This window comes from Gorilla gorilla, chromosome 18 (genome assembly GCF_029281585.2).
Source record: "Gorilla gorilla gorilla isolate KB3781 chromosome 18, NHGRI_mGorGor1-v2.1_pri, whole genome shotgun sequence".
In the NCBI taxonomy this organism is placed as follows: domain Eukaryota; kingdom Metazoa; phylum Chordata; class Mammalia; order Primates; family Hominidae; genus Gorilla; species Gorilla gorilla.
In genome coordinates, this window is record NC_073242.2 from 120,687,986 (window position 1) to 121,841,418 (window position 1,153,433).

The window sequence follows — 1,153,433 nt, forward strand, 5'->3', positions numbered from 1 at the left end:
CGATAATGCACTCCAGCCTGAGCAACAGAGCAAGACTCTGTCTCAAAAATAAATAAATAAACCATCAGATCTCATGAGGATTATTCACAGTCATGAGAGCAGCATGGGAAAGACCCATCCCCCGATTCAATTACCTCCCACTGGGCCCCTCCCACGATATATAGGAATTATGGGAGCTACAGTTCAAGATAAGATTTGACTGGTGACACAGCCAAAGCATGTCACAGGTTATGAAACAAATTTATTCTAGCAGGCTAGACATAAGAGAGATGAGCCCCTTGACCATCCCAAGGAAGAGTGGTTAACAGATGCAAGTTGTTTTATGCATCAGGAAAACAGGAGGGCTAGATATGCTATTATTAGCACAAGAGAATCAGTCAAGGCACAAGGCTTGCTGGCCTCGACCTCAGCTCAAAAAGCTGAGTTAATTGAACTTACTAGGCCCCTGCAGTTGGGAAAGGATTTAGAAGTTAACATTTACACTGATTCGAAGTATGACTCTTTAGTGCTTCATGCTTATGCTGCAATTTGGAATGGGTGGGGACTCCTGACCCCCAAGGGCTTTTCCATACAACATGATTCAGATTTTGAGCTTGTTAGAATGCTGCTTTGCTGCCAAAAAGTGAGTATAATTAATTGCAGAGGACATCAAAAGAGAGACTGACCATGAAAAAGGAAATGCCCTTGTAGATGCCGCAGCCAAGGCCCCTGCCCTGAAAGGGCCAATGAAGCTTGTGGGTGTGCTGGTCAGCATACATAGAACTGGGCCAGAATACCCTGAAGAAGAACAGAAATGGGCCAGGGATTGCATTTCATTCCAGGGCCCCTCTGGCTGGCTGAATGATGGAAATAAATTACTAATGCCAAGTACCAGTCACAGGAGTATAACTCAGCACTTTCATGATTCTTTTCACCCTAGAAGGGATTCTTTGTTTCTGTTAATGTCTCATTTGTTCATAGGGGTAAATCTTTTCAAGACACTAAAACAGGTAACTCAGCCCTGTGAGCTCTGTGCCTGACATGACCCAAACGGCCAGCAATTTTCTCCTTCTCCAGTTAAACCTGTCCAAAATTGAGGAACCTATCCAGGTGAGAACTGGCAACTCTAATTTACCCCGAAGCCTTTCTGCAGGAGATTCAAATATTTGCTAATGCTTACTGATACCTTCACTGGTTAGATCGAGGCATTCCCCACCCCATCTGAAAAATGTTTACCAGAAGAAATAACTCCTCAGTTTGGGTAATCTAAAAGCCTGCAAAGTGACAATGGCCCATCTTTCACAGCAGGCGTAACCCAAAACCTATCCTCAGCTTTAAGAATCCAATATGACCTTCACTCTGTGTGGAGACCGCAGTCCTCTGGAAAGGTGAAAGGGCTAATCCTACTCTACAGAAGACTCCAGCTAAATCAGAGGCCTGACTCTCTCTAACACCCATAGCTTACTGAGGGTTTGAACTGCTCCAAAGTAAAACATATAATCAAGTCCTGTTAACATGTGGAAGGCCTTTCCTAGCCGCAGATCTCCTGATAGATGAAAAGACTCATCAATTACAAAAATACGTCATCAATCTAGGACAGGTGCAAAGGCACTCTATGGAAACAAGAGTCTTCCCCTCCCACATGGGAGGAAAATTCAGTTTCAGCTCAGCTAGGGATTTAGTCTTACTAAAGACGCGGGAGGAAGTTCTCCAGCTGAGCAGCTTTCCCCAACGTGGAAAGGACCAGGCAAGGACACTTGAGTTCTCCAACAGATGTTCAACGCCAGGGGATTTACAGGTGGGTGCACCTGTGTGGAAATAAAGCTGTTGCTTATTCTGGGAGCCCAACCCCAGGCTGAGGGAGGTGGGCGCGGGGCTATTTAAGCGTTGGCGGAGGGCGGGCTGGGTCATTGCGCGTCTGCTTCTCCTTCTCGTGTTTCTCCTACCGCCCTAATCCCGCCTCGGCCATGAGGGAAATCGTGCTCACGCAGATCGGGCAGTGCGGGAACCAGATCGGCGCCAAGGTTGGCAGCCGGGGCTCTGAGGGCCCAGCCCGGGCCTGCCCGGTGGCCGGGGAAGATGTTGGCAGTGGCGGGGGCGGTGCCCCTGCATTGCCGCCCCTGGGCTCTCTGCCGGGGACGCAGTGGAACTGGGTGTTGGCGAGGCGGCCGCGGTGGACCCCAGGGACACGGCGGCCTAGGGATGGGGGTGTGGATGAGGGTGGGGGTGGGAGAGGGGCTGGGGCGCCTCCGTGACTCAGCCCCGGCCTGTCTGGCCCCTCCTGTCTCTTGCAGTTCTGGGAGGTGATCTCTGACGAACATGGCATCGACTCCGCTGGCACCTACCACGGGGACAGCCACCTGCAGCTGGAGCGCATCAACGTGTACTACAACGAGGCCAGCGGTGAGACCCCCGTCCTTCCCCCACCGCCCTCCTGGGAACGCGGCCCTCCCCTCGCTCATGTCCTCCCGCCCCACGCAGGTGGCAGGTACGTGCCCCGCGCTGTGCTCGTGGATCTGGAGCCGGGCACCATGGACTCTGTGCGCTCGGGGCCCTTCGGGCAGGTCTTCAGGCCAGACAACTTCATCTTCGGTGAGCTGCAGGCGGGGACTGGGGTGTGGCTCCTTAGCCAGGGCAGTTCAAAATCAAGGAGTGTCCCAAGGTTATCCTGTGGGAACTGTAGAGCTAGGGCCCCTGAACACCCTCCTGTCCTCCGAGTCGAGTCGCTCCATCTGCCTGTCCTAAACGGGCTTCGGGAGGAAGGCCCGGGTGTCTCCTCAAGGTGAGGAGCTACTGATGTAAACTCCCTACAGGGAGCTGAGGTGGGGCCGTGGCTACTGCCTTTCCTGAAAATGGGCAGGAGCCACCTGCAGCGAGGTCTGTTAACCCGTCTTAGGTTTGACTCCTGACTTAATTCCTAACAGGGGAACCTGCTGTCCTGTAACTCTGGGGGAGGGGGTTTCATCTGCTCCACCTGCAGGGCAAACGGTGCTCTCACCTCACGTGTGAACTTGGCCCTTTCTGCACTGTGGTGGTGACCACTGATGACCGTATACCTGGCCATCGAGTGACCGGCTATACTGTCTTACAGGTCAGTGTGGGGCCGGAAACAACTGGGCCAAGGGGCACTACACAGAAGGTGCGGAGCTGATGGAGTCAGTGATGGACGTTGTCAGAAAGGAGGCTGAGAGCTGTGACTGTCTGCAGGGTTTCCAGCTGACCCACTCTCTGGGTGGGGGGACTGGGTCTGGGATGGGTACCCTTCTGCTGAGTAAGATCCGGGAGGAGTACCCAGACAGGATCATAAACACATTCAGCATCCTGCCCTCGCCCAAGGTGTCAGACACCGTGGTGGAGCCCTACAACGCCACCCTCTCAGTCCACCAGCTCATAGAAAACGCGGATGAGACCTTCTGCATAGATAACGAAGCACTGTATGACATATGTTCCAGGACCCTAAAACTGCCCACACCCACCTATGGTGACCTGAACCACCTGGTGTCTGCTACCATGAGTGGGGTCACCACCTGCCTGCGCTTCCCGGGCCAGCTGAATGCTGACCTGCGGAAGCTGGCCGTGAACATGGTCCCGTTTCCCCGGCTGCATTTCTTCATGCCCGGCTTTGCCCCACTGACCAGCCGGGGCAGCCAGCAGTACCGGGCCTTGACTGTGGCTGAGCTTACCCAGCAGATGTTTGATGCTAAGAACATGATGGCTGCCTGTGACCCCCGTCACGGCCGCTACCTAACGGCGGCTGCCATTTTCAGGGGTCGCATGCCCATGAGGGAGGTGGATGAACAAATGTTCAACATTCAAGATAAGAACAGCAGTTACTTTGCTGACTGGCTCCCCAACAACGTAAAAACAGCCGTCTGTGACATCCCACCCCGGGGGCTGAAAATGTCGGCCACCTTCATTGGGAACAACACAGCCATCCAGGAACTCTTCAAGCGTGTCTCAGAGCAGTTTACAGCAATGTTCAGGCGCAAGGCCTTCCTCCACTGGTACACGGGCGAGGGCATGGATGAGATGGAATTTACCGAGGCTGAGAGCAACATGAACGATCTGGTGTCTGAATATCAGCAATATCAGGATGCCACGGCCGAGGAGGAGGAGGATGAGGAGTATGCTGAGGAGGAGGTGGCCTAGAACTCTCCTTTTCTAGGTAAAGGGGGGAAGCAGTGTGGATTCTTCACTGTGTTCTGACAGCCATGTGTCACTACGCGCTTGTTCATTTGTGTCTTCACATCTCCTGCTGCATTTTAAAGCATTTCTATAGTATGCGGTTTTGCCTAATAAAGCATTTTCACAGCATCTGGTTTCACCTCCATCTTGTTTCTATGGGCCCTCTGGCTACTGCTGCCAGACGCGCACAGTTGTCCTGCAAGGCGGAAGCTGTCTGGGTTTATCACATGCCCAGGAACAAGCATTCCAGTGGCTCCAGGAGGGCTCGGCATGGGCTGTGGACACGGCAGGCAGGCTTCACACGAACTTGGGGATGCCCTGGGCCTTGGGCAGCGACGTGGTGAAAAACCTGTTTCTGAAGGCAAGCCTTGGCTTATCCCATATACCAAACTTCTAGGGGACCAGCTGGCCATGTTTCTGGAACTTCAAAAGGGGTCAGCGACCTTGGTGGACAATGTCCCCAAAGTCCCATCTCGGGGTAGGAATGTGGTCAGACAGCTGGCTCTGAACCAGTAATGAAGGGTGGGCAAGTGGGACCCCAGCCACTCCATCACCATGACGGCCTGGGTGTGTCCGTGTGGCCTCATTCTCTTAACGAGGTGGGCATGGGATATCTGGCAGGGACTAGGCAGGAATCAAGCCCAGTGTCTGCTAACATGCACTGAACCCTATGTAGAAGGGGATTAGGTCCTGGGGGTCGTAGATGTGGTTGCTGGGCCTCTGTGCGCAGGGCAGTCCCTCCAAAGGCACAGATGGGGTTTCTGAACAGGACCTGGGGAGACAGGCAGGTGCTCACAAATGCTGCTTCCCCCAACTGGCAACCAGTGAGAAAAACGCCTGAGTGGAGGTCTGACCTGCCCCAGTCTGGAGGGCTGATGCTCTCTGGAAAGGTGGCTAATGCGTACTGTCTGCTCTCTCCCTGTCCCCCACTCCAAAACTTCAGGGCAAAAATAATCCAAGATTGTCAGGATGAGCCTGGTGAGGGTGGCACCTTTGGGGACAGGCCCTTCAGCCTGTCAGAGTCTCCTCCCCAGGCTTCTTGGGGAGCCTGGACTGCAAAAGCCTGCTTTGGGGAGGCTGTCAAATGAGAGATGTGTGTGTGAGCTGGGTGCTGGGCAGCATGCACGGACAGTGTTCTCCCTGGCTCTTGTAGAACTTGTCCATGGCCTGTGTGATGGTCTCTTGGTAATTCCCACCCCCAGCCCCATCACACAGATAAGATGAAGCCAGCATAGCCCGGGGGGGGGGGGGGCAGTTGTACGGGTTCTACCCCAGGTCCCCTGGGAATGCCCACCTGCCTCCGACATGTCAGGGAAAACAGGTGAGGCCATTTCTTGTTCTCTGAATGTTGTCAATGGTCTATTGCAGCCAAATGGGAACAGGCAGGCAGGAGAGTGTATCATCTTGAAAGAAGTGGCTCCTGGAAGCAGCTGGGAGGTGGGAGAGGTCCCCCATACTCCCCCAACCTGCTCTAGGAGCAGGAAAAGGGGCCTCTGTGACAGCCCTCCTCAATGTCTCTCACTGTCTGAGGGGTGTCCTTGCCCAACCCAGGTGCACACCCGTCTGAGATGGTCTTGCATGGACCTGGTTAGGAAGGTTCAGCTGCAGCAACCACTAGAACCTGCCCACACCTAGTGTCTCCACTCACGTGTGGGGCTAGATGTTCCTCCCTCCTGTAGTGGCACAGCCAGACTGGCAGAGGGGGCAAGTCACCACTGCAGTTCCCACCTGGGTCTGATGGGGGGTCAGGCTTGGTGCCCATGCATTTCCCAATTACCTGGTTCCATCTGGGGGCTTCATGGACAGGAATGGTGCTTTTCCAGGCCTCTTTTCCATATGCCAGCTACAGGCCCAGGTTTCCCAAGTTTCTGGAGCCCCTCTTCTAGCCTGGCAAGCAAGGCGTGTTGTAGGGGAAAGACATCAAGTCTACAGGCAGCAGAACCTGTCTGGGTATGTTCTGTCCACCTGGAGGCCCCTGGTTGTTTACCTCTTTGGGTGAGAGTCGGCTTAGGATCTCAACATTCTTGTAGGACTTCAGAACTGTACAGACAGGGGCCCAGGAGGGAACACGGGCTGGGACTGGCAGCTAACCAGAGTGGTGGGGGTTGTAGGGCTCAGTTTGGTCTTGCAGGGAATTCAGGGAGGCTTGGATTTGCTGAAGCTCTAGATGAGCTTGGGCTTGGATACGGAAACAGCATAGAGCAGGGGCCCTTCTGCACACTGGACTCTGAGTAGTTGCACCCTGGTGCATCCATAGGTGTTCCCCACCTGGAGCACAGCTGTGGATAGAAGCCGGGAGAGCTGTGGAGGGAAGAGGAGGAGGAGGGAGTCTCAGGGCAGCCCCAGCATCCAGGCAGGGCCTCTGCAAGTGAGATGCAGATCCCGCCTGTTGGCCACTTAGCAGCTGCTCGGTCAGCTGCAGATCACCTGACCTCTGTTCACCAGTAAATGGGGGTTGCAGCAGCACTTACCTTCTGGGACTTCTGCAACTTGAAGGGGCAGCACACACCACGTGCTGAGAAAGCGCCGAACTCAAGCAAGCTTCTCCAAGAGCACCACATCAGATTAACACCCAACCTGTACAGGACACCATTAAATCTCCCCACTCCTCATTCCAATGGAAGAAAAGGGAGTCTCTGTCCTAGGGGAGCAAGCACAGGCCTATCTATGCAGTGGGCACATGGCCCAGGTGGGGTAAAGGCCCTTCGATACATGCTGGTTTCACCATCCATCTGTGGGTTGGGTTTGGCCTGGACCCCTGTACCCCAGGAGGCTGGCAGCCCCCTGCATGGGAGAGGACTGGGAGGTGGGTGGGAGGGCTGAGCTTTGAGGGAAGCCATTATTTGGCCTCATGGGAAGTGGTGCACGTGGTTGTTGGTGGCTCAGTTTTGCAGGACCTGGGTGATCACCCAAGGAGTGAAAATTGCCTTTTTATGAGAAATTGCCAAAATTGATGCAAGCTCATCAGTTGAAAGGTGAGTAATGCTGACAGTTGGCTTCACCTGCCCCTTCCCCACAAGTAACTGGTGTTCAGAGGTGGATTTTGTTCCTTCCCAGCCTTTCCCCTTTGCATGTAGCTGTGTGCATGTACTTCTGTGTGTACACATACACATTCCCTGGAGGGGTTACTTTTATTTTTTTATTTGGGGGGATAACTAGTGAGGCAGTCTGACACTTGCTGATCTTGTCTTTTAAGTGTGGAGTCCTCTATGGAGTGGGATTGGGTACTTACTAGCTGGCCTCTGCCAGCTGTTTGGCTGCCCCAGTTTCTGCCCTTCACAGACATGCTGGCCACCTGGTGTGACATTCAGTGGCCTTGTTTGCAGCTAGTGTGATGAGACAAGTGGATCAGGTACATTATAAACTGAAAAAGCACACGACATGCAGAGGGAAAGGATAAATGACCATGGGTGTCCTGCTGTGCTGAAGTCCACATCACATGACTGAGATGACAAACATTTTTTCACGTAACATTTGGGCCCTGAGAAACGGCATCTATGTTTTACTTTTTATTTATGACAGAGTTAGAAGAAATACTACCAGGCTTTCTTTTCCATTTTCCCCAACTCCCACTTTACCCCCTCAAGTTTACCTACCTCAGAGAGAAAGCGGAGCTTGCCTGGTTAATGACAGCCTGAAATTATTTGAGCCAGGTCACTGTGTAAAGGCCATACTGCTTCCGTCTCCTTGTGCATCACTTGCGCAGCTCAGATATTTCATGGCTCCCTGTGCACAGGTAGATGTGTTGCCCTCCTAGCTGCTTTCTTGGTTTGATACATGCCTGGGAGCATGTGAGAGCACTTAATGTCTAGGCTCATGGGAGGACTGTTCTGCCGACCCCAGCTCATCTCTCCAGCTCAGCCTGCATGCATGCCTTCCTCCAACTGATTCCAGAGTAGGGGATGGGAGGTCTCACACTGACCTCAAGTTTATGTGACTTTTTCCACCTCTGCTTTCCCAGACAGCCCTTGCTGTGGGACTTGTAAGGAGATTTGTGAAGTCAGTATCTACTTTTCTTGTGTGGGTGTTTATAAATTATTCCCCTGGAGGGGAATAAATGTTGGAGGTACTCCAAACCCCTAACATATAAACATCTAAGCCTGGCCCTTTTTTGGTGGTAAAATATATACAACATAAAACTTACCATTTTAACCATGTTTAAACATACAATTGAGCGGCAACCAGTATAATGTGTTGTACAACCATCTCCTTTATCCATATCTACAACTTCTTTATCAGCCTAAACTGAAACACCAAACCCATAAATAAGTCTTCGAATAGAAGACTGATGCATTTGACTCTATAAAAATTAAAACTTTATAGGCGAGAAAAATGCCTCAAAGTCAAAAGTCAGCAGACTGGGGAAACAGATCTGCAACATACATGACAGACAAAAAGCTAATTTGGGTAATATATGTGTATATATATAGCTATATAGCTATCCTAAATTATTAAAAGACCAACAGCCAAATTGAAAAATGGACAAGGGATGTAAAGAAACAGTTCAAAGAAACATGTAGATTTTTAAATATTTGCTAATTTTTTTACTGTGGTAAAATATGTATAACAGAAAATTTAAGTACATTAAGTATAAATACATTGTTGTGCAACTATCACCACTATCCATTCCAAACCCATGTTATCATCCCAAAGTGAAACTCTGTATCCACGGAACAATAGCTCCCCTTTCCCTTCCCCGCATCCCCTGGAAACCACATCCTACTTTCTGTGTCTATGAATTTAACTGCTCTAGGTACACTATAAAAGTGGAAAGCATGGAGTATTTGCATTTTTTTGTTTTAATGTTTTCAAGGTTTATGTTGTAGCATGTATTAGAATTTCTTTTCTTTTTAAGGCTGAATAATATATCATTGTGTGTATCGATCATATTTGCTTATCCATTCATCTGTAGATGGACATTTGGGCTTTTTCTACCCTTTGGCTCTTGTGAATGCTGCTATAAACATGGGTGTGCAAATTCCCACTTTCAGTTTTTTGGGGTATATACCCAGATGTGGAATTACTGGATCATATGGTGATTACTCTTTTCCACAGTGGCTGTGCCATCTTACTTTCCCACCAGCAGTGTGCAGGAGTCCTGACTTCTCCACATCAGCATTTGCTGTTCTCTGGGGCTTTGTTGTTTTGCTTTGCTGGTGGGGTTTTTTTGATGGCGGCTATGCTTACATGTGTCAGTTGGTATTGCATTGTGGTTTGGATTTACTTTTTTCTCATGATTAGTGATGCTGAGCACCTTATACTGTGCTTGCTGGTCATTTGCATATCTTCTTTAGAGAAATGTGTATTGTAAAACGTTTGCTCATGTTTAAATTTGATTGTTTTGTTGCTGTTGCTGAGGTCTTTACATAGCCTGGATATTAATTACTTATCAAATACATAACGTGTGAATATTTTCTTTCTCTTCATGAATTTATTTTCAATCTATTGATTGTATCTTCAGATACATAACAGCCTGTCACTTTGATGAAGTTCTTTTTATGTATTTTTGTTGTTGTTGTCTGTGCTTTCACTGTCATATCCAAGAAGTTATTGTCAGATTCTACGTTATGAAACATTTTTCCTATGTTTTCTTCTAAGGGTTTTATAGTCTTAGCTCTTACAATTAGATGTTTGGTCCATTTTAAATTAAGTTTTTTATATGGTGTAAAGTAAGGGTCCAACTGTATTGTTTTCCATGTAAATATTCATTCTTAACACCATTTAAAAATATACTGTCCTTTCCCCATAGTTTTGACTCCCTTGTTAAAAATTATGACTGTGTCTTTTGGTTCTTTATTTCTATTGCATTGGTCTTTACGTCTGTCTCTATGGTGGTACAGCATTGTTTTGGGTACTGAAGCATTGCAGTAAGTTTGAAACCAGGAGGTGTTAGTCCTCTAATTTTGTTAGTTTTTAAGATTGATTTGGCTACTTGGGGTTTTTTGAGATTTCATCTGAATTTCAGAATAGGTTTTTCTATTTTTGCAAATATTGGAATTTTTATAGTGATTTTATTGAATCTGTAGATAACTCTTGATAACAATGGCGTCTTGATGAGGTTTTGTCTTCCAGTCCATAAACACATGATGTCTTTTCATTTATTTGTGTCATCTTTAATACTTTCCTGCAATGTTTATAGTTTTGCTGTACAGGTTTTTCATTTCCTTGGTTAAGTGGGCTTCTAAGTATTTTATTCTTTTGATGCTATCATACATGATACTGTTGTCTTGATTTCTTCTTCAGATAGTTTGTTATTGTAGAAATACAACCGATTTTTGTGTCTTGATTTTGTATCCTGCAGTTTTGCTGAATGTTATTTATTGCATCTGATAGTTTATCTCACAGAAACTAAAAGATTTTTAATATATAAAGTTATGTTATCTGCGAACAGAAAATTTTACTTTTTTAAAAATTGGAATATCTTTTATTATTTTACTTGCCTTATTGTTTTAACTAACTAGAACCTTCAGTACTATATTAAATAGAAGTAGTAAAAGCAGGCATCCTTGATTTTGCTCTTAGGGTAAAAGCTTTCAGTCTTTCATTATAATGTTAGCTGTGTGTTTTTTTTTTAATATAATCTTATGTTAAGGTGTTTTATTCCTTTTTATAGCTTAAGTATATTTTATCATGAATGTGGGTTAAATTTTGACAAATGCTTTTTCTTCTTTGATTAAGATGATCACATGAGGTTTTTTTCCTTCTTTATGTTAATGTGATATTATGCTGATTTTCATGTGTTGGAACATACTTTTATTTCAGGAGTCAATTATACTCATTCATAGTGTATACTCCTTTTAATGTATTGCTAAATTTGAATTGCTGGTATTTTGTTGAGGATTTTTGCATCAGCATTTGTAAGGGATGTTTGTTTGTAGTTTTCTTATGGTGCCTTTGTCTGACTTGGTGTCGGGGTAATACTGTCCTCATAGAATAAGTTAGAAAATGTTACCTCCTCTTCAACGTTTTGAAAAAGTTTGAGAAAAACTGGTGTTAATTCTGCTTTAAACATTGGGTAGAATTCAACCGTGAAGCCATCTTGTCCAGGCTTTTCTTTGTTGCTGGGTTTTTGATTACTGATGTCATCTTCTTGGCGAATCTCCTTGCTGAATAGGTTTATTCAACTTTTCTGATTCAGTCTTAGTAGGTTTTTTGTTTCTAGGAATTTGTTCATTTTATTTAGGTTATTCAATTTTTTAGTGTATAGTTCCTTATGGTACTCGCGTACATCCTTTTTTTACTCCAAAAATTTGTTAGTAATGTACCCATTTTATTTTTGAGTTTAGCAATTTGAGTATTCCCTTTTTTTCCTTAGTCAATCTAGATAAAATTTTGTCAATTTTGATCTTTTTCAGAGAACAAACTTGGTTTTGTTGATTTTTGATATTGTTTTTCTGTTCTCTATTTCACTTATTTCCACTGCTATCTTTATCATTTTTAAAATTTTGCTAGCTTTTAGTTGTCCCTCTTTTAGTTGTCCCCCTTTTTCCCTCTGTTTTTAGTTCCTTAGGAGTAAAGTTGTTGATTCGGTATCTTATTTTTTATCATTTATAGCTATAAATTTTTCCCTTATGGTACTGTTTTTGATATATCTCTTTTGGTATTTCATATTTTTAATTTGTCTCTAGATATTTTCTATTTTCTGTTGTGATTTCTTTTAGCCATCCTTGAGTGTTTAATACCTATATTTTTAGACATAAAATGTGAAACCTACAAAATTTTCTTGATTTGTTACAGTTTTATTTGTTGTAAGTTTTTATTTTAGAATTAAATGTGTGTATCAACGTTTGTTATGTTCTCATAAACTTTGTAATACATGGAGATTCCTGGTCCACATATATAAGCCTCTACATGAATATTTTTTTGAAGCATTTAACCTTCTGTTTTAATATTTCAAAGGTCTAAATGAAATTGAGATTTTGGTTTCTGAGATGAAATCATGGTAGGTGACTGATAAATGCTTAAAAATTAGCCAAAACTTAAAATTAAGTTAAAGTTTACCTTCAAGATTCAACCTGAATGAGTTGCCCTGTATTGCTGGTAATAAAAAATAAGTCTTTAATGGTATAAAAGCAAATTTCAGAGAATTTTTTTTCCCCATGACATCTAAATTAAAAGCTGTAAAAAATTTTGATTGCTTTATGCATTTTTTACTTTAGAATTCCAAATTTTTCTGGTTAAAATTTTTCCAAATAGATTCCTGTGTATTTGAAAGACAAATACTTTTTCAGTTGAAATGCTTAAGCAGTTAAATAAGGCCATGAAACTTTCTTGAACTTGTGGGAATCCATGAGAAAATCTGACATTATGTTCTATTATCTTGGAAGGTAGAAATATCATTTGACTTCTGTTTTGCTGACAAGAAATGTGGTCCTGAGCAAGGCTACCTGGGACAATGACCTCACACATGGAAAACGCTGGAGCCCATCTGTTTCCAATCTGCTGTTTTCCAAAAATTAGGGAAGTTCAGTTTTCCCTTTGATACTCTCTGTTTCTACCAACCCCAACGCCAGGGCTGTCCTGCTTCTACAAGTGACAATGACAAATATAGGCCTGAAGGAAGATGAGCTGATGGCATTCCCAGCTTACTACCACTCCTTGGGGGCCTTATCTCACATACGTGGATTCAATTCATAGACTCAGCTGGGTGAGGATCTATTGTTCAGCTACATTAGAAGTGACTGCTTAAGACTCTGGTGTGTGGTGAAATGAGGCAGAATTTTCTCAGTGGAGTGTTGGGGGAAGTTTCTCCTCATAATTACCATCTTACTATCAATAAATCATAGCTAAAATAAGGAAATTATTCAAGAAGAAATAGAAATGTAATCTTATGAAGACATAAATTTAGAGATTTGTGGAAAGCCCTTCATAATTTCATGGTGTTCTCTTTGAGCTGGGATTATAGTTGATATTTCATTATAATATATTAGCTGTTCTAGACTTTATGCATTTATGTAAAGTTTTCTTTGTTGTACTTTAAGTTCTGGGATACATGGGCAGAGCATGCAGGTTTTTTCCATAGGTATACACGTGCCATGGTGGTTTGCTGCACCCATCAACCTGTCATCTACATTAGGTATTTCTCCTAATGCTATTCCTTCTCCAGCCTCCCACCCTGACAGGCCCCAGTGTGTGATGTTCCCCTCCCTGTGTCCATGTGTTCTCATTGTTCAACTCCCACTTATGAGTGAGAACATGCAGTGTTTGGTTTTCTTTTCTTCTTTTTCTTTTTCTTTCTTTTTTTTTTTTTTTTTTTTTGAGACAAAATTTCACTCTTGTTGCCCAGGTTGGAGTGCAATGGCATGATCTTGGGTTACCGCAACCTCTGCCTCCCAGGTTCAAGTGACTCTCCTGCCTCAGCCTCCCTAGTAGCTAGGATTACAGGCATGTGCCAACATGCCTGGCTAATTGTGTCTATTTTTAGTAGAGACGGGGTTTCTCCATGTTGGTCAGGCTGGTCTCAAACTCCTCACCTCAGGTGATCTGCCCACTTCGGCCTCCCAAAGTTCTGAGACTACAGGCATGAGCCACTGCTCCTGGCCTGGTTTTCTTTTCTTGTGTTAGTTTGCTGAGAATGATGGTTTCCAGCTTCATCCATGTCCCTGGAAAGGATATAAATGTGTAGTATTCCATGGTGTATATGTGCCACATTTTCTTTATCCACTTTATCATTGATGGGAATTTGGGTTGGTTCCAAGTCTTTGCTATTGTGAACAGTGCTGAAATAAACATACAGTGCATGTGTCTTTATAGTATAATAATTTATAATGCTTTGGGTATATACCCCGTAATGGGATTGCTGAACCTTGAGGAATTGTCACACTGTCTTCCATAATGACTGAACTAATTTACACTCCTACCAACAGTGTAAAAGCATTCCTATTTCTCCACAGCCTCATCAGCATCTGTTGTTTCCTGACTTTTTAATAATCGCCATTCTAACTGGGGTGAGATGGTATCTCACTGTGGTTTCGATTTGCATTTATCTAATGACCAGTGATGATGAGCTTTTTTTCATATGTTTGTTGGCCGCATAAATGTCTTTTTTTGAGAAGTGTCTGTTCGTTTCCTTTGCCCACTTTTTGATGGGGTTGTTTTTTTTCTTGTAAATTTGTTTAAGTTATTTGTAGATTCTGGATATTAGCCCTTTGTCAGACATATTGCAAAAATTTTCTCCCAATCTGTGGGTTGTCTGTTCACAGTGATGAGTTTATTTTGCTGTGCAGAAGCTCTTAATTTAATTAGATCCCATTTGTCAATTTTGGCTTTCGTTCCCATTGCTTTTGGTGTTTTAGTCATAAAGTCTTTGCCCATGCCTATGTCCTGAATGGTATTGCCTAGGTTTTCTTCCAGGGTTTTTATGGTTTTAGGTCTTACGTTTAAGTCTTTATTCCATCTTGAGTTATTTTTTTGTATAAGGTATAAGGAAGATGTCCAGTTTCAGTTTTCTGCATATGGCTAGCCAGTTTTCCCAACATGATTTATTAAATAAGGAATCCTTTCCCCATTGCTTGTTTTTGTCAGGTTTGTCAAAGATCAGATGGTTGTATGTGTATGGTCTTATTTCAGAGTTCTCTATTCTGTTTCATTGGTCTATGTGTCTGTTTTTGTGCCAGTACCATGCTGTTTTGGTTACTGTAGCCTTATAGTATAGTTCGAAGCTGGGTAGTGTGGTGCCTCCAGCTTTGTTCTTTTTGCTTAGAATTGTCTTGGCTATTTGGGCTCATTTTGGTTCGTGAGAATTGTAAAATAGTTTCTTCTAATTCTGTGAAGAATGTCATTGGTAGTTTAATGGGAATAGCATTGAATTCTTTTATAAATTACTTTGGGCACTATGGCCATTTTCATGAATTAATTCTTCCGTATCCGTGAGCATGGAATGCTTCTCCATTTGTTTGTGTCCTATCTGATTTCTCTGGGCAGTGGTTTGTAGTCCTCCTTGAAGAGGTTCTTCATTTTGCTTGTTAGCTGTATTCCTATGTATTTTATTCTCTTTGTAGTAATTATGAATGAAGTTCATTCATGATTTGGCTCTCTACTTGCCTGTTGTTGGTGTATAGGAATACTAGCGATTTTTGCACATTGATTTTGTATCCTGAGATTCTGTTGATGTGGTTCATCAGCTTAAGAAGCTTTTGGGCTGAGATGATGGGGTTTTCTAGATACAGGATCATGTCATCTGCAAACAAAGATAATTTGACTTCCTCTCTTCCTATTTAAATACCTTTATTTCTTTCTCCTGCCTGATTGCCGTGGCCAGAAATTCCAGTACTATGTTGAATAGGAGTGGTGAGAGAGGCCATCCTTGTCTTGTGCCAGTTCTCAAGGGGAATGCTTCCAGGTTTTGCTCATTCAGTATGATATTGGCTGTGGGTTTGTCATATATGGCTCTTATTATTTTGAGGTGTGATCCTTCAATAGCTAGTTTATTGAGAGTTTTTGACATGAAGGGACGTTGAATTTTATTGAAGGCCTTTTCTGCATCTGTTGAGATAATCGTGTTGTTTTTGTGTTTAATTCTGTTTATGTGAGGAATTACATTTATAGATTTGCCTGTGTTGAACCAACCTTGTATCCCAGGGTTGAAGCCATCTTGATCGTGGTGGGTCAAGGTACCCTTATCAGTCTTAGGTTCAGTCTTTTTACATAATCCCATATTTCTTGAAGGTTTTATTCATTCTTTTTTGGTCTTTTTCCTCTATTCTTCTCTGTTCTTTTTTCTCTGTTCTTCTCTTCCTGTCTTAGACAGATGGTTTTGAAGCTCTGAGATTCTTTCCTCCACTTGGCCTATTCTGCTAGTGATACTTGTGGTTGCATTGTGAAGTTCTCGTGTTGTGTTTCTCACCTCCATCAGGTCAGTTATGTTCCTCTCTAAACTGAATATTCTGGTTATCACCTTCTGTAATTTCTTTTATGATTTTTAGCTTCCTTGCATTAAGTTAGAATGTGCTCCTTTAGCTCAGTGTGGTTTGTTATTACCCACCTCCTAAAGCCTACTTTTGTCAATTCAGCCATCTCAGCCTGGGGTCAGTTCTGTGCCCTTGCTGGGGAGGTGTTGTTGTCATTTAGAGGAGAAGAGGCATTCTGCCTTTTTGAGTTTTCAGCGTTTTTGTGTTATGTTTTCTCATCTTTGTGAGCTTATCTACCTTTGATTTTTGACATTGCTGACCTTTGAATGGGGTTTTTATGGGGTCTTTTTTGTTGATGTTGCTGCTTTCTGTTTGTTTTTAACAGTCAGACCACTCTTCCCTAGGTCTGCTGTGGTTTTCTGGGGGTCCACTCTGGACCCTGGTCACCTCAGTCTCTCCTGCACCTGGAGGTATCACCAGTGAAGGCTGCAAAACAGCAAAGATCGCAGCCTGTTCCTTCCTCTGGGAGCACCAGTCCAAGGAGGTACCGACTTGATGCCAGCTGGAACGCTCCTGTAGGAGGTGTCTGGAGACCCCTGTTGGGAGGTCTTGCCCAGTCAGGAGGAACAGGATCAGGGACTGCTTAAAGAAGCAGTCTGGCTGCCCTTTGGCAGAGCAAGTGTGCTGTGGTGACTCCCAGGAGTCTCCAGAGCCAGCAGGCTGGAAAGGCTCAGTCGGCTGAACTGGGGAGACAGCAGCTACCCCTCTCCCTGGGGACTTCATCCCAGGGAGAAATCAGAGTTCTGTCCATAGAACTCTGGCTGGAGTTGCTAAAATTCCGATGGGGAGGCCCTGTCCGGTGAGGAGGGATGGATTTCGGTCTCCCTTAAAGAAGCAGCCTGGCCACGATCAGGCACAGCAGCTGTGCTGTGTTATGGGGGACTCCTCCTGGTCCCTGGTGCCAGCAGGCTAGAGCGGCCAACTCAAACCACAGATAGAGTGGCTGCCCTCCCCCGGGAACTCGGTCCCTCTCCGGCTGTCTCCAGCCTGCTGCCTCTGGCCTGCTGGAATTCCAAGCCAATGGGACTTGTGAGGTGCTGTGGGAGTGGGGCCTCAGAATGATGTCACTTGGCTCCCTGGATTCAGCTCCCTTCCTAGGGGAATGCACGGATGTATCTCCCGCTTTGCTGGAATTCTCGGGGCAGAGGATGCAAAACTCCTGGGCTTTCACGCATGCCCCAGTGAGCCAGCGAGCACTCCGCCCAGACTCCACACAGCTCTGTGCTTCAGACCCAAGGCCATGGCTGAGCTCACCAGGGGACCTCCTGATCTGCAGGTTGCAAAGATCCGTGGGAGAAGCATGGTTTCCCGGGCAGAGTCGCACAATCACTCACCGCCTCCCTTGGCTGCGAGTGGGGTCGCCCCTAGCTCCATGCCACACCTGGGTGGGCCATCGCCCCACTTGCTTTTCCTCACTCCCTGTGGGTCGAGCTGTCTGGCTAGTCAGTCCCAATGCAAGAACCTGGATACCTCAACTGAAGGTGCAGAATTCACTCGTAGTTTTCACTGCTCTCCGTGAGAGCCGCAGGCCACAGCTGCTTCTAATAGGCCAGCTTGGCCCCATCTAAAGTGTGATTTCTTAATACATGAGATGTTTTAAATACGTAACAATATTTATCACAAATAATATTTTGTCTCAATGTGATATAAAAATTGCTAATAAATCAATTCTTTTTTGGTTACCACAAAGCTATCTGGAAATGTAACATCTGCCATTTAGAAAATTTTTGTAGAGTTAATAGAACTTTACCTGAAGGGAGGCTGGCAATATGCATCATGATTTCAAATATTGTATTGTTTTGTAATTTTGTGTTTTTTAAAACTAATTAAATTGGTTGTATATTACTTTAGGTAGCACTATTTGGTCATGGGAGAATAATAATTTGCAAAATATAAGAGTTCCTTATTATAAAAATGTCCTCTGTTTTATATTACTACCACTTCCTCTGAAAGTTTAAAATTGTAATTTTCTAATTAAAATATATATTCACAAATGTGACTTGTAAAAGTTAATATTTACAATTTTAGGGTTTTTTTTTTTTTTGCATTTGGTAGGGATAGGGTTTTCTGGTGTCTATCCTTCTTCAAAATAAAAGGTAGAGAGAATGGAATCAGGAAAGGTTAAAACACAAAGGAACACAATGATGATGATAGAGATTATTCATTTGCGGCTGGCCAGGGCCTAAAAATATCAAGAAGAAACACGATCAAATAGAAAACCTGCATGTCCTTGAACATTATAGAATTTTTAATTTCTCTTAAAATTATTCATGATAAAAATCTCTGTACTTTGTACATTTAAGAGAGAGAAAATCAGAGGGCAGGGGCCTCCCTGATCCTGATAAGAGCACCCAAAGCACAAAGGATGTGTCTTTATCTCCTCCCAACTCCACGGTGGAAACAGTTGCTCTGGTTATCTTATCGCAGTGATGCACAGAGACATGATGGTCAAAGAGCTTGCACACTTTAAAAAAGAAATGTTGGCTGGGCGCGGTGGTTCACATCTGTAATCCCAGCACTTTGGGAGGCTGAGCCGGTGGATCACGAGGTCAGGAGTTTAAGACCAGCCTAGTCAAGATGGTGAAACCCCGTCTCTACTAAAAATACAAAAATTAGCCAGGCACGATGGCAGGAACCTGTAATCCCAGTTACTTGGGAGGCTGAGGCAGAGGAATCGCTTGAACCAGGGTGGTGGAGGTTGCAGTGAGCCGAGATCTAGCCACAGAATTCCAGCCTGGGCGACAGAGTGAGACTCTGTTTAAAAAAAAAAAAAAAAAAGTTATGTTGAGATTAAAAAAAATAAATGACATGATTTGTCTACAGATCTTTATTACTCTACCTCATTTACATTAAATTTATGAACAACTTAAATAATAACACACAGGGCTTTTATTATTATTATTGTGATAATTTCTTTGTCAACATTATTTTTACCATATTGTATAAACAGCATTGTAAGACCTGTGACTGGTCATTGACAATATATACAATATGTGTATATTTGTACACAGGAGCTAGCTCTGTCATTCTTGCTGGAGTGCAGTGGCACAATCACAGATCACTCCAGGTTCAAACACCTAAGGTCAAGCCAGTCTCCCACCTCATCCTCCCTAGTGGCTGGGACTACAGGCATATGCCGCCACAGTCGGCTGGTTTAAAAAGAAATTGTAGAGACAGGGTCTTGCTATGTTGCCCAGGCTAGTGTTGAGCTCCTGGCCTCAAGTGATCCTCCAACACTGGCCTCCCAAAGTGCTGGGATTACAGGTTTGAGCCACCATGCCCTGCCTGCTCATATATTCTTCAATAATGAGATAAGAAAAACCTATCACCAGGCAGGATTTTTAGAGGTTTCCAAAACTGGAACATATGACTTGTGATCAAGCCCTTCCACTGTTTTCTGTCTTTTATGTCTGCAACAACAGTTCCGCTACTGTTTTCCTCAACCAGCTAAGAATTAAACGTCTCGAGATCGTAAATGTCTGTTTGTAAACATCATGATTCTGCCTGTACCCTGCATTAAGTTAAATTGTCAGAGAAATTGAGATGTATTTTAGTTATTTGGTTATTATCTTATAATTATTCTTTCAGCATTTCTGCATTTCACAAGGTTCTTTTCATGGAAATATCTAGTTAGAAAGAATAATACTTTTCTAAAATTGTGAGCTCAGTTTCTCAGGTTGCCAACTATTGCCACTGCACTAACCAATCTTCCTTCATCTGTCACATGAAACTCTCATAATCACTTTATGTTGTTGATAACCAGTCACAGGTCTTACAGTGCCGTTTATAGAATATGATCAAAGTAGTGTTGACTAAGAAATTATCAATATAATAATAAAACAGCCCAGTATTTTATTATATAAGTTGTATATACCTTTAATTTAAGCCAGACAGAGTACAAAGATCCGTAGACAAATCATGCCATTAAAAAAAAATCTCAACAAATTTGACGTTATTATGAAGATGAAGAAACAGATTTATCAAGCTCTATTTTCTTTAAATTATTTTTTATTATACTCTCTTTCTTTGCTTCAGACATCTGATCTAAACATTGGCAGTGTTTGTGATCGGTCTTTTGGTACATTTAATGGTGTTATTTTCCCCACAACTACTCATGATTATATATATGCTTAGGGACTTACACAGTTTTGAAGGTTAATCAAGCACAGTGAGAATGAACTTGATTTGCATTGTCTGTCTCTGAGAGTGGTCAGGGACTTCACCCTCAGCCCAAGGACAATCTGGTTGCCACGTGTCCTGGTGACAGCTGAGAAGTACATCTTGATTTATGTTTTTAATGTATCATATGGGACTCAGTTTTCTTTTATACTCTTACCAACCCATATGGCCTCTAAGGATTTTTATTTTATTCTTTTTTCCTCACATCTGTACTATGTTATTGTAAATCCTATGATACTTCTAAAATGAATGTGTCAGATTTACTGAAAGAAAACATAACACAGTAAAGTTTAAAATTGGGATGAGCAATGAATAACATTTTAGTATAGCTAAGCAATATTTGCATATTTGTGTGTAATGTGTTTAAGCAAGTATTGGAAGATATTTATACAAATAATAACATTACCTACCCAAAATTCAAATTGAGTCTAGTGTCTTATAATTTTTTAATTTTTAATTTTTGTGGGTACATAGGTGTATATATTTATAACATAAACGAGATGTTTTGATACAGACATACAAAGTTAAATAATCACATCACAAAGAATGGGACATCCATCCTCTCAAGCATTTATTTTTCGAGTTGTGAACAATCTAATTACACTCTAAGTTATTTTAAAATGTACAATTATGTTATTATTGACCATTGTCACCCTATCGTGCTATCAAATAGCGACTCATTCATTCTAATTATTTTTTGTACCCATGAATGATGCCCACCTCACCGTAGCTCCCCACTATCCTTCCCAGCCTCTGGTAATCATCCTCCTCTCTATGTTCATGAGTTCAAGTGGGTTGATTTTGAGATCCCACAAATAAGTGAGAACATGTGATGTTTGTCTTTCTGTGGCTGGCTATTTCGCTTAACACAATGATTTCCAGTTCCATCCATGGTCTTGCAGATGACTGGTTCTCATTCTTTTTTAGGGCTGAATATTACTCCATTGTGTGTATGTACCACATTTTTTAATCCATTCTTGATGGACACTCATGTTGCTTCCAAATCTTAGCTATTGTAAATAGTGCTGCAACAAACACAGGAGTACAGATATCCCAACATACTGATTTCCTTTCTTTTGGGTATATACCCAATAGTAGGATTGTTGGATAATGTGGTAGCTCAACTTTTAGTTTCTTGAGGAACCTCTAAACTGTTCTTTATAGTGGTTGTACTAATTTACATTCCCACCAGATCACACCAGTTAGAATGGCGATCATTAAAAAGTCAGGAAACAACAGGTGCTGGAGAGGATGTGGAGAAATAGGAACACTTTTACACTGTTGGTGGGACTGTAAACTAGTTCAACCATTGTGGAAGTCAGTGTGGCGATTCCTCAGGGATCTAGAAGTAGAAATACCATTTGACCCAGCCATCCCATTACTGGGTATATACCCAAAGGACTATAAATCATGCTGCTATAAAGACACATGCACACGTATGTATATTGTGGCACTATTCACAATAGCAAAGACTTGGAACAAACCCAAATGTCCAACAATGATAGACTGGATTAAGCAAATGTGGCACATACACACCATGGAATACTATGCAGCCATAAAAAATGATGAGTTCATGCCCTTCGTAGGGACATGGATGAAGCTGGAAACCATCATTCTCAGCAAACTATCACAAGGACAAAAAACCAAACACTGCATGTTCTCACTCATAGGTGGGAATTGATCAATGAGAACACATGGACACAGGAAGGGGAACATCACACTCTGGGGACTGTTGCAGAGTGGGGGGATGGGGGAGGGATAGCATTAGGAGATATACCTAATGCTAAATGACGAGTTAATGGGTGCAGCACACCAGCATGGCACAGGTATACATATGTAACTAACCTGCACATTGTGCACGTGTACCCTAAAACTTAAAGTATAATAATAATAAAATAAAAAAAGGTGGCAGCCAAAAAAAAACAACAACAACAGTGAGAAACCTGGTTCCCACCATCTGTGACTTATGTAAGTCATTGTTTTATTCCAGATACAGACACTGTGGTTTTACAATTGTTCACAATTGCTTCTGTTGGAAAGAACTTTATAAAATGGAATCCATTGATGAAGTATAGTTCCTTTGCCTTCAGCCTACAGATTATATTCATTTACAAAGTGACTTAAGTGAACACCATTTTCCTTACACCTTCAGTGAGTTTTTACCTACATTTGTGTCTTAGTCCATTTTGTGCTTCAGTAACAGAATACCTGAGGCTGGGTAATTTATAAGTAAAAAAGGTTCATTTGGCTCACAATACTGGTGGCTGGAATGTCTGAGATTGGGTAGTTGCATCTGGTGGGGCCTCAGTCTTTTTCACCTCATGGTAGAAAGTAGAAAGGGGGCAAGGGGTGCACCAGAGATCACATAGCAAAAGGGAAAGCAAGAGGGAAGCCAAGGAAGCCAGACTCTTTTAAATTACCTACTCCTGCAGGAATTAATCCATTCCTGTGAGAGCAGAGCTCAATCACCCCCATGGAGGACATTAATCTATACATGAAGGATCCGTCCCCATGACCGAAACACTGTCCACTAGGCCCCACCGCCCCACACTGACACATTGGGGGTCAAATTTCAACATGAGTTTTTGCAGGGACAAACCACATCTAAACCATAGTAATTTGTAGCATAGTTAAATTCTTTTTCACATGATGTATTCTGTCCTGGGATACTCCACATCCTGAGTAATTTTACTTAATTTGAATAGAGTTTGATTTACCCATTTGGCCGTAAAATTCTGTGTATTTTGACAAATGCATTGTGGCAGATATCCCACTATTAAAGTATCATATGTAATACTTCAAACCTCCACCCCATGGAGCCAATGGCTTCCCATCTGTGTAGTTTGCCTTCTCCAGTGTCTCATTAAATGAGGTCACACTGTGTGTATCCTCCTCAGACTGTCTTCTTCCACTTAGCAATGTGCATGCAAGATTCACTCATGTCTTTGTGTGAGTTGATAGCTTGTTCCTTTCTACGGCTAAATAGTATTCCATTTCATGAATGTACCACAATTTGGTTATGCATTATGGGGAGTAAAACCTTCCTCTTCTAACTTTGTTCCAGGGTTGAAGACCTTCAAATTAACTGACAATAGATATATTAGTAGGAGAGACAATATTTGGCTTCTTATTCCACAAGTATCATTGTGAGACAAAATTCATCAGATGGCAGGATCCAGTTTACAAAGAGGTAAAAATAGCCCAAAAACAAGAAACAAGACTAGAATCTGATAATCCACAATAGCTATAGTTTTCCTTTAAAAAAATTTTTTTTGAGACAGGGTCTGGCTCTGTTGCCCAGGCTGGGGTGCAAAGGTGCAATCTCAGCTCACTGCAACCTCTACCTCCTGGGTGCCAGTGATCCTCCCTCCTCAACTTCCTGATTAGCTGGGACTACAGGCACATGCCATCATGCCCATCTCATTTTTGTATTTTTGGTAGAGATGGGGTTTCACCATGTTGACCAGGCTGGTCTTGAACTCCTGGCCTCCCAAAGTGCTGGAATTATAGGCATGTGCCACCATGCCCGGCTAAGTTATAGTATTCCATTGAAACATAAAATTCCTCTCTGTAGTAACCATCATTTTTGATCATAATCAAAGTAAGACTATTCTTGTTTTAAAAATAAGTCTAGTTTTGTTAGATTTTGCTTGATTATTTACATAAGTGCAGCAAGAACAGGAGATGACCACATAGATGCTTTCAAGTTTCTTTGCTGGAAGTTTTCATACAGAATCTCAGAGTTGACTTTTAAAGGCCTTATTCAGGCTAAAACCCAAGCCAAGAGCATACTATCAAATTTCGGCTGCAGTCCTTATAGCTTTGTGTGAATTCCTCTTTTCTTGAGGTCCCCAAAATATCCCTAAATTCCTGGGCCTACCAGGAAATGACCTTGTTTACTAACCTGAAGGCTGTGAACCCTGTAATCTAGGTATCAGGCTGGCTTTTCTCAGAGTGCTGTTGGGAATGAAGTTTTTGGTGTTCCGAAAAAAAAAAAAAAAGAATTAACGTGGGAACAAATGATCTCTTAGCGAGGCGAGCTTTACTTTCTGCATAAAGGGTGCTACTCAATAGCTGTCCAGCCACAAGAGCACACCAAACAAAGGAGACAGAGTTACTTATAACCTGATGTGTCTACCCTAGTGCTGTGTCCAGTTTCCACTGGCTGAAATAGGACCTCACATTTTACACTTTACCCGATTGGCTATTAGTTGAACACTTTCTTAATTAGGTAAGGGGAATAGAAAAAAGAAAGAAAAGGAAGTTGCCCAGGGATAGTTAAGGAAGCATCTCCAAATAAGGAATGGCATTCACTATGGGCTGGGGCTTGTCTAGTTCTGCCCAGGCATGCTGGAGCAAGCTAGGACAACTGATTTGGAATACACACACACACACACACACACACACACACACACACACACACACACATGTATATATAAAAATAGTGGATAGCAATCTTATAGTAAGAAATTGTGACTTTTTATAATCTTTGAAGAACTTTCCCATTTCTCACAGTGCTTTGTAAGCATTGTCTCCATAAAAGTCAACCTTACTTCCTTAAAATTGCTGGTCATAACTGATCTTAGGTACATTTCCTATATATGATATTCCTGTAAAAACCTTGATAATATAACCAAAATTTCCAATTATGTCCTATTATAAGGTTCTTATTGGACTTTTGATAACAACTATATCATCATGAAAATAAGAGTATTCAGTAAGAATTTCAAAATTCTGGAGAAATCAGGCAGAGAAAAAAGATAAATGCCTAATTTCTGTTTATAAAAGTATAATCTACTAAATTGTTGTAAGTTACAGTTAGATTAAGAGAAAGAGATTTCTTAAATCCAGAAACTAGAATATTAAAGAACCAGCAATGCTCCAAAAAGCTATAAAATTATAATCAATTTTCATCAGTTCACTCAGTGCCATGTAATCAATTCCAGTCTTGCTGGATCTTGGGTTAGTAGTGTCATGAACCCATCAGTTTCTCAACCAGACTTCTGGAGACCTTCACTGAGTCAAGTGTATGGTCTTAAAGTTATTTAAGCAATATCATCAGAAGCCTATAACCAGAGTACCTGTCATACTCTTTTCTGTGAGTCTCAGAGGGAGTCCTGTGTTGGAGATGAGCATTCTGACCTGTAGCTGATTGCAGGAGCTTTCAGGAAAGCATCAGGGGGAAATAATATCTAAATGACAAAGAGTATGAAATGGCTATGATGAAAGATCTGATGAGAGTTCATTATACCACAACTGACAAGGGTGTTCGATTTTCTCTGTGGCCTCCCAAAGTGCTGGGACTACAGGCGCCTGCCACCACAGCCAGCTAATTTTTTGTATTTTTAGTGGAGGTGGAGATTCACCGGGTTAGCCAGGATGGTCTGGATCTCCTGACCTTGTGATCCATCCTCCTCAGCCTCCCAAAGTGCTGGGATTACAGGTGTAAGCCACTGCGCCCAGCACAATATTTAAAATAATAATTGGAATTATGACTCATTACTCTATACTGGCACATAGCATGGATAAGGAGGACATTAACAAATTTCCAGGAATTTTATATCATTTCTGAAAACATAACATTTTACCCATACATATATAACACAGGGAAGGTTAGGTATCTCTTTTTATTTGTATCTTATGTATGGTTTTCCTTATAAAAAATACATCCTACTTTACTTGTGAAACATGCCCTACTTTTCTTGCATGCTTTGCATGGGGTTGTTTCTAGTTATTCCATTATTTCTAGTAGTTCTATTTACATATACTGATTATAATTTATTATTAAACTTAGTAATACTTAGTAATCTTTTATTTTCCAGAGAAAACTAGGAAGTAGTCAGTTATAAACTGTCATATATTAGCATTCTATAGCAGGTTAAAAAATGTATGAATATACCATCTCCCAACATCTAGAGGGATGTGTTTCCTCATAATACAATTTCTCAATGTGGCAGAAAAAAACATGTTTATTAACGGGCCAAAATATCTTTAGTCTTTCTGTAAAAATAGGAAGCCAAAAGTATATAAACTTGAATTATTTATGTTCAGTAATTAATGTTTTAGTATTGTATCTTATTTATAAATGGTCTAGATATTTAATGCAAATATTTTACTTAGCTTAAGTTTAAGGTTAAAAATTAGCAAAAGTACTTTGGAAACTACTATTAGGCAGATTTACTGTAAACAAATTATTTTTGAAATAATGTTTTTCGCTTTTCACAAGATGGCACCGAAAGCGAAGGAAGCTCCTGCTCCTCCTAAAGCCGAAGCCAAAGTGAAGCCTTTAAAGGCCAAGAAGGCAGTGTTGAAAGGTGTCCACAGCCACACGCAAAAAAGAAGATCTGCATGTCACTCACCTTCAGGTGGCCCAAGACACTGCAACTCCGGAGGCAGCCCAAATATCCTCGGAAGAGCACCCCCAGGAGAAACAAGCTTGACCACTATGCTATCAAGTTTCCACTGACCACTGAGTTGGCTGGAAGAAGATACAAGAAAACAACATGCTTGTATTCTTTGTGGATGTTAAAGCCAACAAGCACCATATCAAACAGGCTGTGAAGAAGCTCTATGACAGTGATGTGGCCAAGGTCACCACCCTGATTTGTCCTGATAAAGAGAAGAAGGCATATGTTCGACTGGCTCTTGATTATGAAGCTTTGGATGTTGCAACAAAATTGGGATCATCTAAACTGACCCCAGCTGGCTAACTCTAAATATATGTGTATCTTTTCACCATAAAAAATAATGTTTTTCATAAGAATGACAACTTAATTAGAACCAAATCTATAGGCTTTAAGATTTTACATTTCTGTAAGTATAATATTAGCTTATTTGACTAGAACTCAAGCAGAATGGGAATTTATGTTTGTTTTATATTCAATAGTGATAACTTTGAAGACATAGTTGTTTTATTACACCAAAAATATTATATTAATCTCATTTAACTAAGTTTTATCCAAATCATGTTAACTTAAAAAACATTTGATCAGTTACTATATTTCTAGGAGTTTGGTGAATATTTATTTATAAATGGTTATTTTTTTCCAAGCCAAGTTAGAATAGAGCACTTTTAGAGGATTCTATAAATGAATTTTGCAGTGGTATCCAGAGTTAAGAAAATATCACATGTACATAACATACATTAATAGATATACAAACACAAATAGAGATTTCATAGCTTTCATCCTGAAATTTCAGCCATGAATCAGGCATAAATATTCTGATGGTTAATTTTAGACATCTACTTGACTGGATTAAGAGACACACATAGCTGGTCAAACACGATCTCAGCCATGAATCAGGCATAAATATTCCGATGGTTAATTCTAGACATCTACTGGACTGGATTAAGGGACACACACAGCTGCTCAAACACAATTTCTGGGCATATCTGTGAGGGTGTTTCTGGAAGACACTGAGATAACCCTGACCTAGTGTGGAGGGGCACTGATAGGGTTTAGCTGTGTCCCCACCCAGATCTCATCTTGAATTCTAGTTCCTATAATCCCTACATGTCGTGGGAGGGACCCAGTGGAAGGTGATTGAATCATGGTGGTGGTTACTGCCATTCTGTTCCCATGACAGTGAGTGAGTTCTCATGATCTGATGGTTTTATAAGGGGCTTTTCCGCTTTGGCTCAGCGCTTCTTCTTGTTGCTGCCATGTGAAGAAGGACATCTTTGCTTCCGCTTCTGCCATGATTGTGAGGCCCCTGCAGCCATGTGGAGCTGTCAGCCCATTAAAACTCTTTGTTCTTTATAAATTGCTCAGACTCAGGTTATTTCTTCATCGCTGTGTACAAATGGATGAATACAGGCACCATCCAATTGGTTGAGAGCCGAGATAGAACAAAAAGGAAGAGGAAAGGTGAACTATCTCCTTCTGAAATGGAAACATCCTTCTTCTCCTGCCCTTGACATCAGAACTTCAGGGTCTCAGATCTTTGGCCTCAGAATCAGAGTTACACCATTGGCTTCCCTGATTCTGAGTCCTTTATATCTGGAGTGAGCCACGCTGCCAACTTTCCTGGTTCTCCAACTTGGAGACAGGCTATTGTGTAACTTCTCAGCCTCCATAATTATGGGAACCAATTCCCCTAATGAGTCTTCTCTCATCTATCTATCTACATATATCCTATTGATTCTGCCTTTCTGGAGAACCCTGACTAATGTTATTACAATAATACAAAATTCACTAGTTTATATAGAAGACTTGGTTTTTGTCTTTGCCCCATTTTATATTTGTATTATAACTGTGTATCTGGAAAATGGAACAAGTTTTTATCTTCTTCATATGAGGGCCAAAGCTTTTTTCTCACCAATATTTTTGGAGATTTTTAAGATTTTCTTTTGTTTGGACATACAATCTTACGGAGGCTGAGAAATAAAATTTTTTCTATTTTATTTTTCAGCCCCAGGTGTTTGCTTTTGCAGATTCTTGAGCACATTGAGAGCATGGAGAGCCTCCAAGGCATGGAGTGGGGTGCCTAAAGTTTCAGTGATGACAGGGAGTTGAGAGACTCAACTGGGAAAGGAAAAGTCTAAAAGGAGGCAATTTGGAAGATAAAAATGTTCTCAAAGGAGCGATTAAATTTCTAAATAATTCTTAGTAAAATCATGCCAACAGGAAAGGAAGTAGAATTAGTTCCATATTGGTGGAACACATAGCAGAGGTGTGAGAAGGGAGAATTTACTCAACTGAGAAGTTCCCATGAAAGGAGCAAGTTCAAGATCACAGAGACACCTTGAAACAAAAAGCCAGGAATAAATTCCAACCCAAGAGGAGAACAGAGAGGCCTCAAAACCAAAGCTAGGATAAGAAACTTGTAGCCCAAGAGTTATCTTCCAGACAAAGAAGCCTGAGATTCCAACGCAGCTTCAGAGAGTACTCACTCAAAATGTTACTGAAACTGTAGGCTTTTTAATGACTTAGCCATGCATGTAAAAGGCATTCCCTAAGGTGGCACAGAAGATGCAGCCCCCATATCCAAAGATAGCCAAGGAGAAAGAAAGACCCCTGTTGCCAGAGCCAGTGGGCAAAGGCAACAGAAAAGGAGACAAGGGTCCTAATGGGATGAGATCCTTTCAGATTTAGACTTATACAAACTCCTGAGAACTGGCAGGTTGACAGCCGTGTTCCCATTTGCTAGGAATGCCGAAGTTCTAATGCAAGTGAGGAAGTCTATATCCCAGCTTGTGTGCGGGTCCCTGGATTCTGCTGCTGGTCGTGCTGGGCCTGACTCAGAGGTGAAGGCCATGGTGTGAGTGCCCTGGGAATACAGCTCACCCCTCACAGAAGCCAGGTGGGCTCTTAAATTAGAAAGGCTGGCTGGGTTCGTCCTCACCCTGGAACCAAATAAAAGTGGCAGCATTCACTCACTATCCCCAGCCTGCAAGTGGCTGCCCTAGTCTTCCGGTCACTCTGGCACAGAGCTTGCCCCTGTAAGGCACCTCCTTGAACTGCATTCACCCCACAGGCCTATCATACCTGCACTTGTGAGGTTGGGTCATGACTAGTCTGTACCCCACGGTTTAGAGCAGGCGGCGGTCACGGCTCCATCTCTCCCCAAAGTTTAGAGTAGGTGGTGGTCACTACTCCTTCTCTCCCCGGGGTTTAGAGTAGGCTGTGGTCACTGCTCCCTTCCTCCTGGGCTTTAGGGCAGGCGGAGGTCATGCTCCATCTCTCCCCAGGGCTTAGAGCAGGCAGTGGTCACTGTTCCATCTCTCCCCAAGGTTTAGAGTGGGTGGCAGTCATGGCTTCATCTGTCCCCAGGGTTTAGAGCAGGTGGTGGTCACTGCTCCATCTCTCCCCAAGGTTTACAGCAGGCGGCAATCATGGCTTTATCTGTCCCTGGGGTTTAGAGCAGGGGGTGGTCACGGCTTCATCTCTCTCTGGGGTTAAGAGCAGGTGGTGAACACTGCTCCATCTCTTCCCGGGGCTTAGGGCAGGCAGTGGTTACTGCTTCATCTCTCCCTGGGGTTTAGAGCAGGTGGTGGTCACTGCTCCATCTCTTCCTGGGGCTTAGGGCAGGCAGCAGTCACAGTTCCGTCTCTCCCTGGGGTTTACAGCAGACGGTGGTCACTGCTCCACTCCTCCCCAGGGTTTAGAGCAGGCAGCGGTGGTCACCGCCTGGTGGTCCATCTCTCCTCGTTGGTAGGACTTTGCAGGCTGTGGGCTGCCTGTTGTCTGGTTCAGCAGAAGTGTACAAGCATCCCTGTTGAGGGTGAAGCTCCGCCCCATCTCTGCTCACTCTGTTTTCCTAAAGATCAAGTTGCCCTACTTTTATTTCTAATTGAGTCACTTAGAAAACCAACTTGTTTTTCTAGTTGTCTAGATGACCAAGTAGGGTACCTAAGAAGCGAATCTGTAAGTAATAAGCATCTAAAGTTGTGCTTTATAGATGATCTTCAGAGTGACCTGTTTATTACTCTAAATGATGAATCAGATACCGGTCTCCACTGTAGAAACATCCTTCCTATCCTAAACAAAATGGAACTCCTGACTATATTCCTGGTCTTCTACCCAATTGGGGATGTAATTCAAGTGTGTCAGGCCTCTGAGCCCACGCTAAGCCATCATATCCCCTGTGACCTACATGTGTACATTCACATGGCCTGAAGCAACTGAAGAACCACAAAAGAAGTGAAAATAGCCAGTTGCTGCCTTAACTGATGACATTCCACCATTGTGATTTGTTCCTGCCCCGCCCTAACTGATCAATTGACCGTGTGACATTCCTTCTCCTGGACAATGAGTCTTAAGAGCTCCCCCAACGAGCACCTTGTGACCCCCACCCTTGCCCACGAGAGAAAAACCTCCTTTAACTGTAAATTTTCCACTACCTACCCAAATCCGGTAAAACTGCCCCTCCCCATCTCCCTTTGCTGACTCTTTTTTCAGACTCAGTCAGCCTGCACCCAGGTGATTAAAAAGCTTTAATGCTCACACAAAGCCTGTTTGGTGGTCTCTTCACACAGATGCACATAACAAAGTGTGGGTGATGCGAACAATGTTTATGTAATCAACTTTTGGTTAAATCCCTTCCTTAAAGATTTGAATCTTGGTCTAGAACATCACTCTGGAATGTCATATTTATTGTATCATGTAAATGTCCAATTTAACATCCTATAACCCCACGGCATATTGGGTACACGTGCGGCACAAGTTACCTTATACTCTGTACAAGAAATGGGTCAGGAAGAATACTAGCCTTGTCCTTGCAGATTTTCTCAATTATTCATCATCTATAATGCATATGTGTAGGGAAACTGGCAGGATGTAGAAATGAATAAAAAGAGGAAACATCTTTTTTCCTTGCTTTATATGACCAGCAATCAGTGCCACTGATGTAGCAAGTGCCATGTAAACATCAGTTATTTTATTCATGTCAATGATCCTGTGTGCTAGAAATTACCTCATTTTATTTATGGGGTGACAGAGGCTCCGAGAGATTAAATAACATGCTGGAGTCTTACATGTTGCAGGCAACAGAGCCAGGATTTAAACTCACCCAGAGCCTGTGCTTTTCCCTGTGTGCCACGAAGCCCACACACAGCAGTCCACTCTCCTCCAGGTCCCTGACTGCATCTTCCATTCTTCTGGGCAAGGCCTGAGAGCAGAGGCCCTGAAGCCCAGGGCCCAGGCCCCTCAGGGAAGCTTCTGGTGTAAAGCAAAAATAAAATGCTAAGCCCCCTAACCATCTGAATGAACCCCTCTTCTTGGAATGCCAAGGGCATTCCAAAGTTAATCTGAAAAACGAGTTCAGGCTATGATGGGAAGCAGGGGTTGGACATGCCTCAATATACCTTCCGCCCTTTTGGAATTCAGGCACAGCTGACCAGCAGTAACATCAACACAGACTTTAAGTCTGATAAGAAGCATTTACAGTCTATTGTCTGTGAAGCCTGCTACCTGGAGCCTTCATCTGCACGACAAAACCTGGCTCTCCACAATCCCTTATTATAACCCAGACACTCCCTTCTATTGATTCCAGGTCTGTAGATAAAAACTCTTTCAACCAATTGCCAATCAGAAATTCTTTGAGTCTACCTGTGACCTGGAAGCCCCTGCTTCAAGTTGTCCCACCTTTCCTGACCCAACGAATGTACACCTTACATGTATTGATTGATGTCTTAAGTCCCCCTAAAATGTATAAAACCAAGGTGTAGCCTGACTACCTTGGGCACATGTTCTCCTGACCTCCTGAGGTTGTGTCACAAGTCATTGGTCCCTCATATTTGGTCAGAATAAACCTCTTCAAATGTTTTACAGAGCTTGACTCTTTTCGTCCACACTATGCAAAGAGAACAAGACAGGGATGGGAGATTTTGGTTCCACTTGGTGGCCAAGGCTCCTGGTTTCTAACCACATGCAGGACCAAGCTGGCACGGCCTGTCACAGCACCCACATCCCTACTGCCTTCTGGAAGCTGCTCCTTTTCCTTCAGGGCTAAGCAGGGACCCAGACCCCTTCCTTCACTGTCCTGGAGGCTCCAGCACCTGGTCACATTTCTGCTCTCAGCCTTGAAATGTGGAGGGCTCATCTCATCTTCTCAGAAAGTAAAACACGTGGCAGCCTCAGTGAGCCCATACAGTTTTCTTCAGGGCAGCCCACATGGCACCTGGCATGGTCTCTTCTCCCTCAAAGCAGGAAAGAGACCTTCTCATGGGTAAGAGAAGGCCCATGGTGGAAACGCAAAGGCAGCCACCTGGCTGAGAAGGAAAAAACACTGATTCTTCCAGATGAGTCTGCAGTGGTGGAAAACAAAGCTGGGGTGGCTTCCCCACTGCAGTGCTTAGTTCTCGGGGGGATCTGCTGCTCATTGATTTCTAACATTGCCTTCCAGTTACATCATGGAAAACAGGAAGAAAGAGGAAAAAATAGGAAAGGAAGAACAAAATGCACTGAAGCAAGAGTAGGAAGAAAGGGTAGAATGAAGCATTTAAACAGAGAGGAAGAGAAAAATAGCAATCACAGAAAGAACCAGGGAGTTTATAAAACAGGCTGCATGAAAATCATTTATCAAAACACTGTCCAGGACTTTTTGTTAAAAATAAACATAAAACAATTAGCTAGTCACAAAAAGACAAGTACTGTGGAACTCCACTCATTGTTAGTCAGTGGCGAGGCAGACATGAGCAGGGCAGGAGAGGGCCCACCCCACCAGGAACCTCTGGAGACCATCAGGTGATACTCAGGCAGTGGTTAAACTGGTTCTCTAAAATAGTAATTGGTTGCAGCTGTGCCAGGGAAAGGCGGGCTCCCAATAGCTGGAAAACACCTGAAACTGATCAGCAGCTTTCTATAAGATCTCAGGAGTGGGGCGAGGTGGCTTAGGCCTGTGCACTAAGAGGCAAAATGTAGTTTAATTGGTGTGTGACCTTCCTCCAGGAACACGAGACAGGTAAGGGCAAAATACTTCAAGTGAGCATGTGCACAACTTCAGTAATACAGCGCGCACGCGGCCCCGCCCAAGCGCTGGCAGGTCACTGCGCATGCGGACAGCCCACCCCAAGGAAAGGTCAAGGAAGGCGACATGGAAACCCTGAACCATGCCCATGTATAAAACCCAAGGTGGGGGGGTTGCACCCTGCACTTGGATCTCTCAAGTCGCCTACTTCACCCTCTCCCAAGTGTACTTTACTTCCCTTAATTCCTGCTCTAAAGCTTTTTAATAAACTCTCAGTCCTGCTCTAAAACTCGCCTTGGCCTCTCCCTCTGCGCTATGCACCTCGGCCGAATTCTTTCCTCTGAGGAGGCAAGAATCGAGTTGCTGCAGACCCTACGGATTCCCTGCTGCTAACAGTATTAGTCCCTGGACTGATCAAATTCAGACACACAAAGTGGAATGGTGGATGCCAGGGGCTGGGGAGGGCAACGGGGAGTGAGTGCTTATTTAAGGAGGACAGAGTTCGGTTTTGCAAGATGAACATGTTCTATTGATTGTGAAAAATGTGAATACACCTAAATGCCTAAAAATGGTTAAAATGGTAATTGTTATGTGTATTTTGCCACAATTTAAAAACATAAAAAATAAGAATGTCTGAGTAAATAAACGTATAACGCGTTCTTTAGGTCCACTGACAGCGGCGTGGCCTTGGCCTCTGTGCTCATCTTTCCAGGGCAGAGCCACGTTTGGTGTTTCTGGTTCTGTGCTGCGTAGAGAACTTGGCACCCTGGTCCTACGCACAGAAGAGGAGCTTTCCGAAGGCTCCGGGAGAGAACGCTGGGGAGTCAAGGCCAGTCCGAGCACAGCAGCTGGGGCCAGATTGGAGACAGGGACTTTTTTATTCTAGAGAAAGCGAGCGTAGTATCTAAGGGGAAGAGCCCTTGCAGGCGCGGGAAGAGAGGCCGCGCTTCCCCGGGCCTGCGGGGTCAGAGGCGGAGCTTCTGCGGGAGCTTAAAGGGGCCCCACAGCCTCCTGCATCCCTTCCACGGGCTCTGGGGAAGGCGTTCCTCGTGGGAGACCTGTCTCCCACATTGTTGCCGGTTAAGAAGTCAGAGCTAGGGGACAGGCCGGGTGCGGTGGCTCACGCCTGTAATCCCAGCACTTTGGGAGGCCGAGGCGGGCGGATCACGAGGTCAGGAGATCGAGACTATCCTGGCTAAGACTGAAATCCCGTCTCTGCTAAAATTACAAAAAATTAGCTGGGCGTGGTGGCAGGCGCCTGTAGTCCCAGCTTCTCCGGAGGCTGAAGCAGGAGAATCGCTTGAACCCGCGAGGCGGAGCTTGCAGTGAGCAGAGATCGCGTCACTGCACTCCAGCCTGAGGGACAGAGCGAGACTCCGTCTCAAAAAAAAAAAAAAAAGGGAGAGAGGAAAAAAGCAAACTGTGCCTTTAAACTAGGGCGACCTTCATTCCCACAAGAAGGACTCGCCTTGGTCCCCTTGGGTGAAAGCTGCCGCTGCTGAGCGCCTCTGCGGCCCGGTGAGATCGGGGTTCACAGGCTGACCCAGCGTTAGGAGGTTCCGGGCTGATCACGACCGCCAGAGCTGCTGAGGTCGGAGCCCCGACACTGGGAACGCAGCACGGAGCCTGGCCGCGGGCCGTGAACAAATTGGTGTGCAGGGGACCCAGGTTCACAGCGCAGGTGCGCGGCTCCCCGGCGGCTCCCCGGCGGCTCTGCCGTCCTAGCCCACGCGGTCCCGGGGCAGCTGCTTTGCGCCGAGCCCCAGAGACGTGGCCGCGGGTCCCGACTGCGCTGCCGCCCGTGAGAGGCACCGGACCTGCCCTCCAGGGCGGGGAACGGGAGGACTCTGATCCCATGAGAACCCAGACAGTTCCGTGTCCAAGGAGGTACCCGGAATGTTCTGAAACAAACCTGCGATTATGACAGCTCCGTATCATGTACTAGACGAAATTCTTACAGCTCCAGCCTCTTTTTTTACATTTTCTGTTAAATTTTAATACCGGTTTCTCGCGCCTATGAGCAAAAAGACAAGTGTTAAAGCTAGCAATCGTTTGTGCAATTTCATCGATTGGTTCCACCGCTGCACTTGCTGCTGGTGACCAATAGGGGGTGTTAATTGTTAATTATAATCAATATTCTGCCCATTGACAACAGCAAATCCTAAAAGCTCAAGTTTCAACTCAATTCTTAAAACGAAGATTTAACTAGCTCGTTGAATCTTATAGGACTTTTATCACTCTCAGTGCTTCCAGTTATACAGGTTTTAGTCTCAAAACTAGTTGACCTAAATGTCTACAAATAAACTTTAAAGGATATGGATGGAGTTTTAAGCCAACTTTTAACTGAAAGTATAGCATATATATAGAAAAGCTCACAAATCATAAATGTTCAGCTGGATATACATTTTTTACAAAGGCTCACACATCCATGGGGCCAGGCCTCGGGTCAGACATAGGATCTCACCAGGGGACTCCCTCACACACTTCCCAGCCCTTATCCCACCTCAGAGAATAGCCATCTTCCGACTTGTTCCAGTGTAGATGAACCTTGCCTGTTCTAAGCTTTATATAAATGAGTTATATAATGTATCTGGATCCTTTTCTCAGTGTTTTCTCGTGAGACTGTCCCTATTCTGAGTGCAGCCATATTATGGGGGTGTAATGTGTGCGTACTGCCCTGCAATGCAGCACTCCGCTCTATGCACACACCACGAGGGGCATCTCCAAACAGCCGCTCCCAAGCATCGGGGCTGCTTTGGGCTTGGGGCAGTGATGAACGATGCTGTTATGAACCTTCTTGTGCATGCCTTTAGGCACACATATACGCATTTCTGATTGGCATATATTTAGGAGTAGAATTGCTGGGCCATAGAGTGTGCACATGCTAAACTCAGAAGATGCTGCCAAACAGGTTTCCAAGACGGTTGTAGGAATTTACACTCCCACGGGCTGCATATGAGAGCTCTGTTGCTCACATTTGCTACCATAAATGTATTTTTATTGCATGGAATTATAAAAGTACTTGATGTATAGCTTTTCCAGGGTTTTCCAAAGAGTATAATCTTAGCCAGATACTAGCAAAAGAGTAATTAAGATGTAAGAACTATGTAAATTGTAAGCACTCAGAATATGTATTTACCACGCCGGATTCTCACAGATATCTTAAGATGCTGTTCAAATTAGGGAGGTCTATTCTTGATGCATGGAAGGTGTTGTGGATGAAATTCTTTTGCTTTATTTCTGCACAGAGTAATCTCATAGTAAGTTTAAATTACTGCAGGGATTTATCCCCAAGTCCTAACTGAGTGTCAATGTTGGGATGACAAAGACTGTCTAACCTTACACATCTGAACCAAGTCCTCATTTTCTCAGAGCTCAACAGGAGGCTGCACCCAGCGTCCCTGTCATGTCTCACCCTCTCAGAGGTGGCCTATGTAGTACCCGCTCCAACATTGTTTCAGTTCTGCCCTCAAATGAAGCCAGAAGGTGATGGAGCTGTGGGAGGGGAGAGTGTAAGGTTGACAGTGTCTAAGCAAGCAGGACTTGACACAGATGACGAGGCTGTCTTTTCTATTCAGGTTCAGCTCATGAGCACTGGAGAGTTATAGAAACTTCTAGAATCAGCAGAATAGTTAAATTCACTCTCGTTTAATGCAAATGAAGAATGTCTTTCCTGGACTTCAGGAGTCACACTTCTCTTATGCCAGCTTCCTCTGAGAATTCCAGATATTCTCTGAGTAGAGGTGAATCTTCTGCCGGGTCTTCTGAAAGAGACCCCACCTCTCATCATGGGCTGCTCCTGACCTCTGCCCCCTGTGATAAATGAGCCAATTAACACTAAACTGGAGATTCCTCAGGGGTTTTAGGCTGGTTTTCCCAAGCCAAGTGGTACTCCTCAAATGTTCTCCATTCATCTTGTAGACAGGGCCATGTTTGCAGGATTCCCAGCTCGAATGCAGTGGGTGATTGGTGGCTGTGGACAGAGCTGCAGGCCTGCAAAGATCTGATCGAGCAGAGCCAGGTTCTAGCAGGTGCTACCCTAATGAGTTGATTAGATCATGCTTTTTGGAACCAAAATAAAAAATGAATTGTTCCTATTGTTTTAAAGTTAGTTGTAATGAAGAATTCATTTAATTTTGTTGTGGTAAAATATCCATAATCTGAAATTTACCACTTAACCATTCTTAGGTGCACAGTTCAGTGGCATTAAGTGCATTTACATTGTTTCTTGTGCAACCATCACTATACTGTCTTCCTTCTCCAGAACTTTTTCTTCTTCCCAGACTAAAACCCTGTCCTCATTCAACACTGACTCCCCCTCTCCCATCTCCCCAACCCCTGGCAGCCCCCGTTCTACTTTCTGTCTCTGTGACTTTGAGTCCTCTATGGACCTCATCTGTCTGGAGTCATACAGTATTTGTCCTTTTGTGGCTGGTGTATTTCACTTAGCGTAACATCCTCAAGGTTCATCTATGCTATGGCACATGTCAGAGCATCTTTGCTTGTTGAGGATGGATAACACCCCATTGTATGAAGGGACCACATTTTGTTTATTCATTCCTCTGTTGGTGGACGTGGGTGGCTTCCACCTCTTGGCTATTTTGAATAATGCTCCTAGGAACATGGGTGTACTGATCTTTTTGAGTCTGCTTTCAGTTTTCTTGGGCATTTAGCCAACAGCAGAATTGCTGAATCCTATGATAATTCTAGGTTTAATGTTTTCAGGAACTGCTATACTATCTTCCACAGTGGTGAAAAATTCTCCTTGTGTCACTGGGACCTTTCCTTTGCCATGGCTTGTGTTCATTCTCAAGTAGCTTTCAGAGTTATTTCAAAAGAAGTTGGGACCAGCGATGCCAGCATGGCTGAGCTTTTCACAGGTTTTACACCTAGAAATGGGTGGTACAGCAAGGTCCAGGGCAAAAAGATGGCTCCTCTGACCTCTAGGACACCCCACACCCCACTCTTTGATCCAGAGGTGTTGGAGCCTGTGAGGAAGGATGAGGTGGCAAGGTGAGAATTGAAAAGCATGATAGCAGAGATGGGGAGTTCTGCAGAGGTGAACAAAGAATTCAGGAGATTCTGCAGAGGCAAAGAAAGAATCAGCAAACATGAAGATAGGGCCATAGGAGTGACCAAAAGCAAGGCACAAACAGGAACAGGGATTTTTAAAACAAGCACACAAAAAACCCAGAGCATGCAAGAGCTTTGGGAAATTATCGGACATGCTAACAGATGTGTAACTGGAATCCCAGAAGAAAAGAAAATCAGCAGAAGAAATATTTGAAGATATTGGGGGAACCTGCTCCCTGTATTTCAACATAGGTTCTTTTTATTTCCCATAAGTGTCAGCCGGCTGAGAAATAAAGAGACAGAGTACAAAGAGAGGAATTTTACAGCTGGGCCACCAGGGGGTGACATCACATGTTGGTAGGACCGTGATGCCTGCCTGAGTCTCAGACCAGAAAGTTTTTATTTAGGGTTTCAAAAGGGGAGGGGGTGTAAAACAGAGAGTAGGTACAAAGATCACATGCTTCAAAGGGCAAAAAGCAGAACAAAGATCACGTGCTTCTGAGGGAACAGGACAAAAGGCAAAACAGAACTCCTGATAAGGGTCTATGTTCAGCTGTGCACATATTGTCTTGATAAACATCTTAAACAACAGAAAACAGGGTTCGAGAGCAGAGAACCAGTCTGACCACAAATTTACCAGGGTGGAGTTTTTCCCCACCCTAATAAGCCTGAGGGTACTGCAGGAGACCAGGGCATATTTCAGTCCTTATCTCAACTGCATAAGACAGACACTCTCAGAGCGGCTGTTTATAGACCTTCCCCAGGAATGCATTCCTTTCCCAGGGTATTAATATTAATATTCCTGGCGAGGAAAACAATTTAGCGGTATCTTCCCTACTTGCATGTCTGTTTATAGGCTCTCTGCAAGAAGAAAAATATGGCTTTTTTTGCCCGTCCCCGCAGGCAGTCAGACCTTATGGTTGTCTTCCCTTGTTCCCTAAAAATCACTGTTATTCTGTTCTTTTTCAACGTGCACTGATTTCATATTGTTTAAACACACGTTTTACAATCAATTTGTACAGTTAACACAATTATCACAGTGGTTCTGAGGTGACATACATCCTCAGCTTATGAAGAAAACAGGATTAAGAGATTAAAGTAAAGACAGGTATAAGAAATTATAAAAGTATTATTTGGGAACTGATAAATGTCCATATTAAAATGAAATCTTCACAATTTATGTTCCTCTGCCATGGCTCCAGCTGGTCCCTCTGTTTGGGATCCCTGACTTCCCACAACATGAAGAGTTAATGTCCAAGAATATTTAAAATTCATGGAAGACACCAAACCACAATCCAGAGAACACCCAGGAGGACAACCACTGCTAATAATACTAATAACCACAACAATAATAAACACTGCCTAGACCAAGCATAGTACAACTGCTGCTGGAAAAACAGAGAAAACAGACACTGCAAACAGAGGAATAAAGAGAAAATCACAAACTTTGAATTAGAAACCATCCAAGACAGAAGATAGTACAGCGACATTTTAAAGTATTTAAAACAACATGCCTTTAAAGCTAGAATTCTATTTCAGCAAAAATAATCTTTCAAAAATGAAAGGCAAATAGGAGACTTCAGCTTCTGACCAAGATGAACTAACAAGAGCAAGATTAACCATCCCATGAGGAAAAAAACCCAAAAACGAAAAACCAAAACATATGAAACATTTTCAAGATAGTGAGCATCAGGCAAGAAGGCCAGGGACCCAGAGAAATGGGCAACCAGAATTCGAAGCAAAGCAAACCCTAGAGATGTGCAGAGGGCCACACTTCCAAGCACATGTGGAACATTTTAAAAAACAATTCTGCAGTGTGGTGGCTCATGCCTGTAATCCCAGTACTTTGGGAGGCTGAGGCAGGTGAATCATGAGGTCAGGAGTTTGAAACCAGCCTGGCCAACATGGTGAAACCCCATCTCTACTAAAAATAAAAAAAAAATTAGCTAGGCATAGTGGCAGGTGCCTGTAATCCCAGTTATTCAGGAGGCTGAGGCAGGAGAATCACTTGAACCCAGGAGGTGGAGGTTGCAGTGACCCAAGATTGTGCTACTGTACTCCATCCAGTTGACAGAGTGAGACTCCGTCTCAAAAACAAAACAAAACAAAACAAAACAAAAAAAACCATTCTCCACTGGGCCATAAAGGAAGTCTCAGCAAATTTCAATGACTAATATCATACAGACCACATTCTCTGTCCACAATTCAATTAAGTTAGAATTTTTTAAAAAAGAGATGTATTTTGAAACTGAAATGCAATGTAGAAGAACTCGAGTTGAATTAACAATCATCATGAAAATTTAAGAATATTTAGAACTTACTGTGTATGCATTCCTAAAAAATATAGCTCAATTTTGCCTAAAGAAATTTGCCTAATTTTATATAAATGTAATCATATTGAACTTATTATGTCTTGCTTATTTTGGCCAACATATTTATAAAGTTTATCCACTTTGTTGCACATAGTTGTCTTTGTTTATTTCAATCAATTATCAAGTCAGGATTCTGATTACTTCTGAGACAGGAAGAAAGGAATTGTGATAGCAGCAGCACATGGGGGCTTATTTTGGGCTAAATTTCTATGGCTTTGGTAAATAAAAGGATTATTTGCCAGATTGATGATTAGATTGAAAATAAATCTAATTGCATTTAGGTGTCCTGACCACATTTTATTCAAGAGATTCACAGTGAAGTCTTTGCAATGTATACAATCATAATATAATGGAAAGGTACATATTTAAAGAACTTCCGATACCTGAGAGCTTATTCCTGTCATTTTATAATTGATTACTGGCTGTTGTGGATACCTTTTGTTCCTTTCCTTCTCTTTTATTTTTTATTATTGTTGTTTGCTGGTTTTCTGTAGTGGTAACATTTGAATCCTTTCGTTCCTTATGTATTTGCTCTACCAGTGGGTTTTATACTTTTGTGTGTTTTCATGATGGTAGATATCGTCCTTTCACTTCCAGGTTTAGGACTTCCTTAAGCATTTTTTTTATGGCTAGTCTAGTGATAATGAATTCTCTCAGTGTTTGCTTGTCAGAGAAAGACTTTATTTTTCCTCCATTTATGAAAGAGAACTTTGCTGAATCTAGTATCCTTGGTTGCCAGGTTTTTTTTTTCTTTTGGCACTTTGAATATATCATCTGGCCTATAAGCTTTCTGCTGAGAAACCTTATCACCTGCTGAGAAACCAGGAGAGAGAATATATAATCTTTCCTGGCCTATAAGATTTCTGCTGAGAAATCCGCTGTTAGTCTGATGGGAATTCACTTATAAGTGACTAGACACTTTTGCTGTTTTCAGATTTCTCTCTTTGTCTTTGACTTTTACCCTGACCATAATGTGCTGTGGAGCAGACCTTTTTGAATTCTATCTATTTGGAGATCTCTGAGCTTCCTTTATCTGGATGTCTAAATCTTTGGCTAGATTTGGGAAGTTATCAGCTATTATTTTGTTAAATAGATTATCTTTCTGTTTCACTTCCTGTTTGCCTTCTGGGACACTGAAAATTCAAATATTTGGTCACTTTATAGTGTCCCATATGTCATATAGGCTTTATCCATTCTTTTTTTTTCTTTTTGTATGACTGGGTTATTTCAAAACCTTATCTTCAAGTTCTGAAATTCTTCTGCTTGATCTAGTTTATGTTGATGCTTTCATGTATTTTGCTTGTATTTCATGATGCTTACAAATGTATTTTGTATTTCATTCAATAAAGTCTTCAGTTCCAGTTTTATTTTTGTGTGTTGTTGTTATTTGTTTGTTTAGAGACAGGGTTTCGCCCTGTTGCCCAGGATGGAGTGCAGTGGTGTGATCATGGCTCACTGTAACCTTGTACTCCTGGGCTCTGGCAAGCCTCTTGCCTCACCTTCCCGAGTAGCTAGGGCTACAGGCATACATCATCATGACTGGCTAATTTTTTTTTGTTTTATGTAGAGACAAGATCTTGCTATGTTGCCCAGGCTGATCTTGAACTCCTGGCCTGAAGCCATCCTCCTGCCTTGTCCTCACAAAGGAATGGAATTACAGGTATGAGTCATCAGGCCTGGCCCAGAATTTCTATTTTTTTTTTTTTAAATAATGTATATTTCTTTGATAAATTTTTCATTCATATCCTGAATTGTTTTTCTGATTTCTTTGTATTATTTATCTATGTTCTCTTATACCTCACTGAGCTTCTTTAATATCATTATTTTGAATTCTCTCTCCAGGATTTCATACATTTCTTTTTATTGAAATATGTTGCTGGAGAATTATTGTGTTCTTTGAAGGTGTCATATTTCCTTGCTTTTTCTTGTTTCTTGTGTCCTTATGTTGACATCTGCACATCTGGTATAACAGTCACTTCTTCCAATTTTTTGAATTTGCTTTTGTAGGGATGGACTTTTTCCTGAAGATGTATTTATGGTTTGTTGAGTAGGCTGGGAAAGGAAGTTTGGTTTTGATTCTGAGTACGTGCAGTAGTGAAGTCTCTGTATGGTTTCTTCAGCTGTAAACAGTGTCATTGGTGTCTCTGATTTCTTCAGTGGCTTAGGGTGTGGTTGTTAGTGGATGCTATGGTTAAGTTTTATTGGGGATGGAGATGCCAGGTGGGCCAGTCCTTGGGACCCAGTGGTGATAGTGATGGACCAAGTGGGTCTGTCCTTGGGCTTGGGTTGTGCATGCTGGCACTATTGTTAGCAGGTCCAGGTGGGCTGATTCTTGGTGTCCTCCAGGTGACTTGCTTGGGTGCCAGCAGTGGGAGAGGTAGGCTGGGCAGGTGGGCAGGTCCTTGGACCCATTGGCAGTGAGCGTGGTGTTGGTGATGGCAGTAGCAGTGGTGGGACAACCCTCTGGCTCCCAAGTGGTCTGTGCTGCTATTGGCAGTGGCTGAGACAGGTGGGGTGGGCCAGTCCCCAGGCCTTCAAGTGGTACATGCGAGAAGGGGTGGTAGTATGTGGTGATGGTAGTGGGAGTTTGGGTGGGTCCATCCTCAGGCCCTGGGAAGAGTGCTCAGGTGCCAGTGATGGTGAATGGAGCAGGGCAATCCCCAGGCCCCAGCACAGTGTTCTCAGGCACTATCGGAGAGTGGAGCTGGCATCTGTCCTCAGGCCCCCCGGTGGTGCATGTGGGCACTGGCTGTGGTAGGCAGGGACAGGGTGCTCCCCAATCCCCCTGCAGGATGCTAGTGTGGGGTTATCAGCAGCTGCATTATGGCCCTGCTGCTGGGGAGGGCAGGGTTGCTTTCAGTGGCAGCAGCCCTTGACAAGCAGCTGGGAGTGCGGGCTTCAGCCCCAGGTGTGAGTGAGGTTGTGAGTGGGGAGTCTGTCCTCCTGGTGCTTGTAAATGCACAACAGCCCCACTACTGGGGGTGGTGGAGTCAGTCACCAGGGCTTGCACTTTGACCCTGGTTGCAGCAGGCAGTGGCAGTGGTGGCCACAGATGGGGGATATCAGTGGGGCTCCAGGAATGTGGAGATACAGGAGCTGTTGGGCCCCCAGTCAGGATGCAGTTTGGTGGGGGCTGAGCTTCTTAAAATGGTGCTGTGCTGTAGCTGCTTATGGCTGTGAAGGTGGGGGCGTAGGACCCAGTATGACCTTCCTCTCTGGAGCGGGGCCGTCACATGGTCTCTAGGCAGCTCCCTGTGTTAGTATCATGGCCCAAGAGGGCTGAGAGCATCTCCCATGCCTAGGATTGCAGGCGTCCATGGGGAGAATGTGGACTGCTGGGGCCTCTCACTTACCCTTTCCCTGCCTGGGGAAGCTCGGCAGAGCGGGCTGCCTCAGTCCCTCTCCTCCCTTGCTTTTGGTGGTTCCCGTCACTTCTCTGTTGAATATCAGTGTTCTGTCTTGGGAGATCTATTCTAAGTGTGATTCTATACCCCCTCTTTTTGTTTATTCGTGGAGGAGGCAAGTGCCGGGTGCCTCCAGTCAGCCATCTTGAAGCAGCTCTAGAACCTTCTTTAAAAGTCATACTTAAAAAATGTTAGAATGCCAGCGTGGCATTCTTTTTTTTTTTTTTTGAGACAGAGTCTCACTCTGTCACCCAGGCTTGTGTGCAGTGGCATGATCTCGGCTCACTGCAACTTCCGTCTCTAGGGTTTAAGCAATTCTTCTGCCTCAGCCTCCTGAGTAGCTAGGACTACAGGCATGCACCACCACGCCCTGCTAATTTTTTTGTATTTTTAGTAGAGATGGGGTTTCACCATGTTGGCCAAGCTGGTCTCGAACTCCTGACCTCAAATGATCCATCTGCTTTGGCTTTCCAAAGTGCTGGGATTACAGGCATGAGCCACTGCACCCGGCCCTGGCATGGAATTCTTGAACCTCATTTTTACAGACATCTGTTGATGGCATAGTAAAATGCAAGCACACTAAATTAACTAAATGTAATGATTGAATCAAGTAATAAAACGTGTTTGTCTCTGGCATTTTAGAAACATCCCTATGTTCTGCAAAGAATCCCATTTTTTGTTGACTTTCTTAAGCCAAGGCACAACTCCCTCTGACTCCTCCCGAGTGTGAGCCCATTCCGTCTGCAGCCAACACTTCTGGAAAAAGAGAAGAGAGGGGAGAAACACCATCTCATTGTTGGCATGTGGTGTGACGAGCCAAGTGATGGCCCTTCCCACTCGGTGTTCAGCGCTGAGAGGAGCGTTTCTTCTCCCCAAGAGAACACATCCAGTGATTGACCTCAGCGACTGTATCCTGGGCTGACCATGGGATTAGGACCACAAAGAAAATATGATCAAGCGGTTATGACTCTTAGGCAAAAATAAAGATTCTATTTTATTGTTTTTAAATACAGACATTTTATTAAGAAGTTAAACATTCTATAAATTTCAATCTCACTAACGGATATTAGAGATTTTTAGTTATTAAAGTACTCGAGATGTTTTAAAATTAAGCATCTATCTTGATAAATGAACTCTAAGTAATACCATCTAAATGCATGGACTTGGGTTTTGGGGGTGAATGCTGGAGCGGTTTGCAAACTTGCAGCTATACAGTGTATCGATCACAGGCATTTTATAGCCACAAACTCAGGTGTGCCAAGATGAAACTTCACTTTTTCATGATTTTTAAATGTTATTGGAGACAAGGTTTCTGTCGCCCAGGCTGAAGTGCAGTGGTGTGATCACAGCACAGTGTACACTTAAACTCCTGGGCTCCTGGGCTCAAGAGATCCTCCCACCGCAGCCTCCCAAGTAGCTGAGACCACAGATATGAGCCACTAAACCCAGCTAATTTAAAAAAAAATTTGTTTGTAGGGACAAGGGTCTCATTATGTTGCCCAGGCTGGTCTCAAACTCCTGGGCTCAAGTGATCTTCCCACCTTGGCCTCCCAAAATGCATATATTTAAGTTACAGATAATTAGGATACAGAGGAGCCAACAGTCACCATGCAGGTAAACAGGAGTAAGTCACCAATGCATGGAGCTCCCCATGTGCCCCTCCCTGACCCCATCACTGCCTTCCTGACCTCACCAGGAGTAACCCTGTCCCCAAACTGTGGGTTTGTTATTCTCTTCCTTTTTATTTGAGCTTTATTAATATATCTGAAATGCTAACCAATATATTGTTTATTTTTCCCTAATTTTACCCTACATATAACTGGAATTGTATTGTATTTTTTCAGTGACTTGGTTGTTTCTGCTCATGCCTGAGATTTATACATTCTGCTGGTAGAACTGTGCAGTATTCACATTTCACTGCTTTGCAGTACTGCAGTGTGTGGATATATCACAATTCTTCTAAAATCCGTTCTAACTTTCATATTTTTATCTTGAAAAAATTTCAAAACTAGAGAAAAGTTGAAAGAATTGCACAATGAGCACCATATGTCTTTCACCGAGTTTCCCAAGTCAGTAACGTGTTGGCGCATTTGCCTTCTCTCTCTTCAGTAATTTTCTTCTCCCTGAACCACGTGAAATTCTTTGTAGACATCATTACATTTCGCCCCTACATATTTCAGGGATACATTTTCTATGAATGGGGATATTCTCCTACAGAACCACAATGTCATTATTATACACAAGAAAACTAACTTCAACTCAATAATATTATCTAATAGGCAGTCCATGTTCAAATTTTTTGAGTTGTCTGAAAAATGCCTTTATATGGCTGTTTTTCAATTCCGGAGCCACTGAGGACTCCCTCGTTGAATGTTGGGTTTGCCTTTCTCAAGTGAGCTCTAAATCCCTCAGGAATTTTATTTTTCGGTTGTGGAATGAAGTAGGGTTGCATTTTGATTTTTTTCCACATGGACAACCAAGGCCAGCACCGTCTGCTGAACAGGCCACCTCCCTCTCTGGCCTGGAGTGCCTCATCCACATCAGGGGCCCATCCGTGAGTGTGAGCTGAGACCCCACCAGTCCCCCTGGCCTGCGGGGCTGCAATCACACCAGTGCTGCTGTGCTAACCGCTGCAGCTTCACACTCATTCCCCACAGCCCTGGAGGCAAGCGCCCCGCCCTGCCCTCCCTCCCGCACGTCCTGGCTGCTTTCCACCCTTTCCTTTTCCACCTGACTTTTGGAATCAATTTGCCAACTGGGATTCTTAGTAGAATTACTTTGAATATGTGGATCAATTTTGGGAAAATTATACTTTTATGGCAGGGTATATCTCCATTTAAGCCTTCTTTAATGTCAGCTCATTTTATAGGTTATTCTCCAGAACATTCTTGTACATCTCTTCTTTACATTTAGTCCTAAGTATTTCTTTTCTTTATTTTTTTGAGATGCAGTCTTGTTCTGTCACCCAGGCTGGAGTACAATGGCACAATCTTGGCTCACTGCAGCCTCTGCCTCCGGGGTTCAAATGACTCTCCTGCCTCAGCCTCCCAAGTAGCTGGAATTACAGGCACCCACCACCAAGCCCAGCTAATTTTTGTATTTTTAGTAGAGACAGGGTTTCACCATGTTGGCCAGGCTGGTCTCAAACTCCTGACCTCAAGTGAACCACCCGCCTCGGCCTCCCAAAGTGCTGGGATTACAGATATGAGCCACTGCGCCCAGCTGTCCTAAGTATCTTTTATCACAATGTAGCTATCTATACCTTTTGATTACACTTAAATCTTTGTTACTGGAATATATGAATAAAATTGACTTTCCTTATGTGATTTTCTATTCAGCAACCTTAGACATTTTATTTACTCTGTTCAGTTATTCCTAGTTTTTTGGGTGGCAGAGAGTTTTTTGGGGGATGGGGAACACTTTTCAAGGTGTTTCATGTAGATAATCATATCATTTATAAATGAAACAATTTTATTTATTTCTTTAAAATCTTATGCTTTCTATTTCTTTTTATTTTTGCCTTTTATAGTTGGCTATAATCTCTTATATATTGTTGAATAGAATTGGAGACAATGGATATTTCATCCCCCCATAAATGGGGAAATTTCCACTTTTTTCACAGATATGCATGATTTTGCTGTAGAGTCTTGGTAGATATCTCCTGTGGTTTGAATGTGTCCCCTCCAAAATTCAGCTGTTACCAATATGGTGATACCAAGAAGCAGACCTTTGAGAAGAGATTAGGCCATGAGAATTCCTTCCTCCTGGAAGGGATTAAAACTCTTGAAAAGGAGGCTTCACTCAGCGATTGGCCCCTTGGCCTTGTTCCTCCTGCCCTGCAAGGACACAGCGTTCCTCCTCTCCGGAGAATGCACCCCTCCCCAGACACCAAATTCCAGCGCCTTGATCGTGGACTCGCAGCCTCCAGAGCTGTGAGAAATACATTATCGTTCTTTGTAAATGGCCCAGTCTGAGGTGTTCTGTGATAGCAACCACAAGCTGAGGGAGATAATACCCTTTCACATGCTAAGGGAGATTCTTTCCACTCATAATTTGCAGAGTTCTTATGATGAAAGTTGAATGCTAATGATTTATTTTTCCACCCACTGAAGTTTGTCCTATTAAACTGACCAGGAACTCAAGGGATAAACCTGAATATTTGTGTTTGCTATTTTTGTATACATTGATTTGCAAATGATTTCTGTACAGTTTTGATGCTCATGTTTGGGAGTGACATGGGCCTGCAAATTTCCCTTCTCACACCATCCTTGCTGGGTGCAGATGCCAAAGTGATGCTAGATCAATCATATGAGTGGGGAGTGTTCCCGTTTTGCACAAGTCCAAGGAGGCCAGACTGCAGGAAGTGCAAATCTTACCACAGACAACTTTCTGTGAGACAGACACATTCCCCCACTCCCTGTGTGAAATGGTCATCTTAATGCCCCTTGATAGGATCAATCACCCTGGTCATAACAAGAACCCTCTTCTTTCCCATAAGTACGTTGGCACGAGGATGCCAAAGTGACCAGGGGCCAGCATCCTCCAATGCCATAACACGTGCATGTGTGTCCTCCAGTACAGGATGGGCGTGTCTTCCTTCTGTGACTGGGAACTAAGACCCCAAGTAGCTGGGATTACAGGTACGCACCACCACACCTGGCTAATTTTGTATTTTTAGTAGAGATGGAGTTTCTCCATGTTGATCAGGCTGGTCTCGAACTCCCGAACTCAGGTGATCCACCCGCCTCGGCCTCCCAAACTGCTGGGATTACAGGTGTGAGCCACTATGCCCAGCCCACAAAGGTGTCTTTCCAGTAAGGACAGATCACTGCCCATTCCCTTGTGGACCAGTGTAATCAGGTGGCCACCCAGTCCTCTTAGGGCATGGTGCCCCACAGCATCTGGGCATGAGCCTTCGGTATTGACAGGTATCCCCCTCCACAGGGGCTGCAGCCAGATGGGCCTTGATGAAGGAAGGCTCGTGGCATTGAGCTGGTACATAACCACCATCCCTGCTACCACAGGCCTTTTTTTTTGTGAGCCCACTCAACAAGGACCCAGGGGCTAAAGAGAGAGGCTGACAAACACAACATGGATTGCCATGTCCACCTCACCATTGGGCACCTGCCTACTATGGTTGGCTTGGCCTTGGAGACCCTTCCTATGGGACACACATATCTCTTTAACACGCCCATTCCATTCTGGAAGAGGCACCTGCAGTACCTTCATCTTAGACTTCCCTGTCCTCAAAGTCCCAATCTTACTCCTTTCCAGTTCCCAGAATCCACATCAGTCCATATCTCTGCATCTCTTGTCTCTTCCCAGAAGTGGTGAAAAACTAGGTGCACTGCTCTCAAGTATTTCCATAGAGAAAAAAAGCTCCCCCAGCGTCCTCCTGGCTGCCCTGAATGAAGCTGTCCTAATGCTGCAGGCATCCACTTGCGGGGGGTGTCATCTGACAGCATTGCTGGTTTCCCTGGAAGAGTTTGAGACTTCATGCCCCAATGTGATATATTGTGTTCCCAGCATCCAGAGAAGCCTGCTGGGCTTCATGCCTCTTCTTGGTGTTAGAAGGGACAAGATGTAGCAACCCTTTTTTCACCTTTTGTAGGGTGCCCCAGACCTCTGGACCCTTACAAAGTTCATCAGTATCACAGGTCTCTGAAATTTTCGTGGAGTTTATTTCACTTACTCTGGCATGAATGAACATTACCAGTTGGTTTAATGCATTTACTATTTTCTGCTCAAAAGACCCACTCAGTGAGGCCATCAATATAGAGGATCAGCTTGATGTCTTTCAAAACAATGAAGGGCCCCGAGATTAGATTATGGCCAAGCTAGACAGCTGCCATGGTGCTGAGTGCAAGTGAAGATGCAGTAGTGCTCCTGCTTGGTGTAAGTAAATGGCTTCCAGAAACCGTTTCTAATGTGTGTTAGGAAAAAGAAGGCCGGGCACAGTGGTTCATGCCTGTAATCCCAGCACTTTGAGAGGCTGAAGCAGGAGGACCGCTTGAGTCCAGGAATTCGAGACCAGCCTGAGACCCTATTGTGTCTGGAATTGGTGGGTTCTTGGTCTCACTGACTTCAAGAATGAAGCCGCGGACCCTCGCGGTGAATGTTACAGCTCCTAAGGTGGCGAGTCTGGAGTCTGTCCCTTCTGATGTTCGGATGTGTTCGGAGTTTCTCCCTTCTGGTGGGTTCGTGGTCTCGCTGGCTTCAGGAGTGAAGCTGCAGACCTTCGCGGTGAGTGTTACAGCTCACAAAAGCAGCGTGGACCCAAAGAGTGAGCAGTAGCAAGATTTATTGCAAAAAGCGAAAGAACGAAGCTTCCACACTGTGGAAGAGAACCCGAGCGGGTTGCCAATGCTGGCTCCCGCAGCCTGCTTTTGTTCTCTTATCTGGCCCCACCCACATCCTGCTGATTGGTAGAGCCCAGTGGCCTGTTTTGTCAGGGCGCTGATTGGTGCGTTTACAGTCCCCGAGCTACATACAAAGGTTCTCCATGTCCCCATCAGATTAGTTAGATACAGAGTTTGGACACACAGGTTCTCCAAGGCCCCACCAGAGCAGCTAGATACAGAGTGTCCATTGGTGCACTCACAAACCTTGAGCTAAACACAGGGTGCTGATTGGTGTGTTTACAATCCCTGAGCTAGATATAAAGACTCTCCACGTCCCCACCAGACTCAGGAGCCCAGCTGGCTTCACCTAGTGGATCCCGCACTGGGGCTGCAGGTGGAGCTGCCTGCCAGTCCTGCGCCGTGCGCTCACATTCCTCAGCCCTTGGGCGGTCGATGGGACTGGGCGCCTTGGAGCAGGGGGTGGTGCTTGTCGGGGAGGCTCGGGCCGCACAGGAGCCCATGGAGTGGATGGGAGGCTCAGGCATGGCGGGCTGCAGGTCCCGAGCCCTGCCCCGCGGGAAGGCAGCTAAGGCCCGGCGAGAAATCGAGCGCGGTGCCGGTGGGCCAGCAGTGCTGGGGAACTCAGTACACCCTCCGCAGCCACTGGCCCGGGTGCTAAGTCCCCCATTGCCCGGGGCCAGCAGGGCTGGCTGGCTGCTCCGAGTGCGGGGCCCACCAAGCCCACGCCCACCCGGAACTCCAGCTGGCCCGCAAGCGCGGCACGCAGCCCCGGTTCCCACTTGTGCCTCTCCCTCCACACCTCCCTGCAAGCTGAGGGAGTTGGCTCTGGCCTTGGCCAGCCCAAAAAGGGGCTCCCACAGTGCAGTGGGGGGCTGAAGGGCTCCTCAAATGCCACAAAATGGGAGCCCAGGCAGGGGAGGTGCCGAGAGCAAGCGAGGGCTCTGAGGACTGCCAGCATGCTGTCACCTCTCACTATCTCTACAAAAAAATGAAAAAGAGAAAAAAGAAAAAAATTAGCCAGGCATGGTAGCCTGCACCTGTGGTCCCAGCTACTCAAGAGGCTAAGGTGGGAGGATTGCTTGAGCCAGGGAGGTCAAGGCTTCAGTCAGCTGTGATTGCACCACTGCACTCCAGCCTGGGTGACAGAGCAAGACCCTGTCTCAAGAAGAAAAGAAAAGAAAAAGAAATTTGCAAGATCAATAGCTGCCTACTACGGTCTGTGTTTATATGCTTGAAGAAAGAGACTGTATCTGGAACATTAGGTACCTTTGGGTCAACAGATTATCAATTCAAAATGATCCACTGTTATTTTCTAAGATTCATCTGTCTTTGGCTCAGTCCAGGTAGAAGTGATTAAGGATGTGCCAGGAATCACAGCCCAAGCATACATCAGAGCTTCGATGATGGCATTCATCTTTGACATTCCTGAAGGAATGTGGCATTGTTTTCCTTATTGTTGAAATTCAGGTATAGTTCACATAGAGCAAAGTTCAGCTTTTGTAGTCTAGTCTGAGAATTTTGGCATACGCGCACAGGCATTTAGCCATCACTGACATCAAGACATAGGGCAGGCCTCTATAGCCCCTATAGCCTGGTGCCTCTGTAGCTGACCCCTCCCCTCCCTTAGCTCCCCAACACACCTCTGGTTTCTGTTCATATTTTTTTCTCTGTCATATCAATGGGATCATATGGCATGCACTCCTTTTTTGGGGTGAGAGGGGGATCTGGCTTCTATTATTCAGCAAAATGCATTTGAGATTCATGGTTTTGACGTATCAATACTTCATTATTTCTCATTGCTGGCTAGTATTCCCTTGTAGGGATAAGCAAAAATTTGTTTATTAGTTCACCAGTTGAAAGGCATTTGGGTTATTTCCAGGTAGGGGTGATTAAAAGCCACTATAAACATTCATGTATGCAGGTAGGCATGGTGGCTTATGCCCGTAATCCTAGCACTTTTGGAGGCTGAGGTGGGAGGATGGCTTGAAGCCAGGAGTTCCAAGACCAACCTGAGCAACATAGCAGGACCCCAACTCTACAAAAATTAAAAAAATTATCTGGGCATAGTTGTGCGTACCTGTAGCCCTAGCTAGCTACCCGGGAGGCTGAGGCAGGAGGATCACTTAAGCCCAAGAGTTTAAAGCCACAGTGAGCTATGGTGGTACCACTGCACTACAGCCTGGGTGATAGAGCAAAAGCCTGTTTCTAAAAAAATAAAAATAAAACAAAAGTAAACCAAAAAACCATTTAGGTATGGGTTTTGTGTAGACTTGTATTCATTTCACTGTAAATATACCTATGAGTGAGTTATCTGGGGCTTTCGGGGAATGTATGTTTAACTTTGGAAAAAACTGCCTAAGTGGTTTCCAAAGTGGCAGCACTGTTTTGCATCCCCACCAGCAGCATTTGAGAGCGCCAGTGCACCCAACCCTGCTCAGCACTGACACCGTCTTTTTCAAGCCATTCGTACTCAACACTCATTGTGTTTTCTAATTGACAGCTCTTGGTGAGTTTTTTGTGCCAGGTTTGTCGATACGTAATCCACATATGATAGAAGTCAACCTTTTAAAGTACAGGCATATCTCTGTTGTTTTACTGTGCTTCGCATATATCGTGGGGCTTTTGTTCAAAATAATTTCGACTTTTACTTTAGACTCAGGGTACATTTGCAGGTTTATTACATGGGTATATTGTGTGTTGTTGACGTTTGAGGTATGATTTATACTGTCACTCAGTGATATGGTTTTGCTGTGTCTTCCCAAATCTCACCTTGAGTTGTAATAACCCCGCATGTCAAGGGTGAGGCCAGGTGGAGATAATTGAATCATGGGGGTGGTTTGCCCCATACTGTTCTCATCTTAGTGAATAAGTCTCATGAGATCTGATCGGATGGTTTTACAAATGAGAGTTCCCCTGCACAAGCCCTCTTGCCTGCTGCCATGTAATACATGACTGTGCTCCCCATTCACTTTCCACCATGATTGTGAGGCCTCTCCAGCCAGGTGGAGCTGTGAGTCAATTAAACCACTTTATAAATTATCCAGTGTCTGGGATGTTTTTATTAGCAGCGTGAGAACAGACTAGTACACCCAGGTAGTAAGAACAGTACACAATAGGTAGTTTTTCAGCCCTTGTCTCCCTCCCTTCCTCCCCACCTCTAGTAGTCCCCAGTATCCGTTGTTCCTTTCTTTTTTTTTTTTGAGATGGAGTCTGTCGCCCAGGCTGGAGTCCAATGGCACGATCTCAGCTCACTGCAACCTCCACCTCCCAGGTTCAAGCAATTCTCCCGCCTCAGCCTCCTGAGTAGCTGGGATTATAGGTTCTTGCCACCACACCCAGCTAATTTTTGTATTTTTAGTAGAGACGGGATTTCGCCATGTTGGCCAGGACGGTCTCAAACTCCTGACCTCTTAGTCTGCCTGCCTCAGCCTCCCAAAGTGCTGGGATTACAGGCGTGAGCCACCACACCTGGCCCATTGTTCCTTTCTTTGTGTTCACATGTACCAATGTTTAGCTCTTGCTTACAAGTGAGAACACATGGTATTTGGTTTTCTGTTCCTGTGTGAATTTGCTTAGGATAACGGCCTTCAGCTGCACTCATGTTGCTACAAAGGACATAATTTCATTCTATTTTATGGCTGCATCATTGAGGTTTTAGCATGCACTTCCCTTATGACTCTCGATATTGAATACATGCTTATTTGCCACCCACATATCTTCTTCAGTGAAGTGTTTGTTCCAACATTTTGCCCATTTAAAAAAATGGAGTGCTTTTTTATCATTGATTTTGTAGCGTTCTTTACATATTCTGGATACAAGTCCTTTATCAAGTGTATAGTTTGCAAATAATAACTCCCAGTGTGTGGCTTGTCTTTTCATTCTCTTACCAGTGTCTTTCAAAGAACAAAGTTCCTAATTTTTCTAAAGGATAATTTATTAATTTTTTCTTTTATTATATTAGTAAGGCTTTTGGTGCCATATCTAAGTAATCTTCACCTAAACCCAAGATCACACAGATTATGTCCCCCAAAGTTTTCTCTGAAAAGTTTTACAGTTTCAGGTTTCCCACTTAGGCCTGTGATCATTTTGAGTTGATGTTTTCATGTAGTATGAGAATATCTCCTCATTAATTTAGGTTTTCTTTTATCCCTTCCATGTTTTATCACTGTTTTGTCATTTTTTTAGCACACAGATCTTACACATATTTTGTAAAATTTATATGTAATGTATTTCATGTATATTTTATCCCCTAAGTATTTCACAGTTTTTGGTGCTATGATAAATGGCTTTATTTTTTAAGTCTCAATTTCCAATTATTCGTTGGTAGATATAGAAATATGGCTAATGTTTTTGTATTGACCTTTTGTTTGGTATTCTAGCTAAACTCATGTATGAGTTGAAGAGTTGCAAAAGTTGTCAGGATCAAAATGGAGTCACTTGTGTAAAAAAAACCCTGACAAACACAGCTGAGGAAGGCCATGAAGAGAAGGTTCTCATGCATAAATGACTAGTAACAAAAACTATCACAAAAGATTCTACAAAAAACACGACCTTGCACAAAGGCCATCACAACCTTATACAAAAAAAATACTTCTGTGAGGACATCTGTCCAGCAACTGCCTGTTCAGTCTTGGACTGGAGTCATCCTGTATCCTTACAGCCAAGAATAATAGTCTCAAAACAATTATGTAGAGCTGAGCATGGTGGCTGCCTGTAGTCCCAGCTACCTGGGAGGCTGAGGTGGGAGGATCACTGGAGACTAGCTGGTCGAGGCTCCGGTGAGCTGTGATTAGGTCACTGCACTCCATCCTGTGCCACAGGGTGAGACTTTGTCTTTAAAAATAAAATAAAATGATGTAACCTTCCTCATTTTTTTCCTTTAAAAATCTTTGTCTTCCTTTACCTCCTTAAATATGCACATAGTTTACTATGATAAGCACACTTACTCCTATTGCAATGTCTATTCCCTAAGAAATATAATTTTCTTTTAAAGAGCCTCTTTATGACAGAGCTCTTTTGGGGACGGGGAGATGGTGGCAAATTTTGTTGGTTTATCTATGCAAACATGTCATCTGCAAGTAAAGAGAGTTTTAGTTTTTCTTCCCAATCTATATGCCTTTTATTTCTTTTTCTTTCTTATTCACTGGCTAGGACATCTAGTACTATACATATATATATATATATATATATTTTTTTTTTTTTTTTAAAGCAACAATAGTCTTTATTTTAGCCTGCATGCCTTTTTTCATTCAGGAAGATACCTTTATAATGCTAAAAACAGATAAATGATATTGGTTGTAACTGGTGTGTTCTAGTACATCAGTTGCTTTCAACTTTTTCAGATTGTTACATGTTTTCATATTTTTATTCCAGATTTATCCTTTATTCTGACTACAGTGAACTATCGCAAGAACAAAAAACCAAACACCGCATGTTCTCACTTATAGGTGGGAATTGAATAATGAGAACACATGGACACAGGAAGGGGAACATCACACACTGGGGCCTGTTGTGGGGTAGGGGGGAGGGGGGAAGGATAGCATTAGGAGATATACCTAGTGTTAAATGACGAGTTAATGGGTGCAGCACACCAACTTGGCACATGTATACATATGTAACTAACCTGCACGTTGTGCACATGTACCCTAAAACTTAAAGTATAATTTAAAAAAAAGAAAACTTGAGAAAAATCTCAATTTATAATTAAAAAGTTTAAATATTTTTATATATGTATGCAATGAGAAACACTGGAAGAAAACATGCCAAAATCATATCAGTAATTATTCTTGGGGTTTGGGTCATAAATATATATTTTCATCCAGTACTATATTAAAAGAAGTGTTTGTTCTTGATCTTAGGGAAAAAGCAGTCCATTTTTCACCATTCAGTATGACATCAGCTGTAGGTGTGTAGGTAGAAATTCTTTCTTGGATTTAGGAATTACCTTCTAGTTTGTTGAGAGATGGAACGATGAAATTTTGTCAAGTGATTTTCTGTGTCTATTGAGATGGTCGTATGGGTTTTCTCCTTTAGTCTGTCGGTAGAATGGATTGAATGGTTTGATTTTCAAATGCTAAACAGACCTTGCATTGCAAGCTTTGTGTGAACATAGAAAACAAACTTGGTCATGACATATTGTGTTTTTTTTCATATTGCTGGATCTGATTTGCTAATATTTTGGTGATCTATGTTCAGGAAAGGGTATTGGTTTGAAGTTTTCCTTTACTGTAATGTCTTGGTGTGATCTTGGTACCAGGGTAATGGTAGCTTGATATACAATGAGTTGGGAAGTGTTTTCTCCTCTTCCCATATTCTGGAAGAGTGTGTTTAAAAGTGGCATTATTTTTTAAACATTTGCTAGAATTCATCATTGAAACTATCTGGGCCTGAAGTTTTTTTGTTTTGTTTTGTTTTTTGAAAGGCTTTTAATTAGGGATTTAATTTATTTAATGAATATAGGGCTACTCACTGTTTCTTCTAGAATGGGTTTTGTTCATTTGAGTCTTTCAAGTAATTTGTCCATTTAATCTGTTATTTTTGGCACATAACTCCTGTGTTGCTGTTTCTTTCTGTGAACAAGGCTTCTCAGCACTTACATTGATAAAAACTTTAAAAGGGACAAAATTGGTGATTGCAGTGTTGCTCAGTGGTCATTTTGGGCTCCAGTAGACATCTAGACTGGTCAGGTGGGCAGCCTTTCCCTCTGGAGGGGGGCACATCTGGTGAGGACTTTGGAGCCCTGTGAGCCTCAGAGATGCTAAGGCAGAGCCTCTCACGACACACGGGGTGCAGCAGGCTGGGTGGGTGGCTCCCTGCACTGCAGCCTCCGGCATTCACACCTTCCCAATTCAGATGAAGGGAACCAACCAGTGACACTTTCATCACGGACAACATCACCTCGCGACGACACGGCTGACACACACCTGGATACAGCTTTCAGGGGACAGAGCTGGGGAGTCAGCCCAAGGTCAGGTTTCTGTGGTGAAGAAAAAACTTTAACATAAAAGCTGAACTTTGTTTCACGTCAGCTGTCAGAAATATTTCCCCATGGACATATGAACTAATTGAAAAGTAAAAAAGCCCTATCCATCTCATTTTTATTTTTAATACTGTTATAAAATTGGTATGCTACATTGTTTTTATCCATCAGGAACTGATAAAAATTATAATGATAACAATCTAAAAGAAATGTTTTTGACACTTGGAACTTTATGATCACATTTTAAAAGATATATATTTCTACTTATATATGCATTTTGGCTGCAAAGTATGCTAGACTGATGAATAAAAGTCCTGTAAGTATAAAAGTATATTACATTATGATAAATTTGATGGAGAAAATTAAAAATACAATTTTGGGAAAAAAGGTAAAACGTAAAGTTCAAACTTTTAAAGAACTTGGTGCATTTTAGAATGGATAATGGTAGGGGTAAAATTTTTATATAAAAATTCAATACAGTTAAGAGATTGATACATTAATATTTATAATACATTGAAAGTTAAATCCTTTGCAACTATTTTCACTTATGATGAAATCCTTTAGATGTCAATTTAAAAACTGAAAAGCTATAGTAGTTTTCCATTAGTAAAAATATGAGAGAAAGCTGGGTGTGGTGGCGCACACCTATCCCTGCTACCAGGGAGAATGAGGAAGGAAGATTCCTTGAATCCAGGAGCTTGTGGCCAGCCTAGGCAACATAGCAAGACCTCATCTCTAAGCAGACACACACACACACACACACACACACACACGGGAAGCACTGCTCTAAGGTCCAGCTTTCATGAGTTTAGTGGTTGTATTTGGGGATGTAACTTGAGTCACCCAGCTAAATATAAGTGCTCCATTTATTCTCTGGTAACTACCCTGGGCGGCTCTCAGCCTCAGCAAGGTGGCGATGGACCTGTGTTGACGCTTCTGTTGTTTTTTTAGTAGTAAATTACAGCAAGGTTTTAATATGTTAGCTGGAGGGCAGAACATTAAAAATTATTGAGATGTAAAATATACAGGCATGCCAAAAATAATTGTAAAGTGTCAACATAAATAAATTTAAAGTCATATTTTGTTTGTGAATCTGCATTTTGGACACGGGTTGCTAGTAAGTTTCTGATGTAAAAACCTGTGTACACATCTTAACTTTGCTATATCCTTGTTACAAAAATTGTCCACAAAGCTTGAGCATTTTCTATGTAACAGTAGCATCATGGAACTGACGAGTAAGCCCTCCCAACACTTTTATCCATTCTGTCAGCTTGTCCAGAATGCCGCGGTAATTGTGATATGTGGAATAGGAGAAGAAGTTGATATGTCTGAAAAGTGATTTCATCGTGCCTGGGCTTGCCCCGCTCTGCGTCTGCCACCGCACTTTCCCTGAAGCCCTCATCCCCACTGGCCGCTGGCCCTCTGAAATTGCCAGCCTAGAGGTAGGAGAGTGAGAGGCTGCCCCTCTCATTTCATGGCTACAGATGCTGTGGTTGACCGGAATCAGGGAGAGGCCCATGCCGAGGAAAGAGCTGATCCCTGTCTTGATCTCATTTTTGATCCCTAGCCACAAACATTAGGTTTGGCTTGTAGTTGACCCACAAAAGCCAGGTAAATGAGTTTGTTGGGAGGAGGAACAGGAGGAGGTGGGATGTTTTCAGCCTGAGGTGGGGCAGAGTGTCAGGTGGCATGCCGTTGGGAAGCAGTGTCTCCGAGAGGGTGTCCCCCTAATTCATAGGTTGAAGCCACAACCCCCAGTGTGACTGTATTTGAAAATGGGACTTTTAGGAGGTAATTAAGGTTAAATGAGGTTATAAATGTGGGGTCTTAATTCTATGGGCTTGGTTGCCTTGTAAGAAGAGGCAGAGAGAGAGAGACAGATGGAGAGAAAGTTCCCTCTCTCTTCCTCGTCTTATAAGGGGACCGATCTCTCTCTCTCCGTTCCTCTCTCCCCCTCCAGCCCCACCTGCGCCCTCTGTGAGGACACAGTGAGAAGGTGGCCGTCTGCACCTAGGAATAAGCCCTCACCAAAACCCCACCATGCAGACACCCAGATCTAGGACTTCCAGCCTCCAGAACTGTGTGAAGTAAATGTGTGTTGTTTAAGGCTGTGGTATTTGACTAAGACAGGTGGTAACTTATTTGCAGAAATGTTGTTTCAAAGCCTAGACCTGAATTTTTCAGGACCAGGAGCTACAACCTGGTACTGTGTAGGAAGGTGTGGACTCAAGTGAACCAAACCTCCAACGGACTGATGTATAAATCAGATCGCCAGTTATGAACTAAGTACAGGGGTCTTGGGGACCAGCCAGTGAAGTCTCTTGCCAGCACAGTGACCCCCCGCTTGCATCAGCACAGGTGTTGCCTCAAGCGTTTCTGCAGCACAACGAGTGGTACCTGCATGGGCCCCAGTGGGTGTCATCAGGCTTTGAGGGCATCAAGTGCCCCCACTCCCATGGGCTGGCCAAGTGGATGGTGGTCTGTGAGCCTGGACATGTCTTCCCCGACCAGTCCTGGTGTCCAAGACGGGTTTTTGCACCTTGCCTCCATTTCCTGCTTCATGCTGACTTCTCCATTTGGTCAGGATGTTCTTTCTACAGAAAAGAGTCTCCAGTTTATTAATAAGCTGCCCTCAATGGGATGAAAACAGAACGTTACTTTATTCTTTCTCTCCAAAGCCCCTTTAAACAGATCTGTCCACTCTCCGCAGGCGTCCCAGAAACGCTTGGAACAGATCTAGGGCACAAGCCTTGGCCTTGCTGGTCGCTGTCAGGTGTGCGCCAAGCATCACAGCGTTTGGGTATGAAACCGACCAGTCACCCGATGTGAAACCCCCACGACTCCTCTCTCCTCCCCCGCCAGGCTCCGACCTTGACTCCGGACGGACGCAGTGGGAAGGGGGTGCGGCGTGACTGGTCTCTTCAGCCCCATCTTCCACCTCCCCCAGCACATGCCGCCTCTGGCTTCCCCATGGAGGGAGAGGAGAGGAGAGAGGTGAAGGCAGGAAGGTTCTCCCTTGCGGTAGAGTTGGCACCTCGGGCCAGCGCAGAGCTTCTGCAGGTTCTCCTGAGACGTCCCTGCAGGGATCTCCAGGTTGTGGTTCCCTGATGAGGACGGAGCCTCCTCCAAGTAGCCCTGAATGCCCCTGAACCCCTGGGCATCAGGGATGCCCCTACTCTCTTTCTGGAGTTGCTGCATCTCTCCCGATATCCGTTTCAGGAGGACCCGGGTCTGGATCTCTCTTACAGGGTCCAAGTCCAGCCCCAGGGAGACACGAGCACACCTCATCCCACCATACTCCTAAGGCAGCCTCATGTCTCCCTGCTACCTGTCCCTGCGCCCCCTGCAGATCTGGGGGATGGCAAGATGCTCTGAGGGGTCCCTCAAGCCCCTCCCTTGGCTTGGCGGAGTGAAGCACCCCCTCCTGGTGAGAAGGGAGAGAGCCACAGCGCACCTGCCCTGCGGACCTTGCTCCCCTGACTGTCCCAGCCCCCATGTCGCCTGGAGGTGGGGAAGGAGGGAAGGCTGGCAGACCCTTCTCATGGGGGCACCTCAGCACCTTATTTTAGAATGTGGGGTCCCTGAGCACTTGTTTTTATTCATATAACTCAAGGCAGGAAGAGAGTCCTTTAACCCTGTATGCATGCAGAAAAACGGTATGGAAGGATAAAGAAAAAAATCTTAGCAGCCATTCTTTCTGGGGAGAAGAGAAGGAAGGGAGGTTTTTAATTGTGCATCTGATTCCTCGGCATGGTTTGAGTCTCTTGCTCTGTGCTTCATGGCATTCTGATCAATTGGAGCAGTTGTGACTGGATAGACTGCTAGCTGATCAATTAGTACAGTCATGATTGGATAGACTTCTAGCTGGTCAATTAGAGCATCCATGACTGCATAGACTGTTAGCTGATCAATTAGCACAGTCGTGACTGGATAGACTGTTAGCTGATCATTTAGACCAGTCGTGATTGCAAAGACTGCTAGCTGATCAATTAGGGCAGTCATGACCAGATAGACTGTTAGCTGATCAACTAGTGTAGTTGTGATTGTGTAGACTGCTAGCTGATCAACTAGCACAATCGTGACTGCGTAGACTGTTAGCACTCTGCACAGCTCCTGGTCCTCACGCCATCTCTGTGAGCAATTGTACTCCTTTCTCTCCTTTTCTCTTCCTTGCCTAATACTTTTTCTGGCAAACTGATTACCCTGTTCCGTATAACACTGACTCCTCGTTTCACTAAACACCTTCCTCAGCTCTTTGTATCTAACCCAGCCCTTGCCTGGCTTCCGTGCGCTGTCCCCTCCTCAATGCCCATGCTGGCTGGGGTGCCCTGGGAAGCGGCATGGTTGTCTGCCAGGTAGGATTGCACCTGAGGGACCGGTTGTTCAATAGAACCCACTGGAGGCCACAGGTGAAGGGGGCTCTGAGCTTCCATGGGGTGACCCGCAGGAGGCCACTGCCTACAGGGCTGGCAGGAGGGAAACGTGACCATCAGAACTGAGAATGGGGGCAGGCCCTGTGGACCTGGAGCCCAGGCTCGACAGGGAGGGACTGCCAGGCTGCTGGAGCCCAGGGGGTGCTGGCCAGTCCACAGGGACAGCCTGGGAGAGGAGGCTGCCGGTTGCTGGTGGGGCCTCCGGAGGCTGCGAAGGGCTGGTGTAGGGGAGTGGGAGAGGAAACTGAAAAGGGGACAGACAGCTCTGCCACGGTAGGGTGGCAGGGCAGCAAGCCTGGACGAGGAGCGCAGCTTCAGCCCCTCTGGGTGCCACTCTTGGCAGCACTTTCAGGGGTGGGGTGGGATTGGCTAGGGTGCAGGGGAACAGAGCTGCGAGGCTCCGGCGCAGTGTGATGCAGCAGAGCACAGGAGGGCGTGTTGGGAGCTGAGAGAGAACAGCACCAGAACAGGTATGACCTGCCTTTTAGGAAATTTTGTAATTCAGATCAGTGTTCGTGTTTGAAGAGAGTCACCGTCCTGCCATGGGAAACACTTGCATTGTCTTCCAACCTTGACAGGATTACGCGCGCTCCTGGACCGCATCCAAATAGAACTCTCCCTTATGCCCAGGGCTCGATGTGGCGACCGGCTGTGGGGGCCACGGACCCCTGCTTTTCTGGGGTGTGGCTGTAGTTGTAGTATAAACGGTCGTGCTTATTTTCTATACACTGACCTCACGCTCTTCACGTTCCTGCGGACCTCACCATGGTCTGTGAAGGTTCTACCCTGTTTACCACGCCCTTTCCCAGTGATACGAATATTTCCAGGCTCCTACCTGAAGTAATTACACTGCTGTGAACACATGTATGTATGCTGCCTTTTCTTCATTTAATGTGTTTCCTTATCCTAATACTTTACTTCTAAACCACGTTTAGCCTTACATTTGAATTAGCTGGCACCCCACACTCACATTTTATTAGAACCTCCTGTGCTCGCATATTGCCATGAGCCTATTCTCTTTTTCTTTCTGTCCTTTCTGTGTTTCGTTCTTAACCCTTTTGACCGATGACTTCTTTATTGGGCTGGTTGTTCCACTCCTTATTTTCTTAACTCCTCTGTGAACCCTTCGTTTCGTTTTATTGCCTTCATCTCTAACCAGTTTCCTGAGCTAAGGGAACCCCCTCCACCAGAAGTTGTTTGGTGGGGATGAGGCTTTCTCACCCCGGGCTAATTAGCTCACACTATCTAGGCAGACTCTTAATGAAATGTAGGACCAGGACAAGCTCAAAAATCCCTGTTTCTTAAAGGTCTTCCGTATATTCAATAAGACGCGGCTTCTAAAATTGGGTTCCAATTAATCAAACTCATAATTTAATTGATGTGCCTTTTTTTTCCGGGAATAAATAAAAATAAAAACAAAAACAGCAACCAGGGCAATTAAAAATGCTTCCCTCTGGAAGTAAAATTTACATTCAAATGGCCAAAGCCATATAAAGCAAAAAATGTTCATGTAAGATTGATTTACTACCCAGATACAAAATATGGCAGGGAACTAATTATGCATCAAATATTTATTTGTTGGTATCTGCTTCTGTTCTGCTTCAAAAAGTACTTCTCCAGTATAATTTTTTTTTTTTTTTTAGTTTTGCACAGAATATAGGTAAAGCATGAACGGGCATTTTAACAGAAGAATCACAGTACCGCTCACTTCTAAGGCAGTATTTGTTTCAGGCTTTGCGACTGATCAGCAGTTTTCACACCCAGTCCTGGATTCCGTCTCTGCTATTTTACACCCAGGCAAGGGCACTGAGGACAGCACTTGCAAACCTCTCTTAGGTAAATTCACCCGGAGAAGAAAACAGCTTTTATTTGTAAAACATTTGACTTTCCAACAAGCCTTGTCTATCATGGCATCCTGATGATGCGTAGAAACAAGAGCTCGCTGGACTGGTTTAATCTTCCAGTGCCTGCTGCTTTCTCCTGAGTAGGTTTTCTGGGCCGTGGAATCCTTCAGGCTCGTGTGTCCTCCACTGGCATTTGCTCCTGAGCGAGCACGCGCTTAATCTTAAGCCCATGGCTACACCCCAGGGCATCCAAGTGCCCTCTGAAATGTTCTGTGTTTGAGGAGAGTTTCCTTAGCTTCCACCAGATTCTCAAGAGGCTTTTTAGCCCCAAGACCATTAAGAAAGAGTGTTATCCTGTTTTGGACCTTCTTGTTCGTGCTCTTTCTGGAAACAAAATGGTGCGAGAGCCTTTCCTACTTAGCCCTGGGGAAGTTCTGGTACCTGCCGGGTAATTATAACTTCCACAAAAAATATGCTTCATTCCTAGTTTTGAGGCTCGTTTAGCAAACTAGTGAAGGAGTTTTACTCAACGCAAGTGTGATTGAGGGGGAGGAACTAGGAACGGGAGGGAGAATAGAGGACAATAACTTGAAGAGAAGATGATAGAGTTGTGGAGAGATTGTTAAAGGTTAGGATTGGAGACAAGGAAGGTGGAGACAGTAGGGGTGCGGAAGGCGAGATGGGGAGATCCAGGGAATATTTCTTAGCAGAAGAGGTGAAGGGACCCATCCAGAGGACGGAGAAGACAGAAAAGGGATGGGAAAGTTAGCAGAATACCATCCAGAGGACAGGAGCAAGAGTTCTGGTGTGATAAACACACTCACCAAATTTGGGTTGTGTTTTGGAAAGAAGGAAATGAGGAATTGGAGTGTGGGGTCTGGGGAGGGCAGAAATGCTGGGGGCAGCTGTGCTGTGAAACAGGAGAGGGGCTGCCACTTGCTCCAAGCCTCCTGAGCCTTCTTTCCCCCTACTTTGGCCATAAAATAATGGAACAATTGTTTTAACCACCACAAACCCCTGGTGGCGAAGGAGAGAATTTTTGTTCTGCAGATATACGTTTATTTCTGAAATTATAAACACAAGACAAAAATATGCTTATGGAGTTTTAAGTGCAACACACACACACAACTTTCTGAAGCTAAAATAACAAAATAATTGATGAATTAGGGGAGAAGAACATCCAAGTGATTGGACTAGCATCTAAAAGAGAAGACAAATCTCAAAGCACAAATCTCAGGCAGTTTAGGCAATTCGTAACAGAATGTGTGCACGTGTGCTCTCTTTCTCTCTCTCCCCAATCTACACAGATAACGTGGGTGTGTGTGCGTCCATCTAGCATTGCTCACAACCATTTTGTTTTCTTCATCCCTTCATGCAGCCTAAGGCCCCTGTTCTTGTTTGTGCGGTGTTGGTGTGATGTCTGAAGAGATTTACCTCCAGTGGGACATGTGGGTGATAAACGATATAATTTCATCTGTCTGATTCCCCATTTACTTCTTCTCCAAACACACATACCTTGCCCATCTCAAATTTGGTGAATGTGTTTATCATACCAGAACTCTTGCCCCTGTCCTCTGGATGCTATTCTGCTAACTTTCTTATCCCTTTTCTGTTTTCTCTGTCCTCTGGATGGGTCTCTTCACCTCTTCTGCTGACACATATTCCCTGGTTCTTTGAAAGTGAGTGGAAATAGAAGGAGACGGAAATCATTAGGAAAAATATCAGAGACACTGAAAACATGTAAAGAATTCACAGGAAAATAATAAAAGTTCTAAAATGTTAAAAGAAAGAAGAAGACATGGAGGAAAGGTATTAAACAAATAATCAAAGAAGATACTTCTAAACTGAAGAGAAATTGAGTCAGGAATTTGAAAAGACTCATGAAGTTTCAGGCAAAAACGATGATAAACATGGATATGTGCACACATGCATGCACACACATGTGCACGTGCACACCTGTGCCTGCACATGGTAATCATAGCCTCATGAAAGTTCTAATATCTAATGATAAGGAGAGAATATTATAAATTTCTAGACCAAAATAACCAGTTATTCACAAAGAATAAAAGGATCAAACTAGCATAGGACTCGTTATCTGCAATACCAGAAGTTGTAAGATAATGGAATAATATCCTGCCATTACTGAGAAAGACAGACTGCATCTTAGTCATTCTCTATCCAGCCAAGATAGCAATCACTGGTTGGGTGATAAAAACAGATTTGCAAACATGGATGAAATTAAATAGTTAATCACCCATATGTCCCACTGGAGGTAAATCTCTGAGACATAACACCAACAACACACAAACCAGAACCAGGGCCTTAGGATGTATGAAAGGATGAGGAAGAAGAAACGATGTGAGCAACAGTAGACAGACACCCACCCACCCATGTTATTTACATAGATTAGGGGAGAGAGAGTGCACATTTGATTACATTCCCTGAGCATATGTAATATAAGAGCTAAATAAAAACTCCTGGAAAAGAAGGGATATTCTACAAGTGAAACTCTAATAATAATTGAAAACTAAAACGACTAAACTGATTGAAAAATATAGGCACTGAAGGCAAAGATGAGTGGAGGCCAGAGCTCTCTAGTGGTCGCTCTGGGATGTGAGTGGGGTGGTGCCAGGAGCACAGCTCAAGGCCCTCTGCATGTCTCTTCCTGCTCATGTGGGTGGTGAGCTGGAAGAAGAAAGAACCTACTGGTGGAAAAGCAGTGCATTATGGTATCTCACTTTTAAAACTAGAGGAATATGTGTCTGACTGTAAGCCAATAAAGGGTAGATAACTATTTTCTAAATGGAAAATTATAATGCTGTTTTTAAGTTTTAACAAAAGGACAAAAACGGAAAAGAAGAGTAATTTGAACAAATGAACTAAAACATGGGAAATGAAAATAGAAAACAACAATGTAAAATAAATAATAATTTATTAAAATAAAGAGAATAAAATGAATGTATCAGTCAGTACAGGATGGACTATTTTTCTTTTAGAAAACACACTGTCAAGTACACAAAATAAGCCTGACTTCATGCTATTTATGCACTCTCACTTAAAACGAAGTCTTGAAAAAAGCTTGAAAATAAAGATATGGACAAAGAATTATCAGGTAAATACAAGTATAAAGAAAACAAGGATAGAAAAATGCCAGACATGCTAAAATTAGGAACAGAAGAATGAGGAAGGGACATCATGAATTGATTTAAGGCATAACTTATGAGAAAGATGCAGAAGTTTTCAACCAACCTGTGCATCTCACATCTTATGTAATTTTTAAAATAATTTGGAATTTGGGGAAAATGATTTAAAAATTTATGTCTGTGGGAGGAGGGGCCAAGATGGTGAACTAGAAGCAGCTCATATGCACCACTCTTACTGAGAGGAAACAAAAGGGCTGGTGAACACTGACCCTGCAGGTCGATCATCTGAGAAACCATGTCGGGATCCATCAAGACAGCAGTGGGACACAGAGAGAACAGAGGAGCAAAGCTGGGCCCCAGCCAGTCTGGGCTTAGTGAGTAGCCAGGAGAACCTCTCCAATATGGGAAAAGATGAGTGAGTGAGTGGAGACCCCTGGGGGATTCACACTCTCCACAGGGACCTGTGTAAGACTGGGAATGGGAGAATCTCCCTGGCACCCCCGAACACCCCCACTGTGCTTCTAGAGTCAGGCAGAGAGCCACCTGGACATTTTGTGGGGGAAACTCCTGAGTCCAAGGGCATCTCTACAAGCATTGGGTCCCAGAGCAGACCAGCACTGATGCCATAGCTCCAACAGAGCCACAGCTGCAGGACCTGGGAGGAGTAAGATTGCACCACCAGTCCTCACCGGACTGGGCTTGGCACTAGCTTCTGGCTCAGCAGCCCTGCTTTTACCTGAACTCAGTGCAGCAGCAGCCTCCTGCTGTCCTAGAAAGCACCCTGATAGCAGGGTGGGAGACCCCACCCATCCCCACCCATCCCTACCACTGGCAACCACGTAAGCGACACCTGCTAGCGCTTCCAGCCCAGGATTCTCACTTCTGTGTGAACTCAGCCAGAGGATGTAGCCTCCTGTTGTCCCAGGAAATATCCAGACAGCAGGATGGGCAACCCTATCCAACCCCGCTGCTGGTAGCCAAGTGGGCAAGTCTTGCTAGAACTTTCAGCCCAGCAGTCTCTCTTCTGCCTGAACTCTGCTGGCAAGCACAACCTTGTGTTCCTTCAGGAGGCACTCAGACAGCAGATTAAGGCTGACCCAACAAGGGTATGGCCTCTCTGCCAACTGCAGCCCCTGCCTGAGGGAGCCCCATGGACAAGAACACCCAATAAAAGAAGCATAGGCATGGAGACAGTGGTTGAAGGGGCCTCCTCCAAGACCCAATAGTAGACTAGAATCGAAGCCAGTTGACTGAACTCACCTTATACCACAAACGAACCCCCGAGGGCATCAAAGAAACTAAAAACAACCCCATCAAAAGGACACCAGTTTCAAAAATTATAAGAACATCAGCCTACACAAATGAGAAAAAAAAAAAACAGGGCAAGAGCTCTGGCAACTCAAAAAGCCAGAATGTCTTCTTTCCTCCAAATAACTGCACTAGTTCCCCAACAGTGGTTCTTAACCAGGCTGAAATGGCTGAAATGTCAAGAAAAGAATTCAGAATATGGATAGGAATAAAAAGCATTGACATTCAGGAGGAAGTTGAAAACCAATTCAAGGAATCTAAGGAATACAATAAAATGATACAGAAGATAAAAGACAAAATGGCTGTTTTAAGAAAGAACTGAACTGATAGAGCTAAAAAACTCACTTCAAGAATTACATGGCCGGGTGCTGTGGCTCATGCCTGTAATCCCAGCACTTTGGGAGGCTGAGGCGAGTAGATCACTTGAGGTCAGGAGTTCGAGACCACCCTGGCCAATATGGTGAAACCCTGTTTCTACTAAAAATACAAAAATTAGTCTGGCATGATGGTGCACGCCTGTAGTCCCAGCTACTCGGGAGGCTGAGGTGGGAGAATCACTTGAACCCAGGAGATGGAGGTTGCAGTGAACTGAGACTGTGACACTGAACTCCAGCCTGGGCGACAGAGTGAGACACCATCTCAAAAAAAAAAAATTCATAATACAGGCCAGGCATGGTAGTTCTCACCTATAATCCCAGCAGTTTGGGAGGCTGGCACAGGTGGATCACTTGAACCCAGGAGTTCCAGACCAGCCTGGGCAATATGGAGAAACCCCATCTCTACAAAAAATATAAAAATTAGCCAAGTGTGGTAGCACACACCTGTAGCCCCAGCTACTCAAGAGGCTGAGGTAGGAAAATCACTTGAGCCTGGGAGGTGGAGGTTGCAGTGAGCTGAGATCACACCACTGCACTCCAGCCTGAGTGACAGAGTAAGACCTTGTCTCAAAAAAAAATTATAATACAATATAAAGTATTAACAGCAGAATTGACCAAGCTGAGGAAAGAATTTCAGATCTAAAAGACTGGTTCTTTGAAATAACTCAGTCGGACAAAAATAACAACAAAAACAAAACAAAACAAACAAGAATGAACAAAACCTTCAAGAAATATGGGATTATGGAAAGAGACTAAATCTACAACTCACTGGCATCAGTGAAAGAGGGAGAGAAAGCAAGCAACTTGGAAAACTTATTTGTGGATACCATCCATGAAAATTTTTCCAACCTTGCTAGAGAGGCCAACATTCAAATCCAGAAAATGCAGACAACCCTTGTGAGATAGTATACAAGATGACTGTATTGGGTTGTTCTTGCATTGGTATAAAGAAATACCTGAGACTGGGTAATTGATAAGAAAAGAGGACTAATTGGCTCATGTTTCTGCAGGTAGTACAGGAAGCATAACATTGGCATCTGCTTCTAGGGAGGTCTCAGGAAGCTTTTACTCATGGTGAGTAAAATGATCCACCCCCATGATCCAAATACCTCCCACCAGACCCCACCTCCAACATTGGGGATTATATCCTAACATGAGATTTGAACAGGGACAAATATCTAAATGATATCAATGACCATCCCCAAGACACATAGTCATCAGATTCCCCAGGGTCAAAATGAAAGAAAAAATATTAAAGGCAGCTAGAGAGAAGGGGCAGGTCACCTACAAAGGGAACCACATCAGGCTAACAGCAAAGCTTTCAGTAGAAACCTTATAAGCCAGAAGAGATTAGGGGCCTATATTCAGCATTCTTAAAGAACGTAAATTCCAGCTGAGAATTTCATATCCAGCCAAACTAAGCTTCATAAGTAAAGGACAAATAACATCCTTTTCAGACAAGCAAATGCTAGGGGAATTTGCCACCACCAGGCCTGCCTTATAAGAGGTCCTTAAGGGAATGCTAAATGTGGAAAGGGAAGACTGTTACCTGCCACCATGAAAACTGACTTAAGTACATAGACCATTGACATAAAGCAACCACACAATCAAGTCTGCGTAATAACCAGCTAACAACATGATGACAGGATCAAACCTGCACATATTAATATTTAATCTTTAAAGTAAATGGACTAAATGCCCCAGTTAAAAGGCACTGAGTGGCAAGCTGAATAAAGAAGCAAGACCCAACTATATGCTGTCTACAAGAGACCTATCTCACTTGCAGTGACACCCATAGGCTCAAAGTAAAGGGATGGAGAAAAATCTAGCGAGCAAATGGAAGACAGAAAAAAATCAGGAGTTACAAGTCTAATTTCAGACAAAACAAACTTTCAACCAACAATGGTAAACAAAGACAAACAGAGGCATTAGACAATGGCAAAGGATTCAATTCAACAGGAAGACTATCCTAAATATATGCACCCAACATAGGAAGACTCAGATTGATGAAGCAAGTTTTTACAGACCTATGAAGAGACTTAGATGACCACGCAATAATAGTGGGAGACTTCAACACCCCACTGACGGTATTAGACAGATCACTGAGGGAGAAAATTGACAAAGGCATATGGGACCTGAACTTGACATTTGACCAAATAGGCCTAATAGATATCTACCGAACTCTCCACACCAAAACAGCAGAATATACATTCTTCTCATCTGCACATAACACATACTCTAAAATCAGCCACACAATTGGCCACAGAACAATCCTCAGAAATTTTTAAAAAACTGAAATTATATCAAACACACTCTTGGACCACAGTGCAATAAAAATAGAAATAGAAATCAATTCTAAGAACATTACTCAAACTCATATAATTACATGGAAATTAAACAACCTGCTCCTGAATGACCTTTGGGTAAACAATGAAATTAAGGCAGAAGTCAAGAAATTATTTGAAACTGATTAGAACAAAGATACAACATACCAGAATATCTGGGACACAGCTAATGCATTAAGGGGGAAGTCAATAGCATTACACATCTACCTCAAAAAATTAGAAAGATCTCAAATTAACAACCTAACATCACAACTAGAGAAACTAAAGAAACAAGAACAAATCAACCCCAAAGCTAGCGGAAGACAAGGAAGAGGCAAAATCAGAGCTGAACCGAAGGAAATCAAGATGCGAAAAACCACAGAAAAGATCAATGAATCATGAACTGGTTTTTTTGAAATAATAAATAAGATTAACAGACTGCTAGCTAGACTAATAAATAAAAGGATAAAGAAGATCCAACTAAACACAATGAGAAATGACAAAGGGGACATTGCCACTAAACTCACATAAATACAAAACCCCCTCAGAGACTAAAATGAACACCTCTATGCACACAAGCTAGAAAATCTAAAAGAAATGTATACATTCCTGGAAACATACAACCTTCTAAGATTGAACCAGGAAGAAACTGAATCCTTAAACAGACCAATAATGAGTTCTTACCTAATCAATATTAAAAAGGCCACCAACCAGGAAAAGCCCAGGACCAGATGGATGCACAGCCAAATTCTACCAGATGTATAAAGAAGAACTGGTACCATTCCACTGCAACTATTCCAAAAAATTGAGGAGGAGGGACTCCTCCTTAACTCATTCCACAAGCCCGGTGTCATCCTGATATAAAAACCTGGCAGAGACACAACAAAAAAAGAAAACTTCTGGCCAATATCATTGATGAACATAGATGCAGAACTTTTCAACAAAATCCTATCAAACCAAATCCAGCAGTATATCGAAAAGCTAATCCAACACAATCAAGTAGGTTTTATCACTGGAATGTAAGGTTGGTTCAACATATGCAAATCAATAAAGTGATTTTATTTTTATTTTATTTATTAAAAAAAGCCAAAAACAAAACCACCTGGTCATCTCAATAGAAACGGAAAAGGCTTTTGATAAAATTCAACATCCCTTCATGTTAAAAACCCTCTACAAACTAGGCATTGAAGGAACATACCTCAAAAGAATAAGAGCCATCTATGACAAACCCACAGCCAATATCATACTTACTGGGCAAAAGCTTGAAGTATTTCCTTTGAGAACCAGAACAAGACAAGGATACCCACTTTCACTATTCCTATTCAACATAGTACTGGAAGTCCTAGCCAGAGGAGTCAGGCAAGAGAAAGAAATAAAAGGCATGCAAACGGGAAGAGAGTAAGTCAAACTCTCTCTGTTTGCAGAAAATATGATTATGTACCTAGAAAATCCACAGTCTCTGCCCAAAAGTTCCTAGATCTGCTACACAATTTCAGCAAAGTTTCAGGATATAAAACCAATGTGCAAAAATCAGTAGCATTTCTATTCACAAACAATGTCTGAGCTGAGAGCCAAATCAAGAACACGATCTGGCCAGGCGTGGTGGCTCGTGCCTGTAATCCCATCACTCTGGAAGGACAAGGTAGGAGGATTGCTTGAGCACAGGAATTCAAGACCAGCCTGGGCAACAGAGGGAGACCCTATCTCTACAAAATTAAAAATTAGCTGAGTGTGGTGGCTTGTATCTGTAGTCCTAGCTACGTGAGAGGCTGAAATGGGAGAATTGCTTGAGCCCAGGAGGTTGAGGCTGCAGTAAACCATGATCACACCACTGCACTCCAGCCTGGGTGACAGAGTGAAACCATGTCTCAAAAAAGACAAAAAAAAAAAAAAAAAAAAAAAAAAAAAAAAAAAAAGCAAATGCAATCCCACTCACAATAGCCACAAAAAGAATAAAATACTTAGGAATACAACTAACCAGGGAGGTGAAAGATCTTTTCAATGAGAATTACAAAACATTGCTCAAAGAAATCAGAGATGACCCAAATGGAAAAACATTCCATGCTCATGGGCAGGAAGAATCAATATTGTTAAAATGGCCATACTGCCAAAAGTGATTTATAGATTCAATGCCATTGCTATCAAACTACCAATGATATTCTTCACAGAACAAAGAAAAACTATTTTAAAATTCATATGGATCAAAAAAATGGCTCAAGTAGCCAAGGAAATCCTAAGCATAAAGAACAAAGCTGGAGGAATCACTGTACCCGACTTCAAACTCTACTACAAGGCTACAGTAACCAAAACAGCATGGTACTATACAAAAACAGTTACCTGGACTAATGGAACAGAATAGAGAGCCCAGAAATAACACCACACACCTACAACCATCTTATCTTCAACAAAGTCGACAAAAACAAGCAATGGGGAAGGGATATTCAATAAATGGCTAGTCATATGTGAAATATTGAAACTAGAACCCTTCCTTACACCATATACAAAAATCAACTCAAGATGAATTAAACATTTAAATGTAAAACCTAAAACTAAAAACCCTGGAAGATAACCTAGGAGATACCCTTCTGGACATAGCCCTGCCAAAGATTTCATGATGAATATGCCAAAAACATTGCAAAAAAACAAAAATTGACAAATAGGACCTAATTAAACCAAAGAGCTTCTGCACAGCAAAAGGAACTCTCAACAGAGTAAACAGACAACCTACAGAATGGGAAAAAAATAATTGCAAACTATGCATTCGACAAAGGTCTAATATCCAGAATCTACAAGGCACTTAAACAAACTAATAAGCAAAAAACAACCCCATTAAAAAATGGGCAAAGGATGTAAACAGACATTTTTCAAAAGAAGACATACACACGGCCAACAAGGATACAAAACAAATGCTCAACATCATTAATCATTAGAGAAATGCAAATGAAAATCACAATGAAATATCATCTCACACCATTCAGAATGACTATTATTAAAAAATCAGAAAATAACAGATGCTGGCAAGGTTGTGGAGAAAAGGGAGCACTTATACATTGCTGGTGGGAATGCAAATTAGTTCAATCATTGTGGAAAGCAGTTTGATGGTTTCTCAAAGAATTTAAAATAGAAGTACCATTTGATGTAGCAATGCCTTTATTGGGTATATACCCAAAGGAATATAAATCGTTCTCCCACAAAGACACATACACATGCGTGTTCACTGCAGCACTATTCGCAAGAGCAAAGACATGGAATCAACATTAATGTCCATCAGTGGTAGCCTGGTTAAAGAAAATGTGGTACATATACACCATGGAATACTATGCAACCATAAAAAGAGGAGATCACATCCTTTGCAGCAACATGGATGGGGCTGGAAGCCATTATCCTAAGGGAACTAATGTGGGAACAGAAAACCAAATACTACACTTGTTCTCACTTGTAAGTGGGAGCTAAACATTGAATACACATGGACACAAAGAACAGAACAACAGACACTGGGGCCCACTTGAAGTTGGAAGGTGGGAGGAGGAAGAGGATCAAAGGACTGCCTATCAGGTATTGTGCTAATTACCTGAGGGATGAAATAATCTGTACACCAAACCCCAATGATATGTAATTTACATATGTAACAAACCTGCACATGTACCCCTGAACCTAAAATAAAAGTTAAAGAAAAGTATGTCCATGAGAATCGACATTTCTAATAGACAAAAAAGGTGGGAACAGGAAAAAATGTAAAAACTCAATTGGCTATTGGGAGGCTAAAATGGTAGGATTGCTTGAGCCCAGGAGTTTGAGACCAGCCTGGGCAATAGAGCAAAAACTGTCTAAACAGAACAAAACAAAACAAAACAAAAAAACCTCAATGGCGCACAGTGTGAGTCTGAAAAAGTAGCTAAAGGGAAGTTTTTTGTTTTTGTTTTTTGTAGTTTTGGGAACAATTCTGTGGCCTGATTGTGGTAGTGGTTATAAGAATCTATGCATGTGGTAAAATTTATAGAACTATCTACACACATAGACATACAGTACATGTAAAAACTGGTGAAGTCCAAATAATGTCTATAGTTTAGTTAATAGTATTGTACCCACATCGATTTCCTTATTTTGAAAGCATACTCTGGTTATGTGAGACATTATCATCAAAGGAGCTGGGTGAAGGGCACATGGGAACTCTCTCTACTTTTTGAAACCTGTTGTGAATATAAAATTATTTCAGGATAAAAAGTGTTTTAATAAATTATAAAAACTTTTCGTAATATAACTGCATATTCTCTTGAACAGAGTATACACATTTTTTCATGAGTTCATGAAATATTTAAAATCCTAGCAAGTTTTAGAAAGTAGGAATATATAGGCTTGATTGCCTAATCTCAATCAATGGCCGATGAACTCTGAAGTCATTGATAATTAAGAAAACATGTTCCTAGATAAAGATTTGGTCAAAGAGGGGGAACCCTCATACACTGTTGGTGGGAATGTAATTTAGTACCGCCACTGTGGAAAACTGTATGGAAGTTCCTCAAAAAACTAAAAATAGAGCTACCATATGATCCAGCGATCCCACTGCTGGGTATATATCCCAAAGAAAGGAAATCGAGCCAAGCACGGTGGCTCATGCCTGTAATCCTAGCACTTTGGGAGGCCAAGGTGGGCAGATGACCTGAGGTCAGGAGTTCCACCAGCCTGGCCAACATGGTGAAACCCCGTCTTTAATAAAAATACAAAAATTAGTGGGGCATTATGGTGGGCACCTGTAGTCCCAGCTACTCAGGAGGCTGAGGCATAAGAATTGTTTGAACCCGGGAGGCAGAAGTTGCAATGAGCTGAGATCAGACCACTGCACTCCAGCCTGGGTGACAGAGCGAGACTCTGCCTCAAAACGAAACAAAACAAAAAAACTAAAAGAAAGGAAATCAATATATCAAAGAGATATCTACACTTCCATGTTTATTGTAGCACTGTTCACAATAGCCAAGGTAATGGAATCAACTTAAATGTCTATCAACAGATGAATAAGATTGGGTGTGGTGGCTTACACCTGTAATCCCAACACTTTGGGAGGCCAAGGTGGGCAGATTGCTTGAGGCTAGGAGTTCAAGACCAGCCTGGGCAACATGGCAAAAACCCATCTCTACAAAAAATACAAAAAAATTAGCCAGGCATGGTGGCACATTCCTGTAGTCCCAGCTACTTGGGAGGCTAAGGTGGTAAGATCACTTGAGCCAAGGGCGTCAAGGCTGCAGTGAGCTGCAGTCACGCCACTGTACTCCAGCCTAGGCAACAGAGTGAGACTTTGTCACAAAACAAAACAAAACAAAACACAGATGAATGAAATTTTTAAAAAGTGGTATATATAAACTATGAAATTTTGTTCATCCATACAAAAGAATGAAATTTTTTTGTAGTAACAAGGATTAAACTAGAGGTCGTTTTGTTAAGTAAAATAGGCCAGGCACAAAAAGACAAATATGGCACGCTCTCACTTATATGTGAGAACTAAAAAAGTGGATCTCATGGAGACAGAGTAGACCGGTGGTTAGCAGAGGACAGGAAGGGTGGAGGGGAGTGAGGGATGAAGACAGGTTGCTTAATGCATACCAAAATATAGTTCGATAGGAGAAAGGAGACCTAGTGTTTGATAGATCAGTAGAGTGACTATAATTTACAATAATCTATTACATATTTCAAAATAGCTAGGAGAGAATAATTCAAATGTTTCTAGTATAAAGGAAAGACAAATATTTAAGGTTACGGATATCCCAATTACACTGACTTGATCTTTACAATAAATCTTTATATGAATGTATTAAATTATCACATGTAACCCCCAAATATGTACATCTATTATTTATCTATTAAAAAAATTGAAAGGATTTGGCCAAAGAGGAAATCAAAAGGGAACTTATAAATCCCCTTGGAAGCAATGGAAAAGAATGTACTTTCTAATAAAACTCATGGGACACAGTGAAAGTTATATTTAGAAGGAAAAGGGTAATTGAGCATTCATCTTGAGAAATGAATAAAGGCACTGTGAAGAACTAGAATGGATCTGAGCTTTTACCCTACTTACAAACTAAGACAGTCAGCCACAGTTTCATGGATGCTGGAAGAAGACACGAGACTCCTGGGTCAGAAACAAAGGACCATATGAACCCTGGCTGAGCAGGCAGCATGGGCTTCAGGTTCATAACAGGCTCCTTGCTTCTGAGTCCCATGAGGCCATGCAGAGGTGGCCCAGGGGAAGGCTGCAGGCATGGTGGGCTTGTGTCACAGCTAAGGGACTTCAAGCTTGGGCAACCCTAGTCTTTAAAGGCACTGCAAGCAAACCTGCTCAAACTCTCCCAGAGAGAGCCATTTTTTTAATCTACTGGTTGGCAAGCAAATTTGTCCTCTGCCCAAAAGGGGAACAATATATCTACTTTCCAAGGCTGTTTGCTTTAAAAGACTTTTGAAAATATAGTCTGCAACAAAAGCTGTCATTACCTCTGCTCAGATATTCAGAAGTGGGAGAGACTCATGGAGAAAGGTCTCCCAAGAATTCCAAAAAGAGAAATTAAGAAGAGGGAAATAAGGAATTGAAATGTATCAAATGTGTTTTTCAAAGTCTGTGAATTCATAATGGTATTCAGAAAAATCACTGGTCTCCTCTGCAGGATGCTGGAGCACCAACTCGTGATGCTGAAAAGTGGTAAACAATGGAAAATGAGTGAGCATTTATCTTGCCTTTCCTGTAGGAACTACATTTCAGAGTACACATATAGCTGATAAAGAACAGTACCTCTTGCAGAATTCTAGCTGAAATATAACTGAAGGACTTATCAAGATATGGCAATTCTGAATGAAACACTGAATCTAGTAGGAATTATGAACAGTTGCTGAAGCAAATAGATGATGATGGGTGGAATCATAATGAATGGATCTGGATAGTAACACCAGAACGCACCAATCGATCCTAGCATCACAGAGATCCCAGGACACCATGTTCCTTCTGAGTGATGTGATAGTAAGTTCCACTTCCCCTTCCTCTCATGTAATATTTCTGGGGCAGGGTCCTGATTTCTCAAAGGGCACTATTGGGAGTAAAATTGTCCACCAAAAGATATGTTGAAATCCTAACTCCGAGTACCTGTAGATGCAACCTTATTTAGAAATAGGTTCTTCACAGATACAATCAAGTCAAGATGAGGCCATCCCAGATCAGAGTGGGTCCTCACCCAGTGACTAGCATGCTTATAAGAAGAGAGAAATTCAGACACTGACACAGAGAGGGAGAGAAGTCCATGTGAACACAGAGGCAGAGATTAGGGCGATTTATACCCAGTACAAGGAGGTTCCCTTGGATGGCTGGCCACCCACAGAAGCTGGGAGAGAAACCTGCAGCAGATTCTCCCTCTGGGCCCCAGAAAGAATCAATCCTGCCCACACCTTCACTTCAGACTTCCAAACTTCAGAAATGGGAGAGAATATATTTCTTTTTATTTGAGCTGCCCAGCTTGTGAGACTTTGTTACGGCCTCTCCCAGAAATGCATAGGCCCCAGTAGGACTGCAGCCCAGGTGCCCGTAGCAATAACCTGCCATCAAGGCAGCCTTGTGTTTAGCTTCTCCCCTTCCCTGTCCCATCGTCCCATTTTCTCCTTTGTGCTTTTCATGGTCACTTCCCAAATAGGCAGGCTGCACTGAAGCCCTGGCTCAGGGTCTGCCTTCAGGGACAGGAGGGGACAAACCAAGGCAGATGGTATCAGAGGGGACCTTGGAAAGCAGATGCCCAGGGGGAGAATCCCAAGACACATCTCTCCCTAGCCAGATGGCACGGCCTTAGGACACTGTGTCAGTCAGCGTTCTCCAGAGAAACAGACCAATAGAATCTCTTTCTATTGACCAACTGATCAATTGGGAGAAAGGGAGAGAGAGGGAGGGGAGAGAGACTTATTACAGGGAAGCAGCTCATGTGACTGTGGAGGTGGGCACATCTGCTCTGCAGTGGGCCCACAGGCTGAAGAACCAGAGAAAATCCTCCCTTACTTGGGGAAGGTCAGTCTTTTTTTCTATTCAGGTCTTCAACTGATTAGATAAAGCTCACCACATTGGGGAGGGCCATCTACTTTACTCAAATGTTCATTACATCCCAAAACCCCCTTTCGCAGACACACCCACAATAATATTTAACCAAATGTCTGGGCACCCTGTAGCCTCGTCAAGTTGACACATAAAACTCACTGTCACAGATGCCATTGTTGATGCGCCATGAGTGGCAATCTCCCACGCCCATTCTGCACCATCACAGTGACTGTGCCGCTCACCTGTGCGGAACTGGCATGTGGAGCAGGTGCGGTGGAAGCGCTGGCTTATGAAATAACGCTAATGCCTGCAGTTGAATTGTCCCCCAAAAGATACGTTGGGCACTGCTGAATCAGAGGTCACGGGTGGGGGAGCCCTCAATCCAGAGTCCATGGGTAAAGTCAGCCTTCCTGCCCTCTGGCCAGAAGGTGCTGAGACCTGTTCCACTTGTTTCTCAAGGGCCCCCCAGGGGAACAGAGCCCTAGTGCTCATTTTCACCCCTTGACTCCCTTACCTGCTTCACTCCCCTTCCTCACTGTCCTTCCTGGGGTCACTCCCTAGCAAGCCACTTGCACCCAATTTGTTGGCTCAGGGTCTGCTTCTAGGGGAAACCCAACCAGGATAAGCGTCTTGTTGGCATCATGTTTCATAATATACTATACTGGTCAAATGCTTTCTGATCCTGCATACTCCTCCAGCCATATGTGTTGATAAATTAATGTTTCCTGCCTTGCATCTTTTAATTTTAGCATTTGATCATATTTATCCCAAATGAACAGGACCTTGTTTCATGCAATAACACACAGCAGATACAACGAGCTGCATAGAGCCACTTCGTAGTGCATTCTCCAATCTAGACGGGGTCCAACCGGGTAAGGGTAGTTCTACAGGGAGTGATTACTACCCACTCTAGGTAAATGGTCATCTGCTTGTCCAGCTTAAGTTTGGAGTGAATTTTGCCTTATTTTTTAGATTTTGGCATTTTTATAGTGACCCCACACACGCTGAGCTGGCAGGGTTCAGCTGAGCTTTGGGTGGAACTGGTTTGCAGTTGGGTTTGTGGGTGAACTCCTAACAGTGATGTGGAAGGTGCCTACCAGGCACTAGCAAGCAGCCAAGCTGGGTGTGAGGCTGACATCCTCTCATTAGAAACGAAGGAAGCGAAGCCACAGGCTTGCGTGGAAAGCCATTCTCCACCTCTTGAGGCAAGTCCAGAGGAGAGCCACAGAAAGGGCTAAACTTCTCCTTAGACAATAGTCTTAACTCGAGCTAACCCAATAGCCCAAAAGTGATGGGCACCAGATTGCACTCCACGTGGCCTCTGTAATAGGAACCTGGAAAAGTGCTAAGGAAAGTTTAACCAAAATGCCCACTTTGGATACTAAAACAACTCAATTAAGCACCTAAAAATATCTAGCTTTGAGCAATGTTACTTTCTAAAATCCCTTCCAAGTAAACTCTTTTTCTGAAATTAATAAATACCCAACATAAAAGAACGCAACTAGTAACCATAAAGTGTTTAAAAGTCTGGGCTTCTCCCCACCAAGAACAGACGAGTTGTAATACCTGGACTGTGGGTCTCCAGTCCGACAAGAATTGGCTCTCTGCTTCACTGGTCTCGTAAGGTCACTCCCTAGAATTGGCTTTCTATAGGACCATTTAGTTGAGTCTATTTGAATCTTACTCAAGTCTACCACCTTATAAGTATCAAACCGAATTTAGTAGGATTCGAAATGGTAAGGACTGCATTAAATTATTTCTCTAATTCAGCAGTAAGGAAAGTGAGCAGAAGTCTCGGTGTACAACCACCCCCTGGGTTGACATCTTTCCTTCCATGAAGACACTGGGTACAAGCCTTGATGCAGCTGTTAATTGCCCTCCTGTTTCCTAGAAAGCTTATAGGGCAGCAGTAGGAAACGGGTTAGGTATGCCTTTCCTGGTAGGAGCCGAGCTTTGGGTCTTATCTCTGCCACTTGTTCGACATCTGATCAGTAAAAGGGGACCATGATGGGAGGCGAGGCAGTAGACAGCACTTTGTGACGGTTCCTAACCAGTCGCTGTTATCACTGAGCACATTGTCCTCGTAATCCAGAATTCATACTGCCATTTGAATATTTTTTGTATTTGCAAAGAAAATTTTAACCACTTAACTCAAGGCTAGAAATAAAAGCAATTAGTGATTGCAAGAGAAATCCACCAGCAGAAGGCAGGGGGAGACGACTTAAGCCTCTGATTATTTTTGGAAGCTTTATATGCTTTCTAGCCTTTCTCATTGAATGGATTAATGTATGTGACTGGCATAGACTAAGTGCTTTGCTTGTTAAACTGCCCGCGGGTCACAGCGAGCAAACTGGGGGAGCGCCCAGGGACAGTGGATGGAGTGAGTGGAGACCCGTGTCCTTTTAAGAGGCTCCATTTCTTCCTCGCATGTCAATATGTGCGTGTCATCAGTTGTTCGAGGAAGCTCGCGCATGACGCGACACTGGCCGTCTGGGCTCTCCAGGTTCGGCCTGCTGCTTTCACAGCCCAGATCTTCGGCGTCCCCGAGACGCAGCCCGGCGCCCGGCCCGGCCCGGCCCTCTGCACAGCCCCACTTCAGGCCACGCCGTTTCCTTGACCTTTCCCCGGCAGGGTCTGAAGCGACACCGTCCGTCTAGAGCAGAGTCACGCAGGCCCCTGCCCTGCCGGTGAGGTCGGCGCCGCGCTCCGGAGAGTCGATTCCTCCCGATTCAGACCCATATGGCTTCAGATGGAACCACCATTTGTGTTCCATAATGACCGGCTTGCAAGGTAGCAAAGGGAAACAAACGTCTCGTTTACAGCCTGTCCCCGCCACCTTGAAATAAAACCGGCAAAAATAAAAAGAGCATTCTGGGAAGTACTTCATCATTTCAACGCTCACGAATTCAAAACATAAACAAAGGGTTCCGAGTGCCCCGGCCAGGGGCGCGGGGCGCACGGCTGGCCCGGGGCAGGTAAGCGCAGGTGCGCGCCCGCCCCCACCCCCGGGTCCCCCCGGCTCCCTCCCCATCCGCTCCCCGCTCCCCTTCCCCTTTCCCTTCCCCGCCCGCTCCCAGCCGCCGCCGCCGCCGCCCCGCGCACGACCTGGAGCGGAGGCTGCGCAGGGCGCGGGCCGGGCGGACGGCCGCGTCTTTCTTCTCCTGGCGGTGATGTCATTGGGCGACGGCGGCCGAGGCCGGGGGGCGGCGGCGGGCGCCCGCAGGTTCCCGAGCCGCTCCTGAGAAGGCGCCTGACAGCGGGCCGGGGCGCACGGAGAAGCGGGCCGGGCTGGACCTGCTGGGCCGCGCCGAGCCAATCGCCGGCGCCGGCCGCTCGATGGGCGAGGAGGCGGCGGCGGCGGCGGGGGCGGGGGCGGGGGCGGGGGCGGTGGGTGCCGCGGGCCGGGCCGCAGCTCCGAGGTGAAGGCGCGCGCCCCTCCCCGCCTGCCTCCCGGGCCGCAGCGATGAATTCCGCCGAGCAGACCGTTACGTGGCTCATCACTCTGGGGGTGCTGGAGTCGCCCAAAAAAACCATCTCGGACCCGGAGGGCTTTCTGCAGGCGTCGCTAAAGGATGGGGTGGTCCTCTGCAGGTTGCTGGAGCGCCTGCTCCCCGGCACCATCGCGAAAGTAAGTCCCGGCCCGCGCCCCCGCCCGCGCCCCCCGGTCCGGCCCGCTGCGGCCCCGGATGCGCGCGGAGCACCTGAGGCCGGCCGCGCTCGGGAAACCCGTGCGCCATCCTTTGTGCGCGGAGCGGCGGCGCGGCCGGCGCCAGGACCGTGGCGGGAGCTCGGGGGGCGCCATTGTGTGCGGGGCAGGGGGAGGGGGCCGGGGAGGGGGGTCGGGGGGAGGGGCGGCGCGGGCGGCGGGGGCCCCCGGGAAGGAGAGTGCCCCGCAGCGAGGAGACGGGGCTTCTGCGCCGCCCGAACGCTAAGTTGCCCGTCCGCGTGGGGGGCCGGCCCGGCTCCGGGGCAGCAGCCGCATCGGAAACCGCGTTCCGACGCCGTGCAGTTCACTCCCCTGGCTTTGTGTGCACAGTTCTTGCCGGTGGCGTTGCGTGAGTTTCGCCTCCCGGGTTAATTGACCGGTTGCTCTGTATTTTTAAAGAGGCACGCATCTGTAGCCGAGGGCTGCGCTGTGAAATGATCTACTACTTTCCCCTCGAGAAAATTCCCCACCTATCCGAGCCGAGAGGACGGCAGACACAGGGTCTAAGTCCTGGCACTCTTCAAGGCTTGTTTAAAATTCTAGATTTCGTTCTCAGGTCCCTCCCTCGTTCTGAACAGAACCTTTAGTCCTGCAGGCACTGCTTCTCCCTTCCGGCTGGTGGTTCCCAGGCTGGAGCGTGTGAACCCTGACCCGAATCTCTGGAAGTGATTAAAGTTTGTTTTCATCGCGCACAAGCCGGCCAGCAGGGCCGAGGAGGCAGGAGAGCTTCTAAAAACGATGTCTCCCTGTAGCTCAAAATACTAAAATCTTATTCCCAGGGTGTTTCTTCGGGGGGTGGGGTGGGGGTGGCCAATATATAGCGTTAAGATCGACAGTTATTTAAAAGGTGTTAAATATAGAAATTGAAGTGTACCATAATTAGGAAGAAGGATTTCAGTTTTTAAGTGGGGTGTATTGGCCCCCATACAGGATGACAACAACTTGTAAATAAAATGCCACGTAAGTGACTTGAAAATGTAAAACGTTTAATTTTTTTCATACACATGTACATGTTCTCTTGCTACATTTTAAATGAGGTCAGAAAACATTTTATTTAATATGAATTTGGCTTGCATTCCACTTTTAGGTATTTTTCTTACTTGGAACATCTTTATGAAAACAGAATCTGCATATTAGAGTGAATGGCTGCCTGCCTGTCCATGAAATAAAAATGTTCCTTAAAAATGAACCTGATGTCACAGTGAAATTATGATTTAAGACAGGAGGACTAAGGAGCAGGAGCTGACTTTCAAGGCATTCAAAATACTTTGCTGTTTGGATACTGGTACCTCTGGTAATAAAAGACAGATGTTGAAAAGTGTTGAAATGCATGCAAAGCTCACCAAAATAGGCTTAAATAAAATTCTGTTCCATCTCTAAGAGCAAAGCTTTAAGAAGTGTCATATGCTGTATTGATAAAAACATGTCGCCATCAAAGAATATGTTGTTTGGCATATTAACTGTATTAATATTGATTGGCCGACTTCAATAATCATTTTCTTTTAAATTATAGAAAGATTTTCCTAGAAAACCGTAGCATTCATTTCATCTCTAAAACAACAAAGAGAAGAACGAATAAAATGTTGAGCTTGCAGAAGCCAAGTTGAAACAACTCAACATATTCTAAAACTACAGTCATCTGGAAATTTCTTAGGTCAGAGCTGTTTTTGATTCCCCCTGAGCTCCAGTTGGTTTGTGTTAAACTGACTCTGCCACAATGAAAGTTTAATGTCAAGGCGGCATATTGTAGACACAGTTACTGGTTCTCTGGAGTTCAAAGGTAGGTTTTTGGAGTAAAATATTAGCCATTTTCTGCCTCTGAGATCCCTGTGTTTCAGAAGTTTTGTGAGCTTTTTCCATTTGCTAGGCAGAGTTATCTGGGTTTCTTTCTTTCTTTCTTTTCTTTTTCTCTTTCTTTCTTTCTCTCTCTCTCTCTGTCTCTGTCTCTCTCTCTCTCTTTCTTTCTCCTTCCTTCCTTCCTTCCTTTGAGATGGGTTCTTGCTATGTTGGCCAGGCTGGTCTTGAACTCCTGGCCTCAAGGGATTGTCCCATCTCGGCCTCCCAAAGTGCTGGGATTACAGGCGTGAGCCACCACGCCCAGCCAGTTTTCTGGGTTTTTGGTGTTTTCATGCTTACCAGATAATCTATGCCACAAAGCACACATGCTGAATAACTTTTACTTAAATGTGGGAATGTGAGTCTGAGGATGTTTTTTCCTTAAAAAGAAGCATTTGGAAACTTAACTGAATGTTCATGTGGACATGACAGGGGCTTCACTTGACCTCTGCTGCAGGAGTGCCCTGACAGCCAGTGAGCGGAGGGCAAGTGGCCTGCAGCCTTCGCCTCTGCAGGCTCACAACCTGGCATGGGCCATGAGGCTGGGGATGAGGGCAGAACTAAGAAACATGGCTGGGTGCCTCGGGCTTCCCATATGTCTTTTATTAAGAAACCATGCCCTAGTGTGTTTCTTCCATTACGCTCATTTGTTCTGTTTCAGAGTTAGGAAGAGGGTGGAGGGAGCAGAGAGGACGTTCACGGCGTGTCAGATTCTTCTGCTCATTTAAAGGAAACTTTCCACCCAGGTTCCCGCTTTGCTTTTAAGGTGGAAGGTTAGACAGTGGGAAGATGGATTTATAAACTTTACATGAACAGTTCAGAAAAGAGACACTTTTCATTATACTGGACAGATGTTTTCTGCTGTAGGGGAGAGGAAAATGGGATTAAAAAGTTTTCCCCTTCTCTGTATCTGGAGATCCTGCACTTTGGTTTTCTCCAGGAGGGGTCAGGATGTTTGGCTGGGCTGCCCACGTCTTCGGCTTCCCACACTCCTCCCGTGAGCAGACGCTCTCTGAGGTCATGACGTCTAGGGAGCCCTGGAAGCCCTTTTCTCACAAATTCACTTTAAACATCCCTAGGGTATTTAGTCAAAGGAGGTGAAATCAAGATACATGAATTGTAGAGGATGGAAAATTTCTATAAGACTAATACAGCACATTAAAATCATGGAAATCATGAAATGCTCTTTTAATTTCACTTGTGAATGCAACAAATGAAGTCTCTTAACTCACTATAAAAAACTCGAGGAACTTGGTTCTTTCTCTGTGTGTCCCAGGGGAACAGAACACAGAGAACCTTCCTGTGTAATTCATGTGATGTGCTCCGGAGAGACCCTGGCTAGGTGTTTGTGGAACGTAATCGAAAATCAGACGCTGCCTCTGGTCTTAGTGCTGGATGTGGAGGCATTTGTCTCTCAGCTCTGGAGGCCCAAAGTCTGGGATCAAGGTACCTGCAGGGCCTCGTGCCCTCAGAAGGCTCTAAGGAGGGGTCTGTCCCAGGCCACTCTCAGGCTTCTGGTAGTTCCTGGCTTGTGGCAACACAAGTCCAATCTTCACATGACGTCCGTGCTGTGGTTTCTTCTCTGTGTGCAAATTCCTCCTTTTTAGCAGGACATCAGTGGAACTGCATTAGGGGCACCCTACCCCAGTATGGCCTCATCTTAACCGATTACATCTGCATTGACTTCCTTTCTGAATAAGGCCCCATCCTGAGATACTGGGGGTTAGGACTTCAAAATACGAACGCTGGAGGAGCACAGCTCAGCTCATGACAGGTTGTTTCTACATTTGAACCAGATCAGTTTATTAGCTACTGATGTGATTGCACAATGCCAGGTGCTAGGGGAGATTACAAAACCTAAATAATAGTGTCTTGGGGGTTCTAGTACAGAAAATGTAACTCGAAAGACAAGAGCAGCATGAGGCAGAAGGAAGTCAAGAGTTGTAATGTCAGATACGGATGAGAAGGAGCAAAAGAATCAAGGAGCTAAAAAGGCCAGCATTTGAGCAGGTCAGACCCAAGACTTTGCTGACGTGTGGGTAAGAATATGGTTTGCATTTCCCAAACTGTAACCTGGCAGCCCTAGGTGATTTTCCACAGGCTTGCAGAAAATCAGCAAATCTGATGTTGCATAGGAAAAAGGAAATACTTTTTTCTAGGTAAACTGGAGACTCACTTTCTGCTCAGTCTCAGGATTCTGGGGTTGGTTAGGGGCTGGGGTGGGGAGAAGCAGAAGTGCTCACCTGCTAGAAATGTGCCTTTTCTTAGGTCCTTTGGCCCTAAAAAGAACATGGTGAGTGATCACATGTGGTGGTAGGGTAAGGTTCTCACTCAGGCCCGTGACCTGTAGCCGTCATAAAGACTTGTTGATTGGCTAAGTCACTTATAGAGAAAAGTTATAATATGGTATCTCCAGACTGTGTTTTTAGGGAGACTTCTTTAAACCCTGCAAACTGAATGATTGGTTATATCAAGTTGCTTCTAACTAAACTACTCTGAATATGGTTTCAGAATAGTGAATTTTGCAATAATAAACATTTCCTTTTGAAGCATGTGACTTTATAGTCCTGTCTCAACCCTGAACCAGTGTGATTCTTGTTTGGGTTTCAGGCCTAGGGAAGAAGGTAGCTGGAACTGCATTTGCTGGCTCACTAAAAAGAAAGCAAACAAACTGAAATTCAATTTAAATCAGGAGCGCCTGAAGAGATTTCCTGAGAACCAGACTAGAAACTAGTGTTTATGTTGGCATCAGACAGACACAGGAGTGCACACACACAAGCATACACACATGCATACATGCACACTTGCACATGCATGTGCACACATGAACTTATGCACACACGCATGCATGCCTGCACAAACATGCACATACGTAAACACATGCATGTAAATACACATGTACACACGCACACACAGACACATGCGTGTACATAGACATGCACACACGCACACACAGACACGTCTGACTGGGGTTGAGGGAGTCGGGGAAGGAGTGCTGGCACATGTGGCATTCCATTTTCTCAGGGGCAGCTGCTCTGTGAACTCTCCAAGCCCAGTCCAAAGGATGCCATCTCAGGACCCGGCCCTCATTCTATTAATAGAAGTCACTCCAGAATCTGCCTGCTCGCCTCCTTTCTTTAAGCACTGCCTGCCTTTCTGTACATCTCCTTAAAAGAGAATAAGATGTCTGCCCAGCATGGCAGGCAGCATGCTCCTCTCGTTTGCAGGCGCTGTCCCTCGCAATACCCACACTGCAGATGAGGACCCTGAGGTCTGGCAGTTAACTTTGCCCCAGGTCATCTGGCTGCACTCGGAGGCAGAAGATTCCAGCTCAAGACTGTGAGCTTTCCCATGGAAAACAAGACTGATTCTGCCGCCTATACTGAACTTAGGGGAAGATTGGCAACCACTGCCTTCAGAAATTTACAAACCAGATCAGGAAACGAGACGGAGGCAGCAGTGTAACTGAGCACCCAGGCAGGACAAAAGTGAGGACTGGAGGGGGTGGCTCAGGTCACCGGCCACAGGGGCAGAGTGGGAGCCCTCAGGAGTGCCTGGAGCCACTGCAGGTGTCTCACTTCTCGGGACATCTGGAAGCAGCTCTGCCCTTCAGTGGAGAGACCCCAAAGGCACCCAGGGTAGGGCCCCTTGCCCTGGGGGAACCTGCAGAAGCTCCTGCAGAAGTCTGTCTGGGCCTTTCTCCCCGGCCGCAGTGCGTTCAGTGTTCCTGTGCCATCCAATAACTCACTGTAGTTCCTGGGCTTCCCTACTCTGTAGGGCTTACCAGATTTCCACTTAGTCCAAGATTTCAAACTGTGTGCATCTACACCACACACACTTTTAAAATTCAAGTACTATGTACACACGAACATCTCTCTCCCTTTAGAGGCCACTGATCACTCTGAAATGTAAAAAGTGGAGGCGATGGGGGCTGTGAGGTGAGTGGGGGCAGAGCTGTTTGTTCTTGGGTAGGGTGGATTTTAGCCGTTTGGATTGGAGTGTTGTGTGGGCTTGACGCCCACGCGTCTCTCACTGCACGAGGGAGGTGGCAGAGGCACATCAGCCCTTTGGGCACGCAACTCTACCACGTGCATCGCTGGGAGCTGGGAGGACTGGCATCCCTCGAACCCGCGGGCCCCTGCCTGGAGACACTGGGAGACCCGGTCCTCTGTGTGCTTCAGAATCAGGCACACCTGGCTTTGTTCCCGCAGCCATTTGCTCTGTGACTTCCGGCACCTGTCTAACCTCTCGGAGTCCTAGTTTCTTCCTCCTAAAAATGAGATGAATGATATCCACTGGTGGGGGCAGTGAGGTCATTACCAGGGTAAATGAGTAGATGTGCTGGGCACAAAGTCATTCCTCAGTACGCAGTAGTTAATGTTTTGTTGACTGACACTGAAAACCTTCCCCATCGTGTCGAGAAGACTGTAAGCCAAGATTTGAACCTCAGAGCCATCCAAATCCAGGAACACTGGTTAATTCTCACAACAGGGCAGACTCTTGCAACTTTCGGGGGCTGGCAGCCTCTGCATCCCACTCTGGACAGACCACCATTGTCTGGGTTGGTGGGCCTGCTGAATGTGGCTTCCAGGGCCCTCTGGTCAGCGCCAGATCTGGGCGCAGCTGCTGAGTGCACACAGCTGCTGGTTGGGGAGCGGGAGGGCTGAGCGGGTGGATTCAGGTTTCGCTTATATAAAGTTTCATGCATCAGCAGGGCCAGGAGTCAGAGATGGGAAGTGAGGGCCAGCCTGCCCCACCTGGTGTCTGCAGAGAGAGGGCTTACGGGCCGCCCCTGGGCCCACTGCTTCCCGGGTACAGCTTCTGACTTCTCCCTCCTTTATCAGTTCTGTCAAGTTAGGGTAGGATAATTAATCTCTTGATGTTTTTATATTTCTAAGTTTAGCTTTGAACTTTTAAGGTTTGATGCACCAGGCTGGTAGTTCTCAACCCTGTTTTTGCAGGGTGGTGTCATGTCTGCTGGGGTCTCAAGGCAAGGGGGTGAGGGGAACTGAAATGGAATGTGTGCACAGTGTATTTCAAACACATGTATGTGAATTCATTTAATCATCCCTTTTACCAGGTTCCTATCGTGTGCGTGCTAGTGACCCACATCACACGCATGGAAGCACACGCATGGATGCCAGCCATACCACCTCTTCAGGCAGGTCAGAAGAGAAATGCTAGGATCTTGGGTATAAAGTATTTGTGAGTTCTCAGGATGAAGGAATGTAGAGTCATCCAGCCCAGATGCCTCCTTTTGCAGATGGCTTCACTGAGGGCACCTGCATGTGGTTGTGTAAGCTGTGTACTGCCCGGTCTTGGGAGAACCGTTCACACTGCAGTCTAAGCGAATGGCTCCAAGGCTTGGGCTGGGAGGCGGCCCTGGGATACTGTGTATAGAGGTCAGCCTCCCAGGACACAAAGCAGAGTGGAGAAGGGTTGGGGTAGACGATAGAAGTGGCCCCAATTCTCCAACCCTCCCATGCCCCTGGCAAAGTGACCTTGTAGCACCTCCATCAAGAGGTAGGAGTCTGCTTCCTCACTTCTCGAATCTGAGCTGTGACTTGTTTTGGCCAATGGACTGTGGCAGAAGTGGCCAGTGTTAGTTCCTAGCCCAGGCCTTGGAAAGGCTTGCACTTTTCTGCACTCTCTCAGGCCCTGTGTCTACCTCCGAGGAGACCCCAGGGCTTGGGTGCTGGTGGGGTGTGATCACATGGAGGAGAACTTAGTTGTCCCTGCCTAGGCCATCCTGGACCTATCCACAGCCAGCCAACCTCAAACATTGAAGAGAGCCCAGCCAGGGTCAGCAAGCTGCCTGCCCTGCCCAGAGCAGGCACAGCTGCATCAGCAGGCCCGGACCAGGCTGACTCAAGCCAGCCACTGAGGTTTACCATGGCCATAGATAACAAATCACATACACACACACATGCCCGTGCCATTCTTAACTAGGGGACATGCCGATATATGTAAATACATTCCATCCCAATCACAAGAGTGCTTGTACCTTTGTTTAAAGTACCCTCTATATCCTTTATTTCCTTGATAATTTCCTCTCTAGTATTTTCTCTATTCTCATTTTTTAGAAATCTTATTAAGACTAATCAGAGATAATATCTATTGAGTGCATACTGTATGCCAGGCACTGTTCTAAGGACTTTGCCCATAATAATGGATTTAACCCTCCTCACCACCCTATACGGGAGGTGGTGACAGGATCGCCCCCCTTTTCAGATTAGGAAACGGAGCTCCAGAGCGGCTGGTAACTGGCCGTCGTTGGCTGGTGGGCTGCGCCCCCCCCGGCCCCGCCCCCTGCCCCTGCGGCTGCCAGGCCTGCTGGGTTGAGTCTCTCATTTGCTGACCTTTCCACTTGTATGTTTCTTCTCCTTTTGAAAGACATTTGCTTGACTTTATCTCCCAACTTTTCTACTAACATTTTTTATTTTGACCTACTTTGGCTATTTTTTTTTTAATTTCTAAAAGTTCTTTTTTCTCGTTATCTGGTTTCTCTCTGTTTCTTCCCTTTCAGTCAGTCCCTTCCTGTTTCTGGGACGATTCCTCTCTTCCTGTGAACATTCATTACAGTTTCCTTGAAGGGTGCTTCCTTCCCTGCATTCACTGTCTCTGTTTCCTCTGAGTCCTCTTGTGCAATTTTTTTTTCCATGTTGGAGATTTACTCAAACATCATGTGATCTTTCAAGTGTGAGGCCCTCAAAATGACCAGGAAGTCCTGTGTGACTGCTGGGGCCCAGGGACATGCAGGTCTCGCCATGGGGCAGCCTGGCGATGCCCAGAAGTCTGGACCTGTTGGTCTCTTCTCCAGCAGCCGTGAGTCTCTCCAGAGACTCCTCCATCTGCTGCCTATCAGAGCAGTGTCCATCCTCACCTTGGCTCCTGTCCATGCTGGCCCTCTCCATGTTCTGGCCTCTTTGGTTCACTTTTCCCCAGAGAATAAGCCTCGGACCCCTGCAAGGATGGCAAGAGGGGTGGCCAGCTGTGATGGGGCTGGGGCCCCTAGGCCTGCATCTGACTCTCAGACAGGTGGCTTGTCTACCACCTGGGAGGGTGCACTTGCCGCTGGCTACTGGGATGGGACCTTCCTAGTCTCTGCTGAAGCCCCACTCATCCTCCGTCTGCTCCCTGCCTTCATAATGGTGGCCTGGGGATAGGTGTCTTCTAGTTTTGTTTTGTTTTGTTTTGTTTTTTAGACAGAATCTCACTCTGCCACCCAAGCTGGAGTCCAATGGCACGACCTCGGCTCACTCGAACGGCCGCCTCCTGGGTTCAAGTGATTCTCTTGCCCCCGCCTCTCGAGTAGCTGAGGCTACAGGTGTGCGCCACCATGCCCGGCTAATTTTTGTATTTTTAGTAGAGACAGGGTTTCACCATGTTGGCCAGGCTGGTCTCAAACTCCTAACCTCACGTGATCTGCTTGCCTCGGCCTCCCAAAGTGCTGGGATTACAGGTGTGAGCCAGTGCGCCTGACCAGGTGTCTTCTAGTTTTATTGAAGATCATGCTTGTGTTTCTTGTTCTCCTGGCTGTTTTGGAGGGATTTTTTTTCAAGAGAAGTGAGGCTGAAATAATTTTACTGTACTGCTTTGGACCTGGAATGTTTCCATTATGAGAAAAAGAGAGAGAGTGAGAATATATGAATGAATATCCATGTCCTACGCCCTGGGTTTCATATCTCTTCTTCTGAGTACTTTAAAATTACTAGAGAAAACAAAACTGAAAGCTGGTTATTTGAAATGTTCTTTTTTTTCTTGTTGCTTGGTATTTTGTGCATAAGTTTATTATTACACTTGGAGCAGCTTTTTTTTTTTTAAGGGGCTGGTGATCATCCTATCTTTTCTCTATAGAAGCTATATATAATTCAGAATCCCAAAAAGTGTATATAAAAGAAATGTAAGCCTCGTCCAGTTTATATTAAATTGCTTTTGTCTAAAATGGGCATCCACAGCTCCAAGTGTGTTTGGATTTGCATGTTCTCTCGCCATGAAGCCTTGTTCTGACAGTGTGATCTGTTAGCAACGCCTTTAAAGTGGCCTGGTTTTGATTATTTGTAAATATTATGGCCAGTGATGTCTTTTCTCCCTCAATTCTGAGTGTCTCACTACTAATTTCCTATGCCAGAATACTTTTTCACCAATGTCCTGTCCTTAAAGTAGCTTAAGTTCATAAGGGACTTTTCAGTACCCATTTGTAGTTAGCAGATTTTTCAGATGTCTTTTGTTAGGAATACAGATTTTCTGAAAAAGCCTTTTGCTTTCTGAACACATGCCAAAAGATTGTGGCTTTGTCATTCACTTTAAGGAAGAATGCTACAGTGATTTTGATAGGAAATTGGGAGATTCAGAGGATATTCCTGGTCCTGATTGTGTCTGTTTGGCTCCTCAGGAAGAGGGAGAGCCTCACCTGCCCATGTGGAATCGGTCCAGGCCTCTGTTTACCTTGAGCAATGTCATTGAGGCTTCCTCTGTGGTGCTTAGGAAAGTGCCTTAAGACCTGGGTTTGTCTCACTGATCTCATAAAGCACTGGTGCTGGTGACAGATGTCTTCTGGTGGAAACACATTTTCTGGTTATAGTCGTCCCTATTTGTTAAGGATTTTTGTTTCTTTTGAAAATAGGCTTTGAGGCTGGGCGCGGTGGCTCACGCCTATAATCCTAGCACTTTGGGAGGCTGAGGTAGGCGGATCACCTGAGGTCAGGAGCTCAAGACCAGCCTGGCCAACATGGTAAAACCCTGTCTCTTCTAAAATACAAAAATTAGCTGGGCATGATGGCGGGTGCCTGTAATCTCAGCTACTTGGGAGGCTGAGACAGGAGAATCACCTGAATCCGGGAGACAGTGGTTGCAGTGAGCCGAGATCGTGCCACTGCAGTCCAGCCTGGGCAGCTGAGCGAGACTCCGTCTCAAAAAAAAAAAAAAAGCCTTTAACAAAATAGAATATGGCCAAATTCTTGTGACTTGTGACAAAGGTTAAACTTCCAGCAAGTGCCCTAGAAGCCATAATTTTCCATGATAAGAGACTAGAGTGGAATGTCTTTCAGACTTTATCAATTGATGACAAATGGAGAAAAATAAAAGTTCATTTATGGCACTTGTGACAAGCTCATTTCCCTAGATTGAATCTGAGTAATTGCAATGTCAGCTCTCTAGGGTTGGCTCTTCAAACAAATAATCTGGAGTCATAAGCACACTATTTATGAATTGCTCAAATGAAATTCTGGGAGTGAGACACCACTCACCCTGCACATAGTCAAATCTTTTGTTGCCTGTAATGGAGCTTCCACCTTAAGAAACTAGAAAAATAAGGGCAAATTAAACTCAAATTAAGTAGTAGGAGAAAGAGAATAATAAAGAACAGAATGGAGATTAGAAAATTACTAGCGAGAACAAACAAAACTGAAAGGTGGTTATTTGAGAAGAATCAATAACATTGATAAACCTGTTTGTGGACTGATTAGGAAAAACAGGGAAAAGACAGAAATTACCAATGTAAGGAATCACCACAGATCTTACAGATATCGAAAGATAATAAGTGGATATGAAAACAATGTTTTGCCAACAATTTCTACAACTTAGATGAAATGGATAACTTTCTTGGAAGACACGAAGCTCACTAAAGAAGAAATTGATAACTTTAATAACCCTACATCTATTACAGAAATAAATTTGTAGATAAGATTCTTCTCATAAAGAAAATTCCAGGCCCGATAGTTTCACTGGTAAATTCTACCAAGCTTTTAAGAAAAAAAAAGTGTAGTTTTACACAAGCTCTTCTAGGAAATAAAAATTGGGCCAGGTGCAGTGGCTCACATCTGTAATCCCAACATTTTAGGAGGGAGGATTGCTTGAGGCCAGGAGTTTGAGACCAGCCTGAGCAACATAGTGAGACCCTCCCCCCATCACTACAAAAAATTTTAAAAATTAGCTGGATGTGCCTGTGGTCCCAGCTACTTAGGAGGCTGAGGTGGGAGGATCACCTGAGCCTGGGAGGTTGAGGCTGCAGCGAGCCGTGATCACACCACTACACTTCAGCCTGGGTGCCAGAGTGAGACTCTGTTTCAGAAAAAAAAAAAAAAAAAAAGAAGGAAGGAAGGAAGAAAGATTAATAGTGAGGTTGTACTTCCCAACCCATTCTAAGTGGTAATAAGCATTATCCTGGTAACAAAACCTGACAAAAATATTATAAGAAAAGACTATAGGCCAATAACCCCTATGAACATAGATGTAAACCTTCAAAAAAATTTAGCAAATCAATTTCAGCATTACATGTAAAAGAAAATATCATAACCAAGAAGCATTTATCCCAGGAAATAAAAATCAATCAATACAATTCATGATATTAACAAACTAAAAGAGAAAAATCCAGAGGATTATCTCAATGGATGGCAGAAAAAGCATTCAATGCAATCCAATCCAATGTAAACTCTTGATAAACACTCCCAGTGATCTAGGAATAGAAGGAAACTTCCTCAACATGCTAAGGGGCATCCATGAAAACCTACAGCCTATGTGAGACTCAATGGTGAAAGACTAAAAGCTTTCCCCCTAAGATCAGGAACAAGACAGGGGTGTTCACTCTTACCACTTCTGTTCAACCTTACACTGGAGGTCTCACCCAGTACAATCAGGCAAGAAAAAGAAACCAAAGCCATCCAGATTGAAAAGGAAGAAGTAAAGCTGTCTTTATGTGTAGACTATATGATTGTTTAGGAAATTGTATAGGATCTACAAAATAGCTACTAGAACTAGTAAGTCAACTGGATGTGGTGGCTCACACCTGTAATCTCAGCTACTCAGGAGGCTGAGGCAGGAGAATCGCCTGAACTTGGGAGTTGGAGGTTGCAGTGAGCCAAGATTGTGCCACTGCACTCCAGCCTGGGTGACAGAGCGAGACCCTGTCTCAAACAAACAAACAAACAAACAAAAAACCAGTAAGTCAGTTTAGCAGGGTTGAAGGGTTAATATACAAAATCAGTTGTATTTCTATATATTAGCAACAAATGATCAGAAATTGCAATTTAAAATACCATTTACAATAGCAAAGAAATGAAAGAAAAGACAAATGCTTAGGAATAAATCTGACAAAAGACAAGAAAAACATGTACACTCTCAGCAACATATATTGCTGAGTGAAATTAAAGATCTAAATAAATGGGGCTATACATAACATTCTGGGTCAGAAGTCTTGCTTTTAAGCTGTTCTATTCATATTGATCTATAGATTCAACAGAATCACAACCAAAATCCCAGAATTTTTTCAGTAGAAATTGATTCTACTGAATCATTGATTCTAAATGATTCTAAAGTGTCTGTGGAAAGGCAAAGGGCCTAGAAACAACTTTGAAATGGAAGAAGAGAGTTGGAGGACTTGGTTTCCAGGGTTTTCATAAAACAACGGTAATGGAGTCAGCACAACGTTGCAATAAAGATAGAGAAATAGATCAACAGAGCAGAATAGAGGTAGAATTAGATCCTTAAAGACATAGACAACTGATTTTCAACAAAGGTGCCAAGACACTTGGCTGTCCAAAGGACACTCTTTTCAATAAATGATACTGGAACAAGTAGATACCCATATTTTTAAAGGTGAACTTTGATCTATACCTCTTAGTATACAAAAATTAACTAAAAATGAATCATAGATCTAAATGTAAAGCCTAAAAGTAAAAAACTCCTAGAAGAAAATATAAGAGAAAACTTTTGTGGCTTTGGACTAGGCAAATATTTTTTATATATGACACCAAAAACATGATCCATAGAAGAAAGAATTCCACAAAAGAAAGAGTGGACAAATTGGACTTAATCAAAATAAAAAGAACTTCTATTATTTGAAAGACACTGTTAAGAGAATGAAAAGACAGTCTATATATTGGAAGAAAATATTTGCAAATCACATGTCTGTTTAAGGATTTGTAGCTAGAATTTGTAAAGAACTCTCAAAACTTAATAAAGAGCCTAATTTAAAAAATGGGCAAATGGTTTGAATAGACATTTCACCACAAAATATGTACGGATGGCAAATAAGCACTCAAAAAGAAGCTCAACATTATCAGTCATTAGGGAAGTGGAAATGAAACCTGCAAGGAGATAGATATCACTACACACCTATCATCATGGCTGAAATCAACTCTGTCTCAAAAAAAAAAAAAAAAAAAAAAAATTAGCCGAGTGTGGTGGCTCGTGCCTGTAATCCCAGCTACTTGGGAGGCTGAGGTGGGAGGATCACTTGAACCCAGGAGGTGGAGGTTGCAGTGAGCCGAGATCACACCACTGCCCTCCAGCCTGGATGACAGAGCGAGATTGCATCTCAAAAACAAAAACCAAAAAACACAGCTGGGCGAACGGCTGCTCATCAAGGAAGCAGTTCATGTTGTGGAGTTCAGCTGAGCCGTAGCCTCTTTCTAACTCGAAGGGTTGGTGGGTTTTGCCATCCTTAAATTGGGGATGCCCTTGTTTTCTGAAGGTCTGAAGCAGCCTGCACCGCTCGCACCGTCCTTTCGGCAAAACCAAAGACACACTGCTCAATTTCAGTCCAGCGTATGCTTTGCAATTCAGTGGCCAATTGAGGGTCCATTTGTAAAAACTGAATATGGAGAAAATGATGACAATTTTGACAACACCCCACCCCAAAGTCTGGCCATAGGAGAAAACACTGCATCATGTAGAGAAAGAGCTGGGTCTGGAGAACCAGCTCCAGCTGGCACAGAAGCTCCTTTTCTAGACGGTTCATTCCCTGTGGCTTTGCTGAAGCCTTTGGTGACCGTGGCTGCTTTCATGAATGGCGCTGGAATCACCTGACAAGGATTTCCAAGCAGCCATCATGAAAAGGGCTCAAAAAGCAATGACAGGTTCTCTGGAAACAAATGAAACAATGGAACATCTCGGCAAAGAAATAAAATTTATGAAAAGGAAATTAAAAGTATAGAACTGAATAGAATAATGGAAATAAAACTCACTGGATGGGCTCAAAGGTACAGTAGAGATGGCAGAAGATTGATTAGTGAACTTGATCGAGGACTCATCAAGGGAGGGGCTCAGTGTAGACAAGAGAGAAAACAGACCTCAGAAAGCAAAGGGCTGCCCAGGGCGGCACACACTGCAGGACAGCAGACAGTGTGGGAACAACAGCAGGATTTTTCCCTTCCCTCGCCAGCTCCTTGTCTCTCCCTCTGTGTCTCTCTGTGACTCTGTTTCTCCCCTTTTTGTCTCTCAGTATCTGTGACATCCTCTACCTCTCTGTCTCTCCCTCTCTGTGTCTACGTCTCTGTCTCTCTCATCTCTGAACTGTCAGAATCACAGGAGGCCTCCAGAGCGTGTTTTGTCCCCCTTGGTTGAAGAATGAAAGCCACCCTGTGAAACCTGTGGCTCTTGTGGGTGCCTGCGTGGAGCACTGGCGGGTGCCTGCGTGGAGCACTGGTGGGTGCCTGTGTGGAGCACTGGCGGCAGACAGGGGCCTGATGTGGGCTGCAGGAGCAGGCCAGCTGCTTAGGGGGAAACCCAGTTTGGGGCCTGCGATTTTCCTTAGCGATAGGGAGCCAGGAGCTGTAACCAGAGATTGCTCTGGACAGCACTGGCTGAACTGATGCCCATGCACAGAGGAAACTGAGCCATGGGCCTGCAGGTGGGCAGTCCTGGGAGAGCACTGGGAAGCCCATGGGCAGCGGGCCGCAGGCAGAGCCAGTGGCAACAGGATGCAGCCATCAATCTCAACAGGGAGGGGTGAAACTTTTAAGGTAAAACTAAGACAATCTTTCATTTATCTCTCATTTTGTCTACAGCGATCATATTTCCAGGTCTTTTTCAGGAGAGTCCCTGTCTTAAACATCCAATTCTCACATTAGACCAATTACATTACTTTTTGGTATATTACTTTTTGCCATGTCAGCATCACTGAACTTCACTTTTGGTAGCCATAATCAAGTGACTTATTAGAGTGTCACAGGCACAGGTCCTTCGTTCATTGATTCACAAATAATATACCAAGTGCCTGTCTGTATATGCCGTCTGTTAAGATACAACCGTCATCCAAACAGACCAAATACGCTGCAGCTGGAGCGTGTATTGTATAGTGCAGGGAGAGATTCTGTAAACATCACACAGAAATCAATGAGACATTTCATTTACCAGTGATATGTGTCATGGAGGAAAACAGCAGGTGGTGGGTGGGAAGTGCCAGCACCTAGGGCGGTGGTGCAGGTTTACATCAGGTCATCGGGGAGGTGTTACTGAGAAGTGACGTGAACAGAGACTTGATGAATGGGAGCGAAGAAAGGAGTGATGTGAAGATCTGGGAGGATGGTGTTGCAGGCAGAGGGAACAGCTAGTGCGAGGTCCTGGGGTAGAAGCCTGCCTGGCGAGTTCCAGAACAGCAGAGGCCAGTGACAGTGGGGAGGGTGGTAGCTGGCTGATGAGGTCAAGGAGGGAACAAGGGAGCGATTGTGTAGTACCTGCTTGGCCATTCGAAGGACTTGGCCTTTTATTATTAACCTTTTTTTTGTTTGTTCATTTGTTTGCTTTTTTTAGAGGCAGAGTCTTGTTCTGTTGCCCAGGAGGGAGTGCAGTGGCAGATCACAGCTCAATGTAGCCTTGAACTCCTGGGCTCCAGTGAACCTCCAGAGTAGCTAGGACTACAGCATACGTCACCATGCCCAGCTAATTTTTAATGTTTTTGTAGAGACAGGGTCTTGCTATGTTGCCCCGGCTGATCTTGAACTCCTGGTTTCAAGTGATTCTCCTGCTTTGGCCTACCAAAATGTTGGGATTACATATAAGGTCTAGGCATGAACTACCACACCCAGCCTGGACCTTATTTTTTAGAGCAGTTTTAGGTTTCCAGAAGAACTGAGCAAAAAGTACTGAGTTCCTATACACTCCCTTCTTTCAGCCCACCCACTTTCCCCCATTATTAACACCCTACATTAGTATGATGCACCTGTTACACTTGATAAGCTGATACTGATACTTTATTATTAACTAAAGTTCACAGTTTCCGTTAGGGTTCACTGTGTGTTGTATGTTCTGTGGGTTTTGACAAGTGTATAATGACATGTAGCCACTGTATAATATCATGCAGAGTAGTTTCACTGCCCTGAAGTCCTCTTTACTCCGCCTAGTCATCCCTCCCTCACCTCAACCCCTGGCAACTGTTGATCTTTTTACCGTCCCCATGGTTTTTTTTTTAAATTACATTTACTGGTTTATTATAAGAATATTGCAAAGGCTACAGATGAAGAGACATGTAGTGCGAGCTATGGGGGAAGTGTCGCACAGCTTCCATGCCCTCCCTGGGTGTGCCCCCTCCAGGAACCTCTATGTATTCAGCTTCCTGGAAGCTCCAAAAGTTTTATCTTTTCCAGAATGTCATATAGTTAGAACAACACATTCTGTAGCCTTTCTGATCGGCTTCTTTCACTTAGCAATATGCATTTAAGGTTCCTCCATATTTTTTTTTATGGATTGATAGCCCATTTCTTTCTATCACTGAGTAATCCCATTGTGTGATGTACCACCGTTTTTTCTCCATTCACCTATTGAAGTACATCCTGGTTGCTTCCAAGTGTTGGTAATTGTGAAGAAAGTTGCTATAAACAAATGCATGCAGGTTTTTGTGTGGACATGCGTTTTCAGCCCCACGTGGGTAAATATAATACCAAGGAGCACGATTGGTGGATCATAAGGTAAACCTACATTTAGCTTTGTAGGAGACTGCCCAACTGCCTTCTAGTGGCTGCACCATTTTGCATTCCCACCAGCAATGAATGCGAGTTCCACTGCTCCACATTCTTCCCAGCATTTGGTGTTGACGGTTTTGTGGATTTTGGCCATTCTAATAGGTATGCAGTGGCATCTCCTTGTTTTAATTTACATTTCCTTTATAATATATGATGTTGGATATCTTTTCATGTGCTTATTTACCATCTGTGTATCTTTGTTGGTGTTTTTTTCAGATCTTTTGCCCATTTTAAAAACTAAGTTGTTTTCTTAATGAGTTTTAAGAGTTCTTTGTATATTCAGAATACAAGTTATTGATTAGATGTGTTTTGCAAATATCTCCTCCCTGTCGGTGGCTTGTCTTCTTGTTCTCTCAAGGACTTCAGCTTTTCCTGAGTGAAATGGGGAGGTTTTAATGGTTTTGAGTGGAGGAGTGACATTACAGGCAAATTATAAATAATGACAGTAATATGAACCAAATGGAATTCTTGTGTATACATCAGCAGCCTTATCTTTAAGTAATGAAGATCAGTGTTTCTAAGTGGTTTTTAAAAAATGCATTTCCCAAGTACAGATTGCCACACATCTTATTCACAGCTATGGCCCTATTTATTTCAGCCCACCCTGCTGATACTTGAGTTTTGGGTAATAATGATCTTTTTGTCAACCTTTTTATTACTCACAGATAATATGAAAGTCCCAACTGGCCCGTCTTTCATGCAAGAGGCTTTTATAGCCCACAAGTGTCCTTGGCCAATGCTTCCTGCCCTCTCTTCCTATCCTCTCACCTCTCTCTCTAGGGCAGCCCCAACTGCTATTTATAGAGAGATGTGCTTAACTGTGGACGTCCTCAGCTGTTTCCAGTCCCCTTATTTCACTTTCTTCCTCTGGGTGAATGGCTCCCTCCTGCTTCACCATCTCCTCTCCAAAATGAGCCTGCCTCTTTGCATGCCTTCAAATCCCCCACAAGTTAACATGTGGATGAAAACAGTTTCTTCCTAGGTGGCCGGGTTCAGTCTTCTCTTAGGTGGCTCTGAGACTTGAACTTGCATTAAACACAGCTTTGAACCAAAGACTCTTGAGTGGGAAAGGCCAGGAACAAAACAGTGCATGACTGCGGAGCTCCCACTCTTGCCCCTGACTTCACTGTGTGTGGAGCTGGATGGCAGGAGGACACTTCAGAAGCAAATCTGAGTAGTGGAGGCAAACAAATGCAGGGCCGCCATAAAAAACCCTAGACGTCTGAGAACGCAAGTATGAACAGCGGAGTAGCACTCGGGACTGCAGGGACAGGAGCTGCCATTCTCACCGAGGTGCCTTGGTCAAGAATGGGACATTGGGTTATTGGTGAGGCAGAGTAGATACAGGAGGCAGCATCCCAGCAGAGAACAGACTGCTTGTGCTGAGGGTGGACATGACCCTGCCTCATTTTGAAACTCACCCAGACAATGACTGCACAGCCAGTACCCACCTTGGATTCACTAGCACATTTCCATCAGAGGCCACAGCCTTCTCCATAGGTGTCTTTGACAATGGGCAATAAGAAAATAATCACCAGCCATGCTGAAGTGCGCTCAGTGGGAGAGGGAACATGCCAAAGGGTGGGAAACAATAGAGCAAGGGAGCTTAACAAGAAAGTGATGGGCAGCTCTGATTCATAGAATGCCATGCCATCATTTACAGTCTGTTTCCATTAGGTCACAAGCATGAAGGTGAAAGAAAAAAGACAATTATTCCATGTGAACAGGTGAAAGAACAATCTTCGACCGCAAGACTCAACTTGAGTTGTCTTATGAATCTGTACTGCTCTCAGTTTTCTTGTACCCAGATTCTTCAAGGGCACATGGAATGGTGGCTGCCGATGGAAGTGGCGAGACCTCAACCGTGCCCATCCCAGCTGCACTTGCTTCCTGGGGATCTGCATCGCTGCAGCCTAACCTTGAGGGGTGGCAGGGCAAGTGCTGTTTCCCAGCTCACTCTCATTCAACAATTAAGATACAACTGCTACGTTTTCACCTAACAATACTGGGAAAACAAAATACGACTCAATGGTGAAATGTATTCTGGGTTATCTGATGAAGTTTTATCTTTAAATATTTTGTTATCCATTTTTGGCATTGCTGTGAATTTGAGACTGTTGCCACCAACTCTGAGGGATTTTAAACTGCTTTTAGAGTTTGTGAGAACCAAGCCTCAGGGGATGCATGAGTCAGTTGAAGCACTGTAGTCTTGTTGGTCTCTCTTTGACATTTCATGTCTCTGGCATATCTGAATTTAGGTTGGGAACTGGAGGTTTGCTACACTTGTATCTATTACTACCTTTCATAATCTGGCCAGTTCCATACTCATGGAAAACAATTTGTTTGTTCCCAGATGGCTGCAGCATTTCATTTAGAGTTGGGCTTTGGGATTTCTTGAAGAAGGAATGCAAAAGAGAAACATGCTTTAAAAAAGCTTTAAATTTCTTCCAGTAAACGACTTGCTTAGTATGCTAAAGACTTTTTGGGGGAGCAGCTTACTTATCTGGTATTTAGCAGTCAAATCCTTGGCATTTCTGCCTGTTGCTTCATGTTTTCCAATGGATTTGGAGGAAGAGTTGTCCTGGAGACTTCCAGGTTAGCTCCACTGACCTACATTTTCACTCCATTTAACATTATTGACTGTGGAATGAGCCAGAGTGCCGTAGAAGAGCATAATTCCTGATCAGAAGACAGCTGCAATTTAATTAGAATAAAGCAGTGACTACCATGTAATTAAAAATTAGATGAACCATTGAATGCTAAGCGGACTTCTCGAAGGTGAACTTAGGATTTCAAACCTACCACTGCATCTCTGCATGACATGGTGGAGATCTGCCCTATGAAGACCCCAGCACGCTGGCAGCCCAGCTGTCTTGAGGACTGTTTTGTGATGGGGGAGTCACGTTGGCCTGAGGGGAAGAATAATAGACTTGGAGTGGTCGTCGTCTTCTTCTCTAATGTATTTAATAACACTTGCACATGGGACAACATTCAAAGGGTACAATAAGTAGAGAGAGAAAAGCAAAGTTCCCTTGTTCCCTTGTCCTCCATGCCCAATTCTGTTTCCCCGTAGGGAACTCTTGTTAAGTGTCTGGCATATGCTTGCAGAGACAGCTCCATGCATTTCTAAACACCTACATACATTTTCTTCTTGCTTTTTTAAAAACACAAAAGGTAGATATTATCCACGGTGTTCCCCACGTTCCCTACCGCACCAAACATAACTTGGAGATTGTGACATATCCGGATATAAAGCTGCCCCTTTTTTAAAGGCTGTATGGTAGTGGTGATAGTCTGTTCGTGGAAGCATTAGAACTCATTTAATCTGTCCTCTAGATTGTTTCCAATCGTTTGCCATTACATTGTGTTCTAATTTTAGATGCCGCCAGGAAGCTCTCCAGGTTAGGGCCAGGCAGCAAACAGATAGATGGCATACTGAACAGAGGTGGTTTATGAGACGATTTATGAAGTGAGGGCAGGAAGAAGGACAACCTAGAAGAGATGGGTTAATGACGGAAAAGTCATTAACTCTCCCTGACCCCGAAGGGAAAGGTCAAGGGAAGGAGGGTTTCTCCAGCCAGTGAGAGCTGTAGTTACAGGAGAGGCTGCCTGACAGGAGCCATGGTCTTCCGCGAATGGTGTGTTGGTAAATGTTAAACACCTGGCTGTCTGGGAGGGGTGGCCCTGGCATGTACCGTTTGCTGATTTCTGTGCCGTAGGTACTTACACCAGGGCTTTAAAGGCACCAGTGTGACGGGGTGACACCCATACAGCCCACTGTGAGCCAGCTCCAGCATCTACTGCTCTAGGCCCCTGCTTCCTGCCAGGGCCTCCTATTGGCTCAACCCCACCAGAAGCCAGAGAGCAGGGAAGCCTGGTTGATGCAGTCCTCAGAGGTCGGTGCAGGTTGGTGAAATCCACGGGCTGTGTAGTTTTGGACATGACATTTCAGCTGTCTGAGTCCCTGTTTTCTCATCTGTAAAATACCAGAACTACCTCAAAAGTTTTCTGTGACCCTTTCAGCTAAGGTTCTTTGTTTCACTTACTCCGTGATGAGTGGATTTGGTGACCTAAGTGAGTTAGGTCATTTAGTGCACAGTTGCTGACTGTTTAACATGAGACATCGGTGGGCCCTGCAGTTAGGGAGCTTATGTCTAATGAGGGAGATGAGATGTGCACAAGTAGGTCCAGCCGTGTTGTAGGTCTAGCTGTGGACAGGACCACATGCATTCAGAGAAGTGATCTTTCATACCTGGGGTGTGAGATTTGATGGCAAAGACCTGGGGTGACCTTCATTCTGTGGTTGGGAGTCTGCATTATTCTCCAAGTAGGAAAAAAACAGAACACTTCTAGAGTCAGTCTATATATACCACTAGGTTCTCTAAGTATGGTCCTGATACCATCAATGTCTACAGGGAACTTGTTGGAAATCCAAATTCTTGGGTTCCACCCCACCTACTGAATCTGTGTTACTCCAGGTGATTCTGATGCATGTAGATGTTTAAGAAACACTGAGTTATACCATACCAGTGGTTCCCAAACCTGGCTGAAAATCAGAATCAGATGAAGACTTTAAACATACACACACACGTGCACACTGACGCTAGGCTCCTGGGCTGTACTTCAGATCTATGCAGAATCAGAATCTCCATGGGGAGATAAATACTTCTCAGATGTGACTATTTTCTACTGTTGATCTTAATTGTTGAGATAACATTGAACCTGTTTAATTATTTGCCTTGCTGATACTGCTTGTTCTTCCTTCTGTAGTGGTTTTTTACTCAAACTCTTTCAAAGTTTGAGAGTCTTTAAATTCTGAGAGGTGGCAGCTGTCTTAGTTGGCTCTCTGCTTTGGTTGAGGGTGGAGATGATTGTTCCTGCCCTGGAGTAGTTGGTAAGGACTTGACGTGAAAAATGGATAGCTGTGGATGCTTCTGAAGTCTGACCTTAATGTTGCTTTGTGATTAATTTGTAGCAAATTTTCATATCACACACACTGCTTATCAAATATTAAGTACAAAAGGCATACTTTGAAGGAAAATTGTAATGATTCTGGGACTATGTCTCTGCCTGGTTAGAGTTCTTGATGGAAAAGCCTGGAGTTTATTACCACGGAGAATTTGGCACAGGATTTCTGAAAAGTGAACTGTGCAGAGTTGTTGGTCATTTGAGGCCTGAGTTTTCTGAATATTTCTGGAGACTACATGAAAAAGGAGACTTCCCCACCCCTTTGAATTGTGAAGGCTTTGCTGATTATAAATAAAGCTATGAACATTGTTGTACATGGCTTTCAGTGGACCTATGCTTTCATCTCTCTTGGGTAAATACCTAGGAAAGGAGTTGCCGGTCTTAGGGTAGATGTATATTTAACTTTGCAAGAAACTGCCAGTTTTCTAAGCATTTCCACGTGTCTGGGAATTCCAGTTACTTTACATCCTTGCCAACACTTGATATATTGTCAGCCCTTTCCATTTGATCCATTCTGGTGGGGTGCAGTGTTATCTGTGGTTTTAATTTGCATTTCCCTAATGACTAAAGAGGTTGAACTGTTTTTCACGTGCTCACTGACCATTTGTTCGTATAGCTTCTTCAGCGAAATATTAAAGGGACTTTCAGCCATCTCGTTTGTATCACAATATCCCAAACATGTTTTTCCACCACAGCTTCACCCATGATCTCAGCTGCCCTTTTTTACTCGCCATCCTTGAGAACACCCTGGACTGCCAAAATGGCACACCTTTGAGATGCAGTTCCATTTGCCTCTTCACCCTTCCAGGCCCAACTCAGAGGTCACCTTTTATGCTGGTTAAGCCTCTAGCCCTGCCCTATCTCTGCAGAATTTAGGTTTCCCTCTGCCATGCTTCTGTAGTGCTGAGTCTACATCTCCGTGGCCACACTTGCCATGCTGTGTGCAAGCTTCTGTGCGTCTCACTCTTTGCATTCACCGTGCTTATGCCATCATCTGCCGTGGAGTCTAAGCCCAATATTGCTGGATTAATTTATTACCCATTTCATCCTCCCAGCCACTCTGTGCAAAAAGATGTGTTAGCCTTAAATCAGGGACAACGGCATAGACCCAAGGGGTCAAGTGACTTGTCCAGTGTGACACAACATATTTGTTACACAGCCAGGCACCACTTACTATAAACTTTTGACTCTTTGACATTACAGTTTTCCAAACAAGTATGTTTTAGGTACAGTGTTCTTTGACCTAGCTTGCGACAGGTACCCATGTACATGTACAGAAATATTTTTCAAGGGATATGCCGGCGCAGGATGGTTTTAAGGGAATCCACTTCCAGACCCTCAACTTACATACACAGTCACCTAAAACTGACTAGCCTTAGAAGGTGCCAAGCCATGGAAGACATGAAGCTGGCTGGGCCATCCCATCTCCTCTCTCACGATGGCCATTCTCCCAATTCATACAGAAAGGCAGACTTTGCACCTGTCATCTTCCTGAGGTGCACTGCTGCAAGATGGAAAACTTCCAGGCCATGTAACAAAGAGACAATGAGAAATATTGATGGTATTAAGAAGTCAATGACTTTAACGACTGAAATTTTGCTACTCAGGGGTTTCCACTTCTTAGGTTTCACAGAAATCAAAGGAGACCTAATCAAGTTGTTGATAAATGATTTAAAATATTTTTAACTTATGAGAGACCATATCTGGACTTTGTCCATGTAACTCAGAAGACTTCAAAGAGTTAAGATATATCATGACAAATCTCCTTGCATTTTCAAGTATTTATTTTTGTGAACAAAGTTTTTCAGGGTTTGCATAAAAATCCTCCAAGATAGGAAAATAAGCGATGCTAGACCATACCTCACTCTAGCAAAAAGTGATAGTCATTCAGGGGTAAATTAACAAACCAAAAAAAAGCCCTATACATTTCATTAAAAAAACCATTTCTGGCTGGGTGCGATGGCTCACGCCTGTAATCCCAGCACTTTGGGAGTCTGAGGCGGGCAGATTGCTTGAGCCCAGGAGTTCAAGACCAGCCTGGGCAACATAGTGAGACCACTATCTCTGAAAAAAAAAAAAAAAGAAAAGAAAAAGTAATACACTTCCAGATAAAACTTTGCTTTTTATATGTAATAATTTATAAAAATGGTAACATATTGTTTTCATCATTTGTGTACTCATAATAGTTGTGTTAGTTCAGAAAAAAATCATAGCAATTAGATTCTTATGGCTTAATACTCTTAAATGTAGAGTCAATTATCATTATTTGTGGTAGTTATGTTCTAGAAAGTTACCTTGATCATTGAATTACTGACAAATGCAACACTGCTGTGAGGAGAAATATAGCGTTAAGATCCACGAAGACTCTGGCCAGAACATTTTGCCAACCAATCAATACATAACCTTGTTTTATGTGTATTTTTGTTTGAAGATAGCTTATTTAATATAAATTTCTTACAAGTAATCGTATGCAGTATTTCTTTATAATAAACACTGTGTTTCAGTTACAGCATTATGTACTCCTATGACTGTACTAGTTTAATTCTCAGTCATAAGTACACACATGCACACAATACACATATACAGTACTCACATAACACGGAATACTGTGAACATGCTTTATACTGTATAGCACAGTAATAACAAATACATAAAGTCCTGAAAAAAGCATTAAGTGAAGATTAAGCATTTAAAGTTTTATACACATTAACTAAAGTCTTACTGTAATAGAGCTGCAGGATGTGTGATGGTCAGTGAGTGCACTGTGGTTTACCCTATCAACCTTAGCTTGCCCCATGAAAATCAAAAGAGGCTGGTGGAACTCACCCTGCACAAGAGGCAGATGTCAGTAAGGGCAGCACATTGTGATCTGGCAGAGCTACCTTAGGAGTTTGTCTTTTGCAACTTGTTGATGGTGTTGGCAACTGTCTCTCAAACTGGCTAGAAAAATTGGTTCAGCCTTGTCTGCCTGGCTTTTCGCCTCAAATCTTTAAGCATCTCAGAATAAGGGATAAATGCAGTGGAAGTGAGGTGCTTAAATGTGAGGCCATGTTCAAGTACAGGGTCACATTCTTCCATGTCATTGAAAATTTTTTCCAAGGCAGAATTCTATTCTGATATTTTGGCTGCTGTGAGAGGGACAATTCTTGGAGTCTTAGGGTGACTTTCATCCCTGACTATGCTCCCATGTTTTGCCATCTCATCCAGGTTTTTGTTTGTGGGTTCTACTGCCTTCTCTGACAAAATTTCCTCCACATCTTCTTCCTTCATGTCATTGAAACCTTCTCCACTTATTTGCCATGCAATATGCATTGTTTTTTTACATTGATTTTTATATATTCTGAAACACCTTCAAAGCCTTGAAAAGTTTTCACAGAGTCTGGCCAAATGTTTTCCCAGCAGTTATTGATAGTAGCCTGCTTGATGCTGTCCCACGCTCTGCCAACATAATCAATAATGCTGCGTATAGTGAGTGATTTCCAGTAGTCTATCATGGTGGCTTCCTTGTTGGCGTCAAGAGCCTCACAAGCTTTACAATAAAGTTCCCTCGTGTAGTGTGCCTTGAAAGTTTGTATTATGCCCTGAGGGGCTGGACGAGAGATGTAGTATTGGGGGCATGAAAAGAACTTCTTTTTTGGGGTGAGCATTTTCAAGTTCATCGTGCAATGAACTGGGGCATTATCCAAAATTAATAAGACCCAGAAAGCAAGGTTTTTGCCCTAGAGATATCGTTCAACTTCTGGAATGAAGCAGTGGTGGAACCAATCCCAGAATATTTCAGATACCAGCCATGCTTTTCTGTTCTACCGCCAATGGACTGGCATGCAGTTCAGATTTTTCCCTTTAAGGGCTCATGGGTTTTGGGCTCTGTACACCATCAGAGGTTTGCACTTAAAGTCGCCCTTGGCATTGGTGCACAATAGCAAGGTTGAATGCTTTAAAGTCAGGGGCTTGCGTGACCATTCACATTACATAGGTTCATTTGCCAACATTCTTATAAAACAAGCAGTCTCATCAGCATTGAAAACCTGCTCTTTACCATAAATAACCCTTTAACCCTTTTCACGTATAACACTTAGCAGACATTTTAAAAATTCTTCCGCAGCCTCCTTATGGCAGAACCTGCCTTGCCTGCAAGTTTAAAATTTGATTTCATGCTGTACCGCCTTTTGAAATGTGCCAGCCAGCCTGCACTGGCTGAGAAGGGTTTAATATTTTCCTGACCTTGGGTAACATGGCTGTAAATTTCTTTGGCTGACAACAATACTGCTCACTACACTACAAAAGTCCATATATGACTTTTTTTATTGGTTGTCGTCTCATGAATCCACAATTTTAGCTGCTTTTCCATCTTTTCCATAGCTTCATCACACACTATAGATGTTACTTTAGCACTTTCTGGAGCAGCCTCATGTACAGATGTGAATGCACTGTATTGTTGATTCATTAACATTGAACTCATGGCCAACAGCACTATAACTCATGCCCGAACGAAGCTTATCTAACACACGTATTTTCTCTGTTAAGACACATCACAGCCTTCTTGCGCTTAGGGACATTAGACAGCATTTCAGCACTACGCTTGGGGGCCATTTGAAACAGAGAAGTCACCATCGGAAAGCATAGAAATTTGAAAAACGTGACACTAAGTAGAGTGAGAAGAGGACATATGTTTACAGAATGAGAACTAAAAAAAAAAAGGCAGAGCATGGCCTTATTCAAGCACAGCTGGGAACGTGTACATCAGGTGATCCAAATTTTTCACTGTTCTGCATGTGTCCATATATGACTGAGAGTGCTTCAAGTATTGATTTTTGGGTTACACATAATTTTTAGCAAGTAGCCGAGTTCATAAATACGGACTCTTTGAATGATGATTGACTGTATTTGTAGAGGTCACTTGCCAAGAAAGAGTGTGTTTCAAGCATAAAAATAGACTATATGAGGATACAACTTTTTGGGTGAAGTGGAATGAATTAAAGGAGAAAGAATTAATGTCTGACTTGTTCAGAAACTTTTTAGATGGAGAAATGGGTATTATGTTTCTATTACACTTAGATTCTACTGGATATATTTTTTATAAAGGATGCAATGGTTTAATTTAAAAATGTCATCAGAATGTCAGAAATTACATCTTTTACAACTATTTAAAACTATGAAGAAAAAAATTAGGTATTACCTAGATATGTGATAATTTTTGAAAATTATTTTAAAGAGCAAAATGGATTAGGAAGCAGCTTTGCTTTTGCCATTCCACTGAAAAAATGTACAGTTTCGATGGAAACACGTCAGCACTTGCTTGAAGGAATTTTTCAACTATAGAAAGAAAAAAGCTTCATTTCATCCCTTTTGGCATTGCTGAACACTTGGTTTTGATGTATAATTTTAAAACACCTGAGCACCATAAAATGAAACCACAGTATTCCTGAGAGTAGCCTGGTGAAATGTCGTGATTTTCTCCTACAGTACAGAAGGACAAAAATGCCTTTAATGTCCTCAAATGCTAGAGTTCTAGATGACGCATTAGTTTAAATGTCAACGCTTAATGTCTTCACATGTAATTTGGAACAGAAGTTTTCTTACAGTTAAAATAATCCTTAGAGTAAAAAACAAAATAAAGTTTTTCGTATGCCTCAGGCTTCTTAAAATTTTCTAGTAATTGGTACTGTTTCTGGTTTCCTTAGTTTCTTGCCGTGGGTAAGGTCCAAACACCTTACATGTGTTGCTGGTGGCCCTCACAATTCTACCTTGGACTAAAGCACTAGGGAGTCTGTAGGCACCTTCCTGCGCTCCTCCACTGCGGTGGATCCACAATTTCTTCTCAGCTGACTTACTGGTTTTCATGTTAACTATTTCGGTTAATCATTCATGAAGCACGTGGCTTATATTTGGGAAAACATTGCACCTTAATCCCAACATGCATAATTTATGTTGCTTAATTATTTTAAGTCATTGCATTAGAATAGTAACTGCACTCTCCATGAACCTTGGCTAGAAAGAAGAGAAAAAATCCCAGGTTCTCTCCCAACGATCAGGGGTTACTCAAGCCGCCCGAGTTCTCTGGGGCCCCTCTGGGCCAGGCTGCGTCCACCTGGGAGAGGCCGAGGACCGGGCGCCAAGAGGCGGCGGTGTCTGCGCTAGGGGCCGAGCGGGTGCGCTGTGTCTGCGGGGCCAGGCCAAGGACCTGGAGCAGGGAGGAGGCCGAGCGCGGAGCCGGGCCTTGTCGGCTGCGTCCGCGAGGTTGGGGTAGAGGCCGAAGACTGGACAGGAGGAGGCGGCGGTGGCCGCGCGTGGGGCCAACCGGTGGGCTCCCTCTACCGGACCGAGGCCCAGCACTGGGCCAGAGGAGGTGGCAGCTCGCCGGCAAAGCAGGGTGGGCTGCCTCCGCGGGGGCCAACACCCGGCGCCATCCGAAGACGTCCCGCGCGGGCCGGCGGGGGCGCGGTCTGAGGACGTCACTTCCGGCGCCGGGGCTCACTTCCTGGTGCGGGAAGGGGCAGAGATTGGTGCAGCCCCGGAGGAAGAAGAAAGGGTGAGGAGAAGCAGCGGCTGCTGAGCGGGTTGGCATCTGGGGCAGCGGGCTCGCTCCAGGCCGTCGGGGGCCGCTCGCCAGCGTCGCCCGCTGTGTTGGGAGCGCGGGCCGTGGGCGTCGCTCGGCCTTGTCCGCGGCGTCCCCGCTGCCGGCCACGGCGCTCAGCGCTTGTGCTCTGTGTTGCAGGTCTACCCCGAGCCCCGGAGCGAGAGCGAGTGCCTGAGCAACATCCGCGAGTTTCTGCGCGGCTGCGGGGCTTCCCTGCGGCTGGAGGTGAGCGCGGGCGGCCACGGGCCGAGGGAGGGGCCGGGAAGACGGGGTTGGGCCCGGGGTGGGTGCTTCGCTGCAGCCGGACCTCCTGCCTGCTCCGCGCCCGGGTCCGACCCTCCTCGGCCGCTCGGGGGTCCGGGATGTGTGGAGCGGGGCGTTGCCGGTTTGGGTAATGGCCGGGAGGTGGCGGCGCGCGGGCCACCCCCAGGGCAGGGTGGAGTCTGCGTGTGGAACTCCAGACATTGCTCTCGTTCCAGTGAGGAAGAGTGGTTCTGGTCGCTGGTGGTGCAGGTGACACACATTTTCAACAACCGTTTATCAGGGGTGTGAACCGATTTCTTGGCACCTGCCTCAGCATGAACTCTGCTTTTAGAGATTGTCATCTAAGGGCTCGCATCTAGGTCTGGGTCAGGCCTTAGAATCCTCAGCAGGTGATCAGGCAAAGTCGTGCAGAAATAAAATGGGCCAGCCCTCCGCCTGCTTCTCCCAGCCTCACTCCTTTCTCTGCTTTTTCTTCCTGAGACCAGAAATTCGGTGGTTTTTCCGTACCCTCAACACTTAATGTCCAGAGAATTCACATTAACCAGTATGTGAGGTTTATAAAACATGCTGTCGGGGAACATACTGGGCGGGGTCTCGATTCCCTGTTGTAAAATGTTGTGTCACTTTACTAAACATTGTCTTTTAAGTCTTTCAGTGGCAGTTTCTGGGAATTTAACTCTTTTATTTTGCTATTGCAACTCTTCCTACACTTGGGGTAGCACTTTAAATACAGAAATCTAGCTTTGCTTTTCTTGGGATCTGCTTAAGTGGTTGCAGTCAGTCCTGTACTTAAGTCCTGCCGTTTATGTTGCCACTTTGTCACTCTTAACCTTAGTTTTCTTATCTGTAAGCTGAGATGGGCAATATCAAGCTCCCAGATAAGAGTACAGTTGGCCCTCCGTATCCAAGGTTACCCACCCGTGTATTCAGCCAACCTTGGATTGGAAATACTGGAGGAGGGGGAAACCAATTAAAAAATAAAAATAAAAAAAACACGGTATAATGATTATTTACATATGATTTATAATGTACTAGGTAGTGTATGAAACCTAGAGATGATTTGATGTTTACGGGACTATGCCATTTTATATAAAAGACTTCAGCATCTGAGGGTTTTGGTATCCATAGGGATCCTGGAACCAATTCCCTGCTGATAAAAAGGGACAACTGTATATGAAAGCATCTTTGTAGAACCTGTTATGTAGCATAACCCAACAGAGGTTTCCCTTCCCGAAGAATATTTTGCTATAGGTTTCTCGGAAAACCTAGAACATCAAATCTGTGAGGGCAGGTTACATGGAAAGTTTATTTAATTGAATTAGACATGTAGGAATTCATAGATTAAAGTATTACTGGCGTTGTTTATGATTGTAAACACAAAGAAATTTATTGTTGGTAGTATTTCATGTTGGCAAGGAAATTATTACACGTAAGTGAAAGTGCTAGGGGAGATTCCAAGAAACTTAGGGCCTTTTCAAAGGGGAAAAAGACAGTGTTTCAGTAGTCTTTCCTTGATACCCTTTGTCGTATCAGCTTTGTCATTTTGTAATCCAGCTGCCTTATTGGCTGTGATAATATGCCTTGCTAGTGGCAAGTTTTACTTTTTGTTGACCTTTGTGTGGGATTTTATTATATTATCCTCTTGAAACTACTGAGTTTTCTTTACGTTAACATACTTTTGAAACTCAATTGGCACATTAAGATTATCTGACTTTAGTGTAAAACTTTTTAAAAAAAGTTTTGTTTTAAAGTAAATTGAGGCTGGGCGTGGTGGCTCACGCCTGTAATCCCAGCACTTTGGGAGGCCGAGGCGGGTGGATCACATGAGGTCGGGAGTTCGAGACCAGCCTGGCCAACATGGCGAAACCCTGTCTATACTTAAACAAACCCAAAAACAAAAATTAGCCCTGCGTGATGGCGTGCACCTGTAGTTCCAGTTACTCAGGAGGCTGAGACGGGAGAATCCCTTGAACCCCGGAGGCAGAGGTTGCAGTGAGCTGAGATTGCCACTGCCCTCCAGCCTGGGTGACAGAACAAGACTCCCTCAAAAAAAAAAAAAAAGTAAATTGAATGTTAAAAACTTACCTTTTTTAGTTTTCCAAAGGTTGCTGACATTTCATATGGTAACTATTGTTTTTATAATTAAGAGTTTATTTGAAGGTTTTCTGGAAGAGAGTTTTCACTAACATATTCCAAGCATCTAGAATAGTGCTTGGCACATAATAGGCTTTCAATAAATATTTGTTACTAATAGAATGAACTTGAGGTTGTAGGTGATAGCAAGTGAGTTTCATTTTAAAGTAAAAAATTAGTTTTGACTTATTTTGTGCTATTTTTAAAGAGTAAATATCTCTTCCAGTAAATTTAAACAAGAGGCAAATGTTAGCATTCTTCAAGCTTAGTGTGAGTCACACTTGTAATTACCTAGGAGATAATAAAAATGAAAATATGAAAACAGCACATGAAAAACCTGATAAATTGTTCAGTCATTGTGTTTTTTGGGAAGTTACCCTGAGAAGTCATTTTGTATGGTATGCATCCAGCTCTGGCTTCCAGCCTTGTAAGGTGATGTGAAGGGACAGGGCTGGGCCCTGAAGGACTTGGTCATCTCCCATGCGGGCCACAGTGCAGCAATTTCCCAGTGTTTAAGAATTGCTTAGGGAGTCAGGAGGGAAGGGCCTTGCACTTGTGAAATATGTTGTGGGATTTACACATTTCATTTTCACAAAATTCTGAAAGGTGGGAAATTGATAAGAAATGTTTTGAAACTACAGACACAAAACTTAAAACTGATAGCTTAAATTCTAGATTAGCTTTTGTTCTATAGTTGTAAATGTCAAGGTGCTTTTCTTCCAGGGGTTAGTTTAGATTGAATTGTGTTTGTAACAGATTGTATTTGGTGTATATAATTCTTATTTACTGTCAGTTTAAGCTCTGCTAAGATTTGTTAAAGGGAAAAAGGAAGTAAACTTGGTTAATATGTCAGCTATTTTGGTGCATGCCCTCCTTAATTACCTGTAGAAAATCAGATATTATCCCCCAATTGTTCTGATTATGAAAATATTTTTATAAGTTGGTTTTAAAGGAATATTGTGTGAGTTGCATTTATTGGTGAACTTTGAGAAGCACTAAGTTTTAAGTTGGAAAACTTTGAAATTTGGAAAATTAAAAAAATTTAATTAGTGTTGGAAAGCAGTGTAACTTGGATGACTTCATTTTCTTATAACTTTTTTACTTGGCATGTTTAAATTTTTTTTTTTTTCCAGTTAGGGCAAAAAACCCCTAGGCACACAATTTCTATTTGTATCTCAAAAGCAACCAAAATAATAATTATTAATAAGAATAATGATGATGTTGGCTAGGTGCAGTGGCTCATGCCTGCAATCCTAGCGCTTTGGGAGGCTGAGGCGGGTAGATCACCTTAGGTCAGGAGTTCGAGACCAGCATGACCAACATGGTGAAACCCCATCTCTACTAATCACGCCACTGCCCTCCAGCCTGGACAACAGAGCAAAACTCCGTCTCAAAAAAAGAAAAAAAAAATGATGATGATGATGATGTTTGTAGAATTTCACTTGAGGATAAGTAACTTACTAAGCAAGTGATAGGACATTTCTTTGCATTTTCTTAGGTAAACAGGTACAGAGAAATTCAGAGTGATTTCTGTTTCCAGTATTTTGCTCTGTTACTGTGGAATTCTGATTCATGTGTTGTAGCTACTGTAGGGTGTGTATGTGTGTATGAGTGTGTGTGCACATGCTTGTTCACTGAAAAGGTCACAATGAATTAGCTTCCAAGATGTTCCCACCCTATACAACATTGTCTGATTAGGCATCTGACAACTAGGGAAGCAGGTGAAATGTAACTGGCAAAAGCAGATTTTATGTTCCTAGGAGAAAGCTTGTTTGGTTAAAGCCATCACGCCTGTAACATGTTTACCAGTTTTTTATTTCAAGAGCTAAAAGTTAAGGATATAAGATTCCAGTTAATTGATACATTATTAAGCTCACATTAATAATGTGGTTTCAGGAATATTAGCAACAAAATTATAATAAAGCTATGGATTTTAACTTAGTTCTGTTTGAAAGAAAGATGTCTACTGTTCTCGATAGTTATATTCATACATAATAGAAAAGGGTAATCTTGATGGATAGTTTGATATTAATGAGGCTTTTTTGCTTAAGAATTGACTGTGGGCTCACATACAGTGTTACCATTACTACTTGAAAGGAAAACAAAACATTTCAGATGAAACTGGGTGAGCCTGTTCTCATAGTTGCCAAGAGGGAATAAAGCCAATTTGTCAAGTGTAAGGAAACCACAGCTCTTTCTTGTCATAGACCATTTCTGGAATAGTTATGTTTGATATGATAGGGATGGTAACCCTAATATATTAATAATTGATCTTTCCAGCTCCTTGGCACTGCAACTAATACTAAAATTATCTGCAGGTTTCACAGTTGCTGTTCATTTATTTAACTGTTTTTCTGGAAAAGTGGAAGGCATCCAAAGGCCCAGGTGGTTCAGAACAGAAATCTGCTCTTTTCTCATCCTCACCCTTGGAAGTTTTTGGTTGGTTTTTTGGTCTCTCAGATCAACAGAGCATGAAATGTAGACCAGCTAGTCACATAAAGCTTGCCTCATATCCAGTTTCTTTTCTTTAATTCTTATATTTTGTTTTTAAGTTGACAAACAGTTGCATGTATTTATGGAGTAACATCATTATGTTATGGTATATGAATGCATTGTGGAATGATTAAGTCAGGGGAATGAACATATCTGTTACCTCACATACTTCTTATTTCTTTGTGGTAAGAACATTTAAAATCTAATCTTTTAGCAATTTTGAAATATACTTTAGATTATTGTTAACTGTAGTCACCTGCTGTACAATAGATCACTAAAATTTCTTCCTCCCGTCCAACTGAAATTTTGTACCCTTTGACTAACATCTCCCCTTTCCCCGTCTAGCTCCTGTTCCCTCCTTCCCAGCCTCCTCAGCATCTGGTAACCACCATTCTCCTGTCTGCTTCTGTGAGTTCAGCTTTTTTACACTTTACATATAGGTGAGATCGTGCAGTATTTGTCTTTTTGTGCCCTGCTTTCTCTTAGTATAATGTTCTCCAGGTTCATTCATTGTTGTTGCAAATAACAGGATTTCCTTTTTTAAAAAGTCTGACTAGTATTCTATTGTGTATATATCCCACATTTTCTTTATTCTCTCATCTTTCAGTGGACAGTTAGATTGATTTTATATCTTGGCTGTTGTGAATAGTGCTGCCATGAAAATGGGAGTGCAGACATCTCTTCAACATACTGATTTTAGTTTCTTTGGCTATATACCCAGTAGTGGGATTGCTGGATCATATGATAATTCTGTTTTTAGATTTTGGAGGAACCTCTATACCGTTTCCCAGAATGGCTTCAGGAATTTACATTCCCACCAACAATGTGCAAGGCTTATCTTTTCTCCACATCCTTGCCAACACCTGTCACCTTTCATGTTTTTGATAATAGCCATTCTACAGTGGTGAGATGCTCTCTTGATTTGAATGTGCATTTCTCTGATGATTAGTGATGTTGAACATTTTCTAATCTGTTGGCCATTTGTATGTCTTTCGAGAAATGTCTGTTCGGGTCCTTTGCTCGTCATTTTTTAATCAGGTTTTTTTTTGTTACTGAGTTTTTAAATATATTTTGGATATTAGCTTCTTATCAGATGTATGGTTTGCAAATATTTTCTTTCCATTCTGTGAGTTGTCTCTTAATTCTGTTTTGCTGTGCATAATCTTTTCAGTTTGATGAAATCCCATTTATCTTACTTTTGCCTTTGTTTTCGGTGGTTTTGGGGTCATATCCAAGAACTCATTGTCCAGACCAATGTCTTGGAGCTTTCCATGGTGCTTATTTCTGGTAGTTTCATAGTCTCAGGTCTTACATTTAAGTCTTTAGTCCATTTTGAGTTCATTTTTGTATGTGTTGTGAGACAAGGTTCCAGTTTAATTTTTCTGCATGTGGATATCCAATTTTCCCAGCACCATATGTTGAAGACTGTCCTTTCCCCATTGAGTGTTCTTGGCACTTTTGTCAAAGGTCTGTTGACTGTATTATGTGAGTTTAATTCTCAGCTCTCTATTCTGCTCTGTTGGTCTGTGTGTCTGCTTTTATGCTAGTGCCATGCTGTTTTGGCTGCTATAGCTTGGTAATACACTTTGAAATCAGGTAGTGTGATGCCTCCAGCTTTGTTCTTTTTACTCAAGATTGCTTTAGTTATTGGGTTTGGTTTTTTTTTGTGTGATTCCATGTGAATTTCAGGATTGTTTTTCTATATCTGTGAAGAATACCATTGTAAATTTGGTAGACATTGCATTGAATCTGTGGATCACCTTGGGCAATATGGATGTTTTAACAATACAGGTTAAGCATGCTGACTGATATGGTTTGGCTGTGTCCACACCCAGATCTCATCTTGAATTGTAATCTGCATAATCCCCACGTCTAGGGAGAGACCTAGGGAGAGACCTAGGAAATTACAGGGATTACAATTCAAGATGAGATTTGGAGTTAGAGATCAGCCTGGGCTACATGGCAAAACCTCATTTCTACAAAGAAAAAAAAATCTATTGGACAGTGCTGGATCCAGTAGAATCCTAGGAGATGGGATCATGGGGGTGATTGCCCCATGCTGTTCTTGTGATAACGAGGGAGTTCTCAGGAGATCTGATGGTTTTATAAGGGACTCCTCCCCCTTTGCTCCTCACGCTTCTGTCTCCTGCTGCCCTGTGAAGAGGCGCCTTTCGCCATGATTGTAAGTTTCCTGTGGCCTCACCAGCCATGTGGAACTGTGAGTCATTTAAACCTCTTTTCTTTATAAATTACCCAGTCTTGGGTATGTCTTTAACAGTGTGAACGTGGACTAATGTACATGCCAAACCTGAAAATCCAAAATGCTCCAAAATCTGAAACTCTTTGAGCACCAATGTGGCACTCAAAGGAAATGCTCATTGGAGTGTTTTGGATTTTCAGGATTTGAGATGCTCAACTGATAACTATAATGAAAATATCCCCAAATCTGAAGTACAAAACACTTCTGATGTCAACTTGTGTCACTTCTGAGAATGTGTACATGATGCTGAGTAGCACAGAGCATGCTTGTGGCATGGGTGCTAAATGGTCAGCTCGGCACACTCACAGCTAGTAATTGTGACTTTGATCTTCAGCTGATTTCTCCTTTTTTGATTCAGGGTTATTGCTCACTCCTGGTAGCTGCCCATGATTATCAGGTGTTTGCTTTGTGGGGGACGGTATAGGGGGAGGGAATGTAGTGCCTGACCCCAACCCCTTTCCTGGGTTGCTGTCCTGTGTTGCCACTCACCAGCTGTGCCATCAGGAAAATGGGTGTCACATGTGCTTGCCCTTTGTGTCTGTCGTGAGGATTACATAAATTCATGCAAAACTCTTAGAACAGTGCCTGGTAAGTTGGAGGTGCTAAAGAGACATTAGCTGTTATTATCACTTGCATTATTATTCTTCCGTGTAGTTGGAGCCATATGGTATATTTTAAATCTTTACCCAGGGTTCCATATTCATTTTTTAAACTGCAGTAAATAGAGCTATGTAAGAAGAAAATGAAAAGCTGTATAATGCTACCGTCTAGAGATACCAGTGTTAAAAGTAGTATTTCTTTCTTGCTAATTTTTTTTTAACCATTGCAAATATGTAAATATATTTTTAAAATATCCATGACGTCATAGATACATGTAATGTTTTATAACATGCTTTAATTTGATCCAGTGTGAGTCTTTTCCCGTGTTAAATAATTATTTTACTACTGATTTTAATGGCTGCCTCTTAGTTCCTGGTAATAATCCCCATTTTTGGATACAGAGGTGGATTCTAAGTTTCCACGGTTGTGAACAGTGGACTGTGCAATGGACATTTCTGTACCACACCCTTAATCCTTGATTTTCTTTGTAGGACAAATTCCCTGATAGGGCACTGCAAGGCCAAAGGTGGGGGCTTTCAAAGGCTTTGAACACCTGCTACCATACAGCTTCCAGAGAACTTCTGCCAGTAGCAGTACATGAGAGTACTCCTTCCTGTCCTATGGATGTCCTGTGGACAGCTGTCTTGAATCTTTTATATATTTTCTTTCCCTTAGGAAGATGGAAAACTTGTTATGGATAAACATTTTGGCTTTTCTATCTTATATCTTCCACAGTGCTTTACATTTCTGGGGATATTGCAAACTAAAATAAATGTAAGTCAGTCAACATTTCCTGCATTGGACTTTTGAAAGAGGATGTGAAAGAAAAGCTGCTAGAATTGGAAATAAAAGTTGAAAACCCTAGAAATTTGCAGTGTTATCAGCTGTTGCACAAGTAACCTCGCATGGCACTGGGTGGGACATTCTTGGGCCACTCTGTACAAGCTGGAGTTCTGGCTGTAAATGCATCTTGAGATGGTCTGCGAAGGTGAGAGGGCAGGTTTTCATTTTCTCACTTTACAGTCGAGAGACTTCAGAAGGAGTTCAGGTGGGCAGTCCAGCATCGTAAGGAGCTGGTATAATTTAGTGAGTGAGAGGTTTTGGGAAAGAAATTGCCTTACCTGTTTCTAAAACACTCATCTTCCCTGTGTATTTCTGAAGGACAAGTTCTTTTATTATACTGCTCTGCCTAATGCTCAGTTCTCTTTTAGATTTTTTTTAGGCAAGATTGTGATTAGGATTTCACCCACAAGAATAGTTAAAAATATTAACACTTTTGAAAGAATTAAAATGTGGGAACCACTTACTGAAACTCAAAACTTGTTGATGCAGGCTTAATAATTAATTGCAATAAAAACAGAAGTAAATCTATAGTCTGGGATGGGATGCCCAGCCAAGTGTTGTCTTTGTTCTAGATTCAGACAGATGAGGAGGTAAACTGTTTATTGAAACTTGGCGTTGAAGGTTTATAAGCACCAAAGATATGTTTGAGGCATTCTTTTTAGCTGGGCACCCTTCTATACTATTGATACCAAGCGTGAAACGGTTGGTCACAACATAGTGTTTATTGACTGATTTATTGAATAAGCTGTTGAAGCTTATTCCTGTGTAGGACTTTAGTTAAGGAAGTTAAGTAAAAATATTGTTTGGGAGAAGAAATGAGTAACTATTCCCTGAACATTTTGTAGGTAGTTTAAAGAAAGACAGTTTCCATTCAGATACTGTAATTGTGTTTTAATTTCACCTGGCAAGAAGTGTCAAGAGATGGCCCTCTGTCTTGTACCTTAGTGCCTTGCTGTACTGTCTTGCTGGGTGAACATGAAGCGTTCTGGTTATCCAGGCTGCTTTTCTAGTGTGGACAGCTAGACTTCCCCCTTCGTTTCAGATCTTTGGAATGTCTTCTTTGTCTAGATCAGCACTGTGCAGTAGGAATATACTGGGAGCCACAGATGCGATTTTAAGTTTTTTAGTAACTACTTTAAAAAAGTGAAGCAAAGTTAATTTTAGTTTTCATTTTTAAATATTTATTTATTTATTTATTTTTGAGACAGAGTCTCACTCTATTACCCAGGCTGGAGTACAGTGGCGTGATCATGGTTCACTGCAGCCCCCACCCCACCAAGTACCTTAGACTACAGGCATGCACCACTATGCCTGGCTAATTTTTGTATTTTTTTGTAGAGATGAGGTTTTGCCATGTTGCCCAGGCTGATCTCTAACTCCTGGGCTCAAGCAGTCTTCCCACCTCAGCCTCCCAGAGTGCTGGGATTATAGGCATGAGCCGCTGTACCTGGCCTAAAGTTAATTTTAATAATGCATTCTATTTAACCCAGTGTATCCATAAAATTATTTCAACATGTAATTGATACATACATATTAATGAGGTATTTTAGTTTCTTCACATTAAGTCTATAAAATCTTGTTGGAATTTGTTATGGCCACAGCACATCTCGGTTTGTATTAGCCACATTTCAGTTGCTCAGCAGCCCATCTGTGAGTGGCTCCCGTATTGCATGTTGCGTTTGGATTATTTAAGAGGCTGGAGAAATACGGTGATCTTTGAAATGAAATGGGACCCAGGTTTGTTGAGAACAAATTGTGTGTCTAGGCATTTTCCTTGTACTGTTTTGTTGAAACCTCACGATGCCCTGCAGAGAAGATGGCAGTTCCCCACTTAGCAGATCAGGAGGCTGAGACTTGAAGTGGTTCAGAAGTCCCAGGTCCCAGCTCAGCCAGTGAAGAGATGCGGAATTTGAACTCAGATGCATCCACTCCACTGGCTGGGTTCTTCATACAAGCATGCTGCTGCATAGTGTGGCATTAGGTGAGGTGTTTGACAACATCAAGGCAGTACCCTTAGGCTAACTCCTGGCAAGGCCCATGGGCAAGTTCTCAGGAGAACTTACCTGGTGACAGGGCCTGCCTCATGGGTGTGCGACTATTGTTGCCACACAGGGCCCTGTGCTTGGTTTCATGCTCTGCTGTTGCCATCAGAAACTCTTAAGAATTTTTTGACAAGGAGCTTTGCATTTCTAATTCGTGCTGGAGCCTGCAATTGAGTACTTGGTCTAGCCTGCTGGTATTGTTCTTAGAGGTCTGTGATGAATAACAGGATTAAACAGCATTTTCTGAGTGCTTATTATGGCCTAGGCCCCATTATGAAGTGTGTGTTAACCCAGTCTAAAAGTAGCTGTCTCAAGTTGTTACCACCATTTTCCTCACACGATTGCATCCCTGACCCCAGGCAAGCGGAATTGGGATAAGAATAACCCTCAACAATCCCTGCTACTAAAGAATTGCTTAAAGTACTTCCTCCTGATAGGAAGTTAAGATAATTTGTTGTCTCTCATGCATTAAAAATCGCCACAGCTTCCAAGGCAGCCACCATTTTACCTGTCAGTGATAAGGACCCATGATAATATTGGCTGTGGGTTTTGTTTTTCTAAAGGATCCTTTTGGGAAAGCCATCCTCTCCAGTGTTGGGATGATAAAAGGATGGGAAGTCGGAGTCAGCTTGAACTTACCAATCAGAGAACATGTAGGGGTTGAGTGGAGGGGAAGAGCCTCTCCGAGGAATTGGAGAGAACTTTCTACCCACATTACGTCTAACTAGCCAGAGGATGGGCACTGGGCCTGTATACTTGTAAGGTTCCTTCAAAGCCTGAATTGTGTGAGTCAGTGATGCAGCTACTTTCTAGATGAGCTACCAGTTTAATAATAGGACTTAGCCCCAGATTCTGCTCTCCCTTTTTGGCCCTTGACATGGGACACAGATCCCTTAGTAGGTGTTCATGCCTGGCCCATGTGGGCAGCCGGGTAAGTCTTTCCAGTGCAGCTGGTCAGTTGGTCTCACCCAAGAGTTGCATCACTTGTATCTCAGCTGGTTGTTCAGCAAGTACTGGCAGCACTTAACACATGCAGTAAAGCAGTGAGGCTGTTTTGCCACCGTGACAATGCAGTTGAGTTTTGCCTAACGTGAAAATACTAAGTTTCTGTGTATTCTCTGCTACCCACAACCAGAAGGCTTGGAGGAACAAGCCTTCTGGTTTGTTTATCTGCATCCCTTCCCCTTGATAAAGCAACTGTGAATTTGGTCTTAATTAGCTGTAGTCTGTTGAACCGACTCAGTATAGCCAGGGTAGAGGCAGAAGAAGGAAGTGTCCTGCACAGCGGCGCAGCTGAGGGCTTCGTGCTCCTGAGTTGGTGGCACAAGAGAGGGATTCAGTGGTCAGCTCTGCATAGTCTCTCATTTTCTAGCAAATAGAAACCAGAGTGGATGGCCTCATATGTGTAAGTTCTCATGAGACTCAAATGGAAATTAGTTGTCCCTGAGGTTTTTCATGCTTGGCTGATTGAACTAGATAGTTTGAGAGGGATATTTTGTAGATTAAAGGGTGAGATTAGGGCTGGGGAGAACAATGCTGGTAGAGTGGCCTTAAAGACCAGCCTCCAGGAAAGCCTCTGGCAGTTGGAGTCCCCACTCCCTGCCGTTAATCATCTGTCACATCTGGTTCATCTTCCTTTTACTAACCCCAGAATCTTGGCTTTTCTCTTTGCCCACCACCATTAGCCCAGGCTTTCCACATCCCTCACCTGGATCACTGCAGCAGCTCCTGGCCAGTCTATCCTTGCTTTTCTCCAGACTGTTTTCTTCTGAAACGCAAGGCTGATTTTGGTCATTTTCCTCCTGACTGTGATCTTACCTCATGTCTTAGAATGAAACCTGTGACCCTTGGAAGAGATGGGGAATAATAGGAAGTGAGGCCAGGGAGTCGTGGGGAGTGAGATCAGGTGGTCCTGTAGGTCCTGTCTTTTCCTCCAAGTGTTATGGAGCCTCTGGGGGTGTTTGGGCAGAGGGGAGAAGGGATGTGATGTAAGTTTTAACAGGATCATTTTGGCTGTGTTTTGAGTATAGACTGAAACACTCAAGGGCAAAAGCACGGGAACCAAAGAGGGCAGGATGGCAGCAATCCGGGTGACCTCCCAGGTGATGGTGGCTGGAACCACAGTCCCGTCAGCATAGGTAGCAGGAGAGATTGAATTCTAGTTTTTATCAAGAGGGTAGAGATGAGATGATTTACAGATGGACCAGATGGGGTATGCAGGAGAGGAGTCAAGGAGGACCAAGGGTTTGGCCTGAGCAGTTAGAAGAAGTTGTGTTTGGGATGGGGAAGTCTGGCAGGGCCAGATGTGGGCACTGAGCTTCAGACATGCTCCATCAGGGTATCTGTGAGATGCCTCAGTGAAGATCAGGTCTGGACTTCAGGGATGCGGCCTGGGCTGGGATATCAGCTTCAGACTTCCGCACAAGCAGGTGCCGATTGTGTAGAGTGATGCTCCTGTTAGTCTGTGTCATGTGGAAGAGTGTCTTAAACACATATTGTGGGCAGGTGCTGTGGGGAGGAGGACATCCACGCCTCAAAGAGAATGAAGGAATACCTGGTGAAGGGCTGGGGGAGGAAGTGAGGAGGTGTTAGTCCCGGAACATTTTAGGCCCGCTAGACGTGCGTGCTGACGTTGCTCATTTCCTGGCCAAGCTGTAACCACCTGAGTGAACGGTTGGTTTGTTCTTGGGTCAGGTGTATCCACAGCAGTCATTCAGTGCGAGGGTACTTAGGTCCTCCTTATCATCAGAAAATCACAGAGAAGCACCATGCAAAAATAGGTTTGTGGTCATGTGGCGTGAAAGTTGGCAAAGATATGATCTCTGGGCTGTTTGTACGTGAGCTTAGAAGAAACTGAGGACTCGTCATCAAGTTGTATTTTATATTTCTTTTATCCAATAAGACTTGTACGTAGCTTAAAAGATAAATGATACTTAGAGCCTCAAAAGGAAACACAGTCCTCCCGCACTCTCCTTATCCCAGAAACACACTCTCAGCTGGTGTTTCTTCTTGGTCTTCACTTCCTCCTTTCCATATTGTATCCTGGCACTGTTGTTTCTTATCAGTTTTAGTTAATAACTGTCTAAGATGAGGGTGTAGCTCTTTGTATCACTCCTGTCCCCCAGTTCAGGAGAATCATTCTTTGCCCTGCATGTGTGACATGATATCCCTTGGTGCAATGTTAGTTGTTTTAGCCAATGTTTTTTCTTAGTTATAAATGACATGTGTGCATTCTGAGCAAACAGAGTGTTACAGGCACACGTAAAGGGAAACGTCCACTCTTCTCTCTCCCTCCTAAACACCCTAACCCTGCTTCCTGCAGGAGCCACTGTTGAATGCTGAGGCACACACGGTCTGTTTTTCAGGAACTGAGGCCATGCTAGGAATGCTCTTGTGCAGTTTGCCTGTTTCCACTGAGAATGTAGTGCGTTTCCTGGGAGCACCACTGTGGTGGGCAGCACACCAGAGCGTGACAGCGACATAAGGCGCTTTCCAGAGGACAGAACACCAGAGCCACCCCTTCCTCACAGGACTCTTGAACAGTAAAACTGAACCTTCTTGGTGAGACAGTGCGGAGTTATGGCAGGAGAGCAGGGTGACTGTCCAGCCTCGATAATGTTCCCTCCTTGGCAGAGTGAGGTCCTTCTGCTCAGTTTGCCTCTTGAGGAGTTGGGCACCAGGAGCCTGAGGAGAGGGTCCTGGCTTACCTAGGTTTTTCCTCTCTCGTCCAGGTCATACGGAGACTGTCAGGGCTGAGATGGCCAAGGTAGCTGGTGGAAGGTGCTAGCCCTCCCCCGTGCCTGCTTCTCTGCCTCTGCCGCTCTCCCGCTTGGTCTCAACTACTCTGTCTCTGCGGTGTGCGACAGCTGTGTGAGGCCCCACTGTGCGACAGCTGTGTGAGGCAGGGGTGTGGGTCCCCTCCAGGCCTGCCCAGCCACCTAGCAGCTGTTGCCATTCCAGGCTCAGAGTCCCCGCCTCCTGCAGATTTCTTCAAGCTTCATGCTGCCTTGAGGATAAACACGAGTGGAGAGTTGACACTTTTCCTTCCATGTCTTTATGTTCTCAGAATGTTCCAAGAACTTGGAATATTAACAGGGAAATACCAGGGTTTCTGCATAGAGGTGGATAAAATAGGCAAGAATTGTTCAGGTTCAGCCTTGAAAGGTAATGATTGAAAAGGGATATCCTTATAGATTATACAGTTTTGAAGGCTATGAAAGGGTTTCAGTAAATTGTCCATTCCCACCCCCAGAACAAAATCACAGCATCGCAAAACTTGGGTTTAGTTTTTTGAAGCTTGAGAGATGATTTTTGAAACTAAACAAAGGAAATATTAAAGATGTAAAAATGGCATAGTTTTGTGGTTTTGATATGTTGACTCCAAGAAAGTGATGCTGTGTTGAGAGAATAGGTTCCTTGATGACTGATCGCCAGTGAAGTGTTTATGGAAGCCAGGAGTGTTGGATGACATGAGGAGGGTAGGTGACATTGCTTCTATAATATGTTCTTTGATGCCTGTGCCAGAGACGATGCAGACAGCAACTCACTATTCACAATTTGAAGCAGACCTTATCATTTCTCTTTTAATCAGTAGTTCTGAACTTTTTGGTGTTCAGTAATTTGGGAAGTTGGCTTAGGTAACAAATAATGACAATAGTAGCGGTTAAGTTTGGGGATGCTTACTGTGGGGTTGTGCCAGGCAGAGGCAAATCTGTTTAACATGTACTAGTTTACTTAATCCTTAAAAAAGTCACTTGGCATTGTTGGGAAGAGAAGAAAGTCGTGTGTTAGGAGAGAATTGCAGAGGTCGTTAATGCCACTGTATTAGTCTGTTCTCACATGGCTATAAATACCTGAGACTGGGTAATTTATAAAGAAAAGAGGTTTAATGGGCTCATGGTTCCACAGGGTATACAGGAAGCATGATGTTGTCATCTGCCCTGTTTCTGGAGAGGCCTCAGGAAACTTACAATCATAGTGGAAGGCAAAGGGGAAGCAGGCTCGTCTTAACTGGCCAGAGCAGGAGCAAGGGAGTGGGGAGGTGCCACACACCTTGAAACAACCATATCTCACCAGCACACACTCATCATCACGAGAACAGCACCAAGGGGAAATCTGCCCCTCACGATCCAGTCACCTCCCACCAGGCCCCACCTCCAACATTGGGGATTACACTTCGACATGAGATTTGGATGGGGACACAGAACCAAGCCACATCAGCCAGAGGCTTCTTCCTGGTCCTTGCGTTGGTAACCAGGACCTTGCTTGTGAGACATTATTGGAAGATTTTTTGGTGGAATTATATTTTTAACTTTGGAGTCATTTTTACTGTAAAATATATTTATGCTGTTACATTAATGAACATTTAATGATCACCTCTGTTTGCTAGACACCGTTCTAGTTGCTGGAGGTGGCTTGGTGAGTAAGGGAGGAGGGGCCCTGCTCTTACGGAGTGTAATTCTAGTTGGGGAAACACTTAAGCAAAGGAATGAGCATGTGAACAAATAAAACTGTCATGCGCAACAACTGCAGAATATCGGGGGGTGAGGTGAGAGAGCACCTGAGTGCTGACTTAGATTGGGTCGTCAGAGAAGGCCCCTCTGCAGAGGTGACGCTGTTAGGATTTGCTCTCACAGCCAACGTGATACAAGCTAGCCACTCTTCTTCTTCTTTTTTTGTAGACAGAGTCTTGCTCTGTTCTCCCTGCTGGAGTGCAGTGGTGTGATTTCAGCCCACTGTAACCTCTGTCTCCTGGGATCAAGCAGTACTCATGCCTCAACCTCTCGATTAGCTGCGATTACAGGCATGTACCACCATGCCTGGCTAATTTTTGTATTTTTAATAGAGACGAGGTCTTGCCATGTTGGCCAGGCTGGTCTTGAACTCCTGGCCTTAAGTGATCCACCCGCCTTGGCCTCCCAAAGTGCTGGGATTATAGGCGTGAGCCACCGTGCCTGGCGCAGTTAGTCTTCTGAGGAAGACCAAACGTGGACGTCAGAATTGCTCTTCTGTTGACCATTTTCTTCCTTCTTCCTGGAATTTCTTCTTATTTTATCTCTTATGTAGGGAAGCTGGGTGAGAATTGATCATGTTACTGGCGTTATCAATGGCCTTGCACAAGGCTGCTCACTCAAGTCTTCCTGCCTTTACTGAATGCAGTGCTAAGTGGCCGGGGAAAGTGCTGTGTGTTACCCTTAGGCCAGATTCACTTTCTGGAAGTTTCTAGAAGGTTCCTTGTTGGGAGATGATGGTGGCTACCCCAAGGGACTGGCTCCGCTCTGGGAGGACTTGGGAGAACTCTGACGACGGGTAGTGCCCAGGCCCCTGGAAGCAGAGCCTGCTGCTGTGTGTTTGAGGTAAAAATGGGAGACCTGCTTGTTGGGCACTTGGGACAAGAAGTTTGATTTGGGAATTTAATTTATGGCAGATAACAGATAATCAGTCTCAGTCTTTTCTGTTGCAGATATAAAAAGCAGCAGTGGTTATCTTTAATTTTTAAAAGCATTTTATCCTTTTTCTGTTGTTTGTGTCCATAAGAAAAATGCATGCATACCAAATATCCATCATAAAATAGGGAACTAAGAATTTTGTGTGCACTGGATTTTCTTTTTTTAAAATTATTGTTTGAAATCTGTTAAACAAGGGCTTGAACACAAATGAAAGAACTGGCTTTTACTTTAAGCTTAAGCTCACCAATGCACTCCTAGAGTTACTTTTGTTCAGGGCTCTGTATAACCAAATGGAATTAGCCTGAGGAAGGTACGGTTTTTTCCACAGCATTTTGTTTGTGATGAGGAGGCTAAGATAGTTTAAACTGTGTGAGCTGGCACTGTTGTAACCATAAAGATTTGAGGTATTTGGGTTTTGGTTGTAGCCAAGCCTAGCTTGGGAGCTGCGTGTGCAGGGGTACAGGTGTCTGAACAGAGTGTGGCTGCTCAGTGCTGGATGAGGCTCTTTGGTGACAGTCTTTGAAAGCAAATTAAATAAAGTGAAAAGCATTAAAAATAATTTCACTTTGTTTATAGAGTTACACTTTAATATTGCTCCAGGTTACATGCTTGAATCTACAAGTCCTTCCCCTTCATGCTTTGCTCTTTTAGTTGAGGAAGTTGGCTCATTGTGTATGTGTTCAATTTGCATGAGCAGTTTTTATGTGATGGAGTAAACATCAGTGTGATCTTTGAAGTTAGCTTGGTGAATGCTTTTCTAATTGGGGAAAGCTGTTAAAGTTTGATTTCAAGAGAAGGAGGAATGAGCCTCTAAAAACAAAGCTCTTCTGTGGCTGCCATGGTCTGAATGTTTGTGTCTCCTCCCCAAATTCCCATGTTGAAATCCTAACCCCCAAGGTGACAGTATTAGGAGATGGGGCCTTTGGAGGTGACTAGGCTCATGAATGGGGTTAGTGCTCATATAAAAGAGGCCTCAGAGAGAGACCTCTGCCCCCGTGCCATGTAAGTTTGCAGTGAGTTCAGCTGTGAAGTAACAGGCCCTCACCAAATACTGAATCAGTCCATGCCTTGATCTTGGACTTCCCAGTTCCAGAACTGTGAGAATACGTTTCTGTGGCTTATGAGCCGCCCAGGTTATGGTATTTTCTTACAGCAGCCTGAATGGCCCAAGGCAGTGGCAGAGAGCATCAGGACACGGTACCCTGAGAAAACACGTTCGTAATCTTGACGAGGGGCTGGTACTGTAAATACGTAAGTAGCTCTTATAAGCCAGTAAGGGAGATTATAACAAAATGAATTCAGTTCTTTAAATGGAAGCACTCACTGATCAGTGCTCTAGGGGCCTTTAGAGCATAGTCTCTTTGGAAATGTGGTCCTGGAAGTATATATTCTCTTAATATCCCTAAACGAAATAAATTCAGTTCTATAAATGGAAGCACTCACTGAATCAGTGCTCTAGGGGCTTTTAGAGCATCGTCTCTGTGGAAATGTGGTCCTGGAAGTATATATTCTCTTAATATCCCTGAAGTCACGGCATTCTCCAGTTCCAAGTCATGTGGTGGTGTCGCTCTCTAAGGCTGCAGGTAAGTTGGTGATCACCTCATCCTGTGACAGTGTCACATCCTCTCTGACTGCTTCTGCCCTTCACACTTTTTGGGAACCATTTCCTCAAAGAAACTCAAGCCATAATAAAACTTGGTTTTGAAAAACCAGCCTCTTTTCTTGCAGTAGATTTGAACTGTCATTTGCACACTTAGTAAAAACACCCTGCAGACTGGGTTAATAGCAGAGAGAGGGGTCCTGGTGCTGTAAACCAAGGCTTGGCAGTTTTCTGTAAAAAGCTAGACAGTAACTATCTTGTGGGGGCTGGGGTGGGGCAGACCTCTGTCACAATTATTCTGCCGTTGTTGTGCGACAGCAGCCAGAGTTGGCATGTACGAACTAGGCATAGCTGTTTTCTAGTCAGACATTATTGATGCTGCCTTTTTCTCCCGATTATAGTAGCTATGTGTGTAGACAGGTTGAGCATCTCAAATATGAAAATCCAAAATCTGAAACGCTCCTGGTCCCAAGCATTTCAGATGAGGGATACTCAACCTGTATATAGAAATAAAAACTGCAGAAAAGTATATGAAAAAACCATTCCACTTGTATCATTAATAAGTTACCTTTATTAACGTGTTGCCATATTTCCTTCCAGCATTTTTTAATGCCACTTGCTCACTCTCAACCCACACCTTTTTTCTTTTCACAGAGTTGGTGTCAGAGCGCACACAGATCCTGCCAGTTACTTCCCCCAGAGCATGTTGCATTTCTGGGCAGAAACAGCCTAGCCATGGTTGGGGTGGAATGCATACTGCCTGGGAGGGCTGGCCGGTCTCAGAGCCTGGCAGCCGGAGGGGTGGTGTGCTTGGCTAGCTTGTCTTGATATTTTGCCCCTTTTAAAGTCTTCCAGTCACTTTTATCTTCACAGAGTAGCAGGGTCATACTGGGGAGTCAGAACCAGGAAAAATACCAGGAGTTTGACAAATTCCAGGCCTCTGCGTCTGTCTTGGGAGGATGCTCCACCTTCGTACCTACTTTGTGGCATCAGTTGGAGATGCTCTGTAGCGTAAGCTCAGCCCCAGGATGTGGAGGGACAGGGCAGGGTGCTCACTGGGGACACAGTGTATTCACTGATTGGAAGCCTGTGAAATTTCATCCACGGATTGCTTTCCCAGGAGGTTGGCAATTTGGAAAGCACATTTTGGGTGTGCTGTTAGGGTCAGCTTTAAGCCGGGTTGTGTTTCATGGCTACCAAGTGAGCATGGAGACCACTGCCTCTCCCCACATTGAATGGAGATGTCTCGGGTTTGAGGATGTCATTTGCTACCTGCAGCACCTGGTCTTGGAGGGTTGGGAGGTCAGGGCGTGGGTGGGGTGTGCCCGTGAGACAGGTGCGGGTGTCTGTAGAGGGATGTGGGTGTCATTCAGTTTTATCAGGCTGCTTAACTGCTTGTGGTGGTGTTTGCATTGCACTGACTGGGTCAACTTGTGTAGTGATTACTATGATAAAAAATTTACTGAATTTTCAAGACAAATTTGTGATCTCCGATTGGTATTAATAATTCATAAGGTAGATTTCCCTCCTTTGGCACCCCAGCCCTCCCCCTGTACTATTCGGATAAGATAAATGAAGCGCCTGAGGTAAACAAGGTAGAATCAGTGTTAGCTTATTTCAGTGTAAAAGGTTTGTTTTGAAAAAAGGAATGATATTTGCTGCTATTTAAAATCTAGGTAATATTTTATAGAGACTGCTGAGATATTTTGGGATTGAGGATAATTAAAATTGGTTACTCTTATTTCTCAGAGCTTATACTCTAAGATCATTTACTGATATTTACATTTAACTACACTGTTAAAATGTCCAGACGGTAGTGCTTGTGGAATCCCTCTGTTGGCACCTGTTGTGTATTGGCATCTTCATCTCTTCCGAATTCTTGGAAGGCTTTTTTCTCCCCCTTTGGTCCTTGACAGATTTCTGCCCACCCAGCAAGGAAGAGGCCATCTTGCTGCTTTCTTCTGTCATCTCCTTGTCTGTCTCCCTTTCTTGCTCTTCTTTCACTTTTCTCCCAGTCTTGCTCTTGCATTTTATGACTTCCTGGTCATTACAAGGAGCTGGGAAATGCCATGCATTATCTGGGCATACGTGGCTTAGTTCACTAAGTTTTCCCGTAGTGCTATTTTGAGTTCATTGTCTTGCCTTAGTTAAAGTAGACATCTGGAGGGCCACTTTGCTCCAGCTTTGTGAAAACACACCTTCTGGGTTTGCCCTGCTTTGTGTCCACACACCGTGCCTCAGCTGTGCTAGCGGTCTGGTCCATCTGTACGCTGGGGGTCATAAGCAGAAAGGAGAGGAAACACCGGGAGGTCCTTGCAGCTCCTAGGAAGCAGTTTGCTGATAACTCAGCTAGGTGTGCGAGGACTAGAAGTTGCTGACAGTCCTTGGGTTGGTTTTGTGCAGCGCATGTGCTTGTGCGTGTCGGGTGAAACCTAAAAGCTCCATCTGTTGCGTGTGTGTCGGGATCTTGCTGTCTTCTCCTCAACCGTCCTCCTCTGTTGGGAGCATACAGCAGTGTGAATTTCACTCTTCCCTGTTTTAAGTTGAATTAAATTAGATTGTAGCCTTTCCACAAGATAGATCTGCCTTCTGGGAGTGGGATGAGCTTCTCTAAATTGAATATTTGTTTGTGGTAAGCTGCTTATTTCTTTTCATAATAGTTCACTGAAATAGCCACTAAGGAGTTGATGGGATAATTCAGCAGCTGTGCACTGAGGGCCCCTGTGGGTCCCACACTGTGTTAGAAGCTCTAGAGACAAGGCCCACACTTGTATGGTTCAGAATGTACAGAGGACAGACATGTTCACAACAGAATTCCTGGCGCTGATGGAAGCCATGAAGAAGACAGAGTGAGGGGAGAGTGAGGGAATGGGAGAGGGTGAGAGAGCAGGGCTGCCCTGTGAGACTCAAAGCCTGGGAGCACCTCTCTGGGGGCCCTCTCAGCTCACGGTGTTGCCATGTGAGTGTGGGGAAGGGCACCCAGGCAGAAGAGTGCCTGGGCAAAGGCTCTGAGATGGAATTGAGCTTGCCTGCTGCAGGCTGGAGCCTGCAGTTGGGTGAGTGAGCGTTTGGGGGAAGGGCTGGAGGCCCCAGGGGTGGGTCTCCTAAGCTGCTGGCTCCTTACTGGGCGTCCTCTGTTCCAGGCGCTTTGAAAGGTATTGCCTTGGACATCCTCATAGCAGCCCTGGGAGGTGGGACTGCCCACTTCTCTTTGTGGATAAGGAAACTGAGGCACAGGGGTTGAGTCTTTGTGAATGTGTTAGTCTGTTCTCACACTGCTATAGAGAACTGTCTGAGACTGGGTAATTTATAAAGGAAAAAGGTTTAATTTACTCACAGTTACGCAGGGCTGGGGAGGTCCCAGGAAACTTAACAGTTGTGGCAAAAGGGGAAGCAAACACATCCTTCTTTACATGGCGGCAGGAAGGAGAAATGCAGAGTGAAGGGCAGGGAAAAGCCCCTTATTAAACCATCAGATCTTGTGAGAACTCACTGTCACGAGAAGAGCATGGAGGTAACTGCCCCATGATTCAGTTACCTCCCACTGGGCCCTCCCATGACAGGCAGGGTTTCTGGAAGTAGAAGTCAAGATAAAGAGTTGGTTGGGGACACAGCCAAACCCTATCAGCCACACAGGTAGTCTGTCACCAGCACCATGCTCTGCCTAGGACTCTGAGCCCCCTTCTGTAGGTTGATGGAAGTGTGGATTTTAGTCTAATGATGTCCAGAAGCTGCTGGAGGATTTTAAGCCTGATCTTTTACCCATAGAAAATACGACCATTGCTGCTATGTGGAGAATGACTGTAGGTGAGCAAGATACTTTTTGATGTCAAATTGCAGTGTGTAAGGCAGTTTCTGTTTCCTGAGAATTGTGCGTGATGTGCCTCTCCCCCTCTGGCATCTGGCTGCCATTTGTGTGATGGCTCTGGTTAGATGGCCGGCCCCTGGAACTTGTGTTTTGCTTCCTCCCCAGTTTCTTCCTAGGTCCCACTCTCTCCTTTCTCTTCACTGTGTGCTGTGCCCTGTGGGGTGACCCACGCAGTCCCTGTCTGCCACCTGTCACTACCTAAACACCCACCCTGGGAAGTTTCCCATCAGGTAGGGTCACGTCCAGGAGCCTAACCATGATGAGTGGGACCCCTGCGTGTGGACCTTTGTCCTCCTCTTGTCCCCCATCTGCTCTTGAGCTTTCCATTTCAGGCGTGTCACAGGATCTGAGATGTCCTTAGGTAGTATTTGCTGATTGGCTTATTTATTTATTTATTTTTTTAGATGGAGTTCACTCTTGTCACCTGGGCTGGAGTGCAGTGGTGCGATTTTGGCTCACTGCAGCCTCCGCCTCCCGGGTTCAAGTGATTCTCCTGCCTCAGCCTCCCCAGTAGGTGGGACTACAGGCGTGTACCACCACGCCCCACTAATTTTTGTGTTTTTAATAGAGACGGGACTTCACCATGTTGGCCAGGCTGTTCTTGAACTCCAGACCTCAGGTGATCCACCCGCCTTGGCCTCCCAGAGTGCTGGGATTACAGGCGTGAGCCACCGCGCCCGGCTGACTGACTTATTTTATAAATAAGTGGTGTGTATTCTATGCTAGGCGCGGTTCCAGTGACTTCACCGAATTAACTCATTTAAACCTGTACCAGTGCTGAGGAAGCAGGCATCACTTTGGGGGAGAAATGGAGGTATTGAGAGGCCTGGGAACTGGGCCAGGGACACAGCTGGTGCATTGTGGCCGGGGCTGAGGCTGGGCCTGTTGTGATGCACTTCCCGTCTCTGTGCCTGCGTGCATATTGAAGAAACACACATGATGTTGTATTATCGTCCTTTTGTCCCTCTGCTCTCAAAGGAGTCCACATTCTTCCTGTTGCAAACCGGTCAAGGCCCATTGGTCATTCTGGGAGCTGAGCTTGGGCGGGGTATGAGATGTGGTATCAGTGGAGTCAGTGTGTTCTGCATGCGGCTGGAATCTAAGGAGCAGGTCTGTGCTCACTGAGGAGGGGAGGGTCACACCCCCTGAGAATGTGTTCTCAGTATCCCTGAGCTGTGTTGGTGAGTTTGCAGGTTCTCACACGGTCCTGCTGGCAGTCCCATTAGGCACTGCTGCCCCGGTGCCGCTTGTCTGGACTAGCTCAGCTGACGACGTTTGTCCTTGGGACTGTCACTGGGAAGGCCTCTCACTAGCCTCAGACATAGTGACCCAGAGTGGGTAAAAGGCATGTCTTTCTGGGTATGAAATATGTGCTATCTTGAATATATTAGCTCACGTGCATTTTTTAACATGCTATTGAACAAGGATGTTTGATGTTGGCCAGATGGTGGGGAAAAAGTGTTAAGAAGGGTATATGTTGTTATTTTCTAAAAGTCTTTGTGAAAAATGAAGCAGTCATGACCAGTGAGTGGGAACAGTGAAGCTTGAACTCGCACGCAGTGTGGTCCCGAGAACCCTGGAATAGCTCACCTCCTCTTCTCCATGCGCAGGGAATTCTGTGTTCACTCAGTGCCTGTCTTTGACCTCCTTCCTCTCTCCTAGACTTCCTGTTTCTCAGCTTGACTGAGGCTAGTAAAGCAGGGTTCTTTGATCATCTTTTAGTCATTGCTTTTCTATTTTCATTTAAAAATAAAGCAAGAAAATGCCAGCTGATCTTGTAGGGATGGGAAGTCCTCCTCTCTCTTTTTCTTGACAGGCGCTTGCCCTGAAGCACTCTGAGTTCCTGAGGAGTTCCCTTATGTCCTGGGAACCAGCGAGAGAACAGGTTCCCAGTGAGTAATTACAAAAACACAAAACCCTGAGTTCTTTTCAGACCATATTTAGATGTGCAGTCTACATTTAATGTGTTTTTAAAAATAGCTTTCTTATCCAAAATATGTGTTTTTGGCCAGATTTTTGTCAGTTTACCTTGTATATTTTCTGTGATAGTTTAGAGAAAGGGAGCGGTCTTCAGTTCAGAAGTGATACGGTATTCAGATGGAATGTTCACTCTTGCCCTGTAGGGAAGGTTTCAAGGTTAGATTGGGTGGTATCCACTTGGGATTCTGAGTATGCGAGTGTTTTTAAAAAATGCTGACCCCAGCATCTCTCTGGAGAGTTTCTGACTGAGTTAGCTTGGTACTTAGCGCTATCCAGCTGGGCATGGTGAGGAGTGCCAGCCATCTGTCAGGGAGGCAGCTGCCGGTACCCACCCAGCTTGGAAAAGGCAGGGAGGAAGCCACACTTTTCTCTAACCGTCTCGTTGTAGAATGGGCCAGCCCAGCTATGCTGAGAGTTTGAGGGGAAGATTAGTGTGGCAGCGACTGAGATCTTTAAGAAATGTCGGGCCGGTCAGAAGGATTGTTCATGTGGGTGTTTATTTGCACGAAAGGCCCACAGATGATGAGTGAAATGCTTTATTTTCCTCCTAGGCTATGGATGGTGAGTGGATGCTAGAGAGAGCCACTTAATGTGCTGTCCCCCCTTTTTTTTAGTTTTGAAAAGTTTAAAAGTAACAGAATGGCTGGGAGGCTAGAGTTTGGTGAACATCCGTGTGCCCTTCTCACAGGTCACCAGCATTCTGAGTTCAAATGCCTGTTTCTTCTTCTTTTTTTTTTTTTGAGACAATCTTGCTTTGTCACCTAGGTTGGAGTGCAGTAGTGCAATCTCAGCTCGCTGCAGCCTCTGCCTCCCGGGTTCAAGCGATTCTCGTGCCTCAGCCAGCCTAGTAGCTGGGATTACAGGCACGTGCCATCACTCCCAGCTAATTTTTTTGTGTGTGTTTTTAGTAGAGACAGGATTTCGCTATGTTGACCAGGCTGGTCTTGAACTCCAGACCTCAGGTGATCCTCCCGCCTTGGCCACCCGAAGTGCTGGGATTACAGGAATGAGCCACTGCACCTGGCCTCAAACGCCTGTTTCTATTTTATTTTGCCAACTGTTTACGTCATGTTGTAGATCCCATGATCCTTACCTCTGAATACTTCAGCATGTGTATCTTAAAAATAAGAACGTTCTCCTACATAACCATGGTGTCATTGTCACACCCAGAAATTTAGCGTTGTATTGCCGTATGCTGTGTCCTATAATGTTATCGCTTATGCAACCCATATTCAGATATCTGTGGTGGTCTCAAAGTGACGTTTATGGCTTTTCTTTCTGTTAAATGTAGGATCTTAACAAGGGTCATGCATTACATCTGGTTTGTCTCTAGTTTCTTTTCCTGTAGGATCGTTTTTCTGCCTTTATCGCTTTAACGTTAGGATTTGACGCTTTTGAAGAATCCAGGCTTGTTAGTGTGTAGCATGCCCTACAGTCTGGACATGATTTGGTTCAGGTTAGACATTTCTGGCATGAATTCTGCATAGGTAATACTCTGTACTTCCCATTGGGTCCCAGCGGAAGGCACTTACTGTTAGTGGGCTCCGTCACTGCTGGTGCCACAGTTGGTCACTAGGTTAAAGTGATGTCCACCAGATCTCAGTTATAAGGGTGCCTTTCCCTTTGTGCTTAATCCATGGATGATACTTTACCCCCAAACCTTTCACTGATGCTTCTAGCATCCACTGCCGATCCGTGCCTGAATTACTTCCTGTTGTGGTGGTTCAGGTGGTTCTCAGGCCCATTGATTTGAGGCTTTCTTTAGGGCCTCAGGCTCCTGTTGGCACTGGAGGCTGGTGTTGGGCATCTGAGCCCGGAAGTTGTGGGATGTGGGAGAGGAGAAAATGTTACTTTGCTTTCAAGAATCCAAAGATTCTGTAACATTTGTGAACTTAGTCATTTACTTCTGAGGTCTGTTTTACTTCCCTTATGAGCTTTTCATTACCAAGCAAAAAATCAGTCTTTGACTCAGACTGAAGCCGTGAACTGAATTTTATCCATGTGAGCTTCAGGAGTGAATAGAAGGAAGTTGATTGACAGGGAAGGAACACATACAGATAGGATATTTTCCATTTTATGAGAAGTAACGGTGGAAATATAGAAGAGGTAGAAATGTAAGATTCTTTAAAACATGCATGACAACAGCTTAGTAGTAACAGCTGCTGCTTCCAGAGGAGCTTCTCAGCACCAGAAGCCCCACAAGGCTGTGTTGTAAGGCAGAGATAGTGATCACGTTACAGGAAGGAGAAACTGAGATGTAGAGAGGTTAAGGAAGATGCCCAGTGTCTAACATTTACTAGGTGGCAGAGTTGGTATTTGAATCCAGGTTTATGGTGATTTCAGAACTTCCAAATTGAGAATTAAAGATCAGCTCCAACAAGAGAATGAGAGCAGTACAGTTGCTGGAAGATTATAGACCTGGAAATTTAATCTTTATGGGGAACTATATACTGTAGTGTCCATAATGTTCTGCATTTTGAATTTTTAATATGTGTGTTTATACAGATAATATACATAATCTGCATCATGCAACTGGAAGGACATTTAAGATTTAAGATGTCTGATTGCAAAAATGTTAGTGTTCAAAATGCCCCCCATCATTCTGGGCATGATGTGTAACTCAGTGAAGGCTGTTGAGTGTAGTGAAAGACTTACTACTTGGAAAATAAATTGGAGCAGGTGAATGGCAACTTTAAAATTTGAGTAGCTCCTGTCCCTGTTGTATTTGATAATTGTTTATCTCTTAGTAGTGAATTTATTCAAAATTCAAACTTCAACAACTTTATGGATTCTGTGTGTATTGGTTACATTGTGAAATACATTTTTTAGTGTGGATCATGGTCAAGAGTTTGAACATTGATCACATGGGGGTCTTAGAAGGATCAGGACAAGGGAACTTTGGAATTGGTAAATTTGTGTATTAAGGGTTTCAAGTTGTCCCAACTTCAAATTTTACATCCCTTTGCTGAGAGAAGACCTGGAAACCTACTTTTGTCTTGTTTATGGCAGTTGATTGGAATCTTAGTTTAGAACTGGCCCCTGGAAGAGGTGGAGGTCATTTTGTAGGACTTGGAGAATGCCCAGAAAGAGATGGGACAAAGTCATGAGATCCTTTGACTGGGGCATTTCTTGGATAGATCATGTTTTTTTTTTAACAACAACAACAACTGGGGAGCATAGTCTGGATTTCATTGTGGTGGAGAACTCGGAGTATTTCTCCAGGTGCTGTTCATCAGTTTGCACTCGGTTCTGAGGAAGTGTCTTGAGCTGGGTGCCTTGCCCTGAGGGAGTATAGAGGTGAACAAGATATCTGTGCCCTGAGGCATCGTGAAACAGTGCGCTGAAGTGGAAGGAACCCATGTAACCTGAATAGGGGGCAGCAGCTGTAAATGCTTCAAGAGAGGCGCAGCTGTCATGGGGTTGGGACTCAGAGAGGGGAAGAAACATTCCAGGTGGAAACAGGAAAGAGCTTCAGGTAGGAAGCGACCTTTGAAAGGGCAGAGGGGCCAGACATCATGCAGGTAATGCTGCTGCTTGGTTGGCCTGTGAGCTTTTCAGGTTGATGTGTTGAACTGAACCAACAAAGCGTTGTGGATTTGGTGAGCTGTCCTAAATGTGGAGTCAGGGGAAATGTGAAAAGCCTGCAGCATTGTGCATCTTGACTGCTAGGGGATGGAATAACTTGAACCTGATGTTTGTTCAGAGGAAGCTGGGAGGGTTTTATTCACAAGAGTGGCCTTAATTCACAAGAATTGGAGACCAGGAGGGTGAGAACACCGCCGTTCTGGATCGCAGCAGTCTCGTTGATCTTCACGGTGTCCAGCGTGCTGGTGTGCCGCCTCCATACGACAGGTCCCTGTTCGCCGGAGGGTTCAGGACTTCCTTGGGAAGCATTTCTGAGACTCTTTTCCTCTGTACCTAATGGAGCCCCCGTGTTCTGTGGCCAGCTTCCTTCCACGGGGTGCTGAGTTACTGCCCCGTGTGTCATGCAGTGGACCTTCAAGCTGCCTTTGGTGGTAAAAGCTTGTCTGCACGTGTTGCATACAAAAGGCTTTTCTCCAGTGTGAGTCCATCCGCCTTTCAGTCTGAGGAGTGGGAGAGGATGAGAAGGTCTTCCCACACCTTGTGCATCTCTGTTGCTTGGCTATGGGCATGGCTGGGCCTCTTAACAATGGTGTCATGCCCAGGGGTGGGGGGAACATGGCCTGGGGTCTGATGAATACCAGGAACTTCAGCTTTGATGGAGTTGGCTGGGCTCTGATAAACTTGGAGACTGCTCCCACCTTCCATCTCAGCGTGGCCGCTCTCAGCTCTGCCCCCGCCATGGGGAGACTTGGACTAGATGTTTAGAAAGCAGCTTTAGGGTTCAGAGAAATTGGGCCTAGCATCTGTGGGCTCATACAGATATGGTTCATCATCTCCAGTGGTTCAACTTACATGTTTTTTTGACTTTGTCATGGTGCAAAAGCAATACACATTCAGTAGAAACAGTGCTTCGAGTACCCATACAGCCAGGTTTTCAGTGTTCAGTACGTCACATGAGCTATTCAACGCTGTGTTATAAAATATGCTCTGTGTGAGATGATTTTGCCTAACCCTGCTGTGCAGAAGGCAGATTCTCCTGCCTCAGCCTCCCGACTAGCTGGGATTACAGGCATGTGCCACCACACCCGGCTAATGTTGTAGTTTTAGTAGAGACGGGGTTTCTCTATGTTGGTTAGGCTGGTCTCAAACTCCTGACCTCAGGTGATCTACCCGCCTCGGCCTCTCAAAGTGCTGGGATCACAGGCATGAGCCATCACTCCTGGCCTAATTTTTGTATTTTTAGTAGAGAGAGGGTTTCACTCTGTTGGCCAGGCTGGTCTCGAATTCCTGACCTCAAGTTATCTGCCTGCCTCGGCCTCCCAAACTGTTGGAATTACAGGCGTGAACCACCATGCCTGGCCAGCTCTATTTCTTTAAGCCTACATGTTTGCACTTGTTAAAAGTATTTGAACATACAATTACTCAGCTTCCCTTGTTTATGCGTGAATTTTGTATAATCTTAAATATTTTTTCCAATCTAAGCTTTATTTTATCCCGTTTCTTCTATATTTGTATAACTTTAGGCGGCTATCTTCATTGAAAGTTTTTTCTCAAAAGCCTTAAGATAGAACATAGTTCTTGGCAGCAATTTGAAAGTTATTTGAGGAGAAGGGGAGACTTACAATGATGATTCAAATGAAGGAAACAAAAATAATGAAGCAAGGCAGAGGAAAAAGCAGTACTCACTTGAGCACATCCCAAAAGAATAACATTTCAAATGTAACTAGAAAAAAGTATGCTGAAGTTTGCAATACAGAAATAATTATTAATAAGATAGCTTTAAAGCCCTGCTCAGCTTTTGAATGTTGGGAATTGACCCAGAGGTGGCTGTAACCTAAGATGGTTCCTTCAGTAATGACCATTTTTTCTTTTTCAAGATGATGATTATTCCCCACCTTCTAAGAGACAAAGACCAATGAGCCACCACAGCCACCAGTCCCAGAACCCGCCAATGCTGGGGAATGGAAAATGAGGGAGTTCAACTCTGGTAAGTTCTCAGCGAAATCCATGACCTTTTCCTTTATCTTCTGGACTCTCAAGGTGACTGATGAAACTTACCACATGCTCTGCAGGGGGAAATGGTTTAGCATGTGTTACTACATCTTAATCACATCTTTGTAAAGCCAGGAGCATTTTACAAGTCACGTTACAGACATTGTTTAAACATAGTCTGTATTTACCAAAGTATAGGACATTGTATCATCTCATATTAATTAGTTAGTTGGCTCAAAATTAGTGCTAATGACTTAGTAATTCAGTGATTTCTGTTAGCTTTAAAACCTTTATTTCAGAACTATTTCACCTCTTGGTTTTCATTTTTGCTGTGTGTCACTGCCTGCCGGCTGCTAATTTATTAACTCCCAGTGAATCATGTGTCCTGTGAAGGGACTGAATATTAGTGGCAATTTATGTTGATGATTTGTATTTTGAATAAATAGTTTGAATACATAGAACATTAAGCTTGTATACATTTTGAAAATAGTATTTTAATATTCTACTGTGTCATAGTTACAATGATTGGATATATATTGAATTTATATGTACTTTAAGTTGTTATATGTTTATGGTCTTTAGCATTCTAACGTGCAATTGTATATCTGTTAAGTCTTTTTTTTTTTTCAAGATTAGACTGATTTACTGAGGCATCTGTTTGATGCCACATTAAGTGGCTCAGGCTTTGTGTAGGGGTTGAGGTTAAAGCAGGAAGAAGGGTGGTGAGAGGTGGGGTACCAGGATTAGGTTGGAATACCTGGGGGTGCTCTGAGGCTCCCCAAGTTTCCCTGGTCTTGGCCGGCTGTGCTGCTGGCCTGGGCATCTGATGGGCCTGCAAGGGTGGTCCAGGGGCTAGGGCAGGGACTTTGGAGTCACGCCGTTGGCTTTGAATCCAGACTCCTACACTTGGTAGCTGTGAACTCTCCATGCCTCAGGGACCTGCAGAACTGAGCTCTGTCTGAGCCAGTTTCCATCCAGGCACTGCGCATCCATCCAGAGGGTCACTGCCTCAGGTTGCTTGCTATTCACTGCCTTCTCAAGCAGACCGTTGTCTCCTTCTAGGCCCTCACAATCCAGTGGTGGAGACGAAACTCATCTGCCTCTGTCCCTCTGGGCACGCCTCATGCCAGATGCATCTGTGGACAGGGGCCATGCTCCTGGGCTTCCAAAGTTGGAGAAAGCTGCCAGGCTCAGGTGGCACAGCAGCTGCTGCCCTCTGAACACAGTGACAAAAGAACACTCTGGGCCTGGAGCCCTGGTCTGGGGCATTGGGCAAGGCTGTTGCACTTCTCTGATCCCATTTCCCCATCTGGAAAGTGCGCTGATTGTATCTCCCTGTGGGCACTGAGGGCTCAGTGTTAGTTTGAGAGCCAGCATCTGGGGTTTGGGCTGTAATTCCCCGTCAGCCCCATAGCTGCGGGGAACCAGGGACTTTGTTGGGATTACCCTAGGCATCAGTTTAGCTTCCTGCTCCTGGCTTGGGCTCAGCACCTGAAGTAGTCTAGGGGGTAGGTGGTCCTGGTGGGGGCTGGGGCTTTTACCCAGACTGATGTCACACCCAGAGCCAGAAGTCTTGGTGCCTGCTCTGGGCAAAGGTGCCAGCCTGTGCAACAAGAGGGAAACTCCGTCTCCAAAACAAAAACAAAAAAGCTTGCATCATTTCAGGGGGCTCACACCTCCCTAAGGGCCTGGTAATTGGCTGGCTCTGGCCTGCATCTGGCCCCGAGGGTGTAGGTAACACTCCACCTTACCTGGTTTCTTCCTGCCAGGGCCAATCTTCAGACCTCAGGACTTTGCAGCCTATCCCACCTCCCCTCTGGCCAGCCTTGAGCCCTTGTGGGTCCAGCACTTTTTCCAGGCTGTCTCCTGGTTGTCCTTCTGCCTCGAGGCCTGGCTCATGCTGCTCCCCCTCCCACTCTCCAAGACCCACAAGGACCACTCCACACCCAGCTCAGCCCCATCCCCTCAGATAGTCCTTTCTCTTTCCTCAGGTGGCCAGGTGCATATCTTGGTGTGAGGACCTTCACTGTATCTGGGAATGCCTACTGGTTACCTTTGTAACGGAGAACAAGGCATTTACCTGATATGAGTGCCTTGGTTCACTGTCTACATGGCTAGGGAGGGAGTCAATAATAGGCTTTTCACTTGCTGCTAGGGCCAGTTCTCCTGGCCCCATGGCTCTAGGGATGGAGGACGCTGCAGGAGATGCACCGCTCACTTCCCAGCTGAGGGCTGTGGGTCATCTCAGGGTGATTTCACAGTCCCCACATGCCCCACCCCCTCAGCTCTGCAAATACCAAGCAGTGCAGCCTGCCTAGGGGATGATGGGCTCGGGAGTGCCCAGGTAGTGCCCAGAGTGCCCTTGGCAGGCCCCTCACCTAGCTGCTTCCACAGCTCTGTAGCAAGAGTTCTAACCTTTTTTGACCGTGAAGCCTGCTGAGAATAAGAGCTGTGGACTGTTTTCCCAGAAAGGCATGTACATGCTCTCCACACAAAACCTTTCATCGTGGCCAAGCACAGTGGCTCATGTAACCCCAGAACTTTGGGAGGCGGAGCCAGTCGGATCACCTGAGGTCAGGAGTTCAAGACCAGCCTGCCCAACATGGCGAAACCCTGTCTCTACTAAAAATACAAAAAATTAGCCAGGTATGGTGGCAGCCACCTGTAATCCCAGCTACTCCAGAGGCTGAGGCAGGAGAATCACTTGAACCTGGGAGGCGCAGGTTGTAGTGTGGTGAGATCATGCCACTGCACTCCAGCCTGGGCGACAGGAGCGAAACTGTGTCTCAAAAAACAAAACAAAACAAAACCTTGCATCCTTTCAGGGGGCTCACACCTCCCTAAGGGCCCAGTAATTAAACCCTTTGGGCCTGAGGGTGAGAAACTTTGTCTCAGTTCTTCCCCAAGTGATCAGCCCAGGGGTAAGGAAGGAGAAGCCAGAAAGCAGGACCCAGGAGAAGGGCCCCCTCCTGGAGTTTGAGGCCCACTCCCTCCTGCCCCTGCCTCTCCTCTGTCCAGGACTCCTCCCTGCTCTGCCCCACTCCTGGGGCCATAACCATGGGGAGCTGTGGTTTTCTACAGGCCCCTGGGCACAAAGTGGGCAGGCTCACCTGGAGGCGATCAGAGTAACATGGCAGGAAGTGAGGGGGAAAGCCGCCCTGGAACTTCGCCTCTCTGCCCCCTGACGTCACTGGCGTGCACTCCTCCCTCCCCTCAGGCAGTGGCATGAGTTCCATGTGAGCGCTGTCCTGCTCCCTCTGCTGCCTCTTTTTTTTCTTGGGGCTGCCATAACACTTTCCCTTCCCCAGCCCTGCCAACCTGGTGGGACATTGGGCTTCCCTCTCACAGGGTCCTGGGGACAGGCCCATCCTTTATCATACCCACAGAGAGACCGTTTTTTTCTTCAGGATCTGAGGAGCAGCCAGGTTCCATGAGTTAAATGCAGATCTGAACCAAGCTGGGATTGGGGTACACACTCTCCTCTACTGAAAAGTAGCTAGGGATTCCAACTAGGTGAGAAGGAGAGTGGGGCAGAGCCAGACCAGACAAGGACTGATCACCTGGAAAAAGCCTGCCATCAAAGGTCTTGGCAAATGCTGGGTGCAGTGGCTCACTCCTGTAATACCAGCACTTTGCGGGGCTGAGACAGGTGGACTACTTGAGGCAAGGAGTTCGAGTCCAGCCTGGGCAACATGGCAAAACCGCATCTCTACTAGAAATACAAAAATTAGCTAGGCATGCTACACTCCTGTAATCCCAGCTACTCAGGAGACTGAGGCAGGAGAATCACTTGAACTGGGGAGGCAGAGGTTGAAGTGAGCCGAGATTGTGGCCCTGCACTCCAGTCTGGGAGACAGAGTGAAACTGGCCTCAAACAAAAAAGAATGTGGCCTTGGCAGAGAGGGGCCAGCCCAGCAGTGCCTTCCCTTGGGTTTCTCCTGGGTAGGCCTCTGCCATGAGAAGGTGCTTCCTTCTGCCTATCCATGGCCCACAGCAATGGAATGTCTGCTTCTAGGGGTTGGGTGGGAGACTGCTGGCAGAACTGGAAACCTTCAGGTGGGGTTTTTTTGTTTTGTTTTGTTTTCGAGATGGAGCGTCACTCTGTCACCCAGGCTGGAGTGCAGTGGTGGAATCTCAGTTCACTGCAACCTCCGCCCCCCTGGGTTCAAACAATTCTCCTGTCTCAGCCTCCTGAGTAGCTCAGATTACAGGCATGTGCCACCATGCCCGGCTAGTTTTTGTATTTTTTGTATAGATGGCATTTCACCATGTTGGCTGGGCTGGTCTCGAACTCCTGACCTCAAGTGATCCACCCACCTCGGCCTCCCAAAGTGCTGGGGTTACAGGCATGAGCCACTGAGCCCAGCCCCTTCAGGGGGGTTTTGAGGCTTCACTACAATACTAGTTTCCTGTGGCTGCTGCAACAAATTACCACACACTTAGTGACTTAAAACAACCAAAATGTATTCCCTTACAGGTCTGAAGGCCAGAATTCTACAGTAAGTCCTACTGAGTCAAGGTGGGAGCAGGGTCGGTGGTTTCCGAGGCTCTGCGGGAGAATCTGTTTCCTGGCCGTAGAGGTGGCCTGCATTCCTCAGCTTGTGCTGCCCGTCTCGAATGACTGGAGTTTCCTGCTTCTGTCACTACACCTCCCACCCTCTCCATCACCTGCTCTGCTCTTACAAGGATCCGAGTCAGTACATCAACCCCAAAAGCCAAAGACCCTTAACCTCATTATATCTGCAAAGCCTGTTTTGCCATATAAGGGTCATGTTCACCAGTTCCCGGGATTAGGATATGGGCATCTTGGGGGCATCAGCCTGCTACAGCTAGGCTGCAAAACTGTTACACCCTCCTGGTGTTTCAATGATTGGGAGAAAAAGGGTTGGCATTTTTTGCTTAGGGGTCCCTCTTAAACTTGTATCTGTAAGGTCGGGGGTCCCTCTTAATCTTGTGTTTTTGTTTTTGTTTTTTTGAGGTGGAGTCTTGCTCTGTCATCCAGGCTAGCAGTGGCGTGATCTTGGCTCACTGCAATGTCTGCCTCCTGGGTTCAGGTGATTCTCCTGCCTCAGCCTCCTGAGTAGCTGGGACTACAGGCGCCCACCACCATGCCCTGCTGTTTTGTATTTTTGGTAGGGACGGGGTGGGGGTGGGGCTAGGGAGGGGGGTTTTGGCTATGTTGCCCTGAGCTCAAAGCGATCCGCCTGCCTCTGCTGCCAAAGTGCTGGGATTACAGGCCTGCACCACTGCACCCGGCTGCTGTAAAGTCTTATTTCACACAGCTGAGACATGTTTTAGGAAGTTTGCTAAAAGACCCCTGGAGACCGCCTCATTGTGACCTCCCTGTTATTGTGTTTAATTTGATTGAACTTTTCTGCCCTCCTGCTTTTCAGCTTCTCTAATAGTCTCCCATTAAACCAATTCTAAGAACCACCAAAAAGGGGAAATTTTTTCTTGAAAGCAATAAAATGATATGGACTGTTTGAATGTAAAATATATGAAATCAGTCATTATACGTTAGTGCTGCTCTGACGTAGGGACGTATTATTGAGAAGCAACTTTTGCTTGATTTTCAGAGAAATGGAATCGTCGTATCGCTGATCTACGTAAACAAATTGAAGAATTGTCTGAAAGAAAATATGGTATGTCTAAACTGGAAAAGTCCTGTAATCTTATGTTCATGGGCGTTTACACAATGGAGTTACTGTTCATCATGGGGGTACCGTGGACAAGCCCAGGGCTGCCGGCAAGTCATGCCATCCTTACACGTTTCTCCTTGTAAGGTGCTTTGTAGTGTCTACACACTTTGTTTCTAGATTGCTGCAAAGCTGAGGAAAAGTTGTATTTCTTTAGTTATTAGTTAGCATTTCTTTTAAACTTTCAGTATGGAGATTGGAAATTTATTTACATATTTATTGCAAAGCCCTGGATCTTAGGGATTTCATTGAATTATTTATTTATTTTTTTTGAGACGGAGCCTCGCTCTGTCGCCCAGGCTGGAGTGCAATGGCACGATCTCGGCTCACTGCAACCTCCGCCTCCCGGGTTCAAGCAGTTCTCTGCCTCAGCCTCCCGAGCAGCTAGGATTACAGGCACCAGCCACCACGCCTGGCTGATTTTTGTATTTTTAGTAGAGACGGGGTTTCATGATCTTGGCTAGGCTGGTCTTGAACTGCTGACCTCCTGATCCACTCACCTCAGCCTCCCAAAGTGCTGGGATTATAGGTGTGAGCTGCCATGCCTGGCCAAATACTATTTTTTTAAATGAATTGTTTCTCTTAGTCTGCTTTGTTAAATTTGGAATTCATCTGGGCGCGGTGGCTCACACCTGTAATCCCAGCACTTTGGGAGGCCAAGGCAGGCAGATATCTAGGTTGGGAGTTCGAGACCAGCCTGACCAACATGGAGAAACCCCGTCTCTACTAAAAATACAAAATTAGACGGGTGGGTTGGTGCATGTCTGTAATCCAAGCTATTCGGGAGGCCAAGGCAGGAGAATCGCTTGAACCCAGGAGGCAGAGGTTGCGGTGAGCCGAGGTTGCACCATTGCACTCTAGCCTGGGCAAAAAGAGCAAAACTCCATCTCAAAATAAATAAATAAAATGTTCAGTAGTCACCAAGGTGCCCCTATTGTCTCTACTTTTATCTTGATGCATCACTGAATTGATGTTAGATTTCAAATTCATCATTGCCCTGATACTATTCTATCCTGAAGCCACCTTTATATAGTGATGAAAGAAATTAGCGATTTGTTATTATCCTCTCTCTGTTGGTACACATCAGATGCTCACCTAAAAAGAGCAACAACCAGTGGAAAACATGATGTTTTCATTTGGGTGACTATTTACTTGTAACCTATTAGCAAACTATAAAATTGTATGATATGCAGAATTTTAACTGAATTGCTTTAAGTGAACATTTAAACATGATAAACAATATTGATGGTATTTATGTTAATGTACTTAAAATGAACATTTTTCTTCATGATGAGTAATATAACCTACTCCTCAATGAAAACCTAGCACTAAATTTGCTAATGAATTCAGTAACATTTCCATAATATTTTTAGTTACATGGTTAAGGTTCTCTTAGTGTTTCTCCCACTTTTTAATAGCTTATGCCTTTTTCACCTTTGGTTTTTTTTTGGTTCATTTTAAAGCAAAAATCTCACAACATGTGATATCTGGAAACACTGTAACCTAGTGGTAAGACCATAGGCCCTGGGGACACAGGCTGGCCACGTCTCTTCTCCTGTCTGAGCTTTAGTATCCTCTTTTGTGGTCATGAGAACTGAAGATCTGTCCCGAAGATTTGATAAGATAGTAAAGTGCTTCACATAATACCAGACATATAAATACACAGTAAATGCTTCCTCCTTATATTTTTATTGATTGATTGATTGAGACAGAATCTTGCTCTCTTGCCCAGGCTGGAATGCAGTGGCGTGATAATGGTTTCTGCAACCTCCACCTCCTGGGTTCAGGCAATTCTCCTGCCTCAGCCTCCCGAGTAGCTGGGATTACAGGTGCCTGCCACCATGCCCAGCTAATTATTGTACTTTTAGTACAGACGTGGTTTTACCATGTTGGCCAGGCTGGTCTCGAACTCCTGACCTCATGATCTGCCTGCCTCGGCCTCCCAAACTGCTGGGATTACAGGTGTGAGCCACTGTGCCCAGCCTGTCTTTTCTCTTCACACCCGCAGTTCATGATGAAATATTAAATATGCACTAGTGGATATTACTTTGCTGAATATTGCCTAGTGAATATTAAGTATTTATTCTCACCTTTCAGACATGAACTTATGAATTCAACAGGTGAAGATTTAGAACTTGATAAATCAACTTTGTGAGGTACGTCTTCAGTCTTAAGTCAGATTAGAAGATTATGTGAGGTGATTATCACTTAACATTGATTTAATGGTAGCTTCCACATGAAATAGTATGCCTCTAAGTATTAATTATGTCCTAGGACAGGAGAATTCATGTTGTCAAAATTCTCATACTCTCTAGAACAATAAACTCATTTTCTTTTTATTAGTAAATATTGCATTTATGGGTAGACAAAACTGAACGAACAATATTTGTTCTACTTTTGAGATGCAAGATTCATCTGGCATAATGCATTGAACAGGTTATTATTGAAGTCTACACCAGTCAACTGAATAAGCATTCATCAAATGTCCATGATATGCAGGACATAAGTTTTGTTTTAGAGTATGGAACCATGCATATTATCTTTTAATTAGATGATTTAGTTAGATATGTTTTTAAAGAACTAGAAATATAATTGATTTTCTTGTTTTGGCTCTGGAGTGGAGTGGGGACGAAACAGAATGGATTCACACAGTTTAGATTTATTAAAATGGAAGGATTGCAGCAAGATCATATCCCTAGTCTCCCCACAGCAAATGTCACCTGCTAGCTGTTTTTTTTTTTTTTTTTTTTTTGGAGGTTGAAGTTTTGTTCTGTCGCCCACGCTGGAGTGCAGTGGTATGATCTCAGCTCATGGCAAGCTCACCTCCTGGGTTCAAGCAATTCTCCCTGCCTCAGCCTCCTAAGTAGCTGGGATTACAGGCCTCTGCCACCACACCTGCCTAATTTTTGTATTTGTAGTAGAGTTGGGGTTTCACCATGTTGGCCAGGCTGGCCTTGAACTCCTGACTTCAGGAGATTCACCTGCCTCAGCCTCCCAAAGTGCTTGGGATTATGGGTGTGTCACTGCACTTGGATTTAATGGGATATTTCACTACAGACTTTGGTAAACAGAATATTAGCATTTTTGATGTTCTTTTTATTTTACTCATACTATTTTTCTTTGGACTCAATCACAATAACAGAATTAAAGATCAAGTGTAAAAGTTAAAGACCAGTACAGATTCAATAATTATTCTTTTCTACATACTGTGTTTAAATGATATCCCTTTTTCTTTTTGTTCTTATAGCTCGAGCTGTAAAAGCCAAAGGTCCGGTAATGATCCCATACCCTTTTTTCCAGTCTCATGTTGAAGATTTTTATGTAGAAGGCCTTCCCAAAGGAATTTTTTTTTTTTTTTTTTTGAGACGGAGTTTTCACTCTTATCGCCCAGGCTGGGATGCAATGGCGCAACCTTGCTGGTCACTGCAACCTCTGCCTCCTGGGTTCAAGAAATTCTCCTGCCTTAGCCTCCCAAGTCGCTGGGATTACATGTGCCCACCACCACACCAGGCTAATTTTTGTATTTTTAGTGGAGATGGGGTTTCACCATGTTGGCCGGGCCAGTCTCGAACTCCTGACGTCAAGTGATCTTCCCGCCTGTACTCCTGACATCAAGTGATCTTCCCGCCTCGGCCTCCCATAGTGCTGAGATTACAGACGTGAACCCATGCTTGGCCAGACATTTTGTTTTTTAGGAAGGCTTTCTACTAATGGAATTCCTGGCCTTGAGAGGATGTTACTTTCGAAGGAAAGGATTTTTTTGTTATTAAAAGGTAAGATTCCTGAATTCTTATTGGACTGTTGTCTCTGTTATGAGTAATCCATCTTTAGTCATTCACCACTAGGGTTGTATTTAATTAAGTCTGAGTTATTTTATGGTGGTTTTGTTTTGTTTTGTTTTGTGTTTACCGAATTTTGTTCTCATTGCCGTGGCTTGAGGGCAATGACGTGATCTCAGGTCGCCACATTCTCTGCCTTCCAGGTTCAAGCAATTCTCCTGCCTCAGCCTCGTTAGTAGCTGGATTTACAGGCATGCGCCACCGTGCCTGGCTAATTTTTTGTATTTTTAGTAGAGATGGTGTTTCACCATGTTGACCAGGCTGGTCTAGAACTCCTGACCTTGGGTGATCCACCCGCCTCGGCCTCCCAAAGTGCTGGGATTACAGGCATGAGCGACTGCGCCCAGCCTGGGCCTGCTTCTTTCTCTTTTTCTTTTTTTTTCATTAGCAGTTTAAAATTGGTGCCTTATTCAGACACAAGCAAAAGGACATTAGCCCAGCTTTGGAAATAGGTGAGAGCCCATCTATGATTTTCCTAGTTTCTCCTCCCCCTTTGCTTTTTGCTCTCTTGTTAGTATATTAATTGTTTTCACTCTCTGAATCTTTTTTCCCCATTTCTTTGGCAGACATTTTTACTTGTCTTGGAAGAGTAGGTGAAGAGCTGTTTTTAGGACTCTTTGAAAGGGTACAGTATGGGTGACAGTCTTGGCTAATGGTAACATCCAGGGAGCTGGGGTCAGCGTGAGCTGGAATCAGTTCAAATTAGCAAAGCACTGGCACTCAGTGGCAGGAATACAAGTGACTGCAAAGTGTTAAACACATCTGGAAAGGGATACTGACATCATCCTCAGAATTTGTGGGGAGTTCACATAGCCAGTTAAGACCCATTCCTCTTTGACCCTATAAAGATTCTTTAAAGAATAATACCCTTAGTGGTTTTCTAGCCAGCTTGCCTGCTCATTTATCTTTGAGGACGACATGCCTTGTGGAGCTCCACAGGCCCCAGAGGGGTATGGATTCTGCATTTAAAAGTGCTGAAGCTGAGAGACTGGGTCTTGGTGGACCCCGAGAGTTCTGTTTCTCCTCTACTCATTGTTCCTTTTTTTCCCAACAGCTGGCATTGCTGTTTAAATGGGTTGTTCTTTGCTGTTTTAAGTTGTTTCATAGTGGTGTGTCAGGATTTGGGTTTTCTTAATACTTTCCAAGCTGGTGACTTGAGTGGTGGTTAGGGAGGAAATGTTTTAGGGCTGTTCTGGAGCTATTGAGGTCAGGTGTCTAGATACTCCCAGCTTGTCTGTTGAGGAGAATGCTGTTCTCATTGTGCTGCCTTTGGTGGTGCTGTGTGTGGCTCTTTAGATGTGGGTGGAGGTGAGCTGGGGGAGTTAATGAGATCTTTTTTAGGTGCTTTTGATAAAGTAGCCTGCACTACAGGATTCACTGTGACTTTTTTCCTTAACCTATGCATTTCTCTCTGCTAGCTTTTGCTGTCTTTCTCATGCCTTTGATTTTCCCAGCTCCTCTTAGTTGAATTAACCTAAGTGCTCTGCTATGGTTTAAATGTGTCCCCCAAAGTTTATGTGCTGGAAACTCAATCCTCAATGCAACAGTTGGGATGTGGGGCCTAATAAAATAGCCTTCATGAATGAGTTAATGTTGTTATTGTGGTAATAGATTAGTAATCACAGAGTGGGCTTATTATAAAACAGAGTTCAGCCCCTTTTGCCCTCTTGCTTTCTTGCACTCTCTTTTCCTTCTGCCTTCTGTAGTGGGATGATGCAGCAAGAAGACCCTTACCAGATGCAGGCCCCTCAACCTTGGACTTCCTAACATCCAGAACTGTTAAGAAATAAAATTTATTCCTTTCCTTTCCTTTTCTTCCTCCTTTCCCTTCTCTTCCCTTTTCTTCCCTTCCCCTCCCTCCCTCTGTCCCTCCCTCCCTCCCTCCCTCCTTCCCTCCCTTCCTCCTTCCCTCTTTCTCTCTTTCCCTTCCTTCCTTTCCTTCTTTCCCTTCCTTCCTTTCCTTCCCTCCTTCCCTTTTTCCCTCCTTCCCTCCTTCCTTCCTTTTTTCTTTCCTTCCTTTTTTCCTTTTTATAAATTATGCAGTCTGTGGTATTCTTTTATAGAAGCATGAAATGGACAAAGACTCCATTTTCAAGAGCAAGCACTTTTGTAGTTTCTGAGCGAATTATGACTGCAAAGGAAGTTCTATAGGTAGCCTCAGATCCACTACCTAGGAAGCATGCTACCAAGCAGACCTAGGATCTAGGATTTGATCAAGTGCTGGGCAACATGATACCTCTGCAATTTAGCACTTCCCTATATACCTCCAGTTGGCTCAGCCCATTAGGGCTAAAACTACCCCTCATATCCTGGTGTCTCTTGTAGGCAGAAGCCTTGCCTAAACCCTAAGCTGCTTGGCTCACATTCTGTCTTGTGTTTTTTTTGTAGGGGGTTCAAATATACACAAAAGAAATATGTTGAACCTCCATGCACCCAACCCGCAGATTAAGCAGTTACCTCCATTTTTCCAGATTTGTTTCATCTGCTTCAATCTCCCTAAAAATTTATGTTTGTACAGGAGAGACTGAATAAATAGCTAATTCTCCACCCTACCTCTCATCTTAAGTCACTTTTCAGAGTAGTAAGTTAGTGACCTAGTAACCTTCCCTCTAATGACCAGTAGTTTTTTTTTTCTGAATACCATTATGAACTCATAGATTATTGTTTGCATTTTATGTGTTTCAGGCCATTGCAGTCTTTATTGTTTTGGATGCTTACATTGTCTCATCTAGGTTAATAATTATCTCTTCAAGTTGACTTTCATGTCTTTTTGACGTGATCCTGTTGGACTTTGATGGCTTCCTTGCTTTCTGGCAAAAAAGATGTTCCAGGATCAATATACTGCACCATACATGGAGTCAGCCATTTCTCTAGGGAACCTTGATTCCTTTTAGTAGAGAACACAGTTTGAGGTCTTGGACTGAATGACTTTTGTGAACCTCCTCTCCTGAGACTACAGGCTGCATCCCTGCATATAGCCCATTTGGAGCTCTTGCTGGGCACCAACAGATCTCCTAAAACTGCTATGTAGTTCTGCCTCACTCTTACAAAGATTCATCTCTTGAGAGTTTTGTGCTCTACCCCCAGATGTGGTCTTTCTGGTTCTGAAGCTTTTGCTTCAGTCACCCTGAATTTTGCCAGCCCTATGCATGCTATACCTTGGATTGCCAACTTGCCTTCACTGAAGCCAGTTTCTCTGGTTAGAATAGTTGCCCAAACCCATGCCTAATACTCTAGTAAACAAGGTTCTACCTAAGTTCATCAGCCTCCCTAAGTTCTGGAATTATAGGCTGCCACCATGCCCGGCCTTCACCAACATTTGCCGTTATCTTTTTTTTTTCTTCCTTTATACCTTAAAGCAGTATAAGAACAAGTGTCTTCAATATAGGAAACAGTATAATCCCAGGGCATTGGGAGGCTAAGACAGGAAGATGTCTCGATGCCAGGAGTTTTTTTGTTGTTGTTGTTGTTTTGTTTTTGTTATTGTTGTTGTTGTTTTTGACAGAGTCTTGCTCTGTCACCCAGGGTGGAGTGCAGTGATGGGGTCCACTGCAACCTCCACCTCCCAGGTTCAAGTGATTCTCCTGCCTCAGCCTCCCGAGTAGGTGAGACTACAGGTACACGCCACTACTGCCCAGCTAATTTTTGTATTTTTGATAGAGTCAGAGTTTCACCATGTTGGCCAGCCTGGTCTCGAACTCCAGACTTCAGGTGATTTGCCTGCCTTAGCTTCCCAAAGTGCTGGGATTACAAGCATGAGCCACCATGCCCAGCCTGATGCCAGGAGTTTTAGACTAGCCTGGGCAACATAGCAAGACCTTGTCTCTACAGAATATTTAAAAATTAGCCAAATGTGGTGGTGCCTGTGTATAGTCTCTCTCCCTCTCTCTCTTTTTTTTTTCTTTCTAACTTTTTGTGACATGGTCTGGCTCTGTCACCCAGGCTGAAGTGCAGTGGTGTGATCATGGCTCACTGCAGCCTGAAACTCCTGGGATCAAGTGATCAATCCTCCCACCTCATCCTACCAAGTAGTAGGGACCACAGCTGTATGCCACCCAGGTCTTGCTATGTTGTCCAGGCTGGTCTTGAGCTCCTGGCCTCAAGCAATCCTCTCACCTTGGCCCCCCACAGTGCAAGGATTACAGGTATGAGCCACCACGCCTGGCCCCTACCCTGCCTACTGAGAACCAAAAGAAGGACCCAAATTCTCCTTAGCTCAACTCGAGCCATTTCCTGATTGCTTCATCAGCAAGGAGCTGGTTATTGGGCTGTCCGGGCCTCCCAAGCAGCACAGAAATGAGGTGAAGGAGTTTTCCTGTTGCTCCACTCTGTAAGGAGTTGGAGGGTGATGTTTACTCGTTTGCAGAGAGAGATGCCTTGTAGGCACCTCAGGATGGAGAGGACCCTGATTCCAATGTCCTTTTTTTCTTCAGAAACAGGACCTTGCCCTGTCACTCAGGATGGAGTTCAGTGGTCCTATCATGGCTCATTATAGCCTCAAACTCCCAGGCTGAAGCAATCCTACCATGTCAGCCTTCCCGTAGCTGGGACTACAGGTAAGCATCGTGACACTCAGTGAATTTTGTTTTTATTTTGTTGTAGAGATGGGACCTCAGTATGTTGCCACGGCTGACCTTGAACTCCTGCACTCAAGGGATTTTCCTGCCCTGGCCTCCCAAAGTACTGGTATTACAGGCATGAGCCATTGTGCCCACCGTCTCTGGTTCTTAACCTTCTGCCTCCCTCTTCCAGTTTTAAAGAATGCTTGTAATTACATGGGCTCTCCTAGATACTCCAGGATAATCTTGTTTTAAGGTCAGCTGATGAGCAACATTTATTTTATGGGCACTCTTAATTCCCTCTTCCTGTGTAATTGTGCTGTGTAACATAGGACATGAGCAATTGGTGGTGGTGGGGGTTATTACTTTGGCCACCACAGTAACTATTTTATGCCAGGTACTCAGCTAAGCACTGGTGAATTAAGCATGAATAACACACACTCCCTAATCTCCATCCATTCATGGGAGGAGCACTTCACCTGCCATGCTCCTGAGAATCTCGGGAGTCAAAGAAGTCTTCTATGAGGAGGTGATGCCAAAGCGGACAAGTGACAGAGGAGTCGAAGCTAGCTAGGAAGAGAGTAGAGGTTTAAGGGGAAGCATATTATAAGCAGAGGATATTACCCACTTCAGAGACTCCCAGAGGAGGAAGAGTGTGTGTTCAAGGGGCAGATGAGGCTCAGTTGGACTCCATAGCAGATGAAATGGAGAGGGGCAAGCAGTGAGGCTGCCTTGCAAGGCAGGGCAGAGCAGGGGCTGTTAAGGAGTTTGGACTTAATCCCTGAGGCAAGGAGAAGTGATGTAAATGGGGGAGTAACATGATGAGATTCATGGATTAGAGACATGGCTCAGGCTGCCATAGAGAAGGCACCAAGGAGAGCAGATGGCTCAATGGGTGTGCAGGAGACCGCTCCCTGAGTTTAGGGAGAGGTTTTTAAAACAGAAGAAGTTTGAGTAATTTAAATGATGATGGGAAGGAGCTAAAAGTGGGGGATAGGTTAAAGATACAGGAAAGTGGGAGGAAGAACCGACAAGTGAGGTTCCAGAGAGGGCAGGAGAAGAGGAGATTCCCATAGGGGGATTAACACTTTCTTTTCTTTTTTCTTTCTAAGACAGGGTCTCACTCTGTTGCCCAGGCTGGAGTGCAGTGGCACAATCTTGGCTCACTGTAGTGTAGACTTCCCAGGCTCAAGGGATTTCTCCCACCCCAGACTCCCAGGTAGCTGGAACTACGGGTGTGCACCACCACCACACCTGGCTAATGTCTCTTTTTTTTGGTAGACACAGAGTCTCACTATTTAGCACTGATTGGTCTCCAACTCCTGGCCTCAAGCGATCCTCCTGCCTAGGCTTCCCAAATTGCTGGGATTACAGGCATGAGCCACAATGCCTGGCTTCTGCTAGTTCCGTATTCTCTAGAGTTGTCTTTACTTTGTGCTAGTGTGTCCCTCATTGTGCTGATCCTCTATAAAAATTAATACCTTTTTTTTGTTGTTGTTGAGATGGAGTTTCACTCTTGTTGCCCAGGCTGGAGTGCAATGGCGCTATCTCAGCTCAGCGCAACCTCCACCTGCCGGGTTCAAGCGATTCTCCTGCCTCAGCCTCCCGAGTAGTTGGGATTACAGGCATGTGCCACCATGCCCAGCTAATTTTGTATTTTTAGTAGAGATGGGGTTTCTCTATGCTGGTCAGGCTGGTCTCGAACTCCTGACCTTAGGTGATCTGTCTGCCTTGGCCTCCCAAAGTGCTGGGATTACAGGCATGAGCCATTTTGCCTGGCCAAAATTAATACTTTTTATATTAAATTTACATGTATATATATATATACGTTTTTTCTTTTTGATACCAGGTCTCACACTGTCACCCAGGCTGGAGTACAGTGGCACAACCTCTGCTCACTGCAGCCTCCACTTGCCAGGCTCAAGCAATTCTCCTGCCTCAACCTCCCGAGTAGCTGGGATTACAGGTAAGTGCCACCACACCCAGCTGATTTTTGTGTTTTTTGTAGAGACGAGGTTTCGCCGTGTTTCCCAGACTGTTCTCAAACTCCTGAGCTCAAAGCAGTCCACCCACCTTGGCCTCCCAGAGTGCTGGAATTACAGGTGTGAGCCATCTTGCTCATTCTAGTTTAAACTTTTGAGTGGTTTGTGTCTCCTGATTGGACTCCTACAAATACAGAATTGATGCTAGGAAGGGTACCAGGAGATAGACGCACACAGATGGGATTTGGGAATAGGTTTGGTTATCCAAGGAGCAGTGCTGAGCTCCTTGCTAATGGGATATGGGATGCTGGTGATTTCCAGGAAGTGAGCTCACAATGACTCAAGCTGCCACATACTGTTGATTGTGAAATGCCAGTTGAAGCATATGTCCTGTGAGCTTAGGGGTGCTACAAGTTGACCACTGCAGCAGTAAAGATGACTCTGAAGAATGGCGTGGGATGGATCCTTTCAAATGCACTTGAGCAGCGGTCTCCAACCACAGGGCCACAGAGCTGGAGGTGAGCAGCAGGCGAGTGAAGGGAAACTTCATCTGTATTTCTAGCCCCTCCCATCGCTTGCATGACCACCTGAGCTCCATGTCCTGTCAGATCAGCAGCAGCATTAGATTCTCATAGGAGCACAAACTCTGTTGTGAAGTGTGCATGTGAGGGATCTAGGTTGTGTACTCCTTATGAGAATCTAATGCCTGATACTCTGTTACTGTCTCCCATCACCCCAGATGGACAGTCTAGTTGCAGGAAAACAAGCTCAGAGGTCCCACTGAGTCTACGTTATAGTGAGTTGTAGAATCATTTCATTATATATTACTATGTAGTAATAATAGAAATAAAGTGCACAATATATGTAATGCACTTGAATCATCCTGAAATTATTCCCTCACTCCCAGTCTGTGGAAAAATTGTCTTCCACACATTCACTCTGTTTTTTGGTAGAGGCAGGGTCTTAATATATTGTCCAGGCTGATCTCAAACTCCTGGCCTCAAGTAATATACCTCTCTCAGCCTCCCAAAGTGCTGAGATTACAGGCATAAGCCACCACCCTCAACCAAGACTTTCTTAAACCAAATAAAAATTAAGTGAGATTGCTTGAGCCCAGGTGGTCAAGGCTGCAGTGAGCCTGATTGCACCACTGCACTCCAGCCTAGGTGACAGAATGAGACTGTCTCAAAAAATAAAATAAAATACAAATTAACCCTTTATGACATTCCCAGTAAATTCCTAAGTGTTCCCCACAAGTCTTTGAATTCTGTTTAATTTTCACATAACATTTAAGACATTTAAGAACTTATGTCTGTCTGTGTCATCCCTTTATGTCAAAAGATGTCTTTTTGTCACTTCCAGCTGGATCTACCATGAAGGACTTCTGAATCCAGGAAGAGAGACTGACTGGGCAACATGTTATTCAGGTACAAAAAGATTTGGACTGTAACTTAAAAATGATCAAATAATAGTGCATGCATCAAGTGCAATGGGAAGCTCTTCTGGAGAGTGAGAGAAGCTTCCAGTTAAGATGACATTGAAGCCAAGTCCTGAAAGATGAGGAAGAGTTGTATGAGAGTGGGGAGGGAAGGGGGAGGTGGAGGGATGGGGAATGGGCCGGGATGGGATAGCGCAAACTGCCCGGGAAGGGAAACCAGCACCGTACAGACCTGAACGACGAAGATGGCATATTTTGTTCAGGGAATGGTGAATTAAGTGTGGCAGGAATGCTGTGTAGACACAGTAATTTGCTTGTATGGAATTTTGCCTGAGAGACCTCATTGCAGTTTCTGATTTTTTGATGTCTTCATCCATCACTGTCCTTGTCAAATAGTTTGGAACAGGTATAATGATCACAATAACCCCAAGCATAGTATTTCGTTAATTCTCACAGAATCACATGTAGGTGCCACAGTTATCCCCATTTTATGAATGGAGTGATGAAGCCTTAGGAATAATGAATGATTTGAGCAGGCTCACCTGGATATTAAGACTGAGTCAAATGTTGGGTCTGGTCTGACTTTAATGTTTGCTTTGTTCATGAGCACCACATATTGCCTCTCCTATGCAGTTAAGCAGGTAGGTGACAGAAAAGCCCATGTTTGTCTCTACTCACACACTTCTGACTGAATGTATGTATGGAGTTTCTACACCAAATTCTTCAGTGCTCTGGATATTAGCTGGGTATCCCATGACTTTATTCTGATACTACCTGGAGTTAGCACAGACCCCACAAGTTAGGGGCTCAGTCCCACGAGGCCATCCTCACTTCAGATGCCAATGGCAAGTCCTAAGTTGTCACCATACTTTTGACCAACCTGTTACCAATCGGGGGTTCCCATAACTGTCTTCTTGGGTTTAATAATTTGCTAGAACAGTTTACGGAACTCAGAAAAACAGTTTATTTTCTTTTTTTCTGAGAGAGAGGGTCTTCTTTTGTTGCCCAGGCTGGTGTGCAATGGTGCAGTCATAGCTCATTGCAGCCTTGATTGTCTGGGCTCCAGTGGTTCTCCCACCTCAGCCTCCCTAGTAGCTGAGACTACATGCCTGCACCACCACATCTGGCTAGTTTCTTTTTTTTTTTGTATAGATGGGATCTTGTTGTGTTGGCCAGGCTGGCCACAAATTCCTGGTCTCAAGTGATCCTCCCACCTCAGCCTCTGAAAGTGCTGGGATTACAGATGGGAGCCACCACATCTGGCCAGTTCATTTCTTATTACTGGTTCATTGTGAAGGATACATCTCAGAAACAGTCAATGAAAGAGACGTGCATGCTGGATGCAGTGGCTCATGCCTGTAATCTCAGCACTTTGGGAGGCCAAGGTGGGAGGATCGCTTAAACTCAAGAGTTTGAGACCAGCCTGGGCAACATGGTGAAAACCTGTCTCTATAAAAAATTAAAAAATAATAATAACTGGTGTGATGGTGTGCACCTAGAGTTCCAACTACTAGGGAAGCTGAGATGAGAGGATACCTTGAGCTGGGGACTGGGGAGGCTTAGGTTACAGTAAGCTGAGATTGTGCCACTGCACTCTAGCTTGGACAAAAGAGCCTGATCCTGTCTCAAAAAAAAAGATACCCAGGGCAAGTTAAGTTCGGAGGGGCACAGAGCTCCCATGCCCTCTGTTGAACATGCGACCCTCCCAGCATCTCCTGTGTCCAGCAACCCTGAAAGCTCTGCAAACCCCATTCAGGGTGTTTATGGAGGCGTTATTATGCAAGCATGATTGATAAAATCTTTGGCTGTTGGTGATTAAGTCAGTCTCCAGCCCCTCTTCCTCCTGGAGTTCAGTGCATGAGGCTGAAAGTTCCAAGCCTCTTACCATGTGGTTGCGTGGTAATCAGCCCTCCTCTTGAGGAAATTTAGGAGCTTGCAGTCACCCAGTCATCTCAACAACATCCCCAAATGCATTCTTACCATGCTGGAGATCCCAAAGTTCTTAGAGGCTCTCGTGTTAGAAACCTGGGACCAAGACCAAATATTAAAACAAAAGATGTTCCTGTCACATCTATCACTGAGGTCTTTGTAAGAGTTTTAGAAGCTCTGTGCCACGAACCAGGGACAGAGATTAAATATATATTTCTTTTGTTTTTTTTGAGACAGAATCTCCTGTGTCATCCAGGCTGGAGTGCAGTGGTGTGATCATAGCTCACTATAGCTTTGGCCTCCTGAGATCAGGCAATCCTCCCATCTCAACCTCCCAAGTAGCTAGGACTACACATGCATGTCACCCATGCCCAGCTCATTTTTGTAGAGTCAGAGTTTTGCCATGGTGGCCAGGTTGGCCGTGTTGGCCAGATGGGGTCTTCTTTTGTTGCCCAGGCTGGCCACAAATTCCTGGGCTCAAGTGATCCTCCCACCTCGTCCTTGTAGAGATGAGATTTAGTTATGTTGTCCAGGCTGATCTCAAACTCCTCGGCTAAATCGATTGTCTCACCTCAGCCTCTCAAGTAGCTGGGACTACAGGCGCATACCACCATGTCGGGCTAATATTTATTTTTATTTTTTTCTAGAGTTGGGATGTCTCACTGTGTTTTTCATGCTAGTTTCAAACTTCGGGCCTCAAGTGTTCCTCCTGCCTTGACCTCCCAAAGTGTTGGGATTCTGGGTGGGAGCCACCATGCCCAGCAATCACAAGGGTCTTTATAAAAGAAAGAGAGTAGGAGATTCAGAATTGGAGCAGGAGATGTGGTGATGAAAGCAGAGGTAAGAGAGGGAGATTTGAAGATGCTTCACCTCTGGCTTTGAAGATGGAGTCAGGGGCCATGATCCAAGGAATGGGGGTGGCTTCTAGAAGCTGGAAAAGCCAAGGGAACATATTAGAGTCTCCAGAAGGAATGCAGCCCTGCTGACACCTTGACTTTAGCCTTAATAGACCTAGTTTGGGTTTCTGGCCCCTAGAACTGTAAGATGGTAGATTTGTGGTGTTTTAAGCCACTAAATGTAGGAAACTGCAAACTATGTTGCAGCAGCAAGAAGAAATGAACATGAAGCCAGGCATGATGGCTCATGCCGGTAATCCCAGCACTTTAGGAATTTAGGCAGGAGGATCACTTGAGGCCAGGAGTTCAAGACCAGTCTGGGCAACATAGTAAGACCTTGTCTCTACAAAAAATGAAAAAATTGGCCAGGCGTGGTGGCTCACGCCTGTAATTCCAGCACTTTGGGAGGCCGAAGCAGGGAGATTACCTGAGGTCAGGAGTTCGAGACCAGCCTGGCCAACATTGTGAAACCCCGGCTCTACTAAAAATACAAAAATTAGCTGGGCGTGGTGGCACGCACCTGTAATCCCAGCTACTTGGAAGGCTGAGGCAGGAGAATCACTTGAATCTGGGAGGTGGAGGTTGCAGTGAGCCGGGATCGCACCGTTGCACTACAGCCTGGGCAAGAAGAGTGAAACTCTGTCTCAAAATAAAATAAAATAAAATACTAAAAAATTTAGCCAGGCATGGTGGCATGAACCTGGAGTCTCAGGTACTCGGGAGGCTGAGGTGGGAGGATCGCTTGAGCCTGGAAATTTGAGGTTGCAGTGAGCTGTGATTTCGCCACTGCACTCCAGCCTTGGTGACAGTGAGATCTTGAAAAAAAGAAAGAAGAAAGTAAAGAAAGAAGAAATGAGCATGGTGGGCATGGGGACAGATGGCAATGTTAAATAGAATGGTCAGGGGTGGCCTCCTAAGTGAAAATTGAGTAAAGATTTGAAGGAGGTGGCCAAGGTGCTGAGGGAAGAGGATTGTAGGCAGAAACAATAGAATAAACTGTCTGAGGTGTGTCTCTGGCTCTGGAAGGAGGCCCATGGAGCAGATGGAGAGAGGAAGAGAATTAGGGGAGGGAGCCAGGGAGTTGCTGGGTGGGGATCAGTACAGATCACATAAGCCCTGGGAGGTTATTGGTGGGGCTTTGGCTTTTACTCTGACTGAGATGGGAACTGCGGGAGGGTTCTGAGCAGAGAGGCGACATGATCTGTCTCCCGATTTAAAAGCATTCTCTGGCTGCTGAGTTGAGAAAGACTGTGGGAAGATGTGATAGAAGCATGGGGGCCAAGCTTTGGCAACATCCAGGCGGGAGATGATGGTGGTCCTGACCAGGGTCGTGGTGGTGTTGAGAGATGGTCAGAGGGGAGAAGTAGGGGAGGAGGCCAGGGAGTTGCTGGGTGGGGATCTTTAGTAGATGTCGAAGACAATCAACAGGATTTCCTGACAGACTGGATATGGGGTGTGAGAGAAGGCAGGGGTCAAGGTTGAGTTTGATTGTTACTGAAATTATTAAGTAATTTTAAAAAACACTACTGCCTTTCCCAATCCTACCAAGTATGGGATGCTAGATTAAAGAAATCTCTTCAGGCTCATTGCAATGGCTCATGCCTGTAGTCCCAGCTCTTTGGTAAGCAGAGGTGCGAGTATCTTTTAAGGGCAGGTGTTCAAGACCAGCCTGGACAACACAGCAAGATCTGCTCTTTACAAAAATATTTTTCAAAATTAAATAAATGTAGCTAGGCATGGTGATGCGTACTTGTAGTTTCAGCTACTCAGGAGGCTGAAGTGGGCAGATCTCTTGAGGTCAGGAGTTTGAGGCCAGCTTGGGCAACATAGCAAGAACGCTCACTCTACAAAAAAATTAAAAACATAACCAGGCATGGTGACACTCAACTGTACTACCAGCTACTGGGGAGCTGAGGCAGGAAGATGGCTTGAGCCCAGGAGGTCGAGGCTGCAGCGAGCTGTAAATGCACAGCTGCACTCCAGTCTGGGTGACAGAGCAGTACCTGTCTCACAATACAAATAAAAATACAAGTAAAATAATATCTCAAGTCAGAGCCTTTTGGCTCTGCAGCCCTTGCAACCCCTTAGCCGTGCAGTGGGGTTTGCGTTGCTGGGAATGAGGAGACCCCTGCCCGGTGTTGTTGCCTGACTAATCAGTGTTTTAAAACATACATTAATCGGGGTGGGTGCGGTGGCTCACACCTGTAATCCCAGCACTTAGGGAGACCTAGGCGGGTGGATCACCTGAGGTCAAGAGTTCAAGACCAGCCTTGCCAACATGGTGAAACTCCTTCTCTACTAAGAAAATACAATAATTAGCTGGACATGGTAGTGGACGCCTGTAATCCCAGCTACTTGGGAGGCTGAGGTAGGAGAATCACTTGAACCTGTGGGGCGGAGGTTGCAATGAGCTGAGATTGAGCCACTTCACTCCAGCCTGGGCAAGAGAACAAGACTTTGTCTCAAAGAAAAAAAATTATTATATCAACGTGTAATGGTTTTATTATTAATATGTAATGAATATTAAATATTTTTAAAATCTTATATCAACATGTAATGGCTTTAATATGTGATGAATAATATTTAAAAATTTGGGTCTTATTTTCTAGTTTTCATATAATTATCAACAGAAAGAAATAGTCTTAGAGATCTTCAATAAAGTTAAAAAAGGTAAAGGGATGTTAGACCCCAAAAGACTGAGAATTTCTAGTTTACAAATATTCAGACTAAGCCACATACAACTTGCTACTTGAACTATTTTTTTTCTTTGTTTTTTATTGTAGGAGATGGGGTCTCACCCTGTCACCCACGCTTGAGTACAGTAGTGCTATCACAGCTCACTGCAGCCTTGAACTCCTGGGCTAAGGGTACTCCTACCTGAGCCTCCTGAGTAGCTAGGACTGTAGGTATACATGACGATACTTGGCTAATTTTTAAATTGTTTTGTAGACATGGGGTCTCACTTTGTTAGCCAGGCTGGTGTCAAACTAATGGCCTCAAGTGACCCTCCCACCCCTGCCTCCCATCCTAGAGGTATGTGCCACCACAAGGAGCACTTGTTCAATTTTCTAAAGAAGAAATTTCTAAAGTAAGGCTGTGGGATGATGGCAGGAAGATAAAAGAAAAACAGAAGAATAAGTTAAAATGACTTATTCACACATATTCTTTTGACAGCAAGAAGAACTGTTAGTATATACATTCCTTACAAACAAACAAACGGCAGATAAACAATGTTGTATAGGAACTTCAACACACACTGTACAATATTCCCACTTTGCTGACATAAGTTATGGAAATTTCGTGGTTTACTTGAGTGTCGCTAAGAGTATTTTGCTTCTCTGATGATTTTTATCGACTTCCTCATCTGTTAACTTCTCTCCAAAATATGTCATGTCACGACATACTGCCGCTGCACGAACACGGCCAGTGTCTTCCTATTAAACATGTAGAATGCTTTCCTAATTTCTCTTTTTACTCTCTGTCTTTGTGTTCTGCATTTTCCTTACTTTTATAGTCAGAAACTCCAGAAAGTCAATCGTACTAATTTATCACGATTCGCTTTATTAATTTATACTATGCTTATATGGAATTTTGCCGAACAGACCTCATTACAATTTGTGCCAGGGCCCAGGGTTAGGGTTGTTTTAGGGTCAGGGCCAGGGCCCAGGGTTAGGGTTGTTTTACGGTCAGGGCCAGGGCCCAGGGTTAGGGTTGTTTTAGGGTCAGGGCCAGGGCCCAGGGTTAGGGTTGTTTTAGGGTCAGGGCCAGGGCCCAGGGTTAGGGTTGTTTTAGGGTCAGGGCCAGGGCCCAGGGTTAGGGTTGTTTTAGGGTCAGGGCCAGGGCCCAGGGTTAGGGTTGTTTTAGGGTCAGGGCCAGGGCCCAGGGTTAGGGTTGTTTTAGGGTCAGGGCCAGGGCCCACGGTTAGGGTTGTTTTAGGGTCAGGGCCAGGGCCCAGGGTTAGGGTTGTTTTAGGGTCAGGGCCAGGGCCCAGGGTTAGGGTTGTTTTAGGGTCAGGGCCAGGGCCCAGGGTTAGGGTTGTTTGAGGGTCAGGACAAGGGCCCAGGTTTAGGCTTGTTTTAGGGTCAGGGCCAGGGCCCAGGGTTAGGCTTGTTTTAGGGTCAGGGCCCAGGGTTAGGGTTGTTTTCGGGTCTGGGCCCAGGGTTAGGGTTGTTTTAGGGTCAGGGACCAGGGATAGGGTTGATTTAGGGTCAGGGCAAAGGGTTAGGGTTGTTTTAGGGTCAGGGCCCAGGGTTAGGGTTGTTTTAGGGTCAGGGCCCAGGGTAAGGGTTGTTTTAGTGTCAGGGCCCAGGGTTAGGGTCGTTTTAGTGTCAGGGCCCAGGGTTAGGGTTGTTTTAGGGTCAGGGCCCAGGGTTAGGCTTGTTTTAGGGTCAGGGTCCCGGGTTAGGGTTGTTTTAGGGCCAGGGCCCAGGGTTAGGGTTTTAGGGTCAGGGCCAGGGCCCAGGGCTAGGGTTTTAGGGTCAGGGCCAGGGCCCAGGCATAGGGTTGTGTTAGGGTCAGGGCCAGGGCCCAGGGTGAGGGTTGTTTTAGGGTCAGGGCCCAGGGTTAGGGTTGTTTTAAGGTCAGGGCTCAGGGTTAGGGTTGTTTTAGGGTCAGGGACCAGGGTTAGGTTTGATTTAGGGTCAGGGCCCAGGGTTAGGGTTGTTTGAGGGTCAGGGCCCAGGGTTAGGGTTGTTTAAAGTCAGGGCCCAGGGTTAGGGTTGTTTAAAGTCAGGGCCCAGGGTTAGGGTTCTAGGGTCAGGACCCAGGAAGAGGGTTTTAGGCTCAGGGCCCAGGGTTAGTGTTTTAGGGTCAGGGTCCAGGGTTAGGGTTTTAGGGTCAGGGCCCAGGGTTAGGGTTTAAGGGTCAGGGCCCAGGGTTAGGGTTTTAGGGTCAGGGCCCAGGGTTAGGGTTTTAGGGTCAGGGCCCAGGGTTAGGATTGTTTTAGGGTCAGGGCCCAGGGTTAGGGTTGTTTTAGGGTCAGGGCCAGGGCCCAGGGTTAGGGTTGTTTTAGGGTCAGGGCCCAGGGTTAGGGGTGTTTTAGGGTTAGGGCCCAGGGTTAGGGTTGTTTTAGGGTCAGGGCCCAGGGTTAGGGTTGTTTTAGGGTCAGGGCCCAGGGTTAGGGTTGTTATAGGGTCGCGGCCCAGGGTTAGGGTTGTTTTAGGGTCAGGGCCCAGGGTTAGGGTTTAAGGGTCAGGGCCCAGGGTTAGGGTTTTAGGGTCAGGGCCCAGGGTTAGGGTTTTAGGGTCAGGGCCCAGGGTTTGGATTGTTTTAGGGTCAGGGCCCAGGGTTAGGGTTGTTTTAGGGTCAGGGCCAGGGCCCAGGGTTAGGGTTGTTTTAGGGTCAGGGCCCAGGGTTAGGGGTGTTTTAGGGTTAGGGCCCAGGGTTAGGGTTGTTTTAGGGTCAGGGCCCAGGGTTAGGGTTGTTTTAGGGTCAGGGCCCAGGGTTAGGGTTGTTATAGGGTCGCGGCCCAGGGTTAGGGTTGTTTTAGGGTCAGGGCCCAGGATTAGGGTTGTTTTAGGGTCAGGGCCCAGGGTTAGGGTTGTTTTAGGGTCAGGGCCCAGGGTTAGGGTTGTTTTAGGGTCAGGGCCCAGGGTTAGGGTTGTTATAGGGTCGCGGCCCAGGGTTAGGGTTGTTTTAGGGTCAGGGCCCAGGGTTAGGGTTGTTTTAGGGTCAGGGCCCAGGGTTAGGGTTGTTTTAGGGCCAGGGCCCAGGGTTAGGGTTGTTCTAGTGTCAGGATCAGGGCCGAGGGTTAGGGTTGCTTTAGGGTTAGGGCCAGGGCCCAGGGTTAGGGTTGTTTTAGGGTCAGGGCCAGGGCCCAGGGTTAGGGTTGTTTTAGGGTCAGGGCCAGGGCCCAGGGTTAGGGTTGTTTTAGGGTCAGGGCCAGGGCCTACGGTTAGGGTTGCTTTAGGGTCAGGGCCAGGGCCCATGGTTAGGCTTGTTTTAGGATCAGGGCCAGGGTGCAGGGTTAGGCTTGTTTTAGGGTCAGGGCCAGGGCCCAGGGTTAGTTTTGTTATAGGGTCATTGCAAGGGCCCAGGGTTAGGGTTGGTTTAGGGTCATGGCCAGTGCACAGGGTTAGGCATGTTTTAGGATCAGAGCCAGGGCCCAGGGTTAGGCTTGTTTTAGGGTCAGGGCCAGGGCCCAGGGTTAGGCTTGTTTTAGGGTCAGGGCCAGGGCCCAGGGTTAGGGTTGTTTTAGGGTCAGGGCCAGGGCCCAGGGTTAGGGTTGTTTTAGGGTCAGGGCCTTGTCCCAGGGTTAGGGTTGTTTTAGGGTCAGGGCCCAGTGTTAGGGTTGTGTTAGGGTCAGGGCCAGGGCCCACGTTTAGGGTTGTTTTAGGGTCAGTGCCAGGGCCCAGGGTTAGGGATGTTTTAGGGTCAGGGCCCAGCGCCCAGGGTTAGGGTTTTAGGGTCAGGGCCCAGGGCCCAGGGTTAGGGTTTTAGGGTCAGGGCCCAGGGCCCAGGGTTAGGGTTTTAGGGTCAGGGCCCAGGGCCAAGGGTTAGGGTTTTAGGGTCAGGGCCCAGGGCGAAGAGTTAGAGTTTCAGTGTCAGGGCCCGGGGCCCAGGGTTAGGGCTTCAGGGCCAGTGCCCGGGGCCCAGGGTTAGGGCTTCAGGGACAGGGCCGGGAGCCCAGGGTAAGGGCCTCAGGGACAGGTCCGGGAGCCCAGGGTTAGGGCTTCAGGGTCAGGGCCCGGGGCCCAGGGTTAGGGCTTCAGGGCCAGGGCCCGGGGCCCAGAGTTAGGGCTTCAGGGCCAGGGCCGGGGCCCAGGGTTAGGGCTTCAGGGTCAGGGCCCGGGGCCCAGGGTTAGGGCTTCAGGGTCAGGGCCCGGGGCCCAGGGTTAGGGCTTCAGGGTCAGGGCCCGGGGCCCAGGGTTAGGGCTTTAGGGCCAGGGCCCGGGGCCCAGGGTTAGGGCTTTAGGACCAGGGCCCGGGGCCCAGGGTTAGGGCTTTAGGGCCAGGGCCCGGGGCCCAGGGTTAGGGCTTTAGGGCCAGGGCCCGGGGCCCAGGGTTAGGGCTTTAGGGTCAGGGCCCGGGGCCCAGGGTTAGGGCTTTAGGGTCAGGGTCGGGGTCCCAGGGTTAGGGCTTTAGGGTCAGGGCCCAGGGCCCAGGGTTAGGGTTTTAGGCTCAGGGCCAGGGTCCAGGGTTAGGGTTTTAGCCTCAGGGCCCAGGGTTAGGGTTTTAGGGTCAGGACCCAGGGCCCAGGGTTAGGGTTTTAGGGTCAGGGCCCAGGGCCCAGGGTAAGGGCTTCAGGGCCAGGGCCCGGGGCCCAGGGTTAGGGCTTCAGGGCCAGGGCCCGGGGCCCAGGGTTAGGGCTTCAGGGCCAGGGCCCGGGGCCCAGGGTTAGGGCTTCAGGGACAGGGCCGGGGGCCCAGGGTTAGGGCTTCAGGGACAGGGCCCGGGGCCCAGGGTTAGGGCTTCAGGGCCAGGGCCCGGGGCCCAGGGTTAGGGCTTCAGGGCCAGGGCCCGGGGCCCAGGGTTAGGGCTTCAGGGCCAGGGCCCAGGGCCCAGGGTTAGGGCTTCAGGGTCAGGGCCCGCGGCCCAGGGTTAGGGCTTTAGGGTCAGGGCCGGGGTCCCAGGGTTAGGGCTTTAGGGTCAGGTCCCGGGGCCCAGGGTTAGGGTGATTTCCAGGAAGTGACCTCACAACGACTCAAGCTACCACTTACTGTTGATTGTGATGAAATGCCAGCTGAGGCACACGCCTTGGGAGCTAAGTGGTTGCTGCCCTTGACTACTATGAAGACTGGTGTGGGAAGGGTCGATTTGGATGCACTTGAGCAGGGGTCCCCAACCCCTGAGCCATGGAGCCGTAAGGAGCCACACAGCAGGTGAGTGGTGTCGAGTGAGGGAGTGAGGGAAGCTTCGTCTGTATTTACAGCCACTCCCCTTTGCTCACATTCCCACCTGAGCTCCACCTTCTCAGATGGGCAGCAGCATTAGATTCTCATAGGAGAACGCACCCTGTTGTGAACCGTGCATGTGAGGGATCTAGGTTGTGCTGTGCTTATGTGAATCTAGTACCTATTGATCTGTCACTTTCTCCCATCACGCTCAGGTGGGACCATCCAGTTTCAGGAAAACAAGCTTAACACGCCCACTGATTCTACATGATGGTGAGTTCTATAATTATTTGATTATATATTCCAGTGTAATAATGGAAATGAAGTGCCTAATAAACGTAAATGTGCTTAAATCTTTTGGCCCAGCTCCTACCTCCCGGCAGCCTCGCCAGGCCCAGAACTCTCTCCAGTCAGCCTCTACAGACCAAGCTCATGACTCACAATGGCCTATTGAGGCCCATACCCTACCTCACGGCAGTCTCCGCAGATGAGCCTACTGCCTCACAACAGCCTCCACAGGCACAGCTCCATCGTTACAATGGCCTCTTTAGACCCAGCTCCTGCCTCCCAGCCTTCTCTCCAGGCCCTGAACTTTCTCCGTAAGTTGAGGTAGCTGGGACTGTAGGTATACATGACGATACTTGGCTAATTTTTAAATTGTTTTGCAGACATGGGGTCTCACTTTGTTAGCCAGGCTGGTGTCAAACTAATGGCCTCAAGTGACCCTTCCACCCCTGCCTCCCATCCTTGAGGTATGTGCCACCACAAGGGGCACTTGTTCAATTTTCTAAAGAAAAAATCTCTAAAGTAAGGCTGTGGGATGATGGCAGGAAGATAAAAGAAAAACAGAAGAATAAGTTAAAATGACTTATTCACACATATTCTTTTGACAGCAAGAAGAACTTTTAGTATATACATTCCTTACAAACAAACAAACGGCAGATAAACAATGTTGTATAGGAACTTCAACACACACTGTACAATATTCCCACTTTGCTGACATAAGTTATGGAAATTTCGTGGTTTACTTGAGTGTCGCTAAGAGTATTTTGCTTCTCTGATGATTTTTATCAACTTCCTCATCTGTTAACTTCTCTCCAAAGTATGTCATGTCACGACATACTGCCGCTGCACAAACACGGCCAGTGTCTTCCTATTAAACATGTAGAATGCTTTCCTAATTTCTCTTTTTACTCTCTGTCTTTGTGTTCTGCATTTTCCTTACTTTTATTGTCAGAAACTCCAGAAAGTCAATCGTACTAATTTATCACGATTTGCTTCATTAATTTATACTATGCTTATATGGAATTTTGCCCAACAGACCTCATTACAATTTGGGCCAGGGCCCAGGGTTAGGGATGTTTTAGGGTCAGGGCCAGGGCCCAGGGTTAGGGTTGTTTTAGGGTCAGGGCCAGGGCCCAGGGTTAGGGTTGTTTTAGGGTCGGGGAGAAGGGTTAGGTTTGTTTTAGGGTCGGGGCCCAGGGTTAGGGTTGTTTTAGTTTCGGGGCCCAGGGTCAGGCTTGTTTTAGTGTCAGTTCCTAGGGTTAGGGTTGTTTTATGGTCGCGGCCCAGGTTTAGGGTTGTTTTAGGGTCAGGGCCAAGGGTTAGGGTTGTTTTAGGGTCAGGGCCCAGGGTTAGGGTTGTTTTAGGGCCAGGGCCCAGGGTTAGGGTTGTTTTATGGTCAGGGCCAGGGTCCAGGGTTAGGGTTGTTTTAGGGTGAGGGCCAGGGCCCAGGTTTCAGGTTGTTTTAGGGTCAGGGCCAGGACCAAGGGTTAGGGATGTTTTAGGGTCAGGGCCAGGGCCGAAGTTTTGGGCTGTTTTAGGGTGAGGGCCAGGGCCCAGGGTTAGGGTTGTTTTAGGGTCAGGGCCAGGGCCCAGGTTTAGGGTTGATTTAGGCTCAGGGCCAGGGCCCAGGGTTAGGGTTGTTTTAGGGTCAGGGCCAGGGCCCAGGGTTAGGGTTGTTTTCGGGTCGGGGCCAGGGCCCATGGTTAGGCTTGTTTTGGGATCTGGGCCAGGGCCCAGTGTTAGCCTTGTTTTAGGGTCAGGGCCAGGGCGCAGGGTTAGGCTTGTTTTAGGGTCAGGGCCAGGGCCCAGGGTTAGGGTGGTTTTAGGGTCAGGGCCAGGGCCCAGGGTTAGGGTTGTTTTAGGGTCAGGGCCAGGGCCCAGGGTTACGGTTGTTTTAGGGTCAGTGCCTGGGACCAGGGTTAGGGTTGTTTTAAGGCCAGGGCCCAGGGTTAGGGTTGTTTTAGGGTCAGGGCCAGAGTCCAGGGTGAGGGTTGTTTTAGGGTCGAGGGCCAGGGCCCCGGGTTAGGGTTGTTTTAGGGTCAGGGCCAGGGCCCAGGGTTAGGGTTGTTTTAGGGTCAGGGCCAGGGCTCAGGGTTAGGGTTGTTTTAGGGTCAGGGCCAGGGCCCAGGGTTAGGGTTGTTTTAGGTTCAGGGCCAGGGCCCAGGTTTAGGCTTCTTTTACGGTCAGGGCCAGGGCCCAGGGTTAGGGTTGTTTTAGGGTCGGGGCCCTGGGTTAGGGTTGTTTTAGGGTCGGGGCCCAGGGTTAGGTTTGTTTTAGGGTCGGGGCCCAGGGTTAGTGTTGTTTTAGTGTTGGGGCCCAGGGTTAGGGTTGTTTTACGGTCCGGGCCCAGGGTTAGGCTTGTTTTAGGGTCAGGGCCCAGGGTTAGGGTTGTTTTACGGTCCGGGCCCAGGGTTAGGCTTGTTTTAGGGTCAGGGCCCAGGGTTAGGCTTGTTTTAGTGTCAGGGCCCAGGGTTATGTTTGTTTTAGGGTCAGGGCCCAGGGTTAGGCTTGTTTTATGGTCGGGGCCCAGGGTTAGGCTGGTTTTAGGGTCAGGGCCCAGGGTTAGGGTTGTTTTAGGGTCAGGGCCCAGGGTTAGGGTTGTTTTAGGGCCAGGGCCCAGGGTTAGGGTTGTTTTAGGGTGAGGGCCTGGGCCCAGGGTTAGGGTTGTTTTACGGTCGGGGCCAGGGCCCAGGGTTAGGGTTGTTTTCGGGTCGGGGCCAGGGCCCAGGGTTAGGCTTGTTTTACGGTCAGGGCCAGGGCCCAGGGTTAGGGTTGTTTTAGTGACAGAGTCAAGGCCCAGGGTTAGGGTTGTTTTAGGGTTAGGGCCAGCGTCCAGGGTTAGGGTTGTTTTAGGGTCAGGGCCAGGGCCCAGGGTTAGGGTTGTTTTAGGGTCAGGGTCAGGGCCCAGGGTTAGGGTTGTTTTAGGGTCAGGGCCAGGGCCCAGGGTTAGTGTTGCTTTAGGGTCAGTGCCTGGGCCCAGGGTTAGGGTTGTTTTAAGGCCAGGGCCCAGGGTTAGGGTTGTTTTAGGGTCAGGGCCAGAGTCCAGGGTGAGGGTTGTTTTTGGGTCGAGGGCCAGGGCCCCGGGTTAGGGTTGTTTTAGGGTCAGGGCCAGGGCCCAGGGTTAGGGTTGTTTTAGGGTCAGGGCCAGGGCCCAGGGTTAGGGTTGTTTTAGGGTCAGGGCCAGGGCCCAGGTTTAGGGTTGTTTTAGGGTCAGGGCCAGGGCCCAGGGTTAGGGTTGTTTTAGGTTCAGGGCCAGGGCCCAGGTTTAGGCTTCTTTTACGGTCAGGGCCAGGGCCCAGGGTTAGGGTTGTTTTAGGGTCGGGGCCCTGGGTTAGGGTTGTTTTAGGGTCGGGGCCCAGGGTTAGGTTTGTTTTAGGGTCGGGGCCCAGGGTTAGTGTTGTTTTAGTGTTGGGGCCCAGGGTTAGGGTTGTTTTACGGTCCGGGCCCAGGGTTAGGCTTGTTTTAGGGTCAGGGCCCAGGGTTAGGGTTGTTTTACGGTCCGGGCCCAGGGTTAGGCTTGTTTTAGGGCCAGGGCCCAGGGTTAGGGTTGTTTTAGGGTCAGGGCCAGGGCCCAGGGTTAGGGTTGTTTTAGGGTCGGGGCCAGGGTCCATGGTTAGGCTTATTTTAGGATCAGGGCCAGGGCCCAGGGTTAGCCTTGTTTTAGGGTCAGGGCCAGGGTGCAGGGTTAGCTTTGTTTTAGGGTCAAGGCCAGGGCCCAGGGTTAGGGTTGTTTTAGGGTCGGGCCTAGGGTTAGGGTTGTTTTAGGGTCGGGGTCCAGGTTTAGGTTTGTTTTAGGGCCGGGGCCCAGGGTTAGGGTTGTTTTAGGGTCGGGGCCCAGGGTTAGGCTTGTTTTAGGGTCAGTTTCCAGGGTTAGGCTTGTTTTATGGTCGGGGCCCAGGGTAAGGCTTTGTTTTAGGGTCAGGGCCAAGGGTTAGGGTGGTTTTAGGGTCAGGGCCCAGGGTTAGGGTTGTTTTAGGGCCAGGGCCCAGGGTTAGGGTTGTTTTAGGGTCAGGGCCAGGGTCCGGGGTTAGGGTTGTTTTAGGGTGAGGGCCAGGGTGCAGGGTTTGGGTTGTTTTAGGGTCAGGGCCAGGGCCCAGGTTTCGGGTTGTTTTAGGATCAGGGCCAGGGCCCAGGGATAGGTTTGTTTTAGGTTCAGGGCCAGCGCCCAGGGTTAGGGTTGTTTTAGGGTCAGGGCAAGGGCCCAGGCTTAGGGTTGTTCTAGGGTCAGGGCCAGGGCCCAGGGTTAGGGTTGTTTTAGGGTCAGGGCAAGGGCCCAGGGTTAGGGTTGTTTTAGGGTCAGGGCCAGGGCCTCGGGTTACAGTTGTTTTAGGGTCAGTGCCAGGGCCCAGGGTTAGGCTTGTTTTAGGATCAGGGCCAGGGCCCAGGGTTAGCCTTGTTTTAGGGTTAGGGCCAAGGCGCAGGGTTAGGCTTGTTTTAGGGTCAGGGCCAGGGCCCAGGGTTAGGGTTGTTTTAGGGTCAGAGTCAGGGCCCAGGGTTAGGGTTGTTTTAGGGTCAGGGCCAGGGCCCAGGGTTAGGGTTCTTTCAGGGTCAGGGCCAGGGCCCAGGGTTAGGGTTGTTTCAGGGTCAGGGCCAGGGCCCAGGGTTAGCGTTGTTTTAGGGTCAGGGCCATGGCCCAGGGTTAGGGGTGTTTTAGGGTCAGGGCCAGGGCCCAGGGTTAGGGGTGTTTTAGGGTCAGGGCCAGGGACCAGGGCTAGGCTTGTTTTAGGGTCAGGGCCAGTGCCCATGGGTAGGGTTGTTTTATTGTCAGGGCCAGGGCCAAGGGGTAGCGTTGTTTTAGGGTCAGGGCCAGGGTCCAGGGCGAGGGTTGTTTTAGGGTCAGGGCCAGGGCACAGGGGTAGGGCTGTTTTAGGGTGACGGCCAGGGCCCAGGTTTAGGGTTGTTTTAGGTTTGAGGGCCAGGGCCCAGGGTTAGGGTTGTTTTAGGGTCAGGGCCAGTGCCCAGGGTTAGGGTTGTTTTAGGGTCAGTGCCAGGTCCCAGGGTTAGGGTTGTTTTAGGGTCAGGGCCTGGGCCCAGGGTTAGGGTTGTTTTAGGGTCAGGGCCAGGGCCCAGGGTTAGGATTGTTTTAGGGTCAGGGTCAGGGCCCAGGTATAGGCTTCTTTTAGGGTCAGGGCCAGGGCCGAGGGTTAGGGTTGTTTTATGGTCGGGGCCCAGGGTTAGGCTTGTTTTAGGGTCAGTTCCCAGGGTTAGGCTTGTTTTATGGTCGGGGCCCAGGGTAAGGCTTTGTTTTAGGGTAAGGGCCAAGGGTTAGGGTGGTTTTAGGGTCAGGGCTCAGGTTTAGGGTTGTTTTAGGGCCAGGGCCCAGGGTTAGGGTTGTTTTAGGGTCATGGCCAGGGTCCAGGGTTAGGATTGTTTTAGGGTCAGGGCCAGGGCCCAGGTATAGGCTTCTTTTAGGGTCAGGGCCAGGGCCCAGGGTTAGGGATGTTTAGGGTCAGGGCCAGGGCCCAGGGTTAGGGTTGTTTTAGGGTCAGGGCCAAGGCCCAGGGGTAGGGTTGTTTTAGGGTCAGGGCCAGGGCCCCGGGTTACGGTTGTTTTAGGGGCAGGTCTAGGGCCCAGGGGTAGGGTTGTTTTATGGTCAGGGCCAGGGCCCAGAGGTAGGGTTGTTTTAGGGTCAGGGCCAGGGCCCCGTGTTACAGTTGTTTTAGGGTGAGGGCCAGGGCCCAAGGGTATTGTTGTCTTAGGGTCAGGAACAGGGCCGAGGGATGGGGTTGTTTTACGGTCAGGGCGAGGGCCCAGGGGTAGGGTTGTTTTAGGGTCAGGGCCAGGGCCCAGGGATAGGGTTGTTTTAGGGTCAGGGCCAGGGCCCAGGGGTAGGGTTGTCTTAGGGTCAGGGCCAGGGCCCAGGGTTAGGGTTGTTTTAGGGTCAGGGCCAGGGCCCAGGGTTCGGGTTGTTTTAGGGTCAGGGCCAGGGCCCAGGTTTAGGCTTGTTTTAGGGTCAGGGCCAGGGCCCAGGGTTAGGCTTGTTTTAGGGTCAGAGCCAGGGCCCATGTTTAGGCTTGTTTTAGGATCAGGTCCAGGACCCAGTGTTAGGGTTGTTTTAGGGTCAGGGCCAGGGCGCAGGGTTAGGCTTGTTTTAGGGTCAGGTCCAGGGCCCAGGTGTAGGGCTGTTTTAGGGTGACGAGCAGGGCCTAGAGTTAGGTTTGTTTTAGGGTCAGGGCCAGGGCCCAGGGTTATGGATGTTTCAGGGTCAGGGCCAGGTCCCAGGGTTAGGGTTCTTTCAGGGTCAGGGCCACGGCCCAGGGATAGTGTTGTGTTAGGGTCAGGGCCAGGGCCCAGGGTTAGGATTGTTTTAGGTTCAGGGCCAGGGCTCAGGGTTAGGGTTGTTTTAGGGTCAGGGCCAAGGTCCAGGATTAGGGTTGTTTTAGGGTCAGGGCCAGGGCCCAGGGTTAGGGTTGTTTTAGGGTCATGGCCAGGGCACAGGGTTAGGCTTGTTTTAGGGTTAGGGCCAGGACCCAGGGTTAGGCTTGTTTTAGGGTCAGGGCCAGGGTCCAGGGTTAGGCTTCTTTTAGGGTCAGGACCAGGGCCCAGGTTTAGGGATGTTTTATTGTCAGGGCCAGGGCCCAGGGTTTGGGTTTTTTTAGAGTCAGGGCCAGGGCCCAGGGTTAGGGTTGTTTTAGGGTCAGGGCCAGGGCCCCGGGTTACGGTTGTTTTAGGGTCACGGCCAGGGCCCAGGGTTAGGGTTGTTTTAGGGACAGGGGCACGGCCCAGGGCTAGGCTTGTTTTATTGTGAGGGCCAGGGCCCAGGGGCAGGGTTGTTTTAGGGTCAGGGCCTGGGCCCAGGGTTAGGGTTGTCTTAGTGTCAGGGCCAGGGCCCAGGGATAGGGTTGTGTTAGGGTCAGGGCCAGGGCCCAGGGTTAGGCTTCTTTTAGGGTCAGGGCCAGGGCCCATGGTTAGGGTTGTTTTAGGGTCAGGGCCAGGGCCCAGGTTTAGGGTTGTTTTAGGGTCAGGGCCAGGGCCCAGGGTTACGGTTGTTTTAGGGTCAGAGCCCAGGGTTAGCGTTGTTTTAGTTTCGGGGCCCAGGGTTAGGTTTGTTTTAGGGTCGGTGCCCAGGGTTAGGGTTGTTTTAGTGGCAGGGCCCAGGGTTAGGGTTGTTTTACGGTCCGGGACCAGGGGTAGGCTTGTTTTAGGGTTGGGGCCCAGGGTTAGGCTTGTTTTAGTGTCAGGGCCCAGGGTTAGGCTTGTTTTAGTGTCAGGGCCCAGCGTTGGGCTTGTTTTATGGTCGGGGCCGAGGGTTAGGCTTGTTTTAGGGTCAGGCCCGTTGTTAGGGTTGTTTTAGGGTCAGGGCCCAGGGTTAGGGTTGTTTTAGGGCCAGGACCCAGGGTTAGGGTTGTTTTAGGGTCAGGGCCAGGGCCCAGGGTTAGGATTGTCTTAGGGTCAGGGCCAGGGCCCAGGGTTAGCGTTGTTTTAGGCTCATAGCCCAGATTTAGCGTTGTTTTAGGGTCGGGGCCCAGGGTTAGGTTTGTTTTAGGGTCGGGGCCCAGGGTTAGGGTTGTTTTACTGTCCGTGACCAGGGGTAGGCTTGTTTTAGGGTTGGGGCCCAGGGTTAGGCTTGTTTTAGTGTCAGGGCCCAGGGTTAGGCTTGTTTTAGTGTCAGGGACCAGGGTTAGGCTTGTTTTATGGTCGGGGCCCAGGGTTAGGCTTGTTTTAGGGTCAGGCCCATGGTTAGGGTTGTTTTATGGTCAGGGCCCAGGGTTAGGGTTGTTTTAGGGTCAGGGCCAGGGCTCAGGGTTAGGGTTGTGTTAGAGTCAGGGCCAGGGCACAGGGTTACGGTTGTTTTAGGGTCAGGGCCAGGGCCCAGGGTTAGGCTTGTTTTAGAGTCAGGGCCAGGGCCCAGGGTTAGGGTTGTTTTAGGGTCAGGGCCAGGGCCCAGGGTTAGGGTTGTTTTAGGGTCAGGGCCAGGGCCCAGGGTTAGGGTTGTTTTAGGGTCAGGGCCCAGGGTTAGGTTTGTTTTAGTTTCGGGGCCCAGAGTTAGCGTTGTTTTACGGTCCGGGACCATAGGTAGGCTTTTTTTTGGGTTGGGGCCCAGGGTTAGGCTTGTTTTAGGGTTAGGCCCATGGTTAGGGTTGTTTTATGGTCAGGGCCCAGGGTTAGGGTTCTTTTAGGGTCAGGGCCACGGCCCAGGGATAGTGTTGTGTTAGGGTCAGGGCCAGGGCCCAGGATTAGGATTGTTTTAGGTTCAGGGCCAGGGCTCAGGGTTAGGGTTGTTTTAGGGTCAGGGCCAAGGTCCAGGATTAGGGTTGTTTTAGGGTCAGGGCCAGGGCCCAGGGTTAGGGTTGTTTTAGGGTCATGGCCAGGGCACAGGGTTAGGCTTGTTTTAGGGTTAAGGCCAGGACCCAGGGTTAGGCTTGTTTTAGGGTCAGGGCCAGGGTCCAGGGTTAGGCTTCTTTTAGGGTCAGGACCAGGGCCCAGGTTTAGGGATGTTTTATTGTCAGGGCCAGGGCCCAGGGTTCGGGTTTTTTTAGAGTCAGGGCCAGGGCCCAGGGTTAGGGTTGTTTTAGGGTCAGGGCCAGGGCCCCGGGTTACGGTTGTTTTAGGGTCACGTCCAGGGCCCAGGGTTAGGGTTGTTTTAGGGACAGGGGCACGGCCCAGGGCTAGGCTTGTTTTATTGTGAGGGCCAGGGCCCAGGAGCAGGGTTGTTTTAGGGTCAGGGCCTGGGCCCAGGGTTAGGGTTGTCTTAGGGTCAGGGCCAGGGCCAGGGATAGGGTTGTGTTAGGGTCAGGGCCAGGGCCCAGGGCTAGGCTTCTTTTAGGGTCAGGGCCAGGGCCCATGGTTAGGGTTGTTTTAGGGTCAGGGCCAAGGCCCAGGTTTAGGGTTGTTTTAGGGTCAGGGCCAGGGCCCAGGGTTAGGGTTGTTTTAGGGTCAGAGCCCAGGGTTAGCGTTGTTTTAGTTTCGGGGCCCAGGGTTAGGTTTGTTTTAGGGTCGGGGCCCAGGGTTAGGGTTGTTTTAGTGGCGGGGCCCAGGGTTAGGGTTGTTTTACGGTCCGGGACCAGGGGTAGGCTTGTTTTAGGGTTGGGGCCCAGTGTTAGGCTTGTTTTAGTGTCAGGGCCCAGGGTTAGGCTTGTTTTAGTGTCAGGGCCCAGGGTTAGGCTTGTTTTATGGTCGGGGCCGAGGCTTAGGCTTGTTTTAGGGTCAGGCCCTTTGTTAGGGTTGTTTTAGGGTCAGGGCCCAGGGTTAGGGTTGTTTTAGGGCCAGGACCCAGGGTTAGGGTTGTTTTAGGGTTAGGGCCACGGCCCAGGGTTAGGGTTGTTTTAGGGTGAGGGCCAGGGCCCAGGGTTCGGGTTCTTTTAGGGTCAGGCCCAGGGCCCAGGATTAGGGTTGTTTTAGGGTCAGGGCCAGGGCCCAGGGTTAGGGTTGTTTTAGGGTCAGGGCCAGGGCCCAGGGTTAGGGTTGTTTTAGGGTCAGGGCCAGGGCCCATGTTTAGGCTTGTTTTAGGATTAGGTCTAGGACCCAGGGTTAGGGTTGTTTTAGGGTCAGGGCCAAGGCCCAGTTTTAGGGTTATTTTAGGGTGAGGGCCAGGGCCCAGGGTTCGGGTTGTTTTAGGGTCAGGGCCAGGGCCCAGGGTTAGGGTTGTTTTAGGGTCAGGGCCAGGGCCCAGGGTTAGGGTTGTTTAAGGTCAGGTCCAGGGCCCAGGGTTAGGCTTGTTTTAGGGTCAGGGACAGGGCCCAGGGTTAGGGTTGTTTTAGGGACAGGGGCACGGCCCAGGGCTAGGCTTGTTTTATTGTGAGGGCCAGGGCCCTGGGGCCCGGTTGTTTTAGGGTCAGGGCCAGGGCCCAGGGTTAGGGTTGTTTTAGGGTCAGGGCCAGGTCCCAGGGTTAGGCTTGTTTTAGGGTCACGGCCAGGGCCCAGGGTTAGGGTTGTTTTAGGGTCAGGGCCAGGGCCCAGGGTTAGGGTTGTTTTAGGGTCAGAGCCAGGGCCCATGTTTAGGTTTGTTTTAGGATCAGGTCCAGGACCCAGGGTTAGGGTTGTTTTAGGGTCAGGGCCAAGGCCCAGGGTTAGGGTTGTTTTAGGGTGAGGGCCAGGGCCCAGGGTTCGGGTTGTTTTAGGGTCAGGGCCAGGGCCCAGGGTTAGGGTTGTTTTAGGGTCAGGGCCAGGGCCCAGGGTTAGGGTTGTTTTATGGTCAGGGCCATGGCCCATGGTTAGGGTTATTTTAGGGTCAGGGCCAGGGCCCAGGGTTAGGGTTGTTTTAGGGTCAGGGCCAGGGCCCAGGTTTAGGCTTGTTTTAGGGTCAGGGCCAGGACCCAGGGTTAGGCTTGTTTTAGGGTCAGAGCCAGGGCCCATGTTTAGGCTTGTTTTAGGATCAGGTCCAGGACCCAGGGTTAGGGTTGTTTTAGGGTCAGGGCCAGGGCACAGGGTTAGGCTTGTTTTAGGGTCAGGTCCAGGGCCCAGGTGTCGGGCTGTTTTAGGGTCACGAGCAGGGCCTAGAGTTAGGTTTGTTTTAGGGTCAGGGCCAGGGCCCAGGGTTATGGATGTTTCAGGGTCAGGGCCAGGTCCCAGGGTTAGGGTTCTTTCAGGGTCAGGGCCACGGCCCAGGGATAGTGTTGTGTTAGGGTCAGGGCCAGGGCCCAGGGTTAGGATTGTTTTAGGTTCAGGGCCAGGGCTCAGGGTTAGGGTTGTTTTAGGGTCAGGGCCAAGGTCCAGGATTAGGGTTGTTTTAGGGTCAGGGCCAGGGCCCAGGGTTAGGGTTGTTTTAGGGTCATGGCCAGGGCACAGGGTTAGGCTTGTTTTAGGGTTAAGGCCTGGACCCAGGGTTAGGCTTGTTTTAGGGTCAGGGCCAGGGTCCAGGGTTAGGCTTCTTTTAGGGTCAGGACCAGGGCCCAGGTTTAGGGATGTTTTATTGTCAGGGCCAGGGCCCAGGGTTCGGGTTTTTTTAGAGTCAGGGCCAGGGCCCAGGGTTAGGGTTGTTTTAGGGTCAGGGCCAGGGCCCCGGGTTACGGTTGTTTTAGGGTCACGTCCAGGGCCCAGGGTTAGGGTTGTTTTAGGGACAGGGGCACGGCCCAGGGCTAGGCTTGTTTTATTGTGAGGGCCAGGGCCCAGGGGCAGGGTTGTTTTAGGGTCAGGGCCTGGGCCCAGGGTTAGGGTTGTCTTAGGGTCAGGGCCAGGGCCCAGGGATAGGGTTGTGTTAGGGTCAGGGCCAGGGCCCAGGGTTAGGCTTCTTTTAGGGTCAGGGCCAGGGCCCATGGTTAGGGTTGTTTTAGGGTCAGGGCCAGGGCCCAGGTTTAGGGTTGTTTTAGGGTCAGGGCCGGGGCCCAGGGTTAGGGTTGTTTTAGGGTCAGAGCCCAGGGTTAGCGTTGTTTTAGTTTCGGGGCCCAGGGTTAGGTTTGTTTTAGGGTCGGGGCCCAGGGTTAGGGTTGTTTTAGTGGCGGGGCCCAGGGTTAGGGTTGTTTTACGGTCCGGGACCAGGGGTAGGCTTGTTTTAGGGTTGGGGCCCAGGGTTAGGCTTGTTTTAGTGTCAGGGCCCAGGGTTAGGCTTGTTTTAGTGTCAGGGCCCAGGGTTAGGCTTGTTTTATGGTCGGGGCCGAGGGTTAGGCTTGTTTTAGGGTCAGGCCTGTTGTTAGGGTTGTTTTAGGGTCAGGGCCCAGGGTTAGGGTTGTTTTAGGGCCAGGACCCAGGGTTAGGGTTGTTTTAGGGTCAGGGCCACGGCCCAGGGTTAGGGTTGTTTTAGGGTGAGGGCCAGGGCCCAGGGTTCGGGTTCTTTTAGGGTCAGGCCCAGGGCCCAGGGTTAGGGTTGTTTTAGGGTCAGGGCCACGGCCCAGGTTTAGGGTTGTTTTAGGGTCAGGGCCAGGGCCCAGGGTTAGGCTTGTTTTAGTGTCAGGGCCCAGGGTTAGGCTTGTTTTAGTGTCAGGGCCCAGGGTTAGGCTTGTTTTATGGTCGGGGCCGAGGGTTAGGCTTGTTTTAGGGTCAGGCCCATTGTTATGGTTGTTTTAGGGTCAGGGCCCAGGGTTAGGGTTGTTTTAGGGCCAGGACCCAGGGTTAGGGTTGTTTTAGGGTCAGGGCCACGGCCCAGGGTTAGGGTTGTTTTAGGGTGAGGGCCAGGGCCCAGGGTTCGGGTTCTTTTAGGGTCAGGGCCAGGGCCCAGGGTTAGGGTTGTTTTAGGGTCAGGGCCAGGGCCCAGGGTTAGGGTTGTTTTAGGGTCAGGGCCAGGGCCCAGGGTTAGACTTGTTTTAGGGTCAGAGCCAGGGCCCATGTTTAGTCTTGTTTTAGGATCAGGTCCAGGACCCAGGGTTAGGGTTGTTTTAGGGTCAGGGCCAGGGCCCAGGGTTAGGCTTGTTTTAGGGTCAGAGCCAGGGCCCATGTTTAGGCTTGTTTTAGGATCAGGTCCAGGACCCAGGGTTAGGGTTGTTTTAGGGTCAGGGCCAGGGCGCAGGGTTAGGGTTGTTTTAGGGTCAGGTCCAGGGCCCAGGTGTAGGGCTGTTTTAGAGTCACGAGCAGGGCCTAGAGTTAGGTTTGTTTTATGGTCAGGGCCAGGGCCCAGGGTTATGGATGTTTCAGGGTCAGGGCCAGGTCCCAGGGTTACGGTTCTTTCAGGGTCAGGGCCACGGCCCAGGGATAGTGTTGTGTTAGGGTCAGGGCCAGAGCCCAGAGTTAGGATTGTTTTAGGTTCAGGGCCAGGGCCAGGGCTCAGGGTTAGGGTTGTTTTAGGGTCAGGGCCAAGGTCCAGGATTAGGGTTGTTTTAGGGTCAGGGCCAGGGCCCAGGGTTAGGGTTGTTTTAGGGTCATGGCCATGGCACAGGGTTAGGCTTGTTTTAGGGTCAGGTCCAGGACCCAGGGTTAGGCTTGTTTTAGGGTCAGGGCCAGGGTCCAGGGTTAGGCTTCTTTTAGGGTCAGGACCAGGGCCCAGGTTTAGGGATGTTTTATTGTCAGGGCCAGGGCCCAGGGTTCGGGTTTTTTTAGAGTCAGGTCCAGGGCCCAGGGTTAGGGTTGTTTTAGGGTCAGGGCAAGGGCCCCGGGTTACGGTTGTTTTACGGTCAGGGCCAGGGCCCAGGGTTAGGGTTGTTTTAGGGTCAGGGCGAGGGCCCAGGGGTAGGGTTGTTTTAGGGTCAGGGCCAGGGCCCAGGGTTAGGGTTGTTTTAGGGTCAGGGCCCAGGGTTAGGGTTGTTGTAGGGTCAGGGCCCTGGGTTAGGCGTGTTTTAGGGCCAGGGCCCAGGGTTAGGGTTGTTTTAGGGTCAGGGCCAGGGCCCAGGGTTAGGGTTGTCTTAGGGTCAGGGCCAGGGCCCAGGGTTAGGGTTGTTTTAGGGTCAGGGCCAGGGCCCAGGTTTCGGGTTGTTTTAGGGTCAGGGCCAGGACCCAGGGTTAGGGTTGTTTTAGGGTCAGGGCCCAGGGTTAGGGTTGTTGTAGGGTCAGGGCCCTGGGTTAGGCGTGTTTTAGGGCCAGGGCCCAGGGTTAGGGTTGTTTTAGGGTCAGGGCCAGGGCCCAGGGTTAGGGTTGTCTTAGGGTCAGGGCCAGGGCCCAGGGTTCGGGTTGTTTTAGGGTCAGGGCCAGGGCCCAGGGTTAGGGTTGTTTTACGGTCCGGGACCAGGGGTAGGCTTGTTTTAGGATTGGGGCCCAGGGTTAGGCTTGTTTTAGTGTCTGGGCCCAGGGTTAGGCTTGTTTTAGTGTCAGGGCCCAGCGTTAGGCTTGTTTTATGGTCGGGGCCGAGGGTTAGGCTTTTTTTAGGGTCAGGCCCGTTGTTAGGGTTGTTTTAGGGTCAGGGCCCAGGGTTAGGGTTGTTTTAGGGCCAGGACCCAGGGTTAGGGTTGTTTTAGGGTCAGGGCCACGGCCCAGGGTTAGGGTTGTTTTAGGGTGAGGGCCAGGGCCCAGGGTTCGGGTTCTTTTAGGGTCAGGCCCAGGGCCCAGGGTTAGGGTTGTTTTAGGGTCAGGGCCAGGGCCCAGGGTTAGGGTTGTTTTAGGGTCAGGGCCAGGGCCCAGGGTTAGGGTTGTTTTAGGGTCAGGGCCAGGGCCCATGTTTAGGCTTGTTTTAGGATTAGGTCTAGGACCCAGGGTTAGGGTTGTTTTAGGGTCAGGGCCAAGGCCCAGTTTTAGGGTTATTTTAGGGTGAGGGCCAGGGCCCAGGGTTCGGGTTGTTTTAGGGTCAGGGCCAGGGCCCAGGGTTAGGGTTGTTTTAGGGTCAGGGCCAGGGCCCAGGGTTAGGGTTGTTTAAGGTCAGGTCCAGGGCCCAGGGTTAGGCTTGTTTTAGGGTCAGGGACAGGGCCCAGGGTTAGGGTTGTTTTAGGGACAGGGGCACGGCCCAGGGCTAGGCTTGTTTTATTGTGAGGGCCAGGGCCCTGGGGCAGGGTTGTTTTAGGGTCAGGGCCAGGGCCCAGGGTTAGGGTTGTTTTAGGGTCAGGGCCAGGTCCCAGGGTTAGGGTTGTTTTAGGGTCAGGGCCAGGGCCCAGGGTTAGGGTTGTTTTAGGGTCAGGGCCAGGGCCCAGGGTTAGGGTAGTTTTAGGGTCAGAGCCAGGGCCAATGTTTAGGTTTGTTTTAGGATCAGGTCCAGGACCCAGGGTTAGGGTTGTTTTAGGGTCAGGGCCAAGGCCCAGGGTTAGGGTTGTTTTAGGGTGAGGGCCAGGGCCCAGGGTTCGGGTTGTTTTAGGGTCAGGGCCAGGGCCCAGGGTTAGGCTTGTTTTAGGGTCAGGTCCAGGGCCCAGGTGTAGGGCTGTTTTAGGGTCACGAGCAGGGCCTAGAGTTAGGTTTGTTTTAGGGTCAGGGCCAGGGCCCAGGGTTATGGATGTTTCAGGGTCAGGGCCAGGTCCCAGGGTTAGGGTTCTTTCAGGGTCAGGGCCACGGCCCAGGTTTAGGGATGTTTTATTGTCAGGGCCAGGGCCCAGGGTTCGGGTTTTTTTAGAGTCAGGGCCAGGGCCCAGGGTTAGGGTTGTTTTAGGGTCAGGGCCAGGGCCCCGGGTTACGGTTGTTTTAGGGTCACGTCCAGGGCCCAGGGTTAGGGTTGTTTTAGGGACAGGGGCACGGCCCAGGGCTAGGCTTGTTTTATTGTGAGGGCCAGGGCCCAGGGGCAGGGTTGTTTTAGGGTCAGGGCCTGGGCCCAGGGTTAGGGTTGTCTTAGGGTCAGGGCCAGGGCCCAGGGATAGGGTTGTGTTAGGGTCAGGGCCAGGGCCCAGGGTTAGGCTTCTTTTAGGGTCAGGGCCAGGGCCCATGGTTAGGGTTGTTTTAGGGTCAGGGCCAGGGCCCAGGTTTAGGGTTGTTTTAGGGTCAGGGCCGGGGCCCAGGGTTAGGGTTGTTTTAGGGTCAGAGCCCAGGGTTAGCGTTGTTTTAGTTTCGGGGCCCAGGGTTAGGTTTGTTTTAGGGTCGGGGCCCAGGGTTAGGGTTGTTTTAGTGGCGGGGCCCAGGGTTAGGGTTGTTTTACGGTCCGGGACCAGGGGTAGGCTTGTTTTAGGGTCAGGGCCCAGGGTTAGGGTTGTTTTAGGGCCAGGACCCAGGGTTAGGGTTGTTTTAGGGTCAGGGCCACGGCCCAGGGTTAGGGTTGTTTTAGGGTGAGGGCCAGGGCCCAGGGTTCGGGTTCTTTTAGGGTCAGGCCCAGGGCCCAGGGTTAGGGTTGTTTTAGGGTCAGGGCCACGGCCCAGGTTTAGGGTTGTTTTAGGGTCAGGGCCAGGGCCCAGGGTTAGGCTTGTTTTAGTGTCAGGGCCCAGGGTTAGGCTTGTTTTAGTGTCAGGGCCCAGGGTTAGGCTTGTTTTATGGTCGGGGCCGAGGGTTAGGCTTGTTTTAGGGTCAGGCCCATTGTTATGGTTGTTTTAGGGTCAGGGCCCAGGGTTAGGGTTGTTTTAGGGCCAGGACCCAGGGTTAGGGTTGTTTTAGGGTCAGGGCCACGGCCCAGGGTTAGGGTTGTTTTAGGGTGAGGGCCAGGGCCCAGGGTTCGGGTTCTTTTAGGGTCAGGGCCAGGGCCCAGGGTTAGGGTTGTTTTAGGGTCAGGGCCAGGGCCCAGGGTTAGGGTTGTTTTAGGGTCAGGGCCAGGGCCCAGGGTTAGACTTGTTTTAGGGTCAGAGCCAGGGCCCATGTTTAGTCTTGTTTTAGGATCAGGTCCAGGACCCAGGGTTAGGGTTGTTTTAGGGTCAGGGCCAGGGCCCAGGGTTAGGCTTGTTTTAGGGTCAGAGCCAGGGCCCATGTTTAGGCTTGTTTTAGGATCAGGTCCAGGACCCAGGGTTAGGGTTGTTTTAGGGTCAGGGCCAGGGCGCAGGGTTAGGGTTGTTTTAGGGTCAGGTCCAGGGCCCAGGTGTAGGGCTGTTTTAGAGTCACGAGCAGGGCCTAGAGTTAGGTTTGTTTTATGGTCAGGGCCAGGGCCCAGGGTTATGGATGATTCAGGGTCAGGGCCAGGTCCCAGGGTTACGGTTCTTTCAGGGTCAGGGCCACGGCCCAGGGATAGTCTTGTGTTAGGGTCAGGGCCAGAGCCCAGAGTTAGGATTGTTTTAGGTTCAGGGCCAGGGCCAGGGCTCAGGGTTAGGGTTGTTTTAGGGTCAGGGCCAAGGTCCAGGATTAGGGTTGTTTTAGGGTCAGGGCCAGGGCCCAGGTTTAGGGTTGTTTTAGGGTCATGGCCATGGCACAGGGTTAGGCTTGTTTTAGGGTCAGGTCCAGGACCCAGGGTTAGGCTTGTTTTAGGGTCAGGGCCAGGGTCCAGGGTTAGGCTTCTTTTAGGGTCAGGACCAGGGCCCAGGTTTAGGGATGTTTTATTGTCAGGGCCAGGGCCCAGGGTTAGGGTTTTTTTAGAGTCAGGTCCAGGGCCCAGGGTTAGGGTTGTTTTAGGGTCAGGGCCAGGGCCCCGGGTTACGGTTGTTTTACGGTCAGGGCCAGGGCCCAGGGTTAGGGTTGTTTTAGGGTCAGGGCGAGGGCCCAGGGGTAGGGTTGTTTTAGGGTCAGGGCCAGGGCCCAGGGTTAGGGTTGTTTTAGGGTCAGGGCCAGGGCCCAGGGTTCGGGTTGTTTTAGGGTCAGGGCCAGGACCCAGGGTTAGGGTTGTTTTAGGGTCAGGGCCCAGGGTTAGGGTTGTTGTAGGGTCAGGGCCCTGGGTTAGGCGTGTTTTAGGGCCAGGGCCCAGGGTGAGGGTTGTTTTAGGGTCAGGGCCAGGGCCCAGGGTTAGGGTTGTCTTAGGGTCAGGGCCAGGGCCCAGGGTTAGGGTTGTTTTAGGGTCAGGGCCAGGGCCCAGGGTTATGGATGTTTCTGGGTCAGGGCCAGGTCCCAGGGTTAGGGTTCTTTCAGGGTCAGGGCCACGGCCCAGGGATAGTGTTGTGTTAGGGTCAGGGCCAGGGCCCAGGGTTAGGATTGTTTTAGGTTCAGGGCCAGGGCTCAGGGTTAGGGTTGTTTTAGGGTCAGGGCCAAGGTCCAGGATTAGGGTTGTTTTAGGGTCAGGGCCAGGGCCCAGGGTTAGGGTTGTTTTAGGGTCATGGCCAGGGCACAGGGTTAGGCTTGTTTTAGGGTTAGGGCCAGGACCCAGGGTTAGGCTTGTTTTAGGGTCAGGGCCAGGGTCCAGGGTTAGGCTTCTTTTAGGGTCAGGACCAGGTCCCAGGTTTAGGGATGTTTTATTGTCAGGGCCAGGGCCCAGGGTTCGGGTTTTTTTAGAGTCAGGGCCAGGGCCCAGGGTTAGGGTTGTTTTAGGGTCGGGGCCAGGGCCCCGGGTTACGGTTGTTTTAGGGTCACGGCCAGGGCCCAGGGTTAGGGTTGTTTTAGGGACAGAGGCACGGCCCAGGGCTAGGCTTGTTTTATTGTGAGGGCCAGGGCCCAGGGGCAGGGTTGTTTTAGGGTCAGGGCCTGGGCCCAGGGTTAGGGTTGTCTTAGGGTCAGGGCCAGGGCCCAGGGATAGGGTTGTGTTAGGGTCAGGGCCAGGGCCCAGGGTTAGGCTTCTTTTAGGGTCAGGGCCAGGGCCCATGGTTAGGGTTGTTTTTGGGTCAGGGCCAGGGCCCAGGTTTAGGGTTGTTTTAGGGTCAGGGCCAGGGCCCAGGGTTAGGGTTGTTTTAGGGTCAGAGCCCAGGGTTAGCGTTGTTTTAGTTTCGGGGCCCAGGGTTAGGTTTGTTTTAGGGTCGGGGCCCAGGGTTAGGGTTGTTTTAGTGGCGGGGCCCAGGGTTAGGGTTGTTTTACGGTCCGGGACCAGGGGTAGGCTTGTTTTAGGGTTGGGGCCCAGGGTTAGGCTTGTTTTAGTGTTAGGGCCCTGGGTTAGGCTTGTTTTAGTGTCAGGGCCCAGCGTTGGGCTTGTTTTATGGTCGGGGCCGAGGGTTAGGCTTGTTTTAGGGTCAGGCCCGTTGTTAGGGTTGTTTTAGGGTCAGGGCCCAGGGTTAGGGTTGTTTTAGGGCCAGGACCCAGGGTTAGGGTTGTTTTAGGGTCAGGGCCACGGCCCAGGGTTAGGATTGTCTTAGGGTCAGGGCCAGGGCCCAGGGTTAGCGTTGTTTTAGGCTCATAGCCCAGATTTAGCGTTGTTTTAGGGTCGGGGCCCAGGGTTAGGTTTGTTTTAGGGTCGGGGCCCAGGGTTAGGGTTGTTTTACTGTCCGTGACCAGGGGTAGGCTTGTTTTAGGGTTGGGGCCCAGGGTTAGGCTTGTTTTAGTGTCAGGGCCCAGGGTTAGGCTTGTTTTAGTGTCAGGGACCAGGGTTAGGCTTGTTTTATGGTCGGGGCCCAGGGTTAGGCTTGTTTTAGGGTCAGGCCCATGGTTAGGGTTGTTTTATGTTTAGGGCCCAGGGTTAGGGTTGTTTTAGGGTCAGGGCCAGGGCTCAGGGTTAGGGTTGTGTTAGAGTCAGGGCCAGGGCACAGGGTTAGGGTTGTGTTAGGGTCAGGGCCAGGGCCCAGGGTTAGGCTTGTTTTAGAGTCAGGGCCAGGGCCCAGGGTTAGGGTTGTTTTAGGGTTAGGGCCAGGGCCCAGGGTTAGGGTTGTTTTAGGGTCAGGGCCAGGGCCCAGGGTTAGGGTTGTTTTAGGGTCAGGGCCAGGGCCCAGGGTTAGGCTTGTTTTAGGGTCAGGGCCACGGCCCAGGGTTAGGGTTGTTTTAGGGTCAGGGCCCAGGGTTAGGGTTGTTTTAGGGTCAGGGCCAGGGCGCAGTGTTAGGGTTATTTTAGGGTCAGGGCCAGGGCCCAGGTTTAGGCTTGTTTTAGGGTCAGGGCCAGGGCCCAGCGTTAGGCTTGTTTTAGGGTCAGAGCCAGGGCCCATGTTTATGCTTGTTTTAGGATTAGGTCCAGGACCCAGGGTTAGGGTTGTTTTAGGGTCAGGGCCAAGGCCCAGTTTTAGGGTTGTTTTAGGGTGAGGGCCAGGGCCCAGGGTTCGGGTTGTTTTAGGGTCAGGGCCAGGGCCCAGGGTTAGGGTTTTTTTAGGGTCAGGGCCAGGGCCCAGGGTTAGGGTTGTTTTAGGGTCAGGGCCAGGGCCCAGGGTTAGGCTTGTTTTAGGGTCAGGGACAGGGCCCAGGGTTAGGGTTGTTTTAGGGTCAGGGCCAGGGCCCAGGGTTAGGGTTGTTTTAGGGTCATGGCCAGGGCACAGGGTTAGGCTTGTTTTAGGGTTAAGGCCAGGACCCAGGGTTAGGCTTGTTTTAGGGTCAGGGCGAGGGTCCAGGGTTAGGCTTCTTCTAGGGTCAGGACCAGGGCCCAGGTTTAGGGATGTTTTATTGTCAGGGCCAGGGCCCAGGGTTCGGGTTTTTTTAGAGTCAGGGCCAGGGCCCAGGGTTAGGGTTGTTTTAGGGTCAGGGCCAGGGCCCCGGGTTACGGTTGTTTTAGGGTCACGTCCAGGGCCCAGGGTTAGGGTTGTTTTAGGGACAGGGGCACGGCCCAGGGCTAGGCTTGTTTTATTGTGAGGGCCAGGGCCCAGGGGCAGGGTTGTTTTAGGGTCAGGGCCTGGGCCCAGGGTTAGGGTTGTCTTAGGGTCAGGCCTAGGGCCCAGGGTTAGGCTTGTTTTAGGGTCAGGTCCCAGGGTTAGGGTTGTTGTAGGGTCAAGGCCAGGGCCCAGGGTTAGGGTTGTTTTAGGGTCAGGGCCAGGGCCCAGGGTTAGGGTTGTTTTAGGGTCAGGGCCAGGGCCCAGGGTTAGGGTTGTTTTGGGTCAGGGCCAGGGCCCAGGGTTAGGCTTGTTTTAGGGTCAGGGCCAGGGCCCATGGTTAGGATTGTTTTAGGGTCAGGGCCAGGGCCCATGTTTAGGCTTGTTTTAGGATCAGGTCCAGGACCCAGGGTTAGGGTTGTTTTAGGGTCAGGGCCAGGGCTCAGGGTTAGGCTTGTTTTAGCGTCAGGGACAGGGCCCAGGCTTAGGGTTGTTTTAGGGTCAGGGCCAGGGCCCAGGTTTAGGGTTGTTTTAGGGTCAGGGCCAGGGCCCAGGGTTAGGGATGTTTTAGGTTCAGGGCCAGGGCCCAGGGTTAGGGTTGTTTTAGGGTCAGGGCCAGGGCCCAGGGTTAGGGTTGTTTTAGGGTCAGGGCCAGGGCCCAGGGTTCGGGTTGTTTTAGGGTCAGGGCCAGGGCCCAGGTTTAGGCTTGTTTTAGGGTCAGGGCCAGGGCCCAGGGTTAGGCTTGTTTTAGGGTCAGAGCCAGGGCCCATGTTTAGGCTTGTTTTAGGATCAGGTCCAGGACCCAGGGTTAGGGTTGTTTTAGGGTCAGGGCCAGGGCGCAGGGTTAGGCTTGTTTTAGGGTCAGGTCCAGGGCCCAGGTGTAGGGCTGTTTTAGGGTCACGAGCAGGGCCTAGAGTTAGGTTTGTTTTAGGGTCAGGGCCAGGGCCCAGGGTTATGGATGTTTCAGGGTCAGGGCCAGGTCCCAGGGTTAGGGTTCTTTCAGGGTCAGGGCCACGGCCCAGGGATAGTGTTGTGTTAGGGTCAGGGCCAGGGCCCAGGGTTAGGATTGTTTTAGGTTCAGGGCCAGGGCTCAGGGTTAGGGTTGTTTTAGGGTCAGGGCCAAGGTCCAGGATTAGGGTTGTTTTAGGGTCAGGGCCAGGGCCCAGGGTTAGGGTTGTTTTAGGGTCATGGCCAGGGCACAGGGTTAGGCTTGTTTTAGGGTTAGGGCCAGGGCCCAGGGTTAGGCTTGTTTTAGTGTCAGGGCCCAGGGTTAGGCTTGTTTTAGTGTCAGGGCCCAGGGTTAGGCTTGTTTTATGGTCGGGGCCGAGGGTTAGGCTTGTTTTAGGGTCAGGCCCATTGTTATGGTTGTTTTAGGGTCAGGGCCCAGGGTTAGGGTTGTTTTAGGGCCAGGACCCAGGGTTAGGGTTGTTTTAGGGTCAGGGCCACGGCCCAGGGTTAGGGTTGTTTTAGGGTGAGGGCCAGGGCCCAGGGTTCGGGTTCTTTTAGGGTCAGGGCCAGGGCCCAGGGTTAGGGTTGTTTTAGGGTCAGGGCCAGGGCCCAGGGTTAGGGTTGTTTTAGGGTCAGGGCCAGGGCCCAGGGTTAGACTTGTTTTAGGGTCAGAGCCAGGGCCCATGTTTAGTCTTGTTTTAGGATCAGGTCCAGGACCCAGGGTTAGGGTTGTATTAGGGTCAGAGCCAGGGCCCAGGGTTAGGCTTGTTTTAGGGTCAGGGCCAGGGCCCAGGGTTAGGGTTGTTTTAGGGTCAGGGCCAGGGCCCAGGGTTAGGGTTGTTTTAGGGTCAGGGGCAGGTCCCAGGTTCAGGGTTGTTTTAGGGTCATGGCCAGGGCACCTGGTTGGGTTTGTTTTAGTGTCAGGGCCAGGGCGCAGGGTTAGGCTTGTTTTATGGTCGGGGCCCAGGGTTAGGCTTGTTTTAGGGTCAGGCCCATGGTTAGGGTTGTTTTAGGGTCAGGGCCCAGGGTTAGGGTTGTTTTAGGGCCAGAACCCAGGGTTAGGGTTGTTTTAGGGTCAGGGCCAGGGCCCAGGATTAGGGTTGTTTTAGGGTCAGGGCCAGGGCCCAGGATTCGGGTTGTTTTAGGGTCAGGGCCAGGGCCCAGGGTTAGGGTTGCTTTAGGGTCAGGGCCAGGGTCCAGGGTTAGGGTTGTTTTAGGGTCAGGGCCAGGACCCAGGGTTAGGGTTGTTTTAGGGTCAGGGCCAGGGCCCAGGGTTAGGGTTGTTTTAGGGTCAGGGCCAGGGCCCAAGGTTAGGCTTGTTTTAGGGTCAGGGCCAGGGCCCATGTTTAGGCTTGTTTTAGGATCAGGTCCAGGACCCAGGGTTAGGGTTGTTTTAGGGTCAGGGCCAGGGCGCAGGGTTAGGCTTGTTTTAGGGTCAGGGACAGGGCCCAGGCTTAGGGTTGTTTTAGGGTCAGGGCCAGGTTCCAGGTTTAGGATTGTTTTAGGGTCAGGGCCAGGGCCCAGGTTTAGGGATGTTTTAGGGTCAGGGCCAGGGCCCAGGGTTAGGGTTGTTTTAGGGTCAGGGCCAGGGCCCAGGGTTAGGGTTCTTTCAGGTTCAGGGCCAGGGCCCAGGGTAAGGGTTGTTTTAGGGTCAGGGCCCAGGGTTAGGGTTGTTTTAGGGTCATTGCCAGGGCCCAGGGTTAGGGTTGTTATAGGGTCAGGGCCAGGGCCCAGGGTAAGGGTTGTTTTAGGGTCGGGGCCCAGGGTTAGGGTTGTTTTAGTGTCGGGGCCCAGGGTTAGGTTTGTTTTAGGGTCAGGGCCCAGGGTTAGGGTTGTTTTATTGTCAGGGCCCAGGGTTAGGCTTGTTTTAGGGTCAGTTCCCAGGATTAGGCTTGTCTTATCATCGGGGCCCAGGGTTAGGCTTGTTTTAGGGTCAGGGCTAGTGCCCAGGGTTCGGGTTGTTTTAGGGTCAGGGCCAGGGCCAAGGTGTAGCGTTGTTTTAATGTCAGGGCCAGGGTCCAGGTGTAGGGTTGTTTTAGGGTCAGGGCCAGGGCCCAGGTGTGGGGCTGTTTTAGGGTCACGGGCAGTGCCCAGAGTTAGGGTTGTTTTAGGGTCGATGGCCAGGGCCCTGTGTTAGGGTCGTTTTAGGGTCAGGGCCAGTGCCCAGGGTTAGGGTTGTTTTAGGGTCAGGGCCAGGGCCCAGGGTTAGGGTTGTTTTAGGGTCAGGGCCAGGGCCCATGGTTACGGTTGTTTTAGGGTCAGGGCCAGGGCCCATGTGTAGGGTTGTTTTAGGTTCACGGGCAGGTCCCAGAGTTAGGGTTGTTTTAGGGTCGAGGGCCAGGGCCCTGGGTTAGGGTCGTTTTAGGGTCAGGGCCAGTGCCCAGGGTTATGGTTGTTTTAGGGTCAGGGCCACGGCCCAGGGTTAGGGTTGTCTTAGGGTCAGGGCCAGGGCCCAGTGTTAGGGTTGTCTTAGGGTCAGGGCCAGGGCCCAGGGTTAGGCTTCTTTTAGGGTCAGGGCCAGGGCCCATGGTTAGGGTTGTTTTAGGGTCAGGGCCAGGGCCCATGGTTAGGGTTGTTTTAGGGTCGGGGCCCAGGGTTAGGCTTGTTTTAGGGTCAGGCCCATGGTTAGGGTTGTTTTATGGTCAGGGCCCAGGGTTAGGGTTGTTTTAGGGTCAGGGCCAGGGCTCAGGGTTAGGGTTGTGTTAGAGTCAGGGCCAGGGCACAGGGTTAGGGTTGTTTTAGGGTCAGGGCCAGGGCCCAGGGTTAGGCTTGTTTTAGAGTCAGGGCCAGGGCCCAGGGTTAGGGTTGTTTTAGGGTCAGGGCCAGGGCCCAGGGTTAGGGTTGTTTTAGGGTCAGGGCCAGGGCCCAGGGTTAGGGTTGATTTAGGGTCAGGGCCAGGGCCCAGGGTTAGGGGTTGTTTTAGGGTCGGGGCCCAGGGTTAGGTTTGTTTTAGGGTCGGGGCCCAGGGTTAAGGTTGTTTTACGGTCCGGGACCAGAGGTAGGCTTTTTTAGGGTTGGGGCCCAGGGTTAGGCTTGTTTTAGGGTTAGGCCCATGGTTAGGGTTGTTTTATGGTCAGGGCCCAGTGTTAGGGTTGTTTTAGGGTCAGGGACAGGGCCCAGGGTTAGGGTTGTTTTAGGGTCAGGGCCAGGGCCCCGGGTTACGGTTGTTTTAGGGTCACGTCCAGGGCCCAGGGTTAGGGTTGTTTTAGGGACAGGGGCACGGCCCAGGGCTAGGCTTGTTTTATTGTGAGGGCCAGGGCCCAGGGGCACGGTTGTTTTAGGGTCAGGGCCTGGGCCCAGGGTTAGGGTTGTCTTAGGGTCAGGGCCAGGGCCCAGGGTTAGGCTTGTTTTAGGGTCAGGTCCCAGGGTTAGGGTTGTTGTAGGGTCAAGGCCAGGGCCCAGGGTTAGGGTTGTTTTAGGGTCAGGGCCAGGGCCCAGGGTTAGGGTTGTTTTAGGGTCAGTGCCAGGGCCCAGGGTTAGGGTTGTTTTGGGTCAGGGCCAGGGCCCAGGGTTAGGCTTGTTTTAGGGTCAGGGCCAGGGCCCATGGTTAGGATTGTTTTAGGGTCAGGGCCAGGGCCCATGTTTAGGCTTGTTTTAGGATCAGGTCCAGGACCCAGGGTTAGGGTTGTTTTAGGGTCAGGGCCAGGGCGCAGGGTTAGGCTTGTTTTAGCGTCAGGGACAGGGCCCAGGCTTAGGGTTGTTTTAGGGTCAGGGCCAGGGCCCAGGTTTAGGGTTGTTTTAGGGTCAGGGCCAGGGCCCAGGGTTAGGGATGTTTTAGGTTCAGGGCCAGGGCCCAGGGTTAGGGTTGTTTTAGGGTCAGGGCCAGGGCCCAGGGTTAGGGTTGTTTTAGGGTCAGGGCCAGGGCCCAGGGTTCGGGTTGTTTTAGGGTCAGGGCCAGGGCCCAGGTTTTGGCTTGTTTTAGGGTCAGGGCCAGGGCCCAGGGTTAGGCTTGTTTTAGGGTCAGAGCCAGGGCCCATGTTTAGGCTTGTTTTAGGATCAGGTCCAGGACCCAGGGTTAGGGTTGTTTTAGGGTCAGGGCCAGGGCGCAGGGTTAGGCTTGTTTTAGGGTCAGGTCCAGGGCCCAGGTGTAGGGCTGTTTTAGGGTCACGAGCAGGGCCTAGAGTTAGGTTTGTTTTAGGGTCAGGGCCAGGGCCCAGGGTTATGGATGTTTCAGGGTCAGGGCCAGGTCCCAGGGTTAGGGTTCTTTCAGGGTCAGGGCCACGGCCCAGGGATAGTGTTGTGTTAGGGTCAGGGCCAGGGCCCAGGGTTAGGATTGTTTTAGGTTCAGGGCAAGGGCTCAGGGTTAGGGTTGTTTTAGGGTCAGGGCCAAGGTCCAGGATTAGGGTTGTTTTAGGGTCAGGGCCAGGGCCCAGGGTTAGGGTTGTTTTAGGGTCATGGCCAGGGCACAGGGTTAGGCTTGTTTTAGGGTTAGGGCCAGGACCCAGGGTTAGGCTTGTTTTAGGGTCAGGGCCAGGGTCCAGGGTTAGGCTTCTTTTAGGGTCAGGACCAGGGCCCAGGTTTAGGGATGTTTTATTGTCAGAGCCAGGGCCCAGGGTTCGGGTTTTTTTAGAGTCAGGGCCAGGGCCCAGGGTTAGGGTTGTTTTAGGGTCAGGGCCAGGGCCCCGGGTTACGGTTGTTTTAGGGTCACGGCCAGGGCCCAGGGTTAGGGTTGTTTTAGGGACAGAGGCACGGCCCAAGGCTAGGCTTGTTTTATTGTGAGGGCCAGGGCCCAGGGGCAGGGTTGTTTTAGGGTCAGGGCCTGGGCCCAGGGTTAGGGTTGTCTTAGGGTCAGGGCCAGGGCCCAGGGATAGGGTTGTGTTAGGGTCAGGGCCAGGGCCCAGGGTTAGGCTTCTTTTAGGGTCAGGGCCAGGGCCCATGGTTAGGGTTGTTTTAGGGTCAGGGCCAGGGCCCAGGTTTAGGGTTGTTTTAGGGTCAGGGCCAGGGCCCAGGGTTAGGGTTGTTTTAGGGTCAGAGCCCAGGGTTAGCGTTGTTTTAGTTTCGGGGCCCAGGGTTAGGTTTGTTTTAGGGTCGGGGCCCAGGGTTAGGGTTGTTTTAGTGGCGGGGCCCAGGGTTAGGGTTGTTTTACGGTCCGGGACCAGGGGTAGGCTTGTTTTAGGGTTGGGGCCCAGGGTTAGGCTTGTTTTAGTGTCAGGGCCCAGGGTTAGGCTTGTTTTAGTGTCAGGGCCCAGCGTTGGGCTTGTTTTCTGGTCGGGGCCGAGGGTTAGGCTTGTTTTAGGGTCAGGCCCGTTGTTAGGGTTGTTTTAGGGTCAGGGCCCAGGGTTAGGGTTGTTTTAGGGCCAGGACCCAGGGTTAGGGTTGTTTTAGGGTCAGGGCCAGGGCCCAGGGTTAGGGTTGTTTTAGGGTCAGGGCCCAGGGTTAGGTTTGTTTTAGTGTCGGGGCCCACAGTTAGCGTTGTTTTACGGTCCGGGACCAGAGGTGGGCTTTTTTTAGGGTTGGGGCCCAGGGTTAGGCTTGTTTTAGGGTTAGGCCCATGGTTAGGGTTGTTTTATGGTCAGGGCCCAGGGTTAGGGTTCTTTTAGGGTCAGGGCCACGGCCCAGGGATAGTGTTGTGTTAGGGTCAGGGCCAGGGCCCAGGATTAGGATTGTTTTAGGTTCAGGGCCAGGGCTCAGGGTTAGGGTTGTTTTAGGGTCAGGGCCAAGGTCCAGGATTAGGGTTGTTTTAGGGTCAGGGCCAGGGCCCAGGGTTAGGGTTGTTTTAGGGTCATGGCCAGGGCACAGGGTTAGGCTTGTTTTAGGGTTAAGGCCAGGACCCAGGGTTAGGCTTGTTTTAGGGTCAGGGCCAGGGTCCAGGGTTAGGCTTCTTTTAGGGTCAGGACCAGGGCCCAGGGTTAGGGATGTTTTATTGTCAGGGCCAGGGCCCAGGGTTCGGGTTTTTTTAGAGTCAGGGCCAGGGTCCAGGGTTAGGGTTGTTTTAGGGTCAGGGCCAGGGCCCCGGGTTACGGTTGTTTTAGGGTCACGTCCAGGGCCCAGGGTTAGGGTTGTTTTAGGGACAGGGGCACGGCCCAGGGCTAGGCTTGTTTTATTGTGAGGGCCAGGGCCCAGGGGCAGGGTTGTTTTAGGGTCAGGGCCTGGGCCCAGGGTTAGGGTTGTCTTAGGGTCAGGGCCAGGGCCAGGGATAGGGTTGTGTTAGGGTCAGGGCCAGGGCCCAGGGTTAGGCTTCTTTTAGGGTCAGGGCCAGGGCCCATGGTTAGGGTTGTTTTAGGGTCAGGGCCAAGGCCCAGGTTTAGGGTTGTTTTAGGGTCAGGGCCAGGGCCCAGGGTTAGGGTTGTTTTAGGGTCAGAGCCCAGGGTTAGCGTTGTTTTAGTTTCGGGGCCCAGGGTTAGGTTTGTTTTAGGGTCGGGGCCCAGGGTTAGGGTTGTTTTAGTGGCGGGGCCCAGGGTTAGGGTTGTTTTACGGTCCGGGACCAGGGGTAGGCTTGTTTTAGGGTTGGGGCCCAGTGTTAGGCTTGTTTTAGTGTCAGGGCCCAGGGTTAGGCTTGTTTTAGTGTCAGGGCCCAGGGTTAGGCTTGTTTTATGGTCGGGGCCGAGGCTTAGGCTTGTTTTAGGGTCAGGCCCTTTGTTAGGGTTGTTTTAGGGTCAGGGCCCAGGGTTAGGGTTGTTTTAGGGCCAGGACCCAGGGTTAGGGTTGTTTTAGGGTTAGGGCCACGGCCCAGGGTTAGGGTTGTTTTAGGGTGAGGGCCAGGGCCCAGGGTTCGGGTTCTTTTAGGGTCAGGCCCAGGGCCCAGGGTTAGGGTTGTTTTAGGGTCAGGGCCAGGGCCCAGGGTTAGGGTTGTTTTAGGGTCAGGGCCAGGGCCCAGGGTTAGGGTTGTTTTAGGGTCAGGGCCAGGGCCCATGTTTAGGCTTGTTTTAGGATTAGGTCTAGGACCCAGGGTTAGGGTTGTTTTAGGGTCAGCGCCAAGGCCCAGTTTTAGGGTTATTTTAGGGTGAGGGCCAGGGCCCAGGGTTCGGGTTGTTTTAGGGTCAGGGCCAGGGCCCAGGGTTAGGGTTGTTTTAGGGTCAGGGCCAGGGCCCAGGGTTAGGGTTGTTTAAGGTCAGGTCCAGGGCCCAGGGTTAGGCTTGTTTTAGGGTCAGGGACAGGGCCCAGGGTTAGGGTTGTTTTAGGGACAGGGGCACGGCCCAGGGCTAGGCTTGTTTTATTGTGAGGGCCAGGGCCCTGGGGCAGGGTTGTTTTAGGGTCAGGGCCAGGGCCCAGGGTTAGGGTTGTTTTAGGGTCAGGGCCAGGTCCCAGGGTTAGGCTTGTTTTAGGGTCACGGCCAGGGCCCAGGGTTAGGGTTGTTTTAGGGTCAGGGCCAGGGCCCAGGGTTAGGGTTGTTTTAGGGTCAGAGCCAGGGCCCATGTTTAGGTTTGTTTTAGGATCAGGTCCAGGACCCAGGGTTAGGGTTGTTTTAGGGTCAGGGCCAAGGCCCAGGGTTAGGGTTGTTTTAGGGTGAGGGCCAGGGCCCAGGGTTCGGGTTGTTTTAGGGTCAGGGCCAGGGCCCAGGGTTAGGGTTGTTTTAGGGTCAGGGCCAGGGCCCAGGTTTAGGGTTGTTTTATGGTCAGGGCCAGGGCCCATGGTTAGGGTTATTTTAGGGTCAGGGCCAGGGCCCAGGGTTAGGGTTGTTTTAGGGTCAGGGCCAGGGCCCAGGTTTAGGCTTGTTTTAGGGTCAGGGCCAGGACCCAGGGTTAGGCTTGTTTTAGGGTCAGGGCCAGGGCCCATGTTTAGGCTTGTTTTAGGATCAGGTCCAGGACCCAGGGTTAGGGTTGTTTTAGGGTCAGGGCCAGGGCACAGGGTTAGGCTTGTTTTAGGGTCAGGTCCAGGGCCCAGGTGTAGGGCTGTTTTAGGGTCACGAGCAGGGCCTAGAGTTAGGTTTGTTTTAGGGTCAGGGCCAGGACCCAGGGTTATGGATGTTTCAGGGTCAGGGCCAGGTCCCAGGGTTAGGGTTCTTTCAGGGTCAGGGCCACGGCCTAGGGATAGTGTTGTGTTAGGGTCAGGGCCAGGGCCCAGGGTTAGGATTGTTTTAGGTTCAGGGCCAGGGCTCAGGGTTAGGGTTGTTTTAGGGTCAGGGCCAAGGTCCAGGATTAGGGTTGTTTTAGGGTCAGGGCCAGGGCCCAGGGTTAGGGTTGTTTTAGGGTCATGGCCAGGGCACAGGGTTAGGCTTGTTTTAGGGTTAAGGCCTGGACCCAGGGTTAGGCTTGTTTTAGGGTCAGGGCCAGGGTCCAGGGTTAGGCTTCTTTTAGGGTCAGGACCAGGGCCCAGGTTTAGGGATGTTTTATTGTCAGGGCCAGGGCCCAGGGTTCGGGTTTTTTTAGAGTCAGGGCCAGGGCCCAGGGTTAGGGTTGTTTTAGGGTCAGGGCCAGGGCCCCGGGTTACGGTTGTTTTAGGGTCACGTCCAGGGCCCAGGGTTAGGGTTGTTTTAGGGACAGGGGCACGGCCCAGGGCTAGGCTTGTTTTATTGTGAGGGCCAGGGCCCAGGGGCAGGGTTGTTTTAGGGTCAGGGCCTGGGCCCAGGGTTAGGGTTGTCTTAGGGTCAGGGCCAGGGCCCAGGGATAGGGTTGTGTTAGGGTCAGGGCCAGGGCCCAGGGTTAGGCTTCTTTTAGGGTCAGGGCCAGGGCCCATGGTTAGGGTTGTTTTAGGGTCAGGGCCAGGGCCCAGGTTTAGGGTTGTTTTAGGGTCAGGGCCGGGGCCCAGGGTTAGGGTTGTTTTAGGGTCAGAGCCCAGGGTTAGCGTTGTTTTAGTTTCGGGGCCCAGGGTTAGGTTTGTTTTAGGGTCGGGGCCCAGGGTTAGGGTTGTTTTAGTGGCGGGGCCCAGGGTTAGGGTTGTTTTACGGTCCGGGACCAGGGGTAGGCTTGTTTTAGGGTTGGGGCCCAGGGTTAGGCTTGTTTTAGTGTCAGGGCCCAGGGTTAGGCTTGTTTTAGTGTCAGGGCCCAGGGTTAGGCTTGTTTTATGGTCGGGGCCGAGGGTTAGGCTTGTTTTAGGGTCAGGCCTGTTGTTAGGGTTGTTTTAGGGTCAGGGCCCAGGGTTAGGGTTGTTTTAGGGCCAGGACCCAGGGTTAGGGTTGTTTTAGGGTCAGGGCCACGGCCCAGGGTTAGGGTTGTTTTAGGGTGAGGGCCAGGGCCCAGGGTTCGGGTTCTTTTAGGGTCAGGCCCAGGGCCCAGGGTTAGGGTTGTTTTAGGGTCAGGGCCACGGCCCAGGTTTAGGGTTGTTTTAGGGTCAGGGCCAGGGCCCAGGGTTAGGCTTGTTTTAGTGTCAGGGCCCAGGGTTAGGGTTGTTTTAGGGTCAGGGCCAGGGCCCAGGGTTAGACTTGTTTTAGGGTCAGAGCCAGGGCCCATGTTTAGTCTTGTTTTAGGATCAGGTCCAGGACCCAGGGTTAGGGTTGTTTTAGGGTCAGGGCCAGGGCCCAGGGTTAGGCTTGTTTTAGGGTCAGAGCCAGGGCCCATGTTTAGGCTTGTTTTAGGATCAGGTCCAGGACCCAGGGTTAGGGTTGTTTTAGGGTCAGGGCCAGGGCGCAGGGTTAGGGTTGTTTTAGGGTCAGGTCCAGGGCCCAGGTGTAGGGCTGTTTTAGAGTCACGAGCAGGGCCTAGAGTTAGGTTTGTTTTAGGGTCAGGGCCAGGGCCCAGGGTTATGGATGTTTCAGGGTCAGGGCCAGGTCCCAGGGTTACGGTTCTTTCAGGGTCAGGGCCACGGCCCAGGGATAGTGTTGTGTTAGGGTCAGGGCCAGAGCCCAGAGTTAGGATTGTTTTAGGTTCAGGGCCAGGGCCAGGGCTCAGGGTTAGGGTTGTTTTAGGGTCAGGGCCAAGGTCCAGGATTAGGGTTGTTTTAGGGTCAGGGCCAGGGCCCAGGGTTAGGGTTGTTTTAGGGTCATGGCCATGGCACAGGGTTAGGCTTGTTTTAGGGTCAGGTCCAGGACCCAGGGTTAGGCTTGTTTTAGGGTCAGGGCCAGGGTCCAGGGTTAGGCTTCTTTTAGGGTCAGGACCAGGGCCCAGGTTTAGGGATGTTTTATTGTCAGGGCCAGGGCCCAGGGTTAGGGTTTTTTTAGAGTCAGGTCCAGGGCCCAGGGTTAGGGTTGTTTTAGGGTCAGGGCCAGGGCCCCGGGTTACGGTTGTTTTACGGTCAGGGCCAGGGCCCAGGGTTATGGTTGTTTTAGGGTCAGGGCGAGGGCCCAGGGGTAGGGTTGTTTTAGGGTCAGGGCCAGGGCCCAGGGTTAGGGTTGTTTTAGGGTCAGGGCCCAGGGTTAGGGTTGTTGTAGGGTCAGGGCCCTGGGTTAGGCGTGTTTTAGGGCCAGGGCCCAGGGTTAGGGTTGTTTTAGGGTCAGGGCCAGGGCCCAGGGTTAGGGTTGTCTTAGGGTCAGGGCCAGGGCCCAGGGTTAGGCTTGTTTTAGGGTCAGGGCCAGGGCCCAGGGTTCGGGTTGTTTTAGGGTCAGGGCCAGGACCCAGGGTTAGGGTTGTTTTAGGGTCAGGGCCCAGGGTTAGGGTTGTTGTAGGGTCAGGGCCCTGGGTTAGGCGTGTTTTAGGGCCAGGGCCCAGGGTTAGGGTTGTTTTAGGGTCAGGGCCAGGGCCCAGGGTTAGGGTTGTCTTAGGGTCAGGGCCAGGGCCCAGGGTTAGGGTTGTTTTAGGGTCAGGGCCAGGGCCCAGGGTTATGGATGTTTCAGGGTCAGGGCCAGGTCCCAGGGTTAGGGTTCTTTCAGGGTCAGGGCCACGGCCCAGGGATAGTGTTGTGTTAGGGTCAGGGCCAGGGCCCAGGGTTAGGATTGTTGTAGGGTCAAGGCCAGGGCCCAGGGGCAGGGTTGTTTTAGGGTCAGGGCCTGGGCCCAGGGTTAGGGTTGTCTTAGGCTCAGGGCCAGGGCCCAGGGATAGGGTTGTGTTAGGGTCAGGGCCAGGGCCCAGGGTTAGGCTTCTTTTAGGGTCAGGGCCAGGGCCCATGGTTAGGTTTGTTTTAGGGTCAGGGCCAGGGCCCAGGTTTAGGGTTGTTTTAGGGTCAGGGCCAGGGCCCAGGGTTAGGGTTGTTTTAGGGTCAGAGCCCAGGGTTAGCGTTGTTTTAGTTTCGGGGCCCAGGGTTAGGTTTGTTTTAGGGTCGGGGCCCAGGGTTAGGGTTGTTTTAATGGCGGGGCCCAGGGTTAGGGTTGTTTTACGGTCCGGGACCAGGGGTAGGCTTGTTTTAGGGTTGGGGCCCAGGGTTAGGCTTGTTTTAGTGTCAGGGCCCAGGGTTAGGCTTGTTTTAGTGTCAGGGCCCAGCGTTGGGCTTGTTTTCTGGTCGGGGCCGAGGGTTAGGCTTGTTTTAGGGTCAGGCCCGTTGTTAGGGTTGTTTTAGGGTCAGGGCCCAGGGTTAGGGTTGTTTTAGGGCCAGGACCCAGGGTTAGGGTTGTTTTAGGGTCAGGGCCACGGCCCAGGGTTAGGATTGTCTTAGGGTCAGGGCCAGGGCCCAGGGTTAGCGTTGTTTTAGGCTCATAGCCCAGATTTAGCGTTGTTTTAGGGTCGGGGCCCAGGGTTAGGTTTGTTTTAGGGTCGGGGCCCAGGGTTAGGGTTGTTTTACTGTCCGTGACCAGGGGTAGGCTTGTTTTAGGGTTGGGGCCCAGGGTTAGGCTTGTTTTAGTGTCAGGGCCCAGGGTTAGGCTTGTTTTAGTGTCAGGGACCAGGGTTAGGCTTGTTTTATGGTCGGGGCCCAGGGTTAGGCTTGTTTTAGGGTCAGGCCCATGGTTAGGGTTGTTTTATGTTCAGGGCCCAGGGTTAGGGTTGTTTTAGGGTCAGGGCCAGGGCTCAGGGTTAGGGTTGTGTTAGAGTCAGGGCCAGGGCACAGGGTTAGGGTTGTGTTAGGGTCAGGGCCAGGGCCCAGGGTTAGGCTTGTTTTAGAGTCAGGGCCAGGGCCCAGGGTTAGGGTTGTTTTAGGGTCAGGGCCAGGGCCCAGGGTTAGGGTTGTTTTAGGGTCAGGGCCAGGGCCCAGGGTTAGGGTTGTTTTAGGGTCAGGGCCAGGGCCCAGGGTTAGGCTTGTTTTAGGGTCAGGGCCAGGGCCCAGGGTTAGGGTTGTTTTAGGGTCAGGGCCCAGGGTTAGGGTTGTTTTAGGGTCAGGGCCAGGGCCCAGTGTTAGGGTTATTTTAGGGTCAGGGCCAGGGCCCAGGTTTAGGCTTGTTTTAGGGTCAGGGCCAGGGCCCAGCGTTAGGCTTGTTTTAGGGTCAGAGCCAGGGCCCATGTTTATGCTTGTTTTAGGATTAGGTCCAGGACCCAGGGTTAGGGTTGTTTTAGGGTCAGGGCCAAGGCCCAGTTTTAGGGTTGTTTTAGGGTGAGGGCCAGGGCCCAGGGTTCGGGTTGTTTTAGGGTCAGGGCCAGGGCCCAGGGTTAGGGTTTTTTTAGGGTCAGGGCCAGGGCCCAGGGTTAGGGTTGTTTTAGGGTCAGGGCCAGGGCCCAGGGTTAGGCTTGTTTTAGGGTCAGGGACAGGGCCCAGGGTTAGGGTTGTTTTAGGGTCAGGGCCAGGGCCCAGGGTTAGGGTTGTTTTAGGGTCATGGCCAGGGCACAGGGTTAGGCTTGTTTTAGGGTTAAGGCCAGGACCCAGGGTTAGGCTTGTTTTAGGGTCAGGGCGAGTGTCCAGGGTTAGGCTTCTTCTAGGGTCAGGACCAGGGCCCAGGTTTAGGGATGTTTTATTGTCAGGGCCAGGGCCCAGGGTTCGGGTTTTTTTAGAGTCAGGGCCAGGGCCCAGGGTTAGGGTTGTTTTAGGGTCAGGGCCAGGGCCCCGGGTGACGGTTGTTTTAGGGTCACGTCCAGGGCCCAGGGTTAGGGTTGTTTTAGGGACAGGGGCACGGCCCAGGGCTAGGCTTGTTTTATTGTGAGGGCCAGGGCCCAGGGGCAGGGTTGTTTTAGGGTCAGGGCCTGGGCCCAGGGTTAGGGTTGTCTTAGGGTCAGGGCCAGGGCCCAGGGTTAGGCTTGTTTTAGGGTCAGGTCCCAGGGTTAGGGTTGTTGTAGGGTCAAGGCCAGGGCCCAGGGTTAGGGTTGTTTTAGGGTCAGGGCCAGGGCCCAGGGTTAGGGTTGTTTTAGGGTCAGGGCCAGGGCCCAGGGTTAGGGTTGTTTTGGGTCAGGGCCAGGGCCCAGGGTTAGGCTTGTTTTAGGGTCAGGGCCAGGGCCCATGGTTAGGATTGTTTTAGGGTCAGGGCCAGGGCCCATGTTTAGGCTTGTTTTAGGATCAGGTCCAGGACCCAGGGTTAGGGTTGTTTTAGGGTCAGGGCCAGGGCTCAGGGTTAGGCTTGTTTTAGCGTCAGGGACAGGGCCCAGGCTTAGGGTTGTTTTAGGGTCAGGGCCAGGGCCCAGGTTTAGGGTTGTTTTAGGGTCAGGGCCAGGGCCCAGGGTTAGGGATGTTTTAGGTTCAGGGCCAGGGCCCAGGGTTAGGGTTGTTTTAGGGTCAGGGCCAGGGCCCAGGGTTAGGGTTGTTTTAGGGTCAGGGCCAGGGCCCAGGGTTCGGGTTGTTTTAGGGTCAGGGCCAGGGCCCAGGTTTAGGCTTGTTTTAGGGTCAGGGCCAGGGCCCAGGGTTAGGCTTGTTTTAGGGTCAGAGCCAGAGCCCATGTTTAGGCTTGTTTTAGGATCAGGTCCAGGACCCAGGGTTAGGGTTGTTTTAGGGTCAGGGCCAGGGCCCAGGGTTAGGGTTGTTTTAGGGTTAGGGCCACGGCCCAGGGTTAGGGTTGTTTTAGGGTGAGGGCCAGGGCCCAGGGTTCGGGTTCTTTTAGGGTCAGGGCCAGGGCCCAGGGTTAGGGTTGTTTTAGGGTCAGGGCCAGGTCCCAGGGTTAGGGTTGTTTTAGGGTCAGGGCCAGGGCCCAGGGTTAGGGTTGTTTTAGGGTCAGGGCCAGGGCCCAGGGTTAGGGTTGTTTTAGGATCAGGTCCAGGACCCAGTGTTAGGGTTGTTTTAGGGTCAGGGCCAGGGCCCAGGGTTAGGGTTGTTTTAGGATCAGGTCCAGGACCCAGTGTTAGGGTTGTTTTAGGGTCAGGGCCAGGGCCCAGGGTTAGGGTTGTTTTAGGATCAGGTCCAGGACCCAGTGTTAGGGTTGTTTTAGGGTCAGGGCCAGGGCGCAGGGTTAGGCTTGTTTTAGGGTCAGGTCCAGGGCCCAGGTGTAGGGCTGTTTTAGGGTCACGAGCAGGGCCTTGAGTTAGGTTTGTTTTAGGGTCAGGGCCAGGGCCCAGGGTTATGGATGTTTCAGGGTCAGGGCCAGGTCCCAGGGTTAGGGTTCTTTCAGGGTCAGGGCCACGGCCCAGGGATAGTGTTGTGTTAGGGTCAGGGCCAGGGCCCAGTGTTAGGATTGTTTTAGGTTCAGGGCCAGGGCTCAGGGTTAGGGTTGTTTTAGGGTCAGGGCCAAGGTCCAGGATTAGGGTTGTTTTAGGGTCAGGGCCAGGGCCCAGGGTTAGGGTTGTTTTAGGGTCATGGCCAGGGCACAGGGTTAGGCTTGTTTTAGGGTTAGGGCCAGCACCCAGGGTTAGGCTTGTTTTAGGGTCAGGGCCAGGGTCCAGGGTTAGGCTTCTTTTAGGGTCAGGACCAGGGCCCAGGTTTAGGGATGTTTTATTGTCAGGGCCAGGGCCCAGGGTTCGGGTTTTTTTAGAGTCAGGGCCAGGGCCCAGGGTTAGGGTTGTTTTAGGGTCAGGGCCAGGGCCCCGGGTTACGGTTGTTTTAGGGTCACGGCCAGGACCCAGGGTTAGGGTTGTTTTAGGGACAGGGGCACGGCCCAGGGCTAGGCTTGTTTTATTGTGAGGGCCAGGGCCCAGGGGCAGGGTTGTTTTAGGGTCAGGGCCTGGGCCCAGGGTTAGGGTTGTCTTAGGGTCAGGGCCAGGGCCCAGGGATAGGGTTGTGTTAGGGTCAGGGCCAGGGCCCAGGGTTAGGCTTCTTTTAGGGTCAGGGCCAGGGCCCATGGTTAGGGTTGTTTTAGGGTCAGGGCCAGGGCCCAGGTTTAGGGTTGTTTTAGGGTCAGGGCCAGGGCCCAGGGTTAGGGTTGTTTTAGGGTCAGAGCCCAGGGTTAGCGTTGTTTTAGTTTCGGGGCCCAGGGTTAGGTTTGTTTTAGGGTCGGTGCCCAGGGTTAGGGTTGTTTTAGTGGCGGGGCCCAGGGTTAGGGTTGTTTTACGGTCCGGGACCAGGGGTAGGCTTGTTTTAGGGTTGGTGCCCAGGGTTAGGCTTGTTTTAGTGTCAGGGCCCAGGGTTAGGCTTGTTTTAGTGTCAGGGCCCAGCGTTGGGCTTGTTTTATGGTCGGGGCCGAGGGTTAGGCTTGTTTTAGGGTCAGGCCCGTTGTTAGGGTTGTTTTAGGGTCAGGGCCCAGGGTTAGGGTTGTTTTAGGGCCAGGACCCAGGGTTAGGGTTGTTTTAGGGTCAGGGCCACGGCCCAGGGTTAGGATTGTCTTAGGGTCAGGGCCAGGGCCCAGGGTTAGCGTTGTTTTAGGCTCATAGCCCAGATTTAGCGTTGTTTTAGGGTCGGGGCCCAGGGTTAGGTTTGTTTTAGGGTCGGGGCCCAGGGTTAGGGTTGTTTTACTGTCCGTGACCAGGGGTAGGCTTGTTTTAGGGTTGGGGCCCAGGGTTAGGCTTGTTTTAGTGTCAGGGCCCAGGGTTAGGCTTGTTTTAGTGTCAGGGCCCAGGGTTAGGCTTGTTTTATGGTCGGGGCCCAGGGTTAGGCTTGTTTTAGGGTCAGGCCCATGGTTAGGGTTGTTTTATGGTCAGGGCCCAGGGTTAGGGTTGTTTTAGGGTCAGGGCCAGGGCTCAGGGTTAGGGTTGTGTTAGAGTCAGGGCCAGGGCACAGGGTTAGGGTTGTTTTAGGGTCAGGGCCAGGGCCCAGGGTTAGGCTTGTTTTAGAGTCAGGGCCAGGGCCCAGGGTTAGGGTTGTTTTAGGGGTAGGGCCAGGGCCCAGGGTTAGGGTTGTTTTAGGGTTAGGGCCAGGGCCCAGGGTTAGGGTTGTTTTAGGGTCAGGGCCAGGGCCCAGGGTTAGGGTTGTTTTAGGGTCAGGGCCAGGGCCCAGGGTTAGGGTTGTTTTAGGGTCAGGGCCCAGGGTTAGGTTTGTTTTAGTGTCGGGGCCCAGAGTTAGCGTTGTTTTACGGTCCGGGACCAGAGGTGGGCTTTTTTTAGGGTTGGGGCCCAGGGTTAGGCTTGTTTTAGGGTTAGGCCCATGGTTAGGGTTGTTTTATGGTCAGGGCCCAGGGTTAGGGTTCTTTTAGGGTCAGGGCCACGGCCCAGGGATAGTGTTGTGTTAGGGTCAGGGCCAGGGCCCAGGATTAGGATTGTTTTAGGTTCAGGGCCAGGGCTCAGGGTTAGGGTTGTTTTAGGGTCAGGGCCAAGGTCCAGGATTAGGGTTGTTTTAGGGTCAGGGCCAGGGCCCAGGGTTAGGGTTGTTTTAGGGTCATGGCCAGGGCACAGGGTTAGGCTTGTTTTAGGGTTAAGGCCAGGACCCAGGGTTAGGCTTGTTTTAGGGTCAGGGCCAGGGTCCAGGGTTAGGCTTCTTTTAGGGTCAGGACCAGGGCCCAGGGTTAGGGATGTTTTATTGTCAGGGCCAGGGCCCAGGGTTCGGGTTTTTTTAGAGTCAGGGCCAGGGTCCAGGGTTAGGGTTGTTTTAGGGTCAGGGCCAGGGCCCCGGGTTACGGTTGTTTTAGGGTCACGTCCAGGGCCCAGGGTTAGGGTTGTTTTAGGGACAGGGGCACGGCCCAGGGCTAGGCTTGTTTTATTGTGAGGGCCAGGGCCCAGGGGCAGGGTTGTTTTAGGGTCAGGGCCTGGGCCCAGGGTTAGGGTTGTCTTAGGGTCAGGGCCAGGGCCAGGGATAGGGTTGTGTTAGGGTCAGGGCCAGGGCCCAGGGTTAGGCTTCTTTTAGGGTCAGGGCCAGGGCCCATGGTTAGGGTTGTTTTAGGGTCAGGGCCAAGGCCCAGGTTTAGGGTTGTTTTAGGGTCAGGGCCAGGGCCCAGGGTTAGGGTTGTTTTAGGGTCAGAGCCCAGGGTTAGCGTTGTTTTAGTTTCGGGGCCCAGGGTTAGGTTTGTTTTAGGGTCGGGGCCCAGGGTTAGGGTTGTTTTAGTGGCGGGGCCCAGGGTTAGGGTTGTTTTACGGTCCGGGACCAGGGGTAGGCTTGTTTTAGGGTTGGGGCCCAGTGTTAGGCTTGTTTTAGTGTCAGGGCCCAGGGTTAGGCTTGTTTTAGTGTCAGGGCCCAGGGTTAGGCTTGTTTTATGGTCGGGGCCGAGGCTTAGGCTTGTTTTAGGGTCAGGCCCTTTGTTAGGGTTGTTTTAGGGTCAGGGCCCAGGGTTAGGGTTGTTTTAGGGCCAGGACCCAGGGTTAGGGTTGTTTTAGGGTTAGGGCCACGGCCCAGGGTTAGGGTTGTTTTAGGGTGAGGGCCAGGGCCCAGGGTTCGGGTTCTTTTAGGGTCAGGCCCAGGGCCCAGGGTTAGGGTTGTTTTAGGGTCAGTGCCAGGGCCCAGGGTTAGGGTTGTTTTAGGGTCAGGGCCAGGGCCCAGGGTTAGGGTTGTTTTAGGGTCAGGGCCAGGGCCCATGTTTAGGCTTGTTTTAGGATTAGGTCTAGGACCCAGGGTTAGGGTTGTTTTAGGGTCAGCGCCAAGGCCCAGTTTTAGGGTTATTTTAGGGTGAGGGCCAGGGCCCAGGGTTCGGGTTGTTTTAGGGTCAGGGCCAGGGCCCAGGGTTAGGGTTGTTTTAGGGTCAGGGCCAGGGCCCAGGGTTAGGGTTGTTTAAGGTCAGGTCCAGGGCCCAGGGTTAGGCTTGTTTTAGGGTCAGGGACAGGGCCCAGGGTTAGGGTTGTTTTAGGGACAGGGGCACGGCCCAGGGCTAGGCTTGTTTTATTGTGAGGGCCAGGGCCCTGGGGCAGGGTTGTTTTAGGGTCAGGGCCAGGGCCCAGGGTTAGGGTTGTTTTAGGGTCAGGGCCAGGTCCCAGGGTTAGGCTTGTTTTAGGGTCACGGCCAGGGCCCAGGGTTAGGGTTGTTTTAGGGTCAGGGCCAGGGCCCAGGGTTAGGGTTGTTTTAGGGTCAGAGCCAGGGCCCATGTTTAGGTTTGTTTTAGGATCAGGTCCAGGACCCAGGGTTAGGGTTGTTTTAGGGTCAGGGCCAAGGCCCAGGGTTAGGGTTGTTTTAGGGTGAGGGCCAGGGCCCAGGGTTCGGGTTGTTTTAGGGTCAGGGCCAGGGCCCAGGGTTAGGGTTGTTTTAGGGTCAGGGCCAGGGCCCAGGTTTAGGGTTGTTTTATGGTCAGGGCCAGGGCCCATGGTTAGGGTTATTTTAGGGTCAGGGCCAGGGCCCAGGGTTAGGGTTGTTTTAGGGTCAGGGCCAGGGCCCAGGTTTAGGCTTGTTTTAGGGTCAGGGCCAGGACCCAGGGTTAGGCTTGTTTTAGGGTCAGGGCCAGGGCCCATGTTTAGGCTTGTTTTAGGATCAGGTCCAGGACCCAGGGTTAGGGTTGTTTTAGGGTCAGGGCCAGGGCACAGGGTTAGGCTTGTTTTAGGGTCAGGTCCAGGGCCCAGGTGTAGGGCTGTTTTAGGGTCACGAGCAGGGCCTAGAGTTAGGTTTGTTTTAGGGTCAGGGCCAGGACCCAGGGTTATGGATGTTTCAGGGTCAGGGCCAGGTCCCAGGGTTAGGGTTCTTTCAGGGTCAGGGCCACGGCCTAGGGATAGTGTTGTGTTAGGGTCAGGGCCAGGGCCCAGGGTTAGGATTGTTTTAGGTTCAGGGCCAGGGCTCAGGGTTAGGGTTGTTTTAGGGTCAGGGCCAAGGTCCAGGATTAGGGTTGTTTTAGGGTCAGGGCCAGGGCCCAGGGTTAGGGTTGTTTTAGGGTCATGGCCAGGGCACAGGGTTAGGCTTGTTTTAGGGTTAAGGCCTGGACCCAGGGTTAGGCTTGTTTTAGGGTCAGGGCCAGGGTCCAGGGTTAGGCTTCTTTTAGGGTCAGGACCAGGGCCCAGGTTTAGGGATGTTTTATTGTCAGGGCCAGGGCCCAGGGTTCGGGTTTTTTTAGAGTCAGGGCCAGGGCCCAGGGTTAGGGTTGTTTTAGGGTCAGGGCCAGGGCCCCGGGTTACGGTTGTTTTAGGGTCACGTCCAGGGCCCAGGGTTAGGGTTGTTTTAGGGACAGGGGCACGGCCCAGGGCTAGGCTTGTTTTATTGTGAGGGCCAGGGCCCAGGGGCAGGGTTGTTTTAGGGTCAGGGCCTGGGCCCAGGGTTAGGGTTGTCTTAGGGTCAGGGCCAGGGCCCAGGGATAGGGTTGTGTTAGGGTCAGGGCCAGGGCCCAGGGTTAGGCTTCTTTTAGGGTCAGGGCCAGGGCCCATGGTTAGGGTTGTTTTAGGGTCAGGGCCAGGGCCCAGGTTTAGGGTTGTTTTAGGGTCAGGGCCGGGGCCCAGGGTTAGGGTTGTTTTAGGGTCAGAGCCCAGGGTTAGCGTTGTTTTAGTTTCGGGGCCCAGGGTTAGGTTTGTTTTAGGGTCGGGGCCCAGGGTTAGGGTTGTTTTAGTGGCGGGGCCCAGGGTTAGGGTTGTTTTACGGTCCGGGACCAGGGGTAGGCTTGTTTTAGGGTTGGGGCCCAGGGTTAGGCTTGTTTTAGTGTCAGGGCCCAGGGTTAGGCTTGTTTTAGTGTCAGGGCCCAGGGTTAGGCTTGTTTTATGGTCGGGGCCGAGGGTTAGGCTTGTTTTAGGGTCAGGCCTGTTGTTAGGGTTGTTTTAGGGTCAGGGCCCAGGGTTAGGGTTGTTTTAGGGCCAGGACCCAGGGTTAGGGTTGTTTTAGGGTCAGGGCCACGGCCCAGGGTTAGGGTTGTTTTAGGGTGAGGGCCAGGGCCCAGGGTTCGGGTTCTTTTAGGGTCAGGCCCAGGGCCCAGGGTTAGGGTTGTTTTAGGGTCAGGGCCACGGCCCAGGTTTAGGGTTGTTTTAGGGTCAGGGCCAGGGCCCAGGGTTAGGCTTGTTTTAGTGTCAGGGCCCAGGGTTAGGGTTGTTTTAGGGTCAGGGCCAGGGCCCAGGGTTAGACTTGTTTTAGGGTCAGAGCCAGGGCCCATGTTTAGTCTTGTTTTAGGATCAGGTCCAGGACCCAGGGTTAGGGTTGTTTTAGGGTCAGGGCCAGGGCCCAGGGTTAGGCTTGTTTTAGGGTCAGAGCCAGGGCCCATGTTTAGGCTTGTTTTAGGATCAGGTCCAGGACCCAGGGTTAGGGTTGTTTTAGGGTCAGGGCCAGGGCGCAGGGTTAGGGTTGTTTTAGGGTCAGGTCCAGGGCCCAGGTGTAGGGCTGTTTTAGAGTCACGAGCAGGGCCTAGAGTTAGGTTTGTTTTAGGGTCAGGGCCAGGGCCCAGGGTTATGGATGTTTCAGGGTCAGGGCCAGGTCCCAGGGTTACGGTTCTTTCAGGGTCAGGGCCACGGCCCAGGGATAGTGTTGTGTTAGGGTCAGGGCCAGAGCCCAGAGTTAGGATTGTTTTAGGTTCAGGGCCAGGGCCAGGGCCCAGGGTTAGGGTTGTTTTAGGGTCAGAGCCCAGGGTTAGCGTTGTTTTAGTTTCGGGGCCCAGGGTTAGGTTTGTTTTAGGGTCGGGGCCCAGGGTTAGGGTTGTTTTAATGGCGGGGCCCAGGGTTAGGGTTGTTTTACGGTCCGGGACCAGGGGTAGGCTTGTTTTAGGGTTGGGGCCCAGGGTTAGGCTTGTTTTAGTGTCAGGGCCCAGGGTTAGGCTTGTTTTAGTGTCAGGGCCCAGCGTTGGGCTTGTTTTCTGGTCGGGGCCGAGGGTTAGGCTTGTTTTAGGGTCCGGCCCGTTGTTAGGGTTGTTTTAGGGTCAGGGCCCAGGGTTAGGGTTGTTTTAGGGCCAGGACCCAGGGTTAGGGTTGTTTTAGGGTCAGGGCCACGGCCCAGGGTTAGGATTGTCTTAGGGTCAGGGCCAGGGCCCAGGGTTAGCGTTGTTTTAGGCTCATAGCCCAGATTTAGCGTTGTTTTAGGGTCGGGGCCCAGGGTTAGGTTTGTTTTAGGGTCGGGGCCCAGGGTTAGGGTTGTTTTACTGTCCGTGACCAGGGGTAGGCTTGTTTTAGGGTTGGGGCCCAGGGTTAGGCTTGTTTTAGTGTCAGGGCCCAGGGTTAGGCTTGTTTTAGTGTCAGGGACCAGGGTTAGGCTTGTTTTATGGTCGGGGCCCAGGGTTAGGCTTGTTTTAGGGTCAGGCCCATGGTTAGGGTTGTTTTATGTTCAGGGCCCAGGGTTAGGGTTGTTTTAGGGTCAGGGCCAGGGCTCAGGGTTAGGGTTGTGTTAGAGTCAGGGCCAGGGCACAGGGTTAGGGTTGTGTTAGGGTCAGGGCCAGGGCCCAGGGTTAGGCTTGTTTTAGAGTCAGGGCCAGGGCCCAGGGTTAGGGTTGTTTTAGGGTCAGGGCCAGGGCCCAGGGTTAGGGTTGTTTTAGGGTCAGGGCCAGGGCCCAGGGTTAGGGTTGTTTTAGGGTCAGGGCCAGGGCCCAGGGTTAGGCTTGTTTTAGGGTCAGGGCCAGGGCCCAGGGTTAGGGTTGTTTTAGGGTCAGGGCCCAGGGTTAGGGTTGTTTTAGGGTCAGGGCCAGGGCCCAGTGTTAGGGTTATTTTAGGGTCAGGGCCAGGGCCCAGGTTTAGGCTTGTTTTAGGGTCAGGGCCAGGGCCCAGCGTTAGGCTTGTTTTAGGGTCAGAGCCAGGGCCCATGTTTATGCTTGTTTTAGGATTAGGTCCAGGACCCAGGGTTAGGGTTGTTTTAGGGTCAGGGCCAAGGCCCCGTTTTAGGGTTGTTTTAGGGTGAGGGCCAGGGCCCAGGGTTCGGGTTGTTTTAGGGTCAGGGCCAGGGCCCAGGGTTAGGGTTTTTTTAGGGTCAGGGCCAGGGCCCAGGGTTAGGGTTGTTTTAGGGTCAGGGCCAGGGCCCAGGGTTAGGCTTGTTTTAGGGTCAGGGACAGGGCCCAGGGTTAGGGTTGTTTTAGGGTCAGGGCCAGGGCCCAGGGTTAGGGTTGTTTTAGGGTCATGGCCAGGGCACAGGGTTAGGCTTGTTTTAGGGTTAAGGCCAGGACCCAGGGTTAGGCTTGTTTTAGGGTCAGGGCGAGTGTCCAGGGTTAGGCTTCTTCTAGGGTCAGGACCAGGGCCCAGGTTTAGGGATGTTTTATTGTCAGGGCCAGGGCCCAGGGTTCGGGTTTTTTTAGAGTCAGGGCCAGGGCCCAGGGTTAGGGTTGTTTTAGGGTCAGGGCCAGGGCCCCGGGTGACGGTTGTTTTAGGGTCACGTCCAGGGCCCAGGGTTAGGGTTGTTTTAGGGACAGGGGCACGGCCCAGGGCTAGGCTTGTTTTATTGTGAGGGCCAGGGCCCAGGGGCAGGGTTGTTTTAGGGTCAGGGCCTGGGCCCAGGGTTAGGGTTGTCTTAGGGTCAGGGCCAGGGCCCAGGGTTAGGCTTGTTTTAGGGTCAGGTCCCAGGGTTAGGGTTGTTGTAGGGTCAAGGCCAGGGCCCAGGGTTAGGGTTGTTTTAGGGTCAGGGCCAGGGCCCAGGGTTAGGGTTGTTTTAGGGTCAGGGCCAGGGCCCAGGGTTAGGGTTGTTTTGGGTCAGGGCCAGGGCCCAGGGTTAGGCTTGTTTTAGGGTCAGGGCCAGGGCCCATGGTTAGGATTGTTTTAGGGTCAGGGCCAGGGCCCATGTTTAGGCTTGTTTTAGGATCAGGTCCAGGACCCAGGGTTAGGGTTGTTTTAGGGTCAGGGCCAGGGCTCAGGGTTAGGCTTGTTTTAGCGTCAGGGACAGGGCCCAGGCTTAGGGTTGTTTTAGGGTCAGGGCCAGGGCCCAGGGTTCGGGTTGTTTTAGGGTCAGGGCCAGGGCCCAGGTTTAGGCTTGTTTTAGGGTCAGGGCCAGGGCCCAGGGTTAGGCTTGTTTTAGGGTCAGAGCCAGAGCCCATGTTTAGGCTTGTTTTAGGATCAGGTCCAGGACCCAGGGTTAGGGTTGTTTTAGGGTCAGGGCCAGGGCCCAGGGTTAGGGTTGTTTTAGGGTTAGGGCCACGGCCCAGGGTTAGGGTTGTTTTAGGGTGAGGGCCAGGGCCCAGGGTTCGGGTTCTTTTAGGGTCAGGGCCAGGGCCCAGGGTTAGGGTTGTTTTAGGGTCAGGGCCAGGTCCCAGGGTTAGGGTTGTTTTAGGGTCAGGGCCAGGGCCCAGGGTTAGGGTTGTTTTAGGGTCAGGGCCAGGGCCCAGGGTTAGGGTTGTTTTAGGGTCAGAGCCAGGGCCCATGTTTAGGTTTGTTTTAGGATCAGGTCCAGGACCCAGGGTTAGGGTTGTTTTAGGGTCAGGGCCAAGGCCCAGGGTTAGGGTTGTTTTAGGGTGAGGGCCAGGGCCCAGGGTTCGGGTTGTTTTAGGGTCAGGGCCAGGGCCCAGGGTTAGGGTTGTTTTAGGGTCAGGGCCAGGGCCCAGGGTTAGGGTTGTTTTAGGGTCATGGCCAGGGCACAGGGTTAGGCTTGTTTTAGGGTTAGGGCCAGGACCCAGGGTTAGGCTTGTTTTAGGGTCAGGGCCAGGGTCCAGGGTTAGGCTTCTTTTAGGGTCAGGACCAGGGCCCAGGTTTAGGGATGTTTTATTGTCAGGGCCAGGGCCCAGGGTTCGGGTTTTTTTAGAGTCAGGGCCAGGGCCCAGGGTTAGGGTTGTTTTAGGGTCAGGGCCAGGGCCCCGGGTTACGGTTGTTTTAGGGTCACGTCCAGGGCCCAGGGTTAGGGTTGTTTTAGGGACAGAGGCATGGCCCAGGGCTAGGCTTGTTTTATTGTGAGGGCCAGGGCCCAGGGGCAGGGTTGTTTTAGGGTCAGGGCCTGGGCCCAGGGTTAGGGTTGTCTTAGGGTCAGGGCCAGGGCCCAGGGATAGGGTTGTGTTAGGGTCAGGGCCAGGGCCCAGGGTTAGGCTTCTTTTAGGGTCAGGGCCAGGGCCCATGGTTAGGGTTGTTTTAGGGTCAGGGCCAGGGCCCAGGTTTACGGTTGTTTTAGGGTCAGGGCCAGGGCCCAGGGTTAGGGTTGTTTTAGGGTCAGAGCCCAGGGTTAGCGTTGTTTTAGTTTCGGGGCCCAGGGTTAGGTTTGTTTTAGGGTCGGGGCCCAGGGTTAGGGTTGTTTTAGTGGCGGGGCCCAGGGTTAGGGTTGTTTTACGGTCCGGGACCAGGGGTAGGCTTGTTTTAGGGTTGGGGCCCAGGGTTAGGCTTGTTTTAGTGTCAGAGCCCAGGGTTAGGCTTGTTTTAGTGTCAGGGCCCAGCGTTGGGCTTGTTTTATGGTCGGGGCCGAGAGTTAGGCTTGTTTTAGGGTCTGGCCCGTTGTTAGGGTTGTTTTAGGGTCAGGGCCCAGGGTTAGGGTTGTTTTAGGGCCAGGACCCAGGGTTAGGGTTGTTTTAGGGTCAGGGCCTGGGCCCAGGGTTAGGGTTGTCTTAGGGTCAGGGCCAGGGCCCAGGGTTAGGGTTGTGTTAGGGTCAGGGCCAGGGCCCAGGGTTAGGCTTCTTTTAGGGTCAGGGCCAGGGCCCATGGTTAGGGTTGTTTTAGGGTCAGGGCCAAGGCCCAGGTTTAGGGTTGTTTTAGGGTCAGGGCCAGGGCCCAGGGTTAGGGTTGTTTTAGGGTCAGAGCCCAGGGTTAGCGTTGTTTTAGTTTCGGGGCCCAGGGTTAGGTTTGTTTTAGGGTCGGGGCCCAGGGTTAGGGTTGTTTTAGGGACAGGGGCACGGCCTAGGGCTAGGCTTGTTTTATTGTGAGGGCCAGGGCCCAGGGGCAGGGATGTTTTAGGGTCAGGGCCTGGGCCCAGGGTTAGGGTTGTCTTAGGGTCAGGGCCAGGGCCCAGGGTTAGGCTTGTTTTAGGGTCAGGTCCCAGGGTTAGGGTTGTTGTAGGGTCAAGGCCAGGGCCCAGGGTTAGGGTTGTTTTAGGGTCAGGGCCAGGGCCCAGGGTTAGGGTTGTTTTAGGGTCAGGGCCAGGGCCCAGGGTTAGGGTTGTTTTGGGTCAGGGCCAGGGCCCAGGGTTAGGCTTGTTTTAGGGTCAGGGCCAGGGCCCATGGTTAGGATTGTTTTAGGGTCAGGGCCAGGGCCCATGTTTAGGCTTGTTTTAGGATCAGGTCCAGGACCCAGGGTTAGGGTTGTTTTAGGGTCAGGGCCAGGGCGCAGGGTTAGGCTTGTTTGAGGGTCAGGGCCAGGGCCCAGGCTTAGGGTTGTTTTAGGGTCAGGGCCAGGGCCCAGGTTTAGGGTTGTTTTAGGGTCAGGGCCAGGGCCCAGGGTTAGGGATGTTTTAGGTTTAGGGCCAGGGCCCAGGGTTAGGGTTGTTTTAGGGTCAGGGCCAGGGCCCAGGGTTAGGGTTGTTTTAGGGTCAGGGCCAGGGCCCAGGGTTCGGGTTGTTTTAGGGTCAGGGCCAGGGCCCAGGTTTAGGCTTGTTTGAGGGTCAGGGCCAGGGCCCAGGGTTAGGCTTGTTTTAGGGTCAGAGCCAGGGCCCATGTTTAGGCTTGTTTTAGGATCAGGTCCAGGACCCAGTGTTAGGGTTGTTTTAGGGTCAGGGCCAGGGCGCAGGGTTAGGCTTGTTTTAGGGTCAGGTCCAGGGCCCAGGTGTAGGGCTGTTTTAGGGTGACGAGCAGGGCCTAGAGTTAGGTTTGTTTTAGGGTCAGGGCCAGGGCCCAGGGTTATGGATGTTTCAGGGTCAGGGCCAGGTCCCAGGGTTAGGGTTCTTTCAGGGTCAGGGCCACGGCCCAGGGATAGTGTTGTGTTAGGGTCAGGGCCAGGGCCCGGTGTTAGGATTGTTTTAGGTTCAGGGCCAGGGCTCAGGGTTAGGGTTGTTTTAGGGTCAGGGCCAAGGTCCAGGATTAGGGTTGTTTTAGGGTCAGGGCCAGGGCCCAGGGTTAGGGTTGTTTTAGGGTCATGGCCAGGGCACAGGGTTAGGCTTGTTTTAGGGTTAGGGCCAGGACCCAGGGTTAGGCTTGTTTTAGGGTCAGGGCCAGGGTCCAGGGTTAGGCTTCTTTTAGGGTCAGGACCAGGGCCCAGGTTTAGGGATGTTTTATTGTCAGGGCCAGGGCCCAGGGTTCGGGTTTTTTTAGAGTCAGGGCCAGGGCCCAGGGTTAGGGTTGTTTTAGGGTCAGGGCCAGGGCCCCGGGTTACGGTTGTTTTAGGGTCACGGCCAGGACCCAGGGTTAGGGTTGTTTTAGGGACAGGGGCACGGCCCAGGGCTAGGCTTGTTTTATTGTGAGGGCCAGGGCCCAGGGGCAGGGTTGTTTTAGGGTCAGGGCCAGGGCCCAGGGTTAGGGTTGTTTTAGGGTTAGGGCCACGGCCCAGGGTTAGGGTTGTTTTAGGGTGAGGGCCAGGGCCCAGGGTTCGGGTTCTTTTAGGGTCAGGCCCAGGGCCCAGGGTTAGGGTTGTTTTAGGGTCAGGGCCAGGGCCCAGGGTTAGGGTTGTTTTAGGGTCAGGGCCAGGGCCCAGGGTTAGGGTTGTTTTAGGGTCAGGGCCAGGGCCCATGTTTAGGCTTGTTTTAGGATTAGGTCTAGGACCCAGGGTTAGGGTTGTTTTAGGGTCAGGGCCAAGGCCCAGTTTTAGGGTTATTTTAGGGTGAGGGCCAGGGCCCAGGGTTCGGGTTGTTTTAGGGTCAGGGCCAGGGCCCAGGGTTAGGGTTGTTTTAGGGTCAGGGCCAGGGCCCAGGGTTAGGGTTGTTTAAGGTCAGGTCCAGGGCCCAGGGTTAGGCTTGTTTTAGGGTCAGGGACAGGGCCCAGGGTTAGGGTTGTTTTAGGGACAGGGGCACGGCCCAGGGCTAGGCTTGTTTTATTGTGAGGGCCAGGGCCCTGGGGCAGGGTTGTTTTAGGGTCAGGGCCAGGGCCCAGGGTTAGGGTTGTTTTAGGGTCAGGGCCAGGTCCCAGGGTTAGGGTTGTTTTAGGGTCAGGGCCAGGGCCCAGGGTTAGGGTTGTTTTAGGGTCAGGGCCAGGGCCCAGGGTTAGGGTAGTTTTAGGGTCAGAGCCAGGGCCAATGTTTAGGTTTGTTTTAGGATCAGGTCCAGGACCCAGGGTTAGGGTTGTTTTAGGGTCAGGGCCAAGGCCCAGGGTTAGGGTTGTTTTAGGGTGAGGGCCAGGGCCCAGGGTTCGGGTTGTTTTAGGGTCAGGGCCAGGGCCCAGGGTTAGGCTTGTTTTAGGGTCAGGTCCAGGGCCCAGGTGTAGGGCTGTTTTAGGGTCACGAGCAGGGCCTAGAGTTAGGTTTGTTTTAGGGTCAGGGCCAGGGCCCAGGGTTATGGATGTTTCAGGGTCAGGGCCAGGTCCCAGGGTTAGGGTTCTTTCAGGGTCAGGGCCACGGCCCAGGTTTAGGGATGTTTTATTGTCAGGGCCAGGGCCCAGGGTTCGGGTTTTTTTAGAGTCAGGGCCAGGGCCCAGGGTTAGGGTTGTTTTAGGGTCAGGGCCAGGGCCCCGGGTTACGGTTGTTTTAGGGTCACGTCCAGGGCCCAGGGTTAGGGTTGTTTTAGGGACAGGGGCACGGCCCAGGGCTAGGCTTGTTTTATTGTGAGGGCCAGGGCCCAGGGGCAGGGTTGTTTTAGGGTCAGGGCCTGGGCCCAGGGTTAGGGTTGTCTTAGGGTCAGGGCCAGGGCCCAGGGATAGGGTTGTGTTAGGGTCAGGGCCAGGGCCCAGGGTTAGGCTTCTTTTAGGGTCAGGGCCAGGGCCCATGGTTAGGGTTGTTTTAGGGTCAGGGCCAGGGCCCAGGTTTAGGGTTGTTTTAGGGTCAGGGCCGGGGCCCAGGGTTAGGGTTGTTTTAGGGTCAGAGCCCAGGGTTAGCGTTGTTTTAGTTTCGGGGCCCAGGGTTAGGTTTGTTTTAGGGTCGGGGCCCAGGGTTAGGGTTGTTTTAGTGGCGGGGCCCAGGGTTAGGGTTGTTTTACGGTCCGGGACCAGGGGTAGGCTTGTTTTAGGGTCAGGGCCCAGGGTTAGGGTTGTTTTAGGGCCAGGACCCAGGGTTAGGGTTGTTTTAGGGTCAGGGCCACGGCCCAGGGTTAGGGTTGTTTTAGGGTGAGGGCCAGGGCCCAGGGTTCGGGTTCTTTTAGGGTCAGGCCCAGGGCCCAGGGTTAGGGTTGTTTTAGGGTCAGGGCCACGGCCCAGGTTTAGGGTTGTTTTAGGGTCAGGGCCAGGGCCCAGGGTTAGGCTTGTTTTAGTGTCAGGGCCCAGGGTTAGGCTTGTTTTAGTGTCAGGGCCCAGGGTTAGGCTTGTTTTATGGTCGGGGCCGAGGGTTAGGCTTGTTTTAGGGTCAGGCCCATTGTTATGGTTGTTTTAGGGTCAGGGCCCAGGGTTAGGGTTGTTTTAGGGCCAGGACCCAGGGTTAGGGTTGTTTTAGGGTCAGGGCCACGGCCCAGGGTTAGGGTTGTTTTAGGGTGAGGGCCAGGGCCCAGGGTTCGGGTTCTTTTAGGGTCAGGGCCAGGGCCCAGGGTTAGGGTTGTTTTAGGGTCAGGGCCAGGGCCCAGGGTTAGGGTTGTTTTAGGGTCAGGGCCAGGGCCCAGGGTTAGACTTGTTTTAGGGTCAGAGCCAGGGCCCATGTTTAGTCTTGTTTTAGGATCAGGTCCAGGACCCAGGGTTAGGGTTGTTTTAGGGTCAGGGCCAGGGCCCAGGGTTAGGCTTGTTTTAGGGTCAGAGCCAGGGCCCATGTTTAGGCTTGTTTTAGGATCAGGTCCAGGACCCAGGGTTAGGGTTGTTTTAGGGTCAGGGCCAGGGCGCAGGGTTAGGGTTGTTTTAGGGTCAGGTCCAGGGCCCAGGTGTAGGGCTGTTTTAGAGTCACGAGCAGGGCCTAGAGTTAGGTTTGTTTTATGGTCAGGGCCAGGGCCCAGGGTTATGGATGATTCAGGGTCAGGGCCAGGTCCCAGGGTTACGGTTCTTTCAGGGTCAGGGCCACGGCCCAGGGATAGTCTTGTGTTAGGGTCAGGGCCAGAGCCCAGAGTTAGGATTGTTTTAGGTTCAGGGCCAGGGCCAGGGCTCAGGGTTAGGGTTGTTTTAGGGTCAGGGCCAAGGTCCAGGATTAGGGTTGTTTTAGGGTCAGGGCCAGGGCCCAGGTTTAGGGTTGTTTTAGGGTCATGGCCATGGCACAGGGTTAGGCTTGTTTTAGGGTCAGGTCCAGGACCCAGGGTTAGGCTTGTTTTAGGGTCAGGGCCAGGGTCCAGGGTTAGGCTTCTTTTAGGGTCAGGACCAGGGCCCAGGTTTAGGGATGTTTTATTGTCAGGGCCAGGGCCCAGGGTTAGGGTTTTTTTAGAGTCAGGTCCAGGGCCCAGGGTTAGGGTTGTTTTAGGGTCAGGGCCAGGGCCCCGGGTTACGGTTGTTTTACGGTCAGGGCCAGGGCCCAGGGTTAGGGTTGTTTTAGGGTCAGGGCGAGGGCCCAGGGGTAGGGTTGTTTTAGGGTCAGGGCCAGGGCCCAGGGTTAGGGTTGTTTTAGGGTCAGGGCCAGGGCCCAGGGTTCGGGTTGTTTTAGGGTCAGGGCCAGGACCCAGGGTTAGGGTTGTTTTAGGGTCAGGGCCCAGGGTTAGGGTTGTTGTAGGGTCAGGGCCCTGGGTTAGGCGTGTTTTAGGGCCAGGGCCCAGGGTGAGGGTTGTTTTAGGGTCAGGGCCAGGGCCCAGGGTTAGGGTTGTCTTAGGGTCAGGGCCAGGGCCCAGGGTTAGGGTTGTTTTAGGGTCAGGGCCAGGGCCCAGGGTTATGGATGTTTCTGGGTCAGGGCCAGGTCCCAGGGTTAGGGTTCTTTCAGGGTCAGGGCCACGGCCCAGGGATAGTGTTGTGTTAGGGTCAGGGCCAGGGCCCAGGGTTAGGATTGTTTTAGGTTCAGGGCCAGGGCTCAGGGTTAGGGTTGTTTTAGGGTCAGGGCCAAGGTCCAGGATTAGGGTTGTTTTAGGGTCAGGGCCAGGGCCCAGGGTTAGGGTTGTTTTAGGGTCATGGCCAGGGCACAGGGTTAGGCTTGTTTTAGGGTTAGGGCCAGGACCCAGGGTTAGGCTTGTTTTAGGGTCAGGGCCAGGGTCCAGGGTTAGGCTTCTTTTAGGGTCAGGACCAGGGCCCAGGTTTAGGGATGTTTTATTGTCAGGGCCAGGGCCCAGGGTTTGGGTTTTTTTAGAGTCAGGGCCAGGGCCCAGGGTTAGGGTTGTTTTAGGGTCAGGGCCAGGGCCCCGGGTTACGGTTGTTTTAGGGTCACGGCCAGGGCCCAGGGTTAGGGTTGTTTTAGGGACAGGGGCACGGCCCAGGGCTAGGCTTGTTTTATTGTGAGGGCCAGGGCCCAGGGGCAGGGTTGTTTTAGGGTCAGGGCCTGGGCCCAGGGTTAGGGTTGTCTTAGGGTCAGGGCCAGGGCCCAGGGATAGGGTTGTGTTAGGGTCAGGGCCAGGGCCCAGGGGCAGGGTTGTTTTAGGGTCAGGGCCTGGGCCCAGGGTTAGGGTTGTCTTAGGGTCAGGGCCAGGGCCCAGGGTTAGGCTTGTTTTAGGGTCAGGTCCCAGGGTTAGGGTTGTTGTAGGGTCAAGGCCAGGGCCCAGGGTTAGGGTTGTTTTAGGGTCAGGGCCAGGGCCCAGGGTTAGGGTTGTTTTAGGGTCAGGGCCAGGGCCCAGGGTTAGGGTTGTTTTGGGTCAGGGCCAGGGCCCAGGGTTAGGCTTGTTTTAGGGTCAGGGCCAGGGCCCATGGTTAGGATTGTTTTAGGGTCAGGGCCAGGGCCCATGTTTAGGCTTGTTTTAGGATCAGGTCCAGGACCCAGGGTTAGGGTTGTTTTAGGGTCAGGGCCAGGGCTCAGGGTTAGGCTTGTTTTAGCGTCAGGGACAGGGCCCAGGCTTAGGGTTGTTTTAGGGTCAGGGCCAGGGCCCAGGGTTCGGGTTGTTTTAGGGTCAGGGCCAGGGCCCAGGTTTAGGCTTGTTTTAGGGTCAGGGCCAGGGCCCAGGGTTAGGCTTGTTTTAGGGTCAGAGCCAGAGCCCATGTTTAGGCTTGTTTTAGGATCAGGTCCAGGACCCAGGGTTAGGGTTGTTTTAGGGTCAGGGCCAGGGCCCAGGGTTAGGGTTGTTTTAGGGTTAGGGCCACGGCCCAGGGTTAGGGTTGTTTTAGGGTGAGGGCCAGGGCCCAGGGTTCGGGTTCTTTTAGGGTCAGGGCCAGGGCCCAGGGTTAGGGTTGTTTTAGGGTCAGGGCCAGGTCCCAGGGTTAGGGTTGTTTTAGGGTCAGGGCCAGGGCCCAGGGTTAGGGTTGTTTTAGGGTCAGGGCCAGGGCCCAGGGTTAGGGTTGTTTTAGGGTCAGAGCCAGGGCCCATGTTTAGGTTTGTTTTAGGATCAGGTCCAGGACCCAGGGTTAGGGTTGTTTTAGGGTCAGGGCCAAGGCCCAGGGTTAGGGTTGTTTTAGGGTGAGGGCCAGGGCCCAGGGTTCGGGTTGTTTTAGGGTCAGGGCCAGGGCCCAGGGTTAGGGTTGTTTTAGGGTCAGGGCCAGGGCCCAGGGTTAGGGTTGTTTTAGGGTCATGGCCAGGGCACAGGGTTAGGCTTGTTTTAGGGTTAGGGCCAGGACCCAGGGTTAGGCTTGTTTTAGGGTCAGGGCCAGGGTCCAGGGTTAGGCTTCTTTTAGGGTCAGGACCAGGGCCCAGGTTTAGGGATGTTTTATTGTCAGGGCCAGGGCCCAGGGTTCGGGTTTTTTTAGAGTCAGGGCCAGGGCCCAGGGTTAGGGTTGTTTTAGGGTCAGGGCCAGGGCCCCGGGTTACGGTTGTTTTAGGGTCACGTCCAGGGCCCAGGGTTAGGGTTGTTTTAGGGACAGAGGCATGGCCCAGGGCTAGGCTTGTTTTATTGTGAGGGCCAGGGCCCAGGGGCAGGGTTGTTTTAGGGTCAGGGCCTGGGCCCAGGGTTAGGGTTGTCTTAGGGTCAGGGCCAGGGCCCAGGGATAGGGTTGTGTTAGGGTCAGGGCCAGGGCCCAGGGTTAGGCTTCTTTTAGGGTCAGGGCCAGGGCCCATGGTTAGGGTTGTTTTAGGGTCAGGGCCAGGGCCCAGGTTTACGGTTGTTTTAGGGTCAGGGCCAGGGCCCAGGGTTAGGGTTGTTTTAGGGTCAGAGCCCAGGGTTAGCGTTGTTTTAGTTTCGGGGCCCAGGGTTAGGTTTGTTTTAGGGTCGGGGCCCAGGGTTAGGGTTGTTTTAGTGGCGGGGCCCAGGGTTAGGGTTGTTTTACGGTCCGGGACCAGGGGTAGGCTTGTTTTAGGGTTGGGGCCCAGGGTTAGGCTTGTTTTAGTGTCAGAGCCCAGGGTTAGGCTTGTTTTAGTGTCAGGGCCCAGCGTTGGGCTTGTTTTATGGTCGGGGCCGAGAGTTAGGCTTGTTTTAGGGTCTGGCCCGTTGTTAGGGTTGTTTTAGGGTCAGGGCCCAGGGTTAGGGTTGTTTTAGGGCCAGGACCCAGGGTTAGGGTTGTTTTAGGGTCAGGGCCTGGGCCCAGGGTTAGGGTTGTCTTAGGGTCAGGGCCAGGGCCCAGGGTTAGGGTTGTGTTAGGGTCAGGGCCAGGGCCCAGGGTTAGGCTTCTTTTAGGGTCAGGGCCAGGGCCCATGGTTAGGGTTGTTTTAGGGTCAGGGCCAAGGCCCAGGTTTAGGGTTGTTTTAGGGTCAGGGCCAGGGCCCAGGGTTAGGGTTGTTTTAGGGTCAGAGCCCAGGGTTAGCGTTGTTTTAGTTTCGGGGCCCAGGGTTAGGTTTGTTTTAGGGTCGGGGCCCAGGGTTAGGGTTGTTTTAGGGACAGGGGCACGGCCTAGGGCTAGGCTTGTTTTATTGTGAGGGCCAGGGCCCAGGGGCAGGGATGTTTTAGGGTCAGGGCCTGGGCCCAGGGTTAGGGTTGTCTTAGGGTCAGGGCCAGGGCCCAGGGTTAGGCTTGTTTTAGGGTCAGGTCCCAGGGTTAGGGTTGTTGTAGGGTCAAGGCCAGGGCCCAGGGTTAGGGTTGTTTTAGGGTCAGGGCCAGGGCCCAGGGTTAGGGTTGTTTTAGGGTCAGGGCCAGGGCCCAGGGTTAGGGTTGTTTTGGGTCAGGGCCAGGGCCCAGGGTTAGGCTTGTTTTAGGGTCAGGGCCAGGGCCCATGGTTAGGATTGTTTTAGGGTCAGGGCCAGGGCCCATGTTTAGGCTTGTTTTAGGATCAGGTCCAGGACCCAGGGTTAGGGTTGTTTTAGGGTCAGGGCCAGGGCGCAGGGTTAGGCTTGTTTGAGGGTCAGGGCCAGGGCCCAGGCTTAGGGTTGTTTTAGGGTCAGGGCCAGGGCCCAGGTTTAGGGTTGTTTTAGGGTCAGGGCCAGGGCCCAGGGTTAGGGATGTTTTAGGTTTAGGGCCAGGGCCCAGGGTTAGGGTTGTTTTAGGGTCAGGGCCAGGGCCCAGGGTTAGGGTTGTTTTAGGGTCAGGGCCAGGGCCCAGGGTTCGGGTTGTTTTAGGGTCAGGGCCAGGGCCCAGGTTTAGGCTTGTTTGAGGGTCAGGGCCAGGGCCCAGGGTTAGGCTTGTTTTAGGGTCAGAGCCAGGGCCCATGTTTAGGCTTGTTTTAGGATCAGGTCCAGGACCCAGTGTTAGGGTTGTTTTAGGGTCAGGGCCAGGGCGCAGGGTTAGGCTTGTTTTAGGGTCAGGTCCAGGGCCCAGGTGTAGGGCTGTTTTAGGGTGACGAGCAGGGCCTAGAGTTAGGTTTGTTTTAGGGTCAGGGCCAGGGCCCAGGGTTATGGATGTTTCAGGGTCAGGGCCAGGTCCCAGGGTTAGGGTTCTTTCAGGGTCAGGGCCACGGCCCAGGGATAGTGTTGTGTTAGGGTCAGGGCCAGGGCCCGGTGTTAGGATTGTTTTAGGTTCAGGGCCAGGGCTCAGGGTTAGGGTTGTTTTAGGGTCAGGGCCAAGGTCCAGGATTAGGGTTGTTTTAGGGTCAGGGCCAGGGCCCAGGGTTAGGGTTGTTTTAGGGTCATGGCCAGGGCACAGGGTTAGGCTTGTTTTAGGGTTAGGGCCAGGACCCAGGGTTAGGCTTGTTTTAGGGTCAGGGCCAGGGTCCAGGGTTAGGCTTCTTTTAGGGTCAGGACCAGGGCCCAGGTTTAGGGATGTTTTATTGTCAGGGCCAGGGCCCAGGGTTCGGGTTTTTTTAGAGTCAGGGCCAGGGCCCAGGGTTAGGGTTGTTTTAGGGTCAGGGCCAGGGCCCCGGGTTACGGTTGTTTTAGGGTCACGGCCAGGACCCAGGGTTAGGGTTGTTTTAGGGACAGGGGCACGGCCCAGGGCTAGGCTTGTTTTATTGTGAGGGCCAGGGCCCAGGGGCAGGGTTGTTTTAGGGTCAGGGCCAGGGCCCAGGGTTAGGGTTGTTTTAGGGTTAGGGCCACGGCCCAGGGTTAGGGTTGTTTTAGGGTGAGGGCCAGGGCCCAGGGTTCGGGTTCTTTTAGGGTCAGGCCCAGGGCCCAGGGTTAGGGTTGTTTTAGGGTCAGGGCCAGGGCCCAGGGTTAGGGTTGTTTTAGGGTCAGGGCCAGGGCCCAGGGTTAGGGTTGTTTTAGGGTCAGGGCCAGGGCCCATGTTTAGGCTTGTTTTAGGATTAGGTCTAGGACCCAGGGTTAGGGTTGTTTTAGGGTCAGGGCCAAGGCCCAGTTTTAGGGTTATTTTAGGGTGAGGGCCAGGGCCCAGGGTTCGGGTTGTTTTAGGGTCAGGGCCAGGGCCCAGGGTTAGGGTTGTTTTAGGGTCAGGGCCAGGGCCCAGGGTTAGGGTTGTTTAAGGTCAGGTCCAGGGCCCAGGGTTAGGCTTGTTTTAGGGTCAGGGACAGGGCCCAGGGTTAGGGTTGTTTTAGGGACAGGGGCACGGCCCAGGGCTAGGCTTGTTTTATTGTGAGGGCCAGGGCCCTGGGGCAGGGTTGTTTTAGGGTCAGGGCCAGGGCCCAGGGTTAGGGTTGTTTTAGGGTCAGGGCCAGGTCCCAGGGTTAGGGTTGTTTTAGGGTCAGGGCCAGGGCCCAGGGTTAGGGTTGTTTTAGGGTCAGGGCCAGGGCCCAGGGTTAGGGTAGTTTTAGGGTCAGAGCCAGGGCCAATGTTTAGGTTTGTTTTAGGATCAGGTCCAGGACCCAGGGTTAGGGTTGTTTTAGGGTCAGGGCCAAGGCCCAGGGTTAGGGTTGTTTTAGGGTGAGGGCCAGGGCCCAGGGTTCGGGTTGTTTTAGGGTCAGGGCCAGGGCCCAGGGTTAGGCTTGTTTTAGGGTCAGGTCCAGGGCCCAGGTGTAGGGCTGTTTTAGGGTCACGAGCAGGGCCTAGAGTTAGGTTTGTTTTAGGGTCAGGGCCAGGGCCCAGGGTTATGGATGTTTCAGGGTCAGGGCCAGGTCCCAGGGTTAGGGTTCTTTCAGGGTCAGGGCCACGGCCCAGGTTTAGGGATGTTTTATTGTCAGGGCCAGGGCCCAGGGTTCGGGTTTTTTTAGAGTCAGGGCCAGGGCCCAGGGTTAGGGTTGTTTTAGGGTCAGGGCCAGGGCCCCGGGTTACGGTTGTTTTAGGGTCACGTCCAGGGCCCAGGGTTAGGGTTGTTTTAGGGACAGGGGCACGGCCCAGGGCTAGGCTTGTTTTATTGTGAGGGCCAGGGCCCAGGGGCAGGGTTGTTTTAGGGTCAGGGCCTGGGCCCAGGGTTAGGGTTGTCTTAGGGTCAGGGCCAGGGCCCAGGGATAGGGTTGTGTTAGGGTCAGGGCCAGGGCCCAGGGTTAGGCTTCTTTTAGGGTCAGGGCCAGGGCCCATGGTTAGGGTTGTTTTAGGGTCAGGGCCAGGGCCCAGGTTTAGGGTTGTTTTAGGGTCAGGGCCGGGGCCCAGGGTTAGGGTTGTTTTAGGGTCAGAGCCCAGGGTTAGCGTTGTTTTAGTTTCGGGGCCCAGGGTTAGGTTTGTTTTAGGGTCGGGGCCCAGGGTTAGGGTTGTTTTAGTGGCGGGGCCCAGGGTTAGGGTTGTTTTACGGTCCGGGACCAGGGGTAGGCTTGTTTTAGGGTCAGGGCCCAGGGTTAGGGTTGTTTTAGGGCCAGGACCCAGGGTTAGGGTTGTTTTAGGGTCAGGGCCACGGCCCAGGGTTAGGGTTGTTTTAGGGTGAGGGCCAGGGCCCAGGGTTCGGGTTCTTTTAGGGTCAGGCCCAGGGCCCAGGGTTAGGGTTGTTTTAGGGTCAGGGCCACGGCCCAGGTTTAGGGTTGTTTTAGGGTCAGGGCCAGGGCCCAGGGTTAGGCTTGTTTTAGTGTCAGGGCCCAGGGTTAGGCTTGTTTTAGTGTCAGGGCCCAGGGTTAGGCTTGTTTTATGGTCGGGGCCGAGGGTTAGGCTTGTTTTAGGGTCAGGCCCATTGTTATGGTTGTTTTAGGGTCAGGGCCCAGGGTTAGGGTTGTTTTAGGGCCAGGACCCAGGGTTAGGGTTGTTTTAGGGTCAGGGCCACGGCCCAGGGTTAGGGTTGTTTTAGGGTGAGGGCCAGGGCCCAGGGTTCGGGTTCTTTTAGGGTCAGGGCCAGGGCCCAGGGTTAGGGTTGTTTTAGGGTCAGGGCCAGGGCCCAGGGTTAGGGTTGTTTTAGGGTCAGGGCCAGGGCCCAGGGTTAGACTTGTTTTAGGGTCAGAGCCAGGGCCCATGTTTAGTCTTGTTTTAGGATCAGGTCCAGGACCCAGGGTTAGGGTTGTTTTAGGGTCAGGGCCAGGGCCCAGGGTTAGGCTTGTTTTAGGGTCAGAGCCAGGGCCCATGTTTAGGCTTGTTTTAGGATCAGGTCCAGGACCCAGGGTTAGGGTTGTTTTAGGGTCAGGGCCAGGGCGCAGGGTTAGGGTTGTTTTAGGGTCAGGTCCAGGGCCCAGGTGTAGGGCTGTTTTAGAGTCACGAGCAGGGCCTAGAGTTAGGTTTGTTTTATGGTCAGGGCCAGGGCCCAGGGTTATGGATGATTCAGGGTCAGGGCCAGGTCCCAGGGTTACGGTTCTTTCAGGGTCAGGGCCACGGCCCAGGGATAGTCTTGTGTTAGGGTCAGGGCCAGAGCCCAGAGTTAGGATTGTTTTAGGTTCAGGGCCAGGGCCAGGGCTCAGGGTTAGGGTTGTTTTAGGGTCAGGGCCAAGGTCCAGGATTAGGGTTGTTTTAGGGTCAGGGCCAGGGCCCAGGTTTAGGGTTGTTTTAGGGTCATGGCCATGGCACAGGGTTAGGCTTGTTTTAGGGTCAGGTCCAGGACCCAGGGTTAGGCTTGTTTTAGGGTCAGGGCCAGGGTCCAGGGTTAGGCTTCTTTTAGGGTCAGGACCAGGGCCCAGGTTTAGGGATGTTTTATTGTCAGGGCCAGGGCCCAGGGTTAGGGTTTTTTTAGAGTCAGGTCCAGGGCCCAGGGTTAGGGTTGTTTTAGGGTCAGGGCCAGGGCCCCGGGTTACGGTTGTTTTACGGTCAGGGCCAGGGCCCAGGGTTAGGGTTGTTTTAGGGTCAGGGCGAGGGCCCAGGGGTAGGGTTGTTTTAGGGTCAGGGCCAGGGCCCAGGGTTAGGGTTGTTTTAGGGTCAGGGCCAGGGCCCAGGGTTCGGGTTGTTTTAGGGTCAGGGCCAGGACCCAGGGTTAGGGTTGTTTTAGGGTCAGGGCCCAGGGTTAGGGTTGTTGTAGGGTCAGGGCCCTGGGTTAGGCGTGTTTTAGGGCCAGGGCCCAGGGTGAGGGTTGTTTTAGGGTCAGGGCCAGGGCCCAGGGTTAGGGTTGTCTTAGGGTCAGGGCCAGGGCCCAGGGTTAGGGTTGTTTTAGGGTCAGGGCCAGGGCCCAGGGTTATGGATGTTTCTGGGTCAGGGCCAGGTCCCAGGGTTAGGGTTCTTTCAGGGTCAGGGCCACGGCCCAGGGATAGTGTTGTGTTAGGGTCAGGGCCAGGGCCCAGGGTTAGGATTGTTTTAGGTTCAGGGCCAGGGCTCAGGGTTAGGGTTGTTTTAGGGTCAGGGCCAAGGTCCAGGATTAGGGTTGTTTTAGGGTCAGGGCCAGGGCCCAGGGTTAGGGTTGTTTTAGGGTCATGGCCAGGGCACAGGGTTAGGCTTGTTTTAGGGTTAGGGCCAGGACCCAGGGTTAGGCTTGTTTTAGGGTCAGGGCCAGGGTCCAGGGTTAGGCTTCTTTTAGGGTCAGGACCAGGTCCCAGGTTTAGGGATGTTTTATTGTCAGGGCCAGGGCCCAGGGTTCGGGTTTTTTTAGAGTCAGGGCCAGGGCCCAGGGTTAGGGTTGTTTTAGGGTCGGGGCCAGGGCCCCGGGTTACGGTTGTTTTAGGGTCACGGCCAGGGCCCAGGGTTAGGGTTGTTTTAGGGACAGAGGCACGGCCCAGGGCTAGGCTTGTTTTATTGTGAGGGCCAGGGCCCAGGGGCAGGGTTGTTTTAGGGTCAGGGCCTGGGCCCAGGGTTAGGGTTGTCTTAGGGTCAGGGCCAGGGCCCAGGGATAGGGTTGTGTTAGGGTCAGGGCCAGGGCCCAGGGTTAGGCTTCTTTTAGGGTCAGGGCCAGGGCCCATGGTTAGGGTTGTTTTTGGGTCAGGGCCAGGGCCCAGGTTTAGGGTTGTTTTAGGGTCAGGGCCAGGGCCCAGGGTTAGGGTTGTTTTAGGGTCAGAGCCCAGGGTTAGCGTTGTTTTAGTTTCGGGGCCCAGGGTTAGGTTTGTTTTAGGGTCGGGGCCCAGGGTTAGGGTTGTTTTAGTGGCGGGGCCCAGGGTTAGGGTTGTTTTACGGTCCGGGACCAGGGGTAGGCTTGTTTTAGGGTTGGGGCCCAGGGTTAGGCTTGTTTTAGTGTTAGGGCCCTGGGTTAGGCTTGTTTTAGTGTCAGGGCCCAGCGTTGGGCTTGTTTTATGGTCGGGGCCGAGGGTTAGGCTTGTTTTAGGGTCAGGCCCGTTGTTAGGGTTGTTTTAGGGTCAGGGCCCAGGGTTAGGGTTGTTTTAGGGCCAGGACCCAGGGTTAGGGTTGTTTTAGGGTCAGGGCCACGGCCCAGGGTTAGGATTGTCTTAGGGTCAGGGCCAGGGCCCAGGGTTAGCGTTGTTTTAGGCTCATAGCCCAGATTTAGCGTTGTTTTAGGGTCGGGGCCCAGGGTTAGGTTTGTTTTAGGGTCGGGGCCCAGGGTTAGGGTTGTTTTACTGTCCGTGACCAGGGGTAGGCTTGTTTTAGGGTTGGGGCCCAGGGTTAGGCTTGTTTTAGTGTCAGGGCCCAGGGTTAGGCTTGTTTTAGTGTCAGGGACCAGGGTTAGGCTTGTTTTATGGTCGGGGCCCAGGGTTAGGCTTGTTTTAGGGTCAGGCCCATGGTTAGGGTTGTTTTATGTTTAGGGCCCAGGGTTAGGGTTGTTTTAGGGTCAGGGCCAGGGCTCAGGGTTAGGGTTGTGTTAGAGTCAGGGCCAGGGCACAGGGTTAGGGTTGTGTTAGGGTCAGGGCCAGGGCCCAGGGTTAGGCTTGTTTTAGAGTCAGGGCCAGGGCCCAGGGTTAGGGTTGTTTTAGGGTTAGGGCCAGGGCCCAGGGTTAGGGTTGTTTTAGGGTCAGGGCCAGGGCCCAGGGTTAGGGTTGTTTTAGGGTCAGGGCCAGGGCCCAGGGTTAGGCTTGTTTTAGGGTCAGGGCCACGGCCCAGGGTTAGGGTTGTTTTAGGGTCAGGGCCCAGGGTTAGGGTTGTTTTAGGGTCAGGGCCAGGGCGCAGTGTTAGGGTTATTTTAGGGTCAGGGCCAGGGCCCAGGTTTAGGCTTGTTTTAGGGTCAGGGCCAGGGCCCAGCGTTAGGCTTGTTTTAGGGTCAGAGCCAGGGCCCATGTTTATGCTTGTTTTAGGATTAGGTCCAGGACCCAGGGTTAGGGTTGTTTTAGGGTCAGGGCCAAGGCCCAGTTTTAGGGTTGTTTTAGGGTGAGGGCCAGGGCCCAGGGTTCGGGTTGTTTTAGGGTCAGGGCCAGGGCCCAGGGTTAGGGTTTTTTTAGGGTCAGGGCCAGGGCCCAGGGTTAGGGTTGTTTTAGGGTCAGGGCCAGGGCCCAGGGTTAGGCTTGTTTTAGGGTCAGGGACAGGGCCCAGGGTTAGGGTTGTTTTAGGGTCAGGGCCAGGGCCCAGGGTTAGGGTTGTTTTAGGGTCATGGCCAGGGCACAGGGTTAGGCTTGTTTTAGGGTTAAGGCCAGGACCCAGGGTTAGGCTTGTTTTAGGGTCAGGGCGAGGGTCCAGGGTTAGGCTTCTTCTAGGGTCAGGACCAGGGCCCAGGTTTAGGGATGTTTTATTGTCAGGGCCAGGGCCCAGGGTTCGGGTTTTTTTAGAGTCAGGGCCAGGGCCCAGGGTTAGGGTTGTTTTAGGGTCAGGGCCAGGGCCCCGGGTTACGGTTGTTTTAGGGTCACGTCCAGGGCCCAGGGTTAGGGTTGTTTTAGGGACAGGGGCACGGCCCAGGGCTAGGCTTGTTTTATTGTGAGGGCCAGGGCCCAGGGGCAGGGTTGTTTTAGGGTCAGGGCCTGGGCCCAGGGTTAGGGTTGTCTTAGGGTCAGGCCTAGGGCCCAGGGTTAGGCTTGTTTTAGGGTCAGGTCCCAGGGTTAGGGTTGTTGTAGGGTCAAGGCCAGGGCCCAGGGTTAGGGTTGTTTTAGGGTCAGGGCCAGGGCCCAGGGTTAGGGTTGTTTTAGGGTCAGGGCCAGGGCCCAGGGTTAGGGTTGTTTTGGGTCAGGGCCAGGGCCCAGGGTTAGGCTTGTTTTAGGGTCAGGGCCAGGGCCCATGGTTAGGATTGTTTTAGGGTCAGGGCCAGGGCCCATGTTTAGGCTTGTTTTAGGATCAGGTCCAGGACCCAGGGTTAGGGTTGTTTTAGGGTCAGGGCCAGGGCTCAGGGTTAGGCTTGTTTTAGCGTCAGGGACAGGGCCCAGGCTTAGGGTTGTTTTAGGGTCAGGGCCAGGGCCCAGGTTTAGGGTTGTTTTAGGGTCAGGGCCAGGGCCCAGGGTTAGGGATGTTTTAGGTTCAGGGCCAGGGCCCAGGGTTAGGGTTGTTTTAGGGTCAGGGCCAGGGCCCAGGGTTAGGGTTGTTTTAGGGTCAGGGCCAGGGCCCAGGGTTCGGGTTGTTTTAGGGTCAGGGCCAGGGCCCAGGTTTAGGCTTGTTTTAGGGTCAGGGCCAGGGCCCAGGGTTAGGCTTGTTTTAGGGTCAGAGCCAGGGCCCATGTTTAGGCTTGTTTTAGGATCAGGTCCAGGACCCAGGGTTAGGGTTGTTTTAGGGTCAGGGCCAGGGCGCAGGGTTAGGCTTGTTTTAGGGTCAGGTCCAGGGCCCAGGTGTAGGGCTGTTTTAGGGTCACGAGCAGGGCCTAGAGTTAGGTTTGTTTTAGGGTCAGGGCCAGGGCCCAGGGTTATGGATGTTTCAGGGTCAGGGCCAGGTCCCAGGGTTAGGGTTCTTTCAGGGTCAGGGCCACGGCCCAGGGATAGTGTTGTGTTAGGGTCAGGGCCAGGGCCCAGGGTTAGGATTGTTTTAGGTTCAGGGCCAGGGCTCAGGGTTAGGGTTGTTTTAGGGTCAGGGCCAAGGTCCAGGATTAGGGTTGTTTTAGGGTCAGGGCCAGGGCCCAGGGTTAGGGTTGTTTTAGGGTCATGGCCAGGGCACAGGGTTAGGCTTGTTTTAGGGTTAGGGCCAGGACCCAGGGTTAGGCTTGTTTTAGGGTCAGGGCCAGGGTCCAGGGTTAGGCTTCTTTTAGGGTCAGGACCAGGGCCCAGGTTTAGGGATGTTTTATTGTCAGGGCCAGGGCCCAGGGTTCGGGTTTTTTTAGAGTCAGGGCCAGGGCCCAGGGTTAGGGTTGTTTTAGGGTCAGGGCCAGGGCCCCGGGTTACGGTTGTTTTAGGGTCACGGCCAGGGCCCAGGGTTAGGGTTGTTTTAGGGACAGGGGCACGGCCCAGGGCTAGGCTTGTTTTATTGTGAGGGCCAGGGCCCAGGGGCAGGGTTGTTTTAGGGTCAGGGCCTGGGCCCAGGGTTAGGGTTGTCTTAGGGTCAGGGCCAGGGCCCAGGGATAGGGTTGTGTTAGGGTCAGGGCCAGGGCCCAGGGTTAGGCTTCTTTTAGGGTCAGGGCCAGGGCCCATGGTTAGGGTTGTTTTAGGGTCAGGGCCAGGGTCCAGGTTTAGGGTTGTTTTAGGGTCAGGGCCAGGGCCCAGGGTTAGGGTTGTTTTAGGGTCAGAGCCCAGGGTTAGCGTTGTTTTAGTTTCGGGGCCCAGGGTTAGGCTTGTTTTAGGGTCGGGGCCCAGGGTTAGGGTTGTTTTAGTGGCGGGGCCCAGGGTTAGGGTTGTTTTACGGTCCGGGACCAGGGGTAGGCTTGTTTTAGGGTTGGGGCCCAGGGTTAGGCTTGTTTTAGTGTCAGGGCCCAGGGTTAGGCTTGTTTTAGTGTCAGGGCCCAGCGTTGGGCTTGTTTTCTGGTCGGGGCCGAGGGTTAGGCTTGTTTTAGGGTCAGGCCCGTTGTTAGGGTTGTTTTAGGGTCAGGGCCCAGGGTTAGGGTTGTTTTAGGGCCAGGACCCAGGGTTAGGGTTGTTTTAGGGTCAGGGCCACGGCCCAGGGTTAGGATTGTCTTAGGGTCAGGGCCAGGGCCCAGGGTTAGCGTTGTTTTAGGCTCATAGCCCAGATTTAGCGTTGTTTTAGGGTCGGGGCCCAGGGTTAGGTTTGTTTTAGGGTCGGGGCCCAGGGTTAGGGTTGTTTTACTGTCCGTGACCAGGGGTAGGCTTGTTTTAGGGTTGGGGCCCAGGGTTAGGCTTGTTTTAGTGTCAGGGCCCAGGGTTAGGCTTGTTTTAGTGTCAGGGCCCAGGGTTAGGCTTGTTTTATGGTCGGGGCCCAGTGTTAGGCTTGTTTTAGGGTCAGGCCCATGGTTAGGGTTGTTTTATGGTCAGGGCCCAGGGTTAGGGTTGTTTTAGGGTCAGGGCCAGGGCTCAGGGTTAGGGTTGTGTTAGGGTCAGGGCCAGGGCCCAGGGTTAGGCTTGTTTTAGAGTCAGGGCCAGGGCCCAGGGTTAGGGTTGTTTTAGGGTTAGGGCCAGGGCCCAGGGTTAGGGTTGTTTTAGGGTCAGGGCCAGGGCCCAGGGTTAGGGTTGTTTTAGGGTCAGGGCCAGGGCCCAGGGTTAGGGTTGTTTTAGGGTCAGGGCCAGGGCCCAGGGTTAGGGTTGTTTTAGGGTCAGGGCCCAGGGTTAGGTTTGTTTTAGGGTCGGGGCCCAGAGTTAGGGTTGTTTTACGGTCCGGGACTAGAGGTAGGCTTTTTTTAGGGTTGGGGCCCAGGGTTAGGCTTGTTTTAGGGTTAGGCCCATGGTTAGGGTTGTTTTATGGTCAGGGCCCAGGGTTAGGGTTGTTTTAGGGTCAGGGCCAGGTCCCAGGGTTAGGTTTCTTTCAGGGTCAGGGCCACGGCAAAGGGTTAGGGTTGTTTTAGGGTCAGGGCTAGGGCCCCGGGTTACGGTTGTTTTAGGGTCACGGCCAGGGCCCAGGGTTAGGGTTGTTTTAGGGACAGCGGCACGGCCCAGGGCTAGGCTTGTTTTATTGTGAGGGCCAGGGCCCAGGGGCAGGGTTGTTTTAGGGTCAGGGCCTGGGCCCAGGGTTAGGGTTGTCTTAGGGTCAGGGCCAGGGCCCAGGGATAGGGTTGTGTTAGGGTCAGGGCCAGGGCCCAGGGTTAGGCTTCTTTTAGGGTCAGGGCCAGGGCCCATGGTTAGGATTGTTTTAGGGTCAGGGCCAGGGCCCAGGTTTAGGCTTGTTTTAGGATCAGGTCCAGGACCCAGGGTTAGGGTTGTTTTAGGGTCAGGGCCAGGGCTCAGGGTTAGGCTTGTTTTAGCGTCAGGGACAGGGCCCAGGCTTAGGGTTGTTTTAGGGTCAGGGCCAGGGCCCAGGTTTAGGGTTGTTTTAGGGTCAGGGCCAGGGCCCAGGGTTAGGGATGTTTTAGGTTCAGGGCCAGGGCCCAGGGTTAGGGTTGTTTTAGGGTCAGGGCCAGGGCCCAGGGTTAGGGTTGTTTTAGGGTCAGGGCCAGGGCCCAGGGTTCGGGTTGTTTTAGGGTCAGGGCCAGGGCCCAGGTTTAGGCTTGTTTTAGGGTCAGGGCCAGGGCCCAGGGTTAGGCTTGTTTTAGGGTCAGAGCCAGGGCCCATGTTTAGGCTTGTTTTAGGATCAGGTCCAGGACCCAGGGTTAGGGTTGTTTTAGGGTCAGGGCCAGGGCGCAGGGTTAGGCTTGTTTTAGGGTCAGGTCCAGGGCCCAGGTGTAGGGCTGTTTTAGGGTCACGAGCAGGGCCTAGAGTTAGGTTTGTTTTAGGGTCAGGGCCAGGGCCCAGGGTTATGGATGTTTCAGGGTCAGGGCCAGGTCCCAGGGTTAGGGTTCTTTCAGGGTCAGGGCCACGGCCCAGGGATAGTGTTGTGTTAGGGTCAGGGCCAGGGCCCAGGGTTAGGATTGTTTTAGGTTCAGGGCCAGGGCTCAGGGTTAGGGTTGTTTTAGGGTCAGGGCCAAGGTCCAGGATTAGGGTTGTTTTAGGGTCAGGGCCAGGGCCCAGGGTTAGGGTTGTTTTAGGGTCATGGCCAGGGCACAGGGTTAGGCTTGTTTTAGGGTTAGGGCCAGGACCCAGGGTTAGGCTTGTTTTAGGGTCAGGGCCAGGGTCCAGGGTTAGGCTTCTTTTAGGGTCAGGACCAGGGCCCAGGTTTAGGGATGTTTTATTGTCAGGGCCAGGGCCCAGGGTTCGGGTTTTTTTAGAGTCAGGGCCAGGGCCCAGGGTTAGGGTTGTTTTAGGGTCAGGGCCAGGGCCCCGGGTTACGGTTGTTTTAGGGTCACGGCCAGGGCCCAGGGTTAGGGTTGTTTTAGGGACAGGGGCACGGCCCAGGGCTAGGCTTGTTTTATTGTGAGGGCCAGGGCCCAGGGGCAGGGTTGTTTTAGGGTCAGGGCCTGGGCCCAGGGTTAGGGTTGTCTTAGGGTCAGGGCCAGGGCCCAGGGATAGGGTTGTGTTAGGGTCAGGGCCAGGGCCCAGGGTTAGGCTTCTTTTAGGGTCAGGGCCAGGGCCCATGGTTAGGGTTGTTTTAGGGTCAGGGCCAGGGCCCAGGTTTAGGGTTGTTTTAGGGTCAGGGCCAGGGCCCAGGGTTAGGGTTGTTTTAGGGTCAGAGCCCAGGGTTAGCGTTGTTTTAGTTTTGGGGCCCAGGGTTAGGCTTGTTTTAGGGTCGGGGCCCAGGGTTAGGGTTGTTTTAGTGGCGGGGCCCAGGGTTAGGGTTGTTTTACGGTCCGGGACCAGGGGTAGGCTTGTTTTAGGGTTGGGGCCCAGGGTTAGGCTTGTTTTAGTGTCAGGGCCCAGGGTTAGGCTTGTTTTAGTGTCAGGGCCCAGCGTTGGGCTTGTTTTCTGGTCGGGGCCGAGGGTTAGGCTTGTTTTAGGGTCAGGCCCGTTGTTAGGGTTGTTTTAGGGTCAGGGCCCAGGGTTAGGGTTGTTTTAGGGCCAGGACCCAGGGTTAGGGTTGTTTTAGGGTCAGGGCCACGGCCCAGGGTTAGGATTGTCTTAGGGTCAGGGCCAGGGCCCAGGGTTAGCGTTGTTTTAGGCTCATAGCCCAGATTTAGCGTTGTTTTAGGGTCGGGGCCCAGGGTTAGGTTTGTTTTAGGGTCGGGGCCCAGGGTTAGGGTTGTTTTACTGTCCGTGACCAGGGGTAGGCTTGTTTTAGGGTTGGGGCCCAGGGTTAGGCTTGTTTTAGTGTCAGGGCCCAGGGTTAGGCTTGTTTTAGTGTCAGGGCCCAGGGTTAGGCTTGTTTTATGGTCGGGGCCCAGTGTTAGGCTTGTTTTAGGGTCAGGCCCATGGTTAGGGTTGTTTTATGGTCAGGGCCCAGGGTTAGGGTTGTTTTAGGGTCAGGGCCAGGGCTCAGGGTTAGGGTTGTGTTAGGGTCAGGGCCAGGGCCCAGGGTTAGGCTTGTTTTAGAGTCAGGGCCAGGGCCCAGGGTTAGGGTTGTTTTAGGGTTAGGGCCAGGGCCCAGGGTTAGGGTTGTTTTAGGGTCAGGGCCAGGGCCCAGGGTTAGGGTTGTTTTAGGGTCAGGGCCAGGGCCCAGGGTTAGGGTTGTTTTAGGGTCAGGGCCAGGGCCCAGGGTTAGGGTTGTTTTAGGGTCAGGGCCCAGGGTTAGGTTTGTTTTAGGGTCGGGGCCCAGAGTTAGGGTTGTTTTACGGTCCGGGACTAGAGGTAGGCTTTTTTTAGGGTTGGGGCCCAGGGTTAGGCTTGTTTTAGGGTTAGGCCCATGGTTAGGGTTGTTTTATGGTCAGGGCCCAGGGTTAGGGTTGTTTTAGGGTCAGGGCCAGGTCCCAGGGTTAGGTTTCTTTCAGGGTCAGGGCCACGGCAAAGGGTTAGGGTTGTTTTAGGGTCAGGGCTAGGGCCCCGGGTTACGGTTGTTTTAGGGTCACGGCCAGGGCCCAGGGTTAGGGTTGTTTTAGGGACAGCGGCACGGCCCAGGGCTAGGCTTGTTTTATTGTGAGGGCCAGGGCCCAGGGGCAGGGTTGTTTTAGGGTCAGGGCCTGGGCCCAGGGTTAGGGTTGTCTTAGGGTCAGGGCCAGGGCCCAGGGATAGGGTTGTGTTAGGGTCAGGGCCAGGGCCCAGGGTTAGGCTTCTTTTAGGGTCAGGGCCAGGGCCCATGGTTAGGGTTGTTTTAGGGTCAGGGCCACGGCCCAGGTTTAGGGTTGTTTTAGGGTCAGGGCCAGGGCCCAGGGTTAGGGTTGTTTTAGGGTCAGAGCCCAGGGTTAGCGTTGTTTTAGTTTCGGGGCCCAGGGTTAGGTTTGTTTTAGGGTCGGGGCCCAGGGTTAGGGTTGTTTTAGGGACAGGGGCACGGCCTAGGGCTAGGCTTGTTTTATTGTGAGGGCCAGGGCCCAGGGGCAGGGATGTTTTAGGGTCAGGGCCTGGGCCCAGGGTTAGGGTTGTCTTAGGGTCAGGGCCAGGGCCCAGGGTTAGGCTTGTTTTAGGGTCAGGTCCCAGGGTTAGGGTTGTTGTAGGGTCAAGGCCAGGGCCCAGGGTTAGGGTTGTTTTAGGGTCAGGACCAGGGCCCAGGGTTAGGGTTGTTTTAGGGTCAGGGCCAGGGCCCAGGGTTAGGGTTGTTTTGGGTCAGGGCCAGGGCCCAGGGTTAGGCTTGTTTTAGGGTCAGGGCCAGGGCCCATGGTTAGGATTGTTTTAGGGTCAGGGCCAGGGCCCATGTTTAGGCTTGTTTTAGGATCAGGTCCAGGACCCAGGGTTAGGGTTGTTTTAGGGTCAGGGCCAGGGCGCAGGGTTAGGCTTGTTTTAGGGTCAGGGACAGGGCCCAGGCTTAGGGTTGTTTTAGGGTCAGGGCCAGGGCCCAGGTTTAGGGTTGTTTTAGGGTCAGGGCCAGGGCCCAGGGTTACGGTTGTTTTAGGGTCACGGCCAGGGCCCAGGGTTAGGGTTGTTTTAGGGACAGAGGCACGGCCCAGGGCTAGGCTTGTTTTATTGTGAGGGCCAGGGCCCAGGGGCAGGGTTGTTTTAGGGTCAGGGCCTGGGCCCAGGGTTAGGGTTGTCTTAGGGTCAGGGCCAGGGCCCAGGGATAGGGTTGTGTTAGGGTCAGGGCCAGGGCCCAGGGTTAGGCTTCTTTTAGGGTCAGGGCCAGGGCCCATGGTTAGGGTTGTTTTTGGGTCAGGGCCAGGGCCCAGGTTTAGGGTTGTTTTAGGGTCAGGGCCAGGGCCCAGGGTTAGGGTTGTTTTAGGGTCAGAGCCCAGGGTTAGCGTTGTTTTAGTTTCGGGGCCCAGGGTTAGGTTTGTTTTAGGGTCGGGGCCCAGGGTTAGGGTTGTTTTAGTGGCGGGGCCCAGGGTTAGGGTTGTTTTACGGTCCGGGACCAGGGGTAGGCTTGTTTTAGGGTTGGGGCCCAGGGTTAGGCTTGTTTTAGTGTTAGGGCCCTGGGTTAGGCTTGTTTTAGTGTCAGGGCCCAGCGTTGGGCTTGTTTTATGGTCGGGGCCGAGGGTTAGGCTTGTTTTAGGGTCAGGCCCGTTGTTAGGGTTGTTTTAGGGTCAGGGCCCAGGGTTAGGGTTGTTTTAGGGCCAGGACCCAGGGTTAGGGTTGTTTTAGGGTCAGGGCCACGGCCCAGGGTTAGGATTGTCTTAGGGTCAGGGCCAGGGCCCAGGGTTAGCGTTGTTTTAGGCTCATAGCCCAGATTTAGCGTTGTTTTAGGGTCGGGGCCCAGGGTTAGGTTTGTTTTAGGGTCGGGGCCCAGGGTTAGGGTTGTTTTACTGTCCGTGACCAGGGGTAGGCTTGTTTTAGGGTTGGGGCCCAGGGTTAGGCTTGTTTTAGGGTTAGGCCCATGGTTAGGGTTGTTTTATGGTCAGGGCCCAGGGTTAGGGTTGTTTTAGGGTCAGGGCCAGGTCCCAGGGTTAGGTTTCTTTCAGGGTCAGGGCCACGGCAAAGGGTTAGGGTTGTTTTAGGGTCAGGGCTAGGGCCCCGGGTTACGGTTGTTTTAGGGTCACGGCCAGGGCCCAGGGTTAGGGTTGTTTTAGGGACAGCGGCACGGCCCAGGGCTAGGCTTGTTTTATTGTGAGGGCCAGGGCCCAGGGGCAGGGTTGTTTTAGGGTCAGGGCCTGGGCCCAGGGTTAGGGTTGTCTTAGGGTCAGGGCCAGGGCCCAGGGATAGGGTTGTGTTAGGGTCAGGGCCAGGGCCCAGGGTTAGGCTTCTTTTAGGGTCAGGGCCAGGGCCCATGGTTAGGATTGTTTTAGGGTCAGGGCCAGGGCCCAGGTTTAGGCTTGTTTTAGGATCAGGTCCAGGACCCAGGGTTAGGGTTGTTTTAGGGTCAGGGCCAGGGCTCAGGGTTAGGCTTGTTTTAGCGTCAGGGACAGGGCCCAGGCTTAGGGTTGTTTTAGGGTCAGGGCCAGGGCCCAGGTTTAGGGTTGTTTTAGGGTCAGGGCCAGGGCCCAGGGTTAGGGATGTTTTAGGTTCAGGGCCAGGGCCCAGGGTTAGGGTTGTTTTAGGGTCAGGGCCAGGGCCCAGGGTTAGGGTTGTTTTAGGGTCAGGGCCAGGGCCCAGGGTTCGGGTTGTTTTAGGGTCAGGGCCAGGGCCCAGGTTTAGGCTTGTTTTAGGGTCAGGGCCAGGGCCCAGGGTTAGGCTTGTTTTAGGGTCAGAGCCAGGGCCCATGTTTAGGCTTGTTTTAGGATCAGGTCCAGGACCCAGGGTTAGGGTTGTTTTAGGGTCAGGGCCAGGGCGCAGGGTTAGGCTTGTTTTAGGGTCAGGTCCAGGGCCCAGGTGTAGGGCTGTTTTAGGGTCACGAGCAGGGCCTAGAGTTAGGTTTGTTTTAGGGTCAGGGCCAGGGCCCAGGGTTATGGATGTTTCAGGGTCAGGGCCAGGTCCCAGGGTTAGGGTTCTTTCAGGGTCAGGGCCACGGCCCAGGGATAGTGTTGTGTTAGGGTCAGGGCCAGGGCCCAGGGTTAGGATTGTTTTAGGTTCAGGGCCAGGGCTCAGGGTTAGGGTTGTTTTAGGGTCAGGGCCAAGGTCCAGGATTAGGGTTGTTTTAGGGTCAGGGCCAGGGCCCAGGGTTAGGGTTGTTTTAGGGTCATGGCCAGGGCACAGGGTTAGGCTTGTTTTAGGGTTAGGGCCAGGACCCAGGGTTAGGCTTGTTTTAGGGTCAGGGCCAGGGTCCAGGGTTAGGCTTCTTTTAGGGTCAGGACCAGGGCCCAGGTTTAGGGATGTTTTATTGTCAGGGCCAGGGCCCAGGGTTCGGGTTTTTTTAGAGTCAGGGCCAGGGCCCAGGGTTAGGGTTGTTTTAGGGTCAGGGCCAGGGCCCCGGGTTACGGTTGTTTTAGGGTCACGGCCAGGGCCCAGGGTTAGGGTTGTTTTAGGGACAGGGGCACGGCCCAGGGCTAGGCTTGTTTTATTGTGAGGGCCAGGGCCCAGGGGCAGGGTTGTTTTAGGGTCAGGGCCTGGGCCCAGGGTTAGGGTTGTCTTAGGGTCAGGGCCAGGGCCCAGGGATAGGGTTGTGTTAGGGTCAGGGCCAGGGCCCAGGGTTAGGCTTCTTTTAGGGTCAGGGCCAGGGCCCATGGTTAGGGTTGTTTTAGGGTCAGGGCCAGGGTCCAGGTTTAGGGTTGTTTTAGGGTCAGGGCCAGGGCCCAGGGTTAGGGTTGTTTTAGGGTCAGAGCCCAGGGTTAGCGTTGTTTTAGTTTCGGGGCCCAGGGTTAGGCTTGTTTTAGGGTCGGGGCCCAGGGTTAGGGTTGTTTTAGTGGCGGGGCCCAGGGTTAGGGTTGTTTTACGGTCCGGGACCAGGGGTAGGCTTGTTTTAGGGTTGGGGCCCAGGGTTAGGCTTGTTTTAGTGTCAGGGCCCAGGGTTAGGCTTGTTTTAGTGTCAGGGCCCAGCGTTGGGCTTGTTTTCTGGTCGGGGCCGAGGGTTAGGCTTGTTTTAGGGTCAGGCCCGTTGTTAGGGTTGTTTTAGGGTCAGGGCCCAGGGTTAGGGTTGTTTTAGGGCCAGGACCCAGGGTTAGGGTTGTTTTAGGGTCAGGGCCACGGCCCAGGGTTAGGATTGTCTTAGGGTCAGGGCCAGGGCCCAGGGTTAGCGTTGTTTTAGGCTCATAGCCCAGATTTAGCGTTGTTTTAGGGTCGGGGCCCAGGGTTAGGTTTGTTTTAGGGTCGGGGCCCAGGGTTAGGGTTGTTTTACTGTCCGTGACCAGGGGTAGGCTTGTTTTAGGGTTGGGGCCCAGGGTTAGGCTTGTTTTAGTGTCAGGGCCCAGGGTTAGGCTTGTTTTAGTGTCAGGGCCCAGGGTTAGGCTTGTTTTATGGTCGGGGCCCAGTGTTAGGCTTGTTTTAGGGTCAGGCCCATGGTTAGGGTTGTTTTATGGTCAGGGCCCAGGGTTAGGGTTGTTTTAGGGTCAGGGCCAGGGCTCAGGGTTAGGGTTGTGTTAGGGTCAGGGCCAGGGCCCAGGGTTAGGCTTGTTTTAGAGTCAGGGCCAGGGCCCAGGGTTAGGGTTGTTTTAGGGTTAGGGCCAGGGCCCAGGGTTAGGGTTGTTTTAGGGTCAGGGCCAGGGCCCAGGGTTAGGGTTGTTTTAGGGTCAGGGCCAGGGCCCAGGGTTAGGGTTGTTTTAGGGTCAGGGCCAGGGCCCAGGGTTAGGGTTGTTTTAGGGTCAGGGCCCAGGGTTAGGTTTGTTTTAGGGTCGGGGCCCAGAGTTAGGGTTGTTTTACGGTCCGGGACTAGAGGTAGGCTTTTTTTAGGGTTGGGGCCCAGGGTTAGGCTTGTTTTAGGGTTAGGCCCATGGTTAGGGTTGTTTTATGGTCAGGGCCCAGGGTTAGGGTTGTTTTAGGGTCAGGGCCAGGTCCCAGGGTTAGGTTTCTTTCAGGGTCAGGGCCACGGCAAAGGGTTAGGGTTGTTTTAGGGTCAGGGCTAGGGCCCCGGGTTACGGTTGTTTTAGGGTCACGGCCAGGGCCCAGGGTTAGGGTTGTTTTAGGGACAGCGGCACGGCCCAGGGCTAGGCTTGTTTTATTGTGAGGGCCAGGGCCCAGGGGCAGGGTTGTTTTAGGGTCAGGGCCTGGGCCCAGGGTTAGGGTTGTCTTAGGGTCAGGGCCAGGGCCCAGGGATAGGGTTGTGTTAGGGTCAGGGCCAGGGCCCAGGGTTAGGCTTCTTTTAGGGTCAGGGCCAGGGCCCATGGTTAGGATTGTTTTAGGGTCAGGGCCAGGGCCCAGGTTTAGGCTTGTTTTAGGATCAGGTCCAGGACCCAGGGTTAGGGTTGTTTTAGGGTCAGGGCCAGGGCTCAGGGTTAGGCTTGTTTTAGCGTCAGGGACAGGGCCCAGGCTTAGGGTTGTTTTAGGGTCAGGGCCAGGGCCCAGGTTTAGGGTTGTTTTAGGGTCAGGGCCAGGGCCCAGGGTTAGGGATGTTTTAGGTTCAGGGCCAGGGCCCAGGGTTAGGGTTGTTTTAGGGTCAGGGCCAGGGCCCAGGGTTAGGGTTGTTTTAGGGTCAGGGCCAGGGCCCAGGGTTCGGGTTGTTTTAGGGTCAGGGCCAGGGCCCAGGTTTAGGCTTGTTTTAGGGTCAGGGCCAGGGCCCAGGGTTAGGCTTGTTTTAGGGTCAGAGCCAGGGCCCATGTTTAGGCTTGTTTTAGGATCAGGTCCAGGACCCAGGGTTAGGGTTGTTTTAGGGTCAGGGCCAGGGCGCAGGGTTAGGCTTGTTTTAGGGTCAGGTCCAGGGCCCAGGTGTAGGGCTGTTTTAGGGTCACGAGCAGGGCCTAGAGTTAGGTTTGTTTTAGGGTCAGGGCCAGGGCCCAGGGTTATGGATGTTTCAGGGTCAGGGCCAGGTCCCAGGGTTAGGGTTCTTTCAGGGTCAGGGCCACGGCCCAGGGATAGTGTTGTGTTAGGGTCAGGGCCAGGGCCCAGGGTTAGGATTGTTTTAGGTTCAGGGCCAGGGCTCAGGGTTAGGGTTGTTTTAGGGTCAGGGCCAAGGTCCAGGATTAGGGTTGTTTTAGGGTCAGGGCCAGGGCCCAGGGTTAGGGTTGTTTTAGGGTCATGGCCAGGGCACAGGGTTAGGCTTGTTTTAGGGTTAGGGCCAGGACCCAGGGTTAGGCTTGTTTTAGGGTCAGGGCCAGGGTCCAGGGTTAGGCTTCTTTTAGGGTCAGGACCAGGGCCCAGGTTTAGGGATGTTTTATTGTCAGGGCCAGGGCCCAGGGTTCGGGTTTTTTTAGAGTCAGGGCCAGGGCCCAGGGTTAGGGTTGTTTTAGGGTCAGGGCCAGGGCCCCGGGTTACGGTTGTTTTAGGGTCACGGCCAGGGCCCAGGGTTAGGGTTGTTTTAGGGACAGGGGCACGGCCCAGGGCTAGGCTTGTTTTATTGTGAGGGCCAGGGCCCAGGGGCAGGGTTGTTTTAGGGTCAGGGCCTGGGCCCAGGGTTAGGGTTGTCTTAGGGTCAGGGCCAGGGCCCAGGGATAGGGTTGTGTTAGGGTCAGGGCCAGGGCCCAGGGTTAGGCTTCTTTTAGGGTCAGGGCCAGGGCCCATGGTTAGGGTTGTTTTAGGGTCAGGGCCAGGGCCCAGGTTTAGGGTTGTTTTAGGGTCAGGGCCAGGGCCCAGGGTTAGGGTTGTTTTAGGGTCAGAGCCCAGGGTTAGCGTTGTTTTAGTTTTGGGGCCCAGGGTTAGGCTTGTTTTAGGGTCGGGGCCCAGGGTTAGGGTTGTTTTAGTGGCGGGGCCCAGGGTTAGGGTTGTTTTACGGTCCGGGACCAGGGGTAGGCTTGTTTTAGGGTTGGGGCCCAGGGTTAGGCTTGTTTTAGTGTCAGGGCCCAGGGTTAGGCTTGTTTTAGTGTCAGGGCCCAGCGTTGGGCTTGTTTTCTGGTCGGGGCCGAGGGTTAGGCTTGTTTTAGGGTCAGGCCCGTTGTTAGGGTTGTTTTAGGGTCAGGGCCCAGGGTTAGGGTTGTTTTAGGGCCAGGACCCAGGGTTAGGGTTGTTTTAGGGTCAGGGCCACGGCCCAGGGTTAGGATTGTCTTAGGGTCAGGGCCAGGGCCCAGGGTTAGCGTTGTTTTAGGCTCATAGCCCAGATTTAGCGTTGTTTTAGGGTCGGGGCCCAGGGTTAGGTTTGTTTTAGGGTCGGGGCCCAGGGTTAGGGTTGTTTTACTGTCCGTGACCAGGGGTAGGCTTGTTTTAGGGTTGGGGCCCAGGGTTAGGCTTGTTTTAGTGTCAGGGCCCAGGGTTAGGCTTGTTTTAGTGTCAGGGCCCAGGGTTAGGCTTGTTTTATGGTCGGGGCCCAGTGTTAGGCTTGTTTTAGGGTCAGGCCCATGGTTAGGGTTGTTTTATGGTCAGGGCCCAGGGTTAGGGTTGTTTTAGGGTCAGGGCCAGGGCTCAGGGTTAGGGTTGTGTTAGGGTCAGGGCCAGGGCCCAGGGTTAGGCTTGTTTTAGAGTCAGGGCCAGGGCCCAGGGTTAGGGTTGTTTTAGGGTTAGGGCCAGGGCCCAGGGTTAGGGTTGTTTTAGGGTCAGGGCCAGGGCCCAGGGTTAGGGTTGTTTTAGGGTCAGGGCCAGGGCCCAGGGTTAGGGTTGTTTTAGGGTCAGGGCCAGGGCCCAGGGTTAGGGTTGTTTTAGGGTCAGGGCCCAGGGTTAGGTTTGTTTTAGGGTCGGGGCCCAGAGTTAGGGTTGTTTTACGGTCCGGGACTAGAGGTAGGCTTTTTTTAGGGTTGGGGCCCAGGGTTAGGCTTGTTTTAGGGTTAGGCCCATGGTTAGGGTTGTTTTATGGTCAGGGCCCAGGGTTAGGGTTGTTTTAGGGTCAGGGCCAGGTCCCAGGGTTAGGTTTCTTTCAGGGTCAGGGCCACGGCAAAGGGTTAGGGTTGTTTTAGGGTCAGGGCTAGGGCCCCGGGTTACGGTTGTTTTAGGGTCACGGCCAGGGCCCAGGGTTAGGGTTGTTTTAGGGACAGCGGCACGGCCCAGGGCTAGGCTTGTTTTATTGTGAGGGCCAGGGCCCAGGGGCAGGGTTGTTTTAGGGTCAGGGCCTGGGCCCAGGGTTAGGGTTGTCTTAGGGTCAGGGCCAGGGCCCAGGGATAGGGTTGTGTTAGGGTCAGGGCCAGGGCCCAGGGTTAGGCTTCTTTTAGGGTCAGGGCCAGGGCCCATGGTTAGGGTTGTTTTAGGGTCAGGGCCACGGCCCAGGTTTAGGGTTGTTTTAGGGTCAGGGCCAGGGCCCAGGGTTAGGGTTGTTTTAGGGTCAGAGCCCAGGGTTAGCGTTGTTTTAGTTTCGGGGCCCAGGGTTAGGTTTGTTTTAGGGTCGGGGCCCAGGGTTAGGGTTGTTTTAGGGACAGGGGCACGGCCTAGGGCTAGGCTTGTTTTATTGTGAGGGCCAGGGCCCAGGGGCAGGGATGTTTTAGGGTCAGGGCCTGGGCCCAGGGTTAGGGTTGTCTTAGGGTCAGGGCCAGGGCCCAGGGTTAGGCTTGTTTTAGGGTCAGGTCCCAGGGTTAGGGTTGTTGTAGGGTCAAGGCCAGGGCCCAGGGTTAGGGTTGTTTTAGGGTCAGGACCAGGGCCCAGGGTTAGGGTTGTTTTAGGGTCAGGGCCAGGGCCCAGGGTTAGGGTTGTTTTGGGTCAGGGCCAGGGCCCAGGGTTAGGCTTGTTTTAGGGTCAGGGCCAGGGCCCATGGTTAGGATTGTTTTAGGGTCAGGGCCAGGGCCCATGTTTAGGCTTGTTTTAGGATCAGGTCCAGGACCCAGGGTTAGGGTTGTTTTAGGGTCAGGGCCAGGGCGCAGGGTTAGGCTTGTTTTAGGGTCAGGGACAGGGCCCAGGCTTAGGGTTGTTTTAGGGTCAGGGCCAGGGCCCAGGTTTAGGGTTGTTTTAGGGTCAGGGCCAGGGCCCAGGGTTAGGGATGTTTTAGGGTCAGGGCCAGGGCCCAGGGTTAGGGTTGTTTTAGGGTCAGGGCCAGGGCCCAGGGTTAGGGTTGTTTTAGGGTCAGGGCCAGGGCCTAGGGTTCGGGTTGTTTTAGGGTCAGGGCCAGGGCCCAGGTTTAGGCTTGTTTTAGGGTCAGGGCCAGGGCCCAGGGTTAGGCTTGTTTTAGGGTCAGAGCCAGGGCCCATGTTTAGGCTTGTTTTAGGATCAGGTCCAGGACCCAGTGTTAGGGTTGTTTTAGGGTCAGGGCCAGGGCGCAGGGTTAGGCTTGTTTTAGGGTCAGGTCCAGGGCCCAGGTGTAGGGCTGTTTTAGGGTCACGAGCAGGGCCTAGAGTTAGGTTTGTTTTAGGGTCAGGGCCAGGGCCCAGGGTTATGGATGTTTCAGGGTCAGGGCCAGGTCCCAGGGTTAGGGTTCTTTCAGGGTCAGGGCCACGGCCCAGGGATAGTGTTGTGTTAGGGTCAGGGCCAGGGCCCAGGGTTAGGATTGTTTTAGGTTCAGGGCCAGGGCTCAGGGTTAGGGTTGTTTTAGGGTCAGGGCCAAGGTCCAGGATTAGGGTTGTTTTAGGGTCAGGGCCAGGGCCCAGGGTTAGGGTTGTTTTAGGGTCATGGCCAGGGCACAGGGTTAGGCTTGTTTTAGGGTTAGGGCCAGGATCCAGGGTTAGGCTTGTTTTAGGGTCAGGGCCAGGGTCCAGGGTTAGGCTTCTTTTAGGGTCAGGACCAGGGCCCAGGTTTAGGGATGTTTTATTGTCAGGGCCAGGGCCCAGGGTTCGGGTTTTTTTAGAGTCAGGGCCAGGGCCCAGGGTTAGGGTTGTTTTAGGGTCAGGGCCAGGGCCCCGGGTTACGGTTGTTTTAGGGTCACGGCCAGGACCCAGTGTTAGGGTTGTTTTAGGGACAGGGGCACGGCCCAGGGCTAGGCTTGTTTTATTGTGAGGGCCAGGGCCCAGGGGCAGGGTTGTTTTAGGGTCAGGGCCTGGGCCCAGGGTTAGGGTTGTCTTAGGGTCAGGGCCAGGGCCCAGGGATAGGGTTGTGTTAGGGTCAGGGCCAGGGCCCAGGGTTAGGCTTCTTTTAGGGTCAGGGCCAGGGCCCATGGTTAGGGTTGTTTTAGGGTCAGGGCCAGGGCCCAGGTTTAGGGTTGTTTTAGGGTCAGGGCCAGGGCCCAGGGTTAGGGTTGTTTTAGGGTCAGAGCCCAGGGTTAGCGTTGTTTTAGTTTCGGGGCCCAGGGTTAGGTTTGTTTTAGGGTCGGGGCCCAGGGTTAGGGTTGTTTTAGTGGCGGGGCCCAGGGTTAGGGTTGTTTTACGGTCCGGGACCAGGGGTAGGCTTGTTTTAGGGTTGGGGCCCAGGGTTAGGCTTGTTTTAGTGTCAGGGCCCAGGGTTAGGCTTGTTTTAGTGTCAGGGCCCAGCGTTGGGCTTGTTTTATGGTCGGGGCCGAGGGTTAGGCTTGTTTTAGGGTCAGGCCCGTTGTTAGAGTTGTTTTAGGGTCAGGGCCCAGGGTTAGGGTTGTTTTAGGGCCAGGACCCAGGGTTAGGGTTGTTTTAGGGTTAGGGCCACGGCCCAGGGTTAGGGTTGTTTTAGGGTGAGGGCCAGGGCCCAGGGTTCGGGTTCTTTTAGGGTCAGGCCCAGGGCCCAGGGTTAGGGTTGTTTTAGGGTCAGGGCCAGGGCCCAGGGTTAGGGTTGTTTTAGGGTCAGGGCCAGGGCCCAGGGTTAGGGTTGTTTTAGGGTCAGGGCCAGGGCCCATGTTTAGGCTTGTTTTAGGATTAGGTCTAGGACCCAGGGTTAGGGTTGTTTTAGGGTCAGGGCCAAGGCCCAGTTTTAGGGTTATTTTAGTTTGAGGGCCAGGGCCCAGGGTTCGGGTTGTTTTAGGGTCAGGGCCAGGGCCCAGGGTTAGGGTTGTTTTAGGGTCAGGGCCAGGGCCCAGGGTTAGGGTTGTTTAAGGTCAGGTCCAGGGCCCAGGGTTAGGCTTGTTTTAGGGTCAGGGACAGGGCCCAGGGTTAGGGTTGTTTTAGGGACAGGGGCACGGCCCAGGGCTAGGCTTGTTTTATTGTGAGGGCCAGGGCCCTGGGGCAGGGTTGTTTTAGGGTCAGGGCCAGGGCCCAGGGTTAGGGTTGTTTTAGGGTCAGGGCCAGGTCCCAGGGTTAGGGTTGTTTTAGGGTCAGGGCCAGGGCCCAGGGTTAGGGTTGTTTTAGGGTCAGGGCCAGGGCCCAGGGTTAGGGTTGTTTTAGGGTCAGAGCCAGGGCCCATGTTTAGGTTTGTTTTAGGATCAGGTCCAGGACCCAGGGTTAGGGTTGTTTTAGGGTCAGGGCCAAGGCCCAGGGTTAGGGTTGTTTTAGGGTCAGAGCCCAGGGTTAGCGTTGTTTTAGTTTCGGGGCCCAGGGTTAGGTTTGTTTTAGGGTCGGTGCCCTGGGTTAGGGTTGTTTTAGTGGCGGGGCCCAGGGTTAGGGTTGTTTTACGGTCCGGGACCAGGGGTAGGCTTGTTTTAGGGTTGGGGCCCAGGGTTAGGCTTGTTTTAGTGTCAGGGCCCAGGGTTAGGCTTGTTTTAGTGTCAGGGCCCAGCGTTGGGCTTGTTTTCTGGTCGGGGCCGAGGGTTAGGCTTGTTTTAGGGTCAGGCCCGTTGTTAGGGTTGTTTTAGGGTCAGGGCCCAGGGTTAGGGTTGTTTTAGGGCCAGGACCCAGGGTTAGGGTTGTTTTAGGGTCAGGGCCACGGCCCAGGGTTAGGATTGTCTTAGGGTCAGGGCCAGGGCCCAGGGTTAGCGTTGTTTTAGGCTCATAGCCCAGATTTAGCGTTGTTTTAGGGTCGGGGCCCAGGGTTAGGTTTGTTTTAGGGTCGGGGCCCAGGGTTAGGGTTGTTTTACTGTCCGTGACCAGGGGTAGGCTTGTTTTAGGGTCAGGCCCATGGTTAGGGTTGTTTTATGGTCAGGGCCCAGGGTTAGGGTTGTTTTAGGGTCAGGGCCAGGGCTCAGGGTTAGGGTTGTGTTAGAGTCATGGTCAGGGCCCAGGGTTAGGGTTGTTTTAGGGTCAGGGCCAGGGCCCAGGGTTAGGCTTGTTTTAGAGTCAGGGCCAGGGCCCAGGGTTAGGGTTGTTTTAGAGTTAGGGCCAGGGCCCGGGGTTAGGGTTGTTTTAGGGTTAGGGCCAGGGCCCAGGGTTAGGGTTGTTTTAGGGTCAGGGCCAGGGCCCAGGGTTAGGGTTGTTTTTGGGTCAGGGCCAGGGCCCAGGGTTAGGGTTGTTTTAGGGTCAGGGCCCAGGGTTAGGTTTGTTTTAGTGTCGGGGCCCAGAGTTAGCGTTGTTTTACGGTCCGGGACCAGAGGTAGGCTTTTTTTAGGGTTGGGGCCCAGGGTTAGGCTTGTTTTAGGGTTAGGCCCATGGTTAGGGTTGTTTTATGGTCAGGGCCCAGGGTTAGGGTTCTTTTAGGGTCAGGGCCACGGCCCAGGGATAGTGTTGTGTTAGGGTCAGGGCCAGGGCCCAGGATTAGGATTGTTTTAGGTTCAGGGCCAGGGCTCAGGGTTAGGGTTGTTTTAGGGTCAGGGCCAAGGTCCAGGATTAGGGTTGTTTTAGGGTCAGGGCCAGGGCCCAGGGTTAGGGTTGTTTTAGGGTCATGGCCAGGGCACAGGGTTAGGCTTGTTTTAGGGTTAAGGCCAGGACCCAGGGTTAGGCTTGTTTTAGGGTCAGGGCCAGGGTCCAGGGTTAGGCTTCTTTTAGGGTCAGGACCAGGGCCCAGGGTTAGGGATGTTTTATTGTCAGGGCCAGGGCCCAGGGTTCGGGTTTTTTTAGAGTCAGGGCCAGGGCCCAGGGTTAGGGTTGTTTTAGGGTCAGGGCCAGGGCCCCGGGTTACGGTTGTTTTAGGGTCACGTCCAGGGCCCAGGGTTAGGGTTGTTTTAGGGACAGGGGCACGGCCCAGGGCTAGGCTTGTTTTATTGTGAGGGCCAGGGCCCAGGGGCAGGGTTGTTTTAGGGTCAGGGCCTGGGCCCAGGGTTAGGGTTGTCTTAGGGTCAGGGCCAGGGCCAGGGATAGGGTTGTGTTAGGGTCAGGGCCAGGGCCCAGGGTTAGGCTTCTTTTAGGGTCAGGGCCAGGGCCCAGGTTTAGGGTTGTTTTAGGGTCAGGGCCAGGGCCCAGGGTTAGGGTTGTTTTAGGGTCAGAGCCCAGGGTTAGCGTTGTTTTAGTTTCGGGGCCCAGGGTTAGGTTTGTTTTAGGGTCGGGGCCCAGGGTTAGGGTTGTTTTAGTGGCGGGGCCCAGGGTTAGGGTTGTTTTACGGTCCGGGACCAGGGGTAGGCTTGTTTTAGGGTTGGGGCCCAGTGTTAGGCTTGTTTTAGTGTCAGGGCCCAGGGTTAGGCTTGTTTTAGTGTCAGGGCCCAGGGTTAGGCTTGTTTTATGGTCGGGGCCGAGGCTTAGGCTTGTTTTAGGGTCAGGCCCTTTGTTAGGGTTGTTTTAGGGTCAGGGCCCAGGGTTAGGGTTGTTTTAGGGCCAGGACCCAGGGTTAGGGTTGTTTTAGGGTTAGGGCCACGGCCCAGGGTTAGGGTTGTTTTAGGGTGAGGGCCAGGGCCCAGGGTTCGGGTTCTTTTAGGGTCAGGCCCAGGGCCCAGGGTTAGGGTTGTTTTAGGGTCAGGGCCACTGCCCAGGGTTAGGATTGTCTTGGGGTCAGGGCCAGGGCCCAGGGTTAGCGTTGTTTTAGGCTCATAGCCCAGATTTAGCGTTGTTTTAGGGTCGGGGCCCAGGGTTAGGTTTGTTTTAGGGTCGGGGCCCAGGGTTAGGGTTGTTTTACTGTCCGTGACCAGGGGTAGGCTTGTTTTAGGGTTGGGGCCCAGGGTTAGGCTTGTTTTAGTGTCAGGGCCCAGGGTTAGGCTTGTTTTAGTGTCAGGGACCAGGGTTAGGCTTGTTTTATGGTCGGGGCCCAGGGTTAGGCTTGTTTTAGGGTCAGGCCCATGGTTAGGGTTGTTTTATGTTCAGGGCCCAGGGTTAGGGTTGTTTTAGGGTCAGGGCCAGGGCTCAGGGTTAGGGTTGTGTTAGAGTCAGGGCCAGGGCACAGGGTTAGGGTTGTGTTAGGGTCAGGGCCAGGGCCCAGGGTTAGGCTTGTTTTAGAGTCAGGGCCAGGGCCCAGGGTTAGGGTTGTTTTAGGGTTAGGGCCAGGGCCCAGGGTTAGGGTTGTTTTAGGGTCAGGGCCAGGGCCCAGGGTTAGGGTTGTTTTAGGGTCAGGGCCAGGGCCCAGGGTTAGGCTTGTTTTAGGGTCAGGGCCAGGGCCCAGGGTTAGGGTTGTTTTAGGGTCAGGGCCCAGGGTTAGGGTTGTTTTAGGGTCAGGGCCAGGGCGCAGTGTTAGGGTTATTTTAGGGTCAGGGCCAGGGCCCAGGTTTAGGCTTGTTTTAGGGTCAGGGCCAGGGCCCAGCGTTAGGCTTGTTTTAGGGTCAGAGCCAGGGCCCATGTTTATGCTTGTTTTAGGATTAGGTCCAGGACCCAGGGTTAGGGTTGTTTTAGGGTCAGGGCCAAGGCCCAGTTTTAGGGTTGTTTTAGGGTGAGGGCCAGGGCCCAGGGTTCGGGTTGTTTTAGGGTCAGGGCCAGGGCCCAGGGTTAGGGTTTTTTTAGGGTCAGGGCCAGGGCCCTGGGTTAGGGTTGTTTTAGGGTCAGGGCCAGCGCCCAGGGTTAGGCTTGTTTTAGGGTCAGGGACAGGGCCCAGGGTTAGGGTTGTTTTAGGGTCAGGGCCAGGGCCCAGGGTTAGGGTTGTTTTAGGGTCATGGCCAGGGCACAGGGTTTGGCTTGTTTTAGGGTTAAGGCCAGGACCCAGGGTTAGGCTTGTTTTAGGGTCAGGGCGAGGGTCCAGGGTTAGGCTTCTTCTAGGGTCAGGACCAGGGCCCAGGTTTAGGGATGTTTTATTGTCAGGGCCAGGGCCCAGGGTTCGGGTTTTTTTAGAGTCAGGGCCAGGGCCCAGGGTTAGGGTTGTTTTAGGGTCAGGGCCAGGGCCCCGGGTTACGGTTGTTTTAGGGTCACGTCCAGGGCCCAGGGTTAGGGTTGTTTTAGGGACAGGGGCACGGCCCAGGGCTAGGCTTGTTTTATTGTGAGGGCCAGGGCCCAGGGGCAGGGTTGTTTTAGGGTCAGGGCCTGGGCCCAGGGTTAGGGTTGTCTTAGGGTCAGGCCTAGGGCCCAGGGTTAGGCTTGTTTTAGGGTCAGGTCCCAGGGTTAGGGTTGTTGTAGGGTCAAGGCCAGGGCCCAGGGTTAGGGTTGTTTTAGGGTCAGGGCCAGGGCCCAGGGTTAGGGTTGTTTTAGGGTCAGGGCCAGGGCCCAGGGTTAGGGTTGTTTTGGGTCAGGGCCAGGGCCCAGGGTTAGGCTTGTTTTAGGGTCAGGGCCAGGGCCCATGGTTAGGATTGTTTTAGGGTCAGGGCCAGGGCCCATGTTTAGGCTTGTTTTAGGATCAGGTCCAGGACCCAGGGTTAGGGTTGTTTTAGGGTCAGGGCCAGGGCTCAGGGTTAGGCTTGTTTTAGCGTCAGGGACAGGGCCCAGGCTTAGGGTTGTTTTAGGGTCAGGGCCAGGGCCCAGGTTTAGGGTTGTTTTAGGGTCAGGGCCAGGGCCCAGGGTTAGGGATGTTTTAGGTTCAGGGCCAGGGCCCAGGGTTAGGGTTGTTTTAGGGTCAGGGATAGGGCCCAGGGTTAGGGTTGTTTTAGGGTCAGGGCCAGGGCCCAGGGTTCGGGTTGTTTTAGGGTCAGGGCCAGGGCCCAGGTTTAGGCTTGTTTTAGGGTCAGGGCCAGGGCCCAGGGTTAGGCTTGTTTTAGGGTCAGAGCCAGGGCCCATGTTTAGGCTTGTTTTAGGATCAGGTCCAGGACCCAGGGTTAGGGTTGTTTTAGGGTCAGGGCCAGGGCGCAGGGTTAGGCTTGTTTTAGGGTCAGGTCCAGGGCCCAGGTGTAGGGCTGTTTTAGGGTCACGAGCAGGGCCTAGAGTTAGGTTTGTTTTAGGGTCAGGGCCAGGGCCCAGGGTTATGGATGTTTCAGGGTCAGGGCCAGGTCCCAGGGTTAGGGTTCTTTCAGGGTCAGGGCCACGGCCCAGGGATAGTGTTGTGTTAGGGTCAGGGCCAGGGCCCAGGGTTAGGATTGTTTTAGGTTCAGGGCCAGGGCTCAGGGTTAGGGTTGTTTTAGGGTCAGGGCCAAGGTCCAGGATTAGGGTTGTTTTAGGGTCAGGGCCAGGGCCCAGGGTTAGGGTTGTTTTAGGGTCATGGCCAGGGCACAGGGTTAGGCTTGTTTTAGGGTTAGGGCCAGGACCCAGGGTTAGGCTTGTTTTAGGGTCAGGGCCAGGGTCCAGGGTTAGGCTTCTTTTAGGGTCAGGACCAGGGCCCAGGTTTAGGGATGTTTTATTGTCAGGGCCAGGGCCCAGGGTTCGGGTTTTTTTAGAGTCAGGGCTAGGGCCCAGGGTTAGGGTTGTTTTAGGGTCAGGGCCAGGGCCCCGGGTTACGGTTGTTTTAGGGTCACGGCCAGGGCCCAGGGTTAGGGTTGTTTTAGGGACAGGGGCACGGCCCAGGGCTAGGCTTGTTTTATTGTGAGGGCCAGGGCCCAGGGGCAGGGTTGTTTTAGGGTCAGGGCCTGGGCCCAGGGTTAGGGTTGTCTTAGGGTCAGGGCCAGGGCCCAGGGATAGGGTTGTGTTAGGGTCAGGGCCAGGGCCCAGGGTTAGGCTTCTTTTAGGGTCAGGGCCAGGGCCCATGGTTAGGGTTGTTTTAGGGTCAGGGCCAGGGCCCAGGTTTAGGGTTGTTTTAGGGTCAGGGCCAGGGCCCAGGGTTAGGGTTGTTTTAGGGTCAGAGCCCAGGGTTAGCGTTGTTTTAGTTTCGGGGCCCAGGGTTAGGCTTGTTTTAGGGTCGGGGCCCAGGGTTAGGGTTGTTTTAGTGGCGGGGCCCAGGGTTAGGGTTGTTTTACGGTCCGGGACCAGGGGTAGGCTTGTTTTAGGGTTGGGGCCCAGGGTTAGGCTTGTTTTAGTGTCAGGGCCCAGGGTTAGGCTTGTTTTAGTGTCAGGGCCCAGCGTTGGGCTTGTTTTCTGGTCGGGGCCGAGGGTTAGGCTTGTTTTAGGGTCAGGCCCGTTGTTAGGGTTGTTTTAGGGTCAGGGCCCAGGGTTAGGGTTGTTTTAGGGCCAGGACCCAGGGTTAGGGTTGTTTTAGGGTCAGGGCCACGGCCCAGGGTTAGGATTGTCTTAGGGTCAGGGCCAGGGCCCAGGGTTAGCGTTGTTTTAGGCTCATAGCCCAGATTTAGCGTTGTTTTAGGGTCGGGGCCCAGGGTTAGGTTTGTTTTAGGGTCGGGGCCCAGGGTTAGGGTTGTTTTACTGTCCGTGACCAGGGGTAGGCTTGTTTTAGGGTTGGGGCCCAGGGTTAGGCTTGTTTTAGTGTCAGGGCCCAGGGTTAGGCTTGTTTTAGTGTCAGGGCCCAGGGTTAGGCTTGTTTTATGGTCGGGGCCCAGTGTTAGGCTTGTTTTAGGGTCAGGCCCATGGTTAGGGTTGTTTTATGGTCAGGGCCCAGGGTTAGGGTTGTTTTAGGGTCAGGGCCAGGGCTCAGGGTTAGGGTTGTGTTAGGGTCAGGGCCAGGGCCCAGGGTTAGGCTTGTTTTAGAGTCAGGGCCAGGGCCCAGGGTTAGGGTTGTTTTAGGGTTAGGGCCAGGGCCCAGGGTTAGGGTTGTTTTAGGGTCAGGGCCAGGGCCCAGGGTTAGGGTTGTTTTAGGGTCAGGGCCAGGGCCCAGGGTTAGGGTTGTTTTAGGGTCAGGGCCAGGGCCCAGGGTTAGGGTTGTTTTAGGGTCAGGGCCCAGGGTTAGGTTTGTTTTAGGGTCGGGGCCCAGAGTTAGGGTTGTTTTACGGTCCGGGACTAGAGGTAGGCTTTTTTTAGGGTTGGGGCCCAGGGTTAGGCTTGTTTTAGGGTTAGGCCCATGGTTAGGGTTGTTTTATGGTCAGGGCCCAGGGTTAGGGTTGTTTTAGGGTCAGGGCCAGGTCCCAGGGTTAGGTTTCTTTCAGGGTCAGGGCCACGGCAAAGGGTTAGGGTTGTTTTAGGGTCAGGGCTAGGGCCCCGGGTTACGGTTGTTTTAGGGTCACGGCCAGGGCCCAGGGTTAGGGTTGTTTTAGGGACAGCGGCACGGCCCAGGGCTAGGCTTGTTTTATTGTGAGGGCCAGGGCCCAGGGGCAGGGTTGTTTTAGGGTCAGGGCCTGGGCCCAGGGTTAGGGTTGTCTTAGGGTCAGGGCCAGGGCCCAGGGATAGGGTTGTGTTAGGGTCAGGGCCAGGGCCCAGGGTTAGGCTTCTTTTAGGGTCAGGGCCAGGGCCCATGGTTAGGGTTGTTTTAGGGTCAGGGCCAAGGCCCAGGTTTAGGGTTGTTTTAGGGTCAGGGCCGGGGCCCAGGGTTAGGGTTGTTTTAGGGTCAGAGCCTAGGGTTAGCGTTGTTTTAGTTTCGGGGCCCAGGGTTAGGTTTGTTTTAGGGTCGGGGCCCAGGGTTAGGGTTGTTTTAGGGACAGGGGCACGGCCCAGGGCTAGGCTTGTTTTATTGTGAGGGCCAGGGCCCAGGGGCAGGGATGTTTTAGGGTCAGGGCCTGGGCCCAGGGTTAGGGTTGTCTTTCGGTCAGGGCCAGGGCCCAGGGTTAGGGTTGTTTTAGGGTCAGGTCCCAGGGTTAGGGTTGTTGTAGGGTCAAGGCCAGGGCCCAGGGTTAGGGTTGTTTTAGGGTCAGGGCCAGGGCCCAGGGTTAGGGTTGTTTTAGGGTCAGGGCCAGGGCCCAGGGTTAGGGTTGTTTTGGGTCAGGGCCAGGGCCCAGGGTTAGGCTTGTTTTAGGGTCAGGGCCAGGGCCCATGGTTAGGATTGTTTTAGGGTCAGGGCCAGGGCCCATGTTTAGGCTTGTTTTAGGATCAGGTCCAGGACCCAGGGTTAGGGTTGTTTTAGGGTCAGGGCCAGGGCGCAGGGTTAGGCTTGTTTTAGGGTCAGGGACAGGGCCCAGGCTTAGGGTTGTTTTAGGGTCAGGGCCAAGGCCCAGGTTTAGGGTTGTTTTAGGGTCAGGGCCAGGGCCCAGGGTTAGGGATGTTTTAGGTTCAGGGCCAGGGCCCAGGGATAGGGTTGTTTTAGGGTCAGGGCCAGGGCCCAGGGTTAGGGTTGTTTTAGGGTCAGGGCCAGGGCCCAGGGTTCGGGTTGTTTTAGGGTCAGGGCCAGGGCCCAGGTTTAGGCTTGTTTTAGGGTCAGGGCCAGGGCCCAGGGTTAGGCTTGTTTTAGGGTCAGAGCCAGGGCCCATGTTTAGGCTTGTTTTAGGATCAGGTCCAGGACCCAGGGTTAGGGTTGTTTTAGGGTCAGGGCCAGGGCGCAGGGTTAGGCTTGTTTTAGGGTCAGGTCCAGGGCCCAGGTGTAGGGCTGTTTTAGGGTCACGAGCAGGGCCTAGAGTTAGGTTTGTTTTAGGGTCAGGGCCAGGGCCCAGGGTTATGGATGTTTCAGGGTCAGGGCCAGGTCCCAGGGTTAGGGTTCTTTCAGGGTCAGGGCCACGGCCCAGGGATAGTGTTGTGTTAGGGTCAGGGCCAGGGCCCAGGGTTAGGATTGTTTTAGGTTCAGGGCCAGGGCTCAGGGTTAGGGTTGTTTTAGGGTCAGGGCCAAGGTCCAGGATTAGGGTTGTTTTAGGGTCAGGGCCAGGGCCCAGGGTTAGGGTTGTTTTAGGGTCATGGCCAGGGCACAGGGTTAGGCTTGTTTTAGGGTTAGGGCCAGGACCCAGGGTTAGGCTTGTTTTAGGGTCAGGGCCAGGGTCCAGGGTTAGGCTTCTTTTAGGGTCAGGACCAGGGCCCAGGTTTAGGGATGTTTTATTGTCAGGGCCAGGGCCCAGGGTTCGGGTTTTTTTAGAGTCAGGGCCAGGGCCCAGGGTTAGGGTTGTTTTAGGGTCAGGGCCAGGGCCCCGGGTTACGGTTGTTTTAGGGTCACGTCCAGGGCCCAGGGTTAGGGTTGTTTTAGGGACAGAGGCATGGCCCAGGGCTAGGCTTGTTTTATTGTGAGGGCCAGGGCCCAGGGGCAGGGTTGTTTTAGGGTCAGGGCCTGGGCCCAGGGTTAGGGTTGTCTTAGGGTCAGGGCCAGGGCCCAGGGATAGGGTTGTGTTAGGGTCAGGGCCAGGGCCCAGGGTTAGGCTTCTTTTAGGGTCAGGGCCAGGGCCCATGGTTAGGGTTGTTTTAGGGTCAGGGCCAGGGCCCAGGTTTAGGGTTGTTTTAGGGTCAGGGCCAGGGCCCAGGGTTAGGGTTGTTTTAGGGTCAGAGCCCAGGGTTAGCGTTGTTTTAGTTTCGGGGCCCAGGGTTAGGTTTGTTTTAGGGTCGGGGCCCAGGGTTAGGGTTGTTTTAGTGGCGGGGCCCAGGGTTAGGGTTGTTTTACGGTCCGGGACCAGGGGTAGGCTTGTTTTAGGGTTGGGGCCCAGGGTTAGGCTTGTTTTAGTGTCAGGGCCCAGGGTTAGGCTTGTTTTAGTGTCAGGGCCCAGCGTTGGGCTTGTTTTATGGTCGGGGCCGAGGGTTAGGATTGTTTTAGGGTCAGGCCCGTTGTTAGGGTTGTATTAGGGTCAGGGCCCAGGGTTAGGGTTGTTTTAGGGCCAGGACCCAGGGTTAGGGTTGTTTTAGGGTCAGGGCCTGGGCCCATGGTTAGGGTTGTCTTAGGGTCAGGGCCAGGGCCCAGGGTTAGGGTTGTGTTAGGGTCAGGGCCAGGGCCCAGGGTTAGGCTTCTTTTAGGGTCAGGGCCAGGGCCCATGGTTAGGGTTGTTTTAGGGTCAGGGCCACGGCCCAGGTTTAGGGTTGTTTTAGGGTCAGGGCCAGGGCCCAGGGTTAGGGTTGTTTTAGGGTCAGAGCCCAGGGTTAGCGTTGTTTTAGTTTCGGGGCCCAGGGTTAGGTTTGTTTTAGGGTCGGGGCCCAGGGTTAGGGTTGTTTTAGGGACAGGGGCACGGCCTAGGGCTAGGCTTGTTTTATTGTGAGGGCCAGGGCCCAGGGGCAGGGATGTTTTAGGGTCAGGGCCTGGGCCCAGGGTTAGGGTTGTCTTAGGGTCAGGGCCAGGGCCCAGGGTTAGGCTTGTTTTAGGGTCAGGTCCCAGGGTTAGGGTTGTTGTAGGGTCAAGGCCAGGGCCCAGGGTTAGGGTTGTTTTAGGGTCAGGACCAGGGCCCAGGGTTAGGGTTGTTTTAGGGTCAGGGCCAGGGCCCAGGGTTAGGGTTGTTTTGGGTCAGGGCCAGGGCCCAGGGTTAGGCTTGTTTTAGGGTCAGGGCCAGGGCCCATGGTTAGGATTGTTTTAGGGTCAGGGCCAGGGCCCATGTTTAGGCTTGTTTTAGGATCAGGTCCAGGACCCAGGGTTAGGGTTGTTTTAGGGTCAGGGCCAGGGCGCAGGGTTAGGCTTGTTTTAGGGTCAGGGACAGGGCCCAGGCTTAGGGTTGTTTTAGGGTCAGGGCCAGGGCCCAGGTTTAGGGTTGTTTTAGGGTCAGGGCCAGGGCCCAGGGTTAGGGATGTTTTAGGGTCAGGGCCAGGGCCCAGGGTTAGGGTTGTTTTAGGGTCAGGGCCAGGGCCCAGGGTTAGGGTTGTTTTAGGGTCAGGGCCAGGGCCTAGGGTTCGGGTTGTTTTAGGGTCAGGGCCAGGGCCCAGGTTTAGGCTTGTTTTAGGGTCAGGGCCAGGGCCCAGGGTTAGGCTTGTTTTAGGGTCAGAGCCAGGGCCCATGTTTAGGCTTGTTTTAGGATCAGGTCCAGGACCCAGTGTTAGGGTTGTTTTAGGGTCAGGGCCAGGGCGCAGGGTTAGGCTTGTTTTAGGGTCAGGTCCAGGGCCCAGGTGTAGGGCTGTTTTAGGGTCACGAGCAGGGCCTAGAGTTAGGTTTGTTTTAGGGTCAGGGCCAGGGCCCAGGGTTATGGATGTTTCAGGGTCAGGGCCAGGTCCCAGGGTTAGGGTTCTTTCAGGGTCAGGGCCACGGCCCAGGGATAGTGTTGTGTTAGGGTCAGGGCCAGGGCCCAGGGTTAGGATTGTTTTAGGTTCAGGGCCAGGGCTCAGGGTTAGGGTTGTTTTAGGGTCAGGGCCAAGGTCCAGGATTAGGGTTGTTTTAGGGTCAGGGCCAGGGCCCAGGGTTAGGGTTGTTTTAGGGTCATGGCCAGGGCACAGGGTTAGGCTTGTTTTAGGGTTAGGGCCAGGATCCAGGGTTAGGCTTGTTTTAGGGTCAGGGCCAGGGTCCAGGGTTAGGCTTCTTTTAGGGTCAGGACCAGGGCCCAGGTTTAGGGATGTTTTATTGTCAGGGCCAGGGCCCAGGGTTCGGGTTTTTTTAGAGTCAGGGCCAGGGCCCAGGGTTAGGGTTGTTTTAGGGTCAGGGCCAGGGCCCCGGGTTACGGTTGTTTTAGGGTCACGGCCAGGACCCAGGGTTAGGGTTGTTTTAGGGACAGGGGCACGGCCCAGGGCTAGGCTTGTTTTATTGTGAGGGCCAGGGCCCAGGGGCAGGGTTGTTTTAGGGTCAGGGCCTGGGCCCAGGGTTAGGGTTGTCTTAGGGTCAGGGCCAGGGCCCAGGGATAGGGTTGTGTTAGGGTCAGGGCCAGGGCCCAGGGTTAGGCTTCTTTTAGGGTCAGGGCCAGGGCCCATGGTTAGGGTTGTTTTAGGGTCAGGGCCAGGGCCCAGGTTTAGGGTTGTTTTAGGGTCAGGGCCAGGGCCCAGGGTTAGGGTTGTTTTAGGGTCAGAGCCCAGGGTTAGCGTTGTTTTAGTTTCGGGGCCCAGGGTTAGGTTTGTTTTAGGGTCGGGGCCCAGGGTTAGGGTTGTTTTAGTGGCGGGGCCCAGGGTTAGGGTTGTTTTACGGTCCGGGACCAGGGGTAGGCTTGTTTTAGGGTTGGGGCCCAGGGTTAGGCTTGTTTTAGTGTCAGGGCCCAGGGTTAGGCTTGTTTTAGTGTCAGGGCCCAGCGTTGGGCTTGTTTTATGGTCGGGGCCGAGGGTTAGGCTTGTTTTAGGGTCAGGCCCGTTGTTAGAGTTGTTTTAGGGTCAGGGCCCAGGGTTAGGGTTGTTTTAGGGCCAGGACCCAGGGTTAGGGTTGTTTTAGGGTTAGGGCCACGGCCCAGGGTTAGGGTTGTTTTAGGGTGAGGGCCAGGGCCCAGGGTTCGGGTTCTTTTAGGGTCAGGCCCAGGGCCCAGGGTTAGGGTTGTTTTAGGGTCAGGGCCAGGGCCCAGGGTTAGGGTTGTTTTAGGGTCAGGGCCAGGGCCCAGGGTTAGGGTTGTTTTAGGGTCAGGGCCAGGGCCCATGTTTAGGCTTGTTTTAGGATTAGGTCTAGGACCCAGGGTTAGGGTTGTTTTAGGGTCAGGGCCAAGGCCCAGTTTTAGGGTTATTTTAGTTTGAGGGCCAGGGCCCAGGGTTCGGGTTGTTTTAGGGTCAGGGCCAGGGCCCAGGGTTAGGGTTGTTTTAGGGTCAGGGCCAGGGCCCAGGGTTAGGGTTGTTTAAGGTCAGGTCCAGGGCCCAGGGTTAGGCTTGTTTTAGGGTCAGGGACAGGGCCCAGGGTTAGGGTTGTTTTAGGGACAGGGGCACGGCCCAGGGCTAGGCTTGTTTTATTGTGAGGGCCAGGGCCCTGGGGCAGGGTTGTTTTAGGGTCAGGGCCAGGGCCCAGGGTTAGGGTTGTTTTAGGGTCAGGGCCAGGTCCCAGGGTTAGGGTTGTTTTAGGGTCAGGGCCAGGGCCCAGGGTTAGGGTTGTTTTAGGGTCAGGGCCAGGGCCCAGGGTTAGGGTTGTTTTAGGGTCAGAGCCAGGGCCCATGTTTAGGTTTGTTTTAGGATCAGGTCCAGGACCCAGGGTTAGGGTTGTTTTAGGGTCAGGGCCAAGGCCCAGGGTTAGGGTTGTTTTAGGGTGAGGGCCAGGGCCCAGGGTTAGGGTTGTTTTAGGGTCAGGGCCAGGGCCCAGGGTTAGGGTTGTTTTATGGTCAGGGCCAGGGCCCATGGTTAGGGTTATTTTAGGGTCAGGGCCAGGGCCCAGGGTTAGGGTTGTTTTAGGGTCAGGGCCAGGGCCCAGGTTTAGGCTTGTTTTAGGGTCAGGGCCAGGACCCAGGGTTAGGCTTGTTTTAGGGTCAGAGCCAGGGCCCATGTTTAGGCTTGTTTTAGGATGAGGTCCAGGACCCAGCGTTAGGGTTGTTTTAGGGTCAGGGCCAGGGCACAGGGTTAGGCTTGTTTTAGGGTCAGGTCCAGGGCCCAGGTGTCGGGCTGTTTTAGGGTCACGAGCAGGGCCTAGAGTTAGGATTGTTTTAGGGTCAGGGCCAGGGCCCAGGGTTATGGATGTTTCAGGGTCAGGGCCAGGTCCCAGGGTTAGGGTTCTTTCAGGGTCAGGGCCACGGCCCAGGGATAGTGTTGTGTTAGGGTCAGGGCCAGGGCCCAGAGTTAGGATTGTTTTAGGTTCAGGGCCAGGGCTCAGGGTTAGGGTTGTTTTAGGGTCAGGGCCAAGGTCCAGGATTAGGGTTGTTTTAGGGTCAGGGCCAGGGCCCAGGGTTAGGGTTGTTTTAGGGTCATGGCCAGGGCACAGGGTTAGGCTTGTTTTAGGGTTAAGGCCAGGACCCAGGGTTAGGCTTGTTTTAGGGTCAGGGCCAGGGTCCAGGGTTAGGCTTCTTTTAGGGTCAGGACCAGGGCCCAGGTTTAGGGATGTTTTATTGTCAGGGCCAGGGCCCAGGGTTCGGGTTTTTTTAGAGTCAGGGCCAGGGCCCAGGGTTAGGGTTGTTTTAGGGTCAGGGCCAGGGCCCCGGGTTACGGTTGTTTTAGGGTCACGTCCAGGGCCCAGGGTTAGGGTTGTTTTAGGGACAGGGGCACGGCCCAGGGCTAGGCTTGTTTTATTGTGAGGGCCAGGGCCCAGGGGCAGGGTTGTTTTAGGGTCAGGGCCTGGGCCCAGGGTTAGGGTTGTCTTAGGGTCAGGGCCAGGGCCCAGGGATAGGGTTGTGTTAGGGTCAGGGCCAGGGCCCAGGGTTAGGCTTCTTTTAGGGTCAGGGCCAGGGCCCATGGTTAGGGTTGTTTTAGGGTCAGGGCCAGGGCCCAGGTTTAGGGTTGTTTTAGGGTCAGGGCCGGGGCCCAGGGTTAGGGTTGTTTTAGGGTCAGAGCCCAGGGTTAGCGTTGTTTTAGTTTCGGGTCCCAGGGTTAGGTTTGTTTTAGGGTCGGGGCCCAGGGTTAGGGTTGTTTTAGTGGCGGGGCCCAGGGTTAGGGTTGTTTTACGGTCCGGGACCAGGGGTAGGCTTGTTTTAGGGTTGGGGCCCAGTGTTAGGCTTGTTTTAGTGTCAGGGCCCAGGGTTAGGCTTGTTTTAGTGTCAGGGCCCAGGGTTAGGCTTGTTTTATGGTCGGGGCCGAGGGTTAGGCTTGTTTTAGGGTCAGGCCTGTTGTTAGGGTTGTTTTAGGGTCAGGGCCCAGGGTTAGGGTTGTTTTAGGGCCAGGACCCAGGGTTAGGGTTGTTTTAGGGTCAGGGCCACGGCCCAGGGTTACGGTTGTTTTAGGGTGAGGGCCAGGGCCCAGGGTTCGGGTTCTTTTAGGGTCAGGCCCAGGGCCCAGGGTTAGGGTTGTTTTAGGGTCAGGGCCACGGCCCAGGTTTAGGGTTGTTTTAGGGTCAGGGCCAGGGCCCAGGGTTAGGCTTGTTTTAGTGTCAGGGCCCAGGGTTAGGCTTGTTTTAGTGTCAGGGCCCAGGGTTAGGCTTGTTTTATGGTCGGGGCCGAGGGTTAGGCTTGTTTTAGGGTCAGGCCCATTGTTATGGTTGTTTTAGGGTCAGGGCCCAGGGTTAGGGTTGTTTTAGGGCCAGGACCCAGGGTTAGGGTTGTTTTAGGGTCAGGGCCACGGCCCAGGGTTAGGGTTGTTTTAGGGTGAGGGCCAGGGCCCAGGGTTCGGTTTCTTTTAGGGTCAGGGCCAGGGCCCAGGGTTAGGGTTGTTTTAGGGTCAGGGCCAGGGCCCAGGGTTAGGGTTGTTTTAGGGTCAGGGCCAGGGCCCAGGGTTAGACTTGTTTTAGGGTCAGAGCCAGGGCCCATGTTTAGTCTTGTTTTAGGATCAGGGCCAGGACCCAGGGTTAGGGTTGTTTTAGGGTCAGGGCCAGGGCCCAGGGTTAGGCTTGTTTTAGGGTCAGAGCCAGGGCCCATGTTTAGGCTTGTTTTAGGATCAGGTCCAGGACCCAGGGTTAGGGTTGTTTTAGGGTCAGGGCCAGGGCGCAGGGTTAGGGTTGTTTTAGGGTCAGGTCCAGGGTCCAGGTGTAGGGCTGTTTTAGAGTCACGAGCAGGGCCTAGAGTTAGGTTTGTTTTAGGGTCAGGGCCAGGGCCCAGGGTTCGGGTTGTTTTAGGGTCAGGGCCAGGGCCCAGGTTTAGGCTTGTTTTAGGGTCAGGGCCAGGGCCCAGGGTTAGGCTTGTTTTAGGGTCAGAGCCAGGGCCCATGTTTAGGCTTGTTTTAGGATCAGGTCCACGACCCAGTGTTAGGGTTGTTTTAGGGTCAGGGCCAGGGCGCAGGGTTAGGCTTGTTTTAGGGTCTGGTCCAGGGCCCAGGTGTAGGGCTGTTTTAGGGTCACGAGCAGGGCCTAGAGTTAGGTTTGTTTTAGGGTCAGGGCCAGGGCCCAGGGTTATGGATGTTTCAGGGTCAGGGCCAGGTCCCAGGGTTAGGGTTCTTTCAGGGTCAGGGCCACGGCCCAGGGATAGTGTTGTGTTAGGGTCAGGGCCAGGGCCCAGTGTTAGGATTGTTTTGGGTTCAGGGCCAGGGCTCAGGGTTAGGGTTGTTTTAGGGTCAGGGCCAAGGTCCAGGATTAGGGTTGTTTTAGGGTCAGGGCCAGGGCCCAGGGTTAGGGTTGTTTTAGGGTCATGGCCAGGGCACAGGGTTAGGCTTGTTTTAGGGTTAGGGCCAGGACCCAGGGTTAGGCTTGTTTTAGGGTCAGGGCCAGGGTCCAGGGTTAGGCTTCTTTTAGGTTCAGGACCAGGGCCCAGGTTTAGGGATGTTTTATTGTCAGGGCCAGGGCCCAGGGTTCGGGTTTTTTTAGAGTCAGGGCCAGGGCCCAGGGTTAGGGTTGTTTTAGGGTCAGGGCCAGGGCCCCGGGTTACGGTTGTTTTAGGGTCACGGCCAGGACCCAGGGTTAGGGTTGTTTTAGGGACAGGGGCACGGCCCAGGGCTAGGCTTGTTTTATTGTGAGGGCCAGGGCCCAGGGGCAGGGTTGTTTTAGGGTCAGGGCCTGGGCCCAGGGTTAGGGTTGTCTTAGGGTCAGGGCCAGGGCCCAGGGATAGGGTTGTGTTAGGGTCAGGGCCAGGGCCCAGGGTTAGGCTTCTTTTAGGGTCAGGGCCAGGGCCCATGGTTAGGGTTGTTTTAGGGTCAGGGCCAGGGCCCAGGTTTAGGGTTGTTTTAGGGTCAGGGCCAGGGCCCAGGGTTAGGGTTGTTTTAGGGTCAGAGCCCAGGGTTAGCGTTGTTTTAGTTTCGGGGCCCAGGGTTAGGTTTGTTTTAGGGTCGGTGCCCTGGGTTAGGGTTGTTTTAGTGGCGGGGCCCAGGGTTAGGGTTGTTTTACGGTCCGGGACCAGGGGTAGGCTTGTTTTAGGGTTGGGGCCCAGGGTTAGGCTTGTTTTAGTGTCAGGGCCCAGGGTTAGGCTTGTTTTAGTGTCAGGGCCCAGCGTTGGGCTTGTTTTCTGGTCGGGGCCGAGGGTTAGGCTTGTTTTAGGGTCAGGCCCGTTGTTAGGGTTGTTTTAGGGTCAGGGCCCAGGGTTAGGGTTGTTTTAGGGCCAGGACCCAGGGTTAGGGTTGTTTTAGGGTCAGGGCCACGGCCCAGGGTTAGGATTGTCTTAGGGTCAGGGCCAGGGCCCAGGGTTAGCGTTGTTTTAGGCTCATAGCCCAGATTTAGCGTTGTTTTAGGGTCGGGGCCCAGGGTTAGGTTTGTTTTAGGGTCGGGGCCCAGGGTTAGGGTTGTTTTACTGTCCGTGACCAGGGGTAGGCTTGTTTTAGGGTCAGGCCCATGGTTAGGGTTGTTTTATGGTCAGGGCCCAGGGTTAGGGTTGTTTTAGGGTCAGGGCCAGGGCTCAGGGTTAGGGTTGTGTTAGAGTCATGGCCAGGGCACAGGGTTAGGGTTGTTTTAGGGTCAGGGCCAGGGCCCAGGGTTAGGCTTGTTTTAGAGTCAGGGCCAGGGCCCAGGGTTAGGGTTGTTTTAGAGTTAGGGCCAGGGCCCGGGGTTAGGGTTGTTTTAGGGTTAGGGCCAGGGCCCAGGGTTAGGGTTGTTTTAGGGTCAGGGCCAGGGCCCAGGGTTAGGGTTGTTTTTGGGTCAGGGCCAGGGCCCAGGGTTAGGGTTGTTTTAGGGTCAGGGCCCAGGGTTAGGTTTGTTTTAGTGTCGGGGCCCAGAGTTAGCGTTGTTTTACGGTCCGGGACCAGAGGTAGGCTTTTTTTAGGGTTGGGGCCCAGGGTTAGGCTTGTTTTAGGGTTAGGCCCATGGTTAGGGTTGTTTTATGGTCAGGGCCCAGGGTTAGGGTTCTTTTAGGGTCAGGGCCACGGCCCAGGGATAGTGTTGTGTTAGGGTCAGGGCCAGGGCCCAGGATTAGGATTGTTTTAGGTTCAGGGCCAGGGCTCAGGGTTAGGGTTGTTTTAGGGTCAGGGCCAAGGTCCAGGATTAGGGTTGTTTTAGGGTCAGGGCCAGGGCCCAGGGTTAGGGTTGTTTTAGGGTCATGGCCAGGGCACAGGGTTAGGCTTGTTTTAGGGTTAAGGCCAGGACCCAGGGTTAGGCTTGTTTTAGGGTCAGGGCCAGGGTCCAGGGTTAGGCTTCTTTTAGGGTCAGGACCAGGGCCCAGGGTTAGGGATGTTTTATTGTCAGGGCCAGGGCCCAGGGTTCGGGTTTTTTTAGAGTCAGGGCCAGGGCCCAGGGTTAGGGTTGTTTTAGGGTCAGGGCCAGGGCCCCGGGTTACGGTTGTTTTAGGGTCACGGCCAGGGCCCAGGGTTAGGGTTGTTTTAGGGACAGGGGCACGGCCCAGGGCTAGGCTTGTTTTATTGTGAGGGCCAGGGCCCAGGGGCAGGGTTGTTTTAGGGTCAGGGCCTGGGCCCAGGGTTAGGGTTGTCTTAGGGTCAGGGCCAGGGCCAGGGATAGGGTTGTGTTAGGGTCAGGGCCAGGGCCCAGGGTTAGGCTTCTTTTAGGGTCAGGGCCAGGGCCCAGGTTTAGGGTTGTTTTAGGATCAGGGCCAGGGCCCAGGGTTAGGGTTGTTTTAGGGTCAGAGCCCAGGGTTAGCGTTGTTTTAGTTTCGGGGCCCAGGGTTAGGTTTGTTTTAGGGTCGGGGCCCAGGGTTAGGGTTGTTTTAGTGGCGGGGCCCAGGGTTAGGGTTGTTTTACGGTCCGGGACCAGGGGTAGGCTTGTTTTAGGGTTGGGGCCCAGTGTTAGGCTTGTTTTAGTGTCAGGGCCCAGGGTTAGGCTTGTTTTAGTGTCAGGGCCCAGGGTTAGGCTTGTTTTATGGTCGGGGCCGAGGCTTAGGCTTGTTTTAGGGTCAGGCCCTTTGTTAGGGTTGTTTTAGGGTCAGGGCCCAGGGTTAGGGTTGTTTTAGGGCCAGGACCCAGGGTTAGGGTTGTTTTAGGGTTAGGGCCACGGCCCAGGGTTAGGGTTGTTTTAGGGTGAGGGCCAGGGCCCAGGGTTCGGGTTCTTTTAGGGTCAGGCCCAGGGCCCAGGGTTAGGGTTGTTTTAGGGTCAGGGCCAGGGCCCAGGGTTAGGGTTGTTTTAGGGTCAGGGCCAGGGCCCAGGGTTAGGGTTGTTTTAGGGTCAGGGCCAGGGCCCATGTTTAGGCTTGTTTTAGGATTAGGTCTAGGACCCAGGGTTAAGGTTGTTTTAGGGTCAGGGCCAAGGCCCAGTTTTAGGGTTATTTTAGGGTGAGGGCCAGGGCCCAGGGTTCGGGTTGTTTTAGGGTCAGGGCCAGGGCCCAGGGTTAGGGTTGTTTTAGGGTCAGGGCCAGGGCCCAGGGTTAGGGTTGTTTAAGGTCAGGTCCAGGGCCCAGGGTTAGGCTTGTTTTAGGGTCAGGGACAGGGCCCAGGGTTAGGGTTGTTTTAGGGACAGGGGCACGGCCCAGGGCTAGGCTTGTTTTATTGTGAGGGCCAGGGCCCTGGGGCAGGGTTGTTTTAGGGTCAGGGCCAGGGCCCAGGGTTAGGGTTGTTTTAGGGTCAGGGCCAGGTCCCAGGGTTAGGGTTGTTTTAGGGTCAGGGCCAGGGCCCAGGGTTAGGGTTGTTTTAGGGTCAGGGCCAGGGCCCAGGGTTAGGGTTGTGTTAGGGTCAGAGCCAGGGCCCATGTTTAGGTTTGTTTTAGGATCAGGTCCAGGACCCAGGGTTAGGGTTGTTTTAGGGTCAGGGCCAAGGCCCAGGGTTAGGGTTGTTTTAGGGTGAGGGCCAGGGCCCAGGGTTCGGGTTGTTTTAGGGTCAGGGCCAGGGCCCAGGGTTAGGGTTGTTTTAGGGTCAGGGCCAGGGCCCAGGGTTAGGGTTGTTTTATGGTCAGGGCCAGGGCCCATGGTTAGGGTTATTTTAGGGTCAGGGCCAGGGCCCAGGGTTAGGGTTGTTTTAGGGTCAGGGCCAGGGCCCAGGTTTAGGCTTGTTTTAGGGTCAGGGCCAGGACCCAGGGTTAGGCTTGTTTTAGGGTCAGAGCCAGGGCCCATGTTTAGGCTTGTTTTAGGATCAGGTCCAGGACCCAGGGTTAGGGTTGTTTTAGGGTCAGGGCCAGGGCACAGGGTTAGGCTTGTTTTAGGGTCAGGTCGAGGGCCCAGGTGTAGGGCTGTTTTAGGGTCACGAGCAGGGCCTAGAGTTAGGTTTGTTTTAGGGTCAGGGCCAGGGCCCAGGGTTATGGATGTTTCAGGGTCAGGGCCAGGTCCCAGGGTTAGGGTTCTTTCAGGGTCAGGGCCACGGCCCAGGGATAGTGTTGTGTTAGGGTCAGGGCCAGGGCCCAGGGTTAGGATTGTTTTAGGTTCAGGGCCAGGGCTCAGGGTTAGGGTTGTTTTAGGGTCAGGGCCAAGGTCCAGGATTAGGGTTGTTTTAGGGTCAGGGCCAGGGCCCAGGGTTAGGGTTGTTTTAGGGTCATGGCCAGGGCACAGGGTTAGGCTTGTTTTAGGGTTAAGGCCTGCACCCAGGGTTAGGCTTGTTTTAGGGTCAGGGCCAGGGTCCAGGGTTAGGCTTCTTTTAGGGTCAGGACCAGGGCCCAGGTTTAGGGATGTTTTATTGTCAGGGCCAGGGCCCCGGGTTACGGTTGTTTTAGGGTCACGTCCAGGGCGCAGGGTTAGGGTTGTTTTAGGGACAGGGGCACGGCCCAGGGCTAGGCTTGTTTTATTGTGAGGGCCAGGGCCCAGGGGCAGGGTTGTTTTAGGGTCAGGGCCTGGGCCCAGGGTTAGGGTTGTCTTAGGGTCAGGGCCAGGGCCCAGGGATAGGGTTGTGTTAGGGTCAGGGCCAGGGCCCAGGGTTAGGCTTCTTTTAGGGTCAGGGCCAGGGCCCATGGTTAGGGTTGTTTTAGGGTCAGGGCCAGGGCCCAGGTTTAGGGTTGTTTTAGGGTCAGGGCCGGGGCCCAGGGTTAGGGTTGTTTTAGGGTCAGAGCCCAGGGTTAGCGTTGTTTTAGTTTCGGGGCCCAGGGTTAGGTTTGTTTTAGGGTCGGGGCCCAGGGTTAGGGTTGTTTTAGTGGCGGGGCCCAGGGTTAGGGTTGTTTTACGGTCCGGGACCAGGGGTAGGCTTGTTTTAGGGTTGGGGCCCAGGGTTAGGCTTGTTTTAGTGTCAGGGCCCAGGGTTAGGCTTGTTTTAGTGTCAGGGCCCAGGGTTAGGCTTGTTTTATGGTCGGGGCCGAGGGTTAGGCTTGTTTTAGGGTCAGGCCTGTTGTTAGGGTTGTTTTAGGGTCAGGGCCCAGGGTTAGGGTTGTTTTAGGGCCAGGACCCAGGGTTAGGGTTGTTTTAGGGTCAGGGCCACGGCCCAGGGTTAGGGTTGTTTTAGGGTGAGGGCCAGGGCCCAGGGTTCGGGTTCTTTTAGGGTCAGGCCCAGGGCCCAGGGTTAGGGTTGTTTTACGGTCAGGGCCACGGCCCAGGTTTAGGGTTGTTTTAGGGTCAGGGCCAGGGCCCAGGGTTAGGCTTGTTTTAGTGTCAGGGCCCAGGGTTAGGCTTGTTTTAGTGTCAGGGCCCAGGGTTAGGCTTGTTTTATGGTCGGGGCCGAGGGTTAGGCTTGTTTTAGGGTCAGGCCCATTGTTATGGTTGTTTTAGGGTCAGGGCCCAGTGTTAGGGTTGTTTTAGGGCCAGGACCCAGGGTTAGGGTTGTTTTAGGGTCAGGGCCACGGCCCAGGGTTAGGGTTGTTTTAGGGTGAGGGCCAGGGCCCAGGGTTCGGGTTCTTTTAGGGTCAGGGCCAGGGCCCAGGGTTAGGGTTGTTTTAGGGTCAGAGCCCAGGGTTAGCGTTGTTTTAGTTTCGGGGCCCAGGGTTAGGTTTGTTTTAGGGTCGGTGCCCAGGGTTAGGGTTGTTTTAGTGGCGGGGCCCAGGGTTAGGGTTGTTTTACGGTCCGGGACCAGGGGTAGGCTTGTTTTAGGGTTGGGGCCCAGGGTTAGGCTTGTTTTAGTGTCAGGGCCCAGGGTTAGGCTTGTTTTAGTGTCAGGGCCCAGCGTTGGGCTTGTTTTCTGGTCGGGGCCGAGGGTTAGGCTTGTTTTAGGGTCAGGCCCGTTGTTAGGGTTGTTTTAGGGTCAGGGCCCAGGGTTAGGGTTGTTTTAGGGCCAGGACCCAGGGTTAGGGTTGTTTTAGGGTCAGGGCCACGGCCCAGGGTTAGGATTGTCTTAGGGTCAGGGCCAGGGCCCAGGGTTAGCGTTGTTTTAGGCTCATAGCCCAGATTTAGCGTTGTTTTAGGGTCGGGGCCCAGGGTTAGGTTTGTTTTAGGGTCGGGGCCCAGGGTTAGGGTTGTTTTACTGTCCGTGACCAGGGGTAGGCTTGTTTTAGGGTTGGGGCCCAGGGTTAGGCTTGTTTTAGTGTCAGGGCCCAGGGTTAGGCTTGTTTTAGTGTCAGGGCCCAGGGTTAGGCTTGTTTTATGGTCGGGGCCCAGGGTTAGGCTTGTTTTAGGGTCAGGCCCATGGTTAGGGTTGTTTTATGGTCAGGGCCCAGGGTTAGGGTTGTTTTAGGGTCAGGGCCAGGGCTCAGGGTTAGGGTTGTGTTAGGGTCAGGGCCAGGGCCCAGGGTTAGGGTTGTTTTAGGGTCAGGGCCAGGGCCCAGGGTTCGGGTTGTTTTAGAGTCAGGGCCAGGGCCCAGGGTTAGGGTTGTTTTAGGGTCAGGGCCAGGGCCCCGGGTTACGGTTGTTTTAGGGTCACGTCCAGGGCCCAGGGTTAGGGTTGTTTTAGGGACAGGGGCACGGCCCAGGGCTAGGCTTGTTTTATTGTGAGGGCCAGGGCCCAGGGGCAGGGTTGTTTTAGGGTCAGGGCCTGGGCCCAGGGTTAGGGTTGTCTTAGGGTCAGGGCCAGGGCCAGGGATAGGGTTGTGTTAGGGTCAGGGCCAGGGCCCAGGGTTAGGCCTCTTTTAGGGTCGGGGCCAGGGCCCATGGTTAGGGTTGTTTTAGGGTCAGGGCCACGGCCCAGGTTTAGGGTTGTTTTAGGGTCAGGGCCAGGGCCCAGGTTTAGGGTTGTTTTAGGGTCAGAGCCCAGGGTTAGCGTTGTTTTAGTTTCGGGGCCCAGGGTTAGGTTTGTTTTAGGGTCGGGGCCCAGGGTTAGGGTTGTTTTAGTGGCTGGGCCCAGGGTTAGGGTTGTTTTACGGTCCGGGACCAGGGGTAGGCTTGTTTTAGGGTTGGGGCCCAGTGTTAGGCTTGTTTTAGTGTCAGGGCCCAGGGTTAGGCTTGTTTTAGTGTCAGGGCCCAGGGTTAGGCTTGTTTTATGGTCGGGGCCGAGGCTTAGGCTTGTTTTAGGGTCAGGCCCTTTGTTAGGGTTGTTTTAGGGTCAGGGCCCAGGGTTAGGGTTGTTTTAGGGCCAGGACCCAGTGTTAGGGTTGTTTTAGGGTTAGGGCCACGGCCCAGAGTTAGGGTTGTTTTAGGGTGAGGGCCAGGGCCCAGGGTTCGGGTTCTTTTAGGGTCAGGCCCAGGGCCCAGGGTTAGGGTTGTTTTAGGGTCAGGGCCAGGGCCCAGGGTTAGGGTTGTTTTAGGGTCAGGGCCAGGGCCCAGGGTTAGGGTTGTTTTAGGGTCAGGGCCAGGGCCCATGTTTAGGCTTGTTTTAGGATTAGGTCTAGGACCCAGGGTTAGGGTTGTTTTAGGGTCAGGGCCAAGGCCCAGTTTTAGGGTTATTTTAGGGTGAGGGCCAGGGCCCAGGGTTCGGGTTGGTTTAGGGTCAGGGCCAGGGCCCAGGGTTAGGGTTGTTTTAGGGTCAGGGCCAGGGCCCAGGGTTAGGGTTGTTTAAGGTCAGGTCCAGGGCCCAGGGTTAGGCTTGTTTTAGGGTCAGGGACAGGGCCCAGGGTTAGGGTTGTTTTAGGGACAGGGGCACGGCCCAGGGCTAGGCTTGTTTTATTGTGAGGGCCAGGGCCCTGGGGCAGGGTTGTTTTAGGGTCAGGGCCAGGGCCCAGGGTTAGGGTTGTTTTAGGGTCAGGGCCAGGTCCCAGGGTTAGGCTTGTTTTAGGGTCACGGCCAGGGCCCAGGGTTAGGGTTGTTTTAGGGTCAGGGCCAGGGCCCAGGGTTAGGGTTGTTTTAGGGTCAGAGCCAGGGCCCATGTTTAGGTTTGTTTTAGGATCAGGTCCAGGACCCAGGGTTAGGGTTGTTTTAGGGTCAGGGCCAAGGCCCAGGGTTAGGGTTGTTTTAGGGTGAGGGCCAGGGCCCAGGGTTCGGGTTGTTTTAGGGTCAGGGCCAGGGCCCAGGGTTAGGGTTGTTTTAGGGTCAGGGCCAGGGCCCAGGGTTAGGGTTGTTTTATGGTCAGGGCCAGGGCCCATGGTTAGGGTTATTTTAGGGTCAGGGCCAGGGCCCAGGGTTAGGGTTGTTTTAGGGTCAGGGCCAGGGCCCAGGTTTAGGTTTGTTTTAGGGTCAGGGCCAGGACCCAGGGTTAGGCTTGTTTTAGGGTCAGAGCCAGGGCCCATGTTTAGGCTTGTTTTAGGATCAGGTCCAGGACCCAGGGTTAGGGTTGTTTTAGGGTCATGGCCATGGCACAGGGTTAGGCTTGTTTTAGGGTCAGGTCCAGGGCCCAGGTGTAGGGCTGTTTTAGGGTCACGAGCAGGGCCTAGAGTTAGGTTTGTTTTAGCGTCAGGGCCAGGGCCCAGGGTTATGGATGTTTCAGGGTCAGGGCCAGGTCCCAGGGTTAGGGTTCTTTCAGGGTCAGGGCCACGGCCCAGGGATAGTGTTGTGTTAGGGTCAGGGCCAGGGCCCAGGGTTAGGATTGTTTTAGGTTCAGGGCCAGGGCTCAGGGTTAGGGTTGTTTTAGGGTCAGGGCCAAGGTCCAGGATTAGGGTTGTTTTAGGGTCAGGGCCAGGGCCCAGGGTTAGGGTTGTTTTAGGGTCATGGCCAGGGCACAGGGTTAGGCTTGTTTTAGGGTTAAGGCCTGGACCCAGGGTTAGGCTTGTTTTAGGGTCAGGGCCAGGGTCCAGGGTTAGGCTTCTTTTAGGGTCAGGACCAGGGCCCAGGTTTAGGGATGTTTTATTGTCAGGGCCAGGGCCCAGGGTTCGGGTTTTTTTAGAGTCAGGGCCAGGGCCCAGGGTTAGGGTTGTTTTAGGGTCAGGGCCAGGGCCCCGGGTTACGGTTGTTTTAGGGTCACGTCCAGGGCCCAGGGTTAGGGTTGTTTTAGGGACAGGGGCACGGCCCAGGGCTAGGCTTGTTTTATTGTGAGGGCCAGGGCCCAGGGGCAGGGTTGTTTTAGGGTCAGGGCCTGGGCCCAGGGTTAGGGTTGTCTTAGGGTCAGGGCCAGGGCCCAGGGATAGGGTTGTGTTAGGGTCAGGGCCAGGGCCCAGGGTTAGGCTTCTTTTAGGGTCAGGGCCAGGGCCCATGGTTAGGGTTGTTTTAGGGTCAGGGCCAGGGCCCAGGTTTAGGGTTGTTTTAGGGTCAGGGCCGGGGCCCAGGGTTAGGGTTGTTTTAGGGTCAGAGCCCAGGGTTATCGTTGTTTTAGTTTCGGGGCCCAGGGTTAGGTTTGTTTTAGGGTCGGGGCCCAGGGTTAGGGTTGTTTTAGTGGCGGGGCCCAGGGTTAGGGTTGTTTTACGGTCCGGGACCAGGGGTAGGCTTGTTTTAGGGTTGGGGCCCAGGGTTAGGCTTGTTTTAGTGTCAGGGCCCAGGGTTAGGCTTGTTTTAGTGTCAGGGCCCAGGGTTAGGCTTGTTTTATGGTCGGGGCCGAGGGTTAGGTTTGTTTTAGGGTCAGGCCTGTTGTTAGGGTTGTTTTAGGGTCAGGGCCCAGGGTTAGGGTTGTTTTAGGGCCAGGACCCAGGGTTAGGGTTGTTTTAGGGTCAGGGCCACGGCCCAGGGTTAGGGTTGTTTTAGGGTGAGGGCCAGGGCCCAGGGTTCGGGTTCTTTTAGGGTCAGGCCCAGGGCCCAGGGTTAGGGTTGTTTTAGGGTCAGGGCCACGGCCCAGGTTTAGGGTTGTTTTAGGGTCAGGGCCAGGGCCCAGGGTTAGGCTTGTTTTAGTGTCAGGGCCCAGGGTTAGGCTTGTTTTAGTGTCAGGGCCCAGGGTTAGGCTTGTTTTATGGTCGGGGCCGAGGGTTAGGCTTGTTTTAGGGTCAGGCCCATTGTTATGGTTGTTTTAGGGTCAGGGCCCAGGGTTAGGGTTGTTTTAGGGCCAGGACCCAGGGTTAGGGTTGTTTTAGGGTCAGGGCCACGGCCCAGGGTTAGGGTTGTTTTAGGGTGAGGGCCAGGGCCCAGGGTTCGGGTTCTTTTAGGGTCAGGGCCAGGGCCCAGGGTTAGGGTTGTTTTAGGGTCAGGGCCAGGGCCCAGGGTTAGGGTTGTTTTAGGGTCAGGGCCAGGGCCCAGGGTTAGACTTGTTTTAGGGTCAGAGCCAGGGCCCATGTTTAGTCTTGTTTTAGGATCAGGTCCAGGACCCAGGGTTAGGGTTGTTTTAGGGTCAGGGCCAGGGCCCAGGGTTAGGCTTGTTTTAGGGTCAGAGCCAGGGCCCATGTTTAGGCTTGTTTTAGGATCAGGTCCAGGACCCAGGGTTAGGGTTGTTTTAGGGTCAGGGCCAGGGCGCAGGGTTAGGGTTGTTTTAGGGTCAGGTCCAGGGCCCAGGTGTAGGGCTGTTTTAGAGTCACGAGCAGGGCCTAGAGTTAGGTTTGTTTTATGGTCAGGGCCAGGGCCCAGGGTTATGGATGTTTCAGGGTCAGGGCCAGGTCCCAGGGTTACGGTTCTTTCAGGGTCAGGGCCACGGCCCAGGGATAGTGTTGTGTTAGGGTCAGGGCCAGAGCCCAGAGTTAGGATTGTTTTAGGTTCAGGGCCAGGGCCAGGGCTCAGGGTTAGGGTTGTTTTAGGGTCAGGGCCAAGGTCCAGGATTAGGGTTGTTTTAGGGTCAGGGCCAGGGCCCAGGTTTAGGGTTGTTTTAGGGTCATGGCCATGGCACAGGGTTAGGCTTGTTTTAGGGTCAGGTCCAGGACCCAGGGTTAGGCTTGTTTTAGGGTCAGGGCCAGGGTCCAGGGTTAGGCTTCTTTTAGGGTCAGGACCAGGGCCCAGGTTTAGGGATGTTTTATTGTCAGGGCCAGGGCCCAGGGTTAGGGTTTTTTTAGAGTCAGGTCCAGGGCCCAGGGTTAGGGTTGTTTTAGGGTCAGGGCCAGGGCCCCGGGTTACGGTTGTTTTACGGTCAGGGCCAGGGCCCAGGGTTAGGGTTGTTTTAGGGTCAGGGCGAGGGCCCAGGGGTAGGGTTGTTTTAGGGTCAGGGCCAGGGCCCAGGGTTAGGGTTGTTTTAGGGTCAGGGCCCAGGGTTAGGGTTGTTGTAGGGTCAGGGCCCTGGGTTAGGCGTGTTTTAGGGCCAGGGCCCAGGGTTAGGGTTGTTTTAGGGTCAGGGCCAGGGCCCAGGGTTAGGGTTGTCTTAGGGTCAGGGCCAGGGCCCAGGGTTAGGGTTGTTTTAGGGTCAGGGCCAGGGCCCAGGGTTCGGGTTGTTTTAGGGTCAGGGCCAGGACCCAGGGTTAGGGTTGTTTTAGGGTCAGGGCCCAGGGTTAGGGTTGTTGTAGGGTCAGGGCCCTGGGTTAGGCGTGTTTTAGGGCCAGGGCCCAGGGTTAGGGTTGTTTTAGGGTCAGGGCCAGGGCCCAGGGTTAGGGTTGTCTTAGGGTCAGGGCCAGGGCCCAGGGTTAGGGTTGTTTTAGGGTCAGGGCCAGGGCCCAGGGTTAGGGTTGTTTTACGGTCCGGGACCAGGGGTAGGCTTGTTTTAGGATTGGGGCCCAGGGTTAGGCTTGTTTTAGTGTCTGGGCCCAGGGTTAGGCTTGTTTTAGTGTCAGGGCCCAGCGTTAGGCTTGTTTTATGGTCGGGGCCGAGGGTTAGGCTTGTTTTAGGGTCAGGCCCGTTGTTAGGGTTGTTTTAGGGTCAGGGCCCAGGGTTAGGGTTGTTTTAGGGCCAGGACCCAGGGTTAGGGTTGTTTTAGGGTCAGGGCCACGGCCCAGGGTTAGGGTTGTTTTAGGGTGAGGGCCAGGGCCCAGGGTTCGGGTTCTTTTAGGGTCAGGCCCAGGGCCCAGGGTTAGGGTTGTTTTAGGGTCAGGGCCAGGGCCCAGGGTTAGGGTTGTTTTAGGGTCAGGGCCAGGGCCCAGGGTTAGGGTTGTTTTAGGGTCAGGGCCAGGGCCCATGTTTAGGCTTGTTTTAGGATTAGGTCTAGGACCCAGGGTTAGGGTTGTTTTAGGGTCAGGGCCAAGGCCCAGTTTTAGGGTTATTTTAGGGTGAGGGCCAGGGCCCAGGGTTCGGGTTGTTTTAGGGTCAGGGCCAGGGCCCAGGGTTAGGGTTGTTTTAGGGTCAGGGCCAGGGCCCAGGGTTAGGGTTGTTTAAGGTCAGGTCCAGGGCCCAGGGTTAGGCTTGTTTTAGGGTCAGGGACAGGGCCCAGGGTTAGGGTTGTTTTAGGGACAGGGGCACGGCCCAGGGCCAGGCTTGTTTTATTGTGAGGGCCAGGGCCCTGGGGCAGGGTTGTTTTAGGGTCAGGGCCAGGGCCCAGGGTTAGGGTTGTTTTAGGGTCAGGGCCAGGTCCCAGGGTTAGGCTTGTTTTAGGGTCACGGCCAGGGCCCAGGGTTAGGGTTGTTTTAGGGTCAGGGCCAGGGCCCAGGGTTAGGGTTGTTTTAGGGTCAGAGCCAGGGCCCATGTTTAGGTTTGTTTTAGGATCAGGTCCAGGACCCAGGGTTAGGGTTGTTTTAGGGTCAGGGCCAAGGCCCAGGGTTAGGGTTGTTTTAGGGTGAGGGCCAGGGCCCAGGGTTAGGGTTGTTTTAGGGTCAGGGCCAGGGCCCAGGTTTAGGCTTGTTTTAGGGTCAGGGCCAGGACCCAGGGTTAGGCTTGTTTTAGGGTCAGAGCCAGGGCCCATGTTTAGGCTTGTTTTAGGATCAGGTCCAGGACCCAGGGTTAGGGTTGTTTTAGGGTCAGGGCCAGGGCACAGGGTTAGGCTTGTTTTAGGGTCAGGTCCAGGGCCCAGGTGTAGGGCTGTTTTAGGGTCACGAGCAGGGCCTAGAGTTAGGTTTGTTTTAGGGTCAGGGCCAGAGCCCAGGGTTATGGATGTTTCAGGGTCAGGGCCAGGTCCCAGGGTTAGGGTTCTTTCAGGGTCAGGGCCACGGCCCAGGGATAGTGTTGTGTTAGGGTCAGGGCCAGGGCCCAGGGTTAGGATTGTTTTAGGTTCAGGGCCAGGGCTCAGGGTTAGGGTTGTTTTAGGGTCAGGGCCAAGGTCCAGGATTAGGGTTGTTTTAGGGTCAGGGCCAGGGCCCAGGGTTAGGGTTGTTTTAGGGTCATGGCCAGGGCACAGGGTTAGGCTTGTTTTAGGGTTAAGGCCTGGACCCAGGGTTAGGCTTGTTTTAGGGTCAGGGCCAGGGTCCAGGGTTAGGCTTCTTTTAGGGTCAGGACCAGGGCCCAGGTTTAGGGATGTTTTATTGTCAGGGCCAGGGCCCAGGGTTCGGGTTTTTTTAGAGTCAGGGCCAGGGCCCAGGGTTAGGGTTGTTTTAGGGTCAGGGCCAGGGCCCCGGGTTACGGTTGTTTTAGGGTCACGTCCAGGGCCCAGGGTTAGGGTTGTTTTAGGGACAGGGGCACGGCCCAGGGCTAGGCTTGTTTTATTGTGAGGGCCAGGGCCCAGGGGCAGGGTTGTTTTAGGGTCAGGGCCTGGGCCCAGGGTTAGGGTTGTCTTAGGGTCAGGGCCAGGGCCCAGGGATAGGGTTGTGTTAGGGTCAGGGCCAGGGCCCAGGGTTAGGCTTCTTTTAGGGTCAGGGCCAGGGCCCATGGTTAGGGTTGTTTTAGGGTCAGGGCCAGGGCCCAGGTTTAGGGTTGTTTTAGGGTCAGGGCCGGGGCCCAGGGTTAGGGTTGTTTTAGGGTCAGAGCCCAGGGTTAGCGTTGTTTTAGTTTCGGGGCCCAGGGTTAGGTTTGTTTTAGGGTCGGGGCCCAGGGTTAGGGTTGTTTTAGTGGCGGGGCCCAGGGTTAGGGTTGTTTTACGGTCCGGGACCAGGGGTAGGCTTGTTTTAGGGTTGGGGCCCAGGGTTAGGCTTGTTTTAGTGTCAGGGCCCAGGGTTAGGCTTGTTTTAGTGTCAGGGCCCAGGGTTAGGCTTGTTTTATGGTCGGGGCCGAGGGTTAGGCTTGTTTTAGGGTCAGGCCTGTTGTTAGGGTTGTTTTAGGGTCAGGGCCCAGGGTTAGGGTTGTTTTAGGGCCAGGACCCAGGGTTAGGGTTGTTTTAGGGTCAGGGCCAGGGCCCAGGGTTAGGGTTGTTTAAGGTCAGGTCCAGGGCCCAGGGTTAGGCTTGTTTTAGGGTCAGGGACAGGGCCCAGGGTTAGGGTTGTTTTAGGGACAGGGGCACGGCCCAGGGCTAGGCTTGTTTTATTGTGAGGGCCAGGGCCCTGGGGCAGGGTTGTTTTAGGGTCAGGGCCAGGGCCCAGGGTTAGGGTTGTTTTAGGGTCAGGGCCAGGTCCCAGGGTTAGGCTTGTTGTAGGGTCACGGCCAGGGCCCAGGGTTAGGGTTGTTTTAGGGTCAGGGCCAGGGCCCAGGGTTAGGGTTGTTTTAGGGTCAGAGCCAGGGCCCATGTTTAGGTTTGTTTTAGGATCAGGTCCAGGACCCAGGGTTAGGGTTGTTTTAGGGTCAGGGCCAAGGCCCAGGGTTAGGGTTGTTTTAGGGTGAGGGCCAGGGCCCAGGGTTCGGGTTGTTTTAGGGTCAGGGCCAGGGCCCAGGGTTAGGGTTGTTTTAGGGTCAGGGCCAGGGCCCAGGGTTAGGGTTGTTTTATGGTCAGGGCCAGGGCCAATGGTTAGGGTTATTTTAGGGTCAGGGCCAGGGCCCAGGGTTAGGGTTGTTTTAGGGTCAGGGCCAGGGCCCAGGTTTAGGCTTGTTTTAGGGTCAGGGCCAGGACCCAGGGTTAGGCTTGTTTTAGGGTCAGAGCCAGGGCCCATGTTTAGTCTTGTTTTAGGATCAGGTCCAGGACCCAGGGTTAGGGTTGTTTTAGGGTCAGGGCCAGGGCCCAGGGTTAGGCTTGTTTTGGGGTCAGAGCCAGGGCCCATGTTTAGGCTTGTTTAAGATCAGGTCCAGGACCCAGGGTTAGGGTTGTTTTAGGGTCAGGGCCAGGGCGCAGGGTTAGGGTTGTTTTAGGGTCAGGTCCAGGGCCCAGGTGTAGGGCTGTTTTAGAGTCACGAGCAGGGCCTAGAGTTAGGTTTGTTTTATGGTCAGGGCCAGGGCCCAGGGTTATGGATGTTTCAGGGTCAGGGCCAGGTCCCAGGGTTACGGTTCTTTCAGGGTCAGGGCCACGGCCCAGGGATAGTGTTGTGTTAGGGTCAGGGCCAGAGCCCAGAGTTAGGATTGTTTTAGGTTCAGGGCCAGGGCCAGGGCTCAGGGTTAGGGTTGTTTTAGGGTCAGGGCCAAGGTCCAGGATTAGGGTTGTTTTAGGGTCAGGGCCAGGGCCCAGGTTTAGGGTTGTTTTAGGGTCATGGCCATGGCACAGGGTTAGGCTTGTTTTAGGGTCAGGTCCAGGACCCAGGGTTAGGCTTGTTTTAGGGTCAGGGCCAGGGTCCAGGGTTAGGCTTCTTTTAGGGTCAGGACCAGGGCCCAGGTTTAGGGATGTTTTATTGTCAGGGCCAGGGCCCAGGGTTAGGGTTTTTTTAGAGTCAGGTCCAGGGCCCAGGGTTAGGGTTGTTTTAGGGTCAGGGCCAGGGCCCCTGGTTACGGTTGTTTTACGGTCAGGGCCAGGGCCCAGGGTTAGGGTTGTTTTAGGGTCAGGGCGAGGGCCCAGGGGTAGGGTTGTTTTAGGGTCAGGGCCAGGGCCCAGGGTTAGGGTTGTTTTAGGGTCAGGGCCCAGGGTTAGGGTTGTTGTAGGGTCAGGGCCCTGGGTTAGGCGTGTTTTAGGGCCAGGGCCCAGGGTTAGGGTTGTTTTAGGGTCAGGGCCAGGGCCCAGGGTTAGGGTTGTCTTAGGGTCAGGGCCAGGGCCCAGGGTTAGGGTTGTTTTAGGGTCAGGGCCAGGGCCCAGGGTTCGGGTTGTTTTAGGGTCAGGGCCAGGACCCAGGGTTAGGGTTGTTTTAGGGTCAGGGCCCAGGGTTAGGGTTGTTGTAGGGTCAGGGCCCTGGGTTAGGCGTGTTTTAGGGCCAGGGCCCAGGGTTAGGGTTGTTTTAGGGTCAGGGCCAGGGCCCAGGGTTAGGGTTGTCTTAGGGTCAGGGCCAGGGCCCAGGGTTAGGGTTGTTTTAGGGTCAGGGCCAGGGCCCAGGGTTAGGGTTGTTTTACGGTCCGGGACCAGGGGTAGGCTTGTTTTAGGATTGGGGCCCAGGGTTAGGCTTGTTTTAGTGTCTGGGCCCAGGGTTAGGCTTGTTTTAGTGTCAGGGCCCAGCGTTAGGCTTGTTTTATGGTCGGGGCCGCGGGTTAGGCTTGTTTTAGGGTCAGGCCCGTTGTTAGGGTTGTTTTAGGGTCAGGGCCCAGGGTTAGGGTTGTTTTAGGGCCAGGACCCAGGGTTAGGGTTGTTTTAGGGTCAGGGCCACGGCCCAGGGTTAGGGTTGTTTTAGGGTGAGGGCCAGGGCCCAGGGTTCGGGTTATTTTAGGGTCAGGCCCAGGGCCCTGGGTTAGGGTTGTTTTAGGGTCAGGGCCAGGGCCCAGGGTTAGGGTTGTTTTAGGGTCAGGGCCAGGGCCCAGGGTTAGGGTTGTTTTAGGGTCAGGGCCAGGGCCCATGTTTAGGCTTGTTTTAGGATTAGGTCTAGGACCCAGGGTTAGGGTTGTTTTAGGGTCAGGGCCAAGGCCCAGTTTTAGGGTTATTTTAGGGTGAGGGCCAGGGCCCAGGGTTCGGGTTGTTTTAGGGTCAGGGCCAGGGCCCAGGGTTAGGGTTGTTTTAGGGTCAGGGCCAGGGCCCAGGGTTAGGGTTGTTTAAGGTCAGGTCCAGGGCCCAGGGTTAGGCTTGTTTTAGGGTCAGGGACAGGGCCCAGGGTTAGGGTTGTTTTAGGGACAGGGGCACGGCCCAGGGCCAGGCTTGTTTTATTGTGAGGGCCAGGGCCCTGGGGCAGGGTTGTTTTAGGGTCAGGGCCAGGGCCCAGGGTTAGGGTTGTTTTAGGGTCAGGGCCAGGTCCCAGGGTTAGGCTTGTTTTAGGGTCACGGCCAGGGCCCAGGGTTAGGGTTGTTTTAGGGTCAGGGCCAGGGCCCAGGGTTAGGGTTGTTTTAGGGTCAGAGCCAGGGCCCATGTTTAGGTTTGTTTTAGGATCAGGTCCAGGACCCAGGGTTAGGGTTGTTTTAGGGTCAGGGCCAAGGCCCAGGGTTAGGGTTGTTTTAGGGTGAGGGCCAGGGCCCAGGGTTCGGGTTGTTTTAGGGTCAGGGCCAGGGCCCAGGGTTAGGGTTGTTTTAGGGTCAGGGCCAGGGCCCAGGGTTAGGGTTGTTTTATGGTCAGGGCCAGGGCCCATGGTTAGGGTTATTTTAGGGTCAGGGCCAGGGCCCAGGGTTAGGGTTGTTTTAGGGTCAGGGCCAGGGCCCAGGTTTAGGCTTGTTTTAGGGTCAGGGCCAGGACCCAGGGTTAGGCTTGTTTTAGGGTCAGAGCCAGGGCCCATGTTTAGGCTTGTTTTAGGATCAGGTCCAGGACCCAGGGTTAGGGTTGTTTTAGGGTCAGGGCCAGGGCACAGGGTTAGGCTTGTTTTAGGGTCAGGTCGAGGGCCCAGGTGTAGGGCTGTTTTAGGGTCACGAGCAGGGCCTAGAGTTAGGTTTGTTTTAGGGTCAGGGCCAGGGCCCAGGGTTATGGATGTTTCAGGGTCAGGGCCAGGTCCCAGGGTTAGGGTTCTTTCAGGGTCAGGGCCACGGCCCAGGGATAGTGTTGTGTTAGGGTCAGGGCCAGGGCCCAGGGTTAGGATTGTTTTAGGTTCAGGGCCAGGGCTCAGGGTTAGGGTTGTTTTAGGGTCAGGGCCAAGGTCCAGGATTAGGGTTGTTTTAGGGTCAGGGCCAGGGCCCAGGGTTAGGGTTGTTTTAGGGTCATGGCCAGGGCACAGGGTTAGGCTTGTTTTAGGGTTAAGGCCTGGACCCCGGGTTAGGCTTGTTTTAGGGTCAGGGCCAGGGTCCAGGGTTAGGCTTCTTTTAGGGTCAGGACCAGGGCCCAGGTTTAGGGATGTTTTATTGTCAGGGCCAGGGCCCAGGGTTCGGGTTTTTTTAGAGTCAGGGCCAGGGCCCAGGGTTAGGGTTGTTTTAGGGTCAGGGCCAGGGCCCCGGGTTACGGTTGTTTTAGGGTCACGTCCAGGGCCCAGGGTTAGGGTTGTTTTAGGGACAGGGGCACGGCCCAGGGCTAGGCTTGTTTTATTGTGAGGGCCAGGGCCCAGGGGCAGGGTTGTTTTAGGGTCAGGGCCTGGGCCCAGGGTTAGGGTTGTCTTAGGGTCAGGGCCAGGGCCCAGGGATAGGGTTGTGTTAGGGTCAGGGCCAGGGCCCAGGGTTAGGCTTCTTTTAGGGTCAGGGCCAGGGCCCATGGTTAGGGTTGTTTTAGGGTCAGGGCCAGGGCCCAGGTTTAGGGTTGTTTTAGGGTCAGGGCCGGGGCCCAGGGTTAGGGTTGTTTTAGGGTCAGAGCCCAGGGTTAGCGTTGTTTTAGTTTCGGGGCCCAGGGTTAGGTTTGTTTTAGGGTCGGGGCCCAGGGTTAGGGTTGTTTTAGTGGCGGGGCCCAGGGTTAGGGTTGTTTTACGGTCCGGGACCAGGGGTAGGCTTGTTTTAGGGTTGGGGCCCAGGGTTAGGCTTGTTTTAGTGTCAGGGCCCAGGGTTAGGCTTGTTTTAGTGTCAGGGCCCAGGGTTAGGCTTGTTTTATGGTCGGGGCCGAGGGTTAGGCTTGTTTTAGGGTCAGGCCTGTTGTTAGGGTTGTTTTAGGGTCAGGGCCCAGGGTTAGGGTTGTTTTAGGGCCAGGACCCAGGGTTAGGGTTGTTTTAGGGTCAGGGCCACGGCCCAGGGTTAGGGTTGTTTTAGGGTGAGGGCCAGGGCCCAGGGTTCGGGTTCTTTTAGGGTCAGGCCCAGGGCCCAGGGTTAGGGTTGTTTTAGGGTCAGGGCCACGGCCCAGGTTTAGGGTTGTTTTAGGGTCAGGGCCAGGGCCCAGGGTTAGGCTTGTTTTAGTGTCAGGGCCCAGGGTTAGGCTTGTTTTAGTGTCAGGGCCCAGGGTTAGGCTTGTTTTATGGTCGGGGCCGAGGGTTAGGCTTGTTTTAGGGTCAGGCCCATTGTTATGGTTGTTTTAGGGTCAGGGCCCAGGGTTAGGGTTGTTTTAGGGCCAGGACCCAGGGTTAGGGTTGTTTTAGGGTCAGGGCCACGGCCCAGGGTTAGGGTTGTTTTAGGGTGAGGGCCAGGGCCCAGGGTTCGGGTTCTTTTAGGGTCAGGGCCAGGGCCCAGGGTTAGGGTTGTTTTAGGGTCAGGGCCAGGGCCCAGGGTTAGACTTGTTTTAGGGTCAGAGCCAGGGCCCATGTTTAGTCTTGTTTTAGGATCAGGTCCAGGACCCAGGGTTAGGGTTGTTTTAGGGTCAGGGCCAGGGCCCAGGGTTAGGCTTGTTTTAGGGTCAGAGCCAGGGCCCATGTTTAGGCTTGTTTTAGGATCAGGTCCAGGACCCAGGGTTAGGGTTGTTTTAGGGTCAGGGCCAGGGCGCAGGGTTAGGGTTGTTTTAGGGTCAGGTCCAGGGCCCAGGTGTAGGGCTGTTTTAGAGTCACGAGCAGGGCCTAGAGTTAGGTTTGTTTTATGGTCAGGGCCAGGGCCCAGGGTTATGGATGTTTCAGGGTCAGGGCCAGGTCCCAGGGTTACGGTTCTTTCAGGGTCAGGGCCACGGCCCAGGGATAGTGTTGTGTTAGGGTCAGGGCCAGAGCCCAGAGTTAGGATTGTTTTAGGTTCAGGGCCAGGGCCAGGGCTCAGGGTTAGGGTTGTTTTAGGGTCAGGGCCAAGGTCCAGGATTAGGGTTGTTTTAGGGTCAGGGCCAGGGCCCAGGTTTAGGGTTGTTTTAGGGTCATGGCCATGGCACAGGGTTAGGCTTGTTTTAGGGTCAGGTCCAGGACCCAGGGTTAGGCTTGTTTTAGGGTCAGGGCCAGGGTCCAGGGTTAGGCTTCTTTTAGGGTCAGGACCAGGGCCCAGGTTTAGGGATGTTTTATTGTCAGGGCCAGGGCCCAGGGTTAGGGTTTTTTTAGAGTCAGGTCCAGGGCCCAGGGTTAGGGTTGTTTTAGGGTCAGGGCCAGGGCCCCGGGTTACGGTTGTTTTACGGTCAGGGCCAGGGCCCAGGGTTAGGGTTGTTTTAGGGTCAGGGCGAGGGCCCAGGGGTAGGGTTGTTTTAGGGTCAGGGCCAGGGCCCAGGGTTAGGGTTGTTTTAGGGTCAGGGCCCAGGGTTAGGGTTGTTGTAGGGTCAGGGCCCTGGGTTAGGCGTGCTTTAGGGCCAGGGCCCAGGGTTAGGGTTGTTTTAGGGTCAGGGCCAGGGCCCAGGGTTAGGGTTGTCTTAGGGTCAGGGCCAGGGCCCAGGGTTAGGGTTGTTTTAGGGTCAGGGCCAGGGCCCAGGGTTCGGGTTGTTTTAGGGTCAGGGCCAGGACCCAGGGTTAGGGTTGTTTTAGGGTCAGGGCCCAGGGTTAGGGTTGTTGTAGGGTCAGGGCCCTGGGTTAGGCGTGTTTTAGGGCCAGGGCCCAGGGTTAGGGTTGTTTTAGGGTCAGGGCCAGGGCCCAGGGTTAGGGTTGTCTTAGGGTCAGGGCCAGGGCCCAGGGTTAGGGTTGTTTTAGGGTCAGGGCCAGGGCCCAGGGTTAGGGTTGTTTTACGGTCCGGGACCAGGGGTAGGCTTGTTTTAGGATTGGGGCCCAGGGTTAGGCTTGTTTTAGTGTCTGGGCCCAGGGTTAGGCTTGTTTTAGTGTCAGGGCCCAGCGTTAGGCTTGTTTTATGGTCGGGGCCGAGGGTTAGGCTTGTTTTAGGGTCAGGCCCGTTGTTAGGGTTGTTTTAGGGTCAGGGCCCAGGGTTAGGGTTGTTTTAGGGCCAGGACCCAGGGTTAGGGTTGTTTTAGGGTCAGGGCCACGGCCCAGGGTTAGGGTTGTTTTAGGGTGAGGGCCAGGGCCCAGGGTTCGGGTTATTTTAGGGTCAGGCCCAGGGCCCAGGGTTAGGGTTGTTTTAGGGTCAGGGCCAGGGCCCAGGGTTAGGGTTGTTTTAGGGTCAGGGCCAGGGCCCAGGGTTAGGGTTGTTTAAGGTCAGGTCCAGGGCCCAGGGTTAGGCTTGTTTTAGGGTCAGGGACAGGGCCCAGGGTTAGGGTTGTTTTAGGGACAGGGGCACGGCCCAGGGCCAGGCTTGTTTTATTGTGAGGGCCAGGGCCCTGGGGCAGGGTTGTTTTAGGGTCAGGGCCAGGGCCCAGGGTTAGGGTTGTTTTAGGGTCAGGGCCAGGTCCCAGGGTTAGGCTTGTTTTAGGGTCACGGCCAGGGCCCAGGGTTAGGGTTGTTTTAGGGTCAGGGCCAGGGCCCAGGGTTAGGGTTGTTTTAGGGTCAGAGCCAGGGCCCATGTTTAGGTTTGTTTTAGGATCAGGTCCAGGACCCAGGGTTAGGGTTGTTTTAGGGTCAGGGCCAAGGCCCAGGGTTAGGGTTGTTTTAGGGTGAGGGCCAGGGCCCAGGGTTCGGGTTGTTTTAGGGTCAGGGCCAGGGCCCAGGGTTAGGGTTGTTTTAGGGTCAGGGCCAGGGCCCAGGGTTAGGGTTGTTTTATGGTCAGGGCCAGGGCCCATGGTTAGGGTTATTTTAGGGTCAGGGCCAGGGCCCAGGGTTAGGGTTGTTTTAGGGTCAGGGCCAGGGCCCAGGTTTAGGCTTGTTTTAGGGTCAGGGCCAGGACCCAGGGTTAGGCTTGTTTTAGGGTCAGAGCCAGGGCCCATGTTTAGGCTTGTTTTAGGATCAGGTCCAGGACCCAGGGTTAGGGTTGTTTTAGGGTCAGGGCCAGGGCACAGGGTTAGGCTTGTTTTAGGGTCAGGTCCAGGGCCCAGGTGTAGGGCTGTTTTAGGGTCACGAGCAGGGCCTAGAGTTAGGTTTGTTTTAGGGTCAGGGCCAGGGCCCAGGGTTATGGATGTTTCGGGGTCAGGGCCAGGTCCCAGGGTTAGGGTTCTTTCAGGGTCAGGGCCACGGCCCAGGGATAGTGTTGTGTTAGGGTCAGGGCCAGGGCCCAGGGTTAGGATTGTTTTAGGTTCAGGGCCAGGGCTCAGGGTTAGGGTTGTTGTAGGGTCAGGGCCAAGGTCCAGGATTAGGGTTGTTTTAGGGTCAGGGCCAGGGCCCAGGGTTAGGGTTGTTTTAGGGTCATGGCCAGGGCACAGGGTTAGGCTTGTTTTAGGGTTAAGGCCTGGACCCAGGGTTAGGCTTGTTTTAGGGTCAGGGCCAGGGTCCAGGGTTAGGCTTCTTTTAGGGTCAGGACCAGGGCCCAGGTTTAGGGATGTTTTATTGTCAGGGCCAGGGCCCAGGGTTCGGGTTTTTTTAGAGTCAGGGCCAGGGCCCAGGGTTAGGGTTGTTTTAGGGTCAGGGCCAGGGCCCCGGGTTACGGTTGTTTTAGGGTCACGTCCAGGGCCCAGGGTTAGGGTTGTTTTAGGGACAGGGGCACGGCCCAGGGCTAGGCTTGTTTTATTGTGAGGGCCAGGGCCCAGGGGCAGGGTTGTTTTAGGGTCAGGGCCTGGGCCCAGGGTTAGGGTTGTCTTAGGGTCAGGGCCAGGGCCCAGGGATAGGGTTGTGTTAGGGTCAGGGCCAGGGCCCAGGGTTAGGCTTCTTTTAGGGTCAGGGCCAGGGCCCATGGTTAGGGTTGTTTTAGGGTCAGGGCCAGGGCCCAGGTTTAGGGTTGTTTTAGGGTCAGGGCCGGGGCCCAGGGTTAGGGTTGTTTTAGGGTCAGAGCCCAGGGTTAGCGTTGTTTTAGTTTCGGGGCCCAGGGTTAGGTTTGTTTTAGGGTCGGGGCCCAGGGTTAGGGTTGTTTTAGTGGCGGGGCCCAGGGTTAGGGTTGTTTTACGGTCCGGGACCAGGGGTAGGCTTGTTTTAGGGTTGGGGCCCAGGGTTAGGCTTGTTTTAGTGTCAGGGCCCAGGGTTAGGCTTGTTTGATGGTCGGGGCCGAGGGTTAGGCTTGTTTTAGGGTCAGGCCTGTTGTTAGGGTTGTTTTAGGGTCAGGGCCCAGGGTTAGGGTTGTTTTAGGGCCAGGACCCAGGGTTAGGGTTGTTTTAGGGTCAGGGCCAGGGCCCAGGGTTAGGGTTGTTTAAGGTCAGGTCCAGGGCCCAGGGTTAGGCTTGTTTTAGGGTCAGGGACAGGGCCCAGGGTTAGGGTTGTTTTAGGGACAGGGGCACGGCCCAGGGCTAGGCTTGTTTTATTGTGAGGGCCAGGGCCCTGGGGCAGGGTTGTTTTAGGGTCAGGGCCAGGGCCCAGGGTTAGGGTTGTTTTAGGGTCAGGGCCAGGTCCCAGGGTTAGGCTTGTTGTAGGGTCACGGCCAGGGCCCAGGGTTAGGGTTGTTTTAGGGTCAGGGCCAGGGCCCAGGGTTAGGGTTGTTTTAGGGTCAGAGCCAGGGCCCATGTTTAGGTTTGTTTTAGGATCAGGTCCAGGACCCAGGGTTAGGGTTGTTTTAGGGTCAGGGCCAAGGCCCAGGGTTAGGGTTGTTTTAGGGTGCGGACCAGGGCCCAGGGTTCGGGTTGTTTTAGGGTCAGGGCCAGGGCCCAGGGTTAGGGTTGTTTTAGGGTCAGGGCCAGGGCCCAGGGTTAGGGTTGTTTTAGGGTCATGGCCATGGCACAGGGTTAGGCTTGTTTTAGGGTCAGGTCCAGGACCCAGGGTTAGGCTTGTTTTAGGGTCAGGGCCAGGGTCCAGGGTTAGGCTTCTTTTAGGGTCAGGACCAGGGCCCAGGTTTAGGGATGTTTTATTGTCAGGGCCAGGGCCCAGGGTTAGGGTTTTTTTAGAGTCAGGTCCAGGGCCCAGGGTTAGGGTTGTTTTAGGGTCAGGGCCAGGGCCCCGGGTTACGGTTGTTTTACGGTCAGGGCCAGGGCCCAGGGTTAGGGTTGTTTTAGGGTCAGGGCGAGGGCCCAGGGGTAGGGTTGTTTTAGGGTCAGGGCCAGGGCCCAGGGTTAGGGTTGTTTTAGGGTCAGGGCCCAGGGTTAGGGTTGTTGTAGGGTCAGGGCCCTGGGTTAGGCGTGCTTTAGGGCCAGGGCCCAGGGTTAGGGTTGTTTTAGGGTCAGGGCCAGGGCCCAGGGTTAGGGTTGTCTTAGGGTCAGGGCCAGGGCCCAGGGTTAGGGTTGTTTTAGGGTCAGGGCCAGGGCCCAGGGTTCGGGTTGTTTTAGGGTCAGGGCCAGGACCCAGGGTTAGGGTTGTTTTAGGGTCAGGGCCCAGGGTTAGGGTTGTTGTAGGGTCAGGGCCCTGGGTTAGGCGTGTTTTAGGGCCAGGGCCCAGGGTTAGGGTTGTTTTAGGGTCAGGGCCAGGGCCCAGGGTTAGGGTTGTCTTAGGGTCAGGGCCAGGGCCCAGGGTTAGGGTTGTTTTAGGGTCAGGGCCAGGGCCCAGGGTTAGGGTTGTTTTACGGTCCGGGACCAGGGGTAGGCTTGTTTTAGGATTGGGGCCCAGGGTTAGGCTTGTTTTAGTGTCTGGGCCCAGGGTTAGGCTTGTTTTAGTGTCAGGGCCCAGCGTTAGGCTTGTTTTATGGTCGGGGCCGAGGGTTAGGCTTGTTTTAGGGTCAGGCCCGTTGTTAGGGTTGTTTTAGGGTCAGGGCCCAGGGTTAGGGTTGTTTTAGGGCCAGGACCCAGGGTTAGGGTTGTTTTAGGGTCAGGGCCACGGCCCAGGGTTAGGGTTGTTTTAGGGTGAGGGCCAGGGCCCAGGGTTCGGGTTATTTTAGGGTCAGGCCCAGGGCCCAGGGTTAGGGTTGTTTTAGGGTCAGGGCCAGGGCCCAGGGTTAGGGTTGTTTTAGGGTCAGGGCCAGGGCCCAGGGTTAGGGTTGTTTAAGGTCAGGTCCAGGGCCCAGGGTTAGGCTTGTTTTAGGGTCAGGGACAGGGCCCAGGGTTAGGGTTGTTTTAGGGACAGGGGCACGGCCCAGGGCCAGGCTTGTTTTATTGTGAGGGCCAGGGCCCTGGGGCAGGGTTGTTTTAGGGTCAGGGCCAGGGCCCAGGGTTAGGGTTGTTTTAGGGTCAGGGCCAGGTCCCAGGGTTAGGCTTGTTTTAGGGTCACGGCCAGGGCCCAGGGTTAGGGTTGTTTTAGGGTCAGGGCCAGGGCCCAGGGTTAGGGTTGTTTTAGGGTCAGAGCCAGGGCCCATGTTTAGGTTTGTTTTAGGATCAGGTCCAGGACCCAGGGTTAGGGTTGTTTTAGGGTCAGGGCCAAGGCCCAGGGTTAGGGTTGTTTTAGGGTGAGGGCCAGGGCCCAGGGTTCGGGTTGTTTTAGGGTCAGGGCCAGGGCCCAGGGTTAGGGTTGTTTTAGGGTCAGGGCCAGGGCCCAGGGTTAGGGTTGTTTTATGGTCAGGGCCAGGGCCCATGGTTAGGGTTATTTTAGGGTCAGGGCCAGGGCCCAGGGTTAGGGTTGTTTTAGGGTCAGGGCCAGGGCCCAGGTTTAGGCTTGTTTTAGGGTCAGGGCCAGGACCCAGGGTTAGGCTTGTTTTAGGGTCAGAGCCAGGGCCCATGTTTAGGCTTGTTTTAGGATCAGGTCCAGGACCCAGGGTTAGGGTTGTTTTAGGGTCAGGGCCAGGGCACAGGGTTAGGCTTGTTTTAGGGTCAGGTCCAGGGCCCAGGTGTAGGGCTGTTTTAGGGTCACGAGCAGGGCCTAGAGTTAGGTTTGTTTTAGGGTCAGGGCCAGGGCCCAGGGTTATGGATGTTTCAGGGTCAGGGCCAGGTCCCAGGGTTAGGGTTCTTTCAGGGTCAGGGCCACGGCCCAGGGATAGTGTTGTGTTAGGGTCAGGGCCAGGGCCCAGGGTTAGGATTGTTTTAGGTTCAGGGCCAGGGCTCAGGGTTAGGGTTGTTGTAGGGTCAGGGCCAAGGTCCAGGATTAGGGTTGTTTTAGGGTCAGGGCCAGGGCCCAGGGTTAGGGTTGTTTTAGGGTCATGGCCAGGGCACAGGGTTAGGCTTGTTTTAGGGTTAAGGCCTGGACCCAGGGTTAGGCTTGTTTTAGGGTCAGGGCCAGGGTCCAGGGTTAGGCTTCTTTTAGGGTCAGGACCAGGGCCCAGGTTTAGGGATGTTTTATTGTCAGGGCCAGGGCCCAGGGTTCGGGTTTTTTTAGAGTCAGGGCCAGGGCCCAGGGTTAGGGTTGTTTTAGGGTCAGGGCCAGGGCCCCGGGTTACGGTTGTTTTAGGGTCACGTCCAGGGCCCAGGGTTAGGGTTGTTTTAGGGACAGGGGCACGGCCCAGGGCTAGGCTTGTTTTATTGTGAGGGCCAGGGCCCAGGGGCAGGGTTGTTTTAGGGTCAGGGCCTGGGCCCAGGGTTAGGGTTGTCTTAGGGTCAGGGCCAGGGCCCAGGGATAGGGTTGTGTTAGGGTCAGGGCCAGGGCCCAGGGTTAGGCTTCTTTTAGGGTCAGGGCCAGGGCCCATGGTTAGGGTTGTTTTAGGGTCAGGGCCAGGGCCCAGGTTTAGGGTTGTTTTAGGGTCAGGGCCGGGGCCCAGGGTTAGGGTTGTTTTAGGGTCAGAGCCCAGGGTTAGCGTTGTTTTAGTTTCGGGGCCCAGGGTTAGGTTTGTTTTAGGGTCGGGGCCCAGGGTTAGGGTTGTTTTAGTGGCGGGGCCCAGGGTTAGGGTTGTTTTACGGTCCGGGACCAGGGGTAGGCTTGTTTTAGGGTTGGGGCCCAGGGTTAGGCTTGTTTTAGTGTCAGGGCCCAGGGTTAGGCTTGTTTTAGTGTCAGGGCCCAGGGTTAGGCTTGTTTGATGGTCGGGGCCGAGGGTTAGGCTTGTTTTAGGGTCAGGCCTGTTGTTAGGGTTGTTTTAGGGTCAGGGCCCAGGGTTAGGGTTGTTTTAGGGCCAGGACCCAGGGTTAGGGTTGTTTTAGGGTCAGGGCCAGGGCCCAGGGTTAGGGTTGTTTAAGGTCAGGTCCAGGGCCCAGGGTTAGGCTTGTTTTAGGGTCAGGGACAGGGCCCAGGGTTAGGGTTGTTTTAGGGACAGGGGCACGGCCCAGGGCTAGGCTTGTTTTATTGTGAGGGCCAGGGCCCTGGGGCAGGGTTGTTTTAGGGTCAGGGCCAGGGCCCAGGGTTAGGGTTGTTTTAGGGTCAGGGCCAGGTCCCAGGGTTAGGCTTGTTGTAGGGTCACGGCCAGGGCCCAGGGTTAGGGTTGTTTTAGGGTCAGGGCCAGGGCCCAGGGTTAGGGTTGTTTTAGGGTCAGAGCCAGGGCCCATGTTTAGGTTTGTTTTAGGATCAGGTCCAGGACCCAGGGTTAGGGTTGTTTTAGGGTCAGGGCCAAGGCCCAGGGTTAGGGTTGTTTTAGGGTGAGGACCAGGGCCCAGGGTTCGGGTTGTTTTAGGGTCAGGGCCAGGGCCCAGGGTTAGGGTTGTTTTAGGGTCAGGGCCAGGGCCCAGGGTTAGGGTTGTTTTAGGGTCATGGCCATGGCACAGGGTTAGGCTTGTTTTAGGGTCAGGTCCAGGACCCAGGGTTAGGCTTGTTTTAGGGTCAGGGCCAGGGTCCAGGGTTAGGCTTCTTTTAGGGTCAGGACCAGGGCCCAGGTTTAGGGATGTTTTATTGTCAGGGCCAGGGCCCAGGGTTAGGGTTTTTTTAGAGTCAGGTCCAGGGCCCAGGGTTAGGGTTGTTTTAGGGTCAGGGCCAGGGCCCCGGGTTACGGTTGTTTTACGGTCAGGGCCAGGGCCCAGGGTTAGGGTTGTTTTAGGGTCAGGGCGAGGGCCCAGGGGTAGGGTTGTTTTAGGGTCAGGGCCAGGGCCCAGGGTTAGGGTTGTTTTAGGATCAGGGCCCAGGGTTAGGGTTGTTGTAGGGTCAGGGCCCTGGGTTAGGCGTGTTTTAGGGCCAGGGCCCAGGGTTAGGGTTGTTTTAGGGTCAGGGCCAGGGCCCAGGGTTAGGGTTGTGTTAGGGTCAGGGCCAGGGCCCAGGGTTAGGGTTGTTTTAGGGTCAGGGCCAGGGCCCAGGGTTCGGGTTGTTTTAGGTTCAGGGCCAGGACCCAGGGTTAGGGTTGTTTTAGGGTCAGGGCCCAGGGTTAGGGTTGTTGTAGGGTCAGGGCCCTGGGTTAGGCGTGTTTTAGGGCCAGGGCCCAGGGTTAGGGTTGTTTTAGGGTCAGGGCCAGGGCCCAGGGTTAGGGTTGTCTTAGGGTCAGGGCCAGGGCCCAGGGTTAGGGTTGTTTTAGGGTCAGGGCCAGGGCCCAGGGTTAGGGTTGTTTTACGGTCCGGGACCAGGGGTAGGCTTGTTTTAGGATTGGGGCCCAGGGTTAGGCTTGTTTTAGTGTCTGGGCCCAGGGTTAGGCTTGTTTTAGTGTCAGGGCCCAGCGTTAGGCTTGTTTTATGGTCGGGGCCGAGGGTTAGGCTTGTTTTAGGGTCAGGCCCGTTGTTAGGGTTGTTTTAGGGTCAGGGCCCAGGGTTAGGGTTGTTTTAGGGCCAGGACCCAGGTTTAGGGTTGTTTTAGGGTCAGGGCCACGGCCCAGGGTTAGGGTTGTTTTAGGGTGAGGGCCAGGGCCCAGGGTTCGGGTTATTTTAGGGTCAGGCCCAGGGCCCAGGGTTAGGGTTGTTTTAGGGTCAGGGCCAGGGCCCCGGGTTAGGGTTGTTTTAGGGTCAGGGCCAGGGCCCAGGGTTAGGGTTGTTTTAGGGTCAGGGCCAGGGCCCATATTTAGGCTTGTTTTAGGATTAGGTCTAGGACCCAGGGTTAGGGTTGTTTTAGGGTCAGGGCCAAGGCCCAGTTTTAGGGTTATTGTAGGGTGAGGGCCAGGGCCCAGGGTTCGGGTTGTTTTAGGGTCAGGGCCAGGGCCCAGGGTTAGGGTTGTTTTAGGGTCAGGGCCAGGGCCCAGGGTTAGGGTTGTTTAAGGTCAGGTCCAGGGCCCAGGGTTAGGCTTGTTTTAGGGTCAGGGACAGGGCCCAGGGTTAGGGTTGTTTTAGGGACAGGGGCACGGCCCAGGGCCAGGCTTGTTTTATTGTGAGGGCCAGGGCCCTGGGGCAGGGTTGTTTTAGGGTCAGGGCCAGGGCCCAGGGTTAGGGTTGTTTTAGGGTCAGGGCCAGGTCCCAGGGTTAGGCTTGTTGTAGGGTCACGGCCAGGGCCCAGGGTTAGGGTTGTTTTAGGGTCAGGGCCAGGGCCCAGGGTTAGGGTTGTTTTAGGGTCAGAGCCAGGGCCCATGTTTAGGTTTGTTTTAGGATCAGGTCCAGGACCCAGGGTTAGGGTTGTTTTAGGGTCAGGGCCAAGGCCCAGGGTTAGGGTTGTTTTAGGGTGAGGGCCAGGGCCCAGGGTTCGGGTTGTTTTAGGGTCAGGGCCAGGGCCCAGGGTTAGGGTTGTTTTAGGGTCAGGGCCAGGGCCCAGGGTTAGGGTTGTTTTATGGTCAGGGCCAGGGCCCATGGTTAGGGTTATTTTAGGGTCAGGGCCAGGGCCCAGGGTTAGGGTTGTTTTAGGGTCAGGGCCAGGGCCCAGGTTTCGGCTTGTTTTAGGGTCAGGGCCAGGACCCAGGGTTAGGCTTGTTTTAGGGTCAGAGCCAGGGCCCATGTTTAGGCTTGTTTTAGGATCAGGTCCAGGACCCAGGGTTAGGGTTGTTTTAGGGTCAGGGCCAGGGCACAGGGTTAGGCTTGTTTTAGGGTCAGGTCCAGGGCCCAGGTGTAGGGCTGTTTTAGGGTCACGAGCAGGGCCTAGAGTTAGGTTTGTTTTAGGGTCAGGGCCAGGGCCCAGGGTTATGGATGTTTCAGGGTCAGGGCCAGGTCCCAGGGTTAGGGTTCTTTCAGGGTCAGGGCCACGGCCCAGGGATAGTGTTGTGTTAGGGTCAGGGCCAGGGCCCAGGGTTAGGATTGTTTTAGGTTCAGGGCCAGGGCTCAGGGTTAGGGTTGTTTTAGGGTCAGGGCCAAGGTCCAGGATTAGGGTTGTTTTAGGGTCAGGGCCAGGGCCCAGGGTTAGGGTTGTTTTAGGGTCATGGCCAGGGCACAGGGTTAGGCTTGTTTTAGGGTTAAGGCCTGGACCCAGGGTTAGGCTTGTTTTAGGGTCAGGGCCAGGGTCCAGGGTTAGGCTTCTTTTAGGGTCAGGACCAGGGCCCAGGTTTAGGGATGTTTTATTGTCAGGGCCAGGGCCCAGGGTTCGGGTTTTTTTAGAGTCAGGGCCAGGGCCCAGGGTTAGGGTTGTTTTAGGGTCAGGGCCAGGGCCCCGGGTTACGGTTGTTTTAGGGTCACGTCCAGGGCCCAGGGTTAGGGTTGTTTTAGGGACAGGGGCACGGCCCAGGGCTAGGCTTGTTTTATTGTGAGGGCCAGGGCCCAGGGGCAGGGTTGTTTTAGGGTCAGGGCCTGGGCCCAGGGTTAGGGTTGTCTTAGGGTCAGGGCCAGGGCCCAGGGATAGGGTTGTGTTAGGGTCAGGGCCAGGGCCCAGGGTTAGGCTTCTTTTAGGGTCAGGGCCAGGGCCCATGGTTAGGGTTGTTTTAGGGTCAGGGCCAGGGCCCAGGTTTAGGGTTGTTTTAGGGTCAGGGCCGGGGCCCAGGGTTAGGGTTGTTTTAGGGTCAGAGCCCAGGGTTAGCGTTGTTTTAGTTTCGGGGCCCAGGGTTAGGTTTGTTTTAGGGTCGGGGCCCAGGGTTAGGGTTGTTTTAGTGGCGGGGCCCAGGGTTAGGGTTGTTTTACGGTCCGGGACCAGGGGTAGGCTTGTTTTAGGGTTGGGGCCCAGGGTTAGGCTTGTTTTAGTGTCAGGGCCCAGGGTTAGGCTTGTTTTAGTGTCAGGGCCCAGGGTTAGGCTTGTTTTATGGTCGGGGCCGAGGGTTAGGCTTGTTTTAGGGTCAGGCCTGTTGTTAGGGTTGTTTTAGGGTCAGGGCCCAGGGTTAGGGTTGTTTTAGGGCCAGGACCCAGGGTTAGGGTTGTTTTAGGGTCAGGGCCACGGCCCAGGGTTAGGGTTGTTTTAGGGTGAGGGCCAGGGCCCAGGGTTCGGGTTCTTTTAGGGTCAGGCCCAGGGCCCAGGGTTAGGGTTGTTTTAGGGTCAGGGCCACGGCCCAGGTTTAGGGTTGTTTTAGGGTCAGGGCCAGGGCCCAGGGTTAGGCTTGTTTTAGTGTCAGGGCCCAGGGTTAGGCTTGTTTTAGTGTCAGGGCCCAGGGTTAGGCTTGTTTTATGGTCGGGGCCGAGGGTTAGGCTTGTTTTAGGGTCAGGCCCATTGTTATGGTTGTTTTAGGGTCAGGGCCCAGGGTTAGGGTTGTTTTAGGGCCAGGACCCAGGGTTAGGGTTGTTTTAGGGTCAGGGCCACGGCCCAGGGTTAGGGTTGTTTTAGGGTGAGGGCCAGGGCCCAGGGTTCGGGTTCTTTTAGGGTCAGGGCCAGGGCCCAGGGTTAGGGTTGTTTTAGGGTCAGGGCCAGGGCCCAGGGTTAGGGTTGTTTTAGGGTCAGGGCCAGGGCCCAGGGTTAGACTTGTTTTAGGGTCAGAGCCAGGGCCCATGTTTAGTCTTGTTTTAGGATCAGGTCCAGGACCCAGGGTTAGGGTTGTTTTAGGGTCAGGGCCAGGGCCCAGGGTTAGGCTTGTTTTAGGGTCAGAGCCAGGGCCCATGTTTAGGCTTGTTTTAGGATCAGGTCCAGGACCCAGGGTTAGGGTTGTTTTAGGGTCAGGGCCAGGGCGCAGGGTTAGGGTTGTTTTAGGGTCAGGTCCAGGGCCCAGGTGTAGGGCTGTTTTAGAGTCACGAGCAGGGCCTAGAGTTAGGTTTGTTTTAGGGTCAGGGCCAGGGCCCAGGGTTATGGATGTTTCAGGGTCAGGGCCAGGTCCCAGGGTTACGGTTCTTTCAGGGTCAGGGCCACGGCCCAGGGATAGTGTTGTGTTAGGGTCAGGGCCAGAGCCCAGAGTTAGGATTGTTTTAGGTTCAGGGCCAGGGCCAGGGCTCAGGGTTAGGGTTGTTGTAGGGTCAGGGCCAAGGTCCAGGATTAGGGTTGTTTTAGGGTCAGGGCCAGGGCCCAGGGTTAGGGTTGTTTTAGGGTCATGGCCATGGCACAGGGTTAGGCTTGTTTTAGGGTCAGGTCCAGGACCCAGGGTTAGGCTTGTTTTTGGGTCAGGGCCAGGGTCCAGGGTTAGGCTTCTTTTAGGGTCAGGACCAGGGCCCAGGTTTAGGGATGTTTTATTGTCAGGGCCAGGGCCCAGGGTTAGGGTTTTTTTAGAGTCAGGTCCAGGGCCCAGGGTTAGGGTTGTTTTAGGGTCAGGGCCAGGGCCCCGGGTTACGGTTGTTTTACGGTCAGGGCCAGGGCCCAGGGTTAGGGTTGTTTTAGGGTCAGGGCGAGGGCCCAGGGGTAGGGTTGTTTTAGGGTCAGAGCCAGGGCCCAGGGTTAGGGTTGTTTTAGGGTCAGGGCCCAGGGTTAGGGTTGTTGTAGGGTCAGGGCCCTGGGTTAGGCGTGTTTTAGGGCCAGGGCCCAGGGTTAGGGTTGTTTTAGGGTCAGGGCCAGGGCCCAGGGTTAGGGTTGTCTTAGGGTCAGGGCCAGTGCCCAGGGTTAGGGTTGTTTTAGGGTCAGGGCCAGGGCCCAGGGTTCGGGTTGTTTTAGGGTCAGGGCCAGGACCCAGGGTTAGGGTTGTTTTAGGGTCAGGGCCCAGGGTTAGGGTTGTTGTAGGGTCAGGGCCCTGGGTTAGGCGTGTTTTAGGGCCAGGGCCCAGGGTTAGGGTTGTTTTAGGGTCAGGGCCAGGGCCCAGGGTTAGGGTTGTCTTAGGGTCAGGGCCAGGGCCCAGGGTTAGGGTTGTTTTAGGGTCAGGGCCAGGGCCCAGGGTTAGGGTTGTTTTACGGTCCGGGACCAGGGGTAGGCTTGTTTTAGGATTGGGGCCCAGGGTTAGGCTTGTTTTAGTGTCTGGGCCCAGGGTTAGGCTTGTTTTAGTGTCACGGCCCAGCGTTAGGCTTGTTTTATGGTCGGGGCCGAGGGTTAGGCTTGTTTTAGGGTCAGGCCCGTTGTTAGGGTTGTTTTAGGGTCAGGGCCCAGGGTTAGGGTTGTTTTAGGGCCAGGACCCAGGGTTAGGGTTGTTTTAGGGTCAGGGCCACGGCCCAGGGTTAGGGTTGTTTTAGGGTGAGGGCCAGGGCCCAGGGTTCGGGTTGTTTTAGGGTCAGGGCCAGGGCCCAGGGTTAGGCTTGTTTTAGGGTCAGGGCCAGGGCCCAGGGTTAGGCTTGTTTTAGGGTCAGAGCCAGGGCCCATGTTTAGGCTTGTTTTAGGATCAGGTCCAGGACCCAGGGTTAGGGTTGTTTTAGGGTCAGGGCCAGGGCCCAGGGTTAGGCTTGTTTTAGGGTCAGGTCCAGGGCCCAGGTGTAGGGCTGTTTTAGGGTCACGAGCAGGGCCTAGAGTTAGGTTTGTTTTAGGGTCAGGGCCAGGGCCCAGGGTTATGGATGTTTCAGGGTCAGGGCCAGGTCCCAGGGTTAGGGTTCTTTCAGGGTCAGGGCCACGGCCCAGGGATAGTGTTGTGTTAGGGTCAGGGCCAGGGCCCAGGGTTAGGATTGTTTTAGGTTCAGGGCCAGGGCTCAGGGTTAGGGTTGTTTTAGGGTCAGGGCCAAGGTCCAGGATTAGGGTTGTTTTAGGGTCAGGGCCAGGGCCCAGGTTTAGGCTTGTTTTAGGGTCAGGGCCAGGGCCCAGGGTTAGGCTTGTTTTAGGGTCAGAGCCAGGGCCCATGTTTAGGCTTGTTTTAGGATCAGGTCCAGGACCCAGGGTTAGGGTTGTTTTAGGGTCAGGGCCAGGGCGCAGGGTTAGGCTTGTTTTAGGGTCAGGTCCAGGGCCTAGGTGTAGGGCTGTTTTAGGGTCACGAGCAGGGCCTAGAGTTAGGTTTGTTTTAGGGTCAGGGCCAGGGCCCAGGGTTATGGATGTTTCAGGGTCAGGGCCAGGTCCCAGGGTTAGGGTTCTTTCAGGGTCAGGGCCACGGCCCAGGGATAGTGTTGTGTTAGGGTCAGGGCCAGGGCCCAGGGTTAGGATTGTTTTAGGTTCAGGGCCAGGGCTCAGGGTTAGGGTTGTTTTAGGGTCAGGGCCAAGGTCCAGGATTAGGGTTGTTTTAGGGTCAGGGCCAGGGCCCAGGGTTAGGGTTGTTTTAGGGTCATGGCCATGGCACAGGGTTAGGCTTGTTTTAGGGTTAGGGCCAGGACCCAGGGTTAGGCTTGTTTTAGGGTCAGGGCCAGGGTCCAGGGTTAGGCTTCTTTTAGGGTCAGGACCAGGGCCCAGGTTTAGGGATGTTTTATTGTCAGGGCCAGGGCCCAGGGTTCGGGTTTTTTTAGAGTCAGGGCCAGGGCCCAGGGTTAGGGTTGTTTTAGGGTCAGGGCCAGGGCCCCGGGTTACGGTTGTTTTAGGGTCACGTCCAGGGCCCAGGGTTAGGGTTGTTTTAGGGACAGGGGCATGGCTCAGGGCTAGGCTTGTTTTATTGTGAGGGCCAGGGCCCAGGGGCAGGGTTGTTTTAGGGTCAGGGCCTGGGCCCAGGGTTAGGGTTGTCTTAGGGTCAGGGCCAGGGCCCAGGGATAGGGTTGTGTTAGGGTCAGGGCCAGGGCCCAGGGTTAGGCTTCTTTTAGGGTCAGGGCCAGGGCCCATGGTTAGGGTTGTTTTAGGGTCAGGGCCAGGGCCCAGGTTTAGGGTTGTTTTAGGGTCAGGGCCAGGGCCCAGGGTTAGGGTTGTTTTAGGGTCAGAGCCCAGGGTTAGCGTTGTTTTAGGGTCGGGGCCCAGGGTTAGGTTTGTTTTAGGGTCGGGGCCCAGGGTTAGGGTTGTTTTAGGGCCAGGACCCAGGGTTAGGGTTGTTTTAGGGTCAGGGCCTGGGCCCAGGGTTAGGGTTGTCTTAGGGTCAGGGCCAGGGCCCAGGGTTAGGGTTGTGTTAGGGTCAGGGCCAGGGCCCAGGGTTAGGCTTCTTTTAGGGTCAGGGCCAGGGCCCATGGTTAGGGTTGTTTTAGGGTCAGGGCCAAGGCCCTGGTTTAGGGTTGTTTTAGGGTCAGGGCCAGGGCCCAGGGTTAGGGTTGTTTTAGGGTCAGAGCAAAGGGTTAGCGTTGTTTTAGTTTCGGGGCCCAGGGTTAGGTTTGTTTTAGGGTCGGGGCCCAGGGTTAGGGTTGTTTTAGGGACAGGGGCACGGCCCAGGGCTAGGCTTGTTTTATTGTGAGGGCCAGGGCCCAGGGGCAGGGATGTTTTAGGGTCAGGGCCTGGGCCCAGGGTTAGGGTTGTCTTAGGGTCAGGGCCAGGGCCCAGGGTTAGGCTTGTTTTAGGGTCAGGTCCCAGGGTTAGGGTTGTTGTAGGGTCAAGGCCAGGGCCCAGGGTTAGGGTTGTTTTAGGGTCAGGGCCAGGGCCCAGGGTTAGGGTTGTTTTAGGGTCAGGGCCATGGCCCAGGGTTAGGGTTGTTTTGGGTCAGGGCCAGGGCCCAGGGTTAGGCTTGTTTTAGGGTCAGGGCCAGGGCCCATGGTTAGGATTGTTTTAGGGTCAGGACCAGGGCCCATGTTTAGGCTTGTTTTAGGATCAGGTCCAGGACCCAGGGTTAGGGTTGTTTTAGGGTCAGGGCCAGGGCGCAGGGTTAGGCTTGTTTTAGGGTCAGGGACAGGGCCCAGGCTTAGGGTTGTTTTAGGGTCAGGGCCAGGGCCCAGGTTTAGGGTTGTTTTGGGTCAGGGCCAGGGCCCAGGTTTAGGCTTGTTTTAGGGTCAGGGCCAGGGCCCAGGGTTAGGCTTGTTTTAGGGTCAGAGCCAGGGCCCATGTTTAGGCTTGTTTTAGGATCAGGTCCAGGACCCAGGGTTAGGGTTGTTTTAGGGTCAGGGCCAGGGCGCAGGGTTAGGGTTGTTTTAGGGTCAGGTCCAGGGCCCAGGTGTAGGGCTGTTTTAGAGTCACGAGCAGGGCCTAGAGTTAGGTTTGTTTTAGGGTCAGGGCCAGGGCCCAGGGTTATGGATGTTTCAGGATCAGGGCCAGGTCCCAGGGTTACGGTTCTTTCAGGGTCAGGGCCACGGCCCAGGGATAGTGTTGTGTTAGGGTCAGGGCCAGAGCCCAGAGTTAGGATTGTTTTAGGTTCAGGGCCAGGGCCAGGGCTCAGGGTTAGGGTTGTTTTAGGGTCAGGGCCAAGGTCCAGGATTAGGGTTGTTTTAGGGTCAGGGCCAGGGCCCAGGGTTAGGGTTGTTTTAGGGTCATGGCCATGGCACAGGGTTAGGCTTGTTTTAGGGTCAGGTCCAGGACCCAGGGTTAGGCTTGTTTTAGGGTCAGGGCCAGGGTCCAGGGTTAGGCTTCTTTTAGGGTCAGGACCAGGGCCCAGGTTTAGGGATGTTTTATTGTCAGGGCCAGGGCCCAGGGTTAGGGTTTTTTTAGAGTCAGGTCCAGGGCCCAGGGTTAGGGTTGTTTTAGGGTCAGGGCCAGGGCCCCGGGTTACGGTTGTTTTACGGTCAGGGCCAGGGCCCAGGGTTAGGGTTGTTTTAGGGTCAGGGCGAGGGCCCAGGGGTAGGGTTGTTTTAGGGTCAGGGCCAGGGCCCAGGGTTAGGGTTGTTTTAGGGTCAGGGCCCAGGGTTAGGGTTGTTGTAGGGTCAGGGCCCTGGGTTAGGCGTGTTTTAGGGCCAGGGCCCAGGGTTAGGGTTGTTTTAGGGTCAGGGCCAGGGCCCAGGGTTAGGGTTGTCTTAGGGTCAGGGCCAGGGCCCAGGGTTAGGGTTGTTTTAGGGTCAGGGCCAGGGCCCAGGGTTCGGGTTGTTTTAGGGTCAGGGCCAGGACCCAGGGTTAGGGTTGTTTTAGGGTCAGGGCCCAGGGTTAGGGTTGTTGTAGGGTCAGGGCCCTGGGTTAGGCGTGTTTTAGGGCCAGGGCCCAGGGTTAGGGTTGTTTTAGGGTCAGGGCCAGGGCCCAGGGTTAGGGTTGTCTTAGGGTCAGGGCCAGGGCCCAGGGTTAGGGTTGTTTTAGGGTCAGGGCCAGGGCCCAGGGTTAGGGTTGTTTTACGGTCCGGGACCAGGGGTAGGCTTGTTTTAGGATTGGGGCCCAGGGTTAGGCTTGTTTTAGTGTCTGGGCCCAGGGTTAGGCTTGTTTTAGTGTCACGGCCCAGCGTTAGGCTTGTTTTATGGTCGGGGCCGAGGGTTAGGCTTGTTTTAGGGTCAGGCCCGTTGTTAGGGTTGTTTTAGGGTCAGGGCCCAGGGTTAGGGTTGTTTTAGGGCCAGGACCCAGGGTTAGGGTTGTTTTAGGGTCAGGGCCACGGCCCAGGGTTAGGGTTGTTTTAGGGTGAGGGCCAGGGCCCAGGGTTCGGGTTGTTTTAGGGTCAGGGCCAGGGCCCAGGGTTAGGATTGTCTTAGGGTCAGGGCCAGGGCCCAGGGTTAGCGTTGTTTTAGGCTCATAGCCCAGATTTAGCGTTGTTTTAGGGTCGGGGCCCAGGGTTAGGTTTGTTTTAGGGTCGGGGCCCAGGGTTAGGGTTGTTTTACTGTCCGTGACCAGGGGTAGGCTTGTTTTAGGGTTGGGGCCCAGGGTTAGGCTTGTTTTAGTGTCAGGGCCCAGGGTTAGGCTTGTTTTAGTGTCAGGGACCAGGGTTAGGCTTGTTTTATGGTCGGGGCCCAGGGTTAGGCTTGTTTTAGGGTCAGGCCCATGGTTAGGGTTGTTTTATGGTCAGGGCCCAGGGTTAGGGTTGTTTTAGGGTCAGGGCCAGGGCTCTGGGTTAGGGTTGTGTTAGAGTCAGGGCCAGGGCACAGGGTTAGGGTTGTTTTAGGGTCAGGGCCAGGGCCCATCGTTAGGCTTGTTTTAGAGTCAGGGCCAGGGCCCAGGGTTAGGGTTGTTTTAGGGTTAGGGCCAGGGCCCAGGGTTAGGGTTGTTTTAGGGTTAGGGCCAGGGCCCAGGGTTAGGGTTGTTTTAGGGTCAGGGCCAGGGCCCAGGGTTAGGGTTGTTTTAGGGTCAGGGCCAGGGCCCAGGGTTAGGGTTGTTTTAGGGTCAGGGCCCAGGGTTAGGTTTGTTTTAGTGTCGGGGCCCAGAGTTAGCGTTGTTTTACGGTCCGGGACCAGAGGTAGGCTTTTTTTAGGGTTGGGGCCCAGGGTTAGGCTTGTTTTAGGGTTAGGCCCATGGTTAGGGTTGTTTTATGGTCAGGGCCCAGGGTTAGGGTTCTTTTAGGGTCAGGGCCACGGCCCAGGGATAGTGTTGTGTTAGGGTCAGGGCCAGGGCCCAGGGTTAGGATTGTTTTAGGTTCAGGGCCAGGGCTCAGGGTTAGGGTTGTTTTAGGGTCAGGGCCAAGGTCCAGGATTAGGGTTGTTTTAGGGTCAGGGCCAGGGCCCAGGGTTAGGGTTGTTTTAGGGTCATGGCCAGGGCACAGGGTTAGGCTTGTTTTAGGGTTAAGGCCAGGACCCAGGGTTAGGCTTGTTTTAGGGTCAGGGCCAGGGTCCAGGGTTAGGCTTCTTTTAGGGTCAGGACCAGGGCCCAGGGTTAGGGATGTTTTATTGTCAGGGCCAGGGCCCAGGGTTCGGGTTTTTTTAGAGTCAGGGCCAGGGCCCAGGGTTAGGGTTGTTTTAGGGTCAGGGCCAGGGCCCCGGGTTACGGTTGTTTTAGGGTCACGTCCAGGGCCCAGGGTTAGGGTTGTTTTAGGGACAGGGGCACGGCCCAGGGCTAGGCTTGTTTCATTGTGAGGGCCAGGGCCCGGGGGCAGGGTTGTTTTAGGGTCAGGGCCTGGGCCCAGGGTTAGGGTTGTCTTAGGGTCAGGGCCAGGGCCCAGGGATAGGGTTGTGTTAGGGTCAGGGCCAGGGCCCAGGGTTAGGCTTCTTTTAGGGTCAGGGCCAGGGCGCATGGTTAGGGTTGTTTTAGGGTCAGGGCCAAGGCCCAGGTTTAGGGTTGTTTTAGGGTCAGGGCCAGGGCCCAGGGTTAGGGTTGTTTTAGGGTCAGAGCCCAGGGTTAGCGTTGTTTTAGTTTCGGGGCCCAGGGTTAGGTTTGTTTTAGGGTCGGGGCCCAGGGTTAGGGTTGTTTTAGTGGCGGGGCCCAGGGTTAGGGTTGTTTTACGGTCCGGGACCAGGGGTAGGCTTGTTTTAGGGTTGGGGCCCAGTGTTAGGCTTGTTTTAGTGTCAGGGCCCAGGGTTAGGCTTGTTTTAGTGTCAGGGCCCAGGGTTAGGCTTGTTTTATGGTCGGGGCCGAGGCTTAGGCTTGTTTTAGGGTCAGGCCCTTTGTTAGGGTTGTTTTAGGGTCAGGGCCCAGGGTTAGGGTTGTTTTAGGGCCAGGACCCAGGGTTAGGGTTGTTTTAGGGTTAGGGCCACGGCCCAGGGTTAGGGTTGTTTTAGGGTGAGGGCCAGGGCCCAGGGTTCGGGTTCTTTTAGGGTCAGGCCCAGGGCCCAGGGTTAGGGTTGTTTTAGGGTCAGGGCCAGGGCCCAGGGTTAGGGTTGTTTTAGGGTCAGGGCCAGGGCCCAGGGTTAGGGTTGTTTTAGGGTCAGGGCCAGGGCCCATGTTTAGGCTTGTTTTAGGATTAGGTCTAGGACCCAGGGTTAGGGTTGTTTTAGGGTTAGGGCCAAGGCCCAGTTTTAGGGTTATTTTAGGGTGAGGGCCAGGGCCCAGGGTTCGGGTTGTTTTAGGGTCAGGGCCAGGGCCCAGGGTTAGGGTTGTTTTAGGGTCAGGGCCAGGGCCCAGGGTTAGGGTTGTTTAAGGTCAGGTCCAGGGCCCAGGGTTAGGCTTGTTTTAGGGTCAGGGACAGGGCCCAGGGTTAGGGTTGTTTTAGGGACAGGGGCACGGCCCAGGGCTAGGCTTGTTTTATTGTGAGGGCCAGGGCCCTGGGGCAGGGTTGTTTTAGGGTCAGGGCCAGGGCCCAGGGTTAGGGTTGTTTTAGGGTCAGGGCCAGGTCCCAGGGTTAGGCTTGTTTTAGGGTCACGGCCAGGGCCCAGGGTTAGGGTTGTTTTAGGGTCAGGGCCAGGGCCCAGGGTTAGGGTTGTTTTAGGGTCAGAGCCAGGGCCCATGTTTAGGTTTGTTTTAGGATCAGGTCCAGGACCCAGGGTTAGGGTTGTTTTAGGGTCAGGGCCAAGGCCCAGGGTTAGGGTTGTTTTAGGGTGAGGGCCAGGGCCCAGGGTTCGGGTTGTTTTAGGGTCAGGGCCAGGGCCCAGGGTTAGGGTTGTTTTAGGGTCAGGGCCAGGGCCCAGGGTTAGGGTTGTTTTATGGTCAGGGCCAGGGCCCATGGTTAGGGTTATTTTAGGGTCAGGGCCAGGGCCCAGGGTTAGGGTTGTTTTAGGGTCAGGGCCAGGGCCCAGGTTTCGGCTTGTTTTAGGGTCAGGGCCAGGACCCAGGGTTAGGCTTGTTTTAGGGTCAGAGCCAGGGCCCATGTTTAGGCTTGTTTTAGGATCAGGTCCAGGACCCAGGGTTAGGGTTGTTTTAGGGTCAGGGCCAGGGCACAGGGTTAGGCTTGTTTTAGGGTCAGGTCCAGGGCCCAGGTGTAGGGCTGTTTTAGGGTCACGAGCAGGGCCTAGAGTTAGGTTTGTTTTAGGGTCAGGGCCAGGGCCCAGGGTTATGGATGTTTCAGGGTCAGGGCCAGGTCCCAGGGTTAGGGTTCTTTCAGGGTCAGGGCCACGGCCCAGGGATAGTGTTGTGTTAGGGTCAGGGCCAGGGCCCAGGGTTAGGATTGTTTTAGGTTCAGGGCCAGGGCTCAGGGTTAGGGTTGTTTTAGGGTCAGGGCCAAGGTCCCGGATTAGGGTTGTTTTAGGGTCAGGGCCAGGGCCCAGGGTTAGGGTTGTTTTAGGGTCATGGCCAGGGCACAGGGTTAGGCTTGTTTTAGGGTTAAGGCCTGGACCCAGGGTTAGGCTTGTTTTAGGGTCAGGGCCAGGGTCCAGGGTTAGGCTTCTTTTAGGGTCAGGACCAGGGCCCAGGTTTAGGGATGTTTTATTGTCAGGGCCAGGGCCCAGGGTTCGGGTTTTTTTAGAGTCAGGGCCAGGGCCCAGGGTTAGGGTTGTTTTAGGGTCAGGGCCAGGGCCCCGGGTTACGGTTGTTTTAGGGTCACGTCCAGGGCCCAGGGTTAGGGTTGTTTTAGGGACAGGGGCACGGCCCAGGGCTAGGCTTGTTTTATTGTGAGGGCCAGGGCCCAGGGGCAGGGTTGTTTTAGGGTCAGGGCCTGGGCCCAGGGTTAGGGTTGTCTTAGGGTCAGGGCCAGGGCCCAGGGATAGGGTTGTGTTAGGGTCAGGGCCAGGGCCCAGGGTTAGGCTTCTTTTAGGGTCAGGGCCAGGGCCCATGGTTAGGGTTGTTTTAGGGTCAGGGCCAGGGCCCAGGTTTAGGGTTGTTTTAGGGTCAGGGCCGGGGCCCAGGGTTAGGGTTGTTTTAGGGTCAGAGCCCAGGGTTAGCGTTGTTTTAGTTTCGGGGCCCAGGGTTAGGTTTGTTTTAGGGTCGGGGCCCAGGGTTAGGGTTGTTTTAGTGGCGGGGCCCAGGGTTAGGGTTGTTTTACGGTCCGGGACCAGGGGTAGGCTTGTTTTAGGGTTGGGGCACAGGGTTAGGCTTGTTTTAGTGTCAGGGCCCAGGGTTAGGCTTGTTTTAGTGTCAGGGCCCAGGGTTAGGCTTGTTTTATGGTCGGGGCCGAGGGTTAGGCTTGTTTTAGGGTCAGGCCGGTTGTTAGGGTTGTTTTAGGGTCAGGGCCCAGGGTTAGGGTTGTTTTAGGGCCAGGACCCAGGGTTAGGGTTGTTTTAGGGTCAGGGCCACGGCCCAGGGTTAGGGTTGTTTTAGGGTGAGGGCCAGGGCCCAGGGTTCGGGTTCTTTTAGGGTCAGGCCCAGGGCCGAGGGTTAGGGTTGTTTTAGGGTCAGGGCCACGGCCCAGGTTTAGGGTTGTTTTAGGGTCAGGGCCAGGGCCCAGGGTTAGGCTTGTTTTAGTGTCAGGGCCCAGGGTTAGGCTTGTTTTAGTGTCAGGGCCCAGGGTTAGGCTTGTTTTATGGTCGGGGCCGAGGGTTAGGCTTGTTTTAGGGTCAGGCCCATTGTTATGGTTGTTTTAGGGTCAGGGCCCAGGGTTAGGGTTGTTTTAGGGCCAGCACCCAGGGTTAGGGTTGTTTTAGGGTCAGGGCCACGGCCCAGGGTTAGGGTTGTTTTAGGGTGAGGGCCAGGGCCCAGGGTTCGGGTTCTTTTAGGGTCAGGGCCAGGGCCCAGGGTTAGGGTTGTTTTAGGGTCAGGGCCAGGGCCCAGGGTTAGGGTTGTTTTAGGGTCAGGGCCAGGGCCCAGGGTTAGACTTGTTTTAGGGTCAGAGCCAGGGCCCATGTTTAGGCTTGTTTTAGGATCAGGTCCAGGACCCAGGGTTAGGGTTGTTTTAGGGTCAGGGCCAGGGCCCAGGGTTAGGCTTGTTTTAGGGTCAGAGCCAGGGCCCATGTTTAGGCTTGTTTTAGGATCAGGTCCAGGACCCAGGGTTAGGGTTGTTTTAGGGTCAGGGCCAGGGCGCAGGGTTAGGGTTGTTTTAGGGTCAGGTCCAGGGCCCAGGTGTAGGGCTGTTTTAGAGTCACGAGCAGGGCCTAGAGTTAGGTTTGTTTTAGGGTCAGGGCCAGGGCCCAGGGTTATGGATGTTTCAGGGTCAGGGCCAGGTCCCAGGGTTACGGTTCTTTCAGGGTCAGGGCCACGGCCCAGGGATAGTGTTGTGTTAGGGTCAGGGCCAGAGCCCAGAGTTAGGATTGTTTTAGGTTCAGGGCCAGGGCCAGGGCTCAGGGTTAGGGTTGTTTTAGGGTCAGGGCCAAGGTCCAGGATTAGGGTTGTTTTAGGGTCAGGGCCAGGGCCCAGGGTTAGGGTTGTTTTAGGGTCATGGCCAGGGCACAGGGTTAGGCTTGTTTTAGGGTCAGGTCCAGGACCCAGGGTTAGGCTTGTTTTTGGGTCAGGGCCAGGGTCCAGGGTTAGGCTTCTTTTAGGGTCAGGACCAGGGCCCAGATTTAGGGATGTTTTATTGTCAGGGCCAGGGCCCAGGGTTAGGGTTTTTTTAGAGTCAGGTCCAGGGCCCAGGGTTAGGGTTGTTTTAGGGTCAGGGCCAGGGCCCCGGGTTACGGTTGTTTTACGGTCAGGGCCAGGGCCCAGGGTTAGGGTTGTTTTAGGGTCAGGGCGAGGGCCCAGGGGTAGGGTTGTTTTAGGGTCAGGGCCAGGGCCCAGGGTTAGGGTTGTTTTAGGGTCAGGGCCAGGGCCCCGGGTTACGGTTGTTTTAGGGTCACGTCCAGGGCCCAGGGTTAGGGTTGTTTTAGGGACAGGGGCACGGCCCAGGGCTAGGCTTGTTTTATTGTGAGGGCCAGGGCCCAGGGGCAGGGTTGTTTTAGGGTCAGGGCCTGGGCCCAGGGTTAGGGTTGTCTTAGGGTCAGGGCCAGGGCCCAGGGATAGGGTTGTGTTAGGGTCAGGGCCAGGCCCCAGGGTTAGGCTTCTTTTAGGGTCAGGGCCAGGGCGCATGGTTAGGGTTGTTTTAGGGTCAGGGCCAAGGCCCAGGTTTAGGGTTGTTTTAGGGTCAGGGCCAGGGCCCAGGGTTAGGGTTGTTTTAGGGTCAGAGCCCAGGGTTAGCGTTGTTTTAGTTTCGGGGCCCAGGGTTAGGTTTGTTTTAGGGTCGGGGCCCAGGGTTAGGGTTGTTTTAGTGGCGGGGCCCAGGGTTAGGGTTGTTTTACGGTCCGGGACCAGGGGTAGGCTTGTTTTAGGGTTGGGGCCCAGTGTTAGGCTTGTTTTAGTGTCAGGGCCCAGGGTTAGGCTTGTTTTAGTGTCAGGGCCCAGGGTTAGGCTTGTTTTATGGTCGGGGCCGAGGCTTAGGCTTGTTTTAGGGTCAGGCCCTTTGTTAGGGTTGTTTTAGGGTCAGGGCCCAGGGTTAGGGTTGTTTTAGGGCCAGGACCCAGGGTTAGGGTTGTTTTAGGGTTAGGGCCACGGCCCAGGGTTAGGGTTGTTTTAGGGTGAGGGCCAGGGCCCAGGGTTCGGGTTCTTTTAGGGTCAGGCCCAGGGCCCAGGGTTAGGGTTGTTTTAGGGTCAGGGCCAGGGCCCAGGGTTAGGGTTGTTTTAGGGTCAGGGCCAGGGCCCAGGGTTAGGGTTGTTTTAGGGTCAGGGCCAGGGCCCATGTTTAGGCTTGTTTTAGGATTAGGTCTAGGACCCAGGGTTAGGGTTGTTTTAGGGTTAGGGCCAAGGCCCAGTTTTAGGGTTATTTTAGGGTGAGGGCCAGGGCCCAGGGTTCGGGTTGTTTTAGGGTCAGGGCCAGGGCCCAGGGTTAGGGTTGTTTTAGGGTCAGGGCCAGGGCCCAGGGTTAGGGTTGTTTAAGGTCAGGTCCAGGGCCCAGGGTTAGGCTTGTTTTAGGGTCAGGGACAGGGCCCAGGGTTAGGGTTGTTTTAGGGACAGGGGCACGGCCCAGGGCTAGGCTTGTTTTATTGTGAGGGCCAGGGCCCTGGGGCAGGGTTGTTTTAGGGTCAGGGCCAGGGCCCAGGGTTAGGGTTGTTTTAGGGTCAGGGCCAGGTCCCAGGGTTAGGCTTGTTTTAGGGTCACGGCCAGGGCCCAGGGTTAGGGTTGTTTTAGGGTCAGGGCCAGGGCCCAGGGTTAGGGTTGTTTTAGGGTCAGAGCCAGGGCCCATGTTTAGGTTTGTTTTAGGATCAGGTCCAGGACCCAGGGTTAGGGTTGTTTTAGGGTCAGGGCCAAGGCCCAGGGTTAGGGTTGTTTTAGGGTGAGGGCCAGGGCCCAGGGTTCGGGTTGTTTTAGGGTCAGGGCCAGGGCCCAGGGTTAGGGTTGTTTTAGGGTCAGGGCCAGGGCCCAGGGTTAGGGTTGTTTTATGGTCAGGGCCAGGGCCCATGGTTAGGGTTATTTTAGGGTCAGGGCCAGGGCCCAGGGTTAGGGTTGTTTTAGGGTCAGGGCCAGGGCCCAGGTTTCGGCTTGTTTTAGGGTCAGGGCCAGGACCCAGGGTTAGGCTTGTTTTAGGGTCAGAGCCAGGGCCCATGTTTAGGCTTGTTTTAGGATCAGGTCCAGGACCCAGGGTTAGGGTTGTTTTAGGGTCAGGGCCAGGGCACAGGGTTAGGCTTGTTTTAGGGTCAGGTCCAGGGCCCAGGTGTAGGGCTGTTTTAGGGTCACGAGCAGGGCCTAGAGTTAGGTTTGTTTTAGGGTCAGGGCCAGGGCCCAGGGTTATGGATGTTTCAGGGTCAGGGCCAGGTCCCAGGGTTAGGGTTCTTTCAGGGTCAGGGCCACGGCCCAGGGATAGTGTTGTGTTAGGGTCAGGGCCAGGGCCCAGGGTTAGGATTGTTTTAGGTTCAGGGCCAGGGCTCAGGGTTAGGGTTGTTTTAGGGTCAGGGCCAAGGTCCAGGATTAGGGTTGTTTTAGGGTCAGGGCCAGGGCCCAGGGTTAGGGTTGTTTTAGGGTCATGGCCAGGGCACAGGGTTAGGCTTGTTGTAGGGTTAAGGCCTGGACCCAGGGTTAGGCTTGTTTTAGGGTCAGGGCCAGGGTCCAGGGTTAGGCTTCTTTTAGGGTCAGGACCAGGGCCCAGGTTTAGGGATGTTTTATTGTCAGGGCCAGGGCCCAGGGTTCGGGTTTTTTTAGAGTCAGGGCCAGGGCCCAGGGTTAGGGTTGTTTTAGGGTCAGGGCCAGGGCCCCGGGTTACGGTTGTTTTAGGGTCACGTCCAGGGCCCAGGGTTAGGGTTGTTTTAGGGACAGGGGCACGGCCCAGGGCTAGGCTTGTTTTATTGTGAGGGCCAGGGCCCAGGGGCAGGGTTGTTTTAGGGTCAGGGCCTGGGCCCAGGGTTAGGGTTGTCTTAGGGTCAGGGCCAGGGCCCAGGGATAGGGTTGTGTTAGGGTCAGGGCCAGGGCCCAGGGTTAGGCTTCTTTTAGGGTCAGGGCCAGGGCCCATGGTTAGGGTTGTTTTAGGGTCAGGGCCAGGGCCCAGGTTTAGGGTTGTTTTAGGGTCAGGGCCGGGGCCCAGGGTTAGGGTTGTTTTAGGGTCAGAGCCCAGGGTTAGCGTTGTTTTAGTTTCGGGGCCCAGGGTTAGGTTTGTTTTAGGGTCGGGGCCCAGGGTTAGGGTTGTTTTAGTGGCGGGGCCCAGGGTTAGGGTTGTTTTACGGTCCGGGACCAGGGGTAGGCTTGTTTTAGGGTTGGGGCCCAGGGTTAGGCTTGTTTTAGTGTCAGGGCCCAGGGTTAGGCTTGTTTTAGTGTCAGGGCCCAGGGTTAGGCTTGTTTTATGGTCGGGGCCGAGGGTTAGGCTTGTTTTAGGGTCAGGCCGGTTGTTAGGGTTGTTTTAGGGTCAGGGCCCAGGGTTAGGGTTGTTTTAGGGCCAGGACCCAGGGTTAGGGTTGTTTTAGGGTCAGGGCCACGGCCCAGGGTTAGGGTTGTTTTAGGGTGAGGGCCAGGGCCCAGGGTTCGGGTTCTTTTAGGGTCAGGCCCAGGGCCGAGGGTTAGGGTTGTTTTAGGGTCAGGGCCACGGCCCAGGTTTAGGGTTGTTTTAGGGTCAGGGCCAGGGCCCAGGGTTAGGCTTGTTTTAGTGTCAGGGCCCAGGGTTAGGCTTGTTTTAGTGTCAGGGCCCAGGGTTAGGCTTGTTTTATGGTCGGGGCCGAGGGTTAGGCTTGTTTTAGGGTCAGGCCCATTGTTATGGTTGTTTTAGGGTCAGGGCCCAGGGTTAGGGTTGTTTTAGGGCCAGCACCCAGGGTTAGGGTTGTTTTAGGGTCAGGGCCACGGCCCAGGGTTAGGGTTGTTTTAGGGTGAGGGCCAGGGCCCAGGGTTCGGGTTCTTTTAGGGTCAGGGCCAGGGCCCAGGGTTAGGGTTGTTTTAGGGTCAGGGCCAGGGCCCAGGGTTAGGGTTGTTTTAGGGTCAGGGCCAGGGCCCAGGGTTAGACTTGTTTTAGGGTCAGAGCCAGGGCCCATGTTTAGGCTTGTTTTAGGATCAGGTCCAGGACCCAGGGTTAGGGTTGTTTTAGGGTCAGGGCCAGGGCCCAGGGTTAGGCTTGTTTTAGGGTCAGAGCCAGGGCCCATGTTTAGGCTTGTTTTAGGATCAGGTCCAGGACCCAGGGTTAGGGTTGTTTTAGGGTCAGGGCCAGGGCGCAGGGTTAGGGTTGTTTTAGGGTCAGGTCCAGGGCCCAGGTGTAGGGCTGTTTTAGAGTCACGAGCAGGGCCTAGAGTTAGGTTTGTTTTAGGGTCAGGGCCAGGGCCCAGGGTTATGGATGTTTCAGGGTCAGGGCCAGGTCCCAGGGTTACGGTTCTTTCAGGGTCAGGGCCACGGCCCAGGGATAGTGTTGTGTTAGGGTCAGGGCCAGAGCCCAGAGTTAGGATTGTTTTAGGTTCAGGGCCAGGGCCAGGGCTCAGGGTTAGGGTTGTTTTAGGGTCAGGGCCAAGGTCCAGGATTAGGGTTGTTTTAGGGTCAGGGCCAGGGCCCAGGGTTAGGGTTGTTTTAGGGTCATGGCCAGGGCACAGGGTTAGGCTTGTTTTAGGGTCAGGTCCAGGACCCAGGGTTAGGCTTGTTTTTGGGTCAGGGCCAGGGTCCAGGGTTAGGCTTCTTTTAGGGTCAGGACCAGGGCCCAGATTTAGGGATGTTTTATTGTCAGGGCCAGGGCCCAGGGTTAGGGTTTTTTTAGAGTCAGGTCCAGGGCCCAGGGTTAGGGTTGTTTTAGGGTCAGGGCCAGGGCCCCGGGTTACGGTTGTTTTACGGTCAGGGCCAGGGCCCAGGGTTAGGGTTGTTTTAGGGTCAGGGCGAGGGCCCAGGGGTAGGGTTGTTTTAGGGTCAGGGCCAGGGCCCAGGGTTAGGGTTGTTTTAGGGTCAGGGCCCAGGGTTAGGGTTGTTGTAGGGTCAGGGCCCTGGGTTAGGCGTGTTTTAGGGCCAGGGCCCAGGGTTAGGGTTGTTTTAGGGTCAGGGCCAGGGCCCAGGGTTAGGGTTGTCTTAGGGTCAGGGCCAGGGCCCAGGGTTAGGGTTGTTTTAGGGTCAGGGCCAGGGCCCAGGGTTCGGGTTGTTTTAGGGTCAGGGCCAGGACCCAGGGTTAGGGTTGTTTTAGGGTCAGGGCCCAGGGTTAGGGTTGTTGTAGGGTCAGGGCCCTGGGTTAGGCGTGTTTTAGGGCCAGGGCCCAGGGTTAGGGTTGTTTTAGGGTCAGGGCCAGGGCCCAGGGTTAGGGTTGTCTTAGGGTCAGGGCCAGGGCCCAGGGTTAGGGTTGTTTTAGGGTCAGGGGCAGGGCCCAGGGTTAGGGTTGTTTTACGGTCCGGGACCAGGGGTAGGCTTGTTTTAGGATTGGGGCCCAGGGTTAGGCTTGTTTTAGTGTCTGGGCCCAGGGTTAGGCTTGTTTTAGTGTCAGGGCCCAGCGTTAGGCTTGTTTTATGGTCGGGGCCGAGGGTTAGGCTTGTTTTAGGGTCAGGCCCGTTGTTAGGGTTGTTTTAGGGTCAGGGCCCAGGGTTAGGGTTGTTTTAGGGCCAGGACCCAGGTTTAGGGTTGTTTTAGGGTCAGGCCCAGGGCCCAGGGTTAGGGATGTTTTAGGTTCAGGGCCAGTGCCCAGGGTTAGGGTTGTTGTAGGGTCAGGGCCAGTGCCCAGGGGTAGTGTTGTTTTAGGGTCAGGGCCACGGCCCCGGGTTACGGTTGTTTTAGGGTCATGGCCAGGGCTCAGGGTTAGGTTTGTTTTAGGACAGGGGCACGGCCCAGGGCTAGGCTTGTTTTATTGTGATGGCCAGGGCCCAGGGGTAGGGTTGTTTTAGGGTCAGGGCCAGGGCCAAGGTGTAGCGTTGTTTTAATGTCAGGGCCAGGGTCCAGGGGTAGGGTTGTTTTAGGGTCAGGTCCAGGGCCCAGGTGTAGGGCTGTTTTAGGGTCACGGGCAGGGCCCAGATTTAGGGTTGTTTTAGGGTCGAGGGTCAGGGCCCTGGGTTAGGGTCGGTTTAGGGTCGGGGCCAGTGCCCAGGGTTAGGGTTGTCTTAGGGTCAGGGCCACGGCCCAGGGTTAGGGTTGTCTTAGGGTCAGGGCCACGGCCCAGGGTTAGGGCTGTTTTAGGTTCACGGCCAGGGCCCATGTTTATGCTTGTTTTAGGATCAGGTCCAGGACCCAGGGTTAGGGTTGTTTTAGGGTCAGGGCCAAGGCCCAGGGTTTGGGTTGTTTTAGGGTCAGGGCCCAGGGTTAGGGTTGTTTTAGGGTCAGGGCCCAGGGTTAGGCTTGTTTTATGGTCGGGGCCCAGGGTTAGGGTTGTTTTAGTGTCAGGGCCCAGGGTTACGCTTGTTTTAGTGTCAGGGCCCAGGGTTAGGCTTGTTTTATGGTCAGGCCCATGGTTAGGGTTGTTTTAGGGTCAGGGCCCAGGGTTAGGGTTGTTTTAGGGCCAGGACCCAGGGTTAGGGTTGTTTTAGGGTCAGGGCCAGGGCGCAGGGTTAGGCTTGTTTTAGGGTCAGGGCCAGGGCCCAGGGTTAGGGTTGTTTTAGGGTCAGGGGCAGGGCCCAGGGTTAGGGTTCTTTCAGGTTCAGGGCCAGGGCCCTGGGTAAGGGTTGTTTTAGGGTCAGGGCCCAGGGTTAGGGTTGTTTTAGGGTCATTGCCAGGGCCCAGGGTTAGGGTTGTTATAGGGTCAGGGCCAGGGCCCAGGGTAAGGGTTGTTTTAGGTTCGGGGCCCAGGGTTAGGGTTGTTTTAGGGTCGGGGCCCAGGGTTAGGTTTGTTTTAGGGTCGGGGCCCAGGGTTAGGTTTGTTTTAGGGTCGGGGCCCAGGGTTAGGGTTGTTTTAGTGTCGGGGCCCAGGGTTAGGTTTGTTTTAGGGTCAGGGCCCAGGGTTAGGGTTGTTTCAGGGTCAGGGCCCAGGGTTAGGCTGGTTTTCGGGTCATGGCCAGGGCCCAGGTTTAGGCTTGTTTTAGGGTCAGGGCCAGGGTCCAGGGTTAGGTTTGTTTTAGGGTCATGTCCAGGGCCCAGGGTTAGGGTTGTTGTAGGGTGAGGGCCAGGGCCCAGGGTTAGGGTTGTTTTTGGGTCAGGGCCCAGGGTTAGGGTTGTTTTACGGTCAGGGTCCAGGGTTAGGGTTGTTTTAGGGTCAGGGCCCAGGGTTAGGGTTGTTTTATGGTCAGGGCCCGGGGTTAGGGTTTTGGGGTAGGGGCCTGGGCCTAGGGTTAGGGTTTTAGGCTCAGGGCAAGGGCCCAGGGATAGGGTTTTAGGCTCAGGGCCAGGGCCCAGGGTTAGGGTTTTAGGCTCAGGGTCAGGGCCCAGGTTTAGGTTTTTAGGGTCAGGGCCCAGGGTTAGGGTTTTAGGGTCAGGGCCAGGGCCCAGGGTTACGTTTTTAGGGTCAGGGCCCAGGGTTAGGGTTTTAGGGTCAGGGCCCAGGGTTAGGGTTTTAGGGTCATGGCCCAGGGTTTGGGTTTTAGGGTCAGGGCCCAGGGTTAGGGTGATTTCCAGGAAGTGACCTCACAGTGACTCAAGCTACCACTTACTGTTGATTGTGACGCAATGCCAGCTGAGGCACATGCCTTGGGAGCTAAATGGTTGCTGCCCTTGACTACTATGAAGACTGGTGTGGGAAGGGTTGCTTTGGATGCACTTGAGCAGGGGTCCCCAACCCCTGAGCCATGGAGCCGTAAGGAGCCACACAGCAGGTGAGTGGTGTCGAGTGAGGGAGTGAGGGAAGCTTCGTCTGTATTTACAGCCACTCCCCTTTGCTCACATTCCCGCCTGAGCTCCACCTTCTCAGATGAGCAGCAGCATTAGATTCTCATAGGAGAACGCACCCTGTTGTGAACCGTGCATGTGAGGGATCTAGGTTGCGCTGTGCTTATGAGAATCTAATACCTATTGATCTGTCACTTTCTCCCATCACGCTCAGGTGGGACCATCCAGTTTCAGGAAAACAAGCTTAACACGCCCACTGATTCTACATGATGGTGAGTTCTATAATTATTTGATTATATATTCCAGTGTAATAATGGAAATGAAGTGCCTAATAAACGTAAATGTACTTAAATCTTTTGGCCCAGCTCCTACCTCCCGGCAGCCTCGCCAGGCCCAGAACTCTCTCCAGTCAGCCTCTACAGACCAAGCTCATGACTCACAATGGCCTATTGAGGCCCATACCCTACCTCACGGCAGTCTCCGCAGATGAGCCTACTGCCTCACAACAGCCTCCACAGGCACAGCTCCATCGTTACAATGGCCTCTTTAGACCCAGCTCCTGCCTCCCAGCCTTCTCTCCAGGCCCTGAACTTTCTCCGTAAGTTGAGGTAGCTGGGACTGTAGGTATACATGACGATACTTGGCTAATTTTTAAATTGTTTTGCAGACATGGGGTCTCACTTTGTTAGCCAGGCTGGTGTCAAACTAATGGCCTCAAGTGACCCTTCCACCCCTGCCTCCCATCCTCGAGGTATGTGCCACCACAAGGGGCACTTGTTCAATTTTCTAAAGAAAAAATCTCTAAAGTAAGGCTGTGGGATGATGGCAGGAAGATAAAAGAAAAACAGAAGAATAAGTTAAAATGACTTATTCACACATATTCTTTTGACAGCAAGAAGAACTTTTAGTATATACATTCCTTACAAACAAACAAACGGCAGATAAACAATGTTGTATAGGAACTTCAACACACACTGTACAATATTCCCACTTTGCTGACATAAGTTATGGAAATTTCGTGGTTTCCTTGAGTGTCGCTACCAGTATTTTGCTTCTCTGATGATTTTTATCGACTTCCTCGTCTGTTAACTTCTCTCCAAAGTATGTCATGTCACGACATACTGCCGCTGCACGAACACGGCCAGTGTCTTCCTATTAAACATGTAGAATGCTTTCCTAATTTCTCTTTTTACTCTCTGTCTTTGTGTTCTGCATTTTCCTTACTTTTATTGTCAGAAACTCCAGAAAGTCAATCGTACTAATTTATCACGATTTGCTTTATTAATTTTTACTTTGCTTATATGGAATTTTGCCCAACAGACCTCATTACAATTTCTAACCTGTTTTATTTTGTTTTTTTTTTTCTGAGACAGGGTCTCCCTCTGTTGTCCAAGGCTGGAGGGTAGTAGTGCTATCGCAGCTGACTGCAGCCTCAACCTTCCAGGCTGAAGCGATCCTCCCATCTCAACCTCCCACGTGGCTGAGACTACAGGTGCTTGCCACTATGCCCAACTAATATTTGGTATTTTCGTATACGTGGATTCCAGAGGGGTGACAGCGAAACGTGAGTAAGCATGGATTTTGGTATATGCAGAGATGGGGGGCTGTAACTAATTCTGTATACTGAGGGACGGCAACTGTTTATGTTTTTACAATTACGCTGTTGGATACATACTGTTGCATAGCCTTGAAAATAATAATTTTTAATGGAGTGGAAGAATGATAATGATATTGCTAAAAGTAGCAGCTGGCCAGGTGTGGTGGCTCACACTGGTAATCGCAACACTTTGGGAGGCTGAGGCAGGAGGATGGCTTGAGGCCAAGAGTTTGCGATAGGCCTTGGAAACAAAGGGGGAGTCACCATCCCTACAGAAAAATACATGAATTAGCCTAGTGTGGTGGCACGTTCCTGTAGTCCCAGCTACTTGGGAGGCTGAGGTGGGAGGATCACTCAAGCCCAGGGAGGCTGAGACTGCAGTGAGTCATGATCAGGCCTCTGCACTCCAGCCTGGGTGACAGAGTGAGACCCTGTCTCAAAACAAGAAAAAAGTAGCAGCTAACATCAACTGACCTTTTATACCAGGTGCCTATTGATACCATAGTTTAATTTGTTAGAACTGTTTCTTATTTCACTTACCAACTCTGTCTTCAGTTACTCCCCGATTTTTACTGTGTGTGTACAGATGACCTTTTGTTTAGATTGAATTGTCTCCCCAGAAGTAAGATTACTGTGAGTCATGGTGAATGGACATTCTCATTACCCTTGATGTAAATTGACAGGGTTTTGGGTGCCTCCCAGCTATAATCTTAGCACTTTGGGAGGCTAAGAGAGGAGGACTGCTTGAGGCCAAGAGTTGGAGGAGGCAGTATGGCAGTATGGTGAGACCCTGTCTCCATTATTTTAAAAAATTGACAAGCTTTACCCGGGAAGGCTTATACACAATTTAAACACCCCTCATAGTATAAGAAAGTGCCCATTTCACTGCACCTTTGCCAGCACAGGGTATTATAATTTAGTAAGTCATTTTTTGTTTGATTATTTTAAATAGATAAAAGACCTCATATTACTTTACTTGTCACATTTCAACATCTTTCCTTAGCTTATTAGCTCTATCTCTTTTCTGTCTGTAAATGGTTGTTGTTGTTTTGTTCTTTGAGACAGGGTCTTGCTCTGTCACCAGGCTGGACTGTAGTGGCATAATCATGCCTCGCTGCAGCCTTGACCTCCCAGGCTCAAACTTCAGCATTCCGAGTAGCTGGGACTACAAGTGTGCACCACCACTCCCAGCTAACTTTTTTCTTCTTTTGGATAGAGACAGGTTCTCACTGTGTTGTCCAGACCGGTCTCTAGCTCCTGGCCTTAAGCAATCCTCCTGCATTAGCTTCTCAAATTGCTGGAATTTCAGGCATGAGCCACCATGCCTGGCCTGGGCTAGTCCTGTATTCTCTAGAGTTCTCTTTACTTTGTGCTAGCCAATCTCTCATTATGCTGTTCACCTGTTATAATGAATAATTCTCCGTATTAAATTTTACCACTTTAAACTTTTGAGTGGTTTATGCTTCCTGATTGGACTCTGACTAATATGTTAGGAAGGGTCCCAGGAGATAAACCCACACAGATGGGATTTGGGCATAGGTTTGGTTTCCCAGGGGGCAGTGCTGAGCTCTTTGCCAGTGGGAAATGGGATGCTGGTGATTTCCAGGAAGTGACCTCACAGTGACTCAAGCTACCACTTACTGTTGATTGTGACGAAATGCCAGCTGAGGCACATGCCTTGGGAGCTAAGTGGTTGCTGCCCTTGACCACTATGAAGACTGGTGTGGGAAGGGTCGCTTTGGATGCACTTGAGCAGGGGTCCCCAACCCCTGAGCCATGGAGCCGTAGGGAGCCACACAGCAGGAGGTGAGTGGTGTCGAGTGAGGGAGTGAGGGAAGCTTCGTCTGTATTTACAGCCACTCCCCTTTGCTCACATTCCCGCTTGAGCTCCACCTTCTCAGATGAGCAGCAGCATTAGATTCTCATAGGAGAACGCACCCTGTTGTGAACCGTGCATGTGAGGGATCTAGGTTGCGCTGTGCTTATGAGAATCTAATACCTATTGATCTGTCACTTTCTCCCATCACGCTCAGGTGGGACCATCCAGTTTCAGGAAAACAAGCTTAACACACCCACTGATTCTACATTATGGTGAGTTGTATAATTATTTTATTATATATTGGATATATAATACGTATATATATATTTTTATATATGTAATAATGGAAATAAAGTGCCTAATAAATGTAAATGTGCTTAAATCTTTTTAAGCAGATTCTTCAGGCCCAGCATCTGCCTCACTGTGGACCCCCCAAGCCAAGCTCCCAACCTTTCAGCAGCTTCTACACACCGAGCTCCCGCCTGCCAGTGGCCTCTTCAGGCCCATGGGGCTCATTCCTCACAACAGCCTTTCCAGGCCCAGTTTTTCCCTTCCGGCGGCCTCTCTGGGCTGAGAACCTCCTCAAGTCGGCCTCTCCAGACCCACTTGCACCCTCCGGGCATCCTCTCCGGGCCAAGCTCCTCTTCCTGGCTGTGTCTCCAGGCCCGACTCCTGCCTGTCAACAACCTCTTTGGACTCAGTGCCTACCCATCTCCTGGCGGCCTTGGTCGGCCCACAGCTTCCTCAAGCCACACTCCCCAGGCCCAGGTCAGGACTCATGGTGGCCTCTCCAGGATGAGCTCCTGCACTCCGATGGCAGCTGCAGGCCCCAAATGGTCTCCGGTCGGTGGGCTTCTCCACACCAAACTTGGGCCTCCCGGTGACCTCTGCAGGCCCAAGTTGTCCTGAAGTCGGCATCTCCCGGCCGTGCCTCCCAGCAAGTAAGCAAGCTCTTTTGGCTCAACTCCTGCCCAGCTCCCAACCGCCTTTGTAGGTCCCGAACTTTCTCCAGCCAAGTTCTTCGGGCCTAATTCCTGCCGCCCGGTGGCCTGTACGGGCCCAGCAATGGTTGGAGAGTGGCCTCTGCAGGTCCCGCTCTTGCCTCCCAGGGGCCTCTCCAGGCCCAGCTCTTGCCCCCACGGCGGCCTCCCGGGGCCAAGTCCCTGCCTGCCTCCCAGCAGCCCGCGTGCGGCCCAGCTCCTCCCTCACGGTGGCCTGTTGATGCCCATGCCTCTGGTACCCTGCCCAGAGGCATGAGCCCCTGCCACACACTGGCTCCTCCCACGCTGAGAGAGGTCAGCGTGAGCCCTTGCCTCACACCGGCCCCTCCCACGCTGAGAGAGGTCAGCGTGAGCCCCTTGCCTCACACCGGCCCCTCCCACGCTGAGAGAGGTCAGCGTGAGCCCTTGCCTCACACCGGCCCCTCCCACGCTGAGAGAGGTCAGCGTGAGCCCCTTGCCTCACACCGGCCCCTCCCAGGCTGACAGAGGTCAGCCTGAGCCTCTTGCCTCACACCGGCCCCTCCCACGCTGAGAGAGGTCAGCCTGAGCCCCTTGCCTCACACCGGCCCCTCCCAGGCTGACAGAGGTCAGCCTGAGCCCCTTGCCTCACACCGGCCCCTCCCAGGCTGACAGAGGTCAGCCTGAGCCCCTTGCCTCACACCGGCCCCTCCCAGGCTGACAGAGGTCAGCCTGAGCCCCTTGCCTCACACCGGCCCCTCCCAGGCTGACAGAGGTCAGCCTGAACCCCTTGCCTCACACCGGCCCCTCCCACACTGAGAGAGGTCCATGGGAGCCCCTTGCCTCACACCGGCCCCTCCCACGCTGACAGAGGTCCATGGGAGCCCCTTGCTTCACACCGGCCCCTCCCACGCTGAGAGAGGTCTCCGTGAGCCCTTGCCTCACACCGGCCCCTCTCATGCTGAGAGAGGTCTGCGTGAGCCCCTTGCCTCACACCGGCCCCTCCCACACTGACAGAGGTCCATGGAAGCCCCTTGCCTCACACCGGCCCCTCCCACACTGACAGAGGTCCATGGGAGCCCCTTGCTTCACACCGGCCCCTCCCACTCTGAGAGAGGTCAGTGTGAGCCCTTGCCTCACACCGGCCCCTCCCACGCTGAGAGAGGTCAATGTGAGCCCCTTGCCTCACACCGGCCCCTCCCACGCTGAGAGAGGTCAGTGTGAGCCCCTTGCCTCACACCGGCCCCTCCCACGCTGAGAGAGGTCGGCGTGAGCCCTTGCCTCACACCGGCCCCTCCCACGCTGAGAGAGGTCAGTGTGAGCCCCTTGCCTCACACCGGCCCCTCCCACGCTGAGAGAGGTCGGCGTGAGCCCTTGCCTCACACCGGCCCCTCCCACGCTGAGAGAGGTCAGCGTGAGCCCCTGCCTCAACAGGCCACCGTGAGGGAGGAGCAGGGTCGCATGCGGGCTGCTGGGAGGCAGGCAGCGACTTGGGCCTGGGAGGTCGTGGTGGGGCGAGAGCTGGGTCTGGAGACACCCCTGGGAGGCAACAGCGGGGCCTACAGACTCTGTTCTCCAGCCGGAGCTGGGACTGTTCAGGTACTGGGAGGTGGGATGTGGGTCTGAAGAGCTTGGTTGCAGAAACTTCGGGGTCTACAAACGCAGGCGGGAGCTGAGCCAAAAAAGCTTGTTTGCTGGGAGGCGGGAGATGCAGCCAGGAGAAACAGCTCTGCCTGCAGAGGCCGCCATGCGGGAGGCGGAGGCCGGGCCTCCTCAAATCGGCCTCTCCAGACCCACTTGCAGCCTCCCGGCATCCCCTCCGGGCCCAGCTCTTCCTCCCGGCTGCGTCTCCAGGCCTGACTCTGGCCTCCCAACAACGTCTTTGGACTCAGCTCCTGCCCAGCTCCCAGCAGGCCCAAGTCGTCGTCAAGTCGGCCTGGAATTGGGCCTGGAAGAGCAGCAAGTCGGCCTCCCCGGGCCCAGCTCCGTCCTCTCGGTGGCCTCTCCAGGTGCAAAACTTCCTCGAGTCAGCCTCTCCAGGCCCAGCTCCTCCTGCCTCCCAGTGGCCTCTTTCAGCCCAGACCAGCTCATGGTTCTTGGCGGCCTTCCCAGGCCCCACTTTTGACTTTTGGTGGCCTCTTCAGGCCCAGAACTTGACCTCCAGTGGGCCTTTGCAGGCCCGGCCTCCTGCCTCTCGAAGGCCTGCACGGGCCCGGACTCACAGCGGACTCACAGCGGACTCTCCATGCCCAGCTAGCTCTCGCCTCATTGCGGCCTCCCGAGTCCAAAGCTCCTGCCTCTCGGCCGCTTCGGCAGGCCCAGCTCCCGCCTGCCAGTGGCCTCTTTAGGCCCAGCTCATTCCTCACAACGGCCTTCCCAGGCCCCGTTTTTCCCTTCTGGCAGCCTCTTGGCCTCTAATTTGTTTATCTTTTGTGTATAAATCCCAAAATATTGAATTTTGGAATATTTCCACCATTATGTAAATATTTTGGTAGGTGATTTATTTGGGGTGAGTTTCTGCACCAAGCCCGAATTTTTTATTTTATTTTCCTTATTATTTGGTGTTAAACAGGTTTAATGACGGTCATGGCAACTGTTTGGCACAATGAAAAATACCGCCCATGATCAACGTGTTCTGTTCTGGGGAAGGGGGCAAAGGCAGGGTGAATCACTTTCTTAAAAAGTATAGCTCAAGTTGGGAGTGCAGAGGGAATGGGGAGAAAACCCTCCCGCTGCCTGTGTCGAAGTGCAGGAGCCCCCACCCCCATACTCACCTGAGTCCAGCCCCTCTGGGGAAAGAAGGGGTACATGAACTCCCCCTAGTCCACAGGCACCTCCCTGTGGCCCAAGGCCCTCTTCACACTCCATCTTGTAGCCCCAACAGGAGCTATTTTCCGAAAAGTGAAAAGCTCTGAAGGTCCCACAATTCATGATATGTACACCTCCCTCACCAGGGGCTGCAAAGTGGCCTGGAGCTCCATACTGAGTAGAAGTCTTTGGACCAGAGTCAGCATCTGGCTGACGGTCCGGATATCCTGGTTGGAGTGACCCTGGTGCACCCTGCCAGGGCCTGGTGCCGCTTGCTGAAGATCATGACCGCCACTCATGGGCCACCGATGTGGTCCTTGTCCCATTTGTTGGGGCTGCGTCCATCCTTCTCAGAAGATGAGTCCTGTTCCTTGCGCAGGGCACTGAGGGACTGGGCCTGACATCATCTGAGTGGTAGAGGCAACTGGGTGTCAGGAGACATGATGGAGAGGAAAGCATCATCATGGTCATTCTCTGTCTCACTGTCCAGCAGGGACTCCCCTGAGGGGCCCAGGGCTCCTCCTCCATGGTGGGAGGTGAGCTTTTAACAGGTTCCACCACCCACAAAGTGTGTGGGGTTGCGGGCCCTGGGCTTTCAGGGCAGGTGGCTCCAGGGGGCCGCCCAGGGTCAACACTCCCTGTGCCACCTGGTGGATGCTCATGAGCAACAGCTGCCAACTTGGCAGGTTGTTTTCTCTGGTTGGAGGCCACTGAGTAACTGGCAGGTTGCTGGGCCTCGTGTGGCTGCAGGGAGGGGTCAGGAAGGGGATGGAGTACCAGGGGAACACGGCCACAGAGTGACCTTCCACATTCCTCCACACGAACATGCTGATGCCACGGGAGGCCTCACTGAATGCAGGCCTGGGGGCCGAGTACTTGGTCCGGGCAGGGAGTTCCTGGCAGGGGCTCACACCTCACCCCCTCCTCAGCCCAGGTGGCTTGGGCCCAGAGAAGTGGGGGTTGGAGAGGAGCAGAAGGCCAGGCCTCAAGTTTTGTTTTTTTTGTTTGTTTTTTTGTTTTTGAAATGCAGTTTGACTCTTGTCACCCAGGCTGGAGTGCAGTGGCACGATCTCAGTGGCCTTCATACCTGGCTAATTTTTTGTATTTTTACTGGGGGTGGGGTTTTGCCATGTTGGCCAGGCTGGTCTTGACCTCCCGACCTCAGGTGATCCACCCACCTCAGCCTCCCAAAATGGGATTACGGGCATGAGCCACTGCTCCCAACTTCATTCATTTTTACTTGAAAAACTCCGTTAAGCATTTTTTTAAGGTAGACCTAGTGGTCCTGAATGCCCTCAGCTTTGTTTGTCGAGGAAGCACGTTATTTCTTTTTTCTTTCTGAAGGACAGCTTTGTCAGACATAGTATTAGTTGCTGGCACTTTTTTTCTTTCAGCACTTTGAATGTATTATTCGATTCTGCCCTGACCTGCAAAGTTTCTTTAACTTTTGACTATTTGATTATATTGTGACTTGGTGAGTATGTATTTGGTTTGAACCTCTTTAGGAATCTTTAAGCTTCATGGATTTAGATGTCTAAATCTTTCCCATGATTTAGGCAGTCTTCAGCCATTGTTTAAATAAGCTTGCTTCTCCTTTCTCTACTTTCCTTCTCAAACTCCCATAACCTGACAATGGTTTGCCTAATGGCGTCTTGTTGGCTTTCTTTTCTCTGTCTTTTTTTCTTTTTTTTTTTTTTTTTTGAGACAGAGTCATGCTCTGTCACCCAGGCTGGAGTGCAATGTGTGGTCTAGGCTCACTAGGGTTAGGGTTAGGGTTTTAGGGTAAGGGCGAAGGGTTAGGGTTTTAGGGTAAGGGCGAAGGGTTAGGGTTTTAGGGTAAGGGCAAAGGGTCAGGGATTTAGGGTAAGGGCGAAGGGTTAGGGTTTTAGGGTCAGGGCCCAGGGTTAGGGTTTTAGGGTCAGGGCCCAGGGTTAGGGTTTTAGGGTCAGGGCCCAGGGTTAGGGTTTTAGGGTCAGGGCCCAGGGTTAGGGTTTTAGGGTCAGGGCCCAGAGTTAGTAGGGTTTTAGGGTCAGGGCTCAGGGTTAGTAGGGTTTTAGGGTCAGGGCCAAGGGTTAGTAGGGTTAAGGGTCAGGGCCCAGGGTTAGGGTTTTAGGGTCAGGGCCCAGAGTTAGTAGGGTTTTAGGGTCAGGGCTCAGGGTTAGTAGGGTTTTAGGGTCAGGGCCAAGGGTTAGTAGGGTTAAGGGTCAGGGCCCAGGGTTAGGGTTTTAGGGTCAGGGCCCAGGGTTAGGGTTTTAGGGTCAGGGCCCAGGGTTAGGGTTTTAGGGTCAGGGCCCAGCGCCCAGGGTTAGGGTTTTAGGGTCAGGGCCCAGGGCCCAGGGTTAGGGTTTTAGGGTCAGGGCCCAGGGCCCAGGGTTAGGGTTTTAGGGTCAGGGCCCAGGGCCCAGGGTTAGGGTTTTAGGGTCAGGGCCCAGGGCCAAGGGTTAGAGTTTCAGTGTCAGGGCCCGTGGCCCAGGGTTAGGGCTTCAGGGCCAGTGCCCGGGGCCCAGGGTTAGGGCTTCAGGGACAGGGCCGGGAGCCCAGGGTAAGGGCTTCAGGGACAGGGCCGGGAGCCCAGGGTTAGGGCTTCAGGGTCAGGGCCCGGGGCCCAGGGTTAGGGCTTCAGGGTCAGGGCCCGGGGCCCAGGGTTAGGGCTTCAGGGCCAGGGCCCGGGGCCCAGGGTTAGGGCTTCAGGGCCAGGGCCCGGGGCCCAGGGTTAGGGCTTCAGGACCAGGGCCCGGGGCCCAGGGTTAGGGCTTCAGGGTCAGGGCCCGGGGCCCAGGGTTAGGGCTTCAGGGTCAGGGCCCGGGGCCCAGGGTTAGGGCTTCAGGGTCAGGGCCCGGGGCCCAGAGTTAGGGCTTCAGGGCCAGGGCCCGGGGCCCAGGGTTAGGGCTTTAGGGCCAGGGCCCGGGGCCCAGGGTTAGGGCTTTAGGGTCAGGGCCCGGGGCCCAGGGTTAGGGCTTTAGGGTCAGGGTCGGGGTCCCAGGGTTAGGGCTTTAGGGTCAGGGCCCGGGGCCCAGGGTTAGGGTTTTAGGCTCAGGGCCAGGGTCCAGGGTTAGGGTTTTAGGCTCAGGGCCCAGGGTTAGGGTTTTAGGGTCAGGACCCAGGGCCCAGGGTTAGGGTTTTAGGGTCAGGGCCCGGGGCCCAGGGTTAGGGTTTTAGGGTCAGGGCGCAGGGCCCAGTGTTAGGCTTCTTTTAGGGTCAGGTCCCAGGGTTAGGGTTTTCGGGTCAGGGCCCAGTGCCATGGGTTAGGGTTTTAGGGTCAGGACCCAGGGCCCAGGGTTAGGGTTTTAGGGTCAGGGCCCGGGGCCCAGGGTTAGGGTTTTAGGGTCAGGGCGCAGGGCCCAGTGTTAGGCTTCTTTTAGGGTCAGGTCCCAGGGTTAGGGTTTTCGGGTCAGGGCCCAGTGCCATGGGTTAGGGTTTTCGGGTCAGGGCCCAGGGCCCAGGGTTAGGGTTTTCGGGTCAGGGCCCAGGGTCCAGGGTTAGGGTTTTAGGGTCAGGGCCCAGGGTCCAGGGTTAGGGTTTTAGGGTCAGGGCCCAGGTCCCAGGGTTAGGGTTTTCGGGTCAGGGCCCAGGGCCCAGGGTTAGGGGTTTAGGGTCAGTGCCCAGGGCCCAGGGTAAGGGCTTCAGGGCCAGGGCCCGGGGCCCAGGGTTAGGGCTTCAGGGCCAGGGCCCGGGGCCCAGGGTTAGGGCTTCAGGGCCAGGGCCCGGGGCCCAGGGTTAGGGCTTCAGGGCCAGGGCCCGGGGCCCAGGGTTAGGGCTTCAGGGACAGGGCCGGGGGCCCAGGGTTAGGGCTTCAGGGACAGGGCCCGGGGCCCAGGGTTAGGGCTTCAGGGCCAGGGCCCGGGGCCCAGGGTTAGGGCTTCAGGGCCAGGGCCCGGGGCCCAGGGTTAGGGCTTCAGGGCCAGGGCCCGGGGCCCAGGGTTAGGGCTTCAGGGCCAGGGCCCGGGGCCCAGGGTTAGGGCTTCAGGGTCAGGGCCCGCGGCCCAGGGTTAGGGCTTTAGGGTCAGGGCCGGGGTCCCAGGGTTAGGGCTTTAGGGTCAGGTCCCGGGGCCCAGGGTTAGGGTGATTTCCAGGAAGTGACCTCACAACGACTCAAGCTACCACTTACTGTTGATTGTGATGAAATGCCAGCTGAGGCACACGCCTTGGGAGCTAAGTGGTTGCTGCCCTTGACTACTATGAAGACTGGTGTGGGAAGGGTCGCTTTGGATGCACTTGAGCAGGGGTCCCCAACCCCTGAGCCATGGAGCCGTAAGGAGCCACACAGCAGGTGAGTGGTGTCGAGTGAGGGAGTGAGGGAAGCTTCGTCTGTATTTACAGCCACTCCCCTTTGCTCACATTCCCACCTGAGCTCCACCTTCTCAGATGGGCAGCAGCATTAGATTCTCATAGGAGAACGCACCCTGTTGTGAACCGTGCATGTGAGGGATCTAGGTTGTGCTGTGCTTATGTGAATCTAGTACCTATTGATCTGTCACTTTCTCCCATCACGCTCAGGTGGGACCATCCAGTTTCAGGAAAACAAGCTTAACACGCCCACTGATTCTACATGATGGTGAGTTCTATAATTATTTGATTATATATTCCAGTGTAATAATGGAAATGAAGTGCCTAATAAACGTAAATGTGCTTAAATCTTTTGGCCCAGCTCCTACCTCCCGGCAGCCTCGCCAGGCCCAGAACTCTCTCCAGTCAGCCTCTACAGACCAAGCTCATGACTCACAATGGCCTATTGAGGCCCATACCCTACCTCACGGCAGTCTCCGCAGATGAGCCTACTGCCTCACAACAGCCTCCACAGGCACAGCTCCATCGTTACAATGGCCTCTTTAGACCCAGCTCCTGCCTCCCAGCCTTCTCTCCAGGCCCTGAACTTTCTCCGTAAGTTGAGGTAGCTGGGACTGTAGGTATACATGACGATACTTGGCTAATTTTTAAATTGTTTTGCAGACATGGGGTCTCACTTTGTTAGCCAGGCTGGTGTCAAACTAATGGCCTCAAGTGACCCTTCCACCCCTGCCTCCCATCCTCGAGGTATGTGCCACCACAAGGGGCACTTGTTCAATTTTCTAAAGAAAAAATCTCTAAAGTAAGGCTGTGGGATGATGGCAGGAAGATAAAAGAAAAACAGAAGAATAAGTTAAAATGACTTATTCACACATATTCTTTTGACAGCAAGAAGAACTTTTAGTATATACATTCCTTACAAACAAACAAACGGCAGATAAACAATGTTGTATAGGAACTTCAGCACACACTGTACAATATTCCCACTTTGCTGACATAAGTTATGGAAATTTCGTGGTTTACTTGAGTGTCGCTAAGAGTATTTTGCTTCTCTGATGATTTTTATCAACTTCCTCATCTGTTAACTTCTCTCCAAAGTATGTCATGTCACGACATACTGCCGCTGCACAAACACGGCCAGTGTCTTCCTATTAAACATGTAGAATGCTTTCCTAATTTCTCTTTTTACTCTCTGTCTTTGTGTTCTGCATTTTCCTTACTTTTATTGTCAGAAACTCCAGAAAGTCAATCGTACTAATTTATCACGATTTGCTTCATTAATTTATACTATGCTTATATGGAATTTTGCCCAACAGACCTCATTACAATTTGGGCTAGGGCCCAGGGTTAGGGATGTTTTAGGGTCAGGGCCAGGGCCCAGGGTTCGGGTTGTTTTAGGGTCAGGGCCAGGGCCCAGGGTTAGGGTTGTTTTAGGGTCAGGGCCCAGGGTTAGGGTTGTTTGAGGGTCAGGGCCCAGGGTTAGGGTTGTTTGAGGGTCAGGGCCCAGGGTTAGGTTTGTTTTAGGGTCAGGGCCCAGGGTTAGGGTTGTTTTAGCGTCAGGGCCCAGGGTTAGGCTTGTTTTAGGGTCAGGGCCCAGGGTTAGGGTTTTAGGGTCAGGGCCCAGGGTTAGGGTTTTAGGGTCAGGTCCAGGGCCCAGGGTTAGGGTTTTAGGGTCAGGGCCCAGGGCCCAGGGTTAGGGTTTTAGGGTCAGGGCCCAGGGCCCAGGGTTAGGGTTTTAGGGTCAGGGCCCAGGGCCCAGGGTTAGGGTTTTAGGGTCAGGGCCCAGGGCCCAGGGTTAGGGTTTTAGGGTCAGGGCCCAGGGCCCAGGGTTAGGGTTTTAGGGTCAGGGCCCACGGTTAGGATTTTAAGGTCAGGCCCAGGGTTAGGGTGATTTCAAGGAAGTGACCTCACAATGACTCAAGCTACCACTTACTGTTGATTGTGATGAAATGCCAGCTGAGGCACATGCCTTGGGAGCTAAGTGGTTGCTGCCCTTGACTACTATGAAGACTGGTGTGGGAAGGGTCGCTTTGGATGCACTTGAGCAGGGGTCCCCAACCCCTGAGCCATGGAGCCGTAAGGAGCCACACAGCAGGTGAGTGGTGTCGAGTGAGGGAGTGAGGGAAGCCTCGTCTGTATTTACAGCCACTCCCCTTTGCTCACATTCCCGCCTGAGCTCCACCTTCTCAGATGAGCAGCAGCATTAGATTCTCATAGGAGAACGCACCCTGTTGTGAACCGTGCATGTGAGGGATCTAGGTTGCGCTGTGCTTATGAGAATCTAATACCTATTGATCTGTCACTTTCTCCCATCACGCTCAGGTGGGACCATCCAGTTTCAGGAAAACAAGCTTAACACGCCCACTGATTCTACATGATGGTGAGTTCTATAATTATTTGATTATATATTCCAGTGTAATAATGGAAATGAAGTGCCTAATAAACGTAAATGTGCTTAAATCTTTTGGCCCAGCTCCTACCTCCCGGCAGCCTCGCCAGGCCCAGAACTCTCTCCAGTCAGCCTCTACAGACCAAGCTCATGACTCACAATGGCCTATTGAGGCCCATACCCTACCTCACGGCAGTCTCCGCAGATGAGCCTACTGCCTCACAACAGCCTCCACAGGCACAGCTCCATCGTTACAATGGCCTCTTTAGACCCAGCTCCTGCCTCCCAGCCTTCTCTCCAGGCCCTGAACTTTCTCCGTAAGTTGAGGTAGCTGGGACTGTAGGTATACATGACGATACTTGGCTAATTTTTAAATTGTTTTGCAGACATGGGGTCTCACTTTGTTAGCCAGGCTGGTGTCAAACTAATGGCCTCAAGTGACCCTTCCACCCCTGCCTCCCATCCTTGAGGTATGTGCCACCACAAGGGGCACTTGTTCAATTTTCTAAAGAAAAAATCTCTAAAGTAAGGCTGTGGGATGATGGCAGGAAGATAAAAGAAAAACAGAAGAATAAGTTAAAATGACTTATTCACACATATTCTTTTGACAGCAAGAAGAACTTTTAGTATATACATTCCTTACAAACAAACAAACGGCAGATAAACAATGTTGTATAGGAACTTCAACACACACTGTACAATATTCCCACTTTGCTGACATAAGTTATGGAAATTTCGTGGTTTACTTGAGTGTCGCTAAGAGTATTTTGCTTCTCTGATGATTTTTATCAACTTCCTCATCTGTTAACTTCTCTCCAAAGTATGTCATGTCACGACATACTGCCGCTGCACAAACACGGCCAGTGTCTTCCTATTAAACATGTAGAATGCTTTCCTAATTTCTCTTTTTACTCTCTGTCTTTGTGTTCTGCATTTTCCTTACTTTTATTGTCAGAAACTCCAGAAAGTCAATCGTACTAATTTATCACGATTTGCTTCATTAATTTATACTATGCTTATATGGAATTTTGCCCAACAGACCTCATTACAATTTGGGCTAGGGCCCAGGGTTAGGGATGTTTTAGGGTCAGGGCCAGGGCCCAGGGTTAGGGTTGTTTTAGGGTCAGGGCCAGGGCCCAGGGTTAGGGTTGTTTTAGGGTCAGGGCCAGGGCCCAGGGTTGGGGTTGTTTTAGGGTCAGGGCCAGGGCCCAGGGTTAGGCTTGTTTTAGGGTCAGGGACAGGGCCCAGGGGTAGGGTTGTTTTAGGGTCAGGGCCAGGGCCCATGTTTAGGCTTGTTTTAGGATTATGTCCAGGACCCGGGGTTAGGGTTGTTTTAGGGTCAGGGCCAGGGCGCAGGGTTAGGCTTGTTTTAGGGTCAGGGACAGGGCCCAGGCTTAGGGTTGTTTTAGGGTCAGGGCCAGGGCCCATGGTTAGGGTTGTTTTAGGGTCAGGGCCAGGGCCCAGGTTTAGGCTTGTTTTAGAGTCAGGGCCAGGGCCCAGGGTTAGGGTTGTTTTAGGGCCAGGACCCTGGGTTAGGGTTGTTTTAGGGTCAGGGCCAGGGCCCCGGGTTACGGTTGTTTTAGGGTCACGGTCAGGGCCCAGGGTTAGGCTTGTTTTATGGTCGGGGCCCAGGGTTAGGCTTGTTTTAGGGTCAGGCCCATGGTTAGGGTTGTTTTATGGTCAGGGCCAGGTCTCAGGGTTAGGGTTGTGTTAGAGTCATGGCCAGGGCACAGGGTTATGGTTGTTTTAGGGTCAGGGCCAGGGCCCAGGGTTAGGCATGTTTTAGAGTCAGGGCCAGGTCCCAGGGTTAGGGTTGTTTTAGGGTCAGGGCCAGGGCCCAGGGTTAGGGTTGTTTTAGGGTCAGGGCCAGGGCCCAGGGTTAGGGTTGTTTTAGGGTCAGGGCCAGGGCCCAGGGTTAGGGTTGTTTTAGGGTCAGGGCCAGGGCCCAGGGTTAGGGTTGTTTTAGGGTCAGGGCCAGGGCCCAGGGTTAGGGTTGTTTTAGGGTCAGGGCCAGGGCCCAGGGTTAGGGTTGTTTTAGGCTCAGGGCCCAGGGTTAGCGTTGTTTTAGGGTCGGGGCCCAGGGTTAGGTTTGTTTTAGGGTCGGGGCCCAGGATTAGGGTTGTTTTACGGTCCGGGACCAGAAGTAGGCTTTTTTTAGGGTTGGGGCCCAGGGTTAGGCTTGTTTTAGGGTCAGGCCCATGGTTAGGGTTGTTTTATGGTCAGGGCCCAGGCTTAGGGTTGTTTTAGGGTCAGGGCCAGGGCTCAGGGTTAGGGTTGTGTTAGGGACTGGGCCAGGGCCCAGGGTTAGCGTTGTTTTAAGGTCAGGGCCAGGGCCCATGTTTAGGCTTGTTTTAGGATTATGTCCAGGACCCGGGGTTAGGGTTGTTTTAGGGTCAGGGCCAGGGCGCAGGGTTAGGCTTGTTTTAGGGTCAGGGACAGGGCCCAGGCTTAGGGTTGTTTTAGGGTCAGGGCCAGGGCCCATGGTTAGGGTTGTTTTAGGGTCAGGGCCAGGGCCCAGGTTTAGGCTTGTTTTAGAGTCAGGGCCAGGGCCCAGGGTTAGGGTTGTTTTAGGTTCAGGGCCAGGGCCCCGGGTTACGGTTGTTTTAGGGTCACGGTCAGGGCCCAGGGTTAGGGTTGTTGTAGGGACAGGGGCACGGTACAGGGATAGGCTTGTTTTATTGTGAGGGTCAGGGCCCAGGGGTAGGGTTGTTTTAGGGTCAGGGCCAGGGCCAAGGGGTAGCGTTGTTTTAATGTCAGGGCCAGGGTCCAGGGGTATGGTTGTTTTAGGGTCAGGGCCAGGGCCCAGGTGTAGGGCTGTTTTAGGTTCACGGGCAGGGCCCAGAGTTAGGGTTGTTTTAGGGTCGAGGGCCAGGGCCCTGGGTTAGGGTCGTTTTAGGGTCAGGGCCAGTGCCCAGGGTTATGGTTGTTTTAGGGTCAGGGCCACGGCCCAGGGTTAGGGTTGTCTTAGGGTCAGGGCCAGGGCCCAGTGTTAGGGTTGTCTTAGGGTCAGGGCCAGGGCCCAGGGTTAGGCTTCTTTTAGGGTCAGGGCCGGGGCCCATGGTTAGGGTTGTTTTAGGGTCAGGGCCAGGGCCCAGGTTTAGGGTTGTTTTAAGGTCAGGGCCAGGGCCCAGGGTTAGGGTTGTTTTAGGGTCAGAGCCCAGGGTTAGCGTTGTTTTAGTTTCGGGGCCCAGGGATAGGTTTGTTTTAGGGTCGGGGCCCAGGGTTAGGGTTGTTTTAGTGTCGGGGCCCAGGGTTAGGGTTGTTTTACGGTCCGGGACCAGGGGTAGGCTTGTTTTAGTGTTGGGGCCCAGGGTTAGGCTTGTTTTAGTGTCAGGGCACAGGGTTAGGCTTGTTTTAGTGTCAGGGCCCAGGGTTTGGCTTGTTTTATGGTCGGGGCCCATGGTAAGGGTTGTTTTAGGGTCAGGGCCCATGGATAGGGTTGTTTTAGGGCCAGGACCCAGGGTTAGGGTTGTTTTAGGGTCAGGGCCAGGGCCCATGGTTAGGGTTGTTTTAGGGTGAGGGCCAGGGCCCAGGGTTCGGGTTGTTTTAGGGTCAGGGCCAGGGCCCAGGGTTAGGGTTGTTTTAGGGTCAGGGCCAGGGCCCATATTTAGGGTTGTTTTAGGGTCAGGGCCAGGGCCCAGGGTTAGGGATGTTTTAGGTTCAGGGCCAGGGCCCAGGGTTAGGGTTGTTTTAGGGTCAGGGCCAGGGCCCAGGGTTAGGGTTGTTTTAGGGTCAGGGCCAGGGCCCAGGGTTCGGGTTGTTTTAGGGTCAGGGCCAGGGCCCAGGTTTAGGCTTGTTTTAGGGTCAGGGCCAGGGCCCAGGGTTAGGCTTGTTTTAGGGTCAGAGCCAGGGCCCATGTTTAGGCTTGTTTTAGGATCAGGTCCAGGACCCAGGGTTAGGGTTGTTTTAGGGTCAGGGCCAGGGCGCAGGGTTAGGCTTGTTTTAGGGTCAGGTCCAGGGCCCAGGTGTAGGGCTGTTTTAGGGTCACGAGCAGGGCCTAGAGTTAGGTTTGTTTTAGGGTCAGGGCCAGGGCCCAGGGTTATGGATGTTTCAGGGTCAGGGCCAGGTCCCAGGGTTAGGGTTCTCTCAGGGTCAGGGCCACGGCCCAGGGATAGTGTTGTGTTAGGGTCAGGGCCAGGGCCCAGGGTTAGGATTGTTTTAGGTTCAGGGCCAGGGCTCAGGGTTAGGGTTGTTTTAGGGTCAGGGCCAAGGTCCAGGATTAGGGTTGTTTTAGGGTCAGGGCCAGGGCCCAGGGTTAGGGTTGTTTTAGGGTCATGGCCAGGGCACAGGGTTAGGCTTGTTTTAGGGTTAGGGCCAGGACCCAGGGTTAGGCTTGTTTCAGGGTCAGGGCCAGGGTCCAGGGTTAGGCTTCTTTTAGGGTCAGGACCAGGGCCCAGGTTTAGGGATGTTTTATTGTCAGGGCCAGGGCCCAGGGTTCGGGTTTTTTTAGAGTCAGGGCCAGGGCCCAGGGTTAGGGTTGTTTTAGGGTCAGGGCCAGGGCCCCGGGTTACGGTTGTTTTAGGGTCACGGCCAGGGCCCAGGGTTAGGGTTGTTTTAGGGACAGGGGCACGGCCCAGGGCTAGGCTTGTTTTATTGTGAGGGCCAGGGCCCAGGGGCAGGGTTGTTTTAGGGTCAGGGCCTGGGCCCAGGGTTAGGGTTGTCTTAGGGTCAGGGCCAGGGCCCAGGGATAGGGTTGTGTTAGGGTCAGGGCCAGGGCCCAGGGTTAGGCTTCTTTTAGGGTCAGGGCCAGGGCCCAGGGTTAGGGTTGTTTTAGGGTCAGAGCCCAGGGTTAGCGTTGTTTTAGTTTCGGGGCCCAGGGTTAGGTTTGTTTTAGGGTCGGGGCCCAGGGTTAGGGTTGTTTTAGGGACAGGGGCACGGCCCAGGGCTAGGCTTGTTTTATTGTGAGGGCCAGGGCCCAGGGGCAGGGATGTTTTAGGGTCATGGCCTGGGCCCAGGGTTAGGGTTGTCTTAGGGTCAGGGCCAGGGCCCAGGGTTAGGCTTGTTTTAGGGTCAGGTCCCAGAGTTAGGGTTGTTGTAGGGTCAAGGCCAGGGCCCAGGGTTAGGGTTGTTTTAGGGTCAGGGCCAGGGCCCAGGGTTAGGGTTGTTTTAGGGTCAGGGCCAGGGCCCAGGGTTAGGGTTGTTTTGGGTCAGGGCCAGGGCCCAGGGTTAGGCTTGTTTTAGGGTCAGGGCCAGGGCCCATGGTTAGGATTGTTTTAGGGTCAGGGCCAGGGCCCATGTTTAGGCTTGTTTTAGGATCAGGTCCAGGACCCAGGGTTAGGGTTGTTTTAGGGTCAGGGCCAGGGCGCAGGGTTAGGCTTGTTTTAGGGTCAGGGACAGGGCCCAGGCTTAGGGTTGTTTTAGGGTCAGGGCCAGGGCCCAGGTTTAGGGTTGTTTTAGGGTCAGGGCCAGGGCCCAGGGTTAGGGATGTTTTAGGTTCAGGGCCAGGGCCCAGGTTTAGGCTTGTTTTAGGGTCAGGGCCAGGGCCCAGGGTTAGGCTTGTTTTAGGGTCAGAGCCAGGGCCCATGTTTAGGCTTGTTTTAGGATCAGGTCCAGGACCCAGGGTTAGGGTTGTTTTAGGGTCAGGGCCAGGGCGCAGGGTTAGGGTTGTTTTAGGGTCAGGTCCAGGGCCCAGGTGTAGGGCTGTTTTAGAGTCACGAGCAGGGCCTAGAGTTAGGTTTGTTTTAGGGTCAGGGCCAGGGCCCAGGGTTATGGATGTTTCAGGATCAGGGCCAGGTCCCAGGGTTACGGTTCTTTCAGGGTCAGGGCCACGGCCCAGGGATAGTGTTGTGTTAGGGTCAGGGCCAGAGCCCAGAGTTAGGATTGTTTTAGGTTCAGGGCCAGGGCCAGGGCTCAGGGTTAGGGTTGTTTTAGGGTCAGGGCCAAGGTCCAGGATTAGGGTTGTTTTAGGGTCAGGGCCAGGGCCCAGGGTTAGGGTTGTTTTAGGGTCATGGCCATGGCACAGGGTTAGGCTTGTTTTAGGGTCAGGTCCAGGACCCAGGGTTAGGCTTGTTTTAGGGTCAGGGCCACGGTCCAGGGTTAGGCTTCTTTTAGGGTCAGGACCAGGGCCCAGGTTTAGGGATGTTTTATTGTCAGGGCCAGGGCCCAGGGTTAGGGTTTTTTTAGAGTCAGGTCCAGGGCCCAGGGTTAGGGTTGTTTTAGGGTCAGGGCCAGGGCCCCGGGTTACGGTTGTTTTACGGTCAGGGCCAGGGCCCAGGGTTAGGGTTGTTTTAGGGTCAGGGCGAGGGCCCAGGGTTAGGGTTGTTTTAGGGTCAGGGCCAGGGCCCAGGGTTCGGGTTGTTTTAGGGTCAGGGCCAGGACCCAGGGTTAGGGTTGTTTTAGGGTCAGGGCCCAGGGTTAGGGTTGTTGTAGGGTCAGGGCCCTGGGTTAGGCGTGTTTTAGGGCCAGGGCCCAGGGTTAGGGTTGTTTTAGGGTCAGGGCCAGGGCCCAGGGTTAGGGTTGTCTTAGGGTCAGGGCCAGGGCCCAGGGTTAGGGTTGTTTTAGGGTCAGGGCCAGGGCCCAGGGTTAGGGTTGTTTTACGGTCCGGGACCAGGGGTAGGCTTGTTTTAGGATTGGGGCCCAGGGTTAGGCTTGTTTTAGTGTCTGGGCCCAGGGTTAGGCTTGTTTTAGTGTCACGGCCCAGCGTTAGGCTTGTTTTATGGTCGGGGCCGAGGGTTAGGCTTGTTTTAGGGTCAGGCCCGTTGTTAGGGTTGTTTTAGGGTCAGGGCCCAGGGTTAGGGTTGTTTTAGGGCCAGGACCCAGGGTTAGGGTTGTTTTAGGGTCAGGGCCACGGCCCAGGGTTAGGGTTGTTTTAGGGTGAGGGCCAGGGCCCAGGGTTCGGGTTGTTTTAGGGTCAGGGCCAGGGCCCAGGGTTAGGCTTGTTTTAGGGTCAGGGCCAGGGCCCAGGGTTAGGCTTGTTTTAGGGTCAGAGCCAGGGCCCATGTTTAGGCTTGTTTTAGGATCAGGTCCAGGACCCAGGGTTAGGGTTGTTTTAGGGTCAGGGCCAGGGCCCAGGGTTAGGCTTGTTTTAGGGTCAGGTCCAGGGCCCAGGTGTAGGGCTGTTTTAGGGTCACGAGCAGGGCCTAGAGTTAGGTTTGTTTTAGGGTCAGGGCCAGGGCCCAGGGTTATGGATGTTTCAGGGTCAGGGCCAGGTCCCAGGGTTAGGGTTCTTTCAGGGTCAGGGCCACGGCCCAGGGATAGTGTTGTGTTAGGGTCAGGGCCAGGGCCCAGGGTTAGGATTGTTTTAGGTTCAGGGCCAGGGCTCAGGGTTAGGGTTGTTTTAGGGTCAGGGCCAAGGTCCAGGATTAGGGTTGTTTTAGGGTCAGGGCCAGGGCCCAGGGTTAGGGTTGTTTTAGGGTCATGGCCAGGGCACAGGGTTAGGCTTGTTTTAGGGTTAGGGCCAGGACCCAGGGTTAGGCTTGTTTTAGGGTCAGGGCCAGGGTCCAGGGTTAGGCTTCTTTTAGGGTCAGGACCAGGGCCCAGGTTTAGGGATGTTTTATTGTCAGGGCCAGGGCCCAGGGTTCGGGTTTTTTTAGAGTCAGGGCCAGGGCCCAGGGTTAGGGTTGTTTTAGGGTCAGGGCCAGGGCCCCGGGTTACGGTTGTTTTAGGGTCACGTCCAGGGCCCAGGGTTAGGGTTGTTTTAGGGACAGGGGCATGGCCCAGGGCTAGGCTTGTTTTATTGTGAGGGCCAGGGCCCAGGGGCAGGGTTGTTTTAGGGTCAGGGCCTGGGCCCAGGGTTAGGGTTGTCTTAGGGTCAGGGCCAGGGCCCAGGGATAGGGTTGTGTTAGGGTCAGGGCCAGGGCCCAGGGTTAGGCTTCTTTTAGGGTCAGGGCCAGGGCCCATGGTTAGGGTTGTTTTAGGGTCAGGGCCAGGGCCCAGGTTTAGGGTTGTTTTAGGGTCAGGGCCAGGGCCCAGGGTTAGGGTTGTTTTAGGGTCAGAGCCCAGGGTTAGCGTTGTTTTAGTTTCGGGGCCCAGGGTTGGGTTTGTTTTAGGGTCGGGGCCCAGGGTTAGGGTTGTTTTAGGGCCAGGACCCAGGGTTAGGGTTGTTTTAGGGTCAGGTCCTGGGCCCAGGGTTAGGGTTGTCTTAGGGTCAGGGCCAGGGCCCAGGGTTAGGGTTGTGTTAGGGTCAGGGCCAGGGCCCAGGGTTAGGCTTCTTTTAGGGTCAGGGCCAGGGCCCATGGTTAGGGTTGTTTTAGGGTCAGGGCCAAGGCCCAGGTTTAGGGTTGTTTTAGGGTCAGGGCCAGGGCCCAGGGTTAGGGTTGTTTTAGGGTCAGAGCAAAGGGTTAGCGTTGTTTTAGTTTCGGGGCCCAGGGTTAGGTTTGTTTTAGGGTCGGGGCCCAGGGTTAGGGTTGTTTTAGGGACAGGGGCACGGCCCAGGGCTAGGCTTGTTTTATTGTGAGGGCCAGGGCCCAGGGGCAGGGATGTTTTAGGGTCAGGGCCTGGGCCCAGGGTTAGGGTTGTCTTAGGGTCAGGGCCAGGGCCCAGGGTTAGGCTTGTTTTAGGGTCAGGTCCCAGGGTTAGGGTTGTTGTAGGGTCAAGGCCAGGGCCCAGGGTTAGGGTTGTTTTAGGGTCAGGGCCAGGGCCCAGGGTTAGGGTTGTTTTAGGGTCAGGGCCAGGGCCCAGGGTTAGGGTTGTTTTGAGTCAGGGCCAGGGCCCAGGGTTAGGCTTGTTTTAGGGTCAGGGACAGGGCCCAGGCTTAGGGTTGTTTTAGGGTCAGGGCCAGGGCCCAGGTTTAGGGTTGTTTTGGGTCAGGGCCAGGGCCCAGGTTTAGGCTTGTTTTAGGGTCAGGGCCAGGGCCCAGGGTTAGGCTTGTTTTAGGGTCCGAGCCAGGGCCCATGTTTAGGCTTGTTTTAGGATCAGGTCCAGGACCCAGGGTTAGGGTTGTTTTAGGGTCAGGGCCAGGGCGCAGGGTTAGGCTTGTTTTAGGGTCAGGTCCAGGGCCCAGGTGTAGGGCTGTTTTAGGGTCACGAGCAGGGCCTAGAGTTAGGTTTGTTTTAGGGTCAGGGCCAGGGCCCAGGGTTATGGATGTTTCAGGGTCAGGGCCAGGTCCCAGGGTTAGGGTTTTTTCAGGGTCAGGGCCACGGCCCAGGGATAGTGTTGTGTTAGGGTCAGGGCCAGGGCCCAGTGTTAGGATTGTTTTAGGTTCAGTGCCAGGGCTCAGGGTTAGGGTTGTTTTAGGGTCAGGGCCAAGGTCCAGGGTTAGGGTTGTTTTAGGGTCATGGCCAGGGCACAGGGTTAGGCTTGTTTTAGGGTCAGGGCCAGGACCCAGGGTTAGGCTTGTTTTAGGGTCAGGGCCAGGGTCCAGGGTTAGGCTTCTTTTAGGGTCAGGACCAGGGCCCAGGTTTAGGGATGTTTTATTGTCAGGGCCAGGGCCCAGGGTTCGGGTTTTTTTAGAGTCAGGGCCAGGGCCCAGGGTTAGGGTTGTTTTAGGGTCAGGGCCAGGGCCCCGGGTTACGGTTGTTTTAGGGTCACGGCCAGGGCCCAGGGTTAGGGTTGTTTTAGGGACAGGGGCACGGCCCAGGGCTAGGCTTGTTTTATTGTGAGGGCCAGGGCCCAGGGGCAGGGTTGTTTTAGGGTCAGGGCCTGGGCCCAGGGTTAGGGTTGTCTTAGGGTCAGGGCCAGGGCCCAGGGATAGGGTTGTGTTAGGGTCAGGGCCAGGGCCCAGGGTTAGGCTTCTTTTAGGGTCAGGGCCAGGGCCCATGGTTAGGGTTGTTTTAGGGTCTGGGCCAGGGCCCAGGTTTAGGGTTGTTTTAGGGTCAGGGCCAGGGCCCAGGGTTAGGGTTGTTTTAGGGTCAGAGCCCAGGGTTAGCGTTGTTTTAGTTTCGGGGCCCAGGGTTAGGTTTGTTTTAGGGTCGGGGCCCAGGGTTAGGGTTGTTTTAGTGGCGGGGCCCAGGGTTAGGGTTGTTTTACGGTCCGGGACCAGGGGTAGGCTTGTTTTAGGGTTGGGGCCCAGGGTTAGGCTTGTTTTAGTGTCAGGGCCCAGGGTTAGGCTTGTTTTAGTGTCAGGGCCCAGCGTTGGGCTTGTTTTCTGGTCGGGGCCGAGGGTTAGGCTTGTTTTAGGGTCAGGCCCGTTGTTAGGGTTGTTTTAGGGTCAGGGCCCAGGGTTAGGGTTGTTTTAGGGCCAGGACCCAGGGTTAGGGTTGTTTTAGGGTCAGGGCCACGGCCCAGGGTTAGGATTGTCTTAGGGTCAGGGCCAGGGCCCAGGGTTAGCGTTGTTTTAGGCTCATAGCCCAGATTTAGCGTTGTTTTAGGGTCGGGGCCCAGGGTTAGGTTTGTTTTAGGGTCGGGGCCCAGGGTTAGGGTTGTTTTACTGTCCGTGACCAGGGGTAGGCTTGTTTTAGGGTTGGGGCCCAGGGTTAGGCTTGTTTTAGTGTCAGGGCCCAGGGTTAGGCTTGTTTTAGTGTCAGGGACCAGGGTTAGGCTTGTTTTATGGTCGGGGCCCAGGGTTAGGCTTGTTTTAGGGTCAGGCCCATGGTTAGGGTTGTTTTATGGTCAGGGCCCAGGGTTAGGGTTGTTTTAGGGTCAGGGCCAGGGCTCTGGGTTAGGGTTGTGTTAGAGTCCGGGCCAGGGCACAGTGTTAGGGTTGTTTTAGGGTCAGGGCCAGGGCCCAGGGTTAGGCTTGTTTTAGAGTCAGGGCCAGGGCCCAGGGTTAGGGTTGTTTTAGGGTTAGGGCCAGGGCCCAGGGTTAGGGTTGTTTTAGGGTCAGGGCCAGGGCCCAGGGTTAGGGTTGTTTTAGGGTCAGGGCCAGGGCCCAGGGTTAGGGTTGTTTTAGGGTCAGGGCCAGGGCCCAGGGTTAGGGTTGTTTTAGGGTCAGGGCCCAGGGTTAGGTTTGTTTTAGTGTCGGGGCCCAGAGTTAGCGTTGTTTTACGGTCCGGGACCAGAGGTAGGCTTTTTTTAGGGTTGTGGCCCAGGGTTAGGCTTGTTTTAGGGTTAGGCCCATGGTTAGGGTTGTTTTATGGTCAGGGCCCAGGGTTAGGGTTCTTTTAGGGTCAGGGTCACGGCCCAGGGATAGTGTTGTGTTAGGGTCAGGGCCAGGGCCCAGGGTTAGGATTGTTTTAGGTTCAGGGCCAGGGCTCAGGGTTAGGGTTGTTTTAGGGTCAGGGCCAAGGTCCAGGATTAGGGTTGTTTTAGGGTCAGGGCCAGGGCCCAGGGTTAGGGTTGTTTTAGGGTCATGGCCAGGGCACAGGGTTAGGCTTGTTTTAGGGTTAAGGCCAGGACCCAGGGTTAGGCTTGTTTTAGGGTCAGGGCCAGGGTCCAGGGTTAGGCTTCTTTTAGGGTCAGGACCAGGGCCCAGGGTTAGGGATGTTTTATTGTCAGGGCCAGGGCCCAGGGTTAGGGTTGTTTTAGGGTTAGGGCCAGGGCCCAGGGTTAGGGTTGTTTTAGGGTTATGGCCAGGGCCCAGGGTTAGGGTTGTTTTAGGGTCAGGGCCAGGGCCCAGGGTTAGGGTTGTTTTAGGGTCAGGGCCAGGGCCCAGGGTTAGGGTTGTTTTAGGGTCAGGGCCCAGGGTTAGGTTTGTTTTAGTGTCGGGGCCCAGAGTTAGCGTTGTTTTACGGTCCGGGACCAGAGGTAGGCTTTTTTTAGGGTTGGGGCCCAGGGTTAGGCTTGTTTTAGGGTTAGGCCCATGGTTAGGGTTGTTTTATGGTCAGGGCCCAGGGTTAGGGTTCTTTTAGGGTCAGGGCCACGGCCCAGGGATAGTGTTGTGTTAGGGTCAGGGCCAGGGCCCAGGGTTAGGATTGTTTTAGGTTCAGGGCCAGGGCTCAGGGTTAGGGTTGTTTTAGGGTCAGGGCCAAGGTCCAGGATTAGGGTTGTTTTAGGGTCAGGGCCAGGGCCCAGGGTTAGGGTTGTTTTAGGGTCATGGCCAGGGCACAGGGTTAGGCTTGTTTTAGGGTTAAGGCCAGGACCCAGGGTTAGGCTTGTTTTAGGGTCAGGGCCAGGGTCCAGGGTTAGGCTTCTTTTAGGGTCAGGACCAGGGCCCAGGGTTAGGGATGTTTTATTGTCAGGGCCAGGGCCCAGGGTTCGGGTTTTTTTAGAGTCAGGGCCAGGGCCCAGGGTTAGGGTTGTTTTAGGGTCAGGGCCAGGGCCCCGGGTTACGGTTGTTTTAGGGTCACGTCCAGGGCCCAGGGTTAGGGTTGTTTTAGGGACAGGGGCACGGCCCAGGGCTAGGCTTGTTTTATTGTGAGGGCCAGGGCCCAGGGGCAGGGTTGTTTTAGGGTCAGGGCCTGGGCTCTGGGTTAGGGTTGTGTTAGAGTCAGGGCCAGGGCACAGGGTTAGGGTTGTTTTAGGGTCAGGGCCAGGGCCCAGCGTTAGGCTTGTTTTAGAGTCAGGGCCAGGGCCCAGGGTTAGGGTTGTTTTAGGGTTAGGGCCAGGGCCCATGGTTAGGGTTGTTTTAGGGTCAGGGCCAAGGCCCAGGTTTAGGGTTGTTTTAGGGTCAGGGCCAGGGCCCAGGGTTAGGGTTGTTTTAGGGTCAGAGCCCAGGGTTAGCGTTGTTTTAGTTTCGGGGCCCAGGGTTAGGTTTGTTTTAGGGTCGGGGCCCAGGGTTAGGGTTGTTTTTGTGGCGGGGCCCAGGGTTAGGGTTGTTTTACGGTCCGGGACCAGGGGTAGGCTTGTTTTAGGGTTGGGGCCCAGTGTTAGGCTTGTTTTAGTGTCAGGGCCCAGGGTTAGGCTTGTTTTAGTGTCAGGGCCCAGGGTTAGGCTTGTTTTAGTGTCAGGGCCCAGCGTTGGGCTTGTTTTATGGTCGGGGCCGAGGGTTAGGCTTGTTTTAGGGTCAGGCCCGTTGTTAGGGTTGTTTTAGGGTCAGGGCCCAGGGTTAGGGTTGTTTTAGGGCCAGGACCCAGGGTTAGGGTTGTTTTAGGGTCAGGGCCACGGCCCAGGGTTAGGATTGTCTTAGGGTCAGGGCCAGGGCCCAGGGTTAGCGTTGTTTTAGGCTCATAGCCCAGATTTAGCGTTGTTTTAGGGTCGGGGCCCAGGGTTAGGTTTGTTTTAGGGTCGGGGCCCAGGGTTAGGGTTGTTTTACTGTCCGTGACCAGGGGTAGGCTTGTTTTAGGGTTGGGGCCCAGGGTTAGGCTTGTTTTAGTGTCAGGGCCCAGGGTTAGTCTTGTTTTAGTGTCAGGGACCAGGGTTAGGCTTGTTTTATGGTCGGGGCCCAGGGTTAGGCTTGTTTTAGGGTCAGGCCCATGGTTAGGGTTGTTTTATGGTCAGGGCCCAGGGTTAGGGTTGTTTTAGGGTCAGGGCCAGGGCTCTGGGTTAGGGTTGTGTTAGAGTCAGGGCCAGGGCACAGGGTTAGGGTTGTTTTAGGGTCAGGGCCAGGGCCCAGCGTTAGGCTTGTTTTAGAGTCAGGGCCAGGGCGCAGGGTTAGGGTTGTTTTAGGGTTAGGGCCAGGGCCCAGGGTTAGGGTTGTTTTAGGGTTAGGGCCAGGGCCCAGGGTTAGGGTTGTTTTAGGGTCAGGGCCAGGGCCCAGGGTTAGGGTTGTTTTAGGGTCAGGGCCAGGGCCCAGGGTTAGGGTTGTTTTAGGGTCAGGGCCCAGGGTTAGGTTTGTTTTAGTGTCGGGGCCCAGAGTTAGCGTTGTTTTACGGTCCGGGACCAGAGGTAGGCTTTTTTTAGGGTTGGGGCCCAGGGTTAGGCTTGTTTTAGGGTTAGGCCCATGGTTAGGGTTGTTTTATGGTCAGGGCCCAGGGTTAGGGTTCTTTTAGGGTCAGGGCCACGGCCCAGGGATAGTGTTGTGTTAGGGTCAGGGCCAGGGCCCAGGGTTAGGATTGTTTTAGGTTCAGGGCCAGGGCTCAGGGTTAGGGTTGTTTTAGGGTCAGGGCCAAGGTCCAGGATTAGGGTTGTTTTAGGGTCAGGGCCAGGGCCCAGGGTTAGGGTTGTTTTAGGGTCATGGCCAGGGCACAGGGTTAGGCTTGTTTTAGGGTTAAGGCCAGGACCCAGGGTTAGGCTTGTTTTAGGGTCAGGGCCAGGGTCCAGGGTTAGGCTTCTTTTAGGGTCAGGACCAGGGCCCAGGGTTAGGGATGTTTTATTGTCAGGGCCAGGGCCCAGGGTTCGGGTTTTTTTAGAGTCAGGGCCAGGGCCCAGGGTTAGGGTTGTTTTAGGGTCAGGGCCAGGGCCCCGGGTTACGGTTGTTTTAGGGTCACGTCCAGGGCCCAGGGTTAGGGTTGTTTTAGGGACAGGGGCACGGCCCAGGGCTAGGCTTGTTTTATTGTGAGGGCCAGGGCCCAGGGGCAGGGTTGTTTTAGGGTCAGGGCCTGGGCCCAGGGTTAGGGTTGTCTTAGGGTCAGGGCCAGGGCCCAGGGATAGGGTTGTGTTAGGGTCAGGGCCAGGGCCCAGGGTTAGGCTTCTTTTAGGGTCAGGGCCAGGGCGCATGGTTAGGGTTGTTTTAGGGTCAGGGCCAAGGCCCAGGTTTAGGGTTGTTTTAGGGTCAGGGCCAGGGCCCAGGGTTAGGGTTGTTTTAGGGTCAGAGCCCAGGGTTAGCGTTGTTTTAGTTTCGGGGCCCAGGGTTAGGTTTGTTTTAGGGTCGGGGCCCAGGGTTAGGGTTGTTTTAGTGGTGGGGCCCAGGGTTAGGGTTGTTTTACGGTCCGGGACCAGGGGTAGGCTTGTTTTAGGGTTGGGGCCCAGTGTTAGGCTTGTTTTAGTGTCAGGGCCCAGGGTTAGGCTTGTTTTATGGTCGGGGCCGAGGCTTAGGCTTGTTTTAGGGTCAGGCCCTTTGTTAGGGTTGTTTTAGGGTCAGGGCCCAGGGTTAGGGTTGTTTTAGGGCCAGGACCCAGGGTTAGGGTTGTTTTAGGGTTAGGGCCACGGCCCAGGGTTAGGGTTGTTTTAGGGTGAGGGCCAGGGCCCAGGGTTCGGGTTCTTTTAGGGTCAGGCCCAGGGCCCAGGGTTAGGGTTGTTTTAGGGTCAGGGCCAGGGCCCAGGGTTAGGGTTGTTTTAGGGTCAGGGCCAGGGCCCAGGGTTAGGGTTGTTTTAGGGTCAGGGCCAGGGCCCATGTTTAGGCTTGTTTTAGGATTAGGTCTAGGACCCAGGGTTAGGGTTGTTTTAGGGTTAGGGCCAAGGCCCAGTTTTAGGGTTATTTTAGGGTGAGGGCCAGGGCCCAGGGTTCGGGTTGTTTTAGGGTCAGGGCCAGGGCCCAGGGTTAGGGTTGTTTTAGGGTCAGGGCCAGGGCCCAGGGTTAGGGTTGTTTAAGGTCAGGTCCAGGGCCCAGGGTTAGGCTTGTTTTAGGGTCAGGGACAGGGCCCAGGGTTAGGGTTGTTTTAGGGACAGGGGCACGGCCCAGGGCTAGGCTTGTTTTATTGTGAGGGCCAGGGCCCTGGGGCAGGGTTGTTTTAGGGTCAGGGCCAGGGCCCAGGGTTAGGGTTGTTTTAGGGTCAGGGCCAGGTCCCAGGGTTAGGCTTGTTTTAGGGTCACGGCCAGGGCCCAGGGTTAGGGTTGTTTTAGGGTCAGGGCCAGGGCCCAGGGTTAGGGTTGTTTTAGGGTCAGAGCCAGGGCCCATGTTTAGGTTTGTTTTAGGATCAGGTCCAGGACCCAGGGTTAGGGTTGTTTTAGGGTCAGGGCCAAGGCCCAGTTTTAGGGTTATTTTAGGGTGAGGGCCAGGGCCCAGGGTTCGGGTTGTTTTAGGGTCAGGGCCAGGGCCCAGGGTTAGGGTTGTTTTAGGGTCAGGGCCAGGGCCCAGGGTTCGGGTTGTTTTAGGGTCAGGGCCAGGGCCCAGGGTTAGGGTTGTTTTAGGGCCAGGACCCAGGGTTAGGGTTGTTTTAGGGTCAGGGCCACGGCCCAGGGTTAGGATTGTCTTAGGGTCAGGGCCAGGGCCCAGGGTTAGCGTTGTTTTAGGCTCATAGCCCAGATTTAGCGTTGTTTTAGGGTCGGGGCCCAGGGTTAGGTTTGTTTTAGGGTCGGGGCCCAGGGTTAGGGTTGTTTTACTGTCCGTGACCAGGGGTAGGCTTGTTTTAGGGTTGGGGCCCAGGGTTAGGCTTGTTTTAGTGTCAGGGCCCAGGGTTAGTCTTGTTTTAGTGTCAGGGACCAGGGTTAGGCTTGTTTTATGGTCGGGGCCCAGGGTTAGGCTTGTTTTAGGGTCAGGCCCATGGTTAGGGTTGTTTTATGGTCAGGGCCCAGGGTTAGGGTTGTTTTAGGGTCAGGGCCAGGGCTCTGGGTTAGGGTTGTGTTAGAGTCAGGGCCAGGGCACAGGGTTAGGGTTGTTTTAGGGTCAGGGCCAGGGCCCAGCGTTAGGCTTGTTTTAGAGTCAGGGCCAGGGCGCAGGGTTAGGGTTGTTTTAGGGTTAGGGCCAGGGCCCAGGGTTAGGGTTGTTTTAGGGTTAGGGCCAGGGCCCAGGGTTAGGGTTGTTTTAGGGTCAGGGCCAGGGCCCAGGGTTAGGGTTGTTTTAGGGTCAGGGCCAGGGCCCAGGGTTAGGGTTGTTTTAGGGTCAGGGCCCAGGGTTAGGTTTGTTTTAGTGTCGGGGCCCAGAGTTAGCGTTGTTTTACGGTCCGGGACCAGAGGTAGGCTTTTTTTAGGGTTGGGGCCCAGGGTTAGGCTTGTTTTAGGGTTAGGCCCATGGTTAGGGTTGTTTTATGGTCAGGGCCCAGGGTTAGGGTTCTTTTAGGGTCAGGGCCACGGCCCAGGGATAGTGTTGTGTTAGGGTCAGGGCCAGGGCCCAGGGTTAGGATTGTTTTAGGTTCAGGGCCAGGGCTCAGGGTTAGGGTTGTTTTAGGGTCAGGGCCAAGGTCCAGGATTAGGGTTGTTTTAGGGTCAGGGCCAGGGCCCAGGGTTAGGGTTGTTTTAGGGTCATGGCCAGGGCACAGGGTTAGGCTTGTTTTAGGGTTAAGGCCAGGACCCAGGGTTAGGCTTGTTTTAGGGTCAGGGCCAGGGTCCAGGGTTAGGCTTCTTTTAGGGTCAGGACCAGGGCCCAGGGTTAGGGATGTTTTATTGTCAGGGCCAGGGCCCAGGGTTCGGGTTTTTTTAGAGTCAGGGCCAGGGCCCAGGGTTAGGGTTGTTTTAGGGTCAGGGCCAGGGCCCCGGGTTACGGTTGTTTTAGGGTCACGTCCAGGGCCCAGGGTTAGGGTTGTTTTAGGGACAGGGGCACGGCCCAGGGCTAGGCTTGTTTTATTGTGAGGGCCAGGGCCCAGGGGCAGGGTTGTTTTAGGGTCAGGGCCTGGGCCCAGGGTTAGGGTTGTCTTAGGGTCAGGGCCAGGGCCCAGGGATAGGGTTGTGTTAGGGTCAGGGCCAGGGCCCAGGGTTAGGCTTCTTTTAGGGTCAGGGCCAGGGCGCATGGTTAGGGTTGTTTTAGGGTCAGGGCCAAGGCCCAGGTTTAGGGTTGTTTTAGGGTCAGGGCCAGGGCCCAGGGTTAGGGTTGTTTTAGGGTCAGAGCCCAGGGTTAGCGTTGTTTTAGTTTCGGGGCCCAGGGTTAGGTTTGTTTTAGGGTCGGGGCCCAGGGTTAGGGTTGTTTTAGTGGCGGGGCCCAGGGTTAGGGTTGTTTTACGGTCCGGGACCAGGGGTAGGCTTGTTTTAGGGTTGGGGCCCAGTGTTAGGCTTGTTTTAGTGTCAGGGCCCAGGGTTAGGCTTGTTTTATGGTCGGGGCCGAGGCTTAGGCTTGTTTTAGGGTCAGGCCCTTTGTTAGGGTTGTTTTAGGGTCAGGGCCCAGGGTTAGGGTTGTTTTAGGGCCAGGACCCAGGGTTAGGGTTGTTTTAGGGTTAGGGCCACGGCCCAGGGTTAGGGTTGTTTTAGGGTGAGGGCCAGGGCCCAGGGTTCGGGTTCTTTTAGGGTCAGGCCCAGGGCCCAGGGTTAGGGTTGTTTTAGGGTCAGGGCCAGGGCCCAGGGTTAGGGTTGTTTTAGGGTCAGGGCCAGGGCCCAGGGTTAGGGTTGTTTTAGGGTCAGGGCCAGGGCCCATGTTTAGGCTTGTTTTAGGATTAGGTCTAGGACCCAGGGTTAGGGTTGTTTTAGGGTTAGGGCCAAGGCCCAGTTTTAGGGTTATTTTAGGGTGAGGGCCAGGGCCCAGGGTTCGGGTTGTTTTAGGGTCTGGGCCAGGGCCCAGGGTTAGGGTTGTTTTAGGGTCAGGGCCAGGGCCCAGGGTTAGGGTTGTTTAAGGTCAGGTCCAGGGCCCAGGGTTAGGCTTGTTTTAGGGTCAGGGACAGGGCCCAGGGTTAGGGTTGTTTTAGGGACAGGGGCACGGCCCAGGGCTAGACTTGTTTTATTGTGAGGGCCAGGGCCCTGGGGCAGGGTTGTTTTAGGGTCAGGGCCAGGGCCCAGGGTTAGGGTTGTTTTAGGGTCAGGGCCAGGTCCCAGGGTTAGGCTTGTTTTAGGGTCACGGCCAGGGCCCAGGGTTAGGGTTGTTTTAGGGTCAGGGCCAGGGCCCAGGGTTAGGGTTGTTTTAGGGTCAGAGCCAGGGCCCATGTTTAGGTTTGTTTTAGGATCAGGTCCAGGACCCAGGGTTAGGGTTGTTTTAGGGTCAGGGCCAAGGCCCAGTTTTAGGGTTATTTTAGGGTGAGGGCCAGGGCCCAGGGTTCGGGTTGTTTTAGGGTCAGGGCCAGGGCCCAGGGTTAGGGTTGTTTTAGGGTCAGGGCCAGGGCCCAGGGTTAGGGTTGTTTAAGGTCAGGTCCAGGGCCCAGGGTTAGGCTTGTTTTAGGGTCAGGGACAGGGCCCAGGGTTAGGGTTGTTTTAGGGACAGGGGCACGGCCCAGGGCTAGGCTTGTTTTATTGTGAGGGCCAGGGCCCTGGGGCAGGGTTGTTTTAGGGTCAGGGCCAGGGCCCAGGGTTAGGGTTGTTTTAGGGTCAGGGCCAGGTCCCAGGGTTAGGCTTGTTTTAGGGTCACGGCCAGGGCCCAGGGTTAGGGTTGTTTTAGGGTCAGGGCCAGGGCCCAGGGTTAGGGTTGTTTTAGGGTCAGAGCCAGGGCCCATGTTTAGGTTTGTTTTAGGATCAGGTCCAGGACCCAGGGTTAGGGTTGTTTTAGGGTCAGGGCCAAGGCCCAGGGTTCGGGTTGTTTTAGGGTCAGGGCCAGGGCCCAGGGTTAGGGTTGTTTTAGGGTCAGAGCCAGGGCCCAGGGTTAGGGTTGTTTTATGGTCAGGGCCAGGGCCCATGGTTAGGGTTATTTTAGGGTCAGGGCCAGGGCCCAGGGTTAGGGTTGTTTTAGGGTCAGGGCCAGGGCCCAGGTTTCGGCTTGTTTTAGGGTCAGGGCCAGGACCCAGGGTTAGGCTTGTTTTAGGGTCAGAGCCAGGGCCCATGTTTAGGCTTGTTTTAGGATCAGGTCCAGGACCCAGGGTTAGGGTTGTTTTAGGGTCAGGGCCAGGGCCCAGGGTTAGGCTTGTTTTAGGGTCAGGTCCAGGGCCCAGGTGTAGGGCTGTTTTAGGGTCACGAGCAGGGCCTAGAGTTAGGTTTGTTTTAGGGTCAGGGCCAGGGCCCAGGGTTATGGATGTTTCAGGGTCAGGGCCAGGTCCCAGTGTTAGGGTTCTTTCAGGGTCAGGGCCACGGCCCAGGGATAGTGTTGTGTTAGGGTCAGGGCCAGGGCCCAGGGTTAGGATTGTTTTAGGTTCAGGGCCAGGGCTCAGGGTTAGGGTTGTTTTAGGGTCAGGGCCAAGGTCCAGGATTAGGGTTGTTTTAGGGTCAGGGCCAGGGCCCAGGGTTAGGGTTGTTTTAGGGTCATGGCCAGGGCACAGGGTTAGGCTTGTTTTAGGGTTAAGGCCAGGACCCAGGGTTAGGCTTGTTTTAGGGTCAGGGCCAGGGTCCAGGGTTAGGCTTCTTTTAGGGTCAGGACCAGGGCCCAGGGTTAGGGATGTTTTATTGTCAGGGCCAGGGCCCAGGGTTCGGGTTTTTTTAGAGTCAGGGCCAGGGCCCAGGGTTAGGGTTGTTTTAGGGTCAGGGCCAGGGCCCCGGGTTACGGTTGTTTTAGGGTCACGTCCAGGGCCCAGGGTTAGGGTTGTTTTAGGGACAGGGGCACGGCCCAGGGCTAGGCTTGTTTTATTGTGAGGGCCAGGGCCCAGGGGCAGGGTTGTTTTAGGGTCAGGGCCTGGGCCCAGGGTTAGGGTTGTCTTAGGGTCAGGGCCAGGGCCCAGGGATAGGGTTGTGTTAGGGTCAGGGCCATGGCCCAGGGTTAGGCTTCTTTTAGGGTCAGGGCCAGGGCGCATGGTTAGGGTTGTTTTAGGGTCAGGGCCAGGGCCCAGGTTTAGGGTTGTTTTCGGGTCAGGGCCAGGGCCCAGGGTTAGGGTTGTTTTAGGGTCAGAGCCCAGGGTTAGCGTTGTTTTAGTTTCGGGGCCCAGGGTTAGGTTTGTTTTAGGGTCGGGGCCCAGGGTTAGGGTTGTTTTAGTGGTGGGGCCCAGGGTTAGGGTTGTTTTACGGTCCGGGACCAGGGGTAGGCTTGTTTTAGGGTTGGGGCCCAGTGTTAGGCTTGTTTTAGTGTCAGGGCCCAGGGTTAGGCTTGTTTTATGGTCGGGGCCGAGGCTTAGGCTTGTTTTAGGGTCAGGCCCTTTGTTAGGGTTGTTTTAGGGTCAGGGCCCAGGGTTAGGGTTGTTTTAGGGCCAGGACCCAGGGTTAGGGTTGTTTTAGGGTTAGGGCCACGGCCCAGGGTTAGGGTTGTTTTAGGGTGAGGGCCAGGGCCCAGGGTTCGGGTTCTTTTAGGGTCAGGCCCAGGGCCCAGGGTTAGGGTTGTTTTAGGGTCAGGGCCAGGGCCCAGGGTTAGGGTTGTTTTAGGGTCAGGGCCAGGGCCCAGGGTTAGGGTTGTTTTAGGGTCAGGGCCAGGGCCCATGTTTAGGCTTGTTTTAGGATTAGGTCTAGGACCCAGGGTTAGGGTTGTTTTAGGGTTAGGGCCAAGGCCCAGTTTTAGGGTTATTTTAGGGTGAGGGCCAGGGCCCAGGGTTCGGGTTGTTTTAGGGTCAGGGCCAGGGCCCAGGGTTAGGGTTGTTTTAGGGTCAGGGCCAGGGCCCAGGGTTAGGGTTGTTTAAGGTCAGGTCCAGGGCCCAGGGTTAGGCTTGTTTTAGGGTCAGGGACAGGGCCCAGGGTTAGGGTTGTTTTAGGGACAGGGGCACGGCCCAGGGCTAGGCTTGTTTTATTGTGAGGGCCAGGGCCCTGGGGCAGGGTTGTTTTAGGGTCAGGGCCAGGGCCCAGGGTTAGGGTTGTTTTAGGGTCAGGGCCAGGTCCCAGGGTTAGGCTTGTTTTAGGGTCACGGCCAGGGCCCAGGGTTAGGGTTGTTTTAGGGTCAGGGCCAGGGCCCAGGGTTAGGGTTGTTTTAGGGTCAGAGCCAGGGCCCATGTTTAGGTTTGTTTTAGGATCAGGTCCAGGACCCAGGGTTAGGGTTGTTTTAGGGTCAGGGCCAAGGCCCAGTTTTAGGGTTATTTTAGGGTGAGGGCCAGGGCCCAGGGTTCGGGTTGTTTTAGGGTCAGGGCCAGGGCCCAGGGTTAGGGTTGTTTTAGGGTCAGGGCCAGGGCCCAGGGTTCGGGTTGTTTTAGGGTCAGGGCCAGGGCCCAGGGTTAGGGTTGTTTTAGGGCCAGGACCCAGGGTTAGGGTTGTTTTAGGGTCAGGGCCACGGCCCAGGGTTAGGATTGTCTTAGGGTCAGGGCCAGGGCCCAGGGTTAGCGTTGTTTTAGGCTCATAGCCCAGATTTAGCGTTGTTTTAGGGTCGGGGCCCAGGGTTAGGTTTGTTTTAGGGTCGGGGCCCAGGGTTAGGGTTGTTTTACTGTCCGTGACCAGGGGTAGGCTTGTTTTAGGGTTGGGGCCCAGGGTTAGGCTTGTTTTAGTGTCAGGGCCCAGGGTTAGTCTTGTTTTAGTGTCAGGGACCAGGGTTAGGCTTGTTTTATGGTCGGGGCCCAGGGTTAGGCTTGTTTTAGGGTCAGGCCCATGGTTAGGGTTGTTTTATGGTCAGGGCCCAGGGTTAGGGTTGTTTTAGGGTCAGGGCCAGGGCTCTGGGTTAGGGTTGTGTTAGAGTCAGGGCCAGGGCACAGGGTTAGGGTTGTTTTAGGGTCAGGGCAAGGGCCCAGCGTTAGGCTTGTTTTAGAGTCAGGGCCAGGGCGCAGGGTTAGGGTTGTTTTAGGGTTAGGGCCAGGGCCCAGGGTAGGGTTGTTTTAGGGTTAGGGCCAGGGCCCAGGGTTAGGGTTGTTTTAGGGTCAGGGCCAGGGCCCAGGGTTAGGGTTGTTTTAGGGTCAGGGCCAGGGCCCAGGGTTAGGGTTGTTTTAGGGTCAGGGCCCAGGGTTAGGTTTGTTTTAGTGTCGGGGCCCAGAGTTAGCGTTGTTTTACGGTCCGGGACCAGAGGTAGGCTTTTTTTAGGGTTGGGGCCCAGGGTTAGGCTTGTTTTAGGGTTAGGCCCATGGTTAGGGTTGTTTTATGGTCAGGGCCCAGGGTTAGGGTTCTTTTAGGGTCAGGGCCACGGCCCAGGGATAGTGTTGTGTTAGGGTCAGGGCCAGGGCCCAGGGTTAGGATTGTTTTAGGTTCAGGGCCAGGGCTCAGGGTTAGGGTTGTTTTAGGGTCAGGGCCAAGGTCCAGGATTAGGGTTGTTTTAGGGTCAGGGCCAGGGCCCAGGGTTAGGGTTGTTTTAGGGTCATGGCCAGGGCACAGGGTTAGGCTTGTTTTAGGGTTAAGGCCAGGACCCAGGGTTAGGCTTGTTTTAGGGTCAGGGCCAGGGTCCAGGGTTAGGCTTCTTTTAGGGTCAGGACCAGGGCCCAGGGTTAGGGATGTTTTATTGTCAGGGCCAGGGCCCAGGGTTCGGGTTTTTTTAGAGTCAGGGCCAGGGCCCAGGGTTAGGGTTGTTTTAGGGTCAGGGCCAGGGCCCCGGGTTACGGTTGTTTTAGGGTCACGTCCAGGGCCCAGGGTTAGGGTTGTTTTAGGGACAGGGGCACGGCCCAGGGCTAGGCTTGTTTTATTGTGAGGGCCAGGGCCCAGGGGCAGGGTTGTTTTAGGGTCAGGGCCTGGGCCCAGGGTTAGGGTTGTCTTAGGGTCAGGGCCAGGGCCCAGGGATAGGGTTGTGTTAGGGTCAGGGCCAGGGCCCAGGGTTAGGCTTCTTTTAGGGTCAGGGCCAGGGCGCATGGTTAGGGTTGTTTTAGGGTCAGGGCCAAGGCCCAGGTTTAGGGTTGTTTTAGGGTCAGGGCCAGGGCCCAGGGTTAGGGTTGTTTTAGGGTCAGAGCCCAGGGTTAGCGTTGTTTTAGTTTCGGGGCCCAGGGTTAGGTTTGTTTTAGGGTCGGGGCCCAGGGTTAGGGTTGTTTTAGTGGCGGGGCCCAGGGTTAGGGTTGTTTTACGGTCCGGGACCAGGGGTAGGCTTGTTTTAGGGTTGGGGCCCAGTGTTAGGCTTGTTTTAGTGTCAGGGCCCAGGGTTAGGCTTGTTTTATGGTCGGGGCCGAGGCTTAGGCTTGTTTTAGGGTCAGGCCCTTTGTTAGGGTTGTTTTAGGGTCAGGGCCCAGGGTTAGGGTTGTTTTAGGGCCAGGACCCAGGGTTAGGGTTGTTTTAGGGTTAGGGCCACGGCCCAGGGTTAGGGTTGTTTTAGGGTGAGGGCCAGGGCCCAGGGTTCGGGTTCTTTTAGGGTCAGGCCCAGGGCCCAGGGTTAGGGTTGTTTTAGGGTCAGGGCCAGGGCCCAGGGTTAGGGTTGTTTTAGGGTCAGGGCCAGGGCCCAGGGTTAGGGTTGTTTTAGGGTCAGGGCCAGGGCCCATGTTTAGGCTTGTTTTAGGATTAGGTCTAGGACCCAGGGTTAGGGTTGTTTTAGGGTTAGGGCCAAGGCCCAGTTTTAGGGTTATTTTAGGGTGAGGGCCAGGGCCCAGGGTTCGGGTTGTTTTAGGGTCTGGGCCAGGGCCCAGGGTTAGGGTTGTTTTAGGGTCAGGGCCAGGGCCCAGGGTTAGGGTTGTTTAAGGTCAGGTCCAGGGCCCAGGGTTAGGCTTGTTTTAGGGTCAGGGACAGGGCCCAGGGTTAGGGTTGTTTTAGGGACAGGGGCACGGCCCAGGGCTAGACTTGTTTTATTGTGAGGGCCAGGGCCCTGGGGCAGGGTTGTTTTAGGGTCAGGGCCAGGGCCCAGGGTTAGCGTTGTTTTAGGGTCAGGGCCAGGTCCCAGGGTTAGGCTTGTTTTAGGGTCACGGCCAGGGCCCAGGGTTAGGGTTGTTTTAGGGTCAGGGCCAGGGCCCAGGGTTAGGGTTGTTTTAGGGTCAGAGCCAGGGCCCATGTTTAGGTTTGTTTTAGGATCAGGTCCAGGACCCAGGGTTAGGGTTGTTTTAGGGTCAGGGCCAAGGCCCAGTTTTAGGGTTATTTTAGGGTGAGGGCCAGGGCCCAGGGTTCGGGTTGTTTTAGGGTCAGGGCCAGGGCCCAGGGTTAGGGTTGTTTTAGGGTCAGGGCCAGGGCCCAGGGTTAGGGTTGTTTAAGGTCAGGTCCAGGGCCCAGGGTTAGGCTTGTTTTAGGGTCAGGGACAGGGCCCAGGGTTAGGGTTGTTTTAGGGACAGGGGCACGGCCCAGGGCTAGGCTTGTTTTATTGTGAGGGCCAGGGCCCTTGGGCAGGGTTGTTTTAGGGTCAGGGCCAGGGCCCAGGGTTAGGGTTGTTTTAGGGTCAGGGCCAGGTCCCAGGGTTAGGCTTGTTTTAGGGTCACGGCCAGGGCCCAGGGTTAGGGTTGTTTTAGGGTCAGGGCCAGGGCCCAGGGTTAGGGTTGTTTTAGGGTCAGAGCCAGGGCCCATGTTTAGGTTTGTTTTAGGATCAGGTCCAGGACCCAGGGTTAGGGTTGTTTTAGGGTCAGGGCCAAGGCCCAGGGTTAGGGTTGTTTTAGGGTGAGGGCCAGGGCCCAGGGTTCGGGTTGTTTTAGGGTCAGGGCCAGGGCCCAGGGTTAGGGTTGTTTTAGGGTCAGGGCCAGGGCCCAGGGTTAGGGTTGTTTTATGGTCAGGGCCAGGGCCCATGGTTAGGGTTATTTTAGGGTCAGGGCCAGGGCCCAGGGTTAGGGTTGTTTTAGGGTCAGGGCCAGGGCCCAGGTTTCGGCTTGTTTTAGGGTCAGGGCCAGGACCCAGGGTTAGGCTTGTTTTAGGGTCAGAGCCAGGGCCCATGTTTAGGCTTGTTTTAGGATCAGGTCCAGGACCCAGGGTTAGGGTTGTTTTAGGGTCAGGGCCAGGGCCCAGGGTTAGGCTTGTTTTAGGGTCAGGTCCAGGGCCCAGGTGTAGGGCTGTTTTAGGGTCACGAGCAGGGCCTAGAGTTAGGTTTGTTTTAGGGTCAGGGCCAGGGCCCAGGGTTATGGATGTTTCAGGGTCAGGGCCAGGTCCCAGTGTTAGGGTTCTTTCAGGGTCAGGGCCACGGCCCAGGGATAGTGTTGTGTTAGGGTCAGGGCCAGGGCCCAGGGTTAGGATTGTTTTAGGTTCAGGGCCAGGGCTCAGGGTTAGGGTTGTTTTAGGGTCAGGGCCAAGGTCCAGGATTAGGGTTGTTTTAGGGTCAGGGCCAGGGCCCAGGGTTAGGGTTGTTTTAGGGTCATGGCCAGGGCACAGGGTTAGGCTTGTTGTAGGGTTAAGGCCTGGACCCAGGGTTAGGCTTGTTTTAGGGTCAGGGCCAGGGTCCAGGGTTAGGCTTCTTTTAGGGTCAGGACCAGGGCCCAGGTTTAGGGATGTTTTATTGTCAGGGCCAGGGCCCAGGGTTCGGGTTTTTTTAGAGTCAGGGCCAGGGCCCAGGGTTAGGGTTGTTTTAGGGTCAGGGCCAGGGCCCCGGGTTACGGTTGTTTTAGGGTCACGTCCAGGGCCCAGGGTTAGGGTTGTTTTAGGGACAGGGGCACGGCCCAGGGCTAGGCTTGTTTTATTGTGAGGGCCAGGGCCCAGGGGCAGGGTTGTTTTAGGGTCAGGGCCTGGGCCCAGGGTTAGGGTTGTCTTAGGGTCAGGGCCAGGGCCCAGGGATAGGGTTGTGTTAGGGTCAGGGCCAGGGCCCAGGGTTAGGCTTCTTTTAGGGTCAGGGCCAGGGCCCATGGTTAGGGTTGTTTTAGGGTCAGGGCCAGGGCCCAGGTTTAGGGTTGTTTTAGGGTCAGGGCCGGGGCCCAGGGTTAGGGTTGTTTTAGGGTCAGAGCCCAGGGTTAGCGTTGTTTTAGTTTCGGGGCCCAGGGTTAGGTTTGTTTTAGGGTCGGGGCCCAGGGTTAGGGTTGTTTTAGTGGCGGGGCCCAGGGTTAGGGTTGTTTTACGGTCCGGGACCAGGGGTAGGCTTGTTTTAGGGTTGGGGCCCAGGGTTAGGCTTGTTTTAGTGTCAGGGCCCAGGGTTAGGCTTGTTTTAGTGTCAGGGCCCAGGGTTAGGCTTGTTTTATGGTCGGGGCCGAGGGTTAGGCTTGTTTTAGGGTCAGGCCGGTTGTTAGGGTTGTTTTAGGGTCAGGGCCCAGGGTTAGGGTTGTTTTAGGGCCAGGACACAGGGTTAGGGTTGTTTTAGGGTCAGGGCCACGGCCCAGGGTTAGGGTTGTTTTAGGGTGAGGGCCAGGGCCCAGGGTTCGGGTTCTTTTAGGGTCAGGCCCAGGGCCGAGGGTTAGGGTTGTTTTAGGGTCAGGGCCACGGCCCAGGTTTAGGGTTGTTTTAGGGTCAGGGCCAGGGCCCAGGGTTAGGCTTGTTTTAGTGTCAGGGCCCAGGGTTAGGCTTGTTTTAGTGTCAGGGCCCAGGGTTAGGCTTGTTTTATGGTCGGGGCCGAGGGTTAGGCTTGTTTTAGGGTCAGGCCCATTGTTATGGTTGTTTTAGGGTCAGGGCCCAGGGTTAGGGTTGTTTTAGGGCCAGGACCCAGGGTTAGGGTTGTTTTAGGGTCAGGGCCACGGCCCAGGGTTAGGGTTGTTTTAGGGTGAGGGCCAGGGCCCAGGGTTCGGGTTCTTTTAGGGTCAGGGCCAGGGCCCAGGGTTAGGCTTGTTTTAGGGTCAGGGCCAGGGCCCAGGGTTAGGGTTGTTTTAGGGTCAGGGCCAGGGCCCAGGGTTAGACTTGTTTTAGGGTCAGAGCCAGGGCCCATGTTTAGGCTTGTTTTAGGATCAGGTCCAGGACCCAGGGTTAGGGTTGTTTTAGGGTCAGGGCCAGGGCCCAGGGTTAGGCTTGTTTTAGGGTCAGAGCCAGGGCCCATGTTTAGGCTTGTTTTAGGATCAGGTCCAGGACCCAGGGTTAGGGTTGTTTTAGGGTCAGGGCCAGGGCGCAGGGTTAGGGTTGTTTTAGGGTCAGGTCCAGGGCCCAGGTGTAGGGCTGTTTTAGAGTCACGAGCAGGGCCTAGAGTTAGGTTTGTTTTAGGGTCAGGGCCAGGTCCCAGGGTTACGGTTCTTTCAGGGTCAGGGCCACGGCCCAGGGATAGTGTTGTGTTAGGGTCAGGGCCAGAGCCCAGAGTTAGGATTGTTTTAGGTTCAGGGCCAGGGCCAGGGCTCAGGGTTAGGGTTGTTTTAGGGTCAGGGCCAAGGTCCAGGATTAGGGTTGTTTTAGGGTCAGGGCCAGGGCCCAGGGTTAGGGTTGTTTTAGGGTCATGGCCAGGGCACAGGGTTAGGCTTGTTTTAGGGTCAGGTCCAGGACCCAGGGTTAGGCTTGTTTTTGGGTCAGGGCCAGGGTCCAGGGTTAGGCTTCTTTTAGGGTCAGGACCAGGGCCCAGATTTAGGGATGTTTTATTGTCAGGGCCAGGGCCCAGGGTTAGGGTTTTTTTAGAGTCAGGTCCAGGGCCCAGGGTTAGGGTTGTTTTAGGGTCAGGGCCAGGGCCCCGGGTTACGGTTGTTTTACGGTCAGGGCCAGGGCCCAGGGTTAGGGTTGTTTTAGGGTCAGGGCGAGGGCCCAGGGGTAGGGTTGTTTTAGGGTCCGGGACCAGGGGTAGGCTTGTTTTAGGATTGGGGCCCAGGGTTAGGCTTGTTTTAGTGTCTGGGCCCAGGGTTAGGCTTGTTTTAGTGTCAGGGCCCAGCGTTAGGCTTGTTTTATGGTCGGGGCCGAGGGTTAGGCTTGTTTTAGGGTCAGGCCCGTTGTTAGGGTTGTTTTAGGGTCAGGGCCCAGGGTTAGGGTTGTTTTAGGGCCAGGACCCAGGTTTAGGGTTGTTTTAGGGTCAGGCCCAGGGCCCAGGGTTAGGGATGTTTTAGGTTCAGGGCCAGTGCCCAGGGTTAGGGTTGTTGTAGGGTCAGGGCCAGTGCCCAGGGGTAGTGTTGTTTTAGGGTCAGGGCCACGGCCCCGGGTTACGGTTGTTTTAGGTTCATGGCCAGGGCTCAGGGTTAGGTTTGTTTTAGGACAGGGGCACGGCCCAGGGCTAGGCTTGTTTTATTGTGATGGCCAGGGCCCAGGGGTAGGGTTGTTTTAGGGTCAGGGCCAGGGCCAAGGTGTAGCGTTGTTTTAATGTCAGGGCCAGGGTCCAGGGGTAGGGTTGTTTTAGGGTCAGTTCCAGGGCCCAGGTGTAGGGCTGTTTTAGGGTCACGGGCAGGGCCCAGATTTAGGGTTGTTTTAGGGTCGAGGGTCAGGGCCCTGGGTTAGGGTCGGTTTAGGGTCAGGGCCAGTGCCCAGGGTTAGGGTTGTCTTAGGGTCAGGGCCACGGTCCAGGGTTAGGGTTGTCTTAGGGTCAGGGCCACGGCCCAGGGTTAGGGCTGTTTTAGGTTCACGGCCAGGGCCCATGTTTATGCTTGTTTTAGGATCAGGTCCAGGACCCAGGGTTAGGGTTGTTTTAGGGTCAGGGCCAAGGCCCAGGGTTTGGGTTGTTTTAGGGTCAGGGCCCAGGGTTAGGGTTGTTTTAGGGTCAGGGCCCAGGGTTAGGCTTGTTTTATGGTCGGGGCCCAGGGTTAGGGTTGTTTTAGTGTCAGGGCCCAGGGTTACGCTTGTTTTAGTGTCAGGGCCCAGGGTTAGGCTTGTTTTATGGTCAGGCCCATGGTTAGGGTTGTTTTAGGGTCAGGGCCCAGGGTTAGGGTTGTTTTAGGGCCAGGACCCAGGGTTAGGGTTGTTTTAGGATCAGGGCCAGGGCGCAGGGTTAGGCTTGTTTTAGGGTCAGGGCCAGGGCCCAGGGTTAGGGTTGTTTTAGGGTCAGGGGCAGGGCCCAGGGTTAGGGTTCTTTCAGGTTCAGGGCCAGGGCCCTGGGTAAGGGTTGTTTTAGGGTCAGGGCCCAGGGTTAGGGTTGTTTTAGGGTCATTGCCAGGGCCCAGGGTTAGGGTTGTTATAGGGTCAGGGCCAGGGCCCAGGGTAAGGGTTGTTTTAGGTTCGGGGCCCAGGGTTAGGGTTGTTTTAGGGTCGGGGCCCAGGGTTAGGTTTGTTTTAGGGTCGGGGCCCAGGGTTAGGTTTGTTTTAGGGTCGGGGCCCAGGGTTAGGGTTGTTTTAGTGTCGGGGCCCAGGGTTAGGTTTGTTTTAGGGTCAGGGCCCAGGGTTAGGTTTGTTTTCGTGTCAGGGCCCAGGGTTAGGCTTGTTTTAGGGTCAGTTCCCCGGGTTAGGCTTGTCTTATCGTCGGGGCCCAGGGTTAGGCTTGTTTTAGGGTCAGGGTCCATGGTAAGGGATGTTTTAGGGTCAGGGCCCAGTGTTAGGGTTGTTTCAGGGTCAGGGCCCAGGGTTAGGCTGGTTTTCGGGTCATGGCCAGGGCCCAGGTTTAGGCTTGTTTTAGGGTCAGGGCCAGGGTCCAGGGTTAGGTTTGTTTTAGGGTCATGTCCAGGGCCCAGGGTTAGGGTTGTTGTAGGGTGAGGGCCAGGGCCCAGGGTTAGGGTTGTTTTTGGGTCAGGGCCCAGGGTTAGGGTTGTTTTACGGTCAGGGTCCAGGGTTAGGGTTGTTTTAGGGTCAGGGCCCAGGGTTAGGGTTGTTTTATGGTCAGGGCCCGGGGTTAGGGTTTTGGGGTAGGGGCCTGGGCCTAGGGTTAGGGTTTTAGGCTCAGGGCAAGGGCCCAGGGATAGGGTTTTAGGCTCAGGGCCAGGGCCCAGGGTTAGGGTTTTAGGCTCAGGGTCAGGGCCCAGGTTTAGGTTTTTAGGGTCAGGGCCCAGGGTTAGGGTTTTAGGGTCAGGGCCAGGGCCCAGGGTTACGTTTTTAGGGTCAGGGCCCAGGGTTAGGGTTTTAGGGTCAGGGCCCAGGGTTAGGGTTTTAGGGTCATGGCCCAGGGTTTGGGTTTTAGGGTCAGGGCCCAGGGTTAGGGTGATTTCCAGGAAGTGACCTCACAGTGACTCAAGCTACCACTTACTGTTGATTGTGACGCAATGCCAGCTGAGGCACATGCCTTGGGAGCTAAATGGTTGCTGCCCTTGACTACTATGAAGACTGGTGTGGGAAGGGTCGCTTTGGATGCACTTGAGCAGGGGTCCCCAACCCCTGAGCCATGGAGCCGTAAGGAGCCACACAGCAGGTGAGTGGTGTCGAGTGAGGGAGTGAGGGAAGCTTCGTCTGTATTTACAGCCACTCCCCTTTGCTCACATTCCCGCCTGAGCTCCACCTTCTCAGATGAGCAGCAGCATTAGATTCTCATAGGAGAACGCACCCTGTTGTGAACCGTGCATGTGAGGGATCTAGGTTGCGCTGTGCTTATGAGAATCTAATACCTATTGATCTGTCACTTTCTCCCATCACGCTCAGGTGGGACCATCCAGTTTCAGGAAAACAAGCTTAACACGCCCACTGATTCTACATGATGGTGAGTTCTATAATTATTTGATTATATATTCCAGTGTAATAATGGAAATGAAGTGCCTAATAAACGTAAATGTGCTTAAATCTTTTGGCCCAGCTCCTACCTCCCGGCAGCCTCGCCAGGCCCAGAACTCTCTCCAGTCAGCCTCTACAGACCAAGCTCATGACTCACAATGGCCTATTGAGGCCCATACCCTACCTCACGGCAGTCTCCGCAGATGAGCCTACTGCCTCACAACAGCCTCCACAGGCACAGCTCCATCGTTACAATGGCCTCTTTAGACCCAGCTCCTGCCTCCCAGCCTTCTCTCCAGGCCCTGAACTTTCTCCGTAAGTTGAGGTAGCTGGGACTGTAGGTATACATGACGATACTTGGCTAATTTTTAAATTGTTTTGCAGACATGGGGTCTCACTTTGTTAGCCAGGCTGGTGTCAAACTAATGGCCTCAAGTGACCCTTCCACCCCTGCCTCCCATCCTCGAGGTATGTGCCACCACAAGGGGCACTTGTTCAATTTTCTAAAGAAAAAATCTCTAAAGTAAGGCTGTGGGATGATGGCAGGAAGATAAAAGAAAAACAGAAGAATAAGTTAAAATGACTTATTCACACATATTCTTTTGACAGCAAGAAGAACTTTTAGTATATACATTCCTTACAAACAAACAAACGGCAGATAAACAATGTTGTATAGGAACTTCAACACACACTGTACAATATTCCCACTTTGCTGACATAAGTTATGGAAATTTCGTGGTTTCCTTGAGTGTCGCTACCAGTATTTTGCTTCTCTGATGATTTTTATCGACTTCCTCGTCTGTTAACTTCTCTCCAAAGTATGTCATGTCACGACATACTGCCGCTGCACGAACACGGCCAGTGTCTTCCTATTAAACATGTAGAATGCTTTCCTAATTTCTCTTTTTACTCTCTGTCTTTGTGTTCTGCATTTTCCTTACTTTTATTGTCAGAAACTCCAGAAAGTCAATCGTACTAATTTATCACGATTTGCTTTATTAATTTTTACTTTGCTTATATGGAATTTTGCCCAACAGACCTCATTACAATTTCTAACCTGTTTTATTTTGTTTTTTTTTTTCTGAGACAGGGTCTCCCTCTGTTGTCCAAGGCTGGAGGGTAGTAGTGCTATCGCAGCTGACTGCAGCCTCAACCTTCCAGGCTGAAGCGATCCTCCCATCTCAACCTCCCACGTGGCTGAGACTACAGGTGCTTGCCACTATGCCCAACTAATATTTGGTATTTTCGTATACGTGGATTCCAGAGGGGTGACAGCGAAACGTGAGTAAGCATGGATTTTGGTATATGCAGAGATGGGGGGCTGTAACTAATTCTGTATACTGAGGGACGGCAACTGTTTATGTTTTTACAATTACGCTGTTGGATACATACTGTTGCATAGCCTTGAAAATAATAATTTTTAATGGAGTGGAAGAATGATAATGATATTGCTAAAAGTAGCAGCTGGCCAGGTGTGGTGGCTCACACTGGTAATCGCAACACTTTGGGAGGCTGAGGCAGGAGGATGGCTTGAGGCCAAGAGTTTGCGATAGGCCTTGGAAACAAAGGGGGAGTCACCATCCCTACAGAAAAATACATGAATTAGCCTAGTGTGGTGGCACGTTCCTGTAGTCCCAGCTACTTGGGAGGCTGAGGTGGGAGGATCACTCAAGCCCAGGGAGGCTGAGACTGCAGTGAGTCATGATCAGGCCTCTGCACTCCAGCCTGGGTGACAGAGTGAGACCCTGTCTCAAAACAAGAAAAAAGTAGCAGCTAACATCAACTGACCTTTTATACCAGGTGCCTATTGATACCATAGTTTAATTTGTTAGAACTGTTTCTTATTTCACTTACCAACTCTGTCTTCAGTTACTCCCCGATTTTTACTGTGTGTGTACAGATGACCTTTTGTTTAGATTGAATTGTCTCCCCAGAAGTAAGATTACTGTGAGTCATGGTGAATGGACATTCTCATTACCCTTGATGTAAATTGACAGGGTTTTGGGTGCCTCCCAGCTATAATCTTAGCACTTTGGGAGGCTAAGAGAGGAGGATTGCTTGAGGCCAAGAGTTGGAGGAGGCAGTATGGCAGTATGGTGAGACCCTGTCTCCATTATTTTAAAAAATTGACAAGCTTTACCCGGGAAGGCTTATACACAATTTAAACACCCCTCATAGTATAAGAAAGTGCCCATTTCACTGCACCTTTGCCAGCACAGGGTATTATAATTTAGTAAGTCATTTTTTGTTTGATTATTTTAAATAGATAAAAGACCTCATATTACTTTACTTGTCACATTTCAACATCTTTCCTTAGCTTATTAGCTCTATCTCTTTTCTGTCTGTAAATGGTTGTTGTTGTTTTGTTCTTTGAGACAGGGTCTTGCTCTGTCACCAGGCTGGACTGTAGTGGCATAATCATGCCTCGCTGCAGCCTTGACCTCCCAGGCTCAAACTTCAGCATTCCGAGTAGCTGGGACTACAAGTGTGCACCACCACTCCCAGCTAACTTTTTTCTTCTTTTGGATAGAGACAGGTTCTCACTGTGTTGTCCAGACCGGTCTCTAGCTCCTGGCCTTAAGCAATCCTCCTGCATTAGCTTCTCAAATTGCTGGAATTTCAGGCATGAGCCACCATGCCTGGCCTGGGCTAGTCCTGTATTCTCTAGAGTTCTCTTTACTTTGTGCTAGCCAATCTCTCATTATGCTGTTCACCTGTTATAATGAATAATTCTCCGTATTAAATTTTACCACTTTAAACTTTTGAGTGGTTTATGCTTCCTGATTGGACTCTGACTAATATGTTAGGAAGGGTCCCAGGAGATAAACCCACACAGATGGGATTTGGGCATAGGTTTGGTTTCCCAGGGGGCAGTGCTGAGCTCTTTGCCAGTGGGAAATGGGATGCTGGTGATTTCCAGGAAGTGACCTCACAGTGACTCAAGCTACCACTTACTGTTGATTGTGACGAAATGCCAGCTGAGGCACATGCCTTGGGAGCTAAGTGGTTGCTGCCCTTGACCACTATGAAGACTGGTGTGGGAAGGGTCGCTTTGGATGCACTTGAGCAGGGGTCCCCAACCCCTGAGCCATGGAGCCGTAGGGAGCCACACAGCAGGAGGTGAGTGGTGTCGAGTGAGGGAGTGAGGGAAGCTTCGTCTGTATTTACAGCCACTCCCCTTTGCTCACATTCCCGCTTGAGCTCCACCTTCTCAGATGAGCAGCAGCATTAGATTCTCATAGGAGAACGCACCCTGTTGTGAACCGTGCATGTGAGGGATCTAGGTTGCGCTGTGCTTATGAGAATCTAATACCTATTGATCTGTCACTTTCTCCCATCACGCTCAGGTGGGACCATCCAGTTTCAGGAAAACAAGCTTAACACACCCACTGATTCTACATTATGGTGAGTTGTATAATTATTTTATTATATATTGGATATATAATACGTATATATATATTTTTATATATGTAATAATGGAAATAAAGTGCCTAATAAATGTAAATGTGTTTAAATCTTTTTAAGCAGATTCTTCAGGCCCAGCATCTGCCTCACTGTGGACCCCCCAAGCCAAGCTCCCAACCTTTCAGCAGCTTCTACACACCGAGCTCCCGCCTGCCAGTGGCCTCTTCAGGCCCATGGGGCTCATTCCTCACAACAGCCTTTCCAGGCCCAGTTTTTCCCTTCCGGCGGCCTCTCTGGGCTGAGAACCTCCTCAAGTCGGCCTCTCCAGACCCACTTGCACCCTCCGGGCATCCTCTCCGGGCCAAGCTCCTCTTCCTGGCTGTGTCTCCAGGCCCGACTCCTGCCTGTCAACAACCTCTTTGGACTCAGTGCCTACCCATCTCCTGGCGGCCTTGGTCGGCCCACAGCTTCCTCAAGCCACACTCCCCAGGCCGAGGTCAGGACTCATGGTGGCCTCTCCAGGATGAGCTCCTGCACTCCGATGGCAGCTGCAGGCCCCAAATGGTCTCCGGTCGGTGGGCTTCTCCACACCAAACTTGGGCCTCCCGGTGACCTCTGCAGGCCCAAGTTGTCCTGAAGTCGGCATCTCCCGGCCGTGCCTCCCAGCAAGTAAGCAAGCTCTTTTGGCTCAACTCCTGCCCAGCTCCCAACCGCCTTTGTAGGTCCCGAACTTTCTCCAGCCAAGTTCTTCGGGCCTAATTCCTGCCGCCCGGTGGCCTGTACGGGCCCAGCAATGGTTGGAGAGTGGCCTCTGCAGGTCCCGCTCTTGCCTCCCAGGGGCCTCTCCAGGCCCAGCTCTTGCCCCCACGGCGGCCTCCCGGGGCCAAGTCCCTGCCTGCCTCCCAGCAGCCCGCGTGCGGCCCAGCTCCTCCCTCACGGTGGCCTGTTGATGCCCATGCCTCTGGTACCCTGCCCAGAGGCATGAGCCCCTGCCACACACTGGCTCCTCCCACGCTGAGAGAGGTCAGCGTGAGCCCTTGCCTCACACCGGCCCCTCCCACGCTGAGAGAGGTCAGCGTGAGCCCCTTGCCTCACACCGGCCCCTCCCACGCTGAGAGAGGTCAGCGTGAGCCCTTGCCTCACACCGGCCCCTCCCACGCTGAGAGAGGTCAGCGTGAGCCCCTTGCCTCACACCGGCCCCTCCCAGGCTGACAGAGGTCAGCCTGAGCCTCTTGCCTCACACCGGCCCCTCCCACGCTGAGAGAGGTCAGCCTGAGCCCCTTGCCTCACACCGGCCCCTCCCAGGCTGACAGAGGTCAGCCTGAGCCCCTTGCCTCACACCGGCCCCTCCCAGGCTGACAGAGGTCAGCCTGAGCCCCTTGCCTCACACCGGCCCCTCCCAGGCTGACAGAGGTCAGCCTGAGCCCCTTGCCTCACACCGGCCCCTCCCAGGCTGACAGAGGTCAGCCTGAACCCCTTGCCTCACACCGGCCCCTCCCACACTGAGAGAGGTCCATGGGAGCCCCTTGCCTCACACCGGCCCCTCCCACGCTGACAGAGGTCCATGGGAGCCCCTTGCTTCACACCGGCCCCTCCCACGCTGAGAGAGGTCTCCGTGAGCCCTTGCCTCACACCGGCCCCTCTCATGCTGAGAGAGGTCTGCGTGAGCCCCTTGCCTCACACCGGCCCCTCCCACACTGACAGAGGTCCATGGAAGCCCCTTGCCTCACACCGGCCCCTCCCACACTGACAGAGGTCCATGGGAGCCCCTTGCTTCACACCGGCCCCTCCCACTCTGAGAGAGGTCAGTGTGAGCCCTTGCCTCACACCGGCCCCTCCCACGCTGAGAGAGGTCAATGTGAGCCCCTTGCCTCACACCGGCCCCTCCCACGCTGAGAGAGGTCGGTGTGAGCCCTTGCCTCACACCGGCCCCTCCCACGCTGAGAGAGGTCAGTGTGAGCCCCTTGCCTCACACCGGCCCCTCCCACGCTGAGAGAGGTCGGCGTGAGCCCTTGCCTCACACCGGCCCCTCCCACGCTGAGAGAGGTCAGTGTGAGCCCCTTGCCTCACACCGGCCCCTCCCACGCTGAGAGAGGTCGGCGTGAGCCCTTGCCTCACACCGGCCCCTCCCACGCTGAGAGAGGTCAGTGTGAGCCCCTTGCCTCACACCGGCCCCTCCCACGCTGAGAGAGGTCGGCGTGAGCCCTTGCCTCACACCGGCCCCTCCCACGCTGAGAGAGGTCAGCGTGAGCCCCTGCCTCAACAGGCCACCGTGAGGGAGGAGCAGGGTCGCATGCGGGCTGCTGGGAGGCAGGCAGCGACTTGGGCCTGGGAGGTCGTGGTGGGGCGAGAGCTGGGTCTGGAGACACCCCTGGGAGGCAACAGCGGGGCCTACAGACTCTGTTCTCCAGCCGGAGCTGGGACTGTTCAGGTACTGGGAGGTGGGATGTGGGTCTGAAGAGCTTGGTTGCAGAAACTTCGGGGTCTACAAACGCAGGCGGGAGCTGAGCCAAAAAAGCTTGTTTGCTGGGAGGCGGGAGATGCAGCCAGGAGAAACAGCTCTGCCTGCAGAGGCCGCCATGCGGGAGGCGGAGGCCGGGCCTCCTCAAATCGGCCTCTCCAGACCCACTTGCAGCCTCCCGGCATCCCCTCCGGGCCCAGCTCTTCCTCCCGGCTGCGTCTCCAGGCCTGACTCTGGCCTCCCAACAACGTCTTTGGACTCAGCTCCTGCCCAGCTCCCAGCAGGCCCAAGTCGTCGTCAAGTCGGCCTGGAATTGGGCCTGGAAGAGCAGCAAGTCGGCCTCCCCGGGCCCAGCTCCGTCCTCTCGGTGGCCTCTCCAGGTGCAAAACTTCCTCGAGTCAGCCTCTCCAGGCCCAGCTCCTCCTGCCTCCCAGTGGCCTCTTTCAGCCCAGACCAGCTCATGGTTCTTGGCGGCCTTCCCAGGCCCCACTTTTGACTTTTGGTGGCCTCTTCAGGCCCAGAACTTGACCTCCAGTGGGCCTTTGCAGGCCCGGCCTCCTGCCTCTCGAAGGCCTGCACGGGCCCGGACTCACAGCGGACTCACAGCGGACTCTCCATGCCCAGCTAGCTCTCGCCTCATTGCGGCCTCCCGAGTCCAAAGCTCCTGCCTCTCGGCCGCTTCGGCAGGCCCAGCTCCCGCCTGCCAGTGGCCTCTTTAGGCCCAGCTCATTCCTCACAACGGCCTTCCCAGGCCCCGTTTTTCCCTTCTGGCAGCCTCTTGGCCTCTAATTTGTTTATCTTTTGTGTATAAATCCCAAAATATTGAATTTTGGAATATTTCCACCATTATGTAAATATTTTGGTAGGTGATTTATTTGGGGTGAGTTTCTGCACCAAGCCCGAATTTTTTATTTTATTTTCCTTATTATTTGGTGTTAAACAGGTTTAATGACGGTCATGGCAACTGTTTGGCACAATGAAAAATACCGCCCATGATCAACGTGTTCTGTTCTGGGGAAGGGGGCAAAGGCAGGGTGAATCACTTTCTTAAAAAGTATAGCTCAAGTTGGGAGTGCAGAGGGAATGGGGAGAAAACCCTCCCGCTGCCTGTGTCGAAGTGCAGGAGCCCCCACCCCCATACTCACCTGAGTCCAGCCCCTCTGGGGAAAGAAGGGGTACATGAACTCCCCCTAGTCCACAGGCACCTCCCTGTGGCCCAAGGCCCTCTTCACACTCCATCTTGTAGCCCCAACAGGAGCTATTTTCCGAAAAGTGAAAAGCTCTGAAGGTCCCACAATTCATGATATGTACACCTCCCTCACCAGGGGCTGCAAAGTGGCCTGGAGCTCCATACTGAGTAGAAGTCTTTGGACCAGAGTCAGCATCTGGCTGACGGTCCGGATATCCTGGTTGGAGTGACCCTGGTGCACCCTGCCAGGGCCTGGTGCCGCTTGCTGAAGATCATGACCGCCACTCATGGGCCACCGATGTGGTCCTTGTCCCATTTGTTGGGGCTGCGTCCATCCTTCTCAGAAGATGAGTCCTGTTCCTTGCGCAGGGCACTGAGGGACTGGGCCTGACATCATCTGAGTGGTAGAGGCAACTGGGTGTCAGGAGACATGATGGAGAGGAAAGCATCATCATGGTCATTCTCTGTCTCACTGTCCAGCAGGGACTCCCCTGAGGGGCCCAGGGCTCCTCCTCCATGGTGGGAGGTGAGCTTTTAACAGGTTCCACCACCCACAAAGTGTGTGGGGTTGCGGGCCCTGGGCTTTCAGGGCAGGTGGCTCCAGGGGGCCGCCCAGGGTCAACACTCCCTGTGCCACCTGGTGGATGCTCATGAGCAACAGCTGCCAACTTGGCAGGTTGTTTTCTCTGGTTGGAGGCCACTGAGTAACTGGCAGGTTGCTGGGCCTCGTGTGGCTGCAGGGAGGGGTCAGGAAGGGGATGGAGTACCAGGGGAACACGGCCACAGAGTGACCTTCCACATTCCTCCACACGAACATGCTGATGCCACGGGAGGCCTCACTGAATGCAGGCCTGGGGGCCGAGTACTTGGTCCGGGCAGGGAGTTCCTGGCAGGGGCTCACACCTCACCCCCTCCTCAGCCCAGGTGGCTTGGGCCCAGAGAAGTGGGGGTTGGAGAGGAGCAGAAGGCCAGGCCTCAAGTTTTGTTTTTTTTGTTTGTTTTTTTGTTTTTGAAATGCAGTTTGACTCTTGTCACCCAGGCTGGAGTGCAGTGGCACGATCTCAGTGGCCTTCATACCTGGCTAATTTTTTGTATTTTTACTGGGGGTGGGGTTTTGCCATGTTGGCCAGGCTGGTCTTGACCTCCCGACCTCAGGTGATCCACCCACCTCAGCCTCCCAAAATGGGATTACGGGCATGAGCCACTGCTCCCAACTTCATTCATTTTTACTTGAAAAACTCCGTTAAGCATTTTTTTAAGGTAGACCTAGTGGTCCTGAATGCCCTCAGCTTTGTTTGTCGAGGAAGCACGTTATTTCTTTTTTCTTTCTGAAGGACAGCTTTGTCAGACATAGTATTAGTTGCTGGCACTTTTTTTCTTTCAGCACTTTGAATGTATTATTCGATTCTGCCCTGACCTGCAAAGTTTCTTTAACTTTTGACTATTTGATTATATTGTGACTTGGTGAGTATGTATTTGGTTTGAACCTCTTTAGGAATCTTTAAGCTTCATGGATTTAGATGTCTAAATCTTTCCCATGATTTAGGCAGTCTTCAGCCATTGTTTAAATAAGCTTGCTTCTCCTTTCTCTACTTTCCTTCTCAAACTCCCATAACCTGACAATGGTTTGCCTAATGGCGTCTTGTTGGCTTTCTTTTCTCTGTCTTTTTTTCTTTTTTTTTTTTTTTTTTGAGACAGAGTCATGCTCTGTCACCCAGGCTGGAGTGCAATGTGTGGTCTAGGCTCACTAGGGTTAGGGTTAGGGTTTTAGGGTAAGGGCGAAGGGTTAGGGTTTTAGGGTAAGGGCGAAGGGTTAGGGTTTTAGGGTAAGGGCAAAGGGTCAGGGATTTAGGGTAAGGGCGAAGGGTTAGGGTTTTAGGGTCAGGGCCCAGGGTTAGGGTTTTAGGGTCAGGGCCCAGGGTTAGGGTTTTAGGGTCAGGGCCCAGGGTTAGGGTTTTAGGGTCAGGGCCCAGGGTTAGGGTTTTAGGGTCAGGGCCCAGAGTTAGTAGGGTTTTAGGGTCAGGGCTCAGGGTTAGTAGGGTTTTAGGGTCAGGGCCAAGGGTTAGTAGGGTTAAGGGTCAGGGCCCAGGGTTAGGGTTTTAGGGTCAGGGCCCAGAGTTAGTAGGGTTTTAGGGTCAGGGCTCAGGGTTAGTAGGGTTTTAGGGTCAGGGCCAAGGGTTAGTAGGGTTAAGGGTCAGGGCCCAGGGTTAGGGTTTTAGGGTCAGGGCCCAGGGTTAGGGTTTTAGGGTCAGGGCCCAGGGTTAGGGTTTTAGGGTCAGGGCCCAGCGCCCAGGGTTAGGGTTTTAGGGTCAGGGCCCAGGGCCCAGGGTTAGGGTTTTAGGGTCAGGGCCCAGGGCCCAGGGTTAGGGTTTTAGGGTCAGGGCCCAGGGCCCAGGGTTAGGGTTTTAGGGTCAGGGCCCAGGGCCAAGGGTTAGAGTTTCAGTGTCAGGGCCCGTGGCCCAGGGTTAGGGCTTCAGGGCCAGGGCCCGGGGCCCAGGGTTAGGGCTTCAGGGACAGGGCCGGGAGCCCAGGGTAAGGGCTTCAGGGACAGGGCCGGGAGCCCAGGGTTAGGGCTTCAGGGTCAGGGCCCGGGGCCCAGGGTTAGGGCTTCAGGGTCAGGGCCCGGGGCCCAGGGTTAGGGCTTCAGGGCCAGGGCCCGGGGCCCAGGGTTAGGGCTTTAGGACCAGGGCCCGGGGCCCAGGGTTAGGGCTTCAGGGTCAGGGCCCGGGGCCCAGGGTTAGGGCTTCAGGGTCAGGGCCCGGGGCCCAGAGTTAGGGCTTCAGGGCCAGGGCCCGGGGCCCAGGGTTAGGGCTTTAGGACCAGGGCCCGGGGCCCAGGGTTAGGGCTTTAGGGCCAGGGCCTGGGGCCCAGGGTTAGGGCTTTAGGGCCAGGGCCCGGGGCCCAGGGTTAGGGCTTTAGGGTCAGGGTCGGGGTCCCAGGGTTAGGGCTTTAGGGTCAGGGCCCGGGGCCCAGGGTTAGGGTTTTAGGCTCAGGGCCAGGGTCCAGGGTTAGGGTTTTAGGCTCAGGGCCCAGGGTTAGGGTTTTAGGGTCAGGACCCAGGGCCCAGGGTTAGGGTTTTAGGGTCAGGGCCCGGGGCCCAGGGTTAGGGTTTTAGGGTCAGGGCGCAGGGCCCAGTGTTAGGCTTCTTTTAGGGTCAGGTCCCAGGGTTAGGGTTTTCGGGTCAGGGCCCAGTGCCATGGGTTAGGGTTTTAGGGTCAGGACCCAGGGCCCAGGGTTAGGGTTTTAGGGTCAGGGCCCGGGGCCCAGGGTTAGGGTTTTAGGGTCAGGGCGCAGGGCCCAGTGTTAGGCTTCTTTTAGGGTCAGGTCCCAGGGTTAGGGTTTTCGGGTCAGGGCCCAGTGCCATGGGTTAGGGTTTTCGGGTCAGGGCCCAGGGCCCAGGGTTAGGGTTTTCGGGTCAGGGCCCAGGGTCCAGGGTTAGGGTTTTAGGGTCAGGGCCCAGGGTCCAGGGTTAGGGTTTTAGGGTCAGGGCCCAGGTCCCAGGGTTAGGGTTTTCGGGTCAGGGCCCAGGGCCCAGGGTTAGGGGTTTAGGGTCAGTGCCCAGGGCCCAGGGTAAGGGCTTCAGGGCCAGGGCCCGGGGCCCAGGGTTAGGGCTTCAGGGCCAGGGCCCGGGGCCCAGGGTTAGGGCTTCAGGGCCAGGGCCCGGGGCCCAGGGTTAGGGCTTCAGGGCCAGGGCCCGGGGCCCAGGGTTAGGGCTTCAGGGACAGGGCCGGGGGCCCAGGGTTAGGGCTTCAGGGACAGGGCCCGGGGCCCAGGGTTAGGGCTTCAGGGCCAGGGCCCGGGGCCCAGGGTTAGGGCTTCAGGGCCAGGGCCCGGGGCCCAGGGTTAGGGCTTCAGGGCCAGGGCCCGGGGCCCAGGGTTAGGGCTTCAGGGTCAGGGCCCGCGGCCCAGGGTTAGGGCTTTAGGGTCAGGGCCGGGGTCCCAGGGTTAGGGCTTTAGGGTCAGGTCCCGGGGCCCAGGGTTAGGGTGATTTCCAGGAAGTGACCTCACAACGACCCAAGCTACCACTTACTGTTGATTGTGATGAAATGCCAGCTGAGGCACACGCCTTGGGAGCTAAGTGGTTGCTGCCCTTGACTACTATGAAGACTGGTGTGGGAAGGGTCGCTTTGGATGCACTTGAGCAGGGGTCCCCAACCCCTGAGCCATGGAGCCGTAAGGAGCCACACAGCAGGTGAGTGGTGTCGAGTGAGGGAGTGAGGGAAGCTTCGTCTGTATTTACAGCCACTCCCCTTTGCTCACATTCCCACCTGAGCTCCACCTTCTCAGATGGGCAGCAGCATTAGATTCTCATAGGAGAACGCACCCTGTTGTGAACCGTGCATGTGAGGGATCTAGGTTGTGCTGTGCTTATGTGAATCTAGTACCTATTGATCTGTCACTTTCTCCCATCACGCTCAGGTGGGACCATCCAGTTTCAGGAAAACAAGCTTAACACGCCCACTGATTCTACATGATGGTGAGTTCTATAATTATTTGATTATATATTCCAGTGTAATAATGGAAATGAAGTGCCTAATAAACGTAAATGTGCTTAAATCTTTTGGCCCAGCTCCTACCTCCCGGCAGCCTCGCCAGGCCCAGAACTCTCTCCAGTCAGCCTCTACAGACCAAGCTCATGACTCACAATGGCCTATTGAGGCCCATACCCTACCTCACGGCAGTCTCCGCAGATGAGCCTACTGCCTCACAACAGCCTCCACAGGCACAGCTCCATCGTTACAATGGCCTCTTTAGACCCAGCTCCTGCCTCCCAGCCTTCTCTCCAGGCCCTGAACTTTCTCCGTAAGTTGAGGTAGCTGGGACTGTAGGTATACATGACGATACTTGGCTAATTTTTAAATTGTTTTGCAGACATGGGGTCTCACTTTGTTAGCCAGGCTGGTGTCAAACTAATGGCCTCAAGTGACCCTTCCACCCCTGCCTCCCATCCTCGAGGTATGTGCCACCACAAGGGGCACTTGTTCAATTTTCTAAAGAAAAAATCTCTAAAGTAAGGCTGTGGGATGATGGCAGGAAGATAAAAGAAAAACAGAAGAATAAGTTAAAATGACTTATTCACACATATTCTTTTGACAGCAAGAAGAACTTTTAGTATATACATTCCTTACAAACAAACAAACGGCAGATAAACAATGTTGTATAGGAACTTCAGCACACACTGTACAATATTCCCACTTTGCTGACATAAGTTATGGAAATTTCGTGGTTTACTTGAGTGTCGCTAAGAGTATTTTGCTTCTCTGATGATTTTTATCAACTTCCTCATCTGTTAACTTCTCTCCAAAGTATGTCATGTCACGACATACTGCCGCTGCACAAACACGGCCAGTGTCTTCCTATTAAACATGTAGAATGCTTTCCTAATTTCTCTTTTTACTCTCTGTCTTTGTGTTCTGCATTTTCCTTACTTTTATTGTCAGAAACTCCAGAAAGTCAATCGTACTAATTTATCACGATTTGCTTCATTAATTTATACTATGCTTATATGGAATTTTGCCCAACAGACCTCATTACAATTTGGGCTAGGGCCCAGGGTTAGGGATGTTTTAGGGTCAGGGCCAGGGCCCAGGGTTCGGGTTGTTTTAGGGTCAGGGCCAGGGCCCAGGGTTAGGGTTGTTTTAGGGTCAGGGCCCAGGGTTAGGGTTGTTTGAGGGTCAGGGCCCAGGGTTAGGGTTGTTTGAGGGTCAGGGCCCAGGGTTAGGTTTGTTTTAGGGTCAGGGCCCAGGGTTAGGGTTGTTTTAGCGTCAGGGCCCAGGGTTAGGCTTGTTTTAGGGTCAGGGCCCAGGGTTAGGGTTTTAGGGTCAGGGCCCAGGGTTAGGGTTTTAGGGTCAGGTCCAGGGCCCAGGGTTAGGGTTTTAGGGTCAGGGCCCAGGGCCCAGGGTTAGGGTTTTAGGGTCAGGGCCCAGGGCCCAGGGTTAGGGTTTTAGGGTCAGGGCCCAGGGCCCAGGGTTAGGGTTTTAGGGTCAGGGCCCAGGGCCCAGGGTTAGGGTTTTAGGGTCAGGGCCCAGGGCCCAGGGTTAGGGTTTTAGGGTCAGGGCCCACGGTTAGGATTTTAAGGTCAGGCCCAGGGTTAGGGTGATTTCAAGGAAGTGACCTCACAATGACTCAAGCTACCACTTACTGTTGATTGTGATGAAATGCCAGCTGAGGCACATGCCTTGGGATCTAAGTGGTTGCTGCCCTTGACTACTATGAAGACTGGTGTGGGAAGGGTCGCTTTGGATGCACTTGAGCAGGGGTCCCCAACCCCTGAGCCATGGAGCCGTAAGGAGCCACACAGCAGGTGAGTGGTGTCGAGTGAGGGAGTGAGGGAAGCCTCGTCTGTATTTACAGCCACTCCCCTTTGCTCACATTCCCGCCTGAGCTCCACCTTCTCAGATGAGCAGCAGCATTAGATTCTCATAGGAGAACGCACCCTGTTGTGAACCGTGCATGTGAGGGATCTAGGTTGTGCTGTGCTTATGAGAATCTAATACCTATTGATCTGTCACTTTCTCCCATCACGCTCAGGTGGGACCATCCAGTTTCAGGAAAACAAGCTTAACACGCCCACTGATTCTACATGATGGTGAGTTCTATAATTATTTGATTATATATTCCAGTGTAATAATGGAAATGAAGTGCCTAATAAACGTAAATGTGCTTAAATCTTTTGGCCCAGCTCCTACCTCCCGGCAGCCTCGCCAGGCCCAGAACTCTCTCCAGTCAGCCTCTACAGACCAAGCTCATGACTCACAATGGCCTATTTAGGCCCATACCCTACCTCACGGCAGTCTCCGCAGATGAGCCTACTGCCTCACAGCAGCCTCCACAGGCACAGCTCCATCGTTACAATGGCCTCTTTAGACCCAGCTCCTGCCTCCCAGCCTTCTCTCCAGGCCCTGAACTTTCTCCGTAAGTTGAGGTAGCTGGGACTGTAGGTATACATGACGATACTTGGCTAATTTTTAAATTGTTTTGCAGACATGGGGTCTCACTTTGTTAGCCAGGCTGGTGTCAAACTAATGGCCTCAAGTGACCCTTCCACCCCTGCCTCCCATCCTTGAGGTATGTGCCACCACAAGGGGCACTTGTTCAATTTTCTAAAGAAAAAATCTCTAAAGTAAGGCTGTGGGATGATGGCAGGAAGATAAAAGAAAAACAGAAGAATAAGTTAAAATGACTTATTCACACATATTCTTTTGACAGCAAGAAGAACTTTTAGTATATACATTCCTTACAAACAAACAAACGGCAGATAAACAATGTTGTATAGGAACTTCAACACACACTGTACAATATTCCCACTTTGCTGACATAAGTTATGGAAATTTCGTGGTTTACTTGAGTGTCGCTAAGAGTATTTTGCTTCTCTGATGATTTTTATCAACTTCCTCATCTGTTAACTTCTCTCCAAAGTATGTCATGTCACGACATACTGCCGCTGCACAAACACGGCCAGTGTCTTCCTATTAAACATGTAGAATGCTTTCCTAATTTCTCTTTTTACTCTCTGTCTTTGTGTTCTGCATTTTCCTTACTTTTATTGTCAGAAACTCCAGAAAGTCAATCGTACTAATTTATCACGATTTGCTTCATTAATTTATACTATGCTTATATGGAATTTTGCCCAACAGACCTCATTACAATTTGGGCTAGGGCCCAGGGTTAGGGATGTTTTAGGGTCAGGGCCAGGGCCCAGGGTTAGGGTTGTTTTAGGGTCAGGGCCAGGGCCCAGGGTTAGGGTTGTTTTAGGGTCAGGGCCAGGGCCCAGGGTTGGGGTTGTTTTAGGGTCAGGGCCAGGGCCCAGGGTTAGGCTTGTTTTAGGGTCAGGGACAGGGCCCAGGGGTAGGGTTGTTTTAGGGTCAGGGCCAGGGCCCATGTTTAGGCTTGTTTTAGGATTATGTCCAGGACCCGGGGTTAGGGTTGTTTTAGGGTCAGGGCCAGGGCGCAGGGTTAGGCTTGTTTTAGGGTCAGGGACAGGGCCCAGGCTTAGGGTTGTTTTAGGGTCAGGGCCAGGGCCCATGGTTAGGGTTGTTTTAGGGTCAGGGCCAGGGCCCAGGTTTAGGCTTGTTTTAGAGTCAGGGCCAGGGCCCAGGGTTAGGGTTGTTTTAGGGCCAGGACCCTGGGTTAGGGTTGTTTTAGGGTCAGGGCCAGGGCCCCGGGTTACGGTTGTTTTAGGGTCACGGTCAGGGCCCAGGGTTAGGCTTGTTTTATGGTCGGGGCCCAGGGTTAGGCTTGTTTTAGGGTCAGGCCCATGGTTAGGGTTGTTTTATGGTCAGGGCCAGGTCTCAGGGTTAGGGTTGTGTTAGAGTCATGGCCAGGGCACAGGGTTATGGTTGTTTTAGGGTCAGGGCCAGGGCCCAGGGTTAGGCATGTTTTAGAGTCAGGGCCAGGTCCCAGGGTTAGGGTTGTTTTAGGGTCAGGGCCAGGGCCCAGGGTTAGGGTTGTTTTAGGGTCAGGGCCAGGGCCCAGGGTTAGGGTTGTTTTAGGGTCAGGGCCAGGGCCCAGGGTTAGGGTTGTTTTAGGGTCAGGGCCAGGGCCCAGGGTTAGGGTTGTTTTAGGGTCAGGGCCAGGGCCCAGGGTTAGGGTTGTTTTAGGCTCAGGGCCCAGGGTTAGCGTTGTTTTAGGGTCGGGGCCCAGGGTTAGGTTTGTTTTAGGGTCGGGGCCCAGGATTAGGGTTGTTTTACGGTCCGGGACCAGAAGTAGGCTTTTTTTAGGGTTGGGGCCCAGGGTTAGGCTTGTTTTAGGGTCAGGCCCATGGTTAGGGTTGTTTTATGGTCAGGGCCCAGGCTTAGGGTTGTTTTAGGGTCAGGGCCAGGGCCCAGGGTTAGGGTTGTGTTAGGGACTGGGCCAGGGCCCAGGGTTAGCGTTGTTTTAAGGTCAGGGCCAGGGCCCATGTTTAGGCTTGTTTTAGGATTATGTCCAGGACCCGGGGTTAGGGTTGTTTTAGGGTCAGGGCCAGGGCGCAGGGTTAGGCTTGTTTTAGGGTCAGGGACAGGGCCCAGGCTTAGGGTTGTTTTAGGGTCAGGGCCAGGGCCCAGGTTTAGGCTTGTTTTAGAGTCAGGGCCAGGGCCCAGGGTTAGGGTTGTTTTAGGTTCAGGGCCAGGGCCCCGGGTTACGGTTGTTTTAGGGTCACGGTCAGGGCCCAGGGTTAGGGTTGTTGTAGGGACAGGGGCACGGTACAGGGATAGGCTTGTTTTATTGTGAGGGTCAGGGCCCAGGGGTAGGGTTGTTTTAGGGTCAGGGCCAGGGCCAAGGGGTAGCGTTGTTTTAATGTCAGGGCCAGGGTCCAGGGGTATGGTTGTTTTAGGGTCAGGGCCAGGGCCCAGGTGTAGGGCTGTTTTAGGTTCACGGGCAGGGCCCAGAGTTAGGGTTGTTTTAGGGTCGAGGGCCAGGGCCCTGGGTTAGGGTCGTTTTAGGGTCAGGGCCAGTGCCCAGGGTTATGGTTGTTTTAGGGTCAGGGCCACGGCCCAGGGTTAGGGTTGTCTTAGGGTCAGGGCCAGGGCCCAGTGTTAGGGTTGTCTTAGGGTCAGGGCCAGGGCCCAGGGTTAGGCTTCTTTTAGGGTCAGGGCCAGGGCCCATGGTTAGGGTTGTTTTAGGGTCAGGGCCAGGGCCCAGGTTTAGGGTTGTTTTAAGGTCAGGGCCAGGGCCCAGGGTTAGGGTTGTTTTAGGGTCAGAGCCCAGGGTTAGCGTTGTTTTAGTTTCGGGGCCCAGGGATAGGTTTGTTTTAGGGTCGGGGCCCAGGGTTAGGGTTGTTTTAGTGGCGGGGCCCAGGGTTAGGGTTGTTTTACGGTCCGGGACCAGGGGTAGGCTTGTTTTAGTGTTGGGGCCCAGGGTTAGGCTTGTTTTAGTGTCAGGGCCCAGGGTTAGGCTTGTTTTAGTGTCAGGGCCCAGGGTTTGGCTTGTTTTATGGTCGGGGCCCATGGTTAGGGTTGTTTTAGGGTCAGGGCCCATGGATAGGGTTGTTTTAGGGCCAGGACGCAGGGTTAGGGTTGTTTTAGGGTCAGGGCCAGGGCCCATGGTTAGGGTTGTTTTAGGGTGAGGGCCAGGGCCCAGGGTTCGGGTTGTTTTAGGGTCAGGGCCAGGGCCCAGGGTTAGGGTTGTTTTAGGGTCAGGGCCAGGGCCCAGGGTTACGGTTGTTTTAGGGTCAGGGCCAGGGCGCAGGGTTAGGCTTGTTTTAGGGTCAGGGACAGGGCCCAGGCTTAGGGTTGTTTTAGGGTCAGGGCCAGGGCCCATATTTAGGGTTGTTTTAGGGTCAGGGCCAGGGCCCAGGGTTAGGATTGTCTTAGGGTCAGGGCCAGGGCCCAGGGTTAGCGTTGTTTTAGGCTCAGAGCCCAGGGTTAGCGTTGTTTTAGGGTCGGGGCCCAGGGTTAGGTTTGTTTTAGGGTCGGGGCCCAGGATTAGGGTTGTTTTACGGTCCGTGACCAGGGGTAGGCTTGTTTTAGGGTTGAGGCCCAGGGTTAGGCTTGTTTTAGTGTCAGGGCCCAGGGTTAGGCTTGTTTTAGTGTCAGGGACCAGGGTTAGGCTTGTTTTATGGTCGGGGCCCAGGGTTAGGCTTGTTTTAGGGTCAGGCCCATGGTTAGGGTTGTTTTATGGTCAGGGCCAGGTCTCAGGGTTAGGGTTGTGTTAGAGTCATGGCCAGGGCACAGGGTTAGGGTTGTTTTAGGGTCAGGGCCAGGGCCCAGGGTTAGGGTTGTTTTAGGGTCAGGGCCAGGGCCCAGGGTTAGGGTTGTTTTAGGGTCAGGGCCAGGGCCCAGGGTTAGGGTTGTTTTAGGGTCAGGGCCAGGGCCCAGGGTTAGGGTTGTTTTAGGGTCAGGCCCATGGTTAGGGTTGTTTTATGGTCAGGGCCCAGGCTTAGGGTTGTTTTAGGGTCAGGGCCAGGGCTCAGGGTTAGGGTTGTGTTAGGGACTGGGCCAGGGCCCAGGGTTAGCGTTGTTTTAGGGTCAGGGCCAGGGCCCAGGGTTACGCTTGTTTTAGAGTCAGGGCCAGGGCCCAGGGTTAGGGTTGTTTTAGGGTCAGGGCCAGGGCCCATGTTTCGGCTCGTTTTAGGATCAGGTCCAGGACCCAGGGTTAGGGTTGTTTTAGGGTCAGGGCCAGGGCGCAGGGTTAGGCTTGTTTTATTGTGAGGGCCAGGGCCCAAGGGTAGGGTTGTTTTAGGGTCAGGGCCAGGGCCCAGGTGTAGGGCTGTTTTAGGGTCACGGGCAGGGCCCAGAGTTAGGGTTGTTTTAGGGTCAAGGCCCAGGGTTATCGTTGTTTTATTTTCGGGGCCCAGGGTTAGGTTTGTTTTAGGGTCGGGGCCCAGGGTTAGGGTTGTTTTAGTGTCGGGGCCCAGGGTTAGGGTTGTTTTACGGTCCGGGACCAGGTGTAGGCTTTTTTTAGGGTTGGGGCCCCGGGTTAGGCTTGTTTTAGTGTCAGGGCCCAGGGTTAGGCTTGTTTTAGTGTCAGGGCCCAGGGTTAGGCTTGTTTTATGGTCGGGGCCCAGGGTTAGGCTTGTTTTAAGGTCAGGCCCATGGTTAGGGTTGTTTTAGGCTCAGGGCCCAGGGTTAGGGTTGTTTTAGGGCCAGGACCCAGGGTTAGGGTTGTTTTAGGGTCAGGGCTAGTGCCCAGGGTTCGGGTTGTTTTAGGGTCAGGGCCAGGGCCCAGTGTTACGGTTGTTTTAGGGTCAGGGCCAGGGCCCAGGGTTAGGCTTGTTTTAGGGTCAGGGCCATGGCCCAGGGTTAGCGTTGTTTTAGGTTCAGGGCCAGGGCCCAGGGTTAGCGTTGTTTTAGGGTCAGGGCCAGGGCCCAGGGTTAGGGTTGTTTTAGGGTCAGGGCCAGGGCCCAGGGTTAGGGTTGTTTTAGGGTCAGGGCCAGGGCCCAGGGTTAGGGTTGTTTTAAGGTCAGGGCCAGGGCCCAGGGTTAGGGTTCTTTTAGGGTCAGGGCCAGGGCCCAGGTTTAGGCTTGTTTTAGGGTCAGGGCCAGGGCCCAGGTTTAGGCTTGTTTTAGGGTCAGAGCCAGGGCCCATGTTTAGGCTTGTTTTAGGATCAGGTCCAGGACCCAGGGTTAGGGTTGTTTTAGGGTCAGGGCCAGGGCGCAGGGTTAGGCTTGTTTTAGGGTCAGGTCCAGGGCCCAGGTGTAGGGCTGTTTTAGGGTCACGAGCAGGGCCTAGAGTTAGGTTTGTTTTAGGGTCAGGGCCTGGGCCCAGGTTATGGATGTTTCAGGGTCAGGGCCAGGTCCCAGGGTTAGGGTTCTTTCAGGGTCAGGGCCAAGGCCCAGGGATAGTGTTGTGTTAGGGTCAGGGCCAGGGCCCAGGGTTAGGATTGTTTTAGGTTCAGGGCCAGGGCTCAGGGTTAGGGTTGTTTTAGGGTCAGGGCCAATGTCCAGGATTAGGGTTGTTTTAGGGTCAGGGCCAGGGCCCAGGGTTAGGGTTGTTTTAGGGTCATGGCCAGGGCACAGCGTTAGGCTTGTTTTAGGGTCAGTGCCAGGACCCAGGGTTAGGCTTGTTTTAGGGTCAGGGCCAGGGTCCAGGGTTAGGCTTCTTTTAGGGTCAGGACCAGGGCCCAGGTTTAGGCTTGTTTTAGAATCAGGGCCAGGGCCCAGCGTTAGGGTTGTTTTAGGGCCAGGACCCTGGGTTAGGGTTGTTTTAGGGTCAGGGCCAGGGCCGAGGGTTAGGGTTGTTTTAGGATGAGGGCCAGGGCCCAGGGTTCGGGTTGTTTTAGGGTCAGGGCCAGGGCCCAGGGTTAGGGTTGTTTTAGGGTCAGGGCCAGGGCCCAGGGTTGGGGTTGTTTTAGGGTCAGGGCCAGGGCCCAGGGTTAGGCTTGTTTTAGGGTCAGGGACAGGGCCCAGGGTTAGGGTTGTTTTAGGGTCAGGGCCAGGGCCCATGTTTAGGCTTGTTTTAGGATTATGTCCAGGACCCGGGGTTAGGGTTGTTTTAGGGTCAGGGCCAGGGCGCAGGGTTAGGCTTGTTTTAGGGTCAGGGACAGGGCCCAGGCTTAGGGTTGTTTTAGGGTCAGGGCCAGGGCCCATGGTTAGGGTTGTTTTAGGGTCAGGGCCAGGGCCCAGGTTTAGGCTTGTTTTAGAGTCAGGGACAGGGCCCAGGCTTAGGGTTGTTTTAGGTTCAGGGCCAGGGCCCCGGGTTACGGTTGTTTTAGGGTCACGGTCAGGGCCCAGGGTTAGGGTTGTTGTAGGGACAGGGGCACGGTACAGGGATAGGCTTGTTTTATTGTGAGGGTCAGGGCCCAGGGGTAGGGTTGTTTTAGGGTCAGGGCCAGTGCCAAGGGGTAGCGTTGTTTTAATGTCAGGGCCAGGGTCCAGGGGTAGGGTTGTTTTAGGGTCAGGGCCAGGGCCCAGGTGTAGGGCTGTTTTAGGGTCACGGGCAGTGCCCAGAGTTAGGGTTGTTATAGGGTCGAGGGCCAGGGCCCTGTGTTAGGGTCGTTTTAGGGTCAGGGCCAGTGCCCAGGGTTAGGGTTGTTTTAGGGTCAGGGCCAGGGCCCAGGGTTAGGGTTGTTTTAGGGTCAGGGCCAGGGCCGATGGTTAGGGTTGTTTTAGGGTCAGGGCCAGGGCCCAGGTGTAGGGCTGTTTTAGGTTCACGGGCAGGGCCCAGAGTTAGGGTTGTTTTAGGGTCAGGGCCAGGGCCCAGGGTTAGGCTTGTTTTAGGGTCAGGGACAGGGCCCAGGGTTAGGGTTGTTTTAGGGTCAGGGCCAGGGCCCATGTTTAGGCTTGTTTTAGGATTATGTCCAGGACCCGGGGTTAGGGTTGTTTTAGGGTCAGGGCCAGGGCGCAGGGTTAGGCTTGTTTTAGGGTCAGGGACAGGGCCCAGGCTTAGGGTTGTTTTAGGGTCAGGGCCAGGGCCCATGGTTAGGGTTGTTTTAGGGTCAGGGCCAGGGCCCAGGTTTAGGCTTGTTTTAGAGTCAGGGCCAGTGCCCAGGGTTAGGGTTGTTTTAGGGCCAGGACCCTGGGTTAGGGTTGTTTTAGGGTCAGGGCCAGGGCCCAGGGTTAGGGTTGTTTTAGGGTGAGGGCCAGGGCCCAGGGTTCGGGTTGTTTTAGGGTCAGGGCCAGGGCCCAGGGTTAGGGTTGTTTTAGGGTCAGGGCCAGGGCCCAGGGTTAGGTTTGTTTTAGGGTCGGGGCCCAGGGTTAGGGTTGTTTTAGTGTCGGGGCCCAGGGTTAGGGTTGTTTTACGGTCCGGGACCAGGTGTAGGCTTTTTTTAGGGTTGGGGCCCAGGGTTAGGCTTGTTTTAGTGTCAGGGCCCAGGGTTAGGCTTGTTTTAGTGTCAGGGCCCAAGGTTAGGCTTGTTCTAAGGTCGGGGCCCAGGGTTAGGCTTGTTTTAGGGTCAGGCCCATGGTTAGGGTTGTTTTTGGGTCAGGGCCCAGGGTTAGGGTTGTTTTAGGGCCAGGACCCAGGGTTAGGGTTGTTTTAGGGTCAGGGCTAGTGCCCAGGGTTCGGGTTGTTTTAGGGTCAGGGCCAGGGCCCAGGGTTAGGCTTGTTTTAGGGTCAGGGCCAGGGCCCAGGGTTAGGCTTGTTTTAGGGTCAGGGCCAGGGCCCAGGGTTAGCGTTGTTTTAGGTTCAGGGCCAGGGCCCAGGGTTAGCGTTGTTTTAGGGTCAGGGCCAGGGCCCAGGGTTAGGGTTGTTTTAGGGTCAGGGCCAGGGCCCAGGGTTAGGGTTGTTTTAGGGTCAGGGCCAGGGCCCAGGGTTAGGGTTGTTTTAAGGTCAGGGCCAGGGCCCAGGGTTAGGGTTCTTTTAGGGTCAGGGCCAGGGCCCAGGTTTAGGCTTGTTTTAGGGTCAGGGCCAGGGCCCAGGGTTAGGCTTGTTTTAGGGTCAGAGCTAGGGCCCATGTTTAGGCTTGTTTTAGGATCAGGTCCAGGAGCGAGGGTTAGGGTTGTTTTAGGGTCAGGGCCAGGGCCCATGTTTAGGCTTGTTTTAGGATTATGTCCAGGACCCGGGGTTAGGGTTGTTTTAGGGTCAGGGCCAGGGCGCAGGGTTAGGCTTGTTTTAGGGTCAGGGACAGGGCCCAGGCTTAGGGTTGTTTTAGGGTCAGGGCCAGGGCCCATGGTTAGGGTTGTTTTAGGGTCAGGGCCAGGGCCCAGGTTTAGGCTTGTTTTAGAGTCAGGGCCAGGGCCCAGGGTTAGGGTTGTTTTAGGTTCAGGGCCAGGGCCCCGGGTTACGGTTGTTTTAGGGTCACGGTCAGGGCCCAGGGTTAGGGTTGTTGTAGGGACAGGGGCACGGTACAGGGATAGGCTTGTTTTATTGTGAGGGTCAGGGCCCAGGGGTAGGGTTGTTTTAGGGTCAGGGCCAGGGCCAAGGGGTAGCGTTGTTTTAATGTCAGGGCCAGGGTCCAGGGGTAGGGTTGTTTTAGGGTCACGAGCAGGGCCTAGAGTTAGGTTTGTTTTAGGGTCAGGGCCTGGGCCCAGGTTATGGATGTTTCAGGGTCAGGGCCAGGTCCCAGGGTTAGGGTTCTTTCAGGGTCAGGGCCAAGGCCCAGGGATAGTGTTGTGTTAGGGTCAGGGCCAGGGCCCAGGGTTAGGATTGTTTTAGGTTCAGGGCCAGGGCTCAGGGTTAGGGTTGTTTTAGGGTCAGGGCCAATGTCCAGGATTAGGGTTGTTTTAGGGTCAGGGCCAGGGCCCAGGGTTAGGGTTGTTTTAGGGTCATGGCCAGGGCACAGGGTTAGGCTTGTTTTAGGGTCAGGGCCAGGACCCAGGGTTAGGCTTGTTTTAGGGTCAGGGCCAGGGAACAGGGTTAGGGTTTTTTTAGGGTCAGGACCAGGGCCCAGGTTTAGGGATGTTTTATTGTCAGGGCCAGGGCCCAGGGTTCGGGTTTTTTTAGAGTCAGGGCCAGGGCCCAGGGTTAGGGTTGTTTTAGGGTCAGGGTCAGGGCCCCGGGTTACGGTTGTTTCCGGGTCACGGCCAGGGGGCAGGGTTAGGGTTGTTTTAGGGACAGGGGCACGGCCCAGGGCTAGGCTTGTTTTATTGTGAGGGCCAGGGCCCAGGGGTAGGGTTGTTTTAGGGTCAGGGCCTGGGCCCAGGGTTAGGGTTGTCTTAGGGTCAGGGCCAGGGCTCAGGGTTAGGGTTGTCTTAGGATCAAGGCCAGGGCCCAGGGTTAGGCTTCTTTTAGGGTCAGGGCCAGGGCCTATGGTTATGGTTGTTTTAGGGTCAGGGCCAGGGCCCAGGTTTAGGGTTGTTCTAGGGTCAGGGCCAGGGCCCAGGGTTAGGGTTGTTTTAGGGTCAGAGCCCAGGGTTAGCGTTGTTTTAGTTTCGGTGCCCAGAGTTAGGTTTGTTTTAGGGTCGGGGCCCAGGGTTAGGGTTGTTTTAGTGGCGGGGCCCAGGGTTAGGGTTGTTTTACGGTCCGGGACCAGGGGTAGGCTTGTTTTAGGGTTGGGGCCCAGGGTTAGGCTTCTTTTAGTGTCAGGGTCCAGGGTTAGGCTTGTTTTAGTGTCAGGGCGCAGGGTAAGGCTTGTTTTATGGTCGGGGCCGAGGTTTAGGCTTGTTTTATGGTCAGGCCCATTGTTAGGGTTGTTTTAGGGTCAGGGCCCAGGGTTAGGGTTGTTTTAGGGCCAGGACCCAGGGTTAGGGTTGTTTTAGGGTCAGGGCCAAGGCCCAGGGTTAGGGTTGTGTTAGGGACTGGGCCAGGGCCCAGGGTTAGCGTTGTTTTAGGGTCAGGGCCAGGGCCCAGGGTTAGGCTTGTTTTAGAGTCAGGGCCAGGGCCCAGGGTTAGGGTTGTTTTAGGGTCAGGGCCAGGGCCCATGTTTAGGCTTCTTTTAGGTTCAGGTCCAGGACCCAGGGTTAGGGTTGTTTTAGGGTCAGGGCCAGGGCGCAGGGTTAGGCTTGTTTTAGGGTCAGGGACAGGGCCCAGGCTTAGGGTTGTTTTAGGGTCAGGGCCAGGACCCGGGGTTAGGGTTCTTTCAGGGTCAGGGCCACGGCAAAGGGTTAGGGTTGTGTTAGGGTCAGGGCCAGGGCCCAGGTTTAGGCTTGTTTTAGGGTCAGGGCCAGGGTCCAGGTTGAGGCTTCTTTTAGGGTCAGGACCAGGGCCCAGGGTTAGGGATGTTTTATTGTCAGGGCCAGGGAACAGGGTTAGGGTTTTTTTAGGGTCAGGGCCAGGGCCCAGGGGTAGGGTTGTTGTAGGGTCAGGGCCAGGGCCCCGGGTTACGGTTGTTTTAGGGTCAGGGCCAGGGCCCAGGGGTAGGGTTGTTTTAGGGTCAGGGCGACAGCCCAGGTTTAGGGTTGTTTTAGGGTCAGGGCCAGGGCCCAGCGGTAGGTTTGTTTTAAGGTCACGGCCAGGCCCCAGGGGTAGGGTTGTTTTAGGGTCAGGGCCAGGCCCCAGGGGTAGGGTTGTTTTAGGGTCAGGGCCAGGTCCCAGGGGTAGGGTTGTTTTAGGGTCAGGGCCAGGGCCCAGGGGTAGCGTTGTTTTAAGGTCAGGGCCAGGGTCCAGGGGTAGGGTTGTTTTAGGGTCAGGTCCAGGGCCCAGGGATAGGGCTGTTTTAGGTTCACGGCGAGCGCCCATGTTTATGCTTGTTTTAGGATCAGGTCCAGGACCCAGGGTTAGGGTTGTTTTAGGGTCAGGGCGCAGGGTTAGCGTTGTTTTAGGGTCGGGGCCCAGGGTTAAGTTTGTTTCAGGGTCGGGGCCCAGGGTTAGGGTTGTTTTAGTGTCAGGGCCCAGGGTTAGGCTTGTTTTATGGTCGGTGCCCAGGGTTAGGCTTGTTTTAGGGTCAGGCCCATGGTTAGGGTTGTTTTAGGGTCAGGGCCCAGGGTTAGGGTTGTTTTAGGGCCAGGACCCAGGGTTAGGGTTGTTTTAGGGTCAGGGCCAGGGCCCAGGGTTAGGGTTGTTTTAGGGTCAGGGCCAGGGCCCAGGGTTAGGGTTGCTTTAGGGTCAGGGCCAGGGCCCAGGGTTAGGGTTGTTTTAGGGTCAGGGCCTGGGCCCAGGGTTAGGGTTGTTTTAGGGTTAGGGCCAGGGCCCAGGGTTAGGGTTGTTTTACGGTCAGGGCCAGGTCCCAAGGTTAGGCTTGTTTTAGGGTCAGGGCCAGGGCCCATGTTTAGGCTTGTTTTAGGATCAGGTCCAGGACCCAGGGTTAGGGTTGTTTTAGGGTCAGGGCCAGGGCGCAGGGTTAGGCTTGTTTTAGGGTCAGGGACAGGGCCCAGGCTTAGGGTTGTTTTAGGGTGAGGGCCAGGTTCCAGGTTTAGGGTTGTTTTAGGGTCAGGGCCAGGGCCCAGGTTTAGGGATGTTTTAGGGTCAGGGCCAGGGCCCAGGGTTAGGGTTGTTGTAGGGTCAGGGCGAGGGCCCTGGGGTTGGGTTGTTTTAGGGTCAAGGGCCAGGGCCCCGGGTTACGGTTGTTTTAGTGTCACGGCCAGGGCCCAGGGTTAGGGTTGTTTTTGGGACAGGGGCACACCCCAGGGCTAGGCTTGTTTTATTGTGAGGGCCAGGGCCCAGGGTTAGGGTTGTTTTAGGGTCAGGGCCAGGGCCCAGGGTTCGGGTTGTTTTAGGGTCAGGGCCAGGGCCCAGGGTTAGGGTTGTTTTAGGGTCAGGGCCCAGGGTTAGCGTTGATTTAGGGTCGGGGCCCAGGGTTAGGTTTGTTTTAGGGTCGGGGCTCAGTGTTAGGGTTGTTTTACGGTCCGGGACCAGGGGTAGTCTTGTTTTAGGGTTGGGGCCCAGGGTTAGGCTTGTTTTAGTGTCAGGGCCAGGGCCCAGGGTTCGGGTTGTTTTAGGGTCAGGGCCTGGGCCCATGGTTAGGATTCTTTCAGGGTCAGGGCGACGGCAAAGGGTTAGGGTTGTGTTAGGGTCAGGGCCAGGACCCAGGGTTAGGGTTGTTTTAGGGTCAGGGCTAGGGCCCAGGGTTAGGTTTCTTTCAATGTCAGGGCCACGGCAAAGGGTTAGGGTTGTGTTAGGGTCAGGGCCAGGGCCCAGGTTTAGGGTTGTTGTAGGGTCAGGACCAGGGCCCAGGGGTAGGGTTGTTTTAGGGTCAGGGCCAGGGCCCCGGGTTACGGTTGTTTTAGGGTCACGGCCAGGGCCCAGGGTTAGGGTTGTTTTAGGGACAGGGGCACTGCCCAGGGATAGGCTTGTTTTATTGTGAGGGCCAGGGCCCTAGGGTAGGGTTGTTTTAGGGTCAGGGCCAGGGCCAAGGGGTAGCGTTGTTTTAATGTCATGGCCAGGGTCCAGGGGTAGGGTTGTTTCAGGGTCAGGTCCAGGGCCCAGGTGTAGGGCTGTTTTAGGGTCACGGGCAGGGCCCAGAGTTAGGGTTGTTTTAGGGTCAAGGCCCAGGGTTATCGTTGTTTTAGTTTCGGGGCCCAGGGTTAGGTTTGTTTTAGGGTCGGGGCCCAGGGTTAGGGTTGTTTTAGTGTCGGGGCCCAGGGTTAGGGTTGTTTTACGGTCCGGGACCAGGTGTAGGCTTTTTTTAGGGTTGGGGCCCAGGGTTAGGCTTGTTTTAGTGTCAGGGCCCAGGGTTAGGCTTGTTTTAGTGTCAGGGCCCAGGGTTAGGCTTGTTCTAAGGTCGGGGCCCAGGGTTAGGCTTGTTTTAGGGTCAGGCCCATGGTTAGGGTTGTTTTAGGGTCAGGGCCCAGGGTTAGGGTTGTTTTAGGGCCAGGACCCAGGGTTAGGGTTGTTTTAGGGTCAGGGCTAGTGCCCAGGGTTCGGGTTGTTTTAGGGTCAGGGCCAGGGCCCAGGGTTAGGCTTGTTTTAGGGTCAGGGCCAGGGCCCAGGGTTAGGCTTGTTTTAGGGTCAGGGCCAGGGCCCAGGGTTAGCGTTGTTTTAGGTTCAGGGCCAGGGCCCAGGGTTAGCGTTGTTTTAGGGTCAGGGCCAGGGCCCAGGGTTAGGTTTGTTTTAGGGTCAGGGCCAGGGCCCAGGGTTATGGATGTTTCAGGGTCAGGGCCAGGGCCCTGGGTTATGGATGTTTCAGGGTCAGGGCCAGGTCCCAGGGTTAGGGTTCTTTCAGGGTCAGGGCCACCGCCCAGGGATAGTGTTGTGTTAGGGTCAGGGCCAGGGCCCAGGGTTAGGATTGTTTTAGGTTCAGGGCCTAGGCTCAGGGTTAGGGTTGTTTTAGGGTCAGGGGCAAGGTCCAGGATTAGGGTTGTTTTAGGGTCAGGGCCAGGGCCCAGGGTTAGGTTTGTTTTAGGGTCATGGCCAGGGCACAGGGTTAGGCTTGTTTTAGGGTCAAGGCCAGGACCCAGGGTTAGGCTTGTTTTAGGGTCAGGGCCAGGGTCCAGGGTTAGGCTTCTTTTAGGGTCAGGACTAGGGCCCAGGTTTAGGGATGTTTTATTGTCAGGGCCAGTGCCCACGGTTAGGGTTTTTTTAGAGTCAGGGCCAGGGCCCAGGGTTAGGCCTGTTTTAGTGTCAAGGCCAGGGCCCCGGGTTACGGTTGTTTTACGGTCAGGGCCAGGGCCCAGGGTTAGGGTTGTTTTAGGGTCAGGGCGAGGGCCCAGGGGTAGGGTTGTTTTAGGGTCAGGGCCAGGGCCCAGGGTTAGGGTTGTTTTAGTGTCAGGGCCCAGGGTTAGGGTTGTTGTAGGGTCAGGGCATTGGGTTAAGGGTGTTTTAGGGCCAGGGCCCAGGGGTAGGGTTGTTTTAGGGCCAGGGCCCAGGGTTAGGGTTGTTTTAGGGTCAGGGCCAGGGCCCATGTTTAGGCTTGTTTTAGGATCAGGTCCAGGACCCAGGGTTAGGGTTGTTTTAGGGTCAGGGCCAGGGCGCAGGGTTAGGCTTGTTTTAGGGTCAGGGCCAGGGCCCAGGTTTAGGGATGTTTTAGGGTCAGGGCCAGGGCCCAGGGTTAGGGTTGTTGTAGGGTCAGGGACAGTGCCCAGGGGTAGTGTTGTTTTAGGGTCAGGGCCAGGGCCCCGGGTTACGGTTGTTTTAGGGTCACGGCCAGGGCTCAGGGTTAGGTTTGTTTTAGGACAGGGGCACGGCCCAGGGCTAGGCTTGTTTTATTGTGAGGGCCAGGGCCCAGGGGTAGGGTTGTTTTAGGGTCAGGGCCAGGGCCCAGGTTTAGGTTTGTTTTAGGGTCAGGGCCAGGGCCCAGGGTTAGGCTTGTTCTAGGGTCAGGGCCAGGGCCCAGGGTTAGGGTTGTTTTAGGGTCAGAGCCCAGGGTTAGCGTTGTTTTAGTTTCGGGGCCCAGGGTTAGGTTTGTTTTAGGGTCGGGGCCCAGGGTTAGGGTTGTTTTAGTGGCGGGGCCCAGGGTTAGGGTTGTTTTACTGTCCGGGACCAGGGGTAGGCTTGTTTTAGGGTTGGGGCCCAGGGTTAGGCTTCTTTTAGTGTCAGGGCCCAGGGTTAGGCTTGTTTTAGTGTCAGGGCGCAGTGTTAGGCTTGTTTTATGGTAGGGGCCGAGGGTTAGGCTTGTTTAATATCAGGCCCATTGTTAGGGTTGTTTTAGGGTCAGGGCCCAGGGTTAGGGTTGTTTTAGGGCCAGGACCCAGGGTTAGGGTTGTTTTAGGGTCAGGGCCAGGGCCCAGGTTTAGGGTTGTTTTAGGTTCAGGGCCAGGGCCCAGGTTTAGGCTTGTTTTAGGGTCAGGGCCAGGGCCCAGGTTTAGGCTTGTTTTAGGGTCAGAGCCAGGGCCCAGGTTTAGGCTTGTTTTAGGATCAGGTCCAGGACCCAGGGTTAGGGTTGTTTTAGGGTCAGGGCCAAGGCCCAGGGTTAGGGTTGTTTCAGGGTGAGGGCCAGGGCCCAGAGTTCGGGTTGTTTTAGGGTCAGGGCCAGGGCCCAGGGTTAGGGTTGTTTTAGCGTCAGGGCCAGGGCCCAGGGTTAGGGTTGTTTTAGGGTCAGGGCCAGGGCCCAGGGTTAGGGTTGTTTTAGGGTCAGGGCCAGGGCCCAGGGTTAGGGTTCTTTTAGGGTCAGGGCCAGGGCCCAGGTTTAGGCTTGTTTTAGGGTCAGGGCCAGGGCCCAGGGTTAGGCTTGTTTTAGGGTCAGAGCCAGGGCCCATGTTTAGGCTTGTTTTAGGATCAGGTCCAGGACCCAGGGTTAGGGTTGTTTTAGGGTCAGGGCCAGGGCGCAGGGTTAGGCTTGTTTTCGGGTCAGGTCCAGGGCCCAGGTGTAGGGCTGTTTTAGGGTCACGAGCAGGGCCTAGAGTTAGGTTTGTTTTAGGGTCAGGGCCAGGGCCCTGGGTTATGGATGTTTCAGGGTCAGGGCCAGGTCCCAGGGTTAGGGTTCTTTCTGGGTCAGGGCCACGGCCCAGGGATAGTGTTATGTTAGGATCAGGGCCAGGGCCCAGGGTTAGGATTGTTTTAGGTTCAGGGCCAGGGCTCAGGGTTAGTTTTGTTTTAGGGTCAGTGCCAAGGTCCAGGATTTGGGTTGTTTTAGGGTCAGGGCCAGGGCCCAGGGTTAGGGTTGTTTTAGGGTCATGGCCAGGGCACAGGGTTAGGCTTGTTTTAGGGTCAGGGCCAGGACCCAGGGTTAGGCTTGTTTTAGGGTCAGGGCCAGGGTCCAGGGTTAGGTTTGTTTTAGGGTCAGGGCCCAGGGTTAGGCTTGTTTTAGTGTCAGGGCCCAGGGTTAGGCTTGTTCTAAGGTCGGGGCCCAGGGGTAGTCTTGTTTTAGGGTTGGGGCCCAGGGTTAGGCTTGTTTTAGTGTCAGGGCCAGGGCCCAGGGTTCGGGTTGTTTTAGGGTCAGGGCCTGGGCCCATGGTTAGGATTCTTTCAGGGTCAGGGCGACGGCAAAGGGTTAGGGTTGTGTTAGGGTCAGGGCCAGGACCCAGGGTTAGGGTTGTTTTAGGGTCAGGGCTAGGGCCCAGGGTTAGGTTTCTTTCAATGTCAGGGCCACGGCAAAGGGTTAGGGTTGTGTTAGGGTCAGGGCCAGGGCCCAGGTTTAGGGTTGTTGTAGGGTCAGGACCAGGGCCCAGGGGTAGGGTTGTTTTAGGGTCAGGGCCAGGGCCCCGGGTTACGGTTGTTTTAGGGTCACGGCCAGGGCCCAGGGTTAGGGTTGTTTTAGGGACAGGGGCACTGCCCAGGGATAGGCTTGTTTTATTGTGAGGGCCAGGGCCCTAGGGTAGGGTTGTTTTAGGGTCAGGGCCAGGGCCAAGGGGTAGCGTTGTTTTAATGTCATGGCCAGGGTCCAGGGGTAGGGTTGTTTCAGGGTCAGGTCCAGGGCCCAGGTGTAGGGCTGTTTTAGGGTCACGGGCAGGGCCCAGAGTTAGGGTTGTTTTAGGGTCAAGGCCCAGGGTTATCGTTGTTTTAGTTTCGGGGCCCAGGGTTAGGTTTGTTTTAGGGTCGGGGCCCAGGGTTAGGGTTGTTTTAGTGTCGGGGCCCAGGGTTAGGGTTGTTTTACGGTCCGGGACCAGGTGTAGGCTTTTTTTAGGGTTGGGGCCCAGGGTTAGGCTTGTTTTAGTGTCAGGGCCCAGGGTTAGGCTTGTTTTAGTGTCAGGGCCCAGGGTTAGGCTTGTTCTAAGGTCGGGGCCCAGGGTTAGGCTTGTTTTAGGGTCAGGCCCATGGTTAGGGTTGTTTTAGGGTCAGGGCCCAGGGTTAGGGTTGTTTTAGGGCCAGGACCCAGGGTTAGGGTTGTTTTAGGGTCAGGGCTAGTGCCCAGGGTTCGGGTTGTTTTAGGGTCAGGGCCAGGGCCCAGGGTTAGGCTTGTTTTAGGGTCAGGGCCAGGGCCCAGGGTTAGGCTTGTTTTAGGGTCAGGGCCAGGGCCCAGGGTTAGCGTTGTTTTAGGTTCAGGGCCAGGGCCCAGGGTTAGCGTTGTTTTAGGGTCAGGGCCAGGGCCCAGGGTTAGGTTTGTTTTAGGGTCAGGGCCAGGGCCCAGGGTTATGGATGTTTCAGGGTCAGGGCCAGGGCCCTGGGTTATGGATGTTTCAGGGTCAGGGCCAGGTCCCAGGGTTAGGGTTCTTTCAGGGTCAGGGCCACCGCCCAGGGATAGTGTTGTGTTAGGGTCAGGGCCAGGGCCCAGGGTTAGGATTGTTTTAGGTTCAGGGCCTAGGCTCAGGGTTAGGGTTGTTTTAGGGTCAGGGGCAAGGTCCAGGATTAGGGTTGTTTTAGGGTCAGGGCCAGGGCCCAGGGTTAGGTTTGTTTTAGGGTCATGGCCAGGGCACAGGGTTAGGCTTGTTTTAGGGTCAAGGCCAGGACCCAGGGTTAGGCTTGTTTTAGGGTCAGGGCCAGGGTCCAGGGTTAGGCTTCTTTTAGGGTCAGGACTAGGGCCCAGGTTTAGGGATGTTTTATTGTCAGGGCCAGTGCCCACGGTTAGGGTTTTTTTAGAGTCAGGGCCAGGGCCCAGGGTTAGGCCTGTTTTAGTGTCAAGGCCAGGGCCCCGGGTTACGGTTGTTTTACGGTCAGGGCCAGGGCCCAGGGTTAGGGTTGTTTTAGGGTCAGGGCGAGGGCCCAGGGGTAGGGTTGTTTTAGGGTCAGGGCCAGGGCCCAGGGTTAGGGTTGTTTTAGTGTCAGGGCCCAGGGTTAGGGTTGTTGTAGGGTCAGGGCATTGGGTTAAGGGTGTTTTAGGGCCAGGGCCCAGGGGTAGGGTTGTTTTAGGGCCAGGGCCCAGGGTTAGGGTTGTTTTAGGGTCAGGGCCAGGGCCCATGTTTAGGCTTGTTTTAGGATCAGGTCCAGGACCCAGGGTTAGGGTTGTTTTAGGGTCAGGGCCAGGGCGCAGGGTTAGGCTTGTTTTAGGGTCAGGGCCAGGGCCCAGGTTTAGGGATGTTTTAGGGTCAGGGCCAGGGCCCAGGGTTAGGGTTGTTGTAGGGTCAGGGACAGTGCCCAGGGGTAGTGTTGTTTTAGGGTCAGGGCCAGGGCCCCGGGTTACGGTTGTTTTAGGGTCACGGCCAGGGCTCAGGGTTAGGTTTGTTTTAGGACAGGGGCACGGCCCAGGGCTAGGCTTGTTTTATTGTGAGGGCCAGGGCCCAGGGGTAGGGTTGTTTTAGGGTCAGGGCCAGGGCCCAGGTTTAGGTTTGTTTTAGGGTCAGGGCCAGGGCCCAGGGTTAGGCTTGTTCTAGGGTCAGGGCCAGGGCCCAGGGTTAGGGTTGTTTTAGGGTCAGAGCCCAGGGTTAGCGTTGTTTTAGTTTCGGGGCCCAGGGTTAGGTTTGTTTTAGGGTCGGGGCCCAGGGTTAGGGTTGTTTTAGTGGCGGGGCCCAGGGTTAGGGTTGTTTTACTGTCCGGGACCAGGGGTAGGCTTGTTTTAGGGTTGGGGCCCAGGGTTAGGCTTCTTTTAGTGTCAGGGCCCAGGGTTAGGCTTGTTTTAGTGTCAGGGCGCAGTGTTAGGCTTGTTTTATGGTAGGGGCCGAGGGTTAGGCTTGTTTAATATCAGGCCCATTGTTAGGGTTGTTTTAGGGTCAGGGCCCAGGGTTAGGGTTGTTTTAGGGCCAGGACCCAGGGTTAGGGTTGTTTTAGGGTCAGGGCCAGGGCCCAGGTTTAGGGTTGTTTTAGGTTCAGGGCCAGGGCCCAGGTTTAGGCTTGTTTTAGGGTCAGGGCCAGGGCCCAGGTTTAGGCTTGTTTTAGGGTCAGAGCCAGGGCCCAGGTTTAGGCTTGTTTTAGGATCAGGTCCAGGACCCAGGGTTAGGGTTGTTTTAGGGTCAGGGCCAAGGCCCAGGGTTAGGGTTGTTTCAGGGTGAGGGCCAGGGCCCAGAGTTCGGGTTGTTTTAGGGTCAGGGCCAGGGCCCAGGGTTAGGGTTGTTTTAGCGTCAGGGCCAGGGCCCAGGGTTAGGGTTGTTTTAGGGTCAGGGCCAGGGCCCAGGGTTAGGGTTGTTTTAGGGTCAGGGCCAGGGCCCAGGGTTAGGGTTCTTTTAGGGTCAGGGCCAGGGCCCAGGTTTAGGCTTGTTTTAGGGTCAGGGCCAGGGCCCAGGGTTAGGCTTGTTTTAGGGTCAGAGCCAGGGCCCATGTTTAGGCTTGTTTTAGGATCAGGTCCAGGACCCAGGGTTAGGGTTGTTTTAGGGTCAGGGCCAGGGCGCAGGGTTAGGCTTGTTTTCGGGTCAGGTCCAGGGCCCAGGTGTAGGGCTGTTTTAGGGTCACGAGCAGGGCCTAGAGTTAGGTTTGTTTTAGGGTCAGGGCCAGGGCCCTGGGTTATGGATGTTTCAGGGTCAGGGCCAGGTCCCAGGGTTAGGGTTCTTTCTGGGTCAGGGCCACGGCCCAGGGATAGTGTTATGTTAGGATCAGGGCCAGGGCCCAGGGTTAGGATTGTTTTAGGTTCAGGGCCAGGGCTCAGGGTTAGTTTTGTTTTAGGGTCAGTGCCAAGGTCCAGGATTTGGGTTGTTTTAGGGTCAGGGCCAGGGCCCAGGGTTAGGGTTGTTTTAGGGTCATGGCCAGGGCACAGGGTTAGGCTTGTTTTAGGGTCAGGGCCAGGACCCAGGGTTAGGCTTGTTTTAGGGTCAGGGCCAGGGTCCAGGGTTAGGCTTCTTTTAGGGTCAGGACCAGGGCCCAGGTTTAGGGATGTTTTATTGTCAGGGCCAGGGCCCAGGGTTAGGGTTTTTTTAGAGTCAGGGCCAGGGCCCAGGGTTAGGGTTGTTTTAGGGTCAGGGCCAGGGCCCCGGGTTACGGTTGTTTTACGGTCAGGGCCAGGGCCCAGGGTTAGGGTTGTTTTAGGGTCAGGGCCAGGGCCCAGGGTTAGGGTTGTTTTAGGGTCAGGGCCCAGGGTTAGGGTTGTTGTAGGGTCAGGGCCCTGGGTTAGGGGTGTTTTAGGGCCAGGGCCCAGGGTTAGGGTTGTTTTAGGGCCAGGGCCCAGGGTTAGGGTTGTTTTAGGGTCAGGGCCAGGGCCCAGGTTTAGGGTTGTCTTAGGGTCAGGGCCAGGGCCCAGGGTTAGGGTTGTTTAAGGGTCAGGGCCAGGGCCCTGGGTTAGGCTTGTTTTAGGGTCAGGGCCAGGGCCCATGGTTAGGATTGTTTTAGGGTCAGGGCCAGGGCCCATGTTTAGGCTTGTTTTACGATCAGGTCCAGGACCCAGGGTTAGGGTTGTTTTAGGGTCAGGGCCAGGGCGCAGGGTTAGGCTTGTTTTAGGGTCCGGGACAGGGCCCAGGCTTAGGGTTGTTTTAGGGTCAGGGCCAGGGCCCAGGTTTAGGGTTGTTTTTGGGTCAGGGCCAGGGCCCAGGGTTAGGGATGTTTTAGGGTCAGGGCCAGGGCCCAGGGTTAGGGTTGTTGTAGGTTCAGGGACAGTGCCCAGGGGTAGTGTTGTTTTAGGGTCAGGGCCAGGGCCCCGGGTTACGGTTGTTTTACGGTCAGGGCCAGGGCCCAGGTTTAGGGTTGTTTTAGGGTCAGGGCGAGGGCCCAGGGGTAGGGTTGTTTTAGGGTCAGGGCCGGGGCCCAGGGTTAGGGTTGTTTTAGGGTCAAGGCCCAGGGTTAGGGTTGTTGTAGGGTAAGGGCCCTGTGTTAGGGGTGTTTTAGGGCCAGGGCCCAGGGTTAGGGTTGTTTTAGGGCCAGGGCCCACGGTTAGGGTTGTTTTAGGGTCAGGGCCAGGGCCCAGGGTTAGGTTTGTTTCAGGGGCAGGGCCAGGCCCCAGGGTTAGGGTTCTTTCAGGGTCAGGGCCACGGCAAAGGGTTAGGGTTGTTTTAGGGTCAGGGCCCATGGTTAGCGTTGTTTTAGGGTCGGGGCCCAGGGTTAGGCTTGTTTTAGTGTCAGGGTCCAGGGTTAGGCTTGTTTTATGGTCGGGGCCGAGGGTTAGGCTTGTTTTAGGGTCAGGCCCATGGTTAGGGTTGTTTTAGGGTCAGGGCCCAGGGTTAGGGTTGTTTTAGGGCCAGGACCCAGGGTTAGGGTTGTTTTAGGGTCAGGGCCAGGGCCCAGGGTTAGGGTTGTTTTAGAGTCAGGGCCAGGGCCCAGGGTTCGGGTTGTTTTAGGGTCAGGGCGAGGGCGCAGGGTTAGGGTTGTTTTAGGGTCAGGGCCAGGGCCCAGGGTTAGGCTTGTTTTAGAGTCAGGGCCAGGGCCCAGGGTTAGGGTTGTTTTAGGGTCAGGGCCAGGGCCCATGTTTAGGCTTGTTTTAGGATTAGCTCCAGGACACAGGGTTAGGGTTGTTTTAGGGTCAGGGCCAGGGCGCAGGGTTAGGCTTGTTTTAGGGTCAGGGACAGGGCGCAGGTTTAGGGTTGTTTTAGGGTCAGGGCCAGGGCCCAGGGTTAGGCTTGTTTTAGAGTCAGGGCCAGGGCCCAGGGTTAGGGTTCTTTCATGGTCAGGGCCAGGGCCCAGGGTTAGGTTTGTTTCAGGGGCAGGGCCAGGCCCCAGGGTTAGGGTTCTTTCAGGGTCAGGGCCACGGCAAAGGGTTAGGTTGTGTTAGGGTCAGGGCCAGGGCCCAGGGTTAGGGTTGTTTTATTATCAGGGCCAGGGCCCAGAGTTAGGGTTGTTTTAGGGTTAGGGCCAGGGACCAGGGTTAGGGATGTTTTATTGTCAGGGCCAGGGCCCAGGGTTAGGGTTGTTTTATGGTCAGGGCCAGGCCCCAGGGGTAGGGTTGTTTTAGGGTCAGGGCGAGGTCCCAGGGGTAGGGTTGTTTTAGGGTCAGGGCCAGGGCCCAGGGGTAGCGTTGTTTTAAGGTCAGGGCCAGGGTCCAGGGGTAGGGTTGTTTTAGGGTCAGGTCCAGGGCCCAGGGATAGGGCTGTTTTAGGTTCACGGCGAGGGCCCATGTTTATGCTTGTTTTAGGATCAGGTCCAGGACCCAGGGTTAGGGTTGTTTTAGGGTCAGTGCCCAGGGTTAGCGTTGTTTTAGGGTCGGGGCCCAGGGTTAAGTTTGTTTCAGGGTCGGGGCACAGGGTTAGGGTTGTTTTAGTGTCAGGGCCCAGGGTTAGGCTTGTTTTATTGTCGGGGCCCAGGGTCTGGCTTGTTTTAGGGTCAGGCCCATGGTTAGGGTTGTTTTAGGGTCAGGGCCCAGGGTTAGGGTTGTTTTAGGGCCAGGACCCAGGGTTAGGGTTGTTTTAGGGTCAGGGCCAGGGCCCAGGGTTAGGGTTGTTTTAGGGTCAGGGCCAGGGCCCAGGGTTCGGGTTGTTTTAGGGTGAGGGCCAGGGCCCAGGGTTCGGGTTGTTTTAGGTTCAGGGCCAGGGCCCAGGTTTAGGCTTGTTTTAGGGTCAGGGCCAGGGCCCAGGTTTAGGCTTGTTTTAGGGTCAGAGCCAGGGCCCAGGTTTAGGCTTGTTTTAGGATCAGGTCCAGGACCCAGGGTTAGGGTTGTTTTAGGGTCAGGGCCAAGGCCCAGGGTTAGGGTTGTTTCAGGGTGAGGGCCAGGGCCCAGAGTTCGGGTTGTTTTAGGGTCAGGGCCAGGGCCCAGGGTTAGGGTTGTTTTAGCGTCAGGGCCAGGGCCCAGGGTTAGGGTTGTTTTAGGGTCAGGGCCAGGGCCCAGGGTTAGGGTTGTTTTAGGGTCAGGGCCAGGGCCCAGGGTTAGGGTTCTTTTAGGGTCAGGGCCAGGGCCCAGGTTTAGGCTTGTTTTAGGGTCAGGGCCAGGGCCCAGGGTTAGGCTTGTTTTAGGGTCAGAGCCAGGGCCCATGTTTAGGCTTGTTTTAGGATCAGGTCCAGGACCCAGGGTTAGGGTTGTTTTAGGGTCAGGGCCAGGGCGCAGGGTTAGGCTTGTTTTCGGGTCAGGTCCAGGGCCCAGGTGTAGGGCTGTTTTAGGGTCACGAGCAGGGCCTAGAGTTAGGTTTGTTTTAGGGTCAGGGCCAGGGCCCTGGGTTATGGATGTTTCAGGGTCAGGGCCAGGTCCCAGGGTTAGGGTTCTTTCTGGGTCAGGGCCACGGCCCAGGGATAGTGTTATGTTAGGATCAGGGCCAGGGCCCAGGGTTAGGATTGTTTTAGGTTCAGGGCCAGGGCTCAGGGTTAGTTTTGTTTTAGGGTCAGTGCCAAGGTCCAGGATTTGGGTTGTTTTAGGGTCAGGGCCAGGGCCCAGGGTTAGGGTTGTTTTAGGGTCATGGCCAGGGCACAGGGTTAGGCTTGTTTTAGGGTCAGGGCCAGGACCCAGGGTTAGGCTTGTTTTAGGGTCAGGGCCAGGGTCCAGGGTTAGGCTTCTTTTAGGGTCAGGACCAGGGCCCAGGTTTAGGGATGTTTTATTGTCAGGGCCAGGGCCCAGGGTTAGGGTTTTTTTAGAGTCAGGGCCAGGGCCCAGGGTTAGGGTTGTTTTAGGGTCAGGGCCAGGGCCCCGGGTTACGGTTGTTTTACGGTCAGGGCCAGGGCCCAGGGTTAGGGTTGTTTTAGGGTCAGGGCCAGGGCCCAGGGTTAGGGTTGTTTTAGGGTCAGGGCCCAGGGTTAGGGTTGTTGTAGGGTCAGGGCCCTGGGTTAGGGGTGTTTTAGGGCCAGGGCCCAGGGTTAGGGTTGTTTTAGGGCCAGGGCCCAGGGTTAGGGTTGTTTTAGGGTCAGGGCCAGGGCCCAGGTTTAGGGTTGTCTTAGGGTCAGGGCCAGGGCCCAGGGTTAGGGTTGTTTAAGGGTCAGGGCCAGGGCCCTGGGTTAGGCTTGTTTTAGGGTCAGGGCCAGGGCCCATGGTTAGGATTGTTTTAGGGTCAGGGCCAGGGCCCATGTTTAGGCTTGTTTTACGATCAGGTCCAGGACCCAGGGTTAGGGTTGTTTTAGGGTCAGGGCCAGGGCGCAGGGTTAGGCTTGTTTTAGGGTCCGGGACAGGGCCCAGGCTTAGGGTTGTTTTAGGGTCAGGGCCAGGGCCCAGGTTTAGGGTTGTTTTTGGGTCAGGGCCAGGGCCCAGGGTTAGGGATGTTTTAGGGTCAGGGCCAGGGCCCAGGGTTAGGGTTGTTGTAGGTTCAGGGACAGTGCCCAGGGGTAGTGTTGTTTTAGGGTCAGGGCCAGGGCCCCGGGTTACGGTTGTTTTACGGTCAGGGCCAGGGCCCAGGTTTAGGGTTGTTTTAGGGTCAGGGCGAGGGCCCAGGGGTAGGGTTGTTTTAGGGTCAGGGCCGGGGCCCAGGGTTAGGGTTGTTTTAGGGTCAAGGCCCAGGGTTAGGGTTGTTGTAGGGTAAGGGCCCTGTGTTAGGGGTGTTTTAGGGCCAGGGCCCAGGGTTAGGGTTGTTTTAGGGCCAGGGCCCACGGTTAGGGTTGTTTTAGGGTCAGGGCCAGGGCCCAGGGTTAGGGTTGTCTTAGGGTCAGGGCCAGGGCCCAGGGTTAGGGTTGTTTTAGGGTCAGGGCCAGGGCCCAGGGGTAGGGTTGTTTTAGGGTCAGGGCCAGGGCCCAGGAGTAGAGCTGTTTTAGGGTCACGGGCAGGGCCCAGAGTTAGAGTTGTTTTAGGGTCGAGGGCCAGGGCCCTGGGTTAGGGTCGTTTTAGGGTCAGGGCCAGTGCCCAGGGTTAGGGTTGTATTAGGGTCAGGGCCACGGCCCAGGGTTAGGGTTGTCTTAGGGTCAGGGCCAGGGCCCAGGGTTAGGCTTCTTTTAGGGTCAGGGCCAGGGTCCATGGTTAGGGTGGTTTTAGGGTCAGGGCCAGGGCCGAGGGTTAGGCTTGTTTTAGGGTCAGGGCCAGGGCCCAGGGTTAGGGTTGTTTTAGGGTCAGGGCCCATGGTTAGCGTTGTTTTAGGGTCGGGGCCCAGGGTTAGGCTTGTTTTAGTGTCAGGGTCCAGGGTTAGGCTTGTTTTATGGTCGGGGCCGAGGGTTAGGCTTGTTTTAGGGTCAGGCCCATGGTTAGGGTTGTTTTAGGGTCAGGGCCCAGGGTTAGGGTTGTTTTAGGGCCAGGACCCAGGGTTAGGGTTGTTTTAGGGTCAGGGCCAGGGCCCAGGGTTAGGGTTGTTTTAGAGTCAGGGCCAGGGCCCAGGGTTCGGGTTGTTTTAGGGTCAGGGCGAGGGCGCAGGGTTAGGGTTGTTTTAGGGTCAGGGCCAGGGCCCAGGGTTAGGCTTGTTTTAGAGTCAGGGCCAGGGCCCAGGGTTAGGGTTGTTTTAGGGTCAGGGCCAGGGCCCATGTTTAGGCTTGTTTTAGGATTAGCTCCAGGACACAGGGTTAGGGTTGTTTTAGGGTCAGGGCCAGGGCGCAGGGTTAGGCTTGTTTTAGGGTCAGGGACAGGGCGCAGGTTTAGGGTTGTTTTAGGGTCAGGGCCAGGGCCCAGGGTTAGGCTTGTTTTAGAGTCAGGGCCAGGGCCCAGGGTTAGGGTTCTTTCAGGGTCAGGGCCAGGGCCCAGGGTTAGGTTTGTTTCAGGGGCAGGGCCAGGCCCCAGGGTTAGGGTTCTTTCAGGGTCAGGGCCACGGCAAAGGGTTAGGTTGTGTTAGGGTCAGGGCCAGGGCCCAGGGTTAGGGTTGTTTTATTATCAGGGCCAGGGCCCAGAGTTAGGGTTGTTTTAGGGTTAGGGCCAGGGACCAGGGTTAGGGATGTTTTATTGTCAGGGCCAGGGCCCAGGGTTAGGGTTGTTTTATGGTCAGGGCCAGGCCCCAGGGGTAGGGTTGTTTTAGGGTCAGGGCGAGGTCCCAGGGGTAGGGTTGTTTTAGGGTCAGGGCCAGGGCCCAGGGGTAGCGTTGTTTTAAGGTCAGGGCCAGGGTCCAGGGGTAGGGTTGTTTTAGGGTCAGGTCCAGGGCCCAGGGATAGGGCTGTTTTAGGTTCACGGCGAGGGCCCATGTTTATGCTTGTTTTAGGATCAGGTCCAGGACCCAGGGTTAGGGTTGTTTTAGGGTCAGTGCCCAGGGTTAGCGTTGTTTTAGGGTCGGGGCCCAGGGTTAAGTTTGTTTCAGGGTCGGGGCACAGGGTTAGGGTTGTTTTAGTGTCAGGGCCCAGGGTTAGGCTTGTTTTATTGTCGGGGCCCAGGGTCTGGCTTGTTTTAGGGTCAGGCCCATGGTTAGGGTTGTTTTAGGGTCAGGGCCCAGGGTTAGGGTTGTTTTAGGGCCAGGACCCAGGGTTAGGGTTGTTTTAGGGTCAGGGCCAGGGCCCAGGGTTAGGGTTGTTTTAGGGTCAGGGCCAGGGCCCAGGGTTCGGGTTGTTTTAGGGTGAGGGCCAGGGCCCAGGGTTCGGGTTGTTTTAGGGTCAGGGCCAGGGCCCAGGGTTAGGGTTGTTTTAGGGTCAGGGCCTGGGCCCAGGGTTAGGGTTGTTTTAGGGTTAGGGCCAGGGCCCAGGGTTAGGGTTGTTTTACGGTCAGGGCCAGGGCCCAAGGTTAGGCTTGTTTTAGGGTCAGGGCCAAGGCCCATGTTTAGGCTTGTTTTAGGATCAGGTCCAGGACCCAGGGTTAGGGTTGTTTTAGGGTCAGGGCCAGGGCGCAGGGTTAGGCTTGTTTTAGGGTCAGGGACAGGGCCCAGGCTTAGGGTTGTTTTAGGGTGAGGGCCAGGTTCCAGGTTTAGGGTTGTTTTAGGGTCAGGGCCAGGGCCCAGGTTTAGGGATGTTTTAGGGTCAGGGCCAGGGCCCAGGGTTAGGGTTGTTGTAGGGTCAGGGCGAGGGCCCTGGGGTAGGGTTGTTTTAGGGTCAAGGGCCAGGGCCCCGGGTTACGGTTGTTTTAGGGTCACGGCCAGGGCCCAGGGTTAGGGTTGTTTTAGGGACAGGGGCACAGCCCAGGGCTAGGCTTGTTTTATTGTGAGGGCCAGGGCCCAGGGTTAGGGTTGTTTTAGGGTCAGGGCCAGGACCCAGGGTTCGGGTTGTTTCAGGGTCAGGGCCAGGGCCCAGGGTTAGGGTTGTTTTAGGGTCAGGGCCCAGGGTTAGCGTTGATTTAGGGTCGGGGCCCAGGGTTAGGTTTGTTTTAGGGTCGGGGCCCAGGGTTAGGGTTGTTTTACGGTCCGGGACCAGGGGTAGTCTTGTTTTAGGGTTGGGGCCCAGGGTTAGGCTTGTTTTAGTGTCAGGGCCAGGGCCCAGGGTTCGGGTTGTTTTAGGGTTAGGGCCAGGGCCCATGGTTAGGATTCTTTCAGGGTCAGGGCCACGTCAAAGGGTTAGGGTTGTGTTAGGGTCAGGGCCAGGACCCAGGGTTAGGGTTGTTTTAGGGTCAGGGCTAGGGCCCAGGGTTAGGTTTCTTTCAATGTCAGGGCCACGGCAAAGGGTTAGGGTTGCGTTAGGGTCAGGGCCAGGGCCCAGGTTTAGGGTTGTTGTAGGGTCAGGGCCAGGGCCCAGGGGTAGGGTTGTTTTATGGTCAGGTCCAGGGCCCCGGGTTACGGTTGTTTTAGGGTCACGGCCAGGGCCCAGGGTTAGGGTTGTTTTAGGGACAGGGGCACGGCCCAGCGATAGGCTTGTTTTATTGTGAGGGCCAGGGCCCAAGGGTAGGGTTGTTTTAGGGTCAGGGCCAGGGCCAAGGGGTAGCGTTGTTTTAATGTCAGGGCCAGGGTCCAGGGGTAGGGATGTTTTAGGGTCAGGTCCAGGGCCCAGGTGTAGGGCTGTTTTAGGGTCACGGGCAGGGCCCAGAGTTAGGGTTGTTTTAGGGTCAAGGCCCAGGGTTATCGTTGTTTTAGTTTCGGGGCCCAGGGTTAGGTTTGTTTTAGGGTCGGGGCCCAGGGTTAGGGTTGTTTTAGTGTCGGGGCCCAGGGTTAGGGTTGTTTTACGGTCCGGGACCAGGTGTAGCCTTTTTTTAGGGTTGGGGCCCAGGGTTAGGCTTGTTTTAGTGTCAGGGCCAGGGCCCAGGGATAGGGTTGTTTTAGGGTCAGGGCCAGGGCCCAGGGTTAGGGTTGTTTTGGGTCAGGGCCAGGGCCCAGGGTTAGGGTTGTTTTTGGTCAGGGCCAGGGCCCAGGGTTAGGCTTGTTTTAGGGTCAGGGCCAGGGCCCAGGGTTAGGGTTGTTTTAGGGTCAGGCCCAGGGCCCAGGGTTAGGGTTGTTTTAGGGTCAGGGCCAGGGCCCAGGTTTAGGCTTGTTTTAGGGTCAGGGCCAGGGCCCAGGGTTAGGCTTGTTTTAGGGTCAGAGCCAGGGCCCATGTTTAGGCTTGTTTTAGGATCAGGTCCAGGACCCAGGGTAAGTGTTGTTTTAGGGTCAGGGCCAGGGCACAGGGTTAGGCTTGTTTTAGGGTCAGGTCCAGGGCCCAGGTGTAGGGCTGTTTTAGGGCCACGAGCAGGGCCTAGAATTAGGTTTGTTTTAGGGTCAGGGCCAGGGCCCAGGGTTATGGATGTTTCAGGGTCAGGGCCAGGGCCCAGGGTTATGGATGTTTCAGGGTCAGGGCCAGGTCCCAGGGTTAGGGTTCTTTCAGGGTCAGGGCCACCGCCCAGGGATAGTGTTGTGTTAGGGTCAGGGCCAGGGCCCAGGGTTAGGATTGTTTTAGGTTCAGGGCCTAGGCTCAGGGTTAGGGTTGTTTTAGGGTCAGGGGCAAGGTCCAGGATTAGGGTTGTTTTAGGGTCAGGGCCAGGGCCCAGGGTTAGGTTTGTTTTAGGGTCATGGCCAGGGCACAGGGTTAGGCTTGTTTTAGGGTCAAGGCCAGGACCCAGGGTTAGGCTTGTTTTAGGGTCAGGGCCAGGGTCCAGGGTTAGGCTTCTTTTAGGGTCAGGACTAGGGCCCAGGTTTAGGGATGTTTTATTGTCAGGGCCAGTGCCCACGGTTAGGGTTTTTTTAGAGTCAGGGCCAGGGCCCAGGGTTAGGCCTGTTTTAGTGTCAAGGCCAGGGCCCCGGGTTACGGTTGTTTTACGGTCAGGGCCAGGGCCCAGGGTTAGGGTTGTTTTAGGGTCAGGGCCAGGGCCCAGGGTTAGGGTTGTTTTAGTGTCAGGGCCCAGGGTTAGGGTTGTTGTAGGGTCAGGGCCCTGGGTTAAGGGTGTTTTAGGGCCAGGGCCCAGGGGTAGGGTTGTTTTAGGGCCAGGGCCCAGGGTTAGGGTTGTTTTAGGGTCAGGGCCAGGGCCCATGTTTAGGCTTGTTTTAGGATCAGGTCCAGGACCCAGGGTTAGGGTTGTTTTAGGGTCAGGGCCAGGGCGCAGGGTTAGGCTTGTTTTAGGGTCAGGGCCAGGGCCCAGGTTTAGGGATGTTTTAGGGTCAGGGCCAGGGCCCAGGGTTAGGGTTGTTGTAGGGTCAGGGACAGTGCCCAGGGGTAGTGTTGTTTTAGGGTCAGGGCCAGGGCCCCGGGTTACGGTTGTTTTAGGGTCACAGCCAGGGCTCAGGGTTAGGTTTGTTTTAGGTCAGGGGCACGGCCCAGGGCTAGGCTTGTTTTATTGTGAGGGCCAGGGCCCAGGGGTAGGGTTGTTTTAGGGTCAGGGCCAGGGCCCAGGTTTAGGCTTGTTTTAGGGTCATGGCCAGGGCCCAGGGTTAGGCTTGTTCTAGGGTCAGGGCCAGGGCCCAGGGTTAGGGTTGTTTTAGGGTCAGAGCCCAGGGTTAGCGTTGTTTTAGTTTCGGGGCCCAGGGTTAGGTTTGTTTTAGGGTCGGGGCCCAGGGTTAGGGTTGTTTTAGTGGCGGGGCCCAGGGTTAGGGTTGTTTTACTGTCCGGGACCAGGGGTAGGCTTGTTTTAGGGTTGGGGCCCAGGGTTAGGCTTCTTTTAGTGTCAGGGCCCAGGGTTAGGCTTGTTTTAGTGTCAGGGCGCAGTGTTAGGCTTGTTTTATGGTAGGGGCCGAGGGTTAGGCTTGTTTAATATCAGGCCCATTGTTAGGGTTGTTTTAGGGTCAGGGCCCAGGGTTAGGGTTGTTTTAGGGCCAGGACCCAGGGTTAGGGTTGTTTTAGGGTCAGGGCCAGGGCCCAGGTTTAGGGTTGTTTTAGGTTCAGGGCCAGGGCCCAGGTTTAGGCTTGTTTTAGGGTCAGGGCCAGGGCCCAGGTTTAGGCTTGTTTTAGGGTCAGAGCCAGGGCCCAGGTTTAGGCTTGTTTTAGGATCAGGTCCAGGACCCAGGGTTAGGGTTGTTTTAGGGTCAGGGCCAAGGCCCAGGGTTAGGGTTGTTTCAGGGTGAGGGCCAGGGCCCAGAGTTCGGGTTGTTTTAGGGTCAGGGCCAGGGCCCAGGGTTAGGGTTGTTTTAGCGTCAGGGCCAGGGCCCAGGGTTAGGGTTGTTTTAGGGTCAGGGCCAGGGCCCAGGGTTAGGGTTGTTTTAGGGTCAGGGCCAGGGCCCAGGGTTAGGGTTCTTTTAGGGTCAGGGCCAGGGCCCAGGTTTAGGCTTGTTTTAGGGTCAGGGCCAGGGCCCAGGGTTAGGCTTGTTTTAGGGTCAGAGCCAGGGCCCATGTTTAGGCTTGTTTTAGGATCAGGTCCAGGACCCAGGGTTAGGGTTGTTTTAGGGTCAGGGCCAGGGCGCAGGGTTAGGCTTGTTTTCGGGTCAGGTCCAGGGCCCAGGTGTAGGGCTGTTTTAGGGTCACGAGCAGGGCCTAGAGTTAGGTTTGTTTTAGGGTCAGGGCCAGGGCCCTGGGTTATGGATGTTTCAGGGTCAGGGCCAGGTCCCAGGGTTAGGGTTCTTTCTGGGTCAGGGCCACGGCCCAGGGATAGTGTTGTGTTAGGATCAGGGCCAGGGCCCAGGGTTAGGATTGTTTTAGGTTCAGGGCCAGGGCTCAGGTTTAGTTTTGTTTTAGGGTCAGTGCCAAGGTCCAGGATTTGGGTTGTTTTAGGGTCAGGGCCAGGGCCCAGGGTTAGGGTTGTTTTAGGGTCATGGCCAGGGCACAGGGTTAGGCTTGTTTTAGGGTCAGGGCCAGGACCCAGGGTTAGGCTTGTTTTAGGGTCAGGGCCAGGGTCCAGGGTTAGGCTTCTTTTAGGGTCAGGACCAGGGCCCAGGTTTAGGGATGTTTTATTGTCAGGGCCAGGGCCCAGGGTTAGGGTTTTTTTAGAGTCAGGGCCAGGGCCCAGGGTTAGGGTTGTTTTAGGGTCAGGGCCAGGGCCCCGGGTTACGGTTGTTTTACGGTCAGGGCCAGGGCCCAGGGTTAGGGTTGTTTTAGGGTCAGGGCCAGGGCCCAGGGTTAGGGTTGTTTTAGGGTCAGGGCCCAGGGTTAGGGTTGTTGTAGGGTCAGGGCCCTGGGTTAGGGGTGTTTTAGGGCCAGGGCCCAGGGTTAGGGTTGTTTTAGGGCCAGGGCCCAGGGTTAGGGTTGTTTTAGGGTCAGGGCCAGGGCCCAGGTTTAGGGTTGTCTTAGGGTCAGGGCCAGGGCCCAGGGTTAGGGTTGTTTAAGGGTCAGGGCCAGGGCCCTGGGTTAGGCTTGTTTTAGGGTCAGGGCCAGGGCCCATGGTTAGGATTGTTTTAGGGTCAGGGCCAGGGCCCATGTTTAGGCTTGTTTTACGATCAGGTCCAGGACCCAGGGTTAGGGTTGTTTTAGGGTCAGGGCCAGGGCGCAGGGTTAGGCTTGTTTTAGGGTCCGGGACAGGGCCCAGGCTTAGGGTTGTTTTAGGGTCAGGGCCAGGGCCCAGGTTTAGGGTTGTTTTTGGGTCAGGGCCAGGGCCCAGGGTTAGGGATGTTTTAGGGTCAGGGCCAGGGCCCAGGGTTAGGGTTGTTGTAGGTTCAGGGACAGTGCCCAGGGGTAGTGTTGTTTTAGGGTCAGGGCCAGGGCCCCGGGTTACGGTTGTTTTACGGTCAGGGCCAGGGCCCAGGTTTAGGGTTGTTTTAGGGTCAGGGCGAGGGCCCAGGGGTAGGGTTGTTTTAGGGTCAGGGCGGGGCCCAGGGTTAGGGTTGTTTTAGGGTCAAGGCCCAGGGTTAGGGTTGTTGTAGGGTAAGGGCCCTGTGTTAGGGGTGTTTTAGGGCCAGGGCCCAGGGTTAGGGTTGTTTTAGGGCCAGGGCCCACGGTTAGGGTTGTTTTAGGGTCAGGGCCAGGGCCCAGGGTTAGGGTTGTCTTAGGGTCAGGGCCAGGGCCCAGGGTTAGGGTTGTTTTAGGGTCAGGGCCAGGGCCCAGGGGTAGGGTTGTTTTAGGGTCAGGGCCAGGGCCCAGGAGTAGAGCTGTTTTAGGGTCACGGGCAGGGCCCAGAGTTAGAGTTGTTTTAGGGTCGAGGGCCAGGGCCCTGGGTTAGGGTCGTTTTAGGGTCAGGGCCAGTGCCCAGGGTTAGGGTTGTATTAGGGTCAGGGCCACGGCCCAGGGTTAGGGTGGTTTTAGGGTCAGGGCCAGGGCCGAGGGTTAGGCTTGTTTTAGGGTCAGGGCCAGGGCCCAGGGTTAGGGTTGTTTTAGGGTCAGGGCCCATGGTTAGCGTTGTTTTAGGGTCGGGGCCCAGGGTTAGGCTTGTTTTAGTGTCAGGGTCCAGGGTTAGGCTTGTTTTATGGTCGGGGCCGAGGGTTAGGCTTGTTTTAGGGTCAGGCCCATGGTTAGGGTTGTTTTAGGGTCAGGGCCCAGGGTTAGGGTTGTTTTAGGGCCAGGACCCAGGGTTAGGGTTGTTTTAGGGTCAGGGCCAGGGCCCAGGGTTAGGGTTGTTTTAGAGTCAGGGCCAGGGCCCAGGGTTCGGGTTGTTTTAGGGTCAGGGCGAGGGTGCAGGGTTCGGGTTGTTTTAGGGTCAGGGCCAGGGCCCAGGGTTAGGCTTGTTTTAGAGTCAGGGCCAGGGCCCAGGGTTAGGGTTGTTTTAGGGTCAGGGCCAGGGCCCATGTTTAGGCTTGTTTTAGGATTAGCTCCAGGACACAGGGTTAGGGTTGTTTTAGGGTCAGGGCCAGGGCGCAGGGTTAGGCTTGTTTTAGGGTCAGGGACAGGGCGCAGGTTTAGGGTTGTTTTAGGGTCAGGGCCAGGGCCCAGGGTTAGGCTTGTTTTAGAGTCAGGGCCAGGGCCCAGGGTTAGGGTTCTTTCAGGGTCAGGGCCAGGGCCCAGGGTTAGGTTTGTTTCAGGGGCAGGGCCAGGGCCCAGGGTTAGGGTTCTTTCAGGGTCAGGGCCACGGCAAAGGGTTAGGTTGTGTTAGGGTCAGGGCCAGGGCCCAGGGTTAGGGTTGTTTTATTGTCAGGGCCAGGGCCCAGAGTTAGGGTTGTTTTAGGGTTAGGGCCAGGGCCCAGGGTTAGGGATGTTTTATTGTCAGGGCCAGGGCCCAGGGTTAGGGTTGTTTTATGGTCAGGGCCAGGCCCCAGGGGTAGGGTTGTTTTAGGGTCAGGGCGAGGTCCCAGGGGTAGGGTTGTTTTAGGGTCAGGGCCAGGGCCCAGGGGTAGCGTTGTTTTAAGGTCAGGGCCAGGGTCCAGGGGTAGGGTTGTTTTAGGGTCAGGTCCAGGGCCCAGGGATAGGGCTGTTTTAGGTTCACGGCGAGGGCCCATGTTTATGCTTGTTTTAGGATCAGGTCCAGGACCCAGGGTTAGGGTTGTTTTAGGGTCAGTGCCCAGGGTTAGCGTTGTTTTAGGGTCGGGGCCCAGGGTTAAGTTTGTTTCAGGGTCGGGGCACAGGGTTAGGGTTGTTTTAGTGTCAGGGCCCAGGGTTAGGCTTGTTTTATTGTCGGGGCCCAGGGTCTGGCTTGTTTTAGGGTCAGGCCCATGGTTAGGGTTGTTTTAGGGTCAGGGCCCAGGGTTAGGGTTGTTTTAGGGCCAGGACCCAGGGTTAGGGTTGTTTTAGGGTCAGGGCCAGGGCCCAGGGTTAGGGTTGTTTTAGGGTCAGGGCCAGGGCCCAGGGTTCGGGTTGTTTTAGGGTGAGGGCCAGGGCCCAGGGTTCGGGTTGTTTTAGGGTCAGGGCCAGGGCCCAGGGTTAGGGTTGTTTTAGGGTCAGGGCCTGGGCCCAGGGTTAGGGTTGTTTTAGGGTTAGGGCCAGGGCCCAGGGTTAGGGTTGTTTTACGGTCAGGGCCAGGGCCCAAGGTTAGGCTTGTTTTAGGGTCAGGGCCAAGGCCCATGTTTAGGCTTGTTTTAGGATCAGGTCCAGGACCCAGGGTTAGGGTTGTTTTAGGGTCACGGCCAGGGCGCAGGGTTAGGCTTGTTTTAGGGTCAGGGACAGGGCCCAGGCTTAGGGTTGTTTTAGGGTGAGGGCCAGGTTCCAGGTTTAGGGTTGTTTTAGGGTCAGGGCCAGGGCCCAGGTTTAGGGATGTTTTAGGGTCAGGGCCAGGGCCCAGGGTTAGGGTTGTTGTAGGGTCAGGGCGGGGGCCCTGGGGTAGGGTTGTTTTAGGGTCAAGGGCCAGGGCCCCGGGTTACGGTTGTTTTAGGGTCACGGCCAGGGCCCAGGGTTAGGGTTGTTTTAGGGACAGGGGCACAGCCCAGGGCTAGGCTTGTTTTATTGTCAGGGCCAGGGCGCAGGGTTAGGCTTGTTTTAGGGTCAGGTCCAGGGCCCAGGTGTAGGGCTGTTTTAGGGTCACGAGCAGGGCCTAGAGTTAGGTTTGTTTTAGGGTCAGGGCCTGGGCCCAGGTTATGGATGTTTCAGGGTCAGGGCCAGGTCCCAGGGTTAGGGTTCTTTCAGGGTCAGGGCCAAGGCCCAGGGATAGTGTTGTGTTAGGGTCAGGGCCAGGGCCCAGGGTTAGGATTGTTTTAGGTTCAGGGCCAGGGCTCAGGGTTAGGGTTGTTTTAGGGTCAGGGCCAATGTCCAGGATTAGGGTTGTTTTAGGGTCAGGGCCAGGGCCCAGGGTTAGGGTTGTTTTAGGGTCATGGCCAGGGCACAGCGTTAGGCTTGTTTTAGGGTCAGTGCCAGGACCCAGGGTTAGGCTTGTTTTAGGGTCAGGGCCAGGGTCCAGGGTTAGGCTTCTTTTAGGGTCAGGACCAGGGCCCAGGTTTAGGCTTGTTTTAGAATCAGGGCCAGGGCCCAGCGTTAGGGTTGTTTTAGGGCCAGGACCCTGGGTTAGGGTTGTTTTAGGGTCAGGGCCAGGGCCGAGGGTTAGGGTTGTTTTAGGGTGAGGGCCAGGGCCCAGGGTTCGGGTTGTTTTAGGGTCAGGGCCAGGGCCCAGGGTTAGGGTTGTTTTAGGGTCAGGGCCAGGGCCCAGGGTTGGGGTTGTTTTAGGGTCAGGGCCAGGGCCCAGGGTTAGGCTTGTTTTAGGGTCAGGGACAGGGCCCAGGGTTAGGGTTGTTTTAGGGTCAGGGCCAGGGCCCATGTTTAGGCTTGTTTTAGGATTATGTCCAGGACCCGGGGTTAGGGTTGTTTTAGGGTCAGGGCCAGGGCGCAGGGTTAGGCTTGTTTTAGGGTCAGGGACAGGGCCCAGGCTTAGGGTTGTTTTAGGGTCAGGGCCAGGGCCCATGGTTAGGGTTGTTTTAGGGTCAGGGCCAGGGCCCAGGTTTAGGCTTGTTTTAGAGTCAGGGACAGGGCCCAGGCTTAGGGTTGTTTTAGGTTCAGGGCCAGGGCCCCGGGTTACGGTTGTTTTAGGGTCACGGTCAGGGCCCAGGGTTAGGGTTGTTGTAGGGACAGGGGCACGGTACAGGGATAGGCTTGTTTTATTGTGAGGGTCAGGGCCCAGGGGTAGGGTTGTTTTAGGGTCAGGGCCAGGGCCAAGGGGTAGCGTTGTTTTAATGTCAGGGCCAGGGTCCAGGGGTAGGGTTGTTTTAGGGTCAGGGCCAGGGCCCAGGTGTAGGGCTGTTTTAGGGTCACGGGCAGTGCCCAGAGTTAGGGTTGTTATAGGGTCGAGGGCCAGGGCCCTGTGTTAGGGTCGTTTTAGGGTCAGGGCCAGTGCCCAGGGTTAGGGTTGTTTTAGGGTCAGGGCCAGGGCCCAGGGTTAGGGTTGTTTTAGGGTCAGGGCCAGGGCCGATGGTTAGGGTTGTTTTAGGGTCAGGGCCAGGGCCCAGGTGTAGGGCTGTTTTAGGTTCACGGGCAGGGCCCAGAGTTAGGGTTGTTTTAGGGTCAGGGCCAGGGCCCAGGGTTAGGCTTGTTTTAGGGTCAGGGACAGGGCCCAGGGTTAGGGTTGTTTTAGGGTCAGGGCCAGGGCCCATGTTTAGGCTTGTTTTAGGATTATGTCCAGGACCCGGGGTTAGGGTTGTTTTAGGGTCAGGGCCAGGGCGCAGGGTTAGGCTTGTTTTAGGGTCAGGGACAGGGCCCAGGCTTAGGGTTGTTTTAGGGTCAGGGCCAGGGCCCATGGTTAGGGTTGTTTTAGGGTCAGGGCCAGGGCCCAGGTTTAGGCTTGTTTTAGAGTCAGGGCCAGTGCCCAGGGTTAGGGTTGTTTTAGGGCCAGGACCCTGGGTTAGGGTTGTTTTAGGGTCAGGGCCAGGGCCCAGGGTTAGGGTTGTTTTAGGGTGAGGGCCAGGGCCCAGGGTTCGGGTTGTTTTAGGGTCAGGGCCAGGGCCCAGGGTTAGGGTTGTTTTAGGGTCAGGGCCAGGGCCCAGGGTTAGGTTTGTTTTAGGGTCGGGGCCCAGGGTTAGGGTTGTTTTAGTGTCGGGGCCCAGGGTTAGGGTTGTTTTACGGTCCGGGACCAGGTGTAGGCTTTTTTTAGGGTTGGGGCCCAGGGTTAGGCTTGTTTTAGTGTCAGGGCCCAGGGTTAGGCTTGTTTTAGTGTCAGGGCCCAAGGTTAGGCTTGTTCTAAGGTCGGGGCCCAGGGTTAGGCTTGTTTTAGGGTCAGGCCCATGGTTAGGGTTGTTTTTGGGTCAGGGCCCAGGGTTAGGGTTGTTTTAGGGCCAGGACCCAGGGTTAGGGTTGTTTTAGGGTCAGGGCTAGTGCCCAGGGTTCGGGTTGTTTTAGGGTCAGGGCCAGGGCCCAGGGTTAGGGTTGTTTTAGGGTGAGGGCCAGGGCCCAGGGTTCGGGTTGTTTTAGGGTCAGGGCCAGGGCCCAGGGTTAGGGTTGTTTTAGGGTCAGGGCCAGGGCCCAGGGTTAGGTTTGTTTTAGGGTCGGGGCCCAGGGTTAGGGTTGTTTTAGTGTCGGGGCCCAGGGTTAGGGTTGTTTTACGGTCCGGGACCAGGTGTAGGCTTTTTTTAGGGTTGGGGCCCAGGGTTAGGCTTGTTTTAGTGTCAGGGCCCAGGGTTAGGCTTGTTTTAGTGTCAGGGCCCAAGGTTAGGCTTGTTCTAAGGTCGGGGCCCAGGGTTAGGCTTGTTTTAGGGTCAGGCCCATGGTTAGGGTTGTTTTTGGGTCAGGGCCCAGGGTTAGGGTTGTTTTAGGGCCAGGACCCAGGGTTAGGGTTGTTTTAGGGTCAGGGCTAGTGCCCAGGGTTCGGGTTGTTTTAGGGTCAGGGCCAGGGCCCAGGGTTAGGCTTGTTTTAGGGTCAGGGCCAGGGCCCAGGGTTAGGCTTGTTTTAGGGTCAGGGCCAGGGCCCAGGGTTAGCGTTGTTTTAGGTTCAGGGCCAGGGCCCAGGGTTAGCGTTGTTTTAGGGTCAGGGCCAGGGCCCAGGGTTAGGGTTGTTTTAGGGTCAGGGCCAGGGCCCAGGTTTAGGGTTGTCTTAGGGTCAGGGCCAGGGCCCAGGGTTCGGGTTGTTTAAGGGTCAGGGCCAGGGCCCTGGGTTAGGCTTGTTTTAGGGTCAGGGCCAGGGCCCATGGTTAGGATTGTTTTAGGGTCAGGGCCAGGGCCCATGTTTAGGCTTGTTTTACGATCAGGTCCAGGACCCAGGGTTAGGGTTGTTTTAGGGTCAGGGCCAGGGCGCAGGGTTAGGCTTGTTTTAGGGTCCGGGACAGGGCCCAGGCTTAGGGTTGTTTTAGGGTCAGGGCCAGGGCCCAGGTTTAGGGTTGTTTTTGGGTCAGGGCCAGGGCCCAGGGTTAGGGATGTTTTAGGGTCAGGGCCAGGGCCCAGGGTTAGGGTTGTTGTAGGTTCAGGGACAGTGCCCAGGGGTAGTGTTGTTTTAGGGTCAGGGCCAGGGCCCCGGGTTACGGTTGTTTTACGGTCAGGGCCAGGGCCCAGGTTTAGGGTTGTTTTAGGGTCAGGGCGAGGGCCCAGGGGTAGGGTTGTTTTAGGGTCAGGGCCGGGGCCCAGGGTTAGGGTTGTTTTAGGGTCAAGGCCCAGGGTTAGGGTTGTTGTAGGGTAAGGGCCCTGTGTTAGGGGTGTTTTAGGGCCAGGGCCCAGGGTTAGGGTTGTTTTAGGGCCAGGGCCCACGGTTAGGGTTGTTTTAGGGTCAGGGCCAGGGCCCAGGGTTAGGGTTGTCTTAGGGTCAGGGCCAGGGCCCAGGGTTAGGGTTGTTTTAGGGTCAGGGCCAGGGCCCAGGGGTAGGGTTGTTTTAGGGTCAGGGCCAGGGCCCAGGAGTAGAGCTGTTTTAGGGTCACGGGCAGGGCCCAGAGTTAGAGTTGTTTTAGGGTCGAGGGCCAGGGCCCTGGGTTAGGGTCGTTTTAGGGTCAGGGCCAGTGCCCAGGGTTAGGGTTGTATTAGGGTCAGGGCCACGGCCCAGGGTTAGGGTTGTCTTAGGGTCAGGGCCAGGGCCCAGGGTTAGGCTTCTTTTAGGGTCAGGGCCAGGGTCCATGGTTAGGGTGGTTTTAGGGTCAGGGCCAGGGCCGAGGGTTAGGCTTGTTTTAGGGTCAGGGCCAGGGCCCAGGGTTAGGGTTGTTTTAGGGTCAGGGCCCATGGTTAGCGTTGTTTTAGGGTCGGGGCCCAGGGTTAGGCTTGTTTTAGTGTCAGGGTCCAGGGTTAGGCTTGTTTTATGGTCGGGGCCGAGGGTTAGGCTTGTTTTAGGGTCAGGCCCATGGTTAGGGTTGTTTTAGGGTCAGGGCCCAGGGTTAGGGTTGTTTTAGGGCCAGGACCCAGGGTTAGGGTTGTTTTAGGGTCAGGGCCAGGGCCCAGGGTTAGGGTTGTTTTAGAGTCAGGGCCAGGGCCCAGGGTTCGGGTTGTTTTAGGGTCAGGGCGAGGGCGCAGGGTTAGGGTTGTTTTAGGGTCAGGGCCAGGGCCCAGGGTTAGGCTTGTTTTAGAGTCAGGGCCAGGGCCCAGGGTTAGGGTTGTTTTAGGGTCAGGGCCAGGGCCCATGTTTAGGCTTGTTTTAGGATTAGCTCCAGGACACAGGGTTAGGGTTGTTTTAGGGTCAGGGCCAGGGCGCAGGGTTAGGCTTGTTTTAGGGTCAGGGACAGGGCGCAGGTTTAGGGTTGTTTTAGGGTCAGGGCCAGGGCCCAGGGTTAGGCTTGTTTTAGAGTCAGGGCCAGGGCCCAGGGTTAGGGTTCTTTCAGGGTCAGGGCCAGGGCCCAGGGTTAGGTTTGTTTCAGGGGCAGGGCCAGGCCCCAGGGTTAGGGTTCTTTCAGGGTCAGGGCCACGGCAAAGGGTTAGGTTGTGTTAGGGTCAGGGCCAGGGCCCAGGGTTAGGGTTGTTTTATTATCAGGGCCAGGGCCCAGAGTTAGGGTTGTTTTAGGGTTAGGGCCAGGGACCAGGGTTAGGGATGTTTTATTGTCAGGGCCAGGGCCCAGGGTTAGGGTTGTTTTATGGTCAGGGCCAGGCCCCAGGGGTAGGGTTGTTTTAGGGTCAGGGCGAGGTCCCAGGGGTAGGGTTGTTTTAGGGTCAGGGCCAGGGCCCAGGGGTAGCGTTGTTTTAAGGTCAGGGCCAGGGTCCAGGGGTAGGGTTGTTTTAGGGTCAGGTCCAGGGCCCAGGGATAGGGCTGTTTTAGGTTCACGGCGAGGGCCCATGTTTATGCTTGTTTTAGGATCAGGTCCAGGACCCAGGGTTAGGGTTGTTTTAGGGTCAGTGCCCAGGGTTAGCGTTGTTTTAGGGTCGGGGCCCAGGGTTAAGTTTGTTTCAGGGTCGGGGCACAGGGTTAGGGTTGTTTTAGTGTCAGGGCCCAGGGTTAGGCTTGTTTTATTGTCGGGGCCCAGGGTCTGGCTTGTTTTAGGGTCAGGCCCATGGTTAGGGTTGTTTTAGGGTCAGGGCCCAGGGTTAGGGTTGTTTTAGGGCCAGGACCCAGGGTTAGGGTTGTTTTAGGGTCAGGGCCAGGGCCCAGGGTTAGGGTTGTTTTAGGGTCAGGGCCAGGGCCCAGGGTTCGGGTTGTTTTAGGGTGAGGGCCAGGGCCCAGGGTTCGGGTTGTTTTAGGGTCAGGGCCAGGGCCCAGGGTTAGGGTTGTTTTAGGGTCAGGGCCTGGGCCCAGGGTTAGGGTTGTTTTAGGGTTAGGGCCAGGGCCCAGGGTTAGGGTTGTTTTACGGTCAGGGCCAGGGCCCAAGGTTAGGCTTGTTTTAGGGTCAGGGCCAAGGCCCATGTTTAGGCTTGTTTTAGGATCAGGTCCAGGACCCAGGGTTAGGGTTGTTTTAGGGTCAGGGCCAGGGCGCAGGGTTAGGCTTGTTTTAGGGTCAGGGACAGGGCCCAGGCTTAGGGTTGTTTTAGGGTGAGGGCCAGGTTCCAGGTTTAGGGTTGTTTTAGGGTCAGGGCCAGGGCCCAGGTTTAGGGATGTTTTAGGGTCAGGGCCAGGGCCCAGGGTTAGGGTTGTTGTAGGGTCAGGGCGAGGGCCCTGGGGTAGGGTTGTTTTAGGGTCAAGGGCCAGGGCCCCGGGTTACGGTTGTTTTAGGGTCACGGCCAGGGCCCAGGGTTAGGGTTGTTTTAGGGACAGGGGCACAGCCCAGGGCTAGGCTTGTTTTATTGTGAGGGCCAGGGCCCAGGGTTAGGGTTGTTTTAGGGTCAGGGCCAGGACCCAGGGTTCGGGTTGTTTCAGGGTCAGGGCCAGGGCCCAGGGTTAGGGTTGTTTTAGGGTCAGGGCCCAGGGTTAGCGTTGATTTAGGGTCGGGGCCCAGGGTTAGGTTTGTTTTAGGGTCGGGGCCCAGGGTTAGGGTTGTTTTACGGTCCGGGACCAGGGGTAGTCTTGTTTTAGGGTTGGGGCCCAGGGTTAGGCTTGTTTTAGTGTCAGGGCCAGGGCCCAGGGTTCGGGTTGTTTTAGGGTTAGGGCCAGGGCCCATGGTTAGGATTCTTTCAGGGTCAGGGCCACGTCAAAGGGTTAGGGTTGTGTTAGGGTCAGGGCCAGGACCCAGGGTTAGGGTTGTTTTAGGGTCAGGGCTAGGGCCCAGGGTTAGGTTTCTTTCAATGTCAGGGCCACGGCAAAGGGTTAGGGTTGCGTTAGGGTCAGGGCCAGGGCCCAGGTTTAGGGTTGTTGTAGGGTCAGGGCCAGGGCCCAGGGGTAGGGTTGTTTTATGGTCAGGTCCAGGGCCCCGGGTTACGGTTGTTTTAGGGTCACGGCCAGGGCCCAGGGTTAGGGTTGTTTTAGGGACAGGGGCACGGCCCAGCGATAGGCTTGTTTTATTGTGAGGGCCAGGGCCCAAGGGTAGGGTTGTTTTAGGGTCAGGGCCAGGGCCAAGGGGTAGCGTTGTTTTAATGTCAGGGCCAGGGTCCAGGGGTAGGGATGTTTTAGGGTCAGGTCCAGGGCCCAGGTGTAGGGCTGTTTTAGGGTCACGGGCAGGGCCCAGAGTTAGGGTTGTTTTAGGGTCAAGGCCCAGGGTTATCGTTGTTTTAGTTTCGGGGCCCAGGGTTAGGTTTGTTTTAGGGTCGGGGCCCAGGGTTAGGGTTGTTTTAGTGTCGGGGCCCAGGGTTAGGGTTGTTTTACGGTCCGGGACCAGGTGTAGCCTTTTTTTAGGGTTGGGGCCCAGGGTTAGGCTTGTTTTAGTGTCAGGGCCAGGGCCCAGGGATAGGGTTGTTTTAGGGTCAGGGCCAGGGCCCAGGGTTAGGGTTGTTTTGGGTCAGGGCCAGGGCCCAGGGTTAGGGTTGTTTTTGGTCAGGGCCAGGGCCCAGGGTTAGGCTTGTTTTAGGGTCAGGGCCAGGGCCCAGGGTTAGGGTTGTTTTAGGGTCAGGCCCAGGGCCCAGGGTTAGGGTTGTTTTAGGGTCAGGGCCAGGGCCCAGGTTTAGGCTTGTTTTAGGGTCAGGGCCAGGGCCCAGGGTTAGGCTTGTTTTAGGGTCAGAGCCAGGGCCCATGTTTAGGCTTGTTTTAGGATCAGGTCCAGGACCCAGGGTAAGTGTTGTTTTAGGGTCAGGGCCAGGGCACAGGGTTAGGCTTGTTTTAGGGTCAGGTCCAGGGCCCAGGTGTAGGGCTGTTTTAGGGCCACGAGCAGGGCCTAGAATTAGGTTTGTTTTAGGGTCAGGGCCAGGGCCCAGGGTTATGGATGTTTCAGGGTCAGGGCCAGGGCCCAGGGTTATGGATGTTTCAGGGTCAGGGCCAGGTCCCAGGGTTAGGGTTCTTTCAGGGTCAGGGCCACCGCCCAGGGATAGTGTTGTGTTAGGGTCAGGGCCAGGGCCCAGGGTTAGGATTGTTTTAGGTTCAGGGCCTAGGCTCAGGGTTAGGGTTGTTTTAGGGTCAGGGGCAAGGTCCAGGATTAGGGTTGTTTTAGGGTCAGGGCCAGGGCCCAGGGTTAGGTTTGTTTTAGGGTCATGGCCAGGGCACAGGGTTAGGCTTGTTTTAGGGTCAAGGCCAGGACCCAGGGTTAGGCTTGTTTTAGGGTCAGGGCCAGGGTCCAGGGTTAGGCTTCTTTTAGGGTCAGGACTAGGGCCCAGGTTTAGGGATGTTTTATTGTCAGGGCCAGTGCCCACGGTTAGGGTTTTTTTAGAGTCAGGGCCAGGGCCCAGGGTTAGGCCTGTTTTAGTGTCAAGGCCAGGGCCCCGGGTTACGGTTGTTTTACGGTCAGGGCCAGGGCCCAGGGTTAGGGTTGTTTTAGGGTCAGGGCCAGGGCCCAGGGTTAGGGTTGTTTTAGTGTCAGGGCCCAGGGTTAGGGTTGTTGTAGGGTCAGGGCCCTGGGTTAAGGGTGTTTTAGGGCCAGGGCCCAGGGGTAGGGTTGTTTTAGGGCCAGGGCCCAGGGTTAGGGTTGTTTTAGGGTCAGGGCCAGGGCCCATGTTTAGGCTTGTTTTAGGATCAGGTCCAGGACCCAGGGTTAGGGTTGTTTTAGGGTCAGGGCCAGGGCGCAGGGTTAGGCTTGTTTTAGGGTCAGGGCCAGGGCCCAGGTTTAGGGATGTTTTAGGGTCAGGGCCAGGGCCCAGGGTTAGGGTTGTTGTAGGGTCAGGGACAGTGCCCAGGGGTAGTGTTGTTTTAGGGTCAGGGCCAGGGCCCCGGGTTACGGTTGTTTTAGGGTCACAGCCAGGGCTCAGGGTTAGGTTTGTTTTAGGTCAGGGGCACGGCCCAGGGCTAGGCTTGTTTTATTGTGAGGGCCAGGGCCCAGGGGTAGGGTTGTTTTAGGGTCAGGGCCAGGGCCCAGGTTTAGGCTTGTTTTAGGGTCATGGCCAGGGCCCAGGGTTAGGCTTGTTCTAGGGTCAGGGCCAGGGCCCAGGGTTAGGGTTGTTTTAGGGTCAGAGCCCAGGGTTAGCGTTGTTTTAGTTTCGGGGCCCAGGGTTAGGTTTGTTTTAGGGTCGGGGCCCAGGGTTAGGGTTGTTTTAGTGGCGGGGCCCAGGGTTAGGGTTGTTTTACTGTCCGGGACCAGGGGTAGGCTTGTTTTAGGGTTGGGGCCCAGGGTTAGGCTTCTTTTAGTGTCAGGGCCCAGGGTTAGGCTTGTTTTAGTGTCAGGGCGCAGTGTTAGGCTTGTTTTATGGTAGGGGCCGAGGGTTAGGCTTGTTTAATATCAGGCCCATTGTTAGGGTTGTTTTAGGGTCAGGGCCCAGGGTTAGGGTTGTTTTAGGGCCAGGACCCAGGGTTAGGGTTGTTTTAGGGTCAGGGCCAGGGCCCAGGTTTAGGGTTGTTTTAGGTTCAGGGCCAGGGCCCAGGTTTAGGCTTGTTTTAGGGTCAGGGCCAGGGCCCAGGTTTAGGCTTGTTTTAGGGTCAGAGCCAGGGCCCAGGTTTAGGCTTGTTTTAGGATCAGGTCCAGGACCCAGGGTTAGGGTTGTTTTAGGGTCAGGGCCAAGGCCCAGGGTTAGGGTTGTTTCAGGGTGAGGGCCAGGGCCCAGAGTTCGGGTTGTTTTAGGGTCAGGGCCAGGGCCCAGGGTTAGGGTTGTTTTAGCGTCAGGGCCAGGGCCCAGGGTTAGGGTTGTTTTAGGGTCAGGGCCAGGGCCCAGGGTTAGGGTTGTTTTAGGGTCAGGGCCAGGGCCCAGGGTTAGGGTTCTTTTAGGGTCAGGGCCAGGGCCCAGGTTTAGGCTTGTTTTAGGGTCAGGGCCAGGGCCCAGGGTTAGGCTTGTTTTAGGGTCAGAGCCAGGGCCCATGTTTAGGCTTGTTTTAGGATCAGGTCCAGGACCCAGGGTTAGGGTTGTTTTAGGGTCAGGGCCAGGGCGCAGGGTTAGGCTTGTTTTCGGGTCAGGTCCAGGGCCCAGGTGTAGGGCTGTTTTAGGGTCACGAGCAGGGCCTAGAGTTAGGTTTGTTTTAGGGTCAGGGCCAGGGCCCTGGGTTATGGATGTTTCAGGGTCAGGGCCAGGTCCCAGGGTTAGGGTTCTTTCTGGGTCAGGGCCACGGCCCAGGGATAGTGTTGTGTTAGGATCAGGGCCAGGGCCCAGGGTTAGGATTGTTTTAGGTTCAGGGCCAGGGCTCAGGTTTAGTTTTGTTTTAGGGTCAGTGCCAAGGTCCAGGATTTGGGTTGTTTTAGGGTCAGGGCCAGGGCCCAGGGTTAGGGTTGTTTTAGGGTCATGGCCAGGGCACAGGGTTAGGCTTGTTTTAGGGTCAGGGCCAGGACCCAGGGTTAGGCTTGTTTTAGGGTCAGGGCCAGGGTCCAGGGTTAGGCTTCTTTTAGGGTCAGGACCAGGGCCCAGGTTTAGGGATGTTTTATTGTCAGGGCCAGGGCCCAGGGTTAGGGTTTTTTTAGAGTCAGGGCCAGGGCCCAGGGTTAGGGTTGTTTTAGGGTCAGGGCCAGGGCCCCGGGTTACGGTTGTTTTACGGTCAGGGCCAGGGCCCAGGGTTAGGGTTGTTTTAGGGTCAGGGCCAGGGCCCAGGGTTAGGGTTGTTTTAGGGTCAGGGCCCAGGGTTAGGGTTGTTGTAGGGTCAGGGCCCTGGGTTAGGGGTGTTTTAGGGCCAGGGCCCAGGGTTAGGGTTGTTTTAGGGCCAGGGCCCAGGGTTAGGGTTGTTTTAGGGTCAGGGCCAGGGCCCAGGTTTAGGGTTGTCTTAGGGTCAGGGCCAGGGCCCAGGGTTAGGGTTGTTTAAGGGTCAGGGCCAGGGCCCTGGGTTAGGCTTGTTTTAGGGTCAGGGCCAGGGCCCATGGTTAGGATTGTTTTAGGGTCAGGGCCAGGGCCCATGTTTAGGCTTGTTTTACGATCAGGTCCAGGACCCAGGGTTAGGGTTGTTTTAGGGTCAGGGCCAGGGCGCAGGGTTAGGCTTGTTTTAGGGTCCGGGACAGGGCCCAGGCTTAGGGTTGTTTTAGGGTCAGGGCCAGGGCCCAGGTTTAGGGTTGTTTTTGGGTCAGGGCCAGGGCCCAGGGTTAGGGATGTTTTAGGGTCAGGGCCAGGGCCCAGGGTTAGGGTTGTTGTAGGTTCAGGGACAGTGCCCAGGGGTAGTGTTGTTTTAGGGTCAGGGCCAGGGCCCCGGGTTACGGTTGTTTTACGGTCAGGGCCAGGGCCCAGGTTTAGGGTTGTTTTAGGGTCAGGGCGAGGGCCCAGGGGTAGGGTTGTTTTAGGGTCAGGGCGGGGCCCAGGGTTAGGGTTGTTGTAGGGTAAGGGCCCTGTGTTAGGGGTGTTTTAGGGCCAGGGCCCAGGGTTAGGGTTGTTTTAGGGCCAGGGCCCACGGTTAGGGTTGTTTTAGGGTCAGGGCCAGGGCCCAGGGTTAGGGTTGTCTTAGGGTCAGGGCCAGGGCCCAGGGTTAGGGTTGTTTTAGGGTCAGGGCCAGGGCCCAGGGGTAGGGTTGTTTTAGGGTCAGGGCCAGGGCCCAGGAGTAGAGCTGTTTTAGGGTCACGGGCAGGGCCCAGAGTTAGAGTTGTTTTAGGGTCGAGGGCCAGGGCCCTGGGTTAGGGTCGTTTTAGGGTCAGGGCCAGTGCCCAGGGTTAGGGTTGTATTAGGGTCAGGGCCACGGCCCAGGGTTAGGGTGGTTTTAGGGTCAGGGCCAGGGCCGAGGGTTAGGCTTGTTTTAGGGTCAGGGCCAGGGCCCAGGGTTAGGGTTGTTTTAGGGTCAGGGCCCATGGTTAGCGTTGTTTTAGGGTCGGGGCCCAGGGTTAGGCTTGTTTTAGTGTCAGGGTCCAGGGTTAGGCTTGTTTTATGGTCGGGGCCGAGGGTTAGGCTTGTTTTAGGGTCAGGCCCATGGTTAGGGTTGTTTTAGGGTCAGGGCCCAGGGTTAGGGTTGTTTTAGGGCCAGGACCCAGGGTTAGGGTTGTTTTAGGGTCAGGGCCAGGGCCCAGGGTTAGGGTTGTTTTAGAGTCAGGGCCAGGGCCCAGGGTTCGGGTTGTTTTAGGGTCAGGGCGAGGGTGCAGGGTTCGGGTTGTTTTAGGGTCAGGGCCAGGGCCCAGGGTTAGGCTTGTTTTAGAGTCAGGGCCAGGGCCCAGGGTTAGGGTTGTTTTAGGGTCAGGGCCAGGGCCCATGTTTAGGCTTGTTTTAGGATTAGCTCCAGGACACAGGGTTAGGGTTGTTTTAGGGTCAGGGCCAGGGCGCAGGGTTAGGCTTGTTTTAGGGTCAGGGACAGGGCGCAGGTTTAGGGTTGTTTTAGGGTCAGGGCCAGGGCCCAGGGTTAGGCTTGTTTTAGAGTCAGGGCCAGGGCCCAGGGTTAGGGTTCTTTCAGGGTCAGGGCCAGGGCCCAGGGTTAGGTTTGTTTCAGGGGCAGGGCCAGGGCCCAGGGTTAGGGTTCTTTCAGGGTCAGGGCCACGGCAAAGGGTTAGGTTGTGTTAGGGTCAGGGCCAGGGCCCAGGGTTAGGGTTGTTTTATTGTCAGGGCCAGGGCCCAGAGTTAGGGTTGTTTTAGGGTTAGGGCCAGGGCCCAGGGTTAGGGATGTTTTATTGTCAGGGCCAGGGCCCAGGGTTAGGGTTGTTTTATGGTCAGGGCCAGGCCCCAGGGGTAGGGTTGTTTTAGGGTCAGGGCGAGGTCCCAGGGGTAGGGTTGTTTTAGGGTCAGGGCCAGGGCCCAGGGGTAGCGTTGTTTTAAGGTCAGGGCCAGGGTCCAGGGGTAGGGTTGTTTTAGGGTCAGGTCCAGGGCCCAGGGATAGGGCTGTTTTAGGTTCACGGCGAGGGCCCATGTTTATGCTTGTTTTAGGATCAGGTCCAGGACCCAGGGTTAGGGTTGTTTTAGGGTCAGTGCCCAGGGTTAGCGTTGTTTTAGGGTCGGGGCCCAGGGTTAAGTTTGTTTCAGGGTCGGGGCACAGGGTTAGGGTTGTTTTAGTGTCAGGGCCCAGGGTTAGGCTTGTTTTATTGTCGGGGCCCAGGGTCTGGCTTGTTTTAGGGTCAGGCCCATGGTTAGGGTTGTTTTAGGGTCAGGGCCCAGGGTTAGGGTTGTTTTAGGGCCAGGACCCAGGGTTAGGGTTGTTTTAGGGTCAGGGCCAGGGCCCAGGGTTAGGGTTGTTTTAGGGTCAGGGCCAGGGCCCAGGGTTCGGGTTGTTTTAGGGTGAGGGCCAGGGCCCAGGGTTCGGGTTGTTTTAGGGTCAGGGCCAGGGCCCAGGGTTAGGGTTGTTTTAGGGTCAGGGCCTGGGCCCAGGGTTAGGGTTGTTTTAGGGTTAGGGCCAGGGCCCAGGGTTAGGGTTGTTTTACGGTCAGGGCCAGGGCCCAAGGTTAGGCTTGTTTTAGGGTCAGGGCCAAGGCCCATGTTTAGGCTTGTTTTAGGATCAGGTCCAGGACCCAGGGTTAGGGTTGTTTTAGGGTCAGGGCCAGGGCGCAGGGTTAGGCTTGTTTTAGGGTCAGGGACAGGGCCCAGGCTTAGGGTTGTTTTAGGGTGAGGGCCAGGTTCCAGGTTTAGGGTTGTTTTAGGGTCAGGGCCAGGGCCCAGGTTTAGGGATGTTTTAGGGTCAGGGCCAGGGCCCAGGGTTAGGGTTGTTGTAGGGTCAGGGCGGGGGCCCTGGGGTAGGGTTGTTTTAGGGTCAAGGGCCAGGGCCCCGGGTTACGGTTGTTTTAGGGTCACGGCCAGGGCCCAGGGTTAGGGTTGTTTTAGGGACAGGGGCACAGCCCAGGGCTAGGCTTGTTTTATTGTCAGGGCCAGGGCGCAGGGTTAGGCTTGTTTTAGGGTCAGGTCCAGGGCCCAGGTGTAGGGCTGTTTTAGGGTCACGAGCAGGGCCTAGAGTTAGGTTTGTTTTAGGGTCAGGGCCTGGGCCCAGGTTATGGATGTTTCAGGGTCAGGGCCAGGTCCCAGGGTTAGGGTTCTTTCAGGGTCAGGGCCAAGGCCCAGGGATAGTGTTGTGTTAGGGTCAGGGCCAGGGCCCAGGGTTAGGATTGTTTTAGGTTCAGGGCCAGGGCTCAGGGTTAGGGTTGTTTTAGGGTCAGGGCCAATGTCCAGGATTAGGGTTGTTTTAGGGTCAGGGCCAGGGCCCAGGGTTAGGGTTGTTTTAGGGTCATGGCCAGGGCACAGCGTTAGGCTTGTTTTAGGGTCAGTGCCAGGACCCAGGGTTAGGCTTGTTTTAGGGTCAGGGCCAGGGTCCAGGGTTAGGCTTCTTTTAGGGTCAGGACCAGGGCCCAGGTTTAGGCTTGTTTTAGAATCAGGGCCAGGGCCCAGCGTTAGGGTTGTTTTAGGGCCAGGACCCTGGGTTAGGGTTGTTTTAGGGTCAGGGCCAGGGCCGAGGGTTAGGGTTGTTTTAGGGTGAGGGCCAGGGCCCAGGGTTCGGGTTGTTTTAGGGTCAGGGCCAGGGCCCAGGGTTAGGGTTGTTTTAGGGTCAGGGCCAGGGCCCAGGGTTGGGGTTGTTTTAGGGTCAGGGCCAGGGCCCAGGGTTAGGCTTGTTTTAGGGTCAGGGACAGGGCCCAGGGTTAGGGTTGTTTTAGGGTCAGGGCCAGGGCCCATGTTTAGGCTTGTTTTAGGATTATGTCCAGGACCCGGGGTTAGGGTTGTTTTAGGGTCAGGGCCAGGGCGCAGGGTTAGGCTTGTTTTAGGGTCAGGGACAGGGCCCAGGCTTAGGGTTGTTTTAGGGTCAGGGCCAGGGCCCATGGTTAGGGTTGTTTTAGGGTCAGGGCCAGGGCCCAGGTTTAGGCTTGTTTTAGAGTCAGGGACAGGGCCCAGGCTTAGGGTTGTTTTAGGTTCAGGGCCAGGGCCCCGGGTTACGGTTGTTTTAGGGTCACGGTCAGGGCCCAGGGTTAGGGTTGTTGTAGGGACAGGGGCACGGTACAGGGATAGGCTTGTTTTATTGTGAGGGTCAGGGCCCAGGGGTAGGGTTGTTTTAGGGTCAGGGCCAGGGCCAAGGGGTAGCGTTGTTTTAATGTCAGGGCCAGGGTCCAGGGGTAGGGTTGTTTTAGGGTCAGGGCCAGGGCCCAGGTGTAGGGCTGTTTTAGGGTCACGGGCAGTGCCCAGAGTTAGGGTTGTTATAGGGTCGAGGGCCAGGGCCCTGTGTTAGGGTCGTTTTAGGGTCAGGGCCAGTGCCCAGGGTTAGGGTTGTTTTAGGGTCAGGGCCAGGGCCCAGGGTTAGGGTTGTTTTAGGGTCAGGGCCAGGGCCGATGGTTAGGGTTGTTTTAGGGTCAGGGCCAGGGCCCAGGTGTAGGGCTGTTTTAGGTTCACGGGCAGGGCCCAGAGTTAGGGTTGTTTTAGGGTCAGGGCCAGGGCCCAGGGTTAGGCTTGTTTTAGGGTCAGGGACAGGGCCCAGGGTTAGGGTTGTTTTAGGGTCAGGGCCAGGGCCCATGTTTAGGCTTGTTTTAGGATTATGTCCAGGACCCGGGGTTAGGGTTGTTTTAGGGTCAGGGCCAGGGCGCAGGGTTAGGCTTGTTTTAGGGTCAGGGACAGGGCCCAGGCTTAGGGTTGTTTTAGGGTCAGGGCCAGGGCCCATGGTTAGGGTTGTTTTAGGGTCAGGGCCAGGGCCCAGGTTTAGGCTTGTTTTAGAGTCAGGGCCAGTGCCCAGGGTTAGGGTTGTTTTAGGGCCAGGACCCTGGGTTAGGGTTGTTTTAGGGTCAGGGCCAGGGCCCAGGGTTAGGGTTGTTTTAGGGTGAGGGCCAGGGCCCAGGGTTCGGGTTGTTTTAGGGTCAGGGCCAGGGCCCAGGGTTAGGGTTGTTTTAGGGTCAGGGCCAGGGCCCAGGGTTAGGTTTGTTTTAGGGTCGGGGCCCAGGGTTAGGGTTGTTTTAGTGTCGGGGCCCAGGGTTAGGGTTGTTTTACGGTCCGGGACCAGGTGTAGGCTTTTTTTAGGGTTGGGGCCCAGGGTTAGGCTTGTTTTAGTGTCAGGGCCCAGGGTTAGGCTTGTTTTAGTGTCAGGGCCCAAGGTTAGGCTTGTTCTAAGGTCGGGGCCCAGGGTTAGGCTTGTTTTAGGGTCAGGCCCATGGTTAGGGTTGTTTTTGGGTCAGGGCCCAGGGTTAGGGTTGTTTTAGGGCCAGGACCCAGGGTTAGGGTTGTTTTAGGGTCAGGGCTAGTGCCCAGGGTTCGGGTTGTTTTAGGGTCAGGGCCAGGGCCCAGGGTTAGGGTTGTTTTAGGGTGAGGGCCAGGGCCCAGGGTTCGGGTTGTTTTAGGGTCAGGGCCAGGGCCCAGGGTTAGGGTTGTTTTAGGGTCAGGGCCAGGGCCCAGGGTTAGGTTTGTTTTAGGGTCGGGGCCCAGGGTTAGGGTTGTTTTAGTGTCGGGGCCCAGGGTTAGGGTTGTTTTACGGTCCGGGACCAGGTGTAGGCTTTTTTTAGGGTTGGGGCCCAGGGTTAGGCTTGTTTTAGTGTCAGGGCCCAGGGTTAGGCTTGTTTTAGTGTCAGGGCCCAAGGTTAGGCTTGTTCTAAGGTCGGGGCCCAGGGTTAGGCTTGTTTTAGGGTCAGGCCCATGGTTAGGGTTGTTTTTGGGTCAGGGCCCAGGGTTAGGGTTGTTTTAGGGCCAGGACCCAGGGTTAGGGTTGTTTTAGGGTCAGGGCTAGTGCCCAGGGTTCGGGTTGTTTTAGGGTCAGGGCCAGGGCCCAGGGTTAGGCTTGTTTTAGGGTCAGGGCCAGGGCCCAGGGTTAGGCTTGTTTTAGGGTCAGGGCCAGGGCCCAGGGTTAGCGTTGTTTTAGGTTCAGGGCCAGGGCCCAGGGTTAGCGTTGTTTTAGGGTCAGGGCCAGGGCCCAGGGTTAGGGTTGTTTTAGGGTCAGGGCCAGGGCCCAGGGTTAGGGTTGTTTTAGGGTCAGGGCAAGGGCCCAGGGTTAGGGTTGTTTTAAGGTCAGGGCCAGGGCCCAGGGTTAGGGTTCTTTTAGGGTCAGGGCCAGGGCCCAGGTTTAGGCTTGTTTTAGGGTCAGGGCCAGGGCCCAGGGTTAGGCTTGTTTTAGGGTCAGAGCTAGGGCCCATGTTTAGGCTTGTTTTAGGATCAGGTCCAGGACCGAGGGTTAGGGTTGTTTTAGGGTCAGGGCCAGGGCCCATGTTTAGGCTTGTTTTAGGATTATGTCCAGGACCCGGGGTTAGGGTTGTTTTAGGGTCAGGGCCAGGGCGCAGGGTTAGGCTTGTTTTAGGGTCAGGGACAGGGCCCAGGCTTAGGGTTGTTTTAGGGTCAGGGCCAGGGCCCATGGTTAGGGTTGTTTTAGGGTCAGGGCCAGGGCCCAGGTTTAGGCTTGTTTTAGAGTCAGGGCCAGGGCCCAGGGTTAGGGTTGTTTTAGGTTCAGGGCCAGGGCCCCGGGTTACGGTTGTTTTAGGGTCACGGTCAGGGCCCAGGGTTAGGGTTGTTGTAGGGACAGGGGCACGGTACAGGGATAGGCTTGTTTTATTGTGAGGGTCAGGGCCCAGGGGTAGGGTTGTTTTAGGGTCAGGGCCAGGGCCAAGGGGTAGCGTTGTTTTAATGTCAGGGCCAGGGTCCAGGGGTAGGGTTGTTTTAGGGTCACGAGCAGGGCCTAGAGTTAGGTTTGTTTTAGGGTCAGGGCCTGGGCCCAGGTTATGGATGTTTCAGGGTCAGGGCCAGGTCCCAGGGTTAGGGTTCTTTCAGGGTCAGGGCCAAGGCCCAGGGATAGTGTTGTGTTAGGGTCAGGGCCAGGGCCCAGGGTTAGGATTGTTTTAGGTTCAGGGCCAGGGCTCAGGGTTAGGGTTGTTTTAGGGTCAGGGCCAATGTCCAGGATTAGGGTTGTTTTAGGGTCAGGGCCAGGGCCCAGGGTTAGGGTTGTTTTAGGGTCATGGCCAGGGCACAGGGTTAGGCTTGTTTTAGGGTCAGGGCCAGGACCCAGGGTTAGGCTTGTTTTAGGGTCAGGGCCAGGGAACAGGGTTAGGGTTTTTTTAGGGTCAGGACCAGGGCCCAGGTTTAGGGATGTTTTATTGTCAGGGCCAGGGCCCAGGGTTAGGGTTTTTTTAGAGTCAGGGCCAGGGCCCAGGGTTAGGGTTGTTTTAGGGTCAGGGTCAGGGCCCCGGGTTACGGTTGTTTCCGGGTCACGGCCAGGGGGCAGGGTTAGGGTTGTTTTAGGGACAGGGGCACGGCCCAGGGCTAGGCTTGTTTTATTGTGAGGGCCAGGGCCCAGGGTTCGGGTTGTTTTAGGGTCAGGGCCTGGGCCCAGGGTTAGGGTTGTCTTAGGGTCAGGGCCAGGGCTCAGGGTTAGGGTTGTCTTAGGATCAAGGCCAGGGCCCAGGGTTAGGCTTCTTTTAGGGTCAGGGCCAGGGCCTATGGTTATGGTTGTTTTAGGGTCAGGGCCAGGGCCCAGGTTTAGGGTTGTTCTAGGGTCAGGGCCAGGGCCCAGGGTTAGGGTTGTTTTAGGGTCAGAGCCCAGGGTTAGCGTTGTTTTAGTTTCGGTGCCCAGAGTTAGGTTTGTTTTAGGGTCGGGGCCCAGGGTTAGGGTTGTTTTAGTGGCGGGGCCCAGGGTTAGGGTTGTTTTACGGTCCGGGACCAGGGGTAGGCTTGTTTTAGGGTTGGGGCCCAGGGTTAGGCTTCTTTTAGTGTCAGGGTCCAGGGTTAGGCTTGTTTTAGTGTCAGGGCGCAGGGTAAGGCTTGTTTTATGGTCGGGGCCGAGGTTTAGGCTTGTTTTATGGTCAGGCCCATTGTTAGGGTTGTTTTAGGGTCAGGGCCCAGGGTTAGGGTTGTTTTAGGGCCAGGACCCAGGGTTAGGGTTGTTTTAGGGTCAGGGCCAAGGCCCAGGGTTAGGGTTGTGTTAGGGACTGGGCCAGGGCCCAGGGTTAGCGTTGTTTTAGGGTCAGGGCCAGGGCCCAGGGTTAGGCTTGTTTTAGAGTCAGGGCCAGGGCCCAGGGTTAGGGTTGTTTTAGGGTCAGGGCCAGGGCCCATGTTTAGGCTTCTTTTAGGATCAGGTCCAGGACCCAGGGTTAGGGTTGTTTTAGGGTCAGGGCCAGGGCGCAGGGTTAGGCTTGTTTTAGGGTCAGGGACAGGGCCCAGGCTTAGGGTTGTTTTAGGGTCACGGCCAGGACCCGGGGTTAGGGTTCTTTCAGGGTCAGGGCCACGGCAAAGGGTTAGGGTTGTGTTAGGGTCAGGGCCAGGGCCCAGGTTTAGGCTTGTTTTAGGGTCAGGGCCAGGGTCCAGGTTGAGGCTTCTTTTAGGGTCAGGACCAGGGCCCAGGGTTAGGGATGTTTTATTGTCAGGGCCAGGGAACAGGGTTAGGGTTTTTTTAGGGTCAGGGCCAGGGCCCAGGGGTAGGGTTGTTGTAGGGTCAGGGCCAGGGCCCCGGGTTACGGTTGTTTTAGGGTCAGGGCCAGGGCCCAGGGGTAGGGTTGTTTTAGGGTCAGGGCGACAGCCCAGGTTTAGGGTTGTTTTAGGGTCAGGGCCAGGGCCCAGCGGTAGGTTTGTTTTAAGGTCACGGCCAGGCCCCAGGGGTAGGGTTGTTTTAGGGTCAGGGCCAGGCCCCAGGGGTAGGGTTGTTTTAGGGTCAGGGCCAGGTCCCAGGGGTAGGGTTGTTTTAGGGTCAGGGCCAGGGCCCAGGGGTAGCGTTGTTTTAAGGTCAGGGCCAGGGTCCAGGGATAGGGTTGTTTTAGGGTCAGGTCCAGGGCCCAGGGATAGGGCTGTTTTAGGTTCACGGCGAGCGCCCATGTTTATGCTTGTTTTAGGATCAGGTCCAGGACCCAGGGTTAGGGTTGTTTTAGGGTCAGGGCCCAGGGTTAGCGTTGTTTTAGGGTCGGGGCCCAGGGTTAAGTTTGTTTCAGGGTCGGGGCCCAGGGTTAGGGTTGTTTTAGTGTCAGGGCCCAGGGTTAGGGTTGTTGTAGGGTCAGGGCCCTGGGTTAAGGGTGTTTTAGGGCCAGGGCCCAGGGGTAGGGTTGTTTTAGGGCCAGGGCCCAGGGTTAGGGTTGTTTTAGGGTCAGGGCCAGGGCCCATGTTTAGGCTTGTTTTAGGATCAGGTCCAGGACCCAGGGTTAGGGTTGTTTTAGGGTCAGGGCCAGGGCGCAGGGTTAGGCTTGTTTTAGGGTCAGGGCCAGGGCCCAGGTTTAGGGATGTTTTAGGGTCAGGGCCAGGGCCCAGGGTTAGGGTTGTTGTAGGGTCAGGGACAGTGCCCAGGGGTAGTGTTGTTTTAGGGTCAGGGCCAGGGCCCCGGGTTACGGTTGTTTTAGGGTCACGGCCAGGGCTCAGGGTTAGGTTTGTTTTAGGACAGGGGCACGGCCCAGGGCTAGGCTTGTTTTATTGTGAGGGCCAGGGCCCAGGGGTAGGGTTGTTTTAGGGTCAGGGCCAGGGCCCAGGTTTAGGCTTGTTTTAGGGTCAGGGCCAGGGCCCAGGGTTAGGCTTGTTCTAGGGTCAGGGCCAGGGCCCAGGGTTAGGGTTGTTTTAGGGTCAGAGCCCAGGGTTAGCGTTGTTTTAGTTTCGGGGCCCAGGGTTAGGTTTGTTTTAGGGTCGGGGCCCAGGGTTAGGGTTGTTTTAGTGGCGGGGCCCAGGGTTAGGGTTGTTTTACTGTCCGGGACCAGGGGTAGGCTTGTTTTAGGGTTGGGGCCCAGGGTTAGGCTTCTTTTAGTGTCAGGGCCCAGGGTTAGGCTTGTTTTAGTGTCAGGGCGCAGTGTTAGGCTTGTTTTATGGTAGGGGCCGAGGGTTAGGCTTGTTTAATATCAGGCCCATTGTTAGGGTTGTTTTAGGGTCAGGGCCCAGGGTTAGGGTTGTTTTAGGGTCAGGGCCAGGGCCCAGGTTTAGGGTTGTTTTAGGTTCAGGGCCAGGGCCCAGGTTTAGGCTTGTTTTAGGGTCAGGGCCAGGGCCCAGGTTTAGGCTTGTTTTAGGGTCAGAGCCAGGGCCCAGGTTTAGGCTTGTTTTAGGATCAGGTCCAGGACCCAGGGTTAGGGTTGTTTTAGGGTCAGGGCCAAGGCCCAGGGTTAGGGTTGTTTCAGGGTGAGGGCCAGGGCCCAGAGTTCGGGTTGTTTTAGGGTCAGGGCCAGGGCCCAGGGTTAGGGTTGTTTTAGCGTCAGGGCCAGGGCCCAGGGTTAGGGTTGTTTTAGGGTCAGGGCCAGGGCCCAGGGTTAGGGTTGTTTTAGGGTCAGGGCCAGGGCCCAGGGTTAGGGTTCTTTTAGGGTCAGGGCCAGGGCCCAGGTTTAGGCTTGTTTTAGGGTCAGGGCCAGGGCCCAGGGTTAGGCTTGTTTTAGGGTCAGAGCCAGGGCCCATGTTTAGGCTTGTTTTAGGATCAGGTCCAGGACCCAGGGTTAGGGTTGTTTTAGGGTCAGGGCCAGGGCGCAGGGTTAGGCTTGTTTTCGGGTCAGGTCCAGGGCCCAGGTGTAGGGCTGTTTTAGGGTCACGAGCAGGGCCTAGAGTTAGGTTTGTTTTAGGGTCAGGGCCAGGGCCCTGGGTTATGGATGTTTCAGGGTCAGGGCCAGGTCCCAGGGTTAGGGTTCTTTCTGGGTCAGGGCCACGGCCCAGGGATAGTGTTGTGTTAGGATCAGGGCCAGGGCCCAGGGTTAGGATTGTTTTAGGTTCAGGGCCAGGGCTCAGGTTTAGTTTTGTTTTAGGGTCAGTGCCAAGGTCCAGGATTTGGGTTGTTTTAGGGTCAGGGCCAGGGCCCAGGGTTAGGGTTGTTTTAGGGTCATGGCCAGGGCACAGGGTTAGGCTTGTTTTAGGGTCAGTGCCAGGACCCAGGGTTAGGCTTGTTTTAGGGTCAGGGCCAGGGTCCAGGGTTAGGCTTCTTTTAGGGTCAGGACCAGGGCCCAGGTTTAATGATGTTTTATTGTCAGGGCCAGGGCCCAGGGTTAGGGTTTTTTTAGAGTCAGGGCCAGGGCCCAGGGTTAGGGTTGTTTTAGGGTCAGGGCCAGGGCCCCGGGTTACGGTTGTTTTACGGTCAGGGCCAGGGCCCAGGGTTAGGGTTGTTTTAGGGTCAGGGCCAGGGCCCAGGGTTAGGGTTGTTTTAGGGTCAGGGCCCAGGGTTAGGGTTGTTGTAGGGTCAGGGCCCTGGGTTAGGGGTGTTTTAGGGCCAGGGCCCAGGGTTAGGGTTGTTTTAGGGCCAGGGCCCAGAGTTAGGGTTGTTTTAGGGTCAGGGCCAGGGCCCAGGTTTAGGGTTGTCTTAGGGTCAGGGCCAGGGCCCAGGGTTAGGGTTGTTTTAGGGTCAGGGCCAGGGCCCAGGTTTAGGGTTGTCTTAGGGTCAGGGCCAGGGCCCAGGGTTCGGGTTGTTTAAGGGTCAGGGCCAGGGCCCTGGGTTAGGCTTGTTTTAGGGTCAGGGCCAGGGCCCATGGTTAGGATTGTTTTAGGGTCAGGGCCAGGGCCCATGTTTAGGCTTGTTTTACGATCAGGTCCAGGACCCAGGGTTAGGGTTGTTTTAGGGTCAGGGCCAGGGCGCAGGGTTAGGCTTGTTTTAGGGTCCGGGACAGGGCCCAGGCTTAGGGTTGTTTTAGGGTCAGGGCCAGGGCCCAGGTTTAGGGTTGTTTTTGGGTCAGGGCCAGGGCCCAGGGTTAGGGATGTTTTAGGGTCAGGGCCAGGGCCCAGGGTTAGGGTTGTTGTAGGTTCAGGGACAGTGCCCAGGGGTAGTGTTGTTTTAGGGTCAGGGCCAGGGCCCCGGGTTACGGTTGTTTTACGGTCAGGGCCAGGGCCCAGGTTTAGGGTTGTTTTAGGGTCAGGGCGAGGGCCCAGGGGTAGGGTTGTTTTAGGGTCAGGGCCGGGGCCCAGGGTTAGGGTTGTTTTAGGGTCAAGGCCCAGGGTTAGGGTTGTTGTAGGGTAAGGGCCCTGTGTTAGGGGTGTTTTAGGGCCAGGGCCCAGGGTTAGGGTTGTTTTAGGGCCAGGGCCCACGGTTAGGGTTGTTTTAGGGTCAGGGCCAGGGCCCAGGGTTAGGGTTGTCTTAGGGTCAGGGCCAGGGCCCAGGGTTAGGGTTGTTTTAGGGTCAGGGCCAGGGCCCAGGGGTAGGGTTGTTTTAGGGTCAGGGCCAGGGCCCAGGAGTAGAGCTGTTTTAGGGTCACGGGCAGGGCCCAGAGTTAGAGTTGTTTTAGGGTCGAGGGCCAGGGCCCTGGGTTAGGGTCGTTTTAGGGTCAGGGCCAGTGCCCAGGGTTAGGGTTGTATTAGGGTCAGGGCCACGGCCCAGGGTTAGGGTTGTCTTAGGGTCAGGGCCAGGGCCCAGGGTTAGGCTTCTTTTAGGGTCAGGGCCAGGGTCCATGGTTAGGGTGGTTTTAGGGTCAGGGCCAGGGCCGAGGGTTAGGCTTGTTTTAGGGTCAGGGCCAGGGCCCAGGGTTAGGGTTGTTTTAGGGTCAGGGCCCATGGTTAGCGTTGTTTTAGGGTCGGGGCCCAGGGTTAGGCTTGTTTTAGTGTCAGGGTCCAGGGTTAGGCTTGTTTTATGGTCGGGGCCGAGGGTTAGGCTTGTTTTAGGGTCAGGCCCATGGTTAGGGTTGTTTTAGGGTCAGGGCCCAGGGTTAGGGTTGTTTTAGGGCCAGGACCCAGGGTTAGGGTTGTTTTAGGGTCAGGGCCAGGGCCCAGGGTTAGGGTTGTTTTAGAGTCAGGGCCAGGGCCCAGGGTTCGGGTTGTTTTAGGGTCAGGGCGAGGGCGCAGGGTTCGGGTTGTTTTAGGGTCAGGGCCAGGGCCCAGGGTTAGGCTTGTTTTAGAGTCAGGGCCAGGGCCCAGGGTTAGGGTTGTTTTAGGGTCAGGGCCAGGGCCCATGTTTAGGCTTGTTTTAGGATTAGCTCCAGGACACAGGGTTAGGGTTGTTTTAGGGTCAGGGCCAGGGCGCAGGGTTAGGCTTGTTTTAGGGTCAGGGACAGGGCGCAGGTTTAGGGTTGTTTTAGGGTCAGGGCCAGGGCCCAGGTGTAGGGCTGTTTTAGGGTCACGGGCAGGGCCCAGAGTTAGGGTTGTTTTAGGGTCAAGGCCCAGGGTTATCGTTGTTTTATTTTCGGGGCCCAGGGTTAGGTTTGTTTTAGGGTCGGGGCCCAGGGTTAGGGTTGTTTTAGTGTCGGGGCCCAGGGTTAGGGTTGTTTTACGGTCCGGGACCAGGTGTAGGCTTTTTTTAGGGTTGGGGCCCAGGGTTAGGCTTGTTTTAGTGTCAGGGCCCAGGGTTAGGCTTGTTTTAGTGTCAGGGCCCAGGGTTAGGCTTGTTTTATGGTCGGGGCCCAGGGTTAGGCTTGTTTTAAGGTCAGGCCCATGGTTAGGGTTGTTTTAGGCTCAGGGCCCAGGGTTAGGGTTGTTTTAGGGCCAGGACCCAGGGTTAGGGTTGTTTTAGGGTCAGGGCTAGTGCCCAGGGTTCGGGTTGTTTTAGGGTCAGGGCCAGGGCCCAGTGTTACGGTTGTTTTAGGGTCAGGGCCAGGGCCCAGGGTTAGGCTTGTTTTAGGGTCAGGGCCATGGCCCAGGGTTAGCGTTGTTTTAGGTTCAGGGCCAGGGCCCAGGGTTAGCGTTGTTTTAGGGTCAGGGCCAGGGCCCAGGGTTAGGGTTGTTTTAGGGTCAGGGCCAGGGCCCAGGGTTAGGGTTGTTTTAGGGTCAGGGCCAGGGCCCAGGGTTAGGGTTGTTTTAAGGTCAGGGCCAGGGCCCAGGGTTAGGGTTCTTTTAGGGTCAAGGCCAGGGCCCAGGTTTAGGCTTGTTTTAGGGTCAGGGCCAGGGCCCAGGTTTAGGCTTGTTTTAGGGTCAGAGCCAGGGCCCATGTTTAGGCTTGTTTTAGGATCAGGTCCAGGACCCAGGGTTAGGGTTGTTTTAGGGTCAGGGCCAGGGCGCAGGGTTAGGCTTGTTTTAGGGTCAGGTCCAGGGCCCAGGTGTAGGGCTGTTTTAGGGTCACGAGCAGGGCCTAGAGTTAGGTTTGTTTTAGGGTCAGGGCCTGGGCCCAGGTTATGGATGTTTCAGGGTCAGGGCCAGGTCCCAGGGTTAGGGTTCTTTCAGGGTCAGGGCCAAGGCCCAGGGATAGTGTTGTGTTAGGGTCAGGGCCAGGGCCCAGGGTTAGGATTGTTTTAGGTTCAGGGCCAGGGCTCAGGGTTAGGGTTGTTTTAGGGTCAGGGCCAATGTCCAGGATTAGGGTTGTTTTAGGGTCAGGGCCAGGGCCCAGGGTTAGGGTTGTTTTAGGGTCATGGCCAGGGCACAGCGTTAGGCTTGTTTTAGGGTCAGTGCCAGGACCCAGGGTTAGGCTTGTTTTAGGGTCAGGGCCAGGGTCCAGGGTTAGGCTTCTTTTAGGGTCAGGACCAGGGCCCAGGTTTAGGCTTGTTTTAGAATCAGGGCCAGGGCGCAGGGTTAGGCTTGTTTTAGGGTCAGGGACAGGGCCCAGGCTTAGGGTTGTTTTAGGGTCAGGGCCAGGGCCCATGGTTAGGGTTGTTTTAGGGTCAGGGCCAGGGCCCAGGTTTAGGCTTGTTTTAGAGTCAGGGACAGGGCCCAGGCTTAGGGTTGTTTTAGGTTCAGGGCCAGGGCCCCGGGTTACGGTTGTTTTAGGGTCACGGTCAGGGCCCAGGGTTAGGGTTGTTGTAGGGACAGGGGCACGGTACAGGGATAGGCTTGTTTTATTGTGAGGGTCAGGGCCCAGGGGTAGGGTTGTTTTAGGGTCAGGGCCAGGGCCAAGGGGTAGCGTTGTTTTAATGTCAGGGCCAGGGTCCAGGGGTAGGGTTGTTTTAGGGTCAGGGCCAGGGCCCAGGTGTAGGGCTGTTTTAGGGTCACGGGCAGTGCCCAGAGTTAGGGTTGTTATAGGGTCGAGGGCCAGGGCCCTGTGTTAGGGTCGTTTTAGGGTCAGGGCCAGTGCCCAGGGTTAGGGTTGTCTTAGGGTCAGGGCCAGGGCCCAGTGTTAGGGTTGTCTTAGGGTCAGGGCCAGGGCCCAGGGTTAGGCTTCTTTTAGGGTCAGGGCCAGGGCCCATGGTTAGGGTTGTTTTAGGGTCAGGGCCAGGGCCCAGGTTTAGGGTTGTTTTAAGGTCAGGGCCAGGGCCCAGGGTTAGGGTTGTTTTAGGGTCAGAGCCCAGGGTTAGCGTTGTTTTAGTTTCGGGGCCCAGGGATAGGTTTGTTTTAGGGTCGGGGCCCAGGGTTAGGGTTGTTTTAGTGTCGGGGCCCAGGGTTAGGGTTGTTTTACGGTCCGGGACCAGGGGTAGGCTTGTTTTAGTGTTGGGGCCCAGGGTTAGGCTTGTTTTAGTGTCAGGGCCCAGGGTTAGGCTTGTTTTAGTGTCAGGGCCCAGGGTTTGGCTTGTTTTATGGTCGGGGCCCATGGTTAGGGTTGTTTTAGGGTCAGGGCCCATGGATAGGGTTGTTTTAGGGCCAGGACCCAGGGTTAGGGTTGTTTTAGGGTCAGGGCCAGGGCCCATGGTTAGGGTTGTTTTAGGGTGAGGGCCAGGGCCCAGGGTTCGGGTTGTTTTAGGGTCAGGGCCAGGGCCCAGGGTTAGGGTTGTTTTAGGGTCAGGGCCAGGGCCCAGGGTTACGGTTGTTTTAGGGTCAGGGCCAGGGCGCAGGGTTAGGCTTGTTTTAGGGTCAGGGACAGGGCCCAGGCTTAGGGTTGTTTTAGGGTCAGGGCCAGGGCCCATATTTAGGGTTGTTTTAGGGTCAGGGCCAGGGCCCAGGGTTAGGATTGTCTTAGGGTCAGGGCCAGGGCCCAGGGTTAGCGTTGTTTTAGGCTCAGAGCCCAGGGTTAGCGTTGTTTTAGGGTCGGGGCCCAGGGTTAGGTTTGTTTTAGGGTCGGGGCCCAGGATTAGGGTTGTTTTACGGTCCGTGACCAGGGGTAGGCTTGTTTTAGGGTTGAGGCCCAGGGTTAGGCTTGTTTTAGTGTCAGGGCCCAGGGTTAGGCTTGTTTTAGTGTCAGGGACCAGGGTTAGGCTTGTTTTATGGTCGGGGCCCAGGGTTAGGCTTGTTTTAGGGTCAGGCCCATGGTTAGGGTTGTTTTATGGTCAGGGCCAGGTCTCAGGGTTAGGGTTGTGTTAGAGTCATGGCCAGGGCACAGGGTTAGGGTTGTTTTAGGGTCAGGGCCAGGGCCCAGGGTTAGGGTTGTTTTAGGGTCAGGGCCAGGGCCCAGGGTTAGGGTTGTTTTAGGGTCAGGGCCAGGGCCCAGGGTTAGGGTTGTTTTAGGGTCAGGCCCATGGTTAGGGTTGTTTTATGGTCAGGGCCCAGGCTTAGGGTTGTTTTAGGGTCAGGGCCAGGGCTCAGGGTTAGGGTTGTGTTAGGGACTGGGCCAGGGCCCAGGGTTAGCGTTGTTTTAGGGTCAGGGCCAGGGCCCAGGGTTAGGCTTGTTTTAGAGTCAGGGCCAGGGCCCAGGGTTAGGGTTGTTTTAGGGTCAGGGCCAGGGCCCATGTTTCGGCTCGTTTTAGGATCAGGTCCAGGACCCAGGGTTAGGGTTGTTTTAGGGTCAGGGCCAGGGCGCAGGGTTAGGCTTTTTTTATTGTGAGGGCCAGGGCCCAAGGGTAGGGTTGTTTTAGGGTCAGGGCCAGGGCCCAGGTGTAGGGCTGTTTTAGGGTCACGGGCAGGGCCCAGAGTTAGGGTTGTTTTAGGGTCAAGGCCCAGGGTTATCGTTGTTTTATTTTCGGGGCCCAGGGTTAGGTTTGTTTTAGGGTCGGGGCCCAGGGTTAGGGTTGTTTTAGTGTCGGGGCCCAGGGTTAGGGTTGTTTTACGGTCCTGGACCAGGTGTAGGCTTTTTTTAGGGTTGGGGCCCAGGGTTAGGCTTGTTTTAGTGTCAGGGCCCAGGGTTAGGCTTGTTTTAGTGTCAGGGCCCAGGGTTAGGCTTGTTTTATGGTCGGGGCCCAGGGTTAGGCTTGTTTTAAGGTCAGGCCCATGGTTAGGGTTGTTTTAGGCTCAGGGCCCAGGGTTAGGGTTGTTTTAGGGCCAGGACCCAGGGTTAGGGTTGTTTTAGGGTCAGGGCTAGTGCCCAGGGTTCGGGTTGTTTTAGGGTCAGGGCCAGGGCCCAGTGTTACGGTTGTTTTAGGGTCAGGGCCAGGGCCCAGGGTTAGGCTTGTTTTAGGGTCAGGGCCATGGCCCAGGGTTAGCGTTGTTTTAGGTTCAGGGCCAGGGCCCAGGGTTAGCGTTGTTTTAGGGTCAGGGCCAGGGCCCAGGGTTAGGGTTGTTTTAGGGTCAGGGCCAGGGCCCAGGGTTAGGGTTGTTTTAGGGTCAGGGCCAGGGCCCAGGGTTAGGGTTGTTTTAAGGTCAGGGCCAGGGCCCAGGGTTAGGGTTCTTTTAGGGTCAAGGCCAGGGCCCAGGTTTAGGCTTGTTTTAGGGTCAGGGCCAGGGCCCAGGTTTAGGCTTGTTTTAGGGTCAGAGCCAGGGCCCATGTTTAGGCTTGTTTTAGGATCAGGTCCAGGACCCAGGGTTAGGGTTGTTTTAGGGTCAGGGCCAGGGCGCAGGGTTAGGCTTGTTTTAGGGTCAGGTCCAGGGCCCAGGTGTAGGGCTGTTTTAGGGTCACGAGCAGGGCCTAGAGTTAGGTTTGTTTTAGGGTCAGGGCCTGGGCCCAGGTTATGGATGTTTCAGGGTCAGGGCCAGGTCCCAGGGTTAGGGTTCTTTCAGGGTCAGGGCCAAGGCCCAGGGATAGTGTTGTGTTAGGGTCAGGGCCAGGGCCCAGGGTTAGGATTGTTTTAGGTTCAGGGCCAGGGCTCAGGGTTAGGGTTGTTTTAGGGTCAGGGCCAATGTCCAGGATTAGGGTTGTTTTAGGGTCAGGGCCAGGGCCCAGGGTTAGGGTTGTTTTAGGGTCATGGCCAGGGCACAGCGTTAGGCTTGTTTTAGGGTCAGTGCCAGGACCCAGGGTTAGGCTTGTTTTAGGGTCAGGGCCAGGGTCCAGGGTTAGGCTTCTTTTAGGGTCAGGACCAGGGCCCAGGTTTAGGCTTGTTTTAGAATCAGGGCCAGGGCGCAGGGTTAGGCTTGTTTTAGGGTCAGGGACAGGGCCCAGGCTTAGGGTTGTTTTAGGGTCAGGGCCAGGGCCCAGGCTTAGGGTTGTTTTAGGGTCTGGGCCAGGGCCCAGGTTTAGGCTTGTTTTAGAGTCAGGGACAGGGCCCAGGCTTAGGGTTGTTTTAGGTTCAGGGCCAGGGCCCCGGGTTACGGTTGTTTTAGGGTCACGGTCAGGGCCCAGGGTTAGGGTTGTTGTAGGGACAGGGGCACGGTACAGGGATAGGCTTGTTTTATTGTGAGGGTCAGGGCCCAGGGGTAGGGTTGTTTTAGGGTCAGGGCCAGGGCCAAGGGGTAGCGTTGTTTTAATGTCAGGGCCAGGGTCCAGGGGTAGGGTTGTTTTAGGGTCAGGGCCAGGGCCCAGGTGTAGGGCTGTTTTAGGGTCACGGGCAGTGCCCAGAGTTAGGGTTGTTATAGGGTCGAGGGCCAGGGCCCTGTGTTAGGGTCGTTTTAGGGTCAGGGCCAGTGCCCAGGGTTAGGGTTGTTTTAGGGTCAGGGCCAGGGCCCAGGGTTAGGGTTGTTTTAGGGTCAGGGCCAGGGCCGATGGTTAGGGTTGTTTTAGGGTCAGGGCCAGGGCCCAGGTGTAGGGCTGTTTTAGGTTCACGGGCAGGGCCCAGAGTTAGGGTTGTTTTAGGGTCAGGGCCAGGGCCCAGGGTTAGGCTTGTTTTAGGGTCAGGGACAGGGCCCAGGGTTAGGGTTGTTTTAGGGTCAGGGCCAGGGCCCATGTTTAGGCTTGTTTTAGGATTATGTCCAGGACCCGGGGTTAGGGTTGTTTTAGGGTCAGGGCCAGGGCGCAGGGTTAGGCTTGTTTTAGGGTCAGGGACAGGGCCCAGGCTTAGGGTTGTTTTAGGGTCAGGGCCAGGGCCCATGGTTAGGGTTGTTTTAGGGTCAGGGCCAGGGCCCAGGTTTAGGCTTGTTTTAGAGTCAGGGCCAGGGCCCAGGGTTAGGGTTGTTTTAGGGCCAGGACCCTGGGTTAGGGTTGTTTTAGGGTCAGGGCCAGGGCCCAGGGTTAGGGTTGTTTTAGGGTGAGGGCCAGGGCCCAGGGTTCGGGTTGTTTTAGGGTCAGGGCCAGGGCCCAGGGTTAGGGTTGTTTTAGGGTCAGGGCCAGGGCCCAGGGTTAGGTTTGTTTTAGGGTCGGGGCCCAGGGTTAGGGTTGTTTTAGTGTCGGGGCCCAGGGTTAGGGTTGTTTTACGGTCCGGGACCAGGTGTAGGCTTTTTTTAGGGTTGGGGCCCAGGGTTAGGCTTGTTTTAGTGTCAGGGCCCAGGGTTAGGCTTGTTTTAGTGTCAGGGCCCAAGGTTAGGCTTGTTCTAAGGTCGGGGCCCAGGGTTAGGCTTGTTTTAGGGTCAGGCCCATGGTTAGGGTTGTTTTTGGGTCAGGGCCCAGGGTTAGGGTTGTTTTAGGGCCAGGACCCAGGGTTAGGGTTGTTTTAGGGTCAGGGCTAGTGCCCAGGGTTCGGGTTGTTTTAGGGTCAGGGCCAGGGCCCAGGGTTAGGCTTGTTTTAGGGTCAGGGCCAGGGCCCAGGGTTAGGCTTGTTTTAGGGTCAGGGCCAGGGCCCAGGGTTAGCGTTGTTTTAGGTTCAGGGCCAGGGCCCAGGGTTAGCGTTGTTTTAGGGTCAGGGCCAGGGCCCAGGGTTAGGGTTGTTTTAGGGTCAGGGCCAGGGCCCAGGGTTAGGGTTGTTTTAGGGTCAGGGCCAGGGCCCAGGGTTAGGGTTGTTTTAAGGTCAGGGCCAGGGCCCAGGGTTAGGGTTCTTTTAGGGTCAGGGCCAGGGCCCAGGTTTAGGCTTGTTTTAGGGTCAGGGCCAGGGCCCAGGGTTAGGCTTGTTTTAGGGTCAGAGCTAGGGCCCATGTTTAGGCTTGTTTTAGGATCAGGTCCAGGACCGAGGGTTAGGGTTGTTTTAGGGTCAGGGCCAGGGCCCATGTTTAGGCTTGTTTTAGGATTATGTCCAGGACCCGGGGTTAGGGTTGTTTTAGGGTCAGGGCCAGGGCGCAGGGTTAGGCTTGTTTTAGGGTCAGGGACAGGGCCCAGGCTTAGGGTTGTTTTAGGGTCAGGGCCAGGGCCCATGGTTAGGGTTGTTTTAGGGTCAGGGCCAGGGCCCAGGTTTAGGCTTGTTTTAGAGTCAGGGCCAGGGCCCAGGGTTAGGGTTGTTTTAGGTTCAGGGCCAGGGCCCCGGGTTACGGTTGTTTTAGGGTCACGGTCAGGGCCCAGGGTTAGGGTTGTTGTAGGGACAGGGGCACGGTACAGGGATAGGCTTGTTTTATTGTGAGGGTCAGGGCCCAGGGGTAGGGTTGTTTTAGGGTCAGGGCCAGGGCCAAGGGGTAGCGTTGTTTTAATGTCAGGGCCAGGGTCCAGGGGTAGGGTTGTTTTAGGGTCACGAGCAGGGCCTAGAGTTAGGTTTGTTTTAGGGTCAGGGCCTGGGCCCAGGTTATGGATGTTTCAGGGTCAGGGCCAGTGCCCAGGGTTAGGGTTCTTTCAGGGTCAGGGCCAAGGCCCAGGGATAGTGTTGTGTTAGGGTCAGGGCCAGGGCCCAGGGTTAGGATTGTTTTAGGTTCAGGGCCAGGGCTCAGGGTTAGGGTTGTTTTAGGGTCAGGGCCAATGTCCAGGATTAGGGTTGTTTTAGGGTCAGGGCCAGGGCCCAGGGTTAGGGTTGTTTTAGGGTCATGGCCAGGGCACAGGGTTAGGCTTGTTTTAGGGTCAGGGCCAGGACCCAGGGTTAGGCTTGTTTTAGGGTCAGGGCCAGGGAACAGGGTTAGGGTTTTTTTAGGGTCAGGACCAGGGCCCAGGTTTAGGGATGTTTTATTGTCAGGGCTAGGGCCCAGGGTTAGGGTTTTTTTAGAGTCAGGGCCAGGGCCCAGGGTTAGGGTTGTTTTAGGGTCAGGGTCAGGGCCCCGGGTTACGGTTGTTTCCGGGTCACGGCCAGGGGGCAGGGTTAGGGTTGTTTTAGGGACAGGGGCACGGCCCAGGGCTAGGCTTGTTTTATTGTGAGGGCAGGGCCCAGGGGTAGGGTTGTTTTAGGGTCAGGGCCTGGGCCCAGGGTTAGGGTTGTCTTAGGGTCAGGGCCAGGGCTCAGGGTTAGGGTTGTCTTAGGATCAAGGCCAGGGCCCAGGGTTAGGCTTCTTTTAGGGTCAGGGCCAGGGCCTATGGTTATGGTTGTTTTAGGGTCAGGGCCAAGGCCCAGGTTTAGGGTTGTTCTAGGGTCAGGGCCAGGGCCCAGGGTTAGGGTTGTTTTAGGGTCAGAGCCCAGGGTTAGCGTTGTTTTAGTTTCGGTGCCCAGAGTTAGGTTTGTTTTAGGGTCGGGGCCCAGGGTTAGGGTTGTTTTAGTGGCGGGGCCCAGGGTTAGGGTTGTTTTACGGTCCGGGACCAGGGGTAGGCTTGTTTTAGGGTTGGGGCCCAGGGTTAGGCTTCTTTTAGTGTCAGGGTCCAGGGTTAGGCTTGTTTTAGTGTCAGGGCGCAGGGTAAGGCTTGTTTTATGGTCGGGGCCGAGGTTTAGGCTTGTTTTATGGTCAGGCCCATTGTTAGGGTTGTTTTAGGGTCAGGGCCCAGGGTTAGGGTTGTTTTAGGGCCAGGACCCAGGGTTAGGGTTGTTTTAGGGTCAGGGCCAAGGCCCAGGGTTAGGGTTGTGTTAGGGACTGGGCCAGGGCCCAGGGTTAGCGTTGTTTTAGGGTCAGGGCCAGGGCCCAGGGTTAGGCTTGTTTTAGAGTCAGGGCCAGGGCCCAGGGTTAGGGTTGTTTTAGGGTCAGGGCCAGGGCCCATGTTTAGGCTTCTTTTAGGATCAGGTCCAGGACCCAGGGTTAGGGTTGTTTTAGGGTCAGGGCCAGGGCGCAGGGTTAGGCTTGTTTTAGGGTCAGGGACAGGGCCCAGGCTTAGGGTTGTTTTAGGGTCAGGGCCAGGACCCGGGGTTAGGGTTCTTTCAGGGTCAGGGCCACGGCAAAGGGTTAGGGTTGTGTTAGGGTCAGGGCCAGGACCCAGGGTTAGGGTTGTTTTAGGGTCAGGGCTAGGGCCCAGGGTTAGGTTTCTTTCAATGTCAGGGCCACGGCAAAGGGTTAGGGTTGTGTTAGGGTCAGGGCCAGGGCCCAGGTTTAGGGTTGTTGTAGGGTCAGGGCCAGGGCCCAGGGGTAGGGTTGTTTTAGGGTCAGGGCCAGGGCCCCGGGTTACGGTTGTTTTAGGGTCACGGCCAGGGCCCAGGGTTAGGGTTGTTTTAGGGACAGGGGCACTGCCCAGGGATAGGCTTGTTTTATTGTGAGGGCCAGGGCCCTAGGGTAGGGTTGTTTTAGGGTCAGGGCCAGGGCCAAGGGGTAGCGTTGTTTTAATGTCATGGCCAGGGTCCAGGGGTAGGGTTGTTTCAGGGTCAGGTCCAGGGCCCAGGTGTAGGGCTGTTTTAGGGTCACGGGCAGGGCCCAGAGTTAGGGTTGTTTTAGGGTCAAGGCCCAGGGTTATCGTTGTTTTAGTTTCGGGGCCCAGGGTTAGGTTTGTTTTAGGGTCGGGGCCCAGGGTTAGGGTTGTTTTAGTGTCGGGGCCCAGGGTTAGGGTTGTTTTACGGTCCGGGACCAGGTGTAGGCTTTTTTTAGGGTTGGGGCCCAGGGTTAGGCTTGTTTTAGTGTCAGGGCCCAGGGTTAGGCTTGTTTTAGTGTCAGGGCCCAGGGTTAGGCTTGTTCTAAGGTCGGGGCCCAGGGTTAGGCTTGTTTTAGGGTCAGGCCCATGGTTAGGGTTGTTTTAGGGTCAGGGCCCAGGGTTAGGGTTGTTTTAGGGCCAGGACCCAGGGTTAGGGTTGTTTTAGGGTCAGGGCTAGTGCCCAGGGTTCGGGTTGTTTTAGGGTCAGGGCCAGGGCCCAGGGTTAGGCTTGTTTTAGGGTCAGGGCCAGGGCCCAGGGTTAGGCTTGTTTTAGGGTCAGGGCCAGGGCCCAGGGTTAGCGTTGTTTTAGGTTCAGGGCCAGGGCCCAGGGTTAGCGTTGTTTTAGGGTCAGGGCCAGGGCCCAGGGTTAGGGTTGTTTTAGGGTCAGGGCCAGGGCCCAGGGTTAGGGTTGTTTTAGGGTCAGGGCCAGGGCCCAGGGTTAGGGTTGTTTTAAGGTCAGGGCCAGGGCCCAGGGTTAGGGTTCTTTTAGGGTCAGGGCCAGGGCCCAGGTTTAGGCTTGTTTTAGGGTCAGGGCCAGGGCCCAGGGTTAGGCTTGTTTTAGGGTCAGAGCTAGGGCCCATGTTTAGGCTTGTTTTAGGATCAGGTCCAGGACCCAGGGTTAGGGTTGTTTTAGGGTCAGGGCCTGGGCGCAGGGTTAGGCTTGTTTTAGGGTCAGGTCCAGGGCCCAGGTGTAGGGCTGTTTTAGGGTCACGAGCAGGGCCTAGAGTTAGGTTTGTTTTAGGGTCAGGGCCTGGGCCCAGGTTATGGATGTTTCAGGGTCAGGGCCAGGTCCCAGGGTTAGGGTTCTTTCAGGGTCAGGGCCAAGGCCCAGGGATAGTGTTGTGTTAGGGTCAGGGCCAGGGCCCAGGGTTAGGATTGTTTTAGGTTCAGGGCCAGGGCTCAGGGTTAGGGTTGTTTTAGGGTCAGGGCCAAGGTCCAGGATTAGGGTTGTTTTAGGGTCAGGGCCAGGGCCCAGGGTTAGGGTTGTTTTAGGGTCATGGCCAGGGCACAGGGTTAGGCTTGTTTTAGGGTCAGTGCCAGGACCCAGGGTTAGGCTTGTTTTAGGGTCAGGGCCAGGGTCCAGGGTTAGGCTTCTTTTAGGGTCAGGACCAGGGCCCAGGTTTAGGGATGTTTTATTATCAGGGCCAGGGCCCAGGGTTAGGGTTTTTTTAGAGTCAGGGCCAGGGCCGAGGGTTAGGGTTGTTTTAGGGTCAGGGCCAGGGCCCCGGGTTACGGTTGTTTCCGGGTCACGGCCAGGGGGCAGGGTTAGGGTTGTTTTAGGGACAGGGGCACGGCCCAGGGCTAGGCTTGTTTTATTGTGAGGGCCAGGGCCCAGGGTTAGGGTTGTTTTAGGGTCAGGGCCAGGGCCCAGGGTTAGGCTTGTTTTAGGGTCAGAGCCAGGGCCCATGTTTAGGCTTGTTTTAGGATCAGGTCCAGGACCCAGGGTTAGGGTTGTTTTAGGGTCAGGGCCAAGGCCCAGGGTTTGGGTTGTTTTAGGGTGAGGGCCAGGGCCCAGGGTTCGGGTTGTTTTAGGGTCAGGGCCAGGGCGCATGTTAGGGTTGTTTTAGGGTCAGGGCCAGGGCCCAGGGTTAGGGTTGTTTTAGGGTCAGGCCCAGGGCCCAGGGTTAGGGTTGTTTTAGGGTCATGGCCAGGGCCCAGGTTTAGGCTTGTTTTAGGGTCAGGGCCAGGGCCCAGGGTTAGGCTTGTTTTAGGGTCAGAGCCAGGGCCCATGTTTAGGCTTGTTTTAGGATCAGGTCCAGGACCCAGGGTAAGTGTTGTTTTAGGGTCAGGGCCAGGGCACAGGGTTAGGCTTGTTTTAGGGTCAGGTCCAGGGCCCAGGTGTAGGGCTGTTTTAGGGCCACGAGCAGGGCCTAGAATTAGGTTTGTTTTAGGGTCAGGGCCAGGGCCCAGGGTTATGGATGTTTCAGGGTCAGGGCCAGGGCCCAGGGTTATGGATGTTTCAGGGTCAGGGCCAGGTCCCAGGGTTAGGGTTCTTTCAGGGTCAGGGCCACCGCCCAGGGATAGTGTTGTGTTAGGGTCAGGGCCAGGGCCCAGGGTTAGGATTGTTTTAGGTTCAGGGCCTAGGCTCAGGGTTAGGGTTGTTTTAGGGTCAGGGGCAAGGTCCAGGATTAGGGTTGTTTTAGGGTCAGGGCCAGGGCCCAGGGTTAGGTTTGTTTTAGGGTCATGGCCAGGGCACAGGGTTAGGCTTGTTTTAGGGTCAAGGCCAGGACCCAGGGTTAGGCTTGTTTTAGGGTCAGAGCCAGGGTCCAGGGTTAGGCTTCTTTTAGGGTCAGGACTAGGGCCCAGGTTTAGGAATGTTTTATTGTCAGGGCCAGTGCCCACGGTTAGGGTTTTTTTAGAGTCAGGGCCAGGGCCCAGGGTTAGGCCTGTTTTAGTGTCAAGGCCAGGGCCCCGGGTTACGGTTGTTTTACGGTCAGGGCCAGGGCCCAGGGTTAGGGTTGTTTTAGGGTCAGGGCGAGGGCCCAGGGGTAGGGTTGTTTTAGGGTCAGGGCCAGGGCCCAGGGTTAGGGTTGTTTTAGTGTCAGGGCCCAGGGTTAGGGTTGTTGTAGGGTCAGGGCCCTGGGTTAAGGGTGTTTTAGGGCCAGGGCCCAGGGGTAGGGTTGTTTTAGGGCCAGGGCCCAGGGTTAGGGTTGTTTTAGGGTCAGGGCCAGGGCCCATGTTTAGGCTTGTTTTAGGATCAGGTCCAGGACCCAGGGTTAGGGTTGTTTTAGGGTCAGGGCCAGGGCGCAGGGTTAGGCTTGTTTTAGGGTCAGGGCCAGGGCCCAGGTTTAGGGATGTTTTAGGGTCAGGGCCAGGGCCCAGGGTTAGGGTTGTTGTAGGGTCAGGGACAGTGCCCAGGGGTAGTGTTGTTTTAGGGTCAGGGCCAGGGCCCCGGGTTACGGTTGTTTTAGGGTCACGGCCAGGGCTCAGGGTTAGGTTTGTTTTAGGACAGGGGCAAGGCCCAGGGCTAGGCTTGTTTTATTGTGAGGGCCAGGGCCCAGGGGTAGGGTTGTTTTAGGGTCAGGGCCAGGGCCCAGGTTTAGGCTTGTTTTAGGGTCAGGGCCAGGGCCCAGGGTTAGGCTTGTTCTAGGGTCAGGGCCAGGGCCCAGGGTTAGGGTTGTTTTAGGGTCAGTGCCCAGGGTTAGCGTTGTTTTAGGGTCGGGGCCCAGGGTTAAGTTTGTTTCAGGGTCGGGGCACAGGGTTAGGGTTGTTTTAGTGTCAGGGCCCAGGGTTAGGCTTGTTTTATTGTCGGGGCCCAGGGTCTGGCTTGTTTTAGGGTCAGGCCCATGGTTAGGGTTGTTTTAGGGTCAGGGCCCAGGGTTAGGGTTGTTTTAGGGCCAGGACCCAGGGTTAGGGTTGTTTTAGGGTCAGGGCCAGGGCCCAGGGTTAGGGTTGTTTTAGGGTCAGGGCCAGGGCCCAGGGTTCGGGTTGTTTTAGGGTGAGGGCCAGGGCCCAGGGTTCGGGTTGTTTTAGGGTCAGGGCCAGGGCCCAGGGTTAGGGTTGTTTTAGGGTCAGGGCCTGGGCCCAGGGTTAGGGTTGTTTTAGGGTTAGGGCCAGGGCCCAGGGTTAGGGTTGTTTTATGGTCAGGGCCAGGCCCCAGGGGTAGGGTTGTTTTAGGGTCAGGGCGAGGTCCCAGGGGTAGGGTTGTTTTAGGGTCAGGGCCAGGGCCCAGGGGTAGCGTTGTTTTAAGGTCAGGGCCAGGGTCCAGGGGTAGGGTTGTTTTAGGGTCAGGTCCAGGGCCCAGGGATAGGGCTGTTTTAGGTTCACGGCGAGGGCCCATGTTTATGCTTGTTTTAGGATCAGGTCCAGGACCCAGGGTTAGGGTTGTTTTAGGGTCAGTGCCCAGGGTTAGCGTTGTTTTAGGGTCGGGGCCCAGGGTTAAGTTTTGTTTCAGGGTCGGGGCACAGGGTTAGGGTTGTTTTAGTGTCAGGGCCCAGGGTTAGGCTTGTTTTATTGTCGGGGCCCAGGGTCTGGCTTGTTTTAGGGTCAGGCCCATGGTTAGGGTTGTTTTAGGGTCAGGGCCCAGGGTTAGGGTTGTTTTAGGGCCAGGACCCAGGGTTAGGGTTGTTTTAGGGTCAGGGCCAGGGCCCAGGGTTAGGGTTGTTTTAGGGTCAGGGCCAGGGCCCAGGGTTCGGGTTGTTTTAGGGTGAGGGCCAGGGCCCAGGGTTCGGGTTGTTTTAGGGTCAGGGCCAGGGCCCAGGGTTAGGGTTGTTTTAGGGTCAGGGCCTGGGCCCAGGGTTAGGGTTGTTTTAGGGTTAGGGCCAGGGCCCAGGGTTAGGGTTGTTTTACGGTCCGGGACCAGGTGTAGCCTTTTTTTAGGGTTGGGGCCCAGGGTTAGGCTTGTTTTAGTGTCAGGGCCAGGGCCCAGGGATAGGGTTGTTTTAGGGTCAGGGCCAGGGCCCAGGGTTAGGGTTGTTTTGGGTCAGGGCCAGGGCCCAGGGTTAGGGTTGTTTTTGGTCAGGGCCAGGGCCCAGGGTTAGGCTTGTTTTAGGGTCAGGGCCAGGGCCCATGGTTAGGATTGTTTTAGGGTCAGGGCCAGGGCCCATGTTTAGGCTTGTTTTAGGATCAGGTCCAGGACCCAGGGTTAGGGTTGTTTTAGGGTCAGGGCCAGGGCGCAGGGTTAGGCTTGTTTTAGGGTCAGGTCCGGGGCCCAGGTGTAGGGCTGTTTTAGGGTCACGAGCAGGGCCTAGAGTCAGGTTTGTTTTAGGGTCAGGGCCAGGGCCCAGGTTATGGATGTTTCAGGGTAAGGGCCAGGTCCCAGGGTTAGGGTTCTTTCAGGGTCAGGGCCAAGGCCCAGGGATAGTGTTGTGTTAGGGTCAGGGCCAGGGCCCAGGGTTAGGATTGTTTTAGGTTCAGGGCCAGGGCTCAGGGTTAGGGTTGTTTTAGGGTCAGGGCCAGGACCCAGGGTTAGGCTTGTTTTAGGGTCAGGGCCAGGGTCCAGGGTTAGGCTTCTTTTAGATTCAGGACCAGGGCCCAGGTTTAGGGATGTTTTATTGTCAGGGCCAGGGCCCAGGGTTAGGGTTTTTTTAGAGTCAGGGCCAGGGCCCAGGGTTAGGGTTCTTTCAGGGTCAGGGCCAGGGCCCAGGGTTAGGGTTCTTTCAGGGTCAGGGCCACGGCAAAGGATTAGGGTTGTTTTAGGGTCAGGGCCAGGGCCCAGGGTTAGGGTTGTTTTAGGGTTAGGGCCAGGGCCCAGGGTTAGGGATGTTTTATGTTCAGGGCCAGGGCCCAGGGTTAGGGTTCTTTCAGGGTCATGGCCAGGGCCCAGGGTTAGGGTTGTTTTAGGGTCAGGGCCAGGGCCCAGGGTTAGGTTTCTTTCAAGGTCAGGGCCACGGCAAAGGGTTAGGGTTGTGTTAGGGTCAGGGCCAGGGCCCAGATTTACGGTTGTTTTAGGGTCAGGGCCAGGGCCCAGGGTTAGGGTTGTTGTAGGGTCATGGCCAGTGCCCAGGGTTAGGGTTGTCTTAGGGTCAGGGCCAGGGCCCAGGGTTAGGGTTGTTTTAGGGTCAAGGCCCAGGGTTAGCGTTGTTTTAGTTTCGGGGCCCAGGGTTAGGTTTGTTTTAGGGTCGGGGCCCAGGGTTAGGGTTGTTTTTGTGTCGGGGCCCAGGGTTAGGGTTGTTTTACCATCCTGGACCAGGGGTAGGCTTGTTTTAGGGTTGGGGTACAGGGTTTGGCTTGTTTTAGTGTCAGGGCCCAGGTTTAGGCTTGTTTTAGTGTCAGGGCCCAGGGTTAGGCTTGTTTTATGGTCGGGGCCCAGGGTTAGGCTTGTTTTAGGGTCAGGCCCATGGTTAGGGTTGTTTTAGGGTCAGGGCCCAGGGTTAGGGTTGTTTTTGGGCCAGGACCCAGGGTTAGGGTTGTTTTAGGGTCAGGGCCAGGGCCCAGGGTTAGGGTTGTTTTAGGGTCAGGGCCAGGGCCCAGAGTTCGGGTTGTTTTAGGGTCAGGGCCAGGGCCCAGGGTTACGGTTGTTTTAGGGTCACGGCCAGGGCCCAGGGTTAGGGTTGTTTTAGGGACAGGGGCACGGCCCAGGGCTAGGCTTGTTTTATTGTGAGGGCCAGGGCCGAGGGGTAGGGTTCTTTTAGGGTCAGGGCCAGGGCCAAGGGGTAGCACTGTTTTAATGTCAGGGCCAGGGTCCAGGGGTAGGTTTGTTTTAGGGTTAGGGCCAGGGCCCCCGTGTAGAGCTGTTTTAGGGTCATGGGCAGGCCCCAGAGTTAGGGTTGTTTTAGGGTCAGGGTCCAGGGTTAGGGTTGTTTCAGTGTCAGGGCCCATTGTTAGGGTTGTTTCAGGATCAGGGCCCAGGGTTAGGGTTGTTTTAGGATCAGGGCCCAGGATTAGGCTTGTTTTAAGGTCCGGGCCCAGAGTTAGGGTTGTTTTAGGGTCAGGGCCCAGGGGTAGGGTTGTTTTATGGTCAGGGCCCAGGGTTAGGGTTGTTTAAGGGTCATGGCCCAGGGTTAGGGTTGTTTTATGGTCAGGGCCCAGGGTTAGGGTTGTTTAAGGGTCAAGGCCCAGGGTTAGGGTTTTAGGGTCAGGGCCCAGGGTTAGGGTGATTTCCAGGAAGTGACCTCACAGTGACTCAAGCTACCACTTACTGTTGATTGTGATGAAATTCCAGCTGAGACACACGCCTTGGGAGCTAAGTGGTTGCTGCCCTTGACTACTATGAAGACTGGTGTGGGAAGGGTCGCTTTGGATGCACTTGAGCAGGGGTCCCCAACCCCTGAGCCATGGAGCCGTAAGGAGCCACACAGCAGGTGAGTGGTGTCGAGTGAGGGAGTGAGGGAAGCTTCGTCTGTATTTACAGCCACTCCCCTTTGCTCACATTCCCGCCTGAGCTCCACCTTCTCAGATGAGCAGCAGCATTAGATTCTCATAGGAGAACGCACCCTGTTGTGAACCGTGCATGTGAGGGATCTAGGTTGCGCTGTGCTTATGAGAATCTAATACCTATTGATCTGTCACTTTCTCCCATCACGCTCAGGTGGGACCATCCAGTTTCAGGAAAACAAGCTTAACACGCCCACTGATTCTACATGATGGTGAGTTCTATAATTATTTGATTATATATTCCAGTGTAATAATGGAAATGAAGTGCCTAATAAACGTAAATGTGCTTAAATCTTTTGGCCCAGCTCCTACCTCCCGGCAGCCTCGCCAGGCCCAGAACTCTCTCCAGTCAGCCTCTACAGACCAAGCTCATGACTCACAATGGCCTATTGAGGCCCATACCCTACCTCACGGCAGTCTCCGCAGATGAGCCTACTGCCTCACAACAGCCTCCACAGGCACAGCTCCATCGTTACAATGGCCTCTTTAGACCCAGCTCCTGCCTCCCAGCCTTCTCTCCAGGCCCTGAACTTTCTCCGTAAGTTGAGGTAGCTGGGACTGTAGGTATACATGACGATACTTGGCTAATTTTTAAATTGTTTTGCAGACATGGGGTCTCACTTTGTTAGCCAGGCTGGTGTCAAACTAATGGCCTCAAGTGACCCTTCCACCCCTGCCTCCCATCCTCGAGGTATGTGCCACCACAAGGGGCACTTGTTCAATTTTCTAAAGAAAAAATCTCTAAAGTAAGGCTGTGGGATGATGGCAGGAAGATAAAAGAAAAACAGAAGAATAAGTTAAAATGACTTATTCACACATATTCTTTTGACAGCAAGAAGAACTTTTAGTATATACATTCCTTACAAACAAACAAACGGCAGATAAACAATGTTGTATAGGAACTTCAACACACACTGTACAATATTCCCACTTTGCTGACATAAGTTATGGAAATTTCGTGGTTTCCTTGAGTGTCGCTACCAGTATTTTGCTTCTCTGACGATTTTTATCAACTTCCTCATCTGTTAACTTCTCTCCAAAGTATGTCATGTCACGACATACTGCCGCTGCACGAACACGGCCAGTGTCTTCCTATTAAACATGTAGAATGCTTTCCTAATTTCTCTTTTTACTCTCTGTCTTTGTGTTCTGCATTTTCCTTACTTTTATTGTCAGAAACTCCAGAAAGTCAATCGTACTAATTTATCACGATTTGCTTTATTAATTTTTACTTTGCTTATATGGAATTTTGCCCAACAGACCTCATTACAATTTCTAACCTGTTTTATTTTGTTTTTTTTTTTCTGAGACAGGGTCTCCCTCTGTTGTCCAAGGCTGGAGGGTAGTAGTGCTATCGCAGCTGACTGCAGCCTCAACCTTCCAGGCTGAAGCGATCCTCCCATCTCAACCTCCCACGTGGCTGAGACTACAGGTGCTTGCCACTATGCCCAACTAATATTTGGTATTTTCGTATACGTGGATTCCAGAGGGGTGACAGCGAAACGTGAGTAAGCATGGATTTTGGTATATGCAGAGATGGGGGGCTGTAACTAATTCTGTATACTGAGGGACGGCAACTGTTTATGTTTTTACAATTACGCTGTTGGATACATACTGTTGCATAGCCTTGAAAATAATAATTTTTAATGGAGTGGAAGAATGATAATGATATTGCTAAAAGTAGCAGCTGGCCAGGTGTGGTGGCTCACACTGGTAATCGCAACACTTTGGGAGGCTGAGGCAGGAGGATGGCTTGAGGCCAAGAGTTTGCGATAGGCCTTGGAAACAAAGGGGGAGTCACCATCCCTACAGAAAAATACATGAATTAGCCTAGTGTGGTGGCACGTTCCTGTAGTCCCAGCTACTTGGGAGGCTGAGGTGGGAGGATCACTCAAGCCCAGGGAGGCTGAGACTGCAGTGAGTCATGATCAGGCCTCTGCACTCCAGCCTGGGTGACAGAGTGAGACCCTGTCTCAAAACAAGAAAAAAGTAGCAGCTAACATCAACTGACCTTTTATACCAGGTGCCTATTGATACCATAGTTTAATTTGTTAGAACTGTTTCTTATTTCACTTACCAACTCTGTCTTCAGTTACTCCCCGATTTTTACTGTGTGTGTACAGATGACCTTTTGTTTAGATTGAATTGTCTCCCCAGAAGTAAGATTACTGTGAGTCATGGTGAATGGACATTCTCATTACCCTTGATGTAAATTGACAGGGTTTTGGGTGCCTCCCAGCTATAATCTTAGCACTTTGGGAGGCTAAGAGAGGAGGATTGCTTGAGGCCAAGAGTTGGAGGAGGCAGTATGGCAGTATGGTGAGACCCTGTCTCCATTATTTTAAAAAATTGACAAGCTTTACCCGGGAAGGCTTATACACAATTTAAACACCCCTCATAGTATAAGAAAGTGCCCATTTCACTGCACCTTTGCCAGCACAGGGTATTATAATTTAGTAAGTCATTTTTTGTTTGATTATTTTAAATAGATAAAAGACCTCATATTACTTTACTTGTCACATTTCAACATCTTTCCTTAGCTTATTAGCTCTATCTCTTTTCTGTCTGTAAATGGTTGTTGTTGTTTTGTTCTTTGAGACAGGGTCTTGCTCTGTCACCAGGCTGGACTGTAGTGGCATAATCATGCCTCGCTGCAGCCTTGACCTCCCAGGCTCAAACTTCAGCATTCCGAGTAGCTGGGACTACAAGTGTGCACCACCACTCCCAGCTAACTTTTTTCTTCTTTTGGATAGAGACAGGTTCTCACTGTGTTGTCCAGACCGGTCTCTAGCTCCTGGCCTTAAGCAATCCTCCTGCATTAGCTTCTCAAATTGCTGGAATTTCAGGCATGAGCCACCATGCCTGGCCTGGGCTAGTCCTGTATTCTCTAGAGTTCTCTTTACTTTGTGCTAGCCAATCTCTCATTATGCTGTTCACCTGTTATAATGAATAATTCTCCGTATTAAATTTTACCACTTTAAACTTTTGAGTGGTTTATGCTTCCTGATTGGACTCTGACTAATATGTTAGGAAGGGTCCCAGGAGATAAACCCACACAGATGGGATTTGGGCATAGGTTTGGTTTCCCAGGGGGCAGTGCTGAGCTCTTTGCCAGTGGGAAATGGGATGCTGGTGATTTCCAGGAAGTGACCTCACAGTGACTCAAGCTACCACTTACTGTTGATTGTGACGAAATGCCAGCTGAGGCACATGCCTTGGGAGCTAAGTGGTTGCTGCCCTTGACCACTATGAAGACTGGTGTGGGAAGGGTCGCTTTGGATGCACTTGAGCAGGGGTCCCCAACCCCTGAGCCATGGAGCCGTAGGGAGCCACACAGCAGGAGGTGAGTGGTGTCGAGTGAGGGAGTGAGGGAAGCTTCGTCTGTATTTACAGCCACTCCCCTTTGCTCACATTCCCGCTTGAGCTCCACCTTCTCAGATGAGCAGCAGCATTAGATTCTCATAGGAGAACGCACCCTGTTGTGAACCGTGCATGTGAGGGATCTAGGTTGCGCTGTGCTTATGAGAATCTAATACCTATTGATCTGTCACTTTCTCCCATCACGCTCAGGTGGGACCATCCAGTTTCAGGAAAACAAGCTTAACACACCCACTGATTCTACATTATGGTGAGTTGTATAATTATTTTATTATATGTTGGATATATAATACGTATATATATATTTTTATATATGTAATAATGGAAATAAAGTGCCTAATAAATGTAAATGTGCTTAAATCTTTTTAAGCAGATTCTTCAGGCCCAGCATCTGCCTCACTGTGGACCCCCCAAGCCAAGCTCCCAACCTTTCAGCAGCTTCTACACACCGAGCTCCCGCCTGCCAGTGGCCTCTTCAGGCCCATGGGGCTCATTCCTCACAACAGCCTTTCCAGGCCCAGTTTTTCCCTTCCGGCGGCCTCTCTGGGCTGAGAACCTCCTCAAGTCGGCCTCTCCAGACCCACTTGCACCCTCCGGGCATCCTCTCCGGGCCAAGCTCCTCTTCCTGGCTGTGTCTCCAGGCCCGACTCCTGCCTGTCAACAACCTCTTTGGACTCAGTGCCTACCCATCTCCTGGCGGCCTTGGTCGGCCCACAGCTTCCTCAAGCCACACTCCCCAGGCCGAGGTCAGGACTCATGGTGGCCTCTCCAGGATGAGCTCCTGCACTCCGATGGCAGCTGCAGGCCCCAAATGGTCTCCGGTCGGTGGGCTTCTCCACACCAAACTTGGGCCTCCCGGTGACCTCTGCAGGCCCAAGTTGTCCTGAAGTCGGCATCTCCCGGCCGTGCCTCCCAGCAAGTAAGCAAGCTCTTTTGGCTCAACTCCTGCCCAGCTCCCAACCGCCTTTGTAGGTCCCGAACTTTCTCCAGCCAAGTTCTTCGGGCCTAATTCCTGCCGCCCGGTGGCCTGTACGGGCCCAGCAATGGTTGGAGAGTGGCCTCTGCAGGTCCCGCTCTTGCCTCCCAGGGGCCTCTCCAGGCCCAGCTCTTGCCCCCACGGCGGCCTCCCGGGGCCAAGTCCCTGCCTGCCTCCCAGCAGCCCGCGTGCGGCCCAGCTCCTCCCTCACGGTGGCCTGTTGATGCCCATGCCTCTGGTACCCTGCCCAGAGGCATGAGCCCCTGCCACACACTGGCTCCTCCCACGCTGAGAGAGGTCAGCGTGAGCCCTTGCCTCACACCGGCCCCTCCCACGCTGAGAGAGGTCAGCGTGAGCCCCTTGCCTCACACCGGCCCCTCCCACGCTGAGAGAGGTCAGCGTGAGCCCTTGCCTCACACCGGCCCCTCCCACGCTGAGAGAGGTCAGCGTGAGCCCCTTGCCTCACACCGGCCCCTCCCAGGCTGACAGAGGTCAGCCTGAGCCTCTTGCCTCACACCGGCCCCTCCCACGCTGAGAGAGGTCAGCCTGAGCCCCTTGCCTCACACCGGCCCCTCCCAGGCTGACAGAGGTCAGCCTGAGCCCCTTGCCTCACACCGGCCCCTCCCAGGCTGACAGAGGTCAGCCTGAGCCCCTTGCCTCACACCGGCCCCTCCCAGGCTGACAGAGGTCAGCCTGAGCCCCTTGCCTCACACCGGCCCCTCCCAGGCTGACAGAGGTCAGCCTGAACCCCTTGCCTCACACCGGCCCCTCCCACGCTGAGAGAGGTCAATGTGAGCCCCTTGCCTCACACCGGCCCCTCCCACGCTGAGAGAGGTCAGTGTGAGCCCTTGCCTCACACCGGCCCCTCCCACGCTGAGAGAGGTCAGTGTGAGCCCCTTGCCTCACACCGGCCCCTCCCACGCTGAGAGAGGTCGGCGTGAGCCCTTGCCTCACACCGGCCCCTCCCACGCTGAGAGAGGTCGGTGTGAGCCCCTTGCCTCACACCGGCCCCTCCCACGCTGAGAGAGGTCGGCGTGAGCCCTTGCCTCACACCGGCCCCTCCCACGCTGAGAGAGGTCGGTGTGAGCCCCTTGCCTCACACCGGCCCCTCCCACGCTGAGAGAGGTCGGCGTGAGCCCTTGCCTCACACCGGCCCCTCCCACGCTGAGAGAGGTCAGCGTGAGCCCCTGCCTCAACAGGCCACCGTGAGGGAGGAGCAGGGTCGCATGCGGGCTGCTGGGAGGCAGGCAGCGACTTGGGCCTGGGAGGTCGTGGTGGGGCGAGAGCTGGGTCTGGAGACACCCCTGGGAGGCAACAGCGGGGCCTACAGACTCTGTTCTCCAGCCGGAGCTGGGACTGTTCAGGTACTGGGAGGTGGGATGTGGGTCTGAAGAGCTTGGTTGCAGAAACTTCGGGGTCTACAAACGCAGGCGGGAGCTGAGCCAAAAAAGCTTGTTTGCTGGGAGGCGGGAGATGCAGCCAGGAGAAACAGCTCTGCCTGCAGAGGCCGCCATGCGGGAGGCGGAGGCCGGGCCTCCTCAAATCGGCCTCTCCAGACCCACTTGCAGCCTCCCGGCATCCCCTCCGGGCCCAGCTCTTCCTCCCGGCTGCGTCTCCAGGCCTGACTCTGGCCTCCCAACAACGTCTTTGGACTCAGCTCCTGCCCAGCTCCCAGCAGGCCCAAGTCGTCGTCAAGTCGGCCTGGAATTGGGCCTGGAAGAGCAGCAAGTCGGCCTCCCCGGGCCCAGCTCCGTCCTCTCGGTGGCCTCTCCAGGTGCAAAACTTCCTCGAGTCAGCCTCTCCAGGCCCAGCTCCTCCTGCCTCCCAGTGGCCTCTTTCAGCCCAGACCAGCTCATGGTTCTTGGCGGCCTTCCCAGGCCCCACTTTTGACTTTTGGTGGCCTCTTCAGGCCCAGAACTTGACCTCCAGTGGGCCTTTGCAGGCCCGGCCTCCTGCCTCTCGAAGGCCTGCACGGGCCCGGACTCACAGCGGACTCACAGCGGACTCTCCATGCCCAGCTAGCTCTCGCCTCATTGCGGCCTCCCGAGTCCAAAGCTCCTGCCTCTCGGCCGCTTCGGCAGGCCCAGCTCCCGCCTGCCAGTGGCCTCTTTAGGCCCAGCTCATTCCTCACAACGGCCTTCCCAGGCCCCGTTTTTCCCTTCTGGCAGCCTCTTGGCCTCTAATTTGTTTATCTTTTGTGTATAAATCCCAAAATATTGAATTTTGGAATATTTCCACCATTATGTAAATATTTTGGTAGGTGATTTATTTGGGGTGAGTTTCTGCACCAAGCCCGAATTTTTTATTTTATTTTCCTTATTATTTGGTGTTAAACAGGTTTAATGACGGTCATGGCAACTGTTTGGCACAATGAAAAATACCGCCCATGATCAACGTGTTCTGTTCTGGGGAAGGGGGCAAAGGCAGGGTGAATCACTTTCTTAAAAAGTATAGCTCAAGTTGGGAGTGCAGAGGGAATGGGGAGAAAACCCTCCCGCTGCCTGTGTCGAAGTGCAGGAGCCCCCACCCCCATACTCACCTGAGTCCAGCCCCTCTGGGGAAAGAAGGGGTACATGAACTCCCCCTAGTCCACAGGCACCTCCCTGTGGCCCAAGGCCCTCTTCACACTCCATCTTGTAGCCCCAACAGGAGCTATTTTCCGAAAAGTGAAAAGCTCTGAAGGTCCCACAATTCATGATATGTACACCTCCCTCACCAGGGGCTGCAAAGTGGCCTGGAGCTCCATACTGAGTAGAAGTCTTTGGACCAGAGTCAGCATCTGGCTGACGGTCCGGATATCCTGGTTGGAGTGACCCTGGTGCACCCTGCCAGGGCCTGGTGCCGCTTGCTGAAGATCATGACCGCCACTCATGGGCCACCGATGTGGTCCTTGTCCCATTTGTTGGGGCTGCGTCCATCCTTCTCAGAAGATGAGTCCTGTTCCTTGCGCAGGGCACTGAGGGACTGGGCCTGACATCATCTGAGTGGTAGAGGCAACTGGGTGTCAGGAGACATGATGGAGAGGAAAGCATCATCATGGTCATTCTCTGTCTCACTGTCCAGCAGGGACTCCCCTGAGGGGCCCAGGGCTCCTCCTCCATGGTGGGAGGTGAGCTTTTAACAGGTTCCACCACCCACAAAGTGTGTGGGGTTGCGGGCCCTGGGCTTTCAGGGCAGGTGGCTCCAGGGGGCCGCCCAGGGTCAACACTCCCTGTGCCACCTGGTGGATGCTCATGAGCAACAGCTGCCAACTTGGCAGGTTGTTTTCTCTGGTTGGAGGCCACTGAGTAACTGGCAGGTTGCTGGGCCTCGTGTGGCTGCAGGGAGGGGTCAGGAAGGGGATGGAGTACCAGGGGAACACGGCCACAGAGTGACCTTCCACATTCCTCCACACGAACATGCTGATGCCACGGGAGGCCTCACTGAATGCAGGCCTGGGGGCCGAGTACTTGGTCCGGGCAGGGAGTTCCTGGCAGGGGCTCACACCTCACCCCCTCCTCAGCCCAGGTGGCTTGGGCCCAGAGAAGTGGGGGTTGGAGAGGAGCAGAAGGCCAGGCCTCAAGTTTTGTTTTTTTTGTTTGTTTTTTTGTTTTTGAAATGCAGTTTGACTCTTGTCACCCAGGCTGGAGTGCAGTGGCACGATCTCAGTGGCCTTCATACCTGGCTAATTTTTTGTATTTTTACTGGGGGTGGGGTTTTGCCATGTTGGCCAGGCTGGTCTTGACCTCCCGACCTCAGGTGATCCACCCACCTCAGCCTCCCAAAATGGGATTACGGGCATGAGCCACTGCTCCCAACTTCATTCATTTTTACTTGAAAAACTCCGTTAAGCATTTTTTTAAGGTAGACCTAGTGGTCCTGAATGCCCTCAGCTTTGTTTGTCGAGGAAGCACGTTATTTCTTTTTTCTTTCTGAAGGACAGCTTTGTCAGACATAGTATTAGTTGCTGGCACTTTTTTTCTTTCAGCACTTTGAATGTATTATTCGATTCTGCCCTGACCTGCAAAGTTTCTTTAACTTTTGACTATTTGATTATATTGTGACTTGGTGAGTATGTATTTGGTTTGAACCTCTTTAGGAATCTTTAAGCTTCATGGATTTAGATGTCTAAATCTTTCCCATGATTTAGGCAGTCTTCAGCCATTGTTTAAATAAGCTTGCTTCTCCTTTCTCTACTTTCCTTCTCAAACTCCCATAACCTGACAATGGTTTGCCTAATGGCGTCTTGTTGGCTTTCTTTTCTCTGTCTTTTTTTCTTTTTTTTTTTTTTTTTTGAGACAGAGTCATGCTCTGTCACCCAGGCTGGAGTGCAATGTGTGGTCTAGGCTCACTAGGGTTAGGGTTAGGGTTTTAGGGTAAGGGCGAAGGGTTAGGGTTTTAGGGTAAGGGCGAAGGGTTAGGGTTTTAGGGTAAGGGCAAAGGGTCAGGGATTTAGGGTAAGGGCGAAGGGTTAGGGTTTTAGGGTCAGGGCCCAGGGTTAGGGTTTTAGGGTCAGGGCCCAGGGTTAGGGTTTTAGGGTCAGGGCCCAGGGTTAGGGTTTTAGGGTCAGGGCCCAGGGTTAGGGTTTTAGGGTCAGGGCCCAGAGTTAGTAGGGTTTTAGGGTCAGGGCTCAGGGTTAGTAGGGTTTTAGGGTCAGGGCCAAGGGTTAGTAGGGTTAAGGGTCAGGGCCCAGGGTTAGGGTTTTAGGGTCAGGGCCCAGAGTTAGTAGGGTTTTAGGGTCAGGGCTCAGGGTTAGTAGGGTTTTAGGGTCAGGGCCAAGGGTTAGTAGGGTTAAGGGTCAGGGCCCAGGGTTAGGGTTTTAGGGTCAGGGCCCAGGGTTAGGGTTTTAGGGTCAGGGCCCAGGGTTAGGGTTTTAGGGTCAGGGCCCAGCGCCCAGGGTTAGGGTTTTAGGGTCAGGGCCCAGGGCCCAGGGTTAGGGTTTTAGGGTCAGGGCCCAGGGCCCAGGGTTAGGGTTTTAGGGTCAGGGCCCAGGGCCCAGGGTTAGGGTTTTAGGGTCAGGGCCCAGGGCCAAGGGTTAGAGTTTCAGTGTCAGGGCCCGTGGCCCAGGGTTAGGGCTTCAGGGCCAGTGCCCGGGGCCCAGGGTTAGGGCTTCAGGGACAGGGCCGGGAGCCCAGGGTAAGGGCTTCAGGGACAGGGCCGGGAGCCCAGGGTTAGGGCTTCAGGGTCAGGGCCCGGGGCCCAGGGTTAGGGCTTCAGGGTCAGGGCCCGGGGCCCAGGGTTAGGGCTTCAGGGCCAGGGCCCGGGGCCCAGGGTTAGGGCTTTAGGACCAGGGCCCGGGGCCCAGGGTTAGGGCTTCAGGGTCAGGGCCCGGGGCCCAGGGTTAGGGCTTCAGGGTCAGGGCCCGGGGCCCAGAGTTAGGGCTTCAGGGCCAGGGCCCGGGGCCCAGGGTTAGGGCTTTAGGACCAGGGCCCGGGGCCCAGGGTTAGGGCTTTAGGGCCAGGGCCCGGGGCCCAGGGTTAGGGCTTTAGGGCCAGGGCCCGGGGCCCAGGGTTAGGGCTTTAGGGTCAGGGCCCGGGGCCCAGGGTTAGGGCCTTAGGGTCAGGGTCGGGGTCCCAGGGTTAGGGCTTTAGGGTCAGGGCCCGGGGCCCAGGGTTAGGGTTTTAGGCTCAGGGCCAGGGTCCAGGGTTAGGGTTTTAGGCTCAGGGCCCAGGGTTAGGGTTTTAGGGTCAGGACCCAGGGCCCAGGGTTAGGGTTTTAGGGTCAGGGCCCGGGGCCCAGGGTTAGGGTTTTAGGGTCAGGGCGCAGGGCCCAGTGTTAGGCTTCTTTTAGGGTCAGGTCCCAGGGTTAGGGTTTTCGGGTCAGGGCCCAGTGCCATGGGTTAGGGTTTTAGGGTCAGGACCCAGGGCCCAGGGTTAGGGTTTTAGGGTCAGGGCCCGGGGCCCAGGGTTAGGGTTTTAGGGTCAGGGCGCAGGGCCCAGTGTTAGGCTTCTTTTAGGGTCAGGTCCCAGGGTTAGGGTTTTCGGGTCAGGGCCCAGTGCCATGGGTTAGGGTTTTCGGGTCAGGGCCCAGGGCCCAGGGTTAGGGTTTTCGGGTCAGGGCCCAGGGTCCAGGGTTAGGGTTTTAGGGTCAGGGCCCAGGGTCCAGGGTTAGGGTTTTAGGGTCAGGGCCCAGGTCCCAGGGTTAGGGTTTTCGGGTCAGGGCCCAGGGCCCAGGGTTAGGGGTTTAGGGTCAGTGCCCAGGGCCCAGGGTAAGGGCTTCAGGGCCAGGGCCCGGGGCCCAGGGTTAGGGCTTCAGGGCCAGGGCCCGGGGCCCAGGGTTAGGGCTTCAGGGCCAGGGCCCGGGGCCCAGGGTTAGGGCTTCAGGGCCAGGGCCCGGGGCCCAGGGTTAGGGCTTCAGGGACAGGGCCGGGGGCCCAGGGTTAGGGCTTCAGGGACAGGGCCCGGGGCCCAGGGTTAGGGCTTCAGGGCCAGGGCCCGGGGCCCAGGGTTAGGGCTTCAGGGCCAGGGCCCGGGGCCCAGGGTTAGGGCTTCAGGGCCAGGGCCCGGGGCCCAGGGTTAGGGCTTCAGGGCCAGGGCCCGGGGCCCAGGGTTAGGGCTTCAGGGTCAGGGCCCACGGCCCAGGGTTAGGGCTTTAGGGTCAGGGCCGGGGTCCCAGGGTTAGGGCTTTAGGGTCAGGTCCCGGGGCCCAGGGTTAGGGTGATTTCCAGGAAGTGACCTCACAACGACCCAAGCTACCACTTACTGTTGATTGTGATGAAATGCCAGCTGAGGCACACGCCTTGGGAGCTAAGTGGTTGCTGCCCTTGACTACTATGAAGACTGGTGTGGGAAGGGTCGCTTTGGATGCACTTGAGCAGGGGTCCCCAACCCCTGAGCCATGGAGCCGTAAGGAGCCACACAGCAGGTGAGTGGTGTCGAGTGAGGGAGTGAGGGAAGCTTCGTCTGTATTTACAGCCACTCCCCTTTGCTCACATTCCCACCTGAGCTCCACCTTCTCAGATGGGCAGCAGCATTAGATTCTCATAGGAGAACGCACCCTGTTGTGAACCGTGCATGTGAGGGATCTAGGTTGTGCTGTGCTTATGTGAATCTAGTACCTATTGATCTGTCACTTTCTCCCATCACGCTCAGGTGGGACCATCCAGTTTCAGGAAAACAAGCTTAACACGCCCACTGATTCTACATGATGGTGAGTTCTATAATTATTTGATTATATATTCCAGTGTAATAATGGAAATGAAGTGCCTAATAAACGTAAATGTGCTTAAATCTTTTGGCCCAGCTCCTACCTCCCGGCAGCCTCGCCAGGCCCAGAACTCTCTCCAGTCAGCCTCTACAGACCAAGCTCATGACTCACAATGGCCTATTGAGGCCCATACCCTACCTCACGGCAGTCTCCGCAGATGAGCCTACTGCCTCACAACAGCCTCCACAGGCACAGCTCCATCGTTACAATGGCCTCTTTAGACCCAGCTCCTGCCTCCCAGCCTTCTCTCCAGGCCCTGAACTTTCTCCGTAAGTTGAGGTAGCTGGGACTGTAGGTATACATGACGATACTTGGCTAATTTTTAAATTGTTTTGCAGACATGGGGTCTCACTTTGTTAGCCAGGCTGGTGTCAAACTAATGGCCTCAAGTGACCCTTCCACCCCTGCCTCCCATCCTCGAGGTATGTGCCACCACAAGGGGCACTTGTTCAATTTTCTAAAGAAAAAATCTCTAAAGTAAGGCTGTGGGATGATGGCAGGAAGATAAAAGAAAAACAGAAGAATAAGTTAAAATGACTTATTCACACATATTCTTTTGACAGCAAGAAGAACTTTTAGTATATACATTCCTTACAAACAAACAAACGGCAGATAAACAATGTTGTATAGGAACTTCAGCACACACTGTACAATATTCCCACTTTGCTGACATAAGTTATGGAAATTTCGTGGTTTACTTGAGTGTCGCTAAGAGTATTTTGCTTCTCTGATGATTTTTATCAACTTCCTCATCTGTTAACTTCTCTCCAAAGTATGTCATGTCACGACATACTGCCGCTGCACAAACACGGCCAGTGTCTTCCTATTAAACATGTAGAATGCTTTCCTAATTTCTCTTTTTACTCTCTGTCTTTGTGTTCTGCATTTTCCTTACTTTTATTGTCAGAAACTCCAGAAAGTCAATCGTACTAATTTATCACGATTTGCTTCATTAATTTATACTATGCTTATATGGAATTTTGCCCAACAGACCTCATTACAATTTGGGCTAGGGCCCAGGGTTAGGGATGTTTTAGGGTCAGGGCCAGGGCCCAGGGTTCGGGTTGTTTTAGGGTCAGGGCCAGGGCCCAGGGTTAGGGTTGTTTTAGGGTCAGGGCCCAGGGTTAGGGTTGTTTGAGGGTCAGGGCCCAGGGTTAGGGTTGTTTGAGGGTCAGGGCCCAGGGTTAGGTTTGTTTTAGGGTCAGGGCCCAGGGTTAGGGTTGTTTTAGCGTCAGGGCCCAGGGTTAGGCTTGTTTTAGGGTCAGGGCCCAGGGTTAGGGTTTTAGGGTCAGGGCCCAGGGTTAGGGTTTTAGGGTCAGGTCCAGGGCCCAGGGTTAGGGTTTTAGGGTCAGGGCCCAGGGCCCAGGGTTAGGGTTTTAGGGTCAGGGCCCAGGGCCCAGGGTTAGGGTTTTAGGGTCAGGGCCCAGGGCCCAGGGTTAGGGTTTTAGGGTCAGGGCCCAGGGCCCAGGGTTAGGGTTTTAGGGTCAGGGCCCAGGGCCCAGGGTTAGGGTTTTAGGGTCAGGGCCCACGGTTAGGATTTTAAGGTCAGGCCCAGGGTTAGGGTGATTTCAAGGAAGTGACCTCACAATGACTCAAGCTACCACTTACTGTTGATTGTGATGAAATGCCAGCTGAGGCACATGCCTTGGGAGCTAAGTGGTTGCTGCCCTTGACTACTATGAAGACTGGTGTGGGAAGGGTCGCTTTGGATGCACTTGAGCAGGGGTCCCCAACCCCTGAGCCATGGAGCCGTAAGGAGCCACACAGCAGGTGAGTGGTGTCGAGTGAGGGAGTGAGGGAAGCCTCGTCTGTATTTACAGCCACTCCCCTTTGCTCACATTCCCGCCTGAGCTCCACCTTCTCAGATGAGCAGCAGCATTAGATTCTCATAGGAGAACGCACCCTGTTGTGAACCGTGCATGTGAGGGATCTAGGTTGCGCTGTGCTTATGAGAATCTAATACCTATTGATCTGTCACTTTCTCCCATCACGCTCAGGTGGGACCATCCAGTTTCAGGAAAACAAGCTTAACACGCCCACTGATTCTACATGATGGTGAGTTCTATAATTATTTGATTATATATTCCAGTGTAATAATGGAAATGAAGTGCCTAATAAACGTAAATGTGCTTAAATCTTTTGGCCCAGCTCCTACCTCCCGGCAGCCTCGCCAGGCCCAGAACTCTCTCCAGTCAGCCTCTACAGACCAAGCTCATGACTCACAATGGCCTATTTAGGCCCATACCCTACCTCACGGCAGTCTCCGCAGATGAGCCTACTGCCTCACAGCAGCCTCCACAGGCACAGCTCCATCGTTACAATGGCCTCTTTAGACCCAGCTCCTGCCTCCCAGCCTTCTCTCCAGGCCCTGAACTTTCTCCGTAAGTTGAGGTAGCTGGGACTGTAGGTATACATGACGATACTTGGCTAATTTTTAAATTGTTTTGCAGACATGGGGTCTCACTTTGTTAGCCAGGCTGGTGTCAAACTAATGGCCTCAAGTGACCCTTCCACCCCTGCCTCCCATCCTTGAGGTATGTGCCACCACAAGGGGCACTTGTTCAATTTTCTAAAGAAAAAATCTCTAAAGTAAGGCTGTGGGATGATGGCAGGAAGATAAAAGAAAAACAGAAGAATAAGTTAAAATGACTTATTCACACATATTCTTTTGACAGCAAGAAGAACTTTTAGTATATACATTCCTTACAAACAAACAAACGGCAGATAAACAATGTTGTATAGGAACTTCAACACACACTGTACAATATTCCCACTTTGCTGACATAAGTTATGGAAATTTCGTGGTTTACTTGAGTGTCGCTAAGAGTATTTTGCTTCTCTGATGATTTTTATCAACTTCCTCATCTGTTAACTTCTCTCCAAAGTATGTCATGTCACGACATACTGCCGCTGCACAAACACGGCCAGTGTCTTCCTATTAAACATGTAGAATGCTTTCCTAATTTCTCTTTTTACTCTCTGTCTTTGTGTTCTGCATTTTCCTTACTTTTATTGTCAGAAACTCCAGAAAGTCAATCGTACTAATTTATCACGATTTGCTTCATTAATTTATACTATGCTTATATGGAATTTTGCCCAACAGACCTCATTACAATTTGGGCTAGGGCCCAGGGTTAGGGATGTTTTAGGGTCAGGGCCAGGGCCCAGGGTTAGGCATGTTTTAGAGTCAGGGCCAGGTCCCAGGGTTAGGGTTGTTTTAGGGTCAGGGCCAGGGCCCAGGGTTAGGGTTGTTTTAGGGTCAGGGCCAGGGCCCAGGGTTAGGGTTGTTTTAGGGTCAGGGCCAGGGCCCAGGGTTAGGGTTGTTTTAGGGTCAGGGCCAGGGCCCAGGGTTAGGGTTGTTTTAGGGTCAGGGCCAGGGCCCAGGGTTAGGGTTGTTTTAGGGTCAGGGCCAGGGCCCAGGGTTAGGGTTGTTTTAGGCTCAGGGCCCAGGGTTAGCGTTGTTTTAGGGTCGGGGCCCAGGGTTAGGTTTGTTTTAGGGTCGGGGCCCAGGATTAGGGTTGTTTTACGGTCCGGGACCAGAAGTAGGCTTTTTTTAGGGTTGGGGCCCAGGGTTAGGCTTGTTTTAGGGTCAGGCCCATGGTTAGGGTTGTTTTATGGTCAGGGCCCAGGCTTAGGGTTGTTTTAGGGTCAGGGCCAGGGCCCAGGGTTAGGGTTGTGTTAGGGACTGGGCCAGGGCCCAGGGTTAGCGTTGTTTTAAGGTCAGGGCCAGGGCCCATGTTTAGGCTTGTTTTAGGATTATGTCCAGGACCCGGGGTTAGGGTTGTTTTAGGGTCAGGGCCAGGGCGCAGGGTTAGGCTTGTTTTAGGGTCAGGGACAGGGCCCAGGCTTAGGGTTGTTTTAGGGTCAGGGCCAGGGCCCATGGTTAGGGTTGTTTTAGGGTCAGGGCCAGGGCCCAGGTTTAGGCTTGTTTTAGAGTCAGGGCCAGGGCCCAGGGTTAGGGTTGTTTTAGGTTCAGGGCCAGGGCCCCGGGTTACGGTTGTTTTAGGGTCACGGTCAGGGCCCAGGGTTAGGGTTGTTGTAGGGACAGGGGCACGGTACAGGGATAGGCTTGTTTTATTGTGAGGGTCAGGGCCCAGGGGTAGGGTTGTTTTAGGGTCAGGGCCAGGGCCAAGGGGTAGCGTTGTTTTAATGTCAGGGCCAGGGTCCAGGGGTATGGTTGTTTTAGGGTCAGGGCCAGGGCCCAGGTGTAGGGCTGTTTTAGGTTCACGGGCAGGGCCCAGAGTTAGGGTTGTTTTAGGGTCGAGGGCCAGGGCCCTGGGTTAGGGTCGTTTTAGGGTCAGGGCCAGTGCCCAGGGTTATGGTTGTTTTAGGGTCAGGGCCACGGCCCAGGGTTAGGGTTGTCTTAGGGTCAGGGCCAGGGCCCAGTGTTAGGGTTGTCTTAGGGTCAGGGCCAGGGCCCAGGGTTAGGCTTCTTTTAGGGTCAGGGCCAGGGCCCATGGTTAGGGTTGTTTTAGGGTCAGGGCCAGGGCCCAGGTTTAGGGTTGTTTTAAGGTCAGGGCCAGGGCCCAGGGTTAGGGTTGTTTTAGGGTCAGAGCCCAGGGTTAGCGTTGTTTTAGTTTCGGGGCCCAGGGATAGGTTTGTTTTAGGGTCGGGGCCCAGGGTTAGGGTTGTTTTAGTGTCGGGGCCCAGGGTTAGGGTTGTTTTACGGTCCGGGACCAGGGGTAGGCTTGTTTTAGTGTTGGGGCCCAGGGTTAGGCTTGTTTTAGTGTCAGGGCCCAGGGTTAGGCTTGTTTTAGTGTCAGGGCCCAGGGTTTGGCTTGTTTTATGGTCGGGGCCCATGGTTAGGGTTGTTTTAGGGTCAGGGCCCATGGATAGGGTTGTTTTAGGGCCAGGACCCAGGGTTAGGGTTGTTTTAGGGTCAGGGCCAGGGCCCATGGTTAGGGTTGTTTTAGGGTGAGGGCCAGGGCCCAGGGTTCGGGTTGTTTTAGGGTCAGGGCCAGGGCCCAGGGTTAGGGTTGTTTTAGGGTCAGGGCCAGGGCCCAGGGTTACGGTTGTTTTAGGGTCAGGGCCAGGGCGCAGGGTTAGGCTTGTTTTAGGGTCAGGGACAGGGCCCAGGCTTAGGGTTGTTTTAGGGTCAGGGCCAGGGCCCATATTTAGGGTTGTTTTAGGGTCAGGGCCAGGGCCCAGGGTTAGGATTGTCTTAGGGTCAGGGCCAGGGCCCAGGGTTAGCGTTGTTTTAGGCTCAGAGCCCAGGGTTAGCGTTGTTTTAGGGTCGGGGCCCAGGGTTAGGTTTGTTTTAGGGTCGGGGCCCAGGATTAGGGTTGTTTTACGGTCCGTGACCAGGGGTAGGCTTGTTTTAGGGTTGAGGCCCAGGGTTAGGCTTGTTTTAGTGTCAGGGCCCAGGGTTAGGCTTGTTTTAGTGTCAGGGACCAGGGTTAGGCTTGTTTTATGGTCGGGGCCCAGGGTTAGGCTTGTTTTAGGGTCAGGCCCATGGTTAGGGTTGTTTTATGGTCAGGGCCAGGTCTCAGGGTTAGGGTTGTGTTAGAGTCATGGCCAGGGCACAGGGTTAGGGTTGTTTTAGGGTCAGGGCCAGGGCCCAGGGTTAGGGTTGTTTTAGGGTCAGGGCCAGGGCCCAGGGTTAGGGTTGTTTTAGGGTCAGGGCCAGGGCCCAGGGTTAGGGTTGTTTTAGGGTCAGGCCCATGGTTAGGGTTGTTTTATGGTCAGGGCCCAGGCTTAGGGTTGTTTTAGGGTCAGGGCCAGGGCTCAGGGTTAGGGTTGTGTTAGGGACTGGGCCAGGGCCCAGGGTTAGCGTTGTTTTAGGGTCAGGGCCAGGGCCCAGGGTTAGGCTTGTTTTAGAGTCAGGGCCAGGGCCCAGGGTTAGGGTTGTTTTAGGGTCAGGGCCAGGGCCCATGTTTCGGCTCGTTTTAGGATCAGGTCCAGGACCCAGGGTTAGGGTTGTTTTAGGGTCAGGGCCAGGGCGCAGGGTTAGGCTTTTTTTATTGTGAGGGCCAGGGCCCAAGGGTAGGGTTGTTTTAGGGTCAGGGCCAGGGCCCAGGTGTAGGGCTGTTTTAGGGTCACGGGCAGGGCCCAGAGTTAGGGTTGTTTTAGGGTCAAGGCCCAGGGTTATCGTTGTTTTATTTTCGGGGCCCAGGGTTAGGTTTGTTTTAGGGTCGGGGCCCAGGGTTAGGGTTGTTTTAGTGTCGGGGCCCAGGGTTAGGGTTGTTTTACGGTCCGGGACCAGGTGTAGGCTTTTTTTAGGGTTGGGGCCCAGGGTTAGGCTTGTTTTAGTGTCAGGGCCCAGGGTTAGGCTTGTTTTAGTGTCAGGGCCCAGGGTTAGGCTTGTTTTATGGTCGGGGCCCAGGGTTAGGCTTGTTTTAAGGTCAGGCCCATGGTTAGGGTTGTTTTAGGCTCAGGGCCCAGGGTTAGGGTTGTTTTAGGGCCAGGACCCAGGGTTAGGGTTGTTTTAGGGTCAGGGCTAGTGCCCAGGGTTCGGGTTGTTTTAGGGTCAGGGCCAGGGCCCAGTGTTACGGTTGTTTTAGGGTCAGGGCCAGGGCCCAGGGTTAGGCTTGTTTTAGGGTCAGGGCCATGGCCCAGGGTTAGCGTTGTTTTAGGTTCAGGGCCAGGGCCCAGGGTTAGCGTTGTTTTAGGGTCAGGGCCAGGGCCCAGGGTTAGGGTTGTTTTAGGGTCAGGGCCAGGGCCCAGGGTTAGGGTTGTTTTAGGGTCAGGGCCAGGGCCCAGGGTTAGGGTTGTTTTAAGGTCAGGGCCAGGGCCCAGGGTTAGGGTTCTTTTAGGGTCAAGGCCAGGGCCCAGGTTTAGGCTTGTTTTAGGGTCAGGGCCAGGGCCCAGGTTTAGGCTTGTTTTAGGGTCAGAGCCAGGGCCCATGTTTAGGCTTGTTTTAGGATCAGGTCCAGGACCCAGGGTTAGGGTTGTTTTAGGGTCAGGGCCAGGGCGCAGGGTTAGGCTTGTTTTAGGGTCAGGTCCAGGGCCCAGGTGTAGGGCTGTTTTAGGGTCACGAGCAGGGCCTAGAGTTAGGTTTGTTTTAGGGTCAGGGCCTGGGCCCAGGTTATGGATGTTTCAGGGTCAGGGCCAGGTCCCAGGGTTAGGGTTCTTTCAGGGTCAGGGCCAAGGCCCAGGGATAGTGTTGTGTTAGGGTCAGGGCCAGGGCCCAGGGTTAGGATTGTTTTAGGTTCAGGGCCAGGGCTCAGGGTTAGGGTTGTTTTAGGGTCAGGGCCAATGTCCAGGATTAGGGTTGTTTTAGGGTCAGGGCCAGGGCCCAGGGTTAGGGTTGTTTTAGGGTCATGGCCAGGGCACAGCGTTAGGCTTGTTTTAGGGTCAGTGCCAGGACCCAGGGTTAGGCTTGTTTTAGGGTCAGGGCCAGGGTCCAGGGTTAGGCTTCTTTTAGGGTCAGGACCAGGGCCCAGGTTTAGGCTTGTTTTAGAATCAGGGCCAGGGCGCAGGGTTAGGCTTGTTTTAGGGTCAGGGACAGGGCCCAGGCTTAGGGTTGTTTTAGGGTCAGGGCCAGGGCCCATGGTTAGGGTTGTTTTAGGGTCAGGGCCAGGGCCCAGGTTTAGGCTTGTTTTAGAGTCAGGGACAGGGCCCAGGCTTAGGGTTGTTTTAGGTTCAGGGCCAGGGCCCCGGGTTACGGTTGTTTTAGGGTCACGGTCAGGGCCCAGGGTTAGGGTTGTTGTAGGGACAGGGGCACGGTACAGGGATAGGCTTGTTTTATTGTGAGGGTCAGGGCCCAGGGGTAGGGTTGTTTTAGGGTCAGGGCCAGGGCCAAGGGGTAGCGTTGTTTTAATGTCAGGGCCAGGGTCCAGGGGTAGGGTTGTTTTAGGGTCAGGGCCAGGGCCCAGGTGTAGGGCTGTTTTAGGGTCACGGGCAGTGCCCAGAGTTAGGGTTGTTATAGGGTCGAGGGCCAGGGCCCTGTGTTAGGGTCGTTTTAGGGTCAGGGCCAGTGCCCAGGGTTAGGGTTGTTTTAGGGTCAGGGCCAGGGCCCAGGGTTAGGGTTGTTTTAGGGTCAGGGCCAGGGCCGATGGTTAGGGTTGTTTTAGGGTCAGGGCCAGGGCCCAGGGTTATGGTTGTTTTAGGGTCAGGGCCACGGCCCAGGGTTAGGGTTGTCTTAGGGTCAGGGCCAGGGCCCAGTGTTAGGGTTGTCTTAGGGTCAGGGCCAGGGCCCAGGGTTAGGCTTCTTTTAGGGTCAGGGCCAGGGCCCATGGTTAGGGTTGTTTTAGGGTCAGGGCCAGGGCCCAGGTTTAGGGTTGTTTTAAGGTCAGGGCCAGGGCCCAGGGTTAGGGTTGTTTTAGGGTCAGAGCCCAGGGTTAGCGTTGTTTTAGTTTCGGGTCCCAGGGATAGGTTTGTTTTAGGGTCGGGGCCCAGGGTTAGGGTTGTTTTAGTGTCGGGGCCCAGGGTTAGGGTTGTTTTACGGTCCGGGACCAGGGGTAGGCTTGTTTTAGTGTTGGGGCCCAGGGTTAGGCTTGTTTTAGTGTCAGGGCCCAGGGTTAGGCTTGTTTTAGTGTCAGGGCCCAGGGTTTGGCTTGTTTTATGGTCGGGGCCCATGGTTAGGGTTGTTTTAGGGTCAGGGCCCATGGATAGGGTTGTTTTAGGGCCAGGACCCAGGGTTAGGGTTGTTTTAGGGTCAGGGCCAGGGCCCATGGTTAGGGTTGTTTTAGGGTGAGGGCCAGGGCCCAGGGTTCGGGTTGTTTTAGGGTCAGGGCCAGGGCCCAGGGTTAGGGTTGTTTTAGGGTCAGGGCCAGGGCCCAGGGTTACGGTTGTTTTAGGGTCAGGGCCAGGGCGCAGGGTTAGGCTTGTTTTAGGGTCAGGGACGGGGCCCAGGCTTAGGGTTGTTTTAGGGTCAGGGCCAGGGCCCATATTTAGGGTTGTTTTAGGGTCAGGGCCAGGGCCCAGGGTTAGGATTGTCTTAGGGTCAGGGCCAGGGCCCAGGGTTAGCGTTGTTTTAGGCTCAGAGCCCAGGGTTAGCGTTGTTTTAGGGTCGGGGCCCAGGGTTAGGTTTGTTTTAGGGTCGGGGCCCAGGATTAGGGTTGTTTTACGGTCCGTGACCAGGGGTAGGCTTGTTTTAGGGTTGAGGCCCAGGGTTAGGCTTGTTTTAGTGTCAGGGCCCAGGGTTAGGCTTGTTTTAGTGTCAGGGACCAGGGTTAGGCTTGTTTTATGGTCGGGGCCCAGGGTTAGGCTTGTTTTAGGGTCAGGCCCATGGTTAGGGTTGTTTTATGGTCAGGGCCAGGTCTCAGGGTTAGGGTTGTGTTAGAGTCATGGCCAGGGCACAGGGTTAGGGTTGTTTTAGGGTCAGGGCCAGGGCCCAGGGTTAGGGTTGTTTTAGGGTCAGGGCCAGGGCCCAGGGTTAGGGTTGTTTTAGGGTCAGGGCCAGGGCCCAGGGTTAGGGTTGTTTTAGGGTCAGGCCCATGGTTAGGGTTGTTTTATGGTCAGGGCCCAGGCTTAGGGTTGTTTTAGGGTCAGGGCCAGGGCTCAGGGTTAGGGTTGTGTTAGGGACTGGGCCAGGGCCCAGGGTTAGCGTTGTTTTAGGGTCAGGGCCAGGGCCCAGGGTTAGGCTTGTTTTAGAGTCAGGGCCAGGGCCCAGGGTTAGGGTTGTTTTAGGGTCAGGGCCAGGGCCCATGTTTCGGCTCGTTTTAGGATCAGGTCCAGGACCCAGGGTTAGGGTTGTTTTAGGGTCAGGGCCAGGGCGCAGGGTTAGGCTTTTTTTATTGTGAGGGCCAGGGCCCAAGGGTAGGGTTGTTTTAGGGTCAGGGCCAGGGCCCAGGTGTAGGGCTGTTTTAGGGTCACGGGCAGGGCCCAGAGTTAGGGTTGTTTTAGGGTCAAGGCCCAGGGTTATCGTTGTTTTATTTTCGGGGCCCAGGGTTAGGTTTGTTTTAGGGTCGGGGCCCAGGGTTAGGGTTGTTTTAGTGTCGGGGCCCAGGGTTAGGGTTGTTTTACGGTCCGGGACCAGGTGTAGGCTTTTTTTAGGGTTGGGGCCCAGGGTTAGGCTTGTTTTAGTGTCAGGGCCCAGGGTTAGGCTTGTTTTAGTGTCAGGGCCCAGGGTTAGGCTTGTTTTATGGTCGGGGCCCAGGGTTAGGCTTGTTTTAAGGTCAGGCCCATGGTTAGGGTTGTTTTAGGCTCAGGGCCCTGGGTTAGGGTTGTTTTAGGGCCAGGACCCAGGGTTAGGGTTGTTTTAGGGTCAGGGCTAGTGCCCAGGGTTCGGGTTGTTTTAGGGTCAGGGCCAGGGCCCAGTGTTACGGTTGTTTTAGGGTCAGGGCCAGGGCCCAGGGTTAGGCTTGTTTTAGGGTCAGGGCCATGGCCCAGGGTTAGCGTTGTTTTAGGTTCAGGGCCAGGGCCCAGGGTTAGCGTTGTTTTAGGGTCAGGGCCAGGGCCCAGGGTTAGGGTTGTTTTAGGGTCAGGGCCAGGGCCCAGGGTTAGGGTTGTTTTAGGGTCAGGGCCAGGGCCCAGGGTTAGGGTTGTTTTAAGGTCAGGGCCAGGGCCCAGGGTTAGGGTTCTTTTAGGGTCAAGGCCAGGGCCCAGGTTTAGGCTTGTTTTAGGGTCAGGGCCAGGGCCCAGGTTTAGGCTTGTTTTAGGGTCAGAGCCAGGGCCCATGTTTAGGCTTGTTTTAGGATCAGGTCCAGGACCCAGGGTTAGGGTTGTTTTAGGGTCAGGGCCAGGGCGCAGGGTTAGGCTTGTTTTAGGGTCAGGTCCAGGGCCCAGGTGTAGGGCTGTTTTAGGGTCACGAGCAGGGCCTAGAGTTAGGTTTGTTTTAGGGTCAGGGCCTGGGCCCAGGTTATGGATGTTTCAGGGTCAGGGCCAGGTCCCAGGGTTAGGGTTCTTTCAGGGTCAGGGCCAAGGCCCAGGGATAGTGTTGTGTTAGGGTCAGGGCCAGGGCCCAGGGTTAGGATTGTTTTAGGTTCAGGGCCAGGGCTCAGGGTTAGGGTTGTTTTAGGGTCAGGGCCAATGTCCAGGATTAGGGTTGTTTTAGGGTCAGGGCCAGGGCCCAGGGTTAGGGTTGTTTTAGGGTCATGGCCAGGGCACAGCGTTAGGCTTGTTTTAGGGTCAGTGCCAGGACCCAGGGTTAGGCTTGTTTTAGGGTCAGGGCCAGGGTCCAGGGTTAGGCTTCTTTTAGGGTCAGGACCAGGGCCCAGGTTTAGGCTTGTTTTAGAATCAGGGCCAGGGCGCAGGGTTAGGCTTGTTTTAGGGTCAGGGACAGGGCCCAGGCTTAGGGTTGTTTTATGGTCAGGGCCAGGGCCCATGGTTAGGGTTGTTTTAGGGTCAGGGCCAGGGCCCAGGTTTAGGCTTGTTTTAGAGTCAGGGACAGGGCCCAGGCTTAGGGTTGTTTTAGGTTCAGGGCCAGGGCCCCGGGTTACGGTTGTTTTAGGGTCACGGTCAGGGCCCAGGGTTAGGGTTGTTGTAGGGACAGGGGCACGGTACAGGGATAGGCTTGTTTTATTGTGAGGGTCAGGGCCCAGGGGTAGGGTTGTTTTAGGGTCAGGGCCAGGGCCAAGGGGTAGCGTTGTTTTAATGTCAGGGCCAGGGTCCAGGGGTAGGGTTGTTTTAGGGTCAGGGCCAGGGCCCAGGTGTAGGGCTGTTTTAGGGTCACGGGCAGTGCCCAGAGTTAGGGTTGTTATAGGGTCGAGGGCCAGGGCCCTGTGTTAGGGTCGTTTTAGGGTCAGGGCCAGTGCCCAGGGTTAGGGTTGTTTTAGGGTCAGGGCCAGGGCCCAGGGTTAGGGTTGTTTTAGGGTCAGGGCCAGGGCCGATGGTTAGGGTTGTTTTAGGGTCAGGGCCAGGGCCCAGGTGTAGGGCTGTTTTAGGTTCACGGGCAGGGCCCAGAGTTAGGGTTGTTTTAGGGTCAGGGCCAGGGCCCAGGGTTAGGCTTGTTTTAGGGTCAGGGACAGGGCCCAGGGTTAGGGTTGTTTTAGGGTCAGGGCCAGGGCCCATGTTTAGGCTTGTTTTAGGATTATGTCCAGGACCCGGGGTTAGGGTTGTTTTAGGGTCAGGGCCAGGGCGCAGGGTTAGGCTTGTTTTAGGGTCAGGGACAGGGCCCAGGCTTAGGGTTGTTTTAGGGTCAGGGCCAGGGCCCATGGTTAGGGTTGTTTTAGGGTCAGGGCCAGGGCCCAGGTTTAGGCTTGTTTTAGAGTCAGGGCCAGGGCCCAGGGTTAGGGTTGTTTTAGGGCCAGGACCCTGGGTTAGGGTTGTTTTAGGGTCAGGGCCAGGGCCCAGGGTTAGGGTTGTTTTAGGGTGAGGGCCAGGGCCCAGGGTTCGGGTTGTTTTAGGGTCAGGGCCAGGGCCCAGGGTTAGGGTTGTTTTAGGGTCAGGGCCAGGGCCCAGGGTTAGGTTTGTTTTAGGGTCGGGGCCCAGGGTTAGGGTTGTTTTAGTGTCGGGGCCCAGGGTTAGGGTTGTTTTACGGTCCGGGACCAGGTGTAGGCTTTTTTTAGGGTTGGGGCCCAGGGTTAGGCTTGTTTTAGTGTCAGGGCCCAGGGTTAGGCTTGTTTTAGTGTCAGGGCCCAAGGTTAGGCTTGTTCTAAGGTCGGGGCCCAGGGTTAGGCTTGTTTTAGGGTCAGGCCCATGGTTAGGGTTGTTTTTGGGTCAGGGCCCAGGGTTAGGGTTGTTTTAGGGCCAGGACCCAGGGTTAGGGTTGTTTTAGGGTCAGGGCTAGTGCCCAGGGTTCGGGTTGTTTTAGGGTCAGGGCCAGGGCCCAGGGTTAGGCTTGTTTTAGGGTCAGGGCCAGGGCCCAGGGTTAGGCTTGTTTTAGGGTCAGGGCCAGGGCCCAGGGTTAGCGTTGTTTTAGGTTCAGGGCCAGGGCCCAGGGTTAGCGTTGTTTTAGGGTCAGGGCCAGGGCCCAGGGTTAGGGTTGTTTTAGGGTCAGGGCCAGGGCCCAGGGTTAGGGTTGTTTTAGGGTCAGGGCCAGGGCCCAGGGTTAGGGTTGTTTTAAGGTCAGGGCCAGGGCCCAGGGTTAGGGTTCTTTTAGGGTCAGGGCCAGGGCCCAGGTTTAGGCTTGTTTTAGGGTCAGGGCCAGGGCCCAGGGTTAGGCTTGTTTTAGGGTCAGAGCTAGGGCCCATGTTTAGGCTTGTTTTAGGATCAGGTCCAGGACCGAGGGTTAGGGTTGTTTTAGGGTCAGGGCCAGGGCCCATGTTTAGGCTTGTTTTAGGATTATGTCCAGGACCCGGGGTTAGGGTTGTTTTAGGGTCAGGGCCAGGGCGCAGGGTTAGGCTTGTTTTAGGGTCAGGGACAGGGCCCAGGCTTAGGGTTGTTTTAGGGTCAGGGCCAGGGCCCATGGTTAGGGTTGTTTTAGGGTCAGGGCCAGGGCCCAGGTTTAGGCTTGTTTTAGAGTCAGGGCCAGGGCCCAGGGTTAGGGTTGTTTTAGGTTCAGGGCCAGGGCCCCGGGTTACGGTTGTTTTAGGGTCACGGTCAGGGCCCAGGGTTAGGGTTGTTGTAGGGACAGGGGCACGGTACAGGGATAGGCTTGTTTTATTGTGAGGGTCAGGGCCCAGGGGTAGGGTTGTTTTAGGGTCAGGGCCAGGGCCAAGGGGTAGCGTTGTTTTAATGTCAGGGCCAGGGTCCAGGGGTAGGGTTGTTTTAGGGTCACGAGCAGGGCCTAGAGTTAGGTTTGTTTTAGGGTCAGGGCCTGGGCCCAGGTTATGGATGTTTCAGGGTCAGGGCCAGGTCCCAGGGTTAGGGTTCTTTCAGGGTCAGGGCCAAGGCCCAGGGATAGTGTTGTGTTAGGGTCAGGGCCAGGGCCCAGGGTTAGGATTGTTTTAGGTTCAGGGCCAGGGCTCAGGGTTAGGGTTGTTTTAGGGTCAGGGCCAATGTCCAGGATTAGGGTTGTTTTAGGGTCAGGGCCAGGGCCCAGGGTTAGGGTTGTTTTAGGGTCATGGCCAGGGCACAGGGTTAGGCTTGTTTTAGGGTCAGGGCCAGGACCCAGGGTTAGGCTTGTTTTAGGGTCAGGGCCAGGGAACAGGGTTAGGGTTTTTTTAGGGTCAGGACCAGGGCCCAGGTTTAGGGATGTTTTATTGTCAGGGCTAGGGCCCAGGGTTAGGGTTTTTTTAGAGTCAGGGCCAGGGCCCAGGGTTAGGGTTGTTTTAGGGTCAGGGTCAGGGCCCCGGGTTACGGTTGTTTCCGGGTCACGGCCAGGGGGCAGGGTTAGGGTTGTTTTAGGGACAGGGGCACGGCCCAGGGCTAGGCTTGTTTTATTGTGAGGGCAGGGCCCAGGGGTAGGGTTGTTTTAGGGTCAGGGCCTGGGCCCAGGGTTAGGGTTGTCTTAGGGTCAGGGCCAGGGCTCAGGGTTAGGGTTGTCTTAGGATCAAGGCCAGGGCCCAGGGTTAGGCTTCTTTTAGGGTCAGGGCCAGGGCCTATGGTTATGGTTGTTTTAGGGTCAGGGCCAAGGCCCAGGTTTAGGGTTGTTCTAGGGTCAGGGCCAGGGCCCAGGGTTAGGGTTGTTTTAGGGTCAGAGCCCAGGGTTAGCGTTGTTTTAGTTTCGGTGCCCAGAGTTAGGTTTGTTTTAGGGTCGGGGCCCAGGGTTAGGGTTGTTTTAGTGGCGGGGCCCAGGGTTAGGGTTGTTTTACGGTCCGGGACCAGGGGTAGGCTTGTTTTAGGGTTGGGGCCCAGGGTTAGGCTTCTTTTAGTGTCAGGGTCCAGGGTTAGGCTTGTTTTAGTGTCAGGGCGCAGGGTAAGGCTTGTTTTATGGTCGGGGCCGAGGTTTAGGCTTGTTTTATGGTCAGGCCCATTGTTAGGGTTGTTTTAGGGTCAGGGCCCAGGGTTAGGGTTGTTTTAGGGCCAGGACCCAGGGTTAGGGTTGTTTTAGGGTCAGGGCCAAGGCCCAGGGTTAGGGTTGTGTTAGGGACTGGGCCAGGGCCCAGGGTTAGCGTTGTTTTAGGGTCAGGGCCAGGGCCCAGGGTTAGGCTTGTTTTAGAGTCAGGGCCAGGGCCCAGGGTTAGGGTTGTTTTAGGGTCAGGGCCAGGGCCCATGTTTAGGCTTCTTTTAGGATCAGGTCCAGGACCCAGGGTTAGGGTTGTTTTAGGGTCAGGGCCAGGGCGCAGGGTTAGGCTTGTTTTAGGGTCAGGGACAGGGCCCAGGCTTAGGGTTGTTTTAGGGTCAGGGCCAGGACCCGGGGTTAGGGTTCTTTCAGGGTCAGGGCCACGGCAAAGGGTTAGGGTTGTGTTAGGGTCAGGGCCAGGACCCAGGGTTAGGGTTGTTTTAGGGTCAGGGCTAGGGCCCAGGGTTAGGTTTCTTTCAATGTCAGGGCCACGGCAAAGGGTTAGGGTTGTGTTAGGGTCAGGGCCAGGGCCCAGGTTTAGGGTTGTTGTAGGGTCAGGGCCAGGGCCCAGGGGTAGGGTTGTTTTAGTGTCAGGGCCAGGGCCCCGGGTTACGGTTGTTTTAGGGTCACGGCCAGGGCCCAGGGTTAGGGTTGTTTTAGGGACAGGGGCACTGCCCAGGGATAGGCTTGTTTTATTGTGAGGGCCAGGGCCCTAGGGTAGGGTTGTTTTAGGGTCAGGGCCAGGGCCAAGGGGTAGCGTTGTTTTAATGTCATGGCCAGGGTCCAGGGGTAGGGTTGTTTCAGGGTCAGGTCCAGGGCCCAGGTGTAGGGCTGTTTTAGGGTCACGGGCAGGGCCCAGAGTTAGGGTTGTTTTAGGGTCAAGGCCCAGGGTTATCGTTGTTTTAGTTTCGGGGCCCAGGGTTAGGTTTGTTTTAGGGTCGGGGCCCAGGGTTAGGGTTGTTTTAGTGTCGGGGCCCAGGGTTAGGGTTGTTTTACGGTCCGGGACCAGGTGTAGGCTTTTTTTAGGGTTGGGGCCCAGGGTTAGGCTTGTTTTAGTGTCAGGGCCCAGGGTTAGGCTTGTTTTAGTGTCAGGGCCCAGGGTTAGGCTTGTTCTAAGGTCGGGGCCCAGGGTTAGGCTTGTTTTAGGGTCAGGCCCATGGTTAGGGTTGTTTTAGGGTCAGGGCCCAGGGTTAGGGTTGTTTTAGGGCCAGGACCCAGGGTTAGGGTTGTTTTAGGGTCAGGGCTAGTGCCCAGGGTTCGGGTTGTTTTAGGGTCAGGGCCAGGGCCCAGGGTTAGGCTTGTTTTAGGGTCAGGGCCAGGGCCCAGGGTTAGGCTTGTTTTAGGGTCAGGGCCAGGGCCCAGGGTTAGCGTTGTTTTAGGTTCAGGGCCAGGGCCCAGGGTTAGCGTTGTTTTAGGGTCAGGGCCAGGGCCCAGGGTTAGGGTTGTTTTAGGGTCAGGGCCAGGGCCCAGGGTTAGGGTTGTTTTAGGGTCAGGGCCAGGGCCCAGGGTTAGGGTTGTTTTAAGGTCAGGGCCAGGGCCCAGGGTTAGGGTTCTTTTAGGGTCAGGGCCAGGGCCCAGGTTTAGGCTTGTTTTAGGGTCAGGGCCAGGGCCCAGGGTTAGGCTTGTTTTAGGGTCAGAGCTAGGGCCCATGTTTAGGCTTGTTTTAGGATCAGGTCCAGGACCCAGGGTTAGGGTTGTTTTAGGGTCAGGGCCTGGGCGCAGGGTTAGGCTTGTTTTAGGGTCAGGTCCAGGGCCCAGGTGTAGGGCTGTTTTAGGGTCACGAGCAGGGCCTAGAGTTAGGTTTGTTTTAGGGTCAGGGCCTGGGCCCAGGTTATGGATGTTTCAGGGTCAGGGCCAGGTCCCAGGGTTAGGGTTCTTTCAGGGTCAGGGCCAAGGCCCAGGGATAGTGTTGTGTTAGGGTCAGGGCCAGGGCCCAGGGTTAGGATTGTTTTAGGTTCAGGGCCAGGGCTCAGGGTTAGGGTTGTTTTAGGGTCAGGGCCAAGGTCCAGGATTAGGGTTGTTTTAGGGTCAGGGCCAGGGCCCAGGGTTAGGGTTGTTTTAGGGTCATGGCCAGGGCACAGGGTTAGGCTTGTTTTAGGGTCAGTGCCAGGACCCAGGGTTAGGCTTGTTTTAGGGTCAGGGCCAGGGTCCAGGGTTAGGCTTCTTTTAGGGTCAGGACCAGGGCCCAGGTTTAGGGATGTTTTATTATCAGGGCCAGGGCCCAGGGTTAGGGTTTTTTTAGAGTCAGGGCCAGGGCCGAGGGTTAGGGTTGTTTTAGGGTCAGGGCCAGGGCCCCGGGTTACGGTTGTTTCCGGGTCACGGCCAGGGGGCAGGGTTAGGGTTGTTTTAGGGACAGGGGCACGGCCCAGGGCTAGGCTTGTTTTATTGTGAGGGCCAGGGCCCAGGGTTAGGGTTGTTTTAGGGTCAGGGCCAGGGCCCAGGGTTAGGCTTGTTTTAGGGTCAGAGCCAGGGCCCATGTTTAGGCTTGTTTTAGGATCAGGTCCAGGACCCAGGGTTAGGGTTGTTTTAGGGTCAGGGCCAAGGCCCAGGGTTTGGGTTGTTTTAGGGTGAGGGCCAGGGCCCAGGGTTCGGGTTGTTTTAGGGTCAGGGCCAGGGCGCATGTTAGGGTTGTTTTAGGGTCAGGGCCAGGGCCCAGGGTTAGGGTTGTTTTAGGGTCAGGCCCAGGGCCCAGGGTTAGGGTTGTTTTAGGGTCATGGCCAGGGCCCAGGTTTAGGCTTGTTTTAGGGTCAGGGCCAGGGCCCAGGGTTAGGCTTGTTTTAGGGTCAGAGCCAGGGCCCATGTTTAGGCTTGTTTTAGGATCAGGTCCAGGACCCAGGGTAAGTGTTGTTTTAGGGTCAGGGCCAGGGCACAGGGTTAGGCTTGTTTTAGGGTCAGGTCCAGGGCCCAGGTGTAGGGCTGTTTTAGGGCCACGAGCAGGGCCTAGAATTAGGTTTGTTTTAGGGTCAGGGCCAGGGCCCAGGGTTATGGATGTTTCAGGGTCAGGGCCAGGGCCCAGGGTTATGGATGTTTCAGGGTCAGGGCCAGGTCCCAGGGTTAGGGTTCTTTCAGGGTCAGGGCCACCGCCCAGGGATAGTGTTGTGTTAGGGTCAGGGCCAGGGCCCAGGGTTAGGATTGTTTTAGGTTCAGGGCCTAGGCTCAGGGTTAGGGTTGTTTTAGGGTCAGGGGCAAGGTCCAGGATTAGGGTTGTTTTAGGGTCAGGGCCAGGGCCCAGGGTTAGGTTTGTTTTAGGGTCATGGCCAGGGCACAGGGTTAGGCTTGTTTTAGGGTCAAGGCCAGGACCCAGGGTTAGGCTTGTTTTAGGGTCAGAGCCAGGGTCCAGGGTTAGGCTTCTTTTAGGGTCAGGACTAGGGCCCAGGTTTAGGGATGTTTTATTGTCAGGGCCAGTGCCCACGGTTAGGGTTTTTTTAGAGTCAGGGCCAGGGCCCAGGGTTAGGCCTGTTTTAGTGTCAAGGCCAGGGCCCCGGGTTACGGTTGTTTTACGGTCAGGGCCAGGGCCCAGGGTTAGGGTTGTTTTAGGGTCAGGGCGAGGGCCCAGGGGTAGGGTTGTTTTAGGGTCAGGGCCAGGGCCCAGGGTTAGGGTTGTTTTAGTGTCAGGGCCCAGGGTTAGGGTTGTTGTAGGGTCAGGGCCCTGGGTTAAGGGTGTTTTAGGGCCAGGGCCCAGGGGTAGGGTTGTTTTAGGGCCAGGGCCCAGGGTTAGGGTTGTTTTAGGGTCAGGGCCAGGGCCCATGTTTAGGCTTGTTTTAGGATCAGGTCCAGGACCCAGGGTTAGGGTTGTTTTAGGGTCAGGGCCAGGGCGCAGGGTTAGGCTTGTTTTAGGGTCAGGGCCAGGGCCCAGGTTTAGGGATGTTTTAGGGTCAGGGCCAGGGCCCAGGGTTAGGGTTGTTGTAGGGTCAGGGACAGTGCCCAGGGGTAGTGTTGTTTTAGGGTCAGGGCCAGGGCCCCGGGTTACGGTTGTTTTAGGGTCACGGCCAGGGCTCAGGGTTAGGTTTGTTTTAGGACAGGGGCAAGGCCCAGGGCTAGGCTTGTTTTATTGTGAGGGCCAGGGCCCAGGGGTAGGGTTGTTTTAGGGTCAGGGCCAGGGCCCAGGTTTAGGCTTGTTTTAGGGTCAGGGCCAGGGCCCAGGGTTAGGCTTGTTCTAGGGTCAGGGCCAGGGCCCAGGGTTAGGGTTGTTTTAGGGTCAGAGCCCAGGGTTAGCGTTGTTTTAGTTTCGGGGCCCAGGGTTAGGTTTGTTTTAGGGTCGGGGCCCAGGGTTAGGGTTGTTTTAGTGGCGGGGCCCAGGGTTAGGGTTGTTTTACTGTCCGGGACCAGGGGTAGGCTTGTTTTAGGGTTGGGGCCCAGGGTTAGGCTTCTTTTAGTGTCAGGGCCCAGGGTTAGGCTTGTTTTAGTGTCAGGGCGCAGTGTTAGGCTTGTTTTATGGTAGGGGCCGAGGGTTAGGCTTGTTTAATATCAGGCCCATTGTTAGGGTTGTTTTAGGGTCAGGGCCCAGGGTTAGGGTTGTTTTAGGGCCAGGACCCAGGGTTAGGGTTGTTTTAGGGTCAGGGCCAGGGCCCAGGTTTAGGGTTGTTTTAGGTTCAGGGCCAGGGCCCAGGTTTAGGCTTGTTTTAGGGTCAGGGCCAGGGCCCAGGTTTAGGCTTGTTTTAGGGTCAGAGCCAGGGCCCAGGTTTAGGCTTGTTTTAGGATCAGGTCCAGGACCCAGGGTTAGGGTTGTTTTAGGGTCAGGGCCAAGGCCCAGGGTTAGGGTTGTTTCAGGGTGAGGGCCAGGGCCCAGAGTTCGGGTTGTTTTAGGGTCAGGGCCAGGGCCCAGGGTTAGGGTTGTTTTAGCGTCAGGGCCAGGGCCCAGGGTTAGGGTTGTTTTAGGGTCAGGGCCAGGGCCCAGGGTTAGGGTTGTTTTAGGGTCAGGGCCAGGGCCCAGGGTTAGGGTTCTTTTAGGGTCAGGGCCAGGGCCCAGGTTTAGGCTTGTTTTAGGGTCAGGGCCAGGGCCCAGGGTTAGGCTTGTTTTAGGGTCAGAGCCAGGGCCCATGTTTAGGCTTGTTTTAGGATCAGGTCCAGGACCCAGGGTTAGGGTTGTTTTAGGGTCAGGGCCAGGGCGCAGGGTTAGGCTTGTTTTCGGGTCAGGTCCAGGGCCCAGGTGTAGGGCTGTTTTAGGGTCACGAGCAGGGCCTAGAGTTAGGTTTGTTTTAGGGTCAGGGCCAGGGCCCTGGGTTATGGATGTTTCAGGGTCAGGGCCAGGTCCCAGGGTTAGGGTTCTTTCTGGGTCAGGGCCACGGCCCAGGGATAGTGTTGTGTTAGGATCAGGGCCAGGGCCCAGGGTTAGGATTGTTTTAGGTTCAGGGCCAGGGCTCAGGTTTAGTTTTGTTTTAGGGTCAGTGCCAAGGTCCAGGATTTGGGTTGTTTTAGGGTCAGGGCCAGGGCCCAGGGTTAGGGTTGTTTTAGGGTCATGGCCAGGGCACAGGGTTAGGCTTGTTTTAGGGTCAGGGCCAGGACCCAGGGTTAGGCTTGTTTTAGGGTCAGGGCCAGGGTCCAGGGTTAGGCTTCTTTTAGGGTCAGGACCAGGGCCCAGGTTTAGGGATGTTTTATTGTCAGGGCCAGGGCCCAGGGTTAGGGTTTTTTTAGAGTCAGGGCCAGGGCCCAGGGTTAGGGTTGTTTTAGGGTCAGGGCCAGGGCCCCGGGTTACGGTTGTTTTACGGTCAGGGCCAGGGCCCAGGGTTAGGGTTGTTTTAGGGTCAGGGCCAGGGCCCAGGGTTAGGGTTGTTTTAGGGTCAGGGCCCAGGGTTAGGGTTGTTGTAGGGTCAGGGCCCTGGGTTAGGGGTGTTTTAGGGCCAGGGCCCATGGTTAGGGTTGTTTTAGGGCCAGGGCCCAGGGTTAGGGTTGTTTTAGGGTCAGGGCCAGGGCCCAGGTTTAGGGTTGTCTTAGGGTCAGGGCCAGGGCCCAGGGTTCGGGTTGTTTAAGGGTCAGGGCCAGGGCCCTGGGTTAGGCTTGTTTTAGGGTCAGGGCCAGGGCCCATGGTTAGGATTGTTTTAGGGTCAGGGCCAGGGCCCATGTTTAGGCTTGTTTTACGATCAGGTCCAGGACCCAGGGTTAGGGTTGTTTTAGGGTCAGGGCCAGGGCGCAGGGTTAGGCTTGTTTTAGGGTCCGGGACAGGGCCCAGGCTTAGGGTTGTTTTAGGGTCAGGGCCAGGGCCCAGGTTTAGGGTTGTTTTTGGGTCAGGGCCAGGGCCCAGGGTTAGGGATGTTTTAGGGTCAGGGCCAGGGCCCAGGGTTAGGGTTGTTGTAGGTTCAGGGACAGTGCCCAGGGGTAGTGTTGTTTTAGGGTCAGGGCCAGGGCCCCGGGTTACGGTTGTTTTACGGTCAGGGCCAGGGCCCAGGTTTAGGGTTGTTTTAGGGTCAGGGCGAGGGCCCAGGGGTAGGGTTGTTTTAGGGTCAGGGCCGGGGCCCAGGGTTAGGGTTGTTTTAGGGTCAAGGCCCAGGGTTAGGGTTGTTGTAGGGTAAGGGCCCTGTGTTAGGGGTGTTTTAGGGCCAGGGCCCAGGGTTAGGGTTGTTTTAGGGCCAGGGCCCACGGTTAGGGTTGTTTTAGGGTCAGGGCCAGGGCCCAGGGTTAGGGTTGTCTTAGGGTCAGGGCCAGGGCCCAGGGTTAGGGTTGTTTTAGGGTCAGGGCCAGGGCCCAGGGGTAGGGTTGTTTTAGGGTCAGGGCCAGGGCCCAGGAGTAGAGCTGTTTTAGGGTCACGGGCAGGGCCCAGAGTTAGAGTTGTTTTAGGGTCGAGGGCCAGGGCCCTGGGTTAGGGTCGTTTTAGGGTCAGGGCCAGTGCCCAGGGTTAGGGTTGTATTAGGGTCAGGGCCACGGCCCAGGGTTAGGGTTGTCTTAGGGTCAGGGCCAGGGCCCAGGGTTAGGCTTCTTTTAGGGTCAGGGCCAGGGTCCATGGTTAGGGTGGTTTTAGGGTCAGGGCCAGGGCCGAGGGTTAGGCTTGTTTTAGGGTCAGGGCCAGGGCCCAGGGTTAGGGTTGTTTTAAGGTCAGGGCCCATGGTTAGCGTTGTTTTAGGGTCGGGGCCCAGGGTTAGGCTTGTTTTAGTGTCAGGGTCCAGGGTTAGGCTTGTTTTATGGTCGGGGCCGAGGGTTAGGCTTGTTTTAGGGTCAGGCCCATGGTTAGGGTTGTTTTAGCTTCAGGGCCCAGGGTTAGGGTTGTTTTAGGGCCAGGACCCAGGGTTAGGGTTGTTTTAGGGTCAGGGCCAGGGCCCAGGGTTAGGGTTGTTTTAGAGTCAGGGCCAGGGCCCAGGGTTCGGGTTGTTTTAGGGTCAGGGCGAGGGCGCAGGGTTAGGGTTGTTTTAGGGTCAGGGCCAGGGCCCAGGGTTAGGCTTGTTTTAGAGTCAGGGCCAGGGCCCAGGGTTAGGGTTGTTTTAGGGTCAGGGCCAGGGCCCATGTTTAGGCTTGTTTTAGGATTAGCTCCAGGACACAGGGTTAGGGTTGTTTTAGGGTCAGGGCCAGGGCGCAGGGTTAGGCTTGTTTTAGGGTCAGGGACAGGGCGCAGGTTTAGGGTTGTTTTAGGGTCAGGGCCAGGGCCCAGGGTTAGGCTTGTTTTAGAGTCAGGGCCAGGGCCCAGGGTTAGGGTTCTTTCAGGGTCAGGGCCAGGGCCCAGGGTTAGGTTTGTTTCAGGGGCAGGGCCAGGGCCCAGGGTTAGGGTTCTTTCAGGGTCAGGGCCACGGCAAAGGGTTAGGTTGTGTTAGGGTCAGGGCCAGGGCCCAGGGTTAGGGTTGTTTTATTGTCAGGGCCAGGGCCCAGAGTTAGGGTTGTTTTAGGGTTAGGGCCAGGGACCAGGGTTAGGGATGTTTTATTGTCAGGGCCAGGGCCCAGGGTTAGGGTTGTTTTATGGTCAGGGCCAGGCCCCAGGGGTAGGGTTGTTTTAGGGTCAGGGCGAGGTCCCAGGGGTAGGGTTGTTTCAGGGTCAGGGCCAGGGCCCAGGGGTAGCGTTGTTTTAAGGTCAGGGCCAGGGTCCAGGGGTAGGGTTGTTTTAGGGTCAGGTCCAGGGCCCAGGGATAGGGCTGTTTTAGGTTCACGGCGAGGGCCCATGTTTATGCTTGTTTTAGGATCAGGTCCAGGACCCAGGGTTAGGGTTGTTTTAGGGTCAGTGCCCAGGGTTAGCGTTGTTTTAGGGTCGGGGCCCAGGGTTAAGTTTGTTTCAGGGTCGGGGCACAGGGTTAGGGTTGTTTTAGTGTCAGGGCCCAGGGTTAGGCTTGTTTTATTGTCGGGGCCCAGGGTCTGGCTTGTTTTAGGGTCAGGCCCATGGTTAGGGTTGTTTTAGGGTCAGGGCCCAGGGTTAGGGTTGTTTTAGGGCCAGGACCCAGGGTTAGGGTTGTTTTAGGGTCAGGGCCAGGGCCCAGGGTTAGGGTTGTTTTAGGGTCAGGGCCAGGGCCCAGGGTTCGGGTTGTTTTAGGGTGAGGGCCAGGGCCCAGGGTTCGGGTTGTTTTAGGGTCAGGGCCAGGGCCCAGGGTTAGGGTTGTTTTAGGGTCAGGGCCTGGGCCCAGGGTTAGGGTTGTTTTAGGGTTAGGGCCAGGGCCCAGGGTTAGGGTTGTTTTACGGTCCGGGACCAGGTGTAGCCTTTTTTTAGGGTTGGGGCCCAGGGTTAGGCTTGTTTTAGTGTCAGGGCCAGGGCCCAGGGATAGGGTTGTTTTAGGGTCAGGGCCAGGGCCCAGGGTTAGGGTTGTTTTGGGTCAGGGCCAGGGCCCAGGGTTAGGGTTGTTTTTGGTCAGGGCCAGGGCCCAGGGTTAGGCTTGTTTTAGGGTCAGGGCCAGGGCCCATGGTTAGGATTGTTTTAGGGTCAGGGCCAGGGCCCATGTTTAGGCTTGTTTTAGGATCAGGTCCAGGACCCAGGGTTAGGGTTGTTTTAGGGTCAGGGCCAGGGCGCAGGGTTAGGCTTGTTTTAGGGTCAGGTCCAGGGCCCAGGTGTAGGGCTGTTTTAGGGTCACGAGCAGGGCCTAGAGTCAGGTTTGTTTTAGGGTCAGGGCCAGGGCCCAGGTTATGGATGTTTCAGGGTAAGGGCCAGGTCCCAGGGTTAGGGTTCTTTCAGGGTCAGGGCCAAGGCCCAGGGATAGTGTTGTGTTAGGGTCAGGGCCAGGGCCCAGGGTTAGGATTGTTTTAGGTTCAGGGCCAGGGCTCAGGGTTAGGGTTGTTTTAGGGTCAGGGCCAGGACCCAGGGTTAGGCTTGTTTTAGGGTCAGGGCCAGGGTCCAGGGTTAGGCTTCTTTTAGATTCAGGACCAGGGCCCAGGTTTAGGGATGTTTTATTGTCAGGGCCAGGGCCCAGGGTTAGGGTTTTTTTAGAGTCAGGGCCAGGGCCCAGGGTTAGGGTTCTTTCAGGGTCAGGGCCAGGGCCCAGGGTTAGGGTTCTTTCAGGGTCAGGGCCACGGCAAAGGATTAGGGTTGTTTTAGGGTCAGGGCCAGGGCCCAGGGTTAGGGTTGTTTTAGGGTTAGGGCCAGGGCCCAGGGTTAGGGATGTTTTATGTTCAGGGCCAGGGCCCAGGGTTAGGGTTCTTTCAGGGTCATGGCCAGGGCCCAGGGTTAGGGTTGTTTTAGGGTCAGGGCCAGGGCCCAGGGTTAGGTTTCTTTCAAGGTCAGGGCCACGGCAAAGGGTTAGGGTTGTGTTAGGGTCAGGGCCAGGGCCCAGATTTACGGTTGTTTTAGGGTCAGGGCCAGGGCCCAGGGTTAGGGTTGTTGTAGGGTCATGGCCAGTGCCCAGGGTTAGGGTTGTCTTAGGGTCAGGGCCAGGGCCCAGGGTTAGGGTTGTTTTAGGGTCAAGGCCCAGGGTTAGCGTTGTTTTAGTTTCGGGGCCCAGGGTTAGGTTTGTTTTAGGGTCGGGGCCCAGGGTTAGGGTTGTTTTTGTGTCGGGGCCCAGGGTTAGGGTTGTTTTACCATCCTGGACCAGGGGTAGGCTTGTTTTAGGGTTGGGGTACAGGGTTTGGCTTGTTTTAGTGTCAGGGCCCAGGTTTAGGCTTGTTTTAGTGTCAGGGCCCAGGGTTAGGCTTGTTTTATGGTCGGGGCCCAGGGTTAGGCTTGTTTTAGGGTCAGGCCCATGGTTAGGGTTGTTTTAGGGTCAGGGCCCAGGGTTAGGGTTGTTTTTGGGCCAGGACCCAGGGTTAGGGTTGTTTTAGGGTCAGGGCCAGGGCCCAGGGTTAGGGTTGTTTTAGGGTCAGGGCCAGGGCCCAGTGTTCGGGTTGTTTTAGGGTCAGGGCCAGGGCCCAGGGTTACGGTTGTTTTAGGGTCACGGCCAGGGCCCAGGGTTAGGGTTGTTTTAGGGACAGGGGCACGGCCCAGGGCTAGGCTTGTTTTATTGTGAGGGCCAGGGCCGAGGGGTAGGGTTCTTTTAGGGTCAGGGCCAGGGCCAAGGGGTAGCACTGTTTTAATGTCAGGGCCAGGGTCCAGGGGTAGGTTTGTTTTAGGGTTAGGGCCAGGGCCCCCGTGTAGAGCTGTTTTAGGGTCATGGGCAGGCCCCAGAGTTAGGGTTGTTTTAGGGTCAGGGTCCAGGGTTAGGGTTGTTTCAGTGTCAGGGCCCATTGTTAGGGTTGTTTCAGGATCAGGGCCCAGGGTTAGGGTTGTTTTAGGATCAGGGCCCAGGATTAGGCTTGTTTTAAGGTCCGGGCCCAGAGTTAGGGTTGTTTTAGGGTCAGGGCCCAGGGGTAGGGTTGTTTTATGGTCAGGGCCCAGGGTTAGGGTTGTTTAAGGGTCATGGCCCAGGGTTAGGGTTGTTTTATGGTCAGGGCCCAGGGTTAGGGTTGTTTAAGGGTCAAGGCCCAGGGTTAGGGTTTTAGGGTCAGGGCCCAGGGTTAGGGTGATTTCCAGGAAGTGACCTCACAGTGACTCAAGCTACCACTTACTGTTGATTGTGATGAAATTCCAGCTGAGACACACGCCTTGGGAGCTAAGTGGTTGCTGCCCTTGACTACTATGAAGACTGGTGTGGGAAGGGTCGCTTTGGATGCACTTGAGCAGGGGTCCCCAACCCCTGAGCCATGGAGCCGTAAGGAGCCACACAGCAGGTGAGTGGTGTCGAGTGAGGGAGTGAGGGAAGCTTCGTCTGTATTTACAGCCACTCCCCTTTGCTCACATTCCCGCCTGAGCTCCACCTTCTCAGATGAGCAGCAGCATTAGATTCTCATAGGAGAACGCACCCTGTTGTGAACCGTGCATGTGAGGGATCTAGGTTGCGCTGTGCTTATGAGAATCTAATACCTATTGATCTGTCACTTTCTCCCATCACGCTCAGGTGGGACCATCCAGTTTCAGGAAAACAAGCTTAACACGCCCACTGATTCTACATGATGGTGAGTTCTATAATTATTTGATTATATATTCCAGTGTAATAATGGAAATGAAGTGCCTAATAAACGTAAATGTGCTTAAATCTTTTGGCCCAGCTCCTACCTCCCGGCAGCCTCGCCAGGCCCAGAACTCTCTCCAGTCAGCCTCTACAGACCAAGCTCATGACTCACAATGGCCTATTTAGGCCCATACCCTACCTCACGGCAGTCTCCGCAGATGAGCCTACTGCCTCACAACAGCCTCCACAGGCACAGCTCCATCGTTACAATGGCCTCTTTAGACCCAGCTCCTGCCTCCCAGCCTTCTCTCCAGGCCCTGAACTTTCTCCGTAAGTTGAGGTAGCTGGGACTGTAGGTATACATGACGATACTTGGCTAATTTTTAAATTGTTTTGCAGACATGGGGTCTCACTTTGTTAGCCAGGCTGGTGTCAAACTAATGGCCTCAAGTGACCCTTCCACCCCTGCCTCCCATCCTCGAGGTATGTGCCACCACAAGGGGCACTTGTTCAATTTTCTAAAGAAAAAATCTCTAAAGTAAGGCTGTGGGATGATGGCAGGAAGATAAAAGAAAAACAGAAGAATAAGTTAAAATGACTTATTCACACATATTCTTTTGACAGCAAGAAGAACTTTTAGTATATACATTCCTTACAAACAAACAAACGGCAGATAAACAATGTTGTATAGGAACTTCAACACACACTGTACAATATTCCCACTTTGCTGACATAAGTTATGGAAATTTCGTGGTTTCCTTGAGTGTCGCTACCAGTATTTTGCTTCTCTGACGATTTTTATCAACTTCCTCATCTGTTAACTTCTCTCCAAAGTATGTCATGTCACGACATACTGCCGCTGCACGAACACGGCCAGTGTCTTCCTATTAAACATGTAGAATGCTTTCCTAATTTCTCTTTTTACTCTCTGTCTTTGTGTTCTGCATTTTCCTTACTTTTATTGTCAGAAACTCCAGAAAGTCAATCGTACTAATTTATCACGATTTGCTTTATTAATTTTTACTTTGCTTATATGGAATTTTGCCCAACAGACCTCATTACAATTTCTAACCTGTTTTATTTTGTTTTTTTTTTTCTGAGACAGGGTCTCCCTCTGTTGTCCAAGGCTGGAGGGTAGTAGTGCTATCGCAGCTGACTGCAGCCTCAACCTTCCAGGCTGAAGCGATCCTCCCATCTCAACCTCCCACGTGGCTGAGACTACAGGTGCTTGCCACTATGCCCAACTAATATTTGGTATTTTCGTATACGTGGATTCCAGAGGGGTGACAGCGAAACGTGAGTAAGCATGGATTTTGGTATATGCAGAGATGGGGGGCTGTAACTAATTCTGTATACTGAGGGACGGCAACTGTTTATGTTTTTACAATTACGCTGTTGGATACATACTGTTGCATAGCCTTGAAAATAATAATTTTTAATGGAGTGGAAGAATGATAATGATATTGCTAAAAGTAGCAGCTGGCCAGGTGTGGTGGCTCACACTGGTAATCGCAACACTTTGGGAGGCTGAGGCAGGAGGATGGCTTGAGGCCAAGAGTTTGCGATAGGCCTTGGAAACAAAGGGGGAGTCACCATCCCTACAGAAAAATACATGAATTAGCCTAGTGTGGTGGCACGTTCCTGTAGTCCCAGCTACTTGGGAGGCTGAGGTGGGAGGATCACTCAAGCCCAGGGAGGCTGAGACTGCAGTGAGTCATGATCAGGCCTCTGCACTCCAGCCTGGGTGACAGAGTGAGACCCTGTCTCAAAACAAGAAAAAAGTAGCAGCTAACATCAACTGACCTTTTATACCAGGTGCCTATTGATACCATAGTTTAATTTGTTAGAACTGTTTCTTATTTCACTTACCAACTCTGTCTTCAGTTACTCCCCGATTTTTACTGTGTGTGTACAGATGACCTTTTGTTTAGATTGAATTGTCTCCCCAGAAGTAAGATTACTGTGAGTCATGGTGAATGGACATTCTCATTACCCTTGATGTAAATTGACAGGGTTTTGGGTGCCTCCCAGCTATAATCTTAGCACTTTGGGAGGCTAAGAGAGGAGGATTGCTTGAGGCCAAGAGTTGGAGGAGGCAGTATGGCAGTATGGTGAGACCCTGTCTCCATTATTTTAAAAAATTGACAAGCTTTACCCGGGAAGGCTTATACACAATTTAAACACCCCTCATAGTATAAGAAAGTGCCCATTTCACTGCACCTTTGCCAGCACAGGGTATTATAATTTAGTAAGTCATTTTTTGTTTGATTATTTTAAATAGATAAAAGACCTCATATTACTTTACTTGTCACATTTCAACATCTTTCCTTAGCTTATTAGCTCTATCTCTTTTCTGTCTGTAAATGGTTGTTGTTGTTTTGTTCTTTGAGACAGGGTCTTGCTCTGTCACCAGGCTGGACTGTAGTGGCATAATCATGCCTCGCTGCAGCCTTGACCTCCCAGGCTCAAACTTCAGCATTCCGAGTAGCTGGGACTACAAGTGTGCACCACCACTCCCAGCTAACTTTTTTCTTCTTTTGGATAGAGACAGGTTCTCACTGTGTTGTCCAGACCGGTCTCTAGCTCCTGGCCTTAAGCAATCCTCCTGCATTAGCTTCTCAAATTGCTGGAATTTCAGGCATGAGCCACCATGCCTGGCCTGGGCTAGTCCTGTATTCTCTAGAGTTCTCTTTACTTTGTGCTAGCCAATCTCTCATTATGCTGTTCACCTGTTATAATGAATAATTCTCCGTATTAAATTTTACCACTTTAAACTTTTGAGTGGTTTATGCTTCCTGATTGGACTCTGACTAATATGTTAGGAAGGGTCCCAGGAGATAAACCCACACAGATGGGATTTGGGCATAGGTTTGGTTTCCCAGGGGGCAGTGCTGAGCTCTTTGCCAGTGGGAAATGGGATGCTGGTGATTTCCAGGAAGTGACCTCACAGTGACTCAAGCTACCACTTACTGTTGATTGTGACGAAATGCCAGCTGAGGCACATGCCTTGGGAGCTAAGTGGTTGCTGCCCTTGACCACTATGAAGACTGGTGTGGGAAGGGTCGCTTTGGATGCACTTGAGCAGGGGTCCCCAACCCCTGAGCCATGGAGCCGTAGGGAGCCACACAGCAGGAGGTGAGTGGTGTCGAGTGAGGGAGTGAGGGAAGCTTCGTCTGTATTTACAGCCACTCCCCTTTGCTCACATTCCCGCTTGAGCTCCACCTTCTCAGATGAGCAGCAGCATTAGATTCTCATAGGAGAACGCACCCTGTTGTGAACCGTGCATGTGAGGGATCTAGGTTGCGCTGTGCTTATGAGAATCTAATACCTATTGATCTGTCACTTTCTCCCATCACGCTCAGGTGGGACCATCCAGTTTCAGGAAAACAAGCTTAACACACCCACTGATTCTACATTATGGTGAGTTGTATAATTATTTTATTATATATTGGATATATAATACGTATATATATATTTTTATATATGTAATAATGGAAATAAAGTGCCTAATAAATGTAAATGTGCTTAAATCTTTTTAAGCAGATTCTTCAGGCCCAGCATCTGCCTCACTGTGGACCCCCCAAGCCAAGCTCCCAACCTTTCAGCAGCTTCTACACACCGAGCTCCCGCCTGCCAGTGGCCTCTTCAGGCCCATGGGGCTCATTCCTCACAACAGCCTTTCCAGGCCCAGTTTTTCCCTTCCGGCGGCCTCTCTGGGCTGAGAACCTCCTCAAGTCGGCCTCTCCAGACCCACTTGCACCCTCCGGGCATCCTCTCCGGGCCAAGCTCCTCTTCCTGGCTGTGTCTCCAGGCCCGACTCCTGCCTGTCAACAACCTCTTTGGACTCAGTGCCTACCCATCTCCTGGCGGCCTTGGTCGGCCCACAGCTTCCTCAAGCCACACTCCCCAGGCCGAGGTCAGGACTCATGGTGGCCTCTCCAGGATGAGCTCCTGCACTCCGATGGCAGCTGCAGGCCCCAAATGGTCTCCGGTCGGTGGGCTTCTCCACACCAAACTTGGGCCTCCCGGTGACCTCTGCAGGCCCAAGTTGTCCTGAAGTCGGCATCTCCCGGCCGTGCCTCCCAGCAAGTAAGCAAGCTCTTTTGGCTCAACTCCTGCCCAGCTCCCAACCGCCTTTGTAGGTCCCGAACTTTCTCCAGCCAAGTTCTTCGGGCCTAATTCCTGCCGCCCGGTGGCCTGTACGGGCCCAGCAATGGTTGGAGAGTGGCCTCTGCAGGTCCCGCTCTTGCCTCCCAGGGGCCTCTCCAGGCCCAGCTCTTGCCCCCACGGCGGCCTCCCGGGGCCAAGTCCCTGCCTGCCTCCCAGCAGCCCGCGTGCGGCCCAGCTCCTCCCTCACGGTGGCCTGTTGATGCCCATGCCTCTGGTACCCTGCCCAGAGGCATGAGCCCCTGCCACACACTGGCTCCTCCCATGCTGAGAGAGGTCAGCGTGAGCCCTTGCCTCACACCGGCCCCTCCCACGCTGAGAGAGGTCAGCGTGAGCCCCTTGCCTCACACCGGCCCCTCCCACGCTGAGAGAGGTCAGCGTGAGCCCTTGCCTCACACCAGCCCCTCCCACGCTGAGAGAGGTCAGCGTGAGCCCCTTGCCTCACACCGGCCCCTCCCAGGCTGACAGAGGTCAGCCTGAGCCCCTTGCCTCACACCGGCCCCTCCCAGGCTGAGAGAGGTCAGCCTGAGCCCCTTGCCTCACACCGGCCCCTCCCAGGCTGACAGAGGTCAGCCTGAACCCCTTGCCTCACACCGGCCCCTCCCAGGCTGACAGAGGTCCATGGGAGCCCTTGCCTCACACCGGCCCCTCCCACGCTGACAGAGGTCCATGGGAGCCCTTGCTTCACACCGGCCCCTCCCACGCTGAGAGAGGTCCATGGGAGCCCCTTGCTTCACACCGGCCCCTCCCACTCTGACAGAGGTCCATGGGAGCCCCTTGCTTCACATCGGCCCCTCCCACGCTGACAGAGGTCAGTGTGAGCCCTTGCCTCACACCGGCCCCTCCCACGCTGAGAGAGGTCTGCGTGAGCCCCTTGTCTCACACCGGCCCCTCCCACACTGACAGAGGTCCATGGGAGCCCCTTGCCTCACACCGGCCCCTCCCACACTGACAGAGGTCCATGGGAGCCCCTTGCTTCACACCGGCCCCTCCCACGCTGAGAGAGGTCTCCGTGAGCCCTTGCCTCACACCGGCCCCTCTCATGCTGAGAGAGGTCAATGTGAGCCCCTTGCCTCACACCGGCCCCTCCCACACTGACAGAGGTCCATGGAAGCCCCTTGCCTCACACCGGCCCCTCCCACACTGACAGAGGTCCATGGAAGCCCCTTGCCTCACACCGGCCCCTCCCACACTGACAGAGGTCCATGGGAGCCCCTTGCTTCACACCGGCCCCTCCCACTCTGAGAGAGGTCAGTGTGAGCCCTTGCCTCACACCGGCCCCTCCCACACTGACAGAGGTCAATGTGAGCCCTTGCCTCACACCGGCCCCTCCCACGCTGAGAGAGGTCGGCGTGAGCCCTTGCCTCACACCGGCCCCTCCCACGCTGAGAGAGGTCAGCGTGAGCCCCTGCCTCAACAGGCCACCGTGAGGGAGGAGCAGGGTCGCATGCGGGCTGCTGGGAGGCAGGCAGCGACTTGGGCCTGGGAGGTCGTGGTGGGGCGAGAGCTGGGTCTGGAGACACCCCTGGGAGGCAACAGCGGGGCCTACAGACTCTGTTCTCCAGCCGGAGCTGGGACTGTTCAGGTACTGGGAGGTGGGATGTGGGTCTGAAGAGCTTGGTTGCAGAAACTTCGGGGTCTACAAACGCAGGCGGGAGCTGAGCCAAAAAAGCTTGTTTGCTGGGAGGCGGGAGATGCAGCCAGGAGAAACAGCTCTGCCTGCAGAGGCCGCCATGCGGGAGGCGGAGGCCGGGCCTCCTCAAATCGGCCTCTCCAGACCCACTTGCAGCCTCCCGGCATCCCCTCCGGGCCCAGCTCTTCCTCCCGGCTGCGTCTCCAGGCCTGACTCTGGCCTCCCAACAACGTCTTTGGACTCAGCTCCTGCCCAGCTCCCAGCAGGCCCAAGTCGTCGTCAAGTCGGCCTGGAATTGGGCCTGGAAGAGCAGCAAGTCGGCCTCCCCGGGCCCAGCTCCGTCCTCTCGGTGGCCTCTCCAGGTGCAAAACTTCCTCGAGTCAGCCTCTCCAGGCCCAGCTCCTCCTGCCTCCCAGTGGCCTCTTTCAGCCCAGACCAGCTCATGGTTCTTGGCGGCCTTCCCAGGCCCCACTTTTGACTTTTGGTGGCCTCTTCAGGCCCAGAACTTGACCTCCAGTGGGCCTTTGCAGGCCCGGCCTCCTGCCTCTCGAAGGCCTGCACGGGCCCGGACTCACAGCGGACTCACAGCGGACTCTCCATGCCCAGCTAGCTCTCGCCTCATTGCGGCCTCCCGAGTCCAAAGCTCCTGCCTCTCGGCCGCTTCGGCAGGCCCAGCTCCCGCCTGCCAGTGGCCTCTTTAGGCCCAGCTCATTCCTCACAACGGCCTTCCCAGGCCCCGTTTTTCCCTTCTGGCAGCCTCTTGGCCTCTAATTTGTTTATCTTTTGTGTATAAATCCCAAAATATTGAATTTTGGAATATTTCCACCATTATGTAAATATTTTGGTAGGTGATTTATTTGGGGTGAGTTTCTGCACGAAGCCCGAATTTTTTATTTTATTTTACTTATTATTTGGTGTTAAACAGGTATAATGACGGTCATGGCAACTTTTTGGCACAATGAAAAATACCGCCCATGATCAACGTGTTCTGTTCTGGGGAAGGGGGCAAAGGCAGGGTGAATCACTTTCTTAAAAAGTATAGCTCAAGTTGGGAGTGCAGAGGGAATGGGGAGAAAACCCTCCCGCTGCCTGTGTCGAAGTGCAGGAGCCCCCACCCCCATACTCACCTGAGTCCAGCCCCTCTGGAGAAAGAAGGGGTACATGAACTCCCCCTAGTCCACAGGCACTTCCCTGTGGCCCAAGGCCCTCTTCACACTCCATCTTGTAGCCCCTACAGGAGCTATTTTCTGAAAATAGCTTTCGGAAGGGTTGCACCAGAGCCTGAGCAGGGTGAGGTGGGGTCAGGCAGGGCTGGGAGTCAGGGCAGGGGCAGCAGCAGTGGACCCGCTATGCACACATCTTCTTCTCCAAGGTTTGTGTGCAGAACCTCCTGCCCATGCTGCCCTAGCAGCTTCAGTTGGCACCTGCCCCAGTCCAGCCTCTGGGACCCATGCAGCAGCTCCCAGCGGCCCTGCACCCACCACCAGCATCCGTTTCACCTGCAGTTGAAGATCCGTGAGGTGCCCAGAATATCATGTAGTCCTCAGTCCCACGGAGCAGCCCGCGAGGCTGAGGCTCCTCCCACTGGACCGCCCCCCATCTGGCACCACTGCTGCCCCTGCCCCTACTCTCAGCCTCACGTGACTCTCGGGCAGAGGCAGTGGTGGGGCAGCCAGGGCAGCGTCAAGAGTCTGAGCCAGGTGAGGTGCGGTCAGGACCCCCACAGGGCTGGGAGTCAGGGCAGGGGCAGAACAAACCTTGGAGGGGAAGATGTGTGCATAGTGGGCCTGGAGGGCGGCTGTGGCCTAGTGGATGGGAAGAAGCAGTGGGCCTGGAAGAGCTGCATGATCAGGGCCGGCACTGGTCCAGGGTGCGTGCAGTGAAGAGGACAGCGCCTTCTCGGTCTCCGGTTCCCTGAGCCTGTCCTCGGGAGTCTGCCCCTACCTGAGAGGCCCTCCTGCCCGGCACCCACCTGTGGAAGCCCAGTCCATTCTTCAAAGCTGTAATCACTAGAGTGCCGTGGGTTGCAAGTGACAGATAACCAACTCAGAGTGGCTTAAACAATGAGGACAGCTGAGGTCCTGCTGCACCAGGGTGCACCAATGCAGCAGCCCCTCAGCACTGTTAGGGTGATGGTTCTCTCCATCTTTCCTTGTGGCTGTGCGCTTTTCCTTGTAGAGCAAAATCAAGTCCCGTTTCCTATTCCTAAGGGTGTCTGGGTGAGGAAGGTTCAGGTGCAAACCAAGGTCAGAATGACGCTGTCAGTCTCCATCAGCCAAGCAGGACCCTCAGGTCCAAGGTGGCTGCTGCAGGTCCAGGCATCACGTGTAACAATAAGGTCCTTGGCTGGGTAAGGAATTGGGTCTCGTGTCTCAGTTTAAGAGCGAGGAAACCTCTCCCAGAAGTCCCCAGGAGACCTGTCCTTTTGTCTCGTTGGCCAGAATTGGATCACGTGCCCGTGTTAAACCGCCCTGTGTGGTTCACCCAGGACCGGGTCAGGACTGATGCCTGTGCAGGTCTGGAGCAAGGACAAGGCGTTGAGTCCACCACAAAGGTTCTCCGTGTTAGGGGGCATATTCCAGCCCCCATGGGCTGTGGTGCCCCTTCCTTTGAGCCCAGAACCTCTTTGGCCCCAGTCATGTTCTACCTGGACCTGTGATATTTGTAATGCACTCGATGTTACGGCACCAACTATGTGGCAGGCTCTGTGTTAGGCACAGAGATACAAGAATGCTGAGAGGCAACCTCTGACCTGAGGGTGTTCATCAAAACCAAGACAAACAGGTGACCCCACAGCGAGGGACAGGGAGGCAAGAACCCAGATGGAAAGCTCTGGCTGGCAGAGGTCACTCACAGAGAGGGCTCAGCCCTAAGACTGGGAGGAGGGAGGAGGTGGGCTGACGGAAAAGAGGAAAGGGAGGTGCTCTTGGCAGAGGGACAGCTGTGTACACAGGTCCTGAAGTGTCAGAAACTCAGCCCAGTGTAGGCAAAACAATAGAGCCAAGTGGCTCAAAGAAGGGGAAGAGACCTATGAGGAGGCCAAAGCGGTCATATCACACAAGGTCTTGAATGCCACACCAAGGAGGCTGAACTGAGTCCAGGAGTTGATGGAGAACCTTTCAGCAATTTAAAGCAGATGAATGAAGATGTTTATAAAAATCTTAACACTTGTCTCTAAGCTCCTGGGAAGCAGGGATGATGGCTCGTTTCTCTCTGTCCCCCCTGCAGTGCCGGCCTGGCTGAATGGCTGTTTCCCCAACTATAAAATGCTTTCAACACAAGCTTGATGATTTTCTATGGTCCTTGCCACAGTTGTTTTGTTTTGTTTTTTAAACTATTTGAGAGCCTGACATTTTTCTTAAAAAAAAAAAAAAATCAGGGCAGATTTCCTATTCCCAAGGGTGTCAGGAAAGTCCAGGCACAAACCAAGGTTATGATGATGCTGTCAGGTCTCCATCAGCCAAGCAGGGGGTGTTCGGCCTTAGAGGAGCCAACAGGTGCTTGAGCTTGATTTTCTCTGAATTAGCCCCATTAAAGCTCTGTAATTATCGACAAGTGGGTGACAACTCTCAAAGGCCCATTAGTGACCAACCCTCATGATTTTTCCAAGATGTAAACTTCAGTGGGGTCATGTGATTGGAGCGCCCCAAGGGCAGGGCACTGTGGCTCACAGAGAAGCACCTTCTCCTGCCCTTAGGGCCCTCCTCACGCCCAGCACAAGCCCAAGGTGCTTTTCCAACTCGGAGGGCTCTCCAGGGCAGCGGCTGAGCCCCCACTCTCCTTCCCCTAGAGCAACTCTGCTTTTCTCTCTTTTTGTTTCTTAGTTGCATCCTCCTAAGATTTCAGCTAAACAAAGTGGCCAAAAAAAAAGCTTTCTGGACCAGGGCAGAGTGGCCCGTGTGTGCCTGTAATCCCAGCACTTTGGGAGGTGAAGGCGGGAGGATTGCTTGAGCCCGGGAGTTCAAGACCAGCCTGAGCAACGTAGTGAGACCTACCCCCCCCGCCCCCCCCCCCACACACACACCACTGTCTCTTTTTTTGTAAATATATTTTTTAAATTAGCCGGGCATGGTGGTGGGCGCCTGTAGTCCCAGCTACTTGGGAGGCTGAGGTGAGAGGATCGTTTGAGCCTGGGAGGCTGAACTGTGATCGCACCACTGTACTCCAGCCTGGGTAACAGAACAAGACCCTGTCTCAAAAAAAAAAAAAACTTCTTGGGAGCCAGTAGGCTTTAAGGGAGAAACTATCAGGATGGAAGTGAAGAGGCCTAGATTCTGTGCCTGGGTCTGCTGGGCCACGCTGAGCAGCTCACCTCCCCTCTCTGAGCCTCATTTCTCTAAAGGGAAGTGAAGAGTTTGGGCCATGTGCTCCGTAAGAGAGCTTCACCAGCCTCTCAAAATTGTGACTGAGCTTCTATTTATGAACTATCATTTCTTACAGACCTTCCAGTGGAGTTCAAAGAAATTCATCAGTCCCTTCCTGGTGACACACTGGGTGTGCTGTTCCTTCCCAGGAGGTGGTGACAGGTGTCAGTTTTCCCCCCAGGCAGTTGGAGAAGATCGCTGCCCTCCTTGGACAGGGGTTTCTGTAGAGCCAGTGCAGGGGCTCCTCCCCTGCAGGAGCTGGGTGTCCCAGGGGGAGCAGGCAGCTGCTCTGTCTTCTGGCTGTCCTTCTCTGGGGTTGGGAAACAGGCAGAAATGAGAATGTGCATTTTTACACTTGGGTGTCACACCAGATCCCAGCTCCTGGGAGCACCTGGAGGGCAAGTTGGTTTGAATGGACCAGCCATGTGTGTCTGCATCTGCTGTTTGTGGGTCTCACAGGTGTGGCCAAGGCATGGTCCCTGTGCTCAGGGGGCTAATTCGCTGGGGGAACAAACCCCAGGTAGGCCTGACCTGAACAGCAGATCCATTTACTCTCATGTAAAGCCAACAGCTTCAGAGAATAACAGATTGGTGCATCTTGGGCTGTGGCTGTGTTCATTGCTGCAGGAGCAGTGGGATATACCTCCCTTCCTGCAGCCTCACCTGCCTGGTGTGGAGATGGCAGCTAGCATGCAGGCAGCTGAAGGTCAGCTATAGCCATTGCTGCTGCACACATACCCTGCTCAGGAGAACGTGCCTCAGGCTTCACTCAAGACCTAGTATTTATTTATTTTTTTGAGACAGGATCTCGCTGTGTCGCCCAGGTTGGATACAGTGGCACAGTCACACTCACTGTAGCCTCAACTTCCTGGGCTCAAGCGGTCCTCCCACCTCAGCCTCCCGAGTAGCTGGGACCACAGGCATGCGCCACCATTCCCGGCTATTTTTGTATTTTTTGTAGAAATGGGTGTTTCCATGTTGGCCAGGCCGGTCTTGAAATCCTGGGCTCAAGTGATCCACCCGCCTCAGCCTCCCAAAGTGCTGGGATTATAGGCGTGAGCCACCACACCCGGCCATTTTTGTAGTTTTTGTTGCCATGTTGGCCAGGCTGGTCTCAAACTCCTGAGCTCAAGTGATCCATCCACTTCGGCCTCCCAAACTGCTGGGATGACAGGCATGAGCACCACACCAGCCACTCAAGGCCTGTTGTCTCTTAGTTTGCACACAGTTCCAACAAGTATCATCACCTGGTCTCATGGGAGAAACAATTATTGAATAGGTGAGAGCTGTCTGCGCCAACACAGACAAGTAATCTAATAGGAGTTTCAGGCTGATGTCAAAGGAAGAGGCAGAAACATGAAGAAAACCGAAAAGAGGGCCACCCGGGACCCTCTGGTGCAGGGGTTGCCTCGTGTCCCCTTTTGCCTCTGGACCATGACCGTGACATACGGAAGAGTCATCGTGGCCATAGCAATGACTCAGGTTATTCAGAAAAGTTTAAGTGACTATTTGTATGTTCTGTTCCCAAAGGCAGGGAGGGAAATGAGCCAATTGAGGACAGTTTCATTCCAGAATGGGTCTTAGAGAAGCCAGTACTGTTAGCTAGAAAATCCACCATAGGGATCTGCTCCTTCTATAATGATCTACTGAGCACCTCCTACACCCCAGGCACACTGTGCTGTGAGGTGGATACTACCGTTGTCTCCATTTTACAGATGAGCAAACTGAGGCATAAAGACGTTAGATAAGCTGGCCACACAGCAGGGAAGTGCACGCTGGGATTTGAACCGAGGAGACTGATGTCAGAGGGCAGGTCTTGCACCCCACACTGCTGCAAAGACAGAGACATGTGCCTGATCCGTGTTAGAAGGGGATGATCTAGACAAATGCCACTCCCATCACCAGCTCAGAATAAAGGACACTCCACACTCGTGGCCTTTCATTAGCCAATTTCCCTTCAGACCCAAGAAACTTTGTTATGCCTGGGCCCAGCACTCGCCCAGAGATCTGCAAACTTGTTCTATAAAGAAGGGCTGGATAGTAAATATTTTCAGCTATGCAGGCCATAGGGTCTGCTTCTGAAGTAGGAAAGCAGCCGCAGACGAGATGTACATGATGGGCCTGGTCAGGTGTGGCCGTAATTGGATCTAGATCCATGTTGGGAGCCTAGCTCAGAGCCTGAAGAGCACAGTCTTTCAAGTTTGGCCTTCCCTTATCCCAGGATCACACCAGCCACTAAGCCTGCACCTGCTGGTTGGCCTGTGGTTGGAATCGTCACCTCCCCCAGCCCCTCTTTGCCATTGGCCAACTCCTACTCATCCCTCATGGCTCAGGTGAAGCATCACCTCCTCCAGGAAGCCTTCCCTGGTGGTCCCAATTCACATGGGCTCCCCATGGCTCCCGGCTCACCAGACTCTACTGCGGCAAATTATTTCCATTTGTTCCTCCCCTTAGGCTGTGCTTTCCTTGGGGTAGGGACTCTGCCTCACAGATGTCCATCCCCTAGAGTCTGGCATGTTGTAAACACTTGGTAAATAATGAAGGAATGTGACACCAGTTGACCAGCCCTGCAGCCTGGGAGCAGGCTCTGGGCTTCTGAAGCCATCTGTGAATGTGCATCTTGCTGTCTGCGGACTGCCCCCAAGCTCTGCCCCCCACCATCATCTCCAAGCTCTGCCCCCACCATCACCTCGGCCTTCATGCTGGGAGCCGCTTCTGCATGGAAAGCCACAGCTGCTATGAGTGATTACCCCCGGGGAGGGAGGCAGCTGCACCCAATTATGGCTGCACCCTCCCCCTGGCTTTTGGGAGTTACCATTGCCATTGAGAGACTTGGGGGCAGCAGTATGAGGACTCAGCTGGCTCCTCACAGCCTGCTCGGGGTTCCCAATGGGCCAGAGAGACAGAGGAGCTGCAGTCCTGTGTGTTGGCTGGGGGACTGTTGAGCAAATCAGCTGATCTTCCTGGCCAGGGCCTGTCCCTCTCAAAGCCTCATCTCCTCCACCTTGTGTGATCCTTGTGACATTTCACAGGTGAGGGAAACTGAGGCACGGGGCCCAGACTGGCAGTTGCACCAGGAGGGCAGGAACTCCTTTGGCTGGGTGCCCAGCTCAGGTGGGCCACGCACTGGGCCAGACAGGGAACTGGAGTGACCCACCTGACTTCTCTGGGTCTCAGCTCCTCCTCTGGAAAGTGGGGAGATTATTGTGACTTCCCAGGGTTGGGTGGGACTGGGAGGATGGGTGAGGGGCTGGCATAGAGCAGGTGCTTGGTTGGTGGCAGCCGCCATGGAACGGTGGCACCTGCCCAGGCCAGGCTCATCTGGTCTCACAGGGGCAGGCGAAGCCTCTCCAAGATGGGGCCAGGGTGGGACCTGTGCCCTCCTCTGTCCGCAGCCGCCCTGGGCACGCTGGACTTCAGCCTGCTGTATGACCAGGAGAACAACGCCCTCCACTGCACCATCACCAAGGCCAAGGTAGGCCCCGCCAGCCTGCCCCCAAATTCCCTGGCCCGGGGTCCTCGAGAGGGCCTAGGTCAGGGAGGCCAGACCACACCACTCCCCAGGTTCCTGTCCAGGCTTTTGGATGTCTGCGCTGTGTGGGGTGTGGGGCCAGGAAGGAATTCTTCTTTAAACCTTCTTGAATACCCATCCCCAAGAAAGGCCTTGGACAGTCAGGCATTGCGGGGAGCAAAGAAACAGATGAGAATGGGAAGATGAAGGCCTGGACCGAGGACCCTCGAGCCTGGGGAGGGGCTGCTGATAGGCAAAGAGAGGAGCAGGGTGATGTCTGTCCTGCAGGCCAAGGGAGGGCGGGTTGGGTGCTGGTGCCTCCAGGCCTCCCAGACGCCCTGAGGAGTGGGGACCCCACTTTGCACCCTGGAAGCCAAGCCACTGTAGGAGGCCGATGCCACTCCAGGCAGGGTGTCCAGGGCCTGAGCCCAGAGGCCCTCTGAGCCTCACTACGTGGGCTGGGGTTGTGGGTGCCTGTGGACCCCTCTGCAGCCTGGCCCGGTCCCTGGTGCTGCCCTCTGCAGCCTGGCCCGGCCGCCGGTGCTCCCCTCTGCAGCCTGGCCCGGCCCCTGGTGCTGCCCTCTGCAGCCTGGCCCGGCCCCTGGTGCTGCCCTCTGCAGCCTGGCCCGGCCCCTGGTGCTCCCCTCTGCAGCCTGGCCCGGCCCCTGGTGCTGCCCTCTGCAGCCTGGCCCGGCCCCTGGTGCTGCCCTCTGCAGCCTGGCCCGGCCCCTGGTGCTGCCCTCTGCAGCCTGGCCCGGCCCCTGGTGCTGCCCTCTGCAGCCTGGCCCGGCCCCTGGTGCTGCCCTCTGCAGCCTGGCCCGGCCCCTGGTGCTGCCCTCTGCAGCCTGGCTTGGCCCCTGGTGCTCCCCTCTGGCTCTGCCGCTCAAGCATGTGTCAGCTCCATGTTCTCAACTGTCCTGTTCCCTTCCCCTCACCCCATCGCTCCCTGTGGGAGGAAGGTGCCAAAATTGATGTTCTCTCGCAAGGTAAGGGCCTGCTTGGCCAGTAGAGTCTTTCTAGTAGTGCCATGGAAGGGCCTGAGCCAGCCCAGCTCAGATCCAGCGGCTTCCCACAGAGCTGCCTGGGCCCAGCCCCACCCAGCCTCCCAACCTGCAGGCCCCCTGCCCCTCCTCCCAGCCTGGCAGCGAGGGCTGCCCTTGGCACCATGGCCACCCAGCAGGACAGGCTACTGCGTGCCACCCCAGGCTGTCCCCCAGCCCAGCCTGGGCCACATGTGGACTGCCATGGGTAGGTGTGAGTGCCATCCACGCCAGCCTCAGGGCCCTGGTAGGGCACTGAGAGGCCTGCACGCTCCATCCCACCCCTGCCCTCTCCTCTAGAACCACCCATGCTATGACTCAGGGCATGTCCAGCCCTGCCTGGCAGGGGCTCCAGCCCACCCCTAGGAGCAGAACTGAGCATTTGTCAAACCCCAGCTGTGCCAAGGTAGAGACCAAGCTAGACCCTTCCTCCTTTCCCTCTGTCCAACTTTGTAGAGGTGGTCCAGGCCTGGGGACTGGAGAGGTGCCGGCTGCCAGGCCACTCTGGCCAAAGCCCACCCCTTCCTGTCTCCATGCCAGACACCAGGGCCTTCCCTTCCCAGCTCCAGGTGCATTTGTGTGTATGCACATACATGGCTGTATGTGTGTCTCTGTGTGTACATGTGTGGTACCGTGCGTGCACACATGTAAGTGTGTGTCCACTTTGGGCTGTATCCCTCAGGTATCAGAAGTGGGGGTGGGAGGCCCAGTTCCTTCTCTGTGTAAATCCAGTTCTGTAGGGAAGGGGTGGTGCAGGCTGGGGAAGAGCTGGGGCTCTGGGCTGGGGTGTGGGGAGGGGCCCAAGGTGGGTGAGCTGAAGCAGGGCTGGCCTCTGGAGGGCCAGGGTGGGGGCTGGACACCCTGGGGTGCACCCTTGCTTGTCCCCCCTTAGAAGGGTCAGTCTCAGTTTGCCCATCTGTAAATAGGGTTGGTTGTCCCTGCCCTACATGCCTGTTGTGAGCATTAAATGAGTTAACACGCGGCCCCTGGCACTACCAGTTCTGGGAGACTTTTTATTTTTATTGTGGTAAAATACACAGATATACATTTCCCACCTCAACCACTTTTTTTTTACTTCTTCCCTCAGCGCTCAACCATTTTTAGCGTACAGTTCAGTTGTGCTAAGTACCTTCCACCTTCACACTGCTGTGAAACCCATCTCCAGAGCCCTCTTCAGCTTGCAAAACTAAACTGGACCCATTAAACAACAGCTCCCCCTTCCTCCTCCCCTGGCCCCTGGGGAGGCTGCCATTTGGCTTCCTTCTCTATGGATTTGACTATTCTAGGGACCTCATGTAAGTGCAGTCTCCCGGTATCTGTCCTTTTGAGTCTGCAGTCCCCGGGATCTGTCCTTTTGAGTCTGTCTTCTTTCACTCCGCAGAATGTCTTCAGGCTTCATCCCCATTGCAGCACGTGTCAAAACTTCCTTTTCAGGCTGAATGATACTTCAGACTAGAAAGCTCCTCTTCTGAACACTTCACCAGCAACAGCCTCTGAGAGGCCCAGGGCGGGGCAGGGCTAGGTTTTTGGGGAGAGGCTCTCCTCTCAAAGCCAGACCCCCCATCTGTTCCCTCAGTGCCAGTACCAGCCAGGGCCTCCCCCGGGGCTGCTTCTGCCCATCCCCCCTGTATTAGTCCATTTTCATGCTGCCGATAAAGACATACCTGAGACTGTGTAATTTATAAAGGAAAGAGGTTTATTGGACTTGCCGTTACACATGGCTGAGAAGACCTCACAGTTATGGCTGAAAGTGAAAGGCACTTTTCACATGTTTGGTGGCAAGAGAGAGAATGAGAGCCAAGGAAAACGGGTTTCCCCTTATCAGGCCATCAGATCTCGTGAGATGTATTCACTACCTCAAGGACAGTGTCAGACCATGAGATCTCGTGAGACGTATTCACTACGTCAAGAGCAGTCTGGGAGAAACCTCCCCTTGTGACTCGGTTATCTCCCACTGGGTCCTTCCCACTACCTGTAGGAATTATGGGAGTACAACTCCTGATGAAATTTGGGTGGGGACACTGCCAAACCACGTCACCTCCCGTGAGGCCCACCCCTAAACCATGGGATCAGTTTATGTCTCTTGCCAACTCCCAAGCTGGGGAGCATGTGCCCAAGGGCCCCACTAGCAGCTCCCTGCCCTGGAAACAGCCTCCCCACCTTCCCCTTCCGTGGACAGAGGTCAGGCTTCATGGGAGGCCAGCCCCACAGAAGGTGGAGGCACTGGCGGAACCCCGGGTCAGGGCCAGGGAAGCTGCCTGTTTGGGCACAGAAGTTGGTGGCAGCACAGTGACAGGGCCTCAGGCAGTGCCTGCTGGTCCTTTTGCTTTTGGCGAAATGTGTGGCTGCCCAGGGTGCTCAGGGAACTGCCGGGTGGAGGAGTAGAGAGCAGCAGCAGGGGCCTCGTCACAGTCCCGGGGTCTGAAGGACAGAGCAGGCATCACTCCCGTCCCAGCATGACAGCGCCCCTCGACCCAGCCTAGCTCCCACGGGTGTCTCGGGGCACGGAGGTGGGACCACGAGAGCCACTGGAAAGACATACGCCAGAACATGTGGTGGCCCAGAGGTTTGTAAGTGAAACGTGTCGGGAAACGTGGCCCAAATGGAAACATTTTAAGCTACAACAAACAAATGTATAAGGACTGTAAGCATAAGACACAGCAGTCAGGCACCGCCTGGTCAGGCCAGGCCACCAGATTCCCAGAACTCTGCGCTTCAGGCACTTGGTGGGAGAGGTGCAAGGCAGGGTGAGGGAGTTGGGTTTGGAAGAGCAGCCTTGTCACCTTGAGCACGTGTTGGGCCACTAAGCCAGGCCCTGTCCCAGAGGCAGCCCCACAGTGCAGGGCACAGCTCAGATGCACCCAGCAGACCTCAGCCACTTCTCCGGCGTCTCACGGGGGCCTGGCGTGCAGGGAAGGGAGCAAACCCTGCCTGCCAGGCCCTGTGTCCACACGGTCTCCCTCCCTCTCACTCCAGCCCTAGGAAGGTGGGAGTATTACACCCCTGCCCTTTTTTTTTTTTTTAACTTGAGACAGGGTCTCACTCTGTCACCCAGGCTGGAGTGCAGTGGTGCGATCACGGTTCACTGCAGCCTCCATGTCCCAGGTTCAAGCGATCCTCCCACCTCAGCTTCTCTAGTTGCTGGAACCACAGGCACATGCCACCCCACCCAGCTAATTTTTTAGTTTTTTGAAGAGACAGGGTCTTACTGTGTTGCCCAGGCTGGTCTTGAACTCCTGGACTCAAGCGCTGGGATTACAGGCGTGAGCCACCGTGCCCGGCCAACCCCTTTAACAGATGATAAAGCTGAGGCTTAGCGTGCAAAGTAACTCATCCACTTCCCAGCTGGTGAACAGGAGCTGAGCCTGGAGCGCAAGCCAGCCAGGCCCCCAAACCTCTGCCCTTTGCCAGTGGCAGGGAAGTAGGTGGTTGGAAGCCCCTGCCGCATCCCCCAGAGCTCCGTCAAACCGAGGTGGGGTGGGCCTGGGAGGGAGCCCCAGCCTTCCCTTGGAGATGGGCCTGGTGTGAGCCGCCGAGCTGCCTCCCCGGCCTGGCTGGGTAGAAGCCCTTTGAATACTATCCTGGGGTTGCCGGCTGCACCCCCACAGATGCCACAGCTGCCTCCCTGCATCCCTGTGCACCATCCCAGAAGGAAACAAATGCAATTTTCAGAGACAAGAGCCTGCTGAGGTCAGCAAAGCCCCTCTCTGTCCATGCTTCTGTGTGCCTCTGGCTGTGCACGCGTGGCTGGGTTTTCTAAAAGAACCAAAGTGAGATAGGGGTGCCGTCTTGTGGAGGGACCCTCTGTGGCCAGTCTGCTTGTGTGATCTCTGTGGACTGACTGGGAGTTGTGGCAAATATGGCCAGAAATGGGGCCTAGTCTCGGACTGTGTCCCGGGGTTACGTGGATTTAGGGTCAGTGAGGGGCGTGGCCACTCAGGAGGCCATGCTTGGTAGATGGGGGACGGGAGTCAGGATGATGGCAGGGCCTGAGCAAAGTGGGGTGGAGAGGGAGGCTCAGAGAAGGGGGAGCCACCTGGCTTCCAGGATGAGGAGAAGAGAAAGTCTGTCCTGACAGAGGCCCCATGACAGCTGCCCTGGGCCAGGATGTTTTGGGGAGGGGAGATTGCATCAGCATTGAGCCATCCTCACTCCCTCCATCTGGAGGTGTGGGGCCCGGGGGCTTCTGTGAAACGGGCCATGAATGGACCCAGCCAGGAGACCCAGGGGACAAGGGCATCTGCAGGCCCTGTCAGTTCCATCTCCCCGATTTCCAGTTCACACCGTTTGCTGTTCTCTGCCCAGGGCCTGAAGCCAATGGACCACAATGGGCTGGCAGACCCCTACGTCAAGCTGCACCTGCTGCCAGGAGCCAGTAAGGTGAGGGGTTCCACCCAGGCCTGCCCACCAGCTGCACCCGCCCACCACCTCAGGCAATGCACTCTGGTCCTTTCGCTTTGGGGCCTGGACTGGGCTGCGGGCACCCAGGGAGGCCCACAGCTGCCACTCCCCTCAGAGTGCAAGCAAGCTGATGGGACCTCAACCATTCAACTGCACACAGAGCACCCAGTCTGCCCCACACCCTGTTGCCTCCTGGGGACCTCACGAGTCAGCGTTACCTACCTGCTGATCTGGGGAAACCCCAGGAGAATTTCCAGGCCAGCATTTTATAAGAAGCATTCTCAGCTGGAAGTTACTATTAGGTGCAAACAAAGGACTCCGTGGTTAAATAACATGGGGAAACATTGTTAAACAGGTTTCTGTACCACAGGACTTCTCAGAGCATCTAACGTGTTGATGGGCTGTTCCCTGACTCTCCGTAAGGGGGATGAAGTGGGCAGAATCTGCCCCTCATTCCTACGCCGGATGACCCAAGCGTCCGACCACACATGTGCTCAGGGCACCAGCACAACAGGTGCATCTCAGACAGGAGAGAGAAAAATTGCTGTTAAATAAAAGCATCAAGGTGACCTTGGGCCATGGAAAGTCAGAACTTAATTAGACTTCCTTCTGTGCATCCTACACTTCAGTGCTGTTTTATTTTTAATTTCATGGGGCAGAGTCTGAGTTTACGTGGGGGCTAAATGGGTAGGCCTGGGGCCCACAGCAGCCCAGGAGGACCACCCCAGAAGGGGCCTTTCCCCCTTCTCTAGGGAAGGCAGGGCTGTAGGAGAAATGGCAGTGCCCCACCACCTACTCCTGGGGAAGAAATGGGCTCCCCACACCGGGTCTTGATGCCCTTATGCTGCAAGAAGGGCTCAGGGATGTGAGGGCCAAGGGCGAGTATGACCAGGGAAGTGTGCTCAGTGACCCTTCATTTGTGGGACTGGAGCCGGCAGTGCATGGCTGCCGAGTTGTAGGAAGTCCCCAGGACTTTCCCTAGTGTTTTATAAAGAGCAGTCTCCTTACAAACAGCTCCTGAAAGCAATGGGAGAGACGGATTCCTGTGCTCTTTCCACAGTGGGGAACCTGATGCTGCCACAGAGCTGAAATTGGAAGCCCAGGCTGTCTGACCTCCCAGCCTGGGCCGGGTGTGGCAGGCATCAGACCGATTCAGACAAGGAGCTCAGAGCCGCTGGCACAGGAGGAGGGAGTGGCAGCAATATTCCAGCTCGGAGAGGCCACCCCCGAGGCAGACCCAAGGACGGGATGGGTTCCAGGCAGAGGGGACGGTCCACAAAGGCAGGGAATGCCCTGGGAAGGAGACTCCAGTTCCACACAGGCCTCCTGCAGAACCTACCCCGTGGCATCGGGCTGGAGGTGGGGTCCTCCTTGGATGAGCCTCCTATGGCTGCTGCCAACAAATGACCACAAACTTCGTGGCTTAAAGCAGCGCGTTTACTCTCGGACTGCTCTGCAGGTTAGAAGTCCAACAGTGGTCTCTCTCTGGGCTAAAATCAAGGTGTCGGCAAGGCTGCATTCCTTCTGGAGCCCGGGGAGCCCACAGTTTCCTAGCTCTTTCCAGCTTCTAGAGGCCATCGGCCCTCCTGGGCTTGTGGCCCCTTCCTCCACCTTCACAGGGGGCCCCATTGCATCTCTCTGGCCCCCTTCCTTGGTGACGTCCCTGACTGTCTTCTCTGTCCATTCTTCTGCTTTTAAGAACCCTGTGACCACGTTGGGCCAGCCAACAATCTAGGATAATCTCCCTATTCTAATGTCAGCTCATTACCAACCCTAAGTCCACCTGCAGCCTCAGTCCACTTGGCCATGTTGATAACACATTCACAGGCTCCAAGATGAGCATGTGGCCATCTCTGGGGCCATTTTTCTGTTTGACACACACTTTGATGCTAATAAGATCATTTTTCTCTTCTCCAGGCAAATAAGCTCAGAACAAAAACTCTCCGTAACACTCTGAACCCCACATGGAACGAGACCCTCACTTACTACGGGATCACAGATGAAGACATGATCCGCAAGACCCTGCGGTGGGTGAGGGCCCCAGGCTGCCTGCTCCCTCCCCAACCCCCACTCCCACCCGGCTTTTCCTAATGAAGGCAGGACTGGAGGGTCAGATGGTCCCCTGTGGGTTCAACCTCATGCCAGCAACTCCAGCCTGGGGGCTTGAAGAAAGGCAGAAAGGTCTGCCCATGCCAATGGAGCCTGGTGGGTGGAAAAGGGTCACTCTGGCCCCAGTCCCCTGAAGGTGCTTCCTGGGGCCTCTCAGGGTGCTGGAGGTGGTTCCCTCCAGAGAACAGGCTCTCCCAGCCTCCTGGCTACTCCTGGCACTGGTTCTGCCTTCTCCTGTCCCCTCTTCCAACCTGAGGACACTTGTCCATGAGGACAGTGCCTGATATCGTGCCACACTCTGCCCCTGTCAGGGCCCAGGCATCTTGTGCGTCTCCCACCCCAGACCAGGGCAGGGCTTGGGGCAGGAGAAGCCAGGGCTGGCCCTACCTGCGCACATCTCCACCATGCCCAGTGCGTCTGAGGCACTGGCTGTGCCCCTCACCACCGCCCCCGCTAGGATCTCTGTGTGTGACGAGGACAAATTCCGGCACAATGAGTTCATCAGGGAGACACGTGTGCCCCTGAAGAAGCTGAAACCCAACCACACCAAGACCTTCAGCATCTGCCTGGAGAAGCGGCTGCCGGTGAGAGGATTGATTGAGCACCTGCTGTGTACCTGGCTCGGTGGCAGGTGCTGGGAAGGCAGAACTTCCTGCCTGTGATGGGACTCATGAGGGGCAGAGTGAGAGGGGAGGGGAGACCAGGGAGGTGAGCATGGAGAGTCAAGGCGGTGGAGGTGAGGAAGGACCCTGGCTTTCACTCTGAGTGGCCACGGGAGGGTGCTAAGCTGAGGGATCACGGGGGATGACATTTTACCAGGCTCGCTGGCCTGGGCTCAGGATGGCTTGAAGAAGAGGGAGGAGAGGGCAGGAGGCCTGGGGAGATGGGGAGAGATGGGCACAACCCTGGCCTGACCTTGGCAGCGGTAGGAGGGCTTGATTCTGAACCGGATGTGCAGGCAGCAGATAGGACGTCCTTGGGTGAGGGAAGGGCAGATCCAAGGTTTGGGGCCTGAGCCACTGAAGCCTGAGGGGCTGTTTGCTGTGCTCAGAGGACTCAGCAGGGACCATGGGTGGACAGGACGTGCAAGGAGCACGCTTGGAACATGTTAGACCTGAGTGCCTGTGAGATACGCAGAGGAGACAGCAGAGTATCCTTTCCTAGAAATGGCATTTGTCTCAACGTTATGTCAGAACAGATTTGCCCCCGGCCTGCTCCAGCAGCTACGCCCTCTGAGTCTTGGTCTCTATGTCCCTCTTCCCTCCCCTATCCTCCCTTGTCTATGGCCTCACCTTCACCTGGTTCATAGGGCTGGTGAAGCCAGGAGTCCCCCGTGCCACTGGGGTCAAGAGAAATCCTGGGGCCTCAGCCTCCCAGTGTTCAGGACACAGGCGGAGGCACGGTCCCCTCGATGGCACGTTGTCCCCCTAAGAGGACTGGGCAAGGGGCAAGTTTGGGAGGACAGAGCCCGGTGGCTGTCCCCAGTGTACCCAGCCCCAGTGGGGCCCGGGGACGTGGACTCACCTCGAGCTTAGCCCAAGTCAAGCCCCGGGGGCGAGTCAGCCTGAGGCCACGGCTTCTTCCTAGAATCCCAGTTACTTTTGCAGAATTTGATCCAATTTTATTCCTTGTCACATTCTCTCCCCCTCAGACATTTGTGTGATGGATATAACTTTTCCTGTTTTATTATTAGTCACTAACCACAGGTAACCCGGTTTTTCCACATGGTCTATGTCACTTAAGAAAGGCAACATCTTAGGAGGCCAAGGCAGGTGGGTCATGAGGTCAAGAGTTCGAGAGAGCCTGGCCAACATGGCGAAACCCCGTCTCTGCTAAAAATAAAAAAATTAGCCGGGTGTGGGGGTGCATGCCTGTAATCCCAGCTACTCAGGAGTCTGAGGCAGGAGAATCGCTTGAACCTGAGAGGCGGAGGTTGCAGTGAGCCGAGATTGCACCGTTGCACTCCAGCCTGGGTGACAAGAGCAAGAGCAAGACTCTGTCTCAAAAAAAAAAAAAAAAGCAACACCAGCCCTGCCTTAGTGTTCCTGAGTTTTCATCACTGGCATAAACAAACAACCACGTGGGTATGTACGTGGGGTGTCAGCGTGTGTGTGTGTGTGCTCGTGTGTGAATTGTGTGTAAGAGCATATGTCAGTACGTGTCTGTGTGCGACAGTGTGTGTGTCCACATGTGTGGTGTGCGTTCGTGAAAGCATGTGCGTCCCTGTGCATGGCCATGATCAGGGCGTTGCTGGATGCGCTACCGGCTCATTGGTGCCATTCGGGGACTCACAGTGACCGCAGGAGTGCAGCTGGGGATGCACCCCTGGCAGTACAGCCACATTCTGGTGGTACTTTTATTATTATTATTTTTTTGAGACTGAGTCTTGCTCTGTCATCCAGGCTGGAGTTCAGTGGCAAAATCTCTGCTCACTGCAACTTCTACCTCCTGAGTTCAAGCAATTCTCATGCCTCAGCCTCCCGAGTAGCTGGGACTACAGGCGTGTGCCGCCACGCCTGGTTAATTTTTGTATATTTGGTAGAGATGGGGTTTCACCATATTGCCCAGGTGTCTCAAACTCCTGACCTTGAATGATCCACCTGCCTCAGCCTCCCAAAGTGCTGGGATTACAGGTGTGCGCCACCACGCCTGGCTAATTTTGGTATTTTTAGTAGAGACGGGGGTTCGCCATGTTGGCCAGGCAAGTCTCAAACTCCTGACCTCCAGTGATCCTCCTGCCTCGGCCTCCCAAAGTGCTGGGATTACAGGCATGAGCCCCTGTGCCAGGCCTCTGGCGGTAGGTTTTAGAATTTACAGTCTGCGAACATTATCTGTTTTAAGGCAATACTGAGCAAGACCCAGTGGTCTTCATATGAAACAACCCGAAGTACAATGTCCCACCCCTGAAAAAAGAGCTAAAAATATGCCTGCTGGTTGGTTGGTTTTTTTTTTTTTAATGAGATGGAGTCTATGTCACCCAGGCTGGAGTGCAGTGGCGCAATGTCGGCTTACTTCAACCTCCGCCTCCCGGGTTCAAGTGATTCTTCTGCCTCAGCCTCCCAATAGCTGGGATTACAGGGGCCCACCACCACACCCGGCTAATTTTTGTATTTTTAGTAGAGACGGGGTCTCACCATGTTGGCCAGGCTGGTCCTGTACTGCTGACCTCAGGTGATCTGCCCGCCTTGGCCTCCCAAAGTGCTGGGGTTACAGGCGTGAGCCACTGTGCCTGGCCCCTGCTGGTTTATATTGTTTAATTTTCACACCACACACACTGACACAAGCAGCACAGGGCATTGAGGCCCTCACACACAAAGCCCTGCCTGAGCGGCAGATAGCGAGATCTCGCTGGCCTGGCCTGATCCACCAGGAATGGCTGCCTGAGCACTGTGTTGAAAAGGATTCTGAGGTGGCATTGGAGCCCAGGGCAAATGCTAGGATCGATTAGCCATGTCTGCTCTGGGCGTGGGAGGTGGCGAAGGTGGCCAGTGGGGCATGTATGTCTTCCCTGCTCAACATCCCTGCTCACCTCACAGGAGTCTCATCTCCAGAAAGGGTTAGATGTAGCCAGAGGGACTCACTTTGGTGTTAGGCAGGGCACGGTTGTGAGCAAAAGGAGGTGGCTGGGGCTGCTTAGGGGGCACGGTTGTGAGCAAAAGGAGGTGGCTGGGGCTGCTTGGGGGGCACGGTTGTGAGCAAAAGGAGGTGGCTGGGGCTGCTTGGGGGGCACGGTTTTGAGCAAAAGGAGGTGGCTGGGGCTGCTTGGGGGGCACGGTTGTGAGCAAAAGGAGGTGGCTGGGGTTGCTTGGGGGGCACGGTTGTGAGCAAAAGGAGGTGGCTGGGGCTGCTTGGGGCGCACGGTTGTGAGCAAAAGGAGGTGGCTGGGGCTGCTTAGGGGGCACGGTTGTGAGCAAAAGGAGGTGGCTGGGGCTGCTTAGGAGAGGAGCCTGTTAGAGTCCTAAGGGGATCCAGGGGGACACAGGGCTCAAGCTGGGCGTGTCTGCGTGGGCTCAAGCTGGGCGTGTCTGCATGGCTCAAGCTGGGCGTGTCTGGGTGGGCTCAAGCTGGGCGTGTCTGCATGGGCTCAAGCTGGGTATGTCTGGGTGGGCTCAAGCTGGGTATGTCTGGGTGGGCTCAAGCTGGGTATGTCTGGGTGGGCTCATGCTGGGTATGTCTGGGTGGGCTCAAGCTGTGTATGTCTGGGTGGGCTCAAGCTGGGTATGTCTGGGTAGGCTCATGCTGTGTATGTCTGGGTGGGCTCATGCTGGGTATGTCTGGGTGGGCTCAAGCTGGGTATGTCTGGGTGGGCTCAAGCTGGGTTTGTCTGAGTGGGATCAAGCTGGGTTTGTCTGGGTGGGCTGAGGGCCTAGGAGAGAGGGTTTGGGGTGTGCAGCAGCCAGAAGGAAGAAGCCGGGTAGTCTCGGGAGGGCAAGGAATGGAGAAGCATCAGGCTGGCTGGGGATGGGGAGGCCTGGAGCTGAGATCTGCCTTGAGAGGCAGGCACTGGCAGCTGCTGAGGCAGGGAAGGCACTGGATGGGCTCCCTACCTGGCTCCCAGCTTCTCCAGGGTGAGGAATGTACCAGAACTCTGTCTTCGGGGTTCTCCTGAGGGAGCCACATCCAGCACCCTGAGAGGCTCCAGGAAGCACCTTCAGGGAACTGGGGCCACGGTGACCCTTTTCCATCCACCAGGCTCCATTGTCATGGGCAGACCTTTCTGCCTTTCTTTGAACCCCCAGGCTGGAGTTGCTTGTATGAGGTTGAATGCACAGGGGACCATCTGTCCCTCCATTCCTGCCTTCACTAGTACAAGCCTCCAGTGGGCCCTTAGTGCCAGGCCCTTGCCCAGCCCTGAGGTATTAAAGATGACGCAGGTATTATCTGGATGCGGTGGCTCATACCTGTAATCCCAGCACTTTAGGAGGTTGAGGTGGGTGGATCACTTGAGGTCAGGAATTCGAGACCAGCCTGGCAGACATGGCAAAACCCTGTCTCTACCAAAAAATACAAAAATTAGACTGTGTAGTCCTAGCTACTCAGAAGGCTGAGGCAGGAGAATCGCTTAAACCCGGGAGGCAGAGGTTGTAGTGAGCCACGATCGTGCCACTGCACTCCAGCCTGGGTGACAAGAGTCAGACTCTGTCAAAATCAAAATTTACAGGTAGAGTTCCAACTTCAAGGAACTTAGGGGCTGGGGCAGACCCCTGAGGAAGCAGGGGGCCACACCGGGCCATGACAGGATAAACCCGAGGCAGTGGGCACGCAGAGGGGACGGCCAACCCACCCTGAGGGTCAGAAAAGCCCCCCAGGCCCAGAAGGACCAGGAACTTATCAACGGTGAACACTGAGGAGGTCAGAGGAGGGTGCTGGAGCTGTGGATTAAGGGTGCACAAAGGTGTGGAGGTGGGACCCGGCTTCAAAGCCAAGGGAAAGTCAGGGCGGGCTGTGAGGAGGACCTGGTGGAAGACCGTCCGCGGAAGCCGAGCGCGCCAGGCCGGGGGCTGCAGACCCGTGAAGGGCCGCTTAGCACTAGTGTTAGGCTCTGTGTGCCTTGCAATCTGTGGCCACCGTGCAGCTCTGTCCTTAGGGCAAAAGCAGCCATAGAGAAGCATCACGGAGCTGGCAAGGCTGCGTTCCAACAACATGGTGTTAATGGAAGCTGAAGTGTGAATTTCATGTCATTTTCATGTGTCACAAAATATTTTTCATTTCATTTTTCTTTCTGCTATTCCAAAAAGTAAGAACCAGCTGGGCATGGTGGCTCATGTCTGTAATCCCAGCACTTTGGGAGGCCAAGGTGGGAAGATCCCTTGAGCCCAGGAGTTTGAGATCAGCCTGGGCAAAATAGTGAGACCCCTGTCTCTATTTTTTTGAAAAAGAAATTGTTTAAAATAAGGGTAAGAGCCATGCTTAGCTCACATCCCACACAGAGCCAGGCGTCGGGCCTGATCTGGCCCCCGGGCTGCAGTTGCCAACCCCTGGGCTGGCCCTTGCTGGGCTGTGAAGGCCACCGTAGGCCACATGCAGCCAAGAACAGGGAGGGTGTGGGTGAGATCCAGCCCTGGAAGAGCCCTTGGGAGGGAAGAGATGACAGAAGGGCTGTGAGTTCACAGCGAGGCCACTCACCAGGGACCGTGACCAGGCCCGGCTGCAGCAGCTGGATGGGCGGGCTCAGGAAGAGGAGGCCAAGGACGGCCAAGAGAGGGGTGGGAGCAGGTGAGGACTGAGTGACCGTCCCGTCCAACAGGTGGACAAGACCGAAGACAAGTCCCCGGAGGAGCGGGGCCGCATCCTCATCTCCCTCAAGTACAGCTCGCAGAAGCAGGACCTGCTGGTAGGCATCGTGCAGCGCGCCCACCTGGCCGCCATGGACGCCAATGGCTACTCGGACCCCTACGTGAAAACGTGAGTGTGCCGTGCATGTGACCACCTGCCACATCTTCACCTCCAAGGACGGGGGTCCGTGTGCTAGCTCCGTGGTCCCAGGTGGAAGGCACCCAGGGAGTACCTGAGGTACAGGGGCGCCTGCCACGTCTTCACCTCCAAGGACGGGGGTCCGTGTGCCGGCTCTGTGGTCCCAGGTGGCAGGCACCCAGGGAGTGCCTGAGGTACAGGGGCGCCGTGTTCCCTGATGGGCTACCTTGGCAACTCCAGGGGTTAAGCATGGCCAGCCCATTTCACAGATGGGGAAACTGAGGGACAGAGAAGCTGAGTGGCTTCCCAGGGTCATGCAGATATTAGTTATCACCTGATGCTATGTCCAGGCCTCTCTGTGACTGAGGGGCCCAGGAGGGGCCATGAGTCGGAGGAGGGGACAGAAGGCGGGGCCAGTGCCAGGGGTAGCCAGGAGGCTGGGGGAGGATGCAGAGGAACTCTGCCAGGCCTTTGCAACTGCCCACATTTGCCCAGCCCTATACTGGGGCCACAGATGCGGATAAGAGTCCACCCAGCTCTACCAACAGGGCTGATGGTGGGCCTGGGGAGAGACACTAACTCAGGGGGCCATGCCAGGTGGCCTGGGCCACAGAGCTGTGGAGCTGTGAGCCTGGTCAGGAGAGGCTGTGTAGCTCTGAGAGCCAGGCAGGAGCTGGCGACCCTTTGGAGAGGGTGCTACAGGTGCCACAGTGACTACCGTCAGTGCTCGGGGCTCTTCAGAAACTAGGTAGGTATGAGTGTGAGCTCACAGGGAGACTCTGGAAAAGTGAGACTTGGGGAGGAATTTAGTTCAGCAGAAAGGAGGGGCAGGTGCTTCAGGGAGGGGGAATGACAGAGGGATGGCCCTGACCTAGGGGACACCAAGGACCCAGGTGACTAAGGCCTCAGGGACATCTTGGCACCATGAAGAGGCCAGTACTCCTCGTGGCACAGCTCTAGGGGCACCATTCCCATGGCCATGATCATATTTCTGTCACTTTAAAAATTGTATGTGGCAGGTGCAGTGAGTTACACTTACATTCCCAACACTTTGGGAGGCCAAGGCAGGAGGATTGCTTGAGGCTAGGAGTTTGAGACCATCCTGGGCAACATAGTGAGACCTCCATCCCTACAAAAAAATTAAAAATTAGCCTGGTGTAGTGGCATGTCCCTGTAGCCCTAACTACTTGAGAGGATTGCTTGAACCCAGGAATTTGAGACCAGCCTTGGCAACATACTGAGACCTTGTCTCTACAGTTAAAAATAGTAATAAATTAGGCCGAGTGCAGTGGCTCGTGCCTGTATTCCCAGTACTTTGGGAGGCCGAGGCGCACGGATCACCTGAGGTCAGGAGTTTGAGACCAGCTTGGCCAATATGGGGAAACCCGTCTCTACTAAAAACAAAAAAATTAGCTGGGTGTGGTGGCGGGCGCCTGTAATCCCAGCTACTTGGGAGGCTGAGGCAGGAAAATCACTTCAACCTGGGAGGCGGAGATTGCAGGGAGGCGGAGATTGCAGTGACCCGAGATCACACTACTGCACTCCAGCCAGGGTGACAGAGCAAGACACTGTCTCAAAATAATAATAAACAAATAAAAATAATATGACAATAATGGGATGGCCACTTTGGGAAGCAGCTGATAGTTCCTCAGAAAGTTAAACACAGAATCACCATTTGATCTGGCAATTCCACTCCTAGTTATATACCCAAGAGATAAGAAAAACATGTCCATCCTAAAACTTGTGCAGGAATGTTCATAGCAGCACTATCCACAACAGCCAAAAGTGGAAACACCCCAAGCGTCCGTCCACTGATGAATGGATACACAAATGAAGTCTGTCCCTGCAGTGGAATATCAGCCCTAAGAAGGAGTGTAGCAGGTGCGTGGACTATCAGCCCTAAGAAGGAGTGTAGCAGGTGTGTGGAATATCAGCCCTAAGAAGGAGTGTAGCAGGTGCGTGGAATATCAGCCCTAAGAAGGAGTGTAGCAGGTGTGTGGAATATCAGCCCTAAGAAGGAGTGTAGCGGGTGTGTGGAATATTAGCCTTAAGAAGGAGTGTAGCAGGTGCATGCTACACGGTGGGAGGACCTTGAAAACAAGATGCTAAGCGAGAGAAGCCAGACACAGATGGCCACGTGTTGCAGGACTCTATTTCTATGAAGTGTCCAGAATAGGTCAACCCACAGAGGCAGAGACTAGATTTGTGGTTGCAGGAGCCAGGGGAAGCTTGAGGGGACATGGGCAGTGTGTAGAATGTGGTACTATGAAGTTAAAAATGAATAAATTTGAACTAGAGGAATTATTGTAACATGGACAGCTGTCGAAAACACAACAAACGACACACACAGTAGGATACTGGTTTGCGTATATATGTGTTTTTTCTTCTGACTTGTCATTGACTTCAATCTCACGCGTATATATCCTTGCAGGAGGATATGCAATCTGAAGCCAAAATGGTGTGATTTTTTTTTTTTTTTGAGACAGAGTCTTACTCTGTTGCCCATGCTGGAGTGCAGTGGCATGATCTCAGCTCACTGCAACCTCTGTCTCCCAGGTTCAAGCAGTTCTCATCCCTCAGCTTCCCAAGTAGCTGGGATTACAGGCATGCGCCACCACGCCAGGCTAATTTTTGTATTTTTAGTAGACGGGGTTTCACCATGTTGGCCAGGCTGGTCTTGAACTCCTGACCTCAAGTGATCCACCCACCCTGGCCTCCCAAAGGGCTGGGATTACAGGCGTGAGCCACTGTGCCCGGCCTATGGTGTGACATTTTTAAACCAGTTTCAATGCCCACCTGCCAGATGGACAGGAATTCCAGGGTCACCTGCTGGGTTGTCCAGAAAGCAGAGTCTTACCTGCTGTGACAGATGGTCTGGTCAACTTCCACAGGCAGGTGGGGGGCCATCTGGGCAGGGCCTGTCCACTGTACCACAAGCTCCTCCCTGCCACAGGTGGCTGTTGTGGGTGCTGCTGGACCCCTGCAGCTGGGTCCCACCTGCCAGCTGTGGGCCAGGTCACGTGGCCTTTCAAAGACAGGCCGAGCTGTGGGCCACTCCCTATATCTGAGCCACGCCTCACCTGAGACCTCCACGTCTGTTTCAGACACCCTGGGTGAGACACGAGGGCTGCTGCTCAGGGCTCCTCAGGGGTCCCCATCTCTGAAAGGCCCCTTCATGGACCAGGGGACTCTTCCTCACTAAAGCAGAGGAAATAAGGGCACAGATTAGATGGTAAGAGGGGCACCCCTCAGCTGCATCCTAGACCTGGAAGAGAGTGTGGCCTGTGCCCCAGAAGAAAGGGAGGGACGTATCTAGCGGTTGATGCTGAGGGCCAAAGCTAGATGGGTCAAGGCCTTTTGTCTGCACTATTATTTTTATTTGTTTTCTTTATTTCTTCCTTTCTTTTTTGAGACAGTGACTCACTCTGTCACCGGGCTGGAATGCAGTGATGCGATCACAGCTCACAGCAGCCTCAAACTCCTGGGCTCAAGCAGTCCTTCCCCCTCAGCCTCCTGAGTAGCTGGGACTACAGGTGTGCACCACCATGCCTGGCTAGTTGTTTTTTGTATTTTTTGTAGAGACTGGGTTTTGTCGTATAGGCCAGGCTGGTCTCAAACTGCTGGACTCAAACGATCCTCCTAGCTCGGCCTCCCAAAGTGCTGGGATTACAGGTGCAAGCCACCATGCCCAGCTAGCACCATTATTTTTATAAAGCTCATCTCTGGTGATACTTGCCCCAGTTTCCCCGGGCTGGAAGTTGACCCCAGGCCCAGCTCTTGAGGGTTTGATGGAAAACCCCAGGAGTAGCAGTGCCTGTGACAATCGCTGACATGTCAAGTTACACGTAATATCCCTGAGCTGCGCGATGGCTGCGTGTGACGCGCTCAGCAGCCTGTGCTGTCGCTCCTGTTGTTATCTCCATTTCATGCCAGCGAAAATGGCAGTAACTGGCAGCAACGTGCTGTGCCACCCTGGGCAACTCCCTTCTCTGGCTGTCTTATGTATAACCAGAAGGGGTTTCTTCTCAAAGCCACAGGCAAGCAGAAGGCACTGTGCAGAGGGCTCAGAGCTACACGGCACAGGGCGGCTCTGTGAGCCCCGGTGGCCAGGACCACTGTCCTGACAGCAAGGGAGGGAGAGACGCCACAGGGTGGGCCTCAGGGGCTTTGCAGGGTGGGCTTGTGCCAGAGTAGGGTGTGCTCAGGGAGGGTGCTGAGGGATCTCCCCAGAGTGGTCAGATGAGGAGGGAAGGGCACTTCTGGTAGAGAAAATAGCAGAACAGAGGGCAACGCTGGCGGAACTGTCCATGGCTGAAGGTGCCGAGGCTGGAGCCTGTCGTGGAAGTCTGGTGGCTGAGTGAGGGGTCACCAGATGGGCACAAGTTGTCCAGGCTGAGGGTGCAGAGATCCCAAAACAACTTTCCTTCCAGGGGCTTGTGAAGGCAGGGCACGCAGGACCCTTCTGTCCCTGCTCCTCACCCGTCACCAAACAGGCCAAGGACAGTTCACAGCAGACACAATACCAATACGTAGAGAAATGGCCAAGGAGCATAGTAAGTAACTAAGGAAATCCGCTGTTTCCGGGTGGCGGGCTTAGGGGAATCCCCCCAAACTTTTTTTAAATCAGGTTTATTGAGGTACAGGTTGAGCGTCCCAAATCTGTAAATCCAAAACCCCAAACATTCCAAGCACCGACATGACGCTCAAAGGGAATGCTCATTGGCAGGTTTGGGATTTCAGATTTTTGAATTTTTGAGTTAGGGATGCTGAACTGGTAAATATACTGCAAAGATTACGAAATATGAAAAAATCCAAAATTCAAAACATCTGGTCCAAGCATTTCAGATAATGGATCCTCAACCTGTATCATTCATATCCAGTGAGTTTTTCTTTTTCTTTTCTTTTTTTAGAGACAGGGTCTTGCTCTGTTGTCCAGGCCAAAGTGCAGTGGCGCAATCATAGCTCATTGCAGCCTTGAACTCCTGGGCTCAAGCATCTTCCCACCTCAGCACTGTGAATAGCTGGGACTACAGGCATGCACCACCATGCCCAGCTAATTTTTAATTTTTTGGTAGAGATGGGGTCTCGCTGTATCACCCAGGCTAGTATAGTCTTGTTTCCACCACCAGAATCAACATAGAGAATATGACCCCAGAAAGTTCCCTGGCCCCAGGCAACCACTCACCTGTTTTCTGTCTCAATAGTGTTGCGGTTTCCAGACTTTCCCATGAAACAGTCAGATAGTGTGTTGCCCTGTGAGTCCGGCTTCTTTCACACGGAGGAATGCGTTTGAGATTCATCTGTCAGTTGCATGTACCAAGAGTTTGGTCCTTTTTGTTGCTAAGTGGTCTTCCATTGTGTGGGTAAACCACAAGTTTGTTGTTGATGAGTTCCCCAGTTGAAGGGCGTGTGGTTGTTTGCAATTTTTGGTGATGGTAGAAAGCTGCAATGAACAGGTTTTTGTGTGGACATATGTCTTCATTTCTCTCTCCTAATCCCAACTTTTGTCCACATGCATTTTCTAGTGCTTCTGTAATAAACCAGTATTATTTATGCCATGAAAGTCACAATTTTAAAATATGCAAAGTAAAGCAACTATGAGATATCATTTTCTGCCTGTCAAACCAGCAACGAGTTTTTAAATGATAGCATTCAGCTTTGTCGCAGGCACTGTGTGTCAACCATGCAGCCTTTCTGGAGAGGAACTGGGCAGAATAAGCTGGACATGGGCGTGTCTTTGGGCGGTGCCTTCACTTCTAGGGATGCAGGTTAAGCTGGACATGGGCGTGTCTTTGGGCGGTGGCTTCACTCCTAGGGATGCAGGTATTCGCTGGACAGATGTTTGTTAAGCTCCCTGGTGCCAGGCCCAGGGAGTTGGTCATGGGTGAGACCCCAGAGACCCCAGAGCACATTCAGCAGGGACAAGGCAATTGTCATGCAATTATCTATGCAGGAACAGGGTGAGAAGCTTTGCAAAGAAGTTGGGGACCTCTTGTCCCCTTCTCCAGCCTGCATATGACCTCCCTGTCATAGAGAAAGGAGTCTGAGCCTGGCTTTCAAGCACCACACTTGTGCTTGCGGGCTGTGTGACCTTGGGCAAGTCACTCCCCCTCTCTGAGCCTCAGAGGAAGACAGCTGTTCTGCATCAGAGTCTAAGGCCTTAGTGGCTGTGGAGGGAAGAACATCTAGGTGGCCTCCCTGTGACTGCACAAAAGGTCTTGTCCTTCCTCAAAGCTCCAATGGAGGTAGTGGTGATGGTTGTACAACTCTGGGAGCCTACTAAAGGCTACTGCATTTTACACTTCAGAAGGATGGATTTTATGATATGTGAATTATATCTCAATAAATCTGCTATTTTATAAAAGAAGCTTGAGGCCGGGGGTAGTGGCTCACGCCTGTAATCCCAGCACTTTGGGAGGCCAGGGCAGGTGGATCACCTGAGGTCAGGAGCTAGAGACCAGCCTGGCCAACATGGTGAAACCCTGTCTCTACTGAAAATACAAAAATTACCTGCGCATGGCGGCACATGCCTGTAGTCCCAGCTACTCTGGAGGCTGAGGCAGGAGAATCACTTGAACCCGGGAGGCGGAGGTTGCAGTCAGCCATCTGAAAAAAAAAAAAAAAGAAGTTTGAACAAGAGACCAACTCTGCTAAAAACTCTGTTCTGGTGGGAAACGTGAGCTTTATGACAATTAGACTTCCAGAAATGAGGAAAAACCCCTTTCCTAGGGGGATGGAGGGCGCCCCCCAGGGTTAACTTCAGGAATGTGTGTGTGAACAGAAGTGCGATGGATGAAGGGACCACTTGCTTCTCGAAAACAACGTCTCGCCTTTGCCACAAAATAGCGTTGGGAAAATCCAATGACTAGGACAAAAGAAGGGCCCAGGAATCTCTCTCCAGGGACAGAAAGCTCTTTGAATACCTGCTGTCTTGATCTATACCCCATAGCATGTCCCCATCCTCTGCCTGTCCATTGGATGTAATTCCAGATACCTGAGGCCAGATGTGGACAAGAAATCCAAACATAAGACAGCGGTGAAGAAAAAAACCCTGAACCCGGAGTTTAATGAGGTGTGAGGGGCTGGTGAAGCTTCATGAAGGCCATTCCTCTGCCCCACAGCAGTGGGGGTGTGGCTGGGTTTTCAAAAGGTCATGGCGCGATGGGGAGGGTGGTCATAGACGGTGGGGAGGGGCCGCACCAAGCCACAGACACAGGGGAGCTGGGGGACCCCTGGAAAGCTCTTAGCAGGACTTGTCGGATGTAGGGCTGGGGGGAGGGAAGTGTTGAGGGGAGTCCTGGGTTCTTATGGAGGCAACAGGGCAAAGAAGGGGTGAGAAAGATGGGGAGAAACTCTGTGTGGGGCAAGGGGACTCGAGACACCCTGGGGCCCCAGGAAGTCTTCCGCCCAAGGCGGCAAGTATGGCTGGAAATGCGGATTCCCCCCAAGGAACAAGAAGGAAAGAAGAGCAGAGGGGCTTTGGGTAGAGCCCACGCCACACCAGTGATCCAGAGGCAGGCAGGGGAGGTCGAGAAGATGCTTCCAGAGAGTGAGGGGAACCCCGGATGGAAGGGAGGGTCCCACAGAGAAGGGAGGGGTCAGCAAAGCCAGGCCCCAGAGAGGCCCAGGATGACAAGGACTGTGGGGCGTGCAGTGCCTCTGCAGTCAGGAGGCTCCCGGGGTGTGGGGAGAGCAGGCTCAGGGACAAGGAGCAAGCGGGCGAGGGGACAGGGGCCCTGAAGACCCCAGTGGAGCTCAGGGGGAAGTGGGCGAGACATGTGAGCATCCACCCCTCATCCACTCTGAGCACTGATCACCCCCGTCCCTCCTCTTTCCCTACACCTCATACCCCTCCTGGCCCCCGGCCGAGGCCCAGGCCTCGTGGCATCAGCCCTAACACTCCCTTCTTGCCAGCAGGAGTTCTGTTACGAGATCAAGCATGGGGACCTGGCCAAGAAGTCCCTGGAGGTCACCGTTTGGGATTACGACATTGGAAAATCCAATGATTTCATTGGTAAGGGGGCATAGTGGGAACACCGTCTCACTGTGTGCCTGTCCTGGATCAGGCCACAGCCCCTCTTTCCTGGTCCATGGGGAAAGCTGGAACCACGGACCACCTGCCCCTAGGTCAGGGGCCTCCGACCTTCTCCAGCCTGACCCTTGTGCCCCAGGAAGAGACAGACCCAGAGATGGAAGGAGTTCTGGGAGGGTCACACAGCACTCTGTGGTGGAGCACAGACAAGAGACAATGATGGGCAGTGCCTCGGGCTGGACTCTGAGCCCTAGAGGCCCCAAATTCCCAGTGGGCCTGGTGGCTGCGCATAGTGGGGCTGCCTGGCCCTTTCTCCCCTCTTCAGGCCCCCATTCCTTGACCCCTGATGCTGCCTCTGCACCCTGCCCCTATCCCTGCCCTGGTGGAAGAGAGACAGGATGGCTGGGCCCTGATGGGGCCAGAGTGTGGCATGGAGGTCAGGTCCTGTTCATGCTCAGAACCCAGCGGGCAGTGGGAGAGGCTGGTCTTCGAGCACAGAACCTGGGAGGGGGCATGGGCCCCACGCCTGGGAGTTGGGGGTCCCTGTGCCCCAGCTGCCCCTCCTGTCCTCCTGCAGGTGGTGTGGTTCTGGGCATCCATGCCAAGGGGGAGCGCCTGAAGCACTGGTTTGACTGCCTGAAGAACAAGGACAAGCGCATCGAGCCCTGGCACACGCTCACCAGCGAGCTCCCAGGGGCCGTGCTCAGCGACTGATGCCCACCCGCCACTGCTACCCCTGCCACCACCTGCGCCCAGCACGGCCGGCCCCGGGCTTCCCCAGCAGCCACCAAGGCCTGTGGCCCCCACACTGGGGGAGATCCAGAACCCCTGCTTGGACACAGAGCCACTGCAGTCCCCGCTCGGAGGATGTGGAGGGCTCAGCCACTCTGGGACGGGGAGGGCAAGGAGCTGGGGTGGGGGGCTCTCAGCCCTCTGGCGCCCAAGAGGCCGGTGGTGGAAAGAGACCTCAGCACCTGCCCAGGGGAAGGGGACACGCCCATCTGGGAGCAAAGACCCTTCTAGAGGACAGCCCTGGTTGAGAGGACAGGAGTGTGGGGGTGCCTTGGCAGACAGTGGGAACAGAGGAGGGAGGTGGTGAGCAGACAGACAGGTGGAGGATGGGACCTTGAAGACTGGCTGCTCCAGCCCAAGAAAGCCTGACTGCATCCCTCATCTCCTTCGCTGCTGGACAGATGGAAGAAGCGGGCCTGCCGGCCAAAAGTCTGCCAGAGTTCCCGGAGGCTCCTGATGACGGGTAAATTGGCACATGCTTCACTCAATTATTCCACAAGCCCTGGGGGTGAATGAGACACAGGGCCTGCCCTCAGGGAGTTCCCATCTAGTCAGGAAGCTGGGAACAAACCATTCCAACTGGGGTGAGAAATACCAAGACCAGCTTGGCCAGTCTGCAAGTACTGTGGGCTCTGTTGACTCTGCCGGGAGGTCAGGGAAGGCTTCCTGGAGGAGGCGGTGCTTCCGTAAGGCCTATGGAGGGTGAGTGGGGGCTTCTAAAAGCAGTCCAGGCAGTGGGAGTGGTCTAAAACGGCCTGGAGAGAGAAAGCCAATGGGGCCGGGGTGCTGTGGACCCAGGGTCTCCTCTCCAGGGGAGGGTTTGTTAGGAAGGTGTGAGGCTCGAGGCAGGAGGTGGGGGACGTGATCGAAACACCATGGAGAAACTGGTGTGGGCTGAAGTTCAGACCTCAGACCCAAGTCTCCCACTCTGATCTCTTTCTACTCCTGAGGGACCTCAAGGGCGGAGCCCGCCCCTCCTCCTTCCTGGCATAAGCATCAGGTCCGCTGCGGTGGAGAAAAGGGTCCCTTGTGCTTGGGAAAAAAGCAAGCATTCCTCCACGTCCTGACTCTCCCTTCCCCTCCCCTCCACTCCCTGGCTCACACTGGGGGCCTCCGGGTGCTTGCTCGTGGCATCTTGGTCCCACTACCGCCACAGATGTCCCTTTTGGGAGTAATCAGTGGCCGTCCAGGGCCTTGTCCACCCTCCAGGAGCTGAGCAAGAATCACCCTGGCTGGTGGGCCTGTCTGCTCCCCTGAGTGAGACTCCCCAGGAGGCTTGAGATTATCTGAATCTTGGGGCCCATGCCTGAAGCCCACAAACTTTCTCTGCCTACCAAGGGCCCCTCAGGAACGCTGGGTGAACAAATACAGAGCCAAGGAGTTGCACAGCCAGAGTCCCAGTGTGCTCAGCCCATCAGTGTGTGATGGAAACAGAGGCCCAGAGAGGTCAGGTGACCTGCCCAGGGCCTTCCAGCCCCCACACAGCTGGGACCAGGATCCACAGCCCCCAGCCCAGAGTGCTGGACACCACACTTCAGGGGAATTGGCGTGCTGACCTCACACCAGAGAGGTCCTGCTAGCTGCCAGCCTGGGGCTCCCCCGCCTGCTGTCCACCCCTTCAACACCGATAGAGGGACTCACAGGCACGACGGTGGGACCTTCCAACTGCAGACACAAAGCACACCACCACTTGAGGTCCAGGGTTGTGATTTGAATCCTACCAAGTGCCCATCAGGCCTTTCCCAGGTTGCAGGGAAAACAGGACCCCAGCCCCCACACAGTCCCTGGCCACCTGCTGCTCATGGAGACTTGTCTCCCCACCTTTAGGAAGGGTTTCTATGTGAAGGTTTTTGCATGCACTGGTCTGAACGCATGTTCACAGCCCTGCAAGGTGGGTTTGATTCTCATCCCCATCTTGCAGGTGAAACAGGTTCCCAGAGTCTGAGTAGTTTGCCAAGGCCACACAGCCAGGAAGGGGTGAACCAGGACTCAAACCCAGGTCCTCTGACTGCCACTTTCTCTCTCTGGGGGTCGGTACCCCCAGTCCCTTCCCTCTTGGTCTGTCGGAGACTCAGCAGAGACACCAGGTGAAGGCTCAGTAAGCTCAGGTGCGTGATGGAGACCTGGGGTCTTGTCACTGTCCTGCCACCTCATCCGCTGGCTTTGAAACCATCCGTGCTACTTCAGGCTTCCCCAGAGGTGTCTAACCTGGCCCCAAAACTCAGCCACCCCACCCTAGCCTCTGGGGGCTGAGGCAAGGGCTCCTCTTTTCTCCACACAGAATGGGCACCCTCTGAGGGCCTAAGGTAAGAGGTGGTCTCTTTCTAAAAGGCCTGGTGTCTAGTTAAGCTCTGGGTATCTTCTTAGCTTTGCTTTTTTGGGGGTCTCATTCAGAGAGGAGATTTGACAGCCTCTCTGAAGACACAGAAGTGAATGGCAGAGCGAGAAGAGGCTGTACCCCCCACCTACCATGACTTCCTTATTAGGCACATGGGGAATGTGAGGCCCAGTGGGTGAGAGGGGCCTGAAGGGGCACAGCTGGGACAAGAACCCAGCACTCCAGCCCCCCAGTCCAGGGCCCTCTACTGCCCAGGCTGTGCAAATGGGGCTGGGACCGAAAGATGGGGACATTCAGGCTGGGAGGCGGGCTTGCTGGCCAGCCAGCCCAGGGGCAGCACAGGCACTCGGGCAGGAACTCCCCAGGAAGTTTGGAAACCTTCTTTCCCTAGGATCTCAGCACCCTTTTAGATCCCGTGCAGATTGTCTTTCTGTTAAAGCGTTTTGAGGCACGATGGCTCACGCCTGTAATTGCAGCACTTTGGGAGGCCGAGGCTGGCGGATCACCTGAGGTCAGGAGTTTGAAACCCACCTGGCCAACAGGGCGAAACCCCATCTCTACTAAAAATACAAAAATTAGCCGGGTGTGGTGGCGCACGCCTGTAGTCCCAGCTACTCAGGGAGGCCGAGGCACGAGAATTGCTTGAACCCGGGAGGTGAAGGCTGCAGTGAGCCAAGATCGCGCCACGGCACTCCAGCCTGGGCGACAGAGCAAGACTCCGTCTCAGAAAAAAAAAAAAACAAAAAACGCTTTGAGAAGCTGCAGAAGCGGCTCTGCCTTTGACCCCGAATGGGCATCTTTACTCGGGTCCATCATCCCCACAAAGACAGGAAATCTGATGCCAAAAAAAAAAAAAAGTCATTCCAGGTGTCAGTAACCAGGCGCTGCCTCCAGCCCCGCCCCGCCCGCCGCCCCGCCCGCCCGCCGCCCCGCCCGCCCGCCGCCTGCGCCAATCCCCGACGGGCCCGTCTTCCAGCCCCGAAGCGGTCACCTCCTGACCTCTAGTGGCGAGCGCGGGGAACTGCGCCCCGGCTCGTCCGCCCGCCGAGCCCGGGCCGTGCATGCCCTGCCCGTTGTTCCTTCGCAAGCCGAGTGAACCTCCCGATGCATGGACTCTGGCTGTCGTCGACGCAGACTCTCGTGCACTGCTTAACCCCGTTTTGCTGCCATGTGACGGCTGCAGACACTGTCCTCAAACTGCAGTCCCACAGACAAGTTTTGTATTTTGGTCTGACCTACCCGAAGGTGTCCTTTTTAAGTCTTATTTGTTAATATTTATAATGACATATAATCCAAAGTAAATGGAAACTTCATATTGCGATCTCATTGCCTTGGCGAGACTCTCACCTTTTAATAGATTTGAAGGGGGTGGGGGCGGTGGCTCACGCCTGTAAGTCCTAGCACTTTTGGAGGTCGAGGTGGGAGAATTGCTTGAGGCCTGGAGTTCGAGACCAGCCTGGTCAACATGGAGAAACCACGCCTCTACACACACAGACACACACACACAATGACAATTAGCCTAGCGTGGTGGCACACACCTGTAGCCCCAGCTATTCAGGAGGCTGAGGTAGGAGGAGGAGGATCGCTTGAGCCTGGAAAGTGGGGATTGCAGTGAGCCGAGATCACGCCACTGCACTCCAGCCTGGGCAACAGAGGGAGACCTTGTCAAAAAAAAAAAAAGAAAAAAAGAAAAAAAAAAGATTTGGAAGGGCAGGAGGGGAGGGTGGAAAGACGGAGGAAAAGGCAACTGAAACCTACTCCGGATATAGTCTTGTTACTCTTCACCAGGAACCCATTTGAGGTGGGCCCTCAAGTTACAGATGGGGAAACTAAGGCCCAGAGAGGTTAAAATACTTTTACAGAATCACACGGCTGGTCGATGGCAGAAGCAGGATTCAAACTGAGGCAGCCCAAGACATTTTGCACCAGGACCTGTCGACCATGCTGTTGTCCACTCATCCAACAAACGGCCGTGGAGTATTGACTAACGCCAGCCCGTCTGAGGCTCCAAGAGTCGTACATTTTGGAAGGTAATTTAAGACATGTACTGCTTAGGTTTGGAGGGAAAAAAATAAACCTTCCTAACCACAGATTAGTGTATTAGGACTAGTAGCAATCCCCACACTTTATATTTTCATTCCACCTTGTTAGAAAATGTCGATCAATTGTTGAATACAGTTTATTGTACATCATTCTTTAGGTCAGAAATTTCTCAAGATAAAAGTCTTTGCTTTCTAACATCGACTAACGAAGAAAATGTATGTCATTGAATATGCAAACCTCTCAATCTCTTTCCTCTATGTCCCCCTTCAGGGTCAGGGTCAGGGTTTAGGGTCGGGGTTAGGGTCTAGGATCAGGATTAGGGGTTAGGGGTTAGGGGTTAGGGTTCAGGCTTGGGTTCGTACTAGGTCCGGGTCCAGGTCCGGGTCAGCGTTTCGCATTTAGTCAGGGTTTGGTGTTCGGTTTTGGCCGGGTTAGGGTGGGTTAGGACTCGGGTCATGGTTTTGGGTTGGTGCGGTCGGCATCCGTGCTGGAATTTCCTTTCTGGCTGTCACCGTGACCGTAACCTGTATTCTGGTTCCACTGCTCTCCCCTGTCTAATTATCAGGGCTCTTTTCACCGCTGGCTCCATTCATTGCTCGCTCCTCCTGCTTATCTCTCCTGTCCAATCTGCAGAGCTCGCCACCTTCTTGTTCCGCCCTCTTTTCCCTAACATCCAATAGCAGCCTTCTCCGCAGTCCTTGCTCCTACCACTCCTGTCTCTTGTCCAATCAGCAGGCTTTACCAATGCTTACTCAGCCCACTTCTCTCTCTTGTCCAATTGGCAGGGTCTCCTCAGTGCTCGCCCCACCTACTTCATGCCCGTCCAATTGCAGGATCTCAGTGCTAGCCCCGCCCGCTTCTCGCTCCTATCCAACCAGTAGAGACTCTACCAGTGCCCACCCTGCCCACTTCTCTTTCTTATCCAATGACAGGATCTCCTAGTGCTCACTCCGCCCACTTCTCTGCCCCATCCAATCAGCGAGCTCTGCCAGTGCGTTGCGTTCCTGTCCTTTGGGGAGGGAGTCCGGGGTCTCTCGGGGAAACGGAAACGCAGGCTCAGATGTGCGGGTCCAGTTTCGAGGCAAAGCGGACAAAGCGCTCTTCCAGCACACAGTGGTTTTGTGGAGCAAAGGCCGCGCGATTCCGCAGGCCCTGACCCTGCAGGGACTCAGGATGGCCCTGGGCGCTTTGTCCGGGTGGAGCAAGGGGTCGTGTGCGGGCGGCTGCGCAAATGGCCCCGCCGGCACCGCGCGGGCCCGGGTATGGGGGCAGCCTGGGGAGGCAGCGCCTGCGGGTGCCGCCCACGCCGAGCGCTCTCTGCCTCCCCGAGCACTCGCTGCGGACTCCAGGGCACCGTGCACCGAGTGCCATCCCTGCTGTGCGCACAGGGGCTCGGCTGGGCTCCCGCTCCCTCTCTCGGTGGAATGAGCTGTCAGAGCCGCCTCTGCGCACTCCCGTGCTCAAGGAATGGAAGCTGGGCTCCATGCCCCGGGAAAAGGGTGTTTGGCGCCACCAGTGACTGGCAAACCGGTTGCACACCTGCTCAGCTGTCAAGCTCATCTGAAGGACAAGTCCCCCGACCCCCAAACAACAAAACCTCCAGCCCGGCTGGAAGGCGGAGCTGTGGCTGCTCATTTGCAATCCGAGGTCACTGTGTGGCAGGGCCAGGAGCTGAGCTGGAGACGAGGGCGTCGGTGGCAAGAGGAGGGTTCAGTGAGTATATTTGAGAGGTGAACCAAGCACCAGGATTTGGGGTGTCTTGGATTAGTAGTAATGGATTGTTGGTTCAGACCAAAGACCTGCGAAGAAAGCAAGAATATTTGGATGGCCCCGTGGCAACAGCCTTTTGCAGCCAGCAGGGCTGCTCTTGCTTGCTGGGAAGGAGACTGGCACCCAGACGGAGTCTCACTAAGCCTCCCCTCCCATCTCATCGCTTGCAGAGGGACATGAGGAAAAGGGGCCTCCACAATCCCCAGAGACAATCCAAGGACCGTGGGAGCCGCTGGCCTTAGCCTCGGACTTTCCTGGAGCAGAGACAGTTTCAGAGCCACTGGCTGCCAGGTACTATCATCCCATGGCCATGGGACCAGCTCGTGATCAGTTCCTTTCCCTCCTCAGATGGAGACTGGAGCGTGGAGTGGGTGTGCCGGTGCCAGGGCCCCGACACGGGGACAAGGTCAGACCCCAGGGATGGGGAAGCCACCAGCAAGGAGCCCACGTCAGGGACTGGGGTTGGGGGCTTCCTCTGACCCCACACTGCTCCTGCACCCTGACTCATCACCTGAGTTCATGTCTGTTTTGCAGAATGAGGGGACAGACTTCGAAGGAAACACATGCAGGCCTGACACCTAAAGAGAAAGCCAGCTGTCCCTGTGGTTTATTTCTAGTATTTTGTCTGATTGCTTTTCAGTGAGTCAGTGATAGCCAACGTCTTTAGTTCCTAGTACGTACCAGTGCTGTTTGAACACTCTCCCTGCGCTCTGTGCTCTTCCTATGATGAAGTGAAAACTTCATGTAAGGACAGGAAAAGTGTATCCTGGCCAGCTGTGGGGCTGGATCCACGCGGGGTCAGCCCATGGCATGTTTGGCCATCACACCATGCTCACTTCTGCTCCTTCTTTTCCTTGTACAGTTATGACATCAGCGTCTCTTCTGAGACCACCTGTGCCTGCTCATATTTAGGCCTGATACTGCCCAGGTGTGTGACCCTAGGCAGGTTCTCAAACGTCTCACCTGTAAAATGGAGATGGTACTAGGACCTTCCATGGGGTGGTTGCGAAGGTTAAGCGGGGGTGGTTAGCCAAAGCCTAGGAGCATCAAGGAGCACCATTGAGACACAGTGAGTATTTGTGGAATATTAATTCTTAATTCTTTAATAATTCTCTAATGAATTATTTACTTAATTCCTTTAGGATCAATCATCATTTATTCAGTCAACTGTTAGGCTCTAATCATTTTCAGTTAGGTTAGACATAGCATAGGGTTATGACTGTTAGGGTTAGGGTGGGGATTAAAATTCTATATGAGATTTGGGTTGGGAAACAGAGTCAAACCGTATCATCAGTTCAATATTTTATATTAAGAGTTACAGAGATGTTGAACTCATATTCCTCATGGAGGTTAAAAACTCTATATGATGGTGAGAAGTTGTAGTTAGAAAATTTATTTATTCTATAAATTTATCTTTGTACACTAAGGACCCGTATTCATTAAACTAAAATAAAATATTCTGAGAACTGTGTGATGTGACTAAGCTATGACCGTACCAGCTCATTTAATCCTTACCAACTGATAACTATAGTGCCCACATTTTGCTCATGAGGAAACAGAATTAGAAAGATAAAATATCTTGCCTAGACTCCCAGCTAGCAAGTGACCTATGCCAGGCTTGAGTCTACGGACAGATCTGAAGTCTTGGACTTTTAATTACTATTCCTATTCAAGTCTATCATTTTGGATGTATTTTCTGGGTGACAGGGTGAGACCCTGTCTCAAACAAAAAAAGAAACCCAAAAAGTTTGTTTGTGAAGAAGGAGGAAAACTAGTTTTATGTGGTGTCATCAAGAAGTGAGAAAGGAAAATGTCTTGATCATAGAGCATGATCTGATACTTTAAAAGTTGCCGAGAGGTCAAATAATGAAGGCAGATGGGACCTTTTGAGCTTACTGGTGACCTTCATATGAGCAATTTCACTGTTGGAGATGAAGCCATGTTGGTGTTCAGTTACTCAACATTATTCAACATCCCTTCATGCTAAAAACTCTCCATAAACTAGGTATTGATGGAACGTATCTCAAAATAATAAGAGCTATCTATGACAAATCCACAGCCAATATCATACTGAATGGACAAAAGCTGGAAGCATTCCCTTTAAAAACTGGCACAAGACGAGGATGCCTTCTCTCACCACTCCTATTTAACATAGTACTGGAAGTTCTGGCAAGGGCAATCAGAGAAAGAAATAAAACATATTCAAATAGGAAGAGAGGAAGTCAAATTATCTCTGTTTGCAGATGACATGATTTTATATTTAGAAAACCCCATCGTCTTAGCCCAAAAACTCCTTAAGCTGATAAGCAACTTCAGCAAAGTCTCAGGATACGAAATCGATGTGCAAAAATCACAAGCATTAATATACAGCAACAATAGACAGAGAGCAAAGTCATGAGTGAACTCCCATTCACAATTGCTACAAAGAAAATGAAGTACCTAGGAATACAACTTACAAGGGGTGTGAAGGACGTCTTCAAGGAGAACTACAAACCACTGCTCAAGGAAATAAGAGAGGACACAAAACAATGGAAAACCATTTCATACTCATGGATAGGAAGAATCAATATAGTGAAAATGGCTATACTGCCCAAACTAATTTATAGATTAAATGCTATTCACATCAAACTTCCAGTGACTGTCTTCAAAGAATTAGAAAAAACTACTTTAAATTTCATATAGAACCAAAAAAAGAGCCCGTATAGCCAAGAGTACCCTAGGCCAAAAGAACAAAGCTGGAGGCATCACGCTACCTGACTTCAGACTATACTACAAGGCTACAGTAACCAAAACAGCATGGTACTGGTACCAAAACAGAAATATAGAACAATGGAACAGAACAGAGGCCTCAGGAATAACACCACACATCTACAACCATCTGATCTTTGACAAACCTGACAAAAACAAGCAATGGGGAAAGGATTCCCTATTTAATAAATGGTGCTGGGAAAACTGGCTAGCCATATGCAGAAAACAGAAACTAGACCTCTTTCTCACACCTTATGCAAAAATTATGTCAAGATGGGTTAAAGACTTAAATGTAAAACCCAAAACCATAAAAACCCTAGAAGAAAACCAAGGCAATAGGGTTAGGGTTAGGGTTAGGGTTAGGGGTTAGGGTTCGGGTTAGGTTTAGGCCTGGACCAGGATCCCAGATCACCTATCCCATCACCCTGAGCCCATGTCCTTCACATGCTTCTCTCTCGCATCATCTTTCCAGAAGTATCTCCTACCTAATCTGACCTCCTTTGGCCTCTTCTCTATATTTAATCAAAGAAGTCTTTTTAAAGAACAAATGAGTTACTATGTTACCTGCCTAAAGCCTTCCCTTGCTCCCCACTGCCTTAGGGTGAAAGACAACCATAACCTTTGTCCTCACCCCCCCACCTCTTGGGCTTCGTCTCTTCCCCTTTGTCTCCTTTCATACTGTTAGCTCATGCTCCTGAATTAATTGGAACTCCCTATTTATGACGTGTCTTCTCCCAACTGTAATCCTTTTGCACATGCTGTCCCCTCTGCCTTTAACACTCTTACCAACCCTGCTGCATTTGTCTGTTCTTTTTTAGGTTACCGAGTAGATCTTTCTTTTTCCAGGTAACCTCCCTGGCTTGCTGGCCTCCAGGGTAAAGTAATCCCTACTGAGTTCTCTGGGAGCAACTCTATGCTGTTATGATCTGTGTTACCACCAGTTTCTCCTGGCTCCTGAGAGAAGGCTGGATATAGAAGATAATGCTGCCATCCATTAGGAGAAAGGGAATGCTGTATGGAACCCAGCAGTTCTCCAGGACACCTCTTGGTACTTCCACTGACCACAGTAAACGTTCATAAAAAACTAACCCAACCAACTAAATAACCAACAAAGGCAGGACCACTAAGGGTTTGGACCCTTCAGGAATGAAGGTTTTGATCACCCTACTGGTAAAAAGCCAGAACAATGGAAGGGTGGGCTCAAGGCAAATGGAACCTGGGATGAATAATGTAAGAAGGAATTTATGAATATTAACTACAGCATTGTGACCAGTTACAGAAAGAGAACTATAGTAGTGATACAGTTTTTTCTCCTTGTTTGTATGTGTATGTCTATCTGTATCTATGTCATCTATCTTTCTATTTATTAATCTATATGCACATTTTGTTTTGTTTTGTTTTGAGAGGGGGTCTCGCTGTATCACCCAGGCTGGAGTGCAGTGGCGGATCTCGGCTCACCACAACCTCTGCCTCCTGGGTTCAAGCAATTCTCCTGCCTCAGCCTCCTGAGTAGCTGGGATTACAGGCATGCATCACCATGCCCAGCTAATTTTTGTATTTTTAGCAGAGATGGGGTTTCACCATGTTGGCTAGGCTGGTCTTGAAATCCTGACCTCAGGTGATCCGCCTGCCTTAGCCTCCTAAAGTGCTAGGTTTACAGGTGTTAACAACTGCACTCAGTCTGTTTTGTTTTAAGAGATAAGGTCTTGCTGTGTTGCCCAGGTTGCCCTCAAACTCCTGGGCTCAAGAGATCCTCCTGCCTCAGCTTCCCAAGTAGCTGAGGTTACAGGCACAAGCCACCATGCCTGGCTAGCATATTTGTTTTTATTAACTAATTTTTTCTTTTGTTTCCTCTTTTATCCTTGTTATTTTATAGAAGGATTATTGGCAGGAGCTTGTAGGTTATAAACTCTTCAGGCAGAACTGCCAAGGAATAACCTCACTCAAAAGATGGGTGCAGTGTCTGTTGGGGCTTCCTATCTCCCCTCTGTGGGAGAAGGGGAGAGGGCCTTGTGTTAATATGAAGGATGCATTGAAACTTGTTATACAAAAAATATACATTTATTAATGTAGTACAGAAGACTTAATATCTGTAGAAGAATGTGTGTGGATGCTGAGCAACAAAAGGGGTGGCTGGGCCAGTGAGAAGCTATTGACACCTGGTTAGGTGCAGTGTCAGGTAATTCCAGCACTTTCGGAGGCCGAGGTGGATGGATCACCTGAGGTCAGTAGTTCAAGACCAGCCTGGCCAACATGGCAAAACCCTGCCTCTGCTAAAAATACAAAAATTAGCTGGGCATGGTGGCGGGTGCCTGTAATCCCAGCTACTTGGGAGGCTGAGGCAGGAGAATCACTTGAACCTGGGAGGCAGAGGTTGCAGGGAGCCAAGATCGTGTCATTGTACTCCCGACTGGGCAATAAGAGTGAAACTCCATCTCAAAATGAAAAAAGAGAAGCTACTGACTCTCAGCTCCAAACTGAGCCTTCTATACTTAACTTGGCAATGGTGGGACTGGAACTGTCTGAATTACATTAGTTTTGCCAGCCGGCTCCTTGTTAGGGGCTGTCAGGCAGACAAAGATACACTCCTTTCTGTTGTCTTTGTTGTTCATGCCAATGTCATCTCAGCAGTGTCATTTCACTTCCAGTTTCCAGTTTTTTCCACACTCCTAGAATCAGCTTCATCTCTCTCTTCAGAGGCTCCACTGGGCAGTGCTCCCCAGCCAGAGGTCTGGGTCGCAGCTCTGCAGAAACCCTGATCTGAGCTCCCAGGAGCCAGCCCCAGCTGGTCTCTGCTCAGGTGTCTGGGTTGCAGGTCCTGGGGGGTCCCTCTGTTGACCTTCTAGGTTCTCACAACCTAATCTCTTACTATTGTCCCCAGTCCTTGAGGGGGTGCCTGCATCCTGCAGTTACTTTCTCTGTTACCTCAATGTCTTCCTTTGCTTTTCTAGTTCCCTGGTAGCCACCGATTTCCTGATATTAAATTCTTTCCATTTTTCTTTTTATTTTTTGAGATGGAGAATCACACTATCACCCGGGCTGGAGTGGAGTGGCGCTATCTTGGCTCACTACAACCTCCGCCTCCCAGGTTCAAGTGATTCTCGTGCCTCAGCCTCCTGAGTAGCTGGGATTACAGGCACCCACCACCACGCCCAGCTAATTTTTTGTATTTTTAGTAGAGACGGGGTTTCACTATGTTGGCCAGGCAGTCTCGAACTCCTGACCTTGTGATCTGCCTGTCTTGGCATCCCAAAGTGCTGGGATTACAGGCATGAGCCACGGCGTCCTGCCTCTTTCCATTTTTCTAACTGAACTCTTAGTGATACAAGATAATGCAGAGTTCCTTCTCACACGGATCCTACAGTCCAGTGGGAGAGACAGATATTAAGCAAATAATTACATTTAATTATGTTGAAATAAGTGCCATGAAGGAGAAGTACAAAGTTTATTAGCATATTAAAGGCCCTGAGAAGTTCTGCAGTAAAGAAGCCTGGTTAGCGTTGTTTAGGGCAACATCTCCTTATTTTATTTGACCAAGAAACTTCATGGTAAACCTATTAGCACCCAGCAGAGTTAGCGTGCTACATAGTAGTGCATTGTGCAAATGGAAAAGGGAAGTCATTGAAGAAATGTGAGCTGGGGGACTTGGAGTGTGAGCATTTGCCATGTTCCTCCAGTAGCATCCAGTGGGTTAGGGGCATCTTAGCTGCAGGATTCCAGTCATAGGATCAACTGACAATTCTCCTTGCTCTTTTCTTTTCTTTTTTTTTTTTTTGAGACAGAGTCTCGCTCTGTCGCCCAGGCTGGAGTGCAGTGGCGCGATCTTGGCTCACTGCAAGCTCCGCCTCCCGGGTTCACGCCATTCTCCTGTCTCAGCCTCCCCAGTAGGTGGGACTACAGGCGCCCGCCACCACACCCGGCTAATTTTTTGTATTTTTAGTAGAGACGGGGTTTCACCGTGTTAGCCAGGATGGTCTCGATCTCCTGACCTCATGATCCGCCCGCCTCGGCCTCCCAAAGTGCTGGGATTACAGGTGTGAGCCACCGCGCCCGGCCTCTCCTTGCTCTTACTCTAGCCCCATGAGGCACCTTTCTGGTCATCACCGACTTACTGAGTAAATTTCCCTATAGGGAGAGGATGCTCTCATTCACCAGCACAGATGTTCTGGTCTACCTGGCAGTTTCTTTCTCATTATAGAGCAAGGTTTCTTGACCTAGGTCTTTAGAGGGACCATCCACCCCTTAAGACTATCTGCAAAATGTGTGTGTGTGTGTATGCATGTGCGCGTGTGGGCGCACATGTGTGTGTGTGTGCATGCATGGACATTTTTCCGGCAAGAGGGTCCATATCTTTTGATATTCCTAGTGGGAGTGTGACTTCAGAAAAGGATAAGTTTAGGAATCACTGCATTAAAGGAAAATGTTCTATTATTTGTGTATTGATCTCCTGTGAGTGTGGTCACTGTAAATGGGTTCTTCTTCGTCTGATCAGCCTTGTGTTGACTCACCAAACTGAGGTTCTGGATCCTCCAAGGTACCTACTCCCCTGGCTAAAGGATGAACCAACCTTCTTGGACCTCAAGGGATCACTCCCCTCTAGGCCATTGCCTGTGCCATTTCCTCTTGCTGGGAAACCCTCTCCCCAGGCCTTGTGGTCAACTCCCAGTTATTCTTCAGGTCTCAGCTTAGAAGTCATTTCCTCCTTGAAACCTTCTCTGACTAACCGCTTCGGGATTTGATAGCCCTTATTTGTGCTCCCACAGCATCCGTCACACCTCTCTGGGGCCCCTACTTTCCCTTCCCACAGGACCATGTTTTCCCCTTCATTGTGTCTGTTCCATGATACAATTAACTGTTTATAGTACTTCTCTGCCACTTTTAGAATGCAAGCTCCACAAGGAAGGGGGGCTGTGTCCAGCTTTGCTCTGCTTTTCCCCCAACACCAAGCACAGTGTCTAGCATATATTAGGTGCCCATTAAAATCGAAGGAATGCATACAAAAATAAGTACCTTAATCCTTTCAGTGCGACATTTATGTGCCGTCACAGCTAGACCACGAATGTCCTTTTACCTCACTCTAGGACTATGTACAGATTTGCCAGCCACGAGAAGTCCAAAAAATAAAACATCCAGGTAATCAACTTTCATCTTCTATCAGCAAAAGCTTCTTTCTCGTCAAGTGTGTGCATACATTTGTACATACAGATGCACATACTTATATGTGGGTGAAGAGAAAACGTGCTGCAGTGTCGGAAGAAACCTACCTGTGTTTCTTAGAAAGCGGTTCCTATAGCCCTTGACTACCCTCGTGACTGGGTTATAGAAGCCATCTCCACAATCGTAATAGCCCCTGGGGATTTTTCTAGGTGGGTCCATATTGGTGAGTTGAGCCATACCTTGAAAGAACATAATGGGCAATTAGTTCACCATCAAGGTCAAATCCAAACCCAGTGTTCCCATAAGGTCCACTTGTGGCTGGTGGCTCATGTGACTATCTGGCTCCCCTGTTGAACTAAATACCCCCTACTCAGGGCAAGAAGCAAACCCAGCAGAAACAGTGCCCCAAAGGAACTTTCTGAACATGGCTCTTGGGAACAGGGTCTTGGGAACGAGACCCTCTGTCTTCTTCTTCCTTTGACCCCATCCTCCTCCATTTCTTCGGATACCATGACAAAGGGCACAGGTTCTGAAGTTAGACAGATGCTGAGGGTAAGTCAGAGTTGGCAAATGGATAGGAGAGCATCAGATCCAGAAGAGGGGTGGCATTCAAAGCGTGGGCAGAGGCCAGAGGCATGGATCCTTAAGCCCCACTCTGGAAACCTTGTAGAGCAGAGCACGTATGAAGGAGAACAGCAGAAAAGAAATGGATCAGGTGGACAAGGGGCAGGTGGTGGAGAACTTTGACTCTTGCCAAAATTACCACGGTGGCTGCCACTCATTGAATGTTTATTATGTGCCAGGCATTGTGCTCCTCTTTTATTTAATCCTGAGAGCAACTCTGTGGCTCCATTTTACAGATAAGAAAACTGAGGCTCAGAGAAGTTAAAGTAACTTTCCCAAGGTTATCCAGCTAGGAGGCAGTCCAGCTCTGGAACCTGTATGTTCAGGTGCCAACATCAGGAGAGGAGACAGCCTAGGTGCAGCCACAGGACCAGGGACACTGAGATCTCTGGGAGAGAAAGAAGATTGAGTGCACCTTTTAGGTCATGCACGCTAGGTATGTGTATCTTGAAACGCCATGGCTCAAGTAAAGGGAGAGGTTGGAATAAATAACTTCTCAGGTTCCTTCTAACTATAGTTGCTATAGTTCCTTGTTCTCTAGACTGAGAGCTGGATGCCCACTGAGCACACAGCACCACACCCACAACCCAGAGTCTTGCACACAGTAGGAACTCTTGTGTTGCTTAATGACATGCCTAACCGTAACCCTGACACTGACCCTGATCCTAAACCTAACCCCATATGTACTGGCTAATGACTACCGAGAACTTACTCCATGTCAAGCACTTTACAGCCATTCTCTCACCAAAGCCTCATGCCAATGCCCATCTCACAGATGCTCCAAGAGGTCACGGGGCACTTTTAACCCTCACCCTGCCTTACAGGCAGGACGAGTTGCCCTAACAATGCCAGCCCCGAGAGGCAAAGTGTGGAGTGACAAGGGAAGGAAGTAGCTACTTAGAATCAAGCTGCTCTTCTGAGGGTCACAGGAGAAGTAGGGGAGAGCCAGGCAGGTTCGGGAAAAGCCACCACGAGACTGGCAGAGGCTTAGCTTTAGCAAAACCAGCCATTGTGTGAGAGCTAAGGCTTAAGGCTGAGGGCTTTTTGCCTACAGCCTTAATTGGGGTGAAGAGCCCATGGCAAAGTCCAGGCCTCCCATCATAACTAATCCGGGAGGAGTGATTTGCAAGGTTCTCAAGCTGCAGCTAGACTGGCAGCTCTTTGAAGGGAGAGATGATGTCCTCTTAACTCTGGTCTCCCTGGGTCCAGCCAGTGTCTGACATACAGTAGGAGCTTAGGAAATATTTCTTAATGTCATTGCCTTAACTCCCCTAAGCACATACTTCACCCTGCACTGTGATGTCAATATCATTATCCCTGTTTGACAATAACTCTTTAACGAGTACCCACTGTATGCCAGACAATGTGCTAGGGCCCTGCCCTCATGTTGCTCACAGCTTGGGAAGACGAGCTGAACACTCACGATCCAAGCCCTGGGAGGAGGTCATGGCTGCTGTGATATGCCACAGGGAGACCTTACCTAGTGTGGGAATTCAGGGAAGGGGCTCCCAGCTTCAGGACGTTGAGCTGAGACCTGAAGGACGGGAAGGAGTTATTTGGGTGAAGTAAGAGGGTTAAAGTATTCCAAGCAGAGAGAATGGCAGGAAAAAGTGTGGTCTCTTTGAGAAATAGAGAGAAAGCAAGCATGGCAAGAAGGGAGAGAGAAAAACCGAGAAGGGTGGGTAGCCTAGGATGAGGCTGGGACATGAGCAGGAGCCAGAGAATGTCACTGTTTCTGAGAATTTGAAACCTTATCTTGAGGGTATAGGGAGCACTCAAGGGGCGGGGCGGGAGGGAGGCAATCAGATTCACACTTTAAAAGATGTAAGCGGCCGGGCATGGTGGCTCACGCCTGTAATCCCAAGTTAAGGAGGGAAGGTTGCTTAAGGCCAGGAGTTCTAGATGAGCCTGGGCACCATGGCAAGACCCATCTCTACAAGAAACTTAAAAAAAAAAATTAACCAGGAATGGTGGCACATTCCTGTAGTTCCAGCTACTTAGGAGGCCAGATCACTTGGCAGGAGGATCGCTTGAGCCCAGGAGTTCAAAGTTACAGTGAGCTATGATCATACCACTGCACTCCAGCCTGGGCAACAGAGCAAGACTCTGTCTCAAAAAAAAAAAGATGGAAGTGACTGCAGAATGGAGAATGACCTCAAGGGGGCCAAGTGGGGATCTCTGGACTCAGGTCATCAAGGGGAAAGATGATGGAGGGCTGGAACAGGGCAGTGGCAAAGAGTATGAAGAGAATGCTGCCTGGCACATGGAAGTGCTCAATAAATATTTGTTGAATAAACAAATAAAGTCTATATTTCAGAGGGAAAATCCATAGGACCATTGCACTTAGGGGGCAGGGGAAGGGAGGATTAGGCTTACCTAGGTGGATGGGCATGACATTCAGTGAGGCAGCCATCACGGTGGGGGTGACAATGAATTCAGTGCAAACAAGTTGAGAACGACCAATGCAGGTGTCAGGGAAGCTTGATGCAGGGATCTTAGGCTCAGGGATTCTGATTTCAGTTTAGAAGCCGATGGTAGTTGAAGGCTTAGAAGTGTATCAACTTGTTCAGGAAGAGCATATAGAATGAAAACAGAAAATGCCTAAGCCAGAGAGCCCCGGGAACCTCAACGTGAATAACTGGGGGTGGGGGGATGTTGAGGAGGCAGTGGCAAAGAAGCCTGGGGATAGGAGGAAAATAGCAGAGTAAGTGTCAGGAGGGCAAAGGGAGAGAAGGCGGCTCACCCGGTCAACTAACTGACCCAAGGTCATGAAGCTGGGAAGGGAAGGAGATGGGGGTTTGAGCTCAGGTCTGCCTGACTCCAGTGCCTGGGTGCTTCCTGGAGGCTTCTGCCCTGACGGAGGTTGACTTGTGCAGGCTCATCCAGCTATAGACAGAGAATGCTAGGACTCAAACCCACAATTTCTGGCTCCATGCTCTGTCAACCACAGCTCATGGTCTCTCACAAGCTAAGTTGGGATTGTTTTTATAGTATACAGAGTTGTTTCCCCATCTGTCATTTTGGATATATTATCTCTGCTGTGCCAAAAACTACACTCTTCTTTTTTTATTTTTTTATTATTTATTTATTTTTTATTATACTTTAAGTTCTGGGGTACATGTGCAGAATGTGCAGGTTTGTTACATAGGTATACACGTGCCATGGTGGTTTGCTGCACCCATCAACCTGTCATCTACATTAGGTATTTGTCCTAATGCTATCCCTCCCCTCCCTTCGTCTTGAGGCTCACCTGACCTGGAACACGTCTCAAAATTTTAAGGTGCCACTCTCTGAATCCAGACTTATAGTCCAAATGTAGCCCTCCGTGATGAAACACGGTTTTTGCAGGGAGGTAGCATGATACAGAGGACCTCAGAGAGGAAGACTGGGCTGCCAGTGTGAGCTCTGCCACAGGGAACCATGTCTGAACTCCACAGCCTCAACCTGGAGTGACATGGGACTAGGAAGGCTGACTGGGCAGGGTCATCTGGACATTAGGGAGACAGGGATTACAGAGAGCCTCCCCCAGCACCTGATACACAAAGCACATGCTCTGTCAGTACTGCTTTCGTCCTTAACTCTTTCTTTTTAAAATATTTACATAATTTTAGTGTTATAGTAGGTACCACGAATAAGAACAGCTGACATGTACCGTGCACCCACATGCATTCAAGGCATTGTTCTAAACACCTGACATGAATTATCTTATGTACAACAATCTTGGGAGGTAGATGATGCTGTTGACCCCATTTTGATTTTTTTTTTTTTTTTCTGAGACCAGAGTGTCGCTCTGTCGCCCAGGCTGGAGTGCAGTGGCGTGATGTCAGCTCACTGCAAACTCCACCTAGTGAGTTCAAACGATTCTCATGCCTCAGCCTCCTGAGTAGCTGGGATTACAGGCATGCCACCATACCCGGCTAATTTTTGTATTTTTAGTAGAGACAGGTTTCACTATGTTGGCCAGGATGGTCTGGAAGTCCTGACCTCAAGTGATCCACCCGCCTTGGCCTCCCAAAGTGCTGGGATTACAGGCATGAGTCACCACGCCCAGCTGATTGACTCCATTTTGAAGGGGAGAAACTGAGGCACAGTGGGTAAAGTCCCTTGCCCATGGTCCTCTGGCTAGCACAGTGGAGCTGAGATATGAGGACTGGCCTTCCTGGCTCCAGGACCTGGCTCTTTTGTATTCTTCTACGCCTGCTCAGTTCCTCTTCCCCTTTAAGTTACTTCAGTAGGACACAGTCCACTTATCCGAAACTGTCTTAGTTTCCCTCTCAGTTTGGGTATGAAGGAAAGGGTGGGTGCCTGGGTACCTGCAGGCTTCAAGCCATTGAGGATCTCTGTGTAAAACCTCCGATCATAGCCGTCGCAGTAATGCCAGTTCTTCTCATCATAGTGCAGCCCATCTATGAAGGTATATGTGCCCTGGAAGACAAGGAGCACACATGTGCATCTGAGGAAGCTGAAGGCTTTTGGCCAAGAGGTTCAGATATCAAGGGAAGTGGGGGCCTTTCTGATGGCTGCAGTAAAGAAGTGGTAACTATCACAATTACTATGGTTGTGACGACAAGAGGGAATGGGTATAAGTGCCGAGCCCTGTCCCTGCCGCTCAAAGTGGGTGAACTCACTTTGGCAGATGAACTTGGGCAGATGACCCACTCTCTCTGGTCCTTCATTTCCTCATTTGTAAAATTAAGTTAATGATACTGTACATAAAATAGGGTTGATTGAAAATTCAATGAGATAGCACACGTGAAGCATTTAGCACAGTGCCTGGCTGTGATGGTTGATTTTGTGAGGCAACTTGACTGGGTTAAGTGAAAGGGATGCCCAGATAGCTGGTAAAACATTTCTGGGTGTGTTCATGAGGGCGTTTCTAGAAGGGATTCGCATTTTAATCGGTGGACTGAGCAAAGAAGTTCCACCCTCACCAAAGTGGGTGGGCACCATACAATCCGTTGAGGGCCTGGATAGAACAAAAAGGCAGAGGAAGCGCCAATCCCCTGTCTCTGCTTGTGCTGGGACATCCATCTTCCTTGCCCTTGGACATCAGCATTCCTGGTTCTCAGGCCTTTGAACTCTGACTGGGACTTACACCATTGATCCCCCTGGTTGAGGCCCTTGGGTTTGGACTGGAACTACACTAACAGCTTTCCTGGGCCTCCAGGTTGCAGAGGGAAGATTGGGAAGCTTCTTAGCCTCCATAATCTTGTGAGCCAATCCCTAATATAAATCTCTTTCCATACATCTCTGTATATCCTATTGGTTTTGTGTCTCTGAAGAACCCTGACTGACACACTGACACAAAGTAAGCCCTCAATAAATGTTATTATTCTTTTATTATTATTATAGCTGGAAAGGTCAGAGCCATCAGCCACGGCCCTTTGTCCAAACGCATACATTCTGCCTTTGCTGCCTTACTGCTAAAGGAAGCCTCAGGATGTAGAAATTGCATTGGCCTGGGCATCAGGAAACATGGGTGGAAATTCCAATGATACTATTAATTCACTGTGTGACCTCGGGAAAGTCACATCCCCTTCCTGGGGCTTAGACTCTCCAAGCTATAAAACAAGGAGCATTTCTTAACCTTTTTTAGGTCATGAGTCAGGCCCCAAGATGCTCTTAGTGAAACTGATGAAAGCTATAGATGCTTTTCCTGGAGAAAAACTTAGTCCCCTTTACACAGAAATTTCTGTATATAAATCAAGAGGTTTCAGTGACTCCCTGAATTCTATTCATGACTCACAAATACCAGGGGGTAAGAATCCTTGGATTAGGTAAGTTATAATGATAGTAGCAGTGATGGTGGTAATAAGAGCTAACACTTATTGAGTGCCTCTTGTGTGCTGGGAACTTAGCAAAGTGTTCACATATATATATTGAGGTGCCTTGTACTATTGTGGTAGGCTGAATAATGGTCCCCCAAAGATGTCCCTGTCTGCTGCAACCTGTGAGTATGCTACTTTACATGGCAAGAGGGATTTTGCAGATGCAATTAAATGAAGGATCCTGAAGTGGGAAGATTATTTGGATTATCTGGGTGTGCCAAATATGATTGCAAGGTTCCTATGAGAGGGAAATAGTAAGGTCAGGGTGAGAGAAGATGAGATGACGATGAAAGCAGAGGGATGAAGGGTGGCGTGATGATGAAAGCAGAGGTCGGAGTGATGCGTGGCCATGAGCCAAGGAATGCAGGCAGCCTCTAGAAGCTGGAAAAGGCAAGGAAACAGGTTTTCCCATAGAGCCTCTGGACGGAATGCAGGCTTGCTGACCTATTTCAGACTTTTGAGCTCTAGAACTGTAAGATAATACATTTGTGCTGATTTCAGACTAAATCTGTGGTAACCTGTTATAGTACCAACACATAACTAATGCAACTAACTGTCCTGAGTTGATAGGTGAAGAACTCTCAGGGAGGTGAAGTCGTGGGCCTAAGACCAGGCAGTAAGTGGTGTAACAGATGCAAACTCATCATGGCCTCTCCACAGATCCTTCCAGATCTAGAGGGAGAGGATTCTAGAGCCCTGGGAGATCCAGAAGCAGGGAGAAATTAGCCGGGCATGGTGGCACATACCTGTAATCCCAGCTACTCAGGAGGCCTAGGCAAGAGAATAGCTTGAACCCAGGAGGCAGAGGTTGTGGTGAGCTGAGATCACACCACTATGCTCCAGCCTGGGCGACAGAGACTCGTTTTCAAAAAAAAAAAAAAAGGTCAGGTGTGGTGGCTTGCACCTGTGCACCTGTAATCCCAGCACTTTGGGAGGCCAAGGCGGGTGGATCACAAGGTCAAGAGATTGAGACCATCCTGGCAAACATGGTGAAACCCAATCTCTACTAAAAATACAAAAATTAGCTGGGCATGGTGGCGCATGCCCGTAGTCCCAGCTACTCGGGAGGCTGAGGCAGGAGACTCGCTTGAACCCAGGAGGTGGAGGTTGCAGTGAGCCGAGATTGTGCCACTGCACTCCAGCCTGGTGACAGAGTGAGACTAAAAAAAAAAAAAAAAAAAGTTGGGGGAGTGGGGGAGAAGCAAAGAGCAGAGTGAATGGAACGAGGTGGGCACCAGACAGGGACGATGGGGCGCCAGAGGGTGAGGCTCTTCTTGCCCGAGGATCTCTCCTCCACAGCACCCGCCCCCCCAGCTGATCACCTTTATGGCCAATCCGTTTTCCCAAATGGCGTTGTATTGGCTTCCACTGGGGAAGTACAGGGTTCCTTCGCCGTGAAACATGCCATCCTTCATTTCCCCAACATATATTGTTTCGGTAGGGAGGATGTACTTGGCTTTGCCCTCCATCCTGTAAAGACACAGGGAAATCACTGAGCCCTGTGTGACAGCTGGAGGGTCAGAGCTGGCAGGCAACAGAGTGAGCAGGAACCCCGTTCTCAGCATTCTCATCCTTCTCATCCCAGCAGTACTCTGCTGAAAACAAAATTTTTGTTTTGTTTCCCTCAAAAGCTCAAAAACGAAAAGAGGGGAATAGAGTTTGCTCTGTTCATTCTCCCCTTCACCTAGAGGCTCACTCTCACCTTGGAGTTCACACTGCTCCCTGAAATAAACCCCCTTAGTAGGCCCAGAGAGTGTAGAGATGTGCCCAAAACCACACACAGTAAAAACTGTGGACACTAGAGCCCAGGTTTTCTGGCAGCTGGTTCTGTGATTTCTCTGTCCCCCATGACCAATCCATCCTTGCCTATTATGCCACAAGTGGAATATTAGGGAAAATATGAAATTTAGAGACAGGAGTAAGGGTTTGAAGCTTGCCACCATTATATATATATATATAAAATCGTGGATATTGATATTGTTTGGCTGTGTCCCCACCCAAATCTCATCTGGAATTGTAGCTCCCATAATCCCCACATGTCATGGGAGGGACTCAGTGGGAGGTAACTGAATCATGGGGGTGAGTTTTTCCCATGCTGTTCTCATGATAGTGAATAAGTCTCATGAGATCTGATGGTTTTATAAAGGGCAATTCCCCTGAACATGCTCTCTTGCCTGCTGCCATGTAAGATGTGCCTTTGCTCCCCCTTTGCCTCCACCATGATCGTGAGGCCTTCCCAGCCATGTGGAACTGTGAGTCCATTAAGCCTCTTTCCTTTATAGATTACCCAGTCTTTGGTTATGTCCTTACAGCAGCATGAGAACAGACTAATACAGATACTTTCCCAAACCTCTTTGCTTGTGCCTCCCTCCCTTCCTTCCCTTCCTTCTTTCCTTCCAAACAGGTATTTACAGAGCACCTACATTTTGTCAGGGACTATGCTGATGGTCCAACTTGCTGAATACAACACAGATTCAACAGTGATCAAGGCAGATGCAGTCCCTGTCCTCGGGGGCTCACAGTCTAGTGGGCGACAAAATTGAGTAATTATACAATGTGTGATAAGTGCTATGCAGGAGGAAGACAGGCTCATACAGGAGAACAAGGCAGGGACACCAGCTTGACCAGTTGACTAGCTTCTTTGTTTTGTTTTTTGTTTTTTTCCCAAGACCAGATCTTGTTCTGTCTCCCAGGCTGGAGTACAGCGGTGTGATCATGGCTCAATGCAGCCTCAATCTCCTGAACTCAAGTGATCCTCCCACCTCAGCCTCCCAAGTAGTTGGAACCACAGGTGTGCCCCACCACGCCTGGCTTATTTAATTTTTTTTTTTTTTTTTGTAGAGATGGGGTTTCCCTATGTTGCCCAGGGTGATCTAGAACTCCTGGGCTCAAATGATCCTCCTGCCTCAGCCTCCCAAAATGTTGGGATTATAGGTGTGAGCCACTGCACCGGGCTGACCAGTTTCTTTATGGGTGAAATGGCTGCAATTAATACAGGTAACATATAACTATTTTCCTAGTAAAGGGCCTGACATATAGTGAGTGCTTAATAAATATGCTTTCATTCATTCCTTCTCCATTCCTCCTAACAAGCTGAAGGCTCCTCTCCTAACTCTGACCTTTTTAAGGCTTTTGCTAGTACCTCTGTCGGGATGCGTAACACTTTCTATCTTGTTTTGTAATTAGATATCTTATCTCCGGTATTTAAGAAAAGCTTCTTTAAAGGAAGACTTTGGTATCCTCAGCTCCTAGAACCACTAAGCAGGGGCTTCATAAACATCTCCTGAGTAAAGAATGAAGGAAACAGAAAGAGTAGTCAGTGAACAGAGTGGATGACAAAGTTGTTGAGGTAACTGAGTGAGACGATGGTTGTGAAACTATAGCAGAATGCCCGGCATAGAACAAGAAATTGAAAACTATTTCACTTTTATTCTAGTGCAAGACATGGGGGGAAGGGAGAATTCCTCTTCTCCTTCCCTCCTGTACTCTTCGCTTGAGCTCACATCTATCATTTCTAAGCACCATCTCCATATTCAAGTTCTACACCCTTCTCTGAGGTTAGACCCCACCCCTTTTCTTACCTCGAACTGGACATCACTGTTCAGACCTCTCACAGACATCCCCAACTCGCCTAAAACAGAATCATCTCCTCCTCCCCTAAGCAGCACCTCCTTAGAGTTCTCTATTTCCATGAATGGTATCAGAATCCTCTGGTTCAAGGCCAGGAGCTGGGCCCAGGGCTGGGGCTGTAAGCCATCTCTGGACGGGACTGGAGCCAATCAGCTGCCAACTCCTGGCAGTAAAATCCCCAAACCTCTCCTACATTTTTCTCTTTCCTGCGGCTTCACTGCTTCTGCCTTGGCCCAGGGTTCTGCTGCCTCCTACTGGGACAACTGCAGTGAGCTCTGAGCTGATCTCCCCATCTTCACTTTTCCTGCTTCCCTCCTCTCTGTCCCTCCTTCTCTCCTTCTCCTCCCTTCTTCTTTTTCTCCTTCACTCTGTCTCTCTTTCCCTTCCTTTCTCCCTCCTTCTCTTCCATTTTAAAAAATTCATTCAAGGAGAAAAGCCTGCCTTCTAAATTCAAAGTAAGTTAAAAAGAAGAAAAAAACCTCTTTATAGTGAAGGCTTCAATCCATAATAAGGATATGATTTCCAGATCTCAAATACCTATCAATTAGCTGGGCATGGTGGCGCATATCTGTGGTCCCAGCTACTGGGGAGGCTGAAGTGGGAGGATCGCTTGAGTCTGGTGGGGTGGACATTGCTGTGAGCCAAGACTGCACCACTGCACTCCAGCCAGAGCCCTCCAGAGTGAGACCCTGTCTCAAACAAACCTCTCAAAACCTATGATTCATTCATTCATTCATTCATTCAGCCAACATTTACTGAGTCTCTACCACACATATGCATTATGAGGAGAGTTACAGAGATGAAATAAGTTTTATTTCCTGATGCTTGGCCCTACCAGGATCTATCAGTGGTTCCTCCACCACCAGAATTGTGCACGGTGTTGAAATTTCTTTGCCAGAGCACAGACCGCCTGTCCAACTTCCCTTTGCATAACTCCTCTGGGCACAACCCACTCTCCTGCCAAACTGAACTGCCAGCTCTACTCCATACGTGCCCTCTGGGCTATTGCTCATGCTGTTCCCTCTGCCTAGAAACTTCTAGAAAAAGAATTCTTCACCTTGCATCTCCAACCACCTAAATCCTACCCAACCTTCAAGGCCCATTTCAAATACTATCTCTTCCACAAAGCCTTTAAGGACGGCTCCGACTGTACGTGGCCTCTGAAGGGCCCCAGCAGCAGGGCTCTATTGTAGGAAGCACGTGGGCTTTACAGTCTGATCGACCTGGGTTTTAATACCTGCTCTGCCAAATGCTAACTGGGTGACTTTGGGCAAGTTTACTCCGAGCCTTACTTTTCCCATCTGTAAAATAGGATAATGATATCTATCTCAAAGAGTCCCTGTGAAGAGAAGATGCAGGCAAAGCCACCCAGAGCACAGTAGTTACTACATAAATGCTATGGGCGTCCCTTCCTCCCCTGTGTCTGTAGGTCTCTTCTGGCACTCACCTTGTGGTGCTTTGGAGTGGAGTTATCTAGAACTCCATTGTGCGACTACTCCAAAGAAACCATAATATTGAGGTCAGACAGATACTACATTAACCTTTTTTTTTTTTAATATTCACACGTGGTACAGGGAAATCATGTCTCTTTTAAGGTTTTTTTTTAAGTAGATTTATTGAAGTGTAATTGACATACAATAGGCCACGTGTTTAAAGTGTACAATTTGACACGTTTTGACATCACCTGGGAAAACATTATCACAATCAAGACAAAATATCTACTCCCCACAAAAGTTTATGCATGCCTTTCTGTAATACTTCCTCCTTGCCCCTGCCCACAATCCTCATCTCTAGGTGACTACTGATCTACTTTCTGTCACCATAGATTTGCATTTTCTAGAATTTTACATAAATGGACTCATACAGTATCTACTCTTTTTTTGTCTGGCCTCTTTCACTTAACATAATTTTTTGAGATTCATTCATGTTTTTCTGTGTACCAATAGTTCACTCCTTTTTATTGCTGAGTAGTATTCCAATGAATGGATATACCACAAGTAGTTTCTTCATTCCCCTGTTGATGACATTTGGGTTTGTTTCTAGTTTTGGTTATTATAAATAAGGCTGCTATGAGTACTTGTATATATGTCTTTGTGTAGATATACACTTTCATTTCTGGGGTAAATACCTATAAGTGGAATGGCTGTTTAACTTTTCAAGAAACTGCCAAACTTTTCCAAAGCAGTCGTACCATTTGATGTTCCTATCAGCCATGGAGAGTCTACATAAACTTTTTAAACCAAACGTTAAATATCAACTTCCTACTGTATAGAGAGGTTACTCTATTCATTTAAACTCCAAGAGGAAAATATCCCCTCCCTAAATTAAAAAAAATCGATTGAGTATCTACCATTTGTAAATAACACCCATATATGATCATTACATATTCCTTGAAACACTGCTGCTGAATGTGCATTGCTTTCCCATTTTACAGATGAGGAAACTGAGATATGGATGGTTGATTAAGTGTACAACAAGCAAATGGCAGACTTGAGCCCAGACCTGTCTCATGCTCTCATTACATGCTGAAATTTGAGATGCCCCAAATAGAATTCTAGTTAACTGTTGTTAAAAACACAAAATCAATACAGAATAACACATGTCCAACTTATGAAAAGAAGTATAACAAGTGAAAAACTGCTGACTTCTTGCTAGTTATGGGAAATTGGGAAGCCCTGTTCAGGTCTCGGAATCCCTATTGTGGTTACAGAGGTACCAGACAACCTCAAGCAAAGCCCAAATTCCTAGGGCCAAAGCATGGAAATGGCTGATTTGGCACAAAAACCCAATGAAAATACACAGAAGGCCAAAGGCAAATGGTTGAAAGCCTTGCTTCTTTTACCTTGTCTGTGTGTTTCTCTCTCACCCATATACAGCCCATCAAAAATTAATGTAGTTTCTCAACTTTTTGTGCCTGAAATGCCCAATACCCCATCTCTATCTGCCAAAATTCTACCACCTTCACTGTAGCAGGGCCTTGTGAAAAGTGAGAATGTGGTTTGGACAGAGGATTGGGTTCAAATCCTGACTCTGTTACTTCCTAGCTGTGTATCCATAATGGTGGGCCAGTCATTTTGCTTCTCTTAACTTCTGTTCCTTTATTTGCAAGGTCAGCCTGAACTATCTCACTGAGTAGTGAGAGGGAGTACACACCAATCACCTCTGCCACTTACCTGCTGAGTAGGATAAGTGTCTCAAGCCCTGTAAGGGTCACCTTTGTTACCTGGAAAGATAATAACATCTTCCTTGCAAAATTGATGTAATGATTAGAGAGATAGCATCCCATAGCATTCCTACCACCCTCTCTAGGAATCTATCTCCTATCCCTGTCCAGACCACAGATCCCTCTTTCCTATTAACTCAAAATGCCCTGGAATTCCACCAACTTGTGAATACAGAGCCCCAAGGTGGGAGTGCTTCACAGTCCCGACAACTAGCACTGGTTCAGCAAACCACTTCATATCGTCCAGCCTTGGTTTCCTCAGCTATAAAAACAGAGATTCCACTTTCTTCATCCAGGGTGGTTGGCAAAAAAGAGTGGCCACCTCTGTGTTTCCTCTGCTTCTCTCTACTACAGCTCTTATCACACTGAATCGCAGTTATCTGTTATGTCTACTTGTCGCATCATGTTTGAATGAACTTTCTGAAGACAGGGATTGTGCCCAGAGTCAATTCCAGGGCCTGGTACTCGGTAGCCACTCAACATTGTTGAATTGCTGGGCACGGTGGCTCATGCAAGAGGATCACTTGAGCCCAGGAGTATGAGACCAGCTTGGACAACATAGCAAGACGCCGTGTCTACAAAAGGCGTTGAAAAATTTGCTGGGGGTAGTGGTGCACACCGGTAGTCTCAGCTACTTGGGAGGCTGAGGCGGCAAGATTGTTTGAGCCTAGGGGGTCGAGGCTGCAGTAATCAGTGAACAGGCCACTGCACTCCAGCCAGGGCAACAGAGCGAGATCTTGTCTGAAAATAAAACAAAAACGAGAGAGAGAGAAAGAAAGAGAGGAAGGTAGGAAGGAAGGAAGGAAGAAAGGAAGGAAGGAGGAAAAGAAAAGAAAAAAACTGTTGAATTGTTTTTTACTACTAGTCCACTACAGTGATTTGTGTATAAAATCCTCTATAATAATCCCTAGATCGTGAACTCCTCCTGGAAGGAAGCGACCGTGTAGATTCAGATTAGCCAGTCTCTCTTCCCTAATCTTCGTGTTTGTTTTTATAGCATTTACCATTATCTGTAATTATTTTATTACTTATTTGTTTATTGGCAATACATCTCCAACTGGATTATAAACTCCCTAAGAGCAAGGATCTTGACATTTTAAATATTCCTATGTTTAAAACTGGCAGATAGCACACACACACAGTCAATGCACACACACATATAAGTATATATGGAATGAATGCATCTCAGCTTTGCTGCTTGTTAGATACGGTCCTTGAAAAAATCACTCGGGCAAGTTTGTGAAAGTGCCTGGCACAAGGTGTTTCGCAGAAGCAAAAAGCCGTCTTTTTCCAGTCACAGCTATTCAAGGTATAGTAAGTGAATCAAATGAGCCCCTTACCTCCCATCTACATATTCCCCGATATATTTGCTCCCTGTGTACTCCATGGCGCCTGTTTTTAGCTTCCAGCTGTTAGGATCCGGAGTCTCAGTGGAAACGGCATCACTATGACAACCTGGAGGGGTGGGCGGAGCCGAATCGAAGCCCCACCCCGCCGGAGGCCGAAGAGTTCTCGGTATTGCGCACGCTCCCTCGCTCGTGGTTGGGCAGGGCAATACGCGTGCGTGTTGCCAGATGCGCATGCGCAGGCGCCGTGTGGCACTCGGCGGTCGAAAGGGGAGTTCGAGGAGACGGGGGCGACGCGGCTGAGGGCTTCTCGTCGGGGTCGGGGCTGCAGCCGTCATGCCGGGGATAGTGGAGCTGCCCGCTCTAGAGGAGCTGAAAGTAGATGAGGTGAGGCTATCCGGAGGACAGGCAGGGGAGACATGGGGCTGCGGCTTCTCCGGCCTGGGCCTAGCCCCGCTTGGGCTCCGCGGATCCTGGGACCCGGGCCCCCCTCCCCAGTCCTCCAACGCATATACAGGTCGACCCCCGGAGGTCCCCTCCGCAGCTTTGGGAGTCGCCTCCCCTCTCTACCCCACCCTGTCGCATCCTGCAGTGGCTCTAGAATCCTCCCCCTTTCGCCCTCCACAGCGACCTGTTTCTCCTTCCGTGAATAATAGTGATACATTTTATTAAGCACCAACCAGTCATTTTCCTTAGCTTATGTCGCTTAATCCTCAAACTTGCATGCGAGGTGAGTATACAACCCTAGGGGCTCACAGTCGAGGGGGACGGTCACCTACCTTAAAGTGGTATCACCGGTGCCGAGTGCATAGAGTGGGGTGACGAAGCCGCGGGAAAATGAGACAATATTGGAGCGTGCATCTACTCACAGCCTTGGGAAGGTGTTTGGTAACAGGACCCATTTAAAGCATTCGTTTATTCAAGAGATATCATTTGAGTAATTAACGTGTACACGTAACGCTGGAAGAGATGTACTTCGTGCTTTCATGGACTTTACAATCCAGTAGGGAGACAGACACATAAAGAGGCAGTCACAGTACATTGTAGTTAGTGCTGTGAGAAGTGAAGTAGAAACATACCCTACTAATTATAGCTAACATGATCAAGTCCTTTCTAGATACCAGGCAGGATGCTAATTACTTTCCATGCATTAATTCATTGAATCCTCCCAGCAACACTATAAGGTAGGAGATATATATATATATACACACACACAATTGGTTATATATATATATACACACACACACACACACAATTGGTCGTAACGTTATAAATAAGGAATTAGTCCCTGAGAGTAGAAATGATTTGCCCAAGGTCACGGAGCTCGTAAGTAATAGAGCTGGAAGTGAACCCAGGTCTGATTTTAAAACCAGTGCTTTTCCACTATATTATGGGTGAAAACTCACAAGAATGAGACGGCCTAGCAGAACTTGTGTGTTTAGGGAGCCAAGTACAGTTTGATGGGACCCTAGTGGTGGTGGTGGGAAGCAGCAGGTGCTGAGCCTGGAGAGGCAACTCGGGCTGAGATAGGACTTGGAAGCAGCTTCTACAAGGCCAGACCAAACAGTTTGGACTTGATCCAGTAAGGGAGGTGGTGGGAAGAGGTGAAAGGTTTTAAGGCAGAGGAGTGTCATGGCCGGGCTGGATAGTAGAACAGGCTGTATTAAAGGAGAGGAAGGCCAAGACTAGAAATGATGTACCAGCAATGATATACCAGGCACTATGTTAAGTGTTTTGTTTGTTTGTTTTGTTGTTTTTGAGAGTCTCGCTCTGTCGTCCAGGCTGGAGTGCAGTGGCGCGATATTGGCCCACTGCAACCTCCACCTCCCGGGTTCAAGCGATTCTGCTGCCTCAGCCTCCCGAGTAGCTGCGACTACAGGCGCTCATCACCACACCCGGCTAATATTTTGTATTTTTAGTAGAGACGTGGTTTCACCGTGTTAGCCAGGATGGTTTCGATCTCCTGACCTCGTAATCTGCCTGCCTCGGCCTCCCAAAGTGCTGAGATTACAGGCGTGAGCCACCGCGCCTGGCCATATGTTACGTCTTCTACCTGCAATGCTTCATTTAATCTTAGATGCCTGTGAGAGTGGCAACTGTTATTTTCCTCAGAGGAAGAAATTATTAGCTATGTTCAGGGACTTTATTATATTAAAGTGACATTTACTCTGAGGTGGCAGAGGGGAGCTGCCATGTGGCCCCCACTCTTTTGTTCCCCCCGGTGAACCACCCCCCTGCCCCCACCCCATGTAGCTGGGTTAATCTTGAGTTGCTGTATTTCTTGTTGCAATTTTTATTAGGTTCAACAAACATCTGAAGTTCTACTTCATACAACTGATGTATCTGAAATACATTTGCCTTTACTCTTCACACAATTGAATGAACATACGAATAATTACATAAATAACTAAAATACAAGACAAGGTGTGATTAAATACTATGAAAGGGGGAAGATGTGGTTTAGGAAAAGATTTGAAGTTGTATCTAAATTCTAGGCCTACCTGCCGGTCACCTTGATTACTTGATTTTAGCATTTGCAGACACGGTTATTTGTAAGATGAGGTGATCCCAGCTATAAAATTCTCTGAAACTATAAAGGGAATAGAGAAAGCACTTTTTGGGCATAATGTAAGACATGACTAAATGGCATATGAAGAATGGCATTTATGGGCGGAGATGAAGAGAAGACCCCTCTAAGTGAGGGTAGGGTCCGAGCAAAAGTAAGGAGATGGGAAAATGCAGAGAGTCAAAAAGGAGTTCAGTGTTTTGAGAGAACAGTAAATAGTCAGTCCCTTTTTGAAATGTTGCGGGTGAGAAGGGTGGAAAGATAGTTTGGGTCCAGAAGCCTTTCGGTACCCGTTAAGAAGTTGAGGCTTTATTCTGCTGTTAAGGCTGAATGAGAGTTTGGTTGCTAATATAACAGCAGAGTAAAATAAGAATTGTCATTTAGGGAGATCACGGTAGCAGCTGTGTGAAGAATGGATTGAAGAAAGAAAAAGAAAAGCAGGGAGACTGGTCTCAGTGGCTCTGAAAATTATTGAGAAAGATGTTAATGATCCCAGTGTAATTGGTGCTTACAGAGACTGTGCTTACAGAGAGCAAAGAACAAGTATATCTAGAATTGATCAGACTTAGCAATGGATTAGATATTGGAGGTAGGGAAGGTTGAAGAATCAAAATCAGATTTGCAGCGTGGCAATAGTACTGGTGAAGCCAGAAAAAGGAGCCCGTTTGGAGAGCGAGTTAAATACATTTTGGACCTCATTGGCTTAGGAGTTATGACACATCCCCATTGAAAAAGCAGTCAGAAGCTTTGGACTGGAAAGTCCTTGGACACATTTGATAATTTTGAGTAAAAATAAAAATAGCTAATATTTATGGTGTGCTTTCGATGTGATAGGCACTGTTCTTATTATTTTTATATATATTAACTCATTTAATCTTCATAACAGTTCTATTAAGTACTATTCTCTGTTTTACATAAATTTAGGAAAACTCAAGGCATGGTATAAATAAAGTACTACAAAAAGAGGTACAGACGTAGTTTAAGGAGACAAGGACAGGACTAGAAGGTTGATTGGCTCTAGATGGTGACTTTGTCTCAGTTTCCACACCTGCAGACTGTGTAGCCCTGCTGTGCAGTGAGGCTGTTGTGAGAATAAATGAGAAGGATGTTGAAATTCTGTGTTGTTTGAGACAAAGAAATCTGAATGAATTTGAGACGATATTCATGGTAAACAGCTGTGAAAGGATGTTGTTTCTGTTGGAATTCATCAGTCTCAGTGAAGAAGCAGGTGAGGGGATATGGTGACATCTCAGGCTCATCCACCTCAGTGATGGTGATATAATGGGAAGAAGCCTGGTTGGAGGTCACAATCTCTGTGTTCTAGTTCTGGGGTTGCCACTGACTCACTGTGTTGTCTCTAGCACATCCCTCTTTTTCATTAATTATGAAACAGACTCAATGTCTTCCTTTATTTTCCTGTGACAGGGATGGTGTTTTATGTGCTCAGCAACATGTGTATACCTTCATTTTGATAAGATTTCCACATTTGTAGGGAAATAAATAATGTGTCAGGCTTTTTGGGCCGTATAGTTTTGGGCCTTTGAATAATTGAATCAGCCAGTTAAAGCTCTTTTAAGGCATATGACAAGTAAATATAACTAACTTAATTATTAAAATATATTAAGCTTTTAGAAAAGTTTGAGTGTTAGTTTTTATTCTCCTAGCTGTTTATAGGTAATAAAACAAGCAAATGTGTGCCAATTTACCTAAATAAATTCTTTTATTTTCAAAAACTTTAATACAAAAACTTTACAGATTTTAAACATAAATTTATTAGAGTCATCATGGCAGATTTCACTTATGTCATAACTTTATCTTTGATAATTGTAACAGTTGCACTATTAATAGACATAGTCATAACTTTATTCTCCTTTCTATAGTGTATAGATTAATTACTCTTGTCATCTTTCCTTGCCTTTTATTAATAACCTAGCTGCATAAAGTGCATAAAAAATAAAATTACAGCTGGGCGTGGTGGCCCACGCCTATAATCCCAGCACTTTGGGAGGCTGAGGTGGGAGGATCATCTGAGGTCGGGAGTTTGAGACCAGCCTGACCAACATGGAGGAACCCCGTCTCTACCAAAAATACAAAATTAGCCGGATGTGGTGGTGCATGCCTGTAATCCCAGCTACTCAGGAAGGCTGAGGCAGGAGAATCACTTGAACCCGGGAGGTGGAGGTTGCGGTGAGCCGAGATTGCGCCACTGCCCTCCAGCCTGGACAAGAGCGAAACTCGGTCTCAAAAAAATAATAAAATAAAATTACAGACTGTTCTCACACAACAATTTTTAATTTTACAAATCAAATTCAGTAGTGTATTAAAGCATAATACACTGTGACAGACTAGATTTTATTCTAGAAATACATTGGATCAGTTTTACAAAATCTGTTAATGCTCTATGTTACATTTATAAATTAATGAAAACAAAGCCTAAAAATTTTAGTCTTTTCTGGTATAGAAAACAACAGTAAAGCAAAACTAATTAGAATTAGAAAGAAGCTTTCTTAACAAGGAATATCCAAACAACTATATTCCAGATACCAACAGCAAATATTATACCAAACTTGCTTTTAATTTTAGAAAAAGGGAAGGTTGTCTGCTGTCATTGCTCTTCATCTGTATTGTCCTGAAGGGGTTGGTTAAAGCAATAAAATAGGAAATGAGAATAAGAAGAAAAAAATAAAGTAGCAGAAGGGAAAGAGACAGTTTTTATTTGTAAATGGCAGTTTTTCTGTTAATCTTCTTGAGTTTTGTGTCAGAACTAACAAGAGTTCAGTAAGATGGCTGGAGAGAAAATACAGTATACAAGCAAGCAGTAAACAGTTTGAAAGTCTAATAGAAAAACTATCCTATTTAGATAGTATCAAAAGTGCTAAAATACGGAGGAATAAACAAGAAATGTTCAAGGTCCCTATAATGAAGGAAACTAGTTTTAACCAAAGGACAAGAATGACTTGACTATGAATAAATGGAGAGAAATACTGTGTTGTGGATGAGAAGGTGTGATTGATGTATTCATATCTGTTTTCTAATTATTGTATCCCCATTTTCTAGCAAAGAGTGGGTGCTCAACAGCTACTTGTGCTAGACACTATTTTGGGTGCTTGGTGTGTACCGTAGTCAACATTATATTTAATTACCATAGCTTAATATAGGGAGAATTGATATCTTTACAGTAGTGGATCTCTGTTGAAAACAAAATCCCTTCCCTCTGGGAGCTTATGTTCTAGTCACACACAGACCACTCAGGGGCTCTTAAAATTATTGAGAAAGATGTTAATGACCCCAGTGTAATTGGTGCTTAATACAGAAACTGTGCTTACAGAGAGGAAAGAACAAGTATGTCTAGAATTGATCAGACTTAGCACATGAATGCTAAGACCAGACCACATGAGTGACCACTGATAATAGCTTATATAAGATGATTAGAGAGAGGCTCTCTGAGGATGTGAAGTTTGAGCAGGCACCCAGTATTATAAAAAGTGCCCATTGTTCCCTAATTTAACATATAACTAAATTTAATACAATTTGAATGCAAATTATTGGGGGAAGGTGTTCATCTGAAAGAATAGCCAAAAAAGTTTTGAAAAGGAAGAATGAGGAGGATGGTTCTCCCAGATAACAAAATGTTATCTTCAGTGACAGTAATTAAAACATTGTGGTATTGGTATAAGAAAAGGTAGTACAGAAAAGGGACCACAGGTCTCTTGCTTAAGCAGCTGTTTGTAGGCCCTGGACAGTTTGCAGTTCTCTCTGAGCTGGCTATATCTACACTGTGTATCTTCTCAAGAAAATATCACTAAAATACTATTGAGCGAAATTGGTGGGCATAAAGGGATGGCAACCTTGGATACGCTCTGATTTTTAAAAAACTTGTAGATTTTAGTACTTTATTATTAGTTATTACTAGATGGACTAGATGGACTAGATGCTCTTTGTGATCTCTTCCAGCCTCATCTTCTGTGACTCCGTAGTCCTCTGGGAGTTTTATTTATCCTTTAATTTAATTTAATTTAATTTAATTTAATTTAATTTTTTTTTTTTTTGAGACAGAGTCTTGCTCTGTCACCCCGGCTGGAGTGCAGTAGCGTGATCTTGGCTCACTGCAACCTCTGCCTCCTGGGTTCAAGCAATTCTTATGCCTCAACCTCCCTAGTAGCTGGGATTACAGGTGTGCACCACCACGCCCAGATACATCTCTAGTATCTTTACTAGAGACAAGCTTTCACCATGTTGGCCAGGCTGTTCTTGAGCTCCTGGCCTCAAGTGATCTGCCTGCTTTGGCCTCCCAAAGTGCTGGGATTACCTGTATGAGCCACTGTGCCCAGCCTTATATATCTATTAATTTTATTCCAGCAGCAGAAACTCAGCAAGGCTCTCCAGAGTTGGTTCCTCTCCCTGCATCCCAGAAGACTTCATCCTTCTCTACACCCCTTTTCTCTCTACCATAAATAAAGATTCTATTAGGGGTGCCATTTCTTCTGCTCTAAAATGGGAATATTAATCTCTTCATGAGACTATTGTAAAAGTGAAGAAAATAATATATGTGAAAGAGCTTCGTGTTCTCTAAATCACCATAGATTTTAAAGAATCGCTGGGCGAGGTGGCTTATGCCTGTAATCCCAGCTACTTGGGAGGCTGAGGCAGCAGAATTGCTTGAGCCTGGGAGGCCGAAGTTGCAGTAAGCCGAGATCGCGCCACTGCACTCCAGCCTGGGGGATGGGAGTGAAAACCTGTCTCAAAAAAAAAAAAAAATTATTATTATGACAGTGTTTAATTTTCTTGGTAAAGTCAGAACAGTGCTACTTTTGTGTTCTCTATTCTGACCCGCATGAGGTAAAGCTGAGAAAGTGGTATTCTGGTTCACAGTCTGTGGCCTTTGTCCTATCTTTCCTTTCCTAGGTGAAAATTAGTTCTGCTGTGCTTAAAGCTGCGGCCATCACTATGGAGCTCAATGTGATAAGCCCAACAAGGAGTTTATGCTCTGCTGCTGGGAAGAGAAAGATCCGAGGCGGTGTTTAGAGGAAGGCAAACTGGTCAACAAGTGTGCTTTGGACTTCTTTAGGTAAAAATCTTTGGTATCAGTGCCTACTTGGTTGAAGCATAAAGGTTTAAATGAATAAGTGAACAGCCAGCTAATAATCTGGATTTTATTAGGAAGTACATAGGCTTTGAAATCAGACCAAGGTAAAACATTCAAAGGATGATAATTATTTTTGGTTTTGTTTTTATTATCTGGCAAGTTCTTTTATCTCCATGAATCTCAGTTTCCAAATTGTAAAATAATACCTATCTAGGTTTGCTAAGCAAGTGACTGGTGACCATTTTTGCTACAGCAAGGGGAAAGTCTTTTTGCTGTGAAAAATTTGAAAAGGCACGTAAAACAACCTATCACAGTCCTTTTTAAGCAGGCATTCACTAGGTTGTTGTCATTACTACAGAACACAGGTATGATGGAAAGAAAACTGTATTCGGAGTTAGGTTTTAGGTAGGTCATTGTGCTTGATACTGAAGTAAAAAAAAACTAAACTGTGTAATTGTAGGAAAATGTTTTAACAAGCATATTAGCACTCTATTTAAAAGGAGAGAAAGTCAACTCAAAGGAAATTGGCTCTTGTAACTCTGAAGTCCAGAAATAGGCCTGGCATCAGGCAGGGCTGGATTCAAGGGCTTAAATAATTTCACAACTACTTGATGTCTTTTTGCCTCTCCTCTTTTCACAGTCTCTTAGTTCTGGTTTTCTCTGTTGACCTCATTTCAGAAAGACTCTCACCTTGCTGTACCAAAAATGGCCACCAGCCACTCGAGTTGCTGTTCTGTTGATACTTGCTTAGCAAACCTAGACAAAGTGTGCCCTTTATCCAGAAGTGAGCAGAAGCTCCTGGACTGAGTCTAATTGTCCTGGCTGGCGGACTTTGTATACATATCATTGCATCACTTGTGCTTCAGGAGATAAAAAGCTCTAATTGGTCAGGTCTGAGATGGGGAGTGGACTTAGCTTCATCCAAACCACATTGCTGAGAGACAGGGAGGGGTTGTTCCCAAAGGAAAATTAGAAGGATGTTACAGAAGAATGGGGAATGACTGCTGGCTAGGCAGAAACCACCAATGTCCACTACAATGAAGTTAGAGAAAAAAAATAGATACCTTAGCACAGTAGCTGCTTTCCTCCTTTCTTGCTTCTGCTGTCTCTGTCCCTATGCAAAGATATTTTTGTGGTTATAATCATAGTATGTATACATTGAGAAATTCATTTTTCACTTGATATTATTGGAAACATTCTTCAAAGTTGCTATATAGTCTTCATGATCATCTTTTTTTTTTTTTTTTGAGACGGAGTCTCACTCTGTTGCCCAGGCTGGAGTGCAATGGTGTGATCTTGGCTCACTGCAACCTCTGCCTCCTGGCTTCAAGCGAGTCACATGTCTCAGCCTCCTGAATAGCTGGGTCTACAGGCCTGCGCCACTACGCCTGGCTAATTTTTTTGCATTTTTGGTAGAGATGGGGTTTCAGAATGTTGGCCAGGCTGGTCTTGAACTCCTGACCTCAAGTGATCTGCTCTCCTTGGCCTCCCAAAGTGCTGGGATTGCAGGTGTGAGCCACCGCACCTGGCCATGATCATCATTCTTAATGGTTATATATTATTCCATCAGTGGATAAACCAACCATAACGTACCTGACCAATTCCTGTTATTGAACATCATTGTTGATTTCAGTTTTTGATTATTTTGGATAAATCTGCAGTGATTACCTTTGCGTATAGATCATTTTCATCAGTTAATAATTCCTTGGCATAAATTTCCTAACAGTGAGTTTACTCTATAAAGGGCTTTGAACATCATTATGGCTCTTGAACTGTATTGCTTTTTTTTTTTTTTTGAGATGGAGTGTCGCTCTGTCGCCCAGGCTGGAGTGCAGTAGCACGATCTTGGCTTACTGCAAGCTCCGCCTCCCGGGTTCACGCCATTCTCCTGCCTCACCCTCCCGAGTAGCTGGGACTATAGGCGCCCAGTACCACGCCTGGCTAATTTTTTGTATTTTTAGTAGAGACGGGGTTTCACCATGGTCTCAATCTCCTGATCTCGTGATCCACCTGCCTTGGCCTCCCAAAGTGCTGGGATTACAAGCGTGAGCCACCGTGCCCAGCAAATGCTTTTGTTTTTTAAATGTTGGATCAATTTATGCTGTCCTCAGCGCTGGATTCTGGTATGCATAGTATTTAAATATTTGGGAGGTGCAAATATTTAATTTGCAGTATTTGGGAGGTGCAAATGTTTCAATTTGCATTGATTTGATTGCCAGCGAGATTGAGTGTGTGTGTGTGTTTATTTAAACAATTTTTCTTTTTTTTTTTTGAGACAGAGTCTCACTTTGTCACCCAGGCTGTAGTGCTGTGGCGTGATCTTTGTTCGCTGCAACCTCTGCCTCCTGGGTTCAAGCGATTCTCGTGCCTCAGCCACCTGAGTAGCTGGGATTACGGGTGTGTGCCACCTGCCTGGCTAATTTTTGTATTTTTAGTAGAGATGGGGTTTCGCCATGTTGGCCAGGATGGTCTTGAACTCCTGGCCTCAAGTGATCCGCCCACCTTGGCCTCCCAAGGTGCTGGGATTACAGGCATGAGCCACAGCATCCAGCCTAAACAATTTTTATTTTCTAAGAGAACTTTTGCAAAGCATTTTTTCCATGGCCCAGTGGTAGTACATTTTAAGCGGGGAATGTTTGGATTTCACAAATTCCCAAGGTGCCTAACTGCCTCCGTAGAGGAATTTCTCACTGCTGAAGTTGCTGGTTTTAGGCATTAGTAGATAATTGTTAGGTATGGGTAACAGGGTCCAGAACAGGGATCCGTGCTACTAGAGTAGTGGCTTGCAGCCCGTCTGCTGCTGCTGCATTTTGGAGGAATATAAAACTCCCATTGGAAATGGTTGCTTTCTACCAAAGTGATTCTTGAGTAGAAGTTATGTGGGTGCAGGTTATGCTTAGTATAGCCGGAAGGGAAACCTAAGAAGCTGGTGACATTGGTGGACCTCTAGGAGAGCAACTGAGTGGCTTATTGGGCAGGGTGGAAAGCAGATTTTTCACTGTATACTTCCTTAAGCCATCTCTGAGATCCTTCCTTCCTGATCCATGTTAAACAAGATTCATGTGAGAGTGTAGCTAGATTTCTGGAGTATGACAGGTAAGCACTTAAATAATAAAATTATTATTTCATGGGGAGAAAGAGGTGTTCTGAATTTCACTGCCTCAAGTATGGCTTTTACATAAAATGATGGTATTTTATTCTTGCTTGAACATGCATACTAGCAGGGTTGAATGATAAGATAAGGAGGATTTTGCAAAAAACTGAAACTTATTCTTTTTATACACAGAAGTTAAGTTTTCTCTAGCCATTTTTGATGGCCACAGAATGAATTATATGCTAGCCTGCTTCTTAACAGAGAATACCAAATATAATATAACTTTGTTCTTGATAGCAAGGATTAATATCTATTTTTGTTCAATGCGTAAATAAAATGAGGACCTTGAGCTTTTGAGGAGTGGAGTACAGTTTGTCTTTATACTGAATGATCCCAGGATCTTCTGCTTGTTAGTTTGTGTATTTGCTTTTTATAATTCTGTCTCTTCCTTTGCCGTTGTCTGTCGCGTTTGACTTCTATCAGCATGTCCATGATTTAATTATGCCTCCTTCTCTTCTAAATTTGCTAAGCTGATACCCTTAGAGGAATTGGATCTAAAGAAAAGAATAAATAGGCCCCAAGTAAGGAGTTCCCCTCTGAGTAAAATAGGCGTGCATTAGGCTACGCTCTTTTCTTCTTACTATATAAAGAAATTAGGTTTTCTACCTCAGAAATCTTTTTTGTTTACTAACTTGTTCTCAAATTGAGGATCCTGAAGTTGTCTTGTAAGTGAGGTAAGAATATGTACTCACATACCTTTCAAAAAGCAAGGCTATGTATTTGAGATCTGTACCTATTTTTTTCTCACTTTTCTGTTTTTCATTGTTTTGCAAAGAGATGCCCCTAACCCAGCTTTCTTTTCCAGGCAGATAAAACGTCACTGTGCAGAGCCTTTTACAGAATATTGGACTTGCATTGATTATACTGGCCAGCAGTTATTTCGTCACTGTCGCAAACAGCAGGCAAAGTTTGACGAGTGTGTGCTGGACAAACTGGGCTGGGTGCGGCCTGACCTGGGAGAACTGTCAAAGGTAAGAAGGCTTCTGCTGGAGGTCTCGCTCTCTGACTCGGGTGGGATAAAGGCAGGAGGTGGTCAGCAAAGGGTCTCTGTAAATACAGATATGATGTAAGAACTTACCAGATTTACCAAACATATTAATTAGGCAGTGATTATACACAATCCAGAAAGGAATTTTTAAAAATAGAAATATTTCTGGCCAGGCGTGGTGGCTCACGCCTGTAATCCCATCACTTTGGGAGGCTGAGGTGGGCAAATCATGAGGTCAGGAGATCGAGACCATCCTGGCTAACATGGTAAAACCCCGTCTCTACTAAAAATACAAAAAATTAGCCGGGCGTGGTGGTGGGCGCCTGTAGTCCCAGCTACTTGGGAGGCTGAGGCAGGAGAATGGTGTGAACCCGGGAGGTGGAGCTTGCAGTGAATGGAGATTGTGCCACTACCTCCACTCCAACCTGGGCAACAGAGCGAGACTCCGTCTCAAAAAAAAAAAAAAAAAATTTCTTTAGGCCTTCTAGCATGTGCAGATTTGTTTTTAGTTAATTAGCTAATTAAAGAACAGAAGGGAGTAGAGAAAGATAAAGTATTAGTGAAACACTGTCAGTTGAAAACATTGTGGAGGTTATTGTGGAATTCACTGGGGAAATAGGATCAGGCTTATGCCACATTTTTCAGGAACATATCTAAGATTTTTTTTTAAAAACTACATTCTTGTAGTTTTAAAAGTGTTTCTCTTTCTCCTATATTTCCTATCTTAGTTGTGACACCACCGTCTGTTGAAACATCAGAGCTAGAAACCTGAATTCTTCATTCCCTACTGATTCCATGCAGTCATCACTTCCTTTAGATTAGCATCTTCTGGAATTTTTTTTTTTAATCCTCTCATTGTTCCTGCTGCTGTTATCTTATTCTTGGACAGGAGTTCTTAACCTGGGGTACATGAATTTCTGGGAGAGGAGGGTGGATCAATGTGGGCTTTAGATGAAATTGAAGAATTGAGGATTAAATTACACCTCCACAAGAAGAGTGATCTGTGTGGAAAACAAATCTTACGTCACTGTGTTTTTAAAAACTGTACGGGGACTCTGCATTGCTGGTGAGATAAAGCATCTTCTCCATAACATGGCATGCAGGCCCTTTATGATCTGACCCATCCCTGCTTCTTCAGCCTCAGCTCCCTCCGTTCCCCGTGGGGCAGCACAGGTAGCAAGGCATGGAGGAAAAAACTCAGGTCTCACTCTCTCTCCTAGGCTGGAATGCAGTGGTGCAATCACAGCTCACTGCAGCCTTGACTTCCTGGGCACAGGTGATTCTCCCACCTCAGCCTCCCAAGTAGCTGGGACTACAGGTGCAGGCCACCATGCCCAACTAATTTTTGTATTTTAGTAGAGACAGGATTTTGCTATATTACCCAGTCTGGTCTTGAGATCCTGAGCTCAAGCAGTCCTCCCACCTTAGCCTCCCAGTGTGATGGGATTACAGGTCACCATACCCGGTCTAGTTCCCTTCTCTTTGTGTATAGCATCTGTGAATGGTTGGATTATAAGCTTGGTGTCATAAGTAATAATGTAGCAATTTTTTTGTCTTTTATATCTGGCTTGATTATTTTCAGATACTTTCTGATGTACTGAACATATTATTTTAAATAGTTGATAATTCTAGGTTGGAAAGTGGTAGAACTTATACATGTAACAAATAAAACTACCTTTTCTCATTTCTGACTTATGAAAGAAGAAATAACAAGTCATGCTAGTAAGAAAGCATATTTATTCTTGAATCTTTGTATTAACATTTTTTAAAACTCTGTGAGATAAAAAAAAAATTCTCTTAACTCTTTTCAAAAGTGTATTTCTCAATCAGGTGCCATGGCTCACACCTGCAATTCTAGCACTTTGGGAGGCTGAGGCAGGAGGATCGCTTGAGCTCACGAGTTCAGGACTAGCCTGGGCAACATTTTTTTTGTTTTTCTTTTTGAAGTGGAGTCTCACTCTGTCACCCAGGCTGGAGTATAGTGCCACGATCTCTGCTCACTGCAACCTCTGCCTTCCGGGTTCAAGCAATTCTGCCTCAGCCTCTTGAGTAGCTGGGATTACAGGCACCCGCCACCATGGCCAGCTAAATTTTGTATTTTTAGTAGAGATGGGGTTTCACCATGTTGCCTGGGCTGGTCTTGAACTCTGACCTTAAGTGATCCACCTGCCTCAGCCTCCCAGAGTGCGGGGATTACAGGCATGAGCCACTGTGCCCAGCCAGTTTCATAAATGTCTTTAATTCCTTAAAGGAGCTGCAAATACCAGGGAACCACTAGTGGATCATTAGGAACCATCTGTACTTATGACAGGGCGGTGGGATAACTTTCAAAAGCAAACAAACAAAACTAGTAGACTTGAAGACTTAGGTTCCAGCTTTAGCTCTGACATTAGTGTGTATCTTATCTTAGGCATGCCAACCTCCCTGGTCTTCATCTGTGCACTAGAGATGATAATGCCTCATAAGGTGGTTATAATAATAATTGTGTGATTGTATACACAAAAGCTCTGTTCCCAATAAAAGGTTTCTGAATTTATACATCTAGGAAGATGAATCTGGTCATTTTACATGAGGTGACTTAAGAGTTCAGACCAGTAGAGGAATAATCAGAAGACTGCTGACAGCTGTGGCCTTATGTCTTCTTACTTCTCTGGGCCTATTTCTTTATCTTGAAAATGACAGCAGTTTCTGCTGGCTTTCCAGTTGAGATTTTTGTGACCATTGGGGGATGCTGTGAGTGTAAATTATCTCTCTCCCTGTTGCAGTTTAGTACTTCACCACTCTCCTGGCTTATTGGCTCAGCTCCCCAGTATGGGTCTTGCCTCTCTCCAGTTTAGCTTTCACACTTCCCAGCCTACAGAGATGGGATTTAGTTACTGCCGTGCTTCAGTGGCACCTGTTAACCGTCAGGTTAAAACGCAAACACCTTTGCATATCATTTAATACCCTTTATCATGTGGCCTGTCCACCACTGTAGTGTGGTATTAAGAAGCACAAGCTTTGGAGCAGGCATATCTGGCTTTGGGTACGATTTCTTCCACTATTAGCTAGGTGGCCTCAGTGAGCCCCTGCAGAATGACCTCATAAGAGTGAAAATGGGATGGAATCATGTGCTCAGCATCATTTCTAGCAATAAGTTCTTGGTGAGATGCTTCATCTCCCTCCATTCTTCATGCAGCCTTTGATTCAGCCATTCTGAAGACATGCCTGCCTATCTTCATATGTACTCTTTATTTGGAATGTCTTTTCCTCCCTTGCCTTTCTGACTGGCTCCTGCTCAGACTTTAAGCTAAGTCTTACCTCCTTAAAAATATTCCAGACCCCCAGCCTTCAGGATGGGTTAGATGTGCACAGTCCTTGCTCCTATAGAGGCAGTTCCTGTCTCCATCATTGCCATTAGGCATCAGGGTAATTTGGAAATCTTGGTTGTTACTCCTGGCTTTCTCCCTCACTAGACTGTGATCCCCTTGAGGACAGTATCTTGTTCCCTTCTGTATCCCTAGTTTCTACCACAGGGAATGACATAAAGTAGGCTTTCCTGAGTGTTTGTTCAACGATTAAATAAGTCTGAATGTGATTTGCTGGGAATTTAAGTCGGGGAGCAGTTGTAGCAGCGGGAGCAATGAGGAGACACCAGGAGGCGCGTTGATGGTTACAGATTCCTCCACCCTAGCTTTCAACTTTGCTTTTGCCCTCTTCACCCTTCCCAGGTCACCAAAGTGAAAACAGATCGACCTTTACCGGAGAATCCCTATCACTCAAGACCAAGACCGGATCCCAGCCCTGAGATCGAGGGAGATCTGCAGCCTGCCACACATGGCAGCCGCTTTTATTTCTGGACCAAGTAAAGATGGGTCCGTGGCCCACACTCAGTCATGTGCCCAGACAATGACTGATGAAAATGCCCATGCAGTTTGCATCGACTGATAGTGTGTTCTTTCCGGGATCACAAACATTAACAAAAAAGTTAATTTATGTGACTTGGCAGTTATTCTATACCATTTCCTGTCCATTAAAATTTTTAAAGGAAACGGTTGTATTTTATTATGTTTTATGTGACCTTTTGGCCTTTAAAGATGACTTCCCCTTGCTTTTTCTTCTTGTGGTCCTGCCTGTTCCTCTTGCTTTGCTTTAGGCACTCGATCACGTGGCTGGGGATCCCTGTTAGAACAGGCAGAAGTGGCCATGTGAAGGAAAGGCTTTGTTACTTTAGGCAGCTCCTTGGGGTGTGTCTGTGTTCACACATTTTGAAGTCTCAGCTCTCTTTCCTTCCATCCAACGTCTTAGGCAAATAGATTTCTCTAAAGGTCGTACAACGGGAGCCTCCAGGATAGAAGTGCAGAAACTTCTTTGAGGCGTGACTCAGGGAATGGGAGGGGCCCCTAGCAGGGTCTCATGCAGTCTTGCTCAAAAACTTCCACCACTTCCCCTTGATATCCCATCCTCAAGCATTATAACCCAGATGTTTTTCCTGATAGACAAGGGAGGTGGAGGCTGAGCTTCCAGCTCCAAAGCCAGGAAGTCTGGAGGTCTGAGTGTCAATTCCAACCTTGGGTGTGTTCCTTAACCTCTTGTGAGAGGTTGAGTTTGAGGACAAACTAAAGGGCACATGCTTATCTACCTCCTGGGCAGGTTAAAGCCACAAGTGTTTATAGAGCTCTTTGGTTCAAAGCACTATTACGTCTTTTTTCCCCTTTCATTCAATTCCTTTTTCACTACTAGGCTGTTTCCTCCACATCTGACTGGGTCATTTTATGCCTTCTGGTTATGGCTTTAAATTGCCTGTGACCCCGCATAAGTCTTCTCAGCTCCCTGGGCCTTGGTTACCTCTTTGCAGCACTCTAAAAAGCAAAGCAGTTGGACAAGAGTCTTTGTGAAGGCCCTTCCAGCTCATTGTAGATTTTCTAAGTGGGGAGATTGCTGTGAGGCACCAGGCAGATGAGGTGCAGGGTCTGTTGCCTGACGTGCTAGGACAGTTCAAAGAAAAAGCACTGTGTGATCTGCCATGCCCGCTTCTGCACCTGGTGCTGACCCCACAGCCGGAAGCATTTTGGATGCTTCCAGCAGAACCCCCACCTGTTCTGCAAAAGTTACTTGCCAACCAACTTTTGCCTCAGATTCTCTAATGAAAAATAATACTTTTTTTTTTGCATTTTTTTCAATAGCTGAGGCAAAACCCACTAACCTTTTGGTGGCCAAGTAATTGGAATTCACCTCTGGGGGGTAAGGTATGAGCATGGCTGCAGATTGGTGTTTATATGATACTTCAACCCACATGTTGCTTCCTAGGTTCCTTCTGCAAAGGAAGCTGCGCCTTGCATAAATAATATTGTGCACTGTGCTAAGTGCTTTACATGTTTCACCTCCTTCAATGCCCAGAGTCCTTTGAACGAGGTACTACAGGTCATATTCATTTCACAGATGAAGGAAGTTAAAGTTTAGCGAGAGGTTAAGAAGCCCCAGTCTCATATATAAGAAGTGGTAGATACAGGATACAAGTGAAGATTGTCTGGTTCCAATGGCCACACTCCTATTCTTCAAAGCCATGAGTGGTTCTCAGCTTTGAGTGCACATTGGAATCACCTGAGAGGCCTTTAAATCCTGAAGTTTGGATCCTACCCGCAAAGATTCTGTTGTAATTGGTGTGTAGTGTGGCCTGGGCTTGGAATTTTTGAAAGCACTCCCGGCCCATTCCGATGTGAAGCCAAGGTGTAGAACCACATCCTGATTTTAGACATGAGGAAGCAAAAGTACAGGAGGCTACCTGCTAGTAAGTAGTAAGTGGCTAAGCTGAGATTTAAACCCAGATACATCTGATTCCAAAGCCCCTACTCTCAAAATAAATGGGTGTATATGGAGATCCTAATAAAATGATTTTGATTCAGTAGGTCTGCGGTAGGTCCTGAGATTTCTAATAAGCTGTTTCTTGGTGCTAAGGGCACTGGTCCATAGATCACACGGGTAATGAGGGAATAAACCATACCGTCTTTCTGAGAAGGATCTATGACTAATTTACCTGCTGCAACTTCTAGCACTGTTCACTCCCCAAATGTTAATTCACCTCTTTAGAACCAGAGCAACGCATCTTGAACTGTTAATGGTTTCAAATTCAATTCTAGGATGTAACTTTTGCCCAAGTTGGACAGCAGTTCTTGCCTCCCCCCTCCCCACCTTGCTTTGAATTCCTTGAACAAAGAAACTAACTTTTGGCTTTCCTGTACTCTCGATGGGATTACACGACATCATAGCCTTCTAGGACAGAAGAGTCTAAGTAATTAAATATAATAATTTCTTGAGTCTCTCACAACAAGTGCCTGTCTCAATTTCAGTAGGTAAAAGGTCACAGAACAATTGGAAAGCAGTTAGTGGGAAGGATTCCTGAACAGGACTTCAAATAATAGAAAATCTTCCTGGTGGTTTGGCTTGAGAATAATGAGATGAATTCCTTATATCCCCAAAGGAAATTTATCTGACTCCTTTCCTCTGCCAAGCCTGTTCCTGTCTTCCCTATCTGAGTTAATGGTGTCTCCATCCTCCCAGTGTCAAATAACCTGAGATGCATCTTTGACTCTTCCGTTTACTCCAAGTTCCAATCCAACATCAAGTCCTGTTGAGTTTCTTCTGTAATCGCTCTCATTTGCTACTTCCTGTTTTATCTCACTGTCACTTTCCTAGGCTGTTTTTGTTCCCCTTGCCTGGATTATTAAATGACTTCCTAAGTGGTCTCCCATTGCCATCTCCCTCTCCAGTCCATCCTCAAGTTTGCTCCACGTGCCTCTGCTACTCAGAAGCCTTCAGGGGCTCACAAATGGCTGCTAACTAAAGCCCAAATCCTTACTGGCATTCTGACACTCCATAACCTGGCCCTAGCCTAGCCCATTTCCCCATCATTATCTTACTTCTTCTTATGTAGCCTATACTCTACAACATGCTATTCATCAAGAATTTTTAGATCTTCACGAACGCTATCCCCTTGCCGGGAAACAGTCCTTCCCCATATCTGCCTCTTGAAAGTCTACCCATCTCTAAAGGCAAACACGAATGGTGTCTTTCCCAGGAAGTAGCCCCTTCCTACAGCCAAAAATGGTCTTTCCTGCCCCTTTGTTCCCATGACACAATGTAGTATGATGGTTGGGCATGAGGGCTCTAGAGTTGGGCTGTCTGGATTTGAATCCAGGCTCTGGTCATTTAATGGCTGTGTGACCCTAGAGAAGATACTTAACCTTTCTGTACCTTATAGTCCTCATCTGTAAAATAGAAGGGGAAGGAGATGACAGTAATAGTACCTGCCTTCTGGGATGGCTATGAGTATATAGTGAGTTACACACACAAAATGCATAGTAGAGGGTTGATAAATGGTAGCATTGTTATAAGACTGTATTTGAGTAACACCTGTCGTGACCCTGGCTGTGTCTTACCTCTCCTGTTCTCAGCGCTGCAAGAGTTGGACTTCTATCTTATTTCTATTTCTATATCCTAGTGCCCAGTATATGACAAACATCCAGGAAATGATTAACTGTACACGATGTTTACCTTTCCAGAGGACTTCCAAATCCTTTACGTGCTGTAAAACCACAAACAATAAATTACTTGTAGGTAGAAATGCGAGTAACTCTTTGAGGTTAAATTGCCATCTTTGTAGATATCAAATCCTAGCTGAAATGCTTTGGATATAATAAAGGAATTTTTTTATGCCCTGAAATGGATCATGACATACTTGTGCTTTAAAAAGCTGCTTCTCCTATTTAGGAAGTCTCAGTTTGAGGTCGTGATGCCTTTATGTGTCCTGATTATTTGTGATGTGTGTCACAAGTAATTTAAGTAAGATATTGAAATTTGCAAATTTATTTACTTCTAAAAAATAAGACAGATTCCAGAGACTAGGGAGTAGCTAAGTAAGATGTCCCAGGCTTCATGTATGAAAACTGGTAGATCTGGGAAACAAAATGAAGATTGTCTGTGTGCTTGTCCTTCAAAAGTATTAGAATCTCAGCATTGGATACACATTGGAATCACCCAAGGGGATCCTGAAATACTGATGTCTAGATCTCACCCCCAGAGATTTGGATTTAATTGGTCTGGGGTCAGGCGCGGTGGCTCACGCCTGTAATCCCAGCACTTTGGGAGGCTGAGGCAGGCAGATCACCTGAGGTCAGAAGTTCGAGACCAGCCTGGGCAACATGACGAAACCCCGTCTCTACTAAAAATACAAAAATTAGCTGGGCATAGTGGTACGCGCCTGTAATCCCAGCTACTGGGGAGGTTGAGGCATGACAATCATTTAAACTTGGGAGGTGGAGGTTGCATTGAGCTGAGATCATGCCACCGCACTCCAGCCTGGGTGACAGAGCGAGAATCTGTCTCCAAAGGAAAAAATAAAAATTGGTGTGGTGTGTGGCTTCGACATACAGGCACTGTAATAAGTACTATCGCTCTTGCTCATTCATACTCATAAATACTTTGTTCAGTTGGAGAAAAGGGTGTGTAGTTGCAGCTAGAACTCTGGAAACACATTAAGTAGTTAATTCATTCAATCAACATTGATTTTGCAGCCTGCCTTTCTAGACATGGGTAGTGAACAAGACAGGGGCCCTGCCCTCGTGGAACTTCCATTCCATTGGTGGAGGCAATAAACAGGCAATTCAAAAACAAGATGATTTCAGGTTGTGATAAATCCTGAGAAGGAACCAAACAGGGTTAATATAATAGTGACTAGCTAGGGGGTGAGGGAACGTTTAAGAAGACAGGCCACAGAAGGACTCTCAGAGCAAGCGCGGTTTGAGCTTCCTCCTGGAGTGTGAAAAGGAGCCAGCCAGTGAAAGAGTGGATGGAAGAGTGTCCCAGTCTGCAGGAACAAACCTTTTGGCAGGAGCAAAACCCCAAGGCAGGGCAGGGCTCACTTTGCTTCAGGAACAGAGAGGAAACTCGTCTGCCTGGAACGTGGTTTTGTGTGGAAGAGCCTAATGCAGGTCACAGCCTATCTATAATACTTCCACCTTTATTCTCATGGGGACGTTTCCTGCCATAGGTGTCTCTGCAGTCTGCTGGGTAAAGTCCAGCCTCCCCAGTGTGACAGTCAGTCTCCTTACAGTGTGACTCAGAGCGTTCCAGCTTCATCTCCCACTACTGTCCCCCCACACTCCATCCGTGTTGAGCCCCACTCTGTGCCTTTCCTCTTGCTGTGTCCTCTGCTCAGATGGTCTCCCCTACCTCTTCTTGGTGATCTCTTTCTTGGAGATTCAGCTCACATTTTGTCTCCTTTGTGAAGCGGCTGTCAACATCCCCACCCCCAGCAAGAGAATCACCTCTTCCTCCGTGTTCAGAAGCACCCTGCGCATGACCTGCCTTGTATAACACTCCTTGGGAGCAAGAACTGCATCTCCTTTGCAGTTGTATCTTCTCCTTCGTGTAACAGCAGCCGACACATAGTGCCTGATAACTGCTTGTTGAATGAATGCAGCACAGCCATCACCTCTGCAAAAGAGAGTAGCCTAGTTAATCGTTCAATGTGTATCACTCTATACAGAATAAACACCAGGGCATTTTCTATGCAAAACGAGGCCCGGGATTTTACCTTAATGATTAACGCCATTGGAAAAGATGGGAAACTTGCAAGCTTTTTGCTTTTGTTTTCTCAAAAAGGAAAAAAAAGAAGCCCAGAAATCCATGTCACAGTCTCAGTAAAAATGCTGTCTGTGAACTGAAGGGAGATGGTTGCATAAAAGGTCAAATTAGGCTGCGGTAATAAGAAATATAAATTACATGCAAGAAATATAAATTGCATGCCAGTATTCCTTTAATTTGAGGGTTGAATGCAAATTAAGCAGGCATGCCCTTTCTGGAAGCCTTGTTTTAATCAATTCTGCTGCTCTGATGGAAGAGTTGATGCTAGAAAGAAAATGATAATACTGTTCCTTTCCCTTGCTCTCCAAAACTAAGGTATTATGTCATATGACAGTGGTTTGACTTAAAGGCTTTATTTATTTATTTGATTGTTGAACACACAGCACCCTTGGGCTGCTGTGGTTGTTTCCAAGGATCCTAGTGGTGAATTCATACCAAAGAACTTTCCAGAAAGTCCTTTAGCATCTTTTCTTCCATATCACTGTGATGGGCAGCCGGGCAAAGAGGAAAAGCAAGCTGGGCTGCTATGCTGGGCTCCGTCTCTGACCTTGTTATGTGGCCTTGGCAAGCCACTTTCCCCTTTCAGCCAGTTTCTTTAGCTGTAAAATAAAGAGTTGGACCAAGTAGGTATCCAAGCTCTTTTCCATGTCAAGAAATATATGAAACATAGTTTCTCTATTAGCCAGCTTGCTGGGGGAGACAGTGGAGTTTTCATATTTTCTTGAAATAGACCTAATCACCTGGGCAATTCATTCCGGGAATTTCATTAAAATGAGAAGAGCATTTTGGGCTTCTGTTTTAAATAGATCACCCACACTGACATTTGAAGGACAAGATATGGAAGAGATTCTAAGATTTTGTCAACCACTTCCCTCATTAGAAATCATGTGGCTAGGCACGATGGCTCACGCCTGTAATCCCAGCACTTTGGGAGGCCAGGGCAGGTGGATCACTTGAGTTCAGGAGTTTGAGACTAGCCTGGCCAACATGGTGAAACCCCATCTCTACTAAAAATACAAAATTAGCCGGGTGTGATCGTGCACACCTGTAATCCCAGCTACCCCAGAGGCTGAGACAGGAGAATCACTTGAACCCAAGAGGCAGAGTCTGCAGTGAGCGAAGATCACTCCACTGCTCTCCAGCCTGGGCGAGACAGAGTGAGACTCTGTCTCAAAAAAAAACAAAAAAAAAAGGAAAGGAAAAGAAATTGTTTCATGTAACTTTGTTGGCGTTTGAGGCTGAGTTTGTTTAGAGGATTATTATGAGGGCTTTGATCTTAAAAGTTAGAAGAGAAACCTTTTGGAGATCATCCACTACTTGAACTGCCTTTTGATTGGGCCAAATTCGATCTGAATTTCTCTGCCCTCCGGCATTCAGGCTGGCTGAAACTGTGGCTAGTGCTATTGTGTGGAGGAATGGATCGGGAAGATTAAACTACAAGAGTGGGGAGCAGTGCTTGGGACCTTGGAGGAGACCTGAGCATCAGAAGCCTAAAGGGCAGGAGTGGGATCAAAAACTTGACAGAACTGAAGCAGAAAGTTGGGAGATAAACACCCAAATACAAATAGCTGCAAAGGCAGCCGGGCGCGGTGGCTCACGCCTGTAATCCCAGCACTTTGGGAGGCTGAGACGGGCGGATCACGAGGTCAGGAGTTTGAGACCAGCCTGGGCAACATGGTGAAACCCTGTCTCTACTAAAAATACAAAAATTAGCCATGCTTGCTGGTGGGCGCCTGTAATCCCAGCTACTCAGGAGGCTAAGGCAGGAGAATCACTTGAACCCGGGAGGCAAAAGTTGCAATGAGCCAAGATTGCACCACTGCGCTCCAGCCTGGGTGACAGAGCGAGACTCCGTCTCAGAAAAAAAAAAAAATCTACGAACGCTATGAACTGACAGTTTGCAGAACAGAGCATCAGAATGGCCAATAAACATGTGAAAGATGTTTAACCTCAACAGCAATTAGAATAATGCAAAGTAAAACCATAATAAGATGCCATTTAATTAGTTCAGCAAATGTGTAAAAAGTTGATAATATTGAGTATTGACCCAGAAGTGGGGAAATGCATACTCTCCTATGCTACAGGGAGGAGTATAAATTGTTGTATTGATACATTATGTTTGGAAGGTAATTTGGTACATCTATCAAAATATAATGTGTGTACCATTCCTGACCTGTAAACATTCATACCACAGAAGCACTGATTCAAGTACGTTAAGCTGTGTACAAGGATGTTCATTTGGCATTGCTTGTAAAAAAGTGAAGAGAGAGAGAGAAAGAGAGAGAAAAAGCTTCTGTTCATTAGTAGTGAACAGTAAATAAGTTGCAATAGAGCCACACAATGTGATCCCGAACAGCCGTGAAAAGGACGAAAGTGACTCTATTGACATGGGAAATTTCTATGAGGTACAGCTGTCTTGTATGTCAAATTACATGGTGATTATTTGTTTACTGTTCTATTTACCTCCCTTTCTTGACTTGAGCTTCTCAAGGCAGGGACTATGTGTATTTTATCTCTGGCAGAAGCAGAATTAAAACCCAGGGCTAGGCCAGGCATGGTGGCTCACACCTGTAATCCCAGCACTTTGGAAGGCCAAGGTGGGAGGGTCACTTGACCCCAGGAGCTCAAGACCAGCCTGGGCAACATGGTGAAACCCCACCTCTCCAGAAATGAAAAAATTAGCTGGGCATGGTAGCACGTGCCTGTGGTCCCAGCTACTCGGGAGGCTGAGGTGAGAGGATCCCTTGAGCCCAGGACTTCAAGGCTGCAGTGAGCTGTGGTCACGCCACTACACTGCAACCTGGGCAGCACAGCGAGATCCTGTTTCTAAATAAATAAATAAATAGCCCATGGCTGTTTGGCTACAAAACCCGGGCTCTTTGCTTCCCTCTTAGTTATCAGTTTCGAGTTGGTGAATTGGATGATTGGTAACGGAAGCATGAGGAGAGACAGGAGAGAATGTGGAGAGTGAAGTGTCTCGCCCAGGCCATGCAGCTCTAAGCATATCACAGTCCAAAAAGCCACTCTGTCTGGTGACTCATGAGACAGTTGAGTCTTCTGTCAGACTTGAGAAACACACTTAACTTCTCTGAAGTTTATTTTTCTCCTTTGAGAAATGAGAATAACAACAGTGCTGCCCTTCTGGGGTGGTTTTGTAGATTCCATGACAAGATGACTATACATTGCCTTGCACCACTAGGTGTGCGGCCAGTGGGACCCCTCAGACTGACAAGTGCCCCCAGCAGGCGGTTTTGAGGCAAGGTGGACAGGCAGAGAGCTTTTCCAGGCAAGAGGGAGGGGCTGGCAGAACACAAAGCCCCAGCCACAGGCTGTCTGAATGGAGGCCCCCAGCACGGTGTTCCCTGTGAGTCAGCCTTGGGCTAATTGGTGGACAAGGGCGTTAATGAAAAGGCCGTGTTTCTTGACAAAAACATCCACCCAGCTTCCAAGCCTGGACACAGCTTGAACCAGTTGTGCAGCTCTCCGCATTTGGGGAGGATTCCAGCCTGCTGGTGACGTGAGCAGGCAGTCGCCCTCTCGTGCCGGGTGAGGGCTCTGACCCGTTGCCAAGTCCAGTGTCAGGAATGGTCCGGTGTCAGAGGACTGAACTAACTCATGGAGCGTCGGAATTGTGAGACCCCCAGAGAACCATAAATTCCCTTTACTTCACAGATGGGGAAACTGAGGCCCAAAGATGGGAAGGGTTCAGATAGTAGTGAAATTAGGATTGAGCCTAGACTTCTGACTCCCTCACTGTGGACTACCTGTGTGGCTGCAACTCAATATTAAAAGTTGTGCAGAGTTGGATGCCTGCACAACTTTTAGAGAGGATGGACTCAGAGGCAGGGGAGCAGTGTGAGCAAAGATATGAAATGGGCCTGTAGAAGGCCATGGTGGAAATGATAATTACTGGCGCTTATTAGGTACTTGCTGTTTGCCGAGCACTGCACCAAGGGTTCTACGTTTATTGGCCCACATATTTCTCACGACGACTTCATGAAATAGGCGTTCCTGTTATTCCCGTTTTATGGATGAAGAAGCTGATGCTCGGAAAGGTTATCTCATTATCGCGGGTCACACAGCTATATATAATAAGTGGTAGAACTGGGATTTAAACCCAGTTTTGTCTGATTCCAAAACCGTAAGTCTTAACCTACCATACGTAGATAATGCATGCGGAAATGCTTGACACTTAGTAGGCATTTGGAAAAGGTGAATTGACTCTGAATCATGAAAACTGTCAAATCACATTTTTCAAGCCTACCACGTGCCAAGCGTTTCCACGTGCGTTATCTACGTGTGGTGTGTTGGCCACCAGCCCTACTACTGTTATTACCTCCTTTGATCGATGTGCCAGCTCTGCTAGGTAAGAATCTGTTCCCCAAGTTTTAGATGGAGAGCTCAGGCCCAGAGAAGTTAGGTGGCCTGCCAGCAGAAACACAGCTGGCTGGTGGCAGAGGCATCAGACTCAAAGAGATAAGCATAAAGGATGGCCTGGCCAGGTCTCAGGAGGTGGGGAGGGATGGGGTAGGACCAGGCGCAGGGCAGCAGCCCCTTCCTGGCTTCCTGACAGCGCTATTGTTTGAAGCCGGTTCTTGGACATCCAGGAAATGGGCGACATCACTCCCAACAAAGGGGAGGAACCTGCTTGAACGTCGCAGCTCCACCTCATGCGCTCGCCCTGGGGCTGGAGATGGGAGCCTGGCCAAGGCTGCCTGACCCTTCAGCTCAGCCAAGCCACCCAACCCCCATCCTCAGATCTGGCCTGTTCCCTCTCCTCTCTGCCAGTCCATTCCAAAACTTCAAGCCCTGACCAGCAGACCTGCCTGCCGTAGAACGCATCCCCTGATGCGTTCTCCACTGATTCCCCTCTTTCTGAGAGCCTCTGCCTCCTAGAATCCTGTTGGGTGAGAGTCACCTTCCACCATGCCTCATGGTTGGATAGGAGACTGCACCTTTAATTCTAGGTCTCAAGCCTGGCCTCAGTTTCCTCATCTGTCTGGAGGCAGAGCTGGTCAAGTGGGACTGGCCTGGGTCCTCTCAAAGGGCTCTTTGCCTCTGTACTTCTGAGTCTAAGCACATTTCCTGCCTGGATAAGGAGGAAGCAGTGCCATGGACAGTACCTGGGGTCCCAGAAAGAGGAGAGAGAGGAGTTCCAGGTAGCAGAGCTGTCACTGAGAGGGGCACCAGGCAATTAGGTAAAGCAGAAATCAAGAATGGTCTTTCTACTGGCATCTGGGATCAGAGGGACCTGGCTTCAATTCCCAGCTCGGCCACTTATTTATTAGCTGTGTGACCTTGAGCAAGTCACTCCAATTCCCTGAGCCTTCATTTCCTCACCCATGAAATGCGGGAAGTAAGGTCTACTTTGCAGAGTGGTTGTGAGGATTAGATGGAACCATGGGCATGAAAGGGGCCTGAGGCTAGTGGCAAACGTGGTGCCTTTTCCCTCGCTAGGGGTGACTTTCCCAAGGACTGGAGAGAGATGGAGAAATAGACACTGCAGCATCATGGTGAAGAAACTCAAGCCCTGATGGAGCTGGGAGAACAACGACACTTCTATTTCCAGTCTCTCCAAGAGCATGCGTGAAGCCAGGCCCATCTGTCTGTGGGAGAGGTCTGTGCCATGGTATTGGGCAAACTCACAGGTCACCGTAGCCCAGGATTGCAATGTCCCAAAAGCTTGTCTTGATCTAGACTAGGAACCACAGCCCAGCCCATGCGAGCAGGATGTACCCTTAGGGTCATCTGGCTTATCCTCTAATCTAGGGGGCTCAGACACAGCAAGTGACCCCTTGCCCCAGTGCCCCTCCCCCAGGTCACACAGCCAGTCAGGATTGGAACACAGGCCTCCTGCCTCCAGCCCAGGGCTCTTTCTATTGAGGAGGGACCTGGGATATAGGAGGCCCCCCCACCTCCCCAGCTCCAGCCTGAGATGAAGGCCAGATTCTTGTCAGCAAGTGGAAGGGAGGCAGGGTCACCTGTGTGTGCTGGCAGAGAAAGAGCCATCCCAAGCACCATCCTTCCCAGTCTTTTCCCTGGAGCTCCCCAGCAACCCCAGCCTTCTCCCACCACCTCCTTCTCTCCACCTCTCTGACCTTGGGCTCTTCTTCTGTCAAATTGACATGAAAAAGCTCACCTCAAGGGCTGTTGCAGACTAACAGATGGGAGAGCGCCCTAAAACTCGGTAAAAGCAATGGATTGTTTCAGACCTTCAGTTTCCATGACAGCATTAGCTGAATATCTAATACATGCCACATTATTGCCCCAGACCCCACAGAGACCCTGTAAGAGAGGCATCTCATGGGTGAGGAAACGGAGGCTCAGAGAGTGGAAGGGATCTATCCAAGGCCACACAAGTTGTTATTTGGGACTGGAACTCAGTCCCTGCTTCCAGTCCAGGGGGCCCCTCTCCCAAACACCACACCGTTCCAGCCTGGCAGCCCTGCCATCCTGGATGGGAAGAGAGAGGACCAGGGTAGGAAGGGTGGGGGCCAGGGGGTTAAGAGATTCCCCCATGCCTCTTCCCCCCAGCCTCAAATCATAGGGAACGAATCTCCAGGAAGCCCAGCGGGTGGCCAGGTCCCAGCACTGATTGCAGGAGATGGCAGGAGGGCCCGGCGGTTGCCATGGCGACTTCCTGAATCGCAGCGCCTGTTCCTGCTGAGGCTTTAGGAAGTCAGACGTACCTGGGCAGCCCCTGCCCCTGACTGGGCCTCTCCGAGGAGGAGGAGCACGCAAGGGAATGCGGCGTGCCTGCTCACAGAGAATGTGCATACACGTGTGAGAGCTGTGGCAGTGGCAGGTGTGTAGCTGCAGCATGCACACAGGTCTAGGACATGGAGACCCACATGTGTGGGCGCAAACCTGCCCGACAGTGCGAGGAGCCTTTAAGGGTGAGAACAAGCCTACTGACATAGGAATGTGAGAAGGGTGTTCTTGGCAGAGGGAAAGGCAGGGTGGTGCTAGAGAGCATGCCGGGAGCTGCTGGCAGGAAGATGAGGTTGGCAGGGCCAGATCATGGGGACGCTGTGCATACTGGGCTAAGGAGCTTGGACCTTCACCTGGAGGCACTGGGGAGCCAGTGAGGGCTTTGAAGCAGGGAAGTAGCGTGGTTGGACCTGAGATCCCTCCAGCAGCCCACGGAGGATGGGTCAGAGGTCAGCCTAGAGGCAGGGAGGTCAGTGTGGTGCCGATCTTCCCTACCCAGCTCTATTCTTTTTCCCCATTAGCATTTACACCTTCTAACATATACCATATACTTGTCTTCAGTTTCTTGTTTATTCTCTGTTTTCCTCACTGGGATGCCAGCTCATGAGAGCTGAGGGGTTTGCCTGCCTCGTTCACTGAAGCGTATCAAGGACCAACAAGAGTGCCCGGTACACCGGGGCTCAGTAGATACCTGCTGAATGAATGGATGAGGCCTGGACTAGAGGAGTGGCCTAAGGGAAGGAGAGAAGTGCTACGGGGGAGTGAGGTGTGGAAGGCGAATTGACTGGTTGGGGTAAAGTGGAGGTGGTGGACACACGGCTGAGCCCCCCAGGGGCTTCTGAGTTGGTGGCTGTGGCCCTATGCAGGTGCCTTTCTGGCTCAGGAATGAGACCATGGGGTGATTCCAGGATCCAAGAGAAAAGCATAAAGGATGGCCTGGCCAGGTCTCAGGAGGTGGGGAGGGATGGGGCAGGACCAGGCCAGATGCAGAACTGGGGGCAGGATAGGGGAAACTGAGGCAGATGCCCCATCCTGTGCACTGGATCTGAGTGCACTGGGAGAGACTGGAACTCAGTCCCTGCTTCCAGTCCAGGGGGTCCCTCTCCCAAACACCACACTGCTCCAGCCTGGCAGCCCTGCCATCTGGATGGGAAGAGAGAGGACCAGGATAGGAAAGGCGGAGGGTGGGGGGCTGGGGTCTGTAGTGTGTTCCAGACCTCTGCTGTCTAATAGAAACGTAGCACAGGCCACAGAGGCATGCCACGTGTCAGTTTACATTTTCTAGTAACACATTACAAAAGTAGACAGAGATGGGTGAAGTGAGTTTTAACTACATATTTTACTGAACCTCGTATGTCCACAATATTATTTCAACCTGTTATCAATATAAAAATTAAATGAGATATTTTACATTCCTTTTTTAGGGGGTACAATGTCTTCAAAAACTGTTGTGTATCCTACACTTACAGCACACCTCAGTTTGGACTTGCCACATGTCATGTGCTCAGTAGCCACATGCGCCAGTGGCTGCTGCATGGGACAAGGCAGCCCTGGGCCCTGGGTCCCACCCGCCAGGAATGAGGCACTGGGAGGGGCTGAGTCTGCAGAGGGGCCTCCAGGGCACCAGCTGATTGACGCTGGGGTTGGGGAGAAGGCAACCACATGGGCGATGGAAGGCCTTTTTCCTCTGCTTTCTCTTTTGTCAGTTCACTCACTCACTCACTCAACAGACTTTTAATGAACACTTACTATGTGCAGGGCGCTATGCTAGGTGCTAGGTCTGGAATAGTGCATTGGCATGGAGTAGTAATTCTTATTAGGATACTATTCCTCTCTCATAGATGAGAAAGCTTAGGCTCAGAGAAGTTCTGACTTTCTGGAGGTCACGTAGCTGGTAACCCTCTGAGCTCTTTCTCCTGCTCCATGTTGCATAGATAACTGAGATATAAGTAAAGCCTCCAAGAGGGAGGAGGTTGGGGATGAGGTAAGATCTACAGAGGGATGTCCCCAAGGAAACTCATGCCTCTAGGTCTCTACACCTCCTTAGAGACCTGGTTCCTCCCCCTCCCACTCAGTTTTCTCTCTGCTTGAGCTTTGATGCTCCCCGGGGGCCTCAGAACCAAGACTTCCTGAGGAACTTGAATTTAGACCATCTTCTTCCTAGATGACAGTCCAGCAACCCTGCAGGAGGTGGAGTGACTGGTTACACTGCTGACCTGGCAGCTCTGGAGGCTGGACTCGGAGCAGCCCAGGTGTCCCCAACTGGAAGGCCCATCCCCACCAAGGCAGCAGAAGAATGGGAACAGAAACAGGAGTACTTGAAAGAGTGGATTCAAGTCCTGACTCTTTTTCTTCCCAGTTGAGGAAGAACCTTGGGGCAGAGGCTTTGACCCTCTGGGGTCAGTTCTGTCTCCACTACATGGGCAGAGTAACCCACCTCCCAGGATGAGGGCCCTGAAAGCAAGTGGTCCATTAAGGAAAGGTCAAACAGGGCTTGGAAAGGGACTGTTTTTCAAGAATGACAAACTCGCGTGAGTTTTGCTTAGAAACACTGACTCGGCTGCCTCCAGCAGGTGGGGGCCTGGCAAGGGTTCCTCATGTGTGAAATCTCTGGAACACGTTTCTGGGGTCTAGGGTCTGGGTTTAAGTCTGGCCTGCAGGTGGGAGGGTCTCTGTGCCTTCCTTTCCTTCATCCTATTGTTTACTAAGCACCAAGTACCGACTGGGTGCCCAGTGATTAAATAGCTCTTCTTTCCAGATGAGGAAACTGAGGCACAGAGAAGTCTGGTGACTTGCCTGAGGTCAACCAGCCAGAAAGTGGCAGAGCTGGGTTTTAAACCTTGGTCTCCTCGTCCAAAGCCATTGCCTCTGGCCTCTGCCCAGCACTTGGAGATGCCAATGGGCTGTTCACCAGGAGTCACTCATGGCAACTGCCTCACAGACGGCCTGGGTCCCTCACAGACAGGGGTCAGCTGTGCATCATGCATTGGGACACGCAGGAGCAGGGAGGCTGCCGGGCCGGGGAGGCAGCAGGGCCAGGAGCGGCCGGATTCACAGGTTGAAGACTGTTCCTCTGGGCTTCCGGACTCCGTGCCTTCCCCCACAGCCCCTTCCCGGGCCGCCTCCCTTCCTGGCCCGGTGCTGGGGGTGACTAGCGGGTGGGGTGGCATCCGGGCTGGGGCTAGAACTGTGAAGAGGGTGTCTGGGTAGAGACTGATGGCCTGTCAGTTGGCTGCCAGCACATCCTCAAATTCTTTGTCTCTGTGTGAAGTGGGGACTGTGGAGGGGGCAGGGGTTGGGCACAGCAGAGGAGGAGGATGCCGGGGTGGGGGCAGGAGAGGGGCATGGCGGGTTGCGGGAGGCCTCCGTGGTCTGCTGGTGCTTATGCTTGTCGGCGGTGTGTGTCTTCGGGAAGTCAGGTCCTTGCCCCCTGCTTTGGGGCCAGAGACAGGAGTTCAGATCCTAGCTCTGCTCCCCACTTGCTGGGGGTGGGGGGGTCCCAGGCCTGTATCGTTCCTGTTTCCAGTCCTAGGCCTCTGTTTCTTCATCCATGCGATGGGTCTATCCAGCTCTGACCTGCTGTGATCTCTGTAAATCTGAGCTGATTAGAACATTTGGCCCTGAAATTCCAGAGGCCTTTAGGCTTCCCTGATGGAGGGAGCATGGGGCTGAGTCTCGGTGCTGTCAGGGAGGCACTGAGGGGGCTGGGGGTGGGGTCAGAGAGGTGGGGAAGGTGAACCCTCCCCACTGCAAGGCCTGGCAGTAGGGCAAAACCAGGCTGCTTATCTCCCCAGCCTGGGCACCCTGGATGACTGTGCTGGGGACATGGGGCTGATGGAGGGGTCGCCAGTGAGGAGGTGGAGAAGACAGAGATGTCATCTGTCCTGAAAGACACAGCCCTTCAGGGCTTCCTGCCCTCTCTGCAGTTCTTGCCAGGTCACCTGGGCCCCAAAGACCCCACAGTTCTGTTCACCAGCCCCCTTCAGTCCTTGTCACCTGGCTACTGCCAAGCAGCCACACTCAGCTCCATGATCTCACCAGCAGCCAAGTAGCTGAACACACCGTCACAGCGCCCCCGCCCACACACACACACAGGCCCAATCCTGTGGCACAGTCACACATGGGCTTGTAGAGTTATAGGTGCCCCTGCATGCACAGCCTTCCTGGGAGCCAGCACGGGAGATCACGCATGCGTGCCCACCCCAGCGTGTGGGTGAGCCCAGGGCTGTGCCCAGCCCAGCTCTTAGAGAACCACTCTGAGGCCTCCCTAGACAGAGTCGCAGGAGCCGTCCTAGAGGGGTGGGGGTGGTGATGGGATGAGAAGCTCTCTGTGGGCCTCTGATCCCCTCCTTTAATAAAAGGAGCTAGAAGGCCCCTTCCTCAGCACCCCACCCCCCAGCCTCAGCACCCAAAGCATCCATTATTCCACCCGATGCCCCCTCTAGTTCTGCGGGGTGAGTGCGCTGAGCACATCTTACAGAGGGCAAACTGAGGCTGGGGAGGAGAAGGGGGGTTGCCCAAGGGCAGAGCTGGTGAGGTCAGAAGCAGAATTGCAAGCCGGGGCGGTGGGCCCCCAAACCTGTGTTCTCTCAGGCCGCCCACCCCCATCTGCCGGGCTGGGGTGTGGACCCCGAAGCGTGCCCCGGGCCCCCTCCACCCCAGCACCCAAGGGCCTCCCGGACACAAAGCCACCTGGCGGCGCTCGAGAGGGCGCGCGTGGGAGCGCGCACGGTGGCCCGCGCCTCCGGCCAAGATGTTCCCTCTCCGCGTGATTGACAGGCTCGAGTGCCGAGAAACAAAATTGTTTATGCGCTAATGAATGAGGCCCTGATTGCAAGATCCTGTTTGGAAAATTATAGTGCGGCGGCGGCGGCGGCGGCGGCGGCCCAATTACAGCCCGCGCTGCATATTCATTTCGTCTCTCCTTTGCATCGAGATGAACGGGCGCCCCGCGCCCTGCAAAGGCAACGCCAAATTTAGTCCGAGGTTCAGCACTCCTCCGCGCCATTGTCTGCCCCGGACCACCTGCCTCCTGCCGGCCTGATTGCCCGGGAGGGCGCGAGCAGGGAGGCCAAGAAAGTTGTCCCTACCCCTCCTCCTGGCACCCCCTTCCCTCGGTTCTCTCCGCTCGACTCCCCGTCTCTGTCTCCCTTCCCCTCCCGGTGTCTCTTTCTCCCTCTGTTCTCTCTCTCCTTATTCTGTGCCCCACACTTCCTCTCCTCGCTCTAGGCCTCTAACGGGGTGCATCACCGGTCTAGAATGTCAGTCGCTGTCCCTCCCCCTCCAGCTGCACATTCCCTGCGTTCCTGGGTCCCTGGGGACAGCAGGGGCAGTAACGGGGACTGTCTGCTCCTTGGAGGTCACAGAGGTATGAGGCGGGTCTCAAGACCCCTGCCTTGGCTGTGAGCATGGGGTGGCTTGGCTCGTCCCCGCAACCAAGCTGCTGGGGAGAGAGGCCCCTCCCTGCCCGCTGCCTCTGCCGCCTCCCGCATGCCACCAGACCCACTTAGCCTGCGGCGCAGGCCCCTTGGCTGCCCAGGCTGCGCCCTCACACCTCCCTGCCCTGCACATGCTGTTCTCTTGCTGGCACGCCCTTCCTGTCTTCCCAGACGCATCCCAAGTACAGCTCAGAGCAGCCTTCTCCTGTCCCCACCACCGCAGGCAACAGGACAGCTCCCTCCCAGAGCACGCTGGTGTCCAGGCATGTCCTGCAGGTACAGCAGCAGGCAGGGTACACTGGCATCCTTCTCCCGGGCCTGACCAGCCTGGGGGCTGCCGGTGAGTCACCAGGAAGCTCTGGTGTCCAGCTCAAGGCTGATCAAACGGACACCTCCACTGTGATATGGGGGTATAGTCTCCCTGTCCTTGCTGTATGGTGATGGTGGGCAGGAGGGGAGAGGAGGCTGGGAGGGAGGGACTGGGGGTTTGCAGCACCTGGACCCCACAGACCAGGACTGGCCCTGGGTTCCAGACAGTGACAAGGACAACTAACTGGTCCTTGTCACTGGGTCACTGACTTAACTGACAGGTACCTGAGGCCCGGTCTGGCTGGAGGCTCATGGTGGGGGTGATGGTGGCGAGGGCTCTTCAGAGGATGGCCGTGCTCCTCCCCGTCCTGCCTGGGGCCCCACTGAGTAACCAGGCATCTGCACCCCTTCCTGGGATGGAAATTGGGGTATTCAGACGTGAGCAAAAATGGACAACCACATATACCAACTGGCCTAGACAACCCCCAACCCTGCCGCCAGAGACACACAAAGTAATAGACTCCCACAGTCACATACACACAAACATAGACACGCAGCCTCTCCTTGAAAGACCCACGCAGCCTGAGACACAAAGGCAGGCTGGCCCCTGGGCGCGTGTGGGGCAGCACTGCCCTCTGGCGGCTGTCTTGGCAATCTCTCTGTCAGGCTCTGGCTAGCTTCCTAGAACCACAGCTGAGCCACGATGCGGGTGCCCAGGCCCAGACCCAGAGAACGCGGACTCCCAGGGGTGGGATTTCAGGGAGGAAAAGGAATTTGTGTTCCTAGGGTCGAGGGTCTTTTGAGTTCCAGTTCCCTACCCCAATCTGCATGTACTGCAGAACTTGTGAGCAGAACTTGCTCACAGAAGGACCAGTCCAGGGATGGTGAGGGGGCGGAGCTCCTTATCATGGGAGGAGTACGAGTTGGGCTGGGACCACTTGCAGATTGGTGGCCTTTAGTGGCAGAGTGGACAACTTCATAGGCCATCACCAGCTTGAAGAGCCCTGGGAGGTATGTCTAGTCTTCTCCTACTTCACCCCAGCCCAGCCACTCTCCTGTTTGGTTTGTTTGTCAGTCATCAAACTCTGACAGCATCTCAGCACCTCGAACAGCAGGGTGAGATCCTGGGTGGCGGGAGATGAGCCTGTGGAGGGTGGCCAGGCCACCCCTTGGAGGTCTTTGAGGCCAGTATTAGGTGTGTGGGCTTTATTCTGGGGGACAGGGATCTGGAGACAGGCCCAGACAGGGAAGCGACTTGGTCAGATGGGCATGTGAGCACCAGCTAAGGAGGCAGGAGGGCCAGACAGGAGGGATGTGGTGGCCTGGACCAGGACAGGGGCAGGAGTGAGGTGGCAAGAACGACGCAGATCCCGAGCTATTAAGGAGATGGACTTGCCAGGCTTTGGTGAGGAATTGGCCATGATGGGCATGGAGCCGGAAGATGAAGTTACCTTGGGGCATATCAGTGCTGACAAAGGGGCCTGGGGGAGAGATGATGAGTCTGATGTGGCTCTGAGAGCCTGAGAGCCTGAGAGCCAAGGGGATGTCTGGAGAGGATGTCTGGAGAGGTATCAGCCTAGAGCCTGAGAGCCAAGGGGATGTCTGGAGAGGTATCCAGGAGGCAGTTGAAATCAGGCCTGGAGATATTCACTTGGGAGTTGGAAGGTTACTGACAGATGGTTGAAGGCAGTGCACAGCTGAGGCCACCCAGGAAAGTTCCTCGGGAGCTCTAAGCACCAAAGATATGGTGTTCACCTCACCCCCATGAGTCAAAAAGAAGGAGTCTAAATTAAATTATAAAATGTAACACTTATATGCCTTACAAAACTCTTGGCCTGGCACGGTGGCTCACACCTGTAATCCCAGCATTTTGGGAGGCCAAGATGGGCAGATTACCTGAGGTCAAGAGTTTGAGACCAGCCTGGCCAACATGGTGAAACCCCATCTGTACTAAAAGTACAAAAAGTTAGCCGGGCATAGTGGTGCATGCCTGTAATTCTAGCTACTCGGGAGGCTGAGGCAGGAGAATTGCTTGAACCTGGGAGGGAGAGGTTGCAGTGAGCCGAGATCGCACCACTGCACTCCAGCCTGAGCAACAGAGTGAGACTCCATCTCAAAAAACAAAAAAAATAAAAATAAAAATAAAAACAAAAAAACTTTTGCAATCATCACATCCATGGGTTCACAGAAACACATTTTCCTCCTCGTCTTCCTTGTTTGATGCTCCTGGTCTGATGGTGCCCTGAGGTGTCTACCTGCTTGCCGGCTAGGTGGCCCAGCTCCAAATCCAGGCAAAAACAGGAGGCTCAGGGGGCACCAACAGGCTGGGACCGAGGGGGAAAAGATGCCCACAAAAGAGAGAAGGAACACCCAGGGAGACTGGAGGAAACCCAGGAGAGTGTGGCATCACTGGGGCCAAGGAAGGAGGGGGTTCCAAGAAAGAGGACATGATTAGTCATGTAGAAAACAAAAGGAGGCACGGAGATGAGGACTGAAGAGGGGGCCCGGATGTGGCTGTGGGGCTGCCAGGCAGGCTCAGTAAAGCAAAGCTGGTCACCTCTCCACGTATCTCTGCTCAAGGGGGCCAGCCTTTGGTGGGGACACTCGGGTGCCCTTTGCCCTTGAGGAGCCTCCGGACCTACAAACAAGGAGGGAGTAAGACCCTGGGGTAGGGTTGAGGCGAGCTGACCTCAGAAGGAGAAAAGGAGACCAAATATTTCAGTGGACTCAAGGCAGGGGGCGCCTCTGGGTGGCAGTCCCTCCTCTGACCACAAGGGGGCAGCATAAAAACAGGTCCTGCATGGGCTCAAGCTTCTGTAAGGAGTCGGCTTCCAGATGCTGTTTTCATCTGTGATGCGTCCTTGGGCTCTCTGGGCCTCAGTTTCTTTCTCCGCAAAATGGGGCAGTTGGACATCATATTCTCTTGGACTCTGTTGGGATCCCCTTCATTTTGCATCCCCTTACTGCCTTCCCAGCCCAATGTGACACCCCCCATCTGACCACAATAAGTGTGTAAAGTGAGTAAGGTCAATGGCACAGGTATAGCATGTAGTGAGAATACAGAATGCTAGCCCAAGGAGGCCTACAGGCGTGTGCAAGGTTAGTTGAGTGAGGACAGACCATCCCATGAGCTTGGGTTAAACCTGCCTGCAGCGACCGTCTGTGAAGGTGGCCTCTGCTTCCTCTTACGGGGAGTACTGGGGTGGGGGTGGGGCTGCCTCTGCCTCTTCTGTGTGCCCCCAGGGCAGAGCTCTGGCTCTTTGTCCAGGCTCCTTGTTCTGCCACTGTTTGCCCTCTCTGGGACATGTCAGCACCTGTGCCCTCTTTGGGCCTCAGGGCTCATCGAGACAAGGAGGGAAAGAGCATGAGAGTCTCCTCAGCACTGCTGGTCCTCAGGTCTCTGAGGCAGCCCCGCCCTATCCTGGGATGCCTCCCAGTGCTGCCCTGTGGGTCTGCAGTCCTTTGGTGCCAGTTGGTGGGAGGGGCAATGTGAGGGTCACGACAGTTGATTCCTGGCTCTGGGCCACCATCAGATCTTCAGAGGGGCTGGTGTGCTGGTGGCTGCTGGTGGCCTCAGCTGGGGACAAGGAGTCAGGGTTGGAGCCTCTTTCCATGTCTGACAAAGTGTGGTTTTAGTTGATCACTGCTGGTGGGTGGCAGGGAAGCTGAAGCCAGGGCGGGAGCAAGAGGTGGCCTGGGGAGACAGTACCTCCGTGGAGGGCCCCTTCCCCTCAGAAGCTGGGCCAGCCCAGGGCAGCCGAGGACAGTGACACAGGAGAGCACCCACGGGCCAGTTGTCCGGTGCCAGCTCCCCGGCTGTGTGACCTTGGGCAAGTGGGCAACCCTCTCTGAGCTATGGTAGGGAGACCTATCCAGAATTCAGGAAAGCATGTTATAGGCCCAGGGCAGCCCTGGTATTGGGGCAAAGAAGGGCAGGCACCCCTGGGTCACCGACTTGTCCTAGGGGTCCAGTCCCCGGGATGTGGCCTCTTGGAGCCCACTGGATGTCTAGGGGAAACTGAAGATGGATCTGACTCAGTTGGGTCCTGGTACCAGCATTTTGGCTTGGGAGTGGGAAAGGGTAATAAAGGACTCTACAGTCACAAGAGCTTGGCCGCTGCCTGGACAGGCAGCCTATGCAAGTCCCCTCCTATCTCTGAGCTGCCATTTCTTTATCTTTCTGAGTTCCACCTGGGGCAGGACCTTCAGCTTCCCAAGTCTCACCAGACCATCGCCTCCCGGGTGCCAGGCTGAGTTGACTCTCAGGCCCTCTCTTTCCCAGGTGGGCCTCGGGTGGTGCCAGGTGCCACAGGAGCTTCCGGTTGGTGCAGGGAGCTGGCTGGCATGGGCTGTCTGAGGGCAACTGTCTCGGTGCTTAGCTGAGGCCTCATCGAGTGGCACCTGTGGCCCGGGCCAGCTGGCATGGGAAAGGGTGGTCTGGCCTCCACCTGCTCAGCTCACTTGCCCACTAGCCACTCTCACTTGAGCCTCAGCCTCATGTATCTGCTGCTGCTGCTGGAGCCCAAGGGGCTGGGGCAATGGCTGGGTGCCCCAAAGACAGGAGAGAAGGAGGTGCTGGGGCCTAGCGCCCTGGAGGGGACAGCTAGAGACTCATCAGGCAGGAAGTATCTCCTCTTCTTGATTCTGATCCTTCACCCACCTATGTCAGCCTCACACCTGTACCTGTGCATCTGTGGGGCAGCCTTCCCCACCTGTGGTTTTCTCCACTTCTGGAGCCCTAGAAGAATATGTAGAGCAGGCTTGGGGTGTGGCCGCATGGAGCACCCCCAAACTGCCTCTGGTCCCCAGGCTCCGGCTTGTGCTGTCCCTTCCCGCTGTCTGGATTTTGGCCTGTCCGTGGGACCTTGAGGAGCCTGGAGCCTGGAGCTGCCAGCTCGTCTGGGCCCTCCAGGCTCCAGGATCTCTGGAGGCCATGGGTGGGGCTGGTGCTGGCCTTGTTGGTGTTGCTCCTGCTGGAGTAGTGGTGCCCTCTGGCATCTGTGCCTTCCACGGCAGGTCACTGGTGCCATTTGCCATGTGCAGTGGGTGCTGGAGTCTAAGCTCGTGGAAAACTTCCAAGGCCTGGGCTATGGTCCTCATGGCGGTGCGGCCTGCCTTGACACACACAGAAGGGATACATGCACTAGTGTGCATTCAGGGGACACGTGAACACACCCCTCATATTCAGACAGGTGTAAACAGCTCAGCCACACAAGTGCAGACACAAGCTCCAGCAGACTCACACATGCAGCCACACATATAGACAAGGTACAGGTGTAGCCAATGTGTGAACATTGATAAGTCTGTCAAGGCAGATATGTGCACAGTCCGGAACACAAGACGGGTAGAAAGGCAGACCTACAAATGTGCACAGATCCCTGCCAACAAACATGCATATCCATATATGCACATATGCATACACAAGCTGTCATGGGCACACTTACAGGGGAACATGCCTTACTCAGAGCACAGAGCACTTCTCCAGGCCTCCCTGCATCCACAGCAAATGGGGACACATGTCCTACCCCTCAGCATGCAGGGAAGGGCTGGGGGAGGGAACTTCACCTTTTCTTAGACCCATGGCAATGGAAAGTGGGCACCATCTTGGGTGATGTAGCCAAATGTCTCCTGTTCTGGGAGTCTCGGCACACACAGAAGATTCTGGAGAGGAGGGGGAGGTGCAAGGCATGATCCACTTCAAGCAGCCACCAAGCCCAGTGGGAGCTGGGTCGCTGGGCTTAGCGAGACAAGAGCCCAGGGGCCGAGGCTGAGCTGAGGAGCCTCCAAACCTGTAGACAGGGTCATGCAGTACTAGGGGCGAGCCTCATCCCCTGCAGCCCTGGCCTCTGCAGGGACAAGGGAGAGGAGAGGGTACGTCTGCAGGAGGGATTGTGGATTCAGCCTCCCATGTAGGATATGAACCGACTCAGGCTGGGAGCAATCAGAGATCCCTGGGTTTGTCATGGCGCTGGGGTCTCCTTAGGACATCAGAGCCAGCTGTTACCTGCAGGGAAACCATCCAGATATATTTAGATACACACATACTTAGCATTGCATTACAATTGCTGATAGGATTCAGCACAGTACCATGCTGTACAGGTTTATAGTGTAGGAGCAATAGGCTATGCCATGTGGCCTAGTTGTGCAGTAGGCTACACCATCTAGGTTCATGTAAGTTTGCCCACCAAAATTGCCCGGTGACACATTTCTCAGAATGTATCCCCATATTTTTTTTTTTTTTTTTTTTTTTGAGATGGAGTCTCACTCTGTCGTCCAGGCTGGAGTGCAGTGGCACGATCTCGGCTCACTGCAACCTCCGCCTCCCGGGTTCAAACAATTCTTCTGCCTCAGCTTCCTGAGCAGCTGGGATTACAATCACGTGCCACCACACCCAGCTAATTTTTGTATTTTTAGTAGACATGGGGTTTCGCTATGTTTGCCAGGCTCATCTCGAACTACTGACCTCAGGTGATCCGCCCACTTCGGCCTTCCAAAGTGCTGGGATTACAGGCATGAGCCACTGTGCCCGGTTGTATCCCCATCATTAAGCAACGCATGACTGTGTTCATAAGGTTGTGCAACCGGTCCCACTATGGCGCTCCAGAACACTTTTGTGACCCCACAAGAAACCCTGTGGCCATGAGATGTCACTCCCCATTCCGTCAGCCTCTGCAACCACTAATTCACTGTTCGTCTCCATGGATTTTCGTATTCTGGGCATTTGGTAGGAATGGAATTAGACATTATGTGGCCTTCCGTGTCTGGCTTCTTTCACTTAGCATAATGTTTTCAGGGCTCTGTGCCTCCGGTTTATAAGTGAGGACACTGGCCCAGACAGAGGGAGTGACTGTCCAAAGTCACATAGCAGCCAGGAGTCAGGCCCCTACACAGTGTTGGCTTTTTTAGGACCTCAGCCTTGGTCCCTGGGGTTGTGGGCTGTGGACAATGGAAGAGGTCACACTTCATCTAAAGGGGCGGCTATTACTCAGCTCTGCCTGGGACAGAATCCAGGGTCAGCACTGCCTAATACTAAACACTGTAAATAATGATACAAATGGCCAGGCACGGTGGCTTAAGCCTGTAGTTCCAGCTACTTGGGAGGCTGAGGCAGGAGGATCACTTGAGCTCAGGAGGTCAAGGCTGCAGTGAGCCATGATTGTGCCACTGCACTCCAGTCTGGGTGACAGAGAAAGACCCTGTCTCAAAAAAAAAAAAAAAAAAGTTACAAATAACACCAGCTAACATTTTGCATGCTTCTTTTGTGCCTGGTGCTGTTCTAAAGAAGTGCTGTATAGGCACTTTCTTATTTAATCTCCATGACAATCTTGGTGAAAGTGCTGTTATTATCCCCGTTATGCAGATGAAGGAAGCAGAGCACAGAGAGGTTAAGTAACTCAGCCAAGGACACACAGCAAGCTAGTGGCGGAGTTAGGATTGGAACCCAGGTAGTCTGACTCCAGAGCCCCTGCTCTTACCCACCTATACAGATGCATTCTTTCTTCCAGATTTGTAAAGGAAGGCAGTAATACAGATTTTAACGTGAAACCTCATAAGTTTAAATGTTTCCAAGTGTTGACAACTTATGACAATTGTTTTTTGACACCGTACAGGCTGCAGGCCCTGAGCCTGGAAAGTTTTGTTTAATACAAAGGGAGAGGGCCCTCACCTTTGGTTTCTTCCTCAGCATCACTGCCATTCTGTCCAATACCACTTGGTCATCTTCTCCCTGACATTTCTTGCAGAGGCAGAGAGAGCCTGCCATTGGGCATTCAGGTCCCGCTGAGGGTCATGCTATAGCAGACAGCCCCGTGGCCTGGTGCTGGCCTTGTGCCTGGCGGTGTGACTCTGGGCCAGTCCCTTCCCCTCCCTCAGTCATTCTTTTCCCCTCTGCAACCTGGGCAGGGAAATTTCTCATGGGATTAGATGTGATAACTGGCACAGACTGGTCATTCAACAGCCATGGTTTTTTTTTTTTTTTTTTTTTTTTTTTTTTTTTTTTTTTTTTTAGAGAGAGGGGTCTCACTATGTTGCCCAGGCTGGTCTCGAACTCCTGGCCTCAAGTGGTCCTCCACCCTTGGCCTCCCAAAGCGCTGGGATTACAGGCATCAGCCACTGTGCCTTACTGCCATAACCATTAGCTGACCCAGAAACAACAGGAGATACAACCTGTTGTATCTGCATAGAGGGCCAACATTTGGGTTGCAGAGGTTTGTTGAGACTAATAATACCATTTATTGAGCACTGAGATAATTCCAGATACAGTGCACATTACATCCATTACCCCATTCAGTCCTGCACTTTTCAAGCCCTGGAGGCCAGCCATTAAGGTTATGGGCCTAAGGTTTGAGCTGGGCGGCTGATATGGTTTGGGTGTGTCCCCACCCAAATCTCATCTTGAATTGTAGTTCCCATAATCCCCACATGTTGTGGGAGGGGCCCAGTGGGAGGTAATTTAATCACGGGGGTGGTTACCCTCATGCTGTTCTCATGATAGTGAGTGAGTTCTCACGAGATCTGATGGGAGGGACTTTCCCACCCTGTGCTCAGCACTTCTCCTTCCTGCCATCATGTGAAGAAGGATGTGTTTGCTTCCCCTTCCATCATCGTTGTAAGTTTCCTGAGGCCTCCCCAGCCATGCTGAATTGTGAGTCAATTAAACCTCTTTCCTTTATAAATTACCCGGTCTCGGGCAGTCCTTCATAGCAGCGTGAGAACGGACTAATACAGCAGCCTTCTTAGCTGTCAGACCTTGGAGAATTACTCAGCTTCTGAGTGTCTTTATTTCCTTCCCCAGAATATGGGGAGAATAATACCCACCTTTAGGGAAGCAGCAACGATACAATGAATTTAAACTTAAAACATGTGTAGCACTTAGAACAATTTCTCACATTCAGTAAACAATGCAAGTTAGCTTTTGTCCTTATCACAATTAATTCCCATTTTACTGATGGAGAAACTGAGGTCAAAGAAAAATAAGCGACTTGTCCAAGGCAGTGGTTCTCAACAAGGGTGATTGTACTCCTGGGGGGCCATTTGTCAATGTCTGGAGACATTGTGGTTGTCACATCTCAGGGGGTGCTGCAGGGATGCTGCTAAATACCCTCCCGTGCATGGGACACCCCGGCAACACAGATGTTTCTAACCCAGAATGTCCTGGTGTTGAGGTTGAGAAGCCCTGATCTAAGGTAACGCAACCAAAAAGTGACATAATCAGGGTTTGAACCCAAGCTGGGGGCTCCAACCTTGCACTCTACCGCCCTTGTCATCTCCCTCCAGGGTGAGTCCTGGGCAAGGCCAGCACTGTCTGGAGCTGAGTGCCAGCTTCTGGAAGGCCAGGACTGGGGTAGTCACAAATCCTCAGCGTAAGTCCTCACTCACACGCATTGCTTCTGCACACAGGGGCTTCGGTGAGGCAGAAGGTGGGTATTTAGGGTTGATGTTACCAGAGGGCAGACTGTGGGGAGTCCAGGTCTCACAGCCCAGCATGTCAGAGCTGCAAGCATCAGAGAGACCATCCGGTTCTCATGGGACAATGGAGAAACAGAGCTCCAAAAGAAGGTCACACAGCCCAAGGTCAGGAGCTCAGCCAAGATTGAACCCCAGCTTTGGAACCCTGCCCCAGACCTTCCCCTAAAGCCCCTTCCCTTTCTACAGTGACCAGCAGGTACCAGGAAGCAGAGATTCATGGAATGCATGAGGTAACCTACCCCATTGTTGGCAAACCCCACCCCCTCTACCATGTATCTCAAACCCAGTCATGTGGAGAGAGCTTTGCACAGCAAGAGTGATGCTTTTCCCGCAGGCCCACTGACTCAGGGCCTCTGTGTGGGGCGTGAGTGGCTCTGAAGGGGCTGCTGGCTAAATGGTAGCCCTGGGGTCACTGGTTGGACAGCTGGCAGGGAGAAGATGCCTTCCTCCCGTAAGCAGCCTGGGCCACAAGCCCCAGAGAGCTGGCAGAGGAAAATTGGCCTGGCATGGTGCTTCTGTCCTGGGCTGGCTGGTGGGAGGGCTGCAGACAGACCCCGCAGGGTTCGGTGGGCTTATCTGTCCAAGCGCTGAGTGCCTCCTCTGTGCAGCCCCAGGAACAGGGAGCTCACAGTCTGATGGAGACAGACCAGGAAGCAAGCCTGAAGGACTGGGGTTATGCAAGGGGACAGCCAGGGTTTGGGGAGCACAGAGCTGAGAACAACTCACGTTTTCCTGAGGAGAGGCCACTGGAGCTGGCTTGAGGGGCAAGAAGTGGCAGTGGAGCAGAAATACCAACTGGAAGGAACGGCAAATGCTGAGACAAGAGCCAGGAGAGGGAGGAGCATGTTTGGGGCAGCGGAAGTCTATTATGGCTGCACAGAAGGTGGGCAGCTGGAGAGGCAGGTGCTGAAGAAGGCTCCAGTGAGCAAGTGTGGGCTTATTTTAAAGGAGGTGGGAGCCACAGGAGGTTCTTGAGCAGGAATAAGCAGGTCAGAAGCTCATCCTGTGATGGAGCAGGCTAGGATGGGTGGGAGGCACCAGCCCCAGGCCAGCAGGGCAGCGAGGAGGCTGGCACTGCACATCGGGCTGGGAGGATGAACCCTGACCCAGGGCAAGGGCAGGAAGAGGGGAGCTGAGTTCATAGGATGTATGACTCAAGGCCGCAGTAGGGGAGGATAGGAGCCTAGAGTGCTTCTCTATCAGGCACATGGTGGCTGTGCAGAAAATGGTCATATCCAGAATGGAGTGCTCCCTGCTCTCACCAAGACCTGGCCTCTGCAGCAGAGGGGGCGAGGGGTCCATCCTCCCCCAAACTTCAGAGGCCAGGAACCATGGCCAGGACTGGGGTAGGGGTTTGGAACATTTTGGAGAAAATGGTGGTTTTCCAATCACTAGACTCAGGCAGTCTCTGCTTTTTTGGCTGAACAGAAGGTGACAATAATGAGAAGAGAAAGAATAAGAGAGAAACAGAATCTGAGGCAGAAACAAAGAGACAGACACAGACACATTGGGCAACACAGTGAGAAAGATAAGTTGCTCAAAACATTCTAGAGCACACTGAGACAGAAAGACACAAAGACAGAGAGAGACATAGAGAGAGAGAGAGGCACACAGACAGAGACACACAGACAGAGATGCAGACAAGGATGCACATGGAGACTCTGCTGAGAGAGGCAGAGGCTGGGCTGCTGTTTGGCCACTCCTCCAGCCGAGGATGCTAACCCTGCCGGGACCTCTGCATCGGGAGTATGTTGGTGGGTGGTGACGGGGACTGCTGTCTCCTCTCTGTGTTGCGCTGAGCTAGCCCATGCCTCCTTAGGTGCCTCTTCCCCATCAGGACCCTCTCTGTCCAGGATAGCCCCACTGAGATTTGAAAATGGAGATATCCATTGAATGCCCTGTCTTTTCAACTACAAATTTATTGAGCACCTACTGTTTGTTAACCTCTATGCCAACTTTGCCTCCTTAAGCCTTCCAAATAACCTTGGTCAGGAACTTGAGACTCAGAGAGGTTAGGCTGCTCACCTGAGGCCACACAGCAAGTTCATCCTGAGATAAAACTCAAACTCACATCTGGCTGACAATCCAAGGATTTTTTTTTTTTTTTTTTTTTTTTAAGACAAGGTCTTGCTCTGTCACCCAGGCTGGAGTGCAATGGTACAATCTTGGCTCACTGCAGCCTCGACCTCCCAGGCTCATGCGATCCTCCCATCTCAGCCTCCTAAGTAGCTGGGACTACAGGCATACATCACCATGCCTGGCTAATTTTATTTTCTGTAGAGAAGGGGTTTCACCATATTGCCCAGATTGGTCTCGAACTCCTGGGCTTAAACAATTCACCCGCCTCACCCTCCCAAAGTGCTGGGATTATAGGCATGAACCACCATGCCAGGTGTGATCCAAGGATTTTTTTTTTCTATTGCTCCACTGCTCCATGGATTTAAATGCCTCTGCCTCAGAATGCTTTGGTTTGTCTCAGTATTTTCAGGTGTTTTTCTCCTCTCCCATTTCCCAGGTTTAGTTGGAAAGGGGGGGAACATGGAGGGGTTAGGAGTAGGTGTCTGAGGTCGAGGGGCCTCCTGTGCCTTCCAAATTGTGCCTGGATCCTTCCACGGAAGCCTGGCAGCTTCTCCAGGCGCCCCCTCCCTCCCTGCAATCCCCTGGCCTCTTAAGAAGCTGGAAGAACAATTGCTAATCAGCTTCTGAGAGAGACAGGAATGAATGGAGGAGCCAACAACGAGCCTCAATTACTGGCAGCTGGTCCCCTCCCCGTGCGGCAGAGCCTGGCTCCTAGCTCTCCTTCTCAATTCCACTTCTTCCTTCCTCTGCCTGATTCCTTCACATCCTGATGGAGCCACAGGGGTTGAGAGCTGACTTCTTAGGCCCCCTTCCTTCACTCATCTCCCCATAGTGAGGTCTCCAGAATGCAAATCACATTCTCATCTCTGAGCTTTTGTATACCCTACTCCTTCAGCATGGACAGCCCTCCTCTATCTGGCAAACTCCTACCCATCTTGCAAAGACCGGCTTCCATGTCACCTCCTCTGTGAAGCCCTCCTGTCAGAGGTGTTTGAACCAGAGCAACTCCATCTTGAGTAGGGGCTACGTGAAATGAGGCTGAGACCTATTGGGCTGTATTCCCAGATGATTAAGGCATTCTAAGTTACAGGATGAGATAGGAGGTCGGCACAAGATACAGGTCATAAAGACCTTGCTGATAAAAGAGCTTGCAGTAAAGAAGCCGGCTGAAACCCACCAAAACCGAGATGGCAACAAGAGTGACCTCTGGTCCTCCTCACTGCTACACTCCCACCAGCGCCATGACAGTTTACAAATGCCATGGCAACGGCAGGAAGTTACCTAATATGGCCTAAAAAAGGGAGGCATGAATAATCCACCCCTTGTTTAGCATATCATCAAGAAATAACCATAAAAATGGGTAACCAGCAGCCCTTGGGGCTGCTCTATCTCTGGAGTAGTCATTCTTTATTCCTTTACTTTCCTAACAAACTTGCTTTCACTTTACGCACCTCCCTGAATTCTTTCTTGCGTGAGATCCAAGAACCCTCTCTTGGGGTCTGGATTGGGGCCCCTTTCCTGTAACACTCCTAGGCCTTTCCCACTCTTCCCAGGCAAACTTCCCTCCCTGGGCTCTCATAGCCATGTCCACGCTGTAACACTCATGGCATGTTGTGCCCAGGACAGGGCATGGCCGTACAGGCGGTCAGCATGGCAGCATGACGTTATGGGAAGAGCACTGGGCCTGGAGCTTAGTGAGTTCCAGCTGCGGCTCTCACTTGGCGTTGGGCAAATCGCTAGCTTGTGCTGCTTCTCCATCCTGACCCACCTCTATCTGGCTACCATCCCCTTGTCCTCCAGGTCTCCGACCCTCCCCAAAGTCCACCTTCCCAGGATTCCCTTTCCTCTCATCTGCTCTTTAGGAACGACTCACTCAGGGTCCCTGGGCTCCCTCTGGGCGGCGGTCCTGAGTGCGTGGTCACTGCTGCATCTCCAGCACATGGGGACAGATGAATGACTGAATGGAACGTTGAATGTCTCATTTGTTAACTGGGGGTAGTAGTAATTCTGCCCTCCCAGGGCAGCTGTGGGTACGATCAAAGTTTGCTTTTTGCTGACTCTCAGTACACGCACTCTAACTATGCTTGTAAATGTTTACTGAGGGGAACTGAATTCCCCCAAGGCTGTTCTAATGGGATTCCCTCAGGCAGAACACCTGGAGAGTTCCCCAAAGGAGCAGCCTGCATGTCAGGATGGGAGGAGGGGAAGGATGGGGAGGTGATGAAGCTGGGAGCCACAGGCCCCAAGATCCAGAGAGAGCAGGCCGGGACAACCCAGAACTCCAGACTGAGCCCCGAATTACAGCTGCTGCGGATGATCAGAACAGGGGAGACGGAGGGCCCTGGCAAGTGGCAGCTCCCACCCACACCAGGCCAGGAGAGAGGCCGGACTGGGGCCTCTGTGCTGTTTGGGCACCCGGTGCCTCCCCCAGCATGGCCCTGGCTCTTCTCCTGGTGTCCTCTGTCTTTCCCAGTAACTCCCTGACCACAGGGCCTGGTATTCTGGCTCGTCCAGCAGAAAACCCTGCCCATGGTGGGCAGCCAGCAAAGGTTCCTGAGTTGACTGGGTGGAGGACTGGCCAAGAAGGATGGAGACCCCAAAACCTGGGCAAGGGGAGGGGCCGCTCAGCTGGGACAGAAAGGACAGGGTAGGGATGATAGAGTCTGTCTCAGGGTAGCCCCTGGCCTAGGGCTGCTGCCGCCAAGAGGGGTCTCCCCCACAATCCGAAATGCCTCTGACAATCAAAGCACAATGCGAAGCGGGAATCAGAAACCAATAGTATTCCTAACAGTCATTATAATAAAAATGTGTATGTCAGCAATTGACATTTGCAGGACACTTTGTGTTTTATTTCCATTTCCTCCCTTGATAAAAACTACTCAAGGTAGGCATGGTTGGTCCTATTTAACAGGTGAAGGAACTGAGGCTGGGGGAGGGTAGGGAAGGGTTGTGATGGGGAAGCACAGAGAAGTCCCTCACCCAGGGGCCCCAATCCCTTTGCCAGGCCTGGACCACAGCCCACTGGCCAGAGTTTCCCCTCTCCCTGAATTCTGTTCAGCTTCCTCGGCAGCTGTGGTCTGGGGTTCAGCCTGGAATATTGTTTTTTTTTTTTTTTCATGGGGGCTCAGGCACTTTCCTCTGAGTCATTCTATGGACTGCAGCCAGAGGATGGCACCAGCGGTGGGCCAGGGTGCCAGATGGGCCAGGGTGGGAGATGTAGCTTGTGGAATCAGACTGACTGAATTTGAACTCAGGCCCTGCTGCTAACTGGGCCAGCTTGGGCAGGTCGTAGAACCCAGCCAAGGCTCAGGTCTCTCATCTGCTGGGGACCATAACGGGGCCCCCTCATCCCCTTGCCCAGGCTGCTCCCTTCGTCAGGAATGCCCTTCCTGCCTTGCCCACCTGGGTATAAGCTCAGATGCCAGTCCTGTGGGCTGCTTTTTCCAACCTTCACTTAAAAATGTTCTCTCCCTCCCTCCCAGGTGTCCCAGGAGCCTGAACGTCCTGTCCTCAGCATGGTTACTGTGTGCCAGGCACTGTGCTGGGCTCAGAGCAGGAACCAGTGCCCTGTTTCATGGAGCTCACTCTCATGCCAACGTGGGAGGCTGTTCAAATGCCATGTGAAGTGTGATGAGGACAACAAGAAGGCCCAGGGCGCTGGGAGATCTACTCTGGGGTTCAGGGTTGGCCTCCCTGAGGAGGGGACTTTGGAGCAGAGACCTGGAGGATGATGGAGTTGGCCAGGGAGGATGATGGAGTTGGCTAGGGAGGATGATGGAGTTGGCTAGGAAGAGGAGGCTTTGGGTGTCATGACCTTGAGGAGAGAGGCCAGCATGTGGGAGGAAGTGGTGTTTGGAGCAACGGCCGGGAAATGGAATGTGAGGATGGGGTTTGAAGAGGGTGGGGGAGCAGATCATCCAGGGCCCATGGGCCACCTTAAGGTATTTCTGGGGGCCAGGGTTGTGACCAACTGAACTTGGGGTCCTCAAAGCACAAGCCATTTGAAGATTGAAAGCAGGTGGCAGCTCCAGGGCCGGGCAGCGGGGCATACATAGATGTGGGGTCGGGGGTTGCAGCCTGGCCAGCCACCTTGGCAGCCATGGGTCAGGTCGGGTGATCCTGAAACCCCCAGACCCGGTCGTCCAGGACCCCAGCTGAGAGGAATCCCAGGTTATACCGTGCCGTGGGAGGGAGGCTCCCAGCTGGCCAGGGGCCCTTCAGAAAACAGAGGCTGAAGCTTGGAAGGGCAGGTGGAGCAGAGCTGGTGGCAGCAGAGTGGGCTCCGGGCAGCTGGCACTGGGCAGAGCTGCAGAACAGCTGGCCGGGCCCCGCTCATTCTTATTTTCTCTGGGCGAGGCAGATACAGTCCCTGCTCCCATGACTGGCTTGTCAAGCAGTGGCCTAGTTTCTCTATGGTAGAATGGCGATGGTCTCGGTGCCCACCTCACAGCACTGAGCGAAGGGTCAATGTCAATGAGGTGGAGCCCGTCACACTACCACAGCACCCGGTGCCCAGGAGGTGCTCAAAAGGCATCCCCTGTTGCTTCAGACTGGGTCTGCTCTCAGAGCTCATGGCCTCTTGGGGGAGCCTGCCCTGCCATGAATAAACCTGAGACCAGGGTCAGAGAAAGGGATGCAGGAGCTCAAAGGAGGGAGCATCACTCTGGCTCAGGCAGACATAGGGAGAGAAAAGGAGGTGCAGTCAGGGTAGGCTTCCTGGAGGTGGTGTCCTTGAAGCCTATCCTTGCAGGGTGGATAGGACTCCCACAGGCAGACATTGGTGGAGGCAGCCCAGGAGAATGGAAGTGTGATGCTTGGGGGCCAGTGTGGGCAAGAGGATTTGTCTGTGTCCAAGTGCCTGGCTCAAGTCTGTGCTTGCTGAATGCAACAGAGGCCTGGGATGCTGGGAGGAACCTGAAAGGTCTCTCCTGCTGCCTCACTTTGACCTCCAAATAGATTTGACCCTCATGTTAGAACCAGAAATGGGATGAGGTCAGGGGAGTGGAGAAAGTGAGAGGTATTAGCAGACACAGGCCCCTATGTCACTGGCATCCCCTGTGCAGAGGGCTCCCCTTCAAGCCCCGCCCACACTCCATGGGGAGTGACAGGTGGGCAATAGCATGGGGCTGGTTAGAAACCCCAGCCCTCAAGCACCCTTTCCCTGGGGACCAGGACAAAGCCAGGCCCAGGAAGCCCGTGGCCAGCTGTCTCTATTCACCTGTTGGGGACGTGTCCTGAACTGGTTTGGGGTGGTTTTCTTGGAAAGGCTGTATTTTGAGGTGGTGGTGGTGGGTTGTTGCCGACCTGGCCTATCTTTTTGGGACTCTGGGACTGGGTATCCCTGAAGGTGGTGGTGCTGGGGGCTTAGTCAATTCCCCCTGCCTGAGGGCAGCCTGCCTGAGGCAGGGCCAGGTGGGACAGGCCTTGGTTGCTATGCAGTTCCTCACTGGACCTCTTCCTCCTGGTGCAAAGACGGGACCTTCACCCCTGGGGTGCCCAAGCTGTCCCCTCACCAGGCTTCCTCCCTCGCATGCCAGTGCCCTCCAGCTGCGTTCCTCTTGCTGGCCTCTGTTGCCTCCTGGCTCTCCCAGTACACCCTGCCACCTCCTTGCCCCACCCTGCACAGGTACCTGGCTCCCAGGTTGGGGGAAGAGAGGATCAGTGGGTGGCAGCACGCAGCCTCAGGCACTCACCAGGAGTGGGGGCTGGGGGTGGGGGGTGCCCAGTTGATCTGCTCTGGCCTTCCTGACTCCTCTCCTTTCTCCTCGCTCCCTCCCGGGACACCTGGCCTTTTAAGATTCTTCCTGTCCTGGAGCTGAATATGCATCCCCAAACCTCTGGACTTGGGCCCTAGCTGCATCCAGGGCCCAACAAACTAATAAAAACATCAGTCACTTAGAGATCGGATGTTATGGACCCGGCCTCTTGCTAACAATTTTACCTGAACTGTCTGGTTTAATCCTCAACAATTTTATCAATCCTATTTACAGACAGAAAATCGAAGCTGGAAGGTCAGTCTGTTCCCTTGCTCCATGGCTTCCTTTGGAGGCATACAGACTGTGAAAGACCCTCTCCTCCCTGAGATTCCTCAGCCACACCCGGCTTCCTCTCTCTCCCATCCTGTCTCCTCTGAACAAGCAAATTCCCACAGGTTTTCCCCACTCTGCCTGGGCATTTCCCTGGAGCTTCTCTGGCTCCAGAAATATAGACCAGGGAAAGTTGAAGACAGGGACAATATCTGACAACCCCAACATCCAGGCTATTGTCACACAGCACTGAAGCAAATGCAGGCTGGAGAGGTCTCCACTGCTCCGCAGACATCTCAAACCAGCACTCCAAGACTGAGCTCACTGTTGTCTCCCAAACCTGCTTCTCCTTCTGGTTTCATTTTAGCCAATAACACCATCCATCCATCAGTTGGGCAAGCCACAGCCAGGGAGTCCCCTGGACTTCCACCCCTTCCTCACCTCCCACCTTACTTCCCACATCTCTAGGTCTGTGCCCTTCTGTCCATCCCCACGGTCCAAACTACCCCACACTGGAAGCAGTGCCTGGCACGCAGTGGGTGTTCCATGAACATGTGTTGAATGAATGAATGCCTAGTTCAGGCTCTGGCCAGCTGCCTCCAGACTCCCTCCCTCCAAGTCTTTCTCTACTCAGTAGCCAGAAACACATGGAAAAGCTCGATCTAGTCCTGTCCCGCTCTGCTTCCAAACCTGCAGTGCCCTGCCGCTGAGTGCAGGCTTTTGCTCACACTCACTCTCCAGGCTTGCAAGACCCTGTGTCACTTGCTGGCCCTGCCTGCCTCTGCAGCCTCCCCCGTCCACTGCTTTATATGGATGTCCCACATAACACTGTTCTTTTTGGCCACCTGCACCAGGCTGATTCACACTTCTGTCTTTGCACGAGCCAGCCCCCCTACTTAGAAAGCCTCCCCACCTCTCCCCATCTGCCTGGTGAGCTCTCCCTGCTGCAGATGCCCATTCAAAGGTCACCCTGGCTAAGAGGCCCAACTTGACTGCCCTGTTTGTCTATTATATCACTTCAAGCTCTGCCGTTATTTATGGATGCACCTGGCCTCTCGGTGGACAGAGAAAATCACCAGGCCCCAGGGGCCTTGTCTTACTCATCCCTGTGTGGAGCTCCCAGCACAGGCCTTGGCACAGAAGGCCGGAGTGAAGGAAGCATCAGTTGAGCCTGAGGCACCTGGAAGGCCAGGTACTGGTGCAGGAGCATGCATTATGTACCTTTATCTTGTCCATCCGGTTCACCCCTTAAACCAACAAGGAAAAGGATTTCTTCTAAAATTGGGCCACTTGGGAACACTTGGATTGATTTTCCTTTGTTTATTTTTATTTTTACTTTTAACTTGCTTTCCAAAGTTAGGTTAGAATTGAGCTATCAGTGGTGGGTTTTTCCTAGCACAATTCCACTGACACATTTCAACAGCCCCTGCTTCTTGACCTGAGTGAGGCATCTCTCTTGATCGCATGCAGATGATTGCTTTGTAAAATATTTTTAAACCCTGACAGCTCTCCAAGAGAGAACGCTGTTGTTAGGAGAGTGCGATTACTTTCAATTTCTCTCGACCTTTTAGGAAAAGTTGTTTGAAATTTGATGTTTATTTTCTGCCTTCACAGAGTCCTTGGAGAATCTAAGATGGTATCGTGTTGTCAGTTATTTTCTTTCTAGCTTACTGCTGCACAAACCTGGCCTTTATTCTGTTACCTGTAGATAGAGTATGGTGCATCTCCTCTTCTTCCAGTGGCTGGCATGTGAGTCCAGTGAGGGAGACGGGAAATCATCCCCTAGGCTTAGTGGTGATGGCACAGGAATGCCTGGTGCATGGAGCCTGGCCAAAGACGCCACATTTCCCTATCATCTTCTTTACCGATTTGTAAAATGTCGGTATAGATAACAGAGCTCTTAAGGGGTGATACAGTTTGGCTGTGTTCCCACTGAAAATCTCATCTTGAATTGTAATCCCCATAATCCCCACATATCAAGGGAGAGACCAAGTGGAGATAACTGAATCATGGGGGCAGTTCTCCCTTGCTGTTCTCATGATAATGAGTGAGTTCTCACGAGATCTGATGGTTTTATAAGTATTTGGTAGTTCCTCCTGAGTTCATTCTCCTTCCTGCCACCTTGTGAAGAAGGTGCTTGCTTTCCCTCTGCCTTCCGCCATGATTGTAAGTTTCCCGAGGCGTCCCCAGCCATGCTGAATTGTGAGTCAATTAAAACTCTTTCCTTTATAAATTACTCAGTCTTGGGCAGTTCTTTTTTTTTTTTTTTTTTTTTGAGACGGAGTCTCACTGTCCATCAGGCTGGAGTGCAATGGTGCGATCCCGGCTCATTGCAACCTCTGCCTCCTGGGTTCAAGCAATTCTCCTGCCTCAGCCTCCTGAGTAGCTGGGATTACAGGCGCCCGCCACCACGCCCAGCTAATTTTTGTATTTTTAGTAGAGACAGGATTTCACCATGTTGGTCAGGCTGGTCTTGAACCCCTGACCTCGTGATCCACCTGCCTCGGCCCCCCAAAGTGCTGGGATTACAGGTGTGAGCCGCTGTGCCTGGCCTTTGGGCAGTTCTTTATAGCAGTGTGAAAACAGACTAATACAAAGGGCATCTGTGCCAAACTCTTCATTTGGCATGGGAGAAATGAAAGGCCAGAGGGTGTAGGGCCAGGCCACGGTCTCTCAGTGAGTTAGGACATGGCCAGGAGGTGACTGTATAATACAATGGTGGAATGGAAAAAACACAGATTTAGCACTGGACAGACTGAGGCTTGAATTTCAAATCTGTCACTTACTCACTGCGTGGCTGAATAAAAGCCTTCCTTTGTCTCAGCCTCAGTTTCCTCAGTTCTAAAATGGAAACCGTAGTAATCACCAGCATTTGTAGAGCGTTTTTGTGCAGGTGCCATATGTATTTCAACTCACTAACTTTGCACAACATCATTCTGAGGTATTATTGTTATCACCACAATTTTAATTTTTATTAACAACAATTTTTTTTAAGATGAGGCCTCCCTACATTGCCCAGGCTGGTCTTGAACCCCGGGGCTCAAGTGAACCTCCCACCTTGGCTTCCCAAAGTGCTGGGATTATAGGTGTGAGCCACCACACACCCGGCCCCACTCCACTTTTTAGACGAGGAAAGCAGGGGACAGAGAAGTTATAAAACTTGCCCAGGGTTGTAAAGAAGAGTGTAGATTCCAACCCAGGCAGTCTGACTACTCCGTACCGGGGGTCAGCAAACTTTGGTGGGTGGACCAAATGTGCCCCAGTGCCTGTTTTTTTTTTTAAACAGCGTTATTGAGATATAATTCACATACTATACAATTCATGTGTTTAAAATATACAATTCGTGGTTTTTAGTATATTCAAGACTGTGTATCCACCACCACGATCTATATTCATCATCCTGAAAAGGAAACCCTTTACCTCCTTTTTTTTTTTTTTTTTTAGACAGAGTCTCGCTCTGTCGCCCAGGCTAGAGTGCAGTGGTGCGATCTCGGCTCACTGCAGCCTCTACCTCCTGGGTTCAAGTGATTCTCCTGCCTCAGCCTCCTGAGTAGCTGGGACTACAGGTGCGTCCCAGGTTCTTAGCCCTGGGACTACAGGCGTGACCAGCCTGGCCAAGATGGTGAAACCCCGTCTATACTAAAAATACAAAAAATTAGCCGGGCATGGTGGCCGGCTCCTGCAATCCCAGCTACTCACGAGGCTGAAGCAGGAGAATTGCTTGAACCCGGGAGGCGGAGGCTGCAATGAGCCGAGATCACACCATTGCATCCCAGCCTGGGCGACAAGAGCGAAACTCTGTAACAACATCAACAACAACAACAAAACAAAAACAAAAACAAAAAAGAAAACAAAAGAGACGCGGTGGTTCTGCTTGTAATCCTAGCACTTTGGGAGGCCGAGGCTGGCAGATCACCCGAGGTCAGGAGTTTGAGAACAGCCTGGGCAACATGGCGAAACCACGTTTCTACGAGAAACACAAAACTTAGCCGGGCGTGGTGGTGCATTCGTGCAGTCTCAGCTACTCGGGAGGTTGAGGTGGGAGGATCCCTTGAGCTCTGGAAGTTGAGGCTGCTGCAGTGAGCCGGGATCGCGCCACTGTACTCCAGCCTGGGCGACAGAGAGAGACCCTGTCTAAAAAAAAAAAAGAAAAGAAAAGAAAAGAAAAAGAAAAAATCGTTAATATCCTCAACTCGAGTGGGACTCTATAGGGGGCTTACCCATGCCCATGACTTCCCCATCCCATCGGGAGCTCCCTGAGAACAGGGAAAAGTGCCTCCCCTCTTATCTGGGGGCGCTCAAAGGACCAGCAGAGGGTTTCTTCAGCGGAACACTCTCTGCTCCCCTAGGGCCTGGGCTGCTCACATCCATCGCACTGAGGAGGGTCCCATTGGGGGGCGCCTCCTCCGTCCTATCGAGAGTTATCCCAGCGAGTGTTGGCGGGGACTGAGCCTCCTGCTTGAGGTAGTTGTTTTTACTCCCAGTCCCCAGGCTCACGAGCCCCACGCGCGCTCAATCTGCCCTCCCGCTTCTCCTCGCCACTCCGAGTTCTGCGCCCTCGAGATCCAGCGCATCCGCGGGGTGGGCGGGTGCTGGCGGCTCTTTGCCCTCTTCCAACATGGCCGCCGCTGCGTCTGTGACAGGCAGGGTCACGTGGGCAGCCTCGCCTATGAGGTCGCTGGGGCTCGGCCGGCGATTGTCCCTTCCCGGACCCCGTCTCGAGACGGTGACTGCCGTTGTCAACCCGAGCCTGAGCGATCATGGCAACGGGCTCGGGCGGGGAACGCGTGGCAGCGGCTGCAGCGGCGGCAGTTTGGTGGCGGGCTGGGGCGGCGGAGCGGCGGCGGCGGCGGCGGTGGCACTGGCACTGGCCCCGGCCCTGAGCGCCATGCGGCGGGGCAGCTCCGAGAGCGAGCTGGCGGCCCGGTGGGAGGCGGAGGCGGTGGCTGCGGCCAAAGCGGCGGCCAAAGCTGAGGCCGAGGCCACAGCGGAGACGGTGGCGGAACATGTCCGCGTGGACGCGGGCACGGCCGGGGAACCGGAGTGCAAGGCAGGGGAGGAGCAGCCCAAGGCCCTGGCTCCGGCCCCGGCGCAGCCCAGTGCGGCTGAGGAGGGGGACACCCAGGTCCTTCAGCGGCCGCCGAACACGCTGCCCCCGTCCAAGCCGAAGCCGGTGCAGGGCCTCCGCCCGCACGGGAAGCCCCGGGGCAAGGGCCGAAGCTGCAAGCGGAGCTCGGGCCACGGTTCCAGCGAGAACGGCTCCCAGCGGCCGGTCACCGTGGACAGCTCCAAGGCCAGGACCTCCCTGGATGCCCTGAAGATCAGCATCCGCCAGCTCAAGTGGAAAGAGGTGAGGCCCGGCCCGACCCGGCCGCGTGGGCACAGTGGGGTGGACAGGACGACCTCAGAGGTCTCGGCACGGCCCAGGTCAGGTCGGCGGGCGAGGGCTGAGCTCCTGCGGTGCACCACGCTCGGGCCTGCTTGTCAGCCGCAAACTGCTCATCCTTCAAGGCCTACCCCCCAAAATCACTTCCTCCAAGAGGGCCCCCCAGACCCCTCCAGGTCAAGTTAGCCACTCACTCCTCTGCCTCCCTGCAGCTCTTTTTATGTCTCAGCCATCAGCATTTGCCTCTGCTTGTAGATATGTGTACGTCTGTCTCCTCCACCAGCTTGTGAGCCCCTGGGGCCCCGGACCCGCTCTCTCACTTCTTCATTGAAGTTATATTTGTTTAGCACTTGCTGTGTGACTCTTGGGCAGAGGAACAGTTTTTCTTTTGGAGGCAGACAGGCCTAGGGTCTCACTACACTTTGCTACTTAGCTGTGTGACCTTGAGTAAGTTGCTTCACCTCTTCGGCCTATTACCTTCTCTGTAAAGTGAGGCCAATTATACTTATCTCATCATCTTGTTAGCATTAGAAGACTCACTGCTTAGTGTTTTATAGCACAAGTCTGCAATAAATGGTAACTTACGTTACCACCTTCTCCTTTCTCTCTTCTTCCACCATCATCACCATCACCACCACCAGCACTACCACTGTCATCATCATCAGTGTAGGCACTGTATTTTATATTCCAGGCTTGGCTTACAGCAGGTGTCAGTAAGCAGTGAATGAAAGGGTGAATGAAGACATGAGTTATCATCCCTGAGCCCATTTTAGACTGGCAGGGGATGGGATGTAGCACCAGTGACTCTAGAGGTGTCTGTTGCAGTTGGCTGAGTGGATAAAGCCATTTGACTTTATTTGCAGCATATTGGGTATTTAATGTGCTTTCAGGAGTGTCAGGAGTTTGATTAAGGATAGCTGAGTGTGGACACAGCCAGTGGTAACAGGGATCTGCTGCAGGTAACAGAGGACTCAGGTTCTTAGCCCTGTGCCTTGGCTATGGTAGAAGCTTGGTAATGGTTTCACTAAGTTGGAACATACAGAGAGATGGCCACAGAAAGGACTGATGTGGTCAGAGGGTTGATGTCCCAATAGGAAAAAGTGCATTTGGTTTGGAGGGACGTCAAGGATCAGGCAGAACCAACTTCCAGGTGGATAGGGGGTAGCCGTTGGGGAAGTCTGACTCCAAGTGTCTGGGCCCCCAGCCTTGGGGCTTGGGATTCAGAGGGGAACTTTCATGCTGGGGAAACTTGGGGAAAACAAAGGCAGGCTCTCAGTTCTAAAGTATCTGGGTTTCTAGGCAGGGTCCCAGGTCCAGGCCAGAGATATGAGGGCTAGAAAAGGCACAACTGGACAAGTTGTCAGTGCCGTGGTCTTAACGAAGGGAGAATCCAGCAAATGAAACCAAGCTATAAAGTCAGGCTAGGCAGATTGGCCCAAGTGGGGCCTCCACTTAGCTTATCCCTGTGGGAGAGAGAGACATGAAGCAGGCCAGATCTTGTTTGCTAGGAGAGATGGGGCCAGATGGACTAATACATCCCAGCCCAGGTTCGTTCACTCATTCCGTAAATGTCCACTTTGGAGGTGCCAAGTTCTTTGCTGGGCCCTGGGAACCAAACATACTTAAGATGTGACCCTTGCCCCCAAGGACTTCATAGTTCAATAGGGAATAAAACACAAGTAAAGGAATAATTGCGGTCATTACAGGTCATTACATTGCTGCTGCATCCTGAAATGCTCCCTTTTCATTTATTTGCATGGCTTACTCTTGTCACTTCTTTAGATGATACCTTCCCCATCAATCTCCAGCCCTTGGTATTTATTTATTTTTCCATAGTGCTAAACTTCGCCAGGCATTATATTATGTATTGCTTGTTTATTGTCTGTTTCCCTCACTAGAATGTAAGCTCCAGGAGGGCAGGGGCTTTGTTTTGTTTATTGCTGTACCCGCAGGTACTTGGCACATAGAAGTTGCTCAATAAATATTTGTTGAATGAATGAATACATTATGTGATGAGTGTTTCTGTGTGAAAGTAGAAATGCTGCGGGAGGTAGAGGAGGGGCACCCAGGGAGGACTTCCTGGAGGAAATAAACCCGAGCTGAGTTGTGAGTGCTGAAAATGAACTGGAGTTATTTAGGGGCATGGACTTTGGATCCCTGGTTGCAGGAGTGGTATGGGCAAAGCAGAGGCCCTTTCAGGACTTTCAGTATGGCCGGATCATAGCCTGGGAGGTGGAGTGGTAAGAGATGGGGCTTCAGAAATGAGCAGGGATCAGATCATGTGCCATGCGATGGGATTTGGACCTGTTTGGGGGAGGAAGGCTATGTGAGCCATTAACAGAATTTTGACGTTCTTCCATTTATCAGGGCAAGTCAGTTAAACCCTTGAGGCCTCAGTTTGCTTATCTGTAAAGTAGGGGTGGGCAGAGCTAATTCAGCGGTTTCCAGTCTTTCTACTTCGGTAGCCGCATAATGGTAATGTTGATCTACATGAGACTGTTGCACTGGTCGACCCCAGTGGGTAGGCTTTTTCCAAGGCACTACCTGTAACTGCTTCTTCCACCTCCAACCCTGCCTTTTTTTTCCCGCTCAGAGAGCACATTGGCATATAGGTGGAGATGTTTATTCTAGTATATTTTAAAACATAATTCACTGAGTGTGGTGGCTCATGCCTGTAATTCCACCTACTTGGGAGGCTGAGGTGGGAGGATCACTTGAGTCTAGGAGTTTAAGGATGCAGTGAGCTATGATTGTGCCGCTGCACACCAGCCTGGGTGACAGAGCAAGACCCTATCTCTAAAAAAAATATTGAAAATTAAAAAAACAATTCACTTGCAACAATAAGACTCTACTATTAGGCTTTTGATTATTACTGTCACCCTTCCTCATTAGTGCATGAAGTCCTGAGGGCAGGGGTGGTATCTGACTTATGTCCCTAATGCACAGCATATTCTAGGTGCTCAATAAATATTCATCAAATGAATTATGGAATATTTGCAACAGAGCTTACATCACATCTTGACACCCTAGTGTGGAGGTTGAAAAGTGCCAGAGTAGCTAAACTTTAAAGTTCCTTCCTGCTTTAAACTATGATTATAGTATTCTTAGTACCTCCTACAAAGTTGACTGTATGAAAACTAACATATACATATATCCCTGGTACTAACAAAGTGCAAACACATGACCTTCTTATGCCTGCTTTTCCCCATCTGTTATGAGGTGATATTGGATGAGATAATCTTGAACTCCCAGCGCTGTTTTAGGAGCAAGAACTTCTACTGGGGGCTGTGGTGCAAGGGTGTGAGCAACAGTATCTCTTGCAGGTCATGCTGTGTTGCTGTGGGTTTGGGGAGTACTCAGGTGGCTGGCTTTGGTGGGAGTGGATGAGTAGCCCCGGTAAGAAATAAGGTCATGAACACCAACCAGAGTGAAAGCTGTGTCTCCTTTTATGGGTGCATAGTGAGGAGCTGTATATCACCGTCCACTTTAACAGGGTAGGACTGAGCCAGCATGTGAATTCAGAAGTTTGCTCAGCTGCAGGGCACACAATCTCGCTTCCTTTTTCACTTTTTTTTTTTTTTTTTTTTTTTGAGACAGGGTGTCGTTCTGTCATCCAGGCTGGAGTGCAGTGGTGCTCTCTTGGCTCACTGCACTCTCACTACAACCTCTGCCTCAGAGGTTCAAGCAGTTCTCCTGCCTCAGCCTCCTGAGTAGCTGCGATTACAGGCATGTGTCACCATCCCTGGCTAGTTTTTGTATTTTTAATAGAGATGGGGTTTCACCATGTTGGCCAGACTTGTCTTGAACTCCTGACCTCAAGTGATCTGCCTGCCTCGGCCTCTCAAAATGCTGGGATTACAGGCATGAGCCACCACCCCTGGCTCCTTTTTCACTTTTCCTTATTCCACATATGTTTAACAACAACAACAACATGATAATAAATCTTTATATAGCTCTTACTCTGTTCCAGGTGCTGTTTTAAGTGCTCTACATATATACAATTATTTGATTCTCCCAACAACTCAGTAAAGTAAGTGCCTTATTGTGTCCATTCTGCAGATGAGAACATGGAAGTACACAGAGGTTAACTTACCTGAGGCCACATAGCTAGTAAGGGACAGAGCTAGCATTTGAAATATGCATTCCATTTGAAACCAGGCTTCAGTTGTGTGCTCTCTATTGGTAAACACTGGGCTGGAGGTCGCAGATGTAGATGTGAACAGGATACACTCCTTGCCCTCCAGGAGCTCCTGGTGTAGAAGGAGGAATACATGCAAACAGACAGTTACAGTTTGGTCTGGGAGTTGAGTGAGTCAAGGATGTTCCATACAGAGTAGGAACAACAAGGCAGGCAGTATGGACCAGGTTTTACATGCAGGATGGGATGATGGCAGCTGAGGGAGCATATAGGGGAGTGGAGAGCGATGAAGAAGCCAGATCACAGAGCATGGTGAAGGCCATGCCAAGAAGCTTGTGCTTCTGACTGAATTTAATCACAGATTGCTTGCCTTATATAGACCCGGCCTCCCTTGCCCACTCTCCTTCAGTCCCAAGTGAACCATGCCAGCCCTCAGATGATTCAGTTTGCAGTCATACCCGTTCTGGCCGGGTCTAATTTAACTGTGTCCACAATGTTAAATTTGTTTCTGAAAGGGAAGGATCACAGATGTTAGCTCTGTAAACTTGTAGACAAGACTGGAGTTACTCTCAAATAGCAAAGTCATGTTTACAGAGTCACCACTGAAGTTGCAACATGAAAGAAAGGCATGGTTTCTGGTTCACCGCAGATGCTCAATGTTTATGGATTTGTATGGTCTTCTTCCCGTCCTGTGAAGACTCCCCATCTCCCGTGGATTCTTCTGTCATTTTGCTACCCTCATTAAAAAACACCTTAGAGGAAAGACACCATAGAGAGTAGACGCCACTTTTGTTGTGAGCTGCCCTCTTTGGAGATGTAGGTTGTGTTTATGTGCACAGTGGTGCCATGGCCACCAGCTAATGTGAATGAGGGCTCTGAGAGATTTCATAGCGGGACATTTGTTGATGATAGTTTGAATAAGCCCCTGTCCCGAGATCTATTACAGTATAAAGTCTTTGTTTCAGAGACTCCAAATCATGCATTGTTCCCTGAAATTTATCCAGCCTTTCTTTAGAACAAGTATACACTTACTATATTGTCCTACTTACAACTTGTATAATATTAGTTACTGTTTATTAAATAGGGGTTATGTGCAAGGCATTGTACTGTTTTATGCTTGTGAAAAATTGTATTGAGAGGCTGAGGCACGAGAATTGCTTGAACCCGGGAGGCGGAGGTTGCAGTGAGCTGAGATCGCACCACTGCACTTCAGCTGGGATAACAGAGTGAGACTCTGTCTCAAAAAAAAAAAATTGTATTGAGTATTTACTATGCATTATTTATTTAATCCTTGCAACAACCCTCTAAAATAGACTGCACTGTCATCTTCAACTTACAGATGAGGGAACTGAGGCTTAGAGAGGGGCTGGTACAGGGCCAGCCCATGGCCACACAGATAACCAGTGGCAGAGCCATCCAGGGCCTGGGCTTGTAGTCAGTTTTCAATCATATACCTTCTTCTTTGCTAATCCTTTGCAAAAACCATTGTGCAAGGAGATATTCTATTATCATCACTATCATCATTACTATTCTCAAGTAACAGCAGAAGAAACTGAGGTGGGCACAGCAAGTAAGTGAGAAAGTCAGGGTTCAAACGGTAGCCTTTTTTTTTGTTCCAAAACCCACTTTTAAGTGTTTTATGATTCTCTACTTCTTAACCTTCCCATTCCTCATTTGACCCATAATTCAAGTCACCTTGGAGTTGGTCAGAATCAGGAGAGCAATAATGCAAATAGGACTTAAAATAAAGCACACTGAAATATATCCTGCCTGGCAGAGGGAGCATTTGGTTCCTGCGCCTTCCAAATCTTGTCTTGCTGCTGCCCACAGGGGAGATGCAATTCCTGTGCCATTTGACTAGCTGGGTTGCCTTCCTCATCTGTGGAATGTGAGCCTGCTATTTGAATCTTTCTGTCTCGGATTCCTTCTGGAAGAAGGTAGAGTATAAAGTGAAATATTGGGTAGTCTAATCTTTCCTCCCTTTCTATTTTCAATGATCGCCATTGCAACTTACTGCCCATTTTAAAAAAAAGCACCATATTTAAAACACTATATGCCCTACTCCATCAAATGTTCTCCTTCCACAGATACATTATTTTAATGTCTAATCTATTGGAATTTTTCCTTTGCAAGTTAAACTTGTCATAACATAAAAATCACAATTCACTACCACTGTTATTTGAACGATACAATCCGTGTAATAGCTTCATGAATCCACACCAACTCCTTAAACAATCCTTTAAAAGACAATAAATTCAAGGGGCTCACATTCAAGCTCTATAACTCCTATAAATTAAACTCGTGTCTGTGTGTTTTTAAGCAGGTGTTGTAATGGTTAGGCTGTTTTCTGTGTTATAAAACATACAGTGTATTGTGCCACAATTTTGGTAGTGTTTTGGATTCTGGTTTTGTATCAGCAGAAGTTTAAGGGAAAAATTTAATCATGCATTTTATTTTTTATTTAAATCTGTTCTTGAACATATTGTAAAAGTAATTGACCACTGTTTAAGTGCCTTCTCTCAAGGGGAAGTGTTGTATTTTGTAGTTGGCATGGGCTTTGAAATCAGACAGATGTGGGTTAAAATCCTTGCCTCTGATTGCTTGTGTGACTAAACTCTGTACTAAATACAGAACCTCTCTGAGACTCAGTTTCTTCAGCTGTAGCAATGGGCTAGTGCTATCTATCTCACAGAATTTTTGTGAGAGTAAATGAGGGAATGTATGTAAATTGACTTAATCCAATGCTTGGCACACTGTAGGTATTCAGTGTTGATTGTTTTCTTTCTATCATGTAATTACAGGCTTGGTTATTTGATCTATTTTTTCTTAAACAGGGGGAAAATTTAATATAAAATGTAGTCCATATATGTATGTTATTGGTTAGTCAGAGCAGGTGTGACCAGCTAATTTGACTTATCTAATAGATATTTTGAGATCTACTTTGTGCCAGGCTGTATTTGGGATCTTGGGGATACAGCAGATGACACAGCCACTCACAGATGGCTGCAGCGTAAGGGACAGTTGCATTTTGGGTGAATGTCAACTTGATGTAGTCTAGGTTTAAGATGTTAAAAAATAACACTGATTTCATGTTTTTTTTCTTTTTAAATCAATTATACTTCTAAAGTTTCCTGAGTCTAATTGAATGTTTTAAAGTCTCCATTCTGGACCTGGTGCCTATGTCATACTTTGTTTTTTTGTTTGTTTGAAATGGAGTCTCGCTCTGTTGCCCAGGTTGGAGTGCAGTGGTGCGATCTCAGCTCACTGCAACCTCTGCCTCCTGGGTTCAAGCGATTCTCCTGCCTCAGCCTCCTGAGTAGCTGGGACTACAGGCGCCTACCACCATGCCCAGCTAATTTTTGTATTTTTGGTAGATATGGGGTTTCACCATGTTGGCTAGGCTGGTCTCGAACTCCTGACCTCAGATGATCTGCCCGCCTCAGCCTCCCAAAGTGGTGGGATTACAGGCGTGAGCCACCGCGCCTGGCCTGTCTCATACTTTGGTATGTTAATTATGTACATCACCACGGGAAACTCATTTTAGCCGTTTAAGTGACATCAGTATCTTGACTTTGGGTTTCACAGGGAAAACAGATGTTCTTCTACATGAAAGTACCCACCAGCTGTGTGGAAAAGATACAAATTTTCTGGGTCACGCAGTGGCTCCGTGCCCCTGGACAAGTTGCTTTACCTCATCTCTAAGACTGAGTATAAAATACTAGCTAGTTGTTGTGAGGATGAAGCCAGAAAATCTTAAAAGTGCCTGGCACTTTAAAGTAAGAATACATGTTGGTTTGACTTTCCCTCTGGTGAATCTCTATGACATCTTAATTAAATTTTGTAACAGAAAAATGGATGGTGTGAACAGGCAGATCAGCTTGCCATCCTCTAATTAGGTTTGAACCCCTCCTTTCCTTGTGGTTGTTCCTCTGAAGCCGAGTCACGTCCCTGAGATTCCTCCACAGAGGTTATTGTTTTGCTGGAGAGAACGATTAGGTTTCTCTATTCCAGGAGGACTTGCATCTCTCCTTCCTCCTCGTATCAAATCGTGCCTTGCCAGCTGCTGCCGCTGCCGTTTGCATGCGTGTTTGTTCCCCTGGGTGTTTCTGAACCATTATCTAGTAGTTTTTATAAATGCTTTATAAGTCCTTGCAGGCATTTCTGGCGGCTTCCTTCCCTCTCCCATATGCTTCTCTGTCATCTGAATAAAACCTTCGCACCCTTAATGAAGCTGGAAGAATGGGCAGTTTATCTCCTGTGTAGTCTTCCCTGGGTACGGTTTTGCTTTTCAAATAAGTTCCTCAGTACATCTGCCTAGAACTCTGATGAAGGCCAGTTTTCCTATTTTGTTCTTTATACTCATAGGGAGATTCTATTTCTCATTGTGTCAGAACTGTGGGTTATTGGAATTTTAAAAAACAGTGGACAATTTTTTGGACATCTTAGATTATGTATAAATAACTTCGTTCCAATTCCAGAAATAATATATGCTTATAAAAATTTATACTGTTCCCAAGCATATAAAATAAAAACTGGAACAAACCACCTACCCCATCCCCCTCCCTTTCCATCCTCCCCTCTAATTCCACTTCTGAGAGGTGACACCAGAATCCCAATTTGATATGTATCTTTACAGACTTCTTTCTTTTTTTTCGAGATAGAGTCTTGCTCTGTCAGCCAGGCTGGAGTGCAGTGATGCAATCTTGGCTCACTGCAACCTCTGCCTCCCGGGTTCAAGCAATTCTCCTGCCTCAGCCTCCCAAGTAGCTGGGATTATAGGTGCATGCCACCACACCTGGCTAATTTTTGTATTTTTAGTAGAGACAGGGTTTCACCATGTCACCCAGGCTGGTCTTGAACTACTGACCTTGTGATCTGCATTCCTTGTCCTCTCAAAGTGCTGGAATTACAGGTGTGAGCCACCGTGCCTGGCCCAGATTTTTTTCTTATTCTTGTACATATCAGGATGGCTAAGTTGTGCTATGGTAAGAACCACAAAATAGCAGTGGCTTAATACAACCAAAGTTTATTTCTTGCCCATGCTATGGGTTCAATGGGGGCTGGTGGGGTTGGGGAGCAGGGGTCTCTCATCATCTTGGTTATTGAGATCGTGGTCTCCCATTGTGACACCTGCTTTCATGAGTCACTGAGGGAGGGAAAGAGCATGTGGTGGTGAATTTGCACTGGTTTTTAAAACGTCTACCCAGAAGTGATGCATCACTTCGGCTCACATTTGATTCGCTGAAGCAAGTTACAAGGCCATGGCTAACCTCAGAGGGATGGGGGATGCGCAATCCCACCGTGAGGGTGTAAAGAGGAGAATCAGGCTATTTGGTAAACTGTGCTAATTACCACCATGATATCATATGTAGAGATACAAATATATGCTGTATATAAATATAAATATACACATATTTTATTTTTTCTTTCTAGAGAGGGTCTTGCTCTGTCACCCAGGCTGGAGTGTAGTGGCGCAATCTCGGCTCACTGCAACCTCCACCTCCTGGGCTCAAACCATCCTCCCACCTCAGCAACCCTCGCCCCCCAGGAGCTGGGACTACAGGTGCACACCATGCCCAGCTAACTTTTTATATTTTTTTGTAGAGACAGCATTGTGCTATGTTGCCCAAGCTAGTCTCCTGGGCTCAAGTGATTCTCCTGCGTCGGCCTCCCAAAGTGCTGAGATTACAGATGTGAGCCACTGTACCCAGCAGCTATTTCATTTTTTAAAATGCTGCAGTTATACCATATAGATAGTGTTTGGCAACTGCTGTTTTAGCAGTACCTCATATACATCTTTCTCTGTTAGTATATATAGATTCATTTCATTTTAACAACCTAATAGTCCATTTTATATACCACAATTTATTGACAGTTGTTGTTTCTACGTGTTTTCTTTGCTATTACAAAGAGTGGTGCAATTAACATCACCCTTCAGACTCTTTTTTTTTTTTTTTTTTTTTTGAGACAGAGTCTCACTCTGTCACCCAGGCTAGAGTGCAATGGCACTATGTTGGCTCACTGCATCCTCCACCTCCCAGGTTCAAGCAATTCTCGTGCCTCAGCTTCCAGAGTAGCTGGGATTACAGGTGTGTGCCACTATGTCTAGCTAAGTTTTGTATTTTCAGTAGAGATGGGGTTTCACCATGTTGGCTAAGCTGGTCTTGAACTCCTGACCTCAAGTGATCTGCCCCCTCTTGGCCTCCCGAAGTTTTGGGATTACAGGCGTGAGCCACTGCACCTGGCCTTTTCAGACATTTTAAGTGTGTATTTGTGCAAATACTTCTGTAGAATAAATTCCTAGGAATTGTTGGATGAAAGGGCATATGTGCTTTATATTTTGATTGTTACTATCAAATTGCCCTCAGCAGGGTTTGAGACTGCCTGTTTTTGCATATCTGCTCCAATACTATATACTATTCATCTTGTGTATCTTTGCCAGACTGACAGGTAAAAATGTGTTCTTTTAATTTACATTTCTCTGATTGTCAACAAGGTTAAACTTTTTGCATAAGTTAATTTGTCATTTGTCTTGCTTCATCTGTGAAATGACTGAATCTATTTTTTGTTCATTTTATCTTTTGGGTTGTTTTGTTTATGTTTTTTCTTATTGGTTTGTAAATATTATGGTTACTTTTTATCTCATATGCATTGTAAATATTTCCCCCTGTTGGTTATTTAAATGTCTACCAAATATTCATTTGCCTTGCATGATCCACATTACAATAAAAAAATTTCTTCTTCTCATTCGCTAAAAACAGTCCTTAATTACTTTTGACTTGTTAGCTCAAGAAGGCAGAAGAAACACATAATTCTGCCTTCAGGTGCTATGAAATACCTAGTGAATTAAGAGATTGTGTGGAGAGGCTTAGAGTTTTCCATATCCATGGAACTGGATATTTTATATGAAACTTTCACATAGATTTATCTAACATGACTTTGACTTTGTGCAGTAAGTATGGTAGATTTCATTATTTCTGTTGTACAGATGTCCCTGCATCTATAGATTTGGGTTTGAATCCCCACCAGGTATTAGTTCTGTCACATGGGGCATCATGGTACTTAGGGGGTTAGTCCATGTTAATCATATATGTAACATGTATGGCAAAGTCAGTACGCAATCAGTGTTTGTTCTCTTTCAACTCTTCCACTCTTCAGAGGTGTTAAGAGACACACAGCTTAGATCTAGAGGCTGGCTCTCCTGGCTTGTAGGCCAGGTCTTTTTCTGGTGGACTGTATTGCTCCTCTGAAGAGAGTGTGAGTTCCTGGCCCCCTTTAGAAATAAGAACATCAGAGTTAGTGTTTACATAAGTCCTTCAGTGCAGGACTGGGCTTTGAGCCTGGATGTTGGTTTTATTTAAAAAGCACATTTCTCACTTATATAAATAATCCTTGTACATTGCTTAAAAATTTGGAAAAAATATTTTTAAAACATTTATAGTCCTACCATTGAGATGGAATGACTGCTTTCACGTTCAAGCATTTCTTTCCAGTATTTCTTCTGGGCATATATTTTTTTTGTTTTACAAATCTGATACAATTTTATTGTATCATTAACATTAATGCCCACATTATAATTTAAACATTTTTCCTTGCTATACAACTTTTTGTTAATGTCATTTTAATTGCTGCAAAATATTTCATTCAGTGGGTTGTATTTCATTATTTATTTTCCTGGTATTAAATGTTTAGATTGAACCCTCTATTAAAAATTATTCAGGAATGTGCTTCCTTCCTATATTTCATGTTCTTTTCTTTTTCTTTTTTTTGTCTTTAGAGACAAGGTTTCACTCTGTCACCCAGGCTGGAGTGCAGCAGCATGAACATAGCTCACGGCACCCTTGAACTCCTGGCCTCAAGTGATCCTCCCACCCCAGCCTCCAAACTAGCTAGGACTAAAGGCGTGCGCCCCCATGCCAGCTAATGTTTGTGTATATATATATATTTTTTTTGTAGAGATGGGGTCTCCATATGTTGCCCAGGCTGGTCTTGAACTCTTGGCCTCAACGATCCTCTGGCTTGAGCCTCCCAGATTGCTAGGATTACAGGTGTGCGTCACTGCACCCAGCATATTTCATATTACTTTCTTAAGCTAACTTTCCAAAAATGAAATAATTAGACCACACGGAATATACATTTTAAGGCTTTTGGAATATATGGCCAAATTGCTTTCCAAAATAGTTTTAGCAATTTATGCTCAGCTCTGAGGGTTCCTATAAATACTTACTTTTGAAGAATATAATGACAAATACTGGAGAAGAGAGTGAAACAAATGAATCCTCTCCAACCTATGGGCCCTGTCTTCACCAAATACTTAATTCTAATCATCAGTGCATAGTTCAAAGTGGGGCATTTTGATATGGCTATTTTGGTGTGGCCATTATGCCTAATTTGAAACAGCCATATCACAATGTAAACTCACTCTTTTTAACATTCAAATAATGTATTCAGTAGACATGCTTGGCTTTCTCTTTATCCTTGACCTTCTTTTTTTATTTTTAAAATAAAAAGAGGTGGTGTCTCACTATGTTGCCCAGGCTAGTCATGAACGCCTAGCCTCAAGTGATCCTTCCACCTCGGCCTCCCAAAGTGCTGGGATTCTAGGTGTGAGCCACTGTGCCTGGCTCATCCTTGACCTTCTCATTAGTTCTAACTCCTTATGTCATCCCTGATCTTCTACCCAGAGGTAGGGCTTAAGCATTTCACATACTTTGGCAGTTTTACTGCCAAAAGTTTTGATAGGTGATTTCTTTTTTTTTTTGGAGACAGAGTCTTGCTCTGTCGCCCAGGCTGGACTGCAGTGGTGCGATCTCAGCTCACAGCAACCTCCACCTCCTGGGTTCACACCATTCTCCTGCCTCAGCCTCCTGAGTAGCTGGGACCACAGGCGCCCGCCACCATGCCCAGCTAATTTTTTGTATTTTTAGTAGAGACGGGGTTTCACCGTGTCAGCCAGAATGGTCTCGATCTCTTGACCTCATGCTCCACCCGCCTCAGCCTCCCAAAGTGTTGGGATTACAGGCGTAAGCCACTGCACCCAGCCAGTTTTGATAGGTGATTTCTTAGGTTTTGTCAAAATATTTCTGGAGTTAAAAAAAAGGGGGGGGGTTACATTAAGAGCTGCATTAAAATGTCATATGCCATCATTAGCTATTAGGGAAATGAAAATCAAAACCACAGTGAAATACCACTTCATACCTATTGGGTTATCTATAATAAATAAGACAGATAGTACATGTTGGCAGGGATGTGGAGAAATTGGAACCCTCATACACTCTTGGTGGGGCTGTAAAATGGTGCAGCCATTTTGAAAAACAATTTGGCAGTTCCTCAAATGTTAAACATCCTAGCAGTTCTCTCCTGATATATACCCAAGAGAAACCCAAGAGAAACGAAAACATATGTGCACAAAACAACTTGTACACTAATGTTCATAGTAGCATTATTCACAATAGCCAGAAAGTGGAAACAATCCAAATGTCCACCATAAGGCAGTATGCAACCTGATGGAAGCTGTAACAGTACTCTAAACTTTCTTCGTAAGAATGACCTTTGTTTTTTTCAGGGAAATTTTGAATATTTTCCTGAAGAACAAAGTTCAGACTCCTTATGAAGGCTCCATATGACGCTTTTCACAACCCAAGATGCATTATGTCTTGGTGGGTGTAAGCATGAGCTCTAGACCTACACAGATAGGGGTTTGAAACAACTCAATGTGTAACTTTTGGCATCTTTTGCTCTGAAACTCAGTTTCTTTTTCTGTAAAATGGGCATAATACAACCATATTTCATGGAGTTATTTATTGCCAGCATAAAAAGCTATAATCATGTAAAGTGCCAGGTACATAATGAAGACTCAGTTGAATATTTAAAAAAATTAACACTTGGCCCTAACCTTCTCTAGGCTTATTTCCCATATTCCTTGAACTTTATGCACTACTGACACCACACTGCATGTGGTTTGCTTGAGCCTTCATGCTGTGCTATTCCTCTTGACCTTTGTTCATGTTTTTCCTCCTCTGAATGCTCCCTCCCTTTGTTTGGCTACCTTTTTACGTATCCTTCAAGAATTAAGTTTTACCTCATGTTTTCTGTATATCTTCCCTGACTCCCACACACATGCCCCAGGCTAGGCTAAGTCCCCTTCCTTGGGTCATTTAGAGTATTTTATATGTATCTCAATTTGATTAGTTTTTTCAAAGAAGCAACTTTTGACTTAATTGATCATCTCCATTGTATCTTTTTTTCTATTTCATGGCTTGCTGCTCTTTATTACTTCTTCTCTTCTACTTTTTGAGGTTTATTTTGTTGTTCTTTTTCCAATATTAAGTTGGCTGCTTTGCTAATAAAAGCACTCAAGACTACAAATTTGCCTCTAACTACTGCTTTAGCTACACCTATGAGTTTTATTATGCAGTATTTAAAAAATCACCTTGTAGTTCTATGTATTTTACATTTTCATGAAGATTTCTTCCTTGACCCATGGGTTATTTAGATTTGTGTTTCAAGAACATTTCTAAGCAAATAAGGTTATTTCTACTTATCTTTTTGTTATTAATTTCTAACTTAATTTCATTGTGGTTAGAGGATGTTTTTTCTTTCCTTCCTCCCATCTTTTTTTTTTTTTTTTTTTTTTTTGCAGGTTTTTGCTTTATGGCCTAATACATGGTCAGTTTTTGTAAATGTTCCATGTATGCTTGAAAACAACATGCATTCTCTAGTTATTGAAAGCAATATTTTACATATGTATGTTAGATTAACTTATGAATTGCATTATATAAGTTTTGTAGCCCTGAGTTTTGTCCAATATTTTACATATGTGTGTTAGATTAACTTGTGAATTGTGTTATATAAATTTTATGGCCCTGATTTTTGTCTGATCTATTAAGAGTTATGTTAAAAATTTCTTCTGTGATTGTGATTTCATATCTTTTTTAATTGATTTTTTTTCTTGTTCATTTTCTCCCTGCACTAGTCTGGAAGTTACATATTCTATTTTTATTCTTCTATTGATTACTCTAGAAAATTTAATATGTGTGTATAATTTCACAAAGCCTAAGGTTACTGTCTTTATTCTCTTTTTAACAACGCAAGGATCTTTAGTATGCTTTTTCATTTTGGCCACATCACTTCTGACATATATGCATTTGTTGTCCAATATTTTAGTCCTATCTTATTCTTTTTTGAACTTCACAAATTAGGCGTTATTGGTATTTTATATAGTCTGTGTCCTTTTGAGTTACCCACATTTGCCATTTTCTTTGTTTGCTGTTCTATTTTACAACTCAGACCTACCTTCTGGGGTCATTTCCTTTCTCTTGGAAGTATGTTTTAATAAACTCAGTTTTTATTTGTCCAAAATTACCTTCATTTTCTCCTCGTTCTTGAAAAATAGTGTTGCTGTACATACTGTTCTAAGTTGATAGCTATAGGGTCTCAGCGCTTTGAAGATATGCCACTGTTTTTTCATTTCCATTTTGCTGTTGAGAAGTCAGTTGTCAGTCTAACTTTTTCTTCTGCTAGTAAAATGTCTTTCCTTCTGGCTGTTTTTAAAATCCCTTTGTCTTAGATGTCTTCACTGTCAGTAAGACATTTCTAGGTGAGGATTTCTTCTGATTTATTCTTCTTGGGATTTGTTGGGATTCTTGTCTCTGAGGTTTGGTATCTTATCAATTATGGAAATACTGTCTCTCATCCACTCTTTCTCTTCTGTCTTTTTGGAATTCTGATTTAGATGTTAGGCCTTTTTTTTTTTTTTGATGGTGATCTTATGTTCCTTGGAACTTTACTTGCTGATCATTCTTTGAGGCTTAGGTTTCAAGTTAGAATCTTCCTTTTATACAGATGCCTCAGGGGGCTTTACTACCCAGAACACTTAAAACTACATTTTTTGGTGTTAGACTTTTCTTTTGGTTATAGGTGTAGGATGAATTCTGACTCCATACTTGGATAGGAAGGTATCATGGTTAGACATTCTGAGCAGAGACTTATTCCTTTTATTTCCCCTTTCCTGAGGCAAGGCCAAAACACAGAAGGTTTGCTTCCAGTTTCACCCACTGAGGATGTGGCATTTCAGAGGGCCTGGCTTGGTATGGGAATTTCCAGTCTAATTCTTGCCTTGCCAGCAGACACTCGGGGGCCAGACCACATGCAGAGGCCAGACCACTGCCAACATGTACAGGGAGCAAGATAACTACACTTTTAAAAAGATCGCTCTGGTTGCCTTATGGAGGATGGCTTACAGACGGCTTGAAGAGTGGAGGCAGAGAGGCAAGTTAGGATGCGATTATAAACCTCAGGAGAGAGGTGTTGGCCCCGGGACAGACAGAATGGTGGTGGATGGGGAAGATTGTTGATTAAGATGATCTGTCTCTTCCCATAGACTGTAAGATACCCAGCCTCAGGGTGAGTATCATCACAAAGATGTTTTTCATCTCTGAGTCCTTCCAGTGCCTGGCACAGAGAAGGCATTCACAGATGCTGATTGAATTGAACTGTGGAATCAATAATGGTTCTAGAGCTGATTTTTTTCTACCTTCTAAATGACTATTTTCCTTAAAGGGAAATTACATGAAGGGATTCCAGGCAGTGAACTCATGCCTGTCTCTGGCATTGCGAAGCCCAGTCCAGAAATAGAGAGCCAGCTGTTTGTAAGCCCAAAAGCCTTAGGTTTTGGAAGGGTTTACTTTCCATGATAACATAGCTTTCTTTAGCCTGTGCACTTGTTCCTTACTTAAGGAGTCTCAGACTCTGCTTGAGATTACTTACACAAAACCTTACCATCTTACTGGATTTTTATGGCATTTTCTTAGAAATTACTAAACTTTATGACTCTCTAGGCAGGTTGCAAAGATGTTCCTCTAATGATATATTACAGCTATGAAAAATTCTTCCTCCTAAGGCGTTCTTTTTGGAAAAATGCTCTGTGTTTAGAGAATGAAGGGAGAGGCAAGTGGTTCCTGCTGTGTGACAGTTTAATAAGCTTTAGCTGGTCACTAAGAACTGTTATTCTAAGAATGTATGCAACACTTTTCCATTAACTGTGCAGAAGTATTTCTAGAAGGTATGGTAAAATAAAGCATATATATGTGATTTTTAACTTTTGAGGCCTGGAAGTTCTTTATTATTCATTCAACAAATATGTGTTGAATGTCTGCTGTGGCCCAAGGCTTGTGCAAGGCACGGGTCATCACTATCAGACACCATCCCTGTGATCCCTACTCGCCCATCGTGTTCTTTTGTGTGAATTAGAAAAAGGCACCCATTCCTCAAGGAAAGAATATTAAATTCATCAATATAGTACTTACGTATCAATAGCAAATTTGTTACAACAATGGATTATTAATGATAAATAAATGTTGGTTATTAATATTTATGTAGCATTGTTGATTTGAACTTGAAATTCAAAAATATTCTGCCACAGTAAGCAAACAGCAGATTATTGAATTACAATATGAATGTGAATCTGATACCAATGAGGGATTTTTAAAAAAATTTAAAGGGACTCATCAATCATCTATCAAATGTCAAAGCAGATCCCTATTTAGAAACACAGACTATTTTAGATATGGTTACATCAACAAGGTCTTTTTTTTTTTTTTTTTTTAAGAGACCAGGGTGTCTTGCTGTCTTGCCCAGGCTGGAGGGCAGTGGCACAATATCAAATTCTTGGGCTCAAACCATCCTCCTACCTCAGCCTTCCAAGTAGCTGGGACTAGGCGCATGCCAACCCACTCAGCTATTTTTTTTTTTTTTTTTTTTTTGTAGAGACGAAAGTCTTATTGTATTGCCCAGGTTGCTCAAACTCCTGGTCTCAAGTAATCCTCCTGCCTCAGCCTCCCAAAGTGCTGGGATTGTAGGTGTGAGCCACCATGCCCAGCACATGGTCTCTTGATTATTGAATTTGTCAAAGGGGAACAATACATACTGGCTTATTAAAATAAGACATGACTGCCATTGCCAGAAAATTCTTGTTGTAAATAAAAAAACCACCCAAATATAAAATCATCTGATGTTAGTTTACAAAACCAAAATATTTCTCAATTCCCAGTTTAAATCAACAAGTACCTTCATGATGACAATATGTGTTATACAATAACTTACATTTGTTATCATGAATAATCCATTTGTTATACAGCTTATAATTATAAAAATATTCCATATGTTAAAGTGTTAAAGATGTTTACCTGTGAACAGCATCATGGCACTCTTTTTTTTTTTTTTTTTTTAAATTGAGACGGAGCCTTGCTCTGTTGCCCAGGCTGGAGTGCAGTGGCATGATCTCGGCTCACTGCAACCTCCGCCTCCCAGGTTCAAGCAATTCTCCTGCCTCAGCTTCCCAACTTGCTGATATTATAGGTGCACACCACCACACCTGGCTAATTTTTTGTATATTTGGTAAAGATGGGGTCTCACCATGCTGGCCAAGCTAGTCTCAAACTCCTGACCTCAAATGATCCACCTGCCTCAGCCTCCCAAAGTGCTGGGATTACAGGTGTAAGCCACTGCACCCAGCCAGCATCATGGCACTCTTGTACATGACTTAAAAAGCCACACATGGTGGCCTTGGATGCTCTGTGCTGGGGGAAGCAGACGTAGCTGATGAGTCCACTGTGGGCTGCTAAGAGCCCTATTGGAAGTATGTACAAATATGGTGGGCGACAGAGGAAGGCAAGATGAGGTCAGCCTGGAGGTAGAGAAAGGCTTGTGTGAATGAGAGGCTTCTGGGCAAGTAAGGTCCATGGCCTTTTTAACATATTTTGGCTGTAAGTAGCCTTTAAGCCTTCTTTCCTGGTTCTGGCTACTTTCTGGATACATGAGATAGCTGTGTTCCAGATTGGTGAGGTGTTTCTATCTTTAGATAGACTGTCTGATCTTCTTTCTGCCTGCCTACAGCTTCCCCTGTCTTCAGGTCTCAGCTTAATTCTCACTTTCTTTAAGAAGTCTTCCCGGCTCCTTCCTTCCCCACCTTGGGTTGATGCTCCTGCTTTGTGCTCCTTCAGACCCCATCATAGCATGAATCAACTTTATTGTGGTGATTGCTTGTTTGATTTTCTTTCTTTCCCACAAGATTTTATTTTATTTTATTTCATTTTCTGAGATGGAGTCTCACTTTGTTGCCCAGGCTGGAGTGCAGTGGTGCAATCTTGGCTCACTGCAACCACTGGCTCCCAGGTTCAAGCGATTCTTGTGCCTCAGCCTCCCGAGTAACTGGGATTACAGGTGCATGCCACCATGCCTGGCTAATTTTTCGTATTTTAGTAGAGATGGGGTTTCACCATGTTGCCCAGGGTGGTCTCAAATTCCTGATCTCAAGTGATCCGCCTATCTCAGCTTCCCAAAGTGCTGGGATTATAGGTGTGAGCCACCACCCCTGGCCACCCACCAGGTTTTAAATTCAACAAGTGCAAGGGCCACATCTGTCTTGTTCATTATTGTTATTATTGGATCCTCATACTGCACAGTGCCTGATAGATGATATAATCAGATTTTGATAAATATTGGCTGAAGTAATTTTCTCATTCATTCCTCAAACATTTTCTAAGCCCTTACTTTGTGCCATGGACCCTGCCAAGCGCTGGGCAAACAAAGAAATGACACCCTGCGTGTCCCTTCCCCAGAGAGCTCCCTCTCTGCTTATTACTATCCGGTGTAGGAAGCGCGATGTTACAGGGAAGGAGGAGGGGAGGGACGGCTGGCTTAGGTTAAGGGTCAGAGGGGTTCTCCTCTAGGATGCACCTCTGAGCTGGATCTGGAGGATGAGGGGTGAGCCAGGGAGCAGGGGGCAGGGGCTCAGCATGGATTGTGGCATGGTGGCAAGCGAGAACACTGGGTGTTTAGGAGACTGCAAACTTTTATTTTTTTGAGACAGAGTCTTGCTCTGTTGTCCAGGCTGGAGTGCAGTGGCACGATCTCAGCTCACTGAAACCTCCACTTCCCGGGTTCAAGCAATTCGCCTGCCTCAGCCTCCCGAGTAGCTGGGATTACAGGTGTGTGCCATCACACCCTGCTAATTTTTGTATTTTTAGTAGAGACGAGGTTTCACCATGTTGACCAGGCTGGTCTCGAACTCCTGACCTCAAGTGATCCACCCACCTCAGCCTCCTAAAGTGCTAGGATTACAGGTGTGAGCCACCGCGCCTGGCTGACTGCTAACATTTTACTCCAGCTGGATCACAGGATATGGGAGGAGAGTGAAGGGAAGGGATCAGAGAGGTATGCAGGAGCCAAGTCATACAGAACTAAGCTGCAAGCAGAGACCTCTAGGGAGCCATTGGAAGGTATCTATTTTAAACTTTTAGAGGCTGGGTTTTGCTATATTGCCCAGGCTGGCCTCGAACTCCTGGGCTCAAGTGATCCTCCTGCTTCAGCTTTCTGAGTAGCTGGGATTATAGGTGCATACCATCATGCAGGCCTACACTGGAAGGTTTTAAACAGGGGTGTGTGTGTGTGTGTGTGTGTGTGTGTGTGTGAAAAATCTGATTTGTATATTAGAAAGACCCATCGGGCTATGGTGTGGAGGGTATTTAGGGGTTGCAGTGGTGAGCTGGAAGTGGGGACACCCTCCTTGAGGGCAGAGAGCATTGCTTCCTCCTCAGTCTCTAACATCTGGCGAACAGCTGGTGTCCAGTAAGCACTGAAGTGATGCTTTATGATGGAGTCAATCTGCAGAGACAGCAAGGTAGGATTCAAAAGTCCTTTATTGCAGAATGGCAGCAGAATCACCGCTGTCACTTTACTGAGTCTCCCGCAACCCTCTGAGTGAGTAGGGGAATAGCATTAGTTCCACTTTTCAGGCCAGGTACCTGATCAGGCCTGACCAGAGGACATGTCCCTGGTCACACAATCTTTGTGGGTGGCAGGTCAAGCACCTTCTCCTTCATCCCGTGCTGCACCTAGGGGCTGGGCTGGGGGGCGGCAGCAGTGCTGGGGAGAGCGAGGCTTGCTGGTGTCTCTCCTCTCTAGGGACCACCCTCCTCCTTTCTGCTGAGGGAGCGGCCCAAAGAGGCATCTCCAGGTTTCCAGCCACAGAGGGCCATCTCACATGTCCCCTCCAGGCAGTGGTGCCCCCTTTCTTGCATCTCCTTCCAGGCAGAGAGAGACGGAGACCCAGGGGGCAGCTGAAAGCTGTCTTCACCAAAGCAGCGGGGAGAGATTTGTGTGCGGCTCGCATTCTCATTGCTGCTATTTAATAAAGGCCTCATTGCTTGAAGGGCCATTAAGTAACCAATGACATATTTCAACCTCACCGAGGAGGAAAACGCAGAGTTAAATCAAATTCAGACCGTGTAGGAGTAAAATCCTGAAGAGACTATTCACATGCACGCCCTCTCCTAAGGGGAAGGGAACAAGCCATGGGGTCCACTCTAAGCCGGGCACTGGATAGATGCTTTCACATTAGTTTTCTTGCTTAAAAAGTTCCAGCAACACTGACAAGCAGAGACTGTGCTGTCGGTTTTGTAGGTAAGGAAATGGAGTGCCCGAGACACCGGCCAGTTAGAGGTAGAACTATCCTCTCAGCCCTTGGTCTCTGATCACACGGTGCCTGCTCCTTCCATGATACCATGCTGCCCTCCTGTGGAGCCTGTCCTCTCCATAAGACAAGCAGTGATTGCTTTTCGTGCCAAGGCTGAATGGCAGGGAGGTCAGCAGCCTGTGCCCGTGTACACCATACACCGCCCGAAGGTAGGAACCCCTCTGTCTGCCTCCACACCCTGGCACGATGCTGCACACACAACCGGATGAAGTTTGGTAGGTTCTTCCTGCCCTGAGGAGGGGAGCGCTGGCCTTTGCTACCCTCTCATCACATTCCTTTTGTCTGTCCTTCCGTCTCCTTCATTCCTCTGTCCCCTCAGAGACACTCGTCCAGCCCTACTGGAAGATTATTTTGAGTCCATCCCAAGACCTTTGCTGGGTAGTAATGAGCAGGTAGATGAATCAGGTTGTGATTCTTCCTCAGGGTGTCACATTTAAAAGGAGACTCTGGATGACAACTTTGTCTGCAGGGGCCGAGGGGACAAGGTATCTCAGGTGGGGTGAGGGCTGTGGAGTTGATGTTCTCACACTCAGTTTTTGCTCGTGTCCTGGAAAAGCACCTCAAGCCCTCCCTAGCCAGCCTCACCCCTGCCAGGCTTGCCACTGCCCCCACCCCCTGTTGTGCTGTGGCCTAACAGCCCGAGGTAGTTGTGCCACCAACCTTTGCTCACACAGAGCTCTTGGCCTGGAATAACTTTTGTTACCCTGACTCCCTGCTGGCTGAATTGGAGCCCCTTTCAATATCCAGCTCAGTTATGAGCTCCATCTTGAAGCCTCACCTGCCCTGCAGAAGGAGCCACTTCTTCCTGTCTTGTCAGAGCCCTTGGTGTGTCCCTCCCTCTATATGTTGCTCTTCATGGGGGATAATGATTTTCTTAAGAGCCGTGTCTCTCACTAAACCCTAAGAAGTTTGAGGACAGAGATAGTGTTCTGTTGTGCGTGTGTGTGTGTGTGTGTGTGTGTGTGTGTGAGATTCTCTATGCCTGGCCTAGAGTAGGTGCTCAGGAAGGGATTGTGACCCAGGAGAATGTGAGAATGTATAAGGTGGGGCCAGCGGTGCCATGATGAGCAGGAGCAAGTCCAGTCCTATTATTCTTCTCTCTCTGTCCTCTGGCCTTCTTCCAGGAAAGGCTGTTTTTGTGTGGGGTCACACTGCTGGGTCTTCTCTGGGGCTGTCCAGCAGGGGTGTTCATCTACCCTCACCTGGGAGAGTGACCAGACTGCACTACCTCGGAGTCCCATCCCTTCTGGCCCTTCTTTTGTTGTTGCTGTTGTTTTTTTGAGACGGAGTCTCACTCTGTTGCCCAGGCTGGAGTGCAATGGCGCGATCCCACTCACTGCAACCTCCACCTCCCGGGTTCAAGCGATTCTCCCACCTCAGCTTCCTGAGTAGGTGGGACTACAGGCATGCTCCACCCCGCCCGGCTAATTTTTGTATTTTTAGTAGAGACGAGGTTTTGCCATGTTGGCCTCAAACTCCTGACCTCAGGTGATCTGCCGGCCTCAGCCTCCCAAAGTGTTAGGATTACAGGCGTGAGCCACCACGCCCAGCCCCTTCCAGCCTTTCTTGTCTTCTGTCCTGAACCCCTGGCTGACTAGCAGTGAACAAATGAAAACTGGACACGCACGCTTTGCTTTGAAATGTCTCTGACCTAGCCTGAGGAGGTAGGGCTTAAGTACTTGGGGAGTCTCCCACTGCACAGGTAGGGACCATGCTATTCGTCTCTGTATTCCCAGCCCCTTAGAACAGTGCCTGACTCACAGGGGTTGCTCAATGATGATTTGTTGAACACAAAGGGGTTTTGCATTTCTTGGTCTCTTGTTTTCTTTGTTCACTGTGTGTATTCACTTGAGTAGGATAAGCAGTTGTAACGAGTAGGCCCAAATGTGTAAGGTCTCAACATCTGGAAGTCTATTTCTTACTCTTGTGATATGCGCCACTTTCACCTTGGCAGGGTCATCATTCAGGGGCCCAAGATCCGTCCATCTGTGGCTCTGTCATTCTCTGGGGTCTCTGCATCACCCACACCCAGGCAGCAAAAGGGGAGAGAGCATGAAGGAGCACATACAGGAGGTTTTTATAAGTGAGCCCAGGAAGTGGTGCATGTCACTTCTGTCCCCATCCCACTGGCTGGAACTCAGGCACTTGGTCACACCCAAGTGCCAGGGAGACTGGGGAATGTAGCCCAGTGTTTTGTCCAGGAATAAGAGGAAATGGATTTCGGTGAACACCCCCCAGTATCTGCCACAATGCAGTGTAGAAAAAGCGCAGGATTTGGAGTCGGCCAAAATCACCTTCAAACCCAGGCTCTGCTTCTTACTAGCTGAGTGCATTTGGGTGAGTGATTTAACTTCTTTGAGCCTTAGTTTCCTCAGCTGAGTGATGGGGTATAATATCCCCCACCTTAGAGGAGGGTTGAGAGATAATGTTGGAACAGTCTCAATGGTACATAATAAGTATCCAACAGTATAACTATTACTATTAATACTATGTGGACTTTTATCTTTATTATTACTGTATATCCCAGTTTTATTGATTAGCAATTTAATAACATGCATGTGATAATGAATTTACATAGTAGACCAGTACATCCCACCTATAGTTCCCTTCCTCAGAGGCAAACCACCTGGAGCAGTTTTCTTGGTCTGTTTCCAGAGATATACATATCTAGGTATATATTGTATAAATAGCCCTTTTTATGTACCTAATGTTTTAATATAATCCACTCGATTCTGTACCTTTTATATAATTTAGTAACATAACTTAGCTATTGTTTTGTATCGTTATATATTGATTTACTACATCCTTTTTCGTGGCTACATCACATTCCATAATACAAATGTACCATCATTTACTTAATTAATGCCCTATTGACACACCCTTGGCTACTTACAGGGTGTTACCACCGTATGTAAAGCTGCAATGACCATATCCTTGTATATATGTCTTTGTGTACTTGTGTAAGAATATCGTAGGATGAAAATCTAGGAATGACATCATGCATTTAATTCTCTTCAAAACTAAGGTATAAAATTTGGAATGTTTTCACTCTGGTAACTATTGTGGAGTGAAAGAATTAGGACTTGAGATTTGGCTTGTCATAAGAAGTGGGAAATTAAGTACATTGTTTACATTTAAAACCTTTTGCTCAGGCTGGGCATGGTGGCTCACACCTGCAATCCCGGCACTTTGGGAGGCAGAGGTGGGTGGATCACGTGAGGTCAGGAGTTCAAGACCAGCCTGACCAACATGGTGAAACCCTGTCTCTACTAAAAATACAAAAATTAGCTGGGCGTGGCAGTGGGCGCCTGTAGTCCCAGCTACCTGGGAGACTGAGGCAGAAGATCTTGGCTGTAGTGAGCTGAGATAGCGCCATTGCACTCCAGCCTGGGTGACAGAACAAGACTCTGTCTCAAATAAATTAATAAATAAAAAATCTTTTGCTCACATAGAGTTTTGTATCCTCTTCTCATGGTGCCTTGGATTCAGATTCTGCAGCAGTAATATTGGCAGATTTATAAACCAATGCAAACCTACTCTTAGTGAGTTTATCTTCCCACATGAATAAGTTGTCTACCAGCTTTCCAAAGCCCATACCTGTCAAAGAAGTCGGATTCACCGTAATAGAAACAAAGTGCCTCTTTTGTTTTTGTTTTGAGTGGTAGAGAAGCAAACACATTTGGGGACTTTTCTGTGTTAGGGAGTTTTTATAGGTTATTTTATTAATTCTTGCAAATCCTTTGAGGTGCAATTATTATTCCTGTTTTCCAAACAAAGAAGGGGATGGGTTCACAAAGGTTGAGTGACTTGCCCAAGGTATGCAGAACTAGGATTTGAACTCAAGTCTTGATGTCATTATGATATGGGCTGGCTTTGTGTCCCTACCCAAATCTCATCTTGAATTGTAATCCCCATAATCCCTATGTGTCAAGGGAGAGACCAGGTGAAGGTAATTGAATCATGGGGGAAGTTTCTCCCATGCTGTTCTCATGATAGTGAGTGAGTTCTCATGAGATCTGATGGTTTTATAAGGGTCTCTTCCCCTTTTGCTTGGTACTTCTCCTTCCTGCCGCCTTATGAAGAAGGTGCCTTGCTTCCCCTTCTGTCATGATTTTAAGTTTTCTGAGGCCTCCCTAGCCATGCTGAACTGGGAGTCAAACCTTCTTCCTTTGTAAATTACCCAGTCTGGGGCAGTTCTTGATAACAGTATGAAAACGGACCATACTACTCTGGACTTAATTAGGGGATTCAGCAGAACATTCCCGGATATCAAATAAGTTTTACTGATTGTGTAGACAGTTGCTGATTTGCAGTGCTTCTGAGAGATTCTGTGGCCTCTCTAAGCTTAGTGGAGAAAGGGAGTCATGTCTGTTATGGCCCCAAACTTGGTTTTTAGCATGCTTAGTCCTAAAGTCATGGATCCAGCAATTCTCAGGTGACCAGTCCTGTCTTCATGGTCAGCTCTGCTGGTTTCCATCTTTCCATGGTCTCCACCCCTTAGTTCTAAGGCAAGATTGCTGTCTGTATGACCCTGGACTCTGGCTCAGTGATTTTTTTTTTGTCCTTCCCTGTTGTCTCCCACTCTACCCCCTGCACCTTTGATTAAACTTCTCTTGTGTCTTCTCTCTCTTAGTAAAGGGAAATCATTTAAAGCACTTTTTAAATTGGATGACATTATTATTACTAAGATGACCTATAAACCCTACAACCCTACCACCACCACCACCACCACCAACAACAACAACAACAACAACACTCTGCTCCCCAGTCCACCAGCCTTTGAGCTGGTGTCACTTCAGTCTGTAGTCTGCTATCATTTTTGGAACATGCATTCAGTTCTTACAGCTTCCAGGAAATCTATTACCTAAGAACAAAATTAGCACATTAACGCTCCCCCTCCTTCTACTCCACCCCCATTTAAGAACGTCCTACCCAGAGAACCAAACTGTAATTCAATCCACTCTACACTGGGAAGGGCCTGTTTTTCTGCAGTATAGCTTAGAATCAGTACTTTGTGGCTGTGAATGTCTCTTTTTAAGATTTAATATGTCTTTATTAACTGCTGATTGCATATTAGTACAGTCCCTCTCTTGCTGGGCTATAAATTCACTCTAGTTTTATTATTCATTGACAAACATTTGTTAATGACCTGATAGTGTCAGGCCACCCCCTCCATTATCTCACCTATTCCTCAGAATAAGTCTACGATGGAGGTAATCATTAGCCCCATGTGCAGTTTGGGAAAATGCAGCTCAGAGAGGTTCATTAATTTATCTATGTTTGTCTAGTAAGTGGTAGGTCTGGGATTTGAACCCGGGTTGTTTGGATTCTAAATCCATAACCTCTCCCAGCTGAAAGCCAAGGCTTGTAGTTTCTTATTATCTTGCTGCTTCCGTGAGTCTACTCAAGTCCTTAATTAGTGATGACTGGAAATTAGTAGTGTTACTGAGCCTCCTGGTGTGGGAATCAGTTTTGTTTTGACAGAAGTCACATAACCTATACTAAGGAGACATTACTTAATCCAGAATGAGAGACTGTAAAAACCCATAGGAAACCTGGAAGAAAGGAGGGGCAGCATTTTTATTTGACTGGCTGGCTGATTGACCTCTAGAGGTTTTTATTTTTTACCCATTCCTTTTCTTCTTGCAAGGCTAAATTACTTCGAGGAACTCTACCCAGTTCTTAAAATTGGCCAGGAGATTGCAGTTAAGTAAACGATTGTTTTGGGTTTTAGGTTTCCTGAAGCCATAACTTAGCATCTCCCAAACTTGTCTGATCCTAAGAATCACCTGGGGCATTTGTTAAAATGTGATTTCCCAGTAGGGATGGGACCTAGGGACTATTTATTTTTTTTTAACAAGCCCCTTTACGTGATTCTTCTGATCAACTAGTTTGGGAGACACTGAGCGTCACCACTGGGAATTTGGTCCCCTTTGTGGACCATCCTCTTTAGAATTGAAGCACCAAGGCTCACATTGTCTTACAGTGGAGGGAACATGAATTTTGGAGTCAGAAAGCACAGGTCTGAGAACCCCAAGCTGCCCCTTATAAATTGGGTTAATCTTGGACACATGACTGAGTGTTCTAATCTTAAGACCTCTGTGTGCCATTTCCTCTGCCTAGAAAGAAAAAATTGTTCTCCTTTCTCTCCCCACCTCTTCCCTCCTCCTTTGTCTTCTTATTCTTCAGCTTTCAGGAAAGCATTCCTTGATTCCTCCCAAGCTGGGTCACTCGTAATTATTTTTGTCATGAGTTCTTGTGTCTATCATCCCCCACTAGATTCTAAGCTCAACAAAAGCAGAAACCATGGCTCTAATGTTTATTATTGCACACCCAGCACCTAGCACAGTGCAGTGTGAATGACTCAGAGTCTAATTTGTTTCATCTGTAAAATGGATAAACGCTATTGATCAACAGGCGTATAGGGAGATTAAAATACTGAGCATGAGAGCAACCAATATACCGTAGGCATCTAATAAATGTTAGTTTTTGCCTTCTTTTGAGGAACTCATTTATGATTATTGTGCTGAATAGAATGGATTATAACCAAGGCTTTGAGAGTCTTTGCTTGACCCGCTATCCTAAAAAGTGTCCAGTATTTTTAACATTTTAGAATTTAGCCTTCTTTTCCTCCCCTCCCCCTAAGTCAAAAGAAAGTTTTTCACTGTCTTCTAACTTTGTTCTGGTGACCCATTTTGAGGTCTTTAATAATTTTACTTGATTTCCTGTGGATAGCATATCTTTAAGATTTCTTTATTCAGTTTGGTGCTGAGAAGGAAAATGATATAAGTGTAGATTAAACTTAATATTTTAAAAAGATTATGAATGGCAGAATGGATTTGAAAGATAGCTTTATGGAATCTCTTTTCCTGGAATTCTTTAGAAGAGAATAGGAACATTGATGTGTGAAGAGTCTCTCTAATCCATTATGAAATCCAGGCTGATATTAAGTGAACTAAGTTCAGAATTTTATTGTTTCCTAACACTTAGGAATACCTTTCAGATATATGACTGCCTTTGAAATTTAAAGGGTATGAGAAAGACTTGCTGTTAATAGGCTCTTCCTTCCATACATTGGCAAAAGGAGGCTGCCCCATTGCTAGGGTGACCAGCTGTCCTGGTTTGCCCAGGACTGAGGGGGTTCCTAAGACACTGGACTTCAGTTTTAAAACCTGGACAGTCCTGGGCAAACTGGGATGAATTGGTTGGCCATCCTGTTCTTGGAGAAAGAATTGGAGCAACAGTGAATTAAGCATTAGCATGCTTTTCTGTTGTTTTAAGAAAAAAACAGGAACCATAAGAAGTTAAAATTGCCTTTAAGAAATTCTGTGAAAGTTTTTGAAAATAAATTTTGCTTTTAAAGCCACTAAACGAAATACAGGTGATCTTAAATAAATGTAATGGTTTTTGCACCATTTTTGAATTCAATAATAGTGATTTCAAAATAAATAGTATTGTATTTTAAAACGCAATCTTATTTTTTCTGTACCTGAATGGCTACAGCTAGTGACCTGTTTTCTAGCATTAATATAATTTTCACTGATATGTTTTGAATAGTTCATGTTTGAAGTATTTTCTTCCAGTTAAAAATCAACAATAGATCTGATGTTATCATATATGGATCTTCAAATAGGTTGATTTTGAAGTAAGGGTCTTAACTCACCTAAGTTTTATATTATTTAAATCTCACAAGGTAAAATGTAAAATTATTTTAATATGTATTTATGCCTATTTTGTTCCCCAAAAGTATGTAAAATGGCTTTCAAAAAGACACACATTGTTATAAGTTTTTGGTTTCTTGACATTCAGGTAAAAAAAATTCGGGCAAAGGAGCAATTAAGATGATATAATAAGATAAACTCAGGCCAGGTGCGGTGGCCCAAGCTTGTAATCCCAGCACTTTGGGAGGTCAAGGTGGGAGGATCTCTTGAGCCCAGGAGTTCAAAACCAGCCTGGGCAAGATAGCAGGGTCCTGTCTCTACAAAAAATAAACAAAATTAGGCAGGCGTGGTGGCATGCACCTGTAGTCCCAGCTATGGGGGAGGCTGAGGTGGGAGGATTGCTTGAGCCTGGGAGGTCAAGGCTACGGCGAACAGTAATTGTGCCACTGCACTCCAGCATGGCTAATAGAGTGAGACTCCATCTCTTAAAAAAATCTGGGGAAAGTTAATATCTAGAAATGCATAATATATCATGCCTGTAATCCCAGCACTTTGGGAGGCCGAGGAAGGTGGATCACCTGTGGTCAGGAGTTTGAGACCAGCCTGGCCAAGATGGTGAAACCCCATCTCTACTAAAAATACAAAAATTAGCCAGGCATGGTGGTGGGTGCCTGTAAACCCAGCTACTTGGGAGGCTGAGGCAGGAGAATTGCTTGAACCCGGGAAATGGAGGTTGCAGTGAGCCAGGATCATGCCACTGCACTCCAGCCTGGGCAACAGAGCAAGACTCCATCTCAAAAAAAAAAAAAAAAGCATAATATAAAGATCTTGCACAGTTCTTATAACGGGATACAGATTTGGTTTGGAGCTCTCTGGTTACCAAGGAAAAACAGAAATGTACCAAGTCATAAGTCATATCTATCAAATCAAATAGAAGATGTTGAAGAGAAGCTTGGCTTTTCCTAGCACTGAGGCTGGGAGAAACTCCCCCAGAGGGCTTCATAAAAGAGCCCCTGTGTGATGTGGTGAATAGCATCCTCCAACAGCCTCCTCTGATCAGTGCAGCATCACGGTTTTGTAAGAGATCGAGCCCCTCAGTGCACTCTGAGGTATAATAACAAAGTGCCCATGAGATTGGCTACTATATTTAATATAGCGGGATGTGCCCAGGGTGTGCCCCCATGGGGCTGTGCCTCAGACTCCCCTGGTGAGTATTTTAACATTCAGATCCCTAGTTCCCTGACAGGATTACCTGACAGAGAACCACATATTCAGAATTTTCAAAAGAAATTCAAAGAGGAGACCCAAATGTCTAATAGACACTTGAAAAAGATAATTCGGCTGGGCGCAGTGGCTCACACCTGTAATCCCAGCACTTTGGGAGGCCGAGGTGGGTGGATCACGAGGTCAGGAGTTCAAGATCAGCCTGGCCAATGTGGTGAAACCCCATCTCTACTAAAAATACAAAAATTAGCAGGGCATGGTGGTGGGTGTCTATAGTCCCAGCTACTCAGGAGGCTGAGACAAGAGAATCACTTGAACCCAGGAGGCAGAGGTTGCAGTGAGCCAAGATTGCACCACTGCACTCCAGCCTGGGCGACGGAGTGAGACTCCATCTCAAAGAAAGAAAACAAAAAAAGGAAAAAAACATTTTGTCTTACTAGTCTAATCATGAAATGCAAGTTAAAATAACAATGAGCTATCATTTCACATCCATCAAATTGGCAAAAATATTTAGCAATATTTAGTGGTGTTAAAAATGTATCTACTCTTCAACCCCAAAAATTCCACTTCTAGAGAAATTATTGTCCATGTGCTCAATGAGATACAATAAAGATGCTTATTACAGTGTTCTGTGTAATGGAAAAATTGGAAAGCACTGAAATTCCATCACTAGTGGGATGCATACATCAATTTATGTATAGGGGTTGAATTGTGCCCCCCCCAAAAAGATATGTCCAAGCCCTAACCAGTATCTGTGAATATGACCTTATTTGGAAATAGTCTTTGCAGATGTAATTAAAGATCTTGGGATGAGATGATCCTGGTTTTAGGGTGCATCCTAAATCCAATGACAAGTGTCTTTATAAGAGACAGAAAAGGAGAAGACAGACATATGGAGAGGGGGGCCATGTGTGAAGACGGTGGCAGGGATTGGAGTGATGTGTGAACAAGGCAAGTGATGCCAAGGGCTGCTGGCATCCAACAGAAGCCAGGAAGAGGCATGGAATGGATTCTCCCTTGGAGTCTTCAGAGGAAATCAACCCTGCTGACATCTTGATCCTGGATGTCAGGTCTGCAGAGCTGTGAGAGAATAAATTTCTGTTTTAAGCCACCAAGTTCATGGTAATTTGTTATGGCAGCCTTAGGAAACTAATACACTGATCTTCTCCCATACCCCAGGAATACCTGGAAGAGGGCATAGTTATACAGTTCTTCTTCAACAAGAAAATGGACCGTTGGAGCTAATAATCTCCCACAGTGTAGTTGAAACAGTCTTGTCCTGATTTGAGGCTGAAAGAGCCCTTGGAGACCATGTAGTCCAACTTCTCCCCCCATTTTACAGATGAGGATACCCAGAAAGAGGAAATGGTTTGCATAAGACCTGGAACTAATGGGTTTGAATCCAAGCGGCAAAACTTGGATTCAAACCAAGGTCTGATTCCTGTGTTCTTCCCACTTCAGTCAAGGCACTGGCACTAGCTTGTGTCTGGTCCTTTTGGATCTATATGGCAGCACGGGCTAGAGGAAGGAGCTCAGATGTTGGAACTGGAAGGCTTAAGTTAACGTCTTGGCTTTCCCATGCTCTACCAGCATGGCAGGGAGCAGGCTATGTAACTTCTCTAACCCTTATATTCCTCTTCTGAGCAGTGAAGCTAACCTCTTCTCCTAGAGCACTGGGATTTCTGGATGGCAAGTCTCATATAACAGACTACATGTGAAAAGGTATTTATTAAATTGTGAATCACTATACAAATAGTAGCTATCATCATTGTCATCTAGTCTAGCCTCAGGAAAGTGAAAACTCAGCAAGTGTGGTGGGAAGAATTCTAAGATGACCTTGAATGATACTCTGCCTTGTATAATCCTCTTCCCTTTGAGTGTGGGTGGACCCTGTGTCTATGATAAGACATCTCCCCTGTGACCATATTACACTGTAGGGCAAAAGGGAGATATCCCTGGGGCTGATCTAATCAGGCCAGCCCTTTCAAGGAAGAGTTTTCTCTGGCTGGTTGCAGAAGAGGAAGTCTGAGAGATGCATTCCAGCCAGTCAGGAAGAAAGCAGATACCCATGTTATCAATTACCTATGGGGGTCACTATGACAAGCAGCTGTGGGCAGTCTCTAGTTGCTGAGTGTGGTCCCTGGCTGACAGCTAGAAGGAAAATAAGGATCTCAGTCCCGTGGCTGCAAGGAGATGAATTCTACCAACAACCAGTGAGCACAGATGATGACCCTGAGCCCAGATGAGTGCCACAAACCCGGCAACACCTTAATTTGAGCCTCGTGATAACCGGAACAGGGAACAGAGAAACCAGTTACACCACGGTGGATTCCTGACCTAAAGGACTGTGAACTAATAAATAGGTGTTGTCTTCAGGCACCACATTTGTATTAATTTTTTTGTGCAGCAATAGAAAGCTAATACAGGTTACACATTTTTTTTCTGGATCACAGAGCATTAAGTGCACATGTGTACATGTCTGTGTATCCCTCCAAGAAACTTCAAGCTTCTCTAGGGCTAGAGCTGCATCTCATTCATCTCTAGAGTCATTTTGGCTGGGTTTGTTCCTGGCTCTGCCACTTATGAGGTTGAAAACTGAGGCAAGTTACTTGACGTCTCTGTGCCTCAGTTTCCTCATCTGTTAAATGGGTATGATAATAGCGCTTACCTGTAGGGTTGTTAGGAGTTTTAAGTAACTTCATACATTGAAAGTGCTTAGAGCCATGCCTGGCACATAGTAAATGCTCAGCAAACATGGCAATAGTGATTTTATTTTATATCCCAGCACTTAGCCCAGTAGCTAGCACGTGATAGGCATTTGATTAATGTTTGTCAAGTGGATGAATGAATTAATTAGGACTGGAATCTCAGTTTCCTGAGTCGTGATCCCGCAATGTTTCTATTAATCATTATTTGCAACAGGACACAGGCTTTTCCAAAGCTAAGTTGACTGGCTTGGTTTCTTCAAGGTGCACCGAGAAAGCATCAGATTTATCACAGCATGGAAATGCAGAGGTGTGTGAGCCAGTCCCAGAGTGCTTAAGGACCTGCAGGCTGTGGATGCTGACTGAAAGCCGTACGTGGCCTAGCTCTGCCTTAATAGACCACGCCAGCTGATCAGGGTGACACACACTTAATGCAACTGCCTCATTATCTGGTCACCAGGGAAATGCCAGCTGTCATTGCCCACTGAGCTGGGCCATCAATCAGTTTGTTCTGAGTTCATTAAGTAAATTAAAAGATATTGCTTAAATACTTAGTAGAGGAGTAACAGCTCTCATCTCAAGGAGCTAGTGAAAGCACTGGATTTGGCCACAGCTATTAGCTGTGTTGAGCTGTGAAAAATGAGAAGATTTGGAACTTATAGCTCAACATCAGAAACAAAAGGAGGCTCCAAAATTTGATAAAGGTGCCCATACGCGCTAGTCCCCTCTCCCATCATATTTGATCAGTTATTGCTGATGATACCTTTTAAAATTCTAAACAGCAGAGTGGACTCTCCCTCTTGCAGCCGGGAGCTGGCCCATCCCTCTTGAAATTAGACCCCACTGTAGTCATATATTTCCTTTCCCCTGTGGTGAGGTGGACATGAACGTTATTGTTAAATCCTTGCCTGGAGAAATGAAGGACCAAATCTGAACATGACAGCTGTAGGCTTGAGCAGTTTCACATTAAAATTGGTCTTGAGGCTTATGGATTCTGTCTCCACTGAGTTCCCTGTCTGTTGCAAAGCCCCGTGGGCAGGCTTTCCTCCCTCCACATGGAGCTACATGCCATTAATTCCTCTAGCATCTGTTTCACGCCTACTCCCTCCCAGGCACTGGGCTAGGCACCAGCAGTATGGAAATCATGAAGGTGTTCCTGCCTCAAGGAAACCTATGATCATGCTCCTCATGGTCCCGTGCCCACACCACTTTCCTGGCTTCTAGACTTAGCAAATTCTACCTCACCTTTGACATTTCTTCCAAACCACACCTTTCCTTCCAGCAGAATAACTCATGCTCTGCTTCATGCTCCTGTAGCCCTTTGGCCCTCACCTGCTAGGACGTGGGTGAATTTGCATTATCATTTGTTTACAAGTCCATCCTGAAGACAGGGACTGAGCCTTATTCTTTTCTGAACCCCTCAGTGCCTGACACTGAGTTGATGCATAATAAAGTGGGCTTGAATGAGAGACTAAGTTCATAAAAGGGCATAACTATTTTTATGTAAGATCTGTAGGAGGGTGGAGGTGGGGATGGAGCCAGAGAATAAATGTGCTTTTTAAATACCTCTGTTACCACCAGAGGGAGAGGTGTGTTTATAAATATCCCTTTATGTAAGCCTTTTGGTTCTGTGGTCTCAAGGCCAAAGAGAAGCTCAGGGCCTTTCCAAGTGACTTCTCAAAATTTTAAGATGTTTTTACTTCAATTAAAAGTGGATATGATTGGCGGGGTGCAGTGGCTTACACCTGTAATCCCAGCAATTTGGGAGGTTGAGGCAGGCGGATCACTTGAGGCCAGGAGTTCGAGACCACCCCGGCCAACATGGCGAAACCCCATCTCTACCAAAAATATGAAAATTAGCCAGGTGTAGTGGTGGGTGCCTGTAATCCCAGTTACTGACTCTGAACGAAGGCTGAGGCAGGAGAATTGCTTGAACCCGGGAGCTGGAGGTTGCAGTGAGCTGAGATTGTTCCAGTGCACTCCAGCATGGGTGACAGAGTGAGATTCAGTTAAAAAAAAAAAATGTGGATTTGAGCTTGAATCGTGTCACCTTACAGCAGATCACTTTCTATTTTCTATTTTTCCCTGGAACACTTTGTCATTTCTTGTTCTTTCTTACTGGAGGTTTAGGAGTGGTAGTGGGAATTTATTCACCAATTTAAATCTACAGGCAGTAAAATGCCATCTTCCCTGAACACCTTTAATACAATAGTGGGGTTTAATGCAATATTTGTTCTTGGTGCCCACTGTCTAGGGCAGCTGAAAGGAGTCTCCTTCCCTTCCCACCTCTGGCTTTGCTGTTTCTCAGCAATCACTCCAAGAACACATCCACCCATTCAGCACTTCTTTCCTCTATGATTCCTCTGTGAAGCAGACACGTGCCCTTCTTGCCTTGGCTTCTCTCTACTCCCATTCCTGAATTTCCAGTTCCTGTGGGATACCTCTGATTGATGTCCTGTTATCCCCTCTAGCTCAGTTCTTCTAAAAGTTAATTTTTTCTCCCGTTTATACTCCCATTCCCAACACTATTGCATTAGCGGTTCTGTTGGTCACTGATATCAGGAGGTGAGGCTTGACATAGGCATGGACACCCAGGTGGAAGATGCAGTGCTTTGAGTGGGAATGCTGTGGCAGTCTGTTCAGCACTCTGGAGAGCTCCTAGGTGGGGCCAGGTCCCTCCCCTGACTCTTCTCCCAAGAATGGGCCTAGGAACTCAGTACACACCCCATCATCACCGCAGTTCTATGACAGTTAAAGGAATCTCATCCATTTCTCCTAGGCTCAGTTCCATGGGGCCTAAGGATTTAATGAGGCTGGGTTCTAGTCCTTGTTCTACCACTTACTGGATGCAGTACCAGAGGGTTAAATAAACCAGTTATTTAATTGCTCTGAGTTTAGGTTTTTCACTTAGGTAAAGTGAAAATAATATATCTACCTATTTCGTAGTGTTGTTGTGAGAGTGAATTGAGATAGCACGTGTAATATACACAGCACATAAATAGTAGCCACCATTTTCATTATTATTACAGAAATTATTGGTACAATATTAATTTTTGTTAATATGTGATTGTATGACTCGAGTCTCTTGTGGCAGTGGCACATCTCTGGGAATTTCAGGCTGGGTTTTGGGATCAGGAGGAGCAAATGAATTTGGAGGGGGCAGAGCCCAGTCACCTTTAGTTAGTCCTCTAGGAGACCTCTTCTCTCTCCCTTGGGTACGTTATTTTGGCAGCAGTGGATACATCAGGCTCAGCACAAGTCATTGTCGATTGCTGGAAAAGAAGAGCAGCCCCTTGCAGATTTGCAGAATGGGGGATATCCTGCGTACGGCAAATGGGGAAATAGGCTTGAAGAGGTCTGTGAATGCCCGAGGCAGCTCCGCAAGTTAGTGGCCACACACAGGACCAGCAGCTTGGGCTCCTGGCTTCTCGCTGCTCAGTCTTTGCCCATGCGGTTTGCTTCCTCCTGAGGGAACACCCTCCCTCCCAGTCTTTTGGTAACTTCCCTTTTTTTCGCCAAGAGTCAGTTCAAATGGCTTCAACCTTTCCGAGCCTTGGTTGCTCCTTCTGTGAAATGAGGATATGATGGCTGTTTACAAGGTGGTGTGGAGCTCTGACTGGAAATTTGACAGCATAGGTAAAAAGCTTGGCTTAGATGGTGACTGCAGGCCTTATTTATCTGACTGGTCCACTGGTTCATTCATCCTCCTGTGTTCCCCTGTGATGGTTAATACTGAGTGTCAACTTGATTGCACTGAAGGATGCAAAGTATTGATTCTGGGTGTGTCTGTGAGCGTGTTGCCAAAGGAGATTAACATTTGAGTCAGTGGGCTGGGAAGGGCAGACCCACTCGTAATCTGAGTGGGCACCATCTAATCAGCTGCCAGGGCATCTAGAATATAAAGCAGGCAGAAAGATGTGAAAATCCTGGAATGGCTTAGCCTCCCAGCCCACATCTTTCTCCCATGCTGGATGCTTCCTGCCTTTGAACATCGGATTCCAAGTTCTTCAGCTTTGGGATTCGGTCTGGCTTCCTTGCTCCTCAGCTTGCAGATAGACTATTGTGGGACCTTGTGATCATGTGAGTTAATACTTAATAAACTCCCCTTTATCTATCTATCTATCTATCCTATTAGTCCTGTCTTTCTAGAGAACCCAGACTGATACATCCCCCCTTCAGCTTTGCCTGTCACCACTAACCCTCTGCTCCTGTGTGTGGAATGTCTGAGCATTCCCCGAGCATACTGCCTGGCTCAAAGGCATGACTTGCTTATGTGTTGAATAAATGAATTTATGGACTGGCAACACCGTGGTGCCTTTAGACCAATGCTCTGGTGGGACTTTTTATTGGGGAAAGTACTGAATTGGACTGGGTTCCTGGATAGCTGGGGAAAAGCCACCCTAAGAGAAGTCAGGTGCGACTTTGGATAAAGTTGTCTGATATCCTGGGTGGGATGTAAGTGTTGCTGAAACGGAAACCTGATTCGCGTTGTTTCCATTTCAGTTAATAAACCATTTAAAGTTTTGATGTGGAAGAGTCTAGGTAATTTGAGGCCTAGTGGTGAATTGATGTAATTTACCAACTGTGAGAAAGTAGAGACCTGGGAGATTACTGTTGATAATTTGCAGGGTATAATGGAGTTCATTTATAATTTATAATTGATATTGGAGCTCTTTTCCATGGGCTGAATTATGATGGAATGGAGTAAGAGTCATTTAAAGAGATTATTTTGTTGTTTGTATCACCCTCATGAATTGGAAAGTGGAAAGAGAACATAGTGCTAAATTGGTATCTAATCTTTTCAGAGATATTTGCTAAATAAACTGGAATTTTAATTAAAACTGCAAGCCAAGAGGTAAATCGCTTTAGAAGTTTGTGAAGTTTTTCTTTTTCTGTTGCCTAATAATATAATTACTACTAATAAAGATTCTTTATGGGTGGGAAATTAGATAGCAGAATAAATAACTGGAGGAGATTGCTATGGTACGCTGAAATTATGAAAGGGGCAAGGTTATCTTCCCCTCCTACTAATGGGTTTTTTTCCTCCCCATTGTTAAATTGTTTGGTAACAATTTTGATCTCATTAAAAGTATTGCAATCACAAGCGGAAGCAAGGCGGACGATGGGCCTCACCACCGCTCTTCCAGCTTCCATTCATATGAGTCAATTATAATGAATGGATTTAATAAAAAATACAACATGCTTTGGTGATTAACTCAGTGAAGGATGAATGGCACGCTTACCCGGGGTATCATATTTGCAATAATGAAGAAGAAGTGAACAGGAAAAGGAAACTTCATAGATCACAAGAATTGCTACTTTCCAGCAAAAGGTTGTTAATTACTTATCCTCTTGCTATATTTATTGGCTCTATTAGAGGATGAGTAATTATTGTGTTCCTGGGAAATCCACTGGAGCCAGACGGCGCCTTTATTACATGGGAAGGCTCTTCAGAGCGCTAGTTATCTCCGTGGGAGCCTCTCCCTTCAGATTCCCAAACGACTAGGAACCTGGCGGAGGTGAGACAGGAAGGTAGCCCACGGGCAGTAGGGAAGGGCACTGTGAAGTGTGTGAACTGTCAGAGCAGTCCTTGCACGCGGAGCCATGACTGCCTTTACTCTCCCACGCCTTCCCCCAGCCCTGCTCCCTGCGCATACTTTTTTCTGGGCCCAGTCCCCACCCATGCTCCCTCCCCTTTCTCCCAGCCTAGGTCAGCTTCCTTATGGTCCTGGCTGCTCTCAGTCTCTCTCTACTCCTCATCCACTCTCCATTCTGCCCTGGTCTGACACAGCCCTGCTTGGGCACTTCCTCCACCTGCAGAGTCAAGCTCCAGCTCCGCAGCTTGCCCTGTGAGCCTACCGTGATCTGTGTGGGCTGTGTGGGCTGCGTGGACCTCTCCAACTTTGGCTGTTCCCCTGCCCCCCAGGCTCCAGGCACGTGGGACGTCTCTGCTGTCCTATAGTCCTCTGCCTGATTTCCCTTTGTCTCTTCCTTTGCGAAGGCCTACTTCACGCCCCGCTCCAGTGGCCCCTCCTTGGTTAAGCTTTTCTCATCTAGACCAGAAACCACTGCTCCTCCCTCTGGGCTCTCACACAGCACTTTGACACGCAGAGTGCATTTGCAGATCTGTCGACACATCTGCCTCTACCCCGACCCAGCTCCTGGATTCCTGGTGGACCAGAGCCATGCTTGATGGACTGTGTTTCCTAAGGTGGGTTTGTGGAGGGCCAGCTTCTGCTTTCTCTGCCAGCAGGCATGTCTGGGGACACTTCCTCTCTGCCTTTCTCACCAAGGGACTTAATTAGGTGAATAATCCAGGAGGCTTGCTCTCAATATTCTCTAATTGGACTAATTTGACTCCTACTGTCTGCCAGGCCATTCACAAACAGACTTTCACCTATGCGGTTGTTTTCACCTTTACAACATCCCCTGTGAGGGAGGCTCTGCTACTAATCTTTCTCAGATGATGAAACCCAGGCCCTTAATAGTTGGCAGGGCTGAGATTTGAATCCAAGTTCCTGAACTCGAGGGAAGGAGCCTTTCTGCACTTGTGGGCTTTCTCCAGAGGTTACGTGCCTACCCATGAAGGCTCACATGGCTTTAATACCCTGATTGTACCATGTGCACATTTAAACTTAGGCTAGTCCTGCAAAACACCCCCATCTCCTAGCTCTTTTGGGTAACAGAAAGATGGATGAAGGAAGAGTTTTTAAAAATCTTATCAGTCAATAAGTATGAGGTGAAGAATGATAGGAAAGAATGGAAGAGAAGAAGAAACCAGCAGTTTTTGAACACCTGCTATGCATCAAGCATTGTGTGCCAGGCCCCGTGCTAGGTGGTCCAAACATGCTATTAATCCTTGTAATAACCCAATCAAGTCGACATTATTGTTCCCATCGAGGAAACAGGCTTGGAGTTGCTCCCACAGGTGGGCTTCCCCACCAGCCCCATCCAAAGACACTGCAGTCGGGAAGCTGTCTGGTCCCTCGCTGGCATGGGGAAACCTTTTCTCACCAGCTCCATTTTCCATAGGCAAGAGTGAGCCTGGAATCTTCCTGAGCCCCTCAGTTGGGGTGGAATTTCTCCTCTGCCTGGGGAGCAATGCTGTTCACTGAGATGTGAGCAGCAAGGCAGAGAAGTGAGCGGGCCTCCCTCTTTCAGGCCTGAAAGGGACATGCCTTCTTTTGATGTGCTTACATTTGGCAGATAGAACTGTGTTCCATCTGGTCACACCCTTCAGGATTTCATCAATTTCCACCAGTATTTTCTTAGTCTGCTTTTTTTCTCGATTGAGGAAGAGTGATAGTTTTTTTTTGTCCACTCTTGAAGGGCAGTTGCTTAGTTCTTTCTTTGTCTTAATTGGCCTCTTCTGGACTTTTCTGTGCTATGTTTTTTCTTTTATGATTTTTATTGTTATGGGTTCTTTCTAATTTGGTCTCGAGGTCTCTCTGTTGAGCGTGGCCACAGGCCAAGATAGCCAGTCTCCAGGAGAGCCCTGACCAAGGGGAAAGTTAGGTTTGGGTGTGTGTCAGATGAGACACAATGAGGAGGTGAAACAGAAGAAATTTATTACTCAGAGGATCCAGAGAGTTTAGGGGCATTGACTGGGGACTCTCTGGAAATCTGGAGGGGATAGAGAGCTCAACCAGCGAGTGGGAAGTGAGAGCAAGTGAGTGAGCAAGAGAGAGACACAGAGAGAGAGAAAGAGAGAGAGAAGAGAGACAGACAGACTCTGGTGTTGGTGATTAGGTTTTGTTGTGGTCAGCAGCTGTGGGTGTGTTGGGTTTTGGGTCCGTGGGATGAGCAACAAGCAGGCAGTATCACAAACAACCACATGGGAGGAAAAGTTTTAACTAGGCCAAAGGCGATGTGGTATGACTGGGTTTCAAATAACTTATGCTAGACCACAAAATGGATGTCAAGGCAGAAACTGCAGGGTATGTTAAAGAAATTTATGATATCTTCTTTGAAGTGTTTGTCACAAATCTCTGCTGTATGTGCTCATTTCATCCATCCATCCATCCATCCCCCTTAGTCGAATTGAAGGAGTGCAGTCTTTGGAGATAAACCAACATGGCTTCAAATTCTGGGTTTGTCACTTATTAGCAATGGGATTATATTTCTTTATCTGCAAAATGGAGGCATTTATGTAAGATACCTGGCACATTGTTAAGTACTCAATAGTAATTACTATATTCATTATATTATAAGGATATATTAATCTTAAATTCCTGCATTCTCAGAACATGTTCTTTCTCTGGGACCTTGCTCTGAAACTGAAATGGTGCATTCATTATCTATTGCTGTGTAACAAGTTTCCCCAAAACTAAGCAGCTTAAAAAAAAAACATCCATGATCTTACACCATTTTTGAGGGTTAGGAATCTGAGTGTGACTTAGCTGGGTGGTTCTGGCTTAGGCTTTTTCATGAGGCTACAGTCAAGCTGTTGGGCAGAGCCGCAGACCCTGAGTACTTGACTGTGGCTGATGGATCCACTTCCAAGCTCACTCACATGGCTGATGGCAGGTGACTTCGGTTGCTTACCACGTGGGTGTCTCCCTAGGCATTCCCAAAGAAAGGGGGAGTGAGGAGACTAAGGCAGACACCGTAGTCTTTTTATAAAAATATCCTAAATATCAGAAGTGATGGCTTATCACTTCCGCTGTATGCCATTGGTCATCTAGACCAAGCCTGTGACAATGTGGGAGAGGACACACAAGGGATTGAATTCCAGGAGGCAGGGATCACTGGGGACCATCTTGGAGGCTGCAGACCACAGGTAGGGGAGAGGATAGAAAGAAGAATAAAATGTCTCTCCCCTGAAGCATCCTGTCAGGTGAGGGAGGCCGTCATGTAAACATTAATGCCCCGTAAGACAGTGGCTATATTACTGGCACCAACAGAATGCCAGGGGAACATTGGAGAGAACTCTATTAACCTGCCTGAAGGCATCATGGAAGGTTTCCCAAGTGCACGCACACCGCAGTGTCCTTACTCAAGAGCTGTCCTAATGACACACGATATTTGGTTGGCGTCTTTTTAAATTGAAGTTACTTGTTGAGGTGATTTCCTTGGACATTAAAAATAATAACTTGTCTCATATTACAGCAATGTACTGTTTACAAAATGCTTTCCCATGTGTTATCGCAGTCCACATAACAGCCCTGGGAGGTGGACAGGTTTTATTACTATTGTTTTTCTCAGTTGTAGCTGAGCTGCGGAAGCAAAGTCACTGTTGGAGTCTCTGAGTGGGGTGTGGTGGGTTGGGGCTTGAGCTGGGGTCTCGCTGGTCCACGCTTGGTACCTTAGCCATGACAGCACCTTCCCTGTGTTTCCTTTGAGTACTTTGGACCCCTCATCTTAGAGCAGCCATTTGGACCATTTCCCCCCTACAGATGCATTGCACACAGACTTGCTTATATCAAAGCTTATTTGCCACCTTTATCCTCAGTCAGTTGAAATGCTTTCTGTTCATAGAGAAGCTTTATGAAGAAAATCATTCACAAAGTACAGAAATGTGAACTGTGCTTTCATCAGCATTCACTGTAAAATTTCATTTTGCAAAGTCCCCCGGGGGACTTGAAATTTCTCTTTGGGCCATTAGAAGAGGGACCCGAACATCAATTCCTTAAACACAGATTTGCTCAAAGAACATTTAACAGCTTCGGTTCTCGTTTGAGCGTGACTATTTTGCAAGTTTGTTTTTAGTTCTTCTGGTCAAGAGGGAAAAGATTTCGGGTCCATCCAGGTGTATACTCTGGGGGAGGAGCTTTCTTTGTGACAAAGATGGTAGCATGTAGGATGAGGGTTACAATTATTCACGCGTGACTAGTAAATAAGACTATAGCAGTCTCCAAAAAGACATCTGTAGTGCTTAAGTGCATGGGCCTGGAAACTGCGCAGACCTGGATTTGATCCTGCCTCTGCCCTTAATATAATACCTCTGTGACCTTGGGAAAGTTATTTACTCTCCTAGCACTTGGTGCCCTCATTTGCAAATAGGGTTAATAGTAGCACCTATATCATAATCTTTATTATAGGGTTAATAGCACTTTTATCATGTTTGTGGATTAAATAAGGTAATACATGTAAAGTGTTTAACACATAGACATAGGAACAAGCATTACCTAAATGCTAATGTTAGTGGTGATGATGATGACATGTATTTGAGTGGCTGCTCTTTGTGAGTTCATTTATTCATGAAACATTACTGCAGGCATTGCTAACACTGGTATCTGAGAACAACTAGGGGCTGTAGGGAGTCTTTGAATCTCCTAAGCTCATGTGGAAGATTTTGTGCATGTGCGTGCATTTTTTTTTTTCTGGCAAGAATCTCAAAGGAATTTATGACCTCAGAAAGGTTAAAAACAAAGCCTACAGGGTGCTGAAGACTTGGTGTTAGGGATACACTGATGATCATGGGCTTTCCTTGTGCTTAAGGAGTTTGCAAAGTGGCCAGGTGGACAGATGTACAGACAAGATGTTGCAGAATGGCCTGTGATGGGTGTAGCGACAGAGGCCACAGACAAAGAGAGCTGAGAGATCATCATCATGGAGGGGGAGTGGATGGGCAAGCCCAGTCAGGAGATCCCAGGCAGAAGGACATGAAGAAACCCAGGCCACCAAATAATAAAGTGCTGTATCCTTAAAGGATCGAAAGTAGTCACAGTGACAGTGCAAGTGCCCAAGAGTTAAGTGGCCCAACTTGAGGTGGGCAGGTTGGCAGAGGGGAGTCTGTGAAGTGTCTTTCAGATGAGGCTTGGAGCTTAGCCTTGATCCTGTGGTCGGTCCACGGGGAGGCATTGAAGAGTTGTAGCAAAGGAGCGATATGGTCAGAGCTGTGTTTAAAAATAAAAATCTGGGCTGGGTTCAGTGCCTCACATCTATAATCCCAGCACTTTGGAAAGCCAAGATGGTAAAACTGCTTGAGGCCAGGAGTTTGAGACCAGCCTGGGCAACATAGCGCAACTCTGACTCTACAAAAAGTAAAAGATATAGTCAGGTGCTGTGCCATGTACTTATAGTTCCAGCTACTAGGGAGGCTGATGCAGGAGGATCACTTGAGGCTAGGAGTTTGAAGCTGCAGTGAGCTATTATCACACCACTGCACCCAGGCTGGCTGACAGAGTGAGACCCCATCTCTGAAAAAATAAAAATAAAAATAATGAAAATAAAAGTCTCTCATCCTGCTGTGTGTCAGGTAGACTAAAGAGGAGACCCTGGAGGAAGGGAGATGGGGGAGGAGGCTGGTGAGAGATGAGGCCCTGAAGTAAGACAGAGGCAGTGGGGATTCAGGAAGGAGAGGAAATTAAAAATAAGCTAGGAGATCAGCCAGAGGGCTTGCTGACCAGTGGATGTTGAGGAGGGAGAAGGTGACATGGGTGATTCTCAGGATTATGGCTTCTAATTTTCCTGTGGGCCTGGGACCTGCCAGATACCTGGTTACACCCCACTGGAGACCTGAGACATGCATATCAAATTGTCCCTAGCCCTAGAAGTGCATAGTGTTAATGAGGGAGATAAGGATTACACATGAAATAACTAAAGAACAGCACAGGCACATCCTAAGCATAGTAAGGGAATCAGGAAGGTGATGGTGTGAACTGGAGTGGTTCCAAAGCTCTCTGTGGCGTTATATCAAATGAGCAGTTTTTAATGTTCATCTTGTCTGACCTCTCAGCTTCCCACCACTCCTTTAGTCTTGAAACACTTTTCCCTTGCTTTTACAACATGTACTCTCTCTCTCTGTGGTCTCTCTTTCCCAGCTGGCTCGCTGGGTTCATTCTCTTCTGGGGAGAGGGGGCGGGGGCATGCTCCAGCACAGGGTGCAGCCCTACCTGAGCTGCCCCCTGCTGAAGTCTCATCTCCACCACTTCCCTCTTGTCCTCTCTGCTGCAGCCACCCTGACCCTCCATCAGGCTTTGCCTTGAGCCAATGACAGTCCTACCTCTGTGCTTTTACACATTTATTTTCTGTCTGAACACCCTTCTTCCCTCATCTCCTAGTCAACTCCCATTCTTCCTTCCAATCTCAGCTCAAATTGCCCATCCTCAGGAAAAGGTTGACCATTTTATTTATTACCCAAACTGGGATACATTTGAAAGTGCAATGGGTGTTATGAATAATAACACCAGGACAACAGGCATACGCTGGAACCTTCTGGACAAATGGACAGGTGGTCACCTGACACGGGGTGGCCTTCTCAGGCTCCCCAGATGTGACTGGGTCTTCCTGTGCCCTCGTTGCTCTCTGGGATTCCTTCCACAGCCCCTACCATGGTTTATAGTGATACCTTTGAGCACCATCTGGCTTATCATCTTCTCCCCCGTGGACCGTATACTCCAAAGGCAGACATTTCCCATTGTGTTGTTGGCTCCTGAGACCCTTTGGTGCGTAGGAGGTACTTAATCAACACCTAATGAGTACCTGAATCAATGATGGAACTCAGATTGTGTTGTTGTTCTGTGGCATGTACTAAGCCCTTCCATTTCCATATCTTGGTTGGTTCTCCTCGCTGTCTTGCCATGTTTCCTCATCTCTATCTCCTGAGGATAGAGGCTTAATTACAATCTCACAGTGAGTGCCAGAGACAAGTCTAGGACTCTCAGGTCTGCTGATCCCAAATCCAGTGCTTTTTCCAAAAGTGTCTGAAGAAGAGAAAAGGAAAGATGACTACCAGATTTAGAACCCGGGAAACTGGGAGGATGGTCGGGACCGGAAAAAGATGGAGAATGGGGATCTGAGAACCATTTGTCAGCTTTCAATGCTCCATGACAATCTGAACAGCATTCTACGCTGCAGACAGCTCAGAGTAGAGCCACAAATGGCCCCTCAGCTGCAGGGGGCGTATTAGTCTGTTCTTGCTATAAAGAACTACCTGAGACTGGGTAATTGATAAGGGAAAGAGGTTTAATTGGCTCATGGTTCACAGGCTGTACAGGAAGAATGGCTCTGGAGGCCTCAGGAAACTTACAATCATGGAAGAAGGCAAACAGGAAGGAGGTGTCTTACATGGCTGGAGCAGGAGGAAGAGAGAGAAGAGGGGGAGGTGCTACACACTTTTAAACAACGAGATCTCGTGAGAATTCACTGTCACGAGAGCAGCAAGAGGGAAGTCTGTCCCCATGATCCAATCACCTCCCACCAGGCCTCTTCTCCAACACTGGGGATTGCAAGTCGACATGAAACTTGGGCGGGGACACAAATCCAAACTCTATCAGGGGGCTTAAGTAGATGGTGTTTTGTTTTTATTGTGGTAAAACATACATGATATAAAATTTACCATTTTAACCATTTTTAGGTGTACAGTTCAGTGGCTTTAAGTACAATCACACTGCTGTCCGACCATCACCGTCATGCATCTCCAGAACTTTCTCATCTTCCCAAACTGACACTCTGTACCCATTAAACACTGACTCCCTATTTCTGTTCCCTTCAGCCCCTGGCAACCACCATCCTACTTTCTGCCTCTATGAATTTGACTACTCTAGGTTCCTCAGATAAGTAGAATCATACGATATTTGTCTTTTTGTGTCTGGCTTATTCACTTAGCATCACATCTTCAAGGTACATCCATGTTGTAGCAGAATTTCCTTCCTTTATAAGGCTGGATAATTTTCTATTGTATTTATATACCATACTGTGTTTATTTCTTCATCCACTAATGGGCACACCTGGGCTTTTTCTACATTTTGGCTATTGTGAATAATGCTCCTATGAATGTTGGTATATAAATATCTGTTTGAGTTTCTGCTTTCATTTCTTTTCTTTTTTTTGAGATGGAGTCTCACTCTGTCGCCCAGGCTGGAGTGCAGTGGCGTGATCTTGGCTCACTGCAACCTCTGCTTCCTGGGTTCAAGCGATTCTCCTGCCTCAGCCTCCCAAGTAACTGGGATTACAGGCGCACCACGACGCCCGGCTAATATTTGTATTTGTAGTAGAGACAGAGTTTCGCCATGTTGGCCAGGCTGATCTTGAACTCCTGACCTCAGGTGATCTGCCCACCTCGGCCTCCCAAAGTGCTGGGATTACAGGGGTGAGGAACCACTCCCAGCCTGCTTTCATTTCTTTTTGGGGATACACCCAGAACTGGAATTGCTAGATCGATCAGCCAGTAATTTTTTTTTTTAAACTACACAGCTTTCTATATTCTTAATGTGCAAGGGTTCCAATTTCTCTATATACTTGTCAACACTTAGGTCCTGTGATTTTTTTTTCTTTTTTTTTAGATAGGGTCTCTATCATCTAGGCTGGAGAGCAGTGGTGCAATCATAGTTCACTATAGCCTCAAACACCTGGGTTCAAGCAATCCTCCTACTTCAGCTTCCCGAGTAGTTGGGACTACAGGCATGCCACCATGCCCAGCTAATTTTTCAGGTATTTTGCTGTTGTTGTTTGTTAGATGGGGGCCCTGCTACATTGCTGAGGCTGGTCTTGAACTCCTCCCGCGTCAGCCTCCCAAAGTGCTGTGATTACAGGTGTGTGCCACCTCGCCCAGCCTGTTTTTGATAATAGTTATCCTAATGGGTATGAAGCAGTTTCTTATGATTTTGATTTGCAATTTTTTAAATGATTAATGATGTTAAATATTTTTTCATATGCTCATTGGCCATTAGTATATCTTAGGAGAAATGTCTATTCAGGACTTTTGTCCATTTTGTAAGTGTTTTTTCATTGTTGAGTTGTAGGAGTTTAAAAATATATTCTGCTCATCATCACTGGCCATCAGAGAAATACAAATCAAAACCACAATGAGATACCATCTCACACCAGTTAGAATGGCGATCATTAAAAAGTCAGGAAACAACCGGTGCTGGAGAGGATGTGGAGAAATAGGAACACTTTTACACTGTTGGAGGGACTGTAAACTAGTTCAACCATTGTGGAAGTCGGTGTGGTGATTCCTCAGGGATCTAGAACTAGAAATACCATTTGACCCAGCCATCCCATTACTGGGTATATACCCAAAGGATTATAAATCATGCTGCTATAAAGACACATGCACACGTATGTTTATTGTGGCACTATTCACAATAGCAAAGACTTGGAACCAACCCAAATATCCAACAACGATAGACTGGATTAAGAAAATGTGGCACATATACACCATGGAATACTATGCAGCCACAAAAAAGGATGAGTTCATGTCCTTTGTAGGGACATGGATGAAGCTGGAAACCATCATTCTCAGCAAACTATCGCAAGGACAAAAAACCAAACACTGCACGTTCTCACTCGTAGGTGGGAATTGAACAATGAGAACACATGGACACAGGAAGGGGAACATCACACTCTGGGGACTGTTGTGGGGTGAGGGGAGGGGGAAGGGATAGCATTAGGAGATATACCTAATGCTAAATGATGAGTTAATGGGTGCAGCACACCAACATGGCACATGTATACATATGTAACAAACCTGCACGTTGTGCACATGTACCCTAAAACTTAAAGTATAATAATAAAATAAAAAAAGAAAAGAAAAAAATATATTCTGACTATTGATCTATTATCAAATATATGATTTTCACATATTTTCTGCCATTCTGTGGGTTACCTTTTCACTCTGTTCATAGTGTCTTTTGATGAAAAAAGTTTTTGATTTTTATCTTTGATTTACCTATTTTGTTTTTTGTTGGCTGTGCTTACGTTGTCATATCCAAGAAATCATTGCCAAATGCAGTGTTATGAAGCTTTTCTCCTATGTTTTCTATATTTCTAGTGTTATGAAGCTTTTCTCCTATATTTTCTTCTAGGGGATTTAATAGTTTTGGCTCATATGATTAGGCCTTTGATCTATTTTGGGTTAATTTTTGTATATGGTATAAGGTAAAGGTCCAACTTCATTCTTTTTGCACGTGGATATTCAGTTTTCCCAGCACCACTTGTTGAAAAGACTGCCCTTTCTCTATTGAATAGTCTTGTCATCCTTGTTGAGAATCATTTGATCACACCTGAGAGGCTTTATTTCTGAGCTATCCTATCCCACTGTCCTCTATATCTGTCTTTATGCCAGTACCACACTGATTTTTTTCATTTGTTTTTATTTTCATTTTTAAAGCATTTTTGGTTCACAGCAAAATTGAGCATATGGTGCAGAGATTTTCCCCCACCTGCATTGATGGCCTCCCCCACCATCAAAATCCTGAATCAGAGTGGTGTGTTTTTTACAACTGATGAAACTACATTGACATGTCATCATCACCCAAAGTCCATAGTTTACATTACTCTTCACTCTTGGTGCTATTCTATGGGTTTTGAAAAACGTGTAATGACATGTATCTACCATTATAGTATCACACAGAGTATTTTCACTGCTCTAAAATCCTCTGTACTTCACCTGTTCATCTCTTCCTCCCCTCTGGCCCCTGGCAAATACTGATCTTTTTACTGTCTCTGTAGTTTTGCCTTTTCCAGAATGTAGTTTAGTTGGAATCATACAGCATGTAGCTTTTTCAGATTGACTTATTCCATTTAGTAATATGCATTTAAGATTCCTCCATGTCTTTTGTGGCTTGACAGCTCATTTCTTCTTAGCACTGAATAATATTTCAATGTTTGGATATACTGTAGTTTATTTATCTACTCACCTACAGAAGGACTCACCTACTGAAGGACATCTCAGCTGCTTCCAAGTTTTGGCAGTTATGAATACAGCTGCTATAAACATTCATGTGCAGATTTTTGTGTGGATATAAGTTTTTCAACCCATTTGGATAAATACCAAGGAGAACTAATTGCTGGATTATATAATAAGAGTATGTTTAGTTTTGTAAGAAACTGCCAAACTGCCTTCTAAAGTGGCTTTACCATTTTGCATTTCCACCAGAAAGGAATGAGGGTTCCTGTTGCTCGACATCCTTGCCAGCATTTGGTGTGTCAGTGTTTTGGACTTTGGCCATTGTAATAGGTGTCTAGTGGTATCTCATTGTTATTGTATACACTATTTGATTACTGTAGCTTTGTTTTTGGCATCAGGAAATGTGAGACCTCCAGCCTGGGCGCAGTGACTCACGCCTTTAATCCCAGCACTTGGGGAGGCCGAGGCAGGTGGATGGCCTGAGACCAGACTGGCCAACGTGGGAAAACCCAGCCTCTACTAAAAATACAAGAATTAGCTGGGTGCGCTGGCATGTGCCAGTAATCCCAGCCACTCGGGGGGCTGAGGCGGAAGAGAAAGAATCACTTGATCCAGGAGGCAGAGGTTGCAGTGAGCTGAGATTGTACCATTGCACTCCAGCCTGGGTGACGGAGGAAGACTCTTGTTTCAAAAAAAAAAAAAAAAAAAAAAGGAAGTATGAGAACTCCACTTGGTTCTTTTTTTTTTTTTTCAAGATTGTTTTTGCTATTTGGGGTCCCTTGTAATTCCATATGAATTTTAGGATGGATTTTTTTATTTTGAAAAAAGTTATTGGGATTTTGATAGAGACTGCATTGCATCTGTAGACCATTTTGGGTAGTATTGACATCCTAACAATATTAACTCTTCCGGTCTATGAGCATGGGATATCTTTCTGTTTATTTGTATTAATATCTTCTTTAATTTCTTTTACAAATATTTTATAGTTTTCAGTGTACAAGTCTTTCACCTTTTTGGTTAATTCCTAAGTATTTTATTCTTTTTGATGCTATTATAAATGGAATTCTTAAAAACATGTCCTTTTTGGATTGTTCCTTATCATGTATGAAACACAGTTGATTTTTATGTGTTGATTTTGTATCCTGCAACTTTGCTGAATTTGTTTATTACTTTTAATATTTTTCTGTGGAATCATTAGAGTTTTCTACATATGGGATCATGTCATCAACAAACAGATAATTTTGCTTCTTATTTTCTAATGTGGACACCTATTTCTTTCTCTTGCCTATTCTGGCTAGAATTTATAATACTATGTTGATGTTAAATAAAAGTGGGCATCTTTGTCTTATTCCTGATCATGGAGGAAAAGCTTTAAAGCTTTTAGTATTTTACCACTGAGTATGATGTTAGCTGTGTAAGCGGACAGTTTTTAAAGGAGCTTAAAAAGAGGTAGGATTGTGAAATCCTGGGACTTAATTAAAATTATATCCCCCATATTCCTAGCACCTAGTCTGGCATATAATAATTACTGAGTGAATGGACACATTTTTAAAAATGGTAGTTTCTCAAAACTGAATGAGCTACAGGTGCCTCTAAAAGGAGGGGCAATTTGGTATTCATGAGGGTGGTAAGCATTAAAGAGTGATGAAAAAGGAGATAAGAGTCATTGGGTTGCCCACTGACAAGGTGTTTGTTCCTCATTGTGGGCAACAAAGCAAAGCCACTTTACCCTTTGCTTGGATAGCCTGCTTAATTCTGGTTATTTTCTCCTTCTCTATATTAGCACTTAACAGCTAGAAGAAAATAACATATGTTGTATCTCATTGTATTTATGAGTACTGAATTAATAACTTACAGCCCATTGCATAAAAAGAAAATGAGCAAAATGCTGTAAATTATAGATAGAAGTTGTTAATGTGAGTAGAGTGTACAACATATGCCTCACTGTGCACGGCTTTGAAATAATGTGACTGATTTAAATGACTTGAGGCTGGCTTCATTTTAATGTGGAATGGGTGGAAAGCATTGAGTCACCACCATTTCATTAGTAAGGCTATGTTCTTCCATTGGACCTTGGCCCCTCAACTTGAAGTAGATAAAAATTCTGATTACCTGTAGTCCTAGAATGGGAAAATCAAAAGGTTTTTATTTAATATGTTGGCATATCTATTCGTGTGCACTTTTAACAAGCAAATTCTGAATATGAACTAACATGGCCTCCCTTTTCTCCTTTAACAAGGTCATCTGAGTTACAGATTTAAAAAATATGTTCATTAAATGCAGAGCTTGTTGATAACTTTGAGAAGCAGCAGGATGTAGTGGAAAGAACAGGCCCTTTTGTCTCGGTGAGAAATTTTCTGGCTGCAAATAATTGAAACTCTATAGCTTGTGCCAAACAAGATTTTAGAAGACCAAAAATGTGTTCTCAGGATACAAGGCTATCTTACAGGCTCACGCAGGTCTGAGGCCACTCAGTCTGAGTTTCTAGGGCCATGTTGTCTCATCTCTGCTTTCCCTCCCACACCTGCTCCTTTCTTGTCTCTCAGCAGACTGGCTGTCTCTGCTCCTGTGCACATAGCCAAGCACAGCTGCCCTGCCCTGGCTTTTTATCCCTGCCAGTTCAAGGGCCAGCAGAGGCTGCCTGGCATCTCTGATTTCCAGATTCCTGGAAGAGAGAATCTGATTATCTCATCTTGAGTCAGATGACCACTTCTGATTTGTTCATTTATTAATTCAGGAAGACTTTACGAGTTTTGGGAACTGTTTCAGGCACTGGGATTCATCTTACCCTCATGGAGCATATGTGTGTGTGTATGTGTGTGTGTGTGTGTGTGTGTGTGTGAGAGAGAGAGAGAGAGAGAGAGAGATAAAGGAAGAGGGACTCTGAAAGCTTATTCTTTTGGGCTCGGTTGAGGGTTGTAATTTTCAGAGGAAGGGATGTATGGGCTTGGAATTTGGATAGACCTGGACTCTAATCATGGTTCCTCCCCTTACCAGCTCTGTGTGACCCTTGGGCATGTTAAATTACCTCTGTCAGCCCCAAGTTTTGAATCAGCAAAATGGGAGTAATCCTTTATAGGGTAGTTATAAGGATTAAAGTGAAATGGTGCCTGCAAAGCCAGGAGTGTAGTATCTGCCACATGTAATCAGAGCTCTACCACTTGGAACAAGTTATTAAACCGGTTTGAATCTGTTTCCTCATCTGTAAAATGGCAAAGAATATCACTTACCTCATATGCATATTATAAGGATTAAACCATGGTAAGTACACCAGGGTGCCAGGAATTTGTACATAATGGATACTCAGTGTGGTCGCTGCTCTTCTTATTCTTATTGTGAGTCACATTTTTTCTCTTCTAGTTCCCATTTGGCCGGCGCTTGCCTTGTGACATCTACTGGCATGGAGTTTCATTTCACGACAATGACATATTCTCCGGTCAAGTGAACAAGTTTCCAGGTATCTGCTGTTATTGTTGACATTTAAACATGTTTCTAGGGCCAAGTCTCAGGTACACTCTTCTACTAAAACATGACAGTTATTTTTGAGATCAGATTTGAGGACTCTTAATTGGGAATTGCTGTGTTCACTAGCCATTAAGGGTTTAAGGATTGGAGACAGGCTTTTAAAGGTTCAAAGGCAGGCTTTCTTGGTCTAATGCCACTGGTGGAAGAACATGGTTTCCACTTTTTGGGTTATACATATAATATGGGGTTCTAATGAGAGGAATATATTCTGAAAATGAAAAAATAATAGAACATTTCATTCTTGCGGGAAACAAAAGCACCAAAATTCTAGGCATATGTCATAGAAATGGGGTATCAGCTTCCCTTTTCTTTAAGTATTATATTTGGAGGTACCGTTTTTAAAACCAAATATACTGGTCTCCATATTAAGTACTACAGGCTGCACACAGCCTCTGCCTATTACCTAATGACATTATCTCAGCAAGACTTATCCTGCAAGGAGAAATCTTAGTGCTAGAAAAGCATCATAGCCAGCACTAAGATATCCCTCTCACTCCACTACCAACCTCCCAGTACAACTTTTTTGTTTTGCATTTTAATCTCTACCACTTTTCTGAGATGGAGTCTCGCTTGGTCACTCAGACTGGAGAGCAGCAGCACGATCTTGGCTCACTGCAACCTCTGCCTCCCAGGTTCAAGCAATTCTCCTGCCTCAGCCTTCCGAGTAGCTGGGATTACAGGCCTGTACCACCATACCTGGCTAATTTTGTATTTTTAGTAGAGACAGAGTTTTGCCATGTCACGTTGGCCAGGCTGGTCTCGAACTCCTGACCTCAAGTGACCCACCTGCCTCAGTCTCCCAAAGTGCTGGGATTACAAGCGTGAGCCACTGTACTGGGTCTCTTCATTATTTTTGATGGCTGAATGAAGAGGATATTTAAGATGGTAGGACAGCTTAGGGAGAAGGAGCACTGGATTAAGCTGGGTATGATGCAGTCAAAGGGCCTTCCACTTATTTTTTAAAATGTTAATATATTACACAGACCATATTGTAATGCCATAATAAATACTTTCTAAAAAGAACATCACCCTGAATCCCATATCTCATTTAACAAAACAGCAATATGAATATTTCTATATTTCCTCCCAAGCCTTAAGCAAGTTTACTCATCCTTTTTGCATGGTTGCAGTCCTGGTGTAGTTGCCTAAATATAGGGTGTTTTCTCTTAGTATTTTATCAATTTTACCTATTTTAAAGGGAGAATCAATTTACTCTTTCCTTGAAATTCTATCCCACGTCTTTAAGAAAAAGCATTGCAGAAAACACAATAGCCATACGTTATACACGGGGTGGTAGTTATGCCACATCCACTAGGGGTTTTCACCTAAGCATGCAGTCTTACAAGTTCACTACCATAGGCCACACTTGGCTCAGATTCACTTAGAAGGATACAGGGCAGGAAACACGGCTTGCTGGACAGTCAGTGTCAAGCATTTCTCTTCAGTGGAGTATTTGCAAGAGTTCCAGAGACTAGTCTCTGGCTCCTCAAGTGAAAGCTCGGGTGCAAAAGGACAAGATCCACATTGGTGGATATGAGTCTTTCTTGGCTTAGATGCCCCAAAGAAGCCAGTATCTCTTAGAACTGCTCCATAGTATGCCTTCTAAGGTCCCAGCAAGGGTCATATTAAGTTACAAGAATCATTGCACTCAGAAAAGCCTAGAGCTATGACTTTCTACTAGATATTTATGCAATTTACCAAATCAGGGATCATTTTAACCATATGCTTTGTTGCCTAGTAATTCAGCTAACATTCTACCTTCATTGTTTTCTAGGGGAACTGAGATAGAAAGTTAACCCAAGGTCAAATTTATCCTTAGAGAAGGAGAAAGGGTTTTGTTACAGAACAAGAGTAATTCTTGCAGCCAGAGTTCTTGCCCAACAGTTTAATGGGATAGCTATTATTTTTTGTGTCTTGCTGCTCAGAAAAGGATGCTTTGTGATGCCACTTAAAGGACTTATTAGGATATTGGGAGAATACAGTTTGGAAGAGAAAACGCTTTGAATGAGGACAGAGTTCCTAAGACATGAATCATCAAATGAGGCTTCATTTACATTTTCCCCATTTGCTCATGCCTCATCTAGTGGCTCAGAGTAGGAAAGAAGTAGCTATAGATCTACATTTGGAATACAAATTAGAAATATAGAATGAAGTACCCACAAAGGATTAGTTTTATAAAGGTGATAGAATGATATTCATTCCAAAGAAGCAAGTTTGCCCCATCCCATATTCCACATGCCGGTGATTGGAACATAGACTTTTCCACATTACTAACAGAAATTAATTAGTTCTAATGACAAAGCAGGCTCTTGAACCTCTAGGCAGAGGAACAGTGCTGCCACACCCTCTACCCTGTGAAAGGTAGTAATCCTCAGCAGAGGGGTAATTCCAGAACAGTCTGTCCTCTGATACCAGTTTGTGTCCAAGCTTATCTTCTGTCTCTCATATATCTCATTATTCTAAAATGCACTTTCTATGCATTGTATATTACTTAGGGTAAGTTCTAGTGGATATCCCAGGCAAGTATAAACGCTTTATATGCTGGGTCAACTGAGAACGGATATATACAGATGGAAGTGATTAATTTTGTTTGTGTCAGCACATTAGATTTTAGTCACTTTTCTATGGGTAATTTCCTGGTTCAAATTACATTATTATATTTTGGCTGATGAATTAAGACTTTCTATGAAAATAATCTGATTTAGATACGTCTAAAGAAAGTAGATTATTAGATATGTCTACTTTCTTTAGATGTATCTAAATCAGACATGTCAGATTAGACATATCAGATTTAGCTTTAAGAAAGTCCAAAACTGTCCATTCTCAGGTTCTGAGCAGGTCTTTTGCTGAGTTTCAGGGTCTGAGATGTATGGCATCACATGGCAGGTGGTACCTGAGAGCCCACCTGAGGAGGGGGCTTTCTGCTGGAGAGGGAGGGAGCTTCAGTGAGGAACCTGTGGGGACAGCCATCTGTCAAGCATTGGTCTGGGCTCTGGGGCTATAAAGACACAGAGAAAGGCATGTAAAGAGAGAAGACAAGTACAGCCTAGGGGCTATGCTGGAGGAAGCTGGAATGCTGTGGGGGTCCGGAGCAAGGGCAGGCAACCTAACCCAGATTTGCCCAGGGAGCAGCAGGGTGAGAGCTCCTGGAGAACAGGACTGGCATGGAAACTGAGCCTCCAGGATGGATGGGCCTGATCCCCATGCCAAACAAGGGAGCAGAGTTGGTGCAAAGACAGAATGCCTTCAGCATATTGCTCGTTCAGCGAAGGGCAAGTGGCCCACCATGGTTAGAGGGCATCAGGTGAGCAGGGCAGGGGAGGGGTGATGAGTAGGAACCCAACTACAGCATTGTTAGAACCTGAAGGTCATGGGGAGCCACTGAGGAATTTTTAAGCCAGACAGTGACACGGATCAGCTTGCATGTTAGCAAGATCAGCCAGAGGGACACATTAGAAATGAGATGGCTCAGAGAAGAAACAGAGATGTAGCTCAGAGTCTGCTGCAGCATCCACCCAAGAGATGAATGAATTAGTGGCAATCAGAATAGAGAGAACAGGATGGATCTGAAAGGATTTATTTGTTGTTTGGTGGTTCTAATGTGTTTTTGCCAAGAATTATTGTTATAAATAATATTTTGATTGAATAGTGCTCCAAGTATAGCTCAGTTTTAGTTTGTTTTGTTTTACATTAACTGGGTTAAGTAGGGCTGCATGGGCCAACCTGAGACTGAACTGTTATGCTGTCAGTTAACTTGAATGGGATGAGACCCACCAGGCCTTGAGACTCCAGCGTAGCAGACAGAAAAGCCCAGGCCTCAGAAGGAGGGGCAGGAGGTAAGCCCTTGGTGTCAGAAACTCCCACCTGAATTAGGAGGTTTTCCCAATCGATAGGGGAACTGCCCTCATAGGGACATCTAGGGATAGACCTTATTGAGAAACCTAGGTGGGCAGTCAACCTCAAAAGGAGCTGTTAGGTAGCAGGACCCCAGACACTGGGCGAAAGTCACAGACAGGAGGATTCCAGCCCTTGCAGGGTGGGCTTGAGGGGAACAGAGGAGAGGTTGGAGAGAGGAGGGGCATTGGAGAGAACAAAGAAAAGGACGCAGCTCTGCATTGCTAAGGCAGCCACTCAGGCTCCAGGAGCAAAAGATAAGGTCACCAATATTTGGATACAAGCAATAGAACACCGGAAAAATGGGTAAAATCCTTCTTATCTGATTGGAATACAAAGTCTAGGTCAGACTTTTAGCAGAAGGGAGCTGGGGGTTAGACCTAGAGCTTCTATCTCAGTTCAGAATTGGTCCTAGAGCCCAGGGAGGGGACACAGGTGATGAGGGGTCAGGTGCTGCAGCTGCTTAGGGAAAGGGGACAGGGCCTGGAGCCAGTAGGGCCTGAAGTCAGCAGAGCTGGCCATGACCTTCCTTCTCACAGATTTACTCTGGGAACGCGTGCCCTGGATCAGCTAGAAACCCTGCTACGCTTGTCAGGGTCATAATGGAGAAGATGCCACTCCCACACCTGTCTCTGAGCCACCTCCAGAGGTGGAGATCCAGAAGCTTCCATGTGGGTTCTAGTGAGGGGCCAGAAACTCTTTCCCCGGTGGCACTGGATAGGAGTACAGCTTAGATATGGAGGAGCAAAGGTTTGGTGCTAAGTGGATTGAGAGAAGTCTATACGCGTCCCTCCTGGAGACAGACATTCAGGCAGGTTTGGAGTGAGCTGCCTCCGGCCTGCAGGCAGGAAGTGCCTGGCTTCCAGGGGTGCTTCTTAAGTTGGCCATTTTCAGTAGAAAACTGCCTGGAGACATGAAGGTAAACTTGGAAACATCTATTAGCTGGTGTGGGGCCTGATGATGCACATTACAGAAGGAGCCATTGCCGATATTAAATGAATATTGACTGAATTTGCTGGACATAGATTTTCACAAAACTTTTCTGGAGCACCCAGACTGCCCTCAAGTACCCACAGCTCTCTGTGTTGTGTGAGCCCTTCTGACCTGCTGAGGGATTTTGGAAGAGAACATTCCCCCGGCACAACGACTTTAAAGTGCAGAAAATACCACAACACTATTTGGTCAGGAGGCATCCTCTACGTGGAGTAAGGTGCTGTATTACAGTTAGTTATGAAGGCTTTAAGTTCAATACGGTAACTAAAATGTTAGTAAACCTCAAGCAAAAGGATTCCAAAAAAGTTGAAGTTTTGCTTTGTTTACTTTATGGTCAGCTCTAGTGTTTATAATGCAACAATTCTAATTTCGAGGGAGAATAAAAGGAAATAGCTGTGATTTTCCAGACTCCCTTCTTGGGAAGCTCAGAACAGTGTCCTCAGTGAGTTTTCTTGACTATTGAACAGTCCGTGTTAGAGCACAGTTTATTAGTGCTTTTTAAGCTCCTTTATTTCTTACTTAATCCTTCCCTACATCCTTCTAAACAACAACTAAGACCTGGGCACTGATGTCTTGAAGCTGGGATCTTTAGATTTATTGCACTTTTTAATATGCTGATGGAAGCAAGAAGTTGGTTCTTAAAACTTTCCTTCCCAGATGTTTACCCTTTTCTTCCTGAACGTGGGAATTTAGAGGAAACTCATTCATTCTGACTGCCCATTTGGAATGTGTGATAATTTGGGCATGCCAAGCTGACATGGAACTTTGTATTTTCTATTAAAAATAGCTTTGCCAAGCACATTTCTAGTATCAGTAATGGAACTGTTTGGTCTCTTTCAGGGTAAAGGCCATTTGTAGCCGCCATTTTTGGCAATGATATTTGTCTTAAGAAACAAGCATGATAGCCGGGTGCGGTGGCCACGTCTGTAATCCCAGCACTTTGGGAGGCCGAGGTGGGTGGATCACCTGACGTCAGGAGTTCGAGACCAGCCTGGCCAACATGGTGAAACCCCTTCTCTACTAAAAATACAAAAATTTGCTGGGCATGGTGGTGCACACCTGTAATCCCAGCTACTCAGGAGGCTGAGGCAGGAGAATTGCTTGAACCTAGAAGGCGGCAGTTGCAGTAAGCCAAGATCATGCCATTGCACTCCAGTCTGGGCAACAAGAGCGAAACTCTGCCTAAAAAGAAAAAGAAAAAGAAATAAGGATGATGCCAGGCATGGTGGCTTACACCTGTAATTCCAGGGCTTTGGGAGGCCAAGGCAGGTGGATGGCTTGAGCCTAGAAGTTCGAGACTAGCCTGGGCAATAGTGAGACCCTGTCTCTACAAAAACAAAAACAATACAAAAATTAGCCAGGCATGGTGGCACACACCTGTAGTCCCAGCTACTCGAGAGGCTGAGGTGGGAGGATCCCTTGAGCCTGGGAGGTGGAGGTTGCAATGAGCTGAGATCATGCCACTGCACTCCAGCCTGGGCATTAAAGCAAGGCTGTGTTTCAAAAAAAAAAATAGAAAAAATGAAATAAACATGCTAAAATTGATAATAATTTTTACCTATTTGCTTAAAATTTGCTACAATATATAGTACTCAATTTCTTCTCTTGTCAGAGTTACTAGTGATGTTACAAGAAAGAAAATCCACCAACCTTTTTTTTTTTTTGAGACGGAGTCCTGCTCTGTTGCCCAGGCTGGAGTGCAGTGGCTCGATCTTGGCTCATTCAAGCTCTGCCTCCCAGGTTCACGCCCCCACCATTCTTTTAATGTTTTATAACAGTGAGACATTTCAATTCCCTCTGGGCAAATTAATGAGATAGGATCAATGTCAGTGTCAGTCCTTATAACTGAGGAACTCCTACAGATTGCATTTTTTCCCTTGAAGTATAAATTATGGTATTCTTTTTATTTCCTGTCCTTCATTCAAGGAGACAGATTTTATGCTGAAAGATGTGTATTTTCCTATTCCATGCCTTTAATACTCATGAAACAGTAAAAGAAATAAACTTAATTAAACCTCTCATAATGTAACCAGAGTCCACTAGACGATATTCTCTAGGGTACAAGACGGAAGGAATCCCAGAAGCACGTAAGGTGGCCCCAAATTAAAGAAGGTATTAAATTTTAAGTGCAAGATATAAATGCTTCCCTATTCATTACCTAAGGGGGTGACAAAGAATAAAAGAATAAACTAGGTGAAAACTCATTCCTTCAAACTGATGCTTCATTTTTATAAAGAGAAAAGAACACCCGTCCGTTACCTCAAGTTTTTCATTAACTCAGTAGTTCTTTCCAAGCCATGAGTCACCGCTGTGGGGAACAACTCAGACCTTTTTTAAAAATCCTGCCTGAAAAAGAGAATATGTCGGGTGGGTGGTTTTAAAAGTCCCGAATAATGGCTGTTTTATAGCTAGTAGCCCACTGTTGTTAAAACCTCACAGCGTCTCTTCTCCCCAGGCATGACGGAGATGGTGCGTAAAATTACTCTGAGCAGAGCAGTGAGAACCATGCAGAATCTCTTTCCTGAGGAGTACAACTTCTACCCTCGCTCATGGATTCTGCCTGACGAGTTCCAGCTCTTTGTTGCTCAGGTAGATGGCACTCCGTCCCCATGACCCCTGAATTATATTATGGTTGCAACTGTGTGCTGGGTCCTGTGTGCTGGGAGCTGGGACAGGGGGTCCCAGGGAGCTGCGACTAAGGGAGCATCTTAGCAGTACACAGTAGGTGTTGGCGGCTATCAAAACAGCTTGCAGAGTTGAACGAGTAGGGTGACAGGTAGGTAAACTGAAGAAACGGGTCTTGACACAAGGAGACAGCCCTAAGGCGGATATCAGAGCTGGATCATGGAGTCAGGACGCTGGGGAGCCGGGGAGCTGGAGCCGGAGCAGGTGGTTGGGCCCCCAGGTAGGATGGGGCCGCTGGGGGAATCCTGGAGCCGTGGCCTCGCCGGCTTCCTGTGGCCTGAGATGTGGGAGGTCAGGCTCTGTTTAAAGGCCAGGGAGCAGGTCTGACAAACTCATGGGGAACCTTTTAAGTGTTTTGCTTTAAACTTGTTCCAGAATCAATTGTCAAGTGACCCATTCCATCTCGAAGCACCAGGTTTGAGCATGTAATACACTGGAGCCCTCACCACTGATTGTGAAGTGGAACTCAGAATTGCCATTTTTGTTAGCCTTTTAACAGTTTCATTTAGGATCCCTTCAAAGCCTTTGTGTACAAGTTTCACAGTCTGTCCCATAACTCTGGGGTAACTATACAACCAATGCCTGTCTAATTGTGATAAGGCTAACACCATTTACTGTTCCTGCTATGTTCCAGGCTTTGTGCTAGAAGTTTAACATTTTTTATTTATTTTTATTTTTGTGTTTTTGAGACGGAGTGTTGCTCTGTTGCCTAGGCCAGAGTGCAGTGGTGTGATCTTGGCTTACTGCAGCTTCCGCCTCCTGGGTTCAAGCCATTCTCCTGCCTCCGCCTTCTGAGTAGCTGGGACTACAGGCGGGTGCCACCACACCAGGTTTTTTGTTTTTTTTTTTTTTTTGTATTTTTGGTATTTTTGGTAGAGATGGTGTTTCACCATGTTGGCCAGGCTGGTCTCAAACTCCTGACCTCAAGCGATCTGCCCGCCTCAGCCTCCCAAAGTGCTGGGATTATAGGCATGAGCCACCACGCCCAGCCCACATTATTTCTTTTAATCTTCACAGCAATCTTGTGAGGCTGATTTTATTATTATCCCCATATTATGGATGAGGAAACTGAGGCTTTGAAAAATTTAGCAACTTGCTTGAGAAGTAAGGTTTAAAACCTAGAGCTATTTCCAAGGCATATGCTTTCTATAGTCTATTTTATTGCCTCTGTATTGTTTTGGTTTTAATATTGAATTATAAAACTTGTAATAAAATTATCATTTACTAAACACAAAAACAGCTTGAAGTGATAATTTTTAAAGGAAGTTTTCTCTGAGATGGTGGTCACATGGGTTTATATACATTGCTTAAAATTCACCGAACTATTAACTTAAAATGGGTGCATTTAATTGTATGCAAGCTATGCTTCAATAAAGTTAATTTTAAAAGATAACTCTCAGCTGTTCCTCATAATTACCCCCCCCCCCCCAATGTCTCTCTTCTGTGGCTCTGCTCATGTTGTTGTTGCTATGTGGAATACCTTTCCTTCCCAGCTTTGCATCCAACTACAGTCATGAGTCACTTGACGGGCACACATTCTGAGAAAAGTGTCATTGGGTGATTTCATCATTGTGCCAACACCATAGAGTGTGCTTACACAAACCTAGATGGTATAGGCTCCCGCACATCCAGGCTATATGGTATAGCCTATCGCTCCTAGGATACAAACCTGTATAGCATGGTACTGGACTTAATATTGGTAAGTCTTTTTTGTATCTACACATAGAAAGGGGAAAATACTGTATAAAAGATGAAAAATGATATACCTATGTAGGATACTTCCCTCCACTCCCCACCGTCTCAGGCGAAAGGGTTTGGGGTCAGGTATGTTTACCCTCCACTCCCCCCGTCTCAGGCGAAAGGGTTTGGGGTCAGGTATGTTTACCCTCCACCCCCACCGTCTCAGGCAAAAGGGTTTGTGGTCAGGTATGTTTACCTTCCACTGACTTTTCAACTTCCGGCTCCTTCATTGCTCCAAAATCCTAACTACCGCAAGGAAAAAACACACAGAGAGGCCGCAGCACAGAATCAAGAGACATGCAAGATTAAACTACACGCCTGACCACACATGAACCCTGGCAGCATGGCACAGACACAGTGAGAGACACGAACATGGGGTCAAGCCCACGCATACGGTGACCAAAGGAACTCCCAGCTTGGTGGCTCCCATTATCCCAAGGGCCTGCACCGAAGCAGGTGAAACCCACAAGGGCCCTGCACCTATGTCCACTGAGGCATAACCTGTGAACCAAGTCCCACATGAGGGTGTGGGGCCCCCAGAGTACACTCAGAGCCACTTGGGAGCATCAGGGAACACACCCACTTGGGTGACCAGAGCTTGGTTGAAGACCCAGCTGTGCTGTAACCAGCAGTGAGGCTGGATTTTCACCCCAATCTTCAGGCTGCAAAGCCGACATGCATTCCACAGTGGCCACCCACCTCCTGCTTTGGCCTAGAGCTACTCTGCATCTGGAAGCTGATGGACAGTGAGAGTTAGCCTCATCAGTGATAGGAAAAAATGAGCCCAGAGTCCCCCTGGGGGTGCCTGTGGGGCTGAGAGAGGCTCTGGAGGGAGGTGGATGAAGTCCAGATCTGGAATTCTGCACTCCAGCCTCCTGAGCTGCCAGGACTCTGGACTGCTGCCCTCAGCAGGAGTTGAAGCAGTAGGACCACCCACGGTTCTGCCTGAGGTCACCCTCTGTTCTTGGTGGCCCTGGCAATCAGAGTCCCAGGCACTGGTCACCTTTCATTCACTCATTTATTTATTTAAGACAAAGTGTTGCTCTGTTGCCGAGGCTGGAGTGTAGCGGCACCATCTTGGCTCACTGCAACCTCCACTTCCTGGGTTCAAGCAATTCTCCTGCCTCAGCTTCCCAAGTAGCTGAGGTTACAGGCACGCACCATCACATCCAGGTAATTTTTGTATTTTTAGTAGAGACAGGGTTTCGCCATATTGGCCAGGCTGATCTTGAACTCCTGACCTCAGGTGATTCACCTGCCTCAGCCTCCGAAAGGGCTGTGATTACAGGCGTGAGCGACTGGGCCCGGCCACCTTTCTTCTATTCACAGTCTGCCCCTCGTTTTATTGCTTGACTGTTTAACTTACATCTGCCAGGCGAAGAGTCAGAGCCCTGGCATTGGGAAGTGGTCAACTCATGGGTTGGTAAAAATAATTTACCAACAATAGTATAGGTTTGAAAAAGGAAAGTTTATTAGAAAGGAATCACACTGCAAAAGGGTGCAGTGGGGTGCCTTATTGAGAGAGGATTGAGCATGCTGCAGTGAATTTTCCTTAGGAGCATTTATGGAGCTTAAGAGGGGAGCTTGAGGGTAATTTGGGACACATTAGCCACGTAGGTTATAATAATGATTACATTTGTAGACGTTTTGGTGCCTTAATGTAAGCAAGCATTGCAAAATGAGTTTCCACATGGCATTTCAGAGATGTATGGACATTTTAGTTACTTATAAAACTTGAACGAGGCCTGGAACCAGATGCCGACTTTAGATACTAGAGAAGTTTAATTATTATTCCCAGGGAAGGAGTTTTGCCTCCGGATGGCCTGTTTGATGGTCACCAGGGGGTCTTTGCTCCCTTCCAAATTCCGCAAATTAGGAGTTTTTTACTCCATTCTCTGTTCAGTGGTCACCAGGTGACTTTTACTCTCCTCAGCAACTGCCACCCTTTCTAGACTGTAAATCTTCCTGAAAGCAGGGATCATATCTGTAGTAGTCCATTCTCACACCACTATAAAAAACTGCCCAAGACTGGGTAATTTATTAAGGAAAGAGGTTTAATTGACTCACAGTTCCCCATGACTGGGGAGGCCTCAGAAAACTTACAACCATGGTGGAAGGGGAAGCAAATATGTCCTTGTTCTCATCGTGGCAGGAGAGAGAAGTGCCAGCAGGGGAAATGCCAGACATTTATAAAACCATCGGATCTCATGAGAACTCACCCACTATCATGAGAACAGCGTGGGGGAAACCGCACCCATGATCCAATTATCTCCACCTGGTCCCGCCCTTGATATGTTGGGATTATTACAATTCAAGGTGAGATTTGAGGGGGGACACGGAGCCAAACCATATCAATATCTGAGCCACCTCTGTATCATTCACACGCATTGCCCCATCGACCCTCAGGACACCCCTTTGAGGCTGAGTTAGCATCTGTCCCCAGGGATAATAGGAGGCCTCAGAAAGCACACATGGAGGCACCGGACAGACCTGGAGCTGGTTCCAGCTCCTCCACTCCTTAGCTGGTGTCTCTTTGTGCAGATTAGTGAAACTCTAAACTCCTCTTTTCTCTCGGGGGTCAGGCGCTGATGTGGAAAGGAGACATAGCAAAGGCTCAGAGTAACTACGTGAGTGACTGTTGTCATGTCCTCATTGATATGACAGGAGGAAACAGGCTTAGTGGAAGGCTTGTCCTGTCTTGCTGCCCAGCAAGGCAGTGGGGGGACCCAGTGCTCAGGGACTCAAATTCATTCCTCTAAGAAAAGTGTGAAGAGGGTACACAGATTCAAAGACACTCTATGTAGTCTGTTCTTCACGATCAGATGAGAAAACACCATGAATGGCGTGTTTCTAAGCTTAGCGAAGAGCAACGTGGAATGAACCCCAGGGGTGAAGGAGAAGCCCTAGGAAGCCCCAGGCAGCCTTCACAAGAGCAGCTGGAGGCTTGATGTCCAGCAGATTCCTTTGTCCATGGTGACCTCTCCCTCCTGTCTCCTGACCACTGCCTCAGCCCTGCCTGTTCAAACGCCTAGAGGAAGTGGCTATTTTTCCTGCGTGAAGTCTCCTGGGGAAAAGTCTTTGAATCCTAGTGCCTGGGGGAATGAAAGCATCTAAAGTGACAGCATCAAGGCCCAGAAGGCCGACTCAGGGATGAGGTCTGGGAGGAAATCACTTAAACCTCACCCCTCTGCTGCCCTGAACCTCCTGCAACCTGGACATTGGGGTGGCACCCAGAGCACTGGCTTAGCTGTGAAGACAGGAGTGTGCACTCCAGCACTGCCTTCTCCTAATAACTGGGTGATCTTGCAGAGTTACTTTGAATCTCTAAGCCTTGATACCCTCCTCTGTAAAAAAATACAGTTTGAGGGATTAAAGCTGAATACTTTTTTAAAGTACATGCCACAGTGAAGTGATCAACAGCATGAACTTCCTTCCCCTTTTCCTTTTCCCCTCAGAACTCCCCCCTCATAATTATGGATTCTCCACATCTTCAGGGCAGAGATCTGAAACAGTGGAGGTTGAGGTGGTAGGGGAGTTCAGTCTAGGTTTTCTGTAGCTATGAAAGATGGGTACCATGGTCCTGTTTCCCCCAAACTGATGTTGAAACCTAATGCCCTCCAAAATGATGAGTTTAAGAGTTGTGGCTTTTTGGAATTGACTAGGTCATGGAGGTGGAAATTTCATGGATGGGATGAGTGACCTCTTCAGAGAGGCCCAAGAGAGACCCTTCATCCTTTCTAGTATGTGAGGACACAGTAAGAAGGCACCATCGATGAACTAGGGAGTGAATCCTCCCCAGAGACCGAATTTGCTGGTGACTTGGTCATAGATTTGACGCCTCCATAACTGTGTGCAATAAATTTCTGTTGTTTATAAACCTCCCAGTTTATGGTATTTTGTTATAGCATCCAGAGCAGACGAAGACAATGGGTGACTCTTGCCACAGGAGTGTAAAGGTCTCGTCAGTGTAGTGGAGGGGAGGGGTCTCTCCCAGCCCATGGCCTGCTCTGATTACTGAAGCAAGGACCCTTATGCCCTCAACACCATTTACAAGATGGCTCCAAGGCTGCACCTGCCAGGACATATGGCCCCTGCTGGGTACGTAGAGAAAGCTGACATGTGCAAACATCACTCACTCCTCTTCCACTCTTGCTGTCTGTTCTCTCACTGTATTGATCAATTCATGTTCTAGATCCTACCAGTGCCAAAATTACCTTTTCTGTTCCCCTTGCTCCACTTTAACTTGTTTGAAAAGAGATAGCTCCTCCCCACCATTGGACAATAATTGCTTTACCTGGGATTGAGGAGAAAGGCAGTGTGAGCTTGCCTTGGAAGTCAAAGCCACTGAGAAACCTGAGCCTGGAGGTGCATCACACACAGGTCCAGAGTTTTCTCTTCTGGGCTATTATGGAGAAATGGCCATCCTGGAGGAAGAAGAAGCTGTCTCCCAGGGACTTCCAGGCCTTGGCGGCCCAGGGAGGCTCACTCAGCAGGCCCAGGCTCAGCTAAGACATCCCATTCTCAAAGCCCTGGGGACAGAGGCAGCTCCCTCTCCCCAGAATTGTCTCCCCAGGTCTCTGAATCCTGGCAGGAAGGGGGAAGAGCCTCAGCATTTTGTAAGAAGAGAAGGGCAGGCTTATGGTTCAGCCACTGGATTATAGACACTGTCCTGGGCTTCCACCCCTGATGATACCTGAACTTACAGCTGAGCATCCTCTCCTGGAGTTCTGTGTAGCTTCTTGCTTTCTGGAACTCCTTCCTGGCTGTGCCATCCACTCAGTTCCCATTTCAAGGAGTCCCTTGTGGTTGACATTTGAATACTACCTTGCAGGAGTCAGCATTATTTCACATCTTCAGCATGGATCATCTCTTTCCTGCTTGAAATGCCTTCCTCTCCAGGATTCCAGGATCCCACACACTCCACCTCAGTCTCTTACCAGGTTCCCCTTCTCTGCCCCTTCTCTCTAGGAAGTGTTCCTTTTGCAAAATAATGACCACATCTGTAGCTTCAGCCCTGACTTCACTCCTGGACTCTAGGTTCATTTATCTATCTGCCTCTGCCTCCTCTGCAAGCATCTCAAATTGAGAAGATCCACAAAAATTGTTGAATTCACACATCCAAAAACTGTTTTGCCCATCTTCCTTGTTTTTGTAAATGGCATCATCATGTGCTCATTCCTGAGACTAATGCCCTAGGAGTCATTCATGGTTCTTCTCTTTCCCTGGAAACACTGGTCTGGCCCATAAGAGATTCTCCTGAATTCTACCTTCTAAGTCTTTTCCTAATCCAGTCATCTTCCCTGTCTCCATTGTGACCAGTGCCATTCAGCATGCCATCATTTCTTGCCTGGACAATGCAACAACCTCTTATCTAGCCTTTCTTTCTTCCCTCTGAAATAAAAATTTATTATTCCCTCAGAAGGCAGAGTAATTTTCTGAAATGTGCATCAGACTGCATGATTCCAGTGCACACTGAACATGGTTCTACATGACAGCCAGTCTCCCGAGTTATCCAGCTCACTTCCACACCTCACTGTGTCCCAGCACACTCATCCTTGCCTTCTTTCAACATCTCAGGGATGTTTCTCTGCCTAGAGTCCTCCCCGCAGGGCTGCACACATAGCCACCCATCTCCCATCACTCAGGCTGGAGAATTACCCACTCAGAAAGGCCTCCAAAGACATTACAGTCAGAACCTCATGTTTCTTCCCACCTCAGTCTCTCTCTCTTTATACTCTATTTAGATTTATATTATCTTTCTCTTTTTTCCCTTCTTTTCTGCTTTTTTTTTTGAGATGGGGTCTTGCTATGTTGCACAGGCTAGAGTGCAGTGACTACTTACAGGCGTAAGCATAGCTCACTATAGCCTCGAACTCCTGTGCTCGAGTAATCCTGCCTCAGCCCCCTGAGCCCACGGACACATGCCATGGTGCCTGGCAAATATTTAGATTTTTTCACAGCACATATTACTACCTGAAATTGGCTCAACATTTTCATCATTTACTTATTTATTGTCTTTCTCCCTGGCAGTAAACCATAGGAACATGTTCTCTGAAGTATGCCCATTAAAAAATTGTGTATATGCCTAACCCCAGCTACTCAGGATATTGAGGTGGCAGAATGACTTGAGCCCAGGAGTTTGAGATCAGCTTGACCCATATAGCAAGGCCCCATCTCAAAAAGTATATATTGCATGTATTGGAAAATTATTATAAAATTATTTATTGTATACTTTGCATGTATATACTTTGTGTATAGTATGCATATGTAACATGTGCATAACTAACATTTATTATTTTAACCATTTTTAAGTGCACAGTTCAGTGGCATTAAGTACATCCACACTCTTTTCCAAACATCACCATCTTCCATCCCAAAACTTTTCCATTAACTGAAACCCTGCACTCATTAAACACTAACTATTCCCCGAATCCAGACCCTGGCAACTACCATTCTACTTTTGGCCTCTATAAACAGGACTACTCTAGGCACCTCACATATGTAAACTCATACGTTATTTGACGTTTTGTGATTGATTTATCACAAAATAAATGTGGAATTACAAACCAAAATATGGTATATGTATATGTGTGTATATTTACTCATGGATTCTATTTACCAGAAACCGTTATTTTTATATGCCACGGCTTCCAGTTACTCTTTGGGGTCCTTTTATTTAGATTTGAAGGAGTCCCTTTAACATTCTTTTTTGGGCAGGTCTTGTGGCGATGCACCTTCCACCATTTGTGTTTCTGGGAATGTCTTTATTGTGCCATCATTTTTGAAGGGCAGTTTGTTCAGATATACAATCCTTAGTTGAGAGTTGAGTGTTTCCTTGTTTGTTTTCTCAGTATTCTAAGTATGTCCTCTGACTGTCTTCTGGCCTGTAAAGTTTCTACTGAGAAATTCCCCGATAGTCTACTTGGGAATCCCTCTTACATGGCAAGTAGCTTTCCTCTTGCTCCTTTCAAGACTGTCTATTTTACTTGGTTTAAGGCAGTTTAACTATAATACGACTCAGTACAGGTCTCTTAGGATGATTCTATGTGGACTCATCAAGCTTCCTGAATTTGTAGATTCAAGGATTTCTTGGGAAGTTTTCAAACATTATTATTTTATAAAAATAATCTCTGTCTTTCTCTCTCAGTATCTCTCCTCTCTGAGACTTCCACAATGCATGTGTTGGTTCACTTGTCAGCGCCTTATAAGTCCATGAGCTCCTTTTACTTTATTTATTGTTTCTGTTGTTCCTCAGACTCGTAATTTAAACGACCTGTCTTCAAGTTTATCGGTTCTTTCTTCTCACTCTTTGAATCTGCTGTCGAACAGCTCTAGTATATTTTCCAATTTGGTTACCATATTTTTCAGCTCTAGAATTTCTGTTTGCTTCTTTTTTTTTATAATTTTGGTTATTTTCTTATCATTTTAATGTATATTTGTATATTGCTTTTCTTATTTTCTTTAGTTGTTCATTTGTGTTTTTCTTTAACTCTTTTAGCATATTGAAGTGTTGTTTTACTTTTTTTTTATCTAGGAAGCCTGATGTGTGTGTTTCTGCAAAGACAGTTTCTGAAAACTTATTTTGTTTTGCAAATGGTTGATGTTTTTCTGTACCTTTGTGTGCCTTGTAATCTTTTGTTAAAAACTGGGCATTTGAAGAAACAGGTACCTCTCTCAGTCTTTACAGACTGATGTGGCATACTTTTGCTAATTGGTGAAAGATGTCCTAAGTCTGGATCAGCCTGGGATAAAGCCTTATGGTCATTTTAGGTATTTTCTGGGCATGTGTCCTCCCTGGGCGTGTGTGTGTGTGTCTGTGTGTGTGCGTGTCTGTGTGTGTTTGTGTGTGTGTGTGCATGGTCTTGTTTTCTTCCCTCAATTTCTCCCATATAAACAGCCGCTTTTACATGTCTTAATGAGCCTCATTCAGCTTCTCTCAGGCTCAGGCCTGAGATGTTCTATTGCATTTCTCTGCCCATGTTCCTTTGCCCCAGGTGTCCACAGTCTGCAGCCTCCCCACCAGTTCTCCCATGCCTTAGTGTCTGCCATTGCTTTTCAAGGCTTCCAGCAGCCTGAGAGCCAAGCCATGGCACCATTCTCCACCTGAGCTCCCAGCCAGGCAAAACAGAAACAAGTCTCTTGGGCAGCCACATACAGAGTAGAATATTACAGATAAATGCTGTCCTTTTTCTTCCAGCCTGAGGGAGGGAACTGGGAATTGTGCTGCAAGATGCCAAGGATGGGTAGCAATTTCACAGCATTTCCTGCTGGCTTAAATGTAACTTTTTCTTAATTTGATGTTTTCTTAGTTGCTGTAGATGCTGGATTTGTTTTCAGAGCTCCTATAAAGTTATTGTAGTCCATCTGTAGTTGCTTTCCTAATATTTCCATGGGGAAACAAGTGTTTGAAGCTTCCAGTCCACTGTCTTGCTGATATCACTCCTGGCAAGCCCATTTTTAAAATTATGGAACTATGACTCAGAAAAGCTGGTAAGTGACAGCACTTTGACTAAAATCTGTGAATGTGAATCTTTAGACTAGTGTTTCTTCTACACGGCTGACCTCAAGCTGTCCTTCTAATAATCAGAGCGATAATAACGACGTGCATACAAATGGCACACTGCAGTTTAAAAACTAGCTTTGTGTCCGGGCGTGGTGGCTCACGCCTGTAATACCAGCACTTTGGGAGGCCGAGATGGGCGGATCACAAGGTCAGGAGATTGAGACCATCCTGGCTAATGTGGTGAAACCTCGTCTCTACTAAAAATACAAAAAAATTAGCCGAGCGTGGTGGCGGGTGCCTATAGTCCCAGCTACTCTGGAGGCTGAGACAGAAGAATGGCATGAACCCGGGAGGTGGAGCTTGCAGTGAGCCGAGGTCAGGCCACTGCACTCCAGTCTGGGTGACAGAGCAAGACTCCGTCTAAAAAAAAAAAACTAGCTTTGTTTACTTGTGAGGCATCTAGAGTTCCTGTTTAGGGTAGTTGGGAGAGAGGGGAACTGTCCCATTTGCTAGATGAAGAAACTGGACTATTTGTCCAAAGTCACATACAAATTAGTGGAAAACTCATATTAGTTTATCTGCCTCCATATGGCCATTTTGGCCTCTGCCCCACACTTTCAGAGGCTTGGAAGGTGCAGGTGGGAAGATGAGGAAAAACAGATCAGAGAGGGATATATTGCAGGGCAGGTACCTCACCTTCCCTTACCCCAGAAGGTGCCTGCCATGCAAAAGCCACAGGCCATGGCCTGTGAGAGTTCCCTAGAATTAAGCAATAAAGGGAAGAGTCATGGGGAGGGTCAGAAACCTGAATTCCAGGTCCCTCTGTGAGCCCCAGCCTCTCTGTACCTTGGTTGTGCAGTATCTGCACTGAGGCCTGACCGCATCTCCTTGTCTAGGACTGCTGGCCTATTCCTCTCCCTCCTCTTTACCCTCCCAGGCTCTGTAGGGACAGCTTGAAGGCTGCCCTGAACCTGGATCCAGTCCCACAGCCAGGACTTCCCTGTGCCCACCTCCTTGGTGACAAAACCTACCCTGGCTGCTGGCCTGGTTGAGGACAGTGGGAGGAGAAGAGGCCGCCCAGCACTGCAGCTTTTATTCTCTGAAGCCAGAGACCCACCGTGGGAGATTTTATCAGGACTTCTGCTCCCAGATCCCTCCTTCTACAGACACCCTGATCCCCAGGATCTAAAGCCGCCTCCTTGGAACTCTCTTCTCAGTCAATGCCCTGTCTCCTGAGTGGGTCCCAGTCCTCCCTGCTTCCTGCCACCCCCTGGGAGGTCCCAGCCCTCCTGCACATGCCCACAGCTGTGGAGTTGTGCAGGCACAGCCCCTGGGATGTGGCCTCATCGTAGTGTGCAGGGAGGCCCTGCAGTGAAAACCTGCACACTTCTGCACCGGGACACTGGAGTCTGCCGTCCTCCCCTGGGCTGGGGATGGGGAAGCAGCACGTAAGGCTTCCTCACAGGTGACAAGCCTGCGGCCTGTGTGGAGGCCACCAGGTGAAGTTAACTACAGGAGTGGTTAACTGTACAGTCTCTAAAGCCAAGTTATTGTTGGGTGTGGAAAACAGAGAATAGGAGCACACAGCTGAGGCTCTGCAGTGATCACTAATTTTCAAAAAATAATTGGAAATTTTTCTCTAGTTGCTAATTGTTCAAGAAACTTAGATCATGAAGAAAATAAATACAAAATCTGCACTACGGTATAATGGTTTCTAACAATCTTGAACTTGGATTTGGTTTTCAGAGTAAGGAAACAAGGGAAAGTGCAAATTAACCTGGGAGGTTATCTGGGCAGCAAAAGCCTCTCAGGAGCATATGTAGAGTCCAAGGGTGGAGGAATCTGAAGCGCTTTTGGTATGAAATTCTTTTATAAGCAATTTTCTTCGATCCTCTCAGAAGAGACCTCTAACTGTATTCTTTTAGCGTGTCAGAAATGATGCATCTAGCTGCTTCCTCAGCGTCTTGTGATTGGCATCTGAAGTGGAGGGTGATCTTGTGTGACTGAGCCCCCAACCTGTGGAATCAGCTGCTGTCTCCAGGTAGATAGTGTCAGAACTGAATTGAATTGGAAGAAACTCAGTTGTATCTGCTGGAGAATCTGTAGGATTGCTTGGTGGGGAAACTCCCCACAAATCTTGGTGACGGGAGGTCACAGAAGTATTGCATGTTGATGGTTGAGTGAGGAGATGGGAAAAGTGCGCTTTGGCTGTCTTCTCCCTGTCTCTCCTTCGAGGGCTTGTCGGCTGTACACCGATCTCCCAGCAGCTTCTGCGTCTTTTCTCCCTCAGATGTTCTCTCCTGTGCCCTCCTCCTTCAGTGAGATGTAAACAAGCTGCCTCATGTGTCTTGTCTTGTTGGAAGCCCGGGGCTGGACACCAGATATTTACCATCTCAGGATGTGTGCACCCCACAGTTCTCTACCCCAAAACTCTTTTTCTCACTTTGTTAAACAACATGATTTTCAGGCATTGCTGAAAATGCTTGACTTTCAAAAAAAATATCAAGACTCATCTTAAGATCTGGATTTTGCAGTGCCTTTATTACTTCATGTGTCTTCTGCTTATTCTCATGTGAAATTGTATTCTAGGTACTAATTAATTATGCCAAGGCTTTCTTCCCTTTCTGGATAACTTGCAGTGTTTGGGATGCTAACTGCATGGTGTCCTTACTGTTTTGTCAAATATCAGCCCCTTTATTGCCTTGGTCCATCAAACAAGCCCATGGTCCTTTATTTATTTTCCAAGCCTGGTTTTCCTGCAGGGATAAGCACTGGCCCTGATGGTCCCTCTAAGGTCACGTGTGTGGCTGTGAAGAAGTTCAGTGGAGCAAGTGCCAGACAGAGGCAACACAGCCCAGTCCAGATCCCTGCCGGCCCTGTCCACAGCCTCTCTGTCTCAACTCCTTACTGAAGGAAAGGACAGAATGCCCCAAAGGTCAAGACAAAGCTGGGGCATGTGAGAGCTCTTGGGACCATGGGAGAGTGGACAGCAACCCCAGGAATCTGCTCAACACTGGGTGAGGAAGGTAGACTCTGTTTATCCAATTTGCTAGGTCTTATCTCCAGAATTCTTCACAACTGCATAGGAGACCAGGTGAGTGATTGCACCTAGACCCTCCCATACAGGTGGGATTGCACCTTAATTGATCTCGCTGTTGATACTGGTGGATAACTCCATTTGGTTGGCCAAGAAGGACGTCTAAATACACATGACAATGGTGGACGAGGTAGAGAGTCAAGAAAGGCTGGGTCCAAAGTAAAGAAGCAAAAGTTTCTCTGACACACAGAGTGGGTGGAATTTGGGAGCCCAGGCAGCAGAGCCCCACAGAAGTATCTTCACATGGAGCAGAGCCCCATTCAGCCTAGGATTGAGGGCTCATTCTCAGGATGGGCTGGTAATACCTAGGCAGTGCTTTGGACTTAGGAGAGCCTCGGGGTACTAGGGCATTCACTAAAGCAGGACCCAGGACATAAATATAGTTCTAAGGATTAAAGCCCAGGGTGGGGCTTGGGTTCATAAACCACACTTTCAGATTCTGGGCACCAGGTCAGAGTTGGGCCGGTAATAAGGATCCTTACCGTCAAGTCCCTGAGTGTGTGGCTATAGCTGTTGAAGTACTACAGGACTTCTGGTAGAAGGGCTGACACTTTCTGTAGATAGGGATCAAGGGGCTTTGCTGTGTTGAGGAGGCTGCACGTAGAGGCCGGAAACTAGGCTGGGCCTGGCAGGTTGGAAGGTCATTCATGGACCGAGCACATGGGCTTCAGTCCACGTGAGCCACTTGGCATTATTTCACAGCCAATGGGTGCTGTTTGTGAATGTTCCTTGAATGCATATTTTGGTCGAATGAGAGAATTCATTCCTGTGAATTAATGAGAGAGGGAGTTGGAATAGTAAGAGGCAGGCACAAGCAGCCACTCATTAAACTCTGTGGAATTAATGAATGACTAATACAAAAAGGATCACCAGCTGGAAAAAAAAGTCACTCCACGCACTCCTCTAGTGAGAGGAAAGAATCATGAGGTTGTGGCACATGGCAGGGTTTGTTGGTGGGTCAATGACAAGCTTTCAGTTTGGAGGATGACTTGGGTACATTGGAGACAAAATAAATCCGTACAACTCTCACCTTTTTGTGACACCTTGTCACACTGCATACCTATTTTACCTTCAAGACAATCTCATGAACTGGGTATTTTTATCTATATTGTAGAGCCCAGAAGCTGAGCCTCAAAGGTCCCTCAGCTCTTGGACACCTAGAACTGTGCAGTTTGAAACAAGCCATGGTGAGAAGTGTTCCCTGAGTCAGGGAGAAGAGACTGGCTCCACAGAAACAAGCCCTTAGCCAGGCAGAGCTCAGGAAGTAAACATCAGTGGCTCTGAAGGCAAGGCTGGTGCATTCTGATGCTGGACACAAGGTGACTTTTGCTCTGCAGGATGTGAGCAAGCTCATTTCCAGGCATGGATGACTTCGGGAAGAAGGTCTACTGGCCCGAGTTTGAGGCAGGAAGAGAAATGCAAGGATTAAATTTATACCAGTTTTGCCACAAAGTAACAGATTGTGAAATCTCACAGATCCAAGTGAGGTAAGCAATGTTCACTGATGCTCATGAAGAGTGACAATACATTTATTATCTCATCTGTGCAACTTTCAGAAGCAAATGTTTGCATATTTAACAACTACCCTAGACCTCAGACATAGCCAAGAACTGTCTACAGCAAGCTGAGACCAGTGGCACCATGGATCTGGGGACTTGGTCTCTGCAGCAGGCTGGGCACAGCCTCAGGACTCCAGGATGCAGAATCCAATGGCAGAGGCCAGATGAGGGCGACATACAGCACACACGGTGGGTCCACACTGACCTCTCTCTGCAGGAATCATCCCCGTTAGACCCTGGAAAACTGTGAGGGGATAACTGAAAGTGCTGAACTCAACGGACATAAGAAAAACTGCCCCAAATTGTTGTGTGACTAAGGCAAGTCACACGATCTGTTTTGAGTCTCACGTTCATCATCTTTACAATGGGAATAAATAATTTCTTGCCTGTCTCCCATGAGATTGTTCTGATGTTTGAGTAAAACGATGCCTGTAAAAGTGCATTTTGAAGGGAGCAGTGTGACGCATACGACAGAGCACAGTTCCGAAGCATCATTCATTTCCACCACCACAGCCACACGAGGGAGTGGGAGTGATGTTTCATATCCCTTCAGGGATAACATGAAAGATCCTGCTCCCCAGGTGTAGAGCTTTGGGGGACAAGGTCAGGGAAGGCAGGGCTGGCACAGGTGCTCTCAGAGTGATGTGTGGTCCTAGAGAGCCCAGTTAGAGCGGGGACACTGCAGGAGCCACATTTGGGCATGTGGACACCCTGGGTCTCAGGATTTTATACCTGAGACAGTCAGCCAATATGTGTTATTATAAATATGTTTATTAACACCTACTTCAGAAACACCCTGTCCCTAAACTAGAGATGACCCATGGGAGGTGTCCTTTCTTCCTTTGGATTTTACAGTGACACACCAGAAAGAGTGATGGGAAACTCTCTAATCTGCAGAAGAGTCAGAATCTTCAAAGGTGAGGAACAAGTCGCAAGTCATACCAGGGTCTGATCCAGAAGTCATATCTGTCATTTTATCTAAATGAGGGCGAGTGAGACAGGAAAGACCTTGTGTGTCCTTTGCTTCTAAAAGTAAAGGCAATGAGGATTCCAGCAGTACATTCTGGGCAAAATTTACATTTACAGACAGAAACCATACTTGTTTGTTATGCGAAAGTTCTGTAAAAGCTTGGATATGCACTAGAAATTATTTAGGTTGAGACAACTGGTAACAACTCTGGCTATTGCTAGGGGTCATTGCACTTAAATACCAAATGCCCTCCTGCCCAGGGCATCACATTCCTTCTGTGTGAAGCATACAGTGGACTGTTGGTGTATTAGTGAAGTAGAATTTATGCAGTTTTACCCCTTCCAAGGCGCTGTTATCCCTTGAAAGACTTCTCAGTCAACCCTGTACAGAAGGAAAGTTTGGAGAAATGTTGAAGGAAGAAGACTCACAGAGAGCTGAGGGGCAGGTTCTTAGAGAAGGCAGTCTGCATTATCCCTCTACCGCTGTGAACATCACCACAAAATTTAGCATCTTAAAACATCACACATTTATCTCAGTTTCTGTGGGTCAGGAATCTGGGCACAGCTGGGGTGAGTCCTCTGATTATGGCCCTGGAACAAGCCTGCAAACAAGATGTAAGCCAGGGCTGGCATCTCACCTTGCAATGGAAAACTTTCTGTGTCTACTTGACTGGATTAAGGGACATCCAGATAGCTAGTAAAGCATTTTTTCTGGGTAAGTCTGTGAGAGTGTTTCTGGAAGAGATTAGCAATTGCATCAATAGACACTGTATTCGCCAGGGTTCTCCAGAAAGACAGAACCAATAGGATATCAATATCTAGATACAGACAGAGATATGCGAAAAGAGATTTATTAGGGGAAATGGATCACGTGATTATGAAGGCTGCAATGTCCCACCATAATCTGTGTGCAATCTGGAGACCTAGAGAAGCCCATAGCATGTCTCAGTCCAGGTCTTCAGGCCTCACAACCAGGGAAGCCCATATGTAACTCTCAGTTCCAGGCTTAATGTCTGGGAACCTGACAGGATGGTGGGGACTTTGGGCATGGTTCTAGTGGGAGTCCTGGAATCCACAGGCCAGAGAGCTTGGAGTTCCAATGCTCAAGGGCAGGAGAATGGTGTCCTAGCCCCAGGAGAGAGAGTAGGATAATAACCTTTCCTCTGCCTTCCTCTTTAGGATTCATTCCAGCTGATTGGACAGTGCCTGCCCACAGCCAGGGTGTCTTCCCCACTCAGTCTACTGACTCACACACCGGTCCCCTCTGGAAACAGCCTTGCACACATCCAGGAATAATGCTTTCCCGGTGCTCTAGGTATATCCTAATCCAGTCAAGGTGACACCCAAAATTAAGAATCACACTGAGTAAAAAGAATTGCCCTCGCCGATGTGGGCTGGCATCACCCACAAAACAGAACTGAAGGCTGGGAAGGGTGGATCTGCTCTCTGAGTTGAGACATGCATCTACTCCCACCCTCCAACACAGGGGCTCCTGGCTCTCAGGCCGCTGGATGCTGATCGAACTACACCATGGGGTTTCCTGGGGCTCCAGCTTGTGGAGGACTGGCCATGAGGCTGATTCCTCGGCCTCTGTAATCACAATTTCCATAATAAATTCCTTTCTTATCTCCACATATATATCCTAGTGATTCTCTTTCTCTGGAGAACCCTGGCTAATCCACACCTGAGATCTTGGCTGGGGCGGGGTTGTTCCTCCCTTGGCAGGACTCAGTTCTCTGTGAGTTATTGTACTGAGCCCGTTGGCTTCCTGCTGGCTGTGGCTGCAGGGCACCCTCAGGTCCTGGCCACACAGGCAGCTGCTCATGATGAGGCAGCTAGCATCATACAAGCTGGCAAGGGCGAGTGTCTGTTATCAACAAGGATATTATAATCTCATGTGATTCAATCACATCTGTCACAGAAGCGGCATCCCGTCAACCCTGAGAGATCCTAATGCCACAGCAAGTTACTCAAGAAAAGGAAATTGCACTGGGCTGTGAATACCAGCAAGCAGGGGTCACTGGGGTCATCTAGAGACCACCTACTGCAGCCTGCCCACCAACCCCTGGTGATGCCACCCTCTGGCATCCACGTTCTCATGTCACCTTCTCCCCTAAGTGTGGGCAGGACCTGTGGCCAATTCAACAGCCCACGAAATACCAACCCTTCAAGGACCACATGAGCTTGGAAGTGGATCTCTTTCTCAGTCAAATTTTGAGGTGAAACGTCCAACCTGAAGGCTCATGAGACCTCCTGAGGAAAAGAACGCAGGTGAGCCCGGATTTCTGCCTCCCAGAAACTGCGAGATGATGATCGCAAGGAGTTTACAGCTGGGAAGTCTGTGGAAATGTGTCACACGGCGTTAGATACCCAAGGCACCATCTGCAATTACTCCTCCAATGGCAGAAGCTGCAGACAACAGCTTTGGGATGCTGGGAGGATTTCTGTGCATGTAAACTTCCAGGAGAGACTCAGTGTAGGGATAAACCCTGGAGTAAGTGGAAAGAGAGCATTGCAGCAAGTCTATGCATGAAGCACTGGCCTATGTGATACGGCAATTTACAAGTCCACCGTGTATTATGTAATATTATAGAATACCCCTCTTTTCCGTGGCTCTTGTCAATTTTTTGTATCTCTGAATGATGAACTCTGCACTTGGCAGACAGTTCCTGGCATGCGAATGTAAATGTTGAAGGCACTGATCCAGCCTCTCCTTTCCTTTAAGTTTTCACTCTTTATCACCAGACATCAACTATCCGTTTGAGTTTGGCACTGGAGATGTTGACCTGAGCTGACCTCCTGGGCATAGTTTTTTCATTGGAGGGAGCTTTCACCCTAAAAATGGCATCCCTCTAGCAAGGAGTCATGTGTCTTGAATCCTCGTTTCGGCTCAAATCCTGCCTTGGGGTGCTCTTGGCTGAGGAAAAGTCCTCCTTTTCTGCCTTTGAAATGTTTGTAAAGCCCCGAGGCCCCCCAGCCTGGCCTGTTTCCCTTGGGGGGTATCCCCATGGGCAGAACATGCTGTGTGCTTCTCATGCCTGGCGGGGTTGCTCATGCAGGCTCAGGTGAAGTGATGGGTGATGGAGTCTGGGAAGGAGGGTGCAGGTCCATATGCTTCCTGCCCTAGTACTCCACAATTCTCCTTGGGACTCAAGTGGCCCCAAATATTGGCATGCACCAGGAAGGATCCCAGCACAACTTGGCTGGCCCCATGGTCTAACTCGTGGGCTTCACGGTAGTGAGGGCTGGACAGTCACACTCCCACGGCAGTCCAGCAAGGCCCAGCAGAGGGGTGGGTGGTAGGATGGCAGGGCTTGCAGGTCACAGCAATCTGATGGGCCAGGGGCTAACTCGAGCAGGGCTGCTGTGTGGGCCCATATTCACAGGCATTGCTGTGGCTTCAGCCACACATGCTCCATGTGTGAGCATCAGGAAGCCCCTCCTCCTTTAGGGAAGATGGACAGTTACCCCTGAGCAGGGCCATGTGGGGTAAATCACAATGGTGGTTGTGAAGTTTTTTCAGAGACAAGATGCTGTGGCCACAACACATGTGGAATTCCACTGCAGGAACACCCAGTGCCACGTTAAAAGACACGTGAGTTTGGAGTGTATGTGGGTGTTGGCTTAGTGGTTTCTCTCCATCTTCTTTGTCTACTTTTCTCTTTCTCCTCCTGCTTGCCATGAGCCTGAGGGCAGGGCCTGAATCCAGCAGCACCAGAACCCAGGTGGCCTGGCTCTCAAATAATTGGAAAAGAAAGCTGGGTGGAAATATGGAGGACAATGGTAAAGGCCTGGATTACAATTGAGTGTTTACAGATCTGAAGTGGCATGTGTCCAGGTGCTGAACTTAGTCCATCCTATGCAGCTCAGTGGTTCCAGACGTCAGCCACTCCCAATCCCTGTCCTGCTTGCCTGCAGACACCAGGCTCCCTGCAAGGCCCTTTCCCTCCGCCCTTGATCTAAGGGCATTCATGCCTCCCTGCTCTGTTCGGACACTATCCTGCACAGAACACAGCTAAGCACATGCTTACTATAAGAGTCAAGCTGCATTTCTCCCCAGCCCCAATTCTGGCCCTCACTCCTCTTTCTGGTTTCCTGTCTCCAACCTCTGAGCCTCTGCACTGCTTTTCCTCTTGTCGAGCACACCCTTCCCCTCCGTTCCACATATTACAATCTTACTCACACATCAAGCCTGAGTACAGGAGGATGGGCCTGACCACTCGGTGAGTTCCCACTCCTCTGAATTCCTGTGTTATTAGATGAGCAGCCCTCTGATTTTGTCCTCAGTTGTAGTTGGACATGACTGATTTAAGCAGCAGAGGCATTTGTCTAGCTTCATCTCTAGACTTCAATCTCCCTGAAGACAGTGAGCAAATGTTGTGCATCTTCAATGTGTCCCTGCAGTTTGCATGGTGTTGGCAAGTAACCGAGCCTGGCATGTGCAGTGAGGTGGATGGGTGGACAGGTCTAACATGAACCCCAACAAGAGGGAGAAGACAGGCAGGAAAGTGGCGAGGATGCAAAACAGAGAAAAGCTCAGGGTGAAAAATACTATCTAGGTGGGGGTGCTGGGGCTGCAGATCCTAGAGTTTCTCAAAGGCAACTCGATGTTTTGTAATTCCATCCAGTCTCCAGCACCACTATGCAGCCTCAGCATGTGTGCTGTCCAAGCAACTCCACCCCTGGGGGAAGACGGGTGCCTCCTTCAGAGGGTGTCCGCAGGAGGACGTCAGGACCCTGGGGGAAGAGGGGTGCCTCCTTCAGAGGGTGTCCGCAGGAGGACGTCAGGACTCCGTGGGGCCTGTGGGTGGCCTGGTATCTGGGGTCTGGGAGTCGTGCTTGGCAGCAATCAGATGATGCCTGGAATCCTGGGCTGGCCTCCTCCCTGTCTCCTAAGAGCTCCATGGAACTTGGTCTCCCATTAAGTGGTTTTTGACCCCAGTTTTCCTGATTCTCGGATTCATCTGGCATGAAAGCCAGATAGCTTTACTGCATTCTGAGGCTTTTTTTCCCACTGGCAGTGAGTTTATAGGAGTGCTTCTGTGCCGCTATTTTATTTTTTACAGGCAAGGATGAGTGATGCCTGGGGGACAAGCACACAGGCTGCCTTTGGCTCCCAGGCAACAGGAGGTCAGGCTGGCTTTGGAGGTGGGAAGAGCTTGACTTCACTTGTGTGGGACCCTGAGTCTATTTTCTTATCCAGAAAACAGGGAACAATGGAATCCAGGGCTGGAGTGGGGAGGGATGGCCTTGCTGAAGGGACTGAGGCCGCCTCACTCCTCCGAGCCTCAGTGGTCATCTGTAGAAGGTTGTGTCCATAGGGCTGTCCCAGCTCCATTCCAGTCCGTCCTGATGTGCTGATGGGCACCTCCCTGGCCAGGCAGCCATCCCTGGCTCAGCAGTCCAGCATGGGAACAGGTGTGTCTGAGAGCTTGGTGGAGCAGTAGACCATGTACTCCCCCTTCACCCCCTTTCCCATCCCCAAAGGTCTCAGCACAGAAGCAGGTAGCACATTTGGGAACAGGAAAAAAGAGCAAAAGCAATCAAGGCTTCTTCTGAGATCTGTGAATGAGGGTAGTAACAGTTATTAAGCTCCTACTGTGTGCCAGAGAATTCTAGGAGATGCTCCATGAGTGATGAAAAACTCAGACCTCACAAGAGCCCCAGGAAGGGCTGCTCTACATTCTACAGAAGTGGAAATTGAGCTTTAGAAGAATGATCCGACCTGCCCATGACACACAGCTGGCAGGCAGAGCCAGAACCTGGGCCTCTCACCTGCCCTCCTCAACCCCGCCGGATAGTCTTTATTCCAGCAGAGCCAGTGCATGGCACATGTGGATGGTGGATCTCACCCCACATCCTCTGAGACACTGGCAAGAGACAGGAGTGACTTGGTGGGTGAGGGGCTGGCGTGAACACCTAGCACAGTGCAAAGCAGGCAGGCAGGGCACCCCAGGACCCTCATTGGGCAGCAGGGGCACGGCTTCATCCATTCACTTCTCACCCAGCCATCTTCCGAGTGTTTGCTGACAATGTGCCATCCGCCGGGCACCAACTGATCCTCCTGGGCGTGACTGCAGACTGTGCTGCTCGGGGAGCACATGTCCCCAAGCAAGCCTGTGGGAGAAGATGGATGACACCAATTCTTGCTCCAGCCGACCTGCTTCTCCTCCCCCGAGCCCCGACCTGTCCCTCTCTAGGGGAACCCCTGCCCTCCAGTCTCCTTCACCCAGACAACTCAGCAGCCCATTCTCCCTTTCTCCCTTCCAGGGCCCTCTGAGGATAAGCAACACCAGGTTGTGTGCACTGAGATGAGAGCTTCTGACCCTTTCTCCTCTGTTCCCTGGAGATCTGCATTAAAAGGTCTGGGGCAGGAGCCTGGGGCTTAGCAAACAGGTTTCTGAAGGGCAGCCAAGGTGCTGCCCTCTGGGCTTCTCCAGCAGCCTGCCTGCCCTCCTGCACCTCTGCCCTCCCCCATCCCCTGTAACTGCCCAGCCCTGAGAGGAGACAGAGCTCCCTCTCCGAGGTCAAAGCCTCTTGTGCACCCACCCCTGAAGGACAGAATGTCTTGAGGAGAAGAAACCCTCTCCAGGCCTGGGATGAGTGTGGCAGCCGCAGGAGTGGGCTGTTGGGTGGGACAGGGTCCTGGGAATGGATGTTCCCACACATTCCTGCTGGTGAGGGGCAGGGAAGGAGTGTGAGGCCATCGGGAATGGTCATGGGGGTCAAGAATGAAGACACACTGGACAAGGTGAACACAGGCTACCGCTCCCGCTGAGACAGGACAGAAGCGTGTGGCCTGCGTGGGGAGTGGGACCGTGCAGGGCAGGGAGGGTGGCATGGGGGAGTCAGAAGCTCAAGGAGCCCTCTCATCTAAGCGCCCTGTGGTGCCCCCTGAACAGCTCGGCGTGGAATGTTCAATGCCTTTGACACTTTCCGGGCCGGGCTGGAACTGGAAAGGCTGACATCTTGAGTTTTCTACACCCTGCGTCCCTCCCTTGTCACCTAGTGAGGAAGACCTTGCCCACATCAGGACACACGAGCTGTTCCTGGCCAAGGGGCCTGCACTGCCGGGAAGGCTGGTCTCTCAGCATCCCCCTCAGCCTGCCGCAGGCCCCACATCCCAAGGGTTGTTGACCTCTGTTCCCAGCCCTGCTCCATCTTGTGCTAGTGCCCTGGCTGCAAGGACCAACACTTGCTGTCTCTGGTGGCCCCAGGGAAGAGCCAAATACCCCACCAGGCCTTCCTGAGGCTACATAGCCATGATCTCCACTCTCTCCTTCCTCAGAGGCCTGTGGGAAACTTCTTATTCGCTCTCTAGATTTTCAACAGTAAGAAACCCCCTCTAGGAAAATGAAAGGAAAAAAACTTCCAGAGAGACCCCCCCAGCACAGGGCCAGCTCCCTCCTGTTTCTGCATCAGACCTGCGGAGGCCAGAGGCAACTGAAGGGGAAAAGGACAGGCTGGCACTGGCTTCCCACTGGATGGCTGTTTCCCCAAGAAGGCTCTTTGGATCCTGGATTTCCTCCTGCTCTTTGCCTAGGTCACTGTAGCAAAGCCTTTAAAAGTTGCTCAGCCAAGGTTAATAACTCTCAAATAAGGTTTACCTTCACCTTCACAAACACCCTACTCTGAGGAGGAGACCTCTCCCTGTCCCCGCTGGGATGTCAGCAGGGCTCAGGAGGGGATCTGGGTTCAGGCAGGGCCGAAGGCAGGGCACAGCTGGCCACAGGTAAGCCTGCAGAGCCCTTGGTGTCAGCTGAGAGGAGGAGTCCAGTTCTAGAAGCAAAGCTGCTGTGAGCTCTCCCCTCAGAGGACGCATGGGCCTGTAGTGTGTGGCATCCTCCTGGGCACCTGGCCTGAGGCTGCAGGGTTTGCGTCACTGCCAGCCCTTCCCGTCTTTCCCAACACTTTCTGGCATGCTCCTCCTTCTCTGTCTCATTCTTCCTTCTCTTCTCCCCTTACCCATCCCTCCTTCTGCCCACCTTGTTCTCAGGAAGAGGACCTGGAGGGGACAGTGGTGCCCTCCTCCCCATGCCTCCTCTTCCAGCCTCTCCCTTCTGGCATTTTCTGCTGTCCTCCACCTTCCCGATCTCCTCCCCACCACAGGCCACACTTGTCGATCTCGTGGAATAAGCCACATGGGTCCAGTCCAGCTTCCTCTGCTGTGGGAAGGAGCCCAGGGCCAGCACAAGCTCTGGAAGGTTCCCTGGAGGTGAGCCTTCACCTGTGGCCGGGTGAGTTCCAGGAGCAGCAGCACAGCCAGAGCCTGGGAGAGTGAGTGTCCCTGGTGCAGCAGTGGCTGGAGCGCCACCTGAGGTCCCGCTGCTGTGAATCGGGTGGGGAAGAAGTCACAGAGTGGATGTGACAGCATGTATCACATCAACGTGGTTTCCCATGTGCGCTCCGCAGTTCCTGTGAGCAAGAAGACGAGAGCAAGCTTTAATCTGTGTCTAGGCAATTTCACACACATGGAAACACTGAAAAGCGGCTCACCAGGCCCTGTGTTCCCAGGCTCCTTTCACTCCATTATTGAAACTAGATGTATCTGACATGGCAGTGCTCCTCCCTCCGTACCACCGCATCTCACCATATCAGCTCCCTCTGGCTGCTGTAACAATGACCACACACTGAATGGCTGAAACAGCACACACGTATTATCCTACGGCCCTGGAGGCCAGCATCTGAAGGGTGTAAAATCCAGGCACGCAGGGCTGGTTCCTGCGGAGGCTCTGGGGCAGCCTGACTTCCTCACCTCCTCTACCCTTCGGGTCCTATAAACTATAAACTAAGTTCTTCCCAAAGGTAATTCAGCCTACACCCAGGAATGAACAAGGACAGCTTGGAGGTTAGAAGTAAGATGAAGTTGGTTGGGTTGGATTTCTTTGACTGTCTCCGTGGTAATTTTGCAATGGAAGTTTCAGAATCAGTGAGGCCTAAGTCAGTCCTGCACCCAGCTAGTGGTGACCGCGGAGGTGGTGTTGGATGTGTGTGCGGTGGACAGGCTGCATTCCTGTGGAGATGCACATACTGTCAGAGGAGCCCCAGCTCCCATCACAAAATCCAGACACACCTGCATCTTTCCCAGCCTCCCAACAAGCTTGCCTGGTGTTGGGATGTGGGGGTCTCACCCCATCTAAGGCCGACCTGACCTCTCGCTTTGTGCCCCCTGTGCAGACTTGCTGCAGCCACACCCTCTAAAACAAAAGTTTCACTGGATTCTGCATCTCTTTCCAATTGTCTTGTTTTCCTCTCCCCTTCACAGAAAGGCTTTCCAAAGCAGTCCTGGGGCTGCCTTCCCCCACCACTGGGTTCAGTCATCTGCCCAGGCTGCTCTGGGGAGGTGACCACCTCCTCTGTGCCAACGAAGGAATTCCTCACATTTCGCCCCTGGATCTAGGGGTTTCAGCCACAGCCAAAGCTCCTCCCAAAAGCTTCCATCCTAGGCTCGCGGGCCCCACGCCCTGACCCCACTGGCCTTCCTGCTGCTCTGCTGCTTCTCAGTCTCTGTGGTTGACGCATCTTCCCCTGCAGACCTCAGCAGGCCGGAGTTCCCACAAGGCAGTCCTGGCCATGCTTTCCCTTCTCACACCTTCCCCCTGGATGGCTGCCTGCTTCCTGCCTTCCCAGGCTTTGAAGACCCTCCCAGCTGTGGCCCCTACATTCGTATCCCCAGCCCTTCCCTCCAGCTGGGCTCCACACTCGGCTAGCCCAGATCCAAACACATCGCCACTACACCACACCACGCCCTACCCCCAAAACCTGTTTTTCCCTCACAACACTGCATCCTTTCCCCATAATGTGCCTTCTTCAGCAATGCACCCCACATCCCCACCAAGTACCCCACACACATCACAATGCACCTTTCCTCAACACACTGCACTCTCCTCCCACCAAAATGCACTCTCTCTCCCCACAGCACACCCATCTGCCACAATGCACCTCGCAACACACTGCACCCTCCACCACCACAATGCACCCCCCTTGCCGTGGCAGACCACTTCACCCCATAAGGTCAAAATGCACCCTCCCCCCGACACTCCACCCTCCCCCGAATCTTCCCCATTTAAGATAAATTATATCCATAACAATCTAATTGCTCAAGTTTGCAGTCTGGAAGCCACTCTTGCTTCTTCCCTCTCCTGAGCTCTATCATAAAGTCCTGCTATTTATAAGTAAAATATGTCCTGAAACTATTCAGGGCCTTCGCTCATCTTACCACCGGTCAGATACAAGCCTCATCATGTCTTGTGTGCACCCTGGTAGAAGGAGCCAAGGCCAGCCTTCCCTTCTGTCCCGGAGCTCTGCCCAGCCTGCCAAGCGCCTGCTTCCAGCTTGCCCTACTCTCTGCTTCCCTTACGCTTAGGACTCTCCTGGTCTACAAGGACCTGCCTAGCCTGGCATCTCCCCATCTCTGTGCCTCTCTGCGGCGGCTGCCCTGCCCGCCTTCTCCTCCTCAACCCACAGCTCTCCCACCGGGGTCTCACCTGCAATGTTCTTTCCCTGCATTATGGGGGTTACTTCCTTCCCGGCCTTTGGGGCATATCTTGAATGACACACCCTCCGAATGGGCTTCTTCTGAACAAGGTCTGCCTTGGCCTTATTTCTCAGGGCCACAACTCCCTGGTTCACCCCCTGGATTTGAGGACTGTGCTCTGCCTGCCTGCACACTTAGTGGTCGCCACCGCCCCCTCTCCCACAATGAAGCCACACCAGGAACGGTGCCTCCCCTACTCCTGCTGCATCTCTGGCAGCTGACACTGTCCCTGGAGTAAAGCAAGTGGCCCACATATTTCAATGACTAAACAAATTCATTTATTAAGTTCATATTGTATCCATGACTCAGGAAATATTTCACACATTTATCTCATACATACTCAAAGAATGAAGAACCCGAAGGCGAGGGACATTTCATGTTACACATTCACAGAACTCAGAAGGAGCAGCACTTGGGCCTGAAGTTAGGTCTGAACTTAGTTCCAGTTGCTGAGTACAGAGCAAGAGCTGCCTGTCACTCGAGAGAATGGTACACTGCTGCAAGACTGCAACCAGGAACAGCACAGCTCCCCTGAGGCTACACTGGGATAAGGAGTCAGCAGCATTATAAGTGAGGGCACTGATGCCCAAGAAGTTGCTGAGCTGCAGCTGTTCTGGCAAAGGCCATGCAGGGAAGCTGAGGGGAACCTGATGGAGTGGAGTGAGCAGCAAGCTGGAGAAGGAGCAGGGCCAGGAGTGAGCTAGGGCAGGAGTGTGTGCAAGGTGGGTGACTTGCTTCACAGGCTCTCTTCCTTCTGCTTCTCAGTCTCATATCAGCACTGTCCAGGGACAGAGGCCTCCAAAAATAAAACTCAGAAAAGAAATAACTGAAAGTTGTCAGGCAAAGCTCAGACCCCTTTTGCAGTCTAGGAAAGTGAGAGATGCAGAAATCAAACTGCCCAGAGCAACAGGAAGCACAGACTAGGCTCTGCAGTGCACCAGGGTCTGCCTGTGGCCACTGTCCCAGGAAGGCTGAACATTTGAAGAGAGGGACAAAGGGACCACTGAGGTTTGGCTTGACCAGCTCCCAGGACACAGTGGGTGCCTAATGCTGGGAGTGGCTTAAGAAGCTGTTCGTTGCTGGGGGAGGTCAGTGTGAACACCCCAAACACCCTCCTCCCTGAGGCCAGCTTGAAGCTCAATGCAAGTGTGGGACAGTCCTGGACCTCGGGTTGAAGCAAAAAGGAGTGAGGGAAGCAGAGGTGCTGAGAGGAGGATGGGGCTCTTGTGAGCTGAGCAGGGAGACTGGGGAGGGACCTGTTGGGGCTACATGACCTCAAATGCCCTTGTGGTCTTTAACATGCCCACATCACCAATCTTATCTTCCTTTTTGGTCCTCTGTCTTTTTCTACAGATGTCTTTTTAACTAAGATGCAATAAAGCAAGTCCAGGACTTCTCAGATGAGTTGCATAAGATGTCCTTTGAGATAAATACTCCATCCCCCCATTTCTTCTGTGTTGTGTTAAATAGCCTTTTTATCAGGCTGCTGAGTTGGACTCAGCTCCTGTACTGGGGCCCAACAGACCAAACCAATATGGAGTCATTCATGCTAAGGGAAACTGATAAACCTGGCAGGGTCCTCATGTGCAGGATGGCTGAGCTTGAGGCTTTGGCAGCGGCCAGCAGGTTCTAACAAGCCTATCAGGCTCCACGTAGCACTTCCAGTTTCTGCCCTGGAGGCTGCCTGACCACGCTGCTGGCCAGGGTTCTTTGAACCTGTTCTGGTTCTGAGGGCTGCTTGATTCTAGAATCATGAACAAAAGCCAATGAAGTTCTTTAAATTAAACTTGTTATAGTGCTGTCTTTTGACAGTTGCTGCCACTGAGATTGTACGTGTCTTGGGAACTGAGAGTCTTTCAAACTTATAGAGGTTTTTTTAGTTAAAGAAGAGGAGAAAATGTAAAGAAAAAGGAAAGGATAGGAATAAAATAGACCTTGAAAACCCAATGGAAACAAACCAAATTTGGCTTCTGATAATATAATTTCGTAATGCTTCATTGAAATATCATGTACTTACAGAAAAGCGCTCAGTAGATTTTGAAAAACCAAGCTCACCCTGTGGCCATTACCTGGACACTGGAGCAGGGTGTGAGCTGCCCGCAGTGCTTCTGTGGTCCCTCCAGCGTGGTCTCCTCCAGGGAAAACACTGTCCTTACCCCAGCAGCACAGACTAGTTTCTTCATGGAATTTCTTTTTCCCAAGGACCACAAAGGAAGCAGGGAGGCAGGGAAGGGGGGGCAGTTTCCCTTCTTAAAATGATGTGACTGGAGGGAAAGTGGATACAGGCGGGAACCCTCAGCAAGCTCCAAGGAGCCCCACCACCATTCAGCATCCGTCACGGAGTAGCCACAGTGAGGCCAAAGTTGCAGCTCACATTAAGAGCAATTAGCAGTTTTACACCACTTTTCCACATTCTTTTTAAAAAATTATGTTCTTGCATTATTTTTCCTATATGGATTTTTAAACATGAGAGTGTTTAAGTCGATTGGATGGAAGTTCAATCTGGTCTTGATTACCTTTGACTTCGTGAGTTAATGAGTGCTAAGTAACTCACCTTTCCTTTAATCTGGAAGCAGTGGCCCTGCCTGTGGGGTGGGGGACACAGGCTGAGAGTGGACCACAGGCTCCGAGTCACCTCTTCTGGTGCATGTTTCCTACCCTCAGGCCACAGATCCACAGGGTCAGACTGAGCTGCGGGGAGTGTGTCCCCACCCTGTTTCCCTTAAAGCAGGTTACAGAGGATTGACCTAGTGGGGTCACAGAGAGCACCGTGAGCCTGAGACCCAGGCTGTGGTCCTACCTTATCACGAACTCGCTGTGGGCCTCAGCCTGGCCAGACCTCTCTCAGGGTCTCTGTTTCTGCATCTGTATAATGAGGCCCCATCTGCAGTGTTAGATGGAAATTGAGTAAGGACTAGAGGGGTTGGGGGTGATTCACCAACTCTTTACCCCTCAACAGAGCAGAAGGACAGCTTCCAGAGTGTGCTTCCAGAGGGCCCTGGGCCCATTGAGTCCTAAGAGGAAGAAACCCCCATCATCATGGTACATGCTGTGTAACCCCACAGCCTGGCTCACTGTGTCCGCTGGAACCCACGTCCTTGGGGTCAGCAACCTGGAAACAGCCACTCTGTTCACAGAGAAGCAACCTTTCAGTGTTTTCCTTTCCCCTTACCACAGGGATGGCCGTGTTAGAATTACACTCCTCTACACCAGCCAGGTGAGTTACTGCAGCCTTATGACTTGACAGGTCACCCGGCATGCATTTGTAACAAAATCTATGATGTGATAAAGCAACAGACTCCATTGCAAAAAACATTAGCAATCTCTCCTCACTAAATCACAACTTTGATAAAGTGATTTCTATTCAAAAAGCTTAGTGCAATTATGGTGCAGAGCTGAGATCCCAGCACAATTTCATTTACAATCAACCTGGCATCTCCAACACACTAACTGAAGCATTATCACTATTGTCTTCCGTATGAAATATACGCAAAGTATATTTCTTTCCCTTTATCCCCTCAATAAATAGCATATTCTGGACATGTAGCATTTCAATGAACGTGGCAGTAGGCCACGGGGACCACTGACCCTCACACCTGAGAGGACACTGAGGCCCATGGAGGTGGAGAGACTGCCCAATGCACACAGCTCATGTCAGTGCCTCTGTGATGGCTTTCCCCCCAGGTGACTGTCACCCCAACATTTTACTGACACACACAGAGTTCCTGGCTCTGTCCTCCCACCAGCAAACTCTGTGCATAGCCGGAGTCTCCTCCCACCTGCTGCACTTGGGGTTTATAGAGAGCACTTAGGCCTGCAGTAGCTAAGATTGCACGACTGCACTCCAGGCTGGGCAACAGAGTGAGACTTCATTTAAAAAAAAAATCCACAGCTAAGTTGATGCAAGAGCAGCATCTAAATCATAGACTAGAAAAAGCAGCCATCACATGTGACAGTGAAGCTTCAGAAACTCCCTTTGGGAGGTAGGAGCAAGGCAAAGATATGCCCTTCTACCCTTTCTATGCAACCTCTGGTAGAGTTACCGGCTTGTGCAATAATGCAAGAAAATGAACTAAATGTGGAAAAATGGGTCAGGAATAAAAGGAAACCATCATTCTTTATTGACCCTAGAAAAATCTACATTTTAAAAGGTCATAACAAATAAGAGAGTTCAACTGGACACAAGACTAGTAAACAAAACTATCAGCAGTACCCAATTCATAATTATAAAAAGCAAACAATTTCATTTGACATCAACAAAAGTTATCAGTTACCTAGGAATACATCAACTAAGACAAGGGTAATAACTTTATGAAAAAATAAAGATATCAGTGAAGAATATTTTTAAAGATGTCTATAAATAGGGAGGTGTGGTGAGACCTGCATGGTAAAGCGATCAAGTCTCCCCAAGTGAGGTGATGAATTTGACGCAGTTCCCACCAAGCACACACCCATGGGTACACGTTCACATGCATCTGTTTACATGTTTTTTCAAACTTGACTGGCTGACTCCAAAAACAATTCGGGACAATAATAACCAAGATAATTTTAAAGGAGAAAAAGTAAGTCGAGGATACATTACACCAGATACAAGCACACCACATAAATCCATTGCAATTACAGCCACATGATATCTTGGTAGAAGAGAAAAAATAGACCAATGGAAAAGAGTACAGAGCACCAAAGAAGACCCTCTTCTGTGTCGAAACTTAGTCTATTAGAAAATAAATAAAGTGCCCAATCGTTTGGGCAATTGGCTCTTCATTTGGAAAAAAGATACCTTTAGATCTATACCTCAAGACATACACAAAGGTTATTTTCAGGTGGACTGAGAAACTTTATAAATATAGCAAGACTCTTTAGATGAAAATATAAGAAAATATATTTTGAATACATTTCGTGGACTTTGCGAAATACATAGAAAAATCACATGATCAAAAGATTAATAAAATTGACTAAAATTTAATAATAAATATATCTATAATAAATTTTTAAATAATAATAATAAAATCTAAACTTTCCCTTCCACAAGTGATATGGAGACTAGGATAAGGTATTTGTAAAACATCTTGTGAACTAAAGATTTCTATTGAGAGTACTTAAAGATTTTTAAGTGATGCTGGCTCCCCTCTTAGGGGACTCTCAGTTCAAACAGGTTTCCTCGCATGGCCGAAGTGTTGAGTGCCTTTTCCACTCCCATTCTCTCACAAGTGTGCAGAGGCAACTGACATGTGATGTCACTGCAGACTGAGTACAGAATTCCACATGGGAAACTTGTTTCCCAGGAGCCAGGCAGCAGGAGCATTCACACATCTGAACAATGCTACTCCTGTCACCAGTTTCTAAAGAAAATATAGTTATTTTCATAACATATTATGTTATGAACATAACATAATCCTTGATATTCATTAGCATAATGGATTCATTATGAGTTTTCACTAATTGGTTACTTAATATGATGGTTAATATTGTCAACTTGATTGGATTGAAGGATGCAGAGTATTGTTCCTGGGTGTGTCCGTGAGTGTGTTGCCAAGGGAGATTCACATTTGAGTCAGTGGACCTGGGAGAGGCAGACCCACCCTCAATCTGGGTGGGCACCATCTCATCAGTTGCCAGTGTGGCTGGGATAAAAGCAGGCAGAGAAATGCGGAAGGACTAGACTGGCTGAGTCTTCCGGCCTTCATCTTTCTCCCATGCTGGATGCCTCCCGCCCTTGAATACCGGACTCCAAGTTCTTCAGCTTTTGGACTCTTGGATTTACGCCAGTGGCTTGCCAGGGGCTCTAGGGCCTTTGGCCACAGACTGAAGGCTGCACTGTCGGCTTCCCTACTTTTGAGGTTTTGGGACTCAGACTGGCTTCCTTGTTCCTCAGCTTGCAGCCTACTGTGGGACTTCACCTTGTGATCGTGTGAGTCAGTACTACTTAATAAACTCCCTTTCATATACACATCTATCCTATTAGTCCTGTCCCTGTAGAGACTAATACACTTAAGATTTTAAATTGTTCTCCATTTTCATCTTTAACATGGTAAATGTTAATAGATAAACAATACTTATTAGGGTTCTCAATTACTTTTCATTATTTTTTTAATTGACACAATATGGCACATATTCGTGGGGTTCACAGGGATGCTGCAGTACATAGAATGAATCGAGGATTAGATCAGGGTGGCGAACACATCCTTCGTCTCAAACACGATAATTTCTCCTCCTAGCTATTTGAAACTATGAATTATAGTCAACTATAGTCACCCTACAGTGCCAAAGAACCATAGGACTTATTTTTCCCGTCCAGCTGTAATTCCATATCCTTTAAAAAATCTCTCCCTATCCGTCCCCTCTCCCTCCCCTTCCCAGCCTCTAATATCCTCTATTCTACTTTTTACTTCTATGAGAGCAACATTTTTTAAAGTTTCCACATGTGAGTGAGAACATTCAGTATTTAGCTTTCTGTTCCTGGCTTATTTCACTTACCATAATGTCCTCCACTTCCATCCGTTTTGCCATGAATGACAGGACTTCATTTTTTTTTACAGATGACTAGTATTCCACTGTGTGTATATACCACGTTTTTTATCCAGTCATCTGCTGTTGGACACCTAGGTTGATTCCATGTTCTTGACTATTGTCAATAAACATGGGGTTGCAGATATTGGTTTGATATACCGATTCCTTTCCTTTGGATACATGTCCAGGAGTGGGATTGCTGGATCTTATGGTAGTTCTGATGTGGGGCAGGTGAGCCCCAAGGTGTTTAGTCTGCAAGGGTTCTTGCCTTTGCCCAGGAAAGAATTCAAGGGCAAGCCAAAGGAAGAAGAAAACAGCTTTATTTATTTAGAGATGGAGTCTTGCTCTGTCACCCAGGCTGGAGTGCAGTGGAGCGATCTCGGCTCACTGCAACCTCTGCCTCCTGGGTTGAAGTGATTCTCCTGCCTCAGCCTCCCAAGTAGCTGGGATTACAGGCACGCACCACCACGCCCACCTAATTTTTGTATTTTTAGTAGAGACGGGGTTTCAACATTTTGGCCAGGCTGGTTTTGAATTTCCGACCTCGTGATCCGCCCACCTCAGCCTCCCAAAGTGCTGGGATTACAGGCGTGAGCCACTGTGCCCAGCCAAAAACAGCTTTAGTAATAAAGAAGCAACGTTACAGCTCTGAGACTGTTCCTGCAGAGCAGGGCTACCCTCTCTGCCCTGTAAGAAGAGAAGAGCAGCTCGGAGCAGTTTTGCAGTCATGTTTAATCCACTTTTAATTTCACACGGATTAAAGACGGTTTATGCAGAAATTTCTAAGGAAGTCATAGTAACTTTTGGGTCATTGAGTCATTGCCATGGAAAGGAGCGGTAACTCCCGGTGTCTCCATGGCAACGATAAACTTCCATGGCACTGGTGGGTGTGTCTGATTGAAAGCTGCTTCCGCCCCAGCCCTGTTTTAGCTAGTTCTCAATCTGGTCCGGTGTTCGAGCCCCACCTCTGGAGTTGAGTCCCACCTCCTACCTCAGTTCTGTTTGTAGTTCTGTGAGGAACCTCCACACTGCTTTCCACAGTAGCTGTACTGGTTTACATTCCCACCAACAGTGTCAAGAGTTCCCTTGGTTATTTTTTGTCTTTTTGATGAACGCCATCACAACTGGGGTGAGATGATATTTCAGCATTGTGGTTTTGACCCTGAGAAGAAACAGTTTGAGCATCTGTGGTGCTGGGAAGTTCTTGAATGCCACCCTCAGGAGTTCTAGGGTCACCCTTCTGAGGACGACAGGAGTGGAGGAAGGGCTTCCAGCAAGGGGCAGACCTTACCAGTGAGTAGAACCTGGCAACAAGAGAAGAACTAGATGTGGGGGCAGGAGGGTCAGATGGGAGAGGACCTGCTCACGGCAGGTGCCCTACCCGCAGACGCTGCAGTCCTCCCCGCACTCCAGGCCCACCGCACCACAGGGCACAGCCTGGCAGCCTTCTCTCAGCCACGGTCCCACTCAGCACCTCTTGTACGTGTGGAAGGGGCTCCATGCTCTGCAGAGGAGCAGAGGAAGGGGAGATGTAGGGAAAATACAGAGCAGTGGAAAACTGGGTGGGCCACAAATGGCCAGCATCTTCCCTCAGCCATCGTGTGTGGGCTGGGTGGTCACAGTGTCCTCAGAGCCTCGACATCTGCACCTGTGAGATGACACCTGCCTGCCCACCTCTGAGCATCCCAGTTGTGCCCACAGCCCCCGGTGAGGGCAGGGCCGAGACTTGTGCCCAGATTGCTGTATTGATGTTGAATAGACCTGCTGGAAAGGGTTCCAGACGCTATCACACATGGAGTGGGACAGGATGAGCATTCCAACCTTTCATTGAAAGTTCTGTTTATATGTAGCTGCCAAACACGTTGGTGAGTGGACTATTCTTCCAAGATGGAAAGGAACTTGTCCCACCCAAAATGGGGCAGTGCTGTGGCTCAGCAGGAGACTGTCACACCCCCAACCCAAAGCAGGTGTGTGAGGAGGGGGTGGCAAAGGGGATGCATGCCCCTATCACAGTGGGTTTTCATTCACAGCAGGACTCCCAGGAGGTCCTCAACCAGGTGGCACCTGAGTCGGGGCCTGGGGACTGGCTAGAGTCAGCTGACAGCAGCTGGAGCACACATCAGAAAAACACAACCCACTGGCCTAGAGCTCCCGTCCCTGCCCTGTCTCTAACTTGGCCTTTGATGCCTTTTATTTTTCTTTCCTCAAATGCACATTATTAACTGCAGATACCCAGCTGAGAAGATGAGAGAAAGTTAATGAAATTACACGAGTGCTTTGCTGAGTTCCCTTTCAAACTATAGCTTGTTAAGTTAAAACAGCAGTGTGAAGGGTGTAGCTCTCTGTGAAGTTTCTGGATGTGGCCCTGGCCTCAGGGAGCCTTGTGGGGTGGTCAAGGAAGCCTGGCAGAAGGTAGTTCATGGCAGAGACACCAGCCACATGTGGGCCTTCCTGTGTGGGCCTTGCCTGTGTGGGCCTGTCTTTCCCTTGCTGGTCTCCTGTCTCAAGTTCTCCCATCCCTGCTTCTCATGTCTGTGGGCCTGACCACTCACTGCTTTGATACACCCAGCTCCTTGCCCTCCAGCCTGGGCTCAGGTGCACTGTCCCACAGGACTACAGGGTCATTTCCATGACTCAGTTCCTGGTTTGCCTGTCACCCCCCACCTCCCTTTCTGCGATTGCCTGTCCTCCCACCCGGTTTTATTTTCTTCATTTCCAGTTTTTATTTCTCATACTTTTTGTTTCTTTTCCCTGTAGGAGTGTGAGCCCTGCAAGGAAGGAAACCCCAGCTCATTAGGTATTCATTAGTGTGTGACCTTGAGCAAGTTGCTGCCATCAGTCAGATGGGTAACATGGTGCCTGCCTTTGGAGCTGTGAACGGATTGAATGAGCACAGCTGTGTGTTTGAGAGTGCCTAGATGTGAAGTGTGTTAGTCTTAGAGCATCGCACATGGTAAGCACTATTATCATGACCATTGTCAGCATTCACTGCTGTGTACCCAGCACCTTGCACGGGGCCTGGCATGTGGGAACCCCCGGTTGACAGAGTCCAGTGAATGGAAGAATGAGTGAGTGAGTGGGTGAGGGATGGTGCCCTGCACAGGGGGCCTCCCCCAGCACGATGCACCCTGTGCTCTCAGGCCCAGCCTCTGTCATTTAGTCACTTTTTGTTTCAAGTTCCCAGAGTGAGTAGTAAATACTTCAACCAGTCAGAGTTCTCACAAAAAGCTCAGTGAACATGTGTAATGATTCATTCAGCATTTGCTCAGTGCCTACATAAAGTAGGCTGAGGCTAGAAATGGCAACTAGCACATACACCATGCCCTGGGGATCGAAATATAACAGAGGAGAAAGCCATGTAAAATGAATTTTCAAAGGCATTTGAGACCTAAGATCTCGGGGAAATGACTGTGGGACGGTGGGATTACTGGCGTTCCTTCCAGATGTTACAGATGATGCCCCGTGGCAGCTCTTCCCACAGTGGGTGACTTTTATGAAGTCCTCAGGGGCTGCATCTCAGCATTTGGCAGCCCAGCTTGAACCCTAGCCCCTTTACTTCACAGCTCTGAACCTCACTTCTTCAACTGTGAAAACAGGAATGGCAAAGCCTGCCTTGGAGGCTGCCTGAGTACCGAGCGACCCAATCAATGCGTGCAGTGTGTGTGGCAGCGCGGGATGCTGCATACTGCTCACGTCTCCTCCTCTTCTCCAACAGTCCTGGGTGCAGTGTGTGCGGGAAGCTGCATACTGTTCACGTTTCCTCCTCTTCTCCGACAGTCCTTATGTCGTCCATGGCATGGGCGGGAAGCTGCATACTGTTCACGTCTCCTCTTCTCCAACAGTCTCTGATTGTGCCATTTCAACTTCAGTGAGATGCATTTTTTTCCCACTGACAGCTCAGGTAAGTCCCTTACCTCCCCAAAACAGCACCCTGTGAAATCGCCTTCTTGCAGCCGGGTCAGACAGTTCGCTTTGTAGGTTTAATGAACGGTCTTCTGCATTTATCTCAGCTACTGCAGCCCAGTGTCTGGGGAAAGGCTGAGGGTGGTCTGAGGGCTGTGCTGGGCTGTTTTTCAGGCTGCCAAAGCCTGTTCTTGAGAGGCAGCTGACCTCATCAAAAGGAGCTCAAGCAAGGGGCTGAGGGGCCGCATCTCCCAAGCACGGCAGACCTGGGGAATCAGTCTGGCCTTCCTTTTTCAGGTTGGGGACACCTCGCCCCATCACCCATCCCACCACACTAGGCTCTGCATCTCCGTGTCTGCTCCTTTACAACAGTTTACTATGGAATGCCCTCAGGGATATAGGAGTGCATCCAGGTGAAGCCTGTGGGGGAAATCCTACCACGTCTGCCATTTGCTGACCTTCTCAAAACTTAGCCTCAGGACCATTAAGTCTCCCCTGGTTGTGGTGGGGATGACCAGCTTTATGCCCCATTTCCTCATGCTTGGGCATGCGACGGACAGGACACTGACCTCTCCATTCCCAGTGCAGGCATCTGGGGGCAAATACTCCCTGGCCACCTTTGACTCTCAGCTGGCTGCTCCATGCTGCCCGCGTCTTAAGACCAGGAAATACTCCATATTTGCCCCTTTCTATTGGCCTTTGCCTGAGCCCAGCTTAGAACATGCAAAACCCAACTATTACTGTAACATAATTAATTACTCCTATTCCTACGTCACTGTTAATAAGATCTCCTAGGCCTTTTCCAGGTCTCAGGCCTAATGAAAGTGCTAGAAATGCAGAAGAGAAGTAAGATACACTGTGCCAGCCTTTGGAGGCTGCCGAGTAAATGACCCTGGAATGTTCCCTTTTCCGCACTGCGCTGGACATGCCAGTTAAATGACCCTCGGTATTACCTTTTCCACATTGCACTTGACAGAACACCGATTGATCACAGAAAAGTGCTGAACTGACTCATAAATTTGGGGCAGGTTCCCTACTTTACTTTCGCCTTGGAGATGAGCGCACATTTGTTTGTGAAAGCTTCAGAGAAGTTTTGCAATAATCAATCACTTTTACTCAGGGTTTCCTGAAATTTCCTGATTATAGAAAACAATTTTTAAAATATTTTTTGTAGAGTGATACTAACATTCCTCAAAATACTGGTGATCCACTAAATGTGGATCATGGCTACTGTGGATTCAGTGTCAGAGACAAGGAAACCAGGGCTTCTGAGGCAGAATTCACTAGGTTCACCTTGGGAGTCGACTGCAGAGTGAAATGAACCAGAGGGCACCCTCGCCCACTCTTACATCTGGGCCTTTATGTCCCCACCTTTTCTCTGTTTTTACTGGTGTCTGCACACTGTATTTGTGTGGCGTGTCAAGGCACAAATCTACAGGGAACATCAAATCAGAAAAGTTCACTCTCTGCCTTGGCAGCTCTCATCTGCAGGAGTGTGTGTGCACGGGGGTATTGGTGCAGCCAGTGAACACAGCACATTCAGCTGGCAGCACCCCGAGATGAGGATGAAGTGACTGGGAAGGTCACAGGAGAGGAGGGCTACAGGTCCCAGGTTCTTCATGGAGGACAAGGTGTTTGTATGGGGTCCTGGAGGAGAGGCACGAGGACCTCTGCTTTATCCTAGCTTGCAGCAGGCTAGAAACACCCAACAGATAACTCCCCAAAAGGGAATAACATGGGACAACTTTGCCCCTTTGACCCTACAAATAGGTTTTATTTCCAGTACGATGAGCAAGCACGCTGAACTGTCTTGCAGTTGCCCGATGGGTTCTTCCCACCCACTGTACAGACAAAACCAATTCACCGAGACTGTGGTACTGCACTAAAGAAACAGTTTAATTGATGCAGCTAGCCATGTGGGAGAAGGAGCTGCTACTCAAATCAGTCTCCCAGAAGACTGGGAGGTTTGGGTTTTTCAAGGATTGTTTGGTGGGCAGAGGACCAGGGAGTGGGTGCAGCTGATTGGTTAGGGATGCAATCATAGGGTGTACAAAACGATCCTCTCACGGAGTCTGCCTCTGGATGGGGAGGTGGGAGTGCATAGGACCAGTTGAGTCATGAGCCATGGGTCTGGGTAGGGTCAGTCAGTTGGCAGAATGCAATCTGGAAAACAGCTGAAAAAACCAATCTCAGGCTCTACAATAGTGTTGTTATCTATAGAAGCAATTGGAGAAGGTACAAATTGTGTGACTTCTAGCCATATGACTTCTGAACAATAAGGAATTTCAGAAACTATGTCTACATTTTAGCAGAGCTCAAGCTCCTCCCGAAATCCTAATCACGTGGCCTTTCATTCGTTTTTGGTCCCCAAGGAAGGAGGGTTTTAGTTTTAGAGAGGGACTAGTATTGTTCTATAACTTAATTTCTCCCTGGATTAGTTTAGCCTGTGCCCAAGCATGAGCAGGACAGCCCGCCTGTGAGGCTAGAGGTAAGGTGGAGTCAGTTATGCGTGACCTCCCTCGCTGTCATAAGCTTTGCAAAGGTGGTTGCAGTCTTTCTCTGGTCAGAACACATGGTGCAGCCATCTGAGATCTTTGCAAATGGACAGTAGCAAGAGAAGTGGAGAAAGAGGCCAGACTGTGGTGAGTTCCACCTCACTGAAGGCCAGCGGGGGGCGTGGATTGGCAGGATAGTATCCAGTGTGGAACACAGGAGGTGCACCAGTGAAGGGAAACCAGGTCGGGAGCATCAGCCGTGGGAAATCATAGAGGGAATCCTTGTTCTCCTGCTGCTTCCTGGGGTCTGCAGTCTCCCTGTCCATCAGACGCTGGCCCTCCTCGTGGCTTGCTGACTGTGCTTTATGAAATTCACGCTCACTTTTCCCCATATTTTCTGAAGCAGTGGTGAGTCTGGTTCTTGACTGGTTTTGTTTCCAGAAGGGTCCCTTCTGTCTTTTTACTCCCCACTTCCAGTGGGCACGTGGGTTTCCCAGGGCCTCAGGCCTTCTGTCTGCTCTAGGGGAAGCTGGGGACGTCTGGACTGTCCTCATGGAAGCAGAGACGTTTTGCTGCGCCTTAGGGAATGGGGAGCAGTGGGGAGTCTTATGGAATCCTTGGTCTCTACTCCACCCCCGAGCTCCTGCTGAGAGGCCTGCTGTGCCTGTGCCCTCCCTGGGGGTGGCACAGTCCAGGATCTCCCCACCTGGCATCCTCTGAGGTGGATGCTCCTGCCTCTGAGACAGGCAGCCCTCTGCTTGCTGGCTGCTCCCCAGCATCTGTTTCTGACTCACTGCGCAAAACGGACAGGAAAGTTGAGGGTTCCTGCCCAGTGTCTGTCTCCAGGCACAGAGTCTCAGTACCAGCTCTCAAAACTCTGTCTGCTCACCTGGGCAGCTCCAGGAGGTGGGGGAGGAATCAGGAGCGCTGCAGCCCCTTGAAACTTCCCAGGATGGCTGGTTTTGGGGGTTTATCACATTATTTTTGTCCCTCTGGTTTTAGCCACTGTAGGCCAGTTTGTTCACAGATTTTTACCAACTTTGGCTCATTTCATTACCTTATCAGAGGTGGGAATTCTGAGGTCCCTAAGCCAGAGGCTTTCAGGGATGTGGCTCCCTCTGCCGCCCTGGCAGGGAGGGCGCAGGGGTCCCAGGTGGAGCCTCTGACCTAGAGCCTTTGGCTCTAGAGCCTGGAGCCTTACCGCAAGGCTGCCTGTGGGTTTGGCGTCGGCCTGGAGCCCAGGCTGCTGGTTATCTGGAGACAGCCTCTCCGTAAGATTTCTCTGAGACAAGAAACAATTATGCAAATTATCCTAATTCTGTTTTAAAGAATAGAGAGATTGATTGCAGAGACAAACCATTTAGGCAGGCAATGTAGAAGGTGTTTCCATGGCTAAACTGCCTTCAAAGGAGAGGGATTTTGTTTGTAAACTTCAGACCCAGAAAATTGATTGTTCTGTCAACTTTAGATAATTATCTGTCCTCCCTGAGGCCCTAAGCTTAGCAGAAATGTTCTTTCTCTGAATCAGTACTCAGCTTTGGATCTCTGTTGGGTTCCCTGTGGAGTGCTAAATCAGAGATTCCCCCAAAGCAGTGGATCAGGAGCCTTCCTCCAGCCACAGTGCCCATCCCGCCTGCAGAAGAATGGACAGAGGGATGGGAGGGCTGCAGAGCTGGCACTGTGTCCCTGGAGGGGCTGGTGGGGACTCACTGTTCGGGGGACAGGGGAGGCAGAGTCCACACTCAACTGCTGCTTGGAGATGGGCATGAAGGGCAGGCAGGTCTGGCCTTGGCCTTGTGGTTTGTTTCCATTAAAGACCTTCAAGACCAGAAGGGACCAATAGGGCCGGACTATGCAGGGAGAGAAGAGGTTCTAGGGAACTGAGTTCTGAAGTCTTCGTCTTCTCACTGTGCAATGGGGTTCGCCTATAAAGCAGGCTGCTTGTCCTCGGGAGAGCTCATTGTGGAGAAACATCACTGGACAGAGCCCCTCCTTATCTGCTTCAGACTCCTCTGGTCTCCCTGGTTGCCTTTTTCTCTGCCCCTAAGGGCACCTGTCCCTGGAGAGGCTCTCAGGACAGTATCCTGGGCACCCCCTGCCTGGACACCCCTTGCCTGGCACTCCTCCTCTCCACAATGTTGTCAGAGAGCTCCACCTGCCCTTCTAGCCCCCTGGTCCAGCACAGCTGGTCGTGAGGTTTGGGCCCTGTGACCTGCCCAGATCCAAGCTGTGGGGAAAGTTTGCTGAGACCAGTTTGGGGAACAGAGGGGCCTTGTTGTACCATTTGTTCTGGGCACAGGGGACCTCCTGCATCGTCTATCTCCTCCATGAGATGCTAGTTTCAGGGATTCCTTGGGGACATTGGAGAGCAGGGCTGGCTTAGGCAGGGGCCTGACCATAGTCCAGACAGTGCAGACCCTACCTGAGGTGCCACATGGGCCCTCATCAGTCTTCTCTTCACACAGTGGAGTCACTCCTGTGCCTCCCCTGTCTGCACTCCATTGAGCCGGGAAAGGCCTGCAGTAGCCAATGCCCACATTTGAGTTTCAAATGTGAATATACCCAGGGATTGCAATTTACCAAAGGATGAAGGAAAAGGCCTCTCCCAGTACTTGGTCAACATTATTCTGTGGTATTTTTCAGATGAAATTAGCATTTAAGCCAGTATACTTTTAGTAAAGCAGATTATGCTCCATAATGTGGGTGGGTCTCATCCAATCAGTTGAAGGCCTTAAAGGAAGAAATACTGACCTCCCAGGGGAAGAGGGAATTCTGCCCCTGGACTCAAGCCACTCTTCCTTGGATTCTAGCCTCTGTAATCAAACGAGACAATTCTGGACATCTCCTCCTCTCTTTTCTGTTTCTCTGGAAAACCCTGACTAATGCAATTCTTGTTAAGCTGCTTTTAAGAAGTGTGAAGAAAATATTAAAAAGATGTAACTAAGAATTTTGAGTGGACGATCTAATTATTTCACACTGGCTGAGATCTCCCTGATGTTGACATTGCAATGACACTGTGCACTTCTTGGGGTAAGAAAAAGTGCAGTCTCAGTATCCCTCCCACTAAATAGGAAGGCAAATTGCCATTTCCCGAAAAGTCCAGAATAGTAAGTAGGTTGACGAGTAACTCTTGAAGTTACATAAGACAAATCAGTTGCAACAGAGGATCATAAACCCCTCGTGTATGGAAGGAAAACAAGTTTGTCAATGTGCAAACTGTAAGTCTAAGTTCCTACTTCTGTAAAAAGTAGAGTTTCCTCTTCAAAGACTTTCCTTCCCATCTCATTAGAAATAAATAGTAACTTCTCTTAGAAGCAAAATTTATTCAAAGACCTGTGCTAACATTCTTAAATATCTGCTAGCCCTAATAAAGAAATCAATGTACTTTATGTTCTTAGCTCCCACAATTTAGCCTAAATATTTGCCCTGGCATGCTTATACTAGTCCAAGCAAGCTTTAGGTCATTGCCTGTTCCTCTTCTTTATTCGAAGGTGTTTTTACTTTCTTCAGCATTTCACAAGTTACTTCCTCCTTCCTTTGTTCTCCTCTGCCTTTTCCTCTTTAAAAAAGTTCTAAGTTGCTAGCCAATCGGGACAAATACAGAATGTGAGGTCCCGTTCCAGCCACTGGAAACTGGACACAGCAGTAGGGTGGATGCGTCAGGTTATAAATGACCCTGTCTCCTTTGCTCAGTATACTGTTGTGGCAAAACTGCTGGCGAGTGTACACTTTCTGCAGAAATTTAAAAAAAAATAAAAATGACCTTGCCGAGGAAATTAAATTTACATTCAAGTGCTATTTCTTTACTGCACTGGGAACAAGCATTTCAAGCAATTTCAACCCTGCTGGACCGCATCAAGTGAGGGCCGGGATGGAAAAGCGGCCGTGCCGAGGTGCCCCGGAAGCAGCCTCCAGAGTGTGCCTCAGAGTTTCTGGCCATTTCAGCTAAGACTTTTCTTCTGACAGACTAGAAGTGTAAAAAAGAATTGTTTACTTTGCTGGGAAATGTGACAAAAGGTTAAAATTCTACTAGTTCATAAAATATTTGAAGCTAACTTTGTTTTTATAAATAAAATTGTATTTACAATTTAAGCTTTAGTTCTCATCCTTGCTGTTATAAAAGTTATTCTAAGTTATGTCAGTCTTTGAGGGTAAATGTAGAGTATTTAAAATAGCTTATATTTGGAAAACTGAACGGTGTTTGTTGTCATGATTTTACTTTGTTCTTGACCACATTGGTCCCAGAGAAAGTCAAGGTCTTCACCCACGGATTCAAGATTCTTGTGGCAGCTGCTGAATTCTTTTCCAACAATGCTTGGGCCTCATCAGCGTCATGTTTGTGCACTACCCCAGCCCCAACCACAGACATGGGCAGGAGGAACAGAGCTCTACCGTGTAGCGTCACTGCCAGTAAGAGTCTGGCTCTCCCATGAAGCATTACTCTTCCTCTGCATGTATCTTAGAATTTCAAAAGCCATTTGGCCTCCATTTCTTTAGATTGTGGATAAGATCCATAAACTTGTACTGGGGTCACTGTTCCTCCAGCCTCTTTAGCACGTATCTGCAGTCTCATTTCCAGGCTGTTTCCTCTATGGGCCACTGCCTGCAGAATTCCCAGATGAATCCATTGCCCATTCCCTGTAGCCACATCTCCAAATCCACAGCCGTTCTCAGCAGCTGCCTTCACACTCACATCCCAGAGGTCAAGTTGCCACAGCTGGCGTGTGTTTCCAGCCACTAGGCAACCCCAGGTCTTCATCTGAGCACCCAGGGCCAGAAGTCTCACCCTGTCCCCCATACCATCCCTTCCCAGCCAGCCACAGTTTCCTTCCTTCTGTTGCTCACACAGTGCTCTCAGCCCCAGATGCCCTTCCTGACACTTCCTCCCAAGGAAACCCAAGTCATCCGTCAGGGTCCACCCAAATGTCCACACCCTCCGGTAGCCTGCCCAGCCCCAGAGGCTCCCCTGAGCTCCCTTCCCCCATTAGAGCCTACAGAGGCAGTGCTGCCCAGCAGACATCTCAGCTGGGAGTCAAACAGAGCAAGGCTATTTTGGTCCCTCTCTCCACTCTATGTGACCCTGAAATGTGCCCTGGCCTTAGGAAACATTCAGCTACATCAGAGAATGTGAGTATGCATGTGGTTTGTATAACACAGGCAAGACATGGTTTTTAGATACGTTCAGAATAGATAGTTACAGAGGACAGGTATGTTACATGTGGGAAGGAAGAGACACAAGGGCCAAGAGATACTTAATATGCATGAGGCTCCTGGGCACTAAATGTTCAATTCACAATGTGCCTTTATACAAGAGACACCTAAACAAAACCATTCCTGGTGCCCATTCTGGTCCCATGCGTCCTCTGCCCAAGAAACACGTAGAACCCATGCCAGTGCAACAGCTACTTCTTGGCAACTCCACCATGATCAGGCACACTTGTCCCATGTCTGTCCCGTTGAGCCGGTGTGTGTCATAAGCCCTTCAGCTGTGAGCACTCTTGCCCAGACCTCGGCTCTGGTCCTCGTGGCCACACCTGAGTGGGTGAGGTTGACTAGCAGAGAAAGAAGAGAACCGATGAATGTTGACAGCACAGGAATCAGGTCATACGGCCCTCCCATCTCCTTCCCTCAGCTTCTTGCTGTGTTTTGCGAATGGATTTTATAAACCTGTGATTCGAGCATCCTCAGTTGCTTCTCGAGCCTTTCCGCTCCATGAACTCTGGGACAGCTTGCCTGGTACTGCAACTGGAGGACATCATTGCATCCAGAGAGCTTCCCACATGACGGTCTGTGAGCAAGGGACTTCGCCTCCCTGGATGGTGGTTTTCTTTTATGTAAAAGATGTGATCGTAGTCTATTTCTCAAGGGTGCTGTGAGAAACACACAGAATAAGGCCACGTGAAAGTGTGTGGCAGGTAGCGGATGCTCAGTAACGTGAAGCCTGCCCTTCCCGTAGCCTTTCTCTTCCTCCACTGGGTCTAGACTTCACATTGTCCCATGGTTCGAGATCCTTGGTTCATCCCGAGTCTTATCATCATCCCAGAAGCTTGGAGGGAGCTCCTGGGGAAATCCAGCTTCACGGTCCCACACTGATCACTTCCCCTGGGCATGGCCTGGTAAATGCAGCTCAGATCTGCTCCCCAGGCAAGTCAAGGAAGTTGCTGCCCAGAAACCAAGTGAGGACATTTACAAGAACCGGCAGCAGCAGCAGCAGCAGCAGCAGCAGAAGAAGAAGAAGAAGAAGAAACTGGATTTGCTTTTTCACCAGAGGATCCAGATTTCCCTGTGGCCTCACAAACAAAAAGGAAGGAAGAAGGAGCAGCACAGTCATCCCTTTGTGAAAAAGGCATTCAAGTAACTGAGTGACTCAACAAGCCTGGGTCTTGGGGTAATTACGAATACCTGGTTGAAGGGCAGTCCTCAGGCAGAGCCCCTGAGACCTGTTGAACTCTAGAGTGTGGGAGCAGAGGAGATTCAGGGCCTGCCCAGGGGCAGTGTCCACAGGGGCAGAGTGCCCCCAGGACTCGCCCTGGCTCAGTTAAGGACTCCCCTCAGGATCTGCAGAGGTGCAAGGAAGGGTGCATCTCTGCCTGGACTGAGCTGGAAATGCAGCCGTGTGGCTGAAGTGGCCACTTCCTGCTTTCTGTAAAGCAGCCACAGGGACCTGTGAACAGGTAAGACCCTTACTCTTGATTACTGAAGAACTAGAACCCAGGCTCCCTTGAGCTTCTCTCCAAAAACCCAGATGACACGAGGACCTTCTCCCAGCTGAAGGGGCAGATTCATGCTTTAGAGTGTGGGGAGTCAGCTTGGGGGCACGTGAGTGTTTAGCTTAGGTGTGGGCCTCACAAAAGAGTCAAAACAAGTCAGCCAGGACTCCAGCAGCCTTCACTGTGTGAGAGATGCCAGCACTGTGGCCACAGCCTGACAGCTGCGCAGGCCACATAATGTGTGGGGCCGAGTGGAAAACGTGGGTTTTTTGTTGTTGTTGTTCAAAATCATGAGCTTCCAGGGGCGGCAGCAGAACCTTAAACTGCTCTGAGGCCCTTCTGAGCACAGGACTTGGTATGACTGCACAGGGATAACTGGCAGGCCAAGTGCAGGGACAGAGTGATCTGCCCAGAGGCCAGCAGGTCCCCAGTCAGTGTCTGGCACCAGCTCCCTTCATGACCTGGGCTGGCTCAGTTTCACGGGACTCCCAAGGCTGGAGGCTTCCCCGGAACACCATGCTCAGGGATTTCCCAACAGGAGCAGCCTCTGGCTTCAGATCTGTCCTTGTTTGACTCATAAATTATCACTCAGACTGAGAAAATTAACACTCAGTGATTCCTGAAAGGGTGCCCAGTGCAATAGATAATTTTCAAAGTGAGTTCATCGGGGATTTAATAGCCAGGCAATGTCCATTAAAACAGCGACAAACATGGGGAGAAAAGGAAAAGTTCCAACTGGAAACTCATGCTGGCTTGACAGTTGTTCTCAGGGAGCAGAACAGAAGTGGGCATTTTCATTCTGGTTACACCATCAGCGATACCTCCACGGAGCCTCTCAGCTGGTTCCTCCTGGGTCTGGGCCACAGGCCTCCCAGTATTGCCGGTCTCGGAAGACATCTGTGGGCAGGTTCTGTAGAGGGAATCTGAGGCTGTGTGGGATGAGCTGCAGGACCCCCTGTGGGGAAAGGCAGGAGGCAGCACCAGCTCCTTCACCAGGACCTGAGGGTACTGTGGCTCATCAGGGGCCATCGAGGACATGGAGACCCTGCACAGTGTTTGAGGAGTCCTGCTACATCAGTTTATTCTGGTTTAGGTGGTTGAGGGGAGACTCAGTGAAGTCTTGGGGGTTCAGGGCTACACTGCCAGCCTCTGGGACAGCAGCCCCAGTGTCCCCCGACCCAGGCCTTGCTCCTCCCTGCTGATGAACGCCCAGTCTGCTCCCAGATGCACACGTGTCCTGAAGACACCCGGTTCTCATGCTCTTCTCTGCAGCACCTGAATTGGGCATTCCTGGGTAAAGCAGTTTAAGTTACTTTCACTTTTATCCACCTTGTTTCCGTTATTTCAACCATGCATGTCCCTTGTGTATGTAGGATAAAGGTGTCTAAGAATAAAGGTCCATGATTTAAAGTTTTTTCCTCTTCTTTCCCTGTCCTGACCACCTGATCATAAGCTTGTAGAAATAAATTCTGTCTCATGTTGTGTATCTTTTGATGCATCTAGAGAGATGGTTATATTCATATAAATAAACGGGCACATCCAGCACATTGTTTCTAGTTGTCGTCTGCTAATAAGTTTACATCTGGTAAATGCCAGTGTTTCTTCAAATGGCTGCATTGCACATGAGTCAATCTGTGTGACAAAGAATGTGGCAGGTTTTGTACAGCCTTTGTAAAGACATTCTTCAATGCTGCCTTTTAAAATAGAAATGTTAAATCCTGTAACTAATCAACCTATGCCTTGTTAGAGGGCTGACATTTTCAATAATTCCTTTACAAAGGGTAGTGAGATGCATCAGATCCCCCAGTGGCCCCAAGTAGGGACAGTGACAGTCAGCAGTTCTTTACAGACACCTGCTCCGTGGCAGGTTCTCTGCCGGCCCTGGCTGCGGGCGGCCCTCATCTAACAGGATGCTTCGGTCCATGGGTGGAGGACAAAGGCCTATGGGCTTGGGGAGCGAGTTCTTTCATCTCCTACATGACCTTCATCTGCTCGCGTTTCCCACGAAGTGCAGCTGGGTTGGAAGGAGATGGTGGTTTCCCACGGAAGTCTGGTCCCTAAGTGACGCCTCTGCTGCCTACATCAAAATCTCCCCGGCTTGCTCCACAATGGTCCCGTCACGTGGTGCAGACTCAGGCGCAGTCTTGTGTGTGCAGAGGCAGGCTTGGTCTAGTGTGCTCTTGATCATGCACCTAGTCACATCTGTTCTACAGTGTTGCATTCTTCTAATTTCCATGCACATCTTTGCATAGGCGTGCTCCCATTGTTCCCATGCCAATAAGTGGTGTGCAAGGTTCCAGAGTGCGCCAGTATTTCTTTAGTCGGTGTCATGCTGTTGGATATTCAGGTTTTTTAACCTAGTGTAAATAACATTCACATTTCTAAAAACCAGAAGAGTGTTTGTGATTAACATATCATCTTAGTGGATATTAAATTGCTGCATCTGATTTCATTTCTCTTTCCCAAATAAAGAGTCAGTTGTGTGGGCTAGTCTCATTCTGAAACTGCACACTCCCATCCCAGAGGTAGAAAGCGAGATCTCCTGCCTGCATTTCATGGAGCATGTGATTATGGAGGTGTCCAGTCCCAGCAAACAGACCCCACATTCTTTTCCTTCAGTGACTCAGACGCAGTATGTGGAGAGTCCCAGACAGTATCGCTCCCTCACGTTCATTAACCTCCAGAGATTAAACATCACCCGATACACAGAACTGTGGGTTCCCCGTTTGGCTAAGCATCAGGTGTAGCCAGGTTCTTACCTAGGTGCACGTGACAAGGTGCTGCCAGATGCCACCAGCGCAGACAGTCAGTGAGCCCACCTCATCAGAGGGCACATGAGATCCCCAAATGAGAAAGAACTCTAAGGAGCCGAAATCTGCCAAGATGGGTACATTAAAGCTTGCAACTTTGCACGTGAGTGCACCCTCAGACTCAGCCAGTTTATTCTCCTTTGCAGTCCATTCTGAAAAGTCCAGCCAGATGATGGCTAAAGAGTAGAGAATGGAAGGTGGAAGGCGGTTGCTGCTTGCAGAAGAGGCACGCTGGCAGCATTGGCAGGGAGGAAGAGACTGGAAACTGAGTAGCAGATCCGAGAAACCAAAATGCTCAGCAAATGAGGGCAGGTGGCATGGAGCTACTTCCCTGGGTCCAAGAGCCTAATTACCTTATTGTTCCATAAGTTCATGGCCTGCGGTCATCAGGGAAAATAAAACACTGACTGGGGGTCAGTCTTTTCTGTTTAGAGGAGGCTCCCTGAAACCTTCCCCTCCCGGGTTCAAGCGATTCTCCTGCCTCAGCCTCCCGAGTAGCTGGAACTATAGGCGCCCGCCACCACCCCCGGCTAATTTTTTTTTGTTTTTTTGTTTTTTTTTTTTGTAGAGACGGGGTTTCACCGTGTTAGCCAGGATGGTCTCGATCTCCTGACCTCGCGATCCGCCCTCCTCGGCCTCCCAAAGTGCTGGGATTACAGGCGTGAGCCACCGCGCCCGGCCTCAGCTGGTTTTTCAAAAGTCATGGCGTGTAATTGTCAGAACAGTGAACTTCGGAGATCCACCGGAGGGGCGAGGCCACAGCTCAACCGCGAGCACCTGAGCATCCTGTACCGCCTGCGACGGCCGTCAGGGGGCGCGATGCCGCCTCACAGAACCTCGAGAGGCGCCCGGGTTCCGGCACAGAAGCCCGGCGGCTCCAGGGGGCGGAGCCGAGCCGCCTCCTCAGGACCTACGCAGGAGGCGCCGTCATCCCTACAGGGACACCCGAGAGGACCCAGCCTCCTCCTCCTCAGGACCCACTCGGGAGACGCCGCTGGCTCTATAGGAACACCTGGGGACCGTGGCCAGGGACGACCCAGCCTCCTTCTCCTCAGCTCCTCAGGAACGACTGGGGAAGCTGTGGCTTCGTGGTCCCCGAGGCTGCCCGAGGAAAGGTGAGGAAAAGCTTTCCGTCCCGGCTCAGTGCTGAGGCGGCCGCGCTGCCTCGCGCTCCACTTTCTCAAGTTGTATTTATTTTATTTTACAAAGTGGCCCATCATTAAGTGGCTTTGTTATTCATTATTACAGCATACCTGAGTTGTTTCGTTTTTAAATTTTTGACCAATTTGGGTTTGTTTGGGGTGGATCCGGGACAGAGAAGGGAGAAACCCTGAGGGCAACATGGAGAGCCCCAGGGAGACGCGCACCCCACGACTTGCTTTTATTTGCGTTCCAGCGGCTCGTTTTTCTTAGAGTGTTAAAGTACTTGAAAAATATTGAAGACCAGATGTAGATGTGAGTTTTCACAACCGTATTTTAAGTGTAAATACTGGACTTTGTCTGTTGAAAGGATTTTAGGTAAAATAAATTTAAGCGGAGTTTATTTCGGCAAAGGAATGGTTCATGAATCACGCAGGAAGCACCAGAACGGAAGTCGGCTTGGGGCTTCGAGCTCTTAGGGTGGCCCGTAAGTGAGGCTCCTCAGTGGCTCCAGCTAGGCGACCGCCTGTGGTGGGGATGCTTCCCTCAGCGTCCCTAGTCATACAGCCAACTGGCTGCTGGGCTTTTTGGCATTGACTGTGGTTGGTTTGTGAATTTTTTTAAGTCAGTTCACATGCCTCCAAGTTCGGTTTCTGTTTGCTTAGGGAAGGCCTCAGGCTAACCCCCGCCGTATTTGCTTTAACATGTCAAAACCATAATTTATTTTTCATTTTACTTTCCTGGCATTAATAGAAGTAAATTCACATTTGTGCGTTATTCAGAAAGTCAGTTTAATTGGCAACCTATTTGTGATGGTGCATAAAATAATGTCTTTTAATCATTGGCATCTTAGATTAGATGAAATATGTTAACTCTCTTAAGCTTTGTTATTAACCCATAACAAGAGTTAAGTTTCTTTTTTTCTCCTAGGCTTTGACCATTTAAAATACACTCAGGCATCTCGTAACAATGTTATACTTTCTGAGAAATCTGTCCTTAGGTGATTTCATCTTTGTGTGAACACTGTAGAGTGTCCTTATAAAACTTAGATGGTGTAGCCCACTCCACACCTAAGTTACATAGTATAGCCTATTGCTCCCAGGCTACGAACCTGTACAGCATGTCTCTGTACTGAATGCTGTAGTCAACCATAACACCATGGTGATTGTAGATTGTGATCCCAGAATATCTGGGACAGGTCTCAGTCAATTTAGAAAGCTTATTTTGCCAAGATTAAGGACACGCCCGTGACACAGCCTCAAGAGGTCCTGACGACGTGTGTCCAAGGTGGCCAGGGTAGAGCTTGCTTTTGTACATTTTAGGGATACATGAGACGTGTAAGATGTACAGTCATTTGGCCCAGTAAGGCGGGACAACTGGAAGCAGGAAGTGGGGGTGCTTCCAGGTCAGAAGTAGGTTAGAGACAAAAGGTTGCATTCTTTTGAATCCTTCATCAGCCTTCCACTGAATACACAATTTAGTCTGGCTCAATGAATCTGCATTTTTACATAAATAATAGGGCAGAGGAAGCAATCAGATATGCATCTGTCTCAGGTGAGGGATGACTTTGAGTGCTGTCTGTCCTTTGTCCAAAAGGAAATTCTTTGTGGGCAAATTGTGAGTGAGGTATGTAGCTTTTTGTCTTTGTAGCTATCTTAGTTAGGAATAGAATGAGGGCAGATTTGCCTGACATAGCTCCCAGCTTGACTTTTCCCTTGGCTTAGTGATTTGGGGGTCCTGAGATTTATTTTCCTCTCATGGTATCAGAACAGAGAAAAGGTAATGCGTTGAGCCATGAGCTTATGACAAGATGGCTAGGAAGGAATTTTTCAGCTCCATTTTTATCTCATGGGACCACCATCATATGTATGCAATGCACGAGTGTAAAATCACATTTAGTTAAGTCAGCTTACACTAAGCTATGGACCCAGATGGTCCTGGGGCCTTTTTCCACTGGGAGATCTTTAAGGACCTTTCTTAGCTTTTCTATGCTAATTGGTATATTCATAGTTGTCTTATTTCAGTGTCCATTTTGTTAATGTGTATTTTTACTAGGAAATCACCCATTTTTTCTAGGTTTCCAGTTTGGTGCAATTATTTGACTTTTAATTTCTCCTCTGTTTTTAGTTTTGTACATAATTTTCCTATCTACTTTTGCACTCTTTTTTCCATCAACAATATTTTTAAAATATACTTTTTAGCTTTTTTTGAAGAATTGTTATGTTTGACAATTTTTTATGACCTAATCATGACCGTAAATGATTTTTAATTAATTTCAGCTTAATGTCTTTTGTAGGGCACAACTGTTAAAATACAAAATTACAACAAATGTGGGTTTGCAGATCTTAATTGGCTTTTTTTTGTGGTTCTAGAATCAGGCAGCAGTCCAGACCAAAAATGGTTCAGAATGATCTGCCACACAACATGTGCGGGTTATATTTATAGCCAGAGAAAAAAAGTGACATACAGAAAACAGAAGTGAGGTATAGAGGTTGCTGGATTGGTTACAGACCTGGTTACAGCTCGGATTTGCCTTCTTGGAACTTGTTTTGAACAGCTGGCTGCCGGCCATTGACTGACACTGGGCTGATGTGATTGGCTGAACCGCCGCAATTTGTTACCATGATACATTCCCAAGTCAGATTTTCAGTTTGTTTCTATACTAAATTAGGTTGCGATTCTTCTTCTTCTTCTTCCTTTTTCTTTTTTGAGGCTGAGTCTCGCTCTGTCGCCCAGGCTGGAGTGCAGTGGCGCGATCTCAGCTCACAGCAAGCTCCGCCTCCCGGGTTCATGCCATTCTCCTGTCCCGGCCTCCCGAGTAGCTGGGACTGCAGGCTGCCGCCACCAAGTCCGGCTAATGTTTTTGTATTTTTTTTTAGTAGAGACTGGGTTTCACCTTGTAAGCCATGATGGTCTCGATTTCCTGACCTCATGATCCACCCGTCTCGGCCTCCCAAAGTGCCGGGATTACAGGCGTGAGCCACGGCGCCCGGCCGCGACTCTTTACAAGGACTCCTTGGGAGGCTTCTAAAGCCCAAATGTTGTTTGATGTAAGAATTCCTCCCTTTTGGTCAGCCTCTCAATTTTGAGATATTGATCAAAACTTTGGGCATTGGTGTCACTCTTTGTTATCGTAAATTGAGTTATTAGGACTTATTTGCTTTCAGTGTGGCATTTTCAAGTTTTATTTGGTCTCAGTGCCCTCTGGGCAATATCAGAACACTGTTGTGTAAGGCGGAAATAGAGCAATAGAAAATAACGACTGATTTGTTAATATCAGATTACTTCAAGTTACTTGTTTTGGTAAGAATTAAAGCAGAGGGGACTTCTTTATGCTGACTCAGGTAGACTGGAATCTCTTCAGGGAAAAAGGGAGCTCTTTTGGGATCTATCTACTTCCTTAAAGTTTCAGCTTTGTTGTGTGTCACTCAGCGTGAGTGTCTCCATTCTGGTTTTGCCTGCTCAGTGTGGCCTAATGCGGGAGTTGTGACCAAAACAATGACCTCCCGTAATTTGTTCAACAGTTCTCCCCTTTTGGTTAGGTTCCTACCTAGGTGAGGGTGTGACTAAAAGCTTAGGGCATTAGCAGTATTCTCAGTAACTATCATTTTAGGTTTCCGGTCTCAACACATCATTTAAGAAGTCAGTAAAGCTTTCTTCTATTGTGACAGCATATTTAATACTGAGAAAGAAAAGAAAATTTCTATCTTGTGAATGTGAGCTTCCTCTAAATTATCAGGTCCAGGGAGGCGTGGGAATGAGGCAGCAGTCACGTCCCATTTCCCTCTTAGCTAAGTAATCATATCTTGAAGCTGCTTGCTATGTAGACTAGACTGACTGTCATCAGCTATAGATTAACCTAAGAGTGTCTTTGAATATTTTTTCCAGTGGCAAATATTTGCTTCTGTTGTATCGTAGCTGAAAGGAATGCTGGGAAACAAAATAAAGACAAGCATTCCTTAGAATAAGTGATCCAGTCACAAGGAATCAATTTGAACTTTTTTTTTTTTCACAAAGTCATACTTTGAAAATGTCCAGCCATAAATTGAAATAGTCTCCAAAATGTGATTTTTTTCCCCTGGTTCTAAGATGACCAGCTTTCTTAGAGAGTGAACTACACCATAAGAAAAATGATATGACCATGTTTACACGTATATGTTATCTTAACATAAAACATGTAAAAGGGGCATTTCTTTGAAAGTATATATTAGTCTGTATAATTTACTTTGCAGTATCATGAATGCTCTTATTTTTAAAAGTAGGAGTAGTTACTGTCAATTACTAATTTTTAGTACAAATAATTTAGCAGATATCTGAAAAAATTACAATTTTTAAATAGAGGTTTTATTTTAAATTAGTTTTAGATTCATACAGAAATTGGGAAGAAAATGCAGATTTCCCATGTAGATGCAACCTAGTTTCCCCTCTTTTTAACATATCAACATGTATCAGATAGGTTTAACATCTTTTTTTTTTTTTTTTTTTTTTTTTTTTCCCCAGACAGAGTCTCAACCAGGCTGGAGTGCAGTGGCGTGATCTAGGCTCACTGCAACCTCCGCCTCCCAGGTTCAAGCGATTCTCCTGCCTCAGCCTCCTGAGTAGCTGGTATTACAGGTGCCTGCCATCATGCCCGGCTAATTTTTGTATTTTTAGTAGAGATGAGGTTTCACCACGTTGGCCAGGCTTGTCTTGAACTCCTGATCTCAGGTGATCCACCCGCCTCAGCCTCCCGAAGTGCTGGGATTACAGGCATGAGCCACCACTCCTGACCAACATCTTACATCATTTCTTGTCATACTTAATGACTGGGTATTACTACATTATTAAATAAGCTCACATCTTATTTGGTTTCCCTTAGTTCTGCCTTTTTCTCTCCCAGGATCCTATCTAGGATACCATAGGACATTTAGTCATCATGTCAGGCTCTTCTTGGCTGTGACAGTCTCTCAGACTTTACTTCTGAGGACCTGGAACAGTGTTAGGAGGATTGGTCAGGTATTGTGTAGAATGTCCTCCATTGTGGTTTACTTGGGGTTTTTCTCATAATCAGCCTGGGTTTAGGGGTTTGGGGGAAGCAGAGCAGATGTGTAGTGTGTCCACAAAAAGAGTCAAAGACTGTAAAATATTTGAAGAGATGTATTCTGAGCCAGATATGAGTGACCGTGGCCCTTGACACAGCCCTCAGGAGACCCTGAGAACATGTGCCCAAGGTCGTTGGGGTGCAGGTTGGTTCTATACATTTTAGGGAGATAGGAGACATCAATCAAGTGTATTTAAGATATATATTGGTTCGGTCCAGAAAGGTGGGACAACCCAATGGATTAGGGTGGGGTGGGGCTTCCAGGTTATAGGTACATTTAAAATTTTTCTGATTGGCAGTTTGTTGAAAGACTTACTATCAATAGAAAGGAGTGTCTGGGTTATGATAAGGGGTTATGGAGACCAAGGTTTTATCATGGAGATGAAGCTTCCAGGTAGCAGGCTTCAGAGAGAATAGATTGTAAATGTTTCTTATCAGATTTTAGGTTGTGTTGATGTTAAATGCTGATTGGCTTTTCCTGAATTCCAAAAGGGAGGAGGGCATAATGAGGCATGTCTGACCACCTCTTTCCCATCATAGCCTGAACCAGTCTTCCAGGTTAACTTTGGTGTCCCCTGGTGGAGAGGTGGTTGTGGGAAAGATCTTTGAATTTTATTTTTGGTTTGCAAGTGCTAGTCTAGTCACTTCATGCTGTCACTTCATGCTCTCAAGATGTGTTATCACCATTAATGTTAACTTTTATCACTTGGTTGAGGCAGTGTTTTCAGGTTTTTCACTGTGAAGTTACTTTTTTCCCATGTCTATATTGTATGTATGCTTTTGGAGGAAGTCATCATGCAGAGCTCATACTTAAAGGAGTGGGGAGTTAGCCCCACCTCCTTGATGGCTGTCTATATCAGGTATTTGGAATTCTTCTGTATAAGAGATTTCTGTTCAGCCCATTTGCATATCTGTTTAATCATTTATTTATACCAGTATGGGTCCACAGATAGTTACTTTAATCTTTTGGTTATCTAATTGTACAGTATTTTGTTGCTCTTTGTTCATACCTGTGGCCATTGGTAGCTCTTTCCACTGGCTCCTTTTACATAATTTCATGTTTTTTTTTATAATTTATTTCTGTTACTTCAAAAGTACCCTGGCTCATATATTTTCTGTCCCAGTCCTAGTTTCAGCTATTTCTTCTAATAGCCCTGATTTCTTTTGTTAGAGAATGGTATGAAAAACTTACATCTGGCCACTAAATATGGTCATTGCATCATGACACTTACAGCTGACAGTGCAAAGAAATATATGTGTGTCTTCTAACTTATATGTACCCACTTAATTATAAAGGTTTCTATGTGGAATCATCTATGTGTATGTTAAGCTAAATGTGAATTTATACTTATGTTGTATATATATATTCTGACTCATTATGACAGAGATCATTCTAGGCTTCCCTATTTTTTATCTGTAACTTCTCACTGTAATAGTGAGGAACCTGGCTCCTACTATCTGCCATTTATTTCATCCCTTGTACCATTGGGAACAAGGAATTCATTCTTGATCAAGATTCCAGGTTGGGACTTAATAAGAAATATATGTTTGGTCTGTGTCTGCAGTTCCTGGTACAGAGCTTCTAAAACTATTATAATTTCCTGAACAGTAGGGGTGCTAGGAGCATCTTGTGTTCTAATATTTGGTCTTTGGCCCTGGTTCCTGACACAGAGTTCCTAAATCTCTTGGAATCTCCTGGATAATAGGAATGGCTTCTGTTCTAATAAGGACACTCTGTGGGTTCCTGGATGGTTTCAGGATGGGGATGGTCACCAGAAAGACCAAGCCATGATAAGAAGGTTGTAACTTTTAGCTTAACATGCAATCCTTTGAGGGTGTGAAGGGACTGGAAATGGAGTTAATAATCCGTCATGTCTACATGATGAAGCTTCCATAAAAATTCCTAAAATATGGAATTTGGAAAGTTCCAGATCAAGGCTGACAGATTTGATGTCTAGTGAGGGCTCATCTATCATAGATAGTGCCTTCTAGCATGTCGTGACATGGCAGAATGGGGAAACGGGCTCCTAGATGCTTTTATAAGAGCACTGGTTTCATTCATGAGGACAGCACTCTCATGATCCGATCACCTCTCGGTTACCTCTGAATACCATCCCTTTGGGGATTACATTTCAAAATAGGAATTTGGGGTGGGGGTGTACACACATTGAGACCATAATAACTAGTAAACATAAGTAAGTATTTCCTAGTTCCATAAGCCATCATAGCAAATTGTCAAACCTGAAGAGGGGGTGTAGGAATGCCTAGTTTCTGGCCAAGTCATATAGAAGTTTGGGTAAACTGGGGATTCACTACTTGTGATTGGCATCTGAGGTTGTGGACAGTCTGGTGTTACTAAGCCCTTAACCTGTAGGGTGTATACTAACTCCAGGTAATCAGTGTCACAGTTGAATTACAGGATACCCAATTGTTTTCCAGAGAGTTGGAATATTGGTTGGTATGGGAAACACCCCCCACCCCCCACAATTTGCTGTTAAAAGTGGAGTGTTGATAGTATAGAGGAAAATCATGGTTATTTTTCTTTTTACAGATATAGTAGTTTCAAAATTAACTATTATCCCTATGGGAAATAACTTTATAAAATAGAGTCCACTGTTCATGTATATAGTACGTTTTGTTTTTAGCCTATGGATTCTACTCATTTCCAGCTCAGCACCTTTGGCCCACCACTTGCAACATACATTGGTAATACAGTTAGATTCTTGGTTGCACTCTGTATTTTGTCCTTAGATACTTCCACATCCTAAATCATGTAATTTGTGTAGATTGTGATTTGTTCTTTGTGCATTAAAATTCTGTGGGGTTTATCAAAAGCACAGTGTCAGATATCCACTACTGAAGTAGCATACAGAATACTTCAAATCCCCACCCCAGACAGTCACTGATCTGACTATCATCTCTTTGGTTGTGCTTTTTCCAGAATGTTATATGAATGGAGTCATATAATGTATAGCATCTTCATACTGCCACACTTTACTTAGCAACATAGATGCAAGATTCATTCATTTGTTTTCATGGATTGACAGTTCATTCCTTTCTGTTGGTGAATGGTATTCCATTGCATGGTTGTACTTCCAATTGATTATGCATTCAGCTATTGAAGAACGTTCTGATTACTTCAAGTTTTGGCCATTATGAGTAGAGTGGCTCATATATAATTACATGCTTGTTTTTGTTTGAACATAATTTTTCAAAGCAGCTGTCTAAACACACACAATTTAGGGGTGCATTTGTTGGATTGTAAGGTAAGACTTGTTTATCTTTGGGAAAAACTGTCAAACTATTTCCCAAAGTGGCTGTACCCATTCATGCATTCTGCCAGTAATGAATGGCCATACCTATTGTTCTTCAACCTCCAATTGTTACTGTTGGGATTTTTTAAGAGTCCCACAGTTGTACTAGGTGTGCAGTCATATCTCAGCATTATTTTAATTTGCAGTCTCCTAATGAGATATATTGAGCATCCTTTTGTGTGATTATGTGCTATCTGTGTATTTTCTTTTTTTTTCTTTTTTCTTTTTTTTTTAATTGAGATAGAGTCTCATTCTGTCACTCAGGCTGGAGTGCAGTGGCATGATCTTCGGTCACTGCAACCTCCACCTCTGATGTTCAAGCAATTCTCTTGCATCAGCCTCCCAAGTAGCTGGGATTACAGGCACCCACCAACATGCATGGCTAATTTTTTTGTATTTTTAGTAGAGAGGGGGTATCACTATGTTGGCCAGGCTGATCTCAAATTCCTGACCTCAGGTGACTCACCTGCCTCAGCCTCCCAAAGTGCAGGGGTTATAGGCATGAGCCAGCACACCTGGCCTGCTATCTATATATTTTATTTGGCTGGATGTCTGTTCAGATATTTAACAGTTTTATTTGGGTTTTTAGTTTTCTTAGTGTTCGTTTGAAGAGTTCTTTGTGTATTTTGAATACAGTTTTTAAAATCACGTTTGTATTTTGTAAATATCTTCTCACAGTGTGTCTTGTCTTTTTGTTCTCTGTATAGGGTTTTTCATAGTAGAAAATTTAGTTTTATAAAGTCTGTTCTCAGTATTTTCACGAATTGGCACTTGATGCTGTGTGTGTCTCTTAGGTTTTCTTTTAGATTATTTGTAGTTTTGCCTTTGAAGTTGTAGTCTCTGGACTATTTTGAGTAGGTTTTTCTGTTTTAATTTGTGTATAGAGTCATTTCATTCTATATGGCTTCCAAATAATTCTTCCATCACCATTTATGGGAAGGGTATGGATATAGTGGCCTTTACATCGGTTTGAATTTCCAAAATTATGACACTGAATAAACTGAATATTGAATTCTATAGGTATTTCAGGACAGCCAGGAGGGGGCGCACATCCGCCGAGAAACTGTGAGCAAGAGCGTCTGTGCTGAACCACGGAGCCACCAGAGGGCGCGCGATCCCGCCCCAACCAACTTCCCGCAGAGGTGCCAGAAGCAGCCAGGAGCTTCAACTTCCTCAGGGCAGCACGAGGGTCGTGTTAACTTGGTGTTCTTCATTGGTGAGTAAAAAGCTCCTGTCCACGGCCCTGAGTGCCAAGCAGTGAGTCTTTAGAGCACTCAGCAGAGGAAGAAATCAATCTAGAAAAATAAAACCCCCAAATCTCACTGTTTGGAGTACAGGCTAACATCATTGTCAATGTCCAAGACACAGTGGCTGCTAATATATATTCTTACAGTGGCCTCTAATATAATAATCACACTGTGCCCTACATTACTATGATATCCACACCGTGCCCTAACACCCATATAATATCCACACCGTGCTCTAACACTAATGTAATCCACACCATCGCTTCCAATACTAATGTAATAATATCCACACCATGCCCTATCACTGATCTAGTCCACATCATAGCTTCCAATACTAATGTCATAATATCCACACCATGCCCTATCACTGATCTAGTCCACCCCATCGCCTCCAAAACTAATGAAATAATATCCACACCACGCGCTATCACTGATCTAGTCCACACCATCGCTTCCAATACTAATGTAGCAATATCCACACCATGCCCTATCACGGATCTAGTCCCCACCATCGCTTCCAATGCTAATGTAGTAATATCCACACCATGCCATAACACTGATCTAGTCCACACCATCGCTTCCAATACTAATGTAGTAATATCCACACCATGCCCTATCGCTGATCTAATCCATACCATCGCCTCCAATACGAACGTAGTAATATCCACACCATGCCGTAACACTGATCTAATCCACACAATCGCTTCCAATACTAATGTAGTTATATCCACACCATGGCCTATCGCTGATCTAATCCATACCATCGCTACCAGTATGAATGTAGTAATATCCACACCATGCCCTTACACTGATGTAGTCCACACCATCGCTTCCAATGCTAATGTAGTAATATCCACACCATGCCCTATCACTGATCTAGTCCACAACTTCGCTTGGAATACTAATGTAATAATATCCACACCATGCCCTATCAATGATCTAATCCACACCACCGCTTCCAATACTAAAGTAGTAATATCCACACCACGCCCTATCACTGATCTAATCCACACCATCGCATCCAATACTAATGTACTAATATACACACCATGCCCTATCACTGATCTAGTCCAGGCCATCGCTTCCAATACTAATGTAATAATATCCACACCATGCCCTATCACTGATCTAGTCCACACCATCACTTCCAATACTAATGTAGTAACATCCACACCATGCCATATCACTGATCTAGTCCACACCATCGCTTCCAATACAAAGGTAATAACATCCACACCGTGCCCTATCACTGATCTAGTCCACACCATCGCTTCCAATACTAATGTAGGAATATCCACACTATGCCCTATCACTGATCTAGTCCACACCATCGCTTCCAATACTAATGTAATAATATCCACACCGTGCCCGATCACTGATCTAATCGACACCATCGCTTGCAATACTAATGTAGTCATATCCACACTATGCCTTATCACTGATCTAGTCCAGACCATCACTTGCAATACTAATGTAATAATATCCACACCATGCCCTAACAGTGATCGAATCCGCAACATTGCTTCCAATACTAATGTAATAATATCCACAAAATGCCGTATCGCTGATCTAATCCACACCATCGCTTCCTATACTAATGTAGTAATATCCAAACCATACCCTATCACTGATCTAATCCACACCATCGCTTCCAATACGAACGTAGTAATTTCCACACCATGCCCTAACACTGATCTAGTCCACACCATCGCTTCCAATACTAATGTAATATCCACACCATGCCCTATCACTGATCTAGTCCACACCATCGCTTCCAATAGTAATGTAATAATATCCACACCATGCCGTATCACTGATCTAGTGCAAACCATCTCTTCCAATACTAATGTAATAATATCCACACCATGCCCTATCACTAATCTAATCCACACCATCGCTTCCAATACTAATGTAGTAACATCCCCACCATGCCCTATCACTGATCTTATCCACACAATCTAATCCACACCGTTTTATTTGGGTTTTTAGTTTTCTTAGTGTTCGTTTGAAGAGTTCTTTGTGTATTTTCAATACCGTTTTTAAAATCGCGTTTGTATTTTGTAAATATCTTCTCACAGTGTGTCTTGTCTTTTTGTTCTCTGAATAGGGTTTTTCATAGTAGAAAATTTAGTTTTATAAAGTGTGTTCTCAGTATTTTCACGAATTGGCACTTGATGCTGTGTGTTAAATCTTAACACCAGATCCCATGTCTCTTAGGTTTTCTTTTAGATTATTTATAGTTTTGCCTTTGAAGTTGTAGTCTCTGGACTATTTTGAGTAGGTTTTTCTGTTTTAATTTGTGTATAGAGTCATTTCATTCTATATGGCTTCCAAATAATTCTTCCATCACCATTTATGGGAAGGGTATGGATATAGTGGCCTTTATTTCGGTTTGAATTTCCAAAATTATGACACTGAATAAACTGAATATTGAATTCTATAGGTATTTCAGGACAGCCAGGAGGGGGCGCACATCCGCCGAGAAACTGTGAGCAAGAGCGTCTGTGCTGAACCACGGAGCCACCAGAGGGCGCGCGATCCCGCCCCAACCAACTTCCCGCAGAGGTGCCAGAAGCAGCCAGGAGCTTCAACTTCCTCAGGGCAGCACGAGGGTCGTGTTAACTTGGTGTTCTTCATTGGTGAGTAAAAAGCTCCTGTCCACGGCCCTGAGTGCCAAGGAGTGAGCCTTTAGAGCATTCAGCAGAGGAAGAAATCCATCTAGAAAAATAAAACCCCCAAATCTCACTGTTTGGAGTACACCCTAGTATCATTGTCAACGTCCAAGACACAGTGGCTGCTAATATATATTCTTACAGTGGCCTCCAATATAATAATCACATTGTGCCCTACATTACTATGATATCCACACCGTGCCCTAACACCCACATAATATCCACACCATGCCCTATCACTGATCTAGTCCACATCATCGCTTCCAGTACTAATGCAGTAATATCCACACCATGCCCTATCACTGATCTAGTCCACAGCATCGCTTCCAATACTAATGTAATAATATCCACACCATGTCCTATCACTGATCTAGTCCACACCATCGCTTCGAATACTAATGTAATAATATCCACACCATGCCCTATCACTGATCTAGTCGACACCATCGCTTCCAGTACTAATGTAGTAATATCCATACCATGCCCTATCACTGATCTAGTCCACACCATCGCTTCCAATACTAATGTAATAATATCCACACCATGCCCTATCGCTTATCTAATCCACACCATTGCTTCCAATACTCATGTAATAATATCCACACCATGCCCTATCACTGATCTAATGCACACCACCGCTTCCAATACTAATGTAGTAATATCCACACCATGCCCTATCACTGATGTAGTCCACACCATCGCTTCCAATAATAATGTATTAATATCGAACCCTTGCCCTATCACTGATCTAGTCCACAGCATCGCTTCCAATACTAATGTGGTAATATCCACACCATGCCCTATCACTGATCTAGTGCACACCATCGCTTCCAATACTAATGTAGTAATATCCACACCATGCCCTATCACTGACCTAATCCACACCATCGCATCCAATACTAATGTAGTAATATCCACACCATGCCCTATCACTGATCTAGTCCACACCATCGCTACCAATACTAATGTGTTAATATACACACCATGCCCTAACACTTATCTAGTCCACACCATCCCTTCCAATACTAATGTAGTAATATCCAGAACATGCCCTATCACTGATCTAGTCCACACCATCGCTTCCAATACTAATGTAATAATATCCACACCATGCTCTATCACTGATCTTGTCCACACCATCGCTTCCAATACTAATGTAATAATATCCACACCATGCCCTATCACGGATCTAATCCACAACATCGCTTCCAATACTAATGCAGTAATATCCACACCATGCCCTATCACTGATCTAATCCACACCGTTGCTTCCAATACTAGTGCAATAATATCCACACCATGCCCTATCACTGATCTAATCCACACCATCGCTTCCAATACTAATGTAGTAATATCCACACCATGCCCTATCACTGATCTACTCCACAGTATCGCTTCCAATACTAATGTAATAATATCCACACCATGCCCTTTCACTGATCTAGTCCACACAGTCGCTTCCAATACTAATGTAATAATATCGACACCATGCCCTAACACTGATCTAGTCCACACCATCGCTTCCAATACTAATGTAATAATATCCACACCATGCCCTATCACTGATCTAGTCCACACCATCGCTTCCAATACTAGTGTAATAATATCCAAACCATGCCCTATCACTGATCTAGTACACATAATCGCTTCCAATACTAATGTAGTAAAATCCACACCATGCCCTATCACTGATCTAGTCCACACCATCGCTTCCAATACTAATGTAATAACATCCACACCATGCCTTATCACTGATCTAGTCCACACCATCGCTTCCAATACTAATGTAGTAATATCCACACCACGCCATATCAGTGATCTACTACACATCATCGCTTCCAATACTAATGTAGTAATATCCACACCATGCCCTGTCACTGATCTAGTCCACATCATCGCTTCCAATACTAATGGAGTAATATCCACACCATGCCCTGTCAGTGATCTAATCCACACCATCACTTCCAATACTAATGTAATAATATCCACACTATGCCCTAACACTGATCTAGTCCACAACATCGCTTCCACTACTAATGTAATAATATACACACCGTGCCTTATCACTGATCTAGTCCAAACCGTCACTTCCAAAACTAATGTAATAATATCCACACCATGCCCTATGACTGATCTGCTCCACACCATCGCTTCCAATGCTAATGTAATAATATCCATACCATGCCCTATCGCTGATCTAGTCCACACCATCACTTCCAATACTCATGTAATAATATCCACACCATGCCCTATCACTGATCTAATCCACACCATCGCTTCCAATGCTAATGTAATAATATGCACACCATGCCCTCACACTGATCTAATCCACAACATGTCTTCCAATATTAACGTAATAATATCCACACCATGCCCTATCACTGATCTAATCCAGACCATCGCTTTCAGTACTAATGTGGTAATATCTACACCATGCCCTATCACTGATCTAGTCCACACCATCGCTTCCAATACAAATATAGTAATATCCACACCATGCTCTATCACTAATCTAGTACACACCATCGCTTCCAATAGTAATGTAGTAATATCCACACCATGCCCTATCACTGATCTAGTCGACACTATCGCTTCCAATACAAATATAATAATATCCACACCATGCCCTATCACTAATCTAGTACACACCATCGCTTCCAATACTAATGTAGTAATATCCACACCATGCCCTATCATTGATCTAGTCCACACCATCGCTTCCAATGCTAATGTATTAATATCCACACCATGCCGTATCACTGATTTAATACACACCATCGCATCCAATACTAATGTAGTAATATCCACACCATGCCCTATCACTGATCTAATCCGCACCATCGCTTCCAATACTAATGTACTAATATCCACACCATGCCCTATCACTGATCTAATCTGCACCATCGTTTCCAATGCTAATGTAATAATATCCACACCATGAACTAACACTGATCTATTGCACACCATTGCTTCCAGTACTAATGTAATAATATCCACACCATGCCTTATAACTGATCTAGTCCACACCATCGCTTCCAATAGTAATGTAATAATATCCACACCATGCCCTATCACTGATCTAGTCCACACCATTGCTTCTAATACTAATGTAGTAATATCCACACCATGCCCTATCACTGATCTAATCCGCACCATCGCTTCCATTACTAATGTAATAATATCCACACCATGCCCTATCACTGATCTAATCCACACCATGGCTTCCAATACTAATGGAATAATATCCACACCATGTCTTATCACTGATCTAATCCGCACCGTCTCTTCGAATACTGATGTAATAATGTCCACACCATGCCCTATCACTGATCTAATCTACGCGATCTCTTCCAATGCTAATGTAATAATATCCACACCATGCCCTAACACTGATCTAGTGCACAACACTGCTTCCAGTACTAATGTAATAATATCCACACCTTGCCCTAACACTGATGTCGTCCACATCATCGCTTCCAATACTAATGTAATAATATCCACACATTGCCGTATCACTGATCTAGTCCACATCATCGCTTCCAATACTAATGTAATAATATCCACACATTGCCGTATCACTGATCTAGTCCACACCATCGCTCCCAATACTCACGTAATAATATCCACACCCTGCCCTAACACTGATCTAGTCCACATCATCGCTTCCAATACTAATGTAATAATATCCACACATTGCCGTATCACTGATCTAGTCCACACCATCGCTCCCAATACTCATGTAATAATATCCACAGCATGCCCTATCACTGATCTAATCCACACCATCGCTTCCAATTCTAATGAAATAATATCCACACCATGCCCTATCACTGATCTAGTGAACACCATCGCTTCCAATACTAATGTAGTAATATCCACTCCATGGCCTACCACTGATCTAATCCACACCATCGCTTCCAATACTAATGTAGTGGTATCCACACCATGCCCTGTCACTGATCTAATCCACACCATCGCTTCCAATACTAATGTAGTAGTATCCCCAACATGCCCTATCACTGATCTAATCCACACCATCGCTTCCAATCCTAATGTAGTAATATCCACACCATGCCCTGTCACTGATCTATTCCACACCATCCCTTCCAATACTAATGTAATAATATCGACACCATACCCTATCACTGATCTAGTCCACACCATCACTTCCAATACTAATGTAGTAATATCTACACCATGCCTTATCACAGATCTAATCCACACCATCACTTCCAATACTAATGTAGTAATATCCACACCATGCCCTATCACTGATCTATTCCACACCATCGCTTCCAATACTAATGTAATAATATCGACACCATGCCCTTACACTGATCTAGTCCACACCATTGCTTCTAATACTAATGTAGTAATATCCACACCATGCCCTATCACTGAAGTAGTCCACACCATCGCTTCCAATACTAATGTAGTAATATCCACACCATGCCGTAACACTGATCTAGCCCACACCATCGCTTCCAATACTTATGTAATAATATCCACACCATGCCCTATCACTGATCTAATCCACACCATCGCTTCCAATGCTAATGTAGTAATATCCACACCATGCCCTGTCACTGATCTAGTCCACACCATCGCTTCCAATACAGCTTCCATGCCCTTCTGTTTTGTATTTTTGGTAGGGACGGGGTGGGGGTGGGGCTAGGGAGGGGGTTTTGGCTGTGTTTCCCTGAGCTGGAAGTGATCCGCCTGCCTCTGCTGCCAAAGTGCTGGGATTACAGGCCTGCACCACTGCACCCGGCTGCTGTAAAGTCTTATTTCACACAGCTGAGACATGTTTTAGGAAGTTTGCTAAAAGACCCCTGGAGACCGCCTCATTGTGACCTCCCTGTTATTGTGTTTAATTTGATTGAATTTTCTGCCCTCCTGCTTTTTACCTTCTCTAATAGTCTGCCATTAAACCAATTCTAAGAACCAACAAAAAGGGGAAATTTTTTCTTGAAAGCAATAAAATGATATGGACTGTTAGAATGTAAAATATATGAAATCAGTCATTATACGTTAGTGCTGCTCTGTCATAGGGACGTATTATTGAGAAGGAACTTTTGCTTGATTTTCAGAGAAATGGAATCATCGTATCGCTGATCTACGTAAACAAATTGAAGAATTGTCTGAAAGAAAATATGGTATGTCTAAACTGGAAAAGTCCTGTAATCTTATGTTCATGGGCGTTTACACAATCGAGTTACTGTTCATCATGGGGGTACCGTGGACAAGCCCAGGGCTGCCGGCGAGTCATGCCATCCTTACACGTTTCTCCTTGTAAGGTGCTTTGTATTGTCTACACACTTTGTTTCTAGATTCCTGCAAAGCTGAGGAAAAGTTGTATTTCTTTAGTTGTTAGTTAGCATTTCTTTTAAACTTTCAGTATGGAGATTGGAAATTTATTTACATATTTATTGCAAAGCCCTGGATCTTAGGGATTTCATTGAATTATTTATTTATTTTTTTTGAGACGGAGCCTCACTCTGTCGCCCAGGCTGGAGTGCAGTGGCACGATCTCGGCTCACTGCAACCTCCACCTCCTGGGTTCAAGCAGTTCTCTGCCTCAGCCTCCTGAGCAGCTAGGATTACAGGCACCAGCCACCACGCCTGGCTGATTTTTGTATTTTTAGTAGAGAGGGGGTTTCATGATCTTGGCTAGGCTGGTCTTGAACTGCTGACCTCCTGATCCACTGACCTCAGCCTCCCAAAGTGCTGGGATTACAGGTGTGAGCCGCCATGCCTGGCCAAATATTATTTTTTAAATGAATTGTTTCTCTTAGTCTGCTTTGTTAAATTTGGAATTCATCTGGGCGCGGTGGCTCACACCTGTAATCCCAGCACTTTGGGAGGCCAAGGCAGGCAGATATCTAGGTCGGGAGTTCGAGACCAGCCTGACCAACATGGAGAAACCCCGTCTCTACTAAAAATACAAAATTAGATGGGTGTGGTGGCGCACGTCTGTAATCCCAGCTATTCGGGAGGCCAAGGCAGGAGAATCGCTTGAACCCAGGAGGCAGAGGTTGCGGTGAGCCGAGGTTGCACCATTGCACTCTAGCCTGGGCAAAAAGAGCAAAACTCCGTCTCAAAATAAATAAATAAATAAAATGTTCAGTACTCACCAAGGTGCCCCTATTGTCTCTACTTTTATCTTGATGCATCACTGAATTGATGTTAGATTTCAAATTCATCATTGCCCTGATACTATTCTATCCCGAAGCCACCTTTATATAGTGATGAAAGAAATTAGCGATTTGTTATTATCCTCTCTCTGTTGGTATACATCAAATGCTCACCTAAAAAGAGGAACAACCAGTGGAAAACATGATGTTTTTATTTGGGTGACTATTTACTTGTAACCTGCTAGCAAACTATAAAATTGTATGATATGCAGAATTTTAACTGAATTGCTTTAAGTGAACATTTAAACATGATAAACAATATTGATGGTATTTATGTTAATGTACTTAAAATGAACATTTTTCTTCATGATGAGTAATATAACCTACTCCTCAATGAAAACCTAGCACTAAATTTGCTAATGAATTCAATAACATTTCCATAATATTTTTAGTTACATGGTTAAGGTTCTCTTAGTGTTTCTCCCACTTTTTAATAGCTTATGCCTTTTTCACCTTTGGTTTATTTTGGTTCATTTTAAAGCAAAAACCTCACAACATGTGATATCTGGAAACACTGGAACCTAGTGGTAAGACCATAGGCCCTGGGGACACAGGCTGGCCACGTCTCTTCTCCTGTCTGAGCTTTAGTATTCTCTTTTGTGGTCATGAGAACTGAAGATCTGTCCCGAAGATTTGATAAGATAGTAAGGTGCTTCACATAATACCAGACATATACACAGTAAATGCTTCCTCCTTATATTTTTGTTGATTGATTGATTGAGACAGAATCTTGCTCTCTTGCCCAGGGTGGAATGCAGTGGCGTGATAATGGTTTCTGCAACCTCCACCTCCTGGGTTCAGGCAATTCTCCTGCCTCAGCCTCCCGAGTAGCTGGGATTACAGGTGCCTGCCACCATGCCCAGCTAATTAGTGTACTTTTAGTACAGACGACGTGGTTTTACCATGTTGGCCAGGCTGGTCTTGAACTCCTGACCTCATGATCTACCTGCCTCGGCCTCCCAAACTGCTGGGATTACAGGTGTGAGCCACTGTGCCCAGCCTGTCTTTTCTCTTCACACCCACAGTTCATGATGAAATATTAAATATGTACTAGTGGATATTACTTTGCTGAATATTGTCTAGTGAATATTAAGTATTTATTCTCACCTTTCAGACATGAACTTATGAATTCAACAGGTGAAGATTTACAACTTGTTAAATCAGCTTTGTGGGGTACATCTTCAGTCTTAAGTCAGATTAGAAGATTATGTGAGGTAATTAACACTTAACATTGATTTAATGGTAGCTTCCACATGAAATAGTATGCCTCTAAGTATTAATTATGTCCTAGGACAGGAGAATTCATGTTGTCAAAATTCTCATACTCTCTAGAACAATAAACTCATTTTCTTTTTATTAGTAAATATTGCATTTATGGGTAGACAAAACTGAACGAACAATATTTGTTCTACTTTTGAGATGCAAGATTCATCTGGCATAATGCATTGAACAGGTTATTATTGAAGTCTACACCAGTCAACTGAATAAGCATTCATCAAATGTCCATGATATGCAGGACATAAGTTTTCTTTTAGAGTATGGAACCATGCATATTATCTTTTAATTAGATGATTTAGTTAGATATGTTTTTAAAGAACTAGAAATATAATTGATTTTCTTGTTTTGGCTCTGGAGTGGAGTGGGGACGAAACAGAATGGATTCACACTGTTTAGATTTACTAAAATGGAAGGATTGCAGCAGGATCATATCCCTAGTCTCCCCATAGCAAATGTCACCTGCTAGCTGTTTTTTTTTTTTTTTTTTTTGGAGGTTGAAGTTTTGTTCTGTCGCCCACGCTGGAGTGCAGTGGTATGATCTCAGCTCATGGCAAGCTCACCTCCTGGGTTCAAGCAATTCTCCCTGCCTCAGCCTCCTAAGTAGCTGGGATTACAGGCCTCTGCCACCACGCCTGCCTAATTTTTGTATTTGTAGTAGAGTTGGGGTTTCACCATGTTGGCCAGGCTGGCCTTGAACTCCTGACTTCAGGAGATTCACCCGCTTCAGCCTCCCAAAGTGCTTGGGATTATGGGTGTGTCACTGCACTTGGATTTAATGGGATATTTCACTACAGACTTTGGTAAACAGAATATTAGCATTTTTGGTGTTCTTTTTATTTTACTCATACTATTTTTCTTTGGACTCAATCACAATAACAGAATTAAAGATCAAAGTGTAAAAGTTAAAGACCAGTACAGATTCAATAATTATTCTTTTCTACATACTGTGTTTAAATGATATCCCTTTTTCTTTTTGTTCTTATAGCTCGAGCTGTAAAAGCCAAAGGTTGGTGATGATCCCATACCCTTTTTTCCAGTCTCATGTTGAAGATTTTTTATGTAGAAGGCCTTCCCAAAGGAATTTTTTTTTTGAGATGGAGTTTTCACTCTTATTGCCCAGGCTGGGGTGCAATGGCGCAACCTTGCTGGTCACTGCAACCTCTGCCTCCTGGGTTCAAGAAATTCTCCTGCCTTAGCCTCCCAAGTCGCTGGGATTACACGTGCCCACCACCACACCAGGCTAATCTTTGTATTTTTAGTGGAGATGGGGTTTCACCATGTTGGCCGGGCCAGTCTCGAACTCCTGATGTCAAGTGATCTTCCCGCCTCGACTCCTGACATCAAGTGATCTTCCCGCCTCGGCCTTCCAGAGTGCTGAGATTACAGACGTGAACCCATGCCTGGCCAGGAATTTTGTTTTTTAGGAAGGCTTTCTATTAATGGAATTCCTGGCCTTGAGAGGATGTTACTTTCGAAGGAAAGGATTTTTTTGTTATTAAAAGGTAAGATTCCTGAATTCTTATTGGACTGTTATCTCTGTTATGAGTAATCCGTCTTTAGTCATTCACCACTAGGGTTGTATTTAATTAAGTCTGAGTTATTTTATGGTGGTTTTGTTTTGTTTTGTTTTGTTTTTACCGAATTTTGTTCTCATTGCCATGGCTTGAGGGCAATGACGTGATCTCAGGTCACCACATTCTCTGCCTTCCAGGTTCAAGCAATTCTCCTGCCTCAGCCTCCTTAGTAGCTGGATTTACAGGCATGTGCCACCATGCCTGGCTAATTTTTTGTATTTTTAGTAGAGATGGTGTTTCACCATGTTGACCAGGCTGGTCTAGAACTCCTGACCTTGGGTGATCCACCTGCCTCGGCCTCCCAAAGTGCTGGGATTACAAGCATGAGCCACTGCGCCCAGCCTGGGCCTGCTTCTTTCTCTTTTTCTTTTTTTTTCATTAGCAGTTTAAAATTGGTGCCTTATTCAGACACAAGCAAAAGAACATTAGCCCAGCTTTGGAAATAGGTGAGAGCCCATCTATGATTTTCCTAGTTTCTCCTCCCCCTTTGCTTTTTGCTCTCTTGTTAGTATATTAATTGTTTTCACTCTCTGAATCTTTTTTCCCCATTTCTTTGGCAGACATTTTTACTTGTCTTGGAAGAGTAGGTGAAGAGCTGTTTTTAGGACTCTTTGAAAGGGTACAGTATGGGTGACAGTCTTGGCTAATGGTAACATCCAGGGAGCTGGGGTCAGCGTGAGCTGGAATCAGTTCAAATTAGCAAAGCACTGGCACTCAGTGGCAGGAATACAAGTGACTGCAAAGTGTTAAACACATCTGGAAAGGGATACTGACATCATCCTCAGAATCTGTGGGGAGTTCACATAGCCAGTTAAGACCCATTCCTCTTTGACCCTATAAAGATTCTTTAAAGAATAATACCCTTAGTGGTTTTCTAGCCAGCTTGCCTGCTCATTTATCTTTGAGGACGACATGCCTTGTGGAGCTCCACAGGCCCCAGAGGGGTATGGATTCTGCATTTAAAAGTGCTGAAGCTGAGAGACTGGGTCTTGGTGGACCCCGAGAGTTCTGTTTCTCCTCTACTCATTGTTCCTTTTTTCCCCAACAGCTGGCATTGCTGTTTAAATGGGTTGTTCTTTGCTGTTTTAAGTTGTTTCATAGTGGTGTGTCAGGATTTGGGTTTTCTTAATACTTTCCAAGCTGGTGACTTGAGTGGTGGTTAGGGAGGAAATGTTTTAGGGCTGTTCTGGAGCTATTGAGGTCAGGTGTCTAGATACTCCCAGCTTGTCTGTTGAGGAGAATGCTGTTCTCATTGTGCTGCCTTTGGTGGTGCTGTGTGTGGCTCTTTAGATGTGGGTGGAGGTGAGCTGGGGGAGTTAATGAGATCTTTTTTAGGTGCTTTTGATAAAGTAGACTGCACTACAGGATTCACTGTGACTTTTTTCCTTAACCTATGCATTTCTCTCTGCTAGCTTTTGCTGTCTTTCTCATGCCTTTGATTTTCCCAGCTCCTCTTAGTTGAATTAACCTAAGTGCTCTGCTATGGTTTAAATGTGTCCCCCAAAGTTTATGTGCTGGAAACTCCATCCTCAATGCAACAGTTGGGATGTGGGGCCTAATAAAATAGCCTTCATGCATGAGTTAATGTTGTTATTGTGGTAATAGATTAGTAATCACAGAGTGGGCTTATTATAAAACAGAGTTCAGCCCCTTTTGCCCTCTTGCTTTCTTGCACTCTCTTTTCCTTCTGCCTTCTGTAGTGGGATGATGCAGCAAGAAGACCCTTACCAGATGCAGGCCCCTCAACCTTGGACTTCCTAACATCCAGAACTGTTAAGAAATAAAATTTATTCCTTTCCTTTCCTTTTCTTTCTCCTTTCCCTTCTCTTCCCTTTTCTTCCCTTCCCCTCCCTCCCTCTCTCTCTCCCTCCCTCCCTCCTTCCCTCCCTTCCTCCTTCCCTCTTTCTCTCTTTCCCTTCCTTCCTTTCCTTCTTTCCCTTCCTTCCTTTCCTTCCCTCCTTCCCTTTTTCCCTCCTTCCCTCCTTCCTTCCTTTTTTCTTTCCTTCCTTTTTATAAATTATGCAGTCTGTGGTATTCTTTTATAGAAGCATGAAATGGACAAAGACTCCATTTTCAAGAGCAAGCACTTTTGTAGTTTCTGAGTGAATTATGACTGCAAAGGAAGTTCTATAGGTAGCTTCAGATCCACTACCTAGGAAGCATGCTACCAAGCAGACCTAGGATCTAGGATTTGATCAAGTGCTGGGCAACATGATACCTCTGCAATTTAGCACTTCCCTATATACCTCCAGTTGGCTCAGCCCATTAGGGCTAAAACTACCCCTCATATCCTGGTGTCTCTTGTAGGCAGAAACCTTGCCTAAACCCTAAGCTGCTTGGCTCACATTCTGTCTTGTGGTTTTTTTGTAGGGGGTTCAAATATACACAAAAGAAATATGTTGAACCTCCATGCACCCAACCCGCAGATTAAGCAGTTACCTCCATTTTTCCAGATTTGTTTCGTCTGCTTCAATCTCCCTAAAAATTTATGTTTGTACAGGAAAGACTGAATAAATAGCTAATTCTCCACCCTACCTCTCATCTTAAGTCACTTTTCAGAGTAGTAAGTTAGTGACCTAGTAACCTTCCCTCTAATGACCAGTAGTTTTTTTTTCTGAATACCATTATGAACTCATAGATTATTGTTTGCATTTGATGTATTTCAGGCCATTGCAGTCTTTATTGTTTTGGATGCTTACATTGTCTCATCTAGGTTAATAATTATCTCTTCAAGTTGACTTTCATGTCTTTTTGACGTGATCCTGTTGGACTTTGATGGCTTCCTTGCTTTCTGGCAAAAAAGATGTTCCAGGATCAATATACTGCACCATACATGGAGTCAGCCATTTCTCTAGGGAACCTTGATTCCTTTTAGTAGAGAACACAGTTTGAGGTCTTGGACTGAATGACTTTTGTGAACCTCCTCTCCTGAGACTACAGGCTGCATCCCTGCATATAGCCCATTTGGAGCTCTTGCTGGGCACCAACAGATCTCCTAAAACTGCTATGTAGTTCTGCCTCATTCTTACAAAGATTCATCTCTTGAGAGTTTTGTGCTCTACCCCCAGATGTGGTCTTTCTGGTTCTGAAGCTTTTGCTTCAGTCACCCTGAATTTTGCCAGCCCTATGCATGCTATACCTTGGATTGCCAACTTGCCCTCACTGAAGCCAGTTTCTCTGGTTAGAATAGTTGCCCAAACCCATGCCTAATACTCTAGTAAACAAGGTTCTACCTAAGTTCATCAGCCTCCATAAGTTCTGGAATTATAGGCTGCCACCATGCCCGGCCTTCACCAACATTTGCCATTATCCGTTTTTTTTTCTTCCTTTATACCTTACAGCAGTATAAGAACAAGTGTCTTCAATTATAGGAAACAGTATAATCCCAGGGCATTGGGAGGCTAAGACAGGAAGATGTCTAGATGCCAGGAGTTTTTTTTTTTGTTGTTGTTGTTTTGTTTTTGTTATTGTTGTTGTTGTTTTTGACAGAGTCTTACTCTGTCACCCAGGGTGGAGTGCAGTGATGGGGTCCACTGCAACCTCCACCTCCCAGGTTCAAGTGATTCTCCTGCCTCAGCCTCCCGAGTAGGTGAGACTACAGGTACACACCACTACTGCCCAGCTAATTTTTGTATTTTTGATAGAGTCAGAGTTTCACCATGTTGGCCAGGCTGGTCTCGAACTCCAGACTTCAGGTGATTTGCCTGCCTTAGCTTCCCAAAGTGCTGGGATTACAAGCATGAGCCACCATGCCCAGCCTGATGCCAGGAGTTTTAGACTAGCCTGGGCAACATAGCAAGACCTTGTCTCTACAGAATATTTAAAAATTAGCCAAATGTGTGGTGCCTGTGTATAGTCTCTCTCCCTCTCTCTCTTTTTTTTTTCTTTCTAACTTTTTGTGACATGGTCTGGCTCTGTCACCCAGGCTGAAGTGCAGTGGTGTGATCATGGCTCACTGCAGCCTGAAACTCCTGGGATCAAGTGATCAATCCTCCCACCTCATCCTACCAAGTAGTAGGGACCACAGGTGTATGCCACCCAGGTCTTGCTATGTTGTCCAGGCTGGCCTTGAGCTCCTGGCCTCAAGCAATCCTCTCACCTTGGCCCCCCACAGTGCAAGGATTACAGGTATGAGCCACCACGCCTGGCCCCTACCCTGCCTACTGAGAACCAAAAGAAGGACCCAAATTCTCCTTAGCTCAACTCGAGCCATTTCCTGATTGCTTCATCAGCAAGGAGCTGGTTATTGGGCTGTCCGGGCCTCCCAAGCAGCACAGAAATGAGGTGAAGGAGTTTTCCTGTTGCTCCACTCTGTAAGGAGTTGGAGGGTGATGTTTACTCGTTTGCAGAGAGAGATGCCTTGTAGGCACCTCAGGATGGAGAGGACCCTGATTCCAATGTCCTTTTTTTCTTCAGAAACAGGACCTTGCCCTGTCACTCAGGATGGAGTTCAGTGCTCCTATCATGGCTCATTATAGCCTCAAACTCCCAGGCTCAAGCAATCCTACCATGTCAGCCTTCCCGTAGCTGGGACTACAGGTAAGCATCGTGACACTCAGTGAATTTTGTTTTTATTTTGTTGTAGAGATGGGACCTCAGTATGTTGCCACAGCTGACCTTGAACTCCTGCACTCAAGGGATTTTCCTGCCCTGGCCTCCCAAAGTACTGGTATTACAGGCATGAGCCATTGTGCCCACCGTCTCTGGTTCTTAACCTTCTGCCTCCCTCTTCCAGTTTTAAAGAATGCTTGTAATTACATGGGCTCTCCTAGATACTCCAGGATAATCTTGTTTTAAGGTCAGCTGATGAGCAACATTAATTTTATCTGCACTCTTAATTCTCCCTTCCTATGTAATTGTGCTGTGTAACATAGGACATGAGCAATTGGTGGTGGTGGGGGTTATTACTTTGGCCACCACAGTAACTATTTTATGCCAGGTACTCAGCTAAGCACTGGTGAATTAAGCATGAATAACACACACTCCCTAATCTCCATCCATTCATGGGAGGAGCACTTCACCTGCCATGCTCCTGAGAATCTCGGGAGTCAAAGAAGTCTTCTATGAGGAGGTGATGCCAAAGCGGACAAGTGACAGAGGAGTCGAAGCTAGCTAGGAAGAGAGTAGAGGTTTAAGGGGAAGCATATTATAAGCAGAGGATATTACCCACTTCAGAGACTCCCAGAGGAGAAAGAGTGTGTGTTCAAGGGGCAGATGAGGCTCAGTTGGACTCCATAGCAGATGAAATGGAGAGGGGCAAGCAGTGAGGCTGCCTTGCAAGGCAGGGCAGAGCAGGGGCTGTTAAGGAGTTTGGACTTAATCCCTGAGGCAAGGAGAAGTGATGTAAATGGGGGAGTAACCTGATGAGATTCATGGATTAGAGACATGGCTCAGGCTGCTATAGAGAAGGCACCAAGGAGAGCAGATGGCTCAATGGGTGTGCAGGAGACCTCTCCCTGAGTTTAGGGAGAGGTTTTTAAAACGGAAGAAGTTTGAGTAATTTAAATGATGATGGGAAGGAGCTAAAAGTGGGGGATAGGTTAAAGATACAGGAAAGTGGGAGGAAGAACCGACAAGTGAGGTTCCAGAGAGGGCAGGAGAAGAGGAGATTCCCATAGGGGGATTAACACTTTCTTTTCTTTTTTCTTTCTAAGACAGGGTCTCACTCTGTCACCAAGGCTGGAGTGCAGTGGCACAATCTTGGCTCACTGTAGTGTAGACTTCCCAGGCTCAAGTGATTTCTCCCATCCCAGACTCCCAAGTAGCTGGAACTACGGGTGTGCACCACCACCACACCTGGCTAATGTCTCTTTTTTTTTGGTAGACACAGAGTCTCACTATTTAGCACTGATTGGTCTCCAACTCCTGGCCTCAAGCGATCCTCCTGCCTAGGCTTCCCAAATTGCTGGGATTACAGGCATGAGCCACAATGCCTGGCCTCTGCTAGTTCCGTATTCTCTAGAGTTGTCTTTACTTTGTGCTAGTGTGTCCCTCATTGTGCTGATCCTCTGTAAAAATTAATCTTTTTTTTTTTTTTTGAGATGGAGTTTCACTCTTGCTTCCCAGGCTGGAGTGCAATGGCGCTATCTCGGCTCAGCGCAACCTCCACCTGCCGGGTTCAAGCGATTCTCCTGCCTCAGCCTCCCGAGTAGTTGGGATTACAGGCATGTGCCACCATGCCCAGCTAATTTTGTATTTTTAGTAGAGATGGGGTTTCTCTATGCTGGTCAGGCTGGTCTCGAACTCCTGACCTCAGGTGATCTGTCTGCCTTGGCCTCCCAAAGTGCTGGGATTACAGGCATGAGCCATTTTGCCTGGCCAAAATTAATACTTTTTATATTAAATTTACATGTATATATATATATACGTTTTTTCTTTTTGATACCAGGTCTCACACTGTCACCCAGGCTGGAGTACAGTGGCGCAACCTCTGCTCACTGCAGCCTCCACCTGCCAGGCTCAAGCAATTCTCCTGCCTCAGCCTCCCGAGTAGCTGGGATTACAGGTAAGTGCCACCACACCCAGCTGATTTTTGTGTTTTTTGTAGAGACGAGGTTTCGCCGTGTTTCCCAGACTGTTCTCAAACTCCTGAGCTCAAAGCAGTCCACCCACCTTGGCCTCCCAGAGTGCTGGGATTACAGGTGTGAGCCATCTTGCTCATTCTAGTTTAAACTTTTGAGTGGTTTGTGTCTCCTGATTGGACTCCTACAAATACAGAATTGATGCTAGGAAGGGTACCAGGAGATAGACGCACACAGATGGGATTTGGGAATAGGTTTGGTTATCCAAGGAGCAGTGCTGAGCTCCTTGCTAATGGGATATGGGATGCTGGTGATTTCCAGGAAGTGAGCTCACAATGACTCAAGCTGCCACATACTGTTGATTGTGAAATGCCAGTTGAAGCATATGTCCTGCGAGCTTAGGGGTGCTACAAGTTGACCACTGCAGCAGTAAAGATGACTCTGAAGAATGGCGTGGGATGGATCCTTTCAGATGCACTTGAGCAGCGGTCTCCAACCACAGGGCCACAGAGCTGGAGGTGAGTAGCAGGCGAGTGAAGGGAAACTTCATCTGTATTTCTAGCCCCTCCCATCGCTTGCATGACCACCTGAGCTCCATGTCCTGTCAGATCAGCAGCAGCATTAGATTCTCATAGGAGCACAAACTCTGTTGTGAAGTGTGCATGTGAGGGATCTAGGTTGTGTAGTCCTTATGAGAATCTAATGCCTGATATTCTGTTACTGTCTCCCATCACCCCAGATGGACAGTCTAGTTGCAGGAAAACAAGCTCAGAGATCCCACTGAGTCTACGTTATAGTGAGTTGTAGAATCGTTTCATTATATATTACTATGTAGTAATAATAGAAATAAAGTGCACAATATACGTAATGCACTTGAATCATCCTGAAATTATTCCCTCACTCCCAGTCTGTGGAAAAATTGTCTTCCACACATTCACTCTGTTTTTTGGTAGAGGCAGGGTCTTAATATATTGCCCAGGCTGATCTCAAACTCCTGGCCTCAAGTAATATACCTCTCTCAGCCTCCCAAAGTGCTGAGATTACAGGCATAAGCCACCACCCTCAACCAAGACTTTCTTAAACCAAATAAAAATTAAGTGAGATTACTTGAGCCCAGGTGGTCAAGGCTGCAGTGAGCCTGATTGCACCACTGCACTCCAGCCTAGGTGACAGAATGAGACTGTCTCAAAAAATAAAATAAAATACAAATTAACCCTTTATGACATTCCCAGTAACTTCCTAAGTGTTCCCCAGAAGTCTTTGAATTCTGTTTAATTTTCATATAACATTTAAGACATTTAAGAATTTATGTCTGTCTGTGTCATCCGTTTATGTCAAAAGATGTCTTTTTGTCACTTCCAGCTGGATCTACCATGAAGGACTTCTGAATCCAGGAAGAGAGACTGACTGGGCAACATGTTATTCAGGTACAAAAAGATTTGGACTGTAACTTAAAAATGATCAAATAATAGTGCATGCATCAAGTGCAATGGGAAGCTCTTCTGGAGAGTGAGAGAAGCTTCCAGTTAAGATGACATTGAAGCCAAGTCCTGAAAGATGAGGAAGAGTTGTATGAGAGTGGGGAGGGAAGGGGGAGGTGGAGGGATGGGGAATGGGCCGGGATGGGATAGCGCAAACTGCCCGGGAAGGGAAACCAGCACCGTACAGACCTGAACGACGAAGATGGCGTATTTTGTTCAGGGAATGGTGAATTAAGTGTGGCAGGAATGCTTTGTAGACACAGTAATTTGCTTGTATGGAATTTTGCCTGAGAGACCTCATTGCAGTTTCTGATTTTTTGATGTCTTCATCCATCACTGTCCTTGTCAAATAGTTTGGAACAGGTATAATGATCACAATAACCCCAAGCATAATATTTCGTTAATTCTCACAGAATCACATGTAGGTGCCACAGTTATCTCCATTTTATGAATGGAGTGATGAAGCCTTAGGAATAATGAATGATTTGAGCAGGCTCACCTGGATATTAAGACTGAGTCAAATGTTGGGTCTGGTCTGACTTTAATGTTTGCTTTGTTCATGAGCACCACATATTGCCTCTCCTATGCAGTTAAGCAGGTAGGTGACAGAAAAGCCCATGTTTGTCTCTACTCACACACTTCTGACTGAATGTATGTATGGAGTTTCTACACCAAATTCTTCAGTGCTCTGGATATTAACTGGTTATCCCATGACTTTATTCTGACACTACCTGGAGTTAGCACAGACCCCACAAGTTAGGGGCTCAGTCCCACGAGGCCATCCTCACTTCAGATGCCAATGGCAAGTCCTAAGTTGTCACCATACTTTTGACCAACCTGTTACCAATCGGGGGTTCCCATAACTGTCTTCTTGGGTTTAATAATTTGCTAGAACAGTTTATGGAACTCAGAAAAACAGTTTATTTTCTTTTTTTCTGAGAGAGAGGGTCTTATTTTGTTGCCCAGGCTGGTGTGCAATGGTGCAGTCATAGCTCATTGCAGCCTTGATTGTCTGGGCTCCAGTGGTTCTCCCACCTCAGCCTCCCTAGTAGCCGAGACTACATGCCTGCACCACCACATCTGGCTAGTTTCTTTTATTTTTTGTATAGATGGGGTCTTGTTGTGTTGGCCAGGCTGGCCACAAATTCCTGGTCTCAAGTGATCCTCACACCTCAGCCTCTGAAAGTGCTGGGATTACAGATGTGAGCCACCACATCTGGCCAGTTCATTTCCTATTACTGGTTCGTTGTGAAGGATACATCTCAGAAACAGTCAATGAAAGAGACGTGCATGCTGGATGCAGTGGCTCATGCCTGTAACCTCAGCACTTTGGGAGGCCAAGGTGGGAGGATCGCTTAAACTCAGGAGTTTGAGACCAGCCTGGGCAACATGGTGAAAACCTGTCTCTATAAAAAATTAAAAAATAATAATAATAACCGGTGTGGTGTTGTGCACCTAGAGTTCCAACTACTAGGGAAGCTGAGATGAGAGGATACCTTGAGCTGGGGACTGGGGAGGCTTAGGTTACAGTAAGCTGAGATTGTGCCACTGCACTCTAGCTTGGACAAAAGAGCCTGATCCTGTCTCAGAAAAAAGAAAGATACCCAGGGCAAGTTAAGTTCGGAGGGGCACAGAGCTCCCATGCCCTCTGTTGAACATGCGACCCTCCCAGCATCTCCTGTGTCCAGCAACCCTGAAAGCTCTGCAAACCCCGTTCAGAGTGTTTATGGAGGCTTTATTATGCAAGCATGATTGATAAAATCTTTGGCTGTTGGTGATTAAGTCGGTCTCCAGCCCCTCTTCCTCCTGGAGTTCAGTGCATGAGGCTGAAAGTTCCAAGCCTCTTACCATGTGGTTGCGTGGTAATCAGCCCTCCTCTTGAAGAAATTTAGGAGCTTGCAGTCACCCAGTCATCTCAACAACATCCCCAAATGCATTCTTACCATGCTGGAGATCCCAAAGTTCTTAGAGGCTCTTGTGTTAGAAACCTGGGACCAAGACCAAATATTAAAACAAAAGATGTTCCTGTCACATCTATCACTGAGGTCTTTGTAAGAGCTTTAGAAGCTCTGTGCCAGGAACCAGGGACAGAGATTAAATATATATTTCTTTTCTTTTTTTTGAGACAGAATCTCCTGTGTCATCCAGGCTGGAGTGCACTGATGTGATCATAGCTCACTATAGCTTTGGCCTCCTGAGATCAGGCAATCCTCCCATCTCAACCTCCCAAGTAGCTAGGACTACACATGCATGTCACCCATGCCCAGCTCATTTTTGTAGAGTCAGAGTTTTGCCATGGTGGCCAGGTTGGCCGTGTTGGCCAGATGGGGTCTTCTTTTGTTGCCCAGGCTGGCCACAAATTCCTGGGCTCAAGTGATCCTCCCACCTCGTCCTTGTAGAGATGAGATTTAGTTATGTTGTCCAGGCTGATCTCAAACTCCTCGGCTAAATCGATTGTCTCACCTCAGCCTCTCAAGGAGCTGGGACTACAGGCGCGTACCACCATGTCGGGCTAATATTTATTTTTATTTTTTTCTAGAGGGGGTGGTCTCACTGTGTTTTTCGTGCTAGTTTCAAACTTCGGGCCTCAAGTGTTCCTCCTGCCTTGACCTCCCAAAGTGTTGGGATTCTGGGTGGGAGCCACCATGCCCAGCAATCACAAGGGTCTTTATAAAAAAAAAGAGAGTAGGAGATTCAGAATTGGAGCAGGAGATGTGGTGATGAAAGCAGAGGTAAGAGAGGGAGATTTGAAGATGCTTCACCTCTGGCTTTGAAGATGGAGTCAGGGGCCATGATCCAAGGAATGGGGGTGGCTTCTAGAAGCTGGAAAAGCCAAGGGAACATATTAGAGTCTCCAGAAGGAATGCAGCCCTGCTGACACCTTGACTTTAGCCTTAATAGACCTAGTTTGGGTTTCTGGCCCCTAGAACTGTAAGATGGTAGATTTGTGGTGTTTTAAGCCACTAAATGTAGGAAACTGCAAATTATGTTGCAGCAGCAAGAAGAAATGAACATGAAGCCAGGCATGATGGCTCATGCCGGTAATCCCAGCACTTTAGGAATTTAGGCAGGAGGATCACTTGAGGCCAGGAGTTCAAGACCAGTCTGGGCAACATAGTAAGACCTTGTCTCTACAAAAAATGAAAAAATTGGCCAGGCATGGTGGCTCACGCCTGTAATTCCAGCACTTTGGGAGGCCGAAGCGGGCAGATTACCTGAGGTCAGGAGTTTGACACCAGCCTGGCCAACATTGTGAAACCCCGGCTCTACTAAAAATACAAAAATTAGCTGGGTGTGGTGGCACACACCTGTAATCCCAGCTACTTGGAAGGCTGAGGCAGGAGAATCACTTGAATCTGGGAGGTGGGGGTTGCAGTGAGCCGGGATCGCACCGTTGCACTACAGCCTGGGCAAGAAGAGTGAAACTCTGTCTCAAAATAAAATAAAATAAAATAAAATACTAAAAAATTTAGCCAGGCATGGAGGCATGAACCTGGAGTCCCAGGTACTCGGGAGGCTGAGGTGGGAGGATCGCTTGAGCCTGGAAATTTGAGGTTGCAGTGAGCTGTGATTTCGCCACTGCACTCCAGCCTTGGTGACAGTGAGATCTTGAAAAAAAGAAAGAAGAAAGTAAAGAAAGAAGAAATGAGCATGGTGGGCATGGGGACAGATGGCAATGTTAAATAGAATGGTCAGGGGTGGCCTCCTAAGTGAAAATTGAGTAAAGATTTGAAGGAGGGGAAGGAGGTGGCCAAGGTGCTGAGGGAAGAGGATTGTAGGCAGAAACAATAGAATAAACTGTTTGAGGTGTGTCTCTGGCTCTGGAAGGAGGCCCATGGAGCAGATGGAGAGAGGAAGAGAATTAGGGGAGGGAGCCAGGGAGTTGCTGGGTGGGGATCAGTACAGATCACATAAGCCCTGGGAGGTTATTGGTGGGGCTTTGGCTTTTACTCTGACTGAGATGGGAACTGCGGGAGGGTTCTGAGCAGAGAGGCGACATGATCTGTCTCCCGATTTAAAAGCATTCTCTGGCTGCTGAGTTGAGAAAGACTGTGGGAAGATGTGATAGAAGCATGGGGGCCAAGCTTTGGCAACATCCAGGCGGGAGATGATGGTGGTCCTGACCAGGGTCGTGGTGGTGTTGAGAGATGGTCAGAGGGGAGAAGTAGGGGAGGAGGCCAGGGAGTTGCTGGGTGGGGATCTTTAGTAGATGTCGAAGACAATCAACAGGATTTCCTGACAGACTGAATATGGGGTGTGAGAGAAGGCAGTGGTCAAGGTTGAGTTTGATTGTTACTGAAATTATTAAGTAATTTTAAAAAACACTACTGCCTTTCCCAATCCTACCAAGTATGGGATGCTAGATTAAAGAAATCTCTTCAGGCTCATTGCAATGGCTCATGCCTGTAGTCCCAGCTCTTTGGTAAGCAGAGGTGCGAGTATATTTTAAGGGCAGGTGTTCAAGACCAGCCTGGACAACACAGCAAGATCTGCTCTTTACAAAAATATTTTTCAAAATTAAATAAATGTAGCTAGGCATGGTGATGTGTACTTGTAGTTTCAGCTACTCAGGAGGCTGAAGTGGGCAGATCTCTTGAGGTCAGGACTTTGAGGCCAGCTTGGGCAACATAGCAAGAACCCTCACTCTACAAAAAAATTTAAAAAATAACCAGGCATGGTGACACTCAACTGTACTACCAGCTACTGGGGAACTGAGGCAGGAAGATGGCTTGAGCCCAGGAGATCGAGGCTGCAGCGAGCTGTAAATGCACAGCTGCACTCCAGTCTGGGTGACAGAGCAGTACCTGTCTCACAATACAAATAAAAATACAAGTAAAATAATATCTCAAGTCAGAGCCTTTTGGCTCTGCAGCCCTTGAAACCCCTCAGCCGTGCAGTGGGGTTTGCATCGCTGGGAATGAGGAGACCCCTGCCCGGTGTTGTTGCCTGGCTAATCAGTATTTTAAAACATACATTAATCGGGGTGGGCGTGGTGGCTCACACCTGTAATCCCAGCACTTAGGGAGACCCAGGCGGGTGGATCACCTGAGGTCAAGAGTTCAAGACCAGCCTTGCCAACATGGTGAAACTCCTTCTCTACAAAGAAAATACAATAATTAGCTGCACATGGTAGTGGACGCCTGTAATCCCAGCTACTTGGGAGGCTGAGGTAGGAGAATCACTTGAACCTGCGGGGCGGAGGTTGCAATGAGCTGAGATTGAGCCACTTCACTCCAGCCTGGGCAAGAGAACAAGACTTTGTCTCAAAGAAAAAAAAGTATTATATCAACATGTAATGGTTTTATTATTAATATGTAATGAATATTAAATATTTTTAAAATCTTATATCAACATGTAATGGCTTTAATATGTGATGAATAATATTTAAAAATTTGGGTCTTATTTTCTAGTTTTAATATAATTATCTACAGAAAGAAATAGTCTTAGAGATCTTCAATAAAGTTAAAAAAGGTAAAGGGATGTTAGACCCCAAAAGATTGAAAATTTCTAGTTTACAAATATTCAGACTAAGCCACATACAGCTTGCTACTTGAACTACTTTTTTTCTTTGTTTTTTATTGTAGGAGATGGGGTCTCACCCTGTCACCCAGGCTTGAGTACAGTAGTGCTATCACAGCTCACTGCAGCCTTGAACTCCTGGGCTAAGGGTACTCCTACCTGAGCCTCCTGAGTAGCTAGGACTGTAGGTATACATGACGATACTTGGCTAATTTTTAAATTGTTTTGTAGACATGGGGTCTCACTTTGTTGGCCAGGCTGGTGTCAAACTAATGGCCTCAAGTGACCATTCCACCCCTGCCTCCCATCCTAGAGGTATGTGCCAGCACAAGGAACACTTGTTCAATTTTCTAAAGAAAAAATTTCTAAAGTAAGGCTGTGGGATGATGGCAGGAAGATAAAAGAAAAACAGAAGAATAAGTTAAAATGACTTATTCAAACATATTCTTTTGACAGCAAGAAGAACTTTTAGGATACACATTCCTTACAAACAAACAAACGGCAGATAAACAACGTTGTATAGGAACTTCAACACACACTGTACAATATTCCCACTTTGCTGACATAAGTTATGGAAATTTCGTGGTTTACTTGAGTGTCGCTACCAGTATTTTGCTTCTCTGATGATTTTTATCAACTTCCTCATCTGTTAACTTCCCTCCAAGTTATGTCATGTCACGACATACTGCCGCTGCACGAACATGACCAGTGTCTTCCTATTAAACATGTAGAATGCTTTCCTAATTTCTCTTTTTACTCTCTGTCTTTGTGTTCTGCATTTTCCTTACTTTTATTGTCAGAAACTCCAGAAAGTCAGTCGTACTAATTTATCACGATTTGCTTTATTAATTTATACTTTGCTTATATGGAATTTTGCCCAACAGACCTCATTACAATTTCTAACCTGTTTTATTTTGTTTTTTTTTTCTGAGACAGGGTCTCCCTCTGTTGTCCAAGGCTGGAGGGTAGTAGTGCTATCGCAGCTGACTGCAGCCTCAACCTTCCAGGCTGAAGCGATCCGCCCATCTCAGTCTCCCAATTGGCTGAGACTACAGGTGCTTGTCACTATGCCCAACTAATATTTGGAATTTTCGTATAAGTGGATTCCAGAGGGGTGACAGCGAAACACGAGTAAGCATGGATTTTGGTATATGCAGAGATGGGGGGGCTGGAACTAATTCTGTATACTGAGGGACGGCGACTGTATATGTTTTTACAATTACGCTGTAGGACACATACTGTTGCATAGCCTTGAAAATAATAATTTTTAATGGAGTGGAATAATAATAATAATATTGCTAAAAGTAGCAGCTGGCCAGGTGTGGTGGCTCACACTGGTAATCACAACACTTTGGGAGGCTGAGGCAGGAGGATGGCTTGAGGCCAAGAGTTTGCGATAGGCTTGGAAACAAAGGGGGAGTCACCATCCCTACAGAAAAATACATGAATTAGCCTAGTGTGGTGGCATGTTCCTGTAGTCCCAGCTACTTGGGAGGCTGAGGTGGGAGGATCACTTGAGCCCAGGGAGGCTGAGACTGCAGTGAGTCATGATCAGGCCTCTGCACTCCAGCCTGGGTGACAGAGTGAGACCCTGTCTCAAAACAACAAAAAAGTAGCAGCTAACATCAACTGACCTTTTATACCAGGTGCCTATTGATACCATGGTTTAATTTCTTAGAACTGTTTCTTATTTCACTTACCAACTCTGTCTTCAGTTACTCCCAGATTTTTACTGTGTGTGTACAGATGACCTTTTGTTTAGATTGAATTGTCTCCCCAGAAGTAAGATTACTGTGAAACATGGTGAATGGACATTCTCATTACCCTTGATGTAAATTGACAGGGTTTTGGGTGCCTCCCAGCTATAATCTTAGCACTTTGGGAGGCTAAGAGAGGAGGATTGCTTGAGGCCAAGAGTTGGAGGAGGCAGTATGGCAGTATGGTGAGACCCTGTCTCCATTATTTTAAAAAAATGACAGGCTTTACCCGGGAAGGCTTATACACAATGTAAACACCCCTCATAGTATAAGAAAGTGCCCATTTCACTGCACCTTTGCCAGCACAGGGTATTATAATTTAGTAAGTCATTTTTTGTTTGATTATTTTAAATAGACAAAAGACCTCCTGTTACTTTACTTGTCACATTTCAACATCTTTCCTCAGCTTATTAGCTCTATCTCTTTTCTGTCTGTAAACGGTTGTTGTTGTTTTGTTCTTTGAGACAGGGTCTTGCTCTGTCACCAGGCTGGACTGTAGTGGCATAATCATGCCTCGCTGCAGCCTTGAACTCCCAGGCTCAAACTTCAGCATTCCGAGTAGCTGGGACTACAAGTGTGCACCACCACTCCCAGCTAACTTTTTTCTTCTTTTGGATAGAGACAGGGTCTCACTGTGTTGTCCAGACCGGTCTCTAGCTCCTGGCCTTAAGCAATCCTCCCGCATTAGCTTCTCAAATTGCTGGAATTTCAGGCATGAGCCACCATGCCTGGCCTGGGCTAGTCCTGTATTCTCTAGAGTTCTCTTTACTTTGTGCTAGCCAATCTCTCATTATGCTGTTCACCTGTTATAATGAATAATTCTCCGTATTAAATTTTACCACTTTAAGCTTTTGAGTGGTTTATGCTTCCTGATTGGACTCTGACTAATATGTTAGGAAGGGTCCCAGGAGATAAACCCACACAGATGGGATTTGGGCATAGGTTTGGTTTCCCAGGGGGCAGTGCTGAGCTCTTTGCTGGTGGGAAATGGGATGCTGGTGATTTCCAGGAAGTGACCTCACAATGACTCAAGCTACCACTTACTGTGGATTGTGATGAAATGCCAGCTGAGGCACATGCCTTGGGAGCTAAGTGGTTGCTGCCCTTGACCACTATGAAGACTGGTGTGGGAAGGGTCGCTTTGGATGCACTTGAGCAGGGGTCCCCAACCCCTGAGCCATGGAGCTGTAGGGAGCCACACAGCAGGAGGTGAGTGGTGTCGAGTGAGGGAGTGAGGGAAGCTTCGTCTGTATTTACAGCCACTCCCCTTTGCTCACATTCCCGCCTGAGCTCCACCTTCTCAGATGAGCAGCAGCATTAGATTCTCATAGGAGAACCCACCCTGTTGTGAACCGTGCATGTGAAGGATCTAGGTTGCGTTGTCCTCATGAGAATCTAATACCTATTGAACTGTCACTTTGTCCCATCACGCTCAGGTGGGACCATCCAGTTTCAGGAAAACAAGCTTAACACGCCCACTGATTCTACATTATGGTGAGTTCTATAATTATTTTATTATATATTGGATATCTAATAAATATATATTTATTATATATATTAATATGTTAAATATATTAATATATTAAATATATTATTATATATTGTAATAATGGAAATAAAGTGCCTAATAAATGTAAATGTGCTTAAATCTTTTGGCCCAGCTCCTACTTCCCGGCAGCCTCTCCAGGCCCAGAACTTTCTCCAGTCAGCCTCTACAGACCAAGTTTATGACTCACAATGGCCTATTTAGGCCCATACCCCACCTCATGGCAGTCTCCGCAGATGAGCCTACTGCCTCACAACAGCCTCCACAGGCACAGCTCCATCGTTACAATGGCCTCTTTAGACCCAGCTCCTGCCTCCCAGCCTTCTCTCCAGGCCCTGAGCTTTCTCAAGTCGACCTCACCAGGCCCAGCTCATGCTTCTTTGCAGCCTCTCCAGGCCCAGCTCCTGCATCTTGGCCCCTCCAGGCCCAGCCTCTGCCTCCCGTCGGCCTCTACAGTCCCAACATCTACCTCACAGTAGATTCTTCAGGCCCAGCATCTGCCTCACTGTGGACCCCCCAAGCCAAGCTCCCAACCTTTCAGCAGCTTCTACACACCCAGCTCCCGCCTGCCAGTGGCCTCTTCAGGCCCATGGGGCTCATTCCTCACAACAGCCTTTCCAGGCCCAGTTTTTCCCTTCCGGCGGCCTCTCTGGGCTGAGAACCTCCTCAAGTCGGCCTCTCCAGACCACTTGCACCCTCCGGGCGTCCTCTCCGGTCCAAGCTCCTCTTCCTGGCTGTGTCTCCAGGCCCGACTCCTGCCTCTCAACAACCTCTTTGGACTCAGTGCCTACCCATCTCCTGGCGGCCTTGGTCGGCCCACAGCTTCCTCAAGCCACGCTCCAGGCCCAGGTCAGGCCTCACGGTGGCCTCTCCAGGATGAGCTCCTGCCCTCCGATGGCACCTACAGGCCCCAAATTGTCTCCGGTCGGTGGGCTTCTCCACGCCAAGCTTGGGCGTCCCAGAGACCTCTGTAGGCCCAAGTTGTCCTGAAGTTGGCATCTCCCGGGCCTGCCTCCCAGCAAGTAAGCAAGCTCTTTTGGCTCAACTCCTGCCCAGCTCCCAACCGCCTTTGTAGGTCCCGAACTTTCTCCAGCCAAGTACTTCGGGCCTAATTCCTGCCGCCCGGTGGCCTGTACGGGCCCAGCAATGGTTGGAGAGTGGCCTCTGCAGGTCCCACTCTTGCCTCCCAGGGGCCTCTCCAGGCCCAGCTCTTGCCCCCACGGTGGCCTCCCAGGGCCAAGTCCCTGCCTGCCTCCCAGCAGCCCGCGTGTGGCCCAGCTCCTCCCTCACTGTGGCCTGTTGATGCCCATGCCTCTGGTACCCTGCTCAGAGGCATGAGCCCCTGCCACACACTGGCTCCTCCCACGCTGAGAGAGGTCAGCGTGAGCCCCTTGCCTCACACCGGCCCCTCCCACGCTGACAGAGGTCAGCCTGAGCCCCTTGCCTCACACCGGCCCCTCCCACGCTGACAGAGGTCAGCCTGAGCCCCTTGCCTCACACCGGCCCCTCTCACGCTGACAGAGGTCAGCCTGAGCCCCTAGCCTCACACCGGCCCCTCCCAGGCTGACAGAGGTCAGCGGGAGCCCCTAGCCTCACACCGGCCCCTCCCATGCTGAGAGAGGTCAGTGTGAGCCCCTTGCCTCACACCGGCCCCTCCCACGCTGAGAGAGGTCAGCGTGAGCCCCTGCCTCAACAGGCCACAGTGAGGGAGGAGCAGGGTTGCACGCAGGCTGCTGGGAGGCAGGCAGCGACTTGGGCCTGGGAGGTCGTGGTGGGGCGAGAGCTGGGTCTGGAGACACCCCTGGGAGGCAACAGTGGGGCCTACAGACTCTGTTCTCCAGCCGGAGCTGGGACTGTTCAGGTACTGGGAGGCGGGATGTGGGTCTGAAGAGCTTGGTTGCAGAAACTTCGGGGTGTACAAACGCAGGCGGGAGCTGAGCCAAAAAAGCTTGTTTGCTGGGAGGCGGGAGATGCAACCAGGAGAAACAGCTGTGCCTGCAGAGGCCGCCATGTGGGAGGCGGAGGCCGGGCCTCCTCAAATCGGCCTCTCCAGACCCACTTGCAGCCTCCCGGCGTCCTCTCTGGGCCCAGCTCTTCCTCCCGGCTGTGTCTCCAGGCCTGACTCTGGCCTCCCAACAACGTCTTTGGACTCAGCTCCTGCCCAGCTCCCAGCGGCCCTGGTAGGCCCACCACTTCCCGAAGCCAAGCTCCCCAGGCCCAGCTCAGGCCTCACGGTGGCCTCTCCAGGCTCAGCTCCTGCCCTCCGATGGCAAGGTCAGTGGGCTCCTCTAGGCCCAGCTTGGGCCTGCCGGCGGCCTCTGCAGGCCCCAATCGTCCTGAAGTCGGCCTCTCCAGGCCCAGCTCCGGCCTCCCGGCGGCCTCTGCAGGCCCAAGTCGTCGTCAAGTCGGCCTGGAATTGGGCCTGGAAGAGCAGCAAGTCGGCCTCCCCGGGCCCAGCTCCGTCCTCTCGGTGGCCTCTCCAGGTGCAAAACTTCCTCGAGTCAGCCTCTCCAGGTCCAGCTCCTCCTGCCTCCCAGTGGCCTCTTTCAGCCCAGGCCAGCTCATGGCTCTTGCCGGCCTTCCCAGGCCCCGCTTTTGACTTTTGGTGGCCTCTTCAGGCCCAGAACTTGACCTCCAGTGGGCCTTTGCAGGCCCGGCCTCCTGCCTCTCGAAGGCCTGCACGGGCCTGGACTCACAGCGGACTCACAGCGGACTCTCCATGCCCAGCTAGCTCTCGCCTCATTGTGGCCTCCCGAGTCCAAAGCTCCTGCCTCTCGGCCGCTTCGGCAGGCCCAGCTCCCGCCTGCCAGTGGCCTCTTTAGGCCCAGCTCATTCCTCACAATGGTCTTCCGAGGCCCCGTTTTTCCCTTCCGGCAGCCTCTTGGCCTCTAATTTGTTTATCTTTTGTGTATAAATCCCAAAATATTAAATTTTGGAATATTTCCGCCATTATGTAAATATTTTGGTAGGTGATTTATTTGGGGTGAGTTTCTGCACCAAGCCCGAATTTTTTTATTTTATTTTACTTATTATTTGGTGTTAAACAGGTTTAATGACGGTCATGGCAACTTTTTGGCACAGTGAAAAATATCGCCCATGATCAACGTGTTCTGTTCTGGGGAAGGGGGCAAAGGCAGGGTGAATCACTTTCTGAAAAAGTATAGCTCAAGTTGGGAGTGCAGAGGGAATGGGGAGAAAACCCTCCCGCTGCCTGTGTCGAAGTGCAGGAGCCCCCACCCCCATACTCACCTGAGTCCAGCCCCTCTGGAGAAAGAAGGGGTGCATGAACTCCCCCTAGTCCGCAGGCACCTCCCTGTGGCCCAAGGCCCTCTTCACACTCCATCTTGTAGCCCCAACAGGAGCTATTTTCTGAAAAGTGAAAAGCTCTGAAGGTCCCACAATTCATGGTATGTACACCTCCCTCACCAGGGGCTGCAAAGTGGCCTGGAGCTCCATACTGAGTAGAAGTCTTTGGGCCAGAGTCAGCATCTGGCTGACGGTCCGGATATCCTGGTTGGAGTGACCCTGGTGCTCCCTGCCAGGGCCTGGTGCCGCTTGCTGAAGATCATGACCGCCACTCATGGGCCACCGGATGTGGTCCTTGTCCCATTTGTTGGGGCTGCGTCCATCCTTCTCAGAAGATGAGTCCTGTTACTTGCGCAGGGCACTGAGGGACTGGGCCTGACATCATCTGAGTGGTAGAGGCAACTGAGTGTCAGGAGACATGATGGAGAGGAAAGCATCATCATGGTCATTCTCTGTCTCACTGTTCAGCAGGGACTCCCCTGAGGGGTCCAGGGCTCCTCCTCCATGGTGGGAGGTGAGCTTTTACCAGGTTCCACCACCCCCAAAGTGTGTGGGGTTGCGGGCCCTGGGCTTTCAGGGCAGGTGGCTCCAGGGGGCCGCCCAGGGTCAACAATCCCTGTCCCACCTGGTGGACGCTCATGAGCAACAGCTGCCAACTTGGCAGGTTGTTTTCTCTGGTTGGAGGCCACTGAGTGACTGGCAGGTTGCTGGGCCTCGTGTGGCTGCAGGGAGGGGTGAGGAAGGGGATGGAGTACCAGGGGAACACGGCCACAGAGTGACCTTCCACATTCCTCCACACGAACATGCTAACGCCACGGGAGGCCTCACTGAACGCAGGCCTGGGGGCCGAGTACTTGGTCTGGGCAGGGGGTTCCTGGCAGGGGCTCACACCTCCTCGCCCCCTCCTCAGCCAAGGTGGCTTGAGCCCAGAGAAGGGGAGGTTGGAGAGGAGCAGAAGGCCAGGCCTCAAGTTTTGTTTTTTTTGTTTGTTTTGTTTTTTGTTTTTGAAATGTAGTTTGACTCTTGTCACCCAGGCTGGAGTGCAGTGGCACGATCTCAGTGGCCTTCATACCTGGCTAATTTTTTGTATTTTTACTGGAGGTGGGGTTTTGCCATGTTGGCCAGGCTGGTCTTGACCTCCCGACCTCAGGTGATCCACCCACCTCAGCCTCCCAAAATGGGATTACAGGCATGAGCCACCGCTCCCAACTTCATTCATTTTTACTTGAAAAACTCCGTTAAGCATTTTTTTAAGGTAGACCTAGTGGTCCTGAATGCCCTCAGCTTTGTTTGTCGAGGAAACACGTTATTTCTTTTTTCTTTCTGAAGGACAGCTTTGTCAGACATAGTATTAGTTGCTGGCAGTTTTTTTCTTTCAGCACTTTGAATGTATTATTCGATTCTGTCCTGACCTGCAAAGTTTCTTTAACTTGACTATTTGATTATATTGTGACTTGGTGAGTATCTATTTGGTTTGAACCTCTTTAGGAATCTTTAAGCTTCATGGATTTAGATGTGTAAATCTTTCCCATGATTTAGGCAGTTTTCAGCCATTCTTTAAATAAGCTTTCTTCTCCTTTCTCTACTTTCCTTCCCAAACTCCCATAACCTGACAATGGTTTGCCTAATGGTGTCTTGTTGGCTTTCTTTTCTGTCTGTTTTTTTTCTTTTTTTTTTTTTTTTTGAGACAGAGTCATGCTCTGTCACCCAGGCTGGAGTGTAATGTGTGGTCTCGGCTCACATTGCACTCCAACCTCCGCCTCCTGGGTTCAAGCGATTCTCCTGCCTCAGCCTCCCAAGTAGCTGGGACTACAGGTGTGTGCCACCACACCCGGCTAATTTTTGTATTTTTAGTAAAGATGGGGCTTTGTCATGTTGGACAGGCTGGTCTTGAACTCCTGACCTCTTAATCTGCCTGCCTCGGCCTCCCAAAGTGTTGGGATTACAGGCTTGAGCCACCACACCCAGCCTTCTTTTCTCTTTTTTATTCTTTTTTTCTTTGTCCTCTGACTGGATAATTTCAGAAGATCTATATTCAAGTTTACAGATTCTCTCTCCTGTTGAAGTTTACTATTGTGTTATATCACCCAGTCTGGTCTTGAACTCCTGGGCTCAAGAGATCCTCCCACCTTGGCCTCCCAAAGTGCTGAGTTTACAAGCATGAGCCACTGCATCCAGTCAGTCCCAGCACTTTGGGAAGCTGAGGTGGGAGGATCACTTGAGCTTAGGAGTTTGAGACCAGCCTGGGCAACGTACTGAGAACTTGTCTCTATATTAAAAAAAAAAAAGTCTTTGGGAGGCCAAAGCGGGAGGATCACCTGAGGTCAGGAGTTCGAGACCAGCCTGGCCAACATGGCAAAACCCCATCTCTACTAAAAATACAAAAATTAGCCAGGTGTGGTGGCACATGCCTGTAGTGGTGGTGCACGCCTGTAGTCCCAGCTACTCAAGAGGCTGAGGCAGGAGAATCACTTGAACTGGGAGATGGAGGTTGCAGTGAGCTGAGATCGCACCAGTGCACTCCAGCCTGGGCAACAGAGTGAGACTCCATCTTATAAAAGGAAAAAAGAAGAAAAGAAAAATTCCATATCTGAGTGTTTACTCCTGAGTTTTTGAGATTGTTATTAAGATCGTGCTCTACTGTGATGATTTGGGTTTGTTTGATAATCAGAAAAAAGCATATTCTTTTGGGTGTTCAGCCACACTGCTTTGGTGTCACAACTGCACATTGGTTTCACAGCTGCAGGACAAATTCGAGCATCTTAAAATGATTCAACAGGAGGAGATAAGGAAGCTCGAGGAAGAGAAAAACAACTGGAAGGAGAAATCATAGATTTTTATAAAATGAAAGCTGCCTCTGAAGCACTGCAGACTCAGCTGAGCACTGATACAAAGAAAGACAAACATCGTAAGAAGCAATAGTTTCTCTTACTATTCTGAGAGCCTTATCATTCTGCATCCCATCTTCCTGTGAGATTGTCTTTGTAGCATTTAACTCTAATTGCAGTTCTCTTTTTAAAAATTGGCTTGCTTATTGTATATTTTCCCCAACTAAAGCGTGAACTCCTAGCAGGTCGTGGTGGCTCATGCCTGTAATCTCAGCACTGTGGGAGGCTGAGGTGGGTCGACTACCTGAGGTCAGGAGTTCGAGACCTATCTAGATAGGCATGTGAAATTATCTAGGAAATCAAAGGATTGCAGATGGAATCAGAACCACGTTGCCACAGTTTCATTCTGGCTTCAGCCTTGAGTACAGTATGGACTGAATGGAGACTACTAGGCTCTCAGCCATCTGCTGCGTTCTGGTAGTGCTCTACAATCATGTGTCTCTACTACTTCTTTGCAATGTAAATACTAGTGTAAAACTACTCAGCCACAAGCTCTGAGAGAGATCGAGAGATGTCCTTCTCTTAATAGAGATAAGTCATTTGGTGGAATAACTCTTCGAGTCAACCAGTGTAAGTAACAGAGACACCAAAAACCAGCCATTAGTTTAGTTTGCTTGACCCAGCAATCTACCTCTTAGTATATGCTTTGGTGACACTCATGTACTTATGCACCAGGTGGCAGGTGTGTACTAGAATTAAGATATTCATAGTAGCATTGTTTCAGATAGTAAAAAAGTGTTATCCACAAAAAAATGGATGAATTATCAGTGAAAATTACTGAACTTTGGACACACACACATCCTGCCAACCTTCATCAAAAAAAGTATTATTTCTTATTCTCCATCCTAACCTAGATAAGTGGAAGAGAAGAAAGAATTTTTTAAAAAAAGTCCTGATAGCTGGAAAACTTCCTTCACTGTATCCAAAGTTATGAGAACTCTTTGGGTTGTGTCTCCAAACTGAGATTCAGAAAAGCAATCACAATTAATCAACAAATTATCATTTTCATAGGACATTTCTAAATTTCCAAAGTGAATATAGCCTTTTATTTTTCAATCCAGCTAGCTAGCTAGGTCCATCCATATCCATGCACATCATCTGGTTTAATAGATTTCTCATTATGCTGTATTCATCTGTATATATTCTAATGTTGGAGAATTTTCTCAAATTTAAATATGATTTAGATAAACTTAACAGAGTGTCAGCAGTACTTAGATAAAGCAATTTTTTTTTTTTGAGAAATGGTCTCTCTGTCACCTAGGCTGAAGTGCAGTGAGGCAGTTATGCCTCACTGCAGCCTCAACCTCCCAGGCTCAAGTAATCCTCCCACCTCAGCCTCCTGAGTAGCTGGGATTACAGGTGTTCACTACCATGCCTGGCTAATTTTTGTATTTTTTTTTTTGTAGAAATGGGGTTTCACTGTGTTGCCCAGGCTGGTCTTTCTGGGCTCAAGCAATCCACCCACCTCAGCCTCCCAAAGTACTGGGATTACAGGCATGAGCCACTACACGCAGCCTAGATAAAGCAAATTTTTAAATTGATTTGATACTTGATTTACTCATAAAAAAAAAAACCTGAATGCTAATTGTTAACCAACTATTGTTAAATTTTAAGGGCAGTTGGGTAGCATGGTCTTAGGTCTGATTATAAATGTTTGTCTTTTTTGGGAGCCTGTGATTTTTTCAATACAAAGCAGCTTTTAAAACATCTTGTGAGAACGGTATTTAGGAGGAGAACAAAAAAGGGAATTCTGAATTGTAATGACAGATGTAAACATGTCTTTCATTAGGGTTCACTTTGGTTTTCTTTTTCTTTAGTGGTTTTTGGCAAATTTGTCATATCAAGAAGCACTTTCAGACACACAAGTTGCTATAGTTAATATTTTATCTTCAACTTCCGGTAAGAAATTTGTCTTTAAAAATCTGCATTATAAATCAGTGTATGTATTTCTGGTATATATATGTGTACATGTACAACATTTTAATCTTGTTACAGCTTCTTACATTAGTTGTAATATACATTAGTCTATTATAACTGCCTTTTAATCTGTATACAGTCAGGTGCTGCATATGATGTTTCAGTCTACAACAGACTGCATATACGATGGTGGTCCCATAAGATTATAATACTGTATTTTTACTGTACCTTTTCTATGTTTAAATATGTTTGGATACACAAATACTTACCATTGTGTTACAGTTGCCTACAGTATTCAATACAGTAGCATGCCATACAAGTTGGTAGCCTACAAGCAATAGGCTTATAGCATATAGCCTAGCTGTGTAGTAGGCTATACCATTTAGGTTTGTGTGAGTATGCTCTATGATGGTGGCACAAGGATGACATTGCCTAAGGACACACATTTTCTCTGTATTTATCCCTGTTGTTAAGCATGACTGTAGTTTCATGCCTTAGCCTGTGCTATTTATGTTCCTTCAAATACTTTACAATATTTTTTATATAACAACATATTACAGTTTTATAGGCTGGCCTTTTGTATTGTAGTTGCCTTTCCCTTCACACATCCTTTCCAGAGATCTTTTTCTAGACCCTTTGGCTAAAATTTAATTGCTTATTTCAGAACTATAATTTGCCCTATGATAGGTGTTTTATTTTTAAGATTGAATCACCTTTCAAATCTGGAAGACAAAAGTATTTTTAAAGCTATAAAAATAACTTTAGGGACACAGGCTTGATTATGATGAAGTCAGCTTGTTACTCTGAATAAGATTTAAGTTTCCTATTAGTTTAAAATAAATAGGACTGTACTTGATCTGTACTGTTGAAATAAACATGGTTTAGTTTGGAGGCTATTTTATGCATGAACTTTAAACATTTCAGTCTAGTCATTACTTAACTGCAGTCATTTTCTTAGTTAAGAGTGACAAAAATAATTTGAAAGGTAGGTATATAATTTGCTTATTTAAACAATGAAGTTGGTAGTAAAAATGTTGACAGTATTTAAACTCATGTACCATTTTTAAATTCTTTTCTCCTCATAGGACTTTTTACCTTAATCCTTGCTGCAGTATTTCCAAGTAACAGTGGAGATAGATTTACCCTTTCTAAACTATTAGCTGTAATTTTAAGGTAAGCATATAGTGTGATAGCTAGTTTACTCTGCTTAAAAATACAATATTACAATTTCTGATAGTGGCACCAGGGTAGTTTGTATTGTAAGAGCAAAGAAAGATGTGGATAAAAGAAGGCTTTAAGTGGACATGATGCTACTTAGCCCTGTCACATCCTGCACTAGGTTTCTAAACCTTCCTGGGTAGGGTAACCAGAGGGAAAACCCCAAGGCTGCTTTGGTTCCCATTCATGTGTCTGCAGACTCATCAAGTATTGGACTGACGTTCACACTTAATGTGGCAGCTTAATCCTCATAATCTCCCAAGTTTCTATTTCTTTTTCTTAAGGCAATTTCCCCTCTTTGTTTTGATTTTTATTTCTCCTTTTTCTACTTCTCCTAGAAAGCTAACATTCAGTTTTCTCTAATTGTCTAAGCCTCAGGTGATGTTTCATTTATTTTCTGTATAATTCATTTGGCAGTTTTGCACTACTGCATAATATGAGTGTTGCTGATAACTATACTTAAATATTTTAATTTAACTTTGTGTATGTTTGTCTTGTCTTCCCTACTGGTTTGTAAACCCTTGAAGGCCATAGCCTTGTTTTATATTTGTGTCATCAAAGACCTAGCATAGGGCTTTGCCCATAGACAGTATTGAAAAAAGATGTGTTGGTTTAATAAAACTTATTTTATGAAACAAAATCAGAGAAGGTAGCAGGGTGATTTGATGGAGAGTAGTGTTTCTTGGTTATCAAAGCTGAGATTGAATAAGAGCTCTGCTGTTTGCCCTGGGGCAGTTTCCTTAAACTCTGAAAGGGTTTCCTAGTTGAGAAAATGATATTATCTATTTTACCTTGCAGCCTTGTTTTAAAGTTTAGTGGTAATAGCTATGAAGTGTCTGGTATTGGGCAATCATAGAAGACTGGTAGCTCTTAATATTAAATGTTTTTCTTTTTTAGTTATAAGGGTAAATTAACCACGGTTGCTCCAATGGGCAGCTGGTTGATCCAACTAATTTATCATTTAGACTTTATGGCCACTAGGGATTTATTCTTTTACATGGTTTACTAATGTTTTAAGCCGAGCAAATTTTTGCATTAGGGAAATATGTTTGTATTGGAGAAGTAAATGAGGTTTTATTTAACTTTATTTAAAATATGTGCTAATTTATAACTTTTCTTCGTGGTATCTTAATAAAGACTTGATAAAGAAGGAAATGGATATAAAATATTGAACTTGTAAGTATTTTGACAGAGTACATTACTTCTTCTCATTAAAGTAGGTAGACGAACAGAGGTTGGCAAACTATGTTGGGTCAGCTGCTGGTTTTGTAAATCAGATTGTATTAGAGCACAGCCACTCTCATCTATTTGCAAATTGTCTATGGCCATTTTAGCACTACAGAGGCAGAGCTGAATTGCAATACCATGTGGCCCAGAAGCCTAAAATATTTACTATCTGTACCTTTAAAAAAAAGTGTTACTTAGAAATTTTTTGAGTAAGTATATGTTCTTAAGAATTATGTATTAAACATTGTTTAATATTTTGTTTTGAATTGGCATTTTACTAAGAGATTCAATTTCTGAGGCTATAAAAAGAATTTTACATAGCAACAATCTTGAAGGGAATCTAAGCAAAGAAATCTCATTTCATCAATTGAGAGACAAGAGTGTGGCCTCAAGCCAAACAACTTGGAATCCAATCCCATCTCCATCATTACTAGTTTTGAGATCTTGAACAAGTTCCTTACATTTCTGTGCCAATTTTCTCATCTGTATATTGGGGATAATAATAGGATTTCTCTCATAGGATTATTATGAGGATTAAATGAGTAGAAGTTCTAAAGTGCTTGGAACAATGTCTGATACACAACAGGAGGTGCTCACTATATTTAGCCATTATCATAATCATCATCATTTAAATGGAAACAAAATCCCTGGTTTCTAATATATTGTGGATACTCAATAAATAATAGCTGAATCTGAATATGAACAGTGATTATTACAGAAAATTGTGATGATTTAATTGAAGGGTTTGCATATTTAGTGTAAGGACTACACTTGAGTTCTGATGACATCTTTCCGTAAGGGAATACATATTTTCTTTCATCTTCCTCTCCCACTGCCACACTGGTCTTTCTCATCAGGGTGAGATAATTAGGCTAATTTTTTTTTTAATTAGCAATATCTCATCTACTTGAAAACGTGTTACAATTTATAAGATTCATAGAAATAGACAATGTAAAGAGTTCCCTGAGGACAGGAACCACATCTGTATTGTTCACTTCTGTAACCCAGTGCTTTGCCCATATTAGATGCCCAGAAAATAACAATTGAGTTTATGAATGACCTCTGATATCTCTACATCCTTAATTCAGTCTTATTTTTATCCACTAAAATCATGAGATTAGTGAAATTGTTTAAGCACGTAAGGATAGTTTTACTGTTAATTTAGATTTTACCAATAAGCAAGAGTAGTACCATTGGTGGATTTATATGGGTTTGATATATTTGTATAATCCAAAAGAAAGATTGGAAAGGGATGACAAGTTGGTTAATTCATTCTTAACTGAAAGACAGTGGATAGCATAGCACATAAAAGCACTGGACTCTGGAGTAAAACTGCCTGTATTTCAGTCTCGGCTATGTGATCTTGGTCAAGTTACCTTACCTCTTTGTGTATTAGCTTTCACATGTAAAATGGGAATGGCAGTAATAAGACTTCCTTATAAGGTATAATATTGTACATTTTGTGAGGATTAAATGAGTTAATACAAATATAACACTATATTATATTGATATTGTTAGATATTATTATTGAAATTGCTAAATTATTTGATAGTTTTACCCAAAGTTGAGATTAGTCTTGATCACTTATAAATAATTTTTATCTTTATGATTAGCCTTTTCAGAATTCTTTAGCTCATCATTAATGACTGTTATTCTCATAGCATTGGAGGTGTTGTACTGGTAAACCTGTCAGGGTCTGAAAAATCTGCTGGAAGAGATACAATAGGTAAGTACTTGACTCTGGATTCTCTCTGTTAAACAAGAAAGTTACATGTGCGTGCTCATGTGCACAGATGAACGTACGAAGGGTAGGCACTAGCAGGGGTTTTTTTTTTTTGAACTTTTCCTTTGGAAATAACATAAAAAAATGCGTAGTTTAGTGAATTCTCATAGCCTTCACCCAGCTTTTTCAAATGTTAACAACTTACATAAATATTATACAGTTATAAAAATCAGAAATTAACGTTGATTATGATACTGTTATCTATAAAGCCTTTTCAAATTTTGCCATTTTTTCCACTAATGTTCTTTTTCTGATCCAGGATCACTTATTGCATTTAATTGTCGTGTTTCCTTAGTTTCCTTTAAATGCAGAAGTGTTCCTCAGTCTTCTTGTCTTTTATGACCTTGACACTTTTGTAGGGTACCACCTAGTTGGTTTGTAGAATGTTCCTCAATTTGCATTTGTCTGACATTTTCTTTGGTTAAATTGAGGTTGTGCATTTTTGGTAAGAATATAATGGAAGTGATATTGTTTCCTGATCAGTGCATTCTACCAAAAGGCACATGATATTGATTTGTCCTGTTGCTGGTAATGTTAATTTTAAGGTGGTTAAAATTAACCACCCTACTCCAGTGTAAAGTTACTAATATTTCCCACTGTAAGTAATAAGCATCTTGTGGGGGATACTTTGAGGCTATACAAATTTCCTGTTGCTGTCATATCTTCACCCACGAATATTGTCATTTACTCTTGATTCTTGATTCATAGTTACTGCTATGGTGAACACTTAGATTTTGATCCATTGCTTAGACTTAACAAAAACAAAAGTAATCAGAACCTAGCTGGGCTGAGCATGGTGACTCATACCTGTTATCCCAGTGCTTTGGGAGGCCAAGATGGGAGGATCGCTTGAGGCCAGGAGTTCAATACCAGCCTGGGCAGCATAGTGAGACCTCATAATAAAAAATAAACCTAGATTAATTATTTCTCTTTGAATACTTCTTTAGATATTTGAGGTTTATTGAATAGAACAATGCTTTCTGAATTATTCCTAGCTACTACCCAGTGAGCTGTGCTTTGAACCTCCTCACCTCTTTCTCACCCAGAGCAGCTTTGTGTATATAAAACAATGTATGTATTTGGTATGTGCATGTGTATGCAAGATTTTATTGACAGGCTTTTCCTTAGCTTTAAAAAAAGTTTGAAAATAATAAAAAAAGTAATAAAACATTTGTCTTTTGAATAATTGATTAAAGTATTGAATATGACCACTTGGCAGAACATTATCTAGCTGTTTGGAAAAGTTTAAATGTTTTTGAGAGTTAATAAAGAGAATCAGTATTTATTATTCATGTACTGTGAGATCTGTATTATGTTAGCTATTTCGGAACATTAAAAAGTATAAATTATGTGTTTGCAGTTTTCAAGGAGTTCTTGATTTGGAACAATATGAGATTTATAAAATGAAGCTACTAGGGATTAAACTAATACCATACTTGACAATAGTAAGTATTGTCTAAAACAGAAGACAGGACAGAAATACAGCGGATTAGAAAGAGGATGCTTTGTGGAAGAAATGGAACTTTAACAGAGCCTTTAAGATGGGAGTGGTAGTGCAATACATATTAAGAATGGTATATAGGGGTAAGGAAGACAATACAAGCAACAGCTTAGTGATGGAAAAAAACATTTGTTAAGTTGGAAAATGCCAGGTGTCAAGATTGTTTATGTAGGGTAAAATAAGAAACATGCATTTCTAAATTAAAAACAAAGTGTTACTTTGGAGTTGTATTATTATAATATGTATAGGTTTTGGTCGGATCATTGAGGTGAATGCTTTTGCATTTATTTGTTAACACATTAAACTCCTTCCTGTACTCCTAGAAGACTTGGATGGGGTAGGCTATACCTTTTCATTGTATATCTTTATATCAATATAAAGGTGATTTATATCATTATATATCTTTTCACTTTTGTATATTCTTGCAATATTATCTGACACATTATTGGATTTTAAGCGTATATTGAATGAGCTGATGAGTGATTGCTTTAAATCACGTCCATTTTTACAGGTTCCATTTGGTCTCTTGCTGGAGCCATGCTCTATGCTGTCTATATTGTTATGATTAAGAGAAAAGTAGATAGAGAAGACAAGTTGGATATTCCAATGTTCTTTGGTAAGAATATATGTAACTTGGGAGGCTATTTACTCTAAATGATTAACACAGGGTTTTGCTTTTGTTTTTTGGAGGGAATAGGGAAGCCTTTTCTTTTCTTCCGTATGATTCTTTAAAACCATTTAAAGATTATGAAGGCCAGTCCCAATGTTTTCCTTACTTTATCCTGCATAGTTGTGCACCTATGAGGGAGTGCCCATCTCCTCAGTGTGAGACAGAAAGAAACTCCTAACATTTTTTTCAAATTGATGTCTTCAGACTGCAAGTCAGATATTTATCTCACTGATAGGACAGATTTATGCTCTTATAAGCATGTGAGAGTTTACCTGCTGTATTTTACATTTTGCCATTTTTGAATAGTTAGCAAAGGACTGGGGAGACTGCCCCCGAATTATATGTTTAATGCTGTCGCAGTCTATGTACTTATGTACATTAAAAATTGTGGGCCATTTAAATGCTTTTCATTTGCATTTTATCTTTAAGACACAGACACTTTTATAACATAGATTCATTCTCAAATTACCCAATTATAGTTTCTGGATATGGTTTATAAATTTTCCTTTGCCTGACATCAGTTCAGGAAAGAACTTGCGATATCTGTAGGACTGCAGACGAAGAACACATTGACAAGATAATCTTTCAAAAGATATCTGAATATAAATAGATAAAGAAGCTCCGTGATAAGAGTTCAAAGTGCAGCTTACAAGGAGTCAGGAGACCTGGAATCCAGCTGTTGTAACTTTATTTATCTCACAGGCATCTGAAATATGAGGAAATTGGACTAGATGAATGGCCTCTGAACTGTGATGTAGGGAATAGGTAGGCTTCTGGGATGGTTGGAAGGAAATACAGTTGCATGTAGGGGTCTAGTTCTTGGACTCCTTTGCTGCTTCACCTGTGGAACAGCTCTACTTTGTTGAGCATTTTGCATTAGAATTTAATTTATAGTAAAGATTTTTCTTATGGCTGGGCATTGTGGCTCACGCCTGTGATCCCAGCACTTTGAGAGGCTGAGGCAGGAGGACTGCTTGAAGCCAGGGATTCAAGATCAGCCTGGGCAACATAGGGAGACTGCATTTCTATTTAATTTTTTTTAAAAAGACTATTTTAAAACTATTTTAAAACTAAAAATAGATTAAATACTTGTACCTAAAGACTAACAAAAATAAAATGTTTGAAAAGCCATGAGGCTGAATGATTGCTTAAATTCTTTTTAAATATAGAATTCAAGAAATATAGCATAATAGCCAGGTTTGGTTACATGTGTTTGTAATCCCAGCTGCATGAGAGGCTGAGGCAGGAGAATCACTTGAGTCCAGGAGTTCGAGTCTGCAGTGAGCTATGATTGTGTCTCTGCACTCTAGCCTGGGTAACAGAGTAAGATGCTGTCTCTTAAAAAAGAAAAGATAATTTTAATGATATTTTATTTGAGAGTCATAGAAAATTTTATTTGGAATGGAATAAAATGCTAGTTTTTTTTTAGTGTTATAGGTAGATGGTTGGGTCAGTGGTACTTTTTAAAAATTTGTACTTTGACAACTTGCAAGAAAAATTGCTTAATTTACTCATATTAGGGAGAGTGCATATAGACATGTGGCTTGTGTTGGTCCTGTTCATATGTGATGTGATATGTAAAGCAATATTGATCTGCCCTGGGCTTTAGAATAGACAGGATTTGGAGAAGTTAGGATTGGGATGTTGGGGGCTCTTCAGGCAAGGGAGTGTGAGCAGAGGCTTAACAGGGAGCAGTGAGTAGATCTGAATGATTGTGCTGGAACTTCGCTTTGTGGAAGAAGAACAGAAAGGCATGTGGCGCCAGATTCTGGGCAGTCGAGGGAATAGGTGGGGTCATTGGGACTTTTGTCTCTAGGTCAAAGGATGTTAATTTATGTGGGATTTCATAGACTCAGCACTTCAGGGACTAGAAAATAGATTTAGATCTTGGTAATGCCACATTTTGGTGTTTCATTAAAACAACTTTGTAATGTTATTTAAGCATTTTAGGTCATGTGTCCTTGCTGTATATGTGTTCTTTTGTTGTTTTTTTTTAATCAATAGATGTAAGTTGGTGTATTAGTCTGTTTTCACACTGCTATAAAGAACTACCTGAGACTGGGTAATTTATAAACAAAAGAGGTTTAATTGACTCACAGTTCTGCATGGCTGGGGAGGCCTCAGGAAACTTACAATCATGACGTAAGGTGAAGGGGAAGCAAGGCATGTTTTACACACTGGCAAGAGAGAGAGAACTTGAGAAGAGGGAACTGCCAAACACTTTAAAACCATCAAATCTTGTAAGAACTCACTATGATGGGAACAGCATGGAGGAAACCACCCCCATGATCCAGTCACTTCCCACCAGGTCCCTCCCTGACACGTGGGGATTACAAGTCAAGATGAGATTTGGGTGGGGACACAGAGCCAAACCATAATAGTTGGGCTCCCTAAAACAGGATATGAGATGGGGAATTTGTGTGGGTGATTTTTTGTGGGGAGTTCACTGAAGGAAAAACTTGCAGTGAAGGAAGCAAGATAGAGAAGGGGAAAGAACCGTGTGGCGCACAAGTATAACTGAGGTTTGGCCCAATTCATTGCAGGTACTGAGGCGGGGAGCAGAGGGAGAGCAGCTAATATGTCTCGGCCTTGAGTCATGATGGCTGGCCTCGTAAAGCCTCCATCAGTTAGTCATGAGCTGCAGAAGATGGGGTGGAGTGGAGGGTGGGAACTTGCTGGGAAAGGCAGACTTATTTGCCCCCCTTCACAGAAGTGGGGTGGCTGTGAGTCTTTAGCATCAGACAGAGAGTGGGTGCTCCTGCCCTGTTAAGATTTAACTAGGCATCCTAATGACTGGTTTATTATTTAGGTGACATAGTAAGTATCAATTATATATCTACTGTAATTTAATTTTCTTTTAAGAAAGCTGTATAGTTACATAAATCATATAGCAAATTTGTGACATAAGCTGTATAGGAAGTACAACAAAATTTATTATAGAATTGTAATCTTTTTTCTTTATATTCTTTACTTTTACATGTATATAGTCATATATAAACTTAATTTCTATAATAATATTAGCTAACTTTTATTAAGTGCTTACCATGTGCCAGATACTATGCTATATTTTATGTGTTTTGTCTAATCTTCCCAGAAACCTAATTAAATATTATTAAATGTTATTTTATGCTTATAGATTGGAAAACTGAGGCTTAAAGAGGTATAAGGCTTGCACTACTATTGAGTGATATATAGAGCTGGGATTGGACCCAGGCAGTCAGACTGCCGGGCACACACTTAACCACTATGTGGGATGGCTTTCCTTAATAACTAGTCAGTGGTACTTTGCTCATACGTTGAATAGCTCTTTGTGTGTACATACTTTCTCACTAACTAGTTAGAGGTCTGGGAATGCAGGAACCAAGAGTTTTATCTCCTTTGGAACCTTCTTCCATTATTGCTCGCAAAGCATAAGTGTTTTGGACATAAATAATTGAATCAGAGAGCAAACCATCTAATTCCTCAAAATTAATTTAGGCTGAGTACACAAACACATACATACCAGTTATTTCTTTTAAGTTCTAGGGCACTATATTATCAGTAGCTAAGGTTAACAACCCTTCTTGTTGAGTTGTCCTAAGTGGTTTATTCCATAGTAGTTGCTCCCATACAATGTGGATAGTTGAACTGAGTGATCACCAGTTGCTTCAGACAGTTTTTTTTTAATGGTGTTGAGCTATTCACAGGACTGACTTAAAAACAAACCAACAGAAGTTTTAGCTAAGGAAACCTCCCAGAGTGCTTTTGTGCAAAATCTAATTTTGATTTTAGAGTTAATAAGCTTGGAAAATAGAAATAAATCAATTTTAACTCTTGTCTCTTTTATACATGTTCAGGTTTTGTAGGTTTGTTTAATCTGCTGCTCTTATGGCCAGGTTTCTTTTTACTTCATTATACTGGATTTGAGGACTTCGAGTTTCCCAATAAAGTAGTATTAATGTGCATTATCATTAATGGCCTTATTGGAACAGTACTCTCAGAGTTCCTGTGGTTGTGGTATGTACTGTTTATTCTCCAATTATTATCAGTTGATTAATTTTTGGATATTTTAAGCGTTTATATTTGTCTGTTTGCTGGTGGCCCTTCCTGTGCACCCCATTCTGCAACACACATACAACTGAATACTTTAACTCCACTAGAGCAGGGACTTTGTTTTTTAACTTCTGTGTGCCCATTCTAGAGTAGTACCTTGTCCACAGAAGGAGCTCAATAAATACTTGTTGAATGAAAGAATGAATATGAATGGTGTAAATCTGTAAAAATGTTTTAGAAAGTGGAGTATTATGCAAATGAAAGTAGTCATTATCTAATGGATATCCAAACATATGAGGTATGTATGCCAAGTATGAGTGCATGAGTTCTAGTTGAGAATCCAGGAGATGGTGCTTATTTAAGAGGCTTTGGAATATCTGTTTGCTTGTTCATAGGTGTTTTTGTTTTATTTATTTTCAGGACCTTTCCTATGGGTGAGCCAGATATGTAAACCTTAAACTGTGATTGATTTGAGATGTTAACATACTTTGATATGCTGTATATCCAATATACTGATATGCGATAATAAACTTAAAATAGTTTGAAGACAGTATCATGTATGGAGTTTGAGAGACCTTTCAAATAACAGAGCTTTATACTTAGTCCTATTTTTATTTAATAGAAATTTGAAATGGATAGAATGAATAAAACATAAGTGAATAAAATGAATTTTATTACATACCCATTGAAACTGTTAACTAGTTTTCCCTTGCAAAAGACTGCAACAGAAATAGACTTTTTTGTGGAGTCTTCCTTAATGCTCTGCCTATAGTGCTGTGTCTCCCTGCCCAGTTAAGAAATACCTATTTTCTTGGTATCCCCCATATCACTCTCTTTTGTGTAATACTTAAAGATTTACTTTGTATTGTAGTAATTTATGTTCTTATCTAAACTCCTTTGCTGATCTAAAATTCTTTAAAATCATAATCCATTTGCTCATTAATTTTTTCATCTTTAGTTATGTACATTTTAGATACTCGATTTTTTTAACCTTAACTATTAACAGATGACAAAAGGCTTTAGCCTTTAGCTAAATTGGATCCACCTTAACAGCTGGATTAAGTCAAACAGCCTTTATAATTCTACCTCCCAGGTTTTTTATTATAGTACTCTGCATGATAAACATCCAAGAACATATGCTGTATTTGACCCCGAATGCTCTTTTCACAGAGCAGCTAAGTAGTGGGAACCACAAGTACTTGTTTCCTTTACCTCATCAATAAGGACTCGTTGTTCAGCCTCTGTTCATTACTTCTAGTGACACTTTATTGAGAGATAGCCCCTTTTATTGCAGGACAGCATTATTAATTCTGACATATACTGAGCTAGATTTTACTTGCCTATAACTTCCATGGATCTGTAGTCCTAACGATATACATTATGGTTTTATCTTGGCTTATAATTCATTTTCTCCTTATATGCCCAAATTATCAGTCTTTATAAATGGCTCATCTGTCTCCATTGGGTGTAATATTTTCTTTCAATTCAACAAAATTGTATGCAGATAGATATTTCAAAATTTCATACCCACATTGATAATTCAAGGTGAAAATAAAGAGCTTACTTAGCTTTTGGTTAGGACAATTGTTAGAAAAATGGAAAACAACAAGAAAATATTTTTTAAGAATATTCAAGTCTTTCTTTTTTTATGCCAAGCCAAATCAAAAGAGTAACACATGATTTTAGTGTTCATGAAGGTGAGATATTTTTGCTTGGTGACAGAATCACATGTTGGCTTATCACTTCCTTAAAGTCTATGTGTGAAGTATTGTCCTGCAATGTTAATAATGCTGTTTTCTTTGTTATCTACAAATCATCACAAAACTGTAATAACTGTTCAACAGTTTTTTAAAAAAATTAATGAAATATAAGCTATACACCCAAAGTTGAATAATATCTGCAAACAGATCTTGAAAATAGCATAAAATATTTTGAGCTTTTTATACTTATATATTTGTATTTTTAATATTTGAAGAAAAACTTTGAGAATCATCTTAATAACTTTATTATATTTTATGTTTCAATCCATCCTAGCCTCTTATCTTTGCTCCTGATCTCACAGGCCTATATTATAGGATAGAAAGTCTTTGTTCAGTGTTTTTCTTTGGTTGTTTAATTTTTTTAAATATAGAAATGTATATTTTCTTTTTTTTAGGGGCTGCTTTCTTACCTCATCATTGATAGGCACACTTGCACTAAGCCTTACAATACCTCTGTCCATAATAGCTGACATGTGTATGCAAAAGGTAAGGAAACTATTTATTATTCATAGATATTTTAGGTGTGTTATTAAAACAAACCTAATGAAAGTTGAGATGTGATTAAATTATAAGGATACAAACATAAATAATACTTGATGCTTTCTCTCCCAAGGTGCTTTACTACATAGAAATATAGAAAGTACCGAAGAAATAGATAATTTCCATTTTTAGCTTTTCCATTTTTTCCCTAAATTTCTAAGTTAAGGGCATCATTTTCATATGTAGTTCTCCAGTTTTTGAGCTGATTCTGTTCCAGATGTTCTTTGGTAAGTCACATTTTATCATACAAGCATTTTAGTTTCTGCGATAAACCCTGTCACAGGCTCCTTCACACTGCTGAATGAGCAGCACAGGAATCATGCTGTTTGCAGTAAAAGTTAGCCATCTCTCTCTGGACTCAGCAGAGTGGGTATCCCATCCCTTTTCTCTGAAGGCCTAGTATGGATGTGGGGATTCTCGTGATAAATATTGGCAATGCTAACACCACAGAAAAGAGAATCTGGAATGTTGCTGCCAACAGCCTAGAAGGGAAGAGTTTATTCAGTGCTCCTGAGTGTAGCAGGAAGAACAGAGGTATGCTGTTGCCCAGCACTGAAAGATGGAGCATAGCCATTTATCACACAGTTCAGTATATGTAGGCATTTAACTTCTAACTGCAACTACTAAGTCACAGAAGTGTGTGTGTGTGTGTGTGTGTGTGTATGTGTATGTGTGTTTTAGTCTAATATAATTTGAAGAGGGAAATACTTCAAGGCCGAAAGGCTTATAATGTGTACAAGCAATAATCAAAATTTTAAACCTATTTTTCTCTAGGTCTTAGCCAGGCACAGTGGCTCACGCCTGTAATCCCAGCACTTGGGAGGCCGAGGCAGGCAGATCACTTGATGTTAGGAGTTTGAGACCAGCCTGGCCAGCATGGTGAAACCCCGTCTCTACTAACAATAGAAAAATTAGCTGGGTGTGATGGCAGGCACCTGTAATCCCAGCTACTTGGGAGGCTGAGGCAGGAGAATCACTTGAACCTGGGAGGCGGAGGTTGCAGTGAGCCAAGATCATACCACTGCGCTCCAGCCTGGGCAACAGAACAAGACTCCATCTCAAAAAAAAAAAAAAAAAAAAGATAAAAGCAAAATATGCTTAGTGCTGTATATCCTCTTTATTTATAAAATAATTCTTTACTGATATTTAACTTTGTTTTATGGTCAGTAAATTCTTATTTGTCATGGTTAAAGAACTGAGATTCTTTCCTTAATTGAGAATTAATTATCTTACATAACTTGCATTTTCAAAGAATGTGGATATTCTATATAACACTAACATTGCACATTATTACACATCATTCTTTTATAGATTTAAGTAATATCTAGGCCCTTCTTCATCTTCAGGTCATAATCCTGAATATGAACCAAACTGGTTATGAAACTGGGAAGGTGCTACTTGTTAGAGGATTTTGGTAGACTACTGTGTAAATCATCTTTATTGTACTGATATTTTAAAAACAAAAGCTTTCGTAGATTGAAAAAAATTGCAGCTTAATGTTCAGGAATTTTTAAGAAAATAGTCACAGGGGACCTAATTGTATTAAATGATTAGTCATTTCATAATTATCATTACAAACAATAATGGTTATAATTTGTTTAATAAAGTATTTTAGGGTAAAGACAAAATGGGGAAATGTATGCACATGCAATTAATTATAAAAACATAACCAAACTTTAACTGATTGCCCAGTTCTGGATATGAAGACAATCAAGAAAAGATTTGGTGTTCTTGATTGTCTTCATATCTAGAACTGGGCAGTCAGTTAAAGGAGCAGGCTGTGTGTTGGTGTCAGGATTGAGGCTAGGGAGATTCCATCTGGAAAAAGCAGCAGTGTGTGTCCAGAACTGTAACACAAACATGATAAGAGAAATCTACTTTTCTAGGGTTTTTAGGTTTAATTAGCTAACTGTATTTATATATAGCTTCTGAAATGTTAGCATTTATTAACATTGTGCTTGAAACAAATTGGTTATTTAAATCTATTTATAATCATTTTATATAATAGAAAGCATCCTTGATCATATTCTATTTGATATTCAGATATATTTAGGAATTAGAAAAAAAATTTTTGTTTACATAAGTAATTTTCTTTGTTGTAATAAATGGCTTCATTTCTTTTGTCTTAGCTTGTTGGAAATCAAATTAGAAGTTTTTTATTATGAGACAACATATAAACAGCTACATTGTGGAAAGTGAATTTGCCTTCTAAAGTCTTCTAGGGCTTTATCTATCTTTATTAAGTTTGCTTTGATTCAGTTATGAAATAAGGTTTTTAGTTGAATATTCATAAAATAATTCTATCAACTATATCTACATTTTTAATCGCATTATTTATAACTTCTTAATACCTTTTCTGATCTTGGATAATTTAAATGCAGCATGGTTTTTCCTGATTATTAGTCATTCTGGCAAATATTCCAGGAATATGTTAAAATATATTGGTAATTTCATAACTAAATGAAGGCTTTTCAGTTTAATGACTATTCTTTCCGGGGCGTTCTTAGGCTGACTCAGTCATTGTATATGAATACCATAGAAATAGGGCATGCATGTTAAAAATTGTCAGTTATTATTCTTGTGTTATGCATTGTGAGTTCCCTCATAAAAGACATTATGCTCACAAAACTCGTTTACTCTGACTAATGGTGCTATGAAATGGAATAGTATATGTTTTCCACCAGAGGGAGTCTTACCTATGACTCCATGCCCTTTTTTTTTTTTTTTAATTCTCAAAGAGGGCAAACACAGTTTTCCTTCCCTATTTTATAGATAGAAGTTACTATTTTCATCATTATTTTTAAAGCAAACCTCCTGTGTGTTACACTTAAGTCTCAGTGGTTGATCAGTGTAGGCTTCTTTGACAATCGTTTCTGATCTTTAGCTGAGTCTAGATGGTAAAAGTGAACCAGTGAAAGGGAAGAATGAGTTTTGTTTTGGATGGCATCTCATTATTTTTTATTTTCTTTTTATTTATATATTTGTTTTTCTTATTTTTTTCTTTTTGATTTTAATACCTCCACCCTACTTACAGATATTTTTTATTTTCTTGACAACCCTGATAAATGATGGATTGGAGGATCAGACTTGTTGACATCACTGATGAGGCTTGTCTTGTTGCTTGTCTTCTCTGGCTAACATTCCTTAGTAAAAATATTTCTATTTTTTTCTTTATTTTATTTGGTCATTATTTCATTTTGAGCTTTTTTCATTTATTACTAGATAAGCGAGTTTTGAGTGTCAAATTTGCACTTAATTTGTTTTTGGTACTGTCATAAGGACTGTAGCATACACAGCATACTACAACTGTAACTTTTTATGAAAATATACATTTTTTGAAGATGACTTCAGAAACTGAGGGAGAGAGACCCACTTGAGACTAGGCAGCAAACAGTGAAGAAGAAATGAGCAACATGGTGTGCAGGAGCAAAGTTTCATACTGTATATCTCTACTCTAAGTGTACAATGCCTATAAATGGAAAGTATGCTTTCTTGGCTTTCCTTTAGCCTATTTTCCAAGCAAGAACTATTGTTGTTGGTAATTTAGGTACATGGAATAGTAAGTTGAAGTCTTGAATTCTTATTTAATAATAATACACTTAATACATTGTCAGTGTTTAATTTTGTCTTCCCATTGTTCTTATTCCTGCTAGTTTTCACAAATAGAAAACTTACACTGAAGGGGAAAATTGCCTTAATGATAATTGTGGGTGTGTTTTTTCCTCTATCTTTTATTTTTAGGTGCAGTTTTCTTGGTTATTTTTTGCAGGAGCTATCCCTGTATTTTTTTCATTTTTTATTGTAACTCTCCTATGCCATTATAATAATTGGGATCCTGTGATGGTGGGAATCAGAAGAATATTTGCTTTTATATGCAGAAAACATCGAATTCAGAGGTACGTCTAGTCCCAATACACATTTTTAAAAATAGTGTTTGCTAGATAACTGAGAATTGCATCATGCTGGCCTAGCTTTTAGAGATTTTTGTGAGGAATTATTGAAAGATGATAACTTATATGTTACGGCAGATGAAAATAATTTGTTTAGATCTTTTGGGTAATAAGATTCTTTCTCTTTCTTTCTTTCTTTCTTTTTCTTTCTCTCTCTTTTTCTTTCCTTTTCTTTCCCTCTTTCTTTCTTCTCTTTCTTCTTTTTTTCTCTTTCTTGACAGAGTCTTGCTCTGTAGCCCAGCCTGGAGTGCAATGGCACGATCTCAGCTCACTGCAACCTCTGCCTCCTGGGTTCAAGTGATTCTCCTGCCTCAGCCTCTTGAGTAGCTGGGATTACAGGCGTGCACCACCATGCCCAGCTAATTTTTGTATTTTTAATAGAGGCAGGTTTCACCGTGTTGGCCAGGCTGGCCTTGAATTCCCGACCACAAGTGATTTGCCTGCCTAGTATCTACATTTTTTTTAAAAAAATATGATTCACAGGTAATACCAAAACGTTTACTGTTTTGCTGTAACAAACTTAAATATAGAAAACTTTTATTGGTTTGAACATAATTCATGATAGAATAGTATTTCCTCAGTTTTTCTTTCCAATTTCTTTCTTTTTAAGAATGAAAGCTTTTTACATTTTGCTATAAAAAGAACTTGGTTCCAGTGACTCTGGAGCTCAAGACCAGCCTGGGCAACATATCAAGACCCTGTCTCTAAGAAAATTTAAAAAAAATTACCCAGACACAATGGCATATACCTGTAGTCCCAAGCTACTTGGGAGGCTGAGGTAGGAGGATCACTTGAGCCCAGGAATTCAAAGCTGCAGTGAACTATAATAGCACCACTACACTTTAGCCTGGGTGACAAAGTGATACCCTGTCTTTTATTTAAAAAACAAAAAGTGAGACCCTATCTCTTATTTAAAAAACAAAAACAAAAAACGCTAACTTGGGACAAGTTCTTGGGAAATTTTATCCTAGTGTTGGTTCTGACACTGACTTGCATCCTGTCCACATAGCTTCAGCCAATGGAATAAATAAAGTTTGAGGTTCCTTTTCAGCTCTAAAGCTTTCCTTAATTATTGCTTTTTTTTTTCTTAAGAGTTCCAGAAGACAGCGAACAGTGTGAGAGTCTCATCTCTATGCACAGTGTTTCTCAGGAGGATGGAGCTAGTTAGCTGTTTGTTGTCTGTAGCCCAGGTTTGTATGTGAGCTGGGTTTAGTATTGAATAAGGTTCTTATCTGTGTCATATTCAAAGGGTTGATTTTCTATAATTAGTTGTTTGAGAGGCAATACAGCCTTAGAGGCTAAAGGGGCTAAAGCCTGGACTCCAGTTCCGTCTTCTCCACATACTAGCTGTGTGGCCCTATGCAAGGTTCTTAATCTCTTGATGCTTCGGCTTTCTTATTTGTGAAATGGGATTACAGTAGAACCTCCCTTATGAGGGTGTTAAAATAGTAAATACTTGGTAAATATAAAGTATGTATAATAGTGTCTGACTCAAATGATCAGAAAGTTTTAACTCATTTTTATTCATGCTAAGGGTCATTTTATTTAATAATATGCTTTAGAAAAATATTTTTTCTCTGATGATAAAAGAAAAATGTAATATCCTGGGGTACAATATACTGGTTGGAAAATACTAGTCTTTATGTGTGTGTTTTACATAACTGGCACAGCGTTTATCCTCATTCTCTGACATTGCTTTGTCATTTAACAATGCTTCTGGAATATTTTTCCATTTTTTACATTTTAAGAAATAGTGTCTTTTATATGTCTTCGATGATAGAGTACATGACATTTAATATTTTGCTGAATGAAAGCTTGAATTAAATGTAACATACAGATTTTGCAGGTACAAAAGTGGTTATTTAGAATGAAAGATCACAATAAACTACTAGAATTTTTCTAGTTTTTCTAAGACATCTTTAGACAATTTATATTGAAATGTTTCTTGATTGCTACTGAGTTTTCCCTCCCTATCTAGAACATTGTACAACTCCTGTCAGTTGTTAACACTTATATTAGGCTTGAAGATTAAGTTTCGTTATCCTCATGGTAAACTTGCTTCTAACCTACAGCTAATGGTCCTGGTTTTCTGTTTTTCTTTAGTGTGCTGTTTTTAAATCTAGTTTATACCTGCACATGGTTTGAGCTCTAGTTCTCCAAGACTTTTTGTACAAGGCAGTTACCCCTGCCCTTCCCTGCCCTGCTCATCCTGCTTTCATTTTCTTCCCACTCTGAGGAAATTAAACTCTTAGCTGATTCTTTTGGTATTTTCCTTCTTGTCTCCCTAAGTATCACGTTTATGACTTGTGTTTCATGAGTTCTCAGTTTTAGGCATCTTCAGCTGACTTTCCCACTAAGATCAATGAGGACAGATTATTTTCAAGTTTACTCCTCCTCTGCTCCCACCTCATATGCCTCCTGTCTCCATATCAGTTCGGCCTCCTCATCATCCCTGTATAGTTATTGCATAATTTTGGATAGATCTGTAGTCAGTGTTTATATTGTTGTCACTAAAAAATTGTTACTTATAACTGAGCTATGTAGGATTCGTCCTGGTATTTCCCTTATCCAGAGATTCTCTGTTACTACCCTTTTTGGAGAGTAAACCTTAAAGTCTTCTCCTGGGATAGAGAAAAGGCACTTGGCCAACTGTGAAAAGTAAGAGAGGGCATCTGAGTGTCTGTCTGCTTTTTCTATAGGCATTATACCAGTCTTCTTGTTTTTAGTTGTTTCTTCACCCCTCCTTACAGAGATATCTGGTCCTGTTTTTCCATTGCTAACCAAGAGTTGGCTGTTATTTTCTCATCTCTCTACTTTTCTTTTTGTCCATGTGGTTTATTCCTTTTAAGAAAAAAATTCCAGGCTGGGCATAATAACTCATGCCTGTAATCCTAGCATTTTGGGAGGCCAAGGAGGGAGGATCACTTGAGCTCAGGAGTTTGAGACTAGCCTGGGCAACATAGTGAGACCTTATTTCTGTTAAAAAATATATTTTTTTAACCCTTTGTTTCCTTTTTAGTGAGGTTTTGGAGAACAAGTGGAACTAAATATATGTTTATGTGCCATCTTTAAATTTAAAAAAACGTAAACACAATTACAGTAAGTCCTCACTTAACATCATCAGTAGGTTCTTATAAACTGTGACTTTATGCAAAATTACAGCAAAACTTTTTTTTTTGCATCAACATTATAACATAACAACACTGAACGAAAAAATGTTATTCGGGGACCTAAAGTCAGTTTCCTAGAACCTATGACATTAAGTGAGGACTTTGTATTCTTGAAAGCTTTTTAATGCTGTAATTTATGCATTATTTTTCTTGGGTATGCTGTGCATTGTTTTCATACTCACACTTAAACCTACCCATATCCAGCAAGGTTTCAGTATTTTTAGAAGTGAGAGCTGTGTAAAGAAGAGAGTGAAGACTAGAGAGGATGGATTGCAATAGAGTAGAATAGACTGGGCAGGTGTCTTTGTCTTTGCAGGAGTAATGTTGGAATATACCAGGAGTACAACTAACTGCTAATACACAGTCTTTAGTGTTGATGTCAGCTTTTGACATTGCTATAGAAGTCACATTCATAAGTTCTTAGTACTCCAAATTTGAGTATCCAGTTATTAAGTATGTATACAGTGAAAATAGGTATTTCAATTTTAAGATAATTTGCTTTTTAAAATGTAAACTATAGAAAACTAAAACTGTGAAATTATAATCTAATCACATTTCTGTGGTTTCTGTTTTTAGCTTGATAATGGAACTATACAGCGAAGAGACAATCTCTGGCAAGTTTTTGTAGAAAAAATGTTTCAGTGCCTAGTCTGAAAAATAACAGTTTCAGTTCTTTGAAACTCTAAAATATATTTTTCTCATACCGGTTTTCTTCATTTTCATAATGAAGCACTTTGCTATGTAGCTGTGTACATATCACTACAGTTATAGGAAGTTTCAGTCTACAGTCCATCCAAAGGACCAACCTGCCTTACACATCTCAAGGAATTCAGCTGTTGAAATCATTTGAATAATCAAGGAATAAATCCTAATGTTCTGGGACTTTATTTTCACATGTTAAATGCTGGAATATATTATGAAAATGTTTTCAAGAAATCACTTAAGTGTTCATAGACCAGTATTTCTGACAGGTAAAATGCTAAAATAAGCTACCTGTAATAAGTGTGGATTATATTTTTGGGTTTTGTAGAATATTGCAAATTAACTACGCAAAAAATGTTTAATTTATGCAACAAGCATGTTTGTGCAAATTTCATGGGACTTTAAAAAGAATAAGTATTTGAGAAAATATCTGGTTCACTTACACTACATTTACTGTATTATTCTTTTATAGCATTAGGTGCCTTGTATTTTAAATCTGTGACAAACCGTGGCAAATTTTTAAAGGGGAAGTATTATTATAAAATGAAGAAATATGTATTTCTAAAGGCTATATTGCTGTAAACTTAATTGATAAAGCTCTGTTTAATTTAGAGTTTTGAAGAAATAGTCTCCCTTCAATTAAGAAATTTTCATAATGGAATGATTTAAATTGAAGTGACAAAGAGTATTATTAAAATACAATGTTTATACGTGTATTTGTGTATTGTAGATGTATCAAGTGATTTCTAATTTTTTTCACTTATGAATGTGCCAGATTACTCTAGAACTAGATGTCTCTTCTTTAAATAATTTTAGTTTTCCTGAATAAATTTGTAATGGTTAAAGTACCAAGTAAGTAAGGCGAGAAGGGATTCTGTTTTTAAAATCACATCAGAACTTTTCCTCTACTAAGATTATAAATTAAATGTAAAATACTCCTAATTGCAATTCTTAAACTTAGGCCTTACATGTACTTATTATGCAACTGCTCCTGGACTCTATTCACCATAGATATCAGTAAACGTATGTCCCAGGATTCACAGGCTTTTGATTAATCAATATTCTTTTCAAGTTTTCTGTGTGAAGAGTTTAGTTCTCTTCAAAATTTCTTAACTAATCTGATTTTTAAGAATTCTCTTTGCAGTGTTTAGCTTCCTATTCACATTCTTAAAATTGCTTTGGTGTTACCATGAGTCTAAAATGAAGTTTAGCCTTCCTTTTGTTTCATTCTGAGAACTTCTATATTATATTACCTTTAAAAATTGTTTATGATATTAAATTTAAAATACAAACAGCTCTCTCTCTCTCTTTTTTTTTTTTTTAATCATCCAGCCCAAAGTGGCAAAAACAGCTCTTTTCTCGTTTGGCACCACCAATAATGCAAGTTAAAAATAATGTTGAGTTTATTATACTTTTGACCTGTTTAGCTCAACAGGGTGAAGGCATGTAAAGAATGTGGACTTCTGAGGAATTTTCTTTTAAAAAGAACATAATGAAGTAATATTTTAATTACTCAAGGACTACTTTTGGTTGAAGTTTATAATCTAGATACCTCTACTTTTTGTTTTTGCTGTTCGACAGTTCACAAAGACCTTCAGCAATTTACAGGGTAAAATCGTTGAAGTAGTGGAGGTGAAACTGAAATTTAAAATTATTCTGTAAATACTATAGGGAAAGAGGCTGAGCTTAGAATCTTTTGGTTGTTCATGTGTTCTGTGCTCTTATCATGACACAGGTGATGTGTTGTTCCTCAGGATTCTGGAAGTACTAAGCCGTAGTTAACAGGCTGCATAGACCTTCAGCCAATCTTCTTTCATTATACTGCTGCTTTTCTGTTTCTTAAAAAACAAAAATCAATGAACAACTTCTTTAGAAGGAAGCACCACTGTTCAATTGGTTAACTGAAAGTATGAATCACTGCCGCTTTGCTTGCCCACCTGTTGGCTTTTTCTCACAGGTTTTATTTATCTGAATGATTGTTGCATTTGAATACTGTAGCCATGGTGAGTGAGGAGTTGAAGACTTCCTTTCTGAACCTTCATAGTTAAGGGTTCATCTTCTCAAGAAATAAAGTTGTGCTAGGTTGTTTCAATTCTGTAGATCACCTAGAAACTAGGTAACAAGGCCCTTGGATCACAATGGGCACATTGCAGGTCTTTGGAAATGCTGGGAAGGGGTTACATTCAAGTAACTGCTGACGTCCTTCCTCTCTGTCAGACCCATGTTGGCCTGTAATTATATTTTTCTGAATCTAAAAACAAATAGAAATTTCTGATATCTTTTCAGTCTCCTACTTTTCTTTCCATTCATCACTTAAATCTCATTATTGTATAACGTTTCAAATTATGACCTGGATTGAAGGAAGTCTGTTTTGTCAGGGACTTTGTTAGGTGAACATCAGAATCTCAACTACAACAAAGCTGAAAAATGAGGCAGCCTTAACAGTAAATGCTTTTGGGCCGGGCGCGGTGGCTCAAGCCTGTAGTCCCAGCACTTTGGGAGGCCGAGGCGGGCGGATCATGAGGTCAGGAGATCGAGACCATCCTGGTTAACACAGTGAAACCCCGTCTCTACTAAAAATACAAAGAATTAGCTGGGCGATGTGGCGGGCGCCTGTAGTCCCAGCTGCTCGGGAGGCTGAGGCGAGAGAATGGCGTGAACCCAGGAGATGGAGCTGGCAGTGAGCCGAGATCAGGCCACCGCACTCCAGCCTGGGCGACAGCGAGACTCCGTCCCAAGAAAAAAAAAAGTGAATACTTTTGAAATGAGTGCTTTTTGAAGCTTAGAAGAACCATTAGGTTTATGTAATGCACCCATACTTATTCCTTTAAATAAATTTTAATTTAAAAACATTGAGATATTGGCTTCTGTCAACATGATTTAATTAATTCTTTACATTAAGCTGGTTTTCCCCCTGGCAGCTGACAAATAAGTTCATTGTTCTTGTAGAAGTGGGCTCACAAGGTTAAATGTGAATGTTCTCAAAGGTACACAGCCTTGTTTCAGAAGAATTTTAGTGCCCACTGTAAAATCAATCATACAGAGCCAATTTGGGGTATGACTCCAAGGTATGCAAGGTATGACTCCTCTGGAAGCCAAGTTTTTTCATAGGGCACTGTGGTAATACCCATAGCACTAATCCTCAGTGTGCTGGTTGAAGAAATAAAATGTTTTTAAAGAAGGATAAAGGAGGAATTAATTAGAAAATGTTTTTTTCCACATATTAGCAAATAAATGAAATGTCATTTTCATATTAAGTAATTATAGTTATGATCTTGCTTCATTTCTACCTACTCTCCTTTTGAAATATTCTTTATTACTAAATAATATTTTAGGAGGAGTTAACAGAAATAATTACCTGTAACATCTGCAGATAAACTTACATAGCTAACATTGTGTGCTGACTTTTTTAAATGGTGAAGTGGCATTAATGAGATGTTCACTTTACAGAATTTGAAGTTTGAGTTCTATTTTAGTAGTCTGCCGTGTCCCCCAAATCCCATTTAGATAAATTGAGGTTCATTTTTCACATAGACTTGCAATTTTTAGACACCACATTTTTTTTATAGTAACAGCCTCATTTGCCTGTACAATAACTAATAATACAGTATTTCATAGGTACATTGTATGTGCACAGGAAATTTTTCTTTAAATCTTAAGAGCCTTTAATAAACGAGATATTTTAATATTTTAATGTTACTACATTTAAAAAATAGTGTTTTCCTACAAAATTTTCTGTATTCAGTATACGTTAACTATGAAAATGTCAAACAAATCATTGAAATATATTTAAGGAAAAATTACCCACCAAAAGTAATGAGTACCTTCTATATGCATATTTGCTGGAATGTTCATGTGAAATGGTAACATTTCCAATAACAGCATTTTGAATCTGGGGTGACACAAACATGATTTTTATTTTTGAGCTAGGGATTTTGATGGAGAAGCACCTAGATGAAGACACCATTTCATTCATGATATTTTAAAATTAGAAAAGTAAAGCTTCTAAATTGAAACTCTTAACAGGTCACTTCATGAAATTTTTAGTTTTAAATTTAATTTTACATGAGATGTCTTTCTGAAGAGCTACTTTTATTAACTTTCACTTAGATCGTTGTATGCTAGGCATTCAGTATTTCTCTACTTGATTTTCCTATGCCTAGTTGTGATTACAGCAAGTATTTAATAATAAAGTCAGTCATGTGAGAGTTTCCATTAATTTCAGTGGGTCCTTGGAAGGCAGGCAGAAGATTTCTGTCCAAGAGTCTTATTTTTGACATGAGATGAAATTCTTTTTTTTTTTGAGATGGGGTCTCACTGTGTCACCCAGGCTGGAGTGCAGTGGCAGGATCTTGGCTCACTGCAACCTCCCAAGCTCAAGCCATCCTCCCACCTCAGTCTCCTGAGTAGCTGGGACTACTGGCATGTGCCCCCATTCCTGATTAGTTTTTTTGTATTTTTGGTAGAGATGGGGTCTTGCTATATTGCCTAATTTTTGTGTTTTTAGTAGAGATGGGGTTTCACCATGTTGGCCAGGCTACTCTTGAACTCCTGAGCTCAAGTAATCTGCCCGCCCTGGCCTCCCAAAGTGCTGGGATTACAGGCATGAGCCACCATGCGTGGCTAAAACCAATTCTTTAGATTGTTTTTGCCACCATTTGCTTACTTGGAATAGCTTTCACATTTATTTTTCTTATGAAGAAATCCAGTGTCAGTCAGACCATGTAACATCAAAGCAAAATTTCATTGAAGCCTATCCTTGTCTTAATTATTCTAAAATAAAGTACAATAAAGTGAATTATTTTGCCCTTTGTAGTAGCATAGAGTTAAGTTATATATATATTTTAATATGCATACTCCTAAGTAAAGTTTCAGAGACCACATGCTGGAGAGCAGTGGCTTTCAGACAGCATCAGCATCACCTGAAGGCCTTGTTGAATACACATTATTGGAAGAGAGGGGAGAACACAGGCTAATGCCTGTAATTCCAGTGCTTTGGGAGACTGAGGCAGGAGGATCTCGTGAGCCCAGGAGTTCAAGATCAGGCTGGCCAATACAGCAAGACCCCTGTCTCTACAAAAACAAAAACAAAAAACAAACAGGCATGGTAGTGCATACCTGTAGTCTGAGCTGCTTGGGAGTCTGAGGCAGGAGGATCACTTGAACCCAGGAGTTCGAGGCTGCAGTGAGTTATTATTGGGCCACTGCAGTCCAGCCTGGGCAGCAAAGTGAGACCCTGTCTATTAAAAAAACAAAACCAAAAACTTGATTGCTGGGTGCCACCCTAGAGTTTCTGATTCAGTAGGTCTGGCGGTGGGGATGGTGGGCCTGGTAATTTGCCTTTCTAACAAGCGTCCAGGTAATGCCCCAGCTGCTGGTCCCAGGACCACACTTTGCAGATTATTACTCTGAGAAGAGCACTAACTCTGACGTTGGATTCCTTCTGTTCCTCATTAGTGAATTTATTTGGGGGAGATTATTCAATCTGGTAGATCCGCATTTACTTAGCTGTGAAGTGGAGGTTAATGCAACCTGCCTGAGACTGTGAGAATGAGAAACTCTAATTGAAATACCAGGCCCAGCGTGCCTGGATGCTTGAAAAATGCTGACTCCCATGGTCAGTCCTTCCCTCACTCTTCTCAGCTATAAAGTGAGGAGCGAAATTCAGTATCTTTTAAGATTCCTCTCAGGTGTAAAATGCTGTGATTCTAAAAGTTTAATTTTGTAGTTCCAGAGACAATGCCAAACACCTGTATGTACTTAGTGCTTTGTAAAGAGTGGTGATAACAGTGACGCCACATAGGCCGTAGTTTTGTAGTTCCAGAGACAATGCCAAACACCTGTGTGTACTTAGTGCTTTGTAAAGAGTGGTGATAACAGTGACGCCACATAGGCCGTAATTTTGTTTTTGCTTTTGTTAGGGTGTTCAGCATCTTGACTCCTTAAAAGTTTTCAGTCAGATTTATAAAGCAGCATTGAAGAAGTTGTATTATGTTTGAGTACAGTTGGAATCCATGGCAGTTTTATGGAGGCCGAATATGTCAGATGAATAGGCTAATTTTCCTGAGTTGCTGGCCTTATTAGTCCCTACTATGTTGCCCCCTGGTTACCTAATGCATGCTCAAAAGGTATAGTTTTCATCACCTGCTTGATCTTGATTTTCAGACAGCATCAAATCAGTTGCAAAACAAATCCAAGCTAAAATTGTGAGTGTATGATTAATTTACTATAGCATGTAATTATGCAGTACTTTATTTTTTATTTTTTATTTTTTTTGAGACAGAGTCTTGCTCCATTGCCCAGGCTGAAGTGCAGTGGCATGATCTCGGCTCACTCTAACCTCTGCCTCCTGTGTTCAAGTGATTCTTCTGCCTCAGCCTCCCGAATAGCTGGGATTACAGACATGCACCACCACGCCCAGCTAATTTTTTGTATTTATAGTAGAGACGAAGTTTTACCGTGTTGGCCAGGTTGGTCTTGAACTCTTGACCTCAAGTGATCTACACGCCTGGCCTCCCAAAGTGCTGGGATTACGGGTGTGAGCCACTGCGCCCAGCTATCCAGTATTTTATTTAAAAGTTGTCACTAGGGTGTTCACTATTGTGAATTTATAATCTTAAAAGTTGGGGATGCTAAAAGTACCAGACTAAAATACTACGAGGTTTTCTCATCTTTTAATTCCATTTTGTTAGAAAAAAATAATCACAACCAGGGTTCTTTTACCTTTCCCCAGCCATCTAGACTGCTTTACTGCAATGTTGGGAAGATTGCATACAATAAAAACTGTAGCTAGTTGATTGGGATTTGGGAAAATTGAATCAAGCATTTGCATTCATCCAGAATGGTCTTAAACTGCTGACTGTGGGGTGCCCACAGGATGAGCACTGGTGGCATGGGTGGGAGGAATTTCCTTGGATACTGCAATTGCATTTGAAAGATCTATTTTCCAAAACCCGAGCAGAGAGAGGCTAGGAGGAATGCAGACAGGACATTGAAAATGCGAATTCCCTTTACTGGTAGAACATGAAATATCTGATAATGGTTTAAAAAAATGAGTGTCAGGATACATTGTAGTATAAAGGTTCAACTAGTATAATTTAAAATGAGTCTTTATATTCAGGCCAGGTGCGGTGGCTCACACCTGTAATCCCAGCACTTTGGGAGTCCGAGGCGGGTGGATCACCTGAGATTAGGAGTTCAAAACCAGTGTGACCAACATGGAGAAACCCCTTCTCTACTAAAAATACAAAAAATTAGCCAGGCATGGTGGTGCACGCCTGTAGTCCCAGCTACTTGTGAGGCTGAGGTAGGAGAATCTCTTGAACCCAAGAGGCAGAGGTTGCAGTGAGCTGAGATCACATCACTGCACTCCAGCCTGGGTGACAGAGCGAGACCCTGTTTCAAAAAAATAAGAAATAAAAAGTGAGTCTTCATATTCAAATTAGTGTATGAGGTTAGGCAACAATTCTTGTATGGGACCAGGTATATTTAATTTGCCTTTCTTTGCAGTCATCCTAGTAAATCCTTGTAAAGGGTTATTTTATATACAATTTTGTAGTATATTCTAAATCCCCTTTGGCAAATAAAGCTGAAGTTATCTAGTGTCAGCATACTGTGATTTGTATATTTATATAAGACAAGATTGCATCATTCTGATTAAGTTGCAGCATTTTAGTTTTATCTGATAGGCCTGTATTGAGTAATCAGTAGCTATGTGCAAATATTAAGTCAACTTAATTACCAGACCCAGAAGTCCAGAGGTAATCAAAGAGTACTTTCGGAAGATGAAATATTTATAATGAGTTACGGAAACAATGTTTTAGAAATGTTTTTCTTGGTGTAATTTAATGCAGATTTTTACCTCAATTTTGTTAAAAAACTTGATAATTTGATCCCTCCATCTATTTAATATTTTCAGATTCTAGAGTATTTAAAATTTAAACACAATTATAAAATTAATTATAATTCCTACTTATGTTAGCTATGATTTAGGGCCAAAACTACCCTGGTTTTGTCTGCAACTTGAAACATTGTGTATTTTAAAGTATATAATTTGGGAACATTATTTTATAGACTGTGGATAACCAAATATAAGATTTGTGATTTTTAATGCTTCATTTGTGTAAAATCATTTGTATATTCTATTTATAGTATGCATTTTCTAGCTCATTAAAAGTACAGAAAAACCTCAAATCTGTCCTTATACAAATATTTGATTTCTAGTTTCCTTTTATTAAAACATTTTCACTTATTCATTCTTTCACACCTTAGTCTCTAAGATGTGTCTCGGGTATTTGATAAAGTAGGTCTTCTTGTGGAGCACATCACTCAGCTTTGGAGACCAAACATTAAACACACTGAGTTGCATCTTATGCATGTTAAGGTCTAAAGCCAAAAGGTGAAATTTTTGAATAATCAAATTGCCCTTGGGAGGGTCCTGAATAAGAGATCTACATTCCCTCTCATGATAAGTCCCTTCCATTGAACTTTTCCTCCAAAATTGGAATAGAAATTAGCAACAGCAGAAAGCCAATGCTATCCCTAGGATGGTGGGGTGGAGGGAGGAAGCCGTCATAAAGCTCAAGGCCAGGGTCACCCAGAGGAAGCACAACCCCCGCAGCAGAGCACAGGGGCCTTCAGGGTGCTGCAGCTGGAGGCAAAGAAGGAGGGAAAGAAATACTCTCGCTTTGCTTTGCTTTTTGCCATTGACTCCCAGTGGCAGGAGCTGACTGGAAGCCAGCTGGCACAGGAGCTTGGAGCTTGGTGGTATCCCTCTGGTGTCGACTCCCCTGACTTAGAGCAGAGCCGCAGACCTCAGGTCAAGCAGGCTCAGAATTGGCACATTTGCACTGGGGACCATATTGTATGGACAACACTTACTTTCAACAGTAGAATCACAGCCTGCGAAGATGTCACGGTACAAGAAATATTCTGGAACCAAGATCACCTTTATCCATGTCAAGTCCACTCCAGAAAGTGGAATTAGGGGAAAGTACCTGCCCTGGACTAGTATTTCGAATCCCTTCCCTCCTCTACTTACTCCCCTTTCCCTTTTTCTTCTCCCAAGCTGAGCTAAAGGGAAATGTGAAGAACATTATTGCCTCTTTAAAACCAAACATATATAAAATATGAAAAATATTTTTCAGTGACAAAAGATAAGAATGAAAACATTCAGGATAGTGTATTCATAGAAGCTTTGGGAAAGAGTAAAAATAATTTCTTAAATTTTTTTTCTTGAAAGACTGAAAATAGAATCTTAAGGAGATAGTGTTCTTAAAGCCTTGATCTGACTACTTGGCTACTTATAACTTCTTTCTTCATCTACTAATTATTTTGAAAAGTCAGTCATTTGTCAATCCTAACCTTTAGAGATAAACATTTAAAATCAGTTCACTAATCACAGCATTTTTTTTTTTAGATGGAGTCTTGCTCTGTCGCCCAAGCTGGAGTGCAGTGGTGAGATCTCGGCTCACTGCAACCTCTACCTCCTGGGCTCAAGCGATTCTCCTGCCTCAGCCTCCCGAGTAGCTGGGACTACAGGCGCACGCCACCACACCCAGCTAAATTTTGTATTTTTAGTAGAGACGGGGTTTCACCATGTTGGTCAGGATGGTCTTGATCTCTTGAACTCGTGATCCGCCCTCCTTGGCTTCCCAAAGTGCTGGGATTATAGGCGTGAGCCACCACGCCCGGCCCACAGCATCATTTTTCAAGGGTCTCTAGGGTGACGAGGTGTGCGGGTTTGCCAAGGACAGTCCTAGTTTCTATCTGCTGTCCTAGGACAATCATGAATAGTGCCCCTTTCAGTTTCAAAAGTGTCATAGTTTAGACATTAAATTACCTGACCACCCTTATATGCCCCATGTTTCTTAACATCTAGGCTGCTGACAAAATTCACATTTTCTGACTGTCAGTATAGAGAACACTAGACTGATAATGGATCCACAAAGGAAGCAATATTGGCCAACAATTAATCTTCAGTCTTTGGATTAGTGAGAGGTCACAACGTGCTGGCAGCTGTCACAGCCCTCGCTCACTCTCCCCGCCTCCTCTGCCTGGGTTCCCAGTTTGATGGCACTTGAGGAGCCCTTCAGCCTGCCGCTGCACTGTGGGAGCCCCTTCCTGGGCTGGCCGAGGCTGGAGGCGGCTCCCCCAGCTTGCGGGGAGGTGTGGAGGGAGAGGCGAGGGCGGGAACAGGGGCTGCGCGCGGTGCTTGCGGGCCAGCGCGAGTTCTGGGTGGGTGTGGGCTCGGCGGGCCCTGCCGGCCCTGGGCAATGAGGGGCTTAGCACCCGGGCCAGCGGCTGCGGAGGGTGTGCTGGGTCCCCCAGCAGTGCCGGCCCACCGGTGCTGCGCTCGATTTCTCGCCGGGCCTTAGTTGCCTCCCCGCGGGGCAGGGCTTGGAACCTGCAGCCCGCCATGCCTGAGCCTTCCCAGCTCCGTGGGCTCCTGTGTGGCCAGAGCGCCCCCTGCTCCACGGTGCCCAGTCCCATCAACTACCCAAGGGCTGAGGAATGCGGGCGCAGGGCACGGGACTGGCGGGCAGCTCCACCTGTGGCCCCTGTGCGGGATCCGCTGGGTGAAGCCAGCTGGGTTCCTGACTCTGGTGGGGACTTGGAGAGCTTTTATGTCTAGCTAAAGGATTGTAAATACAGCAATCGGCACTCTGTATCTAGCTCAAGGTTCGTAAACACACCAATCAGCACCCTGTGTCTAGCTCAGGGTTTGTGAATGCACCAATCCACACTCTGTATCTGGCCAATCTAATGGGGACATGGAGAACCTTTGTGTCTAGCTCAGGGATTGTAAACGCACCAATCAGTGCCCTGTCAAAACAGACCACCGGCTCTCTGTAAAATGGACCAATCAGCAGGATGTGGGTGGGGCCAGATAAGAGAATAAAAGCAGGCTGCCGGAGCCAGCAGTGGCAACCCGCCGGGGTTCCCTTACCAAGCTGTGGAAGCTTTGTTCTTTCGCTTTTTGCAATAAATCTTGCTGCTGCTCACTCTTTGGGTCCACACTGCCTTTATGAGCTCTAACACTCACGGTGAAGGTCGGTAGCTTCACTCCTAAAGCCAGCGGGAGCACGAACCCACCAGGAGGAATGAACAACTCCAGACGCGCCGCCTTAAGAGCTGCAACACTCACCGCGAAGGTCCGCAGCTTCACTCCTGAGCCGGCGAGACCACGAACCCCACCAGAAGGAAGAAACTCCGGACATGCCGCCTTAAGAACTGTAACACTCACCGCGAGGGGCCACGGCTTCATTCTGGAAGTCAGTGAGACCAAGAACCCACTGAGTCCGGACACATTAGGATGTTAGAGTCCTACCTTCAAAGCATTTTTCTCCTGGAGTGGACTTTGCACAAATGGTAGGCCGATTGTGGAGTCAGTGAAGAACCAGGCTAATCCAGCTTGTTTTATTGGCCCCAATTTTTCTTCTCAGGGCCGTAAACCAGTTATTACCAGGAAACAAAAGCAAAGTAAGTATTAAGTTTTGAATTGGCATTGAGGAGAAACATCTAAAATCAAATCTCGCCAATCTAATTAAATTAGATTCCCAAACCAGAAGAAGCTTTGCAATTACTGCCAAAATGTCTCAGACGGCATTAGGTTAATTGAAGCTGGAGAGGAGTGAGAAAAGAGGCAGCTGATAGTCACTGAGAATAAGGACTATTTGCTGTGAGGTTTGTAGGGGCAGCACTTTGCTGTTAGGGTTTGGTAAGGGGATTTGTTTTAAAATTGGAATTATATTTTGTTGGCTTTTAATCAAAAGCAGGGAAATACATTTTTCCTACGCCTAAGAATTTACATAAGCTAATTTGTTCCATAATTAGAAAAATCCTTGCTTTTAGCATATGGACTGTAACAATAGGGGTCGTAACTCATGAGTCGTGTGACACTTTGGTGTTTCCCTTTGGTGAAGTTTTACTTTAAGATCTGTTGAGTATATCCAGGGAGAGAGATGAAGGTCAAGACATGCTTATTTTTACAGAGAGAGAGAGAAAGAGATTCATTAAACTTTGAGTTATACTTTATTTATTTATTTTTTTGAGATGGGGTCTTGCTCTGTCACCCAGGCTGGAGTACAGTGGCATGATCTTGGCTCATTGCAACCTCCACTACTAGGGCTCAAGTGATTCTCCCACCTCAGCCTCTCAAGTTGCTGGGACTACAGGTGCACACCAACAAGCCTGGCTAAGTTTTTTGATTTTTAGTAGCGATGAGGTCTTGCTATTTTGCCTAGGCTGGTCTCGAACTCCTGGCCTCAAGCAATCTGCCTGCCTTGGCTTCCCAAAGTGCTAGGATTACAGATGTGAGCCACCGTGCCTGGCCCATATTTTACTCAGTAGGAATCTTTGCTATTTGCTATGATTTTTAATTCTTCTTGCATGTTAATTTTGCTTCCCCAATGAGTATGTTAAATGTTCTTTAAAATCTTCCTGTAAAAAAATCATAAACATATTAAACAGCAGTTCTCTAATTGAATGTGCTAATTTGATAAATATTCGAGTGGATACCTACTATTTGCAAAGTTTCAAGGAATACAGTGGTGAGTAAGATAGTCTTTTTTTTTTTGCTCTGTCTCCCAGGCTGGAGTGCAGTGGTGTGATCTCAGCTCACTGCAACCTCCGCTTCCTGGGTTTCAAGTGATTCTCCTGCTTCAGCCTCCCAAGTAGCTTAGATTACAGAAGCACATTACCATTCTTGGCTAATTTTTGTATTTTTAGTAGACATAGTTTCACCATGTTGGCCAGGCTGGTCTCGAACTCCTGAGTTCAAGTGATCCCGCCTGTCTCGGCCTCCCAAAGTGCTGGGATTACAGGTGTGAGAGACTGCACTTGGCCAATAAGATAGTCTTTAATGTCAAGGAGTTTATGATTTTTTTCTTGGCGGAGGTGATAAGAAAATATGTCAAAACAATAAACATAGTTTACAGTAGTTGGCATCAAAGGAATGGGGAAGGGCTTTTTACCAAGCTTGTCTAGCTTGTGTACCGCAGGCTGCATGTGGGCCAACACAAATTCATAAACTCTCTGTAGACATTATGAGATTTTTTGTTTTTTTTTTTTTTTTTTAGCTCACCAGTCATCATTAGTGTTAATGTATCTTATGTGTGGCCCAGAAAGCCAAAAGATCAGACACCCCTGCACAGAGAAAGTAGCGCTTGAGATGAACTTGAAGGTTGAAATTAAACTTTGAGAGGTATTGTTGGCAGGCAGGAGATAGGAAGCAAATAACTGCATCGAGTTGGAGAAATTTGTTGATCTTTGGGGAAAAGCAAGTAGTTCAGTCTGGCAGGAGTTGGAATAAGTGTTAGGGAATAATGGGAAATAGAGTTAGAAAAGCAAATTGTGAAATACTGTGTATCAGTTGGCTTAGGCAGTTAAACTGCAGTAACAAAGGACTCTTCAAATCACAGCAATACTACAAGGTTACTTCTCTCTTACATTACATTTCCCTTGTGGGTATCTGTAGCTCTGCTCCATGGCTCCTTTGTTCTGGGGTCAGGCTGCAGAAGCAGCTTCGGTCTGGGTTATCATCAATTCTGGCCAAGGGAAAGAAAATATGGGAGAACTGTTCAATGGTTTTCGTAGTGTCCGCTTGACTGTGGCATATGTTACAGCTGTTCACGTTTCATTGGCCAAAGCAAGTCACTTGGCCATGCCTGCCATCCCTGGGAAAGGGGAAATATAATCCTCTTACAGGAAAGGACAAAAAATATATAAAACAATTTACCAAAAGCCTTGAAAGCCAATCTGAGTCTTTTGCATTTAAATCTTTAGATGGCTTGGAGCCATGGCAAGTTTCTGGACAAGATAATATGGCTTAGTAAAACAAACAAACAAAAACATCAGGATGTTTGTTGTTGTTGTTGTTGTTGTTGTTGTTGTTGTTTGAGACAGAGTCTCGCTCTGTCACCCAGGCTGGAATGCAGTGGCGCTATCTCGGCTCACTTCAAGCTCCGCCTCCCGGGTTCACGCCATTCTCCTGCCTCAGCCTCCCGAGTAGCTGGGACCACAGGTGCCCGCCACCACGCCCGGCTAATTTTTTGTATTTTAGTAGAGACGGGGTTTCACCGTGTTAGCCAGGATGTTCTCGATCCCCTGACCTCATGATCCACCCGCCTTGGCCTCCCAAAGTGCTGGGATTACAGGCGTGAGCCACTGTGCCCAGCCCAGGGTGGTTTTTATGTTGTGTGTGTGTTTGTGTGTATGTGTGTGCATGTACATAAAAATTATTTAGGGTATTTATTATAAATGCGGGTTCCAGGATTCCAGAAGGTCTGATTCAGGGAGCTCAGGAATCTGCCCGGTAGCAAGCAGCCAGGTGGAGAGAATGTAGATTGTCCACAGACCTCATTTTATAAAACCCGGATCAAGGAATCAACGGAGAGTGCTCAGGCAAGTGTAGGTGAGATGGGGCAGTGAGTGAGGGAACGACAGGTAGGTCGTGAGTGCAGAGGCCCAGATGCAATGTTGGCACATGGTAAATGGCCAGTACGGAGGCAGATAGATAAGAGAGAACAGATGGAACTAGACTTACTCAAGGTGGGAGGCTATGGTGCAAACAGCCAGGAAACAGGGTAATGGAAGGGGCAAATCTTGGGAGCTGAGATTAGGAATGTCAGGGGATCTTGATCTTCCCTGAGGAGGAGGAGGCAAGCCTAGCTGATGCAAGAAAAAGCTGAGAACTTGAGGAGAGCAGAGGCAATAAACAGGAAGTCGCAGGAAACTCAGTGCCTGTAAGCAGCTATGGAAAACTTGACTAAAAGCGGCCACATAAATTTGATTTTGTATTCGGCCAGAAGAGGGCACTACAGTAGCACGTATGCTGATGTCTGGGCTCGGCCGCCCAAACTGAGTCATGCCAGCTCCTGTCCAGTAGGATTATTAACCCGACCCACAGTGCAGTATTTTGGGCGATTCATTTATTACTTTTATAGCTGTGAATCTTTTTAGAAGGAACTTTAAGGTTTCTATTTATTAAGGAATCTGGGGTTATTTTGTTTTGAACTGTGAATTCCTGTAGTCAAAAAGAAATTAATTCCATGGAGTTTAAGGGAATTATTACCCATTTATTGGCATCACTAGAGGCATGGAGAGGAGATTAGGACAGAGAGGAGAAAAGACCTAGAAGACAGAAAAGTGCATTTGAGGCATGACTTCTGGGAGTGTAATTGCTGAGCCCAAAAGGTTGGAATCTTACGGGTTTTGTTTGTTTGTTTGTTTTTGAGATAGAGTCTCGCTCTGTCGCCCAGGCTGGGGTGCAGTGGCTTGATCTCGGCTCACTGCAACCTCCACCTCCCAGGTTCAAGCGATTCTTCTGCCTCAGCCTCCTGAGTAGCTGAGATTACAGGCATGCGCCACCACGCCCAGCTAATTTTTGTATTTTTAGTAGAGACGGGGTTTCCCCATTTGGCCAGGCTGGTCTTGAACTGCTGACCTCAAGTGATCCACCCGCCTCAGCCTCCCAAAGTGCTGGGATTACAGGCATGAGCCACCGCGCCTGGCCTATTTTTATGACCAAATAATACTCCATTGTGTGGACAAACTACATTTTGTTGATCTATTCATTAGTTGTTGGGTGTTCGGGTTGTTTCCACCTTTTGGCTATTATGAATAGTGCTGCTGCGAATGTTCGTGTTCAGGTTTTTGTGTGGACACGTTTTTATTTCTCCTGGATATATACCTGGGAGTAGAATTGCTGGATCGAATGGTAACTCAGTATTTAATGTCTTGAGGAACTGCCCAGCTGTTCTACAGTGGCTGCACCATTTTTCCTTTCCACCAGCAATGTATGAGTGTCTCAGTTTCTCCACATCCTCAACAACATTTGTTATGCTCTGTTTTTTAGGGGCTTTCTTGTTTTCACACAGCCTTACTCGTAAGTCGAAGTGGTGTATCACTGTGATGTTTTGGTTTCGTTTTTATGGTCTATGCTTGATATAGTTACTCTTATGTGTCAACTTGACTGGGTGATGGGATACCCAGCTGGTCGGTTAAACCTTATTTCTGGTGTGTTTGTGAGGGTGTTCCCAGAAAAGATTAGCATTTGAATGGTTGGACTGAGTAAAGAAGATGGTCAACATGGGTGGGCATTATCAATCTACCGAGGGCCTGAATAAAACAAGAAGGCAGAGGAAGGTTGAATTAACTCTGCTTGACTACTGAGGTGGGACATCAATCTTCTCCAGCCCTCACCACTCCTGGTTCTCAGGCCTTAAGACCTGGACTAGAATCTACACTATTGATTCTCCACCTCTTGGACTTTGGGACACCACAGGCTTTCCTGGGGGTCCAGTTCACAGGTGGTTCGCAGCGGGACTTAGCCTCCAGAATGATGTGATCCAATCAATATCTCTTTAATTTAATTTAATTTAATTTACTTTTACTTAAATTCTGGGATATATGCATAGAACATGCAGGTTTGCTACGTAGGTATACATGTGCCACGGTGGTTTGCTGCACCTATCAACCTGTCATCTAGGTTTTAAGCCCCACATGCATTAGGTATTTCTCCTAATGCTCTCCCTCCCCTTTCCCCCCACCCCCAATAGGCCCTGGTGTGTGATGTTCCCCTCCCTGTGTCCATGTGTTCTTATTGTTCAACTCCCACTCATGAGTGAGACATGTGGTGTTTAGTTTTTTGTTCCTATGTTAGTTTGCTGAGAATGATGCTTTCCAGCTTTATCCATGACCCTCCAAAGACATGAATTCATTCTTTTTCATGGCTGCATAGTATTCCATGATATATATGTCTCACATTTTCTTTATCCAGTCTGTCATTGATGGGCATTTGGGTTGATTCCGAGTCTTTACTATTGTAAATAGGGCTGCAGTAAACACACGTGTGCATGTGTCTTTATAGTAAAATGATTTATAGTATACCCAGTAATGGGATTGCTGGGTCAAATGGTATTTCTGGTTCTAGATGAGCCAATCAATAGTTTATAAACAAGCAAACAAATTCTACTGGTTCTATTTCTCTGGAGAACCCTGACTAACACAATGCTTTAATTATTTTTTTCTTACTGTGGTAAAATATGCAGCACATAAAAGTTATAATTTTAGCCTGTTGTTGTTGTTGTTGTGAGACAAAGTCTCACTCTTGCCCAGGCTGGAGTGCAGTGGTGCAGTCACAGCTCACTGCAGCCTCAACCTCCCAGGCTCAAGTGATCCTCCCACCTCAGCCTTCCGAATAGCTGGGACTACTGGCGTGTACCACTACACCCAGCTAATTTTTTATTTTTTGTAGAGCTGAGTTCTCCCCATGTTGCCCAGGCTGGTCTTGAACTCCTGGGCTCAAGGAATCCTTTCACTTTGGCCTCCAAAAGAGCGGGGATTACAGGTGTGAACCACTCTACCTGGCCTATTTGAGGCATTTTTAATTGTACAGCTCAGCGGCCTTCATGACATTCATATTGTTCGCATCATGGTGGTTTTGGTTTGCATTTCCCTGATGATTAATGATGTTGGGCATCTTTTTCCTGGGCTGGCTGGCCATTTGTATATCCTCCTTGGAGAACTGTCTGTTCAAGATCTTTGCTCATGTTTGATTTGGGTTGTGTTTTTATTGTTGAGTTGTGACTATTCTTTATATATTATGGATACTTGTCTCAATTGTAACGGCAGGATTTTAGTTTATGGAGGTGACTGAATGATGATGTGGAGAGGCCAATGTTACTGAAAGAAGAGTTTTCTTACAGTTCCTGAGAGGAGGGGACATGCCACAACACGCAGGGCCACAGCGAAAGAGTTAGGATGGTCAAGAGGCAAAAGATGAGTGAGAAGGCATGGGCCATAGCCCTTACTGGAGTTTCTGCAGGAAAGGCAAGGCAGGGCCGGGCCATCAGTTTAGGACTGGCTACTTTGAATAACATGGGTGAGCCTGGGCTATAGGGGGTGGTCTCTAGTTGCCTGGAACCTGGCCTTGGGATGATTTAGGATAAGGGAAGTATTGGTTTGGTGTGTGAGAGTTATATAGAAGGTAGGTGGAGGCACAGACTTGGATCAGCCTGTCTGCACACGAAAGGAGAATTCCAGGCAACTTGATGTATATTTGTACAATTGTTTGATAATGCATTTCCATGTTTTTGGAAACAGTGAATCAAACGTGGACGGGAACAAGTCTCCCTCACTTGCCTCCTGCACCCAGCCTTGCCTCAGTGTGGGAATGCCCCATCCTTGGAGGGGAATGCCCCTTCTTGAAGGAGAGAGGCAAACACTTGTCTGCTGGCCTTGCAGTTACTAGATGCCAAATAGACATAAAGAATTTAAGGCCAGGCACAGTGGCTCACGCATGTAATCCCAGCACTTTGGGAGGCCAAGGCGGGCAGATCACTTGAGATCAAATCACTTGAGGTCAGGAGTTTGAGACCAGCCTGGTCAAAATGGTGAAACCCCATCTCTACTAAACATACAGAAATTAGCCAGGTGTGGTGGCGTGTGCCTGTAATCCCAGCTAATTGGGGGGCTGAGGTGGGAGAATGGCTTGAACATGGGAGGTGGAGGTTTCAGTGAGCTGAGATCGTGCCACTGCACTCCCACCTGGGCAACAGAGCGAGACTCCATCTCAAAAAAAAAAAAAAAATCTGGGAAATCACAGGACAATATTAGACAGACCCTGAACAGATATATACAGTTGGCAAACTCATTCTCTCATTCTGTGGGTTGTCATTTCACTTTTTTGATAGAGTTCTTCAATGCACAAAAGTTTAAAATTTTGTTGAAATTCATTTCATCTATGTTTTTCTCTTGTTGCTTGAGCTTCTGACACACACTGTGAGGGAGTCAGGATTCTCAGAACAAAGAACCCATTGCCAAATCTGAGATCATCAGGATTTATCCCTGTGTATTCTCTTACATGTAGGCTTTTGTTTCATTTTGAGTTAATTTTTTATACGGTATGAGGTAAGGATATATCTTATAAAAATTTTTATGTTATAAAGTGATAAGCCAAAGCCTACAAAGGACAGTCTGGTGATATTTATTGCAAATGTATATCTCTCCCAATTCTATTTCTAGGAATTTATTCCATAGATACAACGCAAAAGATATATGTGTAAGGTAATTCACTGCAGCATTCTTTTTTTTTTAATAATAGTAAAGCATTGTAAACAGTCCACGTGTCCCTCAATAGAGGCTTTGAAATAAATTGTGCAAAGATAAAATACTATAGGGCTACAAAAAATGAATTTCTGTATGTGCTGCTTTGGAAAGCTCTCCAAAAATTATTGTTCAATGAAAAGAAAAACAAGGTTTAGAACAGAATGGTTTTTTGGTGTGTGAAACATTTGGGACAATAAGATACACATTTATTTTTGAAGTTTTTAGGTTTTTTTTTTTTTTGAGACAGAGCCTGCGCTCTGTCGCTCAAGCTGGAGTACAGTGGTGTGATCTCGGCTCACTGAAACCTCTGCCTCCTGGGTTCAAGTGATTCTCCTGCCTCAGCCTCCTGAGTAGCTAGGATTACAGGCACATGCCACCACACCTGGCTGATTTTTGTATTTTTAGTACAGAGGGGGTTTCCCTGTGTTGGTCAGGCTGGTTTCAAACTCCTGACCTCAAATGATCCCCCCTCCTCAGCCTCCCAAAGTGCTGGGATTACAGGCATGAGCTACCAAGCCTGGCCTAAGTTTTTAAAAAAAATTAATTAAAAAATAATTGCATGTATTTATGGGATACAGTGTGATGCTTTGATACACATATACACTGGGGAATGATACAACCAGGCTAATTAGCATATCCATCACCTCCGATAGTTACCATTTCTTTGTGGTGAGAGCATTGAAAATCCTCTCCTTCAGGTCTTTTCAAATACACAATACATTAGTATTAACTATAGTCATCACGCGGTGCAATAGAGCACCAGAACTTAATCCTTCTAACTGATGATAACTTTGTACCCATTGACCAACCTCTCCCCTTTCCCTGCCCGCCCCTCCCTCCAGCCTCTGGTAACCATCATTCTACTCTCCACTTCTGTGAGTGTGACATTTTTAGAGTCCACACGTAAGTGAGGTCATGTAGAATTTTTGCTCTGTATATGTACATGTCTCATGTACAAGTAAAGACGCTCTGCAAATTTTAAGACACCAAGGATGGGGCATTCCCACAGCGAGGCAGGCTCTGGGTGCAGGAGGTAAGTGAGGGAGTGTTGTCCCAGTCCAGATTTGATTCACTATTTCTGAAAACATGGAAATGCATTACCAAACAATTGGACAAATATACGTTAAAATTTAAAAAGAACCTTCTGCAGAAAAGAAAGGAGCAATGGGGATAAAACAGCCACACGGTCATGGGTGTTGCACGTATAACATTTTGTTCCAGTTGAAGCTCCGTGTTTTCTTAGCCAGTTTTCTCGTGACTACTGATGTACTAAGTACAATCGCACCGGAGCTGGCCGACTCCGGGCTGTGGCCACGGATGTCAAATGACAGCCCTGGCCTCGTCCACACAGTAAAGAGCAGACCTCACACGGGATGGTTTACCATCGAGGGGTCCAGACAGAAAGGCTGTTCTAGAACCCCTCTCACTTAAAGAGCACAAATCCGAAAGAATACATTGTTTTATTGTTTTACCAGTAAGGTTCTTGACACTGATGACTTACCTTCCTATCCCCAGGAAACAGACGGTAAGTGTCCTTGAGAAGAATATCCCTTCACAGCAAATTCACATCTGTCCTTCAGCCTAGAGAGATCAGACAGAGATGAAGACCTCACCACTAAAGACCCACTCTCCTAGCTGTTTTGGAGAGGTCGCTCTTGTCTTTATAAACTTCTGAAGTTGTCTCTTGGCATATTTCCCTCCCCTCAAATCCTTATAAAAACAGGTGTGGCTAAAGCCTGTCTTTGCTGAAAGAACACTCTCTTCCTTAATAGAAAATTCTCTATTGAAAACTTATTTTCCCTGGCTGGGCGCAGTGGCTCACGCCTGTAATCTCATCACTTTGACTGGCCAAGGCGGGTGGATCACACAGTCAGGAGATCAAGACCAGCCTGGCCAACATGGTGAAATCCTGTCTCTACTAAAAATACACAAATTAGCTGGGTGTGGTGGTGCATGCCTGTAATCCCAGCTACTTGGGAGGCTGAGGCAGGAGAATAGCTTGAACCAGGGAGTTGGAGGTTACGGTGAGCCGAGATCGTGCCACTGCACTCCAGCCTGGCGACAAAGTGAGACTTCATCTCAAAAAAAAAAAAAAAAAAAAAGAAGAAGAAAAAGAAAGAAAGTAGTTTCCCTTTCTGGCTTCTGTGGTTAGCGGTGCAACAGTAGCAAAACTGGTCTCAGACATGTGAGTGGGAGGCAGGAAATCTGCAAAGTGACAATGGTCACCATGTGTACTTTTTACCCTTTCTGTGTGCTAGACCAGAGGCCCATGCTGGCGTGCCATTCTGACATGCACTGTGAGGGAGGTGACATTCTCAGAACAAATGCCGCATGTGTGGAAGATGGAGGAGCCCCGTGCCAAATTCCTTCTGTTTTTATCCTCCTTCCAGTAGGAGCCCCAGATATCAACTCCACAAATTTGAAACTGTGCCAGACCAGAGTGTGTAGAGAAGTGATTGGGGAACTGTGGGAGGGGAGAAGATAATATTGGTATAATAAAATCAAATTCGGGGCTAGGCATAGTAGCTCACGCCTGTAATCCCAGCATTTTGGAAGGCCAAGGTGGGTGGATCACTTGAGGTCAGGGGTTCGAGACCAGCCTGACCAACATGGTGAAACCCTGTCTCTACAAAAAAATACAAAAATTAGCCAGGCGTAGTGGTACCTACCTTTAGTCCCAGCTACTCTGGAGGCTAAGGTAGGAGAATGGCTTGAACCCAGGAGGTGGAGGTTGCAGTGAGCTGAGGTCGTGCCACTGCACTCCAGCCTAGGTGACAGAGTGAAACCCTGTCTCAACAAACAAACACACACACAAAAAAAAAAGAAAAGAAAAAAGAAAAAATCAAACTTGAAAAAGAACTCCATTAAAAAGAAAAAAAACTGATTTTATAACTATAATAAAACTATGCTATAAATATAATAAAATGCCATGGAACATAACATATTTCTCCATTTATTTAGATCTTCACAAAACATTGTTTCGAAATTCTCAGTGTATGAGTCTTACACTTCTTTTGTTGATATTTTCCCAAGTGTTTTATTATTTTTTATTGTATTGTGAGTGCAATTTTTTTCCTTAATATCATTTTAGATTGTTCATTGCTAGCATATAAAATACAATTGATTTTTTATATTGGTTTTATATCCTGCAACCTTCCTAAACTTACTCATTAGTTCTAGCAGGTTTTTAAAAATAGATTCCATCAGATTTTCTGCACACATCTTCTGTGATTAAGGACAGTTTTATTTCTTTTTTCCCAGTCTGGATGCCTTTTATTATTTTTTTCCAGTCTATCCCTGGCTATAACTTTCAGTAAAATTTTCAATAGAAGTGTTAAGAATGGACATGCTTGTCTTGTTTCTGATCTCAGTCTTTCACCATCAAATATCACATAGATACAGGTTTCTTGAGAAAAGCTCTTTATAAGGTTGAAGAAGTTCTGCTTTTTTCTACTTTGTGGAAAGTTCTTTTTATTTTATCATGGATTTTGTCAAATGATTTTCCTATATCTATTGAGATAATCATGCGATTTTTATTCTTTATTCTATTAATATGGTATGTAATATTAATATATTTTAAGATGTTAATCTAACCTTACTTTCCTGGGGTAATTCCCACTTTGTCATGGTGGGTACTTAAAAATATATGTTTATGTATTCAGTTTGCTAGTATTATTTTTAAAGAGCTTTTGCATCTATTTTTATGAGAGATTTTAGTTGATAGTTTTTCCTACTTCTGATATCTTTGTATTGTGTTGGTATCTGGGTAATGATACTGGCCTCATCGAATGAGTTAGGAAATATTTCCTCCTCACCTATTGGTATCGGTTGAACTGTGCCCTCCTGCCCAAATGTATACGTTAAAATGCTAAGTGCCAGTGCCTCAGAATGTGCTCTTATTTGGAGATGAGGTTTCTATAGAGGTAATCAAGTTAAAATGAGGTCTTTAGGGTGGGTCCCAATCCAATACGACTGGTGTCCTTGTAAGAAGCGGAAATTTGGACACAGACACAGACAGAGGGGAGAGAATGTGAAGACAGGCGGAAGATGACTCTGCAAGCCAGTGAAAGAGGCCTGGGACAGACCCTTCCCTCACAGTCCTTGGAGGGAACCAACCTACCAACACCTTGGTCTTGGACTTGTAGCCTCTAGAACTGTGAGACAGTAAATTTCCATAGTTTAAGCCACATAGTGCAGTACTTTGTGATGGCAGCCCTCATAAACAAATACACAGATTTTCTGAAGAGTTTGTATAGGATTGGCAAGATTGCTTCCTTAAATATTGGATACAATTGACCAGTAAAGTCATCTGGGCCTAGAGTTTTTTTTTTGTGGGAAGATTTTAAGTTACTAATTCAATTTCTTATTTGTTATCAGTCTCCTCAGATTTTAAATTTCTGATTGAGTCAGTTTTGGTAATTTTTGTCTTTCTAGGAATTTATACATTTCATCTATGTTGTGTAATTTGCTGGCATAAAGCTGTTCATAGTATTCTCTTAAAATCCTTTCTGTAGGGTCAGTAGCTACATTCCCTTTTCATTCCTGATTTTCATAATTTATGTCTTATTTCTCTTTTTCTTTGTCAGTCTAGAGAAAATTTTATCAACTGTATTTCTCTTTTCAAATAATCAGCTTTTGACTTTCTTCCTTACTGTTTTTATTTTATTGATTTGTATTTTGATTGCTATTGTTTCCTTCACTTTACTTTGGGTTTAATTTGCCCTTCTTTTTCTACCTTTTGAAGTGAAAGATTAGATTATGGATTATAGATCTTTCTTCCTTCTAATTTAAGCATTTAAAGCTATAAACTTTCTTTTAGGCCTTGCATTAGCTACCCTCAGAGATTTCAGTGGTTTTGTTTTCATTCAGTTTGAAATGTTTTCTAATTAACCTTATGATTTTTTTCTTTGATCCATGGTTATTAAATTACTTATTTATTTATTATTTTATTTTGGGGGGGTGGTGTTTTGCTCTTATTGGCCAGACAGGAGTGCAATGGCACGACCTCGGCTCACTGCAGCATCCACTTCCCAGGTTCAAGTGATTCTCCTGCCTCAGCCTCCTGAGTAGCTGTGACTACAGGCGTGTGCCACCATGCCAGATAATTTTTGTATTTTTAGTAGATACGGGGTTTCACAGACGGAGTCTCATGCTGTCTTCCAGACTGGAGTGCAGTGGCTCAGTCTCAGCTCACTGCAACCTCTGCCTCCCAGTTCAAGTAATTCTCCTGCCTCAGGTTCCTGAGTAGCTGCGACTACAGGTGCGTGCCACCATGCTGGCTAATTTTTGTATTTTTAGTAGATATGGGGTTTCGCCATGTTGGCCAGGCTGGTCTCGAACTCCTCACCTCAGGTAATCTACCCTCCTCAGCCTCCCAAATTGTTGGAATTACAGGCATGAGCCACCGCTCCTGGCCTCCATGGTTATTTAGAAGTATGTTTTTCAAATGTTTGAGGGTTTACCAAATTTCTTTCTGTCGTTAATTTTCAATTTAGTTCCATCAGGGTTGGAGGACATACTTCAGATGACTTCAATCCTTTTAAGTTTATTGAGACTAGTTTCGTGATCCAGCAAAGGCTCTATCCTGGAAAATGTTCCATGTGGATGTGAAAGGACTGTATACCCTGCTGTTGGGTGGGAGCATTCTATATGTTAGCTGGGTAAAGTTGGTTGACAGTTGTGCAAGATTTATATATCCTTATTCATTTTATGCCTAGCCATTCTATCAGTTACTTAGAGAAGGGACTTAAAATTTCTAATTACAATTGCTAAATTGTCCATTTCTCCTTTCCATTCTGTCAGTGTTTGCTGCATGTATGTGTTATTCAATGCCTATGTCTTTATAATTGTTTTATGTTTCTGATGTTTTGATACTTTTATCATTATGAAATATTGTTGCTATTTATCCCTACCAATATTTCTTGATTTAAATTCTATTTTTTTTCTGATATTAACATAAGTACTTCAACTCCCTTATGGTAACATTTTGTATGATTTACATATATTTTCTCCATTCTTTTTTTTTTTTTTTTTTGAGACAGAGTCTCTCTCTGTCACCCAGGCTGGAGTGCACTGGTGCAATCTCAGCTCACTGCAACCTCCGCCTCCCACGTTCAAGCGATTCTCTTGCCTCAGCCTCCTGCCTCTTGAGTAGCTGAGATTACAAGTGTGCACCACCAGGCCCAACTAATTTTTGTATTTTTAGTAGAGATGGGGTTTCACCATGTTGGCCAGGCTGGTCTCGAACTCCTGACTTCAAGCGATTCGCCCACCTGGTCCTCCCAAAGTGCTGGGATTACAGGCATGAGCCAGCTATATTTTCCCCATTCTTTTACTTTGTAACTACTTTTGTCTGAATTAAAAGTGCTTTTCTTGAAGACAGCTTATGTAGTCATGTGTCAGTTAACGACAGGGATGTTTTGAGAAATGTACCTTTCCAGAAACCTAGATGGTATAGCCTGCTACACACCTAGACTATAGGGTATAACCTAGTGATCCTAGGCTACAAACCTGTACGGCATGTTACTGTACTCAACACTGTAGGAAATTGTAACATAATCATGACTATTTGTGTATATAAACATTTCTAAAGATAGAAGAGATAGAGTAAAAATATGATATAAAAGATAAAAAATGTAACACCTGTATAGAGCACTTCCCATGAATGGAGCTTGTAGGACTAAAGTTGCTTTGGGTGAGTCAGTGAGTGAATGGTAATTGAATGTGAATGCCTAGGACATTACTGTACCCTACTGCAGACTTTATACACACTGTACACTTAGGCTACACTTAATTTATTAAAAATGGTTTTCTTTCTTCGATAATAAAATAACATTACATACTACAACTTTTTAAATTTATACCCTTTTATTTTTTTGAGGCAGAGTCTAGCTCTGTTGCCAAGCTGGAGTGCAGTGGTGTGATCTTGGCTCACTGCAGCCTCTGCCTCCTGGGTTCAAGCGATTCTCCTGCCTCAGCCTCCTGAGTAGCTGGAATAACAGGCAGGTGGCGCCACTCCCAGCTAATTTTTGTATTTTTAGTAGAGATGGGGTTTCACCATGTTGGCCAGGATAATCTCAATCTCCTGACCTTGTGATCTGCCCACCTCGGCCTCCCAAAGTGCAGGGATTACAGGCATGAGCCACCAAGCTTGGCTTTTATCCTTTTTAATATTTTAACTTTTTGACTTTTTTGCAATAACACTTAGCTTAAAGCATATATTGTACAGCTGTACAAAAGTATTTTCTTTCTTTATAGCCTTATTCAATTTTTATTTTTAAAATTTGTAATTTTTTTTCCTACTTTTCAAACTTCTTTGTTAAAAACGAAGAGACAAACACACACATTAGTCTAGGGCTCTACAGGGAGGGTCGGGATCATCAATATCACTGTTTCCCACCTCCACATCTTGTCCCACTGGAAGGTCTTCAGGGTCAGTAACATGGACGGAGCTGTCACTTCCTATGACAGCAATAATTTCTTTGGGAATATCTCCTGAAGGACCTGCCTGAGGCTGCTCTACAGTTAAAAAAAATAAGTAGGTGTACACTCTAAAATAGGAACAAAAAAGGGTATAGTACGGTGTATACATAAACCAGTAGCGTAGTCATTTATTATCTTTATCAAGCATTAGAGACTGCAACTATAATTATGTGGGCTATACTTTTATATGACTGGTAGTAGATTTGTTTACACCAGCTTCACCAGAGACTCATAAGTAATGCTTTGTGCTGCAGCGTTACCACAGATATGACATCACGAGGCAACAGAAATTTTTCAGCTTCTTTATAATCCTATGGGACCACCCTCCTGTATGCGGCCTGTCATTGACTGAAATGTCATGGTGTAGCACACGACTGTATTGGACCGTGCTTTTTCGTACATGTTGATAATGACTGCCTTTTGATTGGAGTGTTTAATCCATTACATTTAATTTAATTGTTGATATCTTTGGATTTACATCTGCCATTTTACTATTTGTTTTTGTATGTCCCATGTCTTTCTTCCCCCCATCCTATTTTGCTGCCTTCTCTTGTGTTAAACACATCATTTTTTTTTTTAAGTGTGAGACATTTTAAGTCCTAGGTTATTTTATTAACTATTTTGAAATTTAATTTTCTTTGTGGTTACTCTAGGGATTATAATATATATCTTATCACAATCTACTTTAGCTTAATGCTGGGAATTTTGAAAAATATAACAACTTTGTTCTAATATAGCTCAATTTCCCCATTCTTTGAGCCATTAATGCTATATTTATTATACTTATATATGCCATAAATCCGACAGAACAGTGATAGAGTGATTGCCTTATGCAGTCATATAATATTTAAACAAACATTTTAAACTATTTTATATTAATAAATGTATATATATATATCATATGAACTTACATAATCTATAAATATATATTTAAACAGAACATTTAAAACAAACATATAAAAAAAGAGAAAAAAACCTGTTCATACAGCCCTTTATGCTAACCCACATATTTATCATTTCCATTGCTCTTCATTTCTTTCTGCGGATTCATTTTCTGGTACCATTTTCTTTCAACCTGAAAGTCTTCCTTTAGTATTTCTCATGGGACAGTTCTGCTAGCTACAGATTCTGTTTTTGTTCATCTTTCTTTTGAGCAGAATCTCGCTCTGTCACCCAGGCTGGAGTGCAGTGGCACGATCTTGGCTCACTGCAACCTCCACCTCCGGAGTTGAAGTGATTCTTGTGCCTCAGTCTGCAGAGTAGCTGGGACTATAGGTGACTGCCACCACGCCCAGCTAATTTTTGTATTTTTTGTAGAGATGGGGTTTCACCATGTTGGCCAGGCTGATCTCAAACTCCTGAGCTGAAGTGACCCATCCGCCTCGGCCTCCCAAAATGCTGGGATAACAGGCGTGAGCTGCTGTGCCCGGCCTGTTTTTGTATATCTTTGAATGAATTTATTTTAGCTTCTTTATATATATATATATATTTTTTATTATACTTTAAGTTATAGGGTACATGTGCACAACATGCAGGTTTGTTACATATGTATACATGTGCCATGTTGGTGTGCTGCACCCATTAACTCGTCATTTAACATTAGGTATACCTCCCAATGCTATCCCTCCCCCCCCACCCCACAACAGGCCCCAGTGTGTGATGTTCCCCTTCCTGTGTCCATGTGTTCTCATTGTTCAATTCCCACCTATGAGTGAGAACATGCGGTGTTTGGTTTTTTGTCCTTGCAATAATTTGCTGAGAATGATGGTTTCCAGCTTCATCCATATCCCTACAAAGGACATGAACTCATCATTTTTTATGGCTGCATAGTATTCCATGGTGTACATGTGCCACATTTTCTTCATCCAGTCTATCATTGTTGGACATTTGGGTTGGTTCTAAGTCTTTGCTATTATGAATAGTGCCATAATAAACATATGTGTGCATGTGTCTTTATAGCAGCATGATTTATAGTCCTTTGGGTATATACCCAGTAATGGGATGGCTGGGTCAAATGGTTTTTCTAGTTTTAGATCCCTGAGGAATCGCCACACCAACTTCCACAATGGTTGAACTAGTTTACATTCCCACCAACAGTGTAGAAGTGTTCCTATTTCTCCACATCCTCTCCAGCACCTGTTGTTTCCTGACTTTTTAATGATCGCCATTCTAACTGGTGTGAGATGGTGTCTCATTGTGGTTTTGATTTGCATTTCTCTGATGGCCAGTGATGATGAGCATTTTTTCATGTGTCTGTTGGCTGCATAAATGTCTTCTTTTCAGAAGCGTCTGTTCATATCCTTTGCTGACTTGTTGATGGGGGTTTTTTTTCTTGTAAATTTGTTTGAGTTCTTTGTAGATTCTGGATATTAGCACTTTGTCAGATGGGTAGATTGTAAAAATTTTATCCCATTCTGTAGGTTGCCTGTTCACTCTGATGGTAGTTTCTTTTGCTGTGCAGAAGCTCTTTAGTTTAATTAGATCCTATTTGTCAATTGTGGCTTTTGTTGCCATTGCTTTTGGTGTTTTAGGCATGTAGTCCTTGCCTATGCCTATGTCCTGAATGGTACTGCCTAGGTTTTCTACTAGGGTTTTTATGGTTTTAGGTCTAACATTTAAGTCTTTAATCCATCTTGAATTAATTTTTGTATAAGGTGTAAGGAAGGGATCCAGTTTCAGCTTTCTACATAAGGCTAGCCAGTTTTCCCAGCACTATTTGTTGAATAGGGAATCCTTTTCCCATTTCTTGTTTTTGTCAGGTTTGTCAAAGATCAGATAGTTGTAGATGTGTGGTATTATTTCTGAGGGCTCTGTTCTGTTCCATTGGTTTATATCTCTGTTTTGGTACCGGTACCATGCTGTTTTGGTTACTGTAGCCTTGTAGTGTAGTTTGAAGTCAGGTAGTGGGATGCATCCAGCTTTGTTCTTCTGGCTTAGGATTGACTTGGCAATGCAGTCTCTTTTTTGGTTCCATATAAAATTTAAAGTAGTTTTTTCCAAGTCTGTGAAGAAAATCATTGGTAGCTTGGTGGGGATGGCATTGAATCTATAAATTACCTTGGGCAGTATGGCCATTTTCATAATGTTGATTCTTCCTATCCATGAGCATGGAATGTTCTTCCATTTGTTTGTATCCTCTTTTATTTCATTGAGCAGTGGTTTGTAGTTCTTCTTGAAGAGGCCTTTCACATCCCTTGTAAGTTGGATTCCTAGGTATTTTATTTTCTTTGAAGCAATTGTGAATGGGAGTTCACTCATGATTTGGCTCTCTGTTTGTCTGTTACTGGTGTATAAGAATGCTTGTGATTTTTGCACATTGATTTTGTATCCTGAGACTTTGCTGAAGTTGCTTATCAGCTTAAGGAGATTTTGGGTTGAGACGATGGGGTTTTCTAGATATACAATCATGTCATCTGCAAACAGGGACAATTTGACTTCCTCTTTTCCTAATTGAATACCTTTTATTTCTTTCTCCTGCCTGATTGCCCTGGCCAGAACTATGTTGACTAGGAGTGGTGAGAGAGGGCATCCCTGTCTTGTGCCAGTTTTCAAAGGGAATGCTTCCAGTTTTTACCCATTCAGTATGATATTGGCTGTGGGTTTGTCATAGATAGCTCTTATTATTTTGAGATACGTCCCATCAATACCTAATTTATTGAGCGTTTTTAGCATGAAGTGCTGTTGAATTTTGTCAAAGGCCTTTTCTGCATTTATTGAGATAATCATGTGGTTTTTGTCTTTGGTTCTGTTTATATGCTGGATTTTGCTGGACATATTGGTTGACACTGTTTTCTTTGAGTCTTTTGAATATGTTGTTCTACTGCCTTTTGGCCTTTATTGATTCTGATGGAAACTCAGCTGTTAAATATGTTGTTGTTCTTCTGTACATGGGAGTTATTTTTCTCTTACTGCATTCAAGATTTTTAAATTGTCTTTGGCTTTTAGCAATTTAACTATGATGTGCAAATCTCTTTGAGTTTTTCTTACCTAGGTTTGTGGCGCTTCTTGAACCTGCTGATTAATGTTTTTCAGCATAGTTGGGAGGTTTTCAGGGCATTATTTCTTCAAAAAAATTTTTTTTAACCTTTTTTCTGCTCTCCTCCCCTTCAGGACTCTTATTATATGTATGTTTGTGTGCTTGATGTTGTCCCAGAGGTCCCTGAGGCTCTGATCATTTTTCTCCAGCCTTTTTTTTCTGTGTTCTTCAGAAAGGATAATTTTTCTTTCTTTCTTTCTTTTTTTTGAGGTAGAGTTTTGCTCTTGTCGCCCACAATGCAGTGGCACTATCTTGGCTCACTGCAACCTCTGCCTCTTGTGTTCAAGTGATTCTCCTGCCTCAGCCTCCCAAGTAGCTGGGATTACAGGCACCCGCCATCATGCCCAACTAATTTTTGTATTTTTAGTAGAGGTGGGGTTTCATCATTGTTGGCCAGGCTGGTCTCGAACTCCTGACCTCAGGTGATCCACCTGCCTCGGCCTCCCAAAGTGCAGGGATTACAGGTGTGAACCACCTCGCCTGGCTGCAGAAAGGATAATTTCTACTCATCTATCTATGTCTATAGATGTGAGATGATAGAAGGAAATAATCAGTAAGTTCAGACTCTTGCTGTTCTTATATGACATTTGGGTAGATTTCATGAATAGACCCTTTTTAGTTTATTATTTGCTTTTGGTTGATTTCCAGTCCTAAAACGCTTGTTTAAACAATTTTATACTTTTTTAAAAATGAAATGGTTCATGAATTTGCGTGTCATCCTTGTGCAGGGGCCATGTTAATCTTCTCTGTATCATTCCAATTTTAGTTCACGTGCTGCTGAAGTGAGCAAAACAACTTTATACTTTTATATTTGTTTTGGCGGGGAGAGGATTTGTCCACCTTTTTAGGCTGCTCTAACTTGAAGTATCATCTCTGGTATGTTTATAGTTTTTTTTAATGTTTACATTTTGGAGTTTTAATTTTGTTCATTCAGTAGCTTGAGATAGGGATCTAACTTTGTTTTTCTTCCAAATGAATAGATAATTTACCAAACAACTTCTGGCTGACTGACTGCATCCCCAGCTTCAGTCTGTTTGTGTATATAATTTTTGGTTGAGACTAATGTTTGAGCATGTGTGTGTATGTTGGTGCAGCTGTGGAAGAAAATGAATGGCACGTAGGTCCTCAAAATAAAATGAATCACCTCGAAATGTTAAGATAAAATGGAAGCATCTGTATGCAATGGGTGAGATTAATCTGTGGAAGACATCTCAGAGATGACCAGTGTTTAGACTGTTATTTGTGATGCTGTTGTGTCTGACTTTGAGCCATTCATGACTCTACGTACTTGTTTTTTTTACATCCTGTCTACATCTTTTCCTGCATCTAATCTTAGTCCAACATTTTGATTTTAGCTTTTCTGCTATTTTTGTACACTTGGCAACAACGTGGGACCCTTATTTAAAAGAGCAAGTGGCCTTATAAAAGAGACCCCAGATAGATTCCTCACCCCTTTTACCATGTGAAAACACAGAAAAAGACAGCCATCTATGATCCAGGAAGCAGACCCTCACCAGACTCCAAATCTGCCAGTGTCTTGACTTTGCACTTCCAGCCTCTAGGGCCATGAGTAATTAATTTCTGCCCATGGCATTTTGTTATAGCAGCTTGAACAGACTACAACAACGACTTATGCATAAGGAAAATTAACTTTTGGCAAGTTATTTTTATGGCAATGACCTCTCACTCAAGGATATTCAGCAGGTAATTGCAGAAGGAGATAGGAACTCACCTCTGTCTGCAACAGTTCTGAAAAAAAATCTCTTAAACACCACAATTCAACAGGTGGATGTGTCCTGAAAGAGAAATGGGCTTCATTTTAGGTGGGTAAGTCAATCTCCATAGTAATTAGAGACAAAGTACATAAAGCACATCATGTGACATAGGACTCAATAAATGGTAGTTATCAGCATCATCATCGTTATAATCATTATATGATAGTTGTTTTGTGATACAGCTAAAATTAAACAAAATTTAAGGATACCGGCCACCCCTAAATGAAATGTTAGGGCGAAATTCCAGGCTCTGACAAGCCAAGGCCCAGATAGAACCATAATGCAAGGTCCCCTTACATGGCACTACTATGCTGAGAGCTCGGCCCTGCCTGGAAGTGTCACCTACCTTATCAGTTGCACCATCACTCTAGTTAGCTACCTCATGCTGGGGAGTGTTTCTATGGTGTACAATAGGCCCGCTGAGAGAAAGAGTCTTTGATGCTATTTATTTGGGCTGAGATAGGTTTATGGCTGCGTACATGGGCAGAATTTCAGGGGTAGCACACAGGCTTTGAGATCTAGATGCAGCCCTACTCATGTCGTAGCTGCGTGAGCTTCGCAAGTTGCTTTATCCCTCCAAGACCCAGGTCTTGTATCTATAAAACAAGGTTGATGATACTTTGCAGGGTTTTTGTGAAAATTGGAGATAATATGTAGGAAGTATTCAGTACACCCTAAGTGCTATATAATGGTATTATTTAAACACTTAAACAGCATCCATTAGTGACCCCTATCTTGGAGGTTTTACTTGAGGCTTAAAAGAAAAAAATATGTAAAGTACCTAGTACATAATAGACCCTTAATAATTGGTAGACTATTATGTAAATTTCAAGGAATACAGTTATCGAATGGACTTCTTTAAGTGTAATTCTCAATTTGTAGTTAAGAGGCTTGGGTCTTGGATCTAGAGCTACTTAGCTGTGTACTCTGGGTCTCAGTTTCCTCACTCGAAAATGACATATTTGCACAAATGAGAAGCCAAGATGTCTCCTTTATAAATTGAAAAGGAAACTTTTTTACAATTAGCAAGGAAGGAGCTTTGGAATACTAGGGAACATTCTAGAAGCCTGGCTTAACACTACTAAGTTAGGGTCATTAAATTTTCAAAATGAATGAATTCATTAGGAATAAGAGAGGAAGAAAAATATGCATAGCCGAGTTAATTCATTCAGATATATTAGCTGTGCACCTGAGTCTTGGAGAAATGTCTTGCTCCTCTGAGCTCCTCCAAACGGGATTTTTGATGGAGTCTTACATGTTTTGCTTTCTTCTCACATCAAAACATTCCACGTACTTTGAGTTTAGATTCATCCCTTCCTCCTGGTATTAAGGAAGCAGTGAATACATCACCATCAACCTTCTTTCTATCAATATGAGAGACCTACCTGCTGTTTTTTTATTTTTATAAGAAGAACACCTTTTTGCAGCCAAAAGATTCAGCTTACCTTGAAAGAAACTTTCCTCTTAATTAAAAAGCTATTAACGACATGCTCTTTGAGTTAAATATTGGTGTTTGTAGGGGGAGGGGTGCGGGGAGAGGTTGGTGAATGAGAAAGTTCTGCTTTGGGGATTCTGATACAAAAACTATTAAGGGATTACATAGTTGCCTTAGCCCTGCATACATTCTTCATGATTCATTTATTTGTTCTCGTACGCTCAGTGCCTGGCACATAGTACAGGTATCTGCTAAAATGTTTGTCGAATTAGTAAATGAATAAGAGAAATGTCTTTTCATAGTCTCCAGGAAGGAAAATAGCATAAATAATCTTGAATGTGTTTCTGGTGGATTCTGTTTGAATAGAATTTAACTGGGCAGGGTACGTGGATTTTGGGAAACTGGGTTTAGGAGCAGTCAGGGAAGGGGAGATGCTAGCTTAGTACCTGCTGGGACCTCTTCCTTCAGACAGAAAAAGGGATGGCATAGTGTGAGGAGGTTAACAACCCACTGCTGTGGGCTTAGCATTCAGTCTCCAGCCCGAATAAGGCCTGTTGGCCTCCTCCAACCATAGTTGGGAAATGGGTATGCATGTGTGGGGAGGATAGGTAGGAATGGCTGAGCCTTGCCTGAGTTATTGGAAAGAAGCAAAGGTTGCAAAAACAAAAATAAAAACAAAAATGTTGAAACTAAAAATGTGTTTATATGTGGTATGAAGCAAGTGAATGACCCTTACACTTGCATTTGGTACTTGATGCCACTCTTTAAGGATGATGACTTTTCATACTGAAGATGCCCCTTCCTTTCTAGAGGACCAAGAACTTCGCTTTATTCCTGGCAGTGTGCATTGCTCATGGCAGCATGAAAAAAACTGAGTCCTGAGTATGAAGTAGAAAAAAGAATAGACTAGAAGTCATGGATCACTCGGTAAGCTGTGGGGCTTCTGGCAAATTAACCTCTCTGGGGCTCTATTAGAACATCTGCAAAGTGAGGCGTTTGGACTAGCTGATCTTTTTTATTCAGCAACATAAACTGGGCTGGGTGCTAGGCAGTAGGAGCTTGAGTTGAGTCACACACAGTCCTGGTTCACATTCTGGCTGATAAGAGCTGGAAGAGGAGTTAATTAAAAATACCAGCAGACACAGAGGAGGGGATAATTCATTCTGTTTGCTAGGGCTTGGGTGTTGATATTTGAAAGGTAGGAATTCTCCAGAAATGTATTAATTTTGTCATCATTCATTCATTTATTCAACAAATGTTGACACTATGGCAACTGTATACAAGGATGCCTACTTTCTATAAAGAATAGGGAAATAGTTATGAAGAAAGCAGACAAAATCTACTTTCAGTTTAATCTAAGCTGAAGCTGCTAGGGGAGGTTGGGAAAAGGTACTATTAGTTTTAGCTTTGAATGAATATTTAATATTGTTTCATTTCACTCTCCCAGTATACCCACAAAGAAGGCAGTATTCTCACTTTACAGTGAGAAACCTGAGGCCTAGAGGAGTGAAATCATTCACTGAGCTCATACTAATAAGTCATAAGGACTCAAGCCCACCCCTGCCTGTGTTCAGAGCGCCAGCATTTACCCGTATTGCAATTTTATGGCAGAAGTGGCTTCCTAGGCCACTGGGTGAGTGAACACTAGTTTCACCTTCCCAACACTCCTTCTTTGAGGAACAGTGCACCTGTTTTCTTCTGGAGAGCTAAGCCCTCCCACTCTCAATTCAGTCCTATAAAGAGGAGCTCTCATCCCTCCTACAGGTGTCAGAGGCAAGGTCATGATGTGAGCTTAATGTATCAGACCACATGTCCTTCTAGGCACACTAATTGGCCCAACCAGTGATGGGCACAGGACCAAGCTGTACCAATTGGTATCAATGCCTGGACTTTTGCTGGAAATATTGAAAAAGGGTCTTGTTTTTTCCCTGGGATTGTTAAACTGTAGACTGTAAGCCTAGAGTAGCTGATGTTCTCCAGAAGGGGTGAGGGAGCCTGCCTGAAAATGAAGCTTAATAGAGAAGTCTATTAGTTCATTCTCACATTGCTATAAATAAATACCTAAGACTGGATAATTTATAAGAAAAGAGGTTTAATTGGCTCATGGTTCTTCAGGCTGCACAATCATGGGGGAAGGTGAAAGGAGAGCAGGCTTCTCTCATAGTTGGAGCAGGAGGAAGAGAGATAGAGAGTGGGGAGGGAGGTTTTGTTGTAGGACTTTTCCCTTAGTTCAGCTAAGAGCTGGGTTCTTGTCACATGGCCATGAGAGATCAGGCTTGCAGACACTTTGAAGGGTGAGAATAAATGGAAATTATTGGGCAAAAGGGAAAAAAACCCCAACAGGGACCTTCTACAAAGCCAGAACCCTGCTAGTGTGCTTCCCACCTCGCAGACTGAATCCCACGTTCCGCCCAGGAAGAGGAGGGGCCAGGCTCCTTCCGGCTGCAAACAGCACCAACTTCCCGAGGCTCCACCCCAGTGTGCACCCCTCCCAGTGCGCAGGCCATTTGGAGTTTCTCTGGGGACCCCTTTACACTTGGCTGTCTCGGTTTCATTCACTTTTAAATGGCCAGATCTCTCGAGAACTTGCTCACTATTTTGAGGACAGCACCAAGGGGACTGTGCCGAACAATTCATGAGAAATTTGCCCCCATGATTTAAATCACTTCCCACCAGGCCCTACTGCTAACACTGGAGATTATAATTCAAAATGAGATTTGGGCAGTGACACACATCCAAATCACATCAAGAGGAAAGCAGAATCAGAGCAACAATTTCCAGAAAACATTGTTGGAGGCCTTGGATCTAATTTTGCCTGAAACAGGCACTTATTCCTGTGCTTTCAGTTCTATGAGCTAATACATTGTTCTTTTTCCTGTTAATGTAGTCTGGGTTATTATTACTTGCAATCTAAGCATTTGGAAGAATAAAGCCTCCAAGAGAGTGCAGAGAATGTTTATTTCTCTTTCTCCGTAGTGTGTTCTTCACAGTACCTGCAAAAGTCTCTTCCAACTTCACTTAAACTTTTCTTCTTGGAGGTAAAGACGACATGGTTTTTTGCTCTGCTGTGTCTCAGAACTCTGTCCCCAGGGTCATATTTCTATATATGAGGTGATACCAGGCTTCGCATGCTCAAGTATGGATTGGGCAGCCCTCCTTACTGAGTGTTAACCAACATCTCTCCCTCTGTCCTCTCCAGCGCCTCTCTATCCAGTTCTGGCTCCTTTTCTCACCATGCTGTGACCCCAGACAAGCTCTGTCTAACACTGAGGATGTCATGCTCAGAGTCTATATGACTGCTCTACAGTGGCAGCATGAATGAAGGCTGAGGATGACGAGAGGGGACAGCTTCTTCCCTGATCCTAGTTTCCAGTAATGTTTTTTCCAGACTCAGAGTCCCAGAATCTCCCCTCTGGAGAGCCTGCCAGATGTAGGCTAATCTTTATAAGCTGACATTCAAAGGAGCCCTTACTATCTTTTTATTAGGAATGAGAGAGGTTGTTGGGTGCTGCATTTGACTTTACCTGGCCTCACCATCTGTCTCACTGCTGACATCTGGCACCCAGTCTGACTGTTCCATTTTTTTCATTTAGAGCTCCATCCTCCAGGGTCATCAGAGCCCATTTATTCAAGGGAATGGGGTGACTCTTCTGCTTCCTGTTCATGATTCCTGACTGCTCCCAGACAAACTAGCATCTGAATTGCTAGGTATACCATTGCCATATGCTAACAGGAGATATCCTCTTTCCCATAACCAGAGCATAATAATAGGTGTTTTCACTTCATTGGGTCTTTAAGTTTTGCCCAAGAAATGATCCACTTGGGTTTGAGCAGTACCTTCTTTAAACTTACGGTCTATGGAGTCCCAATCAGATAATTATCTGAGGTGCAAGGAGTCCTGCCTGTATTGACTAGCACAGCTTATGCAGGGTCTCCACCTTGACCTTGGATGGTTCGGCATCCTCCTCCTCACCATCAGAAGGGATCTTCCTCTTCAAGCCAAGTCTGGGGTTGAATATTGCAGCAAGTGTTTTATTGTGGGACACCCACAATCATGTGTTGGAGGCTCTTAAGTGTACAGCTCTCAGTAACAGAACCACCAGCCTCAATATTTAAGCAGAGACTTTTAATCTACCGTCTGGAAAGTGTTGGGCATCTGAACTGCACATCCTGGAGACCTGAGGCATTCGGCCCCCAACAACAAAGCACTGTTCAACTTGAGGACATGAATGAGTTAAACATGGGTCTCTATGACATTCTCTCCAACAACCATCTCTTACCACCTTGATCCCTGCCTGTGTGGTCATTGAACCAGGGATGAATTTTTCTCTTCTTGCTGTTGTATTCTCTGAGACCAGTCTCAGCTTTTATTAAGAAAGAGCTTTGCAGGCTAGGCGCAGAGGCTCACACCTGTAATCCCAGCACTTTGGGAGGCCAAGCCGGGCGGATCACGAGGTAAGGAGATCGAGACCATCCTTGCTAACAAAGTGAAACCCCGTCTCTACTAAAAACACAAAAAATTAGCCAGGCAGGGTGGCGTGTGCTGTAGTCCCAGCTGAGGCAGGAAAATCACTTGAACCCAGGAGTTGGAGGTTACAGTGAGCCGAGATCGCACCACTGCACTCCAGTCTGGGCGACAGAGCAAGACTCTGTCTCAAAAAAACAAAAACAAAAACAAAAAAAAATCAGAGTTTGTAAAACGCCATTGAAAACAAACCAATTCCAATGCCTGCATGAGGACATGAGTCTGAGCTCTAGGGGGCTCCCTGGCAGAATTCGGTCTTGACAAACACCTCCAAAATAAATTCACTCTAGAAGTCTGACATCACTTTGTAAGAATGAAGCCATCATTTTCAGAAATACTGTCTAGAGAGTAGCTTGCAGATGAAACTCCACAATGCCAGGGAGGGAAGTCTGAATGGAAGATCAGATTAAAAGAGAGTCAGTGGGTCCTAGAAAGAAGGTGTAGATAGAAGGTGTAGAAAGAAGGTGTAGACAGCGGTGTAGATATTTCCATGTTTATACAGATAGCGGTGTAGATATTTCCATGTTTATACCGATAGCGGTGTAGATATTTCCATGTTTACACAGATAGCGGTGTGGATATTTCCATGTGTATACAGATAGCGGTGTGGATATTTCCATGTTTATAGAGATAGCGGTGTGGATATATGCATGTTTATAGAGATAGCGGTGAAGATATTTCCAGGTTTATACAGACAGCAGTGTAGATATTTCCATGTCTATACAGACAGAGTTGTAGAAGTTTCCAAGTTTCCACAGGTAGTGGTGTAGATATTTAGATGTTTATACAGATAGTGGTGTAGATATTTCCACTTTATAGAGATATCGGAGTAGATATTTCCATGTTTATACAGATAGCGGTGTAGATACTTCCATGTTTATTGATAGCGGTGTAAATGTTTTAATGTTTATAGAGACAGCAGTGTAGATATTTCCATGTTTATAGAGATAGTGGTGTAGATATTTCCATGTTTATACAGACAACGGTGTAGATATTTCCATGTTTATAGAGATAGCGGTGTAGACATTTCCAGGTTTATACAGACAGCAGTGTAGATATTTCGATGTTTATACAGGTAGCGGTGTAGTTATTTCCATGTTTACAGATAGCGGTGTAAATATTTCCATTTTATAGAGATAGCGGAGTAGATATTTCCATGTTTATACAGATAGCGGTGTAGATATTTCCATGTTTATACAGATAGCGGTGTAGATATTTCCATGTTTATACAGATAGCGGTGTAAATGTTTACATGTTTATAGAGAGAGCGTTGTAGATATTTTCATGTTTATACAGATAGTGGGTTAGGTAATTCCATGTTTACACAGATAGCGGTGTAAATGTTTAAATGCTTACAGAGATAGCGGTGTAGATATTTCCATGTTTATACAGATAGCGGTGTAGATATTTCCATATTTATGGAGATAGTGGTGTAGATATTTCCATGTTTATACAGATAGCAGTGTAGATATTTCCATGTTTATACAGATAGCGGTGTAGATATTTCCATGCTTATATAGATAGCGGTGTAGATATTTCCATGTTAATAGAGATAGCGGTGTAGATATTTCCATGTTTATAGAGATAGCGGTGTAGATATTCCCATGTTTATACAGGTAGCGGTGTAGATATTCCCATGTTTATACAGGTAGCAGTGTAGATATTTCCATATTTATACAGATAGCGGTGAAGATATTTTGATGTTTATACAGGTAGCGGTGTAGATATATCGATGTTTATACAGGTAGCGGTGTAGTTATATCCATGTTTATACAGACAGTGGTGTAGATATTTCCATGTTTATAGAGATAGCGGTGTAGATAATTCCATGCATATACAGATAGCGGTGTAGATATTTCCACGTTTATATAGATAGAGGTGTAGATGTTTCCACGTTTATACAGGTAGCGGCGTAGATGTTTCCATGTTTATACAGATAGCGGTGTAGATGTTTCCATGTTTATACAGATAGCGGAGTAGATGTTTCCATGTTCCTACCGATAGCGGTGTAGATATTTCCATGTTCATACAGATAGCGGTGTAGATATTTCCATGTTTATACAGATAGTGGTGTAGATATTAGCATGTTTATAGAGATAGCGGTGTAGATATTTCCATGTTTATACAGATAGCGGAGTAGATATTTCCATGTTTATACAGATAGCGGTGTAGATATTTCCATGTATATGGAGATAGCGGTGTAAATATTTCCATGATTGTAGAGATAGCGGTGTAAATATTTCCATGTTTATAGAGATAGCGGTGTAAATATTTCCATGTTATAGAGAGAGCGGTGTAAATATTTCCATGTTTATACAGATAGTGGTGTAGATATTAGCATGTTTATACAGATAGCGGTGTACATGTTTACATGTTTATACAGATAGCGGTGTAAATGTTTACACGTTTATAGAGATAGCGTTGGAGATATTTCCATGTTTATACAGATAGCGGTGTAAATATTTGCATGTTTATACAGATAGTGGTGTAAATATTACCATGTTTATAGAGATAGCGGTGTAAATATTTCCAAGTTTATAGAGATAATGGTGTACATATTTCCATGTTTATAGAGATAGCGGTGTAAATATTTCCATGTTTATAGAGGTAGTGGTGTAGATATTTCCATGTTTATGGAGATAGCGGTGTATATATTTCTATGTTTATACAGATAGTGGTGTAAATATTACCATGTTTATAGAGATAGCGGTGTAAATATTTCCAAGTTTATAGAGGTAATGGTGTACATATTTCAATGTTTATAGAGATAGCGGTGTAAATATTTCCATGTTTGTAGAGGTAGCGGTGTAGATATTTCCATGTTTATGGAGATAGCGGTGTATATATTTCTATGTTTATACAGATAGTGGTGTAAATATTACCATGTTTATAGAGATAGCGGTGTAAATATTTCCAAGTTTATAGAGATAATGGTGTACATATTTCCATGTTTATAGAGATAGCGGTGTAAATATTTCCATGTTTATAGAGGTAGCGGTGCAGATATTTCCATGTTCATAGAGATAGTGGTGTAAATATTTCCATGTTTATAGAGATAGCGGTGTAAATATTTCCAAGTTTATAGAGATAATGGTGTGAATATTTCCATGTTTATAGAGATAGCGGTGTACATATTTCCATGTTTATAGAGGTAGCGGTGTAGATACTTCCATGTTTATAGAGATAGCTGTGTATATATTACCATGTTTATACAGACAGCGGTGTAACTGCTTACATGTTTATAGAGACAGCCGTGTAGATATTTCCATGTTAATACAGACAGTGGTGTAGATTTTTCCATGTTTATACAGACAGCGGTGTAGATATTTCCATGTTTATACAGACAGCGGTGTTGATATTTCCATGTTTATAGAGACAGCGGTGTTGATAATTCCGTGTTTATACAGACAGCGGTGTAGATATTTCCATGTTTATAGAGGCAGTGGTGTAGATAATTCCATGTTGATACAGACAGCGGTGTAGATATTTCCATGTTTATAGAGACAGCGGTGTAGATATTTACATGTTTATACAGATAGCGGTTTAGATGTTTCCATGTTTACAGAGACAGAGGTGTAGATATTTCCATGTTTATACAGTTAGCAGTGTAGATATTTCCATGTTTGTATAGAGAGCGGTGTAGATGTTTCCATGTTCATAGAGATAGCGGTATAAATATTTAAATATTTATACAGATAACAGTGTAGATATTTCCATGTGTATACAGATAGCGGTGTAAATATTTCCCTGTTTATAGAGATAGCGTTGTAAATATTTCCACGTTCATAGAGATAGCGGTGTAAATATTTCCATGTTTTACAGAGAGCGGTGAAAATGTTTACATGTTTATATAAATAGCGGTGTAGATATTTCCATGTTTACACTGGTAGCGGTGTAGATATGTCCATGTTTATACAGATAGCGATGTACATGTTTCCATGTTTATAGAGATAGCGGTGTAGATATTACCATGTTTACACAGATAGTGCTGTAGATATTTCCATGTTTATACAGATAGCAGTGTAGATATTTCCATGTTTATATAGGTAGTGGTGTAGATATTTCCATGTTTATAGAGATAGCTGTGTAGATACTTCCATGTTTATACAGATAGCGGTGTGGATATTTCCATGTTTACAGAGATAGCGCTGTAGGTATTTCCATGTTTATGCACATAGCGGTGTAGATATTTCCATGTTTATAGAGACAGCGGTGCTGATATTTCCATGTTTATAGAGATAGCAGTGTAAATAATTCCATGCTTATAGAGATAGCGGTGTAGATATTTCCATGTTTATAGAGATAGCGGTGTAAATGTTTACATGTTTATAGAGATAGCGGTGTAGATATTTCCATGTTTATACAGATAGCGGTGTAGGTGTTTCCATGTTTATACAGATAGCAGTGTAGATATTTCCATGTTTATAGAGACAGCGGTGTAGATATTTCCATGTTTATAAAGACAGCGGTGTAGATATTTCCATGTTTATACAGACAGCGGTGTTATTTCCATGTTTATACCGACAGCGGTGTGGATATTTCCATGTTTATAGAGATAGCAGTGGAATATTTCCATTTTTATACAGATAGCGGTGTAAAGGTTTACATGTTTATACAGATGGCGGTGTAGATATTTCCATATTTAAACAGATAACGGTGTAGATATTTCCATGTTTATACAGATTGCGGTGTAAATATTTTCATGTTTATAGAGATATTGGTGGAGATGTTTCCATGTTCATACAGATGGCGGTGTAGATATTCCCATGTTTATTCAGAGAGCGGTGTAGATATTTCTATGTTTATAGAGATAGCAGAGCAGATACTTCCATGTTTATAGAGATAGCGGTGTAGATATTTCCAGGTTTATACAGATAGCGGTCTAGATATTTCCATGTTTATACAGATAGCATTGTAGATATTTAACTGTGTATACACATAGCAGTGTAGGTAATTCCATGTTTACACAGATAGCAGTGTAGATATTTATATGTTTTTACAGATAGCGGTGTAGATCTTTCCATGTTTATAGAGGAAGCGGTGTAGATATTTCCATGTTTATACAGATAGCGGTGTAGATATTTCCGTGTTTATACAGATAGCGGTGTAGATATTTCCATGTTTATACAGATAGCGGTGTAGATATTTCCATGTTTATACAGATAGCGGTGTTGATATTTCCATGTTCATACTAATAGCCATGTAGATATTTCCATGTTCATACAGATAGCGGTGTAGATAATTCCACCTTTATAGAGATGGCGGTGTAGATATTTCTATGTTCATACAGATGGCGGTGTAGATATTTCCATGTTTATACGGATGGCAGTGTAGATATTTACATGTTTATAAAGATGGCGGTGTAGATATTTCAATGTTTATACAGAAAGTGGTGTAGATATTTCCATGTTTAGACATATAGCGGTGAAGACCTTTCCATGTTTACACGGTGTTGTAGATATTTACATGTTTATAGAGATAGTGGTGTAGTTATTTCCATGTTTATACAGATAGTGCGGAAGTTATTTCCATGTTTACACAGATAGCGGTGTGTATATTTCCATGATTATACTGATAGCGGTGCAGATATTTCCATGTTGATACAGATAGCGTTTCAGATATTTCCATGTTTATACAGATAGCGGTGTATATATTTCCATATATATACAGATAGCGGTGTGGATATTTCCAAGTTTATACAGATAGCTGTGTAGATATTTCCATCTTTATACAGATAGCGGTGAAGATATTTCCATCTTAATACAGATGGTGGTGTAGATATTTCCATGTTCCTACAGATGGCGGTGTAGATATTTCCATGTTGACAGAGATGGCAGAGTAGATATTTCCAAGTTTATGGAGATAGCGGTGTATTTACTTCCAAGTTAATAGAGATAGCGGTGTAGATATTTCCACGTTTATACAGATAGCGGTGTAGATATTTCCATGTTCATACAGATAGCGTTGTAGGTATTTCCATGTTCATACAGAAAGCTGTTTAGATATTTCCATGTTCATACAGATAGCGGTGTAGATAACTCAACCTTTATAGAGATGGCGGTGTAGATATTTCTATGTTCATACAGATGGCGGTGTAGATATTTCCATGTTTATACAGATGGCGTTGTAGGTACTTCCATGTTTATAGAGATGGCGGTGTAGATAGTACCAAATTTATACAGATAGCGGTGTAGATATTTCCATGTTTATACAGATGGCGGTGTAGGTATTTCCATGTTCATAGAGATGGCGGTGTAGATATTTCCATGTTCATACAAATGGCGGTGTAGATATTTCCATGTTCATAGAGATGGCGGTGTAGATATTGCCATGTTTATACAGATGGCGGTGTAGTTATTTCCATGTTCATAGAGATGGCGGTGTAGATATTTCCATGTTTTTACAGATAGCGTTGTAGTTATTTCCATGTTTATAGAGATAGCAGTGTAGATATTTCCATTGATATACAGACAGCTGTGTAGATATTTCCATCTTCATACAGATAGCGGTGTAGATATACCCATGTTCATGCTGATAGCGGTGTAGATATTTCCATGTTCATACAGATAGCGGTGTAGATATTCCCATGTTCATACAGATAGCGGTGTAGATATTTCCATGTTCATGCAGTTAGCGGTGTTGATATTTCCATGTTAGCACATATAGCAGTGTAGACATTTCCATGTTTACACAGCATTGTAGATATTTGCATGTTTATAGAGATTGCGGTGTAGTTATTTCCATGTTTATACAGATAGCGCTGAAGATATTTCCATGTTTACACAGATAGCGGAGTGGATATTTCCATGATTATACAGATGGCGGTGCAGATATTTCCACGTTTATACAGATAGCGTTGCAGATATTTCCATGTTTATACAGATAGCATTGTAGATATTTCCATGTTTATACAGATAGCGTTGCAGAGATTTCCAAGTTTATACAGACAGCGGTGTAGATATTTCCATCCTTATACAGAGAGCGGTCTAGATATTTCCATCATAATATAGATGGCGGTGTAGATATTTCCATGTATATGCAGATATCTGTGTAGATATTTCCAAGTTCAAACAGATAGCGGTGTAGATATTTCCATGTTCATACAGATAGCGGTGTAGATATTTCCATGTTCATACAGTTAGCGGTGTTGATATTTCCATGTTCATACAGATGGCGGTGTAGATATTTCCATGTTTATGGAGATGGCGGAGTAGATATTTTCAAGTTTGTAGAGATAGCGGTGTAGTTATTTCCATGTTTATAGAGAAAACTGTGTAGATATTTCCATGTATATGCAGATAGCTGTGTAGATATTTCCATGTTCATACAGATAGCGGTGTATATATTTCCATGTTCATACAGAGAGCGGTGTAGATAATTCGAACTTTATAGAGATGGCGGTGTAGATGTTTCTAAGTTCATGCAGATGGCGGTGTAGATATTTCAATGTTTATACAGATGGCGGTGTAGATATTTCCATGTTTATACAGATAGCGGTGTAGATATTTTCATGTTTATAGACATAGCGGTGTAGATATTTACATGTTTATAGAGATGGCGGTCTGGATATTTTCTTGTTTATACAGATAGCGGTGTAGATATTTCCATGTTTACAGAGACGGCTTTGTAGATATTTTTATGTTTATACAGATGGTGGACTAGATATTTCCATGTTTATAGAGATGGCGGTGCAGATATTTCCATGTTTATACAGAAAGCGGTGTAGATATTTCCATGTTTACACAGATAGTGGCATATACCTTTCCATGTTTACACAGATAACGTTGTATACATTTACATGTTTATAAAGATAGCGGTGTAGTTATTTGCTTGTTTGTACAGATAGCGGTGAAGATATTTCCATGATTACTCAGATAGCATTGTGGATATTTCCATGATTATACAGATAGCGGTGCAGATATTTTTATGTTTATACAGATAGTGGTGCAGATATTTCCATGTTTAAACAGATAGCAGTGTAGGTATTTCCATGTTTATTCAGATAGCGGTGTAGATATTTCCAAGTTTATAAGGATAGCGGTGTAGATATTTCTATGTTTATACAGATAGCGGTGTAGATATTTCCATCTTAATACAGATGGCGGTGTGGATATTTCCATGTTCCTACAGATGGCGGTGTAGACATTTCCATGTTCATACAGATGGCGGTGTAGATATTTCCATGTTTATACAGATGGCGGTGTAGATATTTCCATGTTTATTCAGATAGCAGTGTAGTTATTTCCATGTTTATAGAGATAGCAGTGTAGATATTTCCATTGATATACAGATAGCTCTGTAGATATTTCCATGTTCATACAGATAGCGGTGTTGATATTTCCATGTTCATACTAATAGCCATGTAGATATTTCCATGTTCATACAGATAGCGGTGTAGATAATTCCACCTTTATAGAGATGGCGGTGTAGATATTTCTATGTTCATACAGATGGCGGTGTAGATATTTCCATGTTTATACGGATGGCGGTGTAGATATTTACATGTTTATAAAGATGGCGGTGTAGATATTTCAATGTTTATACAGAATGTGGTGTAGATATTTCCATGTTTAGACATATAGCGATGAAGACCTTTCCATGTTTACACGGTGTTGTAGATATTTACATGTTTATAGAGATAGTGGTGTAGTTATTTCCATGTTTATACAGATAGTGCAGAAGTTATTTCCACGTTTACACAGATAGCGGTGTGTATATTTCCATGATTATACTGATAGCGGTGCAGATATTTCCATGTTGATACAGATAGCGTTGCAGATATTTCCATGTTTATACAGATAGCGGTGTATATATTTCCATATATATACAGATAGCGGTGTGGATATTTCCAAGTTTATACAGATAGCTGTGTAGATATTTCCATCTTTATACAGATAGCGGTGAAGATATTTCCATCTTAATACAGATGGCGGTGTAGATATTTCCATGTTCCTACAGATGGCGGTGTAGATATTTCCATGTTGACAGAGATGGCGGAGTAGATATTTCCAAGTTTATGGAGATAGCGGTGTATTTACTTCCAAGTTAATAGAGATAGCGGTGTAGATATTTCCACGTTTATACAGATAGCGGTGTAGATATTTCCATGTTCATACAGATAGCGTTGTAGGTATTTCCATGTTCATACAGAAAGCTGTTTAGATATTTCCATGTTCATACAGATAGCGGTGTAGATAACTCAACCTTTATAGAGATGGCGGTGTAGATATTTCTATGTTCATACAGATGGCGGTGTAGATATTTCCATGTTTATACAGATGGCGTTGTAGGTACTTCCATGTTTATAGAGATGGCGGTGTAGATAGTACCAAATTTATACAGATAGCGGTGTAGATATTTCCATGTTTATACAGATGGCGGTGTAGGTATTTCCATGTTCATAGAGATGGCGGTGTAGATATTTCCATGTTCATACAAATGGCGGTGTAGATATTTCCATGTTCATAGAGATGGCGGTGTAGATATTGCCATGTTTATACAGATGGCGGTGTAGTTATTTCCATGTTCATAGAGATGGCGGTGTAGATATTTCCATGTTTTTACAGATAGCGTTGTAGTTATTTCCATGTTTATAGAGATAGCAGTGTAGATATTTCCATTGATATACAGACAGCTGTGTAGATATTTCCATCTTCATACAGATAGCGGTGTAGATATACCCATGTTCATGCTGATAGCGGTGTAGATTTTTCGATGTTCATACAGATAGCGGTGTAGATATTCCCATGTTCATACAGATAGCGGTGTAGATATTTCCATGTTCATGCAGTTAGCGGAGTTGATATTTCCATGTTAGCACATATAGCAGTGTAGACATTTCCATGTTTACACAGCATTGTAGATATTTGCATGTTTATAGAGATTGCGGTGTAGTTATTTCCATGTTTATACAGATAGCATTGTAGATATTTCCATGTTTATACAGATAGCGTTGCAGAGATTTCCAAGTTTATACAGACAGCGGTGTAGATATTTCCATCCTTATACAGAGAGCGGTCTAGATATTTCCATCATAATATAGATGGCGGTGTAGATATTTCCATGTATATGCAGATATCTGTGTAGATATTTCCAAGTTCAAACAGATAGCGGTGTAGATATTTCCAAGTTTATAAGGATAGCGGTGTAGATATTTCTATGTTTATACAGATAGCGGTGTAGATATTTCCATCTTAATACAGATGGCGGTGTGGATATTTCCATGTTCCTACAGATGGCGGTGTAGACATTTCCATGTTCATACAGATGGCGGTGTAGATATTTCCATGTTTATACAGATGGCGGTGTAGATATTTCCATGTTTATTCAGATAGCAGTGTAGTTATTTCCATGTTTATAGAGATAGCAGTGTAGATATTTCCATTGATATACAGATAGCTCTGTAGATATTTCCATGTTCATACAGATAGCGGTGTTGATATTTCCATGTTCATACTAATAGCCGTGTAGATATTTCCATGTTCATACAGATAGCGGTGTAGATAATTCCACCTTTATAGAGATGGCGGTGTAGATATTTCTATGTTCATACAGATGGCGGTGTAGATATTTCCATGTTTATACGGATGGCGGTGTAGATATTTACATGTTTATAAAGATGGCGGTGTAGATATTTCAATGTTTATACAGAAAGTGGTGTAGATATTTCCATGTTTAGACATATAGCGATGAAGACCTTTCCATGTTTACACGGTGTTGTAGATATTTACATGTTTATAGAGATAGTGGTGTAGTTATTTCCATGTTTATACAGATAGTGCGGAAGTTATTTCCACGTTTACACAGATAGCGGTGTGTATATTTCCATGATTATACTGATAGCGGTGCAGATATTTCCATGTTGATACAGATAGCGTTGCAGATATTTCCATGTTTATACAGATAGCGGTGTATATATTTCCATATATATACAGATAGCGGTGTGGATATTTCCAAGTTTATACAGATAGCTGTGTAGATATTTCCATCTTTATACAGATAGCGGTGAAGATATTTCCATCTTAATACAGATGGCGGTGTAGATATTTCCATGTTGACAGAGATGGCGGAGTAGATATTTCCAAGTTTATGGAGATAGCGGTGTATTTACTTCCAAGTTAATAGAGATAGCGGTGTAGATATTTCCACGTTTATACAGATAGCGGTGTAGATATTTCCATGTTCATCCAGATGGCTGTGTAGATATATCCATGTTCATACAGATAGCGGTGTAGATATTTCCATGTTCATACAGATAGCGGTGTAGATATTTCCATGTTCATCCAGATGGCTCTGTAGATATATCCATGTTCGTACAGATGGCGGTGAAGATATTTCCATGTTCATACAGATAGCGGTGTAGATATTTCCATGTTCATACAGATAGCGTTGTAGGTATTTCCATGTTCATACAGAAAGCTGTTTAGATATTTCCATGTTCATACAGATAGCGGTGTAGATAACTCAACCTTTATAGAGATGGCGGTGTAGATATTTCTATGTTCATACAGATGGCGGTGTAGATATTTCCATGTTTATACAGATGGCGTTGTAGGTACTTCCATGTTCATAGAGATGGTGGTGTAGATAGTACCAAATTTATACAGATAGCGGTGTAGATATTTCCATGTTTATACAGATGGCGGTGTAGGTATTTCCATGTTCATAGAGATGGCGGTGTAGATATTTCCATGTTCATACAAATGGCGGTGTAGATATTTCCATGTTCATAGAGATGGCGGTGTAGATATTGCCATGTTTATACAGATGGCGGTGTAGTTATTTCCATGTTCATAGAGATGTCGGTGTAGATATTTCCATGTTTTTACAGATAGCGTTGTAGTTATTTCCATGTTTATAGAGATAGCAGTGTATATATTTCCATTGATATACAGACAGCTGTGTAGATATTTCCATCTTCATACAGATAGCGGTGTAGATATACCCATGTTCATGCTGATAGCGGTCTAGATTTTTCCATGTTCATACAGATAGCGGTGTAGATATTCCCATGTTCATACAGATAGCGGTGTAGATATTTCCATGTTCATGCAGTTAGCGGTGTTGATATTTCCATGTTAGCACATATAGCAGTGTAGACATTTCCATGTTTAAACAGCATTGTAGATATTTGCATGTTTATAGAGATTGCGGTGTAGTTATTTCCATGTTTATACAGATAGCGCTGAAGATATTTCCATGTTTACACAGATAGCGGAGTGGATATTTCCATGATTATACAGATGGCGGTGCAGATATTTCCATGTTTATACAGATAGCGTTGCAGATATTTCCATGTTTATACAGATAGCATTGTATATATTTCCATGTTTATACAGATAGCGTTGCAGAGATTTCCAAGTTTATACAGACAGCGGTGTAGATATTTCCATCCTTATACAGAGAGCGGTCTAGATATTTCCATCATAATATAGATGGCGGTGTAGATATTTCCATGTATATGCAGATATCTGTGTAGATATTTCCAAGTTCAAACAGATAGCGGTGTAGATATTTCCATGTTCATACAGATAGCGGTGTAGATATTTCCATGTTCATACAGTTAGCGGTGTTGATATTTCCATGTTCATACAGATGGCGTTGTAGATATATCCATGTTCATACAGATGGCAGTGCAGATATTTCCATGTTCCTACAGATGGCGGTGTAGATATTTCCATGTTTATGGAGATGGCGGAGTAGATATTTTCAAGTTTGTAGAGATAGCGGTGTAGATATTTCCATGTTTATAGAGAAAACTGTGTAGATATTTCCATGTATATGCAGATGGCTGTGTAGATATTTCCATGTTCATACAGATAGCGGTGTAGATATTTCCATGTTCATACAGAGAGCGGTGTAGATAATTCGAACTTTATAGAGATGGCGGTGTAGATGTTTCTAAGTTCATGCAGATGGCGGTGTAGATATTTCAATGTTTATACAGATGGCGGTGTAGATATTTCCATGTTTATACAGATAGCGGTGTAGATATTTTCATGTTTATAGACATAGCGGTGTAGATATTTACATGTTTATAGAGATGGCGGTCTGGATATTTTCTTGTTTATACAGATAGAGGTGTAGATATTTCCATGTTTACAGAGATGGCTTTGTAGATATTTTTATGTTTATACAGATGGTGGACTAGATATTTCCATGTTTATAGAGATGGCGGTGCAGATATTTCCATGTTTATACAGAAAGCGGTGTAGATATTTCCATGTTTACACAGATAGTGGCATATACCTTTCCATGTTTACACAGATAACGTTGTATATGTTTACATGTTTATAAAGATAGCGGTGTAGTTATTTGCTTTTTTGTACAGATAGCGGTGAAGATATTTCCATGATTACTCCGATAGCATTGTGGATATTTCCATGATTATACAGATAGCGGTGCAGATATTTCTATGTTTATACAGATAGCGGTGCAGATATTTGCATGTTTAAACAGATAGCAGTGTAGGTATTTCCATGTTTATTCAGATAGCGGTGTAGATATTTCCAAGTTTATAAGGATAGCGGTGTAGATATTTCTATGTTTATACAGATAGCGGTGTAGATATTTCCATCTTAATACAGATGGCGGTGTGGATATTTCCATGTTCCTACAGATGGCGGTGTAGACATTTCCATGTTCATACAGATGGCGGTGTAGATATTTCCATGTTTATACAGATGGCGGTGTAGTTATTTCCATGTTTATTCAGATAGCAGTGTAGTTATTTCCATGTTTATAGAGATAGCAGTGTAGATATTTCCATTGATATACAGATAGCTCTGTAGATATTTCCATGTTCATACAGATAGCGGTGTTGATATTTCCATGTTCATACTAATAGCCGTGTAGATATTTCCTTGTTCATACAGATAGCGGTGTAGATAATTCCACCTTTATAGAGATGGCGGTGTAGATATTTCTATGTTCATACAGATGGCGGTGTAGATATTTCCATGTTTATACGGATGGCGGTGTAGATATTTACATGTTTATAAAAATGGCGGTGTAGATATTTCAATGTTTATACAGAAAGTGGTGTAGATATTTCCATGTTTAGACATATAGCGGTGAAGACCTTTCCATGTTTACACGGTGTTGTAGATATTTACATGTTTATAGAGATAGTGGTGTAGTTATTTCCATGTTTATACAGATAGTGCGGAAGTTATTTCCATGTTTACACAGATAGCGGTGTGTATATTTCCATGATTATACTGATAGCGGTGCAGATATTTCCATGTTGATACAGATAGCGTTGCAGATATTTCCATGTTTATACAGCTAGCGGTGTATATATTTCCATATATATACAGATAGCGGTGTGGATATTTCCAAGTTTATACAGATAGCTGTATAGATATTTCCATCTTTATACAGATAGCGGTGAAGATATTTCCATGTTAATACAGATTGCGGTGTAGATATTTCCATGTTCCTACAGATGGCGGTGTAGATATTTCCATGTTGACAGAGATGGCGGAGTAGATATTTCCAAGTTTATGGAGATAGCGGTGTTGTTATTTCCATGTTTATAGAGAAAGCTGTGTAGATATTTCCATGTATATGCAGATAGCTGCGTAGATATTTCCATGTTCATAGAGATAGCGGTGTAGATATATCCATATTCATACAGATAGCGCTGTAGATAATTCCAAGAGATGGCGGTGTAGATATTTCTAGGTTCATACAGATGGCGGTGTCGATATTTCCCTGTTTATACAGATGGCGGAGTAGATATTTCCATGTTTATAGAGATGGCGGTGCAGATATTTCCAGGTTTATGCAGAAAGCGGTGTAGATATTTCCATGTTTACACAGATAGTGGTGTAGACCTTTCCATGTTTATAGGTAGCTTTGTATATATTTACAAGTTTATAGAGATAGCGGTGTAGTTATTTGCATGTTTATACAGATAGCGGTGAAGATATTTCCATGATTACACAGATAGCAGTGTGGATATTTCCATGATTATACAGATAGCAGTGCAGATATTTCTATGTTTATACAGATAGCAGTGTAAATATTTCCATGTTTTTACAGATAGCGGTGTAGATATTTCCAAGTTTATACAGATAGCTGTGTAGATATTTCCATGTTTATACAGATAGCGGTGTAGATATTTCTATCTTTATACAGATGGCGATGTAGATATTTCCATGTTCCTACAGATGGCGGTGTAGATATTTCCATGTTCATACAGATGGCGGTGTAGGTATTTCCAAGTTCATAGAGATAGCGGTGTAGTTATTTCCATGTTTATAGAGAAAGATCTGTAGTTATTTCCATGTATATCCAGACAGCTGTGTAGATATTTCCATGTTCATACAGATAGCGGTGCAGATATTTCCATGTTCATACACATAGCGGTGTAGATATTTCCATGTTCATACAGGTAGTGGTGTAGATATTTCCATGTTCTTACAGATAGCGGTGTAGATATTACCTTGTTCATACAGTTAGCGGTGTTGATATTTCCATGTTCATACAGATGGCGGTATATATATTTCCATGTTCATACAGATGGCGGTGAAGATATTTACATGTTCATACATATGGCGGTGTTGATATTTACATGTTCATACACATGGCGGGGTAGATATTTCCATGTTCCTACAGATAGCGGTGTAGATATTTCCATGTTCAAACAGATAGCGGTGTAGGTATTTCCATGTTCATGCAGACAGCGGAGTGGCTATTTCCATGTTCATACAGATAGCGGTGAAGATATTTCCATGTTTATACACATAGCGGTGTAGATATTTACATGCATATTGAGATGGCGGTCTGGATATTTACTTGTTTATATAGATAGCGGTGTAGTTATTTCCATGTTTATAGAGATGGCGGTGTAGATATTTCCATGTTTATATAGATGGCGGAGTAGGTATTTCCATGTTTATACAGATGGCAGTGTAGATATTTCCATGTTTATACAGATGGCGGTCTAGATATTTCCATATTTATAGAGATAGTGGTGTAGTTATTTCCAAGTTTATAGAGATAGCGGTTTAGATATTTCCATGTTTGTACAGATAGCGGTGTAGATATTTCCATGTTTATACAGAAAGCAGTGTAGATATTTCCATCTTTACACATATAGTGGTGTAGACCTTTCCATGTTTACACAGCGTTGTAGGTATATACATGTATATAGAGATCACGGTGTATTTATTTCCGTGTTTATACAGATAGCGCTGTAGATATTTCCATGTTTACACAGATAGCGGTGTGGATATTTCCATGATTATACAGAGAGCGGTGCAGATATTTCCATGTTTATACAGATAGCGGTGTAGATATTTCCATGTTTATACAGATAGTGGTGTAGGTATTTCCATGTTCCTACAGATGGCGGTGTAGATATTTCCATGTTTATACAGATGGCGGTGTAGATATTTCCATGTTTATACAGATAGCGGTGTAGATAATTCCATGTTTATACACATAGCGGTGTAGATATTTACATGTTTATAGAGATGGCGGTCTGGATATTTTCTTGTTTATACAGATAGCGATGTAGATATTTCCATGTTTTTGGAGATGGCGGTGTAGATAGTTCCATGTTTATACAGATGGCAGAGTAGATAATTCCATGTTTATTGAGATGGCGGTGCAGATATTTCCATGTTTATATAGAAAGCGGTGTAGATATTTCCATGTTTACACAGATAGTGGTGTAGACATTTCCATGTTTACACAGATAGCATTGTATATATTTACTTGTTTATAGAGATAGCGGTGTAGTTATTTGCATGTTTGTACAGATAGCGGTGAAGATATTTCCATGATTACACGGAGAGCGTTCTGGATATTTCCATGATTATACAGATAGCGGTGCAGACATTTCTATGTTTATACAGATAGCGGTGCAGATATTTCCATGTTTATACAGATAGCACTGCAGATATTTCCATGTTTATACAGATAGCGGTGTAGATATTTCCAAGTTTATACTGATAGCGGTTTAGATATTTCCATGTTTATACAGATAGCGATGTAGATATTTCCATGTTCATACCGTTAGCGGTGTAGATATTTCCATGTTCATACAGATGGCGGTGCAGATATTTCCATGTTCATACAGATGGCGGTGAAGTTATTTACATGTTCAAACAGATGGAGGTGTAGATATTTCCATGTTCATAGAGATGGCGGTGTAGATATTTCCATGTTCATACAGGTAGCGGTGCAGATATTTCCACGTTCATACAGATAGCAGTGTAGATATTTCCACGTTCATACAGATAGTGGTGTAGATATTTCCACGTTCATACAGATATTGGTGTTGATATTTCCATGTTCATACATATAGCTGTGTAGATATTTCCATATTCACCCAGATAGCGGTGTAGATATTTCCATGATGATACAGATAGCGGTGTAGGTATTTCCATGTTCATACAGATAGCGGTGTAGATATTTCCACGTTCATACAGACAGCGGTGTAGATATTTCCATATTCACCCAGATGGCGGTGTAGATATATCCATGTTCATACAGATGGCGGTGAAGATATTTCCATGTTCATACAGATGGCAGTGTACATATTTCCATATTCATACAAATGGTGGTGTAGATATTTCCATGTTCATACATATAGCGGTGTAGATATTTCCATGCTCACCCAGATGGCGGTGTAGATATATCCATGTTCATACAGATGGCGGTGAAGATATTTCCATGTTCATAGAGATGACGGTTTAGGTACTTCCGTGTTCTTACATATGGCGGTGTAGATATTTCCATGTTCATAGAGATGGCGGTGTAGATATTTCCGTGTTTATACAGATAGCCGTGTAGTTATTTCCATGTTTATAGAGTAAGCTGTGTAGATATTTCCATGTACATGCAGATATCTGTGTAGATATATACATGTTCATACAGATAGCGGTGTAGATATTTCCATGTTCTTACAGATAGTGGTGTACATATTTCTATGCTCATACAGTTAGCGGTGTAGGTATATCCATGTTCATAGAGATGACGGTGTAGATGATTCCATGTTCATACAGATGGCGGTGAAGATATTTACATGTTCAAACAGATGGAGGTGTAGTTATTTCCATGTTCATAGAGATGGCGGTGTAGATATTTCCATGTTCCTACAGATGGCTGTGTAGATGTTTCCATGTTCATACAGATGGCGGTGCAGATATTTCCATGTTGCTACAGATGGCGGTGTAGATATTTGCATGTTCATACAGATAGCGGTGTAGATATTTCCATCTTCACTCAGATGGCGGTGTAGATATATGCATGTTCATTCAGATAGCGGTGAAGATATTTCCATGATCATACAGAAGGCGATGTATATATTTCCATGTTCATACAAATGGCGGTGTAGGTATTTCCATGTTCACCCAGATGGCGTTGAAGGTATATCCATGTTCATACAGATGGCGGTGAAGATATTTCCATGTTCGTACAGATGGCGGTGTTGATACTTCCATGTTCTTACAAATGGCTGTGTAGATATTTCCATGTTCGTAGAGATGGCGGTGAAGATATTTCCATGGTTATACAGATAGCGGTGTAGTTATTTCCATGTTTACAGAGATATCAGTGTAGATATTTCCAATGATATACAGAGAGCGGTGTAGATATATCCATGTTCATACAGATAGTGGTGTAAATATTTCCATGTTTATACAGATAGCGGTGTAGGTATTTCCATGTTCATACAGATAGCGGTGTAGATATTTCCATGTTCATACCGTTAGCGGTGTAGATATTTCCATGTTCATACAGATGGCGGTGCAGATATTTCCATGTTCATACAGATGGTGGTGAATTTATTTACATGTTCAAACAGATGGAGGTGTAGATATTTCCATGTTCATAGAGATGGCGGTGTAGATATTTCCATGTTCATACGGATGGCGGTGTAGATATTTCCGTGTTCATACAGATTGCGTTGTAGATATTTCCATGTTTATAGAGATGGCGGTGTCGATATTTCCATGTTTATACAGAGTTCGTTTGAGATATTTCCATGTTTATACAGATAGCGGTGTAGATAATTCCATGTTGATACACATAGCGGTGGAGATATTTCCAAGTTTATAGAGGTAGCGGTGTAGATATTTCCATGTTTATAATGAAAGCGTTGTAGATATTTCCATGTTTATACAGAGAGCGGTATGGATATTTCAATGTTTATACAGATGACGGTGTAGATATTTCCATGTTTATGGAGATGGCGGTCTAGATATTTCCATGTTTACAGAGATAGTGGTGTAGTTATTTCCAAGTTTATAGAGAGAGCGGTGTAGATATATCCATGTTTATAAAGATAGCGCTGTAGTTATTTTCATGTTTATAGAGATAGCAGTGTAGATATTTCCATTGATATACAGAAAGCTGTGTAGATATTTCCATGTTCATACAGGTAGCGGTGCAGATATTTCCACGTTCATACAGATAGCAGTGTAGATATTTCCACGTTCATACTGATAGTGGTGTAGATATTTCCACGTTCATACAGATATTGGTGTTGATATTTCCATGTTCATACAGATAGCGGTGTAGATATTTCCATATTCACACAGAAAGCGGTGTAGATATTTCCATGATGATACAGATAGCGGTGTAGATATTTCCATGTTCATAGAGATAGCGGTGTAGATATTTCCACGTTCATACAGACAGCGGTGTAGATATTTCCATATTCACCCAGATGGCGGTGTAGATATATCCATGTTCATACAGATGGCGGTGAAGATATTTCCATGTTCATACAGATGGTGGTGTAGATATTTCCATTTTCATAGAAATGGCGGTGAAGATATTTCCATGTTCATAGAGATGACGGTGTAGATACTTCCGTGTTCTTACAAATGGCGGTGTAGATATTTCCATGTTCATAGAGATGGTGTAGATATTTCCGTGTTTATACAGATAGCGGTGTAGTTATTTCCATGTTTATAGAGTAAGCTGTGTAGATATTTCCATGTACATGCAGATATCTGTGGAGATATATACATGTTCATACAGATAGCGGTGTAGATATTTCCATGTTCTTACAGATAGTGGTGTACGTATTTCCATGCTCATACAGTTAGCGGTGTAGGTATATCCATGTTCATACAGATGACGGTGTAGATGATTCCATGTTCATACAGATGGCGGTGAAGATATTTACATGTTCAAACAGATGGAGATGTAGTTATTTCCATGTTCATAGAGATGGCGGTGTAGATATTTCCATGTTCCTACAGATGGCTGTGTAGATGTTTCCATGTTCATACAGATGGCGGTGCAGATATTTCCATGTTCCTACAGATGGCGGTGTAGATATTTGCATGTTCATACAGATAGCGGTGTGGATATTTCCATGTTCACCCATATGGCGGTGTAGATATATCCATGTTCATACAAATAGCAGTGTAGATGTTTCCATGTTCATCCAGATGGCGTTGTAGAGATATCCATGTTGATACAGATGGCGGGGAAGATATTTCCGTGTTCATACTGATGGCGGTGTAGATATTTCCATGTTCTTAGGGATGGCGGTGTAGATATTTCCATGTTTATACAGATAGCGGTGTAGTTATTTCTATGTTTACAGAGATAGCATTTTAGATATTGCCATTGTATACAGGTAGAGGTGTAGGTATATCCATGTTCATTCAGATAGCGGTGTAGATATTTCCATGATGATACAGATAGCGGTGTAGATATTTCCATGTTCATACAGATAGCGGTGTAGATATTTCCATGTTCATACAAATGGCGGTGTAGATATTTCCATGTTGAGAGAGATGGCGTTGTGGATATTTCCATGTTTATACAGATAGCGAAGTCGATATTTCCATGTCTATAGAGATGGCGGTGTAGATATTTCCATGTTCCTTCAGATGGCTGTGTAGTTGTTTCCATGTTCATACAGATGGCGGTGTAGATATTTCCATGTTCCTACAGATGGCGGTGTAGATATTTCCATGTTCATACAGATAGCTGTGTAGATTTTTCCAAGTTCATACAAATGGCGGTGCAGATATTTCCATGTTCATAGTGATGGTGGTGAAGATATTTCCATGTTTATACAGATAGCGGTGTAGTTATTTCCATGTTTATGCAGATATCAGTGTAGACATTTCCATGTTTACACAGATAGTGCTGTTGATATTTACATGTTTATAGAGATAGTGGTGAAGTTATTTCCATGTTTGTACAGATAGCGGTGAAGAAATTTCCATGTTTACACAGCGGTGTGGATATTTCCAAGTTTATACAGATATCGGTGTAGATATTTCCATGTTTATACAGATAGCGGTGCAGATATTTTCATGTTTATACAGATAGCGGTGTAGATATTTCCCTGTTCATACAGATGGCGGTGAAGATATTTACATGTTCAAACAGATGGAGGTGTAGATATTTCCATGTTCATAGAGATGGCGGTGTAGATTTTACCATGCTCATAGAGATGGCGGTGTAGATATTTCCATGTTCCTTCAGATGGCTGTGTAGATATTTCCATGTTCATACAGATGGCGGTGTAGATATTTCCATGTTCCTACAGATGGCAGTGTAGATATTTGCATGTTCATACAGATACCGGTGTAGATATTTCCATGTTCACCCAGATGGCAGTGTAGATATATCCATGCTCATACAGATAGCGGTGTAGATATTTCCATGTTCACCCCGATGGCGGTGTAGATATATCCATGTTCATACAGATGGCGGTGAACATATTTCCATGTTCATACAGATGACGGTGTAGATACTTCCATGTTCTTACAAATGGCGGTGTAGATATTTCCATGTTCATAGAGATGGCAGTGTAGATATTTCCATGTTTATACAGATAGCGGTGTAGTTATTTCCATGTTTATAGAGGAAGCTGTGTAGGTATTTCCATGTACATGCAGATAGCTGTGTAGATATATACATGTTCATACATATAGCGGTGTAGATATTTCCATGTTCATACAGATACCGGTGTAGATATTTCCATGTTTATAGAGATACCGGTGTAGATATTTCCAATTTTATACAGATAGCAGTGTAGATATTTCCGTGTTCATACAGAGAGCGGTGTAGACATTTCCATGTTTACACAGATAGCACTGTAGATATTTACATGTTTATAGAGATAGCGGTGTAGTTATTTCCATGTTTATAGAGATATCAGTGTAGATATGTCCATTGATATACAGATAGCTGTGTAGATATATCCATGCTCATACAGATAGTGGTGTAGGTATTTCCATGTTCATACTGATAGCGGTGTAGGTATTTTCATGTTCATACAGATAGCGGTGTAGGTATTTCCATGTTCATACAGATAGCAGTGTAGATATTTCCATGTTCATACAGTTAGCGGTGTAGATATTTCCATGTTCATTCAGATGGCGGTGCAGATATTTCCATGTTCATACAGATGGCGGTGAAGTTATTTACATGTTCAAACAGATGGAGGTGTAGATATTTCCATGTTCATAGAGATGGCGGTGTAGATATTACCATGCTCATAGAGATGGCGGTGTAGATATTTCCATGTTCATATGGATGGCGGTGTAGATATTTCCATGTTCATACAGATGGCGGTGTTAATATTTCCATGTTTATAGAGATGGCGGTGTAGATATTTCCATGTTTATACAGAGTTCTGTTTAGATATTTCCATGTTTACACAGATAGCGGTGTAGATAATTCCATGTTGATACACATAGCGGTGTAGTTATTTCCAAGTTTATAGAGATAGCGGTGTAGATATTTTCATGTTTATAATGATAGCGTTGTAGATATTTCCATGTTTATACAGAGAGCGGTATAGATATTTCAATGTTTATACAGATGACGGTGTAGATATTTCCATGTTTATAGAGATGGCCGTCTAGATATTTCCATGTTTACAGATATAGTGGTGTAGTTATTTCCAACTTTATAGAGAGGGCGGTGTAGATATATCCATGTTTATAAAGATAGCGGTGTAGTTATTTTCATGTTTATAGAGATAGCAGTGTAGATATTTCCATTGATATACAGATAGCTGTGTAGATATATCCATGCTCATACAGATAGTGGTGTAGATATTTCCATGTTCATACAGATAGCGGTGTAGGTATTTCCATGTTCATACAGTTAGCGGTGTAGATATTTCCATGTTCATACAGATGGCGGTGCAGATATTTCCATGTTCATACAGATGGCGGTGAAGTTATTTACATGTTCAAACAGATGGAGGTGTAGATATTTCCATGTTCATAGAGATGGCGGTGTAGATATTTCCATGTTCATATGGATGGCGGTGTAGATATTTCCATGGTCATACAGATGGCGGTGTAAATATTTCCATGTTTATAGAGATGGCAGTGTAGATATTTCCATATTTATAGAGAGTTCGGTTTAGATATTTGCATGTTTACACAGATTCCGTTGTAGGTAATTCCATCTTGATACACATAGCGGTGTAGATATTTCCAAGTTTATAGAGACAGCGGTGTAGATATTTTCATGTTTTTAATGATAGCGTTGTAGTTATTTCCATGTTTATACAGAGAGCGGTATAGATATTTCAATGTTTATACAGATGACGGTGTAGATATTTCCATGTTTATAGAGATGGCCGTCTAGATATTTCCGTGTTTATAGAGATGGCGGTCTAGATATTTCCATGTTTACAGAGATAGTGGTGTAGTTATTTCCAAGTTTATAGAGAGAGCGGTGTAGATATATCCATGTTTATAAAGATAGCGGTGTAGTTATTTTCACGTTTATAGAGATAGCAGTGTAGATATTTCCATTGATATACAGATAGCTGTGTAGATATTTCCATGTCCATATAGGTAGCGGTGCAGATATTTCCACGTTCATCCAGATAGCAGTGTAGATATTTCCACGTTCATACAGATAGTGGTGTAGTTATTTCCACGTTCATACAGATATTGGTGTTGGTATTTCCATGTTCATACAGATAGCGGTGTAGATATTTCCATATTCACACAGATAGCGGTGTTGATATTTCCATGATGATACAGATAGCGGTGTAGATATTTCCACATTCATACAGACAGCGGTGTAGATATTTCCATGTTCACCCAGATGGCGGTGTAGATATATCCATTTTCCTACAGATGGCGGTGAAGATATTTCCATGTTCATACAGATGGCGGTGTAGATATTTCCATTTTCATTAAAATGGCGGTGTAGATATTTCCATGTTCATACATATAGCGGTGTAGATATTTCCATGTTCACCCAGATGGCAGTGTAGATATATCCATGTTCATACAGATGGCGGTGAAGATATTTCCATGTTCATACAGATGACGGTGTAGATACTTCCGTGTTCTTACAAATGGCGGTGTAGATATTTCCATGTTCATAGAGATGGCGGTGTAGATATTTCCGTGTTTATACAGATAGCGGTGTAGTTATTTCCATGTTTATAGAGGAAGCTGTGTAGATATTTCCATGTACATGCAGATATCTGTGTAGATATATACATGTTCATACAGATAGCGGTGTAGATATTTCCATGTTCTTACAGATAGTGGTGTACATATTTCCATGCTCATACAGTTAGCAGTGTAGGTATATCCATGTTCATACAGATGACGGTGTAGATGATTCCATGGTCATACAGATGGCGGTGAAGATATTTACATGTTCAAACAGATGGAGGTGTAGATATTTCCATGTTCATAGAGATTGCGGTGTAGATATTGCCATGCTCATAGAGATGGCGGTGTAGATATTTCCATGTTCCTACAGATGGCTGTGTAGATGTTTCCATGTTCATACAGATGGCGGTGCAGATATTTCCATGTTCCTCCAGATGGCGGTGTAGATATTTGCATGTTCATACAGATAGCGGTGTAGATATTTCCATGTTCACCCATATGGCGGTGTAGTTATATCCATGTCATACAAATAGCAGTGTAGATGTTTCCATGTTCATCCACATGGCGGTGTAGAGATATCCATGTTCATACAGATGGCAGGGAAGATATTTCCGTGTTCATACTGATGGCGGTGTAGATATTTCCATGTTCTTAGGGATGGCGGTGTAGATATTTCCACGTTTATACAGATATCGGTGTAGTTATTTCTATGTTTACAGAGATAGCATTTTAGATATTGCCATTGATATACAGATAGAGGTGTAGGTATATCCATGTTCATACAGATAGCGGTGTAGATATTTCCATGACGATATAGATAGCGGTGTAGATATTTCCACGTTCATACAGATAGCAGTGTAGATATTTCCATGTTCATACAAATGGCGGTGTAGATATTTCCATGTTGAGAGAGATGGCGTTGTAGAGATTTCCATGTTTATACAGATGGCGGTGTCGATATTTCCATGTCTATAGAGATGGCGGTGTAGATATTTCCATGTTCCTACAGATGGCTGTGTAGTTGTTTCCATGTTCGTACAGATGGCGGTGTAGATATTTCCATGTTCCTACAGATGGCGGTGTAGATATTTCCATGTTCATACAGATAGCTGTGTAGATTTTTCCATGTTCATATAGATAGCGGTGTAGATATTTCAATGTTCATACAGATAGCGGTGCTGATATTTCCATGTTTATACAGATAGCGGTGTAGGTAATTCCATGTTCATACAGACGGCTGTGTAGATATTTACATGTTCATACAGATGGTGGTGTACATATTTCCATCCTTATACAGATAGCGGTGTAGATATTTCCATGTCCATATAGACGGCGTTGAAGGCATTTCCATCTTTATACAGATGGCGGTGTAGATATTTCCATGTTCATACAGATGGTGGTGTAGATATTTCCATGTTTAGAGATACCGGTGTAATTATTTCCATGTTAATAGGCATAGCGGTGTAGATATTTCCATGTTTATAGAGACAGAGGTGTAGATGTTTCCTTGTTTATACAGATAGTGGTGTAGATATTTCCATGTTTAGAGATACCGGTGTAGTTATTTCCATGTTAATAGGCATAGCGGTGTAGATATTTCCATGTTTATAGAGACAGAGGTGTAGATATTTCCTTGTTTATACAGACAGTGGTGTAGATATTTACATGTTCATACAGATGGTGGTGTAGATATTTCCATCCTTATACAGATAGCGGTGTAGATATTTCCATGTTCATACAGACGGCGTTGAAGTCGTTTCCATCTTTATACAGATGGCAGTGTAGATATTTCCATGTTCATGCAGATGGCGGTGTAGATATTTCCATGTTTATAGAGATAGCGGTGTAGTTATTTCCATGTTAATAGGCATAGCGGTGTAGATATTTCCATGTCTATAGAGATAGCGATGTATATATTTCCATGTTTATACAGATAGCGGTGAAGATATTTCCATGTTTATACAGATAGCTGTGTAGATATTTAAATCTTTATACAGATGGCGGTGTAGATAGTGCCATGTTTCTACAGATGGCGGTGCAGATATTTCCATGTTTATACAGATGGCGGTGTAGATATTTCCATGTTCATACAGATGACGGTGTAGTTATTTCCATGTTTTTAGAGATGGCGGTGTAGATATTTCCATGTTTATACTGATGGCGGTGTAGATATTTCCATGTTTATAGAGATTGTGGTGTAGATATTTCCATGTGTAAACAGATAGCTCTGTAGATATTTCCATCTTTATACAGATGGCGGTGTAGATATTTCCATGCTCATTCAGATGGCGGTGTAGATATTTCCATGTTTATAGAGATGGCGGTGTAGATATTTCCATGTTTATGCAGATGGCAATGTAGATATTTCCATGTTTATACAGATAGCGGTGTAGGGGTTTCCATGTTCATACAGATAGCTGTGTAGATATTTCCATCTTTATACAGATGGCGGTGTAGATATTTCCATGTTCATTCAGATGGCGGTGTAGATATTTCCATCCTTATACAGATGGCGGTGTAGATATTTCCATGTTCATAAAGATGGCGGTGTAGTTATTTCCATCTTTATAGAGATATCGGTGTAGATATTTCCGTGTTTATACAGCTGGTGGTGTTGGTATTTCCATGTCTATAGAGATGGCGGTGTACATATTTCCATGTTTATACAGATAGTGGTGTAGATACTTCCATGTTTATACAGATGGCTGTGTAGATATTTCCATGTTTGTAAAGATGGCGGTGTACATACTTCCATGTTCATTCAGATGGCGGTGTAGATTTTTCCATGTTTATAGAGATACTGGTGTAGTTATTTCCATGTTAAAAGGCATAGCGGTGTAGATATTTCCATGTTTATAGAGACAGAGGTGTAGATATTTCCTTGTTTATACAGACAGTGGTGTAGATATTTACATGTTCATACAGATGGTGGTGTAGATATTTCCATCCTTATACAGATAGCGGTGTAGATATTTCCATGTTCATACAGACGGTGTTGAAGACGTTTCCATCCTTATACAGATGGCAGTGTAGATATTTCCATGTTCATACAGATGGCGGTGTAGATATTTCCATGTTTATAGAGATGGCGGTGTAGATATTTCCATGTTTTTACAGATGACGTTGTAGATATTTCCATGTTCATACACATGGCTATGTAGATATTTCCATGTTTATACAGATGGCAGTGTAGATATTTCCATGTTCATACAGATGGCGGTGTAGATATTTCCATGTTTATAGAGATAGCGGTGTAGTTATTTCCATGTTAATAGGCATAGCAATGTAGATATTTCCATGTCTATAGAGATAGCGATGTGTATATTTCCATGTTTATACAGATAGCGGTGAAGATATTTCCATGTTTATACAGATAGCTGTGTAGATATTTACATCTTTATACAGATGGCGGTGTAGATAGTGCCATGTTTCTACAGATGGCGGTGCAGATATTTCCATGTTTATACAGATGGCGGTGTAGACATTTCCATGTTCATACAGATGGCGGTGTAGTTATTTCCATGTTTTTAGAGATGGCGGTGTAGATATTTCCATGTTTATACAGATGGCGGTGTAGATATTTCCATGTTTATAGAGATTGTGGTGTAGTTATTTCCATGTTTATACAGATAGCGGTGTAGATATTTCCATGTTTATACAGAGAGCTGTGTAGGTATTTCCATCTTTATACAGATGGCGCTGTAGATATTTCCATGTTCATACAGATGGCGGTGTAGATATTTCCATCTTTATAGAGATGGCGGTGTAGATATTTCCATGTTTATACAGATGGCGGTGTAGATATTTCCATGTTTATACAGATAGCGGTGTAGCTAATTCCATATTCATACAGATGGCTGTGTAGATATTTACATGTTCATACAGATGGTGGTGTACACATTTCCATCCTTATACAGATAGCGGTGTAGATATTTCCATGTCCATATAGACGGCGTTGAAGGCGTTTCCATCTTTATACAGATGGCGGTGTAGATATTTCCATGTTTAGAGATACCGGTGTAGTTATCTCCATGTTAATAGGCATAGCGGTGTAGATATTTCCATGTTTATAGAGACAGAGGTGTAGATGTTTCCTTGTTTATACAGATAGTGGTGTAGATATTTCCATGTTTAGAGATACCGGTGTAGTTATTTCCATGTTAATAGGCATAGCGGTGTAGATATTTCCATGTTTATAGAGACAGAGTTGTAGATATTTCCTTGTTTATACAGACAGTGGTGTAGATATTTACATGATCATACAGATGGTGGTGTAGATATTTCCATCCTTATACAGATAGCGGTGTAGATATTTCCATGTTCATACAGATGGCGTTGAAGTCGTTTCCATCTTTATACAGATGGCAGTGTAGATATTTCCATGTTCATGCAGATGGCGGTGTAGATATTTCCATGTTTATAGAGATAGCGGTGTAGTTATTTCCATGTTAATAGGCATAGCGGTGTAGATATTTCCATGTCTATAGAGATAGCGATGTATATATTTCCATGTTTATACAGATAGCGGTGAAGATATTTCCATGTTTATACAGATAGCTGTGTAGATATTTAAATCTTTATACAGATGGCGGTGTAGATAGTGCCATGTTTCTACAGATGGCGGTGCAGATATTTCCATGTTTATACAGATGGCGGTGTAGTTATTTCCATGTTTTTAGAGATGGCGGTGTAGATATTTCCATGTTTATACACATGGCGGTGTAGATATTTCCATGTTTATAGAGATTGTGGTTTAGATATTATCATGTGTATACAGATAGCTGTGTAGATATTTCCATCTTTATACAGATGGCGGTGTAGATATTTCCATGCTCATTCAGATGGCGGTGTAGATATTTCCATGTTTATAGAGATGGCGGTGTAGATATTTCCATGTTTATACAGATGGCAGTGTAGATATTTCCATGTTTATACAGATAGCGGTGTAGGTGTTTCCATGTTCATACAGAGAGCTGTGTAGATATTTCCATATTTATACAGATGGCAGTGTAGATATTTCCATGTTCATTCAGATGGCGGTGTAGATATTTCCATCCTTACACAGATGGCGGTGTAGATATTTCCATGTTCATAAAGATGGCGGTGTAGTTATTTCCATCTTTTTTAGAGATATCAGTGTAGATATTTCCGTGTTTATACAGCTGGTGATGTTGGTATTTCCATGTCTATAGAGATGGCGGTGTACATATTTCCATGTTTATACAGATAGTGGTGTAGATACTTCCATGTTTATACAGATGGCTGTGTAGATATTTCCATGTTTATAAAGATGGCGGTGTAGATATTTCCATGTTCATTCAGATGGCGGTGTAGATTTTTCCATGTTTATAGAGATACTGGTGTAGTTATTTCCATGTTAAAAGGCATAGCGGTGTAGATATTTCCATGTTTATAGAGACAGAGGTGTAGATATTTCCTTGTTTATACAGATAGTGGTTTACATATTTCCATGTTTACAGAGATAGCGGTGTAGACATTTCCACGTTTATACAGACAGCGGTGTAGATATTTACATGTTCATACAGATGGTGGTGTGGATATTTCCATCCTTATACAGATAGCGGTGTAGATATTTCCATGTTTATACTGACGGCAGTGAAGACGTTTCCATCTTTATACAGATGGCAGTGTAGATATTTCCATGTTCATACAGATGGCGGTGTAGATATTTCCATGTTAATAGAGATGGCGGTGTAGATATTTCCATGTTTTTATAGATGACGGTGTAGATATTTCCATGTTTATAAACATGGCTATGTAGATGTTTCCATGATTATACATATGGCATTGTAGATATTTCCATGTTCATACAGATGGCGGTGTAGATATTTCCATGTTTTTATAGATGACGGTGTAGATATTTCCATGTTTATACACATGGCTATGTAGATATTTCCATGTTTATACATATGGCAGTGTAGATATTTCCATGTTCATACAGAGGGCGGTGTAGTTATTTCCACGTTTTTAGAGATGGCGGTGAAGATATTTCCATGTTTATACAGATGGCGGTGTAGATATTTCCATGTTTATAGAGATTGTGGTGTAGATATTTCCATGTTTATAAAGATAGCGGTGTAGATATTTCCATGTTTATACAGATAGGTGTGTAGATATTTCCATCTTTACACAGATGGCGGTGTAGATATTTCGTTGTTCATACAGATGGCGGTGTAGATATTTCCATGTTTATAGAGATGGCGGTGTAGTTATTTCCATGTTTATACAGATGGCATTGTAGATATTTCCATGTTTATACAGATAGCGGTGTAGGTATTTCCGTGTTCATACAGATGGCTGTGTAGATATTTCCATCTTTATACAGATGGCGGTGTAGTTATTTCCGTGTTCATACAGATGTCGGTGTAGATATTTCCATCCTTATACAGATGGCGGTGTAGATATTTCCACGTACATACAGATGGCGGTGTAGTTATTTCCAAATTTATACAGATGGCGGTGTAGATATTTCCATGTTTATAGAGATGGCGGTGTAAATATTTCCATGTTTATACAGATAGCGGTGTAGTTATTTACATGTTAATAGGCATAGCGGTGTAGATATTTCCATGTTTATTGAGATAAAGGTGTAGATATTTCCTTGTTTATGCAGATAGCGGTGTAGATATTTCCATGTTTATACAGATAGCGGTGTAGACATTTCCACGTTTAAAGAGATAGCGGTGTAGATATTTCCATGTTCAGACAGATGGTGGTGTAAATATTTCCATGTTTATACAGATGGCAGTGCAGATATTTCCATGTTTATAGAGATAGCGGTGTAGATATTTCCATGTTTATAAAGATAGCGGTGTAGATATTTCCATGTTTATAGACATGGCGGTGTAGATATTTCCATGTTTATACAGATGGTGGTGTAGGTATTTCCATGTTTTTAGAGACGGCGGTGTAGATATTTCCATGTTTATACAGATAACGGGGTAGATGTTTCCATGTTTGTAGAGATGGCGGTGTAGATATTTCCATGTTTATGCAGATGGTGGTGTAGATATTTCCATGTTCATACAGATGGCGGTGTAGATATTTCCATGTTTATACATTTGGCGGTGTAGATATTTCCATGTTTATACAGATGGCGGTGTAGATATTTCCATGTTTATAGAGATGGCGGTGTAGATATTTCCACCTTTATGCAGATAGCAGTGTAGTTATTTCCATGTTAATAAGCATAACGGTGTAGATATTTCCATGCTTATAGAGATAGAGGTGTAGATATTTCCTTGTTTATACAGATATCAGAGTAGATATTTCCATGTTTATAGAGATACGGTGTAGACTTTTCCACGTTTATACAGATAGTGGTGTAGATATTCCCATGTTATTACCGATGGTGGTGTAGAAATTTCCATCCTGATACAGATAGCGGTGTAGATATTTCCATCTTTATACAGATGGCTGTGTATATATTTCCATGTTTATACAGATGGCGGTGTAGATATTTCCATGTTTATAGAGATGGAGGTGTAGATATTTCCATGTTTATACAGATAGCGGTGTAGATATTTCCATGTTTATACACATGGCTGTGTAGATATTTCCATGTTTATACAGATGGCGGTGTAGATATTTACATGTTCATACAGATGGCGGTGTAGATATTTCCATGTTTATAGAGATAGCGGTGTAGTTATTTCCATGTTACTAGGCATAGCGCTGTAGATATTGCCATGTTTATACAGATAGCTGTGTAGATATTTAAATCTTTATACAGAAGGCGGTGTAGATAGTGCCATGTTTATACAGATGGCAGTGTAGATATTTCCGTGTTCATACAGATGTTGGTGTAGACATTTCCATGTTCATACAGATGGCGGTGTAGACATTTCCATGTTTATAGAGATAGCTGTGTAGATATTTAAATCTTTATACAGATGGCGGTGTAGATAGTGCCATGTTTATATGGATGGCAGTACAGATATTTCCATGTTTATACAGATGGCGGTGTAGATATTTCCATGTTCATACAGATGGCGGTGTAGTTATTTCCATGTTTTTAGATTTGGCGGTGTAGATATTTCCATCTTTACACAGATGGCGGTGTAGATATTTCCATGTTCATACAGACGGCGGTGTAGATATTTCCATGTTTATAGAGATGGCGGTGTGGTTATTTCCATGTTTATACAGATAGCGGTGTAGATATTTCCATGTTTATACAGATGGCGGTGTAGATATTTCCATGTTTATGGAGATGGCGGTGTAGATATTTCCATGTTGATAGAGATAACGGTGTAGTTATTTCAATGTTAATAGGCATACCGGTGTAGATATTTCCATGTTTATAGAGACAGAGGTGTAGATGTTTCCTTGTTTATACACATAGCGGTTTAGATATTTCCATGTTTATAGAGATAGCGGTGTAGACATTTCCAAATTTATACAGGTAGCGGTGTAGATATTTAAATTTTCAGACAGATGGTGGTGTAGATATTTCCATCCTTATACAGATAGCGGTGTAGATATTTCCATGTTTATACAGATGGCGCTGTAGATATTTCCATCTTTATACAGATGGCGGTGTAGATATTTAAAGGTTCATACAGATGGTGGTGTAGATATTTCCATCCTTATACAGATAGCGGTGTAGATATTTCCATGTTTATAGAGATGGCGGTGTAGATATTTCCATGTTTATACAGATAGCTGTGTAGATATTTACGTCTTTATACAAATGGCGGTGTAGTTATTTCCATGTTTATACAGAAGTCGGTGGAGATATTTCCATGTTTATACCGAAGGCGGTGTAGATATTTCCATCTTTATACAGATGGCGGTGTAGATATTTCCATGTTCATACAGATGGAATTGTAGATAATTCCTTGTTTATAGAGATGGCGGTGTATATATTTCCATGTTCATACAGATGGCGGTGTAGATACTTCCATCTTTATACAGATGGCGTTGTGGATATTTCCATGTTCATACAGATGGCGGTGTAGATGTTTCCATGTTTATACAGATATCGGTGTAGATATTTCCATGTTTATAGACATGGCCGTGTAGATATTTCGATATTAATGCAGATATTGGTGTCGATATTTCCATGTTTATACAGATAGCTGTGTAGATATTTCCATCTTTATACAGATGGCGGTGTAGATATTTCCATGTTTAAAGAGATGGCGGTGTAGATATTCCCATGTTTATACAGATGGCAGTGTAGATATTTCCATGTTTATACAGACGGCAGTGTAGATGTATCCATGTTTATACAGATGGCGGTGTAGATATTTCCAAGTTTATACAGATGGCAGTGTAGATATTTCCATGTTTATAGAGAGGGCGGTGTAGGTATTTCCATGTTTGTAGAGATAGCGATGTAGTTATTTCCATGTAAATAGGCATAGCGGTGTAGATATTTCCATGTTTATAGAGATAGATGCATAGATATTTCCTAGTTCAAACAGATAGCGGTGTAGATATTTCCATGTTTATGGAGATAGCGGTGTAGACATTTCCAGGTTTATACAGTAAGCGGTGGAGATATATCCATCTTCATACAGATGGCGGTGTAGATATTTCCATCCTTATACAGATAGCGGTGTAGATATTTCCATGTTTATACACATGGCGGTGTAGATATTTCCATGTTTATGGAGATGGCGGTGTAGATATTTCCTTGTTTATAGAGATAACGGTGTAGTTATTTCAATGTTAATAGGCATACCGGTGTAGATATTTCCATGTCTATAGAGACAGAGGTGTAGATGTTTCCTTGTTTATACAGATAGCGGTGTCGATATTTCCATGTTTATAGAGATAGTGGTGTAGACATTTCCAAATTTATACAGATAGCGGTGTAGATATTATAGGTTCATACAGATGGTGGTGTAGATATTTCCATCCTTATACAGATATCGGTGTAGATATTTCCATGTTTATACAGATGGCGGTGTAGATATTTCCATCTTTATACAGATGGCGGTGTAGGTATTTCCATCCTTATACAGATAGCGGTGTAGATATTTCCATGTTTATACAGATGGCGGTGTAGGTATTTCCATCCTTATACAGATAGCGGTGTAGATATTTCCATGTTTATACAGATGGCAGTGTAGATATTTGCATCTTTATACAGATGGCGGTGTAGCAATTTCCATGTTCATAGAGATGGCGGTGTAGATATTTCCATGTTTACAGAGATAGAGGTGTAGATATTTCCTTCTTTATTGAGATAACGGTGTAGATACTTCCATGTTTATACAGATGACGGTGTAGATATTTCCATCTCTATACAGATGGTGGTGTACCTATTTCCATGTTCATACATATGGCGGTGTAGATATTTCCGTGTTTTTAGACATGGCGGTGTAGATATTTCCATGTTTATACAGATAGCGGTGTAGATATTTCCATGTTTATACAGTTTGCTGTGTAGATATTTCCATCGTTATACAGATGGCGGTGTAGATATTTCCATGTTCATACAGATGGCTGTGTAGATATTTCCATGTTTATACAGATGATGGTGTAGATATTTCCATGTTTATACAGAAGGCGGTGTAGATATTTCCATGTTTATAGAGATGGCAGTGTAGATATTTCCATGTTTATCCAGAAAGCGGTGTAGATATTTCCATGTTTATAGAGATAGCGGTGTAGACATTGCCAAGTTTATACAGATAGCGGTGTAGATATTTCCATGTTTATAGAGATGGCGCTGTCGATATTTCCATGTTTACAGAGATAGAGGTGTAGATATTTCCTTCTTTATAGAGATAGCGGTGTAGATAATTCCATGTTTATACAGATGGCGGTGTAGATATTTCCATCTCTATACAGATGGTGGTGTACCTATTTCCATGTTCATACATATGGCGGTGTAGATATTTCCATGTTTATACAGATAGCGGTGTAGATATTTCCATGTTTATACATTTAGCTGTGTAGATATTTCCATCATTATACAGATGGCGGTATAGATATTTCCATGTTCATACATAGGGCGGTGTAGATATTTCCATGTTTATACAGATGACGGTGTAGATATTTCCATGTTTATACGGAAGGCGTTGTAGATATTTCCATGTTTATAGAGATGGCGGTGTAGATATTTCCATGTTTATACAGATGGCGGTGTAGATATTTCCATCTTTATACAGACGGCAGTGTAGATGTATCCATGTTTATACAGATGGCGGTGTAGATATTTCCAAGTTTATACAGATGGCAGTGTAGATATTTCCATGTTTATAGAGAGGGCGGTGTAGATATTTCCATGTTTGTAGAGATAGCGATGTAGTTATTTCCATGTAAATAGGCATAGCGGTGTAGATCTTTCCATGTTTATAGAGATAGAGGCATAGATATTTCCTAGTTTAAACAGATAGCGGTGTAGATATTTCCATGTTCATGGAGATAGCGGTGTAGACATTTCCAGGTTTATACAGTAAGCGGTGGAGATATATCCATCTTCATACAGATGGCGGTGTAGATATTTCCATCCTTATACAGATGGCGGTGTAGATATTTCCATGTTCATAAAGATGGCGGTGTAGTTATTTCCATCTTTATAGAGATATCGGTGTAGATATTTCCGTGTTTATACAGCTGGTGGTGTTGGTATTTCCATGTGTATAGAGATGGCGGTGTACATATTTCCATGTTTATACAGATAGTGGTGTAGATACTTCCATGTTTATACAGATGGCTGTGTAGATATTTCCATGTTTATAAAGATGGCGGTGTAGATATTTCCATGTTTATACAGTGGTGGTGTAGGTATTTCCATGTTTATACCGATAGCTGTGTAGGTAATTCCATGTTCATACAGACAGCTGTGTAGATATTTACATGTTCATACAGATGGTGGTGTAGATATTTCCATCTTTATACAGATAGCGGTGTAGATATTTCCATGTCCATACAGACGGCGTTGAAGGCGTTTCCATCTTTATACAGATGGCGGTGTAGATATTTCCATGTTCATACAGATGGTGGTGTAGATATTTCCATGTTTAGAGATACCGGTGTAGTTATTTCCATGTTAATAGGCATAGCGGTGTAGATATTTCCATGTTTATAGAGACAGAGGTGTAGATATTTCCTTGTTTATACAGATAGTGGTGTAGATATTTCCATGTTTAGAGATACCGGTGTAGTTATTTCCATCTTAATAGGCATAGCGGTGTAGATAATTCCATGTTTATAGAGACAGAGGTGTAGATATTTCCTTGTTTATACAGACAGTGGTGTAGATATTTACATGTTCATACAGATGGTGGTGTAGATATTTCCATCCTCATACAGATAGCGGTGTAGATATTTCCATGTTCATACAGACGGTGTTGAAGACGTTTCCATCCTTATACAGATGGCAGTGTAGATATTTCCATGTTCATACAGATGGCGGTGTAGGTATTTCCATGTTTATAGAGATGGTGGTGTAGATATTTCCATGTTTTTACAGATGACGTTGTAGATATTTCCATGTTTATACACATGGCTATGTAGATATTTCCATGTTTATACAGATGGCAGTGTAGATATTTCCATGTTCATACAGATGGCGGTGTAGATATTTCCATGTTTATAGAGATAGCGGTGTAGTTATTTCCATGTTAATAGGCATAGCAGTGTAGGTATTTCCATGTCTATAGAGATAGAGATGTGTGTATTTCCATGTTTATACAGATAGCGGTGAAGACATTTCCATGTTTATACAGATAGCTGTGTAGATATTTACATCTTTACACAGATGGCGGTGTAGATAGTGCCATGTTTCTACAGATGGCAGTGCAGATATTTCCATGTTTATACAGATGGCGGTGTAGACATTTCCATGTTCATACAGATGGCGGTGTAGTTATTTCCATGTTTTTAGAGATGGCGGTGTAGATATTTCCATGTTTATACAGATGGCGGTGTAGATATTTCCATGTTTATAGAGATTGTGGTGTAGTTATTTCCATGTTTATACAGATAGCGGTGTAGATATTTCCATGTTTATACAGAGAGCTGTGTAGGTATTTCCATCTTTATACAGATGGCGGTGTAGATATTTCCGTGTTTATACAGATGGCGGTGTAGCTAATTCCATATTCATACAGACGGCTGTGTAGATATTTACATGTTCATAAAGATGGTGGTGTACATATTTCCATCCTTATACAGATAGCGGTGTAGATATTTCCATGTCCATATAGACGGCGTTGAAGGCGTTTCCATCTTTATACAGATGGCGGTGTAGATATTTCCATGTTCATACAGATGGTGGTGTAGATATTTCCATGTTTAGAGATACCGGTGTAGTTATTTCCATGTTAATAGGCATAGCGGTGTAGATATTTCCATGTTTATAGAGACAGAGGTGTAGATGTTTCCTTGTTTATTCAGATAGTGGTGTAGATATTTCCATGTTTAGAGATACCGGTGTAGTTATTTCCATGTTAATAGGCATAGCGGTGTAGATATTTCCATGTTTATAGAGACAGAGGTGTAGATATTTCCTTGTTTATACAGACAGTGGTGTAGATATTTACATGTTCATACAGATGGTGGTGTAGATATTTCCATCCTTATACAGATAGCGGTGTAGATATTTCCATGTTCATACAGACGGCGTTGAAGTCGTTTCCATCTTTATACAGATGGCAGTGTAGATATTTCCATGTTCATGCAGATGGCGGTGTAGATATTTCCATGTTTATAGAGATAGCGGTGTAGTTATTTCCATGTTAATAGGCATAGCGGTGTAGATATTTCCATGTCTATAGAGATAGCGATGTATATATTTCCATGTTTATACAGATAGCGGTGAAGATATTTCCATGTTTATACAGATAGCTGTGTAGATATTTAAATCTTTATACAGATGGCGGTGTAGATAGTGCCATGTTTCTACAGATGGCGGTGCAGATATTTCCATCTTTATACAGATGGCGGTGTAGATATTTCCATGTTCATACAGATGGCGGTGTAGATATTTCCATGTTTATAGAGATGGCGGTGTAGATATTTCCATGTTTATACAGATGGCGGTGTAGATATTTCCATGTTTATACAGATAGCGGTGTAGCTAATTCCATATTCATACAGATGGCTGTGTAGATATTTACATGTTCATACAGATGGTGGTGTACATATTTCCATCCTTATACAGATAGCGGTGTAGATATTTCCATGTCCATATAGACGGCGTTGAAGGCGTTTCCATCTTTATACAGATGGCGGTGTAGATATTTCCATGTTTAGAGATACCGGTGTAGTTATCTCCATGTTAATAGGCATAGAGGTGTAGATATTTCCATGTTTATAGAGACAGAGGTGTAGATGTTTCCTTGTTTATACAGATAGTGGTGTAGATATTTCCATGTTTAGAGATACCGGTGTAGTTATTTCCATGTTAATAGGCATAGCGGTGTAGATATTTCCATGTTTATAGAGACAGAGGTGTAGATATTTCCTTGTTTATACAGACAGTGGTGTAGATATTTACATGATCATACAGATGGTGGTGTAGTTATTTCCATCCTTATACAGATAGCGGTGTAGATATTTCCATGTTCATACAGATGGCGTTGAAGTCGTTTCCATCTTTATACAGATGGCAGTGTAGATATTTCCATGTTCATACAGATGGCGGTGTAGATATTTCCATGTTTATAGAGATAGCGGTGTAGTTATTTCCATGTTAATAGGCATAGCGGTGTAGATATTTCCATGTCTATAGAGATAGAGATGTATATATTTCCATGTTTATACAGATAGGGGTGAAGATATTTCCATGTTTATACAGATAGCTGTGTAGATATTTAAATCTTTATACAGATGGCGGTGTAGATAGTGCCATGTTTCTACAGATGGCGGTGCAGATATTTCCATGTTTATACAGATGGCGGTGTAGTTATTTCCATGTTTTTAGAGATGGCGGTGTAGATATTTCCATGTTTATACACATGGCGGTGTAGATATTTCCATGTTTATAGAGATTGTGGTTTAGATATTTCCATGTGTATACAGATAGCTGTGTAGACATTTCCATCTTTATACAGATGGTGGTGTAGATATTTCCATGCTCATTCAGATGGCGGTGTAGATATTTCCATGTTTATAGAGATGGCGGTGTAGATATTTCCATGTTTATACAGATGGCAGTGTAGATATTTCCATGTTTATACAGATAGCGGTGTAGGTGTTTCCATGTTCATACAGAGAGCTGTGTAGATATTTCCATATTTATACAGATGGCGGTGTAGATATTTCCATGTTCATTCAGATCGCGGTGTAGATATTTCCATCCTTGCACAGATGGCGGTGTAGATATTTCCATGTTCATAAAGATGGCGGTGTAGTTATTTCCATCTTTTTTAGAGATATCGGTGTAGATATTTCCGTGTTTATACAGCTGGTGGTGTTGGTATTTCCATGTCTATAGAGATGGCGGTGTACATATTTCCATGTTTATACAGATAGTGGTGTAGATACTTCCATGTTTATACAGATGGCTGTGTAGATATTTCCATGTTTATAAAGATGGCGGTGTAGATATTTCCATGTTCATTCAGATGGCGTTGTAGATTTTTCCATGTTTATAGAGATACTGGTGTAGTTATTTCCATGTTAAAAGGCATAGCGGTGTAGATATTTCCATGTTTATAGACACAGAGGTGTAGATATTTCCTTGTTTATACAGATAGTGGTTTACATATTTCCATGTTTACAGAGATAGCGGTGTAGACATTTCCACGTTTATACAGACAGCGGTGTAGATATTTACATGTTCATACAGATGGTGGTGTGGATATTTCCATCCTTATACAGATAGCGGTGTAGATATTTCCATGTTTATACTGATGGCGGTGAAGACGTTTCCATCTTTATACAGATGGCAGTGTAGATATTTCCATGTTCATACAGATGGCGGTGTAGATATTTCCATGTTAATAGAGATGGCGGTGTAGATATTTCCATGTTTTTATAGATGACGGTGTAGATATTTCCATGTTTATAAACATGGCTATGTAGATGTTTCCATGATTATACATATGGCATTGTAGATATTTCCATGTTCATACAGATGGCGGTTTAGTTATTTCCACGTTTTTAGAGATGGCGGTGTAGATATTTCCATGTTTATACAGATGGCGGTGTAGATATTTCCATGTTTATAGAGATTGTGGTGTAGATATTTCCATCTTTATACAGATGGCGGTGTAGTTATTTCCATGTTCATACAGATGTCGGTGTAGATATTTCCATCCTTATACAGATGGCGGTGTAGATATTTCCACGTACATACAGATGGCGGTGTAGTTATTTCCAAATTTATAGAGATGGCGGTGTAGATATTTCCATGTTTATAGAGATGGCGGTGTAAAAATTTCCATGTTTATACAGATAGCGGTGTAGTTATTTACATGTTAATAGGCATAGCGGTGTAGATATTTCCATGTTTATAGAGAGAGGTGTAGATATTTCCTTGTTTATGCAGATAGCGGTGTAGATATTTGCATGTTTATACAGATAGCGGTGTAGACATTTCCACGTTTAAAGAGATAGCGGTGTAGATATTTCCATGTTCAGACAGATGGTGGTGTAAATATTTCCATGTTTATACAGATGGCAGTGCAGATATTTCCATGTTTATAGAGATAGCGGTGTAGATATTTCCATGTTTATAAAGATAGCGGTGTAGATATTTCCATGTTTATAGACATGGCTGTGTAGATATTTCCATGTTTATACAGATGGTGGTGTAGGTATTTCCATGTTATTAGAGACGGCGGTGTAGATATTTCCATGTTTATACAGATAACGGGGTAGATGTTTCCATGTTTGTAGAGATGGCGGTGTAGATATTTCCATGTTTATGCAGATGGTGGTGTAGATATTTCCATGTTCATACAGATGGCGGTGTAGATATTTCCATGTTTATACATTTGGCGGTGTAGATATTTCCATGTTTATACAGATGGCGGTGTAGATATTTCCATGTTTATAGAGATGGCGGTGTAGATATTTCCACCTTTATGCAGATAGCAGTGTAGTTATTTCCATGTTAATAAGCATAACGGTGTAGATATTTCCATGTTTATAGAGATAGAGGTGTAGATATTTCCTTGTTTATACAGATATCAGAGTAGATATTTCCATGTTTATAGAGATACGGTGTAGACTTTTCCACGTTTATACAGATAGCGGTGTAGATATTCCCATGTTATTACCGATGGTGGTGTAGATATTTCCATCCTGATACAGATAGCGGTGTAGATATTTCCATCTTTATACAGATGGCTGTGTAGATATTTCCATGTTTATACAGATGGCGGTGTAGATATTTCCATGTTTATAGAGATGGAGGTGTAGATATTTCCATGTTTATACAGATAGCGGTGTAGATATTTCCATGTTTATACACATGGCTGTGTAGATATTTCCATGTTTATACAAATAGCGGTGTAGACATTTCCATGTTTATAGAGATAGCTGTGTAGATATTTAAATCTTTATACAGATGGCGGTGTAGATAGTGCCATGTTTATGCGGATGGCAGTACAGATATTTCCATGTTTATACAGATGGCGGTGTAGATATTTCCATGTTCATACAGATGGCGGTGTAGTTATTTCCATGTTTTTAGATTTGGCGGTGTAGATATTTCCATCTTTACACAGATGGCGGTGTAGATATTTCCATGTTCATACAGACGGCGGTGTAGATATTTCCATGTTTATAGAGATGGCGGTGTGGTTATTTCCAAGTTTATACAGATAGCGGTGTAGATATTTCCATGTTCATAAAGATGGCGGTGTAGTTATTTCCATCTTTATAGAGATATCGGTGTAGATATTTCCGTGTTTATACAGCTGGTGGTGTTGGTATTTCCATGTCTATAGATATGGCGGTGTACATATTTCCATGTTTATACAGATAGTGGTGTAGATACTTCCATGTTTATACAGATGGCTGTGTAGATATTTCCATGTTTGTAAAGATGGCGGTGTACATATTTCCATGTTCATTCAGATGGCGGTGTAGATTTTTCCATGTTTATAGAGATACTGGTGTAGTTATTTCCATGTTAAAAGGCATAGCGGTGTAGATATTTCCATGTTTATAGAGACGGAGGTGTAGATATTTCCTTGTTTATACAGACAGTGGTGTAGATATTTACATGTTCATACAGATGGTGGTGTAGATATTTCCATCCTTATACAGATAGCGGTGTAGATATTTCCATGTTCATACAGACTGTGTTGAAGACGTTTCCATCCTTATACAGATGGCAGTGTAGATATTTCCATGTTCATACAGATGGCGGTGTAGATATTTCCATGTTTATAGAGATGGCGGTGTAGATATTTCCATGTTTTTACAGATGACGTTGTAGATATTTCCATGTTCATACACATGGCTATGAAGATATTTCCATGTTTATACAGATGGCAGTGTAGATATTTCCATGTTCATACAGATGGCGGTGTAGATATTTCCATGTTTATAGAGATAGCGGTGTAGTTATTTCCATGTTAATAGGCATAGCAATGTAGATATTTCCATGTCTATAGAGATAGCGATGTGTATATTTCCATGTTTATACAGATAGCGGTGAAGATATTTCCATGTTTATACAGATAGCTGTGTAGATATTTACATCTTTATACAGATGGCGGTGTAGATATTTCCATGTTCATACAGATGGCGGTGTAGATATTTCCATGTTTATAGAGATGGCGGTGTAGATATTTCCATGTTTATACAGATGGCGGTGTAGATATTTCCATGTTTATACAGATAGCGGTGTAGCTAATTCCATATTCATACATATGGCTGTGTAGATATTTCCATGTTTATACAGATGGCGGTGTAGATATTTCCATGTTTATAGAGATTGTGGTGTAGTTATTTCCATGTTTATACAGATAGCGGTGTAGATATTTCCATGTTTATACAGAGAGCTGTGTAGGTATTTCCATCTTTATACAGATGGCGGTGTAGATATTTCCATGTTCATACAGATGGCGGTGTAGATATTTCCATGTTTATAGAGATGGCGGTGTAGATATTTCCATGTTTATACAGATGGCGGTGTAGATATTTCCATGTTTATACAGATAGCGGTGTAGCTAATTCCATATTCATACAGATGGCTGTGTAGATATTTACATGTTCATACAGATGGTGGTGTACATATTTCCATCCTTATACAGATAGCGGTGTAGATATTTCCATGTCCATATAGACGGCGTTGAAGGCGTTTCCATCTTTATACAGATGGCGGTGTAGATATTTCCATGTTCATACAGATGGTGGTGTAGATATTTCCATGTTTAGAGATACCGGTGTAGTTATCTCCATGTTAATAGGCATAGCGGTGTAGATATTTCCATGTTTATAGAGACAGAGGTGTAGATGTTTCCTTGTTTATACAGATAGTGGTGTAGATATTTCCATGTTTAGAGATACCGCTGTAGTTATTTCCATGTTAATAGGCATAGCGGTGTAGATATTTCCATGTTTATAGAGACAGAGGTGTAGATATTTCCTTGTTTATACAGACAGTGGTGTAGATATTTACATGATCATACAGATGGTGGTGTAGATATTTCCATCCTTATACAGATAGCGGTGTAGATATTTCCATGTTCATACAGATGGCGTTGAAGTCGTTTCCATCTTTATACAGATGGCAGTGTAGATATTTCCATGTTCATGCAGATGGCGGTGTAGATATTTCCATGTTTATAGAGATAGCGGTGTAGTTATTTCCATGTTAATAGGCATAGCGGTGTAGATATTTCCATGTCTATAGAGATAGCGATGTATATATTTCCATGTTTATACAGATAGCGGTGAAGATATTTCCATGTTTATACAGATAGCTGTGTAGATATTTAAATCTTTATACAGATGGCGGTGTAGATAGTGCCATGTTTCTACAGATGGCGGTGCAGATATTTCCATGTTTATACAGATGGCGGTGTAGTTATTTCCATGTTTTTAGAGATGGCGGTGTAGATATTTCCATGTTTATACACATGGCGGTGTAGATATTTCCATGTTTATAGAGATTGTGGTTTAGATATTTCCATGTGTATACAGATAGCTGTGTAGATATTTCCATCTTTATACAGATGGCGGTGTAGATATTTCCATGCTCATTCAGATGGCGGTGTAGATATTTCCATGTTTATAGAGATGGCGGTGTAGATATTTCCATGTTTATACAGATGGCAGTGTAGATATTTCCATGTTTATACAGATAGCGGTGTAGGTGTTTCCATGTTCATACAGAGAGCTGTGTAGATATTTCCATATTTATACAGATGGCGGTGTAGATATTTCCATGTTCATTCAGATGGCGGTGTAGATATTGCCATCCTTACACAGATGGCGGTGTAGATATTTCCATGTTCATAAAGATGGCGGTGTAGTTATTTCCATCTTTTTTAGAGATATCGGTGTAGATATTTCCGTGTTTATACAGCTGGTGGTGTTGGTATTTCCATGTCTATAGAGATGGCGGTGTACATATTTCCATGTTTATACAGATAGTGGTGTAGATACTTCCATGTTTATACAGATGGCTGTGTAGATATTTCCATGTTTATAAAGATGGCGGTGTAGATATTTCCATGTTCATTCAGATGGCGGTGTAGATTTTTCCATGTTTATAGAGATACTGGTGTAGTTATTTCCATGTTAAAAGGCATAGCGGTGTAGATATTTCCATGTTTATAGAGACAGAGGTGTAGATATTTCCTTGTTTCTACAGATAGTGGTTTACATATTTCCATGTTTACAGAGATAGCGGTGTAGACATTTCCACGTTTATACAGACAGCGGTGTAGATATTTACATGTTCATACAGATGGTGGTGTAGATATTTCCATCCTTATACAGATAGCGGTGTAGATATTTCCATGTTTATACAGATGGCGCTGTAGATATTTCCTTGTTTATAGAGATAACGGTGTAGTTATTTCAATGTTAATAGGCATACCGGTGTAGATATTTCCATGTCTATAGAGACAGAGGTGTAGATGTTTCCTTGTTTATACAGATAGCGGTGTAGATATTTCCATGTTTATAGAGATAGTGGTGTAGACATTTCCAAATTTATACAGATAGCGGTGTAGATATTATAGGTTCATACAGATGGTGGTGTAGATATTTCCATCCTTATACAGATATCGGTGTAGATATTTCCATGTTTATACAGATGGCGGTGTAGATATTTCCATCTTTATACAGATGGCGGTGTAGGTATTTCCATCCTTATACAGATAGCGGTGTAGATATTTCCATGTTTATACAGATGGCAGTGTAGATATTTGCATCTTTATACAGATGGCGGTGTAGCAATTTCCATGTTCATAGAGATGGCGGTGTAGATATTTCCATGTTTACAGAGATAGAGGTGTAGATATTTCCTTCTTTATTGAGATAACGGTGTAGATACTTCCATGTTTATACAGATGACGGTGTAGATATTTCCATCTCTATACAGATGGTGGTGTACCTATTTCCATGTTCATACATATGGCGGTGTAGATATTTCCGTGTTTTTAGACATGGCGGTGTAGATATTTCCATTTTTATACAGATAGCGGTGTAGATATTTCCATGTTTATACAGTTTGCTGTGTAGATATTTCCATCGTTATACAGATGGCGGTGTAGATATTTCCATGTTCATACAGATGGCTGTGTAGATATTTCCATGTTTATACAGATGACGGTGTAGTTATTTCCACGTTTATACAGAATACGGTGTAGATATTTCCATGTTTATTGAGATTGCAGTGTAGATATTTCCATGTTTATCCAGATAGCGGTGTAGATATTTCCATGTTTATAGAGATAGCGGTGTAGACATTGCCAAGTTTATACAGATAGCGGTGTAGATATTTCCATGTTTATAGAGATGGCGGTGTCGATATTTCCATGTTTACAGAGATAGAGGTGTAGATATTTCCTTCTTTATAGAGATAGCGGTGTAGATACTTCCATGTTTATACAGATGGCGGTGTAGATATTTCCATCTCTATACAGATGGTGGTGTACCTATTTCCATGTTCATACATATGGCGGTGTAGATATTTCCGTGTTTTTAGACATGGCGGTGTAGATATTTCCATGTTTATACAGATAGCGGTGTAGATATTTCCATGTTTATACAGTTAGCTGTGTAGATATTTCCATCATTATACAGATGGCGGTATAGATATTTCCATGTTCATACATAGGGCGGTGTAGATATTTCCATGTTTATACAGATGACGGTGTAGATATTTCCATGTTTATACGGAAGGCGTTGTAGATATTTCCATGTTTATAGAGATGGCGGTGTAGATATTTCCATGTTTATACAGATGGCGGTGTAGATATTTCCATGTTTATACAGATGGCGGTGTAGATATTTCCGTGTTTATACAGATGGCTGTGTAGATATTTCCGTGTTTATACAGATGGCGGTGTAGATATTTCCATGTTTATACAGATGGCGGTGTAGATATTTCCATGTTTACAGAGATAGCGGTGTAGTTATTTCCATCTTAATGGGCATACCGGTGTAGATATTTCCATGTTTATAGAGACAGAGGTGTAGATATTTCCTTGTTTATACAGATAGCGGTGTAGATATTTCCATGTTTATAGAGATAGAAGTGTAGACATTTCCACGTTTATACAGATAGCGGTGTAGATATTTCCATGTTCATACTGATGGTGGTGTAGATATTTCCATGTTTATAGACATGGCGGTGTAGATATTTTGATGTTAATACAGATAGCGGTGTAGATATTTCCATGTTTATACAGATAGTTTTGTAGATATTTCCATGTTTATAGAGATGGAGTTGTAGATATTTCCATGTTCTTACAGATGGCAGTGTAGATATTTCCATGTTTATAGAGATGGCGGTGTAGATATTTCCATGTTTATACAGATTGCGGTGTAGATATTTCCATGTTTGTAGAGACGGCGGTGTAGATATTTCCATGTTTATACAGATAGCGGTGTAGATATTTCCATGTTTATAGATATGGCGGTGTAGATATTTCCATGTTTATACAGATGGTGGTGTAGATATTTCCTTGTTTATATAGATGGCGGTGTAGATATTTCCATGTTTTTACAGATAGCGGTGTAGATATTTACATGTTTATACAGATAGCTGTGTAGATATTTCCATCTTTATACAGATGGCGGTACAGATATTTCCATCTTTATAGAGATGGCGGTGTAGACATTTCCATGTTTATAGAGATAGCGGTGTAGACATTCCCTCGCTTATACAGAGAGCGGAGAAGGTTTTCCATGTTCATAGAGATGGTGGTGTAGATATTTCCATGTTTATAGAGATAGCGCTGTAGACATTTCCTCACTTATATAGCGAGCAGAGTAGATTTTCCATGTTCATGGAGACGGTGGTGTAGATATTTCCATCCTTATACAGATAACGGTGTAGATAATTCCATGTTTATACAGACGGCGTTGTACATATTTCCATCTTTATACAGATGGCGTTGTAGATATTTCCATTTTCATACAGATGGTTGTGTGGATATTTCCATCTTTACACCGATGGCGGTGTAGATATACGTATGTTTATACAGATGGCGGAGGAGATATTTCCATGTTTATAGAGATAGCGGTGTTGTTATTTCCATGTTAATAGGCATACCAGTGTAGATATTTCCATGTTTATAGAGAAAGAGGTGTAGATATTTCCTTGTTTATAGAGATAGCTGTGTAGATATTTCCATGTTTATAGAGATAGCGGTGTAGGCATTTCCATGTTTATACAGATAGCGGTGTAGATATTTCCAAGTTCATACTGATGTTGGTGTAGATATTTCCATACTTAAGCAGATAGCGGTGTAGATATTTCCATGTTTATACAGCTGGCGGTGTACATATTTCCATGTTTATAGACATGTCGGTGTAGATATTTCCATGTTTATACAGATAGCAGTGTATATATTTCCATGTTTATACAGTTACCTGTGTAGATATTTGCATCTTTATACAGATGGCGGTGTAGATATTTCCATGTTTATACAGATGGCGGTGTAGATATTTCCATGTTTATAGAGATGGCGGTGTAGATATTTCCATTTTTATACAAATGTCGGTGTAGATATTTCCATGTTTATACAGGTGGCCGTGTAGATATTTCCATCTTTATACAGATGGCGGTGTAGGTATTTCCATGTTTATAGAGATGGCGGTGTAGATATTTCCATGTTTATAGAGATAGCGATGTAGTTATTTCCATGTTAATAGGCGTAGCATTGTAGATATTTCCATGTTTATAGAGACAGAGGTGTAGATATTTCCTTGTTTATAAAGATAGCTGTCTAGATATTTCCATGTTGATCGAGATAGCGGTGTAGACATTTCCACATTTATAGGGATAGTGGTGTAGATATTTCCTGGTTCATACAGACGGTGGTGTAGATATTTCCATCCTTATACAGATGGCGGTGTAGATATTTCCATGTTCATACAGATGGCGGTGTAGGTATTTCCATGTTTATAGAGATGGCGGTGCAGATATTTAAATGTTTATCCAGATGGCGGTGTAGATATTTCCATGTTTATAGAGATGGCGGTGTAGATGTTTCCGTGTTTGTACAGACAGCGGTGTAGGTATATACATGTTTATACACATGGCTGGGTAGATATTTCCATCTTTATACAGATGGCGGTTTAGATATTTCCATGTTTATTCAGATGTCGGTGTATATATTTCCATGTTTATAGAGATGTTGGTGTACATATTTCCATGGTTATACAGATGGTGGTGTAGATACTTCCATGTTTATAGAAATAGGGGTGTTGTTATTTCCATGTTAATATTCATAAGTGTGTAGATATTTCCATGTTTATAGAGATAGAGGTGTAGATATTTCCTTGTTTATACAGATAGCGGTGTAGATATTTCCATGTTTACAGAGATAGCGGTGTAGACATTTCCATGTTTATAGAGATACCGGTGTAGATATTTCCATGTTCAAACAGATGGCGGTGTAGATATTTCCATGTTTATAGAGATGGTGATGTAGATATTTCCGTTTTTATACAGATAGCTGTGTAGATATTTCCATCTTTATAGAGATGGCGCTGTAGATATTTCCATGTTTATGCAGATGGCCGTGTACATATTTCCATGTATATACAGAAGTCAGTGTAGATATTTCCGTGTATTTAGAGATGGCGGTGTAGATATTTCCATGTTTATAGAGATGGCGGTGTAGATATTTACCTGTTTATGCAGATGGCTGTGTAGATATTTCCATGTTTATAGAGATGGCGGTGTAGATATTTCCATGTTTATACAGATAGCGGTGTAGATATTTCCATGTTTATACAGATAGCTGAGTAGATATTTCCATCTTTATACAGATGGTGGCATAGGTATTTCCGTATTCATACAATTGGCGGTGTAGATATTTAAATGTTTATAGAGATAGCGGGGTAGACATTTCCACGTTTATACAGATGGCGATGTAGATACTTATGTGTTCATACAGACGGTGGTGTAGATATTTCCATCCTTATACAGATAGCGGTGTAGATATTTCCATGATTATACACATGGCGGTGTAGATGTTTCAATATTTAGACAGATGGCAGTGTACATATTTCCATGTTCATACAGATGGCGGTGTAGGTATTTCCATGTTTATAGAGATGGCGGTGGATGTATGTCCATGCTTATACAGATGACGGTGTAGATATTTCCATCTTTATACAGATGGCGGTATAGATATTTCCATGTTTATAGAGATGGCGGTGTAGATAATTCCATGTTTATCTAGATGGCGGTGTAGATATTTCCATGTTTATACTGATGGCGGTGTAGATATTTCCATGTTTATACAGATGGCAGTGTAGATATTTCCATGTTTATAAAGATGGCGATGTAGATATTTCCATGTTTATTGAGATAGCCGTGTAGTTATTTCCATGTTAATAGGCATAGTGGTGTAGATATTACCATGTTTATAGAGACAGAGGTGTAGATATTTCCTTGTTTACACAGACAGCGGTGTAGATATTTCCATGTTTATACAGATGGCGGTGTACATATTTCAATCTTTATACAGATGGCGGTGCACCTATTTCCATGTTCATACAGATGGCGGTGTAGATATTTCCATGTTTATAGACATGTCGGTGTAGATATTTCCATGTTTATACAGATAGCAGTGTATGTATTTCCATGTTTATACAGTTATCTGTGTAGACATTTGCATCTTTATACAGATGGCGGTGTACATATTTCCATGTTTATACAGATGGCGGTGTAGATATTTCCATGTTTATAGAGATGGCGGTGTAGATATTTCCATGTTTATACAAATGTCGGTGTAGATATTTCCATGTTTATACAGGTGGCGGTGTAGATATTTCCATCTTTATACAGATGGCGGTGTAGGTATTTCCATGTTTATAGAGATGGCGGTGTAGATATTTCCATGTTTATAGAGATAGCGGTGTAGATGTTTCCGTGTTTGTACAGACAGCGGTGTAGGTATATACATGTTTATACACCTGGCTGAGTAGATATTTCCATCTTTATACAGATGGCGGTGTAGATATTTCCATGTTTATACAGATGTCGGTGTAGATATTTCCATGTTTATAGAGATGTTGGTGTACATATTTCCATGGTTATACAGATGGTGGTGTAGATAGTTTCATGTTTATAGAAATAGGGGTGTTGTTATTTCCATGTTTATACACATGGCTATGTGGATATTTCCATGTTTATACAGATGGCAGTGTAGATATTTCCATGTTCATACAGATGGCGGTGTACTTATTTCCATGTTTTTAGAGATATCGGTGTAGATATTTCCTTGTTTATACAGATGGCGGTGTAGATATTTCCATGTTTATAGAGATTGTGGTGTAGATATTCCCATGCTTATAAAGATAGCGGTGTAGATATTTCCATGTTTATACAGATAGCTGTGTAGATATTTCCATCTTTACACAGATGGCGGTGTAGATATTTCCATGTTCATACAGATAGCGGTGTAGATATTTTCATCTTTATACAGATGGCGGTGTAGATATTTCCATGTTCATACAGATGGCAGCGTAGATATTTCCATGTTTATAGAGATGGCGGTGTAGATATTTCCATGTTTTTACAGATGACGTTGTAGATATTTCCATGTTTAAACACATGGCTATGTAGATATTTCCATGTTTATACAGATGGCAGTGTAGATATTTCCATGTTCATGCAGATGGCGGTGTAGATATTTCCATGTTTATAGAGATAGCGGTGTAGTTATTTCCATGTTAATAGGCATAGCGGTGTAGATATTTCCATGCCTATAGAGATAGCGATGTATATATTTCAATGTTTATACAGATAGCGGTGAAGATATTTCCCTGTTTATACAGATAGCTGTGTAGATATTTAAATCTTTATACAGATGGCGGTGTAGATAGTGCCATGTTTCTACAGATGGCGGTGCAGATATTTCCATGTTTATACAGACGGCAGTGTAGATATTTCCAAGTTCATACAGATGGCGGTTTAGTTATTTCCATGTTTTAAGAGGTGGCGGTGTAGATATTTCCATGTTTATACAGATGGTGCTGTATATATTTCCATGTTTATAGAGATGGCGTTCTAGATATTTCCATGTTTATAGAGATTGTGGTGTAGTTATTTCCATGTTTATACAGATAGCGGTGTAGATATTTCCATGTTTATACAGATAGCTGTGTAGGTATTTCCATCTTTATACAGGTGGCGGTGTAGATATTTCCATGTTCATACAGATGGCGGTGTAGATATTTCCATGTTTATAGAGATGGCGGTGTAGATATTTCCATGTTTATAGAGATGGCGGTGTAGATATTTCCATGTTTATACAGATAGCGGTGTAGGTAATTCCATGTTCATACAGACGGCTGTGTAGATATTTACATGTTCATACAGATGGTGGTGTAGATATTTCCATGTTTAGAGATACCGGTGTAGTTATTTCCATGTTAATAGGCATAGCGGTGTAGATATTTCCATGTTTATAGAGACAGAGGTGTAGATGTTTCCTTGTTTATACAGATAGTGGTGTAGATATTTCCATGTTTAGAGATACCGGTGTAGTTATTTCCATGTTAATAGGCATAGCGGTGTAGATATTTCCAAGTTTATAGAGACAGAGGTGTAGATATTTCCTTGTTTATACAGACAGTGGTGTAGATATTTACATGTTCATACAGATGGTTGTGTAGATATTTCCATCCTTATACAGATAGCGGTGTAGATATTTCCATGTTCATACAGACGGCGTTGAAGTCGTTTCCATCTTTATACAGATGGCAGTGTAGATATTTCCATGTTCATACAGATGGCGGTGTAGATATTTCCATGTTTATAGAGATGACGGTGTAGATATTTCCATGTTTTTACAGATGACGGTGTAGATATTTCCATGTTCATACACATGGGTATGTAGATATTTCCATGTTTATACAGATGGCAGTGTAGATATTTCCATGTTCATACAGAAGGCGGTGTAGATACTTCCATGTTTATAGAGATAGCGGTGTAGTTATTTCCATGTTAATAGGCATAGCGGTGTAGATATTTCCATGTCTATAGAGATAGCGATGTATATATTTCCATGTTTATACAGATAGCGGTGAAGATATTTCCATGTTTATACAGATAGCTGTGTAGATATTTAAATCTTTATACAGATGGCGGTGTAGATATTGCCATGTTTCTACAGATGGCGGTGCAGATATTTCCATGTTTATACAGATGGCGGTGTAGATATTTCCAGGTTCATACTGGTGGTGGTGTAGTTATTTCCATGTTTTTAGATATGGCGGTGTAGATATTTCCATTTTTATACAGATGGCGGTGTAGATATTTCCATGTTTATAGAGATTGTGGTGTAGATATTTCCATGTGTATACAGATAGCTGTGTAGATATTTCCATCTTTATACAGATGGCGGTGTAGATATTTCCATGCTCATTCCGATGGCGGTGTAGATATTTCCATGTTTATAGAGATGGCGGTGTAGATATTTCCATGTTTATACAGATTGCAGTGTAGATATTTCCATGTTTATACAGATAGCGGAGTAGGTATTTCCATGTTCATACAGAAAGCTGTGTAGATATTTCCATCTTTATACAGATGGCGGTGTAGATATTTCCATGTTCATTCAGATGGCGGTGTAGATATTTCCATCCTTATACAGATGGCGGTGTAGATATTTCCATGTTCATGCAGATGGCGGTGTAGTTATTTCCATCTATATAGAGATATCGGTGTAGATATTTCCGTGTTTATACAGCTGGTGGTGTTGGTATTTCCATGTGTATAGAGATGGCGGTGTACATATTTCCATGTTTATACAGATAGTGGTGTAGATACTTCCATGTTTATACAGATGGCTGTGTAGATATTTCCATGTTTATAAAGATGGCGGTGTAGATATTTCCAGGTTCATACAGATGGCGGTGTTGATTTTTCCATGTTTATAGAGATACTGGTGTAGTTATTTCCATGTTAAAAGGCATAGCGGTGTAGATATTTCCATGTTTATAGAGACAGTGGTGTAGATATTTCCTTGTTTATACAGATAGTGGTTTACATATTTCCATGTTTACAGAGATAGCGGTGTAGACATTTCCACGTTTATACAGACAGCGGTGTAGATATTTACATGTTCATACAGATGGTGGTGTAGGTATTTCCATCCTTATACAGATAGCGGTGTAGATATTTCCATGTTTATACAGACGGCGGTGAAGACGTTTCCATCTTTATACAGAATGCAGTGTAGATATTTCCATGTTCATACAGATTGCGGTGTAGATATTTCCATGTTTTTATAGATGACGGTGTAGATATTTCCATGTTTATACACATGGCTATGTAGATATTTCCATGTTTATACATATGGCAGTGTAGATATTTCCATGTTCATACAGAGGGCGGTGTAGTTATTTCCACGTTTTTAGAGATGGCGGTGAAGATATTTCCATGTTTATACAGATGGCGGTGTAGATATTTCCATGTTTATAGAGACTGTGGTGTAGATATTTCCATGTTTATAAGGATAGCGGTGTAGATATTTCCATGTTTATACAGATAGGTGTGTAGATATTTCCATCTTTACACAGATGGCGGTGTAGATATTTCGTTGTTCATACAGATGGCGGTGTAGATATTTCCATGTTTATAGAGATGGCGGTGTAGTTATTTCCATGTTTATACAGACGGCATTGTAGATATTTCCATGTTTATACAGATAGCGGTGTAGGTATTTCCGTGTTCATACAGATGGCTGTGTAGATATTTCCATCTTTATACAGATGGCGGTGTAGTTATTTCCGTGTTCATACAGATGTCGGTGTAGATATTTCCATCCTTATACAGATGGCGGTGTAGATATTTCCACGTACATACAGATGGCGGTGTAGTTATTTCCAAATTTATACAGATGGCGGTGTAGATATTTCCATGTTTATAGAGATGGCGGTGTAAATATTTCCATGTTTATACAGATAGCGGTGTAGTTATTTACATGTTAATAGGCATAGCGGTGTAGATATTTCCACGTTTATTGAGATAAAGGTGTAGATATTTCCTTGTTTATGCAGATAGCGGTGTAGATATTTCCATGTTTATACAGATAGCGGTGTAGACATTTCCACGTTTAAAGAGATAGCGGTGTAGATATTTCCATGTTCAGACAGATGGTGGTGTAAATATTTCCATGTTTATACAGATGGCAGTGCAGATATTTCCATGTTTATAGAGATAGCGGTGTAGATATTTCCATGTTTATAAAGATAGCGGTGTAGATATTTCCATGTTTATAGACATGGCGGTGTAGATATTTCCATGTTTATAGAGATTGTGGTGTAGGTATTTCCATGTTTTTAGAGACGGCGGTGTAGATATTTCCATGTTTATACAGATAACGGGGTAGATGTTTCCATGTTTGTAGAGATGGCGGTGTAGATATTTCCATGTTTATGCAGATGGTGGTGTAGATATTTCCATGTTTATACAGATGGCGGTGTAGATATTTACATGTTTATACATTTGGCGGTGTAGATATTTCCATGTTTATACAGATGGCGGTGTAGATATTTCCATGTTTATAGAGATGGCGGTGTAGATATTTCCACCTTTATGCAGATAGCAGTGTAGTTATTTCCATGTTAATAAGCATAACGGTGTAGATATTTCCATGCTTATAGAGATAGAGGTGTAGTTATTTCCTTGTTTATACAGATATCAGAGTAGATATTTCCATGTTTATAGAGATACGGTGTAGACTTTTCCACGTTTATACAGATAGTGGTGTAGATATTCCCATGTTATTACCGATGGTGGTGTAGAAATTTCCATCCTGATACAGATAGCGGTGTAGATATTTCCATCTTTATACAGATGGCTGTGTAGATATTTCCATGTTTATACAGATGGCGGTGTAGATATTTCCATGTTTATAGAGATGGAGGTGTAGATATTTCCATGTTTATACAGATAGAGGTGTAGTTATTTACATGTTAATAGGCATAGCGGTGTAGATATTTCCATGTTTATTGAGATAAAGGTGTAGATATTTCCTTGTTTATGCAGATAGCGGTGTAGATATTTCCATGTTTATACAGATAGCGGTGTAGACATTTCCACGTTTAAAGAGATAGCGGTGTAGATATTTCCATGTTCAGACAGATGGTGGTGTAAATATTTCCATGTTTATACAGATGGCAGTGCAGATATTTCCATGTTTATAGAGATAGCGGTGTAGATATTTCCATGTTTATAAAGATAGCGGTGTAGATATTTCCATGTTTATAGACATGGCGGTGTAGATATTTCCATGTTTATAGAGATTGTGGTGTAGGTATTTCCATGTTTTTAGAGACGGCGGTGTAGATATTTCCATGTTTATACAGATAACGGGGTAGATGTTTCCATGTTTGTAGAGATGGCGGTGTAGATATTTCCATGTTTATGCAGATGGTGGTGTAGATATTTCCATGTTTATACAGATGGCGGTGTAGATATTTCCATGTTTATACATTTGGCGGTGTAGATATTTCCATGTTTATACAGATGGCGGTGTAGATATTTCCATGTTTATAGAGATGGCGGTGTAGATATTTCCACCTTTATGCAGATAGCAGTGTAGTTATTTCCATGTTAATAAGCATAACGGTGTAGATATTTCCATGCTTATAGAGATAGAGGTGTAGTTATTTCCTTGTTTATACAGATATCAGAGTAGATATTTCCATGTTTATAGAGATACGGTGTAGACTTTTCCACGTTTATACAGATAGTGGTGTAGATATTCCCATGTTATTACCGATGGTGGTGTAGAAATTTCCATCCTGATACAGATAGCGGTGTAGATATTTCCATCTTTATACAGATGGCTGTGTAGATATTTCCATGTTTATACAGATGGCGGTGTAGATATTTCCATGTTTATAGAGATGGAGGTGTAGATACTTCCATGTTTATACAGATAGCGGTGTAGATATTTGCATGTTTATACACATGGCTGTGTAGATATTTCCATGTTTATACAGATGGCGGTGTAGATACTTACATGTTCATACAGATGGCGGTGTAGGTATTTCCATGTTTATAGAGATAGCGGTGTAGTTATTTCCATGTTACTAGGCATAGCGCTGTAGATATTTCTATGTTTATACAGATAGCTGTGTAGATATTTAAATCTTTATACAGAAGGCGGTGTAGATAGTGCCATGTTTATACAGATGGCAGTGTAGATATTTCCGTGTTCATACAGATGGTGGTGTAGACATTTCCATGTTCATACAGATGGCGGTGTAGATATTTCCATGTTTATAGAGATTGTGGTGTAGATATTTCCATGTTTATTCTGATAGCGGTGTAGATATTTCCATGTTTATACAGATAGCTGTGTAGATATTTCCATCTTTATACAGATGGCGGTGTATATATTTCCGTGTTCATTCAGATGGCGGTGTAGATATTTCCATGTTTATAGAGATGGCGGTGTAGATATTTACATGTTTATACAGATGGTGGTGTAGATATTTCCATGTCTATACAGATAGCGGTGTAGTTAATTCCATGTTCATACAGATGGCAGTGTAGATATTTCCATGTTCATACAGATGGCGGTGTAGATATTTCCAAGTTTATAGAGATTGTTGGTGTAGATATTTCCATGTTTTCATAGATGACGGTGTAGGTATTTCCATGTTTATACACATGGCTATGAAGATATTTCCATGTTTATACAGATGGCAGTGTAGGTATTTCCATGTTCATACAGATGGCAGTGTAGATATTTCCATGTTTATAGCGATAGCTGTGTAGTTATTTCTATGTTAATAGGCATAGCGGTGTAGATATTTCCATGTCTATAGAGACAGAGGTGTAGATGTTTCCTTGTTTATACACATAGCGGTTTAGATATTTCCATGTTTATAGAGATAGCGGTGTAGACATTTCCAAATTTATACAGGTAGCGGTGTAGATATTTAAATTTTCAGACAGATGGTGGTGTAGATATTTCCATCCTTATACAGATAGCGGTGTAGATATTTCCATGTTTATACAGATGGCGCTGTAGATATTTCCATCTTTATACAGATGGCGGTGTAGATATTTAAAGGTTCATACAGATGGTGGTGTAGATATTTCCATCCTTATACAGATAGCGGTGTAGATATTTCCATGTTTATAGAGATGGCGGTGTAGATATTTCCATGTTTATACAGATAGCTGTGTAGATATTTACATCTTTATACAAATGGCGGTGTAGATATTTCCATGTTTATACAGAAGTCGGTGGAGATATTTCCATGTTTATACCGAAGGCGGTGTAGATATTTCCATCTTTATACAGATGGCGGTGTAGATATTTCCATGTTCATACAGATGGAATTGTAGATAATTCCTTGTTTATAGAGATGGCGGTGTATATATTTCCATGTTCATACAGATGGCGGTGTAGATACTTCCATCTTTATACAGATGGCGTTGTGGATATTTCCATGTTCATACAGATGGCGGTGTAGATGTTTCCATGTTTATACAGATGTCGGTGTAGATATTTCCATGTTTATAGACATGGCCGTGTAGATATTTCGATGTTAATGCAGATATTGGTGTCGATATTTCCATGTTTATACAGATAGCTGTGTAGATATTTCCATCTTTATACAGATGGCGGTGTAGATATTTCCATGTTTAAAGAGATGGCGGTGTAGATATTCCCATGTTTATACAGATGGCAGTGTAGATATTTCCATGTTTATACAGATGGCAGTGTAGGTATTTCCATGTTTATAGAGATGGCGGTGTAGATATTTTCATGTTTATACAGATAGCTGTGTAGATATTTCCATCTTTATACAGACGGCAGTGTAGATGTATCCATGTTTATACAGATGGCGGTGTAGATATTTCCAAGTTTATACAGATGGCAGTGTAGATATTTCCATGTTTATAGAGAGGGCGGTGTAGATATATCCATGTTTGTAGAGATAGCGATGTAGTTATTTCCATGTAAATAGGCATAGCGGTGTAGATATTTCCATGTTTATAGAGATAGAGGCATAGATATTTCCTAGTTCAAACAGATAGCGGTGTAGATATTTCCATGTTTATGGAGATAGCGGTGTAGACATTTCCAGGTTTATACAGTAAGCGGTGGAGATATATCCATCTTCATACAGATGGCGGTGTAGATATTTCCATCCTTATACAGATAGCGGTGTAGATATTTCCATGTTTATACACATGGCGGTGTAGATATTTCCATGTTTATGGAGATGGCGGTGTAGATATTTCCTTGTTTATAGAGATAACGGTGTAGTTATTTCAATGTTAATAGGCATACCGGTGTAGATATTTCCATGTCTATAGAGACAGAGGTGTAGATGTTTCCTTGTTTATACAGATAGCGGTGTAGATATTTCCATGTTTATAGAGATAGTGGTGTAGACATTTCCAAATTTATACAGATAGCGGTGTAGGTATTATAGGTTCATACAGATGGTGGTGTAGATATTTCCATCCTTATACAGATATCGGTGTAGATATTTCCATGTTTATACAGATGGCGGTGTAGATATTTCCATCTTTATACAGATGGCGGTGTAGGTATTTCCATCCTTATACAGATAGCGGTGTAGATATTTCCATGTTTATACAGATGGCGGTGTAGGTATTTCCATCCTTATACAGATAGCGGTGTAGATATTTCCATGTTTATACAGATGGCAGTGTAGATATTTGCATCTTTATACAGATGGCGGTGTAGCAATTTCCATGTTCATAGAGATGGCGGTGTAGATATTTCCATGTTTACAGAGATAGGGGTGTAGATATTTCCTTCTTTATTGAGATAACGGTGTAGATACTTCCATGTTTATACAGATGACGGTGTAGATATTTCCATCTCTATACAGATGGTGGTGTACCTATTTCCATGTTCATACATATGGCGGTGTAGATATTTCCGTGTTTTTAGACATGGCGGTGTAGATATTTCCATGTTTATACAGATAGCGGTGTAGATATTTCCATGTTTATACAGTTTGCTGTGTAGATATTTCCATCGTTATACAGATGGCGGTGTAGATATTTCCATGTTCATACAGATGGCTGTGTAGGTATTTCCATGTTTATACAGATGATGGTGTAGATATTTCCATGTTTATACAGAAGGCGGTGTAGATATTTCCATGTTTATAGAGATGGCAGTGTAGATATTTCCATGTTTATCCAGAAAGCGGTGTAGATATTTCCATGTTTATAGAGATAGCGGTGTAGACATTGCCAAGTTTATACAGATAGCGGTGTAGATATTTCCATGTTTATAGAGATGGCGCTGTCGATATTTCCATGTTTACAGAGATAGAGGTGTAGATATTTCTTTCTTTATAGAGATAGCGGTGTAGATAATTCCATGTTTATACAGATGGCGGTGTAGATATTTCCATCTCTATACAGATGGTGGTGTACCTATTTCCATGTTCATACATATGGCGGTGTAGATATTTCCGTGTTTTTAGACATGGCGGTGTAGATATTTCCATGTTTATACAGATAGCGGTGTAGATATTTCCATGTTTATACATTTAGCTGTGTAGATATTTCCATCATTATACAGATGGCGGTATAGATATTTCCATGTTCATACATAGGGCGGTGTAGATATTTCCATGTTTATACAGATGACGGTGTAGATATTTCCATGTTTATACAGAAGGCGTTGTAGATATTTCCATGTTTATAGAGAGGGCCGTGTAGATATTTCCATGTTTGTAGAGATAGCGATGTAGTTATTTCCATGTAAATAGGCATAGCGGTGTAGATATTTCCATGTTTATAGAGATAGAGGCATAGATATTTCCTAGTTTAAACAGATAGCGGTGTAGATATTTCCATGTTCATGGAGATAGCGGTGTAGACATTTCCAGGTTTATACAGTAAGCGGTGGAGATATATCCATCTTCATACAGATGGCGGTGTAGATATTTCCATCCTTATACAGATGGCGGTGTAGATATTTCCATGTTCATAAAGATGGCGGTGTAGTTATTTCCATCTTTATAGAGATATCGGTGTAGATATTTCCGTGTTTATACAGCTGGTGGTGTTGGTATTTCCATGTGTATAGAGATGGCGGTGTACATATTTCCATGTTTATACAGATAGTGGTGTAGATACTTCCATGTTTATACAGATGGCTGTGTAGATATTTCCATGTTTATAAAGATGGCGGTGTAGATATTTCCATGTTTATACAGTGGTGGTGTAGGTATTTCCATGTTTATACCGATAGCTGTGTAGGTAATTCCATGTTCATACAGACAGCGGTGTAGATATTTACATGTTCATACAGATGGTGGTGTAGATATTTCCATCTTTATACAGATAGCGGTGTAGATATTTCCATGTCCATACAGACGGCGTTGAAGGCGTTTCCATCTTTATACAGATGGCGGTGTAGATATTTCCATGTTCATACAGATGGTGGTGTAGATATTTCCATTTTTAGAGATACCGGTGTAGTTATTTCCATGTTAATAGGCATAGCGGTGTAGATATTTCCATGTTTATAGAGACAGAGGTGTAGATATTTCCTTGTTTATACAGATAGTGGTGTAGATATTTCCATGTTTAGAGATACCGGTGTAGTTATTTCCATCTTAATAGGCATAGCGGTGTAGATATTTCCATGTTTATAGAGACAGAGGTGTAGATATTTCCTTGTTTATACAGACAGTGGTGTAGATATTTACATGTTCATACAGATGGTGGTGTAGATATTTCCATCCTTATACAGATAGCGGTGTAGATATTTCCATGTTCATACAGACGGTGTTGAAGACGTTTCCATCCTTATACAGATGGCAGTGTAGATATCTCCATGTTCATACAGATGGCGGTGTAGGTATTTCCATGTTTATAGAGATGGTGGTGTAGATATTTCCATGTTTTTACAGATGACGTTGTAGATATTTCCATGTTTATACACATGGCTATGTAGATATTTCCATGTTTATACAGATGGCAGTGTAGATATTTCCATGTTCATACAGATGGCGGTGTAGATATTTCCATGTTTATAGAGATAGCGGTGTAGTTATTTCCATGTTAATAGGCATAGCAGTGTAGGTATTTCCATGTCTATAGAGATAGCGATGTGTGTATTTCCATGTTTATACAGATAGCGGTGAAGATATTTCCATGTTTATACAGATAGCTGTGTAGATATTTACATCTTTACACAGATGGCGGTGTAGATAGTGCCATGTTTCTACAGATGGCGGTGCAGATATTTCCATGTTTATACAGATGGCGGTGTAGACATTTCCATGTTCATACAGATGGCGGTGTAGTTATTTCCATGTTTTTAGAGATGGCGGTGTAGATATTTCCATGTTTATACAGATGGCGGTGTAGATATTTCCATGTTTATAGAGATTGTGGTGTAGTTATTTCCATGTTTATACAGATAGCGGTGTAGATATTTCCATGTTTATACAGAGAGCTGTGTAGGTATTTCCATCTTTATACAGATGGCGGTGTAGATATTTCCGTGTTTATACAGATGGCGGTGTAGCTAATTCCATATTCATACAGACGGCTGTGTAGATATTTACATATTCATACAGATGGTGGTGTACATATTTCCATCCTTATACAGATAGCGGTGTAGATATTTCCATGTCCATATAGACGGCGTTGAAGGCATTTCCATCTTTATACAGATGGCGGTGTAGATATTTCCATGTTCATACAGATGGTGGTGTAGATATTTCCATGTTTAGAGATACCGGTGTAATTATTTCCATGTTAATAGGCATAGCGGTGTAGATATTTCCATGTTTATAGAGACAGAGGTGTAGATGTTTCCTTGTTTATACAGATAGTGGTGTAGATATTTCCATGTTTAGAGATACCGGTGTAGTTATTTCCATGTTAGTAGGCATAGCGGTGTAGATATTTCCATGTTTATAGAGACAGAGGTGTAGATATTTCCTTGTTTATACAGACAGTGGTGTAGATGTTTACATGTTCATACAGATGGTGGTGTAGATATTTCCATCCTTATACAGATAGCGGTGTAGATATTTCCATGTTCATACAGACGGCGTTGAAGTCGTTTCCATCTTTATACAGATGGCAGTGTAGATATTTCCATGTTCATGCAGATGGCGGTGTAGATATTTCCATGTTTATAGAGATAGCGGTGTAGTTATTTCCATGTTAATAGGCATAGCGGTGTAGATATTTCCATGTCTATAGAGATAGCGATGTATATATTTCCATGTTTATACAGATAGCGGTGAAGATATTTCCATGTTTATACAGATAGCTGTGTAGATATTTAAATCTTTATACAGATGGCGGTGTAGATAGTGCCATGTTTCTACAGATGGCGGTGCAGATATTTCCATGTTTATACAGATGGCGGTGTAGATATTTCCATGTTCATACAGATGACGGTGTAGTTATTTCCATGTTTTTAGAGATGGCGGTGTAGATATTTCCATGTTTATACTGATGGCGGTGTAGATATTTCCATGTTTATAGAGATTGTGGTGTAGATATTTCCATGTGTAAACAGATAGCTGTGTAGATATTTCCATCTTTATACAGATGGCGGTGTAGATATTTCCATGCTCATTCAGATGGCGGTGTAGATATTTCCATGTTTATAGAGATGGCGGTGTAGATATTTCCATGTTTATACAGATGGCGGTGTAGATATTTCCATGTTTATACAGATAGCGGTGTAGCTAATTCCATATTCATACAGATGGCTGTGTAGATATTTACATGTTCATACAGATGGTGGTGTACATATTTCCATCCTTATACAGATAGCGGTGTAGATATTTCCATGTCCATATAGACGGCGTTGAAGGCGTTTCCATCTTTATACAGATGGCGGTGTAGATATTTCCATGTTTAGAGATACCGGTGTAGTTATCTCCATGTTAATAGGCATAGCGGTGTAGATATTTCCATGTTTATAGAGACAGAGGTGTAGATGTTTCCTTGTTTATACAGATAGTGGTGTAGATATTTCCATGTTTAGAGATACCGGTGTAGTTATTTCCATGTTAATAGGCATAGCGGTGTAGATATTTCCATGTTTATAGAGACAGAGGTGTAGATATTTCCTTGTTTATACAGACAGTGGTGTAGATATTTACATGATCATACAGATGGTGGTGTAGATATTTCCATCCTTATACAGATAGCGGTGTAGATATTTCCATGTTCATACAGATGGCGTTGAAGTCGTTTCCATCTTTATACAGATGGCAGTGTAGATATTTCCATGTTCATGCAGATGGCGGTGTAGATATTTCCATGTTTATAGAGATAGCGGTGTAGTTATTTCCATGTTAATAGGCATAGCGGTGTAGATATTTCCATGTCTATAGAGATAGCGATGTATATATTTCCATGTTTATACAGATAGCGGTGAAGATATTTCCATGTTTATACAGATAGCTGTGTAGATATTTAAATCTTTATACAGATGGCGGTGTAGATATTGCCATGTTTCTACAGATGGCGGTGCAGATATTTCCATGTTTATACAGATGGCGGTGTAGTTATTTCCATGTTTTTAGAGATGGCGGTGTAGATATTTCCATGTTTATACACATGGCGGTGTAGATATTTCCATGTTTATAGAGATTGTGGTTTAGATATTTCCATGTGTATACAGATAGCTGTGTAGATATTTCCATCTTTATACAGATGGCGGTGTAGATATTTCCATGCTCATTCAGATGGCGGTGTAGATATTTCCATGTTTATAGAGATGGCGGTGTAGATATTTCCATGTTTATACAGATGGCAGTGTAGATATTTCCATGTTTATACAGATAGCGGTGTAGGTGTTTCCATGTTCATACAGAGAGCTGTGTAGATATTTCCATATTTATACAGATGGCGGTGTAGATATTTCCATGTTCATTCAGATGGCGGTGTAGATATTTCCATCCTTACACAGATGGCGGTGTAGATATTTCCATGTTCATAAAGATGGCGGTGTAGTTATTTCCATCTTTTTTAGAGATATCGGTGTAGATATTTCCGTGTTTATACAGCTGGTGGTGTTGGTATTTCCATGTCTATAGAGATGGCGGTGTACATATTTCCATGTTTATACAGATAGTGGTGTAGATACTTCCATGTTTATACAGATGGCTGTGTAGATATTTCCATGTTTATAAAGATGGCGGTGTAGATATTTCCATGTTCATTCAGATGGCAGTGTAGATTTTTCCATGTTTATAGAGATACTGGTGTAGTTATTTCCATGTTAAAAGGCATAGCGGTGTAGATATTTCCATGTTTATAGAGACAGAGGTGTAGATATTTCCTTGTTTATACAGATAGTGGTTTACATATTTCCATGTTTACAGAGATAGCGGTGTAGACATTTCCACGTTTATACAGACAGCGGTGTAGATATTTACATGTTCATACAGATGGTGGTGTGGATATTTCCATCCTTATACAGATAGCGGTGTAGATATTTCCATGTTTATACTGACGGCGGTGAAGACGTTTCCATCTTTATACAGATGGCAGTGTAGATATTTCCATGTTCATACAGATGGCGGTGTAGATATTTCCATGTTAATAGAGATGGCGGTGTAGATATTTCCATGTTTTTATAGATGACGGTGTAGATATTTCCATGTTTATAAACATGGCTATGTAGATGTTTCCATGATTATACATATGGCATTGTAGATATTTCCATGTTCATACAGATGGCGGTGTAGTTATTTCCACGTTTTTAGAGATGGCGGTGTAGATATTTCCATGTTTATACAGATGGCGGTGTAGATATTTCCATGTTTATAGAGATTGTGGTGTAGATATTTCCATGTTTATAAAGATAGCGGTGTAGATATTTCCATGTTTATACAGATAGCTGTGTAGATATTTCCATCTTTACACAGATGGCGGTGTAGATATTTCCATGTTCATACAGATGGCGGTGTAGATATTTCCATGTTTATAGAGATGGCGGTGTAGTTATTTCCATGTTTATACTGATGGCGGTGTAGATATTTCCATGTTTATACAGATAGCGGTGTTGGTATTTCCATGTTCATACAGATGGCTGTGTAGATATTTCCATCTTTATACAGATGGCGGTGTAGTTATTTCCATGTTCATACAGATGTCGGTGTAGATATTTCCATCCTTATACAGATGGCGGTGTAGATATTTCCACGTACATACAGATGGCGGTGTAGTTATTTCCAAATTTATAGAGATGGCGGTGTAGATATTTCCATGTTTATAGAGATGGCGGTGTAAAAATTTCCATGTTTATACAGATAGCGGTGTAGTTATTTACATGTTAATAGGCATAGCGGTGTAGATATTTCCATGTTTATAGAGAGAGGTGTAGATATTTCCTTGTTTATGCAGATAGCGGTGTAGATATTTCCATGTTTATACAGATAGCGGTGTAGACATTTCCACGTTTAAAGAGATAGCGGTGTAGATATTTCCATGTTCAGACAGATGGTGGTGTAAATATTTCCATGTTTATACAGATGGCAGTGCAGATATTTCCATGTTTATAGAGATAGCGGTGTAGATATTTCCATGTTTATAAAGATAGCGGTGTAGATATTTCCATGTTTATAGACATGGCGGTGTAGATATTTCCATGTTTATACAGATGGTGGTGTAGGTATTTCCATGTTTTTAGAGACGGCGGTGTAGATATTTCCATGTTTATACAGATAACGGGGTAGATGTTTCCATGTTTGTAGAGATGGCGGTGTAGATATTTCCATGTTTATGCAGATGGTGGTGTAGATATTTCCATGTTCATACAGATGGCGGTGTAGATATTTCCATGTTTATACATTTGGCGGTGTAGATATTTCCATGTTTATACAGATGGCGGTGTAGATATTTCCATGTTTATAGAGATGGCGGTGTAGATATTTCCACCTTTATGCAGATAGCAGTGTAGTTATTTCCATGTTAATAAGCATAACGGTGTAGATATTTCCATGTTTATAGAGATAGAGGTGTAGATATTTCCTTGTTTATACAGATATCAGAGTAGATATTTCCATGTTTATAGAGATACGGTGTAGACTTTTCCACGTTTATACAGATAGCGGTGTAGATATTCCCATGTTATTACCGATGGTGGTGTAGATATTTCCATCCTGATACAGATAGCGGTGTAGATATTTCCATCTTTATACAGATGGCTGTGTAGATATTTCCATGTTTATACAGATGGCGGTGTAGATATTTCCATGTTTATAGAGATGGAGGTGTAGATATTTCCATGTTTATACAGATAGCGGTGTAGATATTTCCATGTTTATACACATGGCTGTGTAGATATTTCCATGTTTATACAAATAGCGGTGTAGACATTTCCATGTTTATAGAGATAGCTGTGTAGATATTTAAATCTTTATAAAGATGGCGGTGTAGATAGTGCCATGTTTATACGGATGGCAGTACAGATATTTCCATGTTTATACAGATGGCGGGGTAGATATTTCCATGTTCATACAGATGGCGGTGTAGTTATTTCCATGTTTTTAGATTTGGCGGTGTAGATATTTCCATCTTTACACAGATGGCGGTGTAGATATTTCCATGTTCATACAGACGGCGGTGTAGATATTTCCATGTTTATAGAGATGGCGGTGTGGTTATTTGCAAGTTTATACAGATAGCGGTGTAGATATTTCCATGTTCATAAAGATGGCGGTGTAGTTATTTCCATCTTTATAGAGATATCGGTGTAGATATTTCCGTGTTTATACAGCTGGTGGTGTTGGTATTTCCATGTCTATAGAGATGGCGGTGTACATATTTCCATGTTTATACAGATAGTGGTGTAGATACTTCCATGTTTATACAGATGGCTGTGTAGATATTTCCATGTTTGTAAAGATGGCAGTGTACATATTTCCATGTTCATTCAGATGGCGGTGTAGATTTTTCCATGTTTATAGAGATACTGGTGTAGTTATTTCCATGTTAAAAGGCATAGCGGTGTAGATATTTCCATGTTTATAGAGACAGAGGTGTAGATATTTCCTTGTTTATACACACAGTGGTGTAGATATTTACATGTTCATACAGATGGTGGTGTAGATATTTCCATCCTTATACAGATAGCAGTGTAGATATTTCCATGTTCATACAGACGGTGTTGAAGACGTTTCCATCCTTATACAGATGGCAGTGTAGATATTTCCATGTTCATACAGATGGCGGTGTAGATATTTCCATGTTTATAGAGATGGCGGTGTAGATATTTCCATGTTTTTACAGATGACGTTGTAGATATTTCCATGTTCATACACATGGCTATGTAGATATTTCCATGTTTATACAGATGGCATTGTAGATATTTCCATGTTCATACAGATGGCGGTGTAGATATTTCCATGTTTATAGAGATAGCGGTGTAGTTATTTCCATGTTAATAGGCATAGCAATGTAGATATTTCCATGTCTATAGAGATAGCGATGTGTATATTTCCATGTTTATACAGATAGCGGTGAAGATATTTCCATGTTTATACAGATAGCTGTGTAGATATTTACATCTTTATACAGATGGCGGTGTAGATAGTGCCATGTTTCTACAGATGGCGGTGCAGATATTTCCATGTTTATACAGATGGCGGTGTAGACATTTCCATGTTCATACAGATGGCGGTGTAGTTATTTCCATGTTTTTAGAGATGGCGGTGTAGATATTTCCATGTTTATACAGATGGCGGTGTAGATATTTCCATGTTTATAGAGATTGTGGTGTAGTTATTTCCATGTTTATACAGATAGCGGTGTAGATATTTCCATGTTTATACAGAGAGCTGTGTAGGTATTTCCATCTTTATACAGATGGCGGTGTAGATATTTCCATGTTCATACAGATGGCGGTGTAGATATTTCCATGTTTATAGAGATGGCGGTGTAGATATTTCCATGCTTTTACAGATGGCGGTGTAGATATTTCCATGTTTATACAGATAGCGGTGTAGCTAATTCCATATTCATACAGATGGCTGTGTAGATATTTACAAGTTCATACAGATGGTGGTGTACATATTTCCATCCTTATACAGATAGCGGTGTAGATATTTCCATGTCCATATAGACGGTGTTGAAGGCGTTTCCATCTTTATACAGATGGCGGTGTAGATATTTCCATGTTCATACAGATGGTGGTGTAGATATTTCCATGTTTAGAGATACCGGTGTAGTTATCTCCATGTTAATAGGGATAGCGGTGTAGATATTTCCATGTTTATAGAGACAGAGGTGTAGATGTTTCCTTGTTTATACAGATAGTGGTGTAGATATTTCCATGTTTAGAGATACCGGTGTAGTTATTTCCATGTTAATAGGCATAGCGGTGTAGATATTTCCATGTTTATAGAGACAGAGGTGTAGATATTTCCTTGTTTATACAGACAGTGGTGTAGATATTTACATGATCATACAGATGGTGGTGTAGATATTTCCATCCTTATACAGATAGCGGTGTAGATATTTCCATGTTCATACAGATGGCGTTGAAGTCGTTTCCATCTTTATACAGATGGCAGTGTAGATATTTCCATGTTCATGCAGATGGCGGTGTAGATATTTCCATGTTTATAGAGATAGCGGTGTAGTTATTTCCATGTTAATAGGCATAGCGGTGTAGATATTTCCATGTCTATAGAGATAGCGATGTATATATTTCCATGTTTATACAGATAGCGGTGAAGATATTTCCATGTTTATACAGATAGCTGAGTAGATATTTAAATCTTTATACAGATGGCGGTGTAGATAGTGCCATGTTTCTACAGATGGCGGTGCAGATATTTCCATGTTTATACAGATGGCGGTGTAGTTATTTCCATGTTTTTAGAGATGGCGGTGTAGATATTTCCATGTTTATACACATGGCGGTGTAGATATTTCCATGTTTATAGAGATTGTGGTTTAGATATTTCCATGTGTATACAGATAGCTGTGTAGATATTTCCATCTTTGTACAGATGGCGGTGTAGATATTTCCATGCTCATTCAGATGGCGGTGTAGATATTTCCATGTTTATAGAGATGGCGGTGTAGATATTTCCATGTTTATACAGATGGCAGTGTAGATATTTCCATGTTTATACAGATAGCGGTGTAGGTGTTTCCATGTTCATACAGAGAGCTGTGTAGATATTTCCATGTTTATACAGATGGCGGTGTAGATATTTCCATGTTCATAAAGATGGCGGTGTAGTAATTTCCATCTTTTTTAGAGATATCGGTGTAGATATTTCCGTGTTTATACAGCTGGTGGTGTTGGTATTTCCATGTCTATAGAGATGGCGGTGTACATATTTCCATGTTTATACAGATAGTGGTGTAGATACTTCCATGTTTATACAGATGGCCGTGTAGATATTTCCATGTTTTTAAAGATGGCGGTGTAGATATTTCCATGTTCATTCAGATGGCGGTGTAGATTTTTCCATGTTTATAGAGATACTGGTGTAGTTATTTCCATGTTAAAAGGCATAGCGGTGTAGATATTTCCATGTTTATAGAGACAGAGGTGTAGATATTTCCTTGTTTATACAGATAGTGGTTTACATATTTCCATGTTTACAGAGATAGCGGTGTAGACATTTCCACGTTTATACAGACAGCAGTGTCGATATTTACATGTTCATACAGATGGTGGTGTAGATATTTCCATCCTTATACAGATAGCGGTGTAGATATTTCCATGTTTATACAGATGGCGCTGTAGATATTTCCTTGTTTATAGAGATAACGGTGTAGTTATTTCAATGTTAATAGGCATACCGGTGTAGATATTTCCATGTCTATAGAGACAGAGGTGTAGATGTTTCCTTGTTTATACAGATAGCGGTGTAGATATTTCCATGTTTATAGAGATAGTGGTGTAGACATTTCCAAATTTATACAGATAGCGGTGTAGATATTATAGGTTCATACAGATGGTGGTGTAGATATTTCCATCCTTATACAGATATCGGTGTAGATATTTCCATGTTTATACAGATGGCGGTGTAGATATTTCCATCTTTATACAGATGGCGGTGTAGGTATTTCCATCCTTATACAGATAGCGGTGTAGATATTTCCATGTTTATACAGATGGCAGTGTAGATATTTGCATCTTTATACAGATGGCGGTGTAGCAATTTCCATGTTCGTAGAGATGGCGGTGTAGATATTTCCATGTTTACAGAGATAGAGGGGTAGATATTTCCTTCTTTATTGAGATAACGGTGTAGATACTTCCATGTTTATACAGATGACGGTGTAGATATTTCCATCTCTATACAGATGGTGGTGTACCTATTTCCATGTTCATACATATGGCGGTGTAGATATTTCCGTGTTTTTAGACATGGCGGTGTTGATATTTCCATGTTTATACAGATAGCGGTGTAGATATTTCCATGTTTATACAGTTTGCTGTGTAGATATTTCCATCGTTATACAGATGGCGGTGTAGATATTTCCATGTTCATACAGATGGCTGTGTAGATATTTCCATGTTTATACAGATGACGGTGTAGTTATTTCCACGTTTATACAGAAGGCGGTGTAGATATTTCCATGTTTATAGAGATTGCAGTGTAGATATTTCCATGTTTATCCAGATAGCGGTGTAGATATTTCCATGTTTATAGAGATAGCGGTGTAGACATTGCCAAGTTTATACAGATAGCGGTGTAGATATTTCCATGTTTATAGAGATGGCGGTGTCGATATTTCCATGTTTACAGAGATAGAGGTGTAGATATTTCCTTCTTTATAGAGATAGCGGTGTAGATACTTCCATGTTTATACAGATGGCGGTGTAGATATTTCCATCTCTATACAGATGGTGGTGTACCTATTTCCATGTTCATACATATGGCGGTGTAGATATTTCCGTGTTTTTAGACATGGCGGTGTAGATATTTCCATGTTTATACAGATAGTGGTGTAGATATTTCCATGTTTATACAGTTAGCTGTGTAGATATTTCCATCGTTATACAGATGGCGGTATAGATATTTCCATGTTCATACATATGGCGGTGTAGATATTTCCATGTTTATACAGATGACGGTGTAGATATTTCCATGTTTATACGGAAGGCGTTGTAGATATTTCCATGTTTATAGAGATGGCGGTGTAGATATTTCCATGTTTATACAGATGGCGGTGTAGATATTTCCATGTTTATACAGATGGCGGTGTAGATATTTCCGTGTTTATACAGATGGCGGTGTAGATATTTCCGTGTTTATACAGATGGCGGTGTAGATATTTCCATGTTTATACAGATGGCGGTGTAGATATTTCCATGTTTACAGAGATAGCGGTGTAGTTATTTCCATCTTAATGGGCATACCGGTGTAGATATTTCCATGTTTATAGAGACAGAGGTGTAGATATTTCCTTGTTTATACAGATAGCGGTGTAGATATTTCCATGTTTATAGAGATAGAAGTGTAGACATTTCCACGTTTATACAGATAGCGGTGTAGATATTTCCATGTTCATACAGATGGTGGTGTAGATATTTCCATGTTTATAGACATGGCGGTGTAGATATTTTGATGTTAATACAGATAGCGGTGTAGATATTTCCATGTTTATACAGATAGTTTTGTAGATATTTCCATGTTTATAGAGATGGAGTTGTATATATTTCCATGTTCTTACAGATGGCAGTGTAGATATTTCCATGTTTATAGAGATGGCGGTGTAGATATTTCCATGTTTATACAGATTGCAGTGTAGATATTTCCATGTTTGTAGAGACGGCGGTGTAGATATTTCCATGTTTATACAGATAGCGGTGTTGATATTTCCATTTTTATAGATATGGCGGTGTAGATATTTCCATGTTTATACAGATGGTGGTGTAGATATTTCCTTGTTTATATAGATGGCGTTGTAGATATTTCCATGTTTTTACAGATAGCGGTGTAGATATTTACATGTTTATACAGATAGCTGTGTAGATATTTCCATCTTTATACAGATGGCGGTACAGATATTTCCATCTTTATAGAGATTGCGGTGTAGACATTTCCATGTTTATAGAGATAGCGGTGTAGACATTCCCTCGCTTATACAGAGAGCGGAGAAGGTTTTCCATGTTCATAGAGATGGTGGTGTAGATATTTCCATGTTTATAGAGATAGCGCTGTAGACATTTCCTCACTTATATAGCGAGCAGAGTAGATTTTCCATGTTCATGGAGACGGTGGTGTAGATATTTCCATCCTTATACAGATAACGGTGTGGATATTTCCATGTTTATACAGACGGCGTTGTACATATTTCCATCTTTATACAGATGGCGTTGTAGATATTTCCATTTTCATACAGATGGTTGTGTAGATATTTCCATCTTTACACTGATGGCGGTGTAGATATACGTATGTTTATACAGATGGCGGAGGAGATATTTCCATGTTTATAGAGATAGCGGTGTTGTTATTTCCATGTTAATAGGCATACCAGTGTAGATATTTCCATGTTTATAGAGAAAGAGGTGTAGATATTTCCTTGTTTATAGAGATAGCTGTGTAGATATTTCCATGTTTATAGAGATAGCGGTGTAGGCATTTCCATGTTTTTACAGATAGCGGTGTAGATATTTCCAAGTTCATACTGATGTTGGTGTAGATATTTCCATACTTAAGCAGATAGCGGTGTAGATATTTCCATGTTTATACAGATGGCGGTGTACATATTTCCATGTTTATAGACATGTCGGTGTAGATATTTCCATGTTTATACAGATAGCAGTGTATATATTTCCATGTTTATACAGTTACCTGTGTAGATATTTGCATCTTTATACAGATGGCGGTGTAGATATTTCCATGTTTATACAGATGGCGGTGTAGATATTTCCATGTTTATAGAGATGGCGGTGTAGATATTTCCATTTTTATACAAATGTCGGTGTAGATATTTCCATGTTTATACAGGTGGCTGTGTAGATATTTCCATCTTTATACAGATGGCGGTGTAGGTATTTCCATGTTTATAGAGATGGCGGTGTAGATATTTCCATGTTTATAGAGATAGCGATGTAGTTATTTCCATGTTAATAGGCGTAGCATTGTAGATATTTCCATGTTTATAGAGACAGAGGTGTAGATATTTCCTTGTTTATACAGATAGCTGTCTAGATATTTCCATGTTGATCGAGATAGCGGTGTAGACATTTCCACATTTATAGGGATAGTGGTGTAGATATTTCCTGGTTCATACAGACGGTGGTGTAGATATTTCCATCCTTATACAGATGGCGGTGTAGATATTTCCATGTTCATACAGATGGCGGTGTAGGTATTTCCATGTTTATAGAGATGGCGGTGCAGATATTTAAATGTTTATCCAGATGGCGGTGTAGATATTTCCATGTTTATAGAGATGGCGGTGTAGATGTTTCCGTGTTTGTACAGACAGCGGTGTAGGTATATACATGTTTATACACATGGCTGGGTAGATATTTCCATCTTTATACAGATGGCGGTTTAGATATTTCCATGTTTATTCAGATGTCGGTGTATATATTTCCATGTTTATAGAGCTGTTGGTGTACATATTTCCATGGTTATACAGATGGTGGTGTAGATACTTCCATGTTTATAGAAATAGGGGTGTTGTTATTTCCATGTTAATATTCATAAGTGTGTAGATATTTCCATGTTTATAGAGATAGAGGTGTAGATATTTCCTTGTTTATACAGATAGCGGTGTAGATATTTCCATGTTTACAGAGATAGCGGTGTAGACATTTCCATGTTTATAGAGATACCGGTGTAGATATTTCCATGTTCAAACAGATGGCGGTGTAGATATTTCCATGTTTATAGAGATGGCGATGTAGATATTTCCGTTTTTATACAGATAGCTGTGTAAATATTTCCATCTTTATAGAGATGGCGCTGTAGATATTTCCATGTTTATGCAGATGGCGGTGTACATATTTCCATGTATATACAGATGTCAGTGTAGATATTTCCGTGTATTTAGAGATGGCGGTGTAGATATTTCCATGTTTATAGAGATGGCGGTGTAGATATTTACCTGTTTATACAGATGGCTGTGTAGATATTTCCATGTTTATAGAGATAGCGGTGTAGATATTTCCATGTTTATACAGATAGCGGTGTAGATATTTCCATGTTTATACAGATAGCTGAGTAGATATTTCCATCTTTATACAGATGGTGGCATAGGTATTTCCGTGTTCATACAATTGGCGGTGTAGATATTTAAATGTTTATAGAGATAGCGGGGTAGACATTTCCACGTTTATACAGATGGCGATGTAGATACTTATGTGTTCATGCAGACGGTGGTGTAGATATTTCCATCCTTATACAGATAGCGGTGTAGATATTTCCATGATTATACACATGGCGGTGTAGATGTTTCAATATTTAGACAAATGGCAGTGTACATATTTCCATGTTCATACAGATGGCGGTGTAGGTATTTCCATGTTTATAGAGATGGCGGTGGATGTATGTCCATGCTTATACAGATGACGGTGTAGATATTTCCATCTTTATACAGATGGCGGTATAGATATTTCCATGTTTATAGAGATGGCGGTGTAGATAATTCCATGTTTATCTAGATGGCGGTGTAGATATTTCCATGTTTATACTGATGGCGGTGTAGATATTTCCATGTTTATACAGATGGCGGTGTAGATATTTCCATGTTTATAAAGATGGCGATGTAGATATTTCCATGTTTATTGAGATAGCCGTGTAGTTATTTCCATGTTAATAGGCATAGTGGTGTAGATATTACCATGTTTATAGAGACAGAGGTGTAGATATTTCCTTGTTTACACAGACAGCGGTGTAGATATTTCCATGTTTATACAGATGGCGGTGTACATATTTCAATCTTTATACAGATGGCGGTGCACCTATTTCCATGTTCATACAGATGGCGGTGTAGATATTTCCATGTTTATAGACATGTCGGTGTAGATATTTCCATGTTTATACAGATAGCAGTGTATGTATTTCCATGTTTATACAGTTATCTGTGTAGATATTTGCATCTTTATACAGATGGCGGTGTAGATATTTCCATGTTTATACAGATGGCGGTGTAGATATTTCCATGTTTATAGAGATGGCGGTGTAGATATTTCCATGTTTATACAAATGTCGGTGTAGATATTTCCATGTTTATACAGGTGGCGGTGTAGATATTTCCATCTTTATACAGATGGCGGTGTAGGTATTTCCATGTTTATAGAGATAGCGATGTAGTTATTTCCATGTTAATAGGCGTAGCATTGTAGATATTTCCATGTTTATAGAGACAGAGGTGTAGATATTTCCTTGTTTATACAGATAGCTGTCTAGATATTTCCATGTTGATCGAGATAGCGGTGTAGACATTTCCACATTTATAGAGATAGTGGTGTAGATATTTCCTGGTTCATACAGACGGTGGTGTAGATATTTCCATCCTTATACACATGGCGGTGTAGATATTTCCATGTTCATACAGATGGCGGTGTACATATTTCCATGTTTATAGAGATGGCGGTGTAGATATTTAAATGTTTATCCAGATGGCGGTGTTGATATTTCCATGTTTATAGAGATGGCGGTGTAGATGTTTCCGTGTTTGTACAGACAGCGGTGTAGGTATATACATGTTTATACACCTGGCTGAGTAGATATTTCCATCTTTATACAGATGGCGGTGTAGATATTTCCATGTTTATACAGATGTCGGTGTAGATATTTCCATGTTTATAGAGATGTTGGTGTACATATTTCCATGGTTATACAGATGGTGGTGTAGATACTTCCATGTTTATAGAAATAGGGGTGTTGTTATTTCCATGTTTATACACATGGCTATGTGGATATTTCCATGTTTATACAGATGGCAGTGTAGATATTTCCATGTTCATACAGATGGCGGTGTACTTATTTCCATGTTTTTAGAGATATCGGTGTAGATATTTCCTTGTTTATACAGATGGCGGTGTAGATATTTCCATGTTTATAGAGATTGTGGTGTAGATATTCCCATGCTTATAAAGATAGCGGTGTAGATATTTCCATGTTTATACAGATAGCTGTGTAGATATTTCCATCTTTACACAGATGGCGGTGTAGATATTTCCATGTTCATACAGATAGCGGTGTAGATATTTTCATCTTTATACAGATGGCGGTGTAGATATTTCCATGTTCATACAGATGGCAGCGTAGATATTTCCATGTTTATAGAGATGGCGGTGTAGATATTTCCATGTTTTTACAGATGACGTTGTAGATATTTCCATGTTTATACACATGGCTATGTAGATATTTCCATGTTTATACAGATGGCAGTGTAGATATTTCCATGTTCATGCAGATGGCGGTGTAGATATTTCCATGTTTATAGAGATAGCGGTGTAGTTATTTCCATGTTAATAGGCATAGCGGTGTAGATATTTCCATGCCTATAGAGATAGCGATGTATATATTTCAATGTTTATACAGATAGCGGTGAAGATATTTCCCTGTTTATACAGATAGCTGTGTAGATATTTAAATCTTTATACAGATGGCGGTGTAGATAGTGCCATGTTTCTACAGATGGCGGTGCAGATATTTCCATGTTTATACAGACGGCAGTGTAGATATTTCCAAGTTCATACAGATGGCGGTTTAGTTATTTCCATGTTTTAAGAAGTGGCGGTGTAGATATTTCCATGTTTATACAGATGGTGCTGTATATATTTCCATGTTTATAGAGATGGCGTTCTAGATATTTCCATGTTTATAGAGATTGTGGTGTAGTTATTTCCATGTTTATACAGATAGCGGTGTAGATATTTCCATGTTTATACAGATAGCTGTGTAGGTATTTCCATCTTTATACAGATGGCGGTGTAGATATTTCCATGTTCATACAGATGGCGGTGTAGATATTTCCATGTTTATAGAGATGGCGGTGTAGATATTTCCATGTTTATACAGATGGCGGTGTAGATATTTCCATGTTTATACAGATAGCGGTGTAGGTAATTCCATGTTCATACAGACGGCTGTGTAGATATTTACATGTTCATACAGATGGTGGTGTACATATTTCCATCCTTATACAGATAGCGGTGTAGATATTTCCATGTCCATATAGACGGCGTTGAAGGCATTTCCATCTTTATACAGATGGCGGTGTAGATATTTGCATGTTCATACAGATGGTGGTGTAGATATTTCCATGTTTAGAGATACCGGTGTAATTATTTCCATGTTAATAGGCATAGCGGTGTAGATATTTCCATGTTTATAGAGACAGAGGTGTAGATGTTTCCTTGTTTATACAGATAGTGGTGTAGAAATTTCCATGTTTAGAGATACCGGTGTAGTTATTTCCATGTTAATAGGCATAGCGGTGTAGATATTTGCATGTTTATAGAGACAGAGGTGTAGATATTTCCTTGTTTATACAGACAGTGGTGTAGATATTTACATGTTCATACAGATGGTGGTGTAGATATTTCCATCCTTATACAGATAGCGGTGTAGATATTTCCATGTTCATACAGACGGCGTTGAAGTCGTTTCCATCTTTATACAGATGGCAGTGTAGATATTTCCATGTTCATGCAGATGGCGGTGTAGATATTTCCATGTTTATAGAGATAGCGGTGTAGTTATTTCCATGTTAATAGGCATAGCGGTGTAGATATTTCCATGTCTATAGAGATAGCGATGTATATATTTCCATGTTTATACAGATAGCGGTGAAGATATTTCCATGTTTATACAGATAGCTGTGTAGATATTTAAATCTTTATACAGATGGCGGTGTAGATAGTGCCATGTTTCTACAGATGGCGGTGCAGATATTTCCATGTTTATACAGATGGCGGTGTAGATATTTCCATGTTCATACAGATGACGGTGTAGTTATTTCCATGTTTTTAGAGATGGCGGTGTAGATATTTCCATGTTTATACTGATGGCGGTGTAGATATTTCCATGTTTACAGAGTTTGTGGTGTAGATATTTCCATGTGTAAACAGATAGCTGTGTAGATATTTCCATCTTTATACAGATGGCGGTGCAGATATTTCCATGCTCATTCAGATGGCGGTGTAGATATTTCCATGTTTATAGAGATGGCGGTGTAGATATTTCCATGTTTATACAGATGGCAATGTAGATATTTCCATGTTTATACAGATAGCGGTGTAGGGGTTTCCATGTTCATACAGATAGCTGTGTAGATATTTCCATCTTTATACAGATGGCAGTGTAGATATTTCCATGTTCATTCAGATGGCGGTGTAGATATTTCCATCCTTATACAGATGGCGGTGTAGATATTTCCATGTTCATAAAGATGGCGGTGTAGTTATTTCCATCTTTATAGAGATATCGGTGTAGATATTTCCGTGTTTATACAGCTGGTGGTGTTGGTAATTCCATGTCTATAGAGATGGCGGTGTACATATTTCCATGTTTATACAGATAGTGGTGTAGATACTTCCATGTTTATACAGATGGCTGTGTAGATATTTCCATGTTTGTAAAGATGGCGGTGTACATACTTCCATGTTCATTCAGATGGCGGTGTAGATTTTTCCATGTTTATAGAGATACTGGTGTAGTTATTTCCATGTTAATAGGCATAGCGGTGTAGATATTTCCATGTTTATAGAGACAGAGGTGTAGATATTTCCTTGTTTATACAGACAGTGGTGTAGATATTTACATGTTCATACAGATGGTGGTGTAGATATTTCCATCCTTATACAGATAGCGGTGTAGATATTTCCATGTTCATACAGACGGTGTTGAAGACGTTTCCATCCTTATACAGATGGCAGTGTAGATATTTCCATGTTCATACAGATGGCGGTGTAGATATTTCCATGTTTATAGAGATGGCGGTGTAGATATTTCCATGTTTTTACAGATGATGTTGTAGATATTTCCATGTTCATACACATGGCTATGTAGATATTTCCATGTTTATACAGATGGCAGTGTAGATATTTCCATGTTCATACAGATGGCGGTGTAGATATTTCCATGTTTATAGAGATAGCGGTGTAGTTATTTCCATGTTAATAGGCATAGCAATGTAGATATTTCCATGTCTATAGAGATAGCGATGTGTATATTTCCATGTTTATACAGATAGCGGTGAAGATATTTCCATGTTTATACAGATAGCTGTGTAGATATTTACATCTTTATACAGATGGCGGTGTAGATAGTGCCATGTTTCTACAGATGGCGGTGCAGATATTTCCATGTTTATACAGATGGCGGTGTAGACATTTCCATGTTCATACAGATGGCGGTGTAGTTATTTCCATGTTTTTAGAGATGGCGGTGTAGATATTTCCATGTTTATACAGATGGCGGTGTAGATATTTCCATGTTTATAGAGATTGTGGTGTAGTTATTTCCATGTTTATACAGATAGCGGTGTAGATATTTCCATGTTTATACAGAGAGCTGTGTAGGTATTTCCATCTTTATACAGATGGCGCTGTAGATATTTCCATGTTCATACAGATGGCGGTGTAGATATTTCCATCTTTATAGAGATGGCGGTGTAGATATTTCCATGTTTATACAGATGGCGGTGTAGATATTTCCATGTTTATACAGATAGCGGTGTAGCTAATTCCATATTCATACAGATGGCTGTGTAGATATTTACATGTTCATACAGATGGTGGTGTACACATTTCCATCCTTATACAGATAGCGGTGTAGATATTTCCATGTCCATATAGACGGCGTTGAAGGCGTTTCCATCTTTATACAGATGGCGGTGTAGATATTTCCATGTTTAGAGATACCGGTGTAGTTATCTCCATGTTAATAGGCATAGCGGTGTAGATATTTCCATGTTTATAGAGACAGAGGTGTAGATGTTTCCTTGTTTATACAGATAGTGGTGTAGATATTTCCATGTTTAGAGATACCGGTGTAGTTATTTCCATGTTAATAGGCATAGCGGTGTAGATATTTCCATGTTTATAGAGACAGAGGTGTAGATATTTCCTTGTTTATACAGACAGTGGTGTAGATATTTACATGATCATACAGATGGTGGTGTAGATATTTCCATCCTTATACAGATAGCGGTGTAGATATTTCCATGTTCATACAGATGGCGTTGAAGTCGTTTCCATCTTTATACAGATGGCAGTGTATATATTTCCATGTTCATGCAGATGGCGGTGTAGATATTTCCATGTTTATAGAGATAGCGGTGTAGTTATTTCCATGTTAATAGGCATAGCGGTGTAGATATTTCCATGTCTATAGAGATAGCGATGTATATATTTCCATGTTTATACAGATAGCGGTGAAGATATTTCCATGTTTATACAGATAGCTGTGTAGATATTTAAATCTTTATACAGATGGCGGTGTAGATAGTGCCATGTTTCTACAGATGGCGGTGCAGATATTTCCATGTTTATACAGATGGCGGTGTAGTTATTTCCATGTTTTTAGAGATGGCGGTGTAGATATTTCCATGTTTATACACATGGCGGTGTAGATATTTCCATGTTTATAGAGATTGTGGTTTAGATATTATCATGTGTATACAGATAGCTGTGTAGATATTTCCATCTTTATACAGATGGCGGTGTAGATATTTCCATGCTCATTCAGATGGCGGTGTAGATATTTCCATGTTTATAGAGATGGCGGTGTAGATATTTCCATGTTTATACAGATGGCAGTGTAGATATTTCCATGTTTATACAGATAGCGGTGTAGGTGTTTCCATGTTCATACAGAGAGCTGTGTAGATATTTCCATATTTATACAGATGGCGGTGTAGATATTTCCATGTTCATTCAGATGGCGGTGTAGATATTTCCATCCTTACACAGATGGCGGTGTAGATATTTCCATGTTCATAAAGATGGCGGTGTAGTTATTTCCATCTTTTTTAGAGATATCGGTGTAGATATTTCCGTGTTTATACAGCTGGTGATGTTGGTATTTCCATGTCTATAGAGATGGCGGTGTACATATTTCCATGTTTATACAGATAGTGGTGTAGATACTTCCATGTTTATACAGATGGCTGTGTAGATATTTCCATGTTTATAAAGATGGCGGTGTAGATATTTCCATGTTCATTCAGATGGCGGTGTAGATTTTTCCATGTTTATAGAGATACTGGTGTAGTTATTTCCATGTTAAAAGGCATAGCGGTGTAGATATTTCCATGTTTATAGAGACAGAGGTGTAGATATTTCCTTGTTTATACAGATAGTGGTTTACATATTTCCATGTTTACAGAGATAGCGGTGTAGACATTTCCACGTTTATACAGACAGCGGTGTAGATATTTACATGTTCATACAGATGGTGGTGTGGATATTTCCATCCTTATACAGATAGCGGTGTAGATATTTCCATGTTTATACTGACGGCAGTGAAGACGTTTCCATCTTTATACAGATGGCAGTGTAGATATTTCCATGTTCATACAGATGGCGGTGTAGATATTTCCATGTTAATAGAGATGGCGGTGTAGATATTTCCATGTTTTTATAGATGACGGTGTAGATATTTCCATGTTTATAAACATGGCTATGTAGATGTTTCCATGATTATACATATGGCATTGTAGATATTTCCATGTTCATACAGATGGCGGTGTAGATATTTCCATGTTTTTATAGATGACGGTGTAGATATTTCCATGTTTATACACATGGCTATGTAGATATTTCCATGTTTATACATATGGCAGTGTAGATATTTCCATGTTCATACAGAGGGCGGTGTAGTTATTTCCACGTTTTTAGAGATGGCGGTGAAGATATTTCCATGTTTATACAGATGGCGGTGTAGATATTTCCATGTTTATAGAGATTGTGGTGTAGATATTTCCATGTTTATAAAGATAGCGGTGTAGATATTTCCATGTTTATACAGATAGGTGTGTAGATATTTCCATCTTTACACAGATGGCGGTGTAGATATTTCGTTGTTCATACAGATGGCGGTGTAGATATTTCCATGTTTATAGAGATGGCGGTGTAGTTATTTCCATGTTTATACAGATGGCATTGTAGATATTTCCATGTTTATACAGATAGCGGTGTAGGTATTTCCGTGTTCATACAGATGGCTGTGTAGATATTTCCATCTTTATACAGATGGCGGTGTAGTTATTTCCGTGTTCATACAGATGTCGGTGTAGATATTTCCATCCTTATACAGATGGCGGTGTAGATATTTCCACGTACATACAGATGGCGGTGTAGTTATTTCCAAATTTATACAGATGGCGGTGTAGATATTTCCATGTTTATAGAGATGGCGGTGTAAATATTTCCATGTTTATACAGATAGCGGTGTAGTTATTTACATGTTAATAGGCATAGCGGTGTAGATATTTCCATGTTTATTGAGATAAAGGTGTAGATATTTCCTTGTTTATGCAGATAGCGGTGTAGATATTTCCATGTTTATACAGATAGCGGTGTAGACATTTCCACGTTTAAAGAGATAGCGGTGTAGATATTTCCATGTTCAGACAGATGGTGGTGTAAATATTTCCATGTTTATACAGATGGCAGTGCAGATATTTCCATGTTTATAGAGATAGCGGTGTAGATATTTCCATGTTTATAAAGATAGCGGTGTAGATATTTCCATGTTTATAGACATGGCGGTGTAGATATTTCCATGTTTATACAGATGGTGGTGTAGGTATTTCCATGTTTTTAGAGACGGCGGTGTAGATATTTCCATGTTTATACAGATAACGGGGTAGATGTTTCCATGTTTATACAGATAACGGGGTAGAGATGGCGGTGTAGATATTTCCATGTTTATGCAGATGGTGGTGTAGATATTTCCATGTTCATACAGATGGCGGTGTAGATATTTCCATGTTTATACATTTGGCGGTGTAGATATTTCCATGTTTATACAGATGGCGGTGTAGATATTTCCATGTTTATAGAGATGGCGGTGTAGATATTTCCACCTTTATGCAGATAGCAGTGTAGTTATTTCCATGTTAATAAGCATAACGGTGTAGATATTTCCATGCTTATAGAGATAGAGGTGTAGATATTTCCTTGTTTATACAGATATCAGAGTAGATATTTCCATGTTTATAGAGATACGGTGTAGACTTTTCCATGTTTATACAGATAGTGGTGTAGATATTCCCATGTTATTACCGATGGTGGTGTAGAAATTTCCATCCTGATACAGATAGCGGTGTAGATATTTCCATCTTTATACAGATGGCTGTGTAGATATTTCCATGTTTATACAGATGGCGGTGTAGATATTTCCATGTTTATAGAGATGGAGGTGTAGATATTTCCATGTTTATACAGATAGCGGTGTAGATATTTCCATGTTTATACACATGGCTGTGTAGATATTTCCATGTTTATACAGATGGCGGTGTAGATATTTACATGTTCATACAGATGGCGGTGTAGATATTTCCATGTTTATAGAGATAGCGGTGTAGTTATTTCCATGTTACTAGGCATAGCGCTGTAGATATTGCCATGTTTATACAGATAGCTGTGTAGATATTTAAATCTTTATACAGAAGGCGGTGTAGATAGTGCCATGTTTATACAGATGGCAGTGTAGATATTTCCGTGTTCATACAGATGTTGGTGTAGACATTTCCATGTTCATACAGATGGCGGTGTAGACATTTCCATGTTTATAGAGATAGGTGTGTAGATATTTAAATCTTTATACAGATGGCGGTGTAGATAGTGCCATGTTTATATGGATGGCAGTACAGATATTTCCATGTTTATACAGATGGCGGTGTAGATATTTCCATGTTCATACAGATGGCGGTGTAGTTATTTCCATGTTTTTAGATTTGGCGGTGTAGATATTTCCATCTTTACACAGATGGCGGTGTAGATATTTCCATGTTCATACAGACGGCGGTGTAGATATTTCCATGTTTATAGAGATGGCGGTGTGGTTATTTCCATGTTTATACAGATAGCGGTGTAGATATTTCCATGTTTATACAGATGGCGGTGTAGATATTTCCATGTTTATGGAGATGGCGGTGTAGATATTTCCATGTTGATAGAGATAACGGTGTAGTTATTTCAATGTTAATAGGCATACCGGTGTAGATATTTCCATGTTTATAGAGACAGAGGTGTAGATGTTTCCTTGTTTATACACATAGCGGTTTAGATATTTCCATGTTTATAGAGATAGCGGTGTAGACATTTCCAAATTTATACAGGTAGCGGTGTAGATATTTAAATTTTCAGACAGATGGTGGTGTAGATATTTCCATCCTTATACAGATAGCGGTGTAGATATTTCCATGTTTATACAGATGGCGCTGTAGATATTTCCATCTTTATACAGATGGCGGTGTAGATATTTAAAGGTTCATACAGATGGTGGTGTAGATATTTCCATCCTTATACAGATAGCGGTGTAGATATTTCCATGTTTATAGAGATGGCGGTGTAGATATTTCCATGTTTATACAGATAGCTGTGTAGATATTTACATCTTTATACAAATGGCGGTGTAGTTATTTCCATGTTTATACAGAAGTCGGTGGAGATATTTCCATGTTTATACCGAAGGCGGTGTAGATATTTCCATCTTTATACAGATGGCGGTGTAGATATTTCCATGTTCATACAGATGGAATTGTAGATAATTCCTTGTTTATAGAGATGGCGGTGTATATATTTCCATGTTCATACAGATGGCGGTGTAGATACTTCCATCTTTATACAGATGGCGTTGTGGATATTTCCATGTTCATACAGATGGCGGTGTAGATGTTTCCATGTTTATACAGATGTCGGTGTAGATATTTCCATGTTTATAGACATGGCCGTGTAGATATTTCGATGTTAATGCAGATATTGGTGTCGATATTTCCATGTTTATACAGATAGCTGTGTAGATATTTCCATCTTTATACAGATGGCGGTGTAGATATTTCCATGTTTAAAGAGATGGCGGTGTAGATATTCCCATGTTTATACAGATGGCAGTGTAGATATTTCCATGTTTATACAGACGGCAGTGTAGATGTATCCATGTTTATACAGATGGCGGTGTAGATATTTCCAAGTTTATACAGATGGCAGTGTAGATATTTCCATGTTTATAGAGAGGGCGGTGTAGGTATTTCCATGTTTGTAGAGATAGCGATGTAGTTATTTCCATGTAAATAGGCATAGCGGTGTAGATATTTCCATGTTTATAGAGATAGAGGCATAGATATTTCCTAGTTCAAACAGATAGCGGTGTAGATATTTCCATGTTTATGGAGATAGCGGTGTAGACATTTCCAGGTTTATACAGTAAGCGGTGGAGATATATCCATCTTCATACAGATGGCGGTGTAGATATTTCCATCCTTATACAGATAGCGGTGTAGATATTTCCATGTTTATACACATGGCGGTGTAGATATTTCCATGTTTATGGAGATGGCGGTGTAGATATTTCCTTGTTTATAGAGATAACGGTGTAGTTATTTCAATGTTAATAGGCATACCGGTGTAGATATTTCCATGTCTATAGAGACAGAGGTGTAGATGTTTCCTTGTTTATACAGATAGCGGTGTAGATATTTCCATGTTTATAGAGATAGTGGTGTAGACATTTCCAAATTTATACAGATAGCGGTGTAGATATTATAGGTTCATACAGATGGTGGTGTAGATATTTCCATCCTTATACAGATATCGGTGTAGATATTTCCATGTTTATACAGATGGTGGTGTAGATATTTCCATCTTTATACAGATGGCGGTGTAGGTATTTCCATCCTTATACAGATAGCGGTGTAGATATTTCCATGTTTATACAGATGGCGGTGTAGGTATTTCCATCCTTATACAGATAGCGGTGTAGATATTTCCATGTTTATACAGATGGCAGTGTAGATATTTGCATCTTTATACAGATGGCGGTGTAGCAATTTCCATGTTCATAGAGATGGCGGTGTAGATATTTCCATGTTTACAGAGATAGAGGTGTAGATATTTCCTTCTTTATTGAGATAACGGTGTAGATACTTCCATGTTTATACAGATGACGGTGTAGATATTTCCATCTCTATACAGATGGTGGTGTACCTATTTCCATGTTCATACATATGGCGGTGTAGATATTTCCGTGTTTTTAGACATGGCGGTGTAGATATTTCCATGTTTATACAGATAGCGGTGTAGATATTTCCATGTTTATACAGTTTGCTGTGTAGATATTTCCATCGTTATACAGATGGCGGTGTAGATATTTCCATGTTCATACAGATGGCTGTGTAGATATTTCCATGTTTATACAGATGATGGTGTAGATATTTCCATGTTTATACAGAAGGCGGTGTAGATATTTCCATGTTTATAGAGATGGCAGTGTAGATATTTCCATGTTTATCCAGAAAGCGGTGTAGATATTTCCATGTTTATAGAGATAGCGGTGTAGACATTGCCAAGTTTATACAGATAGCGGTGTAGATATTTCCATGTTTATAGAGATGGCGCTGTCGATATTTCCATGTTTACAGAGATAGAGGTGTAGATATTTCCTTCTTTATAGAGATAGCGGTGTAGATAATTCCATGTTTATACAGATGGCGGTGTAGATATTTCCATCTCTATACAGATGGTGGTGTACCTATTTCCATGTTCATACATATGGCGGTGTAGATATTTCCATGTTTATACAGATAGCGGTGTAGATATTTCCATGTTTATACATTTAGCTGTGTAGATATTTCCATCATTATACAGATGGCGGTATAGATATTTCCATGTTCATACATAGGGCGGTGTAGATATTTCCATGTTTATACAGATGACGGTGTAGATATTTCCATGTTTATACGGAAGGCGTTGTAGATATTTCCATGTTTATAGAGATGGCGGTGTAGATATTTCCATGTTTATACAGATGGCGGTGTAGATATTTCCATCTTTATACAGACGGCAGTGTAGATGTATCCATGTTTATACAGATGGCGGTGTAGATGTTTCCAAGTTTATACAGATGGCAGTGTAGATATTTCCATGTTTATAGAGAGGGCGGTGTAGATATTTCCATGTTTGTAGAGATAGCGATGTAGTTATTTCCATGTAAATAGGCATAGCGGTGTAGATATTTCCATGTTTATAGAGATAGAGGCATAGATATTTCCTAGTTTAAACAGATAGCGGTGTAGATATTTCCATGTTCATGGAGATAGCGGTGTAGACATTTCCAGGTTTATACAGTAAGCGGTGGAGATATATCCATCTTCATACAGATGGCGGTGTAGATATTTCCATCCTTATACAGATGGCGGTGTAGATATTTCCATGTTCATAAAGATGGCGGTGTAGTTATTTCCATCTTTATAGAGATATCGGTGTAGATATTTCCGTGTTTATACAGCTGGTGGTGTTGGTATTTCCATGTCTATAGAGATGGCGGTGTACATATTTCCATGTTTATACAGATAGTGGTGTAGATACTTCCATGTTTATACAGATGGCTGTGTAGATATTTCCATGTTTATAAAGATGGCGGTGTAGATATTTCCATGTTTATACAGTGGTGGTGTAGGTATTTCCATGTTTATACCGATAGCTGTGTAGGTAATTCCATGTTCATACAGACAGCTGTGTAGATATTTACATGTTCATACAGATGGTGGTGTAGATATTTCCATCTTTATACAGATAGCGGTGTAGATATTTCCATGTCCATACAGACGGCGTTGAAGGCGTTTCCATCTTTATACAGATGGCGGTGTAGATATTTCCATGTTCATACAGATGGTGGTGTAGATATTTCCATGTTTAGAGATACCGGTGTAGTTATTTCCATGTTAATAGGCATAGCGGTGTAGATATTTCCATGTTTATAGAGACAGAGGTGTAGATATTTCCTTGTTTATACAGATAGTGGTGTAGATATTTCCATGTTTAGAGATACCGGTGTAGTTATTTCCATCTTAATAGGCATAGCGGTGTAGATAATTCCATGTTTATAGAGACAGAGGTGTAGATATTTCCTTGTTTATACAGACAGTGGTGTAGATATTTACATGTTCATACAGATGGTGGTGTAGATATTTCCATCCTCATACAGATAGCGGTGTAGATATTTCCATGTTCATACAGACGGTGTTGAAGACGTTTCCATCCTTATACAGATGGCAGTGTAGATATTTCCATGTTCATACAGATGGCGGTGTAGGTATTTCCATGTTTATAGAGATGGTGGTGTAGATATTTCCATGTTTTTACAGATGACGTTGTAGATATTTCCATGTTTATACACATGGCTATGTAGATATTTCCATGTTTATACAGATGGCAGTGTAGATATTTCCATGTTCATACAGATGGCGGTGTAGATATTTCCATGTTTATAGAGATAGCGGTGTAGTTATTTCCATGTTAATAGGCATAGCAGTGTAGGTATTTCCATGTCTATAGAGATAGAGATGTGTGTATTTCCATGTTTATACAGATAGCGGTGAAGACATTTCCATGTTTATACAGATAGCTGTGTAGATATTTACATCTTTACACAGATGGCGGTGTAGGTAGTGCCATGTTTCTACAGATGGCAGTGCAGATATTTCCATGTTTATACAGATGGCGGTGTAGACATTTCCATGTTCATACAGATGGCGGTGTAGTTATTTCCATGTTTTTAGAGATGGCGGTGTAGATATTTCCATGTTTATACAGATGGCGGTGTAGATATTTCCATGTTTATAGAGATTGTGGTGTAGTTATTTCCATGTTTATACAGATAGCGGTGTAGATATTTCCATGTTTATACAGAGAGCTGTGTAGGTATTTCCATCTTTATACAGATGGCGGTGTAGATATTTCCGTGTTTATACAGATGGCGGTGTAGCTAATTCCATATTCATACAGACGGCTGTGTAGATATTTACATGTTCATACAGATGGTGGTGTACATATTTCCATCCTTATACAGATAGCGGTGTAGATATTTCCATGTCCATATAGACGGCGTTGAAGGCGTTTCCATCTTTATACAGATGGCGGTGTAGATATTTCCATGTTCATACAGATGGTGGTGTAGATATTTCCATGTTTAGAGATACCGGTGTAGTTATTTCCATGTTAATAGGCATAGCGGTGTAGATATTTCCATGTTTATAGAGACAGAGGTGTAGATGTTTCCTTGTTTATACAGATAGTGGTGTAGATATTTCCATGTTTAGAGATACCGGTGTAGTTATTTCCATGTTAATAGGCATAGCGGTGTAGATATTTCCATGTTTATAGAGACAGAGGTGTAGATATTTCCTTGTTTATACAGACAGTGGTGTAGATATTTACATGTTCATACAGATGGTGGTGTAGATATTTCCATCCTTATACAGATAGCGGTGTAGATATTTCCATGTTCATACAGACGGCGTTGAAGTCGTTTCCATCTTTATACAGATGGCAGTGTAGATATTTCCATGTTCATGCAGATGGCGGTGTAGATATTTCCATGTTTATAGAGATAGCGGTGTAGTTATTTCCATGTTAATAGGCATAGCGGTGTAGATATTTCCATGTCTATAGAGATAGCGATGTATATATTTCCATGTTTATACAGATAGCGGTGAAGATATTTCCATGTTTATACAGATAGCTGTGTAGATATTTAAATCTTTATACAGATGGCGGTGTAGATAGTGCCATGTTTCTACAGATGGCGGTGCAGATATTTCCATCTTTATACAGATGGCGGTGTAGATATTTCCATGTTCATACAGATGGCGGTGTAGATATTTCCATGTTTATAGAGATGGCGGTGTAGATATTTCCATGTTTATACAGATGGTGGTGTAGATATTTCCATGTTTATACAGATAGCGGTGTAGCTAATTCCATATTCATACAGATGGCTGTGTAGATATTTACATGTTCATACAGATGGTGGTGTACATATTTCCATCCTTATACAGATAGCGGTGTAGATATTTCCATGTCCATATAGACGGCGTTGAAGGCGTTTCCATCTTTATACAGATGGCGGTGTAGATATTTCCATGTTTAGAGATACCGGTGTAGTTATCTCCATGTTAATAGGCATAGAGGTGTAGATATTTCCATGTTTATAGAGACAGAGGTGTAGATGTTTCCTTGTTTATACAGATAGTGGTGTAGATATTTCCATGTTTAGAGATACCGGTGTAGTTATTTCCATGTTAATAGGCATAGCGGTGTAGATATTTCCATGTTTATAGAGACAGAGGTGTAGATATTTCCTTGTTTATACAGACAGTGGTGTAGATATTTACATGATCATACAGATGGTGGTGTAGTTATTTCCATCCTTATACAGATAGCGGTGTAGATATTTCCATGTTCATACAGATGGCGTTGAAGTCGTTTCCATCTTTATACAGATGGCAGTGTAGATATTTCCATGTTCATACAGATGGCGGTGTAGATATTTCCATGTTTATAGAGATAGCGGTGTAGTTATTTCCATGTTAATAGGCATAGCGGTGTAGATATTTCCATGTCTATAGAGATAGCGATGTATATATTTCCATGTTTATACAGATAGCGGTGAAGATATTTCCATGTTTATACAGATAGCTGTGTAGATATTTAAATCTTTATACAGATGGCGGTGTAGATAGTGCCATGTTTCTACAGATGGCGGTGCAGATATTTCCATGTTTATACAGATGGCGGTGTAGTTATTTCCATGTTTTTAGAGATGGCGGTGTAGATATTTCCATGTTTATACACATGGCGGTGTAGATATTTCCATGTTTATAGAGATTGTGGTTTAGATATTTCCATGTGTATACAGATAGCTGTGTAGACATTTCCATCTTTATACAGATGGTGGTGTAGATATTTCCATGCTCATTCAGATGGCGGTGTAGATATTTCCATGTTTATAGAGATGGCGGTGTAGATATTTCCATGTTTATACAGATGGCAGTGTAGATATTTCCATGTTTATACAGATAGCGGTGTAGGTGTTTCCATGTTCATACAGAGAGCTGTGTAGATATTTCCATATTTATACAGATGGCGGTGTAGATATTTCCATGTTCATTCAGATGGCGGTGTAGATATTTCCATCCTTGCACAGATGGCGGTGTAGATATTTCCATGTTCATAAAGATGGCGGTGTAGTTATTTCCATCTTTTTTAGAGATATCGGTGTAGATATTTCCGTGTTTATACAGCTGGTGGTGTTGGTATTTCCATGTCTATAGAGATGGCGGTGTACATATTTCCATGTTTATACAGATAGTGGTGTAGATACTTCCATGTTTATACAGATGGCTGTGTAGATATTTCCATGTTTATAAAGATGGCGGTGTAGATATTTCCATGTTCATTCAGATGGCGTTGTAGATTTTTCCATGTTTATAGAGATACTGGTGTAGTTATTTCCATGTTAAAAGGCATAGCGGTGTAGATATTTCCATGTTTATAGAGACAGAGGTGTAGATATTTCCTTGTTTCTACAGATAGTGGTTTACATATTTCCATGTTTACAGAGATAGCGGTGTAGACATTTCCACGTTTATACAGACAGCGGTGTAGATATTTACATGTTCATACAGATGGTGGTGTGGATATTTCCATCCTTATACAGATAGCGGTGTAGATATTTCCATGTTTATACTGATGGCGGTGAAGACGTTTCCATCTTTATACAGATGGCAGTGTAGATATTTCCATGTTCATACAGATGGCGGTGTAGATATTTCCATGTTAATAGAGATGGCGGTGTAGATATTTCCATGTTTTTATAGATGACGGTGTAGATATTTCCATGTTTATAAACATGGCTATGTAGATGTTTCCATGATTATACATATGGCATTGTAGATATTTCCATGTTCATACAGATGGCGGTGTAGTTATTTCCACGTTTTTAGAGATGGCGGTGTAGATATTTCCATGTTTATACAGATGGCGGTGTAGATATTTCCATGTTTATAGAGATTGTGGTGTAGATATTTCCATCTTTATACAGATGGCGGTGTAGTTATTTCCATGTTCATACAGATGTCGGTGTAGATATTTCCATCCTTATACAGATGGCGGTGTAGATATTTCCACGTACATACAGATGGCGGTGTAGTTATTTCCAAATTTATAGAGATGGCGGTGTAGATATTTCCATGTTTATAGAGATGGCGGTGTAAAAATTTCCATGTTTATACAGATAGCGGTGTAGTTATTTACATGTTAATAGGCATAGCGGTGTAGATATTTCCATGTTTATAGAGAGAGGTGTAGATATTTCCTTGTTTATGCAGATAGCGGTGTAGATATTTGCATGTTTATACAGATAGCTGTGTAGACATTTCCACGTTTAAAGAGATAGCGGTGTAGATATTTCCATGTTCAGACAGATGGTGGTGTAAATATTTCCATGTTTATGCAGATGGCAGTGCAGATATTTCCATGTTTATAGAGATAGCGGTGTAGATATTTCCATGTTTATAAAGATAGCGGTGTAGATATTTCCATGTTTATAGACATGGCGGTGTAGATATTTCCATGTTTATACAGATGGTGGTGTAGGTATTTCCATGTTTTTAGAGACGGCGGTGTAGATATTTCCATGTTTATACAGATAACGGGGTAGATGTTTCCATGTTTGTAGAGATGGCGGTGTAGATATTTCCATGTTTATGCAGATGGTGGTGTAGATATTTCCATGTTCATACAGATGGCGGTGTAGATATTTCCATGTTTATACATTTGGCGGTGTAGATATTTCCATGTTTATACAGATGGCGGTGTAGATATTTCCATGTTTATAGAGATGGCGGTGTAGATATTTCCACCTTTATGCAGATAGCAGTGTAGTTATTTCCATGTTAATAAGCATAACGGTGTAGATATTTCCATGTTTATAGAGATAGAGGTGTAGATATTTCCTTGTTTATACAGATATCAGAGTAGATATTTCCATGTTTATAGAGATACGGTGTAGACTTTTCCACGTTTATACAGATAGCGGTGTAGATATTCCCATGTTATTACCGATGGTGGTGTAGATATTTCCATCCTGATACAGATAGCGGTGTAGATATTTCCATCTTTATACAGATGGCTGTGTAGATATTTCCATGTTTATACAGATGGCGGTGTAGATATTTCCATGTTTATAGAGATGGAGGTGTAGATATTTCCATGTTTATACATATAGCGGTGTAGATATTTCCATGTTTATACACATGGCTGTGTAGATATTTCCATGTTTATACAAACAGCGGTGTAGACATTTCCATGTTTATAGAGATAGCTGTGTAGATATTTAAATCTTTATACAGATGGCGGTGTAGATAGTGCCATGTTTATGCGGATGGCAGTACAGATATTTCCATGTTTATACAGATGGCGGTGTAGATATTTCCATGTTCATACAGATGGCAGTGTAGTTATTTCCATGTTTTTAGATTTGGCGGTGTAGATATTTCCATCTTTACACAGATGGCGGTGTAGATATTTCCATGTTCATACAGACGGCGGTGTAGATATTTCCATGTTTATAGAGATGGCGGTGTGGTTATTTCCAAGTTTATACAGATAGCGGTGTAGATATTTCCATGTTCATAAAGATGGCGGTGTAGTTATTTCCATCTTTATAGAGATATCGGTGTAGATATTTCCGTGTTTATACAGCTGGTGGTGTTGGTATTTCCATGTCTATAGAGATGGCGGTGTACATATTTCCATGTTTATACAGATAGTGGTGTAGATACTTCCATGTTTATACAGATGGCTGTGTAGATATTTCCATGTTTGTAAAGATGGCGGTGTACATATTTCCATGTTCATTCAGATGGCGGTGTAGATTTTTCCATGTTTATAGAGATACTGGTGTAGTTATTTCCATGTTAAAAGGCATAGCGGTGTAGATATTTCCATGTTTATAGAGACGGAGGTGTAGATATTTCCTTGTTTATACAGACAGTGGTGTAGATATTTACATGTTCATACAGATGGTGGTGTAGATATTTCCATCCTTATACAGATAGCGGTGTAGATATTTCCATGTTCATACAGACGGTGTTGAAGACGTTTCCATCCTTATACAGATGGCAGTGTAGATATTTCCATGTTCATACAGATGGCGGTGTAGATATTTCCATGTTTATAGAGATGGCGGTGTAGATATTTCCATGTTTTTACAGATGACGTTGTAGATATTTCCATGTTCATACACATGGCTATGAAGATATTTCCATGTTTATACAGATGGCAGTGTAGATATTTCCATGTTCATACAGATGGCGGTGTAGATATTTCCATGTTTATAGAGATAGCGGTGTAGTTATTTCCATGTTAATAGGCATAGCAATGTAGATATTTCCATGTCTATAGAGATAGCGATGTGTATATTTCCATGTTTATACAGATAGCGGTGAAGATATTTCCATGTTTATACAGATAGCTGTGTAGATATTTACATCTTTATACAGATGGCGGTGTAGATATTTCCATGTTTTTAGAGATGGCGGTGTAGATATTTCCATGTTTATAGAGATGGCGGTGTAGATATTTCCATGTTTATACAGATGGCGGTGTAGATATTTCCATGTTTATACAGATAGCGGTGTAGCTAATTCCATATTCATACGTATGGCTGTGTAGATATTTCCATGTTTATACAGATGGCGGTGTAGATATTTCCATGTTTATAGAGATTGTGGTGTAGTTATTTCCATGTTTATACAGATAGCGGTGTAGATATTTCCATGTTTATACAGAGAGCTGTGTAGGTATTTCCATCTTTATACAGATGGCGGTGTAGATATTTCCATGTTCATACAGATGGCGGTGTAGATATTTCCATGTTTATAGAGATGGCGGTGTAGATATTTCCATGTTTATACAGATGGCGGTGTAGATATTTCCATGTTTATACAGATAGCGGTGTAGCTAATTCCATATTCATACAGATGGCTGTGTAGATATTTACATGTTCATACAGATGGTGGTGTACATATTTCCATCCTTATACAGATAGCGGTGTAGATATTTCCATGTCCATATAGACGGCGTTGAAGGCGTTTCCATCTTTATACAGATGGCGGTGTAGATATTTCCATGTTCATACAGATGGTGGTGTAGATATTTCCATGTTTAGAGATACCGGTGTAGTTATCTCCATGTTAATAGGCATAGCGGTGTAGATATTTCCATGTTTATAGAGACAGAGGTGTAGATGTTTCCTTGTTTATACAGATAGTGGTGTAGATATTTCCATGTTTAGAGATACCGGTGTAGTTATTTCCATGTTAATAGGCATAGCGGTGTAGATATTTCCATGTTTATAGAGACAGAGGTGTAGATATTTCCTTGTTTATACAGACAGTGGTGTAGATATTTACATGATCATACAGATGGTGGTGTAGATATTTCCATCCTTATACAGATAGCGGTGTAGATATTTCCATGTTCATACAGATGGCGTTGAAGTCGTTTCCATCTTTATACAGATGGCAGTGTAGATATTTCCATGTTCATGCAGATGGCGGTGTAGATATTTCCATGTTTATAGAGATAGCGGTGTAGTTATTTCCATGTTAATAGGCATAGCGGTGTAGATATTTCCATGTCTATAGAGATAGCGATGTATATATTTCCATGTTTATACAGATAGCGGTGAAGATATTTCCATGTTTATACAGATAGCTGTGTAGATATTTAAATCTTTATACAGATGGCGGTGTAGATAGTGCCATGTTTCTACAGATGGCGGTGCAGATATTTCCATGTTTATACAGATGGCGGTGTAGTTATTTCCATGTTTTTAGAGATGGCGGTGTAGATATTTCCATGTTTATACACATGGCGGTGTAGATATTTCCATGTTTATAGAGATTGTGGTTTAGATATTTCCATGTGTATACAGATAGCTGTGTAGATATTTCCATCTTTATACAGATGGCGGTGTAGATATTTCCATGCTCATTCAGATGGCGGTGTAGATATTTCCATGTTTATAGAGATGGCGGTGTAGATATTTCCATGTTTATACAGATGGCAGTGTAGATATTTCCATGTTTATACAGATAGCGGTGTAGGTGTTTCCATGTTCATACAGAGAGCTGTGTAGATATTTCCATATTTATACAGATGGCGGTGTAGATATTTCCATGTTCATTCAGATGGCGGTGTAGATATTTCCATCCTTACACAGATGGCGGTGTAGATATTTCCATGTTCATAAAGATGGCGGTGTAGTTATTTCCATCTTTTTTAGAGATATCGGTGTAGATATTTCCGTGTTTATATAGCTGGTGGTGTTGGTATTTCCATGTCTATAGAGATGGCGGTGTACATATTTCCATGTTTATACAGATAGTGGTGTAGATACTTCCATGTTTATACAGATGGCTGTGTAGATATTTCCATGTTTATAAAGATGGCGGTGTAGATATTTCCATGTTCATTCAGATGGCGGTGTAGATTTTTCCATGTTTATAGAGATACTGGTGTAGTTATTTCCATGTTAAAAGGCATAGCGGTGTAGATATTTCCATGTTTATAGAGACAGAGGTGTAGATATTTCCTTGTTTCTACAGATAGTGGTTTACATATTTCCATGTTTACAGAGATAGCGGTGTAGACATTTCCACGTTTATACAGACAGCGGTGTAGATATTTACATGTTCATACAGATGGTGGTGTAGATATTTCCATCCTTATACAGATAGCGGTGTAGATATTTCCATGTTTATACAGATGGCGCTGTAGATATTTCCTTGTTTATAGAGATAACGGTGTAGTTATTTCAATGTTAATAGGCATACCGGTGTAGATATTTCCATGTCTATAGAGACAGAGGTGTAGATGTTTCCTTGTTTATACAGATAGCGGTGTAGATATTTCCATGTTTATAGAGATAGTGGTGTAGACATTTCCAAATTTATACAGATAGCGGTGTAGATATTATAGGTTCATACAGATGGTGGTGTAGATATTTCCATCCTTATACAGATATCGGTGTAGATATTTCCATGTTTATACAGATGGCGGTGTAGATATTTCCATCTTTATACAGATGGCGGTGTAGGTATTTCCATCCTTATACAGATAGCGGTGTAGATATTTCCATGTTTATACAGATGGCAGTGTAGATATTTGCATCTTTATACAGATGGCGGTGTAGCAATTTCCATGTTCATAGAGATGGCGGTGTAGATATTTCCATGTTTACAGAGATAGAGGTGTAGATATTTCCTTCTTTATTGAGATAACGGTGTAGATACTTCCATGTTTATACAGATGACGGTGTAGATATTTCCATCTCTATACAGATGGTGGTGTACCTATTTCCATGTTCATACATATGGCGGTGTAGATATTTCCGTGTTTTTAGACATGGCGGTGTAGATATTTCCATTTTTATACAGATAGCGGTGTAGATATTTCCATGTTTATACAGTTTGCTGTGTAGATATTTCCATCGTTATACAGATGGCGGTGTAGATATTTCCATGTTCATACAGATGGCTGTGTAGATATTTCCATGTTTATACAGATGACGGTGTAGTTATTTCCACGTTTATACAGAAGGCGGTGTAGATATTTCCATGTTTATAGAGATTGCAGTGTAGATATTTCCATGTTTATCCAGATAGCGGTGTAGATATTTCCATGTTTATAGAGATAGCGGTGTAGACATTGCCAAGTTTATACAGATAGCGGTGTAGATATTTCCATGTTTATAGAGATGGCGGTGTCGATATTTCCATGTTTACAGAGATAGAGGTGTAGATATTTCCTTCTTTATAGAGATAGCGGTGTAGATACTTCCATGTTTATACAGATGGCGGTGTAGATATTTCCATCTCTATACAGATGGTGGTGTACCTATTTCCATGTTCATACATATGGCGGTGTAGATATTTCCGTGTTTTTAGACATGGCGGTGTAGATATTTCCATGTTTATACAGATAGCGGTGTAGATATTTCCATGTTTATACAGTTAGCTGTGTAGATATTTCCATCATTATACAGATGGCGGTATAGATATTTCCATGTTCATACATAGGGCGGTGTAGATATTTCCATGTTTATACAGATGATGGTGTAGATATTTCCATGTTTATACGGAAGGCGTTGTAGATATTTCCATGTTTATAGAGATGGCGGTGTAGATATTTCCATGTTTATACAGATGGCGGTGTAGATATTTCCATGTTTATACAGATGGCGGTGTAGATATTTCCGTGTTTATACAGATGGCTGTGTAGATATTTCCGTGTTTATACAGATGGCGGTGTAGATATTTCCATGTTTATACAGATGGCGGTGTAGATATTTCCATGTTTACAGAGATAGCGGTGTAGTTATTTCCATCTTAATGGGCATACCGGTGTAGATATTTCCATGTTTATAGAGACAGAGGTGTAGATATTTCCTTGTTTATACAGATAGCGGTGTAGATATTTCCATGTTTATAGAGATAGAAGTGTAGACATTTCCACGTTTATACAGATAGCGGTGTAGATATTTCCATGTTCATACAGATGGTGGTGTAGATATTTCCATGTTTATAGACATGGCGGTGTAGATATTTTGATGTTAATACAGATAGCGGTGTAGATATTTCCATGTTTATACAGATAGTTTTGTAGATATTTCCATGTTTATAGAGATGGAGTTGTAGATATTTCCATGTTCTTACAGATGGCAGTGTAGATATTTCCATGTTTATAGAGATGGCGGTGTAGATATTTCCATGTTTATACAGATTGCGGTGTAGATATTTCCATGTTTGTAGAGACGGCGGTGTAGATATTTCCATGTTTATACAGATAGCGGTGTAGATATTTCCATGTTTATAGATATGGCGGTGTAGATATTTCCATGTTTATACAGATGGTGGTGTAGATATTTCCTTGTTTATATAGATGGCGGTGTAGATATTTCCATGTTTTTACAGATAGCGGTGTAGATATTTACATGTTTATACAGATAGCTGTGTAGATATTTCCATCTTTATACAGATGGCGGTACAGATATTTCCATCTTTATAGAGATGGCGGTGTAGACATTTCCATGTTTATAGAGATAGCGGTGTAGACATTCCCTCGCTTATACAGAGAGCGGAGAAGGTTTTCCATGTTCATAGAGATGGTGGTGTAGATATTTCCATGTTTATAGAGATAGCGCTGTAGACATTTCCTCACTTATATAGCGAGCAGAGTAGATTTTCCATGTTCATGGAGACGGTGGTGTAGATATTTCCATCCTTATACAGATAACGGTGTAGATAATTCCATGTTTATACAGACGGCGTTGTACATATTTCCATCTTTATACAGATGGCGTTGTAGATATTTCCATTTTCATACAGATGGTTGTGTGGATATTTCCATCTTTACACCGATGGCGGTGTAGATATACGTATGTTTATACAGATGGCGGAGGAGATATTTCCATGTTTATAGAGATAGCGGTGTTGTTATTTCCATGTTAATAGGCATACCAGTGTAGATATTTCCATGTTTATAGAGAAAGAGGTGTAGATATTTCCTTGTTTATAGAGATAGCTGTGTAGATATTTCCATGTTTATAGAGATAGCGGTGTAGGCATTTCCATGTTTATACAGATAGCGGTGTAGATATTTCCAAGTTCATACTGATGTTGGTGTAGATATTTCCATACTTAAGCAGATAGCGGTGTAGATATTTCCATGTTTATACAGCTGGCGGTGTACATATTTCCATGTTTATAGACATGTCGGTGTAGATATTTCCATGTTTATACAGATAGCAGTGTATATATTTCCATGTTTATACAGTTACCTGTGTAGATATTTGCATCTTTATACAGATGGCGGTGTAGATATTTCCATGTTTATACAGATGGCGGTGTAGATATTTCCATGTTTATAGAGATGGCGGTGTAGATATTTCCATTTTTATACAAATGTCGGTGTAGATATTTCCATGTTTATACAGGTGGCCGTGTAGATATTTCCATCTTTATACAGATGGCGGTGTAGGTATTTCCATGTTTATAGAGATGGCGGTGTAGATATTTCCATGTTTATAGAGATAGCGATGTAGTTATTTCCATGTTAATAGGCGTAGCATTGTAGATATTTCCATGTTTATAGAGACAGAGGTGTAGATATTTCCTTGTTTATAAAGATAGCTGTCTAGATATTTCCATGTTGATCGAGATAGCGGTGTAGACATTTCCACATTTATAGGGATAGTGGTGTAGATATTTCCTGGTTCATACAGACGGTGGTGTAGATATTTCCATCCTTATACAGATGGCGGTGTAGATATTTCCATGTTCATACAGATGGCGGTGTAGGTATTTCCATGTTTATAGAGATGGCGGTGCAGATATTTAAATGTTTATCCAGATGGCGGTGTAGATATTTCCATGTTTATAGAGATGGCGGTGTAGATGTTTCCGTGTTTGTACAGACAGCGGTGTAGGTATATACATGTTTATACACATGGCTGGGTAGATATTTCCATCTTTATACAGATGGCGGTTTAGATATTTCCATGTTTATTCAGATGTCGGTGTATATATTTCCATGTTTATAGAGATGTTGGTGTACATATTTCCATGGTTATACAGATGGTGGTGTAGATACTTCCATGTTTATAGAAATAGGGGTGTTGTTATTTCCATGTTAATATTCATAAGTGTGTAGATATTTCCATGTTTATAGAGATAGAGGTGTAGATATTTCCTTGTTTATACAGATAGCGGTGTAGATATTTCCATGTTTACAGAGATAGCGGTGTAGACATTTCCATGTTTATAGAGATACCGGTGTAGATATTTCCATGTTCAAACAGATGGCGGTGTAGATATTTCCATGTTTATAGAGATGGTGATGTAGATATTTCCGTTTTTATACAGATAGCTGTGTAGATATTTCCATCTTTATAGAGATGGCGCTGTAGATATTTCCATGTTTATGCAGATGGCCGTGTACATATTTCCATGTATATACAGAAGTCAGTGTAGATATTTCCGTGTATTTAGAGATGGCGGTGTAGATATTTCCATGTTTATAGAGATGGCGGTGTAGATATTTACCTGTTTATACAGATGGCTGTGTAGATATTTCCATGTTTATAGAGATGGCGGTGTAGATATTTCCATGTTTATACAGATAGCGGTGTAGATATTTCCATGTTTATACAGATAGCTGAGTAGATATTTCCATCTTTATACAGATGGTGGCATAGGTATTTCCGTATTCATACAATTGGCGGTGTAGATATTTAAATGTTTATAGAGATAGCGGGGTAGACATTTCCACGTTTATACAGATGGCGATGTAGATACTTATGTGTTCATACAGACGGTGGTGTAGATATTTCCATCCTTATACAGATAGCGGTGTAGATATTTCCATGATTATACACATGGCGGTGTAGATGTTTCAATATTTAGACAGATGGCAGTGTACATATTTCCATGTTCATACAGATGGCGGTGTAGGTATTTCCATGTTTATAGAGATGGCGGTGGATGTATGTCCATGCTTATACAGATGACGGTGTAGATATTTCCATCTTTATACAGATGGCGGTATAGATATTTCCATGTTTATAGAGATGGCGGTGTAGATAATTCCATGTTTATCTAGATGGCGGTGTAGATATTTCCATGTTTATACTGATGGCGGTGTAGATATTTCCATGTTTATACAGATGGCAGTGTAGATATTTCCATGTTTATAAAGATGGCGATGTAGATATTTCCATGTTTATTGAGATAGCCGTGTAGTTATTTCCATGTTAATAGGCATAGTGGTGTAGATATTACCATGTTTATAGAGACAGAGGTGTAGATATTTCCTTGTTTACACAGACAGCGGTGTAGATATTTCCATGTTTATACAGATGGCGGTGTACATATTTCAATCTTTATACAGATGGCGGTGCACCTATTTCCATGTTCATACAGATGGCGGTGTAGATATTTCCATGTTTATAGACATGTCGGTGTAGATATTTCCATGTTTATACAGATAGCAGTGTATGTATTTCCATGTTTATACAGTTATCTGTGTAGATATTTGCATCTTTATACAGATGGCGGTGTACATATTTCCATGTTTATACAGATGGCGGTGTAGATATTTCCATGTTTATAGAGATGGCGGTGTAGATATTTCCATGTTTATACAAATGTCGGTGTAGATATTTCCATGTTTATACAGGTGGCGGTGTAGATATTTCCATCTTTATACAGATGGCGGTGTAGGTATTTCCATGTTTATAGAGATGGCGGTGTAGATATTTCCATGTTTATAGAGATAGCGGTGTAGATGTTTCCGTGTTTGTACAGACAGCGGTGTAGGTATATACATGTTTATACACCTGGCTGAGTAGATATTTCCATCTTTATACAGATGGCGGTGTAGATATTTCCATGTTTATACAGATGTCGGTGTAGATATTTCCATGTTTATAGAGATGTTGGTGTACATATTTCCATGGTTATACAGATGGTGGTGTAGATAGTTTCATGTTTATAGAAATAGGGGTGTTGTTATTTCCATGTTTATACACATGGCTATGTGGATATTTCCATGTTTATACAGATGGCAGTGTAGATATTTCCATGTTCATACAGATGGCGGTGTACTTATTTCCATGTTTTTAGAGATATCGGTGTAGATATTTCCTTGTTTATACAGATGGCGGTGTAGATATTTCCATGTTTATAGAGATTGTGGTGTAGATATTCCCATGCTTATAAAGATAGCGGTGTAGATATTTCCATGTTTATACAGATAGCTGTGTAGATATTTCCATCTTTACACAGATGGCGGTGTAGATATTTCCATGTTCATACAGATAGCGGTGTAGATATTTTCATCTTTATACAGATGGCGGTGTAGATATTTCCATGTTCATACAGATGGCAGCGTAGATATTTCCATGTTTATAGAGATGGTGGTGTAGATATTTCCATGTTTTTACAGATGACGTTGTAGATATTTCCATGTTTATACACATGGCTATGTAGATATTTCCATGTTTATACAGATGGCAGTGTAGATATTTCCATGTTCATGCAGATGGCGGTGTAGATATTTCCATGTTTATAGAGATAGCGGTGTAGTTATTTCCATGTTAATAGGCATAGCGGTGTAGATATTTCCATGCCTATAGAGATAGCGATGTATATATTTCAATGTTTATACAGATAGCGGTGAAGATATTTCCCTGTTTATACAGATAGCTGTGTAGATATTTAAATCTTTATACAGATGGCGGTGTAGATAGTGCCATGTTTCTACAGATGGCGGTGCAGATATTTCCATGTTTATACAGACGGCAGTGTAGATATTTCCAAGTTCATACAGATGGCGGTTTAGTTATTTCCATGTTTTAAGAGGTGGCGGTGTAGATATTTCCATGTTTATACAGATGGTGCTGTATATATTTCCATGTTTATAGAGATGGCGTTCTAGATATTTCCATGTTTATAGAGATTGTGGTGTAGTTATTTCCATGTTTATACAGATAGCGGTGTAGATATTTCCATGTTTATACAGATAGCTGTGTAGGTATTTCCATCTTTATACAGGTGGCGGTGTAGATATTTCCATGTTCATACAGATGGCGGTGTAGATATTTCCATGTTTATAGAGATGGCGGTGTAGATATTTCCATGTTTATACAGATGGCGGTGTAGATATTTCCATGTTTATACAGATAGCGGTGTAGGTAATTCCATGTTCATACAGACGGCTGTGTAGATATTTACATGTTCATACAGATGGTGGTGTAGATATTTCCATGTTTAGAGATACCGGTGTAGTTATTTCCATGTTAATAGGCATAGCGGTGTAGATATTTCCATGTTTATAGAGACAGAGGTGTAGATGTTTCCTTGTTTATACAGATAGTGGTGTAGATATTTCCATGTTTAGAGATACCGGTGTAGTTATTTCCATGTTAATAGGCATAGCGGTGTAGATATTTCCAAGTTTATAGAGACAGAGGTGTAGATATTTCCTTGTTTATACAGACAGTGGTGTAGATATTTACATGTTCATACAGATGGTTGTGTAGATATTTCCATCCTTATACAGATAGAGGTGTAGATATTTCCATGTTCATACAGACGGCGTTGAAGTCGTTTCCATCTTTATACAGATGGCAGTGTAGATATTTCCATGTTCATACAGATGGCGGTGTAGATATTTCCATGTTTATAGAGATGACGGTGTAGATATTTCCATGTTTTTACAGATGACGGTGTAGATATTTCCATGTTCATACACATGGGTATGTAGATATTTCCATGTTTATACAGATGGCAGTGTAGATATTTCCATGTTCATACAGAAGGCGGTGTAGATACTTCCATGTTTATAGAGATAGCGGTGTAGTTATTTCCATGTTAATAGGCATAGCGGTGTAGATATTTCCATGTCTATAGAGATAGCGATGTATATATTTCCATGTTTATACAGATAGCGGTGAAGATATTTCCATGTTTATACAGATAGCTGTGTAGATATTTAAATCTTTATACAGATGGCGGTGTAGATATTGCCATGTTTCTACAGATGGCGGTGCAGATATTTCCATGTTTATACAGATGGCGGTGTAGATATTTCCAGGTTCATACAGGTGGTGGTGTAGTTATTTCCATGTTTTTAGATATGGCGGTGTAGATATTTCCATTTTTATACAGATGGCGGTGTAGATATTTCCATGTTTATAGAGATTGTGGTGTAGATATTTCCATGTGTATACAGATAGCTGTGTAGATATTTCCATCTTTATACAGATGGCGGTGTAGATATTTCCATGCTCATTCCGATGGCGGTGTAGATATTTCCATGTTTATAGAGATGGCGGTGTAGATATTTCCATGTTTATACAGATTGCAGTGTAGATATTTCCATGTTTATACAGATAGCGGAGTAGGTATTTCCATGTTCATACAGAAAGCTGTGTAGATATTTCCATCTTTATACAGATGGCGGTGTAGATATTTCCATGTTCATTCAGATGGCGGTGTAGATATTTCCATCCTTATACAGATGGCGGTGTAGATATTTCCATGTTCATGGAGATGGCGGTGTAGTTATTTCCATCTATATAGAGATATCGGTGTAGATATTTCCGTGTTTATACAGCTGGTGGTGTTGGTATTTCCATGTGTATAGAGATGGCGGTGTACATATTTCCATGTTTATACAGATAGTGGTGTAGATACTTCCATGTTTATACAGATGGCTGTGTAGATATTTCCATGTTTATAAAGATGGCGGTGTAGATATTTCCAGGTTCATACAGATGGCGGTGTTGATTTTTCCATGTTTATAGAGATACTGGTGTAGTTATTTCCATGTTAAAAGGCATAGCGGTGTAGATATTTCCATGTTTATAGAGACAGTGGTGTAGATATTTCCTTGTTTATACAGATAGTGGTTTACATATTTCCATGTTTACAGAGATAGCGGTGTAGACATTTCCACGTTTATACAGACAGCGGTGTAGATATTTACATGTTCATACAGATGGTGGTGTAGGTATTTCCATCCTTATACAGATAGCGGTGTAGATATTTCCATGTTTATACAGACGGCGGTGAAGACGTTTCCATCTTTATACAGAATGCAGTGTAGATATTTCCATGTTCATACAGATTGCGATGTAGATATTTCCATGTTTTTATAGATGACGGTGTAGATATTTCCATGTTTATACACATGGCTATGTAGATATTTCCATGTTTATACATATGGCAGTGTAGATATTTCCATGTTCATACAGAGGGCGGTGTAGTTATTTCCACGTTTTTAGAGATGGCGGTGAAGATATTTCCATGTTTATACAGATGGCGGTGTAGATATTTCCATGTTTATAGAGACTGTGGTGTAGATATTTCCATGTTTATAAGGATAGCGGTGTAGATATTTCCATGTTTATACAGATAGGTGTGTAGATATTTCCATCTTTACACAGATGGCGGTGTAGATATTTCGTTGTTCATACAGATGGCGGTGTAGATATTTCCATGTTTATAGAGATGGCGGTGTAGTTATTTCCATGTTTATACAGACGGCATTGTAGATATTTCCATGTTTATACAGATAGCGGTGTAGGTATTTCCGTGTTCATACAGATGGCTGTGTAGATATTTCCATCTTTATACAGATGGCGGTGTAGTTATTTCCGTGTTCATACAGATGTCGGTGTAGATATTTCCATCCTTATACAGATGGCGGTGTAGATATTTCCACGTACATACAGATGGCGGTGTAGTTATTTCCAAATTTATACAGATGGCGGTGTAGATATTTCCATGTTTATAGAGATGGCGGTGTAAATATTTCCATGTTTATACAGATAGCGGTGTAGTTATTTACATGTTAATAGGCATAGCGGTGTAGATATTTCCACGTTTATTGAGATAAAGGTGTAGATATTTCCTTGTTTATGCAGATAGCGGTGTAGATATTTCCATGTTTATACAGATAGCGGTGTAGACATTTCCACGTTTAAAGAGATAGCGGTGTAGATATTTCCATGTTCAGACAGATGGTGGTGTAAATATTTCCATGTTTATACAGATGGCAGTGCAGATATTTCCATGTTTATAGAGATAGCGGTGTAGATATTTCCATGTTTATAAAGATAGCGGTGTAGATATTTCCATGTTTATAGACATGGCGGTGTAGATATTTCCATGTTTATAGAGATTGTGGTGTAGGTATTTCCATGTTTTTAGAGACGGCGGTGTAGATATTTCCATGTTTATACAGATAACGGGGTAGATGTTTCCATGTTTGTAGAGATGGCGGTGTAGATATTTCCATGTTTATGCAGATGGTGGTGTAGATATTTCCATGTTTATACAGATGGCGGTGTAGATATTTACATGTTTATACATTTGGCGGTGTAGATATTTCCATGTTTATACAGATGGCGGTGTAGATATTTCCATGTTTATAGAGATGGCGGTGTAGATATTTCCACCTTTATGCAGATAGCAGTGTAGTTATTTCCATGTTAATAAGCATAACGGTGTAGATATTTCCATGCTTATAGAGATAGAGGTGTAGTTATTTCCTTGTTTATACAGATATCAGAGTAGATATTTCCATGTTTATAGAGATACGGTGTAGACTTTTCCACGTTTATACAGATAGTGGTGTAGATATTCCCATGTTATTACCGATGGTGGTGTAGAAATTTCCATCCTGATACAGATAGCGGTGTAGATATTTCCATCTTTATACAGATGGCTGTGTAGATATTTCCATGTTTATACAGACGGCGGTGTAGATATTTCCATGTTTATAGAGATGGAGGTGTAGATATTTCCATGTTTATACAGATAGCGGTGTAGACATTTCCACGTTTAAAGAGATAGCGGTGTAGATATTTCCATGTTCAGACAGATGGTGGTGTAAATATTTCCATGTTTATACAGATGGCAGTGCAGATATTTCCATGTTTATAGAGATAGCGGTGTAGATATTTCCATGTTTATTAAGATAGCGGTGTAGATATTTCCATGTTTATAGACATGGCGGTGTAGATATTTCCATGTTTATAGAGATTGTGGTGTAGGTATTTCCATGTTTTTAGAGACGGCGGTGTAGATATTTCCATGTTTATACAGATAACGGGGTAGATGTTTCCATGTTTGTAGAGATGGCGGTGTAGATATTTCCATGTTTATGCAGATGGTGGTGTAGATATTTCCATGTTTATACAGATGGCGGTGTAGATATTTACATGTTTATACATTTGGCGGTGTAGATATTTCCATGTTTATACAGATGGCGGTGTAGATATTTCCATGTTTATAGAGATGGCGGTGTAGATATTTCCACCTTTATGCAGATAGCAGTGTAGTTATTTCCATGTTAATAAGCATAACGGTGTAGATATTTCCATGCTTATAGAGATAGAGGTGTAGTTATTTCCTTGTTTATACAGATATCAGAGTAGATATTTCCATGTTTATAGAGATACGGTGTAGACTTTTCCACGTTTATACAGATAGTGGTGTAGATATTCCCATGTTATTACCGATGGTGGTGTAGAAATTTCCATCCTGATACAGATAGCGGTGTAGATATTTCCATCTTTATACAGATGGCTGTGTAGATATTTCCATGTTTATACAGATGGCGGTGTAGATATTTCCATGTTTATAGAGATGGAGGTGTAGATATTTCCATGTTTATACAGATAGCGGTGTAGATATTTGCATGTTTATACACATGGCTGTGTAGATATTTCCATGTTTATACAGATGGCGGTGTAGATACTTACATGTTCATACAGATGGCGGTGTAGGTATTTCCATGTTTATAGAGATAGCGGTGTAGTTATTTCCATGTTACTAGGCATAGCGCTGTAGATATTTCCATGTTTATACAGATAGCTGTGTAGATATTTAAATCTTTATACAGAAGGCGGTGTAGATAGTGCCATGTTTATACAGATGGCAGTGTAGATATTTCCGTGTTCATACAGATGGTGGTGTAGACATTTCCATGTTCATACAGATGGCGGTGTAGATATTTCCATGTTTATAGAGATTGTGGTGTAGATATTTCCATGTTTATTCTGATAGCGGTGTAGATATTTCCATGTTTATACAGATAGCTTTGTAGATATTTCCATCTTTATACAGATGGCGGTGTATATATTTCCGTGTTCATTCAGATGGCGGTGTAGATATTTCCATGTTTATAGAGATGGCGGTGTAGATATTTACATGTTTATACAGATGGTGGTGTAGATATTTCCATGTCTATACAGATAGCGGTGTAGTTAATTCCATGTTCATACAGATGGCAGTGTAGATATTTCCATGTTCATACAGATGGCGGTGTAGATATTTCCAAGTTTATAGAGATTGTTGGTGTAGATATTTCCATGTTTTCATAGATGACGGTGTCGGTATTTCCATGTTTATACACATGGCTATGAAGATATTTCCATGTTTATACAGATGGCAGTGTAGGTATTTCCATGTTCACACAGATGGCGGTGTAGATATTTCCATGTTTATAGCGATAGCGGTGTAGTTATTTCTATGTTAATAGGCATAGCGGTGTAGATATTTCCATGTCTATAGAGATGGCAATGTAGATATTTCCATGTTTATACAAATAGCGGTGTAGGCATTTCCATGTTTACAGAGATAGCTGTGTAGATATTTAAATCTTTATACAGATGGCGGTGTAGATAGTGCCATGTTTATATGGATGGCAGTACAGATATTTCCATGTTTATACAGATGGCGGTGTAGATATTTCCATGTTCATACAGATGGCGGTGTAGTTATTTCCATGTTTTTAGATTTGGCGGTGTAGATATTTCCATCTTTACACAGATGGCGGTGTAGATATTTCCATGTTCATACAGACGGCGGTGTAGATATTTCCATGTTTATAGAGATGGCGGTGTGGTTATTTCCATGTTTATACAGATAGCGGTGTAGATATTTCCATGTTTATACAGATGGCGGTGTAGATATTTCCATGTTTATGGAGATGGCGGTGTAGATATTTCCATGTTGATAGAGATAACGGTGTAGTTATTTCAATGTTAATAGGCATACCGGTGTAGATATTTCCATGTTTATAGAGACAGAGGTGTAGATGTTTCCTTGTTTATACACACAGCGGTTTAGATATTTCCATGTTTATAGAGATAGCGGTGTAGACATTTCCAAATTTATACAGGTAGCGGTGTAGATATTTAAATTTTCAGACAGATGGTGGTGTAGATATTTCCATCCTTATACAGATAGCGGTGTAGATATTTCCATGTTTATACAGATGGCGCTGTAGATATTTCCATCTTTATACAGATGGCGGTGTAGATATTTAAAGGTTCATACAGATGGTGGTGTAGATATTTCCATCCTTATACAGATAGCGGTGTAGATATTTCCATGTTTATAGAGATGGCGGTGTAGTTATTTCCATGTTTATACAGATGGCATTGTAGATATTTCCATGTTTATACAGATAGCGGTGTAGGTATTTCCGTGTTCATACAGATGGCTGTGTAGATATTTCCATCTTTATACAGATGGCGGTGTAGTTATTTCCGTGTTCATACAGATGTCGGTGTAGATATTTCCATCCTTATACAGATGGCGGTGTAGATATTTCCACGTACATACAGATGGCGGTGTAGTTATTTCCAAATTTATACAGATGGCGGTGTAGATATTTCCATGTTTATAGAGATGGCGGTGTAAATATTTCCATGTTTATACAGATAGCGGTGTAGTTATTTACATGTTAATAGGCATAGCGGTGTAGATATTTCCATGTTTATTGAGATAAAGGTGTAGATATTTCCTTGTTTATGCAGATAGCGGTGTAGATATTTCCATGTTTATACAGATAGCGGTGTAGACATTTCCACGTTTAAAGAGATAGCGGTGTAGATATTTCCATGTTCAGACAGATGGTGGTGTAAATATTTCCATGTTTATACAGATGGCAGTGCAGATATTTCCATGTTTATAGAGATAGCGGTGTAGATATTTCCATGTTTATAAAGATAGCGGTGTAGATATTTCCATGTTTATAGACATGGCGGTGTAGATATTTCCATGTTTATAGAGATTGTGGTGTAGGTATTTCCATGTTTTTAGAGACGGCGGTGTAGATATTTCCATGTTTATACAGATAACGGGGTAGATGTTTCCATGTTTGTAGAGATGGCGGTGTAGATATTTCCATGTTTATGCAGATGGTGGTGTAGATATTTCCATGTTTATACAGATGGCGGTGTAGATATTTCCATGTTTATACATTTGGCGGTGTAGATATTTCCATGTTTATACAGATGGCGGTGTAGATATTTCCATGTTTATAGAGATGGCGGTGTAGATATTTCCACCTTTATGCAGATAGCAGTGTAGTTATTTCCATGTTAATAAGCATAACGGTGTAGATATTTCCATGCTTATAGAGATAGAGGTGTAGTTATTTCCTTGTTTATACAGATATCAGAGTAGATATTTCCATGTTTATAGAGATACGGTGTAGACTTTTCCACGTTTATACAGATAGTGGTGTAGATATTCCCATGTTATTACCGATGGTGGTGTAGAAATTTCCATCCTGATACAGATAGCGGTGTAGATATTTCCATCTTTATACAGATGGCTGTGTAGATATTTCCATGTTTATACAGATGGCGGTGTAGATATTTCCATGTTTATAGAGATGGAGGTGTAGATACTTCCATGTTTATACAGATAGCGGTGTAGATATTTGCATGTTTATACACATGGCTGTGTAGATATTTCCATGTTTATACAGATGGCGGTGTAGATACTTACATGTTCATACAGATGGCGGTGTAGGTATTTCCATGTTTATAGAGATAGCGGTGTAGTTATTTCCATGTTACTAGGCATAGCGCTGTAGATATTTCTATGTTTATACAGATAGCTGTGTAGATATTTAAATCTTTATACAGAAGGCGGTGTAAATAGTGCCATGTTTATACAGATGGCAGTGTAGATTTTTCCGTGTTCATACAGATGGTGGTGTAGACATTTCCATGTTCATACAGATGGCGGTGTAGATATTTCCATGTTTATAGAGATTGTGGTGTAGATATTTCCATGTTTATTCTGATAGCGGTGTAGATATTTCCATGTTTATACAGATAGCTGTGTAGATATTTCCATCTTTATACAGATGGCGGTGTATATATTTCCGTGTTCATTCAGATGGCGGTGTAGATATTTCCATGTTTATAGAGATGGCGGTGTAGATATTTACATGTTTATACAGATGGTGGTGTAGATATTTCCATGTCTATACAGATAGCGGTGTAGTTAATTCCATGTTCATACAGATGGCAGTGTAGATATTTCCATGTTCATACAGATGGCGGTGTAGATATTTCCAAGTTTATAGAGATTGTTGGTGTAGATATTTCCATGTTTTCATAGATGACGGTGTAGGTATTTCCATGTTTATACACATGGCTATGAAGATATTTCCATGTTTATACAGATGGCAGTGTAGGTATTTCCATGTTCATACAGATGGCGGTGTAGATATTTCCATGTTTATAGCGATAGCGGTGTAGTTATTTCTATGTTAATAGGCATAGCGGTGTAGATATTTCCATGTCTATAGAGACAGAGGTGTAGATGTTTCCTTGTTTATACACATAGCGGTTTAGATATTTCCATGTTTATAGAGATAGCGGTGTAGACATTTCCAAATTTATACAGGTAGCGGTGTAGATATTTAAATTTTCAGAAAGATGGTGGTGTAGATATTTCCATCCTTATACAGATAGCGGTGTAGATATTTCCATGTTTATACAGATGGCGCTGTAGATATTTCCATCTTTATACAGATGGCGGTGTAGATATTTAAAGGTTCATACAGATGGTGGTGTAGATATTTCCATCCTTATACAGATAGCGGTGTAGATATTTCCATGTTTATAGAGATGGCGGTGTAGATATTTCCATGTTTATACAGATAGCTGTGTAGATATTTACATCTTTATACAAATGGCGGTGTAGATATTTCCATGTTTATACAGAAGTCGGTGGAGATATTTCCATGTTTATACCGAAGGCGGTGTAGATATTTCCAACTTTATACAGATGGTGGTGTAGATATTTCCATGTTCATACAGATGGAATTGTAGATAATTCCTTGTTTATAGAGATGGCGGTGTATATATTTCCATGTTCATACAGATGGCGGTGTAGATACTTCCATCTTTATACAGATGGCGTTGTGGATATTTCCATGTTCATACAGATGGCGGTGTAGATGTTTCCATGTTTATACAGATGTCGGTGTAGATATTTCCATGTTTATAGACATGGCCGTGTAGATATTTCGATGTTAATGCAGATATTGGTGTCGATATTTCAATGTTTATACAGATAGCTGTGTATATATTTCCATCTTTATACAGATGGCGGTGTAGATATTTCCATGTTTAAAGAGATGGCGGTGTAGATATTCCCATGTTTATACAGATGGCAGTGTAGATATTTCCATGTTTATACAGATGGCAGTGTAGGTATTTCCATGTTTATAGAGATGGCGGTGTAGATATTTTCATGTTTATACAGATAGCTGTGTAGATATTTCCATCTTTATACAGACGGCAGTGTAGATGTATCCATGTTTATACAGATGGCGGTGTAGATATTTCCAAGTTTATACAGATGGCAGTGTAGATATTTCCATGTTTATAGAGAGGGCGGTGTAGATATATCCATGTTTGTAGAGATAGCGATGTAGTTATTTCCATGTAAATAGGCATAGCGGTGTAGATATTTCCATGTTTATAGAGATAGAGGCATAGATATTTCCTAGTTCAAACAGATAGCGGTGTAGATATTTCCATGTTTATGGAGATAGCGGTGTAGACATTTCCAGGTTTATACAGTAAGCGGTGGAGATATATCCATCTTCATACAGATGGCGGTGTAGATATTTCCATCCTTATACAGATAGCGGTGTAGATATTTCCATGTTTATACACATGGCGGTGTAGATATTTCCATGTTTATGGAGATGGCGGTGTAGATATTTCCTTGTTTATAGAGATAACGGTGTAGTTATTTCAATGTTAATAGGCATACCGGTGTAGATATTTCCATGTCTATAGAGACAGAGGTGTAGATGTTTCCTTGTTTATACAGATAGCGGTGTAGATATTTCCATGTTTATAGAGATAGTGGTGTAGACATTTCCAAATTTATACAGATAGCGGTGTAGGTATTATAGGTTCATACAGATGGTGGTGTAGATATTTCCATCCTTATACAGATATCGGTGTAGATATTTCCATGTTTATACAGATGGCGGTGTAGATATTTCCATCTTTATACAGATGGCGGTGTAGGTATTTCCATCCTTATACAGATAGCGGTGTAGATATTTCCATGTTTATACAGATGGCGGTGTAGGTATTTCCATCCTTATACAGATAGCGGTGTAGATATTTCCATGTTTATACAGATGGCAGTGTAGATATTTGCATCTTTATACAGATGGCGGTGTAGCAATTTCCATGTTCATAGAGATGGCGGTGTAGATATTTCCATGTTTACAGAGATATGGGTGTAGATATTTCCTTCTTTATTGAGATAACGGTGTAGATACTTCCATGTTTATACAGATGACGGTGTAGATATTTCCATCTCTATACAGATGGTGGTGTACCTATTTCCATGTTCATACATATGGCGGTGTAGATATTTCCGTGTTTTTAGACATGGCGGTGTAGATATTTCCATGTTTATACAGATAGCGGTGTAGATATTTCCATGTTTATACAGTTTGCTGTGTAGATATTTCCATCGTTATACAGATGGCGGTGTAGATATTTCCATGTTCATACAGATGGCTGTGTAGGTATTTCCATGTTTATACAGATGATGGTGTAGATATTTCCATGTTTATACAGAAGGCGGTGTAGATATTTCCATGTTTATAGAGATGGCAGTGTAGATATTTCCATGTTTATCCAGAAAGCGGTGTAGATATTTCCATGTTTATAGAGATAGCGGTGTAGACATTGCCAAGTTTATACAGATAGCGGTGTAGATATTTCCATGTTTATAGAGATGGCGCTGTCGATATTTCCATGTTTACAGAGATAGAGGTGTAGATATTTCCTTCTTTATAGAGATAGCGGTGTAGATAATTCCATGTTTATACAGATGGCGGTGTAGATATTTCCATCTCTATACAGATGGTGGTGTACCTATTTCCATGTTCATACATATGGCGGTGTAGATATTTCCGTGTTTTTAGACATGGCGGTGTAGATATTTCCATGTTTATACAGATAGCGGTGTAGATATTTCCATGTTTATACATTTAGCTGTGTAGATATTTCCATCATTATACAGATGGCGGTATAGATATTTCCATGTTCATACATAGGGCGGTGTAGATATTTCCATGTTTATACAGATGACGGTGTAGATATTTCCATGTTTATACGGAAGGCGTTGTAGATATTTCCATGTTTATAGAGAGGGCCGTGTAGATATTTCCATGTTTGTAGAGATAGCGATGTAGTTATTTCCATGTAAATAGGCATAGCGGTGTAGATATTTCCATGTTTATAGAGATAGAGGCATAGATATTTCCTAGTTTAAACAGATAGCGGTGTAGATATTTCCATGTTCATGGAGATAGCGGTGTAGACATTTCCAGGTTTATACAGTAAGCGGTGGAGATATATCCATCTTCATACAGATGGCGGTGTAGATATTTCCATCCTTATACAGATGGCGGTGTAGATATTTCCATGTTCATAAAGATGGCGGTGTAGTTATTTCCATCTTTATAGAGATATCGGTGTAGATATTTCCGTGTTTATACAGCTGGTGGTGTTGGTATTTCCATGTGTATAGAGATGGCGGTGTACATATTTCCATGTTTATACAGATAGTGGTGTAGATACTTCCATGTTTATACAGATGGCTGTGTAGATATTTCCATGTTTATAAAGATGGCGGTGTAGATATTTCCATGTTTATACAGTGGTGGTGTAGGTATTTCCATGTTTATACCGATAGCTGTGTAGGTAATTCCATGTTCATACAGACAGCGGTGTAGATATTTACATGTTCATACAGATGGTGGTGTAGATATTTCCATCTTTATACAGATAGCGGTGTAGATATTTCCATGTCCATACAGACGGCGTTGAAGGCGTTTCCATCTTTATACAGATGGCGGTGTAGATATTTCCATGTTCATACAGATGGTGGTGTAGATATTTCCATGTTTAGAGATACCGGTGTAGTTATTTCCATGTTAATAGGCATAGCGGTGTAGATATTTCCATGTTTATAGAGACAGAGGTGTAGATATTTCCTTGTTTATACAGATAGTGGTGTAGATATTTCCATGTTTAGAGATACCGGTGTAGTTATTTCCATCTTAATAGGCATAGCGGTGTAGATATTTCCATGTTTATAGAGACAGAGGTGTAGATATTTCCTTGTTTATACAGACAGTGGTGTAGATATTTACATGTTCATACAGATGGTGGTGTAGATATTTCCATCCTTATACAGATAGCGGTGTAGATATTTCCATGTTCATACAGACGGTGTTGAAGACGTTTCCATCCTTATACAGATGGCAGTGTAGATATCTCCATGTTCATACAGATGGCGGTGTAGGTATTTCCATGTTTATAGAGATGGCGGTGTAGATATTTCCATGTTTTTACAGATGACGTTGTAGATATTTCCATGTTTATACACATGGCTATGTAGATATTTCCATGTTTATACAGATGGCAGTGTAGATATTTCCATGTTCATACAGATGGCGGTGTAGATATTTCCATGTTTATAGAGATAGCGGTGTAGTTATTTCCATGTTAATAGGCATAGCAGTGTAGGTATTTCCATGTCTATAGAGATAGCGATGTGTGTATTTCCATGTTTATACAGATAGCGGTGAAGATATTTCCATGTTTATACAGATAGCTGTGTAGATATTTACATCTTTACACAGATGGCGGTGTAGATAGTGCCATGTTTCTACAGATGGCGGTGCAGATATTTCCATGTTTATACAGATGGCGGTGTAGACATTTCCATGTTCATACAGATGGCGGTGTAGTTATTTCCATGTTTTTAGAGATGGCGGTGTAGATATTTCCATGTTTATACAGATGGCGGTGTAGATATTTCCATGTTTATAGAGATTGTGGTGTAGTTATTTCCATGTTTATACAGATAGCGGTGTAGATATTTCCATGTTTATACAGAGAGCTGTGTAGGTATTTCCATCTTTATACAGATGGCGGTGTAGATATTTCCGTGTTTATACAGATGGCGGTGTAGCTAATTCCATATTCATACAGACGGCTGTGTAGATATTTACATATTCATACAGATGGTGGTGTACATATTTCCATCCTTATACAGATAGCGGTGTAGATATTTCCATGTCCATATAGACGGCGTTGAAGGCATTTCCATCTTTATACAGATGGCGGTGTAGATATTTCCATGTTCATACAGATGGTGGTGTAGATATTTCCATGTTTAGAGATACCGGTGTAATTATTTCCATGTTAATAGGCATAGCGGTGTAGATATTTCCATGTTTATAGAGACAGAGGTGTAGATGTTTCCTTGTTTATACAGATAGTGGTGTAGATATTTCCATGTTTAGAGATACCGGTGTAGTTATTTCCATGTTAATAGGCATAGCGGTGTAGATATTTCCATGTTTATAGAGACAGAGGTGTAGATATTTCCTTGTTTATACAGACAGTGGTGTAGATATTTACATGTTCATACAGATGGTGGTGTAGATATTTCCATCCTTATACAGATAGCGGTGTAGATATTTCCATGTTCATACAGACGGCGTTGAAGTCGTTTCCATCTTTATACAGATGGCAGTGTAGATATTTCCATGTTCATGCAGATGGCGGTGTAGATATTTCCATGTTTATAGAGATAGCGGTGTAGTTATTTCCATGTTAATAGGCATAGCGGTGTAGATATTTCCATGTCTATAGAGATAGCGATGTATATATTTCCATGTTTATACAGATAGCGGTGAAGATATTTCCATGTTTATACAGATAGCTGTGTAGATATTTAAATCTTTATACAGATGGCGGTGTAGATAGTGCCATGTTTCTACAGATGGCGGTGCAGATATTTCCATGTTTATACAGATGGCGGTGTAGATATTTCCATGTTCATACAGATGACGGTGTAGTTATTTCCATGTTTTTAGAGATGGTGGTGTAGATATTTCCATGTTTATACTGATGGCGGTGTAGATATTTCCATGTTTATAGAGATTGTGGTGTAGATATTTCCATGTGTAAACAGATAGCTGTGTAGATATTTCCATCTTTATACAGATGGCGGTGTAGATATTTCCATGCTCATTCAGATGGCGGTGTAGATATTTCCATGTTTATAGAGATGGCGGTGTAGATATTTCCATGTTTATACAGATGGCGGTGTAGATATTTCCATGTTTATACAGATAGCGGTGTAGCTAATTCCATATTCATACAGATGGCTGTGTAGATATTTACATGTTCATACAGATGGTGGTGTACATATTTCCATCCTTATACAGATAGCGGTGTAGATATTTCCATGTCCATATAGACGGCGTTGAAGGCGTTTCCATCTTTATACAGATGGCGGTGTAGATATTTCCATGTTTAGAGATACCGGTGTAGTTATCTCCATGTTAATAGGCATAGCGGTGTAGATATTTCCATGTTTATAGAGACAGAGGTGTAGATGTTTCCTTGTTTATACAGATAGTGGTGTAGATATTTCCATGTTTAGAGATACCGGTGTAGTTATTTCCATGTTAATAGGCATAGCGGTGTAGATATTTCCATGTTTATAGAGACAGAGGTGTAGATATTTCCTTGTTTATACAGACAGTGGTGTAGATATTTACATGATCATACAGATGGTGGTGTAGATATTTCCATCCTTATACAGATAGCGGTGTAGATATTTCCATGTTCATACAGATGGCGTTGAAGTCGTTTCCATCTTTATACAGATGGCAGTGTAGATATTTCCATGTTCATGCAGATGGCGGTGTAGATATTTCCATGTTTATAGAGATAGCGGTGTAGTTATTTCCATGTTAATAGGCATAGCGGTGTAGATATTTCCATGTCTATAGAGATAGCGATGTATATATTTCCATGTTTATACAGATAGCGGTGAAGATATTTCCATGTTTATACAGATAGCTGTGTAGATATTTAAATCTTTATACAGATGGCGGTGTAGATAGTGCCATGTTTCTACAGATGGCGGTGCAGATATTTCCATGTTTATACAGATGGCGGTGTAGTTATTTCCATGTTTTTAGAGATGGCGGTGTAGATATTTCCATGTTTATACACATGGCGGTGTAGATATTTCCATGTTTATAGAGATTGTGGTTTAGATATTTCCATGTGTATACAGATAGCTGTGTAGATATTTCCATCTTTATACAGATGGCGGTGTAGATATTTCCATGCTCATTCAGATGGCGGTGTAGATATTTCCATGTTTATAGAGATGGCGGTGTAGATATTTCCATGTTTATACAGATGGCAGTGTAGATATTTCCATGTTTATACAGATAGCGGTGTAGGTGTTTCCATGTTCATACAGAGAGCTGTGTAGATATTTCCATATTTATACAGATGGCGGTGTAGATATTTCCATGTTCATTCAGATGGCGGTGTAGATATTTCCATCCTTACACAGATGGCGGTGTAGATATTTCCATGTTCATAAAGGTGGCGGTGTAGTTATTTCCATCTTTTTTAGAGATATCGGTGTAGATATTTCCGTGTTTATACAGCTGGTGGTGTTGGTATTTCCATGTCTATAGAGATGGCGGTGTACATATTTCCATGTTTATACAGATAGTGGTGTAGATACTTCCATGTTTATACAGATGGCTGTGTAGATATTTCCATCTTTATACAGATGGCGCTGTAGATATTTCCATGTTCATACAGATGGCGGTGTAGATATTTCCATCTTTATAGAGATGGCGGTGTAGATATTTCCATGTTTATACAGATGGCGGTGTAGATATTTCCATGTTTATACAGATAGCGGTGTAGCTAATTCCATATTCATACAGATGGCTGTGTAGATATTTACATGTTCATACAGATGGTGGTGTACACATTTCCATCCTTATACAGATAGCGGTGTAGATATTTCCATGTCCATATAGACGGCGTTGAAGGCGTTTCCATCTTTATACAGATGGCGGTGTAGATATTTCCATGTTTAGAGATACCGGTGTAGTTATCTCCATGTTAATAGGCATAGCGGTGTAGATATTTCCATGTTTATAGAGACAGAGGTGTAGATGTTTCCTTGTTTATACAGATAGTGGTGTAGATATTTCCATGTTTAGAGATACCGGTGTAGTTATTTCCATGTTAATAGGCATAGCGGTGTAGATATTTCCATGTTTATAGAGACAGAGGTGTAGATATTTCCTTGTTTATACAGACAGTGGTGTAGATATTTACATGATCATACAGATGGTGGTGTAGATATTTCCATCCTTATACAGATAGCGGTGTAGATATTTCCATGTTCATACAGATGGCGTTGAAGTCGTTTCCATCTTTATACAGATGGCAGTGTAGATATTTCCATGTTCATGCAGATGGCGGTGTAGATATTTCCATGTTTATAGAGATAGCGGTGTAGTTATTTCCATGTTAATAGGCATAGCGGTGTAGATATTTCCATGTCTATAGAGATAGCGATGTATATATTTCCATGTTTATACAGATAGCGGTGAAGATATTTCCATGTTTATACAGATAGCTGTGTAGATATTTAAATCTTTATACAGATGGCGGTGTAGATAGTGCCATGTTTCTACAGATGGCGGTGCAGATATTTCCATGTTTATACAGATGGCGGTGTAGTTATTTCCATGTTTTTAGAGATGGCGGTGTAGATATTTCCATGTTTATACACATGGCGGTGTAGATATTTCCATGTTTATAGAGATTGTGGTTTAGATATTATCATGTGTATACAGATAGCTGTGTAGATATTTCCATCTTTATACAGATGGCGGTGTAGATATTTCCATGCTCATTCAGATGGCGGTGTAGATATTTCCATGTTTATAGAGATGGCGGTGTAGATATTTCCATGTTTATACAGATGGCAGTGTAGATATTTCCATGTTTATACAGATAGCGGTGTAGGTGTTTCCATGTTCATACAGAGAGCTGTGTAGATATTTCCATATTTATACAGATGGCGGTGTAGATATTTCCATGTTCATTCAGATGGCGGTGTAGATATTTCCATCCTTACACAGATGGCGGTGTAGATATTTCCATGTTCATAAAGATGGCGGTGTAGTTATTTCCATCTTTTTTAGAGATATCGGTGTAGATATTTCCGTGTTTATACAGCTGGTGATGTTGGTATTTCCATGTCTATAGAGATGGCGGTGTACATATTTCCATGTTTATACAGATAGTGGTGTAGATACTTCCATGTTTATACAGATGGCTGTGTAGATATTTCCATGTTTATAAAGATGGCGGTGTAGATATTTCCATGTTCATTCAGATGGCGGTGTAGATTTTTCCATGTTTATAGAGATACTGGTGTAGTTATTTCCATGTTAAAAGGCATAGCGGTGTAGATATTTCCATGTTTATAGAGACAGAGGTGTAGATATTTCCTTGTTTATACAGATAGTGGTTTACATATTTCCATGTTTACAGAGATAGCGGTGTAGACATTTCCACGTTTATACAGACAGCGGTGTAGATATTTACATGTTCATACAGATGGTGGTGTGGATATTTCCATCCTTATACAGATAGCGGTGTAGATATTTCCATGTTTATACTGACGGCGGTGAAGACGTTTCCATCTTTATACAGATGGCAGTGTAGATATTTCCATGTTCATACAGATGGCGGTGTAGATATTTCCATGTTAATAGAGATGGCGGTGTAGATATTTCCATGTTTTTATAGATGACGGTGTAGATATTTCCATGTTTATAAACATGGCTATGTAGATGTTTCCATGATTATACATATGGCATTGTAGATATTTCCATGTTCATACAGATGGCGGTGTAGTTATTTCCACGTTTTTAGAGATGGCGGTGTAGATATTTCCATGTTTATACAGATGGCGGTGTAGATATTTCCATGTTTATAGAGATTGTGGTGTAGATATTTCCATGTTTATAAAGATAGCGGTGTAGATATTTCCATGTTTATACAGATAGCTGTGTAGATATTTCCATCTTTACACAGATGGCGGTGTAGATATTTCCATGTTCATACAGATGGCGGTGTAGATATTTCCATGTTTATAGAGATGGCGGTGTAGTTATTTCCATGTTTATACTGATGGCGGTGTAGATATTTCCATGTTTATACAGATAGCGGTGTTGGTATTTCCATGTTCATACAGATGGCTGTGTAGATATTTCCATCTTTATACAGATGGCGGTGTAGTTATTTCCATGTTCATACAGATGTCGGTGTAGATATTTCCATCCTTATACAGATGGCGGTGTAGATATTTCCACGTACATACAGATGGCGGTGTAGTTATTTCCAAATTTATAGAGATGGCGGTGTAGATATTTCCATGTTTATAGAGATGGCGGTGTAAAAATTTCCATGTTTATACAGATAGCGGTGTAGTTATTTACATGTTAATAGGCATAGCGGTGTAGATATTTCCATGTTTATAGAGAGAGGTGTAGATATTTCCTTGTTTATGCAGATAGCGGTGTAGATATTTCCATGTTTATACAGATAGCGGTGTAGACATTTCCACGTTTAAAGAGATAGCGGTGTAGATATTTCCATGTTCAGACAGATGGTGGTGTAAATATTTCCATGTTTATACAGATGGCAGTGCAGATATTTCCATGTTTATAGAGATAGCGGTGTAGATATTTCCATGTTTATAAAGATAGCGGTGTAGATATTTCCATGTTTATAGACATGGCGGTGTAGATATTTCCATGTTTATACAGATGGTGGTGTAGGTATTTCCATGTTTTTAGAGACGGCGGTGTAGATATTTCCATGTTTATACAGATAACGGGGTAGATGTTTCCATGTTTGTAGAGATGGCGGTGTAGATATTTCCATGTTCATGCAGATGGTGGTGTAGATATTTCCATGTTCATACAGATGGCGGTGTAGATATTTCCATGTTTATACATTTGGCGGTGTAGATATTTCCATGTTTATACAGATGGCGGTGTAGATATTTCCATGTTTATAGAGATGGCGGTGTAGATATTTCCACCTTTATGCAGATAGCAGTGTAGTTATTTCCATGTTAATAAGCATAACGGTGTAGATATTTCCATGTTTATAGAGATAGAGGTGTAGATATTTCCTTGTTTATACAGATATCAGAGTAGATATTTCCATGTTTATAGAGATACGGTGTAGACTTTTCCACGTTTATACAGATAGCGGTGTAGATATTCCCATGTTATTACCGATGGTGGTGTAGATATTTCCATCCTGATACAGATAGCGGTGTAGATATTTCCATCTTTATACAGATGGCTGTGTAGATATTTCCATGTTTATACAGATGGCGGTGTAGATATTTCCATGTTTATAGAGATGGAGGTGTAGATATTTCCATGTTTATACAGATAGCGGTGTAGATATTTCCATGTTTATACACATGGCTGTGTAGATATTTCCATGTTTATACAAATAGCGGTGTAGACATTTCCATGTTTATAGAGATAGCTGTGTAGATATTTAAATCTTTATACAGATGGCGGTGTAGATAGTGCCATGTTTATACGGATGGCAGTACAGATATTTCCATGTTTATACAGATGGCGGGGTAGATATTTCCATGTTCATACAGATGGCGGTGTAGTTATTTCCATGTTTTTAGATTTGGCGGTGTAGATATTTCCATCTTTACACAGATGGCGGTGTAGATATTTCCATGTTCATACAGACGGCGGTGTAGATATTTCCATGTTTATAGAGATGGCGGTGTGGTTATTTGCAAGTTTATACAGATAGCGGTGTAGATATTTCCATGTTCATAAAGATGGCGGTGTAGTTATTTCCATCTTTATAGAGATATCGGTGTAGATATTTCCGTGTTTATACAGCTGGTGGTGTTGGTATTTCCATGTCTATAGAGATGGCGGTGTACATATTTCCATGTTTATACAGATAGTGGTGTAGATACTTCCATGTTTATACAGATGGCTGTGTAGATATTTCCATGTTTGTAAAGATGGCAGTGTACATATATCCATGTTCATTCAGATGGCGGTGTAGATTTTTCCATGTTTATAGAGATACTGGTGTAGTTATTTCCATGTTAAAAGGCATAGCGGTGTAGATATTTCCATGTTTATAGAGACAGAGGTGTAGATATTTCCTTGTTTATACACACAGTGGTGTAGATATTTACATGTTCATACAGATGGTGGTGTAGATATTTCCATCCTTATACAGATAGCAGTGTAGATATTTCCATGTTCATACAGACGGTGTTGAAGACGTTTCCATCCTTATACAGATGGCAGTGTAGATATTTCCATGTTCATACAGATGGCGGTGTAGATATTTCCATGTTTATAGAGATGGCGGTGTAGATATTTCCATGTTTTTACAGATGACGTTGTAGATATTTCCATGTTCATACACATGGCTATGTAGATATTTCCATGTTTATACAGATGGCATTGTAGATATTTCCATGTTCATACAGATGGCGGTGTAGATATTTCCATGTTTATAGAGATAGCGGTGTAGTTATTTCCATGTTAATAGGCATAGCAATGTAGATATTTCCATGTCTATAGAGATAGCGATGTGTATATTTCCATGTTTATACAGATAGCGGTGAAGATATTTCCATGTTTATACAGATAGCTGTGTAGATATTTACATCTTTATACAGATGGCGGTGTAGATAGTGCCATGTTTCTACAGATGGCGGTGCAGATATTTCCATGTTTATACAGATGGCGGTGTAGACATTTCCATGTTCATACAGATGGCGGTGTAGTTATTTCCATGTTTTTAGAGATGGCGGTGTAGATATTTCCATGTTTATACAGATGGCGGTGTAGATATTTCCATGTTTATAGAGATTGTGGTGTAGTTATTTCCATGTTTATACAGATAGCGGTGTAGATATTTCCATGTTTATACAGAGAGCTGTGTAGGTATTTCCATCTTTATACAGATGGCGGTGTAGATATTTCCATGTTCATACAGATGGCGGTGTAGATATTTCCATGTTTATAGAGATGGCGGTGTAGATATTTCCATGCTTTTACAGATGGCGGTGTAGATATTTCCATGTTTATACAGATAGCGGTGTAGCTAATTCCATATTCATACAGATGGCTGTGTAGATATTTACAAGTTCATACAGATGGTGGTGTACATATTTCCATCCTTATACAGATAGCGGTGTAGATATTTCCATGTCCATATAGACGGTGTTGAAGGCGTTTCCATCTTTATACAGATGGCGGTGTAGATATTTCCATGTTCATACAGATGGTGGTGTAGATATTTCCATGTTTAGAGATACCGGTGTAGTTATCTCCATGTTAATAGGGATAGCGGTGTAGATATTTCCATGTTTATAGAGACAGAGGTGTAGATGTTTCCTTGTTTATACAGATAGTGGTGTAGATATTTCCATGTTTAGAGATACCGGTGTAGTTATTTCCATGTTAATAGGCATAGCGGTGTAGATATTTCCATGTTTATAGAGACAGAGGTGTAGATATTTCCTTGTTTATACAGACAGTGGTGTAGATATTTACATGATCATACAGATGGTGGTGTAGATATTTCCATCCTTATACAGATAGCGGTGTAGATATTTCCATGTTCATACAGATGGCGTTGAAGTCGTTTCCATCTTTATACAGATGGCAGTGTAGATATTTCCATGTTCATGCAGATGGCGGTGTAGATATTTCCATGTTTATAGAGATAGCGGTGTAGTTATTTCCATGTTAATAGGCATAGCGGTGTAGATATTTCCATGTCTATAGAGATAGCGATGTATATATTTCCATGTTTATACAGATAGCGGTGAAGATATTTCCATGTTTATACAGATAGCTGAGTAGATATTTAAATCTTTATACAGATGGCGGTATAGATAGTGCCATGTTTCTACAGATGGCGGTGCAGATATTTCCATGTTTATACAGATGGCGGTGTAGTTATTTCCATGTTTTTAGAGATGGCGGTGTAGATATTTCCATGTTTATACACATGGCGGTGTAGATATTTCCATGTTTATAGAGATTGTGGTTTAGATATTTCCATGTGTATACAGATAGCTGTGTAGATATTTCCATCTTTGTACAGATGGCGGTGTAGATATTTCCATGCTCATTCAGATGGCGGTGTAGATATTTCCATGTTTATAGAGATGGCGGTGTAGATATTTCCATGTTTATACAGATGGCAGTGTAGATATTTCCATGTTTATACAGATAGCGGTGTAGGTGTTTCCATGTTCATACAGAGAGCTGTGTAGATATTTCCATGTTTATACAGATGGCGGTGTAGATATTTCCATGTTCATAAAGATGGCGGTGTAGTAATTTCCATCTTTTTTAGAGATATCGGTGTAGATATTTCCGTGTTTATACAGCTGGTGGTGTTGGTATTTCCATGTCTATAGAGATGGCGGTGTACATATTTCCATGTTTATACAGATAGTGGTGTAGATACTTCCATGTTTATACAGATGGCCGTGTAGATATTTCCATGTTTATAAAGATGGCGGTGTAGATATTTCCATGTTCATGCAGATGGCGGTGTAGATTTTTCCATGTTTATAGAGATACTGGTGTAGTTATTTCCATGTTAAAAGGCATAGCGGTGTAGATATTTCCATGTTTATAGAGACAGAGGTGTAGATATTTCCTTGTTTATACAGATAGTGGTTTACATATTTCCATGTTTACAGAGATAGCGGTGTAGACATTTCCACGTTTATACAGACAGCAGTGTCGATATTTACATGTTCATACAGATGGTGGTGTAGATATTTCCATCCTTATACAGATAGCGGTGTAGATATTTCCATGTTTATACAGATGGCGCTGTAGATATTTCCTTGTTTATAGAGATAACGGTGTAGTTATTTCAATGTTAATAGGCATACCGGTGTAGATATTTCCATGTCTATAGAGACAGAGGTGTAGATGTTTCCTTGTTTATACAGATAGCGGTGTAGATATTTCCATGTTTATAGAGATAGTGGTGTAGACATTTCCAAATTTATACAGATAGCGGTGTAGATATTATAGGTTCATACAGATGGTGGTGTAGATATTTCCATCCTTATACAGATATCGGTGTAGATATTTCCATGTTTATACAGATGGCGGTGTGGATATTTCCATCTTTATACAGATGGCGGTGTAGGTATTTCCATCCTTATGCAGATAGCGGTGTAGATATTTCCATGTTTATACAGATGGCAGTGTAGATATTTGCATCTTTATACAGATGGCGGTGTAGCAATTTCCATGTTCGTAGAGATGGCGGTGTAGATATTTCCATGTTTACAGAGATAGAGGTGTAGATATTTCCTTCTTTATTGAGATAACGGTGTAGATACTTCCATGTTTATACAGATGACGGTGTAGATATTTCCATCTCTATACAGATGGTGGTGTACCTATTTCCATGTTCATACATATGGCGGTGTAGATATTTCCGTGTTTTTAGACATGGCGGTGTTGATATTTCCATGTTTATACAGATAGCGGTGTAGATATTTCCATGTTTATACAGTTTGCTGTGTAGATATTTCCATCGTTATACAGATGGCGGTGTAGATATTTCCATGTTCATACAGATGGCTGTGTAGATATTTCCATGTTTATACAGATGACGGTGTAGTTATTTCCACGTTTATACAGAAGGCGGTGTAGATATTTCCATGTTTATAGAGATTGCAGTGTAGATATTTCCATGTTTATCCAGATAGCGGTGTAGATATTTCCATGTTTATAGAGATAGCGGTGTAGACATTGCCAAGTTTATACAGATAGCGGTGTAGATATTTCCATGTTTATAGAGATGGCGGTGTCGATATTTCCATGTTTACAGAGATAGAGGTGTAGATATTTCCTTCTTTATAGAGATAGCGGTGTAGATACTTCCATGTTTATACAGATGGCGGTGTAGATATTTCCATCTCTATACAGATGGTGGTGTACCTATTTCCATGTTCATACATATGGCGGTGTAGATATTTCCGTGTTTTTAGACATGGCGGTGTAGATATTTCCATGTTTATACAGATAGTGGTGTAGATATTTCCATGTTTATACAGTTAGCTGTGTAGATATTTCCATCGTTATACAGATGGCGGTATAGATATTTCCATGTTCATACATATGGCGGTGTAGATATTTCCATGTTTATACAGATGACGGTGTAGATATTTCCATGTTTATACGGAAGGCGTTGTAGATATTTCCATGTTTATAGAGATGGCGGTGTAGATATTTCCATGTTTATACAGATGGCGGTGTAGATATTTCCATGTTTATACAGATGGCGGTGTAGATATTTCCGTGTTTATACAGATGGCGGTGTAGATATTTCCGTGTTTATACAGATGGCGGTGTAGATATTTCCATGTTTATACAGATGGCGGTGTAGATATTTCCATGTTTACAGAGATAGCGGTGTAGTTATTTCCATCTTAATGGGCATACCGGTGTAGATATTTCCATGTTTATAGAGACAGAGGTGTAGATATTTCCTTGTTTATACAGATAGCGGTGTAGATATTTCCATGTTTATAGAGATAGAAGTGTAGACATTTCCACGTTTATACAGATAGCGGTGTAGATATTTCCATGTTCATACAGATGGTGGTGTAGATATTTCCATGTTTATAGACATGGCGGTGTAGATATTTTGATGTTAATACAGATAGCGGTGTAGATATTTCCATGTTTATACAGATAGTTTTGTAGATATTTCCATGTTTATAGAGATGGAGTTGTATATATTTCCATGTTCTTACAGATGGCAGTGTAGATATTTCCATGTTTATAGAGATGGCGGTGTAGATATTTCCATGTTTATACAGATTGCAGTGTAGATATTTCCATGTTTGTAGAGACGGCGGTGTAGATATTTCCATGTTTATACAGATAGCGGTGTTGATATTTCCATTTTTATAGATATGGCGGTGTAGATATTTCCATGTTTATACAGATGGTGGTGTAGATATTTCCTTGTTTATATAGATGGCGTTGTAGATATTTCCATGTTTTTACAGATAGCGGTGTAGATATTTACATGTTTATACAGATAGCTGTGTAGATATTTCCATCTTTATACAGATGGCGGTACAGATATTTCCATCTTTATAGAGATTGCGGTGTAGACATTTCCATGTTTATAGAGATAGCGGTGTAGATATTCCCTCGCTTATACAGAGAGCGGAGAAGGTTTTCCATGTTCATAGAGATGGTGGTGTAGATATTTCCATGTTTATAGAGATAGCGCTGTAGACATTTCCTCACTTATATAGCGAGCAGAGTAGATTTTCCATGTTCATGGAGACGGTGGTGTAGATATTTCCATCCTTATACAGATAACGGTGTGGATATTTCCATGTTTATACAGACGGCGTTGTACATATTTCCATCTTTATACAGATGGCGTTGTAGATATTTCCATTTTCATACAGATGGTTGTGTAGATATTTCCATCTTTACACTGATGGCGGTGTAGATATACGTATGTTTATACAGATGGCGGAGGAGATATTTCCATGTTTATAGAGATAGCGGTGTTGTTATTTCCATGTTAATAGGCATACCAGTGTAGATATTTCCATGTTTATAGAGAAAGAGGTGTAGATATTTCCTTGTTTATAGAGATAGCTGTGTAGATATTTCCATGTTTATAGAGATAGCGGTGTAGGCATTTCCATGTTTATACAGATAGCGGTGTAGATATTTCCAAGTTCATACTGATGTTGGTGTAGATATTTCCATACTTAAGCAGATAGCGGTGTAGATATTTCCATGTTTATACAGATGGCGGTGTACATATTTCCATGTTTATAGTCATGTCGGTGTAGATATTTCCATGTTTATACAGATAGCAGTGTATATATTTCCATGTTTATACAGTTACCTGTGTAGATATTTGCATCTTTATACAGATGGCGGTGTAGATATTTCCATGTTTATACAGATGGCGGTGTAGATATTTCCATGTTTATAGAGATGGCGGTGTAGATATTTCCATTTTTATACAAATGTCGGTGTAGATATTTCCATGTTTATACAGGTGGCTGTGTAGATATTTCCATCTTTATACAGATGGCGGTGTAGGTATTTCCATGTTTATAGAGATGGCGGTGTAGATATTTCCATGTTTATAGAGATAGCGATGTAGTTATTTCCATGTTAATAGGCGTAGCATTGTAGATATTTCCATGTTTATAGAGACAGAGGTGTAGATATTTCCTTGTTTATACAGATAGCTGTCTAGATATTTCCATGTTGATCGAGATAGCGGTGTAGACATTTCCACATTTATAGGGATAGTGGTGTAGATATTTCCTGGTTCATACAGACGGTGGTGTAGATATTTCCATCCTTATACAGATGGCGGTGTAGATATTTCCATGTTCATACAGATGGCGGTGTAGGTATTTCCATGTTTATAGAGATGGCGGTGCAGATATTTAAATGTTTATCCAGATGGCGGTGTAGATATTTCCATGTTTATAGAGATGGCGGTGTAGATGTTTCCGTGTTTGTACAGACAGCGGTGTAGGTATATACATGTTTATACACATGGCTGGGTAGATATTTCCATCTTTATACAGATGGCGGTTTAGATATTTCCATGTTTATTCAGATGTCGGTGTATATATTTCCATGTTTATAGAGCTGTTGGTGTACATATTTCCATGGTTATACAGATGGTGGTGTAGATACTTCCATGTTTATAGAAATAGGGGTGTTGTTATTTCCATGTTAATATTCATAAGTGTGTAGATATTTCCATGTTTATAGAGATAGAGGTGTAGATATTTCCTTGTTTATACAGATAGCGGTGTAGATATTTCCATGTTTACAGAGATAGCGGTGTAGACATTTCCATGTTTATAGAGATACCGGTGTAGATATTTCCATGTTCAAACAGATGGCGGTGTAGATATTTCCATGTTTATAGAGATGGCGATGTAGATATTTCCGTTTTTATACAGATAGCTGTGTAGATATTTCCATCTTTATAGAGATGGCGCTGTAGATATTTCCATGTTTATGCAGATGGCCGTGTACATATTTCCATGTATATACAGATGTCAGTGTAGATATTTCCGTGTATTTAGAGATGGCGGTGTAGATATTTCCATGTTTATAGAGATGGCGGTGTAGATATTTACCTGTTTATACAGATGGCTGTGTAGATATTTCCATGTTTATAGAGATGGCGGTGTAGATATTTCCATGTTTATACAGATAGCGGTGTAGATATTTCCATGTTTATACAGATAGCTGAGTAGATATTTCCATCTTTATACAGATGGTGGCATAGGTATTTCCGTGTTCATACAATTGGCGGTGTAGATATTTAAATGTTTATAGAGATAGCGGGGTAGACATTTCCACGTTTATACAGATGGCGATGTAGATACTTATGTGTTCATACAGACGGTGGTGTAGATATTTCCATCCTTATACAGATAGCGGTGTAGATATTTCCATGATTATACACATGGCGGTGTAGATGTTTCAATATTTAGACAGATGGCAGTGTACATATTTCCATGTTCATACAGATGGCGGTGTAGGTATTTCCATGTTTATAGAGATGGCGGTGGATGTATGTCCATGCTTATACAGATGACGGTGTAGATATTTCCATCTTTATACAGATGGCGGTATAGATATTTCCATGTTTATAGAGATGGCGGTGTAGATAATTCCATGTTTATCTAGATGGCGGTGTAGATATTTCCATGTTTATACTGATGGCGGTGTAGATATTTCCATGTTTATACAGATGGCGGTGTAGATATTTCCATGTTTATAAAGATGGCGATGTAGATATTTCCATGTTTATTGAGATAGCCGTGTAGTTATTTCCATGTTAATAGGCATAGTGGTGTAGATATTACCATGTTTATAGAGACAGAGGTGTAGATATTTCCTTGTTTACACAGACAGCGGTGTAGATATTTCCATGTTTATACAGATGGCGGTGTACATATTTCAATCTTTATACAGATGGCGGTGCACCTATTTCCATGTTCATACAGATGGCGGTGTAGATATTTCCATGTTTATAGACATGTCGGTGTAGATATTTCCATGTTTATACAGATAGCAGTGTATGTATTTCCATGTTTATACAGTTATCTGTGTAGATATTTGCATCTTTATACAGATGGCGGTGTAGATATTTCCATGTTTATACAGATGGCGGTGTAGATATTTCCATGTTTATAGAGATGGCGGTGTAGATATTTCCATGTTTATACAAATGTCGGTGTAGATATTTCCATGTTTATACAGGTGGCGGTGTAGATATTTCCATCTTTATACAGATGGCGGTGTAGGTATTTCCATGTTTATAGAGATGGCGGTGTAGATATTTCCATGTTTATAGAGATAGCGATGTAGTTATTTCCATGTTAATAGGCGTAGCATTGTAGATATTTCCATGTTTATAGAGACAGAGGTGTAGATATTTCCTTGTTTATACAGATAGCTGTCTAGATATTTCCATGTTGATCGAGATAGCGGTGTAGACATTTCCACATTTATAGAGATAGTGGTGTAGATATTTCCTGGTTCATACAGACGGTGGTGTAGATATTTCCATCCTTATACAGATGGCGGTGTAGATATTTCCATGTTCATACAGATGGCGGTGTACATATTTCCATGTTTATAGAGATGGCGGTGTAGATATTTAAATGTTTATCCAGATGGCGGTGTTGATATTTCCATGTTTATAGAGATGGCGGTGTAGATGTTTCCGTGTTTGTACAGACAGCGGTGTAGGTATATACATGTTTATACACCTGGCTGAGTAGATATTTCCATCTTTATACAGATGGCGGTGTAGATATTTCCATGTTTATACAGATGTCGGTGTAGATATTTCCATGTTTATAGAGATGTTGGTGTACATATTTCCATGGTTATACAGATGTTGGTGTAGATACTTCCATGTTTATAGAAATAGGGGTGTTGTTATTTCCATGTTTATACACATGGCTATGTGGATATTTCCATGTTTATACAGATGGCAGTGTAGATATTTCCATGTTCATACAGATGGCGGTGTACTTATTTCCATGTTTTTAGAGATATCGGTGTAGATATTTCCTTGTTTATACAGATGGCGGTGTAGATATTTCCATGTTTATAGAGATTGTGGTGTAGATATTCCCATGCTTATAAAGATAGCGGTGTAGATATTTCCATGTTTATACAGATAGCTGTGTAGATATTTCCATCTTTACACAGATGGCGGTGTAGATATTTCCATGTTCATACAGATAGCGGTGTAGATATTTTCATCTTTATACAGATGGCGGTGTAGATATTTCCATGTTCATACAGATGGCAGCGTAGATATTTCCATGTTTATAGAGATGGCGGTGTAGATATTTCCATGTTTTTACAGATGACGTTGTAGATATTTCCATGTTTATACACATGGCTATGTAGATATTTCCATGTTTATACAGATGGCAGTGTAGATATTTCCATGTTCATGCAGATGGCGGTGTAGATATTTCCATGTTTATAGAGATAGCGGTGTAGTTATTTCCATGTTAATAGGCATAGCGGTGTAGATATTTCCATGCCTATAGAGATAGCGATGTATATATTTCAATGTTTATACAGATAGCGGTGAAGATATTTCCCTGTTTATACAGATAGCTGTGTAGATATTTAAATCTTTATACAGATGGCGGTGTAGATAGTGCCATGTTTCTACAGATGGCGGTGCAGATATTTCCATGTTTATACAGACGGCAGTGTAGATATTTCCAAGTTCATACAGATGGCGGTTTAGTTATTTCCATGTTTTAAGAGGTGGCGGTGTAGATATTTCCATGTTTATACAGATGGTGCTGTATATATTTCCATGTTTATAGAGATGGCGTTCTAGATATTTCCATGTTTATAGAGATTGTGGTGTAGTTATTTCCATGTTTATACAGATAGCGGTGTAGATATTTCCATGTTTATACAGATAGCTGTGTAGGTATTTCCATCTTTATACAGATGGCGGTGTAGATATTTCCATGTTCATACAGATGGCGGTGTAGATATTTCCATGTTTATAGAGATGGCGGTGTAGATATTTCCATGTTTATACAGATGGCGGTGTAGATATTTCCATGTTTATACAGATAGCGGTGTAGGTAATTCCATGTTCATACAGACGGCTGTGTAGATATTTACATGTTCATACAGATGGTGGTGTACATATTTCCATCCTTATACAGATAGCGGTGTAGATATTTCCATGTCCATATAGACGGCGTTGAAGGCATTTCCATCTTTATACAGATGGCGGTGTAGATATTTCCATGTTCATACAGATGGTGGTGTAGATATTTCCATGTTTAGAGATACCGGTGTAATTATTTCCATGTTAATAGGCATAGCGGTGTAGATATTTCCATGTTTATAGAGACAGAGGTGTAGATGTTTCCTTGTTTATACAGATAGTGGTGTAGAAATTTCCATGTTTAGAGATACCGGTGTAGTTATTTCCATGTTAATAGGCATAGCGGTGTAGATATTTGCATGTTTATAGAGACAGAGGTGTAGATATTTCCTTGTTTATACAGACAGTGGTGTAGATATTTACATGTTCATACAGATGGTGGTGTAGATATTTCCATCCTTATACAGATAGCGGTGTAGATATTTCCATGTTCATACAGACGGCGTTGAAGTCGTTTCCATCTTTATACAGATGGCAGTGTAGATATTTCCATGTTCATGCAGATGGCGGTGTAGATATTTCCATGTTTATAGAGATAGCGGTGTAGTTATTTCCATGTTAATAGGCATAGCGGTGTAGATATTTCCATGTCTATAGAGATAGCGATGTATATATTTCCATGTTTATACAGATAGCGGTGAAGATATTTCCATGTTTATACAGATAGCTGTGTAGATATTTAAATCTTTATACAGATGGCGGTGTAGATAGTGCCATGTTTCTACAGAGGGCGGTGCAGATATTTCCATGTTTATACAGATGGCGGTGAAGATATTTCCATGTTCATACAGATGACGGTGTAGTTATTTCCATGTTTTTAGAGATGGCGGTGTAGATATTTCCATGTTTATACTGATGGCGGTGTAGATATTTCCATGTTTACAGAGTTTGTGGTGTAGATATTTCCATGTGTAAACAGATAGCTGTGTAGATATTTCCATCTTTATACAGATGGCGGTGCAGATATTTCCATGCTCATTCAGATGGCGGTGTAGATATTTCCATGTTTATAGAGATGGCGGTGTAGATATTTCCATGTTTATACAGATGGCAATGTAGATATTTCCATGTTTATACAGATAGCGGTGTAGGGGTTTCCATGTTCATACAGATAGCTGTGTAGATATTTCCATCTTTATACAGATGGCAGTGTAGATATTTCCATGTTCATTCAGATGGCGGTGTAGATATTTCCATCCTTATACAGATGGCGGTGTAGATATTTCCATGTTCATAAAGATGGCGGTGTAGTTATTTCCATCTTTATAGAGATATCGGTGTAGATATTTCCGTGTTTATACAGCTGGTGGTGTTGGTAATTCCATGTCTATAGAGATGGCGGTGTACATATTTCCATGTTTATACAGATAGTGGTGTAGATACTTCCATGTTTATACAGATGGCTGTGTAGATATTTCCATGTTTGTAAAGATGGCGGTGTACATACTTCCATGTTCATTCAGATGGCGGTGTAGATTTTTCCATGTTTATAGAGATACTGGTGTAGTTATTTCCATGTTAAAAGGCATAGCGGTGTAGATATTTCCATGTTTATAGAGACAGAGGTGTAGATATTTCCTTGTTTATACAGACAGTGGTGTAGATATTTACATGTTCATACAGATGGTGGTGTAGATATTTCCATCCTTATACAGATAGCGGTGTAGATATTTCCATGTTCATACAGACGGTGTTGAAGACGTTTCCATCCTTATACAGATGGCAGTGTAGATATTTCCATGTTCATACAGATGGCGGTGTAGATATTTCCATGTTTATAGAGATGGCGGTGTAGATATTTCCATGTTTTTACAGATGACGTTGTAGATATTTCCATGTTCATACACATGGCTATGTAGATATTTCCATGTTTATACAGATGGCAGTGTAGATATTTCCATGTTCATACAGATGGCGGTGTAGATATTTCCATGTTTATAGAGATAGCGGTGTAGTTATTTCCATGTTAATAGGCATAGCAATGTAGATATTTCCATGTCTATAGAGATAGCGATGTGTATATTTCCATGTTTATACAGATAGCGGTGAAGATATTTCCATGTTTATACAGATAGCTGTGTAGATATTTACATCTTTATACAGATGGCGGTGTAGATAGTGCCATGTTTCTACAGATGGCGGTGCAGATATTTCCATGTTTATACAGATGGCGGTGTAGACATTTCCATGTTCATACAGATGGCGGTGTAGTTATTTCCATGTTTTTAGAGATGGCGGTGTAGATATTTCCATGTTTATACAGATGGCGGTGTAGATATTTCCATGTTTATAGAGATTGTGGTGTAGTTATTTCCATGTTTATACAGATAGCGGTGTAGATATTTCCATGTTTATACAGAGAGCTGTGTAGGTATTTCCATCTTTATACAGATGGCGCTGTAGATATTTCCATGTTCATACAGATGGCGGTGTAGATATTTCCATCTTTAAAGAGATGGCGGTGTAGATATTTCCATGTTTATACAGATGGCGGTGTAGATATTTCCATGTTTATACAGATAGCGGTGTAGCTAATTCCATATTCATACAGATGGCTGTGTAGATATTTACATGTTCATACAGATGGTGGTGTACATATTTCCATCCTTATACAGATAGCGGTGTAGATATTTCCATGTCCATATAGACGGTGTTGAAGGCGTTTCCATCTTTATACAGATGGCGGTGTAGATATTTCCATGTTCATACAGATGGTGGTGTAGATATTTCCATGTTTAGAGATACCGGTGTAGTTATCTCCATGTTAATAGGCATAGCGGTGTAGATATTTCCATGTTTATAGAGACAGAGGTGTAGATGTTTCCTTGTTTATACAGATAGTGGTGTAGATATTTCCATGTTTAGAGATACCGGTGTAGTTATTTCCATGTTAATAGGCATAGCGGTGTAGATATTTCCATGTTTATAGAGACAGAGGTGTAGATATTTCCTTGTTTATACAGACAGTGGTGTCGATATTTACATGTTCATACAGATGGTGGTGTAGATATTTCCATCCTTATACAGATAGCGGTGTAGATATTTCCATGTTTATTCAGATGGCGCTGTAGATATTTCCTTGTTTATAGAGATAACGGTGTAGTTATTTCAATGTTAATAGGCATACCGGTGTAGATATTTCCATGTCTATAGAGACAGAGGTGTAGATGTTTCCTTGTTTATACAGATAGCGGTGTAGATATTTCCATGTTTATAGAGATAGTGGTGTAGACATTTCCAAATTTATACAGATAGCGGTGTAGATATTATAGGTTCATACAGATGGTGGTGTAGATATTTCCATCCTTATACAGATATCGGTGTAGATATTTCCATGTTTATACAGATGGCGGTGTAGATATTTCCATCTTTATACAGATGGCGGTGTAGGTATTTCCATCCTTATACAGATAGCGGTGTAGATATTTCCATGTTTATACAGATGGCAGTGTAGATATTTCCATGTTTATACAGATAGCGGTGTAGATATTTCCATGTTTATACAGATATCGGTGTAGATATTTCCATGTTCATACAGAGAGCGGTGTGGATATTTCCATGTTTATACAGATAGCGGTGTAGATATTTCCATGTTTATAGAGATGGCGGTGTCGATATTTCCATGTTTACAGAGATAGAGGTGTAGATATTTCCTTCTTTATAGAGATAGCGGTGTAGATACTTCCATGTTTATACAGATGGCGGTGTAGATATTTCCATCTCTATACAGATGGTGGTGTACCTATTTCCATGTTCATACATATGGCGGTGTAGATATTTCCGTGTTTTTAGACATGGCGGCGTAGATATTTCCATGTTTATACAGATAGTGGTGTAGATATTTCCATGTTTATACAGTTAGCTGTGTAGATATTTCCATCATTATACAGATGGCGGTATAGATATTTCCATGTTCATACATAGGGCGGTGTAGATATTTCCATGTTTATACAGATGACGGTGTAGATATTTCCATGTTTATACGGAAGGCGTTGTAGATATTTCCATGTTTATAGAGATGGCGGTGTAGATATTTCCACCTTTATATAGGTAGCTGTGCAGTTATTTCCATGTTAATACGCATAACGGTGTAGATATTTCCATGTTTATAGAGATAGAAGTGTAGATATTTCCTTGTTTATACAGATATCGGTGTAGATATTTCCATGTTTATAGAGATAGCGGTGTAGACATTTCCACGTTTATACAGATAGCGGTGTAGTTATTTCCATGTTTATACAGATAGCTGTGTAGATATTTACATCTTTATACAAATGGTGGTGTAGATATTTCCATGTTTATACAGATGGCGGAGTAGATATTTCCATCTTTATACAGAAGGCGGTGTAAATATTTCCATGTTCATCCAGATGGCGGTGTAGATAATTCCATGTTTATAGAGATGGCGGTGTAGTTATTTCCATGTTTATTCTGATAGCGGTGTACATATTTCCATGTTTATACACATGTCGGTGTGGATATTTCCATGCTTATACAGAAGGCGGTGTAGATATTTCCATGGTTATAGAGATGGTGGGATAGATATTTCCATGTTTACACAGATTGCGGTGTAGTTATTTCCATCTTTATACAGATGGCGGTGTAGATATTTCCATGTTTAGAGATACCGGTGTAGTTATCTCCATGTTAATAGGCATAGCGGTGTAGATATTTCCATGTTTATAGAGACAGAGGTGTAGATGTTTCCTTGTTTATACAGATAGTGGTGTAGATATTTCCATGTTTAGAGATACCGGTGTAGTTATTTCCATGTTAATAGGCATAGCGGTGTAGATATTTCCATGTTTATAGAGACAGAGGTGTAGATATTTCCTTGTTTATACAGACAGTGGTGTAGATATTTACATGATCATACAGATGGTTGTGTAGATATTTCCATCCTTATACAGATAGCGGTGTAGATATTTCCATGTTCATACAGATGGCGTTGAAGTCGTTTCCATCTTTATACAGATGGCAGTGTAGATATTTCCATGTTCATGCAGATGGCGGTGTAGATATTTCCATGTTTATAGAGATAGCGGTGTAGTTATTTCCATGTTAATAGGCATAGCGGTGTAGATATTTCCATGTCTATAGAGATAGCGATGTATATATTTCCATGTTTATACAGATAGCGGTGAAGATATTTCCATGTTTATACAGATAGCTGAGTAGATATTTAAATCTTTATACAGATGGCGGTATAGATAGTGCCATGTTTCTACAGATGGCGGTGCAGATATTTCCATGTTTATACAGATGGCGGTGTAGTTATTTCCATGTTTTTAGAGATGGCGGTGTAGATATTTCCATGTTTATACACATGGCGGTGTAGATATTTCCATGTTTATAGAGATTGTGGTTTAGATATTTCCATGTGTATACAGATAGCTGTGTAGATATTTCCATCTTTGTACAGATGGCGGTGTAGATATTTCCATGCTCATTCAGATGGCGGTGTAGATATTTCCATGTTTATAGAGATGGCGGTGTAGATATTTCCATGTTTATACAGATGGCAGTGTAGATATTTCCATGTTTATACAGATAGCGGTGTAGGTGTTTCCATGTTCATACAGAGAGCTGTGTAGATATTTCCATGTTTATACAGATGGCGGTGTAGATATTTCCATGTTCATAAAGATGGCGGTGTAGTAATTTCCATCTTTTTTAGAGATATCGGTGTAGATATTTCCGTGTTTATACAGCTGGTGGTGTTGGTATTTCCATGTCTATAGAGATGGCGGTGTACATATTTCCATGTTTATACAGATAGTGGTGTAGATACTTCCATGTTTATACAGATGGCCGTGTAGATATTTCCATGTTTATAAAGATGGCGGTGTAGATATTTCCATGTTCATTCAGATGGCGGTGTAGATTTTTCCATGTTTATAGAGATACTGGTGTAGTTATTTCCATGTTAAAAGGCATAGCGGTGTAGATATTTCCATGTTTATAGAGACAGAGGTGTAGATATTTCCTTGTTTCTACAGATAGTGGTTTACATATTTCCATGTTTACAGAGATAGCGGTGTAGACATTTCCACGTTTATACAGACAGCAGTGTCGATATTTACATGTTCATACAGATGGTGGTGTAGATATTTCCATCCTTATACAGATAGCGGTGTAGATATTTCCATGTTTATACAGATGGCGCTGTAGATATTTCCTTGTTTATAGAGATAACGGTGTAGTTATTTCAATGTTAATAGGCATACCGGTGTAGATATTTCCATGTCTATAGAGACAGAGGTGTAGATGTTTCCTTGTTTATACAGATAGCGGTGTAGATATTTCCATGTTTATAGAGATAGTGGTGTAGACATTTCCAAATTTATACAGATAGCGGTGTAGATATTATAGGTTCATACAGATGGTGGTGTAGATATTTCCATCCTTATACAGATATCGGTGTAGATATTTCCATGTTTATACAGATGGCGGTGTAGATATTTCCATCTTTATACAGATGGCGGTGTAGGTATTTCCATCCTTATACAGATAGCGGTGTAGATATTTCCATGTTTATACAGATGGCAGTGTAGATATTTGCATCTTTATACAGATGGCGGTGTAGCAATTTCCATGTTCGTAGAGATGGCGGTGTAGATATTTCCATGTTTACAGAGATAGAGGTGTAGATATTTCCTTCTTTATTGAGATAACGGTGTAGATACTTCCATGTTTATACAGATGACGGTGTAGATATTTCCATCTCTATACAGATGGTGGTGTACCTATTTCCATGTTCATACATATGGCGGTGTAGATATTTCCGTGTTTTTAGACATGGCGGTGTTGATATTTCCATGTTTATACAGATAGCGGTGTAGATATTTCCATGTTTATACAGTTTGCTGTGTAGATATTTCCATCGTTATACAGATGGCGGTGTAGATATTTCCATGTTCATACAGATGGCTGTGTAGATATTTCCATGTTTATACAGATGACGGTGTAGTTATTTCCACGTTTATACAGAAGGCGGTGTAGATATTTCCATGTTTATAGAGATTGCAGTGTAGATATTTCCATGTTTATCCAGATAGCGGTGTAGATATTTCCATGTTTATAGAGATAGCGGTGTAGACATTGCCAAGTTTATACAGATAGCGGTGTAGATATTTCCATGTTTATAGAGATGGCGGTGTCGATATTTCCATGTTTACAGAGATAGAGGTGTAGATATTTCCTTCTTTATAGAGATAGCGGTGTAGATACTTCCATGTTTATACAGATGGCGGTGTAGATATTTCCATCTCTATACAGATGGTGGTGTACCTATTTCCATGTTCATACATATGGCGGTGTAGATATTTCCGTGTTTTTAGACATGGCGGTGTAGATATTTCCATGTTTATACAGATAGTGGTGTAGATATTTCCATGTTTATACAGTTAGCTGTGTAGATATTTCCATCGTTATACAGATGGCGGTATAGATATTTCCATGTTCATACATATGGCGGTGTAGATATTTCCATGTTTATACAGATGACGGTGTAGATATTTCCATGTTTATACGGAAGGCGTTGTAGATATTTCCATGTTTATAGAGATGGCGGTGTAGATATTTCCATGTTTATACAGATGGCGGTGTAGATATTTCCATGTTTATACAGATGGCGGTGTAGATATTTCCGTGTTTATACAGATGGCGGTGTAGATATTTCCGTGTTTATACATTTGGCGGTGTAGATATTTCCATGTTTATACAGATGGCGGTGTAGATATTTCCATGTTTATAGAGATGGCGGTGTAGATATTTCCACCTTTATGCAGATAGCAGTGTAGTTATTTCCATGTTAATAAGCATAACGGTGTAGATATTTCCATGCTTATAGAGATAGAGGTGTAGTTATTTCCTTGTTTATACAGATATCAGAGTAGATATTTCCATGTTTATAGAGATACGGTGTAGACTTTTCCACGTTTATACAGATAGTGGTGTAGATATTCCCATGTTATTACCGATGGTGGTGTAGAAATTTCCATCCTGATACAGATAGCGGTGTAGATATTTCCATCTTTATACAGATGGCTGTGTAGATATTTCCATGTTTATACAGATGGCGGTGTAGATATTTCCATGTTTATAGAGATGGAGGTGTAGATACTTCCATGTTTATACAGATAGCGGTGTAGATATTTGCATGTTTATACACATGGCTGTGTAGATATTTCCATGTTTATACAGATGGCGGTGTAGATACTTACATGTTCATACAGATGGCGGTGTAGGTATTTCCATGTTTATAGAGATAGCGGTGTAGTTATTTCCATGTTACTAGGCATAGCGCTGTAGATATTTCTATGTTTATACAGATAGCTGTGTAGATATTTAAATCTTTATACAGAAGGCGGTGTAAATAGTGCCATGTTTATACAGATGGCAGTGTAGATATTTCCGTGTTCATACAGATGGTGGTGTAGACATTTCCATGTTCATACAGATGGCGGTGTAGATATTTCCATGTTTATAGAGATTGTGGTGTAGATATTTCCATGTTTATTCTGATAGCGGTGTAGATATTTCCATGTTTATACAGATAGCTGTGTAGATATTTCCATCTTTATACAGATGGCGGTGTATATATTTCCGTGTTCATTCAGATGGCGGTGTAGATATTTCCATGTTTATAGAGATGGCGGTGTAGATATTTACATGTTTATACAGATGGTGGTGTAGATATTTCCATGTCTATACAGATAGCGGTGTAGTTAATTCCATGTTCATACAGATGGCAGTGTAGATATTTCCATGTTCATACAGATGGCGGTGTAGATATTTCCAAGTTTATAGAGATTGTTGGTGTAGATATTTCCATGTTTTCATAGATGACGGTGTAGGTATTTCCATGTTTATACACATGGCTATGAAGATATTTCCATGTTTATACAGATGGCAGTGTAGGTATTTCCATGTTCATACAGATGGCGGTGTAGATATTTCCATGTTTATAGCGATAGCGGTGTAGTTATTTCTATGTTAATAGGCATAGCGGTGTAGATATTTCCATGTCTATAGAGACAGAGGTGTAGATGTTTCCTTGTTTATACACATAGCGGTTTAGATATTTCCATGTTTATAGAGATAGCGGTGTAGACATTTCCAAATTTATACAGGTAGCGGTGTAGATATTTAAATTTTCAGAAAGATGGTGGTGTAGATATTTCCATCCTTATACAGATAGCGGTGTAGATATTTCCATGTTTATACAGATGGCGCTGTAGATATTTCCATCTTTATACAGATGGCGGTGTAGATATTTAAAGGTTCATACAGATGGTGGTGTAGATATTTCCATCCTTATACAGATAGCGGTGTAGATATTTCCATGTTTATAGAGATGGCGGTGTAGATATTTCCATGTTTATACAGATAGCTGTGTAGATATTTACATCTTTATACAAATGGCGGTGTAGATATTTCCATGTTTATACAGAAGTCGGTGGAGATATTTCCATGTTTATACCGAAGGCGGTGTAGATATTTCCAACTTTATACAGATGGTGGTGTAGATATTTCCATGTTCATACAGATGGAATTGTAGATAATTCCTTGTTTATAGAGATGGCGGTGTATATATTTCCATGTTCATACAGATGGCGGTGTAGATACTTCCATCTTTATACAGATGGCGTTGTGGATATTTCCATGTTCATACAGATGGCGGTGTAGATGTTTCCATGTTTATACAGATGTCGGTGTAGATATTTCCATGTTTATAGACATGGCCGTGTAGATATTTCGATGTTAATGCAGATATTGGTGTCGATATTTCAATGTTTATACAGATAGCTGTGTATATATTTCCATCTTTATACAGATGGCGGTGTAGATATTTCCATGTTTAAAGAGATGGCGGTGTAGATATTCCCATGTTTATACAGATGGCAGTGTAGATATTTCCATGTTTATACAGATGGCAGTGTAGGTATTTCCATGTTTATAGAGATGGCGGTGTAGATATTTTCATGTTTATACAGATAGCTGTGTAGATATTTCCATCTTTATACAGACGGCAGTGTAGATGTATCCATGTTTATACAGATGGCGGTGTAGATATTTCCAAGTTTATACAGATGGCAGTGTAGATATTTCCATGTTTATAGAGAGGGCGGTGTAGATATATCCATGTTTGTAGAGATAGCGATGTAGTTATTTCCATGTAAATAGGCATAGCGGTGTAGATATTTCCATGTTTATAGAGATAGAGGCATAGATATTTCCTAGTTCAAACAGATAGCGGTGTAGATATTTCCATGTTTATGGAGATAGCGGTGTAGACATTTCCAGGTTTATACAGTAAGCGGTGGAGATATATCCATCTTCATACAGATGGCGGTGTAGATATTTCCATCCTTATACAGATAGCGGTGTAGATATTTCCATGTTTATACACATGGCGGTGTAGATATTTCCATGTTTATGGAGATGGCGGTGTAGATATTTCCTTGTTTATAGAGATAACGGTGTAGTTATTTCAATGTTAATAGGCATACCGGTGTAGATATTTCCATGTCTATAGAGACAGAGGTGTAGATGTTTCCTTGTTTATACAGATAGCGGTGTAGATATTTCCATGTTTATAGAGATAGTGGTGTAGACATTTCCAAATTTATACAGATAGCGGTGTAGGTATTATAGGTTCATACAGATGGTGGTGTAGATATTTCCATCCTTATACAGATATCGGTGTAGATATTTCCATGTTTATACAGATGGCGGTGTAGATATTTCCATCTTTATACAGATGGCGGTGTAGGTATTTCCATCCTTATACAGATAGCGGTGTAGATATTTCCATGTTTATACAGATGGCGGTGTAGGTATTTCCATCCTTATACAGATAGCGGTGTAGATATTTCCATGTTTATACAGATGGCAGTGTAGATATTTGCATCTTTATACAGATGGCGGTGTAGCAATTTCCATGTTCATAGAGATGGCGGTGTAGATATTTCCATGTTTACAGAGATAGGGGTGTAGATATTTCCTTCTTTATTGAGATAACTGTGTAGATACTTCCATGTTTATACAGATGACGTTGTAGATATTTCCATCTCTATACAGATGGTGGTGTACCTATTTCCATGTTCATACATATGGCGGTGTAGATATTTCCGTGTTTTTAGACATGGCGGTGTAGATATTTCCATGTTTATACAGATAGCGGTGTAGATATTTCCATGTTTATACAGTTTGCTGTGTAGATATTTCCATCGTTATACAGATGGCGGTGTAGATATTTCCATGTTCATACAGATGGCTGTGTAGGTATTTCCATGTTTATACAGATGATGGTGTAGATATTTCCATGTTTATACAGAAGGCGGTGTAGATATTTCCATGTTTATAGAGATGGCAGTGTAGATATTTCCATGTTTATCCAGAAAGCGGTGTAGATATTTCCATGTTTATAGAGATAGCGGTGTAGACATTGCCAAGTTTATACAGATAGCGGTGTAGATATTTCCATGTTTATAGAGATGGCGCTGTCGATATTTCCATGTTTACAGAGATAGAGGTGTAGATATTTCCTTCTTTATAGAGATAGCGGTGTAGATAATTCCATGTTTATACAGATGGCGGTGTAGATATTTCCATCTCTATACAGATGGTGGTGTACCTATTTCCATGTTCATACATATGGCGGTGTAGATATTTCCGTGTTTTTAGACATGGCGGTGTAGATATTTCCATGTTTATACAGATAGCGGTGTAGATATTTCCATGTTTATACATTTAGCTGTGTAGATATTTCCATCATTATACAGATGGCGGTATAGATATTTCCATGTTCATACATAGGGCGGTGTAGATATTTCCATGTTTATACAGATGACGGTGTAGATATTTCCATGTTTATACGGAAGGCGTTGTAGATATTTCCATGTTTATAGAGAGGGCCGTGTAGATATTTCCATGTTTGTAGAGATAGCGATGTAGTTATTTCCATGTAAATAGGCATAGCGGTGTAGATATTTCCATGTTTATAGAGATAGAGGCATAGATATTTCCTAGTTTAAACAGATAGCGGTGTAGATATTTCCATGTTCATGGAGATAGCGGTGTAGACATTTCCAGGTTTATACAGTAAGCGGTGGAGATATATCCATCTTCATACAGATGGCGGTGTAGATATTTCCATCCTTATACAGATGGCGGTGTAGATATTTCCATGTTCATAAAGATGGCGGTGTAGTTATTTCCATCTTTATAGAGATATCGGTGTAGATATTTCCGTGTTTATACAGCTGGTGGTGTTGGTATTTCCATGTGTATAGAGATGGCGGTGTACATATTTCCATGTTTATACAGATAGTGGTGTAGATACTTCCATGTTTATACAGATGGCTGTGTAGATATTTCCATGTTTATAAAGATGGCGGTGTAGATATTTCCATGTTTATACAGTGGTGGTGTAGGTATTTCCATGTTTATACCGATAGCTGTGTAGGTAATTCCATGTTCATACAGACAGCGGTGTAGATATTTACATGTTCATACAGATGGTGGTGTAGATATTTCCATCTTTATACAGATAGCGGTGTAGATATTTCCATGTCCATACAGACGGCGTTGAAGGCGTTTCCATCTTTATACAGATGGCGGTGTAGATATTTCCATGTTCATACAGATGGTGGTGTAGATATTTCCATGTTTAGAGATACCGGTGTAGTTATTTCCATGTTAATAGGCATAGCGGTGTAGATATTTCCATGTTTATAGAGACAGAGGTGTAGATATTTCCTTGTTTATACAGATAGTGGTGTAGATATTTCCATGTTTAGAGATACCGGTGTAGTTATTTCCATCTTAATAGGCATAGCGGTGTAGATATTTCCATGTTTATAGAGACAGAGGTGTAGATATTTCCTTGTTTATACAGACAGTGGTGTAGATATTTACATGTTCATACAGATGGTGGTGTAGATATTTCCATCCTTATACAGATAGCGGTGTAGATATTTCCATGTTCATACAGACGGTGTTGAAGACGTTTCCATCCTTATACAGATGGCAGTGTAGATATCTCCATGTTCATACAGATGGCGGTGTAGGTATTTCCATGTTTATAGAGATGGCGGTGTAGATATTTCCATGTTTTTACAGATGACGTTGTAGATATTTCCATGTTTATACACATGGCTATGTAGATATTTCCATGTTTATACAGATGGCAGTGTAGATATTTCCATGTTCATACAGATGGCGGTGTAGATATTTCCATGTTTATAGAGATAGCGGTGTAGTTATTTCCATGTTAATAGGCATAGCAGTGTAGGTATTTCCATGTCTATAGAGATAGCGATGTGTGTATTTCCATGTTTATACAGATAGCGGTGAAGATATTTCCATGTTTATACAGATAGCTGTGTAGATATTTACATCTTTACACAGATGGCGGTGTAGATAGTGCCATGTTTCTACAGATGGCGGTGCAGATATTTCCATGTTTATACAGATGGCGGTGTAGACATTTCCATGTTCATACAGATGGCGGTGTAGTTATTTCCATGTTTTTAGAGATGGCGGTGTAGATATTTCCATGTTTATACAGATGGCGGTGTAGATATTTCCATGTTTATAGAGATTGTGGTGTAGTTATTTCCATGTTTATACAGATAGCGGTGTAGATATTTCCATGTTTATACAGAGAGCTGTGTAGGTATTTCCATCTTTATACAGATGGCGGTGTAGATATTTCCGTGTTTATACAGATGGCGGTGTAGCTAATTCCATATTCATACAGACGGCTGTGTAGATATTTACATATTCATACAGATGGTGGTGTACATATTTCCATCCTTATACAGATAGCGGTGTAGATATTTCCATGTCCATATAGACGGCGTTGAAGGCATTTCCATCTTTATACAGATGGCGGTGTAGATATTTCCATGTTCATACAGATGGTGGTGTAGATATTTCCATGTTTAGAGATACCGGTGTAATTATTTCCATGTTAATAGGCATAGCGGTGTAGATATTTCCATGTTTATAGAGACAGAGGTGTAGATGTTTCCTTGTTTATACAGATAGTGGTGTAGATATTTCCATGTTTAGAGATACCGGTGTAGTTATTTCCATGTTAATAGGCATAGCGGTGTAGATATTTCCATGTTTATAGAGACAGAGGTGTAGATATTTCCTTGTTTATACAGACAGTGGTGTAGATATTTACATGTTCATACAGATGGTGGTGTAGATATTTCCATCCTTATACAGATAGCGGTGTAGATATTTCCATGTTCATACAGACGGCGTTGAAGTCGTTTCCATCTTTATACAGATGGCAGTGTAGATATTTCCATGTTCATGCAGATGGCGGTGTAGATATTTCCATGTTTATAGAGATAGCGGTGTAGTTATTTCCATGTTAATAGGCATAGCGGTGTAGATATTTCCATGTCTATAGAGATAGCGATGTATATATTTCCATGTTTATACAGATAGCGGTGAAGATATTTCCATGTTTATACAGATAGCTGTGTAGATATTTAAATCTTTATACAGATGGCGGTGTAGATAGTGCCATGTTTCTACAGATGGCGGTGCAGATATTTCCATGTTTATACAGATGGCGGTGTAGATATTTCCATGTTCATACAGATGACGGTGTAGTTATTTCCATGTTTTTAGAGATGGCGGTGTAGATATTTCCATGTTTATACTGATGGCGGTGTAGATATTTCCATGTTTATAGAGATTGTGGTGTAGATATTTCCATGTGTAAACAGATAGCTGTGTAGATATTTCCATCTTTATACAGATGGCGGTGTAGATATTTCCATGCTCATTCAGATGGCGGTGTAGATATTTCCATGTTTATAGAGATGGCGGTGTAGATATTTCCATGTTTATACAGATGGCGGTGTAGATATTTCCATGTTTATACAGATAGCGGTGTAGCTAATTCCATATTCATACAGATGGCTGTGTAGATATTTACATGTTCATACAGATGGTGGTGTACATATTTCCATCCTTATACAGATAGCGGTGTAGATATTTCCATGTCCATATAGACGGCGTTGAAGGCGTTTCCATCTTTATACAGATGGCGGTGTAGATATTTCCATGTTTAGAGATACCGGTGTAGTTATCTCCATGTTAATAGGCATAGCGGTGTAGATATTTCCATGTTTATAGAGACAGAGGTGTAGATGTTTCCTTGTTTATACAGATAGTGGTGTAGATATTTCCATGTTTAGAGATACCGGTGTAGTTATTTCCATGTTAATAGGCATAGCGGTGTAGATATTTCCATGTTTATAGAGACAGAGGTGTAGATATTTCCTTGTTTATACAGACAGTGGTGTAGATATTTACATGATCATACAGATGGTGGTGTAGATATTTCCATCCTTATACAGATAGCGGTGTAGATATTTCCATGTTCATACAGATGGCGTTGAAGTCGTTTCCATCTTTATACAGATGGCAGTGTAGATATTTCCATGTTCATGCAGATGGCGGTGTAGATATTTCCATGTTTATAGAGATAGCGGTGTAGTTATTTCCATGTTAATAGGCATAGCGGTGTAGATATTTCCATGTCTATAGAGATAGCGATGTATATATTTCCATGTTTATACAGATAGCGGTGAAGATATTTCCATGTTTATACAGATAGCTGTGTAGATATTTAAATCTTTATACAGATGGCGGTGTAGATAGTGCCATGTTTCTACAGATGGCGGTGCAGATATTTCCATGTTTATACAGATGGCGGTGTAGTTATTTCCATGTTTTTAGAGATGGCGGTGTAGATATTTCCATGTTTATACACATGGCGGTGTAGATATTTCCATGTTTATAGAGATTGTGGTTTAGATATTTCCATGTGTATACAGATAGCTGTGTAGATATTTCCATCTTTATACAGATGGCGGTGTAGATATTTCCATGCTCATTCAGATGGCGGTGTAGATATTTCCATGTTTATAGAGATGGCGGTGTAGATATTTCCATGTTTATACAGATGGCAGTGTAGATATTTCCATGTTTATACAGATAGCGGTGTAGGTGTTTCCATGTTCATACAGAGAGCTGTGTAGATATTTCCATATTTATACAGATGGCGGTGTAGATATTTCCATGTTCATTCAGATGGCGGTGTAGATATTTCCATCCTTACACAGATGGCGGTGTAGATATTTCCATGTTCATAAAGATGGCGGTGTAGTTATTTCCATCTTTTTTAGAGATATCGGTGTAGATATTTCCGTGTTTATACAGCTGGTGGTGTTGGTATTTCCATGTCTATAGAGATGGCGGTGTACATATTTCCATGTTTATACAGATAGTGGTGTAGATACTTCCATGTTTATACAGATGGCTGTGTAGATATTTCCATCTTTATACAGATGGCGCTGTAGATATTTCCATGTTCATACAGATGGCGGTGTAGATATTTCCATCTTTATAGAGATGGCGGTGTAGATATTTCCATGTTTATACAGATGGCGGTGTAGATATTTCCATGTTTATACAGATAGCGGTGTAGCTAATTCCATATTCATACAGATGGCTGTGTAGATATTTACATGTTCATACAGATGGTGGTGTACACATTTCCATCCTTATACAGATAGCGGTGTAGATATTTCCATGTCCATATAGACGGCGTTGAAGGCGTTTCCATCTTTATACAGATGGCGGTGTAGATATTTCCATGTTTAGAGATACCGGTGTAGTTATCTCCATGTTAATAGGCATAGCGGTGTAGATATTTCCATGTTTATAGAGACAGAGGTGTAGATGTTTCCTTGTTTATACAGATAGTGGTGTAGATATTTCCATGTTTAGAGATACCGGTGTAGTTATTTCCATGTTAATAGGCATAGCGGTGTAGATATTTCCATGTTTATAGAGACAGAGGTGTAGATATTTCCTTGTTTATACAGACAGTGGTGTAGATATTTACATGATCATACAGATGGTGGTGTAGATATTTCCATCCTTATACAGATAGCGGTGTAGATATTTCCATGTTCATACAGATGGCGTTGAAGTCGTTTCCATCTTTATACAGATGGCAGTGTAGATATTTCCATGTTCATGCAGATGGCGGTGTAGATATTTCCATGTTTATAGAGATAGCGGTGTAGTTATTTCCATGTTAATAGGCATAGCGGTGTAGATATTTCCATGTCTATAGAGATAGCGATGTATATATTTCCATGTTTATACAGATAGCGGTGAAGATATTTCCATGTTTATACAGATAGCTGTGTAGATATTTAAATCTTTATACAGATGGCGGTGTAGATAGTGCCATGTTTCTACAGATGGCGGTGCAGATATTTCCATGTTTATACAGATGGCGGTGTAGTTATTTCCATGTTTTTAGAGATGGCGGTGTAGATATTTCCATGTTTATACACATGGCGGTGTAGATATTTCCATGTTTATAGAGATTGTGGTTTAGATATTATCATGTGTATACAGATAGCTGTGTAGATATTTCCATCTTTATACAGATGGCGGTGTAGATATTTCCATGCTCATTCAGATGGCGGTGTAGATATTTCCATGTTTATAGAGATGGCGGTGTAGATATTTCCATGTTTATACAGATGGCAGTGTAGATATTTCCATGTTTATACAGATAGCGGTGTAGGTGTTTCCATGTTCATACAGAGAGCTGTGTAGATATTTCCATATTTATACAGATGGCGGTGTAGATATTTCCATGTTCATTCAGATGGCGGTGTAGATATTTCCATCCTTACACAGATGGCGGTGTAGATATTTCCATGTTCATAAAGATGGCGGTGTAGTTATTTCCATCTTTTTTAGAGATATCGGTGTAGATATTTCCGTGTTTATACAGCTGGTGATGTTGGTATTTCCATGTCTATAGAGATGGCGGTGTACATATTTCCATGTTTATACAGATAGTGGTGTAGATACTTCCATGTTTATACAGATGGCTGTGTAGATATTTCCATGTTTATAAAGATGGCGGTGTAGATATTTCCATGTTCATTCAGATGGCGGTGTAGATTTTTCCATGTTTATAGAGATACTGGTGTAGTTATTTCCATGTTAAAAGGCATAGCGGTGTAGATATTTCCATGTTTATAGAGACAGAGGTGTAGATATTTCCTTGTTTATACAGATAGTGGTTTACATATTTCCATGTTTACAGAGATAGCGGTGTAGACATTTCCACGTTTATACAGACAGCGGTGTAGATATTTACATGTTCATACAGATGGTGGTGTGGATATTTCCATCCTTATACAGATAGCGGTGTAGATATTTCCATGTTTATACTGACGGCGGTGAAGACGTTTCCATCTTTATACAGATGGCAGTGTAGATATTTCCATGTTCATACAGATGGCGGTGTAGATATTTCCATGTTAATAGAGATGGCGGTGTAGATATTTCCATGTTTTTATAGATGACGGTGTAGATATTTCCATGTTTATAAACATGGCTATGTAGATGTTTCCATGATTATACATATGGCATTGTAGATATTTCCATGTTCATACAGATGGCGGTGTAGTTATTTCCACGTTTTTAGAGATGGCGGTGTAGATATTTCCATGTTTATACAGATGGCGGTGTAGATATTTCCATGTTTATAGAGATTGTGGTGTAGATATTTCCATGTTTATAAAGATAGCGGTGTAGATATTTCCATGTTTATACAGATAGCTGTGTAGATATTTCCATCTTTACACAGATGGCGGTGTAGATATTTCCATGTTCATACAGATGGCGGTGTAGATATTTCCATGTTTATAGAGATGGCGGTGTAGTTATTTCCATGTTTATACTGATGGCGGTGTAGATATTTCCATGTTTATACAGATAGCGGTGTTGGTATTTCCATGTTCATACAGATGGCTGTGTAGATATTTCCATCTTTATACAGATGGCGGTGTAGTTATTTCCATGTTCATACAGATGTCGGTGTAGATATTTCCATCCTTATACAGATGGCGGTGTAGATATTTCCACGTACATACAGATGGCGGTGTAGTTATTTCCAAATTTATAGAGATGGCGGTGTAGATATTTCCATGTTTATAGAGATGGCGGTGTAAAAATTTCCATGTTTATACAGATAGCGGTGTAGTTATTTACATGTTAATAGGCATAGCGGTGTAGATATTTCCATGTTTATAGAGAGAGGTGTAGATATTTCCTTGTTTATGCAGATAGCGGTGTAGATATTTCCATGTTTATACAGATAGCGGTGTAGACATTTCCACGTTTAAAGAGATAGCGGTGTAGATATTTCCATGTTCAGACAGATGGTGGTGTAAATATTTCCATGTTTATACAGATGGCAGTGCAGATATTTCCATGTTTATAGAGATAGCGGTGTAGATATTTCCATGTTTATAAAGATAGCGGTGTAGATATTTCCATGTTTATAGACATGGCGGTGTAGATATTTCCATGTTTATACAGATGGTGGTGTAGGTATTTCCATGTTTTTAGAGACGGCGGTGTAGATATTTCCATGTTTATACAGATAACGGGGTAGATGTTTCCATGTTTGTAGAGATGGCGGTGTAGATATTTCCATGTTCATGCAGATGGTGGTGTAGATATTTCCATGTTCATACAGATGGCGGTGTAGATATTTCCATGTTTATACATTTGGCGGTGTAGATATTTCCATGTTTATACAGATGGCGGTGTAGATATTTCCATGTTTATAGAGATGGCGGTGTAGATATTTCCACCTTTATGCAGATAGCAGTGTAGTTATTTCCATGTTAATAAGCATAACGGTGTAGATATTTCCATGTTTATAGAGATAGAGGTGTAGATATTTCCTTGTTTATACAGATATCAGAGTAGATATTTCCATGTTTATAGAGATACGGTGTAGACTTTTCCACGTTTATACAGATAGCGGTGTAGATATTCCCATGTTATTACCGATGGTGGTGTAGATATTTCCATCCTGATACAGATAGCGGTGTAGATATTTCCATCTTTATACAGATGGCTGTGTAGATATTTCCATGTTTATACAGATGGCGGTGTAGATATTTCCATGTTTATAGAGATGGAGGTGTAGATATTTCCATGTTTATACAGATAGCGGTGTAGATATTTCCATGTTTATACACATGGCTGTGTAGATATTTCCATGTTTATACAAATAGCGGTGTAGACATTTCCATGTTTATAGAGATAGCTGTGTAGATATTTAAATCTTTATACAGATGGCGGTGTAGATAGTGCCATGTTTATACGGATGGCAGTACAGATATTTCCATGTTTATACAGATGGCGGGGTAGATATTTCCATGTTCATACAGATGGCGGTGTAGTTATTTCCATGTTTTTAGATTTGGCGGTGTAGATATTTCCATCTTTACACAGATGGCGGTGTAGATATTTCCATGTTCATACAGACGGCGGTGTAGATATTTCCATGTTTATAGAGATGGCGGTGTGGTTATTTGCAAGTTTATACAGATAGCGGTGTAGATATTTCCATGTTCATAAAGATGGCGGTGTAGTTATTTCCATCTTTATAGAGATATCGGTGTAGATATTTCCGTGTTTATACAGCTGGTGGTGTTGGTATTTCCATGTCTATAGAGATGGCGGTGTACATATTTCCATGTTTATACAGATAGTGGTGTAGATACTTCCATGTTTATACAGATGGCTGTGTAGATATTTCCATGTTTGTAAAGATGGCAGTGTACATATATCCATGTTCATTCAGATGGCGGTGTAGATTTTTCCATGTTTATAGAGATACTGGTGTAGTTATTTCCATGTTAAAAGGCATAGCGGTGTAGATATTTCCATGTTTATAGAGACAGAGGTGTAGATATTTCCTTGTTTATACACACAGTGTTGTAGATATTTACATGTTCATACAGATGGTGGTGTAGATATTTCCATCCTTATACAGATAGCAGTGTAGATATTTCCATGTTCATACAGACGGTGTTGAAGACGTTTCCATCCTTATACAGATGGCAGTGTAGATATTTCCATGTTCATACAGATGGCGGTGTAGATATTTCCATGTTTATAGAGATGGCGGTGTAGATATTTCCATGTTTTTACAGATGACGTTGTAGATATTTCCATGTTCATACACATGGCTATGTAGATATTTCCATGTTTATACAGATGGCATTGTAGATATTTCCATGTTCATACAGATGGCGGTGTAGATATTTCCATGTTTATAGAGATAGCGGTGTAGTTATTTCCATGTTAATAGGCATAGCAATGTAGATATTTCCATGTCTATAGAGATAGCGATGTGTATATTTCCATGTTTATACAGATAGCGGTGAAGATATTTCCATGTTTATACAGATAGCTGTGTAGATATTTACATCTTTATACAGATGGCGGTGTAGATAGTGCCATGTTTCTACAGATGGCGGTGCAGATATTTCCATGTTTATACAGATGGCGGTGTAGACATTTCCATGTTCATACAGATGGCGGTGTAGTTATTTCCATGTTTTTAGAGATGGCGGTGTAGATATTTCCATGTTTATACAGATGGCGGTGTAGATATTTCCATGTTTATAGAGATTGTGGTGTAGTTATTTCCATGTTTATACAGATAGCGGTGTAGATATTTCCATGTTTATACAGAGAGCTGTGTAGGTATTTCCATCTTTATACAGATGGCGGTGTAGATATTTCCATGTTCATACAGATGGCGGTGTAGATATTTCCATGTTTATAGAGATGGCGGTGTAGATATTTCCATGCTTTTACAGATGGCGGTGTAGATATTTCCATGTTTATACAGATAGCGGTGTAGCTAATTCCATATTCATACAGATGGCTGTGTAGATATTTACAAGTTCATACAGATGGTGGTGTACATATTTCCATCCTTATACAGATAGCGGTGTAGATATTTCCATGTCCATATAGACGGTGTTGAAGGCGTTTCCATCTTTATACAGATGGCGGTGTAGATATTTCCATGTTCATACAGATGGTGGTGTAGATATTTCCATGTTTAGAGATACCGGTGTAGTTATCTCCATGTTAATAGGGATAGCGGTGTAGATATTTCCATGTTTATAGAGACAGAGGTGTAGATGTTTCCTTGTTTATACAGATAGTGGTGTAGATATTTCCATGTTTAGAGATACCGGTGTAGTTATTTCCATGTTAATAGGCATAGCGGTGTAGATATTTCCATGTTTATAGAGACAGAGGTGTAGATATTTCCTTGTTTATACAGACAGTGGTGTAGATATTTACATGATCATACAGATGGTGGTGTAGATATTTCCATCCTTATACAGATAGCGGTGTAGATATTTCCATGTTCATACAGATGGCGTTGAAGTCGTTTCCATCTTTATACAGATGGCAGTGTAGATATTTCCATGTTCATGCAGATGGCGGTGTAGATATTTCCATGTTTATAGAGATAGCGGTGTAGTTATTTCCATGTTAATAGGCATAGCGGTGTAGATATTTCCATGTCTATAGAGATAGCGATGTATATATTTCCATGTTTATACAGATAGCGGTGAAGATATTTCCATGTTTATACAGATAGCTGAGTAGATATTTAAATCTTTATACAGATGGCGGTATAGATAGTGCCATGTTTCTACAGATGGCGGTGCAGATATTTCCATGTTTATACAGATGGCGGTGTAGTTATTTCCATGTTTTTAGAGATGGCGGTGTAGATATTTCCATGTTTATACACATGGCGGTGTAGATATTTCCATGTTTATAGAGATTGTGGTTTAGATATTTCCATGTGTATACAGATAGCTGTGTAGATATTTCCATCTTTGTACAGATGGCGGTGTAGATATTTCCATGCTCATTCAGATGGCGGTGTAGATATTTCCATGTTTATAGAGATGGCGGTGTAGATATTTCCATGTTTATACAGATGGCAGTGTAGATATTTCCATGTTTATACAGATAGCGGTGTAGGTGTTTCCATGTTCATACAGAGAGCTGTGTAGATATTTCCATGTTTATACAGATGGCGGTGTAGATATTTCCATGTTCATAAAGATGGCGGTGTAGTAATTTCCATCTTTTTTAGAGATATCGGTGTAGATATTTCCGTGTTTATACAGCTGGTGGTGTTGGTATTTCCATGTCTATAGAGATGGCGGTGTACATATTTCCATGTTTATACAGATAGTGGTGTAGATACTTCCATGTTTATACAGATGGCCGTGTAGATATTTCCATGTTTATAAAGATGGCGGTGTAGATATTTCCATGTTCATGCAGATGGCGGTGTAGATTTTTCCATGTTTATAGAGATACTGGTGTAGTTATTTCCATGTTAAAAGGCATAGCGGTGTAGATATTTCCATGTTTATAGAGACAGAGGTGTAGATATTTCCTTGTTTATACAGATAGTGGTTTACATATTTCCATGTTTACAGAGATAGCGGTGTAGACATTTCCACGTTTATACAGACAGCAGTGTCGATATTTACATGTTCATACAGATGGTGGTGTAGATATTTCCATCCTTATACAGATAGCGGTGTAGATATTTCCATGTTTATACAGATGGCGCTGTAGATATTTCCTTGTTTATAGAGATAACGGTGTAGTTATTTCAATGTTAATAGGCATACCGGTGTAGATATTTCCATGTCTATAGAGACAGAGGTGTAGATGTTTCCTTGTTTATACAGATAGCGGTGTAGATATTTCCATGTTTATAGAGATAGTGGTGTAGACATTTCCAAATTTATACAGATAGCGGTGTAGATATTATAGGTTCATACAGATGGTGGTGTAGATATTTCCATCCTTATACAGATATCGGTGTAGATATTTCCATGTTTATACAGATGGCGGTGTGGATATTTCCATCTTTATACAGATGGCGGTGTAGGTATTTCCATCCTTATGCAGATAGCGGTGTAGATATTTCCATGTTTATACAGATGGCAGTGTAGATATTTGCATCTTTATACAGATGGCGGTGTAGCAATTTCCATGTTCGTAGAGATGGCGGTGTAGATATTTCCATGTTTACAGAGATAGAGGTGTAGATATTTCCTTCTTTATTGAGATAACGGTGTAGATACTTCCATGTTTATACAGATGACGGTGTAGATATTTCCATCTCTATACAGATGGTGGTGTACCTATTTCCATGTTCATACATATGGCGGTGTAGATATTTCCGTGTTTTTAGACATGGCGGTGTTGATATTTCCATGTTTATACAGATAGCGGTGTAGATATTTCCATGTTTATACAGTTTGCTGTGTAGATATTTCCATCGTTATACAGATGGCGGTGTAGATATTTCCATGTTCATACAGATGGCTGTGTAGATATTTCCATGTTTATACAGATGACGGTGTAGTTATTTCCACGTTTATACAGAAGGCGGTGTAGATATTTCCATGTTTATAGAGATTGCAGTGTAGATATTTCCATGTTTATCCAGATAGCGGTGTAGATATTTCCATGTTTATAGAGATAGCGGTGTAGACATTGCCAAGTTTATACAGATAGCGGTGTAGATATTTCCATGTTTATAGAGATGGCGGTGTCGATATTTCCATGTTTACAGAGATAGAGGTGTAGATATTTCCTTCTTTATAGAGATAGCGGTGTAGATACTTCCATGTTTATACAGATGGCGGTGTAGATATTTCCATCTCTATACAGATGGTGGTGTACCTATTTCCATGTTCATACATATGGCGGTGTAGATATTTCCGTGTTTTTAGACATGGCGGTGTAGATATTTCCATGTTTATACAGATAGTGGTGTAGATATTTCCATGTTTATACAGTTAGCTGTGTAGATATTTCCATCGTTATACAGATGGCGGTATAGATATTTCCATGTTCATACATATGGCGGTGTAGATATTTCCATGTTTATACAGATGACGGTGTAGATATTTCCATGTTTATACGGAAGGCGTTGTAGATATTTCCATGTTTATAGAGATGGCGGTGTAGATATTTCCATGTTTATACAGATGGCGGTGTAGATATTTCCATGTTTATACAGATGGCGGTGTAGATATTTCCGTGTTTATACAGATGGCGGTGTAGATATTTCCGTGTTTATACAGATGGCGGTGTAGATATTTCCATGTTTATACCGATGGCGGTGTAGATATTTCCATGTTTACAGAGATAGCGGTGTAGTTATTTCCATCTTAATGGGCATACCGGTGTAGATATTTCCATGTTTATAGAGACAGAGGTGTAGATATTTCCTTGTTTATACAGATAGCGGTGTAGATATTTCCATGTTTATAGAGATAGAAGTGTAGACATTTCCACGTTTATACAGATAGCGGTGTAGATATTTCCATGTTCATACAGATGGTGGTGTAGATATTTCCATGTTTATAGACATGGCGGTGTAGATATTTTGATGTTAATACAGATAGCGGTGTAGATATTTCCATGTTTATACAGATAGTTTTGTAGATATTTCCATGTTTATAGAGATGGAGTTGTATATATTTCCATGTTCTTACAGATGGCAGTGTAGATATTTCCATGTTTATAGAGATGGCGGTGTAGATATTTCCATGTTTATACAGATTGCAGTGTAGATATTTCCATGTTTGTAGAGACGGCGGTGTAGATATTTCCATGTTTATACAGATAGCGGTGTTGATATTTCCATTTTTATAGATATGGCGGTGTAGATATTTCCATGTTTATACAGATGGTGGTGTAGATATTTCCTTGTTTATATAGATGGCGTTGTAGATATTTCCATGTTTTTACAGATAGCGGTGTAGATATTTACATGTTTATACAGATAGCTGTGTAGATATTTCCATCTTTATACAGATGGCGGTACAGATATTTCCATCTTTATAGAGATTGCGGTGTAGACATTTCCATGTTTATAGAGATAGCGGTGTAGATATTCCCTCGCTTATACAGAGAGCGGAGAAGGTTTTCCATGTTCATAGAGATGGTGGTGTAGATATTTCCATGTTTATAGAGATAGCGCTGTAGACATTTCCTCACTTATATAGCGAGCAGAGTAGATTTTCCATGTTCATGGAGACGGTGGTGTAGATATTTCCATCCTTATACAGATAACGGTGTGGATATTTCCATGTTTATACAGACGGCGTTGTACATATTTCCATCTTTATACAGATGGCGTTGTAGATATTTCCATTTTCATACAGATGGTTGTGTAGATATTTCCATCTTTACACTGATGGCGGTGTAGATATACGTATGTTTATACAGATGGCGGAGGAGATATTTCCATGTTTATAGAGATAGCGGTGTTGTTATTTCCATGTTAATAGGCATACCAGTGTAGATATTTCCATGTTTATAGAGAAAGAGGTGTAGATATTTCCTTGTTTATAGAGATAGCTGTGTAGATATTTCCATGTTTATAGAGATAGCGGTGTAGGCATTTCCATGTTTATACAGATAGCGGTGTAGATATTTCCAAGTTCATACTGATGTTGGTGTAGATATTTCCATACTTAAGCAGATAGCGGTGTAGATATTTCCATGTTTATACAGATGGCGGTGTACATATTTCCATGTTTATAGTCATGTCGGTGTAGATATTTCCATGTTTATACAGATAGCAGTGTATATATTTCCATGTTTATACAGTTACCTGTGTAGATATTTGCATCTTTATACAGATGGCGGTGTAGATATTTCCATGTTTATACAGATGGCGGTGTAGATATTTCCATGTTTATAGGGATGGCGGTGTAGATATTTCCATTTTTATACAAATGTCGGTGTAGATATTTCCATGTTTATACAGGTGGCTGTGTAGATATTTCCATCTTTATACAGATGGCGGTGTAGGTATTTCCATGTTTATAGAGATGGCGGTGTAGATATTTCCATGTTTATAGAGATAGCGATGTAGTTATTTCCATGTTAATAGGCGTAGCATTGTAGATATTTCCATGTTTATAGAGACAGAGGTGTAGATATTTCCTTGTTTATACAGATAGCTGTCTAGATATTTCCATGTTGATCGAGATAGCGGTGTAGACATTTCCACATTTATAGGGATAGTGGTGTAGATATTTCCTGGTTCATACAGACGGTGGTGTAGATATTTCCATCCTTATACAGATGGCGGTGTAGATATTTCCATGTTCATACAGATGGCGGTGTAGGTATTTCCATGTTTATAGAGATGGCGGTGCAGATATTTAAATGTTTATCCAGATGGCGGTGTAGATATTTCCATGTTTATAGAGATGGCGGTGTAGATGTTTCCGTGTTTGTACAGACAGCGGTGTAGGTATATACATGTTTATACACATGGCTGGGTAGATATTTCCATCTTTATACAGATGGCGGTTTAGATATTTCCATGTTTATTCAGATGTCGGTGTATATATTTCCATGTTTATAGAGCTGTTGGTGTACATATTTCCATGGTTATACAGATGGTGGTGTAGATACTTCCATGTTTATAGAAATAGGGGTGTTGTTATTTCCATGTTAATATTCATAAGTGTGTAGATATTTCCATGTTTATAGAGATAGAGGTGTAGATATTTCCTTGTTTATACAGATAGCGGTGTAGATATTTCCATGTTTACAGAGATAGCGGTGTAGACATTTCCATGTTTATAGAGATACCGGTGTAGATATTTCCATGTTCAAACAGATGGCGGTGTAGATATTTCCATGTTTATAGAGATGGCGATGTAGATATTTCCGTTTTTATACAGATAGCTGTGTAGATATTTCCATCTTTATAGAGATGGCGCTGTAGATATTTCCATGTTTATGCAGATGGCCGTGTACATATTTCCATGTATATACAGATGTCAGTGTAGATATTTCCGTGTATTTAGAGATGGCGGTGTAGATATTTCCATGTTTATAGAGATGGCGGTGTAGATATTTACCTGTTTATACAGATGGCTGTGTAGATATTTCCATGTTTATAGAGATGGCGGTGTAGATATTTCCATGTTTATACAGATAGCGGTGTAGATATTTCCATGTTTATACAGATAGCTGAGTAGATATTTCCATCTTTATACAGATGGTGGCATAGGTATTTCCGTGTTCATACAATTGGCGGTGTAGATATTTAAATGTTTATAGAGATAGCGGGGTAGACATTTCCACGTTTATACAGATGGCGATGTAGATACTTATGTGTTCATACAGACGGTGGTGTAGATATTTCCATCCTTATACAGATAGCGGTGTAGATATTTCCATGATTATACACATGGCGGTGTAGATGTTTCAATATTTAGACAGATGGCAGTGTACATATTTCCATGTTCATACAGATGGCGGTGTAGGTATTTCCATGTTTATAGAGATGGCGGTGGATGTATGTCCATGCTTATACAGATGACGGTGTAGATATTTCCATCTTTATACAGATGGCGGTATAGATATTTCCATGTTTATAGAGATGGCGGTGTAGATAATTCCATGTTTATCTAGATGGCGGTGTAGATATTTCCATGTTTATACTGATGGCGGTGTAGATATTTCCATGTTTATACAGATGGCGGTGTAGATATTTCCATGTTTATAAAGATGGCGATGTAGATATTTCCATGTTTATTGAGATAGCCGTGTAGTTATTTCCATGTTAATAGGCATAGTGGTGTAGATATTACCATGTTTATAGAGACAGAGGTGTAGATATTTCCTTGTTTACACAGACAGCGGTGTAGATATTTCCATGTTTATACAGATGGCGGTGTACATATTTCAATCTTTATACAGATGGCGGTGCACCTATTTCCATGTTCATACAGATGGCGGTGTAGATATTTCCATGTTTATAGACATGTCGGTGTAGATATTTCCATGTTTATACAGATAGCAGTGTATGTATTTCCATGTTTATACAGTTATCTGTGTAGATATTTGCATCTTTATACAGATGGCGGTGTAGATATTTCCATGTTTATACAGATGGCGGTGTAGATATTTCCATGTTTATAGAGATGGCGGTGTAGATATTTCCATGTTTATACAAATGTCGGTGTAGATATTTCCATGTTTATACAGGTGGCGGTGTAGATATTTCCATCTTTATACAGATGGCGGTGTAGGTATTTCCATGTTTATAGAGATGGCGGTGTAGATATTTCCATGTTTATAGAGATAGCGATGTAGTTATTTCCATGTTAATAGGCGTAGCATTGTAGATATTTCCATGTTTATAGAGACAGAGGTGTAGATATTTCCTTGTTTATACAGATAGCTGTCTAGATATTTCCATGTTGATCGAGATAGCGGTGTAGACATTTCCACATTTATAGAGATAGTGGTGTAGATATTTCCTGGTTCATACAGACGGTGGTGTAGATATTTCCATCCTTATACAGATGGCGGTGTAGATATTTCCATGTTCATACAGATGGCGGTGTACATATTTCCATGTTTATAGAGATGGCGGTGTAGATATTTAAATGTTTATCCAGATGGCGGTGTTGATATTTCCATGTTTATAGAGATGGCGGTGTAGATGTTTCCGTGTTTGTACAGACAGCGGTGTAGGTATATACATGTTTATACACCTGGCTGAGTAGATATTTCCATCTTTATACAGATGGCGGTGTAGATATTTCCATGTTTATACAGATGTCGGTGTAGATATTTCCATGTTTATAGAGATGTTGGTGTACATATTTCCATGGTTATACAGATGTTGGTGTAGATACTTCCATGTTTATAGAAATAGGGGTGTTGTTATTTCCATGTTTATACACATGGCTATGTGGATATTTCCATGTTTATACAGATGGCAGTGTAGATATTTCCATGTTCATACAGATGGCGGTGTACTTATTTCCATGTTTTTAGAGATATCGGTGTAGATATTTCCTTGTTTATACAGATGGCGGTGTAGATATTTCCATGTTTATAGAGATTGTGGTGTAGATATTCCCATGCTTATAAAGATAGCGGTGTAGATATTTCCATGTTTATACAGATAGCTGTGTAGATATTTCCATCTTTACACAGATGGCGGTGTAGATATTTCCATGTTCATACAGATAGCGGTGTAGATATTTTCATCTTTATACAGATGGCGGTGTAGATATTTCCATGTTCATACAGATGGCAGCGTAGATATTTCCATGTTTATAGAGATGGCGGTGTAGATATTTCCATGTTTTTACAGATGACGTTGTAGATATTTCCATGTTTATACACATGGCTATGTAGATATTTCCATGTTTATACAGATGGCAGTGTAGATATTTCCATGTTCATGCAGATGGCGGTGTAGATATTTCCATGTTTATAGAGATAGCGGTGTAGTTATTTCCATGTTAATAGGCATAGCGGTGTAGATATTTCCATGCCTATAGAGATAGCGATGTATATATTTCAATGTTTATACAGATAGCGGTGAAGATATTTCCCTGTTTATACAGATAGCTGTGTAGATATTTAAATCTTTATACAGATGGCGGTGTAGATAGTGCCATGTTTCTACAGATGGCGGTGCAGATATTTCCATGTTTATACAGACGGCAGTGTAGATATTTCCAAGTTCATACAGATGGCGGTTTAGTTATTTCCATGTTTTAAGAGGTGGCGGTGTAGATATTTCCATGTTTATACAGATGGTGCTGTATATATTTCCATGTTTATAGAGATGGCGTTCTAGATATTTCCATGTTTATAGAGATTGTGGTGTAGTTATTTCCATGTTTATACAGATAGCGGTGTAGATATTTCCATGTTTATACAGATAGCTGTGTAGGTATTTCCATCTTTATACAGATGGCGGTGTAGATATTTCCATGTTCATACAGATGGCGGTGTAGATATTTCCATGTTTATAGAGATGGCGGTGTAGATATTTCCATGTTTATACAGATGGCGGTGTAGATATTTCCATGTTTATACAGATAGCGGTGTAGGTAATTCCATGTTCATACAGACGGCTGTGTAGATATTTACATGTTCATACAGATGGTGGTGTACATATTTCCATCCTTATACAGATAGCGGTGTAGATATTTCCATGTCCATATAGACGGCGTTGAAGGCATTTCCATCTTTATACAGATGGCGGTGTAGATATTTCCATGTTCATACAGATGGTGGTGTAGATATTTCCATGTTTAGAGATACCGGTGTAATTATTTCCATGTTAATAGGCATAGCGGTGTAGATATTTCCATGTTTATAGAGACAGAGGTGTAGATGTTTCCTTGTTTATACAGATAGTGGTGTAGAAATTTCCATGTTTAGAGATACCGGTGTAGTTATTTCCATGTTAATAGGCATAGCGGTGTAGATATTTGCATGTTTATAGAGACAGAGGTGTAGATATTTCCTTGTTTATACAGACAGTGGTGTAGATATTTACATGTTCATACAGATGGTGGTGTAGATATTTCCATCCTTATACAGATAGCGGTGTAGATATTTCCATGTTCATACAGACGGCGTTGAAGTCGTTTCCATCTTTATACAGATGGCAGTGTAGATATTTCCATGTTCATGCAGATGGCGGTGTAGATATTTCCATGTTTATAGAGATAGCGGTGTAGTTATTTCCATGTTAATAGGCATAGCGGTGTAGATATTTCCATGTCTATAGAGATAGCGATGTATATATTTCCATGTTTATACAGATAGCGGTGAAGATATTTCCATGTTTATACAGATAGCTGTGTAGATATTTAAATCTTTATACAGATGGCGGTGTAGATAGTGCCATGTTTCTACAGATGGCGGTGCAGATATTTCCATGTTTATACAGATGGCGGTGTAGATATTTCCATGTTCATACAGATGACGGTGTAGTTATTTCCATGTTTTTAGAGATGGCGGTGTAGATATTTCCATGTTTATACTGATGGCGGTGTAGATATTTCCATGTTTACAGAGTTTGTGGTGTAGATATTTCCATGTGTAAACAGATAGCTGTGTAGATATTTCCATCTTTATACAGATGGCGGTGCAGATATTTCCATGCTCATTCAGATGGCGGTGTAGATATTTCCATGTTTATAGAGATGGCGGTGTAGATATTTCCATGTTTATACAGATGGCAATGTAGATATTTCCATGTTTATACAGATAGCGGTGTAGGGGTTTCCATGTTCATACAGATAGCTGTGTAGATATTTCCATCTTTATACAGATGGCAGTGTAGATATTTCCATGTTCATTCAGATGGCGGTGTAGATATTTCCATCCTTATACAGATGGCGGTGTAGATATTTCCATGTTCATAAAGATGGCGGTGTAGTTATTTCCATCTTTATAGAGATATCGGTGTAGATATTTCCGTGTTTATACAGCTGGTGGTGTTGGTAATTCCATGTCTATAGAGATGGCGGTGTACATATTTCCATGTTTATACAGATAGTGGTGTAGATACTTCCATGTTTATACAGATGGCTGTGTAGATATTTCCATGTTTGTAAAGATGGCGGTGTACATACTTCCATGTTCATTCAGATGGCGGTGTAGATTTTTCCATGTTTATAGAGATACTGGTGTAGTTATTTCCATGTTAAAAGGCATAGCGGTGTAGATATTTCCATGTTTATAGAGACAGAGGTGTAGATATTTCCTTGTTTATACAGACAGTGGTGTAGATATTTACATGTTCATACAGATGGTGGTGTAGATATTTCCATCCTTATACAGATAGCGGTGTAGATATTTCCATGTTCATACAGACGGTGTTGAAGACGTTTCCATCCTTATACAGATGGCAGTGTAGATATTTCCATGTTCATACAGATGGCGGTGTAGATATTTCCATGTTTATAGAGATGGCGGTGTAGATATTTCCATGTTTTTACAGATGACGTTGTAGATATTTCCATGTTCATACACATGGCTATGTAGATATTTCCATGTTTATACAGATGGCAGTGTAGATATTTCCATGTTCATACAGATGGCGGTGTAGATATTTCCATGTTTATAGAGATAGCGGTGTAGTTATTTCCATGTTAATAGGCATAGCAATGTAGATATTTCCATGTCTATAGAGATAGCGATGTGTATATTTCCATGTTTATACAGATAGCGGTGAAGATATTTCCATGTTTATACAGATAGCTGTGTAGATATTTACATCTTTATACAGATGGCGGTGTAGATAGTGCCATGTTTCTACAGATGGCGGTGCAGATATTTCCATGTTTATACAGATGGCGGTGTAGACATTTCCATGTTCATACAGATGGCGGTGTAGTTATTTCCATGTTTTTAGAGATGGCGGTGTAGATATTTCCATGTTTATACAGATGGCGGTGTAGATATTTCCATGTTTATAGAGATTGTGGTGTAGTTATTTCCATGTTTATACAGATAGCGGTGTAGATATTTCCATGTTTATACAGAGAGCTGTGTAGGTATTTCCATCTTTATACAGATGGCGCTGTAGATATTTCCATGTTCATACAGATGGCGGTGTAGATATTTCCATCTTTAAAGAGATGGCGGTGTAGATATTTCCATGTTTATACAGATGGCGGTGTAGATATTTCCATGTTTATACAGATAGCGGTGTAGCTAATTCCATATTCATACAGATGGCTGTGTAGATATTTACATGTTCATACAGATGGTGGTGTACATATTTCCATCCTTATACAGATAGCGGTGTAGATATTTCCATGTCCATATAGACGGTGTTGAAGGCGTTTCCATCTTTATACAGATGGCGGTGTAGATATTTCCATGTTCATACAGATGGTGGTGTAGATATTTCCATGTTTAGAGATACCGGTGTAGTTATCTCCATGTTAATAGGCATAGCGGTGTAGATATTTCCATGTTTATAGAGACAGAGGTGTAGATGTTTCCTTGTTTATACAGATAGTGGTGTAGATATTTCCATGTTTAGAGATACCGGTGTAGTTATTTCCATGTTAATAGGCATAGCGGTGTAGATATTTCCATGTTTATAGAGACAGAGGTGTAGATATTTCCTTGTTTATACAGACAGTGGTGTCGATATTTACATGTTCATACAGATGGTGGTGTAGATATTTCCATCCTTATACAGATAGCGGTGTAGATATTTCCATGTTTATTCAGATGGCGCTGTAGATATTTCCTTGTTTATAGAGATAACGGTGTAGTTATTTCAATGTTAATAGGCATACCGGTGTAGATATTTCCATGTCTATAGAGACAGAGGTGTAGATGTTTCCTTGTTTATACAGATAGCGGTGTAGATATTTCCATGTTTATAGAGATAGTGGTGTAGACATTTCCAAATTTATACAGATAGCGGTGTAGATATTATAGGTTCATACAGATGGTGGTGTAGATATTTCCATCCTTATACAGATATCGGTGTAGATATTTCCATGTTTATACAGATGGCGGTGTAGATATTTCCATCTTTATACAGATGGCGGTGTAGGTATTTCCATCCTTATACAGATAGCGGTGTAGATATTTCCATGTTTATACAGATGGCAGTGTAGATATTTCCATGTTTATACAGATAGCGGTGTAGATATTTCCATGTTTATACAGATATCGGTGTAGATATTTCCATGTTCATACAGAGAGCGGTGTGGATATTTCCATGTTTATACAGATAGCGGTGTAGATATTTCCATGTTTATAGAGATGGCGGTGTCGATATTTCCATGTTTACAGAGATAGAGGTGTAGATATTTCCTTCTTTATAGAGATAGCGGTGTAGATACTTCCATGTTTATACAGATGGCGGTGTAGATATTTCCATCTCTATACAGATGGTGGTGTACCTATTTCCATGTTCATACATATGGCGGTGTAGATATTTCCGTGTTTTTAGACATGGCGGCGTAGATATTTCCATGTTTATACAGATAGTGGTGTAGATATTTCCATGTTTATACAGTTAGCTGTGTAGATATTTCCATCATTATACAGATGGCGGTATAGATATTTCCATGTTCATACATAGGGCGGTGTAGATATTTCCATGTTTATACAGATGACGGTGTAGATATTTCCATGTTTATACGGAAGGCGTTGTAGATATTTCCATGTTTATAGAGATGGCGGTGTAGATATTTCCACCTTTATATAGGTAGCTGTGCAGTTATTTCCATGTTAATACGCATAACGGTGTAGATATTTCCATGTTTATAGAGATAGAAGTGTAGATATTTCCTTGTTTATACAGATATCGGTGTAGATATTTCCATGTTTATAGAGATAGCGGTGTAGACATTTCCACGTTTATACAGATAGCGGTGTAGTTATTTCCATGTTTATACAGATAGCTGTGTAGATATTTACATCTTTATACAAATGGTGGTGTAGATATTTCCATGTTTATACAGATGGCGGAGTAGATATTTCCATCTTTATACAGAAGGCGGTGTAAATATTTCCATGTTCATCCAGATGGCGGTGTAGATAATTCCATGTTTATAGAGATGGCGGTGTAGTTATTTCCATGTTTATTCTGATAGCGGTGTACATATTTCCATGTTTATACACATGTCGGTGTGGATATTTCCATGCTTATACAGAAGGCGGTGTAGATATTTCCATGGTTATAGAGATGGTGGGATAGATATTTCCATGTTTACACAGATTGCGGTGTAGTTATTTCCATCTTTATACAGATGGCGGTGTAGATATTTCCATGTTTAGAGATACCGGTGTAGTTATCTCCATGTTAATAGGCATAGCGGTGTAGATATTTCCATGTTTATAGAGACAGAGGTGTAGATGTTTCCTTGTTTATACAGATAGTGGTGTAGATATTTCCATGTTTAGAGATACCGGTGTAGTTATTTCCATGTTAATAGGCATAGCGGTGTAGATATTTCCATGTTTATAGAGACAGAGGTGTAGATATTTCCTTGTTTATACAGACAGTGGTGTAGATATTTACATGATCATACAGATGGTTGTGTAGATATTTCCATCCTTATACAGATAGCGGTGTAGATATTTCCATGTTCATACAGATGGCGTTGAAGTCGTTTCCATCTTTATACAGATGGCAGTGTAGATATTTCCATGTTCATGCAGATGGCGGTGTAGATATTTCCATGTTTATAGAGATAGCGGTGTAGTTATTTCCATGTTAATAGGCATAGCGGTGTAGATATTTCCATGTCTATAGAGATAGCGATGTATATATTTCCATGTTTATACAGATAGCGGTGAAGATATTTCCATGTTTATACAGATAGCTGAGTAGATATTTAAATCTTTATACAGATGGCGGTATAGATAGTGCCATGTTTCTACAGATGGCGGTGCAGATATTTCCATGTTTATACAGATGGCGGTGTAGTTATTTCCATGTTTTTAGAGATGGCGGTGTAGATATTTCCATGTTTATACACATGGCGGTGTAGATATTTCCATGTTTATAGAGATTGTGGTTTAGATATTTCCATGTGTATACAGATAGCTGTGTAGATATTTCCATCTTTGTACAGATGGCGGTGTAGATATTTCCATGCTCATTCAGATGGCGGTGTAGATATTTCCATGTTTATAGAGATGGCGGTGTAGATATTTCCATGTTTATACAGATGGCAGTGTAGATATTTCCATGTTTATACAGATAGCGGTGTAGGTGTTTCCATGTTCATACAGAGAGCTGTGTAGATATTTCCATGTTTATACAGATGGCGGTGTAGATATTTCCATGTTCATAAAGATGGCGGTGTAGTAATTTCCATCTTTTTTAGAGATATCGGTGTAGATATTTCCGTGTTTATACAGCTGGTGGTGTTGGTATTTCCATGTCTATAGAGATGGCGGTGTACATATTTCCATGTTTATACAGATAGTGGTGTAGATACTTCCATGTTTATACAGATGGCCGTGTAGATATTTCCATGTTTATAAAGATGGCGGTGTAGATATTTCCATGTTCATTCAGATGGCGGTGTAGATTTTTCCATGTTTATAGAGATACTGGTGTAGTTATTTCCATGTTAAAAGGCATAGCGGTGTAGATATTTCCATGTTTATAGAGACAGAGGTGTAGATATTTCCTTGTTTCTACAGATAGTGGTTTACATATTTCCATGTTTACAGAGATAGCGGTGTAGACATTTCCACGTTTATACAGACAGCAGTGTCGATATTTACATGTTCATACAGATGGTGGTGTAGATATTTCCATCCTTATACAGATAGCGGTGTAGATATTTCCATGTTTATACAGATGGCGCTGTAGATATTTCCTTGTTTATAGAGATAACGGTGTAGTTATTTCAATGTTAATAGGCATACCGGTGTAGATATTTCCATGTCTATAGAGACAGAGGTGTAGATGTTTCCTTGTTTATACAGATAGCGGTGTAGATATTTCCATGTTTATAGAGATAGTGGTGTAGACATTTCCAAATTTATACAGATAGCGGTGTAGATATTATAGGTTCATACAGATGGTGGTGTAGATATTTCCATCCTTATACAGATATCGGTGTAGATATTTCCATGTTTATACAGATGGCGGTGTAGATATTTCCATCTTTATACAGATGGCGGTGTAGGTATTTCCATCCTTATACAGATAGCGGTGTAGATATTTCCATGTTTATACAGATGGCAGTGTAGATATTTGCATCTTTATACAGATGGCGGTGTAGCAATTTCCATGTTCGTAGAGATGGCGGTGTAGATATTTCCATGTTTACAGAGATAGAGGTGTAGATATTTCCTTCTTTATTGAGATAACGGTGTAGATACTTCCATGTTTATACAGATGACGGTGTAGATATTTCCATCTCTATACAGATGGTGGTGTACCTATTTCCATGTTCATACATATGGCGGTGTAGATATTTCCGTGTTTTTAGACATGGCGGTGTTGATATTTCCATGTTTATACAGATAGCGGTGTAGATATTTCCATGTTTATACAGTTTGCTGTGTAGATATTTCCATCGTTATACAGATGGCGGTGTAGATATTTCCATGTTCATACAGATGGCTGTGTAGATATTTCCATGTTTATACAGATGACGGTGTAGTTATTTCCACGTTTATACAGAAGGCGGTGTAGATATTTCCATGTTTATAGAGATTGCAGTGTAGATATTTCCATGTTTATCCAGATAGCGGTGTAGATATTTCCATGTTTATAGAGATAGCGGTGTAGACATTGCCAAGTTTATACAGATAGCGGTGTAGATATTTCCATGTTTATAGAGATGGCGGTGTCGATATTTCCATGTTTACAGAGATAGAGGTGTAGATATTTCCTTCTTTATAGAGATAGCGGTGTAGATACTTCCATGTTTATACAGATGGCGGTGTAGATATTTCCATCTCTATACAGATGGTGGTGTACCTATTTCCATGTTCATACATATGGCGGTGTAGATATTTCCGTGTTTTTAGACATGGCGGTGTAGATATTTCCATGTTTATACAGATAGTGGTGTAGATATTTCCATGTTTATACAGTTAGCTGTGTAGATATTTCCATCGTTATACAGATGGCGGTATAGATATTTCCATGTTCATACATATGGCGGTGTAGATATTTCCATGTTTATACAGATGACGGTGTAGATATTTCCATGTTTATACGGAAGGCGTTGTAGATATTTCCATGTTTATAGAGATGGCGGTGTAGATATTTCCATGTTTATACAGATGGCGGTGTAGATATTTCCATGTTTATACAGATGGCGGTGTAGATATTTCCGTGTTTATACAGATGGCGGTGTAGATATTTCCGTGTTTATACAGATGGCGGTGTAGATATTTCCATGTTTATACAGATGGCGGTGTAGATATTTCCATGTTTACAGAGATAGCGGTGTAGTTATTTCCATCTTAATGGGCATACCGGTGTAGATATTTCCATGTTTATAGAGACAGAGGTGTAGATATTTCCTTGTTTATACAGATAGCGGTGTAGATATTTCCATGTTTATAGAGATAGAAGTGTAGACATTTCCACGTTTATACAGATAGCGGTGTAGATATTTCCATGTTCATACAGATGGTGGTGTAGATATTTCCATGTTTATAGACATGGCGGTGTAGATATTTTGATGTTAATACAGATAGCGGTGTAGATATTTCCATGTTTATACAGATAGTTTTGTAGATATTTCCATGTTTATAGAGATGGAGTTGTATATATTTCCATGTTCTTACAGATGGCAGTGTAGATATTTCCATGTTTATAGAGATGGCGGTGTAGATATTTCCATGTTTATACAGATTGCAGTGTAGATATTTCCATGTTTGTAGAGACGGCGGTGTAGATAATTCCATGTTTATACAGATAGCGGTGTTGATATTTCCATTTTTATAGATATGGCGGTGTAGATATTTCCATGTTTATACAGATGGTGGTGTAGATATTTCCTTGTTTATATAGATGGCGTTGTAGATATTTCCATGTTTTTACAGATAGCGGTGTAGATATTTACATGTTTATACAGATAGCTGTGTAGATATTTCCATCTTTATACAGATGGCGGTGTACATATTTCCATGTTTATAGACATGTCGGTGTAGATATTTCCATGTTTATACAGTTACCTGTGTAGATATTTGCATCTTTATACAGATGGCGGTGTAGATATTTCCATGTTTATACAGATGGCGGTGTAGATATTTCCATGTTTATAGAGATGGTGGTGTAGATATTTCCATTTTTATACAAATGTCGGTGTAGATATTTCCATGTTTATACAGGTGGCTGTGTAGATATTTCCATCTTTATACAGATGGCGGTGTAGGTATTTCCATGTTTATAGAGATGGCGGTGTAGATATTTCCATGTTTATAGAGATAGCGATGTAGTTATTTCCATGTTAATAGGCGTAGCATTGTAGATATTTCCATGTTTATAGAGACAGAGGTGTAGATATTTCCTTGTTTATACAGATAGCTGTCTAGATATTTCCATGTTGATCGAGATAGCGGTGTAGACATTTCCACATTTATAGGGATAGTGGTGTAGATATTTCCTGGTTCATACAGACGGTGGTGTAGATATTTCCATCCTTATACAGATGGCGGTGTAGATATTTCCATGTTCATACAGATGGCGGTGTAGGTATTTCCATGTTTATAGAGATGGCAGTGCAGATATTTAAATGTTTATCCAGATGGCGGTGTAGATATTTCCATGTTTATAGAGATGGCGGTGTAGATGTTTCCGTGTTTGTACAGACAGCGGTGTAGGTATATACATGTTTATACACATGGCTGGGTAGATATTTCCATCTTTATACAGATGGCGGTTTAGATATTTCCATGTTTATTCAGATGTCGGTGTATATATTTCCATGTTTATAGAGCTGTTGGTGTACATATTTCCATGGTTATACAGATGGTGGTGTAGATACTTCCATGTTTATAGAAATAGGGGTGTTGTTATTTCCATGTTAATATTCATAAGTGTGTAGATATTTCCATGTTTATAGAGATAGAGGTGTAGATATTTCCTTGTTTATACAGATAGCGGTGTAGATATTTCCATGTTTACAGAGATAGCGGTGTAGACATTTCCATGTTTATAGAGATACCGGTGTAGATATTTCCATGTTCAAACAGATGGCGGTGTAGATATTTCCATGTTTATAGAGATGGCGATGTAGATATTTCCGTTTTTATACAGATAGCTGTGTAGATATTTCCATCTTTATAGAGATGGCGCTGTAGATATTTCCATGTTTATGCAGATGGCGGTGTACATATTTCCATGTATATACAGATGTCAGTGTAGATATTTCCGTGTATTTAGAGATGGCGGTGTAGATATTTCCATGTTTATAGAGATGGCGGTGTAGATATTTACCTGTTTATACAGATGGCTGTGTAGATATTTCCATGTTTATAGAGATGGCGGTGTAGATATTTCCATGTTTATACAGATAGCGGTGTAGATATTTCCATGTTTATACAGATAGCTGAGTAGATATTTCCATCTTTATACAGATGGTGGCATAGGTATTTCCGTGTTCATACAATTGGCGGTGTAGATATTTAAATGTTTATAGAGATAGCGGGGTAGACATTTCCACGTTTATACAGATGGCGATGTAGATACTTATGTGTTCATACAGACGGTGGTGTAGATATTTCCATCCTTATACAGATAGCGGTGTAGATATTTCCATGATTATACACATGGCGGTGTAGATGTTTCAATATTTAGACAAATGGCAGTGTACATATTTCCATGTTCATACAGATGGCGGTGTAGGTATTTCCATGTTTATAGAGATGGCGGTGGATGTATGTCCATGCTTATACAGATGACGGTGTAGATATTTCCATCTTTATACAGATGGCGGTATAGATATTTCCATGTTTATAGAGATGGCGGTGTAGATAATTCCATGTTTATCTAGATGGCGGTGTAGATATTTCCATGTTTATACTGATGGCGGTGTAGATATTTCCATGTTTATACAGATGGCAGTGTAGATATTTCCATGTTTATAAAGATGGCGATGTAGATATTTCCATGTTTATTGAGATAGCCGTGTAGTTATTTCCATGTTAATAGGCATAGTGGTGTAGATATTACCATGTTTATAGAGACAGAGGTGTAGATATTTCCTTGTTTACACAGACAGCGGTGTAGATATTTCCATGTTTATACAGATGGCGGTGTACATATTTCAATCTTTATACAGATGGCGGTGCACCTATTTCCATGTTCATACAGATGGTGGTGTAGATATTTCCATGTTTATAGACATGTCGGTGTAGATATTTCCATGTTTATACAGATAGCAGTGTATGTATTTCCATGTTTATACAGTTATCTGTGTAGATATTTGCATCTTTATACAGATGGCGGTGTAGATATTTCCATGTTTATACAGATGGCGGTGTAGATATTTCCATGTTTATAGAGATGGCGGTGTAGATATTTCCATGTTTATACAAATGTCGGTGTAGATATTTCCATGTTTATACAGGTGGCGGTGTAGATATTTCCATCTTTATACAGATGGCGGTGTAGGTATTTCCATGTTTATAGAGATAGCGATGTAGTTATTTCCATGTTAATAGGCGTAGCATTGTAGATATTTCCATATTTATAGAGACAGAGGTGTAGATATTTCCTTGTTTATACAGATAGCTGTCTAGATATTTCCATGTTGATCGAGATAGCGGTGTAGACATTTCCACATTTATAGAGATAGTGGTGTAGATATTTCCTGGTTCATACAGACGGTGGTGTAGATATTTCCATCCTTATACAGATGGCGGTGTAGATATTTCCATGTTCATACAGATGGCGGTGTACATATTTCCATGTTTATAGAGATGGCGGTGTAGATATTTAAATGTTTATCCAGATGGCGGTGTTGATATTTCCATGTTTATAGAGATGGCGGTGTAGATGTTTCCGTGTTTGTACAGACAGCGGTGTAGGTATATACATGTTTATACACCTGGCTGAGTAGATATTTCCATCTTTATACAGATGGCGGTGTAGATATTTCCATGTTTATACAGATGTCGGTGTAGATATTTCCATGTTTATAGAGATGTTGGTGTACATATTTCCATGGTTATACAGATGGTGGTGTAGATACTTCCATGTTTATAGAAATAGGGGTGTTGTTATTTCCATGTTTATACACATGGCTATGTGGATATTTCCATGTTTATACAGATGGCAGTGTAGATATTTCCATGTTCATACAGATGGCGGTGTACTTATTTCCATGTTTTTAGAGATATCGGTGTAGATATTTCCTTGTTTATACAGATGGCGGTGTAGATATTTCCATGTTTATAGAGATTGTGGTGTAGATATTCCCATGCTTATAAAGATAGCGGTGTAGATATTTCCATGTTTATACAGATAGCTGTGTAGATATTTCCATCTTTACACAGATGGCGGTGTAGATATTTCCATGTTCATACAGATAGCGGTGTAGATATTTTCATCTTTATACAGATGGCGGTGTAGATATTTCCATGTTCATACAGATGGCAGCGTAGATATTTCCATGTTTATAGAGATGGCGGTGTAGATATTTCCATGTTTTTACAGATGACGTTGTAGATATTTCCATGTTTATACACATGGCTATGTAGATATTTCCATGTTTATACAGATGGCAGTGTAGATATTTCCATGTTCATGCAGATGGCGGTGTAGATATTTCCATGTTTATAGAGATAGCGGTGTAGTTATTTCCATGTTAATAGGCATAGCGGTGTAGATATTTCCATGCCTATAGAGATAGCGATGTATATATTTCAATGTTTATACAGATAGCGGTGAAGATATTTCCCTGTTTATACAGATAGCTGTGTAGATATTTAAATCTTTATACAGATGGCGGTGTAGATAGTGCCATGTTTCTACAGATGGCGGTGCAGATATTTCCATGTTTATACAGACGGCAGTGTAGATATTTCCAAGTTCATACAGATGGCGGTTTAGTTATTTCCATGTTTTAAGAAGTGGCGGTGTAGATATTTCCATGTTTATACAGATGGTGCTGTATATATTTCCATGTTTATAGAGATGGCGTTCTAGATATTTCCATGTTTATAGAGATTGTGGTGTAGTTATTTCCATGTTTATACAGATAGCGGTGTAGATATTTCCATGTTTATACAGATAGCTGTGTAGGTATTTCCATCTTTATACAGATGGCGGTGTAGATATTTCCATGTTCATACAGATGGCGGTGTAGATATTTCCATGTTTATAGAGATGGCGGTGTAGATATTTCCATGTTTATACAGATGGCGGTGTAGATATTTCCATGTTTATACAGATAGCGGTGTAGGTAATTCCATGTTCATACAGACGGCTGTGTAGATATTTACATGTTCATACAGATGGTGGTGTACATATTTCCATCCTTATACAGATAGCGGTGTAGATATTTCCATGTCCATATAGACGGCGTTGAAGGCATTTCCATCTTTATACAGATGGCGGTGTAGATATTTCCATGTTCATACAGATGGTGGTGTAGATATTTCCATGTTTAGAGATACCGGTGTAATTATTTCCATGTTAATAGGCATAGCGGTGTAGATATTTCCATGTTTATAGAGACAGAGGTGTAGATGTTTCCTTGTTTATACAGATAGTGGTGTAGATATTTCCATGTTTAGAGATACCGGTGTAGTTATTTCCATGTTAATAGGCATAGCGGTGTAGATATTTCCATGTTTATAGAGACAGAGGTGTAGATATTTCCTTGTTTATACAGACAGTGGTGTAGATATTTACATGTTCATACAGATGGTGGTGTAGATATTTCCATCCTTATACAGATAGCGGTGTAGATATTTCCATGTTCATACAGACGGCGTTGAAGTCGTTTCCATCTTTATACAGATGGCAGTGTAGATATTTCCATGTTCATGCAGATGGCGGTGTAGATATTTCCATGTTTATAGAGATAGCGGTGTAGTTATTTCCATGTTAATAGGCATAGCGGTGTAGATATTTCCATGTCTATAGAGATAGCGATGTATATATTTCCATGTTTATACAGATAGCGGTGAAGATATTTCCATGTTTATACAGATAGCTGTGTAGATATTTAAATCTTTATACAGATGGCGGTGTAGATAGTGCCATGTTTCTACAGATGGCGGTGCAGATATTTCCATGTTTATACAGATGGCGGTGTAGATATTTCCATGTTCATACAGATGACGGTGTAGTTATTTCCATGTTTTTAGAGATGGCGGTGTAGATATTTCCATGTTTATACTGATGGCGGTGTAGATATTTCCATGTTTATAGAGATTGTGGTGTAGATATTTCCATGTGTAAACAGATAGCTGTGTAGATATTTCCATCTTTATACAGATGGCGGTGTAGATATTTCCATGCTCATTCAGATGGCGGTGTAGATATTTCCATGTTTATAGAGATGGCGGTGTAGATATTTCCATGTTTATACAGATGGCAATGTAGATATTTCCATGTTTATACAGATAGCGGTGTAGGGGTTTCCATGTTCATACAGATAGCTGTGTAGATATTTCCATCTTTATACAGATGGCGGTGTAGATATTTCCATGTTCATTCAGATGGCGGTGTAGATATTTCCATCCTTATACAGATGGCGGTGTAGATATTTCCATGTTCATAAAGATGGCGGTGTAGTTATTTCCATCTTTATAGAGATATCGGTGTAGATATTTCCGTGTTTATACAGCTGGTGGTGTTGGTATTTCCATGTCTATAGAGATGGCGGTGTACATATTTCCATGTTTATACAGATAGTGGTGTAGATACTTCCATGTTTATACAGGTGGCTGTGTAGATATTTCCATGTTTGTAAAGATGGCGGTGTACATACTTCCATGTTCATTCAGATGGCGGTGTAGACTTTTCCATGTTTATAGAGATACTGGTGTAGTTATTTCCATGTTAAAAGGCATAGCGGTGTAGATATTTCCATGTTTATAGAGACAGAGGTGTAGATATTTCCTTGTTTATACAGACAGTGGTGTAGATATTTACATGTTCATACAGATGGTGGTGTAGATATTTCCATCCTTATACAGATAGCGGTGTAGATATTTCCATGTTCATACAGACGGTGTTGAAGACGTTTCCATCCTTATACAGATGGTAGTGTAGATATTTCCATGTTCATACAGATGGCGGTGTAGATATTTCCATGTTTATAGAGATGGCGGTGTAGATATTTCCATGTTTTTACAGATGACGTTGTAGATATTTCCATGTTCATACACATGGCTATGTAGATATTTCCATGTTTATACAGATGGCAGTGTAGATATTTCCATGTTCATACAGATGGCGGTGTAGATATTTCCATGTTTATAGAGATAGCGGTGTAGTTATTTCCATGTTAATAGGCATAGCAATGTAGATATTTCCATGTCTATAGAGATAGCGATGTGTATATTTCCATGTTTATACAGATAGCGGTGAAGATATTTCCATGTTTATACAGATAGCTGTGTAGATATTTACATCTTTATACAGATGGCGGTGTAGATAGTGCCATGTTTCTACAGATGGCGGTGCAGATATTTCCATGTTTATACAGATGGCGGTGTAGACATTTCCATGTTCATACAGATGGCGGTGTAGTTATTTCCATGTTTTTAGAGATGGCGGTGTAGATATTTCCATGTTTATACAGATGGCGGTGTAGATATTTCCATGTTTATAGAGATTGTGGTGTAGTTATTTCCATGTTTATACAGATAGCGGTGTAGATATTTCCATGTTTATACAGAGAGCTGTGTAGGTATTTCCATCTTTATACAGATGGCGCTGTAGATATTTCCATGTTCATACAGATGGCGGTGTAGATATTTCCATGTTTATAGAGATGGCGGTGTAGATATTTCCATGTTTATACAGATGGCGGTGTAGATATTTCCATGTTTATACAGATAGCGGTGTAGCTAATTCCATATTCATACAGATGGCTGTGTAGATATTTACATGTTCATACAGATGGTGGTGTACATATTTCCATCCTTATACAGATAGCGGTGTAGATATTTCCATGTCCATATAGACGGCGTTGAAGGCGTTTCCATCTTTATACAGATGGCGGTGTAGATATTTCCATGTTTAGAGATACCGGTGTAGTTATCTCCATGTTAATAGGCATAGCGGTGTAGATATTTCCATGTTTATAGAGACAGAGGTGTAGATGTTTCCTTGTTTATACAGATAGTGGTGTAGATATTTCCATGTTTAGAGATACCGGTGTAGTTATTTCCATGTTAATAGGCATAGCGGTGTAGATATTTCCATGTTTATAGAGACAGAGGTGTAGATATTTCCTTGTTTATACAGACAGTGGTGTAGATATTTACATGATCATACAGATGGTGGTGTAGATATTTCCATCCTTATACAGATAGCGGTGTAGATATTTCCATGTTCATACAGATGGCGTTGAAGTCGTTTCCATCTTTATACAGATGGCAGTGTAGATATTTCCATGTTCATGCAGATGGCGGTGTAGATATTTCCATGTTTATAGAGATAGCGGTGTAGTTATTTCCATGTTAATAGGCATAGCGGTGTAGATATTTCCATGTCTATAGAGATAGCGATGTATATATTTCCATGTTTATACAGATAGCGGTGAAGATATTTCCATGTTTATACAGATAGCTGTGTAGATATTTAAATCTTTATACAGATGGCGGTGTAGATAGTGCCATGTTTCTACAGATGGCGGTGCAGATATTTCCATGTTTATACAGATGGCGGTGTAGTTATTTCCATGTTTTTAGAGATGGCGGTGTAGATATTTCCATGTTTATACACATGGCGGTGTAGATATTTCCATGTTTATAGAGATTGTGGTTTAGATATTTCCATGTGTATACAGATAGCTGTGTAGATATTTCCATCTTTATACAGATGGCGGTGTAGATATTTCCATGCTCATTCAGATGGCGGTGTAGATATTTCCATGTTTATAGAGATGGCGGTGTAGATATTTCCATGTTTATACAGATGGCAGTGTAGATATTTCCATGTTTATACAGATAGCGGTGTAGGTGTTTCCATGTTCATACAGAGAGCTGTGTAGATATTTCCATATTTATACAGATGGCGGTGTAGATATTTCCATGTTCATTCAGATGGCGGTGTAGATATTTCCATCCTTACACAGATGGCGGTGTAGATATTTCCATGTTCATAAAGATGACGGTGTAGTTATTTCCATCTTTTTTAGAGATATCGGTGTAGATATTTCCGTGTTTATACAGCTGGTGATGTTGGTATTTCCATGTCTATAGAGATGGCGGTGTACATATTTCCATGTTTATACAGATAGTGGTGTAGATACTTCCATGTTTATACAGATGGCTGTGTAGATATTTCCATGTTTATAAAGATGGCGGTGTAGATATTTCCATGTTCATTCAGATGGCGGTGTAGATTTTTCCATGTTTATAGAGATACTGGTGTAGTTATTTCCATGTTAAAAGGCATAGCGGTGTAGATATTTCCATGTTTATAGAGACAGAGGTGTAGATATTTCCTTGTTTATACAGATAGTGGTTTACATATTTCCATGTTTACAGAGATAGCGGTGTAGACATTTCCACGTTTATACAGACAGCGGTGTAGATATTTACATGTTCATACAGATGGTGGTGTGGATATTTCCATCCTTATACAGATAGCGGTGTAGATATTTCCATGTTTATACTGACGGCGGTGAAGACGTTTCCATCTTTATACAGATGGCAGTGTAGATATTTCCATGTTAATAGAGATGGCGGTGTAGATATTTCCATGTTTTTATAGATGACGGTGTAGATATTTCCATGTTTATAAACATGGCTATGTAGATGTTTCCATGATTATACATATGGCATTGTAGATATTTCCATGTTCATACAGATGGCGGTGTAGATATTTCCATGTTTTTATAGATGACGGTGTAGATATTTCCATGTTTATACACATGGCTGTGTAGATATTTCCATGTTTATACATATGGCAGTGTAGATATTTCCATGTTCATACAGAGGGCGGTGTAGTTATTTCCACGTTTTTAGAGATGGCGGTGAAGATATTTCCATGTTTATACAGATGGCGGTGTAGATATTTCCATGTTTATAGAGATTGTGGTGTAGATATTTCCATGTTTATAAAGATAGCGGTGTAGATATTTCCATGTTTATACAGATAGGTGTGTAGATATTTCCATCTTTACACAGATGGCGGTGTAGATATTTCGTTGTTCATACAGATGGCGGTGTAGATATTTCCATGTTTATAGAGATGGCGGTGTAGTTATTTCCATGTTTATACAGATGGCATTGTAGATATTTCCATGTTTATACAGATAGCGGTGTAGGTATTTCCGTGTTCATACAGATGGCTGTGTAGATATTTCCATCTTTATACAGATGGCGGTGTAGTTATTTCCGTGTTCATACAGATGTCGGTGTAGATATTTCCATCCTTATACAGATGGCGGTGTAGATATTTCCACGTACATACAGATGGCGGTGTAGTTATTTCCAAATTTATACAGATGGCGGTGTAGATATTTCCATGTTTATAGAGATGGCGGTGTAAATATTTCCATGTTTATACAGATAGCGGTGTAGTTATTTACATGTTAATAGGCATAGCGGTGTAGATATTTCCATGTTTATTGAGATAAAGGTGGAGATATTTCCTTATTTATGCAGATAGCGGTGCAGATATTTCCATGTTTATACAGATAGCGGTGTAGACATTTCCACCTTTAAAGAGATAGCGGTGTAGATATTTCCATGTTCAGACAGATGGTGGTGTAAATATTTCCATGTTTATACAGATGGCAGTGCAGATATTTCCATGTTTATAGAGATAGCGGTGTAGATATTTCCATGTTTATAAAGATAGCGGTGTAGATATTTCCATGTTTATAGACATGGCGGTGTAGATATTTCCATGTTTATACAGATGGTGGTGTAGGTATTTCCATGTTTTTAGAGACGGCGGTGTAGATATTTCCATGTTTATACAGATAACGGGGTAGATGTTTCCATGTTTGTAGAGATGGCGGTGTAGATATTTCCATGTTTATGCAGATGGTGGTGTAGATATTTCCATGTTCATACAGATGGCGGTGTAGATATTTCCATGTTTATACATTTGGCGGTGTAGATATTTCCATGTTTATACAGATGGCGGTGTAGATATTTCCATGTTTATAGAGATGGCTGTGTAGATATTTCCACCTTTGTGCAGATAGCAGTGTAGTTATTTCCATGTTAATAAGCATAACGGTGTAGATATTTCCATGCTTATAGAGATAGAGGTGTAGATATTTCCTTGTTTATACAGATATCAGAGTAGATATTTCCATGTTTATAGAGATACGGTGTAGACTTTTCCACGTTTATACAGATAGTGGTGTAGATATTCCCATGTTATTACCGATGGTGGTGTAGAAATTTCCATCCTGATACAGATAGCGGTGTAGATATTTCCATCTTTATACAGATGGCTGTGTAGATATTTCCATGTTTATACAGATGGCGGTGTAGATATTTCCATGTTTATAGAGATGGAGGTGTAGATATTTCCATGTTTATACAGATAGCGGTGTAGATATTTCCATGTTTATACACATGGCTGTGTAGATATTTCCATGTTTATACAGATGGCGGTGTAGATATTTACATGTTCATACAGATGGCGGTGTAGATATTTCCATGTTTATAGAGATAGCGGTGTAGTTATTTCCATGTTACTAGGCATAGCGCTGTAGATATTGCCATGTTTATACAGATAGCTGTGTAGATATTTAAATCTTTATACAGAAGGCGGTGTAGATAGTGCCATGTTTATACAGATGGCAGTGTAGATATTTCCGTGTTCATACAGATGTTGGTGTAGACATTTCCATGTTCATACAGATGGCGGTGTAGACATTTCCATGTTTATAGAGATAGCTGTGTAGATATTTAAATCTTTATACAGATGGCGGTGTAGATAGTGCCATGTTTATATGGATGGCAGTACAGATATTTCCATGTTTATACAGATGGCGGTGTAGATATTTCCATGTTCATACAGATGGCGGTGTAGTTATTTCCATGTTTTTAGATTTGGCGGTGTATATATTTCCATCTTTACACAGATGGCGGTGTAGATATTTCCATGTTCATACAGACGGCGGTGTAGATATTTCCATGTTTATAGAGATGGCGGTGTGGTTATTTCCATGTTTATACAGATAGCGGTGTAGATATTTCCATGTTTACACAGATGGCGGTGTAGATATTTCCATGTTTATGGAGATGGCGGTGTAGATATTTCCATGTTGATAGAGATAACGGTGTAGTTATTTCAATGTTAATAGGCATACCGGTGTAGATATTTCCATGTTTATAGAGACAGAGGTGTAGATGTTTCCTTGTTTATACACATAGCGGTTTAGATATTTCCATGTTTATAGAGATAGCGGTGTAGACATTTCCAAATTTATACAGGTAGCGGTGTAGATATTTAAATTTTCAGACAGATGGTGGTGTAGATATTTCCATCCTTATACAGATAGCGGTGTAGATATTTCCATGTTTATACAGATGGCGCTGTAGATATTTCCATCTTTATACAGATGGCGGTGTAGATATTTAAAGGTTCATACAGATGGTGGTGTAGATATTTCCATCCTTATACAGATAGCGGTGTAGATATTTCCATGTTTATAGAGATGGCGGTGTAGATATTTCCATGTTTATACAGATAGCTGTGTAGATATTTACATCTTTATACAAATGGCGGTGTAGATATTTCCATGTTTATACAGAAGTCGGTGGAGATATTTCCATGTTTATACCGAAGGCGGTGTAGATATTTCCATCTTTATACAGATGGCGGTGTAGATATTTCCATGTTCATACAGATGGAATTGTAGATAATTCCTTGTTTATAGAGATGGCGGTGTATATATTTCCATGTTCATACAGATGGCGGTGTAGATACTTCCATCTTTATACAGATGGCGTTGTGGATATTTCCATGTTCATACAGATGGCGGTGTAGATGTTTCCATGTTTATACAGATGTCGGTGTAGATATTTCCATGTTTATAGACATGGCCGTGTAGATATTTCGATGTTAATGCAGATATTGGTGTCGATATTTCCATGTTTATACAGATAGCTGTGTAGATATTTCCATCTTTATAGAGATGGCGGTGTAGATATTTCCATGTTTAAAGAGATGGCGGTGTAGATATTCCCATGTTTATACAGATGGCAGTGTAGATATTTCCATGTTTATACAGATGGCAGTGTAGGTATTTCCATGTTTATAGAGATGGCGGTGTAGATATTTTCATGTTTATACAGGTAGCTGTGTAGATATTTCCATCTTTATACAGACGGCAGTGTAGATGTATCCATGTTTATACAGATGGCGGTGTAGATATTTCCAAGTTTATACAGATGGCAGTGTAGATATTTCCATGTTTATAGAGAGGGCGGTGTAGGTATTTCCATGTTTGTAGAGATAGCGATGTAGGTATTTCCATGTAAATAGGCATAGCGGTGTAGATATTTCCATGTTTATAGAGATAGAGGCATAGATATTTCCTAGTTCAAACAGATAGCGGTGTAGATATTTCCATGTTTATGGAGATAGCGGTGTAGACATTTCCAGGTTTATACAGTAAGCGGTGGAGATATATCCATCTTCATACAGATGGTGGTGTAGATATTTCCATCCTTATACAGATAGCGGTGTAGATATTTCCATGTTTATACACATGGCGGTGTAGATATTTCCATGTTTATGGAGATGGCGGTGTAGATATTTCCTTGTTTATAGAGATAACGGTGTAGTTATTTCAATGTTAATAGGCATACCGATGTAGATATTTCCATGTCTATAGAGACAGAGGTGTAGATGTTTCCTTGTTTATACAGATAGCGGTGTAGATATTTCCATGTTTATAGAGATAGTGGTGTAGACATTTCCAAATTTATACAGATAGCGGTGTAGATATTATAGGTTCATACAGATGGTGGTGTAGATATTTCCATCCTTATACAGATATCGGTGTAGATATTTCCATGTTTATACAGATGGCGGTGTAGATATTTCCATCTTTATACAGATGGCGGTGTAGGTATTTCCATCCTTATACAGATAGCGGTGTAGATATTTCCATGTTTATACAGATGGCGGTGTAGGTATTTCCATCCTTATACAGATAGCGGTGTAGATATTTCCATGTTTATACAGATGGCAGTGTAGATATTTGCATCTTTATACAGATGGCGGTGTAGCAATTTCCATGTTCATAGAGATGGCGGTGTAGATATTTCCATGTTTACAGAGATAGAGGTGTAGATATTTCCTTCTTTATTGAGATAACGGTGTAGATACTTCCATGTTTATACAGATGACGGTGTAGATATTTCCATCTCTATACAGATGGTGGTGTACCTATTTCCATGTTCATACATATGGCGGTGTAGATATTTCCGTGTTTTTAGACATGGCGGTGTAGATATTTCCATGTTTATACAGATAGCGGTGTAGATATTTCCATGTTTATACAGTTTGCTGTGTAGATATTTCCATCGTTATACAGATGGCGGTGTAGATATTTCCATGTTCATACAGATGGCTGTGTAGATATTTCCATGTTTATACAGATGATGGTGTAGATATTTCCATGTTTATACAGAAGGCGGTGTAGATATTTCCATGTTTATAGAGATGGCAGTGTAGATATTTCCATGTTTATCCAGAAAGCGGTGTAGATATTTCCATGTTTATAGAGATAGCGGTGTAGACATTGCCAAGTTTATACAGATAGCGGTGTAGATATTTCCATGTTTATAGAGATGGCGCTGTCGATATTTCCATGTTTACAGAGATAGAGGTGTAGATATTTCCTTCTTTATAGAGATAGCGGTGTAGATAATTCCATGTTTATACAGATGGTGGTGTAGATATTTCCATCTCTATACAGATGGTGGTGTACCTATTTCCATGTTCATACATATGGCGGTGTAGATATTTCCATGTTTATACAGATAGCGGTGTAGATATTTCCATGTTTATACATTTAGCTGTGTAGATATTTCCATCATTATACAGATGGCGGTATAGATATTTCCATGTTCATACATAGGGCGGTGTAGATATTTCCATGTTTATACAGATGACGGTGTAGATATTTCCATGTTTATACGGAAGGCGTTGTAGATATTTCCATGTTTATAGAGATGGCAGTGTAGATATTTCCATGTTTATACAGATGGCGGTGTAGATATTTCCATGTTTATACAGATGGCGGTGTAGATATTTCCATGTTTATACAGATGGCGGTGTAGATATTTCCATGTTTATACAGATGGCGGTGTAGATATTTCCATGTTTATACAGATGGCGGTGTAGATATTTCCGTGTTTATACAGATGGCGGTGTAGATATTTCCATGTTTATACAGATGGCGGTGTAGATATTTCCATGTTTACAGAGATAGCGGTGTAGTTATTTCCATGTTAATGGGCATACCGGTGTAGATATTTCCATGTTTATAGAGACAGAGGTGTAGATATTTCCTTGTTTATACAAATAGCGGTGTAGATATTTCCATGTTTATAGAGATAGCAGTGTAGACATTTCCACGTTTATAAAGATAGCGGTGTAGATATTTCCATGTTCATACAGATGGTGGTGTAGATATTTCCATGTTTATAGACATGGCGGTGTAGATATTTTGATGTTAATACAGATAGCGGTGTAGATATTTACATGTTTATACAGATGGTGGTGTAGATATTTCCTTGTTTATATAGATGGCGGTGTAGATATTTCCATGTTTATACAGATAGCGGTGTAGATATTTACATGTTTTTACAGATAGCTGTGTAGATATTTCCATCTTTATACAGATGGCGGTGCAGATATTTCCATCTTTATAGAGATGGCGGTGTAGAAATTTCCATGTTTATAGAGATAGCGGTGTAGACATTCCCTCGCTTATACAGAGAGCGGAGAAGGTTTTCCATGTTCATAGAGATGGTGGTGTAGATATTTCCATGTTTATAGAGATAGCGCTGTAGACATTTCCTCGCTTATATAGCGAGCGGTGTAGATTTTCCATGTTCATGGAGACGGTGGTGTAGATATTTCCATCCTTATACAGATAACGGTGTAGATATTTCCATGTTTATACAGATGGCGTTGTACATATTTCCATCTTTATACAGATGGCGTTGTAGATATTTCCATTTTCATACCGATGGTTGTGTAGATATTTCCATCTTTACACCGATGGCGGTGTAGATATACGTATGTTTATACAGATGGCGGAGGAGATATTTCCATGTTTATAGAGATAGCGGTGTTGTTATTTCCATGTTAATAGGCATACCAGTGTAGATATTTCCATGTTTATAGAGAAAGAGGTGTAGATATTTCCTTGTTTATAGAGATAGCTGTGTAGATATTTCCATGTTTATAGAGATAGCGGTGTAGGCATTTCCATGTTTATACAGATGGCGTTGTAGATATTTCCATTTTCATACTGATTTTGGTGTAGATATTTCCACACTTAAGCAGATAGCGGTGTAGATATTTCCATGTTTATACAGATGGCGGTGTACATATTTCAATCTTCATACAGATGGCGGTGCACCTATTTCCATGTTCATACAGATGGCGGTGTACATATTTCCATGCTTATAGACATGTCGGTGTAGATATTTCCATGTTTATACAGATAGCAGTGTATATATTTCCATGTTTATACAGTTACCTGTGTAGATATTTGCATCTTTATACAGATGGCGATGTAGATATTTCCATGTTTATACAGATGGCGGTGTAGATATTTCCATGTTTATAGAGATGGCGGTGTAGATATTTCCATTTTTATACAAATGTCGGTGTAGATATTTCCATGTTTATACAGGTGGCCGTGTAGATATTTCCATCCTTATACAGATGGCGGGGTAGGTATTTCCATGTTTATAGAGATGGCGGTGTAGATATTTCCATGTTTATAGAGATAGCGATGTAGTTATTTCCATGTTAATAGGCGTAGCATTGTAGATATTTCCATGTTTATAGAGACAGAGGTGTAGATATTTCCTTGTTTATACAGATAGCTGTCTAGATATTTCCATGTTGATCGAGATAGCGGTGTAGACATTTCCACATTTATAGGGATAGTGGTGTAGATATTTCCTGGTTCATACAGACGGTGGTGTAGATATTTCCATCCTTATACAGATGGTGGTGTAGATATTTCCATGTTCATACAGATGGCGGTGTAGATATTTCCGTGTTTATACAGATAGCTGTGTAGATATTTCCATCTTTATAGAGATGGCGCTGTAGATATTTCCATGTTTATGCAGATGGCGGTGTACATATTTGCATGTATATACAGATGTCAGTGTAGATATTTCCGTGTATTTAGAGATGGCGGTGTAGATATTTCCATGTTTATAGAGATGGCGGTGTAGATATTTACCTGTTTATACAGATGGCTGTGTAGATATTTCCATGTTTATAGAGATGGTGGTGTAGATATTTCCATGTTTATACAGATAGCGGTGTGGATATTTCCATGTTTAAACAGATAGCTGAGTAGATATTTCCATCTTTATACAGATGGTGGCATAGGTATTTCCGTGTTCATACAATTGGCGGTGTAGATATTTAAATGTTTATAGAGATAGCGGGGTAGACATTTCCACGTTTATACAGATGGCGATGTAGATACTTACGTGTTCATACAGACGGTGGTGTAGATATTTCCATCCTTATACAGATAGCGGTGTAGATATTTCCATGTTCATACAGATGGCGGTGTAGGTATTTCCATGTTTATAGAGATGGCGGTGGAGGTATGTCCATGCTTATACAGATGACGGTGTAGATATTTCCATCTTTATACAGATGGCGGTATAGATATTTCCATGTTTATAGACATGGCGGTGTAGATAATTCCATGTTTATCTAGATGGCGGTGTAGATATTTCCATGTTTATACTGATGGCGGTGTAGATATTTCCGTGTTTATACAGATGGCAGTGTAGATATTTCCATGTTTATAAAGATGGCGATGTAGATATTTCCATGTTTATTGAGATAGCCGTGTAGTTATTTCCATGTTAATAGGCATAGTGGTGTAGATATTACCATGTTTATAGAGACAGAGGTGTAGATATTTCCTTGTTTACAAAGACAGCGGTGTAGATATTTCCATGTTTATACAGATGGCGGTGTACATATTTCAATCTTTATACAGATGGCGGTGCACCTATTTCCGTGTTCATACAGATGGCGGTGTAGATATTTCCATGTTTATAGACATGTTGGTGTAGATATTTCCATGTTTATACAGATAGCAGTGTATGTATTTCCATGTTTATACAGTTATCTGTGTAGATATTTGCATCTTTATACAGATGGCGGTGTAGGTATTTCCATGTTTATACAGATGGCGGTGTAGATATTTCCATGTTTATAGAGATGGCAGTGTAGATATTTCCATTTTTATACAAATGTCGGTGTAGATATTTCCATGTTTATACAGATAGCTGTGTAGATATTTCCATCTTTACACAGATGGCGGTGTAGATATTTCCATATTCATACAGATGGCGGTGTAGATATTTTCATCTTTATACAGATGGCGGTGTAGATGTTTCCATGTTCATACAGATGGCAGCGTAGATATTTCCATGTTTATAGAGATGGCGGTGTAGATATTTCCATGTTTTTACAGATGATGTTGTAGATATTTCCATCTTTATACACATGGCTATGTAGATATTTCCATGTTTATACAGATGGCAGTGTAGATATTTCCATGTTCATACAGATGGCGGTGTAGATATTTCCATGTTTATAGAGATAGCGGTGTAGTTATTTCCATGTTAATAGGCATAGCGGTGTAGATATTTCCATGTCTATAGAGATAGCGATGTATATATTTCAATGTTTATACAGATAGCGGTGAAGATATTTCCATGTTTATACAGATAGCTGTGTAGATATATAAATCTTTATACAGATGGCGGTGTAGATAGTGCCATGTTTCTACAGATGGCGGTGCAGATATTTCCATGTTTATACAGACGGCGGTGTAGATATTTCCATGTTCATACAGATGGCGGTTTAGTTATTTCCATGTTTTAAGAGGTGGCGGTGTAGATATTTCCATGTTTACACAGATGGCGGTGTAGATATTTCCATGTTTATAGAGATTGTGGTGTAGTTATTTCCATGTTTATACTGATAGCGGTGTAGATATTTCCATGTTTATACAGATATCTGTGTAGGTTTTTCCATCTTTATACAGATGGCGGTGTAGATATTTCCATGTTCATACAGATGGCGGTGTAGATATTTCCATGTTTATAGAGATGGCGGTGTACATATTTCCATGTTTATACAGATGGCGGTGTAGATATTTCCATGTTTATACAGATAGCGGTGTAGGTAATTCCATGTTCATACAGACGGCTGTGTAGATATTTACATGTTCATACAGATGGTGGTGTAGATATTTCCATCCTTATACAGATAGCGGTGTAGATATTTCCATGTCCATATAGACGGCATTGAAGACGTTTCCATCTTTATACAGATGGCGGTGTAGATATTTCCATGTTCATACAGATGGTGGTGTAGATATTTCCATGTTTAGAGATACCGGTGTAGTTATTTCCATGTTAATGGGCATAGCGGTGTAGATATTTCCATGTTTATAGAGACAGAGGTGTAGATGTTTCCTTGTTTATACAGATAGTGGTGTAGATATTTCCATGTTTAGAGATACCGGTGTAGTTATTTCCATGTTAATAGGCATAGAGGTGTAGATATTTCCAAGTTTATAGAGACAGAGGTGTAATTATTTCCTTGTTTATACAGACAGTGGTGTAGATATTTACATGTTCATACAGATGGTGGTGTAGATATTTCCATCCTTATACAGATAGCGGTGTAGATATTTGCATGTTCATACAGACGGCGTTGAAGTCGTTTCCATCTTTATACAGATGGCAGTGTAGATATTTCCTTGTTCATACAGATGGCGGTGTAGATATTTCCATGTTTATTGAGATGACGGTGTAGATATTTCCATGTTTTTACAGATGACGGTGTAGATATTTCCATGTTCATACACATGGCTATGTAGATATTTCCATGTTTATACAGATGGCAGTGTAGATATTTCCATGTTCATACAGAAGGCGGTGTAGATATTTCCATGTTTATAGAGATAGCGGTGTAGTTATTTCCATGTTAATAGGCATAGCGGTGTAGATATTTCCATGTCTATAGAGATAGCAATGTATATATTTCCATGTTTATACAGATAGCGGTGAAGATATTTTCATGTTTATACAGATAGCTGTGTAGATATTTAAATCTTTATACAGATGGCGGTGTAGATAGTGCCATGTTTCTACAGATGGCGGTGCAGATATTTCCATGTTTATACAGATGGCGGTGAAGATATTTCCAGTTTCATACAGATGGCGGTGTAGTTATTTCCATGTTTTTAGAGATGGCTGTGTAGATATTTCCATGTTTATACAGATGGCGGTATAGATATTTCCATGTTTATAGAGATTGTGGTGTAGATATTTCCATGTGTATACAGATAGCTGTGTAGATATTTCCATCTTTATACAGATGGCGGTGTAGATATTTCCATGTTCATTCCGATTTCGGTGTAGATATTTCCATGTTTATAGAGATGGCGGTGTAGATATTTCCATGTTTATACAGATGGCAGTGTAGATATTTCCATGTTTATACAGATAGCGGTGTAGGTATTTCCATGTTCATACAGATAGCTGTGTAGATATTTCCATCTTTATACAGATGGCGGTGAAGATATTTCCATGTTCATTCAGATGGCGGTGTAGATATTTCCCTCCTTATACAGATGGCGGTGTAGATATTTCCATGTTCATGCAGATGGCGGTTTAGTTATTTCCATCTTTATAGAGATATCAGTGTAGATATTTCCGTGTTTATACAGCTGGTGGTGTTGGTATTTCCATGTGTATAGAGATGGCGGTGTACATATTTCCATGTTTATACAGATCGTGGTGTAGATACTTCCATGTTTATACAGATGGCTGTGTAGATATTTCCATGTTTATAAAGATGACGGTGTAGATATTTCCAGGTTCATACAGATGGCGGTGTAGATTTTTCCATGTTTATAGAGATACTGGTGTAGTTATTTCCATTTTAAAAGGCATAGCGGTGTAGATATTTCCATGTTTATAGAGACAGTGGTGTAGATATTTCCTTGTTTATACAGATAGTGGTTTACATATTTCCATGTTTACAGAGATAGCGGTGTAGACATTTCCACGTTTATACAGACAGCAGTGTAGATATTTACATGTTCATACAGATGGTGGTGTAGATATTTCCATCCTTATACAGATAGCGGTGTAGATATTTCCATGTTTATACAGACGGCGGTGAAGACGTTTCCATCTTTATACAGAATGCAGTGTAGATATTTCCATGTTCATACAGATTGCGGTGTAGATATTTCCATGTTAATAGAGATGGCGGTGTAGATATTTCCATGTTTTTATAGATGACGGTGTAGATATATCCATGTTTATACACATGGCTATGTAGATATTTCCATGTTTATACATATGGCAGTGTAGATATTTCCATGTTCATACAGAGGGCGGTGCAGTTATTTCCACGTTTTTAGAGATGGCGGTGTAGATATTTCCATGTTTATACAGATGGCGGTGAAGATATTTCCATGTTTATAGAGATTGTGGTGTAGATATTTCCATGTTTATAAAGATAGCGGTGGAGATATTTCCATGTTTATACAGATAGGTGTGTAGATATTTCCATCTTTACACAGATGGCGGTGTAGATATTTCCTTGTTCATACAGATGGCGGTGTAGATATTTCCATGTTTATAGAGATGGCGGTGTAGTTATTTCCATGTTTATACAGATGGCGTTGTAGATATTTCCATGTTTATACAGATAGCGGTGTAGGTATTTCCGTGTTCATACAGATGGCTGTGTAGATATTTCCATCTTTATACAGATGGCGGTGTAGTTAGTTCCATGTTCATACAGATGTCGGTGTAGATATTTCCATCCTTATACAGATGGCGGTGTAGATATTTCCACGTACATACAGATGGCGGTGTAGTTATTTCTAAATTTATAGAGATGGCGGTGTAGATATTTCCATGTTTATAGAGATGGCGGTGTAAATATTTCCGTGTTTATACAGATAGCGGTGTAGTTATTTACATGTTAATAGGCATAGCGGTGTAGATATTTCCATGTTTATAGAGATAGAAGTGTAGATATTTCCTTGTTTATGCAGATAGCGGTGTAGATATTTCCATGTTTATACAGATAGCGGTGTAGACATTTCCACGTTTAAAGAGATAGCGGTGTAGATATTTCCATGTTCAGACAGATGGTGGTGTAAATATTTCCATGTTTATACAGATGGCAGTGCAGATATTTCCATGTTTATAGAGATAGCGGTGTTGATATTTCCATGTTTATAAAGATAGCAGTGTAGATATTTCCATGTTTATAGACATGGCGGAGTAGATATTTCCATGTTTATACAGATGGTGGTGTAGGTATTTCCATGTTTTTAGAGACGGCGGTGTAGATATTTCCATGTTTATACAGATAACGGGGTAGATGTTTCCATGTTTGTAGAGATGGCGGTGTAGATATTTCCATGTTTATGCAGATGGTGGTGTAGATATTTCCATGTTTATACAGATGGCGGTGTAGATATTTCCATGTTTATACATTTGGCGGTGTAGATATTTCCATGTTTATACAGATGGCGGTGTAGATATTTCCATGTTTATAGAGATGGCGGTGTAGATATTTCCACCTTTATGCAGATAGCAGTGTAGTTATTTCCATGTTAATAAGCATAACGGTGTAGATATTTCCATGTTTATAGAGATAGAGGTGTAGATATTTCCTTGTTTATACAGATATCAGAGTAGATATTTCCATGTTTATAGATATACGGTGTAGACTTTTCCAAGTTTATACAGATAGCGGTGTAGATATTCCCATGTTATTACCGATGGTGGTGTAGATATTTCCATCCTAATACAGATAGCGGTGTAGATATTTCCATCTTTATACAGATGGCTGTGTAGATATTTCCATGTTTATACAGATGGCGGTGTAGATATTTCCATGTTTATAGAGATGGAGGTGTAGATATTTCCATGTTTATACAGATAGCGGTGTAGATATTTCCATGTTTATACACATGGCTGTGTAGATATTTCCATGTTTATACAGATGGCGGTGTAGATATTTACATGTTCATACAGATGGCGGTGTAGATATTTCCATGTTTATAGAGATAGCGGTGTAGTTATTTCCATGTTACTAGGCATAGCGGTGTAGATATTTCCATGTCTATAGAGATAGCGATGTAGATATTTCCATGTTTATACAGATAGTGGTGTAGATATTTCCATGTTTATACAGATAGCTGTGTAGATATTTAAATCTTTATACAGAAGGCGGTGTAGATAGTGCCATGTTTATACAGGTGGCAGGGTAGATATTTCCGTGTTCATACAGATGGTGGTGTAGATATTTCCATGTTCATACAGATGGCGGTGTAGATATTTCCATGTTTATAGAGATTGTGGTGTAGATATTTCCATGTTTATTCTGACAGCGATGTAGATATTTCCATGTTTATACAGATAGCTGTGTAGATATTTCCATTGATATACAGATAGCTGTGTAGATATTTGCATGTTCATACAGATAGCGGTGTAGATATTTCCATGTTCATACAGATAGCGGTGTAGGTATTTCCATGTTCATACAGATGGCGGTGTAGATATTTCCATGTTCATGCAGATAGCGGTGTAGATATTTCCATGTTCATAGAGATGGCGGTGTAGATATTTCCATCCTTATACAGATTGCGGTGTAGATATTTCCATGTTCATAAAGATGGCGGTGTAGTTATTTCCATCTTTATAGAGATATCGGTGTAGATATTTCCATGTTTATACAGCTGGTGGTGTTGGTATTTCCATGTGTATAGAGATGGCGGTGTACATATTTCCATGTTTATACAGATAGTGGTTTAGATACTTCCATGTTTATACAGATGGCTGTGTAGATATTTCCATGTTTATAAAGATGGTGGTGTAGATATTTCCATGTTCATACAGATGGCGGTGTAGATTTTTCCATGTTTATAGAGATACTGGTGTAGTTATTTCCACGTTAAAAGGCATAGCGGTGTAGATATTTCCATGTTTATAGAGAAAGTGGTGTAGATATTTCCATGTTCATACAGATGGCGGTGTAGATATTTCCATGTTTATAGCGATAACGGTGTAGTTATTTCTATGTTAATAGGCATAGCGGTGTAGATATTTCCATGTCTATAGAGACGGCAATGTAGATATTTCCATGTTTATACAAATAGCGGTGTAGACATTTCCATGTTTATAGAGATAGCTGTGTAGATATTTAAATCTTTATACAGATGGCCGTGTAGATAGTGCCATGTTTATACGGATGGCAGTACAGATATTTCCATGTTTATACAGATGGCGGTGTAGATATTTCCATGTTCATACAGATGGCGGTGTAGTTATTTCCATGTTTTTAGATTTGGCGGTGTAGGTATTTCCATCTTTACACAGATGGCGGTGTAGATATTTCCATGTTCATACAGACGGCGGTGTAGATATTTCCATGTTTATAGAGATGGCGGTGTGGTTATTTCCATGTTTATACAGATAGCGGTTTAGTTATTCCCATGTTTATACAGATGGCGGTGTAGATATTTCCATGTTTATAGAGATAACGGTGTAGTTATTTCAATGTTAATAGGCATACCGGTGTAGATATTTCCATGTTTATAGAGACAGAGGTGTAGATGTTTCCTTGTTTATACACATAGCGGTTTAGATATTTCCATGTTTATAGAGATAGCGGTGTAGACATTTCCAAATTTATACAGGTAGCGGTGTAGATATTTAAATTTTCAGACAGATGGTGGTGTAGATATTTCCATCCTTATACAGATAGCTGTGTAGATATTTCCATGTTTATACAGATGGCGCTGTAGATATTTCCATCTTTATACAGATGGCGGTGTAGATATTTAAAGGTTCATACAGATGGTGGTGTAGATATTTCCATCCTTATACAGATAGCGGTGTAGATATTTCCATGTTTATAGAGATGGCGCTGTAGTTATTTCCATGTTTATGCAGATGGCGGTGTACATATTTCCATGTATATACAGATGTCAGTGTAGATATTTCCGTGTATTTAGAGATGGCGGTGTAGATATTTCCATGTTTATAGAGATGGCGGTGTAGATATTTACCTGTTTATACAGATGGCTGTGTAGATATTTCCATGTTTATAGAGATGGCGGTGTAGATATTTCCATGTTTATACAGATGGCGGTGTAGATATTTACATGTTGATACAGATGGCGGTGTAGATATTTCCATGTTTATAGAGATAGCGGTGTAGTTATTTCCATGTTACTAGGCATAGCTGTGTAGATATTTCCATGTCTATAGAGATAGCGATGTAGATGTTTCCATGTTTATACAGATAGCGGTGTAGATATTTCCATGTTTATACAGATAGCTGTGTAGATATTTAAATCTTTATACAGAAGGCGGTGTAGATAGTGCCATGTTTATACAGATGGCAGTGTAGATATTTCCGTGTTCATACAGATGGTGGTGTAGATATTTCCATGTTCATACAGATGGCGGGGTAGATATTTCCATGTTTATAGAGATTGTGGTGTAGATATTTCCATGTTTATTCTGATAGCGGTGTAGATATTTCCATGTTTATACAGATAGCTGTGTAGATATTTCCATCTTTATACAGATGGCGGTGTATATATTTCCGTGTTCATTCAGATGGCGGTGTAGATATTTCCATGTTTATAGAGATGGCGGTGTAGATATTTACATGTTTATACAGATGGTGGTGTAGATATTTCCATGTTTATACAGATAGCGGTGTAGTTAATTCCATGTTCATACAGATGGCAGTGTAGATATTTCCATGTTCATACAGATGGCGGTGTAGATATTTCCATGTTTATAGAGATTGTTGGTGTAGATATTTCCATGTTTTCATAGATGACGGTGTAGGTATTTCCATGTTTATACACATGGCTATGAAGATATTTCCATGTTTATACAGATGGCAGTGTAGGTATTTCCATGTTCATACAGATGGCGGTGTAGATATTTCCATGTTTATAGCGATAGCGGTGTAGTTATTTCTATGTTAATAGGCATAGCGGTGTAGATATTTCCATGTCTATAGAGATGGCAATGTAGATATTTCCATGTTTATACAAATAGCGGTGTAGACATTTCCATGTTTATAGAGATAGCTGTGTAGATATTTAAATCTTTATACAGATGGCGGTGTAGATAGTGCCATGTTTATACGGATGGCAGTACAGATATTTCCATGTTTATACAGATGGCGCTGTAGATATTTCCATGTTCATACAGATGGCGGTGTAGTTATTTCCATGTTTTTAGATTTGGCGGTGTAGATATTTCCATCTTTACACAGATGGCGGTGTAGATATTTCCATGTTCATACAGACGGCGGTGTAGATATTTCCATGTTTATAGAGATGGCGGTGTGGTTATTTCCATGTTTATACAGATAGCGGTGTAGATATTTCCATGTTTATGGAGATGGCGGTGTAGATATTTCCATGTTTATGGAGATGGCGGTGTAGATATTTCCATGTTTATAGAGATAACGGTGTAGTTATTTCAATGTTAATAGGCATAACGGTGTAGATATTTCCATGTTTATAGAGACAGAGGTGTAGATGTTTCCTTGTTTATACACATAGCGGTTTAGATATTTCCATGTTTATAGAGATAGCGGTGTAGACATTTCCAAATTTATACAGGTAGCGGTGTAGATATTTAAATTTTCAGACAGTTGGTGGTGTAGATATTTCCATCCTTATACAGATAGCGGTGTAGATATTTCCATGTTTATACAGATGGCGCTGTAGATATTTCTATCTTTATACAGATGGCGGTGTAGATATTTAAAGGTTCATACAGATGGTGGTGTAGATATTTCCATCCTTATACAGATAGCGGTGTAGATATTTCCATGTTTATAGAGATGGTGGTGTAGATATTTCCATGTTTATACAGATAGCTGTGTAGATATTTACATCTTTATACAAATGGCGGTGTAGATATTTCCATGTTTATACAGAAGTCGGTGGAGATATTTCCATGTTTATACCGATGGCGGTGTAGATATTTCCATCTTTATACAGATGGCGGTGTAGATATTTCCATGTTCATACAGATGGAATTGTAGATAATTCCTTGTTTATAGAGATGGCGGTGTATATATTTCCATGTTCATACAGATGGCGGTGTAGATACTTCCATCTTTATGCAGATGGCGTTGTGGATATTTCCATGTTCATACACATGGCGGTGTAGATATTTCCATGTTTATACAGATGTCGGTGTAGATATTTCCATGTTTATAGACATGGCCGTGTAGATATTTCGATGTTAATGCAGATATTGGTGTCGATATTTCCATGTTTATACAGATAGCTGTGTAGATATTTCCATCTTTATACAGATGGCGGTGTAGATATTTCCATGTTTAAAGAGATGGCGGTGTAGTTATTCCCATGTTTATACAGATGGCAGTGTAGATATTTCCATGTTTATACAGATGGCAGTGTAGGTATTTCCATGTTTATAGAGATGGCGGTGTAGATATTTTCATGTTTATACAGGTAGCTGTGTAGATATTTCCATCTTTATACAGACGGCAGTGTAGATGTATCCATGTTTATACAGATGGCGGTGTAGATATTTCCAAGTTTATACAGATGGCAGTGTAGATATTTCCATGTTTATAGAGAGGGCGGTGTAGATATTTCCATGTTTGTAGAGATAGCGATGTAGTTATTTCCATGTAAATAGGCATAGCGGTGTAGATATTTCCATGTTTATAGAGATAGAGGCATAGATATTTCCTAGTATAAACAGATAGCGGTGTAGATATTTCCATGTTTATGGAGATAGCGCTGTAGACATTTCCAGGTTTATACAGTAAGCGGTGGAGTTATATCCATCTTCATACAGATGGCGGTGTAGATATTTCCATCCTTATACAGGTAGCGGTGTTGATATTTCCATGTTTATACACATGGCGGTGTAGATATTTCCATGTTTATGGAGATGGCGGTGTAGATATTTCCTTGTTTATAGAGATAACGGTGTAGTTATTTCAATGTTAAAAGGCATACCGGTGTAGATATTTCCATGTCTATAGAGACAGAGGTGTAGATGTTTCCTTGTTTATACAGATAGCGGTGTAGATATTTCCATGTTTATAGAGATAATGGTGTAGACATTCCAAATTTATACAGATAGCGGTGTAGATATTATAGGTTCATACAGATGGTGGTGTAGATATTTCCATCCTTATACAGATATCGGTGTAGATATTTCCATGTTTATACAGATGGCGGTGTAGATATTTCCATCTTTATACAGATGGCGGTGTAGGTATTTCCATCCTTATACAGATAGCGGTGTAGATATTTCCATGTTTATACAGATGGCAGTGTAGATATTTGCATCTTTATACAGATGGCGGTGTAGCAATTTCAATGTTCATAGAGATGGCGGTGTAGATATTTCCATGTTTACAGAGATAGAGGTGTAGATATTTCCTTCTTTATTGAGATAACGGTGTAGATACTTCCATGTTTATACAGATGACGGTGTAGATATTTCCATCTCTATACAGATGGTGGTGTACCTATTTCCATGTACATACATATGGCGGTGTAGATATTTCCGTGTTTTTAGACATGGCGGTGTAGATATTTCCATGTTTATACAGATAGCAGTGTAGATATTTCCATGTTTATACAGTTTGCTGTGTAGATATTTCCATCGTTATACAGATGGCGGTGTAGATATTTCCATGTTCATACAGATGGCTGTGTAGATATTTCCATGTTTATACAGATGACGGTGTAGATATTTCCATGTTTATACAGAAGGCGGTGTAGATATTTCCATGTTTATAGAGATGGCAGTGTAGATATTTCCGTGTTTATCCAGATAGCGGTGTAGATATTTCCATGTTTATAGAGATAGCGGTGTAGACATTGCCAAGTTTATACAGATAGCGGTGTAGATATTTCCATGTTTATAGAGATGGCGGTGTCGATATTTCCATGTTTACAGAGATAGAGGTGTAGATATTTCCTTCTTTATAGAGATAGCGGTGTAGATAATTCCATGTTTATACAGAAGGCGATGTAGATATTTCCATCTCTATACAGATGGTGGTGTACCTATTTCTATGTTCATACATATGGCGGTGTAGATATTTCCGTGTTTTTAGACACGGCTGTGTAGATATTTCCATGTTTATACAGATAGCGGTGTAGATATTTCCATGTTTATACAGTTAGCTGTGTAGATATTTCCATCATTATACAGATGGCGGTATAGATATTTCCATGTTTATACGGAAGGCGTTGTAGATATTTCCATGTTTATAGAGATGGCGGTGTAGATATTTCCATGTTTATACAGATGGCGGTGTAGATATTTCCATGTTTATACGGAAGGCGTTGTAGATATTTACATGTTTATAGAGATGGCGGTGTAGATATTTACATGTTTATACAGATGGCGGTGTAGATATTTCCATGTTTATACAGATGGCAGTGTAGATATTTCCATGTTTATACAGATGGCGGTGTAGATATTTCCATGTTTATACGGATGGCGGTGTAGATATTTCCGTGTTTATACAGATGGCGGTGTAGATATTTCCTTGTTTATACAGATGGCGGTGTAGATATTTCCATGTTTACAGAGATAGCGGTGTAGTTATTTCCATGTTAATGGGCATACCGGTGTAGATATTTCCATGTTTATAGAGACAGAGGTGTAGATATTTCCTTGTTTATACAGATAGCGGTGTAGATATTTCCATGTTTATAGAGATAGCAGTGTAGACATTTCCACGTTTATACAGATAGCGGTGTAGATATTTCCATGTTCATACAGATGGTGGTGTAGATATTTCCATGTTTGTAGACATGGCGGTGTAGATATTTTGATGTTAATACAGATAGCGGTGTAGATATTTCCATGTTTATACAGATGGTGGTGTAGATATTTCCTTGTTTATATAGATGGCGGTGTAGATATTTCCATGTTTATACAGATAGCGGTGTAGATATTTACATGTTTATACAGATAGCTGTGTAGATATTTCCATCTTTATACAGATGGCGGTGCAGATATTTCCATCTTTATAGAGATGGCGGTGTAGACATTTCCATGTTTATAGAGATAGCGGTGTAGACATTCCCTCGCTTATACAGAGAGCGGAGAAGGTTTTCCATGTTCTTAGAGATGGTGGTGTAGATATTTCCATGTTTATAGAGATAGCGCTGTAGACATTTCCTCGCTTATATAGCGAGCGGTGTTGATTTTCCATGTTCATGGAGACGGTGGTGTAGATATTTCCATCCTTATACAGATAACGGTGTAGATATTTCCATGTTTATACAGATGGCGTTGTACATATTTCCATCTTTATACTGATGGCGTTGTAGATATTTCCATTTTCATACAGATGGTTGTGTAGATATTTCCATCTTTACACCGATGGCGGTGTAGATATACGTATGTTTATACAGATGGCGGAGGAGATATTTCCATGTTTATAGAGATAGCGGTGTTGTTATTTCCATGTTAATAGGTATACCAGTGTAGATATTTCCATGTTTATAGAGAAAGAGGTGTAGATATTTCCTTGTTTATAGAGATAGCTGTGTAGATATTTCCATCTTTATAGAGATAGCGGTGTAGGCATTTCCATGTTTATACAGGTAGCGGTGTAGATATTTCCATGTTCATACTGATGTTGGTGTAGATATTTCCACACTTAAGCAGATAGCGGTGTAGATATTTCCATGTTTATACAGATGGTGGTGTACATATTTCAATCTTCATACAGATGGCGGTGCACCTATTTCCATGTTCATACAGATGGCGGTGTACATATTTCCATGTTTATAGACATGTCGGTGTAGATATTTCCATGTTTATACAGATAGCAGTGTATATATTTCCATGTTTTTACAGTTACCTGTGTAGATATTTGCATCTTTATACAGATGGCGGTGTAGATATTTCCATGTTTATACAGATGGCGGTGTAGATATTTGCATGTTTATAGAGATGGCGGTGTAGATATTTCCATTTTTATACAAATGTCGGTGTAGATATTTCCATGTTTATACAGGTGGCCGTGTAGATATTTCCATCTTTATACAGATGGCGGTGTAGGTATTTCCATGTTTATAGAGATGGCGGTGTAGATATTTCCATGTTTATAGAGATAGCGATGTAGTTATTTCCATGTTAATAGGCGTAGCATTGTAGATATTTCCATGTGTATAGAGACAGAGGTGTAGATATTTCCTTGTTTATACAGATAGCTGTCTAGATATTTCCATGTTGATCGAGATAGCGGTGTAGACATTTCCACATTTATAGGGATAGTGGTGTAGATAATTCCTGGTTGATAAAGACGGTGGTGTAGATATTTCCATCCTTATACAGATGGTGGTGTAGATATTTCCATGTTCATACAGATGGCAGTGTAGATATTTCCATGTTTATAGAGATGGCGGTGTAGATATTTAAATGTTTATCCAGATGGCGGTGTAGATATTTCCGTGTTTATAGAGATGGCGGTGTAGATGTTTCCGTGTTTGTACAGACAGCGGTGTAGGTATATACATGTTTATACACATGGCTGGGTAGATATTTCCATCTTTATACAGATGGCGGTTTAGATATTTCCATGTTTATTCAGATGTCGGTGTAGATATTTCCATGTTTATAGAGATGTTGGTGTACATATTTCCATGGTTATACAGATGGTGGTGTAGATACTTCAATGTTTATAGAAATAGGGGTGTTGTTATTTCCATGTTAGTATTCATAAGTGTGTAGATATTTCCATGTTTATAGAGATAGAGGTGTAGATATTTCCTTGTTTATACAGATAGCGGTGTAGATATTTCCATGTTTACAGAGATAGCGGTGTAGACATTTCCATGTTTATAGAGATTCCGGTGTAAATATTTCCATGTTCATACAGATGGCGGTGTAGATATTTCCATGTTTATAGAGATGGCGGTGTAGATATTTCCGTGTTTATACAGATAGCTGTGTAGATATTTCAATCTTTATAGAGATGGCGCTGTAGTTATTTCCATGTTTATGCAGATGGCGGTGTACATATTTCCATGTATATACAGATGTCAGTGTAGATATTTCCGTGTATTTAGAGATGGCGGTGTAGATATTTCCATGTTTATAGAGATGGCGGTGTAGATATTTACCTGTTTATACAGATGGCTGTGTAGATATTTCCATGTTTATAGAGATGGCGGTGTAGATATTTCCATGTTTATACAGATGGCGGTGTAGATATTTACATGTTCATACAGAGGGCGGTGTAGATATTTCCATGTTTATAGAGATAGCGGTGTAGTTATTTCCATGTTGCTAGGCATAGCTGTGTAGATATTTCCATGTCTATAGAGATAGCGATGTAGATGTTTCCATGTTTATACAGATAGCGGTGTAGATATTTCCATGTTTATACAGATAGCTGCGTAGATATTTAAATCTTTATACAGAAGGCGGTGTAGATAGTGCCATGTTTATACAGATGGCAGTGTAGATATTTCCGTGTTCATACAGATGGTGGTGTAGATATTTCCATGTTCATACAGATGGCGGGGTAGATATTTCCATGTTTATAGAGATTGTGGTGTAGATATTTCCATGTTTATTCTGATAGCGGTGTAGATATTTCCATGTTTATACAGATAGCTGTGTAGATATTTCCATCTTTATACAGATGGCGGTGTATATATTTCCGTGTTCATTCAGATGGCGGTGTAGATATTTCCATGTTTATAGAGATGGCGGTGTAGATATTTACATGTTTATACAGATGGTGGTGTAGATATTTCCATGTTTATACAGATAGCGGTGTAGTTAATTCCATGTTCATACAGATGGCAGTGTAGATATTTCCATGTTCATACAGATGGCGGTGTAGATATTTCCATGTTTATAGAGATTGTTGGTGTAGATATTTCCATGTTTTCATAGATGACGGTGTAGGTATTTCCATGTTTATACACATGGCTATGAAGATATTTCCATGTTTATACAGATGGCAGTGTAGGTATTTCCATGTTCATACAGATGGCGGTGTAGATATTTCCATGTTTATAGCGATAGCGGTGTAGTTATTTCTATGTTAATAGGCATAGCGGTGTAGATATTTCCATGTCTATAGAGATGGCAATGTAGATATTTCCATGTTTATACAAATAGCGGTGTAGACATTTCCATGTTTATAGAGATAGCTGTGTAGATATTTAAATCTTTATACAGATGGCGGTGTAGATAGTGCCATGTTTATACGGATGGCAGTACAGATATTTCCATGTTTATACAGATGGCGGTGTAGATATTTCCATGTTCATACAGATGGCGGTGTAGTTATTTCCATGTTTTTAGATTTGGCGGTGTAGATATTTCCATCTTTACACAGATGGCGGTGTAGATATTTCCATGTTCATACAGACGGCGGTGTAGATATTTCCATGTTTATAGAGATGGCGGTGTGGTTATTTCCATGTTTATACAGATAGCGGTGTAGATATTTCCATGTTTATACAGATGGCGGTGTAGATATTTCCATGTTTATGGAGATGGCGGTGTAGATATTTCCATGTTTATAGAGATAACGGTGTAGTTATTTCAATGTTAATAGGCATACCGGTGTAGATATTTCCATGTTTATAGAGACAGAGGTGTAGATGTTTCCTTGTTTATACACATAGCGGTTTAGATATTTCCATGTTTATAGAGATAGCGGTGTAGACATTTCCAAATTTATACAGGTAGCGGTGTAGATATTTAAATTTTCAGACAGTTGGTGGTGTAGATATTGCCATCCTTATACAGATAGCGGTGTAGATATTTCCATGTTTATACAGATGGCGCTGTAGATATTTCCATCTTTATACAGATGGCGGTGTAGATATTTAAAGGTTCATACAGATGGTGGTGTAGATATTTCCATCCTTATACAGATAGCGGTGTAGATATTTCCATGTTTATAGAGATGGCGGTGTAGATATTTCCATGTTTATACAAATAGCTGTGTAGATATTTACATCTTTATACAAATGGCGGTGTAGATATTTCCATGTTTATACAGAAGTCGGTGGAGATATTTCCATGTTTATACCTATGGCGGTGTAGATATTTCTATCTTTATACAGATGGCGGTGTAGATATTTCCATGTTCATACAGATGGAATTGTAGATAATTCCTTGTTTATAGAGATGGCGGTGTATATATTTCCATGTTCATACAGATGGCGGTGTAGATACTTCCATCTTTATACAGATGGCGTTGTGGATATTTCCATGTTCATACAGATGGCGGTGTAGATATTTCCATGTTTATACAGATGTCGGTGTAGATATTTCCATGTTTATAGACATGGCCGTGTAGATATTTCGATGTTAATGCAGATATTGGTGTCGATATTTCCATGTTTATACAGATAGCTGTGTAGATATTTCCATCTTTATACAGATGGCGGTGTAGATATTTCCATGTTTAAAGAGATGGCGGTGTAGTTATTCCCATGTTTATACAGATGGCAGTGTAGATATTTCCATGTTTATACAGATGGCAGTGTAGGTATTTCCATGTTTATAGAGATGGCGGTGTAGATATTTTCATGTTTATACAGATAGCTGTGTAGATATTTCCATCTTTATACAGACGGCAGTGTAGATGTATCCATGTTTATACAGATGGCGGTGTAGATATTTCCAAGTTTATACAGATGGCAGTGTAGATATTTCCATGTTTATAGAGAGGGCGGTGTAGATATTTCCATGTTTGTAGAGATAGCGATGTAGTTATTTCCATGTAAATAGGCATAGCGGTGTAGATATTTCCATCTTTATAGAGATAGAGGCATAGATATTTCCTAGTATAAACAGATAGCGGTGTAGATATTTCCATGTTTATGGAGATAGCGCTGTAGACATTTCCAGGTTTATACAGTAAGCGGTGGAGTTATATCCATCTTCATACAGATGGCGGTGTAGATATTTCCATCCATATACAGGTAGCGGTGTAGATATTTCCATGTTTATACACATGGCGGTGTAGATATTTCCATGTTTATGGAGATGGCGGTGTAGATATTTCCTTGTTTATAGAGATAACGGTGTAGTTATTTCAATGTTAATAGGCATACCGGTGTAGATATTTCCATGTCTATAGAGACAGAGGTGTAGATGTTTCCTTGTTTATACAGATAGCGGTGTAGATATTTCCATGTTTATAGAGATAGTGGTGTAGACATTCCAAATTTATACACATAGCGGTGTAGATATTATAGGTTCATACAGATGGTGGTGTAGATATTTCCATCCTTATACAGATATCGGTGTAGATATTTCCATGTTTATACAGATGGCGGTGTAGATATTTCCATCTTTATACAGATGGTGGTGTAGGTATTTCCATCCTTATACAGATAGCGGTGTAGATATTTCCATGTTTATACAGTTTGCTGTGTAGATATTTCCATCGTTATACAGATGGCGGTGTAGATATTTCCATGTTCATACAGATGGCTGTGTAGATATTTCCATGTTTATACAGATGACGGTGTAGATATTTCCATGTTTATACAGAAGGCGGTGTAGATATTTCCATGTTTATAGAGATGGCAGTGTAGATATTTCCATGTTTATCCAGATAGCGGTGTAGATATTTCCATGTTTATAGAGATAGCGGTGTAGACATTGCCAAGTTTATACAGATAGCGGTGTAGATATTTCCATGTTTATAGAGATGGCGGTGTCGATATTTCCATGTTTACAGAGATAGAGGTGTAGATATTTCCTTCTTTATAGAGATAGCGGTGTAGATAATTCCATGTTTATACAGATGGCGATGTAGATATTTCCATCTCTATACAGATGGTGGTGTACCTATTTCTATGTTCATACATATGGCGGTGTAGATATTTCCGTGTTTTTAGACATGGCTGTGTAGATATTTCCATGTTTATACAGATAGCGGTGTAGATATTTCCATGTTTATACAGTTAGCTGTGTAGATATTTCCATCATTATACAGATGGCGGTATAGATATTTCCATGTTTATACGGAAGGCGTTGTAGATATTTCCATGTTTATAGAGATGGCGGTGTAGATATTTCCATGTTTATACAGATGGCGGTGTAGATATTTCCATGTTTATACGGAAGGCGTTGTAGATATTTCCATGTTTATAGAGATGGCGGTGTAGATATTTACATGTTTATACAGATGGCGGTGTAGATATTTCCATGTTTATACATTTGGCGGTGTAGATATTTCCATGTTTATACAGATGGCGGTGTAGATATTTCCATGTTTATAGAGATGGCGGTGTAGATATTTCCACCTTTATGCAGATAGCAGTGTAGTTATTTCCATGTTAATAAGCATAACGGTGTAGATATTTCCATGCTTATAGAGATAGAGGTGTAGTTATTTCCTTGTTTATACAGATATCAGAGTAGATATTTCCATGTTTATAGAGATACGGTGTAGACTTTTCCACGTTTATACAGATAGTGGTGTAGATATTCCCATGTTATTACCGATGGTGGTGTAGAAATTTCCATCCTGATACAGATAGCGGTGTAGATATTTCCATCTTTATACAGATGGCTGTGTAGATATTTCCATGTTTATACAGATGGCGGTGTAGATATTTCCATGTTTATAGAGATGGAGGTGTAGATACTTCCATGTTTATACAGATAGCGGTGTAGATATTTGCATGTTTATACACATGGCTGTGTAGATATTTCCATGTTTATACAGATGGCGGTGTAGATACTTACATGTTCATACAGATGGCGGTGTAGGTATTTCCATGTTTATAGAGATAGCGGTGTAGTTATTTCCATGTTACTAGGCATAGCGCTGTAGATATTTCTATGTTTATACAGATAGCTGTGTAGATATTTAAATCTTTATACAGAAGGCGGTGTAAATAGTGCCATGTTTATACAGATGGCAGTGTAGATATTTCCGTGTTCATACAGATGGTGGTGTAGACATTTCCATGTTCATACAGATGGCGGTGTAGATATTTCCATGTTTATAGAGATTGTGGTGTAGATATTTCCATGTTTATTCTGATAGCGGTGTAGATATTTCCATGTTTATACAGATAGCTGTGTAGATATTTCCATCTTTATACAGATGGCGGTGTATATATTTCCGTGTTCATTCAGATGGCGGTGTAGATATTTCCATGTTTATAGAGATGGCGGTGTAGATATTTACATGTTTATACAGATGGTGGTGTAGATATTTCCATGTCTATACAGATAGCGGTGTAGTTAATTCCATGTTCATACAGATGGCAGTGTAGATATTTCCATGTTCATACAGATGGCGGTGTAGATATTTCCAAGTTTATAGAGATTGTTGGTGTAGATATTTCCATGTTTTCATAGATGACGGTGTAGGTATTTCCATGTTTATACACATGGCTATGAAGATATTTCCATGTTTATACAGATGGCAGTGTAGGTATTTCCATGTTCATACAGATGGCGGTGTAGATATTTCCATGTTTATAGCGATAGCGGTGTAGTTATTTCTATGTTAATAGGCATAGCGGTGTAGATATTTCCATGTCTATAGAGACAGAGGTGTAGATGTTTCCTTGTTTATACACATAGCGGTTTAGATATTTCCATGTTTATAGAGATAGCGGTGTAGACATTTCCAAATTTATACAGGTAGCGGTGTAGATATTTAAATTTTCAGAAAGATGGTGGTGTAGATATTTCCATCCTTATACAGATAGCGGTGTAGATATTTCCATGTTTATACAGATGGCGCTGTAGATATTTCCATCTTTATACAGATGGCGGTGTAGATATTTAAAGGTTCATACAGATGGTGGTGTAGATATTTCCATCCTTATACAGATAGCGGTGTAGATATTTCCATGTTTATAGAGATGGCGGTGTAGATATTTCCATGTTTATACAGATAGCTGTGTAGATATTTACATCTTTATACAAATGGCGGTGTAGATATTTCCATGTTTATACAGAAGTCGGTGGAGATATTTCCATGTTTATACCGAAGGCGGTGTAGATATTTCCAACTTTATACAGATGGTGGTGTAGATATTTCCATGTTCATACAGATGGAATTGTAGATAATTCCTTGTTTATAGAGATGGCGGTGTATATATTTCCATGTTCATACAGATGGCGGTGTAGATACTTCCATCTTTATACAGATGGCGTTGTGGATATTTCCATGTTCATACAGATGGCGGTGTAGATGTTTCCATGTTTATACAGATGTCGGTGTAGATATTTCCATGTTTATAGACATGGCCGTGTAGATATTTCGATGTTAATGCAGATATTGGTGTCGATATTTCAATGTTTATACAGATAGCTGTGTATATATTTCCATCTTTATACAGATGGCGGTGTAGATATTTCCATGTTTAAAGAGATGGCGGTGTAGATATTCCCATGTTTATACAGATGGCAGTGTAGATATTTCCATGTTTATACAGATGGCAGTGTAGGTATTTCCATGTTTATAGAGATGGCGGTGTAGATATTTTCATGTTTATACAGATAGCTGTGTAGATATTTCCATCTTTATACAGACGGCAGTGTAGATGTATCCATGTTTATACAGATGGCGGTGTAGATATTTCCAAGTTTATACAGATGGCAGTGTAGATATTTCCATGTTTATAGAGAGGGCGGTGTAGATATATCCATGTTTGTAGAGATAGCGATGTAGTTATTTCCATGTAAATAGGCATAGCGGTGTAGATATTTCCATGTTTATAGAGATAGAGGCATAGATATTTCCTAGTTCAAACAGATAGCGGTGTAGATATTTCCATGTTTATGGAGATAGCGGTGTAGACATTTCCAGGTTTATACAGTAAGCGGTGGAGATATATCCATCTTCATACAGATGGCGGTGTAGATATTTCCATCCTTATACAGATAGCGGTGTAGATATTTCCATGTTTATACACATGGCGGTGTAGATATTTCCATGTTTATGGAGATGGCGGTGTAGATATTTCCTTGTTTATAGAGATAACGGTGTAGTTATTTCAATGTTAATAGGCATACCGGTGTAGATATTTCCATGTCTATAGAGACAGAGGTGTAGATGTTTCCTTGTTTATACAGATAGCGGTGTAGATATTTCCATGTTTATAGAGATAGTGGTGTAGACATTTCCAAATTTATACAGATAGCGGTGTAGGTATTATAGGTTCATACAGATGGTGGTGTAGATATTTCCATCCTTATACAGATATCGGTGTAGATATTTCCATGTTTATACAGATGGCGGTGTAGATATTTCCATCTTTATACAGATGGCGGTGTAGGTATTTCCATCCTTATACAGATAGCGGTGTAGATATTTCCATGTTTATACAGATGGCGGTGTAGGTATTTCCATCCTTATACAGATAGCGGTGTAGATATTTCCATGTTTATACAGATGGCAGTGTAGATATTTGCATCTTTATACAGATGGCGGTGTAGCAATTTCCATGTTCATAGAGATGGCGGTGTAGATATTTCCATGTTTACAGAGATAGGGGTGTAGATATTTCCTTCTTTATTGAGATAACGGTGTAGATACTTCCATGTTTATACAGATGACGGTGTAGATATTTCCATCTCTATACAGATGGTGGTGTACCTATTTCCATGTTCATACATATGGCGGTGTAGATATTTCCGTGTTTTTAGACATGGCGGTGTAGATATTTCCATGTTTATACAGATAGCGGTGTAGATATTTCCATGTTTATACAGTTTGCTGTGTAGATATTTCCATCGTTATACAGATGGCGGTGTAGATATTTCCATGTTCATACAGATGGCTGTGTAGGTATTTCCATGTTTATACAGATGATGGTGTAGATATTTCCATGTTTATACAGAAGGCGGTGTAGATATTTCCATGTTTATAGAGATGGCAGTGTAGATATTTCCATGTTTATCCAGAAAGCGGTGTAGATATTTCCATGTTTATAGAGATAGCGGTGTAGACATTGCCAAGTTTATACAGATAGCGGTGTAGATATTTCCATGTTTATAGAGATGGCGCTGTCGATATTTCCATGTTTACAGAGATAGAGGTGTAGATATTTCCTTCTTTATAGAGATAGCGGTGTAGATAATTCCATGTTTATACAGATGGCGGTGTAGATATTTCCATCTCTATACAGATGGTGGTGTACCTATTTCCATGTTCATACATATGGCGGTGTAGATATTTCCGTGTTTTTAGACATGGCGGTGTAGATATTTCCATGTTTATACAGATAGCGGTGTAGATATTTCCATGTTTATACATTTAGCTGTGTAGATATTTCCATCATTATACAGATGGCGGTATAGATATTTCCATGTTCATACATAGGGCGGTGTAGATATTTCCATGTTTATACAGATGACGGTGTAGATATTTCCATGTTTATACGGAAGGCGTTGTAGATATTTCCATGTTTATAGAGAGGGCCGTGTAGATATTTCCATGTTTGTAGAGATAGCGATGTAGTTATTTCCATGTAAATAGGCATAGCGGTGTAGATATTTCCATGTTTATAGAGATAGAGGCATAGATATTTCCTAGTTTAAACAGATAGCGGTGTAGATATTTCCATGTTCATGGAGATAGCGGTGTAGACATTTCCAGGTTTATACAGTAAGCGGTGGAGATATATCCATCTTCATACAGATGGCGGTGTAGATATTTCCATCCTTATACAGATGGCGGTGTAGATATTTCCATGTTCATAAAGATGGCGGTGTAGTTATTTCCATCTTTATAGAGATATCGGTGTAGATATTTCCGTGTTTATACAGCTGGTGGTGTTGGTATTTCCATGTGTATAGAGATGGCGGTGTACATATTTCCATGTTTATACAGATAGTGGTGTAGATACTTCCATGTTTATACAGATGGCTGTGTAGATATTTCCATGTTTATAAAGATGGCGGTGTAGATATTTCCATGTTTATACAGTGGTGGTGTAGGTATTTCCATGTTTATACCGATAGCTGTGTAGGTAATTCCATGTTCATACAGACAGCGGTGTAGATATTTACATGTTCATACAGATGGTGGTGTAGATATTTCCATCTTTATACAGATAGCGGTGTAGATATTTCCATGTCCATACAGACGGCGTTGAAGGCGTTTCCATCTTTATACAGATGGCGGTGTAGATATTTCCATGTTCATACAGATGGTGGTGTAGATATTTCCATGTTTAGAGATACCGGTGTAGTTATTTCCATGTTAATAGGCATAGCGGTGTAGATATTTCCATGTTTATAGAGACAGAGGTGTAGATATTTCCTTGTTTATACAGATAGTGGTGTAGATATTTCCATGTTTAGAGATACCGGTGTAGTTATTTCCATCTTAATAGGCATAGCGGTGTAGATATTTCCATGTTTATAGAGACAGAGGTGTAGATATTTCCTTGTTTATACAGACAGTGGTGTAGATATTTACATGTTCATACAGATGGTGGTGTAGATATTTCCATCCTTATACAGATAGCGGTGTAGATATTTCCATGTTCATACAGACGGTGTTGAAGACGTTTCCATCCTTATACAGATGGCAGTGTAGATATCTCCATGTTCATACAGATGGCGGTGTAGGTATTTCCATGTTTATAGAGATGGCGGTGTAGATATTTCCATGTTTTTACAGATGACGTTGTAGATATTTCCATGTTTATACACATGGCTATGTAGATATTTCCATGTTTATACAGATGGCAGTGTAGATATTTCCATGTTCATACAGATGGCGGTGTAGATATTTCCATGTTTATAGAGATAGCGGTGTAGTTATTTCCATGTTAATAGGCATAGCAGTGTAGGTATTTCCATGTCTATAGAGATAGCGATGTGTGTATTTCCATGTTTATACAGATAGCGGTGAAGATATTTCCATGTTTATACAGATAGCTGTGTAGATATTTACATCTTTACACAGATGGCGGTGTAGATAGTGCCATGTTTCTACAGATGGCGGTGCAGATATTTCCATGTTTATACAGATGGCGGTGTAGACATTTCCATGTTCATACAGATGGCGGTGTAGTTATTTCCATGTTTTTAGAGATGGCGGTGTAGATATTTCCATGTTTATACAGATGGCGGTGTAGATATTTCCATGTTTATAGAGATTGTGGTGTAGTTATTTCCATGTTTATACAGATAGCGGTGTAGATATTTCCATGTTTATACAGAGAGCTGTGTAGGTATTTCCATCTTTATACAGATGGCGGTGTAGATATTTCCGTGTTTATACAGATGGCGGTGTAGCTAATTCCATATTCATACAGACGGCTGTGTAGATATTTACATATTCATACAGATGGTGGTGTACATATTTCCATCCTTATACAGATAGCGGTGTAGATATTTCCATGTCCATATAGACGGCGTTGAAGGCATTTCCATCTTTATACAGATGGCGGTGTAGATATTTCCATGTTCATACAGATGGTGGTGTAGATATTTCCATGTTTAGAGATACCGGTGTAATTATTTCCATGTTAATAGGCATAGCGGTGTAGATATTTCCATGTTTATAGAGACAGAGGTGTAGATGTTTCCTTGTTTATACAGATAGTGGTGTAGATATTTCCATGTTTAGAGATACCGGTGTAGTTATTTCCATGTTAATAGGCATAGCGGTGTAGATATTTCCATGTTTATAGAGACAGAGGTGTAGATATTTCCTTGTTTATACAGACAGTGGTGTAGATATTTACATGTTCATACAGATGGTGGTGTAGATATTTCCATCCTTATACAGATAGCGGTGTAGATATTTCCATGTTCATACAGACGGCGTTGAAGTCGTTTCCATCTTTATACAGATGGCAGTGTAGATATTTCCATGTTCATGCAGATGGCGGTGTAGATATTTCCATGTTTATAGAGATAGCGGTGTAGTTATTTCCATGTTAATAGGCATAGCGGTGTAGATATTTCCATGTCTATAGAGATAGCGATGTATATATTTCCATGTTTATACAGATAGCGGTGAAGATATTTCCATGTTTATACAGATAGCTGTGTAGATATTTAAATCTTTATACAGATGGCGGTGTAGATAGTGCCATGTTTCTACAGATGGCGGTGCAGATATTTCCATGTTTATACAGATGGCGGTGTAGATATTTCCATGTTCATACAGATGACGGTGTAGTTATTTCCATGTTTTTAGAGATGGCGGTGTAGATATTTCCATGTTTATACTGATGGCGGTGTAGATATTTCCATGTTTATAGAGATTGTGGTGTAGATATTTCCATGTGTAAACAGATAGCTGTGTAGATATTTCCATCTTTATACAGATGGCGGTGTAGATATTTCCATGCTCATTCAGATGGCGGTGTAGATATTTCCATGTTTATAGAGATGGCGGTGTAGATATTTCCATGTTTATACAGATGGCGGTGTAGATATTTCCATGTTTATACAGATAGCGGTGTAGCTAATTCCATATTCATACAGATGGCTGTGTAGATATTTACATGTTCATACAGATGGTGGTGTACATATTTCCATCCTTATACAGATAGCGGTGTAGATATTTCCATGTCCATATAGACGGCGTTGAAGGCGTTTCCATCTTTATACAGATGGCGGTGTAGATATTTCCATGTTTAGAGATACCGGTGTAGTTATCTCCATGTTAATAGGCATAGCGGTGTAGATATTTCCATGTTTATAGAGACAGAGGTGTAGATGTTTCCTTGTTTATACAGATAGTGGTGTAGATATTTCCATGTTTAGAGATACCGGTGTAGTTATTTCCATGTTAATAGGCATAGCGGTGTAGATATTTCCATGTTTATAGAGACAGAGGTGTAGATATTTCCTTGTTTATACAGACAGTGGTGTAGATATTTACATGATCATACAGATGGTGGTGTAGATATTTCCATCCTTATACAGATAGCGGTGTAGATATTTCCATGTTCATACAGATGGCGTTGAAGTCGTTTCCATCTTTATACAGATGGCAGTGTAGATATTTCCATGTTCATGCAGATGGCGGTGTAGATATTTCCATGTTTATAGAGATAGCGGTGTAGTTATTTCCATGTTAATAGGCATAGCGGTGTAGATATTTCCATGTCTATAGAGATAGCGATGTATATATTTCCATGTTTATACAGATAGCGGTGAAGATATTTCCATGTTTATACAGATAGCTGTGTAGATATTTAAATCTTTATACAGATGGCGGTGTAGATAGTGCCATGTTTCTACAGATGGCGGTGCAGATATTTCCATGTTTATACAGATGGCGGTGTAGTTATTTCCATGTTTTTAGAGATGGTGGTGTAGATATTTCCATGTTTATACACATGGCGGTGTAGATATTTCCATGTTTATAGAGATTGTGGTTTAGATATTTCCATGTGTATACAGATAGCTGTGTAGATATTTCCATCTTTATACAGATGGCGGTGTAGATATTTCCATGCTCATTCAGATGGCGGTGTAGATATTTCCATGTTTATAGAGATGGCGGTGTAGATATTTCCATGTTTATACAGATGGCAGTGTAGATATTTCCATGTTTATACAGATAGCGGTGTAGGTGTTTCCATGTTCATACAGAGAGCTGTGTAGATATTTCCATATTTATACAGATGGCGGTGTAGATATTTCCATGTTCATTCAGATGGCGGTGTAGATATTTCCATCCTTACACAGATGGCGGTGTAGATATTTCCATGTTCATAAAGATGGCGGTGTAGTTATTTCCATCTTTTTTAGAGATATCGGTGTAGATATTTCCGTGTTTATACAGCTGGTGGTGTTGGTATTTCCATGTCTATAGAGATGGCGGTGTACATATTTCCATGTTTATACAGATAGTGGTGTAGATACTTCCATGTTTATACAGATGGCTGTGTAGATATTTCCATCTTTATACAGATGGCGCTGTAGATATTTCCATGTTCATACAGATGGCGGTGTAGATATTTCCATCTTTATAGAGATGGCGGTGTAGATATTTCCATGTTTATACAGATGGCGGTGTAGATATTTCCATGTTTATACAGATAGCGGTGTAGCTAATTCCATATTCATACAGATGGCTGTGTAGATATTTACATGTTCATACAGATGGTGGTGTACACATTTCCATCCTTATACAGATAGCGGTGTAGATATTTCCATGTCCATATAGACGGCGTTGAAGGCGTTTCCATCTTTATACAGATGGCGGTGTAGATATTTCCATGTTCATAAAGATGGCGGTGTAGTTATTTCCATCTTTTTTAGAGATATCGGTGTAGATATTTCCGTGTTTATACAGCTGGTGATGTTGGTATTTCCATGTCTATAGAGATGGCGGTGTACATATTTCCATGTTTATACAGATAGTGGTGTAGATACTTCCATGTTTATACAGATGGCTGTGTAGATATTTCCATGTTTATAAAGATGGCGGTGTAGATATTTCCATGTTCATTCAGATGGCGGTGTAGATTTTTCCATGTTTATAGAGATACTGGTGTAGTTATTTCCATGTTAAAAGGCATAGCGGTGTAGATATTTCCATGTTTATAGAGACAGAGGTGTAGATATTTCCTTGTTTATACAGATAGTGGTTTACATATTTCCATGTTTACAGAGATAGCGGTGTAGACATTTCCACGTTTATACAGACAGCGGTGTAGATATTTACATGTTCATACAGATGGTGGTGTGGATATTTCCATCCTTATACAGATAGCGGTGTAGATATTTCCATGTTTATACTGACGGCGGTGAAGACGTTTCCATCTTTATACAGATGGCAGTGTAGATATTTCCATGTTCATACAGATGGCGGTGTAGATATTTCCATGTTAATAGAGATGGCGGTGTAGATATTTCCATGTTTTTATAGATGACGGTGTAGATATTTCCATGTTTATAAACATGGCTATGTAGATGTTTCCATGATTATACATATGGCATTGTAGATATTTCCATGTTCATACAGATGGCGGTGTAGTTATTTCCACGTTTTTAGAGATGGCGGTGTAGATATTTCCATGTTTATACAGATGGCGGTGTAGATATTTCCATGTTTATAGAGATTGTGGTGTAGATATTTCCATGTTTATAAAGATAGCGGTGTAGATATTTCCATGTTTATACAGATAGCTGTGTAGATATTTCCATCTTTACACAGATGGCGGTGTAGATATTTCCATGTTCATACAGATGGCGGTGTAGATATTTCCATGTTTATAGAGATGGCGGTGTAGATATTTCCATGTTTATACAGATGGCAGTGTAGATATTTCCATGTTTATACAGATAGCGGTGTAGGTGTTTCCATGTTCATACAGAGAGCTGTGTAGATATTTCCATATTTATACAGATGGCGGTGTAGATATTTCCATGTTCATTCAGATGGCGGTGTAGATATTTCCATCCTTACACAGATGGCGGTGTAGATATTTCCATGTTCATAAAGATGGCGGTGTAGTTATTTCCATCTTTTTTAGAGATATCGGTGTAGATATTTCCGTGTTTATACAGCTGGTGGTGTTGGTATTTCCATGTCTATAGAGATGGCGGTGTACATATTTCCATGTTTATACAGATAGTGGTGTAGATACTTCCATGTTTATACAGATGGCTGTGTAGATATTTCCATCTTTATACAGATGGCGCTGTAGATATTTCCATGTTCATACAGATGGCGGTGTAGATATTTCCATCTTTATAGAGATGGCGGTGTAGATATTTCCATGTTTATACAGATGGCGGTGTAGATATTTCCATGTTTATACAGATAGCGGTGTAGCTAATTCCATATTCATACAGATGGCTGTGTAGATATTTACATGTTCATACAGATGGTGGTGTACACATTTCCATCCTTATACAGATAGCGGTGTAGATATTTCCATGTCCATATAGACGGCGTTGAAGGCGTTTCCATCTTTATACAGATGGCGGTGTAGATATTTCCATGTTTAGAGATACCGGTGTAGTTATCTCCATGTTAATAGGCATAGCGGTGTAGATATTTCCATGTTTATAGAGACAGAGGTGTAGATGTTTCCTTGTTTATACAGATAGTGGTGTAGATATTTCCATGTTTAGAGATACCGGTGTAGTTATTTCCATGTTAATAGGCATAGCGGTGTAGATATTTCCATGTTTATAGAGACAGAGGTGTAGATATTTCCTTGTTTATACAGACAGTGGTGTAGATATTTACATGATCATACAGATGGTGGTGTAGATATTTCCATCCTTATACAGATAGCGGTGTAGATATTTCCATGTTCATACAGATGGCGTTGAAGTCGTTTCCATCTTTATACAGATGGCAGTGTAGATATTTCCATGTTCATGCAGATGGCGGTGTAGATATTTCCATGTTTATAGAGATAGCGGTGTAGTTATTTCCATGTTAATAGGCATAGCGGTGTAGATATTTCCATGTCTATAGAGATAGCGATGTATATATTTCCATGTTTATACAGATAGCGGTGAAGATATTTCCATGTTTATACAGATAGCTGTGTAGATATTTAAATCTTTATACAGATGGCGGTGTAGATAGTGCCATGTTTCTACAGATGGCGGTGCAGATATTTCCATGTTTATACAGATGGCGGTGTAGTTATTTCCATGTTTTTAGAGATGGCGGTGTAGATATTTCCATGTTTATACACATGGCGGTGTAGATATTTCCATGTTTATAGAGATTGTGGTTTAGATATTATCATGTGTATACAGATAGCTGTGTAGATATTTCCATCTTTATACAGATGGCGGTGTAGATATTTCCATGCTCATTCAGATGGCGGTGTAGATATTTCCATGTTTATAGAGATGGCGGTGTAGATATTTCCATGTTTATACAGATGGCAGTGTAGATATTTCCATGTTTATACAGATAGCGGTGTAGGTGTTTCCATGTTCATACAGAGAGCTGTGTAGATATTTCCATATTTATACAGATGGCGGTGTAGATATTTCCATGTTCATTCAGATGGCGGTGTAGATATTTCCATCCTTACACAGATGGCGGTGTAGATATTTCCATGTTCATAAAGATGGCGGTGTAGTTATTTCCATCTTTTTTAGAGATATCGGTGTAGATATTTCCGTGTTTATACAGCTGGTGATGTTGGTATTTCCATGTCTATAGAGATGGCGGTGTACATATTTCCATGTTTATACAGATAGTGGTGTAGATACTTCCATGTTTATACAGATGGCTGTGTAGATATTTCCATGTTTATAAAGATGGCGGTGTAGATATTTCCATGTTCATTCAGATGGCGGTGTAGATTTTTCCATGTTTATAGAGATACTGGTGTAGTTATTTCCATGTTAAAAGGCATAGCGGTGTAGATATTTCCATGTTTATAGAGACAGAGGTGTAGATATTTCCTTGTTTATACAGATAGTGGTTTACATATTTCCATGTTTACAGAGATAGCGGTGTAGACATTTCCACGTTTATACAGACAGCGGTGTAGATATTTACATGTTCATACAGATGGTGGTGTGGATATTTCCATCCTTATACAGATAGCGGTGTAGATATTTCCATGTTTATACTGACGGCGGTGAAGACGTTTCCATCTTTATACAGATGGCAGTGTAGATATTTCCATGTTCATACAGATGGCGGTGTAGATATTTCCATGTTAATAGAGATGGCGGTGTAGATATTTCCATGTTTTTATAGATGACGGTGTAGATATTTCCATGTTTATAAACATGGCTATGTAGATGTTTCCATGATTATACATATGGCATTGTAGATATTTCCATGTTCATACAGATGGCGGTGTAGTTATTTCCACGTTTTTAGAGATGGCGGTGTAGATATTTCCATGTTTATACAGATGGCGGTGTAGATATTTCCATGTTTATAGAGATTGTGGTGTAGATATTTCCATGTTTATAAAGATAGCGGTGTAGATATTTCCATGTTTATACAGATAGCTGTGTAGATATTTCCATCTTTACACAGATGGCGGTGTAGATATTTCCATGTTCATACAGATGGCGGTGTAGATATTTCCATGTTTATAGAGATGGCGGTGTAGATATTTCCATGTTTATACAGATGGCAGTGTAGATATTTCCATGTTTATACAGATAGCGGTGTAGGTGTTTCCATGTTCATACAGAGAGCTGTGTAGATATTTCCATATTTATACAGATGGCGGTGTAGATATTTCCATGTTCATTCAGATGGCGGTGTAGATATTTCCATCCTTACACAGATGGCGGTGTAGATATTTCCATGTTCATAAAGATGGCGGTGTAGTTATTTCCATCTTTTTTAGAGATATCGGTGTAGATATTTCCGTGTTTATACAGCTGGTGGTGTTGGTATTTCCATGTCTATAGAGATGGCGGTGTACATATTTCCATGTTTATACAGATAGTGGTGTAGATACTTCCATGTTTATACAGATGGCTGTGTAGATATTTCCATCTTTATACAGATGGCGCTGTAGATATTTCCATGTTCATACAGATGGCGGTGTAGATATTTCCATCTTTATAGAGATGGCGGTGTAGATATTTCCATGTTTATACAGATGGCGGTGTAGATATTTCCATGTTTATACAGATAGCGGTGTAGCTAATTCCATATTCATACAGATGGCTGTGTAGATATTTACATGTTCATACAGATGGTGGTGTACACATTTCCATCCTTATACAGATAGCGGTGTAGATATTTCCATGTCCATATAGACGGCGTTGAAGGCGTTTCCATCTTTATACAGATGGCGGTGTAGATATTTCCATGTTTAGAGATACCGGTGTAGTTATCTCCATGTTAATAGGCATAGCGGTGTAGATATTTCCATGTTTATAGAGACAGAGGTGTAGATGTTTCCTTGTTTATACAGATAGTGGTGTAGATATTTCCATGTTTAGAGATACCGGTGTAGTTATTTCCATGTTAATAGGCATAGCGGTGTAGATATTTCCATGTTTATAGAGACAGAGGTGTAGATATTTCCTTGTTTATACAGACAGTGGTGTAGATATTTACATGATCATACAGATGGTGGTGTAGATATTTCCATCCTTATACAGATAGCGGTGTAGATATTTCCATGTTCATACAGATGGCGTTGAAGTCGTTTCCATCTTTATACAGATGGCAGTGTAGATATTTCCATGTTCATGCAGATGGCGGTGTAGATATTTCCATGTTTATAGAGATAGCGGTGTAGTTATTTCCATGTTAATAGGCATAGCGGTGTAGATATTTCCATGTCTATAGAGATAGCGATGTATATATTTCCATGTTTATACAGATAGCGGTGAAGATATTTCCATGTTTATACAGATAGCTGTGTAGATATTTAAATCTTTATACAGATGGCGGTGTAGATAGTGCCATGTTTCTACAGATGGCGGTGCAGATATTTCCATGTTTATACAGATGGCGGTGTAGTTATTTCCATGTTTTTAGAGATGGCGGTGTAGATATTTCCATGTTTATACACATGGCGGTGTAGATATTTCCATGTTTATAGAGATTGTGGTTTAGATATTATCATGTGTATACAGATAGCTGTGTAGATATTTCCATCTTTATACAGATGGCGGTGTAGATATTTCCATGCTCATTCAGATGGCGGTGTAGATATTTCCATGTTTATAGAGATGGCGGTGTAGATATTTCCATGTTTATACAGATGGCAGTGTAGATATTTCCATGTTTATACAGATAGCGGTGTAGGTGTTTCCATGTTCATACAGAGAGCTGTGTAGATATTTCCATATTTATACAGATGGCGGTGTAGATATTTCCATGTTCATTCAGATGGCGGTGTAGATATTTCCATCCTTACACAGATGGCGGTGTAGATATTTCCATGTTCATAAAGATGGCGGTGTAGTTATTTCCATCTTTTTTAGAGATATCGGTGTAGATATTTCCGTGTTTATACAGCTGGTGATGTTGGTATTTCCATGTCTATAGAGATGGCGGTGTACATATTTCCATGTTTATACAGATAGTGGTGTAGATACTTCCATGTTTATACAGATGGCTGTGTAGATATTTCCATGTTTATAAAGATGGCGGTGTAGATATTTCCATGTTCATTCAGATGGCGGTGTAGATTTTTCCATGTTTATAGAGATACTGGTGTAGTTATTTCCATGTTAAAAGGCATAGCGGTGTAGATATTTCCATGTTTATAGAGACAGAGGTGTAGATATTTCCTTGTTTATACAGATAGTGGTTTACATATTTCCATGTTTACAGAGATAGCGGTGTAGACATTTCCACGTTTATACAGACAGCGGTGTAGATATTTACATGTTCATACAGATGGTGGTGTGGATATTTCCATCCTTATACAGATAGCGGTGTAGATATTTCCATGTTTATACTGACGGCGGTGAAGACGTTTCCATCTTTATACAGATGGCAGTGTAGATATTTCCATGTTCATACAGATGGCGGTGTAGATATTTCCATGTTAATAGAGATGGCGGTGTAGATATTTCCATGTTTTTATAGATGACGGTGTAGATATTTCCATGTTTATAAACATGGCTATGTAGATGTTTCCATGATTATACATATGGCATTGTAGATATTTCCATGTTCATACAGATGGCGGTGTAGTTATTTCCACGTTTTTAGAGATGGCGGTGTAGATATTTCCATGTTTATACAGATGGCGGTGTAGATATTTCCATGTTTATAGAGATTGTGGTGTAGATATTTCCATGTTTATAAAGATAGCGGTGTAGATATTTCCATGTTTATACAGATAGCTGTGTAGATATTTCCATCTTTACACAGATGGCGGTGTAGATATTTCCATGTTCATACAGATGGCGGTGTAGATATTTCCATGTTTATAGAGATGGCGGTGTAGTTATTTCCATGTTTATACTGATGGCGGTGTAGATATTTCCATGTTTATACAGATAGCGGTGTTGGTATTTCCATGTTCATACAGATGGCTGTGTAGATATTTCCATCTTTATACAGATGGCGGTGTAGTTATTTCCATGTTCATACAGATGTCGGTGTAGATATTTCCATCCTTATACAGATGGCGGTGTAGATATTTCCACGTACATACAGATGGCGGTGTAGTTATTTCCAAATTTATAGAGATGGCGGTGTAGATATTTCCATGTTTATAGAGATGGCGGTGTAAAAATTTCCATGTTTATACAGATAGCGGTGTAGTTATTTACATGTTAATAGGCATAGCGGTGTAGATATTTCCATGTTTATAGAGAGAGGTGTAGATATTTCCTTGTTTATGCAGATAGCGGTGTAGATATTTCCATGTTTATACAGATAGCGGTGTAGACATTTCCACGTTTAAAGAGATAGCGGTGTAGATATTTCCATGTTCAGACAGATGGTGGTGTAAATATTTCCATGTTTATACAGATGGCAGTGCAGATATTTCCATGTTTATAGAGATAGCGGTGTAGATATTTCCATGTTTATAAAGATAGCGGTGTAGATATTTCCATGTTTATAGACATGGCGGTGTAGATATTTCCATGTTTATACAGATGGTGGTGTAGGTATTTCCATGTTTTTAGAGACGGCGGTGTAGATATTTCCATGTTTATACAGATAACGGGGTAGATGTTTCCATGTTTGTAGAGATGGCGGTGTAGATATTTCCATGTTCATGCAGATGGTGGTGTAGATATTTCCATGTTCATACAGATGGCGGTGTAGATATTTCCATGTTTATACATTTGGCGGTGTAGATATTTCCATGTTTATACAGATGGCGGTGTAGATATTTCCATGTTTATAGAGATGGCGGTGTAGATATTTCCACCTTTATGCAGATAGCAGTGTAGTTATTTCCATGTTAATAAGCATAACGGTGTAGATATTTCCATGTTTATAGAGATAGAGGTGTAGATATTTCCTTGTTTATACAGATATCAGAGTAGATATTTCCATGTTTATAGAGATACGGTGTAGACTTTTCCACGTTTATACAGATAGCGGTGTAGATATTCCCATGTTATTACCGATGGTGGTGTAGATATTTCCATCCTGATACAGATAGCGGTGTAGATATTTCCATCTTTATACAGATGGCTGTGTAGATATTTCCATGTTTATACAGATGGCGGTGTAGATATTTCCATGTTTATAGAGATGGAGGTGTAGATATTTCCATGTTTATACAGATAGCGGTGTAGATATTTCCATGTTTATACACATGGCTGTGTAGATATTTCCATGTTTATACAAATAGCGGTGTAGACATTTCCATGTTTATAGAGATAGCTGTGTAGATATTTAAATCTTTATACAGATGGCGGTGTAGATAGTGCCATGTTTATACGGATGGCAGTACAGATATTTCCATGTTTATACAGATGGCGGGGTAGATATTTCCATATTCATACAGATGGCGGTGTAGTTATTTCCATGTTTTTAGATTTGGCGGTGTAGATATTTCCATCTTTACACAGATGGCGGTGTAGATATTTCCATGTTCATACAGACGGCGGTGTAGATATTTCCATGTGTATAGAGATGGCGGTGTGGTTATTTGCAAGTTTATACAGATAGCGGTGTAGATATTTCCATGTTCATAAAGATGGCGGTGTAGTTATTTCCATCTTTATAGAGATATCGGTGTAGATATTTCCGTGTTTATACAGCTGGTGGTGTTGGTATTTCCATGTCTATAGAGATGGCGGTGTACATATTTCCATGTTTATACAGATAGTGGTGTAGATACTTCCATGTTTATACAGATGGCTGTGTAGATATTTCCATGTTTGTAAAGATGGCAGTGTACATATTTCCATGTTCATTCAGATGGCGGTGTAGATTTTTCCATGTTTATAGAGATACTGGTGTAGTTATTTCCATGTTAAAAGGCATAGCGGTGTAGATATTTCCATGTTTATAGAGACAGAGGTGTAGATATTTCCTTGTTTATACACACAGTGGTGTAGATATTTACATGTTCATACAGATGGTGGTGTAGATATTTCCATCCTTATACAGATAGCAGTGTAGATATTTCCATGTTCATACAGACGGTGTTGAAGACGTTTCCATCCTTATACAGATGGCAGTGTAGATATTTCCATGTTCATACAGATGGCGGTGTAGATATTTCCATGTTTATAGAGATGGCGGTGTAGATATTTCCATGTTTTTACAGATGACGTTGTAGATATTTCCATGTTCATACACATGGCTATGTAGATATTTCCATGTTTATACAGATGGCATTGTAGATATTTCCATGTTCATACAGATGGCGGTGTAGATATTTCCATGTTTATAGAGATAGCGGTGTAGTTATTTCCATGTTAATAGGCATAGCAATGTAGATATTTCCATGTCTATAGAGATAGCGATGTGTATATTTCCATGTTTATACAGATAGCGGTGAAGATATTTCCATGTTTATACAGATAGCTGTGTAGATATTTACATCTTTATACAGATGGCGGTGTAGATAGTGCCATGTTTCTACAGATGGCGGTGCAGATATTTCCATGTTTATACAGATGGCGGTGTAGACATTTCCATGTTCATACAGATGGCGGTGTAGTTATTTCCATGTTTTTAGAGATGGCGGTGTAGATATTTCCATGTTTATACAGATGGCGGTGTAGATATTTCCATGTTTATAGAGATTGTGGTGTAGTTATTTCCATGTTTATACAGATAGCGGTGTAGATATTTCCATGTTTATACAGAGAGCTGTGTAGGTATTTCCATCTTTATACAGATGGCGGTGTAGATATTTCCATGTTCATACAGATGGCGGTGTAGATATTTCCATGTTTATAGAGATGGCGGTGTAGATATTTCCATGCTTTTACAGATGGCGGTGTAGATATTTCCATGTTTATACAGATAGCGGTGTAGCTAATTCCATATTCATACAGATGGCTGTGTAGATATTTACAAGTTCATACAGATGGTGGTGTACATATTTCCATCCTTATACAGATAGCGGTGTAGATATTTCCATGTCCATATAGACGGTGTTGAAGGCGTTTCCATCTTTATACAGATGGCGGTGTAGATATTTCCATGTTCATACAGATGGTGGTGTAGATATTTCCATGTTTAGAGATACCGGTGTAGTTATCTCCATGTTAATAGGGATAGCGGTGTAGATATTTCCATGTTTATAGAGACAGAGGTGTAGATGTTTCCTTGTTTATACAGATAGTGGTGTAGATATTTCCATGTTTAGAGATACCGGTGTAGTTATTTCCATGTTAATAGGCATAGCGGTGTAGATATTTCCATGTTTATAGAGACAGAGGTGTAGATATTTCCTTGTTTATACAGACAGTGGTGTAGATATTTACATGATCATACAGATGGTGGTGTAGATATTTCCATCCTTATACAGATAGCGGTGTAGATATTTCCATGTTCATACAGATGGCGTTGAAGTCGTTTCCATCTTTATACAGATGGCAGTGTAGATATTTCCATGTTCATGCAGATGGCGGTGTAGATATTTCCATGTTTATAGAGATAGCGGTGTAGTTATTTCCATGTTAATAGGCATAGCGGTGTAGATATTTCCATGTCTATAGAGATAGCGATGTATATATTTCCATGTTTATACAGATAGCGGTGAAGATATTTCCATGTTTATACAGATAGCTGAGTAGATATTTAAATCTTTATACAGATGGCGGTATAGATAGTGCCATGTTTCTACAGATGGCGGTGCAGATATTTCCATGTTTATACAGATGGCGGTGTAGTTATTTCCATGTTTTTAGAGATGGCGGTGTAGATATTTCCATGTTTATACACATGGCGGTGTAGATATTTCCATGTTTATAGAGATTGTGGTTTAGATATTTCCATGTGTATACAGATAGCTGTGTAGATATTTCCATCTTTGTACAGATGGCGGTGTAGATATTTCCATGCTCATTCAGATGGCGGTGTAGATATTTCCATGTTTATAGAGATGGCGGTGTAGATATTTCCATGTTTATACAGATGGCAGTGTAGATATTTCCATGTTTATACAGATAGCGGTGTAGGTGTTTCCATGTTCATACAGAGAGCTGTGTAGATATTTCCATGTTTATACAGATGGCGGTGTAGATATTTCCATGTTCATAAAGATGGCGGTGTAGTAATTTCCATCTTTTTTAGAGATATCGGTGTAGATATTTCCGTGTTTATACAGCTGGTGGTGTTGGTATTTCCATGTCTATAGAGATGGCGGTGTACATATTTCCATGTTTATACAGATAGTGGTGTAGATACTTCCATGTTTATACAGATGGCCGTGTAGATATTTCCATGTTTATAAAGATGGCGGTGTAGATATTTCCATGTTCATGCAGATGGCGGTGTAGATTTTTCCATGTTTATAGAGATACTGGTGTAGTTATTTCCATGTTAAAAGGCATAGCGGTGTAGATATTTCCATGTTTATAGAGACAGAGGTGTAGATATTTCCTTGTTTATACAGATAGTGGTTTACATATTTCCATGTTTACAGAGATAGCGGTGTAGACATTTCCACGTTTATACAGACAGCAGTGTCGATATTTACATGTTCATACAGATGGTGGTGTAGATATTTCCATCCTTATACAGATAGCGGTGTAGATATTTCCATGTTTATACAGATGGCGCTGTAGATATTTCCTTGTTTATAGAGATAACGGTGTAGTTATTTCAATGTTAATAGGCATACCGGTGTAGATATTTCCATGTCTATAGAGACAGAGGTGTAGATGTTTCCTTGTTTATACAGATAGCGGTGTAGATATTTCCATGTTTATAGAGATAGTGGTGTAGACATTTCCAAATTTATACAGATAGCGGTGTAGATATTATAGGTTCATACAGATGGTGGTGTAGATATTTCCATCCTTATACAGATATCGGTGTAGATATTTCCATGTTTATACAGATGGCGGTGTGGATATTTCCATCTTTATACAGATGGCGGTGTAGGTATTTCCATCCTTATGCAGATAGCGGTGTAGATATTTCCATGTTTATACAGATGGCAGTGTAGATATTTGCATCTTTATACAGATGGCGGTGTAGCAATTTCCATGTTCGTAGAGATGGCGGTGTAGATATTTCCATGTTTACAGAGATAGAGGTGTAGATATTTCCTTCTTTATTGAGATAACGGTGTAGATACTTCCATGTTTATACAGATGACGGTGTAGATATTTCCATCTCTATACAGATGGTGGTGTACCTATTTCCATGTTCATACATATGGCGGTGTAGATATTTCCGTGTTTTTAGACATGGCGGTGTTGATATTTCCATGTTTATACAGATAGCGGTGTAGATATTTCCATGTTTATACAGTTTGCTGTGTAGATATTTCCATCGTTATACAGATGGCGGTGTAGATATTTCCATGTTCATACAGATGGCTGTGTAGATATTTCCATGTTTATACAGATGACGGTGTAGTTATTTCCACGTTTATACAGAAGGCGGTGTAGATATTTCCATGTTTATAGAGATTGCAGTGTAGATATTTCCATGTTTATCCAGATAGCGGTGTAGATATTTCCATGTTTATAGAGATAGCGGTGTAGACATTGCCAAGTTTATACAGATAGCGGTGTAGATATTTCCATGTTTATAGAGATGGCGGTGTCGATATTTCCATGTTTACAGAGATAGAGGTGTAGATATTTCCTTCTTTATAGAGATAGCGGTGTAGATACTTCCATGTTTATACAGATGGCGGTGTAGATATTTCCATCTCTATACAGATGGTGGTGTACCTATTTCCATGTTCATACATATGGCGGTGTAGATATTTCCGTGTTTTTAGACATGGCGGTGTAGATATTTCCATGTTTATACAGATAGTGGTGTAGATATTTCCATGTTTATACAGTTAGCTGTGTAGATATTTCCATCGTTATACAGATGGCGGTATAGATATTTCCATGTTCATACATATGGCGGTGTAGATATTTCCATGTTTATACAGATGACGGTGTAGATATTTCCATGTTTATACGGAAGGCGTTGTAGATATTTCCATGTTTATAGAGATGGCGGTGTAGATATTTCCATGTTTATACAGATGGCGGTGTAGATATTTCCATGTTTATACAGATGGCGGTGTAGATATTTCCGTGTTTATACAGATGGCGGTGTAGATATTTCCGTGTTTATACAGATGGCGGTGTAGATATTTCCATGTTTATACAGATGGCGGTGTAGATATTTCCATGTTTACAGAGATAGCGGTGTAGTTATTTCCATCTTAATGGGCATACCGGTGTAGATATTTCCATGTTTATAGAGACAGAGGTGTAGATATTTCCTTGTTTATACAGATAGCGGTGTAGATATTTCCATGTTTATAGAGATAGAAGTGTAGACATTTCCACGTTTATACAGATAGCGGTGTAGATATTTCCATGTTCATACAGATGGTGGTGTAGATATTTCCATGTTTATAGACATGGCGGTGTAGATATTTTGATGTTAATACAGATAGCGGTGTAGATATTTCCATGTTTATACAGATAGTTTTGTAGATATTTCCATGTTTATAGAGATGGAGTTGTATATATTTCCATGTTCTTACAGATGGCAGTGTAGATATTTCCATGTTTATAGAGATGGCGGTGTAGATATTTCCATGTTTATACAGATTGCAGTGTAGATATTTCCATGTTTGTAGAGACGGCGGTGTAGATATTTCCATGTTTATACAGATAGCGGTGTTGATATTTCCATTTTTATAGATATGGCGGTGTAGATATTTCCATGTTTATACAGATGGTGGTGTAGATATTTCCTTGTTTATATAGATGGCGTTGTAGATATTTCCATGTTTTTACAGATAGCGGTGTAGATATTTACATGTTTATACAGATAGCTGTGTAGATATTTCCATCTTTATACAGATGGCGGTACAGATATTTCCATCTTTATAGAGATTGCGGTGTAGACATTTCCATGTTTATAGAGATAGCGGTGTAGATATTCCCTCGCTTATACAGAGAGCGGAGAAGGTTTTCCATGTTCATAGAGATGGTGGTGTAGATATTTCCATGTTTATAGAGATAGCGCTGTAGACATTTCCTCACTTATATAGCGAGCAGAGTAGATTTTCCATGTTCATGGAGACGGTGGTGTAGATATTTCCATCCTTATACAGATAACGGTGTGGATATTTCCATGTTTATACAGACGGCGTTGTACATATTTCCATCTTTATACAGATGGCGTTGTAGATATTTCCATTTTCATACAGATGGTTGTGTAGATATTTCCATCTTTACACTGATGGCGGTGTAGATATACGTATGTTTATACAGATGGCGGAGGAGATATTTCCATGTTTATAGAGATAGCGGTGTTGTTATTTCCATGTTAATAGGCATACCAGTGTAGATATTTCCATGTTTATAGAGAAAGAGGTGTAGATATTTCCTTGTTTATAGAGATAGCTGTGTAGATATTTCCATGTTTATAGAGATAGCGGTGTAGGCATTTCCATGTTTATACAGATAGCGGTGTAGATATTTCCAAGTTCATACTGATGTTGGTGTAGATATTTCCATACTTAAGCAGATAGCGGTGTAGATATTTCCATGTTTATACAGATGGCGGTGTACATATTTCCATGTTTATAGTCATGTCGGTGTAGATATTTCCATGTTTATACAGATAGCAGTGTATATATTTCCATGTTTATACAGTTACCTGTGTAGATATTTGCATCTTTATACAGATGGCGGTGTAGATATTTCCATGTTTATACAGATGGCGGTGTAGATATTTCCATGTTTATAGGGATGGCGGTGTAGATATTTCCATTTTTATACAAATGTCGGTGTAGATATTTCCATGTTTATACAGGTGGCTGTGTAGATATTTCCATCTTTATACAGATGGCGGTGTAGGTATTTCCATGTTTATAGAGATGGCGGTGTAGATATTTCCATGTTTATAGAGATAGCGATGTAGTTATTTCCATGTTAATAGGCGTAGCATTGTAGATATTTCCATGTTTATAGAGACAGAGGTGTAGATATTTCCTTGTTTATACAGATAGCTGTCTAGATATTTCCATGTTGATCGAGATAGCGGTGTAGACATTTCCACATTTATAGGGATAGTGGTGTAGATATTTCCTGGTTCATACAGACGGTGGTGTAGATATTTCCATCCTTATACAGATGGCGGTGTAGATATTTCCATGTTCATACAGATGGCGGTGTAGGTATTTCCATGTTTATAGAGATGGCGGTGCAGATATTTAAATGTTTATCCAGATGGCGGTGTAGATATTTCCATGTTTATAGAGATGGCGGTGTAGATGTTTCCGTGTTTGTACAGACAGCGGTGTAGGTATATACATGTTTATACACATGGCTGGGTAGATATTTCCATCTTTATACAGATGGCGGTTTAGATATTTCCATGTTTATTCAGATGTCGGTGTATATATTTCCATGTTTATAGAGCTGTTGGTGTACATATTTCCATGGTTATACAGATGGTGGTGTAGATACTTCCATGTTTATAGAAATAGGGGTGTTGTTATTTCCATGTTAATATTCATAAGTGTGTAGATATTTCCATGTTTATAGAGATAGAGGTGTAGATATTTCCTTGTTTATACAGATAGCGGTGTAGATATTTCCATGTTTACAGAGATAGCGGTGTAGACATTTCCATGTTTATAGAGATACCGGTGTAGATATTTCCATGTTCAAACAGATGGCGGTGTAGATATTTCCATGTTTATAGAGATGGCGATGTAGATATTTCCGTTTTTATACAGATAGCTGTGTAGATATTTCCATCTTTATAGAGATGGCGCTGTAGATATTTCCATGTTTATGCAGATGGCCGTGTACATATTTCCATGTATATACAGATGTCAGTGTAGATATTTCCGTGTATTTAGAGATGGCGGTGTAGATATTTCCATGTTTATAGAGATGGCGGTGTAGATATTTACCTGTTTATACAGATGGCTGTGTAGATATTTCCATGTTTATAGAGATGGCGGTGTAGATATTTCCATGTTTATACAGATAGCGGTGTAGATATTTCCATGTTTATACAGATAGCTGAGTAGATATTTCCATCTTTATACAGATGGTGGCATAGGTATTTCCGTGTTCATACAATTGGCGGTGTAGATATTTAAATGTTTATAGAGATAGCGGGGTAGACATTTCCACGTTTATACAGATGGCGATGTAGATACTTATGTGTTCATACAGACGGTGGTGTAGATATTTCCATCCTTATACAGATAGCGGTGTAGATATTTCCATGATTATACACATGGCGGTGTAGATGTTTCAATATTTAGACAGATGGCAGTGTACATATTTCCATGTTCATACAGATGGCGGTGTAGGTATTTCCATGTTTATAGAGATGGCGGTGGATGTATGTCCATGCTTATACAGATGACGGTGTAGATATTTCCATCTTTATACAGATGGCGGTATAGATATTTCCATGTTTATAGAGATGGCGGTGTAGATAATTCCATGTTTATCTAGATGGCGGTGTAGATATTTCCATGTTTATACTGATGGCGGTGTAGATATTTCCATGTTTATACAGATGGCGGTGTAGATATTTCCATGTTTATAAAGATGGCGATGTAGATATTTCCATGTTTATTGAGATAGCCGTGTAGTTATTTCCATGTTAATAGGCATAGTGGTGTAGATATTACCATGTTTATAGAGACAGAGGTGTAGATATTTCCTTGTTTACACAGACAGCGGTGTAGATATTTCCATGTTTATACAGATGGCGGTGTACATATTTCAATCTTTATACAGATGGCGGTGCACCTATTTCCATGTTCATACAGATGGCGGTGTAGATATTTCCATGTTTATAGACATGTCGGTGTAGATATTTCCATGTTTATACAGATAGCAGTGTATGTATTTCCATGTTTATACAGTTATCTGTGTAGATATTTGCATCTTTATACAGATGGCGGTGTAGATATTTCCATGTTTATACAGATGGCGGTGTAGATATTTCCATGTTTATAGAGATGGCGGTGTAGATATTTCCATGTTTATACAAATGTCGGTGTAGATATTTCCATGTTTATACAGGTGGCGGTGTAGATATTTCCATCTTTATACAGATGGCGGTGTAGGTATTTCCATGTTTATAGAGATGGCGGTGTAGATATTTCCATGTTTATAGAGATAGCGATGTAGTTATTTCCATGTTAATAGGCGTAGCATTGTAGATATTTCCATGTTTATAGAGACAGAGGTGTAGATATTTCCTTGTTTATACAGATAGCTGTCTAGATATTTCCATGTTGATCGAGATAGCGGTGTAGACATTTCCACATTTATAGAGATAGTGGTGTAGATATTTCCTGGTTCATACAGACGGTGGTGTAGATATTTCCATCCTTATACAGATGGCGGTGTAGATATTTCCATGTTCATACAGATGGCGGTGTACATATTTCCATGTTTATAGAGATGGCGGTGTAGATATTTAAATGTTTATCCAGATGGCGGTGTTGATATTTCCATGTTTATAGAGATGGCGGTGTAGATGTTTCCGTGTTTGTACAGACAGCGGTGTAGGTATATACATGTTTATACACCTGGCTGAGTAGATATTTCCATCTTTATACAGATGGCGGTGTAGATATTTCCATGTTTATACAGATGTCGGTGTAGATATTTCCATGTTTATAGAGATGTTGGTGTACATATTTCCATGGTTATACAGATGTTGGTGTAGATACTTCCATGTTTATAGAAATAGGGGTGTTGTTATTTCCATGTTTATACACATGGCTATGTGGATATTTCCATGTTTATACAGATGGCAGTGTAGATATTTCCATGTTCATACAGATGGCGGTGTACTTATTTCCATGTTTTTAGAGATATCGGTGTAGATATTTCCTTGTTTATACAGATGGCGGTGTAGATATTTCCATGTTTATAGAGATTGTGGTGTAGATATTCCCATGCTTATAAAGATAGCGGTGTAGATATTTCCATGTTTATACAGATAGCTGTGTAGATATTTCCATCTTTACACAGATGGCGGTGTAGATATTTCCATGTTCATACAGATAGCGGTGTAGATATTTTCATCTTTATACAGATGGCGGTGTAGATATTTCCATGTTCATACAGATGGCAGCGTAGATATTTCCATGTTTATAGAGATGGCGGTGTAGATATTTCCATGTTTTTACAGATGACGTTGTAGATATTTCCATGTTTATACACATGGCTATGTAGATATTTCCATGTTTATACAGATGGCAGTGTAGATATTTCCATGTTCATGCAGATGGCGGTGTAGATATTTCCATGTTTATAGAGATAGCGGTGTAGTTATTTCCATGTTAATAGGCATAGCGGTGTAGATATTTCCATGCCTATAGAGATAGCGATGTATATATTTCAATGTTTATACAGATAGCGGTGAAGATATTTCCCTGTTTATACAGATAGCTGTGTAGATATTTAAATCTTTATACAGATGGCGGTGTAGATAGTGCCATGTTTCTACAGATGGCGGTGCAGATATTTCCATGTTTATACAGACGGCAGTGTAGATATTTCCAAGTTCATACAGATGGCGGTTTAGTTATTTCCATGTTTTAAGAGGTGGCGGTGTAGATATTTCCATGTTTATACAGATGGTGCTGTATATATTTCCATGTTTATAGAGATGGCGTTCTAGATATTTCCATGTTTATAGAGATTGTGGTGTAGTTATTTCCATGTTTATACAGATAGCGGTGTAGATATTTCCATGTTTATACAGATAGCTGTGTAGGTATTTCCATCTTTATACAGATGGCGGTGTAGATATTTCCATGTTCATACAGATGGCGGTGTAGATATTTCCATGTTTATAGAGATGGCGGTGTAGATATTTCCATGTTTATACAGATGGCGGTGTAGATATTTCCATGTTTATACAGATAGCGGTGTAGGTAATTCCATGTTCATACAGACGGCTGTGTAGATATTTACATGTTCATACAGATGGTGGTGTACATATTTCCATCCTTATACAGATAGCGGTGTAGATATTTCCATGTCCATATAGACGGCGTTGAAGGCATTTCCATCTTTATACAGATGGCGGTGTAGATATTTCCATGTTCATACAGATGGTGGTGTAGATATTTCCATGTTTAGAGATACCGGTGTAATTATTTCCATGTTAATAGGCATAGCGGTGTAGATATTTCCATGTTTATAGAGACAGAGGTGTAGATGTTTCCTTGTTTATACAGATAGTGGTGTAGAAATTTCCATGTTTAGAGATACCGGTGTAGTTATTTCCATGTTAATAGGCATAGCGGTGTAGATATTTGCATGTTTATAGAGACAGAGGTGTAGATATTTCCTTGTTTATACAGACAGTGGTGTAGATATTTACATGTTCATACAGATGGTGGTGTAGATATTTCCATCCTTATACAGATAGCGGTGTAGATATTTCCATGTTCATACAGACGGCGTTGAAGTCGTTTCCATCTTTATACAGATGGCAGTGTAGATATTTCCATGTTCATGCAGATGGCGGTGTAGATATTTCCATGTTTATAGAGATAGCGGTGTAGTTATTTCCATGTTAATAGGCATAGCGGTGTAGATATTTCCATGTCTATAGAGATAGCGATGTATATATTTCCATGTTTATACAGATAGCGGTGAAGATATTTCCATGTTTATACAGATAGCTGTGTAGATATTTAAATCTTTATACAGATGGCGGTGTAGATAGTGCCATGTTTCTACAGATGGCGGTGCAGATATTTCCATGTTTATACAGATGGCGGTGTAGATATTTCCATGTTCATACAGATGACGGTGTAGTTATTTCCATGTTTTTAGAGATGGCGGTGTAGATATTTCCATGTTTATACTGATGGCGGTGTAGATATTTCCATGTTTACAGAGTTTGTGGTGTAGATATTTCCATGTGTAAACAGATAGCTGTGTAGATATTTCCATCTTTATACAGATGGCGGTGCAGATATTTCCATGCTCATTCAGATGGCGGTGTAGATATTTCCATGTTTATAGAGATGGCGGTGTAGATATTTCCATGTTTATACAGATGGCAATGTAGATATTTCCATGTTTATACAGATAGCGGTGTAGGGGTTTCCATGTTCATACAGATAGCTGTGTAGATATTTCCATCTTTATACAGATGGCAGTGTAGATATTTCCATGTTCATTCAGATGGCGGTGTAGATATTTCCATCCTTATACAGATGGCGGTGTAGATATTTCCATGTTCATAAAGATGGCGGTGTAGTTATTTCCATCTTTATAGAGATATCGGTGTAGATATTTCCGTGTTTATACAGCTGGTGGTGTTGGTAATTCCATGTCTATAGAGATGGCGGTGTACATATTTCCATGTTTATACAGATAGTGGTGTAGATACTTCCATGTTTATACAGATGGCTGTGTAGATATTTCCATGTTTGTAAAGATGGCGGTGTACATACTTCCATGTTCATTCAGATGGCGGTGTAGATTTTTCCATGTTTATAGAGATACTGGTGTAGTTATTTCCATGTTAAAAGGCATAGCGGTGTAGATATTTCCATGTTTATAGAGACAGAGGTGTAGATATTTCCTTGTTTATACAGACAGTGGTGTAGATATTTACATGTTCATACAGATGGTGGTGTAGATATTTCCATCCTTATACAGATAGCGGTGTAGATATTTCCATGTTCATACAGACGGTGTTGAAGACGTTTCCATCCTTATACAGATGGCAGTGTAGATATTTCCATGTTCATACAGATGGCGGTGTAGATATTTCCATGTTTATAGAGATGGCGGTGTAGATATTTCCATGTTTTTACAGATGACGTTGTAGATATTTCCATGTTCATACACATGGCTATGTAGATATTTCCATGTTTATACAGATGGCAGTGTAGATATTTCCATGTTCATACAGATGGCGGTGTAGATATTTCCATGTTTATAGAGATAGCGGTGTAGTTATTTCCATGTTAATAGGCATAGCAATGTAGATATTTCCATGTCTATAGAGATAGCGATGTGTATATTTCCATGTTTATACAGATAGCGGTGAAGATATTTCCATGTTTATACAGATAGCTGTGTAGATATTTACATCTTTATACAGATGGCGGTGTAGATAGTGCCATGTTTCTACAGATGGCGGTGCAGATATTTCCATGTTTATACAGATGGCGGTGTAGACATTTCCATGTTCATACAGATGGCGGTGTAGTTATTTCCATGTTTTTAGAGATGGCGGTGTAGATATTTCCATGTTTATACAGATGGCGGTGTAGATATTTCCATGTTTATAGAGATTGTGGTGTAGTTATTTCCATGTTTATACAGATAGCGGTGTAGATATTTCCATGTTTATACAGAGAGCTGTGTAGGTATTTCCATCTTTATACAGATGGCGCTGTAGATATTTCCATGTTCATACAGATGGCGGTGTAGATATTTCCATCTTTAAAGAGATGGCGGTGTAGATATTTCCATGTTTATACAGATGGCGGTGTAGATATTTCCATGTTTATACAGATAGCGGTGTAGCTAATTCCATATTCATACAGATGGCTGTGTAGATATTTACATGTTCATACAGATGGTGGTGTACATATTTCCATCCTTATACAGATAGCGGTGTAGATATTTCCATGTCCATATAGACGGTGTTGAAGGCGTTTCCATCTTTATACAGATGGCGGTGTAGATATTTCCATGTTCATACAGATGGTGGTGTAGATATTTCCATGTTTAGAGATACCGGTGTAGTTATCTCCATGTTAATAGGCATAGCGGTGTAGATATTTCCATGTTTATAGAGACAGAGGTGTAGATGTTTCCTTGTTTATACAGATAGTGGTGTAGATATTTCCATGTTTAGAGATACCGGTGTAGTTATTTCCATGTTAATAGGCATAGCGGTGTAGATATTTCCATGTTTATAGAGACAGAGGTGTAGATATTTCCTTGTTTATACAGACAGTGGTGTCGATATTTACATGTTCATACAGATGGTGGTGTAGATATTTCCATCCTTATACAGATAGCGGTGTAGATATTTCCATGTTTATTCAGATGGCGCTGTAGATATTTCCTTGTTTATAGAGATAACGGTGTAGTTATTTCAATGTTAATAGGCATACCGGTGTAGATATTTCCATGTCTATAGAGACAGAGGTGTAGATGTTTCCTTGTTTATACAGATAGCGGTGTAGATATTTCCATGTTTATAGAGATAGTGGTGTAGACATTTCCAAATTTATACAGATAGCGGTGTAGATATTATAGGTTCATACAGATGGTGGTGTAGATATTTCCATCCTTATACAGATATCGGTGTAGATATTTCCATGTTTATACAGATGGCGGTGTAGATATTTCCATCTTTATACAGATGGCGGTGTAGGTATTTCCATCCTTATACAGATAGCGGTGTAGATATTTCCATGTTTATACAGATGGCAGTGTAGATATTTCCATGTTTATACAGATAGCGGTGTAGATATTTCCATGTTTATACAGATATCGGTGTAGATATTTCCATGTTCATACAGAGAGCGGTGTGGATATTTCCATGTTTATACAGATAGCGGTGTAGATATTTCCATGTTTATAGAGATGGCGGTGTCGATATTTCCATGTTTACAGAGATAGAGGTGTAGATATTTCCTTCTTTATAGAGATAGCGGTGTAGATACTTCCATGTTTATACAGATGGCGGTGTAGATATTTCCATCTCTATACAGATGGTGGTGTACCTATTTCCATGTTCATACATATGGCGGTGTAGATATTTCCGTGTTTTTAGACATGGCGGCGTAGATATTTCCATGTTTATACAGATAGTGGTGTAGATATTTCCATGTTTATACAGTTAGCTGTGTAGATATTTCCATCATTATACAGATGGCGGTATAGATATTTCCATGTTCATACATAGGGCGGTGTAGATATTTCCATGTTTATACAGATGACGGTGTAGATATTTCCATGTTTATACGGAAGGCGTTGTAGATATTTCCATGTTTATAGAGATGGCGGTGTAGATATTTCCACCTTTATATAGGTAGCTGTGCAGTTATTTCCATGTTAATACGCATAACGGTGTAGATATTTCCATGTTTATAGAGATAGAAGTGTAGATATTTCCTTGTTTATACAGATATCGGTGTAGATATTTCCATGTTTATAGAGATAGCGGTGTAGACATTTCCACGTTTATACAGATAGCGGTGTAGTTATTTCCATGTTTATACAGATAGCTGTGTAGATATTTACATCTTTATACAAATGGTGGTGTAGATATTTCCATGTTTATACAGATGGCGGAGTAGATATTTCCATCTTTATACAGAAGGCGGTGTAAATATTTCCATGTTCATCCAGATGGCGGTGTAGATAATTCCATGTTTATAGAGATGGCGGTGTAGTTATTTCCATGTTTATTCTGATAGCGGTGTACATATTTCCATGTTTATACACATGTCGGTGTGGATATTTCCATGCTTATACAGAAGGCGGTGTAGATATTTCCATGGTTATAGAGATGGTGGGATAGATATTTCCATGTTTACACAGATTGCGGTGTAGTTATTTCCATCTTTATACAGATGGCGGTGTAGATATTTCCATGTTTAGAGATACCGGTGTAGTTATCTCCATGTTAATAGGCATAGCGGTGTAGATATTTCCATGTTTATAGAGACAGAGGTGTAGATGTTTCCTTGTTTATACAGATAGTGGTGTAGATATTTCCATGTTTAGAGATACCGGTGTAGTTATTTCCATGTTAATAGGCATAGCGGTGTAGATATTTCCATGTTTATAGAGACAGAGGTGTAGATATTTCCTTGTTTATACAGACAGTGGTGTAGATATTTACATGATCATACAGATGGTTGTGTAGATATTTCCATCCTTATACAGATAGCGGTGTAGATATTTCCATGTTCATACAGATGGCGTTGAAGTCGTTTCCATCTTTATACAGATGGCAGTGTAGATATTTCCATGTTCATGCAGATGGCGGTGTAGATATTTCCATGTTTATAGAGATAGCGGTGTAGTTATTTCCATGTTAATAGGCATAGCGGTGTAGATATTTCCATGTCTATAGAGATAGCGATGTATATATTTCCATGTTTATACAGATAGCGGTGAAGATATTTCCATGTTTATACAGATAGCTGAGTAGATATTTAAATCTTTATACAGATGGCGGTATAGATAGTGCCATGTTTCTACAGATGGCGGTGCAGATATTTCCATGTTTATACAGATGGCGGTGTAGTTATTTCCATGTTTTTAGAGATGGCGGTGTAGATATTTCCATGTTTATACACATGGCGGTGTAGATATTTCCATGTTTATAGAGATTGTGGTTTAGATATTTCCATGTGTATACAGATAGCTGTGTAGATATTTCCATCTTTGTACAGATGGCGGTGTAGATATTTCCATGCTCATTCAGATGGCGGTGTAGATATTTCCATGTTTATAGAGATGGCGGTGTAGATATTTCCATGTTTATACAGATGGCAGTGTAGATATTTCCATGTTTATACAGATAGCGGTGTAGGTGTTTCCATGTTCATACAGAGAGCTGTGTAGATATTTCCATGTTTATACAGATGGCGGTGTAGATATTTCCATGTTCATAAAGATGGCGGTGTAGTAATTTCCATCTTTTTTAGAGATATCGGTGTAGATATTTCCGTGTTTATACAGCTGGTGGTGTTGGTATTTCCATGTCTATAGAGATGGCGGTGTACATATTTCCATGTTTATACAGATAGTGGTGTAGATACTTCCATGTTTATACAGATGGCCGTGTAGATATTTCCATGTTTATAAAGATGGCGGTGTAGATATTTCCATGTTCATTCAGATGGCGGTGTAGATTTTTCCATGTTTATAGAGATACTGGTGTAGTTATTTCCATGTTAAAAGGCATAGCGGTGTAGATATTTCCATGTTTATAGAGACAGAGGTGTAGATATTTCCTTGTTTATACAGATAGTGGTTTACATATTTCCATGTTTACAGAGATAGCGGTGTAGACATTTCCACGTTTATACAGACAGCAGTGTCGATATTTACATGTTCATACAGATGGTGGTGTAGATATTTCCATCCTTATACAGATAGCGGTGTAGATATTTCCATGTTTATACAGATGGCGCTGTAGATATTTCCTTGTTTATAGAGATAACGGTGTAGTTATTTCAATGTTAATAGGCATACCGGTGTAGATATTTCCATGTCTATAGAGACAGAGGTGTAGATGTTTCCTTGTTTATACAGATAGCGGTGTAGATATTTCCATGTTTATAGAGATAGTGGTGTAGACATTTCCAAATTTATACAGATAGCGGTGTAGATATTATAGGTTCATACAGATGGTGGTGTAGATATTTCCATCCTTATACAGATATCGGTGTAGATATTTCCATGTTTATACAGATGGCGGTGTAGATATTTCCATCTTTATACAGATGGCGGTGTAGGTATTTCCATCCTTATACAGATAGCGGTGTAGATATTTCCATGTTTATACAGATGGCAGTGTAGATATTTGCATCTTTATACAGATGGCGGTGTAGCAATTTCCATGTTCGTAGAGATGGCGGTGTAGATATTTCCATGTTTACAGAGATAGAGGTGTAGATATTTCCTTCTTTATTGAGATAACGGTGTAGATACTTCCATGTTTATACAGATGACGGTGTAGATATTTCCATCTCTATACAGATGGTGGTGTACCTATTTCCATGTTCATACATATGGCGGTGTAGATATTTCCGTGTTTTTAGACATGGCGGTGTTGATATTTCCATGTTTATACAGATAGCGGTGTAGATATTTCCATGTTTATACAGTTTGCTGTGTAGATATTTCCATCGTTATACAGATGGCGGTGTAGATATTTCCATGTTCATACAGATGGCTGTGTAGATATTTCCATGTTTATACAGATGACGGTGTAGTTATTTCCACGTTTATACAGAAGGCGGTGTAGATATTTCCATGTTTATAGAGATTGCAGTGTAGATATTTCCATGTTTATCCAGATAGCGGTGTAGATATTTCCATGTTTATAGAGATAGCGGTGTAGACATTGCCAAGTTTATACAGATAGCGGTGTAGATATTTCCATGTTTATAGAGATGGCGGTGTCGATATTTCCATGTTTACAGAGATAGAGGTGTAGATATTTCCTTCTTTATAGAGATAGCGGTGTAGATACTTCCATGTTTATACAGATGGCGGTGTAGATATTTCCATCTCTATACAGATGGTGGTGTACCTATTTCCATGTTCATACATATGGCGGTGTAGATATTTCCGTGTTTTTAGACATGGCGGTGTAGATATTTCCATGTTTATACAGATAGTGGTGTAGATATTTCCATGTTTATACAGTTAGCTGTGTAGATATTTCCATCGTTATACAGATGGCGGTATAGATATTTCCATGTTCATACATATGGCGGTGTAGATATTTCCATGTTTATACAGATGACGGTGTAGATATTTCCATGTTTATACGGAAGGCGTTGTAGATATTTCCATGTTTATAGAGATGGCGGTGTAGATATTTCCATGTTTATACAGATGGCGGTGTAGATATTTCCATGTTTATACAGATGGCGGTGTAGATATTTCCGTGTTTATACAGATGGCGGTGTAGATATTTCCGTGTTTATACAGATGGCGGTGTAGATATTTCCATGTTTATACAGATGGCGGTGTAGATATTTCCATGTTTACAGAGATAGCGGTGTAGTTATTTCCATCTTAATGGGCATACCGGTGTAGATATTTCCATGTTTATAGAGACAGAGGTGTAGATATTTCCTTGTTTATACAGATAGCGGTGTAGATATTTCCATGTTTATAGAGATAGAAGTGTAGACATTTCCACGTTTATACAGATAGCGGTGTAGATATTTCCATGTTCATACAGATGGTGGTGTAGATATTTCCATGTTTATAGACATGGCGGTGTAGATATTTTGATGTTAATACAGATAGCGGTGTAGATATTTCCATGTTTATACAGATAGTTTTGTAGATATTTCCATGTTTATAGAGATGGAGTTGTATATATTTCCATGTTCTTACAGATGGCAGTGTAGATATTTCCATGTTTATAGAGATGGCGGTGTAGATATTTCCATGTTTATACAGATTGCAGTGTAGATATTTCCATGTTTGTAGAGACGGCGGTGTAGATAATTCCATGTTTATACAGATAGCGGTGTTGATATTTCCATTTTTATAGATATGGCGGTGTAGATATTTCCATGTTTATACAGATGGTGGTGTAGATATTTCCTTGTTTATATAGATGGCGTTGTAGATATTTCCATGTTTTTACAGATAGCGGTGTAGATATTTACATGTTTATACAGATAGCTGTGTAGATATTTCCATCTTTATACAGATGGCGGTGTACATATTTCCATGTTTATAGACATGTCGGTGTAGATATTTCCATGTTTATACAGATAGCAGTGTATATATTTCCATGTTTATACAGTTACCTGTGTAGATATTTGCATCTTTATACAGATGGCGGTGTAGATATTTCCATGTTTATACAGATGGCGGTGTAGATATTTCCATGTTTATAGAGATGGCGGTGTAGATATTTCCATTTTTATACAAATGTCGGTGTAGATATTTCCATGTTTATACAGGTGGCTGTGTAGATATTTCCATCTTTATACAGATGGCGGTGTAGGTATTTCCATGTTTATAGAGATGGCGGTGTAGATATTTCCATGTTTATAGAGATAGCGATGTAGTTATTTCCATGTTAATAGGCGTAGCATTGTAGATATTTCCATGTTTATAGAGACAGAGGTGTAGATATTTCCTTGTTTATACAGATAGCTGTCTAGATATTTCCATGTTGATCGAGATAGCGGTGTAGACATTTCCACATTTATAGGGATAGTGGTGTAGATATTTCCTGGTTCATACAGACGGTGGTGTAGATATTTCCATCCTTATACAGATGGCGGTGTAGATATTTCCATGTTCATACAGATGGCGGTGTAGGTATTTCCATGTTTATAGAGATGGCAGTGCAGATATTTAAATGTTTATCCAGATGGCGGTGTAGATATTTCCATGTTTATAGAGATGGCGGTGTAGATGTTTCCGTGTTTGTACAGACAGCGGTGTAGGTATATACATGTTTATACACATGGCTGGGTAGATATTTCCATCTTTATACAGATGGCGGTTTAGATATTTCCATGTTTATTCAGATGTCGGTGTATATATTTCCATGTTTATAGAGCTGTTGGTGTACATATTTCCATGGTTATACAGATGGTGGTGTAGATACTTCCATGTTTATAGAAATAGGGGTGTTGTTATTTCCATGTTAATATTCATAAGTGTGTAGATATTTCCATGTTTATAGAGATAGAGGTGTAGATATTTCCTTGTTTATACAGATAGCGGTGTAGATATTTCCATGTTTACAGAGATAGCGGTGTAGACATTTCCATGTTTATAGAGATACCGGTGTAGATATTTCCATGTTCAAACAGATGGCGGTGTAGATATTTCCATGTTTATAGAGATGGCGATGTAGATATTTCCGTTTTTATACAGATAGCTGTGTAGATATTTCCATCTTTATAGAGATGGCGCTGTAGATATTTCCATGTTTATGCAGATGGCGGTGTACATATTTCCATGTATATACAGATGTCAGTGTAGATATTTCCGTGTATTTAGAGATGGCGGTGTAGATATTTCCATGTTTATAGAGATGGCGGTGTAGATATTTACCTGTTTATACAGATGGCTGTGTAGATATTTCCATGTTTATAGAGATGGCGGTGTAGATATTTCCATGTTTATACAGATAGCGGTGTAGATATTTCCATGTTTATACAGATAGCTGAGTAGATATTTCCATCTTTATACAGATGGTGGCATAGGTATTTCCGTGTTCATACAATTGGCGGTGTAGATATTTAAATGTTTATAGAGATAGCGGGGTAGACATTTCCACGTTTATACAGATGGCGATGTAGATACTTATGTGTTCATACAGACGGTGGTGTAGATATTTCCATCCTTATACAGATAGCGGTGTAGATATTTCCATGATTATACACATGGCGGTGTAGATGTTTCAATATTTAGACAAATGGCAGTGTACATATTTCCATGTTCATACAGATGGCGGTGTAGGTATTTCCATGTTTATAGAGATGGCGGTGGATGTATGTCCATGCTTATACAGATGACGGTGTAGATATTTCCATCTTTATACAGATGGCGGTATAGATATTTCCATGTTTATAGAGATGGCGGTGTAGATAATTCCATGTTTATCTAGATGGCGGTGTAGATATTTCCATGTTTATACTGATGGCGGTGTAGATATTTCCATGTTTATACAGATGGCAGTGTAGATATTTCCATGTTTATAAAGATGGCGATGTAGATATTTCCATGTTTATTGAGATAGCCGTGTAGTTATTTCCATGTTAATAGGCATAGTGGTGTAGATATTACCATGTTTATAGAGACAGAGGTGTAGATATTTCCTTGTTTACACAGACAGCGGTGTAGATATTTCCATGTTTATACAGATGGCGGTGTACATATTTCAATCTTTATACAGATGGCGGTGCACCTATTTCCATGTTCATACAGATGGTGGTGTAGATATTTCCATGTTTATAGACATGTCGGTGTAGATATTTCCATGTTTATACAGATAGCAGTGTATGTATTTCCATGTTTATACAGTTATCTGTGTAGATATTTGCATCTTTATACAGATGGCGGTGTAGATATTTCCATGTTTATACAGATGGCGGTGTAGATATTTCCATGTTTATAGAGATGGCGGTGTAGATATTTCCATGTTTATACAAATGTCGGTGTAGATATTTCCATGTTTATACAGGTGGCGGTGTAGATATTTCCATCTTTATACAGATGGCGGTGTAGGTATTTCCATGTTTATAGAGATAGCGATGTAGTTATTTCCATGTTAATAGGCGTAGCATTGTAGATATTTCCATATTTATAGAGACAGAGGTGTAGATATTTCCTTGTTTATACAGATAGCTGTCTAGATATTTCCATGTTGATCGAGATAGCGGTGTAGACATTTCCACATTTATAGAGATAGTGGTGTAGATATTTCCTGGTTCATACAGACGGTGGTGTAGATATTTCCATCCTTATACAGATGGCGGTGTAGATATTTCCATGTTCATACAGATGGCGGTGTACATATTTCCATGTTTATAGAGATGGCGGTGTAGATATTTAAATGTTTATCCAGATGGCGGTGTTGATATTTCCATGTTTATAGAGATGGCGGTGTAGATGTTTCCGTGTTTGTACAGACAGCGGTGTAGGTATATACATGTTTATACACCTGGCTGAGTAGATATTTCCATCTTTATACAGATGGCGGTGTAGATATTTCCATGTTTATACAGATGTCGGTGTAGATATTTCCATGTTTATAGAGATGTTGGTGTACATATTTCCATGGTTATACAGATGGTGGTGTAGATACTTCCATGTTTATAGAAATAGGGGTGTTGTTATTTCCATGTTTATACACATGGCTATGTGGATATTTCCATGTTTATACAGATGGCAGTGTAGATATTTCCATGTTCATACAGATGGCGGTGTACTTATTTCCATGTTTTTAGAGATATCGGTGTAGATATTTCCTTGTTTATACAGATGGCGGTGTAGATATTTCCATGTTTATAGAGATTGTGGTGTAGATATTCCCATGCTTATAAAGATAGCGGTGTAGATATTTCCATGTTTATACAGATAGCTGTGTAGATATTTCCATCTTTACACAGATGGCGGTGTAGATATTTCCATGTTCATACAGATAGCGGTGTAGATATTTTCATCTTTATACAGATGGCGGTGTAGATATTTCCATGTTCATACAGATGGCAGCGTAGATATTTCCATGTTTATAGAGATGGCGGTGTAGATATTTCCATGTTTTTACAGATGACGTTGTAGATATTTCCATGTTTATACACATGGCTATGTAGATATTTCCATGTTTATACAGATGGCAGTGTAGATATTTCCATGTTCATGCAGATGGCGGTGTAGATATTTCCATGTTTATAGAGATAGCGGTGTAGTTATTTCCATGTTAATAGGCATAGCGGTGTAGATATTTCCATGCCTATAGAGATAGCGATGTATATATTTCAATGTTTATACAGATAGCGGTGAAGATATTTCCCTGTTTATACAGATAGCTGTGTAGATATTTAAATCTTTATACAGATGGCGGTGTAGATAGTGCCATGTTTCTACAGATGGCGGTGCAGATATTTCCATGTTTATACAGACGGCAGTGTAGATATTTCCAAGTTCATACAGATGGCGGTTTAGTTATTTCCATGTTTTAAGAAGTGGCGGTGTAGATATTTCCATGTTTATACAGATGGTGCTGTATATATTTCCATGTTTATAGAGATGGCGTTCTAGATATTTCCATGTTTATAGAGATTGTGGTGTAGTTATTTCCATGTTTATACAGATAGCGGTGTAGATATTTCCATGTTTATACAGATAGCTGTGTAGGTATTTCCATCTTTATACAGATGGCGGTGTAGATATTTCCATGTTCATACAGATGGCGGTGTAGATATTTCCATGTTTATAGAGATGGCGGTGTAGATATTTCCATGTTTATACAGATGGCGGTGTAGATATTTCCATGTTTATACAGATAGCGGTGTAGGTAATTCCATGTTCATACAGACGGCTGTGTAGATATTTACATGTTCATACAGATGGTGGTGTACATATTTCCATCCTTATACAGATAGCGGTGTAGATATTTCCATGTCCATATAGACGGCGTTGAAGGCATTTCCATCTTTATACAGATGGCGGTGTAGATATTTCCATGTTCATACAGATGGTGGTGTAGATATTTCCATGTTTAGAGATACCGGTGTAATTATTTCCATGTTAATAGGCATAGCGGTGTAGATATTTCCATGTTTATAGAGACAGAGGTGTAGATGTTTCCTTGTTTATACAGATAGTGGTGTAGATATTTCCATGTTTAGAGATACCGGTGTAGTTATTTCCATGTTAATAGGCATAGCGGTGTAGATATTTCCATGTTTATAGAGACAGAGGTGTAGATATTTCCTTGTTTATACAGACAGTGGTGTAGATATTTACATGTTCATACAGATGGTGGTGTAGATATTTCCATCCTTATACAGATAGCGGTGTAGATATTTCCATGTTCATACAGACGGCGTTGAAGTCGTTTCCATCTTTATACAGATGGCAGTGTAGATATTTCCATGTTCATGCAGATGGCGGTGTAGATATTTCCATGTTTATAGAGATAGCGGTGTAGTTATTTCCATGTTAATAGGCATAGCGGTGTAGATATTTCCATGTCTATAGAGATAGCGATGTATATATTTCCATGTTTATACAGATAGCGGTGAAGATATTTCCATGTTTATACAGATAGCTGTGTAGATATTTAAATCTTTATACAGATGGCGGTGTAGATAGTGCCATGTTTCTACAGATGGCGGTGCAGATATTTCCATGTTTATACAGATGGCGGTGTAGATATTTCCATGTTCATACAGATGACGGTGTAGTTATTTCCATGTTTTTAGAGATGGCGGTGTAGATATTTCCATGTTTATACTGATGGCGGTGTAGATATTTCCATGTTTATAGAGATTGTGGTGTAGATATTTCCATGTGTAAACAGATAGCTGTGTAGATATTTCCATCTTTATACAGATGGCGGTGTAGATATTTCCATGCTCATTCAGATGGCGGTGTAGATATTTCCATGTTTATAGAGATGGCGGTGTAGATATTTCCATGTTTATACAGATGGCAATGTAGATATTTCCATGTTTATACAGATAGCGGTGTAGGGGTTTCCATGTTCATACAGATAGCTGTGTAGATATTTCCATCTTTATACAGATGGCGGTGTAGATATTTCCATGTTCATTCAGATGGCGGTGTAGATATTTCCATCCTTATACAGATGGCGGTGTAGATATTTCCATGTTCATAAAGATGGCGGTGTAGTTATTTCCATCTTTATAGAGATATCGGTGTAGATATTTCCGTGTTTATACAGCTGGTGGTGTTGGTATTTCCATGTCTATAGAGATGGCGGTGTACATATTTCCATGTTTATACAGATAGTGGTGTAGATACTTCCATGTTTATACAGGTGGCTGTGTAGATATTTCCATGTTTGTAAAGATGGCGGTGTACATACTTCCATGTTCATTCAGATGGCGGTGTAGACTTTTCCATGTTTATAGAGATACTGGTGTAGTTATTTCCATGTTAAAAGGCATAGCGGTGTAGATATTTCCATGTTTATAGAGACAGAGGTGTAGATATTTCCTTGTTTATACAGACAGTGGTGTAGATATTTACATGTTCATACAGATGGTGGTGTAGATATTTCCATCCTTATACAGATAGCGGTGTAGATATTTCCATGTTCATACAGACGGTGTTGAAGACGTTTCCATCCTTATGCAGATGGTAGTGTAGATATTTCCATGTTCATACAGATGGCGGTGTAGATATTTCCATGTTTATAGAGATGGCGGTGTAGATATTTCCATGTTTTTACAGATGACGTTGTAGATATTTCCATGTTCATACACATGGCTATGTAGATATTTCCATGTTTATACAGATGGCAGTGTAGATATTTCCATGTTCATACAGATGGCGGTGTAGATATTTCCATGTTTATAGAGATAGCGGTGTAGTTATTTCCATGTTAATAGGCATAGCAATGTAGATATTTCCATGTCTATAGAGATAGCGATGTGTATATTTCCATGTTTATACAGATAGCGGTGAAGATATTTCCATGTTTATACAGATAGCTGTGTAGATATTTACATCTTTATACAGATGGCGGTGTAGATAGTGCCATGTTTCTACAGATGGCGGTGCAGATATTTCCATGTTTATACAGATGGCGGTGTAGACATTTCCATGTTCATACAGATGGCGGTGTAGTTATTTCCATGTTTTTAGAGATGGCGGTGTAGATATTTCCATGTTTATACAGATGGCGGTGTAGATATTTCCATGTTTATAGAGATTGTGGTGTAGTTATTTCCATGTTTATACAGATAGCGGTGTAGATATTTCCATGTTTATACAGAGAGCTGTGTAGGTATTTCCATCTTTATACAGATGGCGCTGTAGATATTTCCATGTTCATACAGATGGCGGTGTAGATATTTCCATGTTTATAGAGATGGCGGTGTAGATATTTCCATGTTTATACAGATGGCGGTGTAGATATTTCCATGTTTATACAGATAGCGGTGTAGCTAATTCCATATTCATACAGATGGCTGTGTAGATATTTACATGTTCATACAGATGGTGGTGTACATATTTCCATCCTTATACAGATAGCGGTGTAGATATTTCCATGTCCATATAGACGGCGTTGAAGGCGTTTCCATCTTTATACAGATGGCGGTGTAGATATTTCCATGTTTAGAGATACCGGTGTAGTTATCTCCATGTTAATAGGCATAGCGGTGTAGATATTTCCATGTTTATAGAGACAGAGGTGTAGATGTTTCCTTGTTTATACAGATAGTGGTGTAGATATTTCCATGTTTAGAGATACCGGTGTAGTTATTTCCATGTTAATAGGCATAGCGGTGTAGATATTTCCATGTTTATAGAGACAGAGGTGTAGATATTTCCTTGTTTATACAGACAGTGGTGTAGATATTTACATGATCATACAGATGGTGGTGTAGATATTTCCATCCTTATACAGATAGCGGTGTAGATATTTCCATGTTCATACAGATGGCGTTGAAGTCGTTTCCATCTTTATACAGATGGCAGTGTAGATATTTCCATGTTCATGCAGATGGCGGTGTAGATATTTCCATGTTTATAGAGATAGCGGTGTAGTTATTTCCATGTTAATAGGCATAGCGGTGTAGATATTTCCATGTCTATAGAGATAGCGATGTATATATTTCCATGTTTATACAGATAGCGGTGAAGATATTTCCATGTTTATACAGATAGCTGTGTAGATATTTAAATCTTTATACAGATGGCGGTGTAGATAGTGCCATGTTTCTACAGATGGCGGTGCAGATATTTCCATGTTTATACAGATGGCGGTGTAGTTATTTCCATGTTTTTAGAGATGGCGGTGTAGATATTTCCATGTTTATACACATGGCGGTGTAGATATTTCCATGTTTATAGAGATTGTGGTTTAGATATTTCCATGTGTATACAGATAGCTGTGTAGATATTTCCATCTTTATACAGATGGCGGTGTAGATATTTCCATGCTCATTCAGATGGCGGTGTAGATATTTCCATGTTTATAGAGATGGCGGTGTAGATATTTCCATGTTTATACAGATGGCAGTGTAGATATTTCCATGTTTATACAGATAGCGGTGTAGGTGTTTCCATGTTCATACAGAGAGCTGTGTAGATATTTCCATATTTATACAGATGGCGGTGTAGATATTTCCATGTTCATTCAGATGGCGGTGTAGATATTTCCATCCTTACACAGATGGCGGTGTAGATATTTCCATGTTCATAAAGATGACGGTGTAGTTATTTCCATCTTTTTTAGAGATATCGGTGTAGATATTTCCGTGTTTATACAGCTGGTGATGTTGGTATTTCCATGTCTATAGAGATGGCGGTGTACATATTTCCATGTTTATACAGATAGTGGTGTAGATACTTCCATGTTTATACAGATGGCTGTGTAGATATTTCCATGTTTATAAAGATGGCGGTGTAGATATTTCCATGTTCATTCAGATGGCGGTGTAGATTTTTCCATGTTTATAGAGATACTGGTGTAGTTATTTCCATGTTAAAAGGCATAGCGGTGTAGATATTTCCATGTTTATAGAGACAGAGGTGTAGATATTTCCTTGTTTATACAGATAGTGGTTTACATATTTCCATGTTTACAGAGATAGCGGTGTAGACATTTCCACGTTTATACAGACAGCGGTGTAGATATTTACATGTTCATACAGATGGTGGTGTGGATATTTCCATCCTTATACAGATAGCGGTGTAGATATTTCCATGTTTATACTGACGGCGGTGAAGACGTTTCCATCTTTATACAGATGGCAGTGTAGATATTTCCATGTTAATAGAGATGGCGGTGTAGATATTTCCATGTTTTTATAGATGACGGTGTAGATATTTCCATGTTTATAAACATGGCTATGTAGATGTTTCCATGATTATACATATGGCATTGTAGATATTTCCATGTTCATACAGATGGCGGTGTAGATATTTCCATGTTTTTATAGATGACGGTGTAGATATTTCCATGTTTATACACATGGCTGTGTAGATATTTCCATGTTTATACATATGGCAGTGTAGATATTTCCATGTTCATACAGAGGGCGGTGTAGTTATTTCCACGTTTTTAGAGATGGCGGTGAAGATATTTCCATGTTTATACAGATGGCGGTGTAGATATTTCCATGTTTATAGAGATTGTGGTGTAGATATTTCCATGTTTATAAAGATAGCGGTGTAGATATTTCCATGTTTATACAGATAGGTGTGTAGATATTTCCATCTTTACACAGATGGCGGTGTAGATATTTCGTTGTTCATACAGATGGCGGTGTAGATATTTCCATGTTTATAGAGATGGCGGTGTAGTTATTTCCATGTTTATACAGATGGCATTGTAGATATTTCCATGTTTATACAGATAGCGGTGTAGGTATTTCCGTGTTCATACAGATGGCTGTGTAGATATTTCCATCTTTATACAGATGGCGGTGTAGTTATTTCCGTGTTCATACAGATGTCGGTGTAGATATTTCCATCCTTATACAGATGGCGGTGTAGATATTTCCACGTACATACAGATGGCGGTGTAGTTATTTCCAAATTTATACAGATGGCGGTGTAGATATTTCCATGTTTATAGAGATGGCGGTGTAAATATTTCCATGTTTATACAGATAGCGGTGTAGTTATTTACATGTTAATAGGCATAGCGGTGTAGATATTTCCATGTTTATTGAGATAAAGGTGGAGATATTTCCTTATTTATGCAGATAGCGGTGCAGATATTTCCATGTTTATACAGATAGCGGTGTAGACATTTCCACGTTTAAAGAGATAGCGGTGTAGATATTTCCATGTTCAGACAGATGGTGGTGTAAATATTTCCATGTTTATACAGATGGCAGTGCAGATATTTCCATGTTTATAGAGATAGCGGTGTAGATATTTCCATGTTTATAAAGATAGCGGTGTAGATATTTCCATGTTTATAGACATGGCGGTGTAGATATTTCCATGTTTATACAGATGGTGGTGTAGGTATTTCCATGTTTTTAGAGACGGCGGTGTAGATATTTCCATGTTTATACAGATAACGGGGTAGATGTTTCCATGTTTGTAGAGATGGCGGTGTAGATATTTCCATGTTTATGCAGATGGTGGTGTAGATATTTCCATGTTCATACAGATGGCGGTGTAGATATTTCCATGTTTATACATTTGGCGGTGTAGATATTTCCATGTTTATACAGATGGCGGTGTAGATATTTCCATGTTTATAGAGATGGCGGTGTAGATATTTCCACCTTTGTGCAGATAGCAGTGTAGTTATTTCCATGTTAATAAGCATAACGGTGTAGATATTTCCATGCTTATAGAGATAAAGGTGTAGATATTTCCTTGTTTATACAGATATCAGAGTAGATATTTCCATGTTTATAGAGATACGGTGTAGACTTTTCCACGTTTATACAGATAGTGGTGTAGATATTCCCATGTTATTACCGATGGTGGTGTAGAAATTTCCATCCTGATACAGATAGCGGTGTAGATATTTCCATCTTTATACAGATGGCTGTGTAGATATTTCCATGTTTATACAGATGGCGGTGTAGATATTTCCATGTTTATAGAGATGGAGGTGTAGATATTTCCATGTTTATACAGATAGCGGTGTAGATATTTCCATGTTTATACACATGGCTGTGTAGATATTTCCATGTTTATACAGATGGCGGTGTAGATATTTACATGTTCATACAGATGGCGGTGTAGATATTTCCATGTTTATAGAGATAGCGGTGTAGTTATTTCCATGTTACTAGGCATAGCGCTGTAGATATTGCCATGTTTATACAGATAGCTGTGTAGATATTTAAATCTTTATACAGAAGGCGGTGTAGATAGTGCCATGTTTATACAGATGGCAGTGTAGATATTTCCGTGTTCATACAGATGTTGGTGTAGACATTTCCATGTTCATACAGATGGCGGTGTAGACATTTCCATGTTTATAGAGATAGCTGTGTAGATATTTAAATCTTTATACAGATGGCGGTGTAGATAGTGCCATGTTTATATGGATGGCAGTACAGATATTTCCATGTTTATACAGATGGCGGTGTAGATATTTCCATGTTCATACAGATGGCGGTGTAGTTATTTCCATGTTTTTAGATTTGGCGGTGTATATATTTCCATCTTTACACAGATGGCGGTGTAGATATTTCCATGTTCATACAGACGGCGGTGTAGATATTTCCATGTTTATAGAGATGGCGGTGTGGTTATTTCCATGTTTATACAGATAGCGGTGTAGATATTTCCATGTTTACACAGATGGCGGTGTAGATATTTCCATGTTTATGGAGATGGCGGTGTAGATATTTCCATGTTGATAGAGATAACGGTGTAGTTATTTCAATGTTAATAGGCATACCGGTGTAGATATTTCCATGTTTATAGAGACAGAGGTGTAGATGTTTCCTTGTTTATACACATAGCGGTTTAGATATTTCCATGTTTATAGAGATAGCGGTGTAGACATTTCCAAATTTATACAGGTAGCGGTGTAGATATTTAAATTTTCAGACAGATGGTGGTGTAGATATTTCCATCCTTATACAGATAGCGGTGTAGATATTTCCATGTTTATACAGATGGCGCTGTAGATATTTCCATCTTTATACAGATGGCGGTGTAGATATTTAAAGGTTCATACAGATGGTGGTGTAGATATTTCCATCCTTATACAGATAGCGGTGTAGATATTTCCATGTTTATAGAGATGGCGGTGTAGATATTTCCATGTTTATACAGATAGCTGTGTAGATATTTACATCTTTATACAAATGGCGGTGTAGATATTTCCATGTTTATACAGAAGTCGGTGGAGATATTTCCATGTTTATACCGAAGGCGGTGTAGATATTTCCATCTTTATACAGATGGCGGTGTAGATATTTCCATGTTCATACAGATGGAATTGTAGATAATTCCTTGTTTATAGAGATGGCGGTGTATATATTTCCATGTTCATACAGATGGCGGTGTAGATACTTCCATCTTTATACAGATGGCGTTGTGGATATTTCCATGTTCATACAGATGGCGGTGTAGATGTTTCCATGTTTATACAGATGTCGGTGTAGATATTTCCATGTTTATAGACATGGCCGTGTAGATATTTCGATGTTAATGCAGATATTGGTGTCGATATTTCCATGTTTATACAGATAGCTGTGTAGATATTTCCATCTTTATAGAGATGGCGGTGTAGATATTTCCATGTTTAAAGAGATGGCGGTGTAGATATTCCCATGTTTATACAGATGGCAGTGTAGATATTTCCATGTTTATACAGATGGCAGTGTAGGTATTTCCATGTTTATAGAGATGGCGGTGTAGATATTTTCATGTTTATACAGGTAGCTGTGTAGATATTTCCATCTTTATACAGACGGCAGTGTAGATGTATCCATGTTTATACAGATGGCGGTGTAGATATTTCCAAGTTTATACAGATGGCAGTGTAGATATTTCCATGTTTATAGAGAGGGCGGTGTAGGTATTTCCATGTTTGTAGAGATAGCGATGTAGTTATTTCCATGTAAATAGGCATAGCGGTGTAGATATTTCCATGTTTATAGAGATAGAGGCATAGATATTTCCTAGTTCAAACAGATAGCGGTGTAGATATTTCCATGTTTATGGAGATAGCGGTGTAGACATTTCCAGGTTTATACAGTAAGCGGTGGAGATATATCCATCTTCATACAGATGGTGGTGTAGATATTTCCATCCTTATACAGATAGCGGTGTAGATATTTCCATGTTTATACACATGGCGGTGTAGATATTTCCATGTTTATGGAGATGGCGGTGTAGATATTTCCTTGTTTATAGAGATAACGGTGTAGTTATTTCAATGTTAATAGGCATACCGATGTAGATATTTCCATGTCTATAGAGACAGAGGTGTAGATGTTTCCTTGTTTATACAGATAGCGGTGTAGATATTTCCATGTTTATAGAGATAGTGGTGTAGACATTTCCAAATTTATACAGATAGCGGTGTAGATATTATAGGTTCATACAGATGGTGGTGTAGATATTTCCATCCTTATACAGATATCGGTGTAGATATTTCCATGTTTATACAGATGGCGGTGTAGATATTTCCATCTTTATACAGATGGCGGTGTAGGTATTTCCATCCTTATACAGATAGCGGTGTAGATATTTCCATGTTTATACAGATGGCGGTGTAGGTATTTCCATCCTTATACAGATAGCGGTGTAGATATTTCCATGTTTATACAGATGGCAGTGTAGATATTTGCATCTTTATACAGATGGCGGTGTAGCAATTTCCATGTTCATAGAGATGGCGGTGTAGATATTTCCATGTTTACAGAGATAGAGGTGTAGATATTTCCTTCTTTATTGAGATAACGGTGTAGATACTTCCATGTTTATACAGATGACGGTGTAGATATTTCCATCTCTATACAGATGGTGGTGTACCTATTTCCATGTTCATACATATGGCGGTGTAGATATTTCCGTGTTTTTAGACATGGCGGTGTAGATATTTCCATGTTTATACAGATAGCGGTGTAGATATTTCCATGTTTATACAGTTTGCTGTGTAGATATTTCCATCGTTATACAGATGGCGGTGTAGATATTTCCATGTTCATACAGATGGCTGTGTAGATATTTCCATGTTTATACAGATGATGGTGTAGATATTTCCATGTTTATACAGAAGGCGGTGTAGATATTTCCATGTTTATAGAGATGGCAGTGTAGATATTTCCATGTTTATCCAGAAAGCGGTGTAGATATTTCCATGTTTATAGAGATAGCGGTGTAGACATTGCCAAGTTTATACAGATAGCGGTGTAGATATTTCCATGTTTATAGAGATGGCGCTGTCGATATTTCCATGTTTACAGAGATAGAGGTGTAGATATTTCCTTCTTTATAGAGATAGCGGTGTAGATAATTCCATGTTTATACAGATGGTGGTGTAGATATTTCCATCTCTATACAGATGGTGGTGTACCTATTTCCATGTTCATACATATGGCGGTGTAGATATTTCCATGTTTATACAGATAGCGGTGTAGATATTTCCATGTTTATACATTTAGCTGTGTAGATATTTCCATCATTATACAGATGGCGGTATAGATATTTCCATGTTCATACATAGGGCGGTGTAGATATTTCCATGTTTATACAGATGACGGTGTAGATATTTCCATGTTTATACGGAAGGCGTTGTAGATATTTCCATGTTTATAGAGATGGCAGTGTAGATATTTCCATGTTTATACAGATGGCGGTGTAGATATTTCCATGTTTATACAGATGGCGGTGTAGATATTTCCATGTTTATACAGATGGCGGTGTAGATATTTCCATGTTTATACAGATGGCGGTGTAGATATTTCCATGTTTATACAGATGGCGGTGTAGATATTTCCATGTTTATACAGATGGCGGTGTAGATATTTCCATGTTTATACAGATGGCGGTGTAGATATTTCCATGTTTATACAGATGGCGGTGTAGATATTTCCATGTTTATACAGATGGCGGTGTAGATATTTCCGTGTTTATACAGATGGCGGTGTAGATATTTCCATGTTTATACAGATGGCGGTGTAGATATTTCCATGTTTACAGAGATAGCGGTGTAGTTATTTCCATGTTAATGGGCATACCGGTGTAGATATTTCCATGTTTATAGAGACAGAGGTGTAGATATTTCCTTGTTTATACAAATAGCGGTGTAGATATTTCCATGTTTACAGAGATAGCAGTGTAGACATTTCCACGTTTATAAAGATAGCGGTGTAGATATTTCCATGTTCATACAGATGGTGGTGTAGATATTTCCATGTTTATAGACATGGCGGTGTAGATATTTTGATGTTAATACAGATAGCGGTGTAGATATTTACATGTTTATACAGATGGTGGTGTAGATATTTCCTTGTTTATATAGATGGCGGTGTAGATATTTCCATGTTTATACAGATAGCGGTGTAGATATTTACATGTTTTTACAGATAGCTGTGTAGATATTTCCATCTTTATACAGATGGCGGTGCAGATATTTCCATCTTTATAGAGATGGCGGTGTAGAAATTTCCATGTTTATAGAGATAGCGGTGTAGACATTCCCTCGCTTATACAGAGAGCGGAGAAGGTTTTCCATGTTCATAGAGATGGTGGTGTAGATATTTCCATGTTTATAGAGATAGCGCTGTAGACATTTCCTCGCTTATATAGCGAGCGGTGTAGATTTTCCATGTTCATGGAGACGGTGGTGTAGATATTTCCATCCTTATACAGATAACGGTGTAGATATTTCCATGTTTATACAGATGGCGTTGTACATATTTCCATCTTTATACAGATGGCGTTGTAGATATTTCCATTTTCATACCGATGGTTGTGTAGATATTTCCATCTTTACACCGATGGCGGTGTAGATATACGTATGTTTATACAGATGGCGGAGGAGATATTTCCATGTTTATAGAGATAGCGGTGTTGTTATTTCCATGTTAATAGGCATACCAGTGTAGATATTTCCATGTTTATAGAGAAAGAGGTGTAGATATTTCCTTGTTTATAGAGATAGCTGTGTAGATATTTCCATGTTTATAGAGATAGCGGTGTAGGCATTTCCATGTTTATACAGATGGCGTTGTAGATATTTCCATGTTCATACTGATTTTGGTGTAGATATTTCCACACTTAAGCAGATAGCGGTGTAGATATTTCCATGTTTATACAGATGGCGGTGTACATATTTCAATCTTCATACAGATGGCGGTGCACCTATTTCCATGTTCATACAGATGGCGGTGTACATATTTCCATGCTTATAGACATGTCGGTGTAGATATTTCCATGTTTATACAGATAGCAGTGTATATATTTCCATGTTTATACAGTTACCTGTGTAGATATTTGCATCTTTATACAGATGGCGATGTAGATATTTCCATGTTTATACAGATGGCGGTGTAGATATTTCCATGTTTATAGAGATGGCGGTGTAGATATTTCCATTTTTATACAAATGTCGGTGTAGATATTTCCATGTTTATACAGGTGGCCGTGTAGATATTTCCATCCTTATACAGATGGCGGGGTAGGTATTTCCATGTTTATAGAGATGGCGGTGTAGATATTTCCATGTTTATAGAGATAGCGATGTAGTTATTTCCATGTTAATAGGCGTAGCATTGTAGATATTTCCATGTTTATAGAGACAGAGGTGTAGATATTTCCTTGTTTATACAGATAGCTGTCTAGATATTTCCATGTTGATCGAGATAGCGGTGTAGACATTTCCACATTTATAGGGATAGTGGTGTAGATATTTCCTGGTTCATACAGACGGTGGTGTAGATATTTCCATCCTTATACAGATGGTGGTGTAGATATTTCCATGTTCATACAGATGGCGGTGTAGATATTTCCGTGTTTATACAGATAGCTGTGTAGATATTTCCATCTTTATAGAGATGGCGCTGTAGATATTTCCATGTTTATGCAGATGGCGGTGTACATATTTGCATGTATATACAGATGTCAGTGTAGATATTTCCGTGTATTTAGAGATGGCGGTGTAGATATTTCCATGTTTATAGAGATGGCGGTGTAGATATTTACCTGTTTATACAGATGGCTGTGTAGATATTTCCATGTTTATAGAGATGGTGGTGTAGATATTTCCATGTTTATACAGATAGCGGTGTGGATATTTCCATGTTTAAACAGATAGCTGAGTAGATATTTCCATCTTTATACAGATGGTGGCATAGGTATTTCCGTGTTCATACAATTGGCGGTGTAGATATTTAAATGTTTATAGAGATAGCGGGGTAGACATTTCCACGTTTATACAGATGGCGATGTAGATACTTACGTGTTCATACAGACGGTGGTGTAGATATTTCCATCCTTATACAGATAGCGGTGTAGATATTTCCATGTTCATACAGATGGCGGTGTAGGTATTTCCATGTTTATAGAGATGGCGGTGGAGGTATGTCCATGCTTATACAGATGACGGTGTAGATATTTCCATCTTTATACAGATGGCGGTATAGATATTTCCATGTTTATAGACATGGCGGTGTAGATAATTCCATGTTTATCTAGATGGCGGTGTAGATATTTCCATGTTTATACTGATGGCGGTGTAGATATTTCCGTGTTTATACAGATGGCAGTGTAGATATTTCCATGTTTATAAAGATGGCGATGTAGATATTTCCATGTTTATTGAGATAGCCGTGTAGTTATTTCCATGTTAATAGGCATAGTGGTGTAGATATTACCATGTTTATAGAGACAGAGGTGTAGATATTTCCTTGTTTACAAAGACAGCGGTGTAGATATTTCCATGTTTATACAGATGGCGGTGTACATATTTCAATCTTTATACAGATGGCGGTGCACCTATTTCCGTGTTCATACAGATGGCGGTGTAGATATTTCCATGTTTATAGACATGTTGGTGTAGATATTTCCATGTTTATACAGATAGCAGTGTATGTATTTCCATGTTTATACAGTTATCTGTGTAGATATTTGCATCTTTATACAGATGGCGGTGTAGGTATTTCCATGTTTATACAGATGGCGGTGTAGATATTTCCATGTTTATAGAGATGGCAGTGTAGATATTTCCATTTTTATACAAATGTCGGTGTAGATATTTCCATGTTTATACAGATAGCTGTGTAGATATTTCCATCTTTACACAGATGGCGGTGTAGATATTTCCATATTCATACAGATGGCGGTGTAGATATTTTCATCTTTATACAGATGGCGGTGTAGATGTTTCCATGTTCATACAGATGGCAGCGTAGATATTTCCATGTTTATAGAGATGGCGGTGTAGATATTTCCATGTTTTTACAGATGATGTTGTAGATATTTCCATCTTTATACACATGGCTATGTAGATATTTCCATGTTTATACAGATGGCAGTGTAGATATTTCCATGTTCATACAGATGGCGGTGTAGATATTTCCATGTTTATAGAGATAGCGGTGTAGTTATTTCCATGTTAATAGGCATAGCGGTGTAGATATTTCCATGTCTATAGAGATAGCGATGTATATATTTCAATGTTTATACAGATAGCGGTGAAGATATTTCCATGTTTATACAGATAGCTGTGTAGATATATAAATCTTTATACAGATGGCGGTGTAGATAGTGCCATGTTTCTACAGATGGCGGTGCAGATATTTCCATGTTTATACAGACGGCGGTGTAGATATTTCCATGTTCATACAGATGGCGGTTTAGTTATTTCCATGTTTTAAGAGGTGGCGGTGTAGATATTTCCATGTTTACACAGATGGCGGTGTAGATATTTCCATGTTTATAGAGATTGTGGTGTAGTTATTTCCATGTTTATACTGATAGCGGTGTAGATATTTCCATGTTTATACAGATATCTGTGTAGGTTTTTCCATCTTTATACAGATGGCGGTGTAGATATTTCCATGTTCATACAGATGGCGGTGTAGATATTTCCATGTTTATAGAGATGGCGGTGTACATATTTCCATGTTTATACAGATGGCGGTGTAGATATTTCCATGTTTATACAGATAGCGGTGTAGGTAATTCCATGTTCATACAGACGGCTGTGTAGATATTTACATGTTCATACAGATGGTGGTGTAGATATTTCCATCCTTATACAGATAGCGGTGTAGATATTTCCATGTCCATATAGACGGCATTGAAGACGTTTCCATCTTTATACAGATGGCGGTGTAGATATTTCCATGTTCATACAGATGGTGGTGTAGATATTTCCATGTTTAGAGATACCGGTGTAGTTATTTCCATGTTAATGGGCATAGCGGTGTAGATATTTCCATGTTTATAGAGACAGAGGTGTAGATGTTTCCTTGTTTATACAGATAGTGGTGTAGATATTTCCATGTTTAGAGATACCGGTGTAGTTATTTCCATGTTAATAGGCATAGAGGTGTAGATATTTCCAAGTTTATAGAGACAGAGGTGTAATTATTTCCTTGTTTATACAGACAGTGGTGTAGATATTTACATGTTCATACAGATGGTGGTGTAGATATTTCCATCCTTATACAGATAGCGGTGTAGATATTTGCATGTTCATACAGACGGCGTTGAAGTCGTTTCCATCTTTATACAGATGGCAGTGTAGATATTTCCTTGTTCATACAGATGGCGGTGTAGATATTTCCATGTTTATTGAGATGACGGTGTAGATATTTCCATGTTTTTACAGATGACGGTGTAGATATTTCCATGTTCATACACATGGCTATGTAGATATTTCCATGTTTATACAGATGGCAGTGTAGATATTTCCATGTTCATACAGAAGGCGGTGTAGATATTTCCATGTTTATAGAGATAGCGGTGTAGTTATTTCCATGTTAATAGGCATAGCGGTGTAGATATTTCCATGTCTATAGAGATAGCAATGTATATATTTCCATGTTTATACAGATAGCGGTGAAGATATTTTCATGTTTATACAGATAGCTGTGTAGATATTTAAATCTTTATACAGATGGCGGTGTAGATAGTGCCATGTTTCTACAGATGGCGGTGCAGATATTTCCATGTTTATACAGATGGCGGTGAAGATATTTCCAGTTTCATACAGATGGCGGTGTAGTTATTTCCATGTTTTTAGAGATGGCTGTGTAGATATTTCCATGTTTATACAGATGGCGGTATAGATATTTCCATGTTTATAGAGATTGTGGTGTAGATATTTCCATGTGTATACAGATAGCTGTGTAGATATTTCCATCTTTATACAGATGGCGGTGTAGATATTTCCATGTTCATTCCGATTTCGGTGTAGATATTTCCATGTTTATAGAGATGGCGGTGTAGATATTTCCATGTTTATACAGATGGCAGTGTAGATATTTCCATGTTTATACAGATAGCGGTGTAGGTATTTCCATGTTCATACAGATAGCTGTGTAGATATTTCCATCTTTATACAGATGGCGGTGAAGATATTTCCATGTTCATTCAGATGGCGGTGTAGATATTTCCCTCCTTATACAGATGGCGGTGTAGATATTTCCATGTTCATGCAGATGGCGGTTTAGTTATTTCCATCTTTATAGAGATATCAGTGTAGATATTTCCGTGTTTATACAGCTGGTGGTGTTGGTATTTCCATGTGTATAGAGATGGCGGTGTACATATTTCCATGTTTATACAGATCGTGGTGTAGATACTTCCATGTTTATACAGATGGCTGTGTAGATATTTCCATGTTTATAAAGATGACGGTGTAGATATTTCCAGGTTCATACAGATGGCGGTGTAGATTTTTCCATGTTTATAGAGATACTGGTGTAGTTATTTCCATTTTAAAAGGCATAGCGGTGTAGATATTTCCATGTTTATAGAGACAGTGGTGTAGATATTTCCTTGTTTATACAGATAGTGGTTTACATATTTCCATGTTTACAGAGATAGCGGTGTAGACATTTCCACGTTTATACAGACAGCAGTGTAGATATTTACATGTTCATACAGATGGTGGTGTAGATATTTCCATCCTTATACAGATAGCGGTGTAGATATTTCCATGTTTATACAGACGGCGGTGAAGACGTTTCCATCTTTATACAGAATGCAGTGTAGATATTTCCATGTTCATACAGATTGCGGTGTAGATATTTCCATGTTAATAGAGATGGCGGTGTAGATATTTCCATGTTTTTATAGATGACGGTGTAGATATATCCATGTTTATACACATGGCTATGTAGATATTTCCATGTTTATACATATGGCAGTGTAGATATTTCCATGTTCATACAGAGGGCGGTGCAGTTATTTCCACGTTTTTAGAGATGGCGGTGTAGATATTTCCATGTTTATACAGATGGCGGTGAAGATATTTCCATGTTTATAGAGATTGTGGTGTAGATATTTCCATGTTTATAAAGATAGCGGTGGAGATATTTCCATGTTTATACAGATAGGTGTGTAGATATTTCCATCTTTACACAGATGGCGGTGTAGATATTTCCTTGTTCATACAGATGGCGGTGTAGATATTTCCATGTTTATAGAGATGGCGGTGTAGTTATTTCCATGTTTATACAGATGGCGTTGTAGATATTTCCATGTTTATACAGATAGCGGTGTAGGTATTTCCGTGTTCATACAGATGGCTGTGTAGATATTTCCATCTTTATACAGATGGCGGTGTAGTTAGTTCCATGTTCATACAGATGTCGGTGTAGATATTTCCATCCTTATACAGATGGCGGTGTAGATATTTCCACGTACATACAGATGGCGGTGTAGTTATTTCTAAATTTATAGAGATGGCGGTGTAGATATTTCCATGTTTATAGAGATGGCGGTGTAAATATTTCCGTGTTTATACAGATAGCGGTGTAGTTATTTACATGTTAATAGGCATAGCGGTGTAGATATTTCCATGTTTATAGAGATAGAAGTGTAGATATTTCCTTGTTTATGCAGATAGCGGTGTAGATATTTCCATGTTTATACAGATAGCGGTGTAGACATTTCCACGTTTAAAGAGATAGCGGTGTAGATATTTCCATGTTCAGACAGATGGTGGTGTAAATATTTCCATGTTTATACAGATGGCAGTGCAGATATTTCCATGTTTATAGAGATAGCGGTGTTGATATTTCCATGTTTATAAAGATAGCAGTGTAGATATTTCCATGTTTATAGACATGGCGGAGTAGATATTTCCATGTTTATACAGATGGTGGTGTAGGTATTTCCATGTTTTTAGAGACGGCGGTGTAGATATTTCCATGTTTATACAGATAACGGGGTAGATGTTTCCATGTTTGTAGAGATGGCGGTGTAGATATTTCCATGTTTATGCAGATGGTGGTGTAGATATTTCCATGTTTATACAGATGGCGGTGTAGATATTTCCATGTTTATACATTTGGCGGTGTAGATATTTCCATGTTTATACAGATGGCGGTGTAGATATTTCCATGTTTATAGAGATGGCGGTGTAGATATTTCCACCTTTATGCAGATAGCAGTGTAGTTATTTCCATGTTAATAAGCATAACGGTGTAGATATTTCCATGTTTATAGAGATAGAGGTGTAGATATTTCCTTGTTTATACAGATATCAGAGTAGATATTTCCATGTTTATAGATATACGGTGTAGACTTTTCCAAGTTTATACAGATAGCGGTGTAGATATTCCCATGTTATTACCGATGGTGGTGTAGATATTTCCATCCTAATACAGATAGCGGTGTAGATATTTCCATCTTTATACAGATGGCTGTGTAGATATTTCCATGTTTATACAGATGGCGGTGTAGATATTTCCATGTTTATAGAGATGGAGGTGTAGATATTTCCATGTTTATACAGATAGCGGTGTAGATATTTCCATGTTTATACACATGGCTGTGTAGATATTTCCATGTTTATACAGATGGCGGTGTAGATATTTACATGTTCATACAGATGGCGGTGTAGATATTTCCATGTTTATAGAGATAGCGGTGTAGTTATTTCCATGTTACTAGGCATAGCGGTGTAGATATTTCCATGTCTATAGAGATAGCGATGTAGATATTTCCATGTTTATACAGATAGTGGTGTAGATATTTCCATGTTTATACAGATAGCTGTGTAGATATTTAAATCTTTATACAGAAGGCGGTGTAGATAGTGCCATGTTTATACAGGTGGCAGGGTAGATATTTCCGTGTTCATACAGATGGTGGTGTAGATATTTCCATGTTCATACAGATGGCGGTGTAGATATTTCCATGTTTATAGAGATTGTGGTGTAGATATTTCCATGTTTATTCTGACAGCGATGTAGATATTTCCATGTTTATACAGATAGCTGTGTAGATATTTCCATTGATATACAGATAGCTGTGTAGATATTTGCATGTTCATACAGATAGCGGTGTAGATATTTCCATGTTCATACAGATAGCGGTGTAGGTATTTCCATGTTCATACAGATGGCGGTGTAGATATTTCCATGTTCATGCAGATAGCGGTGTAGATATTTCCATGTTCATAGAGATGGCGGTGTAGATATTTCCATCCTTATACAGATTGCGGTGTAGATATTTCCATGTTCATAAAGATGGCGGTGTAGTTATTTCCATCTTTATAGAGATATCGGTGTAGATATTTCCATGTTTATACAGCTGGTGGTGTTGGTATTTCCATGTGTATAGAGATGGCGGTGTACATATTTCCATGTTTATACAGATAGTGGTTTAGATACTTCCATGTTTATACAGATGGCTGTGTAGATATTTCCATGTTTATAAAGATGGTGGTGTAGATATTTCCATGTTCATACAGATGGCGGTGTAGATTTTTCCATGTTTATAGAGATACTGGTGTAGTTATTTCCACGTTAAAAGGCATAGCGGTGTAGATATTTCCATGTTTATAGAGAAAGTGGTGTAGATATTTCCATGTTCATACAGATGGCGGTGTAGATATTTCCATGTTTATAGCGATAACGATGTAGTTATTTCTATGTTAATAGGCATAGCGGTGTAGATATTTCCATGTCTATAGAGACGGCAATGTAGATATTTCCATGTTTATACAAATAGCGGTGTAGACATTTCCATGTTTATAGAGATAGCTGTGTAGATATTTAAATCTTTATACAGATGGCCGTGTAGATAGTGCCATGTTTATACGGATGGCAGTACAGATATTTCCATGTTTATACAGATGGCGGTGTAGATATTTCCATGTTCATACAGATGGCGGTGTAGTTATTTCCATGTTTTTAGATTTGGCGGTGTAGGTATTTCCATCTTTACACAGATGGCGGTGTAGATATTTCCATGTTCATACAGACGGCGGTGTAGATATTTCCATGTTTATAGAGATGGCGGTGTGGTTATTTCCATGTTTATACAGATAGCGGTTTAGTTATTCCCATGTTTATACAGATGGCGGTGTAGATATTTCCATGTTTATAGAGATAACGGTGTAGTTATTTCAATGTTAATAGGCATACCGGTGTAGATATTTCCATGTTTATAGAGACAGAGGTGTAGATGTTTCCTTGTTTATACACATAGCGGTTTAGATATTTCCATGTTTATAGAGATAGCGGTGTAGACATTTCCAAATTTATACAGGTAGCGGTGTAGATATTTAAATTTTCAGACAGATGGTGGTGTAGATATTTCCATCCTTATACAGATAGCTGTGTAGATATTTCCATGTTTATACAGATGGCGCTGTAGATATTTCCATCTTTATACAGATGGCGGTGTAGATATTTAAAGGTTCATACAGATGGTGGTGTAGATATTTCCATCCTTATACAGATAGCGGTGTAGATATTTCCATGTTTATAGAGATGGCGCTGTAGTTATTTCCATGTTTATGCAGATGGCGGTGTACATATTTCCATGTATATACAGATGTCAGTGTAGATATTTCCGTGTATTTAGAGATGGCGGTGTAGATATTTCCATGTTTATAGAGATGGCGGTGTAGATATTTACCTGTTTATACAGATGGCTGTGTAGATATTTCCATGTTTATAGAGATGGCGGTGTAGATATTTCCATGTTTATACAGATGGCGGTGTAGATATTTACATGTTGATACAGATGGCGGTGTAGATATTTCCATGTTTATAGAGATAGCGGTGTAGTTATTTCCATGTTACTAGGCATAGCTGTGTAGATATTTCCATGTCTATAGAGATAGCGATGTAGATGTTTCCATGTTTATACAGATAGCGGTGTAGATATTTCCATGTTTATACAGATAGCTGTGTAGATATTTAAATCTTTATACAGAAGGCGGTGTAGATAGTGCCATGTTTATACAGATGGCAGTGTAGATATTTCCGTGTTCATACAGATGGTGGTGTAGATATTTCCATGTTCATACAGATGGCGGGGTAGATATTTCCATGTTTATAGAGATTGTGGTGTAGATATTTCCATGTTTATTCTGATAGCGGTGTAGATATTTCCATGTTTATACAGATAGCTGTGTAGATATTTCCATCTTTATACAGATGGCGGTGTATATATTTCCGTGTTCATTCAGATGGCGGTGTAGATATTTCCATGTTTATAGAGATGGCGGTGTAGATATTTACATGTTTATACAGATGGTGGTGTAGATATTTCCATGTTTATACAGATAGCGGTGTAGTTAATTCCATGTTCATACAGATGGCAGTGTAGATATTTCCATGTTCATACAGATGGCGGTGTAGATATTTCCATGTTTATAGAGATTGTTGGTGTAGATATTTCCATGTTTTCATAGATGACGGTGTAGGTATTTCCATGTTTATACACATGGCTATGAAGATATTTCCATGTTTATACAGATGGCAGTGTAGGTATTTCCATGTTCATACAGATGGCGGTGTAGATATTTCCATGTTTATAGCGATAGCGGTGTAGTTATTTCTATGTTAATAGGCATAGCGGTGTAGATATTTCCATGTCTATAGAGATGGCAATGTAGATATTTCCATGTTTATACAAATAGCGGTGTAGACATTTCCATGTTTATAGAGATAGCTGTGTAGATATTTAAATCTTTATACAGATGGCGGTGTAGATAGTGCCATGTTTATACGGATGGCAGTACAGATATTTCCATGTTTATACAGATGGCGGTGTAGATATTTCCATGTTCATACAGATGGCGGTGTAGTTATTTCCATGTTTTTAGATTTGGCGGTGTAGATATTTCCATCTTTACACAGATGGCGGTGTAGATATTTCCATGTTCATACAGACGGCGGTGTAGATATTTCCATGTTTATAGAGATGGCGGTGTGGTTATTTCCATGTTTATACAGATAGCGGTGTAGATATTTCCATGTTTATGGAGATGGCGGTGTAGATATTTCCATGTTTATGGAGATGGCGGTGTAGATATTTCCATGTTTATAGAGATAACGGTGTAGTTATTTCAATGTTAATAGGCATAACGGTGTAGATATTTCCATGTTTATAGAGACAGAGGTGTAGATGTTTCCTTGTTTATACACATAGCGGTTTAGATATTTCCATGTTTATAGAGATAGCGGTGTAGACATTTCCAAATTTATACAGGTAGCGGTGTAGATATTTAAATTTTCAGACAGTTGGTGGTGTAGATATTTCCATCCTTATACAGATAGCGGTGTAGATATTTCCATGTTTATACAGATGGCGCTGTAGATATTTCTATCTTTATACAGATGGCGGTGTAGATATTTAAAGGTTCATACAGATGGTGGTGTAGATATTTCCATCCTTATACAGATAGCGGTGTAGATATTTCCATGTTTATAGAGATGGTGGTGTAGATATTTCCATGTTTATACAGATAGCTGTGTAGATATTTACATCTTTATACAAATGGCGGTGTAGATATTTCCATGTTTATACAGAAGTCGGTGGAGATATTTCCATGTTTATACCGATGGCGGTGTAGATATTTCCATCTTTATACAGATGGCGGTGTAGATATTTCCATGTTCATACAGATGGAATTGTAGATAATTCCTTGTTTATAGAGATGGCGGTGTATATATTTCCATGTTCATACAGATGGCGGTGTAGATACTTCCATCTTTATACAGATGGCGTTGTGGATATTTCCATGTTCATACACATGGCGGTGTAGATATTTCCATGTTTATACAGATGTCGGTGTAGATATTTCCATGTTTATAGACATGGCCGTGTAGATATTTCGATGTTAATGCAGATATTGGTGTCGATATTTCCATGTTTATACAGATAGCTGTGTAGATATTTCCATCTTTATACAGATGGCGGTGTAGATATTTCCATGTTTAAAGAGATGGCGGTGTAGTTATTCCCATGTTTATACAGATGGCAGTGTAGATATTTCCATGTTTATACAGATGGCAGTGTAGGTATTTCCATGTTTATAGAGATGGCGGTGTAGATATTTTCATGTTTATACAGGTAGCTGTGTAGATATTTCCATCTTTATACAGACGGCAGTGTAGATGTATCCATGTTTATACAGATGGCGGTGTAGATATTTCCAAGTTTATACAGATGGCAGTGTAGATATTTCCATGTTTATAGAGAGGGCGGTGTAGATATTTCCATGTTTGTAGAGATAGCGATGTAGTTATTTCCATGTAAATAGGCATAGCGGTGTAGATATTTCCATGTTTATAGAGATAGAGGCATAGATATTTCCTAGTATAAACAGATAGCGGTGTAGATATTTCCATGTTTATGGAGATAGCGCTGTAGACATTTCCAGGTTTATACAGTAAGCGGTGGAGTTATATCCATCTTCATACAGATGGCGGTGTAGATATTTCCATCCTTATACAGGTAGCGGTGTTGATATTTCCATGTTTATACACATGGCGGTGTAGATATTTCCATGTTTATGGAGATGGCGGTGTAGATATTTCCTTGTTTATAGAGATAACGGTGTAGTTATTTCAATGTTAAAAGGCATACCGGTGTAGATATTTCCATGTCTATAGAGACAGAGGTGTAGATGTTTCCTTGTTTATACAGATAGCGGTGTAGATATTTCCATGTTTATAGAGATAATGGTGTAGACATTCCAAATTTATACAGATAGCGGTGTAGATATTATAGGTTCATACAGATGGTGGTGTAGATATTTCCATCCTTATACAGATATCGGTGTAGATATTTCCATGTTTATACAGATGGCGGTGTAGATATTTCCATCTTTATACAGATGGCGGTGTAGGTATTTCCATCCTTATACAGATAGCGGTGTAGATATTTCCATGTTTATACAGATGGCAGTGTAGATATTTGCATCTTTATACAGATGGCGGTGTAGCAATTTCAATGTTCATAGAGATGGCGGTGTAGATATTTCCATGTTTACAGAGATAGAGGTGTAGATATTTCCTTCTTTATTGAGATAACGGTGTAGATACTTCCATGTTTATACAGATGACGGTGTAGATATTTCCATCTCTATACAGATGGTGGTGTACCTATTTCCATGTACATACATATGGCGGTGTAGATATTTCCGTGTTTTTAGACATGGCGGTGTAGATATTTCCATGTTTATACAGATAGCAGTGTAGATATTTCCATGTTTATACAGTTTGCTGTGTAGATATTTCCATCGTTATACAGATGGCGGTGTAGATATTTCCATGTTCATACAGATGGCTGTGTAGATATTTCCATGTTTATACAGATGACGGTGTAGATATTTCCATGTTTATACAGAAGGCGGTGTAGATATTTCCATGTTTATAGAGATGGCAGTGTAGATATTTCCGTGTTTATCCAGATAGCGGTGTAGATATTTCCATGTTTATAGAGATAGCGGTGTAGACATTGCCAAGTTTATACAGATAGCGGTGTAGATATTTCCATGTTTATAGAGATGGCGGTGTCGATATTTCCATGTTTACAGAGATAGAGGTGTAGATATTTCCTTCTTTATAGAGATAGCGGTGTAGATAATTCCATGTTTATACAGAAGGCGATGTAGATATTTCCATCTCTATACAGATGGTGGTGTACCTATTTCTATGTTCATACATATGGCGGTGTAGATATTTCCGTGTTTTTAGACACGGCTGTGTAGATATTTCCATGTTTATACAGATAGCGGTGTAGATATTTCCATGTTTATACAGTTAGCTGTGTAGATATTTCCATCATTATACAGATGGCGGTATAGATATTTCCATGTTTATACGGAAGGCGTTGTAGATATTTCCATGTTTATAGAGATGGCGGTGTAGATATTTCCATGTTTATACAGATGGCGGTGTAGATATTTCCATGTTTATACGGAAGGCGTTGTAGATATTTACATGTTTATAGAGATGGCGGTGTAGATATTTACATGTTTATACAGATGGCGGTGTAGATATTTCCATGTTTATACAGATGGCGGTGTAGATATTTCCATGTTTATACAGATGGCGGTGTAGATATTTCCATGTTTATACGGATGGCGGTGTAGATATTTCCGTGTTTATACAGATGGCGGTGTAGATATTTCCTTGTTTATACAGATGGCGGTGTAGATATTTCCATGTTTACAGAGATAGCGGTGTAGTTATTTCCATGTTAATGGGCATACCGGTGTAGATATTTCCATGTTTATAGAGACAGAGGTGTAGATATTTCCTTGTTTATACAGATAGCGGTGTAGATATTTCCATGTTTATAGAGATAGCAGTGTAGACATTTCCACGTTTATACAGATAGCGGTGTAGATATTTCCATGTTCATACAGATGGTGGTGTAGATATTTCCATGTTTGTAGACATGGCGGTGTAGATATTTTGATGTTAATACAGATAGCGGTGTAGATATTTCCATGTTTATACAGATGGTGGTGTAGATATTTCCTTGTTTATATAGATGGCGGTGTAGATATTTCCATGTTTATACAGATAGCGGTGTAGATATTTACATGTTTATACAGATAGCTGTGTAGATATTTCCATCTTTATACAGATGGCGGTGCAGATATTTCCATCTTTATAGAGATGGCGGTGTAGACATTTCCATGTTTATAGAGATAGCGGTGTAGACATTCCCTCGCTTATACAGAGAGCGGAGAAGGTTTTCCATGTTCTTAGAGATGGTGGTGTAGATATTTCCATGTTTATAGAGATAGCGCTGTAGACATTTCCTCGCTTATATAGCGAGCGGTGTTGATTTTCCATGTTCATGGAGACGGTGGTGTAGATATTTCCATCCTTATACAGATAACGGTGTAGATATTTCCATGTTTATACAGATGGCGTTGTACATATTTCCATCTTTATACTGATGGCGTTGTAGATATTTCCATTTTCATACAGATGGTTGTGTAGATATTTCCATCTTTACACCGATGGCGGTGTAGATATACGTATGTTTATTCAGATGGCGGAGGAGATATTTCCATGTTTATAGAGATAGCGGTGTTGTTATTTCCATGTTAATAGGTATACCAGTGTAGATATTTCCATGTTTATAGAGAAAGAGGTGTAGATATTTCCTTGTTTATAGAGATAGCTGTGTAGATATTTCCATGTTTATAGAGATAGCGGTGTAGGCATTTCCATGTTTATACAGGTAGCGGTGTAGATATTTCCATGTTCATACTGATGTTGGTGTAGATATTTCCACACTTAAGCAGATAGCGGTGTAGATATTTCCATGTTTATACAGATGGTGGTGTACATATTTCAATCTTCATACAGATGGCGGTGCACCTATTTCCATGTTCATACAGATGGCGGTGTACATATTTCCATGTTTATAGACATGTCGGTGTAGATATTTCCATGTTTATACAGATAGCAGTGTATATATTTCCATGTTTTTACAGTTACCTGTGTAGATATTTGCATCTTTATACAGATGGCGGTGTAGATATTTCCATGTTTATACAGATGGCGGTGTAGATATTTGCATGTTTATAGAGATGGCGGTGTAGATATTTCCATTTTTATACAAATGTCGGTGTAGATATTTCCATGTTTATACAGGTGGCCGTGTAGATATTTCCATCTTTATACAGATGGCGGTGTAGGTATTTCCATGTTTATAGAGATGGCGGTGTAGATATTTCCATGTTTATAGAGATAGCGATGTAGTTATTTCCATGTTAATAGGCGTAGCATTGTAGATATTTCCATGTGTATAGAGACAGAGGTGTAGATATTTCCTTGTTTATACAGATAGCTGTCTAGATATTTCCATGTTGATCGAGATAGCGGTGTAGACATTTCCACATTTATAGGGATAGTGGTGTAGATAATTCCTGGTTGATAAAGACGGTGGTGTAGATATTTCCATCCTTATACAGATGGTGGTGTAGATATTTCCATGTTCATACAGATGGCAGTGTAGATATTTCCATGTTTATAGAGATGGCGGTGTAGATATTTAAATGTTTATCCAGATGGCGGTGTAGATATTTCCGTGTTTATAGAGATGGCGGTGTAGATGTTTCCGTGTTTGTACAGACAGCGGTGTAGGTATATACATGTTTATACACATGGCTGGGTAGATATTTCCATCTTTATACAGATGGCGGTTTAGATATTTCCATGTTTATTCAGATGTCGGTGTAGATATTTCCATGTTTATAGAGATGTTGGTGTACATATTTCCATGGTTATACAGATGGTGGTGTAGATACTTCAATGTTTATAGAAATAGGGGTGTTGTTATTTCCATGTTAGTATTCATAAGTGTGTAGATATTTCCATGTTTATAGAGATAGAGGTGTAGATATTTCCTTGTTTATACAGATAGCGGTGTAGATATTTCCATGTTTACAGAGATAGCGGTGTAGACATTTCCATGTTTATAGAGATACCGGTGTAAATATTTCCATGTTCATACAGATGGCGGTGTAGATATTTCCATGTTTATAGAGATGGCGGTGTAGATATTTCCGTGTTTATACAGATAGCTGTGTAGATATTTCAATCTTTATAGAGATGGCGCTGTAGTTATTTCCATGTTTATGCAGATGGCGGTGTACATATTTCCATGTATATACAGATGTCAGTGTAGATATTTCCGTGTATTTAGAGATGGCGGTGTAGATATTTCCATGTTTATAGAGATGGCGGTGTAGATATTTACCTGTTTATACAGATGGCTGTGTAGATATTTCCATGTTTATAGAGATGGCGGTGTAGATATTTCCATGTTTATACAGATGGCGGTGTAGATATTTACATGTTCATACAGATGGCGGTGTAGATATTTCCATGTTTATAGAGATAGCGGTGTAGTTATTTCCATGTTGCTAGGCATAGCTGTGTAGATATTTCCATGTCTATAGAGATAGCGATGTAGATGTTTCCATGTTTATACAGATAGCGGTGTAGATATTTCCATGTTTATACAGATAGCTGTGTAGATATTTAAATCTTTATACAGAAGGCGGTGTAGATAGTGCCATGTTTATACAGATGGCAGTGTAGATATTTCCGTGTTCATACAGATGGTGGTGTAGATATTTCCATGTTCATACAGATGGCGGGGTAGATATTTCCATGTTTATAGAGATTGTGGTGTAGATATTTCCATGTTTATTCTGATAGCGGTGTAGATATTTCCATGTTTATACAGATAGCTGTGTAGATATTTCCATCTTTATACAGATGGCGGTGTATATATTTCCGTGTTCATTCAGATGGCGGTGTAGATATTTCCATGTTTATAGAGATGGCGGTGTAGATATTTACATGTTTATACAGATGGTGGTGTAGATATTTCCATGTTTATACAGATAGCGGTGTAGTTAATTCCATGTTCATACAGATGGCAGTGTAGATATTTCCATGTTCATACAGATGGCGGTGTAGATATTTCCATGTTTATAGAGATTGTTGGTGTAGATATTTCCATGTTTTCATAGATGACGGTGTAGGTATTTCCATGTTTATACACATGGCTATGAAGATATTTCCATGTTTATACAGATGGCAGTGTAGGTATTTCCATGTTCATACAGATGGCGGTGTAGATATTTCCATGTTTATAGCGATAGCGGTGTAGTTATTTCTATGTTAATAGGCATAGCGGTGTAGATATTTCCATGTCTATAGAGATGGCAATGTAGATATTTCCATGTTTATACAAATAGCGGTGTAGACATTTCCATGTTTATAGAGATAGCTGTGTAGATATTTAAATCTTTATACAGATGGCGGTGTAGATAGTGCCATGTTTATACGGATGGCAGTACAGATATTTCCATGTTTATACAGATGGCGGTGTAGATATTTCCATGTTCATACAGATGGCGGTGTAGTTATTTCCATGTTTTTAGATTTGGCGGTGTAGATATTTCCATCTTTACACAGATGGCGGTGTAGATATTTCCATGTTCATACAGACGGCGGTGTAGATATTTCCATGTTTATAGAGATGGCGGTGTGGTTATTTCCATGTTTATACAGATAGCGGTGTAGATATTTCCATGTTTATACAGATGGCGGTGTAGATATTTCCATGTTTATGGAGATGGCGGTGTAGATATTTCCATGTTTATAGAGATAACGGTGTAGTTATTTCAATGTTAATAGGCATACCGGTGTAGATATTTCCATGTTTATAGAGACAGAGGTGTAGATGTTTCCTTGTTTATACACATAGCGGTTTAGATATTTCCATGTTTATAGAGATAGCGGTGTAGACATTTCCAAATTTATACAGGTAGCGGTGTAGATATTTAAATTTTCAGACAGTTGGTGGTGTAGATATTGCCATCCTTATACAGATAGCGGTGTAGATATTTCCATGTTTATACAGATGGCGCTGTAGATATTTCCATCTTTATACAGATGGCGGTGTAGATATTTAAAGGTTCATACAGATGGTGGTGTAGATATTTCCATCCTTATACAGATAGCGGTGTAGATATTTCCATGTTTATAGAGATGGCGGTGTAGATATTTCCATGTTTATACAAATAGCTGTGTAGATATTTACATCTTTATACAAATGGCGGTGTAGATATTTCCATGTTTATACAGAAGTCGGTGGAGATATTTCCATGTTTATACCTATGGCGGTGTAGATATTTCTATCTTTATACAGATGGCGGTGTAGATATTTCCATGTTCATACAGATGGAATTGTAGATAATTCCTTGTTTATAGAGATGGCGGTGTATATATTTCCATGTTCATACAGATGGCGGTGTAGATACTTCCATCTTTATACAGATGGCGTTGTGGATATTTCCATGTTCATACAGATGGCGGTGTAGATATTTCCATGTTTATACAGATGTCGGTGTAGATATTTCCATGTTTATAGACATGGCCGTGTAGATATTTCGATGTTAATGCAGATATTGGTGTCGATATTTCCATGTTTATACAGATAGCTGTGTAGATATTTCCATCTTTATACAGATGGCGGTGTAGATATTTCCATGTTTAAAGAGATGGCGGTGTAGTTATTCCCATGTTTATACAGATGGCAGTGTAGATATTTCCATGTTTATACAGATGGCAGTGTAGGTATTTCCATGTTTATAGAGATGGCGGTGTAGATATTTTCATGTTTATACAGATAGCTGTGTAGATATTTCCATCTTTATACAGACGGCAGTGTAGATGTATCCATGTTTATACAGATGGCGGTGTAGATATTTCCAAGTTTATACAGATGGCAGTGTAGATATTTCCATGTTTATAGAGAGGGCGGTGTAGATATTTCCATGTTTGTAGAGATAGCGATGTAGTTATTTCCATGTAAATAGGCATAGCGGTGTAGATATTTCCATGTTTATAGAGATAGAGGCATAGATATTTCCTAGTATAAACAGATAGCGGTGTAGATATTTCCATGTTTATGGAGATAGCGCTGTAGACATTTCCAGGTTTATACAGTAAGCGGTGGAGTTATATCCATCTTCATACAGATGGCGGTGTAGATATTTCCATCCATATACAGGTAGCGGTGTAGATATTTCCATGTTTATACACATGGCGGTGTAGATATTTCCATGTTTATGGAGATGGCGGTGTAGATATTTCCTTGTTTATAGAGATAACGGTGTAGTTATTTCAATGTTAATAGGCATACCGGTGTAGATATTTCCATGTCTATAGAGACAGAGGTGTAGATGTTTCCTTGTTTATACAGATAGCGGTGTAGATATTTCCATGTTTATAGAGATAGTGGTGTAGACATTCCAAATTTATACAGATAGCGGTGTAGATATTATAGGTTCATACAGATGGTGGTGTAGATATTTCCATCCTTATACAGATATCGGTGTAGATATTTCCATGTTTATACAGATGGCGGTGTAGATATTTCCATCTTTATACAGATGGTGGTGTAGGTATTTCCATCCTTATACAGATAGCGGTGTAGATATTTCCATGTTTATACAGTTTGCAGTGTAGATATTTCCATCGTTATACAGATGGCGGTGTAGATATTTCCATGTTCATACAGATGGCTGTGTAGATATTTCCATGTTTATACAGATGACGGTGTAGATATTTCCATGTTTATACAGAAGGCGGTGTAGATATTTCCATGTTTATAGAGATGGCAGTGTAGATATTTCCATGTTTATCCAGATAGCGGTGTAGATATTTCCATGTTTATAGAGATAGCGGTGTAGACATTGCCAAGTTTATACAGATAGCGGTGTAGATATTTCCATGTTTATAGAGATGGCGGTGTCGATATTTCCATGTTTACAGAGATAGAGGTGTAGATATTTCCTTCTTTATAGAGATAGCGGTGTAGATAATTCCATGTTTATACAGATGGCGATGTAGATATTTCCATCTCTATACAGATGGTGGTGTACCTATTTCTATGTTCATACATATGGCGGTGTAGATATTTCCGTGTTTTTAGACATGGCTGTGTAGATATTTCCATGTTTATACAGATAGCGGTGTAGATATTTCCATGTTTATACAGTTAGCTGTGTAGATATTTCCATCATTATACAGATGGCGGTATAGATATTTCCATGTTTATACGGAAGGCGTTGTAGATATTTCCATGTTTATAGAGATGGCGGTGTAGATATTTCCATGTTTATACAGATGGCGGTGTAGATATTTCCATGTTTATACGGAAGGCGTTGTAGATATTTCCATGTTTATAGAGATGGCGGTGTAGATATTTACATGTTTATACAGATGGCGGTGTAGATATTTCCATGTTTATACAGATGACGGTGTAGATATTTCCATGTTTATACAGATGGCGGTGTAGATATTTCCATGTTTATACAGATGGCGGTGTAGATATTTCCATGTTTATACGGATGGCGGTGTAGATATTTCCGTGTTTATACAGATGGCGGTGTAGATATTTCCATGTTTATACAGATGGCGGTGTAGATATTTCCATGTTTACAGAGATAGCGGTGTAGTTATTTCCATGTTAATGGGCATACCGGTGTAGATATTTCCATGTTCATAGAGACAGAGGTGTAGATATTTCCTTGTTTATACAGATAGCGGTGTAGATATTTCCATGTTTATAGAGATAGCAGTGTAGACATTTCCACGTTTATACAGATAGCGGTGTAGATATTTCCATGTTCTTACAGATGGTGGTGTAGATATTTCCATGTTTGTAGACATAGCGGTGTAGATATTTTGATGTTAATACAGATAGCGGTGTAGATATTTCCATGTTTATACAGATGGTGGTGTAGATATTTCCTTGTTTATATAGATGGCGGTGTAGATATTTCCATGTTTATACAGATAGCGGTGTAGATATTTACATGTTTATACAGATAGCTGTGTAGATATTTCCATCTTTATACAGATGGCGGTGCAGATATTTCCATCTTTATAGAGATGGCGGTGTAGACATTTCCATGTTTATAGAGATAGCGGTGTAGACATTCCCTCGTTTATACAGAGAGCGGAGAAGGTTTTCCATGTTCATAGAGATGGTGGTGTAGATATTTCCATGTTTATAGAGATAGTGCTGTAGACATTTCCTCGCTTATATAGCGAGCGGTGTTGATTTTCCATGTTCATGGAGACGGTGGTGTAGATATTTCAATCCTTATACAGATAACGGTGTAGATATTTCCATGTTTATACAGATGGCGTTGTACATATTTCCATCTTTATACAGATGGCGTTGTAGGTATTTCCATTTTCATACAGATGGTTGTGTAGATATTTCCATCTTTACACCGATGGCGGTGTAGATATACGTATGTTTATACAGATGGCGGAGGAGATATTTCCATGTTTATAGAGATAGCGGTGTTGTTATTTCCATGTTAATAGGTATACCAGTGTAGATATTTCCATGTTTATAGAGAAAGAGGTGTAGATATTTCCTTGTTTATAGAGATAGCTGTGTAGATATTTCCATGTTTATAGAGATAGCGGTGTAGGCATTTCCATGTTTATACAGGTAGCGGTGTAGATATTTCCATGTTCATACTGATGTTGGTGTAGATATTTCCACACTTAAGCAGATAGCGGTGTAGATATTTCCATGTTTATACAGATGGCAGTGTACATATTTCAATCTTCATACAGATGGCGGTGCACCTATTTCCATGTTCATACAGATGGCGGTGTACATATTTCCATGTTTATAGACATGTCGGTGTAGATATTTCCATGTTTATACAGATAGCAGTGTATATATTTCCATGTTTTTACAGTTACCTGTGTAGATATTTGCATCTTTATACAGATGGCGGTGTAGATATTTCCATGTTTATACAGATGGCGGTGTAGATATTTGCATGTTTATAGAGATGGCGGTGTAGATATTTCCATTTTTATACAAATGTCGGTGTAGATATTTCCATGTTTATACAGGTGGCCGTGTAGATATTTCCATCTTTATACAGATGGCGGTGTAGGTATTTCCATGTTTATAGAGATGGCGGTGTAGATATTTCCATGTTTATAGAGATAGCGATGTAGTTATTTCCATGTTGATAGGCGTAGCATTTTAGATATTTCCATGTGTATAGAGACAGAGGTGTAGATATTTCCTTGTTTATACAGATAGCTGTCTAGATATTTCCATGTTGATCGAGATAGCGGTGTAGACATTTCCACATTTATAGGGATAGTGGTGTAGATAATTCCTGGTTGATAAAGACGGTGGTGTAGATATTTCCATCCTTATACAGATGGTGGTGTAGATATTTCCATGTTCATACAGATGGCAGTGTAGATATTTCCATGTTTATAGAGATGGCGGTGTAGATATTTAAATGTTTATCCAGATGGCGGTGTAGATATTTCCATGTTTATAGAGATGGCGGTGTAGATGTTTCCGTGTTTGTACAGACAGCGGTGTAGGTATATACATGTTTATACACATGGCTGGGTAGATATTTCCATCTTTATACAGATGGCGGTTTAGATATTTCCATGTTTATTCTGATGTCGGTGTAGATATTTCCATGTTTATAGAGATGTTGGTGTACATATTTCCATGGTTATACAGATGGTGGTGTAGATACTTCAATGTTTATAGAAATAGGGGTGTTGTTATTTCCATGTTAATATTCATAAGTGTGTAGATATTTCCATGTTTATAGAGATAGAGGTGTAGATATTTCCTTGTTTATACAGATAGCGGTGTAGATATTTCCATGTTTACAGAGATAGCGGTGTAGACATTTCCATGTTTATAGAGATACCGGTGTAAATATTTCCATGTTCATACAGATGGCGGTGTAGATATTTCCATGTTTATACAGATGGCGGTGTAGATATTTCCATGTTTATAGAGATGGCGGTGTAGATATTTCCGTGTTTATACAGATAGCTGTGTAGATATTTCCATCTTTATAGAGATGGCGCTGTAGTTATTTCCATGTTTATGCAGATGGCGGTGTACATATTTCCATGTATATACAGATGTCAGTGTAGATATTTCCGTGTATTTAGAGATGGCCGTGTAGATATTTCCATGTTTATAGAGATGGCGGTGTAGATATTTACCTGTTTATACAGATGGCTGTGTAGATATTTCCATGTTTATAGAGATGGCGGTGTAGATATTTCCATGTTTATACAGATAGCGGTGTAGATATTTCCATGTTTATACAGATAGCTGAGTAGATATTTCCATCTTTATACAGATGGTGGCATAGGTATTTCCGTGTTCATACAATTGGCGGTGTAGATATTTAAATGTTTATAGAGATAGCGGGGTAGACATTTCCACGTTTATACAGATCGCGATGTAGATACTTACGTGTTCATAGAGACGGTGGTGTAGATATTTCCATCCTTATACAGATAGCGGTGTAGATATTTCCATGATTATACACATGGCGGTGTAGATGTTTCAATATTTAGACAGATGGCAGTGTAGATATTTCCATGTTCATACAGATGGCGGTGTAGGTATTTCCATGTTTATAGAGATGGTGGTGGAGGTATGTCCATGCTTATACAGATGACGGTGTAGATATTTCCATCTTTATACAGATGGCGGTATAGATATTTCCATGTTTATAGAGATGGCGGTGTAGATAATTCCATGTTTATCTAGATGGCGGTGTAGATATTTCCATGTTTATACTGATGGCGGTGTAGATATTTCCATGTTTATACAGATGGCAGTGTAGATATTTCCATGTTTATAAAGATGGCGATGTAGATATTTCCATGTTTATTGAGATAGCCGTGTAGTTATTTCCATGTTAATAGGCATAGTGGTGTAGATATTACCATGTTTATAGAGACAGAGGTGTAGATATTTCCTTGTTTACACAGACAGCGGTGTAGATATTTCCATGTTTATACAGATGGCGGTGTACATATTTCAATCTTTATACAGATGGCGGTGCACCTATTTCCATGTTCATACAGATGGCGGTGTAGATATTTCCATGTTTATAGACATGTCGGTGTAGATATTTCCATGTTTATACAGATAGCAGTGTATGTATTTCCATGTTTGTACAGTTATCTGTGTAGATATTTGCATCTTTATACAGATGACAGTGTAGATATTTCCATGTTTATACAGATGGCGGTGTATATATTTCCATGTTTATAGAGATGGCGGTGTAGATATTTCCATTTTTATACAAATGTCGGTGTAGATATTTGCATGTTTATACAGGTGGCGGTGTAGATATTTCCATCTTTATACAGATGGCGGTGTAGGTATTTCCATGTTTATAGAGATGGCGGTGTAGATATTTCCATGTTTATAGAGATAGCGATGTAGTTATTTCCATGTTAAGAGGTGTAGCATTGTAGATATTTCCATGTTTATAGAGACAGAGGTGTAGATATTTCCTTGTTTATACAGATAGCTGTCTAGATATTTCCATGTTGATCGAGATAGCGGTGTAGACATTTCCGCATATATAGAGATAGTGGTGTAGATATTACCTGGTTCATACAGACGGTGGTGTAGATATTTCCATCCCTATACAGATGGCGGTGTAGATATTTCCATGTTCATACAGATGGCGGTGTACATATTTCCATGTTTATAGAGATGGCGGTGTAGATATTTAAATGTTTATCCAGATGGCGGTGTTGATATTTCCATGTTTATAGAGATGGCGGTGTAGATGTTTCTGTGTTTGTACAGACAGCGGTGTAGGTATGTACATGTTTATACACATGGCTGAGTAGATATTTCCATCTTTATACAGATGGCGGTGTAGATATTTCCATGTTTATACAGATGTCGGTGTAGATATTTCCATGTTTATAGAGATGTTGGTGTACATATTTCCATGGTTATACAGATGGTGGTGTAGATACTTCCATGTTTATAGAAATAGGGGTGTTGTTATTTCCATGTTTATACACATGGCTATGTGGATATTTCCATGTTTATACAGATGGCAGTGTAGATATTTCCATGTTCATACAGATGGCGGTGTAGTTATTTCCATGTTTTTAGAGATGGCGGTGTAGATATTTCCTTGTTTATACAGATGGCGGTGTAGATATTTCCATGTTTATAGAGATTGTGGTGTAGATATTCCCATGCTTATAAAGAGAGCGGTGTAGATATTTCCATGTTTATACAGATAGCTGTGTAGATATTTCCATCTTTACACAGATGGCGGTGTAGATATTTCCATGTTCATACAGATGGCAGTGTAGATATTTTCATCTTTATACAGATGGCGGTGTAGATATTTCCATGTTCATACAGATGGCAGCGTAGATATTTCCATGTTTATAGAGATGGCGGTGTAGATATTTCCATGTTTTTACAGATGACGTTGTAGATATTTCCATCTTTATACACATGGCTATGTAGATATTTCCATGTTTATACAGATGGCAGTGTAGATATTTCGATGTTAATGCAGATATTGGTGTCGATATTTCCATGTTTATACAGATAGCTCTGTAGATATTTCCATCTTTATACAGATGGCGGTGTAGATATTTCCATGTTTAAAGAGATGGCGGTGTAGATGTTCCCATGTTTATACAGATGGCAGTGTAGATATTTCCATGTTTATACAGATGGCAGTGTAGGTATTTCCATGTTTATAGAGATGGCGGTGTAGATATTTTCATGTTTATACAGATAGCTGTGTAGATATTTCCATCTTTATACAGACGGCAGTGTAGATGTATCCATGTTTATACAGATGGCGGTGTAGATATTTCCAAGTTTATACAGATGGCAGTGTAGATATTTCCATGTTTATAGAGAGGGCGGTGTAGATATTTCCATGTTTGTAGAGATAGCGATGTAGTTATTTCCATGTAAATAGGCATAGTGGTGTAGATATTTCCATGTTTATAGAGATAGAGGCATAGATATTTCCTAGTTTAAACAGATAGCGGTGTAGATATTTCCATGTTTATGGAGATAGCGGTGTAGACATTTCCAGGTTTATACAGTAAGCGGTGGAGATATATCCATCTTCATACAGATGGCGTTGTAGATATTTCCATCCTTATACAGATGGCGGGGTAGATATTTCCATGTTCATGCAGATGGCGGTGTAGTTATTTCCATCTTTATAGAGATATCGGTGTAGATATTTCCGTGTTTATACAGCTGGTGGTGTTGGTATTTCCATGTGTATAGAGATGGCGGTGTACATATTTCCATGTTTATACAGATAGTGGTGTAGATACTTCCATGTTTATACAGATGGCTGTGTAGATATTTCCATGTTTATAAAGACGACGGTGTAGATATTTCCATGTTCATACAGATGGCGGTGTAGATTTTTCCATGTTTATAGAGATACTGGTGTAGTTATTTCCACGTTAAAAGGCAGAGCGGTGTAGATATTTCCATGTTTATAGAGACAGTGGTGTAGATATTTCCTTCTTTATACAGATAGTGGTTTACATATTTCCATGTTTACAGAGATAGCGGTGTAGACATTTCCAGGTTTATACAGTCAGCGGTGTAGATATTTACATGTTCATACAGATGGTGGTGTAGATATTTCCATCCTTATACAGATAGCGGTGTAGATATTTCCATGTTTATACAGACGGCGGTGAAGACGTTTCCGTCTTTATACAGAATGCAGTGTAGATATTTCCATGTTCATACAGATTGCGGTGTAGATATTTCCATGTTAATAGAGATGGCGGTGTAGATATTTCCATGTTTTTATAGATTACGGTGTAGATATTTCCATGTTTATACACATGGCTGTGTAGATATTTCCATGTTTATACATATGGCAGTGTAGATATTTCCATGTTCATACAGAGGGCGGTGTAGTTATTTCCACGTTTTTAGAGATGGCTGTGTAGATATTTCCATGTTTATACAGATGGCGGTGTAGATATTTCCATGTTTATAGAGATTGTGGTGTAGATATTACCATGTTTATAAAGATAGCGGTGTAGATATTTCCATGTTTATACAGATAGGTGTGTAGATATTTCCATCTTTACACAGATGGCGGTGTAGATATTTCCATGTTCATACAGATGGCGGTGTAGATATTTCCATGTTTATAGAGATGGCGGTGTAGTTATTTCCATGTTTATACAGATGGCGTTGTAGATATTTCCATGTTTATACAGATAGCGGTGTAGGTATTTCCGTGTTCATACAGATGGCTGTGTAGATATTTCCATCTTTATACAGATGGCGGTGTAGTTATTTCCATGTTCATACAGATGTCGGTGTAGATATTTCCATCCTTATACAGATGGCGGTGTAGATATTTCCACGTACATACAGATGGCGGTGTAGTTATTTCCAAATGTATAGAGATGGCGGTGTAGATATTTCCATGTTTATAGAGATGGCGGTGTAAATATTTCCATGTTTATACAGATAGCGGTGTAGTTATTTCCATGTTAATAGGCATAGCAGTGTAGATATTTCCATGTTTATTGAGATAGAGGTGTAGATATTTCCTTGTTTATGCAGATAGCGGCGTAGATATTTCCATGTTTATACAGATAGCGGTGTAGACATTTCCACGTTTAAAGAGATACCGGTGTAGATATTTCCATGTTCAGACAGATGGTGGTGTAAATATTTCCATGTTTATACAGATGGCAGTGCAGATATTTCCATGTTTATAGAGATAGCGGTGTAGATATTTCCATGTTTATTAAGATAGCGGTGTAGATATTTCCATGTTTATAGACATGGCGGTGTAGATATTTCCATGTTTATACAGATGGTGGTGTAGGTATTTCCATGTTTTTAGAGACGGCGGTGTAGATATTTCCATGTTTATACAGATAACGGGGTAGATGTTTCCATGTTTGTAGAGATGGCGGTGTAGATATTTCCATGTTTATGCAGATGGTGGTGTAGATATTTCCATGTTTATACAGATGGCGGTGTTGATATTTCCATGTTTATACATTTGGCGGTGTAGATATTTCCATGTTTATACAGATGGCGGTGTAGATATTTCCATGTTTATAGAGATGGCGGTGTAGATATTTCCACCTTTATGCAGATAGCAGTGTAGTTTTTTCCATGTTAATAAGCATAACGGTGTAGATATTTCCATGTTTATAGAGATAGAGGTGAAGATATTTCCTTGTTTATACAGATATCAGAGTAGATATTTCCATGTTTATAGAGATACGGTGTAGACTTTTCCACGTTTATACAGATAGCGGTGTAGATATTCCCATGTTATTACCGATGGTGGTGTAGAAATTTCCATCCTGATACAGATAGCAGCGTAGATATTTCCATCTTTATACAGATGGCTGTGTAGATATTTCCATGTTTATACAGATGGCGGTGTAGATATTTCCATGTTTATAGAGATGGAGGTGTAGATATTTCCATGTTTATACTGATAGCGGTGTAGATATTTCCATGTTTATACACATGGCTGTGTAGATATTTCCATGTTTATACAGATGGCGGTGTACATATTTACATGTTTATACAGATAGAGGTGTAGATATTTCCATGTTTATACAGATAGCTGTGTAGATATTTAAATCTTTATACAGAAGGCGGTGTAGATAGTGCCATGTTTATACAGATGGCAGTGTAGATATTTCCGTGTTCATACAGATGGTGGTGTAGATATTTCCATGTTCATACAGATGGCGGTGTAGATATTTCCATGTTTATAGAGATTGTGGTGTAGATATTTCCATGTTTATTCTGATAGCGGTGTAGATGTTTCCATGTTTATACAGATAGCTGTGTAGATATTTCCATCTTTATACAGATGGCGGTGTATATAATTCCGTGTTCATTCAGATGGCGGTGTAGATATTTCCATGTTTATAGAGATGGCGGTGTAGATATTTACATGTTTATACAGATGGTGGTGTAGATATTTCCATGTTTATACAGATAGCGGTGTAGTTAATTCCATGTTCATACAGATGGCAGTGTAGATATTTCCATGTTCATACAGATGGCGGTGTAGATATTTCCATGTTTATAGAGATTGTTGGTGTAGATATTTCCATGTTTTCATAGATGACGGTGTAGGTATTTCCATGTTTATACACACGGCTATGAAGATTTTTCCATGTTTATACAGATGGCAGTGTAGGTATTTCCATGTTCATACAGATGGCGGTGTAGATATTTCCACGTTTATAGCGATAGCGGTGTAGTTATTTCTATGTTAATAGGCATAGCGGTGTAAATATTTCCATGTTTATAGAGATGGCAATGTAGATATTTCCATGTTTATACAAATAGCGGTGTAGACATTTCCATGTTTATAGAGATAGCTGTGTAGATATTTAAATCTTTATACAGATGGCGGTGTAGATAGTGCCATGTTTATACGGATGGCAGTACAGATATTTCCATGTTTATACAGATGGCGGTGTAGATATTTCCATGTTCATACAGATGATGGTGTAGATATTTCCATCCTTATACAGATAGTGGTGTAGATATTTCCATGTTTATAGAGATGGCGGTGTAGATATTTCCATGTTTATACAGATAGCTGTGTAGATATTTACATCTTTATACAAATGGCGGTGTAGATATTTCCATGTTTATACAGAAGTCGGTGGAGATATTTCCATGTTTATACCGAAGGCGGTGTAGATATTTCCATCTTTATACAGATGGCGGTGTAGATATTTCCATGTTCATACAGATGGAATTGTAGATAATTCCTTGTTAATAGAGATGGCGGTGTATATATTTCCATGTTCATACAGATGGCGGTGTAGATACTTCCATCTTTATACATATGGCGTTGTGGATATTTCCATGTTCATACAGATGGCGGTGTAGATGTTTCCATGTTTATACAGATGTCGGTGTAGATATTTCCATGTTTATAGACTTGGCCGTGTAGATATTTCGATGTTAATGCAGATATTGGTGTCGATATTTCCATGTTTATACAGATAGCTGTGTAGATATTTCCATCTTTATACAGATGGCGGTGTAGATATTTCCATGTTTAAAGAGATGGCGGTGTAGTTATTCCCATGTTTATACAGATGGCAGTGTAGATATTTCCATGTTTATACAGATGGCAGTGTAGGTATTTCCATGTTTATAGAGATGGCGGTGTAGATATTTTCATGTTTATACAGATAGCTGTGTAGATATTTCCATCTTTATACAGACGGCAGTGTAGATGTATCCATGTTTATACAGATGGCGGTGTAGATATTTCCAAGTTTATACAGATGGCAGTGTAGATATTTCCATGTTTATAGAGAGGGCGGTGTAGATATTTCCATGTTTGTAGAGATAGCGATGTAGTTATTTCCATGTAAATAGGCATAGCGGTGTAGATATTTCCATGTTTATAGAGATAGAGGCATAGATATTTCCTAGTTTAAACAGATAGCGGTGTAGATATTTCCATGTTTATGGAGATAGCGGTGTAGACATTTCCAGGTTTATACAGTAATCGGTGGAGTTATATCCATCTTCATACAGATGGCGGTGTAGATATTTCCATCCTTATACAGATAGCGGTGCAGATATTTCCATGTTTATACACATGGCGGTGTAGATATTTCCATGTTTATGGAGATGGCGCTGTAGATATTTCCTTGTTTATAGAGATAACGGTGTAGTTATTTCAATGTTAATAGGCATACCGGTGTAGATATTTCCATGTCTATAGAGACAGAGGTGTAGATGTTTCCTTGTTTATACAGATAGCGGTGTAGATATTTCCATGTTTATAGAGATAGTGGTGTAGACATTTCCAAATTTATACAGATAGCGGTGTAGATATTATAGGTTCATACAGATGGTGGTGTAGATATTTCCATCCTTATACAGATATCGGTGTAGATATTTCCATGTTTATACAGATGGCGGTGTAGATATTTCCATCTTTATACAGATGGCGGTGTAGGTATTTCCATCCTTATACAGATAGCGGTGTAGATATTTCCATGTTTATACAGATGGCAGTGTAGATATTTGCATCTTTATACAGATGGCGGTGTAGCAATTTCAATGTTCATAGAGATGGCGGTGTAGATATTTCCATGTTTACAGAGATAGAGGTGTAGATATTTCCTTCTTTATTGAGATAACGGTGTAGATACTTCCATGTTTATACAGATGACGGTGTAGATATTTCCATCTCTATACAGAAGGTGGTGTACCTATTTCCATGTACATACATATGGCGGTGTAGATATTTCCGTGTTTTTGGACATGGCGGTGTAGATATTTCCATGTTTATACAGATAGCGGTGTAGATATTTCCATGTTTATACAGTTTGCTTTGTAGATATTTCCATCGTTGTACAGATGGCAGTGTAGATATTTCCATGTTCATACAGATGGCTGTGTAGATATTTCCATGTTTATACAGATGACGGTGTAGATATTTCCATGTTTATACAGAAGGCGGTGTAGATATTTCCATGTTTATAGGGATAGCGGTGTAGACATTGCCAAGTTTATACAGATAGCGGTGTAGATATTTCCATGTTTATAGAGATGGCGGTGTCGATATTTCCATGTTTACAGAGATAGAGGTGTAGATATTTCCTTCTTTATAGAGATAGCGTTGTAGATACTTCCATGTTTATACAGATGGCGGTGTAGATATTTCCATCTCTATACAGATGGTTGTGTACCTATTTCCATGTTCATACATATGGCGGTGTAGATATTTCCGTGTTTTTAGACATGGCGGTGTAGATATTTCCATGTTTATACAGATAGCGGTGTAGATATTTCCATGTTTATACAGTTAGCTGTGTAGATATTTCCATCATTATACAGATGGCGGTATAGATATTTCCATGTTCATACAGATGGCGGTGTAGATATTTCCATGTTTATAGAGATAGCGGTGTAGTTATTTCCATGTTAATAGGCATAGCGGTGTAGATATTTCCATGTCTATAGAGATAGCGATGTATATATTTCAATGTTTATACAGATAGCGGTGAAGATATTTCCATGTTTATACAGATAGCTGTGTAGATATATAAATCTTTATACTGATGGCGGTGTAGATAGTGCCATGTTTCTACAGATGGCGGTGCAGATATTTCCATGTTTATACAGACGGCGGTGTAGATATTTCCATGTTCATACAGATGGCGGTTTAGTTATTTCCATGTTTTAAGAGGTGGCGGTGTAGATATTTCCATGTTTATACAGATGGCGGTGTAGATATTTCCATGTTTATAGAGATTGTGGTGTAGTTATTTCCATGTTTATACAGATAGCGGTGTAGATATTTCCATGTTTATACAGATAGCTGTGTAGGTATTTCCATCTTTATACAGATGGCGGTGTAGATATTTCCATGTTCATACAGATGGCGGTGTAGATATTTCCATGTTTATAGAGATGGCGGTGTAGATATTTCCATGTTTATACAGATGGCGGTGTAGATATTTCCATGTTTATACAGGTGGCGGTGTAGATATTTCCATCTTTATACAGATGGCGGTGTAGGTATTTCCATGTTTATAGAGATGGCGGTGTAGATATTTCCATGTTTATAGAGATAGCGATGTAGTTATTTCCATGTTAATAGGCGTAGCATTGTAGATATTTCCATGTTTATAGAGACAGACGTGTAGATATTTCCTTGTTTATACAGATAGCTGTCTAGATATTTCCATGTTGATCGAGATAGCGGTGTAGACATTTCCACTTTTATAGAGATAGTGGTGTACATATTTCCTGGTTCACACAGACGGTGGTGTAGATATTTCCATCCTTATACAGATGGCGGTGTAGATATTTCCATGTTCATACAGATGGCGGTGTACATATTTCCATGTTTATAGAGATGGCGGTGTAGATATTTAAATGTTTATCCAAATGGCGGTGTTGATATTTCCATGTTTATAGAGATGGCGGTGTAGATGTTTCCGTGTTTGTACAGACAGCGGTGTAGGTATATACATGTTTATACACATGGCTGAGTAGATATTTCCATCTTTATACAGATTGCGGTGTAGATATTTCCATGTTTATAAAGATGTCGGTGTAGATATTTCCATGTTTATAGAGATGTTGGTGTACATATTTCCATGGTTATACAGATGGTGGTGTAGATACTTCCATGTTTATAGAAATAGGGGTGTTGTTATTTCCATGTTTATACACATGGCTATGTGGATATTTCCATGTTTATACAGATGGCAGTGTAGATATTTCCATGTTCATACAGATGGCGGTGTAGTTATTTCCATGTTTTTAGAGATGGCGGTGTAGATATTTCCTTGTTTATACAGATGGCGGTGTAGATATTTCCATGTTTATAGAGATTGTGGAGTAGATATTCCCATGCTTATAAAGATAGCAGTGTAGATATTTCCATGTTTATACAGATAGCTGTGTAAATATTTCCATCTTTACACAGAGGGCGGTGTAGATATTTCCATGTTCATACAGATGGCGGTGTAGATATTTTCATCTTTATACAGATGGCGGTGTAGAGATTTCCATGTTCATACAGATGGCAGCGTAGATATTTCCATGTTTATAGAGATGGCGGTGTAGATATTTCCATGTTTATACAGATGGCGGTGTAGATATTTCCATGTTTATACAGATAGCGGTGTAGGTAATTCCATGTTCATACAGACGGCTGTGTAGATATTTACATGTTCATACAGATGGTGGTTTAGATATTTCCATCCTTATACAGATAGCGGTGTAGATATTTCCATGTCCATATAGACGGCGTTGAAGACGTTTCCATCTTTATACAGATGGCGGTGTAGATATTTCCATGTTCATACAGATGGTGGTGTAGATATTTCCATGTTTAGAGATGCCGGTGTAGTTATTTCCATGTTAATAGGCATAGCGGTGTAGATATTTCCATGTTTATAGAGACAGAGGTGTAGATGTTTCCTTGTTTATAGAGATAGTGGTGTAGATATTTCCATGTTAAGAGATACCGGTGTAGTTATTTCCATGTTAATAGGCATAGCGGTGTAGATATTTCCAAGTTTATAGAGACAGAGGTGTAGATATTTCCTTGTTTATACAGACAGTGGTGTAGATATTTACATGTTCATACTGATGGTGGTGTAGATATTTCCATCCTTATACAGATAGCGGTGTAGATATTTCCATGTTCATACAGACGGCGTTGAAGTCGTTTCCATCTTTATACAGATGGCAGTGTAGATATTTCCATGTTCATACAGATGGCGGTGTGGATATTTCCATGTTTATAGAGATGACGGTGTAGATATTTCCATGTTTTTACAGATGACGGTGTAGATATTTCCATGTTCCTACACATGGCTATGTAGGTATTTCCATGTTTATACAGATGGCAGTGTAGATATTTCCAGGTTCATACAGAAGGCGGTGTAGATATTTCCATGTTTATAGAGATAGCGGTGTAGTTATTTCCATGTTAATAGGCATAGCGGTGTAGATATTTCCATGTCTATAGAGATAGCGATGTATATATTTCCATGTTTATACAGATAGCGGTGAAGATATTTCCATGTTTATACAGATAGCTGAGTAGATATTTAAATCTTTATACAGATGGCGGTGTAGATATTGCCATGTTTCTACAGATGGCGGTGCAGATATTTCCATGTTTATACAGATGGCGGTGAAGATATTTCCAGGTTCATACAGATGGCGGTGTAGTTATTTCCATGTTTTTAGAGATGGCTGTGTAGATATTTCCATGTTTATACAGATGGCGGTGTAGATATTTCCATGTTTATAGAGATTGTGGTGTAGATATTTCCATGTGTATACAGATAGCTGTGTAGATATTTCCATCTTTATACAGATGGCGGTGTAGATATTTCCATGTTCATTCCGATTTCGGTGTAGATATTTCCATGTTTATAGAGATGGCGGTGTAGATATTTCCATGTTTATACAGATGGCAGTGTAGATATTTCCATGTTTATACAGATAGCGGTGTAGGTATTTCCATGTTCATACAGATAGCTGTGTAGATATTTCCATCTTTATACAGATGGCGGTGTAGATATTTCCATGTTCATTCAGATGGCGGTGTAGATATTTCCATCCTTATACAGATGGCGGTGTAGATATTTCCATGTTCATGCAGATGGCGGTGTAGTTATTTCCATCTTTATAGAGATATCAGTGTAGATATTTCCGTGTTTATACAGCTGGTGGTGTTGGTATTTCCATGTGTATAGAGATGGCGGTGTACATATTTCCATGTTTATACAGATAGTGGTGTAGATACTTCCATGTTTTTACAGATGGCTGTGTAGATATTTCCATGTTTATAAAGATGGCGGTGTATATATTTCCAGGTTCATACAGATGGCGGTGTAGATTTTTCCATGTTTATAGAGATACTGGTGTAGTTATTTCCATGTTAGAAGGCATAGCGGTGTAGATATTTCCATGTTTATAGAGACAGTGGCGTAGATATTTCCTTGTTTATACAGATAGTGGTTTACATATTTCCATGTTTACAGAGATAGTGGTGTAGATATTTCCACGTTTATACAGACAGCGGTGTAGATATTTACATGTTCATACAGATGGTGGTGTAGATATTTCCATCCTTATACAGATAGCGGTGTAGATATTTCCATGTTTATACAGACGGCGGTGAAGACGTTTCCATCTTTATAGAGAATGCAGTGTAGATATTTCCATGTTCATACAGATTGCGGTGTAGATATTTCCATGTTTATAGAGATGGCGGTGTAGATATTTCCATGTTTTTATAGATGACGGTGTAGATATTTCCATGTTTATACACATGGCTATGTAGATATTTCCATGTTTATACATATGGCAGTGTAGATATTTCCATGTTCATACAGAGGGCGGTGTAGTTATTTCCACGTTTTTAGAGATGGCGGTGTAGATATTTCCATGTTTATACAGATGGCGGTGTAGATATTTCCATGTTTATAGAGATTGTGGTGTAGATATTTCCATGTTTATAAAGATAGCGGTGTAGATATTTCCATGTTTATACAGATAGGTGTGTAGATATTTCCATCTTTACTCAGATGGCGGTGTAGATATTTCCTTGTTCATACAGATGGCGGTGTAGATATTTCCATGTTTATAGAGATGGCGGTGTAGTTATTTCCATGTTTATACAGATGGCGTTGTAGATATTTCCATGTTTATACAGATAGCGGTGTAGGTATTTCCGTGTTCATACAGATGGCTGTGTAGATATTTCCATCTTTATACAGATGGCGGTGTAGTTATTTCCATGTTCATACAGATGTCGGTGTAGATATTTCCATCCTTATACAGATGGCGGTGTAGATATTTCCACGTACATACAGATGGCGGTGTAGTTATTTCCAAATTTATAGAGATGGCGGTGTAGATATTTCCATGTTTATAGAGATGGCGGTGTAAATATTTCCATGTTTATACAGATAGCGGTGTAGTTATTTACATGTTAATAGGCATAGCGGTGTAGATATTTCCATTTTTATTGAGATAGAGGTGTAGATATTTCCTTGTTTATGCAGATAGTGGTGTAGATATTTCCATGTTTATACAGATAGCGGTGTAGACATTTCCACGTTTAAAGAGATAGCGGTGTAGATATTTCCATGTTCAGACAGATGGTGGTGTAAATATTTCCATGTTTATACAGATGGCAGTGCAGATATTTCCATGTTTATAGAGATAGCGGTGTTGATATTTCCATGTTTATAAAGATAGCGGTGTAGATATTTCCATGTTTATAGACATGGCGGTGTAGATATTTCCATGTTTATACAGATGGTGGTGTAGGTATTTCCATGTTTTTAGAGACGGCGGTGTAGATGTTTCCATGTTTATACAGATAACGGGGTAGATGTTTCCATGTTTGTAGAGATGGCGGTGTAGATATTTCCATGTTTATGCAGATGGTGGTGTAGATATTTCCATGTTTATACAGATGGCGGTGTAGATATTTCCATGTTTATACATTTGGCGGTGTAGATATTTCCATGTTTATACAGATGGCGGTGTAGATATTTCCATGTTTATAGAGATGGCGGTATAGATATTTCCACCTTTATGCAGATAGCAGTGTAGTTACTTCCATGTTAATAAGCATAACGGTGTAGATATTTCCATGTTTATAGAGATAGAGGTGTAGATATTTCCTTGTTTATACAGATATTAGAGTAGATATTTCCATGTTTAAAGAGATACGGTGTAGACTTTTCCACGTTTATACAGATAGCGGTGTAGATATTCCCATGTTATTACCGATGGTGGTGTAGATATTTCAATCCTGATACAGATAGCGGTGTAGATATTTCCATCTTTATACAGATGGCTGTGTAGATATTTCCAGGTTTATACAGATGGCGGTGTAGATATTTCCATGTTTATAGACATGGAGGTGTAGATATTTCCATGTTTATACAGATAGCGGTGTAGATATTTCCATGTTTATACACATGGCTGTGTAGTTATTTCCATGTCTATACAGATGGCGTTGTAGATATTTCCATGTTTATACAGATAGCGGTGTAGGTATTTCCGTGTTCATACAGATGGCTGTGTAGATATTTCCATCTTTATACAGATGGCGGTGTAGTTATTTCCATGTTCATACAGATGTCGGTGTAGATATTTCCATCTTTATACAGATGGCGGTGTAGATATTTCCACGTACATACAGATGGCGGTGTAGTTATTTCCAAATTTGTAGAGATGGCGGTGTAGATATTTCCATGTTTATAGAGATGGCGGTGTAAATATTTCCATGTTTATACAGATAGCGGTGTAGTTATTTACATGTTAATAGGCATAGCGGTGTAGATATTTCCATTTTTATTGAGATAGAGGTGTAGATATTTCCTTGTTTATGCAGATAGCGGTGTAGATATTTCCATGTTTATACAGATAGCGGTGTAGACATTTCCACGTTTAAAGAGATAGCGGTGTAGATATTTCCATGTTCAGACAGATGGTGGTGTAAATATTTCCATGTTTATACAGATGGCAGTGCAGATATTTCCATGTTTATAGAGATAACGGTGTTATTTCCATGTTTATAAAGATAGTGGTGTAGATATTTCCATGTTTATAGACATGGCGGTGTAGATATTTCCATGTTTATACAGATGGTGGTGTAGGTATTTCCATGTTTTTAGAGACGGCGGTGTAGATATTTCCATGTTTATACAGATAACGGGGTAGATGTTTCCATGTTTGTAGAGATGGCGGTGTAGATATTTCCATGTTTATGCAGATGGTGGTGTAGATATTTCCATGTTTATACAGATGGCGGTGTAGATATTTCCATGTTTATACATTTGGCGGTGTAGATATTTCCATGTTTATACAGATGGCGGTGTAGATATTTCCATGTTTATAGAGATGGCGGTGTAGATATTTCCACCTTTATGCAGAGAGCAGTGTAGTTATTTCCATGTTAATAAGCATAACGGTGTAGATATTTCCATGTTTATAGAGATAGAGGTGTAGATATTTCCTTGTTTATACAGATATCAGAGTAGATATTTCCGTGTTTATAGAGATACGGTGTAGACTTTTCCAGGTTTATACAGATAGCGGTGTAGATATTCCCATGTTATTACCGATGGTGGTGTAGATATTTCCATCCTGATACAGATAGCGGTGTAGATATTTACATGTTCATACAGATGGCGGTTTAGATATTTCCATGTTTATAGAGATAGGGGTGTAGTTATTTCCATGTTACTAGGCATAGCGGTGTAGATATTTCCATGTCTATAGAGATAGCGATGTAGATATTTCCATGTTTATACAGATAGCGGTGTAGATATTTCCATGTTTATACAGATAGCTGTGTAGATATTTAAATCTTTATACGGAAGGCGGTGTAGATAGTGCCATGTTTATACAGGTGGCAGGGTAGATATTTCCGTGTTCATACAGATGGTGGTGTAGATATTTCCATGTTCATACAGATGGCGGTGTAGATATTTCCATGTTTATAGAGATTGTGGTGTAGATATTTCCATGTTTATTCTGATAGCGGTGTAGATATTTCCATGTTTATACAGATAGCTGTGTAGATATTTCCATCTTTATACAGATGGCGGTGTATATATTTCCGTGTTTATTCAGATGGCGGTGTAGATATTTCCATGTTTATAGAGATGGCGGTGTAGATATTTTCATGTTTATACAGATGGTGGTGTAGATATTTCCATGTTTATACAGATAGCGGTGTAGTTAATTCCATGTTCATACAGATGGCAGTGTAGATATTTCCATATTCATACAGATGCCGGTGTAGATATTTCCATGTTTATAGAGATGGCGGTGTAGATATTTCCATGTTTTCATAGATGACGGTGTAGGTATTTCCATGTTTATACACATGGCTATGAAGATATTTCCATGTTTATACAGATGGCAGTGTAGATATTTCCATGTTCATACAGATGGCGGTGTAGATATTTCCATGTTTATAGCGATAGCGGTGTAGTTATTTCTATGTTAATAGGCATAGCGGTGTAGATATTTCCATGTCTATAGAGATGGCAATGTAGATATTTCCATGTTTATACAAATAGCGGTGTAGACATTTCCATGTTTATAGAGATAGCTGTGTAGATATTTAAATCTTTATACAGATGGCGGTGTAGATAGTGCCATGTTTATACGGATGGCAGTACAGATATTTCCCTGTTTATACAGAAGGCGATGTAGATATTTCCATGTTCATACAGATGGCGGTGTAGTTATTTCCATGTTTTTAGATTTGGCGGTGTAGATATTTCCATCTTTACACAGATGGCGGTGTAGATATTTCCATGTTCATACAGACGGCGGTGTAGATATTTCCATGTTTATAGCGGTAGCGGTGTAGTTATTTCTATGTTAATAGGCATAGCGGTGTAGATATTTCCATGTTTATAGAGATGGCGGTGTGGTTATTTCCATGTTTATACAGATAGCGGTGTAGATATTTCCATGTTTATACAGATGGCGGTGTAGATATTTCCATGTTTATGGAGATGGCGGTGTAGATATTTCCATGTTTATAGAGATAACGGTGTAGTTATTTCAATGTTAATAGGCATACCGTTGTAGATATTTCCATGTTTATAGAGACAGAGGTGTAGATGTTTCCTAGTTTATACACATAGCGGTTTAGATATTTCCATGTTTATAGAGAGAGCGGTGTAGACATTTCCAAATTTATACAGGTAGCGGTGTAGATATTTAAATTTTCAGACAGATGGTGGTGTAGATATTTCCATCCTTATACAGATAGCGGTGTAGATATTTCCATGTTTATACAGATGGCGGTGTAGATATTTCCATGTTCATACAGATGGAATTGTAGATAATTTCTTGTTTATAGAGATGGCGGTGTATATATTTCCATGTTCATACAGATGGCGGTGTAGATACTTCCATCTTTATACAGATGGCGTTGTGGATATTTCCATGTTCATACAGATGGCGGTGTAGATATTTCCATGTTTATACAGATGTCGGTGTAGATATTTCCATGTTTATAGACATGGCCGTGTAGATATTTCGATGTTAATGCAGATATTGGTGTCGATATTTCCATGTTTATACAGATAGCTGTGTAGATATTTCCATCTTTATACAGATGGCGGTGTAGATATTTCCATGTTTAAAGAGATGGCGGTGTAGATATTCCCATGTTTATACAGATGGCAGTGTAGATATTTCCATGTTTATACAGATGGCAGTGTAGGTATTTCCATGTTTATAGAGATGGCGGTGTAGATATTTTCATGTTTATACAGATAGCTGTGTAGATATTTCCATCTTTATACAGACGGCAGTGTAGATGTATCCATGTTTATACAGATGGCGGTGTAGATATTTCCAAGTTTATACAGATGGCAGTGTAGATATTTCCATGTTTATAGAGAGGGCGGTGTAGATATTTCCATGTTTGTAGAGATAGCGATGTAGTTATTTCCATGTAAATAGGCATAGCGGTGTAGATATTTCCATGTTTATAGAGATAGAGGCATAGATATTTCCTAGTTTAAACAGATAGCGGTGTAGATATTTCCATGTTTATGGAGATAGCGGTGTAGACATTTCCAGGTTTACACAGTAAGTGGTGGAGATATATCCATCTTCATACAGATGGCGGTGTAGATATTTCCATCCTTATACAGATAGCGGTGTAGATATTTCCATGTTTATACACATGGCGGTGTAGATATTTCCATGTTTATGGAGATGGCGGTGTAGATATTTCCTTGTTTATAGAGATAACGGTGTAGTTATTTCAATGTTAATAGGCATACCGGTGTAGATATTTCCATGTCTATAGAGACACAGGTGTAGATGTTTCCTTGTTTATACAGATAGCGGTGTAGATATTTCCATGTTTATAGAGATAGTGGTGTAGACATTTCCAAATTTATACAGATAGCGGTGTAGGTATTATAGGTTCATACAGATGGTGGTGTAGATATTTCCATCCTTATACAGATATCGGTGTAGATATTTCCATGTTTATACAGATGGCGGTGTAGATATTTCCATCTTTATACAGATGGCGGTGTAGGTATTTCCATCCTTATACAGATAGCGGTGTAGATATTTCCATGTTTATACAGATGGCAGTGTAGATATTTGCATCTTTATACAGATGGCGGTGTAGCAATTTCCATGTTCATAGAGATGGCGGTGTAGATATTTCCATGTTTACAGAGATAGAGGTGAAGATATTTCCTTCTTTATAGAGATAACGGTGTAGATAGTTCCATGTTTATACAGATGACGGTGTAGATATTTCCATCTCTATACAGATGGTGGTGTACCTATTTCCATGTTCATACACATGGCGGTGTAGATATTTCCGTGTTTTTAGACATGGCGGTGTAGATATTTCCATGTTTATACAGATAGCGGTGTAGATATTTCCATGTTTATACAGATAGCTGTGTAGATATTTAAATCTTTATACGGAAGGCGGTGTAGATAGTGCCATGTTTATACAGGTGGCAGGGTAGATATTTCCGTGTTCATACAGATGGTGGTGTAGATATTTCCATGTTCATACAGATGGCGGTGTAGATATTTCCATGTTTATAGAGATTGTGGTGTAGATATTTCCATGTTTATTCTGATAGCGGTGTAGATATTTCCATGTTTATACAGATAGCTGTGTAGATATTTCCATCTTTATACAGATGGCGGTGTATATATTTCCGTGTTTATTCAGATGGCGGTGTAGATATTTCCATGTTTATAGAGATGGCGGTGTAGATATTTTCATGTTTATACAGATGGTGGTGTAGATATTTCCATGTTTATACAGATAGCGGTGTAGTTAATTCCATGTTCATACAGATGGCAGTGTAGATATTTCCATATTCATACAGATGCCGGTGTAGATATTTCCATGTTTATAGAGATGGCGGTGTAGATATTTCCATGTTTTCATAGATGACGGTGTAGGTATTTCCATGTTTATACACATGGCTATGAAGATATTTCCATGTTTATACAGATGGCAGTGTAGATATTTCCATGTTCATACAGATGGCGGTGTAGATATTTCCATGTTTATAGCGATAGCGGTGTAGTTATTTCTATGTTAATAGGCATAGCGGTGTAGATATTTCCATGTCTATAGAGATGGCAATGTAGATATTTCCATGTTTATACAAATAGCGGTGTAGACATTTCCATGTTTATAGAGATAGCTGTGTAGATATTTAAATCTTTATACAGATGGCGGTGTAGATAGTGCCATGTTTATACGGATGGCAGTACAGATATTTCCCTGTTTATACAGAAGGCGATGTAGATATTTCCATGTTCATACAGATGGCGGTGTAGTTATTTCCATGTTTTTAGATTTGGCGGTGTAGATATTTCCATCTTTACACAGATGGCGGTGTAGATATTTCCATGTTCATACAGACGGCGGTGTAGATATTTCCATGTTTATAGCGGTAGCGGTGTAGTTATTTCTATGTTAATAGGCATAGCGGTGTAGATATTTCCATGTTTATAGAGATGGCGGTGTGGTTATTTCCATGTTTATACAGATAGCGGTGTAGATATTTCCATGTTTATACAGATGGCGGTGTAGATATTTCCATGTTTATGGAGATGGCGGTGTAGATATTTCCATGTTTATAGAGATAACGGTGTAGTTATTTCAATGTTAATAGGCATACCGTTGTAGATATTTCCATGTTTATAGAGACAGAGGTGTAGATGTTTCCTAGTTTATACACATAGCGGTTTAGATATTTCCATGTTTATAGAGAGAGCGGTGTAGACATTTCCAAATTTATACAGGTAGCGGTGTAGATATTTAAATTTTCAGACAGATGGTGGTGTAGATATTTCCATCCTTATACAGATAGCGGTGTAGATATTTCCATGTTTATACAGATGGCGGTGTAGATATTTCCATGTTCATACAGATGGAATTGTAGATAATTTCTTGTTTATAGAGATGGCGGTGTATATATTTCCATGTTCATACAGATGGCGGTGTAGATACTTCCATCTTTATACAGATGGCGTTGTGGATATTTCCATGTTCATACAGATGGCGGTGTAGATATTTCCATGTTTATACAGATGTCGGTGTAGATATTTCCATGTTTATAGACATGGCCGTGTAGATATTTCGATGTTAATGCAGATATTGGTGTCGATATTTCCATGTTTATACAGATAGCTGTGTAGATATTTCCATCTTTATACAGATGGCGGTGTAGATATTTCCATGTTTAAAGAGATGGCGGTGTAGATATTCCCATGTTTATACAGATGGCAGTGTAGATATTTCCATGTTTATACAGATGGCAGTGTAGGTATTTCCATGTTTATAGAGATGGCGGTGTAGATATTTTCATGTTTATACAGATAGCTGTGTAGATATTTCCATCTTTATACAGACGGCAGTGTAGATGTATCCATGTTTATACAGATGGCGGTGTAGATATTTCCAAGTTTATACAGATGGCAGTGTAGATATTTCCATGTTTATAGAGAGGGCGGTGTAGATATTTCCATGTTTGTAGAGATAGCGATGTAGTTATTTCCATGTAAATAGGCATAGCGGTGTAGATATTTCCATGTTTATAGAGATAGAGGCATAGATATTTCCTAGTTTAAACAGATAGCGGTGTAGATATTTCCATGTTTATGGAGATAGCGGTGTAGACATTTCCAGGTTTACACAGTAAGTGGTGGAGATATATCCATCTTCATACAGATGGCGGTGTAGATATTTCCATCCTTATACAGATAGCGGTGTAGATATTTCCATGTTTATACACATGGCGGTGTAGATATTTCCATGTTTATGGAGATGGCGGTGTAGATATTTCCTTGTTTATAGAGATAACGGTGTAGTTATTTCAATGTTAATAGGCATACCGGTGTAGATATTTCCATGTCTATAGAGACACAGGTGTAGATGTTTCCTTGTTTATACAGATAGCGGTGTAGATATTTCCATGTTTATAGAGATAGTGGTGTAGACATTTCCAAATTTATACAGATAGCGGTGTAGGTATTATAGGTTCATACAGATGGTGGTGTAGATATTTCCATCCTTATACAGATATCGGTGTAGATATTTCCATGTTTATACAGATGGCGGTGTAGATATTTCCATCTTTATACAGATGGCGGTGTAGGTATTTCCATCCTTATACAGATAGCGGTGTAGATATTTCCATGTTTATACAGATGGCAGTGTAGATATTTGCATCTTTATACAGATGGCGGTGTAGCAATTTCCATGTTCATAGAGATGGCGGTGTAGATATTTCCATGTTTACAGAGATAGAGGTGAAGATATTTCCTTCTTTATAGAGATAACGGTGTAGATAGTTCCATGTTTATACAGATGACGGTGTAGATATTTCCATCTCTATACAGATGGTGGTGTACCTATTTCCATGTTCATACACATGGCGGTGTAGATATTTCCGTGTTTTTAGACATGGCGGTGTAGATATTTCCATGTTTATACAGATAGCGGTGTAGATATTTCCATGTTTATATAGTTTGCTGTGTAGATATTTCCATCGTTATACAGATGGCGGTGTAGATATTTCCATGTTCATACAGATGGCTGTGTAGATATTTCCATGTTTATACAGATGACGGTGTAGATATTTCCATGTTTATACAGAAGGTGGTGTAGATATTTCCATGTTTATAGAGATGGCGGTGTAGATATTTCCATGTTTATCCAGATAGCGGTGTAGATATTTCCATGTTTATAGAGATAGCGGTGTAGACATTGCCAAGTTTATACAGATAGCGGTGTAGATATTTTCGTGTTTATAGAGATGGCGGTGTAGATATTTCCATGTTTATACAGAAGGCGGTGTAGATATTTCCATGTTTACAGAGATAACGATGTAGTTATTTCCATGTTAATGGGCATACCGGTGTAGATATTTCCATGTTTATAGAGACAGAGGTGTAGATATTTCCTTGTTTATACAGATAGCGGTGTAGATATTTCCATGTTTATAGAGATAGCAGTGTCGACATTTCCACGTTTATACAGACGGCAGTGTAGATATTTCCATGTTTATACAGATAGCGGTGTAGGTATTTCCATGTTCATAGAGATAGCTGTGTAGATATTTCCATCTTTATACAGATGGCGGTGTAGATATTTCCATGTTCATTCAGATGGCGGTGTAGATATTTCCATCCTTATACAGATGGCGGTGTAGATATTTCTATGTTCATGCAGATGGCGGTGTAGTTATTTCCATCTTTATAGAGATATCAGTGTAGATATTTCCGTGTTTATACAGCTGGTGGTGTTGGTATTTCCATGTGTATAGAGATGGCGGTGTACATATTTCCATGTTTATACAGATAGTGGTGTAGATACTTCCATGTTTATACAGATGGCTGTGTAGATATTTCCATGTTTATAAAGATGGCGGTGTATATATTTCCAGGTTCATACAGATGGCGGTGTAGATTTTTCCATGTTTATAGAGATACTGGTGTAGTTATTTCCATGTTAGAAGGCATAGCGGTGTAGATATTTCCATGTTTATAGAGACAGTGGTGTAGGTATTTCCTTGTTTATACAGATAGTGGTTTACATATTTCCATGTTTACAGAGATAGTGGTGTAGATATTTCCACGTTTATACAGACAGCGGTGTAGATATTTACATGTTCATACAGATGGTGGTGTAGATATTTCCATCCTTATACAGATAGCGGTGTAGATATTTCCATGTTTATACAGACTGCGGTGAAGACGTTTCCATCTTTATAGAGAATGCAGTGTAGATATTTCCATGTTCATACAGATTGCGGTGTTGATATTTCCATGTTTATAGAGATGGTGGTGTAGATATTTCCATGTTTTTATAGATGACGGTGTAGATATTTCCATGTTTATACACATGGCTATGTAGATATTTCCATGTTTATACATATGGCAGTGTAGATATTTCCATGTTCATACAGAGGTCGGTGTAGTTATTTCCACGTTTTTAGAGATGGCGGTGTAGATATTTCCATGTTTATACAGATGGCGGTGTAGATATTTCCATGTTTATAGAGATTGTGGTGTAGATATTTCCATGTTTATAAAGATAGCGGTGTAGATATTTCCATGTTTATACAGATAGGTGTGTAGATATTTCCATCTTTACACAGATGGCGGTGTAGATATTTCCATGTTCATACAGATGGTGGTGTAGATATTTCCATGTTTATAGACATGGCGGTGTAGATATTTTGATGTTAATACAGATAGCGGTGTAGATATTTCCATGTTTAGACGGAAGGCGTTGTAGATATTTCCATGTTTATCGAGATGGAGTTGTAGATATTTCCATGTTCATACAGATGGCAGTGTAGATATTTCCATGTTTATAGAGATGGCGGTGTAGATATTTCCATGTTTATACAGTTGGCGGTTTAGATATTTCCATGTTTGTAGAGACGGCGGTGTAGATATTTCCATGTTTATACAGATAGCGGTGTAGATATTTCCATGTTTATTCAGATGGCGGTGTACATAATTCCATCTTTATACAGATGGCGTTGTAGATATTTCCATTTTCATACAGATGGTTGTGTAGATATTTCCATCTTTACACCGATGGCGGTGTAGATATACGTATGTTTATATTGATGGCGGAGGAGATATTTCCATGTTTATAGAGATAGCGGTGTTGTTATTTCCATGTTAATAGGCATACCAGTGTAGATATTTCCATGTTTATAGAGAAAGAGGTGTAGATATTTCCTTGTTTATAGAGATATCTGTGTAGATATTTCCATGCTTATAGAGATAGCGGTGTAGGCATTTCCATGTTTATACAGATAGCGGTGTAGATATTTCCATGATCATACTGATGTTGGTGTAGATATTTCCACACTTAAACAGATAGCGGTGTAGATATTTCCATGTTTATACAGATGGCGGTGTACATATTTCAATCTTCATACAAATGGCGGTGCACCTATTTCCATGTTCATACAGATCGCGGTGTACATATTTCCATGTTTATAGACATGTCGGTGTAGATATTTCCATGTTTATACAGATAGCAGTGTATATATTTCCATGTTTATACAGTTACCTGTGTAGATATTTGCATCTTTATACAGATGGCGATGTAGATATTTCCATGTTTATACAGATGGCGGTGTAGATATTTCCATGTTTATAGAGATGGCGGTGTAGATATTTCCATTTTTATACAAATGTCGGTGTAGATATTTCCATGTTTATACAGGTGGCCGTGTAGATATTTCCATCTTTATACAGATGGCGGTGTAGGTATTTCCATGTTTATAGAGATGGCGGTGTAGATATTTCCATGTTTATAGAGATAGCGATGTAGTTATTGCCATGTTAATAGGCGTAGCATTGTAGATATTTCCATGTTTATAGAGACAGAGGAGTAGATATTTCCTTGTTTATATAGATAGCTGTCTAGATATTTCCATGTTGATCGAGATAGCGGTGTAGACATTTCCATATTTATAGGGATAGTGGTGTAGATATTTCCTGGGTCGTACAGACGGTGGTGTAGATATTTCCATCCTTATACAGATGGCGGTGTAGATATTTCCATGTTCATACAGATGGCGGTGTACATATTTCCATGTTTATAGAGATGGCGGTGTAGATATTTAAATGTTTATACAGATGGCGGTGTAGATATTTCCATGTTTATAGAGATGGCGGTGTAGATGTTTCCGTGTTTGTACAGACAGCGGTGTTGGTATATACATGTTTATACACATGGCTGGGTAGATATTTCAATCTTTATACATATGGCGGTGTAGATATTTCCATGTTTATTCAGATGTCGGTGTAGATATTTCCATGTTTATAGAGATGTTGGTGTACATATTTTCATGGTTATACAGATGGTGGTGTAGATACTTCCATGTTTATAGAAATAGGGGTGTTGTTATTTCCATGTTAATATTCATAAGTGTGTAGATATTTCCATGTGTATAGAGATAGAGGTGTAGATATTTCCTTGTTTATACAGATAGCGGTGTAGATATTTCCATGTTTACAGAGATAGCGGTGTAGACATTTCCATGTTTATAGAGATACCGGTGTAGATATTTCCATGTTCATACAGATGGCGGTGTAGATATTTCCATGTTTATGGAGATGGCGGTGTAGATATTTCCGTGTTTATACAGATAGCTGTGTAGATATTTCCATCTTTATAGAGATGGCGCTGTAGATATTTCCATGTTTATGCAGATGGCGGTGTACATATTTCCATGTATATACAGATGTCAGTGTAGATATTTCCGTGTATTTAGAGATGGCGGTGTAGATATTTCCATGTTTATAGAGATGGCGGTGTAGATATTTACCTGTTTATACAGATGGCGGTGTATATATTTCCATGTGTATAGAGATGGCGGTGTAGATATTTCCATGTTTATACAGATAGCGGTGTAGATATTTCCATGTTTATACAGATAGCTGAGTACATATTTCCATCTTTATACAGATGGTGGCATAGGTATTTCTGTGTTCATACAATTGGCGGTGTAGATATTTAAATGTTTATAGAGATAGCGGGGTAGACATTTCCACGTTTATACAGATGGCGATGTAGATACTTACGTGTTCATACAGACGGTGGTGTAGATATTTCCATCCTTATACAGATAGCAGTGTAGATATTTCCATGATTATACACATGGCGGTGTAGATGTTTCAATATTTAGACAGATGGCAGTGTAGATATTTCCATGTTCATACAGATGGCGCTGTAGGTATTTCCATGTTTATGCAGATGGCGGTGTACATATCTTCACGTATATACAGATGTCAGTGTAGACATTTCCGTGTATTTAGAGATGGCGGTGTAGATATTTCCATGTTTATAGAGATGGCGATGTAGATATTTACCTGTTTATACAGATGGCGTTGTAGATATTTCCATGTTTATAGAGATGGCGGTGTAGATATTTCCATGTTTATAGAGATAGAGGTGTAGATATTTCCTTGTGTATACAGATAGAGGTGAAAATATTTCCATGTTTATAGAGATAGCGGTGTAGACATTGCCACGTTTATACAGATAGCGTAGATATTTCCATGTTTATAGAGATGGCGGTGTAGACATTTCCATGTATATACAGATGGCTGTGTAGATATTTCCTCCTTTATACAGATGGTGGTGTAGATATTTCCATGTTTACACAGATAGCGGTGTAGATATTTCCATGTTTATACAGATGGCGATGTAGACATTTCCATGTTTATAGAGATGGCGGTGTAGATATTTCCATGTTTATAGAGATAGAGGTGTAGATATTTCCTTGTGTGTACAGATAGAGGTGAAAATATTTCCATGTTTATAGAGATAGCGGTGTAGACATTGCCACGTTTATACAGATAGCGGTGTAGATATTTCCATGTTTATAAAGATAGTGGTGTAGCCATTTCCAAATTTATACAGATAGCGGTGTAGATATTTAAAGGTTCATACAGGTGGTGGTGTAGATATTTCCATCCTTATACAGATAGCGGTGTAGATATTTCCATGTTTATATAGATGGCGGGGTAGATATTTCCATCTTTATACAGATGGCAGTGTTGATATTTCCATGTTCATAGAGATGGCAGTGTAGATATTTCCATGTTTACAGAGATAGAGGTGTAGATATTTCCTTGTTTATAGAGATAGCGGTGTAGATATTTCCATGTTTATACAGGTGGCGGTATAGATATTTCCATCTCTATACAGATGGCGGTGTAAATATTTCCATGTTCATACAGATGGCTGTGTAGATATTTCCATGTTTTTAGACATGGCGGTGTAGATATTTCCATGTTTATACAGATAGCAGTGTAGATATTTCCATGTTTATACAGTGATCTGTGTAGATATTTCCATCGTTATACAGATGGCGGTGTAGATATTTCCATGTTCATACAGATGGAGGTGTAGATATTTCCATGTTTATACAGATGACGGTGTAGATATTTCCATGTTTATACAGAAGGCGGTGTAGATATTTCCATGTTTATAGAGATGGCAGCGTAGATATTTCCATGTTTACACAGATAGCGGTGTAAATATTTCCATGTTTATACAGATAGCTGTGTAGATATTTACATCCTTATACAAATGGCGGTGTAGATATTTCCATGTTTATATAGATGGCGGTGTAGATATTTCCATCTTTATACAGATGGCGGTGTAGATATTTCCATCTTTATACTGATGGCGGTGTAGGTATTTCCATGTTTATAGAGATGGCGGTGCAGATGTTTCCATGTTTATAGAGACAGACGTGTAGATGTTTCCTTGTTTATACAGATAGCATTGTAGATATTTCCATGTTTATAGAGATAGTGGTGTAGCCATTTCCAAATTTATACAGATAGCCGTGTAGATATTTAAAGGTTCATACAGATGGTGGTGTAGATATTTCCATCCTTATACAGATAGCGGTGTAGATATTTCCATGTTTATACAGATGGCGGTGAAGATATTTCCATCTTTATACAGATGGCGGTGTAGATATTTCCATGTTCATAGAGATGGCGGTGTAGATATTTCTATCTTTATACAGATGGCAGTGTAGTTATTTCCATGTTTATAGAGGTGGCGGTGTAGATATTTCCATGTTTATACAGATAGTGGTGTAGTTATTTCCATGTTAATAGGCATAGCGGTGTAGATATTTCCATGTTTATAGAGATGGCGGTGTAGATATTTCCATGTTTACACAGATAACAGTGAAGATATTTACATGTTCCTACAGATGGCTGTGTAGATATTTCCATGTTTATACAGATAGCAGTGTAGATATTTCCGTGTTTTTAGAGATAGCCGTGTAGTTATTTCCATGTAAATAAGCATAGCGGTGTAGATATTTCCATGTTTATAGAGATGGCGGTGTAGATATTTCCATGTGTATAGAGATAGAGGTGTAGATATTTCCTTGTGTATACAGATAGAGGTGAAAATATTTCCATGTTGATGGAGATAGCGGTGTAGACCTTGCCACGTTTATACAGATAGCGGTGTAGATATTTCCATGTTTATAGAGATGGCGGTGTAGACATTTCCATGTTTATACAGATGGCTGTGTAGATATTTCCACCTTTATACAGATGGTGGTGTAGATATTTCCATGTTTACACAGATAGCGGTGTAGATATTTCCATGTTTATACAGATGGCGGTGTAGATATTTCCATGTTTATAGAGATAGCGGTGTAGATATTTCCATGTTTATAGAGATAACGGTGTAGACATTTCCACGTTTATACAGTAAGCGGTGTAGATATATCCATGTTCATACAGATGGCGGTGTAGATATTTCCATCCTTATACAGATAGCGTTGTGGATATTTCCATGTTTATACAGATGGCGGTGTAGATATTTCCATGTTTATGGAGATGGCGGTGTAGATATTTCGATGTTTATAGAGATAGCAGTGTAGTTATTTACATGTTAATAGGCATAGCGGTGTAGATATTTCCATGTTTATAGAGATAGAGGTGTAGATATTTCCTTGTTTATGCAGATAGCGGTGTAGATATTTCCAAGTTTATAGAGATAGCGTTGTAGACATTGCCACGTTTATACAGATAGCGGTGTAGATATTTCCATGTTTATAGAGATGGAGTTGTAGATATTTCCATGTTTATACAGATAGCTCTGTATATATTTCCGTCTTTATACAGATGGTGGTGTAGATATTTCCATGTTTAAACAGATAGCGGTGTAGATATTTCCATGTTTATACAGATGGTGGTGTAGATATTTCCATGTTTATAGAGATGGCGGTGTAGATATTTCCACGTTTATAGAAATAACGGTGTAGTTATTTCCATATTAATAGGCATAGCGGTGTAGATATTTCCATGTTTATAGAGACAGAGGTGTAGATATTTCCTTGTTTATAGAGATAGCGGTGTAGATATTTTCTTGTTTATAGTGAAAGTGGTGTAGACATTTCCACATTTATACAGATAGTGGTGTAGATATTTAAAGCTTCATACAGATGGTGGTGTAGATATTTCCATCCTTATACAGATAGCGGTGTAGATATTTCCATGTTTGTACAGATGGCGGAGTAGATATTTCCTTCTTTGTACTGATGGCGGTGCAGATATTTCCATGTTCATAGAGAAGGCGGTGTAGATATTTCCATGTTTACAGAGATAGAGGTGTAGATATTTCCATGTTTATACAGATAGCTGTGTAGATATTTACATCCTTATACAAATGGCGGTGTAGATATTTCCATGTTTATATAGATGGCGGTGTAGATATTTCCATCTTTATACAGATGGCGGTGTAGATATTTCCATCTTTATACTGATGGCGGTGTAGGAATTTCCATGTTTATAGAGATGGCGGTGCAGATATTTCCATGTTTATAGAGACAGACGTGTAGATGTTTCCTTGTTTATACAGATAGCACTGTAGATATTTCCATGTTTATAGAGATAGTGGTGTAGCCATTTCCAAATTTATACAGATAGCCGTGTAGATATTTAAAGGTTCATACAGATGGTGGTGTAGATATTTCCATCCTTATACAGATAGCGGTGTAGATATTTCCATGTTTATACAGAGGGCGGTGAAGATATTTCCATCTTTATACAGATGGCGGTGTAGATATTTCCATGTTCATAGAGATGGCGGTGTAGATATTTCTATCTTTATACAGATGGCAGTGTAGTTATTTCCATATTTATAGAGGTGGCGGTGTAGATATTTCCATGTTTATACAGATAGTGGTGTAGTTATTTCCATGTTAATAGGCATAGCGGTGTAGATATTTCCATGTTTATAGAGATGGCGGTGTAGATATTTCCATGTTTACACAGATAACAGTGAAGATATTTACATGTTCCTACAGATGGCTGTGTAGATATTTCCATGTTTATACAGATAGCAGTGTAGATATTTCCGTGTTTTTAGAGATAGCCGTGTAGTTATTTCCATGTAAATAGGCATAGCGGTGTAGATATTTCCATGTTTATAGAGATGGCGGTGTAGATATTTCCATGTGTATAGAGATAGAGGTGTAGATATTTCCTTGTGTATACAGATAGAGGTGAAAATATTTCCATGTTTATAGAGATAGCGGTGTAGACATTGCCACGTTTATACAGATAGCGGTGTAGATATTTCCATGTTTATAGAGATGGCGGTGTAGTTATTTCCATGTTTATACAGATGGCGTTGTAGATATTTCCATGTTTATACAGATAGCGGTGTAGGTATTTCCGTGTTCATACAGATGGCTGTGTAGATATTTCCATCTTTATACAGATGGCGGTGTAGTTATTTCCATGTTCATACAGATGTCGGTGTAGATATTTCCATCCTTATACAGATGGCGGTGTAGATATTTCCACATACATACAGATGGCGGTGTAGTTATTTCCAAATTTATAGAGATGGCGGTGTAGATATTTCCATGTTTATAGAGATGGCGGTGTAAATATTTCCATGTTTATACAGATAGCGGTGTAGTTATTTACATGTTAATAGGCATAGCGGTGTAGATATTTCCATTTTTATTGAGATAGAGGTGTAGATATTTCCTTGTTTATGCAGATAGCGGTGTAGATATTTCCATGTTTATACAGATAGCGGTGTAGACATTTCCACGTTTAAAGAGATAGCGGTGTAGATATTTCCATGTTCAGACAGATGGTGGTGTAAATATTTCCATGTTTATACAGATGGCAGTGCAGATATTTCCATGTTTATAGAGATAGCGGTGTTGATATTTCCATGTTTATAAAGATAGCGGTGTAGATATTTCCATGTTTATAGACATGGCGGTGTAGATATTTCCATGTTTATACAGATGGTGGTGTAGGTATTTCCATGTTTTTAGAGACGGCGGTGTAGATGTTTCCATGTTTATACAGATAACGGGGTAGATGTTTCCATGTTTGTAGAGATGGCGGTGTAGATATTTCCATGTTTATGCAGATGGTGGTGTAGATATTTCCATGTTTATACAGATGGCGGTGTAGATATTTCCATGTTTATACATTTGGCGGTGTAGATATTTCCATGTTTATACAGATGGCGGTGTAGATATTTCCATGTTTATAGAGATGGCGGTGTAGATATTTCCACCTTTATGCAGATAGCAGTGTAGTTATTTCCATGTTAATAAGCATAACGGTGTAGATATTTCCATGTTTATAGAGATAGAGGTGTAGATATTTCCTTGTTTATACAGATATCAGAGTAGATATTTCCATGTTTATAGAGATACGGTGTAGACTTTTCCACGTTTATACAGATAGCGGTGTAGATATTCCCATGTTACTACCGATGGTGGTGTAGATATTTCAATCCTGATACAGATAGCGGTGTAGATATTTCCATCTTTATACAGATGGCTGTGTAGATATTTCCATGTTTATACAGATGGCGGTGTAGATATTTCCATGTTTATAGACATGGAGGTGTAGATATTTCCATGTTTATACAGATAGCGGTGTAGATATTTCCATGTTTATACACATGGCTGTGTAGATATTTCCATGTTTATACAGATGGCGTTGTAGATATTTCCATGTTTATACAGATAGCGGTGTAGGTATTTCCGTGTTCATACAGATGGCTGTGTAGATATTTCCATCTTTATACAGATGGCGGTGTAGTTATTTCCATGTTCATACAGATGTCGGTGTAGATATTTCCATCTTTATACAGATGGCGGTGTAGATATTTCCACGTACATACAGATGGCGGTGTAGTTATTTCCAAATTTATAGAGATGGCGGTGTAGATATTTCCATGTTTATAGAGATAGCGGTGTAAATATTTCCATGTTTATACAGATAGCGGTGTAGTTATTTACATGTTAATAGGCATAGCGGTGTAGATATTTCCATTTTTATTGAGATAGAGGTGTAGATATTTCCTTGTTTATGCAGATAGCGGTGTAGATATTTCCATGTTTATACAGATAGCGGTGTAGACATTTCCACGTTTAAAGAGATAGCGGTGTAGATATTTCCATGTTCAGACAGATGGTGGTGTAAATATTTCCATGTTTATACAGATGGCAGTGCAGATATTTCCATGTTTATAGAGATAGCGGTGTTATTTCCATGTTTATAAAGATAGCGGTGTAGATATTTCCATGTTTATAGACATGGCGGTGTAGATATTTCCATGTTTATACAGATGGTGGTGTAGGTATTTCCATGTTTTTAGAGACGGCGGTGTAGATGTTTCCATGTTTATACAGATAACGGGGTAGATGTTTCCATGTTTGTAGAGATGGCGGTGTAGATATTTCCATGTTTATGCAGATGGTGGTGTAGATATTTCCATGTTTATACAGATGGCGGTGTAGATATTTCCATGTTTATACATTTGGCGGTGTAGATATTTCCATGTTTATACAGATGGCGGTGTAGATATTTCCATGTTTATAGAGATGGCGGTGTAGATATTTCCACCTTTATGCAGAGAGCAGTGTAGTTATTTCCATGTTAATAAGCATAACGGTGTAGATATTTCCATGTTTATAGAGATAGAGGTGTAGATATTTCCTTGTTTATACAGATATCAGAGTAGATATTTCCATGTTTATAGAGATACGGTGTAGACTTTTCCAGGTTTATACAGATAGCGGTGTAGATATTCCCATGTTATTACCGATGGTGGTGTAGATATTTCCATCCTGATACAGATAGCGGTGTAGATATTTACATGTTCATACAGATGGCGGTGTAGATAATTCCACGTTTATAGAGATAGCGGTGTAGTTATTTCCATGTTACTAGGCATAGCGGTGTAGATATTTCCATGTCTATAGAGATAGCGATGTAGATATTTCCATGTTTATACAGATAGCGGTGTAGATATTTCCATGTTTATACAGATAGCTGTGTAGATATTTAAATCTTTATACGGAAGGCGGTGTAGATAGTGCCATGTTTATACAGGTGGCAGGGTAGATATTTCCGTGTTCATACAGATGGTGGTGTAGATATTTCCATGTTCATACAGATGGCGGTGTAGATATTTCCATGTTTATAGAGATTGTGGTGTAGATATTTCCATGTTTATTCTGATAGCGGTGTAGATATTTCCATGTTTATACAGATAGCTGTGTAGATATTTCCATCTTTATACAGATGGCGGTGTATATATTTCCGTGTTTATTCAGATGGCGGTGTAGATATTTCCATGTTTATAGAGATGGCGGTGTAGATATTTTCATGTTTATACAGATGGTGGTGTAGATATTTCCATGTTTATACAGATAGCGGTGTAGTTAATTCCATGTTCATACAGATGGCAGTGTAGATATTTCCATATTCATACAGATGCCGGTGTAGATATTTCCATGTTTATAGAGATGGCGGTGTAGATATTTCCATGTTTTCATAGATGACGGTGTAGGTATTTCCATGTTTATACACATGGCTATGAAGATATTTCCATGTTTATACAGATGGCAGTGTAGATATTTCCATGTTCATACAGATGGCGGTGTAGATATTTCCATGTTTATAGCGATAGCGGTGTAGTTATTTCTATGTTAATAGGCATAGCGGTGTAGATATTTCCATGTCTATAGAGACGGCAATGTAGATATTTCCATGTTTATACAAATAGCGGTGTAGACATTTCCATGTTTATAGAGATAGCTGTGTAGATATTTAAATCTTTATACAGATGGCGGTGTAGATAGTGCCATGTTTATACGGATGGCAGTACAGATATTTCCCTGTTTATACAGAAGGCGATGTAGATATTTCCATGTTCATACAGATGGCGGTGTAGTTATTTCCATGTTTTTAGATTTGGCGGTGTAGATATTTCCATCTTTACACAGATGGCGGTGTAGATATTTCCATGTTCATACAGACGGCGGTGTAGATATTTCCATGTTTATAGCGATAGCGGTGTAGTTATTTCTATGTTAATAGGCATAGCGGTGTAGATATTTCCATGTTTATAGAGATGGCGGTGTGGTTATTTCCATGTTTATACAGATAGCGGTGTAGATATTTCCATGTTTATACAGATGGCGGTGTAGATATTTCCATGTTTATGGAGATGGCGGTATAGATATTTCCATGTTTATAGAGATAACGGTGTAGTTATTTGAATGTTAATAGGCATACCGTTGTAGATATTTCCATGTTTATAGAGACAGAGGTGTAGATGTTTCCTAGTTTATACACATAGCGGTTTAGATATTTCCATGTTTATAGAGAGAGCGGTGTAGACATTTCCAAATTTATACAGGTAGCGGTGTAGATATTTAAATTTTCAGACAGATGGTGGTGTAGATATTTCCATCCTTATACAGATAGCGGTGTAGATATTTCCATGTTTATACAGATGGCGGTGTAGATATTTCCATGTTCATACAGATGGAATTGTAGATAATTCCTTGTTTATAGAGATGGCGGTGTATATATTTCCATGTTCATACAGATGGCGGTGTAGATACTTCCATCTTTATACAGATGGCGTTGTGGATATTTCCATGTTCATACAGATGGCGGTGTAGATATTTCCATGTTTATACAGATGTCGGTGTAGATATTTCCATGTTTATAGACATGGCCGTGTAGATATTTCGATGTTAATGCAGATATTGGTGTCGATATTTCCATGTTTATACAGATAGCTGTGTAGATATTTCCATCTTTATACAGATGGCGGTGTAGATATTTCCATGTTTAAAGAGATGGCGGTGTAGATATTCCCATGTTTATACAGATGGCAGTGTAGATATTTCCATGTTTATACAGATGGCAGTGTAGGTATTTCCATGTTTATAGAGATGGCGGTGTAGATATTTTCATGTTTATACAGATAGCTGTGTAGATATTTCCATCTTTATACAGACGGCAGTGTAGATGTATCCATGTTTATACAGATGGCGGTGTAGATATTTCCAAGTTTATACAGATGGCAGTGTAGATATTTCCATGTTTATAGAGAGGGCGGTGTAGATATTTCCATGTTTGTAGAGATAGCGATGTAGTTATTTCCATGTAAATAGGCATAGCAGTGTAGATATTTCCATGTTTATAGAGATAGAGGCATAGATATTTCCTAGTTTAAACAGATAGCGGTGTAGATATTTCCATGTTTATGGAGATAGCGGTGTAGACATTTCCAGGTTTATACAGTAAGTGGTGGAGATATATCCATCTTCATACAGATGGCGGTGTAGATATTTCCATCCTTATACAGATAGCGGTGTAGATATTTCCATGTTTATACACATGGCGGTGTAGATATTTCCATGTTTATGGAGATGGCGGTGTAGATATTTCCTTGTTTATAGAGATAACGGTGTAGTTATTTCAATGTTAATAGGCATACCGGTGTAGATATTTCCATGTCTATAGAGACAGAGGTGTAGATGTTTCCTTGTTTATACAGATTGCGGTGTAGATATTTCCATGTTTATAGAGATAGTGGTGTAGACATTTCCAAATTTATACAGATAGCGGTGTAGGTATTATAGGTTCATACAGATGGTGGTGTAGATATTTCCATCCTTATACAGATATCGGTGTAGATATTTCCATGTTTATACAGATGGCGGTGTAGATATTTCCATCTTTATACAGATGGCGGTGTAGGTATTTCCATCCTTATACAGATAGCGGTGTAGATATTTCCATGTTTATACAGATGGCAGTGTAGATATTTGCATCTTTATACAGATGGCGGTGTAGCAATTTCCATGTTCATAGAGATGGCGGTGTAGATATTTCCATGTTTACAGAGATAGAGGTGTAGATATTTCCTTCTTTATAGAGATAACGGTGTAGATACTTCCATGTTTATACAGATGACGGTGTAGATATTTCCATCTCTATACAGATGGTGGTGTACCTATTTCCATGTTCATACATATGGCGGTGTAGATATTTCCGTGTTTTTAGACATGGCGGTGTAGATATTTCCATGTTTATACAGATAGCGGTGTAGATATTTCCATGTTTATATAGTTTGCTGTGTAGATATTTCCATCGTTATACAGATGGCGGTGTAGATATTTCCATGTTCATACAGATGGCTGTGTAGATATTTCCATGTTTATACAGATGACGGTGTAGATATTTCCATGTTTATACAGAAGGCGGTGTAGATATTTCCATGTTTATAGAGATGGCGGTGTAGATATTTCCATGTTTATCCAGATAGCGGTGTAGATATTTCCATGTTTATAGAGATAGCGGTGTAGACATTGCCAAGTTTATACAGATAGCGGTGTAGATATTTCCGTGTTTATAGAGATGGCGGTGTAGATATTTCCATGTTTATACAGATGGCGGTGTAGATATTTCCATGTTTACAGAGATAGCGATGTAGTTATTTCCATGTTAATGGGCATACCGGTGTAGATATTTCCATGTTTATAGAGACAGAGGTGTAGATATTTCCTTGTTTATACAGATAGCGGTGTAGATATTTCCATGTTTATAGAGATAGCAGTGTAGACATTTCCACGTTTATACAGATAGCGGTGTAGATATTTCCATGTTCATACAGATGGTGGTGTAGATATTTCCATGTTTATAGACATGGCGGTGTAGATATTTTGATGTTAATACAGATAGCGGTGTAGATATTTCCATGTTTATACGGAAGGCGTTGTAGATATTTCCATGTTTATAGAGATGGAGTTGTAGATATTTCCATGTTCATACAGATGGCAGTGTAGATATTTCCATGTTTATAGAGATGGCGGTGTAGATATTTCCATGTTTATACAGTTGGCGGTTTAGATATTTCCATGTTTGTAGAGACGGCGGTGTAGATATTTCCATGTTTATACAGATAGCGGTGTAGATATTTCCATGTTTATAGATATGGCGGTGTAGATATTTCCATGTTTATTCAGATGGCGGTGTACATATTTCCATCTTTATACAGATGGCGTTGTAGATATTTCCATTTTCATACAGATGGTTGTGTAGATATTTCCATCTTTACACCGATGGCGGTGTAGATATACGTATGTTTATATTGATGGCGGAGGAGATATTTCCATGTTTATAGAGATAGCGGTGTTGTTATTTCCATGTTAATAGGCATACCAGTGTAGATATTTCCATGTTTATAGAGAAAGAGGTGTAGATATTTCCTTGTTTATAGAGATATCTGTGTAGATATTTCCATGTTTATAGAGATAGCGGTGTAGGCATTTCCATGTTTATACAGATAGCGGTGTAGATATTTCCATGTTCATACTGATGTTGGTGTAGATATTTCCACACTTAAACAGATAGCGGTGTAGATATTTCCATGTTTATACAGATGGCGGTGTACATATTTCAATCTTCATACAGATGGCGGTGCACCTATTTCCATGTTCATACAGATGGCGGTGTACATATTTCCATGTTTATAGACATGTCGGTGTAGATATTTCCATGTTTATACAGATAGCAGTGTATATATTTCCATGTTTATACAGTTACCTGTGTAGATATTTGCATCTTTATACAGATGGCGATGTAGATATTTCCATGTTTATACAGATGGCGGTGTAGATATTTCAATGTTTATAGAGATGGCGGTGTAGATATTTCCATTTTTATACAAATGTCGGTGTAGATATTTCCATGTTTATACAGGTGGCCGTGTAGATATTTCCATCTTTATACAGATGTCGGTGTAGGTATTTCCATGTTTATAGAGATGGCGGTGTAGATATTTCCATGTTTATAGAGATAGCGATGTAGTTATTTCCATGTTAATAGGCGTAGCATTGTAGATATTTCCATGTTTATAGAGACAGAGGAGTAGATATTTCCTTGTTTATACAGATAGCTGTCTAGATATTTCCATGTTGATCGAGATAGCGGTGTAGACATTTCCATATTTATAGGGATAGTGGTGTAGATATTTCCTGGGTCGTACAGACGGTGGTGTAGATATTTCCATCCTTATACAGATGGCGGTGTAGATATTTCCATGTTCATACAGATGGCGGTGTACATATTTCCATGTTTATAGAGATGGCGGTGTAGATATTTAAATGTTTATACAGATGGCGGTGTAGATATTTCCATGTTTATAGAGATGGCGGTGTAGATGTTTCCGTGTTTGTACAGACAGCGGTGTAGGTATATACATGTTTATACACATGGCTGGGTAGATATTTCAATCTTTATACATATGGCGGTGTAGATATTTCCATGTTTATTCAGATGTCCGTGTAGATATTTCCATGTTTATAGAGATGTTGGTGTACATATTTTCATGGTTATACAGATGGTGGTGTAGATACTTCCATGTTTATAGAAATAGGGGTGTTGTTATTTCCATGTTAATATTCATAAGTGTGTAGATATTTCCATGTGTATAGAGATAGAGGTGTAGATATTTCCTTGTTTATACAGATAGCGGTGTAGATATTTCCATGTTTACAGAGATAGCGGTGTAGACATTTCCATGTTTATAGAGATACCGGTGTAGATATTTCCATGTTCATACAGATGGCGGTGTAGATATTTCCATGTTTATGGAGATGGCGGTGTAGATATTTCCGTGTTTATACAGATAGCTGTGTAGATATTTCCATCTTTATAGAGATGGCGCTGTAGATATTTCCATGTTTATGCAGATGGCGGTGTACATATTTCCATGTATATACAGATGTCAGTGTAGATATTTCCGTGTATTTAGAGATGGCGGTGTAGATATTTCCATGTTTATAGAGATGGCGGTGTAGATATTTACCTGTTTATACAGATGGGGGTGTAGATATTTCCATGTGTATAGAGATGGCGGTGTAGATATTTCCATGTTTATACAGATAGCGGTGTAGATATTTCCATGTTTATACAGATAGCTGAGTACATATTTCCATCTTTATACAGATGGTGGCATAGGTATTTCCGTGTTCATACAATTGGCGGTGTAGATATTTAAATGTTTATAGAGATAGCGGGGTAGACATTTCCACGTTTATACAGATGGCGATGTAGATACTTACGTGTTCATACAGACGGTGGTGTAGATATTTCCATCCTTATACAGATAGCAGTGTAGATATTTCCATGATTATACACATGGCGGTGTAGATGTTTCAATATTTAGACAGATGGCAGTGTAGATATTTCCATGTTCATACAGATGGCGCTGTAGGTATTTCCATGTTTATGCAGATGGCGGTGTACATATCTCCACGTATATACAGATGTCAGTGTAGATATTTCCGTGTATTTAGAGATGGCGGTGTAGATATTTCCATGTTTATAGAGATGGCGATGTAGATAATTACCTGTTTATACAGATGGCGTTGTAGATATTTCCATGTTTATAGAGATGGCGGTGTAGATATTTCCATGTTTATAGAGATAGAGGTGTAGATATTTCCTTGTGTATACAGATAGAGGTGAAAATATTTCCATGTTTATAGAGATAGCAGTGTAGACATTGCCACGTTTATACAGATAGCGTAGATATTTCCATGTTTATAGAGATGGCGGTGTAGACATTTCCATGTATATACAGATGGCTGTGTAGATATTTCCTCCTTTATACAGATGGTGGTGTAGATATTTCCATGTTTACACAGATAGCGGTGTAGATATTTCCATGTTTATACAGATGGCGATGTAGACATTTCCATGTTTATAGAGATGGCGGTGTAGATATTTCCATGTTTATAGAGATAGAGGTGTAGATATTTCCTTGTGTGTACAGATAGAGGTGAAAATATTTCCATGTTTATAGAGATAGCGGTGTAGACATTGCCACGTTTATACAGATAGCGGTGTAGATATTTCCATGTTTATAAAGATAGTGGTGTAGCCATTTCCAAATTTATACAGATAGCGGTGTAGATATTTAAAGGTTCATACAGGTGGTGGTGTAGATATTTCCATCCTTATACAGATAGCGGTGTAGATATTTCCATGTTTATATAGATGGCGGGGTAGATATTTCCATCTTTATACAGATGGCAGTGTTGATATTTCCATGTTCATAGAGATGGCAGTGTAGATATTTCCATGTTTACAGAGATAGAGGTGTAGATATTTCCTTGTTTATAGAGATAGCGGTGTAGATATTTCCATGTTTATACAGGTGGCGGTATAGATATTTCCATCTCTATACAGATGGCGGTGTAAATATTTCCATGTTCATACAGATGGCTGTGTAGATATTTCCATGTTTTTAGACATGGCGGTGTAGATATTTCCATGTTTACACAGATAGCAGTGTAGATATTTCCATGTTTATACAGTGATCTGTGTAGATATTTCCATCGTTATACAGATGGCGGTGTAGATATTTCCATGTTCATACAGATGGAGGTGTAGATATTTCCATGTTTATACAGATGACGGTGTAGATATTTCCATGTTTATACAGAAGGCGGTGTAGATATTTCCATGTTTATAGAGATGGCAGCGTAGATATTTCCATGTTTACACAGATAGCGGTGTAAATATTTCCATGTTTATACAGATAGCTGTGTAGATATTTACATCCTTATACAAATGGCGGTGCAGATATTTCCATGTTTATATAGATGGCGGTGTAGATATTTCCATCTTTATACAGATGGCGGTGTAGATATTTCCATCTTTATACTGATGGCGGTGTAGGTATTTCCATGTTTATAGAGATGGCGGTGCAGATATTTCCATGTTTATAGAGACAGACGTGTAGATGTTTCCTTGTTTATAGAGATAGCATTGTAGATATTTCCATGTTTATAGAGATAGTGGTGTAGCCATTTCCAAATTTATACAGATAGCCGTGTAGATATTTAAAGGTTCATACAGATGGTGGTGTAGATATTTCCATCCTTATACAGATAGCGGTGTAGATATTTCCATGTTTATACAGATGGCGGTGAAGATATTTCCATCTTTATACAGATGGCGGTGTAGATATTTCCATGTTCATAGAGATGGCGGTGTAGATATTTCTATCTTTATACAGATGGCAGTGTAGTTATTTCCATGTTTATAGAGGTGGCGGTGTAGATATTTCCATGTTTATACAGATAGTGGTGTAGTTATTTCCATGTTAATAGGCATAGCGGTGTAGATATTTCCATGTTTATAGAGATGGCGGTGTAGATATTTCCATGTTTACACAGATAACAGTGAAGATATTTACATGTTCCTACAGATGGCTGTGTAGATATTTCCATGTTTATACAGATAGCAGTGTAGATATTTCCGTGTTTTTAGAGATAGCCGTGTAGTTATTTCCATGTAAATAGGCATAGCGGTGTAGATATTTCCATGTTTATAGAGATGGCGGTGTAGATATTTCCATGTGTATAGAGATAGAGGTGTAGATATTTCCTTGTGTATACAGATAGAGGTGAAAATATTTCCATGTTTATGGAGATAGCGGTGTAGACATTGCCACGTTTATACAGATAGCGGTGTAGATATTTCCATGTTTATAGAGATGGCGGTGTAGACATTTCCATGTTTATACAGATGGCTGTGTAGATATTTCCACCTTTATACAGATGGTGGTGTAGATATTTCCATGTTTACACAGATAGCGGTGTAGATATTTCCATGTTTATACAGATGGCGGTGTAGATATTTCCATGTTTATAGAGATGGTGTAGATATTTCCATGTTTATAGAGATAACGGTGTAGACATTTCCACGTTTATACAGTAAGCGGTGTAGATATATCCATGTTCATACAGATGGCGGTGTAGATATTTCCATCCTTATACAGATAGCGTTGTGGATATTTCCATGTTTATACAGATGGCGGTGTAGATATTTCCATGTTTATGGAGATGGCGGTGTAGATATTTCGATGTTTATAGAGATAGCAGTGTAGTTATTTACATGTTAATAGACATAGCGGTGTAGATATTTCCATGTTTATAGAGATAGAGGTGTAGATATTTCCTTGTTTATGCAGATAGCAGTGTAGATATTTCCAAGTTTATAGAGATAGCGTTGTAGACATTGCCACGTTTATACAGATAGCGGTGTAGATATTTCCATGTTTATAGAGATGGAGTTGTAGATATTTCCATGTTTATACAGATAGCTCTGTATATATTTCCGTCTTTATACAGATGGTGGAGTAGATATTTCCATGTTTAAACAGATAGCGGTGTAGATATTTCCATGTTTATACAGATGGTGGTGTAGATATTTCCATGTTTATAGAGATGGCGGTGTAGATATTTCCACGTTTATAGAAATAACGGTGTGGTTATTTCCATATTAATAGGCATAGCGGTGTAGATATTTCCATGTTTATAGAGACAGAGGTGTAGATATTTCCTTGTTTATAGAGATAGCGGTGTAGATATTTTCTTGTTTATAGTGAAAGTGGTGTAGACATTTCCACATTTATACAGATAGTGGTGTAGATATTTAAAGCTTCATACAGATGGTGGTGTAGATATTTCCATCCTTATACAGATAGCGGTGTAGATATTTCCATATTTGTACAGATGGCGGAGTAGATATTTCCTTCTTTGTACTGATGGCGGTGCAGATATTTCCATGTTCATAGAGAAGGCGGTGTAGATATTTCCATGTTTACAGAGATAGAGGTGTAGATATTTCCATGTTTATACAGATAGCTGTGTAGATATTTACATCCTTATACAAATGGCGGTGTAGATATTTCCATGTTTATATAGATGGCGGTGTAGATATTTCCATCTTTATACAGATGGCGGTGTAGATATTTCCATCTTTATACTGATGGCGGTGTAGGTATTTCCATGTTTATAGAGATGGCGGTGCAGATATTTCCATGTTTATAGAGACAGACGTGTAGATGTTTCCTTGTTTATACAGATAGCACTGTAGATATTTCCATGTTTATAGAGATAGTGGTGTAGCCATTTCCAAATTTATACAGATAGCCGTGTAGATATTTAAAGGTTCATACAGATGGTGGTGTAGATATTTCCATCCTTATACAGATAGCGGTGTAGATATTTCCATGTTTATACAGAGGGCGGTGAAGATATTTCCATCTTTATACAGATGGCGGTGTAGATATTTCCATGTTCATAGAGATGGCGGTGTAGATATTTCTATCTTTATACAGATGGCAGTGTAGTTATTTCCATATTTATAGAGGTGGCGGTGTAGATATTTCCATGTTTATACAGATAGTGGTGTAGTTATTTCCATGTTAATAGGCATAGCGGTGTAGATATTTCCATGTTTATAGAGATGGCGGTGTAGATATTTCCATGTTTACACAGATAACAGTGAAGATATTTACATGTTCCTACAGATGGCTGTGTAGATATTTCCATGTTTATACAGATAGCAGTGTAGATATTTCCGTGTTTTTAGAGATAGCCGTGTAGTTATTTCCATGTAAATAGGCATAGCGGTGTAGATATTTCCATGTTTATAGAGATGGCGGTGTAGATATTTCCATGTGTATAGAGATAGAGGTGTAGATATTTCCTTGTGTATACAGATAGAGGTGAAAATATTTCCATGTTTATAGAGATAGCGGTGTAGACATTGCCACGTTTATACAGATAGCGGTGTAGATATTTCCATGTTTATAGAGATGGCGGTGTAGTTATTTCCATGTTTATACAGATGGCGTTGTAGATATTTCCATGTTTATACAGATAGCGGTGTAGGTATTTCCGTGTTCATACAGATGGCTGTGTAGATATTTCCATCTTTATACAGATGGCGGTGTAGTTATTTCCATGTTCATACAGATGTCGGTGTAGATATTTCCATCCTTATACAGATGGCGGTGTAGATATTTCCACGTACATACAGATGGCGGTGTAGTTATTTCCAAATTTATAGAGATGGCGGTGTAGATATTTCCATGTTTATAGAGATGGCGGTGTAAATATTTCCATGTTTATACAGATAGCGGTGTAGTTATTTACATGTTAATAGGCATAGCGGTGTAGATATTTCCATTTTTATTGAGATAGAGGTGTAGATATTTCCTTGTTTATACAGATGGCGGTGTAGATATTTCCATGTTTATACATTTGGCGGTGTAGATATTTCCATGTTTATACAGATGGCGGTGTAGATATTTCCATGTTTATAGAGATGGCGGTGTAGATATTTCCACCTTTATGCAGATAGCAGTGTAGTTATTTCCATGTTAATAAGCATAACGGTGTAGATATTTCCATGTTCAGACAGATGGTGGTGTAAATATTTCCATGTTTATACAGATGGCAGTGCAGATATTTCCATGTTTATAGAGATAGCGGTGTTGATATTTCCATGTTTATAAAGATAGCGGTGTAGATATTTCCATGTTTATAGACATGGCGGTGTAGATATTTCCATGTTTATACAGATGGTGGTGTAGGTATTTCCATGTTTTTAGAGACGGCGGTGTAGATGTTTCCATGTTTATACAGATAACGGGGTAGATGTTTCCATGTTTGTAGAGATGGCGGTGTAGATATTTCCATGTTTATGCAGATGGTGGTGTAGATATTTCCATGTTTATACAGATGGCGGTGTAGATATTTCCATGTTTATACATTTGGCGGTGTAGATATTTCCATGTTTATACAGATGGCGGTGTAGATATTTCCATGTTTATAGAGATGGCGGTGTAGATATTTCCACCTTTATGCAGATAGCAGTGTAGTTATTTCCATGTTAATAAGCATAAAGGTGTAGATATTTCCATGTTTATAGAGATAGAGGTGTAGATATTTCCTTGTTTATACAGATATCAGAGTAGATATTTCCATGTTTATAGAGATACGGTGTAGACTTTTCCAGGTTTATACAGATAGCGGTGTAGATATTTCCATGTTTATACAGATAGCTGTGTAGATATTTAAATCTTTATACGGAAGGCGGTGTAGATAGTGCCATGTTTATACAGGTGGCAGGGTAGATATTTCCGTGTTCATACAGATGGTGGTGTAGATATTTCCATGTTCATACAGATGGCGGTGTAGATATTTCCATGTTTATAGAGATTGTGGTGTAGATATTTCCATGTTTATTCTGATAGCGGTGTAGATATTTCCATGTTTATACAGATAGCTGTGTAGATATTTCCATCTTTATACAGATGGCGGTGTATATATTTCCGTGTTTATTCAGATGGCGGTGTAGATATTTCCATGTTTATAGAGATGGCGGTGTAGATATTTTCATGTTTATACAGATGGTGGTGTAGATATTTCCATGTTTATACAGATAGCGGTGTAGTTAATTCCATGTTCATACAGATGGCAGTGTAGATATTTCCATATTCATACAGATGCCGGTGTAGATATTTCCATGTTTATAGAGATGGCGGTGTAGATATTTCCATGTTTTCATAGATGACGGTGTAGGTATTTCCATGTTTATACACATGGCTATGAAGATATTTCCATGTTTATACAGATGGCAGTGTAGATATTTCCATGTTCATACAGATGGCGGTGTAGATATTTCCATGTTTATAGCGATAGCGGTGTAGTTATTTCTATGTTAATAGGCATAGCGGTGTAGATATTTCCATGTCTATAGAGATGGCAATGTAGATATTTCCATGTTTATACAAATAGCGGTGTAGACATTTCCATGTTTATAGAGATAGCTGTGTAGATATTTAAATCTTTATACAGATGGCGGTGTAGATAGTGCCATGTTTATACGGATGGCAGAACAGATATTTCCCTGTTTATACAGATGGCGATGTAGATATTTCCATGTTCATACAGATGGCGGTGTAGTTATTTCCATGTTTTTAGATTTGGCGGTGTAGATATTTCCATCTTTACACAGATGGCGGTGTAGATATTTCCATGTTCATACAGACGGCGGTGTAGATATTTCCATGTTTATAGCGATAGCGGTGTTGTTATTTCTATGTTAATAGGCATAGCGGTGTAGATATTTCCATGTTTATAGAGATGGCGGTGTGGTTATTTCCATGTTTATACAGATAGAGGTGTAGATATTTCCATGTTTATACAGATGGCGGTGTAGATATTTCCATGTTTATGGAGATGGCGGTGTAGATATTTCCATGTTTATAGAGATAACGGTGTAGTTATTTCAATGTTAATAGGCATACCGTTGTAGATATTTCCATGTTTATAGAGACAGAGGTGTAGATGTTTCCTAGTTTATACACATAGCGGTTTAGATATTTCCATGTTTATAGAGAGAGCGGTGTAGACATTTCCAAATTTATACAGGTAGCGGAGTAGATATTTAAATTTTCAGACAGATGGTGGTGTAGATATTTCCATCCTTATACAGATAGCGGTGTAGATATTTCCATGTTTATACAGATGGCGGTGTAGATATTTCCATGTTCATACAGATGGAATTGTAGATAATTCCTTGTTTATAGAGATGGCGGTGTATATATTTCCATGTTCATACTGATGGCGGTGTAGATACTT

The 1,153,433-nt window shown here is 46.2% G+C and overlaps 5 protein-coding genes, 1 long non-coding RNA gene, 1 other non-coding gene and 3 pseudogenes across 57 annotated transcripts; 8 read left to right on the top strand and 2 right to left on the bottom strand.

The window, feature by feature from the left end:
- Positions 1-265: 265 nt before the first annotated feature.
- On the top strand, positions 266-4,294 carry LOC109025051 (tubulin beta-8 chain). 5 transcript variants are annotated; one of them, XM_031003039.3, is made up of 4 exons: positions 266-1,777; positions 2,274-2,382; positions 2,461-2,571; positions 3,071-4,294. In XM_031003039.3, exons 1-4 carry the CDS (start codon positions 1,595-1,597, stop codon positions 4,126-4,128), a joined length of 1,461 nt encoding a protein of 486 aa, XP_030858899.2. In that variant the 5' UTR covers positions 266-1,594; the 3' UTR covers positions 4,129-4,294. The 5 variants fall into 5 exon arrangements, with proteins under 5 accessions (XP_030858899.2, XP_030858900.2, XP_055220592.2 ...); XM_055364617.2 differs by lacking the exon at positions 266-1,777 and adding an exon at positions 1,947-2,003; XM_031003040.2 differs by lacking the exon at positions 2,461-2,571 and having other exon boundaries at positions 3,071-4,284.
- Positions 4,295-26,478: 22,184 nt separating this feature from the next.
- On the top strand, positions 26,479-27,199 carry LOC109029333 (large ribosomal subunit protein uL23-like; annotated as a pseudogene).
- Positions 27,200-82,945: 55,746 nt separating this feature from the next.
- LOC115931432 (decreased expression in renal and prostate cancer protein) lies at positions 82,946-490,452 on the top strand. 41 transcript variants are annotated; one of them, XR_010131396.1, is made up of 42 exons: positions 83,117-84,826; positions 102,300-112,122; positions 112,309-112,395; positions 142,165-142,274; positions 143,342-143,473; positions 146,757-146,972; positions 147,258-147,411; positions 147,856-147,921; positions 150,073-150,131; positions 151,223-151,748; positions 156,248-156,370; positions 158,223-158,339; positions 158,677-158,873; positions 159,718-159,782; positions 170,666-170,723; positions 170,817-171,049; positions 171,119-314,083; positions 314,311-314,368; positions 314,462-314,694; positions 325,777-325,834; positions 325,928-326,160; positions 327,889-327,946; positions 328,040-328,272; positions 358,355-358,412; positions 358,506-358,738; positions 369,898-369,955; positions 370,049-370,281; positions 372,010-372,067; positions 372,161-372,393; positions 446,034-446,172; positions 446,400-446,457; positions 446,551-446,783; positions 457,670-457,727; positions 457,821-458,053; positions 459,782-459,839; positions 459,933-460,165; positions 483,396-483,534; positions 483,762-483,819; positions 483,913-484,145; positions 484,921-485,111; positions 487,178-487,235; positions 487,359-490,452. XR_010131396.1 is itself a non-coding variant. In XM_063699779.1 (29 exons), exon 29 carries the CDS (start codon positions 400,086-400,088, stop codon positions 401,337-401,339), a length of 1,254 nt encoding a protein of 417 aa, XP_063555849.1. In that variant the 5' UTR covers positions 83,117-84,826; positions 102,300-112,122; positions 112,309-112,395; positions 142,165-142,274; positions 143,342-143,473; positions 146,757-146,972; positions 147,856-147,921; positions 150,073-150,131; positions 151,223-151,748; positions 156,248-156,370; positions 158,223-158,339; positions 158,677-158,873; positions 159,718-159,782; positions 170,666-170,723; positions 170,817-171,049; positions 171,119-314,083; positions 314,311-314,368; positions 314,462-314,694; positions 325,777-325,834; positions 325,928-326,160; positions 327,889-327,946; positions 328,040-328,272; positions 358,355-358,412; positions 358,506-358,738; positions 369,898-369,955; positions 370,049-370,281; positions 372,010-372,067; positions 372,161-372,393; positions 372,463-400,085; the 3' UTR covers positions 401,340-417,298. The 41 variants fall into 39 exon arrangements, 10 of the variants coding, with proteins under 10 accessions (XP_063555849.1, XP_063555850.1, XP_063555851.1 ...); XR_010131402.1 differs by lacking the exon at positions 147,258-147,411 and having other exon boundaries at positions 484,921-485,115; XR_010131403.1 differs by lacking the exon at positions 147,258-147,411 and having other exon boundaries at positions 487,356-490,452.
- A 1,176-nt stretch (positions 490,453-491,628) lies between these two features.
- Positions 491,629-531,461, top strand: LOC134756358 (double C2-like domain-containing protein beta). Of its 6 annotated transcripts, XR_010131431.1 has the most exons (9): positions 498,327-502,910; positions 504,849-504,958; positions 505,498-505,624; positions 511,288-511,445; positions 518,445-518,526; positions 519,372-519,468; positions 520,064-520,741; positions 524,479-524,646; positions 530,024-531,461. XR_010131431.1 is itself a non-coding variant. In XM_063699784.1 (8 exons), exons 1-8 carry the CDS (start codon positions 497,335-497,337, stop codon positions 520,198-520,200), a joined length of 906 nt encoding a protein of 301 aa, XP_063555854.1. In that variant the 5' UTR covers positions 491,629-497,334; the 3' UTR covers positions 520,201-523,937. The 6 variants fall into 6 exon arrangements, 4 of the variants coding, with proteins under 4 accessions (XP_063555854.1, XP_063555855.1, XP_063555853.1 ...); XM_063699784.1 differs by lacking the exons at positions 524,479-524,646; positions 530,024-531,461 and adding an exon at positions 491,629-497,454 and having other exon boundaries at positions 502,836-502,910; positions 520,064-523,937; XR_010131432.1 differs by lacking the exon at positions 524,479-524,646.
- Positions 531,462-534,184: 2,723 nt separating this feature from the next.
- Positions 534,185-549,128, bottom strand: LOC129527430 (MORN repeat-containing protein 5-like). 2 transcript variants are annotated; one of them, XM_063699786.1, is made up of 5 exons: positions 548,980-549,070; positions 543,210-543,309; positions 542,109-542,256; positions 539,272-539,383; positions 534,185-534,573 (listed from the first exon to the last, which is right to left on the bottom strand). In XM_063699786.1, exons 1-5 carry the CDS (start codon positions 548,984-548,986, stop codon positions 534,353-534,355), a joined length of 588 nt encoding a protein of 195 aa, XP_063555856.1. In that variant the 5' UTR covers positions 548,987-549,070; the 3' UTR covers positions 534,185-534,352. The 2 variants fall into 2 exon arrangements, with proteins under 2 accessions (XP_063555856.1, XP_055220641.2); XM_055364666.2 differs by lacking the exon at positions 543,210-543,309 and having other exon boundaries at positions 548,980-549,128.
- Positions 549,129-549,202: 74 nt separating this feature from the next.
- LOC129527429 (NADH dehydrogenase [ubiquinone] 1 alpha subcomplex subunit 8-like) lies at positions 549,203-667,994 on the top strand (annotated as a pseudogene).
- Positions 667,995-745,134: 77,140 nt separating this feature from the next.
- On the top strand, positions 745,135-752,539 carry LOC129527431 (uncharacterized). Its single transcript, XR_008672400.1, has 3 exons — positions 745,135-745,406; positions 745,973-746,037; positions 751,677-752,539. It is a non-coding gene; the product is annotated as an uncharacterized lncRNA (long non-coding RNA).
- A 4,111-nt stretch (positions 752,540-756,650) lies between these two features.
- On the top strand, positions 756,651-757,872 carry LOC129527428 (putative uncharacterized protein FLJ44672; annotated as a pseudogene).
- A 2,777-nt stretch (positions 757,873-760,649) lies between these two features.
- On the top strand, positions 760,650-784,872 carry LOC129526580 (solute carrier family 35 member F5-like). Its single transcript, XM_063699787.1, has 9 exons — positions 760,650-761,128; positions 764,111-764,198; positions 767,132-767,196; positions 769,266-769,370; positions 773,261-773,420; positions 775,612-775,702; positions 779,498-779,652; positions 780,799-780,896; positions 783,453-784,872. Exons 1-8 carry the CDS (start codon positions 761,065-761,067, stop codon positions 780,872-780,874), a joined length of 804 nt encoding a protein of 267 aa, XP_063555857.1. The 5' UTR covers positions 760,650-761,064; the 3' UTR covers positions 780,875-780,896; positions 783,453-784,872.
- A 30,017-nt stretch (positions 784,873-814,889) lies between these two features.
- On the bottom strand, positions 814,890-814,996 carry LOC134757532 (U6 spliceosomal RNA). Its single transcript, XR_010131653.1, has one exon. It is a non-coding gene; the product is annotated as a U6 spliceosomal RNA (small nuclear RNA).
- Positions 814,997-1,153,433: the final 338,437 nt, after the last annotated feature.

What these genes read in the sequence shown, in the direction of transcription:
- LOC134756358 (XM_063699783.1), top strand. Translation starts at nt 502,638, where the DNA reads ATGTTTTGGGGAGGGGAGATTGCATCAGCATTGAGCCATCCTCACTCC. An exon ending in ATGATCCGCAAGACCCTGCG is followed by an intron (nt 504,959 to 505,497) that starts GTGGGTGAGGGC and finishes CGCCCCCGCTAG; the next exon opens with GATCTCTGTGTGTGACGAGG. An exon ending in TCGGACCCCTACGTGAAAAC is followed by an intron (nt 511,446 to 518,444) that starts GTGAGTGTGCCG and finishes ATGTAATTCCAG; the next exon opens with ATACCTGAGGCCAGATGTGG.
- LOC129526580 (XM_063699787.1), top strand. Translation starts at nt 761,065, where the DNA reads ATGAAAGCTGCCTCTGAAGCACTGCAGACTCAGCTGAGCACTGATACA. An exon ending in GGATATTCCAATGTTCTTTG is followed by an intron (nt 769,371 to 773,260) that starts GTAAGAATATAT and finishes ATACATGTTCAG; the next exon opens with GTTTTGTAGGTTTGTTTAAT. An exon ending in CTGACATGTGTATGCAAAAG is followed by an intron (nt 775,703 to 779,497) that starts GTAAGGAAACTA and finishes TTTTATTTTTAG; the next exon opens with GTGCAGTTTTCTTGGTTATT.
- LOC115931432 (XM_063699773.1), top strand. Translation starts at nt 388,845, where the DNA reads ATGGTTAGGGTTGTTTTAGGGTCAGGGCCCAGGGTTAGGGTTGTTTTA.
- LOC129527430 (XM_063699786.1), bottom strand. An exon ending in AAAACGGATTGGCCATAAAG is followed by an intron (nt 539,384 to 542,108) that starts GTGATCAGCTGG and finishes CTTGTCTTCCAG; the next exon opens with GGCACATATACCTTCATAGA. An exon ending in CAATGGCTTGAAGCCTGCAG is followed by an intron (nt 534,574 to 539,271) that starts GTACCCAGGCAC and finishes TGTTCTTTCAAG; the next exon opens with GTATGGCTCAACTCACCAAT.
- LOC109025051 (XM_031003039.3), top strand. Translation starts at nt 1,595, where the DNA reads ATGGAAACAAGAGTCTTCCCCTCCCACATGGGAGGAAAATTCAGTTTC. An exon ending in GTACTACAACGAGGCCAGCG is followed by an intron (nt 2,383 to 2,460) that starts GTGAGACCCCCG and finishes CGCCCCACGCAG; the next exon opens with GTGGCAGGTACGTGCCCCGC. An exon ending in GCCAGACAACTTCATCTTCG is followed by an intron (nt 2,572 to 3,070) that starts GTGAGCTGCAGG and finishes ACTGTCTTACAG; the next exon opens with GTCAGTGTGGGGCCGGAAAC.